We start from the raw sequence: 933,989 nt of genomic DNA on the forward strand, positions 1-933,989 counted from the left end.
GTTTTATGATATCCATGACTGCTGCTGGGATGAAATGTTTATGGCTGTATGAACTACTGTATTTGAGTACTGGACATTGCACCATCAATCAGGTCTAGGAGGGCAAATGTGTACTGGTCATTGCACCATCAATCAGGTCCAGGAGGGCAAATGTGTACTGGTTTTTCATCAGTTGACAGTACGTGGAAGAATGCGGCCCATACTGCCTGCTTCATTTTCAACAAATCCTTAGTATTATTTCTAAAGGCCATTCCATAATACTTTGAGGTTCAGTGATGACATTGTATTTCTGTCAGAGACAGCAAAGAACTTGGACGAGCAGTTGAATGGAATGGACAGTGTGTCTTGAAAGGAGAGTATAAGATGAACATCAACAAAAGCAAAACGAGAATAATGGAATGCAGTCGAATTAAGTCTGGTGATGATGAGGGAATTATATTAGGAAATGAGACAGTAGTAAAGGAGTTTTGTTATTTGGGGAGCAAAATAACTGATGGTCAAAGTAGAGAGGATATAAAATGTAGACTGCCAATGGCAAGGAAAGCGTTTCTGAAGAAGAGAAATTTGTTAACATCGAGTATAGATTTAAGTGTCAGGAAGTCGTTTCTGAAAGTATTTGTTTGGAGTGCAGCCTTGTATGGAAGTGAAACATGGACGATAAGTAGTTTGGACAAGAAGAGAATAGAAGCTTTCGAAATGTGGGCTACAGAAGAATGCTGAAGATTAGATGGCTAGATCACATAACTAATGAGGAGGTATTGAATAGAATTGGGGAGAAGAGGAGTTTGTGGCACAACTTGCCTAGCAGAAGGGATTGGTTGGTAGGACATGTTCTGAGGCATCAAGGGATCACCAATTTAGTACTGGAGGGTAAATATCGTAGAGGGAGACCGAGAGATGAATACACTAAGCAGATTCAGAAGGATGTAGGCTGCAGTAGGTACTGGGAGATGATGAAGCTTGCACAGGATAGATTAGCATGGGAGAGCTGCATCAAACCAGTCTCAGGACAAGACCACAACAACATACCAACAGTATTGTAACTGCATAGTCCGTTCGCCTTAATGCTTTACTTTTGTCTTCCCTTAACAGGAAGCCCTAGTATTCATAATTGCAATAATTCAGTAAAGATTTTACCACACTCACCAGCTGTCCATCAGATTTAAAAAATTAACAAACTTAAGGAGATGAAAGACAGTGTAATTCAGTTTTGCCTTAATATAAACATTATCAGAATTATTTATTGGCCTAAATAGTCATTTACTGGGTAAAAACATTGTTCAGGTAGAAATTCTTTAAATTCTACTTTAAATCTGTTTTCATCTTCTAACTTCCTGATGATGCTGGCTGGTAGTGTAGAGTTTTGTGCCAATATGGCTCACATGCTTTCGTGTGTGTGTGTGTGTGTGTGTGTGTGTGAGTGCGCGCAAACAATCTGCTTAGACCCACTAATGAACTTTTGATGGTCTTTCAGTAGCCCTTTTTTATGCTTGTCAAGACATTTGACAATGTAGCCATAAAATAGAGGCATAGTTTGTAGTGTTTTTAATTAGAAGTATCATACTACTGTTTTAACCACAAGAAATCATTATGTATAACCACCTGTGTAATGGAGATGCAAGTCATTCTTCAGTTATAATCACTGAAACTGGGTTCATAGCTGCAATTTGGTTAGCGATTTTGTCCCACCTTCAGCTGTCATTTTATTTATTTGTTGTGCTATTGTGCAATATCAGTCCTAGACTATTTTTAAGTATCTAAAATAGAAGCATAATATACAGGGTGCTAGCATCAGTTAAGAATTATATCAGATCTCAAAATATGCTAGGAACATTACAAGTAACATTGCAGAAGATGTAACAGTCAGGAATGTTAACTCAGTTATTATGGGAGCATTGTCACTATTAATCAGTAGAAGCTAGGTACAGGGACATTGTCTATAACATCTATTGAATTTCTATAACATTTATTGAAGGACATACCACACAAATTGGGCCCTTTGTCGCAATCCAGAATATAAAAAAATTAACAGTAAAGATTACCAAAATTTTTATATTGGAGAACAGGAAGATTAGCACCCTGTTTAAACTCCACACAATGACAATAACCTCTCCACATTTGTGGTGCAGATCACAAAACACCCAGTGTTCATAAATCACTACAGATCCTTCACAGAAAAGTAAAGTCAAGATCATTACTGAAGAGACTGAAATTTACATTCATCAAAAGGACCAGTTGAACAGTTTTATAAACAAACAATAATAACCACACAATCAAAAATTTCTGAAATTTTGTGCAAGTTCTGCAACAAAATATTGCAAAGGCATAGAAACCAGAATTTGGTGTGCAATTAGTGCAAGACAAATTATTGAACCAATCTTTTTCCACAAAACAATACACTCTTACAGCTATGTGAACAATATATTGCAACCACTTTTTTGAGAATTAACACTTAACGAAAATATTATGCGTATTTCATGCAGGACCACACATCCCCAATTCTTCTGTGACAGTAGTACGAAGTGTTTTTAATGATAGTGTAGTTGACTGGCCCCCTCGTTCTCCAGATCTAAATCCATGTTGTTTTTGTCTTTGTGGAATGTTAAAAGGCAAGGTGGATGAAACCGATCCCCACATGGTCAAAGAGTTGGAAGTCAGTAATTCCCAGATTTCGGCAGCCGAAATTCGTCTAATGTTTGCTAATGTGTACAGATGTCAGACTGCTCTTACCACAGAGGACCTACTGTAAATAAAGGTAAGCTTAAGTTAATCTGATGATGTTTGGTTTGTGGGGCACTCAACTGCGCGGTTATCAGCGCCCCTACAAATTCCCAACCATTGTTCAGTTCAATCTCGCCACTTTCATGGATGATGATGATGAAAGGATGAGGACAACACAAACACCCAGTCATCTCGAGGCATATTAAAATCAGTTAATCAGATGACAATGCTGTTTACAATTAAGGGGACATTGTATGTCCTATTCTGCCACTGTTAACTTATCGAATTTTGTGACCCATTATCTTGGAAACTTTTTAAGACACTAACTTACAATTTTCCATAATTATTGAATGCACTTTTTTAGATATGCTGAACTAGAATTATTACTAAAATTGTATTGTGGGGCTTGTTATCCTTTTTTTTTTTTTCAAACACCCATTTTTGACAGAATTTTGTAAATAAATGAACATAAAAACAAAACTACTCAGGATATTTTAAGTACTTTAGTTCCATATGTGTCGAATCTCACACGTGGTACGCTGTGAAAATTTCACGTCTCTACAGTCAGTACGTTTTTAGAAAACGGGTCATTTATTGCAAAAAATGTAGTTCAGAGATATTGAGGTTTAAAACATTTTTTATTGCAAATTCTTATACAGACTTACATTTCTGTGTCTTTTATGCACGGGAATTGCCCTGGCTCATAATCAGTGTCGCCTTCTGTGTCACAACAGCCCACTGCTTGCCGCCTCCTTTTCTTTCTTGCTTCTTTTGTCATTTGCTGAGCAGCCACTTCGGCTTCATGTACATGAAGCTCATCCAGTTCCCACAGTCCTTTAGCTGTGTTCTGTCCAAATCTTACCCCTAACTTCTCCAGAACCTTAAGACTCAAATGGCTCTGAGCACTATGGGACTTGACATGTGAGGTCATCAGTCTCCTAGAACTTGAAACTACTTAAACCTAACTAACCTAAGGACATCACACACATCCATGCTCAAGGCACTGCTCATCTGTGGCAGTATATGCGAAGCAGCGAAATTTGAAAGTCACACATCAACATTCAAAATATTATTTGAAGGTCTCACAATTGTCTTAATGTATTATACACCAAATTGTTCAGGAAGGTACAAAGTACATTATAGAGTAGAATACAGAAAATGTCCAATTTCAACGAATTTTACGTACAATGTCCCTTTAAGGCAAGCTGTTCTCCTTACTGAAATCTAGTAGACAACTGGGTTTTGCTGCAATGAATAAAGCATACATTTTTAGCTAAAAAAACTAAATATCAACATAAAAAAAATCGGCTACGATGAACTGAAGAGAATTCCATATTTGTTTCAAGGGAGACAAAAAATCCTAACTGGGCGATGACGACAATCGTGCCGAAAATCATGTTTTGAGAAAAACGCGTTTCAAGTTTGACAAGTTTTTATCGTGTATAAAAAAGGGTCAAAGTCTGAAACTTATGGGATATGAACTAAATTTGAAGGGCATTTTGCGCGTGCATTAATCCAGTATGGCTACACTGAATAGACACACAGCTAAATCTGAAGCAATGTTGACGATTTTGCTTCGGCTGAATGTTATGTTTGGAGTGCATCTCCAAATGAGACAACTAAAATTTTCGTTCACATTTTGAGTAAAACCGCCCAAACAGCGTTCCAGTAAATCAGGTTTACACAAATCGGTAAAAATAGAGGTGACAAAGGCATCGACAACGACTAGTGGCAATGAGCAATGACATATAGTGTTTATAACTTTCCAATTCAAACGCTCACAGAATCGTTACGTTTTGGAGTTCGCTCATAATATTTTCGGGAATAATTCTTCTATGTATACACATTTGAATTCAGTAATTTAAAAAATTTGATTTTTTCGACCGTCACCCCGTCGTTGCCCTTAATTCGTGGGACGCGCGTGCACAGCCGACTACCAGCAGCTTTTAGTGTCCTGAGATGCGGTGTCGAAGGCCAGTGGCTGTAGCGCGCGACTCGCGGTCCCTTCCCGGGCGTCTCTCGTGAGACACCCTGTACATACACTATGTGGTGAAAAGTATTCGAACAGCTGGCTGAAAACGACTTAAAAGTTCGTGGCGCCCTGATCGGTAATGCTGGAATTCAATGTGGTGTTGGCCCACCCTTAGCCTTGACAGTTTCCACTCTCGCAGGCATACGTTCAATCAGGTGCTGGAAGGTTTCTTGGGGAATGGCAGCCCATTCTTCACAGAGTGCTGCACTGACGAGAGGTATCGATGTCGGTAGGTGAGGCCTGGCACGAAGTCGGCGTCCCGAAACATCCCAAAAGTATTCTACAGGATTCACGTCAGGGATCTATGCAGGCCAGTCCATTACAGGGATGTTACTGTCGTGTAACCACTCCACCTCAGGCCGTGCATTATGAACAGTTGCTCGATCGTGTTAAAAGTTGCAATCGCCCTCCCCGAATTGCTCTTCAACAGTGGGAAGCAAGAAGGTGCTTAAAACATTAGTGTAGGCCTGTGCTGTGATAGTGCCACGGAAAACAACAACAGGTGCAAGCCTCCTCCATGAAAAACACGACCACACCATAACACCACCGCCTCCGAATTTTACTGTTGGCACTACACATGCTGGCAGATGACGTTCACCGGGTGTTCGCCATACCCACACCCTGCCATCAGATCGCCACATTGTGTACCATGATTCGTCACTCCAAACAACGTTTTTCCACTGAGCAATCGCCCAATGTTTACACTCCTTACACCAAGCTAGGTGTCGTTCGGCATTTTCTGGCGTGATGTGTGGCTTATGAGCAGCCGCTCGACCATGAAATCCAAGTTTTGTCACCTCCCGCCTAACTGTCATAGTACTTACAGTAGATCCTGATGCAGTTTGTAATTCCTGTGTGAGGGTCTGAATATATGTCTGCCTATTATACATTACGACCTCTTCAATTGTCGGCGGTCTCTGTCAGTCAACAGATGAAGGCCTGCCTGTAAGTTTTTGTGCTGTACGTGTCCCTTCACGTTTTCACTTCACTATCACATCGCAAACAGTGGACCAAGGGATGTTAAGGAGTGTGGAAATCTCGCGCACAGACGTATGGCACAAGTGACGCCCAGTCACCTGACCACATTCGAAGTCCGTGAGCCCCACAGAGCGCGCCCCATTCAGCTCTCTCATGATGTCTAATGGCTACTGAGGTCGCTGATATGGAGTAGGTGGCAGCACAACGCACCTAATATGAAAAACGTATGTTTTTGGGGGTGTCCGAATACTTTTGATCACATAATGTATCTCCTACTTTTCTGTAAAGTATCTGAAATTATCTGGAACTCACTATCTTCTGAATTAATTAACAGCAAAGCCTTAGACCATTGCTAACTTAAGTTACAAATAATTTCAAAATTACTGTTAGGTTCTGAACTTGGGCATTATAATTTTGTTGATATATTTTTTATGTTCCATTTCACGTGCAGCGTTTGTAAATTAATTCAATTATTAGAAAGTTCAATATTTTGATCGTCAAAAAGGTATTTAATATGGCTACCATCAATAACGAGTAGTTTAAAACATTTATTTGAAGAGAGTGAACGAGAGTTTGAGTTTTCAAAGAAAACACTTTTAAATATATATGCCTCTACGGATCCCCTAGCACAAGACTGCAGGGTTTTCCTCTGCAGACATGACACTACCCTAGGCCCGGTTATTAAGAAAGATGTGAAGTTGATTGCACATGGCGATTTTTCAATAGAAATTTTCTAACTGATTCTGCAGAGAAAAGAATATTATTGAATTTATTTGAAGCTTAAAACCTGGTGAAGATAGTAGTTTCAACTATAGTTCAGAAATACAGCAGCACAACAGATATCTTCATGAGTGGTTCTCTAGCTGTGATAGGCATGGTGTCAGAAAAATCTGATCATAATGCAGGAATAGTTATACTGAAAGGAATCAAGGCAGGGTCATATCCCAAACTAGTGAATTAAGAGTCCACTTGGAGTTCAGACAGTTATAGCAAACTCGATAAGAAGCACACGATACAGACGAATGACAAATATAACACACTTTTTAAAACCTTTATCACGTTCTTTGAGAGCTTTCTGTCACACGATACAGGCGAATGACAAATATAACACACTTTTTAAAACCTTTATCACGTTCTTTGAGAGCTTTCTGTCATTAATAACGCTGTATTAATAATTTCTCAACAGGCAATATTGCAAAGTGCTGAAGAATGTCGTCAGATAGTCTAAAGCCCGGTCCGCACGCAACGATCTGTCTGCGCAGACATCGGCGCAGATGTCTATATATGCAAAAGATCGCTGCAAATGTGGTGTGTTCCAAATGACAAATATAACACACTTTTTAAAACCTTTATCACAGTAAATATCTCTGGAGTGAGCATTGCGTTCTGCGCATGTTGTCAACATTCAATCTGGATTGTCACGTGTTTTCAGGACTTCGTTGTGCCTGTGTTCTTTCCGCAGAGTTTGAAGTTTATTATATCAAGAGATTTTGTTGTGTTTTCACCGTTTGCTGATAGTGTAATAGCTATGGTAAATTACTGTTGTTGCTACGGATGCAAAGAAAAATATGTGGAAGGAAGGATAGTAACTTTTCATGGGTACTATGTTTAAAAGTTTCGAGACGCATAATAATTAAGACTTGATTCTGTAGACCTATTTTTCTACGATTTTATGACAATGTAATAGATATTATGGCTCGTACAAAAGCTTACAAACAATTGCTTCCTCTCGTAAATTTGCTAGTGGAACAGGAAAGTGAATGGTTAGTTGTTTCAGCAAATACTATCCTCCATGCATTTATACCCACAGACTTCAAGAAGAATATAATAATTCCAATCCCAAAGAAAGCAGGTGTTGACAGATGTGAAAATTACCGAACTATCAGTTTAATAAGTCACAGCTGCAAAATACTAACGCGAATTCTTCACAGACGAATGGAAAAACTGGTAGAAGTGGACCTCGGGGAAGATCAGTTTGGATTCCGTAGAAATGTTGGAACACGTGATGCAATACTAACTTTACGACTTATCTTAGAAGAATGATTAAGAAAAGGCAAACCTACGTTTCTAGCATTTGTAGACTTAGAGAAAGCTTTTGACAACGTTAACTGGAATACTCTCTTTCAAATTCTGAAGGTGGCAGGGGTAAAATACAGGGAGCGAAAGGCTATTTACTATTTGTACAGAAACCAGATGGCAGTTATAAGAGTCGAGGGGCATGAAAGGGAAGCAGTGGTTAGGAAGGGAGTGAGACAGGGTTGTAGCCTCTCCCCGATGTTATTCAATCTGTATATTGAGCAAGCAGTAAAGGAAACAAAAGAAAAATTCGGAGTAGGTATTAAAATTCATGGAGAAGAAGTAAAAACTTTGAGGTTCGCCGATGACATTGTAATTCTGTCAGAGACAGCAAAAGACTTGGAAGAGCAGTTGAACGGAATGGACAGTGTCTTGAAAGGAGGATATAAGATGAACATCAACAAAAGCAAAACGAGGATAATGGAATGTAGTCAAATTAAATCGGGTGATGCTGAGGGTATTAGATTAGGAAATGAGACACTTAAAGTAGTAAAGGAGTTTTGCTATTTAGGGAGCAAAATAACTGTTGATGGTCGAAGTAGAGAGGATATAAAATGTAGACTGGCAATGGCAAGGAAATCGTTTCTGAAGAAGAGAAATTTGTTAACATCGAGTATAGATTTAAGTGTTAGGAAGTCGTTTCTGAAACTATTTGCATGGAGTGTAGCCATGTATGGAAGTGAAACATGGACGATAACCAGTTTGGACAAGAAGAGAATAGAAGCTTTCGATATGTGGTGCTACAGAAGAATGCTGAAGATAAGGTGGGTAGATCACGTAACTAATGAGGAGGTATTGAATAGAATTGGGGAGAAGAGAAGTTTGTGGCACAACTTGACTAGAAGAGGGGATCAGTTGGTAGGACATGTTTTGAGGCATCAAGGGATCACAAATTTAGCATTGGAGGGAAGCGTGGAGGGTAAAAATCGTAGAGGGAGACCAAGAGATCAATACACTAAGCAGATTCAGAAGAATGTAGGTTGCAGTAGGTACTGGGAGATGAAGCAGCTTGCACAGGATAGAGTAGCATGGAGAGCTGCATCAAACCAGTCTCAGGACTGAAGACCACAACAACAACAACATGCATTTATCAGTGACTTGTCGATTATGTAAATAGATTGGAAAGACGGGAGACAGATAAATTCAATAGAGTGGGAGTCTGTAATTGTCTTCGTATAATATGTGTGTCCAAACCCTTTTGTTTACTATAAAGTTACAGTATGAGGCCATGTTAAGTGTGTCTAGGACATGGAGAATGATTGTGTGATTTATATTTTAGTTTCCCGAAGGATGAACGAGTAAAGATGTGGCTCCGGAAAATGGGGAGGAGTAATTTTCTCCCCACAAAAGTTCCGAAGTATGTTCAAAACACTTTGAAGAGGAATGTTTAGACAGAGAAAAATTTGGACGTGTGTGACGGAAGGTAGATGCTATACCAACTGTTTTTAATTTTCCACAGAACCTACTACCAATTTCTGCATTCAGTTTAAATACATTTTCTGCACAAATCAAATAAAAAAACACAATAGTGTAGCTAATCAAAGTACACATTCATCTTCTTTGGTGTCTTTTGCCTTCAATTTATTTTCTTCACCATTTGATTAAGAAGCGGAAAAAAGTTAGTAAACATGTCCCCAAACTTTTTCATTTGTGTCACTTTCCTCTTCCCTCAATGGCGTTACATTGGTTGACTGTTACATGACCAAATGTATTTGCTTTACAGTACATTTATTTTCCGATCGCCTTTTCTCCCCCTTCTTACTCAGTCTACTATTTATTTAATAAACTGGGAGCAAGTACGTAAAATGTGTTAAATAAACACTTCAAAGTGTAACCAGTAAGAAAAATTGTGCTTTAGGTCGGAAAAACGAGAAAATAAATACGCAGCAATAGCAGAAAAAAAGGAGGAATTAGCAAGGATATAATCGCTAATGTGTGGCAAATTCGGTGTTTTTCGGACACTTGCAAAAGTACTAGCGTACTGTCAATTCGTTTTGCAAGACTATCACTGCAAAAATGTACGTCAGGCTCTGCAATACTATAAAGTGACGTATCATACCGAAAACTACCAAAAATTGAGTGCATCTGAACTGTGACACCTACCGCAAATAAGCAGAATGCATCACTTGCCCTTAAAAGTTACGCAGCTGGTTTATTCCCGGTATCAAATGGACACTTAAAATGTCTGCGCAATATATATAAATGATACAAGACAACGAAAAGAATCCGTCTGTACTATGGATGTAGTGACATTCTAAATATACTGGGTGCTATACTGACAAACACACGACGTCCCGAGAACACGTGACTAGGCCGCCAATGTATGTTGACAACACATAATCTGTTCCGCGCATGTGAATGCTCACTCCAGAGATATTTACTCTATGGTGTGTTCACACGACACAAACCCCAATCTACTACTCGCCCGCCATCTGTCGGTGTAGAAAAGAAATATCAGTGGCACGCTCCCCGTAAACGTCAAAAATTTAATTCAGTTATTTTCAAATACAGAAATGTAGGAAGTTCTGTTGTGGTCTGCGTCCGCAACTTGTGTTGCAAAAAACATTCAGACCAACCGCAGGAAACAGAGAAAGTGGTCAAAATGGTGTAGACAATGGCTGCTAAAGCGAAAGCAGTTTTCTCACCTAAATTTACTGCGAGATTTGCAGGGCGAAGCTTAAGAAAGCCAAGCAGATCAAAACACCATAACGTTGGCTAGTACACTTGATCTACTCCTACACCAGATCTTCTAGATTTCTGAACTTTGGATAACTCTTTTTGGTAAACAGTTCGCAACGATTTTTTTTATTACTGTTTCTCTGTTTGCCGAGGCGTCAACTGCCTCAATTTTTCAATTAGAGCATTGTATGGTGCTGTCTTATTGTCTCGGTCACTATATTCTTTATTTTTAATCTTCCACAAACATGGGTGGTTTCTACATATTTCAATTAATTCACTAACAAACTGTCGAGAACACTGACGAGTATCAGCCATTTTAATTCCCTGTGCGCACAAATACGAACACTAGACTGAGCAAACAGCTGTATCGCGGCAGATTTGCGGCGATCTCCTGTCCACACGCTCCAACTTGTCTGCGCAGATGTGGTTTAAACCCACAGATCTGAGAGGTTTCGCTCAAATCTCCAACTCCAACTTCCAGGTTTGCACACACCTGAGGTTGGTGCAAATCTTCTGTCCACACGCAACGATCTGTCTGCGCAGATGTGATGTGCGCAGACAGATTGTTGCGTGTGGACGGGCCTTAAGACAAAGCATTGCGCCAAGAGAAGAGAGAGCTCTCAAAACAAAATCTAAAGTATGTGGTCAGTTTTGAAAGAACCATCAGAACCGAATATGAGTGATTAACATATTACACCCATGTTGCGTGAGGATGAAACTTACAAGGGAACTGTCCAATCTGACTTGTCGAAACGTGGCCTGACATTTTTTATACAGGACGAATACACCAAAAGAAACACAATGTCAAAATTTTAGCTGCTAAAACACATTGCACGTACTAAAAAAAAAAAGTTGAGATTTGCTGAAGTCGTAGCCCGCCAGGCTCCTTGAGATATGTATTATCCATCCCTGCCATAGTTGCAGTAAATGGTGCATGGACAACACAGCTAGCACATGTCCTTGGTTGACGCCGCATCGGTGAATACGGTAAAATGCAATGGAAATTTGCAAAGCGAATATCATTTTCTGTTGATAGTTTCACTAACAGTTGGTATTCACTCGAATTTCCAATTCATTTAAAACTCACAATAATCAGCAATTGTATTTGTGCTATCACTAAATGTTAACAATGGAGATTTGTGTATATGCTTGCCAATAGCATCAGTCTTTATGTTGCTTCCAGAGTTTCAGAGTAACATGGAATCCAAGTATTTTTTTCAACATTGCAAAGATGAATTATGAATAATATGGTACTGGTATGCAATCAAAATCATGTACCTCTCCTGAAGATCAGTGGTGGATTTAAAAATTTTGCTCCCCTAGACACGGCATATTATATGCCCCCCCCCCACCCAAAAAAAACATGTTTTAAGTAATAACAATTACCCGATCACTTCACAATTTATGTTTTGGGTGGGAGCGCTGTGAGCTGTTTCCGTACTCGACTATTCGTTCATTGTTCCGAACGACGTGTCAGCGGTCTAGTCAGCTCAGTCAAAATGTAATGTGGTTTGTGAATTGTACTTGGTGTAAGGCAGCGGCAAACTTAATACTGCATTGTGTTAACACATTCTTCCGCCAAAAGACAACAGAAACGAACACAAGGAAAATAACTTTTCTTTTATGGACTAAAAATTCAGCAGAGCGTGTAGGAGACAACTTTTGTAATACATTCACTTTTAATACGTTCTTTTACACGAAACTGTTGAAAATGAAAATAAAAAAGTTGTGTTACAATCTAAAAATTGAAATGAACGTGTTAAACATTAGAAATTAATACGTTTTACAGAGATGCGTCGAAAATTAAAATTAAACTATCGTTTTATGACCTAATAACTTGAATGTGTAGCAGATAAAAAAAAAGTTCGGTATTAATACATGAATATACAGGAAAAAGTTAAGAAATGAAAGTAAAATAAAGATTTCGTTGCACGAAATAATAACTAAATACAGACGAACAAACACAGAACTGGGTTTGCTATTACATAATTTTACAGACTAGTGTGGAAAAATCAAATTTGTTTTATAATCTAATAGTTAATGTGTAAAGCATTAGGGTCTGTGAGTAGTAGAGCTACCTTCATGTCACCCCAAGTACCGTTATCCAAAATGACGGCAATGAGCAGCAGCTGCAGTACAAAACTGTTCAGCCCTTACGTGGGTTAAAGGTATTGTGCACACTTATTATGCAGCATCTAGATACACAGTAGTAAGGCTACCTTCGTGTCACCCCAAGTACCATTATCCAACATGGAGGCGATGACGTCATCCAATATGGTGGCTATGACGTCATCCAAGATGGTGGATTTTGGCGGGAAGTTTTAATTTTAGCGAGAAGATAGGTCAACTGGGCTACCTCAACTAACCTAACCCTCTCCCCTCCCCTCCCCCAGAAAAATGGCGGGAAGTTCAAATTCCAACAGGATAATGCATCACATCACAGTTATCCCTACTAACCTAAGAAAATGGCAGGAAGCTAGGTCACTTGAACTACCTCCACTAACCTCAGTCACCTGACCGCCACCTCCTCCTACGAACTGGCGCCAAGTTTGAATTTTGGCGGTAAAGGAAGGTGACGGGCTATCTTTCCTAGCCTAAGAAAATGGCGGGAAAGAAAGGGCAGTTAGGCTACCTCCATTAACCTAAGTCAGCCGACCGACACCTCCTCCTATGGATTGGCAGGCATAGGACTCAACCTGTGCTGGACATAAGTCTTTATTTAAACAATTTTATGCAGTACAGCCATCTGGTGTGTTCACCACGAGGTCCAGACTTCAACTGATTTAGTACACTATACTATCACCATAGCACGCTGTCGTCTCTGACGTAATCCAATATGGCGGTCTGGGGTGGAGGAAAATCACGGGAAAGCAACTAACTCTTCCTGTGCTGGACATAAGTCTTTATTTTACAGGCAGTGTCTCCGCCACGAAATGTAGAGTCCAGCTGACCTAGAACACAGTACAGCCACCAGAGGGTGCTGTTATCCCTCATGTGACATAATACAAGATGACGGTCTGGAGGGGGAAAATGGCGCGAAAATGACTCAGCCTACGCTGGGCTGCTGGAGCGAGTAAGGGAGGAGTGTACTTTAATTATTTTAGAGCAATTATTTAGGGATGGAGTATATTTATCCCACTGATACAGAACACACGCTCTGAGATGCTTGGGGTCGCGCCACAGAGCCCACAGGCCTGAAAGCTACTCCTAAATAACACTCTGTACACACGCAAATATCTCCTAAAACACGGAAATAATTTCACTACAGCCTACAGGCCTACTAGCAAAATAATGCAACAGACACATATGCTAATTTTAAACTGTGGAAATAATGTATCCCACAGTCTACACACGTCCAAACTACTACACCGATATAATTTCAGCACACAGACATACAAAATTCCTCCTGAATAATGCAGTACACAGGTTTGCGAGCATAAAATCAAATTGTAAACTGTCCAAATAACGCATAGTGCAGACCACAGACCCACTCACTAAATAATGCAACAGACACACAAACAACGTACGTAGACACCGCCCGCTGCTACCTGTCCATGAGATCGCACAGGAGGTTACCAACAGCCCCAAGAAGTGACGTGGCTGTCAGGTGTCATACCACACACAGGCGCCCTCAAACATGAGGCGGAGACATCCCTTTCATACTTGACACCTGAGAAATTCCTCTCAAAAATACGTGACCACGTAGGCACTGTTGCTGACGCGACTGGACAGGAGCGAAGACTTATTTGCCGAGCGCGCTGACGCCACCAGGAGCCACCACCGGACGCAAGCCAGCATGACCCATTGCTCTCACGGCCCTCCAGGTGAAAGTTAGGCCTATTTTCGGGTATACAGTCAATGTTATAGTGACGTCACAGAACTCCAAAGCGCGCTCGCGCCGGTCCCACATGTGAGACACCTCTGGGCAGCACGTGTGTGTGTTTACTGTTGCTGACGCGATACCTACGGATACTGACGTCACATCTCTATGTAAATAAGCGCCGTGTGTTCACCGCTGTTGGAGTGACCCCTCGCTCTACTTGTGGTCCTGCGCAGAGAGAGAGACGTTGCAATGCTTTCCAGAGTAGCACAGTGAGCGTTGTTCCTAGCTGGACATGTGAGCTGCGTCTAACGGTGCTTAACTACCCAATGTGACTGACGCAGCTCTGTGAAGTGCGTGCGCGTAGCTACAAACCATCTGCAGCGCATTTAACAAGGCTAACAAGGTTCAGTCTTATACTGAAGCCCCACGGCTATCTAAAATAATAACCAAGTCGAACTCTAGTAAATTCCATAGTGTCCCAAAAATACTTAACATGCTCTTTTGTAGGAGTTTTCGTGATGTCTCAGCTTGTATGCACGGAACTTCTTGCTCTAACAAAACCTGTTTACGAAAATAGCACACAATAACATCGAATGCAGTCTTCCTAGCGATCCTAACCTGATACCCCATCCATCACACGTTACCCTTCCTGCTTTCAACACACACAAACGTTCCCGCAGGTATGTGGAGACTTCTATATCCCAGCACAAAAGAATGTCTTGTGAATGAATGGAGCATTATGATTGGCTCTTATCGAATTTATCCTCTGAATTACAGATGCAGTCGGTGTGGAAGCACCATCCGCCTTTTCTTTCTTTCTGCAAATGATTCAGTGGGAAAAAAACCTATTTTACACAGTTAAACCCTGCAAAGTGCCCTTCCTTATCGTCAAATATGGAAAGACTGTTACGCAATTACACTTCTCTCCCACTGAGGACAGGAGCTTGAATATTGGTGTGTGAAACCAAACTCCAACCCAGCAATATGTCACCTTGCACCGTGTCGATGTAGTAAACATACAAAATCGCTCCTTTTACATCATACATACATGTACCCCAAGACAGACAGCACAGTACGTATACTCGCAGCACTAGGGCATCTGCGCCCAACGGGTGGCCACAGCACCCCCAGTGGACAGAAGTCACTCTGACAACCGTTCTACAAATTCGGGCTCTCTTCCCCCAGCACAAACGCGTTACTGCTTCTGGTCCAGACCTAATTGCTTGCTTGCTTTTCTACACCCATCTCCAGACTCTGGGATTACAAGAACGTAAGTATTTTCGAATGGTTTGCCATAATATTGTACCATTTTCGCGTTACTTCTCGATATCAAGCACATAGCAGTAGCCTACCGATCGTTCACACAACATAATTCCGAAGATATAGACTGGAAATTATTTTTCTACAAACCCGAAACTTAAGCGCTTACCCAGTCTGCGAAGACCTTTACGTGAGAACTCGAAACAAATAGAGGAAAACGATATTTCCAATAGTGAACGCCGATGCCGGTGATGAAACAGATTCCAAATCGTCCCTATAGTTTACAAAGTCAACAAATGTGTTTCCATTGTCTAGAGAACAAGCAAAAGTCTCTTTCACCTGCTGGATGCACACACCACAACCGACCTTCTCTCAACTAAATATAGGCGCGAAATGTGCAGAAGCAGTCAACCAAACAATTTACATGGGAGGGAATAACGGGCCAGTGTAGACACACCTCCATATTCAATCTTCTCAAATTTCCACGCGATCACATACTAAGTATTAGTTCACTATATTGCCCTCTACAGGACGGCAAAGTTAATTCAGATACATTCATGCATTCCAACAGGCCCTTGCATTTGGTCGGCTGCTGCCATTAACGGAAAACGTAAATCATTCCTGCACAGGTCACTGGCACTGAATGCTAAGCACACATAGACAGAATGATCCTACTAATTGGTTCACATATATATTTTATCCCTGTACTTACAACTAAATGTTGGCATTGCGGGCTCGGTTGTATGACACACGTCAGTGAGTAATGTAGTAACCAAAACCAAATGCGGGAATGCCTTGGGCTGCGGATCGGAGCCGCCAGGCGGGGAAGCCGCCGGTGTGGAGCACGCACCACTGGGTAAAAACAAGGACGAGTCGGACGACAGACCAACGTCAACTGACAACAACCGACCACGACCGACTATGTCCGTCACGACAAGGAAGAGATAAACAACGGAGGCTTGTGAAACCGCAACACCAAACACCAACAGTAAATCCACTCGGAACCAGAGCCAGGCAAATGTCAACAACGGGAAACGACCAGAACGCAGTACCGCCGAGATAGAAACGAAATCCAGAGCGAGTACCAGACTGACTGGACTAGGGTTTTTTTTTTTCCTTTATTGATTTTCAATTCCCGCCGAAGGGGGGCGGGCTGGCAGCAGCTGAGTACGCTGCTCTACATCCTACAGACTTTTATTTTAAAGAACGAAAGAAGAAAAGAAACAAGAAAAACAGGCGATAAAACGGTGACGTCCAGTGAAAAATGGCGGAAAAATGCGGAAAGTTAAAACAGAAAGCAAAAGGGGTTGGCAACGTTAATAAAAGACACAGGAATCAGACAAGCAACATAGTACACACACAATTAAAAAAAACACGGCGACAGTCCGGTTTCTGTTCGCAAGAGATAAAAGGCACACCCAGCGACAGTATGATGGCCGTTCGCAACACTTCCCAAAAAAACACAACCCGGAACACTCACTGTAAAACACGCACTGTAGAACACTCACTGTAGAACACTGCACGAAAGTGGCGGCACAAAGATGACACTTCCGAGCCAAAGGCAGATAGGGGAGGAGGACCAGGAGGAGGGGGAAGAACAAGGAGGGAGGAAGGAAAAAAAACGAAAAAAGGGGGGGGGACCAAGGAGGGAAAGGACTAATAAAGGGGGAGAAGGGCAGATGCGAGAGGGAATGAGAGGAGGGAAATGTAAAAGGACTCAGGAAAGAGAAGGGGGCAAAGAGAGGGGAGGTGGGGAAGAAAGAGGATGGAAGGGGGGAGAGGGAGCCCGGGAAAAGGACAGACGAAAGGAGGGGGAGTGACGATCAGAGTTGATAGGAGGGATAAATGGAGGGAGAGAGGGCATCATCCGGGAGGGGGAGTTGATGGAAGCCACCTTGGGAAAGGAGATGTAGGGTGTAGAGATGGAGGGTAGGGGGGACACAACAGTGAAGACGTGGCAGGGGGCGGGGATGGGAGAGGAGAGGAGCAACCAGGGGGTGAGGAGGTTCAAGGCGGCGGGAGGTGTAGAGGATGCGGATATGTTCGAGGAATAGAAGCAGCTGGGGGAAAGGAATGAGATCGTAGAGGATCCGCGTGGGGGACGGGAGGCGTATACGGAAGGCGAGGCTGAGTGCATGACGCTCAAGGATCTGGAGGGACTTATAGAATTGGGGGGGGGGGGTGCAGATATCCAGGCAGGACTGGTATAACAGAGGATGGGACAGATTAAGGAGTTGTAGGTGTGGAGGATGGTAGAGGGGTGCAACCCCCATGTCCGGCCAGAGAGGAGTTTGAGGAGTCGGAGGCGGTTGTGGGCTTTGGATTGGATGGAGCAGAGATGAGGGATCCAGGTGAGGTGACGGTCAATGGTGAGGCCAAGGTAGGTGAGGGTGGGGGTGAGACGGACAGGATGGGCGCTGACAGTAAGGGAGAAATCCAGGAGCCGGAAGGAGCGAGTGGTACGACCTACAATGATCGCCTGGGTCTTGGAAGGGTTGATTTTCAGGAGCCACTGGTTACACCATGCAGCAAAAACGTCAAGGTGATTCTGGAGAAGGCGTTGGGACCGTTGAAGGGTAGGAGCGAGGGCGAGGAATGCGTTGTCATCAGCATATTGCAAGAGGTGCACTGGAGGGGGGGGGTTGGGACATATCTGCCGTGTACAGGAGGTAGAGGAGAGGGGAGAGGACAGAGCCCTGGAGCACACCTGCAGAGGGGTAGAAGGTGTGGGAATTGGCATTATGGATGGTAACATAGGAGGGGCGGTGGGAGAGGAAGGAGGCCATCAGACGGATGTAGTTGATAGGAAGGGCGTAGGTTTGGAGTTTAAACAGGAGACCGGGATGCCAGACACGGTCGTAGGCCTTTTCGAGGTCAAGGGAGACAAAAATGGCGGAGCGACGGGAGTTAAGCTGGAGGGAGAGGAGATGAGTGAGGCGGAGGAGTCATTGGGTGTCGGGGAGGAGGTGGTTTTGGCGGATGTGGTGATGGATGCGCCGGGAAAGGATGGATTCCAAGAGCTTGCTGAACACCGATGTGAGACAGATAGGACGATAGGAAGAGGCATCAGATGGAGGCTTGTTGGGTTTGGAGAACATCAGGATATGGGAGGTTTTCCACAGGTCGGGATAGAAGCCAGTGGCAAGGATGACATTGTAGAGGGTGGCAAGGATTGAAAGGATGGAGGGAGGGCAGTGTATGAGGTGGCGGTAGGTAATGCAGTCGTGGCCGGGAGCAGTGTTGCGTTTAGTGCGGAGTGCGAGGCTGATGTCCTGTGTAGTGATGGGAGTGTTAAGTTCAGATGGTGGTGTGTGGCCCAAGTACTGGAAGCTAGGAGCAAGGGGAGGAACAGAGGTATTCGTATGGTCCATGACATCAGGGAAGAGGGAATAATCAAAGTGGGGACCATCTGGGATGGAGAAAACATCGGAAAGGTGAGAGGCAAAGTGGTTGGCCTTAGGTTGTCAGGAAAGGGACGGTCATTAAGGAGGAGAGGGTACTGGGGGGTGGGGCGATTCCCAGTAAGGCGGTGGAAAGCAGACTTATACTTGGAAGAGTTTATGGGGAGCGTGGTGTTGAGTTGTGTACATGTCTGGCGCCAGGCACGGACTAGGGCAGAGCGGGTCCCTATATACGAAACCGGAGGGAGCGGCTATTGGCCGCTGTCTGCACGTGGCTTAGCGGTGGCGCCCTCGCTGCGCGAGAGCCGCTGCGCGGAATAGCCGCCGCAAAGGCGGAGCCCTCTATGGGCTGACCACGTCCATTTGTTCTGGCGCGTGTTCAACTTCCGCGGCGGAAGGTACTAGAAGTAACATATCGGAAATACAGCCAACTGATGGCTGTGGGTCTGGAAATAGAAATATCAGTATCCATTCCAATGACCTGATATACTCTTTGCATGCTATCACAGTTCTCCACGTCAAATCCACACCTTCCTTACGACTGTACATAGTCATTTCCTTTGTCCATGTTGGAACACAAAAACATACTTTATAAGCCTGATGCTCAAATGCGAACATATCACGCACCCATTACTACTAAATATAATACTTCGTCAATAACTGATCGCTGTTGATACGAAATAATACTGAGAGAAAATTAACCCTGGGTGGACATGTCTCATAAGTACTTTTTTTTTTTTGTTAATGCTACCACTGTGTCCTAGAAAGAGACGTTTAACCACCAGATATTAAAAAGCCTCGATCTCAACAACTACTGTATGTTACTGCCACAAGTGGTCCTGGTTCTACAGGTGCACACAAGTATCCATGTATAAAGCTATATTTGCTTTATAACACGAGGTACAACATTACCTCTGAATGAGGTGGTTTTTCAGGACAAATACCGAGACGGTGATTGTAGGAATGTGTGTTATCAGACCAGCAGTCCGGTTACACGTCGCCGATGGTGCAACCTCGTAATAAAATCACTGAAATATGAAAGTGGCCGGCCGGAGTGGCCGAGCGGTTCCAGGTGCTTCAGTCTGGAACCGCGCGGCCGCTACAGTCGCAGGTTCGAATCCTGCCTCGGGCATGGATGTGTGTGATGTCCTTAGGTTAGTTAGGTTTAAGTAGTTCTAAGTTCTAGGGGACTGATAACCTCGGATATTAAGACCCATAGTGTTCAGAGCCATTTGAGCCATTTGAAAGTGATTCGGCTAAGGAATGTGGTATGTAAGCGGTATTTGCGACTCCCTCACGCCACCCCAGCTAGATATTTCTATAGTACTTGTAAGGTTTTTTGTGTCGATACCATGTCAGAGGTTCTGCGATATATCCACTGAGTTGTAGGCGATGACTGATTGAGAAGGATCACAAACAGTAGTAGTAGATGATGTGCTGATTGAAGTCGTAAGAACATGGACACTACCTTCTTAGATCTCTGGTGTTACGCTATCTGCTAGAAATGATGTCCATGATTTGGAATCAGGTCTTTCCATTCGAGCACATACCTGCATTGGATCCTATTGACAATTTCTATAATTATTGCAATCACTACTCAGACATATTATTGGCACCGCCATATCTCGAATCGAGCCACCTTTCTCGAACCTATCTGCTAGAGTAAATTCCATCCTGGTTTTAGTCAGCCTGTACACACCTTACAACTGCTACCATTTCTACAGCTTTGTGCATGTGATCATTCCAATTTAAGTCGGAACTGAACAGAAGTCGGAGAAAGCCATATCCACCACCTCCTGCAACCCAAGTAGAAACAGAACGACCTGTGTTAGTGCAACAGAACTGTGTTTTGAACATTCGACGGAAATGAATCCTGCTCCTGCAAAACAAAGTAGTATAAAAGACAGTACGGGAACTTTGGGAAGGATGTGGATTTTGTTACTGCATTGTGGTGGTTCTCCAAACTACATACAAATACTACAGATCCATGCCGATTCACATCTATCTCCCCAACATGCTATCTTCATAATTCTGGACCATCGATCAGAGAAAAATTACAACCCATAAAAGCTCAACTAATTTCATCCAATATAGAACTCACCTAGGCCCCACTGCAGGCGCGATGATGCATAGCTGAAATGTGGATCTGTCGCAGAGAGAGTGTTGTGTGATGCTTCCCAGAATAGCACTCCTAACAGGACACCACGTCCGTCGTCAAATTTACCTGTCAAACTGCTGCTGCTGCCTATGCGGGACGATCCTATTAAGTATACAGGTATTGATCAACTCCAAGGACCACTTTCAAGTTCCGTCACCTGTACTGTAGGAGGATGACCGTATGCCACAGACCATACTGTAATTCGCAAGAGCCACTCCCTGTGACCATGTGTCATTGTTGAAACATTATTTTCTAACACGCTTTGTACACTGCCAAACGTTTCGTTTCTATGCCATGATTTCGAGGTCTGTGTCAGCTTCTAAACTGACACTAAGACACTCTGGTCTACTGCCTCTCACAAACAACTAGACATCGCATGGTGTAAATCATTTTGTTACTACGGCTACCATAACACGCAACACACGCTAGATGATTTTAAATAAAAGACAGTTACAACATAGGAAATTAGAAGAGTTTGGCTGCGTTGTGGAGAGTTTCCAAACTGATGTCCGAAACTGGTTGACGACCCCTACATTTAAACTCATCTGTCACAGTGATGGAATAGATGATGACTCTGCATTCCCTTTTGACTGATTCCTCATATTGCACTCACGTACGCGATCACTGTTTTGGTGCTAGCAACCCCCAGCAAGTGTAACCCATTCACAAAACTCATTCACCAACTCAAACAAGCGCTGTCAGTCAATCATTACGTGGTACCAACAGTGTGCCAATGCACAGATGGGATGGAAAAGACCCAGCCAATGTACTGTAAAAATAAGCATCACAGTTGATAGCATGAATAATTTTAGCAATTTTACAGTAATTTCAACACCGGCCAATGGTGTGACAGCATGTTGCCCCAATGAGACATGCATATACACAAACATATAGAAAACAGAGCAAACGTTCTCCTTTAGGCCTTACAGTCTAGAACTGCGCAACCGCTACGGTCACAGGTTCGAATCCTGCCTCGGGCATGGATGTGAGTGATGTCCTTAGGTTAGTTAGGTTTAAGTAGTTCTAAGTTCTAGGGGACTGATGACCTCAGAAGTTAAGTCCCGTAGTGCTCAGAGCCATTTTTTTGAAACGCTCTCCAAATGTGGACGCGACTGGACACAATCGAGTACAGTGCTACACTACACCTCCCGATCAGTGCAATTGGGCTAGGTGTTGGCATCTGCGAAAAATGAGGAGAGAATAGGTATAAATTTACCGCTTATACCCCAAAATGCGGGAAAATTGAGGAAGTACTTGCGTATCTTCTGGTTCACGCCAAACGATTTATACATGGGAACAAGTATGCGGTAGCAACTGGAACCCAAGAAAACGTCGACATCGAAGCGAAGGGAAACAGGGAAGCAGTCAATTTTTCTCTGTCGAGGCAGCATTATACTGTACTATACTGTACTGAGGTACCAGTGATAAACGCGAGTTGACTACTGTATTTGATGCTTTTCAGGAAGACGGAGAACCATCTGCCTCTAAACTTACTTGCATCTGCGTTAAAGTCTAACAGAGAGTGGACGGGGTGATTGATTGAGATGGAGCTGCAATGAGGTACGATTTAATGGTTAACTGATGATGCATTCTAGAGAAGGAGAAGTTGCTGCAGGTCAGTTTTTCCACTGTTCTGTCAGGATGCATCAGTCGTGTGACATAGTCTGCGTTCTACTCGTATACAGTCACGTGTTCTGTATCTGGTTTAAAGCACTGTCTACTTGTGGTCGTTAACGATAAACCTGTCGGTCATCAGAGGACCTCCATTTCATGTGTGATGAAACATGACACTTTCCTCTAAATGAACTTTGCTTTATGCTATGTACTCCATCCCCCCTCTCGCATCTTGGGTGTAAAATCGAGACTTCAGCATTATAACTAAGTTAGTGGTAGGTGCTTGTGAAGCACTGCAATCCTCGTGTACACATTTGCCTGACAGGTGTGTTGTTTACAGAGTTAGTGACGGAATGACTTGTAATTTGGACATGCCGGACGCTGCTGCTATGATTCACAGTCATATAATATTTCTTAAAAGACATCATAGTCGCCGTATAAAATATATTTATACAGTCACCGGCGACTATGATGTCTTTTAAGAAATAATATGATTGAGTAGTGGTTGTAATAATTATAGAACATGTCAATAGGATCCAATGCAGGTATGTGCTCGATTGCAAAGACCTGATTTCAAATCATGGACAACATTTTTAGCAGATAGCATAACACTAGAGATCTAAGAAGGTAGTGTACATTTTTATACGACTTCAATCAGCATATGATCTATTACTAATGTTTGTGATCCTTCTCAATTAGTCATCGCCTATAACTCAGTGGATATACTACAGAACCCCTGACATGGTATCGAGACAAAAAACGTTACATGCACTGTAGAAAAATCTAGCTGCGGCGGTGTGAGGGAGTTGCAAATACCGCTTACATATCACACTCCTTAGCCGAATCACTTTCAAAATTCAGCGATTTTATTACGAGGTTACACTATCAGCGACGTGTAACCGGAGTGCTGGTCTGATAACACACATTCCTGCAATCACCGTCTCGGTATTTTTTACCTTTTAACGTGGATACTTGTGTGCACCTGTAGAACCAGGACCGGTTGTGACAGTAACATACAGTAGTTGCTGAGATCGAGTTTTTTTAATATATGGCGCTTGAACCTCTCTTTCTGGGACACGGTGGTAGCACTCGCAAAAAAAAAAAAACTTACGAGACATGTCCAACCATGGTTGGTTTTTTTTTCAGTAATATTTCGTATCGCCAGCGATCAGTTATTGACGAAGTATTATATTTAGTAGTAGGGGGTACATGATATGTTCACATTTGAGCATCAGGCTTATAAAGTATGTGTTTGTGTTCTAGCATGGGCAGAGGAAATGACTATGTCCAGTGGTATGGAAGGTGTCGATTTGACATGGAGTATTGTGATAGCATGCGAAGAGTATATCAAGTCATTAGAATGGGTAATGATATTTCTATTTCCAGAGCCTCAGCTGTCAGCAAGGTGTATTTCAGATACTTTGCTTACTGACGATGTGTTATTCAACCGAGACTGCAATGCTAACGTTTAGTTGTGTAAGTACAGGGATAAAATATAAATGTGAACCAATTAGTAGGATCATTCTGTCTATGTGTGCTTGGCATTCAGTGCCAGTGACCCGTGCAGGAATCATTCACGTTTCCCGTTAATGGCAGCAGCCGACCAAATGCAAGGGCCTGTTGGAATGCAGGAATGTATCTGAGTTAAGTTTGCCGTCCTCTAGAGGGCAAAATAGTGAACTAATACTTAGTATGTGATCGCGTGGAAACTTGAGAAGATTGAATATGGAGGTGTGTCTACACTGGACCGTTATTCCCTCCCATGTAAATTGCTTGGTTGACTGCTTCTGCACATTTCGCGCCTTTATTTAAATCGTAGAGGGAGACCAAGAGATGAATACACTAAGCAGATTCAGAAGGATGTAGGTTGCAGTAGGTACTGGGAGATGAAAAAGCTTGCACAGGATAGAGTAGCATGGAGAGCTGCATCAAACCAGTCTCAGGACTGAAGACCACAACAACAACAACAACAACATTTAGTTGAGACAAGGTCGGTTGTGGTGTGTGCATCCAGCAGGTGAAAGAGACTTTTGCTTGTTCTCTAGACAATGGAAACACATTTGTTGACTTTGTAAACTATAGGGACGATTTGGAATGTGTTTCATCACCGGCATCGGTATTCGCGATTGGAAATATCGTTTTCCTCTATTTGTTTCGAGTTCTCACGTAAAGGTCTTCGCAGACTGCGTAAGCGCTTAAGTTTCGGGTTTGTAGAAAAATAATTTCCAGTCTATATCTTCGGAATTATGTTGCGTGAACGATCGGTAGGCTACTGCTATGTGCTTGATATCGAGAAGTAACGCGAAAATGGTACAATATTATGGCAAACCATGCGAAAATACTTACGTTCTTGTAATCCCAGAGTCTGGAGATGGGTGTAGAAAAGCAAGCAAGCAATTAGGTCTGGACCAGAAGCAGTAACGCGTTTGTGCCGGGGGAAGAGAGCCCGAATTTGTAGAACGGTTGTCAGAGTGACTTCTGTCCACTGGGGGTGCTGTGGCCACCCGTTGGGCGCAGATGCCCTAGTGCTGCGAGTATACGTACTGTGCTGTCTGTCTTGGGGTACATGTATGTATGATGTAAAAGGAGCGATTTTGTATGTTTACTACATCGACACGGTGCACGGTGATATATTGCTGGGTTGGAGTTTGGTTTCACACTCCAACATTCAAGCTCCTGTCCTCAGTGGGAGAGAAGTGTAATTGCGTAAGAGTCTTTCCATATTTGACGATAAGGAAGGGCACTTTGCAGGGTTTAACTGTGTAAAATAGGTTTTTTTCCCACTGAAAGTCTCATCTGCAGAAAGAAAGAAAAGGCGGATGGTGCTTCCACACCGATTGCATCAGTAATTCAGAGGATAAATTCGATAAGAGCCAATCATAATGCTCCATTCATTCACAAGACATTCTTTTGTGCTGGGATATGGAAGTCTCCACATACCGGTGGGAACGTTCGTGTGTGTTGAAAGCGGGAAGGGTAACGTGTGATGGATGGGGTATCAGGTTAGGATCGCTAGGAAGACTGCATTCGATGTTATTGTGTGCTATTTTCGTAAACAGGTTCTGTTAGAGCAAGAAGTTCCGTGCATACAAGCTGAGACATCACGAAAACTCCTACAAAAGAGCATGTTACGTATTTTTTTGACACTATGGAATTTACTAGAGTTCGACTTGGTTATTATTATATATAGAACCTTGTTAACCTTGTTAGCTGCATCAGTCACACTGGGTAGTTAAGCACCGTTGGACGCAGCTCACATGTCCAGCTAGGAACAACGCTCACTGTGCTACTCTGGAAAGCATTGCAACGTCTCTCTCTCTGCGCTGGACCACAGGTAGAGTGGGGGTCACGCCATCAGCGGTGAACACATGGCGCTTATTTACATAGAGACGTGATGTCAGTATCCGTAGGTATCACGTCAGCAACAGTAAACACACACACGTGCTGCGCAGAGATGTCTTGCTAGTGGGATCGGCGTGAGCGCGCGTTGGAGTTCTGTGACGTCAGTATAACACTGACTGTATACCCGAAAATGGGCCGTGAGAGTAATGGGTCATGCTGGCTTGCGTCCGGCGGTGGCTCCTGGTGGCGTCAGCGCGCTCGGCAAGTAAGTCTTCGCTCCTGTCCAGTCGCGTCAGCAACAGTGCCTACGTGATCACGTATTTTCGAGAGTAATTTCTCAGGTGCCGAGTATGAAAGGGATGTCACCGCCTCATGCGTGAGGGCGCCTGTGTGTTGTTTGACACGTGACAGCCACGTGACTTCGTGGGACTGTCAGTAGCCTCCTGTGCGATCTCGTGGACAGGTGGCGGCATGCGGTGTCTGCGTATGTTGTTTGTGTGTTTGTTGCATTATTTAGCGAGTGGATCTGTGGGCTGCACTATGCTTTATTTGGACAGTTTACGAGTTGATTTCGTGTCTGCTTATCTGCCGGCCGAAGTGGCCGTGCGGTTAAAGGCGCTGCAGTCTGGAACCGCAAGACCCCTACGGTCGCAGGTTCGAATCCTGCCTCGGGCATGGATGTTTGTGATGTCCTTAGGTTAGTTAGGTTTAACTAGTTCTAAGTTCTAGGGGACTAATGACCTCAGCAGTTGAGTCCCATAGTGCTCAGAGCCATTTGAACCATTTTTCTGCTTATCTGTGTACTGCATTATTTAGGAGGAGTCTGCATGTCTGTGTGCTATGTGCTGAAATTGGTTCAGTGTAATAGTTTGCATGTGTGTAGGCTGCGGGATGCATTATTTCCACAGTTTACAATTAGCATCTGTGTCAGTTGCATTATTTTGCTGGCAGGTCTGTAGGCTGTACTGAAATTATTTCGGTGATTTAGGAGATCTTTGCGTGTGTGCAGAGTGTTAGTTAGGAGTAGTTTACAGGTCTGTGGGCTGTGTGACGTGATCCCAAGCTTGTTAGAGCGTGTGTCCTGTATCAGTGAGATAAATATACTCCATTCCTAAATAGATTGCTCCAAAACAATTAAAGTACACTCCTTCCTTACTCTCCCCAACAGCCCAGTGTAGGCTGAGTCATTTTCACGCCATTTTCCCCCTCCAGACCATCAGCTTGTATTACGTCACATGAGGGATGACAACACCTTCTGGTGGCTGTACTGTGTACTAGGGCAGTTGGAATCTAGATTTCGTTGTGGTGGCACTGCATGCAAAATAAAGACTTATGTACAGCAGAGGTCGAGTCCTATGGCCCCCAATCCATAGGAGGAGTTGGCAGTTGGCTGACTTACGTTAGTGGAGGTAGCCCAACTGTCCTTTCTTCCCCACCATTTTCTTAGGTTAGTAGAGATAGCCGAAGTGACCTTCCTGTAACGCCACAATTCAAACTTAGCGCCAGTTCGTAGGAGGAGGTGGCAGTCGGGTGACTTAGGTTAGTGGAGGTACTCCAAGTGACCTATCTTCCCGCCATTTTCTTAGGTTAGTAGAGATAGCTGTGGTGTGATGCATTATCCTGTTGGAATTTGAACTTCCCGCCATTTTTATGGGGGAGGGGAGGGGAGGGAGGTTAGGTTAGTTGAGGTAGCCCAATTGACCTATCTTCTCACCAAAATTCAAACTTTCCGCCAAAATCCGCCATCTTGGATGGCGTCACGGCTGACGTCTTGGATGACGTCATCGCCTCCATCTTGGATAATGGTACTTGGGGTGACACGAAGGTAGCCTTACTACTGTGTAGCTAGATGCTGCATAATAAGTGTGCACAATGCCTTTAACCCACGTAAGGGCTGAACAGTTTTGTACTGCAGCTGCTGCTCTCACCATAGCTCTCTCTAACAGTATCAGCCAAGCTATTGCATATTATCGACAGAACTGAACTACGTTATTTATTAACACTCTTTCATCTGAATGTAGTCTACGATAAAGTATACTGCCGCGATAATTACACATTTCAGCAGACGCCAAGAATACGCATCAGTTGTAATATAGTACAGTATCAATATGACATGACTGTACAGCACCGAGCGGCCTGGGTCATTCGGGTATTTTTTAGTATTGTCGGGCGCGTTCGGTCACATCTGCATGTAAACGAGGTTAGTTCCTCGTTCTGCCATCAGCAATTGTAAAAAAAAAACAGGTATTACGTAGTTTGTAAATCCAATGAATGTCCTCTAAGTTATGATAAAAATCACATTATAATCTTAAATTTTTAAAACTAATATGAATAAATAAACAAACTCATCAGTCAGCAAAGTTTTCGTCTGGATTTGACGGCAGAAAACTCGTTGATCATATCTTCATAGTTCAGATGGTTATCAGTTAGGAAGTCGGCTTCGATGTGAAGAATGGACAAAAAGTAGATACGATTGCAGTCTTTTAAGAGCCGAATAATGTCAACATTCGGAAACATGGACTGTAACCTCTCTTTTCGTAAAAATTTACTCATTTCGACTAGTATATCACTAATCTCAGAAAATTTCAAAAGTTCCGCGAAATGTACACAATCACTAGGGAAGGAAGGCTCTAAATGAGTGTCATATGACGCTTGGAGTTTTGCTGCACGTTCAGGTGAACTGTTCTTAAGGTTACTGAAAACTGTGAAGGAGTCCGACCGTGTTCTGTAGCTTTCCTTCCTTGTCACTAATTCGTTGTACACGTTGTCGAGTACTGGGAGACATGTTCCCACTCTAAATTTTTTCCTTCCAGTAAGAAAAACTTCTTCAGAGTCCACTTCTTCATCATGAAGTTTGCGTTTTCGTGACCTTTTATAGGTGCATTCATACTATTATCAGTCACATTGCTCCATGGATTTATTTTAATAATAGTCCAAAATGCCACGAATAGATGCAATAAATCCTACAAGTGATTCAAAGAATTCAAGCACTATTTTAGTATCAATATTTACACTTTGCAATTTCAGATTTACACTATTAAATCTCTGGAGTACGTCCCTCCAAACTGTCATCATGAATACTGTCTCTAGTCTGCTGAGCTGATTCAATAAAGCTGAAGCCTCATTTCGCAAGAGTGGTTTTTCAAATGTATTACTGGCAATATGTGTGAGGACATTGATAATGCCCTCCTAGTTTTCATATAGAGTTACACACACTTTCTCTCTTGCTGACCGACGTGTTTATGATAAACTTTTTACCGTTTTGCTTCCTGGTTTCATGAAAGAAAGAAGTTTATCCCAGCGCTGTGTGGCAGCACAGAAAAAATTATAAGGGTTTTGCACTACATTGAACAATGAACATGCTTCCCGACAACAACTAGCAGCACTAGCGCCGACTAAATGCAAACAATGTGCTGCACAAGGCACATAATGTGCTTTCGAATTTCGTTCTTTACTATGTGCTTGACATATTGCTTGCTTTGTCATATGACTGGCCTCTGCAGACAGTAATATCAATAGAATTTGTAGACAGGACTTTTAGTAGGGCCTCAGCTAAGTTTTCGGACTTGTGTCCTGGGTTTGGCAAAAACAGAAGGAAACGTTAAACAGGTTTACCATTCTTGTTCACATCTCTTAATATGAAAGATAAATGATCAATATGAGAAATGTCTGCAGTAGAATCTACTATTATAGGGAAATATTTGGCCTGTTTTATTTCACTTATGATATTTGTTTTTATTTGTTCAGAAAGAAGCTCTATTATTTCATCACAGATTGTTGAAGAAAGATAACTTCTATGTTCCTGCCCTGGATTTCCATATCGTTCAATGTGCTCTGCGAGAAAAGGATCAAACTCGTCTATGAGTTCAAGAGACATCATAAATTGACCATTATATAATGAATCGAATCTTACAACATGTCCACGTAGGGGACGTCCACGACTTGTTAGCTTCTTCACTACTGCAAACATCCTTCTCAACACACTGTGCCAGTAAATTTTTTCTGTCTCAACGTATTACTCGAAATGGTTATCTAGTGTTCCAAGTGACTTTTTTCTTGTTAAGAGAGATAAATCAGAATTTTTGTGTTCAGGTGAATTCTCATGATGGGATAAAATATTACAAATATTTTTCCAATCTGCAATACCATTTGTAGCCATCGTGGCCTTAACTCCAAATAGTTTACATGGTGCACAAAAAACAGCACTGGTGCTACAGGAATATACTAGCAAATCATGCAAAGTTGATCCACCATTTAAAATTTTACAGTAAAATAAATTTTTGTTCAAATATCTGGTTTTATCGACTATTGATCTTCTTGAATTAGAAAAATCACAGTAACAGTTTTTATTAATGCCACATTTTTTGGCTTTTGTTCCCGCATAGCTGGAATTTTAGCTGGCACGCAAATATGTTTTGAATATTCTTGACACTGTCTTTCTAATTTAAAAAGCAAACAATCTTTGCAATTGCTTGCAGTCAGGAGCGCTGGATAGACTCTTATCTCACTTATTTTTATAACATTTTAGCAGCTTCTGTGGGCAGGGAAGACAAACTACGAAGTTTAAGTAGTCTTGTTGGCAGTTGATGTGGTGTGTTGTCATTTGTGTAAACACTGCTGTTATCTCTACACACAAACGAACCTTTTGTTCCAACATAAAATAAAAATAACCTTTCCTCGAAGAAAAAAACTTAGTTCAGAAGTTCAATATAAAATTTGCAATGTCACATACCATTCGATTGCACCGAGTGGGAACTTTGATATCGTGCAGGCTGCAGCACAATAAATGAGAGAAACGAAAGTTGGTTTCTTTCTCTTTTTTCGCCAAAAAAGTAACTAAGTAAATAAATAAAAAAAAATTTAAACTCTTGTGAAGTGTATGTCATACATTATTAGATATTCTGCTAATGTTTTTTTTTTCGAATAACATGTGTTTAAAAATGTAAAACATTCCCAGTATCAACATTTTTTGTTAAACAGGTGTCATTAAATCAAAGCTCAGATATTGAAGACCACAGATCTTCCACATTAATTACAGTAATGGAGGCTTGACTTGATACTTCCTCATAATTTCTACAAGAAATTTAAGTAAAGGCGGGTTTCACATACTGAAGTCCACACATGTTACAGTATTTAAGAAACTGCTGATTAGTTTATCACAGCTTTTCAGGGGTCTCGGTATTTTCACAGGAAAAATATAGTAGGGTTAAGTAGAAGTCGACAACATTCTCGGAATAATAACATTTCAAACATTGTATTGTAGATTGCCATCCTGGAAGCTTACTTCAAAATGTTTTGAACAATCATGAAAATATACCAGACAGAAACCCAATGTTAAATTTCCATTCAGTCACCAAGTAAACTATGTATATTTTCAAGATTGTTTTGTCGAATTTCTTTCTTCAGGCTTATTTAAACTAGCAAGTTGTTTAACTACATTAAAAGTTTTTGTCGATTGTAAGTCCAGTTGTTTTGAAACGTAAAAGGTTAAAATGGTAAAAGAGCAAAAAATACCGCCCCCCTTAATGTGCCGCCCCGAGGCCCATGCCTAGTGGGCCTATATGTAAATCCGCCACTGCTGAAGATCTATGTATGAGTTATTTATTATCACTGGACATTAATTCCACTGATCTCGACATTCCATTATAAATTGTGGAAACTTCAGAATAAAAGGAAAAAACTCTGATGATTCCAGGAGTTGTGGTTCGAACAATGATTGTTAAGATGCATACACAATGTATTTTTTGTGTTCAGCTTTGCAGATGCGCATTTGTGCGTCAATAATATCGTGCAAGTGGAGGTTGTGCTTGAAGCGTCTTGCTGCCCGGCTTCAGCAGTAATCTTGCACTTTTTAGCAGACGTCGGGCAGCAGGGGTCCATTTGTATTTGATTGTGTAATATCTTGAGGTTATGGTGTACACCGATTTATGTGCAATAATGTCTGTTGACTCCAATGGAAGCACATTTAAGTTTATAGGTAATTACAGACAAAGAAAAGAGTCTTATGTAATGCCGCTTCTGAAGAGTGTTTGGAGAAAAATTCGAGGAACGTTGCCCTGAGCGTCACGTCTCAGATAAAAAGTTTCTGATCATATTTCTGTTAACAATTACATACCACAACTGTCGAAACAGGCAAACTGAGAAGAATAACCCAAACATTTATGAAAAGTGAATATGAAAACTGTGGACGAATATTCGTACTATGGCAACTTCAAAGTACAACTGAGGAACCAGCCTAACGTCAGAATAAAAGACGTGATAGTGTATGTTCAGCTCCTCAACAAACTGCTAAAAATAGAAATGAAGCCCACTGATGATGCACAAAATACGAAATGCAAAACAAAACCTCCATTCTAGATGATTCTGGCGTCTATGAAATTTCCAAATTTGTCGAGCCCGAGGATGCTAATCTACATATTTCATGATTAAATACAAACGGCACATTTAAAGCAAATTAATCTTCACATAACGACTAAGAACCTTCCTTAAGTATTTCTCAGTTTCAGTAACAGTATTTATTTATGTTTTGTTGATCCGGTATGCAAGGAAACTGCATGGATATGGAATGAGCTTAATGACACATGAGAAGAGTACTTGTTGTTGTTGTTGTTGTTGTTGTTGTCTTCAGTCCTGAGACTGGTTTGATGCAGCTCTTCATGCTACTCTTTCCTGTGCAAGCTTCTTCATCTCGCAGTACTTACTGCAACCTACAACCTTCTGAATCTGCTTAGTGTATTCATCTCTTGGTCTCCCTCTACGATTATTACCCTCCACGCTGCCCTCCAATACTAAACTTGTGATCCCTTGATGCCTCAAAACATGTCCTACCAACCGATCCCTTCTTCTAGTCAAGTTGTGCCACAAACTCCTATTCTCCCCAATTCTATTCAATACCTCCTCATTAGTTATGTGATCTACCCATCTAATCTTCAGCATTCTTCTGTAGCACCACATTTCAAAAGCTTCTATTCCCTTCTTGTCCAAACTATTTATCGTCCATGTTTCACTTCCATACATGGCTACACTCCATAGAAATACTTTCAGAAACGACTTCCTGACACTTAAATCTATACTCGATGTTAACAAATTTCTCTTCTTCAGAAACGCTTTCCTTGCCATTGCCAGTCTACATTTTATATCCTCTCTACTTCGACCATCATCAGTTATTTTGCTCCCCAAATAGCAAAACTCCTTTAATACTTTAAGTGACTCATTTCCTAATCTAATTCCCTCAGCATCACCCGACTTAATTCGACTACATTTCATTATCCTCGTTTTGCTTTTGTTGATGTTCATCTTATATCCTCCTTTCAAGACACTGTCCATTCCGTTCAACTGCTCTTCCAAGTCCTTTGCTGTCTCTGACAGAATTACAATGTCATCGGCGAACCTTGAAGTTTTTATTTCTTCTCCATGGACTTTAGTACCTACTCCGAATTTATCTTTTGTTTCCTTTACTGCTTGCTCAGTATATAGATTGAATAACATTGGGGACAGGTTACAACCCTGTCTCACTCCCTTCCCAACCACTGCTTGCCTTTCATGTCTCTTGACTATTATAACTGCCATCTGGTTTCTGTACAAACTGTAAATAGCCTTTCGCTCCCTTTATTTTACCCCTGCCATCTTTATAATTTGAAAGAGAGTATTCCAGTCAACATTGTCAAAAGCTTTCTCTAAGTCTACAAATGCTAGAAACGTAGGTTTGCCTTTCCTTAATCTTTCTTCTAAGATAAGTCGTAAGGTTAGTATTGCCTCACGTGTTCCAACATTTCTACGGAATCCAAACTGATCTTCCCTGAGGTCCGCTTCTACCAGTTTTTCCATTCGTCTGTAAAGAATTCGCGTTAGTATTTTGCAGCTCTGACTTATTAAACTGATAGTTCGGTAATTTTCACATCTGTCAACACCTGCTTTCTTTGGGATTGGAATTATTATATTCTTCTTGATAAAAAATGGCTCTGAGCACTATACGACTTAACTTCTGAGGTCATCAGTCCCCTAGAACTTAGCCCGCATCTCGTGGTCGTGCGGTAGCGTTCTCGCTTCCCACGCCCGGGTTCCCGGGTTCGATTCCCGGCGGGGTCAGGGATTTTCTCTGCCTCGTGATGGCTGGGTGTTGTGTGCTGTCCTTAGGTTAGTTAGGTTTAAGTAGTTCTAAGTTCTAGGGGACTTATGACCACAGCAGTTGAGTCCCATAGTGCTCAGAGCCATTTTGAACCCTAGAACTTAGAACTAATTAAACCTAACTAACCTAAGGACATCACACACATCCATGCCCGAGGCAGGATTCGAACCTGCGACCGTAGCGGCCGCTCGGCTCCAGACTGTAGTGCCTAGAGCCGCACGGCCACACCGGCCGGCTATTCTTCTTGAAATCTGTGGGTATTTCACCTGTCTCATACATCTTGCTCACCAGATGGTAGAGTTTGTCAGGACTGGCTCTCCCAAGGCTGTCAGTAGTTCCAATGGAACGTTGTCTACTCCCGGGGCCTTGTTTCGACTCAGGTCTTTCAGTGCTCTGTCGGACTCTTCACGCAGTATCGTGTCTCCAATTTCATCTTCATCTACATCCTCTTCAGTTTCCATAATATTGTCCTCAAGTACATCACCCTCGTATACACCCTCTATATACTCCTTCCACCGTCCTACTTTCCCTTCTTTGCTTAGAACTGGGTTTCCATCTGAGCTCTTGATATTCATACAAGTGGCTCTCTTTTCTCCAAAGGTCTCTTTAATTTTCCTGTAGGCAGTATCTATCTTACCCCTAGTGAGATAAGCCTCTACATCCTTACATTTGACTTCTAGCCATCCCTGCTTAGCCATTTTGCACTTCCTGTCAATCTCATTTTTGAGACGTTTGTATTCCTTTTTACCTGCCTGCTTCATTTACTGCATTTTTATATTTCCTCCTTTCATCAATTAAATTCAATATTTCTTCTGTTACCCAAGGATTTCTACAAGTCCTTGTCCTTTTACCTACTTGATCCTCTGCTGCCTTCACCACTTCATTCCTCAGAGCTACCCATTCTTCTTCTACTGTATTTATTTCCCCCATTCCTGTCAATTGTTCCCTTATCCTCTCCGTGAAACTCTGTACAACCTCTGGTTCTTTCAGTTTATCGAGGTCCCATCTCCTTAAATTCCCACCTTTTTGCAGTTTCTTCAGTTTTAATCTACAGTTCATAACCAATAGATTGTGGTCAGAGTCCACATCTGCCCCTGGAAATGTCTTACAATTTAAAACCTGGTTCCTAAATCTCTGTCTTACCATTATATAATTTATCTGATACCTTGTAGTATCTCCAGAATTCTTCCATGTATACAACCTTCTTTTATGATTCTTGAACCAAGTGTTAGCTATGATTGAGTTATGCTCTGTGCAAAATTCTACCAGACGGCTTCCTCTTTCATTTCTCTCCCTCAATCCATATTCACCCACTATGTTTCCTTCTCTCCCTTTTCCTACTCTCGAATTCCAGTCACCCCTGACTATTAAATTTTCGTCTCCCTTCACTACCTGAATAATTTCTTTTATCCCATCATACATTTCATCAATTTCTTCATCATCTGCAGAGCTAGTTGGCATATAAACTTGTACTACTGTAGTAGGGATGGGCTTCGTGTCTATCTTGGCCTCAATAATGCGTTCACTATGCTGTTTGTAGTAGGTTACCCATACTCCTATTTTTTATTCAGTATTAAACCTACTCCTGCATCACCCTTATTTGATTTTGTATTTATAACCCTGTAATCACCTGACCAAAAGTCTTGTTCCTCCTGCCACCGAACTTCACTAATTCCCACTATATCTAACTTTAACCTATCCATTTTCCTTTTTAAATTTTCTAACTTACCTGCCCGATTAAGGGATCTGACATTCCACGCTCCGATCCGTAGAACGCCAGTTTTCTTTCTCCTGATAACGACGTCCTCGTGAGTAGTCCCCGCCCAGAGATCCCAATGGGGGACTATTTTACCTCCGGAATATTTTACCCAAGAGGACGCCATCATCATTTAACCATACAGTAAAGCTGCATGCCCTCGGGAAAAATGACGGCTGTAGTTTCCCCTTGCTTTCAGCTGTTCGCAGTACCAGCACAGCAAGGCCGTTTTGGTTAGTGTTACAAGGCCAGATCAGTCAATCATCCAGACTGTTGCCCCTGCAACTACTGAAGGCTGCTGCCCCTCTTCAGGAACCACACGTTTGTCTGGCCTCTCAACAGATACTCCTCCATTGTGGTTGCACCTACGGTATGGCCATCGGTATCGCTGAGGCACGCATGCCTCCCCACCAACGGCAAGGTCCATGGTTCATGGGGGTAGGACAGTACTTATACCTGCCAATAAATACAAAATGTAATATTGTACAGGAATAAAATATGCTAATAATTTCAAACTTAGGCATTTCGTACAATGAAAAGTGGTATAAAACAGTCAAATAATAAATTAAATTATTCCACATTACAGGTTACAAATTTAATAGAACTGAAATGCTTTGTTTCGAAATGAGGAATAAATAATCCAAACGAGTATGTAAGTCGACAGTTACTAACCGACAAAAATTTTATTGTCAGCCTTATCGTTGGAGTTTCCCAAGCAGAAAATTTAAAATCTCGTCATGACCTCCTCCTGAAATTTGCAGAAAAAAATGTGGTCATCACTATGCGTTTTGTTCTTCTGTCGCCTTTTCATCACAAGAAACGCAACACATGCTTGCAAGCAAAGGAGATTCATAGCAGACTGCCTGCGCGATGAGGCAGCATGTGGATACGAGAACACCCATGCATACATGCATTCTTTCCACAAATTGTTGTGCATGCCCTTTTATTCCTGTGCGTCTGCATTTGCCCAGGACGAAAGAGGCATCGTGTGGACATACCTTCATTCTAATTAAAATCTGGAACAAAAACGAAGTATCATACGTCCATACATTTCAGTCCCAAAGGAAATATTGTAATGACACATTCCGACGCAGAGACATACAATACCTTAAAAGCTGCGCCAAAGATTAAATTGAGAGGCATGTAGATTATAATCTTTGTAATGTTCACATTGGATTCTCTTTTGTTTCATACTCCAAGGAGCTATGGGACACTTTCGATTGTTGCCTCGTGGAGGATGGACGTAATTTTTGATGTGTGCGGAAAGGCAGCCATATTGTTAGTAATTATGGTTTGTGCGACGAGCAGAGCAAGTCTTATTGTCTTGTGAATAAAAAATAGTGAGAAGTATCGAAGTGTTACGAAAATTATTTAAAGCAACGTAGCATTGTATTCCTTGGTTTCCACCGTCTTCGTGAAGTGAACCGATGCCGGCTTAGGAAGATACACACGGTCAACAAAGAGAAGAACATCGATGGCGACTACTGAATTAATATTGTGGCAGAAGGACTAATTCTACGTCTAAGGTGAGAACTCTGATTAAATCAACAATGACGTAGAATTCAGAATGTAATTAATCGGAATGGTAAATTATATTACAGGCATATTTCAAGCAGCACTGTATTTGTCCGCATTCAAGCCGGTCAATACAATCCGTAAAAAAGCCTTTCAAAAATTCTAAAGTTACAGTTCCATATCCATAATTTTTCCTCATTTAAAAAAAACGCAATAAATTCAAATGTTTTTTATTTATTTCGCCACACTGGCGACCGCTGACAGGGACAGTGCTGGTGGAACAAAGAGTAAGTACTTGATTGTTGTACTACAAATGTACTTGTACTAATTACTGTTTCTCTGTTATATGACGCACATGGGAAATGACGAATAAGGTGAAACAATATTAACTGTATAAACGGATGGCACAGTAACCAGAAGGAACAAGGACAAGGATTTACAAACCTAACGTAATCGTGAGTGACGCAGCTCAGCCGTAATTAAGGTAGGAAAGCGCAAACGCATGCAGCGGGTGCACCTTGGCTTAGCTCCACTTAAAGCAGAACCTTTTCCTTTCCATATTAAAATCCTGGTAGTGTTTGTAGCAACACACAATTACACTTTGATAATTACTTTTTTATGTTCAACAATCGCAGAATTAGAAGACGTAGTGCGCCATCTTGTAAATTTCCGACGCGCAACAAATAACAATCGCGAGATATTTTTATTAATTCAACTGCGAGAGAATTTAAAGATTTAGATTCAGTAAAAAAATATAATCTCTCCACAATGGAATCGGAGAATTTTATTTTGACAAATGTTCGTGGACACGTCACCGATTCTGACAATAGTGACGTAAATGATGACGCAGTTAGTTTTTCAGCACAACATAATGTAGAAGTAAATACAATTCAATTGCACTCCACAGGGATTAACAATAACGAACCGCTTGCAAATGAAACCTTGTGCACAGTCGATGAAGCATCGATTACCAGATCAGATGAAAATATTTCGCGTGAAATCAGTGAACCTAGCCCGGTTTCGATTCAATCAGACCGTGGCAGAGAAACAATGGCAACAAATAATGGCATAAATACAAACACACAAGCTTCGTCAGTTACGCTTGAGGCATTATATAGTCTGATGTCAAACGTGAGCGAGCAATTATCTGATTTAAAGATCAGTCACAACACAACGAACACAAAACTGGCGAATCTAGAAGTCAGCCACAACACAACCAACACAAAACTGTCGAATCTAGAAATCAGCCACAACATGACAAACACAAAATTGTCAAACATGGAAACTGGGTTCCAACAGCAGTTTTCAAGTGTAAACACGCAATTTGAAAACATGTACAGACATTTCGATCAACGCTTAAATAAACTCACCAATGAAATCGATCAAAAGATCGAAGACAAAGTCATCAAAACCGTCAATAGTGTCTACAATGCATTGGCAAATGACTTAGAAAAGGAATTGTCAGATCTTACAAACAAACAGGAACAGGAACTGTCAGAAATAGTAGAAACACACAATCAAACACAAACCGTACAAAAAGAAATACACGAAAACGTACAGGCTATTCAATTAAATTTAACAAGAGTACAGTCAGCATGTGAAGAAATACCTGACCAAGTTAATAAAGTTAACGAAGAAGTCGGTTTTCTGAAACAGGAGACTCGACGTATCAACGCGGACATTATCAAAATAAATGAAACTTTAGAAAACGGTAATGTAAATGAATCAATAACTGACCGGGAAACAAAACTTTTTGAAAAATTAGGTTCAAATGGCTCTGAGCACTATGGGACTCAACTTCTGAGGTCATTAGTCCCCTAGAACTTAGAACTAGTTAAACCTAACTAACCTAAGGACATCACAAACATCCATGCCCGAGGCAGGATTCGAACCTGCGACCGTAGCGGTCTTGCGGTTCCAGACTGCAGCGCCTTTAACCGCACGGCCACTTCGGCCGGCTTGAAAAATTAGGTAATGAAATCAAAGTAGCCGAGGACAGAATACGCAAGGAAATTGCTGGTAGACTGAATGTTTCAAATGACTTGCCTACGTAAAGCAACAGGCAGCGCGATACTTATTCGCCCGTGCCAGATTACAATGTCAATAACGCAGAACATCACGCGCCCAGTCCGGCGTATGTGCACGCACCGGCGCAGGCAAACAATGGCTATTCGCCAAACGCGGTGCTGCAACCGGCAGTACGCGTGTCGCCTTGCATCTCGACGATTCTAGTCGATGAGAGCCTGTTGAAACATAGACAGTTTCGAGTTTTCTCCACAGAATCCAGAAAAACTCATCCAGTCGTATTCTTAAGAGCATTTAAAAATGTCTTACCAAGAAACTGGACTGAGGCACAGAAGATTAGCTATGTAGTAGGCTTCACACAAGGCGACGCACTTTTGTGGGCCACAGACATGGCTGAACAGTGTGTCACCTACGAACAATTTGAACGGGCTTTCTTGGAGAAATATTGGTCTGCTGGGGTCCAAGAAAGACTGCGACGTGAGGTATTGAACCCACAACCGTTCAACCTCAAAAACGGCGGGTTCAGAAAGTATTTCGAAAAGTATTTGAATAAGACGCGCTATTGGAACAATCCAATGCCGCACGTAGATGTTCTCAAAATTCTGAAAAACAGATTACCCGCGAACTTACGCGAAAAATTGGTAACCATACCGGAGAACGACCTTGAATACTTTGTTTCCGTGCTTGACTCAATTGATCTAATATACGAAGAAGAGCCGAGCACAAGTAATCGGAATGAACACTCCGTAACCAATCAAAACAACGATAACGGGAATCATTTTAATGGCAATGGACAAAACCAACACAGTTGGCATCCGTATGCGACAAGGCCAAATAATGGAAACTGGAATTACGGAAATCGGAGGAATTCGGCGCCACAGAGACGTTAAGACCGAAGATATAATACAGATTACGGTCCACGCCGGTATGGAAATGATAGAAATCACGTGAATGAGATTGGTCAGGTCCGCGTTATGAAAGGCGGCACACAAATGAAAATTACAATAGTTACGGTAATAGGAATGACCTACCAAGGAGGAATAGCGACGGCCGGTCGCAAGAAAATGTTGCACGCAGCGGTCCGGAAACTAATTGGCGACAGAATAACCACTCAGTACACTTTGTAGAGGTAACGGACAGTACTGAAGCAACGCCGTTGTCTCCCCCGGTAAACAACAATCGGTCGTAATGAGCCCCCACCGGCCGACCGATTTGACAACAGGGGGCACTAACAAGCACACATTACATCTTAAACAATTATTTTTAAGATATGATCAGGATGCGACCGTAGAAGATGATCTATGTGAAGAAGAGATGAAAGCACCGGACAAGTTAAGTGACCTCGTGCAGGCTGTAATAACAGCAAAAATAGGAACTATAATTACCAACGTAATTTTAGATACAGGCGCATCTACGAATATTATTTCTAACAGTTTATTTAAAGAAGTTTCGAAAGCATTAAAAGTACCAGTGTTGCCAACGGAAAATTGTAAAATCTTGACAGCTGTAGGTAACAAGTCAAAAAGTATTAAGTGGCAGACGCAAATACCTGTTACCATTAGCGATGTCACGATAAACTGTACATTCTTAATCGTTGACAAGTTAATCGTCAATTGTATTTTAGGTATGGAAGTTTTCCGGCAGTATAAAGTAAATATCGACATAGGCAGTGGACTTTGCTATTTCCGAGTGGGCAGTCGTAGTGTGAAGGTCAATCTTGTAAAGTCAACAATAGATCGTAATGGCCAATTACAGAAACAAGCTGAAGTAAAATTAGTTTACCCACAAGTTTTATTGATAGATATTCCTTTCCTCGAACAATTAGACACGGAAATAATTAACGAACGGGCCGCCCACGAGAAGGTAGGAAAATCCACTTGTCTTTCAGAAACTCAACAGCAGATCTTATTTATGAATACCGACACATTTTTAGAAAACAGCCGACAATAATCAAAAAGTATGAATACACAATGGAAGTCTACCCACATAAAACGTACTGCCATAAATCATATGCGATACCAAGGGCAAAGAAGGAAGCGGTTCGCAAAGATATAGACAGAATGGTTCTGTGGAAGGTGATAGAACCTTCGCATTCACCGTACTGCAGTCCCATCCTAGCTGTCAGCAAACCTGACGGATCAGTCAGATTAGTACTTGATGCGCGGGAAATTAATAAGATCATCGTACCAATACGCACTAAGCCGGAGAACTTAGATGAGCAATTGCTTAAATTTCATGGAGTGAAGTATTTAACATCCGTTGACATGAAGGCTTCGTATTGGCAAATAGCCCTACATAGTGATAGCAGAAAATATACTGCGTTCATTCATGCTGGCAGAAGCTATCAATTCCAAGTACTGCCATTTGGACTCAACGTGAGTGCTGGGGTGTTTATAGAGGCTTTAGACAGAGTATTGGGTCCAGAACTGATTAGCAAAGTGACGTTGTATGTAGACGATCTCTTGATAGCCACGGAGACCTGGCAAGAGCATGTAGAATTGGTACACAAAGTGTTCCAAAAGTTCCGAGAATATGACGTCACAGCAAATTTTAAGAAGTCCGAATTCGGAAGGGATCGAATAAAAGTTTTAGGCCACATTATTTCACCAGGCGGAATTTTACCAGATCCAAAAAAGCTTGATGCCATAAAATACGAGGGCCGTTCAGAAAGTAACCTCCGGTTGATTAAAAAAAAATACACCAAGTTAAATAAAAATATTTTAATATATACATCTTACAACTACATCTTTGCACTATTTTTCTACATAGTCTCCATAGCGATTGAGGCACTTGTCGTATCTCTTCACAAGCTTTGAAATTCCTTCTGCATAAAAATCACCCGCTTGTGCCTGGAGCCAGCCTGTGACCGCATCTTTGAGCTCTTCGTCGTCATCAAACCGCTGTGACCCGAGCCATTTTTTCAAATGCATGAAGAGGTGATAATCACTTGGCGCCAGGTCTGGGCTGTAAGATGGATGGTTCATAACGTCCAACTTGAAGGACTCAAGAAGGGCCGTTGTTCTGCTAGCAGAGTGAGGACGGGCGTTATCGTGCAAAAAAACGATACCGGAAGTCAGCATACCATGGCGTTTGTTCTGTATAGCCCGTCGTAACTTTTTTATTGTTTCACAGTACACGTCTTGATTAATGGTCATACCACGTTCCATGAATTCAACCAACAACACCCCTTTGGCATCCCAAAACACCGTTGCCATCAGTTTTCTGGCAGAAAAATCTTGCGAGGCTTTTCTTGGTTTGGTAGGCGAATTTGAATGTGCCCACATCTTTGATTGTTCTTTTGTCTCAGGGTTCACGTACTTAATCCAGGTTTCGTCACCGGTCACGATTCTGTTTAACAATGGTTCTCCTTCGTCCTCATAACGTGACAGAAAGTCTAATGCAGAGGCCATTCTTTGAGTTTTGTGGTGGTCGGTAAGAATTTTGGGCACCCATCGTGCACAGAACTTACGGTAACCCAATCTTGCTGTCACTATCTCGTACAAGAGAGTCTTAGAAATCTGTGGAAAACCAGTAGACAACTCCGACATTGAGAAACGTCGATTTTCACGAACTTTTGCATCAACTGTCTGAACGAGTTCGTCAGTCACCAATGATGGTCTACCACTCCTCTCTTCATCATGAACGTTTTCTCGTCCACTTTTAAATAAAAGGACCCATTCACGGACAACTCCTTCACTCATAACTCTTGGTCCGTACACGGCACGAAGCTCACGATGAATAGCTGCTGCAGAATATCCTTTGGCTGTAAAAAACCTTATGACAGCACGCAATTCACATTTGGCGGGGTTTTCTATTGCAGCACACATTTCAAACTGCCACAAAAACTAAACTAGCGCAGGTACGACGTTCACTCGACCACGGCTTGATGCCGACTGACCTGTTGAGTGCGTGAACGCACAGATGGCGTCGCTACTCCCCCCCAGAACCCGCACTGTGACCAATCGGAGGTTACTTTCTGAACCGCCCTCGTATTTCCCCTCACCACAAACACGTAAACAATTGAAAGCTTTTCTGGGGCTCACGTCATTTTTTCGAAACTTCGTGCCCAAACAGTTACTGAATAGTGATTCCCTACTCAACCTTTTAAGGAAACACCACACATGGTTGTGGACAGAAAAATGTGAGGAAGATTTCGTAAACATCAAACAGGCACTCATAAACGCACCCATTTTGAAGCATCCTAACATGAACTACAACTTTTGTTTCAGCACGGACGCATCATGTCAGGGATTAGGCTCTTGTCTGCTCCAATTAGTAAATGATAATGGAGAACAGAAAGTAAACATAATTAGTTTTGCCAGTAGAACGTTAACGGAATGTGAAAGAACCTACTCGGCAACTGAACTTGAAGCGTTAGCTGTAGTGTGGGCTTTCCGCAAGTTCCAATACTATCTCTGGGGAAGGCATACACGAGTGTTTTGTGATCATCAAGCATCATCGTTTTTACTCACTTGCAAATTGTTGCACAAACGGATTGCACGTTGGTGTTTATTCCTCAAGGAATTTGATTTCGAGATAGTTTATATCAAGGTTGAACAGAATGTAATTGCTGACGCATTATCGCGTTTGCCACAAGGCTTGAGCGAATTCAATGAATTGATCGAACAGACTTCCGATTTTAGAGTTTTTCTGATGAATGATGTGTAAAGACATGAGCAAACTACAAAAGGAAGACAATAGATGGAGACAAGTTATACAAAAACTGCAGGCAGATGACAATAGTACACTGAAACAATATTACACAATGTCAAACGATGTTCTTTTCTACAGGCACAATCCACTATCCAACACCTGGTGTGTCTGCATCCCGGAAGAATACATAGACAATTTGATAAGACACACACATAGAGTATGGGGACACTATGGGGTATCAAAATGTACAGCGAAAATATCAACGTATTGTTACTTCCCGAATCTCAGACGCAGGATTGAACAAATAATAAAAAAGTGTACAATATGTCAGAAGGTTAAACATCTTAATAGATCTTGTTTGGACGTATTACACCCTATCATTCCAACTAGACCAAGAGAACTAGTTTCCGTGGACGCAGCAGGACCATATCCACGAGCTAGGGGGGGGGGGGGGGGAGTTAGATATGTGATCGCATTTTATGATGTCTTCAGAAAGTACTTAAAAATGTATGCTATAAAAGCAGTACTGTCGGGATCAATATCAAACGCATGATAGAAGACTACATACCACTAGTGGGAAAACCGAAAATTATATTAACTGATAATGCAACAAACTTCACTAGTAATAAATGGAAAACATTTCTCGAATCTCAAAACATAAAACATACATTGGTATCCAAATTTCACCCAGAATCGAGCCCGATTGAGAGAAATTTTAAAGAATTTAATCGCTTTATAAGAACTTATATACCAAATAAACGGACAAAGTGGGTGGAATACATAGCCCCATTTCAGCATATTGTAAATAATTTAATTCATACTTCAACAGGCTTTACACCTACAGATTTAATGTTTCAAGGCACAGAACTTGACGAATGGGCTAAACCTTTACCTAAATTAGCCACAAAGGAAATAACACTAGACGAAAAGGCACATCAAGCATTACTACAGATGGAAGAACAAGCAGAAATAAGGAAAAAACAGTTCAACAAAAAGATGAGAAAGGTTACAGAATTTAACATTGGACAGGAAGTACTATTACGTACCCACCCAAAATCCTCTAAAATTAAGGCATTAAACAAAAAGTGGCAATTGTATGATGGTCCTTTTATTATAATAGACAAACCTCACCCAGGATGTTATCTGTTAGGTAACACACGAACCGGCAAGGTGAAAGGGTTATACCCCCACAAGGATATCAAGGAATTTTTTCATTAAAGGTTATATATTATTTTAGCAAAATTGAAATTATACAACCTTGGATCACATAGTAAAATTGCTGTCATTAACCTAAGAAACTTGCGAACACACACAAAAAAAAACTTTAAGTCTGGTGTTCGTAGTTTAAGAAGTACATTGAAAAAGACAGTCAGTTAGTGAAAAACATGCATTAAACTAGAAAACATAACTGAAATTTCAATTAACATCGAAACTAGTAACCAACTGGGGGCATATACCAGCTTAAAAACGCATATTTAAGCACACCTAATTAAACATGTGTTACTGTGAGTCTTAACACTATAAAATAAACCATACGGTAATTTTGTAGTCTATCTCAGTTATTTAAGAGAGAGGAACAAAGACAAATTAGCGCGAAGGTCAGCGTTTATTCGCTTGAGACGAGCAACAAACCACACGTCGAAGTTGCAATCCAACGCTCAGCTCATGAGCACGCAATAGCTGCATGTCAAGACGAGGTCATTGGCCGCGCTGTAGGCAGCGAGCCGGGGAGAAATCTTCCCCCCTTCCCTGTCCGATCAGCTGAGTGTATACAAAGCGCGAAGGCGCATGCACGGTCACAGAGTAACATATCTTTGTCTGTGGCACGGTCGAGTCCAGACGACACGTGACTCATATTACACGAGGGAGGCTATCACGAATAATGTTCACCAACAATGCAGAGTTTTCCCCGCGCCTACAGTCCAGTCGTGGTACATAAGCGCGCATGCGCGGAACGTTTAAAAGGTTTGAGACCATGCTTACTATGAGACACAGTGACGAAAGTCATTCAAAAACAAGAAAGAAAAGGGTACACAAGACTTGTAAATAGTAGTTTAGAAAATTTAATTATAAGCTGATACTACGTAATTAAAGTGAACGTACAAGTACATACTGGTCATGGACGGTATTGTAATATTATATTATACTGAGTAAAAATCTTAGCTTGTACGGAAGGAGAAAGAAAATAGAACAAAAGATAAATAAATAAATAATGCAGATATATAATTGGGAAAAAGCAGCAAAGAGGAAAGCAAAGGGATAACGCATACATTTACATTACACAGTAGCTAGCGATTTTCAGAATGAACAACAAGGTAAACGTGTGAAATTTTGTGACTAAGGAAAAGAATGACACAAGCTTTAAAATAGGAAAATAATAAACAGATCTATGCAGCGTGAGTAATGAACTGAATCGCTCTCAAAACAAATACCTAGGATTTATAGAGAGAGAAAGACATTAACGTTAGGAAACACCTAAAACACTCAGCAAACAACTTTGTAAAATATATAAGCTATACACGAGGTTATATGTAAGAAAGCTAAAGTGTAAAGGAGGAAAAAAGGAATGATTGCGCATTAATGGACCGTAAGGCAGTTATGTATGTAAGAAGAAATATTTAGTTGTAAGTATTATTAGTATGAGGGGACGATGCTCAGCACACCCTGAATTATTTTGGAATATTGAGGGAATGGTGCAGGGTACCGAAAAGGGGCCCCACCAGCAAAGTGTATATTATAGTGGTAGATACAGGGTGTTTCAAAAATGACCGGTATATTTGAAACGGCAATAAAAACGAAACGAGCAGCGATAGAAATACACCGTTTGTTGCAATATGCTTGGGACAACAGTACATTTTCAGGCAGACAAACTTTCGAAATTACAGTAGTTACAATTTTCAACAACAGATGGCGCTGCGGTCTGGGAAACTCTATGGTACGATATTTTCCACATATCCACCATGCGTAGCAATAATATGGCGTAGTCTCTGAATGAAATTACCCGAAACCTTTGACAACGTGTCTGGCGGAATGGCTTCACATGCAGATGAGATGTACTGCTTCAGCTGTTCAATTGTTTCTGGTTTCTGGCGGTACACCTGGTCTTTCAAGTGTCCCCACAGAAAGAAGTCACAGGGGTTCATGTCTGGCGAATAGGGAGGCCAATCCACACCGCCTCCTGTATGTTTCGGATAGCCCAAAGCAATCACACTGTCATCGAAATATTCATTCAGGAAATTAAAGACGTCGGCCGTGCGATGTGGCCGGGCACCATCTTGCATAAACCACGAGGTGTTCGCAGTGTCGTCTAAGGCAGTTTGTACCGCCACAAATTCACGAAGAATGTCCAGATAGCGTGATGCAGTAATCGTTTCGGATCTGAAAAATGGGCCAATGATTCCTTTGGAAGAAATGGCGGCCCAGACCAGTACTTTTTGAGGATGCAGGGACGATGGGACTGCAACATGGGGCTTTTCGGTTCCCCATATGCGCTAGTTCTGTTTATTGACGAAGCCGTCCAGGTAAAAATAAGCTTCGTCAGTAAACCAAATGCTGCCCACATGCATATCGCCGTCATCAATCCTGTGCACTATATCGTTAGCGAATGTCTCTCGTGCAGCAATGGTAGCGGCGCTGAGGGGTTGCCGCGTTTGAATTTTGTATGGATAGAGGTGTAAACTCTGGCGCATGAGACGATACGTGGACGTTGGCGTCATTTGGACCGCAGCTGCAACACGGCGAACGGAAACCCGAGGCCGCTGTTGGATCACCTGCTGCACTAGCTGCGCGTTGCCCTCTGTGGTTGCCGTACGCGGTCGCCCTACCTTTCCAGCACGTTCATCCGTCACGTTCCCAGTCCGTTGAAATTTTTCAAACAGATCCTTTATTGTATCGCTTTTCGGTCCTTTGGTTACATTAAACCTCCGTTGAAAACTTCATCTTGTTGCAACAACACTGTGTTCTAGGCGGTGGAATTCCAACACCAGAAAAATCCTCTGTTCTAAGGAATAAACCATGTTGTCTACAGCACACTTGCACGTTGTGAACAGCACACGCTTACAGCAGAAAGACGACGTACAGAATGGCGCACCCACAGACTGCGTTGTCTTCTATATCTTTCACATCACTTGCAGCGCCATCTGTTGTTGAAAATTGTAACTACTGTAATTTCGAAAGTTTGTCCGCCTGAAAATGTACTGTTGTCCCAAGCATATTGCAACAAACGGTGTATTTCTATCGCTGCTCGTTTCGTTTTTATTGCCGTTTCAAATATACCGGTCATTTTTGAAACACCCTGTATTTTTTGTGTGTATAAACGTATGTATGAATGTGTGAAAGGCGAAAGAAGCTCTGTACATGTACGGAACCTAAACAACATAGAAGTGTATAAGGAAAATTAAACTCTAAGACAACCTCGTATAAACATGTATACCTAACGTCAAGAAATAACTTAATTAAAACCATAAGACTCTACGAGTTTACGAGAAAATACGAAAAACCTGATACCCAGTGCAACATTAGCGATTCTTCACTCATGTATGCAGAAGGAAGGTATGAATTACTTTACACACTTGAAACATGAAATGATAAATCATGTCAAAATTATATCTTTCATACATATAACGATTTACGGTCACAAAAAAATGAAAATGATATCACCGCTGTACGAGAAACAGGTAAGTAGTGTGATGGACGACCTGTAAGCAAAGGAATCGTCTATAAAATAAACTATGAAAAGAAAAAAACGTCATACAGAATTTCATGCTGCACTGAAGCTATGAAAGTCGGATTATTCGTGTACATAGATTTTCATGACAACCGATGTATTAAAATGTCTGTATTTTTTCTCCCATGATAACACAAGACGCCTATAAGCGCATTTTAATTGAAGATGATACACGCACACAAGGGCGTGCCGCTATTATGAAACACTGTACATAGTAATAGTAGTTACACCCTGAACTTCAAAATTTTATGTTTATATGTCTATGTTGATGTAGGAAGTTTTATTAGGATTAATGATTTACAAGCACACCAGAATGTGCTTACACCCAAAACACTGTACATATTAGGGTTATGCTGCATATAAATGATTATTTCGTGCATTTTCAGATTTTATACGTAAAAACCATAGCATACACGTAGTCGTTGCCACTACCCTAAGTAGAAGGTAGAAAATTCCCTTCCCAAACTTCAGCGGAGCGGCTACAGGTGTATTCTCTGCATGCTGATGCATGTCGTTGCGTATGAAGAATACGTAACGGAGGTAAACCTTAACTTATACTCGAGTTCAAGAAGGAAAACAAAGGACTTGTTCCTTCTAACTGATTAATGGAAAAATGTGTGTGTATCAGTAAAATCCAAGACGAAGAAGCCACTACGAGTGGTCAAAAATTTTCAATTTTAGTCGATAGTTTTTTCCTGTAATTAATGTAACCAATGTATTGTATGTGTTATATGTTATTCCGTTGTATGTGATGTACGTTGTATTTCATGCCAAGTCCCGTGACTTACAAATTTGTGAATACTTATGTACATTGACCAGAAGTATTGAGGGAAATGAATCTTGGTACAATAGATAAAAGGGGTTAATGCGGAAAAAAAAGTGTAGTGAAAAACAAAGTTTCGATCGCAATACTCCCGGTTAAAGTGGTGTGTGTAAAAATTAAAATTGTGCAAAGTAGTGCTACGTTGCAAGTGTCAGCGAGCCTAAACAAGTGACATGGAAAATTGAAGCTTGTGTCGTCAAACGACCCATGGCGTCACAATAAGAAAAGACAATGCCAAACAAGTTTGACATGGAACGCTTCTTACCTGGAGCTGCATCGACGGGATCGTCCTCCGCCTCGCACATAGTGTGGTGTGTTCTTCGGGGCACATATTCCAATGTACCTCGTCGTATCCAGTCTAAGTACTGGAAGGAACTACAAAAAGCACACACATACTGAGGTTCGGAAGCCTCGACGGTACCCGCACGTCGGTGTATATTCAGTGCACTGGCGCGCGCATTCAACCAACGTCGCCCGCTAACGGACGACCAAACAATCAGGCTCGCGTATCGCCAGCCCATATTCAACACTGGGGCTAGCGAGCAAAGCTCGTCGCCCCAGAATAAATACAGAAGGCAATACAAGGACTTAATTTTCACCTCTGATGAGGAAGGAAACATTTGTAAATAACGTTGTATTCATTGTATATTTTACTGTACAAACTTTACCACATGATGTCGTTTTCTCAGTATTAACCATAATTATGTATATTAGGATTAAGATTTGTAAATATTAGCATAAGTATACCAAAAAACTGACACACACTCAGTAATACCAAAGAATTTGCAGTGCCATGAAAATGAGACAATAAAAATGAAGTTTGTAAATAAAAGACCCCCAAACCTATCAATTGCAAGGTCAACTACTGTATCCTGTCAACCAAATAAAATTTTCTAGTGACAGTATACAGTAGGGGGGCAGCTGTAACGACACATTCCGATGCAGAGACATACATAGCTTAAAAGCTGCGCCAAAGATTAAATTGAGAGGCATGTAGATTATAATCTTTGTAATGTTCACATTGGATTCTCTTTTGTTTCATACTTCAAGGAGCTAAGGGACACTTTCGATTGTTGCCTCGTGGAGGATGGACGTAATTTTTGGTGTGTGTGGAAAGGCAGCCATATTGTTAGTAATTATGGTTTGTGCGACGAGCAGAGCAAGTCTTATTGTCTTGTGAATAAAAAATAGTGAGAAGTATCGAAGTGTTACGAAAATTATTTAAAGCAACGTAGCATTGTATTCCTTGGTTTCCACCGTCTTCGTGAAGTGAATCGATGCCGACATAGGAAGATACACACGGTCAACAAAGAGAAGAACATCGATGGCGACTAATGAATTAATATTGTGGCAGAAGGACTAATTCTACGTCTAAGGTGAGAACTCTTGATTAAATCAACAATGACGTAGAATTCAGAATGTAATTAATCGGAATGGTAAATTATATTACAGGCATATTTCAAGCAGCACTGTATTTGTCCGCATTCAAGCCGGTCAATACAATCCGTAAAAAAGCCTTTCAAAAATTCTAAAGTTACAGTTCCATATCCATAATTTTTCCTCATTTAAAAAAAAACGCAATAAATTCAAATGTTTTTTATTTATTTCGCCACACTCCCAAAGGAAATATGCACAATAATAGTTTTCAGTGAGAAAGAAAAGGCTGTAAATTTCTTGGTTAAATGGAGGAGAGAGAAAACACGCAAACTTAAAGCAGTGTACAAAGCCACTTCCGTTTTGTAACACCTGAATATGAATTGTGTAAATGGAAGAAAGATGTACACAAAGTACGAAATATGCACCAAAATCAAACTCACAGAAGTGTTAAAGGAAAACTGAGGTTTTCAGTTGCTCGTGGAAGTCAATGCACCGTTTCCAAGGGATGTGCAAGGTGGATATTATGATTTCCAGGCTTCTTCGACCTGTTTAAACAGATTCTGGAGATTATATGGGAAACGTAGTCGCAAAATTACGAACTTTATCTCAAGTAACATGTTGAGGAGACGTCATTTAAAAGTAATACAATGGAGAAATTCGTAGCTTGACGTGGAGACGAAGCTTTTTGTTATCACGTGAATGCTACTTATAAAATTGTAGGGTATAGGGAAGTATCACCCATATTAGCTATGAATGGAGATATTAAATTGGAAAAGTTCAAAAACATTTTTCATAGATAAGTTATTAATATTTTATTGTTTATGCAACTGGTAGGCACTGTACAATATCTTAAGCACACAAATCAATGGAAAAAATACAAACTTTAAGTTTGTAATGTCCAAAACTCTATCTTTTCCTAGCTGTGGCGAACATATTATGTGGCATACCATTGTTTTCCTGCAAAAACACAGTACAGCTGAAAATTCTCACATTTCGTCTGTAGATGTTTCCTTATCCTCATTTGTAGATGTGTTCTTAATTTTTATTGCTTTGTAGAATTTGTGATAAATAGGTGGTATCCCGTTCCATGCTGATATGAGGTCTTGTTTCTTCTTCGAGTCAATTGGAACTGACGCGGGAAACTTCTTTTGAAGACTAGTTCCTTCTAAAGCTGTAGGGCGACCTCATTTGTGTAAACTGACTTTCTGCCAGTCTTCCCCATGAAATGTATTTGATCTGAACAAGATTCCTGGGTCATCTGCATCGAGGAAGAGCTGTACAGCATCTTTGAATAACACCTTGTGCCCTTCAACTGAGATATTCTTTGACGAAATGTATATCTCATGTCACTGATACACACAAAACCTTCTGATGACATAACATGGACACAAAATGATCACTTTTGGCCACACGTCTTCAAGATGTCCAGCCAGTCTTGAGGGGCATATACAAACTGCACATGTCGGCAAACATACTGCTTCACAACTGCAAAATCTCGATCGCTTGGCAACATGGAATGTCCAGGAAGTGGTGGAAAATTTTGCTTTTGCTATATGCAGCATCCAAACAAACAGTTTTTGTTTTGCCCAGAGCAGTTGTCTGAAATTGCAATCAACTTATTCCCACATATATCGTAATCTTCAAAATACTTCAGTAAGCAGATACCTATTTCCTCTGAACCCCTTGATGCCACCGTTTCATCCAAAATAAAGAAATGACCTGCTGAGGAATTACAGGGAAGAATGCTGAAGTTGTATACTTATCAAAAGATACAGGCTTCGCTTTGACATCAGGACAGTATTCATCTTTATGATGGTTGTAGCAACTTTGAACGGAATATTCCATCGATACATAGAATTTTTCACCATTGTCGTTTCTACTGTAGTGAATTTTGTATTTTGGAATGCCTTCTATATGTCTTTTGACTAATTGCACGTCTTCCTCTGAGTAGGCATGTGGTCTATTCTTGTGTTTGCCTCTTCTATCTCCTGGTGGAGTAGTAGCCCTTGTTTGCATTTTGGATTCTATGTTTTCTACTCTACCTCTGTTGTGCTGCAAACCATGGATACTTAAAAATGCTACTTTGCAGACATCAGTGCTTCTGCCATTTTTTATAACATTGCATCGTACAGTGTTGTTACATCTGCTAATTTCATTCCCTGTATATCTTCGTTTTATGGGTTATAGCCGCATGGAACCAAACAAATAAGCATTTTGTCTATTGAAGTCCCCAATGTTCCAGAATGACTTGTTTATACTCTGTATAAGATGCTCCCTAATCTGTTCAAAACACTTTTTAGAACATTTACAGGAAGCTCCAACTAAATTTCTTGCCTGAATCACTGTACCTTCTTCTGTAGTATATTTAGGTCCACTATTCCTTGCAAGTTTCTTGTGTTGTTGTTTGTTCACTAGCTTTGTTTTCTTTTTCTCAGTGTTTTCATTGAAACATCTTTATTCCCAGAGTCAGTTATGTTGCAATCCTCTTCATTCTATTAAAAAATCTATTTTTGTATGGATAGTGTAATATTAAAAATGTGCTTTTAACCAATAAAATGGCAACCTCATCAACAATAAGATGAACGAAATGGTAACACACAAATACGAGAATATTTCTTTTTATGAACATCCCATGATTTACAGAGGATAGTGCAGTTGCATTAAAAGACGTAGGACTCTATCTTCGTATCAAGATTTGTAAAAAAGCTGAATGTGGAAATAAAATAGGTGGCCCACCTAGCTAGTACAAAATAATGGTCGCCAGCAAATAACAACATGACGAGGAAAACAAAACTTACTGGACTTGCAGTAGCATTAATATAAGTAGAATCTTCCATCTCCTTGTTTAAATTGAATTACAAAAATATCACAACTTCTTTCACTGCAATCTGCTGCTGCCTCCATTTGGAATTTGTGGGTCATCAGTGTTTCTCACCATCCTATGTTCGTTCCATGGAGGTAAGAATAATCTTAACTCCATGGTTGGTTCCTACATAAACAAATCACTAGACTCTAGTGACGTGATTCACAGAAGTTACCACATCCAGTTGAAGGCGTTGCGAGTATTATCTTTGATTACATAAGTCATAGTATTAAATAAATCCTATACATATATATGCTATGGGAAAACACTATATTCTAACCACAATCATTTTAACCGATGAGCTTGTTTGCCTCCCAGAATGCGAATGAATACTACGTTTCCTGTTTTCTCTCCAACAATTTTGCGTTCCGCTTTACATCTCTTAGAAATCACAATAGCACAAAGCCTATTACTGAGTTACTACAACAGTTCAATGCAGCACCTAAAACCTCGACGAAAACAATAACAAACACAGATCTTTCTGCCGCCTTAAATTTTGTCTTCAAAGATAATACTCGCAACGCCTTCAACTGGATGTGGTAACTTCTGTGAATTAAGTCACTTCCCGTGTTTCACTGTCGCTAGAGTGTTGTAAACAAATCAACATTGTGCTGCCATCTGTCACAAATAAGATGAGCTGGTTACACCACCTAGCGTAGATCCGAGTTACGATTGTCTTACTGTATTTGGATTGAAAAATTCAAATTTGAGGGTTACGATTGTCTTTCCTCATAACGTTCAATTAGTCACATTTCGTGCAAGCCGCACTTTTATCATTTAGAGCGATAAACAGAGTCGCTTGTGCAGTCGATCAGTGCTATGACACATTCTTATACAACAATGCCACCGATAAGTGTAAGTGAGTTACTGTTTTCGCAGCTTTAGCCTTGCCTTCAGGAACATCACGGCAAATTAGGACCAAAAATTAACAAAATGCGCCATTCACTTGCAGAAGTCTTGTAATCAACATAGCAAAAGCTGGAAAACTGGGACAGAATAATTCTCAATGTTAGATCAATGTTACCATTAGCAGAAAAAAATCATTGCTTTTGTTGGACTTTTGGCCTGGACATAACGAAATCTGTCTATAGGATGACGAAATTTAATTCGGATTCCAACTGAAGCTGATAGTATGATTCAGCCTCCCGATTTAAAAATTTTTTCGACAGTTTAAAGCATTTTTCAGAAAATTGTCAGACAGTAAAATTTCCGACAAATCTTTGTCACCTCTGGTTTATTAACGGAACAGTACTGTTAAACTTAAGTCATTTCTGCATTGTCAGTTTGCAACACATTTTACGAATGATTGTTTGAATGCTTCTGTGCATGCAGTAATATGCATAACACCCACGACAATTTTTTATTCCATTCCAGTTATATCTCAATAAAACACTAGTAATTCCTGTGAAGACTTTGAATAGTGCAGGGAAAATGTTTGTTTTCTTCATTTATGGACATCGCATATTTGTGACGACTGCAAGGAATAAAAACGGTTCAAATTGCTCTGAGCACTATGGGACTTAACTTCTGAGGTCATCAGTCCCCTAGACTTAGAACTACTTAAACCTAACTAACTTACGGACATCACAATCATCCATGCCCGAGGCAGGATTCGAACCTGAGACCGTAGCAGCAGCACGGTTCCGGACTGAAGTGCCTAGAACCGCTCAGTCACAACGGCCGGCAAGGAATAAACAAGGGACTGTTTCATTGTTAACAAATTATACAATATTGAAAAAATATGATAAGAATTGTGCCACAGGAATTGTTTTAAAATATTTAACATTAATAACTTGAAGTGCCGATTGCTGGAAGTCGTTTGTAATGCAACATCGCTTTCACTTTCTTTCCTCTGCTAGTCACTCGTTTAATAACAGTTACATCTCTGTAACAGTTTAGCTGTCGATATGAACTGCAAGTAATTTAAAAAATTAATGATTTGAGACATTCTTGGTACGGTTTAAATGCTTAAAATTCTATGTGTGCACTTTGGACCTCAGGCAGCGGGATGTTATGTCTTCTTATCACGACTGCGTCTGTTTAAACCCGCGCTACCCAGGAAGGGCATGTTATGAGAGGTTGTTCGTGCGGCAAAAACGATGAAATTTAACATTTTAAAAAAGTCTTGCCATGCGTCTTAGCAGCCAAAATATTGACCGTGCATTTTTTTCTGTGTATTCTTCTTGCGTGAAAAATTTCAGGGTCGGTTTCACCATGTCAGATTGGGCCATACCCATGTTGGTGATCCACCAGTGGCCCAAAATATTTACCAGGTGTACCGGTATGAAATTAGCGTTTTTTATGAAAATGAAACACTAATTTTGAATTGAAAAGTAAAAACATTTTATTCAAAGTACTGACCATTGCTTTCTATACATTTTGACCACCTTTCTGGCAATTTGTGGACACCACGCCAATAGAAATGTTCGTCTTTTGAAGCAAACCAATCAGACACCCAATTTTCGACTACTTCTTAGGAATCGAAGTGTTCCTCAGCCAATGCGTGTCCCATTGATGAAAACAAATGGTAGTCGGAACGGGCCAAGTCTGGTGAATACGGCGGGTGGGGTAGCAAAAAACCAAGTGTTTTGATTGTATCATGAAACAAATGGTTCAAATGGCTCTGAGTACTATGGGACTTAACTGCTGAGGTCATCAGTCCCCTAGAACTTAGAACTACATAAACCTAACTAACCTAAGGACATTACACACATCCATGGCCGAGGCAGGATTCGCACCTACGACCGTAGCGGTCACGCGGATCCATACTGTAGCGCCTAGAACCGCTCGGCCACTCCGGCCGGCTATCCTGAACCAGTTTTGCTTTGTGTGCAGGTGCACTGTCGTGTAAAAAAATTACTTTGCCATGTCTTCAGGCCCATTCTGGTCTTTTTTCGTTCAATGCATATTTCAAATTGATCATTTGTTGTCTGTAGCGATTAGTATTCACAGTTTCACCTGGTTTTAGAAGCTCATGATACACCACACCTTTCTGATCCCACCAAACATAGAGCATTGTCTTCTTGCCGAATCGATCTGTGTATTCTTTGCATAGTTACGTTTCCTGTTATTTGCTATGTATTTCCGTTTTGCAGACAATCCAATGATGAGTTCTACCCGAAATGCATCAAATAAAGTCATTAGTTTACCAGTTGGTGGTTGCTTATTCGGCGACCAATACTCTAATTGTGCAGTGAACCTATTGGTTTGCAACATGGTTGCATTCATCCTGCATGACTTTATGACACAATTACAAGTACTTAGAAGTCGCCATTCATCTCCCAAAATATTAAAAATACTCCATCCCCCCGGGTCGGGTCAAGACCCTGCCCTACAAACTACCATATGGGCACCCTGTCTAGTGGGGCTATGTGATACGTTGAGGTAATTTGGCAATTTCTTTGCTATAACAGAAGCATTTGACTGTGTGGACCATGCAGTACTTCAGCATAAGTTGGGACATTGTGGTATTAGGGAAAAAGCTCAACAGTGGTTCACTTCATATCTGGAAAGTAGAAAGCAGAAGGTTGTCTTCCAATGCCAACAATCAGGGAAGAGATTCATCTGATGTAAAGTGTGAGGTACGACATGGTTATGTTCTCGGTCTATTTCTTTTCTTGACATATGTTGATATGATTTGATTTCTTTATTAATCCGTGAAACAATTTACATTGTATGGATTTCATCATTGAATAATAGACAATTTAATAGTTTAAATTTGTTTCTTACACAATAATTGACAGTGGAATTTTCTTATAATCTAATTTACATTTTTAAGTCTTATATAATTATTATTTCTCGATATAGTTTGACACAGAACTTCCAGATTTAAAGTAACCTTTTTTAATTCAAGTACTCCATTACTATACAGTAACCTTTTTTATTTCGAGTACTCAATTACTATACAGTAATGGACTATACTCAAGTACTCCATTACTATACAGTAATGGAGTACTTGAATTAAAAAATGTTACTTAAAATTTGAAAGTTCTGTGTTAAACTATTTGGAGAAATAATAATTATATAGGACTGAAAATGTAAATTAGATTATAAGATAATTTCACTGTCAACTATTGTGTAAGAAACAAATTTAAACTATTAAATTGTCTATCATTCAATGACGAAATCCATACAATGGAAATTGTTTCATGGATTAATAAAGAAATCAAATCAAATCATATGATATCAATGACCCGCCACCAAAGATGGCAGGTGACTCAAACGTTTTTCTCTCTGGCAGATGACACAAGAGTCATTGTGAAAGATGTAGAACATAATGTAAATGATGTGGCTAATAGGGAAATCAGCGACATCAGCATGAGGCTTTCAGAGAGCAGATTAGAGCTTAATTGCAGTGAATCGCAATGCATTCAGTTTCTGACAAAGTACTCTTTGTAAAAGTAAAATTTTATTATTGCAAGGTGATCAAATAATTGGTGAAGTGAACAATTTTAAATTTTTAGGACTAAGCGTGGATGAAAATCTTTCTTGGAAGTACCACATCCAAGATATTGTGCATAAACTGAATGCTGTCATCTTCAATAGTAGAATAATCCCCACTGTCTCTGACATTGAAGCACAAAGACTTGTTTACTTTGCTTACTTTCATTCAATTATTTCCTGTAATGGAGCAACTCTATCCCTCGCCAAGAGTATTCTTAGCCCAGAAAAGGACGGTCACAGTGATCTGAACAATCAGTTCATGAACTTTGTGTTAGCTATTATTGAAGTGTCTCAGAATTCCAATTTTGCCATCCCTGTAGATATAGTTCATCATGGGATTGTTACTGATTCATTCAGAAAAATTGCAAATATTCATTCATTGAATTTTAGGTGGAAAAATGATATGCACTTGGATAACACATGATTAAGCATTGTACAGAAACATTTGCACTAATCAGATAGTTTCACCTTCAATAGGCTTCCAGCAGAACTGAAAAAATTGAGTGGTAAAACTCAAATCTCGGCTGAAATGTTATGTTTATGCCACACTTCTATTATGTACAGGAATTGCTTCACACTAGTGTAGAACTTTTCTCTGTAATTAATCATTTAGTTTTATACTTATTTTACATTACATGTGGCAAGTGCCTATCCAACAATTGCATGCTTCATGAGCCTCTTCCATTACTTTTTGTCGAGTGCACTATTTATCAATTTGTTGTCAATGTTCATCTTAGCTTTGTCCTCAAAAGGGTGTTATCTCGCCACCTAAGTCTGTGTCTTCCTCTTTTCCTCCTTCCATTTATTATGCTGCGAAATGCTATTTAGGTAGTCTACTCATCATCATTCTTGTTATATGACCAGTCCGCTTCTCCTCTTTAGCACTTCGACAATGTTACAGTAAATGTACAGCTCTCATAATTCTTCATCTTTGCTTATGTTCTATTTCATTATATTTTCATTACACAAAGATCCAAAAAATTTCCTTAGTATTTTTCTTTTGAATATCATATTGGAATTCTTGGATAGCTTAAGAGCTTTTGATTGCTATTGTCTAAATGATAAGCCTACTAGATGTAATGAATGTTCAGAAAATATAATAAGTAATATCCATGAAAAAAATGTTGAAATTGGAGTAGTCAAGTTAGGCCTAGCTGACCATGATGGCCTATGGATTACAGTCCCAGTCAGCATTTCAGATAAACAACAAAAAACTGTTAGAACTGTGAATGAATGCAACATAAGAGAGTTTAGAACTAGATTAAGGTCAGTTAACTGGAATGACATTTTATACAAAGATATGTGTGCGAATAACACAAGCAAATTATTTATAGAGGAAATTGCAAGAATATTTGATGAGTATTGTCCCAGATAAGTAAAAAAAAAAAAAAAAAAAAAAAAACAGAATAATAACCAAGTTCATAAAACACAGAGACTAAATAATTGGTTCACACCATACCTCAACAGCGTCAGGATTATGCTTCTTATGTTTAAGGACAGATCTCATAACAGCAGTAAGTACAAAGAGATTTACATTAGAATAAGAAAAATTTATAGATCTGAAATAAGTTTGGCAAAACGTAGGGCGAACGATAACTATATTCTTAAATCTAGAAACTGCTATAAAGCTGCCTGGGAAGTAGTTGAAAGTGAAATAAATAGACCAACAACTCAACTAGCTACATCCATAGCCCCAGATATCTTAAACTCACGCTTTGTTAACTTCAGTTTACAACAAGATTTGTCTCCCCCCAAAGCCATGCTTGATGCAAAAACTCTTTTAGGTTTAAATAAGAATGTAGTTCATAAATTATGCTGGGCAACAGAAACTGAAAATGATGTTAGCAAAGCAATAGAAAAAGTAAGTAGTTCCAGAGCAGAGGACTTCTATGGTCTGTCAAACTTTGTCGTAAGGAAGATATCAAGTGATCTTCTGTCCCCTCTAACCACTCTCATGAACCACATATTCCATCAAGGGATTTTCCCCGACTGCTTGAAAATAGCAGTAACTATTCCCATATTTAAGAAAGGAGATAAATCAAATCCAAGTAACTATTGCCGTATGTCATTAATCCCAATAATATCTAAAATAATCAAAGACTGTGTTCACCAACAAATGAATCACTATTTTGAGAGGAGTAACCTGTCAAGTAACTCACAGTATGGATTCAGGTCTAAACTATCCACAGTTAAAGCACTTGAAAATATTGTTAGTGATATATATATGATGGCTTTGAAAACAAATTAATCTCTTGTGCTACTCTCCTAGACCTGAGTAAAGCATCCGACACTGTATCTCATAGTACTTTGATCATGTTATTAAGACACTACGGCATGCAAGAGGACACCCTGAAATTATTAGAATCCTACTTAAGCAACAGAGTACAATTTGTTAGTGTAAATGGGCAGCTGTCAAACCCTCAAACAATAAAAAGAGGTGTGCCACAGGGCTCCATACTTGGGTCCTTCCTGTTTGGAGTGTATGTTAATGATATGCCACAGTATTTACCCTGTAAAACAGTCCTCAATGTGGACGATACAACTTTTATCAATTCAGGACTGACTCTTGAATCTGTACGAGAAAAAAATAATATAATATTTGGAAAAATCGGTTCATTGGTTTAGTGAAAACTACCTATACGTAAATGAAACAAAACCTGAGTAAATTTTCTTTAATTTGAAGGATAAAACAAAGAAAATAAGTCTGTTAAACTGTTAGGAATGATGATTGACCAGAAAATTAGCTGGGATAAACATACCACATACGTCTGTTCTAAACTTGCACATGCTATGTTCCTACTGTAAAAGCTTAGGAATAATGTCAGCCAAAACGTACTGCTGCATTCATATTTTGCTTATATCCACCCCCATCTTTCATATGGTATTCTGCTCTGGGGAAATTTTCCTAATTCAGTATCAATTTTTAGATGGCGAAAAAATGCTTTTAGATGTATAGTGGGTTTATCTCCTAGGGATACATGCATGGAACATTTCAAAAAACTTAACATCATGACAGTTCCTTGTTTGTAGATCTATTATTGCTTATTACACGTAAAAGAAAACATAGCTCAATATCCCCTTATGTCATCTGTCCACACTCATAATACAAGACAAAACCACACAATTGATCTGCCATACTCTAGAATGTTCAAGATACATAATAGTTATAAATATGTAGGCCTCGAACTGTATAATACGCTCCACAAAATTGTACAAACAGTATCTAAAAATTAATTTAAGACAACATTGGGTCAGTGGCTCAAAGGTAAAGCATTTTACTCAGTTGATGAATATAAAGATTGTAATATGGCAGATTTGCTGTTTTAACATAGAGAAAGGTACCTCTGCCTGTAGTAGGATCTAAATTTGGAAAAACAATATCTAACATGTAAGCATAGACCTATTTCGAGTGCTCTATATTTGTATCAATATCTCTGGATAATGACATAGTGTTATCAACATGTATATGATTATGACATAGTGTCATCAATATGAATACTACCCCCTTAATATAAATTTATATAATGTTTTCTTTTTTATTGTGAAATTTTGAAGTTAGTTCTACGTGATCTTTTCCTTAAGAAATCCATAAAAATAAAAGTGTTTTGTTTTGCGGCTGTTAGACAGACATCTGTTTCTATTTCAGTTTTACACTTGTTATTAAAATGAACTCCCTAAGTACTTAAAGCCATCAGTTATCTTGAAAGTAAATCCAAAGGTGCGTCACTTTGAATTTTCTTATGTATGGCCAATTTTTTCATGTTTTATTTTTTCTGTTGGTTCTAAATTTCATAATCTGCTTCTTGTTCATTACGTACTTATTCATTCCATGGTCAAGTAGCTTTGGCCCTCATGGTCCTATAGAACCTGATAAATGAAAAAGAAATGTGGGCCAAAGTAGTGTTTTAGTAACTTTTCTGATAGTCGAACCTTGCAGCTTAGAAATCTGTGTTTGGTGTTATAAAAAGTTAATACTTGTCCATAGCCTATGCATCCGAGGTCCATATCCATGTCTGCTGTCTTGCTTCTTCATTTCACATGATAATCATCTTCATCATCATCAGGTTGAAACAAGAGCCAAATATTCATGGTTGTTTCAACATCTTGACTGTGGATGACAAAGAACAGTGAAAAATCTGTAGTTTTTTGCATTGCTGTGTCTTATGTAATATGTAACAACAGACTGTATTGTATCTTAGAATCTCTGTGTCCATTGGCAGTATACACTGAGAGCATGTCAGTCAACATTTTAAAAAGTTCCGTGAAGCCACTGTCTCCAGGTAGTAGGCAGTTGTAATGCTGCAGATGATGGTGCATTGTCAAACTCCTTCTGATGCCAACCTTCACAGAACAATTTTCCCTGATTCAGAGATCACTGTGAATGGTGCTCTGTTGTTGCTTTGTGGTCTTCAATCCAGAGACTGGTTTGATGCAGCCCTCCATGCTACTCTATCCTGTGCAAGCTTCAACAACTCTGAGTAACTACTGCAACCTACATCCTTGTGAATCTGTTTAGTGTATTCATCACTTGGTCTCCCTCTACGATTTGTACCCTCCATGCTGCCCTCCAATAATAAATAGGTGAGCCCTTGGTGCCTCAGAACATGTCCTACCAACCGATCCCTTTTTCTAGTCAAGTTGTGCCACAAATTACTCTTCTCCCCAATTCTACTCAATATCTCCTCATTAGTTATGTAATCTACCCATCTAATCTTCAGCATTCCTCTATAGCACCACATTTCAAAAGTTTCTATTCTCTTCTTGTTTAAACTATTTATCAACGACATTTCAGTCCATACATGACCACACTCTTTCCAAATACTGTCAGAATCGACTTCCTGACACTTAAATCCATACTCGATGTTAACAATTTTCTCTTCTTCAGAAACGCTTTCCTTGCCATTGCCAGTCTACATTTTATATCCTCTCTACTTTGCCCATCATCTGTTATTTTGCTCCCCAAATAGTAAAACTCATTTACTACTTTAAGTGTCTCATTTCCTAATCTAATTCCCTCAGCATCACCCAATTTAAATCGATTACATTCTATTATCCTCATTTTGCTTTTGTTGATGTTCATCTTATATCCTCCTTTCAAGACACTGTCCATTTCGTTCAACTGCTCTTCCAGATCCTTTGCAGTCTCTGACAGAATTACAATGTCATCGGTGAATGTCACAATTTTTATTTCTTCTCCATGGATTTTCATTCTTACTCCAAATTTTTCTTTTGTTTCCTTAACTCCTTGCTCAACATACAGATTGAATAACATCGGGGATAGGCTGCAACCCTGTCTCATTCCCTTCCCAACCAATGCTTCCCTTTCATGCCCCACGATTCTTATAACTGCCATCTGGTATCTGTACAAATTGTAAATAGCCTTTCGCTCCCTGTATTTTACCCCTGCCACCTTCAGAATTTGAAAGAGAGTAGTCCAATCAACATTGTCAAAAGCTTTATCTAAGTCTACAAATGGTAGAAACGTAGGTTTGCCTTTCCTTAATCTATCTTCTAAGATAAGTCGTAGGGTCAGTATTGCCTCACGTGTTCCAACATTTCTACAGAATCCAAACTGATCTTCCCCGAGGTCAGCTTATACCAGTTTCTCAATTCGTCTGTAAAGAATTCGTGTTAGCATTTTGCATCCTTGACTTATTAAACTGATAGTTTGGTATTTTCATATCTGTGAACACCTGCTTTCTTTGGGATTGGAATTATTACATTCTTCTTGAAGTCTGAGGGTATTTCGCCTGTCTCATACATCTTGCTCACCAGATGGTAGAGTTTTGTCAGGGCTGGCTCTCCCAAGGCTATCAGTAGTTGTAATGGAATGTTGTCTACTACTGGAGCTTCGTTTCAACTTAGGTCTTTCAGTGCACTCTCAAATTCGTCATGCAGTATCATATCTCCCATTTCATCTTCATCAACATCCTCTTCCATTTCCATAATATTGTCTGCAAGTACCTCACCCTTGTATAGACCCTCTATATACTACTTCCACCTTTCTGCTTTCCCTTCTTTACTTAGAACTTGGTTTCTATCTGAGCTCTTGATATTCATACCAGTGGTTTTCTTCTCTCCAAAGGTGTGTCTAATTTTCCTGTAGGCAGTATCTATCTTACCCCTAGTGATATATGCCTCTACATCCTTACATTTGTCCTCTAGCCATCCCTTTTATGTTTTCTCTTTTCCTCAATTAAATTCAGTATATCTTCTGTTACCCAAGGATTTCTACTAGCCCTCGTCTTTTTACCTACTTGATCTTCTGCTGCCTTCACTATTTCATCTCTCAAATCTACCCATTCTTCTTCCACTGTATTTCTTTCCCCCGTTCTTGTCAATCATTCCCTAATGCTCTCGCTGAAACTCTCTACAAATTCTGACTCCGTCAGTTTATCCAGGTCCCATCTCCTTAAATTCCCACCTTTTTGTAGTTTCTTCATTTTTAGTCTACAGTTCATAACCAACAGATTGTGGTCAGTCACATCTGCCCCTGGAAATGTCGTACAATTTAAAACCTAGTTCCTAAATCTCTGTCTTACCATTATATAATCTATCTGAAACCTACCAATATCTCCAGGCCTCTTCCATGTATACAACCTCCTTTTTTGATTCTTGAACCAAGTGTTAGCTATGATTAAGTTATGCTCTGTGCAAAATTCTACCAGGCAGCTTCCTCTTTCATTCCTTACCCCCATTCCATATTCACCTACTAAGTTTCCTTCTCTTCCTTTTCCTACTATTGAATTTCAGTCCAGTACTCTATGCTTCAAAATTATATATTCTATGATAAAACTGATAAGAGTTCAGAACTTGGGCAGTTACTACACTCTTGGTGGCAGTATTTCTGGTAAGGTAGTCGGTGCACACTATTATCTATTTAAACTGAGCAACTTCTAGCGGATTTGGTATCATATGTTGTGCAGGAAACTGGGGCACATGTTTCCATTGTTAACATTCCCTACATTGTCTTGCATAGTGTTTGAAAGATAGGTAGAGACATGCCAGTGATATCTGCTTTTGATTCTGTCAGAAGTCTTCACAAATTGCAGGTTAATTTGATTTCTGATAGTCATGAAAATACATTAGCATGTCTTGCTGTAAAAGATCTGGGATAACAAGCCATCATTTCCATCCCACTGGGTCTTAATTCATTTTATACTGTGTTCTATCTCTTTAATCTGAATTCTACTTTGACAGCTTCTTCATCTGTGAGGTCTCTATGGTCTTCAGAAACATTGGTTTTTCCTTTTGTTTAGCTGCAGTTTTTGTGAGTGTAACTATGATAGGGAAATTACCATTCTTGTAACGTCTCCCCAATGGATTCTGTGAAATGTAGTTGGCAGCCTCATATCTGCATACATTTTTGGATTCTACCATCATCTTGTATTTCTGAAGCCACAGTGACCATTATGCCAATCATCCTGATGGATCATACTGACTTGTCAACCTGCTTAAAGAGTGGTGGTCAGTCACAACAGTGAGGGATCTGTTGTATAAATAAGGTAAGAACTTACTGATTGGCTAAATGATTCCTATGCACTCTTTCTGTTCCGAAGTAATGTAACCGAAGTGCAGTTACTTAACAGGTCCAGTATGGATTGTAATTATCATATGCCTACGAAACTTGACAGATATGCTAAAGTGTTAATGTGGAACCAGTTTACACTGGAAAGAACAAATTACTTCAAATTGTGGCCACCAAGTGCAAATCTGGTGCTGTACATTGTTTATATGACAGTATGACATCCACTCTGTCATTCGACTAACCATAACATGAGTGAACAGTATGGCTATCGAGAAGACAGATTGTGCTGTTAGTGAACAGCAGCAATTACTGTGCTGCTTTGAGAGAGTATCACCAACTGAAAGGTCAAAGGGGAGGCCCAGTGTCATTAAATGGTTAAAATAAGATGATCGTGAAATTCGAAAGCACAGTTGAGTTTTCTGAGGCTCCTGGTAGAGGAAGGCGATGTATTCTGGTGGAAGAGGTTGCTGTTGCTGTAAGTGGCCATGCAGCACATGCCCCAGTTTAGTGCTAGTGCTTCTGCAGTGTCACAAGAATTGTCCATCCCATGGTCAAAAGTACGGAAAGTTTTGCAGTCTATTTTACACTGGTACCTGTACAAGACGCTGATGGTGCAGCAACAGAAACCTCAAGATTAGCAGAAATGTTTTGAATTTGCTCTTCGGTTTCTGGCATGGATCAAAGTTGATGACATTTAGCCAGGCAATATTTTATGGGGTGAAAAGGCACATTTAGCAATACAGGGTGCAATGAAAACGCAGAACTGTTGAATTTGGGGTAACGTTAAACCATGTGTTGTGCATGAAGAGCTATTGCACTCACCATATGTGACTGTGTGGTGTGGATCCACAACCCCCTTTATTCTCAGTGCATTATTCTTTGAAGAGAATTCACCCAGAGGCGTGTTAGGTATACTGTGACATCTGCACGTTATTGAGGCCTCCTGGTACAGCATGTGATTCCTGCTTTGTAAGAGTGCAAGTGTGTGAAAACCATAGTTTTAATGCAAGATGGGCCAACACCTCATGCTGCTCACCTGGTGAAATCTCTGCTTATTGCAACCTTCCACAAACTTGTATCTCCAAAGATTTTCCAGATGCACAGCCTGCTAGATCACCTGATCTGAATCCATGTGACTTTTGGCTCTGGAGATATCTAAAAGAACGCATTTACTAAGGACGTTTTTGGTCTCCACCTGATCTGAAGACCAGTATACAGGAACATGTTGCTCAAACACCACAATAACTGCTGCAGGCAGCTGTTCATCACACCATTTTGTGGATGCAGTACCTCGTCAACATCACCGGTGCTCATACTGAGCAGATTGTGTAAGTGACAGATAATAATAAAATCAACATTATGCCTTTCTCTCTAGTTTGACCTTTTCTGTCCAAGTCCCATTCTTAATCCTTTACATATGGAAATATTTCTGTACGTCTTTTTGCATTCAAAGTGGCAGATTTGCACCTGGTAGCCAAAACTGGAATTCTTTTTTCTAGTGTAAATCAGCTCCACATTAACACATTGGAATATCTTCTAAGTTTTGCTGCCATATGATAATTAAAGCCCACACTGGACCTCTGTGGGTAACTGCATTTTTGTTATAGCCATCTGGTACTACTTTATGACTTGGAGAGTACTCTAGAGGTGTAATCAATCACTCTTTTAGTGCTTCCTACATTTGCACTAGAACTGTGCATATCACATGACAACTAACTTAGTTTGTAGTTTAGTCTTGACATTCTCATAAGATATGAGTGTCCCTGTATGGATTCAGAAAGATTTATCTTGCTCCTTGCTGCACGAAATTTGGGCAGCTCTCTGTGGCAGTTCTTGGAGTGGTCATAACTAGCAGCTGAAATCTCTTATGAGGCATCTGTAGTAAGAGCATACTCCAAGAAAGCCTGTCACATAATTAGCTAAGACACATCATTCAAGATGTTGAATCAGACGGTCCATTTGGCTGGAGCACAGCACAGACCACATGGCATAACTTGAACTTGCAAGTGCTATCAGGTGTTATGACAGCAGTTTTTTCCCAGTCAGCCTCATCAACCTTGACCTACCAGTAATCAGTCTGCATGTTCATAGTGGAGAAATACTTCACTCTCACTAAACAGTTTGTGGTTTCAATAGTTCATGGCAACACCCAGAGACCTGTCAGGTATACTATGACGTGGTATTTTTTTTCTTTTCAGAATTTAATAATACCTTTCTCATCCACAAAAGAAATCACAGTATGGCCTACTTCTTTCTAAATTTCCTGTGTTCCACTGGGCGCACCTAATACAACCATTAACTGATGGAGATGAACCCCAGTGTTTATATGATGTTTCACATTTTGTTGTCGAGTTCTCCTCATCTTCCTTCTTGACTTGATGAAGAATGGGCTGTGCTGACCTTTCTTCTCACACAAACCAGGACCTATTGGCAACTAGACAGTAGAGCCCTCTAATGTTCCGTTGATAATGGTAGTATAGCATGGTTTCCATCAACAGCACTAAGCTCACCTTGCTGTATGGGTTCAGCTGTACTTATGCACATCCTTAAGTTACGTTTTCCTAGCTGTGGGAATTCGTCGCAGCGTGCTGCGGAATATGCTTACCTCTTCCGCTGTGCGATGCGGGTCGCAGGGTGCTGCGTGAAAAGTTTTCCTAGGAGTGGCGCAGTGCACATTGGAACCTAAAGAATCAAACTTTTTTCTAGAATTTGGCAACTGAACCTGATAGAGTGATACGAGAACTACCTCCTGATACATTTTTAACTCAATGAAAATTTTGTGCTGTGGAAAAACATAAATATTTAAGATTTTAAGAAAAGTTGATTTTTCACGCTAATCGATATTTATCACGCCATATCTCTTAAACTAAGTGTAGTACAACAACATAACTTTATAGTTGCCTTCAGTAGTATATGTCGATAACGTCCGCAAAGGTTCTCACCAATAGAGTCGGTAATAGTGAAGTAATGAATTAAAATGTAACATCTGATGTGGTACTTTACCAAATCAACATCCAAAATGTAGTAAGCAACAAACTTATCCCTGCTACATTTTTTGTAGGGGGTGAAAGTGAGAAAAAGTTTCAGTTTTAAAATAATTTTTAGAGTTTATTGGAAGTTGGTGGGTGCTATCGTTTCTCCTAGACGAGAGCAGTTTCTTGTGGTTTGTTGGCGCAACGCTATTTTCTGCGCACTGTGAGGAGCTTTCTGCTAGGCCCAGGGCAGTGCAGCACGACAGTAGCAGCGGAGGCAGTGAAGGACAAACATGCAGCGCAGTGCTTGAGCTAAAAACTGTTAATTTTGGCACTCCAAAAGTACATGGAAGTTAGGGAAGAGGAGGAGGAGGACTGTATGTTATTGGAAAGAGTACTCAGGAAGTGCAATGCAGTGAGACAAATGTTCTTGCATTGTGAAGAAAAAGGAGCATATAAAATTTTAGTTACATAACATTTACTCGACGATGCAGAGAAGTTTATGGCATTTTTCAGATTCACACTCAACCAGTTTCATTATTTTCTTTCATCAGTTGAAGACAAACTGAGAAGTAATTTCTGTAACCGAGTGACAAAAAAGGCATCTACATCTACATCACACTCCACAAGCCACCTAATGGTGTGGGGTGGAGGGTACTTTCAGTACCACTGTCTGATCCCTCCAACCCTGTTCCACTCACAAATAGTTTTATTCATTTTTCTTCCGATTTCTGACCACATTAAGTCGGCCATATTCCACAAAATTTGCTTTTCTGAAACCAGTTGCTCATCCTCTGAGGCAGAGAAGGGTCAGCCAAAATTACTGGTGACTGTTTCTATACAACACTGTTAAAAATAGTATGTTGTTGCCCGTTCGCGCGAAAAAAACAGCGGAGCTGTCGTCTCGCTGCTGCCCAGTTCGACTACCCATGCTCCTCTGGCCAAGTAAATCATTGCGACACGCAGGACAGACTCCTCCCGAAGCATGCAAGCATTTCTCGCAGGCAGAGCCCATTGCGGCACTGCATTGTCCGCACCCTAGGAAAAAGGTCTCGTATGTTTGCATTGTGCGAGTGAGCATCAGGGTCTCATACGCGTTTTACGCAGTACGCTGCAGGAAATTCCTGCAGCTACGGGAACGCAGCTTTAGGGATGCATTGGGTTGTTTCACAGCAACTGGTGACCCATAGCTCTCTGTGTGCTCATGGGACAATATGATTGTCAGTAGCATATAGATTTCTTTTGAGAGGCCGAGTACATTTTTGCACTTGACTTGAACTTCAAATTTTAACTTAGCATCCAGATGACTGACAACAACTTATCTCATTGACGATGGTGAGGAGAGTGTCTTTAATGATTGACAACCAGAGTATTTGTTGCACGAACTTGATAGAGTAGCTCAAATTTTCCGCAGTCTGTAACTGCTTATGATTCCTGCAAAATGTCCCTTTCTAGGGTAGAATTATGGCTGCATTCTTTTAAAATGACAAATTGAAGAAGTTGCATTTGTCATAAATAGTTTTTCTCATACCACAGCTTACTGTCAGTTAGATATTTTTTTTCCATTTGCAATCTTCAGCTCAATGACAGGTTGGTCATCAATATGATATCTAAACATTTAGGCAACTGTTGTCATAGGGGATTTTATCTTTGGTAGCCTCACTTTCATAGATGGTCACTTCATTTAGTTTTGCTAATTATAGAAGTTGGATGATTGGATGGAACCTCCGTATGTTGACAAGGAGTGGCTGTGGTATGTTGTAGAGTGACCTCAAAAAGGGTTGACAATAGGCTTTGTCCCACATGTTGGCTATACAGTCATGTGCAGTTGCCTGGTGAACATAGACCTGCCCTGTTACTTGATGATGCCTTGCTCACCAGTTGGATTGGCACACAGAAAAATGAACATATGAGCGACAGAGGACATTATGGCAGTATGTTTTAACTGTGGATGAAGTATGCCTACCATGCACTACTGTAAAAAATTAAAAAGTGTGTTTGATGACTATTGTGCAGCAAGGCATCATATTATGTGTGTAGTCCTGTAATTTGTCTGATGTCTGTTGCACACAGTATAATACTATATTTACAGGATTATAAAATAAATCAAATGAAACTATATGATTTCAGTGATGTTTTCAAGTGTCAAGCATCTATGATATATACATGCAGATTGAGAGAAAAAATGACAATTTGTACGAAGGCCGGGATTCAAACCTGGGTCTCCTGCTCACTAGGCATATGTGCTAACCACTACACCACCCCAGCACAGTGGCTTTGCACAACTATATGGACTACTGCAGTATCCATCCCTCGTTAATCCAAATTCCCATTTATGCCTCAGCCTGCTTGATATTCCCCCAAAACTCAAAACAACATTGCAGAGGCTCTTCATCTGTAATGGAATAGCACCTCAGCACTGAACAAAATGAGTATAAATAAAATAAATGTTGGATAAAGGCAAATTGTGATGTTACAATGGTAAATTATTATAATTTCATTTGTCTTGATTGCAATATAAAGAAGCAACTAGATGACTAGTTCCTACAGCTGCATCTACACTCTGCAAACCACTGTGAAATGCATGACAGAGGATAGGTCCCATTGTATCAGTTATTAGGATTTCTTCCTATTCCATTCACATATGCAGCATGGGAAGAACTATTGTTTGAATGCCTTTTTGTGTTCTGTAATCATTCCAATCTATTCCTCACGATCCCTGTGTGAGAGAAATGTTGGGTGTTTCAGTATATAGCTAGAGTCACCATTTAAAGTTGGTTCTTGAAACTTTGTTAGTAGACTTTCTCGGGATAGTTTACATCTATCTTCAAGAGTTTGACAGTTCAGTTTCTTCAGCGTCTCTGTGACATTCTCCCACGGCTCAGACAATCCTGTCACCATTCGTGCTGACCTTCTCTGTAAACATTCAGTATCCTCTGTTAGTTCTATTTGGTATGGGTGCCTCCCACTTGAGCAATATTCTAGGATGAGTTGCATGAATGCTTTGTAAGTAATCTCCTTTGTAGACTGATTGTGCTTTCCCAGTATTCTACCAATAAACCAAAGTCTACCGTATGCTTTCCCACAACTGAGCGTATCTGTTCATTCCATTTTCATATCCCTACAAAGTGTTATATCCAGGTATTTGTATGAGTTGGCCAATCCCAACTGTGGCTCATTGGTTTATTTATTTTTATTTTATTTATTTATTTCTGAGTTCTACAAATCCTTGATGCGAGTGTATCGCTAGGGTGCAGAATGTGTCTGATTTTTGTGTATTTTGTTAATGCTTTAGGTTTAAATAAGAATGTAGTTCATAAATTCTGCTGGGCAACAATAACTGAAAATGATGTTAGCAAAGCAATAGACAAAGTAAGTAGTTCCAGAGCAGAGGACTTCTATGGTCTGTCAAACTTTGTCATAAAGAAGATATCAAGTGATCTTCTGTCCACTCTAACCACTCTCATGAACCATATATTCCAGCAAGGGATTTTCCCCGACTGCTTGAAAATAGCAGTAACTATTCCCATATTTAAGAAAGGAGATAAATCAAATGCAAGTAACTATTGCCCTATCTCATTAATCCCAATAATATCTAAAATAATTGAAGACTGTGTTCACCAACAAATGAATCACTATTTTGAGAGGAATAACTTGTTAAGTAACTCACAGTATGGATTCAGGTCTGAACTATCCACAGTTAAAGCACTTTAAAATATATGTCACTAACAATATGATGGTTTTGAAAACAAATTAATCTCTTGTGCTACTGTCCTAGACCTGAGCAAAGCATTTGACACTGTATCTCAAAGTACTTTGATCATGAAATTAAGACACTATGGCATGGAAGAGGGCACTCTGAAATTATTAGAATCCTACTTAAGCAACAGAGTACAATTTGTTAGTGTAAATGGGCAGCTGTCAAACCCACAAACAATAAAAAGAGGTGTGCCACAGGGCTCCATACTTGGGTCTTTCCTGTTTGTAGTGTATGTTAATGATATGCCACAGTATTTACCCTGTAAAACAGTCCTCAATGCGGACGATACAACTTTTATCAATTCAGGACTGACTCTTGAATCTGTACGAGAAAAAAATAATATAATATTTGAGAAATTGGGTCATTGGCTTAGTGCAAACTCCCTATACATAAATGAAACAAAACCGGAGGAAATATTCTTTAATTTCCCCAAACAAAGAAAATAAGTCTGTTAAACTGTTAGGAATGATGATTGACCAGAAACTTAGCTGGGATAAACATATCACATACATCTGTTCTAAACTTGCACGTGCTATGTTCCTACTTTGTAAGCTTAGGAATAATGTCAGCCAAAACTTACCGCTGCATTCATATTTTGCTTATATCCACCCCCATCTTTCACATGGTATTCTGCTCTGGGGAAATTTTCCTAATTCAGTATCAATTTTTAGATGGCAAAAAAAAGCTCTTCAATGTATAGTGGGTTCATCTCCTAGGGATACATGCAGGGAACATCATGACAGTTCCTTGTTTGTAGATCTATTATTGCTTATTACACGTAAAAGAAAACATAGCTCAATATCCCCTTATGTCATCTGTCCACACCCATAATACAAGACAAAACCACACAATTGATCTGCCATACTCTAGATTGTCCAAGATACATAATAGTTATAAATATGTAGGCCTCGAACTGTATAATACGCTCCACAAAATTGTACAAACAGTATCTAAAAATAAATTTAAGACAACATTGGGTCAGTGGCTCAAAGGTAAAGCATTTTACTCAGTTGATGAATATAAATATTGTAATATGGCAGATTTGCTGTTTTAACATAGAGAAAGGTACCTCTGCCTGTAGTAGGATCTAAATTTGGAAAAACAATATCTAACATGTAAGCATAGACCTATTTCGAGTGCTCTATATTTGTATCAATATCTCTGGATAATGACATAATGTTATCAACATGTATATGATTGTGAAAGCAAGGGGAAACTACGGCCTCAATTTTTCCCGAGGGCATGCAGCTTTACTGTATGATTAAATGATGATGGCGTCCTCTTGGGTAAAATATTCCGGAGGTAAAATAGTCCCCCATTCGGATCTCCGGGCGGGGACTACTTAAGAGGATGTTGTTATCAGGAGAAAGAAAACTGGCGTTCTACGGATCGGAGCGTGGAATGTCAGGTCCCTTAATCGGGCAGGTAGGTTAGAAAATTTGAAAAGGGAAATGGATAGGTTAAAGTTAGATATAGTGGGAATTAGTGAAGTTCGGTGGCAGGAGGAACAAGACTTCTGGTCAGGTGACTACAGGGTTATAAACACAAAGTCAAATAGGGGTAATGCAGGAGTAGGTTTAATAATGAATAGGAAAATAGGAACACGGGTAAGCTACTACAAACAGCTTAGTGAACGCATTATTGTGGCCAAGATAGATACGAAGCCCACACCTACTACAGTAGTACAAGTTTATATGCCAACTAGCTCTGCAGATGACGAAGAAATTGAAGAAATGTATGATGAAATAAAAGAAATTATTCAGATAGTGAAGGGAGACGAAAATTTAATAGTCATGGGTGACTGGAATTCGAGTGTAGGAAAAGGGAGAGAAGGAAACGTAGTAGGTGAATATGGATTGGGGCTAAGAAATGAAAGAGGAAGCCGCCTGGTAGAATTTTGCACAGAGCACAACTTAATCATAGCTAACACTTGGTTTAAGAATCATGATAGAAGGTTGTATACATGGAAGAACCCTGGAGATAAAGGTATCAGATAGATTATATAATGGTAAGACAGAGATTTAGGAACCAGGTTTTAAATTGTAAGACATTTCCAGGGACACCTGTGGAGTCTGACCACAATCTATTGGTTATGACCTGTAGATTAAAACTGAAGAAACTGCAAAAAGGTGGGAATTTAAGGATAAACTGAAAGAACCAAAGGTTGTACAGAGTTTCAGGGAGAGCATAAGGGAACAATTGACAGGAATGGGGGGAAAGAAATACAGTAGAAAAAGAATGGGTAGCTTTAAGGGATGAAGTAGTGAAGGCAGCAGAGGATCACATAGGTAAAAAGACGAGGGCTAGTAGAAATCCTTGGGTAACAGAAGAAATATTGAATTTAATTGATGAAAGGAGAAAATATAAAAATGCAGTAAATGAAGCAGGCAGGTAAAAAGGAATACAAACGTCTCAAACATGAGACCGACAGGGAGTGCAAAATGGCTAAGCAGGGATGGCTAGAGGACAAATGTAAGGATGTAGAGGCTTATCTCACTAGGGGTAAGATAGATACTGCCTACAGGAAAATTAAAGGGACCTTTGGAGATAAGAGAAGCACTTGTATGAACATCAAGAGCTCAGATGGAAACCCAGTTCTAAGCAAAGAAGGGAAAGCAGAAAGGTGGAAGGAGTATACAGAGGGTCTATACAAGGGCGATGTACTTGAGGACAATATTATGGAAATGGAAGAGGATGTAGATGAAGATGAAATGGGAGATACGATACTGCGTGAAGAGTTTGACAGAGCACTGAAAGACCTGAGTCGAAACAAGGTCCCCGGAGTAGACAACATTCCATTGGAACTACTGACGGCCTTGGGAGAGCCAGTCCTGACAAAACTCTACCATCTGGTGAGCAAGATGTATGAAACAGGCGAAATACCCTCAGACTTCAAGAAGAATATAATAATTCCAATCCCAAAGAAAGCAGGTGTTGACAGATGTGAGAATTACCGAACAATCAGTTTAATAAGCCACAGCTGCAAAATACTAACACGAATTCTTTACAGACGAATGGAAAAACTAGTAGAAGCCGACCTCGGGGAAGATCAGTTTGGATTCCGTAGAAATACTGGAACACGTAAGGCAATACTGACCTTACGACTTATCTTAGAAGAAAGATTAAGGAAAGGCAAACCTACGTTTCTAGCATTTGTAGACTTAGAGAAAGCTTTTCACAATGTTGACTGGAATACTCTCTTTCAAATTCTAAAGGTGGCAGGGGTAAAATACAGGGAGCGAAAGGCTATTTACAATTTGTACAGAAACCAGATGGCAGTTATGAGAGTCGAGGGACATGAAAGGGAAGCAGTGGTTGGGAAGGGAGTAAGACAGGGTTGTAGCCTCTCCCCGATGTTATTCAATCTGTATATTGAGCAAGCAGTAAAGGAAACAAAAGAAAAATTCGGAGTAGATATTAAAATCCATGGAGAAGAAATAAAAACTTTGAGGTTCGCTGATGACATTGTAATTCTGTCAGAGACAGAAAAGGACTTGGAAGAGCAGTTGAACGGAATGGACAGTGTCTTGATAGGAGGATATAAGATGAACATCAACAAAAGCAAAACGAGGATAATGGAATGTAGTTGAATTAAGTCGGGTGATGCTGAGGGAATTAGATTAGGAAATGAGACACTTAAATTAGTAAAGGAGTTTTGCTATTTGGGGATCAAAATAACTGACGATGGCCGAAGTAGAGAGGATATAAAATGTAGACTGGCAATGGCAAGGAAAGCGTTCCTTAAGAAGAGAAATTTGTTAACATCGAGTCAGGAAGTCGTTTCTGAAAGTATTTGTATGGATTGTAGCCATGTATGGAAGTGAAACATGGAAGACAAATAGTTTAGACAAGAAGAGAATAGAAGCTTTCGAAATATGGTGTTACAGAAGAATGCTGAAGATTAGATAGGTAGATCACATAACTAATGAGGAGGTATTGAATAGAATTGCCGAGAAGAGGAATTTATGGCACAGCTTGACAAGAAGAAGGGACCGGTTGGTAGGACATGTTCTGAGGCATCAAGGGATCACAAATTTAGTGTTTGAGGGCAGCGTGGAGGGTAAAAATCGTAGAGGGAGACCAAGAGATGGATACACTAAGCAGATTCAGAAGGATGTAGGTTGCAGGAAGTACTGGGAGATGAAGAAGCTTGCACAGGATAGAGTAGCACGGAGAGCTGCATGAAACCAGTCTCAGGGCTGAAGACGACGATGACGATGACGAGGGTTCCCAAAATTTTATGTACTTTGACGAAAATGGTGTGTAACAAACAGTTGGATCAGATGGAATGCACGTAGTGTGTGCATGTCTAGTTCATCAGCTTATGTTTAGCGAAGCAGCAATAAGTGAAAATTATAAAAAGCTTAGTTTGCAGTCGAGAACCTAAAGAATGCATGTTACATAACTGTGAAATATCTCCTGGGCCAAAAGCTGTAGCATCTGCAGTTGGCAGCTGCTTCATAGAACATGATCCACAGGAAATTACTGTTTGCAAACAATGGCTTCATATTAGAGTCTGTCATGCCATCATTACGTTGCCAAATACCACCTGCTTAGCTGAGTGGTAACATGCTTGCTTATCTTTAGCAGGATCTATTGTGGTCAGATGATCTTTCTTTCATGGTCCCATTTGGTTTCCAGGGTCATGTTCATCAATTATTTTCTTTATTCTTTTCATTATTATTTTAGTGAATATTATGGAAGCTAATATTATGAAAGGTGCTATGTCTCTAAGTGCTAGTGTCCTCTGAGTCTGCTTTTCCTTTATATAGAACTTTTATTACTGATTGTCTCCACTGTCCTGTAATGGTGGCCATTTCCATGAACTTCTTGTAGAGTTTTGCCCACACTGGCGTTAGTATTTGGGCTTTGTCTTTTGAATGTTCACTATACAGTCTGTCAGAGCCTGCAGCTTTTTTGTTCTTGGTACTGTTAATGGCATCTTTGACCTCCTATATGACCAGCCGGACCCATTACAGAATTGTTTGTGGCAATATCTCTGGTTTGCCCTCTTATTTGCCTTTCAGTCCTTCCTTATTCAGTATGTTGTTGAAGGGCATGGCCAGCAGTATAGCTTTACTCATGAGACTCAACAGCAAATTAATTAAACATGCAAAAAGTTCAAGTAGCTTGAAGTAAACACAAGCTAAGGATCGTAACGGGTACCACTTCTAGCTTCGACCTATTACACTTAAAAGAAATGTATCATCAGGTGTGGGAACCTGTAGTAAGGATACCAACATGTGGCTGCTGTCGCACAGCTTTAAAAGAAACCAGCAGCATTTAAGCCACCTTGGATCACAGCAACATGGTTATACAATTATTCCGTCAGTATACTAACATTCCATATAAACCAAAAACTATACAGACACAAAATATCTACATTTACATCTACAACTACATTCATTCATACTCTACAAACCACCGCATAGCACATGGCAGAAGGTACGCCCCATTGTACCAGTTATTAGTGTTTTCTCCCATTCCATTAATGAATGGAGTGTGAGAAGAATGAATGACTGAATGCCTCTGTGCATGCTGAAATTATTCTAACCTTGTCCTCATGGTGCCTATGTGAGTGATACGTAGGGTGTTTTATTATGTACTTGAAACTGTTAGTAGATTTTGTCATATTTTGTGTGTATCTTGAACAATCTGCCAGTTCAGTTTCTTCAGCATCACTGTAATAGTGTCCCACAAATCAGACAAACCTGTGACCATTTGTGCTGCACTTCCCTGTTTATGTTGGATATCTCCTGTCAGTCCTATATGATCCAGGTCCCACACAGTTGAGCAATATTCTAGAATGGCTCACATGAGTGATTTGTAAGTAATCTCCTTTGTAGGCTGCGCATCCCCCAGGATTATACCAATAAACTGAAGTCTACCACCTGCTTTATCCACAACTGAGCCTATGTGATCGTATCATTTCATATTCTTACAAAATGTTACTACCCTTGTATCAGTACGAGTTGTCCAATTCCAGCTGTGACTCCCTGTTATTATAGTCATAGGATATTACACTTTTCATTTTGTGAAGCACATAATTATACATTTCTGAACATTTAAAGCAAGTTGCCAGTCTTTGCATCACTTTGAAATCTTAAGATCTGAATATTTATGCAGCTTCTTTCAGACAGTACTTCATTATAGATAACTGCATTAAGTCTGAGGTTACTATTAATATTGTTCGCAAGTCATTAATAAACACTGAGGAGCCAAAGAAACTGGTACACCCGTCTAATATCGTGTAGGGCTCCCGCAAGCACACAGAAGTGCCGCAAAATGATGCAGCATGGACTCAACTAATGTCTGAAGTAGTGCTGGGGGGAACAGACACAATGAATCCTGCAGAGCTGTCCATAAATCCTTAAGAATATGAGGGGTTGAGATTCTTCTGAACAGCACATTGCAAGACATCCCAGATATGCTCATTAATGTTTATGTCTGGGGAGTTTGATAGCCAGCGGAAGTGTTTAAATTCAGAAGAGAGTTCCTGGAGCCACTATGTAGCAATTCTGGATATGTGGGGCCATCGCATTGTCCTGCTGGAATTGCCCAAGTCTGTCGAAATGCACAACAGATATGAATGGATGCAGGTGATCAGACAGGATGCTTACATACGTATGAACTGTCAGAGTTGTATCTAGACGTATCAGGGATCCCATATCACTCAAACTGCACACACCCCACACCATTACAGAGCCTCTGCCAGCCTAACAGTCCTCTGCTGACATAAAGGATCCATAGATTCACGAGGTTTTCTCCGTACCCGTACAGGTCCATCTGCTTGATACAATTTGAAACGAGACTCATCCAACCAGGCAACATGTTTCCAGTCAACAACAGTCCAATGTCGGTACTGACTGGCCCAGGCGAGGGGTAAAGCTTTGTGTTGTGCAGTTCTCAAGGGTACACGAAAGGGCCTTCTGCTCCAAAAGCCCATATCGATGATGTTTCATTGAATGGTTCACATGCCAACACGTGTTGATGGCCCAGTTGAAATCTGCAGCAATTTGCAGAAGGGTTGCACTTCTGTCACATTGAACAATTCTCTCTGGGAAAATTGCCACTTCTCACTATCTTGGAGATGCTGTGTCGCATCATTCGTGCGCCAACTATAACACCACATTCAAACTCACTTAAATCTTGATGACGTGCCATTGTAGCAGCAGTAACCGATCTAACAACTGCGCCAGACATTTATGTGTTGCTGACTGCAGTGCCCTGTTCTGCCTGTTTGCGTATATCTGTATTGAATATGCATGCCTATACCAATTTCTTTGGCGCTTCGGCGTACAACATGCAACATGAACAGCAAGGATACCAACACACTTCCCTGCGGCATCCCTGAAGTTACTTCTACACCAGAAGATGGCACGCCATCCAACATAATATACCGTGTCCTCCCTACCAAAAGTTCTATACTTTAAACCAGAATTAAACAAGCACTTTAATAGCATTGCACAATAAAGAGACGTACTCAAAATTCTCTGCCAAATCCTTTCCAAAAACGTCAAGCAGCCTGCTCTGAACTTTACCAATATTTGGACAGTGTGTCAGTGGCGTAAAACTTTGAAGCATTTTATATGGTGTGTGTTTCAGCTATTATGCAACAATTTCACCACCATTATCTCCAGTGCCTTGGTACTGCACAGATAAATTTTGAAATTTAGAACCAGTTTGATTCTGCAGCTGTTATAGCAGAAAATCATGCTGAAATATGTCATGATGAGTCATGTAAAAAGATACACCCTATTTTCTGAAGTTTTTCGAGTTATTCTGACCCGATCTCAATTCCTAGCCATCAGCACTTTTGATATTACCTTCCCCAAAAAGCACTAAACAATCGAACGTGGAAAAAGGTAGATTTCATTCACCTCCACCCTGTCTTTTAGGGTACTGCACAACAAAATCAAGTTTATGTGGTTTAGAACATGCTCTCTATAATGAAAATGGTTTAGAAGAGTTTGCAGGAAAAACTTTTTTGTGAAAGTGTGCTTAAAATATCCATTTTTTGGTGTTTTTACAGAAATTGTCAACTTTGCCCTCAATTTGTAAACCGTTGGAAAGCAGTAGGAGATGAAATGTTATATTCTATGACTGTATATTGGTAGATTTTTTACTTCCAAAGTTTCAGGTTTATCCTGCAATTACTCCCGGGGATGCAATAATCTAAACTTCATTATTTTCTAGTGTATTTTCTCAGTCGACTTTGCTTGGATATATCCATAAAAAATTGCTCATGAATTTTTTTTTAATCTTTTGCTTAAGAGAACACAGAAAGTTATACAAAATAGCCTAGTTCTGTTTCTTTCAAGCAAATATTGTTGCAGACATTATGTCTCAAAAGATACCACAAACTCAGGGGTACACTGCTGAAAGCTGCACTATGGGATCAAACATGTGACCCTCTCTCTCTGCAAGTATCTAATTTTACCATTGTTTATAGGGAACATGTGCAAATGTTCACACAAAATTTCATCAAAATCCATTATGGTCATGTGGGAACCTCTGGACCACTGTGGATGGAATGACCCAGTTGTAGCCTCTCTGACAGAAATCACAGAAACAATTGCACAACTGAGAACTGAGACGATACATCATAGGCACACAATTTGATTAGAAGCTGTTTGTGAGGACCGTTGTCAAAAGCCTTCTGGATATCTGAAAATATACAAATTACAGAGCTTTCTTTTAAAACCTTCCTCACCAATATGCAAGGTACTTGTTTGAAAGCCACTGTGTTTAATTGTAATAATATTCAGGCTACATTCAAATTTTTTGGTACTTTGACAGATGATTCTTCAGCTACAAAAAAGGTTAAGGAACTTTAAACAAAAACTTCCAGATGAAATTTGTCATACACCGACAATCCTTCCTGACAACAACCATGAAAAAAGTAGGAGTATGTTTTGAGAAAGAAGCACAGTGGAGCATTTTGAGACACACGTAGGATGCACTTGAAGGTAACGAAACACAGAAGCTCATAGAAGGCTGACCCACAACTACTGGTGTAGAAGCTATGGTGTCGAACAAGAATCTCGATTAAAACTTAATAATTAAATACATACCTTTTGTGTGTAGATGTAGAACATTAATTTTTAAAAATGCTGAGCAACAGCAGGTACAGCGTCACTTTAAAAATTAGAACTTTTCTTTCAACTGTCTTCTAAATGAGTGACTGAAGGTGTGTGCAGTGCTGCGTTTCATTATCTTTTTCAGTGAGTTAGTGAATTACTTTGGAGAGTTTGAGACTTAATGAAATATTGCATTCCATGATAAAATTTATCATTTGGAACAGGTATAACAAAATGTTGTCCATTATAATGTATATTCCCTGAATTAAAAAGTTCTGGTGAGATTTTCATTGGCCCCCTTTAAATGAGAGTTTATGATGTTTTGCTGGACCCCCCTTTCCCCATTTGGACTCCCATAATTAATAGATGTCCCCTGAGTAGGCTTTCATGGGATAGTTTGAGCCCATTTTCAAGTATTTGTTAGTTCATTCTTCTCTGCACATACTTTGATGTCTCCCATGGGTCAAACAAATTTGTGATCATTCACGCTGCCTTTCTTTTTATTTGTTCAATATCCCGTTAGTCTTATTTGGTATGGTCCCACATATTATAGCAGTATTCTAGGATGGATTGCACAAGTGTGTTGTAAGCAGTATTATACCAATTAACTGAAGTCTGCTACCTGCGACTGAGCCTATGTGATCATTCTATTTCATATACCTACAAACTGTTACACCTAGGTATTTGTAAGAGTCTACTGATCCTGTGACAGTGATATTTTAGTCTTAGAATACTACTATTGTTTATTTTGGGAAGTGCAGAGTTTTACATTTCTAAACATTTAAAGCACATGTGGGCTGCTGGTGGCCTACAGGCCAGATCCAGCTTGCCACCAGTTTTAGTCTGGCTTGCAGAAGATTTTGATTTTTTTTTTTTTTTTGGGGGGGGGGGGTGCAATGTACTCTCCTTGTGACATTTCTGAGTATTCGTCATTCCGGTGTTCGCATTATTCTAGTTTGGCTTCTGTATTACACAGCCAATATATGCTAAGTTAAACAAAATGGCCTTGCTGTGCTGGTACTGCGAACGGCTCAAAGGAAGGGGAACCTACAGCTGCAATTTTTCCCCAGGGGAAGTGGCTTTATGTGTGGTTAAATGACTGCATTTTCTTGGGTAAAATAGTCCTCCATTTAGATCTCCGGGTGAGGACTACTCAGGACGTCGTTATCAGGAGAAAGAAAACTGGCGTTCTATGGATCGGAGCATGGAATGTCAGATCACATAATCGGGCAAGTAGGTTAGAAAATTTAAAAAGGTAAATGGATAGGTTAAAGTTAGATATAGTGGGAATTAGCGAAGTTCGGTGGCAGGAGGAACAAATCTTTTGGCCAGGAGAATACAGGGTTATAAATACCAAAGCAAATAGGGGTAATGCAGGAGTAAGTTTAATAATGAATAAAAAAAATAGGAGTGCGGGTAAGCTACTACAATCAACATAGTGAACGCATTATTGTGGCCAAGATAGACACGAAGCCCACGCCTACGACAATACTACAAGTCTAGATGCCAACTAGCTCTGCAGATGACGAAGAAATTGAAGAAATGTATGATGAGATTAAAGAAATTATTCAGATAGTGAAATGAGACGAAAATTTAATAGTCATAGGTGACTGGAATTCGGTAGTAGGAAAAGGAAGAGAAGGAAACGTAGTAGGTGAATATGGATTGGGGGGAAGAAATGAAAGAGGAAGCCGCCTGGTAGAATTTTGCACAGAGCATAACTTAATCATAGCTAACACTTGGTTCAAGAATCATAAAAGGAGGTTGTATACATGGAAGAAGCCTGGAGATACTGACAGGTTTCAGATAGGTTATATAATGGTAAAACAGAGATTTAGGAACCAGGTTTTAAATTGTAAGACATTTCCAGGGACACCTGTGGACTCTGACCACAATCTATTGGTTATGAGCTGTAGATTAAAACTGAAGAAAGTGCAAAAAGGTGGGAATTTAAGGAGATGGGACCTGGATAAACTGAAAGAACCAGAGGTTGTACAGAGTTTCAGGAAGAGCATAAGGGAACAATTGACTAGAATGGGGGAAAGAAATACAGTAGAAGAAGAATGGGTAGCTTTGAGGGATGAAGTAGTGAAGGCAGCCAATAGTCAAGTAGGCAAAAAGACGTGGACTAGTAGAAATCCTTGGGTGACGGACGAAATACTAAATGTAATTGATGAAAGGAGAAAATATAAAAATGCAGTAAATGAAGCAGGCAGGTAAAAAGGAATACAAACGTCTCAAACATGAGATTGACAGGAAGTGCAAAATGGCTAAGCAGGGATGGCTAGAAGTCAAATGTAAGGATGTAGAGGCTTATCTCACTAGGGGGTAAGATAGATACTGCCTACAGGAAAATTAAAGAGACCTTTGGAGAAAAGAGAACCACTTGTATGAATATCAAGAGCTCAGACGGAAACCCAGTTCTAAGCAAAGAAGGGAAAGCAGAAAGGTGGAAGGAGTATATAGAGGGACTATACAAGGGCGATGTATTTGAGGGCAACGTTATAGAAAGGGAAGAGGATGTAGATGAAATGGGAGATATAATACTGCGTGAAGAATTTGATAGAGCACTAAAAGACCTGAGTCCATTAGAATTCCTGAAAGCCTTGGGAGAGCCAGTCCTGACAAAACTCCACCATCTGGTGAGCAAAATGTATGAGACAGGCGAAATACCCTCAGACTTCAAGAAGAATATAATAATTCCAATCCCAAAGAAAGCACGTGTTGATTGATGTGAAAATTACCGAACTATGAGTTTAGTAAGTCACAGCTGCAAAATACTAACACGAATTCTTTACAGACGAATGGGAAAACTGGTAGAAGCCGACCTCGGGGAAGATCAGTTTGGATTCCGTAGAAATGTTGGAACACGTGAAGCTATACTGACCCTTAGACTTATCTTAGAAGCTAGATTAAGAAAAGGCAAACCTACGTTTCTAGCATTTGTAGACTTGGAGAAAGCTTTTGACAATGTTGATTGGAATACTCTCTTTCAAATTCTGAAGGTGGCAGGGATAAATTACAGGGAGCGAAAAGCTATTTACAATTTGTACAGAAACCAGATGGCAGTTATAAGAGTCGAGGGGCATGAAATGGAAGCAGTGGTTGGGAAGGGAGTGAGAGAGGGTTGTAGCCTCTCCCCGATGTTATTCAATCTGTATATTGAGCAAGCAGTAAAGGAAACAAAAGAAAAATTCAGAGTAGATATTAAAATCCATGGAGAAGAAATAAAAACTTTGAGGTTCGCTGATGACATTGTAATTCTGTCAGAGACAGCAAGGGACTTGGAAGAGCAGTTGAACGGAATGGATAGTGTCTTGAAAGGAGGATATAAAATGAACATCAACAAAAGCAAAACGAGGATAATGGAATGTAGTCGAATTAAGTCGAGTGATGCTGAGGGTATTAGATTAGGAAATGAGTCACTTAAAGTAGTACGGGAGTTTTGCTATTTGGGGAGCTAAATAACTGATGATGGTCGAAGTAGAGAGGATATAAAATGTAGACTGGCAATGGCAAGGAAAGCGTTGCTGAAGAAGAGAAATTTGTTAACATCGAGTATAGATTTAAGTGTCAGGAAGTCGTATCTGAATGTATTTGTATGGAGTGTAGCCATGTATGGAAGTGAGACGTGGACGATAATTAGTTTGGACAAGAAGAGAATAGAAGCTTTTGAAATGTGGTGCTACAGAAGACTGCTGAAGATTAGATGGGTAGATCACGTAACTAATGAGGAGGTATTGAATAGGACTGGGGAGAAGAGGAGTTTGTGGCACAACTTGACAAGAAGTCAAGAAGTAGACATCATTCCATTAGAACTACTGATAGCCTTGGGAGAGCCGGCCCTGACAAAACTACTATCTGGTGAGCAAGATGTATGAACAGACGAAATAACCTCAGACTTCAAGAAGAATATAGTACTTCCAATCCCAAAGAAAGCAGGTGTTGACAGGTGTGAAAGGTTATCGAACTATCAGTTTAATAAGTGGTGGTGGTTGTTAGTGTTTTACGTCCCGTCGACAACGAGGTCATTAGAGACGGAGCGCAAGCTCGGGTTAGGGAAGGATTGGGAAGGAAATCGGCCGTGCCCTTTCAAAGGAACCATCCCGGCATTTGCCTGAAACGATTTAGGGAAATCACAGAAAACCTAAATCAGGATGGCCGGAGACGGGATTGATCAGTTTAATAAGTGACAGCTGCAAAATAATATCATGAACTCTTTACAGACGAATAGAAAAACTGTAGCCTGGGTCAGTCTTTTCTTGTTTTGAGGCTAGAGTTTTAGATGGAAGCATTTAATAATTTAGCCCTGTTTCATCACAGTTACACAGTTGAATGGGAGTAAGATTTTCTTCTTTTATAATTTTGCTAGATTTCTCACAATGTTATCTAAGAGCTTGAGAATCCACAGAAAGTCTTGTGCCACAAATTTCAAACTGCCTTATGTCTTATCACTTCTTTCACCTATCCAATCATCCTGAACTTGCAGCAAAATCTTCCTCACCTGCATTTAATTTATTCCTAAAACATGAAGAATAGGCCCTGAAATTGGATTTCCTTTTTGCCTTTGTTGAGTGAACCACACAAACAAAGCTTCATTCGTTTTCTCATACTCAGATTTCTTCAATGACTTCCGTTCAAATGACAAAATAGAGTACTTGCTGATGAAAACTTCTCATTTTGTGTCTTTTCTATGCCAATCTCGAACTGTCACTTCACTGACTCCATACTTGGCAGCAAACTTTATTAACGCTATTTTGTCGAAAGACGACATGTTGAGAAACGTGGCTGTTGTACTTAAGGTTTATAATTTATATAAAAAACAACTACCAGCCACATGTATGGTTTAAAAAGGTTTATTATCTTCAGACCATGACCGGTTTCGGATTTTCCTTTACAAATCCATCTTCAGATGGACAACAATCAACAAACAAAAAACAACACAGGGTTGTTTCTTGTTTGTAATGTGAAGCTGGGCCACGTTTTGTAAACGTTATTCGTGTGTGCTGCGTGTGTAATTAAAATGATGAGGTTAAAAGTGACGCCCATTGACTGGAACAGCACTCACATAGTGCATATTGAAAAGTGTATGAAGCTTGCGTTCGAAAACATAAACGCACGAATATTTCGTCAGGCAGAACTACACAGCTCTGCAGCAAACGAATAACACAAACAAAACTAGGTCCAACTAAGAATGCGTGTAATCTGCCATCTGAAGATGGATTTGTAAAGGAAAATCCGAAACCGGTCATGGTCCGAAGATAATAAACCTTTTTAAACCATACAAGTGGCTGGTAGCTGTTTTTTATATAAATTATAAACCTTAAATTTTATTAATGTTTCTTCTTTGTCCTGTCTTTTCAAAGCCTCCAGTTTCACATTCAAAGGCACAAATTTCCTACTGTCCCTACCACTCTTTACAATGTATGAATTAAAACATTAAGAAACACCATTACATATGTACAGTATACGGCACATAAACGTAACACTTTAAAATTAATGTGACACAGGTGGGCTCACTACAGTATAGATGTTACTACACAGCTATTGTTCAAATCATGTAAGGAGGTGGCCCAAATTTTCAGCTGTTCTGAACATCCCCCTCCACTAGCCACTGGCGACAAATAATATTCATTCTGAAACTTCCTGGCAGATTAAAACTGTGTGCCGGACTGAGACTAACTCAGGACCTTTGCCTTTTGTGGACAAGTGCTCTACCAACTGAGCTACCCAAGCATGACTCATGCCCCGTCCTCACAGCTTTACTTCTGCCAGTACCTCGTCTCCTACTTTTCAAACTTTACAGAAGCTCTCCTGCAAATTTTGCAGAACCAGCACTCCTGAAAGGAATTTAAAAGCAGGTCTCCTACAGTTGACATTGGAAAAAACAAAAACAGACTCCAGAACTATGTGGTGTCAGCAAGAGAACTGCAAAGAGAATTGTAAAGGAAGGTGTCAGAGCTGTAGTAACCGAAGAAACAGATCGTGTTGCCTGGAAAGCATCGAAATTGCAAGGAACCTGTAACACAAATGGATAGTTTTAACAATGATGTTTTAAAGTGTTCCATGTGAATGATGAATTCCTGACATAACAAAAACATGTTACAGTTATGCAGGCTTCAATGGTAAGCGCTTCGTCAAGGTAAAGAATTTTAAAATAAGTTGGTTCCAGGTATGTTAAGAAGAGAGTTTTTAGTTCAAAGAAGTGACCTAGGTGCAGCATGAACTGTATCCCATAAAAAGATTCACGATATAGGAGAAAGAGGTAGTTGATGAAACATGGATCATTTAGAATTTACAAGATGATCTGCTGGAAAATGAGTGGTGGTACTGGCAGTTTTAAAGTTCTCATAGGGACAGGTTCTCTGATAATTATTCTGCATGCTGACTCTTCTTCTGGTTTTATTTCTTAGAACAAACACAGTACTAATATTTATTAGTTTTAAAGACTCGTGGTTGAAAAAATGTTTGTCAACATATCAGTTGCATATATAATAATGAGAACTTCCTAGCCTTTTTGAACAGGACTCTGTATCATTTTAATCATGCGGACTGTAACGTTCAACATACTGCCCAAACAGAAGTTAAGCTTCTCCCACCATGTTGTAAACCTCTTTCATTTTCAAGGCACAAACTGGATAAAGCCCTAAAATGACAGTAACTGTTACTTCTCGAGATATCAGTCAGATTCCCTACAGTTATTCATATGTGATGGTTAATTGTTTGCTTGTTCAATGGATTACAAATGCAGTCTCTCACTATAATATCGAATGTGTTAGCTTACACTCATTACGCACGCACGTGCAGGAGCAGCAGGACTGCTGCTGCTGCTACTGCTACTGCTACTACTACTACTACTACTACTACTACTGTAGTAGTAGTAGTAGTAGTAGTAGTAGTAGTAGTAGTAATGAAATATCTACTCTTGCTCCATTTTGAAAATTATTTCTACAAATCTTGTTGTGCATCACCACTTAATAGCTCTGACAATTATTAAAATTTCTGAAGAGCACAGCAGTCATTTTAGGACCTGTAGGTTTCAAGAGGTAGTAAGTTGATGTGAGTAAATCACTAAACTTGACAAAAGAATGAAACAAGCATATTTTATGTACTTCTGTAAACAGTTATATTAATTCACTATACATTCTAATGAAATTTGTGTAAAGTACAGAAGGAAGAAACTGATATCAGTCTAATCCTGCTAAGGCTATCACACAATTAATGTCCAGATTCCTGAGTTGCAACTGCATCTGGTGCTTTGTATCCAAGCTGCTCCTCTGGATTGTGGGGCCAGAAAGTTGGCCTGTTGATAGGGTCGAGTGCCTAAATAAAAAGAATAACTTGATTACACACCACACACAAGTACAAGATCATATGAAAACAAACAGGCTGTTTAATGAACACAACTAATGGACATGACTAAGAAACCCATTCACTGCCCAAGCATCCAGAGCGTATCGCTTGCCACATATCCAGTAATTAAACATTCTCTGTAGCTCAAGTATTTTGTTTGCTTCCTTACCTATCCTAGTGACTACTTTATGAACATATATAATAATGGAATATGCTTACTGAAAAAAGAGAAATACAAAATCTTGAAAAGATTTGTAAAGGCCAAGTCTGCTTGTGTCTGTGTATATGCGGATGGATATGTGTGTGTGTGCGCGAGTGTATACCCGTCCTTTTTTCCCCCTAAGGTAAGTCTTTCCGCTCCCGGGATTGGAATGACTCCTTACCCTCTCCCTTAAAACCCACTTCCTTTCATCTTTCCCTCTCCTTCCCTCTTTCCTGACGAAGCAACCGTTTGTTGCGAAAGCTAGAATTTTGTGTGTATGTTTGTGTGTCTATCGACCTGCCATATATATATATATATATATATATATATATATATATATATATATATATATATATATATATATATATATATGAGGGAAACATTCCACGTGGGAAAAATATATCTAAAAACAAAGATGATGTGACTTACCAAACGAAAGCGCTGGCACGTCGATAGACACACAAACAAACACAAACATACACACAAAATTCAAACTTTCGCAACAAACTGTTGCCTCATCAGGAAAGAGGGAAGGAGAGGAAAAGACAAAAGGATGTGGGTTCTAAGGGAGAGGGTAAGGAGTCATTCCAATCCCGGGAGCGGAAAGACTTACCTTAGGGGGAAAAAAGGACAGGTATACACGCGCGCGCGCACGCACGCACACGCATGTCCATCCGCACATACACAGACACAAGCAGACATTGAATATATACATATAATAGTTGAAAATTTCGACTAGATCACATAAATAACCATTTCCTCCCATCTAATCAGATTTTTAGGTTAAAGAACCTTCATATTCACATGAAATCTCCGAATGCAGTAAACAAGGTTCAGCGACAGTCTAAATACAGAATACCATCTTTCATATGTATAACAGGTCTAGCTTTGGTTACAGCTACTATTAGGTCTTTGTTAACTTCATAACTGATAAGGACTTCGGAGGCACAATCTTTGAGCATAGCGAGGATTACCTCCTCTGTACGCTTTCTTTCATAACTAATTTTTCACTCACTTTTCTTCTAGGACACATTTACAACTAGCATGAAACCAAGCTGTCAAACAATTTCAGTAACTTAAAACAAAGAGACTGTTTTAGTCTCCAGTTTACAATTGTGCACTATCTGGGTATTCGTTAAGTATAATGGTAGGATTGATTTCCAGCCATCTTTGCAGTATATGGAAGGCTTACAATTACTACGTAACAATAGCAGTGAACTACATGCAAAACATAAAGAGCCTGCAGGAAGGGTCAGGCTTAAACTGCAGAACATACTAGGGGGCAGTGAAACGTAACATAGCATAATGATATGGTTCTTACCTGGTCTGGGAAGGCATCTCTGAAATCTTCCATAGTCATTTGCTCAAACGGTAAGATAGAACGCAGCTTATTTGCCTCTGCTTCAAAGTTGGCTATTCTTTCATTGGAAGCTTTAATGTAATCTTCAATGGCTTTTTTCTGTAACAATGATTTTTGTTAATACCATATGAGAAAGATATCGTATGAAACCCTGTCAGACACTCCACAAAATTTACACCTTCAAATGACGTTTTATTGCCTACAGGTTTAAATTTCACATCTAATACATGTCTTACAGATTTCCAAATTTTCTTTATATTAATGTTTTTGTAAATTTTGACAAATTGGCAACCTAAATTACATTCCAGTGTAGGTCTAGTCTGTTTTCGTTTACAACTTAAAGCCCAAAGTTTCTTTCAGCTAAAGCTTGCATGCAAAATATACACCACCGTGGTATATTCGAAAACCTAAGTTTGTCTATGGTTCTTTGTTAAACATAATTTTATTTTCCATCAGTTACATCCTGGCAACTACTTCCACGCTCACCTAGTGTGATAAAATGTGTTAATGTTCTTGGTGAATCGAAAAAAAAAAAAAAAAAAAAAAAAAAAAAAAAAAAAAAATAATTTTTAAAGAAAAGAACTTGAAAGTGTAAATTCACGGTTCACAAAAATTTCTGAGCCAGAGCACTCCACCATGTTTGCATGGCATGCACTGGTATTTCTTATACAGAGCCAATTCAGCCACCAGTTCCTTCCATTCTATTTTATATTGCATTTCCAATGCCTGTTGACAACTTAATACATGCTTATACCTCTAAAAATGTCTTAGGCCTACATGGCAATTTCACACCTGTATATAATTCTCCATTCTTAATTCAACCACTGGCATAGTCCATATCAATTCAGTCAGACTACGAAAAAATCTTACCTTCATAGTCTCTGATGTTACTGAATTTAACATATGTTAAAATGAAGGATTAAGTAAGGAACACGTATTTTGTTGTTTTTGCAAAAAAAAAAAAAAAAATCTGCTACGAGGTACAGCTCTCCGAATATGACACTGTGCATACCATTTTGAAGATGTCTAAGGCATTCAGCATGACCGGGTTGCCTCCAAACAAGTCTCCGACGATTGTCTGGTTGAAGGCATATGCAACAATCATCGGTGAAGAAAACATGATGCCAATCCTGAGTGATCCTTTTGGCATGTTGTTGGGCCCATCTGTATCGTGCTGGATGGTGTCATGGTTGCAAAGATGGACCTTGTAACGGACATTGGGAGTGAAGTTGCACATCATGCAGCCTATTGCGCACAGTTTGAGTCTGAAACATGTCCTGTGGCTGTACGCAAAGCATTATTCAAATGGTGGAGTTGCTGTCAGGGTTCCTCCGAGCCATAATCCTTAGGTAGCATTAATCCACTACAGTAGTAGCCCTTGGGCAGCCTGAGTGAGGCATATCATTGACAGTTCCTGTCTTTCTGTCTCTCTCCATGTCACTCCAACGCGCCTGGACACTTCCCTTGTCGAGAGCCATTCCTGGCACAAAGTAACAATGCAGACGTGATCGAACTGCGGTATTTACCATCTAGGCATGGTTGAACTACAGACAACACAAGCCGTGTACCTCCTTCCTGGTGGAATGACAAACTGTAGATCTTTGGTCAGGTTTAGTGACACATATGAACAGTCAAAGCGACTGTGTCTGTGATACGATATCCACAGTCAAAGTCTATCTTCAGGAGTTCTAGGAATTGGGGGGCTGCAAAACTTTTTTTGATGTGTGTAGTTAAAACTTTCACAATTTCACTGTAGGATGCACAATTTTCAACAGCTGAACTGATATTTGTGAAAAATTCCTGGCAAGAAGTGCAAGAGTGCTTTGGTTCATTTTCTTCTGAAGATGGAATTTCTACTTTGACGAGTGTGGTCAGTTTTGCTGTAGTGTATTCATCTGCGGCTTAATAATTTCTCTTCACTTTCTTGATGCACAGAGCTTATGACTACTTCACTGACCATGGTTTCTTACCAGGACTAACACCTAACTCTGTAGTTGACTGATTCAGGGTATTTAATTCTTCCTCTATTGATGTAAAATTTGCATCATCTGCACCATGGGAGGCTTCACCTTGTTCAGATACTATCATTGTTGTTATTCTCTCAAAACATTTGCAACACAAAAAGTAGTCACTTGAAACGCCTTCACTTTGAAACAGTCTTCAAATGTAAACATTTATTCCCAACATGAACAAAGTCTGGTTTTTGTTTGTCTTATATATCACTCTTATCGATATGCAAATAGTCAGCACACTTCATTCTCCTATGGCCCCAGTCAGAAGACATTACGAACAGTCCTTCACAAAACACTGCAACTGTGTTAACTGGCAAATTCCTCACGACGATACACAACTCACTGGATGGTCCCAGATTTCTTAGAAGCCTCTTCCGTAAACAAATTATCACTGAACAACTAAAATACAGATACCTGCAATGAACAACCTCAACAGAGAAACTGACAAGAAACTACAACGAAGTGTAAGAAATATCTGCAATAATGAAAGTGAAAAGAAATAACTGCAACAAAGACAATAGCAATAAACATTGTAATAAAGAAATTAGTAAGAAACACCTTTGGTGAAGACATACATCACCCTGAAAGTTAAGAAAAATTATTTTTTAAAACAAAACCTGTCCAACTTGAAAGTGGAAGCTCTCCTTTAAGGACAATACAGTACTACATGGTACTAGTCAACAGAAAGAAAATCTAACTTTTTTGGATTGGTATTTTTGGAAAAAATAAATTCTGTAAATTATAAAAAAATTCAAAAGGCGACAGTAAAAGAACTTTGAGAGAGATGTCCAGATGGAGGATACCATTGTCATTGTAATCACAAAGCAATTATATTTCAAATAAAAAAAATTCTAACAAAATATCTAGAACTGGATCATTAAAAAATCCAATATTCGCACCTTCAAAATGGTGTTCACAGTGTCATCTTTGGAGGCCTGTATCTCAGGGCAGGAATTTTTTTGGAGAAAACAAAAATACATGTTTCTTACTTCCTCCTGAATTTTAACATATGCTGAATTCAGTAACATCAGAGACTGTGAAGGTAACCCCCCTGCCTCAAGTGATATGGATTATGCCCACTGTAGAACTACAAGGCCAGCTAAAGTTAAGTATTGGATCCTCCCTGGAATCTTGGTTGTGGTGACAGACTGATCTGTAGCACAGCCTGAGGTCTATGTTAGTGTGGAAGGTGACAATTTGGTTGAGAGTTGGCAAAGACATCAAATGTGAAAGAAGTACATCTGCACCATATTGAAAAACCGAAGGGAGGATCCAATGGGCAGTTTTTACCTAGCAGGCCTACAGCAAGTTCTCTTTAAAGTTTGCAAAACATTTAACAACAGTCTTGTGCATGTTTCTGATCAATGGCATACCCTTTGATACAATTTTCAGAGTTTATGTATAATATATGTAGGTACATAATATACATCAGAATACATGCTGAAGGCTTGTCCCTTATCTATTATACATTGTGGGAACATACCTTGCAGTTTTAGTCTGCATGATGAAAAGTATGTTAAATGTAGAAGTATGTGTTAAAATATGGCACAGAAGTTATTAGGCTACGCAAAAGGTCAGCCTATTACCACAACTATTTGACATTCATATTCACTGGCTTCGACAATTCACAACCAAATTATCAATCTTCCAACCTAACCAAGACATTGGCTTACACTACAGACTGATATGTCACCACAACCAAGACTTCGGGAAGGGAACCCAATATCTCACACTAGCTCAACACAGCATATTTCCATAGTAAAGTTCGTGGGTGCTTATATACAGTAGTTAAAACATCTAGCAGTCTGGTTGCCTTTCTGCCATTTTACATCACATTATGCAAATTTTTCATTAGAACGAATCCAAACAGCACAGATAAAGGATGCTACACATGCAGGTAATGACACCTTCCAAATACAGCTTTCCTGTAATTACCAATCCCATTACTCACTGCACTGAAATATTCGCAGGTGAGACACTATATATATTTTTACTGGTTAATGCTTTATGGTTTGTGATTGACGTGTTTGCAACTACAGTCTCTACATTTGTTTAAGGCCTACTTACATGAAAATTTACTGATGAAAAGTACTGGTATACACACTACTTGCTCAAGACAATTTCTTTTTCTATGCTGCAGAAGACAAAGGGATGCATATGAGGATCATGTCAATGCTCCCAACCCACTCATTCTCACTTCTAATGCCGCCAATACAAACTCACTGCCTTGATCCTTGAATAAATATTTACTTCATCACAGTTTTACAGCAAAGTGGACATTATCAAAGGAGTATCATAACAGTAGTACTACCAGACAGACTCCTATCACTATGTTTGTAATGTGGCAACATGGCAGTATTCCATTCACATGCCATCTGCACAGTTCATGTTTAATTATGAAGCTGTGACTTCTACTTCGAGTATTGTTGGATCACGACAGTATCAAGTTGGAGCAGGAGGGAGAAGGCATTAAAAGTAGGAGCCTGTTCACACCATCATTTGCATTTTAAAGGATTTAAAGATAATGTAAGTCAAGAAAGCTGGACGGGTATATTCTACACCCATATGCCCTGAGTATGAATCCAGCATTTTACATGTGTACATCTTCATGAGATATGAATTGTTTACAAGAATGATAAAATTGATATTGAATAGGTTACAAACAGCACATGTGACAAAAATTTATGGGCATCTCTAGTCAATATCCACAGAACCCTTTTGGACATTTTGTTTGCTAATGAATTCAGTGATGTGATATGTAGGGAATCCTACGACAAACATAACTAAGATTTGGAATGAAATTACCTGTGACCTTTGCGAAATCCAATGCCTCACAGTTGTACCACATTGCATTGCAAGCATTAGCATTATCATTTTCATTTCATGTCAACTACCCTGACAAATGTAGTAACATCTACCAACCAAAGTTTGCTGCTGTGGAGGCCTACACCTCTTAGTAAAAATACAGCAGGCTACAGATCTGAGGAAACTGTACATGTACATGACACTGTAATATTTGCCGGAAGAATTGACATACTATCTATAATTAACACTAGGAGCATAAACTGATAAGTCAATATGTCCCAGTCCAGCAGACCAAGTACAGTACTATAAAAATACAAAACTCTGGTTTTAAGACATTATCCATTACATCCACACACATTTCTGACAACTTTTAACTACTATAGTTTATTTACCCAATGTTTTGCGTACAGTTCTCCCTGCTTGATATGATGAACTCAAATGCAAAAAGCGGTAGAGTCAGGACATTTATTTACTTCTCACATTACAGAAATACAACTAGAATATTTGTGTTGTTCTTGAAACGCCAACGAGTGCTTAAGTTTAATTTCATCCAGCTGAAACAGTGGCAAAAATTTCACGCCAGGCTTAATCTGATGTACTAATATCAACGAAGGGCAACTGGATCCAGTCCATTGTAAATAAGTGATGTAATTCATATAAGACACTTACTATTTCTTTTTCCTGTGCTTCAATCTGTGGTGTGACGTTGTCGGCCGGATATGGAACTTTCAATGCTTCATACTGTTTCTGGAAATCATCAACCATAGTTTTCAATGGTACGCGTGTTTTGTAATACGTCCAGTCAATCTTTGGCGGGTTTTCTGGATTTGCCAGCATTCTGTGCAGAGTGAAATAATGTGAAACCCTTTCCCCATTTTAATGACTAACCAAATTAACAGAATCTTAAGAGCAAAATACCTTCTAACGTATGAATCAGATTTTGCTTTAAATGCGACGAAAAATGACTTCTGATCTTCCGGTACTCTTTCGGCCATTTTTGCCCAGTCTATGGACACTTGTCTAATTCTTCTTGCAGCTGAAGCCATTTCTTTAAACTGTAAATTACACTTCCCTTTAACGCTTATCTTACGAGCTCTTTCACGCAGATCTTGCCTTGAGCCTTCTGCCTTGCTGCCGAGTACCACGAATCCACGATCGTCCTTGCTTGCCGAACCTTTACGAACACTCCCGGTTTCTCACGACTACAGAGGCGGGCGTTCAAACAGATGCCGAGCTGCTCCGGAACTCCACGGAGTTCGTATTTCCCGCACTTTCCCATGTTAATAGAATCGTCTGCTACTTGTCGTTCATTCGCCATGTTGGGGGTCGATATGGGCAGAGGGCTGGGCATAAAGAGGATAGTATATTACGACCAAGAGAATCAAAAGTTTTTGTGATAATTTGGAGGCATTAGGATGTTGTGATGCCCAAAAAAAGTTCTAGAAACAGTAAAATTATACGTAAAAGCTCTTGGAGGACGAAATTACTCCAACCTACCTCGGATGAAAAGAAAATTGTGAGTAACATATACATTGGTGCGGGTAATGCTCGGAGATGGATTATTTTGAAGAAGAAATTAGACTACCAGAGTGATGTTGACTTTGTCGCCTATTTACTAGATCTCGCCGAACCTCTTTCTGGGTAAGGTATATTCAGTATCCTGCAGCGCGAATCTTCTGCATGCATCTCGGATAAATTGCTGTAGCGACGTATCTCCTGTCATAGTAATGATTTGGGGGTGTGGTTACGAGCTAGAGGCTGGATACTGCATAAAACATTTCATCAATCGCTTTCCCGCCATGTTACAAATGACTGATTTATAGTTTTGTTCGATGATGACATGCGTCAGTCAATACTCAGTTTGATCCTCGTACTGCAAAGAAATTACATGACATCGTAATTGCTGATTACTTGCAGGGGAGAAAATACGCACCCCACAGAGAACGATCAAGATAAAAAAGAGGACAGCGATTCGTTGGCAGCCTGTGATGTACAAGAAGATACTGATGACAGGTAAATTGAGGAACAGATATACGATAACGTTTCAGCGATGTATTAAGAGCATGTTTACATATTGTAAGATAACTCATGCTTACTCGGTCGTATTTACAACATTATATCTGCGCAGAGAAACCAATGGGCTTGCGCTTTATGTCCACAGTTTAGAGTTGACGTCTGTTTAGTCATTGGCGAGTATCTTCCGTCCTAACTAACGAGAAAAACGCGTCTTGATAATAAAAATCCTCTTCTTCTTTTGTCCTGCACCGCACTCTTGTAAATGAACTTTTCGCAGCTTGACAAACAAATATAAAATCACTTGCAACGATTTGACGATGAAGAGGGGGGACAGAATAAAACCGCTTATGGGCTCTTATTTGTAAGGTCTGTGTTTAATCTGAGTAGTCAGTCGCTTTTCATCTTCAGATGCACATTAAAAAAAAAACTGCAGGAACAGAAAGATCAAGAACTCATGTAATTATGATCTATGTAATGGGTCCCATTCTGATCATTGTTTTTTTTTTTTTTTTTTTTTTTTTTTTTTTTTTTTTTTTTTTAGCTACGATCATATCTATCTCCCATAACTATCTTAATAATGTCTTTTATCCGATAATACATTTTTTCAGTCTCTTCATCCTCTACAGAATTACTTGGCATGTAAACTTGGATAACTGTGGCTGGCATTTGCTTCATGTCTAACTTGGCTGTGATAGTGCGTTCATTATGTTTTTCATAGTAGCTTTGTTTCATAGTATCTTAGGCCTACCACAGTTTTATTTTCTCATTCATTATTAGGCCTGTTTTCTTACCCCTACCTGATTTTTGTATTGATAACCCGTTACTGATCTGGCCAGAAGGACTGTTCTTCCAGCCAATACACTTCATTTATTCCCACTATATCTAATAATTTCACCTTATCCATTTCCCTTCTCAAATTATGTAATCTACCTACCTGATTAATGGATCTAACATTCTACATTGTGACCCACAGAATGCCAGAATGCACATCCTTGTGAGTGGTCTCTGCCTGGAGACCCGAATGGGGGATTATTATACTTCTGGAATATTTTACCCAAGGGGATGCTATCATTGTTAAGCTTTACAGTAGAACTGCATGCTCTCATTGAAAGAAGGCTGTAATTTCCCCTTACTCTCATGCATCTGCATTACTATAATGACTAGGCCATGTTGATTAATGTCACAAGGCAAGACCAGTTAATCAACCAGACTGTTGTTACCTCTGCAACTACTGAAAAGGTTTCTGCCCCTCTTCGGGAACCATGGGTTAGTCTGGCCTCTCCACATATACTCCTCAGTTGTGGTTGCACCTATGGTCTCACTATCTGTGTTGACAAGGAGCACAAGTCACCCCACCTCATCAAGGTCCACGGTTCACTAACAAGTTGTTTTTCTATTCTCTCACTAGGGGCTATGATAGAATAATAAGGACCAAACCCTTCTCCACAACTGTTTTGTCCAGAAATAAATTTGTTTAACATTAATACTGAAAAAACACCTTAATGGATGACTATTTTTTGCAGAAAATTACTTTTCCTAAATATGCTCTCCCTATGCACTTTATTTTGTGCATTGTTCAACAGTTACTTATTTGGGGACATTCTGACAAACTTTTCATAAATTTAGCATGCATGTGTGACACCAGCTCTCATAGCCCTTTTCAAATAATATCCTTCAAATTTATTCATATTGCATTTGATTATCCACCTGTTGATCCGCTGTTTAGATAGTAGTATTTTAAAAAAAATATACATATTCCTGTGTTGAGGAAGTTCTACAGTATTGACATTTTCAGTCTGCTCGGTCTGTCAGACTTCTTTGTCCTTAGCATGACACAGTCAGTTGCAAGTCTCCAGACTTCTTTTTCTGGTGCTTTCATTATTGTCCATATTTGTTCAAAATGCAGTCACGCCAATTCCAAGTTCATTTGCAATACCACACAACTTTGACTTTGTCTGTCTTTGGAATCCTTAACTTCCAGATGTATTCCTTTTGAAGATTTGCCTTATAACCGACACACACCTGTTGCATTTCAAGAAGGTTCTTAGCTCCAACCAAATATTTTGTTTCAGTCACTAATTCTCTTTTTAATTATGGTAAAGTGATAATTTGTAGAATTCAACTAATCTGTCATGACCATCCTTATATCATTGGCTAACTGACTTGTTATTGGGCTCGTGGATCTCTGTTGGCTTTGCAATTCCTTCTCATAAAAGTTCCATCTGAACTGATAACTCTTTCTGTTCTTGTGATTGAAGAAAAAATATTTTCTTCTATCAGTGTCCCTCTTCTGTTAAGTGACTCTTTCCTTGTATGGGAACCCATGGTCCCACCTTAATAAAGCCAAGAATACTTCATATTTCCTGTTCCATCATGAATTAGGACAAAATGCTGCTCACCACATAGAGGAGGCATTAAACAGAAGATGGACAAACTTCATTCATCTCTGTGCAGGTCCTAAGTCTTATTATCCCATCCTAGATTTTCCATTGTTTAATGTTTCTTCTTCTAATATAGCCACTCAGTAACACTTACTGCACTGCTCTGTGATACTACTCATATTTTTGTTTCTTTTCTTACCCTAAAAAATGCATGGCAGGTTTGTTGACAAGCTCCCCTACCTGCTCTAATAGTTGGCTGGAGCCTACCATTCCCTTCTTAAACACCAGTTAGATCTAATGTGTGGTAACTGCACTCCAAATAATAGTTGATTGTGGTCAAGTGTCTTGTTGTTCGGTGTCAGGTAAATTCTCCAGTTGTATAGTGGATCTGAAACTATCTTTCCATCACGAGTATGGCACACTGTGTAGTAATGGCAAGCAACTCGTGGACAATTTAACTTGTTCTTCATATTCCCATGAAAGTGCTTTTGTTCTCAGGTACAATGTTTTAAACTAATTTTGTTGTGGGAGCAGATTGGTTAGGGCAACTCCCACTGCATGCTGTGTATAGGAGACTGTCAACTCTACAACTTTGCCAGCTGCCTCAGTCATCCCTCTTTTACTCTGTTTTAATTCCTTTTAGTTGAGGTTAGCCCTTTTTATGTTGCACCTAATTTTCCATTTTAAAGATATGACTCTGATGATTAGTGGGTGCATTTCCAGTCTTCAAAGCTTTGTCTACAACTCATCAGCAGTGGGACTTATCCTGTTGAATGCAGAAACCTGTGGGACACTTGCCTGGTCCCACCACCTACTGATCTGATTTCTGTTACATTATTTTTATTATTGTTGGAGTAACAGATGCCCATTACATTCTTAGCCTTCTTGCTTTTATTATTGCATCTGTCTTCACCTTTGACAAAGTTGACGAGGGATAAATTCAGTCTCTCATCTGCTCTGTCCTACATACTGGCCTGAACCAAAAACTTTTACTGCTGTGGATTATTTCTCAGTTGTGGCATGGATCTTGTCTTCAGTGTTTCAGTTTTACAAGTCCTATTTACTCTCATAGGTTCAAACTTCTCATGGATGCCAGTAACTCCAGATGAACACTCTCTTGACTGATGACCTCACTGTTTGGTCCTCAATCCTCAGCCAACCAACCCCCCTACGCGATTCATATGTCTTACAGCAAATGTTTATAATTAAACTAACAGTGTTCAGAGTGCTGCAGTGCAGGCTGTATACATTGCAGTACACTGAAACATTATAGGTATGTTTGTTTATTAATTGATGTGCAAGTGGAGCATTTTCACTTTCTGTTATGAAGTGAAAATCAGAATGTGAAATGTTTTCTGTTTTGACATAATGCACAAAACTGCCACATATAGGGTTCTACTCTGCTACATGTTGTGCAGGAACATCCACTGTTCTCAGCTTAGGTGACTGTGTGGTGCAGTTTCAGATGTACAGTGACATCTGCATGTTAGAAGCACCTCCTTGTGCAACATGTGATTCCAGCTTTTCAAGAACACAATGTATCCACACCACTATTTTCATGCAAAATGGTGTGACACCATCTGTTAATTGCCAGATGAAAAATGTGCTTTGAGGAATTGTCGGTAATGTCTGCATCAAGATTGTGCGGTCCCCCCAGATCCCTCGACTTGAATTCACGTGACTTTTGGTTGTGAGAATGACTGAAAGACTGTGTCTCTCATGGATGTATCTAGGCGCTTCCTGATCTGAAGGTTAGTGTGTAACACATGACACTGATTTATTTTACTTTCTTTTCCATCACAGTCCATGAATGCGGCAATTGTACCTACAGTTTTTCAGCATCTTTATGATGTATACAGCCTGCATTGCAGCACTTGGAACATTATCAGTTTAGTTACAACTACCTGTTGCTGACCCACTTGAATCAGGTTCAGCTTAGCGTAGTGTCTTTATCAAAATTGGGGTCGACAGAAGCGTCCGATCCCATGTGTCGGCTTTGACCCGTGACGTATGGGTGTTGTCGTGTGTGACGTCATGACGGCGCGGAGTTTGGCTTGTGACTGTGGTGTGTTTGTAGATGTTGTCGTGTTGTGGTTTGTTGTGCTCTCTGGTGGTATGTTCAGGGTTTTCATTTGTGTGGTGTAATGGGATCAGTTTGCTTTTGCACATTATCCAGAATTGTTAGTGTGTCGGCTGTGTTTGTAGTGGAATTCGTTTCAGTGAGTTAACAATTTTGTGTGAAGGTTAATTTAGTGTTGTCCGCTGTAGATCGTGTGGTAATTTTACTAAAATTAAGCAGGATTCCAGATGATATCGTGGCTAGTGGTATTTGGGGAATTTTGTGATGTCGGCTTTTTCGTCGTTTTTTGTGGTTTTGTATGGGGGTGGGTGTCTAAATTTGTTTATATTTAGTTTGCCCCCACCCAAAAACACCCCATTTTCCGCGCTTGTCCCGTTAGTGTCATTAGGCTTTTTGTGGGAAGTGTGTGTGTTTGTTTTTCGATGTATTTTTGTCCTCATAATGTGTACGTACCAACTTTATATGCGCCATATTGGAATCGTGGTTTATGGTCGTTTCTGCCATATTTGTGGCGTCATGGGTCAAAGCAGACAGGTCGGATCGGACGCTTCTGTATTTCCCAAAATTGTCCTCACAGATAAGCATAGCTAAAATCTACTTCATAATGAAGGCATGCAAACTGGGCAATTGCAACCACAATTTTCTAATAGTCTTTAATCCCATTAAAAATGATCATCATGGTTAAAAAGCGTAAATGTCCTGTGGCACTGTTGACTTTGATATCCTATAGGGAGGGTTCATCCACCTTTCAGGAAGGGTGTCCTTGTTCTGTCCACATTGTCCCCTTTCCTTGCTGATATGTGTAATGTCATATGTGTATTTGTAGAGTGTAGGTGATTGTAATGGATGCATGAATAGTGCAGTGTCATGTTTCAATGTTATTAAAAGGATAGTTGCTACTCACCATATAGCGAAGGTGCCGAGTCGCAGATGGGCACAAAAAAACTGTCAGAAAGTCGGCTTTCGGCCAACCAGTCTCTGGCAACTGAAGCTAGACGCTGTCAGTTAAATGTCTAGGCAGCGTACTTGAAACGGCCGTGACAACATGTTGGCAGGTCCACATGTTTAGACTAAGAGGTCTGTTAGGAAAGTACCCAACACCCCCCCCCCCCTCCTGCTTTTTTTTTTTTAAACACCTGATCGATTTGAATCTAGCGTGCTTGTTTGAGCTGTCCTTGAACTTTCATGCACTTCCATTGTGACTGAAGATTTGGCCATGAAGAGAGTGTCGGTGAACTCGTGCCTAAGCTGCCAACGACAGAGCAAAAGTTACTTCGTGATGAAGTCTCACAGGACATGCTGGACTCGACAAACAGTAACCCTGACTTCATGAACACCCTGTGATGAGTCGTGGGTGTACAGGTACAACCTCAAAACCAAATGCCAGTTGTCACAGTGGAAACCTTACTCGTCACAAAGACCAAAGAAGGCCCGCCAAGTGCGCAGCAACGTCAAAGTGATGATGACTTCTTTCTTTGACTCCCATGGTATAGTACAGCATGAGTTTGCACCACAGGGTCATTCACCAGAGAGTGCTGCACGGATGTCCTCCATCGCCTATGTGATGCTGTGGGGCGCAAGAGACTGGACTTTCGGTCAAAAGGAAATTGGTGCCTCCATCACAACAATGCTCCAGCATATTCCTTACACATGATTAAGACTTTTTTGGCAAAAGAAAACTAGAGTCCTGTGCTTCAGCAGGCTCCTGACTCTTGCGATATGGCCCCAAGCAACATCTGCCTGTTCCTCAAACTCAGGAGGCCATTGAAAGGAATGCAATTTCAGACAAGGGAGGACATTATGGCAGCAACGACAGCCAATCTAAACTCCATTCTGAAAGAGGCTTTTTTGGCATGCTTCCAACAATGTGACACCACCGGGAGAAGTGTGTGGAGACAGTGGAATCCCAAGGGAACAACTGCTTTGAGGTTGATTAGGCTTCAGACATTCCAGGTAAGCCAGGGTTTTTTTTGAGGCCAGAGGTAAGATACTTTTCTAAGAGACTTTGTATGCTGCAGAAGTTTCACTGGGAAGCCCTTACACATCCTCCATACGGTCCTGACCTGTATTGTGTGATTTCCATACTTTTAGAGCCCTGAAAACAGATATTATTGGTTATCAGTTTGCTTTGGATGAAGAGGTGCACACCTGTATACAGTCATGGTTCCATAGACAGCCACTAACATTTTTCCATGTCTTGTCACACAATGAAATAAATGTATTTACAGTTAGGGTGATTACTTTTGAAGTAATTTAAGTTTAGTTCATTTTTCCATCTGTCTCATTTTCATTTGCTCCTTATAGTTTCAACTGTGAGGAAAAGGCATAGACATGTACAGAGACATGCACACTCCCACATATGATTTCTACTATCCATTTTAATATATTCATAACCAACCACTGTTTGTGTTTTATTGTCAGAGTCTTTAAAGTTCCTAATATGTGACCACTATGTAAGTAGCTGAGTTGTGCTGTTTGGGCAGCAAAATAACTGATAGTGGCTGTAGTACAGAGTATGTAAACTGCAGTGGGGCTATAGCAAGAAAACCGTTTCAGAAAAAAGAGGAATTTGTTAACATCTAATATAAATTTAAGTGTTAGTGAGTCATTTGTAAAGGTATTTGTTTGGAGCACAGTCTTGTACAGAAGTGAGACATAGACAATAAACAGTTCAGACCAGAAGAGGGTAGAAACATTTGAAATTAGGTGCCATAGAAGAATGCTGAAGATTAGATGGGTAGATTGGGGAACTTATAAGGTGATACTGAATCAAATTGAGGAAAAGTGAAATGCATGGCAAAACTTGGTTAAAAGAAGTAGTTGATTGATAGATACACCTGAAGGTCGAATGGTTGTAAGTGCAGTAGTTATTAGGTGTTGAAAATACTTGCTCAGGATAAATCAGTGCGGAGAGCTGCATCAAGTCAGTCTTCGGACTGAAGAGAACAACTACATGTGCCCATGGGCTATTGTTCCTAGAAGATTGTTTATGAGGAAATACTGTGTCACTAAGCATTTACTTCACATTCTGCAAGGCTCCTGATAATTATGTCGTTGGGTACCATGAAGCAAACTTCGTCGCCACCACCACCACCACCACCACCAAACAGCTATTTATCATAGGCTACTTGAGCAGTACGTCATCACATCTGGTTGCAAGTTCTGTTGTGTAAGAAATGTTTTGAGACTTATGAACAGCACTGTGAAATACACTGGTTTGTAGGCACATACTATTACATGGAATAAAACATATTTGAGTAGCTTATGGTGGAAAAGAAGTGAACAGTTGGAATTTTGCTTTGCATCATTGTCAGTGCCCTTGCTTGACTAAACAAGTTGGGGTAAAACAGTTATAATGAATAATTTCAAAACTTCATTGCAGCTACTTTAGTAACATAGCACACTGTATAGTGTATGTGCTGGTCACCTGAATATAGAATACCCTTGAACATTGACATGATCATATGGCATTATTAACTGGGAGACACCATCTGGAGTTGTTTGGCTGCCTGGTACAAGTCTTTCTATTTCATTCCAATTCGGTGACTTGCATGTTTTGTGGTGGTGGTGGTGGTGGTGGTGGTGGTATGAAATGTTTAGGACAACACAGACATCTAGTCCCCGAATGAAGAAAATTTCTGATTTGGCCAGGAATTGAACCCAGGACACAGTGACCTAGAGGCAGTGAAGCTAACTAATAGACCACTAGTTGCAGACATTAATTCACTAGTATGAAAACTTTCTCTAATTGTTGCAGTAATTTGATAATGATTAACAAATCTCAATACAAATGCCTTTACAAGAACTACTTTGGAAATAGATTTTGCAGTTAAGGATTTTTTCTTTATTTTTAATATAAGTTTGATGGTAATTTGTAGAATACTTTGTCAGTGTTGTCTGAGAATTTGACTAGCAACTGGTCACATTTAGTCATATCCTTGACATTGCTAAGAATATTGCTCTTTGTATAACAGCTGTTAATAATGGAAATGGTGTTTGCTTTTTAGTTTGCAATGTGGTTTGAGACACAGATAAGTAAATGTCAGAGCATGCTTATAATGAGAGATTCAACCCAAGCAAAGAAAAAAAAAATAAAGTTGAGATGATGCCGGCCCGGGTGGCCGAGTGGTTCTAGGCGCTACAGTCTGGAACCGCGTGACTGCTACGGTCGCAGGTTCGAATCCTGCCTCAGGCATGAATGTGTGTGATATCCTTAACGTTAGTTAGGTTTAAGTATTTCTAAGTTCTAGGGGACTGATGACCTGTGATGTTAAGTCCCATAGTGCTCAGAGCCATTTGAACTTTTTTTTTTTTTTTTTTTTTAAAGTTGAGATGTATGTGCAGTTTTACTAACTTGAGAGATTACATCAGAAGAGACAAAATGTGACTGAAAACAAAAACTTCAAATTCTGCTCTGTGGGGGGAAACCATTTTATGGGATGCAGTTTTTTTATCTGTGTTGTACATTTTGTGACTATTCACATTCATTAGTTCTTATTGAAATTAATTTTCTTATGAATCCTTGCATGTGAAATATGTTACACACATATGGTTTCTTTTTATATTTCAGCACCAGCTCTGTTACACAAGACATCAGTGATGGAGAATGGCAACCTACTAGCTCAGGAGCACTACGCAGAAGCCCTCGAACCCAGAATGCTCCAATCAAATTGCATGTACGCAGAAGTGCAAGGAATAACCTTGAAAATATTGATAGTGGACAAAAGGTTCCTTCAGATAGAAAATATAAGAAAGACAAAAGTGATAGCATAGATGAAAGTTTTGATAAATCTGCCTCAGACTTTGAAGGTTCAAGTGTTTCAGTAAGTGATGAAGTTAAAGCAAGTACTTCAGACAATATTCATGTGGTCACAGAAAATGTAGAGCCAGAAGGAAAAAGTGTTCACAGTTCAGGAACTTCTGCTGAAGATCTACCTGTGGAATCAAGTAGAAATAATTCTAAAGTGTGGTTTAATGAAAGTTTTTGTGATGTTCAATTAGGAATTGAAAAAAATAAGTCTTCCACCGTAACACTTTCGCCATTAGTCGTTTTGGAAAATGTAATGCAGCCTCTGGATGCCGGTGATAGTGAATCTAACAGTGTTTTGATTGAAGTTGGAGAACGCGTTAAACTGAAAAGGAGGAAGAAGAGACGCAATCACATTGTAGATGAAGCAGGAGAAACAGATGAATTGCAGAATGGGAAAAATGAGCATATACATACCAGCAAGCACAGGAAGAGGAAACATAAACATGGAGAGCACAGTACAAAAAAGTATGTATCATGTTTTCAAAGTAATAATATAGTATACAACTACAGCATACAGATTGACCTTCTTTAGATTGTTGGCAAAATACATGATAGGAGCAGTTTATACTAGGAATAGAGGAAGTAAAATTCATTTTGTTGCTAGGATTAATTTGCCATAGGGTCTGAAATGTATAACTCACTGCATTGCTGGTTCTATGTTGTGAAGCAACAAATGGTGTGGCCTAATCGGTGGAAAATCCAGGATGGATAGCAAAAATGGAATAGTATAGATTGCTACTCAGCACATAGAGGAGGCACTGTTCAGCAGACAGGCATATTTAAAAGTAGACTCAGCTTTGTTTAATAACTTAGTCTACAGAAGCATCCGATTCCACTTTTCTGCTTTGACCAAAGACGTCACCAATATGGCGGAAATGACCATTTTTAACATTTCCAAAATGGCACCTATGACATCATTATATAAGCGACAACAAACACGAAAATACATATAAAACCAACACACACATCTCTCTCCAAAAATATAATCAAACTAATGTGACCAGTGCGGGAAATTTGGAATTTTTTTAGGTGAGGACAAACTAAATATAAACACATACAGACACACACCACGATCCCAAACCACACAAAACGACGACATAAAAACACCACAAAATTCCCAAGTTCCACTACACTTATAGTATCAACAGGAATCGGTCACTTCCCTTCACCTACATGGCTCAAGTGCAATTGTCGATACCACAAAATAAAAACTAACTACTCCAAAAATTATAATCACACCGCAACTATCGATACAACAAAACCAACACCTAAAACAACAAAAATTGGAATCGGACACTTCCCTTGACCTGAAAAATTTGTAGCACTGTTACTTATATTGTTGAAACTGGCAGAAGATATTTCTTTGGGACATAATTAAAAAAAGTAAATAAATCATTGATACACTGACGGAGACCTTTGCATGTTTGGGTTAACTTAATACAAATGGAGTACAGTAGATGGCTTGAAGACTGTTACATTTCAACATCTTTTTATATTCTAAGCATGTTATTCACATTGAAGTTGCCAAATTTCTGGTGATTTATGACACACACACACACACACACACACACACACACACACACACACACACACACACACACACACAAATGAGGCAACAAAACCAATGTCAACACTCCTTACAACACACAGAAGTCATTATGGAAAAGTCAGATTCCACCCATCTGCTTTAACCCATGACATCTTCAACGTGGTGGACATCCTCAACCTTAACATCACTATATATACACATCACCAAATATAAAAACAACAAGGGGAGTAGGGCTTTATGGCTGGGCCAATCTTAATATAGCCTACAACAATATGAAAAACAATAACACCCAAAACTAAACATTATCCACAGAATCAAACATGGAAAAATTCTCAAAATGTGACATAACATCACAAACACAAAAAAACCACAGCAGTCGCAGATTTCACTTTATGGTTTAGCTCAAAGGAATCCCTCAAAACCAAAAACAAAACAAAAAAAAAAAACTAGAAAATGAGGTTTTGCAAATTTCACTCTTCCTATATAGCTGAAAAGAAGCCCTCAGTACCAAAAAACCAACACAAGCTGCTCCAAAACATGGTATTGCTAACTTCAGTAGACCTATAAAGTTAAAATGAAGCCCTCAACACTTAGAACCCAAATATGTCAAAAACCCCAGTACCACAATTTTCACGTAACCTATGTAGCTCAAACACAGTCAGTGATACCGAGACCTCTGACGCAAATCGAAAATCCAAAACCCACAGTTTCATTAGACCAATGAAAATACAAACATAAACTATAAATGCATAACAAACAAAATGTAAAAATATGCACTAACATCAAAACAAAAAGAAAATTATTTAGTAATCAAAGCCACCAACAAGTAAACCTAGATTAGCCACCTCCCTACAAAAACAGTATCAACCAAACACACTTCTTGCTTTCACTCCAGTTGCATCAGTCTCATGTGCATAAAAGATTCAAGAGGACTGATAACAAAAAACGTCCAATTCCATCAGTCTCCTTTGACCCGTGACGTAAGAGTGTTGAGGTGTGTGACATCACTAAGGTGCAGAGTTTTTGAGTTGGGTGGGTTTGTAGATCTCGTGTTGTTGTATTTGATGGTGCCCTCTGGTGGTGGATGTACACGTGCTGAGTTTACCATGTGGTATTGGGTTCATTTGAGTTTAGATTGTCATCGTGCTAACATGGTTTTGAGTTTAGGTAGTAATGTAGGTTATGGAAGTGCTTCCAATGAGTTATTAAGGATTTTTTTGTTTAGGTGTTTGGCATATTTGTTAGGTCTGGTTAGTGTGGTGTTTGCTGTGTGGAAAGAAGTCTAATTTTTTTAAAAAGCTTTTTTTTTTTTTGTTAGGTATGGGTATGACAGTGCAGTTCATGAGATGGATGATGATAAACACATGATGATGGTATGATGTCTGTCAAACAATTTCTGCAGATATTAAGTCTTATTGCTGAATGTGTTAGCTGTCACGTTTGTGGCAACAACATGAGGCTGACAAGACTTCCGGCAGCTCAGGCCCAGGATACGTGTATGTGGCATTGTCAGTGTGAGTGTACATTTCTGTGGGGGGAGGGGAGGGAGGGGCAGGGGGGGCATGTGGTGGCCAGCCAAGGTGGTATTGCCAGAGGCTTTTGTAGGTAAGTAATTTTTGTTTTGGTTTTATTTTATAGTAATTGTGATATTTTGTGTGTTGTATATTCACAGTTGGTCGGTTGTGTTTTAATTGATATAGTGAATATGGGGTATTTGGGTTTTTGAGTTGTTGGGATTTCAGTTCCACTTTTCGGAGTTGTAGGTGTTGGTTTTTTGGTATCGATAGCTGCGGTTGAACTATATAGGGCTAGGGAAATCTCCAATACCACTTTTTGGGGTTGTAGGTGTTGATTTTTGGTATTGGTAGGGGCGATTGACCTATATAGGTCAAGAGAAGTGTCCAATTTATATGGTTTTGTTGGTGTAGCGGAATGCTATAAATTTATTTATTTATTTATTTTGGGATGGTGTGGTGTTCTTTTATTGTTGTACATTCAGCCTTAAACCCCCAATTTTCCGTGGTTGCTCCATTAGTTTCATTTTATTTTTGGTGTGAGATGTTATTGTGTCAATTTAATTTTTGTTTGCGTTTATTGGAATGTATATGTAGTGACGTTATTGTTGTCATTTTGTATACGCTGGAAGTAGCTGTTTCCGCCATATTGATGACGTCATGAGTCAAAGCAGACGGGTGGATTCAGCCGCTTCTGTAATGCCAAATTTCCCTCACGGCTCACCTAGATTTCTTGAACCAGGTTCCACGCCAAATCTCTCTCCAAAATATTATCATGGTGACATATCCCTATGTGTAAGTCCCTGATACTAGAGGGCAGGAATGTGGTAAACTTCATCCTTTCACCACAAATGTGACATACATGTAAAACACCACTACCACCACCAAGTTATTACATTTTGTTCCATGGAACACACACGCCACAAACATACTTAATACAAAAGCCCAAATGCATAAACCGTGGAGCCATTAAATCAAAATAACTCACTAGCAACAAAGCACATTCTTCTGAGAACAAGTTCACACAATGATTACTCACAATCAAATTACCGAATACCAGGTTTAACACAAAAAACTCCAAATCTCAACATCCACCACACGAGTGCGCCACCAAATACCACAACACAATAACTACAAGTATGAACCATCTCAAAAACACTGTGCCTCAGTGATGTCACACACAACACGACCATTACATTAAAAATCAAAGCAGACGGGTGGAATCAGACACTTCCAATGACACCACACAAATAATCACAACATTGCCTGCTGAAGTATTTAAGCAGTTTACAATATTGGGGGACATAGTGAGGACTTCTTCAATCAGTACTGCTGGCCCTACTGCTCCCTCAGTCAATGGAATCTTGATTGACACAATTTGGGACAAAGTTCTAAATCATTCTCTAAATGCTACTGGATGAGACAGCATTGTCCCTATATTTGGCAGTAGACTGTATTAGCAAAAATTAAATAGGATACACTGCTACTTGCCATACACAGGAGGCACTGAATAACACGTTTAAAGGACACAAGGTCAACGGAGGCATCCGATCCCACCCGTCGGCTTTGACCCATGACATAAGGGCATTTAGTTTGAGTGTGTTGTGTTTGTAGATGTCTTCTTGTTGCGGTTGGTGGTGTCCTCTGGTGGTGTATTGGGTTCATTTGGGTGTCTGTACTTGAAGTGTGCATTTATTGGTCTTGACTGTTATAGAAGAACGGAATTAGTTTCAGTGAGTTAAGAATTAAGTTTCCGTTGTGTTTATGTTATTGCAATGTCGTTTGATGTTATTGATTTGCTGTTTGTCGCATGGTGGTTGTTGTTGTTGTTGTTGTTGTTGTTGTTGTTGTTTTCAGTCCTGAGACTGGTTTGTGATGCAGCTTTCCAAGCTATTCTATTCTGTGCAAGCTTCTTCATCTCCCAGTATTTACTGCAACCCACATCCTTCTGAATCTGCTTAGTGTATTCATCTCTTGGTCTCCCTCTACGATTTTTACCCTCCACGCTGCCCTCCAATGCTAAATTTGCAATCCCTTGATGCCTCAGAACATGTCCTACCAACCGGTCCCTTCTTCTTGTCAAGCTGTGCCACAAACTCCTCTTCTCCCCAATTCTATTCAATACCTCCTCATCAGTCACGTGATCTACCCATCTAATCTTCAGCATTCTTCTGTAGCACCACATTTCAAAAGCTTCTATTCTCTTCTTGTCCAAACTATTTATCGTCCATGTTTCACTTCCATACATGGCTACACTCCATACAAATACTGTCAGAATCGACTTCCTGACACTTAAATCAATACTCGATGTTAACAAATTTCTCTTCTTCAGAAACGCTTTCCTTGCCATTGCCAGTCTACATTTTATATCCTCTCTACTTCGATCATCATCAGTTATTTTGTTCCCCAAATAGCAAAACTCCTTTACTACTTTAAGTGTCTCATTTCCTAATCTAATTCCCTCAGCATCACCCGACTTAATTCGACTACATTCCATTATCCTCGTTTTGCTTTTGTTGATGTTCATCTTATATCCTCCTTTCAAGACACTGTCCATTCCGTTCAATTGCTCTTCCAAGTCCTTTGCTGTCTCTGAGAGAATTACAATGTCATCGGCGAACCTCAACGTTTTTATTTCTTCTCCATGGACTTTAATTCCTACTCCAAATTTTTCTTTTGTTTCCTTTATTGCTTGCTCAATATACAGATTCCCCCCCTGCGGGTTCGGGGATAAGAATAGGCCCGCGGTATTCCTGCCTGTCGTAAGAGGCGACTAAAAGGAGTCTCAAATGTTTCGGCCTTATGTGATGGTCCCCTCTCGGGTTTGACCTCCATCTTTCTAAATTATTCCGAAGAGCGAGCCAATTGGGGAAGGGCGCCTTACATGGTGCACTGTATCCGTCGTGCATTGAGACCTTTAGCCAACTTTTTCGTCGTTGCAATGGTGTCCCGCTCGTTTTCCGTCTCTTGGGCGGGGATACGTCACTGGGTGCGATTACCACGCTGCATTCTGCAGTGTTGCTATTAACTGCGACAACGACTTTGGACATTTTTGCACCTAAGATCCAGCACGGTAGCCAGTCCGTTGTGGTGGGGCCGCCATGTACCCTCTTGGTTGTAGCCCCCTGACAACACAGGGATCGCTCTACTGATGCCTGCGCCGTTAACTCCCCACGTATGCCAAGGAGTAGATGCCCGTCTCCCTGGGGCATCGGGACTCCCAGCAATGGACATCCTGCCAGGTGGCTATTGCTGCGGCTGGGTGGCACCCGTGGGGAGGGCCCTTGGTCGGAGTAGGTGGCGTCAGGGCGGATGACCCGCAATGAAGTGTGGTACATCATCTCTCGCTGGCGGCCAGCCGCCAGCAGTCTCTAAGCGTTCTCGGGCTCAATTTAATGCTCAAAAGTACGATCCGAAAACGTTCTCCTCTCTGGCCACGCCGTGGGAGGAGCGTAAGTCTCAGGATGGAGGTAATAGTTATTCGCCCCGATTCTTAGTCTGCACGAGAGCTGATGGGGAGTCTTTTCTATCCACAAAGCCTCAGTTCTTCGTCGAGCATTTAGAGGACAAGTTTGGGGAGGTGGAGGGCTTGTCCAAAATGCGCTCTGGGTCAGTACTGATACAAACGGCATCCTCCGCCCAGTCACGCAGGTTACTTGCTTGTGACAAGTTGGGGGATGTTCACGTTACCATTACACCACATAAGAGTTTAAATATGGTCCAGGGAGTTATTTTCCATAGGGACCTACTTTTGCAGTATGACAACGAGCTGCGCGCCAACTTAGAGCGTAGAGGTGTTCATTTCGTCCGGCGCGTTCATCGGGGTCCGAAGGACAATCAGGTTGCTACCGGTGCCTTCATCTTGGCCTTCGAGGGTGATACATTACCGGAGAAGGTCTAGGTGATGGTCTACCGTTGTGATGTCAAGCCCTACATCCCTCCCCCGATGCGGTGCTTTAAGTGCTGGAAGTTCGGGCATATGTCCTCTCGCTGTACTTCTAGCCTCACATGTCGAGATTGTGGACGCCCATCTCATCCTGATACTCCATGTGCCCCGCCTCCCATCTGTGTCAACTGCGGAGAGCATCATTCCCCTTGCTCGCCTGACTGCAAAGTCTTTCAGAAAGAGCGCAAAATCATGGAATATAAGACCTTGGACCGGCTGACCTATACTGAGGCCAAAAGGAAATATGACAGACTCCATCCTGTGAGAATGACATCTTCTTACGCAGCTGCTACAACAACTGTGCTAGCCCCATCAGTTTCGAGACTTCCAGCCAGCTCGATAAGCAGTAAGACTCCTACTGCCCCCTTGCCCGTGGGGGGCTCTACCCAACCGGTTGCTCCTGCACCACCTACCTCAGGAGCAACCTTCTCCCACCCGTCGGGGACGTCCGTCCCCGCTTCTCAGCCGGAGAAGCGTCTAACTTCTTCGGCTACTCTCGCCCGTAAGAGTTCCCTTGGGACCCTCCCTTCCCAGGGTTCCACCAGCGGGAAGGATGACGGCCGACAGTGGCATAAGTCCTCACCAGCGGCCAGGCGTAGGGCTTCACGATCCTCCTCTGTCCCGGAGACTGAATCGGTGAAGCCTTCCCAGCCAGTGAAACCCAAAGTTCAGCGAGAGAAGTCCAAGAGAAAGACCTCTAAGGCCAAAGAACTTGCGGTGGCACCAACCCCACCGCACCTTTCGCGCTCTGCGTCTGAGGATGAAGTCGAGATTCTAGCGTCCGCTGAGGACCTTGATCTCGCTGGTCCCTCAGACGCCATGGATGCCTCTTGTACGGGTACTGAATCGGTGGCAGTGAGTGAACAAGCGGTGTAAATTGCCTTCCCAGTCCTTTCCCGCCTTTCTCAGCCATGGACAATATCATCCTCCAGTGGAACTGCGGCGGTTTTTTCCACCATCTAGCTGAGCTCCAACAACTTATCAGCCTTCACCCTTTCTTCTGCATTGCTCTTCAGGAAACTTGGTTTCCAGCAATGCGAACCCCCGCCCTCCGTGGCTATCGGGGTTATTATAAGAACCGGGCAGCATATGAAAGGGCGTCTGGTGGCGTCTGCCTCGATGTCCTTCACACTCTGCACAGCGAGTCTGTCCCTCTCCAAACACCTTTAGAGGCTGTCGCTGTTCGGGTGTGGACGCCACAGGCTGTTACCGTCTGCAGTCTTTACCTTCCACCGGATGGTGATGTCTCGCAGCATGTCCTGGCTGCGCTGATAGCCCAATTGCCGCCACCTTTCTTGCTATTGAGCGACTTCAACGCCCATAACCCTCTGTGGGGTGGGTCAGTGGCAACAGATCGAGGCACCATCGTTGAGCATTTATTGTCGCAGCTCGATCTCTCGATTTGAAATGATGGTGCCTTCACACACTTCAGTGTGGCACATGGCACATACTCCGCCATTGACCTTTCAATCTGTAGCCCTAGCCTCTTACCGTCTGTCCAATGGAGTGTGCATGACGACCTGTGTGGTAGTGACCACTTTCCGATCTTTCTGTCACTACCACAGCGTCACTCTTCTGGGCACCCTAGCAGATGGGCTATGAATAAGGCTGACTGGGACTTGTTCTCCTCCACTGCCGCTCTTGAGCCTTTCTCTAATGACGACATTGATGCAGTGGTTCAATCGGTCACCACCGGCATCGTTACTGCCGCCGAATCTGCCATTCCCCACTCCTCTGGGTCCCCTCGGCGGCGGACTTTGCCTTGGTGGTCGCCTGAGATCGCTGCAGCGATTACAGATCGCCGGCGGGTGCTACAGCATCACAAGCGACATCCCTGCATTGAACACCTGATCACTTTCAAACGGCTGCGTGTGCGGGCCCGCCGCCTTATCCGCCAAAGCAAGCAGGAGTGCTGGGAGCGGTACGTGTCCACCATTGGCCTCCATGTCACTCCATCGCAGGTCTGGGCCAAGATTCGACGCGTCTACGGCTATCGGCCACCTGTCAGCGTCCCTGCGCTCTCACTGAATGGAGCAGTTTGTACTGACTCCGACGTCATTGCAAACCACTTAGCAGAGCATTTTGCTATGAGTTCCGCTTCTGCGAATTACCCTCAGGCCTTCCGCTCCATTAAAGAGCGGATGGAACATCGGAGCCTTTCGTTTCGCACCCACCATCCAGAATCGTACAATGTTCCATTCAGTGAGTGGGAATTCCGCAGTGCCCTTGCCGCTTGTCCTGATACCGCTCCTGGACCAGATAGCATCCACTGCCAGATGCTGAAACACCTCTCAGTGGATTGCCAGCGACGGCTCCTCGACCTTTACAACCGTATTTGGGTCGAGGGTGAGTTTCCGTCGCAGTGGCGGGCAAGTATCATTATCCCCATTCTGAAACCAGGCAAGAACCCTTTGGAGGTGGACAGCTACCGCCCCATTAGCCTCACCAATGTTCTTTGCAAGCTTCTCGAACGGATGGTGAGCCGGCGCTTGACTTGGGTATTGGAGTCTCGGGGCCTTCTGGCACCATCTCAGGGTGGGTTCCATAAAGGCCGCTCCGCCGCCGACAATCTGGTGAGCCTGGAGTCGGCCATCCGTACTGCCTTTGCCCGCCGTCAGCACCTGGTCGCTGTCTTTTTCGACATGCAGAAGGCGTACGATACGACATGGCGTCATCACATCCTTTCTACGCTTCATGGATGGGGTCTTCGGGGCCCTCTGCCGATCTTTATCAGAAATTTTCTGTCGTATCGTACCTTCCGCCTGCAAGTCGCAGCCTCATATAGTTCCACCCACGTCCAGGAGAACGGTGTGCCACAGGGTTCTGTTTTAAGTGTCTGCCTGTTTTTAATAGCCATTAACGGGCTCGCTGCGGCCGTGGGAAATTCTGTCTCTGCTTCCCTGTATGCTGACTACTTCTGCCTTTATTACAGCTCTACTGGCATTGCAGCTGTTGAACGTCAGCTGCATGGTGCTATCCGCAAGGCGCAGTCTTGGGCTGTAGCTCATGGGTTCCAGTTTTCGGCAGCCAAGACCTGCGTAATGCATTTCTACCGTCGACGCACTGTCCACCCGGAGCCGCGGCTTTATCTTGCCGGCGAACTTCTTTCAGTGGTGGAATCACACAGGTTTTTGGGGGTGGTTTTCGATGCCCGGTTGACTTGGCTGCCTCATATCCGGCAGCTTAAACAGGCGTGTTGGCGGCATCTAAACGCTCTGAGATGCTAGAGCCACACCCGCTGGGGCGCCGACCGATTTACCCTGTTGCGGCTCTACCAGGCGTTAATCCAGTCCCGTCTGGATTATGGGAGCCTGGCTTATGGCTCAGCATCCCCCTCTGCGTTGCGGGTGCTGGACCCAATACTACACAGCGGGATCCGACTTGCCACTGGTGCCTTCCGCACCAGCCCTGTGGACAGCATCCTTATTGAGGCAGGTGTCCCTCCACTGCGGTTACTATGCCAACAATTACTGGCTGCTTATGCTGCCCATGTTCTAAGCTTGCCCGGGCATCCAAATTACCGTGTCCTGTTCCCGCAGTCAGTCGTCCATCTGCCAGACCGTCGGGCCCCGGTCGGGTTGTCCGATCGCTGTATGCGTCAAGGAGCTTCTCTGCGGGCTTGGGTTTTTCCCTGTTCCACCTCCTTTCCAGGCGCCTCTGCGTACACCCCCGTGGTGTGTTCCTCGCCCTTGCCTTCGGCTCGACTTGGCACAGGGCTCGAAGGACTCGGTCCCTCCAGAGGCCTTCCGCCGCCGCTTTTATTCCATCCTGGCCACATATCAGGGCTCTGGAATTGTTTACACCGACGGTTCGATGGTTGCTGGTCGTGTCGGGTATGCGCTAACTCTAGGGGACCATTCCGAACAACGGTCCTTGGCGGCTGGCTGCAGCGTTTACACTGCTGAGCTAGTTGCCATCTTTCAAGCCCTAGAGTATATCCGCTCCTGCTCAGGTGAGTCCTTCGTTATCTGTAGCGATTCCCTGAGTGATTTACGAGCTCTTGACCAGTGTTTTCCTCGTTCTCGTCTGGTGATGGCTATCCATGAGTCCCTGCATACTCTTGCGCGTTGCGGCCGCTCTGTGGTCTTTGTGTGGACCCCCGGTCATGTCGGTATCCCGGGCAATGAACATGTTGACCGCCTGGCGAAAGAGGCCACGAGACAACCGTCTCTGGATGTTGGCCTCCCAGAGACTGATTTGCGGGCAGTCCTCCGCCGAAAAGTTTTTGCGCTTTGGGACGCTGAATGGCACGATCGAATCACGCCCAATAAACTCCGTGCCATTAAGGAGACGACGACTGTGTGGCGGTCATCCATGCGAGCCAACCGCAGGGACTCAGTCGTCCTTTGTCGGCTCCGCATTGGCCACTCCCGGCTAACACACAGTTATTTACTGCGCCGGGAGGACCCTCCTGTATGTCGCTGCGGGGCGGCTTTGACAGTGGCCCACATTTTGTTGGCCTGCCCCCTTTTAGCTGTGGTCAGGCAGACATTTGCACTGCCTGATACGCTCCCTGCCCTTTTATCTGATGACCCTGTTATGGCTGCCTTAGTTTTACGTTTTATTAGGGCAGGGAGTTTTTATTCTTTAATCTGAGTGTTTCTGTTTTATTTTATTGTTTTGTGTCGATTCTGGCCTTCAGCCTACGGTTTTAAACTAAGTTTTTAATGTGTTTTCGGTGGTTAGCTTTTCCCTTTTTTTTGTTCCTATGGTCGGTCAACCACCGTCACACTCCGTGTGATTTTATTTCGTTTTGTCTGGTCCCTGTCTATGTTTCTTTTGTTCTGTGTCGTTTGTCTCCTATTCTGTTGAACATTTTTTATTCTCTGTGGGTACTTTTAGTATTTTGGAAAAAGGGACCGATGACCTCTGCAGTTTGGTCCCTTTAATCCTTAAACCAACCAACCAATATACAGATTGAATAACATCGGGGACAGGCTACAACCCTGTCTCACTCACTTCCCAACCGCTGCTTCCCTTTCATGCCCCTCGACTCTTATAACTGCCATTTGGTTTCTGTACAAATTGTAAATAGCCTTTCGCTCCCTGTGTTTTACCCCTGCCACCTTTAGAATTTGAAAGAGAGTATTCCAGTCAACATTGTCAAAAGCTTTCTCTAAGTCTACAAATGCTAGAAATGTAGGTTTGCCTTTCCTTAATCTATTTTCTAAGATAAGTCGTAGGGTCAGTATTGCCTCATGTGTTCCATCATTTCTGCGGAATCCAAACTGATCTTCGCCGAGGTCGGCTTCTACCAGTTTTTCTATTCGTCTGTAAAGAATTCGCGTTAGTATTTTGCAACTGTGACTTATTAAACTGATAGTTTAGTATCATCGCATGGTAAGTCGTTTAATTCAATTTGTGGCTTCTTTTGTTAGGTATGGATATGGCTTCTAAGTTTAATAAAGCATGTCTGTGGGCTGAAATGGGGGATGACATGTTGTCCATCATTAAGTTTCTGCAACTTTTTAGGCTTTTGATGTAGATAGTGAAATGCGGCATATTCAAGTAGAATATGCGAGTTGGGGGTTAGTGTGTAGTGCCAGAACATTTTTATGGAAGTAGTCTCTCTTTTTTTTTAAGTCTATTGTTCGCGTGTTAAGACTTTCAGTGGGGTTTTTGTGTGTTGTTGGGGCTGTGTTATTTACTGCATGTGTTGGTGGTTGATGTTTTGGTATCGGCACTTGTGGTCGATTTATGTATCTTAGAGGGAAGTATTCGATTTCAACTTTTTTCGGTATTGTCAGTTGTATTTGAGCTGCATAGGTCATGGGAAGTGACTGACTGCAATTTGTCGTTGTAACTATGTATGTTTTGCTATCGTGAGCAGTTGTTGACCTATATAGGTCAAGGGAAGTGTTCGATTCCAATGTGTTGTCTTAGCTGTGTGTGTTTTGGTATCGTGAGCTGCTGTTGACGTAATTTTTCTATAAAACAGAGGTGGCCCTAGCTTATTTGTCACTGGACTGTGAGCAGTATTTTAGTAACAGCGTTCCCCCTCCCCAATCTAATGTTGAAGTTAGGTTGATCAGCCATTCTATCTCCAGTACCCAAAAATTTATTGTACGTGAATTTTGTTTCAGGATTTATACTAAAACACCTTTTGTAGTTTCTTCGTTTATCATCACATATACAACACCAAAATGTATGATCAGTCATTCAATTTTAAAATAATAAAGAGATTGTTTTGATCAATATTTGAGTTCTAAGCTGCTGCTCAATTTTGTGTGTAAATTTGAACAGAGCCTTTGTCTTTCTTCTGAATCAGTTTTTCCAGTTATGTAAAATTTATAAACAGGAGAAGCTATGTAGTTTTTATTTAAAATTTGGAGACAGTTGTGAATTTTGATGTAGTGATAGCCAGCAAGTAATTCTAAAAAGTTATTTTGAAATGTGGTTCTCAGTCTGTTATCTGCTAATCTGCAACCTCATACATAATTGCTATTTTCTGGGTCAGTCATGATTCGATGCAGGATATTCTGTCTTGGCATAAACCTATTCAGTCACTTCTTTTTCTGTTGCTGATCATGTCTTTGAAAGTGGATTCGGTTTGGATTTAGACTAGTTTGTCTTTTGCTTGAGATTTTATTATGATCACATCTGAAACAACCAGCTCCAATTTTGTAAAGCTATGTTGACTGTATTAATTTTGTTGTACCAACAAAATTTAAAGTCCAAGCGACACAAGGCACCGCTTGAGGTGCCAAGCTGAGGAGGACACCAGGCCCAAGTACAAAATCTGTATACAGTACCTATCGCAATTGGTTGCGAAAACTGACATGGATGAAAATGTGTGATGGAAAAGGGGGGAGGGGGGATGACAAATGATAAGTTGCTTTAGTGAGAAAAATGTATTCAAACTGACCCTGTGTACCAAATACTACTGAGCTGATTAATTTGAACAACTTAAACTTTCATCAGAGTAAGTTAATACAAAACATGGTATATCTTTCCTGAGTTGAAATGATATGCTTTTAATGCTTTGATACTGCTCTCCCACAAATGCAAGTAAAGAAAATTGAATAAATGTGCTGAAAGAAATTGTGTGTTTCCTCAGTGTTTAGAGAAAAGTAAGATCTGTTCCAGTAAATTATAATAATTTTTCAAAAGATTTTTTTAAAAAGTGTCAGCACGTACAGTGCCCACAACTCTTGGACCTAGTAATGGCGTTAGTTGAAATAGCAACCAAATTCATGAACAGGACAACAAATACTAAACTGTCATTTTGCACAATTTGCGATAAAACTAGTTAACAAGTTACGGAACCTACCACACAGTACTGCAATACCATATTGGCCCAAAAATAATCTACACTTTTTATCCAGATTTCATCCTCTAAAACTTAGCGTGTGCTTATGTCCACCCTCTTGTCTTTATAAACACCTTTGCTAAAAAAAAAAACCTCATTTGCAACAATACAACTAGGATCTGTAATTGAAACTGACAGAAATGCATTTTATTATACAACAGTGCAAACTTTTTCCGGTATTTTATTGACTTTAACATTGTGTATATCTACCTGTATTATTTTGTTAGCTTGTAATTCAGTTTCAGTGGTATAGTGGTAATAAAGTGTGATTTAAGCTGATATTAATGACCATTTAGAGCATAAAGCATCATCAAGCCAGGGAATTGGGTGCAGTTACAATGCAAGCTTGGCAGTTGAGCACTATGCCAAAACTGCAACCAATAGAGGGGCCAGAAGAAAGTACAGATTGGATGAATTTAATGTGTGATGTTGGGTTTCTTCAGAAGAAAAATGGAAGACAGCAGTTTCAATGAGAAAATCATTCAGGGGACCGAAATACAGCAAAAAAAAAGTGAAGCTAAGGTTCTTGCCTATGTGCAAGATAAGAGTAAAGATGGTATGCCTATCTGACGAGAAATAATCCAACTGAAAGCCTTGGAAATCACAAGAATATTAAATAAACCACAAGGAGAATTCAGTGCACATATTGGTTGGTTTTATTGGTTTATGTGGAAAAATGGCCTCTCTCTCCTACAAAGTAATTCACTAGTACAGAGAGTGCCAGTAGATTTTGAGGAGAAACTGGATAACTTCCAGTGTGGTACATCATCCAGTTGCGAATGTCTTGCTCATACCCTATTCATCTGTTTAGCATGCTGACAAAATGCCAGAATTTTTTTGATATGCCAAGCAATAAGACAGTAGGCATGAAAGGGGCAAAGAATTCCATTAAGAAGAACTGGGACTTAAAGTATAGGATAACTATCACTTAGCTTTTACAATCAATGGGGGAAAAGAACCTCTTACCCCATTCTGAAGAAGAAAATTTTCCTATGGGCTTAGTGATTCGCTGCCAAGAAAAGGGCTAGACGACAATGTAACTGATTGTTGCCTGGCTGTCTACTGTTTGGGTTCACAGATTGGGGCACTGCTTGCTAAAGGGAGCCTTGCTATTTTTGGATGCTTTTAAGGGACATCTAATAGCTGAAGTAATAGATAAACCCGCTGCCCAAAAGGCAAACCTTGTTGCAATACCTGGAAGAATTATTTCAGAACTACAGTTTCTAAATGTAGTCATAAACAAGCCGTTCAAAGGCTGTCTCCAAAAAAAGTATTTGGACTGGCTCATGGAAGAAGACCATGCCCTTACTGGGTCTGGTAAAATGGAGAGCCATCAGTCACCCTTCGGTGTGAGTTGGCTCCTCCTTCATCGCCCTCTATATCATCAAAGTCTATAATCGAGGGGTTCAAAAAATGCTACACATCAAATGTCCTGAGTGGCAGCGTTAATGACATACTGTGGGAAGAGAATGAGGAAAATGATGAGAGTGAGATCAATGAAGTGAATACCGATGCTGGTGTGAGAATGAATAAGACAAAATCTGGCACCGGTATGTTAGGTGCCAATGTGTTGTATCATATGTTAGAATAAATGTTTACCGTGCATAGCTACATCTTACATGTAAGTTCAAGTAAATTTATGATAATTTTCTCCTCTTTATCTATGCACAGCTTATTTTAGCTTCAAAGTATGAGTGCCATCTTCACTCTGTCATTGGTGCACGAGTCACAGTGCCAGTGGTAGGAGGCACTCAAATATATTCTGAGCCTGCTCGTCCTGTCACTTGTTCGTGGGACTATGCTGACAGGCAACACTGTGTTAGGATGGAAACAATGCAGTGTTGTCTGGTGCCTGTTTTGGTGGCAATGTCCATTACAGAATACGAGGATTTTCAACCACAAAATTAATTGAAGGAGGCCCCAATTAAACATGTCAGTTACCAGTGTTTAAATTTCTTATCACTCATATGAAACTAAATCTCCCCTCCCTCCGCCCCCCCCCCCAAAAAAAAAAAAAAATAAAAAAAATAATCACCAACACCCAACACTAAATCTCATTCTAGTAGCATGAAAGTTATTCCCTGGTGTATTAATAATGTCCTTTCATCCTGTCACTTTTCCTTGCAAATGTTTTTCATATGTTCCTTTCTTCATCTTTTCACTACTCATTAGACTATTCATTCCATTCAACAGATCCCCCAAGAGGCTCACAATTTTTTTTGGGTTCATGTGTGGTGGAGCGCATGGGGCCGCGAGCCATTTCTTTTCTCTCAGGATGCATTTCCTTCTCCATATTCACTCCTCGTCATCCTAGCACCTGCCTCTCCCACCCCCCCCCCTCCCCCTCCCCTTTCACTGTCGGTGTTTCTCATTGTGACAACCCAGCTATTTCCTTGGTTCCGCTATTCCATTTCCATTTTGTATCTTGTGTTTCCACTCCACCTCCCTCCCCCCCTCCCCCCCCTGCAGGTACCCCTTGGGGCTGACCCCCCCCCCCCTTTCTAAATTCTATTTCCATAGCATGAGCCATTTGGGAAAGAACTCCTTCCCTAGCATCTCTGACGTGGATTCCTCTGCGTACCTTCCTTACCCGCTGTTGCCCCTCCCCCAGGACACCAGTATGTGTAGACAGTCCATGTCATGGGGCTGTTATGCATCCATCTGGCTGAGCCCCTGACAATGCAGAGATTACACTTGTCACTGCCTTGTGTGTGTCTAAGAGTGGTTGCTTGCCTTTTTGGGGCATCTGAACTCCTGGCAATGACTGCTGTGCTAGGCAGCCCTTTTCCTGGCTGGGTGGTGCCCAGAGGGTGAGCCTGTGATGGGAGTTTTGGCACACAAAGCTTACTGAGCAGCATACTTCTGGCCACTCTTCTGTGGCTGTGTTGTTTTCAGGCAGGAAAGGTTCTTTATCTGCTCCTAATTTTGCTTCCTCAACCTTACCCTCCCTGGCCACCCCCTGGGAGGAGGACCAGGCCTGCTGGCATAAGCGAAACTCTTTCCCCATTACTGTGTTTGTTCCAGGATGGACTGAGAGACTTCCATTGCTAGCAAACCACTCTGTTTTGTTGAATGTATTGAAGATGATTCACTTGGTAAGATGATGTCTGGTTCCTTATTGATTAAAACATCTCTGGCAAGTCAGTTGGCTTTCCTTTGTGTGTTTGAGCACTTAGGAGACATCGCAGGGAGCATTACCCCTCATCAGTCCTTAAATATGACCCAGGGAATTATTTTGTGCAGGGACCTCCTCCTTCAATCTGATAAGGAACTCTGGACTAATCTGGAACGGTGCAGCTTTCTCTTGCCCGGTGGGTCCAAGAGAGGTCCTAAGGACTCTCGCATTGATATCAATGTTTTCATCCTGGATTTTGAGGGGGATATTCTTCTGGAAAAATACAAAGTTAAGGTTTACCATTGTGACACGAAGCCCTATATTCCACCTCCCATGCACTGTTTCCGTTGTCTCCATTTTTGTCACATGTCTTCATGATGTGAGTGAATCCTATTTGTGGCAGCTATGGTCGCCCTCTCCATGTGGGGAGTCCTTGAATCACATTGCCATAGTGTATTAAACTATTGCTGCCCACATTCTCCTTGCTTGCTGGATTCTCCGATCTATAAAAAGGAATGGAAGATTGTGGAATTCGAAACTCTCGACCATCTGTGCCTCTCTGAGACACAACAGAAATTTGACCATCTCCACCCAGTATCCTCGACATCTACTTTTGCTTCTGTTACATTCTTTCCTCCTCCTCCATCGTCCTTACCTCTCTCCCATCCCCTTTACCTTTCCTCATCTTTGTCAGTTCCTGTTCCTCCTATCACAGAACTTTTCCTTCTCCTCAGTCAGAGAACAAACCCTCTTATCTGGCCCCCGCTGGGATGGGGCTCCGACTAGGAATCCTTCTCCCCAGTGTCTCCGGGACAAGAAGCCTGTTACCTCAAGTCAGATGTGGGACCCTGCTCTGTGGGCCTCAAGGCTGCTCTTCTCTTTCAGATCCTGATACTTCTGTGATTTGCTGTCATCCCGACCACACCTCCTCTTGCCCTCAGGAGCAGGAGTAGATGCATAAGTCACAGGATGAGCCCCCCTCCCCCCCCCCCCCAACCCCAACATTCCAGTGGGTATCACCCCCTCCATCTGAATTAGGTTTGAGCTTTGATTCATGGATGTCACGCCGTCCTTACCAGTGACAGACACTGCCTCGACACAATGATAGATCCTGGCTGGTTCAACGTCCAACTGGACCCTTGTGCCACTATCCCCGAATGAAAATGTAATGGTTACTATTGTCGCCTTCTGGTATTGCAGTCTTTTCTTTCTCTCTACTCTGTAAAATGTTATATATTGCAGGAATCTCGTTTTTTGGATACTCATTTGCCAACTCTTCATGGTTTCCAAGCCTTATTCCGGAACCAGGTTGGCCCTTTGTGAGCCTCTGGTGGTGTCTGTACATTGGTCCCCACAGACATTGTTAGTTCCTGGGTTCCTCCACATACTGTGCTAAAAAGTAGTGCCCATTCGGATCCAGCCTCCTACACTTACTGCTTTTGTTGTGCTTCTTTAGTAGCTCCCTTCCCCCTTCCTTCTCCGTGGGATTTTAATGCCCGTAACCATCTGTGGGGTGGCACTGTGATCACTGACTGGGACAGTATTGTTGAAGACTTGCTGGCAGGGCTTGATCTCTGCATCTTCAACAGTGGAGTCCCCACACACTTTAGCCTGGCATACAGCATTTTCTCAGCCATTGATATTTCCATCTGTAGCCCTAAATTCCTCCCCACTGTTAAATGGGGATTACATGACGATTTGTGCAATAGCGATCATTCTCCAGTCATCTTATCTTTTCTTCAGCATCACTGACCTGTATCCCTCCCAGGTGGTCCTTTACTAATCTGGTCTGGGATGCCTTTTTCTTGGCTGCCATTCCAATTGCTGCACCACATGATGGCATTGTTGAGTACTTATGGAGTTTGGTCTACACCACCCTTTCAGCAACAGCTTCAGTGATTCCTTCTTCCTCAAGTTCTCCCCAACGGAAGACTGTCCGTTGGTTGACGCCCCCCCCCCCCCCCCCCCCGCCCCCCAAATTGCTGCAACTATTAAAGACCACCACTGTGCCCTCCAGTGCTACAAATGGCATCCATCTCTTGACCTCCTACTGGCCTTTAAGTGGCTTCATGCCTGGACCCATTATGTTCTTAAATGCTAGAACGGATTTGTTGGATCGATATATCACTGCCATAGGTCCGCATACTACCTTTTCACAGGTACGGGTAAAGATCAAGCAAATTTTTGACCACTGTCCTCCAATGGATGCCCTGGAAATTTCCCTGTATTTCCAGCCCAGGCTCTGTTGCTGAACACTTTGCTCAGGTCTCAGTGTCGGTCCACTATCTGTCTTTGTTCTATCTTCTCAAACACCATTCGGAACAACTCTTTTTTATCTTTCACTGCCTAGTGCCTCAAAATACTCCATTTACAGAGTGGGAATTTGCCAGCGCCCTCCCTCTCTGTGGCTCCTGGGCCGGATCAGGTGCACAACTGAATGTTTCATCCCTTATTGATGGCTTGATGGCCAGCCAATGTTGTATGCTTGCCCTTTTTAACCATATCTGGAGTGAGATGGACTTCCCTTCCCAGTGGTGAGAAAGTTTGTTATTCTAGTTTTGAAATTGGGTAGACTACCTCTTCAGATGGTCAGCTATCGTCCAATCAGTTTAACCAGTGACTTCTGCAAGTCACTTGAATTTACAGTGGGTCAAAGGCTATATTGGATCCTTGAATCCTGGGACATTTTGGCTTCGACCAAGGGTGGTTTTTGCCAAGGCTGCTCTGCTGCAGATAATTTAGTCCACCTGGAGTCTGCTATCCAAATGGCTTTTGCCCAGCATTGGCACTTTGTTGCAGTCTTCTTTGATCTGCATAAAGCTTACGGCACCTACATCCTCGCAGGGTTACTTGAGTAGGGCCTCCATGGCCCATTCTCAATTTTTATGCAGAACTTTATTTTGTGCTGCACTCCTCAGGTACCGGTTGGCACCTCCTGTAGCACTTCTGTTCTGCAGGAGAATGGGGTTCCACAGGGTTATATTTTGAGTTTCGCTCTCTTTTTAGGGGCTCTCAATGGTCTGATTGTGCCAGAGGGCCTGTGGTGTCCCCCTCTTTGTATGGATTATTTCAGCATTTATTTTTGTTCGTCCATGATGAGCATTGGTGAAACCAGAGTGCTGCAGGGAGCAGTACACATCTTGGGCTCTCACTCGTGGCTTCCTTTTTCAGCTGCCAAGACCTGCGTTACCCATTTCTGTCATCGCCGTATAGTCTATTCCCATCCAGATCTGTACCTTGATGGCCAGTCCCTCAGTGTGGTAGACTCTCATTGTTTTGTGAAACTGGTCTTTGATGCCCAGTTGACACGGCTTCCCCTCTTCAATTAAAGTAGATTTGCTGGTCGCACCTCAGTAGTCTTCAGTGCCTCAGCAACACCAAACTGGGGCACAGACTGTTCTTTTTTCAGCTCATCATCACTTTTGACATTACAGTTGCTTGACCCAATGCACCATTTCAGGGTATGACTAGCAACTAGCAACTGGTGATTTTCGGACTAGCCTCATTATCAGCTTATTAGCGGAGGCAGGGGTTCCACTGTTGCAGGTTCTGTGACGACAACAGTTGATTGCTTATGCATTACGCATCTGCAGCTCCCTGGAGTGCCTGAACGACTGTCTCCTCATTCCAGATACGGAGATTCACCTCCTGACCATCTCTTCTCTGGGCCCATTGGTTGGCTCTACATGGTGCAATGTCCAAAAGACTCGGATCAATCTGAGGCCCTCTGTTGCCAATTCTTCTCCATTCTCGGCATGTTTTGGTGTTCACTAGTAGTTTATACTGATGGCTTGATGGTTGCAAGTCTTGCTGGTTTAATTTATGTTCACACAGGTTGTAATGAGCCCCACTTCTTGCCGGATGGCTGCAGTGTTATCACTGTTGAGGTCGAAGACACCTCATGATCTTGAGCACTTCAGTTCCTACACTGGGGAGTGCTTTCTTATCTGTGGCGACCCTTTGAGCAGTTTAGAAGCTCTTGATCAGTGTTACCTTCACCAGCCTTCGTTTTTGCCGACTTACAATGTGGACACACAGTGATATTTGTCTGGACCCCTGGTCATGTTGGGATCCTGGGGAATGAACTCGTTGACAGACCAGCCAAATTGGCTACCGACAGGCCACCTCTTGACACTGGTATTCTGGAATTGGACCTTTGATCATTCTTGTACTGTCAAGATCTAAGGATTTGGAATGTGAAATGTCATACTCTTGACTTTGCCAAACAAACTACATGTGATAAAGGAGACCACAAATTTGTGAAGGTCCTCCATGGGTGCCTCTTGCAAGGACTCAATTGTCCTTCGCTGGCTGACACTTGGCTGACTCACCTCCATCATGAGGATCCGCCTGACTAATTGTGGTGCCTCTTTGACAATGGTCCACTGTTTGCTTCATTATCCCGAACTATGTGGCAGACTCTGTCTGCCGTACTCACTACTCCCGGTGTTAGCGTACGATGCCTCAGCGGCTGACTGGTTTTACGATTTATTCGAAAGTGGGGGTTTTTACCACTCTCTCCCTCTAAAGGAGAGTGCCTCAGCCTTGTTGGTACATCGTGGGCTTGCAGGACACCCTGTTGCCTCCTTTGCCCCAAACAGGCAATTGGGCTTGATGGTCCACCTTAGCCTTTGCCCTACCCACCCTTTTGCTCGTCTTCCCCCTTCTCGTGGTGCTGGTCTTGTCTTTGTGTTGTTGGGTGGGGAGCCTCTGGTAAGTGATGGGGACATGTCCCGGCATTGCTCTTTCTGCCTTTGGTGGCCTGTGTCTGCTCACTGGAAAGAGCATTTCAACTGCCTTCGATCCTTTCACCCCCTTTCTCCTTCCTTGTTCCTTTTTCTAGGTATTGTTGACCTTTGGTAGAACTTAGGGTTTTCTTTCATTAGGTTTCGCGCACCAGCCCCTTTCTTTGTGAGTAGTTTCGTTGACTTGCCTGTTTCAAGTAGGAGGGACTGATATCATAGTTTGGTCCCATTAATCATTAAAACAATAAACCAACCAACCATTCAAAAGATCCTTTAATTCTTCTTCGCCTTCACTAAGGATAGTGTCATCAGCAAATCTTATCATTGACATCCTTTCACCATGTATTTTAATACCACACTTGAATATTTTTATTTATTTTTTTTTTATTTTTTTTTTTTTTTTATAGCTTCTTCAGTGTATAGCGTGAACAGCAGGACCAAAAGACTGCATCCCTGTCTTACCTCCTTTTTAATCCGAGCACTTCATTCTTCGTCTTTCAGACTTGTTGTTTCCTCTTGGTTTTTGTACATATTGTATATTACTTGTATTTCCCTGCAGCTTATTCCAACTTTTCGCAGAATTTCAATCATCTTGCACCATTTTACATTGTGAAACACTTTTTGCAGGTCTTGCTACCATTATCAAATACAACATAAGGCCTGTCTCTCAGGTTCCTTTGACTTTTCTAAAGTCATAGTGATCACCTAACAGTTCCTCAGTGTGCTTTTCCATTCGTCTGTGTAATATTCTTGTCAGCACATTGGATGCATGAGCTGCTGAGCTGATTGTGGGATGGTTCTGACTTATCTGCTGTATCTAGCTTTGGAATTGAGTGGATGATATTTTTCTGAAAGTCTGATGGTATGTCGCCTATCTCACTGATCCTATACACCAGCTTGAAGAGTTGTTTGGTAGTCAGTTCCACCAATGATTTTAGAAATTCCAACAAAATGTTATCTAATCCTTCAACTTTATTTAATATCAGGTATTACAGAGCACTGTTAAACTCTGTGTCTAATAGTGGATCTTTTATGTCTTCTTTATCGAATCTAATTTCTTCCTCTATCACTCAGTCAGACAATTCCTCCTCCTCACAAAGGTCTTCTGTATATTCTTTCCACATATCCAATCTCTCCTCTGTATTTAACAGTGGTATTCACATTGCAGTCTTTATGTCGCTACCCTTGTTTTTAATTTCAGCAAATGTTATTTTGACATTTCTCAATGCTCAGGACTACGAGGAAGGCACAGACCTCCATAAAAAAACCATCAGCCTCAAGGTGTGCTGCAAGCTAATGATGTGAATGGCTGTTAAGGTGAAACAGTCTCTAGCAGGCAACCTCTGGGGCACCTGTTGTGATTCCATAGATTTTCCCAGCGTCTTACATGTTTATGCTCTTCACGGGTATGCTGCCGGATATAATTTTCTTCACTACACGATAGTTTCGGTGATCCATATGGTCCCCATCTTCAGGTGCAATTGCTGAGTACACAATGATACCGGAACTGAATGAACATCAGAAACGGCGGCTCATTTATACCCTGGGTATAGGCCACTGCACTTGCACAAGAAGTAGAAGAGCTGCCCCTGTAAAGTGAAGAATTGCGGCGCCACCAGCGATAGAAACTGGCAAAAGTGATAAATTGCAAATTCAGATGTAATGAGTCGAAAACCAGACCATTGTTGTTTTATATCAGATAAAATAGGGGCCCATATCTTGCTCAAAGGAAAACCTTTATCTCTATTAATAATAATCCTGAGAATTATGATATTGCCTGTGGCCAAGACTAGAGCCTTGTTTCGATGTGTTAAAGATGGTTTGGGATTGATAAAGCCTGGAGTTTATAAATTCCCTGTCATTGTGGACAGGCTTATACTGGACAAACTATTTGCACTCTTCATGACCGATGTGGGGACATCAGCATCACATATGTTTGCTCCACCTTAAAAATCTCATGAAGGGCATTTAGAGATATGCAAATTATTGCTCCAGCTTCTCATTACTGTGATTGTGTGCTCAAGAAATCCATCGAAATAAGAGTATCTGATGACATTATTAATAGAGGTAAATGTTTTCCTTTGAGAAAGATATGGAACGCTATTTTATCTGATATAAAACAACAGCAGTCTGTTTTTTGACTCACTACATCTTAATTTGCAATTTATCATTTTTGCCAGTTTCTAACTGCCGGTGGTGCTGCAATTCTTCACTTCACAGGTGGCAGCTCTTCCGCTTCTTGTGCAGGCGCAGTGGCCTATACCCTGGGTATAAAGTAGCCTGTGTTTCTGTTGTTTATTCAGTTCCCGCGTGATTGTGTTCTTGACAATCACACCTGAAGATGGTGGCCAAATGGATCGCCAAAATATCGTGTAGTGAAGACGAATTATATCCGGCAGCATACCCATGAAGAGAATAAACTGTGGGGCACCTGCTGCCCCCCCCTCCCCCCCCCCCTCTCCCGCATGCAGGGCTCTGCCTGGGTCGACGGTTGTTTTCCCTAGCGTCTCATGGGAGACCTATGGGACAGTCTCATCAAACTACTACACCTGACAGGATGGTAAGGGACAGGTGTACTGTCAGTTAGTGCTTACATCTCCACTAATCGAGAGAGCTCTGTTGGTCAGTCCTCCCAAAAAGAAGTCTCAGAATCATAGTAACAGGGCATTAGTGTGCCATAATACTTTCATTGTAATCAAGCGAACAGGGGTAACCTTTGAGAAGGTATTCCTTTTCTATATTCACAAGGCATTGGAAGATATTGTTGGGTCTCTAAAATGTGTCAAATGACTTTGTAATGGAACACTTCTAGTTGAAACTGCTAATTCAGCCCAACAATCTACGCTCCTGGGATGTAAGGTCTTAGATGACTACCCAGTCAGGTTTCCAGAATAGAATTAATATTGCCTCCTTCCAAGTGTAGGGTACTGTCCATTAAACCAGATCTTATTGAAACAAGAGAGGAGCTGTCCTTTCGCTTCACGGCACAGATGATGAAGCATAGCATAATGGATCTCATCAGGTCCTGGAGCAGTGTCTCCTGCTGCAGACAAAGCTGCCTCCAGTTCCCACATGGAGAATGGAAGGTCGTAGACTGCCTCATTATGTGAGAAGAAATTGAGTTTCCTCATCTATGCAGTCCTACGGAACACCTGAAATGCAGGAACTTGTCTGGATAACATAGTAACAGTAAAGAAGTATTCAGCTAAAATCTGAGCCATGTCTTCTGGTGTGTCCACCAAGACACCATTACTTGACAAGGCCGTAACGGGACATGTACTACTCTTACCTGATTCCCAAAATTGCACAGTGGAAGTGGACCGAGAAATGGAGGTCGTGAATTCCCTCCAGGAAGCCCTCTTCCGTTCTTTTATCACTCGCCTTGCATGTGGTCTTACAGATCTGTAGTTGGGCAGTGTTTGAAGTTCCGTAGAGCTGTTTGTCTGGCCCTGATTACCAATCGACAGTCGTCGTCCCACCAAGGTACGGGCCGTTGTCTGAGGTCGTTACTAGACTGGGAGCTGGATTCTGCAGCAGGCCGTTGGCTCTCACAAGTGATATGGACCATCATCTCCTGTATACAATGCTTTTGTTCAAAAATAGCCTGTCAACCGTACTGCAACCAATTTGCCCTTTGTATCATCCATCAGCGTGGTCTCCTGTTAATCACTGTCATAGTCGGTAGATGGATCCACACTGGGAAGTGGTCACTAGAATGTAAATCTGTAGCTACTTCCCACTGAACCGAGTTTGCAATAGCCAGGGAACAAAAACAAACTTCAATGGCTGAAAAAGACCCTGCAGCTATGGAAAAGTGTGTCATTCGACCCACATTCAGAAGGCATATAGTCTCAGAATGAATGAATCGCTCGATCATCCGACCCCTGGAGAAAGTGGTAGCACATTGTGTATGTTGAAGTCCCCCACGAGGAGGAATGGGCGTGGGAGTGCCTGGAAGAGTTCTGATAGTGTGTTTGCATCCAAAGCATCATTAGGGAGAAGGCAGAAAGAACACACTGTGATATCAAAGGGTGCAATAACTTTCACAGCAATTGCTTGCATGGTCATGGTAAGAGGAACAGGAAAGAAGTGGCATCTGTCATCAATGAAAAGATCCACTCCACCTTTAGCCCTGTCTCCAGTAGTATCGTCCTTCCTGTATGGGTGGTAACCCCATAATGTATATGGGTCTGAGACTTTTAAGATGCATTTCTTGTAAGCAGATGCAGAACAGTTTCACCTGGACCAAGAGCTGTAATTCTTCAAAATGTGAGCAATATCCTTCAAATTACAATGCAACACAGAAGTAATTGTGGAAGCCATTGTTTAGCAATGGTTGTTCTTTTCTTCCTCCCTTGGAGGCTGTGATTTACCAGGGAGAATGTTAGCTGGTTCCCTGCTCCCCAGTTCCTCCAATTGGAAGTCCATATCCTCGAGAGCATAGTCTGCATCAGAGAGGGAGAGAGCTCACCAATCTGAAGGTTTAACTACCACCTTCTTGGACTCTGAGCTACTTTTTGAAGGATGTTTTTCTTTACCGATGGGAGGAGGTGGTTGCCTGGGTTGCGGGAATGGCTTTGTTGGCTTCTGGTGTTGGGTAGTGGTATGTGGCTTAGGTCGTAAGCCCACTGATGATTGCTTCCAAATGGCTTCAGTTTCAAGTGGAGTGTTTTCCACACAGGTACACAAACAAGTGCATGTGCTTGTACTTGAATCTATGAGCTGAGTTTGTGTGGAGGCATCACACTTAGCAATTGGCACCTTAAGGGTTGATGCAAAAGAAGTAGCAAAAACCAGCAGTTGCATAGCTTTCAAAGCCTTTTTTGCTTAATCATAGGGTACACATCTCTTGGCTTTCAACTCCTGAATTTTCCTTTCCTCATTGTAGACCTCTCACTTTCTGCTCCACACTGAGCGATCCCCAGAGCAGTCCACACATTTTGGTGGAAGTGTACAAGAATTGCCTGTTTCGTGAGCTGAGCATCCACAATTGCCACACATTGCCCTTCCATTACAAACCATAGTGGTACGGCCAAATCTGACATTTGCAGCATCGCATTGGGTTAGCAACAAACGGATGAACCTTATGACAGATATAGCTTGCAAGGATATGTTCTGGTAATTCCAGAGTACTAAACATTAGAATAAATATTGACCATTTTTTCCAATTTGCCACTGACTCTGCTCACGTAGTTCTGCACTTTTGTGATGACCATATTTTTCCACTCTTCATGTAACCCTACGGGATCCACTTCCATTAGATCAGAGCAGGTAACTACACCCTTACTAAAGTTAAGCATTATCGATGGAGGGGGCCACGAACTTGTAAGTCAGTTTTAACCAGGTGTCCAGATACATTTGATCACATAGTGTACGAAACCTGCGACATCTGCAACAGTCAGACGCCTTGGGTTCATTGTCATCAATCACCCTCCACATAGTTCCAACTTAGCCCTCAACTGCTTTCCATCTGTTTTGAAAACTTAAAGAACACATTTGAGAACTTCTCTTTGATAGTGATGAAGTGGTGCAAGCAGAGGTTAGGTTGTGGCTTTTATCAACAGTGTCAAACGCTCTACATTTATGGTACCAACATACTGGTCTCTTGTTGGGAGAAACTTTTATTGCCTGGCTTGACTACATAGAGAAATAAATATGTCGACATAAAGAATATAGATGTAGGATATTATTAAAGTTTGTTTCATTTTAAATGCTTCCAGAGTTTTCTCATTAAAAAATTTGGAGGCATCAATTTCCAGTGCGCCCTCGTATTAACGTTAACACGTCAATGTGCAACATAACTATCCATGTAAACATAAAGCTTCTGTTCCATATACTAAAAAGCTGGCTTTCTTGACATCTCTTACTAAAGGACTCCATGGTGTGGACCTCTTCAATTTTCTGTGTACTTTGAAGGTCCTCGTCCAAACATTGATTTCCTGAAATGGTACAACGCAGTTCTCAAAAAAAAAAAAAAAAAAAAAATTGAAAAATTCATCTTTGAAAATTAAAGATTTATAAGCTCCATCAATTATAAAAGATAGCAAGGGTGTTAGCAAGATTTGAACCAGCCACTTGAGGATTAAACTCTAGGAAACTGATGCCTTCAAATCCCATGAGTACTGAAAAAGTCAAATAGAACCAGTCAGCAAAGTCTCGTTGTTATAGAACACAAAAGGATATAAGAAAATTGTATATACCAACCATGTTCTGTTAATTTTAATAAATCCTTATTATGTTACATGCATAATCCTCCAAAATGTGCAATAGAAAGATAAGTAACTGACTAGCTTGCAATTAATGTAGTTCAGTTGTTATTCGCAAGTCACAATTAGGCCTACCCATTCAATGGTCAACATTATGTTGAAATGTAATGCTGTTCTAAAATAAAAGTAATGTAACATGGTTTTGTCAGATATTAATCTACAGGCATCTTCAGAGCACTTTCGATGCCACGATAAAATGTGAACATGACTGACAAGTGTTAAAGAGGTGATTGCGCTCTGCAGGTGTGTTGCTCGATGCACATGTGATATATATATATATATATATATATATATATATATATATATATATATATATATATATATATATATATATATATATATATATATAAAAAAAATCCTAGAGACGGTGTGCTGTGTCCATGTTTGGAAAGGAGTTTATTAGACAGTTCTGGAAAGCAGATAGGAACCTGCAGTAATGGAGTGACTTAATGCATTCATTATTAACAAGGAATTGTGCACTAATTCTAATAATGAACCAAATGAACTTAAATTAATGATATTTGTTTCTATGTTAGCTCTTCTAAAAATAACTTCGCATCTGAATTTATTTCTAATAATGTTTGGATTGCAGCAAATGCAGTAATAGATGTTTGATAGCTTGACATCACATTTTCTTTATTCCACAATCGGTAACTTTCCAGAAACGCTTGGTATACCTCATTATTAGTAGAGACAATTTTTTCTCCCATGCACAGATTGTTGTTTTCAGAATATATTTACGAGCTTTGTGTAGACCAAGACAGATTCATTAGGTATCCCTTGATATTTGTCAGATAAAAGAGGACAGCTTTTCTCTTCTGACAGGATATATAACTAACAATGTTGTATATCATTCTTTTCTGTTGTGTTCATGATTAGTTTGAGAGATTGCATAGCCTCTACAGACATTCATTAAATGAGTAAAAGATGAGCATATTTGTTCACAATATGTGTAGAATAATAAAATTATATGTCCCGTTGTATCCTGTGAGTTCACTTCAACAAAGTGTCTATTCCATCAAGTAACTGAATTGTCTTTGATACAATAAGGTAGAATTCTTGTTGGTAGTTTCTATCACTTTAGACCTCTTGTAATATAAGCAGCAGTCATGTTAGTACGTAGTGGTCTCACTGCAAATCTTCAGAGATGTGGGCAGAGCTCAGTGTGCAGTGCCTTAAAAAGATGCACGGACAAATAAATTAGCACGCAGTGAGTAGAAGCAAAGAAGACATCCTCTGGTGGTGTCTGTAGTGCCACTCGTAGGAAGATGGAGAGCCCTGGAGAATGTGGGGTTCACTGTGGCACGCTGGCAGTCAGTTTAGTACATCTGTTTCCATAGAGTTGTGAGCAACGTGCAGCATATTGTGTGTGGCCCAGAAAGACACAATTTGATGCCACATTTTCCTGAAATTCAGAAAGCATATTTGCTACATTAATTTTATACTAAATAATACTCACATTCACTCATTTAATTGTGCCAATAGAAGAATTCAGTTGAGGAAACTGTAAACTTACAAGCAAGCAAAATGGCTGGCAAGCACTTACCTCCAAGAGCCACAATCCAGTATTGCCAATAGCTGCATGTAAAAGTAAACTATTCCTAACTTTTGGACGTAATACCCAATTATCTGGGTGGATAGAGGAACAGGTTTAGGAAAGTTATGAAGTAGAGACAGGTCACTCAACCCCAAGTTCAGAGGGAGGCAATTGTTGTTCTCAATTTTTAAATGTATCTGTTGGCGCTCAGTTACTTAGTTGCAGTGGAACTTTGCAACATCAGTCAATAATAAGCCTTTTTACTCTTTGGTACATGTACTCCTAATCATTTAAAGGAGTGCTACTGATTACTTGCAGAGTAAAGTCTATCATGTAGAAGTATGCTGCTAACATAATTCTATTCCTGTAAATACACTTTTTTCATTCACAAAAACATCAAACCTTTGAGTGATTGATATGTTTGCTACATTCAGTATTGAGTACTGTTTTGTTGCTGCCACCTTCACAACACATAGCAGAGGATCACATTGAGTAATAGTACCTCAGTAACAAAACTAAAAATCAGAATGTCTCATAGGGTTTTGTACTACATAAATGATGTAAATGATTTTAAAGTAGTGTAATAAAGCTGAAATGTTTGTTGTTGACGCAAGCACATGGGTAAAAGCTATAAACCACTTAAGACACACCCCAGGTCCAGTTTCTTTATCTCCACAGATAGACTCATGGTGCTGTTTTGAACAAATAAGTGACCTGTTGGTGTCGTTAACAAGCCAAAATGGAATCAAAAGTAACACAATGAAGATTTTCACAGCTAGTGTTCATTTCTGTTAAAGTTTCTGGGCTGAGAGGCCATGGTTAATGTATAATGCTAGTTACTAACACTAGCTGGAACAGTTGGCAGTTTTTTCTCCGAAGATGTCTACTGCGGATACACTATGTGATCAAAAGTATCTGAACACCTGGCTAAAAATGACTTAAAAGCTCATGGTGCCCTCCATTGGTAACACTGGAATTCAATATGGTGTTGACCCACCCTTAGCCTTGGTGACAGCTTCCACTCTCACGGGCATACGTTCAGTCAGGTGCTGGAAGGTTTCTGGGGAATGGCAGCCCATTCTTCATGGACTGCTGCACAGAGGAGGTACGGATGTCTGTCAGTGCAGTGAGGCCTGGCACAAAGTTAGCATTCCAAAACATCCCAATGGTGTTCTATAGGATTGAAGTCAGGACTCTGTGCAGGGCAGTTCATTAAAGGGATGTTATTGTCATATAACCACTCCGCCACAGGCCATGCATTATGAACAGGTGCTCGATCTGTTGAAAGATGCAGTCACACTGCCCGAATTGCTTAAAACATCAATGTAGGCCTGTACTGTGATAGTGCCACGCAAAACAAGGGGTGCAAGCTCCCTCCAAGAAAAGCACGACCACTCCGTAACACCACCGCCTCCGAATTTTACTGTTAGCACTACACACACTGGCAGGTGACATCCACCGGGCATTCGCCATACCCTCACCCTGCCATCGGATCGCCACATTGTGCACTGTGATTCGTTACTCCACACAACATTTTTCCACTGTTCAGTTGTCCAATGTTTATGCTCCTTACACCAAGTGAGGTGTCATTCGACATTTACCGGCGTGGTGTGTGGCTTATGAGCAGCTTCTCGACTATGAAATCGAAGTTTCCTCACCTCGCACCTAACTGTCATAGTACTTGCAGTGGATCCAAATGCAGTTTTGAATTCCTGTGTGAGGGTCTGGATAGATGTCTGCCTATTACACACTATGACCCTCTTCAACTGTCAGTGTCTGTCAGTCAGCAGATGAGGTCGGCCTGTACGCTTTTGTGCTGTACGTGTCCCTTCATGTTTCCACTTCACTATCACATCATAAACAGTGGACCTAGGGATGTTCAGGAGTGTGAAAATCTCGCATACAGATGTGTGGTACAAGTGACACCCAATCACCTGACCACGTTCAAAGTCCTTAAGTTCCGTGGTGCATCTTATTCTGCTCTCCCACTATGTCTAATGACCACTGAGGTTGGTGATGTGGAGTACCTGGCTGCAGGTGGCAGCACAATGCACCTAATACATAAAACGTATGTTTTTGAGGGTGTCCGGATACTTTTTGATCACATAGTATAAGGGTGAAGGTTCAATAACTAGTTGTATACATTGTCAATGGTCTTTCAGCCTGGATGTTTTGGACTTCTTACCAGAAACAATTTATAAAGCTCAGTTCAGTCTGTTTGGTACTGTCATTGTGTTGGCTTGTATCCTCTTTGCTGAAACTCTAACCAAGCCTGGTTGAGTGTATGTGACTCTCTGTATTTGGAACTTTTGGATGATTTTTTTGATTTAATGGCTACTATTGTTGAAAACGATAACTAACACAAATAAGTAGGACAAAATAACAAATAACAGCAAGTAAAAAACTTCTCAATTTTTCATCTTGAAAAGCCAAGTTGGTGAATTGTCACAGGAAAGTTCTGTATATTTTTCCTGAGATATTAGTGAGAGATGTTTCACATATCCCATTTCTGTGGGGAAAGTATTCTTAATCCAGTCTAACAGATTGTCTTTTTCTAGTATAGAATACTTCAGAATTTTTTTTACGGGCATACCAAATGATCAATTATAATGATGATAACCAAATCATATTTATTGTCAATAATAAAGTGGAGAAGTTGGGTCATGGATAGGAACAGCAAAAAGACTGTCAAACGCGCGCGCGCGCGCGCGCGCGCGCGCGCACACACACACACACACACACACACACACACACACACACACACACACACACACACACACAGAGCAAAGTTTCCATTGTTTCGTAGTCAATGATGTAGTTTTCTGCTCTTTGGAATATGTCAAACAAGTTTTTTTTTCCTCTCCTTATGCGTCTAAATCTTTAATTTATTAATAAAAGTCTGAATGTGAAGCTTGTGTGTACTCTTAGAGTACTCATTCAGTTTCACAAATATATCTAACAGTAGGATCTGAACAGACAATTTTCACTGTGAAAGAAGTTGACACATTTAAAATTATTTTGAGATAAAAGAAGAATATACTTTAGCACAACTCGGCCACAAGCATGATTTTTGGAGACTGAGGGCAGTTCATATGCCATCAGTTAAACACTAGCCAAATGTCACAAGAAACGAATACGCATGCTTATCATTTCTGATGACTGGGACTACTTGCAATAAACTACAAAAACTATAATCATCAAGCACCTACAGTTCTTCATATTTTACAGCACAGCTAACAATGTTAATGCTGTTGCTGAAATTGAAGGATAAGATGAAAAAATAATGAAAAATAGTTTTTTCCATTAATTATGTGACCCACAAATATGTTCACATGTCCTCTAGTGGGGGTTGTGACCACTATTACTTGAAAACTGATGCTTGTTCGGTATGCTTAACTATTTATGTGTGATCATTTTTGGTTATAGCTGTTATCAGATTTTTTGGCAGTGTCATGAATATTTTGTATTTGAATGGAATTAACTTATATTTTATTTATTTTCAAGATTTCAACAAATTTTTACATGTAAATATGCAAGTTTCAAATTTGAATAAAGTATCTTTAGTAGTTTCCCAGGAAAAGGTTAGTGTGTGGGAATATGTAAATTGTGGGGAAAGAGATCTGCATTTAGATAACTGCTTTTCTAATTATTTTTGACCCTATCCATTTGATTCATCATCTTTGTCACCTTTCGTCTTGGTGCCCCTTTGTTTCTTGCCTTTTTTCTGATTGCTTCCATTGCAATGTCAGCATTGTCAATTCTCTTATAGTCTGTATGTCAGAAAGTGGAAAGCGTAATTACACACAGTTTGAATGCCAACATTTCAATAACTCTTTCTGCAGATACTCCTATAGTTGAAAACAAACACTACATCATATGCAGCAGTTTTGACTACCAAGGCTGATGCAGAAGTTACTGGGACAACATTACGATATGGGGCTCAGCAAACATTGTGTGTGAATTCTAGGTTATGCCATATGCACACTTCTACAACAGGTCAGACATAGCTTAAAAGTCTGTATATTGGCTTTATGGTTTCAGTTACTGCCATGGGAAAGTTGTGTTTGAGTTTTCCTCTTCATCCCTCTCTTATCCACACCATGTGGACCAGATTACAGTTGCTTGATATTTTGTAGTGAAACCTAACGATTATTAAGTTTTAAATGTAAATCAGGGATTGTTCAGCTGTAATATTTGGTGAGATTATTCCTAGTAAAGCATACTATAAAATGAATAAATAAAAACATGATTATTTAAACAATTTTTGTGGCAGCTCTTTCTTAATGTTCTTAAAACTGGCACTAACTCAACCTAGGCCAGGAACATTCTTCCCAGATTAACACAACTGCGTCATCCCCCAACAAAAACTTGTTAATTTTAAACATAACCAGGGAGAATAATGCCACCAAGTGTTAGAAAGAGCACAGATTAATAGCACTGAAGCACTATTGTTGCATACCAACTGAATGATTGGGACGTACTAGTTGTATGAGTGACATCAGGGCACACATTAACTTCTTTACAGTGAACTTCACCAAAATCTACCATAATCATCTTCCATCATTGAATGATCCCAAAATCAGACCACTATCAACGCCCTTCCATCTACTACTATGTACAGCAATGTGACACAAATTTCAGTATTACACCCAGTAATTAAATTATTTTGTTTTACAGTCTGTCATAATCAACACATTACAAAATTCTTCACTCTAAAAAGGAGGGAGAGGGGCAGTTCTGTAACTCATTATTAATTAAGGCACTATGCACAATAAAACAGTTTAATCCCTTACAGTTGTATTCCTATGTTTTGCAAACGTAGTTGGACTAATTTCATTATGTCGAGATAGTTGGTATCAAGTTCAGGTGTAATCCCTTTGTAGTCTAAAGTGCTAAATGTTGTCTACTTTTGGGATTTAAGTAAGAATTCTTAGAACTTCCTTAAAACAAAAAGCTTTGAAACTTCGTTTAAGACTGAAATTGTGTACTGGGCCTGTACTCAACCAGGTTAGAGTCACGGACCAGTATACAGTTGTAATCTGCCACAAAGTTTCACATCAGCACAGATCCGACTGCTAAGTGAAAATTAATTCTGAAAAGCCGGCTAGTGTGGCCGAGCGGTTCTAGGCGCTTCAGTGTGGAAACATGCGACCGCTACAGTCGCAGGTTCAAATCCTGCCTCAGGCATGGATGTGTGTGAGGTCCTTAGGTTGGTTAGGTTTAAGTAGTTCTAAGTTCTAGGGGACTGGTGACCTCAGATGATAAGTCCCATAGTGCTCAGAGCCATTTGAACCATTTGAGCCAATTCTGAAAACAAAAGAGTAATTAAAAAGACAATCACAAATTTAAAAAAATATAAAATTGAGAATCCACCCTTAAAAGATTAGTCCCTCAGATAATTTATAAAAACCTGAAATTAGGCAAATTGTGAGTATTTCCAACATAAATTCTATTCACCACCAGTGCTTAGCTGAACATACCTGTAATAGTGACAAAAAAGGAAACACTTGTTTGATGTTGCAGAATATTAAAATGTAATGGAGTTGAGCTCTGCCTACATCTATGTAATTCAAAGAGGTAATGAAACTGTCTGCATAAAGTTTGAATTAGAGTCTATTTTTTGTCAGGCTTAATAAAGTTCTCTGATTTTGTGATGATGCTTTCTGACACGACAGCTTGGGAAGGACCAGAAAGTAGTATGCTCAATAGACATAATTTAAGAGGTGGCTTGCTACTACCTGAGGGGGTGAGAGAGAGAGAGAGAGAGAGAGAGAGAACAAGAACAAAACTAGCAAGTTAGTTGTCCATCACACTCATGGGCTCGTCTTACTACAGAAACAGCTGTTGCAACATATGCATGTCACCTTGCCTGCCAGTGTTCTGCGTAGAGCAATAATCACATGTTGGTTTGTTTTCTTTATCCATCTGCAGGCAATAAATATTGCATAGATGTTGTCCAAAAGTACATGTAAATTTATGAGAAACCATTTCAAGGAAGTGGAACATACAAATGTGTAAATAAAAAACTACCAAAAGTGCAAGGTCATACAGTACATAGTAACACAGAATAATACAAGACCATACTATACGTAGTAGTAAAACTGTATAGACACATATGCTTATGATATTGTAATTGCAGAGTCTGTTTTCCATAGGGCTTTACTTTTGTCATTCCCTTTACATCCAGCTATCCATTAGGTATGCAAATATAATAAAGAGTTTCAAGGTGAAAGACAGTATTTTCAGTTTTACCTTAATATAAAAATGGTCAGAAAATATTTATTGGCCTACAGTGTCATTTGAGTAAAAACGTTGTTTGAGTAGAAAATTAAATTCTGCTTTAATTTTTTTTCTGTCTTCTAACTTCCTGAATTTGACTGGCAGTCTGTTGTAAAGTTTTGTCCCAATGTGGCTAATGTGGTTTTGAGTGTTTGTTCTTTTTGTTCGCTGTGTATGGAGTGTTGTTGTGTTTCGAGTATTGTAGTTATGGAAGTTGGCATTTGTTTGAAAATCTACTAGGTGAAACACACATGCACCATACAAAATATGGTTAGTATTTTAAGCTTTTTGAATGTGGGTTTGCAGTGTGTCTGTGGATGGCTGTGTGTTACTATTTGGATACCCTCTTCTGTAACAAAAAATAAAAATAATTGTTTTAGGTGGCAAGTGGTGACACCCCAAAGTAGTATTCTGTATGTTGCAAGAGACTGAAAATGGGCAAAATATGCCATCCTAGCACCCTCTGAGATACAAACATTTTCAATAATTCTAAGAGCAAAATGGGCAGAATTAAATTTCTGTGAAAGTTGTGTTACATGATCATTAAAATTTGTTTCCGTCAATATGAATACCCAACAATTTTGTAGATGTCAGTCTGTCTATAGCTTTGTCACCCAACACCAGATCGAGAATTACATTTTGGCCTATTTTCCCAAACTGCATATAATGTCAACCTGTTTGCATTGAATCAAGAGTGAACATTCATTGGGACTTGATTAGTAGTAGTTTGTAGCAGTTGCTTTGGTGCACTTATCACTCTAGTATCATATGTGAATAGTATGGTAGTGGTATGGATGTCAAACTTATATGGATGTCAAACTTATATAGACAAGAAACGGTATGGGACCTAGACTACTGCCGTTTGGTATTCTGTTTTCACTTTTTTGCATCTGACTTTTTTTTAGTAAGTTGAAATCAGTCCTACAGCCTATGTTCTGTTTTGTAGGCATGATTCGAACCAAATTTTCCCTGTCCCATGAATACCTAACACATCTAATTTTTTTCTAAAATAATGCTATGATTGATATTATCAGACGCTTTGGAGAAATCTAAATTTACTCCTGTTACAGCATTGTCTTTTTCTAGGTTTTTCATTATTTGTTCAGTGCATCACATTACTGCTGTTTCAGTAAATTTTACCTGCCTGGAAAATATATTGATTTGTGTTTAGCAATTTATGATCATTTAGATATTTGTTGATTCTTTGCTTAATCAATTTTTCTAATACTGGCTGATAAGTTTTCTGTCTTATACTTGTCTCTGTTTTTAAATAAATGGCTTTACTTTTGAGATTTTCAGCCTTTCTGGAAACACTCCTGCACTAAATGATAAGTTTGCTATGTATGCCAAGGGCCTTGCAGTCTGTGGAGCTGTCATTATTATGATAGACACCAGCACTTCATTTGCTCCTGCCAACATTTTAGGTTTCCAGTTATCACTTGTAACACTTCATGTTTTGTTTGTTTGGCTCTAATCTCGTGCTACAAGCAGCATTTGAAAATTGCTTCTGGATTTGGTCTTGAACATTAAATGCAACAACCAGATCATTTGTATCATGATTTTAACGCAGCTCGGCAACCTGAAGATATTCTAAGAACAAAACCTGCCATAGCACAATAAGCTTGTAATAATACAGCTTAGGTGGTTTTCATTAATCATTAAAATTAGTTAGTAAATTGTTTAAGGTGGTTACCATGATTGTTTCTTTATAAAGGGTGTGGCTAGATGGCTTCCCCATCTTTGTCCTTCCTCTTCCTCATATTCGTCCTATCTGAGCTTGTGTTACTTTTTTAATAAACTTACCATTGGCATAAAATATAACCCTAATCTTCCTTTCTTTCCTGTTGCCAGAGCTGTGTAACCTTTTTCATTATAGCAGAATTGTGTTGTGCCTGGCACAGTAACCGGACGTGCACTAGTGTCATTCAATTTTTCACAATCTTTTGTTTTGTTTGTATTTTCTGAAGGTACTTATTCATTTGCTTAGACAGAAACTAAAAGGACTTTACAACTTTGAAATGATATGCAAATTGATTGAAATAACTTACAGACTCAGTGGATGTGTCATTTTGTAGCAGACAATCTCAAATTTGATTCGCATAGTGGATCAGTACCCCATTTCGCCACCAGCAGCACCAGTGTAGCACACATTTAAATGGCTACTTTCACTCATGTGGAATGTGCACACTATGTGTTTTAGTTTCATGAAAACTTTTCAATTCCACAGATCAATTAACATGACAGTGATGGAATGGTTTACTACCAGCAATATGCTGCACCACCTGATTTCCTCAAGGTTTCCTCGATATCTGCTTCCCAAGTATGTGCATTGGCCATGAAGGGCCAGTCGCAAGCCACCTTGCTGCCCAGACTAGACACCACTGGATTTCTTTCTTTGGGGTTTCATTAAAAACCGTGTGTATGTTCCTCCCCTACCAAACCATTTAGCAGAACTGAAAAACTGAACCTATGCTGCCATTGCCTGATTCACTGTAACAAATGTGGGAAGAAATTGATTACCGGTGGGATGGTTTTGCATCACAAATGGTAGCCACATCGAACCAAAATGACAATTGACACATTATGTGAGACTTGAGGCTGTTTGCTACAAAATAACTTACCTACCGATCTGCAATTTACCTCTATAAATAACTATATCATTCCAAAGTTGTAAAGTCCTTTATGACTCACTCTTTATATAAGGGGCATTCAAATGAAACCCAGTCACTAGTGTAAAGTATTGATAATGATTTTATTAACTCAAAAATGTAGTTATACACACAGTACACATACTCAAAAACAGTCGCCAAAGCTGTTGGCACATTTATCCCATTGTGACACTAGCCAGTCGATTTGATCCTTGAAGAAGCTAGTAGGCTGCTGTCAGATCCAAGCCTGGACCCAGTCATACACTTTGTCAACCGTTGCGAATCGATGTCTGCGAATAGCTTGTTTTAGAGGTCCAAACACATGAAAGTCACATGGTGAAAGGTCAGGATTGTATGGTGGATGTTCCAGCACCGCATTGGCTGTGTGTGGGTGGGCGTTATCCTGTAGCAGGATAACACCATTGGACAACACGCCTTGGTGTTTCAACTTGATGGCTCGTCTAAGGTTCTATAAAGTGGCTGGGCATTGATGGTGTTCCCTATTCCAGGAACTTGACTAGCAGTGGGCCCTTGTGGTCAAAAAAGGACATCATGACCTTACCAGAACTAGTGTGCATGTCCTTAGATTTTTTTTGGAGGTGGTGAAGTCGCATGTTTCCACTGCTTGCTCTTACACTTGCTTTCCAGTTCAAAATGGTGACACCATGTTCGTTATCTGTGATAATATGCGACAGAAAGCTGTATTCCTCCTCATGATAATGTTTCAGATGACTCAAAGACAGCGCCATTTGAATATTTCGCTGTTCAGCCATCTGTTGGTGGGAAACCCAATGCGCACAGATTTTTCGAAAGTTCAAGTGTTGATGCATTATGGGTTGGGCGGCACCCTCGCTTATACCCAGTAACTGATGGATCTCGTCCACAGTGATTCTGTGGTTGTCCAAGACTAAAATGTTCACTTCCATCACCATTTCCGGTGTGAAGACACAATGATCCTGTCCAGGATGATCGTCGTCTTCCAGTGACTCGGTCACCTCAAGGTATTGTTTGTGCCATTCCACAACACTTGAACGACTCGGACTGTACTCACCGTACACAGCCTTCATCTGTTGATACATTTCACGGCCTCTAACTCCCTCCACCACCAAAAATCGAATCACTCCTCATTGTTCCTGCTTACGCGACTGCATGTTCGGTAGTGGATGATAACTTGTGTGCCCACCTTCTCTTTTGCGTGAAACCACACTAGTGCTATGCAACATCAAACGGTGCACACGCATCAGTCTCTCTACCTATAGATGGCACCCCCATACCTGCAGTTACTTGATGCCAACTTACGTGTAAGGCAAAGGTAGACGCACTGACCAGGTTTCATTTGAGTGAACCTTATATACATAAGCTTTCTGAATGGTTCTATATGAGTGGCTGACTAATTTGTTGTTCCTCTTACTGGACTGCTGACTGCAGTTCTTTACATTTGATTTATGTTAGCTGTTGAATGCTTGTTTAGATGAATCTGGATGTACAGTGGAGGTAGAAGATGGAGATTTAATTTTGGCTGTATGGCTATATGTGATTTTGATATATAACTACTCTGTTAATGTTGACATCTGATATGAAACAACTTATTGTGAATTTTTATATTTGAAGAGAACACACTGAAAATGAAAATGCAGTGTTACGTGCATCATAACCACCCCCCCCCCCCCTTTTCCTCCTCTTAGTGCTGTTATGTGCCTGGAACCACTACAGTATCCAATTGTTACTTTCCATAATTACGTTCAATTCCTGGCAACTCGAGCAGTTCATCAACTCTGCTCTTCATTCAGAACAAACTAGTGTCCCAAATAAGTTTGATTGCAAATGTTTCCTTTAGTAGCAAAATTTTAAATTAATGTATCTTTCTTTGCAGCAGATGGTGTTACTGAGCACCTTTGTATTTGCATTTAATGGGGTAAGTGTTACAGGCGGAGTACTTATGTGTGGTCATCTGTACATCTTGAAACTCTTTAGTGTTTTTCTGTTGTTGTTTTGTTTGCATATGCCTCAACAACAGAGAACAATGCATAGACTTCAACCCGAGCGAGGTGGCGCAGTGGTTAGCACACTGGACTCGCATTCGGGAGTACAACGGTTCAATCCCGTCTCCGGCCATCCTGATTTAGGTTTTCCGTGATTTCCCTAAATCGTTTCAGGCAAATGCCGGGATGGTTCCTTTGAAAGGGCACGGCCGATTTCCTTCCCAATCCTTCCCTAACCCGAGCTTGCGCTCCGTCTCTAATGACCTCGTTGTCGACGGGACGTTAAACACTAACCACCACCACCATAGACTTCACATCCTGAATAAAAATTATTCATGCCTCTGAATTAGCTGTGTTGTAAATTCGGCAAGGGAAAATGTATCTCACTGTTGACAACAATTTAGTATATGTTTCTGTACCTCTCTTCATTTTGTAATTAGGGGAGAACACAACTTTTATAACAACATGCAGTTAAAATTCTGTATTTCATTTTTCTCACTTTTCTGATTTTAGTATATCCATTCACATTTGTGAGTAGTGTCCTGTGACTAATCGCTTTACTATTTTTCCTGTTTCTTCACAGGAAGCATCACGATGTTCGGAAAGCACCAGAAGATGGCTTTCCTCATGAGAACAACATGATTGAGGTTGAGGCAGATAGTCAGTGTAGTCTGGCAAATGGAAATAGGGAACTTTGTGTAAAAGAGGAAAATGTCTCATGGCCCTGTACATCAGATGATGTTCTCAAAAATGTGGAAATTGACCCCCCAATTGCCACACCACCACATTCGCAACAAGAGGAACAGCCACAGCAGCTACAGCAAGAGCAGCATCAGGCGCAACAGCAGCCTCACATTCAACGTGTTGCAATCAGGATTAAGATGTGTGGTGATTGCAATTCACGTCATTTGTTAGAAGCTTGTCCTCTTCGCAGTCCACAAACAATTGTGAGTGATTCTGTAATATACAAGCAATGGTTTGACCATCGTGAGCAGAGTGAAAGAACTAGTGCTGTAATAGTGAGTAACCCTTGTGATGGCGAGGAACGTAAACCGACTATACTCGAAGGACGGTCTGGTCATCAGAGTTATGCCGAAGCATCGTTACCTGTCAGTTTGACTCTGAAAATGTGTAATGCTGAACATGGACTAAGTGTTATAGCATTGACCCATATCCAGCCATTTACTCAGTTTGGACCCCTTGTTGGACAAGCCATCAGAGAAATGGACATTCCTGATGACTTTAATATGAAGGACATATGGGAGGTAAGTCTTCACTGCAAAACTCTTGCCATTGTGTGGATTATGAAAGGATTTTATTAAAACAAATTGTTATTTAGTCCATAGATTATTTTGCTGTTAATGCCTGATTATGTATGTTCGTACAGCTTATTTGTACTTTTATAATTTCAGTGATGAATTTTTCATAACTTGTTAAATAAAACTACCATCATAGGGGCTTCCTGGTATGTATTGGATATCTGTTTGATTCTTGCAGGGTAAAACTCTTTTCCAAAAGTGAATTCTTACCAACGTATTGCTCCAAATATGTTAGGTTTTTATTTTCTACACTGTAACACTCACTTGAACACTGTATCATTGTTTGTTTTCTGGTTCCAAAGTTTCATGACATCATCATCCTTGAACCAATTCATTACTTTTGTATTTCACTGCTATGAAAGACGATTTTCAATTGCCTGACTGGCTCAAATTCATCTCTTCTGCTAAAGAAAAATATCTTCATACTAATTATCAGTGTGTATAATTGCTCTGTTTCCAATATAATAATTTTTGCTGACAGTATGAATGGAGCATTTAATTATGCATCTTTGCGTGTGTGTTTGTGTGTGTAAACTGTGTGTCAGTGGTTACCTTTACTTGTTCCATTTTTATAAATATTAATAATTAAAGAACAAGATATTTGTAGTTGTGGCAGTTCTCCATTATGTGTAATCATTGAGGCTTAAGGCAAGTCATGTTCACAGTTCAGTCTCCCTGAGCAAAATCTCATAACTACAGTAACATGCAACTCTTATAAACAGAAATTAACAAAATTATGTTATGTTTTCCCGGCATTCATTCGGGCAGTGCAGTGGTAGTGTATTCTGTTGGGATATTTGTGTTGTTCTGGTGGTGCATGGGTGGTATAAGGTTTACATTTCACAAAGAAACCGTCTTGGCCTCTGATGTGCCAGATGGCTTGAAAGAAGCTTTTTTGAGGTTTTGATGATCCCCTCCTTGAGTTTTTACTTGTTTTATTTCTTAAAATTCCTAACCATATTCTGAATTTTACTCAGAGATAATAGGTTCATTTTATATACTCTTGGCACTGTAATACTGTTTAGTGAGGACAACCACCTGATCAGTCCCTGCCTGGACATTTGACTAGGGGACTATTTTACCTCCACAATATTTTACCAGAGAGGTCACCATCATTAAACCATGCAGTAGAGCTGCATGTCCTTGGAAAAAATAACGGCTGTAGTCTTCCCTTGGTTTCAGCCATTCACAGTTTCAGGCCCTGCTGATTGATGTTAAAACACCAGATTGACAATGAAAAACAAGACTGATACTCTACTGACTCCACTGTGGAATGTTAGATCCCTTAATGTGGCAGGTGGATTAGAGAATTTAAAAAGGGAAATGGGTAGGGTGAAGGTAGATGTAGCGGGAATAAGTGAAATGTGGTGGCAGGAGGAACAGGCCTTCTGGTCAGTTCAGTGCAGGGTTATCAACACAGTCAGATAGGGGTAATGTAGAAATGGGTCTAATAATGAATATGAAAATAGGAATATGTATAAGCTACTATGAACAGTATAGCAAACACATATTGTAGCCAAGATACACACAAAGCTAAGACCTAACACAGCCATACAAGTATATATGCCAACTAGCTCTGCAGATGATAAAGAGATGTTTGATGATATAAAGGAAATTATTGAGGTGGTTAGTGTTTTTATTGTGATGGATCCATTACGGGGAGATTGCCATCTTCAGATGATGTCCATGTATCATAAGTGGTCGCTGCCACTCTGTTTGCTTTACAGCGTGGTGTAGATTTAGGACTCTTCTGTTATAAGCTATTTTCATGATTTGCTGCTGTTAATCATCGTTTCTCATAATTATCACAATTTGACTTTCATTGTCAGATTTGGCAGTCGTGGCAGTTGGCCAAAGTTGGCATACAATCTGCTCTACTGCAGATAATATATCGTATTTACTCGAATCTAAGCCACACTTTTTTTCCGGTTTTTGTAATCCAAAAAACCGCCTGCGGCTTAGAATCGAGTGCAAAGTAAGTGGAAGTTCTGAAAAATGTTGGCAAGTGCCGCCACAACTAACTTCTGCCGTCGAATATATGTAGCGCTACACTGGCGCCAAAACCTCTGCGTCAGTAAATAAATTAAAAAAAAAAAATGGTGGAAGACGAGCTTTTTTCTCCGCCCCGAGTTTCGACCACTGCATTTTCATACATTATCCAACGAAGTAAATACAAATTCCGTATTGTTCATCTTCGAATGTAGCAGTATTTCAATGTATTACGAAAATCCGACTGGCAAGACTGTTTGGGATGTTTGTCAATATGGCCAAATCTGCATTCTGAATTTTTTCCTACCTGTGAGAAGAGACGGTTGTTAATAGGAACTTTTATGAATTGTGAATCACATGCAGTGTTCGCTTCACCATAAGAATAATACAAATATAAACATTTTGCCGTGTATTCTTTTGTGTTTGCTGCTATATCATTTAAATCCTGTCTGCCTAATAAACTACGAAACTAGAGTGAGACAACAGCAAATGCGGAAGAATATACATATCATGTCATGTTTATATTCGTATTATTCTTATGCTTAATAGTGATACAGTCAGAAATGAAGCACGGCAATTGACTAGATTTTAAAATCTAAGAAGACTCTAATTTCTGTGCAGAATGTAATGTACTAAAGAGGCGTCTGCAAAGATTTTCAAACGGAGAAAAATTTTCGCTAAACTCTTGTTCAGAACATCTTCTATCATACGCAGTCTATTATTTGGTTCTTGTTGATCATTATCAAAGAAAGCAGCAGTGTAAGTATCAACAAATAGCAGCCTTTTGCCATTGTTTCGCTAATGATACAATTCCTCTCTTTTTTTATTTTAATTGTAAGCGCGGTAGCGCGCAAAAAGCAAGCCATGCCACGAGCGGCGACAGGTCGTAAACCTCATTATCAGAATGCGACAAACAATGCATGACACAGTACAGTAAGGCATTTTCTGCTTAGAGTGATGTAAACACCTATAACAAAGAGAAGGGCACTTATTAGATCAAAGAAAAATAAGCAATCAATTCAAACCAGATGGAACACGTGAAAAAGGAAGGGTACCCGTATAAATACGGACGGGGCACCTGACGCATAGCTGTGGCTACCTGGTAAAGCTTAACTGCTAAGCTTATGATTCGAACCAAAGTACTATAGCTGTATCGTCATTCATTCGACCTAAATTGTGTCTCATATTACAATGGACCAACTTTGTTTCTATTTGGAGTTGCGGCCTACAATTTTTCTCTCTCCTTGAATGTAGAGTCTTAAATTTCAGGTGCAGCTTAGATTCGGGAAATTTTTTTTCCCTTGATTTCGAGTCTCATTTTTCAGGTGCGGCTTAGATTCGAGTGTGGCTTAGATTCGAGTAAATACGGTAGTCCACCTGGAGTCAGTTATTTGAACAACTTTCACCCAATGTCAACACCTTGTTGCAATCTTCTTTGATCTGCATAAATCTTATGATACCATTTCGTGGCACCACAGCCTCACCACCTTACATGGGTGATGCCTCCATGGCCCACTTCCAATTTTTATCTGGGACTTTCTTCCATATTGTGTCTCACTTAGCACCTCCTATCTGCCAGAGACTGGGGTGCTGCAGGGTTTTGTTTTGAGCGTCCCTCTCTTTTTAATGGCTATCAATGGTCTGGTGGTGGCTGTGGGGCCTGTGATTTCATCCTCTTTATGGTGCTGATTTTTGCTTTATTTCTGTTCATCTGTGATGGATGTTGCTGAATGCAGACTGCAGGGGGCATAACACTGAGCGCAGTCTTGGGCTCTCACTCTTGGCTTCCATTTTCAGCTGCCAGGACATGTGTTAAGCATTTCTTTCGCTGCCATACAGTCTATCCCCTTCCGGATCTTTACCTTTATGGCCAGTCCTTCAATGTTGTGGACTGTCATGGTGATTCCTGGTTGACATGGACTCCCCATCTTCGTCAACTAAAGCGAAATTGTTGGTCACATCTCAGTGCTCTTCGATTCCTCTGCTATACCAACTGGGTTGTGGACTGCTCTGCCCTGCTGCAGCTCTACAAAGCATTGCTCCATTTCCATCTAGATTATGGGAGTCTCGCAAATGACTCAACATGACCTTCGATGTTAAGAGATCTGTGACCCAATACACCATTGTGGGATATGGCTGGCAGCTGGCACCATTTGGACTAGTCCTGTGATCAGCCTCCTAGAGGAGGCACGGGTTGCACTGTTGCGGGTCCTGCAGAAACAACAGGTGATTGCTTATGTGTTAAGCATCCACTGTTCCCCGCAGTACCCGAACTACTCTCTCTTCCTACCAGAAAGAGGGAGTGACCTCCCACCTTGGCAGCCCACGTCTGGGGTTAAAAATGCTATCCACATCTGGTCCCTTTTTTTCTGAACTCCAGCTTCCCTCTATACCACTTCTTCTCTGGGCCTGCTCACACAAACCTCTGTGGTGTATCCCCTGTCCTCAGCTCTGTCTTGACTTGTCACAAGGTCCAGTAGCCTCGTCTCAGTCGCCAATTCTTCTCCATCCTTGGCAGGTTTCAGGGTTCAGTAGTAGTCTATACTGACGGCTCGGTGGTTGGCACTTACATCCATGCAGGATGTAATGAACTTCGGTACTTGCTGGATGGCTGCAGTGTTTTCACTGCAGAGTTGCTAGCCACCTCTTTTGCTATTCAGTATATCCTCTCCTGCACCAGTGAGTGCTTCCTCATCTATAGTGACTCTGAGCAGTTCACACACTCCTGACCAGTGTTACCCTTGCTATCCCTTGGTCTTGATCATCCAGGATTCCCTTTTTGCCCTCAAACAATGTGGATGCTTGGGGTATTTGTCTGTCCCCTAGGTCACATTAGGATCCCCGGGAATGAGCTCGCTGACAAGCTGGTCAAATTGGCTACTGGCAAACCGCCTCCTTGAGATTGGCATTCTGGAACTGGATCTTCAATCGATATTATCCCATCAACTTCTAAGGATTTGGAATATGGATTATCTTACCCTGACTGCTGAACAAACTATGGCTGGTAAAGGAGACCACAAATTTCTGGAGGTCCTCCATACACGACTTTATCGTCCTTTACTGGCTCCACATTGGCCAACTTTGCTGACTCAGCCATCTCCTTCATCACGAGGATGTGTCCCACTGTTGTCAAGGTGACTGCTTGAAATTGATCCACATTTTACTGGACTGTCCCAACATAGCCACCCAGCGGCAGACTCTTAATCTTCCTGATTCGCTACCCCTGGTTGTTAATAGATGAAGCCTTTGTAGCTGATCTGGTTTTATGGTTTATTCATGAAAGGAGCTTTTATCACTCTCTCTAAGGAAGGGCACCTCAGCCTTGTCAACTCATAGAGGGGTTGGCAGGATGCCCTGTTGCCTTCTCTGGCCAGTGGCTGCTGGGTTTGATGGTCTGCCCCAGCACTCACTCTACACTCTCTTTTGCTCTTCTTCCCTTCTCCTCACGTGTTCTGTTTGACTTGATGTTCTTCCACTGTGTTTCTCTCACCCTATCCATGTTGCTAGTCTTGTCTGGGTGGCGTGCCTCTGATAAGTATGATAAGTAACCGAGGGGGGGGAGGGTGTATGTCCCCCATTGTACTGTCTACCTTTGGGTATTTGGGGCTGCTCCCTGGACAGGGCACCTTGCTTGCCTTTATTCCTTTTCTTCTTCCATGTTCTTTTCTCTAGGCATTGGGTAGACCCTGGGGTTTTCTTTCCTTGGGTTTCATGCTCTAGGCCCTTCTTCGGGGTGTAATTTTGTTGACTTACCTGTTCCAGGCAGGAGGTACTGATGAGCTCATCGTTCGGTCTCTTTCATCAGTAAACCAACAAGCCAAACAACTAATCAACCCAGTTAAAACAAGTACTTGGACCATGCCTCTGGTAGTGGTAAGGAAATCCAGTTTCTCCCTCTGGCAATGCAGAGATATTGAATCAACAATAAGTGCTCAGGCACAATTCAAAATCTGCCCTACACCATGTCCAGAAGACTTCCTCACAAAGCTTGTTGGAGAAGAATATTTTTTTTTAAGACCGGCCTTGCTGACACACATTTGCAGATGCCACTGAATAAGGAGTTGCAAAACATCATAATGATCAACACTACCTTCAATTTATACAAATACAGACATTTGCCTTTTCCGATCTCTTGTGATCCAGTGATCTTCCTGAGATATCTGGAACAGTTAACCATGTCCACACTTCCTTGCACAATCTATCTTGACTGTGGTTGCTACACGTCAGGACCACCTGTGTATCTTTCGCACCCTATTCGCTATATTGTATGCTGCTGGGCTAATGTGCTTCTTAGACAATGCCAGTTTTTCCAGGAACATGTGGAATACCTCACCACCAAAACTTACAGGAGCTGCAGGCTTTTTTGGGAAATGTTAATTATTAATCAGAGTTCTTCCCACAATCATCTTTTATCATGCAGCCTCTAAACCAGTTGCATAAGAAAGGCATTCACCACTGATTGATGGCTGCCTGTGAGCACACTTTCACACATATGCTGCACTCTCTATCTGTCACAGCTTCTTCAACTGCTTCCTTCATTGTTGCTTGAGCAATATCTTCAGCAGAAGATCCCACCAATTCATTATAAATTACAAACTTGGTTGGTGGTTTTGGCAAGTTCATAATTCCACATAACATTATCCCTGCAGCACGGCCCTTGCCAACGCAGTGCAAGCCATACACTAGCCTAACATTTATATCATACACCTTCTTTCCACTATTACCACTATGAGGAATACTGTTAGAATTAGAAAACGAAACTTCTGTTACTCTTCAATAACATTTTACATGCCAAACCAATGTGTGAAGTTATTTTCAAATCCAGTCCTCTTTCTTTGCAAACTTGGCGTAATACGTTACGTTTCAAAATATTAGAAATCAAGGAAATATTAATTATTTCATTCACATCATTACTGTCACTTTCATAGTTTTCAAATTTTTCTTTGCTGTCACAAAGTTTCTTGCTGGAAGAAGTTCTATCACATTCATTTAGAGTAGTCGGTGAAGCAGTCTGAGTAGCATTTCCCTTCAAAACCACATAAGATTTCTTCTTCCACTCATTGTGCCTTTTCTTAAACACTCGATTGCTGAAATGGGGCATATTGATATCCACAAACCAAATACGTAAAACAGGTACGAGGAAAATTCGTCAAATACGCAAAATTGAACAGCTAAACAACACAAAGCAAACTCCACAAATCAACACACACAGCATAGCATTTATGTTTACTGATATGAACAGTCACTTGTCACAGAGGTAAAGCCATACAACGTTGGGAAGCAAAACACTGTCTAATTCTGCAAAGATACCCTGCTTTGCAGCCAGCGAGCGGCACCATCAGAGGTGACACACCAAGTCGCTACAACTGTTTATGTGGCACGTCAACTTTCCAGCAATAAAAAACGCACTTAGAAGGGTGAAACTTGATTTCTGAATAAAACAAAACTCCAAATAATTTTATAATGAAAAAAAAAAAGAAAAAAAAATGTTAATTTTGTCGTTTTTATTGTTCCGGCTCCCCTTAAACGTTACACCTGCTTTTTGCATAGCCCTCCAGGAAATCTGGTTCCCGGCAATACGGAGCCCTGCCCTTCACGGCTATAGGGCATATTACAAGAACCGTAGCAACTGCAATAGAGTGTCAGGGGGAGTTTGTGTCTGTTATGAACACAGTATGCAGTGAACATCTGTCCCTTCAAACCCCTCTTGAAGCTGTGGCTGTCAGGATAAGGACGACATAGGAAATAACTGTCTGCAACATATATCTTCCTCCAGATGTTGCAGTACCCCTGAATGCATTGTCTGCACTGGTTCATCAACACCATAAACCTTTCCTACTTATGGGAGATTTTAACACCAATAACCCCTTGTGGGGTGGCACTGTGCTTACTGGTCAAGGTAGAGATGTCAAAACTTTCCTGTCTCAACTCGACCTCTGCCTCTTAAATACTGGGGCCCCCACACATTTCAATGTATCTCATGGCACTTACTCAGCCATTGATTTATCCCTCTGCAGCCCAGGACTTCTCCCATCTGTCCACTGGAGAGCCCACAATGACTTGTGTGGTAGTGACCACTGTCCGATTTTCCTGTCACCACCCCAGCACCAATCCCCTGGACATCTACCAAGATAGGCTTTAAACAAGGCAGACTGGGACTCTTTCACCTCTGCTGTCACCATCGAATCTCCCCCACATGGTACCATCGATGTGTTAGTTGAGCAGGTCACTAGGACAATCATTTCTGCAGCGGAAAACATGATCCCTTGTTCTTTAGAGTGCCCCTGATGAAAGTCAGTGCCTTGGTGGTTGCCGGAAATCACTGAGGCCATTAAAGAGCGTCGGCGAGCTCTACAGCGACATAAGCAGCATCCGTCCCTAGAGGACCTAATAGCTTTTAAACGGCTCTGCCCGCATTCACCAGCTTATAAAATGATGGAAACAGGAGTGTTGGGAGAAGTACGTCTTGACCATTGGGTGCCATACATCGCCTTCCCAAGTCTGGACAAAGATCAGATGTGTTTGTGGGTACCAGACCCCGACAGGAGTTACTGGCATTAACATCAATGGCATGTTATCTACTGCTGCAAACGCAATTGCCAAGCAGTTTGCTGAGCACTATGCTCTAGCCTCTGCGTCAGAGAATTATCCCCCAGCATTTTGGACCCTCAAACAGCAGATGGAAAGGAAAGCCCTCTCATTCACTGAATGTCACAGTGAACCCTATAATGCTCCATTTACAGAGTGGGAGCTCTTCAGCGCCCTTGCACATTGCCCCAATACAGTTCTTGGTCCAGAACAGATCAGCAGTCAGATGATCAAACATCTCTCATCCGACTACAAGCGACATCTCCTTGTCATTTTCAACCGGATCTGGTATGATGGCGTCTTTCCATTGCAATGGTGGGAGAGCACCATCATTCCAGTGCTCAAACATGGTAAAAACCCGCTTGATGTGGATAGCTATCAGCCCATCAGCCTCACCAAAGTTCTTTGTAAGCTGTTAGAACGTATGGTAAGTTGGTGGTTGTGTTGGGTCCTGGACTCACGTGGCCTACTGGCTCCATGCCAGGGCAGTTTCCGCCAGGGCCACTCTACTATTGATAATCTAGTTTCCCTCGAGTCTGGCATCTGAACAGCCTTTTCCAGACACCAACACCTGGTTGCCATCTTTTTTGATTTATGAAAAGCTTACGACACAACCTGGTGACATCATATCCTTGCACATTATATGAGCAGGGTCTCCGGGGCCCACTCCCAATTTTTATCCAAATTTCTTATCGCACTGTACTTTCCGTGTCCAAGTTGGTGCCTCCCATAGTTCCCCACATATCCAGGAGAATGGGGTCCCGCAGGGCTCTGTATTGAGTGTGTTTATATTTTTAGTGGCCGTTAATGATCTAGCAGTAACTATAGGGCTGTCCGTCTCACCTTCTCTGTATGCAGACGACTTCTGCATTTCGTAGTGCTCCACCAGTACTGGTGTTGCTGAATGGCGCCTACAGGGAGCCATCCGCAAGACACAGTCATGGGCTCTAACCCACGGCTTCCACTTTTCAGCCACGAAGTCATGTGTCATGCATTTCTGTCAGCATCGTACTATTCATCCAGAACCAAAACTTTACCTTAATGATGATCCACTCATGGTAGTGGAGACATATCGATTCTCAGGACTCGTTTTTGATGCCTGATTGACGTGGCTTCCTCATCTTCGTCAGCTGAAGCGGAAATGCTGGCAGCACCTCAATGCCCTCCATTGCCTGAGTAACACTAACTGGGGTGCAGATTGCTTTGCGCTACTGCAACTCTACAGAGCCATTGTTCAATCCAGCCTTTATTACGGGAGTCTGGTTTATGGTTTGGCGGTGCCCTCAGCGTTGTGTTTACTCGACCCTGTGCACCACTGTGGCATTCGGCTGGCAACAGGAACTTTTAGGACGAGTCCAGTAATCAGCGTCCTGGTGAAGGCCGGAGTCCCTCCATTGAAGGTTAGGCGTGCACAACTGCTCACCAGTTATGTTGCACACATTCATAGTTCTCCTGAGCATCCGAATTACCGTCTCCTTTTCCCATCCAAGGCAGTTCATCTTCCGCATCAGAGGCCCAGGTCAGGGCTTACAATTGTGGTTTGCATCCGATCTCTTCTGTCTGACATGGAGTCCTTGCCTTTACCACCTATACCCGAGGTCCATTCATGTACACCTCCATTGTGTACACCTAGGCCGAAGCTTCGCCTGTACCTTTCACATGGTTCTAAGGACTCAGTTAACCCCACGGCTCTCCACTGTCACTGCCTCTCGATTCTTGACATGTACAGGGACCGTGAAGTGGTTTACACTGACGGCTCGATGGCTGATGGCCACGTTGGCTTCCCATATGTTCATTGAGGACATATTGAACAGCTCTCCTTGCCAGCCGTAGTGTTTTCACTGGAGAGCTGGTGGCCATTTCTTGTGCTCGAGCGCATCCGCTCATGCCCTGGCGAGTCGTTTCTTCTCTGTACTGGCTTCTTGAGCAGCCTACAGGCTATCAACCAGTGCTACCGCCGCCAGCCTTTGGTAGCGACCAGGAGTCCATCTATACCCTGGAACGGTCCAATTGTTCCGTGGTGTGGACCCCAGGCCTCGTTAGAATCCCAAGAAATGAACTTGTCAACAGGCTACACGGAAACCCCTTCTGGAGATCGGCATCCCTGTAACTGACTTGTGATAATTATTACACCGCAAGGTGTTTCAGCTTTGGCATAATTTCAGTATGCACAACAAACTGCGTGCCCTTAAGGAGACTACAAATGTGTGGAAGACCTCCATGCAGGCCTCTCGCAGGAACTATGTGGTTCTCTGCCGGCTCCGCATTGGCCATACATGGCTAACACATGGCTACCTCCTCCGTTTCGAGGCCCCGCCTCGGTGTCACAGTGGCTCTCATATGACTGTCGTCCACATCTTGTGGTACTGCACACTTTTAGCCGTTCTTCGGCAGACTTCTAACCTTCCCAGTTCCCTACCTTCAGTGTCGGGCGACAATGCCTCAACAGCAGATTTAGTTTTACATTTTATTTGGGGGGGGGGGTTGTTATTGTACCCTCTAAGGGTGGGCATTTAGCCTTCTCTCTGAGGTCGCCACCCTCCCTCCATTTTAACTCTGTCACACTTTCTTTGTATTTGTTTGTCTTGGTGGTTGTCTTTTGCCTACATGTGTTCATTTCGCCTTGTCTTTTGGGGTGGACATTTTAATGTGTTGCAGAGTGGTTGGCTCATCTTCTTTATTATTGTGATGAGCCAGTCCAGACTATCTGCTCTATGGTTTTAACAACTTATTCTCCTTTTCCTTGTGATGTATGTTTTTACATTTTTTGTTCATTCCATTCGTTTTCTTTTTAGGTGAGGTGTTGGGTGTTTTTGTACCTTGAGCCTTGATTGTGTCAAGAAAAAGGGACTGACGACCCTGTATTTTGATCCCTTTATACCCCAAACCAACCAGTCCAACTTCTGTTATTACCCTTTTTAGATGTATCCATTCATCTTCAACTGAATTACCTTTTAGGTATTCATTACCACAGTTTCAAAAGCCTTAGAGAACTCTGAAATGTGCATCATCATTCCTCAATAGTTCACTATTTGGCTTCTTTGTGTGTTGATTCTTCCTGGTGATTCTCTTGAACTTCAGATTTATCAGAACTAAATTGTGATCTAAGTCTATATCTATTCCTAGTATGACTTCTAATCCAACAATTGGTTTTGGAATATCTCTCTCTTAATAATGTAGTTCAGCTGGTATCTTCACCTTTCTTCTGGCCTTTTTCAAGCATACCCCTGCTCTTGTGATATTTTCAACAATTTATGTGCTCCTACAAGGTGGAATTTATTGCAAAAGCCTGAGAGTCGTAGCCTCCCTCATCCCTATTGCTAGCTTGTATCTTTCCAAACTCTGCCTTTTATTCCATGTCATACTGCAGTATTCCAACCACATGATTGTCACAGTTCATCACCTTCTTACACACTGATTTATCCATTCCATTTTCGTTATTTCGCTGTCCTATCACCTTCTGTATGTGACTTTGGCTTTTATAACTTAACTGTATTTGTTGGTTCTGATTTGGTTTCAATTCTTAGGTGTGTACCCTATCACTGAACTGTCACACCAACTCATGATTTGTTGTACCTTCCTATTTATGACCAGTCCGAACACTGTTGGTGTTACTTTATATCGGCAGATCAAATATCTTTGTCTTCCTTCCATTTAACTCCACTGTCTTCTGTTATACCTAGATTTAACATCTTCATTTCACTTTTCAGATTATCTAGTTTCCCTACTACATTTAGACTTGTGACATCCACACTGTGGCTCATTTTCACATCTTTTGCCATGTTCATCACCGCCTGAATAGTTCTCTTCCAAATATATGGGATTAATCTAAAATATTTTGCCCTTGAAGAGATTATCATGGCTGTTGTGTACGACTTGTTGCACAATGGTAAGGAGAAGTGGGCGACAGAGTGGTGTGGCAACTGTCATCATAGGAAACCTGGACAGGAGCAGAAATGATTGGTGAACAAGTTAACACAATAAACAATAGATTTACTTAACTTTTATCCTTCCAAGTGTATGAAGACTCATAACTAATAAGGCAGCAAGAAGCAGAGTTCAATTATCACAGTGCCCCCAAGGATGTGGTTGTCTGTACCACAGCACGATCTATGGTGTTGGAGCCATGACTAGATGGCGTCACGTGGAGAAGTGGCTCCAAGCGCAAATGCACTGAGTGGCTGCTGCCAGCCATCCTATACTGTGTTTACACAGGGCACTCAGAATATAGAGCTGCTGGAAGTGTGGCCCAGTGGACACACACTATTGGATCTGCCAGATCTCTCACGGCCATTATTGACGTCAGACGGAATCTTGCTAGTCCGATACCAACCTGGATACACTGTGGGGTGTTTTTGGTACATAATGCTACAATGGCACTTTTACACTTATGGTCCACATTTACTGTGAATACATATTATATGTGTTTAATGCAATAGTTGTTTCTATTTCCTCCTGCATCCTGTTATTGTTGATCATTGTCGAGTCTTCCACCTTTAGGGGCAATTTCCCACCTGAAGGGCAACAGTGTGCTCTGAATGTCTATCTCCTTCTTCACCCTCTTTCAAGAAGACTATTGACAGATAGGGGTGACAGTTTATACGGAAAGTACTAGGTCAACTGTTGTAACTTTGATATACAACACAACCAAGAATGTTAGAACAACTTTATTAGACTGTGGTGTGTACACCAATCATCATAACATCCACTGAACACAATAAGGCAAAGCAAACAGGTGCAACTATTGCATTGTAGGAATTTTGTCAGACATCTGTGAATAAGACCTGTGGGAACACACCAGAAATGGGAGGTTCCCAGTGCTAAATATGGCATAGACAAACTTAAGGACTTTCTGCCACAGATCTATAAATGGCATCCATCCCAATTTGATGGCAGAAACTGATAAGTGGTAATATATGCCCTTACTGACTATGCTGGCACAAGTGCTAATGCTGACTGTTGTTGCACTACAGAAAAAGTGAGCAAAATGAGCTTTTATGGTCAGTGTGGAGAGTTCGAAGATGCAGAAGTTATGATAAAAGGAAAGTTATTTGTCAGAATGAAACTCTTTTTAGTTGATTGTATTTTGTGTAATACAATTGAAATTATTAAGCTAACAAAGGACATCTTGCTAATTGCTTCTATTTGGTCTCTACTAGGTTTAGCTTCCCTTTCATCTTGGTTTGTCTTATCCTCGTAACTGGTTGCAAACTTTCAAACTCAGGTATGAGTGAACTACCCATCCTTTCCAAATTTCCAGAAATCGTCCCTCTCTGCTCTGTGGGAAGCAACTAATAATTCCAAAAGCTAAGATAGTTTTTGTATTTTTGCATGTGTGTATTAGTAGTATTTACAATTTTGTCTTGTGAAGGTAAGTACTGGGCAAGCCTTAAGCATTGGTCAGGCTTTCTGTCTCCTTGTGAAATTAATATAGTATTGTTATTTCTTTTTATAGATTATGACAGGAAGTGACCGGTTATATATAAGTACACAGGATGCAAATAGCTCCAACTGGCTACGTTACTTAAGGCCAGCTCCTACGCGTGATCAACGTAATATTGTTCCACTTCCTCGTGATGGTCATCTTTATTTTGTAACATCTATTGACATTCAAGCTGGTGAAGAACTGCTTTATTGGGCAGATGACCCAACCACCATATGGTCAAAGAAGAAAATGGAGAAAACAAGTAAGCCTTATATGATAAATATGAACAAATTCAATGAGGTGCATTACAGTAGATTTTAGTACAGTTTTTCATTAAAAGAGAACTTTATGGACTTAGTTGTTAATACCATCAATCATGTTTCCATTATGCAATATATTGAGGGGTGTACTATAAGTAAAACAAAACATTCATTTATTAAATACACTTCTGCCCTTACATGTTACAAATTTACATCTGTGTAACTGATAATGCATTTCTGTTTAAGACTTCATCTTTGAACAACTTGAACCTGCACTTAAAAACTCTTCTGCTGCCTGTGACACTCAATTTTATTTAAAAGATTTTCAAAGTGTTTTGCAGCTGTTTGTTTCACTCCTTTCTGATCCATCATCAGATTCACCTTTGGAAGATGAGTGTCCCTTGTGGTATCGAGTCTGTGAATATTGCTATTACTATTGCTTTCAAACTTGAATGATTTGCTGACAATAAATTTTATCAGTAAATAAGTGCTCTTATAAGCTATAGCTGATCTTTAGCTACTTAAATAGTTGGCTGAAGTTCTCACATTATTCATATTACTTTTTTGTCCACTGGTGCCAAGAGAGGAAGTACTGGACTCAAAGCCAAGAAGACTGGAATTCAGTTTCCCATGTGACATTTGTGATACAGATTTTCAGTGGTTTCCCTACATACTTCTATATTTACATGCATACTTTGCAAACCACTGTGAAGTGCATGACAAAGGTTGCTTCCATTGTACCATATATTAAGGCTTATTCCTGTTGCATTTGCATAAGGAGCTCATGAAGAATGACCGCTTAAATGACTCTGTATGTGATGTGATTAGCCTACTCTTTTCTTCACAATCCCAGTGGGAGCAATAGGTAGGAAATGTAGTATATTCCTAGAGTTTTTACATAATGTTGATTCTTGAAAATTTGTAACTAGCCTGTCATGGAATAGTCGAGGTGTATTTTCATTCTTCTGACATTTCAAGTTCTTCAACATTTCTGTGACATTTTTCCGTGAGTCAAACAAACCTGTGACTGTTTGTCCTGCCCTTCTTTTTATACATTCAGTACTCTGTGTTAATACTATTTGGTATGTGTATCACATATGTGAGCAATATTCTAGGATGAGTTGGATGAGTTTGTTGTAGACTGATGGCATTTTCCCAGCATTCTACCAATTAACTAAAGTCTGCCACTTGCTTTTCATATGAATTAGCCTATTTTACCATTTCACTTTGTATTCCCCAAAGTGTTACACCCAGGTATTTGTATGACTTGACTAATTTCAATTGTGACTCTTTGATATTGTATCATCATCATCATTTCCCCCTGCATCTCATATTATGAAGTGCACCATTTTATAAATCTGGACATTTAATGCAAATTACAAATCTTTGCATCACTTTGAAATTTTATAGATATTTGTGAAGCTATTTTAAGATGGTATTTCATTATAGATAAGTAGTAGTCTGAAGTTACTGTTTTTAACACCTCAAATACTCACCAACCTAACAATATTCTGAATTTTATAGAATGACTGGTTTTTCTGTTTGTCTTTTTTGTTACGGAGAGAGATCAGGAGTTGGATATGGAATTTGGTGGGTCAGAAGACTTCACACACAGATATTGTTAGTGAAATGACAACAGATCAGAAAAGTGATTGAAGTGATGTTAGTTCTTTCATCATCAGCAAATGGTATGAAATAGATGTGACTGCAGAATTGCTTCCCTTAACTCCAATATTTCCCTTTACTATAACACCTTCAGACACCACACTCAACGACTCTTCAAATTTGATGGATATGTACGTAAAATAATTAGCGATAAATTAGTGACTATTGTAGTTGCCGATTGGAAGGACAGAAACAGTGACTAAATAAGAATCTTCTTTAGTATAATACTGTTACTAAGTATTATAAAGAAACCAAGTTACGAGATATATTGGGCTAAATGTCCACTACTTGCAACTCCAGCATTTTGCCAGTTACTTAGCTACAAATGATTTTTGATTCTAAATAAATGCCTCCATTTTTTAGATAACTCAGGATAGGAACTTGCTAGCCATCCACAGCCAAAGCTAAACAAAATATGGCCTATTTTAGACCATCTCAATAATAAATTCAAATTTCTTTGTACTCCAAAGAGTGATGTCACCATAGATGAGTCTTGTGTTATATAAAGGCAGATTAGGTTGGGTTCAGTAGCTACTGGTAAAGAGAGCAAGATTTGGAATAAAGAGTCCAAGTCAGGATATGTGTGGTGTATAAATATGTATAGGGCACAAAATTTGATGATGAACATAGAGATCTGCTCCAGTCATCTCAGATGAAACCCCTTCTCAATAAAGGCTACTGCCTTACAGTTGATAATTTCCAAACCTCTCTGCAACTAGCAGATCTCCTTATTTCCGTGAAAGCTGACACAAAGGGTATTGCACCGAGCGAGGTGGCGCAGTGATTAGCACACTGGACTCGCATTCGGGAGGACGATGGTTCAATCCCGTCTCCGGCCATCCTGATTTAGGTTTTCCGTGATTTCCCTAAATCGTTTCAGGCAAATGCCGGGATGGTTCCTTTGAAAGGGCACGGCCGATTTCCTTCCCTAACCCGAGCTTGCGCTCCGTCTCTAATGACCTCGTTGTCGACGGGACGTTAAACACTAACCACCACCACAAAGGGTATTGTGCAACCTTTTAGAAAAGGTATGCCACCAAACTTTTGAAGTAAGGAATTGAAGAAGGGAGATATTGTTGCTTTTCAGAGGGGTAAAGTTACAGCAGTGAGATGGAAAGACAAGTGTAATGTGTCTATTTTGAGCACTATCTACAGTGCACAAATGAAAAACTTAAATAAAAGGGGTAACCAGTTAATAAAACCACCAGAAGTTATGTAACGACACAATTAAAGGGATGGAAAAGTTGAGCGGTATATAGCAAACAATCCAGTAACATGAAAAATAGGGGGAAAATAATAGAAAGAATATTTTTCCATCTACTTGAACTAGCGCTCTGGAATTCATTCGGCCTGTTCAAGAAATCTGGGGGAACAAAGAATGCTGTTGATTTTCATGTGGCAGTGATTGAGATGATGGACAGCTGAACATCACAGGAAGGATTTTCTTTGAAAGTAGCTGCTTGTCCATCCACGAACACCAATCCTATTCATCTAACTGACCATCATTTCCTATCATTCATCCCAGATACTCCATTGAAACAGAATTCTACCAAAATTTGTGGGATGTGGAGCTGAGTTGGGATGTGAATGGGAAGAAAAAGGAGGGAATCATGATATATGTGTGAAGATTGTTACATAGCTAAATGTATTGTACCAATGCTTCAGAGTCTTTCGTGTAGCCATGAACATATGAAGATGAATGTTGTGCAAAAGGCTATCATTTTAATTTTTGAGTCAAACAATGGAAAATCCAGGGTGGAATGTAACCATAGTAGAGAAGGAAAGTTGCTACTCACCATATAGCAGAGATGCTGGGTCGCGATACGCACAACAGAACACCTGGTTCAGATTCATTGATGATATCTTTGCTATCTGGATGCAAGGTGAGGACACCCTATTCACATTCCTCCAGAACCTCAACTACTTCTCCCCCATTTGCTTCACCTGATACCACTCAACCCAACAAGCCACCTTCCTAGATGTTGACCTCCACCTCAGAGGTGGCTACATCAGTACCTCTATCCATATCAAACCTACTAACCACCAGCAATGCCTCCACTTCAACAGTTGCCTCACATTCCATACCAAGAAGTCCCGTACAGCCTAGCCACCCATGGTCATCGCATCTGTAGTGATGAGCAGTCCGTCTCAAAATATACTGAGGGTCTCACTGAAGCCTTCACTGTCCGTAATTATCATCCCAACCTTGTACAAAAACAAATATCCCGTGCCTTATCTTTCCAGTCTCCCACCACCTCCCACAGTCCAGCCACAGAGGAGCATTCCCCTCATAACTCAATACCATCCGGGACTGGAGCAACTGAATTACATTCTCCACCAGGGTTTCGATTACTTCTTGTCATGCCCTGAAATGAGAAATGTCGTGCCCACTACCCTTCCCACCCCTTCTATGTGGCATTCCGCCATCCACAGAACCTACACAATATACTCTCTCATCCTTACACAACCACTGCTCCCAATCCCTTACCTCATGGCTCATACCCCTGTAATAGACCTAGATGCAAGACCTGTCCCATACATCCTCCTACCACCACCTGCTCCAGTCCATTCGCTAACAACACCTATCCCATCAAAGGCAGGGCTATCTGTGAAACCAGTCATGTGATTTAAAAGCTAAGCTGTAACCACTGTGCTGCATTCTATGTAGGCATGACAACCAACAAGCTGTCTGTCTGCATGAATGGCCACCGACAAACTGTGGCCAAAAAACAATTGGACCACCCTGGTGCTGAACATGCTGTCAAACATGATATCCCTCATCTCAATGACTGATTCACAGCCTGTGTCATATGGATCCTTCCCACAAACACCAGCTCTTCTGAATTGCGCAAGTGGGAGCTTTTCCTGCATTACATCCTACGTTCCCGTAACCCTCCTGGCATCAACCTTAGTTAGTCACTGTCCTCACCCATCCAGCCCCCTCCCTGTTTCCATTCTAGCACTACACAGCCGTCATTTCATCCCCACACCCACTCTTTTAATTTCTCTCCTTTCCACTACTTACCCCCCCCCCCTTTCTCTTCTGCCCCCCATCTAAACTGCGCTTCACTGTCTGCACTCCTTCTCCTCTCTGCCCCCGGCCTCCTCCTTACCCCCACCAAGTCGCCACTCTCGTCGTACGTTGGTGCTGCTGCTCACAGTGTGGTTTCAGTTGTGTGAGACTGCAGACATGTGTGCAAGTTGCGTTTGCTTTTGTGTGTGTGTGTGTGTGTGTGTGTGTGTGTGTGTGTGTGTGTGTGTGTGTGTGTGTGTGTGTGTGTGTCAAAACCTGTAATGGTGTGAATATTTTTGTTGTGCCTTTCACGACTCAGCATCTCCGTTATATGGTGAGCAGCAACTTTCCTTCCCTATTATTGTTATTGTAATTTTTAATGTGTATCAAAAACACAAACAGTTTTGAAAGAGATTCAACTAAAATGTTCTGTCCTAACACATTTTACTGTATGTGGTATTATCAGGGTTGCCCCAAGTTCTAGAAATCAGGGAATTTCAGAAGTATCAGGAAAATATCATTTAAATTTGAAAAAACCCTGAAAAAAATCTCGTTTTTGTCTCAGTAGCATGAAATTTTTTACCGAGGTTTCATGCTTTGTCATTGGGTGGGTGCAGCAGAGTATGGGTGCCGTTTCCCTTCTCTCTCATTCTTACTGCTTCTCCCCTTCCCACCCCTCCCCTCAGCTGCCACCACTACTTGCAGCTAGCCTAGCAGCTGCTGATGTGAGGCAGGGGGGGGGGGGGGGCATTAGGAGTGATTTGTTTGGATCTGATTCTGAGAGCTTGTTGACGCAGCGGCTGGAGACAACGGTCATGTGTGCATGAATTGTGTCAGATTGTGTGAATGTGTGTACTCTCTCTTTTTCTGACAAAGGCTGTGGCCAAAAATTTATAAATGAGAGTGTGATTGTCTTTTCTATGTGCCTGTCTGTGGCTCAGTGATCATCTTTATAGTGAGTTGCTACCTATCCTCATTAGTATTAATTCTCCGAGTATATGAGCAAGTTATCTGTTGCGTGGGTGATCACCGCGGTTTCATTTCATCAACAAGGTGTGTGTGACGTGTGAATTGCTGTCCACACGAATGGACTTCCATGACGGGCCAAAACTGCAGGTCATTCCTGTGGGTATCTGACAGGTCAGGCCTGCCGATCTGGAGCCCATAATTTCCTATTGACATACAGTGCGGCATTTTATAGACATTTTATTTATTCTAGTACATTTTGGCACTTTAAACGTAGTGTATATATTAGAAAGTATGGACGATAAGAAGAAGGAAATTGTGGCAGTCGCTGGCAGTTTGTACACTATGTACTCATGTATTTCTTGAAAGAAAAATCACACAATACCTGTAGAATAATAGACATAATGCAGAGGGTAATAACCGACAATAACGAAAACACATAGGGTAATTACAGACAATAATGAACATAGTAGAACCACTATTTTATTGGCAGTCACCTATAGTGTTGGTTTACACAACTCTTCCCCACAGTATACATTTCTTTAAAGAGGCCTACTTTTTTCTGAGGTTATTTCTGAAAATAGTGAAGGTATTCTAAATATGTCTTGCGACTCCAACAAAATGCATATTTTAGTCACCAAATGTGTTTCGCATTATTGAAATAAAATAACATTAGTGGTCTTAATGAAACACACATACCATTTGGCTTGCTTTCTCCATCTACAAACAGTTCATTACAAGAGATGTTGATGTTAGTACTTAAGATTTTTGCTCACATGTTTAGAACTACAGAAGTCTTTACATATGTCTTTACTTACCCTTGAGATCACAAAATTTGTCAGGGAAAAATGCTAAAACTCATCTGGAAATCTGGGAAACATCAGGGAATTTCACTTGGGGAAATGTGTGGGAACGCTGGTTATTTTTTTAAAAGCAATGAGTATACTTAGGGTTTTAATATAACCTTTTTTCAGCAGTTTGTAACTACCCTTTAAATGGATGATGAACTATTATTTGAAAGAACCTGTAATCATAATAAAGTTTAAAATTCAACAATAAAAAAACTGAAAATTTTTGTACACACTTTTACAGAAAAATTGTTAAGATAAGGGGCTAAGTAGTAAAAATTATCATTATACCATAATAAGGGGCTAATAATCTCTGCCATGTCATTAATATACATATGAAGTAGGGACACAACACACTTCCCTGGGGCATGCCTGAAGTGACTTCCACATTTGACAGTGACTATCCGTCCAAGATAACATGTTGCATTCTCCTTAATAAGAAATCCCACTCCATTCATACATTTTTTTTTGCTACCCCATGAGATCATGTATGTGGTGGTGGAGGAGTTCAGTCAGAACACTGGTTTGGTGCAGATTTTCACACTAATCTAGCTTATGCAAGCCTCTTTGTTCCTGCATGACTGCTACAACCTACATCATCTCTGTTTGGCTATAGTCAAGACTTGATCTTCCTATCTTCCTCATTATGATTCCCCCCCCCCCTTTCCAAGCTTCCCTCCATTACCAAATTAAATAATACTTCCAATAATACATATTGGTATGATGCTGAGTCTAGTGTTTCTCAGGTGTCAAGAAATACGGTCTCCACCCGATCGATGGGTTCCAGGATGTATTATGAGAGAGATAAGAGTCAGTTTTTGCACGGCCAGTGTGCTGATTGGCCTGGAGTTTGTGTTTGAGCTTATAATATTTTTAAGGTACTAAAACAGAGGGATGTCAAAGATATTGGATGGTAGTTTGGTGGATCACTGCTGCTAACCTTCTTGTAGGCAGATGTGACCTTTGCTTTCTTCCAACCAGTGGAAACAGTTTTTCTCTGGAGTCATCTACAGTGTTTCATGGTTGACAGATATATCCCATACATCCCTCCAACCCTGTCACAGGCATTTCCTACCCCATAAAAAGCAGGGCCACTTGTGAAAGCTGCCATGTGGTGTACCAGCTTAGCTGCAAGCAATGTGTGATAGTCTGTATGGGCCTCTCACATAGCAGAAGTGGCCACCACCAGAATCTGGACCACCTAGTTGCTGAATATGCAGCACAGAACTATGTTCTTCATTTGACTGACTGCTTTGTAGCCTGTGTCACTCCCACTAACACCTGCTTTTTTAAGTTGTCTAGTTGGGAACTCTCCTTGCAGCATATCATTCATTCCCATAGCCCCCCTGGCCTCAATGTTTACTAGTTCTTGTTCTCCACCTGCCTCTATCCCCTTCCCTGCTCTCACTCCCAGCCTCACACACTCATTTCCCCCCCCCCCCCCCCTCACCATTCCCAGCAAATGCATAATCCTTTCCCCTTCTCTGCTCCTTTTCTCTCACCCTCCTTCCCCATCCCTCCAAATTCTGCAGCTACCAGCCCACCATCCTGACTAATAATGTCCTTGCACACAGTAGCCAACCTTATTTTTTAGTGTGAAACCAATAATGTTATTGGGGCGCGTGTTCTCTCTGTTTGGAGGCATACGAAGTGTTTTATAAAAATATTTCATTGTGAAAGCATTTTTAAAGCTAAATATATGAAAATTGGTATTTGACTACTTGGTTAGAAGTGAAAAAATATGTGATCCACCATTTATGGAAATAAAAGTCCTAAGGGTGTGAAATAGGAGGTGAAAATTTACCACAAGAACACAAAACGCATGATTAAAAAAAACCTTGGACTGCAGCTACAGAATTGCCGTTTGGTCAGAAGCACATCCAGAAAAGACCATGCTTCCATGGCCATAATTAGTGTGAAAAGCTTAGAAGGTGTTGCAATTTGCAAACTAAATAAAATAAATCTGTCTAACAGTCACCATGACAAATTAGCTTTGCCACAATTGCATGGAAAGATCTTTAATACATCAATTTTTAGTGGGTCTAGTAAATGCTTATAAAATTATTTCTGTTGTAATCACTACACAAATTAATCATTACTGATGACAAAATAGATACCACATGTAAATGCAATTCCATGTACGGGAATATGCATTTGAGACGAGAGAATTAGATACCGGTGTAAGACTGGCACTTATAACTATAGAATCACTTACACGATTTGTCCCCTTTTTTTAAATTCAGTATATAAAATGAAATTAAAGCCATTGGAACACTTTAATTATGGAAAGACTGACAGACATGTAAAGTATCACTAATTCCTTTACAGAGGTAGGTTCTTTGGTTGCTCTCTGTTTATTGTGAAGTATTAAATAGTATTACATCAAGTTCATTCCCCACCCCCACCCCCTCCCCTCCCCGGATGCTCTTCGATACACTGGAAAGACTTTATCAATAAACTTACTTCTAGCAAAGTAAGGATTGATCAGGACATTGCTTTAGCTGTGGCGTCATCTGGCATTGCTGCTTTAGCTGTGGCTTCATCTGACATTGCTGCTACACTTTTGGAAGGTGGTAAAACAGGTCACCCTGCCTTTAAACTCCCACTCAATCTTTTCAAAGTTGGAACACTCATATGCAATGCCTCTAGTCAGTGTATTATGGCTCAAGTTCTCTGAGAGCATAAATTTATCATAAGGAATGAGAGTATCATGGCCCACATAGGCGAATTTGAAGCACTTAATAGAACTTTGAAAGACATTAGAGGTGGTGATCATGTTATGGGTGGAGTTTCTGTGCTGAGTTAGGAGACTTTTGGCAGATTTCTTTTTGTACCTTGAGGACCCAAGCTGATGAGGTTAAGGCATACAGGAAATCCTCACACCTGTGCCCCTATTTCAAGAAATTCTGTCTCTAAAGAAAAATGTGAGTGTCCATGTAAAGGGCAATAATATCTCTGCCGGAGAGTTTTATGAACTCCTACCGAAAATAGGGAACGTAAATTATTCCAAGTCCAAAGGAAAAGTGTGTATTTCTGGCCACAGTAGTCACAACCATATGAGAACTAATAGATGTAGGCCTATCTTATCCCAATATTTTGACCATACGGATGAAATCCACAGACTGACTCTGTAAACAGGCCATATTAACACCCAGGACCAACAGGGGTGCCCCATTAATGACATGCTACTGAAGTCCTTTGGAGGGTCAGAGATGGAGTACAGTTCTGTTGATTCAGTGTTGCAGACAGATGAAGCATTTCACTATCCAATGGGGTTCCTTAATACCTGATCTTCTTCTCACAAACTACTCCTGAAGGTTGCTACACCTATCATGCTACTGCACTACCTTAACCTGCCTAAACTTTGTAATATTATTAGATTAAAAGTAACTGTTCTCCACAAAAACCTTATTGAGGCCACTGTGCTTACCAGATGTGCTTGGGTGAACCAATGTTCATACTGTGAACACCAGTTATACTACTACACATATGAGTTCGGATGAATGCAATTCCCCCTTAACATTTGGTGTGCAATGATGATTAATAAATCTCAGCGTCATTTGTTAAAGATGGCAGCCATCGATTTGGGGGAGAACTGTTTCTCACATAGACAGTTCTATGTGACCTGTTCAAAGAGACAATTCCAGTGGCGGCCTAGTGATTTTGGCACCAAACAATACAACCACCAATGTGGTACATGAAGATTTACTTCAGTAAATTCCAACTTCCTGTCTGTAACTTTTTTCTTGTTGAGCAAATTCAGCGTTTCTAGATTGTTGTTTTGTTTATGAAGAATGCACTTAACAATGTATAAATTCAATTAAATTTTTTTTTTAAATGTGAAAGTGTTAAGAAGAATTGCTTTATTAAATTTTGGCACCTTGTCTGCAGCTTAGTTTGTGTAGACTAGATACACTGTTTGTACAGTGTGTAGATTTACACATGGGAGTGGGCATAACAACTTAAAAATCTGTTTGAAGGCAGGGGAGGGAATGGAATCATCTGTGCAGACCATAGTATCTACACGAGCTAAGTGGCAGGCACTCAGTTAGTGTAAAATATTTGGATTGTTGACTGCAGGTGATATGTGCATTCATATTCTATCTTTTCCATATATATTCTGATTTTCAAGTGCATCTTAGAGTTACTGCAAACATTTTTTGCCCATTTGCAGCAAGAGGGCTCATATATGAGCTAAAAAATCTAATATTATAGTGAAATGCAAACTGACTCCTTAAAAAGGAGCTTTGACTCATGTAAGTGTACCTTTCGTATTTGTTCCTTACACATTCCACCAATTTTACATACTTACTATATTAATAGCTAGATGATAAGTACAAAACACAGGTATAATTGCTCAGCTGTATGACAGAAGCAAAGTTTGCTTCATCCACGCTACTCCTCACCCAGCAGCAATCTGTGTGCAGGCTGGAACATGCCCCCTTATAAAGGTGGTCAAGAAAAAGTAAAAAGGCAATAGGTGGACCCAAATTTTCTAATTACTGTTAGAAGATCTTCAGAGTAACTAAAAAGGAGCGTGTGTTTGAAGGTAATTTATATTCCCATTTTTATAATCTGTATGGTGATTGTGTAATATTTAGGTGTATTCATTTGTTTTCTCTCTGCATGTTTACAGATTGTGGCGGCTGTAATTTGAGATTCTCTCATCCACTTTACTACCGCATGCACTGCTCATTATTTCATGATCCAAACTTCAGTCTTACCATACGCAAATATCATTGCAAAGTTTGTGGCACAGCAGTGTTGGGGAAGGAGAACATAATGAAGCATGCTGCAGAGATGCATGATGGCAAAGGAGCATACCAGTGCCAGTATTGCAAAAAGGTGAACTTTTTTTGGTTGTACATAAATAAAAGGTGGAAAATTATGTAGCCATTGATATGATGCAGGCGGAACATCATTAACGTGGTTCTTTGGAATAGTGCGTTAGTACTGTTCTTCAGTTTCTTTTCTTATCCTCCTGAAGAGAAGTAGTGTTTGTAGATTTAGAGGAAGATTTTGACAATACTGACTGCAGTACTCTCAAATTCTGAAGGTTGCAGGAATAAAACAGAGGGACCAAAACATTACCTGTAACTTAAACAGAAACATGACAGCAGTTGTGCGAGTCAGAAGACATGAAAGGGAAGCAGTAGTTAAGAAGATAGTGAGACAGGGTTGTAGTTTATCCTCAATGTTATTTAGTCGGTATATTCAGCAAGCTGTGATGGAAGCCATGCGGAAAGTGCACAAAGAAATTAAAGTTTTGGGAGAAGCAATCAGAATTTTAAATTTGCCAATCAAATTGCATTTCTGTGGAAGAGAGCAAAGTGCTAGGAATATCAAGTTATCGGACTGGGTTATATCTAGAAGAGAGGTTTTAATGTCAACAAAAGTAGAACAAGGTAATGGAATGTAGATGAATCAAATTGGGTACTACCTGAAGAATAGATTAGAAAATGAGATAGACAAAGTAGTAGATGGAATTCCTTTTTTAAAAAAATAACTGACAGAGAGGGTATAAAATGCATACTGACAATGGTAAAACAAGCATTTCAGAAAAAGAGAAATTTGTTAACAACTAATATAAATTTAATTGTTGGGAAATTTTTTCGGGAAGTATTTGTTTGGAGTGCAGCCATGTAGGAAAGCAAAATCTGGACAATAACTGTTCAGACAAGAACAACTATTGAAAAAGGGTGTTACAGAAAAATGCTGAAAGTTAGACAGTCAGATCACGTAACCAAGGAGGTGCTGAATAGAAATGGGGAGAAAAGAAATTTGTGTTACAACTTAAGAAGGGATAGGTTGATAGGAGACATCCTGAGCCGTCATAAAATTGTCAGTTCGGTTAATTGAGGAAAGTGTGGAGGGTAAAAATTGTAAGAGGCCAAAGTCTGACTATAGTAAAAATGTTTAAGTGACTGTAGGTAGCATTAGTTACACAGAGGTGAGTCTTACAAAGGAGAAGCTGACTTGAAGACGACGACAACAACAAAGAAACTACCTCATGTGCAATATCCGTCTCCTTTTCACTTTAGATTTCATGCAGTTTATTCTTGGTATTGGCGTATTCATAAAGCATTTGTCATTCAAGTTTCAAATATAAAATCTTTGACTTCAGAGCATCAAAATATATTTTTTACATTAGAGTATGTGTCTACCTTGCTAGCTCTGGTTCTTGTTTCATAAGTATAATGTTGTAACCTGCATTCCTTTTCTTTTACTATTTATTATAGCCCTTGTGTGGTATCCATGTTCATAGCAGATGTCACCTTGAATTTTGGTAGTGGAAAAAATGTTCACTGTAATTGGGTCAGCTTAAGGAGTGATGTTAATGTGTACATCCAATTAGCAGAATGTGGGACATTGTCTTTGGTTGAACTTGTGTTGCTTCTGTATGCAACATACATGTTATATGGGTGACACTACAAGAACACACACGTCTGAGAGCACTGGCTGAATATTGTTTTGGCAAATCTAAGATTTGTGATGTGATGCCTGCATATTACAACCAGTCCCCTGTTAAGCATACTCTCTTCCCGTATTTCGAAAGGTATTTTTGCCTGTAATAGTGGCATGTTATATGCTGCAGGAAATGGATATTGTGAGATTAACTGCTTCAATTGTAAGGATGGTAAATACTTCTTTAAAATAAAATAAATATTCAACTCCAAGTAATACACCATAGACGATACTGGGTTTTGATGCTACTGATATTCTGAGAACACATCCAGTAACCAAATTGTATTCAGCATTCACAGAAGTGCTAGAAATCTGCTTGGACAGAGTTGCATTTCTTTAGCTGCTCCTGGAAAGAGAGTGATTCCCAGCATCAAACTTACGATTTTGCCAGTGGGGTGTGCATACTACCAGGAAATTACAGCACCCGTTCAGTGGTAAGTGCACCAGGAATTCAAAAGCCAGAATCCAGCATTAAATACCGAAATTATTTATTCACCACTGACCACATATAGGAGACTAGGCTTCATCAGTACATAAGATATGGATTTTTGTAACAATGTCCATTATAATTTAGGCTAATGAGATCCAAACATTTAAAAACTAATGCCAGTATTGTTTCTGTCCGAAAATTCAGTTACTTTGTAAAATGGCTATTCCATTAGCCAAATGTATGCCCCCCCCCCCTCTCTCTCTCTCTCTCTCTCTCTCTCTCTCTCTCTCCCTCCCTCCCTCCCTCCCTCCCTCCCCCCCCCCCCCTCTCTCTCTGCCCTTATATGATGTTTGATGTTAGCTGGACACACAGTGCCAGTGCTGCATTTTAGCAGATGGACTAGGATAGGGTTGGGGGTAGTATTGGGTGGCGAGGGGTTGGGATGGGTGGCTAGTGGATCATAGGAAGGCAACCATTTTGCTGACTAGGAGTGCAGGAGGTAGTGGTGGTAGCAGGTGCATGCGTATAGGCATGTGATGCACAGTTGTCAGAGCTGGTGAGGAGTAGTGCATGCTGAAGGTGCCCTGTTGACATAAATTTGGAGAGAGGTTACAGGATGCAAGATGGGACTATAGTGTAGTGTGTGGGGACAGAAGGTTACAGGAGACTGAGGCCAGGATGGTTATGGGAGCGAAGGATGTATTGCAAGGGCATCTCCCATGTGCATAGCACAGAGGAGCTGGTGATGGAGGGAAGGATCCAGATGACCCAGGTTGTGAATTAGCCATTGAAATTGAGCATGTCATGCCCAGGTGGCTGAGCCTCTGATGGGACACCATAGTTCTTTGACAGACTGGAGTAAGAAGTGCTGGGTGGAGTGGATTGGGCAGGTCTTGCATCTTGGCCTTCTACTAGGATATACCTCTATGAAAAGGGCTTGGGAGTGGGAGTGACTTAGGGATGAATACGATGATATGTAGGTTGGGTGGGTGAGGATAAACCACTTTAGAAGGGGTGGGTAGGGTCTTGGGTAGAATGTCCCTCATTTCGGGGCATGATGAGAGATAATCAAAGCCCTGATGGAGGATATGGTTTAGTTATTCTAGTCCACAGTGATACTGGGTGATGAGAGGGGTGCGTCTTTCTAGCTGATCGTTGGAGGTTTTGGGAGGATTGAGGGTATGTGAGGACATGGCACAGATCTGTTTGAAGACTAGTTTTAGGGGGTAGTGACTGTCTATGAAGCTCTTTGAGAGACTGTTAGCATATGGGACAAGGGGTTCTTGTCACAGCAGATATGTTATCCACAGGTGCCCCGGGTGTACAGAAGGGATTTTTTGATGTTGAAGGGATGGCAGTGGTCAAAATGCAGGTCATCTTGGTGGTTAGTAAGTTTAATATGGGCAGAGGTGTGGATGGAGTCATCAGAGAGGTGCAAGTCAATGTCCAAAAAGGTGATACACTGGGGTGAGGAGGACCAAGTGAAATGGATGGGAGATGTGGTGTTGAGGTTGTGAAGGAATGAGGATGGGGTGTCCTGACCCTGGGTCTAGATCCTGAAAACATCATCAGTTAACCTGAACCAGACTAAGGGTTGTGAGTTTTGGGGGCTAGGAAGGTTTCCTCTAGATGTCCCATAGGAGAGTGCCATTCAGGTGCTATGGCTATGCTATGGTTTTGTATGTATACCGTCCCTTCCTTCAAAGGAATTTATGTGTGTATGTATTCTGTTTCAGGACAACTGCTTTCTCTGAAAGTTAAAAATTTTAGCAGTCTATCATTTCCATATTGTTGTTATTCCATCCAGGACTTCCCATTGTTAGCTTTTGAAGCTGTCTTGAGTTATTCAGGACTGGCAACTGAATCTTTTGTGTTTGATTAATTGTTCTCCTCAAATGTGTAATTTAAATCCTAATGCTGTGTAGCTATTGAGTGACACATGTGGTGACACAGCCAAGTAAAAAAATTGTAAGTAATAGTATGTACACCGTGTTAACAAAATGGTGGCGAGTACACACGTTGCATTTGGTTCACGAGAAGGGATCCATCCAAAACTAATAGTGTTCTCATGGTTCCATGTAACATGTTCTGTTGCAGTAGATAGTGCATATTCCAGCAAGGTGTCAGTCCTTCAATTGTGCACACACTTGTACCTTCTAGTGTTTGCCAATGCACCATGCAGTCACATCCACCCTGTCACACAGGACTCATAATCTGCCCTTCTAATACAATACTAATTACACTGGTGTCCAATATTAAAACAACAAATGGAAATTTTGCCAGCCACAAAACAGTATAAACAGGTGATAGTGTAATAGAAACAATGTAAAGAATACAGAACGTGAACACTGCAACATGCATAATGGTAGACAAAAATGTTCTTCATTTTTTCCACCTTAAAGGATTTGCACACCCATTCCGACAACTGGTTAATGTGCTCAGTATGGGTGTGGCCACCACTGGCAGCATTATTGGCCTGACAACGTCGGGGCATGATGTGAACAATGTAATCAGTCACACGTTGAGGCAGTAATGCCCTCTGGCAGAACAAGTCTTGGAGAGTGATTGGTGCTGACATGATGCAACCTGTCTTCCTAGGACATCCCAAACATGCTCTATATAATTGAAATCGGGAGAGCGTGCAGGCCATGCCGTGCATGCAATATCTTTCCATTTTCAAGAAAACAATGACAACCTGTACTCTTTGAGATCGAGTATTATCACCCATCAGTACGAAGTCAGGGCCCACAGCGTCTCACAACAACCACACATGAGGTCCCAAGATCTTGTCACGATACCTGACACCAGTTAAACCCTGCCAATTCACCCATACAATTTCACGAAGAGTTGTTTGAGTGTTCAATGTAATCCTTGCACAAACCATTAGGGATCCTCCTTGATATCAATCTCTTTCCACAATGTTTTGGTCCTGAAATGATGTTCCACACTCCCTCCAGATGAGAATCACTCTCCAGACCAAATCGGAACTCATGAAAAGAACATTGGCCCACAGTTCGACCATCCTGTTGGCATGTTGATGACTCCGCTCTAGATGTTTCCTTCTGTGAAGACGCATCAGAGTTACACATACAGCAGATCTCTGACAAAACAGCCACTCTGCCAAAGCCTTCTGTACACTGTTTGCCTCAATACAACACATGCAGCGGATGCTGCGAGGTCAGATGCCAGATGCCATGCAGTACTAAGGTGGTACTGTCATGCCCTTACACCAAATAATTGTCCTATCTCTGATGTCACACATGGTCAGCCCTGCCCTGGTCAGCCCTGCCCTAGTCTTCGGTATACAGTTTTGATCTCTATAAATTGCTGTCACATTAGAGAAACAACAGAACGATTCACTTCAAGCCATCAGGCCACATCAGTTGTCCTGCCTCCATTCTTCGTATGACCCCTCACAGCAGAGGGTCTGGTAGGCATCTTCTCTGTGCCGTACTGCACCGTCTGTGACTGTAAGCAGTGATTGTGGATGTGGGACTGTTCAGCAAACACTATCCCGTTTGGTAGGTGCCCTCACGTCATTGTTCGCGTGGTTGTCCATTGACTGGAACGCCATCTTGTGTACAGAACACAATCAGACATCTGTTGACGGTTTGTGTGATTATATCATGAATGAGACATAGGCCAGAGACATAGCGGTTTGTTGCTTTAATTTTGGACACCAGTGTGTTATCATTTTCCATCTCATTTATTAAACAAAGTTGATAATTTTTGTTTTGTCAGGACTCTAGTATCACTGCGAGCTTGATGTACTATGTGAGTTTCTATATAGAAACACAGAAGTGTTGTTATTTCTCACTTTTATTCTCTTTGAGTAATGGAAGAGCCATTATTCTGAATCTCAGTCATTTACCTTGTAGCATGATCAAAGTTTGCTACAGCCTTTCATATCTGTCATTAGATATTTTAATTTATTTGACTGCATTTACATAACTATACCAAGAATGTATTTAAATGTTAGTTGTGTTTCTGTTAAACATGTGGTCTTATACTTATAAAGCATGAAAACCATACTTTGTGTTATGTTCCCCCTCTCTTCTTCCTCTTTTATTTTATTTATCACATACATATCCAGAAGAGTGTGTGTGTGTGTGTGTGTGTGTGTGTGTGTGTGTGTGTGGGTGGGTGTGTGTGTGTCAGTTTGCTGTAATCTTTATTGTCTTCCCTGTAAGACAAGTTTCCATTCCCATTTGTGATGATTTCACACTTATAAGAATGTTAAACTGTAATCTTTCCACACTCTCAAATACACCCCCCCCCCCCCCCCTCCTATTTTTATGTAGATGACGAGATAATTTTGAGTGAGATTCATCTTGGGAAACTGCTTCCACGAAATCAATCCATAGCCTTTCTAGATACGTTGTGTATCTTTCTTCCAGGCCTTATAAATGAATGCAGTTCTTCATGTGTGTAATTATTTTCATAATGTTCTCTTTTTAGTGCCCTGCTAGTGCCACTTTTTAACCATTCAGACAGGAATCTTCCATATTTTAGCAAGACACAAAATAAACTAGGCAAGTGAACATTCATAACAGATTAAGATTAATATGGGCCACAATTCACAAGTGCCCTCAGGGACTCAGCATTCGTTTGCTGAGAATGAGCTTCACGACACCCAGGGTTCCTGACCTGGGGACTTGTAAGCACTGCCAGTCCCATCACCATAAGTTCTGGGCATGCTTCAGCAATCACTGTACAGCATGGCAGGTGAACATGGCTGTCACAGGGAATGGGGATCTTAGCTTGACCACCCAAATCACGAGGATGGTAAAAACCTGTATAAACAATCCCTCAATCTCAGTGTGCTGCACACTGATGAGATGCATGGCTGTTGAGATGGAACAGTCATTAGCGGGGCAACCTAGGGGTAACCCGCCACTCCTCTGTTGTATGAGGTTTATCTAGGCACATGGGACTCTGTCTAGGTGGACTTTTAAATCTCTAGCTGCTCGTGACACCAAAATGAATCTTTTGAAAGTTTCTTTTCCTCCTCCTGAGCGGAATGAATGGGCCTATGGACGGCACCAACATCCAATCAGACGAGAGGGTTCAGGTAGCCAGTCCTCCAGTAAACAGTAACAGAATGCATGCTGGTTGTCAGAATGTGCTTATCGTAGTTAAGAAGAAAGAGGGTATCTTTGATAAAGTTTCACTGTTTTGTATACAAGAAAGGTTTAAAGGGCATTGGGGGAACTTTAAAATCCCTCAAGTACTTATGAAATGGGATGCTCTTGGTCAAAACGCCTAGTTCCCAACAATTGAAGAACCTCACGAAAGCTCAATGCCTTGGGGAGTGTGCAATTGAAACCGAACTGCACAACACCATGAACTACAGCAAAAGTGTTGTGTGTTGCAGGGTTCTTGTTGACATACCCTGAGAAGAACTGAGAGCCTACTGGTCCTGGGAAGGCACTATGGATGTGCACAAAATTCTGAAAAGGGTGAATGGCAGTACTGTCAAGTCAGACACTTCTATTATTACATTTTACAGCAGCAAGCTTCCGGAGCATGTCAAAGCAGGTTTCCTTCATCCAGGACATAAAAACCACAAAGCACATTCCATATAGTGAAGACAAAAAGATATACAAGGCCATGCAGGTCTTATGGAACAATTTCCCCAACCATTTCTCCTACTCGGAGACTTCAATGCCCATTGTGCGTTTTTGGGCTCAACCTGTGCTTGCCCTTGGGGTCGGATTTTGGAGAGCCTCGTGACATCTCACGAGCTGTGCATCGTCAACACAGGTCCTCCCACCTATTTCTGTGCTGCTGCCAGGTCATTCTCAGCTGTTGACCCCTCTTTCTGCTCTCCAGCCCTCATTGATTGTTAAGTGGGAAGTCATTGACAACTGTCATTCCAACGATCACTTCCCACTCTGTATTCACCTACTGGATGGAGCATTACCTGGATCATCAGCAAGGCTAACTAGATGCTGTTCAGCCAGCTAGTTGTGTTTGAACACCACGACAATGTTCAGGAATGGGTGGAACACATTTCATGAGAGATCCATCATGCCACCGACTGATCTGTCCCAAAGTTCTCAGAACATCTTCGGAGGTAACCTGTATCTTGGTGGACTTGTGTGTGTCACTCAGGAATCTGGGTCAGGTGTGTGGCTCTCTGACAGTTTAAGTACTGCCCGACAGCTAAGAACCTGACATCATTTCGTGTCGCAAGAGCCAAGGCTCAATGTGTAGTTAAGGAGAGTAAGAAAAGATCATGGTAAGCATTCCTGGATTCCATCAATCCTTCCACTTGTTCTACAAAAGTATGGGAAGCCATCAGAAGGATTTCTGGTAAACACAGTTGTTTACCATAACAACAGTGCTGAAGCGGGGGTGTCTCCAAACAGAGCCTGGAGGCATCGCTCAGACACTGGCAGAGAATTTTACACAAACTACTGCCAGTGTCAGCCAGGATCTGGCATTCTGCCGCTATACTCATGACACTGCACCCGGTTACGACCAAATCAGATACTGCATGCTCAACGTTTGCCGGTGGCGTCAAAGGAAGGCCTCCTTCAATGTTTTAATTTTATATGGCAGGCAGCAGCTTTCCCGACAAATGGGAAGAGGCAATTCTGGCTAAGCACATTTTAGGTCTCATGTTGGTAAAGTGCTGTCGAATCTATTTAGCGGGAGAATGGTGTTCCTCAGGGCGGTGTTTTAAGTCATAGCAATCAACAGTGTCGCTTCTATGGTGTGGATACAGTGCTCCTTATTTGTGAACGATTTTTGTTTTCTGTTCCTCCTCCAGCGGTGCAACACTGACCCACCAGTTGCAGCTTACAGTGCAGAGGGTAGAGGAGTGGGCTGCAAAGACGGGCTTTCAGTTTTCTGCAGATAAGTGTGTGTGTGTGGGGGGGGGGCTCATTTTTGATATTATCATGGCTGCCACACCTGAGGGACCAGAAAGCCAGAGCCCAGAAGACGCTAAATATCATGCAGTGCCTAAGCCTGTCTGCTCCAGATTGTCTCAAGAGTTTACTGTCTTTGACGCAAAATTGTATGCGACCTTGCAAGCAATCAAGCAGATGAGGTGTTCTTCCAGTGCTAAATATATTGTCATTTCAGATTCTCTGGGTGCCCTTCACTCTCTACAATGTCTGTACCAAGCAGATAAAATAGTTCAGAATATCCCGGATGCCTTCCTCCAACTATGACGATTGAGGAAGGAGGTATCTTTCTGCTGGGTACTAAGGTCCATGTGTATTGTGGGGAATGAAGGGGCAGATCTAGCAGCAGAGGAGGCATGTCGTGATTCTCAGGTAGTTCAATGTACCATCCTCATGCATGCTATAGGCTCTCTGTTGAGAACCAGTCTTGCGTCAGTGGAAGGACGAGTGGCTGGATGTGACAGACAATAAGCTCCATCTAGTAAAGCTCACAGCACGGCCGTGGCATACCTCCTTCCAGCCACATTGATGACCCAAGGTCCTCCTTAGTCTTCTTCGCATAGGCCACAACCCTATGACGCACAACTTCTTGTTCCTGTGAGAGGATCCTCCGATGTTTGGTGCTCGTGGCTGATCGACAAATAAAACACAGTCCAATAAAATATGGCCCACAGTGATCGATCAGTGGGCAGTGACGGATTTGCTAATGGATCTGTCCTCCATTTTAGATAACATTCAAATGAATGTGGTTAGTTTTGAAGTTTTGTAAATTGTCCAACATTTTTCCAAAGATTGTTGGGAGGTGATTTTAATGCATTAATAGGGTGACTGGCTCACCCATGTTTTTTGTAAGTGAGCAGCCAGTCACATTTCCATGTGCCTTTGTTTTAGTTTGTTTGTCATTGTGTTTTAATCTCGTGTATAGTACCTTTTACTATTTCTCTGTTGTCTTACTGCATATGCGATAGAATGATTATGTGACCAATTTCAGTGAGATGGGAGTGAGCGCGTGAGTGTGCAACAACTTTAGAGATCTTATTGACATTTTTGTTTTGTTTTAATGAGCATGAGGGCATTGATAACCTTGCAGTTGAGTGCCCTTAACCTACACACACACACACACACACACACACACACTACTAGTTGGGCCATATGAGTACTGATGACAGGCAGACTCAAAGTATCATCACCTCACATCACTCCTCTTTCAAGCTTTATGGATGTCCCTTGTTGAACCTATAGAACATTGAGCTTCCTAAATTATCAATTGATCTTTTTGAAGAAAAGATAGTGTACATTGCAAATTTCACTGGAACTATATGTATTAGCTCAAACTTTACCTTGCCATTCTGCGAGTATGGGGAAGTGTTTGTAATGGGTATCAACAGATCACCAGTGAAGACCCACCATCCATTTCATAATATAGAAAGTACGGATAAACATGTTCATTGAAGTGTGTATTCAGATCAATTGTAGGAGGTTAAAATAATGTTGAGACGTGTGTGTGTGTGTGTGTGTGTTTCCCTTTTTAATTTCAGTATTGATTAAGAAGTTCACATTAATTGGTAGACAGGGAAAAGATACTACCCACCACAATTACTGGTAGCATTGTAGCACATAGTTTAAGGATTCTCCTATGAACTAGGATGTTACATGAAATATATGTTTAGTTTTGTAAAGAAGTAGCTGGAACCCACAATTTGAAAGAAGAAAGCAACAAACTGATACCAGTTTTAATTTTTTCAGTTCTTTCTACGGCTGAATTATCTGGAAATGCATAGAACATATGGCTGTGCAGCCAATCCCCAACGAGCTCGTCCTCTGTGTGATTTCTGTGGGCGCAAATTCTGTCAGCCTCAGAAACTGAAGGTTCACATCAAACGTATGCATAGTGGTGAGTTGATAACTGCAGGAAACCTGGTATTGTCTGATAACTTTAGTGCTCTTTGTTAACTTGATTTTGTTTATCTTTAACATGTTTGAGAAAGAATGAAAGAGCAACATAAAGTGGCAATGCCTCCCATGTCTTACTTTCCTGCCCCTGTAGAATTTTGACTGCTCATTCTGCCACTGGTTTCCCCAACATTCTCATTAGCAAATCTGTCCTCCAACAGACAGAGACTGCTCATTGTATTTGCCAACTGGTGTAATCTGTGGCAGATCAATGAAATAAAGAAAAAAGAGTGAGTAGACATAGACAGGCTGCACAATTAACACTCAATACAGTATTGCAATATATACTGTTCATTTCAAAGGAATGAGTTGAATCCTTGGTTTCAATATGATTACTGCACTATTTTTGAAAGGGTGACAGAGCTCCGCATCAGGAATTTAGTTCTTCTCACATTACACTAGTTAATGTCAATCAATGATTCTATTATCCTCTCATTCTCCTACTTGGGTATGTCATATCCCAGTAAATACAATTTTTCAGCATGTAACAATTGTTTCTCCATTATTGTAATTTATCACATGTTTACCTATACAATCTGAAAATCTGTTTTTAATTTTCCAATTTTTTTTCCTTGTATTGCTCACCTACTCTTCTCTTTTTTAATGCCGTGCTTCACTTTCACATCCCTGTCTGTGTTTCTCTCTGCTACATTTCTTTCTCACCATCTTCTTCTTTGTCTCTGTCTTAATAGCTGTCCTCTCTTGTGTTCTCAGCTTCTCAGCTTTCTCTCTCTCATGGACTATAGACCCAGTTTTACTTCAAAGTTATTATTAAAAGGCATTGTTAATGCAGATGGTGCATTAAGCATATGAAAGGAAAGCTGTGAATAAATTACAAAATTCTTTGATAAATTACTGGTCTGCGATGGTCTGTAGGGAAGGCTATAAGTGATACAGTCATCAATAGCAATACTGGATAACAAGCATCCTGATGAGTACAAAGTGAAGAATTTATTCAAGGACATGTAAATAACAAATATAAAGCCGGAGGTGACATAGTGGTAGAGCTCCAAAAGCTTCAATGTCATGGATGTTGCAGTTTGTCACTTTAAAAAATCCTACTGCATCATAGCTGTACCATTACTGAAATTGTAGAAGAGTGGATGAAAACTAACAGTCAGAGCATAGAGAATGAAAAATCCAGGATGTGTTATATAATTCTATATGAGAAACTGGCATAAACACAACAAAAAATTAAGCTTGATCATATTCGCCAAATGGATGTGGTGTTCAGCAGCGGACACACATGTAAAAGGCACACACTGCCACAAAAGTTGTTACATGGTGCACGATTTGCAAACAGATAGAGTGTGTGTGTGTGTGTGTGTGTGTGTGTGTGTGTGTGTGTGTGTGTGTGTGTGCAGTCATTCGAATGTGCTTGGGCAAAGATGTAGGTGGCAAGAGAAGAATATATATGTAGAGAGGAAAAATGAACAATGAAAAAGGACCTATTGTATTTGCTTGCGTGGTGCTCAGTCTCTCTCTCTCTATTCGTTTAGTCGGTTCCGACTCTTCGTGACCCCATGAACCAAATCACGCCACTTTTTCCTGTCTTGCACTTTCTCCCGTAGACCTTCCAGGTTGGAACACATTGCTTCTGTGATGCCATCGATCCATCTCATCCTCTGACGTCCTCTTCTTCTAGTTCCTTCAATCTTCCCCAGCATTAATGTTTTTTCCAGCGAGGCATGCCTTCGCATTGTGTGTCCAAAGTAGGTCAGCTTTTGTTTTAAGATTAGACCTCCCAGGGAGAAATCTGGTTTAATTTGCTCCAATATTGATCTGTTGGTTCTCTTTGCCGTCCATGGAACTCTAAGAAGTTTCCTCCAACACCACAATTCGAAGGAGTCAATTCTTCGCCGTTCAGCCTTTCTAATGGTCCAGGTCTCACATCCATACATCACAACTGGAAAGACCATAGCCCTCACAATACGGATCTTTGTTGCTAGTGTTATATCTCTGGACCTTATAACCTTGTCGAGGTTTGACATCGCCTGTCTACCGAGCAACAGGCGTCTCCGGATTTCATGGCTGCAGTCACCGTCAGCAGAGATCTGGGAACCGAGATAACTGAATGTGGTCACTACCTCCATGGTTTCTCCTGCTATATCCCATGAATTGGTAGGTGTAGTTGCCATAATTTTCGTTTTCTTCACATTCAGCATAAGACCAGCCTTTTCACTTTCGTCTTTCACCTTCAGTAAGAGTGTTCTCAATTCTTCTTCACTTTCTGCCAACAGGATCGTATCATCCGCGTGCCTGAGGTTGTTTACATTTATTCCAGCTATTTTAATTCCTGTTTCTCCTTCATCTAGCCTCGCATTCCTCATGACATGTTCTGCATACAGATTAAATAAGTACGGTGACAGTATGCAGCCTTGCCGGACCCCTTTCTGAATCTTTATCCATTTCGTTGCTCCATACATAGTTCTCACCGTGGCTTCTTGGTCAAGGTATAAACTCCGTATCAGATGAATGAGGTGATCTGGTACACCCATGTTTTTCAGTACGTTCCATAATTTGTTGTGATCGACGCAGTCAAAGGCTTTGGCGTAGTCAGTGCTCAGTGCTCCCTTCAATTGATGGTTAGTGACATATCCTCAGATAGATATGTGTAGTATTATTTGTCTCGTAAACACTTGAACAAGATGAAGTGAAAAATATAACATTAGTTTTATTTAACTGTGCCCATGAAAAAAATTGTTGTAGATTGATACAGAAAATCATATGAAGAGGATTCAGAACTGGGAGAGAAAAAAACAGTTAGAATATTTCGATTGGCATGCACAGATAACATATCAGGCTTACAAAAATGTCTGTAAGTGAAGAATAGTTCTGAAGAGCTCTACAATAAAGTAAAAATGACTACATGTTACATACAAGAAAACAGAATGTATGACAAAAATTGAAAAGGCTCCCTGGAGTTTTGAGGTTAATAAAAGGAATAAAAGTTCTTAACAAGGTGGTGACGAGTAGCTATAGCTAGGGGATCAAATAACAAAGGCACTTAACAATAAGCTGCCGATAACACAAGAGCTTAAAATAAAACATCTAGACACAGTTATCAAACCTTCGTGCTTGCCTGCAGCAATAACTGTACATAATTGGAAAATGTAGGGTGGAAGATATAAGAAGAAAAGAAAGAAATATGTTGCTATAAATCTTGATCCAAAAAGAGGAAGATACACTATGTGATCAAAAGTATCCGGACACCAGGCTGAAAATGACTTAAAAGTTCGTGGCGCATTCCATTGGTAATGCTGGAATTCAATATGGTGTTGGCTCACACTTATCTTTGATGATAGCTTCCACTGTCTCAGGCATATGTTCAATCAGGTGCTGGAAGGTTTCTTGGGGAATGGCAGCCTATTCTTCATGGAGTGCTGCACTGAGGAGAGGTATTGATGTCGGTCAGTGAGGCCTGGCATGAAGTCAGTGTTCCCAAACATCTCAAAGGTGTTAGGATTCAGGTCAGGACTCTGTCCAGGCCAGTCAATTACAGGGATGTTATTGTCGCGTAACCACTCTGCCACAGGCCGTGCATTATGAACAGGTGCTTGATCGTGTTGAAAGATGCAATCGACATCCCCGAATCGCTCTTTAACAGTGGGAAGCAAGAATGTGCTTAAAACATCAATGTAGGCCTATGTTGTGATAGTACCATGCAAAACAACAAGGGGTGAAAGCCCCCTCCTTGAAAATGCCACCGCACCACAACATCACCGCCTCCGAATTTTACTGTTGGCACTACACACGCTGGCAGATGACGTTCACTGGTCATTCGCCATACCAACACCATGTCATCGGATCACCACATTGTGTGCTGTGATTTGTCACTCCACACTACAGTTTTCCACTGTTTAATTGTCCAGTGTTTACCCTCCTTACTCCAGGCGAGGTGGTGTTTGGCATTTACTGGTGTGATGTATGGCTTATGAGCAGCCGCTCAGCCATGAAATCAAAGTTTTCTCACCTCGCACCTAACTGTTATAGTACTTGCAGTGGATCCTGTTGCAGCTTGGAATTCCTGTCTGACAATCTGGATAGATGTCTGCCTATTACACACTATGACCCTCTTCAACTGTCTATGGTCTCTTGTTAATCAACAGACGAGGTCGGCCTGTACACTTTTGTGCTGTATGTGTCCCTTCACGTTTCCACTTCACTGTCACACCAGAAACAGTGGAAATGTTTAGACGTATCACACCCAATCATTTGATACGTGACACCCAATCACCTGACCAAGTTCGAAGTCTGAGTGTTCCGAGGAGTGTCCCATTCTGCTCTCACGACGTCTAATGACTACTGAGGTAGCTGATGTGGAGTACCTGGCATTAGGTGGCAGCACAATGCACCTAATATGAAAAACGTTTATTTTTGGGGGTGTCCAGATACTTTTGATCACATAGTGTAGGTGGAATAGATTGTGACTTAACAGGATTTCAACAGAAGAAAAAAGGAAGAATTCTTGAGTAAGAGATAAGTGCAATTTTATATTAATTTCATGGGAATGGACAGCTACCCATTCTGGAAACATCCCCCAGACTGTGGCTAAGCCATGTCTCCGCAATATCCTTTCTTTCAGGAGTGCTAGTTCTGCAAGATTCGCAGTTTGGAAGGTAGGAGACGAGATATTGGCAGAAGTAAAGCTGTGAGGATGGGGCGTGAGTCATGCTTGGGTAGCTCAGATGGTAGAGCACTTGCCTGCGAAAGGCAAAGGTCCTGAGTTCGAGTCTCGGTCCGGCACACAGTTTTAATCTGCCAGAAAGTTTCATTTCACATGACCATTGCCTCTTTTTACGAACCATCATGGGAGCAACAACTAGTTCAAAAAAAGTGTTAACGTTTCTCCATTTCCAACTTCATGTCTGAAAAATGACATTTCTTGGTTTGTTAACAGAAGTAACTGAAGCAATGGTGACGATTTGAAATATTAAGCAATATAAGGGCAACTATGCTGGGAAAGAAAGCATTTAAAGTGGACTGTCGCATGACATTCTGTCTACAGGTGCTACGTACTTCAGGCTTACAGAGTGATTTAAATTAACCTCAATAAGCATCACAATTTTTCTACTATAGTTCTTTCATTTCATTTGTCTGTACCAGATTTTTGAGTAGATGCAACATGTGTTCCAGTTCTAAACATTGAAACAATTTCACAATTCAGCTGCTGATACTTTGGAATTTGGCCCTGAATAAACATCTTTTACTTGAACAGAAATTATCCTTCGCCCCCCCCCCCCCCCCCCCCCCCCCCCTCCCAGGAAAAAATTATCTCTGTTCCTTCCCCATTTCAGTCCAATGTTGCATAATCCTCCCTCAGAAACTTCTAACAACTTCTGATTTCTTCATGCTAATCAGATTCCATCTCTTTAACTTGCTACCATTTTGTAATTTCTTCAGCTTCAGTTTGCAGTTATTAAACATAAATTATGGTCAGAGTAGGTAAAAAGACGAGGGCTAGTAGAAATCCTTGGCTAACAGAAGAAATATTGGATTTAATTGATGAAAGGAAAAAATATAAAAATGCAGTAAATGAGGCAGGCAAAAAGGAATATAAACGCTTGAAATGTGATATCGACAGGAAGTGCAAAATGGCTAAGCAGGGATGACTAGAGGACAAATGTAAGGATGTAGAGCCTTATCTCACTAGGGGTAAGATAGATACTGCCTACAGGAAAATTAAAGAGACCTTTGGAGAAAAGAGAACCACTTGATATTCATATCAAGAGCTCAGATGGAAACCCAGTTCTAAGCGAGGAAGGGAAAGCAGAAAGGTGGAAGGAGTATATAGAGGGTCTATTCAAGGGCGATGTACTTAGGGCAATATTATGGAAATGGAAGAGGATGTAGATGAAGATGAAATGGGAGATATGATACTGCGTGAAGAGTTTGACAGAACACTGAAAGACCTAAGTCGAAACAAGGTCCTGGGAGTAGACAACATTCCATTAGAACTACTGACAGCCCTGGGAGAGCCAGTCCTGGCAAAACTCTACCATCTGATGAGAAAAATGTATGAGACAGGTGAAATACCCTCAGACTTCAAGAATATAATTCCAATCTCAAAGAAAACAGGTGTTGACAGATGTGAAAATTACTGAACTGTCAGTTTAATAAGTCACGTCTGCAAAATACTAATGCTAACTCTTTACGGACGAATGGAAAAACTGGTAGAAGCCGACCTTGGGGAAGATCAGTTTGGATTCCGTAGAAATATTGAAACATGTGAGGCAATACTGACCCCAAGACTTATCTTAGAAGCTAGATTAAGAAAAGGCAAACCTACATTTCTAGCATTTGTAGACTTAGAGAAAGCTTTTGACAATGTTGACTGGAATACTCTCTCTCAAATTCTGAAGGTGGCAGGGGCAAAATACAGGGAGTGAAAGGCTATTTACAATTTGTACAGAAACCAGATGGCAGTTATAAGAGTCGAGGGGCATGAAAGGGAAGCAGTGGTTAGGAAGGGAGTGAGACAGGGTTGTAGACTCTCCCCGATGTTATTCAATCTGTATACTGAGCAAGCAGTAAGGGAAACAAAAGAAAAATTCAGAGTAGGTATTAAAATCCATGGAGAAGAAATAAAAACTTTGAGGTTTGCCGATGACATTGTAATTCTGTCAGAGACAGCAAAGGACTTGGAAGAGCAGTTGAATGGAATGGACAGTGTCTTGAAAGGAGGATATAAGATGAACATCAACAAAAGCAAAATGAGGATAATGGAATGTAGTCGAATTAAATCGGGTGATGCTGAGGGAATTAGATTAGGAAGTGAGACACTTAAAGTAGTAAAGGATGCTGAAGATTAGATGGGTAGATCACATAACTAATAAGGAGGTATTGAATAGAACTGGGGAGAAGAGAAGTTTGAGGCATAACTTGACTAGAAGAAGGGATCGGTTGGAAGGACATGTTCTGAGGCATCAAGGGATCACCAGTTTAGTATTGGACGGCAGCGTGGAGGGTAAAAATCGTAGAGGGAGACCGTGATATGAATACACTAAGCAGGTTCAGAAGGATGTAGGCTGCAGTACGTACTGGGAGATGAAGCAGCTTGCACAGGATAGAGTAGCATGGAGAGCTGCATCAAACCAGTCTCAGGACTGAAGACCACAAAAACAACAACAACAACAACAACAACAACAACAACATGTTCAGAGTCCACATTTGCTCCTGGAAATCTGATTCTTGAGCCTATGTCTTGTCATTATATAATCAGTCTGAAACCCTCCGATATTGCCAGGTCTCTTCCACATATGTAATCTTCTTTCATGATTCTTAAACCAGGTGTTGTCGCCTCATCAGCAGAGCTAGTAGGCATGTGAGCTTGTACTACTGTGGTGGGTGTTGGTTTTGTGTCTATCTTGGCAACAATAATGCATTCACTATCCTGTTCGTCCTATTTTATTTTTCATTATTAGGCCTACTTTCGCATTATCTGTTCTGTGTTGATAACCATGTCCTGAACTGACCAGAAGGCCTGTTCTTCCTGCCACCCCACTTCACGAATTTCCACTATATCTAACTTCAACCCATCCATTTTCCTTTCTACATTTTCCTAATGTGCCTACCTGATTAAGGGATCAGACATCCAACATTTTCGCCCATAGAATGTGTATTGTTTTACATGTTGACGGCATTCCCCTGAGTTTATGCCATACAGTACAGTATAGTTGCATGCACGAGAGGCATGGGGGGGGGGGGCAGGAGACAGGGGAGGGCGGGTGGGGGGGGGGGGGGTGGTAATGGCTAAAGTTTCCTCTTGCTTTCAGATTCCTGCGGTATCAGAACAGAAAGACCATGTTGGCTAATGTTACAAGGCCAGATCAGCCAATGATCTACATCTACTGAAAAGGCCTCTGTCCCTCTTCAGGATTCATTTGTTACTGTGGCCTCTCCGCAAATACTCCTCAGTTGTGGATGCCATCTATCTGTATCATTGAGGCAAGCAAGATGCTCCACCTCTCCAAGGTCCATGGTTTACATAGTCTTAAAATCTAACAAAATAAATTGCTGTTATAGGAATTTAATCAGTTTAGTCTGTTAGTGAGAATTTTGGGAAATAATTGATGTTGACTCTTATATTGTGGATTCTTGGTTGCAACTGACGTATTTACATCAGAATTAGTCGTTCAATTATTGTTGTCCTATCCAGAACCGTTTAGAAGAAATTACATTAACAAAATTGCAGTTACCACTCTCTCAGGCATATGTCAGCTTACATTTTATATCAGACTGAAACGACATAGGTTTCAAACACCAAACTTGTTTGCCAAGTTACACTAAACAGAGTTGCTGGTAATCTCACATTAATAGTTACTGGATACTAAATAACAAAGAAAGTGTCGTAATTTGGCAGGGTTCCTAAACCGAGCACTTTAAGATAAGGCACTATTAGTCAGAAATGAAAAGGTTTCTTTTCTTCACATAGAAAATATACAGCTTTCAGGAACAACTTAAAAACCCGTATCAGCTGTTCAAAGTTATGATCACCAGATTGTATGCTTATTGATGAACCATCTTTCTGCAGTCCAACACCATCACCTTAAATTCTACTGTGCAAACAATTTTTTGCCTAGAACCTTGGCCAGCTTTCTGTAACTTGAACAACCTAATTCCTCATAACTTTGTATCCACAGTGATAAATTTCTTGGAATTAAGATTATGCCTGCAGCAAAGCTGTATTCTCTACATTCATTTGGCTTTCCAGTTACTACATTCATGTGCACGATCCATTAATTGCACATATGCTAGTTCCTGCAATGAATAATGGTGCATGGTGCACACCATAAATTGTAAATAGTGATAAACTCCATAATGGACAAATCACAGACAGCTCAGTATTGTTTTTTGAGGTAGTGCTACCAACACTGAAGTGGAAAGCAATTATTTGTTATGAAAGAAGCTGTTTACAAATATGTGCCTGACCCACATTTCAGTCATCATATGGCCTAAAATATTCATTTTTTATCACTGGTTTTTTATAGCAAAATAATCAGTTTCATTCTCTGTGATCTGCGTAATTTTGATACTAATCATTAGGGACATCCAGTATGAATGCTAGGACTGTCTTAACCCTTTCGCCACAGTGAACTTCTACAGAAGTTGGGAGCAAATGTGTCGTTCAGCTGGTGGACTGCTGCAGCATTCGAGTGCAGCCCGTGCTGCCCAGCCGGTGAACTGCTGTAGCAGTTCTGCCTCGCGTCATATTTCTCCGCTTCACTACACTTGACTTGTGTCGAAGTTTGACATACGCACCATCTACCGGCTTTGTTCAGCCTGCTCAACTGCTCATTTTCCGCCTTGTTTCTAATCTGAAGCGACGTGTTGTTAACCACAGTTAGTTTCTACTAGAAGTGATATATCAGATAAGTGATATACTGTGGACAAAGCTCTTTCTCTCATACTGCGTAGTGACTCCGAAGATGAAAGTGAATCATTGTCCGAATCTGATGATGAACATGAAACACCTATTGTAGCTGCTTCTGCATCAGGTTCACGTGCTACTCCACCTCCATTGGCGTCCCCAGAGTTGGATTTGTGCACAGACATGACACACAATATCAAAAACATTTGTGATTTCTATAAATATTTTCCCGAATAAACATATAGTATAATGTCCAATAATTGCGACAAAACTAAGAGTGTGAAAGCAGGAGAGAGTAGCGCCACGGGGAGCACGAAAAATGTGCCGTACTGCGGGCACGGCCGAGTGGGTCTGGCGCTCGTCTACAGCACACTACGCATCAATCACATCACCAGTGTGAAAGGATTGATAGGGAAATGATTATCAACACACAGAATACAAAGTATTTCACAAGTTGCACCTTAAATAAACAGAACTAGAATTATTGTTGAAGTATCTGATCTTGTGCAGGATTCACTGTCTTTCTGTTATTTTTGGTAGGTGTTGCAATTTGAGCTCTTTATTTTGTTTTCTCGCTTGTCAGTTTCATTATCATGGATACACATTTGCTTGATGACTTTCATTTTGTTCCAACAATTTTTCAGATATGGCTGAAGTCTTGCGAGAATTCCAGTGTAAGATATGCCTCAAACTCCTTGGGTCTCGTGCAGCCTTACAGAGACATATGAAAGAAGTCCATCACAAAGATATTGTTGGAGCCTGCACATGCGATCGTTGTGGCAAGATGTTCCAAAATAAGTCTAATCTCAAGATACATATGTTAACACATTCTGGTGTTAAACCGTTTAGGTTTGTTGTGTATTCATAATTTAGTTATTAAAGTATGTTGAAACCTAGTAAATTGTTCTAAAATTAACTATTTGTTGTCAAATGACTATGAACTGCATATTGTATAAAAATATTTAAATGTATTTTTATTTACATCCCAAAAACATTTCTGCTATATTGCACAGTTTCAGTCCATAGTACAGTTTATCAGACCTCAGTAGAAATATTCTGTTTTTCACTGCAAGTAAGAGTAAGTCAAAATTATTGCTTAAAATTCTTTTGAATAAAATGCCAGCACCAGTTGCACTTTTGCAACTGGTGCTGACATTTCATTTAAAACCAATACTGCAGTTGTGGAACATGCATCAAGCTGTCCCATATGCTTGACAAGAGCTAAAAATTTCTGTTAATATCATTTATAATCAACTGTATATAAATGCACTATGATACAAGGCATTGCATAAACTAATTTTTCTTTCATTAATGTTTTAATAGGAAATTAACAAAGTTTGTTTCTGTGGCATAAGCATCATTTGCCTTTGATATCTGCCTTTTGCTACCACTATGAAAACTGTTCTGTGTTATCTCACTAATACATATAAGATGGAGAGAGATAATAAATAGTGAGAACTGATGATTGTCCCTGGCATTGTGTGGGTAGCACTAAGTGTCTACCATGGGATGACTTGTTTGGTATCGAGGTAATTTTATATATGGACTACTCTGTACAGCTGTGAGTGAACTCCAGTGGACAACATTAGGTAATTGAATGGTAACTCCAAATTCTACAATTTAAGCTACGCACATCGGGAGGGTTCTCAGAGGGTATGGTGTAATCGACAACCATCATCATCATCATAGTTCAGTCAATTTGCACAATATGTTTATAAATTATGTACACAAACCTTCCTTGGGAATCAGTCTGTCTATTGGTGATAAACCAAACTGTGGAAAATACATAATTGAATAATGGCAAAATGAAAAGGGTAGATTGCTAATCACCATGTATCGGAGATGTTGAGTTGCAGACAGGCACAACAAAAACACTGCTAAACACATAAACTTTTGGCCAGAAGCTTTTCTTATGAAATAGACAAAAAAAAAAACCCACACACACACACACACACACACACACACACACACACACACACACAACCACTGTGTCTCGCTGGCCTCAGTAGTCTATTTCAGAAGAAGGCCTTCTGGCTGAAAGCTTACGTTTTTACTGATCTTTTTGTTGTGCTTGTCTACGACTCAACATCTCAACTATATGGTGAGTAGCAATCTATCCTTTTCATATTGGCACTCAATGAAAACCAATATATCAACAAAAATAATCTGCTTTTGAAAATATAATTGGATAGATAAAAAATGTGCTCATCAGTGGCAGTAAATCTGCTCACCAGTGGCAGTAGGAGAAAACGCACATAAAGGCTAAAGAAATGTGCATGCCTTCAGGGCCAATGGCTCCTCTTTCTGCCAGAAATGTTGAAGGGAAAAGAAGAGATGAAGGAAAAGGACTTGCATGGTTCACGAAATAGGGAGAATTCAGAGAAGCCACCCTGTACTGCTCCCCATTTCTTAAAACCTCACCAGTCCTTTCCCTTTATCCCTCTTCCTTTCCACCCAACCCAACTGCTAGAAGAAAGAACAACTGGTTCCAAAAGCTTGCACATATCTATGACCTCTATGTACATTTTCTCCTGCTGCCACTTAGCGAGTAGATCTTATCATCTATCTAATTATAGTACATAAATGAAAATCCGTGCAGTGGTTTGAGAGATACATACAGGCAGAAAAACACAGTGAGGGACTGTAATTTACATGTAGTGATATTATAACTGATGAATAGTTCTTATATATAATGAAATTGTTTTCACCTTAACTATAAATCTCAATAGGTCTCTTCTTTAATATAAGAACTATTTTTATAGAGAATGGCAATAAGGAAACTAGCCTAGAGAATGTTTATAATTCCGACATGAAATAAGTTACCCTAGTGAAACTGCTCTTTAAAGAAAATTCTGGAAGAAGCCACCATAGAGCTCAATGAAAGATTTCTGTCAGCTGCGTTGTCACAAAATGCTAAGAAGGATGTCGTGCCAGATTTGTTTTTGCCACCTTGTACTATTTTTTAATAATATTACCTATCTTTTAACTATAATTCTAATGAAACATGAGTTTTCCATTTTACCTCGTTTGTTTCAAATACTGATAAAAGTAAAACAAGGTGTACGCCACCAAAAGTTTTGGAGAGAACAAAGAATACTACTGCTGGTTATGAACTGTTGTTGCTCTTGACAAGTGCATAAGAAGCAAACTGCACTGTTCACGTGTGTTCACTTTGAAAATTCTTTTAACAAGTGGAAATTTGTTATTGTTAGACATTATTTACTCAGTCACTTTGTCCAAAGGTAAAAGTAAGCCATCATCCCTATACTTTGGAGATCCCTTCCCCCTCTAACTCCCCCTCACCCATTTTTATAAAAGTTTTTGACAACCGGCAGTTCAGCTTGGCCTGGAATATACCTCCTTACAGAACATATCTTCCTAGGTGACCTGATAGTGTAAATGACTACTATTTACATATCTTCAATAAAATTGTAATTTCATCCTAGTCTGTAGATGCTTTTCTGTGCAGCTATTAAGTAGCTTCAGAATATGTAACCACTAAAAATATTGGCAACAAGAACTAACTAAAATTGTCCTTGACCTGAGGGTTGATTAGAGAATGACAGCCAGTTATAGGGGGACCCACAGCTTTAACATGAGCTCCAAACCTTGGTGCTACCTGTCATTTTTCCCATCTTCAAATAATTGTCAGAGGTGAAAGAACCAACAACTCACAGAGAAAGATTATAATACCGAATTAGTATTGAACTGTAAACTTTTAGATTTGTAGCCAAACGCTTAGTATCTCTGTCTTCAATGCAGAGGGATCTGGATTCAATTCCTAGACCCCTTCTTAGATTTTGATTTCTGAGGTAGGGAGCCCCTTGTGAGGCCACATAAGGAGCTGCTTGAGTAAATAAGCAGCACCAGCAGGTTCATCTATTGGCAGTAACAGCTGGAGGGATTGATAACATGCTGATCACATGTACCGTGATCATAGATTGCTCCTCGTACCACCTTGTAGGCAGCAGTCGACTTGTTTGATCTGGCCTGAGGCGTAAGCTTTGTGTGGTGCTTACCTTACCTTTAGATCTGTAGTCTGACACTTAACTTGTTTAACCACCAAGCCACACACTAACAAGATATACAGGGTGATTCAGCTAAGCCGTTCACATCAAAAACTGTTTTTGTACATTAACTGTACCACAGTGTTTGTAATCTACATTTATATATTCTTTAACTCGTACCATATCTGGTCATCACACCTGCATGAAAGGATCTGAAGAAAATGTATAAAGTAAAATTTTAAAATTATTTCTTTAACCCTTTAAGGTATAGTAATTCTGTTTTCACCCAGACTGATCGTGAGAAAGTGTTCATGAAGTGACATATAGTTTCTTTTCGTGGCTATATTAATTGCAGAAATATTAGTATCAACATTGCTCTACAAAATGAAGCTGTTCTAATTAATGTTGCCAGTATCGTAATTCTAAAAGACACAACTACAACGGCATTTCAATCTCCAAAATCCGGTTGCTTGTTGCTTGTTTTGGAGAAATTATAATATTTGTAACTTAGGATTTACGTGTTTTGAACATTAAACTGATTGCTGTCTTATTAGGAAGTTACTGATTTCATATGAACTAACAAAATGTGTAATGTCAGCTGAGAAGGAAATCAGATCGCAGGCAAAGTAAAGGCGCTTCAGCTATCAAAATTTTAGCAGTATATTGTCTAAACATTCCTGAATTTACTGCCTTGCTAAAAGGCTCTCAGAACTGAGAGCTGAATGAAACCTGTGGTAACAACCACCAAAATATTTAATGAGATATGGGATGTTCATCAGAAAGACAGGTTAGATCCTATAGGAGGCAGAGTGTTTATTGTAATTAACAAAATTATTGTGTTTGTTGAGGCTGAAATCAAAACCAATTATGAAGTTATCTTGATATGAGTGACTGGTCTAGATGAACATGAGTTAACCCCATTTCTGATGGCCTCGATGTCAGTGGGACCTTAAACTCTAATCTTACTTTCTTCCTCCCTCCCTCCCAGTTAATCATTGGATGTTTTGACCAGCCACTCTGTTCTGCTGTAACAGTCATAAAATCATTCAAAGAACGTCCACTCTCAGTAGTGCAGAAATACCTCAATCTTTCATTTTAGTTGGGGACAACATTAATGTATAGAATATACCCTGGGATGTTTATGGATTCAATGAAAGTGATGTGGGCGTGGACATGGACGTGAAGTAGTTGCTCACATTTTAATGGAACATCTTCACAGTTAGTATGACAACCTATGTGAAATGGAAATATTTTATATCTTATCAACTGCGTCAGTGTGAAGAAGGAATTAGTCCTCATGATGTCATCATAGCAATGATGATTACTAAAGTTATTAAATCCATTAATAAGGTTAGGAGTGTATTTGTGCTGGAAAGAGCAGATAAGCAGTTGTTAACACCTTACTTAGAAGTGAGTGGACATCATTAAGTTCCAATATAATGGATGTATAGGAATTATGGGCAAAGCTTAAACTGATTGTAGATCACATTCTAGAGAAGTATGTGCCAAGAAAGCAGATTAAGGACTGAAAAGACCCACCATACTTTAATAATGAAATTCAGGAAATGCTGAGGAAGCAGAGACTGTTCCCCTGTTGGTTCAAAAAAGAATGCACAGATGTCAGCATGTGAAAGTTAGTAGACTAATGTACCAAGATTGATGTGGACTTGCACCACTGTACCTTGTGTTTAAGAAATCATTCATGCAGCAGGATTGTACAGACATACCGTTGTTTGACTATGGCACAGACTCTCCTATGGAGGACATAATAATAGACAACCCTGGCATTGAGAAGCAACTGAACGATTTGGAAACAAGTAAGTCACTGAGTCTGGATCGAAGCCGAATTAGGTATTACAGAGAGTATATTATTCCTTCCCATTCCTATAAAAGTTAAGTGTTGATGGAGTTATATGTAGTTAAGTATTAATGTCTTTTGCAAATTCTATATATGCTTCACCAATCTTAAGAACATAGGACTAATTTTATTGAGATGAAGTGAAAAATGGCTTGAAATGAGGTGGACTGGCTACACAGTCATCATGCGTGCCGGAATATTGAGATGGAGTGATTTGTTGCAGTTGATGAAATAATATTTTCAGTCGTATTCAGGCTTGTAGCGAACAGCTCAGTCGCCTTCCACTTCCATGCCATATATTCCTGACACTGCTACAGGTTAGGTGAAATGAGAAAAGTATTGGATTGAGCCTCACCCTGAATTTCCAGACAAGTCTTGAATTTATTGACTCCATATTATTAAATTACATCCACAATATTTCACAATAGTAATAATGGCATCTTTCATTCCATGCATTGCAACATTCCAGCAGCTAAAATGTAAATGAACAAAAAGATCCCAATAATAACTATTTCTTTAACATTATGCTGACAACAGAAGAATGTAGCAAGACACACGATGCATATGGATTGACTAATACAGTTAGTGCTGAATCATCATTGTCTTTGGCCAGTAGTTTGACACTTCACTACATGGATACAGAGAGTTGAATGTTAGTTTTCAATCTCATAGAAAAGGTGATATTACAGGAGTTCTCTACGACCTTATAGCGAATATCTCACCCATCACAAAGCCCCAAGTGATTAGAAAAAGTGGAAGTAACTTGTATGTATAAGACGGGTAAAAGAATTACCCCACAGAATTATAGACCAATATCCTTAATACCATTATGCTGCAGAATTCTTGAACATATCCTGAGATAATGTAATAAATTTCCTTGAGATGGAAAGGCACCTGTCCACAAAGCATGATGGATTTAGAAAGCATCCCTCTTCCAAATCTCAGGTTGCCCTTTTCTTGCATGATATCCTGCTAACCATTGATGAAAGGCAGTAGGCGGATTCCATATTCCTATATTTCCTGGAAATCATTTGACGTGGTGCTGTACTGCAAACTCTTAACTATGGTCCAAGCTTATAGAATAGTTTTCCAGATATGTGAGTGGCTTGAAGACTTCTTAAGCATTAGAACCCAATATGATGTCCTCAAAGGCAAATGTTCACCAGAGACCTGGTTTTCTCCAGATGTGCCCCCAGGTAAATGTGGTAGGACTGCTCTTGTCCATGATCTGATGCGTAGGGCAAGCAGCTGTCTGCAACTGTTTGCTGATGACACTATAGTACATGGCAATGTATCATTTTTGAGTGACTGTAGGAGGTTAGAGGACGACTTAGACAGAATTTCTATTTGGTGTGATGAATGGCAGCTTGCTCTAAATGTAAGTTAATGCAGATGAGTAGGGAAAAATAACCCTATACTGTTACATACAGTATTAGTGACATGCTGCTTAGCCGGCCGCGGTGGCTGAGCGGTTCTAGGCACTCAGTCCGGAACCGCGCGACTGCTACGGTCGCAGGTTCAAATCCTGCTTTGGGCTTGGATGTGTGTGATGTCCTTAGGTTAGTTAGGTTTAAGTAGTTCTAGGTTCTAGGGGACTGATGACCACAGATGTTGAGTCCCATAGCGCTCAGAGCCATTTGAACCATTTGACATGCTGCTTGGCAACATCACTAAAGTTAATTATGTAGGCATAGCATTGCAGAATGATATGATGTGGAATGAACACAAGGAATGTAAAGTAGTGAAGGCAAATAATCAACTTCAGTTTACTGGGACAATTTTGAGAAAGTGTAGCTCATTTAACCACCAGGTGACATTAAAAGAAGACATGGAAGCAATTTAAAAGCTAGATTTGTTACACATGTACAGTATTTGATCAACATGAAAGTATGAGGGTCGTTCAATAAGTAATGCCCCATATTTTTTTTGAAAAGCCATTAATATACATAGATGAATGTCCTTCTTGGTGCTTCACATTTGATGTTTGTTCTGTGCGCTGGTCAAATTTCGAACCGTCAGAGCTGTAGTACAATGCCAAAATGGCATCAACATACGATTTGCTAGGAGCAGTGTGCTGTTATTGAATTCTTATGTGCAGAAAAAGAAACTGTGGTGAACATCCGTAAATGTTTGTGTGCAGCATATGGCAATGCTGCAGCTGATAGGAGTCGAGTTGGGCAATGTGTAAAGAAAGTTACAGCTTCAGGAAATGCAGAAACAGAGCTCCATGATCAGCCATACTCGGGACATCCTGTCACAGCCACCGCTCCAGACATGCTAAATCATGTAGATACCATTATTTGTGCCGACTGGTGCACCACAACTCGACAATTGGCTCTACAGTTGTCAGTCAGCATTGGAAGTGTGTCTGCAATGATGGAGACTCTCAGATATTCCAAGAGGTGCTCACGAAGGGTTCCACAAATACCCACAGCGGACCACAAGATTAAAAGAAAGGCCATTCCATCTGAATGGTTGGAGCGTTTAGAGACCGAAAGAGTGGCGCTTCTGTCACGATTGTTATGCGGGACCAAAGCTGGGTGTACCACTTTGTGCCAGAAACAAAAAGGCAGTCTATGGAGTGGCATCGTCCTCATTCACCGCAAAAGAAGAAATCCAAGACAACCCCCACTGCTGCAAAAGTCGTGGTGACAGTCTTCTGAGATTGTGATAGTGTCATTCTCGTGGATGTGATACCAAAAGGGTCAACCATCAATTCAGAGGCAAACGTGCAGACTTTGAATAAACTCAAGAACCATTTTTGACATGTTTGATTGGACAAGAATCCAGCAGAAATCTTGCTCCAACATGATAATGCACGCCCCCACACACAAGTCTGAGAACCCAGGAACACATCACCAAATTGGGTTGGACATCATTGCCTCATCCACCCTACAGTCCAGACCTGGCACCCTCGGAATTCCATCTCCTTGGGCCGCTTAAAGATTCTCTATGGGGAACACATTTTGAAGATGACGAGTGTGTCAGTCATGCAGTGAAAACATGGCTACGCCTGTGCTTTCACCAGCAAGGAATACATGCTCTTCCACATCGCTGGCATACAGCCATAGAATGTGATGGAGACTATGTAGAAAAATAGGACATGGACAAGACATGTTGATGGATGTTGTCACCAAATTCTGACTCTTAACAATAAATATGTTGTGAGAAAAAAAAAAGTGGGGCATTACTTATTGAACAACCCTCGTATTAGTGAGATGCTCCGTGGACTCAAGTGTGAATCCCTGGAGGGAAGATAACACTGTTTTCACGAAACACTGTTGAGAAAATTCAGACAACAGGCATTTGTAGGTGACTGGACAACAGGCATTTGTAGGTGACTGGACAACAGGCATTTGTAGGTGACTGGACAACAGGCATTTGTAGGTGACTGGACAACAGGCATTTGTAGGTGACTGGACAACAGGCATTTGTAGGTGACTGGACAACAGGCATTTGTAGGTGACTGGACAACAGGCATTTGTAGGTGACTGGACAACAGGCATTTGTAGGTGACTGGACATTAGGCATTTGTAGGTGACTGGACATTAGGCATTTGTAGGTGACTAAACATTAGGCATTTGGAGCTAACCAGACAACAGGCATTTGCAGCTAACCAGACAACAGGCATCTGCAGCTGACTGCAGAATAATTCTACTGCCACCAATGCACATGTTGCATAAGAACCATGAAGGTGAGATAACAGAAATTAAGACTCACACGGAGGCATATAGACTTGTTTTTCTCTCACTACATTTACAAGTGGAGTAGGAATAGAAATAGAAATGGAGTATTGCATTGCAATGTTAATTATACAAAAGGGTAGGATAGGAAAGTTAGCTTTCATTCCCTGTGTCATTAACGTGTGTCGAATTCTGGTTAGTTTGTAAAACTAAATGCCTTCCACAAACTAAGTGAAACTAGATGTACTACTTCCTTACAGAGAACACAGAAGTAAAATTAAGCTGTATGAACAAAGGTAATCCAACAGACGATGTCCAAGACGAATGACTGTTCTCAGTGTGTGCTAGAAATTCTTATTGGAATGGCACTGCAATAGTATGCAGGTTGTAAGAAGAAAGTGTGCAGTGAGCAGAGTGTGAAACAATGTTCTGGCAGTTGTTGTTCACGATCCACATGTTTCATCCAGAGAAACTGCGAGTGCCTCTATAGTAAGTCAGCCCTGTGTTGTTTACATTCTGTGCACAGAGAGCTTCCATACATATCATGTCTAACTTCACCAGCTTATTAATCAATGGGACTGCAGAAAACACATGGAATTCTGTTGCTTGTTTCTGATGTAGCATCAGGACAATGGGTTCTTTCTTCAAAGAAATCTCTTTAGTCATGAAGCTACCTTTACAAATTATCAAAAGCTGAATGGAAGAAATACGCATTATTGGGTTGCTGAAAATCTGCTCTGGCTGAGGTGGGTTGAACATCAGAGGCAAAAGGTTGTTAATGTTTGCTGTTGGGTTATTGGAGACTACGTGATTGATCCTTGCTTCATTGAAGGAACCATAACCCTCTAGCAGGTGCACTTGTGTATAAAGTGTGCCAACCAAAAATAAAGTTGTTTTGCACCATTCCATTTTTGTTTCACAATTGCGAGCCCATATCTATTCCTTCATTATTGTTTCAACTAACACGGTGGTAAATTATGTTGTTGTATGCCCAAATAAGCAGCAATAATATAAAATAAACAGCGAGCTAAGTGTGAGAAATTTTATTTTGCTTGCAGGAAAATGACCCAGATTATGATCCAGCAGCAAAATGCAACAATGAGGCAGTTGTCTACAAGATAATTAGTAATCAAATAAAGGGTTGGCTGGGATCTGATGCAACTGATTTGTTTAATGCTTTGAGTGAGTCATGACGTGGGGTATCACTGACTGTGGCAACAGAGTGATATAATGAAAGTTTATTGCATTATTTTTTAATTAAACAGCACTTTAGCTCATATTATGTAAGTTTATTTCATCACTATTTAATTAAACCAAGATCAAACAGTGATTTTGTTCATGTAAATTTACTTTGGTAGCGTAAAGACAACTATTCTTTACAAGTGTACAAGGTACACCATGCATGTTCATTTTACAAAAAATGGCATGGGTTAAGGGTTCAAAGATACAGACAATTTATTACCAAAGTGCTACTGACTCTCCTAGAGGAAATACCACTTTACATATGTAGATGTGGTAACAGCAAGATTGGTGCCCTTCTCATTACTCACTTGTGGCTAGGACAACACTCGCCCATTTATTTCCTGGTCGCTGAGTAGGATGTGAAGACATTATCAATTTTCCTATGTGTCCACCTGATTTGTTACCACTGTATCTTTTTTTCTGTTGGATAAACTCTAAAGATGAAGTACGTATAAAAGTTCCACTGGCCCAAGAGGATTTAAAACAACACATTGTTGTAGCATGTGGAATGATATTGAAGAAATCTTTCCAGTCTTTCCAGAAGTCCTTGCATCAGTAACTGCAGACGTATATTGCAGTAGGCAGAATTTCAAAGACATGATGACATAAATTGAATATTAAGGAAGTGTTTATGGCCACATTAATTGTGATTTCCTTTTTGTTGCTTTTACAGATGTCATTTTGCACTGTAAATGTGTATTTTGGCATTAAACGTGGGTGATTTCATCTCTGATCACACAGGTCATGTCAACTCGTGGTCATGAATTTCTCCAGAAAAAATATGTATTAGACCTGGCAGATGTTTTGCATTAAAGCTTCCTCTTCATTGTGTTGAAATTTAGTTAATACCCACACACTCATTGGCTTACAAATTTAAGACAAAAATATGAAATTTAAGTTAATTTTTCCACTTAATTTCCTTTTTTTCCCCTCCCCCTCTAATTTGGAAAGTTGCAGAACACTATCTTTTCTGTCACATTACCAGATGCTACTGATGTAATTATGAACAGTATCTTCTCTGCCCCATGTATATGTATTATGTAAATATTTATTACTAAAAATGTAAAAGAATTGCATTTTTACAAGTTTTTACGAATTATTTATTTGAAAACCCCCATCCGAAAACTTTTGAGAATCACGCAAAATATTGTTTGGTTAATATGTTAGTAGTAAGTGCAAACACTGTGGGCAGTATTTTTCTGTGTAAAATGTTAAAAATTTTTAAAAATTCTGTATATTTCACATCACTGAATTTCTAGTGTAAATTATGCATGTTGGCAACACTGTTTCCAGCACTCTTCTGTTTACAACAAATGAATGAGAATTTGCAGTTAAACCATTCTGTATAGAGTTTTGTGCTTGGTTTGAACTTTTTGTTAGATACAATGTCAGTGAGGAAATACAGTGGTGAAAGAGTGAGGTGTGTGGACTAAGAAAAAAGACGCTAGAAGATGGTGTTTAAGAAACGTGAAACACACTTCACAGTTTTTGGAAATCTGTCAGAGATATTGCAGAAATATCTTGGTCCTCAAGTAATGGTATTAGCATCACATCCATTGTGCAAATTTAGTGACAACCCACTTGAACGATCACCCAAATGCGAAACTGAAGAAGACACTGGAAATGTTTATATTCCTAGGTGTGAAGTTGTTGATGCATTGAATGTTAGCATTTTTGCTGTAGCACCTACTGTATTGCCCCTTAAACATCCAGGAAAGGTAAGAAGCACAAGAAGAAAACAGTACGTAAAAAGAAAAGTGGATGAAATTGAAACAAGATTCACACAAGCAACATCTTCAAAACTTTGTGAAGAGCATAATGTGGATGCACTTGATGCAGAACCCGAAGATAGTGACATGTGCATGAAAAATGATGTGTGGTTTCAAAACCTAAATATTAGTATCTCAGTAGCCACCTATACTGAAAAGGTACAGTTACTGACACTGATACTCTAAGCAGCAGATACAGAAATATCTATCTGTTGCAAGATGATATGCTTACTGTTGCTCTGGAATGTTATCTAATTGATGACAAAGATTGCAGCAGGCGAAGTTTTAACCAGGCTGATGTTATCTTTATCAGTGAAAGATAGATATAGGACAAGATCAATAAGAGAAGCATATCTCCTAATGAAAAAGGAGAACCTGAATTTAAAAAGTGGTCTCACAAAATTCTACTCTTTACGACCAAAATGGGTAAAATACCAGCCAGTGAAGGAAGTATGTACTTGTATTTTCTGTACTAATTTGAAACTTCTTGTTTCACCACAAACAGTGTCACAGGAAATAAGTACACAGTGATGGTCTTGATGCTTTTGTGTATATGTCAAAAGCCACAAGATAAATGTTGCAGGAGTGTGCAATGTCCTGGTGCTTGAAGTGATGACAGTTGCAGCATTACACCTTCAGGATACTGACAGTGACATAACCTATGCATTGTGAGAGGGAGAAAAGTTGGTGAAGAAGACAGTAGAGCCAGAGAAGTTTGTTACAGAGGTTAGGCATTTGGTCATGAAAGGAACAGCTCCATCATATCTGGAGGATTCAGAGATAAGCCACAGCAGAAGTGAAATTAGCCACATCCCAGAGTACTGACACATTAGTTCTTCATTTCAACTTTGCTGAGAACTGGTCTGTTGCTTTGTAGAACCAAATTCAAAGTTACCATTGGCACCCATCACAGGTATCACTATTCATGTGTTGCTCACTTCCTTGGAACATCACACTGTTTTGCTATTGTCAGTGATGTCCCATTTATGATAATGCACACACGTGCTACACTGTCAGAGTGATATGTAGTGTCGGCAGACTTGCCAACACTACGTACACTAATTGAAAGAGGCGGCCAAGATGCACACGCTAACTCACGAAGGATGGAGTGAGGTCTGAAACAGGAGACTTAATGAATGCTATAAAGAAAATACGTAGCTTTGGAATATACTTAACTTTTAATCACTCCTTGTGATACATCTCTCTTGACTATACAAATGAGACTCGTAAGATACATGCACTGATACAATTGGCACCTTGCTAAGTCGTAGCCATTAACTTAGCTGAAGGCTATTCTAACTGTCTCTCGGCAAATGAGAGCAAAGGCTTCATCAGTGTAGTCGCTAGCAACGTCGTCGTACAACTGGGGCGAGTTCTCGTACGTCTCTCGAGACCTGCCGTGTGGTGGCGCTCAGTCTGCGATCACACAGTGGCGACACGCGGGTCCGACATGTACTAATGGACCGCGGCCGATTTAAGCTACCACCTAGCAAGTGTGGTGTCTGGCAGTGACACCACATGATAATTGATGACATAACATCTAGAGGCCATGCATTTCCCAAACATGTGTATGTGACTGATTGTGCAGCATCTCATTTTAAAAACTGCTTTCTGATTTATGAGATTGGTCAACACTGTAGTACAAGAATTAAGACAAAAAATGGATATTTTCAGCAACAGGTCATGGAAAAAGTGCATTTGATGGGGTAGGAGGTATTTGTGAACATCTTGCAACAACATATAATCTCCAGCATGAAGGTGTTGATGCTATAAGAGATACTACTGGATTTGTACACACCATATCAACATTAGAAACAAACATGAAACTCTTAATTCTAAATGAAAATACATTAAGGGAATTCCATATAAAAAAGAGAGAACAGTAGTCTGCAATGAAGCCTGTGGTAGGAATTCAGTCAAGACACTACTGGGTTGCATCCCGGAGTGACATATTGCGAGCATGGTTCTCCATGAAATGCAACCTGCTACTCTGTGTGAAATGCAAAGACTACAGTATACATTAGAAGACTTTTTAGTGAGCCACTTCATTTCTTGTGTATGGAGATCAGTGGAGGGTGGAACAGATTATAAGTGTCTCTCATGAGCTGCGAGATATAACCATCTCCTTTGACCCCTCATGGTCCTGCTAATGCTTTCAGATGGCCATCATCAAAAGATCAGTCTGCAGTTCCCATTTCCCAAGTACTGCTCTTATTGGATTACCCTCGTCCGTGTGCAAATTCAGCTTGACTATACAAGTTCAGTGAGAAGAGATGAAAAAGAAAAACAAATGAACTCTTTTCAACAATTCAGTGTTGATCGTTACATTGCAGGCAATTTTAATTCATGGGAAGTCATTAAGAAGTAAAATTATGACAGAAGACAATAATAATTAGTGAATATCATCATAAAATGAAAAATGGGTATAAATATTCTATATCCAATTTTTGTTTTAAAATGCTTTCAGACAAAATTATGAATTGTTTTCCCACTCACTTATAATGTTGTAAAGTAATTATTTTGATTCAGAAATACCAGTTTTGCATGACATTTACTTAAAATCAGCAATCAGTTTAAATATTTAAGTGTCCTTGATTTTTAAACATTGAGAGTAGAGCTGGGTCTGCCTGAAAAATTTCTCACATTTTGTACAGACAAGTATTGCCCAGAACGAGATTTCCACTCTGCAATGGAGTGTGCACCGATTTGAAACTTCCTGACAGATTAAAACTGTGTGCCGGACAGAGACTTTAACTCGGGACATTTGCCTTTCATGCACAAGTGCTCTACCATCTGAGCTACCCAAGCATGACCCGTCCTCACAACTTCAATTCTGCCAGTACCCCATCTCCTACCTTCCACACTTCACACCTCTTTTGCGAACCTTGCAGAACTAGCACTCCTGGAAGGAAGCACTCCTTTCTTCCAGGAGTGCTAGTTCTGCAAGGTTCGCAAAAGAGCTTCTGTGAAGTTTGGAAGGTAGGAGGGACGAGGTACTGGCAGAATTGAAGCTGTGAGGGCGGGTCGTGAGTCGTGCTTGGGTAGCTCAGATGGTAGAGCACTTGCCCGTGAAAGGCAAAGGTCCCGAGATCGAGTCTGTCTGGCATACAGTTTTAATCTGCCAGGAAGTATCAAGTATTGCCCACTCTTGATTGTACATACCCTAAATACAATGACCAATTAAAGTACCATGAAATATTTAGAACATTTAGAATGGGGGTTTTGGAGAAAATAATTTCTAAATTACCAGGAAATTCCAGATTCTTTCATCTCTTTGTACAAATATTTTGACAGTTTGAGAATTTTATGCATTAATGACCGACAGGTAGCAGTCCTTCCACTTTATCATTTATCAAGAAAGTTAACATCCTGTGACTATTCATATTTTCAAAACATAATTTTGTAATTCACAAAATGTTACAATTTAAAAAAAAAACAAAAAAAAAAAAAAAAAAAAAACACTCATAAGTATATATCTATTAATCATGTCTCATGGTATTGGGAACAAAGTATTTATTGAAAATAAATTCAGATCTCTCTCACTTTTGGTTTCTTTATTACAATTTTTCAATTTTCCCTTTCAGTACGACATTTTCACAAATACTCTCATTTAGAGAGGTCTGTAGAGTTTTAACATATCATCAGAAAATATTGTAGTTTTGGAGAGGTATCTTATGGAACTTCAACATATATATATATATATATATATATATATATATATATATATATATAAAAAATAGAGGGAAACATTCCACGTAGGAAAAATATATCTAAAAACAAAGATGATGTGACTTACCAAATGAAAGTGCTGGCAGGTCGACAGACACACAAACGAACACAAACATACACACAAAATTCAAGCTTTCGCAACAAACTGTTGCCTCATCAGGAAAGAGGGAAGGAGAGGGAAAGACGAAAGGATGTGGGTTTTAAGGGAGAGGGTAAGGAGTCATTCCAGTCCCGGGAGCGGAAAGACTTACCTTAGGGGGAAAAAAGGACAGGTATACACTCGCGCGCACACACACACACATATCCATCCACACATATACAGACACAAGCAGACATATTTATGTCTGCTTGTGTCTGTATATGTGTGGATGGATATGTGTGTGTGTGCGCGAGTGTATACCTGTCCTTTTTTCCCCCTAAGGTAAGTCTTTCCGCTCCCGTGATTGGAATGACTCCTTACCCTCTCCCTTAAAACCAACATCCTTTCGTCTTTCCCTCTCCTTCCCTCTTTCCTGATGAGGCAACAGTTTGTTGCGAAAGCTTGAATTTTGTGTGTATGTTTGTGTTCGTTTGTGTGTCTGTCGACCTGCCAGCACTTTCATTTGGTAAGTCACATCATCTATATATATATATATAACAGAGGGAAACATTCCACACAATATTGTGTCTGTATATGTGTGGATGGATATGTGTGTGTGTTCTTTTTTTCTTTTTAGATATATATATATATATATATATATATATATATATATATATATATATATATATATATATATTTTTTTTTTTTTTTTTTTTTTTTTTTTTCCAGCAAACTTTGAAATAGTAATGTGACACATTCACTCTTCGCCTGTGTTATTTGAGATTAAATCGCCCCTCGGTCTTTATACCCCAGTTCCCTATTTTCCAAATCCATTCAGTTTTTGATGTGCACATTTCTTTCAAGGCTGTTGCAGGAACAAGACTAGAGCTGTTACCATAATAGGACAAGACAGCAATTAGTCTCGCGTTCGAAACAGATAAACCCTTTTAATAAATTATGTAATTTCTCTGAAATTACTGATTAGATTTAAGAGAGTGAAATGAAATGCTCTTGAATTTCTTTGTTTTAGATATATGATACTAGCAGCAGAAGTTGCTGTCATGACATTTGAAAGAGTGCTGTTGATAACAAAGTCTCTCAAGTAATATAGCTATGAGAAGATATCATTTAATGAGCACATTCTCATGATTCATCTGGGTGGAAACAGAATTACAGTATCTTAAACAGTTCAAGAAATATCTTTAGGTGAACAGCTTAGCTGAATCAGCCTTTATCATCAGTTCCCTAGAACTCATTGTGGCCTGCTGGTTTAATGGCAAATGGAGATCTTAAACAACAGCCTTATACTTTATTGTGTCAATCTCTGATGCAGATCTCTTGAATTCTGCTATTAAGTCAAGAGATACAGGTGTCCCCTTGTTCTCTTCGGTGGGCACGACAAACAAGAAGTGGTAATCGGGTAACCTAACTACATAATAGCATACTGTTATGTGCTCATATGGGATTTTGGGTTAGAAAAAACCCTTCCATAGACCCATTGAGGTACATATCATATTAGGAGAAAGGGGTGGATCGGTTAAAGTCAATACAGAGGGGAACTTTGCCCTTGCAGAGAAGAAATTTAAAATATTTGTAAGAATCCATAGTAAAGTCCCAGCATTCGTCTCTCTCATTAATGGTAATAATTATCCAATTAGCACTAGGAATAGAATGCTTGTTATAACTAGAAATGAATAGCAGTAAAATTGTAAATTAAGGGTAGTCTGTATATCAGTGCTGTCAAAATATTTTTCTCTATCAAGAGCTTCATAATAAATTTAAGTTATTCCTCATGTTGAATATGAATGATTTAGTTGAAGGTAAACATCAAAGATGAGTCAAATATGGTAACAACATGCTTTTAAGGACCCCTGTCTCAGAATTCACCTTGGTAGAATACTCCCAGGTAATCTTAGACAATGTCACATGAAAATTTCATGATTGTGTTATGGTAATACTGGCAGATTTCAACTTACTCAACTGTAGATTGGCAAATACATGAGATTAGAATAGTTTGAAGGGATATGGATATATTTGAGTTTTCTAGACATCTCATGTGACTATAGCAGTCACAGAACCAATTCATTAGGCTACTATCTGACACCTCAGGATGACTGACTGACAGACAGACAGACAGACAGTCAGTCAGTCAGACATGAACTTCTTGACTCAGGTAACATAGAGAAGGGAACCTGTGACTAGCCTTTTATTGTGTCAGTCACAAGTGTCAGAAGGAGTCTTAATGGACAGAAAATATTTTTGCTTGTCAATTGTGACAAAGGAATAAATAGCAGATTACCTGAGCAGTCAACATGAAACAACATCCCTGGAGCTTAAAATGTGGGATATCAATGAATGAATTTCAATGGTATACGAGGTGTGATCAAAAAATACAGTGAATAATTTTATTAGAAACAAAGTAATAGGCTTACATGGAATTTGATTTAATCTCCTTCAAAGTTGGTTCTCAGCTAGAAATGCACTTAACCCCAATATTGAATCCATGACTGGAAGCATTTCTGGAAAACTTGGTTTGGAAGGGCATTCAGCTGCTCTGTTATGGTCCCATCAGTGTTAGGAATGGTGTCAAATCGTTTTCCTTGAAGTACATTTTTAAATTTTGGGAAGAGCCAGAAGTCGCTTGGTGAGTAAGGTGGATGCTGATGGACGGGAACACTTTTTCTGGCCAAAAACTCGTGAATCAAAAGAGAGGTTGACACGATGTGTTGTTGTTGGGAAGAAGGTAGCCATTGGCCTATTTTTCTGGTCTCTCTCTTCTTACGTTGTTCTGTAAATGTTGCATCCGTCCTTGTAAAATTCGGTGTTTACAGTTGTTCCCCTTGGAACAAACTCTGATCACACTATGCCCCCAAATTTTGCACTCACTCATCTCATTTGCAAATTATCTGTTAAAATGCTTTGCGAGGATCCATAAGAGAGAAGTTCTTCAGTAAGCTCTTGAATAGTTATTCGTCTTTTTGAAGGAACAATTTTTACCACCTTTTGCACATTTTCTTCTGTTTTTAAGGTTAATGGACATCCTGAATGTTGCTCGTCTTCTACCGATTCACTTCTGTTTTTAAACTGCTCTTACCACTTGTAAACAGTTGCAGCATTATCGTGATACATCACTTTCAACATGTTGTGTGTTTCTGTGGCACTTTTTGCAACTTGAAACAACTTAATGTTCACATTTTATTCAGAATCCATGATGCACAACAGACACGGTGAACACCATCTCACTCTAGCATCTCTGAATGCTGAGTGCCAAGTCAAAATGTGTTCCAACTTGATGCTGCCTGTCTCAGTTGATCAGGCTACCACACAAATTACATAAAATGGTTGTAGCATCAGCAGTTCCTGCCAAAAAAATAATTCACTGTATTTTTTGACTAATCCTTGTTTGTTAATGACGTGATGGATAATGTTGACGATCAGTGAAGATGTTCAAATCAGCAAGCACTGTAGAATATCGATGTTTGGTGGAGGAATTAGCAGTTGACCACCATCTACATCCAACTGTACTCTAAGAAATAGTTATGGATCGAAATAGTAAGTTTCAAACTCACTTAAAAATATGGTAAAAAGGATTTACTTTTTACTAATGGAATGCAAATTGAGACCATTTGTTGCAATGAATCTGCCTGCACCACAACTAGGGCCTCATATTAAATTTTATAATAAAGGACATTTAGGTAGGCTCTTTGACACCTCAAGAAATGGTCCAGCATATAAAATAACTAGGGCGCTCAGTCTAATATAGAAAGAAAATTATATCTGCAAAGATAACATTTTGGTTCATAAATGTATGAATCTACAAAGAGTTCTTTTCATGGGGCAACTGTACATGTATATTTTCACAAAATGAAGAAAAACACAACAGTTGTTGAATCAGTAATATTTTATTGTTTACAACCAGTTTCAGAATAATGTAATTCCATCGTCTGGACAACTGTAACAATGGAAACAGTATGTTACGATTATGAACAAGCAGTCATCAAAAAAATTATTCATAATTGTAACATATGCCAGAAAATGCAATTATATTATTCCAAAATTGATCGTAAACAATGAAATATTATTGATTCAAAAACTGTTGCAGTTTTCTTCATTTTTTGTGGCTCTAATTAATGAAATTAAAGATGAGCTCTTAAAAACATATCGTGGTTTGTTTTCTGGTTATCAAGAACCTATATGTAGATTGCAACTTCACCACAGTTCTAGCAACAATAATGTGAAATTAATCTCCAGTCAACATCAGTTTCTTGTTACCCAACCAGCAGAGAGTGAACACACAACCTTAGATTTTACTATGAGTCATCTGGTCAAAAGAGGTTCATTCACACGCTGTTGCATCAAGCCTTTATAGAAGCATGGATTATTCATGAAACATCTTAATTAGCAATGACAGATAGTGAAATAATTAAATAAATAAATACAGAACATACCAGGAGAATTGGTCAACATTAAGAGATATGACAAAACAATGATTTAGGCAAAAAAGTCTACTAGACATAGGCTCTAAAACATGTGCCTTAAGAGCCAAGAGTATTTCTTCATCTTCAATACTCTGAAATGAATCTCTTCTGATGTAAGCTCTATGCTTTCTGTATTTTGAGAGGTTGCAGTTTGGATAAAAACAAGAAAAGAATGTCCTGTAAACACCTTAAGAACTATGAGCAGTTGTTTATCTTCGCTACTGTAAAACACATCTCTCCTAATGAACAATTGATCATAGCTCTTAAGGTATGCCTTTTACAGCCCATGTTTACTAGACAATTTTTTCTTCTTCTTTCTTTGAAAAATATGGGAAGCAAAGATGTTGCAGTAGAAGAGATTTGTTTCACAGTATTGAAGATGAAGAAATGCTCATATGCACTTCAGAGGCCATGTTTACTAGACTTTTTTGCTTCAAATTATTGTTCCTGTCATACCCCTAACACTGACCATTCCTCCTGGGACACCCTGTATATACATAGTGATCATTAAACGGAAAACATTAAAAAAGACCCTACAGGATAATAACATTGGCTATAAACAGATGGGTTATCCTTGGCTGTTTAAGTTTATTAAAATAGTCATACACAAGTTTGAATCCAAACGGTGGCCTTACACAGATTGTTAATACATCACAGTTGAATGGAGATACCACTGGACGATGTATTTGTAGTGCAAACTGAGCATTTCACAGTCAGTAGCAAGTGCAGACAAATGCCGGAGCAGAGAAAAAAAATATCTGTATGGTAATCACAAAGGTCAACAGCTACACCCAAGTCTTTAATCATTAACAAATTTTACTGCAGTTAAAATTATTGTCACTGATAACTGGCCTGTGACACTTTAAGTTCACCAGCATTTGTAGTTGCATAATTATTCTAAGTCCCGAATTGGTGGACATTGAAATGTTCATAAATCTGAACTACCACTGTTAAACCTAAAGTGGCTCTGTGGCCACACAAAACCTTCCAAACACCTTACTACTTCAACCACATACCCACAAAAGACCCCCAGCTCTGGCTTGCAAGCCTGTTTAAAACCTTAGTCATGTGACCAACGCTGTAGTCAGCCTAATCTCTCTCAACCTGACAATTCATGAAATCAGATATATTACAATATTTACACAACTTTTAAGTATTTGCCTTAAGCACTCTTTAAATTGGTTTTGTTTTACAATATTCTCTCTGTACTTGGCATTAACAATCAGATTTATTTATTTTCTTTGCTGTATCTGGAGCTGCAACTGACACTAGTCAGTACAATGTCTCTACACACATCGATCTTACAATCCTACAGCATTCAAAGAACCAAATTATGTATTAGTAGGACAGCAGGATGGGAGTCTCATGATAGTAATAAATCAGTAGTGTACTTGTGGAGAAGTCATGGTTTTGGCACTCTTTTTTGTAAAATAGTTTATTGGTATTTACTTATTTGTTTATCAATATTAGAGACTTGTTCATCCCTTAGTTACTTAACAGTGTGTCACATGTACATATTTTGTGTGTTTCTTGTATTCAGTAATCTAGAAAGTTGCTTAGTTTCAGGTATTGTGTTTACCTGTTTAGATGTATGTCTGCAAGAAATACCTTATAATTGCAGATGCAGAGAAACTGGATGCACAGCTGCATTCACGACCAAGCAGTGCCTGCAGTTTCATTACAAGAAAGTCCATGGGTTCACAGAGGAAAACATGCCTGTGATTGAAAGATCAGTTGCATACACATTTGATGCTTACTCTGGTGGCACTGTGGAAGACCCTGGCAGAGGAAAGTCACCTCGGTTTGATAAAGAACGAAGGAATTCCACAGATAACAATAGCAGTAGTCTGCTGTCATTAGATGATAGTAGTACCACCTCTAGTGCCAAAGCTGATATCTCAGGGACCAGCTCTAACACTGATGGTAATAAAATAAACACCGTAAATTTGCAACAACTTTCTTAGTGGAATGTAAATATGAGTTCCTACTTAAATAATTAGAGCAATGTATGCTAGCTCTTAACTATAGTGCATTTTTATTTACTATTTTAAAATAGAATCATTTACCTTTAATGATAGAATGTCAATAGATTGCAGAGTAACACTTCCTCTTCAAAGATGTTGGGGTGTAAATTCTTAGCTATGCTGAATAGTAATGTGCCACACAACTGTCACAAAATTATTTAAACTGGTCACTATTAAACAGGATATTGTAAGGTTATCAGATGCACGGTGAATAAATAAAGACCAAATATATTGAAATAAAGTCAGAACATCCATGTTCACAGAGGAACAGAGCAGGAGGAATATTCAGATGTAGCTGTCCTGTAAACTAGAAAATTAATAACAATATTAAATATATTGAAGTAATCTCAGTCAGGACAACATGGCATGTATCAGAAATTAAGACTTTCTATGGAAAATATTCGAGTCTGTGCAATGAGTTACAGAACATGATAAATGAAAAAATATCACATTGCAACCTGATAATGAGAGATTTTAATGGGAAAGAGGATAAACTGAAGAACTACCCTGCAGTGGGAGGCTTTAAGTATACTACCAGAAATTAATGTTGTCACATGTTATGAGAATTTGCCGAGAACAATAATTTGTTTTCCTTCGTATGTTCTTCAGGCAACAACAAATGTAAAATAGATTAAGATGCATAGTTTTACTAGATATGCAACTAAAAAGTAACATACCAGTTCAGCACCTTCAGAGGTAAATGTTACACAGATGATGAAGAAGAGGAAATTTTTTAACAAAGATTTTTATGAAAGGAGCAAAAAGATGTTGCAGATATGAAGAAGACAAAAGAAAAGAATATGTCAAATGATACACTAAATAGAAGGTAAGAATTCCAAGAAAAAAACAATTGGGACGTGATAGAACAACTGATTTTTTTAAATATGTAAATTTTAAAATAACTGTTTGGAAATATAGTCAAGAGGGTGTGAGAAAATAGAGGAAATTTTGTAAGGAAAACTATCGAAAACAAGAAATGTGTGAAGAAAATGGAAACTGTGAAAAAACATCACTTTTTATCTGTTATGCTGACACATGGCTCAGGAACTAACAACTGTGTTTGAATTTTATAAGCATTCCAAGATTTCTTTAAAAGTTTGTATAGTTCAAAGAATGAATCAGAAACATAATTAATAATGTAAATTCTGTCAGATTTGGGGGAGGGGGGGGGGGGGACTTGCCTGGAGATGTCAATGTTTCAGTAGAAATGAGTAAAGCTGGAGGTAAAATAATACCTTAGAAATTTGTTGCAGGAGTAGTGAAAATACTGTGTTATTTCATTTCACAAGAAAGGAAACAAACAACATATGAAAATGCAATAGACTATTCTGCGGCACTCCTTAATATTCAAGACATTCATTAAAAAGTACAACAATATCCCAGGAACAAGTATTAGATTTTAATCAAGCAAAGAAATGAACTAGTTTCGGCTGTGAATGTAGCACTGTTGACCCATTTCAAGTTGCTAAAGACATTGGAGAATAGAGCAACAAGTAAGAAATACCACACTGTCTGAAATTCATAGATTTTTAGAAAGATTTTGACTATGTTTCAAAAAATATGTTGGAACAACCCTTGAGTAACAAGATCCCTTAGAAAGTCAAGACATCCCTCTGGGATATCCATCTCTGAAAGAGTTTTCGTTAAACTTCATCAGAATAATGGGAAATTCAGAATTGTATGAAGAGTCGGGCAAGCAGCCCTAGTGAATGTTTTCAGATCCCTAAACTGCCAAAGAGGAGGAGGACGAGGAGGAGGAATACGTAATTTTGCCGGGCACATTGTATTGTTCGTCTCTCGAGCAGGTAATTCCAACAGTTAGTGAAGGTTAATAGAGCAAAGTCAAAATCAAGTCTGAATATTAATTGTAACAAGGCTTAAAAATGTATAATCAACATTTTGTTGTTGTTGTTGTTGTTGTTGTTGTTGTTGTTTTCAGTCCAGAGACTGATTTGATGCAGCACTCTATGCTACTCCATCCTGTACAAGCTTCTCCATCTCCGAATAACTATTGCAACTTATGTTCTTCTGAATATGCGTAGTGTATTCATCTCTTGGTATCCCTCAATGCTTTTTACCCTCCATGCTTCCCCCCAATACTAAATTGGTGATCCCTCATATCAAAGCTGGCCACTGTGGCTGAGCAGTTCTAGGTGCTTCAGTCCAGAACCGCGCTGCTGCTACGGTCACAGGTTCGAATCCTGCCTCGGGCATGTATGTATGTGATGTCCTTAGGTTAGTTAGGTTTAGATAGGTCTAAGTCTAGGGGACTGATGACTTCAGATATTAAGTCCTACAATGCTAAGAACCATTTGAGCCCTCATATCAAAAAGAAAATATGATACATTATTGATGAAGTCATTGAACCAGTTAAGGCAGTGGTTCTCTAACTATTTTCCCTGAAGCCCCTCTTTGTGAGGAGAAACAGCATCAAACCTCCACTGCCACGCCTATTTTATGAACAAAAATAGTCATTTTTGTAACATTTTCTTTGCGATATTCTCTGTTTTGCCAAATTCAGCTTAGAAGAATTTTACACAACAGAAACCAGAACTACATGAATTATTATAATGAAAATATGGAACAAATTGTTTATCTTACAGCATTTTTTATTTATTCAAAAACTATTAAATGAACTATATTTACAATTCAGCAGAAAAGGATTTAGAAAGAATCACTCATGTGAAACTCATCTTATGTCAATGGCTCAAAGACTTCGTAAGTAATAGAGCCCAGTATGTTGTCCTCAATAGTGAGTGTTCATTACAGAGAAGGGCATTGTCAGGAGTGCCTCCAGGAAGCGTGACAGGACCATTGTTATTTTGTATATACATAAATGATCAGGTGGGCAGCAGTCTGCAGTTGTTTGCTGACGATGCTGTGGTGTACAGGAAGGTATTGAAGACAAGAGACTGTAGGATGATACAAGAGGAAATCACATATAGGACAATAGTGCAACCTATTCTTGAGTCTGCTTCAGTGTTTGGGATCCATACCAGGTCAGATTAAAGGAGGACATCAAAGCAATTCAGAGGTGGGATGCTAGATTTGTTTCTGGTTAAGTACATGAAGAACATGTAAATGTTATGGAGGAGCCTCGGGAGCTCAATTCCAAGGAACACTACTGTGGAAATTTAGAGAACCAGCATTTGAAGCTGAATGCAGAATGATCCTACTGCCAACAACATGCGTTTTGCATAAGAACCATAGAGACAACGTATAAGAAATTAGGACTCTTATGGAGGCATATAGACAGTTGTTTTTTCCCTCGCTCCATCTAAAATTGTAACTGGAAAGGAAATGGTCAGTAGTAGTACAGGGTCCTTCTGCCATGCGCTGTACAGTGGCTTGCGGAGTATGTATGTAGCTGTAGATGTACAACAGCATTACAAATTTAAATTACAAAGTTATGTATGATGGATGAGGTTGCATTTGAGATGACAGTTTTTCAAGATGTGGTGTAATTGAAAAAACAGCAACTTGAAGTTCTTTGCATACTTTTAGCTTTGAATGGTAGGTAGACTTCATAGCTGACAAAGTTGAAAAGCAAGTCTACAACATGTATGTTGTTGCAAAAGGAATCAGGATCTTTATTGCATTTTGTCTCAGACTTGGGAATTCCTTGCTAATATGTATCCCAAACACCAACAAAGATGCTTCATTAAATTTACTCTTCAGTGATTATAACGCACAAGTAAGATGAATATGTTGTTGTTTTGTTCTGAATTTAGACATGATGGTCCAGGAGCATTTCTGAATTGCTGAAATACTTGTCGAAGGGAAGTAGGATGATGAAGGCAGGCTTTAATCTACATTAGAAGTATCAGAGATTATCTGTATCCTTTAACATTGACACCAAAGAAGGGGGACATACCTAGCATGCTACTTAGCATTCAGTTTTGCCACAGCTCTAATTTCTTTATGAATGCCTTCACTTTTTCATTCCAAGATAATACAGTTGCCCGATTACCTTGAAGTGAATTGTTAAGAATATTGAGTTTCTCAAAAATGTCAATAGAAAATCTGCATTGCTGAAACAGTTTGCCAGAGAGTGTCTTTTCTCCTTTAAGAAACAGAATACCATGTTCCCCAGTTCAAACATTCTTTTTAGAATGTTTTTTTCCCATGAAAGCCATTGTGCATTACTAAAAACGAGCAAAGAAATCAATTCCTCTCATATGTTAAACACATCAATGATACAAGCGTAAGCAATCAAATGAACATCTTTATGAATATCAGCTGCTTCACCCACTTGAAGTAAAAAAACAGTTCTCATGCAATTTATCAATTAAATACTTGAGAAAATCGTCAGAAATGTCTAAAATTTTTCTATGTGCTGTATCATTAGACAGAGGAATATTTTTCAGCTGTTGAGCAAATGAGGCACAAAACATTGTTGACACTACGGTTTCCGACAAAAAGATCACACTGTAACAATGCTGGAGAATGTGACGCACTTGGGTGGGTCTGTCCAGCAATCACCAAAGTGTTAGCACTTAAAGATGTGATAGTGACTGTTTATTCAAATCACTACTGTCATGTGATAGCAATCTTCCTCCAACCTAAGTTAAAATAGTTTGTTGGGTAACCACAGCTCACACTTCTCAGTGTTTTCTAGAAATTTTGAGAGAGTTGTTTCCTGGACATCTGTCTTCATAAGGAGACATCAGTGGCTGCCCAGGTCACCCAGCTTATCACCTTGTGATTTCTTTCTTTGGAGACACTTAGTCTCAAGAGCACAAACAAAGACACACAACCTTGCAAGCTCTTGAGGAGGCAATCACCCAGGAAATGGCTGCCATTCCAAGGGAAATGACACAAAGTAATATGAACAACTTCGGGGGAAGGTTTTGTCGCTTTATCGACAATGATGGATGCCATTTACCAGACACAAGTTTCAAAGCCAACTAATGTAAAATGGCATAGTATTTGTTGTTCACAAATAAAAGTATTTTCTCTGTGTCTGTCTTCGTTCGTTCGTAACTAATACAGGAGGTCTTTTTGCTGGACCCTGTATATTGATCGCTGCAGGTAAAACCAGAATTTCTGCAACCATATGTGGTTTCTTGCATTTAGCAAACCTGTGCTAATCCTGGTATGAGGCTGAAAAGGCCCTAGAAGTCACATTCATCATTTCAGCTAAGTTCTTCTGGTTAGACAATAAAACCTTTAGTTTCCTGACAAAAATTTATTTGGTTTTCCCATTAATTCAGGCTGTTTGGTTTCAAGATGTCTCTTTAATAAAATGGTTTATGCTATCAGCAACTAAAATTGTTACACAAATTACACACTGCAGAAGTTCTTGAACGTTGGTTGTAGCTTCATGAAGTGTAGCGATAAATGGGTCTCATCATACCTTCTCATTTTTGTGTTTCGAGTACCTCCCTCCCCTTGACCAGTTTGTGGACCACTGGTGTCTTAATATCCGTCACTAACTAAGAATCACTTCATACTGCAGTAAAGTCTTCCTCGTGAAATCTAAAGACTTTAAGGAGGCATTGAGAGGCACCAACCAAAGCTTGCACTGTGCATTATAGTTAAGGATACAGCGACAGTGGAGCCGACAGTGAGAAATTCCGCTGACAGCCGATGTTAACCATCATTTTAGACAATGTTAAAATCATGACTATGCTGTCATTTTTGTTGACCGCTTCTGGTGTAACACTGATGTCAGGTGAAATTCAATCCAGATCTACAGTATCATCTTTGTTTGAAGGAGAAGATAAACATAATTATTTGCTACTAAGAATTTTGAGAACCACTGAGTTAAATAGCATTTTTTCCCCATTAGAGCAGTTTTAAATGACCAGATGGACAAGAAAAGAAATAAACAGAAGACTGAACATGATTTTAAATGCTTCTGTTAAACTAATGTTCCCAAGATTAAGCCGCTAACTTTACTCAGGCGGAGAGCCTACAGTAAATATATACAGGGTGTCGAAAATAATCAGCTGGTTTAAAAAAATTGTAACTTTTATGTTATTTGAGATATGTGCATGAACAACATACTGTTGGAAAGAACAAACTCTCGAGTTTTACATGGTTCCTGCTAGGTAGCGGCAGTGTGCGCCCACTTAAGTTCTAATAAAACTGGTGTTGGGATAACAGAAAGCATTTTGTGTTCTACGTTTTGCGCACTGCGGAATAGTAATAACTGTTCAGTGTGACTTTTCATACTAGATATGGTGTGGCTCCTCCTACAGCACAGAGCATTAGACAATGACATGAACAAATCCGAGAAACAGGTTGTTTGTGTAAAGGCAAATCGCCGAGCTGCCCCTGAGTGCATTACACAAACATCAAATGCACCTACCATAGTTTCACGAAGAGTCTGCAAAAATCCGTTCGCCCTGCAGCTCGACAGCTCAACATGTCCCCAATGTCTATCTGGCATGTGTTGCGTTGACGTTTAAATGTGAAACCATACAAAATTCAACTACTGCAAGCTCTTCGTGAAGGTGACAAACAACAATGTGTGGAGTTCTGTAATTTTGTTATTGGCAAGATGGAGGATGACAGTTTTCTTTCACTCTTAGTGTTTAGTGTGAGGCAACATTATATTTAATTGGAAAGTTGAACTGTCATAATGTGAGAACATGGGGTATGGAACAGCCACATGAAGTTGTACAACATGAGAAGGTCTCCCCAAAATTTAATGTGATTTGTGCAGTTTCAGGGGGAAAGGTGTATAGTCCATTTCTTTTTTTGCTGAGAACGCTGTTATAGGAAGCTCATATCTCGATATACTTGAGAACTTTCTTTTCCCACAGTTGGACATTGATTCAAACAACTTCATTTACCAACAAGATGGGGCACCACCACACTGGCATCTGTAAGTACGGGAATTTTTGAATGAAAGGTTTACTGAACAATGGATCGATCACACTGGACCAAAAGATTCAGCCTTACATTAATGGCGTCCAAGATCACCGGACTTGACTGTATGTGATTATGTCTTGTGGGGTTTATAAAAGACCCTGTTTGTGTGCCTTGTTACCAAAAACAATGAATGAACTGAGACATCGCATAACAGCACCTGTGGTGCTCGCTGCAGTGTGGGAACAATTTGAATACTGCATTGACCTATGTCATGAATGTCTAGGGGGCCTTATTGAACCCCTATGAAAAGGTATGGAAAAAAACTTTTTGAGTTTCCCCTTTATCAAAAAACAAAATTCATTGTATATCATTATTAGTTTCATAAATATAGACATGCCAAATCAGATGATTCTTTTTGATACACCCTGTATATTACGTTTTGACATATAGTCTTTTAATGTAAAATCCATTCAAAACAGAGGAAAATTTAGTGTGCAGTCCAGAGACGTGCTGCGAATTTTTTAGAGAGACAGAAAAACAAACATATTAGACTGGCAAAAGACCTGATTGGAAAGCGTAGTTACGAATATAAGGAAAATAAAATTACGATTGGTAGAAGTAGTATCCAGATGAATAGTTGGTAGATGGATCAAGGAAGTTCTTTGTAGGACTCCATGTGATAAGAAAACGCTTGAGGTTATGATTTAATGGAAGGTGATATACTACATTAGAAAACTTGCAGGAGCAGATATTGATAAGATTTCAAAGTGGTGCAGAGATTGGCAACTTGCTTCAAATGTTCAAAAATGTAAAATAGTGCCCTTCACAAAAGTGGGAAAAAAGTATACTATGAAAAAAATGCAATGGTTGTGTAGCATTGTTGGCTGGGAGGCCCTGTCCTGGCAAGTCCAGCCACCGTATGCAAGTCTTATTTCAGTTGACACCACATTGGGCAACTAGCGTCTCAGTAATGATATGATATGATATGATGATCATGATCATGATGATAACACCCAGTCCACAGTCAGAGAAAATCTCCAACCCGGCCAGGAATCGCACCCGGGCCCACTGCATGGTAGGCAAGCATGTTACCATTCACCTAAGCAGGCGGACAGTGTCCTGTGACTATAATATCAATAAGACACTTTTGGTATCAGCCAACTCATATAAATACCTGGATGTAACACTTTATATGGGTGTAAAATGGAATGATCACATAGGCTGTCTTGGGTAAAGCAGGTGGTAGACTTTGGTTTATTGGTAGAATACTGGGGAAGTGCAATCAGTCTACAAAGGAGATTTCTTACAAATCACTTGTGCGACCGGTCTAGAATATTGCTCAAGTGTGTGGGACCCATACGAAATGTGACTAACAGGGTAAATTGAAATATACAGAGAAGGGCAGCACGAATGGTGACAGGTTTGATTTGTGGGAAAGTGTCACAGAGATGCTGAAGAAACTGACTGGCAGATCTTGAAGATAGACATAAACTATCCCAAGGAAATCTACAAGTAAAGTTTCGAGAACCAGCTTTTAATGATGACTCTAGGAATATACTAAAACCCCCTACATATCGCTTACATAGGGATCGTTAGAATAAAATCAGAATAATTACAGCATGCACAGCGGCGTTCAGTCAGTTATTTTCCCCACACTCCATACATGAGTGCAATGGGAAGAAACCCTAATAACTGGTAAAATGGGATGCACTCTCTGCCAAGCAATTCACAATGCTTTGTAGAGTATAGATGTAGATGTATATCTAGAGCAGTGTGGATGTGTAATGTTGAAGACCACAATGCACGGAAAAAATATAAAGAAGGCCTTTTATCCTGTAGCATATGTTAAATGGGCGATTACAATGATATCACACAATAAACAAACAATATATTGACACATGCATTTCTAAGTACAGTTATGCTCGTTCACGGGTCTGGTTAAATCATATGTTATTTTAATCTTGTTGTATTTGTACACTCGCAAAATAATTCTATATTTGTGGTAATTGGCTCAACTCTACTGTATTTGGTTATCAATACGAGAGAAGGAAAGTTGCTACTCACCATATAGCGGAGATGGTGAGTAGCAACTTTTCTTCTCTCATATTGTTACATTCCATTGTATATGGTTATCAGTGTCAGCCACTTTTCTGTTGTTCAAAAACTTCACATACATTCTTCATGCACAAGCCCTCCAGCCACTGTGAACAGTCAAACAGCTACCCGGTTACTCTACAGCTGAGCTGCCCCTTAACAATGAATTCTAACAAAGCCCTGGTCATCATATATGCAGGACTAAATAAATTTTAAATCAAACAATGAAAACACCAAATAGGAATATCAACAATGTAGGAATATACAGATAGCTACTTACCATAAAGAAGAGATGTCAAGTTGGAGACAGGCACAATTAAAAAACACTTGCCTAAAGCTATTGGCTGCAGCCTTCATCAGTAAAAAAGACACACATGTGATTCATGTGCACAAGCAAGCACACGTCATGCACACGTGACCGCCAACTCCAGTGTCTCGAAACAGAATGTAACTATCACATGGACTGCAAGTTGCAATGTGGAGGGTGCAGGGAAGGGGAAGGGATAGTAATGTATGGATGGGGAGAGAGATAAACGCTGTCTGGTAGAGTGTGCAGGGACAAGAATGCCAACAGGCACAGAATCAGGAGACTGTGGGGCAGGGAGGAGGGGATAAAAGGAGCAAAAAAGGGAGGAGTGTGGAAAGACAGGCGGATTCATTGGCAGAGAGCTGCAGATAAACAGAGTAGGAGGTGAGAATGGGGAGGAGGTGATAGGACAAAGCAGGTGGAAACTGTTGGCTGGAGGGTGTGGGGACAGGCGGTGGCCGTTCATCCTGGTAGACAGCTGGTCGGTACTCATATCTATATAAAAAGCTGTGCAATGATTGCAGCAGAGCTGGTAAATGACATGGCTGCTTTCACAGTTGGCCCGGCCCCTGATGGGGTAGGATAAACGTGTGACAGGCCTGGAGTAGGAAGTGCTGGGTTGATGGATTAGGCAGGTTTTGCACAAGAGTCTTCCATAGGGATATGATCCTTGTGGCAAGGGGTTGGAATTGGGATTGGGAATGAGATATGGATGGACTAGGATGTTGTGGAGATTAGGTGGGTGACCAAACACCACTTTAGGAGGCATGGGAAGTAACTCGTGTAGGATGTCCCTCATTTCAGGGCATGATGATGGGTAATCAAAGTCCTGCCAAAGGATGTGGTTCAGTTGTTCCAGTCTGGAGTGGTACTGGGTGATGAAGGGGACATTCCTTTGTGGTTGGTTCTTGGGAGTTGGTGGTAGGATTGGGAGTGTGAGGGGAAAATGGCATGGGAGATCTGTTTGTGGACTATGTCTGGGGAATAGCCCCTGTCTGTGAGCAAGGAAGTTTTTGTCACTGCAGATACATCAGCATATTGAACAAGGGAGTTTTTGACACTGCTCATGCACTGACCGTGGGTGACCAGACAGTATGGGAGGGATTTTTTTTTTTTTTTTTTTTGTGTGAAAGTGATGACAGCTGTCAAAATGCTGGTACTATTGGTGGTTGGTGGGTTTAATGTGGACAGATGTGGGGATGGAGCCAACAGAGAGGAAAATGTTACCATCTAGGTAGATGGCATCCTGGGTTGAGGAGAACCACGTGAAGCAGATGGGAGAGAAAGCTTTGAGGTTGTGAAGGAACAATAACAGGTTATCTTGGCCCTAGGCCCAGATCATTAAGATAATGTCGCTGAACCTGACCCAGACTAGGAGGTTTGCTGTTTTTGGAGGCTAGGAAGGTATCCTCTAGATGGCACATAAAAAGGTTGGTATAGAAGGGTGCCATGTGGATGGCCATGGCTGTGCCACAGATTTGTTTATGTACCTTCCCTTCAAATGAGAAGTAGTTGTGGGTTAGGATAAAGCTAGTACTGTGAATGACAAATGAGGTAGCAGGTTTGGAGTCTGGAGGATGTTGGGAAGGGTGGTGTTCAATAGCAGTAAGGCCATGGGCATGAGGGATGTTGGTGTACAGGGAGGTGGCACCAACAGTTAAGAGTAGGGATCCAGGAGGTAAAGTAGTGGCAATGCCGGAGACTCGGTGAAAGAAGTGGCTGGTGTCTTTGACATGGGAGGCTAGATTACGGGCAGTTGGTTGGAGCTGTTAACCAATGAGGGCCAAAATTCTTACAGGGAGGCTCAATAACCAGCCACAGTGAGGGGGGGGGGGTGACCAGCATTGTTGGGTTTGTGGATTTTGGGGAGCATGTAGAAATCAGGTGTGCGGGGTGTCATAGAGGTGAGGAGGGAATTGGATTCAGGCGAGATGTTCTGGGAAGAACTTAAGTCTTTAAGCTGGGATTGGAGTTTTTTTTGGATTTCTGGGAAGGGGTCACTCTGACAGAGACCTTCTGCCAGGTAGTCACTGTGATTCATAACGACATTGGTGGAACCTTTGTCTGCAGGTAGAATGATTAGGTCAGGATTTGTTTTGAGGTTGTAGGTGGCTGTTCATTCTTCTACTAAAAAAGTTGGTGTTCTGAGGAAGGGATGGTGAAACTAAGTTGGCAGTAAGGAAATCCTGGAAGGTGAGTAGTGGGTGGTTAGATGGGAGGGGGGCACTTGCCTTTACCTCCTGGATCGCTGCTCATCACTGCTGACACTACCTCCCTATACACCAACATCCCTCATGCCCATGGTCTTACTGCTATTGAACATCACCTTTCCCAAACCTTAGTCCTCATGTACTGTACTATATCCTAACCCACAACTACTTCTCATTTGAAGAGAAGGTATATAAATAAATCTGCAGCACAGTTGCAGGCACCCACGTGGCACCCTCCAATGCCACCCTTTTTATGAGCCATCTAGAGGAGACATTCCTAGCCTCCAAAAGGACCAAACCCCTACTCTAGTTCAGGTTCATTGATGATATCTTCATGATTTGGACCCAGGACCAAGACATCCTATCTCCGTCCCTTCACAACCTCAGCACCGTTTCTCCCATCTGCTTCACGTGGTCCTCCTCAACCCAGCATGTCACCTTCCTAGATGTAGACCTCCTACCTTGTGATGGCTCCATCTGCATGTCTGCCCACATTAAACCACCAACAAACAGTACCTGAATTTTGACAGCTATCATCCCTTTCATACCAAAAAAATCACTACCATACTGTCAGGCCACCCAGGGCAGTGTATTTGCAGTCACAAAAACTCCCTTTCTGAGTATGCTTAGGGTCTCACCAAGGTCTTCACAGTCAGGCACTATCCCCATACCTAGTCTGCAGACAGATCTCCCTTGCCATTTCTGCTCACACCCTCAATCCACCCACCTCCCAACCCTCCACCCCCACCCACCAAGAACCAGCTACAAAGGAATGTCCCCTCTATCACCCAGTGCCACTCCAGACTGGAACAACTGAACCACATCCTTCACCAGGGCTTTGATTACCTATCATCATCCCAAGAAATATGTGACATTCTCAATCCTAACCATTTGCCACAAGAATCATATCCCTTTGAAAGACCCAGGTGCAAAACCTGCCTAATTCACCAACCCAGCACTTGAGATTCCAGTCCTGTCACAGGTTTATCCTACCCCATCAGGGGTCGAGCCACCTGTGAAAGCAGCCAAGTCACTTACCAACTCTATTGCAATCATTGCACAGCTTTTTATATTGATAAGACTACCAGCCAGTTGTCCACCAGGATAAATGACTACCACCAAACTGTGGCCAAGAGAAAAGTAGACCACCTTGTGGCTTAACATGCAGCTGAACATAACACACTTGATTTCAATGGTGCTTCACTACCCAAGCCATCTGGATCCTCCCCTACACCACCAGCTTTTCTGAACTGTGCAGATGGGAGTTATCCTTACAACACATTCTCCGCTCCTGTAATTATCCGGTCCTCAACCTACTGTAACATACTGTGCACACACCCAGCTTTCCACTCCCTTTGCCCTTATCATCTCCTCCCCATTCTCACCTCGCACCCTGTTTTGTTGCAGATATCTGCCAATGCATCTGCCCATCTTTCCCCACTCCTCTCCTTTTTTGCTCCTTTTTTCCCCACCTCCCTGCCCCCCAACCTCTTGACACTGTGCCTTTTGGCATTCTAGTTCCTGCACACTCCACCAGACTGTGTTTCTCTCTCTCTGCAACCATACACTACTATCTCTTCCCCTTCCCTGCCCCCTCCAGAAGCTGCTTGCATCCAACATGATAGTTGCATTCTTGTGCTAGATGCTGGAGTTAGCAGTCATGTGTGCATGACATGCTTGCTTTTGTGTGTGAATGGCATGTCTCTCATTCACTGAAGAAAGATGTGGCCGAAAGCTTCATGTAAATGTATTTTAGTTGTGCCTGTCTGCAACTTGACATCTCTTCTTTATGGTAAGTAGCAACGTGTCTTTTCCTACATTATTGATATTTGTACCTGGAGTTTCCGTTGTTTGATTTTTGCCAAACAGCTTCCTTCCATCCTACAACCCTGTGATGGTTTCCTTTGTTACTGTTCTCTAAAGCATTACTCTTTTCAGTGTCCATCCTCTATTCTTTCCTGTGTTTATTCACCACCTTCCATACCACATCTACTTCCAAGCCACACTGCATCAGTGATTTGTCTGCACACAACACAGATTTTGTGACCACGTGGATTGTTGATGCACCATTGAATGCCCCCAGATTCTTTCCTTCCGACAAATATAATTATTCCTATCAATCCTATTTCATCCCTGATCCTGATGTACTTTAGCCTTTTCTTTTTCACACCTGCTCTTGCCACATAAACTTTTGATCCTGGACCTAACCCATCACCTGTCCCCCTCTCTTCCCTTATTGTAGCACATGTGCATGCACGCGCGCACACACATGCGCGCGCGCGCCCACACACACACACACACACACACACACACACACACACGCACACGCAACCATTTCTTTTCACTCATATTTCTGTACATTTTAACATATTTGTGTGTATTTTTACACAGTTTCAAGTATCTTTACGTATCTGTGCATATTTTTGCACATCATTGCATGTTTCTGCTTGTCTTATGTATTTTTTACACTTTTTGCATTTCCAGCTCCTCTCACAACCATCAACACCTATTTCGCCAATTTCTGTATCATTCCCGTTTTCTTTACACCATTCCTGCCCCAATGGACCCTTCCTCCATCTTCCTCCACCAGTTCAGAAAACCATCCATTTCCATGGCTAAAACCAGTACCACATCCTGTTTCTCAAATGTTGCCTAAACCATGGAATCTCTCCAAATGGCATAAGTATGAAGATTCCTTTCTCTGGATCCTAAACCCTCCTTTCACAATGACCCATGCCTTTCCATATGCCACCAATCCCTGGCTCTCATGAATGTGGTACCGCAAAAACACATCTCTGTGGCACAGGCATCCCAGAACCACCTCTGCTCCCCTCCGCAAGATACTACTACTCAACAATCCGTACTCCATACATCACATCTCTGAAATTCAATCCCTTGCTCTCCAGCACCTTGAGCAGCATTCCAGACACCATCTCAATCAGTTATCTAACCTACTGCCACCTTGGGGCACAACTATCCAAACAACTATCCAACCCCTATCATACCCACAGTGTTCCTCCGTGTCCATCCATCGTAGCACCTAAACCCTGCCTAGCTGACCTTTTCAAGTTGCCACATCCCCCCAAAACTCCCTACCAACTCTCCATCAAATCCAGAGACAGAACATCCTGTAACACTGTTGTTACCTTTCCACCAAAACCCACAGCTCCACAGTAGTTTAAGTCCTATCCAAAGGCCTCACCTTTAGCCCTAAACCCAAATTTAATCATGAAGGATGTGTCAAAGATGTACTGTCCTTCTCCCGATCCCTGCAATGAAAGCACTTACTTGCCCCCAGTCCCTCCAATCAAAACCACTCTAATTCCTGCATTGAACCCTGCCTCTTCCAGTTCATATCACCATTCAACCATGATCTTCCTCCGTACCCATTGGTCACCTTCCAGGAATTCCGTATGTCCAACTTAGCCTCACCATCCTTCACCGGGTCCCTTCCTCAGAACACCAATCTTTCAGCAGAAGAAAGAACAGCCACGTATAACCTCAAAACAAACCTTTACCTCGTTGTCCTACCTGTAGGCAAAGGTTCTACCACTGTCATGAACTGCAGTGACTACCTGGCAGAAGGCCTCTGCCAATTATCTGACTCCTCCACTTGTAAACTCTGACACAGTGATCCCATCCCAGAAGTCCAACAGAAACTCCTGATATAAGTCTTAGGCCCTTCCCAGAACATCTCCCCTGAATCCATTTCCCTCCTCACCCCTATAGCAGCCCACACACCCAACTTCTACATGCTCCCCAAAATCTACAAATCCAATAATCCTGGACACTCCATTGTGGCTGGTTATTGTGCCCCCCCCCCCCCCCCCCGAAAGAATTTTTGCCTTCATTCACCAAGACTTTCAACCAATTGCCCATAATCTAGCCTCCCATGTGTGAGACAACAGCCACTTCCTTCACTGACTCTCCAGCATTGCCACCCCTTTACGTCCTGGATCCCTACTGCTCGCTGTTGACATCACCTCCCTATACACCAACATCTCTCGTGTCCAAGGCCTTCACCGCTATTGAACACTACCTTTCCCAATGTCCGTCAGACTCCAAACGCACTACCTCATTCCTCATACACCTTACTAACTTTATCATCACCCACAACTACTTTTCTTTGAAGGGAAGGTATCTAAACAAATCTGCGGCACAGGCATAGGCACACGCATGGCACCCTCATGTGTCAGCCTTTTTGTGGGCCATCTATAAAAGACCTCCAAAACACTAAATCTGTAGTTGATTCAGGTTCGTTGATGATATCTTCATGATCTGGACCCAGGGCCAAGACACCATATCTTCATTCCTTCATAACCTCAACAACTCTCCCACCTGCTTCACATGGTCCTCCTCAACCCAGCATGCCACCTACCTAGATGCAGACCTCTTCCTCTCTGATGGCTCCATCCACACATCTGTCCACATTAAACGCACCAACCACCAACAGCACTTGGATTTTGACTGCTGTCATCCCTTTCACACCAAAAAATCCTTCCTATACAGGCTGGCCACCCAGAGATTGTGTACCTGCAGTGACAAATACTCCTTGCTCAGCATGCTGAGGGTCTCACCGAAGCCTTCACAGACTGGCACTGTCCCCCGAATGTAGCCCCCAAACAGATCTCCATGTCATTTCCTCTTCATCACCAAGTATAACCTCAGACTGGAGCAGCTGAACCACATGCCTCACCAGAGCTTTGATTTACCTATCATCATTGCCTGAAATGAGGGACATCCTACGCGACATACTTCCCACTACTCCTAAAGTGGTGTTCTGTTGCCCACCCAACCTCCACAACATCCTAGTCCATCCTTGTACTATTCCCAATCCCAACCCGTTGCCACAGGTTTCATATCCCTGTGAATGACCCAGGTGCAAAACCTGCCTAATCCACCCACCTGCCACTTCCTATTCCAGTCCTGTCACAGTTTTATCCTATCCCATCAGGGGCCGGGCCACCTCTAAAAGCAGCCATGTCATTTACCACCTCTGCTGCAATCATTGCATTTATACTGTTATGACTACCAGCCAGCTGTCCACCAGGATGAACAGCCACCGCCAAACTATGGCCAAGAGAAAAGTAGACCACCCTGTGGCATAACATGCAACTGAACACAACACACTTGGTTTAAATGGTGCTTCATTAACCGAGCCACCCACATCCTCCCCTGCACCACCAGCTTTTCTGAACTGCGCAGATGAGAGTTGTCATTACAACACATTCTCCGCTCCTGTAATTATCCGGGCCTCAACCTACGGTAACGTACTGTCCACACAGCCAAGTTTCCACTCCCTCTGCCCTTTCATCTCCTTCTCATTCTCACCTCCCACCCTGTTTACTTGCAGACCTCTGCCAATGCATCCGCCTGTCTTTCCCTACTCATCTCCATATTTGTTCATTTTTTCCCCACCTCCCTGTCCCACGACCTCTTGATGCCTGTTAGCATTCTAGTTCCTACACACTCCACCAGACAGAGTTTCTCTCCCGGTGCAACCGTACACTACTCTCTCTTCCCCTTCCCTGCCCCCTCCAGAAGCTGCTTGCATCCAACGTTAAATTTTAAATCAGGTAAAACAAAATTACATGAGAGAAATAAATCTATTCTTTTTACAAACAGATACCTTTGTAAGTAAAATCGCACATTTATAAAGTTTCAAATGTGTAAAATGAAAATATTTATCAAGCCTCCTTGCTTTCTCTTGACGCATAACTCTACAACCAGTAGTTGTCTGTAATAGTATCTTCCACAGTCAGTTGTAATGCAGCGCTTTGCCACTTTGTGTTATGACCATATCCTTCATGACTTTTATTCACTCCTACTAACAGAGAAGTAAAAATTTATTGTATGTGTGGCATTGGGGTGAGCGCTACTGAATTTCTTTCACAACATCCACAGATTAATTTTGTCTTAATTTTGTTTTACTAGGTAGGCAGGCAGAGTTAATTTAACTATAATAACTTTAAATAAAGAGAACATTTGCCCTAGTGATTCTTTTCAGACATTACTTGACACAAGAATTCATTATTGTTTCCAAACATGATCACAGAACAAAGAGAACAAAATTGCAGAATCCAAACAAGTTTTTCAGGTTTCCACTTTGGTTGGAACTTTATGTGGCATTAAATTCTGATTTAGGAGTATCTGATTCAGAACATACAATGATGGACTGAAGACTTTTAATGTAATTGTTTTGAAATTTCCAGCTATAATGCAAATACATTGCCGGAAGAAAATTTGTATACCCCTTTAGAGGTTTCCAACTCACTCAAGATTTATTGTTGCTACAGTGCTTGTGCATTACATGAAATGGTTACATTTACTGATCAATAGAACATTTGGTTCTGAGGTACCAGGTGTTGACCCATGCAGAAACACCCATATTAGTACATTATGTAGACTCCACAGGCAGCAATACCAGCACTGATTCTGGCATGAAGTCACTCAAACAGATGGTGAAAACTATCCTGGGATATTTTATGCTATGCCTGCTTGACCTGTTCACATAGTTCTGTAAGAGTTGTCGGTTGATGAGTCACATGAGTCACTCCTTGTCCTATCATGCCATACACGTGCTTGATTGGAGACAAGTTGGATATCGTGCTGGCAGGGAAGCTGCACATCTTGCAGAGCACATTGAGTTTTACGGGCAGTGTGTGGGTGAGCATTATCCTGCTGGATCAATACATCAACATCCCGTTGCAAGAATGGCTCTAACAACATTCTGCACGTACCAAGCACTAGTTAGCATCATCCCTCCCCCCAGAAACACCAAAGGTGAACGAGAGTTGAGTTGTAGCTTATTGCACCCCAGACCATAAGGCCTGGGGTGGGGCCAGTGTGTCTTGGAAGATGTACTCTAAGGGACAGCACTCACCAGGTCTACAATGAACATGCAAATGACCATCACTTGCATTCAGACAGAATCTGCCTTCATTCTTGAAGATCACCGCGTGCCATTCCATCTTCCAAATAATCATCCAATGACACCAGTCAAGCCATGCACATTGATCCTGTGACATGAGTGGAAGATGGGCCAGAGGTGCACGTGCCCATAGTTCCACTTCTAATAACCAGCTGGGAACAGTTCATGTTGGCAAGTCTGAGCTCACAAGGCTTCTCATATGTGCTGTGGAAACTGTACTATCAGCCACTGCTGCCCTACAATACAACAATACTGGTGGGTGTCTGTGCTGTGCAAATGTCCAGAACCTTGTCTAGGGGTGAGAGAATGTTCACATGACCACTGATACCCAGCACTGTTGCACAGCTGACGCAGCACGTCCAACTTGTGTGGCAGTTCTCCGAAAGGCCCGTCCCGCTGCTTGGAAAGCCACAGTTTGATCTCGTTCAAACTCACTCATTTGGCTGTAGGAAGTGCAGGTGTGCCTCTGTGGCATGATTCCCTGCTTGCTTCACACATTTTCACCACACTGAGCTCTCTGGCAATGAGCATACCCTATTATAGGATAGATGCAGATAGCAGTCAGGTAGTTACGTCACAACGCTATCTGTTGGCAGACGACAATGAAGCCATTATTATTACATCCACTATCCCCCAGGTGACATTTGTTGTCATTGGATCAAAATTTACATTGTCTTTTGAGGTGTACATTTTTCCCCCATAGTGTATATATTTGAGAATTCAAAGTTTTTTGTTTAAATTTAATGGTAAAACATACATTTCATTCAGTTTCTGCTGTTCCCAGCCCACACATTGCTGTGGCTCAGTCTGGTTAAATGGAAAAGGAGGAAAAAAGAAAGCAAACATTTGTAATACTCATGGAAATTGGATGTACCTCCCACTCTCCTTCTCTCTCTTGTCTTTATCCATCTCCTCCTCCCACTCTCTTTGTCCATCTCCTCCTCTCTATCTCCTCCTGCCCCCACTTTCTGCCCATCTCCTCCTTTCCACTTTGTGTCTTCATTTCCTCCCATCCCTCTGTCCATCACTTCCTGCCCCTCCCTCTGACCTTGAGCCTTGTTTATTTTTATTGCATATTCAGATGATGTAGTGGTATTGTAATCATATGCTGGTAAGCCATCCATTAAGTACACCTTTCCTGTTTCCTAACAATGTTTCACTATTATATTTGGGTATGTCCGTCCAAATGTTCACTAGAGTGCTGTGTAAAAATTTAAAATGAAACACTCAAGAACTTTCCAAGATTTTTGGTGATAAAATTTCTCCTTTATATATTACATATTTACATAAAAAATAGGTATATAAAAGTGCACGTTCTTGAATGCAATATTGTATCAAAATTTCAAAGCAATCGATGAAGAACTTTCAGAGATTTATAGTTTTCACAGATGAATATCTACGTATTTTATAGGTTTCTCTTACAATTATTACATATATATGTATATATTATATGTGGCACTCTTGGTAGGTGTATAAAACCACACACACACACACACACACACACACACACACACAAATGCAACATTGTTTCAAAATTTCAAAGCAATTTATGATGAACTTTTTGGAGATATATATGGCTTTAAACAAATAACATTTACTTTTTTATTTTTGAGATTTATAGCTTAATGCAAAATTTATGTGTTTATCGGCGTACAAATTCCAACACAAATAATAGGATTACTTGGGCATGTTGACTATAACACTTAAATTAAATTTTGGAAGATGTAGAACACTGATCAGTAATGGGAGATAATAAAGATTTTCAGCCTCAAGATCCAAACCAAATTGCAGATTGTATCATCTACAATAAGGTTTGTTCAATTGATCTACAAACTACCTTTATATATATCTCAGTTCTGTCTGTGCATATTGCACATGTATTTGGTTAGCACGTGACAAGGTACCAATCTAGTTTAAAAAAAACTGGCAGCTGGCTGTTATTGTAGGCAGATGTGAAATTGTTTACGTCATAAAATATAAATGATATTGGTTGTAACTTACACATGTTGTTGGGGTCCTGATTTTAAGACCTTTATTCCAATTACTAGTTCTGCCATCTTCAGATTGATACTGCACTTTGTGTGTACATTTACATACACGTTTAATCGACATTTTGAGAATGAAGTGTAAATACATTAAAAAACTCCACTTGGTTTATCATTTATAAAAAGGAATGGTCAGAGATGGGTTGTCAAATGAATAAAAGGTAAAAGTACAACATCCTTAGCACCGACAGAATTAAAACTATATGCCATGCCGAGTCCATGTGAGTTCGTCAGTATGGCTCTGTTGGGGTTATGGATATTGTACTTTAACTTTTACTCATTTGACAACCCATCTAGGACCATTCTATTTTATAAATGACAAACCATGTGGAGTTTTTTAATGTATTTACACTTTGTTCTCAAAATGTAGATGACACATGTATGTGAACAGATATGCAAAGTGTAACGCCAATCTGAAGATGACAGCACAATTCTGTCAAAACTAGTAATTGGAATAAAGGCCTTAAAATCAAGTGATCTTGGCTTTCACAAAAAATAGATATTGATTGTGATGTCACATATTACACGGAATATGTGGACGTAACACCAACAAATTGTTACAAATGAAACGAGTTCTGGGTAAAGCAACTGGCAGAGGAAGCAAAGTATATGTACAAAACAGTGTTTCTTTTAAAATAATTGTGGTTGTGTTGGAATATTTGCCAAATTCCAAAATTTGCTATCTAGATATCAGTGTGATAAGACTTTGGAATTAAAAGTAACCCACTGGATACCATGCTGTTAAGTAATGCAACAGTTTTTCTAAACAAGTGATATATTGTTCCAGGATCCACAGTATAATTTCAAAATAGTGTTTGATCTACTGAAATGATACAGATTTCTTGAAATTTAATTAAATTTCAAGAAATCTGTATTCTTTATGTTTAATGAGCATGAAAATCTGTGTAAACCACTATTGAGCATATTTTAAAGCTGCATACATAAATTTGTATGGCACACATTGATAGTGATTCATATCACAAAGAAAACTGCTCTCAGGTAATGTAAGAGTGTGACTCAAATATAACCAGAATTTTTTGTAAGTTTATTTCAGCTTTTGAAAAACTCATACACATGAACTCGTTTTTTTTTTTATTTATTTATTTTTTATGGTATTCTAAATGGGAAACAAAATTTTCTCAGTGGTTAGGCAGTTTCTCAATCCTGTTTTCTTAAAATGAATGTGACTGTGACAGTAGCCAGTTGTCCATCAACACTTCGCAGTGACATCATCATCAAATCTGTGTCCCTGGACTGCTTCCTTTAGTGGTTCAAACAAATTAAAATTTCAGTGAGATAAGTCCAGACTGTAGGAGGATGTTAAAGCGTGGTTCAGAAAAATTCCTGAATTATTTGTTGCATTCTGGCAGCTGTGTGCGATTGAGCGTTCTCATGAAGCATGATCACATCCTGAATTGGATATATGCATGTTTTGTTTGGTCCAAAAGCTGGCAATAGTATGCAGTGTTCACAGTACGATGTTCTTGGAGAAAATTTGTGAAAACAACTACTTTAAAATCAAAAAAGATTCTCCGCAGTCATGTTGGTCCTTGAACTACTTCAGTGAGCTGCATTGTCAACAGCTTCTTCACCTTGTAAAAACTGTTTGTGCCATACATACACTTGAGTTGGTCTTTCTCAGGGTGTTGTCCCCAAATTGTGCCACAAATCTTTCCAGAATTTCAGATGATTTTATGTCCTCTGTTTTGAGAAAGTTTATTATAAAGTGTTGCACAACAGATGATGGTACTTCTGGAAATGAAAGCAACAATGAACAGAGATCATGCCACTCTCTGTTTAAAAAAAGGCACTTAAAATAAAAATTCCCGTTTATATTTGATTCACTCTTGTATTTTATGAAATGGTAGGGCTCTGTGTAGAAGTATGTACTCAAAAAAAAAGTGTATATGTATATTACATTTTACTTTTTGGTTTGTTTGTTACAGCATTGGAAGACAAAATTAGTATGGCTAATCCCCAGCCGACAGCATCGTTACCACCTCCATTGCCCCCAGCTTCCCAGTCTCACATACATAATACAAACATTTACACTACGCAGACATTATACACAACCAAAGTTGTAGTGAGCAAAGGAAGTAAAAAGTGGATGGGTGACAGTATCTTACCTCTTGTGCCTTCCCCAAAGAGGGATATTTATGAGTTTGTGGATGAAAAGCAGATAAGGGAGGACGAAAGGAAGGTAAGTGTTGAAGACACTGATAGAGTGATAGAACACGAGTCAGTTTTTCGACGTCCTGAATCGTCAAATGCTAGCCTTCTAGTAGAAGCAGCACTTGATGCTGCTGAACGTGATATTGACATCTCAAGTATGGTACCAAGTACTGCTTCTACGACTGTAATAACTGCCAGTGAACTGGCCGGTACCAAAGAACAGACAGGAAATTTGTATGACCTACCACATTCACAAAGTCATTTAGTAAATGGAAATCACCACCATCAAGCACTGAGCATGCAGTCACCCATCCACAATAAAACTGAACAAGATAACCATGTCGAAAACTATCTTGTGTCACCATCCACCACACCAGAGCACCATTTGCAGCCACAGCGCTCAAGCCCAGACAATAATCACTTACAACAGATGGATAGTTACACGCTTCAGAGACAATCACCGTCGCAACCTGATGCAGAGTCTCTCAATAATCATCCACAACATAGGCCCCATGTTGTGGATGTGTATGCTTTGCAACATCGTGATGATGAAGGATCAGAATCAGTGCCACAAGGGTATGCCATACAGCACCGGCAGGAGGAACTGATGTCTCCTGCTGGTACACCAGATGCAAGCTACAGCCTGCATCACCAGGAAGAAATCATCTCACCAGCTGGAACTCCAGCACCAGCTACAGCTGCTGCAACATATGATTTACCTGCAGCTGATGATGCATCTAGTTGTGATGAAGGTGAAGTGCAGAATTTGAGTGTAGGCATAAAGGGCAAGCTGGACTTGGCAGCCTACAAGCAATATGAAAGCCTGGATGAATTCAGTCGTGTCGGGGACAGGTTTGAGCCACTGACAGTTGTCGGCAACAGCGGTGAGCTGCAAGGCCTGGATATGTCGGCACGCACATACCATCCTCATCCTACTCACCCTCAAAGTTTCCCTCGTTACCACCATGCACTGTACGAGGAAAGACAGAGTGTCGACCTGTCTCGAGGTAGTGGATATGCGTCTCCACCTCCATACGGTGGACACTCAGAGGTATTGCGAGTGGTGAGTTTGGACTTAACACCAGGAGGAGGTAGGCACAGTGTAGACTTGTCTTTACCCCGGGCAGCTGTGGTTCCTGGCCAGCAGGCATTATCTGAACGAATTGTATCACCTCCACCACCACACCCCAATTATCACGGTTATCCTCTCTCGCCATCACCATACCATCCTGCTTCCCGTACTCCTCATATCACCTCTACCTCTCCGACAACGTATCATCATTACTCAGGTTACTATTGAGGTGTGCTGCGTATCTTATTTTTTGTCAGAGTATTTTGGAAGAGTATTTCTTTACTACTGTGAAACAAATGTATTTGAATAAGACATAGATGATGTTATTCAGTAGAATTAGATGTTACAAGGCAATTTTTTATAGCTGTCTTACTTGTTGCTACTTGTGATTGGTGGAAAGATGATGTGAAAGCCACTTTGCATCCACATGATTTATATAATTTTTAAGATTAATTGTCAGAGGTTTCTAAAATAACGTTAAAAAATTTTATATGTCTATCTCCCTGTTTTTAAGTTTTTCTGTTAAAATGTTTGTCGTCATTAAGTTGCTTTGATGTCATTTCACAGTATGTTCCTGGCAGTGGGCTCTGCCACTGGAAAGACAAGCAGAATCACTTAAGTCATGACACGTTAATAATTTAAGCATTACAACTGGCAAAACTTGCTTCATCACAGAACGATACTTTCCTGCATATTTTCTCTTCACTGGTTTTGCAAGTATGTAGGGTATGTTTCTAAAATTTTATGTGGTATGGAATATACAAACAAAACTAATTGGAAGTAGCAGTCTTGTACTAGCGTGATTAAAGATAAGTTGACTTGTTGATCACATTTTCCCCCAGAAAGCTATTCTTATTTTGTTGTAATTTTCCTTGAGTTGTTGGATTAAGATAGCCAAATGCAAAATTTGAAATTCAGAAAGGAAAATCAGTGGAGTACCAACTAACTTCCTCCTTGAGGTGTAAATTTTTACCTAGTTTTTTTTTCCCTTTTGTTTCTGTAACATCTTTTTCTTTTTGATGAAGGGATTATCAGACTCAAATGTAATATCTTTAACATTGTTCTGCTTGTTTCTGTCGAGTCTTCTCTGGTTTTTGAGCTTTTGGTGGTCAGTAAATTGATACTGTTCTGTTCTGTTCTGTTCTTATACATTTTATAGCTACGGTTAATGTTAAGCTGCATAGTGGTACCCATTATCAGCATTAATATATTTGAAGATGTGAATACTGTAAGAGTCCTCAAGTTAATTTTGAAAACACAAGTGGCATTCTTTCCTTTTTGTCTCCTGCTTTTCTTGGTCCCCTTTTCACCACCACCACCCCCACCCCACCCCCTTTCCTCCCTTACTGATGTCCATCTTTTTGCTGGAATTGCTATCCCATTAATTACTTTAGCAATGGAATACAGGCCCAATTATACAAGAAAAGTAGAGGGTCAAAAAATTGATTTAGCCAACAGTATTTCATGGGTAAATCTGTGTGTTTCTTCCATGCCAACAAAGCTGGTTTATGCTTCCTCCTTAGCTGCGTGTGTTCACACCATGTTACTCTCCTATCTAGGGGAAATGTTTTCTCCAACTTTCTGTTTCTTTCAGCTCATAATATTTCATCTCACAATATAAGAGATAATTTAAATGGGAGAAAATTCAATCAAGAAAACTACCAAACTATGAGGCAGAATTTCTGGCCAGTACTCACTTTCACGCAGTGAAATAGTTAGTAATGCCAACAGATATGTATATAAAGGCAAGCGTGACTACACTGTCCTAGTTTTGTAATTATTAGTTCCTTCCACGGGGAGGGAGAATGTATAGGTTGGGGAAATTTAAAAAGGAAGTGTCATCCTTTTTACCTACCCCCATCTCCTCCCTGAGGAATTGAAAATTTGGAAGCTAAGATAACATAAGAGATGAGTACGAGGGAGTCACATTCTGAAAATATATCTGACTAAAAGAATGTGGGCTTTCGAACAATCCCTATTAAACGAAAATATTAATTTCATCACTCCTTCTTCTTCTTCTATTTCTATTTCTATTTCTACTTCTACTTAGTACTACCACCACTACCACTCCTACTATTGTGAGTTTTACAGGTGCATGAGAAGGATGGTCTATTGGCCAAAAGCTGATGTGACCTATACAACGTTGAGCAAAAACTGTGCTGAAATACCTGTGTTCTAAATCATTGATCACAAAACTGAAGAAAACGTTTGTAGCAGCCATGACAGAGAAAAAAGAATAGCACTTCACTTAAACTATACAGTCATATCTCCCTTAAGTGGGCAAGAGACAACAGCCAAAATTTAATTAAATGAAACAAAGCTACTATGCTGCTGAGCTGTCAGAGGAATGCAAGCTCCACTGTCATTGAAACAAGCCTGAAAATTGATGTCATTTGTTAGTAATTACAACATTCATTACTAAAAAACTACACACAGACAATTTTTATGATCTCCTTCTTTATTTTAGCATGCCTTAAATTTGAAGAATTTTGCTTAATACTTCTTGTTTCATACAGCCAGACATATTCTGAATTAAGCTCTGCCTTGTCACATAAGAAATATGCAGAGAAAAAGTTTTAAAAATTAATCATGAAATTGACTCCTTTGTGAAAACAGCTAGTAACAGTCATGTACACATAAAATTATAAACATGTCAAACCTTGTCCTGTAAGTGACCTCAGTTCATTCACTGAAGTTGAAAGAGAAGTGGAAGAGGCAAATAGATTGCTCCATTGCTCATGAGTAACTGTTGGTTTTTGTCTGTCTTATTAGTAATAAAAGATCTTGAAAGAGAGGAAGATAACAGTTTATATCTCACTGATAATGATATCTCTGTATGGTACATCCTATGCACAAAATGTGGACTATACTACAGTCCTGGTGGTTATAAACCCATTAAATTATTGATTTTTTTTAAGTTTTATTTTCAGACTGGATGAGATAGTGCATATAAATTATATAAATACGGTATGAATACATGCAGGCAATCCCCCTTCCTCCTCTCTCTCTCTCTCTCTCTCTCTCTCTCTCTCTCTCTCTCTCTCCCCCTCTCCCTCTCCCCCTCTCCTCATGCATCTGTCTGCTATTTTCTTGATGTAATTTATTATAATTGCTTTATCAAAATACAATCCTCAGGTTCACATTTGTATGGGATGGAGATCTTTCTCACAGGTTGTTGATCATTGATAGTTAAAAGAAAATATTGGTGTGTATATATAAATATACTATACCACATACATTGGTATGTGTAATTGCCATGTCTGTTAAAGCTGATTTTTACGTTTAATGTCATAACATAGTTGCCAAGTGTGTACCAAAGTGTTTGCTAACAAGCATATGTCAAATAGCTTATATCTTTTAAGTTTTTTGTTGCTTTATTCATCAAAGCTTATGTTTTAGTTACTCGCAAACTGTGATTTTTTTTAAAAAAAATGTTACGGATGTGAAGCCATGTAAAATTTTACATATTTGCTGCTAGTCACTATATTTACAGTATTATGTTTGTATATAACATTGTTCTAGTATTATTGTTCCAAAACTGTATGGTACCTGTAAGTTTAATACTGTGCAGCTGAACTTTTACATTGCTCTGCAGTTATGTTTAAAACCTGACACATAATTTTAAACACTCAGGACATAATGTTTTTATTATTATTTGCTTGTTGATTGTAGGCAGGTAATTTGGTCCTGAGTGCACGTTAGACCTCACTTGAGCAGTTGATATCTGCATTGCAAGTTTTAGCGTACTGAAAGCTAAGCAGTACCAGATATTAATAATGCCATTTGTTGTAATGTTTGCTTGATTTGTGTGTGTGTGTGTGTGTGTGTGTGTGTGTGTGTGTGTGTGTGAGTGAGAGAGAGAAACAAAAATGCTTCCAAAAATGTGTGTTCATACTAAAGGTCAGTTGCCATAAAAATACATTTAGAATTAACTGAAATATTACTGCCTATTACCATTGTGCATGTTTATCCTTATACAGATTGATTATATATGTAGCCTATGCTTAATGCCAAAGAGTTTTTAGAACTGTTACCAAATATACTGAAGCCAAAATTTATATGAGAGCCATGAGTGATAAGTGGAATTTCATTATTATTATTATTATTATTATTATTATTATTATTATTATTACTATTCAGTCTATTTATAAAATATTAAATCAAACTTTGGTTAATATTTTGTAGCCATTATAATGCTCTAATAGTGCTTAATACTATTATAGCTCTAGGAATGATATTATATACAAATTATGAAACCAATGAAAAATTGTTCAACAGCTATTAATCAATTACAATTTGCTTTTGTTAGGTGACAATGGAAAGGAGATAATGATGATGATGTCTGATGTACCATTTCTTGATAAATTTTGAACAACAGTAACATTTGACATTAACATTACTTAACCTATGTTGCAGCACAGAAATATTTTAATGACTATAGTCTACATTATAAATAATAATGCAGCAATGTGTTTGATGTTACACACATCAAAATCTGAGCCACTAAACAGTTAACAATATTTGCTGCTTCTCTCTTCGTTTTCTCAAAGGAAAAATTCTTCTTTAAAACTCATTGAAATGTTTCAAATGTCAATCAAAACAGTCTTATTTTGATAAGAATTGGTAACTTGTGACCAATTGTTTGAATCTGCATTTTGATACTGTTAATTAATAATTGAAGGTTGTCATTTATCAGAGTGTTTACATACGTTTTTTTATTTTTTTTTATTATTCTTAAATAGTGCCTTTGAGTGCAGTTTTGGAACACTGAAAAACCAAAATGCAGACCATTTCATGAAGAGAGTGTGAGAATACTTTGTATCCATTGCACTGAATGTTCATTTACACTCAGATATAGAAACGGGTAGAATAAATTAATCTGACAGGTTAATGTAAAAATAAAATAGAAATCACCCCACCACTGATAACTCAACATATAAAATATTAGAAAATTAAGATATTGTACTAGGTGTAAATGGCAGGGTATTGGAATGAGTATTTGAAGCTTCTGGAAGTTAAAATAATTTCATTACCTTCAGAAGATTTCATATTTATTCAGTGGCAGATAATATTGAGCAGAATGACTTGCTGCACAGTACTGCACTTGACAGTTGATTCCAGGAGAACCTACTTTGGTACAAGGTTTAGACAGATCAAACTAAATTCATGTATTAATTTCATTAATATTACACTCAGAGCCACTATCTGCTTTTTGTTAGATTTGCTTCAAGAATCCTACAGGATGTACTACTTTTAAAGCAATAGATTTCATTTACAACTGAAGTAGCTATATTATGTCCTAGCAAGTATGTTTGAAAGCATTGTCTACATATTAAACCCCTTTATGCCCTCTGTATGTTTCTAAAAAATGTAGCAATGATACTGAAAGTATATGAAAAATAATATTGCTGTGGTGCAGCTCAGGACAACAAATGAACTGCCTCCATGCATTTAAACATGTATTGTCAAATCATACTGAGATTCCTAACTCTATTTGTTATAAAGTGCTACCGTGTGTATTTGGGAATTAACAATTCATTGATGCTAGCTTGCCAATAAACAGATTTCAAGATTTCATTTTAAAAAGTTACCCAGTGATTTTTATTGAAAATACGTTATTTATAATTGCAGCAGGGATGAATATGATTCTTATTTATCCTAGATAGCAACTAAAAGACATTGACAGTGAGACACATTTTCACTTTACTAAACATATTTAGGGAAAAAAACGGAAAAGAATGACAGCAACGTATTGCAAAGCTTGGACCAAGCTGTGGCATTGCTCATTTTTTTAAAATCAGTAATTTACTCCCATTCACTTCATTTAAAACTATGAAAGTGTCTTTTATTTGGCTCTGGAGAAAGTGTCCTGAAGGACATGTGCACATTAGAAGTAGGTGGGTTCAGGGAAGTTTCGGTGCAAAATGTGCTTACGTTGCAGTGTCAAAATAAGACGTAGCATTATAGGCCTTATCAGATACAAAAAACATTGATAATCAGAAAGGGTAGCTGGTAGCATTTTGTATTGAAAGAATCTCAATATTGGATATATTATTGTAAAATTTACAGTAACAGGTAATCTCATTAGTTTTTTATGATAGTTGTTTATTAAGTTTTTGGTCTATTTCTATTATTAATAACAGTATTTGCATTTTATCTGGTCATACCACCTTTAAATCTGGTCAGATATAAGTTCCAAACGACGGTGGAAATATATTCATAGTGTCACAAGTGACAGGGCATCTTCAAATAGTGGCACTGTTGTGAATTCAGTCTTTGTATTAAATGTTGAATATACATGTATATTAATCTTAAAGTACAAATTGTATTGTACCAAACAAAGTAAATTGTTATTTTAATGTAACTTTTCTATGGACTGTAGATCTGTAAAAATGGAAAAAAAATTAAAGTCTGCAGTTTGCATTTGTTCATATAACATTATGGTATATCTCTGATGTTCTCGAATCATGGTGACAGACATTTCAGTCTGTGAATGTTGCTGCTTATAAATCTCAGCCATTATTACTCAATGATTAAATTGAATTTTTACTAAATATTTTCTTTTGAACTCTTTCCTAAGAAGAAACCTTCAGTATTTTTTTGTGTAAGAGTAAGGGACCAGTGACTGGTGACAAGTACTTGTACTTGCACTTGCATCTTTCAGCCTTGCTCTTCCTCCACATTTCTTGACTTCCATTTCATATTGTAGTATAGAGTCGGTGAAAGAAGATAGTCATCTATAGAGCTGCAGCAACACGGAGGCACTGCCGCTGAGATGTATACAAACAAAATCACGTTTCGTGATTGGTTGAGGCAGACCCATGAAGCAGCCACACCAAGCCCACTGTAACTGTCGGGGATCTTCTTTCACTGGCGCTGATATCGTAACACATATTGTATAGAAGAAAATCTTTTGTATAAGAAAAAAAGTAAAATGAGAGACAATTTAAAATGCAGAATGGTAAAACAAGAGGTGTTTTGATTGATCAGATGACAGCCATTCATGCAAGTTGCAGGAAAAAGAATTAAGTTGTGTGATGGTGTTAGAACAGAAAAGTGATGACAGATATAGAAAAGTGAACTAATGTTGCAGTAGTAGTAGGATGCTTTAGTATCTGGTAGTGATTCATGTTCAGCAATGTAGGAAAGTACAGATTGCTACCTACTGTAAAAAAAGACATGTCAGGTTGCAGGCAGGTACAGTTAAAAGACACTTACACAATGCTTTGGCCACAGCCTTCATCAGCAAAAGGGAAACATACACCATTCATGCACACAAGCAAGCACCCCTCACGCACACATGACCACCAATTCTAGCAGCTCCGTTTGGGCATTCTGCCTCATGCTGCTGGAGTTGGTGGTCATGTATGCATGAGTTGTGTTTACTTGTGTGTGTGAATGATGCGTGTATCTCTTTTACTAACGAAGGCTGTGGCCGAAAGCTTTGTGAAAGTGTCTTTTAGTTGTACCTGTCGGCAACATAATGTGTCTTCTTTATGGTAAGTAGCAAGCTATCTGTTCCTACATTGTTGATATTCCTTACTGTGGTTTCCATTGTTTGAGTAATTCACATTTCCCATCCAGCCTGAGTATCGATGTGGAGGACAGGGCTGAGATAGTTGGGCTTATTAGCTCAGTCACAGCTCGCTCTTGTGGAGGCCGCCAACACTGTGGGCATGGCATATGGGCCCATCTGCTGATGCGAGAGTGGTATGAAATACTGCAGTCCTGTACTTATCTGACAGTTCTCACTATTCCGTGAAGCTTTGAATACATGCTATTGATAGTGACTGCCCTTGCCTGTGTTCACACTTTTTGATTCGGATCCCTCCCTGGACTGTTTGTGTACTATTACAATGACTTTCATTATACTCTTCACTTTGCTTCTGGCTAGCTGTTTATTTCACGGAATCTTTTGCCACTGGCCACAGAAATCACCATTTTGTTCCACTGGTCTCTGCGTCACTGCCAGTCCTAGTGATCACAAACAGTGGTCTGCATTTGCCGAGTGGGTTAGAAAAGTGGCAGTGAGCAATGTCTCGCCATGCTCCTATTCACAGTGATGCATGAGTCCTAAGTTTCTAAAGTTGTGACAGCAGCATTTGCAACATCAATAACTGCAGCAATAGGACGAAAAGCAGGAATTGCTGTTACAACTACAGCAAACCCAACAACAGTCTGCAGTTGCACCATTGCCGCCTCCCTCTCAACTATTTGCTTGCTTTGACGAGGCAAACGAGGGTTGGGAGATTTATTTATGTTGTTTTGTTCTTCACTGTAAGGCAAGTTACGTTGCTGATCCTCAATGTCAGAGTCCAATCTCATTGTTTTTTTAGTAATAAATTCTACGATATGGTGCAACAATTATGCCAGCTCTTGGATACCAGTAATTTGAGCTTTTCTATTGTTTGCGGTTAGCTGACTGACTATTAAGATCACCAGACCCACATCATTGCAAATAGCCTCAAAGTTAATTGATGCGTTAAGCAACATAAGCAAACATAGGCAGCACGGTCTGCTGACTTGCAAGGCTTTTTCTGTAAACGGTCTTGCACATCATTTGTGGAATCATTAATTTGTGATGTTGTTATACGTCTAGTTCCTGATAGAGAAGTTAATGCGAAGGCTTTAAAGTCATCTGGTCCAGCCATGAGCGATGTGAATTGTCAAAACTCACAAACAGCATTATTGCAAGCTATGTTTCACGATACTTCTGGTGTTGATTTCCTTGGTAGCAGTACTCGCTGTTGAGTCCTATGATCAACTGACGACAACCATTCGATGTCGTCATCTGATTTACTGGACATCGTATTGTTTGGTACTCTGTCAAAGTGGGATTTAGTGGTTACAGCAGTAGTTACCAGTCCACCACCCTCATCGTTAGTAGATGCACACACAGAGTAGCACTTTGTTCGTCATCAGCATGTCCCAAAGAGAGCAGAAACTCATACAAAAGTTTCCATCAAGTTGTTGTCAAAGAGTCAAAGAAAAGTTAGTGCAGTAAAATTGATTGCAGCCCAAGCCATCAGCAACATCACTGCCCATTCTGTGACGTCACTTATTTTACAGTTTGCAAACCAGAGCATCTGTCAGGCATCTGTCAGGCATCTGCTAGGCATCCGCTTAGACTTGTGGACGACGACAACAACAATAGTCTCCAGAGCGATGCACTCTGTCTTGCTGGTGCCAGTAGTAGCAACAGGTGGGATGCAGAGGCTTATGCTGCAGCCAGAAAGTAATGGAGCTCTCACAGGCACAGCCATGTCTCTAATTAACCGGTACATCAGCTCCCCATAGCTGCAATATCCTCATGGCAGAGTGGTAACAAATAATGAGGATTGTAGTCCACGCTAAGTATAAAAATGTCAATCGGCAACTAACCCCACTGGTAGTAAACTTTTGGATGATATCTAACATTTTTGGCTTAGACACTTTCCCAGTTTTTGGTTTCCAAATTCAATACCAAGTGAATATGAACTTCCTGGCAGATTAAAACAGCATGTCTGACAGTGACTCAAGCCTGAGGTCTTTGTCTTTTACAGGCAAGTGCTTTATCAACTGATATATCGAAGTACATCTCATAGCCCACCCTCACAGCTTTACTTCTGCCTGTATCTGATCCCATACCTTCCAAACTTAACAGAAGTTCTCCTGCAGAATGAAAATTCATTCCGGAAACAATCCCACAGGCTACGGCTAAGCTAAGTCTCCGCATTATCCTTTCTTGCAGGGGTTGTTGGTCCTGCTGCAAGGTATGCAGGAGAACTTCTGTGAAGGCTGAAAGGTAGAAGATGAGGTACTGGCAGAAGTAGAGCTCTGATGGTGGGTCTTGAGTAATGCTTAAACAGGTCAGTCTGTATAACACTTGCCCACGAAAGTCCCAGGTTCAAGTTTCAGTCTGGCACATAGTTTTAATCTGCCAGGAAGTTTCAAATCAGCACACACTCCACTGCTGAGTGAAAATTCATTCTGAGAACATGGAATTCATTTTCAAATTCCATTCAAAGAACAGCTTACATTATGTATGCAATATAAGTAACTGTCTGAACCTACATTAGGTTGTGCTACATATATTGTTAAAGCAATCAGCAGTGCCCAAGTTTTGGTAGAGTGCATCCAGTGCCTTTCACCATGTGTGAACAAGTTAAAGTGAAGGTAGATGGCTTGCAAAGTATGGGAGTAATATCCTTAGTGCCACTTAGCCAGTGGGCAACACCTATGGTAGTAGTTAAGAGATGATAAATGGATCACCTAGAATTTGTGGCAATTTAAAGTCTGCCATTAATGCTCAAGCTAATGCACATCTTTATCTGCAATTCCTAGGCTAGAGGAACTTTTGGAAAATTGGCTGCGCACCGTTAAGATACATCTCACTGATGTCTGTTTTCAATTACCTGTAGATGATCAGACGAAACAGTTGTGATTAATACTCAGTTCGGCATGTGTCACAACATATTGCTATTTGGGCTCACAAGTGTCTCCATTATATTTCAGAGATATCTTGAACAACTTACCCAAGGTAGTCCCATTTGGATTAATTATTTGGATGACTTGCTGATTACTGACCACATGGAAGAGGCATCTGCAAAATTTACAGATGATGTTTGAGCATCTTTAAGCCCATGGGCTGCATTTCTTCCTTGACAGATGTCGTTTTTTTGAGTCAAGTGTAAAGCACCTAGGGCTACACTCTGACACAAAATGTGGTGCATCCCCGAAGAAATTATCCAAATGGGATGGAAATCAGTAGACATGTACAGACAAAAAAATTACTACAATTTCAGAAAAAATTGGACGATTTATTCAAGGGAAAGTTCTTCACACATTGAGAAAGTTAGTAACATGTTGGTCCACCTCTGGCGGTTATTTGTCTTGGCACTGATTAAGAGTTGTTGGATGTCGTGAGGGATATCGTGCCAAATTCTGTCCATTTGGCGAGTTAGATCATCAAAACCCTCTGCTAGTTGGAGGCCATCGCCCACAATGCTCCAAACGTTCTCATTTGGGGAGAAATTCAGTGACCTTGCTGGCCAAGGTAGGGTTTGGAAAGCACGAAGACAAGCAGTAGAAACTCTCATTGTGTGTGAGCCTCATTATGTTGCTGAAATGTAAGTCCAGGTTAGCTCGCAATGAAGAGCAACAAAATGGGACATAGAGTATCGTCAGTGCACTGCTGTGCTGTAAGGGCGAAGCGGATGGCAACTGGAGGGGTCCTGCTAGAAAATGAAATGGCAACCCTGATCATCATTCCTGATTGTCCAGCTGTATGGCGGGCGACAGTCAGCTTGGTATCCCACTGCTATCTGGTGCATCTCCAGACCCGTCTTTGGCCTGGAATCTCATTGACTGAAGTAGATTCCTCTTCAGTGATGAGTCCTCCTTTGAACTTTGCCCTAATGGCCAGTGAACATGTGTCTGGAGATGCCCCAGGCAGCAGTGGGATACCAACCTTACTGTGGCCCACCATACAGTCCAACCACCAGGAGCATTGGTCTGGAGTATCATTTCTTCTTATAGCAGGTAGACCCAAGACACTGTTGTTGGCAATATGGGGGTTTGAGTTACAGCTGGCCAGAAGCACACTGTCGGGCATTGAAATTAGCTCTGGCCACACCGAGATATAGCATTTCTACTGCAGCCATCTGGGCATGGCACTCACAACCACACCTGAGACAATCTTGCCCAACTGCCTGCCTGCAACCACTACAACTTCCACCCTCATTTCAGGTTGGGAACAATGACTAGTGATCGGAGCCGATGAAGGTGAAACCATTTCCACCCCCATATGTCATGTCCACATTCCACCAATGCCAGGAACACCCAGACGGACAGCAGAGGTTGAGTGTACACATACTGTGGTGCCTGTGGAGGCTGAACTGACCCAGTCTTGACCACCCATTCACCTGCAATGCCACTGAAACTGTCAATTGGCCAGCAATCCCTCATATGACAGCATCTTTCAACTTAGCCAATCACAATTCAGAAATATCATCGGAGCCTTTGTCAGTGATTCCAGCACCACTCTCTACCTTTCCTCGAAAAAGTCGGCACAGACTGTGCTATTTCTAACCCTATGTACTGATTAGGGAGGGAGGCATCATTTATGACAGAGCATAAGCTCAGTTTGGGGAAGGCAGTCAGCTGCGTCCTTTTTGAAAGTAACTATCCTGACATTTGAATTATGTGATTAGGATGGATGGGTATTTAAACTATCATCCAACTGAATGTGAGTTCATTGTCACAATTGTAGTGGCTTGGGGATTAAAGAAAACTGGGTGCTATACAGAAAAACTACTGTTTGAATACAGAGTTAATATCCAATAGAAGGTTAATTTCCATAAATGACTTAAAGTAAGTTGTGGAATCCTTACTTTGAAAAAGTAACTTCCCCCATCCAAGATTGTACACCATCTCTAGTAGACTCGTGCAAGAAATGTCTCGCCATATTGCAACTGCTGTTTATGGTGCACTGATGCTGCGTGCCCCATGTTTGGTTACAGAGGCAGTCTGTTGGTTAAACAACAAATCTCTCTCTACAGTTAGGGAAAGAGTGACTGGAATTGAACTGCAACAATGGAGATGTGAATAACAGCCCCCCCCCCTTTTTTTTTGTGGAAACTTTATAATCTGCAATGTCTATGGCTGGAAATATGACTCCAGGTTTGATGGTATTCAATATTCCATGCTGTCCCAACTGAATAAATGGTTGAAAAGGAGTCCTCTTCAATGTTCTCAACTGAATAATGTTACACAAGTGTCACTGAAAAGATACAAATCTGACTCCTCTCCAGAAGCCAAGGAAAGACAAAGAAAAGGCCTAGGACGCTGAGGTCCAGTTCTCTAAGCAAAATTCATAGCTGGGTCCTCTGGCTGTCACCACTGTAACTGTAGTGTTGTCTTCTAGTGTGGTTGTTCTGCTGTCAAGTTGGGAACAGCCATCAGTCATATGAATTCTCTTGAGGGACTTTTGCCCCACAGTATGTGTGTACTTCTGTTAAACTGTTAAATATTTATGTAAAGAGCTTAACACAGTAAACAGCTTAGGCTAGTACTCAATATCCTTCAGTGATCTTATGATCTTTTAATCATCCAGCCTCAAAATGCACACATCAGTTACAATTTACTCTTCAGAAGCTATATTAAGCGGCCACATAAATAAGCTTCACATTTTCCTCAGTGATTATAATGTGCGTTGAGTTCAGCCAGAGTTAATGAATGTACCTCAATGCAACTTAATGTCATTCTCAGTTTTCGCAATTCAGTGAGGCTTCTTGGCCACATATTCAATGTAAAGAGTACCTTTTTGCCAAATCTAAAGAACTTTAGTGTGATGAATAAGAAGACGGGAGAAACTGGAGAGCAGGTAGGTCATATGTGTCACAATTTTACAGATAATTCAATGACTTTAACCCTTGCGTGGGTGCACAGTTTTCCATAACACAAGCAGGCGTGCAGAGTACTTTGTACAATATAAAGAATAGATGTCATTACGTTACCGAGGTAAGCATATATGAACAAAATCACAGTTTAATCTTAGGTTAACACTGATTAAATAAACTTACATTATATGAGCTACATCACTGTTTAATCAAACAATAACAAAATAAACTTTCATTATATCACTCTGCTACCATGTAAAAGTGTTACTCCACACTAATGGCTCACTCAAAGTGTTAAACAGGGCAGCTTCATCCGACTCTTGTCGACTCTCACTTGATTACTGCTTATTTCATAAGTAACTGCTTCATTGTGAGATTGTGCTGATAGCTTGAGACCTGGGTCTTTTTCTTGCACGGATTATGAATTTTTTCTCATGTAGCCCATCATTTGTATTGCTGCTGCTTACTTGGACATGTGACAACATGGCTTAGATGATACATTTATTCATATTCTGAAAAAAGATACACAAATATTCAGTCAGATCTTGATAAGATTTCAAAGTCATCCAAAGATTGGCAACTTGGCTTTAAATGTTCATAATGTAAAACTAACCACTTCACAAAAAACAAAAACATGGTTTCCTATAGCTTAAGTATCAATGAGTCCCTGTTGTAATCAGTCAAGTCGTACAAATACTTGGGCATAACAATTTGTGGGGTACAAAATAAAACAGTCAATAGGCTGAGTCCTATATAAAGCAAATGGCAGACTTGAGTTCATTGGAAGGATACTGGGAAAATCCAATTAGTCTAATGAAATGAAGTCCTATGTTTCTTGACAGAGCATAGGGGAACGGTGGGGGAGACCCGCACCGCCGTACTGGGCAAGGTCCTAATGGAGGTGGTTTGCCGTTGCCTTCCTCTGACCATAATGGGGATGGATGATGATGATGATGATGATGATGATGACGATGGTGACTACGACAACAGCAGCAGCAACAACAACAACAACACCACCCAGTCATATCCGGGCAGGTGAAAATCCCTCACCCCACTGGGAATCAAACCCGGGACCCCATGTTTGAAGCAAGAATGGTACTGCAAGACCACGAGCTGCGGACCAATTAGCACAACCTAGAATATTGCTGAAGTGTGTGGAACCTGTACCAAATAGGACTAACAGGAGATATTGAAAATATACAGAGAAGGCCAATACAAATGGTCAAAGACTTTCTTCTTCCTTTTCTCCCCCCCTCCTCTCCCCCCAACTTAGAGTGAAGAGCAGAGAAACTTGAACCAGTAGGTTCTGAAGATATATGCCCACTATCTTCGAGGGACTCTTAACAAAGTTTCAAGAAGTAATTGCATGTAAGCATTCTTGGAATATAGTACACACCCATAGATATCCAAGGGGACTAACAAACTAGGATTGGACAACCTGTGCATACAGTGGCAGTTAAGAAGTCGTTTTCCTGCACTCCATACATGAATGGAAAGGGTTGAATACAATGTATGAGGGCTTCTTTTAAAAAGTATGTGCCCTTATTTTTTATTGTTGAAGCCAACAATGGTACTAGAGCATGCACACTCACTATGTTTGTAGGCATACGTAGTGCACATGCCTGCTTTTTCCCCCATCCCCACAACTATGGAAACAACCAGTCATTGGGTAGCTGTTGACAAGTGAACACGTGTAAGTGGTAGTCACCAGATTTTGTGTTGTGGACAAAAGGGTATAAAAAATGGAACAACATTATTGCATCAAATTTTATTTCAAGTTTGATGATTCTCAAGCTGAAGCAATCCGCAAGCTTTGACAGTGGGTACCATACTGATAAAGGACTGACACAACTGCTTCAAGAAATTTTGCTCATTAGTGAACAATTAAGCACGTTCAGGTAGGCCCTCAACATCCACAAATGAGGTGGTTATTGATCAAGTAAGAACCCAGTTGATGCATGGTGGACAAATCATGATCAGAGAACATGCAGATGAGGTTAAAATTACTATTGGATCCATTCAGTCTATTTTAACAGAACACATGGACCTCAGGAGGATCTCAGCAAATTTGTGCCAAAGTTGCTAAAAACTGAACAGAATCAAGGTTGTTTGATCACACAGGACATGCAGGATACTGTGAGCAGTAATTCCAACTTTCTTAACACAGTGGTCACTGGTAAGGAGCCCTGGGTTTATGGGTAAGGTCCAGAAACAAAAGTTCCAGTCACCCCAATGGAAGCATCCATCACCTCCAAGACCCAAAAAAGGGAGGCAGGTCTCCAGCAATATGAAAGTCGCACTGACTGTCATTTTTGACTTCAGTGGTATGGTCCATCACAAATATACCCCGGAAGGTATCTAATGTCAATAAGAAGTACTGCGAAGAGGTTCCGCATCACATTTGTGAAGCAGTGAGCTGCAAATGGTCAGACTTGTGGGCAGTTGGCACCTTCACCACAACAATGCACTTGCTCATCATTCTCAATTAGTTCAGAGGTTTTTGGCCAAACACACCATGGCTGTGGTTTGTCAGCCTCCCAGTACCCCTGAATTAACACTGGGTGACTTCCGCCTTTTCTCTAAACTGAAAAGACTAAAAGTAATCAGCTTTTAGAATAGGGAAGACATTATGTGGAATGTGATGGAGCAGCTGCACACAATACCAAAAGAGGCTATCCAGCAATGCCAGCAGTGTTGGGAGAGGTGTGTAGAAAGAGACTACTTTGGAGGCGACTAGTGTCAAACAGTTGTTTCTGAATAAAGATTGGTTTTATAAATAAAAGTTGGATACCTTTTGTACAGGCCTTGTACACTGGAAAGTATCTTCTACCATGCTCTTTTGGTTTGCGGAGTATGTATATTGATGAATCAAAGTGTATTTCATGCAAGATTGATACATATGGTAGTAACACCAGTGTACTAAAGTGGAGATGTTCTCAAAAAAAGTGAAGGTAGCTTACAACAGAGTACTGTATTTTTGAGAATAATCTTTAGCTTCTGTAAAACAGCTTCTGCTGAGAATGCCATAGTTGTCTCGTTTAGCTCTGCTAGCATTAAGTTTGTTAGACCTCACAAACTTAATTCTAGTAGAATTAAATCAGAATAGTTAGCCTCCTGCCATTTTGTGTGTTCCACCCTAGGTTGCTTAATGTGTAGATCATACAGTTCCGCTAGGGAAACTAAAACGGATGGAGTCACATCTTAACAATATGAAACAGTGGGTCAGATTAGCAAATGATACAACAGGAATAAGATTAAATTCAGAGTGGCAAAACATTGGACACAGTGTGCTGCAAGTATCGTGCTTGGGCTGTTCTTGTTCTTGATCTACATAAATGATTCACACACCACACTGGAGGACCCTTCAGAAATGGTCATCTTTGCTTATGCCACACATACACAGATAAAGGATCCAAACATATCCACACCTGACACAGCTAAGAGAACGATGGAACAGCCTAACAGCTGGTTCACAACCAACACGTCAACCCTTAACTTACAAAAACTTACGTTATGCAACTCCAAATTTTAAAAAAAATTGACTTACAGGCATCAGAAGTAGAGATCAGTGAGCATACATTGAATGAAACTCCACATGTTAAATTCCTTTGCATCCAGATGGAGGGTCAAAAATGTAAACTTTTGTTATAAAACACTTTCAGAATCGTCATGGTGCCTTCTGCATATGCATGCTTACAGTTGGTACCATTGTAGTCATGTACACACCATTCAACCCCCATCACTTCAGCTGCATTCTGTCAGTGATAGTGTAAACATATCCACTCCGCTAATATTTTGCACCAAGAAGTAATAACAAGCAGTGATTCGATTTCTTTTGTCAAAAGAGGTGAAAGAGGCTGAAGTTAGTCATAAAATTCAGGACAATACATGGACAGTTCCATGTCCCATTTTCTTCTTCTCACGGCATTAAAACCCTGTGTGGGTTTTAGCTTCATCAACAAGTTTCCTCCATTCTGCCCTCTCCACCAGAGTTCTCCGCCATCCTCAGACTCTGAGAGATTTTATGACTTCTTCCACATCATTTGTCCACTGTTTTCATGGCCTTCCTCCGTGTCTTCTTCCGGTTGGCCTCCATTCAAAAATCTTTTTAGTTGTTCTTCCAATATCTGTCCTGAGGACATGTCCAAGCCAGGCTATTCTACTTTTTATAATTCTTACAATGTCAGCTCCTTGTATAAGGCGGTCCCTCAGTATTTGTTCTAGATCTCCAGAAATCATTATTATCCTGAACCGCCCCATGGGTCTTGCACAGCAACCCTACGTTCAAATACCCTGAGCTGCTGCTCATCAACACTCGTCAGCATCCATGTTTCGCATCCGTAGGTTACAACTGGCCTGATCATGACCTTATATAGTTGCAGCTTCAGGTGCCTATTTAAAAACTTAGAGGCCAACAATTTCTTAATTGTGTGGAAGCATCTATTACCACTGAGGATGCACAGTTTTATTTCAGTTGACATGGAATTTGTGCTAATAATATTAGAGCCCAAATAGTCAAAGTTCTGATATGTTCAAAATTGAAACCGTCTGCTGATAATCTGTGCAAGTTATTATTTTCTTTCCTGGTGAAATTCGTGTACTTAGTCTTTGTTTCATTTATAGAAAGGCCCCTAGGTTCTGTGGCTTCTTTCAACTCACATATTGTCCTCTCTTGTGACACCCTTCTTCTACTAATAATTGCTACATCATCAGCATATGCACATATCTGGGACAACTTTGTGCCTGTGTAACCAGATATCTGAGGCTTCTTCATGGCTGCTTCAAGAGTCAGATTGAAAAGCATTGTGGAGAGTACATCCCTTTGTCTGATTCCTTTACTGCTGCTAAACCAACTGCTCAGTTCTCCATCCACTTGCACTGCAGCCTTGGAACCACCCAGCGTTGCTTGAATAAGTGAGACATACTTCGATGGTATACCAAGCAGCAGCAAATCATTTAGCATTTGTGCTCTACCGAGACTATCAAAGGCCTGCTTGAAGTTTACGTAGAGGTTATGAAGCTCAATGTTATACTCATATGCCTTTTCATGTATTTGCCTCAACACAAATATCTGGTCCTTTGTTGACCTTTAGGCTGAAATCCACACTGATACTCCCCCAGAATCTCTTCTACATATGGTGCTAACCTGTTGTAGATAATACTAGAGAAGAGATTATAGGTTACATTCAGCAGGGTAATTCCTCGGTAATTTGAACAGCAGGTCTTGTTTCATTTCTTGTGTATTGGTTGAATTACACCTAACATCCATTCTTCTGGGATTCTTTCCTGTTTTCATATCAACTTTTCATTTTAGCATTTCTGCAGTTATTTCATCCCTTCCTGGTGCTTTGTAATTTTTTAGACGATACACTACTTTCTGTACTTCCTCTAATGTTGGTTCCTCTATTTCTGGAACTGTGGTATAATAGAGTGGCTGCTCATTACTGACAGGATTGCCCTCCAAAATTCCCTTCAAGTTCTCTCCATCTATCCAGAACATCTTGTTTATCTTTCAGCAAATTTCCCTCTTTGTCCGTACAGGCTGTTATTTTTGGTCTATGTTCTTGAGTTCTTTCTTTAATTTTCTTGTAGAATTTTTTGCATTCAGTGCTTTGGTAGTGTTCTTCCTTCTCCTTTGTATTTCTATTCATGGCTTCCCTTTTTTTTTCTCCTACATACCCTTGCTGCCTCTATTCTCTTTACATTATGTAATGCCTGATTTGATCAAGTACGCCACTCAACCATTTCGGCCTTGCTTCGTTTTTCTGTTCCATTGCCTGTCTACATTCATCATCATACCAGCCTTCATTCGTAAGTTTCCTTATTTCCCCCAGTATTTCATGTGCTGTTGTCCTAATGGCATCTTTAATAGAGTTCCATTCTTTGTCTATGTCATGTCTACAGTGTTTTGTTTGTAACTCCTGTCTCAATCTGTTCTGGTGCTCCTGAACAGTAGATCTATCTTTCAGTTGTTCTGTATTCCATTTCTTTACTCTGATACTATGCTTTGGCAACCATGGCAAGTTTTTGACTCATTTTTGCTCCTACTAGGTAACAGTCAGAATCAGAATTAGCTCTGCGTAAAGTGCGCACATGTTCCATATGGGATGCCCATCTTTTTGATATCAATAAATGGTCTATTTGGTTTGCTTCATTTGTTCCTGGTATTTTGCATGTCCCTTTCTAGATATTTTTCCTTGGAAAACATGTACTTTCTGCTTTCAACTTGTCTGCAGAAGCAAATTGGGCAACCCACATACCATTATTATTAGTTTCATCATGCAGACTTTCCTTACCAAACACACTTCTGAATGCCTCTTTCTTTCCCAGTTTTGCATTATAATCACCAAGAACTATTTTGGAATCATATCTGGGTATTCTGTCACAAACCTACTGTAGTTGATCATCAAGATGTCCACAGTACCTTCATCTGATTCTTCCATTGGTGCATATAAATTCACAAAGGCCACATTGTGAAATTTGCCTTTCATACGCAGAGTATATATTCTTTCATTATGTGGGGTGAGAGCAATAACAGATCTATGCATATCCGTGGAGACTGTAAACCCAGTTCCATACTCCCATTGTCTTTCGCCTTTTTCTGAATAGTACAGGAAGAATTTGTGCTTATAAATCTCAACTCTTCGCCTCCACCTGATTTCCTGCAGTGCAGCAACTCCCATTCCATACCTTACCACCTCTTCTGCAACACTAATCATCGCTCCTTTTTGCAACAGCATATGCACGTTCCATGTTCCAAATTTAAGCACTGATAAATCCATATTCCTGTTTCCTAGCACAGTTTGTCTACATAGCAGCAGTCCGGCATTCCTTGTTGAATTATTCGGAATAACAGATTTTTTTCAAGGCAGGGGTATCAAGCCTGCACTCAACCCCCAGCCTGGAGGACCAGGCTTTCTTTCCAAGGTTAGCTCTCCTAGAGAGTTTGATGACCTAGCCTATAGAGTCCCCCTACCCTATGGTGTGGGACACACACTTCATCTGGCTCCTCAATCAAGACCACACTGGCTTCGGTGACCCTTCCAATAGCTACACTACTGCCGGCACAGCTCTCAACCTCATCAAAGCATGCAAACCCTCCCACCTGGCACTGAAGATGCCTACGGTAACACTGTGTCCCCTGGGAGGGGTTCCACGTCACATGAAAGTGTTCATTTGTTGCTCAAGATGTTTGAAAGTAGCTGGACGATCGTGACCCACAAAGAGAGAGTAGAATGTCTGTTGACATCCCTCACAGTCCAAATTATTCAGAAAGGTGAGACGATTTTAGTGAATAGGTGAGTTACCATCAGTAACAATGTTTGGACATCAGTCATGGTTCTGCATATCAAATCATCCATGAAGAACTTAGCTTCCATAAAGATTCTCCTCAGTGGTTACTAAGACAGCTTACTAAAGAACTGAAGATCAAATTTGTTGACATCTGCTAACACTTACTGAACCATTTCAGCAGGGAGGGTAACTGATTTTTATCCAAGATAGTTGCTGTTGATGAAATGTGGGTTCATCACTATGAGCCAGAGTCAGACCACCAGAGCATGATGTGTAAACCCACTGGATCACAAAAAAACAACGAAATTTAAGACTTCCATCAGCAGAAAAGGTTATGTTATATATATATTTTTTATGGGGGGGACGGCGGGGGGCCTTGAGGACACTAATGGGCCTGTGCTGAAAAAATACATGACAAAGGGAACAACCATCAACAAAGGATCTTACTGTGAACTGACATCAAACACGCTACAGCCAGCAGTTCACAGCGAACAACAAGGCTTCTTGTCAAAGAAAGTATTGTTGTTGCATTGAGAGTGCTCACGGGTCATAAAGTTGAAACTGGTTTTAGTGTTGCTGGAACTCACTCTCTACAGTGGAGAGTCCAGATCTTGTTCCCTCCACAACTTTCATTTATTTGGGCAACTCAAGGGTGCTTTGAAAGGTCTTCGATTTTCCTCAGATATGGAGGTGCAGAAAGCAGTGCAAAAGTGGCTTCACAACCAAGTGAAATCCTTCTTTTTGGCAGGAATACACAAGCTTGTGGACCAGTGGATCAAGTGCATTAAAAGGTTGAACCACCAATTTTTTGTAAATAAATGGTAGAATGAAAAGTGTACATAATTAACTCTATGTCATAAACTGAGATTTCACCAGCATATAAACAGACTAACCAAAAAGCTCAGTTTTGCCTCTTTGAACTTAGAAGTCTCTCTCACTGTGCAGACCTGCAGATGGGATTGTTAACAAACTTTCAAGTAATTGTGTACAGTGGCAAAATCTTCTGTGCATTGCAATTAAGGTGAAAAAAGCATTTATTCAGCAGAAGTGTGAAATAGGAATATTGGGTAAAGTTGGTTACCAAAACTCTTTCAGAAGCCTCTGCAAGGACTGAGGGATTATTGCACTTTACTAACTCATATACTCCCTATTGGTATTTGTGGTTAATAACAAGAGTGAACTTAGGATAAACTCAGCAATTCAATGACAAAATATTAAAAATAGAAATAACTTTCAGACTGTATGTCCCTCCTTAGGGTTCAGAAGGAAGTTTTACATTCTTGTGCAAAAATCTATAACAGGTTGCTGGTGGATATGAGGCATTAAATCAGAAATCCCCAAATATTCAAAAGCAAAGTAATAGAATACATTTATCATTCCTTCTACAATTCATCAGAATACTTGAACTCAGAAATGTAAATGCTGCATAATTTAGTTTTAGATAGATTTGACTTTGGGTGTATATAGGCAGCAGATGGTGGTCTGTGTAAAGATACTTAAATATGCTCTGTTTGATGTATTGTATAAAAACAACAGCTGACGGAGGAAAGTACTCTATCTGTTTTTCTTGAATGTAGCTTCAGTAGTCAGATACTCCAGTCATATGTGTGTGAGTTGCATTTGCGTGAGTGTGTGTATGTATGTGCTATCTTTGACGAAGGCCTTGTTTACCAAAATCTCATTTTCTGACTGTCCTTTTGTTGTGCCTATCTGCGATTTAGTGTCTCCACTGCATAGTGAGTAACAACTATGCTTTTCATAATATTGTTTTTCTCCTAATATATAACACAAATTATCAGTTTGAGTAGATTAGCATTAGGCATAATTAGTTATTAGTATACTTTACAGAAGTTACCAGAAGTGGTTCCTTCATGTTTAACTTGATCTGTTTGACTTCCGTGAAGGTTTCATGATGGGGCTTTAGAACATCATGTATGAATGAATGATGTATAGTCTCTGCTATATTTGGTTGCACGGCCCACTATCATATCAACTATTTATCTTCCACACATGAGCAATGGTGTCTTTAGGAACCCAAGTGAATATTACAGTGAATCAGAATGTAGTAGACTTTAAGATTCTCCCAAAAGGTTGGAGAAAACAACCATCTTGGTTAGTCTGCAGACCCAACAAGTGCTGTAGATTTTGTGTGCCATTATACATTCCAATGTACTTTAAGCATGTTCCATGAACATTGAATGGAATGCACAGATGACTCCAAGCAAGCAAACTGATTGCTTATCCTGTTATTTACTTTGAGAAATTTCTAAGAATGAGTCTTGACTCTTAAGTGGATTGGATGTTGAAATGTCCACTGCTTTTCATTATATTATTTGGATCCATTTCGTTAAAGCAGTTATCTTACAGCTGCTTTTAGTGGACTGCATTGTGTCAACTTAGAACTGCAGTAAAATATTCAAGTTTCATCCACTCACTGTGTATTTTTCTGTCCACTGATACCTCCAAAATTTATTTTCTGGCCAGATGTATGCTGCCAAACCACACTGATTTATTAAAAGTACTCAGCTGAAGTTCAAATATGAAGGGCACTCATAAAGATACATAGTTAATTATTTGTCTGTTTGTAGGTACTTGTCTGCAGTGCTAGTACACATTTAAATCCCCATGCCACAGTACCACGGCGTGCGACTAGAGGAGCCAAAACTAATCTGTGTAGGCATGTGAAGGGGAATAATATTGCAACAACCCACCATTGTGCAGGTGAAAGTGATGGCAACACTGCGCCATCATGCATGGCACATTTTCCAGAGTAGTTGAAAAAATATGAATTAGGAAGTGACAGACCATCTTTCTGTGAACAACCAGGAATCAGAAGAGGAGGCCTCAGTGCCCAAAGAGTAGTGTATCACCATCAAAATGGTAGTGAAAGAAATGAAAATCAGTCTTGGAATTGTTCTCATCTTGCACGACAGTTTGAACATGAGAAAGACTGCTGCCCACTGGATTGTGACTGCTCACACCCATTGAAGAAGCCCATTAAATCGAGGCAGCAGTGGAAATGTAGCAGCTCTTTCAGGGCAATTCAGATGACTTCTGGAGACTGCTTTCTCAACATCATAATCATAGACCCACATCTCATCACCACTTATGATTCTCTTAATAGACATCTCGTTCTCATTTGCACGATCCAAAAGCTCTTTAGAGATTGTAAGGCGAAGATCTTTCTGACCTTGACTCACAAGCCATAGGATGAACTTGGCAGCAACATGATGCATTCCAAGGTGCTGCATCAGGATTTTGTGAAATGATCCAACTGTATTGTTACATTCTTCTGCAATCTCTCAGGCAGTCAGTCTTCGATAGGTATGCACAATTTCTTTGACACTCTTGACTTGAGTTTCGTTGGTAGAAACTGAAGGGAGTCCTGAACGAGGGTGATCTTTAACTTCCGTCCCCATTTTTAAACTGTGTGAACCATTTGTAACACCGAGTATGGCTTAAGCAATCATCACCATAGGCTTCCTCATCATTTGATATGTTTCTGTAAAGGTTTTCATGAGTTTCAGGCAAAATTTAATGCAGACACATTGCTCCTCTAACTCTGTCATCTTGAAATATGCAAACTGTGTGTGTTTTGTGCTCAATACAACACTGAACAATAACTAACTGACATACAACATTGGTGCTTCCAGCAGTTACACATTAAACACAGGTGTGTGGAGGGACGCCAACCGCATTTTGCTCCAACACGCCATTGGCAAGAAATTACAAATGTTCCTCTACAATTTGTGCCCCAATATCTCTCTTTATTACCAAATTCACTGTTATTTGACACATCGAGATGGATGTGTCAATCACATCCCTTCTTTTGTTCAAGTTCTCTTAACTATTTTCTATCAGGTAACTGTATTAATACAGGTTTCATGTGGTTAACCAATTCTAGAAATTTTCTTTAATTTAGAAGCAATGAGAGTTTTAATATTCTTTTATAAAAATTAAACAAATTTCTTGACAAAACTTGGATGTAAAATGATAATGACTGAATTTCCACAAAACAAATGTAAACAACTGCAGCCTCAGAACTAACAACGTTTCTTCAGATAAATAATTCTTTACATCTAAAAACCAATAAACCAAAAATATCAGTATTTTCAGTTCAGTATTTGAGATGTTATCTATATCACTCACAAGATTTGTCGAAAATTCGATATATAGGTACTTTTGCCATCTCTAGATTGCATGTTGTCTGTACAGTGACAAGAGGGTGTGAAGTGATGACACTGCGAGAATCAAACACCTCTTAAAATACTGTATGGGAAAAAATTATATGTTTTTCAAAATTTAGATTTCATATATTTGTAATTTTTATATTATTATGTTGTATTTATTAACACTTTAATCTAATCTTTTTTACTTTGTTGCTATCTTTTCCAGGTAAAGGCTATCTTAATTGCTTTTGGAAGGGCAGTACTGGCTATCCACTCAGATAAATTTTATAACTGTATAAAACGGTTTCTCATATGAAAACTTCTGTGAAATCATAATACAGAATGTCAGTGGGGAGGTATATGATATCAGATGCAAAATAGTAAATTATATGGTTAGCTATAAACATGACACTCATAGCACCACATAGTGCTGCAGCACAGTTTTAATGAATTTGGCTTTGCAGTTTATGATAGCGTTACTCTTCTGCATTTTGAAATTTATTTATACAGGGTGTTACAAAAAGGTACGGCCAAACTTTCAGGACACATTCCTCACAAACAAAGAAAGAAAATATGTTATGTGGACATGTGTCCAGAAATGCTTACTTTCCATGTTAGAGCTCATTTTATTACTTCTCTTCAAATCACGTTAATCATGGAACGGAAACACACAGCAACAGAACATACCAGTGTGACTTCAAACACTTTGTTGCAGGAAATGTTCAAAATGTCCTCCGTTAGCGAGGATACATGCATCCACCCTCTGTCGCATGGAATCCCTGGTGTGCTGATGCAGCCCTGGAGAATGGCGTATTGTATCACAGCCGTCCACAATATGAGCACGAAGAGTCTCTACATTTGGTACCAGGGTTGTGTAGACAAGAGCTTGCAAATGCCCCCATAAATGAAAGTCAAGAGGGTGACTGAAATGTGCAGGAGCTCCATCGTGCATGAACCACATGTTGTGTCGTACTTGTAAAGGCACATGTTCTAGCAGCACAGGTAGAGTATCCCGTATGAAATCATGATAACGTGCTCCATTGAGCATAGGTGGAAGAACATGGGGCCCAATCAAGACATCACCAACAATGCCTGCCCAAACGTTCACAGAAAATCTGTGTTGATGACGTGATTGCACAATTGCGTGTGGATTCTCGTCAGCCCACACATGTTGATTGTGAAAGTTTACAATTTGATCACGTTGGAATGAAGCCTAATCCATAAAGATAACATTTGCACTGAAATGAGGATTGACACATTGTTGGATGAACCATTCGCAGAAGTGTACCCATGGAGGCCAATCAGCTGCTGATAGTGCCTGCACACGCTGTACATGGTACGGAAACAACTGGTTCTCCCGTAGCACTCTCCATACAGTGACGTGGTCGACGTTACCTTATACAACAGCAACTTCTCTGATGCTGACATTAGGGTTATCGTCAACTGTACGAAGAATCGCCTCGTCCATTGCAGGTGTCCTCATCATTCTAGGTCTTCCCCAGTTGCGAGTCATAGGCTGGAATGTTCCGTGCTCCCTAAGACGCCGATCAATTGCTTCGAACGTCTTCCTGTTGGGACACCTTCGTTCTGGAAATCTGTCTCGATACAAACGTACTGCGCCATGGCTATTTCCCCGTGCTAATCCATACATCAAATGGGCATCTGCCAACTCCGCATTTGTAAACATTGCACTGACTGCAAAACCACGTTTGTGATGAACACTAACCTGTTGATGCTACGTACTGATGTGCTGGATGCTAGTACTGTAGAGCAATGAGTCGCATGTCAACACAAGCACCGAAGTCAACATTACCTTCCTTCAATTGGGCCAACTGGCGGTGAATCGAGGAAGTACAGTACATACTGCCAGACACATGTCCACATAACATATTTTCTTTATTTGTGTGTTAGGAATGTTTGCTGAAAGTTTGGCCGTACCTTTTTGTAACACCCTGTATTTTCTACTTCTATATTCTGCAAACCACTGTAAAGTGCAAAGCAGAGGGTACGGCTCAGCGTACCAGTTATTGGGGTTCTTTCCACCATTCACAGATAGAGTGCAGGAAAAATTATTGTTTAAATGCCTATGAGCATGCTGTAATTAATCTAATCATATCATCACAATCCTTATACAAGCAACATGTAGGGGGTTGTAGTATATTCCTAGAGACATCATTTACAGCCTGTTCTTGAAACACTGTTAGTATACTTCCCTGGGATAGTTTATGTCTATCTTCAAGAGTCTACCAGTTCAGTTCTTTCAATATCTCAGTGACACACTCTCCCAGGACAAACAAACCTGTGACCACTCACGCTGCCCTTCTCTGTATACATTCAACATCCCCTGCTAGTACTCTGTGATATTGGTCCCACACACGTAAGCAGTGTTCTAGGATAGGTCACACAAGTGATTTGTAAAGAATCGTCTTTGTAGACAAATTGCATTTCCCTGCTATTCTGCCAATAAACCAAAGTCTGCTACCTGCTTTATCCACAACTGAGCCTATGCGATTGTGCCACTTCATGCCCCTACTAAATGTTACACCCCGGTATTTGTACGAGTTTACAGATTCCAACTGTGGCTCACTAATATTAAATTCATAGGATAAGGAGTTTTTCGCACAGTTTTAAATTTTTGAACATTTAAAGCAAGTTGCCAGTCATTGCACCACTCTGAAATTTTATCAATATCTGAATGAATATTTATACAACTTCATTCAGAATGTACTTCATTGTAGATAACTGCATCATCTGGAAAGGTCTGAGGTTACTATTTATATAGTCCACAAGATCATTAATATACAACATGAACAGCAAAGGACCCAACACACTTCCCTGTCGTGTACCTGAAGTTACTCCTACATCTGTCAATGACTCTCAATCCAAGCTAACATGCTGTGGCCTCCCTACCAAGAAATCCTCTATCCAATCACATATTTCGTCTGATACCACATATGCTCATACTTTTGATAATAAGCCTAGGTTTGTTACAGGGTCAAATGCTTTTCAGAAATCGAGTAATACTGCATCTACCTGACTGCCTTGATCCATGTATTTCAGGATGTTGTGAGAAAAGTGCAAGTTGGGTTTCAAATGATCTGTGTTTTTGAAATCCATGCTGGTTGACATGATTCATGATACTTCATCATATTTGAGCTCAGAATATGATCTAAGATTCTACAACAGATAGATGTCAGAGATATTAGACGATAGTTTTGTGGGTCAGTTCTGCTTCTCTTCTTGTAGACATGTGTGACCCATGTTTTCTTCCAACTACTGGGCACAATTTTTTGTTTGAGGGGTCTGTGATAGATTATATGTAAGAGAGGGGTTAACCTAGCTGCAAATTAGGTATAGGATATCATAGTGATTCCATTGGGCCCTGGAGCTTTGTTTAATTTTAATGATTTCAACTGTTTCTCAACTCCACTGACAGTAATATTTGTTCCAGCCATGATAATTAAGTTGGGGCAATGCTCCTGATTTTTTCTTTGTAAAGGAACATTTGAAAACAGAGTTATGCTTTTCTGCTTTTGCTTTGCTACTCTCAGTTTTGGTTCTAGTCTCATCAATGAGTGACTGGACACTAACTTTGGTACCACTAACAGCTATTACACATGACCAGAATTTCTTTGGGTTTTGTGAAAGGTCATTTGACAGTATTCTGTTACAGTACTCATTGAAGGCTTCACACAATGCTCTCTTGCCTGCCAAATGCATTTTGTTCAGCATCTCTTTATCCATAGCCCTATACTTTGTTTTATACATATTATGCAGCAGTCTCTCCCATTATGAATTGTCCTACTGATTACATATCTATTCAGTGCAGGGTCAACATATTTTTTTTTTATTTTGAGCCATAGTTTCTTTACATGCTCCTGTCCTGAGATAAAAGTTTCAAGTGTCTCCTTGAGGTATGACACTATAGTTTCTCTGTCTAGCTTGCTGAACATATAAATCTTTTAACTTGTTTTAGTTGCCCTTTGTGTTTTGGTATTCATTATTTCTATAACTGTCTCACAGTCACTGATACCACTTTAGATGTGGAATTCCTCAGAGAGATCATGTCTGTTTGTTGCTATTAGATCTAGAATATTTCTATCCTGTGTGGGATTGTGAAGTATTTGTTCTAGACAGTTTTCAGAGGTGTTTGAAAACATTTCACAGGATATCTTGTCTTGCCCACCACTAACAAAACTATAAGTACTATAATGACAGAAATGAATTAAAATTCGTGCTACAGCCAGGACTTGAACCCAGGTCTCCTGGTAACTAGGCAGATGTGTTAGCCACTACACCACCGTAGCAGTATAGGTAACACAACTGCACTGACTACCACAGTCAAATGCCCTCCCTAACACAGACTTCAATTCACACCTCTAGCCTATGCCTATATATCACAGATAAAATTGAAACACATATGTCTGAAGGAAAATTCAATTATTTAAAAACTGTTGTAATTAGGCATAAGTACAACACAACCAGTAGACGGAACATAACTTTATTCCACAGATGCAGTAACAACTTGAACACAGTATTTAAGTAACTCTGAGTAGGAACCAATTACATACATAAAGAATTGTAGCAATACACATAGAGAACTGAGTGCACTTGGCTAGCCTTAAATCTGTGGTGGGCTCTGCCGGTGATCTCTCTCTCTCTCTCTCTCTCTCTCTCTCTCTCTCTCTCACACACACACACACACACACACACATCACACATCCACTGGGCTTAGGCTAAGGTGGTGTGTTGCAACAGGAGCATGTAGTCTGAAGTGCTTTGGGCACAGACCCCATCTTCCCGCGCCAAACCATACGGCAGCACCGGTGACGCCAGGGCTGTTTCCATGTCAACTTTGAGCATCGGCTCTCTGATGGTGCTCGTGATGCTGATGATACTGGTATCAGTGGTTGCTCAGGAATGGGTGACTGAATCCATGATGGTGGTGATGGAAGCAATAGAGGAATGCTGGTTTGGCCACCGATGACAGATGCCCTCACCTGCACAGGAGTGGAGAACCACCAGCAGCAGGTGATTTTTAATGCCCAGTGTGGATGGGCTCAGAGGTGAAGGTGTGACATTAGTGGGTGCCTTGCCATCCACGCAAAGGTGAAGCTGATCATGGTGCCTCGGGCAGAGGCTGTCCTCTGTGCATTTGTCACAGAGATGTGATCCCAGCATTTGGCGATGACAGCTGGAATCCATTTAGGGCCACATCCAAAACCACATGCCCAGAAAGCCACACACAAATGGAAGAGGTGCGACAACTGCATGTGTTGACGTCCAGGTTGAGGACACAGGAGGTGCCCATGGAGTAGCTCCAATAGGTTCTTCTGACCAAACAGCATGAAATGGTTTGAGGAGAGAAACCAATCTAAGGCAATGTCAGACAAAGAGTTGGCAACGTGCTTTTTCATCTGAGTTTTGAACACGTGCACTATGCTTTCTGCCACACCATTAGATTGTGTGTAGAATGACGGGGCAAGGATATGATGGATACCATGGGAATCGCAAACTTTTGCAATGAAAATTGTGGACCATTATTGGACACTAACATGTGGGAAAGCCTTCGCGGGAAAAAATTATGGACAAGGCTGCAAGGGGGAGGTGAGATGTGGTTGTGGAAACACAACAAACAACATATGGAAAATAAGAATATCTTTTAACAACCAATAGACAACAAGCACTGAGAAACAAGCCAGTGAAATCCACATGTTTAAGGTCCCATGCTTGCGATGGCATCAGCCAAGGAGGCGGTGATGCCCTTGGAGCTGCTTGGTGTGTCGCACACTTTGAACCGGAGGCAATCAAGCAGGCAACGTCACCATCCAAGTAGGGCAAAAACACATGTAGATGGGCCAAAGTTTTCGTGCATGATGCACCCCAATGATCTGCATGTAATAAACAGAGAACCTCCAAGTGAAGCACAGAGGGGATCACTACTTGAGGGACCATGTAATTCATCGAATGTGGTGTGCTGCTTCATCTGGTAAATAAATGCCATGTTGCTAGGGCCTCCTGTTGGGTAGACTGGTCGCCTGGTGCAATTCTTTCGAGTTGACGCCACTTTGGTGGGTTGCATGTTGATAAGGATGAAATGATGATGAGAAGGACAACACAACACCCAGTCTGGGTGGAGAAAATATCTGACCCGGCCAGTAATCGAACCCAGGCCATTAGGTATGACATTCCGTCGCACTGACCACTAAGCTACAGGGGCAGACGATTCATCTGGTAACAACACAGAAGGGCTGAATAAGGAAACCAATGGATTGTGATCGGTGACCAGGTGGAATTTGGTAACATAGACAAAAACGTGGAGTTTCTTCACAGCATATACAATGGCCAATGCTTCCTTATTGACCTGAGCCTACCTAGTTGAGGCAGGAGTTGGTGTTTCGAAGGCAAAAGCAATAGGCCACTCGAAGCCATTGGGATATCTATGACCCAGTACTGCCCCAATACATTCTGTAAAGTGTCCATCACAAGGACCAGGGAGAGGCCTGGCTGGTACATCACCAAGCAGGACACAGACTGTAACATGGTCTTAGGGTGGAAAATGTGGTTACACAAGCTGGAAACAAGAGAAACTGAACCTCTATGCACAGCAATGCATGTGATGGCTGTGCAACTGTTGCTGCCCCAAGCCAAACTTCATGGCAGTAGGCAACTTTGCCTAGAAAAACCTGAAGTCCTTTGAGAAAAATAAAAATATGGAAAATCCAGGATGGATTTAGCTTTCTTATCTCTTTTATGCCTGTCACAAAGCTTCCAGAAATCAGAGAGCCCTGACTGGAGGGAATAAAAAGTCCACTCAGAATCACCAGCTGATGAGTCTTGAGTGATGTCTCTTCATTTCAGTAAGTTTTTCATTTCCAACTTCCACATGTATCTGCAGCATACGAAAAAGGGAAAAACAAAGTAGCTTCATATAGTAGGCAGCAATAGCCTCACATCCAATGCATAGGTGCTCACCTCAGTGGACAACCACCAATGGATCTCATGTATTTTCTAGAGAATGGAAAGGGAATCACTCTCTTTCCACTATTAAATACAATTTTGATATGTTGTGGAAAGGACAGATTGATATTCACTATTGTTATAATGTCAAGTTTAACAAATATATTTCAGAATGACACAACACATATAAGTCACAGAGTAAGTTGACAAGCAAGACATGTGTACACGTTAGCATTCGAATGAGCACTGAGTCCCAGTGTAGCGGCCGCTGCTCGGCTGGCCGCTTAGGTGGCGCAGCTGCTGCATGGCTGGCAGACAGCGCCGCACGTAGAGGACACGTGTAATTGTGCGGCGGCACTTTGAATGATCGGTGAGTCACAACACTTTTCCCCCCTTTGAAATTGTTGCACTGGTCTTGATGGAGATGTCCTGGAGATGGCTAACGTCCATAGGCGTTGTTTGACTTGCCGTAAAGTCTCAAGGAGGCGGCTTCCCGTACGGACGGAAGTGTCCCCGATGATAACGGGTCGAGATGACAGGAGACGTAGGGGTCGAATCTGCTGGGGCCCCCTGCACCAATCTGCCCGTTGCGGCAAGTCCAGTTGATATGACAGGAGACATGGGCGATGTGTCGGCATCCGTTGGAGGAGGAGGCGAGTAGATTTGCTCTGACAGAGGATGGTCATCCAGTTCCTGCATGGACACGTCTCCTGGTGGCGTCCGTTCTTGTGCTGGCATCACGATGACAGTGAGAAGGCTGCGTTGTGAGTATTGAGATATGCCAAGATCCCAAGCGTGAGGTAGAGCCGAAGGTGGTGTAGCGGCATTCGGAACAGGCATTGCTGGCACACGAGGCCGAAAGGCATGTTAAGGACCAGAAACTGCCGGGAAGCAGCGTCGAGAGGAAGTTGATGATAAGCTTCTGACAGGTCAATTTTAGAAAAATACTGGCCTCCAGCAAGTTTAGTGCACAATTCTTCAGGACGGGCCATAGAGTAAGTGTCGATGAAGCATTGAGCATTTACAGTGGCTTTGAAATCGCCACAGAGACGAATATCACCATTTGGCTTAGCAACGACACCGACAGGAGAGGACTACTCACTGGAAGTGACAGGAAGCAAGACCCCTGAAGTAGTGAGACGATCCAACTCCCGTTTTACCCGATCACGAAGAGCCACAGGAATGGGCCGAGCCTGAAAAAACTTTGGCCGAGCAGTGGGTTTGAGCGTGATATGAGCTTCAAAATTGTTTGCATGGCCTAACCCAGGAGAAAAAAGGGACAAAATGTCGTCGAGAAGGAATCCAGTTAAGAATAAGGAATAGCAACACAGACAATATTGACAGAGTCATCTATGGAGAACCCAAAAACGCGACCGAGCGAGGTGGCGCAGTGGTTAGACACTGGACTCGCATTCGGGAGGACGACGGTTCAATCCCGCGTCCGGCCATCCTGATTTAGGTTTTCCGTGATTTCCCTAAATCGCTCCAGGCAAATGCCGGGATGGTTCCTTTGAAAGGGCACGGCCGACTTCCTTCCCTAATCTGATGAGACCGATGACCTCGCTGTCTGGTCTCCTTCCCCAAACAATCCAACCCAACCCCCAAAAACGCGAAAGGCATTGAAACCAAAAAGATTTTCTGCATTGCTCTGGTCGACCACAAATAAGGGAACAGTGCGAACAACGGATTTGTAAGATACCTCAGCATTAAACTGTCCCAAGAGAGAAATCTTCTGTTTATTGTACGTCCATAATTGCCGAGTGACAGGTGACAGGAGTGAAGAACCCAACTGAAGATACGTCTGAGAATTAATTATAGTGGCAGCAGAACCGGTATCCACTTGCATGCGAACATCTGGACCAAGGATTTGGACAGTGAGGAATAACTTCCCTGAAAGGGAAGAAGTGCAATTGACAGACAACACAGAATCAGAATCAGCGTCATGTTCATGAACATCATGTATGTGGTTGGATTTGCAAACGGAAGACACATGACCTTTCTTTTTGCAATTGTGACACACAGCCCAACGTTGGGGACAATCCTCGCGTGAATGTTCCATAAAACACCACAGACATGAAGGAAGTTGCCGGGGGTTTTGCTGCAGTTTCTTAGCGGGTTGTTTACGGCTAGGTCGAGGCTGCGCGTGGGAGCGCACTGCGACCACGATGGCTGGCGGGGATGTGCCGCACGCGTCGTCAACAGCGCACAGAGGTTGTACTTCCCCAACATCACCCCACACCTCTATTTGCGCCCCAGCGGCGTGAGAAATTTCAAAAGACTGTGCAATGGAGAGAACTTCATCTAGAGTCGGATTTGCCAACTGAAGGGCACGTTGCCGAACTTCTTTGTCGGGCGCCGTCCAGATAATAGCATCCCGTACCATGGAATCGGCATAGGATTCTTTGTGAACGTCAGTAACAAATTGACACTTTCGACTGAGGCCGTGAAGTTCAGCAGCCCAAGCGCGATAGGATTGATGTGGCTGTTTTTGACAACGATAAAAGGCAACACAAGAGGCTACCACATGTGTTTGCTTTTGAAAATAGACAGACAGAAGTGAGCACATTTCAGCAAAGGACAAAGATGCAGGATCCTTAAAAGGAGCCAATTGCGACAACAACTGATACATTTGAGGTGAAATCCAGGAAAGGAACAGAGACTTACATGGTTGTTCGTCCGTGACATGAAATGCCAAGAAGTGCTGTCGAAGAGGTTTTTTGTAATCAGACCAGTCTTCCGCCATCTCGTCGTAAGGAGGAAAAGGAGGTACAGCCAATGATGAGGAACGCCCTGCATTTGACGCCGCGACGAAATCACAAATCGCCACTGTTAGAAGTGTTTGCTGTTCAAGGAGATTTTGCAATAGTTGCTCGACAGTAGCCATGGGACCCTGTGGGTCAACGGTGGAAAGGAAAAATCCCATCCTTGTCGCCAATTGTTATAATGTCAAGTTTAAAAAATATATTTCAGAACGACACAACACATATAAGTCACAGAGTAAGTTGACATGCAAGACATGTGTACACGTTAGCATTCGAATGAGCACTGAGTCCCAGTCTAGCGGCTACTGCTCGGCTGGCCGCTTAGGTGGCGCAGCTGCTGCATGGCTGGCAGACAGCGCCGCACATAGAGGACGTGCGTAATTGCGCGGCGGCACTTTGAATGATCGGCGAGTCACAACAACTATATAGAGGAGATGCGAGTCACAGAAAAAGCTGTTTTTACATTCTGGCTTTCAATAAAAAGGCCTTTTTCTGAAGCAGAAAGCCACAATCACAACTCACACACACATGACTACTGTATAGCAGAGATGCTGAGTCACAGATTGACCCAACAAAAAGACTGTCACAAAATAAGATTCAGCCAACAAGGCTTTTGTCAAAAATAAATGACACACGCACACACACACACACACACACACACACACACACACACACACACACACACACACGACTGCAGTCTCTGGCAGCTGAAGCCACATTGCAAGCAGCAGCAGCAGTGCATGATGGGAGAGGCAACTGGGTGCGGGTAAGGAGGAGGAGGCTGGGGTGGGGAGTGGGGGGATAGCTGGGTGGAGGTGGGGGACATTGAAGTGCTGTTGGAGAGCATGCAGGGACAAGGTGGAGAGTGGATAGGGTAACTAGGTGCAGTCCAGAGGTTAAACAGAAGGCTGGGGAGAGGTTGCGGGGGGGGGGGGGGGGGGGGCTAGTGGAAAAGGAGAGAAGTAAAGAGACTGGGTACGTTGGTGGAATAGTGGGCTATGTAGTGCTGGAATGGGAACAGGGAAGGGGCTGGATGGGTGAGGACAATGACTAACAGAGGTTGAGGCTAAGAGTGTTACGGGGAAGTAGGCTGTACTGCAGGGAGAGTTCCCACCTGCACAATTCAGAAAAGCTGGTGTTGGTGGGAAGGATCCATATGGCACTGGCTGTGAAGGAGTCATTAAAATGAAGAATGTTGTGTTGCGCGGTGTGCTCAGCAACAGGGTGGTCCAGTGGTTCCTTGGCCACAGTTTGTCAATGGCCGATCATGTGGACAGACAGCTTGTTGGTTGTCATATCCACATGGAATGCAGCACTGTGGTTGCAGCTTAGCTTGTAGGTCACATTTTACTAAATTATCTTCAATCCGGCCACTTGTGTGACAGAAAAATGTCTACAGAAATTTTGTAAATGTTCCTCACCAGAGGCACCAGACACTGCAATGTCATCCAAATAGTTTGAGCAACCCAGCACAGAATTAGTAAGTTGTTCCAAAAAAATATTCAAAAATAGCGGGAGTGCTGGTGACTCCAAAAGACAACCGGAAGTGTTGGTACAGACCAAAAGGGCATAGACATCTAACAAACTTTTGTGATTCTGTATCTAACGGGAGTTGTAAATAGGCATCCAACAAGTCAGTTTTTGAGAAATGTTGACCACCTGATAAATTCACGAAGAGTTCATCTGGGTGCAGTATTGGGTAAGTATCCACTATAGATAAACTCAGAACATAATGCATGTAACTGTGTAATGGCACTTGTTCAGTCACTAAACTAATTTCATCTGAAATGGTAAAACCAAACAATTTAAAGCATCTTATCCAAAAATATTCACCATATGTGTATTATCTACAACAAGACACATAAGTGACTGAACTACACCGGAATGGCCGTGTGGTTCTAGGTGCTACAGTCTGGAGCCGAGCGACCGCTACGGTCGCAGGTTCAAATCCTGCCTTGGGCATGGATGTGTGTGATGTCCTTAGGTTAGTTAGGTTTAATTAGTTGTAAGTTCTAGGCGACTGATGACTTCAGAAGTTAAGTCGCATAGTGCTCAGAGCCATTTGAACCATTTTGACTGAACCTCTGACTTGTGTCTGGGGCAGAGAATTGACCAAGAATAGGAATACTCTATTTATTGTAATTTACAAACTTTCATGACACAGAGAGAAGTGGAGGGGAACCAAATCCATATGTGTTTATGAGATTAACAAGGTTACCACAGCTCCTGTATCCACTGGCAGTGCAGAACTTTACAAATTGGTCCTACAGAAATAGTAGATACAATGTTTACGTCCATGCCACATCAGGATCATTGTGCTGAATTTTTGCATTACAAACAGAAGCAATGTGGCCTTTTTTGTTATGATAGGCAGCCCAGGATTTTGGGCAGTCTGGGTGCTCACGGTTAATGAAACAATAAGGGCAGGAGGAGTGTGGTTGCTGTTTACTGGCCTGTTTACTTTGTTGGTGCTACTGCTGCTGGGAGTGGGTTTGGTCATCTTGATGCTGTGATCATGTGTGGACTGCCACAACCATGTCTTCCCCCTGCAAACTATCTGAAACTCGGTGTGGAGGAGAGGGTCGGATTGCTGATGCCTCACACCGTGACTCAATTTGGTTACCCGCAGGTCACGACATCTCGAATGATGATGCAATAGCTAAAACCTCAGAGAGGGATGGATTTTCACACTGGAGGGCACACTGTCGCATCTCACGATCCGGAGCTAAATGAACGATAGCATCTCTCACCATCTGATCAGCATATGGCTCTTAATGCACATCGGACACAAAATGATAATGAAAATATAACCCATGGAGTTCAGCTGGCTGCGCTTGAGAGGATTGACATGTTTGCTTCCTACAGTGGTAAAACTTAACCCAGGATGCAATAACATGGGTGCACTTACAGTAGTATTTTGAAAGAAGTTCACACATTTTGTCAAACATTAAAGAAGACGGATTCCACACAGGAGTGAACTGACGTAGGACTTGATACATTCTAGGCAACATCTGTGAAAGGAATAAGGCACTACATCAAATAGAGTCAGTGATCCCAAAAGCTTGAAAGAGTTGCCACAGACGTTTCTCATATGTGCCTTATTCCTCAATGGACTCATTGTATGCAGGAAAGGAGTCACAGACGGAAAAACAGCAGGCGACACAACTGAGGAGCATGCTGACTATATAAAACAGAAGACAATGATTGGAGTACCAGAGTTTGATTGTCCAGCACCTGTGATTGGTGGTGCAACACCATGGTGAATGATTCTTGCTGTTCGTAAAATGCCAATGTAAAATGTCCTCTGTAACACCATCAGCCATTGTGAGAATAAATGGAGGACCAACCAGAGTAGAAATTTGCACAGAGACTGGGACCATCATGTTGTAATTAGGTACAAGTACAACATGACCAGTAGACTGAACACAACTTTATTCCACGAAAGCAGTAACAACTTGAACACAGTATTTAAGTAACATTCATCAGGAACCAATCATGTACACAAAGACCTGTAGCAATAAATATAGAGAACTGACGCTGAGCGTAGCTTGCGAGTCTTAAATAGAATGGGGCCCGTGATGGGCTGTGATGGTTATCTCTCTCTCTCTCTCTCTCTCTCTCTCTCTCTCTCTCTCTCTCTCCCCCTCACACACACACACACACACACACATATGCACACACGCACACGCAAGCACACGCAAGTCTGAGGCGTCCTCTGCAGGTGACATACCACTACCACACGCAGGCACTCTGAAAACATACCCACGCTTCATTGCAAAAACTAAGCATGCCAATGGATTCTTTGATGGTTTAAGTTTCCTCCAATGATTACAGTATCATTAGGAAACTTATGTAGAAGTGTACCGAGGTTTTCCCTAAAGGTTTTCGTTACATCGGGACGAGAGACTGGTGGTCAATAGAAGCATCCTATTGTATTTTTTTTGTCCACCCTTGATACTGAATCTTGTCCAAACAGCCTCACAAGCACTACAATTTCTACTCGGTGGATTTAAGTTTCTTGTCTACTGTGACATATCACCACCTCCATTTCCAGTTTCCCTATCCTTTTGATATATGCTTAAATTTTCCCCAAAGATCCCATTACTTTCAACTTCAGGTTTTAGCCAGTTTTCTGTGCCTAATATTTCGTGAGCTTGGTGCTTTTTTGGAGGTCTTCGAACTCTGACACTTTGTTGTGAATGCTTCAGCAGTCAACCACAACTATTCTGATATTCTTACCTGTGCGAGGCATTTCTCTGGATTTTACATTGATACTTCTTAGTTTCCCACATCTATCATTATCAGGATTCAATGGAGGGCCACATGATTTAAAAAACCACTGTGTCCACTGCACACACAGTCAGCTACTTGGGTAGCTGCCTCTGATGCGTAATACTCACCTGACCTATTTACGGGGACCATATATCTCCCAACACGGTGGCACAAGTCTAGAAAGTCACAGCCTAGCTTGTCACAGAACCCTAAGAGTCTGTGGTTCAAACTTCCACTCAACTAAGAACCAGAGGCCCACGATATGTTCTGCAAATTGTGTGAGCTTTGTTGAAACTCCATGAGGAAGACTGGTATTCTCAACCCTCTTTGTTAGTCACTAGAAAGATTCAGGTGTGACCACAATATATACTCAGTTGTACCCTGTTCCCTCAATGACTGCAGGGATAGCCTCTTCAACATGGTGAATGACGCATACATAATTAGTGTGCATGGTGTTTCTTTGCATCCCTTGCTGCCGTTTCCCTAAGGGGTGCCATTATTCACTGTATGTTTGAACTGCCAATGATTAATAGACCTCCACCTTTTTGTGTTTGCCTCCTCTTGACATAAAACAAAACAGGTTTTCACAAAACAGGTGAAGTGAATCCCACCAGCTCAGTTTCAATTTCAGTGAAAGACAGTATCTTGAACTTGTTAGAGGGACTGGTACAACACTCCTAGTCCTTCTTGGTCCCTGTCTGCCCCGTACAGGATACCTGTTCCCAACATTGACATGCCACTCACAGTCAAGTGGACAGGAAATGGTGGGGCTTGAATTTCCTGCAGGAGAAACAGTGTCCGCTGGAGAGGATAGTACTTGAGATATCTTTGGTACCACTGGTACACAACTCACGGTAGCCATCCCACCACACCCATTCAAAACTGCCTCCAACCACTTGACGGTAGTCAGGATGATTTCTAGCTGCTTATGAACAACAATCAACTAATTTCCCTTCTGAGAATAGCAGACACAATGGGGCTGCATAATGCCTGTTATAATATTTTACAAAACAGTAAACAATCATACTTAGTGTAGTATTTTACAGAATAGTAAACAAATAACTTTATACTAAGCTCACTGGTTCTCTTTTAATTTATGAGTTTCATATGCTAGGAATATTTTCAGTAGTGTTTTGGAATTCAAGTAATTTATATCCAAAAATGAGATATCTATTATGAGTAAGTTTTACTACTCCTCTGAAGCATTTTTTGTTGAGAATCAGTCAGCTTGACCAACTTTTGGTAGCTAGTAGTTCTATATTATTATGCTGTACCAAGATCACATGTTTGTTACAGCAGTTTGAAGAAAGAGAAATTAACGTCTTGCTAAAGTAACTGTTTCGAATCAAATTGAAGCAAATTAAAGAAGAGAAAAATCTAAATCTTGATAACCAAATGGGGATTTGACATGTCCAGTTTCTTAACAATTGTATCATATCACGTAGTACATCAATCTGATTATTTCACTCTTCACATGAAAATACTAGCAAATGTTTTCTTTGAGTGACACCCAACATTAAGGGTGGGAGGTGAGGGGCTGTGTCCATGGATTAAGTACAAGTAGTAGTACTATCTAAGAAAAGTAATGACTGAAAAAATCCCAAGAATGCCAAGTTGCTGGTCATGTGTGCATGAGATGTGCTTGCTTGTGTGTATGAATGGTGTGTGTTTCTCTTTTGCTGATGAAGGCTGTGGCCAAAAGCTTTATTTAAGTGTCTTTTAATTGTGCCTGTCCGTAACTTAATGTGCCATCTTTATGGTAAGCAGCAATCTATCTTTTCCTGTGTTGTTGATATTCCTACCTGGCGTTTCCACTGCTCGAGATATCAAACATAATTAATGAAAGGAGAAAATATAAAAATGTAGCAAAAGAAGCAGACAAAAGGGAATACAACACCTAAAACATGAGACTACCCCCATGAACCATGGACCTTGCCGTTGGTGGGGAGGCTTGCGCGCCTCTGCGATACAGATGGCCGTACCATAGGTGCAATCACAACGGAGGGGAATCTGTTGAGAAGCCAGACAAATGTGTGGTTCCTGAAGAGGGGCAGTAGCCTTTTCAGTAGTTGCAGGGGCAATAGTCTAAATGATTGACTGATCTGGCCTTGCAACACTAACCAAAACGGCCTTGCTGTGTTGGTACTGCGTACTGCTGAAAGCAAGGGAAACTACAGCCATAATTTTTCCCGAGAGCATGCAGCTTTACTGTATGGTTAAATGATGATGGCGTCCTCTTGGGTAAAATATTCCGGAGATAAAATAGTCACCCATTCGGATCTCCAGGCGGGGACTACTCAAGAGGACGTCGTTATCAGGAGAAAGAAAACTGGCGTTCTACGGATCGGAGCGTGGAATGTCAGATCCCTTAATCAGGCAGGTAGGTTAGAAAATTTAAAAAGGAAAATGGATAGGTTAAAGTTAGATATAGTGGGAATTAGTGAAGTTCAGTGGCAGGAGGAACAAGACTTTTGGTCAGGTGAATACAGGGTTATAAATACAAAATCAATTAGGGGTAATGCAGGAGTAGTTTTAATAATGAATAAAAAAAAATACGAGCACGGGTAAGCTACTACCAACAGCATGGTGAACGCATTATTGTGGCCAAGATAGACACAAAGCCCATGCCTACTACAGTAGTACAAGTTTATATGCCAACTAGCTCTGCAGATGACGAAGAAATTGATGAAACGTATGATGAGATAAAAGAAATTATTCAGGTAGTGAAGGGAGACAAAAATTTAATAGTCATTGTTGACTGTAATTCGAGAGTAGGAAAAGGGAGAGAAGTAAACATAGTGGGTGAATATGGATTGGGGGAGAGAAATGAAAGTGGAAGCCGTCTGGTAGAATTTTGCACAGAGCATAACTTAATCATAGCTAACACTTGGTTCAAGAATCATGAAAGAAGGTTGTATACATGGAAGAACCCTGGAGATACTAAAAGGTTTCAGATAGATTATATAATGGTAAGACAGAGATTTAGGAACCAGGTTTTAAATTGTAAGACATTTCCAGGGGCAGATGTGGACTCTGACCACAATCTATTGGTCAAGAACTGTAGATTAAAACTGAAGAAACTGCAAAAAGGTGGGAATATAAGGAGATGGGACCTGGATAAACTGACTAAACCAGAGGATGTACAGAGTTTCAGGGAGAGCATAAGGGAACAATTGACAGGAATGGGGGAAAGAAATACAGTAGAAGAAGAATGTGTAGCTCAGAGGGATGAAGTAGTGAAGGTAGCAGAGGATCAAGTAGGTAAAAAGACGAGGGCTAATAGAAATCCTTGGGTAACAGAAGAAATATTGAATATAATTGATGAAAGGAGAAAATATAAAAAAGCAGTAAATGAAGCAGGCAAAAAGGAATACAAACGTCTCAAAAATGAGATCGACAGGAAGTGTAAAATGGCTAAGCAGGGATGGCTAGAGGATAAATGTAAGGATGTAGAGGCTTATCTCACTAGGGGTAAGACAGATACTACTGCCTACAGCAAAATTAAAGAGACCTTTGGAGAAAAGAGAGCCACTTGTATGAATATCAAGAGCTCAGATGGAAACCCAGTTCTAAGCAAAGAAGGGAAAGCAGAAAGGTGGAAGGAGTATATAGAGGGTCTATACATGGGCGATGTACTTGAGGACAATATTATGAAAATGGAAGAGGATGTAGACAAAGATGAAATGGGAGATACGATACTGCGTGAAGAGTTTGACAGAGCACTGAAAGACCTCAGCCGAAACAAGGCCCCCGGAGTAGAAAACATTCCATTAGAACTACTGACAGCCTTGGAAGAGCCAGCCCTGACAAAACTCTACCATCTGGTGAGCAAGATGTATGAAACAGGCGAAATACCCTCAGACTTCAAGAAGAATATAATAATTCCAATCCCAAAGAAAGCAGGTGTTGACAGATGTGAAAATTACCGAACTATCAGTTTAATAAGTCACAGCTGCAAAATACTAACACGAATTCTTTACAGACCAATGGAAAAACTGGTAGAAGCCGACCTCGGCGAAGATCAGTTTGGATTCCGCAGAAATGTTGGAACACGTGAGGCAATACTGACCCTACAACTTATCTTAGAAAATAGATTAAGGAAAGGCAAACTTACATTTCTGGCATTTGTAGACTTAGAGAAAGCCTTTGACAATGTTGACTGGAATGCTCTCTTTCAAATTCTAAAGGTGGCAGGGGTAAAATACAGGGAGCAAAAAGCTATTTACAATTTGTACAGAAACCAGATGGCAGTTATAAGAGTCGAGGGACATGAAAGGGAAGCAGTGGTTGGGAAGGGAGTGAGACAGGGTTGTAACCTCTCCCCGATGTTATTCAATCTGTATATTGAGCAAGCAGTAAAGGAAACAAAAGAAAAATTCGGAGTAGGTATTAAAGTCCATGGAGAAGAAATAAAAACGTTGAGGTTTGCCGATGACATTGTAATTCTGTCAGAGACAGCAAAGGACTTGGAAGAGCTGTTGAACGGAATGGACAGTGTCTTGAAAGGAGGATATAAGATGAACATCAACAAAAGCAAAACGAGGATAATGGAATGTAGTCGAATTAAGTCGGGGGATGCTGAGGGAATTAGATTAGGAAATGAGACACTTAAAGTAGTAAAGGAGTTTTGCTATTTGGGGAGCAAAATAACTGATGATGCTCGAAGTAGACAGGATATAAAATGTAGACTGGCAATGGCAAGGAAAGCGTTTCTGAAGAAGAGAAATTTGTTAACATCAAGTATTGATTTAAGTGTCAGGAAGTCGTTTCTGAAAGTATTTGTATGGAGTGTAGCCATGTATGGAAGTGAAACATGGACGATAAATAGTTTGGACAAGAAGAGAATAGAAGCTTTCGAAATGTGGTGCTACAGAAGAATGCTGAAGATTAGATGAGTAGATCACATAACTAATGAGGAGGTATTGAATAGAATTGGGGAGAAGAGGAGTTTGTGGCACAACTTGACAAGAAGAAGGGATCGGTTGGTAGGACATGTTCTGAGGCATCAAGGGATCACAAATTTAGCATTGGAGGGCAGCGTGGAGGGTAAAAATCGTAGAGGGAGACCAAGAGATGAGTACACTAAGCAGATTCAGAAGGATGTAGGTTGCAGTAAGTACTGGGAGATGAAGAAGCTTGCACAGAATAGAGTAGCATGGAGAGCTGCATCAAACCAGTCTCAGGACTGAAGACAACAACAACAACAACAACAACAACAAAACATGAGATTGACAGGAAGCACAAAATGGTTAAACAGGAGTGGCTAGAGGACAAATGTAGCATATTTCGCTAGGGCAGGACAGATATCACCTACAGGAAAATTAAAGGGGCCTTTGGAGAAAGCAGAAGCAGCTGTACAAATATCAAGAGCTCAATGAAACACCAATCCTAAGCAAAGAAGGGAAAGCTGGAGGGAGTGTAAGAGGGATATACAAGGTGGTTAGTGTTTAACATCCCGTTGACAACGAGGTCATTAGAGACGGAGCGCAAGCTCTGGTTAGGGAAGGATTGGGAAGGAAATTGGCCGTGCCCTTTCAAAGGAAACATCCCGGCATTTGCCTGAAACGATTTAGGGAAATCACGGAAAACCTAAATCAGGATGGTTGGAGACGGGATTGAACCGTCGTCCTCCCAAATGCGAGTCCAGATATACAAGGGAGATGAACTTGTGTATAATATTATAGAAATAGAAGAGGATACAGATGAAGATGAGGTGGAAGATATGACACTGTGGGACAAATTTGACAGAGTACTGAAAGACCTAAGTCAAACAAGGCTCCAGGAATAGACAACATTCTGTCAGAACTACAGATGGCCTTGGGAGAGCCAGCCAAGACAAAACTCTTCCATCTGGTGCAGGAACATCCTCGGACTTCAAGAAGAGTGTAATAATTCCAATTCCAAAGGAGGCAGGTGCTGACAGGTGTGAAAATTGCCGAACTACCACTTTAATAAGCCATGGTTGCCAAATACTAGCACAAATTCTTTAGGGGAATGGACAAGCTAGTAGAAACTGACATTGTGGAAGATCAGTTTGGATTTTGGAGAAATGTAGGAAGATCATAGGCAGTAGTGACCCTGTGACTTACCTTAGAATATAGGTTAAGGAGAGGCAAACCTATATTTATAGCATTTGCAGACTTAGAGAAATATTTTGACAATGTTCACTGGCATGCTCTCTTTCAAATTCTAAATGTAGCAGGGGTAAGATACATGGAGCAAAAGTCTACTAACAACTTGTACAGAAACCAGACAGTGGAGTCGAGGGGCATAAAAGGGAAGCAGTGGTTAAGAAGGGAGTGAGGCAGCCTATCCCCAATGTTATTCAATCTGTACATTGAGCAAGCAGTAATGGAAACCAAAGAAAAATTTGGAGTATGAATTGAAGCTCAGGGAGAAGAAATAAAAGCCTTAAGGTTTGCTGATTACATTGTAATTCTCTCAGAGGCAGCAAAAGACTTGGAAGAGCAGTGCTGAGGGAATTATATTAGGAAGCATGATTATTAATCTCATAGATGTGTTTGCTATTTGGGCAGCAAAATAACTGATGACAGCCAAAGTAGAGAGAATATAAAACATATACTGACAATGGCAAGAAAAGAGTTAGTGAACAAGAAAAATTTGTTAGCATCGAATATAGACTTAAGTATTAGTAAGTCTTTTCTGAAGTTATTTGTCTGAAGTGTAGCCAAGGATGGAAGTGAAACATGGACAATAAACAGGTTAGGCAAGAAGAGAATAGAAGCTTTTGAAATGTGGAGCTGCAGAAGAATGCTGAAGATTAGGTGGGCATATCACGTAATTAATGAGAAGGTACCAAATAGAACTGGAGATACAAGAAATTTTTGGCAAAACTTGACTGAAAGAAGGGATTGGTTGATAGGACATATTCTGAGACATCACAGGACCACCAGTTTAGTATTGTAGGGAAGTTTGGGAGATAAAAATCATAGATAAAGACGAAGAGATTAATACAGTAAGCCAGTTCAGAAGGATGTAGGTTCCAATAGTTATTTGGAGAAGCAGCAGCTTGCACAATGACAGAGTAGCACTGAGAGCTGCATCAAACCTGTCTTCAGGCTGAAGATCACAACAATATTGTCCATAGTTGTTGTGATACTTTGCAAATAAGTAAACTATCAGGGCACTTTTTGAAAAGCCTGCACTGAAGAATGTAGTTGCTGGCCAGTTTACATTTGGTGGATTTTAGATCAGATGTTTCTGTGTACAAAATACAGCTAATACATTGAAATATAACAATAGTATGTCCAGTATAGAGTAACAAAAGTATTGCTACTCATCATATACACGAGACACTGAGTTGCAGACAGGCACAATGAAAAGACTGTTATACAATTAAGCTTTTGGCCACAAGGTCTTCTACCAAAATGGAAAACACACACACACACACACACACATTCACACAAGCATAAAACACACACACACACACACACACACACACACACACACAACCAGTCTCCAGACACAGCAGCCAGAGACAGTAGTCATTTGTATGCAAGTTCTGCTCAGAAAATGGCCTTTTTATCAAAAGCTAGACTGGAAAACACCTTTTTCTGTGACTCAGCAGCTCCTCTATTTGGTGAGTAGCAATCTATCCTTTTCGCAACATATCAGAATTGTATTTAACAGTGGAAAGAGAGTGATACCTCTTTCCATTCTCTAGAAAATACGTGAGATCCACTGGAGGTTGTCTGCCGAGGTTAGCACCTATGCACTGGACGTGAAGCTGTTTCTGCCTACTCTACGGAGCCACTTTGTTTTTCCTCTTTTTGTATGGTGTTGATAAACATGGAAACTGGAAGTGAAAACTTACTGAAATGAGGAGACATCAGTCAGGACTCATCAACAGATGATTCTGACTGGATTCTCCCACCTCCTCCGCCCCCCTCCACTACAGTCAGGGCTCCCTGATTCCAGTAAGCTTTGTGACAGGCATGAAAGAGATATGAAAGCTAAATTCCTGTTACTTTTGAATCAGCATCTGGACAAAGCCAAGGAGAACACATTGGGCTTTTCCTTCTTGTCATGAGCTTCTCCCATTTCTTCTGACACATTGTAGCCTCTATGCAGAGTTCGCCACCACTGCTCCACCACTGATGGTGACTGATTTCACTTGAAATCCAGCATTTTTTCTGATTATTACGCAAGTCAAGTCATACACTCCTGGAAATTGAAATAAGAACACCGTGAATTCATTGTCCCAGGAAGGGGAAACTTTATTGACACATTCCTGGGGTCAGATACATCACATGATCACACTGACAGAACCACAGGCACATAGATACAGGCAACAGAGCATGCACAATGTCGGCACTAGTACAGTGTATATCCACCTTTCGCAGCAATGCAGGCTGCTATTCTCCCATGGAGACGATCGTAGAGATGCTGGATGTAGTCCTGTGGAACGGCTTGCCATGCCATTTCCACCTGGCGCCTCAGTTGGACCAGCGTTCGTGCTGGACGTGCAGACCGCGTGAGACGACGCTTCATCCAGTCCCAAACATGCTCAATGGGGGACAGATCCGGAGATCTTGCTGGCCAGGGTAGTTGACTTACACCTTCTAGAACACGTTGGGTGGCACAGGATACATGCGGACGTGCATTGTCCTGTTGGAACAGCAAGTTCCCTTGCCGGTCTAGGAATGGTAGAACGATGGGTTCGATGACGGTTTGGATGTACCGTGCACTATTCAGTGTCCCCTCGACAATCACCAGTGGTGTACGGCCAGTGTAGGAGATCGCTCCCCACACCATGATGCCGGGTGTTGGCCCTGTGTGCCTCGGTCGTATGCAGTCCTGATTGTGGCGCTCACCTGCACGGCGCCAAACACGCATACGGCCATCATTGGCACCAAGGCAGAAGCGACTCTCATCGCTGAAGACGACACGTCTCCATTCGTCCCTCCATTCACGCCTGTCGCGACGCCACTGGAGGCGGGCTGCACGATGTTGGGGCGTGAGCGGAAGACGGCCTAACGGTGTGCGGGACCGTAGCCCAGCTTCATGGAGACGGTTGCGAATGGTCCTCGCCGATACCCCAGGAGCAACAGTGTCCCTAATTTGCTGGGAAGTGGTGGTGCGGTCCCCTACGGCACTGCGTAGGATCCTACGGTCTTGGCGTGCATCTGTGCGTCGCTGCGGTCCGGTCCCAGGTCGACGGGCACGTGCACCTTCCGCCGACCACTGGCGACAACATCGATGTACTGTGGAGACCTCACGCCCCACGTGTTGAGCAATTCGGCGGTACGTCCACCCGGCCTCCCGCATGCCCACTATACACCCACGCTCAAAGTCCGTCAACTGCACATACGGTTCACGTCCACGCTGTCGCGGCATGCTACCAGTGTTAAAGACTGCGATGGAGCTCCGTATGCCACGGCAAACTGGCTGACACTGACGGCGGCGGTGCACAAATGCTGCGCAGCTAGCGCCATTCGATGGCCAACACCGCGGTTCCTGGTGTGTCCGCTGTGCCGTGCATGTGATCATTGCTTGCACAGCCCTCTCGCAGTGTCCGGAGCAAGTATGGTGGGTCTGACACACCGGTGTCAATGTGTTCTTTTTTCCATTTCCAGGAGTGTATATTACTTTGCGAAATTGAACAGTTTTAGAAATACTATTCTACCTTTATTAATTTGTAACCATTATCTATATACGTACCACATTGAATAAAGTACAACACTTTGTGACCTTACAAAAAATAGAAGTTTTCAAGCTGGCATTTTAAACATTATTCAAACACTTTCTTCGCCTTATCTTATTGTAATGAAAAGCTTCTCAGCTGAAGAAATAACTAGTCGAAAATTTGTGCCCTGCTTTGTCATAGTAGCTGATATTCTTTGTCCCAAAAAGTGGAATCTGTTTGGACTCGTACAGTGGAATGTGTGTTCATGCAGAGAGTCCTCAAGAGAAACCATAGCCATACTATGTTTGATATTTATAGCATTGTACAGGTGTATCCATTATTTCCTTTTCGTTTTCAGTTTATTGAACACTTAAAATAATGACAAACCGAAATAACATCCTCTTCAGAAAAACTAATTATTGCAATTGAAACTGAAATGTGGTTTTCTGACTTCTTGCTTGTTGTAAAGCGAGTCACATTGTGTATTGTATCGCATAATGTATCATCGCAGTGGGAACAAAACATCACATCAGGCAATCTGTACGGCAGTGTGTTGTATTCTATATTGTATCATCCCAGTGTGGACTGTGCCTTAGATATCGATATGTATACTAATGATACTTGTACTTCTAAGAGTGAATTTACGATGAATTGTGGAATTAATTTACAAATTGACTATCCATCCCTGTTATGTTTTAGACTGGAGTTTTATGTTCTGGTGCAAAAATCTACATTGGTGTGCAAAATTTAAGGATGAAAGTCCCTTCCACATGATGTGCCACTGTCAAGTAACATAGCTCAATGAAACTTGGACATACATAAAACTGCTAAAATATAGTGCAGAAGTAACAAAGAAATCCACAATGAAATGACACTTTTATTCAAAGACAATAATTACGCTAAAGTCACTGCAGTTTATTATGGTCCCCTGGACTTATGAAAAGGGAGCACACGGCTCATAATATGGTGTGTGATCATCATGGACAGCAATGCATGCTCTGCAACCTATTCCCCTGCTGGCCACAAGGTTCGCAAGGAGTTCCATTCCTCCATCGGCACAGCTGATAACTGCTGGATGGTTCTTGGTGCATGTGAACATGCTGCAATGTCTCTCCCCGAAGCATCCCACACATGCTCGATGGGATTTAAAGTCAGGCAAACAAGCAACCCAGTCTATTCACCGAATCCTCTCACTTCAAGAATTCCCTCACAGGCACCGTTCAGTGCGGTCATCTATAAAAATGAAGTCAGGTCAAAAAGCACCCCTGAAATGACACACATGGGGAAGGAGCACAGTGTAGAAATAACATTGACTGGTGACAGTACTATGTTCATAGTTTTGACAGTTATGTTCAACAACAGTGGACATACCCTTATATGGCTTACATTGTAAGAGGTACAAACATATGTATAATGCACCCAAGAACATTGTCAGACATGACTGCTTTGGTGGCCTGTGTGTTATGGTGTGGGGAGGCATAAAGTAGCATGGTCACTCTGACTTCCAAATCTCTTTAACATGGCAAACTTGCAAGTCTACATTATTGTGATATTATACTCCTTCCTTATATGTATCTTTTCAGGAGTGCATGCAGTTCTGACTTCCACTCTCAGGGATGATAATGCCTGAAATGCGTCAGACAATGCCAGGTGGAGGAGCTCTTTGAACGGCAGGGTGTTCAGCAAGTGGACTGGCTTGCCTACTCCCCCAACCTAAATCTCATCATCAAGAATGTGTGGGATGCACTGGGGAGAGACATTGCAGCATGTCCACATGCACCAATGACCATCCAGCAGGTGTCAACTCTGCTGGTGGCAGAATGGAGCTCCATACCACAAGAAGGCCTTACCAAACTTGGGGCTAGGATGGGAGCACATTATAGAAATGCAATTCCATCCTTGGTGATCACACACACTATTAAGAACTATGTGCCATATTTTGTAATATTCAGGGGGCTACTGGTGACTTGATTATAATTATTTTCTGTGAATAAAAGTGTCATTTCTGTTCATCTTACTGCATATTTCTTTCAATTGCCTTCTGTATCGAGCAATGTTACTTGGCAGTGAAACATCATGCAAAAGTTATTTTCATCCTTGAGTTTTGCTCTCTCTCTCTCTGTGTGTGTGTGTGTGTGTGTGTGTGTGTGTGTGTGTGTGTGTGTTCTCTCTCTCTCTCTCTCTCTCTCTCTCTCTCTCTCTGTGTGTGTGTGTGTGTGTGTGTGTGTGTGTGTGTGTGTGTGGTGTGTGCGCGCGCGTGCGTGCGTGCGTGTTTGTTCATTCTATAACTCTGAAAATGGATTTGTCTGAAAGCTAGCAAAGTTCTCAGTCTAGTTTATGTGCCTTTCAGTGACTTGGCACCTCTTTTATTTGGTGATTTGTTACCATCATTCCTTAAATTATTTACATTCCACTAAGACTTTCTATTATTATATTTTTATCTACCAGTATATCTACACTTATATAAATTATGATTACTCGTAGTCTGTTGCTATTATACTTCACAAATGTAAGCTGCAATTGCTACTTGTGCTTGTTAATGTGTAACTTAACTCATTCCATGTCCCTGAAGGCTCTCTTTCATGATACGGTTTACAGAATGTGACATATCGTTGAATGAAATGAGATCAGGTATCACACAGTAGTCCAACAAAGTTTTCACAAACTTGGAAAAAAATCTAATGCTCTTATATTTAAACTAGCAAAATGTTGGATCTTGTCCACTCTTCACTTATAGGGTGCCTAAAGGATGCTGTGTTCTCGGAATGCTAAACAACAATTCAAGCAAATAACATTAGTAGTTTTATTTCTATAAAGCAGATTGACAATACTTAACTTTGCAAGTGACATGCAAACAGTAATAATCTTCACTATAGACAATGTCCAAGTAAGCACTTGATATGGATCACTACAATCTGTTTTGCGAGTGCGGTCCACAACCATCCACTAATGTCCGTACACTGAGCCAATCTGAGCACTAATGTGAGCCGAGGCTGGCAGGAGTGGCACTTATATTCACTTCTTCAAGAGGTTGCTCCTGGTGCGGCGCGGTCCTTGTCAGTGGGCTATTGGCTGACGTTTCCTCACTACCTTCTCTTGTCGTCCATTCTTCCTCTTCGTTCCAGCACCAGAACACAAAACATATAATTCCCTTCATTCATCCATTGACTCAATCATAGTGTTCCAAAGCGAATGTTTAGTTAACATCCAAATAATCAAATCTCACATATTTTGTAGCTTTTTTATTAATCAACAAATAATGAATCAATCAGTCAGTTGAAGCTGTTTATTTCTAACACTGTTTTATACTCAATTTGGTGTTAGCCAATGAAAATCATAAGTCACACTCCAAATTTATTTGGTTCCTCACTTTTGCTTCCATAACTGCCATAGTTAAAACTCTACTTTCAGAATTGGAGGTTGAGGAATTTGTTTATTAAGACTTTTTCTATTTTATAATATTCTATCTTCAATGCGTTTTCTTTGCTAAGTGCAAGAAATTGTAGATTGGCTCAAATTTCATTCAGAATATATTGCCATTTCCATCCATTACCAAACTGATGATGCCTTGACGTCTCAGAATGTGTCCTTTCAACTGAATAGTCAATTTCTCCACAGTGTGATTCACTGCCTCTTCATTAGTTATCCAATCAAGCTATTTAATCTTCAGCATTTTTCTACACCCCCCCCTCCTCCCCCACCCTTTTCGAAAGCTTCTATTCTCATCTCTCAAAACTGTTTTTCAATCACATTTACTGCCACATAAGGAACCATTGCAAATACTTTCAGGAAAGACTTCCTAACAGTTAAATTCTTATTCTAAGCTAGCAAATTTCTTTTTCTCAAAAACTATTTTCTGGTTATCGCCAGTCTGCATTTTGCATTCTTTCTGCTTAGGCCGCCATCAGCTAGCGTAAATTGTAAAACTTATCTATTACTTTTAGTGTATTATTTCATAATGTAATTCCCCCAGCCTTGCCTCATTTAATTCATCTACAGTCCACCTTTTTTTTTCTATTCGTCTTAAATCTCTCAGCTAACCTAAAAGTTCTTATTTCTTCTCCTGGTACTTTAATTTCCCTACAAAATTTCTCCTTTGTTTCCTTTACTGCTCTATGTACATACTGAATAACGCTGGGGATAGGCTGCAACAATGTTTCTCTCCTGTGGAACAGTTATGCCAATTATATTGTGGTTTGTCCCCACAAGGATTTTAATGATTCTGGGGAAATAACATCTAGCACTTCCATTGCATTGTTTAGACTTGTGTCTTTCTTTGCTGTGTCAAATTATTCTCACAGTATCACATTTCTCAACTCCATTTACTTCTTCCCATAATATTGTTTTGACATTTATTTCCTTCATATTCCTTTGCTACTTACTGTATTTTACGGACTCCAAGGAGCTTTCAAGTGTGAGAGGAAACTCATTTTTTAAGCGATTGCTTTAAAAAAATAACTTTTTGACCATTTTTATTATTAGATTGCAAAGCCTTTCTTCTTCTTCTTCATCTCCATCAGCATTGTTGACCTCTTTATATATAAAATGGTCTTCAATGCCATCGAGTGTGTTACTTATGAAGTACTTGTTGAAAGATTTAACAATAATGCCTACTCTCACTCTACATCATGACTGTTTTATCCACTGACACACTTGTTTGATTGAAGGGATAAAAAACCTCTTCACCAAGTGGCAGCAGAACATGCACATAAAAGAAGGTTATAAATATGCATGCTTTTGGAGCCAGAGGCTCCTTCTTCCAGCAGAAGATTTGAAGGTGAAGGCAGGGGGGTAAAGCAAAAGGACTGGAGAGATCTAGGAAAAGGGATAGATTTCAGAAAAGTCACCCAGAACTGTGGGTCAGGGGAAACTTACAGATGGAATGAGAAGGAAAGACTGATAGTTTGGAACTGCACCAGATGAGATTTGAAAACTTGAGAGCTTAAAGGTGGAAGACAGGGTAATATGCAAGACAGAGATTACTGCTAATACATCCAGCATGAGTTAATAAGAGTGAAGAGCTAAGTGCAGTGTATGTAACAGAGGTGGGAGTGGTACAGCAAAAAATATATAATGAAAGATGCAGAAAACTAAAACAGAGTAAGAAAGGAGTAGTTACTGTGAAGAAATGCAGAAATGGAAGAAATGAACATAAATTGAGGCCATGTGGCTAGTGAGAACCAAGGACATGTTGTAGTGCTAATTCCCACCTGCAGAGTTCTGAGAAACTGGTGTCTGGGGAAAGAGTCTAGATAGCGCATGTGGTGAAACAAGCACTGAGATCATGAGCATGCTCTGTAACAGGATATGATGTGTTGCCAATATACACTGTCTGTCTATGCCCATTCATCCTAACTGATAATTTTATTGGTAGCCACTCTGACATAAAAGGCTGAACAGTGTTTACAGAACAGCTTGTATATGACATGTCATTTCACAGGTGGCTCTCCCTTTGATAGCATTGTTTTGCCTGTTACAAGGCTGGTATAGGTGGTGCCAAGGGGTTGCACAGGGCATGTCTTCCTGGGAGGCAGGGAGGGGGGATGGGGGGGTGAGAGTCACCGGGAGGAGCAATAGGGTAGGGAGATGGATCCAGAAGGAGCATAGGGTCTGACAAGAATATTGCGGAAGTTGAGAGGGCGACGAAAAGTTATTCTAGGTGTGGTGGGCAAAATCGTAGACAGAATGGATCTCATTTCAGGGAATGATTTTGGGAAGTCATGGCCTGGTCGAAGTACATCCCAGACCAGGATAATCCTGAGTCACATGTGATGTGTTCCAAAGTTGTTTTTGGAGGGATCAACAATATCAGGTTTGGATATGATGGGCTGGTGGGGTAATCACGTCCAGTGAAGACTGAGGTGAGAATAGTGGTGTATTGCTGTAAAGAGTCTGCATCCCAACAAATACATTTGCCATGAATGCCAAGGCTATATGGGAGGGAATGTTCGACATGGAAAGGATGGCAACCATAGAAATGTAAGTACTGTTGTTTGTTAGTAAGTTTAATGTGAACAGAAGTGTGTAGCTGGCCTTCAGTGAGGATGAGATGAACATCAAGGAAAGTGGCATGGGATCCGGAATAGGACAGTGTTAAAATTAGTTAGGAGATGGTATTCAGAAGTTCCATAATTTTCACAGGTCAGTCTCATATGTGCCCATATGGCAAATATGTCACAATGTCTATCTATCTATCTATCTATATACGAATCCCGCTCCAGCTACTGCCGGGTCTGGGTGCTGATGAGTCCTCTCCATTTGGCTCGGTCCTCCCACCACTTTTCTTCCTCCACTTGCTGCCAGGTCACACCTCTCCTTTCTACAGATATTCTCACTCCCATTTTCCACCGTGTTCTTGGGCGCCCTCGAGGTCTTTTCCCATCCATCTTTAGTTCTTCCATAATTTTGGGGAGTCTCTGCCCATGCATCCTCTTAACATGCCCATACCATCTTATTCTCTTTCTTTAAATTTCTTCTCTCATACTTTCTTGTTTGAGGTCCTTTCTAATCTCTACATTCCTTACTCTGTCCATTCTTGTTTTTCCCTTAACTGCTCTGAGAAATTTCATTTCCCCTGCTTGCAGTCTGCTCCAGTCCCTTTCTGTCATTGTCCATGTTTCTCCACCATAGGTGACAATAGGGATGTAATAATTCTTACACATAAGGAGTTTTGCTCTTTCTGAAACTTCATTATTCCAAATCAGATGTTTTATTGTTTGGTAGGAATTGCCTCCCTTCTGTAACCTCCTATTAATTTCGTTAGTTATTCTTCCATCCCTAGATATTTCACTCCCTAAATAAGTGAAACTTTCTACCACTTTGAGGGGTTCTCCATTCAATGTAATATTTCCGTTGATTCCTTTCTCTCTTCCAAATACCATTATTTCACTCTTCTCTTTATTTATTTTTATTCCATACCTTTTCATTATTTCCTTCCACGCATCAAGCTGTAACTGTACATCTACCTCTTTATCACCCCATATTACCATATCATCTGCAAAAATCATCTTTTTGTCTTTTTCTTTTACTATATCTTTAACTGCCCTATTCATTCCCTCCATCACAACATTAAAAAGCGCAGGAGATAGAATACTTCCTTGCTTAAGTCCTTGTCTTATTTCGAAGTATTCAGAGTTCCCCAATGGTGTTCTAATTCTACAACTGTGGCCTCTGTACATTGTCTTTATAACATTAATGTATCCATCTTCTATATCTATCTTCTTCAGTTCTTCCCAGAGTCTTTCTCTGTCAACTGAGTCATATGCCTTTTCTATGTCTATAAAAACCATTATCACCCTTTTGTTATACTCCCAACTTTTTTCCATCAGTTGACGGATAAAAAATATCAGGTTGATCGTGCTCCTTCCTTTCCTAAACCCATGCTGTTCTTCACTCACCTCCTTTTCTATCTTTTCACTTATTCGATTTAGTAAAATTCTTTCAAAAATCTTGGCTGTATGACTCATGAGGATTATTCCTCTGTAGTTTTTACAAAGTCTTTTATTGCCTTTCTTGAAGATGGGAACAATTTCTCCTGTTCTCCAGTCGTCAGGTATTATACTTTTTCTCCACACGCTTGATAGTACTCTATATAGCCACTGCATTCCCACTGGACCTGCTGCTCTTATCATGTCCACTGTTACTTCATCAGGTCCTGGGGCTTTCCCCCCATTCATCTTCTTCACAGCTTTTTCCATTTCTTCCCGTGTAATTTGTCCTAATTCTGCTTCCCAACTTCTCTCAATTTCTCCATTATTTGTTGTTTCCTCATGTACCTGCTCCTCAGCATTTAACAGCTTCTTAAAATGTTCTTTCCAGAGATCTTTTATATTCCCTGGATCTTCAATAATGGTACCGTCCTCTGTTTCCATCTTTACTGGTACTTCAGAAGCCTTCCTTTTATTTTTCATCATTTTATAGAACATTTCTTATTGCTCTTCACATCTTCAAGTTTTTTTGTAAACTCTTCCCATGCCTTTTTCTTTGCTGTTTCCACTATTTCTTTGCACTTCTTCTTCTCCTCTATATATCTTTTATGGTCTTTGTCATTTTTAGTTTTCCATCATTTTCTCCATGCTCCATTTTTTCTTCTAACTGCTTGGATTGTGGTATCATCCCACCAAATTGTCTGTCTTATTTTTTCCTTTCCAGATGTTCTGCCACATACTTTTTGTGCTGCTTCGACTAAAGTGTCTTTGAATAAACTCCATTCTTTTTCTACATCGCAGAAAACTTCTTTTGGAAATTTTTGTGTGATTAATTCCCTGTACTTCTCAGCACATTCACTCTCCTTCAGTTTCCAATCCCGTATCCTCATCACTTTCTTCTGTTTTCTATTTTTCACACACTGATTCATTTTCCATTGTCCCACCATTAATCTATGGTCTCCATCTGCACTCACACTTGGAATTACCTTCACATTTGATACTTTCTCTCCCCATTCCCTATCTACTAGAATATAATCAATTACACTCTTCGTTCTTCCATCCCAACTGTATCTGGTGATAACATGACTTTCTCTCTTCATAAACCAGCTGTTTGCTATTTTCATTCCATTCCTCTGGCACAAATCCAGGAGTCTTTCCCCTTCTTCATTTCTGCCTCCATATCCAAAACATCCCAATACTTGCTCAAATCCCTTTCTGTCTTTGCCTACCTGTGCATTAAAATCTCCCATCACTATATTAGCACTCTCTATATGGTTTTCTAACACATTTTCAAAGTCCATCTTCTCTTCTTCGCTACATCCCACTTGAGGTGCATAAATCTGGATTACTTTTAGTGTTTCTTTTTGGAATCTCAGGTTTAAGATTATGATCCTGTCTGATATATATCTCACATTTTCAATACAGCTTTGTACATTCTTATTCACCATCACTGCCACACCATTTCTACCAGACCTGTTATTCCCACTCCAGTACAGTTTTCCTCCTCCTCTCAAATTCTTCTCACCTTTTCCCTTCCACTTTGTTTCGCTTAATCCCAATATATCTAACTTCCTCTCTGTTAGTACATCTGTCATTTCTTCCATTTTTCTATTGAGGGTTAATATATTAAGAGTGCCAATATTTAGGCTATTTTTTAGTCCAGTTGGTTTCATCTTCTTGTACTGATGAATATCATCAGGTCTCCCATCATTTGCACCAGTACTTGAAGAAGCAGTGGGGTCAAATCCTGAGTGGTTCGTTCCGAGGCTCGTCTGTGTTTTGAAAGCAATATATGAAGACTTTCCTACTGGCTTGCTAGGCCTAACGCAAGGAAGGGTTTTCTGTTGGGGTTGTCTCCCTTAGCCTTTGGAGTTTCTCCTCCACCACAAGGCAGTGGTTCCCTTCTCATTTAATCCCCAGAAAGGAGGGTTGCCTCATCTGCCAGCTACGCCGTTCCGAAGTCTTCCTTCTCCGCCGTTGCTGCCATTAAGATCTTCACAATGTATCCAAACCAAACCAGAGGCTGAAGACTTAGGGACCCCAGGAAAGCGCTCACTTGCACAGTTAGTCTTCCTCAATTTTTTCAGTTCATCTTCACTAGCCTACCAATCACTAATGGTTTTTCCAGCTGGTGGAAGGCCAAAATGCGACTCAGCTGCTCAGTTTCCATTTTCTTATGCTTATACTATTACTTTCAATTTATAGCCAGCATCATATGAATACTTTCAATTTTTATTTATTATGAAACTAGCCACTAACAAAAACTGTGTAATGTTACTGATAACACAAATCACTTTCAGTCCAAGTTCACTGGCACTGCAGACTGCAATGGCGCATCATAGGCTACACAGCGTTCTGGGTTTGTGATTGTGGGATGGGAGGGAGACAGAGTTGGCAAGCTTGTGAATCCCCACAACTCATGTTCGTCACATCGGTGCACTGCTTCTGCCAGTTGAATCCAGTGTTGTCTGATAGAAATAGGTTTCCCACAGCATCGAATATATGGCCATTTTTAAGACTGGAAGGAATTTTAAATCAAATACTGGACATTTTTATATTAATTTTGAGTATAAGAGTTACCTGACTTTTGGAGGCAATTTTTGGAAGACAAAAGTGCATCTTACAGTCAGTAAAATATGAGATTCTTTCCATTTTTCAGCCTTCCCTTCTTTGTTTGGTATTTTCTTGCCACATGAGCTCTTGAAATTCATACAGCTACAACAGCTTTCCATTTCTCCTCTAGCCATTTCTGTTTCATAAATTTGCACTCTCTATAAAACTCATTTTTTAGATTGTATTGTGAAAAGGATAGATTGTTGCTCACCATATAACAGAGATATTGAGTCACAGACAGGCACAACAAGAAGAGTACTAAACACATTAGCATTTGACCAGGAGGCCTTCTTCTGAAATAAACAACATACATAGACATACATTCACACAAATGCAGCTCACAGCTGTGAGCCAGTGTGGCCTTGACAGCCACAGACAGTGGTCACTTGTGTGTGAACCGTGTTTGTGTGAATGTTTGGCCTGTATTATACTATCATATTTCTTCGTCAAAGATTTGATCAAAGATATGATCAAATATTCATCAAATTTGTTTGAGAAAGATATTTGATGTGGCGTTAAAAAGGTATATTACACTGTCATCATATTTTTCGTTAAAGTTCAAGATGACTGACAACAAATTGTTATTATGTGCAGCAGTTGCATGTGCCACAACAGCACTGTGCGCACATTTGGAACAGAAGCAGGGGAAGGGGGGGACATACTTGGGTGAAGCCATGCTTTTAGCGTTCAACAAAATTTGTTTTGTTATATGAGCTTCTAGTGGAGGACATAAGTCGTACATACATTGCTTAAGAGTGGATGAGCATACATTTCAGTATTTGCTCAGAGAAGTGTCTCGTCATATCACAAAGCACAATACTCCCTTAAGAACTGCTATGTCTGTAGAAGACAGACTCACAGAAAGATTCCAGTTTCTTGCTACAGGAGACAGTTACTCTAGCTCGCAGTACAGCACTTTAATACAACAGTGCACATTAACTAAAACAATACCTGAAACATGTGAAGCAATTTATTAAGCCCTAAAGGACCAATATCTGAAAGTAAATAAATGTTCAATGTACTTTATGTGCATTAAGAACTATTTTTATTGTAGATCAAAATAATAATTACATTTTGTGTCCCACAACTACCAAATTAATAGAAATGTATGAAGCTGATGAGGCGCTTAACAATGTGGTGCATCCTAAGTACAAAATTAGATTAAGAAGACTGGAGAGCTCAGAAGATTTGACTAATGACCTCTGCATTTTTTTGTAGCTCCCCAGTCTTCTTAATCTATTTTTGTATTCATTGTGCCTTACCCTGTAAAGTGCCTCATCAGCTTCATAGCTTTCTATTAGTTTTGTAGTTGACTGCACACACAAATTAAACTTCGCAGCCATGTTTACAAACACACTGCCGGTGACAGAATGCTGCAGCGATGCTAGATATTGAAGGGGTAACATTTCACATTGCAGTGAACAGAATACAAGCGACTTTTATGATCAAATCTACTGCAAGGCCATAGATTTGATCATATTTATTTGACAACAGGACAGATTTGACCAAGTTCCCTTTTAAACCATCAAATTTCTTTGACATAAATATTTGACAAATCAACTTTGACAAAGAAATACGATAGTGTAAATTTGGTCTATATATGTGTAGGTTGTCTATTTCAGAAGAAGGCCTTCTGGCCAAAAGCTCATGTGTTTAGTAGTCTTTTTGCTGTGCCTGTCTGCTACCCTACATCTTTGCTACATTGTGAGTAGCAATCTATCCTTTACATAATATTGTCATTATTCCATCCTGGATTTTTCATTGTTTCTTTTTTTTAGACCTCTATATTCACTTTTGCTTGCTTCATTTTCTGCATTTTTACATTTCATCAGACAAATTCCAAACCACATACATTATCAGAGGATTTCTTCTGGACCTAGCTGCTTATCTGAACCTTTCACGCAATCACTATTTCATTTCTCAAAGCTACGCAGTTATCTTCTACTGCATTTCTTCCACATATTTCAAACAATCATTGCCTAATGATCCATCTGAAACTCTCAAACTCTGTTTCTTTCAGTTTATTCAGATCCCATCTCCTTAATCTCCACATTTCTAAAATTTTTTCACTTTTAATCTGCACTTCATAACCAAACGTGAGTCCATATCTATTCCTGGAAATGTTCTGCAGTTTAAAATATTGTTTCAAAATCTCTGTCTTGGCATTATATAATCTACCTAAAATCATCCAGTCTCTCCTGGTTCCTACCTGTCAATCTCTTGTATTATCTGTTTAGGTAGTGGGCATATATACTTTTACAGTTGTGGTGGAACATTGCTATGATGATCCTTCCACTCTGCAGTTTCTTGTCATACACTGAAAACAAACACTACTAATTCAGACGTACGTTCAATACACTGAAAGCTTTGGCAGCATACTAAAAATTTTGACCACACCATAAACATAAGATGAAGAAGGACAAGAAGAAAAAGACAATGATAAAACTGCTGGTAGCGAAGATGCTGTAGCTCTAGACTATACAAGAAAGAATTGCTGATTACTATGATTAAAGAAACTAAAACTTTAATAATGTGCCAAATGATGAAGACTTTCTTGTGCTACTTGATGTGAATGTGCATGTATTATTTTTAAAAAATAATAGATGTCCACATTCTTATTTTTAGTTCACTATTAGACCTATTCCTATGGTCCCCCTATCTAATTTTGTTTTGATAACTCTGATCAGAAATCCTGTTTTTTCTTACCACATCTGGAATATTTTACTCATAAGGATGCCATCACTAAACCATATAGTAAAAGTTGCATGTTCTCTGGAAATATAACAGCTGTACTTTCCCACTGCTTTCCTCCATCCACAATACCAAAATAGCAAGGACATGTTGACTAATCTTACAAGGCCAGAGCAATCAATCATCCAGGCTGTTGTCCTGCAGCCACAGAAAAGGTTGCTGCCCCTCTTCAGCAACAACATGTAAATCTGGTTTCTCCATGGATATCCTTCCAACATGGGTGCACTAAAGGTAAAGCTAATTGTATCATTGAAGTTAGTGGCAACTCCACCGTGTGAGGTTACTGTTGGTTTTTATAAAGTTTTCTAATGTCTGCCATTACTCAGTTATCATATCCTTGTCAGCTAAATTGAGATTTTTAGGTGATGAGAAGCAATTATAGTATATCACCCACACTCAGCAAATACACACACACACACACACACACACACAGTGAATCATGTTTTTCATGTCAGATGTAATGTTCAGAGGTGACAGGAAAATGAATACATTCTCATGAAATGAAAGCATTAACTGATATTGCTTAACCTTTAAGGGTAAGAGATACATCCCATTATTGCTTAAACTCAAAGAAAGAGACTTCATCAGTGATGAAAAAGTGTAGTATTATGTGGTAGTGAACATCACCTGGACTGTGACAAAATATATTCACCTTGCACAATTAATGCAGTCTACCTTTCAGCCCCCTCACCCCATGTCTGAACTACAGGTAGGATATAATTAGGTCCAGAATCAAAACAAGTGTTGGACCAATGTGTCACAGCAGTTGCTGAAGATAGATAGAATAGTTGCCAATATACTGTGCAAAAAAAGTATTTGTCAACCCAGCTTCCACATTCAAAAACATACAACTTATCAATCACACTTGGAAATCCTCAAAAATCACATTCTGATAAATCAAGATTTCAGATATGTATTTTTATTAATTTACTTATTGCTTTAGGCTTATGATACATAATCACAATTCATGGCAGCAACATTTTGAAAATGCTGATACTTAGATTAGATGTAATTACAAGATATAAAATAAATTGAGTTTGCACAGGACAAATGTTTTCTTTCATATATTGTGCTCACAAGATGAATAACGACTATTATTACAAAAATATTAAAATACTTTTAAAGACTAGCACAGAATCACTATATTTTGCAATATATTTACTTTTATCCAAAAATATAACACTTCTAAAAAAACTATTCAAACTCTTCAAAGTGACAGTATAAAAAACTGTTCTATGCTTTCCATATTTTCAGATATATACAAAATCAATTATTTCCTGCTGCTTTCTGATTTTTAAGCCAGTGTAACATAATTTATACATTGCATACTAGATTGTCAAAGATCTAATGGAACTTCACATACACATAATTAGACTTTCTATATCTTACTGATTTTTAAGATTTAGGAACAACAAACAAAAACTGTGAACATCATTAGTCAGTAACAATATTCTATATGCACAGCACGAAGTACTTCTATGATGTGATGATTTGAAAGTGATGCATGAATCATTGTGAAATAACAACAGTTAGAAAATGAAAGACCAACAAATTCTGAATTGATGAACAAAAATTATAAATTACAGTATGTCATGGCAAGGCTGTGAAGCATAATGTGTTGATTCTTTCGGACAGCAGAAAACTGCTGAAAACTCTGGTAGTTGTTTCAGAACAACAGGAATCCTGCAACAAAAGAAATACAGAAAAAACTTTAGTTATGAAATACATGACCGAGTTATGGAAAAATATTTTATTTTCATAAATGGTTCTCATACCTGAAAGATGTATTAGTACACATTCACAAATATACTGGGTGTTAAAAATTTTTAGAATCAAGATCTTAGCCAATAAAGAATCCTATATTTTTGAGGTAAGGTACACATGGTAGCAAACTAATATTTCAGGTAGGATGAAGTACTGAATGAAAGATGCCTCTGAGGCACATGTTTATAAAATACGTATGTTGCTGCATCAGTGTTGGTGGTGCTATCTTGATAAACATAGCAATCAGTAGCGTACCCAGATTTTTCATTTGAGGATACATGAGGTTACATGAAGTCATTCATGACTGAAATCACAGTATAAACTGAAGAGGAACTGATTAGAAGTGTCCTAGCCACTGTCTCATTAGATAAGGGACAAGGAGGATATTTGAGAGTATGTGTAAAAATATCGACATGCCATTTTAATAAATGAATTCTGAACAGTTACTATGAACTTAAGATGTTGCTGGAAGTGTAATGTGTTTATAGAAAACTAAATATTTGTTCTTAACGCCTGGTTTCCTCTACCATCTATACAATTATGAACCTAAAGGTTGGGTTACTCTATATATATGGTGTTCCATGCAATGTAAAAACCTCAAATATTTTGTAAATGTTAAAATATTTCAAATGGTGATTGTCAGTAAGTGGTAATACAAATGGGGCAAGATGTTTTGACAGTGCAAATTTTTTAGCTATGAGATATTCAAGCAACTGCACTTTTTTAATGCAAGATTCTTTTTTAATGACACTTGATATCTACTGATAAGAGTAGCTCACATTAATGGTTGCAGCTAAAAATTACTCAAAAGACTTTGACATCACATTTAGCTATTTACGAATTATTTTTTCAAAATATTTTTTTGCATGTCAACAAGTATTAAATCTCTGTGCTCTATAAAAGTTAGGCGTGTTAGTGTATAATGCATGTCCATTTATCTATTATAAGTAGGCAGAAACCATGATCAATATCTCCAACTGCTCATGAAAAGTCAGGGGAGTGCATAATATGCAGTGCACTTGATATATACCCAACCAACTAAAGTGTGTGTCTGGAGAGTCAGCAATTCATTTTAGAAAAATTATAGGTAAAATTCACACAGTTGTCTTCATTCCATATTATTTTTTATAGATTACTGTAATAAGTTTTATTATTTGTGCGCTTGAGCTCTCAGGTCTGTATCTCTGAAATGGAAGGGCCACTAGTGTTCAGTGCAGAGCTATGGCCATCTTTACATGGGTGTCTCCAAGAATTAGTTCTAGGGAGGGCCACAATTTGTTAGAATATTTTGACATAATAATAATAATAATAATAATAATACCAATAATAATACATATTTGTTTACTTAGTTTTAGCATAACTTACAAGATTTTGCAAATCTGAAAAATGCAGCATTTGATAATCGTTCATTCAAAAATTTGGGAAGTACATGTGCCAAACAATTATTTTAAGAATTAATATAGTGACATTTACCCTCACTGCTTTGACAATATAAAGGGTTTTCAAAATTAATTATCTCAATAGAGATGTGCAACAAAAAGTATGTTTATTGTGAAAGCTGTACATCTTCTGTAAGCAGTCATTACCATCACATCACAGTCTTTCCGAAATGTCCACCACTCACAGTACATAGGTGGAACACATGAACAATGAACTTTGCCACCTCATCCTGTAGTGTCTTAATGGAAAAGGATTCAGATGCTACACACATTGCCGAATTGAGCTCATCCGATACTGTGGGATAGCTCTGGTGGACAATCTCTTTCAATGTGTCCTACAAACAGTGGTCACAATGTGTCAGATTGGGTGAATATGAAGGCCAATTCACCCCCGCACCAGTAAATTTGCAGTAATCCAACCCAATGGCTCTATTCCCAAAGCATTCATCAACAAAGCTAAACACTTTTTCAATGTAATTTGATTTGGCCCCATCTTGCACTAACTACTCGGTGCCTGGTCGATCTTCCGACACTAGCTGTGTGGCAACAAACTGTTCCAGAGCTACAATTTAGTGCTTTTTAGCGATTGTTTCTCATATGAAAAAGGGCCAATAATGCCTCTGCTGCACACCGCAGCCCAACCAGTAACTTTGGGAGAATACAGTGGCTTCACTTTACACAAATGGGGATTTTCCAAACCACAAAAATCAGCAGTTTTCAGGTTTAAATGTGCCTCATTTGTAAACCAGATGCAGCCAACACAAAAATTCTTTATTACAGATCACTGTGAGACTCTGGTTCACAAAGTCAGCCGTCATTCATGCTGCTGGAGGCTTTGGATTTCACATGCTGCGACACAGTCGCGAAAACAAACAGTGTTCCAGATACTGTTATTTGTTTTTTATTCCAGTTTTGATCACAATATGAAGTCCTTCAACAATGACTGGTTTCAGTCATTAATGACCATCTTCAGATCTGTTCTACACCATGTCCTAATGTGATAAAACCATAATAGCATCATCAAAATATATAATACGATGCTTTGCTGAGTGTATTTATTTGTTTTGACAATGCCATTACGGCTTTATCACATTACGACATGGTGTAGAACAGACCTGAAGATGGTCATTACTGACTGAAACCAGTCATCATCGAAGGCCTTATTATTGTGATCAAAGACTGGAATAAAAAACACTTGGCTTTGGATTTGTAATGGAAACATGTTTAGGCTTTGTTTAGTATTTTCTGCATGCTGAAAGACTTCAAACGAATCTCTGCTGAAGTTCTTCAGTCAGATTTCCTTCAATTTTGTTAAATAATTCCAGAAACTGTGCGTGATGTTTTCAGGAGTAACTACAGTTAACCGGGGCCAGCATTCCATGCTAGATATCAGACACATTGCCTGACCATTGGAATTTGGTAGAGAGCTTGCGAACGCTTTTCACATCAGATCCTTTGCGAAAATTAAACAGTGTTTGAAAATGACACCTTATTATTATAGAACTGTGTTCTAACCTTTGGTATTCTGGTACCAAAAAAAAGATAACATGCCTTATTTGAATCTCTCCCTTTGGTATACTAACCTCATTTCACATTTCAATGGTGGAACTGATCACTCTGAGCTGAGGCACACTGTACTTATTACTTATTGCCATTGCAGTGCCATATATTAGCAGCTTTTCCAACTATTTCAAAATTTCTGTATAAAATTCTTATAGCTTTCAGAATAAAATACCATTTATTGCACTTGTCTATTGATCTTAGTAATTAAGTAAATGTGTAAAGCACGCTAAGTTGCAGGCAGGCAACTTAGCGTGCTTTACGGTAAGTAGCAATCTATCTTTTCCTACATTATTCATATTCCTACCTGGAGTTTCCATTGTTTGAAATTAGTTTGTGAGATACTTAAGTTTGAAATCAGGGTCCCCTTCATTGGCCGCATCGTATTTACACATTATAAAAGCAGTATGTACAAGTATATTTACCATTATCAGCATTTCACTTAGCATCCACCTCTACACTTACACTCTGCAAGTCACCTTAAGGAGTGTGCTGGAGGATACTTCAGGTACCCATATCATTTCCTCCTTCCCCTGTCACGTGCACAAATGATGTGTGGGAGGAATGACTATCAATCTCTGTATAAGCTCTAATTCCCCCTGTGTTTCTCAACCTGGTCATTTTGAAAGATGTATGTGCCAAGCAGAAATATGTTGCCTGACTTCTTGAAACATGTTGAAATTGGCGTTGATGTTGTTGTTATTGTTATCTTTGTTGTTGTCATGGTCTTCAGCTCGAAGACTGGTCTGACAGAGCTCTTCATGTTACTCTATCCTGCGTAAGCCTCTTCATCTCTAAATAACTACTGCAACCTACATCCTTCTGAACGTGCAGACTGTATTCATCTCTCGGTCTCCCTCTACAATTTTTAGCCCCCACACTTACCTCCAATACTAAATTGTTGATCTCTTGATGTCTCAGAATATGTCCTATCAACCGATCCGTTCTTTTAGTCAGGCTGTGCCACAAATTTATTGTCTCCCCAATTCTATTCAGTACCTCTACATTAGTTACATGATCTACCCATCTAATCTTCAACATTCTTCTGTAGCAACACATTTCAAAAGCTTCTTTCTTTTCTTGTCTAAAACGTTTATCATCCATGTTTCACTTCCATGCATGAGTACACTCTAGACAAAGACCTTCTTTGGAAACACTTTTCTTGCCACTGCCAGTCTATATTTTACATCCTCCCTCCTTTGGCCATCACAGTTATTTTGCTACCTAGATAGCAAAACTCATCTACTACTTTAAGAATCTCATTTGCTAATCTAATTACCTCAGCGTCACCTGATTTCATTCAACTATATTCCATTATCTTTCTCTCACTTTTGTTGAAGTTCATCTTATATCCTCCTTTCAAGACACAGTCCATTCCATTCAGCTGCTCTTCCATGTTTTGCTGTGTCTGACAGAGTTACAATGTCACTGGGAAACCTCAAGGGTTTTATTTCTTCTCCCTGAGCTTTCATTCCTATTTCAATTTTTTCTTTGGTTTAATTTACTGCTTGCTTACTGTACAGAGTGAATAACACTGGCAAACAGCTAAACCCCAATCTCGCTCCCTTCTAAATCACTACTTCCCTTTCATGCCCCTTGACTCTTTGTAACTATTGTCTCAGTTCTACAAAAGTTGTAAATAGCTTTTTGCTCCATGTATTTCATCCCCACTACCTTCAGAAGTTCAAAGAGAATATTTCAGTCAACATTGTCAAAAGCTTTCTTTAAGTCTACAAATGCTACAAACATAGGTTTGCCTTTCATTAACAATCTTCTAAGAGAAGTCATAGGGTCAAAACTGCCTCTTTTGTTCCTAAATTCCTTTGAACTTCAAATTGATCTTCCATAATGTCGTTTTCTAGCAGTTTTTTCATTCTTCTGTAAAATTTGTGTCAGTGTTTTGCAACCATTTAAACTGAAAGTTGGGTAATTTTCACACCTGTCAGCAACTGCTTTCTGTGGAATTATTGCATTCTTCTCATACACCTTGCATGCGAGATGGAAGAGTTTTGCCATGGGTCGGTCTCACAATGTTCTCAGTAGTTCTTACAGAATGTCATCTCCCCTCCAGGGGCCTTTTTTCAACTTAGGTCCTTCAGATTTTAATTGTTTAAATGAAGATTGTATATTCGAAAGCTGTTTTGTAAAGACCTTGGCATGTCAGTCATTTCAATTTACAAAATTCCAGAAAGGGCATTAGTCACACCATTCCTCTCCAAACTCCAGTGCTTGCTAAATAAACTAAAGCAAGAAAAGAAGAAAATAATTGTAATAGCAATTAATTTTAATGTAAACACTGCAAATAACAATGAAGAATCAACAAAATTTATTGATTCAATTAAAAAGGCTGGTTTTAACCTAAATTTTTTGTAGTTCACCAGAGAAAATATTCACTCAGCAACATGCATTGATAACATTGTACTAAATTACTGTTTTGATAATGCTGATCACTCAGCCTTGTTTGCCTCACTGCCAAAAACTGATAAACATAATGCAAGAAAAACTTATATCAAAAGAAGTTTCAATAAAACAAATATTAAAATATTCTATGAGAAACTAAGTACAGTTAAATGATTTCTCGGGGATGGAGATTCAACATGTGATAACTTTAGTACATTCTTAAATAGTTTTCTTGAAGCATTTAAACGAAACTTTCCCACCAAGATCATATTCCAATAAAACATCAAATAAGATAAGATGGATCACACTAGAAATAAAAATAATATCCAGTGAGAGGAAAAGGAAGGTACACAATCAGCTGAAGTACAGCAAAGATCCTGATATTGTAAAATATGTTAGGAACTATTTTTTTTAATGTGAAAGTTTTAAAACAAATGACAAATAATAAATTCATTCTAGGCAAAAAAATAAAACAAGGGCAGTCCGGTCTGTAGTTAAGTCTGAACTAGGCATCAAAAATTACAAACAAGGCATTTAACAAATCAAACTTACCTAAAATCTGTTGTACAGCCCAGTCAAATATCTAAGTGCTTCAATGAGCACTTCATAAATGTGGCAAAATCTGATTTAGATGCAGCAAATTATGAGCAGGAAGTAAATAGTTTGGATTGAAAAGTAATTTCAGTGAATATCTTAAAAAATTCAACACAGTCTCAACAAAATTTGTTGAAAATGTCATACTCTCCTTAAAAGACAAGTATTCTGCAGGTTGGGATGGGATAACCACCAAAGTAATTAAAAAAGTTTACAACATAATAGCTCATCCTCTCTCTCACACACAATAAACAAATCATCTGAGGAAGGTTACTTCCTTCACCTCTTGAAATATGTGGAAATAAAACCAATGTTAGAAAAGGTTCACAAGATGATATTGGAAATTATCGCCCCACTTCTGTTCTTCCAGTCATATCAGAAATATTTGAAAAATTTGCTGCTTTACAGGTAGAAAGCTTCGTCACACAATATGATATCATTTCAAATAACCAATTTGGCTTCTGACGACGTACAAACATAGTACATGTGATAAATGAATTTGTCAAAAAAATTACTTCATCAGTTAGATACAGAAACTCAAGTTGCAGAAATATCCTGTTATCTTACAAAAGCATTCAACACTGTAAACCATGTCCTGCTGCTTTTCAAACTCAACAGGTATGGAATAAGGGATATTGCTTTGAAATGGTTTGAATCGTATCTCACAGAGAGGAAATAAAGGGTAATAACCACATCAATTGGAGCAGATTACTTCGCAGAGTGGAAATCTGTGTCACAAGGTGCTCCTCAATGTTCAGTTCTTAGACCAATTTTATTCCTGTTCCAAGCAAATGACTTGCCTCTCAATATAAACATTCATCTAACCTTGTTTGCTGGTGATACTTCTGCCTTTATTGAAAATGGAACTTCTGATAATATACCTGCCTCGGGCATGGATGTGTGTGATGTTCTTAGGTTCCTTAGGTTTAAGTAGTTCTAAGTTCTAGGGGACTGATGACCTCAGATGCTAAGTCTAATGGTGCTCAGAGCCATTTGAACCATTTTCAATAATATACCACAGAGTGTCATGAATACGTTAAGTAACTTGGAAACATGGTTCTGTCTAAATGGCTTAATGCTAAAGATTTCAGAAATCCACATGATGAGTTTTAAAACCAAACAGTCAAAAACTAAAGAAATCTGTATTGCTCACAATAATCAAAAAATGGAAGAACTTGACTCAGTCAGATTTCTAGGAATGAACTTAGACAGAAATTTGAGTTGGAATATCTAGCAAATAAATTAAATAGCCTCGCATTTGCTCATATGGACACCAGGTAAATAGCATACTACAACTACTATGAATCTGTAATTAGATATGATATAATGTTTTGGGGAAACTCAGGAAACGTTACACAAATTTTAAAGTTACAAAAAAGAATCATTCATAACATGTGCACTACATAGCACAGTGCGTCATTTAAAGACCTAAAAGTATTAATTGTCACCTCTTTACACATCTTTAAGGTGATTCTTTTCCTACACGGCAGCTCTGATCTATTTAAAAAAATTAAACACTCAATACAACACAAGACAAAAAGAAAACTTTTTGCAGACCTCACATCACATAAGCTGTGTGCTCAGTACATAGCCATGAAAATTCACAACAAAATAAAAGGATGTGACATAAAAAACATGAAGATAAATATTTTAAAAAGCGAGTTATGTGATTTTCTAATTGAAAGATGCTACTACTCTGTGGAAGATTTCAAGAAGGACTAAGTCTACTTTGAGCTGGATCTCTAAAATGGAATAAAAATTTATGATGTTATAGTGGATGTAACAGGGTGTACACAAGGACAAGGAAAAAAAATTTCCAAATTTTTCCTGGATTTCCCAGTTAAAAATACATTTTCTCATGGGTCAAAATACACTTTTTCCATGTTGAGTAACAGTATACTTTTCCTTGGAACTGTAAAACTTATCAATCCTTTGATTGGTTATGGTTTTATACACTGGCGTAGAATTTCCTGGCACTTTATAAAACGAAACTGTTGGAACAAAACACTTTTTGGAAAGATGTCTTATGTGCACCAACATGTACACTGCATATTTTTGTATTATGAAAGTATAAATTCAAATTCCACCAAACAGCGCATGTTACATTCCCAAGCATTGAAATCAAGATTGCAATGCACTTTTGTAAGCCAGTCATAGCTCATGTCACGTGATCTCGCCAGATGACGACAGCGGATATTCAGATCATAGGACATGTGATGCAGTCAGCCAATAGCAACATCACTGTTAAGTAGCGCGAAGACGCAAATAGGAAAAGTTAATGGTTTAAATTAATATACATAGTGTTGCTACAAGGAAAGAAAAGTTTGCACATTTAATATTGGTCCCAAAGATTAATAAGCTTCAAGAGAAGCTAAGTTTTCACATATAATGTTGATGTTTTTTGGGCGTGTTAAACTTTACGATACATCACACAAATGTGCCAGTAAAATTTTTAACAACAGCATAAATGTCTATCTTCTGGGCTTGAAATTATTCTAAATGGTCATCTGTAAAGAGTTGATTTTTAAATGAGAGTCAAATGCTCTGTGATTTAAGAAATTCATCATACATTCTCGCACATAGTTCATCTTGCATAAAAGGAAATTTAATTTGAAAGTAATGCTTTTCAAACCACAATTCACAATATTTTCCTGTGACCTGTTAGAAAAAGGTTCGTTTCAGCAGTTGCCATTGACCGCCAGATAACAGGCATCACCGCGCTTGTGCAGCTACGATTCTGTAATATATAAGTCAGTGTTGAACACTGAATATCTCTTTGTCATGAAATGAATTGTAATAACACAAATACAATGAGATCAAGATTTTGAGACTCAGAAATTACAAGAGAAGCAGTCGAAATGAAGATGAAATCAAGTCATTTTGGATGCAAGAATGCAACATCAATTGCACTCACAAATCAATTCAGCTGTATAATTATGCAGTCCAGAAATGTTATCACAGAGTTCTAAGCAAAAACAGAACCATAAGACTAAATTCTAACCATCTGGAAGTACAAATACTTTTGCAGAACCCAACAATATAGATATTTTTTCTGAAACGTAGTGTACTATTTTGCTAACCATGATTAAACATTCAAATAATGTTATCTTTTGTACAGACATTATTTGCGTGAAGAAATCTTTAAGCTCTCCTCCTTCTAGATCCCTGTCCTTGTAGTTGAAGTACACTTGTAACTTTGTTATAATTAGATCTGCTAACTTTTCACGATTGTTGATGTATTCTTTAACCACAGCAATACAACATACTTAGAACTATATAGGATTTTACTGAAGTCTTAAGCATGTAACTCTTATTTTTAATTGTTATTTTGCTATTAAAAGAATGAAGTTTACTGTACTTACAACTGGCTACTGTTTAATCTTCTACTAACTGTGTTATCAATATCCATCTGTTGGATTGTCGAGTGTGAACACGTACTCTGAAAAATAAAGAAGAAAACTCATAGTGGCAGAGCAATAAACAATGCAGAATACACATTATTGTAACACAGATGGCATATACAAATAGATATAAAACATTAGCTTTCAAATCCAACATTCCTTCATTAGGAGCTAAGCAAAAGCATGAGAATGGGTAAATACAGATAGATGGTAAGAAAAGTATAAACAATTTACAATCTTGGGCAAAGGTAGATAGCAAAAATCATAATTTATTGGGTTGTTGTAATCCATGGGTCACTCCTCCTATAACTTACTCCAGCATCAGACTTAAAGAACAAAAGATTCTAGTTAAACACAAGACAAATTCACTGTAAACAGATCTGAGGTCATACGACATTTTTACTATAGCCTGATTAAGCAAAAACAGTTTGCAACAGTTAACTAATAACACAGTTTCTAAAACTTGGTCCTCTTCAGTAACATATACCCTGACTTGCTCCTTATCCGACCACTCAACTACAAGGCAAGTTGTTACTTTTACTCAGTCCATTATTTATATTCTGTTGAAGTTCTCCTTGAAACACAATTAATCCAAAACCAGAATGGGCATAGATTGCAAAAAAGACAGAAACAAATACTTTACTTGTGAGAGTTTAATGAGAATTCAATTCACTGGCAGATAATAATAGTATGGATTCCAGTGATTATGGCACAGACAGCACATTGGACATCAGGCACCGACAACTGATATGAGCCTCACCAAAAAGTCTGAGTATGAGGCTAACTTTATAAGTATGTGTAACCAGCCAAATATTCATGTCACATAGAAGCTATTACTTTGATGTTTAATTGCACTATTGCATAATATGCAGTGCTTCTATAATCAAGTTGAGATCACAGGAATTCACTGCAGAATTATCTACTTTGTATGACAAGTGACAAACTTGCTATAGAAAGTACACTAGTGGCCATTAAAATTGCTACACCACGAAGATGACGTGCTACAGATGCAAAATTTAACTGACAGGAAGAAGATGCTGTGATATGCAAATGATTAGCTTTCCAGAGCATTCACACAAGGTCAGCACCGGTGGCGACACCTACAACGTGCTGACAGGAGGAAAGTTTCCAACCAATTTCTCATACACAAACAGCAGTTGACCAGCGTTGCCTGGTGAAACGTTGTTGTGATGCCTCATGTGCGGAGGAGAAATGCGTACCATCACATTTCCGACTTTCATAATGGTCGGATTGTAGCCTATTGCGATTGCGGTTTATCATATCGCGACATTGCTGCTCACATTGGTTGACTGTTAGCAGAATATGGAATCTGCTGGGTTCAGGAGGGTAATACGCCGTGCGGGATCCCAACAGCCTCGTATCACTAGCAGTCGAGATGACAGGCATCTTATCCGCATGGCTGTAACAGATAGTGCAGCCACGCCTTGATCCCTGAGTCAACAGATGGGGACATTTGCAAGATAGCAACCATCTGCATGAACAGTTCAACGACGTTTGCAGCAGCTTGGAATATCAGCTCTGAGACCATGGCTGCGGTTACCCTAGACGCTGCATCACAGACAGGAGCGCATGCGATGGTGTACTCAACGACGAACCTGGGTGCACGAACGGCAAAACGTCATTTTTTCGGATGAATCCAGGTTCTGTTTACAGCATCATGATGGTCGCATTCGTGTTTGGCGACATCGCGGCGAACGCACATTGGAAGCATGTATTCATCATCGCCATACTGGCGTATCACCCAGCGTGATGGTATGGGGTGCCATTGGTTACACGTCTCGGTCACCTCTTGTTCGCATTGACAGCACTTTGAACAGTGGACGTTACATTTCAGATGTGTTACAACCCGTGGCTCTACCCTTCATTCGATCCCTGCGGAACCCTACATTTCAGCAGGATAATGCACTACCGCATGTTGCAGGTCCTGTACAGGCCTTTCTGGATACAGAAAATGTTCTACTGCTACCCTGGCCAGCACATTCTCCAGGTCTCTCACTAACTGAAAATGTCTGGTCAATCATGGCTGAGCAACTGGCTGATCACAATACGCCAGTCACTACTCTTGATGAACTGTGGTATCGTGTTGAAGCTGCATGGGCAGCTGCACCTGTACAAGCCATCTAAGCTCTGTTTGACTCAATGCCCAGGCGTATCAAGGCCTTTATTACGGCCAGAGGTGGTTGTTCTGGGCACTGATTTCTCAGGATCTATGCACCCAAATAGTGTGAAAATGTCATCACATGTCAGTTCTACTATAATATATTTGTCCAATGAACACCCGTTTATCATCTGCATTTCTTTTTGGTGTAGCAATTTTAATGGCCAGTAGTGTATGTTGAGATCCTTGGTCTTCAAACACAGGGTGTCCATAGATGTTTACCCTGACTTCAATATTAAATATTAATTATGTTTATGATGGTAACACTTGTTTTTTGTAACAGGCCTACTACAGAACCCATCACGTTTCCGTATGGCTGCGTCTCCTTCAACATTTTCATGCCACAAGGCGCACTGCGTGAGCTATATCGTAAAACTGGCTTTTGCCCCAGGAGAAAGCTCAATGTGTTATGTGGCTAGCAAAAACCAAATCACCGATTACCACACAGCAGAAGTTTGTGTCCCATTATGGAGAGAAATAAGTGGATGTCAAGTTAATCAGAACATGCATGGAAACTTTTTTTGCAATAGAGTCAGTTCAGAAATGAACAAGCAGTGGCAGACTATCAATTAGACAAGCTTTGCCATAGCTTCAAGTACAGTGCATAAAGTGGTTCAAAAATGTCTTAAATTGCATGCATGCAAGTTCCAAATTGTTCAGACATTACAACCAGTTGATCATCCAAAATGTGAACAGTTTTTCATAGACATACACGCTGAACAATTTGGATGAGGACAATGATTTCAATGCAAAGGTTAATGTGTGGTGTGGGGTAAAGTGTGATTGAGAGATTGGCCCAATTTTCTTTCCTGAAAGGAATGTAGGTGGATATGTTTACCTAGACATGGTGAATTATACTATTCCCCAGGTACAGGATGTGCATGGCACTTATCACTTTCAGCAAGATGGTGCTCTCCCTCATTTGGCTCTAGAAGTCAGCTATTTTGTTAATGGAACCTTCCCCAACAGGTGGACTGGCCGAGACAGCCCAGCTTCATAGCCCCTGAGATCACCTGACGTTACCCCATCAGATTTATTTCTTTGGGGGCACGTAAAATGTACAGTGTACAAAACAGCAGTTCCTGATATTGTTACATTGCAATAATGCATCACAGATGCCACTAGCACAATCACACCAGACATTTTGCACAATTTATGGCAGGATATTGAATATCTGCTTGATATTTTGCATGTTACCAGTGGTGTGTATGTTGAAGTGATTTAAATGTTTATGTATATTACCTGTATTAAATGTTTATGTAAGGTTCAAAACTTAATGAGTAGAGGTGTATGTAGTATAACACAGGCTTCATTTACTGTATCCAAGAGAGAGTGTTTTGTTATCAGGGTAAACATTTATGGACACCCTGTACTTTTGACATGATGTGATAAACATGCAGGAAACAATATTATGAGAAGGAAAGTTGCTACTCACCATATAGTGGAGAACACGTGTGTGTGTGTGTGTGTGTGTGTGTGTGTGTGTGTGTGAGATCTAATTTTGACAAAGCCCTTACTGGCTGAAACCTATATTTATGACAGTCTTTTTGTTGTACCTATCTACGACTCAGTGTCTCTGCTATATGGTGAGTAGCAACTTTCTTTTCATAATATTGTCACATTCTATCCTGGATTTTCCATTGTTTAATGTTATGCTGTAGCTATCGACATGCATACAAATTTTTATTTGTCCTGTGTCTCAGATCCCACTGACGATGGGCTCTGTGTCTGGCAAAGCAATATTTTACAGGCAGTTTATGGGTTAACAAGATGTTTTTTTAACAAATATTTAAAAGCTGCAGAGCAAAAAGCACACATTATTTTCAAATGAAGAAATAATTAGCACTGCACTGTGGTTCATTTCAGGGTCAATAAAATTTTAATTGCTATGACAAACGTCGTCACAATTAAAATAGACTGCTGACTGACTCTGTTCCATTTGCCCCAATTCTGTATTGCCACCTTCACCACAGACAGGTAATCAAGGATGGGACAATATCTCTGGAAGCTCGAAGGATATGAGGTCTACTTTTAGAATTTCCAGAAATAGTTTTGGCGGTGGTGGGAGGGGGATTTGGGGTTGGAAGAAAGTGATGGTATCACCATTTCAAAGGCGGTATTTGTCTTGGCCAGTCCACAGGATGTTTTGATTAAAATAAGTCATATCACATCATTTGAACCATTAGCAAATCTGCAAATCACTGTTTTCATTCAGTGTTTCAAAGGTGTGTTACCAAAAATTCAGTTTGTTTCAAACAATGGGAATGGCAGAGCTGAAAACTGGGGAGTATTTATACATAATGAAATGAATAGTTAATATTAGTTCAAACAAGCATTTGCTTTTGCTATGACCAGTACTTCTGTACTAACAGATGTATAAATTGCATTACTGAATGGACTTAACTACCAGAGAAATAACACAACATTGAAAGAATTTGTAGAAAGGGAATCTTCCATGAATGAACATTTAGATCAGCCTGGAAGGGACAAGATTTTTTATTTACCACAATTGTGTGACAGTTGCCCAACAACACATTTTTTAATAAGATAGATCAAACGGATGGAGTACAGATACGATGGTCAGGGATCGATCACCAAGAAGACCCTTGGCTGCCAGTAGATATCCAATATTTGGGTGCCACGATGATATAAGGGGATTGCTTGGCTCTCAAGGTGGGCATGGTGGAGCTCACACTGCCTATGTAGTCAGTTAGTGAAGTGACAGGTTCCAACACACAGAACAACAAGTGGTGAAAGCAACACAGTGAATCAGGAATGTATCTAGATAGTTCTTATTCACAAATGGAAATGAGAGGTTTGTATAAAATAAATCAATAAAGAAGGACTAACAAGACAAAAAATAAACAAGGAAGAGTTAACAATAACAAATGAGAAGTAAAGGAATGAAGAATATTACTGTGATCATTTTGCAGCTTTATGTCACTTAGCATTGTCACATTAGGTAAAACGTGGCTGACTTATAAAGCCACAGAGAAAGTGGGGAAAGGAGTGTCCTTGAGTATGGGTATCAACAGATGGCAGAGCAACACATTTTTATTGGTGAGGCTGCAACTGGTGAGTTCAGGGTTGAGTTACTACTAGTTCAGACACTCCTAGCCCAAGAGTATGTACATAGGTTCCCAGGTTGAGGGGTTAAGATCTACGCAGGGACTTCACAAAGTAAATTACACATGTTGTCCCATGATAAAACCACTGTGCAACAAGAGTGGTGTATTATTTCCAGAATATAGGATTCTGCAGCAGTATCAATAACAAGCACATCACAGTATGGCAGTGAATGGCATAGCAACTGGAAGTATAATCCAAAATGAAATAGATGGAACAATACATTTCTTGGGGGCAAAATGTCTAAATTTCACACAAACTCACACATGGACCAAATGTAATGTCACATACATCCATAGCAAAATGATGTCAATAATGCCACATATACATGAGTGACGCTGATAAAGGGAGGAAGCCCATTGGCAGTGACACTGCACTCAATGCCCAGGCAATCTCTGCCTGAATGATTGGAAGAACGTTCTGACTGATGTTTACACAGAGACTTGGTTACAATGCTGAAAAATAGTATGATGTACCTGTGTCACTTTGAAGTGTTGGGCAGCATTCAATAAAAGTTACTTGTCCTGCCATAATAATGTGTAACTTACTTTCTGAAGTCCCTTATAAAATATGACAAGGATGGTAGCTATCATCTTCACAATATTTTAGATGTGATGATGATCTAATATAACCAAACCCTTTTTTTTTTTTTTTTACTACTACTTGAGAGCTGAGACGAAAGATATTGCACATTCTGGAGGATCAAATGATTTACATTTTCCCTGCCTCAACTTAAGATACTTTTTTTTTTGTTTCCTTTCAGCTCATGAATTAAATCCTCCTTCAGAATGACTCCATGCTTCACACTGGGTGGAAACAAATACAATGCAATCTCCTCATGGGTGCTTACACATGATTCATACAGATTAGTTGACTTTTACACGTCAACCCAAGTATGAGTACACTTCAGTCATTTATGTTACTGCATGCAGAATAATGGTCATATCCACTGGCCCACAATTCAGCTTTAATGTTTCCTGTGAGATGTTGTGAGTTGAAGTTACTTTAAATATTACTGTTTCCTCTGGTTCACCGCTGGCTTTCTCCACTATACTTTGTACATTCAAGCTCCATTAAATCCCTATGTTGAAACCCACGTGTCATCTGATTTTGAAACTATCTTTTCAGTAAGTCAAACAATGTAAATTCCAGAAAGGAATAATAACACTATTATGAAAAGTGTAGACTGCTACTCACCATACTGAGGAGACACCGATTCACAGACAGGTACAATGAAAAGACTGCTGCTGTACATTTAAGCTTTCATCCAAATGGCCTTCATCGTAAGGTCTCTCGCCATCGTCCGTCGTCATTTCGTGTCCGTCCTTTCCATTCATTTGACTGTTCACAGGGCGCTCTCCGTTTTGGTCCCACCGCGCTTTCTCAGCCACCCCGCGACCAGAATGGTCGTGGTTACTACGGGTTACAACATCTTTGGTGACGAGGTAAACGGTGGTAGTTGCTAGCATTGAGGTAAAGTTGGTCTGTCTTCTGGAGCAACAGCAGCAGCTCATGCAGCAGCAGCAGCTCCAGTTAGACATCTCACAACAGTTGCTGCAGTTGCTAACGGACAAAGTCGATGCCCGGGATGCATTACCACAACAACTGCCGAGTCCTCGGGTGTCCGATGTTTTCCCATGTCCGTCGTCATTTCCACCCTTCAATGACGCTACAGAGGACTGCGAAACCTACTTACATTGGCTGAAACAACATTTCACAGTTTTTCAAGTCACACACAACTCCTTGCAGCAGCCGTTGTTTTTGTCTTGGGACTCCTCAGACACGTTCTTTCTTCTCTGCAAGTTGGCACCGTTGCCCGATCCTGTGGCTCTCTCTTTTCAGGAGATATGCCTTTTGCTGACAAACTATTATTCCCAACGGTACCATGTGGTCACCTCTCAGCTGGAGCTCCACCAGTACCATAAAGAGCCTGGCCAATCGTACTGTTCCTGGGTCACGGACTAGCAGGGTCTCAGCCGTCAATGTGATTTTATGTGCACCAATCAGCAGTGTAAGGCTTCATGTGCAGACTCCCTGATCCGGGATGTGGTGGTTCAGCTGGCTCCCAATCCTGAGGTCCGTACTGCAGCGTTGAAACTCAACAACCCCTCCTTGGAAGAGATTATCCGCATTTCCCACTCCTTTGAAATTGCTCAAGCAGCTAACGAGCGTCTTATGGCACAACTGCAGGTGGCGGCAATCGTGGCGTCATGGCGGGTTCTGCCCTTGCAACGTTGAGATGGCCCGGCCGACAGAGGCCAGCACCATTGGGATTCCTCGTTGTCCGACGTCTCTATGGCATCGGTGCCTCCGGTCGCCCCTCTTCGCCAGTTGCACGGCCCACGTCCATCTAGCCCACAGTGCCTTACTGCACATTCATGGGCTGATGGTCCCCACCGCTGGAAAATGTGCACAATATGCAACAAGGAAGGCCACATCCGATCAGTTTGTCATAGTCGCTCGACTTGCTCCAGTCCTGCCCCTCCTGGGCCTCAAGATACAGTCCCTGTTTTGCAATCGGTCATCCCACAGGATGACCTGTCAGCACGGAAGATTTTCCTCATGCTCCCCCTTTTCACTGAGGATGTCAGTTTTCAGCTCGACACTGGGGCCACCGTCTCCCTGATTAATATGGCGACATATACCTGGCTGGGCTCTCCTGAGTTGTCACCTCACTCTCGCCATTTGGTCGCCTATGGAGATGGTTCCATTCCCCTTCGTGGGCAGTTCGTCGCCCAGGCGACGTACAAGTGTGTTCCCCAGCTTCTTACCCTCTTTGTAGTCGACCATTCGTTGGCTTTGAATATTTTTGGCCTGGATGAGTTTCAACTGTTTGGCTTTTCAATTTCCGAAGAAGTTAAGGTCGTTTCCACAGCTGTTCCTTTTCAGGACTTAGACGATCAGTGCTCCGCTTTTGCGTCATTGTTTGCAACCGATCTCAGATGTGCTTCCGGCTTTCAGGCGCACATCACCCTACCGCCAGATGCACAGCCTCACTTTTTCCGGGCCCAGCCCCTTCCGGTGATGGTCAAGCAGGAACTTCATCGGCTCCAGGCCGCTGGTATTCTGGAGCCTGTAACTTACAGTGCCTGGGTCCCTTTGGCTGTTTGGGGACTTCGGCACTACAGTCAATGCTCAGTCCCTCGTTGACACTTGCCCCATTCCCCGACAGGAAGACCTTCTCACCAAGCTTGCCATGGAAGAGTATTTTTCAAAGATCGACCTGGCTGAGGCATACCACCAGTTGCCCTTGGATGCCGCATCTCAAAACATCATGGCTATCAACACACCTTTTGGACTGTATAAGCGCATTCCTTTTGGTGTCTTTTTGGCGCCGGCCATTTTCCAGCGATTCCTGGAGCAGCTCACACAGCCTATCCCCGCCTGTGCGAATTATCTGGATGATACCTTGATCACCGGGCATTCCCGCCAGGAACATTTGCAAAAACTCAGCTCCTTACTTCACGCTCTGCAATACTTAGGCCACTGGCTCAGCAAAGATGGCATTTGGGTGAGGTTACTTATTACGTAAAGTTCTTGCCCCAGGCTGCCTATGTTGCTCAACCCCTCAATCACTTGGATCGAAAAGGGGTACCTTTCGATTGGACTCCTGCCTGTTACCAGGCTTTTCTCCGTTTAAAGGCGATGCTGAAGTCCGCCCGTTGCCTTACTCCCTTCTCTCCGGACCACCCCTTGGTTGTGGCGGCCGATTCGTTGGCATACAGCATTGGGGCCGTCCTCGCGCACCGTGTATCGATGGCTCCAAACAGCCCATTGCTTATGCTTGACCCCAGCGCAACGGAACTACTCCTAGATTGAAAAGGAGGCCCTGGCGATCGTGTTCGCCATCCAAAAATTTCACACCTATCTCTTTGAGGCAAATTTCACCCTCCAGACAGACCATAAACCCTTTGTTACACTTTTCGGACCCCACTCTCACCTTCCAGAGCGGACTGCTCAACGTCTCCAGCACTGGGCAATGTTTTTACATAATTATGCTTACACCATCTGGTATAAGCCCACCGCCCACCATGCTAATGCAGATGCTTTGTCACATCTCCCAGCAGGCCCTGATCCTGCCTTTGACCAACAGGAGGTCCTCTGGTTACACGTTGATTCAACCGCCGGGATGCACTGGACGGTCTGCCTCTTATGGCTGCTCACATTGCTATGGCTACCCGCCACAACCATGTCTTGCGGCAGGTTCTCCACTGCGTGGTCCACGGGTGGCCCTCCTATGTTACTCGTCGGATGCAGTCCAATTTCAGCCCCTGGCACCACCTGTCCCACAGGCTCTCCACGATAAATTATGTCCTTCTGTTGGCCATGGAGTGAGATACCCATCAGGTGGTCATCCCTCCGCAATTGCGGCTTCGGGTGCTCAGTTTGTTACACTGCGGGCACTGGGGTATGTCCCATATGAAAGTATTGGTTCACCGGCACATGTACTGGCTCGGCATCAATGGCAATATTGAGCGCCTGGTCCGTGGGTGCACTGTGTGCACGTCACCAGGCAAGCCCCCCTCAGTCGTATGCACCCTGGCCTATGCCTTGCCGGCCCTGAGATTGCATCCATAACCCCGTTTTTGGGGTCCATGTGGTTACTCATCATTGATGCCTACTCCAAATACCCATATGTTGCCCGCATGGCTTCCACCACCACAGAGGCTACTCTCGGCCCTGCCCCAGGTTCTCACCATTGGGGGCCTGCCATACACGTTGGTCCCCAATTCACGTCATCCTCCTTCCACAACTTCTGTCAGGCCAACGGTATCAAACATATCCGTAGTCCCCCTTTCCACCCTTCGTCCAATGGCGCGATGGAGAGACTTGTCCGCACTTTTAAACAACAGTTGACAAAGGCAGACGTCATATCTCCAACCACGTCGGACCTCACCCTGTTTTTGAGCACCTATCGGACTACGCCAATTGGCGGACACAGACCGGCAGAGCTCCTTCATGGGAGACAGCCACGGACCCTGCTCCATTAGCTGACACCATCCCCCTCTCACACCCACTCCCACTCCCAGCCCTAGCAGTGGTATGCCCCTGGCATGGCCATGTTGGCCCGCGAGTATGGGCGCAAGGCGGGTTGGACACCCACCACGGTCGTCACGGCCCAAGGGCGGCGTGTGACACCAGTGCAGACGTCAAAAGGGTTGGAGCACCACCATCATAATCAGCTCCACCCACGTGCCCCCGCAGGACTCGTGCCCACCACCTCTTCCCCTATCTCCTTCGGGTGTAGACATGGTCCTCGAGTCACAGTCCCGGCCCCTGGTTGCCATCTCCCTGCGGGCCTGCCGCCGGCCCTCTCTGCCCCTGTATGGATCGGCGGCTCCCTCCCCTGCCCTGGACTCTGGATTGGCTCTCATGGATACCTGGTGCGTCCCTTTCTCCCCGCCAATAGTGGTTGATGAGCCCAGCTCCTCTCCCCACTGCCGTCCACCTCAGCACTGTCTGGGGCATTTCCACCCCTACACACAAGTTTCAGGGGGCAGGGACCTGGTACAATACGTCACGGAATTTGAATTCCTGCCAGACATCATGGATGTTGAAGACTCCTAGAGGTCTCTGCACCATCGCGCCATAAGCTGTGGCAGTGCGCGTGTCCTGGCCCATATTTAGCGTGAGGGCGCCACAGCGGAACACGTGGTTCCAGTGGAGCGGCGCCCCCGATAGGGTATTTAAGCACCTGCCTCTCGCTCAGCCAGCGAGTCTAATCATTGTGTGAGTCTTGACACATCGCCTCAACAACAGACAGCATGTTTACCACTCTTTGTTTTCATTATTAGTGGACGTCTTGGATTCGTTTGATTGTCTCTATCACTCCGTTGCTTCTTGCGTGTTGTCTTCGTAAGGTCTCTCTCCATCGTCCGTCGTTGTTTCATGTCTGTCCTTTCCGTTCGTTAATTTGTTCACGAGCCGCTCTCCATTTTGGTCCCGCCGCACTTTCTCGGCCACCCCACAACCGGAATGGTCGCAGTTACAACAAAGAAGATCTTTTCGTTGAAATCTTGAACCTATAGCAGTCTTCTTGTTATGCCTGTCTGGAACTCAACATCTCCTCTATATGGTGAGTAGCACTCTCACTGTTTCTGTAATATTGTTTTCAGTAGTCCAAGATGCTGCACAACTCTACTGCAATCAAATATCCCACAACGTGGTTACCTTTCATCAAGCTGGTAGGAAATGGAAGTTTCCATGAGAAGCGTTTCATTATCAAGACTCTTGGAAATCAGTGAAGTTCTTCCAAGATCTTTTACACCCTTTTATATATAAAAGAGGCACACTTCCTCAAACAGCTTCCATTGTTGCTTTATTAAAACACTCTGACACAAGGATTACTTTTCTTAAGACACTTTCAGGAGAACTAGTCCCTTATGATCTCTTTGAAGGTTGGCTTTGTGCTGACAAACCAAATTTATATGTATATATCATTGGGTTTCACTAAGGGCTTATGAGTACACTTAAATAAAGCTCAATGTGTTTGTGTAAGCCTGATATAACTGTGATGTAACAGGAGTCCTTTCATCTGGACAGCAATGATAATTTTGCCTCGAACCCACTCAAGTATTGAATGCATTGCTCATCTCAAGGTTGAGAGGCGATTGTCTCCCCACATACCCCTTTTTTTCCAATTCAAGAAACCTCACAGTTCCTGTACTCAAAGCCAGAACCATATGAAACTTTTTGTGCATTCATCATATGGTACCACCAAACAGGGAATATTAACTTAAGTAACATGCCAGATAGAGAATGAATTATCCTCCTCACAAACAGTCTTATTAGCTACAACCCAATAAACACAGTTCACATTATGATGCTCTAAAAAGTAATTTAATGACAGACATGCATTCTCAAAATTTCAATGACAGTGAAACTGTCAAAATTGAAACGAAGTGTGTACCTTAAACCTCTTGCCTTCTTACTGACTAACTTATCCAGGTACGTCTCGTGGCCCACCTAACAGTTTTAGTCTGTTGGCAACTCTCTCCTACCTTCTAAACTCTGCAGAGGTTTTCTTGTATTCACTGCAGGAACAGCACCACAAGGAGATATGGAATTACAGATAATGGCTTAGTGCTGGCATGTGTGCGAGTCCAGCAAGGTGTGCAGGGGAAACAATGTGGAGTTCAGAAAGTAAACTGATTTATTGAGAGACTGACACTATTAGCCATAACTGAATTGTTCATTTGATAAAGAATATATTTTTGACAAAATAATTTAATTGGATGGACAAAAATGTATTCACCAAGTGCTGGCAGAACACACACACAACCTTCCTTTATATGTACATTCTGCTGCTGCTTGGTGAGTAGACATTTTATCTATCTAATTAAATCGTTTGGTAAAGAGCATCACCCACAAAAAATGGGGGGTCCAGATTCATGTCACAGTCCTGGACACACATTAAATTGCTGGAAAGTTACATGAGAGTGTACATCCAGCTCCAGAGTGAACGATACATCTCCACTTAAAGTCACATCCCAGGGAACCTCTCATGAGAGATCACATGAAATAAAACCAGTTAAGATTATCTAAATTAAAGGTTCCATAAAAGAATATCTGTAAGTAAATGATAAAATATTGCTAAAGGAAAATGTAGATGTGATAAGGAATATCATGGTGAAATCAACTGTATAATTTTCTTAAACAATTTATTAACGCAGTTGTAGCAGTCACATACTGAATTAAAAGCCACTGGAAGATTCAATAAGACATATTTTTTAAAAAATTGTTTTACTTTGCACTTTTTTATAAATTTATCTACAAAGAAATGTTTTACAAACTAACACATAAAAAAACTACTAGTAAAATGTCTGAAGTACGTGTGAATTTGGAAAAAAAGTTATTGTTCGTTGGTTGTTCTAAAAGAAGGGAGAAGGGAGCAAACTACGAGGTCATCCTAATAAAAAAATGCCAAAGGTGTGAGATTAAAACGGACAAGACATGTAACACAAAACGGGAAGAAAAAAAACCCACAAGAACGAAAGAAAGGCAACGAACCATAAAAGGAACAAAAGAGGACAAGAAAACAATAGAGACACTAGAAACAGAAGAAAGTAAAACAGCAAAGCAGATTACAGTGGCTGGCCAACCACAAGAATAAAAAGGAAAAGCCAGCCACTCTGCAACACTTTAAAACTTCCACCCTAAAAGCACTACAGTGGTGGACACAGAGGGAGAAAGGACATGCGCTAAAACCTACATATAAGTATAGAACCCAGTCTCACAGATAAACTTAAAACTAAAGCTGCTGCTGAGTCATCGTTGCCCAACACCGAAGGTCGGGAAGTGGGAAAGTTAAAAGTTCGCCGAAGAGTGGATAAACGTGGGCAGTCCAGCAAGAAGTGGACGACTGTCATTTGGGAGTCACAGCGACACAGAGGTGGGTCCTTGCGACAGAGTAGGGGACCATGCGTTAGCCACATATGGACAGTGCGGAGCTGGCAGAGGACAACTGATTCCCTGCGAGAGGACCGCATGGAAGACCTCCACACATTTGTCACCTCCTTAACGATACGCAACTTGTTGTGCGTACTGTTATACAATTCTGTCTCCCAAAGCCTGAAAACCCTGTGGCAGGTTAGCTTCAGAGATGCCCATCTCCAGAAGCAGTTTCCGCGTCGCCTGTTGGACCAGCCTGTCGGCAAATTCATCACCTGGGATTCCGACGTGTCCAGGGGTCCACACAAACACCATTGAACGACGGGACCATTCCAGGGCATAGATGGACTCCTGGATGGATGCTACCAGAGGGTGGTAAGTGTAGCACTGGTTGACAGCTTGTAGGCTGCTCAATGAGTCAGTACACAGCAGAAATGATGCACCAGGGCATGGTCAGATGTGCTCAAGAGCACAAGATATGACCGCCAGCTCTGCAGTGAAAACACTGCAGCCATCTGGCAAGGAGTTCTGTTCAATATGTCCTCCACGAACATACGGAAAGCCTACATGACCATCAGCCATTGAGCCATCAGTGTAAACCACTTTAAAGCCCCAAAATATATCAAGAGTCGAGAGGAAGTGACAGCGGAGAGCCGCAGTGGTAACAGAGTCCTTAGGGCCTCGTGAAAGGTCCAGACGAAGCTGCAGCCGAGGTATACACCATGGAGGCGTACGTGATCAGACCGCAAGTAGAGGTGGTAAAAGGAAGGACTCCAGTTCAGAGAGAAAGGACTGCACGCAAACCGTAATCGTTAGCCCCAACCAGGGCCACCGATGCGAGAGATGGACTGCTGCAGACGGGAAAAGGAGACGGTATATCGGATGCTCAGGAGAAGTATGAATGTGTGAAACGTAACTGGTGAGCAGTTGTGCATGTCCGATCTGCAATGGAGGAACCCCAGCCTCCACCACTACGTTGGTTACCGGACTCGTCCTAAAAGATCCTGTCACTAGTCGAACCCCACAGTGGTGCACAGGGTCGAGTAAATGCAACGCTGAGGGCGCTGCTGAGCCATAAACCATACTCCCATAGTCAATTCAGGATTGGACAAGGGCTCTGTAGAGCCACAGCAGTGTAGAGCGATCTGCACCCCAATTGGTGTTGCTCAGGCAACGGAGGGCACTGAGGTGCTGCCAGCACTTCTGCTTAAGCTGACGAAGATGAGGAAGCCATGACAATTGAGCATCGAAAACCAGTCCTAAGAATTGATATGTCTCCACTACAGTGAGTGAATCATCATGAAGGTAAGGCTCTTGACCTGGATGAACAGTACGACGCCAACAGAAGTGCATGACATGCGACTTTGTAGCTGAAAACTGGAAGCCGTGTACTAGAGCCCATGACTGTGCCTTGTGGATGGCTCCCTGTAGGCGATGCTCAGCAGTATGAAATGCAGAAGTCATCTGCATACAGAGGAGAGACGGGGGGCCAGACAGCTGCTGCTAGACCATTAATGGCCACTAAAAATAGAGAGGCACTGAAGACAGGGGCCCTACAGGACTCCATTCTCCTGGATATGGATGGAATATGGGAAACACCAACTTGGACATGGAAAGTACAGAGCGACAGGAAGTTTTGAATAAAAATCGGGAGCGGGCCCCGGAGATCCCCCCCATACAATTTGGCAAGGATATGATGTTGCCAGATCGTGTCATATGCTTTATGTAAGTCAAAAAAGACGGAACCAGGTGTTGCCATCTGGCAAAGGCTGTTCAGATGGCAGACTCGAGGGACACAAGATTATCAGTGGTAGAGTGACCCTGGCGGAAGCCGCCCTGACATGGAGCCAGTAGGCCACGTGCTTCCAGGACCCAGCCCAACCGCCGACATACCATACATTCCAGCAGCTTACAAAGAACGTTGGTGAGGCTGATGGGCTGATAGCTATTCACATCAAGTGGGTTTTTACCGGGTTTGAGCACCGGAATGATGGTGCTCTCCAGCCACTGCGATGGAAAGACATCATCGCACCAGCTCCAGTTGAAGACAATGAGGAGATGTCACTTGTAGTGAGATGAGATATGTTTAATCATCTAGCTGTGGGTCCGATCAGGCCCAGAAGCTGTGTCGGGGCAATGTGCGCAGGCCTTGAGGAGCTCCCACTCTGTAAGTGGGGCGTTATAGGATTCACTGTGGTGTGTAGTGAATGAGAGGACATTCCCTTCCAGCTGCCATTTGAGAGTGCGAAAAGCTGTGGAGTAATTCCCTGATGCAGAGGCTCGAGCAAACTGCTCGGCAATTGTGTTTGCGTCGGTAGATAACACGACATTTATGGTAACACCAGGAACACCTATTGGGGGTCTGGTACCCGAAAAGACGTTTGATCTTTGCCCAGACTTGGGAAGGTGATGTATGGCACCCAATGGTTGAGACATATCTCTCCAAACACTCCTGCTTCCGTCATCTGATAATCTGGCGAACGCGGGCACGGAGCCGTTTTTTAGGCTATGAGGTGCTCCAGGGAAGGGTGCAGCTTATGCTGCTGTAGAGACTGCTGACATTCTTTAATTGCTTCAGTGACTTCTGGTGACCACCAAGGGACTGCCTTACATCTCGGGCACCCTGAAGAGAGAGAGATTGCGTTTTCTGCTGCAGAAACAACTGTTGTAGTCACCTGCTCAACAATCATATCGATGTTACCGTGTGAGGGAGATTCAATGCTGACAGCACAGGTGAAAGTTTCCCAGTCCACCTTGTTTAAAGCCCATCTGGGTAGGCGTCCATGGGCCTGACGCTGTGGCAGTGACAGGAAGATGGGGAAGTGGTCACTACCACACAGGTCGTCATGTGCTCTCCAATGGATAGATGGGAGAAGTCCTGGGCTGCAAATTGATAAATCAATGGCCAAGTAACTACCATGAGCCATAAGAGTGGTGGCCCCAGTATTTAAGAGGCAGAGGTTGAACTGAGACAGTAAAGTTTCGACATCTCTGCCTCGGCCAGTAAGCACAGTGTCACCCCACAAGGTGGTTATGGACGTTAAAATCCCCCAAAAGTAGGAAAGGTTTAATGCAGATAATACATTCAGGGGCACTGCACCATTTGGAGGAAAATATACACTGCAGACAGTTATTTCCCGTGTCATCCTTATTCTGACAGCCACAGCTTCAAGAGGGGTTTGAAGTGGCACAGGTTCACTACAGACTGAGTTTAGGACATAAATGCAAACTCCACCCGACCCTAGATTGTAGTCATTATGGTTCCTGTAATATCCCTCATAGCCACGGAGGGCAGGGATCCGCTTTGCCGGGAACAAGGTTTCCTGGAGGGCAACGAAGATAGCAGGTGTAAAGCTTAATAGTCGCCGTAGCTCAGCCAGGTGGTGGAAAAAAACTGCCGCAACTCCACTGGAGGATGACATCGTGAGACTGGGAAGGCATGGAGTGTGGCCTGAGCTCCCAGTTGGTGCACATCGACAGCACAGAAAGATACGTATATAGCTTCTTTTCTGTGTTTACTTTGTAGATCCTTACTTAAATTGCGTGTGAGTTTCGTATAGGAGGTGTAATTTCAAGTTTTAGTTACTGTAATCGTAAATTCAGGCAGATTGTAGTGCAGTCGTTGGGCATTTGTACAGGTTAGTTCATACATTGCTTGCGTGTTTCCCTTGCGTTATCTAGGCACGGACTCGTGTTTCAGTAACTGTTGTTCAACATCGATTAGAATGGACAGGGACTGTGATTGCTGTGTTCAGATGAGGGCTGAGTTGGCATCCCTTTGCTCACAGCCTAGGCGGCGCTGACTTCAGTCATGCAGCTTGAGGCTGTTGCCAATGGGCACCACTGTGGGGAGCCGGACTTGGGTATCATGGGGATGTCAACCTCGTCCCATCTGTCCCCAGATCGGTCTGCCGCTGAGGTTGACCCAGTTGCTGCCCGCAGTGGGGCTCAGCCCTCGCCTGTGGTTGATTGGAAGGTCGTTCCAAGGTGTGGCAGGCAGCAAAAGACGTCCCCGGAAGCTGATCAGAAAGCCTCCCCGGTGCGTCTGACAAACAAGGTTTCAGGTACTGTCTCTGGCTGAGCCAGATTCAGCTGCCTGCCCTGTTTCAGAGGATGATTCTCAGCCTTCAAGGTCCGGGCAATCGCAGAGGGTGGGCTTATTGGTAGTTGGGAACTCCAATGTTAGGTGCGTAATGGGGCCCCTTCGGGATATGGCGGCTAAGGAGGGGAAGAAATCCAGTGTGCACTCCGTGTGCATTCCGGGTGGAGTCATTCCTGATGTGGAAATGGTCCTTCTGGATGCCATGAAGAGCACAGGGTGCAGCCAGCTGCAGGTGGTGGCACATGTCGGCACTAATGACGTGTGTCGCTTTGGATCTGAGGAAATTCTCTCTGGATTCCAGCGGCTACCTGATTTGGTGAAGGCTGCCGGTCTTGCTTACGAGATGAAGGCAGAGCTCACCATCTGCAGCATCATTGACAGAACCGACTGTGGACCTTTGGTGCAGAGCCAGGTGGAGGGTCTGAATCAGAGGCTCAGACGGTTTTGCGACCATGTTGGCTGCAGATTCCTTGACTTGCGCCATAGGGTGGTGGGGTTTCGGGTTCCGCTGAGTAGGTCAGGAGTTCACTACACTCAGCTGGTGGCTACACAGGTAGCAGAGGCTGTGTGGCGTGGACTGGGCGGTTTTTTAGGTTAGAAGGCCTCGGGAAAGTACGGGGTGGGCTGCAATCTCAAAGGGTGCATGGCAAATACAGGACGTGCTTGGATCAAGGAACAGTCAGAATTGTAGTTGTAAATTGTTGTAGTTGTGCTGGGAAAGTCCCTGAGGTTCAAGCACTAATAGAAAGCACAGAAGCTGAAATCTTTATAGGTACAGAAAGATGGCTAAAGCCTGAAATAAGTTCTGCAGAAATTTTTACGAAGTCTCAGATGGTGTTCAGGAAAGATAGATTAGGCAGAATTGGTGGTGGAGTGTTTGTGTCTGTCAGTAGTGGTTTATCTTGTAGTGAAGTCGAAGTAGATACTCCATGCGAATTGGTATGGGTGGAGGTTATACTTAACAGCCGAACTAAGTTAATAACTGGCTGCTTCTACCGACCCCCAGACTCCGATGATATAGTTGCTGAACAGTTCAGAGAAAATTTGAGTCTCGTAACAAATAAATACCCCACTCATACGGTTATAGTTGGTGGGGACTTCAACCTTCCCTCGATATGTTGGCAAAAATACTTGTTCAAAACCGGTGGTAGACAGAAAACATCTTCTGAGATTGTCCTAAATACTTTCTCTTAAAATTATTTCGAGCAGTTAATCCACGAACCCACGTGAATTGTAAATGGTTGCGAAAACACACTTGACCTCTTAGCCACAAACAATCCAGAGCTAATAGAGAGCATCATGACTGATACAGAGATTAATGATCACAAGGTCGTTGTAGCTAGGCTCAATACCGTTTCTTCCAAATCCAACAGAAACAAATGCAAAATAATTTTATTTATTAAAGCGGATAAAGTGTACTAGATGCCTTCTTAAGAGACAATCTCCATTCCTTCCGAACTGACTATGCAAATGTAGACGAGATGTGGCTCCAATTCAAACAGCAATTGAGAGATTTATACCTCATAAATTGGTAAGAGATGGAACTGATCCCCCATGGTACACAAAACAGGTCCGAACACTGTTGCAGAGGCAACGGAAAAAGCATGCGAAGTTCAGAAGAACACGAAATCCCGAAGCTTGGCTAAAACTTACAGACGCACAAAATTTGGCACGGACTTCAATGCGAGATGCCTTTAATAGGTTGCACAACGAAACGTTGTCTCGAAATTTGGTAGAAAATCCGAAGAAATTCTGGTCGTGTGTAAAGTACACAAGCGGCAAGACACAGTCAATACCTTCGCTGCGCAGTGCCGATGGTACTGTTACTGACGACTGTGCCGCTAAAGCGGAGTTATTGAACGCAGTTTTCCGAAATTCCTTCACCAGGGAAGACGAATGGAATATTCCAGAATTTGAAACACGAACAGCTTCTAGCATGAGTTTCTTAGAAGTAGATATGTTAGGGGTTGCGAAGCAACTCAAATCGCTTGATACAGGAAAGTCTTCAGGTCCAGATTGTATACCAATTAGGTTCTTTTCAGATTATGCTGATACAATAGCTCCCTACTTAGCAATCATATACAACCGCTCGCTCACTGATAGATCTGTACCTACAGATTGGAGAATTGCGCAGGTCGCACCAGTGTTTAAGAAGGGTAGTAGGAGTAATCCATCGAACTACAGACCTATATCATTGTCGTCGGTTTGCAGTAGGGTTTTGGAGCATATACTGTATTCAAACATTATGAATCACCTGGAAGGGAACGATCTATTGATACGTAATCAGTATGGTTTCAGAAAACATCGTTCTTGTGCAACACAGCTAGCTCTTTATTCGCATGAAGTAATTGCCGCTATCGACAGTTGATTCCGTATTTCTAGATTTCCGGAAAACTTTTGACACCGTTCCTCACAAGTGACTTCTAATCAAGCTGCGGGCCTATGGGGTATCGCCTCAGTTGTACGACTGGATTGGTGATTTCCTGACAGGAAGGTCGCAGTTCGTAGTTGTTGTTGTTGTTGTTGTTGTTGTTGTCTTCAGTCCTGAGACTGGTTTGATGCAGCTCTCCATGCTAATCTATCCTGTGGAAGCTCCTTCATCTCCCAATACCTACTGCAACCTACATCATTCTGAATCTGCTTAGTGTATTCATCTCTTGGTCTCCCTCTACATTTTTTACCCTCCACACTGCCCTCCAATGCTAAATTTGTGATCCCTTGATGCCTCAGGACATGTCCTACCAACCGATCCCTTCTTCTAGTCAAGTTGTGCCACAAACTTCTCTTCTCCCCAATTCAATTCAATACCTCCTCATTAGTTATGTAATCTACCCATCTAATCCTCAGCATTCTTCTGTAGCACCACATTTCGAAAGCTTCTATTCTCTTCTTTTCTAAACTATTTATTGTCCACGTTTCACTTCCATACATGGCTACACTCCATACAAATACTTTCAGAAACAGTTTCCTGACACTTAAATCTATACTCGATCTTAACAAATTTCTCTTCTTCAGAAACGCTTTCCTTCCCATTGCCAGTCTGCATTTTATATCCTCTCTGCTTCGACCATCATCAGTTATTTTGTTCCCCAAATAGCAAAACTCCTTTACTTCTTTAAGTGTCTCATTTCCTAATCTAATTCCCTCAGCATCACCCGACTTAATTCGACTACATTCCATTATCCTCGTTTTGCTTTTTTTGATGTTCATCTTATATCCTGCTTTCAAGAAACTGTCCATTCCGTTCAACTGCTCTTCCAAGTCCTTTGCTGTCCCTGACAGAATAAAGATGTCATCGGTGAACCTCAAAGTTTTTATTTCTTCTCCATGGACTTTAATACCTACTCCGAATTTTTCTTTTGTTTCCTTCACTGCTTGCTCAATATACAGATTGAATAACATCGGGGAGAGGCTACAACCCTGTTTCACTCCCTTCCCAACCACTGCTTCCCTTTCATGTCCCTCGACTCTTATAACTGCCATCTGGTTTCTGTACAAATTGTAAATAGCCTTTCGCTCCCTGTATTTTACCCCTGCCACCTTTAGAATTTGAAAGAGAGTATTCCAGTCAACATTGTCAAAAGCTTTCTCTAAGTCTACAAATGCTAGAAACGTAGGTTTGCCTTTTCTTAATCTTTCTTCTAAGATAAGTCGTAAGGTCAGTATTGCCTCACGTGTTCCAACATTTCTACGAAATCCAAACTGATCTTCCCCGAGGTCGGCTTCTACCAGTTTTTCCATTGGTCTGTAAAGAATTCGTGTTAGTATTTTGCAGCTGTGACTTATTAAACTGATAGTTCAGTAATTTTCACATCTGTCAACACCTGCTTTCTTTGGGATTGGAATTATTATATTCTTCTTTAAGTCTGAGGGTATATCGCCCGTCTCGTACATCTTGCTCACCAGATGGTAGAGTTTTGTCAGGACTGGCTCTCCCAAGGCTGTCAGTAGTTCTAATGGAATGTTGTCTACTCCCGGGGCATTGTTTCGACTCAGGTCTTTCAGTACTCTGTCAAACTCTTCACGCAATACCGTATCCCCCATTTCATCTTCATCTACATCCTCTTCAATTTCCATAATATTGTCCTCAAGTACATCGCCCGTGTATAGACCCTCTATATACTCCTTCCACCTTTCTGCTTTCCCCTCTTTGCTTAGGACTGGGTTTCCATCTGAGCTCTTGATATTCATACAAGTGGCTCTCTTTTCTCCAAAGGTCTCTCTAATTTTCCTGTAGGCAGTATCTATCTTACCCCTAGTGAGATAAGCCTCTACATCCTTACATTTGTCCTCTAGCAATGCCTGCTTAGTCATTTTGCACTTCCTGTCGATATCATTTTTGAGACGTTTGTATTCCTTTTTGCCTGCTTCATTTACTGAATTTTTATATTTTCTCATTTCATCAATTAAATTCAATATTTCTTCTGTTACCCAAGGATTTCTACTAGCCCTCGTCTTTTTACCTACTTGATCCTCTGCCGCCTTCACTACTTCATCCCTCAGAGCTACCCATTCGTCTTCTACTGTATTTCTTTCCCCCATTCCTGTCAATTGTTCCCTTATGCTGTCCCTGAAACTCTGTACAACCTCTAGTTTAGTCAGTTTATCCAGTTCCCATCTCCTTAAATTCCCACCTTTTTGCAATTTCTTCAGTTATAATCTACAGTTCATAACCAATAGATTGTGGTCAGAGTCCACATCTGCCCCTGGAAATGACTTACAACTTAAAACCTGGTTCGTAGTAATAGGCGGCAAATCATCGAGTAAAACTGAAGTGATATCAAGTGTTCCCCAGGGAAGCGTCCTGGGACCTCTGCTGCTCCTGATCTATATAAATGACCAGGGTGACAATCTGAGCAGTTCTCTTAGGTTGTTCGCAGATTATGCTGTAATTTACCGACTAGTAAGGTCATCCGAAGACCAGTATCAGTTGCAAAGCGATTTAGAAAAGATTGCTGTACGGTGTGGCAGGTGGCAGTTGATGCTAAATAACGGAAAGTGTGAGGTGATCCACATGAGTTCCAAAAGAAATCTGTTGGAATTCGATTATTCGATAAATAGTACAATTCTCAAGGCTGTCAATTCAACTAAATACCTGGGTGTTAAAATTTCGAACAACTTCAGTTGGAAAGACCAAATAGATAATATTGTGGGGAAGGCGAGCCAAAGGTTGCGTTTCATTGGCAGGACACTTAGAAGATGCAACAAGTCCACTAAAGAGACAGCTTACACTACACTCGTTTGTCCTCTGTTAAAATATTGCTGCGCGGTGTGGGATCCTTACCAGGTGGGATTGATGGAGGACATCGAAAGGGTGCAAAAAAGGGCAGCTCATTTTGTATTATCACGTAGTAGGGGAAAGAGTGTGGTAGATATGATACACGAGTTGGGATGGAAGTCATTAAAGCAAAGATGTTTTTCGTCGCAGTGAGATCTATTTACGAAATTTCAGTCACCAACTTTCTCTTCCGAATGCGAAAATATTTTGTTGAGCCCACCCTACATAGGCAGGAATGATCATCAAAATAAAATAAGAGAAATCAGAGCCCGAACAGAAAGGTTTAGGTGTTCGTTTTTCCCGCGCGCTGTTCGGGAGTGGAAGGGTAGAGAGATAGTATGATTGTGGTTCGATGAACCCTCTACCAAGCACTTAAATGTGAATTGCAGATTAATCATGTAGATGTAGATGTAGAATGTTCAATGAGGCAGTTTACACCTCAGAGTCACCTGCTGCGACTGATTTATTGCCTGAGCAGTCTATATCCATTGTGTCTGAGGGTCTGGTGAGATCTAGGTCCTCAGGTGACGCCAAAATCTCCACAACATCCTCAGATGCAGAGCTTGTACATAGTGCTGGTGCAGGTGCCACAGCAATTTCCTTGGTCTTAAGGGTTTTCTTTTTGGATTTCTGTCACTGCTTCTTGGTTTCTTTGGCTGGGAGGACTTCACTGGCTCAGTCTCCGGGACTGAGGATGAGCGTGAAGCCCTACAACCAGCTGCTTTTGGGCTCTTCAGCCACTGGTGGGTGTCATTTTTCCCACTAGCAGAAACCTGGGAAGGGAGTGACCCAAGGGACCCCTTCCCAGCAAGTGAAGCCAAAGAAGACTTATGCTTCTCTGGCTTAGAAGTGGGGATGGGCATTCGCGATGGTTAGGGGGGGTGTTGCTCCCAAAGTATGTGGCGCAGGAGCAACAGGGATGGAAATGCCCCCCACCTTCAAGGGGCAGGTGTAGTCTTCTGGCTCTTAGAGGTGATTGGGGTTGGCAGAGCTGATGGTGCCAGAACTGTTGTAGCGGTGGCATAAGATGATGTCATACGCACAGGATGCAGGCGTTCAAATTTTCTCTTAGCCTCAGTGTAGGTCAGTCGGTCCAGGGTCTTGTACTCCACGATTTTCCTTTCTTTCTGAAGAATCCTGCAGTCTGGTGAGCAAGCTGAATGTTGCTCTCCGCAGTTGACACAGATGACACAGATGGGAGGTGGGGCACATGGAGTACTGGGATGTGATGGGCATCCGCAATCTCGAGATGTGATACAGCTGAACTTCCAGCACTTAAAGTGCCGCATTGGGGGAGGGATATAGGGCTTTACATCACAGCAGTAGACCATCACCTTGACCTTCTTGGGCAATGTATCACCCTCAAAGGCCAAGATGAAGGCACCAGTGGCAACCTGATTATTCCCGGTGGACACGCAGGACGAAATATACACTTCACGCTCTAAATTGGTGCGCAGCTCGTCGTCAGGCTGCAAAAGCAGGTCCCTGTGAAATATGATACCCTGGACCATATTTAAGCTTTTATGGGGCGTGATGGTTACAGAAACATCCCCCACCTTGTCACAAGTGGATAATGCCCGTGACAGGGCAGAGGATGCTGTTGTGATCAAGACACCCAGATCTCATTTCGGACAAGCCCTCCACCTCCCCAAACTTGTCCTCTATATGCTCAACAAGAAACTGAGGCTTCGTTGTCATGAAAGATTCCCCATCAGTTCTCGAACATACAAGATACCGGGGCAAATAAGATCCGCTGACATCCTTAGCCTGATATTCCTCCCATGGTGTGGCCAGGGAGGGGAACGATTTGGAGTCATACTTCAGTGCACTGAATTGAGCTCATGAATGCTTAGAGACTGCTGGTGTTACACCAATAGCAAGAGATGATGGACTACGCTTCATCGTGTGTCATCTGCCCTGATGCCACCCACTCCGACCAGGGGCCCTCCCCGTGGGTGCCACCCAGCTGCAGCAAAGGCCACCTGGCAGGATGGCCATTGCTGAGAGTCCCGATGCCCCAGAGGGATGGGCATCTACCCCTTGGCAAATGTGGAGAGTTAACGGTGCAGGCATCAGGTGAGAGATCCCTGTGTGGTCAGGAGGCTACAAGCAACAGGGTACAACGTAGCCCCACCACAACAGACTGGCTACCATGCTGGATATCAGGTGCAAAGAAGTCCATGGTCATTGTCAATGCAGAATGCGACACTGCATAGTGCTTGGTGCAAAACGCACCCAGGAAGGTGTCCTCGCCCAAGAGATGGAGAATGGGCAGGACTGCAATGTGACGATGAAAAAGTGGGCTAAAGATCTCAATGCACGATGGACACAATGCACCATGTAAGGCACCCTTCCCCAATTGGCTCGTTCTTCGGAAAAATTTTGGAGAATGCAGGTCAAACCCTACCGGGGACCATCACATAAGCCCGAAACATGTGAGACTCCTTTTAGTCGCCTCTTAAGACAGGCAGGAATACCTCAGGCCTATTCTAATCCCCGGACCCACAGGGGGAAAAACAGTTATGAATACAGAAAAAATTGTTCTGCTTACCTGAGCATAGGACACAAAAAATAACTGTTCACTTTCATAATCCTCCAAAGCTGGCTGATGGATATGAGGATCCTTGGATGTAATTTCAGTTAAAGCCTGTAATTAAAAAAGTAAACAAAGATTACACACTAAACAGGTACAATTTCATAATTGAATGGATGTCAAACATTATTTCACTTAATGTTTTAGCTATTACATTACAAAAGATTAGTCACACAATTTTACAAATATATCTTTGAAGTACTTCTCAAAAAAAATTCCGACAAAATGTATAAATGGTAATTACAAAGAAACTGCATAGACTTATGACTACAATGGGTCCTGCACAAGATACTCATATAGAGATAGCAATTTTACTTTTGAAATACTAATAGGATATGATACGTGATTAATAAATGCTGCTGTTTTCAATAAACCAGAACTGAAGCTTTACAAGATTCACTTATTTACCAGACCAGTAATATTTTGCTTTTCTGTCATTTTTACCTGCTTTCATGAATCATATGCACAACTGTGCATGGGAACTGCTTTCATCAGTGAGGTAAAACTGTATTCAACCTGAAGGTTGGTTTAAGCAGTACAGTGCTTTGCTAGGAATTGCTATGATGTGAAGTTGTGCTTGAATGTAGGTGTTTGTAATAAAAGTTCATAACTGAAATATTGACATTATGGATACAGCGTGTTCAGAAATTCCCATTACAAACTTCTTGGGCTTGCAGAGGGGACTGAGTAAACAATATTTTGAATTGGAACCCATGTTCAGAAATGTACCTTTTCCGAGATATAGCTGTCTGAAAACATGTTTGCTTGGTATGTATGCAACAAGGTAGTTATAGTGGGTGGGTGGGGGGGGGGGGCGGGGGGGTGGGGGGTGGGGGGCGGGCACGTGCTTATGTCAAATTGGCTGATGTCATTTGACATCTATCCTACCTCTCTGACCTGGTTCAAGCTCCACTGACATGTGAGTGTTAGGGCAATGTGGTTGAGTACATGTTTTCAGAATACGACGACATGATCCTTCTGTATGGCGAAGCTCATGACAAAGGAAAAACTGCTTGCAGCCTATATCAAGATTGTTATCCACAACATCTGACTCCATCAAACACCCTTTTTGCCAAAATTACACAACAGCTTCAAGAAAGCAGCAACTTCACTGTCAGCAGGTGTGACTGGTGCTCCAAGAGCGTGGTACACCCGAATTGGAGGAGGTCATACCGTAAATAACAGTGTTTGTGAAATCTGATTAGGTTTCCTTTTTGTTTTTTTGGTTATTATGAGTGGAACTGAAGAACAAGTCATGTACCAGGCCACATGTAATAAATTATCCATAAAAGTGGTTGTGTTACCAACATATTTTCAAATGGCTGTAGCACAGAAACGGTATGTTTTAGAAATGGGTTCAAATTCAAAATATTATCTACACAATCCTGTCTGCAAGTCTTAGAAGTTTATAATGAGAATTTCTGTACTCCCTGTATACCTCAGCAAGGTAATTTATCTTCAAATTATAGGCCAATATTAAACTGAAAGTCTTTTTTAACATTAAATATGTAAACAGTGTTATTTGATAGTGGTCTAATATTCACAAAATGTAGGTGCAGTACAAAGAGTTGCTAACTTGAAATTACTTCAAATATAGTTATATTGTCAAAAGGAAAAATTACTGCTGGCATTTTACAGTGACAGAAATGGTCCTAGGTCCAGACATAAATGCTTTAATATTATTGCTTTAGAGCGACAGTAGTCAACATGGTCCCACTGGTGGGCATTCCAATTTTCAAGACTGGCAGTAGGTGACAGGGATTTTAAAAACATTTTCATCAGATTTTTATATAATTTTGCCATTAAGTATTTTGTAATTAATTTTTATTATATACTTTCATTTGCAGTAAATCTGCTTTATAAATTTTAAAATATAAAGTTACTTCCCTGTTGTATAAATCACCACACTGTGGAACCAATGGGTGGTTAGAAAATTTTGCTACTATCAGAGACACAAAACTGGGTGGTAGGTAAAAAACTTTACCTTTGTTTTACAGGATGGTAAAACAGTCAAACAATTCATTACTCGGGGGAGAAAAAAAATTGAATTAATGTCTTAGTGCCCATATTCACCTGATATATTATCTAACTACTTTTTTTGTTCTCTTATGTCAAACAAAGAATTCACAAACAGCAATTTTCATTACCTCAAGAAACTGCTGAATTTTTCCAAAACCATGTTGTGGTACCAACATCAGAGTAGAAAAAAAATGTTTTCAGAAGCATTTCAACACATCCAAAAGTCTCTATATTTTAATGACCGGTATTATGAGAAAGAATAAAAATATTCTGAGAAACAATAAAACAATTTTTTTCAAAAAATGCTTTTCTTTTGTTATTTTTCTAAAAGCTTGAAACAGTGGCCTTTGTATAGAAAACACTGGACACACACACACACACACACACACACACACACACAGGGCTTCAGGAATTCCCTAGGCCCATAAAAAGGTTGTATGACAGATTTTTATGAAAAATATGCATATCTAAAGAATAGCAAGACACTATCTGCATAGTCTTTAAAAAAATATTTTGAGCAAAATTTAACAGCATAGTTACATTACTTTTTAAAAAATCTTTAAATGTGTACGTTTATAGACAGCTCGAATTCTATATGCAACAAGAAAAGTTTACAGAAAAAAGGAGAAGAAAGAAAAAGAAATGTGTGATCTATAGAAAAACTGTAGGTGCAATTTTAATAACCATCAGGAAGAGCGCCAAAGAATTAGTCAGAATCCGTAAGTCACAATTTCTGTTCTTGCAGATCGATAAAAGCTGAAGTTACTTTTTGCCAAGTTCTTGGAAAGGTATACGAACTTACTTCATGCTTGAAGTACAGGAAATACCTGTTGAGTACAGTAATCTTTCTACAATGTGACATTACAATTTATGAGGCATTCACTTTTATTAAAATTTTCACATACACTAAAAGAAATAGCATCAATGCTGCGCAGTACAATTCCCAAAAATGCTCAGCTCACTTTTCAATGAATGACAGTTAGACAACATAATAAAAATACATACTTTGAAAGCACTTCTCACAGCAGAAACTTCAATGGTTGTTGTCAGGGCAGTTCTATTGGCAAGCATATCATCAGCACCTGCAACTTGTGCAGAAACTTTCATCACACAGGCAACCGGATCGGCCACTGCCTGCACAAGTTGATCCACTTCAGGATTGTATGGCAGCAACAGAGACCCTCCAGCTGTGTGGAGAGCTCCCCAGGGAGAGATGACACCCCACACTATTCCACGAGATACCTGCACTCCCAGTCGGCCATAGAGAACAGACCTGAAATACACACAGAGGTAATATGGACCATATTGTGATACATATCGTTATACTCTGAAACAGTGGATCAAATTTGTCTCCATGTAATGGGTAAATTCCATGTAGTCAAACAGGTCAGTTATTCAGATGATAGTGAAGAATATATTTTGGGATGGGGAGGGGATGGGAGTGCACATTCCACAACAATGAAGTCTTGAGGAATCACTATGATGAGCTAAAAGTTATTAAAATTGGCAAAACATTTAAGAACGTATTTTAAGACAGTCATGTTCAAAAACATTAGGTAAAAAAAGTAAAGGTATTTAAAAACAACAAAAATGAGGGGCCCAGGAATTACTGTACGCGATATAAACTTTTTACTGTCAATCTTGCAACAAAATCAGCCACTTCCAAGTAATATCCTCAAATAGTGACACAAACATTTTTTCCTGTAGTGACATGATTCCTGGAGTGAATTATTTCAGGTAGGCTTTAGTCCTCTAACCAACTTCTCGTAGATCTCATCTGTGCTTTGAAAACTACGTCCCTTAAACACAATTCTGAATCTGAGGCACAGGACAAGTCAACTGCAAAAATAGTTGTCCAATGCTTTGCTGTGTCACTGTGTATCAGAAGCAATGCATTATCTGCTACACTGTCATGATGCAACACTCTTTCTACCCACAGGCTCTCATAAATTCATTAACATAGTTCTTTGTTTCCCATATGGCCACATAATATCCACTGTTAATACACTATGGTATTCCAATTTAAGATCACAACAAATGGCACCGTAGCCTTGGATTGACACATCTTTTTTTTGTGTGTGTAAGGAATCTCTTTCCCAGCCCATTGTGACAACTTCACCTTAGTTTTCATGTGGTAGCTGTAGACCTATGTCTCATCTCCTGTCACTTTGTTCTTCAGGAAGATATCATCAGCATTTGCATTTTCAAGTTTCTCTTGACTGACAGTGAAGTTATTCTCTGGTCATTTGTTCTTCACCAACTGATGCATGAAGTTTACAACAACATGGTTCGTGTGATGCTTGTCCTTTAAAATTACATGGCATTATTCTAAACTGGTGTCTCCTTTATCAGCAACCTCTTGGACTACTGACTGATAATTTCTATGGATCATCATACAAACATTCTACTCATGGTAACTATGTTCCACCTTCATCAACATGATTAACCACTTTTAGTAACACACATGAGTCATTAAGTCCTCTCTTTATGCTTGTTACCATTAAGTATTTCTCTAGTTTCCAGCACATTTTTATATGGATACTTTCATCTTCCCATTCCTTCATCATCTTACCACACACTTCACATGTTTGTTTCCTACAATGGGTAAGGAAGCAAGTTAACACTCAAAAATATCGCAAACAACAATATGTTGTCAGAACTTATGGCTAGGAATGCCCAGCATTCAGCACTAAACTAACTGTAGTGGATGGTGTATTGTATCAAATGATCCCCCTCACCTCTCCTGTCAAACGTCTGTAGCCAACTAATCTCTACACTGAGATCCTCCTTGAGAAAAAAATCTCAGACAATATACGAGGGTTGCCCAGAAAGTAATGCACTGCATCTTTTTCCTTCAAGAATTCTTTACTGAATATAATGAGAATAACACACACAAAAGAATGATGTTTTACCTACATACCCTATTTTTCCATATAATCTCCATCCCACTCTATAGCCTTCCTACAGGGCAATCCTTGTCGTGGTGATGGAGCCAGTGCTTCACTGTGTGAATCACCTCCTCATCATCCTCAAAATGTCTTCCATGAATGGCATCCTTTAATGGTCCAAACAAGTGGAAATCCAAGGGAGCTAGGTCAGGTATGACAGCTGTGGATGGTCTCCCTGACTGCTGTAGATTGTGGAGCTCCACCGAACTGCCTTCTGATAACCTTACCTTCTGTGCCCAGCAACTAACTGTACTTCTGTTGACAGCAAGTGCTCCATAGACTTTGCACAAGTTGCTTTCTCTGTAGTGAGAAATTCAATTATGGCACTTTGCTTTTTATGTACGTCACCTACAGGTGCCATTTTGACACTGTCCTGCAGCTATGCTATCTATCTGAAGTGATGGACGCTTGACTTGCTCACTCAAGAGACTTCAAATAATACATACATAATGTTTTGCTTTTGTAACACTGTTTTTGGCTGAGAGAAAAAAAAGTGTTGCATTACTTTGTGGGTAACCCTTGTACAACAGTTTAAAAAACATGTCATGCTCATTACAGTTAGCTAAATTTGAGGACAGGTTCCCCTTTAAATTTTCAGTAAGGTTTACTGAAATATGTATACGACAAGCACCACTAGCTAACAAGTCTCCTGGCTGAAGTAAAAAAGTCACACATAAAAGGATAATTCTCTGTATGGACCATCTAAATAGAAGTTTTCAACTACAACGATCTGTTATCCTTCATTTCCAGTCACTCTTTCTCCGGCAGACGCATATTTCTTTGGAGTTGCCTTCAAAGCAATGGCACTTTCTTCAGCTAACATGCTTGCTTATTTTCTAAGATTCCTATATAAAAATGGTACCCAGCATAATAACCTGTCTATCCCTGCTTTGGAGCTTTCATGGATGTTTTGATGCAATTTGCCTTCAGCACAGCATGCAGCTGTGCACTAAATACTATGGAAGCAGATACAGAAGATATACAGGATGGTCAGAAAAGTCTGAAACACATATAGGGACATTGCAGGGCAGGTTGTACTAAGACATATAAATACTAAGAAAAAATTCGATACACTAGGCTGTTTCTGAGTTATTTAGCATTGAAGTTAGCCAATCGGGTTGGCGCATGCACAAATTCAAGTTTCAGTTAACCAAACAAAGCACTCATTGGGCAACACCGACACTGGCAGGCCGCATGAATGGGAGCACACAATGCTCCAATTGGCTAATTTTAATGCTAAATGACTCAGAAATGGTGCAATGTATTGAATTTTTTTCTTAATATTTGTTTCATTACAACTTTTCCTGCAACATTCCTATGAGTGTTTCAGACACTTTCTGATTACCCTGTATTATACATACTCTGAAGTCAGTGATGTGCTAACATTAGCCTGGATTCTCATTAATTTGGCTTTTGTTTGATTGGATTCATGTTGTGAATTCTTTGCACTGCCATGTCCTCGTACCTCCAAGTTTGCCCCTGACTGTTCTTTCAGATTCTCTTCTCAACTGTTAGGTCAACAATTGGTGTTTATCACAGACGATCACTGAGACTGTAAATCAGAGTGGCCACTTCAAGACCCTGAAAAAGTGGAACTTTCACAGCTGCATGCACTACTATGGTCAGCAAACACAGTGGCATTTGCCCATTTACAGTTCAATCAAACATAAGCATGTCGGGCAGTTGTATGCAACACGGATAGCTAACATATAGTGGTTAACGTGTAGATGTCATATTGCGTGTTAACAATGTAGTACCTCCTATGCAGACTATCTAATTTTCATTGTACTGGTGCAGCTAGTGCCAGATAGGACACTAGAGATCAAAACATTACCAAATTCAAATCTGATGTTAGAAGAGGTAGCACAAATTGCAGAATCTGAGGTGTTGACTGCTGCAGTGCGATATGTGTTCTCAGATTATTGCCATGTGGCAAAACTTGACAATTTGCAACAGCAGGAGAGGTCTCCAACAGCAGCAATTCAGGCTTGAGTGACCATGCTGTCGAGTCAATTGGTCAAGCATGTTAGCAGTAGGGTTCTCCTGTGTCCCAACACCAGTTGGCTACAATTGTGGGGGACTTCTCTTGATCCCTGCAGTGCGAGTCATCTGCTGAGTTCATGGCAAGCACAGAGAACCTTATACGTCATATTTGTCCCTGTGGGCACAGCTGTCTTGCCCAGATTGCTGGTCGTTACATGAGAGGAGACACTGTCCCTATTTCTTTCCAACTTGTCACGCCTGCTATATGCCAGAATATTTAGCAACTATGTGCATGAAATGACGGTGAGCAGTTCCACGGAACAAAGTTCCCATATTCACAATCAAGCCTGCAAGAATGTCTGCAGGTCTTCAGGCACTTCATATCATAGTGGACTCGGAGATCACTGGGTGTTGCACGAAGTTTCAGTTAGACACAGTGGCCTCAGCTGGGCAAATCAACTTAGTTACTGACAGCACTCTCAGCGCACCAAGTACTATCTCATAGTGGGCGTGGATTCTCTTGTGGAGACAACTGTTAAGTCACAGCCAAACACAGAAAAGTGGACACCAGGTCACACTTATGGTTCTTGATTCACATTTGGCAGAAAATATTTTCAGCCTTGATGCTTTCATTTTTTTTGGATTTGAAGTAGTTCATAAAGTTAACCTCACCTCTTAGGTAGACCATTTCAGAACTTGGAGGCATTGCCGCAGTCGTTTGATCAACTTTTTGAAAGAGTCTGGACCCACGTAACATTGAAACCGTCAGCAGTTCCTAAGTTTTGTCGAGTCTGCACCGTGCCATTTGCTTTGCGGGATATAGTGAAGGTGGAAATTGACTGACGACAGAAGCTTGGAGTGGTGTCACAGGTTTCATCAAGTTCATGAAGTTTGTGATACGGGAACTTTGTGACATTTTTCACGCACACAAGCAATGAACAGAGTGAAATATATGTTCAGCCCATGCCCCATGAGAGGAGTTGCTGGCTAAGTTGGCCAGTGGACAGTATTTTTCCAAAATTTGTCCTCAATGAGTCATACTTGCAGTTTCTGTTGGACACTGAGTCTCAGCATATTTTAGTATTAAATATGTTTTGCGATGTACCAGTTTAACCGTCTGCCATTTCGGATAGCTTCAGCTCCAGGAAAATTTCAGTGTTTTCTCGAACACTTATCAAAGAAATTCTGTGCTGTGTCAACTATTTGGACAACATTTGGGTTAATTGCACCATGACAGAACAGCATTTGCAAAATTTGCAGGCCGTTTTTCAGTGAGGGTTAGACAATGTAGCCTCTTGTGCTTCTAGATTGCAGTAGTTTGGGCATGTGTTAAATACGGACAGTATCATACAAATGGCAGAGTGTATTGCAGCAACAGAAGATTTGCTAGTTCCTTAGAATATTAAGGAGTAACATTCTTTTTAGGGAAAGTAAATTACTGCAAGAAATTCAATCTTCAGGCTGTTCGCCTTTGTCGTCCTTTCAATCAGATTTTCAAGAAAGGAGAGAAGTTAGTGTGGTTGGAGGCAAATGGGTTGGCACTCCAGCAATTGAAAAAACACTTTCACTCTGTGTTTGGCTGCTTTCACCCACCTAAATAAGCCATTGAATCTGACCATCAAAGCTTCTCAATGCACCTTTGGTGCTGTGTTCTCACACAGAAATTTTGATGGTTTGGAGTAGCTTACTGCATTTGCCTCCTAGACCTTGCCAGCAGCGCACAGAATTTACCCTCAGATTGAGAAGGACGCAGTCGTAATAATATATATTGAGTAAAATAGTTCCACATTTTCTTGTATGGAACAAAGTTCCACCGTCTTACACATTGTAAGTCATTCATCTCACAGTTTGGACCCTGACCCGAGCTCCCGAACAGAATGGCACAGCATTTACAGCAGTTGTCATTTCCGAGTACTTATTCCCTTGAAATTCACTACAGGCCACCTCACAGCATGCAAAGGCAGACACCTTGCCTTTCCTGACAAGACTTCCCAGTGCGGAAAGTCATGCCAGCTCAAAGCAAGAATCCATTCTTGCGCAGAGTAATTCAGGCGATCCAGCCAGGATGATCAGGATATTTTGCTGCACGGTCAGACTCAGCGCACCAGATGTACGAGGGCATTTCAAAAAGTAAAGATACAATGGCTCGCAGTCCTTAAATAGAACATTTATTTAGAAAACTTCAGTTACATCTTATTAACTGGATTATTTGTTATTTTTCGACATAATCTCTCCGTTATCCAAACATTTGTTAAGTTGGTGCACAAGCTTTTGTATCCCACAGTCATAGAAGGATGCCGTCTGTTGTCGGAACCACATTTCAACTTCATCTTTGATCTCTTCATCGTCGTGGAATGATTTTCCACTAAGATGTGACTTTAGGTAACGGAAGACATGGAAGTTGGTGGGCGCAAGATCCGGGCTGTATGACGGATGGTCCAATACGTCCCATTTGAATTGTTTGAGTAGTGCATTGGTTATGAGTGCTGTGTGAGGCCAAGCATTGTCATGAAGCAAGCGGACTCCACTTATCAGCATTCCCCTGCGTTTGTTTTGAATTGCCCTTCGAAGACGTTTCAAAGTCTGGCAATATGCAGCAGCATTAATTGTCGTTCCAGGAGACATAAATTCCAACAGAAGAATGCCTTGTCTGTCCCAAAAAACAGAAGCCATGATTTTCTTCGCTGAAATCGACGTTTTGCATGTCTTGGCTTTTGGTGAATTAGAATGGCGCCATTGCATTGATTGTTGCTTGGATTGTATGGTGATAAACCCACGTCTCGTCACCTGTCACAATGTGATCAAGGAACTCATCACCTGCTTCAAAATAGCGTGTGAGGAAGTCAAATGCAAAGCCCATCCTTTTCTTTTTGTGTTCTTCCGTTAACAGTTTTGGAACCCAGTGTACACACAATTTCCTGTACCCTAACTTGACAGTCACAACGTCATAAAGAGTTGTCATTGAAACGTCCGGTATGACCTGATCCAATTCTTTCAATGTGAGACGTCTATTCACACGAATTGCTTCCTCCGTTCTTCGAAGAAGGGCATCAAAGATCACAGATGGCCAACCTGTTCTTTGTTCGTCATAAACATCGGTCCTACCTTCAGAGAAATGATGACACCATTTCGTTACATTTTGTCGATTCATAATGTTCCCATAAACAGAAACAATTTCTTTGTGAATATCCGCTGGTCACTGACCTTTTGCATGAAGAAAATGTATGATGGAGCGCACTTTGCATTTGGTGGGATTCTGAATCAGTGCAGCCATTTTAAACACGACCTACTCCAACCAGAAGCAACGTTCAACTGCCGAATGACTGCGAGGAGAAAGCTAACAGTTCAAGGTTAACACCAGTGTTGCCAACTTGCTCGCCAAAACTCTTCAGTTTCCCTGGCGTACGGTTTATCTTTACTTTCCGAAATACCCTCGTATTTAAAACTTTGTAATAGGCTCAGCATTGCAGAAGATCAGAATTGCAGAGTTGTTAGCCCAATGTTGTCATGACAATGCATTCTGCAGATGTTGTATGTGTTCCAGTGGGGGATGTCAGGCACGAAACCACAGGCACAGTGACATGTCTATAGGCCATCAATTGATTCCACCATCGAGCACACAGTGCTTGCCTTTTCAACATGTGCTCACACCCAGGTGGCCCAGCCACAAAAATTTTCTCCATGACCTGTACCTGAGCATGCATGAGACTGGATGCATGTGGACTTCATGGGGACCATGTGGATATTGATGATACATGCCTTGTCTGACTTCCTGTGTTGCTGATTTGTCCTCCAGGTTGTCACACACTACAGTTTGGGGTGTACCCACTATTTTTGCTATTGAGAGCATGCTGCACATCCTGGTCTTACACTATAGTTGCCAGTTCACATCAGAGGATTTTTGAGTGTTCTGCTGCCAAATTAGCACCTGACGTCGCACCATGCTGTTGGGCATCAAACACAAAGGTTGTGCGGCTGGCACACACACCATTGGGCATCAAACATAGAGGTCATGTGGTTGGTTAGGATATCACAACTAAAGAAAGCAGTCCCAGTGGTACCTAGAGAGGATTCCCTCTCCAGTTGTTTGACATCTTATCAAGCAACTTCAATCAATTGGTGAAGTCTGGCTGAGGTACTGCACAGGTCTCTGCCATGCAGTACCTTCAACCTTTTACGCCTGGTGCCACACACCACTGGCCTGCAGGTTGTGCCATGGTATCACCCATGTTCTGCATCTGGGTGCACATTTTCAGGCAGACACCAGGATGTATGCAAGGTATCATGGAGGGACATAAGGAGCACAACTTTATATAACTGTTTTACATCAGCAGCTTCCAACATGCCATGTGAACCAGCTGCACACACAGAAAGCTGAGCAGCACACACCACAAATTAGGCACACAGGAACCCTTAGCACAGACAGAAGAAACCAAATAAGGTATGGGCAACCTTGAAGAGAAAGGGAGTTGGAAAGCAAATACTTGAAGTCATCCAGGCAATGTACGAAAAAAGCTCTAGTTGTTTGCAGATACCAGTTGGAAGAACTGAATGATTTAAGAATGATATGGGATTAAGACAATGAAGTCTGATATCACCACTACTATTTATAATGGTGATGGATGAAATAGTCAAAGAGACGAAAGAATCCCATAGGGGAAGGGGGATGAAGCTGTTACTATTTGCTGATGATATTGTGGTGTGGGGAACAAGGAGTAAGGAGGTACAAAACCAAACAGACATCCTAAATGATAAGGTCGAAAAATATGGAATGAAATTTAGTATGGAGAAAAGCAAGGAATGCTCATTTGGAGACAGAAATTAGCAAAATAATACAACAGAGTAGTACATTTTGCCGGTGTGTGGAAGGGAAGTGCCAATGAGGTGCAGGATGGTGTTACACAAGACATACTTCACATCCATACTAATTTACGGCTCAGAGGCTTGGACTATGACTAGAAGAGAGAGGAGTAGGATACAATCCAGTGAAATGAGGTTTCTGAGAAGTATGATAGGGAAGGCGAGGAGAGACAGAGTGAAAAATGAAGATGTTAGGAAAGAAAGTGAAGTGGAGAAGTTGACTGAGAAAACTGAAAAGAATAGATTAAAATGGTTTGGGCATGTGAAGAGGATGAGAGAGGGAAGAATACCAAGAAGAATGACAGAGTTCAAGACTGAGGGCAAGAGGCCAAGAGGAAGACCGAGAACAAGATGGATTGATACAATAAAGATGAGTTTAAGGAGGAGAAATCTGCTATGGAACCAAATTGTGACAGAAGAATGGTGGAAAGACAGAGTTAAGTGAGGAAGTACAACTGATACCCCAACCCCACCAGATGTTGAATAGAGGGGAAATGAAGATGATGATGATGATGATCATGAGGAATCATCTGCTTTAAGATAGACCAGGGACAGGAATGACTCTAATTTCCCAAGTGGCCAATCAATTCCCTAATGGTGCACCTTATCCATTACTTTTAAGTGCATTGGTCTAACAAATCCATAAACAATAATGGGCTGCATATAGGTACAGTAAACTAGAGCAACATATAAACTAGAGCAAAATAATTTAATGTTCTCTTTATCAACCTCAGTTCAGGTACATCTAAACACTTGACACATATAATTAAAAATAATAAATATTGGCATTAGCTGTACAGCATGCCTTGTGGAGCAGCAGTTAGCATCGCAGTGCAAATGTGCTGCAGATAGCTGGATGAAATTTGTTATGCAGTATTTATCATTCGTCGAAGGTTCTCGATATAGCTTATATTTGTAACTTACAGAATATTTGATGTTTGCATAAATAACAGCATGTTTGATTAAATAGTTTCACTCTCTGTTCAGGAGTTTAGTTCTGTTGTGGCTATATTTGGTGTTCATAATATATATGTGCTCTGAGTGGTAAATGCTGTACTTAACAGAGAAACCTACATTCAAATTTGGAATTGATTGTGGTTTTGACATGACATTGTGCAGTGGAGATGCCAGGAACTTCAAAACATCTATATCACCATTGCCCCATTTTGGCAATGTAACAGCCATTGCCTACATGGAAAGGAACTGGAATAAAGCAGTACATTGATCCTAAGATCTATATATTCACGACAGGGATGGATTTGAAAACAGCATGAGGTCAGCTACACATCAGGCATCCATCAGTGTTTTCAAGAGTCACTGGTCAGGATGCTACGGAATGGCTAAAATGGTTAAATTGAGTTGCCAAATATAACAGGTGAGATGACACGATGTGTTTGGCAAATGTGTACTTTTACTTGGATGGCACAGCCGAGCAGCAATCCAAGAACAACGAAGAGAAGCTCAATAACTGGGACAAATTCCAGGCCAAACTGAAGAAAACACTTGGTGACACTCCACATCAAATCTGTGTATCAGTACAGCGCCCAATGTCACTGGGAAATGACACAGTTGTAAATACAGAATGTGTTGGCTCTATACCAAACTGTGAATCTTTGTATCTACATCAACGTGGCTTCTCTGCAGATCACACTTACATGCCTGGCAGAAGCTGAAAACATGCCTCGCTTGAAAGGAATCAAAGAAGACATGTACCTAGCCAAGGTATGTGTGTAAGCACAAGCAAACCAGTCCCACAAGGGCAGCTTAGTGTCATCACCAAAGAAGACAACACAGAGAAGGAAGCAACTATCGAACCATCAACAGGATATTGCCTGACCAAGAAACAATATCTGCAAGTGATAACCATTCTCTGTATCAGTTTTCAGATGCTTTGAAATCCAGAGTGCAGAAATACAGACCAAGTGGCCATGGCACACCGCCATATCAACACTGGTGGTAATCCATCTATTAGCCAGCACATATTTAGAATACTGCCGGCTGAATGGCAGATAATCTGGGAGGGAGTGCAGAATATGCAGCAAGATGACATCACTGAACCTTCAGAGTACTTGGTCCTCTCCTGCAGTCCTTGTGATCAATAACAACAGTGTTGTTTGTGTGACACCTATTGAAGACTGACCAAAATCATGAGGAAAAGATGTCAATCCATTGCAGTGCACTGATGACACCCTAGACTGTTGTAAGGAGCAAAGTATTTCTCAACTATGGACATGCACACAGACTACAGGGAAAAAGAGTGCCTTGATAACTCCTGATGGTCTCTATGATTAAAATGTATGTAATTTGGACTGTGTAACTCTTCAGCCATCTTCAAATATCTGATGGACAGAGAGCTTCAAAACATTAAATGAACAAAGTGTCTTTACTATCTGAATGAGATTGCTGTTTTTTCATAGACATTCAAAGAACATCTAAGCCACTTCACAACCAAGTTCAAGTGTGTTCACACTGCAGGCCTACGTCTGAATCATAAAAAGTTCCTCTTCATAAACAAGAAATAAGAATCTCAGGGTATCTATTGGATGGCAATGACATCTGTCACATTCCAGAGAAAATAAGAGAAGTAACTGTTTTTCTGATCATCATGTGAGGACTTCTGTACCAAGGCACATCCCTTGCAAGAACTAGTGGAGGAAGGCGCAAAATTTTCCTGGAACAAGGTGCAAGAAAGATCTTTCCTTGTCCTTAAGGAGACACTAATGACTTCTCCTTGTAAACCGAGAATGCCCTAGTGCATATTCAGAGAGATGCTGAAATCTTAATAGCTTATGCCTCAAAAGTACTCTCTAAGTTTGAGATGAACTACTGTACAACCGAGAAAGAGTGCTTTGCAGTTGTTTGGGTTCTCAACACATTCCAGCCATATTTATTTTTGCATCATTCACCACTGTGATGGATCACTATTCTCTGTGATGACTGACTAGCCTGAAGGATCCATCAGGTCGATTGACGAAATGAACCTGAGGCTTTACCAGTATGACGTCACAGTGGTATACAAAAACCAGATGCAAACGCAAGGACATCAACTGTCTTTCAAAGAATCCTTGAATGAGGATTCTATAAATGAAATCTCTGTTATCCCTGCAATAAATGACATTGGTACTGAGCAGAGGGAAGATCCAGCACTACTGGAAACCACAGGAGCATTGAAGAAGGAGGAAACAACCAAAGAAGAACTCCAATTAATAAATGAAGCATTGTATATGAGGAAATATGATTCAATGAGTCACTAATGATTGCTCATCATCCAAGCTCAATTATGGACAGCTCTCATGAAGTATTTCCATAATACTCCAATTTATGGTCACTTGGAATTCCTGAGGACACTTAACAGAATCAGATGCAGGAATCCCTGACCAGGCCTCTACCTGTCCATTAGACACTGCATGAGTCAATGCAAGGAATGCCAATGATGGAAGCACATGCCACAATTATCTCTGGAGTTTCTGGGACCATCCCACCTGCAGCAGTTACATCGAACAAATTGGAATCTACCTTTGTGGGAGATTCACAAAGTCAACAAATGGGAATTGGTGGATAACAGTCTCCATTGACTATCTCACCTGCTATGCTGTCACCAAAACTATGCCAATTGGTGAAACTCTGGATATTGCAAAGTTCTTTGAAGGAGACATTGTTTTGAAGGACAGAGCACCATATGTAATTTCATCGACACCTTCCAACTATCCACAGATGAACAGCCTCACAGAATGCTTTAATAAGACATTGGCAAATATGCTCTTGATGTACACTGATGTCAAAAAGAGGGATTGGGATACAATACTGCCCACTGTGACATTTGCACACAACATTTCAAAGCAAGACACTGCAGGATTCAAATCCAAGGTAGAGACTGATAAAGTATACACTTCTACTGTTTCAACACATCACCAGGACTGAAGATGGAGTTAATAATTCCTACCCACCACCTTTTATACATTACAGTAATATGATATTCTTCTACGGAACAGACGGAGTTGACAAGGAATAACTTTCTCCGTTTGTCGTCAGATTTTACTTTGCTTTCTGTCAGACATTTTACATCACTGGGTAAGTAATCAAAAATTTTTGTTGCAGCATTATGCATCCCTTTTTGTGCTAAAGACAACCTTAATGTCGAGTAATGAGTGTCATGTTTCCTTGTGGTAATGTAATAATGTCCTTTGTTGTTCCTTTTGAACTGTAGTGGATTACTTACAAAAAAAACTTCATGAGGGAATAAAAATACTGTAATCAGTAGTCAGACTGCCCAGCTCCTTAAACAGATGTCTACAAGATGATCGTGGGTTATCACCACACATTATTCTTACAGCACTTTTTTGCACAACAAAGACTTCTTTCCTTAAAGATGAGTTACCCCATAACATTATTACATTTGACATTATTGAATGAAAATATATAAAATATGTCAACTTACTGATTTCTCTCTTCCCAAGATTTTGCAATGATTCTAAATGCAAATGTGGCTGAACTAAATTGTTTTACGAGTTTCAAAATGTGTTTTCTCCATTTAAATCCTCATTAATACAGACGCCTAAGAATTTCAAAGTTTCCATCTTCTTTATTATTTCCTCATCATGTATTATGCTTACCATCGGTGTAGTACCTCTAGATATGCAGAGCTGAATCTGTTGTGTCTTTTTAAAATTGAGGGTGAGACCATTCGCAGAAAACCAGTCAGTGATACTTTTAATAACTTTGTTTACCATATCTTCTGTTTCTGCATGTATACTTGGATTGATTACAATACTAGCATTATCTTCAAAATGAACTAATTCTGCTCGTTGTATACTAGATGGAAGATCGTTTACATATATGAAGAACAGTAATGGACCTAAGATTGAACCTTGAGGAACACCAAACATGATTTCTCCCCAGTCAAAATTATGTCCCTGGACTACATTGCTTGAATTATGAGGCACAACTTTCTGCATTCTTTTGGTTAGACATGACATTATCCATTGGTTGGCTATACCATCAATCCCATACACATTAATTTATCTATGAGAATACTATGATTCACACAGTCAAGTGCCTTAGGGAGGTCACAGAAAATACCAGCTGGACCTATTTTATTATTTAATGCTTGTAAAATCCAGTGAGTGAATGTGTAAATGCCATTCCCAGTAGAGTAATCCTTCTGAAACTCAAACTGTTATTAGCTAAGGATATTATCGTTGCTAAGGTGAGATACTATTCTAGAATACATCATCCGCTCAAAAATTTTGGAAAATTATATCAGCAGTAAAACAGGTGGTAGTTATTGAAACATCTGTCATATCGCCATTCTTAAAGAAGGGTTTAACAATGGTATATTTCAGTCTCTCTGGAAAAATTCCTCGAGTTAGTGATGCATTATGTATTTCAGATAACATTGTGCTTATTACAGGAAAACAAATTTTTAGTACTCTATTGGAAACATCATAAAAATTGGATGAACTTTTATTTTTGACAGAATGTATGATTTTCTTAATTTCAGAAGCAGAAGTTGATGATACATTCATATGACTGAATTTTATGAAGACTGCATTTTCAACATACTGCTGTGACTCATCATTTATAGCCCTTCCATTCAGTTCAATGGTGATGTTGTCTTGTTCACTGCATTCCATGTGATTGTAAGCCTGTTGACAGGAGTATTGATTTTTGACTTAATGTACATGTTCTCTGACTTTTTTTAATAATGTTTTTTGGTAATTTTGAGTAGTTTTTGTAGTGTGCAACTACTGCAGGATCCCAACTTGTTCTCATCTTTATCAATTAAGGCCCTGCCATCTTTATCCACCCATGTTGGAAAATTAATTACTGATACCAAATTTTAGGATCCAAATAAGGTTTCCAGATCAGTTTTCCTATAAGAATCATTTAAAAAAATCTACACTGAAATCACCACAGAGTATTAACTGCTTGCTGCTGACCAACAAATAACACTGAACAGAATCCAGATTCCTCATAAATAGTTCAAAATTTCCAGTGGGGATCTACATACAGTTACAATTAAAAGTCAACTACTTTTCAGCACTAATTCACAAGCATACACTTCTATGTGCTGATCACTATAAAATGTACTTGTCTCAATGTTTTTGAAGTTGTGCTCTGTCTTAATGTATGTAACAACTTCTTCCTTTTTCCTATGTTATTTCTATGTATAATCTTTTATATGTAGCTTATCTAACCTTGTGGTTAATTACACCTGTGCAGAAAGTGGGGCATTTGGAAAAGCCACTTTCGGGCCACTTTGGGCCATATTGTATCCTTCTTTGCTTGTAGGTCATCACATATGAAGTCCGGAACTAGGACCACTCATCAACAAGACAAAAAGCGCAGACGCGTCACCCACGGCCTCTATATGAAGCCCTACTACAGTCCAGAGGTGCAGATCAATGACGGGTCCAAGGAAACTGAAGACCCATTCAACGACTGCAAAGCTTCAGCAGGAGGGGCTACCATCAGTGCTCATTATAGGGAGGAGGATGTAACAACAGGACCATAATGCAAGGATCTGGCTACACCACTCTACTGAAATTCTCCCAGCTGACTTTGTGGAATGACGTATTATGTTCACGAATTCATGCTATGACCTCTTTAATAAAAGGCAGTACTTTGTTCTCACCATTCATAAAGCTGTGTGATTTTCTGCAGTTGGTCTGCACATGAGTGTCCACAATAATGTGCATATCTCACTTATTGCAGACTGCCATTCCTCACTGCTACAGGTGGAATTCCAAAGCAAACAGGAAATTTGAGTATGGATGAATCAACAGATTGGTAAATTGTGCTGCTGGTGTATTTCATTTGGTCCTGCAAATCATTGGAAAGTTGTTGCTTACTACCAGACTTCCCACGCTGCAATGCCTACAAAGGCAGATGAGCACAATGCACAATTAACAGCAGAGAGCAAATCCTGCATTGGAATTTTACTGTGTGGTTTGATTCCTGACTGTATGATTTTTGACATATAGACCCACATGGTCAATAACTGCATAACCAAATTACACATTCCATTTGTTATAGTCCCCTTCATCACCAATTCCACTTTAGAATTGTCATTAGTGTCCCTTTTCATTTATCTATCACAATTTTGTTTATATGCTGTAATGGCCCCTTACTCCATTCAGTCACAGTCATCATCTCATTTTATTATTTCTTTCATTTCCCTGCAGCAGTGTGCTAAGCAAAGAATGAATGTGTACCACAAGAGAGGGGGAGCAATAGAAAGCAAGAAAATGGAATGATATCAGAAGTTGAAAATAATTGAAAGAGCACAGTGCACAGACTCATCCAGTTAATAATATATAATTAATGATAAGTAGTCAATGGAAAATTACTTCTATGATTTTCTCATATTCTTTACTTGAATTTTCAGGTCCTGCAGATAACAATAAATTAATCTTCGACTATTACAGACATGGAGTATTACCTGAAGTACGCCCTGGCAATTATGTTTGATGCCAGTCAACTACGTTTATCACTATGGAAAGCATAAACAACCTGATTGTCATGTGCTTTACCACTCACCCCTTTCAAGGCACATTATTAAAAAAGGCACATTATTACGATCATGTTTATGTCATCACTATCATTATTATTTTAATGCATCTTTAGCAGATCTATTCTTACTTTGGATAAGCTGCACTGAAGTAAGGTTCCATAAGGCGTCGTTGGGGGATAACAATTTTGTTTTCCGTGGGTATATATGTAACGTCAGCTGAAGATGCCATGATTTCAAGCCACCTGAAACAATAAAAGCATATCATTCAAATAAAACCATGAACAGAGAAATAAATTTAAAAAAACACATTTTATTAAGTTGTTACCAAAGATGCATATCAATTTATTTTGTTATGCTATCATTTCAAGCGAACATTTGTACATTGATTTCTGGAAGTAAATCATGAATAATACCATTAAAAATGTAGAGGAATATCAAAATTGCATGAATGGAAGCACTCGTTCATCTAATATCTGTCATTTTTTAATGATTCAAAACCTCCTACTCCAGAAGCACCTCTTATTTCAGTCCTGCACAAACTTATTGTATCCCCTCAGTGATCAGGCCACCTGTGGAAGCAGCAATCTCACATATCAACTCTGCTGCAAACACTACACAGCATTTTACTTTGGGATTACCACCAATAAGCAGTCCACCAAGATGAATGGCTACTGCCAAACTGTTCTCAAGAACAAAGTTGACCAGTTGGTGGGACACCATGCAGCTGTGCACAACATGCTTAATTTGAATGACTGCTTTACAACCCAAGCCATATGGAGCCTTCCCTCCACAACAAGTTCTCTGAGTTGCACAGATGAGAGTTTTCCTTGCAACAAATCCTCCGCTGCCATAATCGTCCTGGCCTCAATCTCAGGTAACCCGCTGTCCCCGCACCCTCAACTCAACAGCTTTTGCTTCATCTGTCCTGTCAGCCCCTCCCAATTCATGTTGCCTTCAGTGTGTGAAACTTCCCACCAGCCTCAACAACCTTGCCAGCCCTTATATCTGCCACCTCTCCCTCCCACATTCCTAGCCAAGAACTGGCCGTCTCCGTCCAAGCCGTGTGACTGTGTGTACATGTGTGACTGTGTGTGTGTGTGTGTGTGTGTGTGTGTGTGTGTGTGTGTGTGTTTTATTTTACTCTGGCTCGTCAATGGATAACTCTGAAAGTTACTGCCAAGTAAATGATTGCAAATGATTGCAAAAAAGTTTTGGAATAGTACTTACCTTACTATTTCCACTTAGAGAAAAAATTGTAAGAGCACTATAGTCGTTCTGTTTCAATGTACATACAACCAAAGTAGAATGTGGAACAAAAATTTTATTTCAGTTTTATGAAGTGATTTTTCATTGCTATGTGAATGGAGCTAACAAGAGCAAACAGTACTGGGTCATTAATGCTACTTATGATCCAAAAATCAATATGCATAGCATCTGTTCATACATAGATTATTGAAATAGAATTTATTAGATGTTACCTTTCCATTTTATATGGAAATCAAACAATATGTCTAAAAAAATTTGTGCATATTGCTGAATAGAGGTCCAACAGTTGATCAGTGCTATGGGCTTCACACTAGCTTAAACAGGCTCTGGCTGCTACAAATGTTTTATGAAGCTCAACATGTACATGTTCAAAAAATTGGTACCAATTTCAAAGAGATAGCCTTGCTGATACATACCTTTGTTCCTCAGATGGTGATACCAGAAGTTCCATCTGTTTTGACAACAAGAATTCAATTCCAAACTGAACATTTAGAAAGAAGTCTCTCTTCTGCACACGGAATGAAGAATAATACTCTTCGAGAAAACTGTCTGTTGTCACTGAAGTTGGGAATCCAACAGCCAATGCCATTGCATTCACCTGAAACAAGTATCTGCTTGTAAAATCCCTGCAGATTAAAGTGCTTGATTCTAGATGTGAGGCACTTTAATTGAGTAAGTAAAACAACTCAAGAAAGGCAGATGACTGGGTTTGAATTCCTAACTTACACACAGTTCTCATGCCATAAAGTTTAATTACAATCAACAGTCAACTGGGGTTAAAAAGGACTGCACCATGGAAATGTAAGTTGTGTTAGAGTGGGAAGAGAGAACAGGATGGCAGACAGGGGAAACAGTCTTGAACTAAGAAGTGCACTATCTCCTTTACTTTTAACAGTGGTGGTGAATATTGTAAAGATAAAAATGGCAAGAGAGATTGGAGACAGGGTGACAGCAATGTTGTGTTGCTGATAATTTGATAGCATAGGGGAACAAGGATAGGATATACAGAACAGTTAGATGTTTGGAAAGAAGTTGTCCAAGAATGCAGCTTATATGTTTAATACAAAGCTGTGTCAGCTGGTGTTCACAAAAAAAATTGGAACACCTATAATAAACATTACATGGTAAGGACATGGTAATACTAAATGTATTACATACCAATGCTGTCGTATGCTGCAGAAACCTGAGTCATGAAGACAAGGGAAAAAAGTAACACACAAGCAAGTCAGATGAAGTTCTTGAGACATTGGATAGCAGTAACAAAAATGGAAAAGCTGATAAATTAAAGAGTTAGCAAGATAACACCAGGAAACTCTAAAAGAAAGACTTAGGACAGAAGATTAAAATGCTGTGGACACGTGAAAAGAATGGATGAGACAAGGATGTCTAGGGAGACGCACAACATGAAGATGGAGGGTGGGAGAGCAAGGGGAAAGCCAAAAGAGAAGTGGCTGAAATGAGTAAAAGAAACCATCTGGGAAAAGAGAAGAAGACTGGGCCAGAGAAGCAACAGAGTGAGCTGGTGGGAAGACTAGTATAGATGGAGGGGCTTGTTTTCTCTGCAGATCTTGTCAGTGGAGGAAAACTGTACAAGATGATGATGATGAGGAGGAGGAGGAGGAGGAGGAGGATGAGGATGATGATGATGACAACTCAACTGCATAATGAAAGATGTATTCTGAATATTGGATTGGGAAAAGAGACATGACAGGCCACAAAAGCATTGCAAAAATGGCAATTTATAGGGTGTGGCTAAGTACAGCAACTACCATGAAATAGATAACTCTGGGAGAGAGTATGGTAATTTAAAAGCAGATATGTGGCAGCAACAACACACATGCTGTAGAACATAATCCCACCTTCAAGGTACTGAGATTGCTGTTATTAATTTGCAATGTAAACTGAAAATGTCACTTTGTTTCACTCATCCTTATATGCATCTTGATACTTAATGTCACAATGAATTGAACACTGAACAATTTTCACCAAATCGAAGGCATGATCTGCATAAACCCCACAATATTGGAGAGGGTATGTTCCATCACTATTAGCAGTTTCCTGTTCTATTCCATTAACATATGGAGCAAAGGAAAAATAATGGTCTGTGTGCCTTGGTACATACCATAACGCCCCTTTCTTATTCATGTGATCCACACATAATTTTTCCTTGAATATTAGGCCTGTTAATTTACCCAACAATGTTTAAAGAGAAGACTGCTTTCACTTTAAACATTCTCATTTAAGTTTCCTGAGCTTCTTCTCAAACACTTTCATATGGGTTGCACTAACCTGTGATAATCATAGCACTGTATCTCTGAATTTCTATGATGTCTGCTATTATGCTCGCTTGATACAGATTCCAAACATCAGAGAAGTTCTCTGTGTTTTTTCTTGAGGATGTATCACTTTTACTCAGAATCCTCTCAACAAATCAGAATATTCTTAACATCTACATGAACATCATACTCTGCTAGCCACATAATCATGGGGTGGCTAATACCACTAACTGACCTCATCCCACACCCCCCCCCCCCCTTCCCCCACATTGTTCCACTCATGAATGGTACTTGGAAAGAATGACTGTCCATAAGCCTATGTATTCACTTTAATTTCTCATATTTTCTTGTCATGGTCATTTCGAGTGTTTATGTGGAAGTAAGTAATATGATGTCCAACTCTTCCCAGAAAGCTCTCTCTTGAAACTTCAATACTAAATCTCTCCATGATGCACAATACCTCTCTTGTAATGACTGACACTGGAGTTTGTTGAGCACCTCTGTAATTTTCACATATGCTGTTCTTCATTCAATCTCCCCCCCCTCACCCCTCCCTCCCACTCTCTCTCTCTGTCTCTCTCTCTTTCTCCTCTCAGTCCTATCTAGTAAGGATCCCAGATATGTGAACAATACTCTAGAATCACTCAAACAAGCACCTTGTATGATGCCACTTCCTTCACAGAGGAGTTACATTTCCTTGTGATTCTTCCTTTGAATCTCAGTCTGGCATTTGCTTTTTTATGTGGCCATTTGACTTAATGTCACTGGATAGTTACTCCCAATCATTTAAAAATAGACACTGTTTCCAGCAATTTTTCATCAATAGTGTCATTTTGCAGTAGTGGCTTTCTTCTCCTATGTACACACAATATGTTACATTTATTTACATTCACAGTCAACCGCCAGAGCCTGCACCATACATCAATCTTCCACAGGTCATTCTGCTAATAGATACTGTCTTCTGGCATTGCTATTATCTTGCAGACAACTGTACCATCTGCGAACAGTCTTAAAGAGCATCCAACACTTTCTACTAAATGATGTATATACAACGTAAATAATAACAGTCCTATCACATTTCCTTGGGGTACTCTGGAAATTACCTTTACTTCTGCTGATTTTGTTTGATTAAGAGTGACGTGTTGAGTTCTACCTGCAAGGAAATCTTGTATCCAGTCATAAATCTGGCCCAATACTCAATAAGCTCATATTTCTTTCACTTTGTGGCAATGTGGCACAGTGTCAAATGCCTTTCTGAAGTCAAGGAACATGGTGTCAACCAGAGCACCATTGTCTACAGTGCTATGAAACACAAAGAGGAACAGACGGAGCTAAGTTTGTGCAATTTATGTTGATTTTTAGAGAGGATATTTTCATTCTCAAAACATTTCATAATTATTGAGCAAAAAAAGACATTCCTTAATTCTACAATAGATCGACGTTAACAACACAGGCCTATAATTATGTGCACCTGTCCTATGACCGTACTTGAAAATGGGAAAGACGTGCTGTTTTCCAGTTGCTAGGTACTTTTTGTTGCTCCAGCAATCTACGATAAACTGTTGCTAGAAGGGAAGCAAGTACTTTCACATAATCTTTGTAGAATCTTATAGGCATATCATCTTGTCCTTATGCCTTTCCACTACTAAGTGATCGTAGTTGCTTTTCTATTTTGTGATTGGTTATCTTGATATCTGCCAACACAGTGTTTGTATGATTATTGAAAGGCAAGACTGAGTTATGATCTTCAGTGGTGATGCAATATTGGAAGACGAAATTAGTATTTTGGCCTTCTCTCTGTTATCTTCCATTTCAGTGGCAGTATGGTCACGGAGTGAATGAATGGAAGATCTTGAACCGCTTACTGATTTGATGTAAGTACTGTTCTGATTTTGTGTGACCATCTCATTTCATATCAGTTCATGGCGTACAAACATGTATTTGTGAGTTGTTTACAGTTAATGCCATTACTCAACAGTTTATGGAGATTCTGGAGTCTATAGCTTCCCTGACATCTGTCACTGTCTTCTAGGCTGTTGTTCTTCTTCCCTCCACTCCTCCAATCCAGAGAGCTGAAACTACTTGAGACTGCAGGTGTGTGTGTGTGTGTGTGTGTGTGTGTGTGTGTCTACTGCTGACAAAGGCCTTAATGGCCGAAAGCTATAATTGTGTGAATATTTTTGTTGTGCCTATCGCGACTCAACATCTCCGCTATATGGTGAGTAGCAACTTTCCTTCTCTCTTATTGTTACATTCCATCCTGGATTTTCCATTGTTTGCTTTTTAGTTTTATTTGTGAGCTTATCACTCAAAATCATTCAGTTGAACGAATAACATGCTCTCTTGTCAAATCTTGTTTTGAATATATTCTACATACTTTCCATTCACAGGTATATTTACACCTTGATATTTAAAAGAAGAACAATGTGTAATACAAAAATTCATTGCACCTATACCTTACAGTTTCTCTAAACCCACTATCACAGTCAGTTTTTCTTTGTGTTTATTTTTAAACCACACTTATTATATTCTTAAAACAGCTCCCTCAGCATATCTTCGGCAGCTGTCACCTGGTCATCAATGAATAGGTGAGGGTATACTGTATCATCCTCTACTGACATTTGCATTGGATTCATTTTCTTCTCAATGTCTGTATATTTCTTCACATAAATATTAAACTGCAAAGGAGCCAGTGAACAACCTAGTCAAAACCCCTTGATAGTTGGAATTTCTCTACTAAAGACATTATCCATTTTCACTGAGTTGATCAATCCACAATGTCAGTGTTAGAACTTCTAGTTTAACAAGTATATTTAAAAACGACACAACAACACATGTATGTCACAGAGTAAGTTGACATGTGAACACGTTAGCGTTCAGATAAGCACTGAGTCTCAGTCTAGCGGCCGCTGCTCGGCTGGCCGCTTAGGTGGCGCCGCTGCTGCCTGGCTGGCAGACGTAGAGGACGTGCGTAATTGCGCGGCGGCACTTTAAATGATCGGCGAGTCACTACACTTTTCCCCCCTTTGAAATTGTTGCACTGGTCTTGATGGATGTGTCCTGGAGATGGCTGACGTCCATAGGCATTGTGTGACTCGACGTAAAGTCTCGAGGAGGAGGCTTCCCGTACGGACGGAAGTGTCCCCGATGATAACGGGTCGAGACGACAGGAGACGTAGGGGTCGAATCTGCTGGGGCCCCACGCACCAATCTGCCCGTTGCGTCAAGTCCAGTTGATATGACAGGAGACATGGGCGATGCGTCAGCGTCTGTTGGAGGAGGAGGCGAGTAGATGTACTCTGACACTGGTTGGTCCTCCGGTTCCCGCATGGGCACGTCGTCTGGTGGCATCCGTTCCGGTGCTGGCATCGCGATGACGGGTAGAGGGCGGCGTTGTGAGTATGGAGATGTGCCAAGATCCCGAGCAGCAGGGAGAGTCAAGGGTGGTGTGGCGGCATTCGGAACAGGTGTTGCTGGCACCCGAGGCCGAAGCTGGTCCGGATGACGCACTGCAACACCTGTGTCCGTCTGGATTTCATACAGGCGTCTGCCACGGTGTCTTAAGATGCGGCCCGGGCTCCATTTTGGCCGCCTGCCATATCCCCGTACCCAGACGAGGTCGTCGGCGGTGAACCGGCCAAGGGACGGCACCCACGGCCGGGAGGTGGGAGGCCGCAGAAGATGAAGTAGAGTGCGGGGCTGTCGGCCATGTAAGAGCTCAGCCGGTCTGTGATCGCCCATGGGGGTGAAACGGTAAGACGCCAGGAACTGGAGAAGCGCCTCATCAGCAGCAGAAGAAGTCAGAAGTTTCCGCATTTGAGCCTTAAACGTGCGGACCAGTCGTTCAGCCTCACCGTTGGATTGTGGATGGAACGGCGGGGCCGTGACATGCGTAACACCGTGACGAGCACAAAAATCCGCAAAGTCAGAAGAGGCAAATTGCGGACCATTATCAGTAACAAGAGTAGAGGGGAGGCCTTCCAAAGAAAAAATGCGGGCGAGAGCACTGGTGGTTGCCGCGGTGGTAGGTGACGTGCAACGGACAATGAAAGGAAAGTTAGAGTAGGCGTCAATTACGAGGAGCCAATAAGTACCTAAAAAGGGTCCCGCAAAATCAGCATGAATGCGCTCCCAGGGCTTCTCAGGCGAAGGCCACGGTGACAAAGGTGACTTCGGGGCAGCGGCCTGTGACGCACAAGGGCCGCAGGCAGCGACCATGTGTACGATTTCAGAGTCGATGCCAGGCCAGTACACATGACGGCACGCCAGAGATTTGGTGCGCAACACACCCCAGTGCCCCTGGTGAAGGAGGCGCAAGACCGAAGCACGCAAAGACGCGGGGACCACAACACGCGGCGAAACATTGTCAGTGGAGAGGAGGATAACACCATCCCTAGCCGTGAGGCGGTAGCGCAAAGGGTAGTAGTTCCGCAACGGATCAGAAGTCTTAGCGGACGGGCGATCAGGCCAACCCATCTGAATACAGCGTAAAACCCGGGAGAGGGTAGGGTCAGAACCCGTAGCAGCCGCCAGCCTGTCCCCAGTGATGGGGAACCCGTCCACAACCCGCTGCTCGGCAACATCCAGGTGGAAACACAAAAGTTCGTCCCTATCGAATGCCTGATCAGGGCCCATGGGGAGGCGAGACAAAGCATCAGCATTCGCATGTTGAGCCGTTGGCCGGAAATGAATCTCAGTCGAAACGGGACAAGTAAAGAGCCCAACGCTGGAGGCGGTGTGCAGCCTTGTCGGGAAGTGACGTTGATGGGTGAAACAAGGAAACAAGTGGTTTGTGATCCGTAACAAGATGAAATTTTGTGCCATAGAGAAAAACACCAAACTTATGAAGAGCATAAATGATGGCCAAAGCTTCTTTCTCAATCTGAGAATACTTTTGTTGGGCATCCGTGAGCGTTTTGGAGGCATAAGCAATGGGTTGTTCCGAACCGTCAGAAAAACGGTGCGCAAGGACTGCCCCAACCCCGTATTGAGAGGCGTCTGTAGCAAGGACAAGATGTTGGCCAGGTCGATAAGTAGCTAGGCACGGGGCCTGTATCAGCATAGTCTTCAATTTCTGGAAAGCCGCGTCACATGACGCGGACCAGTGAAAAGGCACGTTTTTATGCAACAGGCGATGCAACGGCTGAGCCACCGACGCTGCAGACGGTAAAAACTTGTGATAGTAGGCGATTTTCCCCAAGAAGGCCTGCAGTTCCTTAACAGACATAGGGCGAGGAAGGGCATCGATCGCAGCGACAGTTTGTTGAAGCGGACGAATACCATCCCGAGAGAGTTGAAACCCCAAGTACGTGATAGATGCCTGAAAAAATTGTGATTTCTGAAGATTACACTTAAGACCTGCAGTCTGTAAGACATTAAAAAGTGTATGGAGATTTTGAAGATGTTCGTCAGTGGTGGAGCCCGTGACAACAATGTCGTCCACGTAATTGATACACCCAGGAACAGGGAGCAATAATTGTTCCAAGAATCGCTGAAAGAGAGCAGGGGCGCTGGCAACCCCGAATGGCAAGCGTTGGTATTGATAGAGGCCGAAAGGCGTGTTAAGAACCAGAAACTGCCGGGAAGCAGCGTCGAGAGGAAGTTGATGATAAGCTTCTGACAGGTCAATTTTAGAAAAATACTGCCCACCAGCGAGTTTAGTGAACAGTTCTTCAGGACGGGGCATAGGGTAAGTGTCGATGAGGCATTGAGCATTTACCGTGGCTTTGAAATCGCCACAGAGACGAATAGCACCATTGGGCTTGGCAACTACAACGACAGGAGAGGACCACTCACTGGAAGTGACAGGAAGCAAGACCCCTGAAGTAGTGAGACGATCCAACTCCCGTTTGACCCGATCACGAAGGGCTACAGGAATGGGCCGAGCCCGAAAAAACTTAGGCCGAGCAGTGGGTTTGAGCGTGATATGAGCTTCAAAGTCGTGTGCACGGCCTAACTCAGGAGAAAAAATGGACGAAAAGGTCGTCGACAAAGAATCCAGTTGAGCATAGGGAATAGCGTCAGAGACAATATTGACAGAGTCATCTATGGAGAACCCAAAAACGCGGAAGGCATCGAAACCAAAAAGATTTTCTGTGTTGCCCTGGTCGACCACAAATGTGGGAACAGTGCGAACGACGGATTTGTAAGATACCTCCGCATTAAACTGTCCCAAGAGAGAAATCTTCTGTTTATTGTACGTCCGTAATTGCCGAGTGACAGGTGACAGGAGTGGAGAACCCAGCTGAAGATACGTCTGAGAATTAATTATAGTGGCGGCAGAACCGGTATCCACTTGCATGCGAACATCTCGACCAAGGATTTGGACAGTGAGGAATAACTTCCCTGAAAGGGAAGAAGTGCAATTGACAGACAACACAGAATCAGAATCAGCGTCATGTTCCTGAACATCATTTATGCGGTCGGATTTGCAAACGGAAGACACATGACCTTTCTTTTTGCAGTTGTGACACACAGCCCAACGTTGTGGACAATCCTCGCGTGAATGTTTCGTAAAACACCTTGGACATGAAGGAAGTTGCCGGGGATTTTGCTGCAGTTTCTTAGGGGTTTGTTTACGGCTTGGCCGAGGCTGCGCGTGGGAGCGCACTGCGGCCACGTCGGCCGGCGGGGACGCGCCGCGCGCGTCGTCAACAGGGCACAGAGGTTGTATTTCCCCGACGTCACCCCACGCTTCTATTTGTGCCCCAGCGGCGCGAGAAATTTCAAAAGACTGCGCAATGGAGAGAACTTCATCTAAAGTCGGATTCGCCAACTGAAGGGCACGTTGCCGAACTTCTTTGTCGGGCGCCGACCGGATAATAGCATCCCGTACCATGGAATCGGCATAGGATTCTTTGTGAACATCAGTAACAAAGTGACACTTTCGACTGAGGCCGTGAAGTTCAGCAGCCCAAGCGCGATAGGATTGATTGGGTTGTTTGTGACAACGATAAAAGGCAACACGAGAGGCTACCACATGCGTTTGCTTTTGAAAATAGACCGACAGAAGGGAACACATTTCAGCAAAGGACAAAGACGCAGGATCCTTCAAAGGGGCCAATTGCGACAACAGCCGATACATTTGAGGCGAAATCCAGGAAAGGAACAGAGACTTACATGCTTGTTTGTCCGAGACATAAAATGCCATGAAGTGCTGTCGAAGATGTTTTTCATAATCCGACCAGTCTTCTGCCGTCTCGTCGTAAGGAGGAAAAGGCGGTACAGCCAACGACGAGAAACGGCCCGCATTTGACGCCGCGACGAAATCGCGAATCGCCGCCGTTAGAAGCGTTTGCTGTTCAAGGAGATTTTGCAAGAGTTGCTCGACAGTAGCCATGGAACCCTGTGAGTCAACGGTGAAAAGGAAAAATCCACTACCTCGTCGCCAATTGTTAGAACTTCTAGTTTAACAAGTATATTTAGAAATGACACAACAACATATGTATGTCACAGAGTAAGTTGACATGTGAACACGTTAGCGTTCAGATAAGCACTGAGTCTCAGTCTAGCGGCCGCTGCTCGGCTGGCCGCTTAGGTGGCGCCGCTGCTGCCTGGCTGGCAGGCAGACAGCGCCGCACGTAGAGGACGTGCGTAATTGCGCGGCGGCACTTTAAATGATCGGCGAGTCACAACAGTCAGACACCTCCTTAGGTCTATGAATGTCAATCAAACTGGTCATCCTCTTCAAATACATTTTTGTGTTATATGTTTGCCACTAATATTGCAATTGGATACTATCAGGTTTTTTCTCTATGTTATGGGTAGAGATCTGTGTGGATGCTGATATCACAGAAATACAGATTTTGTTGATAAATGCCTTCACTGACATAGATGTTTCTGGGTACATCTGTGGATGTCTGCAATAATAATTGCTTGGTTGTTAAAAGTTACAGAACACTGTCAGCATAATGCTTCCCATGATTTTGTACTATTACTATACAGTCAGAGGAAATGACTCCATAACCAATGTCTGCAAATGTGGGAGCTGGCAGAAACACCTGATTACTTGATTACTACCAACACCTGTTTTTGTTATCCATATGGGTCCACAGTAAAATTCATTATGGGCATTGTCAGACCTAATATTTGTGAATTATTTTTGAATACATTATGGGCACAGCAGTGATCAATGTCTTATAAATAATTACTATTAAAAACAGTCTTGATCACGATTTATTTAACAAGGTGACCGGTTTCAACCACTACTGTGGTCATCTTCAGACCTATAAGTTGTATACAAAGCTCTAATTAGAGGGCTACATACATTAAACAAAATACATAAAGTTATAAAGCTATAAAACGTTGAATTACCATTGAGTAGGAACCTCTTTCTGTTGAAGAATCACTACTGGAGAAACCAGTGCACATCTTACTATATATAATGGAGGCTCCACCCACTTCTGACTGCATGATGTCATTATTAACCAATGAGTTATAAGTCGAATTACAATTTAAAATTTCTTAGTTAAAAGAACATTGTCAAGAATTAGAAATAAATACACACTAAACTTAGCTTATTAAACAGCTATTGTCAATTAAGAAGCGTTAAAAATATTTAAATATGTAGGAAAATGAACTTCGGTTTGGCAGTACATGGGTTGCCCTCTCAAGGCCTGTCAGTGAACCATTTGGAACCACTGGTTGCTATGGTGAAGTTAGACGCCGTTGCAAAGATGAAGCAGCATGCTTTTTTCACTGAAGTTATTGTAAGGTCGATAGTCGAACTAGTGGTTGCCATGGTGAGGACAAACGCCAGTGCAAAGATGTGGCAGCAGGCTTCTTTCCAACGAAGTTGTTGCGAAGTAGAATGGCAAAGACTGTGGCATCAGACGATGTATTATTGAGCAGCAACTTGTCTTTATTGAAACGAAAAGAGTAAGCTACAATAATCTGTAGCTGACATGTATACTACATGCTGTCCTAAATATGATACGAAGTAGTTGTCCGTATGTATGAAATATTATCTATGAAGTTGATATGTAGATTACATGTGCTGTTTTAAGGCATTGCTATTCCTCAAGTTATATGCCAGTAATATAAGCAAATAAAAATGAAAGAATTTAAAATAATAAAATTATGAGCCAGTGTCAAAAATAAAACGATGTAAATTAGCAATATGCAGTCTAAAAGCATAAAAGCAAAATTCTAAAACAGATAGTCATTCATAAAATAATGTTTGGTAAAAGACAATTACAATGTAAAGATAAAATATTTGCTTAAAGTCTTTATAATTAAAAGAATATATATAATTTTCTTTAACCTTTCAAGACAAAGGACAGAAGAGTAAACATTCTAAATCAGATCATCGAAAAGCTCAAAGAAATGTTTGTCTTTGAACTGAAGTTGTTCGTTTAAAACAGATAATGGATTACTTTTGTGAAGTGAAAAAAAAAATTTTTTTTTATATATATTGTGAGAAACAGTATATTGGCCAAACTGGCCGTAACTTTTTAACACGTTTCAAAGAACATACTACTGGTACTGCACGTATCAAATCAATATTTGGTCAACATCTTGATGGATACAATCATTCTGAGGGTTGCATTTCTAGCAATTTGAAAATATTACATACTGTGCCAAAAGGACCACTGCTAAATACCTTAGAAGAAATTGAAATTTTTTCACTTCACAAAAGTAATCCATTATCTGTTTTAAACGAACAACTTCAGTTCAAAGACAAACATTTCTTTGAGCTTTTCGATGATCTGATTTAGAATGTTTACTCTTCTGTCCTTTGTCTTGAAAGGTTAAAGAAAATTATATATATTCTTTTAATTATAAAGACTTTAAGCAAATATTTTATCTTTACATTGTAATTGTCTTTTACCAAACATTATTTTATGATTGACTATCTGTTTTAGAATTTTGCTTTTATGCTTTTAGACTGCATATTGCTAATTTACATCGTTTTATTTTTGACACTGGCTCATAATTTTATTATTTTAAATTCTTTCATTTTTATCTGCTTATATTACTGGCATATAACTTGAGGAATAGCAATGCCTTAAAACAGCACATGTAATCTACATATCAACTTCATAGATAATATTTCATACATACGGACAACTACTTCGTATCGTATTTAGGACAGCATGTAGTATACATGTCAGCTACAGATTATTGTAGCTTACTCTTTTCGTTTCAATAAAGACAAGTTGCTGCTCAATAATACATCGTCTGACGCCACAGTCTTTGCCATTCTACTTCGCAACAACTTCGTTGGAAAGAAGCCTGCTGCCACATCTTTGCACTGGCGTTTGTCCTCACCATGGCAACCACTAGTTCGACTATCGACCTTACAATAACTTCAGTGAAAAAAGCATGCTGCTTCATCTTTGCAACGGCTTCTAACTTCACCATAGCAACCAGTGGTTCCAAATGGTTCACTGACAGGCCTTGAGAGGGCAACCCATGTACTGCCAAACCGAAGTTCATTTTCCTACATATTTAAATATTTTTAACACTTCTTAATTGACAATAGCTGTTTAATAAGCTAAGTTTAGTGTGTATTTATTTCTAATTCTTGACAATGTTCTTTTAACTAAGAAATTTTAAATTGTAATTCGACTTATAACTCATTGGTTAATAATGACATCATGCAGTCAGAAGTGGGTGGAGCCTCCATTATATATAGTAAGACGTGCACTGGTTTCTCCAGTAGTGATTCTTCAACAGAAAGAGGTTCCTACTCAATGGTAATTCAACATTTTATAGCTTTATAACTTTATGTATTTTGTTTAATGTATGTAGCCCTCTAATTAGAGCTTTGTATACAACTTATAGGTCTGAAGATGACCACAGTAGTGGTTGAAACCGGTCACCTTGTTAAATAAATCGTGATCAAGACTGTTTTTAATAGTAATTACTAATATCTGTGGTTGTTGCTATAAACCCTTCACCTCAAATACAGTCTAATCCATTTTTTTCCAATATATATCTCTTGTGTTGTTGAAAACTGACCTACTGTCTACAATGGGTTTCAACCAACTATCAGTTTCTAGTGGGCACTGTTGCTTTATGGGTAAGCTGAATTCTGGGACATTGTTGTGAATTGAATTCTACAATAAACAGAAACTAATACACTGGCTCACAGAAAAAGTGAAACACCCGAAAGACATGTTCTGATGTGAATTTAGCTTCATATACTTGTAAACCATCAACAAGTAAGTAAATGATTAAGAGTGACAAGCAGAACAATCACCAGAGTGCATTAGAGCTGTTCATGTTTAATGTTGTTACCAGACCTGGCAGGGTTTATAAGAGGCATGAACAGCTTCAAATGTTCAGAGGTCACCGTGAAGAACATGGAGACATGTCACATATTTGGAGACGTGTCACATATTCATGTTAGACAATGTTATCAGCACCTGAAAGAATTTGAAAGGGGCCACAATGTGGATTTCCATTTGGACGACTGGTCGTATTGTGCATTATCCAGATTTGTGGGATATTTGGATGTGACAGTGGCCCATTGTTGGACTACATGGCAATGTGAGGACAGGCATACTTGTTGTCAAGCTTCTGGTCAAACACATTAACCACCACAAAGAAGGCACACCACATTGTGAACCAAACACATCGTAACCACTTCACATCTGCACCTGCTATCCACAAATAAGTCACAGACTCCCTGCCACATTCTATACCATCCTGCACCACTGGTCGGATACTAGCAGCAGACGGACTAGGGAATTATTGTCCCATTCATAGGTTGCCAGTAACAACACAACACAAATGGCTGCATTTGGAATGGAGCCATGCCCAGCAAGCATGGACTCTTGCTGGTGTCAAATTGTATTCACTTATTAATCTGCACTGTTCCAGATGATCATCGTCTCCAATTATGGCAGCAACCAGGGGAGATGCTTTATTCTTCCAATGTTTTGGAGAGGCACAGTGATGTTACTCCTGGCGTCATGATGTTGGGAACAATCAGGTATGGCTTCAAGTCGTGGCTGGTGATGAACGACGGAATTCTGATAACACATTGGTATGTCAGAGGTCCTGTGTCCTCCTATGTTGCCTCTCATTCCATTTTCCAAGAGAAAAATGCTCATCCACACATGACACATCTCTCTTTGCACTGTTTCCATGACACTGAGGTACTCCTACAGCCAGAAATATTCCCAAAGCTGGCACCAGTAGAACATTGTGGGACCAGATCAGACATCAACATTGTCATGGCACCGGTATCAATGATATTAAGGCAGTTACTACAGTTGTGGACTAGCTTGCCTCAGGAGGGGGCACATTATCTTTCTGACACCCTTCCCAACCAAATCAGTGCATGCATCCAGCTCATACTGTTAAACAGGCTTATACTACCAAGTTCTTTCTCAGTTTGACTATTTTGTAATCACTGCGATAACATCATATACCATATGCTCCTCCAACACCAATAAACCTGTTAACCACCAATCAACCAGCACTCCTCTGTTCACCCAGTATCACCATGGCCTTGAAAAGCACCATGGCTGTACTCTCGCCATACCCTGAGATGAGGGATATCTTATCCACATCACTAAAATAGTGTGCAGCCCACCCAACTTAAAAAATATCTTTCTCCATCGCTATTACAATCCTGCTCTCTATCACACATCCCTGAGTTATTCCCTTGTGGACTCGTGCACCCAAGAAACACCTCCCACTGGAGTCCAGTCACAGACATACTGCACTTTATAAACGGCAGGGCCATGTGTGAACACAGACCTATTATATATGAGGGTTGTCCATAAAGTAAGGTCTCCAACGGGCTCCCATCGGGACAGAACGAGATAGCTTAAATCTGACAACAGTGCTGTGTTCCTTGCTTCCCACACCACCATTCTTGCTGATCCCCAACCCTCTGTGACACTCAATCTTGGCTTAGCAGCCATTAACAATGGAAGGGAAAATAAATGCTCCTGTAGAGTGTCAATTGCAATCTGTGATTAGATTTATGTGGTTTAAGGGGTCATCCTCTATTGGAATCCATCACCAGTTGGCCGATGTGTATGGATGTAAGAAGTGTGTGTAAGTGGTGTAAGGAGTTTGCAGTCGGGTGTACAAACCTATGTGATGAGGCCAGCCATAGGCTATCCATCAGTGTCAGACGAGACAGTGACGAAAGTTGAAGAAGTTTTGCTTCTGGATCAGCGTGTGACTGTGCAAGAGATTGCCAAACTGATAGAGGGTGAAACATCCTGGCAGATCAAAACTGTGTGCTGGGCCGAGATTCGAACTCGGGACCTTTGTCTTTTGCGGGCAAGTGCCCTACCAACTGAGCTACCCAAGCATGACTCACGCCCCGTCCTCACAGCTTTACTTCTGCCAGTACCTCGTCTCCTACCTTCCAAACTTTACAGAAGCTCTCCTACAAAACTTGCAGAACTAGCACTCCTGAAAGAAAGGATATTGCAAAGGCACGGCTTAACCACAGCCTGGGGGATGTTTCCAGAATGAGATTTTCACTGTGCAGTGGAGTGTGCACTGATATGAAACTTCCTGACAGGTTAAAACTGTGTGCCGGGCCAAGACTACCATGGATAAGATTTTGATGGACATTTTGAAACATCACAAGTTGTGTGCCATGTAGGTGCTGTGGACGCTAACTGATGAACACAAAAAGAAGCGCATCGAAAGTGTCCCCACATTTCTGCACCATTACTGGGAAAAGGATGACGAATTTCTGGATTCAGTTGTAACCGGGGATGAGACTTGGATCAACTACTTCATACGAGACACTATGGAACAATTAAAACAATGGTGGCATTCCAGTTCTCCAAATGTCAAGAGGTTCAAGCAAACGCCATCAGCGGGGAAGGTGATGGCTTCGGCATTCTGGGATAGGAAAGGCGTTCTGCTGGTCAACTACCTAGAAAGAGGTACACCAATCAATGCATCAAGGTACTCCAAGACACTAACAAAGCTACGCCGAGCTTTACAGAACAAAAGACAGAGTCGGCTGACAAAGGGAGTTTGTTTGCACCAAGACAATATCCGTCCTCAAGTCGTTCACAACGTGACAGATCTCATCACCAAATTTGACTGGTAAATCAATGGCCATCCTCCATACAGCCCTGATTTGGCTCCCAGTGACTATTATTTGTTCCCCAACTTGAAACAACACATAAGGGGAATGAAATTCCCAAGCAATGAAGAGCTGAGGGCAGCTATCCATTCCTTCCAGCACGAGTCAGCGGGAGAGTGGTACAATGAGAGTATGAAAAAGCTTCCGGAGCATCTCCAAAAATGCATCAATCGTGACGGGGACTAGGTTGAAAAATAGCTTGAAGTCCAAGCTTTTAGAATCCATAACTGGTTTTGTTATTCAATCTGTATATTTAACAAGCAGTAAAGGAACCAAAAGAAAAATTTGGGATAGGAATTAAAATCCATGGAGAAGAAATAAAAACTTTGAGGTTTGCCGATGACATTGTAATTCTGTCAGAGACAGCAAAGGACCTGGAAGAGCAGCTGAATGGAATGGACAGTGTCTTTAAAGGAGGATATAAGATGAACATCAACAATAGCAAAACGAGGATAATGGAATGTAGTCAAATTAAATCGTGTGACGCTGCGGGAATTAGATTAGGAAATGCGACGCTTAAAGCAGTAAATGAGTTTTGCTATTTGGGGAGTAAAATAACTGTTGAAGGTCAAAATAGAGAGGATATAAAATGTAGACTGGCAATGGAAAGGAAGGCGTTTCTGAAGAAGAGAAATTTGTTAACATCGAGTATAGATTTATGTGTCAGGAAACTGTTTCTGAAAGTATTTGTATGGAGTGTAGCCATGTATGGAAGTGAAACGTGGACAATAAATAGTTTAGAAAAGAAGAGAATAGAAGTTTTCGAAATGTGGTCCTACAGAAGAATGCTGAAGATTAGATGGGTAGATCACATAACCAATGAGGAGGTATTGAATTGAATTGGGGAGAAGATAAATTTGTGGCACAACTTTACTAGAAGAAGGTGTCAGTTGGTAGGACATATTCTGAGGCATCAAGGGATCACCAATTTAGTATTGGACGGCAGCGTGGAGGGTAAAAATCATAGAGGGAGACCAAGAGATGAATACAATAAACAGATTCAGAAGGATGTAAGTTGCAGTAGGTACTGGGAGGTGAAGAAGCTTGCACAGAATAGAGTAGCATGGAGAGCTGCATCAAACCAGTCTCTGGACTGAAGACCACAACAACAACAACAACAACAACAACAATTGGTTTTGCAACAAAATGATGTTTACTATGTGAAAAAGCATTGGAGACCTTAATTTACAGACAACCCTCATATCAGCTATGCTACAATTACTGTGTAGCATTCTACATGGACATGACAGGTAACCAACAGTCTACCTACATGACTGTTCACTGCTAAACAGTGGTCAGTTACAAACTTGACTGTACAGAAGCCGCACATGATACAGCTGCTTCACTACATTTACCATTCAGATACTCCCTCCCAGCACAAGTTTCTCTGAATTATGCAGGAGGGAATTATCTCTCCAGCATATCCTGTGTTCTTGCAGTCTCCCTGACTAAAACTTCGCCTACCAGTTTCCCACTGCCTCACCTTGCCTTCTCCCTTTTCTCTTCTGTCACTGTCTTCATAACTTCTTTCATCTTGTTGTACAGCCACTGTGTTATCTGTGTTTCCCATCTTGCACAATCTCACTCACCCTCCCTGCCTTGTGCAACCTTTCCTACCACACCCCCACATCCATCAACCCAGGCAACTGCTGTCAATAATTGATAATCAATAATCAGTATCACCACCACCCTGGTATTGTGTGTCCATGTGTGTGAAAGTGTGTACTTTAAAAGAGCCAGTGCTTAAAAGCTTGTGAACATGGTTTTCTGTTAATATCTCCTATAGGTGAATGAATACATATTGTTCCAGCCAAGAATTTCCATTATTCCTACAGACTTCAAGTAATTTTGATACGTCTCAAATTTTATAATTTATAATAACATAAAAGAAGACATGTAAAAGTTATTTTATTTAAATATGAGCAAGATTTAAAGTACTGTTAGCAAAAAACTACATCCCTGAACCATACTCACCTTCTCTACAGCAAGTCGCTTTAATTCTGACCCATACCATGACGCTCCGAGTAAACTGTTTCTCACAATTGCACGTATGCTGTCAAACATTTTACTAACCTGGAATAATACATTCATTAGAAGCAAAAAATTAGTCCATATACATAACATGTACTGAAAGAAACAAATCAAGATCTTTATTGATTTCTGGATGAAACTTATTCAGAATAATGGCAACGAATTCATGTCTGCACAACGGTATCTTAGTTACAAAGATAAAACTGATTATCAAAACTGATACTATCAGACCAACATAAATTATATTAGTCTGCATGTTTCCTTACATCAAAAATATGGTACTTCAAATCAGAGAATGTTTCTACACAGCCACAAGATACTGACAACACGTTTCCTGTTGAATTTATCGTCCTGCACTAAAAAATGTAACCACACTGCTGCTACTGCACAAAAATAAGAAATATGTCAATACAGCAGCTGATATGGCTTATTTTCCAAACTGACCAGTGTTATTTTTCTAAAAAAGTTGGCTAACAAAGTTATTTATTTATTGGAATGTTGCACAGTTAATGATGTGAAACGTGTCAACTGGCCAAAGCTTATTTCCATGAAACAGCACAGTTTTAGAAAGCATTGTTTATGTGAAACTCTGCTTGCCCTTTTCTCACACGATATACAGCAAAGTATGGGTGATGGGCAACAGGCAGATACCATACTTCTACATTTCTGAAAAACATTTGACATGGTACCCCACATCAGAATGTTAATGAAGGTACAATCATACAGAATAGGTTCTCAGATATGCGAGTATCTCGACAACTTCTTAAGTAATAGAACCTATTGCATTGTCCTCAGAGTAAGTGTTCAGTGTTCTTAAGAGACAAGTGTATAGTCAGCATTGCTCCAGGGAAGTGTGATAAGACTGTTATTATTTTCTATATATATATAAATGATCTGGTGGTCAGGGTCGACAGCAGTCTCCAATCGTTTGTTGAAGATGTTGTGGTGTGTATGGAAATGTGTCGAAGATGAGTGAGTGTAGGATGATACAAGATGACTTATGTATGTCAGCTGGCTCTAAATGTAGAAAAATATAAGTTAATGTGATTAAGTATGAAAAACAAACTCGTAGTGTTTGGATACAGCATCATTAGTGTCCCACATGACTCAGTCATGTAATTTAAATATCAGGGCATAATGTTGTAAAGCAATATGAAATAGAATGAGCATGTGGTGGTAGGGAAGCTGAATGATAAATTTTGGTTTTTTGGGAGAATTTTAGGAGAGGACTGCTCAAGTGTTCAGGATCTGCACTAGTTTGATTTACGGAAAATATTGAAGCATTTCAGAGGTGGGCTGCTAGATCAGTTACCTGTACTACTGCCAAGATACATTTTGCGTAAAGACAAAAAGATAAGATATGAGAAATTACAGCTCTTATGGGGGCATATAGATAGCTATTTTACCCTCGCCCTATAAGCAAGTGGCACAGGAAAGGAAATGACTAGTAGTGGTACAGGATGCCTTCAAGCACACACCTTATGGTGGCTTGTGGAGTACGTATGTAGGTGGTGTGTGTGTGTGTGTGTGTGTGTGTGTGTGTGACAGAGAGAGAGAGAGAGAGAGAGAGAGAGAGAGAGAGAGAGGAGAGAGAGGAGAGTTGCTCTTTCCACAAGTTTGTTCCCAAGGGAAGACTGCCATTAAACAAAAACACAAATTTATTTTCACATAAATTATATTCGGAAATGACATCTGACACGTTCTATTCCTCTCTCCCGCAGACACACTGTGGGTTCCTTCAAAAGTTTTTCTTTGTTAATGTGGTCTGGCATAGTATTGTCAAAACCTAATTTAAATAAATGTTAACCCAACTGATTTATTTCTCATATATAAAAACAGAATCTGTCCTCCACAGTTCTGAAAGTAAAGTTTACAACTGACTCCACATTACAGATGTAAACTAACACTTCCATCACCAACTTGTTCTACATGAAAAACAACACAATTTTTGTCTTTTCTTGTACAGCCCCACAAAAATATTTATTTTCTAGAAACATTGTGGAGGTCTGTGAATTTCCAGTATCAGAACCATGCTCTTTGAGAGTGCTGATTACATGAACAACCTTCTCTGTGCAGTGTAAACTTACATATGTCCTCTGGGTGGACATGTAAGACAACAAATAAAGTCCTAACAACAGTGTTTCCAAATAAGTTGCAACTTAAACGCAACTTACAGCAACATTCATGAAAATTGAAATACCTGAAAGTATGACCCAGATTAATCAAACACCAAAGAATGTGTTGAACAGTGTACAAGAAATAATCAATTAAGATACCAATGATACAGTGTATACATAATTCCAGTAGCAGCCTCTCTTTTGCGACCAGAAAAGTCTATGTTATGCCAAGACTAGTAAGTGAAAAACTGGAAATGTGAAAGCAACTGACAGTATGTCTTGTCAAAGGGTACAACAACTGCATCTGAGTCACTCCCAATGGGTCTGAATGATTAGTGCAGCTTGTAGAGCATTTGCCGCTGTAACAATAATATTTTTATTATTATTTCGAGCTTTTCCTCATTACAGAGGCTTATCTCCAACATAATACTTTACTTGGAAATTACAATACAAACAATAAACGTTCTTAAACTATATTCTCAAAATATTTCTCCAGGTGTTTCGATCTTGTGTGTCTTCTTCCTCTGCGCCCATTCTCCTCATTGTGTGCTGTACATTTTGGAGCCAGGTGGACATAGGTCGTCCTCTTCTTTTTCTCCCCTCCGGTTCCCACTCCAGTATCAATTTTGGTATTCTGGTTTTCTCCATTCGTTGTACATGCCCGTACCACTGTAATTTCTTCCTATCCATTACGTCATATATTCTTTCTTTTATTTCCATTCTACTTATTACTTCGGTGTTCCTTATCTTTTCTTTCCTGGAGATTCTTGCCGATCTTCTCCAAAAGTCCATCTCTAGAGCTTGTAATTTTTTAATGTGCTTCATGTTAATTGTCTAGGTCTCTGTTCCATACAGAACCACACTCTCTAACATGGATTTGTATATTAATTTTTTAGTTCTGCTCATTACATTCCTGCTCCATAAGACTGAGTTAAGCATCCCAATGACCCTCCGTCCGCTACTAATTCTTTTATTGATTTCTGACTCTGATTTTCCCTCGATTTCTAAAATGGATCCCAAATAACAGAAAGTGTTTATCTTTTTGATTTTCTTTCCTTCAATGTATAGCTCATCTGAATCATTAGTCAACTATTCTGTTTTTTGGTAATTAATCTTCAAACCCCAAGTTTTGTATGCTACTGCTAGTTGATTGCACATATAGTTAGCATCCTCCCCATCTTGTGCTACGACTACTTGAGCATCAGCAAATAATAAATGATGTAGGTAAACTCCATCTCTTATTTCTAATCCCATACTATTACATTTACGAGACCATGTTCTAAGGCTAATATCTATATAGATTATAAATAATGATGGTGACATGGGACAGCCCTGTAAAAGGCCTTTGCTTGTTCTAAATTTCTGTGAAAGTTTATTACCAGAGTTCAGCAATTTTAGGAAATCGTGGAATACTTGAACCTGGATGGTCAGACAAATATTTGAACCACCGCCCTCCTGAAAGAGTCCAGTGTCTTACTACTGCACGACCTCACTTGGTTGGTGCATAGGAAGAAGTAGTCAACAGGTCCTTTATGTGCTCAAACTTTTCTAATTTTACCATGACTGTAATTTTGTACAGTGTTTGTAAGGAGAAGTAATATATTCGTTGCCTAAATTCTTGAAAACTGCCACATGTCACACCTTGTATTTTTATGTACTGGTTTAGCTCTTCAAACGAGCAAGAGAATCATCAGAATATACAGCTGAAAAGTTGGCTGATGGCATTAACGATTGTGTTTAAAGCTGGCTGACAACTCGAAGATTAAAGTGGTTGTACCACAGTACTTAAACTTACGTTTAAAGCATAGTAGTAAATGCTGACATTGACATCATCAAAGAATAATTTAAGTACTATAATACAGCCACTTTAACCTTTAGAGCTGTCAGCCAGCTTTGAAACATAATCTTTGTTGCTATTAGTCAACTTTCAACTGTATATTCTGATGATACTCTTGTTCATTTGAAGAGTGAAACAAGTAAATGAAAAATACAAAGTCGATTTGTGGCTGTTTTCAGGAATGTAGTTTTAACAGTCACTCCCTCCTGTGGGCAGTGCCTCCTCCTGCTATATTCCTTGCCTTTTTTGGAATATAACATACACACTCAAATTTCTACAGGAAACTAAATATGGTGAAAACCTCTCTTGTAGTGTTTGCCACTAGATTTGTATGAGCATCTCCATGATGCTTTTATGGTTGCTACATGATCCTCAAACAAAATGCACTGCTCTTCTTTGGATCTTATCTGTACTCTTTATTAATCTTACCAGGTATGGCTACAGACTGATGAGCAATACTTAAGAAATGGCTGAAAGAGGAAAATGTAAGCTACCTCTTTTGCAGATCAACCACATTTTCTTAGAGTTTTCCACGGAATCCCAGTCTGTCATTTGCCTTCCCCACAACTAACTTTATGTGGTAGTCCAACTCAAAATGACTTTAGATGCATCTTTAATGGTAGTAATTGTTTCCAGTAGTTGACTGTCAGTTCTATATTCATACAGTAAAGAGTCTGCCTATTATACACAACACTTTACATTTGTTTACACATTTTGCTAAATTTTCTGGCTTAAGACTTCCCTGTACGCAACAGTATCAACTGACTCATGGAGTGTCAGATGTTATCCACCAAGTAACTTTACATATATCACTCTCAGTAACAGTCCTGCATCACGTCTGCGGAGTATGTCTGACACTATTTTCAAAGTCTCCAGTGATAATATTAATTTTTGTTAATGATGTAAAATTTAAATTTCATGGTGAATAAATTCAAAGTGGGCAACTCAGCAACCATAATTTTCAACAATACTAACCTCTGTCTTTTCCAGTTCTCTTTCATCTTCATGGAAAGTGTTCTCCACCATGGTTGCTAGACCAAAACTCATAAACTTCTCCACAGTCTCCACACACATTTCCCATCGTTCAACAGGTTCCTGAACGCCTGTCACAAGGAGGAAATGATGTTATTTAGAACCAAATAGTTATTAATTACACGTAAAAGAAGTTAAGAAAAATTAAAATAACTGGTATTTAAATGATAACATGACAAGGGTCGTATATTAATTATGAAAACATGGGCTGGAAATGTTTATTCCACAAAAAATGTGAACTATCACTTCAGCAGGATCTGAATAGCTCATGCTACTAGTCCAACACCCTATGGTGTCATCATATACCGCAGTACTTGTGCCATAGTCATCATCTACATGAGCACTATTGCTCTCATAAAGAACACTCCTTCATGCAGGCTAATTTAAAAATATTTGACTACCTCTCATGTGGAATAGAGAAATCAAGCCCAGTTGGAATATGTGTACCCCAACTATCTGCTTGTAGTGTTATATGTGTAAAAGTGGGCAAAAGTGTCTGAAGTGTTTGCAGATCATGTAACTGAGATGCTACTTTGGTACCAGCCCAGTATTCATCTAGGGGGATGTTCACCGAATGGATTCTACCCACACCTCCACATTCCCGAAGTGCTGAAAGGAACACTTGCAAACATACTGAAGAATTCTGCATGATAATGAGTTGTCACACAAATGATCCACAGAACATGTAAATAACTAACAAATCTGAGTCAGTAGCTTCATAACAAGGAAACTGTTTAATGGTAAAGCTCAATGATTCTTACCTGTCCCCAAAATCCACAATGCAACCAAAGCATCCACAATTAATCAGCATCTCTCATCATTTGCATGTCCTGTTCTGCTTTATATTCACTGTACATTATTGCCACCTCTACTGATTGTCATATTTTACATCTTTCAAAATCACAAAAGTAACTTTGTTTGTAGGCAAAAGTTAGACCTCCGCAAAAGGTATGCTGGATGAAAATGACACACAAAGCAATTGCTGCCTTTCTTAATTCACCTCTCCCACATTCTCCCATCTTTTACCTGAATGATTATACAATTTGAAAAATCAGTTTTTCAGTAATTCTCAGATGGTGGGGTGGGGGGTATTGAAAAGGATCTACTCAGTATTGCAATCACTGGAGACCTATTTTTGTTAGCATCATAATTCTTTCATTACTTACCAAATAAAAGTAGCAAGCCCACTATGATACAGAGAGACGATGATATTAAAATAGGCACAGAACCCTAGGTGAATACTGGGCTGGTACCAAATTAGCATCTCAGTTACATGATTTGCAAAATATGAATGGGCAAATGAGGGGTGTGGTGGTGGGGGTGGTGATTGGGGGGGGGGGGATTTGAACAGGAAATTCAAACTGGTTTTCCTTCTTCATATGTGACAAAAAAATGAAATGTAAAGCAAATAAACAAAGTAATAACATGTACGTAGAACAACACATGAATTTGAACTTACAGTAGAAAAATATGGACATTCTGTATTATGTATCAATTAGCACCAACTGTCCACACACTACAATGATAATACTCATTCACCTCCACACGTCTGTTCAAAAGGATTTAAACTTTGTAGCTCAACAGCTGTGCAACTGATGGAGTTAGTGGGAAGGCTGCATAAAAATTAGTCCCAGAACTTATGGACTGCACTTTGTATTCATTATTTCTATTAAGGAGTTTTACAACATCTACCCTTTAAAGCCACTTCAGTTTTATTATTACTGATTGCATATCAAATAGAAAATGTTAAAAACTTGAACATGAATTTGCTTGTCATACCTGTTAACTGAATATTGTAATTGTTGTAAACAGATCTAAAACTGTTCGACAGATATGGCAGGTACATGACAGTCAGTTTCCACAACATGTAGTCATTCAATGAGCTGAAAGAAGATAATACAATATAATTTAGCAGAAGTATTCTTACCTATAAACACACATTACAAATTATCAATATGAAACCTAGAATTATCAATATAAATAAAGAACTGAAAATAACTGCAATTATCAAATTGTAAATTTGGTTAAGCCTGGTAGTAAACAAGAGCACAAGTCTGCATGTGCGCAGTTCCCTCACCTGCGATCAGTTGTTGACAGGAGCATTGAAACCTTGTTCAAGTAAGAAGGGGCCGTAACAATAATTTCCGTTTTGTCTGAAATTCTTGCCCTCGGAAACAGACCTTGCAGGATGTCTTGCAAGGGAATCTGAAATTATATACAGACTCATAATTTTGTTTCTGGTTCTAAATTAATAAACTTTTCAGGATGAAACAGAATGCAACAATAAGTATAGGTCTTAGTTACCAATAATACAAAGTGCAGGATAGTATAACAACATTTTATAGCAAATGATAATACAGTGAATAAAGCCAACAATTTCTTCATCTTTTGAATTATTTATTCTCTCTAAGTAATGAGAGATTTTGTGATTCCTGTACACTAATGCCTACATTATCAAATTATAAAGAAAGTAGCTAGTCTGCTGACAAGTGAATGGTTCATTACACATTCATACAAGGATCAAACATTTAAAACTGGATAATACAGCTACACATCACATTCCTTCTGAATCTACCCAAGAGTTTTATGAAAATAATTAATCTTGAACCATAAGATGAGTCAACAATTTCATAGATTTTTGGACAACATGGTTGTGGAGATGAAACAGTGATTAGTATGATTAATCAATTATTCAAAAACAGTCTTAATTGCATTTATTATTATTATACCGCCAACCGGTTTCAACCCGACATAGGGGTCATCTTCTGGGCGTTTACACCATTGGTCGACTGCTGGTGGTGTCACTCCTGTCTACATAAGGGCAGGAAACTGCTACTAGTGAGGCTTATAGCACGCATCTGGGATAACACGTCTTGCTGGTGCCTGCAGAGTCTAAGTCCGTTCTCAGCGCGTTACGTAATCAAGGTCACTCGTTGTCTATATAAGCGGGCAGTGCATGCCAGCGGAACCATTCCACTGTGAGCTCTATCTGCAACAGCATTGAAGCACTATGCCTCGTCGACATGTGTATCATCATCGCCGCCACCGCATGCCTGTCTACAAACTTATTATTAGCCTCGAGAATAAACAAACACCAAGTCCTTTCATCCATATATGTATTTTTTCATCATTACTAACTTTTCTACAGGAGTGGGTATACAAGGTAAAAGGCATATTACTATACACATAACTAGATCTACTTTGAGTCTTTGGGTCGATTCCACAATGACAGGTTTTGTAGGCGATGACATCTCACCTTTCATGTATAATGATTCCCGGCAGGAAACCAATGGTGTAAATGCCCAGAAGATGACCCCTACGTCGGATTTAAAGCGGTTGGCGGTATAATAATAATAAATGCGATTAAGACTGTTTTTGAATAATTGATCAACGATTTCAGTTGTGCTACCTTTTGTCTAAAAGTAAACGATTAAATGTAATTAATCAGTCTTATATAGGCAAAACTGAAAGAGATACTTAGGGGGCAGAAGTTCCAGGGATACAATGAAAAATAAGTAGCCATTACATTACTGAAGAGCGAAACTTCTCATAGCTGTAAAGAGGTATCAAGGAAATAATTTAGAACACTCTGCTGTTTTCACATCATCAATTAATCCACCCCTCAAGTAATTTGTATAATTGTTCCATGACACTTGGAGCACTCAATGAAAATTTTATTAATCAGCTACAGAAGTGAATAAAAGCAAGTAAAATCTATGTATATACCTTCATTACTCCCTCTAATACACCCTCATCCTTTGAAAAGACTAGGTGTTTCATATAGATTTATTTTATTTTACAAGACTGAACCTTCTACATGAATGAATATAGAAATTAGGGATAAATTTTAACTTGCACTTTGAAATTTTAAGATATTCGCACATCTGCCCACTTGTTCATTCAAGACAGATTCTATTCAGCACTTTCTTGCATGTAGCACATGGAAGTCTACTCACTGTATCAGACGATAGTGAACCCTCATGTTTCTGTCTGGTATGTTCAGTGGCAAAGTTTGTCTTTCAAATTATACAGGATTTAATTGCTACAAGGCCTCCTGATGGTGATAAACAACAATGTGTGGAGCTTTGTGAATTCACCGCCTTACACCTTTCATGTATAATGATTCCCATGTTCAATTTAAATGGAAAAGTGAACTGTCACAACATAAAAATACGCAAATACAGCAGCCACAGACTATAGTTGAATGCAAGACACATTGTACAAAGCTTCACATGTTTTTTGACATTTCACGAGATAATATTTATAACCTACTCATTCTTGCAGAAAAGACGGTACCAGGAATCACATACCTGGATATATTGGAGATCTGGAGTTTTCCAAAGTTGCAAGGACATGCGAAGAACTTCATTTTTCAACAGGACAGGGCACCATAACATTGGCACCTGCATTTAAGAGCTTTTCTTGACAATGAGCTGCCTCATTGATGAATCAGCCAAAAGTACAGATCTCATATAGCAGCACTTGCTTCCAAGGTCGCCCAGTCTCAAGGAACATGATTTTTTTTTTCCTAACTACTTTGTGTGAACAATGACGCCACATAGTAACAGCAGTGAATGTTGTAACTTCTACCATGCTCGCTACAGTATAAGTGAGTTAGACTATATGTTTGTGGTGCATCTAGTGGAGTGCACTCTGAACGTTTATGAAACATAAATGATAGCTTTGATCATAAACATAATTGTAAAAAGTATCCCAAGTCTATAAGTGCATCTACTTAAAATTGAACAGATATTTTGAAAATAAAAACATTTTAGTCCTACGAAAGTTAAAATTCATCAGAAGTTTCTATCTTCCCTCATGTAGAAGATACAGTTTTTAGAAATTTGATTAATCTTGTAGAAACTTTTTTCCTGACAGTTTGTTTTAAGTAGTGTTATGGAATTTTACTCTCAGCTATTAGCCTATTGTTATTTCAAAATCATTTCCTGCACACTGAGATTATGTAATCATGATTACATTTAAAGAATAATATCCCATAAAGAGAACATTTTGGAATGTGGAAGTATCACAATAATGTAAATTTTACTTACTTATAATACTACAGAATGACTCAAAATTATAAAACGTTATACTGAAAGGAACTAGTATGTATTGTATACAGTGTAATGTGGCACAACCCAATATCAGAATTCCCAACCAACTTTTAATCTGCTTCCACAAAAACAAAAATACGAGGGTTGCCCAGAAAGTAATGCTCCGCATTTTTTTATCCTCAGCTGAAAACAATGTTACAGAAGCAAAATGTTACCTATGTATTATTTGAAGTCTCCTGAGTTAGCATGCCAAGTTTCCATCACTTCAGACAGATAGCGTAGCTGCAAGACAGTTTCAAAATGCCGTCTGTAGATGATGTACGTTACATGCAATATGCCCTCATTGAATTTCTCACTGCAAAGAAAGAAACTGTGGGGAATATTTACAAACACTTGTGCAAAGTCTATGGAGCAACTGCTGTCGACAGAAGTACAGTTAGTCATTGGGCACGGAGGGTGAGGTCATCAGCAGGCTGTTCGGTGGAGCTCCACGATTTGCAGCAGTTGGAGAGACAATCTACAGCTTCACACTTGACCTAGCCCCCTCGACTTCCACTTGTTTGGGCCATTAAAGGATGCCTTTCATGGAAGATATTTTGAGAACAATGAGGAAGTGATTCACACAGTGAACCACTGGCTCTGCCACCAGGACAAGGATTGGAACCGAGAGGGCATATACACCCTTGTTTCGCCCTGGAGGAAGCCCACAAAATGGGATCTGGATTAGGTGGAAAAATAGGGTGCATAGGTAAAGCTCCATTCTTTCATGTCTGTAATTCTCATTATGTTCAATAAAGAATTGTTGGAGAAAAAATATTTGGTGCATTACTGTATGGGCAACCCTCATACTTAAGACACTGAATGGCGTAGTAGTCAGTAGAAACACACAAATTAGTGAGTACATTATGGCACAGTCTAATAGTAAAGTATTCAATAATCATATTAGTTATATAAGCATTAAAGTGGCTGAGTGCCCAGTGCACTGGTTTATATAAGGCTGTTGTGCCGATGTGAGGCAGCCTCTTTAGGCTGGCCCTAGAGGTGCTTGCTGTTTAATTACGCAAGCTCACTATAAAAGGTTACAGCACTCTTTCCCCCTCAGGGAAAAACTTTTCACCCTAGAGATGTCCATGCCTACACTGGAAGAGAATATGGTCTGACATGGCACAGGCCTGGACAGGCGCTGTGCCCACTCAGGCAGCACCAGTGATGGAGGCGCCATGCCGTGTTGATGTCCACATCTGGGCAGGCGCTCAGCGACGGAGGCGGCATAGAAGACAAAGGTGATGGCAAATGTGGTGGCAGAGGTGGCAGCACCATTGACAGGGGCTGTGGAGATGGAAGCGGCCTGGTGCCAACTAGTCTGCCTGGCAATGGCAGCACCCAGAACAGAGACGGTGCAGGAGCTGAAGGGGGGACGGACCACATCGCAGGGGTAGGTGTAGATGGTGGAGGTGACCGTGGGGGTGGCAGGGCCTCTGTCACGTGGTCATTCACATGTGGGCAGAGCTGGGCCTGACACCAAGCCATGATATGAACACAACACAGAGCCAGCAGCCTCAGCAGTGATGGAGAACTGCCAGTATTCAGTTACAGTGTTGGCCAAACACATGGGCTCGGACAGCAGAGCCCAGATGGAACTGCTGTGATATTGGTGCCAATGGATGGATGGGCACCAGCTGGACCAGATGAAGCAGTGTGTGGGGCTGGCAGCTGGGAAGCAGCTCACCTGTGATATAGTTGCCTGCTTGAATGAACCTGTATGAGCTCAAGAACCTATTGTGGGCTTCCTCAGGAGAAGAGTGCATGATGTACTTTTTCATCTGAGTTGTGAAAATACAGACCATCCATTTGGTCTCAACATTAGACTCAGGATGAAATGGAGCAGAAGTAACATGCTGAATGCTATTGAGACAAAAACTGTGAGCCACTGTCATTTCAAGCACATCCTTCATCTTCAGAATCAAATCAAAGTCACAAGCACTTAAGTCTGCGGAGTATGGTGGATGATAAAGTGCTTCCCAGTCCCATCGACCAAACAAGCAGCCACAGCTTGCGCTGTATGCGCCCACGCACTGTCATGCGAAATTATGGGTGGGTTGCGCAGAAAGTGTCGCCGCTTCTTTTTGCAAAGCTGGTCGAAGGTGATGCTCCAAAAACGAACAGTAATACCTCTGGTACATTCAGTCTTGATCCATCTCCACTGTTCCTGTTTCATAGTGAGACCGTTACGTTAGACCGCTCGCTCACAAGTGACTGTGTTTCCCTCGATTGTGCGTATGCAGATGACGTGGGATGTGAGAGTCCATTTGCTCGGAGGTAAGGTAGGTATGTCAACAACGTGTGCTATCAGTGACAATAGCAGATTCCATTGCATAATGTCTCCAAAGCAGTGTTGCCACTATTTAAGCTCCAACCTACGTAACACTGCACAACACAAAATCAGGATTCCCACTAACCAACTTTTAATTTGCTTCCGCATACATGAAAATACTTAAAAGACACTGAGTGATGCAGTAGTCAGTACAAACACACAAAATCAGAGAGTACATTAAGGCACAGTCTAACAGCAAAGTATTTAACAGTAACATACACATTAGATTGGCCGAAGGCCTGGTGCGCTGCTTCAGATATGGTTGTTTTATACATGGCGCTGCGCTTGCTGCACCGTCTGTGCCAATGTGAGGCAGCCTCTTTAGGCCGGCCGTGGAGAAGTGCACTTGTTTAATTATGCACGGTGACTGTTTAGGGTTACAAGAGCATAATTACATACTAGGAAACTAGTTTTAAGAAACCTGTGAAGATATTCAACGTAGTTAATGATGTGAGCAACAGAAAGTTAGTAATTTCAGTCAAATTCCATTACACTGCTCACAAAGCATTAACTGTTCTGAAAAGTTGCTGAATGTGTATATATGTGCATATGTTTCCTTCCAGTACCACTGTTTAACCACTTAAGTATATGTAGTGATTGTTCTTAAACCTCGTATTATAAATCATATTGTACATTATTTTCCAATAAAAGGGAAATATTGCTAACCACAAAGAACACTGATGAATTTGCATGATCTAGGGCTAATCTAGATATAATACTTGTAACTGATTACACCATAATATTACAAGAAGTTTGCATTTTCCACTTTTGCTGTAACAATTTTATTAGTAAATGTCAAACTGCCAAACCAACGCTACAACATCTGTGAACCGATATGGACAGAAAACAAAAATTCACAGACACTGAAATTTCAATATGTAAGACACCGTTTTCTATTACAGAACAACAAAATCAATTGAGAATCACCTAGAAGTCTGAAACTAGTTGTGAACTAATGAAATTATTACAGTGAAAGTGGAAAATGCCACCGTCTTTTAACAAATTCATTACTGTGGTACCAACTAAGATGATATCTGAAGAGAAATATTATGAATATGGATATATTATTCCTTTTCATAATATTGTTACATTCCGTACAGTATTTTCCATTGTTTAATATTTAAAGAACAGAAGAATCAAATTTTGGCACTTCAAGAAACACAAATGATGGACAATAACACCTAGGATTTCGGCAATTATCATCTTTTTAAAAGTTAAACTGATAAAAGAATACTTAATAATACACTACATCTGGGAGTTGATTTTGCAGGCTCAAAAAATATTTTAAATTCAATATTGGAGGTAAAACCCATTAATAATAGACTAATGACAATTTCTCTTAAACGTGCAAATACAGCGTACACTGTAATTGATACCCGCATGCCAGTCAATGACGATAACCGTAAAAAACCTGAAGAAGTTAATGAAGCTTGGGAAATGATAGAAAGCATCATCTCAGAAGTTCCCTAAAACCATGTTAAAAGTTTAATGGGTGATTTTAATGCTCAATTAAATAAAGACAAACAATATATGAAAACGGTGGGTGGATTTCCTGCACATAAATGGACAAACCAAAATGGCCAAGGCTTACTGAAATGTGCAAAAATTTTAACCTTAAAATCATGTCAACACATTTTAAAAAGAACCCTTCTAAACAAAATACTTGGCAGGCACCCAATACATTTATTGGGGAATTTCAAATCAATCATGTAGTGATTTCATAACCTAAATACAAAGAAATTTTAAATGTCCAAGTTAAGAAAGGGGCTAATACTGATTCTGGCCATTATTTAATGTGAATAAAAGTACAACTTCAGTCTCAAAAAGAGTGGAAAACAGCCATAATTTATCCACTGCATAAAAAAAGGGATAGAAACAATATTAATAATTACTGAGGAATCTCTCTTCTCCTGGTCACAAACAAAATTCTACTGCAGTGTTTACTTGATCGAGCCCAAGAACAGTTATAATCTAAAATCCTGTCCGGAACAAATTCTTAAATTGAAACTAAGCCTTAGGCAGCAGAGGATTTCTAGTAACAATATTGTATGTACATTTGTGGATTTTAGAAAGGCCTACAACTCAGCTGATTATGAATCTTTTTCCCAAATTTTAAAGGAACAAGGGCTACATAATAAAACTCTAACATTGATTAAGGAAACGTTAACCGACACTAGCTCTAAAGTTAAATTCATGGGAGAAATTTCTAAACCCTTTGATAGAAAGACTGGTGTTGGACACTCCCCATTACTGTTTAACTGTGTTTTGAAAATGATAATTACAGAATGGTGAGAGCAAAAGTCAAATCATCTTTGCAGATGATCTGGCAATCGTAACTAGAGATATTACCACAGCTCAAAAACAAATTGAAATTCTTAAAGAAGTTGTGGAAAAAGTAGGCTACAAATATCATCCAAAAAAATGGAATACACGATATGCAACAAACAAGCACCAAAGTTTCTGAACACAAAATAAGGAAAAATAGAAACGGTTTCTCAATATAAATAGTTGGGGGTAATCATACAACAAAACAGTCTGGAAAAAGCAGCAAACAAAGTTCACAATAATAAAAAAATAAAATAAACTAAATAAATAAAGGGGGCAACTGCATTCAGATTAACAAAAAATATTTATAACAAAAAATCACTTTCTAAATTCAGTAAAACTTAGGCATTACAGCACTGTTATCAAACCTTAATGTCTTTAAGGGGCAGAAACTTGAATTTTAAATAGCAAGAGGGATATTGAAGAAATTCAAAAAGAAAGAAAGATTATTAGGAAAATATTAGGTCCCAAAATTACTGATTGAGAAACTTACAGGCTGAGAAGTAATATGGAAGTAGAATAATACACAAACACACATGGTGACAAGAGGAAACAAAGACTTAAATTTTATGGCCACATTAAAAGAATGGCTACCACTAGGTTGACAAAACAAATAGTAGAATTATACAAAAACAGATGTAAGGCCAAAACAGAGCCACTTAAATGGTTTACTGCAATAAGGAGGATCTTAAAAGTAGCTGGTATAGCTCAGGCAGATGTTGCAGGCAGAAAAGCATTCAGACAAAAGATATTTGATTGGAAAGATGGACAGAGGGAAATCAGAAAATGGGCTGGGACACCATGATCTGATAAAAGAAAGCTACTTCATTCTGAAAATATGAAACAAATTTTGACACAAAAGAAGGCCATTGACAGATTGTACCTGGTGTAGTCCTATAATAATAATAATAATAATTAAAAAGGAAACACAATTGAGATTACTATAAAAATTTCATTTCTGCACGTATAATATCCTCAAAAAAATTATTCCTTAATCATTAGTGAATGATTGTACACAGAATAAGCTAGTTTGTTCATTCTTATATCACCTATACTTTTTAGCATCCAACTGCAAATATAGCAGAACTAGGAGCTTCTGTATAAGTCTACCATGTGTGTCTTCCAATTCGTATTTTCTTGTACTTTTAGATGAAAAAACTAAACAATTCTTATTTCTTAGAGTACACTGTTTGAGTAGATTACAGTTAGAGCAACAGTGAACATAATGAGTATCACCAAAATTTAATAATGAACCATCTGCTGAAAACAATCTGGCTTTTTAATAAAGGTACAAGTAAGAAAAAGCTGTTCCCAACCTTAAGATGCACCAAAGCGAGTAGGAGGATTCAACTGACTTACAATCTAACCATGATGTTTTTTTTATGATAAAGATCCTCAAGCTTGAGACAGAATCTGTGGACTGAAGAACAATGTCAAATCTGAAGGCAATGTTAGGATGATACTGTCTCACATTTATGCTGTTACAAACTACACTATTGCCAGATAGCTTGTTTTGCATACTGCAATAGTTTGCCACAGGTCATTATCCTTCACTTCTGGCTACACTTCTCTCATTGCTTTCTGAAATATTATTACTGACAAAGATGCAGTATGCACAGATTCCTAAATATGTAATTTTTCATGGACAGCTGGGGCTTTCTTTTCTTTTTTGATACTGTAGATGTGCAGTGAGTAAACCTAGAGAGTAATTTCCACAACGTTGGGTACATCAATGCACTGACTAGTGAGGAAGCAGGGTCCCCTGGCTTAGTACAGATGATATATCTGTGGTCTGGACTCACAGCAAAGAAGAACACCTTCATTTCATTTAATAGCTTGACTCCTTTTCCAAATTCAAATTCACTTGGTCCTTTCCCAAATTCCAAAACACCTTCCTTGATGATATTCTCCATCTTGTTGAAGATCACCTCCAAACCACAGTTCATGTAAAACATACCAATGCGCAACAACACTTGCACTTTGACAGTAGTTCTTCCTTCCACGTCCAATGTCCCTTCCCTACAGCCTAGACATGTATGGTACACTTATGTGCTCCACCACCAGACCCCTCAGCACCTACACTAACAACCTCACTTAGACTTTCCTTTCCCATAACTACTACACGGAGCATATCCCCAAACAAATCTCTTGGACAGCATCCTCCTCACGCACTCTGATTAATACAATTCTCACTTCTAAAAAATTCCAATGTAGCCTCCTATCACCCTCCTAAACTCTAACATTCTTGTCAATTCAGACAACATTACCAGACACTACCTCTCACCTAAGGTTCACATCTGTGCAGCTGTTCCCACTGTAAAGCCTACCCCTTGTATCCATCCACTAGCACTTACTCTGAACCTTATTGCTAGTAAATCCTGCAATATAAAAGGCATAGAAATGTATGAAACCACACACACTGTTTCATATGGAAATGATCACCAACGAACTGTCTGAGCTCATGAATGGGCATAGAATACCTATTTGTGTTGGGAACATTAACTACCTAATTGCTGAGCATGCTCTGCAATACAACTCGAGGGTCCTGAATCCCTACTGCACTGTATGGACTATTTAGATCCTTCCACCTGATACTAGTTTCCCTGAACTCTGGAGCTCTCCAACATATCCCTCAATTCCACTAACTTCCTCACTCCCTTCTTTATTCAATTAATAACTGTTTTATTTATTTATGTACTCAAAACTTTCTTAACTGCATGGACGGTTCAGTGTCAGATGGTATAGCATGAACTGAACAATATTTCCATGAGACTGCTGCTTCTCATCCTCAGGTGCTACAGATGTATTGCTGTTGTGGTTCACCAAATTGTGTGTTGGCTCACTACAAAAGTGCTGGCATCAAGAGGAGGACTATGAAGTCATCTTAGACAAATTCTGGAAGACATCAACATCCAGAGCCTCCTCCTGGAAAAATGGGCCGTGGTCTTCGCACGTGTGGTGTGGGCAAAGTGTGGTTAGGCAGGGTGTTTGTGCCTGGCTCAACTACGGGTATCAGCATGGCACGGGTATCATCACTAGTGGCACTGAGGAATCACTGGCCACAGACAAAAGGATACAAAGAGATTAACAGGTACGAGGAATCAAAGACAGGAGAGATAAGCCTGAAACCAACATCTTTCATCCACAAGCACTCTGGCCCCGTGGCTTCTGGCCGCACTTTCCAGTGCCATGCATATGAAGACTGCAGCACATTTTGCTGGCAGGGGATTCTAGATGTTGATGTTCTCTATGATTTGATGACAATGATGTTTTATAGGCCTGCTCCTTGGTATTTGTGCTTTTCTAGAGAGCCAGTGCATAAATTGGCAAACCACAACAGTAATGCATTAGTAGCACCTTAAAATGATGAGCAGCTATCTCGTGTAAATACCATCTGACACTACATCTAGGAACCATTCAAGCAGTTATGTTGAGAAAGCCTCAAACAGCACTTTCTTAATCACTTTTCTGACCAACGTTAACACCCCATCTCCTCCCTTGTTTCTTCTCTCTCCTCTCCAGTATTTAAATGAACATTTAATTTGGTCATTTCTCTTTATCTTGCATTGCAATCTTATGTTTGCCACCCAGTCCTTATATCATCTCTGGACTGAATCTGACACAGTGCTTACCAGTAATCTCTATACTGCTTATTTGCATAATTTTGTTCTCTGAACACTAACCTTCAGTTTGAACACAGATTCCTGTTGTCTGCATTGTTTATCATACTGAGGTAACAAAATCTTTTAATTAATCGGTACATGATTAAGAACTATTTGTTTATTTCATGTTATAAACCATTTCCTGTATTGGTGTCTGAAGAATTGAGCTATCAGAGCAGCAGAATATTGCAGAAGTCCATCAGAAGACTCTCACATAACCAGAATAATTCTTGTCTTCACAAAATCTATAAATTTTACAATTTTTATGGGGTTTTGTTCCTGCAAATAGAACTAAAAAATTCAGGTCTCTAGAAATATTTTTTTTTTTTTTTTTTTTGTTATCTTTGCGTGTATATCCTCAAGAACCTGGCAATCACTTACAATGTTGTTCCCAAAATCAATTATCTGTCATCTCTTATACATCCTTCTATGTCAGAACTAACTGCATGTAGTATTCGAAAGAGCAGGTAGTAGCCCTAAAAATGTTATATTTAATGTCCTATTGAGAATACACTGTCAAATTTTTAGTATGTGCCTCTATGACATTAAGTGTCAACATAAAAGTTGGTAGGCAATGTATTACTTCAGGCACTGAGCACGTAAATTCGTTTTTTGCTTTGGATTGAGAAGCATATACCCTCACAAATTTTAGTTTAGCTCATTTGTAATTTTTCTTGTCAGTAATGGTATGCCTGAGTTAGCACTGTCAGCATACTACAAAAAGCATCTACATTGTTTACAACACATGATTTTGCAAACAACATGTGATTAAAGATTTGATAACATAATATCTAATTTACTGATTTTTTCTGCATCTTTTGGCATTGTTTTTCACATGAATGGAATGTATGAATAAATCAAAATCAATTAACAGTTCAAATTTTCTCAAGCTTTCAGCTGTGTCAAGTTGTAAAACATCCAAGAACCTTCAAATGAGTACTTCTCAGCTTGGTGACGACCGAGGAGCTCTCATCCAAAAGGTCATGGATACTCAACCACTTGAGAAGGCAGGAAGCTCGAGAAACTTTTATTAGTTGATATAACCATGACTTTTATTAGTTGATATAACCATGAACCAACCACTTGTAGATTTTTTGATCAGCCTTCAAATGTCTGGCTCACATTATAGTTTTGAAATGATATAACACTACTGTCACTTTTTTGCAGCAGTTTTCAAACATCCATTTTATTCCTCCCACGAAAAACGAACCATTCAATGTAATGTGCCCATGTGGGTGCCGAGTTCGAAAGTATTTGCATTCTAGTGAAACTCCATGCATGCCATGTTCTAGTAAGGCAAGAAGAGAAAACAGCTGCTCTTTAGTGTCCTTTTACATATATAGGGTGCTTAACTACTATCGGTAGAGGAAAATCAAACAAGAAAATAATCCTAATAAACATAGGTCTGGAATCTGAAGGATTCCATCATACAATATATGCCTGTTGTATCAGTGCAATCATGAGAATGCTAAAACACTGTTAATATTTAATGCTACAACTTGGGTGATGTTCCTTATGTTGAAAGGATGCATATACAGTATATGCATGCTGGTGCACTGGCACATTTTCACATGGCTGTCGGGGAATATGTAGCATGAATCTTCGACAACACACTTATCGGTCATGACTCGCCAATGTCATGGCTTCCCAAGTTCCCCAATTTGAATGCATCAGAATTTTTTGTGTGAGGATATTTAACAGTTTTGGCATATTCTAGTCTTTTCGATAGTGTTGAACTCTGTGAACACAATATGGATTATTGTCAATATATTCGGAAAACGCTTGCAATTTTTGAACATGTACAGGCATCAATGAAGAGGCATGCTGATACCTGCCTCCATATGAATGGTGACCATGTGACCACTTGTTGCAGGGTGCTTGTGTCCTCAAGTGCACAGGGACTAGATGCTCCTTTACTCAGCTGTAATATGTCACATCAGGGAAACAACTGGTTTATGGACCTATGTTTATCAAGATTACTTGCTTATTTCATTGTCCTCCACCTGCCCCTTTTGTTCATATCTTTCATAATCTGATATCCTTTAGATCATTGGTGCTTGCCAAAATATTTTGCCCCCCTCCTTTCACTGACACCTCCCCATTCATCTTTGTTTCCCCATGTCCTCACAATGGGTGGTTCCTCCCATCCTGGGCTCCGAGTGCTTTCTAACCTTCCCCCAACCTATCCCTCTTTCCTCGAGTGGAGAATGAACTAATAGTTCCAAAAGCTAGGACTATTGTTTTCCCTTTTAATGTGTGTAGACAGTAATGGAATTTCACCTTCTGAAGGTATGTTATAGACAGCCTTTCTCTCTCTCTTCGTAATTTTATAGTCTTCTTAAGAGAATTTTCCTTTCAATACAATTAATTTATGAGTCAAGTTGACATGGTACGTCCACATCAGACATCTTTTCCCAGGCTACAACAAATTATGCACATTTTCCGCTCTTTGGTGGGGAATACAGTGTGAATCACCCAAAACTTGCACCACAAATATTGCAGAAATGGAAAGTGCTATTAATGTGAGGTTTTCATACAATGGATTGGTGGTCAAGGGATCATATTGTTAGCCAATAAACAGGTTGTAATAATACTTAGAAAGTGAATTTTGTACAAACATTTGCTTTTTTAAATGGAACAATTTGTAATGACATTAACAAACTAAAAGTAGAGTAAATTAGAATGTCAGTGTTGTTTGTAGCACGATTCTACTGCGAGTCATTCACGAGATATGTATTTTGAAAAGTTCATACATTGACACTTGTACAATACCTGTGGTAACACACACTAAAGAACAACACAAGAGTGTACACTAGTTATATGGATTCTAACTAGTAGCGAGACATCACATTACAGGTTGTGTTCAAAATGACCACTGGCAGCAGCAATACATGCTTCCAGTCTGGTATGGAACAGCTCCTGTACACAAGCTAGCATTTCAGTGGACATGTCCAAGCAAGCTGCAGAAATATGTTTTTACATATCTTCAGGTGTAATAGATATGTCCTTGTAGACAGTGTCTTTCAGCTCTCCCCAGAGAAAAAGGTCTACATGCGTCAAATCTGGGGAATGGCCAACCAAGGTACAGGTCCTCTGCATCCAATCTAACATTTTGAAACAATTAATGAAGACATGTGCAGTATTTCATGCACTATGGGCTGGAGAGCCATCATGTTGGTATCAGAGGTTCCTCCTAGTCTGCAAAGGAACATCATCTAGCATCCATGGAAGGTGGTCTGTTAGGAGGCTATGATACTTGTGTGTGTCCAGTGTTCCCTCTATGAAAAATGGGCCTATGAACTGATGGTTCACTATACCACACCACACACTGAAACTCCATGGATGCTGACACTCCACCTGATGAAACCAATGGTGATTGTCAACATACAGTGCATGTTTTGGTGGCTTACCTGGCCATGTTTGGTAAACCAGGCTTCATCACTAAACATGATACTTGATACATCTTAGGTATCCTCTCTTAATACCCATGTACAGAAGTTAACACGATTCCCATTATCATTTCCATGCAGCTCTTGATGGAGAGAGATGTGATAGTGATGGAACCTGTGTCAATGGAGAAGGTGTAGAACACTTTGCCTCACTCATGCCACTTCCTCATGTGATTGTGTAAGAGCTAACATGTAGATCGACTGCCAACAGCAGCAAGAATATTAATTTCCTCCTCTTCCGTCCCACCTGTTACACTATAATTTTCAATAACCGGTTGAAGAGGTTGACGAATAGCTGCAAAGATTGTTGACATCTATTGGGATATCTTGCTGCATACACCATACAAGAACAAGCTGCATTCTTCCTACACTCTCCATACACCATGAACATGTCAGCTTTTTCTGCACTGGTAAATCTCTGCTTGGACAATCAAACCTACTGCTTGGACAGTCAGACACTAGATGACCAGCAAGTTGAAATGTACTCGAGGAACACACATGCACACTGTAAGCAAACATAACAACATCGTACCTAGCAACTACAAATGCTGAAAGCCACAAACAAAGGTTGGTGTGGGAACTTTTCAAAATATGATATCTAGTGAACGACTTGCACTAGAATCCAGCAACAAACACCACTGACATTTTAATTTACCCAACTTTTATCAAACAATGGAAACTCCAGGTACCTATATCAACAATGTAAGAAAAGACATACTGCTGCTTACATGTCAAGTTGCAGACAGGCACAATTAAGACACTCACATAAATCTTTCAGCCCCAGCCTACATCATTAAAACACACACACACACACACACACACACACACACACACACACACACACACGACCGTCAACTCCACTATCTTGGGTCAGAATGTCATCTCTGCTGTGGCCAAAAACTTTTTGTGAGTGTCTTAATTGTGCCTGTCTACAGCTGGATGCGTCCTCTTTATGGTAAATAGCAGTCTACCATTTCCTACATTGTTTATTACCTTACTTTTAGTTTCTTACAGCCAATAGGCATTGTTCCATTTAAAATATGTGTGTTTACGCAAAAAATACACTTTCAAAGCATTATTACAATCTGTTTATTGGCTAAGACTATACACCCTTGACTACTAACCCATTCTGGGAAAGCCACACTTCAATAGTACTTCCCACTTCCTCAATATGTGCGGTGCAAGTTTTTGACGATTCAGCCTGTATATCCCACCACAATGCTATTACTGCATCAATTATTGATGTGGCCCTCATTTACAGCGTAGTGCAATCTTTTATGACATGACAGTAGTATCAAGTTAGCACTCGCCAAATTAGACAAAATATAGTCCCCAGGGACTCACACCTAGTGAGTATGTGGCTGGCGACCACAGGGTCCCAAGCTGAGTCCTGGCATTGCTTCCACTTACTTATGCCAGGCTCCTCACTTTTATCTTTCATATTTGTCCACCCTCGGCCAACTCTTGTTCTTTTCCGACCCTGACGCTATTAGGTTTCAAGGGCTAGGGGTCTTTCATTTCCAACCTATACTTCTACTGAGTCAAATATCTCCCAGGATAAGGAGATTACCTTCTACCAAGTGCCAACGGCCTTCTAGGAGGGCGGATGAGCGGCTAGAAGGAAGGGCACTCTCTTGCCCTTGGGGTGGGAAACTGCTCCTAAAGGCGGAGGAGCCACAAGGTGGCAAATGGCATAGAATGGAGAAGGCAACGGGAAACCACTCCATTAAAGACCTGGCGGGGACAACTAAAGAGATACCGAAATCCAAAAGCATTAATGTAAGAAAGATAGCAACATGGAATGTCAACTCACTTCTTAAATGTGGTAAACTGGAAAACTTGAAAATGGAAACGAAACGAATGGATATTGATGTACTGGGAGTCTCAGAAATGAGATGGCCAAACACAGGTGACTTTTGGTCAGGGGATTACAGAATCATACACACTGGAACAGCACAAGATAATTCCGGAATTGCAGGAGTGGGAATTATCCTCAATAAAGAGATGGGGTTATGAGTAAAAGGATTTGTTCAACATAGTGAGAGGATAAATTCTGTCAGATTGGAAACTAAGCCAAGAGACACAATCATAATCCAAGTATACATGCCAACTACGGGGCATGAGGATGATGAAATCAACATGATGTATGACCACCTTGAAGAAGTAATTGGCAGAATAAAAGGAGTTGAAAACCTCGTCATCATGGGAGATATGAATGCTGTTGTTGGGGAAGGTAAAGAAGAGGGTGTGGCAGGGAATTTTGGATTAGGATTAAGAAATGAAAGAGGGGATACACTTGTAGAATTCTGCCAAAGAAATAAACTTTGCATTACAAATACCTTCTTTAATCATCATCCAAGAAGAAGATATACTTGGAAAATGCCTGGTGACATTAACAGATATCAAATTGACTTCATATTAGTGAAGCAAAGATTTAAAAACCAAGTTGAGGACAGCAGATCATATCCAGGCTGTGATGTGGAAAGTGACCACATACTCGTTATGATGACGACTGAACTAAAACAGACAAGAAAACAAATACAAATGGCTGCAATGACATCCAAAGCAGCTGGGAAAAAATAAAAACTGGTATTTTAGAAGCAGCAGAAGAAGTAATAGGAAAAGAAAGGACAGAGAAAAGGAAGGAATGGATCACTAATGACCTACTAAATATGATGGAAAAAAGAAGGAAATTAAAAAAATTCTGTGAAGAGGGAAGACCAAGAGAAATACAAGAGTCTGAAAAACAAAATCAACAGAGAGGCAAAACAAGCAAGAGAAAAATACCTTGATGATCTCTGTATTTCAGTTGAGGACAATATGAGAAAGGGAAATATTGACAAGGCCTATAAATGTGAGAGACATTTCTTTGGAGACAGAAGAAACAAGTGTAGGGCTGTGATGGATGAAAATAGCAATATGTTGGATGACGATGATGAAGGTGCAAGAAGATGGAAACAATGTATAGGAAAACTGTACAGTGGACCAGAACTGTCTGAAAACATCGTGGAAGAAGAAACAGAAGTAGATGCACACAACATAGGTGAACCTATATTAAAGGAAGAGTTTGAACTAGCTCTGAAAAAATTGAAAAACAACAAACCGCCTGGTATAGACAATATCCCAGCTGAACTTCTGAAATCTGGAGGAGCAAAACTGAATCAGGAGTTGTATAATCTTGTTTTCAACATGTACGAGCAAGGTAAAATTCCTACAGACTTTGAGAAAAACATTATGATCCCCATTCCAAAGAAGGCAAATGCTACAAGACGTGAAAATTATAGGACACTCAGCCTAGTTACTCACGCCTCTAAAATAGTTACCTCAGTTATCCTAAAACCCATAGAACAAAAAGTCGAAGCTACACTCTCCAAAGACCCGTTTGGATTCCGGAAAGATAGAGGAACCAGAGAAGCAATATTTGCTCTAAAACTAATAATAGAGAAATGACTAGATAAGGACCTGACAACATACATAGCTTTCGTAGATGTAGAGAAAGCCTTTGATAATGTTAAATGGGATAAGATGTTTGAGGTACTCAAAAAAGTAGGAATAGACTATAAAGATAGAAAAATGATATGAAACCTGTACAAAAACGAGACAGCAGTTATCCGTGGACGGACAAAACAAGAAGAGGTGCAGATACGGAAAGGTGTCCAACAAGGTTGTGCACTATCCCCTGTTATCTTTAAGCTATACATTGAAGAGGCGCTGAAAAAAGGAAGGGATGATTCACAGACAGGTGTAGTAATTCATGGCCAACAAATAGATAAGATAATATATGCTGATGATATAGCTGTCCTAGCTGAAAGTGAAGAAGATCTTGAAGTCCTATTGAATATAATGGATAAAGTTATGGGGGAAGAATATAATATGAGAATTAATAAAGCAAAAACAAAAGTAATGGCATGTGACAAAAAAGATCAAGTGAAAGTCCAAGTTCATGTAGGCAATGAACTGCTTGAACACGTTGATAAATTTACTTATCTGAGCAGCAATATTACCAGGGATGGAAGGAGCAAGGCAGAAGTGAGAAGTAGAATTGCTCAAGCAAAGGCTGTTTTTAACAAGAAGAAAAACATCTTAACATCTAAGAGCATCAGCCTTGAAATCAGGAAAAGATTTTTGAAATTATATGTGTGGAGTGTGGCATGCTATGGGTGTGAAACATGAACTCTCGGGACAGAGGAAGACCAGAAGCTAAATTCTTTTGAAATGTGGTGCTATAGACGCATGCTCAAAATAAAATGTATCGACAAGATCACAAAAGAAGTGGTTCTGGAAAGGGCAGGTGAGATGAGAAGCTTCTGGAGTTTCATTGTTAAAAGAAGAGTGCAATTTACAGGCCATCTATTAAGACATAAAGGACTCCTGAACACAATCATAGAGGGATATGTTGAGGGAAAAAGACCAAGAGGAAAACCACGGCTGAGGTACATGGATCAAATCATGAAAGATGTGGGATGTAACACCTATAAAGAAATGAAGAGAAAAGCTGAAAGACGCACAGAATGGAGACAAGCTGCCATTGTAGCTGTTGCAAACCAATCCTTGGATTGACCACTACAGAAGAAGAAGATAGTATTGCTGAATTAGAAACTGTATAGGAGTGATGCTTTTAACACTGGCCAATACTCTGTTCTTGGAAACAATGAAAATAAATCTTTATATCTGTGATGTCAGTTTCTGAAGGATAAATTTATGTTGTGGAGGAGAGTACAAGCTTTTTCAGACTAATTATCAACTGTCTACCAATACTTCATAAACATCCATGAAACAGTGTGTGATGTGCAGAAAGACCAATAAGAGTGATCACATAGAGAGTTGTGTAAGGATCAGTAACATACAATGTATTCTGAAGAGATGCAGGTCATGTCATTTCATTCCATGCTGGTGCCACAGGTAAGGGACAATGAGTGGGATTGCAAAATACACCTTTGTGAAGAGGTTATGAGGCACAGTAAAAGAGGAAAGGCAATACCATGTAACCTGGACATATTTTGTGACTGGGGGTGGAGAGGGCGGAGGGAGGGGGTGGTCGGCCTTGTTATATGGACTGGGGCAATGTTAGTAGTAGTGTTGGCCCATAGCAGAAACACAAAATGGTGAAAGGCGCAGAACAAGAATGGGAAAAAGAAGACCATGATGTTTTGTTGTGATCTATCATCAGCTGCCATCCACTCTGTCAGCTGCTATCCACTCTGTAAGTACTTACATAAAATTGTTTTAATTATAAACTGTACAGCTTATGTAATATTACACTGGTTATAAAGCACATACATTATGACAATTATACTTTTTTCCAATATTCCCTCTTCTATACACAAAGTTGCTAAAATATGCTAGTGCAGCTAGCAGCCAGTTTGAAACCTGGTAGTGGAAGTCAAGTTCATTGCTGGGGCTTGGCTGACAACGGGAGGTCAGATACTGCATGAAATTTCTACCTGTCAAATTATTTATTCAAGCCCAAGGCTATCTCTTGAGCCTCACAGCAATGTCTCCAAACAAAGGCATAGACATTCACTGTTGGTGATCTGTCTGTCAAATAGACATTAACTCAGAGGTCCTCTTTATGTAAACTGGGAATAGTAGGCTATGTGCTGGTATCAGATTTCATCTGTTACCTTCCTTCCATTCAACTCTTCTTCATAACAATATTTTGAAGAAGGGAACAGAAATTACTTCCATTATGGCCTTAATCAAACCACTTGCAATTTATTTACATTTCTACAGCACAAAATAGAAGTTTGGTTCCATAATCTTAGAATAAATATCTGCAGGCTCCTGCACCCTTATGTTACGATGTATCAGTCTTACCAATATTAATGCAATACTTTTTCCTGCTGCTCACTTTCAGCTATTGAGAAAATTGCAACTGGTCTCAATAAGAAATACCAACATTGTCTTGTGAAGTGTTTATCTGGAAGATGGAATCCGAACCACTGACTTCTATCTTTATACATATTCATTGTGAATGAAATTGCCTTTGTTCAACATTTTTCTTATATTTTACTTCCTTGAGCTCCTGGGAATGTCCACTAACACTTGTCAGTTTTAGAAGAAACAAAACGCTTTTTTGAGAACAATATAGAACTAGGAAGTACAACTGAGGATAAACAATGCATGAAGAGGTGAGTACCGCACATTCCTTCTTGATAAAACTTTTCTTCATTTACCGAAGGTGCTGTTTGCCGCAACTTGTCAATGGTGAGACGGTTGTATGCCTCATTTGGATTTGCAGGCACTTCAGATACATTCAGGAGCTCAGCTATCCTCTTCTCAAAGTGGTACATGTTACTAGAAAAGCTTCGTGCATCAGTGCTGGTTGCTCCGAGAAGCTGCACCACATCGGTCAGAAACTGTTGATATGCCATAGCTACCTGCACAAAATGGAGAATAATGGCAGTCAATAACTTAAAAATTGTGTTAAATAGTAAACAAAACCACTACAGTTATTAATATAATATATGCAGTGTCTCTTATGAGTTGGCAACTGTGTTGATTCAGTAGACTGGTATCTCAAAGATTACCATTTCATCCCTATCTACCAAGACACAGTATACATGTTTAGAGCATAAATTTGTAGATTGTTTTTTTAATCACAAAATATTTTTTAAGATATTTGTTAACCCTATAAGAAGGGCTTGTGTGGAAAGCTATGCAATATTACAACTTCCCTGCATTCCAGACCCTTGTTCAATGCATCTTCTATTATTTGGTGACCAGTGATCTACTCATATTTGCACATTCCAGCCCTGATTTTTCTCCATAAATGAAGAAGTATATCTGACTTTGTGACCAATACATATGCCCATACTGTAAAAGTTTCTAACAAAACAAAAAATAGTATTTTATCAAAGTATACTGGCCATCTAAAGCAATTACAAAACAGGTTGCTTCACCAAACGAGTGTTGAAACCAAAAAGATATAATAAAATCATATAAAATGTTATTATGAAAAGTGTAGTTGCTACTCACCATATAGTGGAGATGCCGAGTCACAGATAGGCACAACAAAAAGACTATCTGCAACTCAGCATCTCCACTATATGGTGAGTAGCAACTATCCTTTTTATAATATTGTTACATTCCAACCTGTATTTTTCATTACATGAAAAATGTTATGTTTGAGACAGTAATGCCACATAAACAAATAAAGTTAAGTCTTTGAGCTTCCTGAGCCACAAGCTCGTCCATGCCTAGGTCACATATCTTCAGTTGTGTTAAAAACATGCCTGTCATTGTAAGAGTGCCAAGAAATTGTCATATGCATAATCAGGTAGTATCTATTTATAACAAATCATGCAGAATGATCACTGTAGTTGTGTGAAAGCAAAATCAGAGAAGCTGAAGTTGTGCAAAGATAGGTCAGAAATAAACTTGTTATACAAGAACCTTTCAGGTACACCCAGCAAAGTTTGATCTTGAGTTTAGAAGAAATAAACAACAAATGTAGTATGGCTGTCTAAGAAAACAATAAATTTTACATCATGGAAATTCATTATCCCTCTTACAGCATTTGTAAGAAACAAATAACTCATGTTTTGATAATGCAGCAGAAAAAGATGACTACAGAAACAATTAGAATCTGAATAAACATATATGAACAGAAGTGCGCCCAGCACACAAATAGAGCTATCAACACACAGTGTGTACAGGTATCTTCTTTGGTTTTAGAGAGAGAATGATCATTTGTGTGAACCATGCATTTGAATAAGTTGTAGCTCTATGGAGTTAAGGCAAAGTTCAATAATAATTTCTTCTGTATCTGAGAAACAGGAAGCAGAATGTTGTCCTATAGTGCAAACAACAATAAGAAGCACCATCCTGTAGATTACACAGACTGCAGCTTATCGTAGATTCTGGCACAGTCCTCTCTCGAAAGCAAATTTTATTACTATGGGGTAGTCTATTAATAAGGCAAGTCAAACTTTTTAAATTCTTACAGTTGAAGACAGAGGAAAATGTTTCTTGGAAGTCGCTATTCAAGTGTCTTAGAATATATCTGAGTCACAGAACTTGTGGTCAATGATACTGACTATAGCAAAAGAAACTGCAGTATCCATTTAATGAACATTCAACAGAAATAAACACACCTGGAAAAAATTTCATTAACCACTGTATACAGAGGAGTGCTGTATCTTATTTGCACCATTTTCAACAGGCTTCCTGTAGAACTGAAAGAAGTTATAGGTAAGTTCCATACTTTCAATGGCTTTTTTGTATCGCAACCATTTTATTCAGTACAGGTGTTCCCCACTAAAGTTTAGAGACTTCTGACCCATGTATTAATGATTTGTAGTTCCCAATTTCTTTTATACGCATTTTTTAAAATTCTGTAATAAACAATTCTACTACAGTATGTTTGATCACATAGTCTCACAGAATCTATAAAACAAATAAATAGGAATGTCAAGCTTCTCTTTAAACTATGGTCTCTGTTCAGCAAAATTATCTTTTGCCATAAAGTATCAAAATATTACAGATTCACATTCAAGAACTAAAGCATGAAGACAGCATATAGAATGATATTACACACACTACACACAAGTAACTTAAGTATGTCAACTTTTTTTCAGGATTTTGATGTCCAGAAGACTCCAGAAGTGACACAGAATAGGAACAGATCACTTGTGCTTCCAGCAGCAAATGAATTACCCACATAGGCATGGTCATAAAAATTTCACATTCAACCTTTAAAGTGGAATATATGATTATCCATTAGCAGTTATTTATCATAATGAACTGACAGAATTACTGGAATCTGACTCTCACCAAATTGAAAACAAAGCAAAAATATTTAATGTACATTAAATAACAGTTTCCCAATACTTGTAAGGGCACGAAACAGTCAGAAAGTTCAGCAATACACTTCCTCATAAATATGATAAAAATCACAACACATGGCACATCAATTGGAAATGTGTATATCCAACATTGCAAAATAAAAATTCCTCATTTAACAGAAATAGCAACATCAAATATGAGAAATTATTCTTTCACAGTTAATTTCTGGTTAACTAACATCTACTTAAGACAATTTTCAACAGTAGCACACATTACAGCACTCTACATTGTGTTGGGATCGTAGCTGCTGTCACGGAGCCGAGAGGATGCACCTGTAGCTGTAGCAGTTTGTTTAATACACAGTCATTTAGTATGATACTGTTTTTCAAGTATATTTCAGCAAAGAAGTGAATTGCACCCCAGTATTTCACTGTGTTCACTAGTGTTAAGTAACTTACTCTAAGTTTTTTGAATAATTTTTAGTGCATTAACTTTGTGTGAGGCAACTTTCTTGGGTAGAACAGATTAGAGATAGTGTAGCAATGGAACTTAAGATTACACCCAGCGACTCCTTATGTTAGTGTTACATTACTTGTGACATAGATAAAAATTAAATAAGAATGGACAGGGACTGTGCCTCTTTCCTTAAACAATTGGGAGCTGTGTTGGTCACGGTCAAAAAGATTTAGGCTGCTGGTCTGGGCTACAGCAGCATTGAGGAGCTGAGACAAATGCTTTGGCAGCTCTGGACTCTATAGTGCTGCTGGGATCACTGATGCCACTGCGCCTTCTGATCTGCACGTATCTGCCAGTTGACACTTGCTTGACAGTGATTGGTGAACAGTGGCAAGGACACGAATCTCTGGGTGGAAGGTGAAAGGAGATATCTTCTGCAGAGCTGTCCCCTTACACCTCAGAAATAGGGTTGATGTATTGCCCATGATATGTTCTTCTGTTGGGACTGTGGCTGATCTTCCCGAGAGGTCTGGACAAGCGCACAGCATGGAGTTCCTTGTTATTGGGAGCTCCAGTGTAAGGCGAATGATTGAGCCCCTCACAAAAATAGCGTGCAAATCGGGAAAGACAGCCAGTATCCACACTGTCTGCCAAGGGGTCTCATCTGAGAAGTGGAGGGGGCTCTTTTGGCAGTGACTGAGCATACTAGGTGCAGCTGACTACACATTGCCGCTCATGCCTGCACAAATGATGCCTGCCACAAATGACACTTACCATCTGGATTCAGAGGCCATCCTCAGCTCCTACAGGCAGTGGCTGAGATAGCATTTGTTGTCGCAGATCACAAAAAGGAAGTGTGAACAAGGTGTTAGTTAACTGCAGGAGCATCTATTAATGGTTCTGGAACTAGTCTCGCTTATGAGCGATAATAATGCCCACTTAGTGCTAGCAACAGAAAGCTGGCTAAACCATATGTTGAAAGCAATGAAATTTTAAACTCCGACTGGAATGTATAGCGCAAAGATAAGTTGAACGCCAGTGGTGGAAGCGTGTTTACAGCAATAAAAATAAGATAATATCTAATGAGATCAGTGCAGATTGACAATGGAAAATAATTTGGGTGAAGGTAAGTGTTAAAGGTGGATCAAACAGGTTCACAAAAAGCTTTTATAGGCTTCCTGCCGCAGCAGCAGTAGTAGTGGCACTGTCACTGTCACTTGGAGAATATCTCACATACATTTCCTGGTCATATTATAGCTTTAGGTGGTGATTTTAATTTACCAGCTGCTGGTGACAAACAGACCTGAACTTTTAAACTTCATTACGGCAGGGAACTGATGATCATAAGGCCATAACAGCATCACTGAATATGGCTGTAAATACGAATACAAAGAGAAGTAAGAAGATCTTTCTGATTGGAGAGAGTGACAAGAGACAGATTTCAGATTACCTGAGGTCATCAAGAAAATTTCATTTCCACCACCGACAAGGTTCACTATCAATGGACAAAGTTGAACAGCATTGTACAATACACTTTAGACAAGTATGTGTTAGAAATATGCTACAATAGCTAAGAGGGTTCCATTGCAAATTTAGGCGTCATTGCAAATTTACACGCAGCCAAAGCCTCACAAACGAGCACAAACTTGACGCAGCCAAAATTACCATAAGAGAGATGATAAGTGAAGAATATGAAAGTAGACCACTATCTACCAATTTGACAGAAACTCTTAGGAAATTCTGGTCTTATGTTAAATCTGTAAACGGATTGAAGCCACCTGTCCAGATACTCAATGAGCATAATGCCACTGAAGTAGAGAATGACACATAAAAAGCCAAATACTTAACATATTTTTCCAAAACTGTTTCACAGAGGAAAATCACACTGTAGTTCATCTTTTAAATTGTCACACAAATGACAAAATGACAGATACCAAAATAATTGACCAAGAGACAGAAAAATAACTGAAATAGCTCAAAGGGGGAAAGGCCACTGGTCTTGATTGGATATCAATCAGATTCTACACAGAGAATTTTCCACTCTTCTAGCAGCAATGTACCGTAGGTCTCTAGAGGAATGAAGCATTCCTAATGATTGGAAAAGAGCACAGATCATAACCATTTTCTAAAAGCACCGCCAACAAATGTAGAAAATTATATGCCTATATCTCTGACATTGGTCAGTTGTAAAATTTTGTATCACATTTTATGCTCATGTATTATGACATTTCTGGAGACTGAAATTCTATTCTGTAGGAACCAACATGTGTTTCAAAAACAATGACTGTGTGAAATCCAACTCGCTCTGTTCATCCATGAGACCCACACACAAATAGATACACACATCCAGGTACATGTTACGTTCCTTGCCTTCTGAAAGGCAGCGTACAGAATATAAGCCAACTTGTGATTGGACTGAAGAGTTTCTAGCAAACAGAACACAGGATGTCTTTCTGAACTGAGAGAAGTCTTCAGGGATACAGATGTACTCCAAGGGAGCATTACAGAACCATTACTTTACACAATATATGTAAATGATCTCACAGATAACTTCAGAACCTCCAAATGACTTTTTGTGGACGATGATATTGTGTACACAGAAGTTACAATGCTAGAAAACTGTAGTGAAATGCAGGAAGACCTGCAAAGAATCGAGCCTTGACACAGGGAGTGGCAACTGATCCTCAACATAAACAAAACTAGCACATGGTGAGTACACAGGCAAAGAGATCTTTTGTCATGTGATTACACAATTGTAGAACAATCACTTGGAGCAGTTTCTTTCATAATAAATCTAGGAGTATGCATACAGAGTGATTTGAAGTGGAATGATCACAAAAATTTAATCACGCGTAAGGCAAATACCAGGAAATGTAGTACTTACAAAGCACTTGTTCAAGCAATACTTGAACAATGTCAGCCTGAGATTGATATCATGTGGAATTGATACAGGAAATAGAGATGATCTAAAGAAGAGCAGCATGCTTCATTAGAGGTTCACTTAGTAAGTACAAATGCATCGTGGAGTAGCTCAGCCAACCCCAGTGGAAGACAATGCAAAAGAGGCATTCTGCACCACATATGGTCTACTGTGGAAGTTCTCAGAGCATATGTTCCTATAAGAGTCAGCCAATATATTGTTTCCTCCTATTCGTGTCTTGCAAAAAGACAATGGAGATAAAATTAGAGAGATTCAAACCCACACAGAGACTTACCAGCAATCAGTCTTCCTGTGAACCATACCTGCCTGGAAAAGGAAAAGGGGGGAAATGGTAGTGGTACAGGAAGTACCCTCTGCTCAAACTGTAAGGTGGTGTGCAGAATGTAGATGTAGAAAGGAGTTGGGGGAGCAGAGATGGAGGGTCGGGGAAGGGTAAATGTCAGCTTGGAGGGAGGCAGCAGGAATGCAGGATGGGAATGCAGGAGGGAGAGGCAGCAGCAATCGACTCCTCCACATCATCATCATCATCATCATCATCATCATCATCATAATGCTCATCGTATGCAGCATGAACTCACCACTGCCAGAGTTGTATGTTGCATTGCTGTCCCATACACCTGCTGCCTTCCTCCAAGCCATCAAACATCCTTACCTAACCCTTCCTCCTGCCCCAGCAATGTGTATTCAGCTGGCACAAGATAGCTGTACACACACACACACACACACACACACACACACACACAGAGAGAGAGAGAGAGAGAGAGAGAGAGAGAGGGAGGGAGGGGGAGAGAGAGAGAGAGAGGGAGGGAGGGAGAGAGAGAGAGAGGGGGGGAGAGAGAGAGAGAGAGAGAGGGAGAGGGAGTGTGTGTGTGTGTGTGTGTATGTGTGTGTGTGTGTGTGTGTGTAGGCACACGCACCCATGCATGCATCTATGTGTAATTTAGCTTGAAAGAGGATATGTCAGAAAGCTAGCAAGTTTTCAGTTTTGTTCATGTGCCTGTTGGTGACACAGTTCCTCTACTATTTGGTGAATTGTTACCTTTATTTCTAAATTATTTTCACTCAGTCAGAACTTTCCATTAGAAAATTAAACTAAGCATCATCAGTTCAAATAAATAAATAAATAAAATGTTTATACATATTCACACAGAAAAAAACAGCTTGTTGCTATTATGCTACCTATTTGCAAATAAAAATATTCTTTAACCAAAACCTTTTCCTGTACATAAGGATGTCTGTGCTTTACATGTTATGCCAAAATTCGAATACATTACAATCACAAATATATGCAGTCATCTTGAGACAGGCGGCTTTATGCCCAAAGCTAAATTCTTAATGCTGTATACATAATTATCTACAAAGTTGGGTGAAAGAATGCCAGAAATTGGCGAAATGGAGCATTGGGACTAATGAACACATCTCCAGAGCCACAAACATGGGCTAACAGCCCTGAAAATTACCACTGAAGATGCTTCACAAATAAAAGAAGCAAAATGTGTATGACAATAAACAAACTGCCTTCAATTAGTTGCATAAACAGAACATACCTCCATGAATTTTGGAGCAACTAAGGAATGACAGAAAACAGAAATAAAAACATGCAGCGGTTGCAACTGGTTTTGCAATTTTGATCTTACAAACAACCAAGGAGCATACAAGAAATAATTTTGGATAGAGTGGTGACATATAGCAAAATTATATGTCCTGTGATTATTATTGACCTGGTGCAGTAAATAGATGACCCAAACATTTCAGCCAGCTGACAACTCTTTCAGGAAATATAATTTTATATGCTGATTATATTCACCTTCCATTTTTACAATGAGTTAAAACATTCAAGATTACAGCACTAAGATCACCTGCCTGACTGTACAAAATCCATGAAGTACAATGACCTAGAGTGGATCATCAACATGAAGCGTCTCTCGGCATCACATGACTAAATCCTAAGCAGTGCAGACATGATACAGATTGAAAATAACAACCCAGGTGATTCTTACAATGATATGGAACAACATTCTTATGTGTCCAAATTATTCATCACAGTTCTAACAAAAGTGTACAGTCTTAATGAAGTTCAAACTACTGTTTGATGTTACACAATAAAAGAAGATAGTTCATGTGCAACAATCTGCAACTGTGCAGGTGCATGTTACAGTCTTTTTAACTAACAACATTATTAGAGTTAATGTTGATAAACAAGCTCTCAGCCCGAAGCCCGTGTCAACATCCTGCTCACAACTGCCTACAAAATTCATTTGATGTGATATTACATTGATTCACATTCAAGTACAGAATTGTCCATAATAATATAATAATTCAGTTTATATATATGAAAAAAAAATCCAATGTAAGATCCATGACCGTATGTTCAGTCATGATTATGGCTATTTTGTAATTAAGGTGTCACTATAGTCCGATCCATGAACAATGGGGTTTGCGCAGGTTGAGAAACGGATGGGGATTGCACTGTTGCAAGTGACACCTGCAGTATGCACATACATGTGCTTTGTGCTTGAGGTAAGTGCATGTCCTGAAAATTATGTCTCTCACTTGTCAGTGTAGAATATGTTGCTTACCACCACCATCAGGCATGACACCTCATAACAAATGGAATAAAAATTCACTGAATAAATCGCTTCTTTTATGTTTTGTACTCGCACTGGGTAAGAAATTTACAGCAGAGTGCTCATAACACTATCAGAGAATGCATGGTGCAAGTGCACACAATGAGCCTAAACTTGGCTGCCATCATTTGTGACTCCAAATATACATAGCATCTGAAAGGGCACTGATGACTGCAATGTGAAGAAACCAGTAAAACCAATCATCATCACTTCTTTGATTTTGCTGTTATAATTATGTTCAACAATCTTGCAACATGTTATCATATTTTTTATGAGTAGGCACTATCATTGTCTTCTATCAAAATACACAACAAATGCACACAATAAATTAACTAGTAAGCACCTCAGCTATGTACGTATCTTAAAATCTATATCTATACTACTACATTACTAACTTCATATAAACAGAATGTCAATATAAACTGTACTAGCAGGTAAATAAATACTACAAATGACACAATTAAAAAGAAGCTACATATACAATTAAACAATCACAGAAAAAAGCCTTTCAGACAGAGTAACGACTAATTTGCAAAACATGCCTGCTGAGAAAAGTATCTGCATCCAATCAGCTAACAGTAAAAATATCATTTGTTGATCACTATGTGGAATTTTTTATTACAAGAAAGAGCAGACCTATATTCAATGATTAATTTTCATGTGGCCATGGCTATATGAATTGATCAAATATTCATTAAAATGTGACTAATATGCAGAAATAAATAACAGACCTAACTGAAAAGATAGTACACACTGAAGAGCCAAAGAAACTGGTACACCTACCTAATATCGTGTAGGGCCCCAGTGAGCATGCAGAAGTGCTGCAATATAACGTGGCATGGACTCTACTAATGCCTGAAGTAGTGCTGGAGGGAACTGACACCATGAATCCTGCAGGGCTGTCCATAAGATAGTGTATGAGGGGATGGAGATTTCTTCTGAACGCCATGTTGCAAGGCATCCCACATACACTCAATAATGTTCATGTCTGGGGAGTTTGGTGGCCAGCGGAAGTGTTTAAACTCAGAAGAGTGTTCCTGGAGTCACTCTGTAGCAACTGTGGATGTCTAGGGTGCCATATTGTCCTGCTGGAACTGCCCAAGTCCATCAGAATGCACAACAGACATGAATGGATGCACATGCTTAGACAGAAAGCTTACGTACGTGTCATACGTCAGAGTCGTATCTAGACATATCAGGGGTCACATATCACTCCAACTGCACACAGCCCACACCATTACAGAGCCTCCACCAGCTTCAACAGTCCCCTGGTGGCATGCAGAGTCTATGGGTTCATGAGGTTGTCAACATACACTCAATACAATTTGAAACGAGACTCATCCCATCAGGCAACATGTATCCAGTCATCAACAGTCCAATGTCAGTGTTGACAGGCCCAGGCAAGGCGTAAAGCTTTGTGTCATGCAGTCATCAAGGGTACATAAGCGGGCCTTTGACTCTGAAAGCTCATATCAAATATGTTTTGTTGAATGGTTCACAAGCTGACATTTGTTGATGGCCCAGCATTGAAATCTCAGGAAGGGTTGCACTTCTGTCGTATTGAACAATTCTCTTCGGTCATTGTTGGTGTTGTGACTTGCCGATCATTCAAAGTGCCGCCGCACAATTACGCGCGTCCTCTACGTGCGGCGCTGTCTGCCAACCATGCAGCAGCTGCGTCACCTAAGCGGCCAGCCGAGCAGCGGCCGCTAGACTGGGACTCTGTGCTCATTCAAATGCTAGCGTGTACACATGTCTTGCTTGTCAACTTACTCTGTGACTTATATGTTTTGTGTCGTTTTAAACTATATTTGTTAAACTTGACGTTATAACAATTGGCGACGAGGTAGTGGATTTTTCCTTTTCACCGTTGACCCACAGGGTTCCATGGATACTGTCGAGCAACTATTGCAAAATCTCCTTGAACAGCAAACGCTTCTAACAGTGGCGATTCGCGATTTTGTTGCGGCGTCAAATGCGGGGCGTTCCTCATCGTTGGCTGTACCTCCTTTTCCTCCTTACAACGAGATGGCGGAAGACTGGTCTGATTACGAAAAACGTCTTCGACAGCACTTCTTGGCATTTCATGTCACGGACGAACAACCATGTAAGTCTCTGTTCCTTTCCTGGATTTCACCTCAACTGTATCGGTTGTTGTCGCAATTGGCTCCTTTGAAGGATCCTGCATCTTTGTCCTTTGCTGAAATGTGCTCACTTCTGTCTGTCTATTTTCAAAAGCAAACGCATTTGGTAGCCTCTCGTGTTGCCTTTTATCGTTGTCAAAAACAGCCACATCAATCCTATCGCGCTTGGGCTGCTGAACTTCACGGCCTCAGTCGAAAGTGTCAATTTGTTACTGATGTTCACAAAGAATCCTATGCCGATTCCATGGTACGGGATGCTATTATCCGGTCGGCGCCCGACAAAGAAGTTCGGCAACGTGCCCTTCAGTTGGCAAATCCGACTCTAGATGAAGTTCTCTCCATTGCGCAGTCTTTTGAAATTTCTCACGCCGCTGGGGCGCAAATAGAGGCGTGGGGTGATGTCGGGGAAGTACAACCTCTGTGCGCTGTTGACGACGCGTGCGGCACGTCCCCGCCGGCAGACGTGGTCGCAGTGCGCTCCCACTCGCAGCCTCGGCCTAGCCGTAAACAACCCGCTAAGAAACTGCAGCAAAACCCCCGGCAACTTCCTTCATGTCCGCGGTGTTTTATGGAACATTCACGCGAGGATTGTCCCCAACGTTGGGCTGTGTGTCACAATTGCAAAAAGAAAGGTCATGTGTCTTCCGTTTGCAAATCCAACCACATACATGATGTTCATGAACATGACGCTGATTCTGATTCTGTGTTGTCTGTCAATTGCACTTCTTCCCTTTCAGGGAAGTTATTCCTCACTGTCCAAATCCTTGGTCAAGATGTTCGCATGCAAGTGGATACCGGTTCTGCTGCCACTATAATTAATTCTCAGACATATCTTCAGTTGGGTTCTCCACTCCTATCACCTGTCACTCGGCAATTACGGACGTACAATAAACAGAAGATTTCTCTCTTGGGACAGTTTAATGCTGAGGTATCTTACAAATCCGTCGTTCGCACTGTTCCCATATTTGTGGTCGACCAGAGCAATGCAGAAAATCTTTTTGGTTTCGATGCCTTTCACGTTTTTGGGTTCTCCATAGATGACTCTGTCAATATTGTCTCTGACGCTATTCCTTATGCTCAACTGGATTCCTTGTCGATGACATTTTCGTCCCTTTTTTCTCCTGGGTTAGGCCGTGCAAACGATTTTGAAGCTCATATCACGCTCAAACCCACTGCTCGGCCTAAGTTTTTTCGGGCTCGGCCCATTCCTGTGGCCCTTCGTGATCGGGTAAAATGGGAGTTGGATCGTCTCACTACTTCAGGGGTCTTGCTTCCTGTCACTTCCAGTGAGTGGTCCTCTCCTGTCGTTGTCGTTGCTAAGCCAAATGGTGATATTCATCTCTGTGGCGATTTCAAAGCCACTGTAAATGCTCAATGCCTCATCGACACTTACCCTATGCCCCGTCCTGAAGAATTGTGCACTAAATTTGCTGGAGGCCAGTATTTTTCTGAAATTGACCTGTCAGAAGCTTATCATCAACTTCCTCTCGACGCTGCTTCCCGGCAGTTTCTGGTCCTTAACACGCCTTTCGGCCTCTATCAATACCAACGCTTGCCATTCGGGGTTGCTAGCAATTATTGCTTCCTGTCCCTGGGTGTACCAATTACATGGACGACATTGTTGTCACTGGCTCCACCACTGAAGAACATCTTCAAAATCTCCGCACACTTTTTCATGTCTTACAGACTGCCGGTCTTAAGTGTAATATTCAGAAATCAAAATTTTTTCAGGCATCTATCACGTACTTAGTGTTTCAACTCTCTCGGGATGGTATTCGTTCGCTTCAGCAAACTGTCGCTGTGATCAATGCCCTTCCTCGCCCTACATCTGTTAAGGACCTGCAGGCCTTCTTGGGGAAAATAGCATACTATCACAAGTTTTTACCGTCTGCGGCTCCGGTGGCTCAGCCGTTGCATCGCCTGTTGCATAAAAACGTGCCTTTTCACTGGTCCGCATCATGCGATGCGGCTTTCCAGAAATTGAAGACTATGCTGAAACAGGCCCCGTGCCTGGCTACTTATCGACCTGGCCAACACCTCGTTCTTGCCACAGACGCCTCTGTGCAGTCCTGGCGCACCGTTTTTCTGATGGTTCGGAACAACCCATTGCTTATGCCTCCAAAACGTTCACGGATGCCAAAAAAAGTATTCTCAACCTGAAAAAGAAGCTTTGGCCATTATTTATGCTCTTCATAAGTTTGGTGCTTTTCTCTATGGCTCAAAATTTCATCTTGTTACGGATCACAAACCACTTGTTTCCTTGTTTCATCCATCAACGTCACTTCCCGACAAGGCTGCACACCGCCTCCAGCATTGGGCTCTTTACTTGTCTCGTTTCAATTATGAGATTCATTTCTGGCCAACGGCTCAACATGCAAATGCTGATGCCTTGTCTCGCCTTCCCATGGGTCCTGATCAGGCATTCGATAGGGACGAACTTTTGTTTCCACCTGGATGTTGCCGAGCAGCGGGTTGTGGACGGGTTCCCCATCACTGGGGACAGGCTGGCGGCTGCTACGAGTTCTGACCCTACCCTCTCCGTAGTTTTACGCTGTATTCAGAAGGGTTGGCCCGATCGCCCGTCCGCTAAGACTTCTGATCCGTTGCGGAACTACTACGCTTTGCGCTACCGCCTCACGGCTAGGGATGGTGTTATCCTCCTCTCCACTGACAATGCTTCGCCGTGTGTCATGGTACCTGCGTCTTTGCGTGCTTTGGTCTTGCGCCTCCTTCACCAAGGGCACTGGGGTGTGTCTCGCACAAAATCTCTGGCGCGCCGTTATGTGTACTGGCCTGGCATCGACTCTGAAATAGCACACATGGTCGCTGCCTGCGGCCCTTGTGCGTCACAGGCCGCTGCCCCGAAGTCATCTTTGTCACCATGGCCTTCGCCTGAGAAGCCCTGGGAGCGCATTCATGCTCACTTTGCAGGACCCTTTTTAGGTACTTATTGGCTCCTCGTAATTGACGCCTACTCTAACTTTCCTTTCATTGTCCGTTGCACGTCGCATACCACCGCGGCAAGCTCCAGTGCTCTCGCCTGCATTTTTTCTTTGGAAGGCCTCCCCTCTGCTCTTGTTACTGATAATGGTCTGCAATTTGCCTCTTCCGAATTTGTGGATTTTTGTGCTCGTCACGGCGTTATGCATGTCACGGCACCGCCGTTCCATCCACAATCCAACGGTGAGGCTGAACGACTGGTCCGCACATTTAAGGCTCAGATGCGAAAACTTCTGACTTCTTCTGCTGCTGATGAAGCGCTTCTCCAGTTTCTGGCTTCTTACCGTTTCACCCCCATGGGCGACCACAGCCCGGCTGAGCTCTTACATGGCCGACAGCCCCGCACGCTACTTCATCTTCTGCGGCCTCCCACCTCACGGCCGCGGGTGCCTTCCCTTGGCCGGTTCACCGCCGACGACCTTGTCTGGGTACGGGGATATGGCAGGCGGCCAAAATGGAGCCCGGGCTGCATCTTAAGACACCGTGGCAGACGCCTGTATGAAATCCAGACGGACACGGGTGTTGCAGTGCGTCATTCGGACCAGCTTCGGCCTTGTGTGCCAACAACGCCTGTTCCAAATGCCGCTACACCACCTTCGGCTCTACCTGACGCTCGGGATCATGGCATCTCTCAATACTCACAACGCAGCCCTCTCACCGTCATTGCGATGCCAGCACAAGAACAGACGCCACCAGGAGACGTGCCCATGCAGGAACCGGATGACCATCCTCTGTCAGAGCAAATCTACTCCTCCAACGGATGACGACACATCGCCCATGTCTCCTGTCATATCAACTGGACTTGCCGCAACGGGCAGATTGGTGCAGGGGGCCCCAGTAGATTCGACCCCTACGTCTCCTGTCATCTCGACCCGTTATCATCGGGGACACTTCCGTCCGTACGGGAAGCCGCCTCCTCGAGACTTTGTGGCGAGTCAAACAAAGCCTATGGACGTTGGATATCTCCATCAGGACCAGTGCAACAATTTCCAAGGGGCAAAAAGTGTTGTGACTCGCCGATCACTGAAAGTGCCGCCGCACAATTACGCGCGTCCTCTATGTGCGGCGCTGTCTGCCAGCCATGCAGCAGCTGCGACACCTAAGCGGCCGGCCGAGCAGCGGCCGCTAGACTGGGACTCAGTGCTCATTCGAATGCTAACGTGTACACATGTCTTGCTTGTCAACTTACTCTGTGACTTATATGTGTTGTGTCGTTCTGAAATATATTTGTTAAACTTGACGTTACAACAGTTGGTCCTGTTCTTGCAGGATCTTTTTCAGCCGCAGCGATGTTGGAGATTTAATGTTTTACCAGATTCCTGATATTCCTGGTACTCTCGTGAAATGGTCGTACGGAAAAATCACCACTTCACTGATACCTCATAGTCAAAATGTTATGTCCCATCACTCATGCACTGACTATAACACCACATTCAAACTCACTTAAATCTTGATAACCTGCCATTGTAGCAGAAGTAACTGATCTAACAATTGTGCCAGACACTTATTATCTTATTTTGGTGTTGCCAGCCTCAGCGCTGCATTCTGCCCATTTACATGTATCTGTATTTGAATATGCACGCCTATACCAGTTTGTTTGGCACTTCAGTGTAGAATCACCTTTGTGTTAAAACAAGCAAAACTTATGCAGTTCTTTAACATACTGAGCATTACATAACCATATGTACACTATGTGATCAAAAGTATCCAGACACCCCAGAAAACATATGTTTTTCATATTAGGTGCATTGTGCTGCCACCTATTGACAGGTACTCCATATCAGCGACCTCAGTAGTCATTACACATGCGAGAGAGCAGAATGGGGCGCTCCGCGGAACTCGTGGACTTCGAACATGGTCAGGTGATTGGGTGTCACTTGTGTCATAGATCTGTACACGAGATTTCTACACTCCTACACATCCGTAGGTCCATTGTTTCCAATATGATAGCGAAGTGGAAGCTTGAAGGGACACGTACAGCACAAAAGCGTACAGGCCGACTTCATCTGTTGACTGACAAGAGACCACCCGACAGTTGAAGAGGGTCGTAATGAGTAATCAGAAGGCATCTATCCAGACCATCACACAGGAATTACAAACTGCATCAGGATTCACTGCAAGTACTATGATAGTTAGGCGGAAGGTGAGAACACTTGTATTTCAAGGTCAAGCAGCTGCCCATAAAGCACACATCACGCCGGTAAATGCCAAATGACGCCTCGCTTGGTGTAAGGAGTGTAAACATTGGATAATTGAACAGTGGATAAACGTTGTGTGGAGTGACGAATCATGGTACCCAATGTGGCAATCTGGTGGCAGTGTGTGGGTATGGTGAATGCCTGGTAAACATCATCTGCCAGCGTGTGTAGTGCCAACAGTAAAATTCGGAGGCGGTGGTGTTACGATGTGGCCATGTTTTTCATGGAGTGGGCTTGCACTCCTTGTCATTTTGCGTCACACTATCACAACACAGGCCTACACTGATGTTTTAAGTACCGTCTTGCTTCCCACTGTTGAATAGCAACTCGGGGATGGCAATTGCATCTTTCAACATGCTCGGGTACCTGTTCATAATGCACGGCCTGTGGTGGAGAGCTTACACAACAATAACATGCCTGTAATGGTCTGGCCTGCACAGAGTCCTGACCTGAATCCTATAGACCACCTTTGGGATACTTTGGAATGCCGACTTCATGCCAGGCCTCACCAACCAACATCGATAAGTCTCCTGAGTGCAGCACTCCATGAGCAATGGGCTGCCATTCCCCAAGAAAACTTCCAGCACCTAATTGAACTTATGTTTGCGAGAGTGGAAGCTGTCATCAAGGCTACGGTGGGCTAACACCATATTGAATTCCAGTATTACCGATGGAGGGCGCCACAAGCTTGAAAGTCATTTTGAGCCAAGTGTCCAGATACTTTTGATCACATAGTGTATTTCATTTCAAAAGAACACTAGTTTCTTAAAAAAACATCCAGCAACAAAGACTGAGAAGTGATGGCTCCCCCTCTGTTTTAAATGTTGTGAATGTCTCCAAAAAACATAGAAAAGCACACATTATAGTTTCAGGAGGTATACTTCATATGGCAGACAATGAATTCACATTAATAACATGAACATAAACCATGTACCTTGCCAAGGTGGAGTAGCTTGTGTGCTTCAGTGATACAGACAGCCCTACTATAGATGAAACACATCACATGGGTATCTGTGGATAGATGTTGTAGGAAAGTTCTGGTATAATTTAAATATTTTTGGATCAAAGGAGACCACTCCCCAAAAAGCAAAAGTGTTGAGTTGTTAATGAGCACATACAAAAAGAAAGAAAACTTTACAGCTTTTGGAGCAATCCATTTTTGAGCCAGGGTAAAATACACACCTCAGTGTACATCACTCCCCATGCCTCCGACAACAACTGTGCATCACACGCATAGCCCATGAACCTGCCACTCCTCCCTCCTGCATTCCTAGCCAGTAAAATGGATGCCTACCTCTGCCGCTAGTCACCCATCACCAATCCCTCTCCCGCCTTTCTCTCCCTCGCCCACTTCAGCCAACACTACCCCAACCCAACCCAACATTACCCCCACCACAACCCATTCCACCTGCCAAAATGCAATGCTCGATATAAAGAAAGCAATACAGTATGCAGGTTAAAATGGATGTAGGTTTTTCCAGTTGTTATGCAGAGATGAACAGGTTTGCACAGGATAGCTTAGTGTGGAGAGCTGCATTACACCAGTCTTCAGACCTGATATCAGAACGACTTAAGTTTCAACATTAAAGGTGAAGAAGTCTGACAATAATTCTGAGACTAAAGATAAGTCACCATAATCAACAGTTCAGAATTACTATGTAAAGATTGATCAGGAAACATCATGTAGCTTTATGACCAATGTAATTATTACCTGCAGTCTGCTCATCCAGCAACAATAATCCCTGTCTGACAAATGAGAGGAGCGTAAAATATCTGTATGGGCACTTTATTACTACATCAGTCTTAAAGTAATTCTATCAGTTAAATGGGAATGCAAAAGTTCTGGACCTAAGGAGGAAACTAGAAATTTGAGTCACAGATTACTAAAAATATTCATGTAGTTTCCCTTCCACCCCATTGTTGTTTTATCAACAGATCTTCATTGAATCTCATTCTCATATGTTTATTGCATTGTCAACTGATGTGAAAAGTTACTATTGATAGTAAACATTGCTACCGAGTACCAATACAGTATAAAGTGTAAGTATTTTATTTCTATTCATGCTCAAGTATTCACAAAACCAAATATCCAAAAATAAGGTCTACTGGTCTTAAACAGTTTCATTGATTTTTACACTTACCATCTGAACAACCTTAGACCACTGTTACATAAAATAAGGGAAAGGCAACCACTCACCTGTGGCGGACTGATATGTGGCACATAGACACACATAACAGAAAACAGTATTTACACTAGCTTTCGAGCTCTTATTCTTTTTCTATCAAAAGTACACACCTTCACACATACAACATCACAGACACATACACACACATATTACTGCGGCTGTGGTGAGACTGGTTCTGGATAATGAAAGCAGTTGTCTGAATAGTGGGGGTGGGGATTCGGAAGAGAAGGACACATGAGACAAGGAGAGGGTAGCAGGATAGTGTGAGGCAGCTCTTTCGTGTCTTCTTCCACCCCCTCTTAATCTTTCATCTTCATCTTTCTCTCTCCTCCTTTTATACCTCTCATCTATTCTACCTTCTGAACTCCTTGCATCTTGTGCAGCCACTGAGCCATCTGTTTGAAGACTTTACCTGCAATATCCTGCTACCCTGTTCTTGTCTCATGTATCTTTCTCTACCCCTGCTCTCAATAATCGGTAATAAATAATCAATCTTTGTGTGGCTGTGTGCTTTTAGGTCTGTGTGACTCTGTGTATTTTTGCTACAAAAGGGCAAGAGCTCAAAACCTAAGGTGAATAGTGTTTTTTGTTACTGTGTATATGTGTCACACATCAGTATGCTATAGATGAATGGTTGCCTCTCCATTGTTTTACATATCGTTCCAACCATCAATATTCATTATATTATAGTACTGCAACTGTGACAGATTTGTTAATAAATACTTCATGAAACATCCATTATTGTTATACCATTGTTAGTACCATAAAATAAGCTCATTAGCATATTTGTTACTGTTCATTTGTGCAAACTCAGATCAGAACACATTATCTCTCAGTTGTACTCTGCAACTGCCGCACCCATTTTCCTCTTTTCACTGAGAATGTATTATAGTAGCTAAATTATATTAATTTGCAATCTAGATTTTGTTTGGGCAGATTTATTCCAGTCATCCTTTTCATATTTACTGGTTCTATCTTTCTATGCTTTTTTTTTGTTCTCTGTAACTTTCAAAACTTATTTCCTTTTACATTTTATCAACTTGTTGAACTCTTCCCGCAATAATTCAAATATTTGACCAAGTTTTTCATTTCATTCCTCCAGCATTAATTCTATGACTTCTATTAATTCTACAACTTCCACGTTTGCAGAGTTCACAGTGTTAACTCAATTTCTCCTCATTTTTTTTTTTTTATTTTTACTGCGTGAGATACTGTTGCTACGAATACTACTTCATCAGTAACAGTAAAATTGTGAAATCATCATTTGCAACAGGTTATAAGATTTTCTTGTGGTCTTCTAGTTATAAATTTGTCTGTTCTCATGTGTGTTTTCCAAGCCTTTTCAAATTTTACTTCACAAATATTTAAATTATTTGCTCTATTCATTTTAAATTTTCAAACAAACAAAAATTCCATTCTTTCAGTTCACATCTTTTCCCTTTTGGTGTTGTCACGAAGTAGAAAATACGAAGCTACCAATTTTCTCGTCCTTACATTTTTGCCTTCTTCCTTTTCATTGGATTGTTCTTGGTACCTAGACAAATTCCCCGTTCCTTCACACATTAGAAATTTCAGTTATGTTTATAATAGCTGTTTATATCATTAGTTTAAAACATTAATCTCTGAAAATATATTTTATCTTTTGTGACTGTTCTAGATACATTATTTTCCTCTCACCTGATACTCCCAACATTCCCAAACACACTGTTGACTAAACCATTTCTTGAGATTTCTCAGGTTATCTTTGTATTTGATTTTTTTCAGTGTTTACGGAGAAAATCATAAATTGTATTTTACACTTTTTTATTATTTTTACTTAGAATATCTTCAAAAGACCACACACACACACACACACACACACACACACACACACACACACACAAACTTCCATCTTCAACATCAAATATCAGTCAAAAGACATAACTTTTATTCCTTGCTCCTTTGTCACTCTACCTTCTTGGTGCACTGCACTCACTACATAACACACCTGAACTGTTAATGTGAACCTTATTAACTTCAGAGTGTACATACTCATTCCTTGCAGCTTTTTATTCTACTTGCCCTCTAACTCCTCCCTGACTTATGAGGCAAATATCAAGTTAAATGTATTATTTCTAAATGATTACATATTCACTAAATATGTGTATGGAAAACAAGTCAAATCTGTCAGCATACTGTTTACACAAGTTAAGTTGGCAATCATTTTCAATAGACCTATCACTGACATCTTGGGTTGTCGGGTGTTCTGCCGGATATCAGCGTCGTACTTGCACGATATTTCGGTCACGTAGCTCGTAACCTTCATCAGGTGCGACCTGAGACTGCTCCTCGAGTGAACCTGGTCCAGTATTTATGCCTATGGCCTTCCCCCTCCACCAACGGCTGCAGGCGCTTCCTCTGTGGTCCGCGCCCATTCCCTGCGACCTGCTGGAGCGTTGCTGCTCCATTTTCCGTCCGCTGCGGTTCTAGGTGTTCCCTCTGCGGTCCGCGCCCACCAACCCCGCTCCTGGGGGTTTCATCTACGGTCTGGGCTACCAAGCGTTCCCCCTGCGGTCCGCGCCCGCTCACCACGACCTGTTGGAGTGTTGCCGCTCCGTTTTTCGTCCACTGCAGCTCTGGATGTTCCCTCTGCGGTCCGCGCCCACCAGTCCCACTTCTGGGTGTTCCATCTTCGGTCTGGTGCTCCTGGCAGTCCGTCAGGGGCTCGTTTTCCATCTCCATGTCTCTGGTTCTTCTGTTTGTGCGGTGTTGCAGCTGGCCCCGTTGCTCCTTTAACAATTCCAGAGCCGGATCCCAGGCTCTGCTTAGCTGGTACCCTGTGTCACGGATCATAAGATCGTCAGCCTTTTTAATTTCTATCGATTCTCTTATAACACTGTCCCAAAATCTGGGTGTTTGTGCTAGAATCCTGGTATCCTCATACTTCATGGCATGATCTACTTCTAGACAGTGTTCAGCAATGGCTGACTTAGTCACCTGTCTTAATCTAGTGTGCCTCTGATGTTCTTTGCACCTGATCTCCACAGTTCTTGTCGTCTGGCCAATGTAGGACCTGCCACATTGACAAGGTATATTGTAAATCCCTGGTTTTCGTAACCCCAGGTCGTCTTTGACACTCCCCAGCAGTCCCCCAATCTTGTTGGATGGACAGAAAACACACTTGATATTGTGTTTACGGAGTATCCTACTGATTCTGGCAGAAATAGAGCCAGCATAGGGCAGATATGCCACCTTCTTTGTTTCATCTTGGTCTTCTTCAGGAACCTGTGGTATGGTGGCTGGTTGGAGTGCCCTCTCAATTTGTCTTTCCGTGTATCCATTCTTGGAGAAAACTGTTTTGAGACGTTCTATCTCTATAGGTAGATTCTCTTGGTCTGACAGGGCATGTGCTCTGTGGACCAAAGTCTTCGGAACCCCATTCTTCTGTGCAGGGTGGTGACAGCTGCTGGCCTGCAGATATAAATCAGTGTGTGTTGGTTTACGGTACACACTGTGGCCAATTGATCCATCTGCTTTCCTCTGGACTAGTACATCCAGAAATGGCAGCGGGCCATTCTTCTCCAGTTCCATGGTGAACTTGATATTAGGGTGGCATGAATTAAGATGTTCAAGAAACTCATTGAGCCTGTCCATCCCATGTGGCCAGATCACGAAGGTGTCATCCACATACCTAAAGAAGCATGTGTGTTTAAATGTGGCTGTCTCCAATGCCCTCTCCTCAAAACTCTCCATAAACATGTTGGCAACCACAGGGGACAGTGGGCTGCCCATAGCTACACCTTCAGTTTGCTCGTAATATTGGTTTCTGTACAGGAAATACATGGATGTCAGTGTATGACTGAACAGGTCCAACAGAGCACCGTCAAATTTCTCTGCAATCAGTTCTAGTGAGTCCTTCAGTGGGACCCTGGTGAACAGCGATACCACATCAAAACTGACCATGATGTCCGAATCTGTGATGTGCAGTTGCTTGAGGCGTTGCAGGAAATCTTCTGAGTTGCGGATGTGGTGAATACATTTGCCCACATATGGAGACAGGAGACCTTTCAAGTACTTGGCTGTTGTGTACGTAGGTGCCCCAATATTACTGACAATTGGACGTAGGGGCACGCCCTCCTTGTGTATTTTAGGCAGACCATACAGTCTAGGTGGCACTGGCGCTTTTTCCCGTAGTTGTCTGATGATCTTATCAGGCATCCCTGTTTCCTTTAAGAGAGCACTAGTCTTTTTGGCCACCTTGTCCGTGGGGTCACACTCCAGAATTCTGTATGCAGGGTCCTCCAGAAGTTGGCGTACTTTCTCATCATAATCCACCCGCTGCAAGATGACAGTGGAGTTCCCTTTGTCTGCTGGCAGTACCACAATGCTGTTGTCTTCCCGGAGTTTCTTGAGTGCAAGCCTCTCCTCGGTTGTGATGTTCGATTTCGGCGGCCTGGCCTTGGTGAGGGCCCTGCAGGTCTCTCGGCGGACTTCCTCTGCCACATTAGGTGGAAGTGTGGCTGCAACTTGCTCTACTGCACTGACGAAACCTGAAATGGGTACATTTCTAGGGGTCGTAGCAAAGTTGAGACCCTTGCTGAGTACCTTTAAGGTTGTATCATCAAACTGTATGCCACTCAGATTCGTCACAGTGCGTGTCTCTTCCATCTGCTGTGCTTTCTTACTCATGCGGTCAAACTTTGCAGATTGGCAAGATGAGGCATTCCTTCTAGCACACTCAGCTAAAGACCAGGAGGCACGGTCTACCCAATCCCAATCTTCTCTTGTTAAGGAGGCTGCCATGTACAGATGAATGTGTAACAGCTCCCTGGCCACAACATCTAACCTGTGGCGCATATCTCGAATCCTCTCTCTCACCAGTGCCATGCTGGCTCTGCGTTTTATCTTGTTCGCCGCTCTGGAGTTGATGTGATGTTTAATTCTGGCAAATACTGGTACCACTTCTCCATCTCCTACATTGGCCAGACGACAAGAACTGTGGAGATCAGGTGCAAAGAACATCAGAGGCACACTAGATTAAGACAGGTGACTAAGTCAGCCATTGCTGAACACTGTCTAGAACTAGATCATGCCATGAAGTATGAGGATACCAGGATTCTAGCACAAACACCCAGATTTTGGGACAGTGTTATAAGAGAATCGATAGAAATTAAAATGGCTGACGATCTTATGAACCGTGACACAGGGTACCAGCTAAGCAGAGCCTGGGATCCGGCTCTGGAATTGTTAAAGGAGCAACGGGGCCAGCTGCAACACCGCACAAACAGAAGAACCAGAGACATGGAGATGGAAAACGAGCCCCTGACGGACTGCCAGGAGCACCAGACCGAAGATGGAACACCCAGAAGTGGGACTGGTGGGCGCGGACCACAGAGGGAACATCCAGAGCTGCAGTGGACGAAAAACGGAGCGGCAACACTCCAACAGGTCGTGGTGAGCGGGCGCGGACCGCAGGGGGAACGCTTGGTAGCCCAGACCGTAGATGAAACCCCCAGGAGCGGGGTTGGTGGGCGCGGACCGCAGAGGGAACACCTAGAACCGCAGCGGACGGAAAATGGAGCAGCAACGCTCCAGCAGGTCGCAGGGAATGGGCGCGGACCACAGAGGAAGCGCCTGCAGCCGTTGGTGGAGGGGGAAGGCCATAGGCATAAATACTGGACCAGGTTCACTCGAGGAGCAGTCTCAGGTCGCACCTGATGAAGGTTACGAGCTACGTGACCGAAATATCGTGCAAGTACGACGCTGATATCCGGCAGAACACCCGACAACCCAAGATGTCATTAGATCGCCGGGAAAGCCTGAAGAGTTACAGACCTATCACTGTTTGTTGACATCCACTACTGCGTATTAACACAACTGGCACCTATCACGTCACAGTATTGTGGTGCCATTTTTCAACAGGACAATGGTCATTCATACTTGACATGTGTGTCTATGAACTGTCTACGTGATGCAGAGGTATTCCTGTGACCAATAAGATTCCCAAATCTGTTCCCCTAGCACATGTGTAACCAGCTCAGAGGTCAACTCCGTCGTAGTGCTGGTATCCAGGACATCAAAGACCAATCACAACAATAGTGCACTAGCTTGCTTCAGTTTTGAGATACAACCACCTTAACAGTTCTCTTCCCAACCAAATCAGCACAAGCATCCAGAGGGGCTGCAATGTAATACCGATACTTGGGCTCATACTGCCCAGTTTTTTATAAGTTTGATTTAAATTTGTAATCACTGATCACACTGATGTCATGTTTCATTTCATTTCCTCCTACCCTTCTGGGTGATACACTTTTTTACCAGGCGGTATATTCTTCTTCTTCTTCTGCTTTTACGGCCTCATTGGACCACTTCAGTCAATCATTTCTGGTCCTCTTCTTTGGTATTTTCCCCTTCCGAGTGGCCCAGTATCTCTTCATTCGTTCCGATGCTTTTCGTCGTTCCTCATCTGTAAATACCCTTTTCATTGTATGTCGTTTGTCAATTTTTGGTTTAAATCTTATTTCTGTGTCCCTCAACTTCTTTAAATTTGGCGTTTTGTTCTGCAAATCATCCAGGGTTATTTCCAGTTTTTCCATATCCTCTCTTATTTCCTTAAGCCATCCTCCTTGTTGTTTCAACTTCCAGAGTTTCTCAATAATTTTCCTTGATAATCTGGTTTCTGGTGTCCTCAGAATGTGACCACAAAAAGAGATCCTTTTCTTTCGTATAGTATCAGTGATGGGCTCCAGTTCTCTGTATACCACTTCATTTGGAACTATCCGCCATTGCCCAGGCGGTATATTATTGGTAATCATTTTATAAAATTTAATTTGGTGTGAGACAGATGAAAGATGGATGTAACTATTTGTATGAGGATAGACACTGTTCATCAAATAGAAAAGGTGCTCAGCAGGAGACAGGTATACACTGAGGTGACAAAAAGTCATGTGACAGTGATATGCAGGTATACAGATGGCACAAGAATCATCTATTCAAGATATAAAAGGGCAGTGCGTTGGCACATCTGTCATTATATTCAGATGATTCACGGAAAAGGTTTCTGGCATGATTATGGAAGCATGAAGGGATTTAACAGATTTTGCACACAAAATGGCAGTTGGAGCAATACACATGGGACATTCAATTTCAGAAATCATTACAAAATTCAATATTCCAAGATCCACAGTGTCAAGAGTGTGCCAAGAATACCAAATTTAAGGCATTAACTCTCACCACGGACAATGCTGTAGTCAACGGTCTTTACTTAATGACTGAGAGCTGCGGCATTTCCATTACAGCTGTCAGTGCTAACAGACAAGAAACACTGTGTGAAATAACCTCAGAAATAAATGTGTGACCCCCCTTAGGACAGTGAGACAAAATGTGATGTTAATGAGCTATGGCAGCAGATGACTGATGTGAGTGCCCTTGCTCACATCAAGATATCACTTGCAGTGTCTCTGCTGAGCTCGTGACCATATCGGCTGGACCCTAGACGACTGGAAAACTGTGGTCTGGTCAGACAAGTCCCAATTTCAGTTGGTAAGAGCTGATGGTAGGGTTCAAATTGTGGTACAAACCCCAAAGAGCCAAGGGCCTAAGTTGACAACAAGGCACTGTGCAAGCTGATGGTGGCTCCATAATGGGCTATGTTTAGATGTAATTGATTGGGTACTCTGGTCAACTGAAATGATCATTGACTGCAAATGGATCACTGACTTCCAATGAAAGCCAATATCCACTACTAACAGAGTGTAACAGGACAGAAAATGAATGGTGGGAGGAATGGATGTGGAGGTGAAAGCAGCAAGGGTCTGTACCTGGTGCCACAATAGTGATGATGACCAGATATATTGATTGTATTATATTTTCTGTTAATTTTGGCACAAGCAATGAATACATATGAATTAAAATACAAACCTGTAGCCTTGCAAGTATTCCGTTGTTTATGAAATGTCACAGTGTAGCATTTGGCTCTGAGCACTATGGGACTCAACATCTTAGGTCATAAGTCCCCTAGAACTTAGAACTACTTAAACCTAACTAACCTAAGGACATCACACACACCCATGCCCGAGGCAGGATTCGAACCTGCGACCGTAGCAGTCCCGCGGTCACAGTGTAGCATTTGAAATGTTTACTGTTAATTTGTTTAACTTCAACCCTTATTCTATTACTGGCTTTACATTCTTTCACAGCTCACAACAGGTTCAAATTTCCTGCAATGGGCATGTTCAGTAATATCTATTAATAGGTAAGGATTACATGGTAATGAAATGATACATGTTCTTGAAAGTAACTTGAGGAACAGTTCTGTTTCATTACTTCTCTTTCACATTAGAAAACAGCATATATTTAATAAAAGCTAGGCTGAATCCTGTACGAAACTGATTGCTTTGGAAAGGTACAGTGCCAGATTTCTCTTTGCCACATTTGAATAAATCACCAACATCATGCAAACATATACTTTCCTCCACCTACTCTCTCTCTCTCTCTCTCTCTCTCTCTCTCTCTCTCTCTTCCCACCACACACACACACACACACACACACACACACACACACACACACACATTGCTCTAGGTTAAGTAGCAAATCTATGTTTCAGAAGCTGAATGCAAGTTAGTTACACAATTACATGAACAAACTGCTACTAAAAAAGAGTAAATACCAACCACTGAATATCTAGCAGGCAGAACACAGTGACATTTAGAATACACAACAGGCATGCTCTACACAACGAGCATTACTTAGGACTTTTCGAGTTACATGTGAGATTCCTAGGAGCTTGATCACAGATTGCAGCGATGTTACATTGGATGGATCAATGCAGAATGGCCCAATGTTTCGCCAGCCTGAGCGAGGAATAGGTTTGAACTGAAACGAATGAATTCAATGTATGTGCCTCAACTGTATATACTAAAAGAGGCATTAAAACTGCTACATTAGCATTGCAAATTATGTGTATACTTTACAGCTGCTGTGTTAGCCACAACTCACATAGTCCAATTTACAAAGTAGTAATGAAAATTAGTATCTGACAACACCCTAAAACAATATTGGTAATACTTCTATGATTTACTATAGTACAAAACACCTAAATCTCTTAGTTCTTCACACCACATACTTCAGAAAATCGTACTTCACTATAATGTGCATTTCCTACCTATCCAGAAAAGCTCTGGTGTGAGAGCCTTTCATAACAAAAAGATTCCCTGCCAATGTATACCCATCAGAAGTTGCAATTCATACTGTGTTTTATTTTTTATCTCACACAAACTCTCATTACAAAAAGAAAGAAGAACTATCATAGCTTGCTATCAATGGTGACACTCCAGTAGGAGTAAATTAGAATGATACAATTTCAGATTAGCCCCCCATTCAGATGTCTGAAAAGGGAATGTAACAATGAGAAAAAAATTCAATAACCAATGAAAGGCTCAAATTCCATGAGTCAGAGAGTGGCAAGTCAAAAGTATGAATCTGGTAAGGAAGCTACAAAATTTGAAAAGGGAAATGCAAAGGCACAGACTAGATGAATACAGGTTAATACCAACGGCACAGACAATGACATAACTGAAATAGGATTCAACATGAATACAAAGACAGGACAGAGAGTGTTGTGACTCGCCGATCTTTCAAAGTGCAGCGGCGCAGTTACGCGCATCCTCTACATGCGGCGCTGTCTGCCAGCCACGCAGCAGCAGCGCCACCTAAGCGGCCAGCGGCCGCTAGACTCAGACTCAGTTATGATTTGACTGTTGAAGTGTACACTCATCTTACTCTGTTTACTTGATCTGTGACTTTCATGTATTGCATCATCCTTGAAATATATTTGTTCAACTTGAAGTTATAAAAATTGATCCCATCCTCGTTGCCAATTGTTATAACTTCAAGTTGAACAAATATATTTAAAGGACGACACAATACATGAAAGTCACAGATCAAGTAAACAGAGTAAGATGAGTGTACACTTTAACAGTCAAATCATAACTGAGTCCGAGTCTAGTGGCCGCTGGCTGGCTGGCCGCTTAGGTGGCGCTGCTGCTGCATGGCTGGCAGACAGCTCCGCATGTAGAGGATGCGCGTAACTGCGCGGCGGCACTTTGGAAGATCGGCGAGTCACAACAGAGAGTCAATTACTGTGAACAGTTCAGCGATAGTATCAGTCTCATCAACTATCAGCAGCAAACCAATGACAACACCAATAGCTCAAGATATATGGCACAGTCACAGGCAGAAAATGAAGAAATACAGAAAATATATGAGAATAATAAACATATAATTCAGTATGTAAAGGGAGACAAAAATCCAAATCATGGGTAACTGGAATACCGTAGTTATAGAAGGAATAGAAAACAGGAGGAATATGGGCTCTTTATTAGGAATGAGAGAGGAGGAAGACTCACTGATTTATGAAATAAATTTCAGCTAGCAACAGCAATTACACTGTTCAAAAATCACACAAGGAGGGGGCACACTTGGAAAAAATCTGAAAAGATGGGAAGATTCCAGTTGGATGTGCAAAGAAGTGGGATACTGAAGCAGTGTGGAATGATTGAATGTGTCTGAAGTTCTCTAAGGCTGTAAACAGTGTAATAATGAATACCACAAAATGCAGTTCAGTTGAACAGGAATGGATGTCGATAAAAAGGGCAATCAGAAGTTAAATAGACAAGTATAGGTACAGGGCAACTAACTGCGAAAAAATTTGCATAATGTAAGAAATACTTCCAATAATATGGTAAGGAAGTTCTGGCAGAATGTAAGTAATTTAAAAGAAAAGGAAACTATTTGTCGGATTGTGGAAGCATTGAGTCACAGGCACACAAAAAGAATGAAAATCTGGCTACACACACACAGATATATATATATGAGAGAGAGAGAGAGAGAGAGAGAGAGAGAGGTGCCAATGCATTTCTGGGTTTAACACACAAATGTGCTTGTACATTACAGCATATTAAAGGATTTGTTCAAGAGCTAGCTTTTCCAGTCTTTTTTGTGCATTCGCTTTTACTATAGTGTGAGTTGTCTTCTTTACTCCTAAATTAAATACTTCCATTGACTGACAAAAGAAGTACAAAACCGTTCACAGAAAGACGTGAATACAGCAATATGAGTCACTTGGGAATGCAATTAATAGGAGCTGCAGGTAAACTGAGGCGAAATGGCTGCAGGAAAAGTTCAAAGAAACTGAAAAATATGTGATCATCAGAAGGATCAATTCAGTATACAAAAAAGTAAAAACATTCTTTGATGAAATCAAAAGCACAGGAGTCAACATCAAGAATTCAAGAGGAATTCCCCTGTTAAACAAAGTGGAGATCGGATAAGTGGAATGAGTATACTGAAAGCCTACATGAAAGGGAGGAACTGTTTGATGACATGAAATAAGAAGAAATGGTAGTTGATATGGAAGACACAGGGTATTCAGTATTAGAGTAAGAGTCTAACATAGCTTTGGAAGCCTTGTGATCAAATAAGGCAGAAGGCATAGATAACATTCTTTTGGAAATTCTGAATATCATTGGGGGGAAGCAGCAACCAAAAGATTATTCAAGTTTATTTGTAGAGTCTATGAGAATGGAGACATATCATCAGATTTTAGGAAAAATATCATTCAGACAATCCTAAAGGCATCAAGGGCAGGTAAGTGTGAGAGCTATCAAGGGATCAGTTTAGAATTTCTTACATCCAACTTGCTGATGAAAATAATGCAAAGAAAAATGGAAAGGAAAACTGAGATTTGTTCGATGATGACCAGTTGGGTTCAGGAAAGGCATAGGCACCAGAGATGCAGTTTTGACATTGTGTTTGAAAATGGAAGCAAGACACATTCATAGAATTTATTGACCCAAAAAAAGCATTTGGATAATGTAAAATGGCATAATGTGTTTATGTCTCTCAGAAAAATAGGTGCAGCCTATAGGGAAAGTAAATATAAGAATGAACAAGCAAGAACGAAGTGCTCATGTGGAAAAAGAATGTAAGATAGAGATGCAGTCTTTCAGCCATGCAGTTCAATATGTAAATCAAAAAATCAATGATCGAGATAAAAGAAAGATTCAAGAGTGGGATTAAAATTCAGGCTGAAAGGATATCAGTGACAAGATTTGTTGATGAAACAGCTATTCTCAATGAAAGTGCAGAATAATTACAAGACCTTTTGACTGGAATGCACAGTATGGTGAGAAAACGTTATGTATTGAGAGGTAACTGAAGAAAGCAGTGAGTAATAAGTAGCAGACGTGAAAATGCAAATAACATAACACAATTTTGGGCCATAAAATAGACAAAGTGAAGAAATTATGATACCCTGGAAGCAAAATAACTCAGAATTAACAAAGCAATAATAACAGACCAGCACAGACAAACAGGACATTTCTTGAACAAAAGCAATTTAATAGCATCCAACATTGGCCTTAATTTAATGAAAAATTTCTGGGAATGGATGTTTGAAGTGCAGTATTTTATGGAAATGAATCGTGTATGGAAGTGAATTGAAAGACTATAGAACAACAGGAAAATAAGGGAATCAAACCATTTCAGATATGCTGCTACAGAAGGATGTGTTAAGATGTCAAGAAATAACTTCCGTGGTACATGAGGCAGTTGTAGTGGGTAAAAACTCTAGGGGAAGACACAAGATTAGAGTACATCCAACAAATAATTAACTGAGGATCTTCGAGCACAAATGCTATGCTGATATTAGGAAGTTGATACAGGTAAGGAAGATGTGGCAGGCCACAACAAATCAGTCAGAAGACTGACGACCCCTACCAAGAAAGGCAATACTCAAGTGTACCAATTAAAGCACAGCCAATGAAATTAAATTCCAAGTTCCATAACCTGATAGCTCAAGTGTGTATCTTTGGAATAAATCACACCATCACAGTGACCAAAAGGGCTAAAGAAATCTTCCTCATATTTTGTGATGGTAGGAAGAAAATATACACAGATATCCATAATAATTTATGTTGTAGGCACTTTCAGAATAATGAATGTTATGGCAGTTCAAAGGGCTGTCCTATGTCACGGTTATGCATTTTCTCCATTTCAAAGAAGGTTTTTGAGGGCTGTAACTGCTCACAGATGAATATGAAATAATTACTCTTCATCTACTGGCTATTGACTCATTACCATGTCAATTCTAAAATGCTCTGCGCAAAAAAATTTTGAGCATAAGTTTATATCGAGAATCCTCGTTTGATATACTAGAATTCTATATTTGGAGTTCTTAATGCAGTGTTGAATATTTAATAATTCTTCCTCAGCTACTGACTATCTACTCTTTCACAACTGGTTTTGGGATAAATGGTCTCTTTTTCAAGCCCTCCTGTGTAATATCATGTTTTACCATGAGTACATGTTTATATAACCTGGCACAGGCCAAAACTGCAGTAATAAAACATCAGAAATTACAAGCTACATCATTGCACATTCCACAATAACAACTGCAATGCAGCCGCTACAGTAAATTGTTGAAACTCATTAGTGGTAATAACCTGTTAAATGTAGCTAATTAGTGTAGCAGCCCATTGCATCTAATTTCTATAGAATTATTTATATAGTAATTAACATATTTGTGTGTAGACATAAGATGTTGCATAGGAGCTCAAAGAAGTGAATATGTCAGTAGCCTGTGCATTTGTTTCACACACCCTTTGACTTGAAAAAAACTACATGGTCCAATTATACGTAAGTAGAGAACATTATACATAAGTAGAGAAGTCCCTGAACTCTGCCTAAGTGATCTTAGAATGCTATAATCACGTGAAGCCAAGTGTAATGTGTACAGACAAAGAATGCAGACAGTTCTCTTTCACATTTAAAAAAATAATTACAATCTTTGTATTACACCTGGAAACAATATTAAATGCACAACTGATTTTGAAATAGGAAAAAATTATCCACATTCTTCATGCGTGGTCAACATTATTTTTGATCTTGTATAATTATAATAGTGTAACAGGTGAAACATACCCATACTAGAACACTGAGCTTGATCTGTTATGTATCTCTCCTGTATTACATTTACTCATGGGTGTGTCAATTAATATACCAATAATTTAATAAAAATTTTGATACATTGAGCTGCTATGCTAATTTTTTACCTTTTATAAGAGGCTATATCTTCATAATACTGAACAACTTACTATGATGACTGCACGTTGTAATTATTGTATCACAGACTGAAAGCCTACATGTGTTGCGATTTCTGAGGATGTTTCTTACTTGCAATTTTGTCTCTAAATCTACATCTATACTCTGTAAACCACTGTGAAGTGCATGGCAGAGGGTATGTTCCATTGTACCAGTAACCAGAGTCTTTTCCCATTCCCTTCACATATGGAGCAAGGGAAGAACGATTTTTAAATGCCTCCGTGAGTGCCGTAATTAATCTATACTTGTCCTCATGACGCCTGCGGGAGCAATAGGTAGCTGTCTGTTGTATATTCCCAGTCATCATTTAAAGTTGGTTCTTGAAACTTTGTAGGTAGGGTTTGTCGGCATAGTTTATGTCTATCTTCAAGAGTCTGCTGGTTCACTTTCTTCAGCATCTCTGTCACTCTCCCACCACCCAAAGAAACCTGTAACCATTTGATTTCCCTTTTTTGCATGCATTCAATATGCCCTGATCATCGTATTTGGTATGGGTTCCATTATTATGAATTAGGAATATTTTAGCATGGGTCACACAAGCAATTTGTAAGCAATCTCCTTTGTAGACTTATTATATTCTACCAAAAAATCGAAGTCTGCCACCTGCTTTTACCCACAACTATGTCTATGTGATCATTCCATTCCACACCCCTATAAAAGTATTGCACCCAGATATTTGTATGAGTTGACCAGTTTGACCTGTGACTCATTTATATTATAGTCATAGATACTATGATTTTTCCATTATACAGGGTGGAGGAAAATTGTGTCACAAAATTTTAACCCTGGATAGCTGATGCCAGTAGGAACCAAAATTACTAATGTTATGTAGGTCGACAATGCACCATTTTTAAACTACAGGAACTTGGTGCCACGTACTCCAATTGGCCATGTGATTGCCCTGTTGCTGTTTGTCAGTTGACGGGCAACACTATGGTTGTCAGTTCACACATACAAATGTATCACACTGAGGCAGTGACAGGGCGAAGGATGTTTGTATGTGTGAACTGACAACCATAGTGTTGCCTGTCAACCAACGAATGGCAGCAGAGCAATCCCACGGCCAATCGGAGCTTGTGATGCCAAGTTTCCATACATTGTCAACCTACACAACATTAGTAATTTTGGTTCCTACTAGCGTCAGCTATCCAGGGTTAAAATTTCATGACACATTATTTCTCCATCCTATATATGCTTGTCAGTCTTTATGCCACACCTTCTACCATTCCTTTGCTACATGGATTAGGTACAAGGCCTGTCCAATACACCCACTACACATTCCACAGAAGTCCTGTCACAGGCTTACCCTGTCCAATCAGAAGCAGCCTTTCTGCACAGCATTTTATATGAGCATGGTGACCAACCAGATGTCCACCTGAAAGGGTTGACTACCCAGTGACAAAACATTCTGCAGAGCACAACATGCCCACCTTCAATGGCGCTTCACAACCAGTGTCATCTAGATCTCCCCAGCTACCATGAATTACTTAGATGCAAGTTGTCTTTAATACTCTTACTTCAATCCAGTCCTCCTCTTGGTCTCAACTTATGCCAACTCCTGCTTCATGATAATAACTTCATTCATCTTGCACTCACACCCACTACCCCCCCCCCCTTTCCTCTGTTCTACCCTCTTCTCCACGACCCCATGGGGCCCTTTTCCACTGTTCTATCACCCCCTTCCAACCCACAACTGCAAATAACTGTGTGTTGCACAAAAATCCCCCTGCCTGCAGCCAGAATCAGTTCAATAGTACCTCATTCCTATCCCTTGTACCTGCTGCCTCTTCCTCTAAAAGTCAGACATCATTCCCAAACTTCCCCTTCTGCTTCCCACCATCCAGTCCACTCTACGCAACTGCATACCCTAGTCGATATGCAGTACTGGCACATTGTAGTCACCTATACATAGAGCCATATAGGAGGAGGGTGTGTGTGTGTGTGTGTGTGTGTGTGTGTGTGTGTGTGTGTGTGTGTGTGCGCGCGCGCGCGCGCATGTGAGGGGGGGGGGGGGGGGTGTTTACATACCTATCGACAGCTCAACACCTGAACTATTTGGTGAGTTGCTACCTTTACTCCTTAAATTATTTATACACACATATACTCATTACAAAAAGTAATGAGAATGAGACAGATAGAAAAAAGTAAGTAAACTGTTTATTACTTCAGAAGTAATATTCAAACTGTTCATACATTAACCCCACTCAGAGACACACCAGTCTATGCCTTCATAGAAAAATTTTTATGGTTGCCTACAGAACCATAATTGAACCCAAGCATGCACCTTTATCTGAATCGAATCATTCGCCATGAATGTCTTTCTTCATAACTACAAAAATATGGAAATCGCATGGGGAGAGATCAGGACTGTATGGAGGATGTGTATGGGATTCCCAGTGAAACTTCTGCAGTGTAGCTGGAACAACGTTGGCAACATCGAACCTCATGCAATTTCTGTATTTTTGGAACCCTGAAGAAAGACATTCATGGCCGTAGATTTGCTTTGGACAAAAAGACGAATGCCTCGGTACAATATTGGTTCCATAGGAAACTGCAAACAGTTTTCAATGAGGGCACTGACTATCACATCTCACAGCAAAATAAATATATTGACGGTTATGGAAATTATTCTTGAAATAATAAACAGCTTACACATTTTTTTCGCAATCTGTTGAGTTTTAATTTGACTGTCCCTTGTATTTTTACAGTAGCTCTCAAGATTAAGACTACTTGTTTCAAAAATGATATATTAAAGAATAAATAATTCACTAGCCGAGGAGGAATTATTTCATTTGTAGCAACACCATAACAGATCTTCAGAGGCCATTCAGTGACCACTCAGGTTCAACGATAAATATACTGAACACCAAATTTTCTCTCGCCTTTTCACATTGGATATGTGAAACAATTCTTGGTTCTGATTTCGTAATTTGAAAAGTTTAACAAGCACATAAAACACACGTCAGTCTACAGCCATCCATTAATGCATCAATTTAATACAAAGAATCACAAAAAATTACAGCAAGCATACAATAACACTATTTTTTCTAAATATTAGTGAATGAGTATAGGAATTTCAAAAAGTTTTATAATTTGCACTTAATACATATTTTATCAAAATAAATTACACAATCAATATTTACTAACAACAGATTAACTTTCCAACATGCTCATAACCAGTTAGAATACATGTAATTTTACATAAGCACAAAAATGAAATTGCTATTTACCGCATTCTCTGCTACTCTGTAATAATAGCTTGGGTCAGGGAGTCCCAGCTCAATTGGAGTTATCTGGAAATGAAATTGAATTATTAGATGAATAATCTCAACAACAATAACAAAAACAAGTAATCAAATCAGTACAGTTAGGAGCACAGAAACCCCTTTCTCTAGAGCTAAAGAGAAATCAAACAAACTTAAATTACCTATATTTCTGTTCATTCTTTTAAAATTAGCATCACTGAAAGGCTGAATGCACTTGCACATGGCCAATTTCTATACTTCCACCTTGTAACACAAATGGCTCAAGTTTTTGTTCATTTTTCCAGTTTGTTCCTCAGCTGGTTGTTACCAGTTGACCAGTGTTTTTTTGGCATCATCACTTGTGCAATTAAAATTCAATATGTGTTTCATTTTGTATTCAGTGAAAAAGCATAATCAAAGACCAGAACTTATGTTGTACTTATATACATGTGTATATGGATATTTCAAATAATCTATTAATACATTTGCTAGCTTTATATGCTGGAAAAAGTTTGTATGGATGATCTATTTGTGTGAAACTTTGAATATATACTTCCTATTTTTTTAATTTCTTACATTTTCAGTGGCCATCTCCTTTTTCTTCTGTTACTTGAACTCGTCAGTTTATAAATAATTATGAAAGCTCATCTAATACTAATACAAATCATAATTATCAGCTGCCTAGTGACAAACAACACCAAAAATAACAAATTACGTAGATGGTGAATGTGATTACACAATAACACCACTAAAATCTACACAAAAAGCTTTTTTTTTTTTTTTTTTTGTCAAACATTTAAAAAAAACTTCAATTTTGTGCCCACTATGACATCATCATAATTTTCAGCTGTAATTGGTGTATGTCTGGTACACGAGTATCTGTGTGACACTGTTCATAGGTTGCTTGAGATCATTAACTTAAATGGAATCAGACTGTCCAACACTATTAAAAGTTATGAAAAGTTGTAATTCTTGCCATTTCCACCAACCAGCAGTACTTGCATTTCGACAGCTGTCATGCCTTTCACATCAAAAAGTCCCTCCCATACAGCCTGTCCACCTGGGGATGGCATATCTGCAATGATAAAAACTCCCTTGCTCAGTATGGTCACCAAGACGTTCACAGACAGGCACTGTCCCCCAGACCTAGTCCACAAACAGATCTCCCATGCCATTTCCCCTTACACCCCCAGTCCTCCCACCACTCACAAGAACCAGCCACAGAGGAGTGTCCCGTTCATCACACAGTACCACACCGGATGGGAGCAACTGAACCACATCCCTCGCCAGGGCTTTGATTACCTATCTTCATGCCCTGAAATGAGGGACATCCTACTGTAGCTACTTCCCACCTCCTTAAGTGATGTTCTGTCACCCACCTTAACTCCAAAACATCGTAGTCCATCCCTATGCCACTCCCAATCCCACCCCTTGCCACAAGGATCATATCCCTGCAAAAGACCCAGGTGCAAAACCTGCCCAATCCACCCACCCAGCACTTCTTAGTCCAGTCCTGTCACAGGTTTATCCTACCCTATCACGCGCCAGGCCACCTGTGGAAGGAGCCATGTCACTTACCAGCTCCGCTGCAGTCATTGCACAGTTTTTTTCTACTGACAGACTACCAACCAGCTGTTCACCAGGATGAACGACCACTGCCAAACTGTGGCCAAGAGCAGCTGAACTTAACATTGTTGACGGCTGCTTCACAACCTGAGTCATCTGGATCCTTCCCTCCACCACCAGTTTTTATGAACTGTGCAGATGGGAGTTATCCTTACAACCAATTCCCCGCTCCCATAATTATCCTGGCCTCAACCAATGGTAACATACTGCCCCACACCCTCCACCCAACAATTTCCACCCCCATCTGTCCTATCACCTCCTCCCCATTCTCATCCCCCACCCTGTTTATTTGCTGCCCTCTGCCAACACATCTGTCCATCTTCCACCGCGCCCTCCTTTTTTTGCTGTTTTTTCCCCACCTCCCTGCCCGACAACTTCCTAACACTGGGCCTTTTAGTATTCTAGTCCCTGCACACTCCACCAGACACCGTTTGTCTCTCTCCCCACCCGTACATTACCATCCATTCCCTTTCCCTGCACCCTCCAGATTGCTGCTTGCATCCCACATGGCAGTTGCACTCAGGCCTGAGATGCTGGTGTTGGTGGTCATGAGGTGTGCTTGCTTGTGTGTATGAATGGTGTGCAGCTCTCTTTTACTGATGAAAGCTTTATGCAAGTGTCTTTTAATTATGCCTGTCTGCAGCTTAGTGTGTCTCCTTTACAGTAAGTAGCAATCTGTCTTTTCCTACATTGCTGATACTCCTACCTGGGGTTTCAGTTGTCACATTTTTGTAATAATCATTATTAAAGAGGGTGCTGTTGTGCCTGGTGTTGGCAATGAGCATAGCTACACAGATCCCTGTAAGCAGCCAGCCCAGTTGCATTTGTACCTTCGGTCTGACAAGAACTCTTCACAGATATGTGCTGATATTGCAATTTTACTGCTTGTTTTATGAGTCCATAGGGCTTTACTACTAGGTATATTGATGAAAACAGTCCCTTTTGTATGTTCTTACTTGTATAGTTGGACAGGTGTATGTCATAGTACAGTCTGATTATTTTATTCTTGTTTTACCTGCAGCACTGATGATAGTCACGTAGTGATTAAAATCAATTTGCAACAGTAATAAAGATTTGTGCTTCAATGATCAATGGTGACCCTCCTTTTTTTTTTATTAATACTGGTGTTATGGTCATGGTGCATGTAACTCATGATAAAATCCCCACTCAAAAGAATTTATTCTGTTCTTTGGCTATAGTTATAATTCATTTTTGGCTACAAAATATTGAGAAACTTTGGAGTATAATTTTCCACAAATAAAAGTGTCTCACTGAGACTTATCTGCTGTAAAAAAGGTTTCACTCAAAGCCTCATCACTCATTCAGGTTCACATTTTACAGCTAATCTCAGCTCGGGAAACTGTATCCATCATTAGCAAAACACGAGAGATGCCAGTTGTGCTGCATGCCACATCTTATCGGATATTGCAGTGTGTTGTGTGACTAGACTGAATGAGGTAGCACAGTGGTTAGTACATTGGACTTGCATTCGGAGGAGAGCCCATCCAGTTTTAGGTTTTCTGTGACTTCCCTAAATCGCACAATCCAAATGCAGTAATGGTTGCTTTGAAAGAGCACAGCATAATACCAATTGAAGGTCCAATTCTGGAATACTGATCTCAGGAGGTGGCATGCCAGTGCACAATTTGGCCAGCCTATCAGCAAGTTCATTCCTTGGGGTCCCAGTGTGACTCATTGTGGCAGTGAGGAAAGCTGGAGTTGGATTTCTGTATCTGAAAAGAGGAGATGGTAGTTAGGTGCTCAGGTGAGCAGCAGATACATCAACTGTTGTTGGTGCAAAACTCGCAAGGGCTAGTCCGAAAGGCACCAGTTGGCAGTTGTACCTCACAAGGCTGTGGGTCCAGCCTAAGTAATGTCAAAGGTGATGTCAAGCATTATGTGAATCTACTGTAGTCTAGATGGGACTGGACCAATGCTGTGTAGAATTGTATCACCGTAGAATGGTCCGCATCCCAGTTGGTATTGCTGAGATATCAAAGAGCACTGAGATGTGAGTAGCAAGTCCACTTTAGTTGAAGAAGATGGGGAAGCCATGTCAATTGGATGTCAAAGACCTGTCCCAAAAAAGATGGGATTCCTCCACATTGAGGGACTGGCTATCAAGGTACAAATCGAGATGGGGATGGACTGTACGGTGACAACAGAAATGCATAACACAGGTCTTAGCAGCTAAAAAATGGAAGCCATGAGGGAAAGCCCAGGACTGTGCTCGGTGTATTGCTCACTGCTGTCTGTGTTCAGCAATGTCCATCACAGACAAACAAAAATAAATGCAAAAAATCATCAGCATACAGAGAGAGGGACACCGTAAGTCATGCTACCACCACCAGACCATTGACAGCAACAGTCAAGACAAAATCCCGCAGAATCCCATTCTAATGCAGAGAAAAAAAGAGGGGGGGGGGGGGTGGTTTGGTGCTACGAAAGGCACCAACCTGTACCTGAAAAGTGCAACAGGAAAGAAAGCTCCTGATAAAAACTGAGTTCAGGCCATCGAGGCTCCATTCATGTAAGGTGGCAAGGATGTGGTGGCACTGTATAGTATCACAAGCTTTGTACAGGTCAAAGAAGACTGCATTAAGGTACTGTCACAAGCCATAAGCTGTTCAGGTAGCAGACTCAGGTGGACTAAATTATCTGCAGTAGAGCAGCCTTGGTGAAAACAACCCTGTGTCGAAGCCAAATGGACCCAGGATTCAAGGCTCTAATACAGCCTTTGACTCGCCATACATTTAAGTGACTTGCACAAGACATTGGTCAAACTGGCTGGACAATAGCTGGCCACTGAAGAGGTGGTTTACCCAATTTATAAAAAAATAAGAAGAGAACAAAGCATAGAAGGCTGGTCTGGGGGGAAATAAAGATTGCATATCGTTACCACAGTATCTAAATGGATCCGAACGGCCTCCGCTCACAGTGCAGTATAAGAGGAACCTAGGAACTGAAACCATTCATGCACAATACCATACAGACACCACAGGAGGCTCATAAAGGGCCGATCCAATTACAGCAGAAATGTCAGTGAATGAGATTCCTGCAATACAACACAAGCTATGGAGTAGAGAGAAAGAAGAGACTACAGTTCTGAAATGTGAAGATAGGAGGAGAGTGGTACAAGAAGCCATACAGACATTGCACGGGGCAGTATCAATTGTTGTGATGAGTCACTGTCTGTCACTGGTAAGGATGGTGTGACATCCATGAATGTAAGATCAGATCCTGCCTGACAGGTGGATGGGGGGCAACAATTCCTGAGGTGGAGAAGGCAGGGAGGGGCGAAGGGGACAGGGGGAGCTTCATCCTGGACCTTACACGTCTTCTTCTTCTTCTTCTTCTCCTTCGGAAGGCAAGAGGGAGTGGTCAGGAATGGAGCAAACTGCAGCAATATCAAGATTCGAAAGAGAACAAATGATCATGAGAAACAGAGAGTGTGGAACTGCGTCCTACTCGAAGTAAGAGGCTTCTTGTCCTAGAGATGACAGAGAGTAGGGTTCCTAGAAGAACCCCATCCATGGCAGTTGCCAGAGAAGAGGGTTTCTTCACCAGCTGAGGAGAAAGAGCAGTTCCATGAGGGGAGGGAACAGGAACTACCAGGGGAAAGAAAGTGAAGGGGGCCAGGATGGAGGCAGTGAAGAAGAAGGAGGGGGAGAGGACTCAGCAGAAGCAAAGGTAGAAGTTAAAGATACCAGGTGGAAACAGTCAAATTTCTGTGGGAACTCAGAGTAGGGTAGATGGTTGAGAGTTTTGAATGCCTGAACCTTCCTTTCCTTTTTAAAGATCAGTCAATCCGATGAGTGAGGAGAATGTGGACCAGAACAGTTCACTCACTTGGGTGCAAAGACACCCCACATGGAGCGGACAGCATCAGTTGCTGCAAACAGGATTTGCCTCACATTACGAAGTCACGTGACCAAAACAGAAACACCGGAAACTGAGCATGGGAGGTGGGATGTACAGCCTTATGTCACAACAGTAAACCACAACTTGGACTTTTTCTGGAAGGGTACTCCCTCAAAAGCAAGGATGAAAGGGCCGGTATCAATGTAATTGTTCTTAGGACTCACCGAATGAAATGAATGTTGTGGAGTGCCAGATAGTCCTGACATCATCATCAGATTGAAGGAGGAGGTCCATGTGGAAAATATGGCCCTGGGTGATATTTATGGAATGGTGAGGAGTAATGCTCACCGGGATGTCTCCTACATGCTTGTAAACAGGGAAGCCAACTGACTGGCAGAAGAAGTTTTAAGCATCAGGGAACCAGGTTGCATCTTAGTAAATAAGTCAACTTCACCAAACTTAGCTTCAGTGTGTTCTACAAAAAAGAGCAGTTTGGTAGTGACAAAAGTATCTCTGTCTGTCCTGGAATAAAGAAAATAAAGGGGAAAGAGTTTCACCCTAAGCCAGTGGGCCTGGCCCTCCTTCCAGGAAGTGGCGACGGAGGGGACGGCCAAGGAAACAAAAGTAGGAGCAGAGAGAGAACAGTTCCTGTCTGAAGAGGCAGCCACAGAAGAGAAACCATAAGTATGCAGCTTAGCAATCTTCATGTGCAGAACGTCTGCCTTGGTACCACCCACTCCAATCAGGGGCTCACGTCATGGGCGCCACCCAGCCACGGCATGGGCTTCCAGGGACAGTGGCTGTTTCAGAGAAATCTGATGCCCCAAAAAGAGCAGCAGCCACTCCTAGGTATACACAAGGTGGTGACAGCTCAGATACCACAAGTGTGAACCTTGTGTTGTCAGGGGGCTCAGACAGATGGGTACATAACAGCCCCACCATACACACTGGCTACATGTGCTGGTGACCTAGAGGAGGGAGGGAAGGGAAGTGTGGGGAGGGGGATATGGCAGGGGAGGAGGGGAACCCACAGTGAGATGCTAGGGAGGGAGTTCTTCCCCAAATGGCTCACACTACATACAGTCTGCTCTGATGTACAATTATTTTACTAAAATTCTTATATTTCTTTTCATTAAAAGAAAAAAGGGAAAGACCTGTTATGCATATCATGGGTAGTATATTTACTATGTTTCAGAAGTTGACAAATGTAACAAATCATTGCACAATGACGTTTCACAACTGTAATTATCACAGTAGTGGCCAAAGATAAATTTGCTATAATGTGTATGTAAATATATATAAATATAATAGAGGGAAACATTCCACGCGGGAAAAATATATCTCCGCTAATTTCAAGTTGCCGCCGCTCATACCTCACCTGTCTTTCAACAACATCTTTGCCTCTGTACTTCCACCTCGACTGACATCTCTGCCCCAACTCTTTGCCTTTACAAATGTCTGCGTGTGTCTGTGTATGTGCGGATGGATATGTGTGTGTGTGCGTGAGTGTATACCTGTCCTTTTTTCCCCTAAGGTAAGTCTTTCTGCTCCCGGGATTGGAATGACTCCTTACCCTCTCCCTTAAAACCCACATCCTTTCATCTTTCCCTCTCCTTCCCTCTTTCCTGATGAAGCAACCATTGTTTGCGAAAGCTTGAATTTTGTGTGTATGTATGTGTTTGTTTGTGTATCTATCGACCTGACAGCGCTTTCGTATGGTAAGTCACATCATCTTTGTTTTAGATATAAATATATATAAATGCATACATTGATGTACCTTGAACTGAAAATCATCTTACACAATTCCTTTTCAATTTAGGTCTTGAATCATAAGATTGATAGCCCTGGACAGGACTGGACAATGTCATGTACAGATTCACTAACAATAAACAATCATTTCAATCTAAGAAAGTCTTACAAACTTAACAACACATCATACATGAAATTTGGTTTCCACAATCAACACCAGTGCAACTGGAATGCACGATGCACACTGGACATCTCAAACAAGAAACTGTGGCCAGCAGTTTGACAAAAGCACCAGTCAAACATTTTTACAAGAAGGACACCTAAAGTGATTCAAAAAATGCCATCCTGTACTGTCGACATCCATCAGTTGCAGAATTTTAGAACATACTCTGAGGTCAAACATAGTGAGGTATCTCAAACAGAATGGCCACCTACATGCCAACCAGCATGGGTTCTGACACCACTGGTTGTGACATCCTGAAAGCCATGGATCAAGGCAATCAGATGGATGCAGTAGTTTGTGACTTCCAAAAACCTTTGACTCACTACTGCACCAATCTTTATTAACAAAAACAGGGTTATATGGGGGTATAAAATGAAATTAGTGACTGGATCAAGTATTTATTGGTACAGAGCCTACAGCATATTATCTTTGATGGAAAGTAATTGACAGATGTAGAAGTGACCTCAGATGTTTCCCAGCGAAGTGCCTTGACAGCTTCTTGTCCATATTTTATGTTAATGACCTGGCAGACAACATTAATGCTAATTTCAGACTATTTGCAGATGATGCAGTAATCCATAATGAACTGTAACGCGAAAAAAGTTGCACAAATATCCACCTTGATCTTCGTAAGATTGTCAATTGCTGTAGATTGGCAATTTGCTTTAAATGTTCAGAAATATAGAACTGTGAACATAACAAAACACAAAAACATACTATTCTATGAATACAGCATCAATGTGTGTCAACTGGAATCATTCAACTCATTCATATCACAGGTGTAACTATTTCTGGAGATACGAAATGGAACAGTCATATAGCTCAACCACAGACAAGGCAGGTGGCAGAATTTGATTCTTTGGTGGGATACTGGTAAAATGCAATTAGTCTACAAAGCCGACTGTTTAGAGCACATTTGTGCAACCCACCTTAGGATACTGCTCAACTGTGTGGGGACATTTCAAACAGGACTAACAGAGGATAGTAAACACACACAAATACGAGCAGAACTAATGGTCACAGGTCTCTCTAGCTCACAAAAATGTGTCATGGAAATGCTGAAAAGTCTGACTTGACTATCACTCGATGGTAGGGAACAACTATCCTCTGAAAGCCTGCTTACAAATTTTCAAGAACCAGTGTTAAGCAAAGAATCTACAAATATATGGTGATTATAATTAAAGTTCCAGTTACAAAACACTACAAAATATGAACCACTGTTCAGAACAATGTCAAATTTGAATGGAATATTATCAAATGGGATGAGGGGGGGATATGGATGGTGCCACAAGTGGCAGAACACACGAAATAAAAGACAGAGTACACATTTGCCTCAATGCAGGATCATGTGCTGCAGATAAAACTCTTTTATAAGAATGGTGAGTGTGTGCCAGTAGCTCTGCAGAGGTTACGGGTACGCAAGGGTATGAAAAAGACGTGGGACTGAAGTCTGCCAAAGATCTTGAGAAAAGATAGCAAAATTTGAAACAACATTCTGTTTTAAACTGCTGCGTGTCAGAGGGAGGAAAATAACTGATCCAATATCAGTAGAAGATGTGGCCACAGCACCGCAAGAGCGGTCGAGCAGTGGTGTGCAGACATGCAGTGCATGGCGAATTGCCCAAACTTTGGCCACGTCTGTGGGAAAGGTGCATAACATTCTACAAAACATCCTGCACTGCTTTCCAGTTGCTTCATGCTGACCTGCCGAGAGAGACGAACATTTGTTCAAGAATTTCTTTCTTGCATGGAAGTGGACAATTATTAGAAATGGAGCATTCTGTGGACATACGAAGCCCGTTTCCATTTCCAGAGACATGTCAATACACATAACTGCAGAACATGGGTAGCAGAAAATCCACTCGCACATGAACCAGTACTACTTCATTCTGCAGAGGTAACTGTGTGGTGCGGGTTGACAGCATCATTTATTATGGGGCCATAATTTTTTCGAGGAGATGGGTCCTGTGAGTCCTGTTACCTGTACCATCACTGGTAAATGCTATGAGAGTCTGTTGCACACCAATGCCATTCCAACCCTTCAACAGCATGGATGTGTGGGTAGGGTCATTTTTAAGCAAGACGACACTCCTCCACACACTGCACAACCAGTGAAACAGCTGCTGCAGAGCCATTCTGAAAATGTTACAATTATCAGCAGTTACCCCTCTATAGCCCAGCTGTCCAGATGACCTAATCATACTCTGTGTGACATCTGGCTATGAGATTAACTGAGAGATGCTGTGTTCAGTGCTCTGATTACAAATGTAGCTGAATTGAAGGCACACATTGCACAACACATTCTGAACACGTCCCCGAGATGCTCTTATTTCTTATGGAACATACTGCTACTCGATTTCAACTTGTGGCAGAAAATGGTGGACAGTACATTAAACACATCTTGTGCCAGTCTCATAATAATTACACAATAATTTCATTGTTACTTTTTATGTGGTTTACAGCGCCATAATATTTCCCCCTTCTTCAATAATATTCCATTCAAATTTGACATCATTCTGAGCAGTTGTTCTTTTTTTTTTTACACCATTTTGAAACTGGTACTTTAATGAGAACCATACCCATATAATTAAGCCCTATACAATGGACACAGAGGTATTTAAACTGTCATTCTTCCTGTGCTCAATATGCAAATTAAATGAGAAGAAACCCTAATATGTGGTAGAGTTAGACATACATTTCACAGCAGTTTCAAAAAATATGTATGTGGATGCCTACATAATTAAAAGGGTGCAGTTTGACATCATCACAGTGTGTCCTAATGAAAAATTGGTCATACTTAGAATTACAGTTAGCATGTCTCAGACACTGGAGACTACATAGCCACATCTACCTTTTGACACATCCATCTTATTTTTAACACAAAACTGAATTACTTTTTATATGGAAAATTGAGTCCCCTTTTACACACAGCTGACATTTTCATCCACTAACTCTGCTGCAGGCCTAAAATGTTAATTACAAATGTGTGGGTCACCGCTGATTTCACAAACGAATTAAAAGTGTTCTTAACAAGTCAATATCTGTAAACTTCTGACTTCAATAAAAGGTGCAGCTGGAAATACTTCCAAAATACCCTCAATTGACTGTCATGATGTAAAGGAGATCTGTTGCTGTGCAGGATGGGATCAGAAAATATCCTTTTTTTACTGTAAAATTCAACAATTTATTTTTACTGCCATTAGTTATAAGTGGCTCATATGATTCCAACACATTTTGAATTTTTTTTGTCTTTTAATCTATTATCATCCTTCATTATACTCATGAGATTATTATGAAACAAACCCTTCTTCTTTTACCAGTAACGAAGATAGAAATCACACCACTTTCTTCACATTATGATTACATTTCCAGATTTATGTTAAATCAGGTATAGAAAGAAACACTAACGACTTTGTCAGTGCCAGGAGTTATAATCCACACCGTAATTAAACCAATTTCAGCACACAATAGAAAAATGCAATATCTCTGTAAAATAATTTCTCTAAAATTTGTACGTGTGTTCAGAGGAAAAGCAGAATGGAAATTTTTAAGGCTTTCGTAGACACTTGGCGACAAACTGCCTATTGGCTTCTGTCTTGGGTTCTTCAGCAGACGTTTATCTAATAATTTTACTGACGTTTCACCAACAAGAGTGGCTGGCATTGTCAAAGCTTCACCCTCCATTGCCGGTGGTGAACTGGAGCTGAGCTCATGGCCGCAGACTATATGTACCTGGCGCTCCAACATCTGAGGGCTTCTCCATGGTCATTTCCAGTGCAGTTCTCCTCTTGCTACCTGCAAGAGTCGTTCGCTGCAGTACGGGAAGCTAGGATCCATTTACCGTTAGGATTTCCTCTTTCTTGTTGAAACTGTTCGCGTGTTTTTGTATTTCTACAGCTTCTCTGAACAAGCGCGTGTGATAGTGCTTCTCTACAGTCAGCACTTCCGTGTCGGCAAATTTTATTACGTTGTCGGATTGGCAAAGGAGAATATACCATATACCATGCACATGTGGCGTCCGGCCATCCTGATTTAGGTTTTCCGTGATTTCCCTAAGTCACTCCAGGCAAATGCCGGGATGGTTCCTCTGAAAGGGCACGGCCGACTTCCTTCCCCGTCCTTCCCTAATCCGATGAGACCGATGACCACGCTGTCTGGTCTCCTTCCCCAAACCAACCAACCATGCACATGTGGAAAAGTTTATGTTGGAATGACTGGACGAACAGTCAACACCAGTATCAAAGAACATAAGTGACGTTGCAGGCTGGGGCAGGTGGAGAAATCAGCCGTGGCAGAGCACGCACTGAGTGAGACTGACCACGTCATAAAATTCGCTGACACAGAAGTGCTGGCTGTAGAGAAGCACTATCACATGTGCTTGTTCAGAGAAGCTGTAGAAATACAGAAACACGCAAACAGTTTCAACAAGAAAGAGGAAATCCTTACGGTAAACAGATCCTGGCTTCCTGTACTGCAGCGAACAACCGTCGCAGGTAGCAAGAGGAGAACCGCACCAGAAATGATCATGGAGAAGCCCTCGGACGTTGGCGCGCCAGGTACATATAGTCTGCAGCCGCGAGCGCGGCTCCAGTTCACCACCGGCAATGGAGGGTGAAGCTTTGACAATGCCAGCCACTTGTGCTGGCGAAACATCAGTAAAATCATTAGATGAACATCGGCCAAAGAACCCAAGACAGAAGTCAATAGGCAGTTTGTCAAAGCAGAATGGGTTACAACTTTGTTTAAATGTTTATTAGTGAGAGCAAAATAAAGGCATTTTTGAACAACTGCATTTACATTTATAAACCACATCTATTACACATCGATTCAAAGATTTATTAATGACTACATCTGACTAGCTTAATTCAGAGTCAAAGTTATTAAAACAAAATTGTTGAATTGACTAGTAAATGTGGCACTACCCACATATCAGAAAGCATCAGTTTTTGGGTACAAAGAAAGGTAAACTGCTCTGTCATTGGTCAGAGACAGATGTCAGTGGTGGAAGCTAGTAGCTTGTTATGCTTTGATTCTTAGCAAAGTTGCACAACAAACTGTGCTTTTATAAACTGTGTTTGATATACAGAAGTGATAAAGAGATGGCATAGCTTTTGGAATAAACAAATGTGTGCAGTTTAATAATTAAATGACCCACTGCCAAACTTTTGAAAACAGCTGGAGAAAGAGGAAGCAGATTTGTGCACCAACCAGGTAAGTATCAGAATTGGAATTCTTAAATTGAATGCATTCCTCTAGTCATGTAACTACAAGCACTGACACATAAACAGATATACTGTCATCATTGATGCAAGAGCTAGCCAGAAATATAACACTTTTTAAATATGGAGAGGTTTACGAACTTCAAAAAGAAACTACCAATTTCGCACAACTCTACCAAATCTAAAAGTAACAAATACATTAGCTTACTTTTTGGAATGTTCAATTCAACAAAAAAATTTCTTTGCATCAAATTATAGGAGTTTAGGTCCACTCATTATGCAAACAGCTGTTGTTTATAAACACATTTGTCCCATAACCATCATAAATAAATACACCACTGGGTACTTTTACTCAGTTCTCATTTTCTACACTATTGAATAAAAATACCTACTGATTATAGTGCAATGGTTCTGAAACATGTTTGGGAATTTATAAATGACAAGTTGTTTGGCTAATAGGTATACCTGAATTCCTACAGTTCAGTCTGCAAACATGGTTGCAACTTGAGCTTCAAAACTAAGATCTATATTAAGCTTAATAAACTAAATTTAAAAATGTTTAATACCTGAATAACATTTCTTTCTGGATTCCTGTTATCAGGAACTACAGAAACTCTAAAGAAGGGTGAAACACCGTACTTCTTATGAAGCTTGATCAAAGTCTTCTTATAGTCAAACGACTGCACAGAAAAGTCTCTCAGTACGTGCCAGCCACCTGCCAAAATACAAACACTGAATTGCATACTTCTAGTTTCTGCATACAACTACAGTCAATTTTGTGGAGGAACCAGATTTAGATGTGATACCCAAATCTGAGGAGCAGTCAGGTCATCATTTGTTTAAGGCAAGTAAGCATAGACAGAGGATGAGGAAGATAGGGTACAAGATAGCAATGCAGCAGGTTTGGTGGTGGTGGTGGTGGGGGGGGGGGGGGGGGGGGCAGAGACAAAAATAAAACATCTACCATATTTTACAGACTATAAGACAAGCCTTAATTTTTATGCAATTTGTTTAAATAACATTTTTACCAATTTCATTATTAGGCTGCAAAGACAGACCAAAAAAATTCTTAGTTTATAAAACTAAACTGATCTTGCAAATGCAGGAATATCATCATCTGAACTTTCTTCTTCTTTTTCTTCCTCTTTGTTGTCTTCCTCGTATACAAAATGGTCTTCACTGCAATCGAGAGTGTTACTTATTCCACACTTCTTGAAAGATTTAACATTAATGTCTTCTCTCACTCTAGACCCAAATGTGTTATCCATTAACACACTTGTTTGATTGAAGGCTGTGTTAATGCTCCCTGCAGTGTGAATTCATGTTGGGTTGCATCCATCATCCATTTGTTTCATTCCTCTCTCATACGCACTTTAAATGGTTTATTTATTGGGACCTCAAGAGATTTCAATTGTTAAGTACGTTCTCCTGCAATAATAGCAAGCTCTGTATTTCTGTATCTCCCTGTTCACAGAATTTTTAAAATAACTACTAAACTGACCCAGCACACGAAGAGAACTTGTGGTGTCACAGCCAGACACCACACGTGCTAGGTGGTAGCTTAAATCGGCCGCGGTCCTGTAGTACATGTCGGACCTGCGTGTCGCCACTGTGTGATCGCAAACCTAGCGCCACCACAAGGCAGGTCTCGAGAGACTGACTCGAACTCAGCCCAGTTGTACGGACGACAGAGCTAGCGACTAGACGTACGAAGCCTTTCTCTCTCATGAGCCGAGAGACAGAATAGCCTTCAGCTAAGTTAATGGCTACGAACTAGCAAGGCGCCATTAGCCTTACAGTGATTGTAATTAAAGTCTCCTTTGTGCGATGTACCACAATGATTGATTAAAGATAAGTATTATACCAGCTACGTACTTTTCTTCATAGCATTAATTACGTATCCTGTTCCAGTACTTCACGCCCGTCTGCGTTAGTCTAGCGTGCCTTTTAAGCCACTTCTATCTACAAGGTGTTGGCCCAGCTGCCGACACATCACATGGCGACGAGTCTACAAAGGATCTTGTGTTTTACTTTGCCCTGATTTCTTTGTGTCATGGCTTCGCCACAATCTCCAGATGTACTGTCCGAATTTTATCGCTTGCAGAATCAGCAGACGCAGGCGTTATTGGATGCTCTTGGACAGCTCGTCCAGGGTCAACGTGCGCTGCACTCCGATGCGGCCGCCGCCGCTTCATCGCTCCCGCAGCCACAACATGCTGTTGCACCTCAATTCAGACCCTTTGATGCAACCCACGAGTCCTGGCAAGAGTGGTCCCGTCAATTCGCCTTCCACCTCGCCGCCTACAGAATTCAAGGTAATGAGCGGCAGCCATTTTTGCTTTCTTGTGTCGGTGTGTCCACTTACCGAGTGATAGTGAAGTTGTTTCCCCGGCGCGACGTAGCAACTCTGTCCTACGAAGAACTTTTGTCTGCTTTAGATGCCTATTTCAAGGAAACAGTAAATGTCGTTGCAAAAAGGTATACGTTCTTTCGTACAAAACGTATGGCCGGTCAGACTAATAGGGAGTGGGTTGCGACATTGCAAGGACTTACTAGGGAGTGTGCGTTTGAATGCGAATGTGGACTTCCTTATTCAGATACTATGGTGCGTGATGCAATAGCACAGAACGTTTCTGATGTTCGCATACGGGAACAGATTTTGAAACTAGTTAATCCCTCCCTTCAACAAGTGATAGACATATTGGATAGGCAAGACACACTTGACTTTGCTCAGGACTCATTTGCAACTTCGCCGGCAGTGTGTCACATTAACCGGCCCGCCGGGCCCGCTGCACGGGACTCTCAGCGGCCCTCGCGGCCGTCAGCGCAGCGGCAGCCTAGCTCGCAAACACGTGCGCCGCGTAAGCAAGCTAATGCAGTGAAATCATGCCCGCGGTGTGCAACTCGACATTCGCGTGAAAATTGCCCGTCACGCCAAGCTATTTGCTTTTACTGTCATAAGAAAGGACATGTCCAAAGTGTTTGCCAGAAAAAGCTCAGATCAGACACTCACACCAATTCCAGGCCCTTTGCTTCGCGCCGGAATCGAACCAAGGAAACTCAGGCTCGTGAACCTTCGCCCATGGATATTCATGTAGTTCATTCCACCCCGTCAGGTGACAGTGTTCATTCCACAAAAAGTGTGCGTCGACGTCGACGGAAGTCCCGTCACGTCGCACGTGATTCTGTCCCAGTGTCTGTTCCAGTTGCACAACACAGTCGCTTTTGTCGTCAGCAGGACAATAAACTTTTTGTCGACTTAGACTTTGCAGGCAAAGTGATTCCATTCCAGCTCGATACCGGAGCTGCAGTTTCATTGCTCAATCACGACACATACAACCAACTGGGCAAACCTCCGTTGCGTGCGGCAAATGTTCAGCTCAATAGTTACTCAGGCCAGAAAATACCAGTGTTAGGACAGTGCAGCCTTCTTGCAACATACAAGGGACAAACAAAACTTGTGTCATTTTACGTTCTTCGTTCTTCTACTGCAGTGAACTTGTTTGGTTTAGATTTATTTCAGTTGTTTAACTTGTCTATAGTAAATCAGGTCCTCTCAGTGATTCAGACTGTGCCTTCCGCCAGTGTTTCTAGTCTATGTGAAGAATTTGCGGACATTTTTGCACCGGGCCTTGGTTGCGCTAAGAACTATGAAGCACATTTGGAACTGAAAGCAAACGCGCAACCGAAGTTTTTCAGAGCGCGCAATGTTCCCCACGCATTGCGTGATGAGGTCGCAAGAACATTAAACGATTTAGAATCTCAAGGTGTAATTGAACGTGAGCAGGCTTCTCTCTGGGCCTCACCCTTAGTAATTTTGCCAAAACCTTCCGGAAAATTGAGACTTTGTGTGGACTTCAAGGCAACTGTGAATCCACAACTAGTAACTGCGACTTTTCCTTTGCCCCGCCCGGAAGATCTTTTTGACAAACTGTGCCCGGGAAAATATTTTTCAAAGTTGGACCTAGCAGATGCGTACTTGCAAATACCTGTGGACGAAGAATCCCAGCGCGTCTTGGTGGTAAACACGCATCTTGGCTTGTATCGCTTCAAAAGACTGCCTTTCGGGTGTGCATCCGCCCCTGCATTGTTTCAGCAATATTTACAAAGTATTTGTGCGTCGGTCCCTACTGCTGCGAACTATCTGGATGATATTGTGATCTCCGGAAAGACAGAAGCCGAACATTTGCAAAATCTCCGAACATTATTTCAGGTCTTGCGACAAAATGGTCTTCGCTTGAGGAAGGACAAATGTGTGTTTTTTGCTCGGGATTTACCCTACCTGGGCCATGTCCTCAATGCCCAAGGAATACATCCGAGTCCAGAGCACCTCCGTGCCATACAGGATTTGCCGTCACCGCAGAACTTGAAACAGCTGCGGAGTGTGTTGGGGCAACTTAATTACTACCATAAATATGTTCCCCATGCCTCTTCCATTTCAGCTCCGCTTCATCGCTTACGCCGTAAAGGTGTTCCGTTCGTCTGGACGACGGAATGCGAATGCGCCTTTTGCCAGTTGAAATCGGCGTTGCTTTCACATACTTGCCTTACGCCATTCAATCCCCGCAAACCCCTTTTGTTGATGGTAGATGCATCGGATTTCGGGATCGGTGCTGTGCTTGCGCACAAAGATGGATCGCATGATCGCCCTATTGCCTTTGCGTCAAAATTGCTCTCATCTGCGCAAAGAAATTCTTCACAGATAGAGAAAGAGGCTTTAGCTCTCGTGTTTGGTGTTACTAAGTTTCACGATTTCTTGTATGGTCGTCACTTTACCATCATCACGGACCACAAACCTTTGACATGGCTTTTTCATCCGAACAAGCCGGTACCTCCGCGTACGGCGCAGAAATTCATTCGCTGGTCTCTTTTCCTCTCGCAGTACCGCTACGATATCTTGTATCGGTCCACTGCTAAGCACGGAAACGCTGATGCGTTGTCCCGTTTGCCTGTTGCTGAGGATAAAGCATTCGATTCTTCCGAACTTGCTTGCATGTTCATTGATGCGGAAACCGATGACGTGGTCGCATCGTTTCCGATTGATTTTCGTCGTGTCGCTACAGCCATGGCTGCTGACCCTGTCCTTGCTCCCGTTTTGCGTTTTGTTGCTACGCAATGGCCCTTATCCAAGTCACGGATCGAGGATCCGCTGGTTCGCCGATTTTTTGCTCACAAGGAGAGACTTTTTGTACGATGTGGTGTTTTGTTGTTGCGTTCTGATAATGATCAGTCCCGAGTCGTGGTCCCACGTTCGTTACAGTCCTCTGTCTTGTGGCTTCTTCACCATGGACATTGGGGTATAGTGCGTACGAAACAACTTGCTCGTCAACACTGTACTTGGTTCGGAATCGATGCTGCGATTACAAATATGTGCTCCTCTTGCGTGGCGTGTGCCGAACAACAATCCGCACCGCCGTGGAATTTCTTTGCATGGCCGAAAGCCACTTCCCCTTGGCAACGCTTGCACATCGATTTTGCTGGTCCATTCTGGAATGCTCGTTGGTTGGTTGTGGTCGATGCTTTCAGTAATTTTCCTTTTGTTGTCCGGATGTCTTCCACGACGTCTTCTGCCACAATCCAAGCCTTGTCTGCTATCTTTTGCATTGAAGGTCTTCCGCAGACTATTGTTTCCGACAATGGCCCACAATTCATGTCCGCAGAATTTCAGTCCTTCTGCAAGGCCAATGGTATTCAACATCTGACGTCCGCGCCGTTTTCGCCTCAGTCAAACGGTGCCGCGGAACGATTGGTCCGGACTTTCAAGTCACAGATGTTGAAATTGAAAGAGTCGCATTCTCGGGAGGACGCATTATTGCTCTTTTTGTCCTCGTATCGCTCTCAGCCCCGCGATGGTCGCTCGCCGGCTGAGTTGCTCCATGGTCGTTCTCATCGAACCTTGATGTCTTTGCTGCATCCGCCGCATCAGGTTCCTGTGCAGCGGCAGACTCCTGCTTTTGCTCCTGGCGACGTTGTCTTCTATCGCACCTATCACGGTTCACGGCGTTGGCTCGCAGGGCGCATTCTTCGCTGCCTCGGCCGCGCGATGTATTTGGTTTTGGGGGCCTCTGGTGAGGTGCGTCGGCATCTCAATCAGCTGCACCTCTGTCGTCGCCCGGGTTCTGCCGCTCCCCGTCTGCTTTCAGCGACGGAGCCGTCAGGTCAGCACCCTGGGGACCCATCTACTGGCTCGCCTCATCCCCAGGTGTTACCGACGCTGCCTTCCATTTTGCCTCATGGCGTCGCGCCGCCGCCGCAGCCGCCGCAGCCGCCTCCGGGCCGCCCGCAGTGGACGCTTCGCTGCAGCCGCCACGCGCCTCCCTGGGTCACGCGCCGCCGATCGCTTCCCGTGACCAGCTGTCCTCCGCCATGGAACTCTTGCCCGCTCCGGACCAGATGTCGTCATCGCGCGTCGGATTCTCCGACCACATGGAGGTCGACCCCTCGGCCCCTCCTGTCTCTTTACGGGCGCCTACACCGCATGTTGACGTGCACCCTGGACTAGGTTTTCAGGCGTTTCCTAGCTCCCCTCGGACCGAATGGCCGGGTGCGGGTGGCGCAGCCTCGCCTGTTGTTAGGCTCCCCACCTCATCGCATACGTCAACATGGGGTCCTCCCCACGGCGGGCGGAAGCCTTATCTCACGACCGTTCGCCGATTTGCGGGGGAGGAATGTGGTGTCACAGCCAGACACCACACGTGCTAGGTGGTAGCTTAAATCGGCCGCGGTCCTGTAGTACATGTCGGACCCGCGTGTCGCCACTGTGTGATCGCAAACCTAGCGCCACCACAAGGCAGGTCTCGAGAGACTGACTCGAACTCAGCCCAGTTGTACGGACGACAGAGCTAGCGACTAGACGTACGAAGCCTTTCTCTCTCATTAGCCGAGAGACAGAATAGCCTTCAGCTAAGTTAATGGCTACGAACTAGCAAGGCGCCATTAGCCTTACAGTGATTGTAATTAAAGTCTCCTTTGTGCAATGTACCACAATGATTGATTAAAGATAAGTATTATACCAGCTACGTACTTTTCTTCATAGCATTAATTACGTATCCTGTTCCAGTACTTCACGCCCGTCTGCGTTAGTCTAGCGTGCCTTTTAAGCCACTTCTATCTACAAGGTGTTGGCCCAGATGCCGACACATCAGAACTCTTCTCCAATAAAGCACTGTTCCTTCTCCCACCCACTCTGTTAATACATAATTTCATACCAGCCTTGTCCATCCAACCCTTTTCAGGTACGTGAAAAACAACAACTAGTTTAATCTCAGAAGGTACTGACATTGTTTTGCACTTGAAAATTTCATTGGTTTAAGTTTATTACTGTCAGCACAACATGAAAAGACAACAGTGTAGTGCATTTTTTCATGTCCATTTGTTTTTATAGTTATAGTTTTAGAACCTTTCATGTCAACAGTTCTGTTACTCGGGACATCAAATGTCAGAGGAATTTCGTCCATATTCATTATTTGGCATACTTCCACGCAGGTTTTCTTTTGATGTTGAATAAAGTAATGGAAAGATAATATTTTCTCTTCCTACTCTTGTCGCATCTTGGTTTTGGTTTGCATGCTAAGTCCATCACACTTCATAAACTTATAGCACCAACTAACTCCAGCTTTCAAGTCTGTTAAGTTCCACAGTTCCACATGTTTGTATTAATTCCAATGCCATTTTGATGGTGTCCTCAAATCCATTTCAATATGTCACATTCTTGTTCTGGACATTTTGCATTCAGTCCTCTATTTGCACATTTACACTTTTTTCAGTTCTTCTTTAGTAGCCCACCAACTGCGAATGGTTTTTTCAGTTGGTGGAGGGTTCAAATGCTGCTCAGCTGCTCTGTTTCCATGCTCCTATGTGTATGTTATTACTTTCAATTTTTAGCCCACATTATACGAATATCTTTTTTTTTTCCATTACAAAACTAGCTGCTAACAAAAACATTGTACTGCTACCAGCAATACAAATCACTTTCAGTTCAAGTTCACTGGCACCATAGACTGCAAAGACGAATCATAGGCTAGACATTGATCTTGGTTTGTGATGGTGTTAGCAAGCTTGTGAATCCCTGCAACTCACATTCACCACATCAATGAACTGTTGCTGCCTGTTGAACCCAATGTTGCCAAATAGAGATAGATTCCCCAAGGCATCAAACATGTGGCCATTTTTAAGACACAGGAATTTTAAATCAAACACTGGACATCTTTGTATAAATTTTGAGTATAGGATACACTTGAATCTTGGAGGCAATTTTTTGAAGAAAAAAGTGCATCTTATCATCTGTAAAATCTGGCATCTACTACATTAATGCATATGAACTGTGACAACCATAATATCCTAAAAATGTCACACAGCACAACACAAGAAATGTTGGACATAGTAAATTCTCTATTTATTTATCACGTATATCTTATTGTAACATATTGCTGCATATCATATTACCTTTATTTCTTTTAGGTAAGACCTCTCATTGTTTCTGCCTTTTTATTCACTGAAAAGGTAATCAGATAAACCTTTTTCAGTTAGCTCTGAAACAAAATCTACCTTCGACAGAAGTACAAAAAGTAACTGCATGCAATAATTATGTTAACTAGGTTCACGACTCCTTTATCTTCACACAAATAAAGATTTTATGTAGCACTTCTTTGGAGAAACCTGCATAACTATACATTTTTACTACAAATTATACATTATCAGCAGAGTGTGATTGTTGATTTACCTTTAATCCTTCAATGATATTCATAATGGAAGAGATCTCCATGATAGTGAATGAGGAAAGCTGCAGAATCACAAATCAGTGAAACAGATGTAACTAAATAAGCAAACATCGAGAAAGAATTTTAAATGGTGTTTTGGAAGTTTAAAATTATATTTCCAATCGCCAGAGAATATGGAACTAAAAATTTACTATAAAATAAAAGGCAATAATATATTTAACATGGAGCTTGGTTTAATGAAAAGATTGCTCTTTACTATTCTGGTGGAAAGGTGTTGTTATTCTGCTGCATAATTCATTGAGGAATGTTACACAGTTCCAACAAGTACACAATGCACTGAAAACTATGATAAGTATTTGTGTTGATGTATCTCAAAAGTACATAAAATAATGCAAACTTTTGTATTTCTGCAAAAAGTTTTCTTATAGCGAAACTTGACATGTTTCTCATACATAAAATTAATGAGGTGAACAAATCAGATTTCACATGAATGCAAACAGACTTTTCCTCCCTATGGTCAATGAAGACTAGTAGGCAAGATGGTTAGACTCTTTAGGATTACTGAGTGACCATGGTTCCTTCCTTTAATACAGTTTTGGTCAGATTACATTAGTTGATGTAAGACTGAATGAAAGGGAAGTCCCGATTGGAATACAAACTATGAAAACAGTAAGTACAGGCAAGACATGTACATAAACTTGTAAATAAACTTTTTGATACTGATCTACCTCACTGCAAGCATGCCCCCCCCCCCCTTTCCACTGACAGACACACACACACAGAAACACACACACACACACACACACACACACACACACACACACACACACACACACAAGTAGACAAGAAGACAGAGAGCAGTTAGCTAAAATTTTATGTTCCTTTCCTATCACTCAACTATATGGTAAATGATTGCCTTTATCCTTTACTCCTACCACAAAGTTAAACTAATGCTATTTTTGCTCTAGTGATAACAATTTACATTTCTTCCAAATTTAATTAAACACAATTTGGTGGAGATTTTGCAAGTGTTAGAAATGTATCAGGCTATCCGATAACACAAGAAAGTTTGGTGGAAAATAATGAATAACATAAGTCACCCTTACTGCCCTAAGATGAATGTAATTGTCACTGCACAGTTTGCCAAATTTTCCAAGAAGTGTTTAATTATTTGAGACACTACTCACCACAATCAATAGAACAGTAAAGTTGCAGATACGTGGATGCACAATAACCGTGGATGATAAAATTTGTTAACACCTACTGTAAGACTGCAGAATGAATTTGTGTATATCATAAAACAGCTGATTCCAAGGGAACAAATGGATAATGCTTGTCTCACAACAATTCCCACAAACATGACATCATTTTGATGTCACGTGCAATATCAAGGACCACATGATTGACTATCAACTTCGTGACAAGGAAGGATATGAATATTATTGCTCCTTGATTCACTTGCAGCAATTTAAGCTGTCCTCTTAGATTCCTGCCTAACCACACATTCAGAAGTCACTACATTTTTGGAAATAAAAAGACAAATATTTGTGAGAAGAAAAAATACAAATTTTATTGCCGGCCATTTTAGTCGCAGCATTTAAAGCTGTACTATAAGGTTCCTTCCTAACCACACATTCAAAAATCGCCACATATTTGGAAACAAAGAGCGAAATACATATATATAAATTTTATTGCTACTCATTTCAGTTGCAGCAATTAAAGTTGTCCTCTTAGGTACGTACTTAACCACATACTCAGAAATCACTAAATATTTATTTCATCATTCACTCTCAGATCAGACTGAATGAGAATAACATCCAGTATTGCAGAATATACTTGTATTACATTCATAATAAAATAACGACTTTATTCTTTATGTGTGACGTTTAACTCTGGTCTAGTTACATATTCTATCTTGAAGACTTGTATCATTGATGTGCTATTAAGTGACATTTATTGATAATGGTGATGTGTTTGTTATAAATTTTCAGTGTTCCATTACACTGAAATGGCATACTGCAAATTAGAGAACAAGCGTGTTTCATTCTTAATTTGTAAATTATTGATGATAATAAATCACTCCTAGGACAGCACTTTTATACGAACGTATTAACCATCAATAAATCATTACATGACATTTTATTATAGCAATAATTATAATAAATTATTCCAAGAATGATGTATTTTTGTAAAACACCAATACATGTGCGTAAAATCTTGTGAGAGGTCTGTATCAAATGCTAACAAAAGTTGATAGCCCATCACGCGGACATCAATACTGTGTGAGGCATAAAAATGATGTACCCAGAGCAAACAGGCAAAGTAAAAGGTAATAGAATGGAATAAAGGGAAACTAATGATTAGCAAAGAAAGACATGGGAAATTCCTCTTTCAAAACAGTGAAAACCACCAAATCACATGTAAAAATATATAAAGTTTCTGATTTTTTTTCGGCCAATGGGCCATTTTACACTCAACTTTAAACAGTCTCGTTGTCTTGACATTTAGAATCTACTTAATCTGCTATTAAAAACGTACAGGTAGACTGGTAGAGTTTTCTTTGTCCCACTATAAAATGCTGAAATAAAATTAACTGAAATATAGCTACAGCTTTGTCTATCTGTTTACTAAATCCTTCCTTTTCTATACAGCCAGGCCAATGGAAAAGAAAACAAGTAGTTAAATACTACCACAAGATGTAAATTTCTGTTCAGTATCTTCCCCTTTTTTTGGCTGATGTCTGCCCTCCTTCCAGATGAGACAGGTAACATTGGATAATAAGTATAAGAGACATCTTACACGTGATTAAATGTATGCAATATTTTTTGTACTTTATAGTATTAAATTTATCTTCCATGCTTGGAAACTAAATTGATGCAAGTTAGCATTTTCTCTCTATTACATCTTTCTTAATCTATTTTTGTCTACACTTTCTTTGTGTTTCAATGTTTCTTTATCTTTTATTGCAGTTTCTTCAGTAAATGCAACATTTACTGCTTGGTTGTTTCACCACATGTTTCTTATACTGGATAAATGTTTTATAACTGCAGTACAGAAAGTACTTTTGACATAATTATTAGTCATGAATACCAATGAATAAATGCCTACTATTATTTTTATTCTGCTGCATTTTCTTCATTTTGTCGTATTTTCAACTAGCTCCGTCCTCTCCTTCTCCCTCTTTTCAAATGCTAAATTCTTTTAAGCTCTATTTCTCTCCCCTGCCCCTTATTTCCTCCATAGTCTCTCTAACTTCCCCTCCCCTTCACACTTCCCATACACTCCAAATACCATACTCTCCCTGTCATCTCTTTTCACAATTTTAGAGATTTCTTCAGTTCTCTTTTTACTTCCACCATTCTTTTATTTGTTCTTTTCCTTCACTGTTGATTCTGAAAAAGATTATACTTTAATCCATTTTGCCTCTAATGTTTCCTTGGTACCACCTCAAGTTCCTCTTTCACATAAGTGACTTTATTTGGCAATATTGCAATTCAATTTAAAATGAAAGTTACTATTCCACGTTTCATCAGGTGAAATGAATTTCATTTCGCTTTGATAACAAATAAAAATTTAACTCTCATGTAATATTAATAGGTGAACATTTTGCTCTCAAAATATTAGTAGAGGTAGCTTCACAATCACACTGAATGACAAACCATGCTCTGATGCTGAATCTTATCAACAGATGCAAATGAGAATTAAAGTTTCATTTTTCTTATACAGTCTCATTTGTGACTTTTTTAATGACAATTCAGGAGTGGTTCTGATGTAGTGGCAGATCACTACAAATGCCAGCAGGATCCTAATGAAACTCATTTTCCAATGTAAATGCCAATTAGTGGTAGTCTGCTTGAAAAGTCTGTTGGAAACAGGACACTACACATAAAATGGAAAGGCCCACAGTTGTCAGAGGTGCTATTTTTATGAATATTAATCTGTGCAGAGAAGGAATACATTGGAAGATAACTCCCTTCATGCCTGTGGAGGTGATGTTAATGATAAGTGTGTTTATCTAGTTACAGTGGAAGCAAGTAAAATGCGACAAAGAAGTACTGTATACCTCTTGAGTGCTTGGACTGTTAGAGAGGGCAACATAATCATTTTTGCTTATGACAAATCTACAAGCATTCTTTACATTCTCAATTTGTACCTTCCCTACTTAAAATTGTGAGAGACAGGCTTGATAGTTTTGGACAATAAACACTTAAATATTGACCATCCAAATAATATATTTGGCTATATCACTTTCTTATTTTTGGTAACAAAGAGAAATACAGGCATGAGCTTTGTTTTGGAGCAGACAAGGAACTGTGTCAATGGTACACCTACAGTAATGTGAGTAAATGAAAAGACTTTTCTGAGAAGTGGACTATGAATCTTTGCCTCAGAGTAGAATAACTGTTTCTATAGTTATATGAAGTACTTTTGAAATTAATTAGCTTTTGGAATGTGAATTTTATGTATTACTGAAACATCATTAGTAGCATGAAATATAACTTACCAAGTTCATTAATAATCCTAAGCAAAGGTCTGTCCCCATCAGCTTCTATACTGTCCAGTTCCATGCATGACTCATACAAGTTTTTCATTTTCCAGGCAATTGATTCAATTTTATTTGGTTGAGGTAGTTTCACAATCAGCGACCTTGCCACCTCATTATCTGGAGCAGAATAACGATATTTATTAGAAGTGACCTTAAATGTTAAACACAGATATTTTTAGTAAAGTGAAGTAGAATAATACGTATGAAAATAGATAATATACATATTCCGTGTGTGTGAAAAAAGACACTGTACGTACATTCTGTTTCAATTAACAGCTCGGTTATTTGTGATAAGGTGTGTTAAAGCAGCTGCATCTCTGCAAACTTTTTGTATAGTTCTTTAGATCACAAATAATATTTATGCATTCTAATGATGGTAGTTCTTTTTTTTTTAATGGAATTAAGCTACTCTTCATTGTTAACATTTGCGATGACGTATTCCATATACCCACAGATTTTCCTAGATGGGATCTGTAGAATTGCAACATTTGACACTGACAGATAAAGCCATAGACAGGAGAAGGGCAACATCCAGGAAGGTGGCACACTGGGTTGAGCAGGACCAGGTGAGGCAGATGGAAGAGAAGGTGTTGAGATTCTGAAGGAATGAGGATAGTGTGTCTTGGCCCTGGGTCCAGATGATGAAGATATCATCAATGAACCTGAGCCAGAAAAGAGGTTTGGGATTTTGGAAAGATAGAAAGGTTTCCTATAGGTGGCCGACAAACAGGTTGGCATAGAAGGGTGACATGCGCATGCCAATGGCTGTGCCGCAGACTTGTTTTTATACTTTCCCTTCAAAGGAGAAGTAGCAGTGCATTAGGATTATGTTAGTAAGATGTATGAGGACTGAGGCAGTGGGTTTGGAATCTGAAGGACATTGGGAGAGGTAGTGCTCAATAGTGGCAACACCATGAACATGAAGGGCATTGGTATATAGGGAAGTGGCATCAGTAAAGGGTGGGGATGCTAGAGAGTCAGTGAAGGAAATGGTTGGCATCCTTTTATGTTGGAGGCTAGATTTTGGACAATTGGGTGGAGATAATCAAAATATCCACGGGTGTACTGCCAGTCTACAGTGTCCAACGGGCACAATATTTCGGCGATCATACATGTCGCCATCATGATTAGGATCATGATGGCGACATGTATGATCGCCGAAATATTGTGCCCGTTGGACACTGTAGACCGGCAGTACACCCGTGGATATTTTGATTATCTCCACCCAATTGTCCAAAATCTAGCCTCCAACATGTCGCCATCATGATTAGGATCATGATGGCGACATGTATGATCGCCGAAATATTGTGCCCGTTGGACACTGTAGACCGGCAGTACACCCGTGGATATTTTGATTATCAAATACGCTGGGAGAAACTCAAGAATCACAATTGGGTGGAGATGTTCATCAATAAGGGGCGAAATCTTTTCAGTGAGGGCACAATAATGGGCTACTATGGGGTATCCAGGATTTTTGGGTTTGTGGATTTTGGGGAGCTTGTAGAAGGTGTACAGGGTGTCACAGGCGTGAGGGCAGAAATGGATTCAGGGGAGAGGGTCTGAGAAGTGCCTAAGGCCATAAAATATATTCTCCACTCCCAAAATTATCCCAGTCTTAATGTACAATAATCTACTATCCCCACAGCTTCCACCCAACAGTTTCCATCCCCTCTGTCCTACCACCTCACCCCAATTCATGTCCCACACCCTCACTGTGTGCCACTCTCTGCCAGTGCACCCATTGATCTTTTCCTCTTTTCAGCTCCTCTCCTTTTCCACTCCCCCACCCCAAGTATATCCTGTGACCTGTGAAAGGCCCTTGACTATGTAAATCACAACATACTTACATGCAAATTACAATATTATGCTGTCATAGGATTTTCTGGAAACACACACAACATAAACTATTTGATCAAAAGTATCCTGACACATAATAGTGTACATTAATATGGAATGTGTCAACCCTCTGCTTTTATACAGCTTAAACTCTGCTGAGGGCACTTTCAGTCAGGTGACTGAATATCTATGCAGGAATGGCAACCCATTCTGCCACAAGAGCTGAAACCAGAGAAGGTGCGGATGTTTAAAGCTGGCATCTAGAGCAAAGTCAACGATCTAAGACATCCTGAAGGTGTTCCACTGGGTCCAGGTCAGGACTCTGGGTAGGTAAATTCATTTTAGGATTGTCATTGGTCACAAACGTTTGCACCACAGATGCTGCTTTATGACAGTGCATATTGTCATGCCAACACAATCAATTGTTATCTCCAAACTGTTCCTCTGCTGTACACAATACACAGTGCTGTAAAATGTGTTAATATACTTTCATATTTAGCAGTTTCTTAAGCACAATAGGGGGATTACATCCTAATCACGAATAATGCCTCATACTGTAACACCACTTCCTCCTGTTGTCACTGCATATGATGGCAGGTAACATGGTTTACCTATGGTTTTTCATTTGCATTTCCACTTCACAATCACTTCATCAGCAGCTGACTTGGGCAGCTTTAGTAGAGTTCAAATATACCTAGTGGATTTGTTACTCAGGTGACATCCAATTATTAGTCCACGTTCAAAGTCACTGAGCTCTCCTGAAGACCCATTCTGCCGTTACTGTCAATACAATACTCCTCATCTCCTTTAATACTAACGAGTCGCCCCTCATGGCATCTAGCGGTCAATTTTGCATTACATAGAGGCATCTGAATACATCTAACCAGATAGCATATCTCTGTAACATGAAACAATGAGTGTTAATAGGATGACTCGTATATTAAGGTCATTCGACTGGGAATTAATTATCTGTGATCTTCCAGAAGTTCCACCCTAGGGTGCTTACTTATTCTTGTATGATTATTGTTCATCATAAAACATCCATTCTCTTTGCAGACTATGAACTTTGTCACAAATAGCAAATCAAATATAATTATAGAAATTGTTAACGACATCAATAAATTTTTTTCTAGGGGGTTTGTTTCCATTATACTTTGAAAAACTCACAAATTACATTTTGGAACCTGCTAGAGATTACCACTAAGGACACACATAAATTATTGAGCCTGCAAATAAATTAGGTTGACAGTGTGGAATTCTTGATATTGTTAATTTATAAATTATCTAATAGGAGCACACCACAGAAATTCTGAAACGACTGAACAAATCATCTTTGACACACATGTGGGATAAGAAATGAATTACATAACAATAAAAAACAGACATAACTTTGATAACTTTCATTCTGTAATGTCATATAATATATAATATTTTGGGGTAATTCACTGAGAAAAAGTTATATTTTCTTGGTTCAAAAGCATATAATATGTATTACATTTCATGGGAATTCAAAACATTCTACAGTAAGTAAGTTCCTACAAATGGGTGAACATCCCACTCTCTTGATGTATATATATTTCTTGAGGTAATTCATTGTAAATAACATATTTCCCTTCCAAAATGAAGGCTCTGTTCGCAGAATTGTGCTAGGAACAAGGACAACCTTCATAAAGATTTAGTCACTTACTTGGTCCAAGTAGGTACTGATTATTCAAGAACACGGATCTTCAATAATTTGCCAGCAATGATGGAACTGCCAGCAATGATAATTGCTTAGCTACTAATAAAGTACAGCCAAACAAATTCAAGGGTGGATAACACTTCTATTTTATTGACACATTTCTTAGAACCACCAAATGATTTACCTATTAACAAAAACTAATAATATTATATACTATGAATGTTATGTATCACACGATTTCTGCACATCTTCATTGCATTTAATACAAGTGGCACACTTGGTTTGGATAGGACCCCAGTTGAGTCAAAAATTTGTGGTCTCCCCTCACAAAAGCAATCAAAACAAAAGTAGTAGGAAAAAATAAAGAGTACATGTTAACTACATACCTAAATAAGTAATTTTCATACAGTATTATTTTTTAACACCAATAAAATTTGAATATGATATGCATTAATTTCTCTTTCTTCTCTGTTTAGAGCAGGGTTTGCATATTAGTTTCCATCTAGTGTGATCTTTGGGGTATTGAGCAATGGTTCACACTGGGGATTGTAGTTTCATAGTGTCTCAGTCCAGAACTTCCTTAATTAATATAAATAATGACTGCAAAGCACAATTACAATGTTTTGTAGTAATAGTTTAACATAAATGCACAGGCATCCAAAATTAGTTAATTCCACTCTTTTATTAAATTGGAGCTGCTAACTCAGATGTGTAGTTTTCTTTGGCATAGCATAAGCAACAAATAAACAGTTCCTGCAACCATTTCTACTGCTGACTATGTATCATGTGATGTGAAGTTGCCTAAACTCACCTAAACCTAAATTATTGTTTCCAAAAATTGACTTGTTAAAGCTCATGTTATTGCAAACTGGAATGTTTCGTCAAACAATAATTTATGAAGAATATTTCCTCACAATACTCTTGAAGTTCAAAGCTTGCTGTGTATTCTTGGGATTTGCTCACAATGCAATATTAAGTCCAGTCATAGAGCAGCAAGCAGCTACCAGCAGCAGCTGCATTTAGTTTGTATACACATGTAGTCTTTTTTGCACACTTCAATGAAGAGATGAACAGTAACTGATTATTTATCTATACTCAGTAGCATTTATTTTTTTTTCCAAGTACTGTATTTGGGTATTTTGGAAGCATTTGTGTAACGTGAGCTGACTGCAGCATTAAGATAGTCAGAAACAGCATCAGCATTTAGGAATTGCTCTGATTCATAGTGTATTTCTTATTGTATAATTGCATGCAGGTAATGACAGATAAAGACTGTGCCTGCTGTGCACTATCCAGAAGCAGTCAGAAGTTGTGTTGTCAGCCACTGATAACAGGCTTCATGCTCATGTCATGGGCTGTGGTGGCATTGATGCACCTGCAGCAGAAATTTCGTGTATTTCTTGAGATCTCTGATGCCACAGAGCCTTCTGACTTGTGTGAAGCTGCCCAGTTCACATTCACTTGAGGTTGAATGGTGAACAGTGATCGGAATTGCAAATTCTCTGAGTGAAAAGAGAGAGTGGGCACTGACTCCATATGTCCATAGCTGCCATCCTTGAGAAGAGTCTGTCAGTACTCACATGCCAAATATGAAGTGGGGAGAGCAAGGGGGGTAGGAGCTGGGGGCCCTCCTCCAGGAAATTTTAAAAGTTAGAAGCCTGATTTAGGCTAACACTTTAGTGTTTCACAATATCTGAATTTGCTACTGTACTTAGTCCTACTTTCAGAGTACTTACTTTTTAATTGTGATCATTTTTTACTTACGTTCTTACTACAATTGACACTATCAGTAAATCCATAACTACCGGTACTTGGAACACCTACAGCTTCCAGGCTGTAATATTCTCTCCCTCCCCCCCCCCCTGCCCCTCCTAGATATCATGCTTGCCTTTACAGGAACAGTTGCCAAAGGCACAAAAAAAAGTCTAATTCCTTACCTTTGTCACAAAACAGCTAAAAAATTCTTAGTAACTAACACCATGAACAGAATGTATTTGATTCTAAAAGGGTGAATAAAACTATCAAACACAGATTATGTCAAAAAACCATGGTATTTTCATCACCAACTTTCTCCTCTGAATGTGAAAATATGTTACTGTCGACTACTTACATAGAGGGAAATAAGCATCATAATAAAATCAGAGAAATCAGAGCACGTATGGAAAGACTTAAGTGTTTATTTTTCCCATCTGCTGTTGGAGAATGGAATGGCAGGGAAATAATCTGAAGCTGGTTTGACGAACCCACTGCCAGGCACTTAAGTGTGAATTGTAGAACAATGGTGTAGATGTGGATGTAGAATTACTGAAATCAGTCTCATGATTTACAACAGCCACAGTTTAAAAGGAGGCAGCCATTACTATAATAGCAACAATGTGTGGGTGTGTTATTAAGTATGGATTAATAAGTTAACTGCACAGCTTGTGACATCACATGATTAGAAAAACCAACCTCCACGGAAAAACGGCAACAGCTTACAGATGAGACAAACATGTTGAACCTTGTGACATCACTCGGTTCAAAAGCAGTTTGTTGCTATCCTTTAAGCTCACACACACACACACACACACACACACACACACACACACACACACACACACACACACACACACAGAGAGAGAGAGAGAGAGAGAGAGAGAGAGAGAGATTTTCATCATAACTCAGCATAATCTATCTTACTAAGATGTGGTGACGAAATCAATCATAGACAGGACAGGTTTACTATGTACTCAGGATGGAAATCATTACATTTTATAAAATATTTTAATAGTATTTGATTAGTGAAATGTAAACAGTATCTTTTCTAACTTTTTTAAAATATTGAATTGTGAAATGTTATTTCCATAACTATTTTAGCCATTTATTGCAACTCCATAAAACCCGTAACAATTACGGACAATCTGCAGTAGTTGGCAGCCCTGTGGGCCTTCCCTTATGCCCTAAAAATAGATCTGAGGTCTTGACCAATGCTGAGAGTACAGCCGAGCAAGTACTTGATGCCTCATCCGTTGGGACTGGAGTCAATCTCACTAATAGATTGAGACAAACACAGAGGGTGAGTTTATTGATCACTGGGAAGTTGAACTTCATGCAGGTAGTCTACATCTACTCTACACCTGCATATATGCTGCTCCTCAGGGAAATAGCTGTCAAGTATGGATCGACAGTTAGTGTCCACTCTGTATGTTTGCTGGAGGATCTCATTTGACATCTGCAGAATGCTTTGGGAGAAAATATAGAGCACAATGGGTGCACCTGCCTGTAAATCATGACTCATATTGACATTAATTATGTCTTCAGTCAAGGTTTAGAGAGCTGAAAGTCACCAGCTGAATTCATAAATACAGTTAGGCCTACAAACGGAGGGGAATCTGAGCTGGCCTTGAGCAGCAAGTGCTCAGAATTAGTCATGGCCCTTTGATTTGGAACAGGAGGGTTATGTGACTATAGTGAAAAAAGTTTTCTCAAACTCCAATGTCAGATGGAGAAATGTAGATTCTTTATGCATTAAATATCACGTGATTGTTTTGACTGGGTCCTACTAGTCGTCCAGAGTCATTAGCATGAAGCTGCTGTGACTGACCTTTTTGCTGGTCATGATGGATAACAATTCCTTGAATGCAGAGCTTAGCTACAGGCAAAATGTGGATTGAGAAACGTGTGATGTCCAAAGAAATCTAAGAGTTATGTGCTAGCACAAAATTATTCAATAAATTCCATTTGACATTTTTGTCATCCTTTTTAATTTATAGCCCAATTATCTGAAACAACTTAGAAAACTGATGTTCTATACCTCATCAGAACTATTTGCATTACATAGTAACATTACACACAGTTCCTGGAATCAACAAGCAGATAGTGATGGCATAATCATTGATAAGATTTTAATATTTATCAGGATAGCATGAAAGAGCATCTGCCATCAATGAGAAACCAGCCTACTAGTACAAATAACATTTGCAAATTTTCTGTTTTTGCAAAATTATGCTGCACCTGAAGCTCCGGTTCGGTTTGTTCTGATGGAAATCAACTTCTGAGATTCCGTTGACATTTGTGTAGAGGTAGGAAAATAATACAACGCATAAAGTTGCTAGTAGCTTAGTAGTACAACATAGTTTTTGATGGTCACACAAGTATTGAAAATTACCCCTACTTACATCACACATCTGCTTCCGTTATTCATAAAAATTTTGAGTGTATTTGTCAGAAACTCATTATTAGCAAGTGATACTACGAGTCATCTAAAGAGGTGCAGACAGCACAATATGAACAACTTTACTAGGTGTTAGCATTAAAATACTGCTCAACATGCTTTTTTTATTTATAACAATGTTCCACGTAACACTCTGTTAAATGGTATACACATTTCATCTTACAGAGGAAGTCCCCATTTGAACAGCAAAAACCAAATAAAAATTATTTTAAAATACAGATATGGAATTCTGCTACCCATCAAGGTCATGTATTTCTCAAATTCTGCATTTGTGAGCAATCAAGACTGCACAATGGAACAGTATGCACACTTGAATATAACACTTGGACAAACTATATAAATTTTTATGTACATCCACATTGCAGAAGCACATCAAAAGCCGTGCTGAATAATCATATTACCCAGATCTTCACCACAAGCTAGTGCATTCTGCTGTTGTTTTAATCACTTCACTGAAACTTCACATTTGCACTTCGATGATGAGAATGGGAAAAATGAATGAAAACATGGCGATATCTATTTTGGGAAATACAACTCTTGCAAGTACTCAACATTTTAATGTATATTATTTCAAGTGAGTGTTTAGCTTTTTGCCAAGTAATGCATGTCTCATTTATTACTCTTGTCATTCTGCACATAATTTTACGTTAACAGTACTGTTTCTCTCTGGTAACTTGTGCATCTATGGCCTTCAGAATCATTAACATTCAAACACTAATTGTACACAAATGCAGTGTTTTACAGATAAAATACCTTGGTGGGTGGCAGAAATCATTTTTATTTAGTTCGTACCTTGTTAGAGTTAATCTACATGTGTACATACATGGTTAAAGAATTGGCTTTTTTTTAAATATATGTGTGTTCTGAATAGATAATTTTTTTCTTGACACTGAAATTGTCTTTCAGGTCTGCAGGCAACATTTTTAGAGCAGAAAAGAGGACACCTTAAAAAAAAAAAAGGTTTAAAATAAGGAGTTGGCAGTTGGATGGATGAGTTGTTCTTGCTTGTGTGTATGAATGGTTCGTGTTTCTCTTTTGCTGACAGAGGTTGTGGCCGAAAGATTTGTGTAAATGTCTGTGCCTGCCTGCAACTCAACATGTCTCCTTTACGGTAAGTAGCATTCTCTTTTTTCCTACACTGTTGATATTCCTACCTGGAGTTTCCATTGTTTTAAAATAAGGAGAGCTTGGCAAAAATGATGAAAACATCTGGAGTTAAAAATGGTAGAAGCAATCAGTGGAAAACAGCAGTGAAAGAATTTCTATGTTATAAAGTAAACTATTTTTGAGGATCTGACGTGTAAGAACATGAAATCTTACACTTGTCAGGTGTTACATGAAAGCACAGACATAAACTAAAATAAATGTAGGAATCAACATACACAACTATACAGGCAAATATTACAAACAGAACTTAAGTAGGAGGTAGGACAATACATACTGACAGAAGTAAAGCTGTGATGATGGGTTGTGAGTCATGCTTGGGTAACTCAGTTGGTAGAGCACTTGCCCACGAAAGGCAAAGGGCCCAAGTTTGAGTCTCAGTCCAGCACACAGTTTTAATCTGCCAAGATGTTTCAGAACTTAAATAATCCAGGTGAGTTTAAAACATTGCACTGAAGTTCTAATAGGTGTGGAGTATATGCAAGCAATAGTTGAAGCACATACTGTTAAGACATGAGAGAGTAGTAAAGAAGCTGAGCTTACATTTAGAGAGTAGTTGCTCCGTCTGACTCCATGTGTTGCGGCTGGCAGGGATACTATTGTCACGCAGCCATGAACCACAAGAGAATTTCAGCATGTCGTCACAGGCACTCTGATCGCTGCTGCCCATTGCTGACACCACCTATCAACAACAGAGGTACAGTGTTAATACTGAGTCATCAGTTTCTCTATTGAAATGAAACTGAAGTCTTTGTGTAAGGGTCAGTGCAGAAAAATACACACAGACATCATGACAATGCAAATGATTCAATGTATATTCACAACACAACTAATTTCTAATGGTTTATTCTCATTAGATGTCCCAACAATATTTACTGAAAAATTTGGGTTCTGGCGGTGATGTCCATATCTGTAGGTTACCCATATCTGTTATCTTCATCTGGTACATTGTTACCACCTGTGAGATGCCTTAGGGAAATTATAGCTTTTGAATTAAAAGTCTTTTTTGAAATGTGTTCAAATTGTATCACTCCTCACTAGCTTTGCACAAAATTGTGACTTCTCAAATAGTTATTCATCATGGCTGATGCTTTTGAAGAATTAACTGAGACATTAAATACTGCTTTGCCATCTCACAACCAAGCTTTGACCTTAATCCCTACCTAGACCTCAAGCTACACTACAGATCAGTATGTCACCAGACCTAAGAAGATCCTGCACTCATGTTTGTTGGCTTCATTGGCTAACAACCATACTGTCGCATTTCAATCTCAACTACACCTCTGGCTATGTTACAGATAATCTGTCACTATAAAGTGCATTCCAGAATCTAATATATAAGCAAAAGAAATATTGTCTGTGCTCTGTTGACTTTCTGTTTGGACACACATGATTTCACACAAATGAAATATTCATTTCGCAGCAGAGTGTGTGCTGTTTTGACACTCCTAGCAGACTAAAAGTTGCTCAGACCAAGCATAATACATACATACACTTACTCGAATATGTTACACAACAACTCACCAACGTACGACTGAATAGGGCAGTAGCAGTGCTCCGAGTATAAAACTGATTATGGAATTAATTTGTAAAATTCAATTCCTGTTCAGAACAAAAGTGCCAACATGGAAGAAGGATGATCAGAGTTCAACATCCCCCAGAGAATGTGTTCATTATAGAGAGGACAAGTTTGGGATGTGGATGGAAATATGCCACCTCATTTTTAGAGGGACTTGTCTTGAGTGATTTATGGAAACCATGGAAACTTTAAATCTGGAGATTTAAACTGTCATTCCTCCAGAATGCTAGTTCGATCTACAAGTCACATCACAGTGTGTGTCAGAAGGTACTTTGTGTACATCTGTCACCACCCCCTCCCAGTTCCAATCACGAATGGTATAATGGTATGTGGGAAGAATCAGGAGCTCTTATAGTGGCTGAACAAGATCAGGGCTTACAGATGAACAACATTGAAAAAGTAGTATTTAGAACCACTCAAGGTGACAGCTGTAAACTTTGTTGCATACAATAGACCATAGACCTCATATAGAATTTCCTGCCCATGCAAATATTGAACACCTCAAGAGAAACAGTAAGGTGTGCTTGGGCCATCATTGGCAAATATGGTGAGCTCTAAGAGTATCTCAGTCTGTTCAAAAATGGTACAATCACTTCCCCTATTGAAGTCATGACAACTGGACATAACACTAATCTCTACAATAAAAAAAAGGTACCGATTGAACAGTGGAGGTTAAAATGTCTGACAACATCGAACACCAGCCAGATGTAAGATCTTGCCCTGTAACTAAAGTTTTAGTCCCGTGTGATGGAAACATAAACAATAAAGTGGGTCACAAGGAAATAAGGATCTAAAAACTCATGTCATTTGAATGGGCAATGTAAAAATTGGCGTTATCCTCATCACAATTGGTGCCCTCAGATAAATGGCATATAATTTCCTCTTCCCAGAATCCCAGGATGTAGTAAAGATATAATAATAACAACAACAACAACAACAATACACTGTCCAGCCACATTAATGTGACTACCAGTCAAAAGCCTGAATAACCATCTTTTGTAACACAAGATGTGAAGAAAGAGAGTCAATGAGGTTCCAGAAGATAGGATGTGGAAAGATGCCGATTCCGGTGCCGTGGCCATCTGTGCTAAGTTTCTTGGTTGAGGATTGATGACGCAAACAGCCTGATCCAGGTAGTCCCACAGAATCTCACTAAGGTTTAAGTACAGGGAGCCTGGTGGGTGGGGAAGTATGGTAAACTCATCCTTGTGCTCTTCAAACTATTCACATTCACTGTAAGCTGTGTGTGACATTGCATTGTCCTGCTGGTAGATGCCATCATGCCAAGGAAAAACAAACTTCATGTAAGAGTGGGCATGGTCACCAAGGATAGATGCACACTTGTGTTGATCCATTATGCCTTCCAGAATGACAAGATCACACAGGGAATGCCACAAAAACGTTCCCCAGACCATAACGCTCCCTCCTGGTTGCAGGGTATTTATTTCAGATATTTAACAGCATGCGTGCCAAGGCCATCTGTCCAATGGAGCATAAAAAGTGATTTATCTGAAACGGCCAACTATCGCCATTAAGTGGATGTCCAGTTGCAGCACCGGTATGCAAATTACGACCTTCATTGCTGATGAACAGCAATCAGCACGGGTGCATGAATCAGGTGCCTGCTGTGGACGTCCATATGCAACAAAGTTTAGTGAACAGTTGTCAAGGGGATACTGTTGGTAACACCACGAGTCATCTGGGCTATCAGTTGCTCAACAGTTGCATATCTGTTCACCCATACAAATAAATCTCTGTAGCCATTGTTCACCCCTGTCATCTATGGACCCCAGTGCACCACATCTGCCTTGGCGCAAGTTCTGAATAATGCCATTTTGCCATGCACGGTATACTTTCACCACAGTGGCACGTGAACTCTTAACAAACTTAGCCGTTTCAGAAATGCTTTCACCTTCAGTCTGAAATGAATTTAAATAAATTGCCCTGTTCTCACATCAAGACAAAGACTGTACAGTTTTCCGTGTCCCCCTGACATTTTTTATATACCCTCCACTGCCACCTGCTGTCTAAGTGGTTATCGCCCATTGACATCAAACACAGGCAATGGTCACATTAATGTGATTGGACCATGTAGTAGTAGTAGTAGTAGTAGTAGTAGTAGTAAATAAAACACTGTTGGGATTCTACAAAGATGGAACAACCGATATGAGACATGATTTTCTGTCAACTTCTGGAGGACAAGTTTTGGCGAGCTTGCATATCTTTTCAAATATTCCATGGGTGCTAGTATTTTACATTCAGATGTAATGGGTGATATCATATAGTTTTATTCTTACACTTGCTGCGACAATAATATATTCCTTGCTTTCTCTGTGTATACTTCCAGTAGTTCCTCATCACAATGACCTGGACTTGTACTGCTGTCAGACATCAATCATTTTCTGCATACCAACCACATGATTCAACCAGTTGCCTGATGCTTGCAAAGTGACATTAGACCTAGCTGATGTTGTTCACATGTTGCAGTTCTTTTACAAGTCATCCTATTATTTTGGTGTCAATTATTTCAGTCTTCGATACTGGAGCTGCTCTCACTGCTTCTGAATGACTGAGTAGTATGTAATTAATGTCTGTGGCTACTATTGTTTCATGGACTGACTGATTTGCTATTGTACAATACTACTTCAAAGTGACTTTTCATGTAGATGCTAAATATCTGGTAGTTTTTGCTCCTTTCTCAAGTGAGTGGCCAAGCCTTTCAGCAATTAATTTAGGGTGATGGATGCTACACTTCATGAAGTTTCCCATATTTTGCTCTGTATTTCTTCCTGGCCTGTTTTCGTTCAATTAATGGCATTAATAGTTAGCAATGGGCAGCATCTGTATTAATGGTACTGAAATTGTCTTTTATTCTGTCTAATGCACGTTTCAAAACAGAGGAAATTCTGCTGATGTACATAATAGTGATGTGTTGTTTTACAGTTTTATGCAACACTTGTCATATTTATTCACACGCTTGATTATTTTTTCCATTATATTATTATTTTTGTTGTTGCTGTTGCTGCTTTATCTTTGAATTCACCAATTAGGTTCATGTAACAGGTCAATTCTTGTTATCATTTTTCCTGTATTCCTTCCTCTTCACTACATGTTGTAGCATGTTCCATACTTTCTTCTGACTTGAAAGCCTTCTAAATTTACTATTTTGTTCCTAAAAAAGATCTCTTTCTGTTATTTCTGATTCTTTGACGCTGTTTCTCTCTAGTTCTTTCCATATTTTTTCAATTCATCATTTTCTGAACTTCTTTTTTAAAGAAACATGGGAATATTTTTTGTTACCCTGTTGTCATTTATTCAGTCAAGGTGTTCAAAACAGATTTACCTTTGCTTTGCCTTTACTTCAGATTTTTCTGTATATTTTGCTGGATGTCCTCATTACCTCTCATTTTACAACCATCTGCAGTTTGTACTGCACCCATTATGTTTCTAATACTCCAATTTTCAAGTGTATCTGTTCTGTTCATCTTTTAGTTCATTGTAAAGCATTCACATGCACATAAAAATTCTGGTCTTACCATATAATCCCGTATTTCTATGGATGTACTTCTTGTTGTGGATATCTTTAGTTAAACATTATTCTCCTTCTATTTTATTCTTACTTTTATTGTAAATTTCTCTAGTGCATTTTACTGTAGGTCATCTCCTACATAGTTAAATGCATCTTGTCATTCTATTTTATCTAATTGTGTTTCTGTGTTGCTTGACTATATATATCATGATAATTTTTTTCCCCAGCTGAAATTCAGAGACTAGCTCCACTGGTTGTTCTGACCTGAAGAAGTAGTTGCTTCTGTTAGATTTTCTTACATCACTGCAAAATCATCGGCAAAAGCTAGGCAGTTATTATTATTGCTTTAATTTTCATATTGACCAACCAGGTCCACATAACAATCTCAATTCCTCTTCTTTCCTTGTTGTTTTCTATTTTTCCAGTAGTCCTTCATCTTCCCCCCATGTTTTTCTTTCCTTCTTTCTGTCCATGTTGTTCCCAATTTCTTATTTCTTCTGCATCAAAAGCTTTCTAAATTTAATATTTTATTCTTAAAAAGATTTCTGTATGTCAATTGTTTAATGTCATTTCTTTCTAGATGCTTCCTTATTTCTGTAATCCAAGCTACTGTCGATTTCTTCTTCCAGAAATACAAGAATATCTGTTTTGTGAGCCTGTTCTAATTCATTAGGTAGATATTCTCAATACATCTCATTTTCCAGCCATCTTTAGTCTGTATTGCACCCACAGGTTAACTAATTATCCATCTTTCAAGTACCTCTAGTCTTTCCAGCTCATAGTTCATTGTTAGGCATTCACACCCATACGAACATTCCCGCTGTACCACTGTGGTATAGTGTTTTAGTTTTTTTCCCTTTGATATGCATTTATTGCTGTAAATATTCTTTGTCAAACCATATGCTCTCTTCATTATGTTAACTCTTACATCTGCTGCAAATTTTTTTGCTCCATTCCACTGTATAGTTTCCCCAAGATATTTGAACTTACTTAATCACTTTATTTTACCTATTTGCATCTGTACACATTTTGGTGCATTTTTTATGTTCATCACGAATTTTGTTTTTCTTTTTTCAGCAGAAATTCTGAGACCAGTTCTATTTGCTATTTCTTTCAGAAGATTTATTTGAATTACTGTGTCTGTCAGATTTCCTGAAAGTATAGCATCATCATCTACAAAAGCCAGGCAGCTTATCTTAATTCCATTTGTCTTCCTAGAAATATTAGTTCAATTTTATGATTCTTTAGCTCCAAATTCCGGATCCTAACAATTTTTTTCTAGAACTCAGCTAACAGTAAAGGTGATTTTTATTTTGGTGGCTGATACACATTTCCCATAAATTTAGCTTTAGTATTTGTAAGAGTTTCAGTAATTATGTTTGCCAATTTTGCTTTAACACAGAATTCTATAATGATTTTATCTGTTGTTTCTCTGTCTACTGAATCAAATGTCCTTAAAAAAAAAAATCAATAAATGATGCGGTAATAGGTTTGCTGGTTAACTATCTGTGGCGAACTACTGATTTTAAGTTAAAAATCTGTTCTGTGCAGCACCTTCTATTTCGAAAACCTCCCTGACATTTTCCTTTGGTTGTTTGCCTAAAGTTTCTACAACTCTGTCCAGAATAACTTTTGATAATATTCTGTATACCACTAGCAAAAGTGACACTCCCCTGTAACTGTTGACATTTTGTTTGTCTCCCGCTTTATGTAGCGAGTGCATTAATGCTATTTTCCCCTCTTCTCGAATCTTTTCAGTTTTCCAGATGTTCTCAAACAGCAGGCTTAGATCATTTATTACCTTTGGTTCTGACCATTTCAATAATTCAATTATTTCAGTTATTATTATTATTATTCGCGCTGCGATTCTGCTGTTAGCACGACTAGGGATGTTAACCGAGAGGAGTAACACAGGGAAACTTGAGCCGATTAAGATGCGATATGAGAACGGTAGCGCTGGCAGACACTTCAGAGGTCTCCGATCTGGAATGCAGCAGGAGCTGTTGAGACGGAAGCCGGCGGCTAACGAGCGCCAATTGACACACATTGCAGCGAATCTGACGGCTGTGGCGGCCGTCGGGGGCTTCTCGCTGACAGCGCTACCGGACACGCTCATATAGATGAGTGATGAACTGAAGTCACCAACTCAATACGTTATTCTCATTTCCGTTAAAACGCTTTTTTCACAGTAACGGAGTACAAGGTTTTGTACTTTCGACAAGTTTCAGTTTGAAGATTCCCGTCTGAAAATCAGTTTCTACACAGATAATTTGGTGCGCAACAGATTTACATGACGGTAAATGAAAATGTGTATTTGTAATATCAGCATTTTGACATTGCAAGGTGAAAGTCTTCAAAATGCGAATCTGCTACCCAGATAACCCTTTAGTGCTGCCGTGGGGTGCTGTAGACACCACACGCATCCGTCTGAGCAAGACAACTGAGGGGACTGACCGTAATATAACGGCTGAAATTCATTTACTAAAGAGCTTCCGAGCAAGACAACTGAGGGGACTGACCGTAATATAACGGCTGAAATTCATTTACTAAAGAGGTTCCGAAGAAAAAACTTACTTTCGTTGTATTCTGTTCGTAAAAATAAAATCAAACTTTCTTCCGAGTTCGTCAATTGGTTTAACGTGAAGCAAATCGTAGCTTATTTGGATATCAAAAGGATTTGACAATCTTCTCGTATGTGTCAAAAAGGCGAAAACGTGGCACTTCTTTCATATATGCACTTCCATAATACACTCCTGGAAATGGAAAAAAGAACACATTGACACCGGTGTGTCAGACCCACCATACTTGCTCCGGACACTCCGAGAGGGCTGTACAAGCAATGATCACACGCACGGCACAGCGGACACACCAGGAACCGCGGTGTTGGCCGTCGAATGGCGCTAGCTGCGCAGCATTTGTGCACCGCCGCCGTCAGTGTCAGCCAGTTTGCCGTGGCATACGGAGCTCCATCGCAGTCTTTAACACTGGTAGCATGCCGCGACAGCGTGGACGTGAACCGTATGTGCAGTTGACGGACTTTGAGCGAGGGCGTATAGTGGGCATGCGGGAGGCCGGGTGGACGTACCGCCGAATTGCTCAACACGTGGGGCGTGAGGTCTCCACAGTACATCGATGTTGTCGCCAGTGGTCGGCGGAAGGTGCACGTGCCTGTCGACCTGGGACCGGACCGCAGCGACGCACGGATGCACGCCAAGACCGTAGGATCCTACGCAGTGCCGTAGGGGACCGCACCGCCACTTCCCAGCAAATTAGGGACACTGTTGCTCCTGGGGTATCGGCGAGGACCATTCGCAACCGTCTCCATGAAGCTGGGCTACGGTCCCGCACACCGTTAGGCCGTCTTCCGCTCACGCCCCAACATCGTGCAGCCCGCCTCCAGTGGTGTCGCGACAGGCGTGAATGGAGACGTGTCGTCTTCAGCGATGAGAGTCGCTTCTGCCTTGGTGCCAATGATGGTCGTATGCGTGTTTGGCGCCGTGCAGGTGAGCGCCACAATCAGGACTGCATACGACCGAGGCACACAGGGCCAACACCCGGCATCATGGTGTGGGGAGCGATCTCCTACACTGGCCGTACACCACTGGTGATCGTCGAGGGGACACTGAATAGTGCACGGTACATCCAAACCGTCATCGAACTCATCGTTCTACCATTCCTAGACCGGCAAGGGAACTTGCTGTTCCAACAGGACAATGCACGTCCGCATGTATCCCGTGCCACCCAACATGCTCTAGAAGGTGTAAGTCAACTACCCTGGCCAGCAAGATCTCCGGATCTGTCCCCCATTGAGCATGTTTGGGACTGGATGAAGCGTCGTCTCACGCGGTCTGCACGTCCAGCACGAACGCTGGTCCAACTGAGGCGCCAGGTGGAAATGGCATGGCAAGCCGTTCCACAGGACTACATCCAGCATCTCTACGATCGTCTCCATGGGAGAATAGCAGCCTGCATTGCTGCGAAAGGTGGATATACACTGTACTAGTGCTGACATTGTGCATGCTCTGTTGCCTGTGTCTATGTGCCTGTGGTTCTGTCAGTGTGATCATGTGATGTATCTGACCCCAGGAATGTGTCAATAAAGTTTCCCCTTCCTGGGACAATGAATTCACGGTGTTCTTATTTCAATTTCCAGGAGTGTAAAATAGATGACAGCACGGGAGAGAAAAGGAAGCTTGAAATTATCACAGTGTACAGTTTCACAAAAACATGAGCCGATGCACTGGGTGCAATGTGCGCCGTGTACGTTACGTCAAGAAAAACACCTCACAAAAACCATCTGTACAATATTTTTCCATATTCTGAATGTTTCTGGAATTTATCATCAAAAATATTTACCAGAAATATTGAGACGAATAATACGGTCAGCAACTATGCCTACGAGAACCAGTAGTTTAGCTTATAAAACCAATTATACACAAGATACCAGCGATGAGATCCCTACCTACATATATCTGACAGAAAGTGGCCAAGATGACATCAGAAGACGAAAACCAACGACCTTCGGCTGGAAGGCCAGGGGTTGCAAACAGAAATGTGGACGATGAAAGGAACAAGAAGAGAAGATGTACAAAATTCCCAAGACGTAAAGACGTAAAAACCGAAAGTTTAGAAGCGAAGTGCATAAAAATTATGTCTGAGTCATATGGTTACAATATATAATGATTGCTTCGCTAAAGAACGTGTTTCTGATTCGGAATGAAACATAAATTAAAGTACAAAACGTTGAAATTTTACACAACCAATATATCTATCAACTGAGCATGGAAAGAATGAAATATTACTAACTCTAGTGCTAATGTTTAAATTATTATTATAAATGCATACAAAGTGTACAAATCTGTAGAAGAGTTAGACTTCAGTACAATAATATTACAACAAGGTGTTTTGCACCGCAACATTCTTTAGGCTCTTACACCATCGTGTTGTAAGATACCTTTACTACAAATTACTCTTTGTGTGCGTAAAATTTCTTGTATGCTTGTGCAAAGGAAGATGTATTTGATATATCTATTATGGACCAAAGAGCCCATATAGCAATATTTACATCTACTGTCTTTAGAAATAAAAGAGGTCGGGGACTTCAATTTTTTTCTTCGAGGGCTGCTATGAGATGATTGTTCACCTTCGTCTTTTACCATCGTGTTCTTGTCATGTAAGCATCGCTGTCTGTAGCTCTGGAAAATTTCTAATAAGCTACTTTTGATTGAAAATTAGTTCGAATATTTTATTACAATACCAGTCCACATATTTATGTTAACAATCACTGTGCTTCCAGCTCGATTTTTCAGCCTTTTTTGTGCGAGAGACGCAACGCTTCGACGTGGCACCGATCCTCCATTACGTGATTTCGCTTCAAATACATTGAAGAGAGAAAGAAACTGGTACACCAGCCTAATATTGTGTAAGGCTCCCGCGAGCACGCAGAAGTGTCGCAGTCGCAATACGACGTGGCATGGACTCGATTAATGTCTGAAGTAGTTGACACCAAGAATCCTGCAGCGCTGTGCATACATCAGTAAGAGTACGAGGAGGTGGAGATCTCTTCTGAACATAACGTTTCAAGGCGTCCCAGATATGCTCAACAATATACGTCTGGGGAATTTGGTGACCAGCGGAAGTGTTTAAACTCAGAACAGGGTTCCTGGCGCCATTCTGTAGCAATTCTGGACATGTGGGAGTGTCGCACTGTCCCGCTAGAATTGCTCAAGTCCGTTGCAAAGCACAGTGGATATGAATGAATGCAGGTGATCAGACAGGATACTTACGTACGTGTTATCTGTCAGAGTCGTATCTAGACGTATCAGGGGTCTCATATTACTCCAACTGCACACGCCCCACTTCATTGCAGAGCCCCCACCAGCTTGAACAGTCCCTTATTGACATGCAGGGTCCATGGATTCCTGAGGTTATCTTCATACCCGTACACGTTCCATCTTCTCGATACAATTTGCAGCGAGACTCCTCCGACCAGGCAACATGTTTCCTGTCACCAACAGCCCAATTTCGATGTTAAAGGGCCCAGGCGAGGCGTAAAACTTTGTGTCGTACAATCATCAAGTATACACGAGTGGGCCTGCGTCTCCGAAATCCCATATCGATCATGTTTCGTTGAATTTTTCGCACGCTGACACTTGTTGATGGTCCAGCATTGAGGGCGCTGATAACCTCGTTGTTATGCGCCCTAAAACACTGATCAGTCACTCACTCACTCACCTAGCATTGAAATCTGCAGCAATTTGCGGAAGGGTTGCACTATTGTCACGTTGAACGATTCTCTTCAGTCGTCGTTGGTCCCGTTCTTGCAGCATCTTTTTCCAGCCTCAGCGATGTCGGAGATTTGATGTTTTACTAGGTTCCTGATATTCACGGTACACTCGTGAAATGGTCGTACAGGAAAATCCCAACTTCATCGCTACCTCGTAGATGCTGTGTCCCATCGCTCCTGCGCCGTTCTTGACACCACGTTCAAACTCACTAAAATCTTGATAATCTGCCATCGTAGCAGCAGTAACCGATCTAACAACTGCGCCAGACACTTGTCTTATGTAGGCGTTGCCGACCGCTGCGCCGCATGATGACTGTTTACATTTATCTGTATTTGAATACGCATGCATATACCAGTTTCATTGGCGCTTCGGTGTATAAGTAGATGTACACCAGAACTGTTAAGTGTATGATAAAGATCATACGCATGCCATAATTTCACACCAAGTGCTGTATGATGTATGACTCTAAGTGAAGGATTATACTTGAATATATAATAACTATGGAATTTTTACTTCCTGAGCGAATAACCGTTATGAAGCAAACCAACCTTGTATACATTATAAGATTACTATCAAGCGATTACGAAGCATGTGCACAACAATGAACTAGGCTCACCTTAAGGTTCTTTAGTTGAGTGTAAGAGCGCCTTCCGATATACGCGCCTCGCTGGGACCTTGTGCATTAAGGTTCATTTTAGCGCTGTGTGTTCATTACAGTTCGGCTTAATACTTAAATATTTAACTAACATTGTATTTCGGTTAAGTGCTCCCTGTAGGGCATGATTTCTCATTACACATAGTTATACCGGCAGCTGTACTGTAAGTTGTTTAACAGTTATTCTCGGCTCTTCGTGCTGTAGTTCGATACGTAGAACGTCCTGTCAAACAGCATATAATGTTAAGATATTGTGTTAATTCGTGTAGTTAATTAAGCGGGTGTAGCGTCACGTAGTGATGAAGAGATGTACGGTGTTTCTATGCCAAAGAAAAAGAAGACGCAAAGAGGTGAGTTCCCAAAAAGTGAGAAACCTCAGCAGAGGCTTCAACAAACAATATCGCCTTGCATGGGAGGTAGGTCCGGCATTTCGTTCACTGATAGCGAAGGACCCCAATAATAGCTATAAGACACAATGCAAACATTGTAATGGTTCTATAGTAGCTTCTCTAACTGTATCGAAGTGACATATGCAATCAAAAAAGCACATTTTGTCTAAAGGCACGACATCAGTCATCAGATACACTATGGGAGCCGAGCTTAAAATTTCCGCGCTCCTAGCAACTCATGATATTGCTTTTAGTACAAATGACCATTTGACAACTATGCTCAATAATGCGTTTCCTGATTCTTAGATAGAGAAGTATTGATCGGAAAAGGATCACAAGTATGACTACAATAAAAAATGCTATTACACCTTCTCGTAAATATGATTTTATTTCCAAGCTTAAAAAAAATAAAAGTCTCCATTTTGAAAGATGAAAGTACCAATATTACTTCAGTTCTTCTTGTGTTGTTAGGCGTTATTATGATAGAATGGAAGGCCAAATACTGGGCAAACTCTTCAATTTGACTGAAAAAATTACAGTGTCTGTAACTGGAGCTTGTAAACTAATTCAACCTTAGTACAACATAATACTCCATTAGAAAACATCATTGGCCGGCCGCTGTGGCCGAGCGATTCTAGGCGCTTAAGGCCGGAACCGCGCTGTTGCTACAGTCTCAGGTTCGAATCCTACCTAGGGCATGGATGTGTGCGATGTCCTTAGGTTAGTTAGGTTCAAGTAGTTCTGAGTCTAGGGGACTGATCACCTCAGATGTTAAGTGGTGGTGGTGGTGGTGGTTAGTGTTTAACGTCCCGTCGACAACGAGGTCATTAGAGACGGAGCGCAAGCTCGGGTTGGAAGGGAAGGAAATCGGCCGTGCCCTTTCAAAGGAACCATCCCGGCATTTGCCTGAAACGATTTAGGGAAATCACGGAAAACTTAAATCAGGATGGCTGGAGAAGGGATTGAACCGTCGTCCTCCCGAATGCGAGTCCAGTGTGCTAACCACTGCGTCACATGTTAAGTCCCATAGTGCTTGGTTTTGGCTTAGATAGCGCAAACGCTATGGTGAGGAAGTACTCAGTCGAATAAAAGTGTTTCTTCCTCGAATCATATTTAAAAAAATCCATTTTTCATATACTTGTACGCTAATGACGGCTGCAAGGCACTTCCTATCGTTGTGAGAGGTGTATATAATTACTTAAAACTAAGTTGCAAAATGGCAATGTCAACTAATCCAATTTCAGCCCGCCCGGTTGGCCGTGCGGTCCAATGCACTGCTTTCCGGGCGGGAAGGTGTGCCGGCCCCGGCACGAGTCCGCCCGGCGGATGGTTTTTAAAGCGATTTTCCATCTGCCTCGGCGAATGCGGGCTGGTTCCGCTTATTCCGCCTCAGTTACACTATGTCGGCGATTGCTGCACAAACACTGTCTCCACGTACGCGTACACCATAATTAATCTACCACGCAAACAATGGGTTTACACTCGTCTGGTGGGAGACGTTCCCGGGTGTGGCCCACTGGGGGCCGAACCGCGCAATAACCCTGGGTTCGTTGTGAGGCGGCGGTGGGGTGAGTGGACTGCTGCGGCCTGTTGTGTGGTTGTGAACCACTGAGGGCTACGGCGGGGACGAAACCTCTCCGTCGTTTCTAGGTCCCCAGTTCCAAACAATACCAGAACCCAATTTCAAAAATATACACAGCTTTTAAGTACATAAAATACTAAATCCAGTGTAGATTCGTTGACTTTCAATTATTACTGTTGTCGAAGGAATATTGGAACAGTGGGCTGCATTTATTTATTTTTTTATTGATCGGTGAGCAACAAAGAAGTTTAATAAGTCCAAAGAGATGCTAAACTTGCTCCATGATGCATTTATTAAACTCTGTTTCCAGTTTTTAAAGTGTATTTTGCCCAAATTTAATACAATGAGTTCTTACTTCTAATCTTAAAAAGTTGTTACCAGATTAACAGGCATAGCCAGAGCCTTATTGGTAAAACCCAGGAAAATATTCAAGTTTTGTTAGAATTTTTGGATTAGTTAGATTACTTAAATATGTCCAGTGAGAGTTGTGATTGTCAAAATGGATTTAGTAATGGAGGAAGAAGATCGTTTAAACCTACTGAAAAAAAGGGGATCTCGCGCATATTGTGCACTATGGACAAATTGTCCAACATTTTGAACATAAGCCAACAACATGCGAGTATGGAAAAGGGTACACCAACCCTGAAATAGAAGTGATAAACAGCAGGAGAGATCTTTTAGGTATAATAATAAAAGTAGTCCTGACATGAGATGGCGACAGTATTGGAGGCGAAATAATAACAATAATAATGAAGTGGGTTGGACGCCGCCGCAGGAAGGAGATCAGGGAAGATCATCCAGGGCAGCGAAAAGGCAACTACAACTGAAATTTAATCTCAGACGTAAAGGGTTTTACAATATGCTTTTATCCGTCCCCCATGAACCATGGACCTTGCCGTTGGTGGGGAGGCTTGCGTGCCTCAGCGATACAGATGGCCGTACTGTAGGTGCAACCACAACGGAGGGGTATCTGTTGAGAGGCCAGACAAACATGTGGTTCCTGAAGAGGGGCAGCAGCCTTTTCAGTAGTTGCAGGGGCAACAGTCTGGATGATTGACTGATCTGGCCTTGTAACACTAACCAAAACTGCCTTGCTGTGCTGGTACTGCGAACGGCTGAAAGCAAGAGGAAACTACAGCCGTAATTTTTCCCGAGGACATGCAGCTTTACTGTATGATTAAATGATGATGGTGTCCTCTTGGGTAAAATATTCCGGAGGTAAAATAGTCCCCCATTCGGATCTCCGGGCGGGGACTACTCAAGAGGACGTCGTTATCAGGAGAAAGAAAACTGGCATTCTACGGATCGGAGCGTGGAATGTCAGATCCCTTAATCGGGCAGGTAGGTTAGAAAATTTAAAAAGGGAAATGGATAGGTTAAAGTTAGATATAGTGGGAATTAGTGAAGTTCGGTGGCAGGAGGAACAAGACTTTTGGTCAGGTGATTACAGGGTTATAAATACAAAATCAAATAGAGGTAATGCAGGAGTAGGTTTAATAATGAATAAAAAAATAGGAGTGCGGGTTAGCTACTACAAACAGCATAGTGAACGCATTATTGTGGCCAAGATAGACACAAAGCCCATGCCTACTACAGTAGTACAAGTTTATATGCCAACTAGCTCTGCAGATGATGAAGAAATTGATGAAATGTATGACGAGATAAAAGAAATTATTCAGGTAGTGAAGGGAGACGAAAATTTAATAGTCATGGGTGACTGGAATTCGGTAGTAGGAAAAGGGAGAGAAGGAAACGTAGTAGGTGAATATGGATTGGGGGGAAGAAATGAAAGAGGAAGCCGCCTTGTAGAATTTTGCACAGAGCATAACTTAATCATAGCTAACACTTGGTTCAAGAATCATAAAAGAAGGTTGTATACCTGGAAGAATCCTGGAGATACTAATAGGTATCAGATAGATTATATAATGGTAAGACAGAGATTTAGGAACCAGGTTTTAAATTGTAAGACATTTCCAGGGGCAGATGTGGATTCTGACCACAATCTATTGGTTATGAACTGCAGATTGAAACTGAAGAAACTGCAAAAAGGTGGGAATTTAAGGAGATGGAACCTGGATAAACTGAAAGAACCAGAGGTTGTAGAGAGTTTCAGGGAGAGCATAAGGGAACAATTGACAGGAATGGGGGAAAGAAATACAGTAGAAGAAGAATGGGTAGCTCTGAGGGATGAAGTAGTGAAGGCAGCAGAGGATCAAGTAGGTAAAAAGACGAGGGCTAATAGAAATCCTTGGGTAACAGAAGAAATATTGAATTTAATTGATGAAAGGAGAAAATACAAAAATGCAGTAAATGAAGCAGGCAAAAGGGAATACAAACGTCTCAAAAATGAGGTCGACAGAAAGTGCAAAATGGCTAAGCAGGGATGGCTAGAGGACAAATGTAAGGATGTAGAGGCTTGTCTCACTAGGGGTAAGATAGATACTGCCTACAGGAAAATTAAAGAGACGTTTGGAGAGAAGAGAACCACTTGTATGAATATCAAGAGCTCAGATGGCAACCCAGTTCTAAGCAAAGAAGGGAAGGCAGAAAGGTGGAAGGAGTATATAGAGGGTTTATACAAGGGTGATGTACTTGAGGACAATATTATGGAAATGGAAGAGGATGTAGATGAAGATGAAATGGGAGATAAGATACTGCGTGAAGAGTTTGACAGAGCACTGAAAGACCTGAGTCGAAACAAGGCCCCGGGAGTAGACAACATTCCATTAGAACTACTGATGGGCTTGGGAGAGCCAGTCATGACAAAACTCTACCATCTGGTGAGCAAGATGTATGAGACAGGCGAAATACCCACAGACTTCAAGAAGAATATAATAATTCCAATCCCAAAGAAGGCAGGTGTTGACAGATGTGAAAATTACCGAACTATCAGTTTAATAAGTCACAGCTGCAAAATACTAACGCGAATTCTTTACAGACGAATGGAAAAACTGGTAGAAGCGGACCTCGGGGAAGATCAGTTTGGATTCCGTAGAAATGTTGGAACACGAGAGGCAATACTAACCTTACGACTTATCTTAGAAGAAAGATTAAGAAAAGGCAAACCTACATTTCTAGCATTTGTAGACTTAGAGAAAGCTTTTGACAACGTTAACTGGAATACTCTCTTTCAAATTCTGAAGGTGGCAGGGGTAAAATACAGGGAGCGAAAGGCTATTTACAATTTGTACAGAAACCAGATGGCAGTTATAAGAGTCGAGGGGCATGAAAGGGAAGCAGTGGTTGGGAAAGGAGTGAGACAGGGTTGTAGCCTCTCCCCAATGTTATTCAATCTGTATATTGAGCAAGCAGTAAAGGAAACAAAAGAAAAATTCGGAGTAGGTATTAAAATTCATGGAGAAGAAGTAAAAACTTTGAGGTTCGCCGATGACATTGTAATTCTGTCAGAGACAGCAAAGGACTTGGAAGAGCAGTTGAACGGAATGGACAGTGTCTTGAAAGGAGGATATAAGATGAATATCAACAAAAGCAAAACGAGGATAATGGAATGTAGTCAAATTAAATCGGGTGATGCTGAGGGGATTAGATTAGGAAATGAGACACTTAAAGTAGTAAAGGAGTTTTGCTATTTAGGGAGTAAAATAACTGATGATGGTCGAAGTAGAGAGGATATAAAATGTAGACTGGCAATGGCAAGGAAATCGTTTCTGAAGAAGAGAAATTTGTTAACATCGAGTATAGATTTAAGTGTCAGGAAGTCGTTTCTAAAAATATTTGTATGGAGTGTAGCCATGTATGGAAGTGAAACATGGACGATAACCAGTTTGGACAAGAAGAGAATAGAAGCTTTCGAAATGTGGTGCTACAGAAGAATGCTGAAGATAAGGTGGGTAGATCACGTAACTAATGAGGAGGTATTGAATAGGATTGGGGAGAAGAGAAGTTTGTGGCACAACTTGACTAGAAGAAGGGATCGGTTGGTAGGACATGTTTTAAGGCATCAAGGGATCACAAATTTAGCATTGGAGGGCAGCGTGGAGGGTAAAAATCGTAGAGGGAGACCAAGAGATCAATACACTAAGCAGATTCAGAAGGATGTAGGTTGCAGTAGGTACTGGGAGATGAAGAAGCTTGCACAGGATAGAGTAACATAGAGAGCTGCATCAAACCAGTCTCAGGACTGAAGACCACAACAACAACCGTTACCAGGAAGGGGAACATGAACAAGAAATGTTAATGGAATAGAAGGAAATAAAGTTGAGGCTTTCTTGACCCACAGTAGGTCATATCAGGAAGTTGTTGTTAATGTGTTGTTGTTAATGTCTTCATAGAGACTAACAGTGAACTGAGTTTTATTGACCATGTCCTGTGGGAGGAAATTAACAACCAATGCGGAGCAATTACATTACCTGTTAATGGAGTAAAAATCAGAGATATAACTGGAGATACAGAGAAGAGTACCCAGGAGATTGCGGATGTGAAGTTTCGAATAAAAGATATGTGTTTCGAACAAGCTACGTATGTTTAACCAGAACATGCGGCGGGGCGGGGTTTGTCGTCGTCGCTCGTTCGTACATAGTCTCTCTCATTACTCGTTCACCTACCTCGGTACGGATTCCTTACGACGTCCCTTCACTCTGGAGTAGTAGATACTCACTTGGCCGTGTAAAGCACCGTTGATGAAACCACGACCGAATAACTACCACACATAGGCCGCGTAACTCAAGTTGCTAATCAGTTCCTCTAATTTCATTTTAACAAATTTTTGGTGGTGGTTAAACTCAGTTTACCTGCAGTAAGCCTTCGGAAATTTTAGTTGGGGGGTTGGGTTGTTTGGGGAAGACCAGACAGCGAGGTCATCGGTCTCATCGGATGAGGGAAGGAAGTCGGCCGTGCCCTTTCAAAGGAACCATCCCGGCATTTGCCTGGAGCGATTTAAGGAAATCACGGAAAACCTAAATCAGGATAGCCGGACGCGGGATTGAACCGTCGTCCTCCCGAATGCGAGTCCAGTGTACTAGCCACTGGAAATTTTAGTAAACTAGTTTTTTTTTATTCTTAAGGAAGCACATAACTTTGCTACCCAGTCCGAATTTACTAGTTTTAACTGCTCTACTATTCCCATCTCGTAGTCTGTACAAAATGTTCCCACACGAAAAAAAAAGCAGCCAGACTATCTACCAGTCCGACCCGATTAATGTTCGATCTGACAGTTACTGACCCACTACTATAGCGAGTTGAAACTTCGGTCGTATCAGTGGTCTTCAAAGTTAGAAGTGCACTCCCAAGTATTCCATAAAGTATACGAAATATGCCATGCGGAATTTCACTAAGACCGAAATATCAAACGCTCATCATACATCAATTACTTAATCAAATTGTCCTCACAATGTTCGTAAATAAACTGCCTAAGTCACGACACTTCCTATCAGCAATGAACTTAATAGTTCTTCTTTTTACAAGTTATTTTCTCGGCGACATTTAGCACGATGTTACACGTACGAAGGGTAGCAAGCGACTCTCTCGATGCCACCCCACTCTATGCCTTTCTAACTTTCTGCGCGCGGGAACAGCTTAATTCTGATTGGCTAATGATTTGAATGACCAATCAGAACGATACTTCTAGATCATACTCGCGACAAAACTTGCCTGAGCCAATTACTAATCAGAAAATCATTTACGTCATTCCAATGCCAATTTCTACTATAATATTTAATAAAATAGACCGAAATACAAAATAATCTTTAAATTAATTTTGAATCTTATTCCACTTCCGACTTCTATTCTGGCTGCTCTCTTACAAAAGCAAGCACATATCGACATACGTCATCAGCTTCCTGGTTGCACCACAATTTTCCCACGATTCAATTTCATAAGATTTTACGTAAAATAGTATTAAGTTTTTACGTATGTCCCACAGACACTCTCATTCATTCCCATTTATACATACAACAAAATAATAAACAGATAATAATTTTGAAAAGACAATGCCAATTAAGTGGTTTTACACACTGAGAACTCTGTTTATGACTTTAGATGATAATAAAAGACAAACTGCTATCGTTCCTAACTGAGTTTTGTAACCTAAGTGTCGGTTTTTGGACATGTAAGTAATTTTCTCAGTCTCCGGAACTATATGTGATAAAAATCTGAAATTTTAACAGGATTTTTCTTAATAACAAAATGTGGTATACCATGTTTGAACAAAATCGGTTGATAATTACTATGGTTTATTTAGATTCGTAGGGGGTATGAATTTACGCTCCTACTAGATGTTACTCGAGACCGTTCTCACGGCTAGTAGCGTCAGCTGCGCTGTGTGTCATAGCGAAGACACAATCCTGCAGCCACCGTGTCACACGGCTGCGTGCTACACTGCAATAAATGTTATTCGGTAATAACTTGCTACGTTACAAACTGGGAACGAATGTTTTGCTTGGTCTCAACTGGTTGAAAGAAAATAAGGTAAGGGTATGTTTGGGTGAAGGTAAGATTAGTGTACTTTATAATGATAGGAGGAGAGAGGTTAAATTCAACAATGAAATGAGCGGGGCACAGGAAGGAAAGGATGAGAGTGTCAGCGCAACTATGACGCAGCCTAACTTAAAGGGTGATAATTTGGAAACGAATCAGTGTAATAATCTAATGACTGAGGACGGTGTAAGAGAAAATTAATGTTATGAAAAATATGCAAAAGCAACAAACTTGCAAAAGGAATCAGTCACAAAAATAAAAAGAAAGTTGACACCATCCCTAATGATTTACCACATTCCTCGGCAACATCACGCAAATTACAAATAAAATTTAACTAATGGCCCAACAGTAAAACAAAAATTTAATCATGAATGGTATTTCGACTTGTATAATGAAGTGACAATAATGGTCACCACTTTACGGGTGTCCTGCACGGGAGAAACCTGGAAAAAGCGTCTGCTCTCGCTACCGGGTGCGCAGATGTGTCAAGGGTGTTGCAGGATCACAAGGGGCTCTCCGTTCTTCGCACCGGCCCTCTGCAGTAAGGAACACCGACGTGACTGGGCTGTTGGTGCATGTAGTTTTACACAATTAACATTTTAAATGCAATTATAATTGCTGAATTAAACTAGGACCGCCACCTTAGAGTTCCCTGCATGTGGGTTACGAGCCCTATCGACTACATTATAAGCGTCGATTTCGAGTTTCTGTCGTGACATATTTTGAAGTGAATTAGAGTGTTTAAAATTAATAAATTAGCGAGAATTATGAAGCCTACACTGAAAACAAGCTGCTTTGCTCTTATGTAAATGTGTTTAGTGTGACTGACATGTGAGTTACAGTGTCCAGCGTCCTACACAAGACAGCTAACTGCATCTTCATGCATGACTTTTAAGGTCAGTAATTAACATACTTTTACGAGTAACTCTGAAGCCACCAATTCCAGATTATTCTATAAACGCAGTAATTCTGATGGAGACCGACGCCACTTACAGGATGACCGTGTTTACGACATCAATTTTTTTCTACAATACAAGGCAGACTAGCAAATACGCTACACCACCTGGCAATCGCATTATTGAATTTTTTTATATTTATGGCACGTGAAGTTCTCAAGAAAGTGGACTTTAAAATTCTTCGACTGTCTTGAATTCTGTAGAGGTAGGATAGTTCTCGACAGGCTGCGTAGCTCTACCAGTAACGCCCGAGACTGGTAATCGCTGGATCGCTCTTTTGAGTCTCCTGTAGGCAAATTTTTTCGTTTGATCGGAATACCTGTGGCAATAAAATTTATTAAATCTACGCTGATTAACACAAATCTGTAATTTTTTATGTAAATTGCACGTCGTCTTACTTCTAGTAACGTATCGGATGCAAAATTTGAGGTATAATTGCAAATAAACTGAAGTGCCAACGAAACTGTTAAAGACATGCGCATTCAAATACAAAGATATGTAAACAGGCAGAATACGGTGCTGCGGTCGACAACGCCTATATAAGACAACAAGTGTCTGGCGCAGTTGTTAGATTGGTTACAGCAGCTACAATGACAGGTTATCAAGATTTAAGTGAGTTTGAACATGGTGTTATAGTCGACGCACGAGCGATGGGACACAGGACCTCCGAGGTAGCGACGAAATGCGGATTTTCCCGTACGACCATTTCACGAGTGTAGCGTGAATATCAAGAATTTGGTAAAACATCAAACCTCCGACATCAACAAGTGACAGCGTGGGAACCATTCAACGAAACATCATCGATATGGGCTTTCGGAGCCGAAGGCCCACTAGTATACCCTTGATGACTATACGACACAAAGCTTTACGCCTCGCCTGGGCCCGTCAACTCCGAGATCAGGCTGTTGATGACTGGAAATATGTTGCCTGGTCGGACGAGACTCGTTGCAAAAGTGTATGGAGTGGATGGACGTGTACCGGTGTTGAGACAACCTCATCAATCCGTGGACCCTGCATGTCAGCAAGGGACTGTTCAAGCTGTTGGAGGCGTTCCTAGGCATATGGAAGACTGCGATACATTCGATTTTACATCAACCTTTAGCTGTTATAAATATCCGTTCCTGTTGGATTCCACACAATTCGATCAAACTTCAGATCATCCATGTGTCGAATGGTGTATGGAAATATTTGACAGAAAAAAATTTAAAATCCGTATACAACATCGTGACAAAGGACGAAACTTTAATATACTCTTACGAGTCGGAAATTATTATTATTATTATTATTATCTTTACTTTCTCAGACGTTAAGTCTGGTGAGGAATGGAGTGACGCGGACCTTTATCAAGCGTCACTTCCTTTTTGCTGTACGGTATATGTTATATTGCATTTAGGAACTTTCGGGTAATTGAACATGTATCAATAATTACGGATTTCTGTAATTGTATATATATGTTTGGATGTAGCTGTATTGCATTGATGTATTGGTGGATATTGTGTGGTATGACTCCTGTAGTTGATAGTATAATTGGTATGATGTCAACTTTATCCTGATGCCACATGTCTTTGACTTCCTCAGCCAGTTGGATGTATTTTTCAATTTTTTCTCCTGTTTTCTTTTGTATATTTGTTGTATTGGGTATGGATATTTCGATTAGTTGTGTTAATTTCTTCTTTTTATTGGTGAGTATGATGTCAGGTTTGTTATGTGGCGTTGTTTTATCTGTTATAATGGTTCTGTTCCAGTATAATTTGTATTCATCATTCTCCAGTACATTTTGTGGTGCATACTTGTATGTAGGAACGTGTTGTTTTATAAGTTTATGTTGTAAGGCAAGCTGTTGATGTATTATTTTTGCGACATTGTCGTGTCTTCTGGGGTATTCTGTATTTGCTAGTATTGTACATCCGCTTGTGATGTGATCTACTGTTTCTATTTGTTGTTTACAAAGTCTGCATTTATCTGTTGTGGTATTGGGATCTTTAATAATATGCTTGCTGAAATACCTGGTGTTTATTGTTTGATCCTGTATTGCAATCATGAATCCTTCTGTCTCACTGTATATATTGCCTTTTCTTAGCCATGTGTTGGATGCGTCTTGATCGATGTGTGGCTGTGTTAGATGATATGGGTGCTTGCCATGAAGTGTTTTCTTTTTCCAATTTGCTTTCTTCGTATCTGTTGATGTTATGTGATCTAAAGGGTTGTAGAAGTGGTTATGAAATTGCAGTGGTGTAGCCGATGTATTTATATGAGTGATTGCCTTGTGTATTTTGCTAGTTTCTGCTCGTTCTAGAAAGAATTTTCTTAAATTGTCTACCTGTCCATAATGTAGGTTTTTTATGTCGATAAATCCCCTTCCTCCTTCCTTTCTGCTTAATGTGAATCTTTCTGTTGCTGAATGTATGTGATGTATTCTATATTTGTGGCATTGTGATCGTGTAAGTGTATTGAGTGCTTCTAGGTCTGTGTTACTCCATTTCACTACTCCAAATGAGTAGGTCAATATTGGTATGGCATAAGTATTTATAGCTTTTGTCTTGTTTCTTGCTGTCAGTTCTGTTTTCAATATTTTTGTTAGTCTTTGTCTATATTTTTCTTTTAGTTCTTCTTTAATATTTGTATTATCTATTCCTATTTTTTGCCTGTATCCTAGATATTTATAGGCATCCATTTTTTCCATCGCTTCTATGCAGTCGCTGTTATCCAATATGTAATCTTCTTGTTTAGTGTGTTTTCCCTTGACTATGCTATTTTTCTTACATTTGTCTGTTCCAAAAGCCATACTTATATCATTGCTGAATCCTTCTGTTATCTTTAGTAATTGGTTGAGTTGTTGATTGGTTGCTGCCAGTAGTTTTAGATCATCCATGTATAGCAAATGTGTGATTTTGTGTGGGTATGTTCCAGTAATATTGTATCCATAATTTGTATTGTTTAGCATGTTGGATAGTGGGTTCAGAGCAAGGCAGAACCAGAAAGGACTTAATGAGTCTCCTTGGTATATTCCACGCTTAATCTGTATTGGCTGTGATGTGATATTATTAGAGTTTGTTTGGATATTAAGTGTGGTTTTCCAGTTTTTCATAACTATGTTTAGGAACTGCATCAATTTAGGATCTACTTTGTATATTTCCAATATCTGTAGTAACCATGAGTGGGGTACACTATCAAAAGCTTTTTGGTAATCAATGTATGCGTAGTGTAGTGACCTTTGTTTAGTTTTAGCTTGATATGTCGCCTCTGCATCTATTATCAGTTGCTCTTTACATCCTCGTGCTCCTTTGCAACAGCCTTTTTGTTCTTCATTTATAATTTTGTTCTGTGTTGTATGTGTCATTAATTTCTGTGTAATGACTGAAGTTAATATTTTGTAGATTGTTGGTAGGCATGTTATGGGGCGATATTTAGCTGGGTTTGCTGTGTCTGCTTGATCTTTAGGTTTCAGATAGGTTATTCCATGTGTAAGTGTATCAGGGAATGTGTATGGGTCTGCAATGTAACTGTTAAATAATTTAGTTAGATGTGAATGTGTTGAGGTGAACTTCTTTAGCCAGAAATTTGCTATTTTATCATTTCCAGGGGCTTTCCAATTGTGCGTAGAATTAATTGCTCGGGTGACTTCATGTTGCAAAATTATCACTTCAGGCATTTGTGGTATCATCTTGTATGAGTCTGTTTCTGCTTGTATCCACCGTGCATGCCTGTTATGTTGTACTGGGTTTGACCATATGTTGCTCCAGAAGTGTTCCATGTCTGTTATGTTTGGTGGATTGTCTATTTTAATGTGTGTGTTATCTATTGTCTGGTAAAATTTCTTTTGGTTTGTGTTGAATGTTTGGTTTTGTTTCCTTCTATTTTCACTTTTTTTGTATCTTCTAAGTCGTTTGGCCAATGCTTGTAACTTCTGCTTCTTTTCATCTAATTGCTCCATTGCTTCTTGTTGTGAGATTTTACCTAACCTTTTTCGTTTTTTGTCTGATATTTCATTTCTTATAAATTGTGTTAGCTGTCCGATGTCTTTTCTCAGTTTTTCTATTATTATTATTATTATTATTATTATTATTATTTATTCGTTTCGCCCTCTAAGGAGCACGCGGTACCATTATTTAGCTCTGATCTTCTTAGCTTTCTTGTTCTTCTTTTGTCAGCCACTGTGGCCAAGCGGTTCTAGGCACTTCAGTCCGGAACCACGCGGCTGCTACAGTCGCAGGTTCGAATCCTGCCTCGGGCATGGATGTGTGTGATGTCCTTAGGTTAGTTAGGTTTAAGTGGTTCTAAGTCTAGGGGACTGATGACCTCAGATTTTAAGTCCCATAGTGCTTAGAGCCGTTTGAACCATTTTGTTGTTCTTTTCTTCCCAAAACTTCCTCATCCTTTCACTATGGGCCTGTATTCTTTCTTGTATCCATGCGTTTTTTTCAATTTCAGATTCTTTTCCATCGAGTTTTTGGTTGTGAACTTATGAGAGTTGATTTTCTGTTTGTACGCAGTCCATGTGCTTTCTAGTGGGTCAATACCGAGTTCCGTGAGATCATTTTGGGTTTCTGCGAGCCAGCGTGCCCTAGTTTGGCGAGTTCCTTTGATGATAAGGAAGATTTTCTTGGTCATCCTAGAGGCGTCTATTCTTGCTAAATGTCCGTAGAATTTCAATCGTCTTTTCCGTGCAACTGACGTGAAACATTATTATTATTATTAATGGACATGTTGCGGCTACTGCTTTAGAGGACAGAAGAACTTCTGCTAATGATGAAATGTACACACTATTTGCTTGCCCCAGGTCATCGCTGAAATCAGTAAACACAACGCCTGAAGTAAAAATAAATAAATAAATAAATAAAAAGAAGAACCCATAACGGGAGGAAGAAATTAAATGAAACTTGATGGGTTCAGATGGTATATGAAGTTACGAGGGGTATTCGAAAAGTAAGGTCCGATGGCGTGCGAAACGGAAACCACAGCGAAAACCCGGTGAAGCTTGGCACAGATACGTTGAGCACTGTCTCTAGTATGGCCGTCGATCGCGTCGCGTTGTCCTTTTCAGTTCTGAGCGCACAGAGAGCACGTAAAGATGCCTAGAATAGTGTTGTCTCCTCTGATGTTTTATATTCCAGTCTTTGATCACAATATCAATTCTTTTGACGATGACCGGTTTCAGTCCATAATGGCATCGTCAAAACATATATAGTCAGCACAGCATCGTCACATAGATCTAAAATAAGGTGTAGAGTAGGCCACATCGTCCACACAGTCATTATTGCTACTCAAGCATTGGAAAAATGGGACCTCTTCCCAGTTCGCCGCCATACCAGCCAATGATGATCATCCGGGGTGGCGCAGAATCGCGACTCGTGACTAAACAAATGCGACGCTATTCATCAGCAATCCATGCTTCCCTGTCACGCCACCACTCCAAACGCACCCGTTTGTGTTGCGGTGTCAATGGCGGCCTACACATGTGATGGTAACTGCCTAACCGGCTTCTGCTCCTCTCCTGCCAACAGTGCAGGATGACACATAATGATGCATAGAATCCATTACTTATTTCCAGATGGCATCTGCAGACGTGAAGGGGTAGGATCGGCTTGGTCCGCAATACAGTGATCCTCCCTTCTGGTGCTCAGACGGGGTCGATCGGAATCTGGAGGCGAATACGCCTGCCATCACGTTGTCATGCAGTCCAGCATCAGGCCACTGTCACTTCCGAAAGCCTCAGAAACACGCATATTGCACGACCGGCCGGCCAAATGGAGACCCACAACTCTGGCAGGGACTGATAGCGCTGCCTCACTAGAGCATGCGGTATCTCTGCGTCCGTCACGTCACGTCTCGTCAGAGTGATCCCTCAACGACTGACACTGTTCGCGCCTCTTATAGAACGTACCAGGTCTGGTAACAACCACGAATACCATTAATGCACTCTTGGTGGCCATTCAACATGTCACAGATAATTGCAACATTCACATACTCGCCGATGGTGTGTCAGTGTACCAAGTTATACTGACATCCATGTCTTCTGTATACAACAGTAAGCACGCTGCCACTTTATCATGAAACAGTCACATTTCCCCAAGGACGTCAGTTGATTTTTTGACGGAGAAAACTGCCGAATCAATGTCTTATTGAACGTATCGTGTTTTTTTTTTTTATCGCCTATCGACTTCTTTTTGTTCCCTTATGACAAACCAAAACTGCGTGGGAAACCATTTTCTCTTCTGTTGAATCCTTCAAAAAGCCTATTTTTGCGGCACCAACATAAGAGTAACAAAAATGTGTCCAGAAATGATTCTAACCCACCGAAAGTGTATAAATTTAATGGCGCATATTTTGACACACGAGACAACGATTACCGCAAACAATATTTTTCGTTCATTGTTTCTAGAAAAAGTTGCTCGGCAGTGTTAACGGTACGTTTATATGTGCAATAAAAATTGCGTATTTCCGACAATGGTGTCCGGCAACATTGTGCACACACCAACTGCATCACACGTATTTCAAACATTACTGGTCACTATTGCTCGGCAATATTTGCGGCAATACAATTTTGTGCCAGTAGTGTTTGCAAGGGGTCACAAACAGACGAACGTTAGCTAGTGTAAGTGACTGCAACTTTACTGCTTTTACATCACACAAGGATTGTAGTTAGAAACAACAAGAGAAATCGGGGTTTGTGGATGCGTACCTTTTTGGGTAAGTAATTTAACTAGTGAACTGAAGCTGTTCGAAAATACAAATACTAGTTACAATCCGATTGGCGATCACCCTTCGGTTTTAGTTACAACTGATTCACACAGAAGTACCTCTTTGACGTTCACTATTCATCAATAAGCTTCGTGATACTAGAAGTACGCAATACTTTGGTGGAAGAACTGAAAAATTTCATTAAAGGAAGCTTGAAATAAGAACACAATTTTTATTTCATTTTTGTTCACCAGCAAACACAACTGTTTACACTGCTACGTCTCGAGATAGTATGAAACGCATAGTATAAAATTCAAACTATGCAGATAATAAGCCACGGGCGCTTCCACTCTACCTATGCAACTTCACTGCCTCGCATTTGATACAGATTCGAAGATTTCGGGATTTTTTTTTTTAATACTTCATCAAACGTGATTCTGAGCTCACTGGAGCCGGCCGCGGTGGTCTAGCGGTTCTAGGCGCTCAGTCCGGAACCGCGCGACTGCTACGGTCGCAGGTTCGAATCCTGCCTCGGGCATGGATGTTTGTGATGTCCTTAGGTTAGTTAGGTTTAAGTAGTTCTAAGTTCTAGGGGACTGATGACCACAGATGTTAAGTCCCATAGTGCTCAGAGCCATATGAACCATTTTTTTGAGCTCACTGGAAAAAGCTTCCCAACTGGTTTTCTTCTTCTTTCAGATTATACGTCACATAACTTCGGTCGTATACGAATCGCATTTTTAAATTTAACATCTGTCTCTTATGTCCACTTTTCCATTTCTGTACACACCAAACGCACGGTATCAAACTACAAAACATGTGGCTGTATGTACGAGCGCCAACTTTCGAACAAAAGTGGAACGATATTGTTTTTGTTCAGACACACAACTCCAGTGCTGTCGGTGAGAGAAGTAGGAAACAACAGTGAGAACCAGAAGGAAGCATTTACAGACAATGACAGAGATGGATATTGCCCTGCTATACGAAATATTCTTCACCGTTGGCGGACACAACTGGCAACGCCTCATCAGTGCGTCGACAACAGCTCGCGACGTGAGTAATACTGCCTATTCATACCGTAAAATTGCAACCTATTGCAACCACATTGCTGCCAAGTTGATGGCAACTCTACTGTGGCCAAATATTGCCGTAAAAATGGCTTGTCTAAAGGTGAGATTGCTTCTGCCGTTTGCGAAGCACAGTCTAAAGTTAAATTTGTCACTTAGCTGACTGTAGCGCATGTAGAAATACTATTCTCAGCTTGTTAAATCACTCAGTTTGTGGTCCCTAAACATAAATTACATCATTTTTTCCTCTCGTTTTAAGAAGTGTCAAAACCTGCTTTTGCAAGTCTCTCAAGATGAATGATAGCACCTCGTCAAAGGGTCGGAGAGACTTCTCTCTCGCTGACTTATGAACCAAGTTTATTACACCAGGTGGCAGTTTATTCCGAAACTGTTCCGCAACCTGTTTCATTACTTAATATGCACGTCTCAATACCCAGTCAAGTCAAATCCCGAAGACTGCCGGATACCTGCAAGCAGTATTCATCATAGCCAATGGCTGCATTTGAAGTTACTTCTATATCTCGTACCTATCAATACGGTGAGGAAGTCTTATTTCGTTAGCCTTGGGGCTTTTCGCGGGCTCATGACAGAAAAGTTTCGCTTAGGGGAACGGAATAGTCATAAATATGTTTTCTGCTGAACGCTGCTCTTCGCGCAAGTAGAGAGCACTGGAGGACAGTCTTCCGTCCCAGACCAGCAGCAGTGTTGAGGACTCGGGGTGGTGTGCCACAAAACTGCACTGCACGAGAAGTGTAAGGAATCCCGTTTAGCTGAAAAAAGTGTTCAAATGTGTGTGAATTCCTAAGGGACCAAACTGCTGAGGTCACCGGTCTCTAGACTTACACACTACTTAAACCAACATATGCTAAAAACAACACAGACACCCCCATGCCCGAGGAAGGGCTCGAACCTCCGGCGGGAGGGGCCGCGCAATCAGTGACATGGCGCCTCTAACAGCGCGGCTACTCCACGCGGCTGTTTAGCTGATATAAGAATCAGGAAGACAGGAGAAAACACGAGCCGACGAAGCATGGAGAGCCCATGTGCGACCCGCTGAAATGTTTGTTCAAATTTTAGTAAATAATTCTTTGATTGGTTCGTAGTAATTATTTTGGTGGAGGGTGGGGGGCGAGTTCCTGCGCGTGCATACGTGCACGTTATTTGACTGAGAATATGTCATGTAGTGAAAGAGATTTTCTGCCTTTTTCGCTGCACCATGGGGGAAGTAGACCTTATTGGTTCAAATTCACATGATTCAAATGGCTCTGAGCACTATGGGACTTAACATCTGAGGTCATCAGTCCCTAGAACTTAGAACTACTTAAACGTAACTAACCTAAGGACATCACACACATCCATGCCCGAGGCAGGATTCGAACCTGCGACCGTAGCGGCCTTATTGGTTAACCACGGCAAAATCCACAAGATTAAGAAATTGTTGAGCCTGTTTATTACATTATCAATGGTCGGAACTCGCAAAGTCGGCAGGGAGATTCCCACTCCGGCGAAACCAGTTAAGCTTCGTAGAGAAAAGTTAGAACACAGCTCTCTTTTTGCAGTCACACATGACACTTGTTCCAGGACTCGAGTCAGTACGTTGCGTCTTAGAGCTGCAGAGAGAGGTCTCCAACTTAAGAGCAGAGTGTAGAAGCCGAGTTGAACTTATAACCTTTTCTGCATTCACTGGCCGCATTCATGACATGGTTTTATATTGTCGTTTTAAGTATCCCCATTTTTACCTAGACTATAGATCGCATTTGCAATCCTTTGTCCACTTATTAAATTTTTATGTTTTTGGTTCAAAATGGTTCAAATGGCTCTGAGCACTATGGGACTTAACTTCTGAGGTCATCAGTCCCCTAGAACTTAGAACTAATTAAACCTAACTAACCTAAGGACATCACAAACATCGATGCCCGAGGCAGGATTCGAACCTGCGACCGTAGCGGTCGCGCGGTTCCACACTGTAGCGCCTAGAACCGCTCGGCCACTCCGGCCGGCTTTGGTTCAATGGGTAAATCATTTATGATGTCTTTTGACAATAAACCAGACGGTTATAGTGACCATTACGTTCTTTTTGTGGTTTGATAGATTTCGTTAACAATATGTCCGCGTGAGGTGCAGTACCCATACTTCCATTCTTAATGGAGCTACTCCTAGTAGTTTTCAATTAATAAGACGTTATCCCCTGTGCAACCTTGTTTCTTTCAACTTTGCATTATCTTATGAGGGGTTTCTCATCCCTGCGAGTGGGGATAGTGTCAGTAACATCTTAGGGGTATGCTAAACAGCTCAACTGGCACCTCACACAAGCTCATGCTACACTTTCTCTCGTCATATCCTTCCTTATACATCTCTGTTACATGTCTTGTTTTATCCGCCGCTTCTTCTTCTATTTCCTATTAACCCTCCACCAATAGAATGATACGACGTTATTAATATCGACATTTTATCGTCGCCATATTGTTGTGCATTTGTTCGTATATTATTAATTTTGCTGGTTAAAAATATTAACTTTAATTAACTGCGTGACGGCTGTCCGACTATCTGTAGCCACTATCGAAAATTTCATCTATGAATGGTTTCTGTATTCATTTACTGTTCTTACTTTCCATCTCAATAATTGAGTATTTCAGTGATCTTTGATACATGTTACACTAACAGGCTGAATTTTAAAATTCTTTCCATTCTTGTGTCCTAGCCCTCCACAATTCAAGGTTTGATTTGTCATAGCTATATTTTAACAGTAAATTATTACTTTTGTCGAGTATTCTCATATGTAAGACTTCGTGCATCAACAAAGGATAGTTGTCATTAAATAATTTCGGTTGTTCAGATTGTGACTATAGAGCTCTACTGCGGCTGCATGTCATCCACACAGATATCAGTGTATGAGACGAATTGCAGCTTTGTCCTTCTCATGTATCCCAAGTTGAGCATTCACCAATAAACTCATTTCTTTCATGGCAAATTTCGTAGCTTCGTAAACTCATTTAGTTATTTTATCATTAAATGTGACGTATGGGTTTTTTCAGTAATTTTTATTTGACTTCGCTATCAGAAGTTTTGAGAAATCAACAAAGGACAAATTTTCATTCTGCAACGGAGCGTGCGCTGATACGAAACATCCTGGCACATTAAAACTATGTGCTGCACCGGGATCCGAACTTGGGATCTTTGCTTGTTGCAACCACGTGTTCTACCAACTGAGCTATATGAGCATGACTGACGACACGTACTCAACAGTTTTACGAGGGCTACCCAGAAAGTAACGCACCGCATTTTTTTCTTCAACAATTCTTTACTGAAAATAATGAGAATTACACACACGAAAGAATGGTGTTTTATCTGCACACACTATTTTTCCAGGTAATCTCCATCCCGTTCTATGGTATGGCCTTCTCCAGCGCGAAACAAGGGCGTGTATGCCCTGTCGGTACCAATCCTTGTCCTGGTGGTGGAGCCAGTACTCCACTGTGTGAATCACCTCCTCATCGTCCTCAAAATGCCCTCTCGTGTCGTAATGCATCCGCCTGTCCTCACGAATGACAACACCAGCACGCTTAAACAAGTCAGATGTGACAGCCGTGGATGGCCTCCCAGACCACTGCAGATTGTGGAGCTCTGCCGAACCGCCTTCGGATGACCTCACTCTCCGTGCCCAGCGATTAACTGTACTTCTGTCGACAGCAGATGCTCCATAGACTTTGCACAGGCGTTTGTGAACATTCCCCTGAGTTTCTTACTCTGCAGTAATAAATTCAATGACGGCACATCAACTACAGACGCCATTTTGAAACTGTCCTGCAGCTACCCTATCCTGTCGGAAGTGACGGAAACTTGGCGCGCTAACCCAGGAGACTTCAGATAATACATTCGGAACGTTTCGCATTCGTAGCATTGTTTTTGACTGAGAAAAAAAATGCGGTGCATTACTTTTTGGGAAACCCTCGTATTTCCGCCATCAACTGGTTCTCCTACCTCCCAAATTTCACTAGTTCTCCTGCCTAGCTTGTAGAACTAGCGCTCCTGGAAAAAAGGATACTGCAGAGACAAAGCTTAGCCACAGCCGGTGGGACTACTTACAAATCGAAATTTTGTAAGGTAGGAGATGAGGCAGTGGCGGAAGTAAAGCTGTAAGGAAGGGTCGTGAGTCGTTCTCAGGTAGCTCAGTTGGCAGAGACCTCGCCCGCAAAACGGAATGGTCCCGGGGTTGAGTCCCACTCTGCTAACACAATTTTAATATGCTAGGAATTTCTTGATATCTATGAGTTTATCAGTAGCTTTTCTGGTGGCAAACGTTTTATCTTTGTGTACTGAATCCTGACTACCCCTCTCACTAAAAATCTTCTAAAATTGCTGCAAGAATGGATGTTCGTTAATTCGCCAAGTATTTGATCTATGAAGATGAGTACGAAACTACCCATTTGATTTACACTTTCTCTGATTTAGATATAAAGTGACGAACTTGTCCTGATAGTGAGTAGGCACTCGCGCAAATCGTTTTTAGCATTTTTCATGAAGGAAGAATGCTGTCTCTGACACTGAAATGCGCAGGTTTGTTTATTTCGCTTACTTCCATTCTACCGTCTCCCATGGTATCATGATCTGTGGCACCTACGTGCACTCACCACGAAAATTCTTAGCCCAGCAAATGGCAGTCCGGCAGATCTGTGGTATCAGTTTGTAAACTTCCTACAGGCCAGTCTCCAAAATTTGGAATTGTAACTGGCGTGTTCAGAGACATGCGGACACGGAGGCTTGCGGAAAGAAAAATTTCCGGGCAGAACAGGTTCATGGAAAAATTTACGTAGCCACAAGGGATGGGCACCCAGTCGCTGTCCCGAACCCCTCTGAACTATAATTCTTGCATTCCACTGAGATAACTTTCCTGTCGCCCGAAACCTTAGTTATCCCTAACCTACTTTCAACAGCGATTTCTTCTCTACCACTTTTTCTTTCTCTATTCTGTCCCGTGACATCATTAATAAATTTTCATAAACCGCAAGTGGCCTCGGATTTCAGTGAGCGAATTAAGATCGAATATGTCTCTTTTTTTTCTCAACCACTCACCTATCCATTCTCTCTCTTGTTATTGTTTATTGACAGTCATAGTTAATAAAATAGCGACAAACGCTTAATTGCTCTTCGGCATCTTTGCTTTCCAAATGAAAGCAGTGACTTAACTTTGCATAGTGTGATGGTGGCTTCAGTATATTTAAAGACCGGGAATATAGTACTGTCAATATATATTGAACGTCTGAAGGCTCCTTACGTAATGGCGATGTTGGCAAAGATGTGCACAAGACGGCTTGAAAGCGTATATTTTTTGACACCTGTGACGCGGGGACGGACTTCCCTAGTTTTCAGGGATCAGTGCCCAAACTACATGGCAAAGGTGGTGTCCGAAAATCTCGGCCAGACCCTGCTGCCCGCTCGTCACCGTGTCCGCATTCCAACTCGTACATGTTGCATCATACGATTTGTCGGCAAAAACACTGAATCTCACTGAATCTGTGAGAAACGAGGATAACACTCACTCAGTGAACACTACATGGAAAAACGATTTGTATTTGAGTAACACTTCCTCAAGCATTGCACAGAAAGGTGTGCGCAACCCACAGGCTTCATTTTAAGCAGGCTTCCAGCAGAACTGAAAAGAAGTGTGATAAACCCTAAGTCCTTAGACCTAACTGGGAAAAAAACGAGTGGTAAGCCCCACGTCTTTAGATTTAGGTTAAAAGGTTTACGTGTGGCACACCGATGCACAGTCCATGAGTGCCCCGCAGGGGACGAAACCTTTCCTCTATAATATGTGATTTATTCGCATACGCTCACATAAAACTTTATTAATTGCTTAGTCTTCTATTTACAAATTTTCTACCCAGCCTTCTGTAAACTATGTACTGTTATGGTTCCATGACCCAACAGCATTGGCTCGCATGGTCCCGCCAACCGGATAAATAAGCAAAGCTACATTCTCAGCACTTCCGAAAGTCCCAAGTTCGCATACAAGAATATCCTGAAGACGAAAAGTAAAAGAATGTTGGAACAGGGAAGTAGAAATGCACGTATTACACAGTAGCCGAATACTAACTGGAATTTTAAAAGAAACAAGAACTAAAAACGGTAAGTATAGTTACCAAATATTACGATTTTCTCTTGACATTTTCAGGGGCGGAAGCAGATACACTTTCATCGTGGATCTATATTGGGGAGTGGGGGAGGGGGCAATCGTGAATTAACCACAACATGTCCGTGAAGTCCCACTGTCCCAAGGTGAAAACAGTGCATTATGTATTGGAATACTCACACATAAAAGCTATCTACGGAGCGGGTCTGTTCGTGCATCATCTTGCGTACACAGGGATCCATATGTCTGCAGGTCCTCCTTGACATCTTGAGCAGCATCTTAGACGCTATGCTCCGAAAAGCTTCCTCGACACTTTTGCGAAATTCTTCAGTGCAATTTTACCGAGGGTGAGCCACAAGGGACTTATTCCCGGTAATGAGTCCCTTTGGAATGGCAAGATGCAGGCTTCTTGATGATCATTTCAATGAGCCTGTGGACGTTGCTGAAGCACACGCATCCCATTGCCCACGAAATTTTTCGTCAAGGAAATAATGCATCTGGATAGCGAAGTGTGCCGGAATTACATCGTGCAGTAACCACATATGATTGATGATTTCGAGCAGAGGTACTAAAAAAATGTTCGAATGTGTGTGAAATCTTATGGGACTTAACTGCTAAGCTTACACACTACTTAACCTAAATTATCCTAAGGACAAACACACACACCCATGCCGGAGGGAGGACTCGAACCTCCGCCGGGATCAGCCGCACAGTCCATGACTGCAGCGCCTTACAGGTACTATTTTTGTAGTATGTCCAAATAAGAATTTTCACTGAAGTGTCTTAATAAAAATGCGGTAACATCGTAGCCAATATCAAAACAGCAACTGCGCGCCTTTACAGGTCTTGAACGTGCCGGTCATTTTCCTTAGAACAGAAAACCACATTCCTCCTATGTGAACTGCAATATACCGCAAATTCATCAGAAAATAACACTGTTGAGCGAGACACGATGTCTGGAATAGTGACAACAAAGCGTGGCAGATTGCAGCTCCCTGCTCCATGTCGTCGTCAGACAATCCACTCACAACCATCAGTCTTAATACTTTCGTACAATGCTGAAAAAACTTCTTTTCGTCAGTTTCAAAGCTGAAATACCAATAAAACAACTATTTATTTCCACAACTGAACAAAGTCAAGAGGGATATGGAACTTCTAAGACACCCTGTTCAACGCTACATACACTACTAGCCATTAAAATCGCTACACCACGAAGATGACGTGCTACAGACGCGAAATTTAACCGACAGGAAGAAGATGCTGTGATATGCAAATGATTAGCTTTTCAGAGCATTCACACACGGTTGGCGCCGGTGGCGACACCTACAACGTGCTGACGTGAGGAAAGTTTCCAACCGATTTCTCATACACAAACAGCAGTTGACCGGTGTTGCCCGGTGAAACGTTGTTGTGATGCCTCGTGTACGGAGGAGAAATGCGTACCATCACGTTTCCGACTTTGATAAAGGTCGGGTTGTAGCTTATCGCGATTGCAGTTTATCGTATCGCGAAATAGCTGCTCGCGTTGGTCGAGATCCAATGACTGTTAGCAGAATATGGAATCGGTGGGTTCAGGAGGGTAATACGGAACGCCGTGCTGGATCCCAACGGCCTCGTATCACTAGCAGTCGAGATGACAGGCATCTTATCCGCATGGCTGTAACGGATCTTGCAGCCACGTCTCGATCCCTGAGTCAACAGATGGGGACGTTTGCAAGACAACAAGCACGAACAGTTCGACGACGTTTGCAGCAGCATGGACTATCAGCTAGGAGACCGTGGCTGCGGTTACCCTTGACGCTGCATCACAGACAGGAGCGCCTGCGATGCTGTACTCAACGACGAACCTCGGTGCACGAATGGCACAACGTCATTTTTTCGGATGAATCCTGTTTACAGCATCATGATGGTCGCATACGTGTTGGGCGCATCGCAGTGGACGCACATTTGAAGCGTGTATTCGTCATCGCCATACTGGCGTATCACCCGGCGTGATGGTATGGGGTGCATTTGGTTACACGTCTCGGTCACCTCTTGTTCGCATTGACGCCACTTTGAACAGTGGACGTTACATTTCAGATATGTTACGACCTGTGGCTCTACCCTTCATTCGATCCCTGCGAAACCCTACATTTCAGCAGGATAATGCACGACCGCATGTTGCAGGTCCTGTACGGGCCTTTCTGGATACAGAAAATGTTCGACTGCTGCCCTGGCCAACACATTCTCCAGATCTCTCACCAATTGAAAACGTCTGGCTCGTCACAATACGCCAGTCACTAATCCTGATGAACTGTGGTATCGTCTTGAAGCTGCATGGGCAGCTGTACCTCTACACGCCATCCAAGCTCTGTTTGATTCAATGCCCAGGCGTATCAAGGCCGTTATTACGGCCAGAGGTGGTTGTTCTGGGTACTGATTTCTCAGGATCTGTGCACCCAAATTGCGTGAAAATGTAATCACATGTCAGTTCTTGTATAATACATTTGTCCAATGAATACCCGTTTCTCATCTGCATTTCTTCTTGGTGTAGCAATTTTAATGGCCAGTAGTGTAATAATGCTACAAGAGGTTGCAACTCAAGGAATGTTATAGCCAGAGTAAATTAACATATGTAAAAACATTGAGAAAGGAACATTTCACCAATCACACGGCTCAATGAAATGCGAATACGTGACGTTCACGGCTGCCGTAACGATAGCCTGTACTCGTAACTAGTGTAACAGCAGGCTCTGGCGGGAAAACAAGCGCAGAGACGAGCTATATCGGGACACCGCCCTCTGCACGTCCATCAGCGAGGCACGTTGTCAGGGAGGAGCGCGGCAGGCGCAAGTTATTAAAAGAAGGGTCTCAAGCGCCGGATGCCCTGGACAAAACACGCACGCGCTCACACAACACACACACGAACCGCGCGACTTTCAGCACTTCGCCTTGCTCTTGCCTCGTCACTGTGTGTGCCCCTGTGGACAGGGTGACCGCTGTCATGCTGGTGGAAGAGCAGCCCATGCCACGGCTGCCAATGTTACGGACCACAGCCATCTTCACGTTGTCACGAGAGAACATGCGTGAGTAAAATACTGAAAGTAAATATTCAGAACGCTGAAACTTCCTGACAGATAAAAACCGTTGGCTGTACCGGGACTCGAACCTGGTACCTTTCACTTTCACGAGAAACTACTCCAGTCTCTCCAAGTCGATTCACAATGCACCCTCACAACCATTCTTCTGTCAGTATCTCTTCTCCTGCCTTAAGGAGGAGGGGGAAAAAAATCCCTTCTAGGTTTAGGGGTGGTAAAAATGAAGAACCAAACTTCGAAAACAAGATACATCGCGTCATGTCAGGTTTCCTCGGCGTGATTGATTAATATATGTTAAAAAATGACATTTCTCCAGCTGTATTAAGGTGTTGGTTTTATTGGCAACTAGTTTCGATGTTGTTACATCATCATCTTCAGGCCCATACTTGTTGACAGTAACCGTATGTGTCTAACACTAGTAGTCAGTGGTGAGATAGGCGTGTTCCATGCGGAAGGCAGTTACTACCTGCCTTCTTTTAACATATATTTTACTAGCTGACGTCCCAAGTCGTCCGTTTCAATTATGGATATACGATGCTTCATTAATGGCGTGCTTCTGGCAGTTCAGCCGAGCTGTATTTTCCAAATGGGATGAGAAGTTCCGCCTTATGCAAGACACCTTTTTTCTTTTGTTTCACCCATACATGTTTCAGCACTTTTGTGCTATCATCAGTGGGTTCTATTTTTATTTTTAACTGTAAATTTGTTGTTAACATATTAACATTTTCGTCGTTTACAACATTATTTAAAAGTTGCATTTATAACTTAATTGGTGAAAAGTAACATACCTTACATTATATTATTGTCCTCTTGTTTTGGTAGCTGTTATGGTACACAATATACAACATGTCATCTGCAAACAGCAAAACGTAATTTATTTTCTATTTGTTATTTACGAACGGAAATAAGACTGTATCACGTTTTCTTTCTGTAACTTACAGGTTTGAAGTTGTGGTACGTATTCCTGTTTTGTTGGTGAAGTAAATGGGCTTACTTCTTTGCCTGTGTTCGTGTGGTAATGCAGTTTTTCGATTACTCAAAACAGGCGGAGTTTTCGCTGCCATTACGTGTTGTTGTGGCTGTGTGGCGTTCATTTGTTTCGTAGCGTGTTCTGCTGGCTGAGGCGCGCGAGTTTGAATTGTATTTGGTGTCAGTTGTGTGATGAGTACTGGGGCAGAGAGAGAGAGAGAGAGAGAGAGAGAGTGTGTGTGTGTGTGTGTGAAAGAGAGGATTTGTGTGTGTGTGTGTGTGTGTGTGTGTGTGTTACTTGTATAGTTCTTCTATTGTGGCGAAGAGAGTTTTGTTGCACAGTGATGTGTATTCATTGAGTACTTTCTTTCCTTGGGCTATTGATTTTTGGATGTGGTAGTTTTCTTCTATAGTTAATTTTTGGTATAGGCTGCTGCTGGTTTTTAGGATGTGAAGGTCAGTTTCAATGTTTGTTGGGTGGTGGTTGTGTGCTACCAGGTGGTCTGCAAATGTTGAGTGTGTGCTATTGCTTTTTAGTGCTCTGAGGTGTTCATTATATCTGGTTCTGAAGGTCCTGCATGTTTGGCCCACATATACAGATTGACAGCAGTTGCAAGTAAGTTGGTAGATGCCAGACTGGCAGTATTTGTCAGTGTTGGTGGTAATTCTTCCAAGTCTGCTCTGTATTGTGTTGTTGGTTCTGTATGCTATGTTGAGTCCTTGTTTCTTTAGTATATTACCCACCCTGTGTGTGACTTTGTTGTTGTAAGTCATTATGTGCCATTTGTTGCTTACTGTCTGCCGATTTGTTGTGTGATGAGTTGTGTTTGTATGTGTGTGTGTTTCATGGTTATGTGCTGTTTGTTTTTGTATTTTGTGGTTTATTTTGTCTACTCTCTTTGCATCATATCCATTCTCCTGTGCAATTTGTTTCATTGTGTTCAGTTCTTGTGTGTAGTCATGCTTATTCATGGGTATTTTGTTCAGCCTGTGAAGTAAATATCTGAAGCTGGCTTCTTTGTGGGTTATGGGGTGATTGCATTGGTTATGAATAATGGTGCTGGTGAGTGTGGGTTTTCTGTAGATTGTGAATTCATGTTTGTTGTTTCTCTTGTGTATAGTGAGATCTAAGAAATTAAGTTTTTGAACTGTTTGTGTTTCTATGGTGAATTGTATTTTTGGGTGGTTCAAAATGGTTCAAATGGCTCTGAGCACTATGGGACTTAACATCTGTGGTCATCAGTCCCCTAGAACTTAAACCTAACTAACCTAAGGACATCACACACATCCATGCCCGAGGCAGGATTCGAACCTGCGACCGTAGCAGTCGCGCGGTTCCGGACTGCGCGCCTAGAACCGCTAGACAACCGCGGCCGGCTGTATTTTTGGGTGGATGGAGTTTATGTTATAATGAAGTTCTTTTATGCGGGACAGTGGTTCATCTATTAAGCAAATTATGTCATCTACGTATCTGTACCAATATATTACTTTGTACTGTTTTGGTATTATTATTTTGTCAAAGATTTGTTTTTCTATTTGGTTGAGGAAAATGTCAGCTAGGAGGCCACTGATTGGGGATCCCATGGGTAGCCCATCTTGTTGAGAGTAAAATCTGTTGCTGAATGTGAAGTAGTTCTGTTCTGTGATGAGCCTGAGTATGACTAATATTTCTTGTATGTTTGTTGTGGGTATGTTTCCTTGCAGTTGGAGGTTTCTTTCTATTATGTTGATGGTTTCTTCTGTTGGGATGTGTGTGTACATTGAAATTATATCAAATGAAACCAATGTCGCTGTGTTTGGTATGTTTTCATTATTTATTTTTTCTATTAAGTCACGTGAGTTCTTTAGACTTCTGTTGTCAGTGTATTTGTATATTGTCTGTAGCAGAGTGTGTGTGTGTGTTTGGCTATGTGGTATGTTGGTGCTTTGGTGAAGTTAATTAATGGACGTATGGGTATTCCGGGTTTGTGAACTTAAGGCAGTGATTTTAGGGTGGGGGCCTTGGGATTTTTTTGTATCATTTTTTTAATGTGTTTCTGTGAAAATTGTTTCTATGTTTCTCAGGGTTTTCTGTAACTTACTTTGGTATCGGTTTGTTGGGTCACTTGTTAATTCTGTGATGTTGTTGCTTTGGATGAATTCTAATGTTTTGTGAATGTATTCCTGTGTGTTTATGACTACTATTGAATTACCTTTGTCAGATTTTGTGATGATGGCATTTTCTTGTGTTAATTTATTTCGTAGTTGTATGTAGGTTTTTTCTTCAGGAGTCCTAGTGTTTTCTTTTATGGTGGTTTTGTTCTCTTTGATTATATTTCTTATTTCCTCAGCAACTAGTTCTCTTGTTAGGTTTGCATTAAATTCAGGTGTGTTTAGTGTTTCTTGTTGCTTTATGATGTTTTAGTTTCTGTTATGATATTTTCTACTGTCCTATGTGACACCATTGTGTTAATGTTATGTTTGGGACCCTTTTCAAGTAGGCTGCTTTCTTGTTCAGATAATTTTATGTCTGTTAGATTACTCACTCTTTTGTGAAAGGTGTTTTGGTTGTATTGGTGGTGGGATTGGTGGGTGTTTGTGTGATTTAACATTTTTGTGAGTTTCTTTTGTTGGATTGTCTGTTTTCTGCCTATTATGGTCTCAGTGTATGTTCTAACCCTGTATAGTAGTTCGTCAAAACTGCACCACAAGATGATTACTGTATTTTCCATTTTATGATTTCTTCAAGTGCTGCAAGTTGTGCTGTAACGACTTGTATACTCGCTGTCTGGATGAAGTCCACATTGCATACAGTTATTGTTTACACCCTTTACGTGAGGCAGGGTAATCTGATACAGAAAGCGAGACGGATTGCATGGCTTTAAAGAATTTAGATGGAGTCGTAAAATTTGGGAGGCGTGGAAATTCTTGAAACATGTGACAAGCTGGGTTTGGGAGGATGAAGGTCTTGAAAATATGAAAGGTACGCGAAGTATTTAGATACCAATGTCAAGCCGGTAAGCATATTTACCCTATTGCAGGCATTCTTTTGGATTAAATTCTGTGCAGATGGCTCGACTAAAAAACATCGGTGCGGCCGTTGCACGTGTCAGCACGGACTGCGGAGGGTGATGATTTCTTCAGGTGCTGCAAGTTGTACTGTTACGACATGTATACTCGCTGTCTGGATGAAGTCCGCATGGTATACAGTTGTCGTTTAAACCCTTTACGTGGGGCAGGGTAAGCTGGTACAGAAAGCGAGACGGATTGCATGGCTTTAAAGGATTTAGGGAGAGTCGTAAAATTTGGGAGGCGTGGAAATTCTTGAAACATTTGACAAGTTGGGTTTGGGAGGATGAGGGTCTTGAAAATATGCAAGGTACGTGAAGTATTTGGATACCAATATAAAGCCGGTAAGCATATTTAGCCTGCTGCAGGCATTCTTTTTGGTTAAATTCTGTGTAGGTGGCTCGACTAAAAAAATCGGCGCGGCCGTTGCACGCGTCAGCACGGAGTGGGGAGCCTCTAGGTACAGTAGGGCAGCTGAGAGGTGGGATCATGTTTCGCGGCGTCAGCCTGCTGACTACGCTGCTTAGGAGCAGCAGATGGGAGGAGAGGAGGGCCCGGAACTAACCGGCAAGAGGGCAAGGGGACTCCCTCCTGGGAGAGCGAGGGCACAGGGAGTGCTTCGCTGCGCCGGCCTGTTGCTGTTGGCACTGCCTCAACGCCACCCAATGGGAAGAGCCGCGCGGCAGAACTATTTGCGAAATACCATGCCGTGTCGACGGACATCGTACTCCAATCGCAGCTAGGAGACCCGCACAAGTTAGGAGGAATCGGTCGCTTGCTACTCCCTATTAAGGCTAGGATTTTTGTGACAGGATCACCATGACATGCACACAAAAATACAAAAATATGCACAATAACATGAAAAACATTACGTAACATTATTAAAACGATGTAAAATTTCTGTTGTAAAATAAATTAGTAAATCACTTCTTGCTAAAATCTATCGACCCTGCATGTCAACAGGGGACTGTTCAAGCCGGTGGAGGCTCTCTAATGGTATGGGGCGTGTGCAGTTGGAGTAATTTGGGAGCCCTGATACGTCTAGATATGATTCTGACAGGTGACACGTACGCAAGCATAAAAAATGGCTCCAAGCACTGTGGGACTTAACATCTCAGGTCATCAGTCCCATAGACTTAGAACTACTTAAACCTAACTAACCTAAGGACATCACACATATCCATGCACGAGGTAGGATTCGAAGCTGCGACCGCAGCAGCCGCGTGGTTCCGGACTGAAGCGCCTAGAACCGCTCGTCCACAGCGGCCGGCCTACGTAAGCATCCTGTCTGATTACTTGCATCCATTCATGTCCACTGTGCACTCCGGACTTGGGCAATTCCATCAGGACAACACGTCACCATTCACGTCCTGAATTGCTACAGAGTGGCTCCAGGAACAGTCTTCTGAGTTTAAACACCTCCGCTGGCCACCAAACTCCCCAGGCATGAACATTATTGAGCATATCTGGGATGCCTTGTAACGTGCTGTTCAGATGGGATCTCCATCCCCTCGTGTTCTTACGGATTTATGGACAGCCCTGCAGGATTCATGGTGTCAATTCCCTCCAGCACACTTCATACATTAGTCGAGTCCATGCCACGTCGTGTTGTGGCACTACTGCGTGCTCGCGGGTGCCATACGAGATATGAGGCTGGTGTACCAGTACCTTTGGCTCTTCGGTGTATTTATTTAAGATTAATATGCGCATGAGTAGCAAGCTGAACTGCAGAATTAGATGATGATGTATGCATTTTATTAACATCATGATTTTTACTCCAATTTATGAGCTCTGAGTTGCAGTATACGAGGGTTGGAACTGTAATAGTGGCAACTATTTATTTACAGCTCGTACAAAATAGATACGTGTTTCAAAGTTTTACTGGCCAACAAAGTGTAGTAGTGTGTATAACCCGTTGCGAGCGATGTGGAAATGCTATACCACCTACTGCACTCCCCTGATTAAGCCCTCGTGAGTTCAGCTCGATTTCTAAACTGAAGGAGACACTTCACGGCATTCGCTTCAGATCTGCTACAAATTCGTTGGGTAATAGACCGCGCCGCTCGAACTGTCAACACAACTGAGACTGCTAAGAGTATGGCTCAAATGGCTCTGAGCACTATGTGACTTAACATCTATGGTCATCAGTCCCCTAGAACATAGAACTACTTCAACCTAACTAACCTAAGGACATCACGCAACACCCAGTCATTACGAGGCAGAGAAATGCTAAGAGTATCCCACGACTTGCACATCGCTGGCAACGGGTTCTACACAATGCTTGTGACTACTCTGAAGGTCAGTAAAACTTTGAAACACGTATCTATTTTGTACAAGCTGTAAATAAGTAGTTGCCACTATTAAAGCTCCAAATTAAAAAAAAAATTCTACTGTCAGCCAAACAACGCCTCAAAACTTTAAACTTCTTTCTTTTCCAGCTGATACAATAGGATCATATTTAAAATGGAAAATATCATCTGAATGTAAATCTAAATGATTACGAAACAACTTTGAAAAAAAAAAATTAAATTCAAATGGACACAGTGTATGATGCGTTGTTTAGTTTACTTAAGGGAATGTTAGAACACAGGAAAGCTGTAGATCTACTAAGTTCCTAACAGAAGGCTGAACAAGGGCGGGATTCCCCTAGGAGCATTTGCTGTTTCTCTTCCATTTTCAATCCGTTGCACTCCAAATTTGTGTTTTTCTGTTGCCACGTGCTGTTGAACATCGAAATAATGGCTTCGCCGAGTTATTCTCACGTTATCAGTTTACGAAAATAAATTCTCAGCATAGTGATTGTGAGATATGAACTATTGTATATAGGGCAATACTGTAACACTTTTGGGATGAGTTAAAATATCAATTTCGCTTCAGGCCCCAGCGTCCAATTTCACTACCTTTTGTGGTTTCAGCTCTTGAGGAAGAATGGGCTGCCACTCCTCCACAGAAATTCGACATCTCATCTCATTTAAAGTGTCCCCAACACGATTCACGCTGCCACAAATGTGAAGTTTGGACACCCCTCGTAGTGATTTCCACGAACTGGTGTTCGGATACTATTGATCAAACAGTGTCGGTAACACCAGGTTTCCGAGCTCCGGAACTACTGTCGTCTTTGTGGAATCCGGAACACCTTTACCCACGCTACAGATACCAAATCTGGACATACCTAAATTTCCCTAATAGTCTCCACTAATTCGCAGCTATTTACCTCTTATTTTACGCTATCACAGACCCACTTTGTGTCGTCATCGGCGATGTATGTCTTGTAGCACTGAAGTTATCAGTGCATGAAGAAACCAAGTACAGGTGATGAAGTATACGCACAACACAGGCGAGGCAGAGTCACGTGACGTTGGACACGGGTCGGCAGGTTCCGGAGAAGCCGCACAGGGACCGACGCACAGGTACTGGGAAGGGCTCCGTCGAATAACACGGCAAAAAACGTCCAGAACCGGTGGCTTCGCCCATGGAAACGCAAGATCCCGACTGCAGTGGCGGTAATACTAGTAACTGCGTCCTGGTCAGTGAGTAATCCTGTTCCACGTATGAAAGTTACCAACCAGCCCAAATAATCGCGCACGTTAGCACACCGCTTTCAGGATTCGGACCGGCGCTCCAGCCCCAGACTGCCCACCTAGCAGATTAACGACGCGGCCGGTGTGGCGGCCAGCCTGGATGAGGGTTTTAAGCGGTTTCCCCACATCCCACTTGATGAATATCTGGCTGCTACAGACGTTCACTTTTGAGTTACTGGATTCGCAAACACTTCGAAACCATTAGCACTCTTTCATATGGATAACGCTAGACAGACAGATACTAAACTCTAAACTCCGTCCGAACAGGCCTTGGAAGTCCCAACGGTACTGACTGACTGCAGTGTCATCCTGAGACCACAGGCGTCACCAGATTCGGATATGGGCATGTGGTCAGCACACCGCTCTCCCAGCCGTATATCAGTTTACGAGACCGGAGCCGCTACTTCTCAATCAAGCAGCTCCTCAGTTTTGCGTCACAAGAGCAGACAGACAGATGGGGTGCACAAATTCCGTCTCAGCTGGGAAGGGCTGACAACAGAAAGGGCATCCGGCCACACTCTACCACTAACATTGCCAAATCTTTAAATTAATATGCCGACTTCGTGTCAATACGGCATAAAGACCAGGTAAAAGACATCTAATATTTACTCGCCGTTCCAACCACATCAGATCTGCGTTAAAACTCGTTTTCGAAGATCATCACCATCTTTTTCGTCAGGAGATGACTGTCAACCGAGAGATTTTTCTCCACTGTTATTTTAGGTCTCCGCGAAACGGTCGGCTGGTAACGGATAAAACCACACTTCACTCAAATCTCACATATATTTAAAAGATGTTCTGAAATACATAAAATACAGATGACAGTAAAAGATATTTACAAAAAAGAAAGACCGTGGTGGACAATATTCGTGATTTTTAAACATTGTAGCTGGGACTGCCGTTAAAATATTCACTGATGATAATGTTAATGATGTTACAGTGTGATGTGGTACTGTTGGAGCGTAATAAAGACCGTGGTCACGATGGAGGTAGAATGATGAATATGACTATGAGACCCGTGGAGCGGCAGTTAGTGAGAGGAAGTGGGAGGGAGAAAAATGGAAGAATGCGTGAGATGGAGCGTTGTGGACAGGGGGTATACCTCGGGAAGCGTGTCATCGTTGGAGAGTTGCAGATGTTTTAAATTACGGCGCGAGAGGATGGATAAGGCATAAAGGTGTATGGGAGCAGGAATATGGATGTAGTGGCGTAGCAGGATACCTGGGCTGGTGAGTAGTAAGTGGGAAATTTGGTGCCGCGACTGGGTTTTGCCATCATTTTATTGGATTCGAAGATGCTCTAAGAGAAGAGGATTTGGGTAGTGGAGGAGCTGGTATAGGATGTGAGTTTGGGAAGGCGGCGGATGTGGTACGCGAGGCGGAGTGCATGTCTTTCCACGATTTCAAAGGACTTGTATAATTTATGAGAGGCGGAGACCCAGGCTACACTGGGGTAGGTTACGAAGGGACGGATCAGGAATTTTTATGTAAGGATAATCTTATACGGATATAGACACCACGTGCAGCTTCTCAGTAGTTTTAGTCGGTTTCGGGCTTTCTGTTGCGTGGTACGGAGACAGCAACGCCTGCTCCTTTACAATGGCGTCCAAGTTTGTCATCGGCCGAGTGACTTCTATTGGAGGGCGGATTCGCACGCACAGATGCGACAAATAAAGCCCTATCTCTTCCAGCAGGCCGCTACTGAGGACCGGGAGGGGAATGGAGACCACCTATCCCCTTAATAATTAACTTCCTTGCCTTTATTTCTTTGAAGATGCTGCAATTACTACCGAGTCTAAGCATGCCGATGCGTGGCAAAAAGATCTTAGTAGTGAGTTGATCTGATGTCCTGTGTCCCGCTATCGCTCACTTCAAGTACAGAACTGAAAAATCTGCGGAAAGCACTTCTTTATTTCCAGCATTATTAGTTTCATAGGGCTATATCCATCTTCAAGTGGCTACGGAATTCGAGGTGTCATGAAAAAGTAACGGGAAGTTTTTAATTTCACGGGCTTTACACAAACATATTTCAAAATTTTTTATCTTGTAGGTACACGGTCCTGACATATGTTTGTATTTTTAGCTGTTTTGTACATTTAGTTTATTGTTGACAGTCGAAAAGGTTATACGCGTTTTCAAGTACGCGGTGAAATTTTACTTTCGAAAAAGATTAATAAAAAAATTGCGTTAAATTTTGCTTGAAAGATGGAATAAAGTGCAGCACTTCATTCGAAATATTGACTGTGTACTATGAGTAATACAAGAGCTTAGGAATGGTGTAAAGGTTTAAAGAGGATCGGGAAGACGTTGAAGACGACAACCGCCTTGGACGCTCTAGCACATCAATTATTGTCGACACTGTGGAAGTAGTAACGAAAATGGTTCTGAAAAATCGCCTAGTCACCATTTGAGAGATTGTGTCAGCATATCCTTTGGTTCACGCTAACCAATTTTTTCTGCTGTTTTGCGCATGAAACGTGTAGCAGGAAAGTTTGTTCCGAAGATCCTGAATGAAGTCGACAACGACCAGAAACTTCTAAATCAGGTTTATAACAGGTGATGAAACTTGGGTATACATGTATGGCGCCGGCCGCGGTGGCAGAGCGGTTCTAGGTGGTTCAGTCTGGACCCGCGCGACTGCTACGGTCGCAGGTTCGAATCCTGCCTCGGGCATGGATGTGTGTGATGTCTTTAGGTTAGTTAGGTTTAAGTAGTTCTAAGTTATAGGGGACTGATGACCTCAGATGTTCAGTCCCATAGTGCTCAGAGCCATTTGAACCAGACCAACATAAACATCATTTCAGCTCTTTTTATTGTTCACGAAACCACACATTGCATGTTGTACCACCATACAGCGAGACCTTCAGAGGTGGTGGTCCAGGTTGCTGTACACACCGGTACCTCTGATACCCAGCAGCACGTCCTCTTGCACTGATGCACGCCTGTATTCGTCGTGGCATACTATCCAGAAGTTCATCAAGGCACTGTTGGCCCAGAGATTGTCCCAGTTCTCAACGGCGATTCGGCGTAGATCCCTCAGGGTGGTTGGTGTGTCACGTCGTCCATAAACAGCCTTTTCAATCCATCCCAGGCATGTTCCATAGGGTTCATGTGTGGAGAACATGCTGGCCACTCTAGTCGAGCGATCCGTTATCCGGAAGGAAGTCATTCACAACATGTGCACGACGGGGGCGCGAATTGTTGTCCATGAAGAGGAATGCCTCACCAATACGCTGCCGATATGGTTGCACTATCGGTCGGAGAATGGCATTCACGTATCGTACAGCCGTTACGGCATACGGTGCCTTCCATGACCACCAGTGGCGTACGTCGGCCCCACCTAATGCCACCCCAAAACAACAGGAAACCTCCACCTTGCTCCACTCGCTGGACAGGCGTTCAGCCTGACCGTTTGCCTCCAAACACGTCTCCGACGATTGTTTGGTTGAAGGCATATGCGGAACTCGTCGGTGAAGAGAACGTGATGCCAATCCTGAGCGGTCCATTCGGCATGTTGTTGGACCCATCTGTATCGCGTTGCACGGCGTAGGGAGTGAAGTTGCGCATCATGCAGCGTATTGCACACAGTTTGATTCATAGCACGACGTCCTGTGGCTGCACGGAAAGCATTATTCAACATGGTGGTGCTCCTGTCAGGGTTCCTCCGAGCCATAATCCGTAGGTAGTGTTCATCCACTGCAGTAGTAGCACTTGTGCGGCCTGAGCGAGGCATGTCATCGACAGTTCCCGTCTTTCTGTATCTCCACCATGTCCGAAGAACATCGCCTTGGTTCACTCCGAGACGCCTGGACGCTTGCCTTGTTGAGAGCCCTTCCTGACATTAAGTAAGAATGCAGACGCGATCGAACCGTGGTATTGACCGTCTAGGCATGGCTGAACAACAGACAACACGAGCCTTGTTCCTCCTTCCTGCAACTGGTCGGCTGTCGGACTCCCTCCATCTAATAGGCGCTGCTCATGCGTGGTTGTTTACTTCTCTGGGCGGATTTAGTGACATCTCTGAACAGTCAGACACCTTGTCCATGATACAATATCCACAGTCAACGTCTATCTTCAGGAATTCTGGGAACTGGGGTGATACAAAACTTTTTTTGATGTGTGTATAAAAGGCAAAGTCCCGAGTGACTGACTCACTAGCTCATCATCGCCCAGCCAAAGGATAGAAACTTGAAATTTGGAGAGTGTGAGGATCTAATACAGTAGATACGGTTTACGAAGAGGGACTGTTCGAGATTCCACTCCGTATTAACGCCATTTTGGAGCACGAACTACGAAAACTAGTATTTGGTTTGTGAGTCAGAGATAAAAAAGCAAGTGTTTCAGCATTTTTTGGAAATTCAACCACTAAGGATGTGAAATAGGGGATGAAAATTTTGAAGAAAATATTTATTTATATTAAAAAATTTTAAAGCTAAATCTATGAAAATTGGTATTTCAGTTTGTCGGATACATAAAAAGAATGTGTTAGGGGATGGAAGTTTCTATGGAAATATCACCATAAGAATGCAAAAGGCATGATGAACAAAAACTTTGGACTCCAGCTACCAAAATCGTATTTCGCTCAGCAGTAATTCTGAAAAGACCACGCTTCTACGGTCTACAGCAGCGAAAAAAATTTAAAATGTGTAGAATTTGTGAACAACATAAAAATTCGATCAAAGAAAAACAAAAACATCTGTGCAAGTCATACAGTCGAAGTGGCGGGAGCTAAACTAGTATGGAATAGTTAGTCCAGGTAAGCCTGGGTACGCTCCTGATAACAACTAAGTGCAAGTAGGAAGCCGCTCAACAGGAGAGACTCGGTAATTGGGCGGTCCGACCACGAAAACCAGAGCAGGGGCACAAGCAGGGCAGGGGCCGCGCGCGCCCGCCGCCCGCCGTCACACCGGCTGCGCCAATTGTGCTCCGCCTCCGCCGCCGCCACGCTAGATGGGGCTCCGGTTACACCGCATCTGGGCCGCAGCACGGCTGGCCACCGCTTCCTGCGCCGTGTTCGTAGCCACTTCTCTCTACTTTGTTGCCTTTAACACTTCGACTGCCAGTACCGTCAACTGACGGGACTCTAAAGTTTCTGTAGACTGCCTATCCCAACACTTGTCGGAGTACGACTTCTTACGCTTGTTGGCACTCATAGCTATTGATAGTCTCGATCGTTCTTCATTGCGTTGAGAGGGACATGTAGTTTCTAACACAGCCGACAGATAGCGAAAATGTATGTGATTCTTCAGTTTCTCCCGGCGTATTTGTTGCTCGAACAGTCCACGGGTATACCGCCGGTTCGTAGTGTCCAACGGGCGCAATATTTCGGCGATCAGACATGTCGCCATCGTCAGGTGCGCTGACGAACTGAGCTCCTGAGGGAGGGCGGCCGATTTAAATCCGTCCCCCCGCGGGCCGCTCTCTTCGCCGTCCGCGCCCGCGCCCGTTCGTCAGCGCACCTTACGATGGCGACATGTCTGATCGCCGAAATATTGTGCCCGTTGGACACTACGAACCGGCAGTATACATACCCGTGGACAGTTCGAGCAGCGAAAATGTACTTTCTAACTCGGCTGGCAGATTTGCGTTTTTTGTTTTACGGAACCAAGTTGCTGGCGGGCGGGCAGCAGCCGTTCGTTCGGTACGTAAAGAAACGAAAGACATGGTTTCACATTTTCTTATACACAATGAAATTTGAATTGGAGTAAGATTTTGGTGAAAACGACAATGCGATTCATATGATTGGTCTTCTGTGCAAGAAGAATTGCGTCGAACTCCTGAGTATTTAATTTGGTAACACGTTTGTTGAAACAACTGTTTACATTATTTTCTGGCCATTTTTTTTCATTTTCTGAACTGTGAAACATTTTTATTTTTTTGTTATAAGTTCGGGAAAAAAAGTGAGTAAAATAGGCACGTGCAATGTGTCATGTTCTAGGTTGTCTCACCCAAAAAGTTACACACTGTCAAAACAGTGCGTTAGTCTTCAATTATTGAAAGAAGAATAGCAGAGAATTACGACTAGAATGGTAATAAAGAATTATTTTGACTTTTGTAAACTCTGATATTTTTTGCAAAACCTAACAATCATTAAAAATACGAGGGGGAAAAGCAGACATTCAAATAAGCTGGAAATACGTAATCAAACCGGGGTAGTTCCAGGCTTTCATAAAAGGTTAAATGTTGGCTAGTCATCTTAATAAAACATATTGAAAATCCGTAATAATGGCGGAATTCTAAGGAACTGAAAGACTTTTTTAAAAATTTGTTGCGTTTTTGGATGTGCCCATACAGCCATCTCAGAAGTGTAATGGCAATTATGACGATACAAACGTAAGGACAACACAACACCTACTCCCGGGGGGGGGGGGGGGGAAGGGGGGGGGATCTCTGAGCCGGCTGCGGATCGAACCCGGGTCTCGCGCAGCTACCGAGGCGGAGGAACTGAGATATTTACAAGGTTGGAAGTCAAATCCGTCCTCACAGGGAACTTGTTTCTGACTATGAAGCACGCACGACAAATGTGGTTTCCATCGTCGCTGGTGCACGCTCAGAAGCGTACTGGTAGATCACATGGAACGTGCTCGTCATCGTGATCTGCGACCGCACCGCTCTCCAGTGGCAATTGTTGGAGACGTCGCGCGTGCAAGCCACAGTTTGTGTACGAAAATGTTAGCCCTATTAAAATGTACATTCTGCTTTTAATATGCATAAATGTAATTTTTTAATATCGGTGAAAATAACACAAAGCAAAAAGAAAATTTTCAAGTCTAATGACTAAGAACATAAGATTTTAAAACTCTCATTAAAAACAGTGCGATCCCAATTTACAATAAACTTCCACACAAGACAGAAATTACTTCATCATCACTTTTTAGAAAATACCTAAGGGCTTTCTTATTAGATCACCCATTCAAAAGCAGCAGTTTTAGACCGTGAGACTTGCACTGATCAGCCAGACCATTATGAGCACCTACCTAATAGCCGGTGTGTCCAATATGTCCACCTTTGGCATGAATGAGAGCGTCGATGCGTCGTGCATCGAACCAATGAGGTCTCGGTAGGTTGCTGGACGGAGTTGGCACCACATCTGCACACACAAGTCACCTAATTCCCGTAAATTCCGAGCGGGGGTCGGTGAGCTCTGACGCCACGTTCAATCACATTCCAAATGCTTTCGGTCGGGTTCAGATCTGGCGAGTTGGAGGCTAGCACATCAATTGGAACTCGCCACTGCGTTCCTCGAACCATTCCATCATACTCATGACTTAGTAACATGGTGCATTATCTTGTTGAAAAATGCCGCTGCTGGCGGGAAACATGATCGTCATGAAGGGGTGTACGTGATCTGTAACCAGTGTACGACAATCCTTGGCTGTCATGGTGCCTTGCACGAGCTCCACTGAACCCATGGATGCCCACATGAATGTTTCCTAGAGCCTAATGAAGCCGCCGCCAGCTTGTCTGTGTCCCGCAGTACAGGTGTCAAGGATCTGTTCCCCTGGAAGGCGACGGATACGCGCCCTTCCATTGGCATTCATCAGATCATGCAACGCTCTGCCTCTGAGCTAACGTCCAGTGCCGATGGTCACGTCCCCATTTCAGTCGTAGTTGCTGATGTCGTGGTGTCAACATTGACACAAGCGTGGCTCGTCGGCTGCGGAGGCCCTTCGTTAGGTGTGTTCGGTGCACTTTGTGTTCAGACACACTTGTACTCCACCCAGCACTAAATTCTGATGCTAGTTTCGCCACAGTTCGTCGCCAGTGCTGTTTAACAAGTCTCCCCAGACTAGGATGTCGGACACCTGTAATTAGGGGTGGTCGCCCAACCCCACGATGTCTGGATGTGGTTCCACCTTGTTTCCGCCACGTGTTGAAGACACTCATCACAGCACACCTCGAACACCCAACAACTCGTGTTGTTTCCGAAATGCTAGTGCCGAGCCTCCTGGCCATCACGGTCAAAGTCAGACAGATCGCGCGCCTCCTCATTCTACGCACAGACAGAATGCTCACTGATAATACGAGGGGCGTTCAGAAAGTAAGCTCCGATCGGTCGCGAAATGGAAACGACTACGAAAATCCGATAAAGCTTTGCACAGATGTGTTGGGTAGTGTCTCTAGTATAACCCCAGTTAGCATCACGTCGCTCTTCTCATTTCTGAGCTCGCAGTGAGTGCGTAAAGATGTCTAGAAAATAGTGTCTGCCGCCAAGTACGAGGGCCTGGTGAGAAATTTCGCCTGAAGCTATGCAGCTAACATTACATAACTGTCGTGCTGTTTCTTCTTCAAGACAATTCTCAGCCGCATTCTGCAGGGGCAATGAAGATGCTCCTGCATCGTTTGCAAATGGAAATGTGAGATTACCCACAATACAGTCCGCAATTGTCTCCCCCTGAGTTTCATCTCTGGTCACATGAACCGCTGTCTTTGAAGACAACATTTTGACACAGACAACGAGGTGTAGGCCAGCGTGGAGAATTGGCGGAAAGCACTGGCGGCTGCCTTCTATGATGAGGCTATTGAAAAGTTGGTACAACGCTATGACAAACGTCTAAGTCAGAACGGCGACTACGTAGAGAAGTAGCTGAAAGGTGTAGCTAATTGTTACAAGTAAAACGTTTCTGATGTTCACTGTGGTTTCAATTTGGCAATCAATCGGAGCTTACTTTCTGAAGAGGCCTCGTACATGCCCTGTGTGCGTGTCTGACTAGCAGTCATTCCACACCAGGTGGCGCTGCTATCGTCTGGACAGGTTTATATCGATAATAGGTCGGTGATCATATTGTTCTGGCTGATCAGTGTATACAAGAAAGTCCTAAATCTCCTGCTGCCAGTAGTGCATGATCTTTGGTAGATAAAGCCAATAAATCGATAATGAAACAGCGATGTTTAAATTCCCAGCATGGATATTTTGTAAATACCGTTGATAATCAAACATCCTTGTCGTTCGTGACTCCCAGTATACATACGTTCATGTGACCACTCTTAGGACTGAGGGATAGAAGATTGTAATGCTTTTCCAACCTCGCGTAGGTGTCCGCTGGGATATGCAACGCCCATCCAGCGCAGCGTGTGGCACGCAGTGACAGGGGGTGGGCGTCATGTCCTTCGAGGATTGCGACTCCATGGGGACAGATAAACTAACCTAGCGGCAGCTGCGAGATCTTTCACATGTGTAACGTGGAGGCTGTTACCAGCATCTCCCCCTCACACAAAAAAAAACGGGAGGATGCTGAAACAGACTCTCGCTAGCTAACCTCAGTCACCCGGGATATGACGAGTGAAACAGCGAAGACGCATCGCCGTAGTTCACGGTGGAGGAATCTCGGGCACGGCAGGATTGTTCGAACATACGTGGAGAGATGATGGAAGGGTTAGTCTCTAGCCACGATGTGGCGATATCGTTCCTTGCACGCTTGTTGTCGACATTGCGCCTCAAAGGCTGACGTAATAGCGAATTCAACTGAAAAAAAAAGAAAGTAAGGAGAACGTAAAAAAGCTGGGTCAGATAGGCAAAGAGGAGTTTCCTAGGAAAAAGAAGTTTTCTACTAGGCAACACCGGCCTTAATCTGAGGAAGAAATTTCTGAGAATGTACGTTTGGAGCACAGCATTGTACGGATGTGAATCATGCAATTGGGAGAAACTGAAAAAGAAGAATATCGAAGCGTTTGAGATATAGTGCCACAGAAGGATGTTGAAAATTTGGTGAACTGGCAAGAAATGAGTACGTTCTTCACGGAATCTATGAGGAACATATTTTTTTTTTTTTTACAACAATGGCAAGGAGAAGGGAAAGGATGATAGGACATGAGTGAAGAAGTCAAGGAATAACTTTCACGGTACTAGAGGGAGCTGTTGGAGGTGTAAAAGTGTGTAGATATTGAAGTATATCCAACAAGTAATTGACAATGTTGAGCGTAAGTGTTACTCTGAGATGAAGAAATTGGCACAGGTGAGGTTGTCGTAAAGGGCTTCCTTCAAATAGAAGACACGAAAAAAAATTAAAAAATAATGTACGCGTGTGCTAGGACTGACGTTCGCTAATTTTGATACGATGTGCCCTACGCCATCTGTACAGTAGGCTGCTCAGAATATGTGTCGCTGTAGATGCATGATCCAGTATTAGAATATTAAAATATACAACGGAGCGGATAAAAATGTGTTTACTTCTAAAATGAAAACCCATAAAAAATTTACGAAATATCTGGGTAAGTGTAAGTACAGATAAATAACAGTTACGAATAAGGTTCTTTTAACGGTAATCAGCCACAAGTATAGTTAAAAAAGTTTATTCGCGTTAAATAATCAATGATTTCGAATTTATTACAAGTCCATCTTCAGATGGCTTTTACAGATTTCTTTTCTTTCCTGCTGGGGCTTCATTTTGTAGTCGTCATTGGTTTTGTGCACTAAGATAAACGAAAAAGTTTCTCGTTCAAAATTCGTTGACCGCAGGAGAGACGATTATTTTTCTTTCCTTTTTAACCTTCACACAAACATAACGAAATGGTTGTAAAGTTGATAGCGTGAGGTATATTTCTCTGCGACGAAATATTTTTGGATTTTGACTTGAGACATGAAAGCCAAATGTATCAGGGATACATAATCTTCATACACACGACATCGTAAATAAGATAGTTGTACACTTTAGGAAATTATTTTATTATTAGAGTTTTACACACTGGACACATTAGTTAAACATACTACATATGTACTCAGAAATGCAATTCTCACGAATGCGATGACTATTGATTACCGAATCCAAACTCGTCCGATTATATCTGGTCTCTAGAGAGTTTGCCGAGCGAGGTGATGGGGCGGTTAAGAAAAATTGGAAATTTGTGGTAAGGTCTTATAGGACCAAACTGCTGAGGTCGTCGGTCCCCAAGCTCACGCACTACTTAATCTAACTTGGGCTAAGGACAATACAGACCCATTTCCGAGGGAGGACTCGAACCTTTGATGGGAGTGGGCGGGGAGGGGGGGGGGGGGGCGGACCAGCTGATAAGACTGTACTAGAAACAGTTGTGTGTCCCTAAGGTATGAGTCATTCAATGAAGTTATGCAGCCGATCTCTGGTGTGGTGACAACGCGTAAACAGACTTCCTACCCTTTCCTAGAGACGAATGTCTCTGCAGCCCAAGATTGTAACATCATGTACACGTTTTTTCACGAGGAATGCGGCACCAACAACTATGTCGAACTTAGAGCGGATAAAGACATAACGCCAATTTTCTGTAAGAGATTTGTAGTGTACGAAGTAAAAAGTTCAACTTGCTCCTCCCATCATTGAGAGGTAAACGCTAGATTAAAGCCAGAGTGAAAATATTCGTGATCCGACCCGGATTCGAATCCGCGACCTCTCGATTTCCACGCGGGCGTTTTGTCACCAGACCACTAGGCCCGATGTTGTATACATTACTTGCAATTTAAAACCTCATCCGGTCATCTAAATTTATATTTTCCCTGATTTCACTAAATAGCTCAAGGAAAATGCCAGGAACGTCCCTTCCATAAGGATACGGCCGATTTTCTTGCAGTCCCCGCCGAATGTACATTAAACTCTTAAGCTCATTCCTTTTCCTAGACGCGGTAACGAGAGAGGGAAAAAAGTGGAACTTGGCAATCATTTCGATGCATAGTGACGTCGAACTAACACAAATCATATTACAGGATTGGAGATTCATGCTTAATCTCGAAACTGTTGTACTGTTAATTCTTGTATGATTTATACTTTTCGAAATACAACTTCTAAAATTACCTAAGATTTCCGTTAGGTCCGTTCAGCGCGAGTGGTTCGCAGTACGACAGCGAAAACAAACCAACAGTTGGGATTTTGACAGTGGATTTTGGTTTTATGCCGACGCTGCGACGGATCCATGGAAAAAGCACTACTATATGTAAACAGTCTGGTCGGAAGTATCCGGACATCCCTATGTCATACGGAATTTACCACTCGATGCCACCAGAGCGAATCTGTCACTACAGAAGGAGGCAGGTAGTATCGTATTGTCAGTAGAGAAGCAATAACAACAATGCGACTTCGAATGTGGGCTATTCACTGGGTGTCATCGGAGTAACAAATCTACCACTGCTAATAGAAGATCAGATCGATCTCACGTACTAACGGACAGCGACCATCGAACGTGCTTAGGATGATTGTAAGAAATGAGCGGAAGGAATCACCCTTGAGTTACAAAGTGCTAGAGACAGTGCAACTAGAAAACAGTAGGAAATGGGAGTTAATAGAACGGGGTAGAACAGTCAAACAGTTCCTCATAAGCCACAAATTTGTGTAGTCAATGATAAATCGACAGTGGATGACTGGCATCAAGTAACTTGGAGTAATGAATCAAGCTGTACACTGGGGCAATCAACTGGATGGAATAGTTTGGGTATGTCGAATGCTTGGGGAACGTTACCTGCCACATCACGTGTACTGCCAATAGTGAAGTGCGGAGGGCATGGTGTTGGGTATAGGAGTAGTGTTACGGGTAGTATATGGGTGGTTTTCGTGCTTAGGGTATGGTCCCCTTGTTGTGCTTAAGAAAACGCTAAACGCGGAAGGATATGAACATATTTAACGGCATAGTGTATTGCTTACAGGAGAGGAACAGATCGGAGACGGTGACTGCACATATGAAAACTGACACTGCACCCTGTCATAAAGCAACATCTGTGGACAACAACACTCCAGAAAAGGACTGACCAGCGTAGAATCCCGGCCTGAACCTGACAGAACACCTTTGGGATGAACTAGAACTTCGTCTTCGCTCCAGACCGCAGCGTTCAAGATCACTGCCTTCTCCAGTTTCGGCTCTTGAGAAGGAATGGGCTACCATTCCTCTAAAAACAGACACCTCTCTGAAGAAGTTCGCAACAAAGTCGTGCTAAATGCGAAAGGTGGACACATTCCATACTGCTGTCCACTAAGAGGTATCCGGACACTTTTGATCAGATGGCATATACGCATACCAAAAATGTAATTTCTGGTCTCATAAATACATACTTACATAAACTTTACTTATTGTAATATCTTTCGGGAGTGCGGTCGGGATAATATTGTTTCTTCTTATGATATTTCGACTATTAACTGTACAGCCATCTCCAAAGCGATTAGGTGACAGAATTGAAACCACCTGAGAACAACTGTGGAGTGAAACGCACATACGCCAGAGATAAGACAATCGGCAAACCACAGACATACACTACTAGACTGGCAATACCGTATACAGAATTACTGGTGTCACTGACGCCAGCGCTTTAGAATAGCAATATGGCGGTGAGCGCAAAGCACATGTAAACAGCCGTTTATTTACTGATACAACAGTCGTAAGAAATGGAGATACGCTGATATAACTAAGTTACCTTTAGAGTTGTGACAAAGTGTGATGTTTGGCTGTAATTTATCATACAGCAGACGGAAGATACAAGGAAAGGAACATGTCATAATGCAAGAATAGCTAGAAAAATCTTACGTGTTTGCTTTGTGCTGCATGTAATCCTAAATAATTACATTTCAGTTTGTATTATCTGGTATACAGGTAGTGACTAAATAGTACATGTACATTTTAAGGGGTTTCATAAATCTAGTATTAACAGATGAAGCTGAATGACGTGTTTTTAACCAGTTTTGACAAAATGGTTCAAATGGCTCTGAGCACTATGGGACTTAACATTTGAGGTCATCAGTCCCCCAGACTTAGAACTACTTAAACCTAACTAACCTAACGACATCACAAACATCCATGCCCGAGGCAGGATTCGAACCTGCGATCGTAGCAGCAGCGCGGTTCAGGACTGAAGCCGCTAGTACCGCTCGGTCACAGCGGCCGGCTAGTTTTGACAAACTTTTCTTCGTACTGTATGCTCGTTATGAAAGTGATCCTATACGTAGAACGTGCTGTCTGCCGTTGATAAGATGTGTCTTTATTGATTTGAGTGTGATGTCCTTAGGTTAATTAGGTTTAAGTAGTTCTAAGTTCTAGGGGACTGATGACCATAGCTGTTAAGTCCCATAGTGCTCAGAGCCATTTGAACCATTTGATTTGAGGGTTCTTACGGTCTCCTTTAAACGTTTGTGCATGTAACTTACTGTTCTTCACATAACACGATTCTACAGTTTGTGTGTTAACATCAGCTAGTACGGAAATGTTTGCTCAATTGCAGAACTTGATCAGATCACCTCGTAAAGATTACGTCGTTTCGTTACGACAATCATAGTAGTGCCATATGCAAACTTGTTTAAACCGCCATCTTACTTCACCAAACATCAGGCTTCAGTAAAAGATGTGGCTGTGCCAGTCTAGTAATGTATGTCTGTATTACAACAGCGTTAGTCGCAGGTAAAACTTCATGTGCCTAAGAATAAAACACAGCAAAAGCCTATCTACAGAGAGGGACAATGCTTACAAAATATTGTGATTAATTATTAAAACTTGTGCTTGTATTCTAGGCAGCGTAGAGTTGAAACAATACCTCTCAGAGAGGAAACGTGTAATGAGAGGTTTTCGTGAACTGTCGAGATGCTTTTAATTCAGTCACCGACTCACCCTAAAGGCAGCGGAACAGTAATCAGCCAAAATATCGAAAGATGAATATTCCTGCCCATTTTGCATAATCGAAAAATGACGGATTGCCTGGTACTTGCAGATCAACTGTCGAACGAGGTAAGTAATAAATTAAGTGTCGTGCCGAATTCTTATGGTCAGGGTGTCCACAGCAGACGCTGTGGTTGTGGCCAGGGAACCGAGATGAAACGCGCGACACTCGAGACGAGCGCCGTCCCCCGCACGTGCCAGGTCAAACTGGCGTCAGCTGCAGCCTGCGGTAACGTTTCACACACCGTTAACACACTTCCACGGTGGACCGTCTACCTACAGCGTTCCCACGACTCTACTCTACACCGACTGCACGCCGCGGCCAACCCACCGAGGGGGATCCCGAAATGTCAGAAAAACTTCACAGGACTGCTACGTACGAAGATCACATGACTGAAAATAGAGCCCCTCGTGCAGTGAGGAAAATGGTGAAATCATTATTCCTGGCTATAGCTCCTGCTACACGCCTCGGCGTTGAATCAATGAGGCTCTGGATGTGTTGTGGGGCATAACAGTCCATTTGCTTCCATATATTGCCAAAGTTGATATGGTGTAGCAGCGGGTGGTGCCTCCCGACCCACTTGTTCCGCAATTTCCGACCCGACGTTTACGATAGTTCGGGAGAACAGAGAGGCCAAGGCAACAATGCTACCCAACGGGAGACGAAGGAGTCTTGAACATTCGGTGCCACGTGTGGTCGCGCATTACCCTGTTGTAGTGTGGCCGTCGGCAAGCTCCGGAGGTATGGTAGGACGACAGGCTCCAACACTTCAGAGATGTAGCGCTGGCTGTACCGGCAGTGAGTACTAGGGGCTGCAGGGGTGGAATTTAATACCACTCCAAACCATAGTACCGGGTGCAGGACCAGTATGGCGATGCAAAAGGCAATAGTTCAACAGTCTCTCACCACGGCGTCTACAGACCTTAATCCGATTACCGTGGTGGTGCAGGCAGGGTCGCGATTCGTCGGTAAAAACAGGGTCATTGCATTCGGTTGTTCATATCCGTCGTTCGCCGCACGATTGCCGGAGCAAAACCCCTGTGGCGTTGATTCAATGGTAAACGTAGCAATGGACGCCTTGCAGACAGTCCACTCTGCTGCTAACGATGTCAGATGGTGGTACGCGCGGGCACTGCTTGTGTGCAACAGTTGTGATTCGGTTAGTGATGTGGCAGAACGATCCATCACTGCCATGCGCACGATTTGCCTGTCATCAAGCGTAGTGGTGCAACGAGGTGAGTGCTATCGGTCCCACCGGTCCATTGTTCCCTCTTGCATCGAGCGATTACAGATCCGCATAAAAGTCGCTTGGTCCCGTCCGACACGATCGCCGATTTCTCTAAAGGATAATCCGCAATCCCTATAGGCAAATGTCTTATCTCGGTCGACCTCCGAAAAGTGCTCGAAATATGCTTGTTGTCTTCTACGTGGCATACTGAAGCTACTTACGCAAAACAATCGCACGAAAGAGCAATTCCAGTACGCCTACACGGCTGTCTGTTCCCTCTTTGTATAGCCCTTGTACGTGGCGCTGTTGGCGCCCGTAATGTGTACCTACGCTGAAATGCTTATCATGTGCATCTCTCATCACCACCTCATGCTGCAAATTTCACCTGATGTGGATGTTTCTTTCAGGCTGTTGCATCAAAAGTATACAAAGTGTGTTAGAAAAGTATCCGGCCTTTGGCCCGGAAAAAAGCCGGCTTACCTGGAGCGTTGGACACCTCATCACCCTCAAAGTAGTTCCGCTGGGACTCCACATAGTCCTCTCAGCCGTGCCGCCATTGTTAGAAGCATGCCGAAAAATCCTCTTTCGGAATGGAGTCTAGCTGTCATGATGTCCTCTCTTACCTGAAGTCGCGTTCCTTTGACTGTTCTCTTGAGTGTCGAGAACAGCCAGAAGTCGGGGAGGTGGGGAGGGAGATTAGGAGAGTAAGGAGCCTGTTGAAGCACAAGTATTTGGTTTTTCGCCAAAGAAGTCTGAATCAAGTGCTCTCGCGAAAGAGCCGCCAATTTCCTGCTGACCGCAAGTCCAGTCTCTTCCGCCGCACCGCATCATATAGGCGACGGAGGACATCCTTGCGGTATTCTTTGGTGATTGTTTGACCCTGTGGTGCGCACACGTGGTGTACCACACCGCGTGAGTCAAATAAAGCAGTTAGCGACGCTGCGCACTTGGCAGGCCTTCTTTGGTCTTAGTGACGGGGAATGCTTGCACAGTGACGACTGGGATTTGGCCGGTACACCCAGGTCACCAGTGATTATGGTATTCACGAAATCGGAGTCACTGTTTGTGGGGTCCAGCGTGTCGTGAGAGATTTCAACATGAAGTTCCTTTTGCTCCGGAGCTACTTGATCGAGAAGTAGCGGCTCCGGTCTCGAAAACTGACACGTGGCCGGGAGAGCGACGTGCTAACCACATGCCCCTCCGTGCCCGTATCCAGTGACGCCTGTGGGCTAAGGATGACGCGGCGGCCGGTCGGTACGTTGGGCCTGCTCGGGAGGAGTTTGTTTAGTTTTTGAGAGACAGAGAGAGAGAGAGAGAGTAGTGAGGACGGAGGTGGAGGGGGAGAGGGCGGTGCAATTAAGAATTACAATTTCGTTCTCAAGTTGGCCATGAAGTAATACCCTACGACTCTCAGCAATAATCACAGGTCGTACCGTACTTTGAAATCGACGTTACTGCATTGGTAGCCATTAAAATTCCAACGCTGTGTTAAGATGAAGAAACCCCCGTCACGCATTTAGGAATTGTACTGTGGTGGCCTTACTCTGCGGTAAGCAGTACGTGGATTATGGGAAGGCTCCGACTTCGATCAGTAGAGTGCGGCATACAGGCGCTCCCAGTAAGGTGGCTTAAGGCTGTCGCGCTTAACGCAGATTTTGCTGAAGGAGTCTAAAAAATGTGTTGCCTTTAATTACTGAACGCCCCCTAGTAATTCAGCAGTTTCCTCATTATTTTCTTGTCGAACGCTGAACGCGAAAACAAATGACAGCAGCCCAGAACGGGTCAATGTGAAGGAGTTTACTTGTACGAGGAAGGGCGAGTAATACTGTAGTAGAGTAAGATAGCAGATGAGATGGGAAGAAGCAAAAAGTGACAGAAAGTGACGAGCAGCTTGTAGACAGTTTGCAGTGTAACAGTCATAATCGTTCCCGTTGGACAGAAAGAAAACACCTGCGTTATGCCGACAGAAAAGCCACGCCGATGATAATAGAAAAAGCTTCCAACTCCTCTTGAATGCAGAGTGGTTTCGGATAAGAATTTGTTCCACAGTCGCATGAATGCATCGGAGAAGGAGATGGACAAAGAAATCGTGTTGTGCAAAAGGTGCTAGACGTATCTGACCTCGTACTGCAGTTGTGGAATGACGTCAGGTACTTTGTGTGTAAGGACAGGTATTAAGCAGACCAGCGACTAAGAAAACGTCGAAGCAAACACAGTGTATGAAAATCACGCCGCCTATCCAGTCGCATCCGAACCAAGCACAGGATGGTCTGATATAATCAAACAACTGATTGTTGCACACACACACACACACACACACACACACATCTTAAGCGAGCGTTCATCGCCAGCTCGACCTTCTGAAGCTGACAATATCTGTGCTGTGTTAAATTACATCATAGCAGTAGTCATACAGAACTAAAGACTGGACTATTTTTCGTTTAATTTGAAGTGGAGATGTATGCTGAAGAGCCAAAGAAACTGGTACACCTGTCTAATATCGTATAGGGCCCCCGCGAGCACGCAGAAGTGCCGCAGCACGACGTGGCATGGACTCCTAGTGTCTGAAGTAGTGCTGGAGGGAACTGACACCAAGAATCCTGCAGGGCTGTCCATAAATCCGTAGAGTACGAGGTGGTGGAGATCTCTTCCGAACCTCACGTTGCAAGCCATCCCAGATTTGCTCAATAACATTCATGGCTGGAGAGTTTGGTGGCCAGCGGGAGTGTTAAAACTCAGCAGAGTGTTCCTGGAGCCACTCTGTAGCAATTCGGGACGTGTCGGGTGACGCCAAGTCCTGATGGAATTGCCCAAGTTCGTCAGAGTGCACAATGAACATGAATCGATGCAGGTGAGACGTATCAGGGGTCCCATAACACTCCAACTACACACGCCCCACACCATTACAAAGCCTCCACCAGCCTGAACAGTCCCCTGCTGACATGAGGGCCCATGGATTCATGAGGTTGTCTCCATACCCATACACGTCCATCCGTTCGATACAATTTGAAACTAGAGTCATCCGACCAGGCTACATGTTTCCAGTCATCAACAGTCCAATGTCGGTGTTGACGGGCCCAGGCGAGGCGTAAAGCTTTGTGTTGTGCAGTCATCAAGGGTACATGAGCGAGCATTCGGCTCCGAAAGCCCATATCGATAATGTTTCGTTGAATGGTTCGCATGCTGACAGTTGCTGATAGCCCAACACTGAAGTCTGGGCCAATTTGCAGAAGGGTTGCACTTCTGCCACGTTAAACTAATCTCTTCGGTTGTCGTTGGTCCCGTTCTTGGAGGATCTTTTTCCGGCCGCAGCGATGTCGGAGATCTGATGTTTATTCCTGATATTCGCGGTTCACTCGTGGAATGGTCGTAGGGGAAAATCCCCGCTTCGTCGCTACTTTGGAGAAGCTGTGTCACATCGCTCGTGCGCCGACTACAACACCACATTCAAACTCACTTAAATTTTGATAACCTGCTATTGCAGCAGCAGTAATAGATCTAAGAACTGCGCCAGACACTTATCTAGGCGTTGTCGACTGCAGCGCCGTATTTGCCTGTTGAATACGCATGCCCACACTAGTTTCCTCGGCACTTCAGTGTATTTATACATTTCTAGATGCATATATGCAGGAGAGAAATTTCCTGCATGTTGCCATAGTTTGTTCTTCCCAACTTACATGCTCATCCAAGATTACGCGAGTCTTATTACTACAGTTGGCACACCTAATACTTTCACAAGTATTTTATTAGTTACCGTAATAGCAGCACACTTACGTGTAGTATTTTGATTAGTCTTAGAGTGCAGTTTGCTGCACTTACTAGCATTTATTGTATATTAGATTTCCGAACTGGGTAATATAACAAATCCAACACCATGTAAATAGTTTTCAAGCGAGAAACCGACCAACTGTACGTGTCTTCCCTGTAATGTCTCACTTTTCAGATAGTAACCGCACTGTAAGTGTACCATCTTAAGTCCAATATTGACTGCCCATCGCGCTCTTATTTGACCCATCGTTACTGTTCTTATAATTAGTCGCCTAGTTTGTGTATTGTTTAGAATACGAGAGCTGAGCGAACGCACAGGTCTGCAAAAGCATTAACACCCAAAACGTTATGGTCAAGATTAGCGCAAGAAAAACAGAGTGGAAGTAGCTGTGAGTAAAATGAAACGTAATGAACGTGAAATTATAGAAACTGGGAGACCCGGGCTACATGGAAATTTTAATGGCGACCAAAACAGTGAAATTAGGAACTGTATTTATTTGCTATTTAGGATAAAGCGTTTTTTGCCTTTTTCTGGTACTGAAGAGCTTACTTTTTACGCTAAAATGCAAAGTTCAGGAACGTTAAATTGAAAATACCGTTGAGTTATATCGGCGACGTCCTAGCGGAGATATATAATTAAATGTCCGGCCACGGCGATCGAGGTGTTCGTGCAGCAGTCACGTTCACAAGCACCTTGTTGGTGAGCGCGCCAGCAACGGTTTTGCAGCGAGGCCAACGAGGGAACGCGAAATGGTAGGGGCAGTGGGCAAAATATAGCCTACCCAACGGTAATTGTGGCTTCGTAAGAAGCTGTTAACTCTCCTCTGTGTCTTCTACTACCAAACTAACTGCGTTCCACGTCTCGTGTTGCAGCACTTATCGGCCAGACTCACAGTTTTCGGGAGCCTGAAACCAATTTCAAAAGCAGCTTGGAATAAAGGCGGACAGTCTCGCCACAAGTATAATAATGTTTCTTTGCAAGTGATTTCTTTTAGTGTTATTTATTCGGGTCGGGTAATATTTATTTTTTCGAATAGCCCTTTTGGATGGTTCGGTAGCCGGCCGCGATGGTCTTGCGATTCTAGGCGCTGCAGTTCGGAACCGCGGGACTGCTACGATCGCAGGTTCGAATCCTGCCTCGGGCATGGATGTGTGTGATGTCCTTAGGTTAGTTAGGTTTAAGTAGTTCTAAGTTCTAGGGGACTGATGACCTAAGATGTTAAGTCCCATAGTGCTCAGAGCCATTTGAACCATTTTGATGGTACGGTAAATCACCTTTGGTTTTCCTTCATGGTATTTCGTTGCTCACAGACTTACTTCATCCTTCGACAGTGTGGTTCCTTTTCTTCCTGGGTCCACTTTCTTCCTTTTGCAAACCTCTTTCTGTCCTGAATTCCTGCCCTTTGTGTTGCTTCTCTAAAAAAAAAATTGTTATCGGTTATGTCCATTCTAATACTAATGTTTTTCATATTTTTGTCAATTTCGGTGAACCATGTGGGTTTGGATTTGTAGCTGCTTAGTAAATTGAAGATCTGCTCGGTTAGTCTGTTACTATCCATTCGGTATATATAGTCATAAATTGGTCTTCTTTTCCTCGTTACATCATGTAGCTTTCCCATTTCGAAATAATGCTCTTAGTTTGATCTTAATTTGTATTCAACATTTTTTTTATTTGTAGGCCTCAATATTTCCCTTATAATTCTTCTTTCAACTTTTCGCAGTTTTTAAAGATCCCCAAATCTTGTTACTTTAAGTATTTTGATACACACAGTCTTTCATGCCTTGCCACTGTTTGATAGTGTCTTAGTTTTGTCTTCCAGGACAAACAATTTTTGTCATTTGGAATATCCTTTCCATTTTGTGGACTGTATTTTCTACGGCCGGCAATCTTTTCTTTTGTGTTGCGTGTATCCATTCCCCTAGGTATTTAAAAGCGTTTGTTTTAGATATTGTTACGAATTTTAAGATTTGTAGGGGCATCACTGATATTTATCATTAAACGTGTTTTCTCAGATGATTTTTAGTCCTATTTCTTCTGCATGTTTCTCTAGTGATAGAACGGTGGAAATCCCTCAATGCTAATGCATAGTTAAGAAGTAGGGGTGATAAACCATCTCCCTGCCCTACTCCTGATTTTATTTCAAAAGGTTTTGACAGTTTCCCCAGAAATTTTACTTTCGATATTGTGTTTGTTAAAAGTTCCCTTAATTATTTCTGTTGTTTTATTGTCGAATCCGAATTCTTTTAAAATGTTGGTTAGTGCATTTTTATGAATTGAGTCATGTGGTTGGTTGGTTGGTTGTTTCGGGGAAGGAGACCAGACAGCGAGGTCATCGGTCTCATCGGATTAGGGAAGGACGGGGAAGGAAGTCGGCCGTGCCCTTTCAAAGGAACCATCCCGGCATTTGCCTGGAGTGATTTAGGGAAATCACGGAAAACCTAAATCAGGATGGCCGGACGCGGGATTGAACCGTCGTCCTCCCGAATGCGAGTCCAGAGTCTAACCACTGCGCCACCTCGCTCGGTTGAGTCATGTGCCCTTTTAAAATCTACAAAAATTATCGCGTGTTTAAAGTTTCTGGTTTCCTCATTTCTATTACGTTCTTTACATTTAGTATTTGCTCTGCCCGAGACCGTTCCTTCCTCAATCCTGCTTGATACTTTATTAGCCGTTGCTGGAGAATTCCTTCAGGATTTTATAGGATATTTCTTTAAAAATTTCATAATTAATTATGAAATAAATCCGAATAAAAGAATAAATAAATAAGAATAAACATGCTAATCTGACCCCAAAGAAACTTAATAATTATCTCCGTGTATACAACTGTGTTTTTTGTATAATTTGTGTATTTACATGAAAATAAATATAACGTGTGTGTTCATGACTTTAACTTTTCGTTATAGTTTGTTTCTGAATTTCCTGACTAACCGTATTTTCGAAAAACCCGGATGATGTACGGTCGCACGTAATGCGGATAAACAAGGTTCCCCTGCACGGCGCCTAAATCTGTCGCTGCTTCGCAGGTCAGGCCGTACCGGGGAAAGGGAAAATAGCCGGCGGAGCGGGGCGGTCCGTTGTTAGGCCGGCCTTCCCGCGCCGAGCAGCTGGTGGCAGTTTCCGGCATCGGGCCATCCGAAATAAATGTTACGACACGGTTTACGGGGCGCGTCCTAGAGAGGAGCAGCCCCATAAACACGCGTGTTTACCCTGGCGGGCGCTGTTTGAGGGCGCGCCCGTAAAGTAGCCCGCTGCGGTCCACCCGCTGCCCACAACAGGTGGGCCGCGAGCCGCCTGCTGCTGGCTCCGTACTCGTCTTTCTTCTCACCACCCCGAGTCCCGGATTGCGGTAACGCAGTGGCCTCAGCCCAGGCGCGGGTCCAAAGATGCGGAGCGAGCGCATAGGGTCGTGAACCCTCTAAAATTTCAGAACAGGTGGTCATAATACCAGGGTAATCCCTAAAGTAAGGAGCACTGTTTGTGTGGCAGTTGGTCACACTGTTACGAAGAGTGCTTCACGCACTGTGTGTGAACATGCACACGCCGCGCTGAGGGGCTCACAAGGGAGACCACGACGTTTGGAACGCGGATTTACTGCATACTTCGTACACTCGTAGTACTCCATGAGGACAACAAAATGTGTACGCAGTAGCCCGTACTTTGCAAGCGTTACTGAGAAAATCGCAAGATAATTTGGGTCGTCAAATATTTACTTGTGCTTGGCCATTTTAACCATGAAGCGGCTGCAGCCGAGTGGTGGCGGCACGGTAGCTCAGCGTGTTCGGTTAGAGCGTTAGCTTTTCTTTCGAATAAAAGAACTCAACGAACGGACCATCGAACAAATTGAAAGGGTATCATCGGACGACCGCCCTGAACAAATTCAACGAAGAATATAGAACAGAATTTATATATATATATATATATATATATATATATATATATATATATATATGTGTGTGTGTGTGTGTGTGTGTGTGTGTACAGTGGTGTGTCATAAATTGTAGTTGTTATTCGGGCTCTAGTCATCTAGCAGATCATAGGAAATTCTTTTTTGTCGATTGCTCGCAAATGAGGATGTACTAGAGTGAATTGACTGCAGGGCGTGGTTCTTGGACCCTTGACCTAAGGCAACGTACAGGTGGTTTCAAAAAGTCGATCCTATCCGTGGGGACCTATCATCATCATCATCAGCAGCAGCAGCAGCAGCAGCCAATTCAATCATTACATGATGTGGCCTCTTCGAGTTGTGGATTCAGGTAGGCTTTCAGAAGTCTTCTCCAAGTGGGACGGTCTTGGGCAGTTCTCTGCCAGGTGTTACCAGCGATGTTCTTCATGTCTTTGTCCCATCTGTCTGGTGGTCTTCCTCTAGGCCTCCGGTGCTCTCTCGGACTCCACTCCAGTGCTAGCTTCGTCCATCTGTTGTCTTTTCTTCTTGCAACGTGGCCAGCCCACTGCCATTTCAAGGAACCTACTCTCTCTAAGATGTCATTAACCTTCGTCACAGACCGGATGTCATCTGTCCTTTTCCTGTCCTTTCTTGTATAGCCCAGCATTGATCTCTCCATGGCTCTCTGTGCTGTCCTAAGTTTCCCTTTTGTGAATGAGTTCAGTGTCCATGTCTCGCAGCCATACGTCATCACAGGAAGAATGCATTGATCAAATACTGCTTTCTTCAGATTTACTGGCATTTTTGATCTGAATACTTTTGAATTCTTCCCAAATGCTTGCCAGCCAAGCTTGATGCGTCGATAGATTTCTGGCCTTATGTCTCCCTTCATATTTATAATCTGGCCAAGGTAGACATATTCACTGACCTCTTCTAGTAGACTGTCCTGGACTTTCACATCTCCAGCTGGGACCCATTTGTTGGATATTACTTTTGTTTTGGAAAGGTTCATGTTCAAGCCAACCAGCTGACATTCCGATGCAAGATCTGTAACTAAGTTTTGGAGCTCTGCGAAGTCTTTGGCCAGTAAGGCAATATCATCAGCAAATCTCAAGTTGGTAAGCCTTCTTCCATTAATTCTAATTCAATTACCTTCCCAGCTCAGCTTTGACATAGCCATTTCCAATACAGCAGAGAACAGTTTTGGGGAGATGGGATCGCCTTGCTTGACACCCCTCATGATGCGGAATTCTTGAGTTGATTCGCCGATGTTAACATAGGCTGAAGAATTCTCGTAGATTTTCCTGACCACTTCAATGTATGCTGCTCCCACTCCTTGCTCACTCAAAGCTTGGAGGACAGCTACATGGCTAACGGAGTCAAATGCCTTTTCAAAGTCAACAAAGACAATGCAGAGAGGCAGTTGGTATTCATTCGCTCTGCTTATCACTTCACTAACGGTCAGAATGTGGTCAATAGTGCTAAAATTGCTTCGGAATCCAGCTTGTTCCATAGGTTGGGCTGAGCCTAGGGTGGAACTAATTCGGTTTAGCAAGATCTTTGTGAAAATTTTGTACAAAATTGAGAGCAAGCTGATAGGACGGTAGTTTTTAATATTGTGAATACTTCCTTTCTTGTGTATCAAAATAATCTTAGCCTTGTTCCACGATAGTGGGATTGAAGCATAGTGCAGGCAGGAAGTAAATACTTTTTCCAAGTGATTTATTGTTACCTCTCCTGCCAGTTTGAGGATGTCAACGCTGAGCTCATCATCACCCGGCACTGTTCCCTTCGTCATGCTATCTAGAGCACACTTGACTTCCGATGGGAGTATATCTGGAACACTAGGTATATCATTTAAATTAGATACACTCAAATTTTCCCCTGGATTGCTATACAAATTGCTATAAAAGTCTCTGATGAACTTCAAAACCGCCTCCTTTTCAGTGATTCGACTGTCATTTCCGTTGAGTGCGATAATCTGCTTTTTACCGATTGTGAGTTTGCGTTTGGCTGTTCTCCAAGCTTGCTCGTAAGGTGTCTTCAGTGAATTTCTGTATGTCAGTTTTCATTTCTCTTCGCACTGCCTTACATAGTTCGGAATACGCAACCATGTCACGATCGGTTTGGATTTTCATTTCTCTCCTCTGTTGTAAAAGGGTTTCAGTTTTGGCACTGAATTTCTTTGGTTGTTTATTTTTCTGGCATAGGCCACCGACTTCTTGTGCACTTGAAACAATAATTTCCGCCAAATCACAATCTTTAGTTACGTGGAACTTGCTATGGAGGACTTCTTGGAATTTCGAAGAATGTTCTTCCAGGTTTTTGAGGTTGATTATATATATATATATATATATATATATATATATATATATATATATATTGTGTGTGTGTGTGTGTGTGTGTTTGGCGTTCAAGCCGCTGGATCGCTGGATCGAGTTCCGTTCGTCAGTTTTTTTTATTTTCAACACAGTCATTTTCTTTACTATTTATATTACAATTGATATAATGAGAAAAATACGTGTAATGGGATGAACTTTTATTAAATTTACAATGTTATTTGGCAGTCTACTAATTTTTATTATCACAAATAATGTAATATTCATAACTATAGACTAGTAAACGGCCAAACGCATAAAGTGATACTGAAAATGTATGCTTGTCCGTGATTTGAGAAATCCCTTATACCTGGAAGGAGTCCGAAACGACTTGTTACCTTCAAGTTTTGACCGGCACAGACGGCTTTCGAAAGATGTACTATTAATCGTCGCTTTCGACTTTACGGGTACAAGTTCGAGGATGGTATTTTTCGTAAAAACATGGTAAACGTGAAGTTAAACGGCACCAGCTGCATTGAATAAGTGCTATGTTTCCTCATACGCAACGTCTTTTGACGTTTTCCGTGGAAAAACAAACCTCGTTAACAATTTCAAAAACCTCTCCTTCAGACGATAGTTTGGAAGCAAACCATGCATAACGTAGTATTTCCTTAAAAATCGGCGCTGATAATTGGTTATGCAGTATCGGGTGTATTTTAATAGCGTCTTCCAAGAAGCAATTTCTCGTTCTCTTTCGATTAAATACGAACAGTTTTGAAGACACGGACAAGCATACATTTTCAGTATCACTTTATGCGTTTGGTCGTTTACTAGTCGATAGTTATGAATATTATATTATTTGTGATAATAAAAACTAGTAGACTGCCAAATAACATTGTAAATTTAATAAAAGTCCATCCGATTACACGTATTTTCCCATTATATCAATTGTAATATAAATAGTAAAGAAAATGACTGTGTTGAAAATAAAAAAAACTGACGAACGGAACTCGATCCAGCGGCTTGAACGCCAAACACTTTTTTTTTTTTAATTCTGTTCTATATTCTTCATTAAATTTGTTCAGGGCGGACGTCCGATGATACCCGTTCAATTTGTTCGATGGTCCGTTCGTTCAGTTCTTTTATTAGAAAGGAAAGTTGACGCTCTCACCGAACACGCTGAGCTACCGTGCCGGCACCACTCGGCTGCAGCCGCTTTATGGTTAAAATGGCCACGCACAGATATATATTTGACGACCGAAATTATCTTGCGATTTTCTCAGTAACGCTTGAGAAGTACGCGCTACTGCTTACACATTTTGTTGTCCTCATGGGTTACTGCGAGTGTACGAAGTTTACAGTAAATCCGCGTTCCACACGTCGTGGCCTCCCCTTGTCAGTCTTGGTTTGACAGCCGTTGAGAATGGAGCAACCGTTGGATGTTACCGCCAAGTGCGAACTGTGCGCAGTTATTCGGTTTTTGAACGCAAAGGGCACTGCGCCGATTGAAATCCGTCGCCAATTGACGGAAGTGTATGATGAATCGTGGATGGATGTCAAAAATGTTCGTAAGTGGTGTAGAGAGTTTGCAGCTGGTCGGACCGAAATTCACGACGAACAAAGGAGCGGGTGACCGCCAATTTCAGAGGAGACAGTATTGAAGGTTGAGCAAAGCATGCGTGAAGATCGGCGGATCACCCTGGATGATCTCTGCACGTTGTTTCCTGAGGTTTACCGAAGCACCGCTCACTGAATTTTGAAGGAAACATTGAACTACCGGAAGGTGTGCGCAAGAGGGGTGCCACGCATGCTGACTGAGGACCACATGCGGCAACGAGTTGATGCTTCCCGCGCATTTCTTCACCGCCTTGCAGCCGAACAGGACAACTTTCTGGACTCAATTGTCACGGGTGACGAAACCCGCGCATACCAGTTTACACCTGAGACCAAGCAACAATCACGCCTGTGGCGGCATCCTTCTTCGCCAAAGCCGCGGAATTTCAAACAAACACAGTCTGCCGACAAAGTCATGACAGCCGTTTTTTGGGATGGGAAAGGGGTACTGTTGGTCGACTTTATGCCCACTCGGACCACAATTAACGCTGACAGGTACTGTGAGACTCGGAAAAAACTCAAACGGCCAATTCAGAAACGGAGAAGAGGAATGTTTGGCAAGGGCGTACACATTCTCCATGACAACGCTCGCTCACACATCGCTCGGCAAACCGTTGCTCTCCTGCAACAGTTTCAGTGGAACATAATCACCCACCCACCCTACAGTCCTGACTTGCCGCCCAGTGACTATCACCTGTTCCCTAAGTTAAAAGAACATTTGGCCGGAAAGCGGTTCAGCTCCGACGACGAGGTGAAAGAAGAGGTTCATAACTTTCTGAACAGCTTGGCGGCGAGCTGGTATGACATGGGCATACAAAAACTGCCACAGCGTCTACGAAAATGCATCGACAGAAATGATGATTATGTCCAAAAATAGCAAAATGTTCAAGCTGTAAACTGATGTAAACCATTGTAGAAATAGACAGGTCTATGTACATATATAAAAACAGGAGACCTTACTTTTGGGATTACCCTCGTACTTGAAGAAATAGTCACCATCCACTACTCACATACTGGGTTCGTGTGAGAAACTGGTACGATTTTGGGTTGGTGCGTAGATTCGTAACATTTTTCTATAAGTATAATAAATACAACAGAGCTATGCATTCGACAACCCTTACGAGTTCGCTTGTTGACTCAACAAAGCCAGTTGCGATTGTAGTGAACACCGGGTCATCGAGACTGAACCACGTATCAAGGGAAACCTGTTGCCTGGTCGGATAAATCACGGTTCTTGTTACGCCAGGTCGGTGGACGTGGCGGATACTTTGCATCCGGGTGAACAGCCGGCATCGCGCCACGGATGCAGGCCGGTGGGAGCAGTATCGAGCTATGGAGGAAATACACTTAGGCTTGCATAGGAGCTGCGGTAGCAATTAAAGGCACCATAACAGCTGTGGAAAATTAGTGCAGAGCACTTATATAGCTCTACGCTTAATGTCTTCCCCTGCGGCGATGCCATCTTCCAGCAGGATATTTATCTGTCTTACAAGGTCAAAATGGCTCTGAGCACTATGGGACCCAACTGCTGAGGTCATCAGTCCCCTAGAACTTAGAACAACTAACATAAGGACATCACACACATCCATGGCCGAGGCAGGATTCGAACCTGCGACGGTAGCGGTCGCGCGGTTCCAGACTTGAGCGCCTGGAACCGCTCGGCCACTCCGGCAGCCGTCAGAATAACAGTTTGAAGAGCATGATAATAAACTCGTTTTGATTCACTGGCCACCAATACCAGATGGAACAAATCTGGGACATTATCGGGCGCCAGCACACAAACCATCGATACATAATTTACGAAAATTGCGGAACGTGTGTGTAGATATATGCTGCCAAGTATGGAAACCTAGCAAGTACTTGTTAGAGATGGGCAACGTCGTTCATCCTTGGGAACTAGTTCACTGGTGATCGCTCTTTTTTGGGAACCGTTTATTTTTACTCGTTCATCGTTCATTGTGCTTGGTATGTGGTTCTTATGAATAATTGAAAGTTAGTAGCGTAGGTGACTGAAGATGGAAGTCGCCAATAGGAGAACAGATTTTTTATTCATAACAAAATTCTGACACACTTGTAATTTTCGTGATTCGGCAAAACATGTCGTTCAGGCAACTGCAACGTTATGTGGCTGATCGCAGTGAAATAATACAAGGTGGAGCACGAAAACTCGGCCCCGAGTACACACTGCTCACCAGTTACGCACGATTTGACCGCTATGAGCAGAATAGATAAACATGTAATACAAACTGCCTATTGGCTTCTGTCTCGGGTTCTTCGGCCGACGTTCATCTAATGATTTTTCTGACGTTTCGCCAGCACGAGTGGCTGGCATTGTCAAAGCTTCACCCTCCATTGCCGGTGGTGAACTGGAGCCGAGCTTTAAATAGAGATGGGGCCCCTCCACGCCCGCACCAACGTGGTGACCAAACCAAAAGTTCTACTGTCACCTCCGTAAAACATGTTAGTTATCTAGTAAGTGGATCACAGGATGCTGGGCTGTGATGTTGTCCGTGCGTCTGGGTAAGACTACGCATTAACACGGTCCATCAGGTGATAGATAGTGGACGAAACGCGAGTGAGGGTAGCGATTTGAAGAGCAGAGGGAAAAAAGTGCCATGGCTCGTGCCGTGGGAAAAAAACCTCTGCGACAGTGGGATGGGTAGTAAGAGCAGTAGTGGCTTACTAGCTGCGATAGCTCATGCAAGGTTGGATTTGTTAGTATGGGTATCATGCATCATTACCGTGACAAGCGATGGCGATGTATCCCAGTGGTTGCAGCTGCTACATTCCTGGAACAATCAAGATCGTTATACAGTAGTGGGAGATCGGCCATAGATCGTCTCACTGTGTGGGGATGTGTGGAGCTTGTTTGCATGCAGTGTACGGTACGGCTTCCCTGTGTGGTGCCAGTTATTCGGCAGTGTATTTCAGCTGGATATCCAGTAATAGCGTCTAATTAACAGGGGCTCGCCTGTGCCGTTATGTTTGCGTATGCTTGGCCATAGATGTTATGCCCTTACAAGTATATCTTTTGGTCTTTTATGTTTCCATCTATGGTTGTGGTCGTAGTTCCCCAGATTCAGAATAAACGGGTTCTGCGAATGTCTGGAATTTCTGTATAGTCTTGTGGTGAGTTTGTGGATTACCTCCGTGAGAGTCTCAAGTCGGTATTCCCGGTGAAGGTCCGCGATGCGTGTGTATCGTGGAGCATTGCTTATGATTTTGAGTACTTTGTTTTGTATGAGCTGCAGACGGCGCAGGCGTGTAGGCGCAGCGTATCCCCAGACAGGAGCTGCGTACGTCATCAGGGGTCGGATAAGTGTCATGTACATGGACCTCGACACCCTTCTGTTCAGTGTGCTACGCCTGTTGAGCATAGGATAGAGCTGTTTGAGCCTCGCGCTAGCTCGGTTGGTCATGTGTTGTATGTGGTCCCCCCAGAGTAATTTCCGGTCCAGCCAGACACCGAGGTATTTGACTTTCTCGCGGAAACGTATTGGGCGTGCATGTAGGGTTATTGGTCTGCAGTAACGGTGTTTGCGCAGTTGCTTCGGTCTTCTAGTGAACAGAACGGCTTCGCACTTGTCGACGTTTACTCTAACACGCCATTTCTCCAACCAAGGCTCGGCCATTCTGAGTGCAGTCTGTAGGCGTGACGTAATGTTTGATGGTTTCCAATCTTGCGCAAGGATGGCTGTGTCATCCGCGTAGATTGCCATCATTGTGTTGTGTGTGGTTGGGAGATCGTTTATGTAGAGGTTAAACAGTAGGGGCCCTAGGATGCTTCCCTGGGGTACTCCCGCGTGTATACCGTGTCGTGTTGATTGTTTTCCCTGCACATCAGTGTTGAAACTCCTGTCTGTGAGGTATGAGTGTATTAGACGCAGCAGCCCGTCGGGGAATCCCGCGTCGCTGAGTTTGCGGATGAGGCCGTTGTGCCATAGACGGTCGAAAGCCTTTTCGATGTCCAGGAACACTGCCCCTGTAGCTTTGTTTATGTTGAAACCATGTGTTATATGTTCAACGACCCGTAGGAGTTGTTGTGTTGTGGAGTGGTGATTCCTGAAGCCGAATTGCTCCGGTCTCAGGATGTCATTTGTTATACAGTGCCTAGTGATGCGTTTGAGAATCACCTTCTCAACAATCTTACTGAGCGAGCTCAGAAGGCTGATGGGTCGGTAATTTTGTGGGAGGCTGTGGTCTTTCCCCGGCTTCCTGAACATCAGGACCTTGGCCGTCTTCCAAAAGGCGGGGAAGTGTTGGTGTTTTAGTATGGCATTCGTTATGTGTGTTAGGTACTCAGTTGCTTTATCCGTGAACTCCTGGAGGACACGGTTTTGAATGCCATCATGACCAGGGGCTTTCCTAGCGGCGGAATGCATTATAGCCCAGGAGACTTCGGCTGTGCTAGCATGTCGAATGTCGTCGCGCGATGGTTGGGCTAGAGCTCGCGGGCGCAGACTATATGTACCTGGCGCGCCAACGTCCGAGGGCTTCTCCGCGGTCATTTCCGGTGCGGTTCTCCTCTTGCTACCTGCGACGGTCGTTCGCTGCAGTACGGGAAGCCAGGATCCGTTGACCTTAAGGCTTTCCTCTTTCTTGTTCAAACTGTTCGCGTGTTTTTGTATTTCTACAGCTTCTCTGAACAAGCGCGTGTGATAGTGGTTCTCTACAGCCAGAACTTCCGTGTCGGCGAATTTTATTACGTGGTCGGTCTCATTCAGTGCGTGTTCTGCCACGGCCGATTTCTCCACCTGCCCCAACCTGCAATGTCGCTTATGCTCCTTGATCCTGGTGTTAATGGATCGTCCAGTCATCCCGACATAAACTTTTCCGCATGTGCATGGTATGCGGTATATTCCCGACATTGCAAGTGGGTCTCTTTTCTCCTTCGCCGATCTAAGACACTCTTTGATCTTCCTTGTCGGTTTGAAGATCGTCTTTACGCCATGTTTGCGCAATATACGGCCGATTCTGTCCGTCACTCTGGGAATGTATGGCAGAAAGGCCGTACCCGACATTTCTTTTTCTGGTTCCTTACTTCGCCGAGTGTTTGGCTCAGTTACACTTCTAATATAATTTGTGGAGTACCCATTGCTCCTCAGGAATCAGGCAGTGAAGAAATAACAAATAAGCTAAAGAAAACAACTTCGAAACAATAGATGACGATTGGTAAGCGACAATGAGCAATCTAGTAATCGGGGCCGATTTTTCGTGCGCCACCCTCTACCACTCAAATAATATTGTAGGAGTTATCATATCCTCTTTACAAAATGCGGCACCATACACTCGATTACGAAGCGCGGGCTTAATGCAGTTGTAAGTCGGTCTGACTTCCATAACAATGAACATGCTCTTATACCTTGGATCAAAAAAAGACGGAAAATGGTCACTCGTGTGTGCCGTGCCGACTTCCTTTGCATGTGTAATAACAAAAAATCTTGCCTTTTTAAGAGTATTTCTTCTGTTGTTTATCAAAATAGTGAAGTAAGCTGATATGCCGTTTTGTTACCTGAAAAGTTGTATGTATTACATACCACGTAATTTTTATGTAATTTACGTAATTATAAAATACATTTTAATTACCAGTTGTGGACGCTGAATAGAATACGAAAAGAACTAGAAGTTCAGAGTTCAAAAAAAGGTTTGAACAGATCTAGAACGTGCGTGCGAAGCGAACGAAACGAACAAAACTCGATACTGAACTGGCAGTGGAACTGCGACGAGTGGCCACGCGAAGAAGAACGAGTCCGGCCGAGCGACACCGAGACCGAGACAGACGGGAACGAGACCGGGACCGAGGCTGGAACGAGACCGGCCGACGTGACGTTCGGGAACGAGACCGACCGTTTCCCGTTCCCGGGAACTGTAAGTAGAAAGCCGCGACCGAAGTGAACTATGAAAGACCGTTCCTTAGAATTCGTTCCTCGCTCGTTCCGTTCATCTTTGTGAATCGTTCCTTTGAACCCATTAGTTCGCGAACGACCCATCTCTAGTACTTGTCAAATCCATGCCACGCAGAATCGCTGCTGTACTGTATTCCTAATGTGGACCTAAGCGCTGTTAAGTAGGTAGTCATAATGGTTTGGCTCATCAGATTATGCAAAGACGATAATCACCGGAAATGCGCCAACACAACAATTCCTTAGGAAAACATAGTTCGTGCAATCATGCACAAGGGAGGGTGAAATTTCAGTAATAACAGCAGAGCTTCAGGAGAAAAGGCAGTGTATAAAACATCCAAGTCTCTGAGAGATCTGTACTAATCACTTACGTGAAAATAAAATATTTGCGTTCTTATTAAGTTTTCACGGGTTACCTTGAATATTACTTTACAGTAGTCGTGGGCTACCTCCTAATACCGTGACAGACCTCCTTTTGCCCGGCACAGTGCAGCAACTCGACGTAGCATAAATATTGAGCCATGCAGCCTCTATTGCCGTCCATAACTGCGAAAGTGTTGCCGGTGTAGGATTTTGTGCACGAACTCAACTCTTGATTACGTGCCATAAATGTTCCGTGCGATTCGTGTCGGTCCATAAGGGTGGCTAAGTCATCGCTCGAGCTTTCCAGAATCTTCTTCAAACCAATCACTTACAGTTATGTCCTGGTGACATGTTTGGAAACATGAACTCCATGAATGGCTGCAAATGATCTCCAAGTAGCCAAACATAATCAATTTCCAGCCAATGATCGGTTCAGTTCATCCAGAGGACTCAGTCCATTCTATGTAAACACAGCCCACACCATTATGGAGCCACTACCAGCTTGCAGAGTGCCTTGTTGATAACTAGGGCCCGTGCCTCCGTGGGGTCTGTGTCACACTCGAACCCTACCATCATTTCCTACGAAGTGAAATCCGGACTCGACTGACTGGGCCGCGGTTCTCCAGTCGTCTAGGACCCAATCGAGCCCAGGAGAGGCGCTGCAGGCGATGTCGTGCTGTTGGCAAAGGCACTTGCAGGGGTCGTCAGCCGCCATAGCCCATTAACGTCAACTTTCGCCGCACTGTCCTACATTGATTTCTGCGAGTATTTCACGCAGTGTTGCTTGTTCGTTTGCGCTGACAACTGTACGCAACGGCGCTCTCTCGGTCGTTAAGTGAAGGCCGTCGGCCACTGCGATGTCCGTGGTGAGATATATAGCCGGGAATTCGATATTCTCGGCATACTGCGTGGATCTAGAAATACTGAATTCCCTAACGATTACCAAAATGGAATGTCCCATGCGTCTAGCTCCAACTACCATTCCGCGTTCAAAGTCTGTTAATTCCCGTCGTACGGCCATTTCGAAAACGTTTTCACATGAATCACCTGAGTATAAATAACAGCTCCGGCAATGTACTGCTCTTTTCACCCTGTGTACATGATATTACCGCCATCTGTATACATGCAAATCAAACGAAAAAACTACAAAGAACGAAACTCGTCTAGCTTGAAGGGGGAAACCAGATGGCGCTATAGTTGGACCGCTTTTTTCGCTTTGTGATAGATGCCGCTGTAATAGTCACAAACGTATAAGTACGTCGTATCACGGACGGTATTTGCTTCGTGATACATTACCCGTGTTAAAATGGACCGTTAACCAATTGCGGAAAAAAACGATATCGTGTTGATGTATGGCTATTGTGATCAAAATGCCCAACGGGCGTGTGCTATGTATGCTGCTCGGTATCCTGGACGACATCATCCAAGTGTCCGGACCATTCGCCGGATAGTTACGTTATTTAAGGAAACAGGAAGTGTTCAGTCACATGTGAAACGTCAACCACGACCTGCAACAAATGATGATGCCCAAGCAGGTGTTTTAGCTGCTGTCGCGGCTAATCCGGACGTCAGTAGCAGACAAATTGCGCGAGAATCGGGAATCTCAAAAACGTCGGTGTTGAGAATGCTACATCAACATTGATTGCACCCGTACCGTATTTCTATGCACCAGGAATTGCATGGCGACGACTCTGAACGTCGCGTACAGCTCTGCCACTGGACACAAGAGAAATAACGGCAGGATGACAGATTGTTTGCACGCGTTCTATTTAGCGACGAAGCGTCATTCACCAACAGCGGTATCGTAAACCGGCATAATATGCACTATTGGGCAACGGAAAATCCACGATGGCTGCGACAAGTGGAACATCAGCGACCTTAGCGGGTTAATGTATGGTGCAGCACCATGGGAGGAACGATAATTGGCCCCCATTTTATCGATGGCAATCTAAATGGTGCAATGTATGCTGATTTCCTACGTCATGTTCTACCGATGTTACTACAAGATGTTTCACTGCATGACAGAATAGCGATGTACTTCCAACATTATGGATGTCCGGTACATAGCTCGCGTGCGGTTGAAGCGGTATTGAATGGCATATTTCATGACAGGTGGATTGGTCGTCGAAGCACCATAACACGGCCCGCAAGTTCACCGGATGTGACGTCCGCGGATTTCTTTCTGTGGGGAAAGTTGAAGGATATTTTCTATCGTGATCCACCGACAACGCCTGACAACATGCGAAAGGGGATTGTCAATGCATGTGCGAACATTACGGAAGGCGAACTACTCGCTGTTGAGAGGAATGTCGTTACACGTATAGCCAAATGCATTGAGGTTGACGGACATCATTTTGAGCATTTATTGCATTAATGTGGTATTTGCAGGTAATCACGCTGTAACAGCAAAAATGATAAGTTCATAAAGGTACATGTATCACATTGGAGCAACTGAAATAAAATGTTCAAATGTACCTACGTTCTGTATTTTAATTTAAAAACCTACCTGTTACCAACTGTTCGTCTAAAATTGTGAGCCATACGCTTGTGACTATTACAGCACCATCTATCACGAAGCGAAAAAAGTGGTCAAACTAAAAAATTCATATTTATTTACGTACTACACGAATATGTAATAAAAATGGGGGTTCCTATTTTTAAAAAAGGCAGTTGATATCAGTTTGACCTATGGCAGCGCCATCTAGCGGGCCAACCATAGCGCCATCTGGTTTCCCCCTTCAAGCTAGACAAGTTTCGTTGTTTGTAATTTTTTCGTTTGAGGCTTATTTCGTGAGATATTTGGCCCGGTCACGATCAATGGACCACCCTGTTTATATTTATGTGTGTGTGTGTGTGTGGGGGGGGGGGGGGGGGGGGCGTGAACATAGACCACGCATATTTAGAACGCGCTATACGAACTTGTTATATCAGGATGACGGGACGAATATTCAAACCTAAAATGAGCCCAGTGTGCTAACTCTGTGCCTCTTCAATAGCCGTTTATCGGATGGACTGACTACGTGTTGGCAGGTTTTACCGTCACCCTTCCGTAATACACGCCGCACGACACTTCTATAGTCACTAGTGCGGCCTTGCGTAATTTTACTGCTACGTTTTTAGCTAAATGAGCGGAAGACTAAAACTTCTTCCAGTTCAACGTCCACCCTCCCTAACCCTCACCCTCGCCGAGAGGCTGTCGGAAGGGGACGTTAAGCTCGGCGATCTCCTTACTGCTACTCGGGAAGAGAACACTATGCGACGGCATCGGGTTTCTCCCTCTAGCTTCCTTTTATTCAGTACCCATCGGTAACAACAGAACACTTTACTGTTGCAGCAGTCAAAACAACCATCCACCCAAGCCGGCCGAAGTGGCCGCGCGGTTCTGGCGCTGCAGTCTGGAACCGCGAGACCGCTACGGTCACAGGTTCGAATCCTGCCTCGGGCATGGATGTGTGTGATGTCCTTAGGTTAGTTAGGTTTAACTAGTTCTAAGTTCTAGGGGACTAATGACATCAGCAGTTGAGTCCCATAGTGCTCAGAGCCATTTGAACCATCCACCCAACTCACTTGGCACATAATTAGCATGCCAGACGAACACCTTTATTAGAATGGGAAGCACGAACCCTAAGTATCACCGGATTTGCTCGCCTTTCGCGCGATTATAGTACATACATGAGTGTTACAAATACTGCTCTAGTACTATATGTTTCTCAAGGGCTTTCGCGAAGTCGCTGTTCAAAATTTCTGCCAGCCTGTTGAATACTATACGAGAGCGCCAGCCGTCGACAGCGGCGTTAACGTAACAAGCTAAGGGCAGACAAAGTCTCACTGTACTGCCCCTGAGTCAATTCTTCTTCTTCTTCTTCTTCTTCTTCCTTTCTTCTTCTTCTTCCACACGACTTGTATGGCCAACGGCCTTTCCGCAGTGCTGACACCGGTTCCCGTCACATCTCCGAAATTAAACGCTGTCGGGCTAGGCTAGCTAGCACTTGGATGTTTGACCGTCCGCGTCTGCCAGATCGCTGTTGGCAAGCCCTTGTGAGGCCAATTGAAGAGCCACTTAATGGCCGTCAAACGTTTTTGCTTAAGAGCCAATACTAAGATTGTAGGGCGACACCCGGGCCACATAGGATGAAATCAGGGAGGGGGCGGGGAAGGAGGGAGGGGCGCGAGGGAGTGGCCACTCAAACAGAAATTTAATTTTCACCGAACCATACTAATTGATAGTTTACCACTTAAGCATTTAGAATCTATGTATTGTAAAGTATCACATCAAATATTTTAAGTGAAAAAGAAAATAACATATTGGAGCTACATGCATTTTTCTGAAGGCTTACACAATGATCAACTTTCCGTACCTAAGAGGGTACTGCGGCCAGTAGCACCACAACAGGATCCCAATTTCGATTATCGGATTTCCAGGAACTTTTCTAGGCGTCTTCACGCCCTAGTATTTGAAAGAATAGCAAGCGGCTGTAGCTGATCATTTTCAATCGGACTTTTGTAATAGAGCGCGCATTCAACATAACAGAGCCGGTTTTAAATAATATTACTTAATTAATTCAAAACTGTCAGAAAGGGGTAGAATGGCGGGTGACAGCTTCGTATATAAAAGGTTTTAGAAGTCAGTTTTGTATATTGTATTATTCGTGTTTCTTGGAAATAACTAACTCTTACGGCGGTGAGCACGGTGGCCATTTTTCTCGACAAGTAGTGCGGCTACTTTACCCGATTCGCTAAAAGCAAGCATTATTATAAAATACGGCTGAGAGCCGCGGACCGCACCAAGCCTTGATTCGGGCCGCAGTTTGGCCACCACTGAGCTACTTGCCCGAGAAGTAGCGGACAACGGTCGGGACAACAGCGTGTGACCATATCGAGTGGCACCTGTGGGCTGAGGATGACACGGTTGTCGGCCGGTATCTTTTGGGCTTCACGGAGTTCAGTTTTAGATCACTTGTATACGAGTCGCGTTTCTTCGGAAACATTATTGATAATCAAATTGCTTACGTATGATCGAGGCATAGCAAGGAATAGTAATAAGCTGAACATTTACTTACCGATACATTCATGCGTATCGCACTGAATGTCTGTAATTCTGTCACCATTGGTTAACCCGACAGTATTTGGAGTTGTACTCACAAATGAAGCACGAAAAACATACAGACTGACGCAAAACGTGTGACAGGCTTCTACGGTTTGCAACCAGATTTTCAAGCAAATTTGACACAATGCCTTTCGACGATCTACGTGCCCGTCATCTTCAGGTCAGCAATAGCAGCGTCTGACCTGAAGATGACGGCCAGGTGGGCCCCCGAAATAGTGTGTTAAGTTAACTTGAAGATCTAGCTGCAAATCTGATTTTATTACAAGCTACTCCGCAGGGAAAGCTTACGAAGATGCACAAAAACATATTTCCCAGAATGCAAATTTCTGACACGCACACCTGATTTTAATACTGATGGCGGAAGACGAGTTTCATTGACTCTTAAAAATAACGGCCGTACGGATGTATTTTTTGTCATAAATCATGCATACTGTAACACAGATACGAATACCAGAACTGTCAACTGATGCAGTACTAGCAGGTGAAGAGTAATGCAATCTCCCACAAGATATTCCTCTCGGCACCGCACGCAACAATGTACTCGTAGAAGCATTCTGCAACCGCTCAAGGAAATGTTTTGCCTGGTTGCGTTAATGCCGCTGCTCTGTGGTCGTCATTATCTGCATGTTTTTTTTTTTTTTTACTGCACTTTGTTTGCTTCGCCAAAAACAGCACGCTTGACATGCAGAATAATATCTAAATATCACAATTTTGCTATTTACAGTTGTATAGAGTGAAAACTGTTTATTAGATAAAAAAAAAGCACTGTTCGTAGTGTCGGCACGCTATGCTGGTTCTCTCGTGTTCTCTTCCATTTCGTCCAGTACAAACTTTTGTTCAGAGGTACAAGGAGGATCGGTTCAAGCACATTTTTCCATGCAAGCAGCTTATTAGTTGGAGTCCCCCCCCCCCCCCCCACCCTCCCCAGCCAAACCTGTTTCCCTAGTACATTTGACCAGTTTGCGGCACCGTATGCAAATCTTACTTGGGCGCCCGAAGCGGCGGCTACTACGGACCAATTAAAATTGCTTGATAGCCGACACTTCACGCGTTGTAGCTGGTTTCCTCCGATCAGAACGCTCAAGGTCACGCCCGAAACGTTTGCCGTTGCCTAACTGCCACAACAGTTACACTCGGTTCACTTCCAAATTTCTTGGCCAGCTTCCTTTCTTGATGTGTTTGGACCCCGAATCCTGGGTCTGCTCCTCTTATTTCGTAATCCATCACCCATGATAACCATACCAAAAACAAAACACACACAACGATGCTAAAGGAATAAAAGTTTCATAGACAGCACTAACCAAACACTACTGGATCCTTCCGCATAAAATGCGGTTCAGCATCATATATACAAAAAAATTGTTCAAATGGCTCTGAGCACTATGCGACTTAACTGCTGAGGTCATAAGTCCCCTAGAACTTAGAACTAATTAAACCTAACTAACCTAAGGACATCACACACATCCATGCCCGAGGCAGGATTCGAACCTGCGACCGTAGCGGTCGCTCGGCTCCAGACTGTAGCGCCCAGAACCGCACGGCCACTCCGGCCGGCATCATCATATATACAGTTTTATAATCACAGAGATCGGTTGCCATCACGTAAGCCTCGCACAACATTAGTAAAGTCGAATTTTTGAAGACTGCGATTTATCTTTGCGACTGCTTCACCAGAGTCATAAATACAACTATATTCTCCGCTAGAACTGTTCAGCGCAATGGCTCGCGCATTAGCCAAACGTATGGAACGTCGTAGGTTCTAAACTCGTCAAATACACCGAATTTTTTTCATTTTTCTAAGTCTAATCAAAAGACGGCATAATTTTTATTCAATTAATTGGTTTCAATATGTTTTTTATTTCTAATACTTTGCCGTGTTATTTTAATCATCGAACTGACTTTTCCATTTGCTCTTATTTTTCTTCCTATCATTCTTTTTTCGTTTGTAATCTGCCTGTGCCGCCTATAATCTACAACTAAAAGCCAACCAGGACTGCTCATCGGTTGGTAACGTGGCATCCCGTGTAGGCAGTGTGAGGACAGAGCGAGAAACCATACCTTGCTTTTTCCGCTGAAACCGAAATTGTTCTGTCTCGAGTTTGCTCGTTGAGAGTAGCCTTAAACACCGTGAACAATGCGATCGTGATTTCAGTTCTGCCACAAAGTGTTCATCGCCACTTTCTCGGATATACTGCACATCACGAGGTTGTGGTTAGTTCAGGGCACGAGTTTAAATTCAGGACTACAAAACACGTAGTCTGCCGCAGTTCAGTCACTGCTCACTTCAGCTGAAGACAGAGCACCTCGCATTTCCGTCATACCTCGCAGCAGCCGCTTTCAACACTGCTCCGCATTACACATTAACAACATGTGTGAATGTGACCCGCCGTGTTTGTGTGCTGCCCATAACCGAGGGGTAGCCGGCAACGGATGCGGCAACAATATAGCGACACGTGACAGACGTCTACTATCAAGCAATTGTAATCGTGCTACAATTGTGATACGTCCTGTATACAGTAGAAACCTTACAATTTTGGCGCCTCTCGCACCTTCTCACCATGCGGTGACTTGAGTCGCTTGGGCCTTAAACTTGCCCTCGATACAACCGAATAGTGGTTAGATCTGACGAATTGCCTGTGCACACTCGTTCGCTTGTGTTCGCGTCCTCTCATCAAGATGAGAATGACGTTTAAGCATGTGCTACAATTGTGCGAAAATGGAGTAAAATATGTGATATGTTGAGTGGCTATGCTTCTACTGTAAGCCATTGCACAGGACAGGAAGTTACGATTCCCAAATAGTCCCTGAAGCATATGTGATTCAACCTGATTTTGCAGCCTCGTTACCGGAAATATGTGATATGTTGAGTGGCTATGCTTCTACTGTAAGCCACTGCACCGGACAGGAAGTTACGATTCCCAAATAGTCCCTGTCGCGTATGTGATTCAACCTGGTTTTGCAGCCTTGTTACCGGGTCGTTGACTTGGGCGTGGTCTCTGCACTGCCCCAGCTCGGAGCTACCGAGCACACAAAGAGGTCCAGCTGACCGTAATGGCTTCGAGACCTGGAAACGCACTAACAAAGCAGCCGCAACGCACGCCTTCCACAGCTGCAGACGGCCAGCCATATTAAGCTGCGTGAGTCCGTACTTGGGCCACGTGCTGCGTTGTGCGACCTCCGTATACGGGGCACCAACTATTGCACCGGTGTACTGCAAAGGCGGCGCAGACCGATCTCCCTGCCATCGGAGGTGCGCGATGATGTAGAGGGCAATGTCCAAAAGCAGCAGCTTGCTGCGAAAAGCACTGCAATTCCAGTAGGCACAGCCCTACCGGTAAACCTTTGTTTGATGGGAAGTGGAGGAGAGCAAGTATGAACTGTGAGTCTGACACGGAAACCAAACTGATGAGGAACTCCCCGTTGCTCAAATTCAGTCGGTCATTATACATTTTAGCTCCTTACTATGCTGGTCCTTGTCTGCTTCCCGGAATTGCCGTGCAGATGAATGCATATGGAGGCTATATGCACATCTATATGTACATTCCACAAACCACGGTAGAGTGGCAGAGACGAGGAATGTCGTGCCAATATTGTCGATTTCATTTCATATTCGATCAAGCTAGGGAAGAATAACTATATACATCTGTACGCGCCCTGATCTCTCGTATCTTATTCACATGATCCCTACGCGAGACGTAAGACAGTCAAAGCATATCGTCACACTATTTTTCTCGAATATAGGATTCTAGAGCTTTAGAATTACATACTTGTATAGACTATACGGAACTAACGCGACTCTGGCAGCGCGCCTCTAAATCTGTTCCTGGTCTGTTGTCGAGTTTGTTTTACACTATCGTGTAGGGCCACCACGAGCACGCAGAAAAGCCGCAACACGACGTAGCATGGACTAGACTAACGTCTGAAGTAGTGCCGGAGGGAATTGACACCATGAATCCTGCTGGGCTGTCCATAGATCCGAAAGAGTAAGAGGGGGGGGGGGAGGGGGGGCGGATATCTCTTCTGAGCACCACGTTGCAAGGCATCCCAGATATGCTCAATTATATACATGTCTGAGGAGTTTGGTGGCCAGCGGAAGTGTTTAAACTCAAAAGAGTGTTCCTGGAGCCACTCTGTAGCAATTCTGGACGTGTGGGGTATCGCATTCTACTACTGGAATTGCCCAGTCCGTCGGAATGCACAATGGACCTGAATGAATGCTGGTGATCAGACAGGATGTTTACGTATGTGTCACCTGTCAGAGTCGCATCTAGACGTATCAAGGGTCCAGTATCACACCTACACACGCCCCACACCATTACAGAGCATCCAACAGCTTGAACAGTCAGCTACTGACATGCAGAGTCCATGGATTCATGAGGTTGTCCGACCAGGCAACTTACTTACAGTCAGGCAACTTATTTACAGTCAATGCAGAGTCCATGGATTCATGAGGTTGTCCGACTAGGCAACTTACTTACAGTCAGGCAACTTATTTACAGTCAATGCAGAGTCCATGGATTCATGAGGTTGTCCGACCAGGCAACTTAATTACAGCCAGACAACTTATTTACAGTCAATGTCGGTGTTGACGGGTCCAGACGAGGCGTAAAGCTTTGTGTCGTGCAGTCATCAAGGGTACACGAGTAGGCCTTCACTCCGGAAGCCCATATAGATGATGATTCGTTGAATGATTCGCACGCTGACACTTGTTGGTGGTCCAGCATTGAAATCTGCAGCAATTTGCGGAAGGGTTGCACTTCTGCCACGTTGAACGATTCTCTTTGTCGTCGTTCCCGTTCTTGCAGGATCTTTTTCCAGCCGCCGCGATGTCTGAGATTTGATGTTTTACCCGATTCCTGATATTCACGGTGCACTCATGATATGGTCGTATGGGAAAATCCCACTTCATCACTACCTCGGAGACGCTGTGTCCCAACTCCCGTACGCCGACTACAAAACTACGTTCAAACTCACTTAAATCTTAATAACCTGCCATTGTGAGAGCTGTAACCGAACTAACAACTGCGCCCGACACTTGTCTTTTATAGGCGTTGCTGACCACAGCGCCATATTCTGCCTGTTTACATATCTCTGTATTTGAAAACACATGCCTATACCAGTTTCTTTGGCGCTTCAGTCTATAAAGAGTGCTAACACTGAACCAATACTCTACAACTGGTTGTACTATCATGTTATATGTGATTTCAGTTACATATGCTTTGCACTTCTCCAGATCCCAAACAACAACTGGAAGTCTTCCATTCGTCTTACACAAAACTGCTTTCAGATAGTTTTTCTATTTCATATCGCTTATTAGGCTACAAGAAGAGGTCGTCGTCCCCCCTCCCTCCCTCCCTCCCCGGACGATACCGACTTTAAGAAAACCACATACACCGTGGAGTAGGTGAGGGTCCCAGGTATCGCTCTCTGCAGCCACTTAAACTGGTTGTCCTTAGTTTGCCAGGTATCGGAAAAAATAGCTTTAAAAATAACAACGATCTTCTAAATTGCGCAGTATCCCAGCTGATAACATATTTGGCAGGTATGATGAATGATAACATATTTGGCAGGTATGATGAATGTTGTGGGTTCGAATCTCGGAGGAATTTAATTTATTTTTCTATAATCTTTGTGAAAAGATTGATCATTTTTTTTTCAACTAAGTAGTTTATATATAATTTTTCTTTACTAATACGACTGTTGCTGGTACCACTATTCCTAACTTTTTGTCACACCATTGTTATCACCGTGTTAACTCTTTATTTGCTCTCATTTTCACTCTTTTTTTTTAATTTGGAATGTTTGGACATGTGATTTTACCTGTATGATCTAATAATTTTATTTTATTAAAATGCTCATCCACACGTTACCAAGGTGGTTCCTGCTACGCTGAAGAAGTTCAGGCCCGATCTCTCCCCCATGCGATTTCCATATTTTTTAAGCCCTGAAGAAAGACACTGGCGGCCGGCGATTTGCTTAGGACGAAGAGCTGCACGCCTGTTACAATTATTGTTCCAAAGGTAACCGCAAACGTTTTTCCGCAAAGGCATTCACCATCTTGTCTCACAGTGGGGTAAATGTATTAACAGTTACGGGGATTACTTTTGAAATTATAAAAATTACTTACATTTTCCCATCTGTCTCGTTTTCATTTGACTGACCCTCATACATAACAATAAATAAAATCACATGAGCAAAGAATCCAAATGAAAAAACTGAACGAATAATCACAGCAAATGAACTTAAATCTATGACTTTAATTATGCAGCAGAACATTGGAAATAATGAAGTTATACTTAAACCAAGTAATGGAATAAAAATTCTGACGACTCATTTCTACAGAGCTGCAACAAAAACTTGACACGTGACAGGATTCGAATCCCCACTTCAGCAAAAAAACTCCACTGCTACGCTACAGTGGTGTGTCATAAACTGTAGTTGTTATTCGGGCTTCAGTCATCTAGCAGATGATAGGAAATTCTTTTTTGTCGAATGTTCTAGGACGAATTGACTGCAGGGCGTGGTAGCTGGAACCTTGACATAATGCAACGTACAGGTGGTTTCAGAAAGTCGATCCCACACGTGGCGACCTATGCTTGTTACTATTACCCCTGAATACTTATACGATGCTACATGTTCACGATGTTCAGCTCTAGTCTAGTCTAGTCGAATGCTACATGGTTCCATCTCCTTGTTGAAGGAATTATCTCACATTTATCCACATTTAAATACATCAAGCGGAAATGTTGTCCCAGTATTTCAGCAATTCCTTAAGATTGTCCAGCGAAGATATTTCACCGTACTCAACATCGACATCAGCGAACACTCTTATCGAACTGATGATATTATCTGATGAAGCGATTATGTGTATTGAGGAATACAATTCGTGTTGCGCCTCCTTGGAGCACACCCGATGTTACTTCCATCTCTGTGGAACATTCACCGTCGAGTATAACGTACTGGGTTCGATTAGTCACATAACCGCGGATCCTACACATATTTGCGAACTATGTTGGTTGGTAGTTGACGATGTGGTACAGTGTCAAACATCTTCCCCGGTCTCTAGAAGCGCGGAATCTACCTGTTGACCTGCTAATACTAACTGCAAGGTTTTGTGCGTGAATAAGGGCAGCTTTATTCCACACCAACGATTCTGCCTGAAATCGTGCTGTTTCTTGAGAGTAGCTTCTCCTCCCCCACAAACGTCATGTTTCAGTTTCGAATATGCTCTAGGATCTTGCAAAACAAGGACGTCAGAGAAACTGGTCTGTAGCTCTGTGCATCCTATTTTTTATGCTTTTTGTAAACAAGAGCGACTCGCACTATTTTCCAGTCACGCAGGACTGTTCAGCCGCGAAGATTCTCGATAAATATGAACTACACTCATGCTCATAAATTAAGGATAATGCTGATACATGGTGAAACAACGCTCTGGTGGGCGGTCTGCGGGTTTAAATCACCTCGGGGTATGACCATGCGGCGCATTTGACCTGCGGTCGTCGCACGGTGGCGCTGGCAGCAGTCCACATACGCAGAGATGTGTTGGTGCATGTCAGAATACGGTGCAGCGAGTAAGTGTGCAGACGTTTTGTATAAGAATATGTGAAACGAATGATGATCCGAAAATGGAGAGGCGTAAGTGTGGAATGTTGTACTGCAGGCCCTACCACTTCGTGCACTGCAGCGCTGAAGAGTGTGTAAGTAAGTTAGGGGATTCCAGTAACCTGACGAAGGCTCAAGGCATTTGAACGAAAGTACAGGGAAAAACTGTTCTATGTCCCACCGCCGACGACGTCTTAGCGGACGGCCCCCATGCTCGGACTGAGGGATTTTCAAAGGAATCGATCCAGCATTTGCCTGAAGTTGCAGTAAACCCTCCATTACCCGCGGGCGGATAATCCATAGGTATTTCCCTCACTTTTTTTGTCTGCTGAAAATTTTTCTTTAACCCGGGAGCGGTCGCGGGTGAGCGATAATCTCATGTTACAACACGAATGTAGTGAACAACGTGCTGTTGGAACACTTCAACGCTGGACTGTATTTTATTTCACAAGAAGTGTAAGACAATGTGAAGCTGGATTGTACTGTATTCTTTGTAAGTACCCAATTTTCACATATACTACCATGAATATAAGTTATTGTAAACATTAGTTAAGTGATTTTAATTATGACATTGTAATTAATTTTTTTTAAATAACGCTAATACGAATACATTACTGTGTACTTGAAATGTGGATAATCCGCGGTTTCAAGTCCCCAATTACCGCGGATAATCAAGAGTTTTTTTAAAATTCTTTATTTCCAGAACTTATTAATTATACAATTTAACCCACTACCTTATATGATTAGTGGGCCGAAAAAGTGGTACAATAGTTTCAATTGCAGCTAATCTAAGTTGTATTTAAGTAACTAGTTAGTATGTAAGCTATGGGATAAGTGCAATGGGCAAATTAGTTTTGTTAATTAATTAGAAAGCAGGTAACCTAACTATATTGACTAGTTACTAAGGCCTACAGCGTTACATATGTGTCAGTTGAAATATAAACCTACTATAGAGCCTTGCTCATTGAGCTAACCCCAATGAGCGTGCCCCTGACACTGGGCAGGCCAAGATGTTGATCCCTGCAGGTTCCTGGAAATAGTACCTAAAAACTAAGTCCTACAACTAAACTTATTCTAAGGTCAAATCCGGTGCATTGTCGAGATCGGTGAAGTTGCACCCCACTCCCCCTAAGCCCCAAGGCGCGGCGGATTCCAGACTGAGGAAGTCGGCCTTTCCGCGCCCAGGCGGTTTGGGAATAGGGTACCAGACTCTATAGGTGTTTTAAGTAAATCTCTCATTATTGCTGGTTTAAGTCTCTTAGATAATCCTTTAAGACTTTCTGTGATACCATGTTAGCCAGTTTATTAATGGTCTGAAAGGTGTCGTGTTGTCTAAGTAATCTGTATGTGTCATAGTGTGGCAGTTGGTCGCGTAACATTGAAACTACATCATTGAAAAGGGGGCACTCGTAGACTACATGGTCTGGAGTACCCTCCGGAGTCACCACAGTCACACGCGGGTGTTGCCTTTTTCCCGAATCGACATAAGTACGTTGGGTCAAAAATGGGTCAAATGGTTCTGAGCACTATGGGACTTAACATCTGTGCTCATCAGTCCCCTAGAACTTAGAACTACTTAAACCTAACTAACCTAAGGACATCACACACATCCATGCCCGAGGCAGGATTCGAACCTGCGACCGTAGCGGTCGCGCGGTTCCAGACTGTAGCGCCTAGAACCGCTCTGCCACTCTGGCCGGCTATGTTGGGTAAGGTCCATGTCAAGTGAGAAAGTGAAGTAGTCCCCGGGTTGGTTCGAAATACGCCATTCCCATCCGTTCCCTAATATCTGGAAGAAAATCAAAGGTTCTGCGTACCGTTTCTTCAACTTCCCACGATTGTTGCCATAACTGGTCCCCTCTTAACCTAATCTCAGCCTTGTTCCCAGCCCTGCTGCCTAAAATCTCCTCTGTTTTCTCTATATTCCCCTTCTTTGCCCAATACCAAGCGGCCTGTTCTCGAATTTTGATGTCCAGGGGCAGAGCCCCATTATGACTAACAGGGCTCCTCCCGGCGTGGTCCTGTGTGCCCCCACTGATCTCACTATGATATTTCTCTGGACTCTTCTCACTGTCATGGCAGACACCACCCTCGTGAGCCTGTGCGCCCAGACTCCCGAGCCGTAACCCACTATTGAGGTGAGTATACTATTGTGGTATAGTTTGATGAGATGTGGTGGGAGATGAAATCTTTTGTGTCCAATGGAAATGAGGTTGTTGAGTACTTGCAGTGCTCTTTGGGTTACGGTTTCAATGTGCCTTTCGAAGGACCACCTTTCATCAATGATGATTCCAAGGTAGCGAGTCTCTCGTCGCCGGAGAACTGGTGAGCCCTCAATCCTGACTGTTGGATTACGAACTAGCTGTCCTTTCAGAAGAAGGTATGTGGACTTGGCAGGTGAGATCTTCATCTTTGTGTTTCGGCACCAAAGTTGTAGTGTTTCTATTGCACTTTCTATCTTGGGCTCTATATCTTCTCGGCTACGGCCGCCGACCAATAAGAGGTGGTCATACGCGTAGGCTATCACCTGTAGCACTTCATCACTTTGCTGTAGTTTGTCTAGTAAGGGTTCCATATGGATGCCCCAGAACAGGGGACCTAGTACGGAGCCCTGGGGACATCCTTTTGTGATAGTTTTTCTCACTCTTGTGCTAGGGGATGATAGCCAAACCTCCCGATCCTCGCAATAGCTCCTCAGACACCCCAAGAGTTTACTGTATTTAGAAAAACCCAAAATCTGAATGCCCGGACCTGGATATGAACCAGTGCCCTTCCAAACAGCGTAATTAGGGTATCTGGCGCTCAGGACGAGCTTCGGCTTTGCGACCCCCTCCCCCCAACACCACTCCGATACACTCCCTCCGCCACTGCCGATATTTTTTCTTTTACGTTTAATTATGATCGCTACGTACCTTTGTTTACAGAGACATACGACTTCACAATGAAGCGAAACGTAACATATTTTAAAAATTCTTCCTTGTAAGATTGAGTTCAAACTATAGAAAACACGCAGTTAAAATTACATTTCCGGCACCAATAACGCGAATCCTTTCTATTGTTTCATTGATTATCAAAGAAAAGCTGTAACTTCGACAATGTTATTTCTGCAGTGGTGGAACTAAAGCACGGCACGTATTTTGTGACCTGTGAAAGGCCGATGCTGCCCAGAACCGTTATTTTCATTTGAACAAGCGTGATTTTTCCAATCACTAGGGCATGCTTCCCGACAGTCATACCCTAGTTACGCCGCTAGGCTTAACCACTTTGCTGGGTAGGATTTCGATTAGTACGGTTCTGGGAGGAGTAAGAGGGGAAACGGGAGCGGCACAAGACTTCGGCTTGTTCGTTTACAGCAGTGTATTAGAGTCGTTCTTGGGCTAAGTACAATGATATTTCATTATAGCGCCAACACAGGTGTACTGCCACTGGAAAGAGCCTTTGGCCGAACCACTGGAAGCAAATCTGGCAGCAAGTGGATGTTGATGTAGTTATAACGAAGGTGAGGAAGCACTGGCGCAGAGCTGGTAATCTGTGAGTGCTAGGAGAGAGTGCCAGAAGGTATCATATTGCGTCCACAGCAGCTGCCCTTGGCTTTTTTCAACACGGGCAGCGACAGCGCGCGTCCTGCTGACGACTAGGGACTTCAGTAGTGGGGCCATAACTGCTGTCGCTAATCACGGCTGTGATATAACCACGCTGCTTACACGGTGGCGCTGTACGGGTGGCCATCAAACAGCCTCTTGTATCCTACCTGCTGTTCCTCACCATGTGTGTGTGTGTGTGTGTGTGTGTGTGTGTGTGTGTGTATCATTTTGGCGTTCCGACCCCTGATGACCGCGCTGAAGGCCGGTTCAAGTAATGGATGTCACGGAGCTGAACGTCAGAACATCACACAATGCATTTCAAATGGTGGCATCCGTACACCCACCGTCAACGGAACAAGAGAGACATCAGCGTCAAGAATTCTCCGAAAAACCGTTTGGGTGTTATAGGGATAAGGGAGGAGGGGGCGGGGCAATGGCGTCGTTGTTATCATCGAAAGTTAAGCAATTCATTCCACATTCAAGTTGTAGTAGTGGATCTTGTATCTCCTCAATCTTTATTTTATTATTTGCTTTCTTCTTTCTTTCTTTACACTATCCGAAAGTTCCTTCAGAAGTTCGCTATTTGCCCTGTGAGTGTTGTTCACCTTTTGTTTAGTGGCGTGAGGGGGGGGGGGGGGGGAGAAGAAGAGGAGGGGACGGGAGGCTGTACGACATGCTTGTGGAAGGTTTGACGCGGCGTACTACGAATTCGTCCTGTTGTGCCAACCCCTTCATCTCTCTTGCACCCTAATTTCTCAATTATTTGTTGGATATATTCCAATCTGTATCTTTTTCTGCAGTTTTTAGCTTCTACATTTCCCTCAACGGCGACGCACTAGCTAATAGCACCAACCTGCCACCTGCCGCGTCTGTCTAGCTTGCGTTTCCGGGTGCACGCAGAACATTTAGCGTCGATTTTTGTTAGTTCAGCTATTGCATAGTACTGTTTATTATGAATGGCATAAAGCAAACACGCTAAGTACTGCGTTAACAAGAGACAGCGACGGTTGTTCGAGCATTTGGGATTGTCAGAAACAGTGGCTCAACATGCTGCTTACTCCATGAATGTCAGTTACCATGGTAGGCATGGGATGGAGACATGAGAGCACGCTGGCGACTTCGCGAAGTATTCCTCGTCTTTCTCCTTGTGTAGTACGCATATGCAGCCACCTTTCTACATGCACCATCCTTTAACACTCTTGAAATGTGTTGAAGATAAGATACCTTCATTAAGTTAGTAATGAAGAGGTCCTCAGCAACGAATCAAAGAAAGATAATGCCTAATAACGAGCACAATGAACCCATACATGAAAAGCGTATCTGCTAATTCTTCATCAGTAAACTCATCCACACCGCGTAGAACCAACGCTGCAGTACTAAATGCAAGTTTCATGGCGAAGGGTAAAGTGGACACTACTGTTAACAGCATATACTGAGAGAAAATGGAATAAGTTTGTTTCCGAACAAGACACAGAGGTCATGCAGCCAGTAATTGCACTGTTGTGTACACATTTTCACTGTAATTCAGATAAAAAGATAAATGAGGTTAAGAAATCAAATTGCAACTACTTTGGAACGAGCAACCAGAGACGCTGAGTCCATTATACCAAAATAAAATGATAATTAAATGGACAAATGGTTCAAATGGCTCTGAGCACTATGGGACTTAACTTCTGAGGTCATCAGTCCCCTAGAACTTAGAACTACTTAAACCTAACTAACCTAAGGACATCACACACATCCATGCCCAAGGCAGGATTCGAACCTGCGACCGTAGCGGTCGCGCGGTTCCAGACTGTAGCGCCTACAACCGCTCGACCACTCCGGCCGGCAACTAAATGGACACCCTAGCTGCAAACAGGCATTGATATACTTCACTGGGGACATGTTGAAAATGTGTGCCCCGACCGGGACTCGAACCCGCTACACACCGTATTTTTCCACGTTATCTCCATTTCGTTCTATGACATTCCTCCAGCGCGAAATAACGATTTGTATGCCCTGTCGGTACCAATCTTTGTCCTGGTGGACGAGCCAGTGCTTCACTGTGTGGATCACTTCCCTATCGTCCTCAAAATTTCTTCCACGAATGGCATCCTTTAATGGCTCAAACAAGTCCTCGCGAATGACATCAGCACGCTGCACCATGTCAGGCGTGACAGACGTGGTCTCCCCGATCGTTGCGAATCGTGGAGCTCCGCCGAACCGCCTTCTGGTGACCTCACCCTCCGTGCCCAGCGACTGACTGTACTTCTGTCGACAGCAGACGCTCCATAGACTTTGCACAAGCGTTTGTGAATATTCCCGACAGTTTCTTCCTGTACAGTGAGAAATTCAATTATGACACGTCACTTTTTAGGTACATCACCTACAGACACCATTTTGAAACTGTCCTGCAACTACGCAATCTGTTGGAAGTGACGGAAACTTGGCGCGCTCATTCGGCTTGCGCATTCGTAACATTGTTTACGGCTAAGGTAAAAAAAATGCGGTGCATTACTTTCTGGGCAACCCTGGTAATATTCACTGTTCAGTTTTGGACAATAGGACGGGACGGAGACAGTGGGTATTAAGTTGGCACGCTTTGTTCCGTGTTCCATTCACGACCACTGTGAGTCGACTGTGACGTGCGAAACCAACTGGTGCCTCTAGACAGCAATTGATGGCGAACGGAAGCCGCGACCCGCAGACGGGGCGGTGTAAGGTGGGCCACAGTTGGCAGCTATGTATAGCCGGCCGTTTACTGGCCGGGACTGCGCGATGCGGCACACCTGGTCGCGCGGGAAATCCCCCAGCTCCTCGCACATACCAGCAGCGGGACTCGGTACTTCAAGCGTCTCATTACAGGTAATGCGACAAAGCAAATACCTTGCGGACTGAGGCCCAGAATCGGCTTACCCACCCTGTACGAAACGGGGCTCTTGGTTCACTGAGATTAAGCAAATACGAGATTAATGGCAAATTTATAACAAAATTGGGGACCACATAGTAGTCGAAGTGGTGCAACTGTCCTAGATTGGAAGCAAAATAACACATGATGGATGAAATAACGAGGACATAAAAAGTAGACTAGCACAGGCAGAGAGCATTCTTCACTGAAAGATGTCTGCTAGAATCTAACATAGGTTTCAATTCGAGGAAGAACTTTCTGAGGATGTACGTACGAAGCATAGCACTGGAAAGCAAAGAATCATGAACTACTGGAAAAGAACAGAATATAACGGTTGAGATATGGTGATGCTGTAGGATTCCGAAAATTTGTAGACTGGTGAGAAATGAGGTAGCTCACTGCAGAATTGGCAATGAAAGGAATATATGGAAAAACACTAATAAGAAGAGAGGACAGGACATATCTTAAGATATTGGGGAATGAATGACCTCTGTGATAGTAGAAGAAGCTGTGGAGGGTAAATATTGTATTGGAAGACAGTGAAGTATATAGACCAAAGAGCTGAGGACGTTGAGTTAAATGATTCTCTGAGAAGAAGAGATTCGTACAGAATAGCAAATCATGACTTGCCGCGCCGGCCGCTGTGGCCGAGAGGTTCTAGGCGCTTCAGTCCGGAACCGCGCTGCTGCTACGGTCGCAGGTTCGAATCCTGCCTCGGGCATGGATGTGTGTGATGTCCTTAGGTTAGTTAGCTTTAAGTAGTTCTAAGTCTAGGGGACTGATGACCTCAGATGTTAAGTTCCACAGTGCTTAGAGCCATTTGAACCATTTGACATGCCGCATCAAATGAGTAAGGAGATATAAAAAAAAGAGCTGCATTACTTGATGTGCCTTTTTTGAATGTAGAAGACATATTTGCAGAACTGGAGATGCAATGGCGGGACGTGATTCATACCTGGACTGCTCAGTCACTAATACCACTGCTTACAAGAAATGCGTGTTCGAGTCCCCGTCTTGCACGTAGCTTTTATGCAACTGAAGATGGCAGGAAAGGGATTTGAACCATGAACCTCAACAATTCAAGTCTTGTCCCACTTTGTCTTCTCCCTCATTCCAGAGATCGTGCGCTTAGAGTCTAGAAAATTTGGATGACATTAAGGGTGTGGTTAAATAATTGGCAAGATAGTGCATGGAGCAGCAGTGTTACAAATGGTTGATATGGAGTTGTCTGTTTGTTGGAAGGACGTCGTGACAGTGTAGAAGAACTAACCCTGACCAAAGGTTTAATAGTGTGAGTGGGAGAAGACATGGGAAAAAAATGGACAGTCTGATAGATGTGAGCAACTTAGGACATTCTGAAGAGTGATGCTATGCATTCTGGAGGGGGTATCCTGACGTTTTTCTACGGAGAGACAAGGAAGCGCCTAGGTGGCTTATTGGAAATCTTTATGGCAAGTAAGCGTGAAACCGGAAAATTATTATCGAATTTTGCTATAAAAACAAACGGCTGCAAAATACTAACAGGAATCCTTTACAGAAGAATGGAAAAATTTGTAGAAGCCGATCTCGGGGAAGATCAGTCTGGATTCCGGAGAAATACTGGAACACGCGAGGCAATACTGATCCTGCGACTCATCCTAGAAGACAGGTTAACGAAAGACAAACCTAGGTTTATAGCATTTATAGACTTACAGAAAGCTTTTGACAATGTTGATTGGAATATTCTCAGATTCTAAAGGTGGCAGCGGTAAAATACAAGGAGCGAAGGCTATGTACAATTTGTATAGAAACCAGATGGCAATTATAATAGTTAAGAAGCACGAAAGGGAAGCAGTGGTTGAGAAGGGAGCGAGACAGGATTGTAGCTCATCCTCGATGTTGTTTAATCTGTATACTGAGCAAGCAGTAAAGGAAACAAAAGAAAAAAATGGAGTAGGAATTTAAGTCCAGAGAGAAGAAATAAAAACTCTGAGGTTTGCTGATGAGATTGTAATTCTGTCAGAGACGGCAAAGGACTTGGAACTGAACGAAATGAACAGTATCTTGAGAGGAGGACATAAGAACCACGCGGAGTGGCCACGCGGTTTGAGGCGCTATGTCACGGATTGCACGGCCCCTCCCGCCGGACGTTCGAGTCCTCTCTCGGGCATGGGTGTGTATGTTGTTCTTAGTATTAGTTTAAGTAGTGTGTAAGTCTAGGAACCGCTGACCTCAGCAGCTTGGTCTCCTAGGAATCCACATACATTTGAACATTTCAGGAAATAAGATGAACATCAACAAAAACAAAACTAGGATAGTAGAATGTAGTCGAATTAAATCAGGCGATGCTGAGGGAATTAGATTAAGAAATGAGACAAAGTAGTAAATGAGTTTTGCTATTTGGGAAGCAAAGTAACTGATGATGGCTGAAGTAGAGAGGATATAAAATGTAGATTGGCAATGGCAAGGAAAGCGTTTCTGAAGAAGAGAAATTTGTTAACATCGAGTGTGGATCTAAGTGTCAGGAAGTCCTTTCTGAAAGTATTTGTATGGAGTGTAGCCATATATGGAGGTGAAGCATAGGCAATAAATAGTTTAGCTAAGAATAGAATAGAAGCTTTTGAAATGTGGTGCTACAGAAGAATGATGAAGAGTAGGTGGGTATCACGCAACTAATGAGGAGGTACTGAATAGATTTGGGGAGCAGAGAAATTTGTGGTACAACCTGACTAAAAGAAGGGATCGGTTGGTACGACACATTCTGAGGCATCAAGGGATTACCAATTTAGTACGCGGGGAGGGGGCGGTAAAAATCGTAGAGGAAAACCAAGAGATGAATACAGTAAGCAGATTCAGAGGGATGTAGGTTGCAGCAGTTACTTGGAGATGAAGAGGCTTGCACAGGATTGAGTAGCATGGAGAGCTGCGTCAAACCAGTATTTGGACTGAAGACCACAAGAACAGCAACAATCTGCATGAGAGAATGGCACTCCCTATTGTATAGGTTATAAAAATCAGCGGATAAGACTATTTCATGGATTTTTATGTATAAGCCTTATCCCACTTCAGCTTAAAGCCGCCACATAACGTTACTGTCTGACCACTTCATTGGCAATCACTGGGGCGGTAACATCTTCGAGATGTCTCGGACACCGTTCTATATGTCTTTCAACAGGCTGTCGAATGTAAGGGCAAGTGCCTTTTTCAAATAAGCATCTCACAGATAAATATTCAACGATTGCATAAGATTTTCTCCGTTGGAGGGACGGGAAGATCATTCAGGACGAAATAGTTATTCACTTGGAGGAGGAGTCGTTAAGCAGGCTGCTGTGATCTTCTCGAAGAAACGAGTACGACGTGTCAGAAAATAAATTTGGAAAAATCTGCGAAGACAGTGAATTATGCTATATTGTGAACAAGCACCAACAGAAACTGGGTCTATAGCTGCAACATCGGAGGCGATGGGCAGTCACGTTACCGAAATAGCAACTGCCTTCGTACACAAAGTCGCTAGTGCAGGCTTGTGCAGTGAAGCTGCAGCTTCGAATCCTGTTTGTGGAAAAAATATCAGTCGCCGGTATTTGTTCGTCGAGGGGAGGGAATAAAGCGGCTCGTCGTCCGCAGCTCGTGGTCGTGCGGTAGCGTTCTCGCTTCCCGCGCCCGAGTTCCCGGGTTCGATTCCCGGCGGGGTCAGGGATTTTCCCTGCCTCGTGATGACTGGGTGTTGTGTGATGTCCTTAGGTTAGTTAGGTTAAAGTAGTTCTAAGTTGTAGGGGACTGATGACCATAGATGTTAAGTCCCATAGTGCTCAGAGCCATTTGAAAGCGGCTCGTCACCAGAATTCGCTCGAATATCCACCGCAATGTTTCATGGAGCGAGGGTCGGTGGGACAGACGATCCATCTGACGTATGACGACGTTAAGCTAGGTCCATTTGTGCTATTTGATAGGAGTCGGCTATTTCCCGTCTCTTCGTCTTCACCAATGCACAACACAACTATTCTTGTCCGATATACCTCACAAAGGAAAGACGTGGTGCTGAACGCGAAGAAAGCCATTTTCAATGAAGCCTCTAGGTCTACCCTTCGGAGTTTTGCTGTCAAAGATGTCGTAAACGGTGTTTCTACGTTCGTGGACATTTCGTCAAAACAGTTCCCTAAATAAAGCGGGCGTAAAAGAAAGAGGGGGATGGGAGAGGGAGAGAGGGAGGGAGAGAGAGAGAGAGAGAGAGAGAGAGAGAGAGAGAGAGAGAGAGATATGCTCTTCTTTACATTCCATTGTTTAAGTTCTTCCCAGTGTCGTTGGACGAACTAATGATTTTCGATGACGTTGAGCCACAGTCATGCAATACTTTAAAAAAGAGTAAACCGCCATTTGACTGTGTACTATTACATTTATCTTTCGTACTACCCAGATTTCCGTTTTTATGCCATTAGCAAGTACAATGCAGAAAGTTTTTAGCCATTATTAAGTCAAATTTGTCAAGACAGTCCAAAGCAGGTGAACAAGGCTAACACATTCTTTAAGATGGACGTGTTTACCTGATTTTGACTGCCTTAACAAATATGACTTAATAATGGTCTAGTAACTTTTAGCATTGTACCTGATAATGACATAAAAGCCAAAATCTTGATAGTACAAAAGATAAATATAATAATACACAGTCAAATGGCGGTTTACTCTTTTAAAAGCTAATGACTATGAACTACGTAATTCACTAATGTGCAGCTATCCGAATGAGCGACGGAGTTACGAATGATTGTCAAAACTATTACCTAGTCCTTGGGGTAGATGTTTCGTTTCTCATTTTCGAAGGTTTATAATTGCTAGCATGTTTCGAAAGTAGAAGCACATCTTTGTACGCTTAAATTCCCATAGTCCACCGTTCAATCTTTAGAGTGCTAAATCACTATAGGTCTTTTAGTGTTCACTCAACGTAAACCACATTAATTCGCAGAATACACCTCGATCAATGACATAAGTCTATTTTAAAGAGAGAGGACCAACAGTTCTTAATCGTATTCACGTGAGGAGGGAGTGGTCGTGACGAAGCGGCGGGTACATCACGAGTCTTCCAAGAACGCGATTGCGCACGAGGAACAACGATTTTTCCGCAGAGCATGACCGCTACTAGGATGGGACGCGAAGCCCGGCACGTCGACAGAAGGTCGAGGGATCGGCTGTAATGGTGACGAGGAGAATCCTGAAGAGCAGCGCGAACTTTTCACGTTTCTCCACCTTACGAGAAACACACGTTTGCACCGTTCCATGACAAACAAAAAAAAAGAACGGTGATTGCTTGCATACCTGTGGAACTACATGCCCTGACGTATTACTTTACCACTTTTTCCAGTCACCAGCTGTATCGTTACGATGAGACATCATTAAAATCGATAAAAATCAATGGCAGAGGACGAGTAGTATAATACGGATGTGTTTTTCCGATCCACTGTTCAACTTAGCGTGTAAGGATCGACACAAATAAAACTACGACATATGTCTGTATCCGTTTCTTCTGCTGCCCATTTGTGTGTGTCGCTTTCTGCGAGGCTGCGCCGGAGCTCGGCTGGCTTTGCTCGCTGGCAGAGCGCATTTACGACTGTAGTAAACTGCTTACCAACCGCTACAAAGTTGATCGACAAAAATGAAAAAGCCTCACAGCTTAAAGATACAGTTCAAGGTCGAAAAATAATCGCCCACTAATTCGGTACGACAAATGGTTCCTTGCTGATGCGGTTAACTTGTACCGGCTGGGAGTCCAACTCTAGACCGCAGATACCAATGAAAGTCATTTCGTTCAATAAGATCGTTACGGTTAATAATTGAAGAGCCACTGAAGTACAAAGCAGAGCGTGAGCATTGACGAATTCTATGAACGAAACCGTCCTCAATACTCACGGGACATTGTAGCTGCCTCGTGAAGTCGAGCTATCAGATTCGGTTCGTGCCTCTGCCACGGAAATTGTTTTAAATGTAAAGTTGCTGCATCAGTTACACACACACACACACACACACACACACACACATGGTGATGGTCCACCTCTGGAACGCAGTAGAGCAAGCTGTGTGGCATGGATTGGACAAATCCTTGGTACATCTCCGGCGGAATGTGGCACCATTTGTCCACGCGCGGATCACACAACTCTCGTGAATTACGGGCCGTTATTTTGTGGGCGTGGAGCCGGCACCCGGTAGCGCCCCACATATATTCCACATGGTTCATATTGGGCGAATATGCTGAGCCAATGTATCAACGGGACTTCGCCATCATGGCCCTCAAACCACTGGAGCAAGATTCTCTGACACTGGGTTTTTGGTGGCCGTCGCATGAAGGGATGCAGATCGCACGCAATACCGCTTGGAAGATAAGAGACGAGGTATTGGCGGACGTAAAGCTGTGAGGACAGGTCGTGAGTCGAGCTTGGATAACTCAGCTGGTAGAGCACTTGCCCGCGAAAGGCAAAGCTCCCGAGTTCGAGTCTCAGTCCGGCACACAGTTTTAATCTGCCAGGAAGCTTCACCGTTCACGTAATTCACAGCTGTCACGGTGCCTTCGATTACCACCACAGGTCCCATGAATGCCCAGGTGAATGTCCCCCATAGCACAATATTGACCCCATCGGCCTGCGTTCGTGGCGCGGTACATGTTTCGTCCAGCCGTTCGCCTAAATGTCGGCGTATCGACCTGACGCAACAAGAAACTTTATTCATCCGATCAGGTGACATATTCCCACTGATCCACGGAAAAACTCGATACTCCAGTTCCCCACTGCAGTCATAATTGAAAATGCCGTTGGGTCAACATGGGTACACGTACAGGTCGTCTGCTGTCGAGCCCAGTGTTCAACAATGTGAGGTGAACGATGTGTTCAGAAACACCTGTGCCTGCACATCCATCGTACTCTGCCATCACATCTTGCACAGATCGCTGCCTGTCCTTCACAGCTTACGACCTACGCGTTCTGTGACAAGGCGTGGACGACCGACAGCTTGTCGCCTACTCGTGGTTTCGTCGTCCTTCCGCCACTTTCTACAGACACTGACGACAGAAGAACGCGTTCGGCTTCGCCGTTTCCCAGATGCTCACAGTCCAAGGCAGCAGGTAGGAACAATCTGCCCTTTGTCAAAGTCGCTTATGCCAGTCGATTTCGCCACTATCGGTTCGAATCATCGCTATAATGACTCTCCATTCGTCTCTGATCCGTAGCACGTGCCAGTAATGCCACCATGCAGTATTCAGTCTCGCGGTGGTCAACGGTCATAACGTTTTCGATCATTAGTATATATTTCCGGCCTATACTCAGTGTTGCAAATAAATTTTGTCGGTCTTTTATGTATTAATTTCCTATAAGGGCGCTGACGCCCTCGCCGTTTAGCGCCCTAAACCACTAATTAATCTTCATCATCGTTTTCCTATATTAAAAAAAATTGTGGAGTTGAGTTTGCAGTCTGGCAACTAAAATGTCAAATTCACCCCGTACGACGTCCCTCGAGCTTCATTCCACAGACCTCTCCCCCCTCCCCCCCCCCCCCCGCCCCAGAACTAAATTTCCGGGCTCCAATAAAATTCCCCCTGCCAAGTACAGTAAATGAAATTCCCTCGTTGTCGCTTGGAATTCAGCGAGCGCTCTCGGAAGAAGTCCAGTGGGCTGTTTTGTGGGGTTGTCTGGATGACATGCGGCGTATTCTACTGTTATCAGCACCTACTACGTTTGTTTATAACATACTGGACACGCTTGTCTCAAGCCATTCCCACTCTGCCACTTCCTCTGATATCAGAGAACCATTCACCACAGTCTCGCAGGCATCGTAGAAGTGAGATGACCGAGCATTATTTTATAATTATGGTGTCACATCATGTAGAGCCGCCCCCCCCCCCTAGGAACCTCTGACAAATACTCGATATGAACGTCATAATGCCCCCCTGCGACAGAGATATACACTGAAGAGCCAAAGAAACTGGCGCACCTACCCTTGTAGGGCACTCGCGAGCACGCAGAAATGCTGCAACACGACGTGGCACGGACTCGACTAATGTCTGAAGCAGTGCTGGAGGGAATTGACGCCATGAACCCTGCAGGGCTGTCCATAAATCCGAGGGGGTGGAGATCTCTTCTAAACAGGACGTTGCAAGGCATCTCAGATATGCTCAATAATGTTCATGTCTAGGGACTTCGGTGGTCAGCGGAAGTGTTTAAACTCAGAAGAGTGTTCGTGGAGCCACTCTTCAGCAATTCTGCACGTGTGGGTGTCGCACTGTCATGCTGGAACTGCCCAGTCCGTCGGAATGCACAACAGTCATGAATGAATGCAGGTGATCAGACAGGATGGTTACGTACGTGTCATCTGTCAGAGTCGTATCTAGACGTATCAGCGGTCCCATATTACTCCGACTGCACACGCCCCACATCATTACGGAGCCTCCACCAGCTTGAACAGTCCATGCTGACATGCAGGGACCATGGATTCATGAGGTTGTCTCCCTCCATACCCGTATACGTCCATCCGCTCGATGCAATTTGAACCGAGTCTCGTCCGACCAGGCAACATATTTCCAGTCGTCATCAGTCCAAAGACAGTGTTGACGGCCCCAGGTGAGGCGTAAAGCTTTGTGCCGTGCAGTCATCCAGGGTACACGAGTGGGCCTGCGGCTCTGAAAGCCCATATCGATGATGTTTCGTTGAATGGTTCGCATGCTGACACTACTACTAACTTTGAAACTCGTAAACATTAAGAATCTTACACAGCAGAAATCTATCCGTTTATAGAAACACTGGGTTAGATTTCTACCTCCAGCTGAAAGACACAACACGTAAACAGATACAAACGGATGACGTACACGAATCTTGAACTTCCCCATACCCAACAAGGCGTTGACAACATAGAGTATCAGTTAAATGAGAGATTCATGTATTGCGACGATTTCGAAATACGAGCACACGTAAACATTAATCATAAGGAGTAGGTACTGGAAACGGCCTGGGTCAATGTAGGTGTAATACGAGGGCTACATGTGGAATGAGTTGGCAGTCGTCAGTGGTATGTGACTTCAGGTCTGCTACGTACTACGCTATAGCGGAGCTCTTACGGTAGTGGAAACGGTACAGCTCACTTGTAGATATGAAGTGTCATATTACGGCGTCTGACCAGAAACAGTTATGCTAGACGGTGATCCCAGAGTAACAGGAGTCGACAATACTTTACCCAGCCCAACTAGGTTTACTTTAAAACAATGATTCAAGAATGTACGAGTATTTAATTTCTGAGTTAACCAATGTCCTAAAAGTACACTGCTACGTTGCGCTCATGTCAAGGGTAGCTGGTTCGAATCCTGGTGGTCAGTATGTGACCACAAATGGACAAAAGGTGACACCGTAAAATTTCTAATCAGCACACCGTCCACCGACGTCCTACGTGAAATCCAAAACATTCCAGCGCTGTCTCGTATTGTAATGGGATGTGATTTGTCGAAAGTGCCCTATTGTCCATTAGGCTTGGAGATCCGTTTGGAGCTATACAACAGGAAAACTCATTGGATTTCAAAGGAACATTATCTTTTTCTATGGGTCACACTGTTCTGGCTAGATACGATATGCACACACACACACACAGTTCAATTCGCACTGCTGCTGTTAAACGATAAAATACCTTTCCGTCGGGAATGTGAACTACGTATTCCGGTATGTGTATGACGACTGTTTGCATACATACGATTGAGCACACGTGGTTTATCTTCTTTAATGTGATTATGGTAGCTGGTTTTAGCAGCTTTTCGGTGTAACATCTCATTCGTGCATGAGTTACAACGTCCAGATTCACTTTTGCGTGTTGAGTTCTGCCGGTGGTTACCGACTGATGTGGAATCACGCTTTTGGATCCTTAGCTTTTCATTTCTTCAGATGAGGTTTGGTTTAGCCTGTCAGGGTATGTGGACACTCAGAATGTACCATCATGCATCAGAAAATCGTGCATGCGTTGCATAATCTCAAGATCGGTGTTTAGTGCGAAATGTGTGATGTCCGCATCGTAACACCATTCTTTGAGCAAACTATTAATGCTAACCGGTATGCCCAGAAGCTGTTTTATCCATAAGTGGATCAACACACGGAAGATGAACGACTGTTTATATATTTTCAGCAAGACGGAGCAACAGTGCACGCTGCCTGACAACCAGCAGAGTCTTTAGAATTAATTTTAATACCTTCAGCTGCTGACGGGCGTTGATATATACCAACGGGGACAGGTGAAAATGTGTGTCCCGACCGGGACTCGAACCCGGGATCTCCTGCTTACATGGCAGACGCTCTATCCATCTGAGCCACCGAGAACACAGATGAATAGCGCGACTGCAGGGACTATCTCGCGCACGCCTCCTGCGAGAGCCAAATTCTCACCTTCTATGTCCACACACTACATTCGTAGTGTCCCACCCCAACGCATTCATTTCTCGTGAAAGACATTCTTACCAAGTCCCGTAAGAGTTCGTGGAATATGTGTGCATCCGCACAGAAGAAGAAGATCATGGCCGGTATTGCCAGAACTATATACTTATATGGATACGGTGTCTGTTCTTTCGGACATGTCCGAAAGAACAGACACCATATCCATATAAGTATACCAACAGAGCCAGTACAACCTCTCGGCCACGTCGATCGCTTGACCTCACTTGCTGCGATTTTTACCTGTGGGGCAAAAAGGATCAGGTGTAGTCAAATGATCCTCAGGCACAGGGAGAGCTACAGCAGAACACTGGAAACGGTATTGTTGCTTTCCCTCAGGAAGAGCTGCTACGCCTGTCCCGTAGTTTGATAAATCGAGCACAGCGCGGCATCGCCGTCAACGGTGGCAATTTCCAGCATCTTCTATGATGTTGCATTAATCACGGCCATCCCGTGTCAATGTTACTGCAAGTACTTCTCGGGCCAGTTTCATTTTACCCACCATGTATTAAACACTTATCTGAAAAATATCTGTGAAAAGATTTACACGTGTACTATTGATTATCCTATAGTAATAAATATCACCACCACGAGGCCCGTGTCCAAACTAATAGCACTGGAAGACTTCACGCCTCCATCGCTCATCTAAGTTCCCTACAATGAAAAGTTTTCCAACTGTTCCATTCAAGTACACGCTTCATGACATGTGCTTTAAGGGTGTCACCTATCACTTGTTTGATATTCTTACATAACAAGGCAGCGTCTCCGTACTTGTTAAGCGATCGGAAAGTTACCCTTCTTCAGTGCAAGCTAGTTAGCTCAGTTAAAGAGGATGAAAGCTTATAGGCGATTTAACCTTCGTCATAAATGAGTACGACCTTCAGTGGAGGATCGTATGGATACATTAGCCGGAGTCGGTATCCTCGTACAGTCAACAACACAGAGGATAAATAAGGAGCCGAGGTCACAGTTCACCGGGCTGCAGCATTCGACAATTGCGCGCTGTTTTTCTCCTCTTCTACCGAACTCCAGACGTTTTGTGAGGGTTATGAAGACCCATACTAAAACCTCTTGAGCTAATATCAACTCGAAATAGCCACACGTTTCTCGTCATAAGAAATCCTACCAAGAGGTGTGTGCAAGGTACGACCTGCGAATCAGTGTTTCGGGATAAGATCACCTGTCACATACTCTGAGTAGAAAGCAGGACGCAGCTGAATCAGTCGCTCAACACTCCCAATACAAGACATTTTCCCATAACGCTTACTACTGGAGAGAGAGAGGGGGTGGGGCGGAGAATTATTCCCACCACAAAAAATTTGTTAATTGTTGTTAAAGTTTATTAACATCCTTTTTGAGTAGGTCCTGATCTGCAAATACTGTCCATGACACAATCTTAACAATGCCAATGCATTTTCTGTACACTGAGAGAAAGGGCATTTCATCAGCAGGGCAAAAAAAAATTTTTTTAAATACACATTTCGGTAATTTTCGTTGGGTTTTATTCGTTACACATTTTTTAAATATGCGGAGAAGTGTAAGAATGGTCCTGAACTTGAAAATATAAATATAACATTTGTTTTGAAAAGACATTCACTACTAAGACTTAAATTTTTCAGTTAACTTTTGCAGAAAAATTCATAAGTTACGGAATCTGGTATAAGAAATCATTTAAAAAAATAAATACTTTTTTTTAACTTAAAATGTTAAGTGCGTGACTAGATTACAATATATTCAATAGTTGGGTACAAAGTAAGCCACACCCCCTCCTGGTATAGCGAGGATTACACTGTACGTGTTCTTGGCACCGTAGCCTTAACTACATAGATCTATAACAAAAGGAATACTACCCGAACCATACACCTTTTTCACCAGTGGTGCAGGTAAAATAAGCCACAGGTGGTTCCAATGAAATATAGGGTTTAGTTGTGCCTGTTGCTTAACAGCAGATTCTGAAAACAATAAAAAGTTTAGTTGTGCCTGTTGCTTAACAGCAGTTTCTGAAAACAATAAAAAGTTTAGTTGTGCCTGCTGCTTAGCAGTAGATTCTGAAAACCCAGAGCCGGCCGCGGTGGTCTAGCGGTTCTAGACGCTCAGTCCGGAACCGCGCGACTGATACGGTCGCAGGTTCGAATCCTGCCTCGGGCATGGATGTGTGTAATGTCCTTAGGTTAGTTAGGTTGAAGTAGTTCTAAGTTCTAGGGGACTGATGACCTAAGATGTTAAGTCCCATAGTGCTCAGAGCCATTTGAACCATTGATACCCGTCTCGGAGTAGCTTATTCGCTCCGTCCGGCGATAAAGGCCGCCACACAGTTGACTGGTAGACTAGACACATGGCAAGCACGCACAGCTCCGCGTCCGCACATCCCAAGCATATTTATTCTGTCATTAGTTCGTTCTTCGAATACGTGGCGCTTGGGCGACCACCGCGGCCGGCGACGGGTATCGGTACGGTGTCTGCATTTAAGGCGAATCTCTCTGGGATGTCTTGCAACGAGCTGTTCAGAAATGGTCTCCAACTCCTCGTGCTCTTACAGATTTATGGAAAGCCCTGCAGGATTCATGGTGCAATTCTCTCCAGCAGTACTCCCTGCATTAGTCGAGTTCATGCCACGTCGTGTTGCTGTACTTCTGCGTGCACGCGGGGGCCCTACACGGTATTAGGTACGCGTGCCAGTTTTTCTGGCTCTTCAGTGAATATTACAATTGAAGATGGCTGAAAACCTGGTAAATGTATTAGCACAAATAAATCTATACAAAAGGTGGTTAATTGCTGATTTATCTAAGTAATTTCAAGTACGAGTATTAAGTGAAGACTCTAGAAATAAGCTTCAGCGCCCTGCAATGACGCTGCCGCTGAGAACGCGCAGACAAGATAAGACTAATAACAACGCGCACATGGGCATTTCAGCAGTCATTCTCCTCGCTCCCCATAAGCGAGTGGAACGAGAAAAAACCCCGACACGTGCTAAACTGCTAAGTACCCTGTGCCATGCACTTCACAATAGCCCGAAGTGTATAAATGTACATTACTCTGAAGACCAATAAAAGTATTTTATCTTTCGTTCTGCTTTGTGACACCTTTCATCAGACTTCTTAAACGTCATATAAAACTAAATGTCCTCTATTGCTACTTGACACATATGTTAATACACTGATCGTTTAGGTTTGACTTTGCGTTTTTGTTTCATTTTAACACCGAAGATGATCACTCTATGATTTAAACTGATATGAAAATAAAGCCGGCCGGGGTGGCAGAGCGGTTCTAGGCGCTACAGTCTGGAATCGTGCGACAACTACGGTCGCAGGTTCGAATCCTGCCTCGGGCATGGATGTGTGTGATGTCCTTAGGTTGGTTAGGTTTAAGTAGTTCTAAGTTCTAGGGGACTGATGACCTCAAAAGTTAAGTCCCATAGTGCTCAGAGCCATTTGAACCATTTTTTTTTAAATTAAGGAAAAAAGGTTTCAAATTATACGACCTTGTTTTGTCGTGGCACACAAACCTTTTAATGGAATCCTTTTAAACGCAGTCCGCACTGTTATCTCAGACACTAGCAAATCAGAATATTAATTCCGTTTACCCGGTATTTTTAAGCAAGATGTGCAGCTATACCCCCATTTCAGATCCAATGTGCAGCAGCGGCATTATTGTACAACAGGTTGTGAAAGAACGTGACTCGAGCAAAATGCGTCCACACCTGACGTAGAGACGAATGGTAGAACGGCGGCAGCAAGAGAGCGCCCTCGGCATTGTAGCCGGCGACAGCGGCATCTTCCGCACCAGGGAGATACACCGTCGTATTAATAATAACAGAACTGGGGGAGGTAACTCCCTGCCACTCTCGGCTGACAGGCCCTAGGGCTTGCAAGGTGTGGCAAGAGGCTGACCGCTAATGGCGCATCCTGCTCTGTGAGGGGAGTGTGGGCACGGGCGGACATGAATAGGGAAGCGGCTGTGGAAAATACCGCTGAGGACACCTCTACTTGAGCTTCATCCTTTGATGTCGGGGAAGCAAACTTCTCCAATCTGCGGTCTGAAACTGTTAACTGCAACATGTGTGCATCCATAGTGGCAAAGCACCCCTGGCGTGACGCCAGTTGAACGGAGAAGGGACCCACTGTTCATACTCGTGCAGTTCCGCTTTATTTCGCAGCGAACAAAATACCAGCTGTAAAATGCTAACTTTCACGGCCGGAAATGTGATACTTATTAATATACTAGCGGAGAAACCGGGCGTTGCCCAGGTATTTATTTATAGCTGTGCGCCCACGCCCGTACCACGAAGCATCTGGCCTTGGGCTTAATGTTACTCCTGAACTGTGTGTCGTAAAATGATAATTTCAACGGTATATATCTACAAAATTTATTGCGAATAGAATTAGCAATAAATTCAAACGTCAAGCATGATGCGCCAGTTTTTTGCAAATCGCATAGTTCATGATGCCATATCTTCTACACTATGTGACGTATAGTGATATAGTATTGCACTTACATACAGTAGTATATGTGCACACTGTCTTTAAATTGTATCGCGAATACAGTTAGTAGTAAAGAAGTAATAAATTATAATGTCATGACTCATGCGGTACTTTTACTGCAAGAACTCCGGCCGTTGTGGCCGAGCGGTTCTAGGCGCTTCAGTCTGGAACCGCGCTGTTGCTACGGTCGCAAGTTCGAATCCCACCTCGGGCATGGATGTGTGTGATGCCCTTAGGTTAGTTAGGTTTAAGTAGTTCTAAGTCTAGGGGACTGACGTGCTCAGATGCTAAGTCCCATAGTACTCAGAGCCTTTTGAACCATTTACTGCATGAACGGAGGAAAAGTATTAAGCGATGAACATTTTTCCTTTAATCATTCTATAGGGACTGTCAGCGATTTTTATATATATATATATATATATATATATATATATATATATATATATATATATATATATATATATGGTGTTACAAAAAGGTACGGCCAAACTTTCAGGAAACATTCCTCACACACAAAGAAAGAAAATATGTTATGTGGACATGTGTCCGGAAATGCTTACTTTCCATGTTAGAGCTCATTTTATTACTTCTCTTCAAATCACATTACTCATGGAATGGAAACACACAGCACACAGCAACAGAACGTACCAGCGTGACTTCAAACACTTTGTTACAGGAATGTTCAAAATGTCCTCCGTTAGCGAGGATACACCCTCCGTCGCATGGAATCCCTGATGTGCTGATGCAGCCCTGGAGAATGGCGTATTGTATCACAGCCGTCCACAATACGAGCACGAAGAGTCTCTACATTTGGTACCGGGGTTGCATAGACAAGAGCTTTCAAATGCCCCCATAAATGAAAGTCAAGAGGGTTGAGGTCAGGAGAGCGTGGAGGCCATGGAATTGGTCCGCCTCTACCAATCCATCGGTCACCGAATCTGTTGTTGAGAAGCGTACGAACACTTCGACTGAAATGTGCAGGAGCTCCATCGTGCATGAACCACATGTTGTGTCGTACTTGTAAAGGCACATGTTCTAGCAGCACAGGTAGAGTATCCCGTATGAAATCATGATAACGTGCTCCATTGAGCGTAGGTGGAAGAACATGGGGCCCAGTCAAGACATCACCAACATTGCCTGCCCATACGTTCACAGAAAATCTGTGTTGATGACATGATTGCACAATTTCCTGCGGATTCTCGTCAGCCCACACATGTTGATTGTGAAAATTTACAATTTGATCACGTTGGAATGAAGCCTCATCAGTAAAGAGAAATGAGGATTGACACATTGTTGGATGAACCATTCGCAGAAGTGTACCCGTGGAGGCCAATCAGCTGCTGATAGTGCCTGCACACGCTGTACATGGTACGGAAACAACTGGTTCTCCCATAGCACTCTCCATAAAGTGACGTGGTCAACGTTACCTTGTACAGCAGCAACTTCTCTGACGCAGACATTAGGGTTATCGTCAACTGCACGAAGAATTGTCTCGTCCATTGCAGGTGTCCTCGTCGTTCTAGGTCTTCCCCAGTCGCGAGTCATAGGCTCGAATGTTCCGTGCTCCCTAAGACGCCTATCAATTGCTTCGAACGTCTTCCTGTCGGGACACCATCATTCTGGAAATCTGTCTCGATACAAACGTACCGCGCCTCGGCTATTGCCCCGTGCTAATCCATACATCAAATGGGCATCTGCCAACTCCGCATTTGTAAACATTGCATTGACTCCAAAACCACGTTCGTGATGAACACTAACCTGTTGATGCTACGTACTGATGTGCTTGATGGTAGTACTGTAGAGCAATGAGTCGCATGTCAACACAAGCACCGAAGTCAACATTACCTTCCTTCAATTGGGCCAACTGGCGGTGAATCGAGGAAGTACAGTACATACTGACGAAACTAAAATGAGCTCTAACATGGAAATTAAGCGTTTCCGGACACATGCCCACATAACATCTTTTCTTTATTTGTGTGTGAGGAATGTTTCCTGAAAGTTTGGCCGTACCTTTTTGTAACACCCTGTATATATATATATATATATATATATATATATATATATATATATATATATATATATATAATACGAGGGCGGTTCAGAAAGTAACCTCCGATTGGTCACAGTGCGGGTTGTGGGGGGAGTAGCGACGCCCTCTGTGCGTTCACGCACTCAACAGGTCAGTCGGCATCAAGCCGTGGTCGAGTGAACGTCGTACCTGCGCTAGTTTAGTTTTTGTGGCAGTTTGAAATGTGTGCTGCAATAGAAAACCCCGCCAAATGTGAAGTGCGTGCTGTCATAAGGTTTTTACAGCCAAAGGATATTCTGCAGCAGCTATTCATCGTGAGCTTTGTGCCGTGTACGGACCAAGAGTTATGAGTGAAGGAGTTGTCCGTGAATGGGTACGTTTATTTAAAAGTGGACGAGAAAACGTTCATGATGAAGAGAGGAGTGGTAGACCATCATTGGTGACTGACGAACTCGTTCAGACAGTTGATGCAAAAGTTCGTGAAAATCGACGTTTCTCAATGTCGGAGTTGTCTACTGGTTTTCCACAGATTTCTAAGACAAAAGAACAATCAAAGATGTGGGCACATTCAAATTCGCCTACCAAACCAAGAAAAGCCTCGCAAGATTTTTCTGCCAGAAAACTGATGGCAACGGTGTTTTGGGATGCCAAAGGGGTGTTGTTGGTTGAATTCATGGAACGTGGTACGACCATTAATCAAGACGTGTACTGTGAAACAATAAAAAAGTTACGACGGGCTATACAGAACAAACGCCGTGGTATGCTGACTTCCGGTATCGTTTTTTTGCACGATAACGCCCGTCCTCACTCTGCTCGCAGAACAACGGCCCTTCTTGAGTCCTTCAAGTGGGACGTTATCGACCATCCACCTTACAGCCCAGACCTGGCGCCAAGTGATTATCACCTCTTCATGCATTTGAAGAAATGGCTCGGGTCACAGCGGTTTGATGACGACGAAGAGCTCAAAGATGCGGTCACAGGCTGGCTCCAGGCACAAGCGGGTGATTTTTATGCAGAAGGAATTTCAAAGCTTGTGAAGAGATACGATAAGTGCCTCAATCGCTATGGAGACTATGTAGAAAAATAGTGCAAAGATGTAGTTGTAAGATGTATATATTAAAATATTTTATTTAACTTGGTGTATTTTTTTAAATCAACCGGAGGTTACTTTCTGAACGGCCCTCGTATATGAAAATACGTGTACACGTTTGTCGCAAGTCGCTTAGCGCTCCCATTCTGAAATACTGGGTGAATCAAGACTGGGAATTAAAGCATCGCGAATACTCTGAAAACCATACTTAAGTGCCTAGCAGGGGGTTCATCGAGCCACCTTCACAATAATTCTCTATTACTCCAATCTCGTACAGCGCGCTGGAGAAACGAACACTTATATCTTTCCGTGCAATCTCTGAGTTCCCTTATTTTATTATGATGGTCTTTTCGTGAGAAGATTCCTCTGCAACAAAAAACGCCTTCGTCCACCTCAAATTCTGTATCATTTCAGTGACACTCTCTCCCCTATTTCGCGATAATACAAAACGTGCTGCCCTTCTTTGAACTTTTTCGATGTACTCCGCCAATCCTATCTAATAAGGATCCCACACCGCGCACCAGTATTCTAAAACACGACGGACAAGCGTAGTGTAGGCAGTCTCCTTAGTAGATCTGTTGCATTTTCTAAGTGTCCTGCCAATAAAACGTAGTCTTTGGTTAGCCTTTCCCACAACATTTTATGTGTGTTCCTTCCAATTTAAGTTGTTTGTAATAGTAATTCCTAGGTATTTAGTTGAATCTGCGCCTTTTAGATTTGCCTGCTTTATCGTATAACCTAAGTTTAACGGATTCCTTTTAGCACTCACGTGGATGACTTCACACTTTTTGTTATTTAGGGTCAACTGCCAATTTTCGCACCATTCAGACATCTTTTCTAAATCGTTTTGCAATTTGTGTTGATCTTCTGATGACTTTACTAGTCGATAAACGACAGCATCATCTGCAAAACAACCGAAGACAGCTGCTCACATTGTCTCCTACATCGTTCATATAGATAAGGAACACCAAAGGGCCTATAACATTACCTCGGGGAACGCCAGTAATCACTTCTGTTTTACTTGATGATTTTCCGTCAATTATTACAAACTGTGACCTCTCTGAATGGAAATCACGAATCCGGTCACATAACTGAGACGATATTCCATAACCACGCAATTTCACCACAAGCCGCTTCTATGGTACAGTGTCAAAAAGTGAGTGGATGATTTTTACAGTCACAGCAATTGTCTATTTTCTAATCGGTCCAGTGGTTTTGGAGGGAGATGGGGAAAACAGACATACGAGGTGCATTCAAGTTCTAAGGCCTCCGATTTTTTTTCTCCGGACTGGAAAGAGATAGAAACATGCGCATTGTTTTAAAATGAGGCCGGGTTCATTGTCAATACGTCCCAGAGATGGCAGCACCGTACGGCAGAAGGAATTTTACCGCCAGCGGCGAGAATGAGAACTGTTTTAAATACTTAAAATGGCGACGTTTTCCTTACTTGAACAGCGTGCAATCATTCGTTTTCTGAATTTGCGTGGTGTGAAACCAATTGAAATTCATCGACAGTTGAAGGAGACATGTGGTGATGGAGTTATGGATGTGTCGAAAGTTCGTTCGTGGGTACGACAGTTTAATGAAGGCAGAACATCATGTGACAACAAACCGAAACAACCTCGGGCTCGCACAAGCCGGTCTGACGACATGATCGAGAAAGTGGAGAGAATTGTTTTGGGGGATCGCCGAATGACTGTTGAACAGATCGCCTCCAGAGTTGGCATTTCTGTGGGTTCTGTGCACACAATCCTGCATGACGACCTGAAAATGCGAAAAGTGTCATCCAGGTGGGTGCCACAAATGCTGACGGATGATTACATGGCTGCCCGTGTGGCATGTTGCCAAGCAATGTTGACGCGCAACGACAGCATGAATGGGACTTTCTTTTCGTCGGTTGTGACAATGGATGAGGCGTGCATGTCATTTTTCAGTCCAGAAACAAAGCGCCAGTCAGCTCAATGGAAGCACACAGATTCACCGCCACCAAAAAAAATTCGGGTAACCGTCAGTGCTGAAAAAATGATGGTGTCCATGTTCTGGGACAGTGAGGGCATAATCCTTACCCATTGCGTTCCAAAGGGCACTACGGTAACAGGTGCATCCTACGAAAATGTTTTGAAGAACAAATTCCTTCCTGCACTGCAACGAAAACGTCCGGGAAGGGCTGCGCGTGTGCTGTTTCACCAAGACAACGCACCTGCACATCGAGCTAACGTTACGCAGCAGTTTCTTCGTGATAACAACTTTGAAGTGATTCCTCATGTTCCCTACTCACCTGACCTGGCTCCTAGTGACTTCTGGCTTTTTCCAACAATGAAAGACGCTCTCTGTGGCCGCACATTCACCAGCCGTGCTGCTATTGCCTCAGCGATTTTCCAGTGGTCAAAACAGACTCCTAAAGAAGCCTTCGCCGCTGCCATGGAATCATGGCGTCTGCAATGTGAAAAATGTGTACGTCTGCAGGGCGATTACGTCGAGAAGTAACGCCAGTTTCATCGATTTCGGGTGAGTAGTTAATCAGAAAAAAAAATCGGAGGCCTTAGAACTTGAATGCACCTCGTATAAATCCGTTTTTATAATATGTATGGATTCCGGGTTCCTATCCGTGGTGGGATGAATTTCTTATTGAAACCGAACATGACGTCCCGGATTGCGGAGAACATCTTCGGGAGTGGCTCACAAGTGACTGTAGTAAAATTTCGTTTGTACCTTGGTTCGGAGTCCACGTTAAATTCCAGATCCCCTTAAAGCTGTTTAGGCGCTTTAGATGGCGGAAGTACGCAAGCGCACATCATCTCCAGTACAACTACTTTGCCATATAATGCTCTTTGTGGTTCAAGAGAACACTGATCGCTTTGGAGCGCTGCACACTGTGTATGACAGGTACCAGGCGGTCTTATACCTTCCACAATTAACTAAGTCATGCCAGTGAAGTTATGTGTACGTGCCATTCTGTTGTATGGAATGAGTAGAGTAATATGGGTCGACATTACAGAATGGCAGAAAGTAACCATCGAGTATGGATATGCCCTGACACTGCCCCATTTGCTGGTGCATTAACGCGAATTGCCCAACGTTGTCCAACGTGTCTACACGAACTGGTATACCACTCACAGCTATGTAGTACGGCCCAATACCAGTGGTCGTAAAAAAGAGCCGGTGGTTTGAATCAATCCTCCTCAATAACGACCATCAGTTTCAAACCGACAGAATTTGCTGCTGTCAATAATGACTGCGGATCCATCTCAACCATTTACCGAGAGAACATGACGAAAGGAAGTGCATGTAGTGGGCATCTGAGGCTGGGTTGCTCGTCGAAGGTAACGGCTCACAGAGAAACATTTAACTGTGCAACTTCAATGGGCCAAACAACAGAGAAAGTGGACGATTGCTGAATGGAGGCTCGTAGTGTGGTCCAACGAGTAGCAATTATGCCTCTTGTCAAATGACGCAAAGCGTCGATTGTACAGAGGCTCAATGAGGAGTTAAACCTGTGTGAGGGGCGTAGCTCGGGCCTGAGATGGTTTATTTTATGGTTCAAATGGCTCTGAGCACTATGGGACTTAACATCTGAGGTCATCAGTCCCCTAGAACTTAGAACTACTTAAACCTAACTAACCTATGGACATCACACAAATCCATGCCCGAGGCAGGATTCGATCCTGCGACCGTAGCGGTCGCGCGGTTCCAGACCGAAGCGCCTAGAACAGCTCTGCCACACCGGCCGGCCGTTTATTTTATAGTGAGCGTTTTTGGTACCACGGCTTGGGCCTAGTCACTCAGGTTAGGATTAACGTGAACGACGATGTTTACTTCAGTATTCTCGATGACTGAGTGTTGACCTTTCTTGACTTTTATCATGAGTATGCTACTGTGTACACTCCCGTCTTTCAAAACAGCCGTATTCACAGGATTCCACGCGTATGTTCCTGGTTTGAAGATCATACGGGCACCCTAACGCACATCGTTGCGCCCGCCAAATCAGTGGAGCTTGATCCCACAGAAAATGCGTGGGACAATTTAGAACAGCGGGTGAAATGTAGATTTCAACATCACCGCAATATTGTATCTGTACGGCATGGGTTTACCAAGCTACAGCCCGCTGACTGCATCCGGCCCGCCGACGGTGCTTGAATTTGACTTCTTAGGTCGTGTTCCGTTTCTACAAGCACCAAACGAAATAGGTGCTCTTCTTACTGAAAAAGATACAACTGATCCACAGCCATCAGATCCTGCCGGGTTACTGTTTGTCACTTGTGCTCAACGTCACATCCCGCTTGAATGAACTGAACTTTATATAAAGGGTAACTTCGTCTCTGATCCCTACAGAATCAAAGGATTTCGGAGAAAGCAGTCGAGAGAAAACTTTTTTCATTTTTGACTGTCCCAAAGAGTTATGTGCTATAATCCCCGAAGATGTCAATCTTGATTTTCCGAAAATAAATATTCGTGACCTGAAGCATTTTTTGGGAGCTTTTCAGATCGTGACAGAACTGAGAGTGACATTCTTCTGTTCCAGAATAGGTTTAATTATAACCTCGGTGATTTGCCACTTCAACAACAGTTCAAGATCATTCAATTGAAGGTGAATGATTTACTGAAAGAGAAGTAAAGAGAAGGAAGACTTTTTGAAATTTGCCGCTGCTTACATGATTTCGGGTTTCCGAAACTGAAGAGATCTGCCACTGGTATGATATCAATGTTTGGAGCAACTCACATCTGTGAACCCACATTTGCAAAAATTAAGTATGTAATATCAGCACATCGAACTAGACTTACTGATGAACATTGGAAAGGAATTCTCTTGATTGGATGCAGCAATATCAAACCCAAAATTTGATATCTTGAAAGCGAAACGCCAGTTCCCCAAGTCTCACTAACGACTTCAGCTCCATAGTTTATCATATTCACATATGTGCAGACCAGGTCTGATGTAACAATCTTTTTCCTAACGCCATCTTATTGGTAACTTTTTACTCAGGAAATATGTCGGTTGTCCCCGTTTGTTGTGCATTAGATGCCACCGACCAATTATGAGGAATGATGAACTTAATTTTTTTGTCATTTGCTCCAGAGCTTTCATTCTGGCTTGCAAGTATTGTACAAAATGACGATGCAGCCCGCGCTCGTCATTTTGCCAGTTATATGGCCCGCCGTGAAAAACCTTTAGCGACCAATGCTCTACGGGACCTAGTCACCAATAAGCCGCTCCCGTTGGATATGAAATACAGGAAGAAACTTAACTGTCTTCCTCGCGGAATTGTCTTTGGCACAGAAAGAGGTAAAATATGTTGCTATAAAAGTTTTTGATAAATTACCAGATGAAATAAAAATCTGACAGACAGCAGTAATAGTTTTAAAAACAAATTGAAATCATACCTCCTTGACAACTCCTTCTATACCATAGATGAGTTCTTGAATATGAGTAAATAAATGTGAAGATATAATATATGCATTTTGTGCCATTTAAAGGAATGGGATAGATAATAGAAATATTTAGGTATAACACTATAACGTAAAAACGTTGTTCCCTGTGCGCATTTCTTGTGCATTTGACACGTACCACATCATAACGGTTTTTCCGTGCTATTGATCAATGGAACACATAACTAACTAAAACTAACTAACTAACTAACTTATGGGGATGACCAATTTACTGTCAGGTGCGCTTAGTTCAATCGGGTATCGCTTGATCTCAAAGCGTCTCAAAAATTACTGCAATACTCATTAGTGAGGTACGTGTTTGGTTAAAACAGATTTAAAGCCGACTGGTGGTTAAGGATACGTGGTACTGGCAGCGTCCATGTGGCCTGCTGGGCCGGGGGCGCCTAGAGCCGCCAGATAGCGGTCCTCGACCACAGTGCGCCTCTGTAAATAGAGGCGGGGCGAGGTGAGCCGAGGCGAGGCGAGGCGAGGCGGCGCAGCACGGCAAACAGCGCGCTCCGCCGCTAATGTTGCCGCGTCGCGCTGCGCAGCGCTCCCCCTGGCCCTCTCTGCAGCTAGTGGCGGCTCGCGCCGCACCGTCAAAGCGCGCCATTCTACCCAGGGGCTCCAGAAGTAAGCTACGCTTGTTGTCCCACGCGCAGCAACTGTCGCTCATTGTCAGAAGAGAACACATGTTGCGGGTTTTCTGTAGTAGACACAGTTCTACTGCGGTACGGGTAACGGCTGCATCACACAGTTCGAGTGAAATGGCGCGTCAACCGGGAATTTATTCCAAAGTTGAAGTGCGCGGAGCAATACGATTCTTCTAGGCAAAACGTGTAAACTGCACGCGTCCTGGGACCTCTGCTGTTCCTGATCTATGTAAATGACCTGGGTGACAATCTGAGCAGTTCTCTTAGGTTGTTCGCAGATGATGCTGTAATTTACCGTCTAGTAAGGTCATCCGAAGACCAGTATCAGTTGCAAAGCGATTTAGAAAAGATTGCTGTATGGTGTGGCAGGTGGTAGTTGACGCTAAATAACGAAAAGTGTGAGGTGATCCACATGAGTTCCAAAAGAAATCCGTTGGAATTCGATTACTCGATAAATAGTACAATTCTCAAGGCTGTCAATTCAACTAAGTACCTGGGTGTAAAAATTACGAACAACTTCAGTTGGAAAGACCACATAGATAATATTGTGGGGAAGGCGAGCCAAAGGTTGCGTTTCATTGGCAGGACACTTAGAAGATGCAACAAGTCCACTAAAGAGACAGCTTACACTACACTCGTTCGTCCTCTGTTAAAATATTGCTGCGCGGTGTGGGATCCTTACCAGATGGGATTGACGGAGGACATCGAAAGGGTGCAAAAAAGGGCAGCTCCTTTTGTATTATCACGTAATAGGAGAGAGAGTGTGGCAGATATGATACGCGAGTTGGGATGGAAGTCAGTAAAGCAAAAGAAGTTTTTCGTCGCGGCGAGATCTATTTACGAAATTTCAGTCACCAACTTTCTCTTCCGAATGCGAAAATATTTTGTTGACCCCAACCTACATAGGTAGGAATGATAATCAAAATAAAATAAGAGAAATCAGAGCTCGAACATAAAAGTTTAGGTGTTCGTTTTTCCCGCGCGCTGTTCGGGAGTGGAATGGTAGGGAGATAGTATGATTGTGGTTCGATGAATCCTCTGCCAAGGACTTAAATGTGAATTGCAGAGCAATCATGTAGATGTAGATGAAATATGGCATATGAACCACCTGCAAGGTCGCGTCCAGCCTTAACGAAACGCCAACGAAAAAATCCGCTAAAGTTGTAAAAATTATTTATTTCTAAAAAGGTAAGCACTATTCGGTTTCAGGACGTATGTCCTCTCTTCAGGTGCACCTGCAAAATTTGAAATGAATAATAGTATCTTTCGACATGGTTAATGTAGATAAGTACATTAAAACGTGAGTCCATAAAAGGATGCGTAACTAACTTTAAAATACTGCATCCCAAGTACCAATGTTGTTGAAATTTCGATATATCGGAACTTTCTCCGGAAAATATCAACGTACACCAGCGACAATTTTACACCTATATATCGATATCGAAACAGCGATATCGAGTGCGGTTATTTTTATTTTTTCCCAATTTTCGATAAATAAATTGAAGTTTTTCTGTTCAAATCGTAGTAGGACATAATTTTTCTTTCACTTTCAAATTCTAAAAGTGGCAGGGATAAAATACAGGGAGTGAACGGCTAATTACAATTTGTACAGAAACCAGATGGCAGTTATAAGAGTCGAGGGGCATGAAAGGGAAGCAGTGGTTGGGAAGGGAGTGAGACAGTGTTGTAGCCCCTCCCCGATGTTATTCAATCTGTATATTGAGCAAGCAGTAAAGGAAACAAAAGAAAAGTTCGGAGTAGATATTAAAATCCATGGAGAAGAAATAAAAACTTTGAGGTTCGCCGATGACATTGTAATTCTGTCAGAGACAGCAAACGACTTTGAAGAGCAGCTGAACGCGGACAGTGTCTTGAAAGGAGGGTATAAGATGAACATCAACCAAAGCAAAACGAGGATAATGGAATGTAGTCGAATTAAGTCGGATGATGCTGAGGGAATTAGATTACGGAATGAGACACTTAAAGTAGTAAAGGAGTTTGGCTATTTGGGGAGCAAAATAACTGATGATGGTCGAAGTAAAGGGGATATAAAATGTAGACTGGCAATGGCAAGCAACGCGTTTATGAAGAATAGAAATTTGTTAACATCGAGTATAGATTTAAGTGTCAGGAAGTCGTTTCTGAAAGTATTTGCTCGTTTCTGAAAGTATTTGTATGGAGTATATATAGCCATGTATGGAATTGAAACATGGACGATAAATAGTTTGGACAAGAAGAGAGTAGAAGCTTTCGAAATGTGGTGCTACAGAAGAATGCTGAAGATTAGATGGGTAGATCACATAACTAATGAGGAGATATTGAATAGGATTGGGGAGAAGAGGAGTTTGTGGCACAACTTGACAAGAAGAAGGGACCGGTTGGTAGGACATGTTCTGAGGCATCAAGGGATCACCAATTTAGCATTGGAGGGCAGCGTGGAGGATAAAATTTGTAGAGGGAGATCAAGAGATGAATACTCTAAGCAGATTTAGAACGATGTAGGTTGCAGCAAGTACTGGGAGATGAAGAAGCTTGCATAGGGTAGAGTAGCATGGAGGGCTGCATCAAACCCGTCTCAGGACTGAAGACCACAACAACAATGAGAAGGAGTCTTACTGCTTTTGAGCTTTCATCACGTCCAGTCTTTCTCGTTAACTGTGTGAAGTAAGTACAGATGACACAATCCGATAACTGACGAAACCGAACGACAGACCCATCGGACACCTTTTATTGTGCCACTCACCTGCAGTTACCATTGTTAGCAACTGCAAGCGTAAACGTGCGTCGTTTTCCTTTCAATTCCTGCTCCAAAGGGGATAAACAGGCTGCTTTCTTGGTCGGTGTGCAGAAAATATAATAATAAATCAATACTGAAATATAGACCTCTAAAATTGGTAATATTTTACAATGCGCAAATATATCGAGGGCCGATAATATTTTTTTAAATACTGGTATATCAGATTCCCGACATTTTTAAAAATATCAACATTACTACCTAATACATGGCATCCAAGAGAATATCTTCAATCCTAGGTCTACCACAAAGCCTCTCGCAGAGGACGACCTATGTAAAACTATAAGGATCCCCAATTAGAAGATCGGAAACCACCGTTAAATGGAATAAAATACATATAGAATAAACGACACTACGTCCCAAATCGACCATTACAAAACTTACAACGGTTCAGGCTTATGTGGCGCCACACACGCAACATCCCTTGTGAACTCCATTTTTAATGTACAAAGAAGGATTGTTTTCTAAGAATTTATGTTGGTTCTGTTTAGCTTTGATTATCTTAATCACATGGGTACGTATTGTCATTCATTAAAATTTTGCTCAACCACCTGTAGATGGCTGCTCCAGACGCCGCCGGTGCCACTGCAGGTAATTCCGGGTAAAAGACGGGACCCGCAAAATTTACAGACTAATATCCCTAACTTCTGTCTGCTGCAGAATCCCTGAACATATTCTCGTACTCTCAGTTCGAATATAATAAAGTTTATTGAGACTGAGAAGCTTATGTCCATGAATCAACGTGGTTTCAGAAAGCATCGCCAGTGCGAAACTCAGCTTGCCCTCTTCTGCGAACTATGGATGAATGGCAACAGGTAAATTCCATATTTCTAGATTGCCGGAAAGCATTCGACACGGTGCCCTACTGCAGGGTGTTAAGAAGGTACGACCGTATGTAATAAGTTGACAGGTCTGTGAGTGGCTCGAGTACTTCTTAAATAATAGAACCCAGTATGCTTTCCTCGACACTAGTGTTCATCAGAGACTGGGGTACCGTCAGGATTGCAACAGGGAAGTGTGACAGTGCCGCTGTTGTTATCTGTATACATAAATCATTTGGCTGAATGGGTGGGCAGCAGTCTGTGGTTGTTAGCTGATGATGCTGTGGTGTACGGCAAGGTGTCGAAGTTGAGTATGTGTACGAAGATACAAGACGACTTGACAAAAATTCCAGCTGACGTGAAGAATGGCCGCCTATTTCTTTAGGCCGTTGCTGTGGGTTAATTTATCGACTGTCCTTTGTGTTTGGAAGTTCAAGTTGTGCTTGAGTTTACATATCTGAGTTTTTCAACTTTGGTTTTGATTAGTTGGCCAGTTCTATTGTATCATTTAAGCATGCCCCACGTATTTACAAGCGCTGAATGTAAAGATACGGTGTTTGCGTGCGGATTTTGTAATGGAAGCCTTGCCGCTGCTGTTTCTGCTAGTAGAGAATACTGTATGGACGATTTCCTAATCCCAGAGTGCCAGATTCAAGAGTTTTACTCGTGGTTTCACTAAATACCGTGAGACTGTTGCAGTACCCGGCAGTCATACCTCATCTGAACGTGCAATAGAACAGGAATTGGATGAAGCAGAAGATATTATTCAGATGGAAGAAAGTAGTCCTTTAACAAATGCAGAAGGAGATGTAGGTAGACGATTGGCACTTTGTTGCTGGTTAATTGCAAAGCGCCTAGTAATCCCATTAATAGAGTTTAAAGATGAAGCCACTTTCGCACTTGACATCTACAACTGTATTACTACTCCATAATTCACACTTGAGTGCCTAGCAGAGGATTCTTCGAACCACGTTCACACTATTTCGCTACCGTTCCACTTTCCAACAGCGCGTGAGAAAAATGACCACTTAAATCATTATAAAGCTTATTCCATTCCTTGACGGGCTGACTGGTACAGCAACCGGTTTGCATAACTATATAAAGAGACAGTCACGGTTGCAAAAGTTATTTTTAATTCGAATAACTCTTTTCGCCTGGTTAAAGCTTTGTCAGATAAAGAATTATGTATGACCGGCTGGTAGGGCGGTTGGTCAGAACGATGGTAATGAACCATCCGAACTAAGAACTGTCGAACAAGACACTCTCAAAATACAGACGCCAGATGAAGCGCACCATAGTACCACACGTACATCGAATGACCAATATGGCCGTCTGTTAGACCGTTTGGTCAGTCACCTGCTATCCAGGCCATTTGATGCACGTGTGGCTCCATCCCGCGCATCACCAGGCGTCTCCATTTCAAGTGTACCTGGTTCGACAGTTCATGCTTTAGATGGTTTGTTACCACCGTTCTGACCAACCACCCTACCAGCCGGTGATATGTAATGCTTTGATAGCCTTTCAAATTCTGACGAAGCGTTGACCAGGCGAAACGCGTTTCATATGAAAAATAACTTTGCAACAGAGATTGTCTCTTTATATACTAAATTCTTTCTGTACGAGCTGTGATGTCTCTTATTTTATTATGACGATCGTTTCCCCCTATTCCCATTCAGAGCAGAAAGTTGCTTTAATGCTTGCCATCACAAATCACTTACCATGCCCGTGAAACCCCCTCTGTGACGGTGTAACCAACACTGGTAACTCACATCGGTGGTCCAAAGAAAACCTATATGCCTTTGTGCAGACATTTTCAAGAACGCTTCTCGAAAACAGGTGGTGCAGTACGATAGACAATAAGCTGACTTCGAGTGTTGCGCCATTGCATCCTCTTACAGAGTCACGGTATCAGGCTATCTTGAAAATGAACTTCCAGCAAGAGGTTCATTTCGCTACAAATGGCCTTTGTATGTTTACCTGTGGAGATAGTTGAAAGGTGAAGTCTACACAAGTGTGACCGTTGGGATTCCTCCCCATAAAAGAACGTCAAGACGAGCTCATAAGAGATACACTTGCTCTTCTCAAGATAACTCGAAAACGCTTTTAAACACACTCATGCTCATAAATTAAGGATAATGCTGATACATGGTGAAACAACGCTCTGGTGGGCGGGTGCATTTGACCTGCGGTCGTCGCACGGTGGCGCTGGCAGCAGTCCACATACGCAGAGTACTGTGAAGCGAATAAGTATGCACACCTTTACAGACGTGCTAATGGTGTTGAAAATGGCTCAAAGAACACATACTGATGACGTTGTGAGATACTAGGGCAACTGGACACTGGTCAAACACAGCAGGTCTTAGCACGGGCCCCCCGTGTGCCAAAAGTGTGATCTCAAGATTATGGCAACGATTCCAGCACACAGAAAACGTGTCCAGGCGCTACAGTACGGGACGTCCAGAGTGTACAACACAACAAGAAGACCGATATCTAACCATCAGTGCCCGCAGACGGCCACGGAGTACTGCAGGTAGCCTTGCTCGGGACCTTACCACAGCCACTGGAACAGTTGTCTCCAGGCACACAGTCTACAGACGACTGAACAGACATGTTTTATTCGCCCAGAGACCCGCAAGGTGCATTGCACTGACCGCTGGTCACAGGAGAGCCCGCAAAGCCTGGTGTCAAGAACACAGTATATGGTCATTGGAACAATAGTCCCAGGTTATGTTCATGGACAAGTATAGCCTGAACAATGATTCTCGGCAGGTTTTCATTTGGCGTGAACCGGGAACCAGATACCAACCCCTTACGGTCCTTGAAAGGGACCTGTATGTAGGTTGTGGTTTGATAGTGAGGGGATTATGATTGGTGCACGTACACCCCTGCATGTCATTGGCAGAGGAACTGTAACAGGTCAGGTGTATCGGGACATCATTTTGCACCAGTATGTCCGCCTTTTCAGGGGCGCAGTGGGTCCCACCTTCCTCCTGATGGATGATAACGCACGGCGCCACCGAGCTGCCATCGTGGAGGAGTACCTTGAAACAAAAGATATCAGGCGGATGGAGTGGCTTGCCTGTTCTCCAGACCTAAACGCCATCGAGCATTTCTGGGATGCTCTCGGTCGACGTATCAAAAATGGTTCAAATGGCTCTGAGCACTATGGGACTTAACATCTGAGGTCATCAGTCCCCTAGAACTTAGAACTACTTTAACCTAACTAACCTAAGGACATCACACACATCCATGCCCGAGGCAGGATTCGAACCTGCGACCGTAGCTGTCGCGCGGTTCCAGACTGAAGCGCCTAGAACCGCTCGGTCACTCCGGCCGGCGTCGACGTATCGTTGCACGTTTTCAAACCCCTACGACACTCAGGAGCTCAGACACGCTCTGGTGCAAGAATGGGAGGCTGTACCCCAGCAGCTGCTCGACCACCTGATCCAGAGTATGCCAACCCGTTGTGCGGCCTGTGTACGTGTGCATGGTGATCATATCCCATACTGATGTCGGGATACATGCGCAGGAAACAGTGGCGCTTTGTGGCACGTGCTTTGGGGCGGTTTTCTGAACTTATCAAAAATATCGTGGACTTATAGATCTGTGTCGTGTGTGTTCCCCATTTGCGCATGCTATTAGCGCCAGTTTTGTGTAGTCTGGCACCACATTCTGCAATTATCCTTTATTTATGAGCATTAGTGTAGAAAATCACGAAAATCAGCTTTCAGCTTTATTATTTGCCTTGGCTCAACATCTAAGAATATTTCTTTGAGTTACAACAGCTATACTCCTGAAGCCAATAATAACTGGTCACACTTGATGTGGAACCTTTTATTGGAAATGCTCAACACTACCAGTACCGGGCAATATAATGTAGGGCAGCAACTACATCTTTATAATGTTTGGTTTTCGAGATGAATTGACGCAGTTCATATTGCAACGAAGACATCTGAATCAGTTGGCGCTTGCTGGACGCGTCGTTTTAGTGAGGATGCAGCCTTACGAGGCACTGGAGCGACCGCCGCCTCTGCGGAAGCAGCCAAGCGGCAACAACCGTTCGCGGCCGACGGTTGCGTGGGCGGTGCGTAGCGGAAACGTGTGTGCGTGACACTGTGTGTGTGCGTGTGGCGCCCGGCACGCGTTTGCGTGACCGTCAGCGCTGACTAATGCCGCATGTGCGCGGTTACGCACCGGCCACCAACAATAACAGATGCGGACGTACAGCAATAGATTGATCGTCATCAGGACACTTGATGGGCTGTTGCTTACCCCCACCACCAACACTCCCATCCTGCCTTACTCTCCCGTTTTCAGCTCGCTCATAATGTGTCCTTCTTTTTGATATTACTACGTTATTCAGTGCACCCACTTGGGAGCGCATATCCGTACTGCAGCGTTATCACTATCAACGTACAATTAATACTGTAGCAAAAACAAACTCGAAACAGAACCGAGCAGTGCTACAAGCAAGCTCGACGGTGAAGACTGAAGTGAAGTGGGCATTACAATTCTGAAAACCAAGTACCGTGGATGAATGGAGCAAGATTGTTTCCAAGCAGGACACACAGTGCATGGCGTCGACATTTCCACTGCTGTGCAGATTTTTTCACTGTAATACATGTCCACAAGTTAAATTGGAGCTATACGAAATGCAGTTACTCTGAACGAGCCACCGCAGACCAATAGTTCCTCGTACCATAATACTCAGAAAATATCTTCGAACAAATTCACAAACATTGTCGGCAGAGTTCGGGTTCACCCGGTATATGTAATGTCCTGCTCGTGTACGAGGCATGTTCAAAAATTAAGTGTACTGAGACCATAACAGTCTGCGATTTTTTCACTCTGTTTTTTAGTAGTTGGCAACGCTGAGAGATAGAGGGGGATCCCCTGACCAGAGCGAGCATCGCAGGAATGCGGTAGTATGTAAACTCACGTTGTGGTGTTCAGTACCGTAAAAAATGTCGGTAAGAAAAGTGCAAGCCACGTGCTGTGATTCGCTTCCCACTCACGGCTTGAATAAAACCTACCTTTTTTTTCTGCGTATGAAAACAGTTTATGGCGAAGGTGTTATGAAGAGAACGAGTGTGTTTAACTGGAGTACAGAGTTCAGTGGAGGAAGAGCAAATCAAATGACGAGCAGAACACCTATTTTGATTCATGAGTCGTGCAAGAAATCAAGGAAACTGTTCCTGGAGACCGCCGACTGACAGTGGATAAAATTTCTGCGATGTTTCCAAAATTCTCTTATACGAGACACTCATAGAAAGGCTGGGGTATCGAAAATTGTGCGCAAGATGGGTTCCAAAACAGCTGTCAGACCAGTACAATAAAAATCGGATAATTAGCGCCAGTGAGTTTTTTGAACAGCTTGAACTATAAGATGAGGATTTTCTGAGAACTTTTGTGACTGGAGATGAAACGTGAGTGGCTCATTACACGCCTAAGACAAAAAGACAGTCGTCATAGTGGCGTCACATCAACTCTCCAGTTGGCAAAAAATTCAGAGCCACAATAAAAAAAGAACACTTGGCATCAGTGTTTTGGGACCGGAAAGGCATCGTTTTGGTTGAATTTATGCCTCAGGGAGACACCACCAAAGCGCAACGATATTGTGAGATTCTAAAAAAAGGATCGTTCGAAACAAAAGGAAGGGATTGCTGACTAAAGCACACACAGCCTCAGCCTCCAAGGCGCTTTTGGACTCATTTACTTCGGATGTATTGAACCACTCCCCGTATTCCCTTGACTTGGCGCCTTCATATTATCATCTTTTCACCTCTCTGAAGGCACACATGAGTGGAATTAAATTTTCAACAGACCAGCAGGTGAAGTAAGAGATTCCGAAATGAAGGATGTAGCTGGCGGGAGTTCCTCGAGGAGGGCATAAACAAGCTTGTGCCACGGCTAACCACACATACTGAACGGGATGGCTATTATGTCTATACCTTTTCTAAAAAAGATGAAAATTTAGAACACTTACCTTTCGAACATGCCTCGTGGCTTAATGCGCAGGGCATCAGCTTGCAAGCCTGGGAGACAAGCCACACTCAGTTCGAACCTGCACGGCAGATTAACGGCCGCTGGTCTAGAGCAAGGGACTGTCAAAGTTTTAATTATAACCTTGAAAAAATGAAGTTACGTATTAAATTTTTTGTTTTGTTTTCAGGTACTTATGTAGAGTCGTGGCACCCACTGAGATTCCCGCGCTAAGGTACCCTAACATGCCGCTAGAGTGCTATATCGTGCGGTAATGCGTTATCGGCAGCAACGGAAATATTGCAGCTGTGTCAAGGCCAAATTAGATTATTTCTTTACACGATTTGTGTTGCCGAAAGTACCGAGAGGTGCTTTAAAGCTCCAACGTTTTGCTGCCAGGGCAATCTATGTCTGAGGATGCTCGTGCCTGATGAGCGAAACTAATCAAATAATACGTAATCTGTGGCGGTTTCACCTTTCCATTATTTTCTAGAATTGTTCCCACGGGTGGCTATAAGGAAAACCACTAAAACTTTCTTCTCTTACCTGTTGAATAGAATGCATGATCATACTGCGGAATTTGGAGATTAGGTCTCTAAAACCACAGCCACAAACATTCGCTTTTATACCTCTACTTGGCCACGCCATTTACAGCATTTCTGGCTATTTTTTGCAACAATTTTCACTAGAGACTTCGCCAGATTTCATATCACCGTTCTCTCTATGTATATCAAATAAGATTAAAAGGTATAGTTATTTGATGAAAAAAGTTCACTGATTCCGTTATTCGGCGGATAAAAAAATTGTTCAGTATATCATTGGATTAAAAAAATTATCATTATTAATCGTACACACATTACGTACAATGAGTTATCGGCAGTCTTAAACCGTTAACGAAATTATCTGATCAAAAGCCTGGCAACTACTAACAGACATTAATATGAGATGTGTACAAAGACTAGCAATTTGCTTCCAATGTTCAGAAATGCAAAATTGTGCACTTTTCAAAACGAAAAAAAAAAAAAAAACGATGACTGTAATATCAATGAGTCACTGTTGGAATCGGCCAATAAATACCTGGGTATAACCTTTTATAGGGTCACGAAATGGAATGATCATACAGTCATACAGTAGATATCAGTTTGAGGATAGAATACTGGGGAACTGCAACCAGTCTACAAAGGAGGTTGGTTGCTTACATATCACTCGTGAGACTCATTCTAGAATATTGCTCAAGTGTGTGGCATTCGTGCCAAATATGATTACCAGATGATACTGAACATATACAGAGTACAGCATTACGAACGGTCACAGGTTTGTTTGACCCGTGGGAGAGTGTTGTTGAGATGCTGAAGAAACTGAACTGACACGCACTTGAAGATAAGCGTAAAGCTACCCGAGAAAGTTTACTAACACATTTTCAAGCACCGGCTTTAAATGACGACTCTAGAAATGTACAACAAGCCCCTACGTATCGATCACACAGGAATCGTGAGGACAAGACCAGAATAATTACAGCATGCACAGAGGCAGTCAAACAATCACTCTTCCGGCGCTCCGCACGTGAATGGAACGGGAAGAAACCCTGATAACTGATACAACGGGACGTGTCCTCTGCCACGCCCTTCACGGTGGTTTGCAGAGTAAAGATAGAAGTGTACGCAAAGTTCACGCACCACTTTGTCTTGTTTCGTTCGTAGGAGCCCCACTTCATCCCTGGTGTTTGTCACGCATGTTTCGAAACGCGCCGCATAACTTTGCGGGCACTGGTCTCCTCTAACAACATAATCATGTTCTCTTTCATCACTGGCGCGAGTACCTGTCACGACTCGAAACTCGAACAAGTAAAACGGCTTTCAATCACGGGATCGGAAGACGCCGCCATCAGCGAGTGATTGTCGTGCCAGCCGAAGCGAGGTACGGCGATTAAGCGGAGCCCTGTGGGCCTCACGTGGCGGAGACTGCGTCACGCAAGCACGCAATGCGTGTCCCACGTACAGGGACGCACCTGCTCTCACGGTCGGCGGGCCCATATGAAGGGGACTCTACAACCGACCCCAAAAACGATAAAGATATTCCACACGCACAGCTATGTTCACTGATACGTTCGCCATTGTTAGAACACATCACAGAAAATGCAGATAATTACTGTAAGCACCGACTAAGCATTATTGCTAGAATACTTTTATCAGTCGGATTCAGTGAAGCTACTTGAAGTGAAGGCAAGCTACTCTGTCGTCATTATTTTTACAGTTCTATCTTTCCTAATGCAATCCCCCTGAAATATTCTAATAAATTTTATTTTATTTGGAATTGCAGACTTGTCTTTGCTTCTCAGAAAGCCACACAGTCCCTCTGCAGAGCGAACCTATGACTTTTTTCTCATACATAGAATTTCGAACTTACAATATCCTTCTATTATGCGAAAAACATTTCATAATAGTTTCCCCATAGAGTGTGTGTGTGTGTGTGTGTGTGTGTGTGTGTGTGTGTGTGTGTGTGTGCGTGTGCGAGCGCGCGCGCGCGTCAGGGGGTGGGGTTGCTGCACCCTATGACGTGACGTACCCAGACACCTATTAGTAGAGATTAATATATCCTTCACGTTTATGATGATCCGAACTCTGCTGGAAATACTACTGATGTGTCTGTGGAGAAACGGCAGCCCATTTTTCCTGAGGAGCCGAAGCGAGAGAAGGCAGCAATGTTGGATGCTGAGTTCCGGAGCGAAGTCAACGTTCTAATTCAGCCCTAAGGTACTGCTTTGGGTTGAAGTCGGGGCTCTAGACAGGCTACTCTATATCAGGAATGTTGGTGTCTACAAGATTATTGCCTGACAGATGCCGTTTTATATCAGGGTGCATTGTCATGCTGATACAATCATCGTTACTGAACAGTACACAATGCTGAAAACGTGTTCACATCCTTCCGCATTCAGCGTTTTGTTAAGCGCAATAAGAGGACAACATCCTAATCATAAACAACAAGCCCCACACTGTAAGCCTACCTTATCTGTACTTCACCTCATCTGTACTTCACTACTGGCACCACAAGTGATGGCAGGTATCGTTTCCCAAATATTCGCTGGCAGGTGTTGCCCAGCCCCAAACCCTTCCATAGGAATGCCAAAGGGAACAGTGGGATACATCACTCCAAATCACTCGTTTCCAGTGGCACCGCTCTATGAACCACCTCAAGCGTCAATTAGCATTGACTACTGATATCTATGGTTAAGGAGTAGCTGATCGCCCATTGCACTCCACTCCTTTTCAAGTCCCTACGCACAGTCATTGTGCTGGCTGGCCTACTGACAGCCCTTTGCAACTCAACATTTTACAACTACCCTCTGCATTGCTCGACGGTACCTGCCCGCCAGTACATGACGTCTCCCTGGTCTTGTTTTGGCTGTGATTGTTCGTCAGCGTTTGTACTTCATTATCGTATTGCCAACAGTCCATTTTGGCAGCTTAACACTGATTCACACGGATGGATTTGTTGCTCAGGTGACAGACGACGACTTGTCCACGTTCCAAGTCACTGAGCTCTGCTGATCGACCGTTTCTGCTCTTACTACTTCTGTACCGCCAACACACTACTCCCCTTCTCCTTTTATGCTGGCATCTCTTAACACCTACTGGTCAATTCTGCATTGTACAGGATGTATCAAAAAGAACCATCCGATTTGGCACTATACAAGGTGTACAACTTTGCTTCCGTCGTTTTTTCCCCAACATTTGAGGCTTTGATGAAACAAATTGGTTATACATGTATCATTCAAAGTATTTTCCATCGCTGACCACTACTTTCTCCCATCTTTCGGGCAGTGTACGAATCCCGCGTCGAAAAAATTGTTCAACTTTTGAAGCGATGCACGAATCGATCCAATTAGTGACTTCTTCATGAGATCGGAAGTGTTGGTCAGCCAGGCCATGCGCCATTGAGCTAAACAGGTGAAAGTCAATGTCTGGAGAATAGGGTGGGTGGGGAAGGACTTCCCATTTTAACGTTTCCAAGTGCGTTTTGACCTCTTTTGCAACATGGGGTCGAGCGTTGTCGTGCTGCAAAAACACTTTATCTTGCCTCTCGCTGTATTGCGGCCGTTTGTCTTTTTATGCTCTGCTCAAACGCATTAATTCCGTTTGATGACGAGCACCTGTGATTGTTTAACTTGGTTTTAACAGTACACAGTACACGACGCCGAACTGGTCCCGCCAAATGCAGAGCATAATCTTGGAGCCGTGAATATTCGGTTTGGCCGTCGACATGGAAGCGTGGTCGGGATATGCCCATGATTTTTGACGTTTAGGGTTATCGTTATGAACCCATTTTTCGTCCCCGGTCACAATGCGATGCAGAAATCCCTTCCGTTTTTGCCTCTGAAGCAATTGTTCACAAACACGCAAACGCCGTTCAACGTTTCTTGATTTCAGCTCACACGGGACCCAAGTTCCTTCTTTCTGAATCACGCCCATAGCCTTGAAATGTTTTGAAATGGCTTGCTGTGTCACTCCCATTAATCGTGCCAATTGTTCTTGCGTTTGACGCGAGACTTCACTCAGCAATCTCCAGTTCTGCATCTTTGAAAACATTCTCTCTTCCACCACTATGCCGGTCTACGACGTTAAAATCACTGTTCTTGACGAGTTGAAACCAGTCACGACACGTTCTTTCACTAATAGCGTCCTTGCCATACGTACTAGAGAGCATTCGATGAGACTCAGCCGCTGTTGTCTTCATATTGAAACAAAACAGTTACACCTCCCGCAAATGACGAGAATTAGGCTCGTAAACTGATATTTTCCATCAAGAACAACTTTATGATTCAGACACAAATCGACTAATGTTATGTTGACCGAGGTCCAAGCTAACTACCTGACGTCTGCGATCTGTTTGTTTCGACCGCTACTTACCGTTGTCGTCTCCTATCGGCAAACGGCGGAAGCAAAGTTGTACACCTTGTATTTCTGAAACAAATGAACATACACAATGAATTTTGTTTTTTGATGAACGGAAAACTCAAAAAGTTCTTTTTTCATGTCTTTTCAATTGTGTTCAATATGCCCCCTTGAGATGCATGGCATATGTCAATGTGGTATTCAAAGTGTTTCAACACTGCAGCGAGCAAGTCTTGAGTTACAGCTTTCACAACGATGTCTCAGATCATCCATTGTTGTTGGTAACGGAGGCACGTAAACAGAGACTTTTACAAATCACATACACTCAGGTCCGGTAACCTTGGAGGCCAGTAATGTAAGGCTGAAACACTGGTCCAGAGCGACAGATCCATCGTTCAAGGATCCTTTGATTTAAAAATACCGGCACTTCCAGATGCCAGTGTGGAGTTGCCTCATCCTGTTGGCACATGAAGCCTCTCGAGTCAGTCTCCTACTGTGGGGAAAGAAAGTTCTCAAGCATATCGAATGTGCTTCATGTAACAGTTCTCGGCAAAGAAAAATGGATCATACACCTTTTCCCGTGAAAGTGCACAAAAAACATTAAATTTTGTAGAGTCCCTCTCATGTTGAACAAAAAGCTTCATGTGGTTTTTCCGTATCCGATATTCTCTCATTACGACGGTTCGCCTTTGCATTTACATAGAATGTCGTCTCGCCACTAAACACTAGGCGTGGAAGAAAACTGTCATCCTCCATCTTGTCAGGAGCGAAATTATGGAACTCCACACGTTGTTGTTTGTCACCTTCACGACGAGCTTGCAGTCGCTGAATTTTGTATGGTTTCATGTGTAAACGTCGACGCAACACACGCCAGACGGACATCGAGGACATGTCGAGCTTTCGAGCTGCACGGCGATCGGATTTCTGCGGGCTCCTCGTGAAACTACGGCAGATGCGTTTGCCGTCTGCGTCAGACACTCGGGGATGGCCCTGCGATTTGCCTCTACACAAACAACCTGTTTCTCGGAATTGTTCATACCATCGTCTAATGCTCTGTGTTGTTGGAGGATCCACACCATACGTAGTGCGAAGGTCGCGCTGGTCAGTTATTACTGACCCGCACTGCGCAAAGTGTAGAACACAAAATGCTTTCTGTTGTCCCGACACCATTTTTGCTAGAACTGAAGTGGGCGCACCTGCTACCTAGCGGGAAACATGTAAAATTCTATAGAGTTTGCTCTTTCTAACAGTACGTTGTTCACGCACATATCTCAAATAACATAATAGTTACGATTTTTTTAAAAATCGGATGATTCTTTTTGATACACACTGTGTATGGCTAACCAGATACTTTCTATCAGGCAATGTAAGTATGTTAGGCTGGGAACGTCACGAGACCGCTTCTGCTTTTAATCAAATTATGACCACTGGCTGCTATAAAGCGGTTACGCATTATGAGATGCCAAAAACCCAGGCAATCATCACAGATCGCACCACCTGCTCCTTCTATCTCCATGATTTCCACCTCATCATTTATGGACATCCCATCCAGCTCACCCCACCCTGAGATACCTTGGCCTCACCCTCGACCGTCACCTCACCTGGACCCCTCACCTCCTGACCATCCCGCCTCCGCCTCCTGAATCACCTGTCTGGCCAGACATGGGGATCGCATCCTTCCACCATCCTCCACACCTACAAATCCCTCATGCGTCCTATCCTCTGTTATGCCTGTGTTGCCTGGATGTCTGCACCCACCTGCCTTTACAAGGCTCTCAATATCCTTGAACGTCAAGTGCTCCGCCTTGCCTTCCGTATCCGCCGTCCTGCCCCCACATGGCTCCTGTATGACCTCATCCCCTTCCCCCACCTCCTATTTTCCTCCAACATCTCCGCATCCTTTACACTGTCTGCAGGCTTGATCCCCCCCCACCCCCTCGTTTCCTCCTTCCTCTCCAACCACCACCTGTTGCCACACCTCTATCGCTGTATCCTTCCCCTCTCCATCTCCACACCCTCCACCTCCTTCATCAGGACAGCTTCCAAGTTCCAGCACATCCCCCTCCCGGGTTTTGAACTTCGCCGTGACATCTACATTCCTTCCAACTGTAACCTGGCCTTGTTCCCCCCCCCCCCACCCCAGGGCCCCCTCTTTTCCTCTCCCCTCCTCCTCCCAGAGCGGTATTTCTGCTTCCCTCCCTGAGTCCCTGCACCACCTCCTCGAGTGCTTCCCTCCCACATCTTTCCCTCCCTGGCCCTCTTCAGTGGACCCTCCGCCTCCTCTCCTCCCTCCCTTCTCCCCCTCTCCCCTCCCCTCCCTCCCTTCTTCCCTCCTCCCTCGTCTGTATGCCCCTGACAGATCCTATCTGTTTCCTCATCGTCATCAGTGTACTACGTCAGTGTTGCGTTCGGTGCTGTTCTCCTGTGTGTGAAGAGCTGTGATTTTAATTGTGTGCTGGACTTGTACATAGTGTTATTGTCAGTGATTTATGTGCTACGCCGTCCGACGATACTTTTATGATCCAGTGTGTGGTTTTGTTTTGTGTGCGCAAATTTTTTACGGTTTTTATCTCCATTTTTCAGTCTCCCCGTTTTTGTCTGTTCTCTTCCGTACTGTTCTCCATTTTTTTATATCTATGTACGCCATATTTTTCTCCTTTCTGTTATTTTAAATGTCTTCTATGATTACTGTCTTTCAAATGAAGAGCAGCGCATATGCTGCTGCCAGCCCGCCCCAGATGGGGCATTGAAACACAATAAAGGGAAAAAAATGAGGTGCTTTTGTGGTTTTGTCATTATGAAATATAAGACGATTAATCGCGGATCTCCATTCACAATACGTCATATTTTCCAAATAGAGAGAGAGATATCACAGTGGGTGGTAGAGTGACAGGAGTAAGTCGCCCCCTGCTGCGTAGGACTGTGTGGTCGGCATCAGGGCAAAACAGCGGTTGTCAACGGTACCGCAGTCGTAAGAGTGAATCAGCGCAAGCCGAGACCGTATGTCAAGTAAAGGACACGACAGCACAGCGCAACTGGCAGGCGGCTGGCCGCGCCTGCCACCTACGCACAGCGTCTGACCGTCTGGAAGGCAATCTGAGGACAGAGACCCTGTACATGCGACCGAGGAAACAGTTACAGCGGGGACATGACCTTTAACATTAACCTCCGAACCACGGTGAAACTCTGTATTTGACACAAAGAGTTAGTATAAAACGCACTTAATAGAGAATGAATAAGCTATCGATTGCGCCATTAAAGAAACAGCAGCATTCGAAATGCTTACTTAAGTAGTATAATCAACAAAAGGTGCCTGAAATACTGTTACTCGCGATGGCGAAATATAACAGAGAATTTACACTCGTTATTGTTCATCACTTCATTGACTCTGCCGGGCCGGCCGGAGTGGTCGAGCAGTTCTAGGCGCTACAGTATGGAACAGCGCAACCGCTGCGGTCGCAGGTTCGAATCCTGCCTCGGGCATGGGTGTTTGTGATGTCCTTAGGTTAGTTAGGTTTAAGTAGTTCTAAGTTCTGGGGGACTGATGACCACAGTAGGTAAGTCCCATAGTGCTCAGAGCCATTTGACACTGCCGGCCACTACACCTGCAACATCATGAAGGGCTGCAATAAACTAAAACTTTACGTATTGTGCATATTCAGTACACACTGAGGTGACAAAAGACATGGGATACCTCTTAATATGAATTATGACGTTTTTGGAAAATGAACACCTCCTTTATAAAAATCAACAAGTATTTGGCAAACAGAGATCCTGCGAAACTCAGCTCGCTCTGTTCCTCCACGAGATCCACAGTGCAGTGGACAGCGGCGCTCAGGTTGATGACTTAAGGAAATCAAGGAACACGGCATTTCACATTGTCCCGCTTTGGCGTTTAATGAAAAAAAAAAAAAAAACGAGCTTACGGAGTATCGGAGCAAAACTGCGATTGGCTTCAATACTTTCTTGCAGACAGAACTCAACACGTCGCTCTTGACGGAATGAAATCGACAGATGTAAAGGTAATATCCAGAGTGCCACAGCGAAGTGTGATAGGACCGTTGCTGTTTACAATATACAGGGTGAGGCAGCTAAGCCATAACACCCGTTGTATCTCCCCAACCGTAATAGATACAAAGATACCGTTTGGACAGTGAATTGCAGGGACAAGGGCTGCTTGAATACATCACATTTTATGTTCGTGCTATTTTTATTACAGAGATATGAGGCCATCTTTGGTTTTTAAAAATGGAACCCTATGTTAAATTTTAGCGTAACATGATGGGCTTAAAAAGACGGGTTCAAATATGTGTATATCATAATATTTAGGCGAATAGTTTTTGAGACACAGATATGTTCTCGTATCGTGTTCGTCCTTCGAAGCGGCGTTGTCCAATGCGACCTTTCCTGTTGTGCAGAATACATGGTAAACGTCCCCAGTCCGTCCTCACACAAACACGCCAGTTTACCCGACGATAGCAATACACACTGCGATATTTTGCGCAAAAATTAACTGATGATGCCACGCAAATATTATCCAGTTATTTGACAATTGCGATACCAAAATAGTTGACAACATACAGTATTAAAATACTACCAGATGTTAATACATTTCAAGTAACAGAAATACAACTGTAAATGACGAGGCCCTTATTGGTCACAATTATTTCGTACGCATTTGCATTTTTATTTGCGTATTACTATTGATCATAATACGAAGCAAATAGACACAAAGATGCAAAATACATGCTGTATAAGCAAATAGACACAAAGATGCAAAATACATACTGTATAAGATACAAAACTTTACTGATGCATGTGCTCAAAATGCTTCCCCTCTGCTGCAATGCACATTTGTAGTCGCCGTTCGAATGATTTGTGAACGGCTGCGAGGGTTTCACGTGAGATATCAGCGCACGCTTCGATGATACGTTGCTTCATATCGTCTGGCGTAGTTGGTATTTGAGTATACACTTTATGTTTGATTGCTCCGAACAGAAAAAAATCAAGAGGGGTCAGCTCAGGAGACCGGGCTGGCCACTTCACTTCAGCACGTCGTCAACAATCTGGGAACTTTTCATTTAATAGCTCTGCAGCCACACGGGAAGAGTGAGCATGACCGCCGTCATGTTGGAACCAAATGCACTGACGCGTAGTTAGTGGTACCTCCTCCAGCAAAATGGGCAGAACGTTTCGCAGGAACTGTGCATAGTTATTGCCATTTAGTATACCCGGAATGACGTACGGCCCCACAATGACATTTCCGACTATGCAGCAGCACACATTAATACTCCACGGTTGCTGATGCTGTACCTGTCGAAGCCAATGAGGGTTCTCTATTGACCAGTAACGCATACTATGCAAATTCACATTACCGTGGTTGGTGAAAGTCGCTTCATCAGTAAAAAGCACAAGTTGAAAAAACGTTGGATCATCTTGTAGGCGCTGCACAGCAAACCGGCAAAATTCCTGGCGCCGTTCGAAATCCACACCGGAGAGTGCTTGCTGTAATGAGAGGTGAAACGGGTCAAATCTATGCCGGTGCAATGTGCTTAGAACACTTCTCTGATTTATACCACATTTCGAGGCGATACGTCGCGACGAAACAAACAGTAGGGTCGTTATTCGCCAACGATAGAACGCCCTCTTCCTGTACCTCGCCAGTTGCAGTTTTCTGCCTTGTCCTCTGTATGGCGTTCCATGATCCAGATTCGTTTCTTTGCCCGCCCCTGGTAGCTGAGTGGTCAGCTCGGCGGAATGTCATGCCTAACGGCCCGGGTTCGATTCCCGGCTGCGTCGGAGATTTTCTCCGCTCAGAGACTGGGTGTTGTCCTAATCATCATTTCATCCCCATCGACACGCAAGTCGCCGAAGTGACGTCAACTCGAAAGACTTGCTCCAGGCGAACGGTCTACCCGACGGGAGGCCCTAGCCACACGGCATTTACATTTACAAGTAGTTTCTTGCAAATACGTGCAATAAGCTGGCTCGTAGGACGCTCACGATCAGGATACAGGTCTCCATATCGCTTTATTGCTCTAACAGCATTTCTTCTGCTTTCACCATACACTAGAAGCATATCTAACTTTTCTTCGTTGGTATACATGTCTGCTGCAAGAAACTGTGACGGAAATGCGATGTCTCATTACCCCAGCAACACATTCATACCCTTCTCTCCAGCTACCTCGTGCGTCACCTTGAGACATTATCGAGAAGCAGGAAAACAACGCCTTCCCTGTTAAGTTCCTTAGTGGTCAACAGGAAAGGTCACAATGGACAACGACGCTTCGAAGGACGAACACGATACGAGAACATATCTGTGTCTCAAAAACTTTTCGCCTAAATATTATGATATACACATATTTGAACCCGTCTTTTTAAGCCCATCATGTTACGCTAAAATTTAACATAGGGTTCCATTTTTAAAAACCGAAGATGGCCTCATATCTCGGTAATAAAAAATTGCACAAACATGAAATGTGATGTATTCAAGTAGCCCCTGTCCCTGCAATTCACTGTCCAAACGGTATCTTTGTACCTGTTACGGTTGGGGAGATACAAGGGGTGTTATGACTTAGCTGCCTCACCCTGTATATAAATGATCTAGTAGAAAGCGTCGGATGCTCTTTAAGGCTATTGCCGCGCGGAGTAGCCGCGCGGTTTAGGGCACCATGTCACGGATTGCGCGGCTCCTCCCGCCGGAGATTCGCGTCCTCTATCGGGCATGGGTGTGTGTATTGTTCTTGGCATAAGTTAGTTTAAGTAGTGTGTAAGTCTAGGGACCGATGACCTTAGCAGTTTGATCCCTTTTGAATTCACACACATTTGAACATTAAGGCTATTCGCAGATGATGCAGTTGTCTACATAAAAGTAGCAACGCCAGAAGAAAGTAAGAATTTGCAGAACGAACTGCAGAGAATTGAAGAATGGTGCAGGCTCTGGCAGCTGACCCTGAAAGTAAATAAATGTAACATATTAAGCATACTTAGGAAAAGACATCCACTACTGTATGGCAAACAGCTGGAGACAGCGTCTGCCGTAAAATATCTAGACGTAACTATCCAAAGCTTCCTTAAATGGAATGAGCATATAAAACAGGTAGTGGGAAAAGCAGACGCCAGACTCAGATTCATCGGAAGAATCTTAAGGAAATGTAACTCATCCACGAAAGAAGTGGCTTGTGAGGCGCTAGTTCGCCCGATTCTTGAGTACTGTTCATCTGTCTGGGATCCTTATCAGCTAGGACTGATAGAGAAGATCCAACTAAGAGCGGCGCGTTTCCTCACGGTATCGTTTAGCTGGCGAAAGAGCGTTACGGAGATGTTAAACAAAAGAGCGTTACGGAGATGCTAAACAAACTCCTCTGGCAGACGTTACAAGAGAGGCGATGTGCATCACGGAGAGTTTTACTATTGAAATTTCGGGACATAATTTTTCAGGAGGAGTCTGGCAACATAATTCTTCCCCCCGCATACATCTCGCGTACTGACCACGAGTTGAAAATTCGAGAAATTAGAACCAATACAGAGGCTTACCGACAATCATTCTTCCCACGTACTATTCGCGAGTGGAACAGGGTTGGAAGGATCAGATAGTGGTACCGGAAGTACCCTCCGCTACACACCATTAGGTGGCTTGCGGAGTATGATGTAGATGCAGATCGTGACGGATCTCCTTTTGCCTGGCTTAGTGCAGCAACTCCATGTGGCATGGACTCAGTAAGTCATTGGAGGGCCCATGTAGAAATATTGAGCCATGCTGCGTCTGTAGCCGTCCATAATCCTGAAAGTGTTCCCGATGCAGCATTTTGTGAACGAACTGATCTCTCGATTATGTCTCATTAAGGTACCGTGGGATACACGTCGGAAGGTCTGAACGGCCAAATATGTCACTCAACTGTCCAGCATGTTCTTCAAACCACTCGTGAACAATTATGACCCGGTGACACGATATCTTTGTTTGGGGACATGGAGTCCACGAATGGCTGCAAATGGTCTCCAAGCAACTGAACATGATTTCCAGTCAACGATCACTTCAGTTGGGGCAGAAGTCACACTGCATTCCATCCAAACTCAGCCCACAACATTATGGAGCCACTACTAGCTTGCACAGTGGCTTCTCGTCAACTTGCGGCCATGGCTTCGTGGGGTCTGCGCCAGGCTCAAAGCCTACCATCAGAGCTTACCAATTGAAATCGGGACCCACGTGACCAAGCCACTGTTTGCCAGTCGTCTAGGGTCCAACCGATGTGGTCACGAGCCCAGGAGACGCGATGTCGTGCTGTTATCAAAGGCACTCTCGTCGGTCATCTGCTGCCATAATCCATTAATGCCAAATTTCGCCGCATTGTCCTAGCGGATAAGTTCGACGTAGTCCCATATTGATCTTTGCGTTTAATTCGTGCAGTGCTGCGTGTCTTTTACAAATGGGAACTCTACATAAACGCCGTGTTCTCGGTTGTTAAGTGAAGGCCGTCGTCCAATGCGTAGTCTGTGAAGAGAGGAAATGCCTGAAATTTGGTATTCTCGGCAAACTCTTGACAGTGTAGATTGCGGAATATACGACAATTCCCTAACGATTTTCGAAATGGAATGTCCCATGCGCCTAGCTCCAGCTACCATTCCACGTTCAAGGCCTGTTAATTACGGTCGTGCGAGCATAATCATATCGGAAACTTTTTCGCATGAATAAACTGAGTAAAACAGACAGCCCCCCCCAATGCACTGCTCTTTTATACCTTGTACACGCGACGCTACCGCCACCTGTATATGGCATACCGCTATCCCATGACATTAGTCACAAAATTGTAGTAGGAAGAAGACGGGGGTAGGAACCTTAACAATAGCGGCTATTTATTTACAACTCGTACAAAATAGATGCAGCTCTTACTGCTCTTCAGAGTAGCCTCCAGCATTGTGTATAGCCTGTTTCCAGAGACGTGGGAGTCATAGGACACGCTTATCAGCGCCAGTTGTGTTGACAGTTCGACTGGAGCGGCTATTGCACGATGAATCTCTAGCAGTTTTGAAACGAATAGTATGCAGTGCTTTTTGGAAGTCCGGGAGCTGTGGTGGGAAGTAAAGGACTTCCAGTCGATCGATCGAACAAATGAGTCACAACTTGCGCCATATGCGCACGGGCATTGTCCTGCAAAACTGCGTGCGGGTCCTGCTAAGAAAGTGTCGCCGCTTCCTCCTCTGTGCTGTTCACTTTTGGGCCTCAGGTATGCGACCTGCTTATGTCGCAATAAGGGACTGATTTGTTAGACTGAAGGTCTGGAAGTCTGTATCACCCATTACTCTCACCAGACTTCAGCTCATGCCACTAACTTTATTCCTAAATTGAAGATAGGCCGGCCGAAGTGGCCGTGCGGTTAAAGGCGCTGCAGTCTGGAACCGCAAGACCGCTACGGTCGCAGGTTCGAATCCTGCCTCGGGCATGGATGTTTGTGATGTCCTTAGGTTAGTTAGGTTTAACTAGTTCTAAGTTCTAGGGGACTAATGATCTCAGCAGTTGAGTCCCATAGTGCTCAGAGCCATTTGAGCCATTTTTGAAGATAGCACTTCATGGCAATAGCTACAGAACTATTACAGAGATTCATCGGGTGATCACTGCTCACCTCGAACTCAATACAACTGGCGCTGTCAAAGGGATCCTACGACTTCCACATCGCTGGCAACGGGTTATGGACAGCACTGGTGACTACTCTGAAGGACAGAAAAGAACACTGGAACAAGAATCTATTTTGTACAAGTTGCAAATAAATATTCTTCACTTGTTTCGCCATATAGTTCGCAGTTGCTTTACAATTCTTAAAGAATTCAAGAATTGTAAATAAATCGTTTCTACTATTAAAGTTCAAAACCTCGTATGAGATTCTAGGGAACACAGGTTGTGAAATTCAGCACAAAATGCTGCCCCCTCTAGCAGCTACGACAGTTCTAACCCTCCTGGGCATAAACTCGAGTTGAACGAAATATACGGGTACGTCATTCCAAGCTGCTTCGATTCTACACTAGGCAGGGTTCATGAACAGTATTGTTGGTGAGTGGTAGTGTACCAGTCTCTCAGCAACCAAATTTAGACAACCTGTATTCGAAGAGATGTCTGTGTGACTCACATACTGCCAACAACATATTTCTCGCTTCAAAGGGATCACGAGAGAAATATGACAGAGATAAGAGCGCGAAAGACGTATTTAGTCATTTTTGATCTGCTCACTACGGGAACGCTACAGGAAAGTTAATCGGTAATATTTGTACAATGCAACCTCCTCCATGGACTGCACATTCGTTTGCAGAGTATTTAGAGGGTGACAATTATTGAACCATATGAAATAAAAACGTCACGTCTGAACGGCTTGGGTTAGGACGCTCGGACTGCACGGTTGGCCGCGGGGCATAATGGGAATTAGTATGATTTGGTTTAGCGACGAATCGCTATTTCATTTCGATTGATTCGTGAATAAGCGAAATTGGTGCATTTGGGGGACTCCGCATTTCGCGATCGAGAAGTCTCTCTTCACTTTCAGCGGATGATTGTGTGGTGTGCAATGTCCAGTCACGGATTAATCGGTGCGATATTCTTCAATAAAATTCTTCAGGGTATCAGACCGCATCGTCATAATTTAAAATGCGCCAACGTTTCGGCCAGCGTTGCAGCTAGCCTTCATCAGGGCCTTACGTTAACTGCTAAATGAACACACTTGGTTCCTTAAACAGCTGCACGAGAAAACCGTGTCGTTACTTGATTGGCTGTAAAAGGAGGAGGAGGAGGGCTGAAAGGTATGCTTTATTGGTGTTTCCTTTATTATCTGTCATTGGCTGAAACAGGTGTTTTCTATTGGTCTTTATATTAATCCACCCCATTGGAGGAGACGGACGAATAGCGAACAGGTGATGGCTGTGACGTCACACTGTTTCCATGCTGTCCAGAAGCCGGCTGCGGCGTGCCATTGCTTTGTGTGCTCGCGACCACTACTGCGGCTCTCCGCGTGTCTGCATGGGCCGCCACGGCTCTGCCGCCGCTCCGTAGCCCTGCTATTGCAGGCAGCCAAGACCTCAGAAGCTTGTACCCGTCCTCTCTATTCATGTTGGCGGGTCTTTTGGCTATTTCTATCGCCTCTCTAATCTTTCTTTTGAAAGTGAGAGGCTGTTTCGCCAGGACGCGGGCTTGCTGAAAAAATATTGGTTTCCCGCACTCGTCTCGGTGTTCCGCCACTGCTGACTTAGTGTGTTGTTTCAGGCGGATATATCTTTCATGTTCCGAGAGCCTTGTGCTAATCGGACGTCCAGTCTCACCTATGTAGACTAATCCACACGCACAACCAATTTCATACACGCCAGCTGTGTGTAGTTTGTCAACTGCATCCTTGGTAGAACCGAGCATGTCTGATATTTTGTTTCTGCTTCGGAAAATTGGTTTGATGTCGGCTTTTCGTAGAATTTTGCCAATACGTTCGGTGACCCCTTGTACATATGGTAACACAGCAATGCTCTGTGCCTCCTTCTCCTCTTCCCTATTAGTCTTCTCCCTTGTCGACATGGTGCTGTCTATCATCTGCTTCCCATAGCCATTAGTTCCGAAGATGGACCTGAGGCGTTCAAGTTCTGTCTTCAGATGTTCTTCGTCGCTTATCCTGTACGCTCTCTTCGTTAGCGTGTACAGGGCGGACTTCTTCTGTGTGGGGTGATGGTGGGAGTAGGCGTGAAGGTACCTGTCCGTATTGGTTGGTTTCCTGTACACTTTGTGGCCAAGATTACCATCAGGTTTTCGATAAACTTCCACGTCGAGAAAAGGCAGCACCCCATTCTTCTCTGTTTCCATTGTAAACTGAATTTTCCTATGCTGTTGGTTAAGGTGCTTGTGGAAGTTCTGTAACTCCTCTTCTCCGTGGGGCCAGATAACGAAAGTATCATCGACATAGCGAAGCCAACAATTTGGACGTAATGGTGCGGACTGGAGGGCTGTTTCCTCAAAAGCCTCCATGAAAATTTCTGCTGAGATAGGCGATAGTGGTGAGCCCATAGAGGCTTTTGAGGAAACAGCCCTCCAGTCCGCACCATTACGTCCAAATTGTTGGCTTCGCTATGTCGATGATACTTTCGTTATCTGGCCCCACGGAGAAGAGGAGTTACAGAACTTCCACAAGCACCTTAACCAACAGCATAGGAAAATTCAGTTTACAATGGAAACAGAGAAGAATGGGGTGCTGCCTTTTCTCGACGTGGAAGTTTATCGAAAACCTGATGGTAATCTTGGCCACAGAGTGTACAGGAAACCAACCAATACGGACAGGTACCTTCACGCCTACTCCCACCATCACCCCACACAGAAGAAGTCCGCCCTGTACACGCTAACGAAGAGAGCGTACAGGATAAGCGACGAAGAACATCTGAAGACAGAACTTGAACGCCTCAGGTCCATCTTCGGAACTAATGGCTATGGGAAGCAGATGATAGACAGCACCATGTCGACAAGGGAGAAGACTAATAGGGAAGAGGAGAAGGAGGCACAGAGCATTGCTGTGTTACCATATGTACAAGGGGTCACCGAACGTATTGGCAAAATTCTACGAAAAGCCGACATCAAACCAATTTTCCGAAGCAGAAACAAAATATCAGACATGCTCGGTTCTACCAAGGATGCAGTTGACAAACTACACACAGCTGGCGTGTATGAAATTGGTTGTGCGTGTGGATTAGTCTACATAGGTGAGACGGGACGTCCGATTAGCACAAGGCTCTCGGAACATGAAAGATATATCCGCCTGAAACAACACACTAAGTCAGCAGTGGCGGAACACCGAGACGAGTGCGGGAAACCAATATTTTTTCAAGAAGCCCGCGTCCTGGCGAAACAGCCTCTCACTTTCAAAAGAAAGATTAGAGAGGCGATAGAAATAGCCAAAAGACCCGCCAACATGAATAGAGAGGACGGGTACAAGCTTCCGAGGTCTTGGCTGCCTGCAATAGCAGGGCTACGGAGCGGCGGCAGAGCCGTGGCGGCCAATGCAGACACGCGGAGAGCCGCAGTAGTGGTCGCGAGCACACAAAGCAATGGCACGCCGCAGCCGGCTTCTGGACAGCATGGAAACAGTGTGACGTCACGGCCATCACCTGTTCGCTATTCGTCCGTCTCCTCCAATGGGGTGGATTAATGTAAAGACCAATAGAAAACACCTATTTCAGCCAATGACAGATAATAAAGGAAACACCAATAAAGCATACCTTTCACCGCTCCTCCTCCTCCTTTTACAGCCAATCAAGTAACGACACGGTTTTCTCGTGCAGCTGTTTAAGGAACCAAGTGTGTTCATTTAGCAGTTAACGTAAGGCCCTGATGAAGGCTAGCTGCAACGCTGGCCGAAACGTTGGCGCATTTTAAATTATGACGATGCGGTCTGATACCCTGAAGAATTTTATTGAAGAAGACAACGGCCGCGGAAGCCTACGCTTACACGGTGCGATATTCCTTGATGGCACAGTGACTATCGAGCGTTACGTGAAGGTTTTCGAGGATGATTTCATCCCCATCATCCAAAGTAACCCTGATTTCGACAAGACGTGGCTTTTGCAAGACAGAACTCGACCCCACTGAAGCAGGAGAATGTTTGATGTCGTGGAGGAGCCCTTTGGGGGCCGCGTTCTGGCTCTGGGGTACCCACTGGCATGAGCCTCGATCGGCCGCCATATTCTCCCGACCTGAACACTTGCGATTCCTTTTTGTGGGGCTGCGTTAAAGACAAGATATTCAGCAATAACCCCAAAACCACTACTGGGCTGACAACAGCCATTCAGGAGGTCACCGACACCATCGATGTTCTGACACTTCAGAGGGTCAAGCAGAATTTCGCTATTCGTCTGCGCCACATCATCGCCGGTGACGACAGGCCTATCGAACATGTCATAACCTAAATCCGAATATCTGTAGTGACGCTTACATGTTGAATAAAGTGTGTGCACGCCGTAGTTTTAACTAATTTACGTTTTTTTTCATACAGTTCAATAACTGTCACCCTGTATGTAACAAATTTGTATTCATTCTCGACATTTCGACGAGCTCCCCCGTTCTCATCATCAGGAGGTTTCAGAAGGTTCTTAGGAACTTGCAACGATCTCTGCTCGCAGGTCACTCCACATGTAACCGTCGACAACGTCGCGAACGACGAACGCTGTTAAGACCGCGTTCCCCAGCAGTCGGTAAGCCTACTCTGCCTGCCGCGACGCGAGCATCGGTGTGTGTGCTGTTAACATGCGTTACTGCGTGGCAATAACAATAGAGTCTATGGTAGTAGACGTGATATCAGATGTGTAACTTGTTGTGCTGACCAATAAAACGTCACTGTCTTAAAGCGAAGTATGCCGTGCCTTCTTCACCTCATCGAATTAAGTCATGGGCTCACGAACTTCCACGAGCAACCGGAGACTATGTCGATGTCTACGACTGAAGAGGGCTGGTAGCGCTGCTGATTTCGTTTGATGTGGGATGACTCAGGAGATTTCTCTGTTGCCTTTCAGTACCAAGTGCCCGTTTACATGCACCACTGAGGGCGTAGCCATTGTCTCATTTAAAGTAATTGTTACACATTTTGATCTCGACTGCTTCTTTGATGCCAGAACTCCAGGAGGTCGCATGCAAAAACGGTCTACGCGAATCTCCTAACAATGGTGACAGAGGAAGTCGTCATAAGCCCGACATACAATACAAATCCGATGTGGTAAGAATCCAGCGCAGCATTTTTTCAAGAGTGTCCTCACGGACAGAGCCATCACACCGACGTCGTCTCAGACGCCGTCGCAATCTGTTCCACCGAGCGATCGTGGCGCGGAGCGCGGACGGCGGAGGGAGTGCGCCGCGGGCGGAGGGTATTTAAATCGGCCGCCGCCGCGACCGAACCCAGTTCCCACTGAGCATCCATAGCGTACGGATCTCCGTACCGGCACGTTCACAGGAGCTCAGTCCGTCAGTTCACCTGATGGCGACATGTATGATCGCCGAAATATTGTGCCCGTTGGACACTGTAGATCGGCAGTACACCCGTGGATATTTTGATTAAGATTCAGATGTGATCTCTGAATGTCCGACCAACTGCGTAAGCTTTCCATGTACACAAGAGGTGACAAAAGTCATGTGATAGTGATATGCACATATGCAGAAGGCATTAGTGTCGTACAGACAAGGTATAAAAGAGCATTGCATTGGCGGAGCTATCATTTGTACTCAGGAGATTCATGTAAAAAGGTCTTCGACTTGATTATGGCCGCAGGGCGGGAATTAACAGACTCTGAAGGCGGAATGGCAGTTAGATCTAGACGTATAGGACATTCCATTTTGAAAATCGTTAGAGGACTGGATATTCCGAGGTTCACAGTGTCAAGAGAGTGCAGAGAATACCATATTTCAGGCATTACATCTCACCACAGACAACGCAGTGGTCGACGGCCTTCACGAGAGCACCGGCGATTTCGTATTGCTGTCAGTGTCAACAAAAATGCAACACTGCGTTAAAAAACTGCAGAAGTCAATGTGGGACGTACGACGAACGTATTTGTTAGGAGAGTGCGGCGAAATCTGGCGTTAATGGGCTACGGCAGCAGACGACCGATGCGAGTACCTCTGCTAACCACAAGACATCGCCTGTAGCGCCTCTCCTGGGCTCGTGACCATGTTGGTTGTACCCTAGGTGAGTCTAAAACCGTGGCCTGGTCAGATGACTCCAGATTTCAGTTGGTAAGAGCTAATGATAGGGGTCGAGTGTGACGCAAATCCCATGAAGCAGTGGACCTAAGTTGTCAAAAAGAGCCGGCCTGTGTGGCCGTGCGGTTCTACGCGCTTCAGTCTGGAACCGCGTGACCGCTACGGTCGCAGGTACGAATCCTGCCTCGGGCATGGATGTGTGTGATGTTCTTAGGTTAGTTAGGTTTAAGCAGTTCTAAGCTGTAGGGGACAGATGTTAAGTCCCATAGTGCTCAGAGCCATTTGAACCATTTTTTGTCAAAAAGACACTGTGCAAGATGGCGGTCGCCCATAATTAGTGTGGACTGTGTTTACACGGAATGTGCTGGATCCTGGTTACGTTTGGCTACTTGGAGACCATTTGCAGCCATTGATGTGCTTAATGTTCCCAAACAACGACGGAATCTTTATGGATGACAATGCACCTTGTCACCGCGCCACAATTGTTCGTGATTGGTTGAAAAACATTCTGGACAGTTCGAGCGAGAGATCTGGTCATTCAGATTGCCCGACATGAATCCCATCGAACTTTTATGGGACATAATGGAGATGTCATTTCGTGCACAAAATCCTACAGTGGCAACACTTTTGCAGTTATGGAGGCTGTAGAGGCAGCGTGGCTCAATATTTCTGCAGGGGACTTCCAGAGGCATGTTGAGTTGCTGCACTACACCGGGCAAAGGGAGGTCCGTCACGATATTATCAGGTATCCCATGACTTTAGTGTCCTCATTCTACTTTACGCACGGCGGCAGGCGAATAGTTTACAAACTTAGCCGTTTCGGAAGTGCTGCACTCTTGGTCTGAAAGCCACTCATCATGCACTTCTGGACGTAAGATAAATAGCTTCGTTTCCGCAATGCGACAAAGACTGCACTGTTTCCCGCGTTGTCCCCTCCCCAAGGCATGCTTTCTATACGCTCCATTGTTTGTGCTGCTACCTGCCGTCTATGAGCGGATATTGCACATTGATGTTGAAGACATGCAGAAATCACAGTACTGTGACTGGACCATGTAGAATGTAGATGGCGTTATCCTTCCCTGCTTTCGGCGGTTATGCTAAAATCCTAATCATTGGTACATCCAAGCAAGTAGTACACCTCATGACAGCTTGACCTCACTGCATGCCGCCTCCATGGTGTTGCTATTTTACTGGCCAGCTGTGTAATTCACAGGCTTGGTGTTCGGATCTATTACAACCGATAGAATAGGTGGCTGCTCCGTTGCGTCTATGGTACGGAAACTTGTTCTGAATCTTTGATGGACGTGTGAAGCAACGCGGAGATGGGGAGTCCGGAAGGCGGTATCGTGGGAAGTATGCAGCTTGGCCCGGCTGCGGCTTCATCCGTGGTGGCTATTACCGCCGCGCTAAATGCGGAACGCTGACCACGCGACAGCAGGAAGTGCCGTCGTTTTTAGCCCACTGTGAATCTGATTGCGGCAAAGGTAATGTACCGTTGTGTCGTGCTCTGCGACAAAACCTAAGCTGTCGTATTGTACGCGTCCCAAAGCCATCTGGGACGCTTGTGTCTCCGCGGACGCGGACACAATGTACGGGGTAAGTATTTTATCATTATTTGCTGTTCTTTTAAGTGGGAGTATCGTGTTCTATTGTAACTCCAAAAAGAGTTTCTGTTGCTTTTTTACCTTCGATTAGCGGGAGAATACGTGAGTCCTCCACCGACCCAGCCGCGCCGAGTGCCTGATCGTTCGCTGCAAGCGCGCTGACGGGCGTTGCTTCTATTAGCACATACACTGTGCTCCGAGAGATTCTGTAAATTGTAAAACTGATGTTTTACGCTATCTTTTGCTGCAGCTGACATGTACGTCTGCATATACACAGTATTCTGTTAGCCACGGGACAGTGCATGGCAGAAAGTATTTCTTACCATGAAATTCGTTTGTGTGGCCAAATTGTCCGGAGTTGCTTTAAAATAGCTGTTTTTCCCACCAACCACGTTTCGCTTTATTGAGGTAAAGCATCATCAGTGCTCTGTAACTGAAGATATTTACAATTCGGTATATTTTTAAGACCGAAAAACAATAATTTCTTTCTGGTTTCTTGCCTACATTAGGAAATGGCGCTTGCTAGCACGTCTTCAGATTCTGTCTTCATTAGACACCGCTACTTTTAACCTAATTTTTCGCTCCTTTGCAGAACTGTGCATTTTTTAAGTTTTACATAGCACACCGTCTCGTACATCACTGTTTACTATTTCTTTTCATGCTTTTAAGGAGTATTGTGTTTCGTTGTGTTGGGAAATTCCCTCAAGTTTGTCTATGACCTATTCTTTTTTTTGTAGTTAATTAAGTGTATTATTTGCATGCTCCAAAACCATTCCGACGCCTAATTCGCTTTGTTATGCAAAAAGAACACGGTCGTTTACGCGCTTTCTTTGTTGCTAGGCTGCAGCGCAACGCTCTCCCATCGTAACACCTTCCTTCACGCACAGAAATACGACATGAAAATCTCGCAGAGACTGAACTCCCAGCTTATCATGCAAACTCTCACGCTGCTGGGTATAAACATTTCCGACATCAGCTGTTGCACGACTTTCAGAAGCTTACAGAATCACAGTTACAATAACGTCCATTGCCTTAGTCTGCTCCCCGGTCTGTTTGACTGTTTCCTTGTCTCTACCAGTAATTACCAACATGCGAAACACAAATGCGGCCATTTAAATTACAGCGGAGACTGCTTTCGCTGTATAATGTCACATCCAGTACTGTACGAACTCAACTGTCAGTTTCCTTGCACTCCGTTTCGTAGCAACAGACACGTTCTCGGGAAGGCAGCGGCGAGCTAGTTCCTTCTTATGAAAGGTGACCGCTCGATTGGTGGGCGTTGCCGGCATCAGCTGCGTCCCGTGTGGGACTCCAGGAACTGTCGGCTCCGCGCCGTTTATTCCTGGAAAGCGGCAGTCCAGCAACCACTTCCACAGCTCACGTGGTTGTCGCACACACAGCTATGGTCAGTTCTCTACAGCAACGGAAGTTCTTAGTCAGGGTGGGCTAATATTTCATCACCTAGAGTAACATGTCATTCCCTGCCCACGCACGTATGCTAGCCTTCTCTACTGCCGTCGCATCGGCCAGATTCTACTTGCAGGGGGAACGAGAATTTGCTCGGCCTTAAGCTGATGGCCTGGAATTTTCCTAACCCTCCTAAATGAGTGGTGCTCGGAGACGACTACTGTAGTCTGATTTTAGGGGCGAGCAATTTTCCTATGACAGCCGGTGTTTCCAACATCCAAGACCTGCAAGAAGGCATCGCCTCACACAAGCTTAAGAAGCAGGACCAGGAAATGGACAATGAGAATGCCTAAGTCGACTCGCCAGACAGCGGTGTGCATCAAAGCGCAGCTTTCGGGATGCGCAGGTGCGCCAACCCCGTGTCGATTCCGCCCAGCGGATTAACGAAGACAGTCGGTGTGCTGGCCGTCATGGATGTGGTTTTTAGGCGGTTTCCCAAATCGCACTAGCTGAAGTCGGTCTGGTACGTAGGTCCCGCCCCAGATACACGATTCGCAAACATTTAGAAAACTTTCGCCCATTTTCATATGACATAAATAACTCTACACGCTGACAGTTGGGATACACAAATCCACCGCGGTGGTGCGGCGCGCGGATGAACGGTATAACAGGGTGGCGATCGAAGCGGCATCCGACCACCCCTTAAATTGACCACGCCAAATCCGTTACAGACTATGCGAACCATGCCGACTCTAAGCCGATGCGGGACAAAGGCACAAGAAAAAGAAGAACAAGAAGAAGCAGCAGCAGACTGCCTGGTGAAATTAATATGAGCACTTAAGAAAATGAAGTGATGCACTATCCAGTCCTATTAATGTGACCACCTGTCAAAATCCTGAATAACCAGCGTCTGCAGCGCGAGAACTGCAGGAGAATGAGGTTCTGGACGGTGCCAACATGGATCATGTGGAGCCATGCAAACTCCAGTGCTGTGGCCAACTGCGCCAGGTTTCGTGGTTGAGGATCCATGGTGCGAACAGCCCGACTGAGGTGGTCCCACAGATTCTCCACGATTTAAATCCGGGGAGGCTGGTGGTCATCAGAGTACGGTGAACTCACCCTGGCGCTCTTCAAACCACGGAGGACGTACACTGTGAGCTGTTACACTGTCCTGCTGGTAGATGCCATCGTGCTGAGGAAAAACAAACTGCATGTAGTGGTGGACTTGGTCCCCAAAGATAGATGCAATCTTGTGTTAACCCAACGTACTTTTCACGATGACGAGATCATCCCGGAAATGCCACGAAAACATTCCCCAGACCACTGCGCTCCCTTCTCCCTCAGGCCTGGATCCTTCCGTCGATTGTTGCAGGGTGTTTGCTTTCAGGCGTTTCTCGCAGTACACGCGTGAAACGTGACTCATCCGAAAAGACGCAAATTACAGCCTTCCTCGTCCGATAAACAGCAGTCGGCATGGGTGCGTGTACCAGGCGGCTGCTGCGGAGGCCCATACATATCAACGTTCGCTGAACGAGACACTGTTGGTAGTCCCTTGGGGTTCGTCTGGGTGGTCGGTTGCTCGACAGTTTCAAGTCTATTCGCCCGTACACATTTCCGCAGCCATCGTCCACCCCCGTCATCTATGGCCCGAGGGTCACAGTTGTCTCGGCGCCGGTTTTGGATAACGCCATTGTGCCATACACACTACACTTGGCGCTTCCACTCTTGGCCCGAAATCCAGTGATCATTCCCGTTTGGACGTCCGTCAGATAAATCATTCCAATTCCACATTACAACAAAGATTGCATTGTTTACCCTCCAACCTCCATTGCCGAATCTGCCACGTGCCGTCAGTGAGTCGCTATACGTCGAACATGGGACGCATGTTTTTGTATTATCCCAGCCATATTTTACATAATAAAAGTCATATAAATTTGGCGAGGGATTGGGCATTCAGCTCCCGATTCTGACTGGATAGAATCCCTAAGGGTTTAAATAATTTCGTAGAGTGTTTTAACCTGCTGAAATTTCACTATCTTATGTCTTCCAATTCTGTATGCAACAATCCGCTGCTTCTCTTGAAATCACTGTAACGCATGTCGCGCGCAAGTTGATGTGCATAACGTAGTCGGTAGCTATCGTGCACATCCCGTAAATTGTATTGAGCATGCTTGAAACGCGCAAACACCAGTTTTTCTAACAAGTGCGCCTTGTCATCCCTTGAATATCCTTTGTTTTTTCTTATGCACTCCAAGGTTGTAGTGCTGCGGACTTTTTCGAAATCTGTTCATAACTGTTATGCACTATGCTGCGTATGATCTTCCATGTACGTAATTATGTTTAGTGCCCCCTCCTTGGACAACGATTGTCACTTACTACGTTTCATTGGAGACGTGATTTGTGGCTACCTGTCCGACACCTGTGGCTCGACACCTGCTTCAGTGTCACTTTCACTTGTTGAGCACGTGTCGTCATCATCGTGCTCCTCGAGTACGATGTCCGCACAGCCGAGGGTATACGATACCATACATTCCATTCATTCATTGTGCAGAAACGCTAATGTTTCAGCTGCCACTTCTTTCTCACTCTGCGAAATTCCTTTTGTTCCTTGCTGACGAAATGTCAGCTTCGGCAACTGTTGTTGTAGATATAATGCAATGTTGGTTCGTTTATTTCTCTGCTTTGTATCAATACCACTAGCACAGTAGCACTGTTGAGAGTTACTCGTCGACCACGCAGTTCAACTACGCTCCGTAGACTCACTCTGTGCTCATCATTGGATAACTCCATTCACGCCCCCTGTTGCCATTAGCAGGCAATATTGTGGTTGCATGATGGACAATATGTGAGACGCCGAATGCCGTAAACATCACTCGCTTTTTGCGAGCACGCACTCAAGGGGTTCCTTGATACAAAGGAATGAAATACGACACAATTATAATGGCACAAATGTACCGGAAGGTGTCTGGGCAATTAAAAGGTTAGCCTGCAAACTGTTACAGCATCAAAAACCAAATGACGATAGCAGCGTACGTAATCTAGTGAGGTCCAGTTGAGAAGTAGACAGGCGAGACAAAATGAGGCAAATTAACGTCGGCAGACAAACAGCGGATGGGCAGCGCGGCTGATGAAACACGATGAAGGCGGGCAGGCAGCGCGGGAACGAGGGCCCAAGGTCGGCCTGCCGGCCCGTCCCAAACGCGCGCACCGCCCGCCAGTCTCTCCCGACAATCTCTGCTGACAACCAGGTTGCGGGATGACCACTGAGGACACGACGGACGGGCATCTCCCGCGGCAAGACGCGGCGAGTGGCACTAGTAACACCAGACAAGAATATGAAACACTATTGTCGGACGGGTGGTCATACAACAACGTCAAGATCCTCGATAATTACTATAAACATTCATATTACCGATTTCGGCACATTTACTGCCATATTCAGATGTGACAATTTTCTAAAATAGTTTCGTCATGTCTGAATATTGAAAGGTCCCTTACTGCCAGAATGAGATTTTTCACTCTGCAGCGGAGAGTGCGCTGATATGAAACTTCCTGGCAGATTAAAACTGTGTGCCGGACCGAGACTCGAACTGGGGACCTTTGCCTTTCGTGGGCAAGTTCTCTAACAACTGAGCTACCCAAGCACGATTCACGCCCCCGTTCTCACAGCTTTACTTCTGCCAGTACCTCGTTCCTACCTTCCAAACTTTACAGAAGCTCTCCTGCAAACCACGCAGAACTAGCGGATATTGCGGAGACATGGCTTAGCCACAGCCTTGGGGATGTTTCCAGAATGAAATTTTCACTCTGCAGCGGAGTGTGCGCTGATACGAAACTGCCTTACTACCATCTGACAATTATCAGTTCTGAAATGCTGTTATTCGGTCGCGACTGTTTATGAAATTTCAGTTTTGGTAAATTCTCGGGTGGTGTTGCGAATGTGTTAGAAAGAATCCTTAAAAAACACTATGCTCTGAACAAAGTCTCGTAAGCTTCCAAAGGAAATTCGTAAAAAAGGGAGTTCCTCGAGAAAAGAGAAAGAATAATACCGTATACCATATGACAAGAATGAATTTTTTCCTTTTTTATGCTACTAGTTAGTATGTGAGATGCTGAATTCTTCTGTTGCCTTTACTGTAATACATCCACACGCACAATTTTGCAATTAATGATCGATATCTTTATAGAGAGTTAATGGCGTATATGGAAAAAAAACTTTTACTTACTGTTTTCTTCTACTCCCCTTATCTGGAAACTGACATATAATCAAAAACCACTCGCAGAATTGTAAGCGCACAGTACACGTTCAAAACAGCAAACTTAAATACAAAAACAAAACAGCCAGAAAAATAACGCTACAGAACATCCACAAAGTATCATACATTTTTATTCACCTATACAAGAAGAGATAGCAGTAATCCAAAGGAACAGTACAGGAATCTTTCATACAAAGAAATTTTTGAATTCATGAAACTCCTTCAATTAATTGATTTAGTCAGTAAATACAGTCGTGGTCGCGTATGAGTTGCTACTCTTTATTTTGATGATCGGTTTCGACCTACTACAGAGATGATCATCAGATCTACATTCCTCAGTGACGGCAGGAATCGCTGGCGTGGAGATCACTGAGCGGACGGGCCTGCTCCACGCCAGCGATTCCTGCTGTCACTGAGGAACGTAGATCTGATGATGATCTCTGTATAGTAAGTCGAAACCGTTCAGCCGGCCGCATGGCCGTGCGGTTCTAGGCGCTACGGTCTGGAACCGCGAGACCGCTACGGTCGAAGGTTCGAATCCTGCCTCGGGCATGGATGTGTGTGATGTCCTTAGGTTAGTTAGGTTTAAGTAGTTCTAAGTTCTAGGGGACTGATGACCTCAGAAGTTAAGTCCCACAGTGCTCAGAGCCATTTGAACCATTTTTGAAACCGTTCATCAAAATAAAAAGTAGCAACTCATACGCGATCATGTCTGTATTTACTAAATAAATTATAATATTATTTGTTCGCTTTTTTCCTGGAGCAATGTTGCAAAAAAATTTACTCCTCCAACTAACCCTAAACAATGGCACCATGTGTATCTGGTACCATACCTGGCATATGCGAATACATAAATAATTTGGAACAAAAACTGTTCAACAGCCAAGATCTCTACTTAAAGAAAATTATATTTTATAGGAGATATGACACCCTCCGTCCGAACAGGCTTCTAAAGCCCCAACGCTACCGACCGACCGCCGTATCATTCTAAGCGAACAGGCGCCACCGGATGCGGATATGGAGGGGCGTGTGGTCAACACACTGTTTTCCCGGTCGTTGTCACCTTCCGTGATTGGAGCCGCTGCTTCTCTTTCAAGTAGCTCCCCAATTGTCCTCGCAAGGGCTGGGTACACCCCGCTTGCCAACAGCGCTCCACAGACCCACCCAAAAAGGGCTAATGAATCCCGGCGGCCCTTAACTTCGGTGATCTGAAGGAAACCAGAGTCAAAAGGCCGTGGGCGCAGGTGATACACTACTGCTAGTGAATAGGAAAGCTAAAGACATAACGAACATTCTATGTTGCTCTGACACTCTACATCAGAAAATCAAATTTACAGTGGAACTTGAACAAGACAAAAACATTACCTGGACCTAAATACTGCAAGAAATGACAATACACGCACATCCAAAATTTATAGGAAAACTACGATCAACACACTAGTCAATGAAACTTCATGTCACCCACACATTAATGAACAATCAGTATGCAGGCTAATACTGCACAAGGCAAATAACATACCTTTGAACCAAAGAAAACGTGCAAAAGCAAATAAACATAGTGAAAGAGATTACAGATGCTTAGCGTGGAAAGTTTGGAAGGTGGTGCTATATGTGAACAACATAAAAATTAGATAAAAAAATCTTTGCACATCCTAGAGTCTACACGAGGGTAGCAGCGGGCGCTAGGCTAGCACATGATAAACGTTATGGGGGAGAGACTATGTGAGACAGTTCCTATGCGTAGAATTAAATACTGGAACTGTTTTGCTTGTGACAGCAGCACAAGGCACCCCGCATACGAGCGACAAATCGCAGTGATCCATTACATGTCGTGTGATCTGTACCCTGACGGCATGAGTGTAGTAAAATTGTATATCGCAGCGATCGATCGATGATCGCTGGAAATTGCCATGCAGTACGATGAATCACATGCGATGTTTAAAAATTTAGCCGCCTGGCTGCGATTCGCTTGTGTAGTTATTAAACGTGGTCGTGTAGTTCTCTTTCCATTTCGGCTTTGAGTAAGAACTTTACAGAAGCCGGACTTGAAATTTATGTTAAGAAGTAATACAAAAATAAAAACATTGACGCCGTCACATTTTGCAATGATTAGCATTTTGAAGCGTACGCTGTAGAACTGATGGAACGTTCACAGTAATAGTCACGATTCACTGTGCTTCATCTGATGATTTTTGAGTTCATGCAACAACTACAATCATTATTAAACGTTTAACAGAATAACGTACCGTTGTATTAAGTGGACAGTTTAATTCAAATTTTTAGGTAAAGTCATTGAACAGATTTCTAGGTTCAAGTCCTATGTCATTTTACGTTATCAACGTTTCTGAGGCCGCGGTCCTTACTCACCTGGCATCCGTCTCTAAGTGTGAGACAAATAAACTTGAACTTACTCGTTGACTAATAGCGTTGTCTGCCAAAGGTTGCTTGTCAGCTGACTCACCGTAATAGATACCATATCCAGACCAGCTCGTGTGAGGTTCCTTGCCCTTTTCTACACAGTAGGCAACTCTGTAAGATGAAAGTAAATCCTTTGGAGGGATCGAACCTTGTTTAGTGAAAGTTTTTTACTTTTGAATACATCGTGGGAGCAGTCAGTGATCAATGTTATTACTAATAGTTGCTATTAAAATCAGTCTTGATCACAAATTTATTTATTCTGGTAACCAGTTTCTACCGATTTACAACCAGAAGGAGGCTCCTGCTCATAGAGCATTTTGGTCTGAAGATTACCACAGGCGTGGTCGAAACGGGTTACCAGAACAAATAAATTTGTGATCAAGACTGATTTTAACAGCCACTATCTGAAAGTTTTTTGTCTTTGTTTACCTAACTACCGTGATATGACCACAAAAAAAAAAAAAATGGTTCCAATGGCTCTGAGCACTATGGGACTTAACTTCTATGGTCATCAGTTCCCTAGAACTACTTAAACCTAACTAACCTAAGGACATCACACAACACCCAGTCATCACGAGGCAGAGAAAATCCCTGACCCCGCCGGGAATCGAACCCGGGAACCCGGGCGTGGGAAGCGAAAACGCTATCGCACGACCACGAGCTGCGGATGATATGACCACAAATGTTTCATTTTAATAAGAAGCGTACTTTCAGTAGCTACAACTTGAAATAGAAGTGACTGTGGCCGTTCATCATTTCCAACAGTTGTACAAGTAAAACCGAGATTCAAGTAAATGCCGCCATGCTTCGTGCATTTTCGTCTATTCATGTCTTGAGAACTACATGATGCATTCGAAATATCACGAATTGTAACCGTGACCGAACGGTTCTAGGCGATTCAGTCTGGAACCGCGCGACCGCTACGGTCGCAGGTTCGAATCCTGCCTCGGACATGGATGTGTGTGATGTCCTTATGTTGGTTAGGTTTAAGTAGTTCTAAGTTCTAGGGGACTGATGACCTCAGATGTTAAGTCCCATAGTGCTCAGAGCCATTTGAACCATTTTCGAACTGCTTGGGAAGTGGCAACACTGTCTCGGAAGTTGGATACCACTTACAGCATCTCTTATACACAGGTAACTACAGTACATGTTCTTTTAATGTTGTATGCTGTATGTTAACCGGGGACCTAGAAACGACGGTGTGGCTCCGTCCCCGCCGCAGCCGCAGTGGTCCACAACCCCACGACGACAACCGCAGTCCACTTCACCCCTCCGCCGCCCCACACCGAACCCAGGGTTATTGTGCGGTTCGGCCCCCGGTAGACCCCTCCAGGAAACGTCTCACACCAGACGAGTGTAGCCCCTATGTTTGCGTGGTAGAGTAACGGTGGTGTACGCGTACGTGGAGAACTTGTTTGCTCAGCAATCGCCGACATAGTGTAACTGAGACGAACTAAGGGAAACCGGCCCGCATTCGTCGAGGCAGATGGAAAACCGCCTAAAAACCATCCACAGACTGGCCGGTTCACCGGGGACCAGGCACTCCTTCCCGCTCCAGAAAGCTGTGCGTAGACCGCTCGGCTAGGCTAAGCGGGTGGGCTTTTTTTAATGTTACTATTATCTACTTTTTTTTCGTTAGGTCACCGTTACTTCAAACTCGGGCGTGAGGCGTTCCGCTTTTAGTGGGACACCCTGATTTCATAGCAATCTTACAATACAGTCGCGGTTCTCCAATAACCTCCGTATAGCAAGAATAAATTTAATCAAAAATTGCGCAAATATCTGTAGTTTAGCTATAAGACTAAAGAATTGAAAAGGAATTAAGCACAAATAAAATAAAAAGAATTGTATTAGCACACTGGGATGTAGTACACAGCCCATTTGGCACCAGTAACATATTCTATAAAGTAACCTAAAATTCCGAAGGAAAGCGTTTCACGACAAGTTTAATCAATCGCGATTCCCGTTCTTTTTTCATTTTATACAAGTGCTCGCGGAGATATGGAGATCAACTGCCGCTGGTGCTAAGCACAGAAGTTCTCCATTCCCCAACCATTTTTCTCTAGACCAATCAGAAACAGGCTAGCTCTGCTACCGCCAACAATTTTCCATGTGCTTGATGACACAATAGCGTCCATGAAACCGGTCGAAATTGCTAGGTAAATGTGGCGGGGTAGAAGTGAGCGACCGATGGCAGGCGATATCGCTCGTGTGTTGGGCCGGTACGACGGCAGAGAGGAGCATGGTGGGGGTAGGCTATTCGGCAGCTCGCCGCGTCAGCTGTGTTGCAGCTGCAGCTGCAGCTTGGCGGTATCAGGAGGCGCGCTGCACAGCTGCGCTGCTACTGGGTACTGCACGGCTCCTGCTGTGCTGACGCAGCGTGGTGCTTTCTACTGAAGCAGCAAGCGCTCAGTTAACGGGGTGCCTTCTGTTGAGGCACGCCTTGCTGACACCAGAGGTGTGATATCTCTTGTACTCACTCACAGTCACAGACTGCTAGGGCACAGCAATTAGTTACGTTGGAGGTCTGATAACCTGTATAGAGCGTCGAAGAAAACAGCGGCTAAAGGGGACTGCACACGCTCAATATTTATTGACAATACTAGTTTGTCAAACCTTCGATGTTTTGAAGCGATCTCAAACCATCAATAACACTGACAAAACTTCTACATCTACATGGATACTCTGCAAATGGTATTCCAGTGCCTGGCAGAGGGTTCATCGAACCACCTTCACAATTCTCTGTTATTCCAGTCCCGTGTAGCGCGCGGAAAGAACGAACACCTATATCTTTCCGTACGAGCTCTGATTTCCCTTATTTTATTGTGGTAATCGTTCCTCCCTATGCACGTCGGTGTCAACCAAATATTTTCGCATTCGGAGGAGAAAGTTGGGCCGCGCGGGATTAGCCGAGCGGTCTTAGGCGTTGCAAATGGCTCTGAGCACTATGGGACTTAACTGCTGTGGTCATCAGTCCCCTTGAACTTAGAACTACTTAAACCTAACTAACCTAAGGACATCACACACATCCATGCACGAGGCAGGATTCGAACCTGCGACCGTAGCGGTCACGCGCTTCCAGACTGTAGCGCCTAGAACCACTCGGCCACTCATGCCGGCTAGGCGCTGCAGTCATGGACTGTGCGGCTGGTCTCGGCGGAGGTTCGAGTCCTCCCTCGGGCATGGGTGTGTGTGTGTGTGTGTGTTTGTCCTTAGGATAATTTAGGTTAAGTAGTTAAGTGCCATAAGATTTCACACACGTTTGAACGTTTTTTTTTGGGAAAGTTGGTGATTGGGATTTCGTGAGAATATTCCGTCGCAACGTAAAACGCATTTCTTTTAATGTCCAGCCCAAATCCTGTATAATTTCTGTGACAATCTCTCCCATATTTCGCGATAATACAAAACGTGCTGCCCTTCTTTGAATTTTTACGATGTACCACGTCAGTCCTATCTGGTAACGATCCAACACCAGGCAGCAGTATTCTAAAAGAGAACGGACAAGCGAAGTGTAGGCAGTCTCCTTAGTAGGTCTGTTACATTTTCTAAGTGACCTGCCAATAAAACGCAGTCTTTCGTTAGCTTCCCCCACAACATTTTCTTTGTGTTCCTTCCAATTTAAGCTGTTCGTAATTGTAATACCTAGGTATTTAGTTGAATTTACGCCTTTTAGATTAGACTGATTTATCGTGTAACCGAAGTTTAACGCACCCCTTTTAGCAGTCATGTGGATGACTTCACACTTTTCATTATGTAGGGTCAAACTGCCAATTTTCGCACCATTCAGATATCTTTTCTAAATCGTTTTGCAATCTGTTTTGATCTTCTGATGACTTTATTAGTCGATAAACGACAGCGTCATCTGCAAACAACCTAAGACGGCTGCTAAGATTGTCTCCCAAATCGTTTACATAGATAACGAACAGCAAAGGGCCTATAACATTGCCTTGGGGAACGCCAGAAATCACTTCTGTTCAACTCGATGACTTTCCGTCAATTACTACGCAACAGTGACCTCTCTGACAGGAAATCACAAATACAGTCACATAACTGAGACGCTTGAAAGCAATAGAAAGCAAACGAAAATGAGGAAATGGGTCCGAGAATGGTCGAAAAAAAGAGCGGATGGTCGCATGTTAATTTACTGTCTGAAATCAGAGTCAATAACCAGAAAGGTTTCATAAATTATTTTCCGATGAGTTCTGCATCGTACGACAAGTTATTAGTGTTAATACAAGATAAAATAGAGAAGTAATATGTATTAATGAGAGGGGCAGTCGCGTTCGTCAAGAGATCAGGAGTAACTTTGAGATTTCTGATGACGGACAGGTCGTTCTAATGCTCGAAGTTTAGTTCTGTAATATCAGATAGCACGATTAGTAAAATTCTATGGAAACCTGTGAAGCAGTTTTATCTGCCTGGCTAGGATTTGTACAGGCAATTAACGTAAAACTCTTTTTTTAAGCTTTATGGTAATTCCCTGAAATTGACATGCATTTCGCACACCTCTTAGTAATCATTGTAGATATACGATGCATTTTTCGAAATAGGAATGTTTTTCAAAACTGTTGTGTAACAACAATCTGCACTATATTTTCAAATTAATAAAGTAAACAATGCCATCCTAAAGTGGCATATACATTGATTACCGTTGTACAGGCCTATTAAAATTCGTTTATGATAAAAGACTCTTTAAAAATTGAATCAGTTGTATAATATGCACAGCGGCGAACTGAAAAAATAAACACTGCACACTAACGTCGCGTGTCTGGTTCCTGAAGCTCTGTCAACATCTGAATGTCGGGTATTGTCAAACCGTCCATATTTGACCTCACTCGTTCAGTATGTACTGACAATACTGAGAATATTTTGAGATCCATAAATACTGCACATCACTATTTCTAGTACTGACAATGTGTCAATATGCGCCCTCAGACGGTCAATATGTTAACAGTTTGTTATTGAAAGTGTGAGGTCCCCTAAAGGTCCGTTTTACACGAGCGACTTTTTGATCAATATCGGTTACTCGAACTGCGTGCGACATCCGTGCATGCGCGTAAATTAGCAACCAAACACGACGTGATTGTGTCTACGACGTCAACGATCTACAGATTGTGCTGAGTGAGTTGTTTTAAATTTCCGAGTATGCTGGACACTGCGCATGCGCAGGGACAAGGGATTCTGGCGGCGACGTCTGCTAACAACGGAAGTTATAACCTATTCTAGTCGAGCTCACTCCTGTCATAGAAAATGATTTTGTGCTTCCGTGTCCTCTTAAACTTTATTGTGTTGTTTTCGTGGCACACTAGGAAGTTACATGAGGTTCTGGTATTTTTTCCTATTAGAGGTGCTCTGTAAGGGACACGAAACATTTGAAAGCAAAAAGTATTTACGTTTTACAGAAAGAGAAAAACCTACACTATGGAAAAATAAGAATGTAAACGGATAAACGTCTTTTAAAGAGAATTATTTCAACAGTGAACACAATAAGTGGAAAAACTTTTGTGATAAATTTAGGATTACCCTGTCTTCCACTCCAACCTGAAAATAACTATACTGCTCGGGACACCACCCCACACTATTATCAAAGCTGCGTCGTGAACGCCTCAAAAAAGCCACGCGCCACGCTTTTCTTTAAACCCCTTTCACGTGATGGACTTTCAAGTCTCAACTGACTACTGCAGTGGCCCTGGCGTTCTATTCTCATACTGAGTCTTGTCTGTTTTGTGTTGTCGTTTTCGTTTACACGTCATCGCCAAAACTGCATGTCTTGTGAAAAATTTTTGCTGTGCAATTTTGCATGTGAATGGTGAAAGTGAGGTTACAAGAGACTATAGTTTTTACGGAAAAATCGAAATGTAGTAACAAAATGTAGGAACAAACAATGTTAATAGAGTTTGAAGGTCATCAGTCCCTAAGCTTACACACTACTTAACCTAAATTATCCTAAGGACAAACACACAACCATGCCCAAGGGAGGACTCGAACCTCTGCTGGGACCAGCCGCACAGGCCATGACTGCAGCGCCTTAGACCGCTCGGCGCCACAGTCTGCAACCGCGCGACCGCTACGGTCGCAGTTTCGAATCCTGCCTCGGGCATGGATGTGTGTGATGTCCTTAGGTAATCCAACTCCTATATAGTGTTTTTTGTCAGCCTGGCCGAATGCGGAAGGGCGTTATCGAGGAATAGCATCACTTCACGCAGTCTTCCTGGTCGTTGTTCTTGGATCGCGTCTGCAACACATCTCAGTTGTTGACAGTAAATGTCAACAGTGATGGTTACACTAGGGGGAAACACTTCGTAGTACACAACACCGCAGCTGTTTCCACCAGATGCATAGCATTATCTTTTGAGGATGCGCGCAGGCATTTCTTAGTACGAGGACAACCATTCCTTTCTTTACCTCATGTCAGCATAAAGACATCATGTCTCGTCACGAGCGAACTGATGACGAGCTAGCAGAGATGCACGTATGCCCACCCGCTGATTTTTTTGTGACTTCGGCTTAGAGCGTGCTATATCATTACACCCGATTTTTCAACATTTCCCACTGCACGCAAATGTCGCACGATTGCGGAATGATCACAGATCATCGTATTTTCCAGTTCTCCAGTGCACCGACGTTGATCAGTGTGGATTAATGCGTTTAAATGATCTTCATCACACCCCGAAGATCTTCCTGACCGTGGAGAGTCAAAATTATCATGAGGCCCTTCCTTGTAAACGCTCAATACCCTCTGTTAGTCTTTTTGGTATGGTTCCCACACAGCTGAACAACATTCTGGACTGGGCCGCTCGAGTGTTTTGTAAGCAATTTCTGCTTACATTTTTTCCGTATCCCAGCAAAATTGAGTCTGCCACTTGCCTTACGTACAACTGAGTTTAAGCGACGATTCTATTCCATATCCATGCAATCGTAAATAAAATCTCTCGAGCGATCTACACAGAGAATATTCACTGAAATCGTTAATTACGAGAGACAATCTGCGCTACTGATTGTAAAAAGGTTTAAACGAACGGTCGTTCCAACGTACAAAAAAATAGACTAGCGCTGTTATCCATCTTCTTGTTTAGTTTACGCCAACTAAGGACCACGACATTCATTTATTGTGTCTGGAGTGGGTTTTGATGTTCTACCGTTAGATGCACATCCTCTGGCTGCGTTGTTCCTTTCTTTCCTTTTCCTATAGGGCACCTGTCTTTGTCTAGGTGGTTTGTCCTGGATTCTCGTATGCTTAATCATTATCCTGAGGTATGTCCGGGCTGTTAATCTCTTTCTATAGTTCCCGTAGACAAGTCAATGCAAGGGTAGACGTCTATTCCTGTTATTATTATTATTATTATTATTATTATTATTAATGTTGTTAGTGAAAACTCATTTCTGAAACTGTACTCCACCTCCTAATGCAGAGTTATGTCTTATTTGCTCCTCCGCTTAGGAGGCACAGAAACGCAAAGGGACTATTATTATTATTATATTATTATTAGAGTGTTGTTAGTCAAAACTCATTCATGAAACTGTGCTCCATCTCCTGATGCAGAGTTATGTCTTACTTGTTTATCTGCTTAGGGGAGACAGAAACGCAAAGGGAACTGACAGCATAGAACAGCCTATACACTTCGCACTACCCCCTCTAAATCGAACATTAGAGATGAGCTGCGTTACATTTCCGCTTACAGAATTAACTGTCACACTCACATCAGGTTCTTATGTCGTTTTTGAAGAAGGTAACTTGTTTGGCTTCTGCAGGTGGTATACAGTAATCAGTCAAAATACCAGAGATACATCAGACGGATGACACTAACATGGATTTGAATGAAGATATTGAACAGGTTATATCGGTTGACGAAGTTATCTCAGTATCGTACGGCGTGATAATTTAAAAAACTATCTTGGTGAAACGAATGTTTCGGCCACAGTTACAGTGGCCTTCTTCTGGGTCTGCTGATGAAGATCCAGGAGGGGGCCACTGTAACCAGCTTAGTTTTTTACAGTATCGTGCAGTTCGATACTCAGAAAACTATTGTGTCACCTGACACCGGCCACGGAAGCCTACGTAATTATACTGTGTTATATCGAATTAACACATGTTACGCCAAGTTCTTTTTGTAGTGAATAGCCAATAAAAACTGTTGGGCTCAGCGTATAGTATGAAGACAAATCTCCTCAGCAACATATGCGGAAGATTGTAATAATTGGAGACAGTTTGTCAGTTCCGAAGATAACGCTAAAGTAAGCAGTTTTCCTTCACACTGCTTCTGTCGGTCATCAGTTGATATACAGTCGATCACTGAGTATCTAAGAGCGTTTCTGAATAAACTATACGATGGGCTCAAAGATTATGCGCACCCAGCTCTAATCTCGCTGTGCTTTTCCTGGTTGTGTAATTAACGTCTGCAACAGCGCTGATTCATAGCTAGTAATCTGTTTTCCAATGAGTGCAGTGTCAATTTTTTAACGTATTACGCAAGTGCACGCTGGTAAAAGTAGAAAAGAAGAAATGTCATGGTTCTTGCAAATCTGGTCGCGTTTCGAAACTAGCAGACACACCCTCTGATTTCTCTGGACGAAAGCCATTAAGATCATATGTGATACTACACTGCATCAGCGCTTTCTCTTCGGCTTCGACTTTCTGCAGCACACGCCTACTGCCTATGTTCTCGCGTTCTGTTTCGCAGGTTCACACTCGTTAGATTCAGGTGCGTATAATTCTAAGAGGTCCTTAGTATTTACACCATTTGTGACTGCGGCGTGAAAACGCAACTCAACAGTAGTTCTTTTATGTCAAAGTGATATATTTTGATCAGGCTTGATTAGTGTATTATACACATTAACTTAAAGGCGGCAACCAACCACATGCAAAGAAATACAAATACCAGTTTCGGATTCGGAAATTTTGTTGCATTGAACTTAGATCACAATGCGAAGTTCCAACGTCAATATCTATTAGAAATGTAAAGTCCTGAAATGAACAAAATTCGATTTAAAAAAGAAAAGGCTGAAAGAGTTTCGAAATTATATTGATAAGACTTCTCTTTTTATTCTTACAAAAGGCAAATCGTATAACTAAGTATTACACGCAAGCTAACTACACATTGTTAAAACTTAAAAGCAGCAAATGGCATTAAATTACCTCAAATAAACATCAACAATGCTTTGGAAGTCCGTCTTCTTGTCGCTTTTTACAGTGTTTTCTACTGAGCTGCATCACAATCTGTTGGTGGTGTGATGCCTCGAGCTGAACAGAAAATTGGTTGTAGAAGTGAAAACGCTTAACCAAAAAACTTTTATGTGCTTGTTTTGAATATGTCCATTTCTGCTTCTCAGCAAGGTAATCATTAACATACCACGGATTCGTTGTTGATGTTCTTCATACGTCATTCAAAGCAAGCACATACACACGCTAGTCCTTACCGAATATAGAGAAATTTCTACATTTGCCTTCTACGTCATCACACAAAGGTTGTATCGTCATCAAAGAAACACTTCGTGTGTCAACGTGTGCACTGAATTCCCCAGTCTTCGAGTTGTGTGACAATCAACGATGGCGAAGTTCCAGTTGCCTCTTGTAAGTTTATGAACTGTTGTACTAACTGTTCTGTTGTGGTTACTTTGATGACATCCCAAAAGCTCCAGGTCGCAAGTATTATTTCAGACACGAGCACGTCTTCCCACGTGCCTTTCGCACAAAACAGTATTCGATGGATCGTTTGGCCTCGCCGTTCATCTGACGAAACCCAATCCATGCTTTCCACCTGTGTTGCGTCAAGACGGCGGATTACGCAAATATGTCAGACTCTTCCAGCTCGATTTGTGAAAGCATGCGAGGTGGTGCACCCTATTCCAGAAATATGCTTCTGTGTTGGAACTCGCTTCGGCGGCGGTCTTATGTCTGTGTGCAGACGGGAAAACTGAGGTTTTAACACTTTTTTGGTGTAAGATGTTGCGAACTATTCGCATAAGTAGTAAATGACATGCGTCAAGAACAGCTGCTTCGACTGTCCTACTATGCTTGACAGGCCCCATCTATTCTACAACTTTTATCCTTTTTTCTTTAAATGAGGATACTCATACCAGAGAATTTTCCATGTTTTTGAGACACAGTGCATTCTCACGCTATGTTAAATTAAAATACACGTCGCCTTAACTCATATTACAAACTTAGATACAGCTAACTATGAACTACTTACCTTTCCCCATCTTTAAAGTTCCTCTCTTTCTTGTCAACTCACACAAGGAATGGTAAAGGATTCACAAACCTGCAAAAGAAATACCTCAATTAGTCGTTATGAAGAAAGAATTGTTAAAAATACATTAATAAAACCGACAAATTGAAAATAACGTTCACATAATACACGAATACTTTGCAATTTTTGTTAATTACAGATATGAGCGAAATTAGAGCCAGTACACACGTTGTTTACCAGCAGCAAGTTTACTAGTTTCGACAGATTCGTAGATGAGTCCACGACAGCTGATGAAAGTGCCAGCAAGATTGAGAGTGAAAGAGACAAGAGAGACACCCATCTTTGACGAAGCTTTTGAGGTGACTGTAAGCCCGCCCCCCCCCCCCCCCAACCAATGAACCATGGACCTTGCCGCTGGTGGGGAGGCTTGCATGCCTCAGCGATACAGATGGCCATACCGTAGGTGCAACCACAACGGAGCAGTATCTGTTGAGAGGCCAGACAAACGTGTGGTTCCTGAAGAGGGGCAGCAGCCTTTTCAGTAGTTGCAGGGGCAACAGTCTGGATGATTGACTGATCTGGCCTTGTAACAATAACCAAAATGGCCTTGCTGTGCTGGTACTGCGAACGGCTGAAAGCAATGGGAAATTACAGCCGTAATTTTTCCCGAGGGCATGCAGCTTTACTGTATGGTTAAATGATGATGGCGTCCTCTTGGGTAAAATATTCCGGAGGTAAAATAGTCCCCCATTCGGATCTCCGGGCGGGGATTACTCAAGTAGACGTTGTTATCAGGAGAAAGAAAACTGGCGTTCTACGGATCGGAGCCTGGAATGTCAGATCCCTTAACCGAGCAGGTAGGTTAGAAAATTTAAAAAGGGAAATGGATAGGTTAAAGTTAGATATAGTGGGAATTAGTGAAGTTCGGTGGCAGGAGGGACAAGACTTTTGGTCAGGTGAATACAGGGTTATAAATACAAAATCAAATAGGGGTAATGCAGGAGTAGGTTTAATAATGAATACAAAAATAGGAGTGCGGGTCAGCTACTACAAACAGCATAGTGAACGCATTATTGTGGCCAAGATAGACACGAAGCCCACGCCTACTACAGTAGTACAAGTTTATATGCCAACTAGCTCTACAGATGATGAAGAAATTGATGAAATGTATGATGAGATAAAAGAAATTATTCAGATGGTGAAGGGAGACGAAAATTTAATATTCATGGGTGACTGGAATTCGAGTGTAGGAAAAGGGAGAGAAGGAAACATAGTGGGTGAATATGGATTGGGGGAGAGAAATGAAAGTGGAAGCCGTCTGGTAGAATTTTGCACAGAGCATAACTTAATCATAGCTAACACTTGGTTCAAGAATCATGAAAGAAGGTTGTATACATGGAAGAATCCCGGAGATACTAAAAGGTTTCAGATAGATTATATAATGGTAAGACAGAGATTTAGGAACCAGGTTTTAAATTGTAAGACATTTCCAGGGACACCTGTAGACTCTGACCACAATCTATTAGTTATGAACTGCAGATTAAAATTGAAGAAACTGCAAAAAGGTGGGAATTTAAGAAGATGGCCTGGATAAACTGACTAAACCAGAGGTTGTACAGAGTTTCAGGGAAAGCATAATGGAACAATTGACAGCAGTGGGGGAAAGAAATACAGTAGAAGAAGAATGGGTAGCTCTGAGGGATGAAGTAGTGAAGGCAGCAGAGGTAGGTAAAAAGATGAGGGCTAGTATAAATCTTTGGGTAACAGAGGAAATATTGAATTTAATTGATGAAAGGAGGAAACATAAAAACGCAGTAAATGAAGCAGGCAAAAAGAAATACAAACGTCTCAAAAATAAGATCGACAGGAAGTGCAAAATGGCTAGAGGCCAAACGTAAGGATGTAGAGGTTTATCTCACTAGGGGTAAGACAGATACTGCCTACAGGAAAATTAAAGAGACCTTTGGAGAAAAGAGAACCACTTGTACGAATATCAAGAGCTCAGATGTAAACCCAGTCCTAACCAAAGAAGGGAAAGCAGAAAGGTGGAAGGAGTATATAGAGGGTCTATACAAGGGCGATGTACTTGAGGACAATATTATGGAAATGGAAGAGGATGTAGATGAAGATGAAATGGGAGATATGATACTGCGTGAAGAGTTTGACAGAGCACTGAAAGACCTGAATCGAAACAAGGCCCCGCGGTTAGATAACATTCCATTAGAACTACTGACGACCTTGGGAGAGCCAGTCCTGACAAAACTCTACCATCTGGTGAGCAAGATGCATGAGACAGGCGAAATACCCTCAGACTTCAAGAAGAATATAATAATTCCAATCCCAAAGAAAGCAGGTGTTGAAAGATGTGAAAATTACCGAACTATCAGTTTAATAAGTCACGGCTGCAAAATACTAACGCGAATTCTTTACAGACGAATGGAAAAACTGGTAGAAGCCGACCTCGGGGAAGATCAATTTGGATTCCGTAGAAATATTGGAACACGTGAGGCAATACTAACCTTACGACGTGTCTTGGAAAGGCAAACCTACGTTTCTAGCGTTTGTAGACTTACAGAAAGCTTTTGACAATGTTGACTGGAATAATCACTTTCAAATTCTAAAGGTGGCAGGGGTAAAATACAGGGAGCGAAAAGCTATTTACAATTTGTACAGAAACCAGATGGCAGTTATAAGTGTCGAGGGGCATGAAAGGGAAGCAGTGGTTGGGAAAGGAGTGAGACAGGGTTGTAGCCTCTCCCCAATGTTGTTCAATCTGTGTACTGAGCAAGCAGTAACGGAAACAAAAGAAAAATTCGGAGTAGGTATTAAAATCCATGGAGAAGAAATAAAAACTTTGAGGTTCGCCGATGACATTGTAATTCTGTCAGAGACAGCAAAGGACTTGTAAGATCAGTTGAACGGAATGGACAGTGTCTTGAAAGGAGGATATAAGATGAACATCAACAAAAGCAAAACGAGGATAATGGAATGTAGTCGAATTAAGTCGGGTGACGCTGAGGGAATTAGATAAGGAAATGAGACACTTAAAGTAGTAAAGGAGTTTTGCTATTTGGGGAGCAAAATAACTGATGATGGTCGAAGTAGAGAAGATTTAAAATGTAGACTGGCAATGGCAAGGAAAGCGTTTCTGAAGAAGAGAAATTTGTTAACATCGAGTATAGATTTAAGTGTCATGAAGTCGCGTCTGAAAGTATTTGTATGGAGTGTAGCCATGTATGGAAGTGAAACATGGACGATAAATAGCTTGGACAGGAAGAGAATAGAAGCTTTTGAAATGTGGTGCTACAGAAGAATGCTGAAGATTAGATGGGTAGATCACATAACTAATGAGGAGGTATTGAATAGAATTGGGGAGAAGAGGAGTTTGTGGGACAACTTGACGAGAAGAAGGGACCGGTTAGTAGGACATGTTCTGAGGCATCAAGGGATCACAAATTTAGCATTGGAGGGCAGCGTGGAGGGTAAAAATCGTAGAGGGAGACCAAGAGATGAATACACTAAGCAGATTCAGAAGGATGTAGGTTGCAGTAGGTACTGGGAGATGAAGAAGCTTGCACAGGATAGATTAGCATGGAGAGCTGCATCAAACCTGTCTCAGGACTGAAGACCACAACAGCAACACTGGTTAGGAAATGTGAATGTCTTGCCAGGACACTTTCCCAGAACCACTGTGAAATGTTTTAAACCTCGTCTCAAAACGCTCTTCCACGTACTGCACATCCAAAGGCAGCTTGGCAACCTGTAAGTTGCATTTCCTGTAGTTCCTTGGTGCTTTGTGACTCAAGATACGTGCAGTTTCTTGCTACAGTAGACACAGTTTCCTGACGAGTGCACATGTTTTCTCCTCTTGATTACTCGGTAACGCAGTGTGCAAGCAGCTAGTGTTGTCATAGTAATTTTTTCTGGCGGTAGTTTATGGAAGCAAGGAAAACTCTGAAGCGACTGCCTAGAATACCGAAGGTGCTTTTCAGTAGTCCTCTTCCTCGGGACAACCTGTTGATTAAACACCTCATCCTCCTTAATGAAGCCCTTTAGAGGAAAAGCGTCTACTGCCAACACAACCACTGGTGTTATGTTTCTGTTTCCTAGCTTTCTGCCTTCAGGATTGTTCAAAATCGATCTGTCGAGAAGACGTTCCAGGAGCTTGCTTTTTGAAAACACTAGCATTTTCCTTCCAACGCCCCTATTGCGTCATCCGCGAAATCATTTGCTATTTGATCCCACACTTCTCTGCTTGTGGGTATCTGGAAAAATATTTATGTATGTCTGACACTAAATGTAAGTAATGGTTTTCATTTCTATTTTTATAACATGAAGTAGAGGCTCAAGAGTCACAAGAAGAGAGTGAAGTCGCCCACAGTGAGCCACTGCCGCAGCTTCGAGAGGACGACATGATGTAGAACAGAAAAGTTTTTTAATGGCTTTCGGTTCTTCTTAGTCTATTTTTGTACGCCAGATGGCGCTCGTTATAAACTGCTTCATTTGTTTCATAAATTTCTACCAATTTCGTACCTGATGGAACACAATCTATAACTTTTAATTAATAAAAAATAAAAATAGTTCTTAATGGCAGTATAGTATACCGAACATTTATTTACTTTCAGATACTCCTTCTTCAGTTCTTTATAAATAGCTTCACACGTTGCTGGTATTATTTTCGTCAATGAACACTGCAATATTCAAGTGCTATACTGTAAGCTACAGTAGCTTTCTGCTGTTGCCAGAAATCGTAGCGTTACGGTAAGTCTGTCTTTTCGCTGATGGCCACGATGCTGAGCGCCCCACAAACCAACTAAGTCCATCTTTTGCGGTTATAGCATATCTAAGGTGACTGGTCTGCTTTGCTACATGAGGTGCAACTTCCCTGACCGTATATTGAAATGTACTCTTGTCTATTCACAAGTAATTTTCATACTACTTTACGACTTCGATTTGGAGCTCCCATAACAAATTTTGTTGGATGCTTTTATTATCTCGCCATGCAACCCGCGGCTTCACTCAAGTATATTTCCTTTTTTCCACTCATCTTCCAATAATGCAATTGTTGCACACGCAACTGCGGAGCATTGTTAACAAGTCGTCGTCCGCCATTCTGATGGGACTTGGCCAAAAAAATTGACGACATTGTAATGCTCTGTCCAAGATCTTTGTCAAAGTAATATGACGAATATTTGAGCACTTGCTTTGTCAAAGTAATTTGATAGTGTAATACCGGTCCTAATAAGTGAAGATGGCTATTATCAACCGTAAAAAGTAACCAAGGAACAGCAATTTCATTTTTATTGCTATCAAGGGTATTAAAATTTTTAATAAATGCAGAGTATTGGAGTTGGAAATAGCGATTGGCGTTGGGAAAAATAATAAACGTTTACTAAGTTTAATCAGATTCAAAATGTATTTACATCAACATCTACATCAACATGGCTACTCTGGAGTTCACAGTTAAGTGCCTGGCGGAGGGTTCATCGAACCATTTTCATATTACTTCTCTACCATTCCACTCTCGAATGGCGTGTGGGAAAAAGGAACACCTAAATCTTTCCGTTCGAGCTCTGATTTCTCTTATTCTATGATGATGATCATTTCTCTCTACGTAGGTGGGTATCAACAAAGTATTTTCGCATTCGGAAGAGAAAGTTGGTAATGGAAATTTCGTAAATAGATCTCGCCGCAAAGAAAACCGCCTTCGTTTCAGTGACTGCCAACCCAACTCGCGTATCATATCAGTGATGCTCTCACCCCTATTGCGCGATAACACGAAACGAGCTGCCCTTCTTTGCACTTTTTCGATGTCCTCCGTCAATCCTACGTGTTAAGGATCCCACACCGCGCTGCAATTTTCCAGCAGAGGACGGACAAGTGTAATGAAGGCTGTCTCTTTAGTGGGTTTGTCGCATTTTCTAAGTGTTCTGCCAACAAAGCGCAGTCTTTGTTTTGCCTTCCCCACAACATTATCTATGTGGTCTTTCCAATTTAAGTTGCTCGTAATTGTAATTACTAGGTATTTAGTCGAATTGACAGCCCTTAGATTTGTGCGATTTATCGTATTTCTTTTATCGGATTTCTTTTAGTACCCATGTGGATGACCTCGCACTTTTCTTTGTTTAGTGCTAATTGCCACTTTTCGCACCATACAGAAATTAGCGTCCATGTAGTATCAAGAAAATGCAAATGGTACAGCAAAAGTTTCATACTTATGTTAAATGTCTCAAATAATCTGGAGGAGTACTGTTTTTATAATCGGCGTGGTCCACGTAAATATGACACAATTCCGATATTTTGCTTTGTGTTCCAAATGAGATGTTTCGTTCTGAAATGCTTTTGCCTTACAGAAAACCTTGCAATGGTCCACGGCTGTAATAGCACGTTCTAGTAGTAGTCATTTTACTGTCAAGTCGATTAACTGGAACACAGCGTAATTTCAATTTCGTTCAAAAAAAGGTTAAAAATATAAAGCAAGCACTAATTTACGGTACTATCTGTATCGATACTTTTGATCCGAATTATCAAGATATCGATACAGTACATGTACTAGTATCGATATCAAATATCACATGGAATGTGTATTGGAAGGTCCCGAGGCAGTACAGCCCAGTTGCGGAATACAACACGCCAGGCATATGATTTGTATGCGTAGTAACGTCCAGGGCTGCCTGTAATGTTTGCTCTTTCTGCTGGGAGCCACGTGGCCTGCCTTAACGTAGAACTCGGTGGCTGTGGCGCAGTGCCAGCTAGGCAGCTAGACAGGGGGCTGTCCTTCACACCTAGTGAAGCAGGCCGTAGCCACACCGCACTGGCGTCACAGGAGGCAGGCGACCTGTAGGGTCGTACTAACGGCCGAGACATCCGCAATAACCGCGCACCTGCCTCGTTTCAATGTCCGCTTCCGGCAACGGGCATGTCAAAGCGGCAGGAGGCACACGAGGTCCTACACGGCGAACCCCTTTACCGTACCGTTCTGCACAGGTCACGGCATTAGCGCGAAACACCGTCGGTACTTCTATAGTGTTCGTAAGAGTAATGCCGTATCTTGACAATAGTGACTTACCTACAGATAAAAGCACTAGGACACCAAGCATACCTTTGTAAAAGTAGCCGGCCGGTGTGGCCGTGCGGTTCTAGGCGCTTCAGTCTGGAACCGCGTGACCGCTACGGTCGCAGCTTCGAATCCTGCCTCGGGCATGGGTGTGTGTGATGTCCTTAGGTTAGTTAGGTTTAAGTAGTTCTAAGTTCTAGGGGACTGATGACCATAGATGTTAAGTCCCATAGTGCTCAGAGCCATTTGAACCATTTTTTTTGTAAAAGTAGATAAAACGCGGCTTGTAAGTGTTATATGAGAGTTATTATCCCCCTTCTTATATACAGGCAGTACGAAAAATAACGTCAATTTACTTTCTTATGTTGTCCCTCAAGTGTATTAATTGACAAAGTAAGACATTGTTTTCTGATTTACCGACTCTTCCGTCCTTTCTTGATACAATCATTCCATTTTTGAGATTGAATAACAACTAAACTGTTTTTGTGCTACTGACTTTTGATTATTTCTAACAAGTTCTCATTTCTTGAAACACCTGACTAACGTCTGCAAGGGACACTATACCTCTACGTGTAAACCACTAAAAATAAAAATACTTTCATAACTTACAGAAAACTCACAACAGACACAGTAACGCCCTCATGTTCACAACAGGCAATAACACACAAACATACTACATTCTATTCCATGGTGCATCGTCTTAAATCAATACCAATGTCAAAACAGAATTTTCCAACAGACATCATTAAATGTATCGCATCTAACAATGGCTGTATCCCTGACTTAACTGACACCATTCTACACAAAAGCAAAGAAGAAAACTGATGCCCCACGTGTATGATACCCCTGCAGCGACAGTCATATCTAAAACCAACTGATGTACTATCCCACATTTAGGAAAGCTATCTGACAAATTACCAAAACACCCAAGTCCTGCCATTATAGAACTTCATTTTATGTAAGAGGCACTATACCTTATATCTTGTTCAACAGCAATGACGAAACAGATTTATTAAGTAACATTACAAATTCGCAACATTATAAATTCACTTGCAGTGACTGCAAAAAACTGTATATTGGTCAAAGAGGCAGGGCTATAGCAACTGGGCTCACTGAACACGAATGCAACTGGAGATTACATGAGTCAGACTCCTTTCCCGAACACGTACTGAAGAAATGGCATATGTACATACCAAATCCACACAGAAGTGCTACATATGGTCAACAAAGGAAGAAAACTCAGCCTGTTAGAAGAATTTAAGGTAAACGGACATCTAGCTCAAAATCCCCAGCTGGTTCTAAATGGTCATTTATAGCTGAGGACATCCCCACCTTTAAGATTCACATCATGCAGTCAACCGACCACATAACTTACAGATCGTCACAATGACTTATACGACTAGACAAAATTAAAACACAATAGAACTGCATATTCCTTACTTTGCTTACCTCACAATCTTCACCATAACAAGAACATAATTTGTGTTAATCTAAAAAACGAATGACACGGCCTCACAAAAAGTAGCATCAAGCATGTAACCTGTAATACTGTGCATTTTGTTAATAATGAGTTAAATATTATCTGCTGTGTAAAATGTAATTTATAATGTTAAAAAAATGTTTAGTGCACAACATAAATGAACAGTGCTCAGTTTGACATTTCTCAAACGATGTCACGATCACACAAACCCGAGCATTACAAACATATAACTTGTAATTCTGTAATACTGTGTTGTTTATTTGTTGCATTTAATATCGTCCATTCCGTAAGTGTAATTCGCAACGTTAAAAAACAAATTTGGTGCACAACATCCTGTGCAAGTGGAGTGTATCTTTGCTGACATGTGTGGTTACCTAAGAGAACTAGTGAAGCCAGTTGTTTCAGGTAGATGGCTCATTAAGCCAAAAACTAGTTACAAATAAACAAAAATCAGTAGAATAAAAACAGTTTACTTCTTGTTTAATCTTAAACATTCTTTTCTAGTTCGAATGACAGCCAATGGCAGCCGATGTTGATTAATGATGTAAATCATTTTCTGCAATTCTGTGGAAGAAATTTAGTTTGAAAATTTTTAGAAATTTCGCGCTTGCATAAACTGCAACTGCAGTTGAAGACAATATCGTTACCGACAGGATGTAACTGAACGTCACGCGTAAATCGAATGCACGACACTACTTTTACCACAACGCTGCGAAGTTAAAATTGCATGTCATCATGTGTCCACATAAACAGCACGGACCAGCACTTCGTGCACTCAAAGGGATGCACCTACCAACACTTACAGAAAAGTCACACAAGTAACTGGTGCAATTTTTACCTCCCAAGCTTCCATCCATAATCACACTGAAGATTTTTTGATGCCTCACATGTCCTACAACTGACCCCTTCTTTTGGACAAGTTGTGCCATAAATTTAGTTTTTTTCCCCAATTTGATTTAGTAGTTCCGCTCATCTAATCTTCAACATTCTTCTGGAACACCCCATTTCAAAACTCCTTTTCTCTTTTCTGAGCTGTGTATCGCTTACTTTTTCACTTCCAGGCAAGGCTTCGCCTCAGACAAATACCTTCAGAAAACACTAATTCTGGGGAAATGTCACCTACTCCAGGGGACTTGCTTATTCGACGTTCTCTTCAGACTTAGCTGTCTGAGATCTCTTCCCGTTAAGTGAGATTAAAATTAGGTTGAAAGAACGACGAGTTCGTATAGTTTAGAAAATTCAAGCAGAAATGAAAATGTGCAAAATGTCGTCTCAAATAAAGTTGTTATTTTCTCTATCATAAGCATGTTTGTGAAAATGCAGAAGTACTTCTCAAATACGCTACAGTTTCGGTTACAAGATTTTGATTAAATTTTTGAGTTCCAAAATATTTTCCGATTAAAGGCGACTGCGCTAAAATTCAAGTCAACATCGAGGCAGACATCAAATCGATTCGGATGAAAATTCCACAGCACTTGCTATTGGCGATTAGTTGCGGAAATGTGTCGATCTTAGCGTAAAAATGTAACTGGGTCAGTGGTTTTGTTATTTTGAAGCTGTAAACATAGATCCCAGAATTCATTTACAAAGTTTTAGGAACGTTGTGATCGGTGAATGTAACTGAAGGTGATACTGCTGAATATGATCCCGTTACAGACAAAATATGACTGTTTGTTATTAATACACTGACGGAAAAAATCGCAACACCAAGGAGCTTTGCGACACAAACGAAAGCTGGTAAGCCTGTTTCTACATCTGAAACATGTCGTCTATTCAAATCTCGCGTCAGTCGCATAAACGTGGCGGCAGTCGCCCCACTATCAGGATGTCCTTTAACACCGCTGTGACGGCCGTGGGCGTTGAGCTCAGACGTGGTAAGTTGATGTTAGTCAAGAATGCCTTTGAGGCGAAATTGACGCTATTATCAGAACCTCGCTGAGTCCGGACGAAGTCGTGTAATAGGACTACGAGAAGTTGGGTGTTCCCTCTGCGACACTGCAGAAAGACTTGGCAGGAATGTAGCCACTCTATATGATTGCTGGCAGCGGTGGTCACCAGAATGTATAGTCGCAAGAAGATCTGACTCCAGATGGCCACGTGGCTCTACCGAGACAGAAGGCCATCGTGTTCGTCGTACGGCTCCGGCTCAACGCACTGCATCTGCAGCTTCCATTTGAGCAGCACTCGGCACCACAGTGACACAACTAACTGGTACTAATCTGTTACTGCTAGGACAGCGCCGAACCAGACGCGCCGTAGCGTGCATTCCACAGACCCCAAACCACCGCCATTTGAGACTTCGCTGGTGCAAACGCCAGCTCACCGGTCAGGATGTGATCTGTTGTGATTTATGATGGAAGGTGGTTGTGCCTCGGTGCCAGTGATGACCGCGTATTAGTTAGGAGGAAGCGAGGTGAGGGCCTGCAACCAACCGGTCTGCGACTAGACACATTGGACCTACTCATCGACTTATGGTCTGCAGTGCGACATCGTATGACTGCAGGAGCACTTTCGTCGCTATCCCACGCACCCTGCCTGGAAAATTTTACGTCAATCTGGTGATTCGACCAGTTGCGCTGCCATTCATCAACAGCATTCCAGGGGGTGTTTTCCAACCGGATAACGCTCACCCACACACCGCTGTTGTAGCTCAATATTATCTACAGAGTGTCGATATATTGCCCTGGCTTGCTCGTTCACCAAATCTGTCTCCAGTCGAGGATGTATGGTACACCATCCGACAACTCCAGCGTCATCCACAAATAGCATTAACCGTGCACTGACCGAACAAGTGCAACAGGCATGGAACTGCGTCCCACATACTGACATCTGAAACGTGTACAACACAATGCATGCACGTTTGAATGCTTCCATTCAACATTCTGGCGGGTACACCAGCATTCCACATTTGCAGTGGCGTATCTCGCGCTCACACTAACCTGTGGTCCTGCAGCGTCAATCACTTCAAAATTATTCCCGAAATTTCATTACTCTACATTAAGCATTTTTTTGTATTGCGATTTTCTCCGTCAGTATGTTTTGGGAACTTTTGGAGAGCATCTTTCAGTTCGATCCAAGGTCACTGCATCTGATAGTAATGTGCGCAACACACTAGAATACCCCTAGTTCATTTACACGCAACAGAATACTCTTCACACATTCTTGTAAGGAAGAATATTCATTCTGCATTGCAATACAGACTGCTTTCCTGGTTTGGTATTGTTGGTATCCAAAAAATCAGAGGGGCGAGATTGCCACCTCATGTTCCAAGCGCAAATGACGTCCCTCTTGCTCCTTTAGCACTCAAGGAAACTGTTGCTCAAAGCTCACTAATCTAGGTAAAGTACAGGCTGTTTAAAAAAGAATACAAGTATTACAAAGTATTTTGTCCAAACTATCGATCGCTGCGACACGGCTCGGCTACTGGAGAAACAAATACATAGTCTACTTTATATTAATAACCGCTAGATGTCAGTTGTCTTCTGGTTTGCTTGGTAATGGTCATATGTATAAAATAGCTACTCCGCAGCAGAATTCATTTTGTGTCCTCAAGTTTGCAAAGTGCTATTCCATGATTACAGTGCAAAGACGTTTCAGGTTGAGGTACCGAATTGATCCACCGAACGGGTGGAACATTCGCAGATGGTATCGACAGTTTCTAGATACACTATGTGTATGTAAAAGAAAGAGTCCTGGCCGCCCTCGTGTTCCTGAAGAAAATGTTGCACGAATTCAAACTGCTTTCCAACGAAGACCTTCAAAATCAACTCGTCGCGCCAGTCGGGAGTTACAACTGCCTACAACAACAATGTGGCGTGTTTTGATACGTCGGTTGGTTATGAAGCCGTACAAGTTACAACTGCTGTTACAAGCTCTGCGTCCTGATGACTCTACCGAACCGTTGGATTGGTCGTCAGGGAGCTGGCGACTTAGCATGTCTCAGCTGGGCTCTCCACGGTCACCAGACTTGACACCCTCTGAGTTTTTCATGTGGGGTTTCCTTAAAGTCAACTTTTACGCACCACCACTCCCACAGAACCGGGAAGAGTTGAAGAACGGGATCCGTACTGCCATGACATCAGTGACGAAGGACATACTTGCCCGAGTATGGGAGGAATTTGAGTATCGATGTGATATTGTTCGTGTCGCTGATGGAGGACATATTGAACATCTGTAATCTGAACATGTGTGTAGAGTTTCATATTCGTATGTCTTAAAGTTTAATAAATATATCTATTCGAAATACGTATATTCTTTTTGAAACGTCCTGTAATTTAGAAAAGCACCACATGATAGTGTGGGCGTTTGGTCACAGTTCTTTTACTTGACAGAGAAAGGTAGCAGCGGAAAGTTTCGCCTCCGCTACTGTCGTTTGCTTCTCTCCGTACCGCACGTACCACTCAGCTCAACAAACAGGCTAAGAAACCAAACAAACACTTGCCGAGAGTGCAGCCGACACGTCTTTTTGTGACGACGTCCTTTAGGGATCTCAGCTTTTAGTTTATACTTCTCTTTCTACGTGCCTCGAGACGCGACCGTGTCCATGAGCTGTAAGGCGCGATGCAAGTCAACACATACGTTTCTAACTGAATGTCTTCATTTTAATATACCTTTTAGTTTCAAGCATCTAATATTATTCGAAATTACTTCCCTTCATCGATCTATTGTGCATTTTGAATCCTTGGAGCGTATCACCAGAATCAGTATTCGTCAAACTTCAGAGAACTAGAGCAACAATCTAGTTATTACAGTAAAGACTGAAGGCTGGTTAGGTCACGAGTGAGTTAGTTGATGACAGATAGGTAAACACGTTATAATCTTGGAAAATAGCCTGTACGAGGGGCAGTCAGCCCGTAAAAATAATGTTACATAATTAATTTTTTTGTTTGTTTGCAGGTACATGTGTGAAGTCCGAGAACACATGGAAATCCCCGCGCATAGAACCTTAGAATGCCGCTAGAGCAGACAAAAGACAGTAGCGCAGAGCATTCATAAAGTGGACTACCGTGGGGGAATGTTGCAGCCGTGTCAGCACAAGCCAGATCGCTAATGAAGTCATCTGGATTTGCAATTGCTAGTTCATTTATCGATAACATGCCCATCTTTGCAATAGCATCAGTAAGTCGCCAGACGAATCTAACACTTTGTTATCCAGCAATGATACCTTCGTTTGAATTATTGTTTCCTTAAAATGGGTACAATATAAAACACGTCTAATTAACGTAAGTACAAGCATTTTCTGAAAAAAAAAATGTTTCAAAGCATTTTTAGTTGTAGGTGCTTTTACAGTGTCACAACTGGTAAATCAGGCATTCTTCATTTTTTGTGGTATTCTGAAAAACAATTCTCACGTTGAATTCAATGCAACATGTCCGTAACGTTTGTTACAATAGGGGAGTGTCACTGTGCTACAGAACGCGCAGCTTCTTGATACTCCTTTTGCATGCACATCAGATGCTTCATTTCCCCGTTCAGCTTCTGGAACGTATGGCTTTTAACAGTTTATGCGTGGCGCTTTATTTGCTGTGTACAACTTTATTTGTTAATGATGTCACTGACTGCAGCAACATCAAGAAAATCCCACATTATCAACAAAATCCCTTTTTATATTCTGCCCCCATTTCACTTTCGTGGTAACTGTCACAGGTTACTGGCCTGCTATTACTTGTTCATTCATCCATTAGCTGATATAGTTTTTGTGGAATCCTGCTTAGTTGTCAAATATGGGATGTCTAGGAAACCTGCTTCTCGGATCGCTAGACAACAATTCAAGCAAATCGTATTAATGAGTTTCATAACCGCCTGGTAGAATTTTGCGCAGAGCGTAACTTAATCATAGCTAACACTTGGTTCAAGAATCATGAAAGAAGGTTGTATACATGGAAGAAGTCTGGAGATACTGACAGGTTTCAGATAGATTATATAATGGTAAGACAGAGATTTAGGAACCAGGTTTTAAATTGAAATACATTTCCAGGGACACCTGTGGACTCTGACCACAATCTATTGGTTGTGAACTGCAGATTAAAACTGAAGAAACTGCCAAAAGGGGGGAATTTGAGGAGATGGGACCTGGATAAACTGAAAGAACCAGAGGTTGTAGAGTTTCAGGAAGAGCATAAAGGAACAATTGACAACAATGGGGGAAAGAAATACAGTAGAAGAAGAATGGATAGCTTTGAGGGATGAAGTGGTGAAGGCAGCAGAGGATCAAGTAGAAAAAAAGACGAGGGCTAGTAGAAATCCTTGGGTGACAGAAGAAATACTGAGTTTAATTGATGAAAGGAGAAAATGTAAAAATGCAGTAAATGAAGCAGGCAAAAAGGAATACAAACGTCTCAAAAATGAGATCGACAGGAAGTGCAAAATGGCTACGCAGGGATGGCTAGAGGACAAATGTAAGGATGTAGAGGCTTACCTCACTAGAGGTAAGATAGATACTGCCTACAGGAAAATTAAAGAGAACTTTGGAGGAAAGGGAGTCACTTGTATGAATATCAATAGCTCAGATGGAAACCCAGTTCTAAGCAAAGAAGGGAAAGCAGAAAGGTGGAAGGAGTATATAGAGGGGCTATACAAGGGCGATGTTCTTGAGGACAATTTTATGGAAATGGAAGAGGATGTAGATGAAGATGAAATGGGAGATATGATACTGCGTGAAGAATTTGATAGAGCACTGAAAGACCTGAGTCGAAACAAGGCCCCGGGAGTAGACAACATTCCATTAGGACTACTCACGGCCTCGTGAGAGCCAGTCCTGACAAAACTCTACCATCTGGTGAGCAAGATGTATGAGACAGGCGAAATACCCTCAGACTTCAGAAGAATATAATAATTCCAATCCCAAAGAAAGCAGGTGCTGAAAGATGTGAAAATTACCGAACTATCAGTTTAATAAGACACAGCTGCAAAATACTAACGCGAATTCTTTACAGACGAATGGAAAAACTGGTAGAAGCCGAACTCAGGGAAGATCAGTTTGGATTCCGTATAAATGTTGGAACACGTGAGGCAATACTGACCTTACGACTTATCTTAGAAGCTAGGTTAAGAAAAGGCAAACCTACGTTTCTAGCATTTGTAGACTTGGAGAAAGCTTTTGACAATGTTGACTGGAATAATCTCTTACAAATTCTGAAGGTGGCAGGGGTAAAATAGAGGGAGCGAAAGGCTATTTACAATTTGTACAGAAACCAGATGGCAGTTATTAGAGTTGAGGGGCATGAAAGGGAAGGTAGTGAGACAGGGTTGTAGCCTCTCCCCGATGTTATTCAATCTGTATATTGAGCAAGCAGTAAAGGAAACAAAAGAAAAATTCGGAATAGGTATTAAAATCCAGGGAGAAGAAGCAAAAACTTTAAGGTTCGCCGAGACATTGTAATTCTGTCAGAGACAGCAAAGGACTTGGAAGAGCAGTTGAACGGAATGGACAGTGTCTTGAAAGGAGGATATAAGATGAACATCAACAAAAGCAAAACGAGGATAATGGAATGTAGTCGAATTAAATCGGGTGATGCTGAGGGAATTAGATTAGGAAATGAGACACTTAAAGTAGTAAATGAATTTTCATATTTGGGGAGCAAAGTAACTGATGATGGTCGAAGTAGAGAGGATATAAAAAGTAGACTGGCAATGGCAAGAAAAGCCTTTCTGAAGAAGAGAAATTTGTTAACATCGAGTAAGTGTCAGGAAGTCGTTTCTGAAAGTATTTGTATGGAGTGTAGCCATGTATGGAAGTGAAACAGGGACGATAAATAGTCTGGACAAGAAGAGAATAGAAGCCTTTGAAATGTGGTGCTACAGAAGAATGCTGAAGATTAGATGGGTAGATCACGTAACTAATGGGGAAGTATTGAATAGGATGGGGGAGAAGAGAAGTTTGTGGCACAACTTGACAAGAAGAAGGGATCGGTTGGTAGGACATGTTGTGAGGCATCAGGGGATCACCAATTTCGTATTGGAGGGCAGCGTGGAGGGTAAAAATCGTAGAGGTAGACCAAGAGTTGAATACACTAAACAGATTCAGAAGGATGTAGGCTGCAGTACGTATTGGGAGATGAAGAAGCTTGCACAGGATGGAGTAGCATGGAGAGCTGCATCAAACCAGTCTCAGGACTGAAGACCACAACAACAACAACAAAACGAAAAGTACATGACAATACTTTGTGTTAAACAGATGTGTCGCAAGCAAAGGGCGACGGACAAAATAAACAATGTTCTTCCGTATAAACAATTCCAAGGTCGCTGGTCTTGAAGTGCCAAATCTTGTTGCTGCTGTAGAAGTGGGCCGCGACGTGTCGGTGCGGCGCTTACGCCCTCTTCGCATCGAGGCCGCTGCCGTCGCGTTGTCGTCCTGGAGAGGGGTCGGTCAGGGTGCAATTGGCTGGCGTCTTCTTCACAGCCCCCTCTGCTCTCTCGTTTCCGGCCCTTGGCTTTACGCCGTAACAGTTTTCGATCAGTCAGTCCAACGGGTTCAAATGGTTCAAATGGCTCATAGCACTATGCGACTTAACTTCTGCGGTCATGAGTCGCCTAGAACTTAGAACTAATTAAACCTAACTAACTTAAGGACATCACACACATCCATGCCCGAGGCAGGATTCGAACCTGCGACCGTAGCGGCCGCGCGGTTCCAGACTGTAGCGCCTTTAACCGCTTGGCCACCCAGTCCAACAGGACGCAAATTATATGACTCACGGCGGATGAGAGTAGACCACCCGACACTTACTGCCACTGCTTACAGATTGAAACGCGCTTATGACTGTCTTGTTTAGTACGAAAGCTGACTCGTAATAATGAGTAGGACCCAGATTTTAATGACATAAAAACATCGAAATACGCAAGGATTTATGATCTAAAACTTTTATAAATATGGCCTTAAAAACAGTTAAAAACATTCTTTTGGATTTTTTTTACATGCCATGTAATACAAAATCACTTTTGAACGAATGTTCAGTATAGCATCCACTTTTTACAGTGTCTGAAACTAACTGGCATTTATTTTTGAAATAAAAAATACACTAAGTACAGTGAGAACAATAACACCTACCCAAACAATAAAACCATGTTTTTTTCTACTGCATACCACACGTTTAATTAGGGACGAGAAAGCTACCCGTACACTGGGTGCCACGATTGTTTGTGTAGTCCCACGCCTCAGTGACTGCAATGGTGAAAACCCACGAGTTGTCGTTTCAATTGCTTGACCACCTTCCTTACTCATAAGACCTCATCGCAAACGACTTTTTTTGTCCCTCGTCTAGAAGGTGAACTAGGAGGATAGAAATTATCGTCGAATGACGAGATCATCACCTTCGTAAACAATTATTTTGCAAAGACTGGAAGCGTAGCTGGGAGAAGTGTATAGACTTACAAAGCGATTATGTTGAGAAATAAACTAGAACAAAACTGTATAATTTCCTTGTTAGGTCGGAAACTGTTAAGACTATCCTGGTATATGACACAGTTTAACAGAACAACTCTTGTCGATTAGCTATCCAGCCAAGACTCCCGACCCGGCCTCACAGCTTCGCTTCCGCCAATACCTGTTTCCTATTTGCCAAAATTAACAGATGGCATCTAGCATTCTTTGCCGGGGTAGCAGTCCAAGAAAAAGTATTGCCACAGGCTATGAGATCGTGAAGTGCGTGGAGTGGCAAACTCCAGTAGGCGACTTCATTATCATATTTTGCTGCTCGTAGCTCACCTCCGCAACCCTTTGTGGTGATTTATCTTTCCGAGAAGCTTGGCTTTAATATCCAATAAAACTCATAGAGAACATCATTAACAGTGTCAATATGCTCAAAACGTCGGTTAATAATAGACAGAAGGAAATTAAGATGCGAGCGAAGGTCACAGGCAGAACTGGTCTGACAAATCCAAGTGGCATGACAGCTCCTGACAGAAGGAAGGTGATGCGTGTTGATGATATGCGACGTAGTCATACGCGCAAGAGTGACGAGCTGCCTACTATTCAGGTGCAGCTGAGTTAAGGCCAGCCCCCAAGAGAGGGCGCAACAAGGCAAGCACTATATTTTGCTTCCGCCATTTGTCACCCCAATACACGGCACAACAGAAGAGGTCAGTTTTTTGAAACACCATAATTGTTTTCCATTGCGACACATTAATTTGAAATTTGACTCAAAGGTGCTTACAATCTTCCTCTGTAATGTTGCAAAAGTGAGGTGCCCTGAGACGCCACCCTCAGGCTCCCCGACGCTTCAAACAGCAAGATGTCGACACACGCGAAACAAAGAGCACAGCTCAGAAGTTCACAAACTACAACTCACTCATGAAGAAATACTTTCGAATACGTGTTTATTTGCAGGTTACTACGCCGAAAGTAGTATAGCAACACATATTTCACGCATGGGAAACATACAGTTCTGTTATCTGTTGTTATTATCACAGAAAGTTTCCTTGATACTTGCAAAAATTTTATATAGTGTAACGATCTGCCCGTTCTCAACACTTCTCACTCGACTTTCTAATACACGAATACTTTTGTACATGGAATTACTTCTAATTCAAAAGCAAATGTGCTTCAGATAGTTGCCCTTTGTGGCTCAGATTTAAGCAACAATTAGAGAACTGGTTTCTTCTATGTTGAGAAACAGTTTTATTGCTTTTGACATTTTACTATCACGTCTATGTTTTTTCCCTTACGCTACAGGTGTGGTAGCTTATTTGGTTATGTTAAATAATGTAGATACTACATTCCATACATGTTTCGTACATTCCACATTCACTGATTTGGCTCAAAGTGTAGCGAACAAATCTCCGCTGTGTTGGTTGGATAGCGGATGTCTTTCTGCAAAAGATGTCTACTAGTATTTTTTTGTTATTAAAGGTAAAGCACTTTATTCGGTAAATTTCTGTACATTACACGAGAATCGTACATAAACTGCCCTGTGACGTATCGTTTCATACTTCCGAAGATCCTTAGGGAACTAAAGAATGTCAAATGTGGTGGCATTTTTTAGTTACAGTCTATTTTTATGGCACTATATTCACATTATATTGTAAAAATTATGCTACAAATCAATATAAACTTTAGACAGACGTAAACAATTACAGGGGCATTTCCCTACTACAAGTCACGTATAAGATCCTTTGAGCATGCCTACTCAAAAGGACACAGGACCAACTGGAACACACGATCGGCGGGTACCAGACGGGCTTCCGACCTGGTCGCTCCTGCGCAGAACAAATCTTCAATTTGAAGACTACGCTGAAAATCAATGCTTCAGAAATACACCAGTCATGTGCATTTTCGTTGACTTTAAGAGAGCATATGACCGGCAGTCATTGTTCAACATCCTATACGAACAAGGTCTGGACAACAAGATACTCCGACTGACAGACACTGACAAACACATCAAAAGAGAAATTTCGGATAGAAATCTCTTAACCCTTTGAGATCAGGACAGGCGTGCGTCAAGATGATGGTCTCTCAACACTCCTCTTCAACCTACCGTCGGACAGTCATTAAGTAATGGGAGAAAGAGCTGAAATTACAAGGATACTGGAAGCCTGTGCGACTAGGACGACTCAAGGATGAACTGGAAGTTGGCTGTTTAGCCTTCGCGGACGACCTGACACTACTTGTAGACAACGAAACCACAGCAATCAGGAAGGTACAATTACTCAAAGAGTGAGAAGAAAAAGTAGGGCTACAGATCTCCTTCCAAAAAACATTCTTCTGCACGAAATTCAACAAGCTGAATTTAAACACAAAATATGGCAAGTTCAACGGAGTAACACATTTTAAACACCTAGGGGAAGTGTTCGAACCGACAGGAAAGGAGAAAATCACGCAGAACATCAGGTTACTGATGATGAAGAGAGCCTTATACAAAACACAGGGTAACAAATAATGTTTGTCCACCTCCATCAAAATTCGTCACTACAATACGGTAATGAAACCTGAGGTGCTATACGCCTTAGACACTGACGCTACACACCAAGGGCGACCTGAAAAAGATCCTCAAAGAGGAAAGAAAAACTTCCAGGAAAATTATTGGACCAGAACTCACAGACGAAGGGTACAGGCTTCACTCCTGAGACATCACAGAGAAGTTGTCCAACTTCGCAGCGGACATCAGAAAAAGGCGATTAAAATTTTACGCCCACATCAGCAGACTCCCACAGACCAAACTCACCAACAGAATACTCACATACATACAGACGCACAAAACCACTACACCTTGGATGGCACAAGTCAAAATTGATCTAGAAAAAGCACAGGTAGATTCAGAGGGCACCACAGACAAAAGCGTCTATAGACACAAAATACACAAGTGGGAAGTAATGTCATAGAAGACAGCACCTAAAGCCCAAAGACCATAGTGGACCGGAAATGGGAAGAGGACCTTTTAGCAAACGAATGAAAGAGTATTGGAAGAACAGGAAGAACAAGTAGTCATAAATGCTTCGCGTGGTCTGATAAAGGCCTGTAACGTGAATAATAATAAAGAATAAACGTTAGTACTCGCACTCATTAGATATGATGGCCGCTTGGAGCGCGCTGTGGGTAACAAAAAGGAGAGTCGCGACTGTTAACCCTGACTATCACAGCTACTATCGTGGGGTCATTAGTGCCCCAAAAATTATTAGTATCTTCATTTACTTTGATTCAATTTTTATGGTAATTGTTTTATACACGTTCATTTCAACTTGTTTATAACTGCTTTAACCTAAATATGAGGTATAAGAAAGCCAGAAACTCATACAAAACATGATGATTTTAATGTGTAGATTTTTTCAGTTCTCAGTGCAGAGGTAATTTTAAAGTAACAATTTTTTCATTTCAGTAGCAACTCTTCTTTCTTGCTTCATATGCCTAGTTGATTAGCGTCCAAATTAATCTCTGAAAGGGGGAATGTAATTTTTAATGCTTAGTAAAGAAATTAACAGCCATTACTTTATGCTTAACAAAAATTTCAATTTTTTAAATATTGTTGTTCGTAATAAAGTTACTCTTTGTTGCACTGTACACACAATGTCTTCTGCTGAGAGTGTTTTTCGCAGACATATTTGTTGCATCTTGGATAAGTGACTGACACTTTTTTGTCACGATTTCTGGAGCAAAAGTTACATCTTTGTTGCTTTTTAGGCCCACATGAGCTTGATGGTTGGAACTGCTCTTCCAAACGAAATGCTGAATTAATTAATGTTTTCGCCGGCCGCGGTGGCCGAGCGGCTCTAGGCGCTTCAGTCCGGAACCGTGCGACTGCTACAGTCACAGGTTCGAATCCTGTCTCGGGCATGGATGTGTGTCAGGTCCTTAGGTTAGTTAGGTTTAAGTAGTTCTAAGTTCTAGGGGACTGATGACCTCAGGTATTAAGTCCCATAGTGCTCAGAGCCATTTAATTAATGTGTTCAAACTTGTTGATAAAAAGTTGGTACAGTAGCACATTGTTTCATGTGCTTTTCAGTTAAGAGTTTTTGACAGTTCGTTCATACATTGACAATGTGACATCTCTGTGTTAGGACTGGAGTACTGCCATATTACGTAACTGTTAACAATAGTAATATTCATTACAGCCCGCCATATGGCTAGTGGCCAGTCACCTTTTACATCTTCTTCCACATTTATAGAGTACACTTCTGAGCAAGAGCATCCACACCCCTCCCCGCCTTTGCAGAACTGTAAAATACACTCCCGGAAATTGAAATAAGAACACCGTGAATTCATTGTCCCAGGAAGGGGAAACTTTATTGACACATTCCTGGGGTCAGATACATCACATGATCACACTGACAGAACCACAGGCACATAGACACAGGCAACAGAGCATGCACAATGTCGGCACTAGTACAGTGTATATCCACCTTTCGCAGCAATGCAGGCTGCTGTTCTCCCATGGAGACGATCGTAGAGATGCTGGATGTAGTCCTGTGGAACGGCTTGCCATGCCATTTCCACCTGGCGCCTCAGTTGGACCAGCGTTCGTGCTGGACGTGCAGACCGCGTGAGACGACGCTTCATCCAGTCCCAAACATGCTCAATGGGGGACAGATCCGGAGATCTTGCTGGCCAGGGTAGTTGACTTACACCTTCTAGAGCACGTTGGGTGGCACGGGATACTTGCGGACGTGCATTGTCCTGTTGGAACAGCAAGTTCCCTTGCCGGTCTAGGAATGGTAGAACGATGGGTTCGATGATGGTTTGGATGTACCGTGCACTATTCAGTGTCCCCTCGACGATCACCAGTGGTGTACGGCCAGTGTAGGAGATCGCTCCCCACACCATGATGCCGGGTGTTGGCCCTGTGTGCCTCGGTCGTATGCAGTCCTGATTGTGGCGCTCACCTGCACGGCGCCAAACACGCATACGACCATCATTGGCACCAAGGCAGAAGCGACTCTCATCGCTGAAGACGACACGTCTCCATTCGTCCTTCCATTCACGCCTGTCGCGACACCACTGGAGGCGGGCTGCACGATGTTGGGGCGTGAGCGGAAGACGGCCTAACGGTGTGCGGGACCGTAGCCCAGCTTCATGGAGACGGTTGCGAATGGTCCTCGCCGATACCCCAGGAGCAACAGTGTCCCTAATTTGCTGGGAAGTGGCGGTGCGGTCCCCTACGGCACTGCGTAGGATCCTACGGTCTTGGCGTGCATCCGTGCGTCGCTGCGGTCCGGTCCCAGGTCGACGGGCACGTGCACCTTCCGCCGACCACTGGCGACAACATCGATGTACTGTGGAGACCTCACGCCCCACGTGTTGAGCAATTCGGCGGTACGTCCACCCGGCCTCCCGCATGCCCACTATACGCCCTCGCTCAAAGTCCGTCAACTGCACATACGGTTCACGTCCACGCTGTCGCGGCATGCTACCAGTGTTAAAGACTGCGATGGAGCTCCGTATGCCACGGCAAACTGGCTGACACTGACGGCGGCGGTGCACAAATGCTGCGCAGCTAGCGCCATTCGACGGCCAACACCGCGGTTCCTGGTGTGTCCGCTGTGCCGTGCATGTGATCATTGCTTGTACAGCCCTCTCGCAGTGTCCGGAGCAAGTATGGTGGGTCTGACACACCGGTGTCAATGTGTTCTTTTTTCCATTTCCAGGAGTGTAGAATAATATCAGGTTTACCACTCTGCTGATCAATGCGACTGTCAAGATGCACTGAGTTACTATTCTTGGGACATAGGAGCATATTGTTAAACCCTTTGTGAAACCAATTTTTGTACGTCCCACATCATATGATTTATCTGGCAAGAATTCTGCCGGAATTTTTTCACGTTTCTGTTTCCGAAGAGTACCCACGTATGTCAGGCCAATCTTTTGTAATTCATTAGCCAGTTCTATAGAGGTGAACCGGTTATCTCCACATACGTTTCTGTTTTGTCTTAGCAACAGGCTGAGCCAGCTTGAGAACAGATTGTCTTGAGATGCTTAGGTTTGATGGATTTGGCGTTGTAGCCTTCCCTGAATAAATACGAGTAAAAGCGTTTAGCAGATAGTTGGATTTTGCACAATACAAACACATAATTTTTAACCCATATTTTTGGGGTTATTTTTGTAGACACACTCTAAAAGAACAGCGTCCACAAAAACCTACTAGCATTTCATCAACTGTAGCAAAACGTGAGCAGCTATAATTTGCTGCAGAGTTGGGTATAAACTTGTTAAACAATTCAGGAATAACTGCCAACTTGTCACCTGACTGTTTTCTCTGTCCCCTTGTTGCTCGGCTGTCAAATCTCATAACAGACAGAAGAAAAAGAAACCGTTCCTTGGACATCGTTGCTCTAAATATTGGTTTTCATGTTAGCTCCTTAGCAAAAGGAGAGTCTGCATTCTCATGATTAGATTCACAAGCACCTGCGAGATAAATCCGAAAAACGCTCAATTTCTTCTAAAGACACATGATCAACATAAGTCGCAGTGGCACCATAATTTGCATTCACTTCAGAAATTTGTGCGTTTGTGTGATCTACTATAGTGTTCAGCATATCATCTGTAATGCTTCAAATGGCACAGAAGGCTTACATTGACGAGCAGGTCCAATCAATCCCGGTAACTGGACAATAATATTAGATTTTTCCGCTCTAATATTACTGGACGGGTTTCGCGATCATTTGAACCTGTTTTTCCCATAATGGTAACTACCAGAATCATTGTCAGTGATTTCGTCTCCTGAGACATTCAAATCAGAAATTATTGTGTCTGTATTGTGAGCACTCTGTTCACTTTCACAATCACTTATATCGGAATCGTGGGTAATTTCCAAGAATGGTTGCCTATCGAAGCGCTCAGTCCGGAACCGCGTGACTGCTACGGTCGCAGGTTCGAATCCTGCCTCGGGCATGGATGTGTGTGATGTCCTTAGGTTAGTTAGGTTTAACTAGTTCTAAGTTCTAGGGGACTAATGACCTCAGAAGTTGAGTCCCATAGTGCTCAGAGCCATTTGAACCATTTTGCCTATCGACGTCGCGGGGTCCAAACGATACAATATCGAACGCACGATCGTAAATTCATCACGTGACTCTGGTTGCGGGCGTTATGATAAATTATTTGTGATCGTCATTTTTATCTGTTTTCCGTCAATCCCTTTGTTGCTCTAGATTACATACCTCCGCGAATTGTTTGTGAGTTGCTAGGGAAACCCAGACGATTTATGTCGGTAGTGAGTGGGATGTCTGGTGTTCTTGGAGTTTCTTTGGCGGATTCTGTCACATTGAAACATAATTCCATGCTTATCCAGCGTAGAAAACTGTTAGACTTTTTTGTCGCAAATATGGAGTACTACCGGACGAGGAACGGAGGGACTGTATAGACTGTGGTGGTGCGAAGTGTGTAAAACTTCGTAAGAACAGTTTCGATGCTGAAATACCGTTACAGCTTCATTGTGGACAATGTGGAAAACGAACGAGCATCAGGAATAATATATGGTTCGACTCTTCCAAATTATCCATCCACACCAGCGTAATGGACTTTCACATGACGACAACACCGACGACGAGTAAGCTAAGTCGTCTCCTTTGTAGTTACAAGTATTTTTGTAATGCTCTCCTTTTGTCATTGCTGTAATGACCGACGTAAACATACTCATAAAGCCCGCCACCAGAGTCGCATGATCGATTTACGATAGCGCGTTCGATATGTATCGTTTGGACCCCGCAACTTCGAGAGGAAATCATTCTTGGAAATTACCGAATCGAGTTCCTCGTTTCGCTCTTCTTCTGCAGATTCATTTTCTATGTTACGTAAATAGTCCATAACCTCTTCCGCTGTCATAACATGTCCGTCGATGCGAATAGATTCATTACACATTGTTAGATCACACACGCAACAAAGAAAACACAATGGATTATTCAAAAATAATGTGCACGTATGTACTATCCTGGGGTCTTCAGTGACCCCAAAATGCAAATATTCTCTGACGAACGATGTCACGACTTGCACTAATACGTTTCCTTGAAGACAGCCGACTTCTAAGAGAATACGTACAATCTTTGGCGCAAGAGCGGAGTCATTCCAGAGATAAATAAGATAATGTTTATGCTGGGGTCAAAAATGAGCCCACGATAGAAATTGAGGGTTGAGTACTCCATGCCGTCGCGTGGCGCAGAAATGACAGCGCGATCCGACGCTACCGCAGGCCGCGGCAGACGGGACAATGGCTGGACAACGGGCCCGTGCCGCGCCGCGCGCCGCCCCTGTTGCCACGTCTCGTCTCACCTCGTCTCTTCTTCTCTCGTCTCTGCCCTGTCCTCCCTGTCAACCCGTCTGCCCAGCTCTGCCTCGCCGCCCCTCCCATTAACATCGGCCGGCTACCTCCCGCGTTACGCCGGCGAGACCTGTTCGGTCAGCTGGTTCTGGCTGCTCTCTGGCTCGGAACACATTCCTCGCCGGCCTCCCATTCGCTTCCCTTCCCTCGATTATAAAATTAAATGCGGGATACAGTAGCAGCAACAGTAGTAGTAGTAGTAGTAGTAGGAGGAGGAGGAGCAAGAACTATTGTTGTTGTTGTTGGCCGGCTGCTATGACAGAGCGGTTCTAGGCGCTTCAGTCTGGAACCGCGCGACCGCTACAGTCGCAGGTTCGAATCCTGCCTCGGGCATGGATGTGTGTGATGTCCTTAGGTTAGTTAGGTTTAATTAGTTATAGGGAACTGATGATCTCAGATGTTAAGCCCCATAGTGCTCCGAGCCATTTGAACCATTTTGTTGTTGTTGTTGTTGTGGTGGTGGTGTAGTCTTTATGTTCCGAAGACTAATTCAAAACTGTTGTATCCTGTGCAACACGATTCACCCCAGCACAGCTACTATATTCTAAATTTGAACTTGACTGATGTTGTCAGTCTTGGTGTCCCTCACACTTCCCTACAATGCTGAACTGATGATTCCTTGATGCCTTCGGAGAGCGTTGAATCAATCGGTCGCATCTTTAACTCGCGCCTTAAAGTCTCCCCAATTCGATTCAGCACCCTCTCATTAGAGTACTCGATCTACCGATCTAATATTCGGCATTCTTCCACAGCACCGCATTTCAAAAGCTTCTATTTTCTTCTTGTATGAACTCTTTGTCGTCCATGTTCTATTTCCGTACAATGCCACACTCCAGACAAATAATTCAGAAAAAGACTTCCTAAAACATTGTATTTAGTGCTATGAAAATCCTCTTTTTCAGAACTAGTTTTCTTGTTATTACAACTCTGCATTTTACACACTTTCTAGTTCGGCCCTCATCAGTTATTTTGCTATCCAAGAAGCAAAACTCATCTACCACTTTCATTGTCTCATTTCCTACTCTTAATTCTCTCGATATCTCCAGCTGTAATACGATTACATTCCATTACCTCTTTTCGAGACATCCATTTCTCCCAGGTCCTTTGCAGTCTCTCGTAGAATTACACATCATCGACGGAACTGAAAATTTTTATTTATTCTCCCTTAACTTAATTTCCTTTCCAAATTTCAGTTTCCACATTTTTTGTTTCCTTCACAGCTTGCTCAAAGTACAAACAGAATAACATCGGGCATAGGCTACAGGCCCGCCTCATTTCCTTCGCAACCACTGATTCCGTCGTTTCATGTTCCTCGACCCTTATACAGCTACATGCTGTATGCTCTACAAGTTGTGGGTAGCCTTTCGCTGCCCGTATTTTATTCCCGCAATCTTCAAGTGTCACTCTCACCATGTTTAGAAGCGATACAAATTGCGAAATATGAAAATAGGACATCGCAAACCTTCCTGTCTACACGTTAGGACTATATCAATTTTGCTGGACCGATCAAAAATCAGTTTTCCGAGTGTCAATTGTTTACCTTCGCAATGTTTCTAATAAAGGGAGTACTATTTTTCTAATAGTTGCCGCCGGCCGGTGTGGCCAAGCAGTTCTAGGCGCTTCAGTGTGGAACCACGCGAGCGCTTCGGTCGCAGGTTCGAATCCCGACATAGATGTGTGTGATCTCCTTAGGTTAGTTAGGTTTAAGTAGTTCTAAGTTATAGGGGACTGATGACGTCAGATGTTAAGTCCCATAGTGCACAGAGCCATTTGAACCATTAACAGTTGCCAAATGGCTTGGTTCAAATGGCTCTGAGCACTATGGGACTTAACATCTGAGGTCATCAGTCCCCTAGAACTTAGAACTCCTTAAACCTAACTAACCTAAGGACATCACACACATCCATGCCCGAGGCAGGATTCGAACCTGCGACCGTAGCGGTCGCGCAGCTCCAAACTGAAGCGCCTAGATCCGCTCGACCACTCCGGCCGGCTAACAGCTGCCAGATAAATCTTTAATGATGAAGAAGAAGAAGAAGAGGAGGAGGAGGAGGAGGAGGAGGGGGAGGAGGGGGAGGAGGGGGAGAAGGGGGAGGAGGGGGAGGGGGGAGGGGGGGGAGGGGAAAGTAAAGGAAGAGAAGATCAATTAAGTCGTGCGAAACTGTTTTATTAGCCATGCCTAGGTCACACGCGTTGTGGAAGATGTGATCGCTGGTGGTATATTAATACCCAACATTTCTGAGGTTCGCAAGGGACAGAAAACTTACGAATGAGCACGGGCATTGCTATACATGTGCACATAATAAGCGAACGTTTTGCCACCAGCCAGTTTTCGTGTGGGAGGATCTTTGCCACTAAAGGTGCGTAGTTTACAAATTACCTAGTTGTGTGAAAGAATGTCTGAAACGTGACCATTGTGCCAGACTACCATTCAGATAACCCGGTTCAACAGACAGTACTGCCAGGGATTTTTCCTCAGTGGAAAGACTGCAGGATGCACCACTGAGAAGCTACTTGAGTAAGAAGCAGCGTCGCCAAGGCCTGCTAAGCTGACAAGACCTTTACAACCGACGTTCGTACCGAGCGAGGTGACGCAATGGTGAGCGCTCTGGACTCGCATCCGAGAGGAAGACGGTTCAAACCCGCGTCTGGCCTTGCTGATTTAGGTTTTCCGTGATTTCGCTAAATCGCTTCAGGCAGTTGCCGGGATGGTTCCGTTGAAAGGGCACTGCCGATTTCCGTCCCTCTTACCCTAATCCGATAGAACCGATGACCTCGCAGTTTGGTCTCGTCCACCAAACCAACCAACCGATGTTCGTAAACGAGTTATCTGATACAGACCAGAATGAGTACGTTTTAGCATGTCGTGCTTTGTTAACTCAATTTCCAAATGCAGTAAACCGTTCTAAGTTTGTGTTTTCACATGGATGTGCCATTTATCGCAGCTCGCGTGCTAGAAATATTGTCGTTTGGGACAAAGTAAATCCTCAGTACACAAGTTGAGTTAGAAAGCAACACGCCTCACGTAATGATATGGGCAGCGATAACATCACAACATCTGCTTGGACAGTATTTTTTTTTTCTTGAAGGGAGTGTGAATGACACTAATTATTTACACGTGATACGAACATGGTTCATACCTCAGCTTGAAGAAAGGGGCCTCACAGAAGGCGGATGGTTGCAGTAAGACGGAGCGCCTCGTCACTACGCCAAGACGGTGGATAGGTTGTGGTCCATCTGCAACACCAGCTCCCTTCAAATGGCCACAATGAACTCGTTACGGGGAGTCATCAAGGAGCATATATCGGCACGTCGTCATGCCATAAACGAAGAACTGCGCAATGCTGTTAAGGACGCATTTCGCACCACCGGAAATGCTCAAAAATATGTCAAGAACAACACGGAGGCGTATGAAAAATATGTTTACATGACATGGTGGTGTAGTCGGCGCACGAGCGATGAGTCACAGTATCTCCAAGGAAGCAATGAACTAGGGATTTTCCCGTGCGACCATTTCACGAGTAACTTCCAACAAAATCTACATATATAAGGGGCAGTCAAATCAAAACGAAACAGATGGATAACAGTAATTAAACTGTTTATAATATCAAAAATAATAGGCATAAATATTAATACGTTGATCTCACTGTGAGACGGTCAGTGCATTCATGGAAAAATGTTTGCGGTTGCCTACGGAAGGATGGTTGTACCCAGGCGTGCACCTCTTAGTCCGAAGCAAGTCGACGGCTACCAACATCTTTCTTCAGAACTTCAAAAATATGGAAATCGCATTGGCAGAGATCAGGACTATACGGGAGATATTTACGGGCTTACCAGCGAAGCTTCTGCAGTGTAGACGAAAGAACCTTGACAACATGCGGGCCCGCCCACAAGTTGGAGTGTACACGTAACCGTTGAATCTGCAGTATAGCGATACAAAGATGGAGACACTGGAGACAGTGTGACAGGCAATAGCCGCCACTTACACAGCAGAGGTCGCCGAAAGCGCCGACGCCTTCTGCCCCCAGTACGTGCTCTGAAGTCCGATGAACTACTTGCCGTTTCTGTAGGTGGCACTCAGATGAAAACCGAACACCCGTCACAACAGGAACACGGAATGGTTCCATTCGAAAGTAATCACCATTTCGTAGAACGCGGTCGGTCGCTGACGGATCCACAGCTGCACCCTCTTCTTGCACCTCCTAGTCTGGCAAATCTACGTCCACGCATGTCTTTCTTCAAGTTGTCAAAGATCCGGGCTGTACGGAAGATGTTGCAGTGTTTCCCAACCAAATCGCTGAATGCCATTGGCAGTATACATCGTGACTTACTGTGCCATGTGTGCAGGGAGGTACCACCATCAAGTAGGCGTTAATATCTTTTTCCATTCAGGATCGGTGTGCGCGGATAAGGAACATCTGCCCGCTTTCTCCAGTATCGCGATCGTGTATTTCAACTAACACGGGTTTGCAGAATTTGAAGCGTGGCTCGCCTGATGGTGTCTAACGCTTTCTGCAATTTGTTGAGCGTCAAAATTTGTCCTTAATACTGCAGCGTTCTATGTTTCATTCCGACTTACAATAAATGATAACCCTCTCCGATTCTTTACGTAATCTAACTCCTATGTATAAAACAGTTTGCCGCCTGCCGCGCCTCGACTGAAATGCAAAGCGCAGACAATTCTTTTCTGGAAAAGAATTACTATGGGGGACGAGATTTGATGTTATCAATACGGACCTACTGCAGAACGACGAAGTGCAGAATTCATATGAAGGGTCAACTATTTGACGACCATAAACGCCCTTCAAGTCACTGAGGCGCGCGAACTGAACAACATCCTGCTAAAACTACCATTTCCTTATACAAAAGTTCGATTGATTAATAGAAGTCTTGTCAGACACACATGTAGTCACTAATCTTCCACGCCTTAGAATTCACCTCTCCTTCTCGGCCTGGCCCCTGTACGCAGTCTCTCTCTCTCTCTCTCTCTCTCGTTTTTCCCACCATCCTCACCACTACACTATCTTTAAGCTACGTAACGTATCATGGTCCTGCATTGTTAAGTGTAATTGTTAAGTGTAATCTGCCGCTCAATAAATTTCGCTTTCATTAGTCCGTAGGTTCATTTGCCGCAGCTGTCCACGATATGTGCATGTCCATCTGCACCTTTTTTACTGCACTGAAGCCTTGGTCTCCCTCTACTGTACATTCTGTATGTACTTAATTGGTGAATTTGTTAATCTATGATATACAATATCTTGTTCTGTTTGTAGAGGTAATTTCACTGTTACAAATTAACAAGTTTATTTGTGATATTTATTTAGCCCGATCTGATTAGGGCTATCCGGCCTTCTTAGATCGGACCAGGGTTTCACACATAAAGTATGTACTGCATCATAGTTACCAAAGAAATAACGATTGTTATAATACGAGAATTACTATTAAAGTGATCTTAGTGTCTCAAGTCGCAGTGTGAGTAATTTATACTTACTATAAACCAACAAAGTTAGTACTGGCGTTATTTGCACTACTGTAGCAGCATTCGCTAATATTGATAATGAGAGTTGGACGTTCATATCCGTTTTTGGAAAGCTGGCTAGTGATTCTGCTGTTGCGTGTACACACAAACTCTGAGTCTGAGATATTATTATCGTGAGCTGTAGCGAGCGAACAGTTGATAGTAGTCGGCCGCATACTGGCGTGGAGGAAAGTCGCGCGCCAGGAGAGGTCGTAGCCTGTCCTGAGCGTGCTACTAGCACCGAAGGAGATTTGGGTATTAATGGAGAATTTTTGGTAAGTTGCCTTTTTGCTGCACGTAGTTGTTACCTGCTTGCATACTGGAGGGATTTTGGAAGATTTGTGTATGTATACATTCAAACTAATACTCAAATACTTCAATTATTCCGAACATGTTTAATAATTTAAGTTTTTGCTACTCAAACTGTCCAAGAAAAGAAAGGCCGAGTAAAGTTTGTCTGTGTAGGAATCTTCAGTTTTCAGAATATATTAGATTAAAAGATTTTAGTGACTCCTTTCATTTTTTACACTTTTTAACGCTTGTTGACTAAGCCCTCCTGATAATTTAATTTCTATAAAAATAAAACAAAGGAGTGGTTGCATCAGTAGCTGTGATCACTCATGGCACTCTGCATGGATCGCAGTATTTCCTCTGAATTATTTTAGCACGTTGCTGTATACAATATATTCATGCAGCTGCAAAACGACGGAAGATGTCTGTTGCGTGCAGGAGCATTGCAGTAAAATTGTTCGAGAATATTTTGAAAGATCGCAGTCAAATATTAGAGAACTGATTTTTCATGATTTATAGGAAGAGTAATTTCTGTTTTTGCTCTCTATCAGAATAATGATGTGTCCGATATTACGAGGTTCCAGAAAGAGTTTAAATACCGACAGGTCGGAATAAGTATTTTCATAATACAGGTTGTACCGCTACGCATCAGATTTTATGATAACGATAAGAACGTTTCACTAGACTGCCTTGAAATTTTTAGAGAAAAAGTACAGGTATCGATAATATTGCCGGAGACAGAGCTTTACACATTTTCGAATGTCTTTTGTCAGGCTAATAATAATTACAATTTTTTAATGAAGAAAAACTATCAATAAGAGCAACACTAATAATAGTAATTAGTGACATTAATAACAATAATGATAGAAAAATGGTTCAAATGGCTCTGAACACTATGGGACTTAACAGCTGAGGCCATCAGTCCCCTAGAACTTAAAACTAATTAAACCTAACTAACCTAAGGACATCACACACATCCATGCCCGAGGCTGGATTCGAACCTGCGACCGTAGCGGAGTAATGATAGTAGCAGATATAAGAAGACTTTGTAGGTGTGCAAAAGAGATGTTCTCCTATATAGTGAATTCTGGGAAGAAGCAATTTAAGGAGACTACATCTGCTAACAAGGGAACCTCCCCATCGCAACCCCTCAGATTTAGTTATAAGTTGGCTTAGCGGATAGGTCTTGAAAAACTGAACACAGATCACTCGAGATAACAGGAAGAAGTTGTGTGGAACTATGAAAAAAATAAGCAAAATATACAAACTGAGTAGTCCATGCGCAAGATAGGCAACATTAAGGATAGTGTAAGCTCAGGAGCGCCGTGGTTAGCGTGAGCAGCTGCCGAGCGAGAGGTCCTTGGTTCCACTCTTCCCTCCAGTGAAAATTTTATTTTCGCAAAACTATGATCTGCCCGTTCGTTCATTGACGTCTCTGTGACGTGTTCAGTGTCTGTGTTTCGCGACCGCACAGCAAAACCGTGCGATTAGTAGACGAAAGGACGTGCCTCTCCAATGGGAATCGAAAACGTTTGATCGCAAGGTCATAGGTCAACCGATTCCTCCACAGGAAAACACGTCTGATATATTCTATACGACACTGATGACGGCATGTGTGTCACATGACAGGAACATGTCGACCCACCTAACTTGTACACTTGGCGAATGGGTAAAAAGATTCTTCCACCTTGCCCGATTTAGGTTTTATTGTGGTTGTGATTATCATAAATAAAATAAAAATTAATAATAATATAATAATAAATAAAAAAAATAAATTAAACTTTGCATTCGATGGAAGGCTTGAACCAAGGACCTCTCGATCCGCAGCTGCTCACGCTAACCACGGGACCACGGCGCTCCTTAGCTAACATCGTCCTTAATGTTGCTTATGGATTACACAGTTTGTATATTTTGCTTATTTTTTTCATAGTTCCACACAACTTCTTCCTGTTTTCTCGATTGATCTGTGTTCAGTTTTTCAAGGCCTATCCACTGTGCCAATTTATAACTAAATCTGAGGGGGGTGCGATGGGGAGGTTCCCTTGTACGAATAACGGGAAATGAGGAAGATCAGGCTCGAAAGAGGGATGTACAGGGATACGGAGTGCATACAGGAACAATGGTAATCTTATTGTAGCTTTAGTAGATACATCATTACCGCCGGCCGTTGTGGCCGAGCGGTTCTAGGCGCTTCAGTCCGGAACCGCGCTGCTGCTACGGTCGCAGGTTCGAATTCTGCCTCGGGCATGGGTGTGTGTTATGTCCTTAGGTTAGTTAGGTTTAAGTAGTTCTATGTCTAGGGGACTGATTGCCTCAGATGTTAAGCCCCATAGTGCTTAGATCCATTTGACAATTTGTCGAAAATGAAATCGAACCTGGATCCTCAACTTCCGCGGACATTTCGCTAGCACGGCTCATGGACCAACTATTAGCCTGTCACAGGATTCGTCCTTGTTCTGTCTTATTCTCGGTACGTACCATCATCTCTCTTTATTTAATCTTGTGGTCCGCAGGCGGACAGCAGAATTATTGTACCGTCATCCACTAAGAATACCGGGTCTCCAATTCTTCCCTACAGGGTTTAGTAACTGCTCTTATTTTACAGGTATTCTGCAAATAAGTTTGAAAATTCTTTGTCTATTATTTTTCCTCCAGGTTTAACCACGTCTAATGTAACACCAACATCATTTCTTCCACTTAATACAGCTGACAAAAAAGAGCACCTGAATGCTCTCTTAAATTGTCGGTATTCCAACAAGCTATCACCAGGCTCGCTGTTACGGCACCTAGCTTGCTATGGGATCATCACGTTCTCCACAACAGACGTAACAACCCACCTACCCCGGGCAAGGCTTGTTTCTTGGAACTACGAAGGGGAAAAAAGACCACCCGCTTATTAATGAAGCAGTCATTCTCGCAGCAGCGAAATATGCCGGCGGCCAAGCAAAGTGTATTAGCTCACGTTTCTCGGGAGCAGCTGTCTCAAGTACAACAAAGGCTGCTGTCGAAGCGTACAGAAAACAGGGTATTGTTATCCTGTGCGACAGATTCTTCACTTACGTTAAGGACGATTATACTCATTGCAAGCGTGATTGGTGGCTTGCTCAGGCGACCTTGGGATGACCTGGCACAGGTATTATAGCAGCACCACTTCCGCGGGCATTCTGCTTTGTCACACGAGAAACGGCAGGATCAGTTTTTATGCCAATATAATTTTTGTTGGAAATTAAGGACTCATTATCAAATAGGAGCATTGTCACTGTTTTTAGGCAGATGCAGACAAGAATGCGCTTTGTCCTTTCTGCAGACATCTCCGGCATAGTGTAGGAGAAGAAGGCTAATGTTTCTTGCTCTCGTACAGAGAGAATTTTGGCAACAATGAAATTTTGGTTTCCAAGTGTTGGTACGTCATGAAAAGCAATGTACGTCCAGCGTCAACTGAGCTGTGGTGTGGTGACGTTTATGCGGCTGATTGAGTAGGAATATCTATGTAGTAGTGAATACAAACTGTAAGTAGCCCACACCAAACGGAAATTGTCGCGTGGCTTTCTAAAAACGCAGTTTGTACATAATTTGCTTTAAAAGCAAAATTTTATGTAGGTTCCCTGCTTTTATAAATTGTTTGAGTAACAGCTGTTGTGAACAATTGTTGCTGCTACAGATGACAACTGAAATGTCAAAAGAAAAGCTGCTTTGCATAGGTAAACACAGTGAAAATCTATTCGTATTTATGAGATTTCAGGTTCTTCCGGCGTAGTAAAATTCCGACTATAGTTGTCATACCATTAGGAGGCGAGTTATATGTTGAAAAAACATTGAGACAATAAATATTGAGGTAAAACTACAGGGTTAATTTTTCTGATTACAAGGCCATATATTTACCGTAAATCACAGACAGATGTCAATGATTTTTTCAAGTGCAAATATCAAACCCCAATACACAAAAAAAACTGGAAAATTTACAAATGGCTCTGAGCACTATGGGACCTTAGGTCATCTCCCCCTAGAACTTAGAAGTACTTAAACCTAACTAACCTAAGGAAATCACACACATCGATGCCCGAGGCAGGATTTGAACCTGCGACCGTAGCGGTCGTGCGGTTCCAAACTGAAACGCCTAGAACCACTCGGCCACTCCGGCCGGAGGAAAATTTACAGATATTGCTCTATATACTCATAAGAAACAAAAAAAAGCGATCGTTCACAAAGTTAGAGCAAATTTCAAACTAACTGAGATTAATTTTCAAAATTATGTAACACTTGGGCCATTTCACTCGTGTATCAGGGTTAGATGACCAGACACGCAAGGGATAGATGACCAGCTGAAAAAACACTTTGAAAATGATGAGAAAATCGTATTAAAAGAGTGTTCAATAATCTTGACATGTTTTTATTGAACGACTTGTTACAGATAAGATTTGTTGACAAAATTATACGAAATCGCACAATTCTAAATGAAACTGAGACATGAAATTAATAAACCAAAAGGTACGTACATTGTATAGATCTAAAGTTTTTTTTTTCCAGGATTCGTGCAGCCAACGCTTACACCTGATACACTGAAACCAATCGCACTTTTCCTTTGCGTTTCGGTAATCCTCCCCACCACAATTAATACTCTCTTCCTCTAACAGCCATTAGTCGTGTCTTCCTCGCACGTACTTAAATTCCTCTGATGAGAGTGAACTATCTCAAATTATTTTAGCCTCTTTCTTAGACAAAACCTTCTTTACGCCCCCCTCCAAACACTGCCAGGCCAAGTGTCAAATGGGTCACAATCTTCAACGAAGGACCAGCCGCTGTAGAGATGGCCAAGGTTTCAGTGCAGTTCACGATACCTGTCTATGTCGGTGTGCCATGTGTCTTCTGGACCTCTCCAACTCCTCAAGTATCGATTCCATTACGAGTTTGCGAAGCCAAACTTCGCCGATCCCAAGTTACTTTACATGGATACAGATGGTTTCATCTACTAGGTGAAAGACTGCAATTCATATAAAGTAATTAGGTGCATTCCAAAACAGTAGACACAATTGGATATGAAGCTGATAATCCTTTTGAAATAACACCTCAATACAAGACGGCTATCGGCTTTGATGAAAGATGTGGCGAATGGGTCGCAAATTATGGGGCTCAGGTTAGATGCCATCGGTTGACTAAAAGGTGCGTTTACACCCCCGACTTCCCGTGCGCACTAGGCGCGTACGGCCGTTACCCGAAGACACACGAAGGCGCATGCACCGGTGCGAAGTCGCGCAGGCCTCTGAATTGTGCGCACTGGGTAGCGGGAATCTTCCCATGCCAGACGGGGAGACAGGTACTTCTACTTGCGTGTGGAACAAGCACAGCCGCACGGCGACTAGCGGCAATGCGCACAGTTGGCAACGCACCTTAATGTGTGCATCGTGCGGCCTCCAAAGCTCCTCTTACACGATCCACTTCCTTTTCTCAATTGACTAAACGAGACAACTGCGTCTACTGCAGCGCCCCTGGCGTTTCATCCTTGTACCGAATCTCGTCTGTTTTCTGTGGTTACTGTCGTTTACACGTCAGCGGTAAAATAGCAGGTGTTGTGTGAGCTGTCTGCTGTGCAATTTTCCATACGAGTTGTGAAAGTGAGATTATGAGGGACTTTTTTATGAAAAAATTGAAATATAGTAACAACATGAAGGAACAAGCACTGGCAATAGTGTTTATTAATGTCTAAAGCAGGATTCATAGTGGAAGTTCTGTTCACACTCCTGAGAAGTGAGAGAATATGAAAGTGTCATCCAAACATTTCAGAATATATACATTTATTTGCTCAAGAAAATATATACTTGCAAACAAACCAGACAATATGTAGAGCGCAGCACACGTAAATATTGCCTTTTTGCTTTATCCTTGTGCCTTGTTTTCTAGCCAAGTGCCAAATAATAAAGAAAATTATTTTTCTCGCCAATAATCCTGACTTTTTCGCTGTTGAAATAATTTTCGTACAAACACGTTTATCTACTTACGTTCTTATTTATGCACAGTATAGGTTTTTTTCTGTAAAACGTAAATACTTTATGCTTTCAGTTACATATTTCTTGTAGGAAAACACTAGTGGGAAAAACTATCAGCAATGTGCCACGAAAAGAAAGCAAACACCACAATGAAGGTTAAGAAGACACGGACGCACAAAATAAGTTTCTGTAATACAATGAGCTCAACCAGAATAGGTAATAACTTCTGATGTCAGCAGACGCCGCTGCAATCTCTCATCTCTGTGCATGCGCAGCGTGAAGGGTGCTCGGAAATTTAGAACTCGAGCACTCGGCACAGTCTATACGTCATTGACGTCATAGACACATTTGTGTTGTTGTTTGCTGATTTACACGCAGGCACGAAAGGCGCACGCATTTCGAGTAGTCGATTTTGACCAGAAAGTCGTTCGTGTAAAACGGGCTTAAAACTCTCACGATCGATGATTATAAAGGGATGTCTCCTCGAGGGCGTTGCCGCCGCTCCACACACGGGGCGCAAGGTACGCAATCTTTCGATTGCGAGGCCATGAAATACGTACTGCACTGCAGCTGAGAGTAGGGCTGTGGCGCCATGACGACGAGCGGTTCATCTGTGGGGACGGGATCGACACCCTCCTATACATTATTAACTGGAGTGAGTGACTGTGTATTTACTTCTAAATAGTTAATTACGCGTGCGTTCATAGTTGGTTGCACACTATGTGCGCGAGTCATACAGGGTGTACATAAAGTCAGGGAACACTTTCAATTAGTTATTGCACAAGAACTAAACATTGTACAGATGTCATACATATTGCATTTTGAAGAGAAACTCTTGAAGTCTGTTACAAATCTATATGCTAACCATGAGTGAGCGGCAGACGTCAATACGGTAATGCCATACCGTCCCAGCATGGCATCATCGACTGTGGCGGTCGCCTCCCGTATTCTCTCCCGGAGCTCTGCTACATCACGTAGAGGCGGTACACACACCAGATCTTTAATGTGTCCCCACAGAAAAAAAGTCACACGGAGTGATATATGGTGATCGGGGAGGCCATCTCACAAAACAGCTGTCCCCCTCTGTAGCACGGCAGCTCCGTGTGCAGGTACCCACGAACTTCACGATCAAAATGGGGTCGAGCCCCATCCTGCTGAAAGATGAACGGAGAGTCCGATTGGATTTGAGGCATCAGCCATTGCTGCAACATGTCCAAGTAGGAATGTCGAGTGACAGGCCTCTCGGCGAAGAAGAATGGCCAGTACAGTTTTCAACGTAACAAGGCACAAAGAACAGTTACATTTGGGGAATCACGTTCGAATTCAATGCATTCATGTGGATACTTTGTACCCCAGTTTCGACAATTATGCCTGTTCACTTTCCCATTAGTGCGAAAAGTGGCTTCGTCGCTAAAAATTAAGCGATCAACAATGCCATCCCCATCCTCATTCAGTTGTTGCAACTGCGAACAAAAAGCAAAACGCTTCTGCACTGGCTGGCTCCAATTTGATTGGTTTCATAGACAGCTTCTGTCGCAGGACTTTCCACATTCGCCATTTCGAGTTCACGGGATGCACGACGCACCGATTTCTTTGGACTCCTTATGAATGTCTCTCGTACGCGCTCCACATTCACTTCTCTCACACTGGGACGTCCGCTTCTCTTTGCCGGGCACAAGCAACTCCTCGTAACGAATTTGTTGTGCCAGTGGTAAATGGCCTTCCTTGTTGGTGGCTTCTTACCGTACTTGGTTCTAAACATACGTTGAACAGCTGTAGCACACTTGTTCTTCTAGAACTCCAACACACAGAAAGCTCGCTCCGCACTTGAACTCGCCATGTTTGCGATTAGTGCTGACTATCGGCAAATTACCAAACTACGCTGTGGCGGTACACATGAAAAAAAAAGTTCTGGGTTTCTCTTCAAAATGACATATATATGTTACCTGTACAATGTTTGGCTCTTGTGCAATAAATAATAGAAAGTGTTCCTGGACTTTATGTACACCCTGTATTGTATACAGGGTAATTCTGTAATGATGTTACAAACTTACAGGGATGATGGAGAAGGGTAAATGTATCAATATGAATTAAGGGACAGAGGTCCGGATACGACCGAGTTGAGAGTTATATGCGAAAATCGTTTTGATACCTGGGCAGTGGAATACATGTCCGGGTACTGTTGTTGCTAAGATTGTAGCGTAGGCAACTTTAAGAAGCTCTAGTACAGACCAAAACAAGATAAAAGTCTTGTAAACATGGGCTCCAAACTGTGTACCCTAATCTATGACCACCTGTTCATCTTCGCGACTGTGAAACACATCTCTTCCACTGAGCACCTGCCCACAGCTCATAAGATACGTATTTTAGTGCGCATATTTACTGGACATTTTTTTCCGATTTTGGTCCATACTACCTACTCCAAAAATATGGACACCAAAGAACTTGCAATAGAAGAGATGTTTTCCACAGTAGCGTGGATGAACATGTGCTCGTAGCTCTTAATGTATGCATTCTAGAGTCCATGTTTACTTGGCGTTTTTCTCTTGTTGTGGTCCGTACTAGCACCTCCTGAAAATTGTCTGCCCTACAATCTTAACGACAGTACCGGTATATGTATTCCACTGTCGAACGTACCGCAACGATTTTCGCTTATAACTTTCAACTCAGTCGTTTCCAGACCAGGATCCCTTACCTACAATTGGTATGTTAATCCATTTTTCCTATCTGGAAGTTTGCAACATCAAGGAGTCACCGTATATATATTTGTGTGTGTTCTTTTTTCACCTGAAGCTCCAAATCCCTCTGTTTCCAAAATGGTTCAAATGGCTCTGAGCACTATGGGACTTAATATCTGAGGTCATCAGTCCCCTAGACGTAGAACTACTTAAACCTAAGTAACCTAAGGACATCACCCGAGGCAGGATTCGAACCTGCGACCGTAGAAGCAGCGCGGTTCCGGACGGAAGCGCCTAGAACCGCTCGGCCACTGTGGCCGGCCCTTTGTTTCCCAGCTACATATTGCACAGGGTGGTTATAATTAAAACCACTACTTCAGCCAGTGTAGACGGAAAACTATTTACAGTACGGGTACCCAAATTTACAGGCATGATGTTGAGGCTGTGCACCGCATGATTTGCGCTATTAGCAGTGATAATATCGTAACTTGCCGTTTGGAGCCCGGTAATGGTACGACACTACAATTGGTGACAATCAGCATGGGTCTTGACAAGGTGCGCAGAGCTTTACTCATAAAGCTGTTTTATCAAAGCAACAGCAATACAGCTGTTACTCTTCACGAGTATCAACGCATTCAAGGAATACGGTATGTTCTCTTTCCGCACCGGGGTTGAAGAACATTATTCGGAAGTTCGAATTAACTGCCGATTTGGGAACTGTTCGTGGGAGAGACCGACGGCCAGCTGCGCCACAAATTGTTGTATATAGAAAATGATTAAAATTTAAGTACTGTATATAGAAAGATAGCGGGAAACGTAGTATTTAAGTTTTTCGTGTACCTGACAGTGTGAGTCTTCAGAAAAAAATTTCTTTCTAAATAAACCCAGTGTATACATATGTGTAAATAAACCAGCAGAAATTGGATTGTTATATATAAGAAAAAAATCTTTGTAAGAAAATCCACTGTGTGTAGAGCACATACACCTGTAAATCAAAAATTGTCGACAAACGAATGTGTGTAAATACTAAATTTAATGTGTGCGTAACAAATAGCCTAGTAAGTAAAAAATTATTACAAACAACAAATGTTTGTGAATAATGTATTGCAAAAAAACATCATTATTAGTAATAAACTAGTAGTTAATAGGATATATCATCAATATTACTTCCAAACCCTTTCACAAAAGAATTGTTGTTTATAACAAACCTGAATCTCATCCAGATGACACACAGATCTTGAATGAGGAGGCCCAAACAGCTGAGCTAGTTATAAAGTGTACTAAGGGGGAGAAGAACCTTCAATCTTTTTGCTCCAGCGGTTTTCCGCCATTTTAACGTGCTCCCATTTGTCCAGGGCTTTTCCACCAATTTTATATCACGTGACGAATATCGAGTTACATGTCCACGTGCCTTAGGTGCATGTGTCCCCCTTGTTGACCTCGAATCTACGTCACAAAATTGCCTCAGATGTTAGTGGGGTTCCCCTCGATGGCCCTGAATATACCATACACACGTGATCCTTGTAGAAAGGGGAGTGACACTGATTATAAGTCGCCCACGCGTGTAACCTGACCCCGAAGTGACCGGTTGTAACTGGATTGCGAACTGAAGTTCCAATGATAATCTTCTACTGTCGCTCAAGGCGTTCTGCCCCACACACCATTCGCAAATAGAATAGGAAACGGCGGAGGGGTGGAAGCGTGCATTGTAGGGGTATCGGAAGTGCTACAGGCCACACACCGCAAGGTAGATTGCGGAGTACAGATGTATGTGTGTAATCCTTTCTCTAGTGGCGCTCAGGAAAAGGACATCAGCTTCATGAGAAGCGACAGATTTCCGAACGCCTTCATGATGTGTCTTTCTGTTTGGAGAGAGGAATTATTTATCTTTTCCTTTTGACCAAAATAAAAATCAGTTCTTCGCTGCACAAAAATTTTTATTTTCACTTAACCCGCCTAGAGAGATTAATTAGACATCTTCAAGTCAGTATGATCTTGTGTGAAACCATGCATTATTTACGGAGCTGTGAAAAGTCTATGGTGATTAGCGCGCGTGCAGTTCCGTATCACAGCCAGTAATATCTTGGTATTGAGAGTACAGTGAAGTGAATGTCGACAGAATATAGGGAAACTTTATGTCTTGTGTCAAAAAACGAGTTCTGACAGGCGACAGAAATTTGTATTGGGCGAGTTTACACAGGGAGTCATAAGAAGAAAAATCCACGACTTCTGTGTGCAAAAGCAGTTTCCAAAATTGGCAGCCCTGTTGGAGAAGTTGATGCCTGAAGTGGAAGATTTTCCTGATATGAGTCAAGCAAACTCTCTGGCGTTCTGTTCGAGAATTGGGCTTCAGATACAAAAAATTCAACAAAAAACTTTTGCTAATGGAAAATAAACAAATAGCAGGAAAAAGAGCCCGCATCTCGGGGTCGTGCGGTAGCGTTCTCGCTTCCCATGCCCGGGTTCCCGGGTTCGATTCCCGGCGGGGTCAGGGATTTTCTCTGCCTCGTGATGGCTGGGTGTTGTGTGCTGTCCTTAGGTTAGTTAGGTTTAAGTAGTTCTAAGGGACTTATGACCACAGCAGTTGAATCCCATAGTGCTCAGAGCCATTTGAACCATTTGAACCAGGAAAAAGATACGAGTTATTGAAGGAAATAAGACACTAGGGCAACACTGGGTGGTGGACTATTAATTATAATGACGAGAGTTCCTGTGGTGCAAATCATTCCAGAAAGTTTGGTTGGCAGGAGCAAAAAAAAAAAAAAACCCTCATGCATCTGACAATGTATACGATTATCAAAGAGCAAGTGTTCAAGTATGGAATCGCTGGAAAGGAGTAATTCAAACATCGTTCGGTTCTGGAAAAAGGTGTACAATATGCCACAGTGGGAACGGAGATGGGTTCGTGCAAAATGGTGGCTTCTTTCATTTGGGCAAATAGGAGGTGCAGATTACCATTCTGAAATGATGCTAGACACCACGAAGAGTGGTTTAGGAGCAATCTCGAAAAATTTCCATATAGATCTGCGATTGGTTTAGATCAGGCTCCAAATCACAGTATCACAAAATCCGTCTACGAAATGGAGGAAGGATTCTATTATTGAATGGATGGAAAGCAATAGCGTAGAGATTCCATCTAATGCCACATCATGACGGAACACGCGCGTCTGCACTTCAAGGCACATTGCGATCAGTGGAGAAGGAAATTAAACTTCTGTGGTTGCCTGTAGCGCACTGCGAATTGGACGCCACTCAACTTATTTGGGCATTTGTCAAGGAAAAGTTAGCAAAGGAGAACAAGAATTTTAAAATTCATCATACTTTACAGTTGTGTCGATCCGCTCAGGAAAATGTTCCCTTAAGTGCCTGGAGGACTTCAGTGAGTAGTAGCGTACACAAACGTGACGTGCAATAGAACCGTTGCTGATCCAAGCAGACGACTGTAATAGGATCAGCGAGACCTCAGCCAGCAGCGAAAGCGATTAAGGTAGGTTTTATTTCAGTCATCTTTCTTTACTGCAAAATTTATTCGAGCTGATCGACTTTTCCATTTACTGTTGAAATGTGCTAACAAATATTCATTTATTGTGAGCTGCTTGCATACCGAGAATTTATTTGCAATTTCCCACATTATTTCCCTCTACTCCCAACAAAAACTGAACTCGTCAATGCTGTTCAGGTATGTGGCTACGAAGCAGTTCTTCGCTGACGAACAGGCGCCTATGGAGCTTCACAACAGCGGAGGCGCACTGGTGTGACAACAACGCTTCACCACAGCCTCGCATATATCAAAATGGCTCTGAGCACTATGGGACTTAACATCTTTGGTCATCAGTCCCCTAGAACTTAGAACTACTAACTAACCTAAGGACATCACACACATCCATGCCCGAGGCAGGATTCGAACCTGCGACCGTAGCGGTCGCGCGGCTCCGGACTGAGCGCCTAGAACCGCGAGACCACCGCGGCCGGCCCGCATATATCGCTTTACAAACTCTTAACCAACAAACACGATTATTAATCATTAGTAAAGACATATGACGTAACCAACAATAGTTCGAGCTTAATACTAGTGCCTTATCCGTCGCAACATCTGCAACGGTAAGCTCAATCGCAGCATCTTGCGTTTGAGAGTAGTGGTGATGTCGGTAAGTTCCTATGGGACCAAACTGATAAGGTCATCGGTCCTTAGGCTTACACACTACTTAATCTAACTTAAACTATCCTACAAACTAAGGACAACACACACCCATGCCCGGGGAGGACTCGAACTTCCGACGGGGAATGCCGTGCGAACTGCCCCAAGGCGCTGAGACCGCGCAGCTACCCCGAGCTGCGCGCGTTTGACAGTAAAGCGATAAAACGAGTACTTGGGAAATAACGAAAATCGCCTGTAAAAAGAACAAGATCATATCTTTAGCTATTAATCCTAGATCGACAGTTAATAGAGTAAACGGTCTGAGATACAATAAAAGACACTAGTGCGTACTGAATCGAAGTAATAAAAAAATTAATGCAGATCGCACTCGATATTTCAGCTGATAGTTTTCGTTCTCTACTTGCTCCTTTATTTGTACATTACGTCTCACTGTGATTGTTTCTCATAGGTACTTGCAAAAAAAATGTTGAAATGTGTGTCAAATCTTATGGGACTGAACTGCTAAGGTCATCAGTCCCTAAGCTTACACACTACTTAACCTAAATTATCCTAAGGACAAACACACGCACCCATGCCCGAGGGAGGACTCGAACCTCCGCCGGGACCAGCCGCACAGTCCAGGACTGCAGCGCCTCAGACCGCTCGGCTAATCCCGCGCGACCAAGGTGCTTGCATTTGACGATTTCCCTCAAAGACGGGTGTACATCACATTTTTGGCAATATTGAGATTTTACTGTAATAAAGTAGTACATCACAAGAGAAATGCTACCACATTTTGTTCTGCTTAGAAGCTAATATATTTGTAGTTGAAAAATTGACGTTCTATGTCAATAAAAACGGCGGATGTGGTCGATGTAAGTTTCACTCCAAAGGGATGTTTAATTGTTAAATAAAAGCACAGGAAGGGAAACAGATCCATCAAACTGGAAGCAGAATGTCAAAAAGATTTGGAGGAACAGTGGAAAATATTGTATTACTCCAGCTGGTAAAGACGTGCCTGAAAAAACTACATCGCCAGCCGTTGTGGCCGAGCGGTTCTAGGCGCTTCAGTCTGGAACAATGATATATCATTGTAACGTAAAAATTGTACAGTAGAATAACGTGCTTGGCCTTGCCGTTGCTTTCGACAAAACAACAACCGGACAATGATACTTTGGTGCAACTACCTTGTTGTAACGGTATATTTTATAACAACAGTAGAGCGAAAGCTTATTGTTATAAGGGAAATGAGCCAGAATGACTGTTGCTGTCAGTGTTCTTGAAGGAACTATACCTATAATGGGGTTTGCTTTATTGTATAAAGAGCTGCTTCCTCTACCATCAGTACGTACTGTATCTCTGACAATACATACTAAAATGCATAAATAAATGGTACGAAACGAAACCAACAATTATTTGTACTTCCTGCAAAATTATGAAATTGTGATTTACAAGTTTCTTTGAGGGAAGTCTTCACTTCGGGTCCCAGATTGATGCATTTGTTTACTGTTGTTCATTAATTTAGCATTCCCAAAACGTATCCCTAAGCGGATTACTCGGCGATTGTGCTTAGCAAGCCGATTTTGGGGGTCAAGATAAAAGACACTTTTTAGCCGTGTTCTCGATATTACCATTTAGACATGGATCTAAAAGTAGTACTAGACACCTGACTATGTGGACTAAATGTAGAGGGATCGCTGTAGACGGTCTAGCTTTTAGAAAGTCTGCGTCTTATCAAATGACACCAAATAACGTTACTAGCATACTCGATCTTTTGCTTCTTCCTTGCCGAGATCATCTGCTTCTCCAACAAGCACGAATACATGCAGCGTTCACATGCATTTGTGCCTCTTATTCAGTCTCATGCTGCAATATTCCTGAGCCTTTCTTCACCTTTAGACATCAAAGCGAAACAAAAAAAAGTATGTAAGAAGGAGAACAAAGAGGTGTTACCATAGATTTACTCGTAACGTCTCAAAATAAGCAGAGAGCAGCGGCGCGGCGGCACTTAATGTGTGTGTGGGTGCTCCAGAAGTGAAACAAAAGAACGTTAATGCCCACCAGCAGGTAGGGGGCGCGAGGCTGGACGCGCGGTATCAGCGTCCACGCGCGAGAGCAGGCCGGCCCGGCCTAATCGAACGCTTCCCAGATTGATGTCGTGACCCACATCAGCATCACAAGTGCCGCCAACACGGCGAGAAGGGCCAGGGCCGTCACAGGCGCCACGGCGGCCGAAACCAGCCAACCCCACGCTCCACACACTGCCCACTTGACAGCTGTTGACTAATGGACAATACTCAGTGTCTGGTTACAAGATTGGCTTGTGTCTCTGTACAATATGAGCCACCAATATAGTTGCAGCACATCTCTAACAAGTTAAATTCACCTTATACGATACGTGATGGCTGGAGGAGTCAGCATCTATTAAGAACATTAATAACTGCGGAGAAAAAAAGCAGCATGACGCATACAGGGTATCCGAGCTAGGGAGAAAAACATTTGTTTGTATTTCAGTACCTATTAAGATTTATAACTTTATTTGTCTAACATTGTGCACAGGAGCTCAAACATTTTTGTGCATTTTGGTACAGATCAATGTGGACACCGTCTGTAGTTCGACAGACATCGAAACTTGACTCCACTTCTGGCCCAATATTCATAGACTTGACTGGTGTTATGGCCTCTACTGCGGCGTAGATCCATTGTTTCAAGTTCAAAATGGTTCAAATGGCTCTGAGCACTATGGGACTTAACATCTGAGGTCATCAGTCCCCTAGAACTTAGAACTACTTAAACCTAACTAACCTAAGGGCACCACACGCATCCATGCCCGAGGCAGGATTCGAACCTGCGACCGTAGCGGTCGCGCGGTTCCAGACTGAAGCGCCTAGAACCGTTCGGCCACACATGCCCGCCGTTGTTTCAAGTCTACCATATCTCGAACATTTGTCCTGTAAACAATGTCCTCGATAAAGACCCATGTACTGAAATCCAGCGGAGTCATATCGGGAGACCCAGCCACCCCCCCCCCCCCCTCATCATCATCATCATCATCATAATCCAACAACCAGGAAACATCTCATGGAGAACTGAGACCTGTGGTAACATCCCCATGGTAGTGGGGTGAGGCACCAACCTGTTGGAAAATGGGGTCAGGAGGCATCTGTGGAGTTTGTAAGAGCTGAACCGGAGACACTTCTGCATAATGTCGTGCACTGTCAAAGGGGGGGACGGCTAGTTCCCAACTAGCTTGTCTGATTGATTTACGTGGTTTTCTAGCAAACGCTTCGCATACACGTTCCACGGTCTCTTCATTCACGTGCGTTTTAGGGTGTTTCCCAGCATCTGAAAACAAACTTCAAGTTCCTCGAAGTCTTCTGTCGCAATGATAAATGGATTAACGAGTGGGACGATCCACGTTCCATTCTCTTCCTGTACGCCGCTGAACACGTGGTACAGATTCAAACTTCGCTAGCATAGCACACACTGCACCTTCCGATGTGGCGTCCACATGTTGACCGTCAGAAGTAAGTCAGCCTGCTCCAAGGTAAACATTTTTGCGCATGCGCCGTATAACGCAGCGCCGTTCATGACATGGTGAGGATATCTTTGAGAGTGTCTATCGATTGCGCATTTACCCAGCAACATAAAATGTCGAGATAATTCGTCAAAAAGCATTTGTTTGTGTATACCGCTAGCTCGGACACCCTGTACTGCGTGGGTAAAATAAAATTGGGCCGGAAAATATTTCATGTAGCTTAAGATAGGCAACGCAACTTACATCATCTGCCGTAAGTGCGGCTACAGTATGTTGAATTGCCTACGAAATATTTTTCCCCGGCGTTTCATTTCAACCACCCTGCGGATGTGGTACCAGGCAGTTATGTGGCTGTTCACCGCTAACGTGTCATAGCAATGAAACACGCTGACATCCTTCGATTCTTACAACCACAATCTGGTTTCTGTACGAGTTATAGATACATTCCCGTTGCCTGTATTTTATCCCTGCAGCCTTCGGAATTTCAAAGGCAATATTCCGACCAGCACTGTCGAAAGTTTTCTCAAAATCTAAAAATACTGTACAGTAAGATGTATCTAATAAGCGCAGTATCATTGGACGACGTAATACGTACAGAATACCAGAAAGAAGCGAGGCCGTGCCCGTGGCCACATCGTGAATGGAGTTGCCTGATTTGTTGGCGCATCGAAGCAGATTGGCCATCTTGCCTGTAAGGAACGGTGTAATCACTCGCGAACATGTAACGCGGGATAACATCAGTTATGGTAGAAAGATTGTAACCGACACGGACCGGAGACGCGTGTCTCGCCTTGTCAGTGACAATCGGTCAGTGAATGTCAGTGAATCCAAGTCCATCAAACTGTTTCCGAGCAAACGCTGCGAAGGAAACTACATGATATGGGACATCTGGAGTCGAGTACCTCCCAAAGGCTATTTCTGACAGAGGCACATACAACTGCAAGTCTTCAATGGATCAGCCAACACGGAAATCGGACAACAACTGACTGGGGGCGTTTAGTGGGGTCGGAAGAGTTGCAATTTTGCCTCTTGTCAAGAGATGTGCACCGACAATCCAGTGAGGTGTTTTACCTGCAGAATGAAGAGCGCAATTTAGGTCAAAGGTTCTTCTGTGGTGTTTTCCGTATCATGATTTGGGCTCATTTATTCAGGTTACCGTGAAGACGAACTACGATTTATGTTTCAATGTCAACGGTGACCAAGCGGTTTCAAATGGTTCAAATGGCTCTAAGCACTATGGGACTTAGCATCTGAGGTCATCAGTCCCCTAGACTTAGAACAACTTAAGCCTAACTAACCTAAGGACATCACACACAACCATGCCCGAGGCAGGATTCGAACCTGCGACCGTAGCAGTCACATGGTTCCGTACTGAAGCGCCTAGAACCGCTCGGCCACATCGGCCGGCCAAGTGGTTTCCCTTCTTCTAAAAGCCCATGATGATCATGGTGTTAAGAATGCGGTCTTGCAAGATGACAACAGTCGTGTTCAAAGGACTGCACTAATATGTTTTTCGTTTGACTATTTTCATGCAACAAAAAAAGTTTGAAACAAACGAAGTACTCAACATCCGCGTAATTTAGCAGCACTACCAGCCCCAGGCTATGTTACGCTTCCGCCTAAAGCGTGGTCGGCAAATCGTGACTCGTGAGCCACACGCGGCTCTTTGGCCGGTTGAGTGAGCTCTTGCGGGCGGGCACATACAGTGCAACAGAAACTTCGTGACCCATGCACGAGAGACTAAATTAATTGCCGTTAAAATCCACACCCATGCAATTGACAATTCCATATGCCTCAGCCGGCCTTTGGTGGTCGAGCGGTTCTAGGCGCTTCAGTCTGGAACCGCGCGACCGCTACGGTCGCAGGTTCGAATCCTGCCTCGGGCATGGATGTGTGTGATGTCCTTAGGTTAGCTAGGTTTAAGTAGTTCTAAGTTCTAGGGGACTGATGACCTCAGATGTTAAGTCCCATAGTGCTCAGAGCCATTTGAACCATATGCCTCTATCCGGAGCCCACTGCCTACCCTGCAAGATTCCCCCGCCAGTGGCATTTTCCCCTGTGCACTTGGCGACCGCGAAGTTGGAGGGCGGATCGCACGATTCATACACGAGCTGCGCGATCCACACAAGTCAGCAGTCTCGCTGTGTAGTGGATAGAGCTAGTCGCGCGTGGCCGAGAAAGTTACCTACTCGAAACATGAAGTTAGCTTATTTTTCTAACGTGCTGCAAATTCTACAGATATTTTTGCCGCCAGTTTAAGAATCATACGTATTTTGTGCTGGCAGATTTATTATTTTAAAATGGAATTTTTTTTAGGTAGCCTGTTTGACATGGCTACAAAAAAAAAGCAAACAATAATAGAAAGTTGAAAACATTGATTTTACAATCGAATAGACCGAAACTTAAATGGCCTTCCGACCTGTCTTACTTGGGGAAAAAAACCCCTCATAACAAGGGTCACATTTGGAGAGACACTTTACAACTAAACACATCTCATGTAGTACTAAATACCCTGTCCTTGATACATGGAACAAAGCAGTTCAGGTACTTCAGACGAGCCAAGAAAAATCAAGAAAATAATTATCATATTGATATTTGCTATTTCAAAAGAATTTTTAAATATGAGTTTCGTTTTTCGCAACAGGTTCCGGATTTCGGAAACAGCATTGCGACATTAGCCTTTGTTAAAAAAAAGTCCCCTTAATACTTTTCGTAACAGAATTAATTTTTCTCTCTTTAACAGTGAAATTGGCAACTTTGAAATGCAACTGCTGGATTTAAAAATAAAAATTGTGGATTTCGGAGTTTGAACATCTTTGTACTTTAAATATAAATATTGAAGAAAAAATGTGAACCTAGTTCACGGCACAAGCGGTCTGCTTTGAAAGACCTATAGAAGGAAAAAATATGCTGATTTTTTTATACTAGGAATAGTATTCATGACTCAATACAGATGAAAAAAGCAACAATTTTCCGTTCTTTCCTTATTACGATCTACATATTCATGCGAACAACCACTGTTACGCATGAACCTTATCAAGAGTACACTGAAAAGCCATCTTATTGATGAGAACCTAGAATCATGCCTAAAATTGAAAACAGCAACCTACAAACTTTACTTACCCAAATTTTTCAAGGAGATGCATGGTCACTGTTCATATTAGTGTTTATAGGTCACTGTCGTGATTTAATTTTATGGATACTTACATTTAATTTCATCACTAAATTATATCGTCGTTAAGAAGTATATCAAGTTTTATTCAATGTACCCAGAGTTTAATTAAAACTTAAATTTTAAGTAAGGTTTATTTACTTAATTTTAGGGAGTGAAAGAAGGTTTAGTGTTGAGTATTGAAAAGGTAGTTTGAGATGGTTTTGACATACGCAGGGCAATGAAGGAGGAATGGTCAAATTCAAATCATTCGAAGCAAGAATGTCTACTAAACATGGGCCCGAAAATGGATCCCGTCCTCATTTCCGATATTGTGAAGCAAATCTTTTCTACAGCAAGCTCTTTGGATCCATGTTTTGGAAGGAGGTAGTGTGGATGAAAATAAGAAAAAAAGTGTCTAGTAAACAAAGGCTCTAAAATGTGTACCTAAGGAGCTAAAAGCTCCAGTGGAAGAAATGTGTTTCACAGTAGGGAAAATGAACAAGGGCTCATAGCTGAAAAGTTATGTACTTTAGAGCCTATGTTTACGCCAGCGTTTTCTTGTTTTGATCCGTACAACCTCCTCTCAAAATATGGAAAGCACAGAAATTGCAGCAGAAGAGATTTATTTCACAGTACCTAAGAGGAAGAAGTGCTCGTAGTTCTTAAGGTTCGCATTTTAGAGTTCATGTTCAAAATGTTCAAATGTGTGTGAAATCTTATGGGACTTAACTGCTAAGGTCATCAGTCACTAAGCTTACACACTACTTAACCTAAATTATTCTAAGGACAAACACACACACCCATGCGCGAGGGAGGACTCGAACCTCCGCCGGGACCAACCGTTCAGTCCATGACTGCACCGCGCTAGACCGCTCGTCTAATAACGCGCGGCAGCGCTCATGTTCACTAGACTTTTTATGCTTCGAATAATCGTTTCTGTCATATCCCTGAATACTTATCATTCCTCCTGGGACAGCCTGTATATAGGATGAACAAGTGAAGAAACAAGCATAAAAGACGAGTGTGAATAGGAGAGTTATAACTGAACGTACCTCATCAGAATGAGGACTTTTTAGCCAAGGCCAGCATAGAGTACCCTAATTAAGTTAATAACAATGTACTTCCAATATAGTCTAGTTTAAAAAATCTAGCTCTGGAAAGAAATTTCAATTGTTCTACTGTCGACATTTGGTTCTTTTGACTAACGAGTTTGCCGATCACTGGCTTAACGTCACTCAAATAATTCCCAGGTGGACATGGTCCGCAACACGCGGATATAAGCGGAGGCGTGGCTCCATTCAGACAATTTATATCATCAGTTAGTTCAGCAGTACCAACGCCGTGCCTCGAGACAGCATCAGGACTGGTCTACAGGCACCGCCCAGACGAGCTGATCTGGACATTCCAGCAGTTCCCTCGCTGTATTCAGGACTAGACCGCTGCAAGTGTCACGCATATCTTCACACTCAAGACGAGTAATGTATATTTTCTCTTAATAAATTATCGTAAATTTTTATCAGTTTGGGTTGCCTTCAATAGTGACGCAGTTTACCTAAACCTGTTTGGCCCTGTGACGGGGCTGTATTGGTTGTTACGTGCAAGAAGTCCACCTCAGTAACAGCAACTACTTTCGGTGGTAGGGTGTTATTTTCCTGTCACATTTATGTTGGCCGCCAATAACATTTGGTGAATGCAACGTTTATTATACGGGGTGTTCAGAAAGTCAGTATAAATTTGAAAACTGAATAAATCACGGAAAAATGCAGATAGAGAGGTACAAATTGACACACATGCTTGGAATGACATGGGGTTTTATTAGAACCAAAAAAATTTAAAAGTTCAAAAAATGTCCGACAGATGGCGCTTCATCTGATCAGAATAGCAATAATTAGCATAACAAAGTAAGACAAAGCAAAGATAATGTTCTTTACAGGAAATGCTCAATATGTCCACCATCATTCCTCAAGAATAGCTGTAGTCGAGGAATAATGTTGTGAACAGCACTGTAATGGCCGGAGTTATGGTGAGGCATTGGCGTCGGATGTTGTCTTTCAGCATCCCTAGAGATGTCGGTCGATCACGATACACTTGCGACTTCAGGTAACCCCAAAGCGAATAATCGCACGGACTGATGTCTGGGGGCCTGGGAGGCCAAGCACGACGAAAGTGGCGGCTGAGCACACGATCATCACCAAACGAGGCGCGCAAGAGACCTTTCACGTGTCTAGCAATATGGGGTGGAGCGCCATCCTGCATAAACATCGTACGTTGCAGCAGGTGTTTATCAGCCAGGCTGGGGATGATGCGATTCTGTAACATACCGGCGTACCTCTCACCCGTCACGGTAGCAGTTACAAAACCAGAATCACGCATTTCCTCGAGGAAAAAAGGCCCGATAACGGTAGATGTGGTAAATCCAACCCATACCGTGACTTTCTCGTCGTGCAATGGAGTTTCCACGACAGTTCTAGGATTTTCGGTAGCCCAAATTCTGCAGTTGTGGGCGTTGACAGACCCTCGGAGCGTGAAATGAGCTTCGTCGGTCCACAACACGTTACTCAACCAATCATCATCTTCCGCCATCTTTTGAAACGCCCACATCGCAAATGCCCTCCGCTTCAGTAAATCGCCAGGTAAAAGTTCATGATGCCGATGGATTTTGTACGGATAGCATTGGAGGGTACGCCTAAGTGCCAACCAAACAGTAGTGTATGGAATGCACAGCTGCATTTGTCAACGGACCTTTACCCGTTCGGATCCCCTTCCTATGGCGATAGGATCGTAACGCTGAACTAGCACATTCCCCATTCTGATAATACAGCTTCACTAAAAGCGCCTTTTCAGGTAACGTCAACATGCTGCGACTGCTGGCTCATCTGATTCTCTCATTACAGCTCCTTTTATACACGATTGTCATGCGCAGTCACTGACGTTTTGCTGTCTAGCGCCATCTGTCGGACATTTTGTGAACCAAAAACAGTTTTTGGTTCTAATAAAACCCCATGTCATTCCAAGCATGTGTGTCAATTTGTACCTCTCTATCTACATTATTCCGGGGTTTATAAAGTTTTCAAATTTATACTGATTGTTTGATCACCCGGTACATCCCGCTGTCGGTGGTCACAGGTTGTGTAGAGAGAACTCGGTCCAGTGGGATGTGACGTTTCGGTGTCGGCGACAGATGCAGGCGTCATGCGGGGCGGACGTTCTGGTATCATTCGCACAGTGACAGCCGCGGAACAGCGCAAAAAACGAGGTGTCCAGGGCCCGCGCTTCCTGCCGCCTCGTTGCTCAACACGCCGCCTCACCCGCGCACCACGAGCTGCTACGGTGGGACGACGCACGGCCAACGTAGGCGCACCGACCGAAGCCTGCGCAACCCTGGGTAAGAGAGCAAGGGCTACACTCTAGCCTAGACCATACTTGGCGTGTGATCTGCTTCCCGAACACTAGCAAGCGAGCACGCACGCACGCACGCACACACACACACACACACACACACACACACACCAAGGTCCTGCCTCAAACAGCGGTACCCAGGCACGCTAAGCACTTCTTGCTAGGGCTGTTGATAGTAAAATGTCGATATTTTCACCCAATATATCGACATTAAAACGGCAATATAGAGTGCCGATATTTTCATTTCATATTTTTTTTGCACAGTTTTCGGAAAATATTTCTGTGTGAAAGAGTCTTACTATTTCTTGGGCTTTCATCACGTCCACTCTTTCTCTTTGACTGTTTGAAGTAAGTATGATGATGAGCTCCCATACTCCTTGACAGAGCGTAGGGGACGATGTGGGAGACACGTACCGCCGTATATATGGCACACAAGGGGAACACCTATTGCGATGGGGGAACGGTGGGGTGGGGTTAATGGAATAACAAGATTTCCGATGGCAAGAAACAGCACACCAGTTGCGGTACTAGTTCTACACTCCGACATTCTTCAAAAACGATATTGCTGTGCCTGTGTTATTCTCATTACGGTGCTAAGTTGCTTTGCACATGCATCAGAATAACACAGGCACTGCAATAACGTATTTCTCTGCCGATACCGGGCAAAGGACTTTCAAGTACAATGTCTGACCTATTCAGGAATATACATAATGGATGTTCGAGTCCAGGTCGTAGACGCATGGTTGACGGGTTGACGACATAGTAGGTTTAGGTGTGGCCGTGAGTCGTGTGCGGATAGCCAAGTTGTAAAGCAGAAAATCCGGGTTCCGGTCCGGCACAATTTTTCATTGTTGTCATTCCATTCTACAGCTGATGGCTGTCATTATTCGCAATTCCGAATACATTTAATGTTCTTCAAAAGCAGTTGCTGAACATAATGAACAAAAATCTAAATGACAACATTGGTTGTTGAGTGGACGGGGACGTGCGAGAGGAAATGTTGACGCGTTCGGCGCTTCCAACAGAAACTGCAACATTTAACTTTACCACGCAATTTTGACACTACAACTGCCAGGTCGCTGGCGTTTCGGATAAAAAATGAAAGAAAACAGGGAAGTCGAATTGAAGAGTTCCTGACAAATGCGATATGTGACGAAACCGAACGATGGACCCATCAGACACCTTTTATTGTGCCACTTACCTGCAGTTACCACTGCAAGCGTGAACGTGCTTCGTTTTCCTTTCAATTCTTGCTCTAAGGAGGATAGACAGGCTGCTGGCTTATTGATTTGCACAATATCTAATAATAAATCAATACTTAAATATGCAGCTCTGAAACAGAAAGTATATTTACAGTGTGCTGGCGATATATTTATAGGCAGGTACGTCGATATTTTTTGTAGCAGATACATAGATATATCGATGCCTTTTCTCGATGTATCGACAGTCACTACTTATAATTTTTTAAATATAGATATTTCGCATACCCGACATTTTTAAAAATATCAACAGTCCTACTTCCTACCACAGGGTTCGTGTGAATACGTTCAAGCACACTCACATGGTAGTCACAATTTTGTACAACGAGATTGCCGGGCGGACGTTTACGTCACAAGAAAATCTATCAGCAACATCAATAAGCGTCAAAATAAGCTCCAGAATTTGCTTCCCCCTTAAGAGGAAGGCGCCTTCGAGAAAAAAAAATAAATAAATAAATAAAATAAAATAAAATAAAAACTTTTTCCACGGAGCCCCTGTGTACTATGACTTATAAAGTGTTTTCAGTAAAGAATGCAACTTCTGAAGTGCGAGTCATTTCTGTTCTAATAAGTTGACAGAACTGAACGTTGCGCGATTTTCACCTTTATCCTTTGTAGTTAGTAATGGTGCGCTTCACGGAGGATCGGTCTGTTCTCATAACGAAAAATTATTACAAATGTGGTGAATGCAAAGACTACGTCCGTGGAATATCTGCACAACGTAATGCACTGAATAAGTTGACCGTGATGAGGCTCATTACTAAATATCAGAAAATTGTCTCATGAATCCTCGGAGCGTCCTCGTGTTAGTTGTTTAGCGGTAAACGTCGCCGTCACCAGTAATAATGTTCTTGTAAGTCTAGTGGAAGCCATTCGCGGTCGTTCACAACAATAGGATATTTCCAGAACCAGTATGCAACGAGTTCTGGAAGGGGATCTTATGAGCCCATAAAATCCATTGACACAAGAACTGAAGCCAAACGAACACGGCGGAACCTGTCTCACATCGACGGAAAGAATGGACTTCGTACGAGCGAGGTTCCGTGGCTGGACGATTTCTCGCAATGCTGACGTGATTGTCCACCTAGATCTTGTGACATGGCACTGTGTGATTTTTTTCCTGCGAGGGTATCTGATAAATTTCATCGAAAGAACGAGAGTGTGTCCTCAAAGTCGTGCAGGTCATTTGAGTAACATACCTGATGCATAATCGCTGGTAGTGTACACTGCAATAATATGCTAATTACTTCATTTGATCAATAAATTTGTATATGGTATGCACTCCAAATTTCTTCATGGTACACCCTTTACTTGAATCCACCGTAAACTGGAGGTACGAGGAGGACGAGAGATAAGTTGTTGAAACTGAACGTGGAGTAACAGAGCCGCTTTAGAATTCGTAATGATGAAAATGCTGTGGATTCGTTTTACCCCTCCCCCCACTCAACCGTCCATTTGTTAACTGTGCAGTTTAGTTAAAGAAAATATTACTCCTCATGTGTTTTAAAATAAGAAGTTCGGGGTTGTTGGAATCTTGTTTATTCCATGTGCCGTGATTCGTTCTCGTACTAGTATTTTCCCTCAGTGAACAAGCGCCGGTTTCTGTGTTTCCCAAGATAGAATTTCTACTTTCATTAACTGTTTCCATTTGAATATCGGCATCGCATTTACGAATGTAAAACTGCTAAAACAAAACAGCAGAAACGAAGAACTGCCATCTACAAATATGTACAGAGACTCAAGCAGTGACGGCGAAATTTCACGGAAGTCATAGAAGGATCGATCTAGATATGCGACGAACATCATTTTTGCAATATTTACGCAGGTATCATCGGCAACTGAGTAGCGGCCAGCTACGACCGAATCGTTAAGGGACCGTGCATTGCGAACACTGTAGTGTAGTGGGTAGAGTTACTCCCATACGACAGATACTAGCCGGTGCGGCACCACCAGGCGCAATACTGACTTATATCCTTTCCAGCACTGAAATACATCTTATTACGATTTTGTCCGACATCTAAACAACCTTCACAACTGTCTTTGTGATAGCCGGATTCTACTTAAGGAGGTAGTTCTCTTTCACAATTTCAAAATCGATTTTTTGGCTTCAACTGTTCTCTTGGACGCCTACTTTATTGTAGCGTTCATTCAAAGTTCGCCAGGAACTTCGTTATCAAGTTACACGGCGATTTGAGAAGAAGTGTCTCCGAAAACAATTCACAACGGAAAAAAAAGTAGACGACATCGCGGCCTATGTGACTGCATGTAATTTCAACGACACAAATAATTGAGGACCCTGAGTGCGAGTGCTACTCTGAAACGAAGAAACTGACATAGGAAGGAAGTCTTTATGGGGGCCATTAAACAAGACAGAAGGCTGGTGAAGAAAATAAATAAATAAAAGCATGGGAAACCGTTTCGAACACTGTAGAAGTGCTCAGAGTAGACAGGAAGACCAGAAAATTAATGTCAGACCCTCGGTAGAAACACCACATCTGAAGTTCCCGGCTGAAGTACTTGAGCCTTTTGAAGTACATACAGGAGTTCGACAAAGAGACGGTCTCTCTCCACTTGTGTTTTGCATAGTGTCATGGAATGTCACTAGAGAATGAGGGAAATAAGTCGAGGGTATATACATCGGAATCTCGGGGCGGAGAATCGCAGTGAAGTGCCTAGCTTTCGCAGACGATCTATCCATCTTTACTAACGATAGTGGAGAAACCAAGTATGCTACAGAGAAGTTACACGAGGAAACGAGACTCATTAGATGGAAAATTTGCATCAAAATATCAGAAGATCCCCACTACAGTGGAAATACGGGACAATTTCATGTGTGTCTTCTTTTCAATATCATGGAGAAATCACAGTCCTTACCATCTGAACTAGATAGTAGAGTCAATTTAGAAATAACCAGCAAACTGAAGAAAGCGTACAGAAGAACATGGAATCACTACAATAAATGATTAATATCGCGTAATGTGTAGCTTCAGCATTACAAGACAGATGTTTTGCCTGAAGCATTATACGCCTCTAATACTACGTCTCTTAGGAGACCACTAAAAATAAATAAATAAATAAATAAAATTGGAATGGAAGAACGAAATATTCTAAGAAAAATCTATGGTCCATTTAACGTAAATGGCGTATGGATTAAAAGAAGAACTATGGCAACAGACAAGTTTGCTGATGCAACAGGTAGCAGACGCTTGAAGTTCAATGGTACCATCTGCAGAATGGACAACGCTAGATTCACTGAAAAATTAGTTAATATAATAAATTTTAAAAAGATGGAAATCATCTAGTTAGAAAAATCTAAGTAAAGGGGGGGGGTTATGAGGGGAGGGGGCTGGATGCCACAGAATATACCATCGGAGAACGCAAAGGATTTGTAATCCTAGTTGCAAATCACACATTCAAAGAGAAAGTTAAACAGACCATTGAGAACGATGGGCACGGAAACGAAAGAAACACAGCGAAGTCATTGAGAGATTTTGGAAAGAGAAGAAGAAAAGGAAACTATCAAATCAAGCTAACGGGCTCAAACGCGTGAACTGTGCATAAAGAAAAGAAGAAGAAGAAGAAGAAGAAGAAGAAAGGCATATCGAACCGTATACAGGTCCGTGACGGAAACTAACTTATTTGCATGTTAGTTTCCAGTTCATCGTAGTGTGCGTTGTTACCTCGCAATGCTTCGACCATGTACCTTTCGTCCATATTCTGAGTCAGGCGTTAGACCGTAGCTCCCTTGGAGGGCGGCCGAAATATCATTCGAGCAGATGTGAGTTCGTGCGCCTGTACCCCGAAATATAACCGACAAGTCTTAGTTTTTACCGCATAGAACAGGATTTCAACACTAGCAACGGAAGTGGAGGGAAAAATTTATCCTTCTATGGGATTTTCTTTTTTGGTGATAAAATAGTTGAGCCGTCATGTGCGGACTAAAGGACAAGCTGCAGAAAAGACGGACAATAGATTTTTTACGAGAAAAATGAAGTATCAGAATTATAGCGGCAAGTGGTTTATTTAGATAGAACATGGATTCACTCCCATTACACTGTGAATACATGTGAGCAAAGTAACTGTGTGAAGAGTGCCGTTGTCAAGCGAAATCACCGGTCAACGTTTAATTGTTTTACTTGATAAGAGTTTCGTTTCGGTATAGCTTCTAATACACCACTATCAGAGCAAAAATCTTGTACTATCATTGAAAAATGAACGGCAAAATATTTTAAATACTACATTCCAAGATTAACACAACGATGTCATAACCGTTTCTGATCATCTCTGTATCACAAGAACAGGAGACTCAATCACTTTTCTCCACTTCGGCAAAATGTTAAACACAGATCTGATTGACCGCAAACTACATAAATTAAGAGCCAATTCTAAGGAGAACGGAACTTTTGACATTACCGAAAGAGACCGATTTTCTCCCTTTTTTTTCATTGACAAAATTTTTAAGAGAAAAGGAAGATGTGATCCCCTACTACTGCCACCATACCATTCATACCTAAACCCACAGAACTGGTCTAGAATCTCGCAAAGAAAAAGTACCGCAGTCGTTCTCTGTCAACCATCTCGTCCCGCCGGAGGTTCGAGTTCTCCCTCGGGCATATGTGTGTGTGTGTGTGTTGTCTTTAGCATAAGTTAGTTTAAATAGTCTGTCGCCGGCCGAAGTGGCTGTGCGGTTAAAGGCGCTGCAATCTGGAACCGCAAGACCGCTACGGTCGCAGGTTCGAATCCTGCCTCGGGCATGGATGTTTGTGATGTCCTTAGGTTAGTTAGGTTTAACTAGTTCTAAGTTCTAGGGGACTAATGACCTCAGCAGTGGAGTCCCATAGTGCTCAGAGCCATTTGCTAAATAGTCTGTCAGTCGAAGGACCGATGACCTCAGCAGTTTGGCCCCTTAGGAATTAACACACACCTGAACATTCAAGCATCTAGCTCTCGGAGCTGAACAAGTATACTATCTGATCAAAACTATCCGCACATCTATTAGTGGGTACTAATATGGAGCGTGTCCACTCTTTGCCTTTATGACGGCTCGAACTTTGCTACAAACATTTGCAATGAAGTGTCTGAATATCTGTGGAGGAATGGCACACCATTCTTCAAAAGCAGACTTCATAAAAGGTGGCGATGTCAGACGTTGAGGCCTGGAGCTAAGTCGACATTCTAACTAATCCCAACGGCGTTCCATTAGGTTCAGGTCGGTACCCTGGGCAGGCCAGTCGATTTTGCGAATGCTATTGTCCAGAAACCATTGCTTCACACATGCTGCTTAACGGCAGGGTGCATTGCCATGCTGATATTATCATCGATCTGTTCTTCTCCTGTTCGCAGCAAAACATGCCGTTAAACGTGTTCATATCCTTCCACATTAAGTGTTTTCTTAAGTGCAATATAGGGACGACACCCTTACCACGAAAAACACTTCCATGGCGCAACACCACTGTGCTTCACTGTTGGCTATACACATGATGCAGCTAAACTCCTTCACGCATTCGTCAAACCCAAACCCTTCCATCGGATTGTCGGAGGATACAGCGTGATTCGTCACTCCAAAACAGTCGTTTCAGTCATCCACTGTCCCGTGGCGTCGCTATTTACATCACCTCAAGCGTCGCTTGGAACTGAATACAAAAATGTGTGGCTTTTGAGGAACAGCTCGACCATTACATCCCGTTCTTTTAACTTCTTAAGCACTGAGCTAACTCTACCGCTGGTAGCACTTTGAGGCTGATGTGATTCCATCTGCCATTCGCATGCGATATTTTAAGCCTACTCCCCTCAATCCTCGAAGGTCCTTGTCCGTCAGTACATGAGGTCTACCTTGTCTTGGTTTAGCTGTTGTTTTTCAATCGAGTTTCCACTTCACAAGGACATCCCTAGCACTTGACCTGGGCAGCTTCAGAACTCTTTAAATGTCGTAAATGAATTTCTTACGTGACATCCAGTGACTAATCTACGTCCGAAGTCACTGACATCTCCTGATCAGCCCATTCCGCTGAGAACATTGCTCTACTGACAACATAATACTGTCCCGCCTCTCGTGACATCTAGTGGCCAACTCAGCATTACACAGTGCTGATCGGGTATTTTTGTTCAGACAATGTAACAACTCAAGGCACGGATGCTGTGACATTAGAAAACTGGAGGAAAACGCTGTGTCATATTTAAAAAGTGTGTGATGAGTACAGGAAGAGAGATGCTTTGATGCACTAGGAAACTGAAAATTACAGAATACAGGTCGGCATGGATTCCAACTAACAGGCGACATTATTTTATTTATTTATTTGCTTATTTAGCCTGACCAGATTAGGGCCTTAAGGCCCTCTCTTTTATCTGACCAGGAACAACACATACAGATATATTACCAAAACATTCATGAAAATGTTAACAATCTTAGAGATAATTAATTGAAACCCTCAGCTGCCGACAGGTGTTGTTGATATACCTCGATGGGGACAGCTGAAAATGTGAGCCCCGACCGGGACACTAACAAGGGATCTCCTGCTTACATGGCAGACGCTCTATCCATCTGAGCCACCGAGGACACAGATGAATAGCGCGACTGCAGGGACTTATCTCTTGCACGCTTCCTGTGAGGCCCACATTTCCAACTGACCACAATCTACATATGCAATATACGTAACAGGTGTTTGCCCATCCACTGTAAGAGTTCAGGCAACCTGTGTGCATTCGCACAGACGAAGGCCAATGGCTGGGTAGCCATTAACTATATATATGAAGATAGTAACAGTTCTCGAAAGAACAGATACCACTGATGATCTGTTCTTTCGAGAACAGTTACTATCTTCATATATATAATCTTAGAGATGATAATAAGCATAATAATAGTAATAATAACAATAATAATAGTAGTAGTTGACAATAATGAAATTAAGGATAAATGGCAATAATAACAGTAATAATAAAACAAAATGCATTAAAAATAATATAGACTAGTTTAGAACAACTTAAATCATGTTTAGTATTGTCAGAAAAAAGAAAGGATGAAGAACAAGAAAATTGGAATGACAGTAACAGTGGCTGTTAGGAGAGGACGTGATGTAAGTAGATAACACTGTAAGCGAGGAGAAGGGAAAGGTTGTAGGGGGAGGGAGGATTGAAGAGTGTGGGCTGCAAACCAGTACGTGGGAGAGATAGCTATGGCGAGAGAAGATGAGCCATTAGCTGCATTTTGAAGCCTGGAAGTGATTTAATTTCTCTGATAGTTTGAAGAAGATTGTTCCAAAGTCGGGTTCCGGATACAGAAAATGATTTAGAAAACATGACGTTGTTGTGTGGTGGTAATGAGAGGATGTTACTTGTTGAGAACGAGTATTTCCGCTGTGCTGATCAGATAGTAACGTAATGGATTTTGATTGGATTGTTTGGGGGAAAGAGACCAAACAGCAAGGTCATCTGTCTCGTCGGATTAGGGAAGGACAGGGAAGGCCCTGCCCTTTCAAAGGAACCATCCCGGCATTTGCCTGGAGCGATTTAGCGATATCACGGAAAACCTAAATCAGGATGGCCGGGCGCGGGATTGAACCGTCGTCCTTCCGAATGCGCCACCTCGCTCGGTAGTAACGTAATGGCTGAGGATAAGTAAGAGGGAGTCTGATGATTGAGAAGACGATGGAGTAAACAAAGTATGGTAGTCCCTACGTTTATCAGCACGTAGCCACGATAATTGTTCAAAGGCTGGAGTGATATGACCGTAATAACGAGCGTCACAAATATATTGTATGCAAGCATTCATCGCCAGTTCAAGCCTGCGAGAGGTTTCGTACGAAAGTCCTTGAAGAATAGCATCGCCATATTCGAGAATAGGGAGTGTTAGAGATTCTACGAGCTTCTTTTTAAGCTCGAATGGAAATACTTTTTTATATTTCTGTAGACAATGAAGGGATGCAGAAACTTTCTTACAGACTGCAAGCAGTGTGTTCACTACAGTCTAAGTGGTGGTCCAGGATTATCCCGAAGTTCTTTGCAGGAGGAGAAAAGGTTATTTCAGTGCCATTTAAAATTAAGCATGGGAGAGATTCTCTGTGCTGTGTTGTAATAAGTCTTTTGTGGGCGACTAAGATTGCTTGCGTAGTTTCATACCTAAGTTCTGCGACCATTCTGATAAAGCAAGTAAGTCAGCATTTACATGATCGATGGCTGTGTGCAGGTTTGCTGGACTTGCACTGAGATATAACTGAAGGTGGGAGAGAATGGTTGACACATCATTAACATATAATGAGAAGTAATGGGCCAAATACCGACCCTTGTGGGGCTCCTGCTACAACATCCTTCCACTATGACCTTTTAGTACCTACCACTACACACTGCTGGCGGGATGTAAGGTATGAGTGGAACCACTGTACATCGCTTGAAGAAAAATTTTGACGTGTCATTTTAGCAAGCAGAATGTCAAAGTCAACGTCCGCGACTGAAACGGACGACGACTGCAGGTAGTTTATAACCAGAAAAGCGTCGTAAGCAGCAATGATAAGATAAATATTTAGTGTTTCTTAAAGTTTCATCCGCTTTCATAACACTACACCTGAATGAAGATACAAAGTTGGGGTCATTTTTAGCTTACGCATCGAAACTAAGACTTTACGATAATGCACGCAAAATGTCGTCGATTCGGGTGGTTGTCAGTAGGGGTCTCCTTTCTGCAGGTAACTCGCTCGCTCATTGACCAAATGTTTGTCGACTAAGGATTTTTGAGGTTACGGTACTGCACCTCCCACGGATCTCTCACCCTAATCATAACTGTTAAACATACCCCAAAGTTGGATGGGCATTCATGTATAAGATACAGCCGTGAAAAACCGTATAGTTTTTGAGGGTAAAAGCTGTGTGTCCGATGCGTAAGTTAAAATTTACCGAAAATTCTGATATTCACACACGTAGAACACATCGTCTTGAGGAATCGTATTAATATTTTTGTATTTAGCATGTCACTATAAGGAAAAACCAAGCGAGTTGTGTAGGCACTGCTCTGCTTAACTGAAAAATTGTTCCGTCAAAAGAGTGTCTGAAGGCTAGTGTTTTAATTATAGCGATTTTGGCAAGCATTTTTTTGTAGATTGCCAGACTTCTCACCACAGCCAGTGAGATAAACCTCGCTAGCATACAACTTCCGGTAGATTGCACAGTAATCGTATGAGTGTTCCTGCTGATACAGCCGACGTATCTGCCATACCATGACATTCGTTGTTCAATCGTCGTCGGACTTGTTTCTATTATTCTCATTGACCAATCAAAGTTCTAAGAACAAATAAAACGTCCATTGCATAACGAGCTTTGAAAACAGAAGTTTCGTGGTTCGCTTCTGTAGTTGAGATTGGTTTCTAGTTTTCCCAGATTTCCGCTTGACCCGCGACAATTTATCTCTCAATACATGGTGCATCTAATATGCTTAATAATGTATGGTGAATTCTCCAATTTTCGTCTTAATCCGAAAGTTTCCCTGTCTATCATTCTGTTCAAACTGACTACTCCCGAACGTTTCCCTGTCTACCATTCTGCTCAAACTGACAACTCCAGATCGCCAAACTAAGCCTCATATAGATAAATGATTTAGGAGTGAATACTGTCTCTTAAAATGGCGTTAAGTGAGTTTTTATCAGCTATTTTAATCAGATATACTTTGCGTCTCTTTTTGATGGTTGTAGATGTTACGGTATTCAGCCTAGCAGCAACTGCCTTGTGGTCGCTAATCCCTGTATTCGTCACAATACCCCAACCCCCCCCCCCTCCCACCAAATCCACAAAACATCGAAAGGGGAAAAAGTGTGTCGCTTACTATATTTTCGCTGTTCACGCAGTAAAACAGCAACTTCACGTGTGACGTTTTAATTTAGTGCTAACTCTATTCGCAACACATTCTGCAGACTGTATCTACACACACCACTGAACTTACTTGCAAAATTATATTATTGTGCGATACACAGTTCGGGAGATAGGAGGTTTTATACAAGGGAGAATTAAAGAATCGGGGAAGAGTGTTTACTTTTCCTTAAATGCAGTGTTAAGAGCAAAACTTCCGAGCTTGTGGAACTTAGCTACCTAACTGCTGCCCGTCACTCAACTAAGAAACACACGAAAACAAAATAATAAACATGAAGTATTTCTAATTAAAAACTTGTCAACTAAGGTTCAAATACAATGTCTTATGTTCGTCTTATGTTATTTCTTAATTAAGAAAAAAGACTCCTTATCTCTCTATACATCTCCCATTGGCGTGCAACAGTACAGATTGAGAAGACAATCGGAAATGTGTCCGGTGACTTCAAGCCACGTACTGTATGAAGGTCTTCACACAAATCATATTACACGCGTTGTTCGGAATTAATTACCTATCACTATAAAGAGTGCTTAAGCAACGTGTGTCATATTCCTACGTGAGGCAGAACTGGTGAAAACTGGCTAATAAGACATGTAAATATATGCTCCAAAATAAGTCCTTGTTGAGATAAGGGCCGTTTTACTTGTATGGAGAACGGTCAGTATGAAGCAGTGTAGGGTGTCATTTTATTTACGTCCTTTGCTCATTTATTATTGATTGTGTAACCTTGTGATTAGTCCTCTCACTGTAATGCTGTTTTCAGACACAGCACTTACACCTGTATCGTACTTCGGCCTTTCTTAACGTAGCACTCTGAGATTGTGGTGGCGTCACATCAAGATCAGAAGTGGCGCGCGAACAACGTAAGCAGTGGAATGGATTCCTGTTCTTGTACATGACACGTGGCAGACACAGTGCTGTGGTGCGGTTCAGCCAGCGGCATTAATCGGCAGGCACGTGTAATGCACACCGAGCTACGTCCTCAACGCCGGACTGCGTCGGAAAAAATGGTCACGGGATGGTTCGCAACAAAGAGAAGAAATCGTGGCAGCCCTTGCATAGTTCGCATACCGTAAGTGATGAAGAAAGACGAAGGTAATGAGAAGTAGTAGAAATGAGAACATCGAGAAACTTAACATCAGGATTGATGGTCACGAAGTCAATGAAGTTAAGGAATTCTGCTACCTAGGCAGTAAAATAACCAATGACGGACGGAGCAAGGAGGACATCAAAAGCAGACTCGCTATGGCAAAAAAGGCATTTCTGGCCCAGAGAAGTCTACTAATATGAAATACCGGCCTTAATTTGAGGAAGAAATTTCTGAGGATGTACGTCTGGAGTACAGCATTGTATGGTAGTGAAACATGGACTGTGGGAAAACCGGAACAGAAGAGAATCGAAGCATTTGAGATGTGGTGCTATAGACGAATGTTGAAAATTAGGTGGACTGATAAGGTAAGGAATGAGGAGGTTCTACGCAGAATCGGAGAGGAAAGGAATATGTGGATAAGGAGAAGGGACAGGATGATACGACATCTGCTAAGACATGAGGGAATGACTTCCATGGTACTAGAGGGAGCTGTAGAGGGCAAAAACTGTAGAGGAAGACAGAGATTGGAATACGTCAAGCAAATAATTGAGGACGTAGGTTGCAAGTGCTACTCTGAGATGAAGAGGTTAGCACAGGAAAGGAATTCGTGGCGGGCCGCATCAAACCAGCCAGTAGACTTTATGAAGCGACTACTTTGTCGAGTAGATGATGCTACTGAAAAAAGTTGGCGCAGAAATTGAGCTATTGAAGGCATAAACGGCGCTCTTCACTGTGTGCGTGTGTTTGTTTAGCTGTAGCACGCGATAACTTGAAGGTCACAGAGCACCACGCTAGGATACAGTTTTGCCAGTTGCTTCTAAGGTAGAGGGCTAGAGATCTGCTGTTCGTAGATTTCATTTTATTTACGAATGAGATGGGACTTGCACCGAGTGGGATAATAAATTACGATAATAATCCCATGTGGGCTTATGCAAACTCTCGAGTGATCATGAGAGCAGAGCATCAGGTTCGCTTTGTCATGGCTGTCGAATTTTATTAATATAACTTGTGGCATGGCGACGAAGAAAGGAGGGACGCTATAATATTCAGTCAACTCACAAGGCGTGATGCCAGATGGGTATCCGGAAGGCACTATTTGAAGTAAGACTTCTGAGACGGCTGAGGGCACGGCAGTGCAGTAAAGAATAGCGCGGACAAGGTGAATTGCAGAGGCAGGTATACTGCCAGAATGTTCGAGAAACTTCTAGAAGGTTCTGGAAAGATTTCGGTCATTAGGGGGATCTTCGGTAGCATCAGGGGAAAGCAATGCAGTTACAGAAAACTCATCCAGAAGTCCCAAAAAAATCAGTATATAATCGCTGCACAGGACCAAGCCTGTCGTAGTCAGTCACTACCAGGAAGCAGAGGAAGCCCTGATACAGTTGAGCCTCTGAGTCACTACGGAGAGGCACTTCGGTGCTCGTGCAGTAAACTACGAGAACACTACACATTCGAGAGAGGACACATGAGTTTCTGATATGTAGCCAGTAACAATTATTATTTGGTTTTCTGCTTGTTAGAAAAGCTCAAAGTCTGTATATACTGCTGCAACAGTACCAACGAAGAGTAGTTGATATCATGCGTGTGATAGAATACACAGAGGTACAAGCGCCTGTCTCCCATTGTGGTACCGAGCAGGGTAGGGCAGTGGTTAGCACACGAGACTCGCATTCGGGAGGACGACGGTTCAAACCCGCGTCCAAACATCCTGATTTAGATTTTCCGTGGTTTCCCTAAATCGCTTAAGGCAAATACCGGAATAATCCCTTCGAAAGGGCAGGGCCGTTTTCCTTCTCCCTCCCTAATCCGAGCTCGTGCTCCGTCTCGTCGTAGGGACGTTAAAAACTAATCTCCTCCTATTTCTCTTATTGTCGTTATTGTCAGAAGGAGATGCGACCGTAGATATCGTCTCTGAAGGTGAAAGGTAGAGCTCAGGAATTGCTGGCAAGGACTAACAGGCACTGATGAGCCGAAATATTATGACCACCTGGTTAACAGCTTGTTTGTCCTGTCCTTGGAACCAAATACATCATTGATGCGTATCAGGGGTCCGCCTGTTTCTTGGTATGTTTGCAGAGGTATGTGGAATTAAGTGCCTACGCACAGGTCATGTAATTCACGTTCAGTCTAATCTAAAAGCCGTAAATTCAACTAAATACCTCGGTATTACTATTACGAACAACTTAAATTCGAAGAAACACATAGAAAATGTTGTGGGGAAGGCTAACCAAAGACTGCGTTTTAAATGGTTCAAATGGCTCTGAGCACTATGGGACTCAACTGCTGAGGTCATTAGTCCCCTAGAACTTAGAACTAGTTAAACCTAACTAACCTAAGGACATCACAAACATCCATGCCCGAGGCGGGATTCGAACCTGCGACCGTAGCGGTCTTGCGGTTCCAGACTGCAGCGCCTTTAACCGCACGGCCACTTCGGCCGGCCGACTGCGTTTTATTGACAGGACGCTTAGAAAATTAACAGACCTACTAAGGAGACTGCCTACACTATGCTTGTCCGTCCTATTTTAGAATACTGCTGCGCGGAGTGGGATCCTTACCAGGGAGGAACGATCACCACGATAAAATAAGGGAAATCACAGCTCGTACGAAAAAATATAGGTGTTCATTCTTTTCGCGTGTTATACGAGATTGGAATAATAGAGAATTATGAAGGTGGTTCGATGAACCCTCTCCCAGGCACTTAAATGTCATTTGCAGAGTATCCATGTAGATGTAGAATAACGGGCCGCTGCTTTGCGTACGCGGTGGTGGCGCCCGATGGCGACACAGACGGGTTACACAGCATTTACATCAGACGAATATGGCCGCCCAGACATCAACTGAGTTCTCTATAATGCCCCTCAAACCACTGTCGCATGATTCTGGTTCCGAGACTCGGACAAGTATACAGCTGAAAGATGGCATTGCCGTCGGGGAAGACATCAAGCATGAAGAGATGCAGGTCGTTCGCAGCTGTCAGCGTGTCTTTGATTATTACGCTCAGGTCCCATGCAGGCTCAGGAGACCGCTCCCACCAGCCTGCGTCCGTGGCGCGCTGCACGTCTCGAACCGCCGTTCACCTAGTTTGTGGAGACGCCCGGTGACCTAGTGTAGCAATGTACTAGTGACGGAGTGCTACTGAAACACTTGCGCGTGCACCAGCATTGTGGTCTTTCAGCAGAGATGCCACAGATCACTATCTACGAGTATCCTACTTTACAGAGCAGACAAGCCTCCGAACCCCAATTTCTGTGGAGGGTCGTCGACCTCTAACTATTTAGCGCCTAGTGGTAGTTTCACCGTCCTTCTACGCGTTTCCGCAGATGCTCACGACAGTAGCACGTGAACATTCGACCTGCTTCACCGTTTTCGAGATACTGGTTCACAGTCTCTGCGTAATATTAATCTGCCCTTCGTCAAAATCGCCTTTCTACATCTACATACATACTCCGCAAGCCACCTGACGGTGTGTGGCGAAGGGTACCTTGAGTACCTCTATCGGTTCTCCCTACTATTCCAGTCTCGTATTGTTCGTGGAAAGAAAGATTGTCGATATGCCTCTGTGTGGGTTCTAATTTCTGATTTTATCCTCATGGTCTCTTCGCGAGATATACGGAGGAGGGAGCAATATACTGCTTGACTCCTCGGTGAAGGTATGTTCTCGAAACTTCAACAAAAGCCCGTACCGAGCTACTGAGCGTCTCTCTTGCAGAGTCTTCCACTGGAGTTTATCTATCATCTTCGTAACGCTTTCGCGATTACTAAATGATCCGTTGGAGCTTCTCTATCTCTTCTATCAACCCTATCTGGCACGGATCCCACACCGGTGAGCAGTATTCAAGCAGTGGGCGAAAAAGTGTACTGTAACCTGCTTGGTCGGCCGGTGTGTGGCCGAGCGGTTCTAGGCGCTTCAGTCTGGTGAATCAGGTTCGAATCCTGCCTCGAGCATGGATGTGTGTGATGTCCGTAGGTTAGTTAAGTTTAAGTAGTTCTAAGTTCTAGGGGACTGATGACCTTAGATGTTAAGTCTCATAGTGCTCAGAGCCATTTGAGCCATTTTTGTAACCTGCTTCCTTTGTTTTCGGATTGCATTTCCTTAGGATTCTTCCAATGAATCTCAGTCTGGCATCTGCTTTACAGACGATCAATGGATTTCCCCATGTCGCGGCGGGAAGAGGTCAATGTTTTGGCTTAACATGTATGAAGTGGTAGGGTGTATTCACCGATTTATAAAGATATAAAGCCACTGTAAGACACCTCCCCAAATAAGTGCTAATTTCTCCTCCTCACTCAGTTATAAGTAACGTATTAGACCTCAGCACAACTGTCGTCAACACCCTAACTGCGCCACGCAGGCAACACCTCCGCCCTAAGCTGGCGACAGAACCAATGCCGGGACGCGACACCTTCATTATCACGAACTGTGGGTGGCAGGCTCACAGCACCATACACATCACCGGATAAATTAACAATTTCTGTTAATCACTAACTTCAGTGTAGCTAATTACCCGTGATACTGGAGGATCGTTGCCCCTGTAGAATGACGACGTATGTCTGTTATGCAGTAGGCGGCAGTTGTCATTTCATATCCCTTGCTCTACAGTATCTTACGCAAACGTTTAATGAGAGTTGGACTGATCGAGGTGGTTCTGTAATACGGCCTCCCCGTTCACATGAGTTTAATTTCTTGCAGCGGGAAATGGATATGTACTGTTGTATTCCAAACCAATTGACAACATGCACACATTAGAAGAACGCTTCGCCACACCTTAACACCTGGGCTATGTAGTGTGCCACACTGCACTCATTCGTCATGTAAATATGTCTGAGTTTAACTGAACACTTTTCTACTACTGGCCTTTTTAAGAAGTCAGAATGAACTCGTGCTACTCTTCGTTTCAACTGATGCAACGTCTTTGATTTAACAAACAACTATCAACAGTATACAGTAGTATACTCTGTGTATCGTTTTCTGTGTACTGTTTTCATCAAACAATATGTCTACCGAGTTTAGTATGGAACTAATTGGACTACACACACAACCTTACGAAAGAATCTAAGGAACAACTCGTCTACGCCGGATGTAGCACTTCGGCTTGCACCACTATTGGTTAGCCCTTGTTACCCTTTCTTATTCACCTCACTCCGTTGTACACTCGCAAGTAAACCAGTTTTAATCACAGAGTATAAAGATCTACAAGACGTCATGTGAAGTGAAATAATTCCATTCGAATGGTTGGTTGATTTGAGGGAGGGGACTAAACAGCGAGGTCATCAGCTCCATTGGATTGTCTCTGGCAGTTCACCCTGAATGTAATTAAGTGTAGCATATTACGCATATAGATAAAAAGAAATCCAGTAATGCAGAACTACACTACTGATGATGAAACTGCTGGAAACAGTACCTACCGTAAAATATCTAGGAGTATCTATCCAGAGCGATGACTACATAAAGCAAATAACAGGAAAAGTAAATCACAGGAAGAATCTTAAGGGAATGTAATTCATCCACGAAGGAAGTGGCTTACATGGCGCTTGTTTGACCGATTCTTGAGTACTGTTCATCTACCGGGTATCCTTAGCAAGTAGGACCCATATGAGAGAGAGAGAGAGAGAGAGAGAGAGAGAGAGAGAGAGAGAGAGAAGATCCAACGAAGAAGGGTGCGTTTCGTCACAGGATCGTTTAGTCGGCGCGAGAGTGATACAGAGATGCTCAACAAACTCCAGAGACGTTGCAAGAGAGGCGTTATGTATCACAGAGAGGTTTACTGTTGAAATTTCGAGACAAATTGAAATAGCTCCAAGCACTATGGGACGTAACAAAAAAAACAAAAACAAAAAAAAATGGCTCTGAGCACTATGGGACTTAACTTCTGGGGTCATCGGTCCCCTAGAACTTAGAACTACTTAAACCTAACTAACCTAAGGACATCACACACACCCATGCCCGAGACAGGATTCGAACAAGCGACCGTAGCGGTCGCGCGGTTCCAGACTGTAGCGCCTAGAACCGCTCGGCCACCTCGGCCGGCGGGAATTAACATCTGAGGTCATCAGTCCCCTAGAACTCAGAACTACTTAAACCTAACTAACCTAAGGACATCACACACATCCATCCCCGAGGCAGGATTCGAACCTGCGACGGTACCAGCCGCGTGGTTCTGGACTGAAGCGGCCGGCAAATTTCGAGACAGCTCTTTCCAGCAAGAGTGGGACAACACATTACTTCCTTCCACAGACATCTCGCGAAATGACCACGACGAGAACATTCGAGAAATTAGAGCTAGTAAGAGGCTTGCCGACGAACATTCTTCCAACATGGCACTCAAGAGGGTAATAAGGAATGGGTACCAGGAGTAATCTCCAGCGCATACTATTAGATGTACATGTAGATAGACAGCCCGTCAGAAAAATGGTGAACCAGAAAAGTGTCCTGTAAGAATATGGGACACCTCTGCATAGCAATAATGCTAGAGAGGGAGTATCAAGATTTTCGCATTCGAGTAATTTCGCAATAGGGGCAAAGTACCGCGAGACGGGGTCGCAGCGGGTTCATCCAGGGTTTCAAGGACTGTGGCTGGCTCCAGTGCAGCCAAGCAGACGCAGAGGAAGGCAGGCACACGAGTGGGCTTCTTGGCCAGGCGCCCACGGTCGGCTTGAATGGCGCCTTAACTGTAGGTGAAGGCCGGGTTGCAGCGGCTTTTAAGCGCGGCCTAACCTCTGCACCGTCTCCGATGGGAGCGGCTCGCAGCTGCCCAAGATTCTATCAGCCCTCACGGGGCCATCGCGACAGGCTTCCCGGCGTTTCATTAGGCACTAGGCCAGCAGAAAGATTGGGGAAAAAGTTATGCTTCCAGTCACCATATATACTGTGTGCTCAACACTTACACCGCTATTATAAAGAAAAAATAACCCACTTCCTGGTTTCTGACTGAGACGTTCATCGTCGGGCGGCTGTTCAAGTTTAAAGTTACAGATGGCCAGCAATCGATCTCTTACTTTCGTCAAGCTGTGCCATAAATTTCTTTTCCCCCAATTCGATTATGTACCTCCTGCTTTGTTTTTCGATCTAACCACGTGATCTCCAGCAAGCTTCTGTAGCACTACATACGACATCTACATCTGCGTGATTACTCTGCTATTCACAATAAAATGCCTGGCAGAGGGTTCAATGAACCACCTTCAAGGTGTTTCTACTGTTCCACTCTCGAACGGCACGCGGGAAAAACGAGCACTTAAATTTTTTTTGTGCGAGCCCTGATTTCTCTTATTTTATCGTGATGATCATTTCTCCCGATGTCGGTGGGTGCCAACAGAATGTTTTCGCAAACGGAGGAAACAAAAGTGGTGATTGAAATTCCATGAGAAGATCCCGTCGCAACGAAAAACGCATTTGTTTTCATGATTTCCACTCCAATTCACGTTTCATGTCTGTGACACTATCTCCCCTATTTCGTGATAATACAAAACGAGCTGCACTTCTTTGTGCTTTTTCGATGTCATCTGTCAGTCCCATCTGATGCGGATCCCACACCGCACAGCAGTACTCCAGAATAGGGCGGACAAGCGTGGTGTAAGCAGTCTCTTTAGTAGACCTGTTGCACCTTCTACGTGTTCTGCCAATGAATCGCAGTGTCTGCTTTGCTCTACCCACAATATAATCTGCGTGATCGTTCCAATTTAGGTTATTTGTAATTGTACTCCCTAAGTATTTGGCCTTCCCCCATGAACCATGGACCTTGCCGTTGGTGGGGAGGCTTGCGTGCCTCAGCGATACAGATGGCCGTACCGTAGGTGCAACCACAACGGAGGGGTATCTGTTGAGAGGCCAGACAAACATGTGGCTCCTGAAGAGGGGCAGCAGCCTTTTCAGTAGTTGCAGGGGCAACAGTCTGGATGATTGACTGATCTGGCCTTGTAACATTAACCAAAACGGCCTTGCTGTGCTGGTACTGCGAACGGCTGAAAGCAAGGGGAAACTACAGCCGTAATTTTTCCCGAGGACATGCAGCTTTACTGTATGATTAAATGATGATGGCGTCCTCTTGGGTAAAATATTCCGGAGGTAAAATAGTCCCCCATTCGGATCTCCGGGCGGGGACTACTCAAGAGGACGTCGTTATCAGGAGAAAGAAAACTGGCATTCTACGGATCGGAGCGTGGAATGTCAGATCCCTTAATCGGGCAGGTAGGTTAGAAAATTTAAAAAGCGAAATGGATAGGTTAAAGTTAGATATAGTGGGAATTAGTGAAGTTCGGTGGCAGGAGGAACAAGACTTTTGGTCAGGTGATTACAGGGTTATAAATACAAAATCAAATAGGGGTAATGCAGGAGTAGGTTTAATAATGAATAAAAAAATAGGAGTGCGAGTTAGCTACTACAAACAGCATAGTGAACGAATTATTGTGTCCAAGACCATGCCTACTACAGTAGTACAAGTTTATATGCCAACTAGCTCTGCAGATGATGAAGAAATTGATGAAATGTATGACGAGATAAAAGAAATTATTCAGGTAGTGATGGGAGACGAAAATTTAATAGTCATGGGTGACTGGAATTCGTCAGTAGGAAAAGGGAGAGAAGGAAACATAGTAGGTGAATATGGATTCGGGGGAAGAAATGAAAGAGGAAGCCGCCTTGTAGAATTTTGCACAGAGCATAACTTAATCATAGCTAACACTTGGTTCAAGAATCATAAAAGAAGGTTGTATACCTGGAAGAATCCTGGAGATACTAAAAGGTATCAGATAGATTATATAATGGTAAGACAAAGATTTAGGAACCAGGTTTTAAATTGTAAGACATTTCCAGGGGCAGATGTGGATTCTGACCACAATCTATTGGTTATGAACTGCAGATTGAAACTGAAGAAACTGCAAAAAGATGGGAATTTAAGGAGATGGGACCTGGATAAACTGAAAGAACGAGAGGTTGTAGAGAGTTTCAGGGAGAGCATAAGGAAACAATTGCCAGGAATGGGGGAAATAAATACAGTAGAAGAAGAATGGTTAGCTCTGAGGGATGAAGTAGTGAAGGCAGCAGAGGATCAAGTAGGTAAAAAGACGAGGGCTAATAGAAATCCTTGGGTAACAGAAGAAATATTGAATTTAATTGATGAAAGGAGAAAATATAAAAATGAAGCAGGCAAAAAGGAATACAAACATCTCAAAACTGAGATCGACAGGAAGTGCAAAATGGCTAAGCAGGGATGGCTAGAGGACAAATGTAAGGATGTAGAGGCTTGCCTCACTAGGGGTAAGATAGATACTGCCTACAGGAAAATTAGAGAGACCTTTGGAGAGAAGAGAACCACTTGTATGAATATCAAGAGCTCAGATGGCAACCCAGTTCTTAGCAAAGAAGGGAAGGCAGAAAGGTGGAAGGAGTATATAGAGGGTTTATACAAGGGCGATGTACTTGAGGACAATATTATGGAAATGGAAGAGGATGTAGATGAAGATGAAATGGGAGATAAGATACTGCGTGAAGAATTTGACAGAGCACTGAAAGACCTGAGTCGAAACAAGGCCCCGGGAGTAGACAACATTCCATTAGAACTACTGATGGCCTTGGAAGAGCCAGTCATGACAAAACTCTACCATCTGGTGAGCAAGATGTATGAGACAGGCGAAATACCCACAGACTTCAAGAAGAATATAATAATTCCAATCCCAAAGAAAGCAGGTGTTGACAGATGTGAAAATTACCGAACTATCAGTTTAATAAGTCACAGCTGCAAAATACTAACGCGAATTCTTTACAGACGAATGGAAAAACTGGTAGAAGCGGACCTCGGGGAAGATCAGTTTGGATTCCGTAGAAATGTTGGAACACGTGAGGCAATACTAACCTTACGACTTATCTTAGAAGAAAGATTAAGAAAAGGCAAACTTACGTTTCTAGCATTTGTAGACTTAGAGAAAGCTTTTGACAACGTTAACTGGAATACTCTCTTTCAAATTCTGAAGGTGGCAGGGGTAAAATACAGGGAGCGAAGGGCTATTTACAATTTGTACAGAAACCAGATGGCAGTTATAAGAGTCGAGGGGCATGAAAGGGAAGCAGTGGTTGGGAAAGGAGTGAGACAGGGTTGTAGCCTCTCCCCGATGTTATTCAATCTGTATATTGAGCAAGCAGTAAAGGAAACAAAAGAAAAATTCGGAGTAGGTATTAAAATTCATGGAGAAGAAGTAAAAACTTTGAGGTTCGCCGATGACACTGTAATTCTGTCAGAGACAGCAAAGGATTTGGAAGAGCAGTTGAACGGAATGGACAGTGTCTTGAAAGGAGGATATAAGATGAACATCAACAAAAGCAAAACGAGGATAATGGAATGTAGTCAAATTAAATCGGGTGATGCTGAGGGGATTACATTAGGAAATGAGACACTTAAAGTAGTAAAGGAGTTTTGCTATTTAGGGAGTAAAATAACTGATGATGGTCGAAGTAGAGAGGATATAAAATGTAGACTGGCAATGGCAAGGAAATCGTTTCTGAAGAAGAAAAATTTGTTAACATCGAGTATAGATTTAAGTGTCAGGAAGTCGTTTCTGAAAGTATTTGTATGGAGTGTAGCAATGTATGGAAGTGAAACATGGACGATAACCAGTTTGGACAAGAAGAGAATAGAAGCTTTCGAAATGTGGAGCTACAGAAGAATGCTGAAGATAAGGTGGGTAGATCACGTAACTAATGAGGAGGTATTGAATAGGATTGGGGAGAAGAGAAGTTTGTGGCACAACTTGACTAGAAGAAGGGATCGGTTGGTAGGAAATGTTTTGAGGCATCAAGGGATCACCAGTTTAGTATTGGAGGGCAGCGTGGAGGGTAAAAATCGTAGAGGGAGACCAAGAGATCAATACACTAAGCAGATTCAGAAGGATGTAGGTTGCAGTAGGTACTGGGAGATGAAGAAGCTTGCACAGGATAGAGTAGCATGGAGAGCTGCATCAAACCAGTCTCAGGACTGAAGACCACAACAACAACAACAACAACAACAACAACAAGTGTTTGGCTGAATTTACAGCCTTCCGATTTGTGTGACTTATCGCGTAATCGAAAAACTTCTATTCTCTTCTTGTCCGAACCGTTTATCGGCCACCTGTCATTCCCGCACGTGGCACACAAATACCTACACAAAAGACTTTGTAACACTTAAAATTATATTCGATGATAACAAGTTTCTCTTTTTCAGAAATGCTCTTCTTGCCACTGCCAGTGTATCTCTTATATCCTCTCTACTTCTGGCATCGTTTGTTATTTTGCTGCCCTCATAACAATATTCATCTGCCGCTTTTAGTGTCTAATTCCCTAATTAATTTCCTCAGCATCACCTGATTTAATTCGACAAAATTCCATTATTCTCGTTTTGCTTTTGTTGATTTTCACCTTATATCCTCCTTTCAAGACACTGTCCATTCCGTTCAACTGCTCTCGCAGGGTCTTTGCTGTCTCTCACACAATTACAATGTCATCGGCAAAGTGCAGAGATTTTATTTCGTCTCCCTGAACTTTAACTGCTTCTTCAATTTAGAGATTCAATAACATCGGGAATGGGGCTATACACTTTAAAAAAATGGATTTTCTGGCCTTTTATCTTAAAACAATACAGCCAGTTCATAACGTAGATAAAATATAAAAGTACTGATAGAACATACATGGTTACAAAGAGAGCAATACAGTATAATCCAGTGTAAAATCAAATATTATAAACAGTTTTGTGCAGTCCTTTTCAGTGGCAAGTTGGTGATAGATACCGATACTTCAGCAACTGTGAATCTGTACATCGCGCGAAAAAGTCTGTAATCCAGTACTGCTAACAAAGCAGTCACGCAGGGTGGTAACGGATGGCCAAACTTCAAAAGATCTTGTAGCCGGATTGTGGCACTTTTCTACGTTGTCTGGGGCATCCAAAGAAAAGGCGATCTGCGTCCTGTTATTCTCCCCACGAGCAAAAAAGTGTGCGATTTTGGCGTAACTTTCAACTGTTGTCGCCAAGACTTGTTTCTTTGCGGAGAATGACGAGATATCAGAAACAACCAGTTGGTGGTTAAGGGGATACGGAATCGGATTTTGGGTTAAAAAATCGATTTTTTTTATTGGCGTATTATATTCTGCCATGTTTCCTCTTTAAAATGACGTATCATACATAGCTCTACTACAATTATAACTATTTTATTTTTATATATTTGTGAGATCGGGTATTGCGCTTTAGTTATACACGTCTCTCGTGGCTGACCATGAACTTTTTGGCAGTACCTTTAAAGTGACATGAATTCAAATATCCCGGTTTCCAGCGACTATTTATACACTAGTTGCCCGAAAATGTTTCTCTCTGGTTTCCTCAAGTTACTCTTTGACTTTGTGGCGGGACTGTTTTGTAAACAGTGTGATATAAGAAAGTAGTTGTTGTTGAGTTATTTCGTATTTAGTGCTTCATTTTTCGCAGTGAAAATGCCTAGAGCTAAAGCAAAAGTATTTAAAAAGCGTGTGAACTGGCAAAAGAAAAGAAATAATGATTCATTAGCAAAGCAAAGCAGTTCATCATCATCACTGTTGGAAAATGTGAATCCACTTATTACTGATTTGCCGAACGAACTTACACCAAATGAAAACAGTGCTTCTCATAAAAAACTAAGAGATTTGGAAGAGAAATATAATTTACTTGATAGAGGGAATGAAGTTTTTGAACTCATTGATACGAATATATTGTGTGAAGCTCTTGAAAACAGTTTGTGCTGCAAAAAATGTCGTGGAAACGTTTCTCTGAAAGTAGAATCCCATGTTGGCCTGGCTGCCCAGTTTAATTTAATATGCAGTGTTTGTAAATACAGCTGTAAGTTTCCAAGTTCGGTTTCAGTAACTGTAAATAATGGATACAAGAAAACTGAACTTTATAGTGTAAATATTAGGTTAGTTTATGGATTGCGAGCAATTGGTAAGGGCAAAGCAGCTGGTGATATGCTATGTGGTGTTCTAAATCTTCCAAGTGCACCTTCAAAGTTTGAAGCTTACAATTATGTACTAGGATCTGCAGTTGAAGATGTAGCACAGAAGTCAATGCAGGTTGCTGTGGAAGAAGCAGTGGAAGAAAATGACGGCAGTCGTGACCTCACAGTGGCGTTTGATGGCACGTGGCAGAAAAGGGGCCACACCTCCAACAATGGTGTTGTAACAGCAACTAGTGTTGATACTGGCAAGGTTATTGATGTTGCAATAATGTCTAAATACTGTAGGTGCACAGGCAGGCTGAAAAATGAACACAGTGATGACTGTATTGCTAATTATTATGGTAGTAGTGGTGGCATGGAGGTTGCTGGGGTGAAGAAAATTTTTCATCGCTCTTCACAGTGGTATAATGTTCGCTATGTCAAATATCTGGGAGATGGTGACTCTAAAGCATTCAAAGAAGTTTTGGAAAGCAAACCATATGGGAACAGTGTAAATATAAGCAAACTTGAATGTATAGGACATGTGCAGAAGAGAATGGGTGCCAGGCTGAGAAGGTTAAAATCAGTTATGAAAGGGAAAAAACTAGATGATGGGAAAACCTTGGATGGCAGAGGAAGATTGACTGATTCCATAATAGACCACATTCAGAACTGCTATGGCCTTGCAATCAGGCAAAATACAGGCAATCTTGAAGAAATGAGGAGAGCTATATGGGCTTTATATTTCCACACCGCATCCACGGATGAGCATCCACAACATGGTTTGTGCCCCAAAGGTGAAAACAGCTGGTGTAAATACAATAGGGGACTAACAACAGGAGAGAAATACATTCACCACCACAGTCTACCATCAGCCATCATGGCAGAAATAAAGCCCATTTTCAGAGATCTGGCTGACAGAAGTCTTCTGATGAAATGTCTTCACGGAAAAACGCAGAACCCCAACGAGTGCTTGAATAGTGTGATATGGCATCGTCTCCGAAAAACAGTGTTTGTCGGAATTAATACACTACATTTTGGTGTGTATGATGCTGTGGCAACCTTCAATCTTGGAAATATAACTAAATGCCAGGTCCTTCAAAAGTTGGGTATGTGTGTTGGTTCCCGTACGGTACGTGCTATGTTCTTTTTAGATCAGCACAGACTAAGGCATGCTGATAATATAATCAAGACATTAGTGAAAAAAGCAAGACAGGTGCAGAGGGGTGCCAAAAGAAGACTTGAAGATGATTATGAAGACTGTGAAGGGGGTATTAGCTACGGATCAGGAATGTTTTAATCTTCTTTCTCCGTTTCCCGTAAGTTTACTTTTTACTTCATCTAGGAACATTATCTCAGGTACTGGTCAACCTAGAAGTCCGAAATTTTTATGACGTAGTGACATAGGTCCCTATTACATACTGAAACAACGATTTTTTAATTACTTGATTTACAAAAGACTTAGGGGTGATAGTCTAGTAAAAAGCGATGGAAAAAATTTACTTAAAAATAAATGTACAATATCTCTGTAAGAAAACACTTTGACAATAAACTGTTGTTTCAGTATTGTTGTAACATATGAATGCACATACAGTAAAATTTTTACCTCTCTGTCTCCAGTAGTTTGTGAGAAAATGTTCCCTATAGTAGGCATATATTAACATTGCGGGGATAGGTGATTCCGTATCCCCTTAAATGGAGACTGTTAGCATTGTGTATTTTCAGTCCAGTGGTCGAAATTTACATTTTTTCTGATTGCAGTCCGATCGTTACAGAGCAGTAATCAGTAGTGTCAGATCTGTGACTTTATCATATTATCACGCTGGTCAATTCGAGGCTGCCTACCCTTACCAGAGGCTAACATAGTAGAGCTAAGCGTTGACCCGTGTCCGCCGATTATCGACGGGGGGCATTCGAGATCGTGAGCGTCATAAAGTCAGCGGCACGAACGTGCTTCCGTGACGTCATGAGGGCGAGATATGGACTGCTGCCTCAGTGAAAAGTTCTAACGCGCAAGCTGTACTTGTGCCACCGAGTAACGTTCGCTAAATGTAACGCAACGTCAGGAATTGTCAAAGTTTCAGATTTGTCTGGGGGACCTACAAAATACGTCCCAATCAAGCACACGCAAAGCTCAAACAACTGCACTCACGGCTTCACAGACGAACCATTCTAAATGGAAAGGTATCGAGATTCAAATACATGACTTATTAGACTGGCGATGACGCACGCAGCTCCAGTCTGGGGATATGCAGCTCCAAACACACCTATGCCACCCGCAGGACATACAAACAAGGTAGCACGAATCATAAGCAAACGCTCCACGATGTCAGACGCACTGCGCCCATCCACAATGAAATCCGCTCCGAGACAACCTTGAAGGTACTCAAGAAACCACTGTACAGGAACTGTACTGGATTTCAGATACTTTGCAAATGACATATTTGTCATAAAAGAGAGGAACAGCCATCGGGCTGTAGTTCGTAAAGATATTAAGCATCACAGCGCATGTGTAAAGAGACAAAATACCTTATAATGTGCGCCTACACAAAATCGCGCGTGCAGCGTTAAAATGTTTCAAATAAACACTATGACCCGCTGGGCGCAGATATTTAAATAGTTGCCACAGCGCTCGATAGCAATAAGCTGTGAAATATTTGAAAGAACAATCCATCATTTGTTAAGAAATGTTCTAGAGGCTTCATTACCTTTTTACGTTTGGTCGCCGTCTTGTTACGTAAGACGTGTTGTGTAGCACCGCTACAAGTTATATTTTATTTAGTGTGACAAACCCTGTAAATCACCAAGCAAAACGCTTTGGTAAACCGTGTGACGCTAAAAAGTACTTACGCGCACGCCAGAACATTCTGCTACGGTCGCAGGTTCGAATCCTGCCTCGGGCATGGATGTGTGTGATGTCCTTAGGTTAGTTAGGTTTAAGTAGTTCTAAGTTCTCGGGGACTGATGACCACAGATTTTAAGTCCCATAGTGCTCAGAGCCATTTGAACCAGAACATTTAATTTTTAAGAAATCTAGGGCAGGCAAAGCAGCGATTGTTGGACTGCTCCACGTATGAGAGAAACATAAAAATGTAAGTTTTGTATTGAGTGTATATTTGTTAATGTCTATTAGTTTAACGCCTTTGTTCTTTGAGAATATATTGCTGCTTCACTTAACAGAAAATCTCTGCTTATTCTTTTCTTTAAACTCACCATGATTTTTTAATGTTTCTCAGCTTTGTTACAGGTTCGCTCTTCATCGCGGTATCTAGATTGTATTCGGGAGGCCATTAATGTGTTCAATTTTCGATCTGATAACTTTTTACAAAATTTCACTGTTATGAATTAATTTACTTTTTTTGTATTTTTGTTTGTTTGTTATTCAAATGGGTCCCTTAGGTATTTTTATCGAAGATTCTGATTGTCTGATGGCATTCCGGGTCAAAGGTCAGTCACGAAACCACCTTTAGTAATCGAACCTTACGTCTCCTGAATACAATCGGGAACCGACGTATCGGCGATCATCCATTAATTTTTCTCTCTTTTCCAAGTCGTACAAAGTCGTACCGTGAGTACGCAATCTCGTGTTATAGGTTGCATTCTTTATCTTGTCGGCAAACATTGTCAGGCATTATCATCACTACTGTTATATTCGATTAAATGTGTGTGAATAGCAAATCTATAACACTAGAGAACACAAGACATTCTGGTAAGAGAGATACGTAACAGACCAAAATGCCTTTCATTCGAAAAACTGACCGTTAATGCCAACTTTAAACACAGTACAAAAACCCAGACATAAAGTAGGCGAGCCCCTGTCTTTCAAAAACACTGGCTCTGCCTGCTATTATTATGCAGCCCAACATCAGACTGTCACAGGAAAATCAGACAACATGCAAATCACGAACGAAACCGACAAACAGTCGTTCAGTCGGCTTGTTGATCGCTGACAGTTGCAGTGAGCTGGACGTGACAGCTTACCTCAACCAATCAAACACACCGATTTTGTCAACGTCTCTATGGCAACCCCTTAGAATTGTCACAGCTCTGTAGACAGCTATTGTTTCCGCCTGCAGACGTTAGCACTTCGCAGTTGAATGCTGCCAACAGCACTGCGAACCGTCCAGGGTCGTCTTCGCCGATCATCAGAGGCTTTAAAGTCTCAGAAAGCTGTTACAGATTGAAAAAAGCTCAGCGAGCCGTACTACCTGCCTAGAAAGTGGCAGAGGCCCTTTTTCCCCACGGCTTGCCGTCGCACTTCCTTCCCTGTGCCCTAAACCGCTACCCTTCACAAATGTTTCTGCGTACTTTGCACAGATTGCACCATATTAATGGGTGATCGCACGCCCTCGTCCTGTGCATCCCACGACGGGAAGCTAACCTTTTCGCAGAGGTGACAGTACATTCTTTTATGATGGTTACCGTGTAAGCGCAGGGGTAGCGGTGCTCCATTTTCTGTTTAAGAAAGTTTCCGATCCAGATTTTGATGCAGGTGTAATAAGGATATTTTTCGGAGGGTAACTCTGGGATTCACACTGCGACATCTCCATCAAAAGTGATTAAGAAGTCACAGTTTTTATAATTTGAAATTATCAGTATCTGGATGGGACTTCAGTCACAATTGTAAGTCACACGAAATAACAAAAGGTAACATTATGACAATCAGCACCGTGTGCCATCTGTTGGCCGCCGTTCGTACTTCGTTGTAAGAACCTTGTGTCTTGCGCTACTGAATCTCCAAGATTCCAACTGCTAATATTTCCGATGATGAACGCACTTGAATGGTGGAAGCCTCCACACTTGCATTAAACAATCTCACTGACGCTCACTTACAAACTTAAAAACTAACCTTTCTTCGGAAGAAGACGGTGGCCTAATGGAGCAGTGGCCACTTCTCCAGTTCTGCTGTCAATGATGCTTCGAATTGTCTCATATCGTGTGGTTGAAAATGTAGCTGACACACCTATGACCATAACAAAGCTATTAGACATCGTACTTGACACCCGAACTCGTACTGTAATGGGTGATAATTTATGTTATGATTCTCATCATCACAGTATTAATATTTTCACACTTGTTCCATTAATACGTAATTTAAAATCAAAGAACGAACAAATGTAAACCATAATTATTAAAGACCGTGTTGTTAAGTTTAACTTTTGCTCGGTGCACTTACCTTTTGTTTATCATACAATAAGTGTGGAAGAATAGTTGCAAATACTTAGCAGTGTCATCCCACGTGACTTCTTTTAGTTGGGTACTGAAGACGCCAACCTTAGTTCGTGACAAGTAGTCGCATTTACAGGCGAGAACATATCACTTCCGTTGCTTGCACTGACAGTTATCGTATTCAGCATCATTCTGTGTCAAAACTTTTACAATGTGTATGTTAAGCGGCACGTGGACATCTCGAAACACAAGAGCGAGGAAGAAGTTAATCGTTTGTTGAATGAAGCTAAACTGAAGTTTACCGACAAGAATTCTCTTAATGATCATATAAATCAAGAGATACGGCTCAAAGGAAGAAACAAATAACGTTGTCTTTCGTCTGCAATGTAAGTAAAGGTTCAATGACATTTAAGGTATACAATATAAAACTAAAAAAGTTAACTTTTTTGGGGTCCGTCAAAACCGTGAATACTGTCTTCCTGCAGCCTCTTTATGCGCGTCTTCACCTGTCTGTCTGCCTTTCCGTCGGAATACCACTCCGGGTTGGCATGTTTAAAATAAAGATTTTTGTAAATAAAACTAGTTACTTTATTTATCCCATACGCGTTTCGCCTTCTCCTGTTCTAAGGCATCATTAGTGGGATCTTAACGATACAGTTTTGTTAGTTATAGATTATCAAACAGTTCACTTCGCGATTTTGTGTATTGCTTTTTCGGCGCTAGGTGAACTGTTTTTAATCTTTATATTGATATATTCAGGTACAAGATCGTTATATTTGCATATGTTGCTGAATTTTATGCGTCGTATGGTTTTATGGATGTTCAGATGAAGTCTTCCGAATTTCTGGTATAGGCCACCTGGAAATGCCTGGCATGGCGTGAACAACAAGTTGCATCTAAATACTTGTTTTGTAAATAAAACTGCCTTTTGCTGCTGCTAGTTACTTTATTTATCCTATACGCGTTTCTTTAATCATCTGCCTGCCTGTCCGTCTGAATACTACTCAGGGTTGGCATGTTTAAAATAAAGTGTTTTTAATCAATGTTTAAAACAAATCATTTTTACGTGTTTTTACCTGACTACGGAAATAACCTCAAGTGAGGGGGACCACCAAATCTCACCAAGGGGGGAGGGGCGCCCAAAATTTAAAGAAAACTCCTGGGGTAACTACTAATGGACGTCGCGTTGGAAGGTAATCCTTACCAGTATCCGTTACTAATCACAGTGTAACAGCTACGGTGATAAATAACAGCAGAATCATTTTAACGTTATTGGAGTGCGGAGGAACACAGGTTGTAAATTCGTAAAATGTGATTTAAGACTACAGCAAATCACAAGTTACTACTAAAAATACCAACTACCGAATAGTGACTTCCTATGATACCAGAACCTGTTGCCTTGTGGTTGGTGGTCCTTTTTTTTGTTTTTTGTTCATTGCATTTGTTCGGGGCGGACATCCCTTGACACCCTTCAAGTTCACCGTTGATATATCCACCCAGTTCTTTTATTACAGAGCTGGCAGCTAACCCTCTGACCGAACACGCTGAGCTACCGTGCCGGCGGAATCGAACTGGTCCTAGGGGCTGCGAGCGCGGGACCAGCAACTGCACGCAGTTCGGTACGCGAGGCCTTGGAGCTGTGGTTTCCCGCCGCCTTCCTTATTGGGTAAAACCGGGAGCAGGGGCGGGCACGCGCAGACAACAGGTGTCTGGCTGCTTCCAGCCTTAATGCCGCGGGCGCTACCTGTTGTGTGAGCCGCGGCAGCATTTAGCGCGTATAGGCTGCTACCGTGATCCTGCAGCGCGGCCCTACATGGGAAATTCTGTGGTAACTAGTTCGCAAAAAAATAGCACTTTCGAGCGGTCTTCGACTTAAAAACCTACAACGCAACATTCAAGGTTTATATGTTTACTAACTGACAAACCTGGCATTGCCCGGATATTCATTTTGCCAATTTTCTATTAGAGAAAGGAAACAAAAAATGAACTGTGTTTGTAAAATAATGTCGAAAAAATTCGTTTCTACGTATTCGTGGAAACACCTTTGATATTATGAAAAAGTCGCACACACAAATAGGCAAGAACAGGTGCATCGCGTGTATACAACGCGATTTTGTAAACGGCTCTATGGCAACGCCTCTTCATCATCTCTACTACTTTCGCCTACAGCCGTTTGCGCTTCACACTTGAAAGCTGACAGAAGCGCTGCCAACAGGGATTTCCTGAAATTGACTCGCCTGTAGGAGTGTCTTGGCAATAAGAAATAAATGTATTAAAACTTCACGCAGGATTCGGCATTTTTTCAGGCATCTCAGTGTGTATGACGTCAAATCTCCTGATCTGTGGGTCACACAATGATGTAATTTTGTAGGCACACTCAGCGACATATGTGGGCACTGCCTGCAAAATGTGTGGCGACCAGAGTAAGTACAAATGATTCAAATGGCTCTGAGCACTATGCGACTTAACTTCTGGGGTCATCAGTCGCCTAGAACTTAGAACTAATTAAACCTAACTAACCTAAGGACATCACACACATCCACGCCCGAGGCAGGATTCGAACCTGCGAGCGTAGCGGTCGCTCGGCTCCAGAGTGTAGCGCCCAGAACCGCACGGCCACTCCGGCCGGCACCAGAGTAAGTAAGTACAAAACAAGTATTAAACTTGAACGTCATGCACAATGCGGCAGTCTTTCACGCATGTAAGTGTTATGACGTCATGTCTCCTCAACTAACTGTCACAATACGGCAGTCTTAAACCTTTTTCAATATTGTATCAGATCAAAATGTTCGGCCTCTCTTGTAACACGGGGATTTCGAAGCTTGTTTTTCGATCAACTTCAATTTTAGAAATAACCTTTTTCTACAATTGTTATGGTCGTTAAGTGAGCGCTCTCGTCATTTATGGATCTTGCGTTGGATGAAATGAGATATGGAAGAATTCTGCTTTTCGCGAAATCGAGCTCAGCCAAAAGTCTAATTAACCGTTCTTTTAGAAGTCTTTATGGTTTTGGCAACTGAGGTGCCTCTCGCACGACCGCGTGCCACAGGGAAATCGACGCGAGGGTGCGCTAAGTTAGAGAAGTGAATACAGACTTCATTCATATCAGCCGTATAATGAAAAAGCATAGAATTTTTTCTTTTAGTCTAAATCTTTGTGGCGCTGACTACTGATCTGCAGTCAACTGCGGCCTTGGCAAAGGTATTCCTCAACCCCAGTAGGTGGGTAGACGATTTTAACACCATGCACCCATTTGTCATTTCGCGTATCAAGTGTAACAAATGCGAATCGGAACAGGACGTTCGCGTTCCGGTATTGGATGCTGCTTATGTCCGCCCCCGGTAGCTGAGTGGTCAGCGCGACGGACTGTCAATCCTGAGGCCCCGGGTTCGATCCCCGACTGGGTCGGAGATTTTCTCCGCTCAGGGACTGGGTGTTGTGTTGTCCTAACGGCGAACGGTCTACCCGACGGGAGGCCCTAGTCACACGACATTTAGATTTATCGATCAGTGAAAGTACGGATATAAGGGCACGTCTGCCTTTCGGAGTGTCGAAATACTGTATGAGTGTAAAGGAACTGACGATAGTAATACGGCTGCGTTGGATATCTTCAGGGGTTCTCCTGGTTCAGCTGCGTCTTGGCCGATGCCAGGAAAAATTAAGTTTCATGGACGGCAACCACATAGCTCAGAAGTTTCACCAGCAACCAACACAACCGGTCTTAAAAGTATTCTTTGTATGAACAGTAGCACAGTGTTAAAATAGCAAAAGCTAAATTCGTAATGAATGCTGTTGATGGAACCGCGCGACCGCTACGGTCGCAGGTTCGAATCCTGTCTCGGGCATGGATGTGTGTGATGTCCTTTGGTTAGTTAGGTTTAAGTAGTTCTAAGTTCTAGGGGACTGATGACCTCAGATGTTAAGTCCCATAGTGCTCAGAGCCATTTGAACCATTTTGAATGCTGTTGACAACAGTCCTTTCATAGGAACTGAAACATTTCACGTTACAAAACAATTTTTTTCTGGAAAAAATATACTCATACAAACATAACAAACGGTATGCAGAAAGGCACTATTTATCGTTTGATCGTTGCTGCCTTGGTTTCTAATAAAAAAAACTACGGCGGTGGACATAAGAATATCATTGCTGAAACAATTTTCAACTAAGAATATTGTTTGTTCTTACTAGCTGCGCCCGCGTTTGTACAGTTATTTGTAAAGAAATGTTAGTACCGAAACGCATTGTTCACGCGTATGCGCCATCATAAAAGTTACTGCGCGACGTCGGAAAAAAACACCAAATTTAGAGAGTTGGGAGAAGCTGACGGAATGCATGCCGCTCACAACTCACTCGTTTACTCGAGGAAAAACTAATCTTTACGTTAAACTTAATGCTTCCATTTGATAGTTTATTATATACATATTACATATAGATTACAGAGTATAGATTTTTTTCCTTATCTACATACTGTAAAATATAAAAAAAAAATCTTTTGACTTCTGGATTACGGGTTTCTTCTGTCAGATAACACTTCAAGAAAATACATCAACTCTCATGCATACTTCGCAATACTTTTTCAAAACAATGAACAGACTAAGGCGACACAGAAGCACAAGTCAGTTTTCTGCGTTTATTCATTGCAAATGTCACTCTAGTATGTCAAATTTATTAATTGAGAGTAAAATATGTAATATTAATTCTTCTATATAAAATGTACCGTATTAGCTTTGGAATATTAAATGTACTTTAGTAGCAGTCACTTCTATACTTCACAGTCACTTCTGCACTTCATTACCACACACAGCATTCAGTACACTCTTGCAATTTCATTTTTATAGTGACACAGAAGCTTAAAATAAAAATATTTAATGCTTAAACCCAACTGATTCCAGCAGTGCTTTCAAAATTTATAAGCAAAATGTAACCGATCACAGACATAATTTTCCGATGTAAACAAATACATCAATCTGCAATGTGACGAATGCTGTGCTTACAATAACCGTTATGAAACCCGTCTTAGGTTGCACAACAAGAACATTTATTTACTGATGACCGGTTCTCTATCGTTTGTTCATTATCAAATCAGCCATAAATACTCGTGTAAGGCTTGCGTTACACCAGTCACACATGTGGAGAATTGATAGTAGATAACGGCCTCCCCATGTGCTCATCGCGAACTGTACGCTTGATTTCGGCTGTGAGTCTAGCCTCGTATGCACAGCACACACAAGAACAGTATTCCAGTATGAGGCTTCAGTTTTGTAAACGCTCGCTCCTTTAGGCAAAATGCAGTTCCAAAGCATCCTTACACTGAAGCGGTAGTTCGTATCTGCCTCACGAAGCACTGTGCCGATGTGGTTGTTGCACTTTATTTCCTTGGGTTAGAAGCATTTAGCTCTTCACAAAACGTGGCCAGTTAAAATCGGCTTCGGGTAATCGCTGCAGAGTTTTCAAACTGGGTAAATCGAAAACGAAATTGACCGCTAAACTTGTAATAAAGAGCGAGGCGTCCAGGCAGTGGCCAGTGCGATGGCTTTTTTGCTGCTGTAGCTTTGGAATGGCAGGGCTGTACAGAAGGAAAAAGAAAGGAAAAGGGACTGGCTGAGGCACGCGTCTACCTGCTGCAAAGTGGGAAAGGCTTACGAGTTGGACTGGAGAGGGAGAATGAGGATAAATGGAACGGGCCGGTGGGTGGGAGGAGTGGAGGAGACAGCTACCGGGCTACACCATGCGGGCAGTTCCAGGGGTGTCCAAGGTGGCAGCACCTCCAGGTCGTTCCTTAAGAAGCAGGTAGAACGAAGCGTGAACAGAGACACTTGTGCTTTCACTGAAGGGAAGTCTAGGAGACGAAGGAAGAAACTGGATTCCGGCGAGAGTGCAAGAAAAACGTTGTACATTACGAATAACCACGAATATCGTCGTCAAGAAGGCCACATTTACATAATTTGCAGCTATTATTTATTTATTTTAATACAGAAATCAGTATATAACTCAATGGGAATGGTGTTCAAATGTGTGTGGAATCTTATGGGACTGAACTGCTAAGGTCATCAGTCCCTAAGCTTACACACTACTTAACCTAAAAAAACACACACACCCATGTCCGAGGGAGGAGTCGAACCTCCGCCGGAACCAGCCGCGCAGGCCATTACTGCTGCGCCTCAGACTGCTCGGCTAATAATGGGTATGGTGGACCTGAATTTAAATACTGCGAATGACAGAGTAATCAGGTAGTGACCTAATGTCGTTATGTTACAATGAAAGAAATTAAGTGTGTTAGTTAAAAGTGATTAAATCAACGCGTAGCTTTTTGAAGTAAAAGTAATCAAACTAACTTTAATGTACAACTCAAAATCAATGTAACTGTAGTCATATACTGTAGTACCTCTACTTGCATGTACGAGTAAAAAGACTCATTAAGAAAATTACAGAAACGTCATTCACTGACTTTAAATAAAATTCCTACAAATATATGGTACCTTGTTGTTGAATAATAAGCAAGCATGCACCAAGAAATTTGATCAGTTACTCGAAGTACACTGACACACACAACACATCTAACACGCATAATATTGTAAACAAACCAGCCACAAACACGTGTACACCAGCTGCCAAACTCCAATACAGCGCCGGCTGCGGTTCTCGGCCAATGAGAAGAAAGCAAATGTATGGTAGGTCCGCGCGCGCAGTTTGTAAATCTGCTCACTTCAGAAATACATTTATTTACTATTTGAAAAATCAGAATCTGCGAAACGTGGTTAATATACGGAATGAATGGAAGCATGTGAGAGTAATCTGTTACAATCGAAAAATCATAGGGAGGTATGTGGAGTGAACACTACATTTCTATGTTGGAACTGATGCAGCGACAAATTACAATATTACGATTGGAATAACATTTTATTTTAAAAAGAAAAGAGGCAGGCCCATCTGCATTGCTTCCGAAACTGATCGCATTTAGCAGTCTTTTTGAAAAATCTCCGCTTTAGCTGCGCCTTACCTCGTTAGCACGATTCTGCATTAGTATAGCGACGATGACGCGTTATCCTGTTATTTGGCGATTCTGCGTTGAAAATGATGTTCGCAGATACACTATACGTCTGTTGCAGCTGTCGACGTAAGCTTGCTGCTGTGGAATTGATGCTCCAGTGTGTACAATATGAAATACGACGAGTATTTATGGAGCATATTCCTCTACACAATGTCCTACTCTGGCACCTGCGAAACCGTTTCGGTCCGATGATTAATTCGACACGGTTCAAGTCTTATTCATATCAAAGCACAGCCGTCGAAGTGCTCAAACCTGATATGGCGCACACGAATTGTTCCACCTAACACCCAGATATGTGTGTCCATTGCAAACGCGGAAACTGTCTTAGTTCATCCACGCACAAAAGCGGAGCGCACAGTTCACAGTTAGTTCAGTATTAATAACTGTCCTTCTGTACTTAATATGATGTACAAATTGATTTAAATCTTTTATCCGTGTGTTTATGCCCCGCACACAAGAGCCACTGTCATACCGTCACGCCAACAATCAGTGTTCTCCTCGTCAGCGCTGTTCTATTCGACTGTTCAGTCTCAATTGTCGAAAGCAGGGCTCCCTTTCAGCGAAGATATATTTTAAAAAATTTAGTGAAACATATTCAGATAGAGATACTATTTGAATGTTCTGACATTTACTACTACACCTAACGAATAATACAATATAATACATGATAAAACTTACTTATATACGCTCTCCACAGTGTTTTGTCATTATTTTGTATGCAGTTACGAGACAATTCTGCTCCAGAGTTTATAAAGATTTCCACATTTACTTTACAGGACAGCAGATGCGGTAAAACATCTACTAGAAGGTCTTATTAGTGCAGTTGAGAAGGCAGCAGTGGAAAGATAATGTTAATGTGGCGTGAGGTACCGATGACGGATGATTTGTTCGTTATGGGTATCGTAATGAAGAGCAGCTAATCTGTGGTCCTCCTTAATTGGCTACTGCGTTCGGTAAGCAGCGCGCCAGAGTTCTGCTATTAATATTGGAAAAACTAAACAGTGAATTTACTTGCCTTTGATATAAAAGCATATAGCAGGGTTTCATTCAATTAATTCAAAAGTGTTAGTCAGCAGAATAATAGACAACTGCTAAACGAAATGGCAGACGAAGCGCTTCGGAGGTCTTCCGATCGCGCCTTGGCGGGCGAAGTGGTTCGGCTGTTAATATGAGCCGGCCGCGGTGGTCTAGCGGTTCTAGGCGCGCAGTCCGGAACCGCGCGACTGCTACGGTCGCAGGTTCGAATCCTGCCTCGGGCATGGATGTGTGTGATGTCCTTAGGTTAGTTAGGTTTAAGTAGTTCTAAGTTCTAGGGGACTGATGACCACAGCAGTTAAGTCCCATAGTGCTCAGAGCCATTTGAACCATTTGTTAATATCAGAGCTCGTTCGGCAATGGGTAATCTCGAAAGAGACATGTTGTATGCCTTGGTAGGTATTAATTAGCAACCTCTGGTTATTTGGAAATATAATAGAGAACAATTTGATAGTAATTACGTAAATAGGCAGTTCACGGTTTTATTCATTTTTTATAATTGTGTGAAGAACGGAGTTTATTTGTGATTCATAAAGTGAACCATAATTGTATAGTTTCTCGTTTTCTGCTTATTAAAAGAAGAGTAGCCTCCAGTATAAACAAACTGAAGATTTAATTGTTACAGAATATCAGTTCCTCGGTAAGGATTTATCACAGCTTCAATATTTCACGACCTACGTGCTGTTTTCTGTGCAGGGGACAACTATTGAAGACTACAGGTAGGTGAACATTAATTAGAACTTACGCTTTCCACTCCGGGCGGTGGAACCAAATAAGCACCTCACGTGTACTGTAATCTTAGTACAATAGTACAAATGAGTTCAGTGACACGCTATCTTTAGTGACACAGAGGAGGTAAGAAGAGTAATTTTCGAGGGAGGGGTTTATCATACGCACGTAAACTCTCTCTCTCTCTCTCTCTCTCTCTCTCTCTCTCTCTCTCTCTCTCACACACACACAGTCACTTGTATCCAATGATGTTTCGTTCAGTTTTATATTTACAATATAGTAAAATATTAAAATTTGTAGTGGCGTAGCAAGACAGCCAAGCCACTCGGAGGTAGCCGAAAGGCACGCGTTAAGCTCACGCAGATTGGCGTGACGTCTGGAACAAGGTAAAGTAATTATTCTATAAAGAAAAGAACGTAGTTCTTGGAATACTTAACTTTAATCCACAATTGGAGAACATCGCTCTTGTTTAGACATTATTACACTGAATATAAACTGGTAATGGCGCCTTGCTAGGTCGTAGCAAATGACGTAGCTGAAGGCTAAGCTAACTATCGTCTCGGCAAATGAGAGCGTATTGGTCAGTGTAGCTTCGCTAGCAAAGTCGGCTGTACAACTGGGGCGAGTGCTAGTAAGTCTCTCTAGACCTGCCGTGTGGCGGCGCTCGGTCTGCGATCACTGACAGTGGCGACACGCGGGTCCGACGTATACTAATGGACCGCGGCCGATTTAAAGGCTACCACCTAGCAAGTGTGGTGTCTGGCGGTGACACCACAAAATTTATTCATGCTTTTTTACAATGAGTACCACTAGGGTCAACACGATCCCAATTTAAATTTATTTTTGTTTCTTGAACGTAATAGAAAATAGAACAATTACTGTTACTCTGAAAACTGGAAGGTATGTTTTTATGTTAGTTCAGTAAAATATTGTCAATACATTCCTGTGTAAATTACTCGGGATCTATGTAACTTCTGCAGTACTCGATGAGACAAAAAATCCTGGTGGTAGGAGGGTTAATTGTGTCTTGGTCCATATTTGGAACGCAGTACAACTACTATAATACTGTGTAGTATGGAACACCTATCTCGCAAAGGACACGCAATTGCGGGTCGGTGGTTTGTTGGCGTTGAGCTGGCGCCCAATAGCGTCCTAGACGTGACCCATAAGGTTGATCAGGCGAATTTGGTGGCCAAGACATCAACGTGTGTCTACTGTCATGCTACTTAAACCCCTGTGGAGCGATTCTGGCCTTGCGACGCGGACATTCTGGAATACACCATTGCCATCGGGGAAGACATCAAAGTATGAAGGGGTGCAGGTCGTCCGCAGTGTTGTTCACGTAATGCACAGCATTTACGGTGTCGTCGAATATAACGACGGGTCCCATGGAAGCCCAGTGAGTGCCGCTCACAGCATAATACCGCCTCCATTGGTCCGTGTCTGCGGCAAGGGCGTTTCGAAAAGCTGTTCGCTTTAATGGTGGCGTATCCGAACACGACCATCGATAAACTTGATGTAACAACAAATGTGCTGCATTCGACAAAGTGACAAGTTTATATTATCCCGCGGTGCAATCAAATCTAACTGCGTGCTCAATGCAACAGTAGTTAACGATGTCACTGGGTCAACATGGGAACACGGTTGTCTGCATTCTCATGTTGAACAACGTATGGTGAACGGCGGGCTCCGACACACCCTGACACTCTAACACACCCGTGCCTGCAGCACCACCGTACTCTGTCGTCACATCTCCCACAGACTGCCGCCTACCGAGCTTCTGCTTTTCATAACGAGGAAACCTTCACGTTCTATTATCAGAGGTGGACGTCCAACACCTTATCGCTGGCTGCATGGCCTGCCTCGTGGTTTCTATATACTACTACTACTACTACTACTACTACTTTCCACAGATGCTCACAATAGTAGCAGGGAAACAGCCGACCAGCTTCTCCACCTCCGAGATCGTCGTTCCCAAGCTCCGTGATACTCTGCACTTTGTCATAGATATTTATGTTGGTGGATTCCCCCTTGAGGCCCGTATCGTCGCTTGAATGATTCTCCAGTCATCTCTCGCCCGCTCACACACTTTCCCAATCGTGTCATTCAGTATCGCGGTGAGCAGCGGTCAACGATTTGTGTCATCAGAGTAAATGATACCTAACTCATCTCACTCAAATCCTACTGAGCCCCACCGGCGAAGCTACTGGACTAGTCCTGGGAATCATTACGGTTGATGGATAACGGAGCTTGGAGAAGATTCAAATTAAAAAACACCTTCAATAACTCTTTCATCAACTTTTATTTTCCGTGTCTTTATAAGCCTAGGAGAGAAACGAATCAGCAACTTAATGTTTTTCTCTTTCTTTCTTTACATTCAGTATGATATATGACGTTATACTCAGGGATAACTTCATTTATGAAATAAAGTTCTCATTGGGCTAAAGCTTGTTATAAGAACAGTATGTGATGCTTACCAACTTCATGTTGTAGACAAGTGCATAAGGAGTTCGGTATTTTAATTAAAGCACAAGTGTACATTTTATTTTCTCAAATTTTTTGTAAATACTCTATTACAGTTCTGAAAGAATAACAACTAACATAATTACAGTGCTAGAGGAAAAAGGACTTTCAGTTACACAATTAATTAAAATAGACTTTATTAGAAATAGAGTGAATAACTCTGCTACCAAAATCTTTCATCACTAATCCAATGTTAGCCGGCCGCGGTGGTCTAGCGGTTCTAGGCGCTCAGTCCGGAACCGCGAGACTGCTACGGTCGCAGGTTCGAATCCTGCCTCGGACATGGATGTGTGTGATGTCCTTAGGTTAGTTAGGTTTAAGTAGTTCTAAGTTCTAGGGGACTGATGACCACAGATGTTAAGTCCCATAGTGCTCAGAGCCATTTGAATCCAATGTTAATAAACGCATGACACACAGCAAAGCCAAATTTGAAAAGTAAACTAAAATAGTTTCTTGTACGCAACTCTTTCTAGTGCATAGAAGATTTTTCTGCGTAGAAACATTTGGCTTATTTATAGAAAATTATTATGGTCTTCTGTTCCAAAACTAAATACTCTTTTCTCTTACGGGAACTTACCTGTAAAAGGTCAGCAAACAGTTATACTTAAATACAAATCACAATTAAACAGGCAACTGACTCATCGCACGTCGTTACGATACATCGCGCAAGTACACACAACAAAAAAAGTTTCGCATCGCCTCGTTTCCGGACCTGTACAGAAAATTGGAAAAGAGATCAACATAAACATCATTTCCGTCCTTTTTATTGCTCATGAAAACCACACATTGCATGTTGTACCACCATACAGCGAGACCTTCAGAGGTAGTGCTCCAGATTGCTGTACACACCAGTACCTCTCATAAACAGTAGCACGTCCTCTTGCACTGATGCATGCCTGTATTCGTCGTGGCATACTATCCACAAGTTCATTAAGGCACTGTTGTTCCAGACTGTCCCACTCCTCAACGGCGATTCGGCGTAGATCCATCGGAGTGGTTGGTGGGTCACGTCATCCACAAACAGCCCTTTTCAATCTATCCATGTTCGATAGGGTTCATGTCTGGAGAACATGCTGGCCACCCTAGTTCAGCGATGTAGTTACCCTGAAGGAAGCCATTCACAGGATGTGCACGATGGGGGCGCGAAATGTCGTCCATGAAGACGAATGTCTCACCAATATGCTGCCGATATGGTTGCACTGTCGGTCGGAGGATGGCATTCACGTATCGTACAGCCGTTACGGCGGCTTCTATTACCACCAGCGGCGTACGTCGGCCCCACATGATGCCATGCCAAAACAGCAGGGAACCTCCATCTTGCTGCACTCGCTGGACAGTGTGTCTAAGGCGTTAAGACTGACCGGGTTGCATCCAAACATGTCTCCGACGATTGTCTGGTTGAAGGCATATGCGGCAGTCATCGGTGAAGAGAACGTGATGCTAATCCTGAGCGGTCCATTCGGCATGTTGTTGGGCCCATCTGTACCGCGCTGCATGGTGTCGTGGTTGCAAAGATGGACCTCGCCTTTGACGTCACGAGTGAAGTTGCGCATCATGCAGCCTATTGCGCACAATCTGAGTCGTAACCCGACGTCCTGTGGCTGCACGGAAAACATTATTCAACATGATGGCGCTACTGTCAGGGTTCCTCCGAGCCATAATCCGTAGGTAGCGGTCATCCACTGCAGTAGTAGCCCTTGGGCGGCCTGAGCGAGGCATGTCATCGACAGTTCCTGTCTCTCTGTATCTGCTCCATGTCCTAACAACATCGCCTTGGTTCACTCCGAGACGCCTGGACACTTCCCTTGTTGAGAGCCCTTCCTGGAACAAAGTAACAACGCGGACGTGATCGTACCGCGGTATTGACCGTCTAGGCATGGTTGAACTACAAACACGAGCCCTGTACCTCCTTCCTGGTGGAATGACTGGAACCGGTCGGCTATCGGACTCCCTCTGCGTAATAGGCGCTGCTCATTCATGGTTGTTTACATCAATGGGAGGGTTTAGTGACATCTCTGATCAGTCAAATGGACTGTGTCTGTGATACAATATCCACAGTCAACTTCTATCTTCAGGAGCTCTGGGAACCGGGGTGATGCAAAACTTTTTTGATGTGTGTATTTAATCGGTAAAAGCAAGTAAGTATTTCAGAGAAACTTAACACGGCTGTTAAGATTTAAGCAGTTATTATCAGCGTTATTCCTCAAGTATTTACGAAGGAAACACGTGTCCACTGATTAAAATCGATAACACGAAGCGGAATGCCTACTTCATAATGTTACGGGTGTACACTTAAAAGCTGATAGCCAATATTAAAATGAGGTTCTGAAGTAATTTCTGTGTTGTCTGTCACATTTCCGATAATGGAATGCTGAAGGCGGAACTTTGTCGAAGACATTTTCCTCGTAACAGTGAAAAACACAGCTCTGCTTGCACCAATGGTCCCTACAAACTACCAGTATCTATCCTAGTCAGGACTGCTATCAAGTGACAACCAGAACCTAAGGTCATCACACACATCCATGCCCGAGGCAGGATGTGTGTGATGCCCTTAGGTTAGGTTTAAGCAGTTCTAAGTTCTAGGGGACTGATGACCTCAGAAGTTAAGTCCCATAGTGCTCAGAGCAATTTGAACCATTTTTGATCTTCCATGTGCGAAATGATGTTTAGTACCCGCTCCTTGGATAACGATTGCCCTTTACCATGTTTCACATCTCGGATACGTCCACAGCAAATCACAGCAATATGATTGTGTAGTGCAAAAACGATATTCAAGAGAGGACAAGGCGCACTTGTTACTAAAACTGGTGTCTGCCCTTTTCAAGGATACTCTATACAATTTGCAGGATGTGCATGATAATATCCTACTACGTTATGCACATCAAATTGCGCTTACAGTGACTTCAAGGAAAGGATTGGATGGCTGCATAACTTCAAACAGTGCTACGCGATTGGAAGGCATAAGATAACGAAATTTGAAATAACGCGTCAACTTGACGATGCTCAGCAAACTGCGGAATCGGCCCGCAAATCTGTACATGAGATAAACTTATCCCATGATTCAGGAAGGAATTTGTTTCCAACCCCCACCTATCGGGGTCTGAAGAAGAAATGCATATGAAAGTAACCCTGGAAATTTGAGGTATCAAGAGAGTTGTATCAAGATCGACTAACATCAATGCGGTATGAGGACTGCCTTCGCCCAATAGCTCGTCAAAATAACTTGGTTTTGCTTGATCCCTGGGCTGCTTATAAAAATCTTATTCCTTTAGAGCAAACTATTCCTCCTGAAAAGTGTGTGACATTGCAATTCATACCACCTGGAACCACTGGACAAGCATTATCCGCCGCTACGCCTTACAGGATAGCCAGTTTCACAATAAACTCCACGACAGATTGTTTCGCAGTCGGTTTTATGACATCACATTCAATCCGTTCTCATTACCCAGTTACATTACACCTGTAAGAATAGATACCTAACTGAACGCCCTGCACAGTTTGTATCTCCCAAGGAACTCGATGGTGCGAAACTTTGTGATCACTGGCGCGCAATTTTTCATTCGGCACTTGTGATGGAAGATGGTATGTTTTGAACGTCTCTTGAATGTCGACGATGTCCACTTTGCGAAGTGTAATACATACATTCCATAGAAATTTTGCCTCTGCAACTCCCGGACATTCGCCCTCCTGTTGCAAATGATGAGTCATTAGGAGCTAATCTTTTTCCACCATAATTGTTAACACGACACTTTCAAATGAGCCTACGTAAAGATTGAACTTGCGACCTTGCACTCTAGGGGTTCCTAGTAAAATATTTAGCCTCAACACCCCTCCGTTTTCGAGAAACCCCACCACTAATGTTCATGATGATTTAGCGACTCAAAATTGACGGAATCGATAGATAATTGAAAACTGAGCATTTATCATCATAGTATGTGGGTTCCATAAATTCAATTTTCCTAGAAATCGAGAAAAGAGGCTATTACGACTGCCGCTTATACACGCATAAGGCTCTGTTCAATGAAAGTGACGCTAGCGTAGCGACCTAGGCATCCGGCTGTATTCGATTCCCAGATGTGTTCAGGTTTTTTTCCCCGCGTGGAAATTAGTTGTTATAAGAGGGTTAACAAAGGGAGTAAATCAAAAAGAAATAATAAATAATACTCAACCACGCAGTTATTGCACTTGGCCATTGACGAAAATACGCTACAGTAAACAAGTCGAGCGGTGACTAAGGAACTGCGTCTCACTGTCAATGCTTCCAGGTTATTTGGACACATACTATCTATCCCGATTACGCACTGTCTCACGATAAGCCGACCAAAACGCCCTGACTCCAGGTGCAATAATGCTGTAGTCCACTAACACACGAATTTCTCAAACGACTTGGATTAGTAAAATATCAGTCTCGTTCTATGAAAACAATTCCGTGTAAGACTGCTGCGAAGATGAGCATTCTATGCACGTTATCGCAAAAAATGGCTCTGAGCACTATGGGACTCAACATCTTAGGTCATAAGTCCCCTAGAACTTAGAACTACTTAAACCTAACTAACCTAAGGACATCACAACACCCATGCCCGAGGCAGGATTCGAACCTGCGACTGTAGCAGTCCCGCGGTTCCGGGCACGTTATCGCATAAGGGAGAATGACGAACCCTTGTTGTAGTTGGAAATATACATATAATAACGCATTCGTACACGGCTCAAAAGTCCATCACAGCATCTGCTTAAGTTGTTGCCTAGTCTTTCTGTGCTTGTAAGAAACTAACGGGTGATTTGGTCCTCGCCACGTAGAAGAGGTTAAGAAAATGTTTACGTGATTTGCTTTAAATCCAGGAACTTGATAAATACAATTTACAAAACTTATCTTGAGAACGTCATGTTGCTGATAACCAGTCTGATACAGGATTTGTGGAGTGAACATGAATGATAGCAAGTTTACAGATAACGAGGGTCAACCGACTTGCGCGGTAGTAGTAATATCGCCAAACTGCACATCTGTTTGCCAACCATGCTATGTTTATTTTTATCTCAAAGCTAAAAAAAAAAAAAAAATTGCAATCTGCTCCTGGAAACCCAGTGTGAATCGCACAACCGCTCGGATGCAATAACTTTTTACAGCATAATGCATGATCAACTTTCAGCACGAACTTCTCAGGCGCTATTATCGTAGGCATGGTATGCACCAAAATTAATTCTCCAAAGAGAAATGTTTATAAATGTAAAAAAACAGTCTGTTTTCCGATGAATCTTTGGAAGAAACGAAGTAGTTGCGCGAAGATTGTATTCATTACATGTTCTTGGTGCTGCTAGTGCATTTGCTTCGAATATTTATACAAGTAGCATCCCTCTAGATGTTCGATGGAAGCTGAGGAAATATAATAGAGTGAGTGAAAGAGCCACTGTAAAGTGCGCAGGATTAAATTTTTAATTCTTTACTAATGCAAGTCGTTTGAGAAACTAATTTGCCTAGCAAGCTGTCATTCCTTATTGATTTACTTACCCCATTAATCGTCCTATTACTAACAATTCCGAAACGGAAAAGAATACCAATAAAAAAATCCGCGGAATCAATGTGGGAATTGAACATGGGTAGAGATGCCTTGGTCAATACTCCATCGCCACTTTTGCTGAATGGCACTTACCTTATGGGTACATACGTGGCAGTCCTAATGCGTTTGTACGTTTCACGTATGATGATGAAACAACGTTCAGTTTTCAATTATCTATAGATTCTGTCAATTTGGAGTCCATTATGCGTCATGGACTCTAGGAGTGGGTTTCTCAAAAACGAGGGGACGGGTGATGTTGAGTCAAACTATTTTAGACTCTCATTTTAGGTTGTACACAAGCGATTTGCCAAATACACTGTGTGATCAATAGTATTCAAACACCTGGCTGAAAATGACTTACAAGTTCGTGGCGCCCTCCATCGGTAATGCTGGAATTCAATATGCAGTTGGCCCACCATTAGCCTTGATGACAGCTTCCACTCTCGCAGGCATACGTTCAATTAGTTGCTGGAAGTTTTATTGGGGAATGGCAGCCCATTCTTCACGGAGTACTGCACTGAGGAGAGGTATCGATGTCGGTCGGTGAGGCCCGGCACGAAATCGGCGTTCCAAAACATCGCAAAGGTGTTCTATACGATTCAGGTCTGGACTCTGTTCAGGCCAATCGATTACAGCAATTTTATTGCCGTGTAACCACTCCGCCACAGGACGTGAATTATGAACAGGCCCTCGACCGCGTTGAAAGATGCAATAGCCACCCCCGAATTGCTCTACAACAGTGGGAAGCAAGAAGGTGCTTAAAACATCAATGTAGGCCTGTGCTGTGATAGTGCCACGCAAAAAAACAAGGGGTGCAAGCCCCCTCCACGGAAACAAGACCACAACATTACACCACAGCCTCTGAATTTTACTGTTGGCACTACACACGCTGGCAGATGACGTTCACCGGGCATTCGCCATACCCACATTCTGCCATCGGATCGCTACATTGTGTACAAAGATTCGCCAACCCACACAACGTTTTTCCACTGTTCAATCGTCCATTGTTCACTCTCCTTACGCGAAGCGAGGCGTCTTTTGGCATTTACCAACTGTCGGCGGTCTCTGTCAGTAAACAGCCTGTACGCTTTTGTGCTGTACGTGTCCCTTCGCCCTTCCAATTCACTATCACATCGGAAACATTGGGCCTAGGGATGTTTAGGAGTGTGGAAATCTCGCGTACAGATGTATGACACAAGTGACACCCAATCACCTGATCACCTTCGAAGTCCGTGAGTTCCACGGAGCGCCCCATTCTGCTCTCTCACTATGTCTAGTGACTACTGAGGTCGCTGATACGGAGTATCTGGCAGTAGGAGGCAGCACAATACATCTAATATGAAAAACTTATGTTTTTGGGGGTGTCCGGATGTGTATCAGCCGAATCGGTTGGCCGTGTCAGAGACCTTCCCATTATCATGCCCAGCCTGGAATGAAGAGGCTGTACAGAATATGCGGAGTGTCTCAAAGCCTTTCCACTGAAGGATAGGGATGATAGATCACATCATCGGGAACAACTTTTGTTGGAGACGAAACGTACAGCTTTTGTTGGAGACGAAACGTACAGCTTTTGTTGGAGACGAAACGTTCACTGATGCTCCCCGACGGCGCTAGGCGTCCTTTTGTATTCGCCCGCCCTGGGACGAAGAGATTTCACTAAACTAACAGGGACTATTAACCAGGTCTGCTGCATACTACCTATCCCAACTAAAGTGATACAGCGATTTTGAACAAGAAAACCTGAAGAATGAAGCTGTCTAAGAGGATAAAGATATTTTATAAACGAATCAGGAACTTCAATTTTTGTTGATCTACCCCTTTCATGCGGAGCAGCTGACAGGATTATAGTCAACACAGATGGCATACGCAAACTGCAGATTGCCTAAGCCCTCCCGCCTTCAGGGGCATAGCCAATATAAAAGGAAGCCTAGCAAACATTTTGTGCCTAACACAAGTTGTTCCCCACAACGTCATGTACCACCTCTAGATGTTTGGTGCCAATGAAACTCTCACTCTCTCTCTCTCTATTCTGATATGCTGAAACATTAGCTGGCCGCTGTGGCCGAGCGGATCTAGGCGCTTCAGTCCGGAACCGCGCTGTTGCTATGGTCGCAGGTTCGAATCCTGCCTCGGGCATGGATGTGTGTGATGTCCTTAGGTTAGTTAGGTTTAAGTAGTTCTAAGTCTAGGGGACTGATGACCTCAGATGTTAAGTCCCATGGTGCTTGGAGCCATTTGAACCAATTTTGACCCAAAATATTATGATCACTGCCCACCGTGACGTTGGATACCGCCTGGTGCTCTTGCGGGCACGTGACGCGATAACAGAAATATGTAAGTGGAGCAGACACAGACGGGGAATCACCCCAGCGAAGATAACGGCTGCAAATGCGGAAATCCATTGAGATAAGCGACTTCGACAGAGGGCAGATTATTATTACGTACAGCCTGTGAACGAGTATCTCGAAAACGGCGAAGCTGGCTGAATGTTGACGTGCTACTATCATGAGAATCTACGGAAAGTGGTAGGCAGACAGTGAAACTACCTCTCGGTGCTAAGTGGTTGGACACCCACGACTCTTCACAGAACGTGGGGTTCAGATTCTTGTCTGCTCTGTAGAATAGGATAGATGGTAATCTGTGGCATCTCTGCCGAAAGAGCAAAATGCTGGTGCACCCAAAAGCGTTTTGGAGCACTCTGTCTGTTCATCGTACTTGTTGAACATGGTGCTCCACAGCAGACCACTTTTATTTGTTCACAAGTGAACCCAACGACGTCATCAATTACGACTGCATTGGGCACGGGACCATCGGGATTTGACCGTCGGTCAATGGAAACGTATCAGCTCTGCGGGTGAATCACATTACTCCAACACCAGATCGATGGGCGTCTTTATAAACGCCGTCATCGAGGCGAACGCGGCTCCAAACGTGCAGCGCGCCGAGAACGCAGGCTGGTGGGAAGAAAAAATGGTTCAAATGGCTCTAAGCACTATGGGACTTAACATCTGAGGTAATCAGTCCCCTACAACTTAGAACTACTTAAACCTAACTAACCTAAGGACATCACACACATCCATGCCCGAGGCAGGATTCGAACCTGCGACCGTAGCAGTCGCGCGGTTCCGGACTGAAGCGCCTAGAACCGCTCGGCCACCAGTGGCCGAGAAATTTGACCGTAGTCCACTAAAGCCTACTCGCCGCGCAAGCGGAAAGCTGGCATTGCCTCATACGGTTGACTAGCGTTAAGGCGTCGTTTGGTCTACAAACGACGTATGTCAGTTTCTCGGTGACAATCTGCCTCAACGCTGGACAGGGCGCACGAGACCTCGAGACACTACCCTGCATTTTTGGCCTCCAAGATCGTCATACATGACCCCATGTGATTTTCTTCTTGTGGGTATATGTGAAGGAAAGTATGTTCATCTCTCTCCTCATGACACAGAAGAATTGAAGGTCAGAATAACAGCCGCCATAACTTCTGAAAAAGCAGATACATTGTGTAAAGTTTATGATGAATTTAGCTGTCGCCTAGATGCTGCTGGTGGACACAGATCATTTGCAATAGCATAGGTGAAACTGTAAGACTTTGTAAGTATTTTGCACTTCATACCATTTTTGTAGATTGTTTTTACCAATAAATACGGAGTTTTGAAATCAGGTAATTCTTTTTTTGAAACATTTCCATATACAGGGCGTAAAAAAAACAGCTACAAGCTTTAGAACAATTTCCTTAAACCAAAACAAGAAAAAAATGTCTAGTAAACACGGAGTACAAAATGCTTATCTTAAAAACTATAAACCCTTGTTCATCTTCAATATTATGAAACAGATCTCTTCTTCTCCAAGGTGTTTGCTTTCCATATTTTGCGAGAACGTAGTATTGAGCAAAACATGAAAATAAGTCTGGTAAACGTTGGCTGTAAAATGCATACCTTAAGAACTACGAGCATTTTTTCAGTGGAAGAGATGTTTCACATTAGCGAAGATGAACAGGTATCCATTGCTCTTAAGGTATGCATTTCTGAGCCCATGTTTATCAGAATTTTTTTGTTTTGTTTTGGTGTAAGGAACCTGTCCCTAGAGCTTGTAAAGCGCAATTTCAGTTTTCATCGGACTATATAGTAGTCTGATGAAATCTGAAATCAAATTACAAAGATTGCGCTAAGGGAAGGTTAAATCATAATAAAAACTTAGAATTAGTATTTCCTGGCGTATTTAGAAACGCGTGGCTTAGGTGAGGCACAATCAATGCGTGCAAGCGTGCAGTCAATCCTAATCCAAGAATAATGGTGGACTCTGAGAAGCTCAGCCGAGTTGTCGCTTTCGATTTGTAAGGGATCCGTGATCCCACGAACATAGATGCTGGTATCCGACACCCAGGTCGATAGCAGAGAGGAGTCGATTGTCGAGCGCTGCAGGAGGCAGTGGGATTAGTGTCGAGTGAGCAGTAGTGCTGGAGAATCGGGCAAGAATGGTGGTCGGGTAAGTAGTAAACGGTAAATACACCGGAGTATGACAAATGAGCGCGTCCCCCTGATCGTCGTGGGACTGACCCTCATCGATACCGATTCGCGAGTGATATGAAACCAGAGGTGACAAGTGCCGAATTAACGTGTTTCGCGTTAACCGTGTCGGCCAGCAACAACCAAGGATTGCAATGAGGAATGTTGTGAATGTTAACCATCGTCACTGCGTGTGACGAATACTTAAAATCAGCAACCAATAAAAGATATAACTGTAATTAAACGTGTAAGGCGAAGGTAGCAATTGCCTCAGAATTTGTGTGTTACTAGAAAATACATATCAGTTTGAACATCTGAACCTTTATGGTCTTTTGTGATAGACAAACTTTCAATCATTAACTATTCCTTCTCAGAGTAGCCGCACTTGGTCGAAATACCCCCGAAACCACAGCAGAAAAACCGATAGCCTTTCATCCATTAAGCACACGGTCATATAATCATAATAATTAACTGAAACTTCCTGGCAGATTAAAACTGTGTGCCGGACCGAGACTCGAACTCGGGACTTTTGCCTTTCGCGGGCAAGTGCTCTACCGACTGAGCTACCCAAGCACGAATCACACCCCGTCCTCACAGCTTTAATTCCGCCAGTATCTCGTCTCCTACCTTCCAAACTTCACAGAAGCTCTCCTGCGAACCTTGCAGAACTAGCACTCCTGGAAGAAAGGATATTGCGGACACATGGCTTAGCCACAGCCTGGGGGATGTTTCTAGAATTTATTATTCATTCTATAATAATTAACTGTTTGGCGGCTTCGGTAAATCACACAAAACTCAATAAAAGACATAACGGCGGCGTTTCATGAACTCCCAGAAGTACACCATTAATCAACCTCGCAGCGAAAACCTGTGACATGTAATAGAAGATATTAATAAATAAAAAAAGAACGTCATTCCTAAGGAAGTACCAACATATTTACAAATTATTTGCTGTCCACGTTGTTCAAATGTGTGCGAATTCCTAAGAAACCAAACTGCTGAGGTCATCGGTCCTTAAACTTACACACTACTTAAACTTATGCTAATAACACACACACACACACACACACACACACACACACACACACACACACACGTCCGAGGGAGGACTCCAACCTCCGGCGGGAGGGAGTCCTTGTTGTTTAGAGTTTGAATAGAAATGTAAAACAATCAGAACACACGCGCTCTTTGAGATATAATTTTGAGATGCACAGTTTCTTATGAATTATGCATACTTCATACACTAACGATGCAGGAAAATAGATTCCTGCTTACCGTAAAGATGCACGTTAAGTTGCAGACAGGCACAATTAAAAGGCACTTACACATAATCTTTCGGCCACAGCCTTCGTCAGAAAAAGAAACACATACCACTCTTTCACACAAGCAAGCCCACCTCACGCTCACATTTGGCAGCTCGAGCTGTGACGAAAGCTTACGTGTAAGTGACTTTTAATTCTCCCTGTCTGCAAGTTGTCATCTTTACGGTAAGTAGCAATCTATCTCTTCCTACACTGTTGATATTCCAACCTCGAGTTTCCATTGTTTGTATACGACATACAGACAGGAAACGCGTCTTGCCGAGTCCAGACGGGAGACCTGCACAGCACGTCAGCCAAACCGAGACACGACCTGCCTCTAGAGGGCGGAGCAATGCAGGCCAGCGCGGCTCTACACAGAACGTGACGCGGCGCGCCTATCGCGGGCCATTATCGCCGACCGCAAGAGCAGCGCAGCGCTATGGGCGGGCCGGCACTGCACCCTCCGTATCCACGGCAACGCCGGAGGGCTCTCTCTGCGGCTGCGGCTCCCGCAACATGTTTGGACTGCACGATAACACACTACTGGCCATTAAAATTGCTACACCACGAAGATGACGTGCTACAGACGCGAAATTTAATCGACTGGAAGAAGATGCTGTGATATGCAAATGATTAGCTTTTCAGAGCATTCACACAACGTTGGCGCCGGTGGTGACACCTACAACGTGCTGACATGAGGAAAGTTTCCAGCCGATTTCTCATACACAAACAGCAGTCGACCGGCGTTGCCTGGTGAAACGTTGTTGTGATGCCTCGTGTAAGGAGTAGAAATGCGTACCGTTTCCGACTTTGATAAAGGTCGGATTGTAGCCTATCGCGATTGCGGTTTATCGTATCGCGACATCGCTGCTCGCGTTGGTCGACATCCAATGACTGTTAGCAGAATATGGAATCGGTGGGTTCAGGAGGGTAATACGAGAACGCCGTGCTGGATCCCATCGGCCTCGTATCACTAGCAGTCGACATGACAGGCATCGTATCCGCGTTGCTGTAAGCGATCGTGCAGCCACGTCTCGATCCCTGAGTCAACAGATGGGGACGTTTGCAAGACAACAACCATCTGCATGAGCAGTTCGACGACGTTTGCACCAGCATGGACTATCAGCTCAGAGACCATGGCTGCGGTTACCCTTGACGCTACATCACAGACAGGAGCGCCTGCGATGGTGTACTCAACGACGAAACTGGGTGCACTAATGGCAAAACGTCATTTTTTCGGATGAATCCAGGTTCTGTTTACAGCATCATCATGGTCGCATCCGTGTTTGCCGACATCGCGGTGAACGCACATTGGAAGCGTGTATTCGTGATCGCCATACTGGCGTATCACCCGGCGTGATGGTATGGGGTGCCATTGGTTACACGTCTCGGTCACCTCTTGTTCACATTGACGGCACTTTGAACAGTGGACGTTACATTTCAGAAATGTTACGACCCGTGCCTCTACCCTTCATTCGATCCCTGCGAAACCCTACATTTCACCAGGACAATGCTCGACCGCATGTTGCAGGTCCTGTACGGGTCTTTCTGGATACAGAAAAGGTTCGACTGCTGCCCTGGCCAGCACATTCTTCAGACCTCTCACCAATTGAAAACGTCTGGTCAATGGTGGCCGAGCAACTGGCTCGTCACAATACGCCAGTTACTACTCTTGATGGACTGTGGTATCGTGTTGAAGCTGCATGGGCAGCTGTACCTGTACACGCCATCCAATCTCAGTTTGAGTCAATACCCAGGCGTATCAAGGCCGTTATTACGACCAGAGGTGGTTGTTCTGGGTACTGATTTCTACGAATCTATGCACCCAAATTGCGTGAAAATGTAATCACATGTCAGTTCTAGTATAATATATTTGTGCAATGAATACCCATTTATCATCTGCAGTTCTTCTTACAGTAGCAATATTAATGGCCAGTAGTGTATGATTTCTCCCTGCGGTATCAACTTGATTGTAAATTTTTTTCTAAAATTGGTGTTCCTGCATCCGAATTTGAGTAGTAACTACAGTCTATCGGTATTCCTTCATCTCACACGTGACCCACCTCATAATGCTTTGAGATATAACAACCACCACCACCAAGAAGTACTCCGACGTAGAAGGTCGCAAGCCAAGGACTCAGTTCCCCCCCCCCCCCCCCCCCCTACTCTTCAAACTGTATATCGAAGAAACAGTGACTGAACAAAAGAAAGGTTTAGGAGTTGGATTAAAATGCAAGATAACATGATACGGTACAGCAGGGGATCTCCAATTGATTCCATATTTCTAGATTACCGGAAGCCTTTCGACACCGTTTCTCACAAGAGACTTCCAATCAAATGGTGTGTCTATGGAGCATCGTCGCAGTTGTGCCACTGGATTCATTATCTCCTATCAGCACAGATCGTAGTAACCGACGGCAAGTCATCGAGTAAAACAGAAGTGATTTCTGGTGTTTCTCAAAGAAGTGTTATAAGAGCCGGCCGGGGTGGCCGAGCGGTTCTAGGCGCTAGTCTGGAACCGCACGACCGCTACGGTCGCAGGTTCGAATCCTGCCTCGGGCATGGGTGTGTGTGATGCCCTTAGGTTAATTAGGTTTAAGTGGTTATAAGTTCTAGGGGACTGATGACCTCAGATGTTAAGTCCCATAGTGCTCAGAGCCATTTGAACCATTTGTTATAAGACCTCTGCTATTTCTAATCTATATGCTCGATTTAGGAGACAATTTGAGCAGCCCTCTTACAGTGCTTGCAGATGGTAGTGTCGTCTACAGTCTAGTAAAGTCATCAGGAGATCAAAACCGATTGCAAAATTATTAAGACAATTATCTGTATGGTGCGAAAAGTGGCAACTGACAGTAAACGAACGTGTAAGGTCATCCACATCAGTAGTATAAGGAATTCGTTAAATTTCGTGAGCAGATTAAATGATAAGAAAATTTAATGGCTGCCAATTCCACTAAATACCTAGGAATTACAATTATGCGCAACTTAAATCTGAACAATCACGTATAAAATGTTTTGGAGAGGGGATGGCGAAAGATGAACCAAGGACTGCCTTTTATTGGCTGAATACTTTGAGAATGGAACAAGCGTACTAAGGAGACTGCCTAAATTACTCTTGTCCGTCCTCTTGTAGAGTACTGCACGGTATATGATCCTTACCAGATAGGATTGACGGAGGATATCGAAAAAGTTCAAAGAAGGGCAGCTCGTTTTGTAACATCGCGAAAAAGGGAAGAGAGTTTCACGAATAGTATACGAGAGTTCGGGTGCGAATCATTAATACAAAGCCGTTTCTCGTTGCGGCAACATCTTTTCACGAATTTCCATTCGCCAGCTTTCTCCCCCGAATACGGAACTATTTTGCCGGCCGAGCGGTTCTAGGCGCTACAGTTTGGAACCGCGCGACCGCTACGGTAGCAGGTTCGAATCCTGCCTCGGGCATGGATGTATGTGATGTCCTTAGGTTAGTTAGGTTTAAGTAGTTCTAAGTTCTAGGGGACTGATGACCAAAGAAGTTAAGTCCCATAGTGCTCAGAGCCATTTGAACCATTTTAACTATTTTGTTGGCTCTCGCCTGCATAGGGAGAAATGACCACTGTAATAAAATAAGCGATCTCAGAGCTCGCACAGAAAGATTTAGTGTTCGTTTTTCCCATGTGCTATTCGAGAGTGGAACGGTAGAGAAATAATCTGATGAAAGTGGTTCCATGAACCTCGCCCCTGCAGTTGCCTACATCATACGAATGCAATACACAGGATATTCTTTGCCTTCCTGCAGCATGTGGGGGGTCACTACTTCAGTCCCCTTTGGACAAGGGAAGAAGAAAGACGGCACTATTTACAAGAAATCGCTTCCCTGTACAGGAATGGCTGGGTGACAAAGATTCCATTAGCTGGGCTGGACGGGTGATTCCGAAAACAGCAACGACAAATGCACCCTTTACCTAAAATAATTTTTTGGAAACGTACAAAAGGGTTTAGCACAGGGGCCTTCAAAAAGACAGGAATCCGGTACTCTGTGATTGGCAAACACTGTTGTGGACAAGCACGTTCAAGTTCACCCGAGCCAGATCTCACCGAGAAGAATACAAAAGTGGATTACGATAACAGTGAAACTAACCGAAGACATCATCACCGACGAGGAAAAGCCCGATAAGACTTGCCATCTGCACCAAAGAGATTGAGGTGTTAACTTGATTTGTGTTATTCTGCATTCTATTACATGTTAATTCATGAGTAGCAAGTTTAATTTTTTTAAATATAGGCTGCCTTAGAAATGCCCTTGTATTAGATGTAATTACAAGCATCTGACAAGAAACACTGTTTTTTGTCATGTCATACAGCCTTAGCAGAAATGAGCATCCCTTTTGAGAGTACTGGAAGTGGGGGCAGATGAGGTTATTGCTAAACGTTGGCGGAGTCGCATAATATTATGCTTCAAAAATGTAAAATTAAAGTTAGATTGCTAAATGGTGCACTTTCAGATTTTTTTTATGAGTTAAGAAATATGCCGCTCCTACCAAGCTTTGTTACCACAGTAACATCCGGTGTCAAAAAACGCCTGACCAGCGTAAATTTTAGGAAATTATACCCTCGACAAGGAAGATCTGAATTCTTTTTGTAGTAGGACTCGAAGGCCAAAACTCACGAGTGTCAAAATTACGCGGTTCTTCGATTCTCCACAACTTTACACATACAAGGTTCTCGAGGTCGATAAACACTACATGCAACACACTAACAGCTCAGAAAATTCGGACGTTTTGTTGTAAGGTCCGACCTATCTTGCGAATGGGCTGAAGTAGAGAAGTTTAGCGGCAACCATCTGCCCCGTCATCGTTACTGTGTTAGTATTCAGGATTGTATCACTAGTACCAGTAAACATACCTACAAGCTTATGCGATTATACCGTCAAAATAGAAAGAAGCATATAATCAGGCAATTACTTAATCTCGAAACGCAGTATGTAATTGTTCCAAAAATGCCTGTGAAGTTGCCGTTGACTTCTCATAAAGCGTGTACAGTAGAAAATGACAGCTTACTGTGAATCGATGCTGTCGTATTATCCTTGGATTGATTGGTGAACTGAATAACTGCATGATGACGTAGTAGGAAGTCAAATGTTGCACCCACGATCGCTTACCTGAAACAAAAACAAAAATTATATATAGGTTAGGCGGCAGTGTACCAATGTTTGTATCTACCTACATAATTTCGTCTCTCTAATATTTACAATTAACTGTTTCTTATTCTTTGAATGGCCTTCGCAATTAGCGTATTTCAGATTTTGTTTTACTGGTTTGTCCTTTACTACTATGACATCGCATTATGTAAACGTAAATTTTCATAACTAGGAAGCACTCGACTATAAAATATATTTACTTATAAAATGGTATTATTCACATTTCATAGTGGACATACTGTGTGTAAAAGAGAAAGACAAATTAATCACTAAATGATAAATGATACTTTTTGACAAAATCTTATAACGTAAAACCTGACAATTTTACCAGAAAAACTGTCATAGGTTGAATATGATGACATTAGCAAACACTATCTAAATCGATGAAATTACGTAATTGTTGCAGAATATATTAAATCTCTCTCTCTCTCTCTCTCTCTCTCTCTCTCTGTGTGTGTGTGTGTGTGTGTGTGTGTAAGGGGGCGGCAAGGAAACAAGTCATGTAGTTACCACAACTTCTGAGCTAAGAACGATACAATTTATTGCCATTAGACGTAGACGGAAGTAATTCCGTCAGCTTTGCTTGATTTAATTCGACTATGTCCATTATCTCTTGTTTACTTGTCTAGATATTTATCGTATAACCTCTTTTAAAGACACTATCCATTCCGTTGAACACCAGAAAGATAATGGTCGAAAATTAGTTAAACTTTTTTTTTTTTTTTTTGTAATAGCAGATACTTTACCGAGGCAAGTGGAAAGAATATAATAATATTAAGTAGGAAAACAGTTTTCTAATGATCTGCAAAATTATATTTGAAACTTCCTGGCACGTAAAAACTGTATGCCGGGCAGACATTCGAACTCAGCAAGTGAGTGAAAGTCTTATTCTGGAAATTATTTTCATTTAGTCACGAAACGGCTTTCGGTTTCTTAGACCATCTTGAGGAGACATCTCACCGTCGTAAACGCGGATAACAATGATGTGAGACACACATATTATTTATAAAGAAGATGCAAAAATGACGTACACTGTTTACATAGGAAAACATTGCAATTTTTGTCACGTAGAAATAATAACATTAACTACATGAAATAATGGGGAATCAGTGTTTGTATGTGGCGATACATTTTAGAACTGACGAGAAACAAGCTGATTTAACAATCTGAATCTATTGTACGTAACAAAGCTTAACTTAATAATGTGTCCATTTTAATATGTGGCAGTTAGCTTACCTGAACATGAGAGAAGCTGGAGATTGAGGACAAATGATTCAACCTTTGCTGATCATCTCTTAAAAGAAAACCATCCATATGTTGTAAAATGCGAAGTTTTACATTCTGTTAAGAAAAGCAGGCCGGCCTGAGTGGCCGTGCGGTTCTAGGCGCTACAGTCTGGAGCCGAACGACCGCTACGGTCGCAGGTTCGAATCCTGCCTCGGGCATGGATGTGTGTGATGTCCTTAGGTTAGTTAGGTTTAAGTAGTTCTAAGTTCTAGGCGACTGATGACCTCAGAAGTTAAGTCGCATAGTGCTCAGAGCCATTTGAACCATTTTTTAAGAAAAGCAGAAAGATGACTCTACAGGACACACTAGAATTCAACAAACACGTCACACAGAATGCTAGCTTAGTATTAACTTACCAAAATCAATTTCCTTTTTCATCAGTTCTTAAACGTATCTTCACATAACTGTGATTCCCTCCTCTTTAGTTAATGTGATTATTTCTATGTGACAAAAATGTAATGTTGCCTCACGTGAACACTTACGTCATATTTGTGTCTTCTGTACAAATAATATCTTTGAAAGTCGCATATCACGTTTATGTGTGTGTTTGCGACATCTGTAGATGGCCTAAGAAGACTAAAGTCGCTACGTGACCAAATAAACATTATTTGCAGAACAGTAGGAAGAGTTTTTCTGATTTAATATTACCATTATGTTCTGCAAAGACCGACGGAAAATTCAGTTAATGTTGTTGTTGTTGTTGTTGTTGTTGTTGTTGGTGGTGGTGGTGGTGGTGGTGGTGATAGTTCAAATGGTTCAAATGGCTCTGAGCACTATGGGACTTAACATCTGAGGTCATCAGTCCCCCATAACTTAGAACTACTTAAACCTAACTAACCTAAGGACGTCACACACATCCATACCCGAGGCAGGATTCGAACCTGCGACCGTAGGAGTCACGAGGTTCCGGACTGAAGCGCCTAGAACCGCACGGCCACCGCTGCCGGCGGTGGTGATAGTAATACCAACATTATTAATAATAATAATGATAATAGTAAAGGCTAGGGCTGGGGAGGTATGTGCCTTTGTTATATCAGGCTATGAAGGTGAGGAAACAAAGACGTCAGGACGAATACGTAGGGGGATCCCTGACATTTTTTAATCATTCACTGAAGAAGCACGTTTCTTCGAAGACCGTCATAGTTTGAGAAACGAAATCGTTCCTGGAAGGACTGCTTCCAAGTGTTGCGAGTGTGAAATATTTCACAGGTGCTTTTCGTTTTGGAACGGCTCAAGGTCTGGCGCGCATAGTAAAGTTACCGGTCCGCCTTCCGCCGTCTGGCATAGTTTATAAGCCTCTCCGACTGGAAGTGCAAGGCGCGGAATGCTGACTCACAATCAGTCGGTGAGCGAGCTGCAGCCCGTCCTGCAGCTAGTGGTTCACTTCTGGCACCGATTAGTCTTGAAGCGGAGCAAGTTGCAGCTCAACAGCAGTGCTCAGATCAGTTGCAAAGTTGACAATAGCTTAGTTTTGACTTACAAATCCTGTAAACAGTCGGAAATGTCAAATTAGTAATTTCAAAGTCAAGGCTGCTTCAAGAAATTTTACCCTCGAAGATAATATTTGTAATAGAATGGAAATATTTTTTGTGGGTGTGGGTGATAGTTCATATCGTCGAAACTTGTAGCAAAGTAAAGAGATTAACCTCTGCAGCTCTCGGTGCTACCAACGTGACTTACTTTGAATTGTAATGGGTGCTACATTCGCAATTTCGCAATACGTTCTTAGTTCCATATCAAGGTAAAGGCTGTGAACAACAGATTACAGAAAATTTTCTTGAAATACGCTAATAGAATGTACGCGTTAATTAATGCATATATGCCGATCAACCAAAGGAGAAAGAAAAGTCAGTGAAAAGTAAATAATTCATAGGAAATAGAAAATATAATCTCCGAAATTTCACAAAATCGTGTGAAAATTCAAATGGGCGATTTTAAAACAGAGTTAGGGAAGGAGAGAAAATAAGGGAAAACTTATACTGAATTTCCTGCACACCAATGATCCATTCAAAATCGAAAGAGACTTGTAGAAATTTCAAGCTCAGAATTATAATATTAAGAATAAAATTACCAAAATAAAAATAAAAGCATGGCTGCCATCCAACAATAATATATATGAATTCCAAACTGATCATATCCCAACCTCGCAGTCACATCACAAGAATATTTTAAACGTTCAAGTATGCAGAGGAACATATACTGACACAAGCCACCGCCTAGACTGTGTGAAACTAAATTAAAAGTCCTAAAAATTCAGCAACAGGATGTCAGTAATTCCTAAATTTGATAGTAATAAAATCCAACCCCTACTATTACCAAAGGAACTCAACAAAACGCAAGCACATCAATTCAAATATAGCACACCATACTGCCAAAAACCAAATTTCTTTACAAAATCGAACAAAATGCACCCACGGTTGACTGAAGATAGTGGACGCGCAGTAAAATCTCAATGAAAGTCATTCAACACGTGGAACAGTAACAAAAAAATAACTGCAGGTGGCAAGTTCAAAAATGGTTCAAATGGCTCTGAGCACTATGGGACTTAACTGCTGAGGTCATCAGTCCCCTAGAACTTAGAACTACTCAAACCTAACTAACCTAAGGACATCACACACATCCATGCCCGAGGCAGGATTCGAACCTGCGACCGTAGCGGTCGCGCGGTTCCAGACTGTAGCGCCTAGAACTGCTCGGCCACTCCGGGCGAGCCAGGTGGCAAGTTCCTGGCAACTACAAAAGAAGCTCTAAAATTAACTAGACAAACAAGAAGATAATACAAGGACTCTGAAATTGCATAAGACTTCCAAAAACAATACCAGTACTTTTATAAAGCAGCTAAAACGAAGTTACATGGGTTCTACCCCAAAACCTCTGTAGCAACCAAGAAAACCACAGAAACGTATGGGGCAAAAAATAAGAGAGACAGAGAGAGAGAGAGAGGGAAGAAAAAAAACTTCAAACTTGCCATGAATGCACAAAGAGTTTCACCAGAAATTCCTCTAAATACCAATCCACTCGCACAGGATATCAAATGTTGAGGAAATTGCTAGACAAATTAAAAGGCTAAAAAATAGCAAAACCTCGGGTAAAGACAAACTAATTGTAGAACTCTTGAATCAGCCGGCACAAAAACCTTAAATGAAATTAAAAGATGATCATGCAAAACACTCTGCGAATTGAGAAAATCTCGGACGACTGTAAAACTGCACTGGTACACCCACTACATTAAGAAGGGAGACAGAACCGAGATTAAAAATTATAAAAAATATCTAACTAATTTCGTAAATGTATCTGCAGTGAACAGTTGGGCAGGTAGTGTTAGCAGTACAGAGAGATGACCACAGACCGCATACGAGTGCTAAGCAAAGGGTCGCCTTCTTTCAACTTTCGAGAAAGACAGTCGTCTTTAACCCAGAAGCTGTGGTGGGCTTCTGATATCCGCTCATTCGTCTCCAAACCACATATATGATTGATGATGATTCAAGGCGCCAACAACCGCTGGCCTTATTTAATTGTACGTAGAATAAAGGTGCCTATCACAGCGATTACATAGCATAAATGCTGGTAATGCCACTGTATTGTTACTGACAGCATCATATTAGCATGAGTAAATACGAGGCATTCGGGTAAATCCTAATCTGAAATGGTCACTCCAGTGGACATCATATTAAATACAATAAAACCTTGATCAGATGAACCAAAATCATCCGACTTTTCGATTATCTGAATTTGAATGGCAACTAAACCGATTATCCGAGAACTCTTTTTCCAGTCTACAACGACCACTTATCGACTACAAGGTGCCACGAGAGGTTAGCGAAGTTCTAGTTGCTCTTAAACTCTTACATGAGTCGGTAAGGGGCTTCTACTGGCACTAAAGGATCTTCATCATCAATGTCATTCCAGTTCAATTGTACTTACAGACACTTAAGGGCACCTGGTTTCAGAGAACATACACTTTCGTGCTCTCTTAAACAGCTACTCGCTGATCCCTGTCTACAATTGTAAGACTCCACGTCCGTATTTATAAAACATTAGCATAATTGTTGTTTCGTGTCCTAATTTCGGATCGATACTGCTTTATGTTGTTCAGAATTAAGATTCTATATTCCTTCGGACATGCATGAATAACCGAAGGAAGAGGCACTGAGGCGACTACAGCCGTTATGAAATACATGAAATGTATTCACAATTGCGAATATGGACAACCATCAGCTGTATAATGGAATGACGACAGTGAAAATTTGTGCCGGGCCGCGATTCGTACCCAGATTTTCCGCTTATCGCGAGCGGTCGCCTTACCATTAGGCTATCCGAGCGTGCTCCACTAGCCGACCCAAACTTCCATATGTGTGTATGATAAATATGAGTAACGTGAAGAACATGACCAATAACAGCCGAGTGCTGACGAATTATATAGGATGGCCACCAAATAATAACTTGGAAAGTATTGGAGGTAAATAATCGTGGTTTGTTGTGCTTAGCAGCTCTCAAGAGTTTTTCCTTTGTGCTCTTTTTGCAGATTTCATTTAGAGTGCATCAAAATGGTGACAGACCAGTAGCAGGCGTCGTGTGTCATAAGGTGTACAGAAGCCATAGTCCACCTGTGACAAGCATACTCTGAATTATCGACGCTTGTACGGGGGGATACCACCACTAAAAGCAAGTGTATCACTCGCCACAACATTAGGACTTGAGATCTGAGGCTCTGAAGACCCGCACAACACAGATGGACATATCCACGATAACCTGAAGTTTAATGTCTGGTGTGTGCACCATAGGGTGACGGCCCATTTTTCTTCGCACAGTAAAACAGGCAATGCTTAGCTGGACATGCTCCTAGTTACTGCTACCAAAGATCGAAGAGCTGCAGCCGTCATGTCGCACTCCCACATTGAAGTTTGAACGTGCGTGACGTGCTGGATGACATGTACAGAGAGGTAGACGGGTGGTAATGATCCCATCGCATGGTCCCCGCCATTAGACTTTTTTTATGGATTTACGTCAAGGATCCCGTGTACACGGCACCTGGCACTGTCACTGTTATCCTTCGTGCACGATACAATGAAGCAATTAGAACTGACGATGGTGTGCAGTACATGGACAGAACTCTAATATCGTCTTGGTGTTCCACATCCGACGAGTGGGGCACACACCGAACGTCGGATATAACAGGGAAAAAACAAAAAAAAACAAAAAAGTTTTGAGAGCTGCTTAACGTTTTACAACAAACTACGATGCACTGTCTCTAATAGTTTCCAAGCTATAAATTTCTGAAATGATGGTGGGACTTTCGGACACATGTAGTTCGCGCGGGCGTAAGAGTCCGCTATAGTCTCCAGTTTGTAGGACTCTGCCATAGGCTTAAGTCGCAGATAGTCGGCAATAGTGTATGTTCCTTTCCTATCTGTCCACTGTAGTGCATATTTTAGTGTTAAAAGCGTCTCCAACAAAGATTACAGTGACACAGAATGGTTAAATATTAATACCACTCTTTTCTAAAATTAACTTCGATACAGTGCTCAGAGGCGTGAGTTGCCATTGCGACACTGACTCTATTGACTAACGACAGCGTATGCTGAAATATGAAATGTGTTTTCTCGATAGACCAAAAATGAGATGGCCCTCCTCCTTTTAAATCGAAAGACTTGGAGTTCATTATTCTAGACAGAAGAAGCGATTCTCCGTAACACCCCCAGCTGTTACTTTTTACACGTCAGCTTACAATCTGGGACCAGCGGCGAAGATAAGCAATGTGAGATCGAGATGTCTGTGGAAAACGTGGGGTAAGCACACCTCTTACGATTTATCTATTTATTTAATCTGGTCTGACTAGGGCCATCAAGCCCTCTCTTACGTCGGACGAGGGTTTCACACGTACAGTACCTTTTTTTTTACATCGTAGTTATCTAAGAAAGAACAATTTTATTGCGACAAATAGTATTAAAATGATTTGAGCGCCTACAGAGACAATGTGAGTAAATAATACTGACTATGAGTTAATACAATTACTATTAGCAGTATTTTTACTACTGCTGCTGTCACTAATAATAATAATAATAATAATAATATTGCTGATAATGATAGTGGCAGGTATAGAAACAATTTATTGGTGGACAGAATAGATATTTTCTGGTATAACGAATTCTGGGAAAAAGAAGTTACCGAGATTACGTCAGCTAAGAATATTGGGAAATGAACATCTGAGTGGGGAAAAGGATGTAGAGGGGAATTACTCTTGCAGTTCGTCCGAAATAGGTCTACACATGCTACTTCACAGAGTGATCGAGGCAGGAACTTCACTTGCAATGAAAATTACAAAGGGATACGCTACACCATGTATGCAGTTTTTTGGTTACCATCCACCAAGTCGTCCCTGATTCCCGGTAACTTGATGAACTTTGTTAGTCCAGGCACTCCTGGACACTGTTTCGGTTCTTAGGTCTTCCCGAGTAATTCCACTGCTTTCTTTGATGTCTTCATCCACCTTGTCCTTGGTTTTTGTTTTCCGAGCGTTACAGTTATTTCTAGGGAGTCTTATGCTGCATGACATGCCAGAAATACCGTAATTTTGTAAGGAGTATGTTAGTTCCAAAGAGATTAAGTTTTATTTTTTCCTTTTTTGATTATGAAATCCTCGGGATCCTTCTCTAATATCAAATTTCAAAAGAATCATTTTTCTTGAGGCGCATTTGTTTCATTGCTCCCTTCGCACATTCGTACAAAACTACGGGAAAGATCAAAGCTTCAACAATTACTTTTTTTGCCTGTAATGACAGTTTCTTCTTCTTTAGCAACCTACTTAATTTAATTGTAGCGGCTGTTCCGGACTGTATCCTCCTTGAATCTTTAGTATATAAAGGACGGCATCATGGAGGCTTCGACAGCTGATAAATAAAAATAAAACGGTTTATTGCGTCAGTCATATCGAAAGACCATAATCGTTTTCAGCTATGTAGCTGATACGTGTAGCATATCGTTGTGAATCAGTCGATCTGTTAGGGAAAACTGGAAAACTCTTTCAAAATCCCTACAGGAGTGCCAGAGATTAGCCTTCACAAACAGACAGAAAAACGCGGCGGGGGCTCGTGATTTATAATATGTATGACTTCAGTTCCACGGCCGGATGTCAAATTTCCACGACAGGAAGTATCACGCAGCACCATCATAAGCACGCTTGACGTGATTCGCACCTTTGCAGCAGCAGCGAGATGAGATGTGGCAGTCATAATGGAGACAATCTGGTGGTAATGACGTGTCCACAGGCGGACATATTTCCGACACAACAAGAAAGCATAGTTCCCCTTCGCTGTCAATCCATCATGCGGAGGTGCGCCCGCCTTCTCACTTCCAATTTCCTTCGCGCGCGCTGCGTGCCCCTAAGGGACACTTCCGTGCATTGTTGACACGGGTGACAGCCCTAAGCAGACCGAGAAATTAGACGTCGTCCTGCGGGGCGACGTGACACCGGCGGTAGCTGTGGGCGCGGCCGGCTGTTCCGCCCGACACGTCTACTTAAAGCCTCGAGCTACGTACTGGCATAGCCTCGGCTATATCTTCACATAAAGCTTTCCTAACTGTGTGAGGCAGAAGGTATTTCGAGTACCACTATCACTGTCTCCATTTGGTACCTGCGCGCAGTAAGAATAACAGTCGGTAAGCTTCTGTACCATTTCTGATACCTCCTCAAATTTTCCAGTCAGGACCATTTTGCAATTGTACTGTGCCTGACAAGAAAAAAACGTGATGAACCCAGAAAGGGAGGAGGAAACGAAATTAAACTTCAAAAGTCGAAAGGGTATCTGATATTCCAGCCAAATTTACAAAGAACCAGGCAGCGTGAGCGCACTTATCAGTGACACGTTGCGCCCCCCCCCCCCCTCCCTCCTCTGTGGGGCCTAGATGCATGCACTGCTTCGGTTGTGAGAGAGTCATCCTCTCCAGAACCAACCTGGTCCACAATTGTTGTAACTGATCCCTGATATCCTGGATAGTGGCACTGGAACAGGGTTGACCCCAGAGTTGGCCCCAAACTTGTTATATCGGTGCCAAACGTGGGGATCTTGCTGCCTACAGGAGTACATGCACGTATTTCATAAAGACGCATGCCGCGTGTGCACGAACACTGTCATGTTGAAAAACGCCACCAACATAGTGTCGCATCGGAGGCAACACATAAGGACGCAGGATGTCCATGACGTACTGATGTGTCGCCATAGTTCATTCAGTTACCGCCCATGACCTGAAGTCATACCTGATCGCTACCCACACAGTGAGGCCAGGAGATAACACCACTGTCCCTCTGCAAAACATTGTAAGAATGGGATTTTTCCTCAGGTCGCCTCCATAACCGCCGACAATGATCATCCGGGGAAGCGCAGAACTGCGTTTCATCTCTGAAAACAGTGCGACACCATTCATCAGCAGGCCACGCTTTCCTGTCACGGCACCATTCCAAAGCTTGTCGAGCCGGCCGAGGTGGCCGAGCGGTTCTAGGCGCTACAGTCTGGAACCGAGCGACTGCTACGGTCGCAGGTTCGAATCCTGCCGCGGGCATGGTTGTGTGTGATGTCCTTAGGTTAGTTATGTTTAAGTAGTTTTAAGTTCTAGGGGACTGATGACCTCAGAAGTTAAGTCCCATAGTGCCCAGAGCCATTTGAACCATCTTTTGTCTTGTCGAGTTAACGGCAGTCTACGAATGGTTCGGTGATTCCCTGGTCCCGCTGCTGCTGTCCCCGACTTAACGGTGCCGGATGACACAGAATACTGCAGGGAGTCCACTTGTTCTGGGATTGCAGACGCAGATGTGAAGGGGTGAAGATTTAGCTGGCGCACAATATGACGGGACCTCCCTAGCGGTGGTCACAGGTGGTCGCCCGGAACTTTGACGAGGAGAATGTCTGCCCTCACGTTCCCATGGAGACCGACATCGGGCCACTCTAACATCCGAATGTCCCACAAATCTAGATATTGCGTTTATCAACCAGCCGGCCAGGTGGAGTCCTACACTGTACCCCCTTCCAAACGCTGTCAGGTGCTGATAGCACAGTCTTACAGTACGCAACATCTCCGCGTCCTTCACAGTGGTCACTACTCAACATCTACGGCACCATCTCTTCTGCTGATACTGCCTATGCGTAATAACAACGAATAGCCTAGTAGTTTATAAAACATTCGTTCGACGGAAGAAGTATCTATCCTTAGGGTTCTTCCAATGAATAACAACTAAGCAACTGCTTTTCCTATTAGCCATTTCCACGCGCTCGTTCCATCTCAGGTAGCTCCGGACACACACCACCACCGAGTGCTGTGGAGCTGTGGTTAGCTCACTGGACTCGCAATCGGGAGGACGACAGTTCAAATCCGCATCCGGCCACCCTGATTTAGGTTTTCCGTGATTTCCCTAAATGGCTTCAGGCAAATGCCGGGATGGTTCTTTTGAAAGGGCACGGCCGACTTCCTTACCCATCCTTCCCCAATCCAATTGGACCGATAACCTCGCTGTTTGATCTCCTCCCCCCACCAACCAACCAACCCATACCGCCACTGTCTGTATTTGTGAAAGGAGAGCCCTAACAAGTTAGCTTAGAGCGAATGCTTCGCGCGAGCACCACAACCGGTTACGTAGTACGATTTTGTATACGTATCCATTGCAACGCCTCAATGTTACTGTTTCATTCACACAGCTTTGTACCGCCAGCTGCCGTTTTCTCACTTCGCAGCTGAATGTTAGCAACAGCAGTGTCAGATGTTGGCGTACAAGTACAGGTACTTAACGTTTGTTAATGCTTCCTCAGGGTGACTGCCAATTTATGCTCAACACATTACAATTGTGTGTTTCGAGCTCAACCGCCAGTCTGTGCACCAAGCGAAGTCTTCGTGCAATTCACCACAGTGTCCTCATTTACACCTACATCTATACTCCCCAAGCCGGTGGTGTGTGGAGGTGGGCACTTTGTGAACCACCGTCACTTCCGCACCTTTCCTGTTCCAGTCGCGAATGGTTCGCGGAAAAAACGATCGCTGTTAAGCCTATCTTAATTTTTCCTTCATGGTCTTTTCGTGGGATGTACGTAGATGGAAGCAATGTTCTGGTTGACTCTTCTAGAAACGTACAATCTCGAAACTTTAACAGTAAGACCACACTGGTGCAGACCGCCTCTCTCGCAGCATCTGGATCTCTAGTTGGCTGAACATCTCGGTGACGCTTGCTAAATGAACCTGTCACGAGACGCGTCGCTCTTGTTTGGACTTTCTCTGCTTCCTCTGTCAATCCTGTCTGGTGAAGACCCCAGACTGACGAGCAATATTCAAGTATTGGTCGAGCGAAAGTTTTGTAAAGTACCTCCTTTGAGGATGGGCTGCACTCCATAAGAATTACTCTAATGAACCTTAGTCTGGAATCTGCCTTTCTTTCGATCGCTTTTATACGTTCTTCCCACTTTATATCATTCCTTACGCATACACCTAGATATTTTATGGATGTTACTGCTTCCATTGATTGTTCTGCACTTGTGTAATCATATAATAAAGCATACTTCTGTCTATGTATTCGCAGTACGTTACATTTGCTTATGTTGAGGGTCAATTGTCAATGTCTGCGCCAACCGCCGATACTCTGCAAATCTTCCTGCATTTCGCTCTAGCGTTGCGACTTCTCTGTATACAACAGCATCATCCGCAAGAAGCCTCATAAGTGATTCACATATTGTGTAAAGTAATGCTCGTGTAACATTCCCCTGCGGTATGCTCTAAGTTATTTTGGCGTCTAAAGATTTCTCTCCTTAGACACTGACATTCCGCGATCTGTTTGCTACATACTCGTCAGTTCAGTCACACAGCTGGTCAGATATTCCGTAAGCTCGTATTTTCTCCGTTCGGCAGTAGTGCGGAACTGTATCGAACGCCTTCCGGAAGACGAAGAGCACGGCACGTAAGAGGTACCAGGGCGCCGGCATCTACAGGGTGAGGCATAATATCGAGCGATTTTGAAAAGCGCGCGGACCAAGCTGCGTCGGAGAGAGGTGTTGGGGATAGCATCAGTTACGTTTGGCGCGAAATAGCATTTAGTCATAATGGGGCGCTGGACCCCACAGAATCGTGCGTACGCTGCAAAGCACTTAACCAAATCGGCAGTTCGTACCGGCTAGCACGTAGTGCATTCCGCAACCACTTCAACATTAATCGGAATCGGCCGGTGCCATCTGCCTGTTCGATTAAAAATTGGGTTGAGAACTTTGAGGAGACGGCGTCAACGACAAAGAAGAAAACGGAGAGACCAAAAACTGTGCGCCCTGCTGAAAACGTCGAACGTGTAAGAGTTGCCATTGAGAGAAGCCCTCGTCGCTCAGTTCGCCGGCATAGCGCTACGTTTGGGATTTCAAACAGAACGGTAAGAAGAATTTTACACCAAGATTTGCACTTTCGCCCCTAAAAAATCCGAATCGTTCAGGCCCTTAAGGAAACAGAACAGAAGCCGGTTCGCTTAGAATATTTGAACATTATTAATGAAGAGAAGTATGCAACTGAACTTCGTCCAGTCAATTATTTCTGGAATCGTAATCACTGATCCCGACACTGACCGTCCATAAACGCATAATTAACACTATCTTTTTTTTTCGTAAGAGTAAATGGATGGCGTCACGTCATCTACATAGTTGTTAAAATATTATTACAAATGATCTCAAACATTTATCGTCTTCGTATTTTAACGGTAATCAGAAAAAATATGATTTACTATCGGAAAGTAACACACAACAGATAGCAAATCGCAAGTAACTATGTGGTGTCACCGCCAGACACCACACTTGCTAGGTGGTAGCCTTTAAATCGTCCGCGGTCCGTTAGTATACGTCGGACGCGCGTGTCGCCACTATCAGTGATTGCAGACCGAGCGCCGCCACACGGCAGGTCTAGAGAGACTTCCTAGCACTCGCCCCAGTTGTACAACCGACTTTGCTAGCGATGGTTCACTGACAAAATACGCTCTCATTTGCCGAGACGATAGTTAGCATAGCCTTCAGCTACGTCATTTGCTACGACCTAGCAAGGCGCCATGTTCAGTTAATATTGATATTGTAAAGAATGTACAGACAAGAGCTACGTTCAACATTAATGGATTAAAGTTAAGTATTCCACCAGCTACATTTTTTTTTTCTAGTCTAACTTCCTTGTCCTGTTCCAGACCTCACGCCAGCCTGCGTGAGCTAAAACGCGTGCCTTTCGGCTTCCTCTTACATTAGTGGGTTGGCCCTCTTACCAATCCACAACAAACTAAATGACAGCTTTGCATAGCGTCGGGATTTAATCAGGCAAAACTATATAAAGAAATCCCGCAAATCTCAGTTTCTCCATACCAACTGACGGATACATATAGATATTCAAGACCTCATAGATCAATCCCGACCTGTAATGTTATACGAGGACATTGTAAACCGTTTGTGGATGAGTGATGAAGCTCACTTCCATCTCTCCAGTTATGTGAACAACGAAAACTTTCGATTTTGGAGTGACGTCAATCCTAGGGAACTGCGTCAGCAACCATTACACCCCGCAAAAGTTACTGTGTGGTACACCATATCTTCATTAGGGATCATAGGGCCATACTTTTTTGAAGATAGCCTTGCCAATGCTGTAACAGTGACTTCGCAGAGATACACAGACATGCTGGAAAACTTTTTTGCTCCACAACTTGCACACTAAGAAGTGAACGACGAGACGTTTTTTTTTTTCAGCAGGACGGAGCAACCTCCCACATTGCTCGAGTAAGCATGAATATTGTCAATCATTTGTTTCCAAATGATGTGACCTCCCGAAATGGGGATATTGCATGGCCCTCTAGTTCACCGGACCTCACAACATGTGACTTTTTCTTGTGGCGTTTTCTGGAAAGCAAAGTTTACCAAGATAACCATCCTCGAACTCTTGAAACCCTGAAAGAGATGAACCGACAGGAAGTTGTTCAAATCCCACTGGCAGTCTACGCAATGTGATAAGTCACTTCAAGGTCCGGCTGGAGGAATGTGTGCGTCCAAACGAATGACATCTTACCGGAGTAGTCTTTAAAAAATAACCGAAGTTTTACTATAGCAGGAAATGCTTTTTCATGTATTTTAAGATAATGAAATAAAATTTTTTTAACTAAGTGTTTTTGCGTAACAGCCCTTTAAAAATCGCTCTTCATTATACATCACCTGTATTACTTTCTGAATCTCGTGGGCTAACAGAGCGAGCTGGGTTTCACACGACTACTGTTTTCGGAACCCATGTTGATTCCTACAGAGGAAATTTTCGGTCTCCAGAAATGTCACGACACGAGAGCATACGTTAAGTTCTAAATTCTAAAACACATACGTCAGACATTAGCTCTACAGTTTTGTGTGTATGTTTTATGACCCTTCTTGAAAATGGGAATAACGTGCTGTTTTTCGAATCATTAAGAATGCTTCGCTCCTCAAGCGACCTATGGTACACTGCTGCAAGGGCAAATTCTTTCGCATGCTGTAGAATGGTACTGATATCCCTTCAGGTCTAGTGGCCTCTGCTCTGTTGAGCAATTTTGTTGCTCTTTTAACCCATGGTAGCTTATTTCGACATCTGTTATTCTGACGTTTTGTGGGTATCATCAGCCTTAACGAGATAATTAAAAAACTTTTAAATTATACACTCCTGGAAATGGAAAAAAGAACACATTGACACCGGTGTGTCAGACCCACCATACTTGCTCCGGACACTGCGAGAGGGCTGTACAAGCAATGATCACACGCACGGCACAGCGGACACACCAGGAACCGCGGTGTTGGCCGTCGAATGGCGCTAACTGCGCAGCATTTGTGCACTGCCGCCGTCAGTGTCAGCCAGTTTGCCGTGGCATACGGAGCTCCATCGCAGTCTTTAACACTGGTAGCATGCCGCGACAGCGTGGACGTGAACCGTATGTGCAGTTGACGGACTTTGAGCGAGGGCGTATAGTGGGCATGCGGGAGGCCGGGTGGACGTACCGCCGAATTGCTCAACACGTGGGGCGTGAGGTCTCCACAGTACATCGATGTTGTCGCCAATGGTCGGCGGAAGGTGCACGTGCCCGTCGACCTGGGACCGGACCGCAGCGACGCACGGATGCACGCCAAGACCGTAGGATCCTACGCAGTGCCGTAGGGGACCGCACCGCCACTTCCCAGCAAATTAGGGACACTGTTGCTCCTGGGGTATCGGCGAGGACCATTCGCAACCGTCTCCATGAAGCTGGGCTACGGTCCCGCACACCGTTAGGCCGTCTTCCGCTCACGCCCCAACATCGTGCAGCCCGCCTCCAGTGGTGTCGCGACAGGCGTGAATGGAGGGACGAATGGAGACGTGTCGTCTTCAGCGATGAGAGTCGCTTCTGCCTTGGTGCCAATGATGGTCGTATGCGTGTTTGGCGCCGTGCAGGTGAGCGCCACAATCAGGACTGCATACGACCGAGGCACACAGGGCCAACACCCGGCATCATGGTGTGGGGAGCGATCTCCTACACTGGCCGTACACCACTGGTGATCGTCGAGGGGACACTGAATAGTGCACGGTACATCCAAACCGTCATCGAACCCATCGTTCTACCATTCCTAGACCGGCAAGGGAACTTGCTGTTCCAACAGGACAATGCACGTCCGCATGTATCCCGTGCCACCCAACGTGCTCTAGAAGGTGTAAGTCAACTACCCTGGCCAGCAAGATCTCCGGATCTGTCCCCCATTGAGCATGTTTGGGACTGGATGAAGCCTCGTCTCACGCGGTCTGCACGTCCAGCACGAACGCTGGTCCAACTGAGGCGCCAGGTGGAAATGGCTTGGCAAGCCGTTCCACAGGACTACATCCAGCATCTCTACGATCGTCTCCATGGGAGAATAGCAGCCTGCATTGCTGCGAAAGGTGGATATACACTGTACTAGTGCCGACATTGTGCATGCTCTGTTGCCTGTGTCTATGTGCCTGTGGTTCTGTCAGTGTGATCATGTGATGTATCTGACCCCAGGAATGTGTCAATAAAATTTCCCCTTCCTGGGACAATGAATTCACGGTGTTCTTATTTCAATTTCCAGGAGTGTATATGCCAAAGAAACATCAGCTTTGTTACAACAAAATCAGATGAAATTTCTGTATAATCAATACGTATTATGGGCAGATATATTGTTACTTAAGGTATTTCTAAATCGACTGGAAACTGCTTGTGCAATTAGTAACAGTAATCTTTAAATTGTGTTTTGTAACACACTTATTACTAATCTGTAGGTTAAAGGTTGGTCCAACGTCCATGTTATCAGACAGGATGAAAGAAATATACAAATATAAAATCATATTTTGTAAATTCAGTGCAGAAATTATAATAAATCAAAAATTGTATGTCAAGATAAAAGAAGTGAAAGATAGCAGTGTCTTGGAAGTTTCAAAAGGCAATAAGTAGCACAGTTGGGGAATTATTCTTGGCACCAGCCTTATCGAAGCACGTCGTGGGTAGCACTTCGTGATCATTCTAAGTCAGCAAGTTGTGAGAGCAGGACAGGCATTATCAGCCAACCAGAATGTGCGATGTACTTCAGTTTCCGAATGAAATATGTTTCAAGTGAAGAAATCAGAAAATAATGTTTATTAATTTAATCAAAATCCCACTCAAATCAAATACTCTTAGTTGAAGCGAAGGCGAAATAATGAAAATACTGCGCAATGAACATTTACAAAAATTGCGATTCGCTTCAGCCAACAATCCAGAGAAGTTATAATTACACTACTGGCCATTAAAATTGCTACACCACGAAGAAATGCAGATGATAAACGGGTATTCATTGGACGGATATATTTACTAGAACTAACATGTGATTACATTTTCACGCAATTTGGGTGCACAGATCCTGAGAAATCAGTACCCAGAACAACCACCTCTGGCCGTAATAAAGGCCTTGATACGCCTGGGCATTGAGTCAGAGCTTGGAAGGCGTGTACACGTATAGCTGCCCATGAAGCTTCAACACGATACCACAGTTCATCAGGATTAGTGACTAGCGTATTGTGACGAGTCAGTTGCTCGGCCACCATTGACCAGACGTTTTCAATTGGTGAGAGATCTGGAGAATGTGCTAGCCAGGGCAGCAGTTGAACATTTTCTGCATCCAGAAAGGCCCGTACAGGACCTGCAACATGCGGTCGTGCGTTATCCTGCTGAAATGTAAGGTTTCGCAGGGATCGAATGAAGGGTAGAGCCACGGTCGTAACACATCTGAAATGTCACGTCCACAGTTCAAAGTGCCGTCAGTGCGAACAAGAGGTGACAGAGACGTGTAACCAATGGCACCCCATACCATCACGCCGGGTGATACGCCGCCACTATGGCGATGACGAATGCACGCTTTCAATGTGCGTTCACCGCGATGTCGCCAAACACGGATGCGACCAACATGATGCTGTAAACAGAACCTGGATTCATCCGAAAAAATGGCGTTTTGCCATTCGTGCACCCAGGTTCGTCGTTGAGTACACCATCGCAGGCGCTCCTGTCTGTGATGCAGCGTCAATGGTAACCGCAGCCATGGTCTCCAAGCTGATATTCCATGCTGCTGCAAACGTTGTCAAACTGTTCGTGCAGATGGTTGTTGTCTTGCAAACGTCCCCATCTGCTGACTCAGGGATCTAGACGTGGCTGCACGATCCGTTACAGCCAGGCGGATAAGATGCCTGTCATCTCGACTGTTAGTGATACGAGGCCGTTGGGACCCAGCACGGCGTTCCGTATTACTCTCCTGAACGCACCGATTCCATATTCTGCTAACTGTCATCGGATCTCGACCAACGCGAGCAGCAATGTCGCGATACGATAAACCGCAATCGCGAAAGGGTACAATCCGACCTTTATCAAAAATGGTTCAAATGGCTCTGAGCACTATGGGACTTAACATCTATGGTCATCAGTCCCCTAGAACTTAGAACTACTTAAACCTAACCAACCTAAGGACATCACACACATCCATGGCCGAGGCAGGATTCGAACCTGCGACCGTAGCAGTCGCGCGGCTCCGGACTGAGCGCCTAGAACCGCTAGACCACCGCGGCCGGCCGACCTTTATCAAAGTCGGAAACGTGATGGTACGCATTTCTCCTCCTTACACGAGGCATCACAACAACGTTTCACCAGTCAACGCCGGTCAACTGCTGTTTGTGTATGAGAAATCGGTTGGAAAACTTTTCTCATGTCAGCAGGTTGTAGGTGTCGCCACCGGCGCCAACGTTGTGTGAATGCTCTGAAAAGCTAATCATTTGCATATTGCAGCATCTTCTTCCTGTCGGTTAAATTTCGCCTCTGTAGCACGTCATCTTTGTGGTGTAGCAATTTTAATGGTTCAAATGGTTCTGAGCACTATGGGACTTAACTGCTGAGATCATCAGTCCCCTAGAACTCAGAACTACTTAAACCTAACTAACCTAAGGACATCACACACATCCATGCCCGAGGCAGGATTCGAACCTGCGACCGTAGCGGTCGCGCGGTTCAGACTGTAGCGCTTAGAACCGCTCGGCCACTACGGTCGGCTAGCAATTTCAATGGCCAGTAGTGTAGTTGTACTTCTCGATATCGCATTGACTTCAAGTAAGTACATTAAATAGTAGTTATTTTATTTAATATTATGCGCAAGGAGGAAATTTGTATTTTAGACCGTGGCAATGGATGAAGACATTACGCAATGCGCGCGGGCGAAGAGTGAAAACGTAGCTATGGAATTTATTCAGACTTTTTGCGCATAACAAGTAGACTGCCTTTCCCCGTTATCTTTTTTAAGTTGTCCCGTTTAGCCCGCAAGACTGATTGATGTAAAGCAAATCCAATTATCTGACGCGCAGTAAGAGTCAAAGTTTTTGTCGTGAAAACGTCAAGAGAGGATAATGCCCCCACGGCGAGCAGCTTTCAAGTCGGAGGTCTCCAGGGAAGGAGCAAGGAAAAAAGCCTGGGCAGACGGGCCACGGAGTAATGGGGTGTGGCCACACGAGCCCTGGACGCTGCGGTAACCCGATCCGAGGCGTCCTCGTCTCTGACGAATCAGGACACTGCGTGCTCTCGAGGAATGTGGGGGCACGGCTTCACAGAGGGATGGGGAGGGGAGGGGACGAGAGGGGAGGGAGAGGTCAACGTGGGTAATTAGCGCGTGCGCCGACGGACGCACGAGACCAAAAAGCGCAGCGCGAAATGTGCGGCACGTGCAGTTTCCGAGTGTTAGACGCTACAGCATATAGTTCTCGATTGTGTACTTTCTACTATCACACAGCACCGGGAGTCCTCCTTGCTTGGTAAAAATGTTACAGTCTGTCCAGCTAACTATCTTTGCTTTAGTAACGAATGTAAAGCAGGAAGTGCGATGCAACAATAAAAAAATTAAAAATTGTCAAAACTGCCTGTAAAGGATTCTCGAATTCATATACAGTAAATGAGGCTGCATCGTCTTCATAATTTATCAGACAACAATCTCTAAAATTCTAAGTCAAACATTGAATTTTAAATTCCTTATCATCACATCATATTCTGTACATGATTTCGAGTAGGCATGTCATCCAAAGGATCCTCAAATCTATATAACAAGGTGACAAAAGTCATGGGATAGAGATACGCACATATACAGATGGCGATAGTTTTGCATACACAAGATATAAAAGAGCAGTGCCTTAGCGGAGCTATCATTTGTACTCAGGTGATTCGCGTGAAAAAGTTTCCAATGGGATTATGGCCGCACGACGGAAATTAACAGATTTTAAACGCGCAATGGTAGCTGGAACTAGACGCATGGGACGTCGAATTTCGGAAACCATAACGAAAATCAGTACTCTGAGATCCATAGCGTCAATAGAATACCGAAAATACGAAATTTCAGGCATTACCTCGCGAATTTTGGCGTTAATGGGCTGTGGCAGCACACGACCGACGGCGAGTGGCTTTATCAACAGCAGGACATCGCCTCTCCAGGGCTCGTGACCATATCGGTTGGATCCTAGACAACTGGAAAACCGTGGCCTGTGCAGCTCAATCCCGATTTGAGTTGGTAAGATCCGACAGTGGGGTTCGAATGTGACACAGACCCAACGGAGTCATGGACCCAAGTCAACAAGACACTGTGCAAGCTGGTGGTGGGCTGTGTTTACATGGAATGGACTGTGTCCTCCGGATGTTCAGCTACTTGGAGACTATTTGCTGCTATTCATAGATTTCATTATCCAAAACAAAGATGAAATTTTTATGGATGACAATGCGCCATGTCAGCGGACCACAATTGTTTCCGACTGTTTTGAAGAACACACTGAACAATTCGAGTGAGTGATTAGCCACCCAGATCGCCTGACATGAATCCTACCGACATGTATGCGACAGGTCAGTTCGTGCATAACGTTCTGTACCGGCAACACTTTCGCAATTACGGACGGCTGCAGAGGCAGCATGGCTCAACGTTTCTGCAGGGGACTTCCAACGACTTGCCGAGTCCGTGCCACATCGAGGTGCTGCACTACGCCGCGAAAAAGGAGGTCCGACACGATATTAGGAGATGTCCGATGACTTTTGTCACCTCAGTGTATTACTAAGCGACTATCCTGGGGCAGTGAACCAAAATTCATTTGCGGCTAGCGTATCTAGCAGCTTCCAGGGGCACAAAAATTTGATTTCCAGTAGTTCATATAAATAAGAGACCGAATTTAAAAAATGAAAATGCTGACGTAATCTACTAATTAAGAGGTATAATATTATTTTGAAGGTTCTACACAATAAGACAAGTATTACGGTCATGAACGTATATGTCTAGATGCAGCGTAACTCATCGCACGCAAATACTCATACTATATTTATTCAGTCATTCAGAATGACAGTACTCAGTGACTTCCAATAACTTTTACACACAATTTCAAACCTTTGCGCAATTTCTTACCGCTGACTCTAACCCCCCCCCCTCCCCCTCACATACACACACAAAATGAAAGGAACAAAAAATTTCGCTTTTTATATTTTCGCTGTTCATTCAATAAAACTACTGCATCAGGCATGACATAATTTATTACTTCTTTACTACTAATTATTGCATTCGCAACTCATTTTGCAGAGCACATATACCAGTGAATGTACCTCCAAAATTATATTATTCTACGAAACACAGTTTAGCACATATGACGATGTAAACATTGAGACGCGTGAAACACGAGATTTTGCTTGAAAGAGAGCTCAAATTACCCAGAATACACTAATCCAGTGTTTGATAATGAGAGCACTTGGCGAATTCCAACAAAATTTAAGCATAATTTCAAACCTTTTCTACACATTTTCGGGTTTACATATTTAACGCCAACCCACAGGAAAGAATTACAGGATTTGGTGGACACCATTGCAACTAACGGAAAAAAATATGGAATGAAAATTAACACAAATAAAACAAAAGTATTGGCAATAGGAGGAAATAAGGAAATAAAAATTGTGCTGAATGGAGAAACACTAGAACAGGTGCAATATTTTAAGTATTTTGGAAGCAGGATAGACACCGACTGGAAGTGCACCACAGAAATTAAAACAAGGATAGCAATGGCAAAAGAGGCGTTTTATAAGAAAAGGAGAATCTTCTGCAGCGGTCTGGACAGAGAACTCAGAAAGAGACTCATAAAATGTCTTCTATGGAGTGTTCTTCTATATGGCGCTGAAACATGGACTATGAGGAAAAAAGACAGAGAAAGGCTGGAGGCTTTTGAGATCTGGACATGGCGGAAGATGGAAAGAATAAGTTGGATGGGCAGAGTAAGAAATGAAGAGGTACTGAGAAGAGTGGGAGAGAAAAGACAGTTACTAGATGTAATAAAGAGAAGAAAAAGAAATTGGATTGGCCATATATTAAGAAAGAATGACGGACTGATAAAAACAGTTTTAGAAGGTTATGTAGAAGGGAAAGGGAAGCGAAGAAGGAAGAGATTCCAGATACTGGATGACATGATGGACGGTACAACATACAGCAGCCTTAAGAAGGAAGCAATGGATCGCAGAAAATGGAGAGGCAAAGGACCTGCTAATATAGCAGATAATTGATGATGATGACCTAGCACGTTAACTCAAGCAATTAGAAGATTGAAGTTGTTTTGTACATGCAAGTTCGATGCTTTAAAAACTCGGGGGTTTACTGGCGTTTCTCCTCTGTATTTGATCTTACTTTTAGACAAATCATTTAGACAAATCATTTGACCGGATTTTTTCCAAATTTTTTATTTGAATTTTTTTTACAAATATAACACCAATGTAATTTTTTATGTGCGAAATAAATAGGCCTAGAAGAGATATGAAAATTCGGACAAAAATCGATTGTGTATTATAGAGTCCTGTTTTTGCTCCGCTGAAACATTTAACCAAAAAGTAACTAGAGTAAAATGTAACGTCTGGCTTGAAATCTCTTAAACTTAAGAGCCAAAGAAACTGGTACACCTGCCTAATCTCACACACCCCCGCGAGCACGCAGAAGTGCCGCAACACGACGTCGCATGGACTCTACTAATGTCTGAAGTAGTACTGGAGGGAACTGACAGCGTGAATCCTGCAGGTTTGTCCATAAATATGTAAGAGTACGAGGAGGTGGAGAGCTCTTCTGAACAGCACGTTGCAAGGCATCCCAGATATGTTCATGTATGGGGAGTTTGCTGGCTACCGAAAGTGTTTAAACTCAGAGCAGTATTCCTGGAGCCACTCTGTAGCAATTCTGGACGTGTAGGGTGTCGCACTGTCCTGCTGGAATTGCCCAAGTCCGTCGGGCATGAAACGATGCAGGTGATCACACAAGATGCTTACGTAGGTGTCGCCTGTCAGAGTCGTATCTATACGAATCAGGGGTCTCTTTCGCCCCAACTGCACACGCTCCACATCGTTACAGAGCCTCCACCAGCTTGAACAGTCCTCTGCTGACCTGCGGGGTCCATGGATTCATGAGGTTGTCTCCATAGCCTTACACGTCCATCCACTAGATACAATTTGAAACGAGACTCGTCCGACCAGGCAACATATTTCCAGTCACCAACAGTCCAACGTCCGTGTTGACGGGCTCAGGCGAGGTGTAAAGGCAGTGACACGACCTTCAAATTTCACAGTTTTTTCACTATTTCATTCTGAAATCACAATATCCGACACAGACTAACGGATTTTCAACATATGATTCTATAATTACACAAACGATTTTTGTCCGAATTTTCATATCTCTTCTAGATCTATTTATTTCGCACATAAAAAATTACATTGGTGTGATATCTGTCAAAAATTCAAATAAAATATGTCGTGCAGTCATCAAGGGTACACGAGTGGGTCTTCGGTTCCGAAAGCCCATATCATTGGTGTTTCGTTGAATGGTTCGCGCGCAGCCACTTGATGGCCCAACATTGAAATCTGCAACAATTTGCGGAAGGGTTGAACTTCTGTCACGTTGAACAATTCTCTTCAGTTGTCGTTGTTCCTGTTCTTGTACAATCTTTTTCCGGCTGCATTGACGTCGGAAATTTGGTGTTTTACTGGATTCCTGATATATCCCCACTTCATTGCTACCTCGGAGGTGCTGTGTCCCATCGCTCGTGCACTGACTATAACACGACGTTCAGACTCACTTCAATCTTCATAACCTGCGATAGTAACAGCAGTAACCGATCTAACAACTGTTCCAGACGTCTTATATAGGTGTTGCCGATAGCAGCTCCGTATTCTGCCTGTTTACCTATCTCTGTATTTGAATACGCATGCCTATACCAGTTTCTTTGGCGTTTCAGTGTAGAAACCAGACGCTTTTTCTTTTTAATAGAATCTTGATGTAATGTTAATGTATTATCAACATCGAATTACTACAAAGAAAATAAAAACTGGAGAGTTACAAATTTACGTGTTGAGTATATTATTTACGTAAATTCGTTGTTCAACTTCTGTTGAAAATCTTTAGAGCATGTCGGATATTATGATTTCAGAATGAAATAGTGAAAAAACTGTATAGTTTGAAGGTTGTGTCAATGGCCTCATCATTTCTAAAACTCGTTTTATGCAACATACTGGCCAATTAAAATTGTGTGCCGGTCCGGAACTCAAACCTTTGCCGTTCGAAGGCAAGTTCTGTACGGAGCTGTCCAAGCACGATGAGAGATATAAGGAACTGGTAGGAGGAAAGGTGTGAGCCTGAGTCGTGGTTGGGTAGCTCACTTATCAGTCGGTAGATCACATCCTCGCGAAATGCGAAGGTCCCAGGTTCGATTCCCGATCTGGCACACACGCCGCTACAGAGTGAACATTCATTTTGGGTTAATGCATCTCCCCACGCTAGACTATCCCGTGCAGATCCTTTCATCTCTGCATACCTACTGCAACCTGATGACGCTTATTGCATTCGAGCAACGATCTCGTTCCAATTTGTATCTTTGTTCAAGTCTCTCCCAGTGACTGAAGCAGCGAAAATCACATCGTTCCGTACAGCACAGATATATTTAACTGTTTGTCTTATCTATTATTTTGCCCCTCTACGGATTTTTCCTGCACTAATCATTCCTGTGTCTTTTTCTGGTAAAGGTCTTTCACACGCGTAGTACTACTACTTTTCATACTTTATCTGTCCACTAAATTTTTAACCCTCTTCGGTAGAAAAACGTAACCATTCTCTTCTTACTATATTAAAGGGATTCCAAGCTTCACTTTCAGGAACTTCATTTCCACGTCAATATCTGATGGCAGTAGAACTCTTTTACTGAAAGAAAAAGTTTTCTTCGACTGTCCCGTTAGTCTTCAACGAACCGATGACCATTGGAAAGAAGCAGCTGCTGAGAGCTACACTTATTTGCTACGTCCATTGTTCTCAACAAAGTAAACTTATAAAAAACTGTTTTACGAAACGATGTATATTCTGTAGTGATTGAGCTTTGTATCTATCAAAGTATATATGAACCGCAGATACTTCAATAAACGAGGTCCCTGATTTCAAGGTTTACGTGGCAAAGAATATACAGTATAATGTCCTCACTACGGCAATAAAACTGTTGGAAGTGTTTAACTAAATACAAACGTGTTCCTGAAGCTATTTTTATGGCAAGTTACTATTTTAAATACTTTGAGAGTTATAACAAAGCATTCTTAACATTCTTCAAGCATATAAATAAGTCAAAACAATAATTAATGATGACGCTCAAGAACTGATAGACTACTATCTCTGTTTATACAAAGATACTACTGCAGAGAATTTTCGTTGATATTTGATGTTAGAAAGGATTATCTCTGTTTATACAAAGATACGACTGCGGAGAATTTTCGTTGATATTTGATGTTGGAAAGGATAGTCACATCGCAGTAGGATGAGGACATTAGTGTTTAACGTCCCGTCGACAACGAGGTCATTAGGGACGGAGCACAAGCTCAGTTTAGGGAAGTATGAGGAAGGAAATCGGCAGTACCCTTTCAAGGAACCATCCCGACATTTTCCCGAAGCGATTTAGGAAAATCACAGAAAACCCAAATCAGAATGGCGGGAAGCCGGCTGAACCGTCGTCATCCTGAATGCGAGTCCATTGTGTTAACCACTAAGGCAGTATTTGAGAGTCGATATTGACTAAACTGCATTTCCTATAAAGTGAGTATACTGCGCACAGGATTAAAAGCAAAAAAAAAAGTTCAGTTATCTAGATCCCCCTTATCGGTGAGTCTGCTGACGGATACCCCGCAATTAAGAATTATCTTTGGTTGTCTAACGTTCCGAAGGGCTGAGTTTACAAACTGAAAATTTGCAGTTTGTGAAAGGACATGTCTATACTTTGCTTGTCTGTGAAATGTAATGTTATCTGCCGATTATAACGAGTCCAGGACTTAAAACCATTACTTAATATTAGATTCACATTGCATGTTGCACGTGCAGAGACTTATTATCGCAAACAGATATGCGGCAGATATCTCGTTGCCACAGTAACCAAATCAAATGTGCTTATTAATCGCTGCATGTTACGTGATCAAACTGAAAATATTTCTCTAATAAAGATTCGAATTTGTGCTTCCGCTGCACTACCGGGTGAAGAGGGCAGGACCTCAGCTCTTGAGGATCATGCTATGCGTTCGCCACACAGCCGCAGGAGGAAGGCCACTCGCCTTTAAATTTCACGCGTGTTACATTCACCACGAGCACACGATGCTACTTGTGTGTTGCCCTCCAATACCATCTCGGACGCTACTTCAGCAGTTATTTTGAGCCTCCTGTTTTACTACACGCTCTTCTACATGCCAAGTGTACTCCGAACAGCTTTCAATATGAAACAAGACAGTGTTCCCGCAACACTTTTGATACCAACAGAAACAAAATGCTGTGATTGCCCATGCGATGCCCTGTTAATATAGCTGCACTAAACAGCTACAACGTGTACAGGTATTAAGCCTCATGCTCACTTAAAAAGATAAATGCAGAAGTTTTAAATTTGCGTTTCAACTACGACACATGGATAAGTCACTCGCAAAAGATTCTTACTGTTCAATGTTGGAATGAGGGACAGTCTTACGATCTGATGTCCAGCAAATTTTCTTCAATAGCGATGGGAAGCAAAGCCGGGGACACTATTATGATGACCCTGGTTTCAGGGTTGTCAACGGCATGGTTATCAGCGTCCTTGCGGAACATTAAGTCTCTCCTCGTAAGGAATCTTCTTGGAGCAATTGCCCATGAACACTTATTTGTCTGACAATGTGAATAGATTAAAATGGATAGTAAAAGTAACACACGAGGGAATGGACATGGAATCACTATGGTGTTAGCCGGCCGGAGTGGCCGAGCGGTTCTAGGCGCTACAGTCTGGAACCGCGCGACCGCTACGGTCGCAGGTTCGAATCCTGCCTCGGACATGGATGTGTATGATGTCCTTAGGTTAGTTAGGTTTAAGTAGTTGTAAGTTCTGAGAAAAATAACTGTAACCATCTTTTACATTATTAAAATAATGTGTAATATCTTTCTGGGAACTGCTTTGAAACCATAAGACGCTACTGCGACTCGTTTGCGAATGATTCACTGCTTGCTTTTTCACTTTAGGGTCACTTCCACGAGAAAAGGTTATGGTCAAAATTTCCGAGATAAAGATGCAGTTGAAGGTCAGTCCCCCCTCAACCGCTATATTTCTACTTACACTGTCCGGCGAACAGTCCACGTTCCACTGGAGAGTCCGTTAAATCTCTAGATCCAAGTACAATCGACGGTAGAACAGAGTTCATTCCTCAGTGCCTATTTACGGATCTTGTAATTCTTGCGCTCAGCTCTGGCATACCAATTCCTTTTTTCCTCCACCCCTCTGTAATTCTCTTGTCACGGCTGGGTACGGCTGTTGCTACCTCATGGAACAACCGAATTGTTACACATGACCGCCTCCTTCCACCCCCCCCCCCCCTTCCCAGCATGGCAGCATACCGATTGCCTTCCACACGTTCACGCCCAAGAAGAACAGTGACAACCAAAAACACGGGAATCGTGACCACTGAATACGGTATGCAGTCTAATCCAGGGCCGCTTTATACACGGTCAGGATCTCCCACGCAAAGATTAAATACAGTAACTAAGTGAAAATTTAACGTTGCACCATAACTAACGGTAAAAAATCATCACATTATATAAAAATGGCTAGCCTCTAGGTCTATCAGATGTTCTTTAAGGTGCAGACCATAATAATCGGATCAACGCTCCACTCTCTCAGAATGGTTATATTCATACTCTGAGAGGTGTTTTTTGGATCGCATCTTTGTAAGCAGCTTATATGATGAAATAAGGTTATGTCAAGAACTAATCCACTTTCCTTGTAATACGGCTCACACAGTGGTGCTACGTTACTTGATGTTTGGGCATGGTGAATGCATGTCGCAGTACTGTACTGGCCATCATATCCACAATGCAGAATGTTACGGCAGTGTGCTGTGCAGGATGTCTGTCGCATTTCAAATGGCTCTGAGCACTATGGGACTTAACATCTGACGTCATCAGTCCCCTAGAACTTAGAATTACATAAACCTAAGGACATCACACACATCCATGCCCGAGGCACTATTCGAAAATTATCTATTTTCAATCTTTAACCATGTCACGTAATGTGACGGCTGATCTGTGTGACCAGATATATGTTGTCTTTCTTCGACTAAACAACGTCGTCGAAATATTACAACGGCTACTAGTAGGCACTGAAATAAATCGGTGGGGAAAGCTGAATATTTGTGCTCAACCGGCTTCGAGTACAGGTCCGGCAAAAATTTACAACTTTCCCCATTGATTTATTGCAACACCTACGAGCAGCCGTTGTCTGTCTTTCTTCGACTGATATTCAACTAAGACTGCAGGAGCAAACAAACGGTGTCCGCTCTTTCGGACATGTCCGAAAGAACAGGCATCATATCTATATACACATGCCGTTCTTGAATGTTAGACTTTTGTGAGGGATACGTAATGCTCTTATCCGCAGCTCGTGGTCTTGCGGTAGCATTCTCGCTTCCCGCACACGGGGTCCCGGTTTCGATTCTCGGTTGGGTCAGGGATTTTCCCTGCCTCGAGATGACTAGATGTTGTTGTGTCGTCTTCATCATCATCATTCATCCACATTACGGACGGAGGAATGGCAATGGCACACCGCCTCCGCTAGAACCTTGCCTAGTCGGCGGTGCGCGTCTCCCGCATCGTCCCCTACGCTCCTCGGAGTATGGGACCTCATCACCATCGCCATCATGTAATGCTCTTAAAATATGCACTTACTTTTACGTTTTGCAACTTATGTCTTGCACTGCATGATTCCTACGTTCTATTGATTTTCGGTGCCGGCAAGCACGAGAAGTACGAGCATATTTGACGAAAAAAAAGTTTATTTGCCCTATGAAGCGGCACAATAGACATTAGAGAATGGAGAACCGAGAGCAGGATAAGAGCCGGCTGCGTAGATGAAGTATAGGGTTCCCCCAACAGCTGTAGTGTGATTTAAATTAGTTGGTAAATGGCCTTTAAGATTCAAAGTTGAGACGAATTACTGTCTGCAGAGAACCACCACAGTGCTCTGCAGCAACAGAACATCGCCTACAAAATGAATGTACAAATTCTGAAGTTCACGTGTGGTACAGATCTCTATATGGTCTCTCAGCATTAAAAAAGAAGTTTTTAGTTTTAATTACGACTGGAGTTATATTTTTTCTATAAACTAGAGAAATTTTAGCATCTGCAAAAGTTTCGTACTGGAGACCTAGCAGACCGGTGCTTTGCGCAGCGGAAGCAGCGTCATAGTTGGAACACTTGTACGGCGTCACTTTTCTGCGGAGCCTGGAGGTCTTGCCGGGAGAAAAGTTTGTTTGCAGGTAGCACACAGGCACGCTAAGAATTTGTTTCCTGTATAGCAGTGTAGCACATTGTGCTGTAGTCTCCGACACGCGTTACTAGCCCTTTAACAGCTCTGGACGTGTTAACGCGCGCGCCTTTGTAGCTGTCCCTGTGTGCTCTGAACGTGTTTACGCGCACCAACAGTCCTTCTACCTGCTATTCTGAACGTGTCTACGTGTAGACATGTCCACAGTACCAGGTAGAAGGACTGGTGGTGCGCGTAAACAAGTTCAGATCACACAGGGACAGCTACAAAGGCGCGCGCGTTAACACGTCCAGATCTGTTAAAGGACTAGGAACTGTTTTTAATATACCCGAAGCGCCAAAGAAAGTGATACAGGAATCCGTATTCACATACAGAGATATGTAAACAGGCAGAATAGGTCGCTGCGGTCGCGAAAGTCTATGAAAGACAACCAGTGTCTGGCGCAGTTGTTAGATCGGTTACTGCTGCTACGATGGCAGGTTATCAAGAAGATGGGACGCAGCATCTCCGAGGTAGGAATGAAGTGGTAATTTCCCCGTACGACCATTTCATGACTGTACCATGAGTATCAGGAATCCGGTGAAATATCAAATCTCCGACATCGCTGCGGCCGGAGAAAGATCCTGCAAGAACAAGACGAACGACGACAAGAGACGATCGTTCAGCGTGACAGACGTACAAGCCTTCCGCCAATTGCTCCAGTTTTCAATGCTGCACTATCCACAAGTAATGTGGGCTTTCGGAGCCGAATGCCAACTCGCGTACCCTTGATGACTGGACGACACGAAGTTTTACGCCTCGCCTGGGCCCGTCAACACAGACATTGGTCTGTTGATGACTGGAAACATGTTGCCTGGTCGGAAGAGTCTCGTTTCAAATTGTATCGAGCGGATGGACGTATATGGGCACGGACACAACCTCATGAATCCATGAACCTGCATGTCAGCAGGGGATTGTTCAAGCTGGTGGAGGCTCTGTAATGGTGTGGGGTGTGTGCATTTGGAATGATATGGGACCCCTGAAACATCTAGATTGACAGTTGACACTCACGTAAGGCTCCTGTCTCATCACGTGCACCCATTCATGTCCATTGTGCATTCCGACGGACTTGGGCAATTCCAGCAGGACAATCCGACACCGCACACGTCCAGAATTGCTACAGAGTGGCTCAAGAAACACTCTTCTGAGTTTAAACACTCCCGCTGGCCACCAAATTCCCCAGACATGAACATTATTGAGTATATCTGGCATGCTTTGAACCGTGCTGTTCAGAAGAGATCACCCCCCCCCCCCCCCCCCCGGTACTCTTACGGATATACGGACAGCCCTGCAGGATTCATGGTGTCAGTTCCCTCCAGCACTAATTCAGACATCAGTCGGCTGCATGCCACGTCGTGTTGCGGCACTTTTGCGCGCTCGCGGGGGCCCTACACGATATTAGGAAGGTGTACCAGTATTTTTGGCTCTTCAGCTGTGAAAACTGTGACCAGTCACTTTATGAAATTTTTTCCGTTTACCAGCTTGATGACGGTTTGCAAATCTTCAGGCGTGGGCTAGGTTATGTTGTAAGAGTCCTTTGAGTTTTTCGCGGTGGCATGCTCCAATAAAATGAACAGAACACTTGTGCTTTCGACAGCTGTCTCCGCCATCGTCATCAGGAATCAAAACCACTGACTGCGGGGTCTGGCACGGTGTTCTGTTTACGTAAGTGCGATATCAGAGTCTCGAATCTTCCAGAGAAGGTGGAAGCGACGGGTGCGCAAAAGGTAATTGGCAACTCATAGCAACTCCAGCCCGCCGAGCGACTGGGTGACGTCAGTCTGCGCGAGGGGCCAGCAGCACGTTTGTGACTGCCGCTCCTGTCCCCCCCCCCCCCACCTAACAAGCGTCAAGCATTAGTCTGTGCTTTCGCTAGATATCGAGAGCCCGCCCTCACGCCCTACTGTGTACCCCTGGTCTCCTATAAAACTGTCCCCGTTTATTCTAATTTCGGCCGCCTCCGTTATAACAGAATCGATTGTGCATGATCACGATTCCTGTCGTTTCAAATTGTATTTTATGTCCAGGACAACGTTCAACCACGACCGACTTCTCAAGTTACCCTTGTTTAATACGTCGTGCGTGCCCTCTACAACGCTCAGCAGCTGTGCCAATACATTGTCCTATGGGAATGCTACCATATTTGCCAGTTCCACCATATTCGTCAGGAACTTCAAATGGCTCCGAGCGCTATGGGAACATCCTAGGTCATGAGTCCCCTAGAACCCAGAACTATTTAAACCTAACTAACCTAAGGACATCACACACATCCATGCCCGAGGCAGTATTCGAACCTGCGACCGTAGCAGTCGCGCGGGTCCGGACTGAAGCGCTTAGAACCGCTCGGTCACGGCGGACGGCTCGTCAGGAACTCTGAGAAGTACATTGTGTTTAAAGGGTGCAAAATACATTATGTGATCAAAAGTATCCGGACACCCAAAAATCATACGTTTTTCATATTAGGTGCATTGTGCTGCCACCTACATCCAGGTACACCATATCAGCGACCTCAGTAGTCATTAGACATCGTCAGAGAGTAGAACGGGGCGCTCCGCGGAACTCACGGACTTCGAACGTGGTCAGGTGATTGGATGTCACTTGTGTCATACGTCTGTACGCGAGATTTCCATACTCCCAAACATGCCTAGGTCCACTGTTTCCGATGTGATAGTGAAGTGGAAACGTGAAGGGACAAGTACAGTACGAAAGAGTACAGGCCGACCTCGTCTGTTGACTGACAGAGACCGACGACAATTGATGAACGTCATAATGTGTAAAAGGCAGACATCTATCCAGACCATAACACAGGAATGCCAAACTGCATCAGGATCCACTACAAGTACTATGACAGTTAGGCGAGAGGTGAGAAAACTTGGATTTCATGGTCGAGCAGCCGGCCGCGGTGGCCGTGCGGTTCTAGGCGCTCCAGTCCGGGGCCGCGCTGCTGCTACGGTCGCAGGTTCGAATCCTGCCTCGGGCATGGATGTGTGTGATGTCCTTAGGTTAGTTAGGATTAAGTAGTTCTAAGTTCTAGGGGACTTATGACCACAGCAGTTGAGTCCCATAGTGCTCAGAGCCATGGTCGAGCGGCTACTCATAAGCCACACATCACGCCGGTAAATGCCAAACGACACCTCGCTTGGTGTAAGGAACGTAAATATTGGACAATTGCATAGTGGAAAAAACATTGTTTGGAGTGACGAATCACCGGTACACAATGTAGCGATCCGATGGCAGGTGTGGGCATGGCGGACGCCCGCATCTGTAGTGCCAACAGTAAAATTTGGAGGCGGTGGTGTTACGTTGTGGTCGTGTTTTTCATTGAGGGGGCTTACACCCCTTGTTGTTTTGCGTGGCACTATCACAGAACAGGCCTAGGTGTTTTAAGCACCTTCTTGCTTCCGACTGTTGAAGAGCAATTCGGATGACGATTGCATCTTTGAACACGATCAAGCACCTGTTCATAATGCACGGTCTGTGACAGAGTGGTTACACGGCAATAACATCCCTGTAATGGACCGGCCTGCACAGAATCCTGACGTGAATCCTATAGATGACCTTCGCGATGTTTTGGGACGCCGACTTTGTGCCGGGCCTCATCGACCGACGCCGATACCTCTCCTCAGTGCAGCACTCCGTGAAGAATGGGCTGCCATTCCCCGAGAAACCTTCCAGCACCTGATTCAACATATGGCTGCGAGAGTGGAAGCTGTCATCAAGGCTACGGGTAGGTCAACATCATATTGAATTGCAGCATTACCGATGGAGAGCGCCACGAACTTGTAAGCCAGGTGTCCGAATACTTTTGTTCACATACTGTATGTCGAATCGTTTAGAAGGGGCGGAACACAGTCTCAGTCCACTTTCTGCAGCACGGGAGTCCTATCTCGCTAATTGTTGCCCCATAACGGGAGGAATGCAACCGGCTTGGCCGCTTCCGCCGATTCGCGAGGCATCTTTTCGTCGGTGACACCTGAAAGCTTTTGTAGTCTCTCCTTTGCTGTAACCATTTTCCCCGAACACGCGTTTCGAATGCTGAAATTCAGACTCTAGGTGGGCGTCGTTAGAAATAATGTTTGTCCTGCGTACTAACTTGTTCAGCACCGCTTTCTTGTGTACATGGTGGCGACTACCGCTGTCCTTCAATTGCCGGTAGCGTGCACACACTTACTGTACACTGAATGGCCAAGGCTGCCTCCCGCCTTCCGTTCAACTGAAACATCAAAGAACGAAAGCTTGTCATTCCTCTCCATTCCACTTCGACAGTAAACTCAGTGTTGGAGTGGACATCGTTCATGTGATCGAGGAATGCTGCAGTGTTTTATTCGAGGTGATGCAGCTTGCAAACTGAGAAGATTTGATTGATATGTGACAGTTTGGTTGGATTCGGAGTAGCCGACGAAAGTAAAAGCTAAAATCCTGGTTGTGGTGATTCACTGATCTGTAGGTGGGGTCCAGCTTGTTTTGGAAGGTGGCAATTTTGTTGTGATTTCGCGAGGCCAACGAATTCGAATGCAAATAACATGCTTGTGGTGACGGGCTGATCTGTAGCTAGCCCGAGGTTTAGGTTAGGCTGGAAGGTGACAATTTTGTTGTGAGGTGGCGAAGCTAACAAATTTTAAAGCAAAAAAATTGGCAACTGCGAGTAGGACTCGCGCAACTCAGGGTCTGTACCGGTGCCTCTGACGAGATATACACTCCTGGAAATGGAAAAAAGAACACATTGACACCGGTGTGTCAGACCCACCATACTTGCTCCGGACACTGCGAGAGGGCTGTACAAGCAATGATCACACGCACGGCACAGCGGACACACCAGGAACCGCGGTGTTGGCCGTCGAATGGCGCTAGCTGCGCAGCATTTGTGCACCGCCGCCGTCAGTGTCAGCCAGTTTGCCGTGGCATACGGAGCTCCATCGCAGTCTTTAACACTGGTAGCATGCCGCGACAGCGTGGACGTGAACCGTATGTGCAGTTGACGGACTTTGAGCGAGGGCGTATAGTGGGCATGCGGGAGGCCGGGTGGACGTACCGCCGAATTGCTCAACACGTGGGGCGTGAGGTCTCCACAGTACATCGATGTTGTCGCCAGTGGTCGGCGGAAGGTGCACGTGCCCGTCGACCTGGGACCGGACCGCAGCGACGCACGGATGCACGCCAAGACCGTAGGATCCTACGCAGTGCCGTAGGGGACCGCACCGCCACTTCCCAGCAAATTAGGGACACTGTTGCTCCTGGGGTATCGGCGAGGACCATTCGCAACCGTCTCCATGAAGCTGGGCTACGGTCCCGCACACCGTTAGGCCGTCTTCCGCTCACGCCCCAACATCGTGCAGCCCGCCTCCAGTGGTGTAGCGACAGGCGTGAATGGAGGGACGAATGGAGACGTGTCGTCTTCAGCGATGAGAGTCGCTTCTGCCTTGGTGCCAATGATGGTTGTATGCGTGTTTGGCGCCGTGCAGGTGAGCGCCACAATCAGGACTGCATACGACCGAGGCACACAGGGCCAACACCCGGCATCAAGGTGTGGGGAGCGATCTCCTACACTCGCCGTACACCACTGGTGATCGTCGAGGGGACACTGAATAGTGCACGGTACATCCAAACCGTCATCGAACCCATCGTTCTACCATTCCTAGACCGGCAAGGGAACTTGCTGTTCCAACAGGACAATGCACGTCCGCATGTATCCCGTGCCACCCAACGTGCTCTAGAAGGTGTAAGTCAACTACCCTGGCCAGCAAGATCTCCGGATCTGTCCCCCATTGAGCATGTTTGGGACTGGATGAAGCGTCGTCTCACGCGGTCTGCACGTCCAGCACGAACGCTGGTCCAACTGAGGCGCCAGGTGGAAATGGCATGGCAAGCCGTTCCACAGGACTACATCCAGCTTCTCTACGATCGTCTCCATGGGAGAATAGCAGCCTGCATTGCTGCGAAAGATGGATATACACTGTACTAGTGCCGACATTGTGCATGCTCTGTTGCCTGTGTCTATGTGCCTGTGGTTCTGTCAGTGTGATCATGTGATGTATCTGACCCCAGGAATGTGTCAATAAAGTTTCCCCTTCCTGGGACAATGAATTCACGGTGTTCTTATTTCAATTTCCAGGAGTGTAATTAGAATCGCAGGTTTTCAGATGTGGTACGATAACTTCTGCTGCGGTTGAAGCAAAACCGTTATATTCACAGTTTTAAAGTGCCCACAAAAGCAATAAAGTAACGTTTTAAGAAGTCGAAATTTCAAAAAGACCCCTACCACCCCCGCCCGGTAGGTCACACTACAGAAACCTCTTTCTTTACAATAAAGAGGGCGAACGTTAATAAAACCGACGAATGGTAAGGACGGTTTCCTGACTGTAAATGGACGAAAGAAGGTCATACGAACATGTGTCCCGAAATGGACGGTGTGTGCACTACGACATCAAATAGTACCGGAACACAGTACAGAGCTGCATCGCATCCACGTCACCACAGATGTTCAAAGTGGCTTCCATGGGATGCAACGCACGCGTTCGCACGTCGCATCATGGATTGCCGCAATCTTTCGCACGTTCCACCCTCTCTCCGAATAGAGTCTCAAGCGTCGTGAACACGCTGTTGAAAGGTCTGCGTATCATGAATTCTTTCATCATACACAAAGTTTCCCATATGTCCCCAGAGGTAAAAATCCAAGGTGTTTAAGTCCAGTGATCTAGCAGGCCATGCTACAGGGCCTCCGCATCCTATCCAGCGTCCGGAGCGACGATGTTGAAATGTCTGTAAACAGTTAGGCGGAAACCACACAACTTGCCAAAGGCACGTTCTCAAGCAGCCCAGGCAACTGGTCCAAGCATAAGGACGCCAAGAAACCCTGCCCACACGTTGATGCTGAACCGATGCTGATGAGACGCCTCAACCATGCCCCGAGGATTGTGTGTAACCCACAGATGACGATTATGCGGTTTCATGATGTCAGTCCAGGTAAAGGTTGCTTCGTCAGTGAAGAGGACTGATGAGAGAAATCACACAGTTGTGGCGGTCTGATGCAAAAACCATCGACGAAATGCTTCCCGTACAGGGATACTCACTGCTGAAGGTGATAGGAATAGTATCGGTTGTCGTGCAAGATACACGTAACTGTACTTTGACTTACACTACGTTGGCGGGCCACTTGCCTGGAGCTTGTACTATGGATCGTATCAGTATCCTGTAGAAACTGGTTCTCCAAATGTAGTGTACGCACAGTCCGCCGCCTCCCTGTAAGTTCGTCTGTCGGCAGGGACCCATGATCACACAAACGCCCAAAAAGGGCTCGCAGTGTTGTGCGATGTAGTTGATGTCTGTGAGGGTACTTGTTTCGGTATAGCCGTGCTGCCTCTCGACCATTTCGATCTGCTTGGCTGTACACAGATACCATCTCGGCTTATTTACGAGGGACCGTTCTGCAACTTACAGTACGCTGTCTCAATCACACAGCCTGCAGCACACAAGGAACAAACAGCACGTGGTCAGAGATACTTTCATTCTTCAGCGCCATCTACCGCGGTCTCAATGCATTTCCGGACACATGTTCATACGATCTTTTCCCTCCATTTTCAGTTAGAGATTCGCGCTTGCAGTTGCTCGGTTTTATTATTGTTTATCCTGGAAATCGATAATCTCGACAATTTTTTTCCTGCTTTTGATACAGGTATTGGCAAGATATCGGTCCCAGGAATTCCAAGACCGTATCAAAATCTTTACGGTAGTTTTTCAGACTAGCCCAGGTATACAAAAAATATACGTGCAGTGGACTTCAATTTATACATATAGACACAGAAGATTTAATAAAATAGGTTTTATTTATATTAGAACAAATAAGGCCTCGGTCACAAATATTAAGTCAAAATTGACCAGGTTTCGACGCTACTATGAGCGTCGTCTTCAGAATTAAACTAACTGTTCTAAAACATACTAGGTATATAATACATTAATAAAATTAAAGTTTGTACTGACTTCTTTACTCAAGTACGAGCAGCCCTTAGCGGCTCGCCATCTTATTCAAAACTATTCATGACGTCGCCTTTCCGGCTTAGATCTTTTTTAAAAAGTAAGTACTGCATCTCTTTCCAGTCAGTACAAACTTTAATTTTACTAATTATTATATACCTAATATGTTTTAGAACAGTTAGTTTAATTCTGAAGACGACCGTCATAGTAGCGTCGAAACCGGATCAATTTTGACTTAATATTTGTGACCGAGGGCTTATTTGTTCTAGTATAATTCTGACACGGTCACTGAACCTTAGCAGTTATGTTCAAAGTTTTAGGTTTTGTTTACTTAGTAAGACTTGAGTACAACTTTCATTTTATGTTTGATGCAGTAATGTTCGCCTATTACGCTTTTGACGGATGGTGAATGCAATGTATTGATAGTGGCAAAAAGACAATTTTTATGTAATATAGTTACAATTTAACAGTTTGCAGAATTTTTTTACTTCACTTGTACTGTGAAACCTTGTTTCATGCCACATTTCATAATTCTACTACCCGATAGGTTTTAGTGAGTGATTTTCCGATTGTCAAAATATGTGACGAAAAGAGCCGAATCTTTTGATTGCATTGTGTCAAAACCTTAAATTTTTACACCGCCATGGAACCATAATCCTCAGCAAATAACAAATTTGAATTTGATACACCAACGAGTTCACGAGAAAAAGGTGTCTTTAAAGAAGGAAAAATGCACAGACGGATGAAAAATGACAAAAAAATATTTTTTCCGTTATATAATTACAAATAAACAATTCTCGGATTTTTTCCTTTACCTGTACTTTTTTGCCTTACTTCTTGCCAAAGCTCATGATCCTAGGTCAACGGATAGAACCCTATAGGTTTCGATGAGTGAGTTTTCGAGTATCAAAATTTTTGACATTAATGGGCGTATCTTTTGGCTGCCAAGGGATCATAGGCCTTAATATGTGACAACTTGAACTTGATAAGTCTTTCCTGAGAAAAAGGGTTTTTAACAATCGGGCAAACAGACGGATAAGAAAGCTATCCCATAAGGGTCCCATCTTTACAAACTGAGACACGGAACCGTTAGAACTACCTGAAGTGTCTTGGGCTCCGCTGAAATGTTAAAACATTCCATCAGCGCTTAAGTGCCGCTTCGGACAAATGTGACAAACTCACACAAAGTTGCCACTGGCATACCGGTGGAAGCTGCGGTGTGCAGACATTTGCCACGCCGGACAATTAATTGCCACGCCGGACATTTGCCACGATATTACCTGCTCCAAAGGTTTGGGTCCCTTGTCTCCCCCTCCTCCTCCTCACCCGCCGCCCGACCCGCAGTAAAGGTACTTCCTGAGCCTTTCCACTGGTTTTCTTAACATAGGACCAGAATCTCTCTGGATTTTCCGCCACATTTCTAGAGAGAGTTTTGTTGTGGAAACTGTTAAATGCATCTCGCATTGAAATCCGCAGCAAATTTCGAGCCTCAGTAGAACTTCGCCTATCTTCGAGATTTTGCTTTCTTCTAAATTATACGTGCCTTTTTCGGTGCTCCTGCAGCAGCTTTCTGTCGCGTTTTGCGTACCATGGGGGATCAGTTCCGTCTCTTACAGGGTGTATACGTGGACAATAAAAAAAAAATTCCGGATTTTTCCCGGTTAAAAACACAATTTCTCCCGGATGAAATTACGTATAAAGCGGGTGAAAATACATCCGTGTTAAGTAGTAGTATACTTTCCCTCGGAGCTGTAAAACCTATCAGTCCTTTGAATCGTAAAGGTCTTATACCGGCGGAGGACGTCCCAGCACTTTAGGAAACGAAATCCATGAAAAACAATGCGTTTGGAAAGTTGTTTGATACGAGACAATATACACAGAGTTTATTTTCGTATTGCGAAAGTATATACACAAATTCCACAAATTACAGCACGGTAGCTTCCGAAACTCTAAAATAAAGATTGCGTTGAGCGATGCACTTTTGTCAGCCAGTCATAGCTCATGTCACGTGATCTCGCTAGCGAATGACGGCAGTTATTCAGAACACGAGGCCTACGAGAAAGACAGGCCGCGGCGCGTACGTTACGAAGGTAGGCCGAGCTCGCTCAACTCAGCGAAGTGCGTTTCTACTCCGGTTAACTCGTAAGTAGATGTGTATGTATGAACGAGAATTGCATCGTCTATTGGCATCCACTGTTATTAGTCCTACAATGATAGGAAGTCCGTAGGCCTACTAACAGCCTCTAATTTGACAATTAAAATCGTGCCAAAATGATTACCAGTTGCGTAGAAAAGTCGAAGTGTTCTGGCATGAAGAGACTTGTGACATTGCTCAGCAACACATTATGCACATTTTTTTGAAAGTCACTTACACTTTTTGCCATCGATTGCATAATTTTGTATCTGTGAAAGAACAACATTAAATATGAAAACTAACTTGAAGCTCGGTCTTTTTTTAGCGTGTGTTACACGTTAAGTCATATCAAATACAAATGTGCCGGTAAAATTTGAAATAGTGGCATAAATGACTTATCTTCTGGGCCCAACATTTTTCAAATGGCTGATCCTCAAAAAGTGTTACGTTTTGAATGAGAGTTATAACGCCCTGTGATTTAAGAAATTCACTGCACATTCTCACACGTAACATAAATCATCTTGCGTGGAAATTTACTTTGAAAGTAACGCATATCAAGCCACTACTCGTAATATTTTCTGGTGATCTGTTAGAAATGTAAACAATTGTGAGGTCACGCAGATCGAATGCACGTTACTTGTTACGGACGCACTGCATAATCATCGACCTAAAGCCTTTGACACTTTTCGGTGTCGGCAAACTGGTCTGTGCATTGTGTAAATTACCCATTTTCTATGCAACTAAACTTTTATTTTGGTGTTATTCTCTGATTTATGTTTCATTGCTGCAGTATTATTCAGCAGTAGTGGACTAAAGTGTATCAGATCTTACACGTCAAAGCTACAAAACTTTAACTGAAATCTAAAACAATGAAAAATCCTGGAATTCTAAAAAATTCCCGGGTTTTCCCGGATGAAAAAATTCCCGTGTTTTTCCCGGATCTCCCGGGTCCCGGGCCGTATACACCCTGTCTTATTAATTTATTTGGTATGAATCTCTCGAGTGCTGTTGATACTATTTCTTTGAACTTAAACACACATGGTCTTCACTTACATAGTTTGGAAGGACTGGAGACTGTCTCTTAGAAAGACGTCAACCGAATTTTTAGCTGCTTTTACAAATAGATATATTCCGCGTTTAGTTTTGGCGAATTTCTTTGTTACGGAATTGAGCCTCACTACGACTGTGTGTTCACTAATCCCTGTATCCGTCGTGATGCTCAGGATTATTTGTGGCTACGAGGTCAAGTCTGTTTTCGTAACCATTTATAATTTGAATGGCCTAGTGAACTAATTGCTCAAAATAATTAAAAAAAGCATTTAGAACAATTACGGAAGTTCTTTTCTATCCATAGGGCCTACCTATAGGGTCTGGAAATGTATTTTTGTCAACATACGGAACGTAGATTGAAGTCACTGCCAACTATGGTTCAAATGGCTCTGAGCACCATGGGACGTAACTTCAGAGGTCATCAGTCCCCTAGAACTTAGAACTACTTAAACCTAACCAACCTAAGGACATCACACACATCCATGCCCGAGGTAGGATTCGAACCTGCGACCGTAGCAGTCGCGCGGTTCCTGACTGAACGCCTAGAACCGCTAGACCACCGCGGTCGGCACTGCCAACTATAAATGTATGCGTAGGGTACCTATTTGTGATGAGACTCAAGTTTTCTTTGAACTGTCCAGCAACTGTTTCATCTGATACAGGGGGTCGGTAATAGGAGCCAGTTATTGATTTATTCCGGTTGTCGAATATAGCGTGTGCCCATACTAAGTCATAGAACTATCTGCTTCAATGTCGCTTGTGACCTGGAACACACATTACATTATTTTTCCTTAAGTTGTGCTTCTTGTTTCTGTTGTAGTGCAGATCATTAAAATTACTGCTTTTCCTTCCAAAACCTAGGATGCTTTCTCTGTGACCTTGTAAATACCAGAAATAAACAATGTAGAACAACAACGTACGTTACAAGCATAGCATTCTGTATTAATTCATTTCCTTATTTCTAACATTTTAAAATTGTACGTCGAGTTTAGATGACACGTCAATCATAGATGTTCTTATCTCTATTTAATGAACGTATTTTCAGTCATGTTTTGAACATTGTCCCACTACACTTTATTAACTCATGTTTCGCCGCAAGAGATATCGGATTTTAGAGAGTAAATTAATATGGAGTATGTCGTTCTTCTTTTGTAACATTCACATACCCATTTCTTCTTTCCTTATTGTCTTTTGGGCATCCAGTTGTAGTAATTAAAGTAGGAACAAATGCAGTGATCAAAAAGAAATGATTAGCGTACATTCGCATTCTCTTTACATCATTCCTTTCTTGTTGCTCCCATGGCGATGGACTGTTTCCATCGCAATCAGTAAGCGTGAAAGGAAGCTACCGTGCAGACAGAGGGATCTATATTTATACTTGGCAGAACTAATTACACACTGACATAATCGTCGGTATTGCTTTCGTTTCCCAAAAGTTATAAATATTTTCGGAAATATAAATAATTTCGGAAAAGAAGCTCTGTATTTCGCCAAGATGTCAAAGAAGGAGGTCCCTTACGTACTGGTTGCATCGAGTAAGATGTGGAGACGGCGGTTTGAAAGCGGACAGAAGAAGTGCGAGGAAGGGCGTCCCTTACCTGAGGGATCGCTACTCAAGCTACCTGGCGAAGGGGCAGGTGTGGCATATGTCCGGCGTGGCAAATGTCCGGCATTCGAAGCTGAAGTCTAACCCGCTCATTTAAATTCTAATTTAAATGCAGATATAATGGGAGATACGATACTGCGTGAAGAGTTTGACAGAGCACTGAAAGACCTGAGTCGAAACAAGGCCCAGGGAGTAGACAACATTCCATTAGAACTACTGACAGCCCTGGGAGAGCCAATCCTGACAAAACTCTACCATCTGGTGAGCAAGATGTATGAAACAGGCGAAATACCCTCAGACTTCAAGAAGAATATAATAATTCCAGTCCCAAAGAAAGCAAGTGTTGACAGGTGTGAAAGTTACCGAACTACCAGTTTAATAAGACACAGCTGCAAAATACTAACGCGAATTCTTTACAGACGAATGGAAAAACTGGTAGAAGCCGAACTCAGGGAAGATCAGTTTGGATTCCGTAGAAATGTTGGAACACGTGAGGCAATACTGACCTTACGACTTATCTTAGAAGAAAGATTAAGGAAAGGCAAACCTACGTTTCTAGCATTTGTAGACTTAGAGAAAGCTTTTGACAACGTTAACTGGAATACTCTCTTTTAAATTCTGAAGGTGGCAGGGGTAAAATACAGGGAGCGAAAGGCTATTTACAGTTTGTACAGAAACCAGATGGCAGTTATAAGAGTCGAGGGGCATGAAAGGGAATCAGTGGTTGGGAAGGGAGTGAGACAGGGTTGTTGCCTCTCCCCGATGTTATTCAATCTGTATATTGAGCAAGCAGTAAAGGAAACAAAAGAAAAATTTGGAGTAGGTATTAAAATCCATGGAGAAGAAATAAAAACTTTGAGGTTCGCCGATGACATTGTAATGCTTTCAGAGACAGCAAAGGACTTGGAAGATCAGTTGGACGGAATGGGCAGTGTCTTGAAAGGAGGATATAAGATGAACATCAACAAAAGCAAAACGAGGATAATGGAATGTAGTCGAATTAAGTCGGGTGATGCTGAGGGAATTAGATTAGGAAATGAGATACTGAAAGTAGTAAAGGAGTTTTGCTATTTGGGGAGCAAAATAACTGATGATGGTCGAAGTAGAGAGGATATAAAATGTTGACTGACAATGGCAACGAAAACGATTCTGAAGAAGAGAAATTTGTTAACATCGAGTATAGATTTAAGTGTCAGGAAGTCGTTTCTGAAAGTATTTGTATGGAGTGTAGCCATGTACGGAAGTGAAACATGGACGATAAATAGTTTGGACAAGAAGAGAATAGAAGCATTCGAAATGGGGTGCTACAGAAGAATGCTGAAGATTAGATGGGTAGATCACATAACTAATGAGGAGGTACTGAATAGGATTGGGGAGAAGAGGAGTTTGTGGCACAATTTGACAAGAAGAAGGGACCGGTTGGTAGGACATGTTCTGAGGCATCAAGGGATCACAAATTTAGCATTGGAGGGCAGCGTGGAGGGTAAAAATAGGAGAGGGAGACCAAGAGATGAATACACTAAGCAGATTCAGAAAGATGTAGGTTGCAGTTAGTACTGGGAGATGAAGATGCTTGCACAGGATAGGGTAGCATGGGGAGCTGCATCAAACCAGTCTCAGGACGGAAGACCACAACAACAACAACATTACTGGTACTCGTAAAAGTTCTCGTTTATCGAGTGTGTATTCCTTTTGGTTCACCGTAACAGTTATCGATTCCTCACAGTTCTCGATTCTGCTCGTCACACGACAGCTGGTGCACTGCCTGCGCGCGTCCCTTCCGGTTAGGAGCTGCGGCGAGGAAGCGCTCGAGCTAATGGTGGTAACATCATCTGTGAAGCCCCGTGGCGCCAGTGGAAAGCGAGTCCCGAGGCGCAGAGAAACCGGCCAAGTCTGGGAGAAGGCGGCAATTGTGGCTTGTCAGCCTTCCGCACAATGGCGGCCGCTTCTCCGGTGTCTGGAGGAGAGGCAGAGGGCCGGTGTGTGCGCGCGCTCGGCTGCGTGCCTGGCTGCGCTCCGGGAAACCCGAGACGGCGCGCAGCCGGCCAGCCGAGGCGCTGTCCGCTCCACGCACTATGCGTGAGCGCGCGGCCCGCGCCGTGGGTACACGCGCTACTGCACAGCGACCGAACAAACCCGCCCCCGAGCGATCACACCCGTCCGCGGAACTGGCCCGACAACGTGTATCCCAGTGGCGCCGCGGGCCAGTGCAGTAGTGTCGTGAATTCTGTCACACCATCTACACCGGAAAATTATGGGGATATCTCCTAATGTCGTGTCGGAGCTGCTTTTACCCGGCGTACTGCAGGAACCCGACGTAGCCGGAACTCCCCAAGTCGTTAGAAGTCCCCTGCAGAAATATTGAGCCATGGCGCCTCTATAGCCGTCGGTGCAGGATTTTGTGCACGATCTCACCTCTGGATAATTTTGTTGTGTTGGCAGAAGAGCCAACACCTTGTTACTAGAGGAGGCCGAAATGCACACGTTTTAGCTCACGCAGGCTGGCGTGAGGAGGGAACGACTATACTGACGTGAGGTCTGGAACATGACAAGGAATTAGAATTCAGGAAGCGGACGTAGCTAGTTTGATACTTAACTTTAATCCGTTAATGATGAACGTCGCTCTTGACGGTACATGAGTCACAATATTATCTGTTCAGAAAACATTGTACCTGAATATGGCGCCTTGCTAGGTCGTAGCAAATGACGTAGCTGAAGGCTGTGCTAAACTGTCGTCTCTGCAAATGAGAGCGTATGTAGACAGTGAACCATCGCTAGAAAAGTCGGCTGTACAACTGGGGCGAGTGCTAGGGAGTCTCTCTAGACTAGACCTGTCGTGTGGCGGCGCTCGGTCTGCAATCACTGATAGTGGCGACACGCGCGTCCGACGTATACTAACGGACCGCGGCGTAGTTAAAGGCTACCACCTAGCAAGTGTGGTGTCTGGCGGTGATACCACAACATCCATCTACACTGAGGTAACAAAAATTATGGGATATCTCCTAATGTTGTGTCGGAGCTGCTTTCACCCGGCGTTGTGCAGGAACCCGCCGTAGCATGGACTGCCCAAGTCCCCTGCAGGAACATTGCGCCATATCGCCTCTATAGCCGTCCATAACTGCGAAAGTGCTGAGGTGCAGGATTTTGTGCACGATCTCACCTCTCCATAATTTCCCATAGATGTTCGACGCATGGGCAACGGCCATACCATGTTGAATACAGCGGTTCTCGTCCGACCAGTGACGTTAAGCACCCGGTTACCACCTGGGAACACCGTGTACTGTTTCCAGAATGAGAATTTCACTCTGCAGCGGAGTATGCGCTGATATGAAACTTCCTGGCAGATTAAAACTGTGTGCCCGACCGAGACTCGAACTCGGGACCTTTGCCTTTCTCATTTTGGAAACATCCCCCAGGCTGTGGCTAAGCCATGTCTCCGCAATATCCTTTCTTTCAGGATTGCTAGTTCTGCAAGGTTCGCAGGAGAGCTTCTGTAAAGTTTGGAAGGTAGGAGACGAGGTACTGGCAGAAGTAAAGCTGTGAGTACCGGGCGTGGGTCGTGCTTCGGTAGCTCAGTTGGTAGAGCACTTGCCCGCAAAAGGCATAGGTCCCGAGTTCGAGTCTCGGTCGGGCACACACTTTTAATCTGCCAGAGTGAAATTCTCATTCTGGAATTCCATTGTTGTTTGGGAACATGAAGTCCATAAAAATAAATGTCGTGGACTAGGGCCTCCCGTCGAGTAGACCGTTCGCCGGGTGCAAGTCTTACGATTTGACGCCACTTCGGCGACTTGTGCGTCGATGCGGATGAAATGATGATGATTAGGACAACACAACACCCAGTCCCTGAGCGGAGAAAATTACCGACCCAGTCGGGAATCGAACCCGGGCCCTTAGCATTGACAGTGTGTCGCGCTGACCACTCAGCTACTGGGGGCGGACATGAAGTCCATGAATGGCTGCAAATTGTCTCCAAGTAGTCGAACATAATCGAGGACTCAGTCCATTCCATGTAAACTTAGCGCACACCATTTTGGATCCACTAGCTTATGCAACGCCTTGCTAACAAACTGGGTTCATGGCTTCGTCGGGTCTGCGCCGCAATCGAACCCTACCATCAGCTCTTTCAGCTGAAATCGGGACTCATCTGACCGGGCCTCGGTTTTCCAGTCGTCTAAGGTACAATGGATATGGTCACGAGCCCAGTAGAAGCGCTGCAGGCGATGTCGTGCTGGTAATGGCACTCGTGTCTGTTGTCTGCTGCCACAGCCCATTAATACCAAATTTCACCGTACAGTCCTAATGGATACGCTCCTCCTACGTCCCACATTGTTTTCTGCGCTTGTTTGACGCAGTGTTGCTTGTCTGTTAGCACTAACAACTCTACACAAACGCCGTTGCTCTCGGTCATTAAGTGAAGGTCGCCGGCCACTGTGTTGTCCGTTCTGAGAGGTAATCCCTGACATCTGGTTATCACGGCACGCTCTTGACACTGTGGATCGCGGAATATTGAATTCCCTATTTCCGAGGTGGAATCTGCCATGCGTCGAGCTTCCGCCTTCAAGGTTTGTTAATTCCCATCGTGCAGCCATAACGACGTCAGAAACCTTTCCACATAAGCCGGCCGTTGTGGCCGAGCGGTTCTAGGTGCTTCAGCCTGGGACCGCACTGCTGCCACGGTCGCAGGTTCGAATCCTGCCTTGGGCATGGATGTGTGCGCTGTCCTTAGGTTTAAGTAGTTCTAAGTCTAGGGGACTAATGACCTCAGATGCTAAGTCCCATAGTGTTTAGAGCCATGTGAACTTTTCCACATTGATCACCTGAGTACAAATAACAGCTCCGCCAATGCACTGCCATTTTCTACCTTGTGTTGCTCTTTTACACCTTGCGTGCGCGATACTACCGCCATATGTCTACGTGCATATCGCTATCCCATGATTTTTATCACCACAGTGTACATTACCGAATGTACATTATGGCCACTCCGTCCAACTTGCAGATTGACTTCCTAACGGCTTCCGGAGGCAACAAGAATGGTATTTTCAATATTTCATATCACTGTTGACCGAATTTCACCATCATATTCCGAGTACTATGCGGCTGGCGCCAGCTCTCGCTTCCCATATTCCACACCTTCCGATCATGCCAGCCTCTTTGTAGTCCTCTGGCTCTCTTTTCTTCCACTTTACAGATGCCCTTCCTCATAATAAAACATATTTTAAACCTTTGCGTATCACACGCAAACAATATGCAAATCAAATAATGATATTTCCGTCACAAATAGATCGTTCCGCTTGATATATCCGAGGTCTCGTAAACACCGACGTTTGAGAGTATAACAACCTCCTCCACCATAACGTTTCCTCTAAAGGTATCTGGTGGGGAAAAAAATCCTGTCGATCACACAAACTCGCGATCACGAAGCGCGCCATCCGCCGACTGCAGGCTAGTCCTGTCCGCGCCGGCTGGGTGAGAGAAGAGACCCACATCCGTGCTGGCTACGCCCGTCCGTGCCGAACGCATGCGTGCACGCAATACAACTATCGGCAACAATAAAATGATCAACCGGGAATTTGACGTCGCGATTGGGTTTTTAAAAGTACTATAGAAATCCAAAATGGATTGCCTCTGCTACATTCGGAAAGAGGGAGGAAGGTTCTACTGCGTGATAAAAGGGACGTTCAAAAAGAAACAAGCCGGAGGCATAATTACAGAGACCAGTACCTGTACGGTAGAAGTATTGACCCTGGCAGTTGAGACACTTGTCCCACTGCGACACGAGGCGTGAATGGCTGTCTCATAAAATTCCCGGGGCTGCGATGTTAACCATTTCCGCACGTACAGCTGGACATCGTCGTCCGAGGTAAATCGTTTGCCCCTCAAAGCCTTTTTAAGGGGACCAAAAATGATTCGCTTCCTGCAACATGCGACAACAGTGAATGCCGAGTGTTACTCATATAAACAGTGACCACCCTTCGCCAAGCAATCAAATCAAAACGACCAGGACGGAGCAAGGTGGCGCAGTGGTTATCACACTGGACTCGCATTCCGGAGGACAACGGTTCAATCCCACATCGGGCCATCCTGATTTAGATTTTCCGTGATTTCCCTAAATCGCCCCAGGCAAATGCTGGGATGGTTCCTTTGAAAGGGCACGGCCGACTTCCTTCCCCGTCCTTCCCTAATCCAATGAGACCGATGACCTAGCTTTTTGGTCTCTTCTCCCAAACAACCCAACCCAAAACAACCAGGCAATCTCACCTGTGTGGTCATTCTGCTCCATGACAATGCAAAGCCTCATACGGCCAACACAGTCGCGGCAATCCTGCAGAAATACAAATGGGAGGTTCTCGGTCACCGTCCATACAGTGAGGACCTCTCTCGCTGTGATCAAACCATTTTTTGTCGCCTTAAAAAGGCTCTGAGGGGCAAACGATTCACCTCGGACGACGACGTCCAGCTGTACGTGCGGAAATGGTTAACATCGCAGCCCCGGGAATTTTATGAGACAGCCACTCACCGCCTTTTGTCACAGTGGGACAAGTGTCTCAACAGCCAGAGTCAATACTTCTAACATACAGGTACTGGTTTCTGTAATTATGCCTCCGGCTCGTTTCTTCTTGAACGCCCCTTATAGAATAGAGTCAACAGCAAATACCAGTGCAAGACAAATTCCACTGCAATGTACTGAGAAGCACTAAACACGACACACTCAAAACACTATCCAGCGAGTGGTAGTGTTGTTGTAGTAGTAGTAGTAGTAGTAGTAGTAGTAGTAGTCGTGGCTAGATGTCGGAGATCGCTATCGGTCGGAAATTTGGCATCGCGACTACGTTTTTAAAGCACTATAGAATTCCTAAACTGATTCTTAAAAATGGTGCAAATGGCTCTGAGCACTATGGGACTTAACATCTGTGGTCATCAGTCCCCTAGACTTAGAACTACTTAAACCTAACTAACCTAAGGACATCGCACACATCCATGCCCAGGGCAGGATTCGAATCTGCGACCGCAGCAGCAGCGCGGTTCCGGACAGAAGCGCCCAGAACCGCTCGGCCACAGCGGCCGGCGAAGCGCTAAACACGACACGCTTAAACTGCTACCCAGTCCGTAGCACTACCTACCGTGGGTAGATGTTGGAGATCACTGAAACACTCGCACATTCCGTACACTCACCTCCCAGACGTCCACACACAGCGCGGCCGCCCTCTTGTACACCGCCAGCGCCGACGTTCTGGGACCGGAGTGAACTACAGCTGCGGCCGCAGCCGCAGTCGTGGACGCGCGTGTATGCCAGATTGCTCCACCCCCGACCATGGAGGGCATCCGGAGATGATTGGAGAGGTAGGAATTCGCAGGTTATCAATATGTCCACCGCAAACATCCATCATTTAGAATCTTCTCTCACGCAACACACCCTGTCGCGCTCACCCAGTCTTCCGCTGTCGTGGGCAAGATCGGACAGGTCGGCGCATTCGTTGTGCTCTGCCCACGCTGAGCTAATCCGTTACTTCCTGTTCCCAGCTCCTGGTGACCGCCGTTGCAGCCAGCCGCGGTGCACTGCGAAACAAGCAGCTGCAGCTTCGACGTGTACAGCAGTTCTAAAGAATTCAACCCTGACATAGCCCCAACTAATTTAAAAAATCCACCTTACCCAATCCGAGGCAGCGTCGTTGTTGATCATACACCTACAATTTCTCATACGAAATGTAGATTTCTTCGCCGCGCGGGATTAGCCGATAGGTCTAGGGTGCTGCATTCGTGGACTGTGCGGCTGGTCCCGGCGGAGATTCGAGTCCTCCCTCGGGCATGGGTGTGCGTGTTTGTCCTTAGGATAATTTAGGTTAAGTAGTGTGTAAGCTTAGGGACTGATGACCTTAGCAGTTAAGTCCCACAAGATTTCACACACACACACACACACACACACACACACACACACACACACACACACACACACATGTAGATTTCTCCCTTTTATACGGGTTATTTTCGAAGACAGAAGAAATCGGACCATACACGCGATTTCACATCGGTAAAGTATCCTTACTTGTTGTCAAAATCCTGTACAGGACTATGGCATAGGCTCTATTTCCCTCTGAGTATTCACTCATCAGGTAGAAGCGTATTTTTTCTTATCTGTCATGTCCTGCATCACAGGACTGGAATATTAAATTCACTTTTGGCTCCTGATGGAGTGCTAAGATCTACCACCGTCACAGGATGCCTCCTCGCTTTCAGACTCTCCCTTGAGGTAACAGCAAAGATAAGTTGTAAATATAAGGTTTATACTTCGTATCACTTTATAAATTCGGTAATACATCTGATTTTATTACGATGGTCATCTCCCCATATGCAGGCGATGTATTCAAATATCATTAAAAATATCGTCCCAACGAAAAAAACGGCCAAGTGAAGAATCATATCCGTGGTGCCTTATCTATCGCCTTCACCTGTAAGGTGGCATGTCACTGAAATCAAATTGATAAGCTAATTAATTAAATTGGTCATGAGAGTGGAGGGCGCGGGACAATTTTAGACGAACACTAAGGGTTGATGGCAGTACACAAGTTCTAGGTTGCAGCACGTAACGTTGAGCATACATTAGAAAGGAAAGTTGTGAGCCGTGCGTGGCTCGTGTTCCCGCCATCATGCATTTTACACCCTGTTTTTAACGTACTTCCACTTCACTACGTTAATTTAAATCACTACTGTCACTGAGTTGCTGCTCTGTCTGACCGCGAGCGGCGCTAGCAGCGCGTATCGATACATCCCCTCTCGTAGTATCTTTGCTCGACTGCTATTACTTCCCAGTTTTGTCGGTGTTGAGGCAGTTCCCGTCGGGAGTTCAGATCGCGAGTTCGGGTTTGCCAGTCGGTTGGAACACATCTGGAGTGCAGTCCGGACCTGCCAGTCGGGGAGTTGCAATGCGGCACTGGTGCAGTCGGGTTGGAGCAGCGGTGAGATCTGCGTCGACATGGCTCGCCCGACCATTGCCGCCACGCATCACTTGAGCCGGGCCACGGTCTTGGTGGATCGTCGGTCGGTCGTCCAACCGGACGACGCGTTTTGGCTCGCCCGATCGTCCATGAGTCGGCAGAGAGAGAGAGAGAGAGAGAGAGAGAGAGAGAGAGAGAGTGTGTGTGTGTGTGTGTGTGTGTGTGTGTGTGTGTGTGTGTGCGCGCGCATCGACTCCCGATTTGTCTTCGTGTGCGTTTAATTACTGTTGGGTGTCGTTCAGGTCTTCGGCAAGTGTTTGACAGGTTGTGTGTGTAGTTGGCGTGATTTCCTTTGACAAGTTATTTTAAATGTTGTCGGCATACTGGCTCTGAGAGGTCGGTCGTCTGATCGGGCGACGTGTAACTGATTCTCTGAGCGCTTCTGGGCCCCTTCAGTTACCATCTTGTGGAACTTCGGTCGGTCCTTTCCTGGGACAGGGACGTCGTTTAGGCCAGTTGCATGGTTGGGTCCGAGCCAGTATTTCCGCCTCCGTGTGTCTGGAAGTGAGTGGGAGACGCACCAATAGTGCAGTCGCGGACGGAGCAGCAGGCAGTCGGTCGGTTGGTGCGGACCAGGGAAGTCATCTCCGTGCGGTGCAGTCGGCCTGTGTCCGCTGCCGGGCCCTGCGCAGTGTCGCAGGGTGTGTGGAGCTGTCCGATCGCTACGAGCTTAGTGGTTCACCCACTCAGGACGTCGAAGTTGAGTGTAGTTTGACAGCTAATACAATTCCTTTGTGTGTTACCACGTTTGTAATATTGCCGGTTTGAGTTCTCATGTACTGATTGACGGGAAGCAAGTCGTCGTGTCGGTTGGGCCGTGGCTGTGGCCTGGTTGGGTTCCGACGGATCAAGTATAGTTGGGCTCACCACCTGTCTCGCCTAAGTGGACGAGGGTAGACCGAGCTTTCTGGAGGCTTTCTGAGTGCCCGGTTTTTAATTATCTGTTGTCAGCTACTTTAAATTTTAGGCTTATGGTTATTTGTTTGTTTTCTTAAAATTTTGCAAAATTAATTTTTAAATTTACCTTTCAAGCTTAAACATTGCAACCTTCTGCCTTTGAAAGCTTATGTTAATATATTTTAAAATTTTGAACTTTAATTGTGGCCTCAGCCATTGGTATTGTACTTGTATATCTTGCTTTTTTTAAAAATTATTTTATTGCTATTTTAATTAGATCTTTAAGATTTCTTGTTGTTTAAACATGCTGGCCTTCTGCCTTTAAAGGTCTATAGTAATATATTCTAAGGTTTTGAAATTGAATTGTGGCCCTCAGCCATTTGTGTTGCACTTTGCATATGTTGCTTTTGGGGTTTATAAATTATTTTATTGTCATCTTGTTGATTTGTTAAGATTTCCTGTTGGAGGCCTTCAGCCGTGAAAGAGCTGCATTCGAAAAGATCCGGCTATGTGCCGCTTTGGTTGTAAAGGTTATTAAATTACAATAAATTACAATTAGAAGGAGAAACTGACCTCAACCTTTGGCCCCTTTCCACAGTCCTATTACCTGTTCTGCCCAGCCGGTTTAGCGGGCGTTTCAAGTTCTGCAAGGTTCGCAGGAGAGATTTTGTAAAGTTTGGAAGGTAGGAGACGAGGTACTGGCAGCAGTAAAGCTGCGAGGACGGGGCGTGAGTCGTGCTTGGGTAGCTCAGTTGGTAGAGCACTTGCCCGCGAAAGGCAAAGGTCCCGAGTACGAGTCTCGGTCCGACACACAGTTTTAATCTGCCAGGGAGTTGCATGGGATCAGTCTTTGAGCTGATGACCACAACAAAAAAAAAAAAAGCTCTGAGCACTATGGGACTTAACTTCTGAGGTCATCAGTCCCCTAGAACTTAGAACTACTTAAACCTAACTAACCTAAGGACATCACACATATCCACGCCCGAGGCAGGATTCGAACCTGCGACCGTAGTGGTCGCGCGGTTCCAGACTGTAGCGCCTAGAACCGCTCGGCCACTGCGGCCGGCATGACCACAACAGCATATTTTGCACGCGCGAGAGCGCCACAGAGATGTTGAGCAGACTTCCAAGATGTTTGCTCTCGAATTTCCGACAAGAAGAGAAGTATGTGGCGGCACAGTTTCCCACGCCCTGTAGCTGAGGAGTCAAGGCACTTTGAGATGGCATGTGCGGTGCCCCTGGCGGCCTCTGTTCGCTTAGATCTCTGCCCAACTGCTCCTCGTTGCGAGGCCTGGAAAGCCGCCGCTAATTACATATTCCCCCACCAGGCGCGCCACCCGCTATTACCAGCGCCACATCAACGAGCGACTTTTACGACGACCCTTAACGTCGGCTTCCTCTGTTCGGCGATCGCCGCTTTACTGCCCTCTTCATCTGGCCGATACCTCGCTACCCGAAACCACACCGCCCTAGGAAAAACACTCATGTTGCTTCTGCTTCCTTCGGAACACGCACCGATTTCTCTTTATCGAAAGCAAAAGCATGAGATTTACTCTCGAGAGCGCGGTGTCACATCGAAGTCGGCGGCGCGAATCGATACCAAAGACATTAGCCAGGTTCGTAACGACGTATGGGAGGGGCTCCAGAAGACCACGCCTGCCTCTCAGCATCTGCAGCGCCCTCGCACTGAGGTCAATGTAGTGTTGAACGCCGGCGAGCTCAGCCCAGTTTGAGATCTGAGCTACAGGAGTCGACACGACCGTCTGGGATCAACGAGTAGCTGAAGTTTCAGATGAACTTGTAGACTTCAAATGATGAATATTGTACATCAACAGAACAGTTGGTTAATTAGTTTATCAAGTGATAGTTTGCTAGCCAGTGACAGTTGTAGATTATCCGATACATCTGCGGGAAAAGAAGCGTGTCAAACTAAATCTTCTATTTATGAGTATAATAAACTGAATTCGTATTCCTTGTGTTGTTGTTTGATGAGCCTTATCGCACAGCAATCAAAGAATCCTCAATTGTGGCCACACAAAAGTAGTTTCATCTGTTCACAACAAAACCAGTACAATGTAACTCTATTTTCGGAAGTGAGACCCAAGAATTTGTACATCTTTACTGAAGCATATTATCAAGTAACAGTTATTAAACAAAATAATTCCGTGACCTCTCAGGTTTTATCGGTGTGAGTGATTAATTGTGCGCTTTCAGGTGTTCAGTCACGTTAATTCCATTTCTCTTCACGATAATTCGACGAGCGACACATCCGTCTCTTTCACGCACGATATTTTGACGAACGATCTTGTCGTCTTTCTCGAAAACCACGAGTTGTGCTGTTACACCTACTCGCTGTCTGGGCTCCAACCAGAATTAAGTTCTGTTGGTGTGGCTCTCCTATGCCTTTGAATTGGATGGTCACTTGTTTCGGAGCCCTCACTGATATTCCATGAAAGAGTCACTCTCTCTCAGCGTTTTCCAGTTGGAATGTCCGGTAAGATTTGTTGGAATGTCCGGTAAGATTTTAATACCGGGTGACTCAAGAGCAAAGAACAGATTTCAACTCTTTATTATGGACAAACTGTAAAAGACAGAAATACATTGCACTGCGCATGTCTCTGCATAGAGGAACGTTCAGTTTTTTAACAAAGCAGACATGCCAACTTTCAAAAGTGAAAAATCAAGAGAATTTCAGCGCTGTACTATTGTGAATAACAACATATCCCTGATGGTTGGTTGGTTGGTTGTTTGGGGAAGGAGACCAGACAGCGTGGTCATCGGTCTCATCGGATTAGGGAAGGATGGGGAAGGAAGTCGGCCGTGCCCTTTCAGAGGAACCATCCCGGCATTTGCCTGGAGCGATTTAGGGAAATCACGGAAAACCTAAATCAGGATGGCCGGACGCGGGATTGAACCGTCGTCCTCCCGAATACGAGTCCAGTGTCTAACCACTGCGCCACCTCGCTCGGTTATATCCCTGACAAAGTTGTAATAATTCAGTACCTGTACCTGGCACACCCATATTGTTTCGCAATTTCAGAATCGGGAAACATTTTGCGAAGCAAAGGCCCAGCGTGGTCGGCACAGTTTATAGTCAAGTTATGCTCTACAATAAATGAGGTAAATAAAGCCTCGGCATTCGTCACAGAATCTACATTTTGGGGTTTACACGAGAAGTTAAGTTTCTGGTTCCGTTCTACACAATGGACACTCTCCTTGTGTTTTTTAGTTTGCACATGTTTAAGAATGCCGCATTTCCTGCCATGAGCCACTCAAAAGTCACATCTACATACACTACAAAATGCGTAAGTTTGTCCCTTCCTCGATTCACTTAAACATGGAAACTCTTCCTTATATACGTTTCTGAACACTGCATCGTATTTCTTCACCATCCTGCACAAAAAATAATCAACACCTCCATGATACGCAGCCAACAACTACTACAGAGTACACAAATCACGCAGCAGAACCGAGAACACAATGGTCCTATGTTCTAGACAATGGTCATGTAGCAATGATGCCAACCCTGGTGCACCGTTTCCCCCTATATTGCACTTCAAATTCCCCTAAATAATTTGTCACACTGTCGGGTAAACGATTGGGGGGGGGGGGGGGTGAGGCGGTAAAAGGGAGTCAACAATGAAATTGTCGAGTGGAGGGGCGGGGAGGGGAGGGTAGTAACCATAAATATTTTTCCCCCCTGAAACATATATCCCTCTAATTTCCCCCAGGCACCTTAATTCCCCCTAAATTTACGAGGAAATGCCCCAACTTGGCAACACTTCCTTGTAGAAAGAACAACGTTTATCACTTCGGTTGGAACGACTATCGACTACTCCTTGTCCACAATAACTTTACGATTTCGCTGATGCTACCAGAAGTGGAGGAAATTGGCACTGGTTGGAAGGTATTCATTTGTCTCCGAACGCTGACAACGATAAGTTCCTTGCCGGGCGGTGTTGGCCGAGCGGTTCTAGGCGCTACAGTCTGGAACCGCGCGACCGCTACGGTCGCAGGTTCGAATCCTGCCTCGGGCATGGATGTGTGTGATGTCTTTAGGTTAGTTAGGTTTAAGTAGCTCTAAGTTCTAGGGGACTGATGACCTCAGAAGTTAGGTCCCAAAGTGCTTAGAGCCATTTGAACCATTTTCCTTACTACCTTGCAGATACGAAGCGCGAGCTACGCCTACTGCCGCTCCCAACAGCCACCGCACGAATCTTCCAAGTTAACATAGACAAGTCGCAGCCTAACATTGTCATCCACCAATATATCTGGAAGGGGCAGGATTTCAAATAGTAAGAAAAGCATTGAAACTGCTCTGAAAATCGGGAGATCGGTGTTCACGGTCGGGAGATCGGGAGGAAGAAGGAAAAATCGGGAGTCTCCTGCTTAAATCAGGAGAGTTGGCATATCTGACAAAGCTGGGTTCAAATTGCTCTGAGCACTATGCGACTTAACATCTGAGGTCATCAGTCCCCTAGAACTTAGAACTACTCAAACCTAACTAACCTAAGGACATCACACACATCCATGCCCGAGGCAGGATTCGAACCTGCGACCCTAGCGTCGCGCGGTTCCACACTGAAGCGCCTAGAACCGTTCGGCCACTGCGGCCGGCGATTTGTGTGTGGAATGAAAAGGACTATCATCTCCAAGTTTCTCGAGCAAGGCATGGTGCTCAAGTTGACTGTGAGGCATACGGTCTGTGAACCTTCCTCTATCCAGTGACGTGTGCACTGTATTTCTGTCTTTCGTAGTTTGTAATAAACAATTGAAGTCTGTTCTTTCTTTTTGGATCACCCTGCATACAGAGCGCTTGATCCCAAGTCTTTCTTCAACTGGAAGCCTTAGTCTGAATTTATTAAGTTTTCCGACGTTTTTCTTTCGATAGACTCCTAAACTGAGCCGTTCCAGAAACTTAGCATTTGCAGCACAATGATAGTCTCGTCGTGTTTCATTCCGTTGTTATCAGTAACCGTTGACATTCGATTCGTCAAGGATTACTTTACAAATGACATAAGGTGTTAAATACTTGACGTTAAGCATGTAATCCCCTCATGTTTGAAGCCTGAAACTAAACGCCGCCGGAAGGGGCCATGAAGGCCCATTGGTACCGACCGACCGCCGTGTAATCCTCAGCCCACAGGCATCACTGGATGCGGATATGGAGGGGCATGTGGTCAGCACACCGCTCTCCCAGCCTTTTTTTTTTTTAAAAAAAAAAAGATCTTATGGGACTCGAACCTCCGCCGGGATCAGCCGCACAGTCCATGACTGCAGCGCCGTAGACCGCTCGGCTAATCCAGCGCGGCAAACTTCGGTTATCTGACGGGAACCGGTGTTACTATTGCGGCAAGTCCGTTGGCTATGGATGAAGACGAAAATCCCTAATTATGTTGGTTTTATTAGTTTTGGTTTATGCAGCCACAGACTAGCAAGAACGTCAAAACCAAAACCGAAATAGTTTGGAAAAGTTTTGAAATTGTATTTGAAGTCTGCTGGAAGTCGCTAAATGCTGTCATTGTCAAACACTGGATGAGTACAGTCTAGGTCAGGTCTGGCCAAGCAGCGCCCCGCGAGCGTGAGCGCTCCGGGTGCTGTCCTATGTTGGACCGACGGGTGTGGAGGAGAGCGAACGGCTGCAGCCGGATGTCGCTAGAGCAACGCAGTCGGCTTGTCACAGTTTGCCAATAATACCAACCGTGTTAAATTAGATTTACGTTCTGCATTTGCAGAAAAAGTGGAGAAGCCACATCGCCAATTGCTGAATCCGAACTTCTTTACTGTTCGTACAGTTTGAAGGCCACGCAACGCAACGCGAGCCACAAAGACGATATGTTGCACCTGTCTTCTGATCAAGGAGTTGAATTCTGTCTTGCTTAGGGCGGCCATTAGGGGAAAAATGAGTTAAGGGTGAATAGAGCAGTGATAAAATCTTTTATGGTCGACATCACCAATATTTAAATCCATTAAGTCTTTTTAACGCAGAGGAAGAATCATTTGGTAACAGATATGACAGACAAGATTGATGCAATCGCCGGCCGAAGTGGCCGCGCGGATCTGGCGCTGCAGTCTGGAACCGCGAGACCGCTACGGTCGCAGGTTCGAATCCTGCCTCGGGCAGGTTAGTTAGGTTTAACTAGTTCTAAGTTCTAGGGGACTAATGACCTCAGCAGTTGAGTCCCATAGTGCTCAGAGCCATTTGAACCATTTTTGATGCAATCAAAGAAAATTTAATCCTGTGTAATTAGCAACTTCAAGTTTATTACATGGAATATTTACCATATCTCAATGCAGTTATTTGTGGACCAGGCAGGACTGACTACATTTCTACAATTCAAACATTTCATCATGAGTTTCCAAAGAGATTTCAAGAGTTGGGCACTCTGAAGACTTAAGTAGATTTATTTGCCAGACCGTTGCCACTTTTGGCTGCTGATGTATCTCGCCATTACTCCGACTTGAGTTGTTAGGTGCACATTAATAGCATCTGACTGAATTAACGAGACTCTTATAAAATGTTAACCCCGAGAGCAATATCATTGACTGCTTAGACAAGCCGCTAAAATAACCCATTGTTCGGTTCAACTTACGCGTGCAAACGGTTTCTTTCAGTTATGAAATTGACCAAGTGCCACTAACTTTCGGCTTTAATACATTTTAATTGCGTAACTCTGTGTGTCTGGCTTTATAATGACCCCCAATGGTCATATTACACTTAACTCTGAAAGAGAAATGTCTATAAACCTCACAACTTAATTTTAAATGCTAGTATTTAAAGCTGTTTGCAATATGCACGCTGCAGTAACACTGTCGAATGTACTTAATGAATTAAGGAGAAAAGTTGTTTCTTTGGTACAAAAATACGAAAGTCGAAAATAAGCCCAGTGATTTAATTCTGTTTATAAAAGTATGCTGCAATATTCGCGTCTTGCAATTACTCGCACTGTTTTGCAAATACGTCTTCCTTGGTTTCTCGCGTGTGAGGCCGTTGGCACCTAGCCGTCTCTCACACACTTGCTCGGAACAACGCAGTGCCGGCCGTTGTGTCCGAGCGGTTCTAGGCGCTTCAGTTTGGAACCGCACGACTGCTACGGTCGCAGGTTCGAATCCTGCCTCGGGCATGGATGTGTGTGATGTCCTTAGGTTAGTCAGGTTTAAGTAGTTCTATGTTCTGATGACCTCAGATGTTAAGTCCCATAGTGGTCAGAGCTATTTGAACCATTTGAAAAACGCAGTTGTGCGAGAAGCCGGAACGCTGAACAGATTCGGCTGCGCAAATCTTCGCCAGGCTTGGTCTAGGTAAACCGCGTTCTATTTTAAGAAAAACTAGCTTTACACGCATCTCACTGTTTACAAAGCCACACTTCCTGAACTGTGTGTTGTACAGCGATAGATTTTACAGGTAAAAATGGAAATGAGCGTATGGCGTCAGTGGCCGGGAGTTCCCAGGCGGGAACGGTATGTTCAGTGGATATAAGTGGATACTCTCTGCAAGCAGAGTTTCAAGTAAAGAAGTAATAAATTGAAATGTTATCCCTGATGCTGCAGGTTAACTGCATGAATACTAAACATGCAGCGAGCGATAATTTTTTCCCTTTATTTTATAGTGGACTTCCACCGAGAGTTTCGAAAAACTTAGAAATTATCTGCAAAGCTGGTTGGAGGTCAGTAAATGCTCTCATTCTTACATACTGGATAAATGGGGTCTGAGTGATTTGTACGTCACGAGTTACACAGCCTCAAGAATACAGAGTTTCCAACTATAATACTTGTTAATTAAAAGTTCTGAGCTGAATTGCCGTGGTCCATATATAAAACTACTACTCCTTCCTGACGTTTCGTTGCCGGCTGCGGGCAACATCTTCTGAGGTGAGTCGGCAACTGGCTGCTAGGCGCTGGAGGTCCCGCTTATATAGAGCGCTTAGATGGCGCCACCACTCATCACGTGCTTTCGACTTTAAAACTATCTCTGGCTAGTGCCATCTCTCTCGATTAAGAAACTAATTTACATGCGGGTATATACCAGTCGGTTGTGAGCTCTGCAAGATCCATGAGCTATTTTATATTAACGTGACAAACCCTAATTCTAGGGTTTCATTTTATTTTTGACACATGGATCTATGCCGACAATTGTAAAAATGGTACATTAGTCCTTACTAATGTAAAATTGCTACCTTCTGAAGAAGACTATATTTGTCGAAGCCTAGGTAAAGAATTTCGTTATCCATTGCAACTGGTCGGCTGTTTATAATTTTATTATTAAAAAGAAGAAGGATTAAAACTAGACAAGATATAGCGGTCGACTTTGTACCAACGAAGTGACAATCGATTACCTGTAATCGAGAGAGATGGCACTAGTCAGAGATAGTTTTAAAGTTGAAAGCACGTGATGAGTGGTGGCGCCATCTAAGCGCTCAATATAAGCGGCACCTCCAGCGCCTAGCAGCCAGTCGCCGACTCACCTCGGAACATGTTGCCCGCAGTAGGCAACGAAACCTCAGGAAGGAGAATGAGTTTTATATACAGACCACGGCAATTCAGCCCGGAACTTTTAATTAATGAAGACGCCGGCCGTGAAAGCTTACATGTTATGATTATAATACTTGTCTTACTCTGTAAAACTTGTAACATAAGATTATTAACGAGTTGATTATAACAGCATTTTAAATTAGGTCGACAATTATATGAAGTAGTGAAAATCAATTTTTTTCCGCCCCTGGAAGCCATTTGTTAGGTGACCTGCTGCTGAGATTGGATGACTGTTTCGGTCATTCATTAATACAGATGCTCGAGGCAGTGTTCGGCGACAGCTGATTCGCTAGGTTGCATTAGTACGGTGTGGCGCTGATGTTCGTTGCACGTCTCCTTCATCGATCTAATAGTCTGCCCCCCCCCCCCCTTTCCCCCCGCCCAGACTCAATCAATATTCTTTGCACACTCACTACCGATTGGCAACGGGCACGCCAAACAAAATGCTTTCCTTACCAGGTTTTCTGCCGGTTTCAGCGACAACGGAAAAAAGATTACTGAAAGTTTGTCTTCAACGTACTGTATCACATGTTACGTTATGTTCAGCCATTTACCTACACGAATTTGTTAAATTATTTCACGGACTTTATAATTAGCCCGTATTCTAGTTTGGTCGACTTTACGGGCGCACCGCATCTGCAAGACGGGTTCAGGTAATGGTCTTGCAGCGTGGTCTCCTCAGTCAGCTATCCCTGGCTGCTGCGCGCCATGTTAAAACACGAGAGCCACTTAGCTTTGCCGCTGGACTGCTCGATCAGCCAGTTACCGTGTCCGAGTTCTGGTGGAACCGGTCGTACGCGTTATGCATGCAGGCTCTGGTCCGAACTTAGTCAGTCGGCTTCTGTTTGCAAATGGAGCGTAGTAATATTAGTCAGCACCCAGCCAATGCCGTCCGCGGCTACGTCCATTACACACACACACACACACACACACACACACACCAGCATTTCTTTTTGTTCTACTGCACTGCCACTCGGACACATGGCGATGGAGTGAAGCGTTGTTGCGGATGCTGCAAATGCCGAAGCAGGCAACGGTTTCTTGAGATGCAGCAATGAATTCTATAGACGCACTGGATCAATGGACTTTTGGGGTGGGGGGGAGGGGGGGGGGGCAGAATTCCAGGTTTTTAGCTAATAGGTTGGTGCATAAGTTGGTAGGGATTTTGTTTTGCTTGTTGGTATGCCGATTGCTATATGTTTATTTACCGATTGAGGGTTTTTTATTTGTAGTTCACTGTGGCTATTTAAGTTTACATACTAGCATTTTTTTAAAATTTGGAGATAGTTGGTGGAGCTGTGGACCCTAGAAAATGGGTTACCAACATTATAACATTTACGACATATTCTTCTGTTTGAGTTCAATAGAGGGGTGATAGCAGCTGAGGCAGCCAGAAACGTTTGCGCCGAGTGTGGGGTTAATACCATTGGACAGAGCACGGCAAGAAAATGCTCTTCTCGTATTAACGAGGGTCGTTTTAACATTAGTGGCTCTTTTTAACATTAGTGACTCGCCACGTTCAGGAGGATCTTCTCGGTTTGATGAAATCCGTTTAAAAGCATTAATCCACAGTGATCCACGTCACTGTACTCAAGAACTGCCAAATGTGATGAACTGTGGTCATTCTACTATCGTGCGACACTTGCATGCAATGGTGAAGGTTCAGAAATCGGGAGTACGGGACTGCATGCTCTAAGTCAATACCACAAAAATCATAGAGTGGCCACACGTGCATCTCTGCTTCTTCTTCATCAATTGGCTCGTGAACAACATCGACCATTCCTATCCTCTATTGTTACTGGTGACGAGAAATGGCGTCCTGATGCTAAAGTAAGGAAATAAAGGAATGGTTGAGCCCAAACAAAGCAGCAACTCCTCGTAAAAAGACCTGCACACAGCCACAAAAGGCGGATCTGCATCTGGTGCTGTAAGGGTGCCGCGAATGACAACCAAAGAGGTCCTGCTATGAAAAGAAACGACGGTCCACACCGTTACCCCTGGTTGTCGGGCCGTATGGCGGGTGGCTGGTTTGTATCCCACACAGTCCAAGGTGTCTCCAGATATATCTTCGCCCTGGATTTGCATTGACTGGAGTAGAATTGTCTTCAGTGACGAATCCACTTCGAATTGAGCCCCGATGACCGGCGAAAAACGTGTCTCGAGACGCCCCGAACAGCGGTGTCAATCTGTCACCCGCCATAGAGCTCAACAACCGGGAGTGCCATTTCTTTTCATAGCAGGACCCATTTTCTTGTCGTCCCAGGCAGCCTTGCTGCTCAGTGATACACCGACGATGTTTAACGCCCAGGTTTGTGCCCTTTTATAGCAAGCCATCCTGAGTTTACACTTCAGCAAGATAGTGTCTGCCCGCACACGGCAAGTTCCCACTCCTTGTCGTGCTAGCCAAACCCCAGCTTGGTCAGCAACGTCTCTCCCAAATTGAGAACGTTTGGAGCAATACTCCAACCATCTCGGGATTCTGACGATGTAACGCGCCAACTGAACACAATTTGGCACAATATCCCGCACGAGGACTTCCAACGACTCTTGTAAATCAACGCCAGGCCGAATATCAGCTTGCGTAAGGACCAGACGTGAGACAAAGCGTTATTCACTTGCTCAGTTTTTGAAGCTTTACCTCTGGAATAAATCATTCCATTTATCTGAAATTGTAGTCATTTGTTTGTCTGTAGATGTGCGTCCTTTTCAGGTAATTCCTTCGTGGTGCGTCGCCGATGTCAATGAACTCGCAATCAGGCAATAAATATCGTAAATACTACGGAAGTTTTTCCCGAGTTCTGGTGTAACAACTATCTTGTAACTGATTCTCCACATCAATAAACGTAATAAAATGCGCGTAAATAGACATAAGGGTCCGACATCTTCTGGCCGTGCGATCGGTTATCACTCAGTATAACCAGTCGCAACCATCATGCATCAAGCATAATGCTGCTGGCCACGGAGTCGTTGCGTGGTTTACGCAGAGGCGGAGCTTCTGTACCGTCTTAGTCGGAGCCTACAAGTAGCTCGGGCTGCAGCGAGGAAGTCTCAAACGGCCGGGGCCCCGTGGTCTTGAGGTAGCGAACCCCACATACAGGGTCGGGGAATTAGGTACAATGGTTGTTGTTGTTGTTGTTGTTGTCGTCTTCACTCCAGAGACTAGTTTGATGCAGCTCCCCATGCTACTCTATCCTGTGCAAGCTTCTTCATCTTCGAGATACTACTGCAACGTACATCCTTCTGAATCTATTTAGTGTATTCATTCCTTGGTCTACCTCTACGGTTTTTACTCTCCACGCTTCCCTTCAGTACGAAATTGTTTATCCTTTGATGCCTCAGAACGTGTCCTACCAACCGATCCCTTCTTCTAGTCAAGTTGTGCCACAAATTCCTCTTCTCCCCAATTCTATTCAGTACCTTCTATTTAGTTACGTGATCTACCCATCTACTCTTCAGCATTCTTCTGTAGCAATACATTTCTAAACCTTCTATTTTCTTCTTGTCCAAACTATTTATCGTCCATGTTTTACTTCCATACATGGCTACAATCCATACAAACACTTTCAGAAACGACTTCCTGACACTTAAATCTATACTCCGTTAGCAAATTTCTCTTCTTCACATACGCTTTCCTTGCCATTGCCAGTCTACATTTTATATCCTCTATACTTCAACAATCATCAGTTGTTTTGCTCCCCAAATAGCAAAATTTATTTATTACTTTAAGCGTCTCATTTCCTAATCTAATTCACTCAGCGTCACCTGATTTAATTCGACTACATTCCATTATCCTTGCTTTGCTTTTGTTGATGTTCATCTTATGCCCTCCGTTCAAGACACCATCCATTCCGTTCAACTGCTCTTCCAAGTCCTTTGCTGTCTCTGACAGAATTACAATGTCGTCGGCAAACCTCAAAGTTTTTATTTCTTCTCCATCTATTTTAATTCCTATTCCAAATTCCCCTTTTGTTTTCCTTACTGCTTGCTCAATATACAGATTGAATAAGATCGGGGATAGGCTACAACCCTGTCTCACTCCCTTCGCAACCACTGCATTCCTTTCATGCCCCTAGAATTTTATACCTGCACCTGCTTTCTGTACAAACTGTAAATAGCCTTTCGCTCCCTGTATTTTACCCATGCCACCTTTAGAATTTAAAAGAGAGTATTCCAGTCAACATTGTCAAAAGTTTTCTGTAATTCTACAAATGGTAGAAACGTAGGTTTGCCTTTTCTTAATCTAGCTTCTAAGATAAGTCATAGGGTCAGTATTGCCTCGCGTGTTCCATTATTTCTACGGAGTCCAAACTGATCTTCCCCGAGGTCAGCTCTTACCAGTTTTTCCATTCGTCTGTAAAGAATTCGTGTCAGTATTTCGCAGCCGTGACGTATTAAACTGATAGTTCTGTAATTTTCACACCTGTTAACACCTGCTTTCTTTGGGATTGGAATTATTATATTCTTTTTGAAATCTGAGGCTGTTTCGCGTGTCTCATACATCTTGCTCTCCAGATGGTAGAGTTATGTCAGGGCTGGATCTCCCAATGCTATCTGTAGTTCTAATGGAATATTGGCTACTGCTGGGGCCTTGTTTCGACTTAGGTCTTTCAGTGCTCTGTCAAACTCTTCATGCAGTATCATATCTCCCATTTCATCTTCATCTACGCCCTCTTTCATTTCCATAATATTGTCCCCAACTACATCGCCCTTGTATAGACCCTCTATATACTCTTTCCACCTTTCTGCCTTCCCTTCTTTGCTTAGAACTGGTTTTCCATTTCAGCTCTTGTTATTTATAAAAGTGGTTCTCTTTTCTCCAAAGGTCTCTCTAATTTTCCTGTAGGCAGTATCTATCTTACCCTTAGTGATATATGCCTCTACATCCCTCCATGAACCATGGACCTTGCCGTTGGTGGGGAGGCTTACGTGGCTCAGCGATACAGATAGCTGCACCGTAGGTGCAACAACAACGGAGGGGTATCTGTTGAGAGGCCAGACAAACGTGTGGTACAATGTTAAGAAACTAAAATAATCATTATTTATCCATACAAAAGATGGCTCTGAGCACTACGGGACTTTACATCTGAGGTCGTCAATCTCTTAGAACTTAGAACTACATAAACTTAACTAACCTAAGGACATCACAGACATCCATGCCCGAGGCAGGATTCGTCCTGCGACCGTAGCAGTCACCCGGTGTCGGAGTAAAGCGCCTAGAACCGCTCGGCCACCGCGGCCGGCTATCCTTACAACATTAGTCACAATTTTTACTCTAAAAGAAGTGGACCATAAACGTGACCAAATAGCTTATAGTAATTATTGCAGATCGACTCACTACTTTGTGTCGACGGTGGTGCAATGCCGTGGTGTTAATTTTCAACGTATCGTCACTAGTGTAATGAATATAAATCGAGTTTTAGAGATTAACTTTATTTGATGCTGCTGTTGTATACGGCGATTTCCACAGACTCGGGGATCCCCGTGTCTGACGAACGTAACCAGACACACCAAATAATGTCTGTGTTCTTTACGTTAAAACGAGTGTCCTTTAACAAATATTCGTCCTCTTTGTGTAACGTACAGTTTTCTATTCTACCACGCTTTATCGACGAAACGCCCTAAATTGGTTCTGGAGGTGGCGGCTGATCGCAGGCCACCTGCCACGCTTCTTCTGGACAGTATTTGCTCTGCGCTGCCGTCACGTGCGGCTATAAACGCCCAGGACAGGAGAGACGGTGCGACCGCGACGATGCGCGCGCCCGGTGCATTGGTATGCCGGTCGGAACGCTCGCGACGTTGCATCAGTGCGCATGCGCAGCCTGCTGGAGGTTAATGGCGCCGGCCTTGGCAGAGCGCCTCTTCAGACGACGGAACGCGACGCCACGGCGAGGGACCTGAGCTCCCCGTGGGCGAAGCTGCAGGCCGCTGGCGGCCCCCCGCAACAGGTGGCAATCGTTACCCGACACAGCGCGGTCGCAAGTAGAACGGTGGTCGCTATTTCGTGATTACTCGATGCTTACCTACACATGGCTTTCTTAGAGGAATCTAATCTGCCATCTACATACAGGGTGACAATTATTGCACTATATGAACTAAAATCGTTATAACTTCTGAACGGTTTCCGTCAGGAAGTTCCAACTGCACGATTGGCCGCGGGGCATGATGGGAGTTAGTATGGTTAGCGACGAAGCCCACTTTCATTTCGATGGGTTCGTCAACAACCAAAATTGACGCATTTGGGGAACTGTGAGTCCTCATTTCGCGATCGAGAAATCTTTTCACTCTCAACGGGTGACTGTGTGGTGTGCAATACCCAGTCACCGAATAATCGGTGCGATATTCCTTCATGGCACGGTGACTGTCTAACGGTACATGAGGTTTTGGAAGATGATTTCATCATCATTAGCCAAAGTAACCCTGATTTCGTCAAGATGCGGTTCATGCAAGACGGAGCTCGACCCCAACGAAGCAGAAAAGTGTTTGATGTCCTGGAGGAGCTCTTTGGGGGCCGCATTCTAGCTCTGGGGTACCCAGAGGTCATTGGCATGGGCCTCGATTAGTCGCCATATTCTCCGGAGCTGAACACATGCGACTCCTTTTTGTGGGGTTATACTAAAGGCAGGGTGTACAGCAATAGCCCCAAAACCATTACTGAGCTTGGAACAGCCATTCAGAAGGTCATCGACAACATCGATTTTCCGGCACTTCAGCGGCTCATGCAGAATTTCGCTATTCGTCTGCGCATCATCATCGCCAGTGATGGCAAGCATATCGAACATGTCATATCTACATCGCCGGCCGGTGTGGCCGAGCGGCTCTAGGCGCTGCTGTCCGGAACCACGCGGCTGCTACGGTCGCACGTTCGAATCCTGCCTCGAGCATGGATGTGTGTGATGTCCTTAGGTTAGTTAGGTTTACGTAGTTCTAAGTTGTAGCCCATTGATGACCTCAGATGTTAAGTCCCTTAGTGCTCAGAGCCATTTGAACCATAATCTAAATCCGAATATCAGTACTGACGTTTACATGTTGAATGAAGTGAGTGCACGCCGTAGTTTGTAACTAATTTGCGTTTTTCTTCATATAGTTCAATAATTGTCATCCTGTACATACTCTGCCCATCATAGAGAAGTGCATGGCTGAGGGTACGTCATTTCGCGCCAAAATTTCTTCCCGTTTCATTCACGTGTGGGGCATGGGAAGAATGAATTTTGAACGCTTCTGTGCGGGCTGTAATTTGTCTGATATTTTCGTCGCGATTCCTACGGAAGCGACGTACACACGATATTTTACGTCTATATGGAATCCTCTTCCAGTTCAGTTTCTCAACATCTCCATAGGACAAAGACACATGTGACTTATCGAGCTTGCTGCATTTCTCTCTATACGTTCAATATTTCCGTTGTCGTATTTGATACGGGTCTACACACTTTAGCAATATTTTAGAATGCGTCGCGCGACTATTTTGTAATCAATCTCCTTAGTAGACTGATTGCATTTCGTTAGTATGTCTATGTGATCGTTCCATTTCATATCCCCACAGTTATACGCAGGTAGCTGTGACTCACTGATATGTAATCAAAGAATACTTCTTTTTTCCTCGTTTTGTGAAGTTCACAATTTTATTTTACATTTCCGAACATGTGAACCAAGTTGCCAATCTCTGCACCACTTTGAAATCTTATTAAGATCTGGATGAGTATTTTTGTGCAGCTTCTTTCAGACAGTACTTCATTAAAGATAACTGCATCATCTGCGACAAGTCTAAGTTTACTATAAATATTTTCCGCACGGTGATTAATAGACAACATGAACAGCAGAAGTCCCAACACACTTCCATCAGGCATAGCCGAAATTACGTCTACATCTGTCGGTAACCATCCACTACAACATGCTGTGTCCTCGCTACCAAGAAATTCCCAACCTTGTAAATTTCGCTCGATACCCCATATTATCTTACTTTCGGTACGAAGCGCAGGTATTCCTCTCCAGTGACATTTATTCACTAGTCGCTCAAAAGAAATTACCACGACTGCAGTCATTGACGTCAAAGGACCTATAGTCTTAGTTCCGTCGCTCCTAGAAAAGTTATTCCGTACAAGAGTTCCAAACAACTTTATAGAGGAGTTCAGTACCCTTCTGCCTCTAGATCGACAAATGTACACCATCAAAAGGGATTCTCGGAATCCCAACAAGTAGCCTTGAAACTTTCTCTTGAGGCAATTTTAAGACCCATTCGTTTTAACGTTCATACTACGGATCTTAAAGTGACCATTTCAGGACAAATTGGAATCAAATTTGCAGACGATTTGTGTTGTGTACTACATAAATTTGGCAAGTTATTGTAAGAGACACAAGACGACTTTAATCAGTCAGTAGATGCAACCGATGTAATGATATTTACTCATGATAAACAATAATCTAGCTAGTCTGAAATATCTTCATGCGTTACGTATTTGCCACGACCTTGGAGTTCCGTTCTTGTGACAGCCAGAGCGAGAGCACCAGCAGCAGCGAGTACTGTTTGTATAAAGCGTTTATTTTGCATTTTGTTTACGACCTTCCACTAAGGAAGGGATTCTATTAGTGTTTATCTGCTCTGCATAGTAACTAACAGTTCTTGATAAAACTTTACGTAGTTTTCGTGTTAGATTTCTTAGTGTTTTCTTGATCGTTTAGAACAGAAAGCGCCCTAAAACCGTCTTTTGTTTGTTCCGCGGCCGTTAGCCACTAGTCACTTGAATCAGCAGTTGTCTTGTGACAGCCAGAGCGAGAGGACCAGCAGCAGCGAGTACTGTTTGTATAAAGCGTTTATTTTGCATTTTGTTTACGACCTTCCACTAAGGAAGGGATTCTATTAGTGTTTATCTGCTCTGCATAGTAACTAACAGTTCTTGATAAAACTTTACGTAGTTTTCGTGTTAGATTTCTTAGTGTTTTCTTGATCGTTTAGAACAGAAAGCGCCCTAAAACCGTCTTTTGTTTGTTCCGCGGCCGTTAGCCACTAGTCACTTGAATCAGCAGTTGTCTTGTGACAGCCAGAGCGAGAGGACCAGCAGCAGCGAGTACTGTTTGTATAAAGCGTTTATTTTGCATTTTGTATACGACCTTCCACTAAGGAAGGGATTCTATTAGTGTTTATCTGCTCTGCATAGAAACTAACAGTTCTTGATCGTTAGGAGAGAAATTTATTTTGTACTTATTTGCTGCGCTTAGCTTTTAAATAGTTTTTCTGGGAAAACCTAGCGTAGTTTTCGCGTCTCGTATTTCAGTGAGTGTTTCTTGATTATCAGAGTAGCTCATCAGAAGATTATCTTGGGAATTTGTCACCGTATAGAGTAGGGTAAACATAGTCATGTGTAGGGACTGTGGTTGTTGTGAGCGGACGCAAGGAGAATTGGCCACTCTTCGGGGGCAGGTGGAGGCTTTGTCTGTTAGGCTCATCGAGCTCGAGGCGCAGGCGTCGGCTCGTAGTGGCGTTGGGGCAACTGTGGTGAGACCTATGCCTACTTCGGTGGCCTTGGAATCACATGGAACCCCTGATGTCGCTGCGTCTTCCGGCAGTGAGCATCTTACCGGTCAGCCATCACTCCAGGGTGAATGGCGGACAGTGGTGGGCTCGCGCGTGCCTGGCCGAAAGGCGAAGGTGGGATCTGGCCGCGTGGCAGCTGCCTTACCCCTTTCCAACAGGTACGGGGTGCTTCCTAGTGGTGATGACATCGTTTCCGAGCCACCACAGGATGCCTCGCCTGTTGGGCCAGTGGCCGATTCTCCGGCAAGGTCCCGACAGTCACAGAGGGCGGGCCTATTAGTTATAGGGAGCTCCAACGTTAGGCGGGTTATGGAGCCCCTCAGGAAAATAGCGGGTAGGTCGGGGAAGAATGCCAGTGTGCACTCGGTGTGCTTGCCGGGGGGTCTCGTCCGTAATGTGGAGGAGGCCCTTCCGGCAGCTATTGAACGCACTGGGTGTGACCGGCTGCAGATAGTAGCACATGTCGGAACGAATGACGCCTGCCGCTTGGGTTCTGAGGCCATCCTTGGTTCCTTCCGGCGGCTGGCTGATTTGGTGAAGACAACCAGCATCGCACGCGGAGTGCAAGCTGAGCTTAATATCTGCAGCATAGTGCCCAGAGTCGATCGCGGTCCTCTGGTTTGGAGCCGTGTGGAGGGTCTAAACCAGAGGCTCAGACGACTCTGCGACTATAATGGTTGCAAATTCATCGACCTCCGTTATTGGGTGGAGAACTGTAGGGCCCCCCTAGACAGGTCAGGCGTGCACTACACACCGGAAGCAGCTACTAGGGTAGCAGAGTACGTGTGGCGTGCACACGGGGGTTTTTTAGGTTAGAGGGACCCCCCCTTGGGCGAAACGATAAAATACCTGACGGCTTACCAGAGAGAACATCAGCATCGTTGATAAAGAACGTCCGTCCTCAGAGACCAAAAACAGGAAAAGTTAACGTAATATTGGTAAACTGCAGGAGTATCCAGGGCAAGGTTCCTGAATTAGTATCGCTTATTGAAGGAAATAGTGCGCATATAGTATTAGGAACGGAAAGTTGGTTAAAACCGGAAGTGAACAGTAACGAAATCCTAGACACAGAATGGAATATATACCGCAAGGATAGGATAAACGCCAATGGTGGAGGAGTATTTATAGCAGTAAAGAATTCAATAATATCCAGTGAAGTTATTAGCGAATGCGAATGTGAAATAATCTGGGTTAAGTTAAGTATCAAAGGTGGGTCAGATATGATAGTCGGATGCTTCTATAGACCACCTGCATCAGCAACCGTAGTAGTTGAGCGCCTCAGAGAGAACCTGCAGAACGTCGTGAAGAAGTTTCGTGATCATACTATTGTAATAGGGGGAGACTTCAATCTACCAGGTATAGAATGGGATAGTCACACAATCAGAACTGGAGCCAGGGACAGAGACTCTTGTGACATTATCCTGACTGCCTTGTCCGAGAATTACTTCGAGCAGATAGTTAGAGAACCAACTCGTGAAGCTAACGTTTTAGACCTCATAGCAACAAATAGACCGGAACTTTTCGACTCCGTGAATGTAGAAGAGGGTATCAGTGATCATAAGTCAGTGGTTGCATCAATGACTACAAGTGTAATAAGAAATGCCAAGAAAGAAAGGAAAATATATTTGCTTAACAAGAGTGATAGGGCACAAATCGCAGAATATCTGAGTGACCACCATCAAACGTTCATTTCTGAGGAAGAGGATGTGGAACAAAAATGGAAAAAATTCAGAAACATCGTCCAGTACGCCTTAGATAAGTTCGTACCGACTAAGGTCCAAAGCGAGGGGAAAGATCCACCGTGGTATAACAATCATGTACGAAAGGTACTACGGAAACAAAGAAAGCTTCATCATAGGTTTAAGAGTAGTCGAATCATAGCTGATAAGGAAAAGCTGAACGAAGCGAAAAAGAGCGTAAAGAGAGCAATGAGAGAAGCATTCAACGAATTCGAACATAAAACATTGGCAAACAATCTAAACAAGAACCCTAAAAAGTTTTGGTCATATGTAAAATCGGTAAGCGGATCTAAATCCCCTATTCAGTCACTCGTTGACCACGATGGCACCGAAACAGAGGACGACCGAAGAAAGGCAGAAATACTGAATTCAGTGTTCCGAAACTGTTTCACTGCGGAAAATCGTAACACGGTCCCTGACTTCAGCCGTCGCACGGACGCCAAAATGGAAAATATTGAAATAAACGATATCGGAATTGAAAAACAACTGCTATCACTTAGTAGCGGAAAAGCATCCGGACCAGACGAGATACCCGTAAGATTCTACAGTGATTATGCTAAAGAACTTGCCCCCTTTCTATCAGCAATTTATCGTAGATCTCTGGAAGAACGTAAAGTACCTAGCGACTGGAAGAAAGCGCAGGTCGTTCCCATTTTCAAGAAGGGTCATAAATCAGATGCGAATAATTATAGGCCTATTTCGCTTACGTCAATCTGTTGTAGAATAATGGAACATGTTTTATGTTCTCGTATTATGACGTTCTTAGATAATACAAATCTCCTTCATCATAACCAACATGGATTCCGCAAACAGAGATCATGTGAAACTCAGCTCGCCCTATTTGTCCAAGAAATTCACAGTGCCGTAGACACTGGCGAGCAGATTGATGCCGTATTCCTGGACTTCAGGAAGGCATTTGATACGGTTCCGCACTTACGTTTAGTGAAAAAAATACGAGCTTACGGAATATCGGACCAGGTTTGTGATTGGATTCAGGATTTCCTAGAAGAAAGAACACAACATGTCATTCTTAACGGTTCAAAATCTGCAGATGTAGAGGTAATTTCGGGAGTACCGCAAGGAAGCGTGATAGGACCTTTATTGTTTACAATATACATAAATGACTTAGTTGACAACATCGGTAGCTCCGTGAGGCTATTTGCAGATGACACGGTTGTCTACAAGAAAGTAGCAACATCAGAAGACTCGTACGTACTCCAGGAAGACCTGCAGAGGATTAATGAATGGTGCGACAGCTGGCAGCTTTCCCTAAACGTAGATAAATGTAATATAATGCGCATACATAGGGGCAGAAATCCATTCCAGTACGATTATGCCATAGGTGGTAAATCATTGGAAGCGGTAACGACCGTAAAATACTTAGGAGTTACTATCCGGAGCGATCTGAAGTGGAATGATCACATAAAACAAATAGTGGGAAAAGCAGGCGCCAGGTTGAGATTCATAGGAAGAATTCTAAGAAAATGTGACTCATCGACGAAAGAAGTAGCTTACAAAACGCTTGTTCGTCCGATTCTTGAGTATTGCTCATCAGTATGGGACCCTTACCAGGTTGGATTAATAGAAGAGATAGACATGATCCAGCGAAAAGCAGCGCGATTCGTCATGGGGACATTTAGTCAGCGCGAGAGCGTTACGGAGATGCTGAACAAGCTCCAGTGGCGGACACTTCAAGAAAGGCGTTACGCAATACGGAGAGGTTTATTATCGAAATTACGAGAGAGCACATTCCGGGAAGAGATGGGCAACATATTACTACCGCCCACATATATCTCGCGTAATGATCACAACGAAAAGATCCGAGAAATTAGAGCAAATACGGAGACTTACAAGCAGTCGTTCTTCCCACGCACAATTCGTGAATGGAACAGGGAAGGGGGGATCAGATAGTGGTACAATAAGTACCCTCCGCCACACACCGTAAGGTGGCTCGCGGAGTATAGATGTAGATGTAGATGTAGAATTTCGATTTCTCGCATATAAGATCGCACTGAACAACTCGAAAATATCATAAATGTGTTCGGATCTGAGACACGGACATGCTGACAGATACCCGTATCCTTTCAGTAATTTATAGAGGGCTGGAATGTTCTATTCTAGAACATTACATGGATTACGGTAGCATGTTCTAACAAGGAGGCAACAAACAACGAATATTGGAAATACTAGACAGAGTACAGTTCAAATATCTTTGCGTATGCTTCGATGTAGTGTTGCCCACATCTACGCTTGTCTTGCTACTGGAAGCTACAGAAATTCCTTTGGTAAACCACGATGCCAGAAAAGTTCTTCCTTGATATAAAGCAACTGATCAAACGCAACCACTTTTGGAGGAGTTCAAAAGCTGTACAGAATAATAAATCATATACATAAACTCCGCTGTGGCAGAGCGGTTCTAGGCGCTTCAGTCCGGAACCGTGCTGCTGCTACGGTCGCAGGTTCGACTCCTGCCTCAGGCACTGTCGTGTGTGATGTCCTTCGGTTAGTTAGGTTTAAGTAGTTCTTAAGTCTAAGGGACTGATGACCTCAGATGTTAAGTCCCATAGTGCTTTAGCCATTTGAACATAACCTCCTTTCCCGCTAAAAGACAGCTATGACTCTCTTTATGTATGGCTATTGTACATGGTATTCGATTTGCAACCTACTCATTGGAATAGGATGTACCAATATCACGACCTAACGCTTATCTCCAGCTTAACAGCATCTACCTGCCACAGAGATTGGGCAGTCAAAAAATGGCTCTGAGCACTATGGGACTTAACATCTATGGTCATCAGTCCCCTAGAACTTAGAACTACTTAAACCTAACTAACCTAAGGACATCACACAACACCCAGCCATCACGAGGCAGAGAAAATCCCTGACCCCGCCGGGAATCGAACCCGGGAACCCGGGCGTGGGAAGCGAGAACGCTACCGCACGGATTGGGCAGTCGACGATATGGAATACAGCTGCGAAATTCAGCCATGTGAAGTATAAAAAATGCTGCGTCTTCACCAAAGGCACAAATAATTACAGAGTAAGTTTGAGACAGTAACTTTTAGGATTTTACTAATTAAAACAAATGTTCCACATGCAAAAAGTAAAGTATCAACAACAACGTCAAAAGCGTCAATTATGACTAACATCCAGAAATTTACGTTGAAAGTTTAGTAGTCATGTATACTGTAATGTGACTGGTTGCCTGACGATGAGTTCATGATCTAAACTTAACCCCCAACGACTTAATTATAGGTAAAAAGCATAAAACTGTGGAGGTCCTACAGCTTTCCACTTATACTCTCTAAGACAAAAAATGCGATGCACAACGAAGGATTACCCGGACGGGACGAAAATCGGTAGATGATTACAATTTCAGAAAAAATGGATTATACAACAGAACAGAAAGAGTTTCGCAAATTGAGGAAGTCAGTTACGTGCTGGTACCCCCTTATACAAGCAGTTTTTAGGGTTGGCTTTGATTGTTGGATGTCACATGAGGGATGGATATCGTGCCAAATTCTCTCAAGTTGGCGCGTTAGATCGTCAAAATTCCGACATGGACGGAAGGCCCTACCGATAATGCTCAAAAGGTTCTCATTGGGGAGGGATCCGGCGACCTCAGTTCTATTCCAGTCAGTGAGATTCCACACCAAAAACCTGACTGGAGTGCCCGGACAGAGATGGTACACCAATTTAACTTCCGCCCGCCATACGGCCCGACAACCAAGAGTGATGGTTCGGGGTGCCACTTCTTTTCATGGCAGGCCGCTTTGGTTGTCATCCACGGCACCGTTGCAGTATACACTACTTCGACGATATTCTACGCCCCGTTTGTTGCTCTTCGTAGCAAGCCATCCTGGGCTTACTTTTCAAGAAGACATTGTCACCTTCAAACGACGAAAGTTTCTACTGCTTGTCTTAGCGCTCGCCAAACACTACCTTAGCCTCTAGTGTCGCCCGATCTCTCCAAACTGATAACACCTCGGGATTTTGACGATCTAAAGCGCCGGTTGGACAAAATAACCTTCAGGAAGACATCCAACAACTCTATCAAATGGTTCAAATGGCTCTGAGCACTATGGGACTTAACTGTTGTGGTCATCAGTCCCCTAGAACTTAGAACTACTTAAACCTAACTAACCTAAGGACATCACACACATCCATGCCCGAGGCAGGATTCGAACCTGCGACCGTAGCGGTCGCGCGGTTCCAGACTGTAGCGCCAGAACCGCTCGGCTACTCTGGCCGGCACAGTGGTGTCGTGAGCACAGTATCGCGCATTGGCCGGCGATACCACAGTGGTGTCGTGAGCATACTATTGCACAGTGGCCGGTGACAGCACTTTAATATCTTTTTCATTCTGTTGGTGTTTTGTTTAGGTAACAATAAGTTACACACGTCAACAAGTTCTTTGTTTTTATAAGTACTTATGGACTTTCATCACGGCAGACGAAAGAGACGATACAATCATTTACGATGAATGCCCTGACGTCTTGTCTGACGTTCCGGGCGACTTGGCCGATTGGGAAGAAGAAATTGGATACCAAAGAAATGAAAGTGAAGCAGAATCTATGGAAGATACTGAAATAAATGCAAGAAGAATTCGGCGAACGCTACGGTTGCGAACTAATTCGGCTGAATGAGACGAAGAATACAGACTATGATTTACTGAGGACCAATAACGAATTTGAAGGATCTCCAAGACCGCACATATTTCCCAAAGGTACACAGAGCATCGTGGATATCATAGAATTATGTACTGGGAACGATATATTTGTATATATTAGCAACGAAACCAACAAGTATTACAGTCAAACTGCAATAGAACTGGATTTAAAAAATGCCAAATTTGTCGACGTATTTGTCGACGTTGCGGGGCCCGAACGTAGAAAATGGTCTGGGCTTGCTATGCTTATGGGAATTGTAAAAAAAGGAAGGATTGATGATTATTGGTCAACGAATCCGTTGATAGACACACCGATATTTCGCAAAACGATGTACCGCAACCGATTCAGACATATTATCATTTTCACATTTTTCCGACAACAATAAACCGGATAATGCCGACCGGCTTTTCAAAGTGCAATTCGTAATTGATTATTTTTCCACACGGTTTAATGTAAGTCAAAACATCTCAACTGATGAAGGAATGACACCGTGGCGTGGACTGGGATACAGTTCCTCATTCAAGATATATTCCGGCGCTGGACAACCTTTAGCAAAAACAGTGATGGAACTATTGACACCTTCTTATGGAAAGTGGCATCACCTCTACATAGATAATTATTATAACAGTGTAGAAGTTGCAGAGAAGTTACTTGAAAAGAAAATTCGAGTTTGTGGAACGATACGGCAAAACAGAGGATTTCCGGAAAATTTAAAGCGCGCAAAAGTCAATGTGTTTGAAGCTTGTCATCAACGGAAAGGTGACAAGCGGCAGGCGACAAGCCGAGTAATCCTAATTAGCGCTGGCAAGGGAATAAATCTGTACGAGACGTGCGGACGGCAAAGTGTTAGGAGCGTAATTATCTAGTAGTTCTATCAAGCAACTACGGAAGAATAATTTAACAACCCTAATGACGTATTAAACACAGCAAAGAAATGCCGGTAGCATAAATTTATGCTACTTTTGAGTCTAGTAATGGCGTGTACAACGCAACTGGTATTGATGTGCTCGCTGAGTGCTATAGATGGCTCCGGTCGCACCTTTCTTCCTGTTTAAGTTACAGGCGGCTGCTTCTTGAAGTTAACTGCTGCCTTCACATCGATAAGGCTCGCTGTTGTCACGACTGTGTCGCAAGTCGCTCTGGAGTTATAATCGGCGCGGAAAGGACGGCGGCGGCTGCATTCAGCAGCAACGGATCTGAACGATAACGGCCGTGCCGGTGTGCGGAGAAATACTGGCGCCACGCCGCCCCGTCACGTGGACCTGGACGTCCCGTGGGAAGGCTGAAGTACGCAGAGCGACAGCAGTCGCAACGAGACAACCGTGGACCGTTCTGCGAGCACGGGCGTCACAGATTGTTAAGTGATCTCGTGCCATCGCTCAGGCTGGGTGCGCATAAGTTTTGACCCTCATACATTGGCAGAAAAAAAAACACAACATCAAAAAGGAGTTGTGCGACACAAACCCGAAAGTTGGTACTCGTGTTTCTACATCTGAAAGGTGGTGTCTATGCAAAATTCGCACCAATAGAATATGTGTGGTGCTTAAATGTGGCAAGAATCAGCCACTGCACATGATTGCCAGCGATGGTCACGACAATGTGCAGTCGCAAGAAGACCGTCACGTGGCACTACAGAGAGTGAAGACCATCGTGTTCGGTGTGTGGCTCTGACGCACTGTACTGCGTCTACACCAGCGATCTGAGCAGCAGGTGGCACCACAGCGACGCAACTAACTGTTACAAGTAGGATATTTCAATGACATCGCCCTGTAGCGTGCATTATACAAGTCCTAAACCACCGCCTGTTGCGACTTCAGTGTCGTCAAGAGAGAGATCACTGGAGGGCAGGGTGGTAGTCTGTTGTGTTTTCTGATGAAAGCTTGTCCTCGAAAATGTCGAAATGTGTGTGAAATCTTATAGGACTTAACTGCTAAGGTCATCAGTCCCTAAGCTTACACACTACTTAACCTAAATTATCCTAAGGACAAACACACACACCCATGCCCGAGGGAGAACTCGAACCTCCGCCGGGACCAGCCGCGCAGTCCGTGACTGTAGCGCCCGAGACCGCTCGGCTAATCCCGTGCGGCGAAACCTCGTCCTACTTCGGTGCCAGTGATGACCTTGTCTTGGCTAGGACGAGGCCAGTTGAGGGGCTGGAACCAACCTGTCTGCCTGCCAGAGCACTGGACCTACACCTGGAGATATGGTGTAGCGTACTCTCGTGGTTATATCACGCACCCTGACTGCAAAATTGCACGTTAATCTGGTGATTCGATCTGTTTTGCTGCTATTCATGAACGGCGTCGAAGGGAGTGTTTTCCAACAGGATAATGGTTGTCCACATACGGCTGTTATAACACAACATGCTCCACAGAGTGTCGACATGTAGCCTTAGCGTGCTCCACCACCAGATCATACGGAACATCATCGGACAACTCCAGCGTCTTCGACCAACAGCAAAATGGTTCAAATGGCTCTGAGCACTATGCGACTTAACTTCTGAGGTCATCAGTCCCCTAGAACTTAGAACTACTTAAACCTAACTAACCTAAGGACATCACACACATCCATGCCCGAGGCAGGATTCGAACCTGCGACCGTAGCGGTCGCGCGGTTCCAGACTGTAGCGCCTTTAACCGCTTGGCCACCACGGCCGGCGACCAACAGCAGACCAAGTAGACAGACCACGTGCAACAGGTACGGAACTCCGTCTCACAAAGTCACATCTGGCACCAGTAAACCACAATGTACGCATGTTTGCATTCAACATACTGGCGGTTATCGGTTACTGACGTACCAGCATTTGACATTTGCAACGACTTTTCTCGCGCTTACGTTAACCTGTGATCTTGCAACGTTAACCACTTAAATACGTTACCTAGACAAATGTATTCCTAAAATTTCATTACAGTAATTATCTTGTGGTGTTTCCGACAGCGTATACAGGGTGTTACAAAAAGGTACGGCCAAACTTTCAGGAAACATTCCTGACAAACAAAGAAAGAAAATATGTTATGTGGACATGTGTCCGGAAATGCTTACTTTCCATGTTAGAGCTCATTTTATTACTTCTCTTCAAATCACATTAATCATGGAATGGAAACACACAGGAACAGAACGTACCAGCGTGACTTCAAACACTTTGTTACAGGAAATGTTCAAAATGTCCTCCGTTAGCGAGGATACATGCATCCACCCTCCGTCGCATGGAATCCCTGATGCGCTGATGCAGCCCTGGAGAATGGCGTATTGTATCACAGCCGGCCACAATACGAACACGAAGAGTCTCTACATTTGGTACCGGGGTTGCGTAGACAAGAGCTTTCAAATGCCCCCATAAATGAGGTCAGGAGAGCGTGGAGGCCATGGAATTGGACCGCCTCTACCAATCCATCGGTCACCGAATCTGTTGTTGAGAAGCGTACGAACACTTCGACTGAAATGTGCAGGAGCTCCATCGTGCATGAACCACATGTTGTGTCGTACTTGTAAAGGCACATGTTCTAGCAGCACAGGTATAGTATCCCATATGAAATCATGATAACGTGCTCCATTGAGCGTAGGTGGAAGAAACTAAAATGAGCTCAACATGGAAAGTAAGCGTTTCCGGACACATGTCCACATAACATATTTTCTTTATTTGTGTGTGAGGAATGTTTCCTGAAAGTTTGGCCGTACCTTTTTGTAACATCCTGTATATCCAGCGTATATGAGGAGAATCAACAACAAAAAAAGTCGTGTGACTAGGGCCTTCCGACGGGTAGATTGTTCGCCTGGAGCAATTCTTTCGATTTGACGCCACTTCGGCGACCTGCGCGTCGATGGGGATGAAATGATGATGATTAGGACAACACAACACCCAGTCGCTGAGTGGAGAAAATCTCCGACCGAGCCGGGAATCGAACCCGGGCCCTTAAGGTTGACATTCTGTCGCGCTGACCACTCAGCTACCGGGGGTCGGACACCTAAAAGTGATCAATTCTCATTCGTCGCCATGTGGTCTGGACGCAACAAAGTATTGCCAGACAGACAGAATGGCTGATCTGGTGAAGCATGTACGGTTACATTCGCATAACAGTAAGTGTGCATGCAACAGGAAACAAAATTACAACTAAGCGGGAGGCGCCACACTGTTAAACTTCCCGCCAGCGCACTAGCGGCGAGCTCGTCCTTCCATCGGTCGCTGTCTCCGATGAGGGTCGGCACGCACACACGCCACCAGAGGACGCCGACCTCATTGCCTGTAGCTCTAATTGGCTGGCGTGTCTTTTTAAGCAGTTCCCTCCCCAAGACTCAATCTTCTGACTTGTATTAACCCCAGCACAGAAAACTGCAATGACCAAGTACTTGGACGTTGTACGAGGCTTCTAACCGCTAGTACTTGTCAGTGACTTATCAGACTGTATCAACATTCAAGACTAGTTGTTCCTTCAAGAACATTACTCTATAATTCAGGACTGCTGAAGAGTATACATCATCTGAAACTTACGTATATCTCACTTGTTACATGTACATAAATAAACTTATTAATGATTTACCTTCCCATATATGTCTTGATTAGAAGAAGGGATCGGTTGGTAGGACACATTCTGAGGCATCAAGGGATCACCAATTTAGTATTGGAGGGCAGCGTGGAGGGTAAAAATCGTAGACCAAGAGATGAATACTCTAAGCAGATTCAGAAGGATGTAGGTTGCAGTAGGTACTGGGAGATGAAGCTTGCACAGGATACAGTAGCATGGAGAGCTGCATCAAAACAGTCTCTGGACTGAAGGCCGCCACAACAACAACAACATATGTCTATCATTGTTGATCATCTCAATTACCCACACATAACTTACACAAGACAATATGTTAAGTAACTGTACTCTAAGGACACTAAAATTATCGCAAAACATGTGTTAGCCATGTGTAGCATAAGTTCAAAAAAAGTGGTGGTGGTGATAGTAATAGGGCCTTCTTATGTTTGAAACAATTATCGTAGTAGTATATGCAAATGTAATACCACTATTAGTGGCAGCTGCTGAAAATAACTGTAAAATTTGTTAAAACAGATTAACAAATAGAAACCTGTGACTGTCCAGTGAAAAAAAAATAATGAGAACGGAAAATGGAGTTAGAGGATATCCACATGTTTCAAAATCTTAAACATGGTTCCCATTCAGCAACTGTACAAATTTGGCTACTTTTTTCGACCTATTCCACATGTAGAGTAGCAAATATCTATCCATTTAATGTTAGAGCTGTAGAAGCAGATACAGTAAGATATAAGGAAAAACATTATACTAGGTACTGTAAACTTAGTTCAATGTTCCGAAAAAAAAAAGAAAACGAATTATGATTATAATTCACAGCAAATAATACTAATATTTATCATCAACATCATCATCATCAGTCACTAGACGTTTACTGCTGGATACGGCCTCCTGTGGGGGGGGGGGGGGGGGGGGAGGTTGAAAGTATACCTTTCTTTTTTCTGTAATAATTATCACGGATTGCCACTGCCAGTAGGTGCCAAATCTTACACATGATGGGCAAATAAGGAAAGCGCTTTAACTGTATTTCACGAGGTACGTAACGGTTCATTTACGGGCCGCTACCGTTGGCAAGCGCTGACTGCTATTATGGGTGACAGCGTCAATTTTCCAGTGTCCGAGGGATTGCACGTGTTCTCCAGCCTCCAGGTAAGGGGTTGGGTTCCACTAATCCGGCTGCGTGGTCTTCAAAGGCTTGTGTTTTCCCACAGAATGGCTGGCGTTTCCTAGTAGCCTTTGCGAAACGAAATTTTCAAAATGTCGACAGGCAGCAGCGCTTTACAGATGTACTCTGATCGTCAACAGGAAATGACCAACCGTAGCGATTGCTTTCTGCTCCAGAGACTGATTGGCCGAAACGTCGGCATGTCGAAATAATGTTGTGCGGCCGGCCGGAGTGGCCGAGCGGTTAAAGGCGCTACAGTCTGGAACCGCACGACCGCTACGGTCGCAGGTTCGAATCCTGCCTCGGGCATGGATGTGTGTGATGTCCTTAGGTTAGTTAGGTTTAAGTAGTTCTCAGTTCTAGGGGACTTATGACCACAGCAGTTGAGTCCCATAGTGCTCAGAGCCATTTGAACCATAATGTTGTGCGGCCGTGGGCAGCTCGCGAAATTGAGGAGTCTGTCGGTGCCAGTGGCAGGTGCAGGAGACGAGTTTGAGCCCTCTGGGGTGGAGGTAGTGTGGAGGGACGTTTAGAAAGTTCGCAACCATGGAGCAGCGAGGTTGTTCTCTAGAGTGGAAAGTTAAGTAGTGTTGCGGAGTGCGTTCCCTTTCGCGCGCGTTGTAAACGTTTTAATGTATTGCTGGTTTTCGAGCTGGGTGTTGAAGGTAGCGAGCATACACGGACTATTAAGTACGAGGTCACCTAACACAATGGAGCAACCGGCTAGCTGCAGGCGTCTAACGGACGAAGCGAGGGATATTAGAATAAGCATAAACTGAGGTTTGCTGCAATAAAATTTTGATGGGCTGTGTTCTTCGTGTATATCCTTGCTCTCTTTGGCATGTTAGAATGTTCTCTAATGTTGTTTGCAGAAAAGAAGGGAGACACTGGTTGGTGACAGTGTAGCGACTGCTTGCAGTGTTTGTTGTTCAATCCTGTAGTCGGACTAGGGGGATTTTGAAGCTTGTCTGATATCTTCACGGCTCCTATTAGTGGTATAAAGGAATGGACTGTTTTAAACCTGTCACGCGGTCCAAGCGAGTCTGGCGACCCGTGTTTAGCTTTTAGCGTAAGTGTCGCAGCGCCTGGAAATCAGCCACGTCCGCCAACACACGTCGGGAAGGAAGTCTATGGAGCAACACGTCGCACGATTTGTCTCGCGCACCGCACGGCCCTAAGAGTTCATGAGTTCTGGCCGCGATAGCACTTCACCAAACAATACAGAAGCTCCAAGATGATGTACGAAGATGAACGTTTCATACCTCTTCCAACCTCCCCACCCCACCCTCAATCGCGCCCTCGCGTGTCACAGCTCTCTCTCTCTTTCTCTCTCTCTCTCTCTCTCTCTCTCACCCCCCCCCCCCCCACACACACACATTAATACTCTGCGGCCAAAGAAAGCAGGTGCTGACAGGTGTGAAAATTACCGAACTATCAGTTTAATAAGTCACGGCTGCAAAATACTAACACGAATTCTTTACAGAAGAATGGAAAAACTGGTAGAAGCCGTCCTCGGAGAAGATCAGTTTGGATTCCGTGGAAATGTAGGAGCACGCGAGGCAATACTGCTTCTACGAGTTATCTTAGAAGCTGGGTTACGGAAACGTTAACCTACGTTTATAGCATTTGTAGGCTTAGAGATAGCTTTTGAAAATGTTGACTGGAATACTCCATCTCAAATTCTAAAGGTCGCAGGGGTAAAATACAGGTAGCGAAAGGAAACCAAAAATTGAGAAGGGAGTGAGACAGGGTTGTAGCCTCTCTCCGATGTTATTCAATCTGTATATTGTGCAAGCAGCAAAGGAAACCATTGAAAAATTCGGAGTTGATATTAAAATCCAGGGAGAAGGAATAAAAGCCAAGAGGTTAGCCGTTGACATTGTAATTCTGTCAGAGACAGCAAAGGACTTGGAAGAGCAGTTGAACGGAAAGGACAGTGTCTTAAATCAAGGATACAGGATATCAACAAAAGCAAAACGTGGATAATGGAATGTAGTCGAATTAAGTTGGGTGATGCTGAGGGAATTAGATTAGGCAATGAGACACTTAAAGTAGTAAATGAGCTTTGCTATTTGGGGAGCAAAATAACTGATGATGGTCGAAGTAGGGAGGGTATAAAATGTAGACTGGCGATGGCGAGGAAAGCGTTTCTGAAAAAAATGTGTTAACATCGAGTATAAATATGTCAGGAAGTCGTTTCTGAAAGTATTTGTATGGAGTTTAGCCATGTATGGATGTGAAACATGGACGATAGCCGGCCGTGGTGGCCGAGCGGTTCTAGGCTCTAGAGTCTGGAACCGCGCAACCGCTACGGTCGCAGGTTCGAATCCTGCCTCGGGCATGGATGTGTGTGATGTCCTTAGGTTAGTTAGGTTTACGTAGTTATAAGTTCTAGGGGACTGATGACCTCCCGTAGTGCTCAGAGCCATTTGGACCATGGACGATAAATAGATTAGACAAAAAGAGAATAGAAGCTTTTGAAATGTGGAGCTACAGAAGAATGCTAAATATTAGATGGGCAGATCACGTAACTAATAAGGAGGTACTGCACAGAATTGGGGAGAAGAGGAATTTGTGGCACAACTTGACTAGAAGAAGGGATCGGTAGGTAGGACACGTTCTGAGGCATCAAGGGATTACCTTTTAGTACTGGAGAGAAGCGTGGAGGGTAAAAATCGTAGAGAGAGACCAAGAGAGGCATACACTAAGCAGATTCAGAAGGCTGTAGGTTGCAGTAGTTACTTCGGGATGAAGAGGCTTGCACAGCATAGAGCAGCATGGAGAGCTGCATCAAACAATTCTTTGGGCTGAAAACCACAACAACAGTCGCCAGATCGATGAAGTAGAGCAGTTATTTGTTAAGAGTAAAACAAGGGTAGCGTACAAGGGAAAAGCCAAAAAAATGTGGTAATTATAAGGCCCTTACGCTACGACAACAGTTAGGTACCATGATGATGTAGTTGCAATTTTCGTACATTTTAATGAAACTGGTTTCAGAAAACGAGCAAGAACATATTTAGAGATTTTTTTTAAGGGCGAATATTTTATATTTGCAGAGACAGTTTGGAAATATTCCACGACTTAGGCAAGGTTGCACATATCCTCTCGTCGACAGGCTTATGAACTTACCAATACTATCACGAAAAAAAAAGAAACGCGACTGTTAAACAAAGGGCTCAAATTCAGTACCGCTCACACTACGGATTCCAATTTAATAATTACTATTATCGCGGAAGTCAAAAGTGCACGCGACACAGCTAACTTCAATAAGCGTCAGCAATGGAGATATTGGCAGATGTTTACAAGTTCATGGATAAAGAAACGCAACGAATGAGTAAGATCATGAAAGAAAGATATACACAGAATTAAACATTCTAACAATAAGTTGGAAACAAAATAAAGCTGTAACCACGAAATCAGATAAGGCAATTTCATTGTTATCATTCACGATGATAACTACAGAAAACGATGAAGTTTTTTTAATGACAACGATATTGCGGAAGTACAAAAGAACGCGGCCATTAAATTTCTTAGACATAAAAGATAACATTGCGAAGTTCAATTTATTGCTCAGTTGGAAGGTAGAGAAGAAGAAAATGACCATGATTAATAAAATCATTCTAAAGAAAGTAAAGCATAACTGAAGCACATTATACCTTTAGATGATTGTTCATGTGAGAAGTTCTGAAACAGTGGACTTTGTAAAATACATCGAAATTCCAGTAGATGCAACTCTTCCCTCATTCGATATTGAAAACCTATACTACACTAACATACCTGTCAGCAAACCCTAGACATATTTCAGAACAAAATATTTATTAACAAGAAAGGTTATCCATGGGAAATAGTTTGGCGGGAACCTTTGCTGATATTTTCATTAACGAATTTTAAATTTTGTTCGATCCTAATGCACATGCATTTGATGAAGTAATTATAGATGACATGTAAAAAAAATGCGATCAAAGCGGACCATAACATAGTCTAGTGCAATTATAATCGCGGACTCTCTTGATGACTTCATGCCATTCATTGACTCAGTACATTTCTCCGTAAGGTATTGCCTTTCCGCTTCTGATGAAAGTATGCCCGAAAGAAAAAATGGCTCTGAGCACTATCGGACTTAAAATCTGAGGTCATCAGTCCCTTCGAACTTAGAACTACTTAAACCTAACTAGCCTAAGGACATCACACACATCCATGCTCGAGGCAGGATTCGAACCTGCGACCGTAGCGGTTGCGTGGTTCCGGACTGAAGCGCCTAGAACCGCTAGGCCACTTCGGCCGGCTATGCCCGAAAGAGAGGAGGTACTCAAAACGGTGAAAGACATTAGAAGCCCGTAGAAATACATCTCCGTGAACGAAAGCCCCCAGTGATAAACGGCACTGCGATTTCACGTGCGTCCGCGCACTTTATGCAATGTATGCAGTGTATCATTTCATGGTCAGGCACTTTGTTGAGGTTCATTACCTGAGCCGGCCACTGTAGCCGAGCGGTCCTAGGAGCTTCAGTCCGGAACCGCGCTGCTGTTACGGTCGCAGGTTGGACTCCTGCCTCGGGCGTGGATGTGTGTGATGTCCTTAGGTTGGTTAGGTTTAAGTAGTTGTAAGACTAGGGGACTGATGACCTTAGATGTTAAGTCCCATAGCGCTTAGAGCCATTTGAGCTTTTCATTACCTGATAGTCATTAGTTACGTGTTGCGGACAATGCCACGTTCTTTCAATCGTGACTTGCCCAGCCCATCTATTACACTGGGGACCACGTAATTCCCTCAGTTCTACCAAAACGTCCCAAAAACCTAACAATATGCGTCAAATTTACAATACTTCTTACACTTTAATATCACAGCAAACGAGAGAAGATTTGGATACCCAAGCGCAACAACAAAACTGAATATTCTGCCTTGAAATCCCGGAACACTGATTCAAAACGTGGCGAACTTTAACATAAACAGTGCATGAAGGTCGACCAATATTTCACAGGGGAACTGCTCGGTGACGAAATAAATTAGAGGGCAATCAGACTTCTATACATCCCCTCAGTTCAGAGACTTACTCTGTGTGTGGGGCTGCGAAACAGGAAGGGAGCTGCCGTACTGAAACTCAATTGTTGCCTAAACGGTTTTTCCTATGATTTGCGTTTTCCGCTTCACAGCACAGATGGTCGTCGGATTCTAGTGCAACAAACATTGGAAGTATATGCATGGAGCAATTTTATTAAAACATAGTACACAGATGAAAGACACCTATACCACCCTCAGGTACGGGGTGCAGGTGTGACTAGACGTGTACACACAATCAAAGACGAAAGACATTACAGCAGAATCCATAGTTTTTGGAATCACTAGTCTCATTGGTGGTAATCGTGATGACAGAAAGAAACATAATATTCTAGAGCCTTTCAAACGAAACTGAACGTGAAAGAAGTAAATCCTTCATTTCTTTACGTCGAGGTTAGTAATCAAGCATTATTATTATTATTACTATTATTATTAGCCGTAGTAGTAGCAGCAGCAGCAGCAGTAGTAGTAGTAGTAGTAGTAGTAACAAGACTATAATAATGATAATAATAATGTAAGCATTGCTGAAAGACATAAGGTAGTAGCACAGCATTACAACACGATGAGCGTTATCTTGACAATATCTAGAACGTTTAATCCATAGTGAAGGCGCTTTCGATAACGAATCAGACCTCTCATATCACGTTCACCTGCAAATGACGTTCGTCTGGGACGACGCAACGGCTCAGCAAGATGATGTACCTTGACACACGTTTCGCAGTGTCTGCACGTCACTGGCAGAGAACGGCCAAGACCTGAAAAAGCTTCCCGGGCTAACATCCCTGTTAGTAAGTTAATTTATCATCTGTGAGCCAATCGAGATCGCCCTTTCGAATTCTCCTCCCTTTAACTGTTGTGACAAGCACCGAAGCAGCATAGCTACAGATACATGTAGAGATCGACCAGTGCACGACACAAACTGGGAACTTGTCTACTGATATTCAAAAGCACATTTCGAAGGCAATATAGCACCGATTCTGCGTGGCGTGGATTCGACAAATCCTTGACAGGTTCCCCGACGTACTCGTATGTGTTACCAGATGTCTACGCACAGGTCAATTTCAATAGATCACGGGCCGGTGGTTTATGGGTGCGAAACTGGTGCCTAATTGCGTCCCAGATGTGTTCCATCGAGTTCAGATCAGACACATCTGATGGCCAAGACATCAGTGTGATTTCACTATTGTGCTTCTCAAACCACTGAAACACTTTTCTGGCCTTGTGAAAACACCGCTTACCCTGCTGGAAGATGTTACCACCTTTGTGGGAGACTCCAAGCATGAAGGGATGCACTGCTCTATTGTTCACATAGCCCACAACCGCCATGATGCCTTCGATTACTACCATAGGTCCCATGGAGGACCCGGTGAATGTCCCCTCATAGCATAATTCTGCCCCACACCTCCGCGCCAAAGGACGCAGTGCATGTACACTCCAGGAAATTGAAATAAGAACACCGTGAATTCATTGTCCCAGGAAGGGGAAACTTTATTGACACATTCCTGGGGTCAGATACATCACATGACCACACTGACAGAACCACAGGCACATAGACACAGGCAACAGAGCATGCACAATGTCGGCACTAGTACAGTGTATATCCACCTTTCGCAGCAATGCAGGCTGCTATTCTCCCATGGAGACGATCGTAGAGATGCTGGATGTAGTCCTGTGGAACGGCTTGCCATGCCATTTCCACCTGGCGCCTCAGTTGGACCAGCGTTCGTGCTGGACGTGCAGACCGCGTGAGACGACGCTTCATCCAGTCCCAAACATGCTCAATGGGGGACAGATCCGGAGATCTTGCTGGCCAGGGTAGTTGACTTACACCTTCTAGAGCACGTTGGGTGGCACGGGATACATGCGGACGTGCATTGTCCTGTTGGAACAGCAAGTTCCCTTGCCGGTCTAGGAATGGTAGAACGATGGGTTCGATGACGGTTTGGATGTACCGTGCACTATTCAGTGGTGTACGGCCAGTGTAGGAGATCGCTCCCCACACCATGATGCCGGGTGTTGGCCCTGTGTGCCTCGGTCGTATGCAGTCCTGATTGTGGCGCTCACCTGCACGGCGCCAAACACGCATACGACCATCATTGGCACCAAGGCAGAAGCGACTCTCATCGCTGAAGACGACACGTCTCCATTCGTCCCTCCATTCACGCCTGTCGCGACACCACTGGAGGCGGGCTGCACGATGTTGGGGCGTGAGCGGAAGACGGCCTAACGGTGTGCGGGACCGTAGCCCAGCTTCATGGAGACGGTTGCGAATGGTCCTCGCCGATACCCCAGGAGCAACAGTGTCCCTAATTTGCTGGGAAGTGGCGGTGCGGTCCCCTACGGCACTGCGTAGGATCCTACGGTCTTGGCGTGCATCCGTGCGTCGCTGCGGTCCGGTCCCAGGTCGACGGGCACGTGCACCTTCCGCCGACCACTGGCGACAACATCGATGTACTGTGGAGACCTCACGCCCCACGTGTTGAGCAATTCGGCGGTACGTCCACCCGGCCTCCCGCATGCCCACTATACGCCCTCGCTCAAAGTCCGTCAACTGCACATACGGTTCACGTCCACGCTGTCGCGGCATGCTACCAGTGTTAAAGACTGCGATGGAGCTCCGTATGCCACGGCAAACTGGCTGACACTGACGGCGGCGGTGCACAAATGCTGCGCAGCTAGCGCCATTCGACGGCCAACACCGCGGTTCCTGGTGTGTCCGCTGTGCCGTGCGTGTGATCATTGCTTGTACAGCCCTCTCGCAGTGTCCGGAGCAAGTATGGTGGGTCTGACACACCGGTGTCAATGTGTTCTTTTTTCCATTTCCAGGAGTGTATTTAGCAGCTGTTCGCCTGTATGACAGTATATCCAGACAAGAACAACGACCTGGTATAATAAGGAGTCTTCTGGTAAACCTTCCGGGATGTAAGGTCGTGGTCCACGAAACTCTTCAGCTCCTAACGTTTCGTCCAGAGCTGCGCTGAACATCTTCAGAGGGGTGTTTCTCCTCCGGTGAGTCTTCGGCAAGACTCACCGGAGGAGAAACACCCAACCGAAGATGTCCAGCGCAGCTCTGGACGAAACGTTAGGAGCTGAAGAGTTTCATGGACCACGACCTTACATCCCGGAAGGTTTACCAGAAGATATGTCATCCAGTCGTGAAAGCCTTCATACTATGATAACAAGGAGTGTTTTTCACCCGACAAGGCGACACGTTTCCATTGACCAACAGTCCAACCACGATGATCCCGTTCCCACCACTATCTTGATTGACGACCTTGTTGGGTTAACACAGGAACATGTAGGGGTCGTCTGTACGGAGTACCACGTTCAACAACGGGCGCTGAATGGTGAGCTCCAAAGCACTTGTGCTAGCAGCAGCAGCATTGTGCTCCGTAATCACAGTCTAATCTCCAACCTCCACGTTCTCTTTCGAATCATGAACGTCCAACACTATCGGCTACTTTTGGTGTTGCCATATTTTAACCAGTTTCTATATATATACTGACTACAGTAGTATGTGAAAAGCTTCACCCCTTCCAAGGTGCTCGTTCTCAGGCGCTGGGCCATAACAATCTGCTCTTTGTCACAGACCCGTACGTCAGTGGATCTCCCAATAAATGTAACTATTCCGTAGTTTAAGTAGGAAACTAATTAAATGCGATCTTCAGATAAAACAGTGTGGTTGCAGAGACCTTATCAAATCTAGAACATCTTCGAAGTATACAGGGTGGTCCATTGATAGTGACCGGACCAAATATCACACAAAATAAGCATCAAACGAAAAAACTACAAAAACGAAACTCGTCTAACTTGAAAAGGGAAACCAGATGGCGCTATGGTGGCCCGCTAGATGGCGCTGCCATGGGTCAAATGGTTATCAACTGCGTTTTTTTTAAATGGGAACCCCCATTTTTTATTACATATTCCTGTAGTACGTAAAGAAATATGAATGTTTTAGATGGACCACTTTTTTCGCTTTGTGATAGACGGCGCTGTAATAGTCACAAACCTGTAAGTACGTGGTATCACCTAACATTCCGCCAGTGCGGACTGTATTTGCTTCGTGATACATTACCTGTGTTAAAATGGACCGTTTAGCAACTGCGGAAAAGGTCGATATCGTGTTGATGTATGGCTATTGTGATCAAAATGCCCAACGGGCGTGTGCTATGTATGCTGCTCGATATCCTGGGCGACATCATCCAAGTGTCCGGACCGTTCGCCGGATAGTTACGTTATTTAAGGAAACAGGAAGTTTTCAGCCACGTGTGAAACGTCGACCACAACCTGCAACAAATGATGATGCCAAAGTAGGCGTTTTAGCTGCTGTCGCGACTAACCCGAACATCAGTAGCAGACAATTTGGCGAGGACCGGGAATCTCAAAAACGTCGGTGTTGAGAATGCTACATCAACATCGATTGCACCCGTAAAGTATTTCTATGCACCAGGAATTGCATGGCGACGACTTTGAACGCCGTGTACAGTTCTGTCACTGGGCAAAAGAGAAATTGCGGGACGATGACAGATTTTTTGCACGCGTTCTATTTAGCGAAGAAGCGTCATTCACCAACAGCGGTAACGTAAACCGGCGTAATATGAACTATCGGGTAACGCAAAATCCACGATGGCTGCGACAAGTGGAACATCAGCGACCTTAGCGGGTTAATGTATGGTGCAGCACTATGGAGTCGGCCGCGGTGGTCGTGCGGTTCTAGCTCTGCAGTCCGGAACCGCGGGACTGCTACGGTCGCAGGTTCGAATCCTGCCTCGGGCATGGATGTGTGTGATGTCCTTAGGTTAGTTAGGTTTAAGTAGTTCTAAGTTCTAGGGGACTGATAACCTAAGATGTTAAGTCCCATAGTGCTCAGAGCCATTTTGCAGCACCATGGGAGGAAGGATAATTGGCCCCAATTTTATCGATGGCAATCTAAATGGTGCAATGTATGCTGATTCCCTACGTAATGTTCTACTAATGTTACTACAAGATGTTTCATTGCATGACAGAATGGCGATGTACTTCCAACATGATGGATGTCCGGCACATAGCTCGTGTGCGGTTGAAGCGGTATTGAATAGCATATTTCATGACAGGTGGATTGGTCGTTACCATGGCCCACGTTCACCGGATCTGACATTCCCGGATTTCTTTCTGAGGGAAAGTTGAAGGATATTTGCTATCGTGATCCACCGACAACGCCTGACAACATGCGTCAGCGCATTGTCAATGCATGTGCGAACATTACGGAAGGCGAACTACTCGCTGTTGAGAGGAATGTCGTTGCACGTGTTGTCAAATGCAATGAGGTTGACGGACATCATTTTGAGCATTTATTGCATTAATGTGGAATTTACAGGTAATCACGCTGTAACAGCATGCGTTCTCAATGATGAGTTCACAAAGGTACATGTATCACATTGGAACAACCGAAAACAACCGAAATAAAATGTTCAAACGTACCTACGTTCTGTATTTTAATTTAAAAAACCTGCCTGTTACCAACTGTTCGGCTAAATTTGTGAGCCATATATCTGTGACTATTACAGCGCCATCTATCACAAAGCGAAAAAAGTGGTCCAACTAAAACATTCATACACTCCTGGAAATGGAAAAAAGAACACATTGACACCGGTGTGTCAGACCCACCATACTTGCTCCGGACACTGCGAGAGGGCTGTACAAGCAATGATCACACGCACGGCACAGCGGACACACCAGGAACCGCGGTGTTTCGCCGTCGAATGGCGCTAGCTGCGCAGCATTTGTGCACCGCCGCCGTCAGTGTCAGCCAGTTTGCCGTGGCATACGGAGCTCCATCGCAGTCTTTAACACTGGTAGCATGCCGCGACAGCGTGGACGTGAACCGTATGTGCAGTTGACGGACTTTGAGCGAGGGCGTTTAGTGGGCATGCGGGAGGCCGGGTGGACGTACCGCCGAATTGCTCAACACATGGGGCGTGAGGTCTCCACAGTACATCGATGTTGTCGCCAGTGGTGGGCGGAAGGTGCACGTGCCCGTCGACCTGGGACCGGACCGCAGCGACGCACGGATGCACGCCAAGACCGTAGGATCCTACGCAGTGCCGTAGGGGACCGCACCGCCACTTCCCAGCAAATTAGGGACATTGTTGCTCCTGGGGTATCGGCGAGGACCATTCGCAACCGTCTCCATGAAGCTGGGCTACGGTCCCGCACACCGTTAGGCCGTCTTCCGCTCACGCCCCAACATCGTGCAGCCCGCCTCCAGTGGTGTCGCGACAGGCGTGAATGGAGGGACGAATGGAGACGTGTCGTCTTCAGCGATGAGAGTCGCTTCTGCCTTGGTGCCAATGATGGTCGTATGCGTGTTTGGCGCCGTGCAGGTGAGCGCCACAATCAGGACTGCATACGACCGAGGCACACAGGGCCAACACCCGGCATCATGGTGCGGGGAGCGATCTCCTACACTGGCCGTACACCACTGGTGATCGTCGAGGGGACACTGAATAGTGCACGGTACATCCAAACCGTCATCGAACCCATCGTTCTACCATTCCTAGACCGGCAAGGGAACTTGCTGTTCCAACAGGACAATGCACGTCCGCATGTATCCCATGCCACCCAACGTGCTCTAGAAGGTGTAAGTCAACTACCCTGGCCAGCAAGATCTCCGGATCTGTCCCCCATTGAGCATGTTTGGGACTGGATGAAGCCTCGTCTCACGCGGTCTGCACGTCCAGCACGAACGCTGGTCCAACTTAGGCGCCAGGTGGAAATGGCATGGCAAGCCGTTCCACAGGACTACGTCCAGCATCTCTACGATCGTCTCCATGGGAGAATAGCAGCCTGCATTGCTGCGAAAGGTGGATATACACTGTACTAGTGCCGACATTGTGCATGCTCTGTTGCCTGTGTCTATGTGCCTGTGGTTCTGTCAGTGTGATCATGTGCTGTATCTGACCCCAGGAATGTGTCAATAAAGTTTCCCCTTCCTGGGACAATGAATTCACGGTGTTCTTATTTCAATTTCCAGGAGTGTATATCTTTACGTACTACACGAATATCTAATAAAAATCGGGGTTCCTAATTTAAAAAAAACGCAGTTATATCCGTTTGACCTATGGCAGCGCCATCTAGCGGGCCAACCATAGCGCCATCTGGTTTCCCCCTTCAACCTTGACGAGTTTCCTTCTTTGTAGTTTTTTCGTTTGACGCTTATTTCGTGAGATATTTGGCCTGGTCGCGATCAATGGACCACCCTGTATATGCAGACTGAAGCGAATAAACATTTGAACCAAGCGTGGTGTAGTAGTTAGCACATCTGCCTAGTGAGCATGAGACCCGGGTTCGAATCCCAGCTTTGGTACAAATTTAATAAATCACAATATACAATCTTTATGGTAAATATGGCGTTAAGGGGAGTTGAAAGGAAAAATGCCTTTTTTCACATTTTTAAAAACTTTTGTCTCGATATATAATATGCAACTTAGTAAAAAAATAGTATATACTGCTAAATCAGTTACAAATCTGCTAGGGAAGTATTTTTTAATTGTTTTTATATGTCTAAAATATTAAAAACTTTGGATACATTACTTCAAGATCAAAGAAAGTTGGTGTTTTTCTTTATGCAGAAAGCTGTGCATTGCAGTATTACAAAGGTTTCAGTCTGGTTTTCGATAATGGAATACTGAATCAACCGTTATTTTCACGCTCTACAGCCAGGGATGAAATATTACCTGATGAGTAATTAGAAGCTCTCCCTAATGACAAAAATGCAGAATTATCTGATTGGGAAGAAAAGGAATTCTGGTTTTTGACCAAAGATTGTCTAGCTCAGCTCACTGGTAAACAAAATGAACGTTGAGATGTTGTGCTAGGAGAAGTGGACGTCCTTGAACAACGAATTCCCCTGAGAGTTAAGATGTAAGACCATCCAGAAAATGTGAATAAAAAGGTAAGAAAGCTGTCTAGCAACCAATTAAAGAAGTTACGTTTCACAATGTTGGCCAACTACCATTATTTGTTGAGGCAAGGAATAGATGTAAATGCAGAAAACCTGACTGCAGGATAAGAGAAATGTGCTTCAAACGTGGATTTTATTTATGTATTGTGGAAACATAATTGTTTTCAAGTTTATCACATACAGTAAAGATTTCTTTACTAGCAGTAACAACTTATTATTAGCCAGAAATTATTGTATGCTTATTATATTCTTGCATTTATGGAATTGTTTTAGAGTATCAATAAAAACCTGTATTTCAAAAAATTAACATTAAGAATTCAGTTTTTTGTGTGCATTATCATATACAATTTACTGCTTCAAATGAAATACATGTATTGCAGAATAAAATGATTTTATTGATGGAAGGGGAAAGATAAACAAAGCAAAGAATAATTCATTTTTAAGATAAGTGAGACTTAAGGTCCACATAATTATATGGACCCCAATTTACGCTTTAGTGAATCGAGAAAAAATTAACTAAATGTTACAGACTAGTGGCTGAAATGCCACGATCATCGTACAGTACACTAAGAACATAACGTGTAATGTCCAGTAAAAGGTTCATGCCCATTGCTGGAGTTGTTTCTGAAATACAGGAAAGCTAATTAAGAAAGTTTTACATTGTCGACATGGGGCATTCCAGCTGCTCTTAAGTGAGGACTGTGTTTCTTGCCGCTAGGGGCGCTACTGTGCCTTCAACTGCCAGTTTCGCGCCAGTGAGTGTCGCGACTGTACACGAGAACGTGAGGCTGGAGTAGTGCTGCCCTGTAGAGTGGCGCTGTGTTTACTTTGCACCAGACACAGGGAACGTGGCGAAGCGAGGCGCCGTCTTTCTGCAAAAGGGCGCGTCAGCCGGCGCACGCCACACGGCGGCCCCAGGGAACTCTCCCTCCCCAGCGGAATAACATCCTGGGGGAGCAAGCGGCACCACCACACCACTCGATTAGCCGCCTCGATCGATACTTTCGGGCGCCAACTCATCCTGCCCCGAACGACCGGTGTTGCACTGTCTCCTTGCGGAAAGCTGGCGGTCGGTGGAATTTCAAACGTGTCATATACTTCCCATCTTATCCACAGTGGCTGTCCTGAGCAAAACTGGTACAGCGAAACGAATGGAAAGCTTAATAATAGACACTGCCAGCTGTCTACTTAACACAGTATTTTATTCGCCAGCGTGTACAGAAATGCAAAACTGTGCAATTCGCATAGGAGGTAGTTTTATCCAATAACGACGCAGAAGAATTTTACTGAAATGGACTCGGGCTCCAGAAACCTATCATTTTTAGATGCTGCTGCTGCTGCTGCTTATGATGATGATGATGATGATGGTCTACTTAAATGTAAGAGGGAGCCTGAAGGCCCTATTTCTGATAAGCAAAATCAATGCATACATAAAAGTTTTTAACATTTTTGCCCTTAAATTCGCTATGCACACAATTGGACACTGACAGAGAGAAATAAAAGCAATTACATGGTTTTTAATTTAATACAGGAACCAGGAACTAGTATGGGTACAAAACTGTATTTAAATTTATTTATTTAAATCAAATCTTACCGGTTACAGATCTACACTTATTCACCATTGGATTGCTTCACAGATGCTGGGACCCTCGCTTTGTAGTCGTTATAGATTTTTTGCATCAAGATAAACAAAAAGTTTTCGTTCAGAATTCGGTAAACGTATGAAAGGATTTTAAGCCGTGCGGGGTAGCCGCGAGGTCTGCGGCGCCTTGCCACGGTTCGCGCGGCTCCCCCGTCGGAGGTTCGAGTCCTCCCTCGGGCATGGGTGTGTGTGTGTTCTCCTTAGCGTAAGTTAGTTTAAGTTAGGTTAGGTAGTGTGTAAGCCTAGGGACCGATGATCTCAGCAGTTTGGTCCCATAGGAACTTACCACAAATTACCAAATTTCCAGACGGCCGCTGTGGCCGAGCGGTTCTAGGCGCTTCAGTCCGGAACCGCGCTGCTACCACGGTCGCAGGTTCGCATCCTGCCTCGGGCATGCATGTGTGTGGTGTCCTTAGGTTAGTTAGGTTTAAGTAGTTCTAAGTCTAGGAGACGGATAACATCTGAGGTCAAGTCCCATACTGCTTAGAGCCATTTCAACCCTTTTTGAACCAAATTTCCAACGGATTTTAAAGTTGGTACAACTTGGCGAAAAGTTACAATGGCAATATTTCTGTGGCATGAATTCGTAGTGTATTTCTGTAATATTGGTTCAAATGGCTCTGAGCACTATGCGACTTAACTTCTGAGGTCATCAGTCCCCTAAAACTTAGAACTACTTAAACCTAACTAACCTAAGGACATCACACACATCCATGCCCGAGGCAGCATTCTAACCTGCGACCGTAGCGGTCGCGCGGTTCCAGACTGTAGCGCCTAGAACCGCTCGGCCACTCGGGCCGGCTGTTTCTGTAATACAGTTTCTACAGTCTGGCATGTGAACTACGTGAGTGCTGTTAAATTCTAGTAAAACTGTTTCAACACACACCTTTCTATGTCTTATAACCGGGGCACAAATGCTCAACATTTCCAAAACATAGCCCAGCTTCACATAAATCAGATACGACACTGCAGTGCCTATGTTGTTACAGCCATCATAAAACGTATGAAAAGTATTCATAGTTATGAATAAGAACAACCATCAGCTGTCACAGCGAATGACGACAGTGAAAATCTGTGCCGGACCGGCACTCGAACCCGTGTTATCCCGCTTTACGCAAGCAGTCACCTTAACGGATTTGCCTGTCCGTGCACGACTCACGGCCAAACCCAAACTTCCGTCACGTCACCGTTCCTGCGTCACAACCTGTACTCGTACACACATTATTTAATTCCCGTAAAGAGGAGGACATTTTATTGAAAGTCGCTGCCTAGTATCGACGGATGCGTAATTGCAGTGGCTGTGTTATTAAGAAGAACCACGCAATGATCCTTTGGTCATGCGTGCATATCTCATTTCACGTCTCATTTAAGTAACAAATACATTAGTTTCAAAGACGTTATAGTAGTGAAGATGGCAGTGACCTCTATACTACCTGGATGTTCAACATCAGCTGTCTGATCGTGCCGGCCATAGATCCTCATATTTTGTTTCTTGCCAAACTAGAACATGGCTGCTAGAAAAGTCACTACAACAAGAAAAGTATAAACGTTTCGATTCCGCTCCCACATCAGCCTATTACATTACATGTTGACATGAAGTTCAAAACAAAAAATCAAGTTGCAATTCTTTGTCACGTACAGAACGATGGAAATTTGTGTGCCAAATTACAACATGGCAGACAACGCAAAGCACATGGAACTGCAGCCACGCCGCAGTTCTATACTGAGAGACCAGATTTCTACATCCATGATGTATAGAGATCACTGGAAGATGGTAAGTTGACGCTATATAGAGTACATGGTCACATTAAAATATGTATGTGCTAGAACGATAAAATTAATTAAAAGGTGAAAAAGGGATTAAAATTATGTAGAGTAAATTCTAATATGGCGTTCTACTGAGTGGCTACGATTAGACAAACAAATATTATAGATCAACAGTTAAAGGTTTATAGGTGTGTGGGCTATCTAATCCCTTTTTGTGTATGTTAGATTGTGATCGGATAAAGTATTCGTACACTGAACAGAACCAGCACTAAACAGGGGCATTAGATGGCCGACAGTGTGTGCAGTACAAGAGCACAAAAAAACACTTTTCTCGTTACACTGATAAAGTTAAGTACGAATACTGAATCTAAAGTTGCATTCTAACTACATATATATATAGATTAATTCGTCACACACAAATATACACCAAGTTAATTTTCGCCGTATTTCACGGCGGATCTAAGGTCGAAATGAATAAAAAATCATCCCACTTAAGTTTACCGAATTCCAAACATAAATATTTTTTGTTTATTTCAGTGTAAAAAACCTGTGAAATCTGTAAATTCTTAATAAATCCGGGACAGGTAATATATGATTTAAATAAAGTCCATTAAGCCATTATTTTCGATTGTTTAAATTATTAGCCATAATTTTACCACAACCGCGCTTCTCTTATTGTCTACTTTCGACGAGAGAGCGAATAAAAACTATTTACACCGATGTGTTAGCGATAGAGTAGGAATGACGCTCTGAACCAGAAGACGGTGAGCCCTTGAAAAATTTACTTGACTTGCTAACAGAGCTTTCTATTGTTTAGAGCGCAGTGCGCCAGGACGGGTCGTGAAATGTTCACAAGGATGTACGATGGCGTGCTAAAAAGTAATGAGTCCGAATATTACATGTAAAACAAAAGAAACATTATTAAAATTTTACATCTCTATTCTTCACGTTCACATATTTATTTCTCAACATAGTCATCCTGACGACGAAAATAATTCTCTCAACGTGGAAGCGCTTTGTTGCAAGAGTCACACCAGAATGTTCGAGTTTGTTGACTGAGCCACGACTCACCTCTATTTGCACCGCTTCGTGAAATCTTCGAGGGTGTTCTTTACGTTTTGGAAACAGACGAAAGTCGGGACGTATGGAGAATGATTGATGACAGTGAATCCAAGGCGTCGGATTTTAGCAGATGTCGCAGCAGTCGTGTATTGTCTGGCATTGTCATGCTGAAGGACAGCTTACTTACCATATGGTCAAACTCCTCGAATTCGAAACTCGATTACCACACAGAAATAGTTATGTTACACACCGCCACCCTACACGCTACAATCTGGAACCCTCTAACGGCAGTTTTCTGCAAACACACTCACGGAAAAAAATCACAACACCAAGCAGGAGTTGTGCCACATAAAGGAAAGTTGGTAGGCGTTTTTCTACATCTGAAAGATGATATCTATTAAAATTTCGTGCCAGTCGCATAGGAGTGGCGCTAGTCGCGCGAATATGAGGATACAAATCAGATTTGGTTTAAATATACGCTGTAAAGGCCGTGAGCGTAAGTTACCTTCGAGATTGGTCGTGGTGAGTTGATGTTAGTCAAGAATGCCTTTAAGGCGACAAAAACGCCGTTATCAGCATGTCACGGAGTTTGAACAAGGTCATGACAGGACTACGAGAAGCTGGACGTACCTTGTACAATACCGCAAAAATTTTTGTCAGGAATGTGGCCACTGTACATGATTGCCGGCAACAGTGGTCACGAGATTCTAAAGCCACAGGAAGACCGGGCTTCAGGCGGCCACGTGGGAGACCACTGTGTTCAGCGTACGGCTATGGCGCGTCATACTATAGCAATCTGAGCACCAGCTGGCACTACAGTGGCACAACGAACTGTTACCAATCTGGTACTTCAAGGACAGCTCCCAGCCATACGCCCCTACGTCCATCCCACTGACCTCAAACCAACGACATTTGTGGTGTCAAGTGTGAGCTCATTACAGATCAGGGAAGAGGTCTGTTGTGTTTCTGATGAAAGCTGGTTTTGCCGCGGTGCCAGTAATGGCCATGTGTTGGCTGTAAGTAATTTGGTTTAGGGCCTGAAACCAACCTGTCTGCGTGCTAGACACTTCGCACCTACACCTTGAGTTATCGCCTGAGGTCCAGTCTCGTATGACACCGTCACTGCAAAATTGTACGTCAATATGGTGTTTCGAACTGTTGTGCAGCCATTTATGAACACGCATTCCAGGAGGCTCTGAGAACTATGGGACTTAACTTCTGAGGTCATCAGTCCCCTAGACCTTACAACTACTTAAACCCAACTAACCTAAGGACCACACAAACATCCCTGTCGGACGCAGGATTCGAACCTGCGACCGTAGTGGTCGCGCGGTTCCAGACTGTAGTGCCTAGAACCGCTCGGCCACAGCAGCCGGCGTTTTACAACAAGAAAACGCTGCCCACACACCGCTGTTGTAACCTAATATGCTACAGTGTGTCGACATGCTGCCTTGGCCTGCTCGATCACCAGATCTGTCTCCAATCGAGCACATATGGGACATCATGAGACGACAACTCCAGCGTCATTCACAAACGGCGTTAACTGCCCCTTCATTGACCCACCAAGTGCAACAGGCATGGAACTCCATCCTACAAACTGACTTCCGGCAGCTGCACAACACAATGCATACACACATCTACATCTACATTTATACTACGCAAGCCACCCTAACGGTGTGTGGTCGAACGAGTGTTTTGTAAGCCACCTCCTTTGTTGATGGACTACATTTTCTAAGAACTCTCCCAATGAATCTCAACCTGGCACCCGCCTTACCAACAATTAATTTTATATAATCATTCCACTTCAAATCGTTCCGTACGCATACTCGCAGATATTTTACAGAAGTAACTGCTACCAGTGTTTGTTCCGCTATCATATAATCATACAATAAAGAATCCTTCTTTCCATGTATTCGCAATACATTACATTTGTCTATGTTAAGGGTCAGTTGCCACTCCCTGCACCAAGTGCCTATCCGCTGCAGATCTTCCTCCATTTCGCTGCAATTTTTTAAACTTCATTACTCTACATTAATTATTTTTTTGTGTTTTTTCCTTTAGTGTATGTGGACTTGAAGAATTAAGAAGTAGAATGTTAATAATGTATGTTATATTTTAAAAGCTTTAAGAGTTTTCATAGAAAATATTCGGAGGCATAACTTTTCAGCACGGCCTCGTACTGTAGGTCTGTGTACGCAGCGTGGCCAACTGTCAGTGGACTTGAGGTGTTGGAGGTATGTGAATGCAAGGAGATCCACACGCTCGTCTCCTGGCTCCGGACGGAAGGGCCAAACCGATTCACGCCTGGAGCGCCGCACTAAATAAGAAATTACTGCACATCGCAAGGAGACGAGAGCGCAATGCAGGGCCGGTACTGCAGCCAGAGCGACGGCTACGACCACCACATCACTGCTGCAAGCTGGGCTACGTAGAATGTCTGGGGAACATGCGAACTCCGCTTGCCACTACTATCAAGGGGTGAGACACTGCAATCTCGCCGGCCGCGGTGGCCGTGCGGTTCTAGGCGCTGCAGTCCGCAACCGCGGGACTGCTACGGTCGTAGGTTCGAATCCTACCTCGGGCATGGATGTGTGTGATGTCCTTAGGTTAGTTAGGTTTAACTAGTTCTAAGTTCTGGGGGACTGATGACCTAAGATGTTAAGTCCCATAGTGCTCAGAGCCATTTTTGAGCCACACTGCACTCTCCTTCAGAAAACATAATACTGCTTTCACAATGTTTTCATATTTTGTCTTAAGTCTCCAAGTGCAATCGCCCTTAGAAATTATCTATTTATTTTCCAGTTTAGTCGTTTTTAACTGTCACCTCCAAAAAATAAAGTTACGTAAGTACAGTATTTTTTTTCTTCTTTTTGTGCGGGGACATTTTGGCAGTCCAGGAACAACGTAGCATAACGCTATAAGAAAAAGAAAGAGGTGCAGCCCACTGACAAAATTGAGTGCGGTGGGGTAATTATTTTTATTGCATTTCTACGTCTACATCTACGTGATTACTTTGCTATTCACAATAAAGTCCCTGGCAGAGGGTTCAATGAACCACCATCAAGCTGTCTCTCTACCGTTCCACTCTCGAACGGCACGCGGGAAAAAACGATCACTTAAATTTTTCTGTGCGAGCCCTGATTTCTCTTATTTTATCATGATGATCATTTCACCCTACGTAGGTGGCTGGAAACAGAATGTTTCCGCAATCGGAGGAGAAAACTGGTGATTGAAATTTCGAGAGAAGATCCCGTCGCAACGAAAAACGCCTTTGTTTTAATGACTGCCACTCCAATTCACGTATCATGTCTGTGACACTATCTCCCCTATTTCGCGATAATACAAAACTAGGTGCCCTTCTTTGTACTTTTTCAGTGCTATCCGTCAGTCCCACCTGACACGGATCCCACACCGCACAGCAATACTCCAGATTAGGGCGGACAAGCGTGGTGTAGGCAGTCTTTTTAGTATACCTGTTGCACCTTCTAAGCGTTCTGCCAATGAATCGCAGTCTTTGGTTTGCTCTACCTACAACATTATCTATGAGGTCGTTTCAATTTAGGTTGTTTGTAATTGTAATCTTTAAGTATTTAGCTGAATTTACAGCCTTGAGCTGATTTCTTTTAGTACTCTTGTGAATAACTTCACACTTTTCCTTATTCAGGGTCAATTGCCACTTTTCATACCATACAGATATCTTATCTAAATCATTTTTGCAAGTCGCTCTGATCATCTGATGACTTTACAAGACGGTAAATGACAGCATCATCTGCAAACAATCTACTCAGATTGTCTCCTATGTCGTTAATATAGATCAGGAACAAAAGAGGGCCTATAACACTTCCTTGGGGAACGCCGGATATTACTTCTGTTTTACTCGATGGCTTTCCGTTTATTGCTACGAACTGTGACCTTTCTGACAGGAAATCACGAATCCAGTCGCACAACTGAGGCGATACTCCGTAGACACACAGTTTGGTTAGAAGACGCTTGTGAGGAAGGGTGTCGAAAGCCTTCTGGAAATCCCTTGTCGATAGCACTTATTACTTCACAAGAACGATATTTTCTGAATCCGTGCTGACTATGTGTCAATAAATCGTGTTCTTCGAGGTACTTCATAATGTTCGAATACAGTATACGTTCCAAAACCCTACTGCAAATCAGCGTTAGTGATATAGGCCTATAATTCAGCGGATTACTTCTACTTCCCTTTTTGGGTATTGGTATGACTTGAGCAATTTACCAGTCTTTAGGTACGGAACTTTCTGTGAGCGAGAGGTTGTATATAATTGTTAAATATGGAGCTATTGCATCCGCATACTCATAAAGAAACCTGACTGGTATACCATCTGGACCGGAGGCCTTGCCTTTATTAAGTGACTTAAGCTGCTTTGTTACACGGAGGATGTCTACTTCTATGTTTCTCATCTTGGCAGTTGTTCTTGACTGGAATTCAGGAATATTTACTTCGTCTTCTTTGGTGAGGGAGTTTCGGAAAACCGTGTTTAATAACTCTGCTTTAGTGGCACTGTCATCAGTGACTTCACCGTTGTTATCGCGCAGTGAAGGTATTGATTGCGTCTTGTCACTGGTGTGCTTTATGTATGACCAGAACCTCTTTGGGTTTTCTGCCAGATTTCGAGGCAGAATTTCATTGTGGAAATTATTAAAAGCATCTCGCATTGAAGTACGCGCTATATTTGAAGGGGAACGACGTTTAACAATCCATATCGAGTTGGTGGAAGTGTACGACAATTCAGCTTCATATGACACAGTGTTTGGGTGCGGCCACGCTTCCGCAATGTGGTAGTCAAACATGACTGACTCACGAAAAACGAAGAACCTTGTCACAAGAGAAGTGGAAGCGCGTATCGCAGTCGAAGAGACAGTGCAGAAAGTGCTAATCAGCCGTGGATTAGTTTTCAACTCATTACACTACATTTTGAACGCGACGTAGGTCGCCGCCCGCTGCGTCCCACAAGTGTTCACACCCATTCCAGAAGCACACCGAACCGGGACAGCAACGGAAACGTCGCAGCTATGTCAGCCCAGTCCACATGACTTCTTTACCCGCCTAATGACCATGAGCGAGAACCGAATGTATCACTAAGTCCCCAAGAGAACCAGGAACAAAACAAGCAGTGAAAGTGTATGGATTCGCCACCGCCGGAAAAGGCCAAGCCCCAAACATCAACAGGCTAGCCGATGTTGTTTTTTTTTGACTATTTAAGTTTGGGGCTTGCAGATAACGCTTGTAAGTGACAAACAGTCACAGTGCTAGCAAAATCTTGTGATAAGGTTACGGCAGGCTGTCGAGATGCATCGCGAGAAGCAGTTGCCCCAGCTTAATCTGCACACGAGTACCGGTCAGTCAGGCATGCTCCCTCTTCCAGCTATCGAACTTTGCCTCAGTGCCACCGCCTCAATACTCACCTGACTTGGCTCCCAGCCACTACTTCCTCTTTCCACGGATGAAGAAAACATTGCGTGTCAGGCAGTTCCAGAAAGACTGAGATGATCTTCGAAGTGAAATGTTTTCTGAACGGCCAAAGCGCAGACTTCTACAGGCAAGGTCTCTGCATTGGGTCACATGCATAGCTCTATAAATGTGAAGGGAAGGGTGAATATGAATCGAGTTAAACCGTCACCACGTTTCATGGCAATAGCTTAATTTTTCGAACGTGATGATTAAAACTTATCACAAGATTCCTTAACACGCATTATAATGCCCAGTAGATCTTTCCGAATACTGTCGTACCACCTCTACAGAAGGAAACGAGCCGGCCGCGGTGGCCACGCGGCTCTAGGCGCTCAGTCCGGAACCGCGTGACTGCTACGGTCGCAGGTTCTAATCCTGCCTCGGGCATGGATGTGTGTGATGTCCTTAGGTTAGTTAGGTTTAAGTACTAAGTTCTAGATGACTGATGACCACAGTTGTAAAGTCGCATAGTGCTCAGAGCCATTTGAACCAGAAAGAAACGTAACTGTTAATTCCAATTTGCGATACTATCAAATCATTTGTTTGTAGCATATTTCTAGTCTATTTTGTTGAGCTGTTCACATGCTCACTGAATATTATTCCCATGTGGATTTTTAACCCACATAAACTGTACCTGTTCGATAGTTACGTTGCTCTATTTTCATTACTTGATTCACACTCAGGATAGGTTTAACAGGTGTCTTCTTAATACTGGATGACTCCTAGTTGGTAGGTCGATTTGGGAGGAGGGGACCTAACAGCGATGTCATCGGTCCCATCGGATTAGGGAAGAGTGGGGAAGGAATTCGGCCGTGCCCTTTCAAAGGAACCATGCGGCATTTGTCAGAAGCGATTTATGGCAATCACGGTAAACCTAAATCAAGATGGTTGGACGCGGGTGTGGTTCAAAATGGCTCTGAGCACTATGGGACTCAACTTCTGAGGTCATTAGTCCCCTAGAACTTAGAACTAGTTAAACCTAACTAACCTAAGGACATCACAAACATCCATGCCCGAGGCAGGATTCGAACCTGCGACCGTAGCGGTCTTGCGGTTCCTGCAGACGCGGGTGTGAACCGTCGTCCTCCCGAATGAGAATCCAGTGTGCTAACCACTGCACCACCTTGCTCGGTGGACGACTGCGAAGACTGAAGTACGAGGTGTGGCTAGAAAAAAACCGGACTAGTACTGGTGAAACAATAAAACGAATGCAATAAGGCTGAAAGTCGCGTGGCCTGTCACGTGACTCTCGCTCCGCCTACTGCTCGAGTTTCATCTGCCTCCTGCACTCAGTCTGCCCGTGGCGTCTGTTAAGTAGTTGACGTTTTGTCTGTGCGTCGGAAAATGTTGAGTGTACAGAAAGAACAGCGTGTTAACATCAAATTTTGTTTCAAACTAGGAAAATCTGCAAGTGAAACGTTTGTAATGTTACAACAAGTGTACGGCGATGATTGTTTATCGCGAACACAAGTGTTTGAGTGGTTTAAACGATTTAAAGATGGCCGCGAAGACACCAGTGATGACACTCGCACTGGCAGACCATTGTCAGCAAAAACTGATGCAAACATTGAAAAAATCGGTAAACTTGTTCGACAAGATCGCCGTTTAACAATCAGAGCAGTGTCTGAGTTAACAGGAGTTGACAAGGAAAGTGTCGAACAAGTTTACCGATTTTTTCAATGTTTGCATCAGTTTTTGCTGACAATGGTCTGCCAGTGCGAGTGTCATCACTGGTGTCTTCGCGGCCATCTTTAAATCGTTTAAACCACTCAAACACTTGTGTTCGCGATAAACAATCATCGCCGTACACTTGTTGTAACATTACAAACGTTTCACTTGCAGATTTTCCTAGTTTGAAACAAAATTTGATGTTAACACGCTGTTCTTTCTGTACACTCAACATTTTCCGACGCACAGACAAAACGTTAACTACTTAAAACAGACGCCACGGGCAGACTGAGTGCAGGAGGCAGATGAAACTCGAGCAGTAGGTGGAGCGAGAGTCACGTGACAGGCCACGCGACTTTCAGCCTTATTGCATTCGTTTTATTGTTTCACCAGTACTAGTCCGGTTTTTTTCAAGCCACACCTCGTATACTCGTCTTATCTGATGTAATCAGAAGTTTCTTAGGTTAGGTTCTGCCATATACGTATACTACTTCTCGAATGGCATACGCTTCCTTGAGAAGGATACCAATTCTGCGCCTTTTTTTACACCTCCAGTCTTAAACGATGTTAGGAAAATCGTTCACTTATGATTCAAATGGCTCTAAGCTCTGTGGGACTTAACAGCTGAGGTCATCAGTTCCCTAGACTTAGAACTACTTAAACCTCACTAACCTAAGGACACATCCACACACATCCATCCCCGAGGCAGGATACGAACCTGCGACCGTAGCAACACCGCGGTTCCAGACTGAAGCGCCTAGAACCACTCGGCCACAGAGGAAGGCGTTTAATTATGACGCAACATCGCTATTTTTACTGACAGTAAGGCACAGACTATTCCAAAATTGTGAAAGTTTAAGCAGGTTAGTCCCGCACACTGTGAATGAAGAACGAAAACGACGATGGAAAAAATCATCACGTGTGACGAGGCTTGGTGTTCTCAAAACGAAGGTAACGCAAAACAATAAAGTGCGGAAATTTAAAAGTAGGATCATCGCTTTGACAACATGCCCAACATTCACGACAACGTGACGAGCGACTTGAACATCCCAAAGACGGAATTTTTGTAACAGTTTCACGTGCGTTGTACTCATGTGGAGGGACGACTATGTAACACACCTGAAGCATTAAAACCGCCATTAACCTTCCTCTGTTTTTTATTAATCCAGTCTCGAAACTTTATGGGTACGGCCTCAGATTTTTACAATCGTCAGAAAGAGCTTGAAGTGTTCTCCCCGAGAGGAATAAAGTCATCCTCGGTGACACAGCGCCGGGTGCGGTGATAAACTTTTCTTGCGTGGCAGCATTCCCGACCTCGCAATGCCGGAGCGGACAAAAACACTACGGACAAACACTCCGTTGAAGCGGCTGTCTGCGTCTCTCCATCCCTCCATCTTTTTCTTTCTTTCTTTCTTTCTTTCTCGGGTCTGCGATTTTCACATTATCATTGTCATTTTTTTTTCCAAAAGCTGTTTCCAATTGTCAAGGAATGGAAGAAAACGGTGCACTTAGAACCGACATAAGGAATGAATCATTTCGTAGGAGTGAGTGTGTGACCTGTACTTGACGGTTAAGATGGCGTGTGCTGGTGTACAAAAGACCACCGTCAAACATTCGTCGACGTAGAAAGATAAATGCATGTCGGAGCGACCTAACGATGCTGTAGTATACAGGGAAGCCGCAACGCTAGAAATTTATAGAGAACGGGAAGAAGGCCTGCAGAGGTTCGGCGCTTTAGACTGGAAGACACATCATTCATTCAGTTAAAGAAAGATATACTGACGTTCTTGTTTAGAACTAGCGTAGCGACATGAGTAATTCTGAATACGAAATTGCAAGAATAAGGCAAGCTGTACAGGGTGGCCAGAAATAGTCCGAAAAGCTTGTAATGTTGTTGTAGGATATGTTCTGATGAGAAATAATTTTTAAGAAAATAAATTCGATACGTTGCGCCGTTTCCGAGTTGATTAGCATTGAAGTTAGCCGATCAGGCTATTGTGCACGCAAATTCAAGCGGCCTGCGTGGGCTGGTGTTGCCAAACGTGATCTTCGTTTTGTTTCCTAAACCCGAACAAGAAAGCGATACAAAAATTAGTCACGCGGCGGTAGTAAGGATCGAACCCGAGCCCAAGTGTGAGACGTCTCGTACATATACAGTATGAGAACACCTAACGACAGCCGGTCGGAGTGGCCGTGCGGTTCTGGGCGCTACAGTCTGGAGCCGGGCACCCGCTACGGTCGCAGGTTCTAATCCTGCGTCCGCAGCTCGTGGTCGTGTGGTAGCGTTCTCGCTTCCCGCGCCCGGGTTCCCGGGTTCGATTCCCGGCGGGGTCAGGGGTTTTCTCTCCCTCGTGATGACTGGGTGTTGTGTGATGTCCTTAGGTTAGTTAGGTTTAAGTAGTTCTAAGTTCTAGGGGACTGATGACCATAGATGTTAAGTCCCATAGTGCTCAGAGCCATTTCCTATCCTGGCTCGGGCATGGATGTGTGTGATGTCCTAGGTTAGCTTGGTTTAATTAGTTCTAAGTTCTAGGAGACTAATGACCTCAGAAGTCGCATAGCGCTCAGAGCCATTTGAACAACTAACGCTAGTTGTATCATTCTGGCCGCTTGAATTTGTGCGCCCCGCGGTCTGATTGGCTAACTTCAACACCAAGTAACTCTGAAGCGGCGCAACGTATCGAATACGCTTCTTAATTATCTTCTCAGCAATACTCTTACAAGCTTTTCACACTATTTCTGACCACCGCTTCCTCCTACATATACAGGGGTTGGACAAAAATATGGAAAAGCCGCGTGAAACGCATGGTTGAACATACATGCGGATTGATAATTAATCGAAACCCTCAGCTGCCAACAGGTCTTGTTGATATACCTCAATGGGGACTGCTGAAAATGTGTGCCCGACCCGGACACGAACCCGGGATCTCCTGCTTACATGGCAGACGCTCTATCCATCTGAGCCACCGAGGGCACAGAGAATAGCGCGACTGCAGGGACTTAGCCCTTGCACGCCTCCCGTGAGAAACACGTTCCCAATTGTCCACACGGATAAGTCCCTGCACTCGCGCTATCTGTGCCCTCGGTGGCTCAGATGGATAGAGCGTCTGCCATGTAAGCAGGAAATCCCGGGTTCGAGTTCCGGTCTGGGCACACATTTTCAGCAGTCCCCCATTGAAGTATATCGAGAAGACCTGTTGGCAGCTGAGGGTTTCGATTAATTATCATTTCTTTCTGGAGAAGCTGCATGGTCATCATTGGTATCTGCTCTTTCTGAACAGTTACTGTCGTCATATATATGCGAATGCTGACCAAGCCTGCAGGTTCCACTTTCGTATTAGACCAGAAACTGCACCTGTGCGATGTCCTCAATACATGTGTCGGTCGTGGTCAAAAGAGTATTCTGTGCAGTAGTAGGTAGCTTATGACTGAGGTGAGTGAATTCGAATTTGACACATTGTTGGTGATCGTATGCTGGATGCTTCCGTAACCAAGAAAAAAAAGGGTTCAAATGGCTCTAAGAACTATGGGACTTAATATCTGAGGTCATCAGTCCCCTAGACTGAGAACTACGTAAACCTAACTAACCTAAGGACATCACACACATCCATGCCCGAGGCAGGATTCGAACCTGCGACCGTAGCGGTTACGCAGTTACAGACTGGAGTGCCTCGAACCGCTCGGCCACAGCGGCCGGCTAACCAAAGAAGCCGAAGTGTTTGGTGTTCCAAGACGCACCGAGTCGAACATTTATAATGCATACAGGGAAAGCAGCGAAACATCATCCGCTAAATCACTATGCTCAATGTGTTCATTGATCTTGATACACGGAAAAGATGTGTTACGAAACAAGAGAAGAAGACAGCTCCAAAACTCACTGCAGAACTGACTGTCGCACTCGCGAACCCTGTCAACGTCAAAAGAACACGTAGGGAGCTGCGTACGCAGGAAACTACAAGACGAGATGGAATTCAGAAACATTTCACTAATGATGAAAATTCCTGTAAAAGGTAAACATTTTGCCAAAAGAAAGAAACCTGGACTACGGAGCAAGGGAAATCATTTGGTCGGATGACTCTTGTTGCACACTCTTTCCAATTTCGGCCAGAGTTTCCGTAGTAAGTCTAATGGTGAGTTGGGCAGCCATACCGTGGTATTTCATGGGCCCCATGGCTATTCTGCGACGTCGCATTACTACCAAGTGTTATGAAATCATTTTAGCTGATCAATTCTATCCCAGGGTACAATATTTGTTTCCGAATGGTGATGCTATGCTCGAATGCGGCAGGACCTCTGTTCAGACAACTCGCAACGTCCACGACTGGTTTTAACACAGGAGGATGAGTTGCCGCAACTTCTCTGGCCAGCAAAGTCGCAAGATCTCGGTATTAAGGAGAGTTTGTGGCCTGCCTTGGAGAGATCCGTGCATGGCCGCTATCCACAACGATCACTGTTACCTGAAACGTGCCGCTAATTGGAGGAAACATGGTACAAGATTCCCTTGAAAACCATACAAGACTGGTATTTGTCCACTCCGAGACAACTGGAAGTTGTTTTGAGTGTCATGATTCTCCTACACCTTATTAGGCATGGTAATGTGTGTTGTGTTACCATATTTTTGTGTAGCTTCCCCTGTACGTCTCCTAAAAACCATAACCACAAAGTTACGAGGGCCGTTCAGAAAGTAACCTCCGGTTGATTTAAAAAAATACACCAAGTTAAATAAAAATATTTTAATATATACAACTACATCTTTGCACTATTTTTCTACATAGTCTCCATAGCGATTGAGGCACTTATCGTATCTCTTCACAAGCTTTGAAATTCCTTCTGCATAAAAATCACCCGCTTGTGCCTGGAGCCAGCCTGTGACCGCATCTTTGAGCTCTTCGTCGTCATCAAACCGCTGTGACCCGAGCCATTTCTTCAAATTCATGAAGAGGTGATAATCACTTGGCGCCAGGTCTGGGCTGTAAGGTGGATGGTTGATAACGTCCCACTTGAAGGACTCAAGAAGGGCCGTTGTTCTGCGAGCAGAGTGAGGACGGGCGTTATCGTGCAAAAAAAAACGATACCGGAAGTCAGCATACCACGGCGTTTGTTCTGTATAGCCCGTCGTAACTTTTTTATTGTTTCACAGTACACGTCTTGATTAATGGTCGTACCACGTTCCACGAATTCAACCCTTTGGCATCCCAAAACACCGTTGCCATCAGTTTTCTGGCAGAAAAATCTTGCGAGGCTTTTCTTGGTTTGGTAGGCGAATTTGAATGTGCCCACATCTTTGATTGTTCTTTTGTCTCAGGGTTCACGTACTTAATCCAGGTTTCGTCACCGGTCACGATTCTGTTTAACAATGGTTCTCCTTCGTCCTCATAACGTGACAGAAAGTCTAATGCAGAGGCCATTCTTTGAGTTTTGTGGTGGTCGGTAAGAATTTTGGGCACCCATCGTGCACAGAACTTACGGTAACCCAATCTTGCTGTCACTATCTCGTACGAGAGAGTCTTAGAAATCTGTGGAAAACCAGTAGACAACTCCGACATTGAGAAACGTCGATTTTCACGAACTTTTGCATCAACTGTCTGAACGAGTTCGTCAGTCACCAATGATGGTCTACCACTCCTCTCTTCATCATGAACGTTTTCTCGTCCACTTTTAAATAAACGTACCCATTCACGGACAACTCCTTCACTCATAACTCTTGGTCCGTACACGGCACAAAGCTCAAGATGAATAGCTGCTGCAGAATATCCTTTGGCTGTAAAAAACCTTATGACAGCACGCACTTCACATTTGGCGGGGTTTTCTATTGCAGCACACATTTCAAACTGCCACAAAAACTAAACTAGCGCAGGTACAACGTTCACTCGACCACGGCTTGATGCCGACTGACCTGTTGAGTGCGTGAACGCACAGATGGCGTCGCTGCTCCCCCCACAACCCGCACTGTGACCAATCGGAGGTTACTTTCTGAACCGCCCTCGTAAAATTAGAGAGATTCATTTCATACGGAGTATTACCAACAATTTTTCTTCCCGCACAACAATCGAGTCCGGTACAGGAAAGGACGAACGAGGGGGGAGGGGGGGTGGGGGGGGGGGGAAGTAGGGTGACTGGGAGTAGGGCTGACAGGGGGGGGGGGGGGAGGGTAGTGGAGGCGGCGGCAGAGGCTGTCGAAGAAGCTTCGGCCGCAGCCGTAAGGTGGCTAGAGGAATACAGGGTGTCCCAGGAGGAATAGTAAATATTCAGGAATATAACAGGAACGATCATTTCAAAAAAGTTCAAATGTGTGTGATATGGGACTCAACTGCAGTCCCTAAGATTACACACTACTTAACCTAAATTATCCTAATGACAAACACACACACCCATGCCCGAGGGAGGACTCGAACCTCCGCCGAGACCAGCCGCACAGTCCATGCCTGCAGCGCCTGAGACCGCTCGGCTAATCCCGCGCGGCGAACGATCATTCAAAGCAGAAAAAGTGTACTGAACATGGTCTGCAAAACGCGCACCTTCGTGCTCATAGCTCTTAAGGTACGCATTTTTAGAGCTGATGTTTACTAGACTTTTTTTCGTTCGAAAGATCGTTCCTATCATATGCTTGAATACTGACGACTTGTCCTAGGACACCCTGTATATGCAGGGTGACAGTTATTGAACCATATGAAAAAAAACGTAAATTATAAACAAACTACGGCGTGCTCACATTTTATTCAACATGTAAACGTCACTACAGATACTCGAATTTAGGTTATTATGACACGTTCGATATGCATGCCACCATTGGCGATGATGTGTACTGTGCGGCTAGTCGTGGCGGAGGTTCGAGTCCTCCCTCGGGCATGGGTGTATGTGTTTGTCCTTAGGATAATTTAGGTTAAGTAGTGTGTAAGCTTAGGGACTGATGACCTTAGCAATTAAGTCCCATAAGATATCACACACATTTGAATATTTTGATGATGTGGCGACACGAATAGCGAAATTCTGCATGACACGCTGAAGTGTCGGAACATCGATGCTGTAGATGGCCTGAATGGCTGTTTTCAGCTCCGTAATGGTTTTGGAGTTATTGCTGTACACCTTGTCTTTAATACAGCCCCACAAACAGGAATCGCGTGTGTGCTGGCGTGACCACAAGCACCGGCACGAAGACAAAGATCGCAAGACCAGAGAAGGCGGTGAAACGACGTCGGCCAATGGTGCGCGGTATAGGACCGCACCACGAGAGAAGCGCCCTCAAGCCGAAGTGAATATAAGCGCCGCTCCTGCCAGCCACGACCGCTCAGATCGGCTAAGTATACTGACATTAGTGGACAGCATTAGCACGGTATAGCAGAGAGAGCTACGATATCAGATTATAGTGATCCATATCCATTGCTTGTTTGAACACTGTGTAAGCACGGACTCGGATTTATGTTCCATGTCGCCTATCGCTTGCGACACCTTTGTATATTCAAGTTAAGTATTGTCAACTTGCTTTATTGTAATAAAACTACTAAGGTTAATTCCGGAAATGGAAGAGGATGAAGATGAAGATGAAATGGGAGATATGATACAGCGTGAAGAGTTTGACAGAGCACTGAAAGAACTGAGTCGAAACAAGGCCCCGCGGTTAGATAACATTTCATTAGAACTACTGACGGCCTTGGGAGAGCCAGTCCTGACAAAACTCTACCATCTGGTGAGCAAGATGTATGAGACAGGCGAAATACCCTCAGACTTCAAGAAGAATATAATAATTCCAATCCCAAAGAAAGCAAGTGTTGACAGGTGTGAAAGTTACCGAACTAACAGTTTAATAAGACACGGCTGCAAAATACTAACACGAATTCTTTACAGACGAATGGAGAAACTGGTAGAAACCGACCTCGGCAAAGATCAGTTTGGATTCCGTAAAAATGTTGGAACACGTGAGGCAATACTGACGCTACGACTTATCTTAGAAGGTAGATTAAGGAAAGGCAAACCTACGTTTCTAGCATTTGTAGACTTGAAGAAAGCTTTTGACAATGTTGACTGGAATACTCCAAATTCTGAAGGTGGCAGGGGTAAAATACAGGGAGCGAAAGACTATTTACAATTTGTACAGAAACCAGATGGCAGTTATAAGAGTCGAGAGGCATGAAAGGGAAGCAGTGGTTGGGAAGGGAGTGAGACAGGGTTGTAGCCTCTCCCCGATGTTACTCAATCAGTATATTGAGCAACCAGTAAAGGAAACTAAAGAAAAATTCGGAGTGGGTATTAAAATCCATGGAGAAGAAATAAAAACTTTGAGGTTGGCCGATGACACTGTAATTCTGTCAGAGACAGCAAAGGACTTGGAAGAGCAGTTGAACGGAATGGACAGTGTCTTGAAAGGAGGATATATGATGAACATCGACAAAAGCAAAATAAGGATAATGGAATGTAGTCGAATTAAGTCGGGTGATGCTGAGGGAATTAGATTAGGAAATGAGATACTGAAAGTAGTAAAGGAGTTTTGCTATTTGGGGAGCAAAATAACTGATGATTGGCGAAGTAGAGAGGATATAAAATGTTTACTGGCAATGGCAACGAAAGCCTTTCTGAAGAAGAGAAATTTGTTAACGTCGAGTATATATTTAAGTGTCAAGAAGTCGTTTCTGAAAGTATTTGAATGGAGTGTAGCCATATATGGATGTGAAACGTGGACGGTAAATAGTTTGGACAAGAAGAGAATAGAAGCTTTCGAAATGGGGTGCTACAGAAGAATGTTGAAGATTAGATGGGTATATCACATAACTAATGAGGAGGTATTCACTAGAATTGGGGAGAAGACGAGTTTGTGGCACAACTTGACTAGAAGTAGGGATCGGTTGGTAGGATATGTTCTGAGGCATCAAGGGATCGCCAATTTAGTTCAAATGGCTCTGAGCACTATGGGACTTAACACCTATGGTCATCAGTCCCCTACAACTTAGAACTACTTAAACCTAACTAACCTAAGGACATCACACAACACCCAGTCATCACGAGGCAGAGAAAATCCCTGACCCCGCCGGGAATCGAACCCGGGAACCTGGGCGCGGCAAGCGAGAACGCTACCGCACGACCACGAGTTGCGGACACCAATTTAGTATTGGAGGGGAGCGTGGAGGGTAAAAATCGTAGATGAAGACCAAGTGATGAATACACTAAGCAGCTTCAGAAGGATGTAGGTTACAGTAGGTACTGGGAGATGAAGAAGCTTGCACAGGATAGAGTAGCATGGAGAGCTGCATCAAACCAGTCTCTGGACTGAAGACGACCACAACAACAACAACATGTTACTTCCTTGAATTGTTGTATAGCACTACGAGAACGCAGCATCCTTTAGGCACGGTATACGAGTGGCCGAGACCCAACGGCATGTGATCATATACAGAGAATATAGCGACCAATCGAGACCCACGCTAACGGCCCCTGGGCACCCCACAGTCAGAATGCGGTGCCCAATGTGCTTCTACGGGACATTAGTCATTCTCCTGCTTCGATGGGGTCGAGCTCCGTATTGAATGAACCACATCTTGTCGAAATCAGGGTCACTTTGGATAGTGGGGATGAAGTCATCTTCCAAAACCTTCATGTAACGTTTGGTAGTCACCATGCCATCAATGAATATCGCACAGATTATTCTATGACTGGACATTGCACGCCACACAGTCACCCGTTCAGGGTGACGAGACATCTCTATCGCGAAGTCCGGATTCTCAGCCCCCCCCCCCCCTTACGAGCCAATTTTTCTTGTTGACGAACCCATCGAAATGAAAGTGCGCTTAGCGGTTCTAGGCGCTACAGTCAGGAACCGCACGACCCCTACGGTCGCAGGTTCGATCCTGCCTCGGGCATGGATGTGTGTAATGTCCTTAGGTTAGTTAGGTTTAAGTAGTTCTAAGTTGTAGGGGACTGATGACCTCAGATGTTGAGTCCCATAGTGCTCAGAGCCATTTGAAAGTGAGCTTCGTCCCTAAACCATACTAATTCCCATCATGCCCCACGGCCAGGCGTGCAGTTTGGACATCCTAACGCAAACCGTTCTGAAGTTACGACGACTTTGTTTCATATAGCTAAATAATTGTCACCTTGTACGTAGCTGGATTCTAGTGTTGGGAGGCCAGCTAAAAGGAAGCGGCCTTTTAAACGGCAGGGGGACAATCAAGATATCCGCCGCACCTGTCCCAGAGGCGCGGCACAGGTTAAGAGCAAACAACCCGCCGAGGCGTTGCGTAACAGGCGGCCTTATCGCCTCCCCCACTGCGCACGCGCTCAGCTTCCCGCTGACGGCGAATCTTATCTCGGCCCTGAGAACAGCCACCGCTACAACACAGTGACTGCCATCGCGGTCTGCTGGCAGTCTGCGGCGCCCTCGGTCAGCACAATGCACAGGAGGGGGCCCCTGTCAAAAGAGGGAGCCGGCAGGCGCCAGGTCGATAGCGCAGTCAGGGGCACGCACCGTACACACGCACTTGGCCAGCTGCCCCGTTCCCGCGGCACCCCCGGCTGGCTCAAGGGCGCGCCATTCATCCGCACTCTTCTGTCGACGCCGCCTGCTTTCTGCGCCACAGCAGTGAATAAGGGGCCGATTCACGCTGGACGCCACACAACGGCACGTCAAAACGTTCCACAATGCACTACAAACGGCGGTATTCACACTGTCCATCAACAGAGCGGAAATGAAAGAGAAGGAACGGGGCGAAACGGAACGAAAAGGGTCGCCACCAAATCATCTCGTCAAATTTTTGGGTGTACATAATGATGAAAACTTTAACTTTAGCTTCTTAAACAATTGTGTTCAGTTGATTTCGTTTCTCGTGGAATTGCAAGTCTCGAGAGCAATATATTTTGCCTATTTCCATTCAATAATGTCTCATGGGTAAGTTGAAAGAACTAGAGGTTGTTGAGAGTTTCAGAAGGGAGCATTAGGCAACAACTGACTAGAACAAGCGAAAAGAATACAGCAGAGACGAACAGGTAGCTTTGAGACATGAAATAGTTAAGGTAGCACAGGATAAAATAGGTAAAAAGACAACGACTAGTAGAAATCCTAGGATCACACAGGAGATACAGAATTTAATTGATAAAAGGAGAAAACAATAAAAACCCAGCAAATGAAGCGGGCGACAGGGAATACAAACGTCACAAAAAGGAGATACATAAGCAAAGCAAACTGGCTAAGCAGGAATGGCTGGAGAACATATATAAGGAGTTAGGAACATATCTCACAAGGGAAAAGATTGATACCACCTACAACACAATTAAAGGCCTTTGGAGAAAAAAGAAGCAACTGTATCAATGTCAAGAGCTCGGATGAAACCCGTCCAGGGATAGCTGAAAGGTGGAAGGTGTATATAGAGCGTCAGTACAAGGAAGGTGACCTTCAAGGCAGTATTATAAAATGGAAGAGGACGTAGGTGAAGATGAGGTGGGAGCTATAATACTCCAACAATTCGGCAGAGCACTCAAAACCCTAAGCAGAAACAACGAGCCGGGAGTAGACGACAATCCGTCAAACCTACTGATAGCCATGATAAAACTCTTCCATCTGGAAAGCAAGATGTATGAGACAGGCGTAATACGCCCAGACTTAAAGAAGAATATAATAATTCCAATTTCAAAGAAAGTAGGTGTTGACAGATGTGAATATAGCCAAACAATCAGTTTAATAAGTCATGGTTACAAAATACTAACACAAATTATTTACAGAATGGAATAACTGCGAGAAGCCGACCTTGGGAACGGATCAGTTTGAATTCCGGAGAAATGCAGGCACACGCGAGGCGAAATTGAGTCTATGACTTATCGTAAAACACGGGTTAAGGAAAGGCAAACCTATGTTTATAATTTGCGTTTGTAGACGCAGAGAAAGCTTTTGATAATATTGGCTGGTATATCTCTCTTCGCAATTGTAGCATGGGTAAAATAAAGGGAGCTAAAAGCTATTTGAAATTTGCATAGAAATCAGATGACAGTTATGAGAGTCGAGGGACCTGGAATGGAAGTAGGATAGGAAACCAAAGAAAATTCTCGAGTAAGAATAACAGTTCAGGAAAAAGAAATAAAAACTCTGAATATTTGCCGATAACATTGTAATTCGATCACAGCCAGAAGGAAACCTGCAAGAGCAGTTGACGGAATGGATAGTGTCTCTAAAGGAGGATATCAGATAAAAATCAACAAAGATAATGGTGCGCGAATTATATTAGTAAACGAAACACTTAAAGTAGTAGATGAGGTCTGTTATTTGGGCAGCAAAAGAACTGAAGATGGTCGAAGTAGAGAGGACATAATATGTTCACTGGCAATGGCAGGACAAGTGTTTCTGAAGAAGAGAAATTTGTTAACATCGAGTATAGATTTAAATGTCAGGAAGCCCTTTCTGAAAGTATTTGTGTGGAGTGTAGCCATGTGTGGAAGTGAAATATGGACGATAAACAGTTTAGACAAAAAGAGAATAGAAGATTTCGAAATGTATTGCTACAGAAGAATGCTGAAGATTAGATGAATAATGAGGAGGTAATGAATAGCATTGGGGAGAAGAGGAATTTGTGGCACAACTTGATTAGAAGGGATCGGTTGGTAGGACATGTTTTGAGGCGTCAAGGTATCACCAATTTAGTATTGGAGGGCAGCGAGGAGGGTAAAAATCGTACAGGGAGACCAAGAGATGAATATACTAAGCAGATTCAGAAGCCTGTAGGTTGCAATAGATACTTCGAGATGAAGAAGCTTGCACAGGATAGAGCAGCATGGAGAGCTGCATCATACCGGTCTCTGGACTGATGACCACAACAACAGCAGTTGTTGCAATAAATAATTGTACCATTGTATATCGTCAGGTTGGTATTTACTTTTCAAAATATTTTTTAATCTGGACGAAATTATTTTGTGTGGAACTACGGAGAAGAATCAGTATTCGACTGACCAGAAAATTGTACATTTTGGAAGTATATTACTATCTACCTTCGAGTCCAACAGCGAGACCTAACAACAAAAAGACAACTTATCGTTCGTTCTATTTATCTAATCGAACGAAAGCACATTTTATTTGTATCAGGTGGTAGGTAATGCTGATATATTATTTCTTTGCTGACTGCAATCGTAGAACCTGACCTCCTGTTTGTCAAAACCAGGATTACATGGGTAGATCACGTAACTATTAAGGAGATAATAGAATTGGGGAGAAGGGGAATTTGTGCTACAACTTGACTAGAAGAAGGGATCGGTTGGTAGCACACGTTCTGAGGCATCAAGGTATCACCATTTCATACTGTAAGCCGATTCAGAAGGAGTTACTCGGAGATCAAGAGCCTTGTTCAGGATAGAGTAGCATGGACAGCTGCATCAAACCAGTCTTCGGACTGATACAACAACAACAACAACAACAACGTCTTATGGAATAATTATCTGGGGTAACTCATCACTTACAAAAAAAGTTTTGATTGCACAAAAGCGAGAGGTAAGAATAATATGTGGTGTTTACCCGCTATCGACATGTAGGTGGCTCTCCACGGTATTAGCCATCTTAACTGCATCATCATCGCAATACAGTACATATATCCGCTAATGAAATTCGCCGTAAGCAGTCCATCGTAACTGACAAAAATAGTGATGTCAATACCTACAAGACAAATGCAGCAACAAAAGCGGGGTAGCCGCGCGGTCTCAGGCGTCTTGCCGCGGTGCGCGTAGCTCTCCCCCGTCGGAAGTTCGACTCCTCCGTCGGGCATGAGTGTGTGTATTGTCCTTAGCGTAAGTTACTGTAAGTTAGAGTAAGTAGTGTATAAGACTAGGGACCGATGACCTCAGCAGTTTGGTCCCGAAGTAACTTACCCCAAATTCCCCATTCCCAGCAACAAAAATCTTTTGTATTTGCCCAAAACATGAAATATCTGACAGGTTGCAAAGCGAATTTGAAAGCGACCTAAAATCATTTGTCCGGGGGAATTGCTACTGTGGCTCTGAGCACTATGGGACTTAACATCTATGGTCATCAGTCCCCTAGAACTTAGAACTACTTAAACCTAACTAACCTAAGGACATCACACAACACCCAGCCATCACGAGGCAGAGAAAATCCCTGACCCCGCCGGGAATCGAACCCGGGAACCCGGGCGTGGGAAGCGAGAACGCTACCGCAAATTGCTACTGTCTCATAGACCAATTTTTGTATAAAAAGTGGTAGTCTGTAAAGAAAAAAACCAATTACTTTCAGTGTAGTTGCATGAATAGGACTAAAAATATTATATGTTCAATAATGTTAACACTAATCATATATAAGTTTCCTGTACAATGACTTGTTCCGCACATTGCTATAACAGAAGCGTTCAAATGATGTATGGAACACCTAATTAACTAACTAAATGAATAAATAAAATTGTAAAGTTCACTTTGACGGGCAGGTTGGTGCCGTCGTCCGCTGATCTCAACGCTACCCTTTTCTAGCCGGGCACTTTCACGTTTATAGCAGTGAATTCTATCTTCTTAATCCGCATCCCTTGCTTTGCTTTCGTGACACATTGCGAAAGTTGCATGAGTGCTATAATGTGTTATTGCACAAAGTGAGCCAAATACATAAAAGGAACAAATGATAGCCGGCCGGGGTGGCCGAGTGGTTCTAGGCACTACAGTCTAGAACCGCGCGACCGCTACGGTCGCAGGTTCGAATCCTGCCTCGGGCATGGATGTGTGTGATGTCCTTAGGTTAGTTAGGTTTAAGTAGTTCTAAGTTCTAGGGGACTGATGACCTCACATAAGTCCCATAGTGATCAGAGCCATTTGAACCATTTTTTTTTTTTTTTTTTTTTTTGCTACCACATATACATGCTGAAATGTGGTAGAAGTATTTGAAAGTGTAAGGCAGGTTCACAGCACAACTGCTTTTGCGAGCTACATTTCGAAGGAACGTTTAAAGCAACTCTCCACGCTGCAAATCATCGTCTTTTGTTACGGCCTCTGATGTCGGGAAGCCCTTCCACGGGCTGAGTTTTCTTCTTGATCTCCCAGAATCTCTCCACAGCTCCTGTTCCCTTCCGCTCTTCTTCCAAGATATTCAGTATCCTCTGCTCTCGAATGCTCTCTGTATCCTTCTCTGTCGTTCGTTTCTAGTACATTGATTGAGGTGCACTTGCTTGTCCAGTTTTACTTCCTTTCCACCTCGATTCCAATTGCGAAAAGTAGTCCTTCCTGAGCTCAACAATTCCTCTCTCTCCATTTATCTTACCCGCTGTTTCCCATACTCTCTTGGTCATTCTGTCCACATTCATCTCGCGCGAATCTTGCCCTTCTCAGTTCAATTTCTAGTGATGTACAGGGTGTACATAAAGTCCGGGAACACTGTCAATCATTTATTGCACAAGAACCAGACTGTAGCGCCTAGAACCGCTCGGCCACTCCGGCCGGCCAATGGACGCACTATACGCGCAAAGTAAGTTGGCACTCGGCGTCGTGGCTGGTGCGAGCGACTGTAACGGCATTTTCCATTCGCAGTCGGCTCCCCTCAGCTACCACACCGGAGTGTCAACTTGGTTTACGCCTATAGCATACATATCAGGAGGCTCCGAGGAGAACGAACCTTGCCAGCTTGCATTCATCGTCATACGGGCCCAATATCTGGCGAAATATTATGGGGCACTGGGTACACAACAGGATGTTTCATTTCTAACGTACTATGATCGGCGAGTGTGCCCTGTGCTGGAGGTCTCTGTCACGTTGTACGTCAACAAGATAAAGCCAGACTGCTTGTTGCTGTCCTACCTCGATATAGAAGGTGTTCTACTGTGGTCATGACCAGCAGATTCCTCACTCGTTCAAAATATCTGGCAATGGATTGCTGGAAGAAAGGCAGTATATTACTCGCCGGTCACTAACAATGATGAACTTTGATAGAGCTAAAGCAGCACGGAATGACGTGCCCACTTCTCTCGTTGAAGTTCAGTTCGACTGTACGCCGAGTCGGGTTCGAACCATTGTTGCTGACAGAGAGGGCGCATTTGTGCACTCTTGTGGAAGTCCCGTAAAGATTACATTCGCCGTGCATTTGTTCACTGCCAGGTCTCCGTAGACATTCTGCAAGTGCCTATAAACGTCTGCGATGCTCTGTTTTTCCGCCAAAAGAAACTCAGTGACAGCTGTCTGCTTGGAACGCACCTCCGTTACAGACGCGATTTTCCAGGCTGCGTACAGCGCCGCCACCTATCGGTACTTCATGAAAATATAAGAGGTGAACGCCCCTCGTATATGAACAGTAAAAGAAAGTATTGTCACAGCGCAAATATGTAATGCTCACAGCGCAGAAATAAAAATAAAAAACAGCAGGCGCTACGATTTTTCAAGGGTACACTGTGGCCGCGAGATGTGTGAGGGCAGCCGCTGTTTGCTGCGCAGCGCAGAGCCAGCAGCCGTCTCGCTCCCACGCGTCGGCTTTCTTCTGGCTGCGTTAGCCGCCTTCCCGGAACGTCGACAGCTCGCCCTCCCGACTTCTGCCGGCGGCCTCCTCTGCTCAGCAAACCTTCCTTATCTCTCCGCCAGTCTCCGTCCCAAACGGCAACGCCACAATCAAATCTCACTGCTGGCGATGATCTTGTATCGCGACTGAACAGCAGACCATACACATTAGCTAGCGTGCCTTCAGGATTCGAGACCAACTGAGGTCAGAGATTCTAACCTACACTGTATTCTGCATGGCCGGCAACAGGTGCAGAACGGAAACATCGAAGGGTAACACTCATTTGTGAAGCGTTTCTGCAAACGTGACGTCATTCTGACACTGACTACAGCAGAAACTGCTTTCGACTTGTGACATGCAATTCCTCTTAGGTTTCTGCCTAACCAAACACTCAAAATGTCAGATGTTTATTTCACGGCCCCTCCCGCCGGATGTTCGAGTCCTCCCTCGGGCATCGGTGTGTATGTTGTTCTTAGCATAAGTTAGTTTAAGTAGTGTGTAAGTCTAGGGACCGATGACCTAAGAAGTTTGGTCCCTTAGAAATTCACACATATTTGAACATTTTATTTATTTCATCCTTTGTTCTCTAATCACACGGAAATGTAAAGAACATCGAATAATGCAGAACACACTTGTATTACATTCATAAAAAGTCCCAGAATGTGTTACAACGCTAAGAAGAAGAAAAGAATATTTGCATGTAGCGCGGGTTGTGTACCATAAGCCACGACATCCATTACGCTAGCGCGTCGCCATGAGATATTAGTCTCATTTCTTCATAATCATATTATCTCTTTAAAGCTTACATCGTTGATGGATTATTAACTGACATTTAATGATAATGCTGAGATGTTGGTGATAAATTTGCAGTGCGCCACTGGCTTGAAATGACACACTGCAAGTTACAATTCAAGCGTGTATCATGCCTTACTTTTTAAACTATTGGCGATAAAAACGTACCCTTCAGAGAGCGCTGTAAAATGAAAGCAATAACCATCGATAAATCATTACGTGAGTATAACAATAAAAAAAACTACCACGAACGGCGTGCTCTTATAAATCTCCGATACTCGTGCATGAAATCTTGATGAAGATGATGAGGTCCCATACTCCGAGGAGCTCAGGGGACGATGCGGGAGACCCGCACCCCCGTACTAGGCCAGGTCCTAGTGGAGTTGGTTTGCCATTGCCTTCCTCCGACCGTAATGAGGATGAATGATGATGATGAAGACGACAACACCCAGTCATCTCGTGGCAGGGAAAATCCCCGACCCCTCCGGAAATCGAACCCGGGACCCCGTGCGCGGGAAGCGAAAACGCTACCGCAAGACCATGAGCCGCCCTTATCGAACCCTAATTAAACTCGATAACTGTTCCTGCTGTTGTCTATATTGCGTATGACGTCAAAATGACATCACGTTTGCAGAAAGTCTAGTAAAATGGATATTACCCAACATTCAAACAACGAGTGTTCATCAGAGATAAAAGGGCGCCTCCAGGCTGTGTGATAGGACCGCCCCTCTTGTCAATCTACATAAATAACTTTTCATATTGGGTGGACGGTAATCCTGACGATGCTATAGTGTATGGTAAATTATTGTTGGTGGGTGACAGTACGAGAATTCGGCATAATTGGACGATATTCCTAACGGGTACAATGAAGGCAGCTCTCTCAAAATGTTAGATCTCGGTGGCGCAGTAGTAAAAGTGGCAGACTACAAACTGAATACCTATGAATAGTATTTTATCACACACGGTTGCTATAAATGATTCATTCCTTTTCAAACATTTTCCTAAGTATTGCATATAGAAATAGCATTGAGCCGTAAACTCATCAAGTTTGCATATTGGACTCTGTAAATGTCACACGACACACGTCTACGCTGTAGTCAAGTTCGTTCCATAACTGATATAGTAACATCCTGACGATAGTCATCACAGCAGCATTCATGCATTGTCTGAACAGCTCCAGCGTTCTTGTAACTGGAAAGTATGGGAAGGGGGGAGGGGAGGGGAGGGCAGGGGAGGTAGGGAGGGAGGGAGAGAGAGAGGGAGAGAGAGAGAGAGAGGTGGTATCCTTAATGTACTTCCAAAGGCAAAAGTCACAAGGTCATGCGACCTGGGGGGCCAAAGGGACAGAACCACACCATCTTCACAACTATGCCCAATCCCGCGACGCGGAAGTTTGTAGTTTAAGTAGCGACTAACATCGATGCTCCAATGAAGGGGTGCCCCGAGCTGTTTGACGATTAAATTATCGAAATCAGCAGTCAGTTGTTTAAACAACCACAACAACATATTAAGGTAAGAGGTATCCGTCACAGTCTTCTCACACACGAAGAAGAGCCCTAATGCTTCGTCAGGGACACTGCAGAGAAAACGTTAATCTTTGGCAAATCTCGGTTACGCGCCACAATTTCACGGAGATTTTCAGGGCCTCACACTGTCACATTGTGGCGATTAACCTTTTCAGGTTAACAGAAGGTCGCTTCGTCGCTGAATAAATTGAAGGCGCCTGCCACATCTTCCGGTTTTAATTGTTGCGCGAGTTGCAGACGGTTCGATATGAAATGTAACCCCCATCGCAAAATCTACCACACAGTCTTTGAAACTTTGCCTCATCCTCTACAAAGTTGCTTCTAGCATTTATATCTGATACACATCAATAGCGTGAACCAGAACTCCACCGGCAAACTCTCAGAGATTGAGATATCTTCCGAGTGTTTTGGTATAAGGGATTCAAACTCTCCGGCGCCTGGTTAGAGAGTAATAATGTTGTTATGATTCATTCTGTTTCTCACCGGAATCTTCCGTGAAGCCGGCCGGTGTGGCCGAGCGGTTCTAGGCGCTTCAGTTTGGAACCGCGCGACCGCTACGGACGCAGGTTCGAATCCTGCCTCGGGCATGGATGTGTGTGATGTCCTTAGGTTAGGTAGGTTTAAGTAGTTCTAGGGGACTGATGACCTCAGATGTTAAGTCCCATAGTGCTCAGAGCCATTTGAACCATTTCTTCCGTGAAAATACCTTCGTAATAGTGCAGAAGCCTGTAATATGCAATAATCAAGACGTACAACACACAAATAGAGTAATGCAGCAGTATATATATTTGAGTAGTGTCTGTTCAGTCGGACATGTCACACAGCTATTGCTATACGACACACAGTTCAGGAGATATGATGTCGTAACACTGAGATTCGTGAAAAACTAGATTCTGTTTACAGTGGAGCGCAAATTACCCAGAATATACTCATCCACTTTTTGATAATGATAGCATTCAGCAACTACCAACAAACTCTTAAACATAATTTCAAAATGACTTCTAGCTTACATGCTTTTTGTGTAATGATTTGGACATGGGAGTTAGATTCTTTAAAGAATCTGGGAGATCAGTTGCTTTTATCGAAAATGTAGGCCGTAAGCAATTGTTTCTTGAAGACAGAATTTCGAAAGAAATATCTGCCCCCTTATAGTCCTGATACAAACACGTATACAGTTTAACAACACAAAACAACAACGACATACTAAAGGAATGGACCTATTTCATGACGAATCAAGAGTCGCCTATAGATTGGTTTGGAGAGTACCCAGAGGGTTACAGTCCTGCATTCTCCGTAAAAATCATCATTGAAGAGTATTAACGGAAGTAATCACGCCTGATATTTAAACAGTGGCAAAATTTAAACCGCACTGCACTGTCTGCATCGTAAAGATATACAGGTAGCACGCGCTGTAAGTAAAACGGGTATCTACTTTCTGAGCGTAATGTTCGCCACAAGTATGTTCGTGAACATCGAAATGTGTAAAACGTCGATCTGTCCTAACAGTATGACTACAATCAACGATATTAACAGCGTCTTTTCGCTCCTGCACATTTTATTCACGGAAGGAAGGAAGAAATTATGGTTGTCGGTAACAACGAGGGAGAGTCATTGGAGACGGAACAGAAGGTTAGACATGGCAAAGATCGAGCATAATTGAGCGTTATTCCTTATAGAAGAAAAACAGCCGTATGGCATTGTTGGAGGGGAGACCCGAAGGGTGTTCCGCCTCCTCAAACGAAACAGTTTGTTTCCTGCTCAGACAATGGCCCCTCCTCGTGCGGTATTTGAGAGCTGTGTCTTAGTTAATTAATTAGTTACTACTAACTCTATTCGAAACACATTTTGCAGTCAGTACCGACATACAGTGAAGAGCCAAAGAAAGTGGTACACAAGCTTAATATCGTGTAGGGCCCCGCGAGCACGCAGAACTGCCGCAACACGACATGGCATGGACTCGATTAACGTCTGAAGTAGTGACGTTGAAAGGCATCCCAGATATGCTCAATGAGGTTCATGTCTGGGGAGTTTTGGTGGCCAGCGGAAGTGTTTAAACTCAGAAAAGTGTTCCTGGGGCCACTATGTAGCAATTGATCTGCGGGGTCTCGCATTATCCTGCTGGAATTGTCCAAGTCTGCCGAAATGCACAATGGACATGAATGGATTCAGGTGATCAGACAGGACGCTTACGTACGTCACAGTCGTATCTAGACGTATCAGGGGTCCCACACCGTTACAGGGCCTCCACCTGCTCGTAGAGTGCCCTGCTGACTTGCAGGGTCCATGGATTCATGAGGTTGTCTCCATATCCATACACGTCCATTCGCTGACTCGTCCAACCGGTTAACATGTATCCAGTCATCAACAGTCCAATGTCGGTGTGGCCCAGGCGAGGCGATAAGCTTTGTGTCGTGCGGTCATCAAGGGTACACGAGTGGGCCTTCGGCTCCGAAAGCCCATATAAATGATGTTTCGTTGAATGGTTCGCACGCTGACGCTTGATGATAGCCCAGTATTGAAATTTGGAGCAATTTGCGGAAGGGTTGAACTTCTGTCACGTTGAACGATTCTCTTCAGTCGTAGTTTGTCCCGTTCTTGTAGGATCTTTTTCCGGCCGCAGCGATGTCCGAGATTTGATGTTTTACCGTATTTCTGACATTCACTGTACGCTCGTGAAATGGTCGTACGGGAAAATCCCCACTTCGTCGTTACCTACGAGATGCTGTGTCCCAACGCTCGTGCGCCGACTATAACAACACGTTCAAACACACTTAAATCTTGATAAACTGCAATTTTAGCAGCTGCAACCGATTTAACAACTGCGCCAACACTTGTCTTACTTACGCGTTGCCGACCGCAGCGCCGTATTCTGGCTGTTCACTTATCTCTGAATTTGAATGCCAGCTTCTTACTGTACGACATGTAGATCAGGGGATACGTCACAAACATTGAGATTCGTGATGCACTTGACTGTAATGTCTTTGTGTATAGCCGGCCGGTGTGGCCGAGCGGTTCTAGGCGCTTCAGTCTGGAACCGCGCGACCGCTACGGTCGCAGGTTCAAATCCTGCCTCGGGCATGGATGTGTGTGATGTCCTTAGGTTAGTTAGGTTTAAGTAGTTCTAAGTTCTAGGGGACTGATGACCTTAGATGTTAAGTCCCATAGTACTCAGAGCCATTTGAAATCATTATTGCTCAGTTTGTGTGTGTGTGTGTGTGTGTGTGTGTGTGTGGGTGCGCGCGCGCGTGTGCGTGTAGGTAGGTAGGCAGGCAGAGGTGCGATGCATTGGCGACATAAGCAGCCTGTTGTCCGCTGCGGATAGCCGCCGTCCGTGGGCAGCTGTTAGCAGTTAGCAGGTTAGCGAGATGGCTGAGCAGCGCTGCAGCTTCCATCTTCCGCCGGTACGCGATCCGCGCCGGTAATTGCTCACGAGTAAATAAACACGGTGGAGGCTCGCGCGCTTTTGATTTATAGCCTGCTGGCGCAGCCATATCACGGTCAGGAATTCTGCACGTCGACAACTTAAAGTGCAGGAAGCCCACTTTACACGTGTTGCTTTCTGGTCAAAATACACGTCTCGAAGTGCTTGCACGTAAATCACCACTCAATCTCGACGCAAATGTGCGTATTACGTCAATGACTATATATCTTAGCCAACGATAAATACAGCCCTGACCGCACGTCTGTGTGACGTCAGCAGTGTAGTGTTCATTGCGAACGATAAATACTTCTCAAACCCTGTTGGTCAATGTAAGGAAGCTTTTAGCAAAGACCTTCCATAAAAGCTTTAAGGAGCTCCGTTGTTTACACCCTGATCCGTTTGCTTTAGCTATAAAACGTGGACGTATATTTTGTGCTAGGCTATCAGCACAGTCATGATTGCAAAGACTTAAGAATTAGAAAGTCTTCATAACACGAAGTACGATGACTACAAAAACAGTAATAAGCGGTTGGAATCTTACAAAGAAATAGCTGCAGCCATCAGCTGCATTCGAAATTGTTGCAGTGTCGATGGTGTGAAGCTTGTATCTAAAAACAAAAGATGTGGATGGAGACGGAGATGTGAAAATCCAAGTGTCCTCAAAGAGTACATAACACAAATAAGTGAATATCTTTGTACTCTAAATAACCTTACGTAACCTTAAATGTATTTTTTGTACTCTAAATAACCTTATGTAACCTTCATAAATTCCTCTTAGGTGATTTATATATTGGTCGACATGTTTCTGGAATAATACAGGGTGAGTCAGGCTGGCTCTGAGCGCTATGGGACTTAACATCTGAGGTCATCAGTCCCCTAGAACTTAGAACTACTTAAACCTAACTAACCTAAGGACATCACACACACCCATGCCCGAGGCAGGATTCGAATCTGCGACTGTAGCGGTCGCGCAGTTCCAGAGTAGCGCCTAGAACCGCTCGGCCACCCCGGCCGGCACAGGGTGAGTCAGGAGGAAAGGTAAATGCTTTGAGTAGTATTCGTGATTCTGAACAAAAAAACTTCCTATGTACGTATGCCCTACTGCGAATGGTTTCCGAGATAGAACACTTTTAATATCCCTTTTGTATGTTTTTCTTGAACAACTCGGAAAACACACCCTCCAGCGAAAACGTAACACAGTACAAAATTAAACTTTATCAAATTTCCTACAATATCAATTTTTTCTCTAGAACTAATGGTTTGTGCGAAGAGAGCGCGAGAACGTTGAGAAACTCGCTCGACGCCCATGTGCTGTAGCTTATGTACATTTTTCTAGACCAATTTGAGGTAGTTTCCCGACTTGATAGACCACAAGTGTCCCGTATCAAACTGTTCGTCTCGACTTGCTCTACTACACTACTGTGGTACATTGTAAACCTCAAATCGTCCTACAAAAACTGCGTAAGCTACAGCGCATGGGCGTCGAGCGAGTTTTTCAACATTCTCGCGCTTTCTTCGCACGAATCACACGGAGAAAAAAAATATATACAGGACCTTTTTTGCAGAAAATTTGATATAGAAAGTTCGAGTCCTCCCTCGGGCATGGGGTGTGTGTGTTCGTCCTTCGGATAATTTAGGTTAAGTAGTGTGTAGGCTTAGGGACTGGTGACCTTAGCAGTTAAGTCCCATAAGATTTCACATACATTTGAACATTTTTGAACGAAAAATTTTAATAGCTCCAATGAAGTAGTTTGGTCACAGAAACTTGAGGAAATCTTTGACAGAGCATGCATTTGTGTCGGCCGACAGTTGACACTACATTGCTGACGTCACGCAGACGTTCGCTCAGGCCCGTTTTTATCTTTGGCCACGATACAGATCAGGCCATCGATAAACACAGGCCTGAGCGCACGTCTGCGTGACGTGATATGAACGGATGAAACCAGAGGTCCGTATCATCCACACCTCCGGTGACTGGATTCCATGGTTTCATTTTTTATGTCATGAACACTATTTCTACTGAAGACTATCTCATGGCTAGGCTAAGATTTAACTTGCGAAAGCTATTCCAGCTTTCAATACAGTACTCGAATGTATAATTCCAGAAACATGTGAATTAATATATAAATGAGCTAAGGAGGAATTTATAATCTTGGGTGATTTCGCGGTAGTGTTCCCGCTTCCCGAGCACGGGGTCCCGGGTTCGATTCCCGGCGGGGTCAGGGATTTTCACCTGGCTCGAGATGACTGGGTGTTGTTGTGTCGTCTTCATCATCATCATTCATCTCCGTTACGGTCGGAGCAAGGCAATGGCAAACCACCTCCACTAGGACCTTGCCTAGTACAGCCCTACGGTCTCAAAAGGAGTATGGGACTTCATCATCATCAAGGAGGAATTTAAGAAGAGTAAGTTTGGTTACTTAAGAGTAAAAATAAATAGATTTATTTCAGTTATGCACATTCTGAATTCACTTGGCTATTCGATTCTGCAACTCCTTCCACATCCTTTCTTTCTAAATGTAAGCTTAACATCACCCAAAGTGCAGCCATTCCGAATGCAACTGATTGCTGCAGCTATTTCCTTGTAAGATTCTTACAGCTTATTACGTTTCTGTAATCAGGATGCATTGCGTTGTGAATAATCTCGGATTCTTGATACTTTGCAGTGATCACTGTGGTGGTAGCTGCACACCAAATATACTTCGCCATTTTATAGCTTAAATGTTCTAATGTAAGAAGAGCGACTTGTATATAATGACGAACTGTAATCAAAGTTAAGCCCTCCCTCTAATTTATCTTTGATGAAAGCTTCTCTGATACACTGTCAAAGATTTGACCAAAGGTTTTGATATGTATTTATCGCCGGCCGGTGTGGCCGTGCGGTTCTAGGCGCTTCAGTCTGGAACCGCGTGACCGCTACGGTCGCAGGTTCGAATCCTGCCTCGGGCATGGATGTGTGTGATGTCCTCAGGTTAGTTAGGTTTAAGTCGTTCTAAGTTCTAGGGGACTGATGACCACAGATGTTAAGTACCATAGTGCTACGAGCCATTTGAACCATTTTTTTTTTTTTTGTATTTATCTTTCGCCACGAACACTACACTGCTGACGTAACACAGACGTGCGCTCAGGTCTGCATTTATTGTTGGCCACGATCTGTAGTCATTAACGCCATAGTCACACTTGCGTCGTAATTGACTGCTGATTTACGTGCAGGCACTTCGAAATGTCGATTTTGACCAGAAGGTCGTTCGTGTAAAGTGGGTTTCCTGCACGTTAAGTTGTCGGCGTGCAGCATTCCTGACCGTGACAAAGCTGCGCCAGCAGGTCATAAATCCAGAGCGCGCTAGCCTCCACAGTGTTTATTTACTCGGCAGCAATTAGCGGCGCGGTTCGCGTACTGGCTGAAGCTGGAAGGAGGCTGCAGCGCTGCTCAGCCATCTCGGTAACCTGCTAAACACCTGCCCATGGACGGCGGCTGCCCACAGCGGACAACAAACTGCTTACGGCGCAAACACACCGCACTCCTATCTGTACCTAAACCTACATCTACGCACGCACGCGCGAACACACACACACACACACACACACACACACACACAGAGAGAGAGAGAGAGAGAGAGAGAGAGAGAGAGAGAGGAATAGTATTATAATATGTTGCAGCTTTTGCTAGTATACATACTTGGACACCATATGAAACTCAAGTGCAGTGATCGTCGAATGTTTTTGCTCAGGAGTCAACACTAACATCACATGGAGGCACCTCACAGCCGCATAGGTACCTCTCTTATCATTAATTGTTAACAAACGTAAATTACACTGAGGTGATAAAACTCATGGGATACCTTCCAATATCGCCTGGTTAGTGAGGTAACTCGATATGGCATGGAATCATAAGTCGTTGGAAGTTTCCTGCGGAACTCTGAGATATGCTGCCTCTGTAAGCGACCACAATTGCGAAAGTGTTGCCGGTGCACGATTTTGTGCATGAACTGACATCTTCATTATCAACGCATAAATGTTCTAGGAATTCATGTTCAAATGGTTCAAATGGCTCTGAGCACTATGGGACTTAATATCTGAGGTCATCAGTCCCCTGGAACTTAGTACTACTTAAACCTAACTAACGTAAGGACATCACACACATCCATGCCCGAGGCAGGATTCGAACCTGCGACCGTAGCGGTCGTGCGGTTCCAGACTGAAGCGCCTAGAACCGCTCGGCCACAGCGGTCGGCCAGGAATTCATGTCGGGCAATTAGCTTGGCCAAGACATTAGGTAGAACTGTCCAGAATGTTCATCAAACCAGTCATGAACAACTGAGGCCCGGTGAGATCACACCGTCGTTTGGGAACACTAAGCCCATGAGTGGTTGTAAATGGTCTCCAAGTAGCCGAACATAACTGAAGACCCAGCCCATTCCCTGTAAAAATAGCCTACACCATTATGGAGCCCCATCAGCTCGCACAGTGTCGTTTTGACGACTTAGGACCTTTGCTTCGGGGGTTCTACTCCACAGTCAAACAATACCATCGGCTGTTACCGACTGAATTCGGGAGTCGTCCGACCAGGCCACGGTATTCCATTCATCAATCGACATGGTGACGAGCCCAGGAGAGACGCCTCAGGCGATGTCGCCCTGTTAGCAAAGGCACTCGCGCCGGTCGTCTGCTGCCATAGCTCATTAACGCCAAATTTCTCCGCACTGTCGAAATAGATATGTTCGTCGTACGTCCCACATTGATTTCCGCGGTTATTTCACGCAGTATTGCTAGTCTGTTAGTACTGACTACTCTACGCAAACGTGGCCGCTCTCTGTCATTAAATAAAGGCCGTCGGCCACAGCGTTGTTCGTGGTGAGAGGCAATGCGTGAAATGTGGTATTCTCGGCAGCTCATTGACACTATGAATCTTGGAATACTGAATACCCTAACGATTTCTGAAATAGAATGTTCCATGTGTTTAGGTCCGACTATCATTACACGTTCAGATTATTTTAATTCCCGATGGGCTGCCAAATCATGTCGGAAACCTTTTTACATTAGTCAGTTAAGTGGAAATGACGGCTCCGCCAATGCACTGCCCTTTTATCTCTTGTGTACGCGATACCACCGCTATTTGTATATGGACATATCGCTATCACATGACTCTCACCGAACTTAAGTGCGTTATGGCTATAGTAGGGACGTGGTAAGTTGGCCGCCATCCCCAGGTACTGATCGTTCAAAGTAGGTACAATTCGTGGTCTGTTTCAAAAAAAATTTAAACTTGTGGTAAGGTCTTATGAGACCAAACTGCTGATGTCATGGGTCCCTAAGCTTTCACACTACTTAATCCAAATTAAACTAACACATTAAGGACAAAACACACACACACACACACACACACACACACACACACACACACACACATGCCCGAGGGAGGACTCGAACCTCCGACGGGGGGAGCCGCGCAGACCGCGACAAGGTGCCCTAGACCGATCGGCTACCCCGCACGGCGGTCTGTTTCAGATGGCTGCCAATGTCAGGGATCAAAAAGGTTGTGACACTGTAGTTGCGTGGTGAAGCGTTGGTTGTGGTATGTGTGCGAATGACCTTGGTTAATATTCATTTGCATTAATATTCATATGCATTATTCATTATGAAATGCCGGCCTGTGTGGCCGTGCGGTTCTAGGCGCTTCAGTCTGGAACCGCGTGACCGCTACGGTCGCAGGTTCGAATCCTGCCTCGCGCATGGCTGTGTGTGATGTCCTTAGGTTAGTTAGGTTTCAGTAGTTCTAAGTTCTAGGGGACTGATGACCACAGATGTTGAGTCCCATAGTGCTCAGAGCCATTTGAACCATTTGAGCCATTATGAAACACGGTCACAATAGTTCGCTAAATAATTTAAATGTCGATTGTTACAAATAAATAATTCATTTGAAAATGGCCGTCTCTGTAATGAGTATTCACGAATCTACGTTACATTTGAGCAAAAATTTATACCATAAGAGGTGATCGGTACGAAGCGCACGCCCGTGTGTTGTCAGTATTGGAAGGCAAACAATAAACCCCCACCCTCCCCCCCTTTCACATCCTTTAACGCCGCAGATGCCGGTCTACTTACCCCTCTGTCCCTGAGGCAAGCGGTCAGTTTGACTTAGTTTACGAAATAAATCACCATCCGCTAAAATTAAGCACAGTTTAAAATATTATTGTCTCCGGTTTTCTGCTGTGTAACGAACAAAAACAGTTACACACTATTACGAATCTGTTGACGTTAGTTGATGTTTTTAGGTTTGGCTTTTAGTTGATAGATGCAAATTATCATAAAATACGACTGAAAACCACGCATGCGGCCCGCGGACGCAATCTGACCACCGCTACTCTAGTGTCTAGAACATAGCGCACAATTTTGTGAACAGGCTATTGTCATCTTGGGAGAGCATACTCATCATGAAAATGTACAAAAAGGACAAGAGTTGGTTACCGACGATGTTGAAATAATCAACGTAGTTCATGCTAGCGTAAGCCAAACGAGTAGGGCCAAGTCATGGTACGATAAACGCCATGAAAACCCCACAGAACCACCTCCATTCTTGATCACAGCCACCACATACTGCGAGTTAAACTCCTCACTGAGTCATCTCCGTATCATTTGAAAAGAGGCTAAATCGCAAGTCATCGACCCCCATTTTTCAGTCAGCTACTGTCCAGTTTCCGTACCGTTTAGCCCACTAAAGACATGAAGCTTATGTCGCTGTGAGCAATGGTCTTTTGCTAAATACCAGACTACAAAAATAATATCACCTGCATGCAGTTCCCTTAGCAACGTTAGCTCGGGTACTTCATGTGGAGCTGCATTTATTGACAGCAGCAAATCCTGTCGAGTTTGAAACTGACTGCCATTATCAAGGCATAACACTCATTTCCGGTCACTGTCGGTTAGATATTTTTACGACCACTCTTCCCACGCAGTGCCACGTGGTTATGAGTGCTACACCAGTCCTGGGCAGTCTGCCTTGATACCCCAACGGTCTTTTCTAATTTAATGGTCTTTGGCATTAACCAGTTAGCCAGGGAAGTAACGACAGATTTGGTAAACAGCCTCAAATATACAGTATAGTTATAATAAATTACGTTAATTCCAGGTTAACTTCATGGTACACTTTGTACATTCACACACTCAACACAGTCCATATGTCAACACCTTACATTGGATCCTTTGTGGATATCAGCTTCTTGCAGAAACCGGGCTATACTAACATAGTCCGTTGTGGACTGCTGTCGAAACAGGGCCGTCAGAGATGTAGGTTGGGGAATTCCAGCTTTGATCCCTTACGAAACTTGCGGCGGTGACTATCATAACGCACATGGTTGAGGTCTGCAATTTCTGTTTGGCGACACCAACGAATTATACATTAATCACAGTATGTTCACCGGGCCTTTCCAAATGTGATCCATCCTTCCTACCATTCTATCGATGCGATACAATAATTTTTTTTCCCACAAGGAGTAAGTGGTTTTTGTCTTTTAACACCTCCTCGTTCTTCACCCTGCCTTCCCATTCACACCCTTTAGTCTCCTCCATACCCCTATTTCCGGTGTCTCCAGCTCTCTTTCCTCATCTTTTCGCATGTCCAGAATGCAATGCTTCATATACAGCATGCAGTCAGCGCTTTCCTCCGGTTATAATGAAGTGCTCCACACACGAATTTCCTCTTTCTGTTGAACATTTCTTTGATTATAGGCAGTCTCGATCCCATTATTATAATTTAAATGAAAGTTGAAAGATATGATCTGTCGTGGAAAGCCTTAGACGTCTGTCGCATAGCCACCTTCAGCTAGGTACGCACCACCAAGGAAGCCAACGTGAAGACTGAAATAGTGAAATGCAGCAAGTGACACTTAAGATTTTGCGCATAGAACGAAGCCGCAGTACAACAAATTACGAGGTGCACAGTCCGTTCCTCGTCCGCTGTCGAGCTGACTGCCTGTTGGTGAGAGGCTGCGTTCTCGAGTCTCGCCCTTGCGTTTGCTTCCTTACGCGAAAGCAGGCGCGGTTCAGTGCACGAGAAGGTGATCACCTCGTGCTCTCGTTGCAGATATAATGGCCCGCTAGTCACGATCCTTCAGCGCAGAGCACTTGCGACATATTCGTTGCACCAGCGTGCAGCGTGCAAGCTCACGCGTGCGGGCAACAGCCACAGAATGCAAGCAGTCGGCAAAGGTCCCACAGCTCGCCGGCCGGCACGAATACCCGGCAGGTGGCGCGGCAGAGCGGGCGATGAGACATTCCACCGGCTGGTGCAGCCGGAGAGAGCGCGTCTGCGCCGCAGCCAGCCGGGCACAAGGTTACATCAGACAAACGCCGCGCCGGGCTGCGAACCGGATCTCCTGCCCGCGAGCCGCAGCACACTTCCCACGCCGAAAGGGGGTGGCTGCAAATGCGCGAAAAACAGACGATCCTACAAACTGTCTAACTTATGTTTTGCCCTTCTGACTGTTTTCTATTTCCTTCTGGATACACTGTTGCAATTTCTACATCATTGCTATTGTCTAGTATGATTCAGTAATGTCCTTTCGAAATTAATTACATTTCATGTCGTGTTACGTGTCTAGAACATCATACCCATTATTTGGTAACAGTGGGGTAGTCATTACAATATTACTTACAGGGGCTGTACGTCTTCCTTCGTTGTTTCTAGTAGAGAAACCCAGAGTTAGCCAGATACTATAGGCGCAAAGTAGGTAGACACGCAGGGCGTCGGCTGATGGGAGCGCTACAGTCTGGAACCGCGCGACCGCTACGGTCGCAGGTTCGAATCCTGCCTCGGGCATGGGTGTGTGTGATGTCCTTAGGTTAGTTAGGTTTAAGTAGTTCTAAGTTCTAGGGGGCTGATGACCTCAGAAGTTAAGTCCCATAGTCACTCAGAGCCATTTGAACCATTTTTTTGATGGGAGTGATCGTTAAGGGGGGGGGGGGGGGGGGTAGGACGTCAAACGGACGGACTTGGAGCAGGAGAGGCACCACAGGACGTTTTAATTTCCACTCTCTGTACTTTTACAAATAATTTTTATAAAACTGTCAGCATGATCAGGAAGGATTCAGGATTCACACTCATAGCAGTGGAAGTTCAAAAATATAACAAAATATTTTTTTTTGCATGTGAAATTCCCTTATTTTTTTACTTACTATCGGCTGCATTTGTTGCTGTAGGTACACTTTTCTTCCTAAGTAAGAGAGATTATTCGATGAATTTTGCACAGCATGGAAACCATACTTACAGGTGTATGTAACTCTAGAATTTATTTAGTTTATGAAAAAATGAATGAGTTGTTACATTTTAAACTTCTTGCTTAGAAAAAACTCATTTTTTAGTTGATTATCTCAGTTTTTACCACAGTTTTTAATATATTTGAAAAATTCTAGAGTTTGATACACCTATATTGTTTGTAATCTGCGCAAAAATCCACCGATGAATCAATCTTACTTATGAAGAAAAGTGTACCAATAGCAACAAATGCAGCAACTAGTATGTGAAAAAATAATGAAATTTCACATGTAAAAAAATAATTTTGAGCCAATAGTAAGTGAAAAGTGATGAAATATCACATGTAAAAAAAAATTATTTTGTTATGTTTCACTGCTATGAGTGTGAATCCTGAATCCTTCCTGGTCATGCTGACAAAGTTTTATGAATTAATTTGTGAAAGTACAGACAGTGAAAATTGAAATGTCCTGTGGTGCCTCTCCTGCTCCAAGTCGGCCCATTTGAAGTCCTACCCCCCTTCCCATGTACAGTCGCTCACATCAACCACTGCGCCGGTTTATTTATAACTGTACGTACCCACGCGCACCACGCAGCGTCTGGCCTTGTCCTTAATGCATATGACGTGATACCTGCAGAACTGTGTGTCGTACAATCACATAATTTTATAGGTGCATTCAGCGGCATATGTGGACACTGTCTGCAAAATGTGTTGCGAATGCAATTAGCAGCAACGAAGTATAATAAATTTAAACGTCTGCAGGGGGTGGAAATTTTTCACGCATCTCACTGTTTATGACGTATCTCCTGTACTGTGTGTCGTACGAGGATATACACTGATTAGCCGGAACATTGTGACCACCGACCTATCATCCACATGAACCCGTCCTGGCGTTAGCAGCGTCACCTGGCGAGGAATGACTGATACACACGTACTTTGCATGAAGTATCAGTGAACGCGCTGTCCGTGTGTAGAATGGGGAAGGTGCGCGATCTATCTGACAGGGGAACCTCCCAATCGCACCCCCCCCCCCCCTCAGATTTAGTTATAAGTTGGCACAGTGGATAGGCCTTGAAAAACTGAACACAGATCAATCGAGAAAACAGGAAGAAGTTGTGTGGAACTATGAAAAAAATAAGCAAAATATACAAACTGAGTAGTCCATGCGCAGCATAGGCAATATCAAGGATAATGTGAGCTCATGAACGCCGTGGTCCCGTGGTTAGCGTGAGCAGCTGCGGAACGAGAGGTCCTTCGTTCAAGTCAACCCTCGAATGAAAAGTTTAATTTTTTGTTTTTAGACAATTTTCAAAGTTTAGGCACTCACACATAATCAACTTCGCTCTCCAAAATTCCAGGACATGTTCAGATTTGCTTGGACATATGCAGGATTTGACGGTCTACGCACGGAAAAATTTGAAAACGTTAAAAACATATGTTTTGACAGAGAACAGGGACAACTGTGCGACTGTGAAACTGTTGCATTCATTTGTTGCAGTTTATGTGACAAACTCTTATGTTTTCATCACTTTTTTGGGAGTGATTATCACATCCACAAGAAAACCTAAATCGGGCAAGGTAGAAGAATCTTTTTACCCATTCGCCAAGTGTACATGTTAGGTGGGTCGACAACATATTCCTGTCGTGTGAAGCACATGCCGTCACCAGTGTCGTATAGAATATATCAGACGTGTTTTCCCGTGGAGGAATCTTTTGACCCATGACCTTGCGATCAAATGTTTTGGGTTCCCATTGGAGAGGCACGTCCTTTCGTCTACTAATCGCACGGTTTTGCGGTGCGGTCGCAAAACACACGACACTGAACTTATTACAGTGAACAGAGACGTCAATGAACGAACGGACAGATCATAACTTTGCGAAAATAAAGAAATTAAACTTTTCACTCGAGGGAAGACTTGAACCAAGGACCTCTCGTTCCGCAGGTGCTCACACTAACCACGGGACCACGGCGCTCCTGAGCTGAGATTATCCATGATGTTGCCTATCTTGCACATGGACTACTCAGTTTGTATATTTTGCTTATTTTTTTCATAGTTCCACACATCTTCTTCCTATTTACTCGATTGATCTGTGTTCAGTTTTTCAAGGCCTATCCACTGTGCCAACTTATAACTAAATCTGAGGGGGGTGCGATGGGGAGGTTCCCTTGTGAGTCTGACTGAGGGGGCAAACTGTGACGCTCCGGAGGCTCGGCACGAACATTTCGGAAACTGTACGACTTGTCAGGTGTGCGAAGGGTGCTATGGGAAGTATCTTCAACAGGTAGCGAAGCCACGTGGGGCTGTACAGCCACCCCTCACTGCAGATGTCGGACGTCGTAGGCTGGATAGACTGGTGAAACAGGGCAGGCGGCGAACTGTGGCGGACCTAACACCAGACTAATGCCGAGCAGGGTACAAGTGCGTCCGAACACACAGTGCACCGAACACTCCTAACGACGGGCCTCCGTAGCCGACGACCCATGCATGTGTTTGGCGTATGGCTCTGACGCATCGGACTGCATCTGCAGCAGCAATTTGAGCAGTATTTGGCACCACAGTGACACAACGAACTGCTACAAATCGCTTACTTAACCCTTTAGTGACCACATTATTTCCAGAAGTTGTAGACTTTTTATGAGCACTTTATTGGGCTAAGAAACCATTCATAAAATCATAGTTTAAATCTTGAAAGTGAGAGTTTAGCCTACGAGTATAAAAAAAAATAGTGGGAACTATTGTTCCCACCGAACTCTAGAGTAACTTCAATTGCTGCTTTAAAAAATATATATCCTTTATTTTTAGTACAAAAAGCATGTTAAACATTACATTTATATTTGTATTAGTTCATATTGTCCTTTCAGTTCACGAAGGTGATGTACTATGGAACTTAGAGAAGCATGGTGCTACGCACAAAGGTACATGACAGTTGCTACACATTTTTGTTATCTTTTCTTTGTTCTTGGTGCTACATTGGCGGCATCTTCTATTCGTTGTACCTTTTGTAGGCAAATGAGTACCAAATTTCTCCAGACGAACTTCATCTGGTACGCCTAACACGTCTCTTTTTGGTGTTTGAAAATGAACGGGCCTTCCTCTTCGATTATCTTCTACATCTTCTGGTAAAGCGTACAAAATTCTGAAAACCTCATCTGGCGTCAGTCCACACATTCTAAACAATAAGAAACAAACAATAACTACGATGCCGATTGCACAGGCATATGCATTGCACTTCACACAAGTTCAGTGAGAAAAATAGTTCCCACTAACTTACCTTGTATTATTTACATAATTTTCAGTCAAATCAAGCAAATATACACGAATACTATCTCCCTCGTAAATGTAAAAGTAGATAAATACAACACAAGTCATTTCACACGCAAAAGGAAAGCACACTGTACAAAAAACGCTGTAGCGTTCGAAACAGTGGCTCGTTTTCACGCGGAAACTGCGCTTCTGCATTGATTGACTAACAAGGTACAAATACAACCGCTTTCGCACACCCGTTGACAATGCATGTATTTAGCATACTCTAATAGAGATGACAGCACAAGTTAAAAGTGGGAAAACGGGTTACCACTGAACTATAGTTCCCACTGGTCACTAAAGGCTTAAATGACAGCTCCGAGCCATACGCCTTTTAGCGTGCATTCCACTGACCCCAACCCGCCGCCATTTGCGACTTCAGTGGTGTCAAGCCTTACCTCACTGGGGGGAGAGGGTGGAGGTCTGTTGTTGTTTCTGATGAAAGCTGGTCCTGCCCCGGTATCAGTGATGCCTGTTCAAATCGCTCTGAGCACTATGGGACTTAACATCTGAGGTCATCAGTCCCCTGGAACTTAGAACTACTTAAACCTAACTAACCTAAGGACAGGATTCGAACCTGCGACCGTAGCAATCACGCGGTTCCGGACTGAAGCGCCTAGAAGCGCTCGGCCACCGTGGCCGGCCAGTGTTGGCTGTGTGTTGGTTAGGAGGCCAGCTGAGAGCCTACAACAGCCTGTCTGCGTGCTACACACAATGGACCTAAACCTGGAGTTTCGGTCTGGGGAATGACAGCAGGATCACTCTGGCGGTTGTCCCACGCAACCTGACTGCAAATTTGTGCGTCGGACTGGCGATGCGACCTGCTGTGCTGCCATTCATTAACAGCATTCCAGGGAACGTTTTCCAGTGGGACATCATCGGACGACAACTCCAGCGTCATTCACAACCAGCATTAACCGTTCCTGTATTGACCGACAACGAGCAACAGGTATGGAACTCCATCCCACACACTGGCACACGGCTCCAGTACAACACAGTGCAGGCACGCTTGCATCCAACATTCCGGCGGTGCGGCGCTTATTAACGTACCAGCATTTCACATTTGCAATGGCGTAACTCGTGCTTACATTAACCTGTGATCTTGCGATGTTAATCACTTAAATGTGTTACGTAGACAAATGTATTCTCTGAAGTTCACACTACATTAATTATTGTTCGGTGCTGCGTTAATTTCCGACGTGTATTATACACTACTGACCATTAAAATTGCTACACCACGAAGATGACATGATACAGACGCGAAATTTAACCGACAGGAAGAAGATGCCGTGATATGCAAATGATTAGCTTTTCAGAGCATTCACACACGGTTAGCGCCGGTGGCGACACCTACAACCTGCTGACATGAGGAACGTTTCCAAACGATTTCTCATACACAAACAGCAGTTGACCGGCGTTACCTCGTGAAATGTTGTTGTGATGCCTCCTGTAAGGAGGAGAAATGGGTACCATCACGTTTCCGACTTTAATAAGGTCGGATTGTAGCCTATCGCGATTGCAGTTTATCGTATCGCGACATTGCTGCTAGCGTTGGTCGAGATCCAATGACTGTTAGCAGAATATGGAATCAGTGGGTTCAGGAGGGTAATACGGAACGCCGTGCTGGATCCCAACGGCCGCGTATCACTAGCAGTCGAGATGACAGGCATCTTATCCGCATGGCTGTAACGGATCGTGCAGCCACGTCTCGATCCCTGAGTCAACAGATGGGGACGTTTGCAAGACAACAGCCATCTGCACGAACAGTTCGACGACGTTTGCAGCAGCATGGACTATCAGCTAGGAGACCGTGTCTGTGGTTACCTTTGACGCTGCATCACAGACAGGAGTGCCTGCGATGGTGCAGTCAACGACGAACCTGTGTGCACGAATGGCAAAACGTCATTTTTTTCGGATGAATCCAGGTTCTGTTTACAGCATCATGATGGTCGTATCCGTGTTTGGCGACATCGCGGTGAACGCACATTGGGAGCGTGTATTCGTCATCGCCATACTGGCATATCACCCGGCGTGATGGTAATGGGTGCCACTGGTTACACGTCTCGGTCACTTCTTGTTCGCATTGACGGCACTTTGAACAGCGCACGTTATATTTCAGATGTGTTACGACCGGTGGCTCTACCCTTCATTCAGTCCCTGCGAAACGCTACATTTCAGCAGGATAATGCACGACCGCATGTTGCAGGTCCTGTACGGGCCTTTCTGGATACAGAAAATGTTCGACTGCTGCCCTGACCAGCACATTCTTCAGATCTCTTACCAATTGAAAACGTCTGGTCAATGGTGGCCGAGCAATTGGCTCGTCACAATACGCCAGTCACTACTCTTGATGAACTGTGGTATCGTGTTGAAGCTGCGTGGGCAGCTGTACTTGTACACGCCATCCAACCTCTGTTTGACTCAAGGCCGTTATTACGGCCAGAGGTGGTTGTTCTGGGTACTGATTTCTCAGGATCTATGCATCCAAATTGCGTGAAAATGTAATGTCAGTTCTAGTATAATATATTTGTCCAATGAATACCCGTTTGTCATCTGCATTTCTTCTTGGTGTAGCAATTTTAATGGCCAGTAGTGTAGAATGCTTAACAACAATTTAATTTTCTTTGTCTCGGCGATGGCTTCTGTGCAATGCCATTACCAGACATCGTTTTATTGTGTATCATAAAATTATTGATCACTCAGTGAGTGTGAACATTTGCGCTGGAATGAACGATTTAATCGTAAATATGTTTACCATTGCAGATGGCAATTTTTTATACGATGCAATGAACTGTTTTGTTTGATGTGATACTCTTCCATTTGTTGTACCAGTCTTCCTAGCCTCATTACATATTATTAAAGCTGAACTACGTCTGCCGTTAGCTGTGTACTTCCTGCGGTCCATGGCGGCTGTCCTGCATCCGCGTGTAACGGCTCTGCCGGGAAAACCTAGTCGTTCGCTCTCGCTAATCTTGCCATTGTCCGTAAGCCCGCAGCATACCTGCTTAGCGGAAACCATTTCCAAGCTTCTAGCTTTCTGTTCACATTCATTTAGACTCAAAACCCACAGCAGTCTCGGGATCCTCCCAAGACTCTTTCAGTTTCATTCTTCTATTGTAAGCTCGTCCTCGACCGCTGAACAAACACTATCCACTTGTTATGTTCAGTTCGGCTTCCTCCAAAAACTCGTTAAGTCTACACAGAAGTGCCAAAGAAACTGGTATAGGTATGCGTTTTCAAATACAGCGATATGTAAACAGATAGAATACGGCGCTGCGGTCGGCATGTGTCTGGCGCAGTTGTTAGATCGGTTACTGCGGCTACAATGTCAGGTTATCAAGATTTAACTGGGTTTGAACGTGGTGTTATAGTGGGCGCACGGGCGATGGCAAACAGCATCTCCGAGGTAGTGATGAAGTGGGGATTTTCCCGTACGATCATTGCACGAGTGTACCATGAATATCAGGAATTCCGTAAAACAGCAAATTTCCGATACTGCTGCGACCTGAAAAAGTCCTGCAAGAACGGAACCAACAACGACTGAGGAGAGTTGTTCAACGTGGCAGAAGTGCAGCCCTTCCGCAAATTGCTGCTGATTTGAATGCTGCGCCATTAACAAGTGTCAGCGTGCGAACCATTCAACGAATCATCACCGATATGGGCTTTCGGAGCCAAAGGCCCACTCGTGTACCCTTGACGACTGCACGACACAAAGCTCTACGCCTCGCCTGCGCCCGTCAATACCGACATTCGACTGTTGATGACTGGAAACATGTTGCCTGGTCGGACGATTCTCGTTTCAAAATGTATCGAGTGGATGGACGTGTGCGGGTACGGAGACAACCTCATGAATCCACGGATTCTGCACGTCAGCAGGGCTGTTGAAGCTGGTGGAGGCTCTGTAATGGTGTGGGGCGTGTGAAGAGTGATATGGGACCCCCGATACGTCTAGATACGACTATGACATGTGACGCTTATGTAAAGCGCCCTGTCTTATCACCTGCATTCATTCATATCCATGGTTCATTCCGACGGCAATTCCAGGAGGACAATGCGACACCTCAAACGTGGAGAATTGCTACAGAGTGGCTCCAGGAACACTCTTCTCGGTTTAAACACTTCCGCTAGGCACCAAACTCATCAGTCATGAGCATTATTGACCATATCTGGGATGCCTTGTAACGTGCTGTTCAGAAGAGATCTCCACCCCCTCGTACTCTTACTAATTTATGGGCAGCCCTTTCGGATTAATGGTGTCAGTTCCCTCCAGCACTACTTCAGACATTAGTCGAGTCCATGCCACATCATGTTGCGGCACTTCTGCGTGCTTGCGGGGGCCCTACACGATATTAGGCAGGTGTACCAGTTTCTTTGGCTCTTCAGTATATCTACAGTGTCACTATGGCATCAAGTTCTCAATTACGTACGTCAGTGCTTGATCCCAATTTTCCGGATAAGAATAACAATCACAATAGTTTTGAAGAAACCTCTCTCGAAACAACAAATACCCATTATGGGTTCAAAGAGAAAACAATGTTTTCTGTGTGCCCGTGCCAGCGAGAAAAAGACCAACCAGTATCGTACTTGCTGGAGTCGTCCAGTTTTTAAACTTATCGTTGGAGTGCGGAAGGAGAACGTGGGTGTATGTTCATCAGTTCATTATATGCTGTTAAGTTTTCACACCCTGTATGTTTATCTTATAGCAATCTATCACTGTATCATGTTATTACTAACATAATAAGCTAGTTGGAATATACGTTTCATTTCATTTCACCGTACTGCAGAGTTACATACCGTACTATATTGCATCCCCCCTTTTTTTCCTCGAAAATTTTTCTTGAAAACACTAGAGAGGGAATTATGCGAGTAGTAGTGTCATGCTTCTATGAATTGAGAAAGGAAGGGAAACGATTTTTTAGGTAGGTAAAAGTCATATTTACGGTAATTAGTGAAAAAAATGGTATCTACCGGTATTTATTTTCGTTTAACACAGAACTGGATTCATACCACGGTTTCATTATGCTTACAATGAAGGGCAGCAATGCAATGTTTCACGGTTTCTTTTCTCTCACTATTTTGCGACCTCGCTTTCGTCACTATCATCACCAGATAACACATCATCATCGTCTTCATGTTTACTATTCCACAACATGTCGCCCTCGGAACCGTCAATGGCACAAGAAATTCCAGATTTTTAAACTCTTCCTACCAAAATCTCCGAGGTACGGATTATCCACCCGCAACGTCGGTATTGATGGCGTCCTTTCTAGCCTCCTGGAGTCAGCTGACGAGACCCCGCCGCCATACATTCTGAATACAGGCGTCGAAGATGTTTCTTGAAAGGTTTATTGACGCTGACATCTAAAGGTTGAAGAATGGATGTTCAACCTCCAGGGATTTGACTTCATCCGTTTAATTTTCTCCTTTACAGCTTCCACAACGTGATCCCAGAAACTGTCTAGGACTTCTTTTGTAATAATGCCCCAGGTCGTCTTTCCCAGACTTTCTCCAACAAGTCCCCCATCGCATCTGCTATCATCCAGCACTTTTCCTGAACTTGAAAATGAATCTATGTGGGGTAATTTCCTTTGGTCTTCCTTTTAAAGATGGCATACGGTAGAAATTTATTGCCGTCTGCTGTAATGCACAAGATTATTGTGCGTTTTATGCATTTTAGTTTCTCCGCGTCAGTCGTCTTCACAAGGACACTTTTTTGAGCCATTTGGAGCAACGGTGGTGTTGTGCTGCATGTCAAAAAACAAAGACGTCTGGTCAGCGTTATCAATCTGGGGGAGCAAATAGTCATATTGCTGTCGCACTTGCATTACGAAACGATGGAACTCTATTGCCTTATTGTGTGGTCTCGAGCTATACGCCGTCACAAAGATGGTCTCTTTCGTAGATTGAGATTTTGCCGTCTCATAAAACGAATCATCCAACCTCACTTTAAAATCCTTTCTGTCAATGTTTAGCGTGGCAACTATCTCGCGAGATTTGTTCTGAACCATTTCGTAAGGGACAGCACGACCCTTATAGCCCGTATGTGAATTCGTTAGGCGTCTACTGTCTCAACTGTACGACAAAGCCTCTAAGCCTAACAATAGTACTCCAGACTGCGTCTTGTATGCAGTTCCTTTACAGATGCACTCGCACTTTCAGAGAATCCTTCCAATAAATTCCTTTAGCGTGAACACAACCACCAATTCCTTCTTCTTCTTCTTCTTCTTCTTCTTCAACGTTCAGCCCTGAGGTTAGTTTGCAGCAATACTCCATTCCACTCTTCTGTCTGCCTTCCTCTTCATTTCTGCATAAAGAGTACATGCAACATCACTCATAATACGAGTATGTATGATTCCTTCGCTCCCGGCGATTCCTTTCCTCAATCACTCCTTCCGCTATTATTCGGAAGATGCAACTCCATCTTCGTCTCTTCTTGTTTGCACGCGCATCCAGAGAGATCTGGTTTTTTGTGTTATTCTCAGCACCTCTTCTACTATCTCTCCAACTGAACTTCAACATCCTTCTGTAACTCCAAATCTCCAGGGCTTCTTGCCGTCTCCTCTGTCGTTTTCCTACTGTCCAAGTTTCACACCTGTATAGGGCTCCACTCCGAACACTTCCGTCTACGATCAGTTTCCTCGTTTTCAGACTAATGATCTTGCTAGTGAGTATGTTCCTTCTGAAGTTAAATGCAATTTTGGCCTCAGAATTTCTTCCCAGCTCTACCGTCCGCCGTGCTCCTGCTTCCCAAACAGGTAAATTCTTGTACCATTTCTGGCTCCTGTCTTCCAGTTCTCATTCCTAGATGTCCTTCTTCGTTACTAGATACCATCACTTTAGTCTTCCTCTTGTTTATTCAATAATTCATTGCGGTGAGGACCACCTCTAGATTTTCTTTCGTCTCCTTGAAAACAGTAATTTCATCTGCATACTGCAGCACGTTTATCTTCTGTCCATTAATTATTATCCCGAACACAATTGTTTTCCGAACTTACTCTATAGCTTCCTGGACGTCAGCATTAAAAGAGAGAGAATTTCCCGACCTTTCTAATTTTTGCTTCTTGTTCCAAATGCAAATTCCTAGTCACAGGCATTTCGTAATCAATAACGACAGCAATCACGAAATACTTTGGGTACCATTGAATTCTACACAAGGCTGGGCCGCCACCACAACCTGTTTCTCCAATGGTCTGACCATGGCCTGTTGGCAACTATCACTTTCGAAGCGAATATAAGACATAATCAATTTTTAAGTCATATTGAAACAGTGGGCATTTTAAACCGTAGTCAGTCAATACCACGTAGTGCTAGTATCGCATTACTTAGCGGAAGTGAGTGTTTCAGAGGTGCAGAATGATGAAACAGCGATTATTACAAGGGCGACCTTGGGTGTGTTCATCCAGTTAATCTTCGCCCGCCTCATGCTGATTTACAACTTGCGTCTCCTATGCTGCGTCAGGCAGGCACTGAGCATCGTTTCCATAAGTGACCTGAGCGTTTCTTTTTAAGACAAGACTTTAAGATGAGATGCCAACAAGTTTCTAAAGCGGCGTTTCGCAAAGATTTCTGACAAAGACTCATAAATCACTCGAGCGTACATTTATATATGTTACTGCAAATTCACAATAAATGAAGCGAATAGCCGGCCGGAGTGGCCGAGCGGTTAAAGGCGCTACAGTCTGGAACCGCACGACCGCTACGGTCGCAGGTTCGAATCCTGCCTCGGGCATGGATGTGTGTGATGTCCTTAGGTTAGTTAGGTTTAAGTAGTTCTAAGTTCTAGGGGACTTATGACCACAGCAGTTGAGTCCCATAGTGCTCAGAGCCATTTGAACCATTTGAAGCGAATGTTACTGTAACAGCGTAGTATGTGACTTCTCCCTATTCTCAAATAACTCTATTTGTTTCTTTCAAAAATAATACAATATGGCACTCGATATTATTGGAGGGCGTCCGGGAATCTTTGTCGCAATTCCATTGTCAGATCGAACACGGTACGACGTCCCCTACTCCAATAATTTTCTGGACGAAGAACTAGTAAAACTTTCATACACTCCTGGAAATTGAAATAAGAACACCGTGAATTCATTGTCCCAGGAAGGGGAAACTTTATTGACACATTCCTGGGGTCAGATACATCACATGATCACACTGACAGAACCACAGGCACATAGACACAGGCAACAGAGCATGCACAATGTCGGCACTAGTACAGTGTATATCCACCTTTCGCAGCAATGCAGGCTGCTATTCTCCCATGGAGACGATCGTAGAGATGCTGGATGTAGTCCTGTGGAACGGCTTGCCATGCCATTTCCACCTGGCGCCTCAGTTGGACCAGCGTTCGTGCTGGACGTGCAGACCGCGTGAGACGACGCTTCATCCAGTCCCAAACATGCTCAATGGGGGACAGATCCGGAGATCTTGCTGGCCAGGGTAGTTGACTTACACCTTCTAGAGCACGTTGGGTGGCACGGGATACATGCGGACGTGCATTGTCCTGTTGGAACAGCAAGTTCCCTTGCCGGTCTAGGAATGGTAGAACGATGGGTTCGATGACGGTTTGGATGTACCGTGCACTATTCAGTGTCCCCTCGACGATCACCAGTGGTGTACGGCCAGTGTAGGAGATCGCTCCCCACACCATGATGCCGGGTGTTGGCCCTGTGTGCCTCGGTCGTATGCAGTCCTGATTGTGGCGCTCACCTGCACGGCGCCAAACACGTATACGGCCATCATTGGCACCAAGGCAGAAGCGACTCTCATCGCTGAAGACGACACGTCTCCATTCGTCCCTCCATTCACGCCTGTCGCGACACCACTGGAGGCGGGCTGCACGATGTTGGGGCGTGAGCGGAAGACGGCCTAACGGTGTGCGGGACCGTAGCCCAGCTTCATGGAGACGGTTGCGAATGGTCCTCGCCGATACCCCAGGAGCAACAGTGTCCCTAATTTGCTGGGACGTGGCGGTGCGGTCCCCTATGGCACTGCGTAGGATCCTACGGTCTTGGCGTGCATCCGTGCGTCGCTGCGGTCCGGTCCCAGGTCGACGGGCACGTGCACCTTCCGCCGACCACTGGCGACAACATCGATGTACTGTGGAGACCTCACGCCCCACGTGTTGAGCAATTCGGCGGTACGTCCACCCGGCCTCCCGCATGCCCACTATACGCCCTCGCTCAAAGTCCGTCAACTGCACATACGGTTCACGTCCACGCTGTCGCAGCATGCTACCAGTGTTAAAGACTGCGATGGAGCTCCGTATGCCACGGCAAACTGGCTGACACTGACGGCGGCGGTGCACAAATGCTGCGCAGCTAGCGCCATTCGACGGCCAACACCACGGTTCCTGGTGTGTCCGCTGTGCCGTGCGTGTGATCATTGCTTGTACAGCCCTCTCGCAGTGTCCGGAGCAAGTATGGTGGGTCTGACACACCGGTGTCAATGTGTTCTTTTTTCCATTTCCAGGAGTGTATAATAATAACAACGCGGGATGGTAAACAAATACTTAGACAAAACAAGCCTGGAAATTATGCACCAAACCTCAATCTCGTTATAACATTACGCAAAGGCTCTTCAAGATACTGATGATGATTTGCGTATGTAAATGGCGCATGCTCTATGAGTTCGTATACCAGGACAGACTGAGCAGGCCTCCCTTGAAGAAATGAAAAGCCAAGGACTCGAATATTCCGACACACTTCAGTCACAAACTAACGGCGGAAGCGAACACACACAGCTTGGTCTGGAAGTTAGATGGTGGTGGTGGTTAGTGTTTAACGTCCCGTCGACAACGAGGTCATTAGAGACGGAGAGCAAGCTCGGGTTAGGGAAGGATTGGGAAGGAAATCGGCCGTGCCCTTTCAAAGGAACCATCCCGGCATTTGCCTGAAACGATTTAGGGAAATCACGGAAAAACTAAGTCAGGATGGCTGGAGACGGGATTGAACCGTCGTCCTCCCGAATGCGAGTCCAGTGTGCTAACCACTGCGCCACCTCGCTCGGTGTGGAAGTTAGAACTTCATTCACAAACAGATAATATTTAAGGATAAAGATGTAAGTCCTTTTAGTAGTGTGCTGACATGACGATCGTTTAATTCAATCTGCAATACCTATTTTACGATGTTGTCTGACTTTTTTGTACGCTGTCTTTCACCCGAGCAATGTTTTCTTGTTTCCGAACTGTTTCGGTTACCATAGTTCACCGATGATCTGCTTCCTGCTAACACATTTGTGCAGGACACTGGCATCAACATCGCGTGCGCCCCCGTCGCAGTTTTTCCCAGCTTTCACCAAAACTTGATGTTTCTGCTTTACACTCCCAGTCGGTGTGTGTGATTCACTTTCTGACTGGGCACGGTCCTTGTCCACAACATCTGGATAGACTCCAGCGACGACAAAGGCAATGCGATTATGGTGAGCTCGGAACCTCAGAAAATATTATCGTTAAATGCCCGATGCACCAAGCGTTTGCACTATTCTCCTGTTAGGTTAGCCAGTGACGCACTTACTATATGGCAGCAGACTATCTGGAGACGCTTGTATTCTGCATCTTTCTTTGTGTGACATTGTGTAGCGCAAAAGCGGTTGTGTGGCTGCGTCTGAAAGTAAGTGAACCGCTCTGGCTAGGGACAGAGATAATGTTCTACGATTTACTGAATTATCAGATAACACATGACCTTTATATAGGGTAACAAAATGATTCCGTGCATCGTGATTTGTGATTAACAGCTGCCCGAGGGAATACATCATGGTGCACAACAAATGTTGTCCAATGTAAACATACGGAGCATAAAAGACGTCCCCGATAAATTTAGGAAACTCCGTTCATATTAGATGAAGAAAGATTTTGAATAGTAGCAGCACATATCATGTAATAAACACAACAGCAGATACTGAGATACGAATCATTTACCAACTGTTCTGTGCAGGCATACTGCACTGCTGAGAAACGCCACCGACTAGTGGTTGTTTACTTACTTGTCTATTTATAGAATAGGACTTGCACCCAGTATGCAGTCTGGAGTGTAGGCATGTATCGAAGTGAAACGTGGACAATATACAGTTTAGACATGAAGAGAATAGCTTTTGAAATGTGGGATTACAGAAGAATGCTGAAGATTAGATGAGGAAGTACTGAATAAAATTGATGAGGGGAAAAAAAAATATTGTGGCACAATCTGACTAGAAGATGGTATAGTTGATAGGACACATTCCGACTTTTGAGACATCAAGGGATCACGAATTTAGTATTGGAGGGAAGTGCGTGTGTGTTAGTGGGGGGGGGGGGGGGCTAAAAATCGTAGAGGGAGATCACGAGATGAATACAGTAAACAGATTCAGAAGGACGTAGGGTTCAATAGTTATTTGGAGATTAAGGGGCCTGTGCAGGATAGAGTAGCATGGAGAGTTGCACCAAACCAGTCTTCAGACTGAAGACCAAAACAACAACAACAACATGTTGTGCACACACATTTACTAACGATAATCTGTAGCTCTAACGTTCTTGGCAAAGCACATGTATAGAGCACCTTGTTCCCCCTCGTCATAGCTGTTTTTTTATTTTTTATTTTCATGCTGATGAAAGACATACATTTTGATCTTTATTGTAGTATTCGATACACTATCTTTGTAATATGCTGACGTAACAAGCAGGCATTCTGAGAGTGTGTCTCTCACGATACGGTCACGATCATTCGCATGAATGGAAATTCATGGAGAATCTGTTGATCATTTGGGTACAGGTTCTACCACATTTCCTTTTGACTCGTCTTGTCTCTCCATTTTTTACAAATCTTACAGCAACAAGTCATCCGGTGCATCATCGCCACTGTATATCACACATTTCGGCTCACACAATACATTGTGGGATATACCTAGAAAGTCTCGAGTGAGGGCAAACTCATCTGGCCAGTGCTGCTCACTCCGGTGTGAAAGGCGCGAGCAGTGAGCCACGTCCACAGGGCTGGCTGGCTGTCTGGCCGGCACGCTGTCTGTGGGTGGTCTGCACTCACCCGGATCTGAAGCCGGTAGCCTGGCCTTCGGCTCTCGGAGCGACGACACAATCTTCCCGCGTTCTCCTACAATTCTGCAGTTACACCCATACTCTTCAAGTTGGTCTCAAGTGTACGGCAACGGGTGCTTTATTAGTACATGCTACCCTAAAAAGTTTGGTGAGCTATCCCAAAAAGATTTGGTGAGTGGAACAGTGTGTAATGGGCAAACGTGTACAAAATGCGCGCATGAGTCCGGAGAAATCACCGGGTGATCAAAACGTCAGTGTAAATTTGAAAACTTAATAAATCACGGAATAATGCAGATAGAGAGGTACAAGTTGACTCACATGCTTGGAATGACATGGGGTTTTATTAGGACAAAAGAAAAAAAGTTCAAAAAATGTCCGACGGATGGCGCTTAATCTGATCAGAATAGCAATAATTAGCATAACAAAGTAAGACAAAGCAAAGATGATGTCCTTTGCAGGAAATGCTCAATATGTCCACCATCATTCCTCAACAATAGCTGTAGTCGAGGAATAATGTTGTGAACAGCACTGTAAAGCATGTCCGGAGTTATGGTGAGGCACTGGCGTCGGATGTTGTCTTTCAGCATCCCTAGAGATGTCGCTCGATAACGATATACTTGCGACTTTAGGTAACCCCAAAGCCAATAATCGCACGGACTGATGTCTGGTGACCTGGGAGGCCAAAGTTTCGGCTGAGCACACGACCATCACCAAACGACGCGCACAAAAGATCTTTTACGGGTCTAACAATATGGGGTGTTTTTTTGTTGTTGTAATAAAACCCCATGTCATTCCAAGCATGTGTGTCAATTGTTACCTTTCTATCTACATTATTCCGTGGTTTATTAAGTTTTCAAATTCATACTGACTTTTTGATCACCCACTTTTCCTCATTACAGAGGCTTATCTCCAACATAATAATTTACTCGGAAATTACTATACAAAGAATAAACGTTCTTAAACTATATTTTCAAAATATTCCTTCAGGTGTTTCGATCTTGTGTGTCCTCTTCCTCTGCGCCCATTGTCCTCATTGTATGCTGTACATTTTGGAGCGAGGTGGTCATAGATCGTCGTCTTCTTCTCTCCCCCCCCCCCCCCCTTCCGGTTCCCACTCCAGTATCAATTTTGATATTCTGGCTTTCTCCATTCGTCGTACATCCCCGTACCACTGTAATTTCTTCCTATCCATTACGTCATATATCCTTTCTTTTATTTCCTTTCTCCTTATTATTTCGGTGTTCCTTATCTTCTCTTTCCTGGAGATTCTTGCCGATCTTCTCCAGAAGTCCATCTCTAGAGCTTGTAATTTTTTTAATGTGCTTCAGGTTAGTTGTCCAGGTCTCCGTTCCATACAGAACCACACTCTCTAATACGGATTTGTATATTAATTTTTTAGTTCTCCTCATTACATTCCTGCTCCATTTTTTTCTATAAAATTGTGAGAAACTTTCAGTGCAATGTGTTTCTCGCCACTTTTTAAAGGTATTCCACGCACGTTTTTCACTACGGAGCAGGAAGCAGCGTCAAACCATTTTCAGACTACGTATTAACGGTACGACAGTGTCAGCACAATACAAAGATGCGACTGTATATGATTTTTGAAATAAAAACGACATAGCGGAAGTATGATTAAGGAAAGCGTCATTGGTTGTTGACACATTAGAATATCCTGACGTTTCATTTAACGTAATATAGCAACAAGCTAATACATAAGTAGGACCTACTTCCCAGAGCGTAACAGCGCCGGTGTACGTGTGCTACGGCTGCAGGCCAGTCTTCGCGTTTGTGTTTGTTTACACAATGTTGAACAAACTGTAGCACCACGCTTATGCGACTGGCGTGAAATTTGAATAGATATCATCGTTCAGATCGAGAAAGATGCATCTCCTTGACATATATATATATATATATATATATATATATATATATATATATATATATACACACACTTACTTATCGCGAATGGACCCAGAAGGATCACGCAAAGCTTTCTGACGTCGTTTCTTCCATACTTCTTTCATTCGTTCTCCATGTTTTCTTTTTCTTTCTTCTGTCCATTTTGTTCCTGGTCTCTTTAGTGCTTCCTACTCCGACAATACATTCCACTTTTCCACCTTATTTCTAAAAGTTTTTCTATCTTTGACATCTTTAAGTTCAATATTTGCTTTTTGTAAATCTAATTTTACTTGGCTAATCCATGGTGTTGTTGATTTGACTTTTTCTATGTAAGTGAGAATTCTGTTGGTGAGTCGTGTGGGGGGAAGTCTAGTGACATGTCCATAAAATTTTAATCTTCGCCTTCTTATGTCTGCTGCCAGGTTTGATATAGTTTCTGTGGTTCTTCTTGATTGTATCCGGTATCCTTCTTCTGTTAATTTTGGACCTAAAATCTTTCTCATAATTTTTCGTTCTTCTTTTAGTATTTTTTCTAAATCACATTTTGTGTGGAGTGTGAGAGTTTCACTAGCATATAGTGCTGCTGGCTTAATTACTGCGCAGTAGTGTCTGATTTTTGTGTTCGAGGAGATGCATTTTTTATTGTATATTTCATGTGTCATACCATATGCTCTCTTCATTTTCTGTTGTCTGATCTTCTGTGCAACTTTCTCTCCTCCGGTTGGCTCCAAAATTTCACCTAGGTATTTAAAATGTTTTACTCTATTTATTTTTCCATATTTTGTGTTCAAACTGTGTATATGGAATTTTGTACAGAAAAATTCTGTCTTTTGAAACGAAATTTGTAAACCTACTTTATCCGCGCATTCCTTAAGGATCTCTATTTGTTTGGTGGCGATTTCTTCATCATCTGCAAGTATGGCCAAATCGTCCGCGAATGCTAAACAAGATATCTCCACGTTGTCTTTGGTTCTACCAAGATGGATTTGTTTCCAGTAAGATTGATTTTTTAATTCTTTTTCCCATTCCTTAATGACTTTATCCAGGACTATATTAAACAAAAGTGGAGATAGCCCGTCACCTTGACGTACTCCAGTTTTTATGAGAAAAGGTTCAGAGATTTCTCCCCTGAATTTAACTTTAGATACAGTGTCTGTCAGTGATTCTTTGATAAGCCTTAGTGTTTTGGAGTCAAGTCGAAGTTCCTCTAAAATGTTAAACAAAGATTGCCGGTCAATTGAGTCATAGGCTTTCTTAAAATCTACAAATTATGGGGGCATTTCTAATTGCTTTGTGTTTTAATATATATATATATATATATATATATATATATATATATATATATATATATATATTCCGGGTTAGTCAAGCTTTTGTCTAAAAGGGATTCAGTCTCTTGAAATTTTGTTTATTAATCTAACCATCGTCGAACTGTTTCAAGAGCCGGCTTTAAATGATCACTCTAGGGATGTATTACAAACCCCTACGTATCGCTCACATAGGGATCGTGAGGATAAGATTAGAATAATTACTGCGAGCACAGAGGCATTCAAACAATCATTCTTCCCACGATCCATACGTGAATGAAACAGGAAGAAACCCTAATAACTGGTACAACGGGACGTACCCTCTGCCTTGCGCTTCACGGTGGTTAGCAGAATACAGATATAGACGGAGAACTGTAGGGAACGCGTATAACGGGGCAGTGTTCGTAGAGGTAAGCAGACCTGTACATCGAATCAGCTCTCGGATCGTTCAATAGAAGAAAACACTCTTCCGTCCTACGCGTTATCCGTAGTGAACGGAAACTAGACACTAACGATTTTATAATAACAATAAACAAAAAAAAATTTCAACATGTAATTTGTTTACGACAGTGATTAGTACATTGCTTCAGGGCGTCAACTGGCAGAAATACATAATTTACAATGCTTTTTCGAGACACTTACTCTCCATGCTACTTTATTCTCGCAAAATTAGCTGACACATGTGGAAATATATGTATGGAAAAAGGGAACTCGAAGAGTAAAATGTTCCTGGGAAGAGTGTCCTGATTCTCATGCTTCCCTCACTCTGGATACGTAGATGCACACTGTTAATCGAAAAGCCACCTGCAGACGGTTGTCCTAGCAACGAACGTTTGGCATGCGGTTACCTGAACCAGCATATGGATTACTATTTCCCATTCAACGCCGGAGAAAGCTCTTGGGTCGTACAAACTGAAAACACCTAGACATTTACTGAGTGGTTTACTTCGACGAGGGAAAATGTAATTTAAAGATTAACAACGGAACGTGACAACCTCCCTTTTTTTTAAGCTTTACGTCCGACTTGGCGAAATCACCTGTGGAGGAAGCAACTAGACTTGGTCGCCAACAGTAATAATAATTGTCCCTCCCCCCAAATACAGGTTCATGCCAGGAACCTGATGACTAATTAACGTCGCGCTTGATTCCTTTACCATCCTCCGGTCCCGGACAGGCGCAGAGTAATAGCGTAATAAAACTGTAATTAACTACAGCATTATACGTGTTGGCATGCCGATCGGTCTACACCGTTCTCTCTCTCTCTCTGTCTCACTCACACGCACACACGCACGCACGCACACTGCGCACTCCACTCCTTATCTAATTATAAGACTATAGTAGTAATGTATGCTCGACTGCACTCGAGAGCTGAGAGTATGGACAATTTTCTTCCCTGGTGATGCGTCCCGCTTGAAGGTGCGTCCTGGGTGTTTAGGGAACGTAACTGGCAGATTTTAACGCGGTATTCGAGCCACTGCCTCACTTGGCTCTTTATTATCTTTCAGGGGAGGACATCACGTTAATCCATGAAGTCCTACGACTTATTTCGGTTTAACTCCAGTCCTTCGTACACGTACATCTGTCTCCATGGATACTCCGCAAGCCACCGTATTGTGCGTGGCGGAGGGTACCCTGTACCACCACTAGCTACTTCCTGTTCCACACGTAAATAGAGCTATGGAAAAACGACTTTCTGCGCCTCTGTATGAGCCCTAATTTCTCGTATCTCCTCTTCGTGGTCTTTACTCGAAATATACACTACTTAAAATTGCTACACCACGAAGATGACGCGCCACAGACGCGAAATTTAACCGACACGAAGAAGATGCTCTGATATGCAAATGATTAGCTTTTCAGAGCATTCACACAAGGTTGGCGCCGGTGGAGACACCTACAACGTGCTGACATGAGGAAAGTTTCTAACCGATTTCTCATACACAAACAGCATTTGGCCGGCGTTGCCTGGTGAAACGTTGTTGTGATGTCTCGTGTAAGGAGGAGAAATACGTACCATCACGTTTCCGACTTTGATAAAGGTCGGATTGTAGCCTATCGCGAGTGCGGTTTATCGTATCGCGAAATTGTTGCTCGCGGTGGTCGAGGTCCAGCGACTGTTAGCAGAATATGGAATCGGTGGGTTCAGGAGGGTAATACGGAACGCCGTGCTGGATCCCAACGGCCTCGTGTCGCTAGCAGTCGATATGACAGGCATCTTATCCGCATGGCTGTAACGGATCGTGCAGCCACGTCTCGATTCCTGAGTCAACAGATGGGGACGTTTGCAAGACAACAACCATATGCACGAACAGTTCGACGACGTTTGCATGGACTATCTGCTCGGAGACCATGGCTGCGGTTACCCTTGACGCTGCATCACAGACAGGAGCGCCTGGGTGCACGAATGTCAAAACGTCAATTTTTCGGATGATTCCAAGTTCTGTTTACAGCATCGTGATGGTCGCATCCGTGTTTGGCGACATCGCGGTGAACGCACATTGGAAGCGTGTATTCGTCATCGCCATACTGGCGTATCACCCGGCGTGATGGTATGGGGTGCCATCGGTTACACGTCTCGGTCTCCTCTTGTTCGCATTAACGGCACTTTGAACAGTGGACGTTACATTTCAGATGTGTTACGACCCGTGGCTCTACCCTTCATTCGATCACTCCGAAACCCTACATTTCACCAGGATAATGCACGACCGCATGTTGCAGGTCCTGTACGGGCCTTTCTGGATACAGAAAATGTTCGACTGCTGCCCTGGCCAGCACACTCTCCACATCTCTCACCAATTGAAAATGTCTGGTCAACGGTGGCCGAGCAACTGGCTCGTCACAATACGCCAGTTACTACTCTTGATGAACTGTGGTATCGTGTTGAAGCTTCATGGGCAGCTATACGTGTACACGCCTTCCAAGCTCTGTTTGACTCAATGCCCAGGCGTATCAAGACCGTTATTACGGCCAGAGGTGGTTGTTCTGGGTACTGATTTCTCAGGATCTATGCAACCAAATTGCGTGAAAATGAAATCACATGTCACTTCTAGTATAATATATTTGTCCAATGAATACCCGTTTATCATCTGCATTTCTTCTTGGTGTAGCAATTTTAATGGCTAGTAGTGTATGTTGGCGGCAGTAGAATGATTCTGCAGTACGCTTCAAATGCCGGTTCTCTAAACTTGCTCAATAGCGTTCCTCGAAAAGAACGTCGCCTTCCCTGCAGAGATTCTAATTTGAGTTGTGGAAGCATGTCCGTAACACTTGCGAGTTGTTTCAACCTACCGGTACCAAATCTACCAGCTCGCCTCTGAATTGCTTCGATATCTTACTTAGCTTTAATTCGATCCCAAACACTCGAGCGGTACTAAAGAATAGGTCGCGCTAGCGTCCTACACACGGGCTCCTTTACTGATGAACCACACTTTCCCAAAATTCTCCCAATACACCGATGTCGACCATTCGCCTTCCGTATCACAGTCCTCACATGTTTGTCCCATTTCATATCGCTTTGCAACGTTACGGCCAGATATTAAACGACGTGACTCTATCAAGCAGGACACTACTAATGCTGTATGCGAAAATCGTGGGATTGTTTTTCCTACTCATCGGGATTAACTTACATGTCTCTAGATTTAGAGCTAGCTGCCATTCATCACACGAATCAGAAATTTTGACTCAATCATCTTGTATGCTTCTATAGTCACTAAAGGACGAGACTCTACCGTACACCACAACATTATCAGCAAATAACCGCAGCTTGCCGTCCGCCAGATCATTTATGTGTACAGATAAAACGAGTAATAGCGGTCCCATTACACTTCCCTGGGACACTTCCGTCAATACCCTTGGGTCCGATGAACACTCGCCGTCGAGGACTACATACTGTGTTCTATTACTTAAGAAGTCTTCGAGACACTCGCACGCCTGGGAACCTATTCCATAAGCTCATACCTTCGTTAAGTCTACAGTAGTGGGGCGCCGCATCAAATACTTCCCGCAAATCTACCTGTTTGCCTGTTACCCCTCATCCATAGGTAGCAGTATATCATGTAACAAAAGGGCTAGCTGAGTTTCGGACAAACGATGTTTTCTAAAACCGTGCTAATTCGTGCCATAAGATTCTCGATCTTAAGAAAATTTGTTATATTCCAACTGAGAATATGTTCAAGGATTCTGCAGCAAACTGATTTTACGGATATTCGTCTTTAATTTTTCTGGTCCGTTCTTTTTCGCCTTCTTACATGTCGGAGTAATCTGTGGTTTCTTCCAGTCGGGTGGGACTTTGCGCTGGGCGAGAGGCTCGCGATAAAAGCAAGCTAAGCGAACTGCTGTTCTGACATTTCGAACAGAGCTGCACAGCATCCTTGATAACCAGTACATAACGGTAACAGTAACAGCGACGCCAAGTGGACTGTTATAGCAAAGTAGGCCGTTATGCAGGCGTGACATCACAGCACTGCCTGTTCGAGCCTCAGACTAGAAATCATGGGTGACAGCGCCATTCTAGACGCAGCGCATTACTTAATTCGAGCAATCCCAGCTGATACTGGACGCGGCAGTTGTCACATGAGTAAAAGCCCTTCTGAAGCGCACAAGTCGACTGTTGAGATGTGACTGAGGAACGGAGACGCAAAGAAACAACCACAGTTAAACACAGATTAGGAACATATCACGTATTGGCGGGCAGGGGCCTCCGAGCACTGTACAGGATGGTTGTAAGAACTTGAAATCAGCAGAAGTAATCACTCGTGAGTTTCTAAGTGCTCCCAGCAGTCCAGTTAGTTCAATGACTGTGCACAGGGAGTCAGAAGAATGGGGTACTATGAGTGAGCAGCTCTTCATAGGCCACGAATTTCTGCAGTCAATGCTAAGCGACGGCTGAAGTGGTGAAAGCGACACTGCTGGACAGACGATGACTGGAAACGAGTGACGGATCACGCTACACACTGTGGCGATCTGATGGCATGGTTTTGTGTTTGGTCAATGCTGGAGAATCACTGCCGGCCGGTGTGGCCGAGCGGTTCTAGGCGCTTCAGTCTGGAACCGCACTGCTGCTACGGTCGCAGGTACGAATCCTGCCTCGGGCATGGATGTGTGTGTTTTCCTTAGGTTAGTTAGGTTTACGTAGCTCTAAGTTCTAGGGGACTGATGACCTCGGAAGTTAAGTCCCATAGTACTCAAAGCCATTTTTTTGGAGAATCACTACAATCTCTTGAGGTACCAAAAGTGAAGTATGGAGGATATGATGTTACGGTGTGGGGGTGTTTTTCGTACTTTGGTTATGGTCCCGGAGATAAGTTTACTTTGAAAAATATCGCTGCACCCAAGTAAATACAACGCCCAGTCACATTAATGTGAGCACCTGCCAAAAGCCTGAATAACCACGTTTCTCCGACTCCAATGCCGTGGCCAGCTCCCTGTTGAGGTTCCATGGCACAAACCGCCCGATAGAGGTCGTCTCACAGATTCTCGACTGCATTTAAATCTGAGGAGTTTGATGGTCACGGGAGTACAATAAACTCCTCCTGGTGCTCTTCGAACCACGCAAATACACTGCGAACTGACAAGTAGCATTGTCTTGCTGGTTGATCCCATCGTGCCGACGAAAAATAAAACTCCTTGCAGTGGTGCACATGGTCCCCAAAGGTAAATACATACTTATGTAGATCTACGGTGTCTTCTAGAATGACGAGATCAGCCATGGAATGCCATGAGATTATTTACCAGACTATAACGTTGCCCCCTCCAACCTGAACCCTGCCAACGACTGTTACAGGCTCTTCGCCGAACGCCGCACACGCCAACAGCCATCTATCCGAGAGAGCATAAAACGTGATTCATCTAAGGTCACCCAATGGACGCCCAATAGCGAGGCTGCCGTGCAAATTCCAGACGACGATGTCAATGAACAGCAGTCAGCATAGCTGCATGAACCTTGCGCCTGTTGCAGTGGCCCACATGCAGCAGCGTTCGCTGAACGGTTGTTGAGGAGACACCCTTTGTTCACCTGGGCGGTCATTTGCTGAACAGCCGCACGTCTTTTCGCCCATACACGTCTCCGCAGCCGTCGTTCACGTCTGCCATTTATAGCCCGTGGTGCACCGCAATTGCCTCGGCGCCGGAAATGTATACCGCCATTTGCCATGCACGGTACGCTTTAACCACAGTGGCAAGCGAACAGTTTACAAACATCTCTGTTTCGGTAACGCTTCCAACCTTGGCGTGAAAGCCAATGATCGTATCCTCGTGGACGTCAAATGTATGGCTCCGTTTCCGCGTTACCACGACTTCCCTGCATTCCGCCCTTCCCCGATATGCTTTGCACACTCTCCTGTAGTGTCATACGCCCTCAGCTTTTCCTGATTTACATAAAGATCTAGGTGATAATCTGAGCAGCCTCCTTAGATTGTTTGCAGATGACGCTGTAATTTACCGTCTAGTAAAATCATCAGACGATCAATTCCAATCACAAAATGATCTAGAGAGAATTTCTGTATGATGCTAAAAATGGCAATTGGCACTAAACAAAGAAAAGTGCGAGGTCATCCACATGTGTACTAAAAATATCCCATAAATTTTGGGTATACGATAAATCGCACAAATCTAAGGGCTGTCAATTCGACTAAATACCTAGGAATTACAATTACGAGTAACTTAAATTGGAAAGACCACGTAGATAATATTGTGGGGAAGGCGAAACGAAGACGGCCCTTTGTTAGCAGAACACATAGAAGATGCGACAAACCCACTGAAGAGACAGCCTACATTACACTTGTCCGTCCTCTGCTGGAATATTGCTGTGCGGTAACGGATCCTTACCAGGTAGGATTGACGGGGGACATCGAAAAAGTGCAAAGAAGGGCAGCTCGTTTCGTGTTATGGCGCAATAGAGGTTAGAGTGTCACTGATATGATACGCGAGTTGGGGTGGCAGTCACTGAAACAAAGGCGGTTTTCTTTCCGGCGAGATCTATTGACGAAATTTCAGTCACCAACTTCCTCTTCCGAATGCGTAAATATTTTGTTGAAACCCACCTACGTAGGGATAAATGAGCATCATAATAGAATAAGAGAAATCAGAGCTCGAACGGAAATATTTAGGTGTTCCTTTTACCTACGCGCCATTCGAGCGTGGAATGGTAGAGAAGTAGAAGGAAAACGGTTCGATGAACCCTCTACCAGGCAGTTAAGTGTGAATTGCAAAGGATGTAGATGTACTGGTAATGCTGCCATCTGCAGCCTATGAGTGGTTATTAGGCTCGGAGCACTATGGGACTTAACATCTATGGTCATCAGTCCCCTAGAACTTAGAACTACTTAAACCTAACTAACCTAAGGACATCACACAACACCCAGTCATCACGAGGCAGAGAAAATCCCTGAGTGGTTATTGCACACCGACGTAGAACATGGGCGGCGGTGCTCTTCGGCTCCGTTATTTGAAAAGTGGCGATGTTAGGCTACCCCTCGAACACCCGTGAGCACGTGTCATCGTGCTTACATTCATACTCTTGTTATACACTGAAGCGCCAAAGACACTGGTATAGACATGCGCATTCAAATACAAGCATATGTAAACAGGAAGAATATGCCGCTGCGGTCGGCAACGCCTATATAAGACAAGTTTCTGGCGCAGTTGTTGGATCGGTTACTGCTCCTACAATGACAGGCTATCAAAATTTAAGTGAGTTTGAACGTAGTGTTATAGCCGTTGCACGAGCGGTGGGACACAGCATCTCCGGGTTATCGATGAAGTGGGGATTTTCCCGTACGACCATTTCACGTATGTATAGTATCACGAATCCGGTAATACATCAAATCTCCGATATCGCCGCGGCCGGAAACAGATCCTGCAAGAATGGGACGAACGACCGCTGAAAAGAACCGTTCAACGTGACAGAAGTGCAACCCTTCCACAAATTGCTGCAGATTTCAATGTTGGGCCATCAACCAGTATCAACGTGTGAACCATTCAACGATACATCATCTATATGGGCTTTCGGAGACGAAGGCCCACTCGTATATCCTTGATGACTGTACAACACAAACTTTTCGCCTGGGCCCGTCACCATCGACATTGGACTGTTGATGACTGGAAACATGTTGCCTGGTCGGACGAGTCTCGTTTCAAATTTTATCGAGCGGATGGAGACGACCTCATGACTCCATGGAGCCTGCATGTCAACAGGAGACTGTTCAAGCTGTAACGGTGTGGGGCATGTGGGGAGTGATATGGGGCCGCTTATACGTCTAGATACGACTACGACAGGTGACACGTACGTAAGCATACTGTCCGATAACCTGCATCCATTCATGTCCATCGTGCATTCCTACAAACTTGGGCAATTCCAGCAGGACAATGCGACACACTGTGCCTCCAAAATTGCTACAGAGTGGCTCCAGGAACTCTCTTCTCAGTTCAAACACTTCCGCTGGCCACCAAACTCCTCAGACATTAGCACTGTTGAGAGCATGTCTGGGATGCCTTGGACCGGCCGCGATGGCTGAGAGGTTCTAGGCCCTTCAGTCCGGAACCATGCGGCTGCTACGGTCGCAGGTTCGAATCCTGCCTCGGTCATGGATGTGTGTGATGTCCTTAAGTTAGTTATGTTTAAGTAATTCTAAGTCTAGTGGACTCATGACTTCAGATGTTAAGTCCCATAGTACTCAAAGCCATTTGAACCATTTTTAGGATTCCTTGGAACGTGTTGTTCAGAAAAAATATCGAAGCCATCGTACTCTTACGAATTTATGGACAGCCCAGCAGGATTCATGATGTGAGTTCCCTCCAGTACTACTTCAGACATTAGTCGAGTCCATGGCACGTCGTGTTGCGGCATTCCTGCGTGCTCGCGGGACACGATACTAGGCTGGTGTACCAGTTTCTTTGGCTCTTCAGTGTATGATAGTTAAGTCTTTGCGGCTTGGTCGAGATCCTACGCCGAAAGAACATTTGAAACACCTTTTGAAAAAGTAATACGATCATCAATTTTCTGAAATACACTCCTGGAAAAGGAAAAAAGAACACATTGACACCGGTGTGTCAGACCCACCATACTTGCTCCGGACACTGCGAGAGGGCTGTACAAGCAATGATCACACGCACGGCACAGCGGACACACCAGGAACCGCGGTGTTGGCCGTCGAATGGCGCTAGCTGCGCAGCATTTGTGCACCGCCGCCGTCAGTGTCAGCCAGTTTGCCGTGGCATACGGAGCTCCATCGCAGTCTTTAACACTGGTAGCATGCCGCGACAGCGTGGACGTGAACCGTATGTGCAGTTGACGGACTTTGAGCGAGGGCGTATAGTGGGCATGCGGGAGGTCGGGTGGACGTACCGCCGAATTGCTCAACACGTGGGGCGTGAGGTCTCCACAGTACATCGATGTTGTCGCCAGTGGTCGGCGGAAGGTGCACGTGCCCGTCGACCTGGGACCGGACCGCAGCGACGCACGGATGCACGCCAAGACCGTAGGATCCTACGCAGTGCCGTAGGGGACCGCACCGCCACTTCCCAGCAAATTAGGGACACTGTTGCTCCTGCGGTATCGGCGAGGACCATTCGCAACCGTCTCCATGAAGCTGGGCTACGGTCCCGCACACCGTTAGGCAGTCTTCCGCTCACGCCCCAACATCGTGCAGCCCGCCTCCAGTGGTGTCGCGACAGGCGTGAATGGAGGGACGAATGGAGACGTGTCGTCTTCAGCGATGAGAGTCGCTTCTGCCTTGGTGCCAATGACGGTCGTATGCGTGTTTGGCGCCGTGCAGGCGAGCGCCACAATCAGGACTGCATACGACCGAGGCACACAGGGCCAACACCCGGCATCATGGTGTGGGGAGCGATCTCCTACACTGGCCGTACACCACTGGTGATCGTCGAGGGGACACTGAATAGTGCACGATACATCCAAATCGTCATCGAACCCATCGTTCTACCATTCCTAGACCGGCAAGGGAACTTGCTGTTCCAACAGGACAATGCACGTCCGCATGTATCCCGTGCCACCCAACGTGCTCTAGAAGGTGTAAGTCAACTACCCTGGCCAGCAAGATCTCCGGATCTGTCCCCCATTGAGCATGTTTGGGACTGGATGAAGCGTCGTCTCATGCGGTCTGCACGTCCAGCACGAACGCTGGTCCAACTGAGGCGCCAGGTGGAAATGGCATGGCAAGCCGTTCCACAGGACTGCATCCAGCATCTCTACGATCGTCTCCATGGGAGAGTAGCAGCCTGCATTGCTGCGAAAGGTGGATATACACTGTACTAGTGCCGACATTGTGCATGCTCTGTTGCCTGTGTCTATGTGCCTGTGGTTCTGTCAGTGTGATCATGTGCTGTATCTGACCCCAGGAATGTGTCAATAAAGTTTCCCCTTCCTGGGACAATGAATTCACGGTGTTCTTATTTCAATTTCCAGGAGTGTACAATGCTCCACTTCACTAGAAACGACTGAGACGTTTTTCACACTACGTGCATCGCAAAAATCCGAGTACGAGTGAACGTACAGTATAAACTTCATGAAACGGAGAAGAGTTTCCGTAAGATCGACTGCAGCATGGTAGGTTTACCGGTTTCCAGCGCAGAGCACCAGGTAAAGACTACGTTTACCTACAATAATAAGCTGAAAAATTCAAAATCACGTTAAATCGGAGTACAGTAATGCAAAACGTATAACCAAAGTCAAATCAAGGAAAACAAACAGCTGAACATTAGCCGCTACCATACCCCAAGCGAAGCTAGCAGAAACATAAAGCACTGAAGAACAACGTCTGATCGAGTTCGTAGCGCAAATGTTTGTTTTTTCCCCTTCATACAGAAAGTTCAACAGAGTGGAAACAATTTGGCGTTAGCAACAATCTGCCTCCCCTTCCGCCCCTCCCAAAAAAAAAACCCGGCACGCTGGTTTGTTCCTAAAGATCATTCAGTCTTTTTTTTTTTTGCCAATAAAATTACAAAATTGTGGCTTCTAATTTATTAGTTTAATAATTTTTCTACACGCTTGTGTTTATTGGTAACATTTAAAATGGACTATGTAAATCATCTGAATTAAAAGAACTATCTCAACTGTGGCTTCTAATTTATTAGTTTAATAATTTTTCTACATGCTTGTGTTTATTGGTAACATTTAAAATGGACTATGTAAATCATCTGAATTAAAAGAACTATCTCAACAGGAATATTTCCGTAAAAAGAACTACTTTGCCCATCACTAAGGCAAATTGCAGCGCGTAAGGAAAACTGAATTTTTAAACAAAAACTGAATTTTTAAACAATCGGCCGCAGCAAAACAAAGCAACAAGCCCGGGGGTAGGCTCACGAGCGTCGCACGTGTCTTCCTCATCAGACAGGGCGGAGGTCTCGATGGCACGTGCGCACAGATTCGTCACTTCGCACCGTTGTGTGGACACACCTATGTCTTTATTTTTAATGCTGTTATCCACATTTTTTTTAAGAGTGCTCTGATGCTGCGACTCCCACAACCGCCCAAAATACTGTCCGAAAAATCAATTTACACCGAAGGGTGGCCGCACAGCGGGATAGGTTCAACGTGTAATCCAATAAAACGTGCCTACTTGTGGCTAGTTCAATTTATGTTTCTTTACCTATTCTTCCTGAGTATGTAATAATCATTTCCGCACTTCACAATTATAGATTGAAAAAAAAAAACTAGTTAACGAATTGAGGGTATGAGGTGGATGTGGGATGTGTTGCGTTCGTAAGATTGCGCAATTCATCTGCTGCCAATATCGATCCTTTTCCTCGAGTCTCGTGGAGGGCGTGTCCATTGCAAACATCTGCTCACATCAGTTCAGATCGTTGTTGCGCCGTTGTATTTGTGTACTTTTACCAAAACGGCGCCGTCTGTCCACACAAATATACTGTATGATTTCCTAGGCTCTCCGAAAACAGTCAATAACAGCCTGATAACTGTTGGACTGGAATTAATATCAATATACCCTCTGTGGGCAGCCATCTACATAAGTAGAATCAGTTACAAGTCAGGGAATTGAACTAAAGGCCTTTAGTATGCAAGAGTTGAAATGTGTCTGGTTTTACTGATCTGTGCAGTGCGTCGCCTCCATTCTACTATGTCTTGGTACTCTGATGGAATATTTTGTTTATTCTGAAGGTTAATAAAATTTTTAAAACGTAAGGAAAACTTGTTTTATTCAATGTTTACTTCAATTTTGAATCATAACTAATAACAGAAATCATATTTAAAAATAAAATAATTAATGCGCCGAAACGCTATTAATTGATTTATTTCGCGGAACACCCATTTCTATTGTACCGACACCAAAGAGAAGATAATTGCGAGCACACGTTTTTCTCCTCAGCAGCATTCACTCGAAGTGGATGCGACAAGTACATTTAACTGTTAAAATGCATCCTAACAACCACGGGAAATTATATATATGTTAAGCGTTACCACCAAGGTCACCGTGCGTGAGCACCAAAACAAGTGTCACTGCAAGCTATTATGGCAACCGGTGACAGCCGAGAAAAAGTAGATGTAATGAGAATGAAGGAACGACAAATCGGTCGAAATGTTTACGGTCTCACATGAAAGAAGGACGTTATTTCAGAAGAATTAAAAACAATAACAGATGCCACAAATATGCCTTGGTGGACAGTCGCCACTACACGTACAGTTATACTACGTTCGTTTCATAGAAAATGATCGTGAACTGCGTGATCTTTTTCTAAATATTACTGAAATCTAGTAGGGTGCTTGTCCCTCCAGTTCAAGAGAAACTTTTCACCCGAACTGGTAACAAACCGGCAAACACGGGTGTTTTCATTGATAATATTAAAACTATGGTACACTGTTTGGGACAGTAATGACGCCGAATGCAGACAGTTTTGACCAACTCTTCTCGCACGTACCTGTGCAGAAGCCGTGAGACACGCAGCTGTCCTACAGAGCGGCGCGCTGAGGTTGTGTGGAGTGACAGGCCACGAAGCAGCCATCACGATGACAGCAATGAACAGGGCCAGACACAGCAAGATGATGATTATCGCGACGATGAGGCCGGTGCGAGACAGACCGGTGCGTTTGCTCGCGCTGTGCTGCAGCCGGGACACGAACCCCGAACGGCCGCGTCCGCCGCGCTTCACACCCACAGAGTCCGCGTCACTCGAACGGCGCATTTGATCGGAACTGGAAGGAGGCAGGCACGGCGCCTTCTCTCCTGGACTCGAAGGCGCCGGCGGTGAGGAATCCCTCCCGCCGTTAGCCAACCCCTTCTCACTGTCGTCTTCCATTGATCAGTCACTCACTGTAGCGTCAACAACAACACTCATAACACGGGTGCACTCGCCTGCCGTAAACACCACTGCCCGTCTACACTGTACGCCGTGCACACGTGTACTCAACAATACTCACGTCCAACGGACGCTCGCCCGGCCCGCGTTTCTACGACGTCGAAGCCCATTGGCTGAATGCACCGTGCTCGTAGTTCGCCGGCATCCAAAAAGTTGCAGCGACTGCCACTGGAGGCGCACCGACAGCAGCACTTGCAGGCGAGAGTGCAAACAGCTGAGTGGAGTGGGCGCTCGCCATCCTGCAAGTAGTTCTGACGTCTGCCAATAGGGACGCTACTGTGCTGACCGAACCGAACGAAACATCCACCGTCGTTTCTGATCTATACAATAACCTGCCCAGAATCGAACTACGTTTTATAAGGATTTTTATTGTCGCAGTAGCATAATGGGGCACCAAGCCGTCAGACAGCAAGTAGGAATCTACATGTGGGCAACAACTATCGTTTAAAAACTGCACGGAATTAGTTATTTCAATTTTTTAAAAGTATAAGTCCTATATCTAAAAACATTTATTTTACTTTATTTATTTATTCGTACATAGACCATTTAGTTCAGTAATTTCG

The 933,989-nt window shown here is 42.5% G+C and overlaps 3 protein-coding genes across 3 annotated transcripts; 1 reads left to right on the forward strand and 2 right to left on the reverse strand.

The window, feature by feature from the left end:
• Positions 1-88,822: 88,822 nt before the first annotated feature.
• LOC126251392 (ATP synthase subunit d, mitochondrial) lies at positions 88,823-96,613 on the reverse strand. Its single transcript, XM_049951786.1, has 4 exons — positions 96,384-96,613; positions 96,135-96,303; positions 90,610-90,747; positions 88,823-89,056 (listed from the first exon to the last, which is right to left on the reverse strand). The coding sequence occupies exons 1-4, from the start codon at positions 96,509-96,511 to the stop codon at positions 88,952-88,954; spliced, it is 540 nt and encodes a 179-aa protein (XP_049807743.1). The 5' UTR covers positions 96,512-96,613; the 3' UTR covers positions 88,823-88,951.
• Positions 96,614-96,793: 180 nt separating this feature from the next.
• LOC126251391 (uncharacterized) lies at positions 96,794-241,770 on the forward strand. Its single transcript, XM_049951785.1, has 10 exons — positions 96,794-97,106; positions 97,383-97,478; positions 106,513-107,217; positions 148,226-148,907; positions 162,994-163,225; positions 174,352-174,560; positions 185,271-185,418; positions 195,492-195,696; positions 217,314-217,615; positions 240,069-241,770. The coding sequence occupies exons 1-10, from the start codon at positions 96,889-96,891 to the stop codon at positions 241,592-241,594; spliced, it is 4,323 nt and encodes a 1,440-aa protein (XP_049807742.1). The 5' UTR covers positions 96,794-96,888; the 3' UTR covers positions 241,595-241,770.
• Positions 241,771-303,550: 61,780 nt separating this feature from the next.
• On the reverse strand, positions 303,551-933,556 carry LOC126251929 (endothelin-converting enzyme homolog). Its single transcript, XM_049952681.1, has 16 exons — positions 932,989-933,556; positions 477,388-477,526; positions 467,909-468,067; positions 455,251-455,399; positions 441,992-442,054; positions 406,459-406,662; positions 385,496-385,623; positions 385,198-385,301; positions 383,362-383,489; positions 378,376-378,474; positions 360,471-360,652; positions 358,917-359,030; positions 342,490-342,757; positions 339,424-339,519; positions 313,758-313,834; positions 303,551-304,321 (listed from the first exon to the last, which is right to left on the reverse strand). The coding sequence occupies exons 1-16, from the start codon at positions 933,364-933,366 to the stop codon at positions 304,219-304,221; spliced, it is 2,391 nt and encodes a 796-aa protein (XP_049808638.1). The 5' UTR covers positions 933,367-933,556; the 3' UTR covers positions 303,551-304,218.
• Between the last annotated feature and the right edge of the window lie 433 nt (positions 933,557-933,989).

The sequence above is a fragment of the Schistocerca nitens genome, chromosome 4 (genome assembly GCF_023898315.1).
Source record: "Schistocerca nitens isolate TAMUIC-IGC-003100 chromosome 4, iqSchNite1.1, whole genome shotgun sequence".
Taxonomy (NCBI): Eukaryota; Metazoa; Arthropoda; class Insecta; order Orthoptera; family Acrididae; genus Schistocerca; species Schistocerca nitens.

Excerpts from the sequence above, each read along its gene's own strand:
- LOC126251392 (XM_049951786.1), bottom strand. The coding sequence starts at position 96,511 with ATGGCTTCAGCTGCAAGAAGAATTAGACAAGTGTCCATAGACTGGGCA. Across the intron at positions 90,748-96,134 it reads AAGCACAGGAAAAAGAAATA|AAAAAAGCCATTGAAGATTA; the intron begins GTAAGTGTCTTA and ends TCATTGTTACAG. Across the intron at positions 89,057-90,609 it reads GAGATGCCTTCCCAGACCAG|GCACTCGACCCTATCAACAG; the intron begins GTAAGAACCATA and ends CTTTTTATTTAG.
- LOC126251391 (XM_049951785.1), top strand. The coding sequence starts at position 96,889 with ATGCCCAAAAAAAGTTCTAGAAACAGTAAAATTATACGTAAAAGCTCT. Across the intron at positions 97,107-97,382 it reads CTCGCCGAACCTCTTTCTGG|GGGAGAAAATACGCACCCCA; the intron begins GTAAGGTATATT and ends GATTACTTGCAG. Across the intron at positions 163,226-174,351 it reads GAAGAAAATGGAGAAAACAA|ATTGTGGCGGCTGTAATTTG; the intron begins GTAAGCCTTATA and ends GCATGTTTACAG.
- LOC126251929 (XM_049952681.1), bottom strand. The coding sequence starts at position 933,366 with ATGGAAGACGACAGTGAGAAGGGGTTGGCTAACGGCGGGAGGGATTCC. Across the intron at positions 378,475-383,361 it reads GAGAACTGGAAAAGACAGAG|GTTAGTAAAATGTTTGACAG; the intron begins GTTAGTATTGTT and ends GTATTATTCCAG. Across the intron at positions 359,031-360,470 it reads TCACCATCTGAGGAACAAAG|GTGGCTTGAAATCATGGCAT; the intron begins GTATGTATCAGC and ends TTATTGTTTCAG.